We start from the raw sequence: 1153433 nt of genomic DNA, 5'->3' as shown, positions 1-1153433 counted from the left end.
AGCAGGGCTGGAAAGCAGCTCAAGAGATCATCTGCCAAAGTGTAAGATTGTAGTACCTGACTTGGCCTTTGAAATAACTAATTCATGGTTCCTGATATTGGTGCATGTATGTGTACATCTGAACTCCCAAAAGAAGGGATGCATTTATTGTGGAAAAGCTGCTTCCTTATCTCCTCATATCCCTAAAATATTTTTGTGGACCTATAGGATTTACTGCAGATGATCACAGTGCTTTGTTCTGTAGCTATAATACCCTGTTTATATTATTTGGCTTATCTGTGTTGTTTAGTGCATTGATGTTTTCAAGCCAGCCTCACAGAAATATCATGCATTCCTTTATCTATCTATCTATCTATCTATCTATCTATCTATCTATCTATCTATCTATCTATCTATCTATCTATGTGATTGGATGGTACTAAGAGTAGCACTTCATGAAAAGCACAGAGGTACAGGCTGTCATCGACTTTATGATGTTCGAGTTACAATGAACTGCACTTACCGTGGTTCTACATTGATACCCTGATTTGACTTATGACTGTAGGTTTCAAGTTTATGACGCTCAGTCCCGCATAGAGTAGATTCTGAGTTACGACATTCTGACTTACGATGCAATTGTAAGGAATTGCCTCTATATGCTTTGAAATTCTAGGGTCTAATCCTTTGCCTGTAAAAACTCCTATTGACTTTACTGGCAATACTGGGCTGGCAGGTGTGGACTGCAAGTCGGAAGAATGTTAGGACACAGCTATATAAACTGTGAAAATGGAAGTGCGTAAGAGCGGATGCTATCATATGACTGAATTGTGAAGTCAGAGAGAGTTTTGCCTAAGTAAGGACTGCAGTCTTTAGGATGGAAGTTCTGGGGCACTATACATTTTTCAGACACTGAAGAAAGTAATTTTTGACTAGAAAACTGTTTTCCAGTAAGTGAAGGTGGCAGAAAAATGTTAGTTTCTCTGGCCCGTTGGAAATGCTAAACAGACAGATTTCTTTCTGGCAGTGTAGTTACATTCTGTCCTCAGCAGTCCAGTTGCCGTTGCCGTATGTAATAAAAGCAAATTGTCCATAGATTGTGATATCAATAACTGAATAAGGTACTTAAGAATATTGGGCTAGATTCTGCCAGGTGTTGAGGGCTCTGTCTCTGATTCAGGAATGCACTTAAGCATGTGCATCTGAGTAGTTGAATTCAATGACTGGTCACATGCTTAAAGTTAAGCATGTGCTTAAGGGTCTAATCCTGTGGACTCATATTTCCACTGACTTCAATGAGCATTGGATGAGGCCCTATATGCTTTGCTGGATCAAAGCCAGGGTACTCAGCACCTTGCAGGATTAAGCCCATAGGCGATTCTTTTAATTTTTTGCCAGTAGTGTTTCTGGCAGAACTTGCAAAGTGGTGCAAACAGGCAATGGTGAGACTTTCTTAAAGTGTATTTGCAGAAAATTATGGCTTCATCCCCTGTATTAGTAGATCCATTCCTTCTTGTTCTTGTTAAAAAATTATGAGGTGTCAGACTGGTATAGGAACAAAATACCGTGGATGAATATTTGCTTCAAAAAAAACCCCTTAAGGTACTACCACAATACAGTTTTGGCACGGTACTACCACAATACAGTTTTGGGACCTGAGTTTCCTCTCATGCACACGTAATTAAATTAGGAGTAACTCCTTGAAGTCAGTGCAGTTATACTGGTGTAAAACCAGTGAAGGTGAGATCAGAGTCAGACTCATGGTTGCATTAACCAGGTGGAAAAAAGTATTGTAGTAAGGTTGGGTGAAATTCTGGCACCACTGAAGTCAAGAGCAAAACTTCCATTGACTTCCATGGGGCCAGTCTTGCCTGTTGTATTTATTCACTTTTAATGCTATTCAAACAGATGCCATCTTCAGGCTTAGCCTTCAAATGTACCTTCCTGAAAGGAAAGTTTCATTCCGTGCAACAATCCTGGAGGACTCTTAGTATACATCTTCTAATCCTGCAGCCCTTTTTAAGGCAGAATTCCCACTGATTGCAGCAGCTCCGCAGAATGAGCACTGCAGGTTCAAGCCCACAGAATGAGTGTGTATTTTTTTTAAGAGTGAAAAATTGTTTTACAATCTTCAGCAATCTATTGATGGATCTTGGGGTTTATACGGTTTGATAGGTGTCCCTTTTAAATGCTTACTGATAAACATACTAATCTTATTGAAAAACACTATGTAAGCTGTCCCTTTCATGGTAGGGAAGGCATTGCTACATTTTGCTGTGGATAAAAGGGAACTACTTTAAAATAGCAAAATGATGATAAAAAATCTCAGGACTTAATGGTTGTCTCTAGGTTGTCATCAGCATATGCAGAACCACAAAAGAAGTTCACTGGGACAGTGAATCCCAACTCTCTTCCTCAAAAATCACTGTCTCTTACCTCCTGTGTTAAAGGACAATCTTGTTTATTTTATAGCAGTGTGGTGTCTGTGACTCATAGTTGGACATTTTTATTCTCTTCAGTAGAGGGCAGTGGTGTGTATATATATACAGACAATTCATTCACAATATGTTAAATGTGTTTACTGCAATGAACAGCTAGAGGATGTACAGATTGTCATGTTTGCAACTTAGTCTTTGCACAAGAAGAAACAAAGAATTAACAATGTTTTTGCCACCTTTGGTGATTTCCTAAATATTAGGCTGTTCTGTTTTTAAAACAAATGAAAAAAGCCTACTCCTGCTCCCACTGATAACAAGGAGGTGAAGTGGGCTGCCATTGACTTCAATGGGAGAATAATCTGGCCATAATTCCTGTTCTAATTAGGCGACTAATTTGATTTTTTTCTTGTTTGGCTGAGTTTAAAGGGCTTTCCCTTCTCCAACAATTGTTTCATTCTCTCAGGGAGCCAGTGGATGAAGTGCTCCAAATCCCCCCTTCACTGCTGACATGTGGAGGTTGCCAGCAGAACATTGGGGACCGTTATTTCCTGAAAGCCATCGATCAGTATTGGCACGAGGACTGCCTCAGCTGTGACCTGTGTGGATGCAGGCTTGGAGAGGTGGGGAGACGCTTGTACTATAAACTGGGCAGGAAACTCTGCAGGAGGGACTATCTCAGGTACAGAGCCTTCCTACCCTATACTAGCCTGTCCTAACTTGCTTTCTTCTGTAATTTCAGGTTTATTTAGATATTTATAATGAAGCTAGAATCCCTAATGATGTTGCAGCGCAAGAATCCATGAAGAGATTATACTGAATAATTTATTCCTAAAATATAAATGCTGAGGGTAGTCACAGTGGTTGCACCACCTTTTGCTAAGTGGTGCTTCCTGATGTGGGAAGCTAAGCAAAGCTGAGTTGTGTTAGCACTTGCGTGGGGACACCTTGAGTATGTGCTGAAGAGTCAGAAAGTGTTACTCTTCCCTCTGAGTCAATACCCCAGCATAGTTTTAGAGGAGTTGTACTTCTGCAGGTGTTGCCTTTCTGATGCAATGTTTATAGTAACTGAGGCCTAAAGCAGTGGTCTCCAAACTTTTTCGATCGCACACCCCATCAGTAAAAAATTTTTTTGAGCATGCACCCCCAGCTCCCGGCCGAACTGTCGAAGCACCAACAACAAAAAAAGTGGTTCAGACTCCCAGCTGAACTGCCGAGGGCAGGGGGCGGGTGAGAGGGCGGGAAAGGCCTTTTGGACTCTCAGCCAAACTGCTGAGGGAGGGGGGGCGGGAAAGGCTGCTCAAACTCCCGGCCGAACTGCCGAGGGAGGGGGGGAAAAAGAGCTGCTCGGACTCCCAGCCGAACTGCTGAGGGAGGGGAAGAAAACAAACAAAAAAAAGCCGCTTGAACTCCCGGCCGAACCGCTGAGGGAGGGGAAGAAAACAAACAAAAAAAAGCCGCTTGGACTCCCAGCTGAACTGCCAAAGGGAAAAAAAAAGCTGCACAGCTCCAGTGGTGCTCCTCCTGCCGCGCACCCTGAGGGATTCTCTTCCGCACCCCCTTTGGTGCGCGCACCCCACTTTGGAGACCACTGGCCTAAAGGTTGAGTGCATATGAAAGAACTTCTGCCTCTATTGTAAGAATAAGGTATCCTGGGGCCTAGCCAAATTTCCTCTTCCACAGTATAATAATACCACATGGAAAAGAGATGTTTTGCTTTGCTACTCTCTATGTGGGGGAAGAGAGGTGTTTTGCTGTGCAATAACTGTGATTTGAGTATCAGTTTTTAAAGTTCTCTAGGACCCTTCAGGCTGAAAGGCACTGTGCTGTTTACATTTATTATAATAATTATGGCCCAGTTCAGGAGAACTTGAAATCAATATAATTTAAGCATGTGCATAAAGTTAAGCACATGCCTAAGCATTGTCCTGAATAGAATGGACTTAAGCATTTGCTTTAGTGTCTTGCTGAATCTGATCCTATAAGAGCACCTGTTACAGTTTTTGCATTAGTGGATCCTTGCCCATCTTTGTCCTTATAAATTTTGATAAATCAGATGAATAAAGATTAATATATTATTTCCCAATAACTTGATAACAAAGAACCTGTGTGTTCTTGATTACAATTAAAGCGTATTGCACCTTCTACATCATTTGTTATAATATATCCTTTGAGCTCTAGGAGCTGGGGGAATGGAATAAGTAGGAACTCCACTTTTCTCCCCCACACCAAGCTTTTTACGGTCTAGTTTTATATTGAACCTGATATTCCTTACACAAAACTCACTTTAAGAGTGTAGGTAATTGGGAGGTGGAAAGAGTAGAGTTCCTTGTAATTTTATCTCATAGCTTTTCCAATGGGAGTTTTGCTAGAGACTGGAGGTTGGACCCCAATAGTGGCTTAAACTGTACATCTCCATTAAATGAAACATTCTAACATTGATCCAGTCCCATGTGCACTTGCCAAATATTTATTAACTTTTTAATGGAAGAATAACAGGCTATGGGAACAAAATTAATGTGTTTTCTGTACAATGAGTGCATGTTTTCAGAAATGAAGCATTTCACAACCTTATCAGTATCACTTTCATTAGGCAGAAGTGAACAGCGACATCTCCTGGTGGACAAGAGAAATTATTTCTTTTTCCATCAGAGATCGGAGTCTAATAGGTTTTTTTGTCTTTCAAACCTAGTAGGTTACTTGAAGCAGGCACAGCCTGTGATAAACACAGTAAAAATATGGGAAATGGACTCACTAGTTCTAAAATTAATGCGGCAAATCAGAGAACTTAAACACACAAGCAAATATTTCAGATAAATAATATTTCTGAATTTCTCCCTTTCTTATTAAAAATAATACATTACTGTTTATTTATTAATTATAGGGTTTTTAAACTCTGCAAGCTGCGGCCTACAGTAGAAGATGACATTACATTATGACAAATAACTGAATAGGTCATAGTGTCCCAGCTGAAAGTAGTGCATTTGTGAGAGGGATAAACATGTTGTGCATGCATTAGAGAGTCCTTTCAATAGACAACCCAATAATTATGGTCTCAGTAGGGTTTCTTAATATGGCTTAAAGAGCAATGCAGATCATTAAATCCTTTGGACTAAAATGGATTTCTAGAGGGTTGTAGGGTCCAGCTCCTGAAACCTAGCAGGAGTGGTTTTATGAGTAGAGAAGCATTTGAGTTTTTTAAAAATGAGGAGCCTGTGGCCCCTTAAAGACTAACAGATTTATTTGGGCATAAGATTTTGTGGGTAAAAAACCCCATGAAAGCGTATGCCCAAATAAATCTGTTAGTTTTTAAGGGGCCACTGGACTCCTCGTTGTTTTTGTGGATACAGACTAACATGGCTCCCCCTCTGATATTTGAGTTTAAAGGAATTCCAAATACCCTGCAGAATCCTAAAACATAGCCTGCAGCATAGTGGTGACAAAACTGAGCAATGGCAAGATTTATCAATCAGCAGGTAATTTCTATTGATTGATTAGGAAAGATACAAGTGAAAACAAGTATTAAGAGTGGAAAGAAAGTATTAGGGTGGTTTTAATTCATGGTCTGATCTAAAGAGGTTCAAATCTCATTGAAGTTGCTCATTGCCTTTCAGAATTAGGCCCTTACTTTGACCACAACAAACAGGTATATTCATTTAAAAAGTAGGTGACACCCTTGGGTTCTTGGCAGATCACCACTGCTGGATGCCACTCATGCTGGAAAGTTTTGAATGTCCCTGCTTGTTGGATTTCATCAAGCAAATGTTTAAACTTCTATGTATCTTACAATGCATGTGGCAAAAAACCAATATTGTGCACTTCTTTTGTTTCAGTTCTCTCTCTATTTCCCCCAGCCTCCCTTTTCTCCAAGGAAACTTTGCATAACTCTTTGTTGTTGTTGTTGTTTTAGACTTTTTGGCCAAGATGGCCTTTGTGCTTCCTGTGACAAGCGAATCCGGGCCTATGAGATGACTATGCGAGTGAAGGACAAAGTATACCACCTGGAATGCTTCAAATGTGCTGCTTGCCAGAAACATTTTTGTGTCGGCGACAGATACCTCCTCATCAACTCAGACATAGTATGTGAGCAGGACATCTATGAGTGGACTAAGATAAATGGGATGATATAGCCAGGACATGCCACATAGGCATCAAGAGGTATCTTATGGGTGGCACAAATGCAGAGCTGCAATGAGGAAATAATCACTCAAACTATGTGCTTTGTCTAAACTGGGGGGGAAAAGACCACAGTGTAGGCCCTTTTGAGACAGTGCTACATGGAATCTAAACTACAAGCAATAGCAAATAGACTGACTTCTATTAGCAAAGGCGTATTGACAATAACTGACATTATTAGCCATGTAGGCGAGAGTTGGGGAGCAAATACATTGTGATAATGGATTCTCATAACTGGAAATGCAGTAATGACTTGTTGTGTAAAGAGACATTATGACTTTGACACTCGCAGACTAGGATTGTGCAATTGATTTTTCTTCCCATCTTTTCTAGTTACTCTGTTTAGACAATAGTTTCCAATATAGATATAAGGAAGGACACTGGTGATGAAGAGTCGGTCAGAGTCTCCAAAGCCTTAAGCTTTGTGCAGGAGAGTAAATGGTTCTTTTGCATGGAAATCTCTCCCTCTCCCCTGAGAATGAAAAGTGCACCATCTAGCCCCAAACAATTATTTCAATAAATTCTCATGAATAGCTGTTTTCAAGCAGCACTGTTTGAAGGTGAGATGCTCCATAGATCATTTCTGTACAAATATAAATCTAAAGAGTTGTTCAACTATTTTATTAATTTAGATTATATCAATAAACTATTTGTTTTGTGTGTCGTACAAACCTGAATGCTTTAATAAAAACAACAGAAGGTTTGAGCATTGTTATTTCTTTCAATAATGTACAACCATTTGGACATGAGTTTGCTTTTGCATCAGTATTATTTATTTCATTTATTTGCACCATGGCTGCATTTGCCTACCTTTGGTGCACAGCTGATTCTTATCGATCTACTGAAGGGCATATTCCAAAGGGACGTGCTTCAGTCTAAGGCAGTGACATAAGAACCCAGGTTGCTTTGAATGAGTTTTGTGTAGCTCTTCCTGAGGAGGGAGAAAGTAAGCAGTGATGTGGGACACTGGATGTTCTGGAGCTGGCTGCCAAGCAAAGAAAAACATTGTTGGGCTGCTTCATAACAAAGACAGAACCCAACATAGTCCATGAGGGACAAGGATCTCCTAAGAATGTGGTTGGACCTGATTTTCTCATCTGCACATGTGTCATTCCTGCACCTAATGCAACAGATCTGTGGCCACCCAGGATTCACCATGTTTAGAGAGAATGAAACTCCATCCCTTCTAGGGCCGCCCGGGGGGGGGGCGGGCAAGTGGGGCAATTTGCCCCAGGCCCCGGGCCCTGCAGGGGCCCCGCGAGCACTGGCCCAGTGGCAGTCCGGGTCTTTGGCCGGCATTTTGGTGGCGGGGGGCCCTTCAGTGCTGCCGGAGACACGGAGAGACTGAAGGGCCCCCCTACTGCCAAAGTCCCAGACCACCGCCGGGTGAGTACAAGCGCTGCAGCTCCCCCGCTTTGCTCCAGGCCCCCTGAATCCTCTGGGTGGCCCTGATCCCTTCTTGCAAAACCATAGTCTCTTGACATAAAGGTAAATCTCTTTTTACTGTAGCAGTATTAAGGCTTATGACAAACACTTGAGTAGGTCTGACATTCCATTCAGTAGAAAGTAGTTGTGAAAATTCACACTAGGCAATACTAGCGTGTAACTAAGTGAGTCCAAGGCTCTCAGTGCATGGTGCATCTGCCTGTCTGATGGTTTTCAGCAGAGCTATTACCATTCAACACATGCTGTCACTGACCCCTAGTTTTACAATTTATATTCTCTTCTTTGATATAGCCACTGGTGTTGAGGGGCAGTAAGACAGCAGATCTCCCTGTAGCCACAGAACTGGGGACCCAAGAATAAGGAGCATAATGAAGACATGGAAGAAGGGAGACAGTGTGGCCAGATAGTGCTACTGTGGTCCAAATATTCTCAGTTCATTGGCCTGGGAGCCATAAACAGCTGATATATTTTAGCAGCCCTACCACAGCTTTACACTATGCTCAAGGTATGGCAGGCATAGAACCAGCCTCCGGACCAGGGAGCCATAGCTGTGACCTCCTCACACCCTCAGCAGCACCTAGCAAATACCGAGCAAAGCTGAGAATCTAGGCCTTAGTATTCTTCTCCTTGAGTCCACACATCCTACTGACACTGTTTCCTAATACATTGGGGAGCACTTGGCACCGCCTATGGTCAGCATCTCTACCACAAACAGTGAGATGATCATCTTCTACTAGTCCATGGCAAGATAGATGTAAGGATGCTAGCTACAAACGATAAGGTTGTCCCTTGCTGTATTCGCCGATCAGTGACCTATAGCAAAGAAGACTACATAGGAAAGAGCATCTTCTGCGTGATAGTACAGAGAAGTAAGCACTAGGCATTCTGGACCTTTGGTGTGTCAGACTCACCTGCTGGCTGAAGGACCCCTGACTGGTTGCCATGTGTTTTCATTAGGCTGTAGATTGCTGCTGCTTAAGAACCTTGGTTGACAGTTATGATTACATTAGCAGAAACAGGTAACAAAGTTAGGTTCACTTTAACAGAAGTAAGCACTGTGTTTTTGGCTTCCCTGTATTGCTACAAAAGAGGTATTGAACTGGATTAAGATCTCATTTAGGATGATGTAAATCCAGGATGAATAATTCCACCAAAGATCATGGTGTTACATCAGTATAAAACCAGTGTGGTGAAAGCAGCATCAAGATAATTATCTCCAAAGAAGTGAAAGCTTTGATAATTATTTCCTACTCATTTAAGGGTGTATAATTTGTGAGTTTGACTCATACATTGGACATCCCTTAAAAAGGATTAACTTCAGAGATCCTATCTCATATAGATGTTTGTCTGAAATACTAGTATAAATAATTTTATTACTAGCTAGATTGATACTGAATAGATTGATGTTGAATCATGATTTCAATAGTCCATGTAAATAAAGTGGGTTTAGTGTTTACAATAGGGTCTGGTAGTCAGAAGATCTGTATTCTGTTTCCACCTCTGAGAATGATTTCGTGTATGACTTTTGGCAAGTCACTCAAATATTCTGCAGAATATTTACATCATCCTAAACTTCCCATCTGTAAAATAGGGATAATAACACTTACTGGCTTTTGTAAAGTTTCTTGTTTACAGGGGAAAGATTTTTCAGTATAACCTAAAATATGAATTTATTTAGATATAGTTATACTAATATAACACAGCCCTTCCTCCCTATCCACTTCTGTGGACATTTATTCTCACATAAGATCAGTTTTTTGGTTTAGCTTGTCACCTGGGAAAGGGTTTAAGCTAAATTGTAAAAAGACTCTCTTAAACCAGAATAAGGGGGCTATAGTGGTATAACTGCATGTGTATAACCGTACCAATATAACTGGTAAAACTTTCCTATAGCTATATGTCCTTACACATCCTGGAGCAGGGAGTATGCATGTGTGTGTTGGGGGAGGGAAGGTGTGAGAGGAAAGTAGGTAATTGAAAAGCAACTGTAACATTTAAGATAATACATGTTCCACCCCACCTGACCCTACAAGAAACCTTATTGTACACATTCCTGCCAGTTGCTTTTTGCTGCTAAACTCTCCATTTCTTACCCCTCTGTGTGTAGATTACACTCATTTTGCTCACCCAATGTATGCCAAATTGATGCAAGTTACCCTTTACAATTTATACCAGTTTTTTGACGCACCAAACTGTAACTTATACCATCCTGAAGTCATTAGTGAATTTGATTCCTTAGATCCTTGTGAAAAAGGCAGTAGATGTCCTACTCCTTTAATAGAAAGGACCAATACAGTGAGGGGGTTAACTTGGGAAGCATCTCAAACATATCCCTTTCACAAGTATATTCCTTAAAACAGGGCATGTCTCCAGCAATTACGGGAAAATAAAATGTTCCATCACCAACAACAAAAATGAAAACAAGTGATTTCAAAGTAGTAGAAGAAGTAGCATAATTATATGGACATTACTTCATCAGCTGATGTTCAAATGCATTGTCCTATAGATGTGTTTAATATCAGTATCATTCAACATTTTCTTTCATTGTCCAATTATTCAGTGTCATGGTAGAAAGATGAGAATAGTGCCAGCAATATCACTTTTTAGTTTTGTGCCCTTGAATAAAAGCAATAAGAGCCCAGCATAATAGAGTTTTCAGTAGAGAGACTAACTGGGAAGCAGTTGCTAATGCAATATCTTTCATGAGTACAGGGTACTGCAGCTGTCTCTCCCATCTCTTTTCTCGAGGTAATACCATGCTTCCGATTGTCATTATAGTCAAGAAACAAATTATTTGAATTCTGGACACATCAGCACAAAACTGAAGGCTCCCTCATTTCATAGCCTGCTTGGAAAAGAGTATTGCAGTCTATCATTCATTTATACAACTGCCAGTCTGATGCTGTAAATTTAGAAAAGAAGACAGTCTGAAATGCTGCACTTTAACATGTCTTTCCATTCCTGGAACACCCTCTCACCACCCCCTGCAGATATAAGGTAACATTTCACCTCTGAGAGCCAACGCTTTTAAACATCTGCCAGGATGCACATAGACTGTGCATGGCCTGTATTTTAATTGAAAATGAAAATATGGCTCCTATTAATTGATTACAGTGACTTGTAACACTGAAGGAGATTCATGATTCTTGGAAAAAATAATCTACAAAGATTTCTGTTGCTCTATAAATACAATGCAGCCTCAACTGATTTCATTTGCAGCAGGTTCATCTCCTTCGTAGAAGACACTACACAGCAGGCAATAGAAATTTTAATGGACACTGGAACAATTCATCCATCCCTCTCTTCCATGACAAACAAGAAACTACACAAAGATATAAAAAGAGAGATTGGGACACTGCATCAGAGAACATAAAAGATAAGGTCATTAAATTATGATTCAAAGGTAGTATCAAATACATGAATGGTAAGCTGATATAAATATAAGATTAATCATAAACATCCTGTGTCATCCTGCTGGGAGTTGTTCTGTTCCAGCCTAATGAGAAGGTGTCTCTGTGAAAGGTACTTAATAAACCAAAAAAGCTCTGTGAATGTCATTTAATAAAAGTACAGCGCATGTCTATGACACTGTCCATCCAAGGACCTCCAAACATTTTTAATGGAGGCTTTTATCAAATTAAATATAAAAATTATTAATAATACATGTTCAGATACCAGCATGACAGGCACTTGGTAAAAACTATTGACTTTAGTGGAACTAATAGTATGTAAAGTTAAGCACATGCATAAGTGTTAGCAGATTTAGAGCCTAAATCTCTGTGAGAATATATGGACTTCTCAGGATATACTTCTTGTATAAGACAGTTTGTTGCCTTTAAAGTGGTATGGATGAAAGAACTGCTGAAGTTTAAGGGTTCTGGCACCCATACCATCAACTAGAGAATCCCCTTCTACTAGAATAAACAGACCTGATTAAATGTACTACTTGATTCCCCACCCCCACCCCAGCAATTGTAGTCATATATTCATTGTTTGTTGCAATGCTTACAAACCCTTAATCTGTGTTCCTAGCCAGGAATGTGTAGCAGCAATGTCTATTTCAGCTGTTTAAGACTCCATCTCAGACTTTACTCAGTAGGAGAGCTGGACAAACATTTTCTATCTAAACTATTTTTCAATGGAAAATTGGGTTTTTGACTAAACAAAATTTTCTGCTGAAAGCACTTCATGTTAAAAAATTAAATCCAAATTTTTGATTTTCAGCCAAAATGTTTTTGGTTTTTCAAAAAAAAAAAAAGTCATTTTTTTCTGTGAAAAAAAAAACAAAAAACAGTCTCTGATCATCTCTACTTGATTCCCAATGTAGCCTGAGATTTTGCTGTACTGGTCAGATTTATTCGTGGCATAGCTCACTTGAAGTTAATAATGAAGGATGAATTTAGCCCTAGAGATTTTAGTTACATGTAGGTGCCAAGCCAGGGGGATGTTGTAACATAGCTACTAGAATCAGTGGATAGAGACCTTTGTTCTACCACATTCAGTTCTCCTTCTTGTTTTGTAGGATTAGTTTGTGAGTGAAAAAGGTGAATGTAGTATGAAAGACAGGCCAGGCTTCTGTTGTTTTTTTTTTTAATCCTCTAGCTTTCTGTTTAAAAGATAAAATAGTAAAAACATTACTCCTGTGTAAAAGCTACTGTAGATGGTTGCCAGGCTACTAATGATTGGATGGGCCAGATAAGCTAAGCCCTGCTGGAAGCACAAGTGCACCAGGTTAACAAATGGGAAGATGAGGCACAAGAAACAGGATTTAAAAAAAAAAAGCAACTGCAGAAGTAATAGCCTAGTTCAGGAAGTGTTAGTGATCACTTTATAGTAGAAGATCCTTATGGTAGAATTTACAGTTAGTACCTTTTTTTTTTTTATAAAGACAACCCAGACAGTTAGTCTCTATGACATATGGTGTCAGTAGTGAGAAGAACTTTTTTCCCTGATTAATATTACCAGTCCGGTCTGTATCTGTTGGAGCAGAGTTCCTTTGGTATAGTCCTTCCAGCAGCTTTAGCTAAACTCTCTTCCAGCATCTCAGCTGAGCAGGTACCTTTCCCCTGGCTGGCAAGAAGCCATATAAAAGTCCTTCTGCTGGGGAGTTTAGCTCCCAACTTTAATCCCTAATGTTTTGATTTATAGTCCCCTGACTTTAGTATGGGGTGAGTTTGTTCCCATTTAGTATTGCATTCTGCCCTTCACACCATATATCTAAGGTGACCAGACAGGAATTGTGAAAAATCAGGACACAGGGTGCGGGGGAGGGGGGGGTAATAGGAGCCTGTATAAGAAAAAGACCCAAAAATTGGGACTGTCCCTATAAAATTGGGACATCTGGTCACCCTACATATATCATTACCAATATATTTCAACAAAGCTGTTAATCAGCTATTTCTAACCTCCCAGTACTTTGAGATTCAGTTTCTTGGTTTACCTTTTTTAAAAAATGAATGACTAACCTAATTAAAATGGAACATTCCAAAATGGAAGTGAGACAGCTAGTCTCCAGCCAGTCAGGATCCCTCAGCAAGAGAGGGTTGCATGTAGTGGTTCTTAGATACCACTAAGGTGATAGCTCCTTAAAATGTCTATGATGGATAGCAAGGTTCATCAAAACAAAGACACATCAGATCAGTGGGGAATTCTATTGCCTACGTCAGGGGTCGGCAACCTTTCAGAAGTGGTGTGCCGAGTCTTCATTTATTCACTCTAATTTAAGGTTTTGCGTGCCATTAAGACATTTTAACCTTTTTAGAAGGTCTCTTTCTATAAGTTTATGATATATAACTAAACTATTGTTGTATGTAAAGTAAATAAGGTTTTTAAAAGTTTAAGAAGCTTCATTTAAAATTTAAATTAAAATGCAGAGCTCCTTGGTGGCCAGGACCCAGGCAGTGTGAGTGCCACTGAAAATCAGCTCGCGTGCCGCTTTTGGCACGCCTGCCATAGGTTGCCTACCCCTGGCCTACGTCTACACGACAGCCCCACAGTATAGACTAAAGGGGTGTGAACTGCAGAGTGCACTTGCGCGCTGCACTGTAACGCCCACATGTGGACACAGACTAAAAGTCACATAGTCCTGTTTAAAGAGGACTATGTTAATGTGAACTAGCTACCTTTTAGTTTGCACCTAAATTACAGCACATTAATGTGTGCTTCTTTTCACACCTTGTAGTCTGAACTGCAGGGCCCCATGGACATGTAGTTTACAATACCATTGCTACATCTTATATATGCTCAGGAGGTGAGTAAGCAAATAAGCCCGGGGATATCTTCCCTGAAATCCTTGGAGTTAGATGACAGATAAATTTGACCCAGTATGTGTATGAGGAGCATGCTGTTCAGTTGATAAGGGAACTGAGAATGAGCATCAGCATTCACAGTTTGTTTACATCGTAATAACTATTTTGAGTACTACTAGGAAAAGTGGCAGGGTCTGTGTTAGACAGATAAGAGTTTTTACCAGTTTAAACAGAGGTCATATGAGTGCCTCTGGGAACTTCAAGAGGAGCCCTTAGTGGGACTGGATGATTTAGGGGATTGTTAATGGGATCTGGAGCCTTTTAGCTCTATGTCACCTTTTCAAATCCAGCCCAAGTTGTTAGTAACCTGAAGTTTTCACTGTCTGATGACTGTTAGGTGGGCTCAGACTTGTTCCCACTGGACAGGTGTCTGTCTGATGATCCAAAAAATACCATCCCATTTGGGACTAATTGGCACCCTTGTTGAAAACTGCAACAAAGAATAAGTGTCCCTGAAAAGTAAGTTGCAAGTTTGCTCGAACAATTGGTCCTCTTGGGTCAGGGAGGAGCACAACAATGAGACACTGCACCTGTTCCCTGGATAAAAAAGGACTATCATTCTCCAGGACTTTCAATCCAGTACTAAATTCATGCATAAGTCAAGTCTGAGCACTCTCCAAGAGATCAAGAAAATGACACTGCTTTAAGCCTTGCTTTTAATGGGGGCCTTTTACAGTTGACAGATGCTTTTACAGTTGACAGTTGACAGGATGACCATATCATCCTATTAGCACCATAAATCACTCAAAGTGACAAATGCTGTAACTAAAATAATATTAAAAATATTCCTGAGGCTTCATTATTGTTTCCTTGACCCAAACTGAATGTGCAAATAACCTTTTTGTGCAGAATGTCACGTGAAATGTCTTTCACGAATCTTGTCAATGTTCGTCCAATGAAGACAAATATGTTAAAAAAAAAAGATATGTGCATTGCTCTCAGATGAGGCTACTTACTGATTAACCAGTGCTTTGTGGTTTTGTTCAGCATTATTTGGCTAATTAATATGTAAGCTCCTGAATGCAAGGACCCTGTTTTTCTCTGTTTTGTATAGTAGTACACTATGCATGCTCCATAAAAAATAAGTAAACCCTGACTGAGTTATTGGGTTGGTTTTGGTTTTGCATTTAATAATGTTAATATTTACAGTTGTAACAATCTCTTAAATTTTGATTTACATTAAACCTAAGAAAACCAGCTTAAAACTGAACATCCATTAAAACAGTGGTTCTGGTGACCCCTTTCACATAGCAAGCCTGTGAGTAGGACCCCTCCTATACATTTTTATATATTTAACACCATTATAAGTGCTGGATGCAAAGCAGGGTTTGAGGTGGAGGCTGACAGCTTGCAACCCCCCATGTAATAACCTTGCGACCCCCTGAAGGGTCCCAACCCCCAGTTTAAGAACCCGTGCATTAAAACATGGTTGTGATAATAATTTGTGCTCATGTGGAGCCCAGCTTACTACAAAACTAGTTATGACTCACAACACGATCAGACATATGCAAGTGTTCTTAGACTCATTTTGAAGATGACAATCTAAGGTTTGGTAAGGTTAAATGACTTTCCAGAGGTCTCACAGCAGCCTTAACTCTGAGCTGCGCAGCTCAGGACAGAGAAGGGGCAAATTTGGGGCTGGTGCAAAAGCTGGCTTGGCCCTCAGTGTAAGCAGAGCAGTCCCATGAAGCCATTTGGCAGTTCAAAATGGTCTAAAGACTAATTAATATGTAAGCTTCTCTGGCCACAAACCCCCCAGTTCCTATGCTGAGAATGTCTAGACAATACAGTGCTAAAAATTCCAGCAGGCACCAGAGGCTGGTCTATATAGAGCTTGCACCATTGCTACAACCAGTAGAGATAAGCCCTATGTGTATAAGAGAAGTACTGTTCCCAATTCTTGCCTTCTCTGCTGAGACAGACTTCCACTAAAAAACAAAGAGGGTTCATCTTCCTTGAGTAATTTAATACTTCATCACACAGTTTTCCTTTCATTACTGCTGATCTTATATAGAGCCTAAATAGGCTAACTACATTGTCTGAGCTATTTCTCAGATTGAAGATGGTCAGATCACTTCATGTATCTCATGTTTAATCTTGGAAAACTGATAAAGATTTTAATATACTATGTTTCTTTATACTTAATGGAAATCTCATAAAATGGCAAATCAGGGCCCATTTTTACAAGGTGCTGAATGCATCTTTAGACTTCCTGAGTGCCCTAAGAATCATTTCATCAGGCATTCTTCATTTCACAATTAGGGACAAATTAGGGCCCATTTTCTTAGATGACATATTGTGTGTTCACACAAAAGTGCTTCTATTAGTTCACAAATGTTCATACAATTGTGATTGCATTTGCTCTGGACAAGATTAAAGCGCATGTCATCCTTCACTGTGTTTTGCTCTGAATCATTGCAGGAAAAGAGCATACAGCAAGCATTGGTGTAATAGCTGCAATCTTGCAGTTAGTCCTCCCAGTGAAATCCCACAATCCTCCAGCTCACCCATCAGTGACAGCTTTTACACTTTATATGGCCTTGCCAGTATAGCTTATTTCATTAGGGGAACTGGTACAAGCTATACTGGAAAAATAATTATTTTGCTAGTATAAAATGCACCTTCACTAGGAGGGCTTGCCAGTACAGATCTACTGGCTAATCCTTTCTAATGCTGACAGGACCTTGGTGTTGCCATCTCTCACAAATTGACAGAGTAAGGGGATTTTGGTCCCTACTGCAGAAGCTCTTGTTAGAAAACCCAACTGAGCCCAAACTACACAAATGTATATGAAGTACTGCCTCATGGTGTGAAACTCCAAGCTTCTCCACAAACCCCAAAATGCTAAATAATTAATTATGTGCCCCTCCCCCAGCCCCATCTCTGTCCATCCCTAGACTCACACCAATTCTGTGTCCTTTCATTCCCATATTGTTTAATGTTGTGCTCCCAGTCTTGACAACTGCTCTAACCTCCCACTCCATCATTAATTCAGTCCTCACAGACCCACATTTGTGCCTTTGTCCTCCAGCACACCTCTGCTCCTAGAGCTCCAGGAGCTCCTTATCCTCCACCCACCTCCCAGGGCAGGAGGGAGAAGACAGTTTCAGAAGCAGTCCTCTGTGACCACTTCCCAAGCCTGTAGAGATAAAGAAGTGGGGCAGGGGAGGAGGTAGGGTGACCAGATAGCAAGTATGAAAAATCAGGTGGGGGTGGGTGGGGGGTGATAGGAGCCTATTTAAGAAAAAGACTGAAAAATTGGGACTGTCCCTATAAAATTGAGACATCTGGTCACCCTAGGAGGAGCAGACCTATTTTTCATAAGAGGGCAGGGGGAAATGGGAGCTGCTGTTGGGCTTTTTCTGCTCTCCCCTCCCTTACCTCTTGTGAAAATGGCATCCCTGCTCCCTCTCTCCTTCTCCCACCAAAACCTTTTATCAGTTTAAGAGAGGAGGGATAGAGAGCTCAGCCTGCCTCCTGCAGCAGCTCTGATTAGCCACTCTTCCTCAGGAAATGGTGAGGGCAGCTAGTCAGAGGGTTTTTTCCCCTAGACCAGTCTCAAAATCCCATGAAATCTCTTGTCATAATGAGCCTGTTTGCAACAGCGGCCAAAATCATGTTACTGGCAATAACATTACAGGATCTGGCAACAGGGGCTTTGGCCCTGTCCACCCATCCTTTGGCAGAAGTCTGAGAGCAGAGGAGGCGTTACCTGGCTCTGCCTTTCACACAAACCCACAAACCCCAGAACAACAAAGAACGCCAGGCAAATCAAACTTCAGTAATATTTTTAGCACACTTAAACTTTCTTTCTTCTTTTCTTCTTCTCTACCCCCTGCACTCTGCCCCGTGGGGACTCACTTGCAAAACATGTAAGGGACAAAAATCAAAGGTTAGTTAGCAGAAACGCAGACACACTAATACAGGCCTCTCCCTCAAAAGTCTTTACTGGTGTTGCCAATGCAGTCCATAGGCTGTCTCAGTACCACACTACTGCAATCTGAAAAGAAAAAAAGAAAAGGGTTATTACCTGAAGGATATGCTGCATGACTACTCCATCAGCTTGTAATTACTCCAAGTAAATCCACTTACCCAAATGCTCTAACAGCCAATCATCATCTCCTTGTATGTCCTATGACAGAATACATCCTCTGTGGTCTCAACTGCTTTATATGAGGGACAGGGATGGGGGAACTTGCTGGGCTGCAGGGAGGGACCTGGAGGGTTGGTTGTCATCACTGTAACATCACCTGAAATTCCTGCCTCTGGGTCGTAGAGGGAAACACAACAGAGAAGAAAACTATTAGTTCAGCTACAAAACAAATAAATTGTTACACAGTCTCAGGTAACAGGGCCAGGTTCTTTGACTGGCAATACCAGTATCTAATCAGCTGAGGAGAAAATTAACTAAAATCTTCCCACCGCCCGCCAGGTAAAACAGATTAAAACCATAAAACAGGAATGTGGTTCCCAAAGATGGGCCTGAAGCCCAGTCCCCAATACAACCCTTGGCAATTTACACTTCTAACATAACAAACTAAACCAAGGAACCCCAGAACTGTACTGTATCTTGAAGTATGGATCTCGAGTGGGATCAGCTGTGGGTGTTAAGTGACAGTCTCTCCATTGCTTGGATTTGTAGGGACCTGGTTGTGCAACTGTGCACCCAGTGGTTACTGGGGACAGGCAGAGCTCAGGACTTCACTGTGTCAGAACCAGGAATCAGGAGACTGCTGGAGTTGGCAGTCACTGGAACCAGGAAAAAGGTAAGTGGATTCAGGTAGAAGATACCCGGGTTGGTGGGATAGATCAGGTAAGATGGTGAAGGAAGTCCTCAATGCCCACGCAAAGGTGACATTCACTGGCTGCCAAGTTCTAGTCCAGACTGGTTTGATCCAGTCTCCTCAGAGGCAGTTTCTGCGGCAAACCCCACCAAACAAAAAGGTGTGAAAGGGAGTTGTGAACAACCAAAACTGGACTCCATTTTAAAAGATGGATTCCATTGTCCAAAATGCCTTATAACTAATTATTTTAATACAAATACAATAAATTCAAATGTGAACAGTGAAACAGGCATAAGTAAGCATGAATAAATATATAGAGGGAACTACACCCTACAAAATGACCAACAAAAAAGAGAGCAGATAGAATAGCAAGAAAATTAAATTGATAAAATTACTGAATGCATGCATGGACAGGACATCAAGCTTCTTACCTCCTTGAGCTCTTCAGAATAATTTGGGTTTCCAGGCCCAAAGTTGAGGGCTTCAGAGGGAGGTTAGTGACTCTCTGCCATGGCATCTATATTGGAAGCGTGAGATCATACCAGGGCTTATTTCTTGTTCTTTTGAGTGCATGTGTGGATCCTTGTGCTGGACAGAATCATTCATTGGAAGGAACCAAAAATGTGAGAACTGCAAATAATATAGACTACAGATATTATGTCCCAACTCCTGGAAGTTTTTTATAGTGGGGGTGCTGAGAGCCACTGAACCAAATTGTCAACTCTGTATATAATGGAAACCACTTCAAGTCATAAGAACATAAGAATGGCCCTACTGGGTCAGACAAAAGGTCCACCTAGCCCAGTATCCTGTCTTCTGACAGTGGCCAATTCCAGGTATCCCAGAGGGAATGAGCAGAACAGGTAATCATCAAGTGATCCATCCCCTGTTGCTTATTCCCAGCTTCTGGCAAACAAAGGCTAGGGATACCATTCCTGCCCATCCTGGCTAATAGACATTGATGGACTTATCCTCCATAAATTTATCTAGTTCTTTTTTGAATCTTGTTATGATCTTGGCCTTTATAACATCCTCTGGCAAGGAGTTCCATAGATTGACTATGTGCTGTATGAAGAAATACTTCTTTTTATTTGTTTTAAACCTGCTGCCTATTTATTTCATTTGGTGACTCCTAGTTCTTGTGTTATGAGAAGTAGTAAACAACACTTCCTTATCTACTTTCTCTACACTAGTCATGATTTAATAGACCTCAATCATATTTCCCCTTAACCGTCTCTTTTTCAAGCTGAAAAGTCCCAGTCTCATTAATCTCTCCTCATACAGAAGCCATTCCATACCCATTTGTTGCCCTTTTCTGAACCTTTTCCAAGTCCAATATATCTTTTTTTAGAGGGAGTGATCACAGTATTCAAGATGTGGGTGTACCATGGATTTATACATAGGCAACATGACATTATCTGTCCTATTATCTATCCCTACCTTAATTATTCCCAGCATTCTGTTCGCTTTTTTGACTGGCGCTACACGTTGAGTGGATGTTTTAAGAGAACTATTCACGAGTCCAAGATCTCTTTCTTGAGTGGTAACAGCTAATTTAGACCCCATCATTTTATACGTATAGTTGAGATTATGCTTTCCAATATGCATTACTTCACATTTATCAACATTAAACTTCATTTGCCATTTTGTTGCCCAGTCACTCAGTTTTGAGAGATCCTTTTGTAGCTCTTCGCAGTCTGCCTGGGTTTTAACTATCTTTAGTAATTTTGTAAAAACAATGAGGAATACTTGTGGCACCTTATAGATTAACAAATTTATTTGGGCATAAGCTTTTGTGGGCTAAAACCCACATCATCACATGAAGCTTATGTCCAAATAAATTTGTTAGTCTATAAGGTGCCACAAGTACTCCTCGTTGTTTTTGCTGATACAGACTAACATAGCTACCACTTAGTTATTTTGTATCATCTGCAAATTTTGCCACCTCATTGTTTACTCCTTTTTCCATGTCATTTATGAACATGTTGAATAAGACTGATCCCAGAACAGACCCCTGGGGGACACGACTATTTACCTTTCTCCATTCTGAAAATTGACCATTTATTCCTACCCTCATTTCCTATCTTTCAACCAGAAACCAAATCCATGAGAGCACCTTCCCTCTTATCCCGTGGCAGCTTACTTTGCGTAAGAGCCTTTGGTGAGGGACCTTGTCAAAGGCTTTCTGAAAATCTAAGTACAGTATATCCACTGGATCCCCTTGGTCTGAATGCCTGTTGACCCCCTCAAAGAATTCTAGTAGATTGGTAAGGCATGATTTCCCTTTACTAAAACCATGTTGACTCTTCCTCAACAAATTATGTTCATCTATATGTCTGACAATATTGTTCTTTATTATAGTTTCAACCATCTTGCCTGGTACTGAAGTCAGGCTTACATGCCTATAATTGTTGGGATCACCTATGGAGCCCTTTTTAAAAATTGGCATCACATTAGCTATCCTTCAGTCAGCTGGTACAGAAGCTGATTTAAATTTTAGGTTACAGACTACAATAGTCTAGGAGTTCTGTAATTTCACATTTTAGTTCCTTCAGAACTCTTGGGTGAATACCATCTAGTCCTGGTGATTTATTGCTGTTTAATTTATCAATTTGTTCCAAAACCTCCTCTAATGATACCTCAATCTGGGACAGTTCCTCAGATCTGACACCTAAAAAGAATGGCTCAGGTTTGGGAATCTCCCTCATATCCTTAGCTGTGAGACCGATGCAAAGATTTCATTTAGTTTCTCTGCAATGGCCTTATCGTCCATGAGTGCTTCTTTAGCACCTCGACCATCCAGTAGCCCCTCTGGTTGTTTAGCAGGCTTCCTGCTTCTGATGTACTTAAAATTTTTTTTGCTGTTACTTCTTGAGTTTTTGGCTAACTGTTCCTCAAATTCTTTTTTCGCCTTCCTAATTGTATTTTCACACTTCATTTGCCAGTGTTTATGCTCCTTTCTATTTTACTCACTAGGATTTAACTTTCACTTTTTAAAAGATGTCTTTTTGCCTCTCACTGCTTCTTTTACTTTGTTGTTTAGCCCTGGTGGCTCTTTTTTGGTTCTCTTACTATGTTTTTTAATTTGGGGTATACAGGGCCAGCTTTAGCAAGTGCGGGGCCCGATTCCTGGGGGCAGGGCTTGTACTCACCAGGCGGCGCTCCCAGTCTTCGGCAGCACTTCCGATTGCCAGCCAGGGGAGGGGGGGTGAGGGGCTTGCCGCACTCTGGCCAGGGATGTGGGGCCGCTGTGCTCCAGCCGGAGCTTCAGCCGGAGTCGGGGGGCTGTGGAGCTGCCGCACTCCAGCCGGAGCTCCAACCACGGTTGCAGAGCCATGGGGCTGCTGCGCTCCGGCCAGAGCTCCAGCCGGGAGAGCAGGACCACAGGGCTTGCTGCGCTCCAGCCGGCACTCTGGCCGGGGAGCAGGGCTGCCGAAGACCCCAGAGGAGCGGACTGCCACCGGGGTGAGTAAAAAAAAATTAAAAAGGCACCTAAGGCGCGGGGCCCTTTTAGGCACGAGACCTGATTCCGGGGAATTGGGCGAATTGGCCTACATCCGGCCCTGGGAGTATACATTTAAGTTGAGCCTCTGTTATGGTGTCTTTAAAAAGTTTCCACACAGCTTGCAGAGTTTTCACTTTTGGCACTGAACCCTTTAATTTCTAACTAACCTCCTCATTTTTGTGTAGTTTCCCTTTCTGAAATTAAATGCTACAGTGTTGGGCTGCTGTGGTGTTTTTCCTGCCACAGGGATATTAAATTTAATTATATTATGGTCACTATTACCAAGCGGTCCAGCTATATTCACCTCTTGGACCAGATCCTGTGCTCCATTTAGGATTAAACCAATAATTGCCTCTCCTCTGGTGGGTTTCAGGACCAGCTGCTCCAAGAAGCAGTCATTTAAGCTGCAGCACCGCACCCCCCCCTCCCGCACCCCTAGTTCTAGCACCTATGTAGGTTAGGTGCAACAATTCACAACCCTTGTGACACTTTCAGAGAATGCTGTGGATTATGATGCACTAGGTGTTCTGCAAACAGATGGCTAGCGTGGATGCTCACTGTGTTATAGTTTTCTCAAATTCCGTCACACTAGTCCTCTTTTCTCCTTCTGCAAAACTGGCATAATTATATTTATCTACCTCACAGGATAGTTATGAGACTTTATTCGCTGCTTGTAAATGTATCGAGATCCTTGGTTGCATGGGACTATGTAATTAGAAATTTATTATGGTTATTATGACTACAGTATCTAATAGTCACAATGTTTATAAAACTTTGAGAAGGAAATTTGGTTCTTATATAATGTGGAAGATATACACATTTAAAAATTCTAAAAATGTGTTACATTCTTACACAATTTCATCACTTTAATTTAATTTATTTAATTCATGGATTTGTTTCAATTTGGAAGTATACTATCGATTGCTCTTATTATCATTTCAATCCCAGTGGATTCTAATTATTGATAACTGCCCAATGCGACCTACAGATCACATAGCAGATCTAAAAAAGGTTGAAAAATATTCATGTAGTACATTTCTAAAGTGAGTGTGCTAAATATAGGAATAATGCTATGAAGCAATGTCAACAGTTAGGTGCTCTTATTTGGAGCCTGTTCTTGGAGGTGGTGAACACTACACTGGGTCTGATCCTATCCTACCAATATTTATGATTATGCATGCTCACTGACTGGGGTAGTCCAACAGAGATCAATTTATTATACATTTTATTTTTTTGGAGGGCCAGGAGGCTTAATTACCCTGTCCCTTAACAGCAAAACACAATTTAATGTGGAGGAGTAATAATCTGAACGCCAATTATCTGTAAATCCTTGTTATGTGAAATTCTGATGAGTTTTATCCTGAGTACAAAATTAACTTGATTCTCTTCTTGCTCATACCAGGATAAATAGGAGTTATCTCTGTTGAAGTAAATGGGGTTACACCAGTGTAATACAAGTGTAAATGAGAGAAACGTAGCAGCCAAAACAGGGATTTCTGGATATTTGCAGAACTTTTTTCAGTTTTAATTGGATTTCTTTGCCCTGTACTGATTAGCTGTTTGCTCCATCTCTCCCCACACCTCACGGTCTCTTCCACTTCATTGTCATTCCACATCTGCCACTGTTACCCTCTTCTCTCCTGCCCTGTTCCCATCAGCCTTTCCCTTTCCTTGTGTGTGCCTCGTCCCGACTGGCAGGAACCTTTAGCGACCTCATAGTTAATGGGGTACCAACTGGATGGGACTGAGGTGCAAAGAGGGAGGCATGTCTTGACTGGAGGCTCTGCCAGGCAGAGATGCCAAGGGTTGGCTGTCCTTAAGAGTGAAATTTACATCTCTAAAGAGTGAGATTCAAGGCCAAAGTGTGACAGTTTCTGGGAAGTGTGTTAGGTCATTGGTTAAGACAGGGATTTTGGTCTTTGACGACATCCAGTTGCCCAGGTTTTTAATCCAACCCCTCTTAATAGTTTTTAAATATACACTGATTAATATTGCATAAATGTCCTAATTCATACTAAAGTTTAGGGCACATGAGAATTTTATAAGCAATGCAAATCAATGGCTTTCAATTAGGGCTGTTGATTAATTGCAGTTAACTCACATGATTAACTCAAAAAATTAATTGTGATTAAAAATTAATTGTGTTTAATCACACTGTTAAACAATAGAATACCAATTGAAATATAGTAAATATTTTGCATGTTTTTCTACATTTTCAAATATTTTGATTTATATTACAACACAGAATACAAAGTGTATATTGCTCACTTATATTATTATTTTTATTACAAATATTTGCACTGTAAAATCATAAATAGTATTTTTCAATTCACCTTATAGAAGTACTGTAGTGCAATCTCTTGATTGTGAAAGTGTAACTTACAAATGTAGAATTTTTTTTGTTACATAACTGCACTCAAAAACAAAACAATGTAAAACTTTAGATCCTACAAGTCCACTCAGTCCTACTTCTTGTTCAGCCAATAGCTAAGACAAACAAGCTCGTTTACGTTTATGGGAGCAACTGCTGCCTGCTTCTTATTTACAATGTCACCTGAAAGTGAGAACAGGCTTTCACTTGGCACTTTTGTAGCTGGCATTTCAAGCCATTTATGTGCCAGATATGCTAAACATTTGTATGTCTCTTTATGCTTCGGCCACCATTTCAGAGGACATGCTTCCATCCTGATGATGCTATTAAAAAAATAATGTGTTAATTAAACTTGTGACTGAATTCCTTGGGGGAGAATAGTATGTTTCTTGCTCTGTGTTTTACCCACATTTTGCCATATATTTCATGTAATAGCAGTCTCAGATGATGAGCCAGTACATGTTCATTTTAAGAACATTTTCACAGCAGATTTGACGAAACACAAAGAAGGTATCAATGTGAGATTTCTAAAAATAGCTACAGCACTCAACTCAAGGTTTAAGAATCTGAAGTGCAATCCAAAATCTGGGAGGGAACGAGGTGTGGAACATGCTTTCAGAAATCTTAAAAGAGCAACACCCCAATGCGGAAACTACAGAATCCGAACCACCAAAAAAGAAAATCAACCTTCTGCTGGTGGTATCTGACTTGGATGATGAAAATGAACATGCGTCGGTTTGCTCTGCTTTGGATCATTATGGATCATCAGCATGGACACATGTCCTTTGGAATGGTTGGTTGAAGCATGAAGGCACATATGGATCTTTAGCACATCTGGCATGTAAATATCTTGTGACACTGGCTAAAACAGTGCCATGTGAACACCTGTTCTCACTTTCAGGTGATGTAAAGAAGCAGGCAGCATTATCTCCTGCAAATTGTAACCAAACTTGTTTGTCTGAGCAACTGGCTGGACAAGAAATAGGACTGAGTGGACTTGTAGGCTCTAAAGTTTTATATTTTATTTTTGAATGCAGTTTTTTTGTACATAATTCTACATTTGTAAGTTCAACTTTCATGTTCAAGCAATTGCATTACAGTACGTGTACTGGGTGAATTGAAAAATACTATTTCTGTTGTTTTTACAGTGCAAATATTTGTAATAAAAATATAAAGTGAGCACTGTACACTTTGTATTCTGTGTTGTAATTGAAATCAGTATTTGAAAATGTAAAAAACATTCAAAAATATTTAAATAAATGGTATTCTCTTATTGTTTAACAGCGTGATTAATCGCACTTAATTTTTGTTATTGCTTGACAGCCCTAATTTTAATAAAAACTATTATTTACTGTTTTGAACAAAAACCTGAGGCCCAGAATTAATAACCCCTAATTTAGGCACACAGTCAAAGGACAGAACAGGAGAAATATTCAAAAATAAACTTGTTTTTATATAAACCTAACTAAAAAGAAAACTGTTTTATCAACACAATATGTTTATTTTGCATATCACCTTGTCCTAGTGATCACCCACTTGAAAAACACTTTACAGTACGAATATGATTTGGTTTGTATAGTATTACTCATATTAAAAAAAAAAGTCTTGCCTACTAGCAGGACAATGACAGACAAAGAATTGGTCCAGTGTTGTTTAAATTTTGAACTGTATTTTGCAGAACCTGCAAACTTTCAATCAAGTCCTGCTCATTTTTAGGGCAAACTCACCCCTCCCACAGAACTCCCTCTCTCCTTTCACACACTTGTATAACATACAATCCTGTAGTCTCTATGCTTATCACAGTACCCATTACCAAGCTTGGAATGCCTCATGCCCAAGTCCCCAGATGTATTGTTGTGTCTTTCAACCCAAGTAAAAACACTTAAAATCTTTATCTAGTTACTCAAAATGAGTGAGCTAAGCTTAGGCATGTGTCTTGTGAGAGTGAGATTGCATGCTAACCAGTGGCTCTCACAGTCATGCCCAATGAGTGAGACTTGACATGTCTGGCACAGCACCCCACAGACCAGGGCCCACCAGAAGGGCCAACCTCTGGTGCAAGCCAGGTGCTGGAACGAAGGGGTACTGGAGTGTGTGCTGCAGTACCCCCGGCTTGAGGTGGTTTCCAGCATATACGGGGTATACAGTTTGGTTTAATGGTTTTCAGCACCCCTACCATAAAAATTGTTCAGCTAGGGTGACCAGATAACAAGTGTGAAAAATTGGGATAGGAGGTGGGGGATAATAGGCCTCTATATACAGGGCCGGCTTTAGGACGTGCGGGGCCGATTCAAATAGTTTTGACAGGGCCCCGGCAGGGATGACTCACCCAGCAGCGCTCTAGCTCTTCACTGAAGGACCTGCCGCCGAAGACCCAGAGTGCCGCTGGGGGAATAAAAATTAAAAAGGCACCTAAGTCAGGTGCTCTTCTTTAGGGCGCGGGGCCCAATTCAACAGAATCAGCTTAAAGCCGGCCCTGTCTATATAAGAAAAAGGCCCAAATACTGGGACTGTCCCTATAAAATCAGGACATCTTCTCACCCTAGTTCCAGCAGCTCTTAAGCCTGAGCCCAGGCCCTTGGGCCACGTGGGGCCGGATCCCCCTTTGACGTCTCTGCCGAGCCTGCAGTTCCCGCGCTGACCTGCAGGGGTCTCTGCGCTCCAGCATTAGGCGCGGGCCCTTTAAGAGCTTCCTCCTTCCTGCCCGCCCTTCCCCGGCGTCTGATAACAAACCGGCGTGAGGGGCGGGGCTCCGGGGGGGAGGGGCAGCAGCAGGCCCGACCCGGCCCGGCGGGAGGGAGGCCTTTCAAGATGGCGGCGGCCGTAGAGCAGGAGCCGCAACCCCTGAGCCTGGAGCTGCTGCCCACCGACCCGCTGCTGCTCATCCTGAGCTTCTTGGACTACCGGGATCTGCTGAGGTAGGGCGGGACCCCGGGGCTGGGCGCGTCTGCGCTGCGGGCGCTCCCCGCAGCCTGGGGCTCAGACGTTTCTTCGCCGCTACCTGCCCTCCGCTGCGGGACTGGGGCGGCGCCCCTGGCGCGGCGGGTCCCGGGCGCTGATGCGCCCTGGCCGGCAGTAGCGGGCCCGGGGGCGTGGGCAGCCTGCGGGGGCGGGGTGCTCTCTCAGAGCCGGTGCGGCGCATCCCCGAGCAGGCGGACGGGCCCCCAGTAGCGGGGAGGGACGTAGGGTAGCGCAGCCAGTGGATTTCGCGATCCCCACTAATGAAGTGTCAACAGGTGTGTTCCCCGGACGCGCCCCCGCGTGTGTGCGCGCCGCGCCCCTAGTCCCGTCCCGTGCTGTGCTGCTGCGGCGGGACCCGCCCCGTGCCAGGTGCGTCCCCTGGCTGCAGAGCAGCCGCCCGGGGTTGCTGTCCAGCCCTCTGCGCGCCTGTGCTCACACGCTGCTCTCCCGACTCCGGCGTCCCGGGGCGCTGCAGGGAAACGCTTCGTGCACATACAGGCTGGGCAGTGCTGTGAGCCCACTGAATTGGTGTGGCAAAGAGTGTGCAGAGAAGACGGTTCGAGTTTGGGTACAAGGCAGGAAAACTTGAAAATGCTCATGAGAGGAAACTTGACCTATGCGACGTTACTGAAACCTGTACAGTGTTGTAGCTGTGTTGGTCCCAGGCTGTTAGCGAGACAAGGTGGTTGAGGTAATATTTTATTGGACCCATTTCACGCACCTTGTATCTCTAATTACTGACACCTGGTGAGATAACCATGGTATTTGGTTATTTAAATTGCTGATTGTAACCTGTTTTCAGGAGGATAGTGGATAACAAATGGGGGGGATGGCCCTATACTTTAAAGAACCCATTACAGTAACTCCTTCCTTAACATCTTCCTGCTTAACGTTGTTTTGAAGTTACGTCGCTGCTTCATTAGGGAACATACTCATCTAAAGTTATGCAATGCTCCCTTACAATGCCCTTTGGCTGACTTTACGAGGGCACATTGCACAAGTTCCTCTTCTCTGTCTCCTCCTCCTCCCCCTCCCTCCTTCCCTCCCAGTGCTTCCTCCACTGCCAAACAGCTGTTTGGTGGCGCATAGGACTTTCTGGGAGGGAGCGAGCAAGTGGGGAAGCTGCCCCCCCTTCCCTCGGCAAGCAGGGCCACGTGGAACACAGTGGCTTTAGGGACTGCAGGGCCCTGGGCTAAGGGGGCCTTGGTGCCCTGGCCTGCAGTTCTAAAGCCCCTTTTGGAATGTGGCCCTGTGAAAATGGGCAGGAGGACCAGGGGCAGCCACACAGCCAGCAGCTGGAAAGAAGCATCGCTTTCCCCTTCAAAGCTGGCTGGAGAGAAATGGAGAGCCACCTGCACACCCCCTGCACCAAACAGGAGCTGCCCCAGGTAAGTGCTTTGCGCCTCCTGCCTGCCCCAGCCCTGAGCCTCCTCCTGCACCCCCGCCCTGAGCGCCCTCCCACACCCTAACTCCCTCCCAGACCCTGCACCCACAGCCCTGAGCCACAGGGGTAATCCAGGGGCACCTCCCCACCACAGTACAGTACTGTACAGTGTCACTACATGCATCTGATGAAGTCGGTATTCACCCACGAAAGCTCATGCTCCTATATGTCTGTTAGTCTATAAGGTGCCACAGAACTCTTTTCTGCTTGTACAGTATATGATGCCTTTTGTCTGCCCCCCAAAAATTTCATTTACATTAAATCTACATTTACATTATATCTTATGGGGAAAATTGGATTCGTTTAACATCATTTGGCTTAAAATTCCATTTTTCAGGAACATAACTACAGCGTTAAGTGAGGAGTTACTGTACCTGTTTGAGTTATTAATTAACTTTAACTCAGGATCTTGAATGCATATGGATCAATGGAAGGAGTACTGGCTAGTGTTAAAATCACTGAGAAAACAGCATGATTAACTTCTTACACGCATGTCTATAATGTGTGGGAAGAAAAATTGTGGGATTATTGGAAACTTCAATTTGGGAGACGTGTGCTAGAGGTCTTATACTGCCAGTAGTAAAACATAATTAGTTTCTAAAAAGTATAGATAACTTTTGAGGTAACTTTTATTTTGGACATCATTTTGGTGGATAAAGATGACCCCATCACTTGACTGGTTTCAGAGTAGCAGCTGTGTTAGTTTGTATCCACAAAAAGAACAAGACTACTTGTGGCACCTTAGAGACTAACAAATTTATTTCAGCATGAGCTTTCCTGAGCTACAGCTTACTTCTTCACTTGACTGGAAGTTGATACTTCTCTGGGAACTAGTGATCATGACCTGATTCAATATGGATAAACAAAGGATAGGTCTATCCAATAATACACCTCTACCCTGATACAATGCGACCCAGTATAAGACGAATTTGGATATAACGCGGTAAAGAAGCGCTTCTGTGGTGTGGGACTGTGCGTTCTGGCAGATCAAAGCAAGTTCCATATAATGTGGTTTCACCTATAATGCGGTAAGATTTTTTGGCTCCTGAGGACAGTGTTATGTCGGGGTAGAGGTGTATGTATAGTTGGTGCTTCAAAAGGGCTAATTTCCCAAAGCTGAGGAAAGTTCATAACAAAGTACAATTGGGGGGGGCGGTGGGGGGATGACTTAGTGCAAACAGCTCTCTCAGACATTCACACTGTGCTGTTCTTATTTCATGCTGATAGTTACATTATTTCCTGTACTTTAAAAGTACTAAAATATATTAATTTCAATAGGTAGTAATCAACTGACAAGTAGTAAAAAATGTTTCTTCCCTCACTGTACTACCACTGATGGAGCTCCATCTGTAGTGGCAACAATGAAAGCACTAGTGTAGGCTGACTGCCTAGTAGATAAAACTGATTAAAACATTAACAGCTAGCCTATGCTAGCACTGCCACCTCTAATGGAGTGTCACAATGGAAAACTTCTAGTAAAATTCTTCTGTGGAACAGACCTATGTCTTTGCCTATTCTACAAAAATATTTAATTGCCAAGAAAGTTCCCTAATATTCATTCTCTAGGGCTGTGCCTACACTAGCAGATTCTGTTACTGTAATTCACTGGCTTTGTAGCTATAGTGAAGACAATCCTCAGACATATTTGTCGTCATGGAGTGACTCTGGTGGTGTATTATGGTGACTGCCAGTGTAGATGAGACGCAATACTATTTTGTGGCAGGAGGGGGTGCAGGGGTAACCCTCCCACCCCAAATGCCATAAACCATTTTAGAAAACCCTGTTCTTGCTTGGGTATCTAACAGGATTAAAAATGTGGTTCTCTAACATGGTTTATAACATTTATTTTCTTCTTTGCTTATGTGAGTGAGAAAGCCTTGTTACATGTTTTAATGACAATTGTATTACATTTGTTCTCCCTAAAAATAAAGTTAAAACTTGTTAAAATGAATATTAGAGCTATAAAATTTTGTCATATAATCTTAAATATGTTAATAGCTTGACTTGCATTTGTCCTTCCTTATTTTACTACTTTTTGTGATCAGACATAACACTGACTTGTATTTATAGCTGCTGCTATGTAAGTCGAAGATTAAACCAGCTATCAAGTCATGATCCATTGTGGAAAAGACACTGCAAGAAATACTGGCTTTTATCTGAGTAAGTATGGGTTTTCTTATCTTTTTTTAAAAAAAAAAATTAGTTTGCAGCAGTTTTTTAACAAGCTCATTTGGTTAACAGCACTGTTTTTGCATAGGATCTTTCAGAATAACATTGCAAAATGCTTCATAGCCTCTCGTGGTCTCTAAGTAATGCTTTGTAGATCCAATATTAACAGAAATTTTGAGATCAGCTGTACTTTGATATCAACTGAACAAAGTTAATGTTAGCTCTCGAAGATACTCCTAGAGATTTGTTTAATATTGTTACTTCTGTTACATGGTGGATTTAGCCTCTTCTGTAGGAATGGAGATGGATTCAGGGAGCAGTTCAGGTAATTTTTACACAGTGCCACAATTTTGTGTGGTGCTTCTCAGACAGATGATGATTAAGGCAATGTTTTAGGCGCTGTGTGTGTGTGGGGGGGCGTTCAGGGGTGCTGGGGGAGATGACCCAGGAGCCCTGCTGATGCTGGGGGCGGGGATTCCTACCAGCTCCATCCCTGCAGCTCCTAGGTGGCAGAGGCAGGGGCCAGGGCAGGACAGCTCCCAGGGGGAGCTGTAGGGGTGGGGCCTGCAGGTGTGGACAGTGTGGCGATCCCTCTGCCATCTAGGAGCTGTAGGGGTGCCCCCCCCACCCCAGGTAAGCGCACGTCTGCACCTCCCAAACCCCTACCCCCAGCCCTGAGACTCCCCCCACACACCCAAACTGCTGCTGCAGACCCAGGGGCTGCCTGGCTTGAGCAGCCCCTGGGCCAGCAGCAGCCGCTGCAGAAGTCATGGAATCCGTGACTTTTGTGACAGACTCACCGCCTTAATGATGATGTCCCTATTCCAAAGAACTTACCAACTAAGACCATGATCCTGCAAATGCTTTGCATGGATGATATTCCATTGACTTAATTGAAGTGCTACACAGATACAGAGGTTGGAGACTCTAATGAGATTAGGACCTAAATGTAGGCAAAACTCAGCAAATGAGAACACATAGTGAGTGAACATGAGGAATGGAGGGCACATAAAATTACAGTTACTGTCACTTTACTTGCAATCTCTGAAAATAAAATGGCTGTGAATACTTCCATTTTGCAAATGGATATTGTATTCTATTTACATGTTCTCATTCAAACTAAATCGGTAAACGCAAAAGCGTTTCCTAACTTTTACATGCTTTGTAGTATTTGGAAATGGCCTTCCCTCTAAAATATAACTAACCTGTTATTTCTGCATCCGAAAGCTGCATGAGAGACAAGAAACTGCTCATTTTGAATAGAACAGCCTAAAAGCAACTTAGTGGAAATATACAAAATGGAGAATTCTGTTTCCCTTCATGCATACCCAGTCTTGCCAGTCCTCCCCCTCAGCTTCTACCAAGATGGCATCTGTAACACTATACCCATATTCATCATGGGGGGTACAATTATGATATAATAATGATGCAATTTGTACAAGATGTCGTGAGGTGTCCTTGGAAAAGTTATGATTTGCTGAATACAATTATCCTATTTGTATGTGTGTATCATTTTTGTATATGAAGTTATGAATATTTACTATGTATCTGTATTTCAAATGTAGTTACACTAGGGTGACACCCACTAGGCGAGATGTTCCAGTCTAGATACCCTGAATGGGCCCTTCACAACCAGCTAATGGGCTATTAGGAAAAACAGTAGGTCTTAAGCGAAGCTTATCCCCCACCTGGTGAGCCTTCCTGAGAATGCTGCAGACAGTCTGTAATTAATGGCTGCTGTGACTCAGAAGGGCATGCAAAGGCATGTGACCAGACCACAAGACACTATTCTCCATTTTGGGTACCTGTATTTTACCACAAGCTGGGCTGGGAACTGATTTTGAAACACTGGATTCCCACCATGTGGAAAAACTTGGAAAATAAAAGACTTGAGAAGCCCAAGCCGCAAACAAGTGCAGCTTGTGCCTTGAGAATCTGCAGGCCTGCCTGTATCATCAGAGTGAAAAATTGCTGATTCATATCCAGTCTTTCTAGTATCTTAGGCTTAGTTTGCGACTTTGTTTATTAGGTAATTCACTTTGATCTGTTCGCTATTACACCTCTACCCTGATATAAAACTGTCCTCGTGAGCCAAAAAATCTTACCACATTATAGGTGAAACCATGTTATATCGAACTTGCTTTAATCCACCGGAGTGTGCAGGCCCGCCCCCCTGGAGCACTTCTATAACACGAATTCGGATATAATGCAGTAAATCAATTCACATTATATCAGGGTAGCGGTGTACTTATAGTCACTTAAAATATATCTTCTTATAGTTAATAAACTTGTTTTATATTTTAATCTAAACCAGTGTGCCTTTAAGTGCAGTGTTTGGTGAAAAATCTCAACTTGATTAACACAAGCTTGTTGCATTTTCCTCTCCACACTGGGGGAAGGGTGAACCCGGTAATAAATTCATGTTGGCCAGAGTTTTGACCAGGGAAGGGGGGTACAGCTCTGGAGTCCTAGGCTGGGAAGCTGGGGTTATTTTGGCGGTAGCCTCTCTATTGTTGGTTCATGCTGTGGCTGGTCAGCCTGCAAGTTGCTGCTGCTGCTGGGTGTGTCCCTGCTTGTGTGAATGCTCGTGGGAGTGTAGGACTGAGAGCGGTCTACAGTTTGTCACAGCAGGACCGGGTGAGAAGGAGCCCAGGCTGGTGAGTCAGAGGGCTCAGTGGAACCCCAGTGCCAGGTGGCATCCTAGGGGGATCCTGTCACAGCATCCTTTTGACTAAGAACTCTCTTAAGAAAGCTAACTACTTTTGCTCCTCAGTTGATCAGTCAACAGTTTCAGCCAGAGGCGGATTAAGATTTATTGGGGCCCTGGGCACAAAGAACATTTGGGCTCCCAACACCCTGGGAGGCCAAAGAGGCTGGAACCAGAGAGGACCAATGTGGCCATGGCCCTCCCCCCCCTTTTAAATGTGGGAGGGCCATGCCTGCCCACTTTTTAACATGGGTGTAGCACAGCCCCTGCCATGCCTGCCTGAGGCTACATCACAGCAAGGGAGCTGATAAAGTGATAATCATTTCCCCAACTATAAAGCACAGCCTCTGCTAGTGGTGCCAACCTCTTCCTGGTTGGAGGCTAAGATTGGCCTTAGCTCCCACTCACCATGGGGCCCTGCTCCTCCTCTTCCCCCTCCGAGGCCCTGCCCCCGGCCAGGCCTGAAACCAGAACGTGGCAGTGGTAAGAACCACCTAGGGAGCCCAGGCCACTGTGGGGAGCCCTGGACCCTCCACCTACCCTGGGTGGTGCACCCTGGGGTGTGGGTACCTGGGCCAGGGGCTGCTCTTGCCACCCTGACCCTCCACTCAGGGCGGGTAGAGGGTCTGAGGCTCCCCACAGCAGCTCAGGCTTCCTGGATAGTTCTTACCACAGCCCAGCTCCAGCATTTGGCCTGATCAGGAGGCAGGGCCACAATTCCAGCACCTGTGTTGTCATGTGGACCCCCCCCCCCCCCACACACACACTTTTACACAGGTTCCAGTGCTGCTACAGGGGCCCCCAAATTGCCCGGGGCCTCTGGGCATGGGTGCCTTGGACTGTGTTAATCTGCCACTGGTTCCAGCCCTCTAGCAGCTCAGGAACACTCAGTCCTGGTAGAACTTTCAACCTTTCAGCGTTAGTGGATGGGCCATATCATTGTATCTGAGCCTCCTAAATGGCAGTGCCTGGCATGCTAGTCTGGTCTTCAACTTCTGTCCTTGTATAAAAAGGCCTAAGGAGATAATTGTTTTGGGAGTTCATTTTCAGTGTTACTTACTTTGAGTGGTTGTTCTTTAAGTCTGATTGATTTTTATGGGAACTATTTTGAAAACTTTAAATAAGGCCACATGCTTTCCCTAACTATGCTCCCACCACCTTTTCCTCACTCAGCTCTTTCAAAGACTTCTTCTCTTTTATGATGTATACAAGAATGAATTGATAACAATTTAATAAACCTTCCAAGTTATTACCCTCTCTGTTTGTTTGTCTTAATGTGTCCTGTCTTCTCTGTATCTGTTTTTTAGATTGTGAACTCTCTCTGAATGCTGAGTTTCTTTGTGACTTAAATGCTGAAATGTTCATTGCTGTTCTACAAATGAGTAAAAGCTGAATCCCCTGCTATTTGTCTCAATTTATAATGGGCGTTTGTTTCTTTTTATTGCAGGAGGTGCTCTTTGGAAAATAAAATCTCATCTACACATGAAATCTTTATTTTAATTGTCACCTCTATGTTTTGTGACCTGGTTTCTGGTCCTGTAGTCCTTATTTAGGCAAAATTGAGAAAGGACAGCAGGATTGGACTTTTTTTTTTTTTTTTAACTTAAATGCCTTCTGCACATGCAAGTTAAATTGATCTGATTTAGTTTTCTACAAGTTCCTGAGTTTAATAATGGCCCATAGTCCTCTAAAGAAAAGATGACTGGCTGAAATGTAGTTACTTGCAAAGGAAATTAAAAATTTGAATAGTTCCATGAATTAGTTGAACATCTGTACCTTCACAGGGCTGAAATGTATCTATGTACACTATTATAACATAATGTTATAATTTGACTTAGCAGAACCCTAACTGCCTAAGCAATAACTTATTGTTTTTAAAATGAATTTGTTAGACTAGAAACTTATCATATTTTTATTCTTGTCTATTCAGGGCAGAGAAGACTCGGAGAAAGCAGAGCTGGAAGGCTATCTTCTTAAGTATTTACTCTGATTTAGGAAGGTATATTCAATATTATGCTACACTTAAAAAAGCATGGGATGATATAGAGAGATACTTGGGACAGCGGTGTCCCCGGATGATTGGTTCTTTGAAAGGTATTGTATAAACATTATTTTTGTTTTTAAAGCCAAGATATATTTGTATAGTTATAAAGTTTTACATCCACTGCATAATCTAGGTGCCCTACATAAGCAAAAGTACCAACTTTTATTAAACTGAACTCCAAAAAAGATTATCCCCAATCTTAGACATGGTCCTATCCTTCCCTCTGTTCCTCACTGATTTCCCAAACTTCTTGGACAAGTCTGAGAGAACATGTGGGCCCATTTCCTGCCCTGAAGGCCTTCAAATCCAGGGTCAAGTGAACCAAGACGTGAAGCAAGGTCCAAAGTTGAGCCCCTCCACAAGAGTGATTTGCTGCTAGCCTCTTCTCTATTAAATTGGCATAAGTGTTTTAAGAATTATCACGGGGAGGGGTGGAGGAGGAGAATAAGGGGGTTGATTTTTCAAGTAGTCAGGCCCACTAAGTGTCATTGGTAAAACAAACATCGTAAATTCAGCTAGGAAACTGTTGGTAGACTGCACAGATTCCAGAGCAGTGGCAAAACCTGGCTGCTTCCTCTGTGCCTTCCTCAACACCCAATTGGCACTTCTGTTCATACACTCCTGCAGACCCCTCACTGTGCTCTCTGTAGCACTCTTAACTTGGGGAGGACTTGTAACCGGGTAGCCGAGATCAGGTTTTAAAAAGGCTGAGATGGGGTGAGGTATTATAATTTCCCTGAGTGAATCCTTAGGGCAGGGATCAAAAGGGCCTAAGTTAAGGTTGCCTGGCTACTGTGTGGGAAGTGTTACTCTGCATTTTGTGTTTTTCTAATATTTGTATCTTGATTTTTCTATGTAAATATTCTTAACTCTACGTCTTTGTTTTGGAATGTTTGAATTTTAGGAATCTAGGCTGAGATCTTCAAAGGCACCTAAAGGAACTTGGCTGCCTAACTCTCTTAGGCTCCTTTGACAATCGCAACAAACTCATATTCCAGAACAGGGGTCCCCAGTGCAGTGCCCAGGGGGCGCTATGGCACCTGCTGGGGTGTCTAAGTGCGCCCACTTAGTGGCCGGCGGACGAGCATCTGCCAAAATGCCGTCGACAAGCCGCATCATCCAGAGGCGTCACCTCCAAAATGCTGCTGATTTTCGGCGGCGGCAACGCCTCTGGATGACACTGTTTGTCGGCCGTATTTTGACAGCGACACCTATCGACGTTGCCACTTGTTGACGGCATTTTGGCGGATGCTCATCCACCGCCACGGTCCTTGGGCTCGTCGTCTGGCACCCACCAGATGAAAAAGGTTGAGGACTACTGTTCTAGAAGGACATGAAGAGCTCAGGGTAGTGTAGAGGAAAGGACAGTCAGATGGCTAGGCTGCTAGTCTGAGACAACCTGGGCTCAATTCTCTACTATGCCACACGCTGCCTCTGTGACAAGTCACTTAATGTGTCTTTGTGACATTTCCCCATCTATAAAATGGGGATAATAGCACTTCCTACTTCAGAGGTGTTGAGTATAAGTACATTAAAGATCAAGGAACTTGCATACTGCAGTAATAGGCGCCACATTAGTACCTAAAATAGGGTTGAGGTCTTGCAACCTTAACACCATGTTAACTACTTTTTGTTGTTTGTGGATTTTCTTGTATCTGGCTAGTCTTTCACAACTAGGTGTCTGGTTCAAATCCCTCCCTGGTCACTACATTCACCAGTAGTAAATACTGTCTTGTGGCTGTTGGCCTATGTTAAACGTGGTGTGTGTTTGTCTAAGCCCATTTTCCAGAGGATGAATGTCCAGGTTGCACAAAGCACTATATTAATTGGTAGCCTCAGCAAAGCGGCCAAAGATTGAATTATTGTGAAAACTTAACTGCCTTCTTATTGAATAAGAGATGCCATACAGTGAGGAAACTTACATTGCTTTTGCCTGTACTGCACCTATCCTGTAACTAAATAGGGATATCGTTTTGATGGCTGTCAGGGTGTCATAATAGTGTGATTGTACTATTTAATATTTTCATTTCAAGACTTGGATAATAGAGTTGAGAGTTCGCTAATAAAACTTACGCATGATACCAAGTATGTGGGGTTACAAGTGCTTTGGAGAGCAGGATTAGATTCAAAACAGCCTTGACAAATTAAAGAATTGATCTGAAATCAACTAGATGAAATTCTGTAAAGAGAAGTGAGAAGTAGTACACTTAAGAAGGAAAATGCACAGTTGCAAAGTGGGAAGTAAATGGTTGGGTGATAGTACTGATGAAAAGGATCTGGGGGGTTCCTAATGAGTCACAACTGAATGAATCAACAATGTGATGCAGTTGTGAAAAGGCAAATATTCTGGGGTATGAGATGTCATATGTAAGACACAGGAGGTAACTGTCTTGTTCTACTCAGCACTGGTGAGTCCCTAGCTAGAGTACTATGTCGACTTCTGTATGGCACACTTCAGGAGAGATGTGGACATGTTGGAGAGAATCCAGAGGAGAGCAGTAAAACTGATAAAAGGTGTAGAGAACCTGATCTTTAAGGAAAGGTTAAAAACTGAGCATGGTTAGTCTAAGAAAAAAAGACTGAGGGAGGACCTGATTAACAGTCTTCAAACATATTAAGGACTGTTATCAAGAGGATCGTGATCAGTAGTTCTTCTTGTCCACTGAAGGTAGAAGTAGTAGTAATGGGCTCAATCTGCAGTGAGAGAAATTTAGATTAGATATTAGGAAAAACTTTCTAGTTTTTCATTTGCGGATGCCATTATAGCATAGCTGAAAAACTTAAACATTTAGTTAGGCCAAATTCAGCTCTGACTTACAGCAATGCAGCTCCAGTGAAATGATTTAGGTTGCATTGAAGCCAAAGGGGTTGCAAGTGTGTAAATAAAAGCAACATTTGTTTCTAGTTGTCTTAAGAGAGCTACCAGTTTTTATCAGGCATTATCCAATTGGATTTTAAGAGGGTTTACACAAAGTAAAGTACTTTAGGCAGGACCCAATTTATTGAGAATCTCTGAAGCAATAGTTTTCTCTTACCTGAAGATGCCACCTAAAAAAAATCTGTTTTTAATGTGTTTGCAGATAGTGTGCAGGAGGAAGACCTAGATGCTGTGGAAGCACAAATAGGTTGCAAACTCCCTGATGATTATCGGTGTTCATTTCGTATTCATAATGGACAGAAACTAGTTGTTCCTGGGTAAGGAGTTAAACCTACTATCGGTTCTGTTGTTTAATTATTTCTTTTTCTTCATGGTGGCCAGTTCAGTTAAACTGACATATGGAGTGAGGATTGCAGTGCCTGCTGAGCAGGTTATGCAAAATATTATATACAGAATAGAAGTTAGCTATTGTGTTCTTTGGGTGAAATCTTCACAAGAACTTATGTCGCACTGTCAGCTGTGCCTTAGCAGTGGGACCTAGGTATCTAAGTTCCTTTGCAATGGAGCTAGGATCCTAAATGCCCAAGTCACTTTTGAAAATGGGACTTCAATGCTTTGGAAAGTTTTACCCTTCATAATTAACAAAATTTTAGCCGTGGATATTTGTGGCCCTCAATTATATCAATATTTACAGAGTTACTCTGGATTCTCTGTGTTTTAATTGAGAGCAGAATTAGCCTATTTTGTACAAGAATTTGCAGAATAAATGGTATAAAATGGTCAGGGAACTAATTTCCAGACCTGGCAATACAAGAATAGTCTTAAGTGTGGAGGTGGAACTACCAGAAAAGTAGAAGAATAGAATAGAAATTTTGCATCCTACAAAATATCATTTTTAAATTTTTTTCCATATTACTGAAAAGATGAAGTCTCCCTGAAATGTAAAACTGACAATTCTTGATATCTTAAACAAGTGACTAAACATGGTTGCGTATTGTGCACCTTCAAGCCTCGCATGTTTAGCACACTGGACTGTATTTGAGGGAAAGTGACATGAGTGGTGGAAATACTGCCAAGAATGGTATGTTGATGAGAAAAGATGGGGGTCTGAGGGAGGTGTGTGTGTGTGCGCGTGTGTTTAGTTGGCTTTTGCATGTTTATGGCACCTCTAACTTCTCACTGGGTGGCAGCTTGAGCCTTTTTTGGTGTCTTTTCCCTCCAACCCCAGCCCCAGGTGTGTAAGAAGTAACCAGTTCTGCATATTCATGAGGATGACTTGAACCGTTTACAAGTAGGTATTCTAGAAGAGATTTTCGAAAGGGAATTAGGCAATGGGAGTGACATGCCTTGTTCCCCTTTGAAAATCTCCCCTCTGTGGGCAAATCAGTGATTTAACAAAAGCCAAGTATCAAGGATTGATGTAATGGAACTGGTTAGGAAATGGTAAAAACTTCTGGAAATGCTGTCCTAGTATGACCCTCGAGCTATTAAATCCTGGCTTAATATTACTAATGTATCCAAACTGCACATTTTATGAGAAAATAGTGAAAGACATAAAACAGCTTCTTGAAGGATCTGGTCAGTGTTGCTCTTGACACTTCAGAAATTTCCAAAGCTGTTTACCTGCCACATAAGAGTGTAGTCATGCTTAAGCAATGCTTTGGAGTAACTAGGGCTGGATGCTAAGACAGTTCACGTTTTTATCCTATTAACCTTTCCCTACTTCTTTTTTTTTTTTTTAAAGCAAGCTAAAAGTGTGAAATCTCTCTCTTGACTTTTTTGTTTTATTCTTAGCTCGAATACTGATACCTTGAACTAGGCACTGTGTGATTCTCTCTCCTTTCCACTTCACCAGTTGCCAGTTATATTGCATTAGAACTAAAGCTCTTTCCAATGTCTTCCAACAAACATGTCTCTCACCAGCCCATCTGTATTGGAAATATTTGTACGTATAGAGAGCTACTGAAGAATGTCCATCAAATTGTGCCAGAAAACAATGAGAGTGCTGTAATCTGCAAAATGTTGTGGTGTTTAACGCTACATGTCAAAGTTTTCATGATTATATTAGGTGTCTGCTATTTTTGATTTAGTGTGCATTTATAACCTATGGCAGATTGGCCAGCTAAATGTGAACTATTTTTCAGATTCTACTGATGAAAAAGAGAAGCATGCTTCACGGGGGTTTTCTTTTCCTTCCAAATGTAACTGAATAATTTTCAGGTCAATGTAAACCCTAAGTGCAGATCCATAAATATGTATCTGTTAAAATAATTGCTGACTTGTTTCTATAACTATTCTTAAGGGATGAGCAAAGTTGTTGAATTTTATTAACTTCTTACATCTGGCTTCAGTCTCAACTCATGTTGTGAATGAATCTAGGTAACAATTACAGAGTAGCGGTCGTGTTAGTCTGTATCTGCAAAAAGAACAGGAGTACTAGTGGCACCTTAGTTTCTAAGGTGCCACAAATATTCTTGTTCTTTTCTTTTAGGTAACAATGTGTCTTGTCAAATATTTGTTACTAAAGTTGATAATTTCTTGGCCTTTAGAAACTAAGTATTCATGAATATTCCTTTTAGTACTGAAAGGAGTTGATGCAAAACTTGAAGTGCAGAATATAGTTCCAGTTTCTGCCTTGTGAAGCTGCCCTATTATGCTATTTCAGTGTTGAACAGGTGCCCTAGGCTGCTTTAACTTGAGGCAACTGGCAGTCACCAGAGTGTTCCAGAACTCCCTTTCTTCCTGTGCTAAGCATGGAAAATGAGCAAGTCAATATTTGTTAAAACCGTTTCATTTTTTCTTAAAACAGAAATGAAATCTGTAAGGCTGGTGTTACGAATTGAGGACCTGATTCTGTAGAAAACATTACAATTCACATTTCTTTGGGTATAAGTATTATGCCTAGATGGCAGAATTAGACCTTAGAATGAGTTGTTGTTCATTGAGTAAAGGGTAAAAGCTATCTTTGCATTGTTAATCAAGTGTTCATTGTTTCTATTTTTGTTGTTCCTTCTAAGGTTGATGGGAAGTATGGCACTATCCAATCACTATCGTTCAGAGGATTTATTGGATATTGACACAGCAGCTGGGGGATTTCAACAGCGTCTTGGTTTGAAACAATGTCTTCCTCTAACCTTTTGCATTCACACTGGCCTGAGTCAATACATGGCACTGGAGAGTGTGGAGGGTCGTAATAAATATGAGATCTTCTACCAATGTCCAGTAAGGAAGAAATGTTTGTTTATAAATCTATCTTTTTGATAAAACTGGCATTTGTCCTTTTCATGTTATAAAACATGTGACATATACAGTATGCCCAGTTTAATGAGTGGATGCTCTGTATACTATGAGAACATTTAACTGGTAAATAAAAATGTCTTTTGAGTTGCCCTTAGGTGTACACCAAAATTACCTAAGAAGAGTGTTTAACACAACAGTGATGTGACTGTAGTGTGTAATGCAGTTACTCCTGGGGGAATTGTGTGCCACTGCGCAATGCAGAATTTTGCAGAAATTAACATTGTGCTTGCAGAATTTTCTTTCCCCTGAAGAAATGGGCTGCAGTGCTGCTAGCTGCTACTAGGGGTCACTGGACTTGGCAGAGCCCAGCTTGCACATAGACTCTGCTAGGGGGGAGAGCTAGAGGGTTCCTGGCAGCTGCAGTTCCCAGCATGCCCTGAGGAAAGGAGAGGGCGGTATGCAGGAAACTGTGTGCAAGCCTGGGACAGAGCATCAGTCTGTTTCTCCCTCTGGATCCCTTGGTTCTGGAGTAGAGGGGGATCCTGCAGCTGGGGATGGGGTGTGGGTATCTGGGCTGGGGGAGGCCCCCTTGTTGGGCTCTGAGGAGGAGGATGTTTGGGTGTATTGGCTGGAGGACCTGCAGGTGGGCTTTGTGGGTAAGGGGTTGTGAGTGTCTGCCCTCCTGACTGGGCTCAGGGGAGGGGAAAGGGGCAGAGAAACAGGAACTGGGTTGTCATAGGTTGTTTTTTTTTTTTTAAAACTCTCTACTTCTGGGCAAATTTTTGTGTGTGTCTGTATTGTTATAGACATACTTGCTGACAGGTATTTTGAAATAAATTACCAAAATAATGGAAACTGGCATGGTTATTTAGTGTTGTTTTGACAAATAAAATTTGTGGAATTTTGCAGAAATTTAAAATGTGCGCAGCTTTTTAATTTTTTTGGTGCAGAATGCCCCCACTAGTAATGATTGTAGCCAACGTCTATATAGATTTTAAGACAAAATGGGTCAAACTCTTCACTGCTTTAATCTATTAAATTTGGTAGAATTATGCCAGGCATGAATTTGTCCCAGTCAGTTTTAGCAAGTCACACTTTTTTTTCATTGTTAAACTTTGTTTTGCATGGTGGGGGATTTTGGCAGTGAGTTATAGACTTGTTTTCTACAAACAGCAAAACAAAGAAAGCATTGTATATTTCCCAAAAAGATCATATACAATGCTTACTCTACAGTGAAAGAACAGAAGATCAGTGTTACTTAAAAAGAAAACAAAAAAAACAGACAATTTAATCTTGTTGAAAGATTTATAAAATTGCTTCTGATACTACAATGATGGCAACGCCCTAATATCGGAGTCTGGGTGTTCTTGCTTGTACTGGTATAATTCCATTGATTTTCAGTGGAGTTGACTCCTAAGTCTCATTAGTGTGTGGAGAGAATCAAGCCCTCAGTTCCTGAACAGCTTTGTCTCTTTCACGGATTAAAGTGTGAGTATAGTCAGAAAAGGAATTGTCAAGATATTCTCTCTTTAATAAGTGTCAGAGGGGTAGGGTGTTAGTCTGGATCTGTAAAAAGTGATGAATTCATCTGACAAAGTGGGTATTCACTCACGAAAGCTTATGCTCCAGTACGTCTGTTTGCCTATAAGGTGCCACGGGACTCTGTCTCTTAATAAGTGGATCTGCTATCTGTCCTCTATTTTATTGATAGAAAAAAACATTTCCTACTCTGGTTAGCATTGCTGAACCAGTGCAGCTTGTCAACTGTCACCAACAAAACTATTTACTAAACTCCAGTTGTAGATTTTGTACTATCCGTGGAAAATGCACAGGGTGAACTCAGCTTGACTTCTCTATTCCAGGTTGAGTTTACAGCATTAGCAATTTATAAGCTAACTTTTAAAATATTTCTGTTAGAACTTTCTAACTGGTCAGGTTGTACATTACTTACTAAACTGTGCATTTTTAAAACGTACACCAAGGTTAAATCTGAAACCCTCAAAAGCAAGGTCACTCACATTCAAGAATAAACTATTAATTATTCTCATTGTACTAAAATTATTGCAGTACATATTACTTGGCATCAGAGTAAAACTGCAATGACAAGCAACAACAACAGATACCTTGGCTACGGTTTGAGTCTTAATTTTGAATTGGAATTAAGCTAAAACCCCTTGAAAAGCAGTTGTTGAAACTGATGACCTAATTCTACCTGTCCATGGGTTTCAGCGCAGATTCGTAAAGAAAGATGCCAGGAGCTTGGAACTCTCAAGTAACAGACTTTATTATAGAACCTTAACCTGTTGGATCTACTAGTTATTTTCCTCATGTGTAGCAATGGGAGTTCTAGTCACCTGACATTGATGGGGACACTGAAAAAAATCTTGTACACCTTTTTTATGTTATGCTAAATGTCTATTTTGCCTGGAGTATATTATGAGAAATTGAAGGCATTTAAATGTTAATATTTGTGTTCCTCTTGAGACAATACAGATTCTTTGGTAGGAAGGAATATAAAGATAGGAGCTCTAAAAATTAGGTGGAGTTAGTTTTCAGATTATTCTAAGCCTGATTTTCAAATGTGATCACCTTAGTGGAATGTCCCAACTGTGTGTTTGAATGCTCAGCTTGGCACTTAGACACATGGGACAGAATTTGTGTCTTAAATAGTGATTTGAACATCTGATTGTGGGATTTGGATGCTCTATTGAAGAAGTTAGGTTTGGGCCTAGATAATACTAGGAAAATACTCAGGTATTTAGGATGTCAAGAAAAAAATCAGTCTGCTTTTCAATATACACACTTAATTTTTGTTCCATTTCTAGGATCAGATGGCCCGTAATCCATCTGCTATTGATATGTTCATTACAGGTAAGAGCATGTTGAAGTGGGGGGGGACATATTCATGGAAAAAATACCTTGTTTAGAGATGCCAGCATATCTAACCACTTCATTCTGTCTTAAGTTGCATATGTTAATAAAAAATATACCTATGCTGAGAGCTGTTTAGTACATTTGCACAACATTTTGACCTGCACAAAGTAAGCACTAAACTTGTATTCTTACTGCTGAGAAACTTATAACCGGTATTGGAACTTGAACAATTAGTTGAAATCAGTTCCAAAACCGTTTTATTTCCCTACTGATGCTTGTTACGTCACACCTCTGTTTTTGAGTTATTCAACACACTGGTCAGTCTGACAAAACATGTAGCAACCTTTAGGGTAACCATCAGAGGAGCTGTTGGAGACAGGTCATTCAAAAACACCATGAACTGTAGCCTGGGAGAGGGAATTTTTAGTAGCCTTTGCAGTCATGTCACAGGTTCAATATATATTGTGCCTCTCAATGAAAATTTTTCTTTTTGGGTGTAGTTACATTTAGAAGAAATGTACCTGGATTTTTCAGGTTCTCTCTCTAACTGCATTGTTCAAAGCATAAGGAGGGGAGAGGAAGATTTTGGAGTCATTACTTGATGACTGTAGAATTCTTATGATGTTCTTTTGATATGGGCTGGGACTGTAGTAGAAAGTTTCTCGAATCCCCCCCTACCGCCCCCCTTTTCTCCTGAAGGCTATTGGGAGGGCCCTACCAAATTCATGGCTGTGAAAAACATGTCATGGACCATGAAATCTGAACTCCCCTGTGAAATCTGCTCTTTTGTGCACTTTTACCCTGTACTATATAGATTTCATAGGGGAGACCAGCGTTTCTCAAACTGGGGGTTCTGACCCAAAAGAAGGTGGGGGGGGTCACAAGGTTATTATAGGGAGGTTGTGGTATTGCCACCCTTACTTCTGTACTGCTGCTGGCGGCAGCGCTGCCTTCACAGCTGGGCCCACATGAATCATGAAATTTTACTATTTTTAAAAAAATTGTATGATCATGAAATTTACCAAAATGGACCAAAACTTGGTAGGGCCCTAGCTATTAGCTACGGAAGCCTTCAACTAACTGAACTGCTTTCCTGTTGTGTGAAAACTGTACCTTAATTTAGACTTCCATTAATATGCATCATCTATGCTAACCTGCATCACAGGTTGTTTCTAGTGTAACACCAATGATGAGTAATAGCCCCACTGGGCCATGCCATAATGCTTTCATTTATGGGTAAAAGGAAAGGCAAGAGAAACTCTTACTAAGACTTCGTAGTCTTCTAGTCCTGCAATTTTGGACTTGCAGTGGCTGTGTATTGGAAAACATGTCACTTATTCCACCCCAGAGGTAGTTGTATTGCAGTGCTGGGTGATGAAATCACTATCTGTCATCTTCCTCTCAAGAATGTTGAGGTTTACCGTCTCGTTCTTTGAAATCTTCAGATGAAAAGTGTTGAAGTTCAAAGTTCTATTCTAATTATTTGCAATTTGTGAGGAAAATGAACTATTTTAGAGATAGCGACTGCAGTGATCTAGTGTTAATTATCACTTTGGGTTGGCCTTGTCCTTATGGAAACAATGACTTCCAGTTGTTCACCAGTATGATGGCACAGCACATTCCATGTAGATGAGAAGATTAATCTGCTAAGTATTTCCTACTTTCATATAAAACCCAAGTGTTCAAACTGCGGAGTGAATCATACAGCTAGTGTGCACCCCAAACTCTAGCATTTCAAGACCAAGACAAAATGTTGAAGATGATTGGGTGGGTGATAGAAGAAGGAAAATGGAGAAGAGAAATTACTGGAGACTTCTAAGCAACAGAGGAGCCCCAAAGATGGCAGGACAGTACAAATAGTTAATTGGAAAAAATTAGGAACAAGAGATGAGAAAATTGTGTTAATTACTGCTTTGTGACATAGCAGCCCTGTGTAGCTTGGGAGAAATAAAATATAATGAAATCATTAACTTAACTTAAAAATAAACATTTCACATCAATAATATAAACCAAAATTTAAAGAACTATTGATCTTCCATTACTAAAACCCATAATACGTTGCTTGAATTAATTGAATTACCTATAGGATATTTCACATATAGAGGATAATGTCTTGTCTTTGAGGACTTTGACAGAGTCTGTTTAATGAACAAAGTTGAATCTGTCGCATTACTGAATTTTTATGATCCTGATAAATCCAGCTGTTCTCAAAATGATAACTGCAGGTTTTTGGAAAGCTGTTTCTATATTGAGTGACCTATTAAACCCAGAGCTCTGAGCCTTATGGTGGTAACAGGTGTGCATGTTGCACATTCTTCCACCCTACTTTCCAGCTTTGTTCTTGTGAGTACAGAAACTTGCAAAATTTTCTAGATTTCTTAGAAACTTTAATACTTTACCTGTTTATACATGCAGATACTTATGAAACAAAACCAAGCTTGTAGGTCCAGTAATGGACCTACCAGCTTTAGCAAATAGAATATTGGATTAACTGTGGAGTACAGTGCCTAGGAAATGGGTATAGTAATTACATTACTTGTAAAGCCAACATCTCCTTCAATCATGCAGTACCATCAAAGGTCTAAAAGGCAGTTGTTGACGTATAAAAGCATCCAGAATTGTGCAAGGTACTTCACAATATAAATAGAAAGTCATTGTTCCTGGCCTGAAGAGTGTGCAGTCTCATTTTAGCTGTAACACAGAGAGTGGAGGATAACAAGCAAACCATTTAAGCCATAATTCAGTTCCCAGCAAAAGCAGAGTTCAATGTTCTGAATAGAGCAGGAAGAGGAATGTTACTCCGCTACAGAGGTCTGGGAATTGTTTATACTACTACTAGCTTTTATATTGCCTATGTTTAAAAAAAAAAAAAAAAAAGGTAATATTGGAACTGGTTTAATTATAAGTGTACCTGCTCTTGTAAAACTTTCCCTCTTTGGCGTCTAGGTACTTCTTATTTGGAGTGGTTCACATCTTATGTAAACAATGTCGTAACAGGCGGCTATCCCATCATCAGGGACCAGATTTTCAGGTATTGTGACTTTGATCGGTAATGCAGCAGAATTATAAGGCAGAGAAAATCAATCTATTTTAAATGCTGATTATTTTTTTCTCAAAAAGCTGGGTGTGCATGTGTGTGACATGAAGGTAAATGGGTGGGGATGGAGAGAAGAGGTATGCAGTATATACAACAGATATAGTTGCAGAAATCAAAAGGCTTAAACTAGTCCTGTTTTGTTACCAGGAATATTAGAACTCGTAGCATCACACTGAAGGGATTGTAATTAATAACAGCTCTAACTCATCTGCCTGCCAAGAACTTGAGGTGCAAAATACGTGGGCTAGTGAGCAAGATGCAGCTGCAGATCATGTAGGAATTTATTGAAGAGCAGTTCTGCATAGCTCAAACTTGTCTCTCACCAATGGAAGTTGATCCAATAAGATATTACCTCACCCACCTTATCTCTCTAATATCCTGAGGCCAAAACAGCTACAACAAAACTGGTAAACAAATGACATTTGCTATTTTAAATAAGGGATTCTTTCAGTGGTATGGTCTATCTACCATTAATTTGAATGTTGTATTGAATACATGTATTATGATACTCTAAACCAACAAGATTTGGAGATGGATTTACCTTGAAGCTCCAAGTGCACTGCTCTAGATGTTTTTGTTTTTATCCTGGTTGTTTTATAACAGTAGTTCTCAACCAGGGGTATGCATAAGGGGGTACATCAGCTCATCTAGATATTTGCCTAGTTTCACAATAGGCTACATCAAAAACACTAGCAGTCAATACGAACTAAAATTTCATACAGATAATGACATGTTTATACTGCTCTATATCAGAGGTCCCTGAAGTGTGGGGTGTGCCCCCTAGGGGGCAATGGATAAAGGTCTGGGGGTCAAGGGTGCATGGTGGGACCCATGCTATCCCCCACAGGGATGAGGAGGGAGTGACACTCAGCCCCTCCCTGCCCACCACTGTGCTCCAGTCTTGCCCCCAGTAGTGTCTCCAGCTCCTGGTGCCGGCCCCAGCCTCAGCACACCTCCACTCTGGGCCCTGCGCCAGCCCCATTCCTGGCCCGGAGCAGAGACTGGGGACAAGGCCAGGAACGGAGCTGCATCTGGTTGCAGGCCTGGCTGTCTGACCCCACCTCAGCTCCTGCCCCTCCCTTGGCCCCTGACCACAGTCCCGCCCCCAGCTGTGTCCTCAGCCTTGGCCCCCTTACCTCTGTCCACGGTCCCCCTCTCCATGGAGTCAGAGTCCCCCTCTGGGAGGGGGGGAGCAGGGGTAAAAGGAGACATGACCGCCAAAAGTTTGGGGACCGCTGCTCTATATTATATACTGTACACTGAAATGTAAGTACAATATTCATATTCCAATTGATTTATTGTATTATTTTGTCACTTTTACCATATAATTTATTTTTTTAAAAAAAAGCAGTAATAGTGGGCTGTGATGCTCTTTTGTATTTCTAAGGCCTGGTCTACACTACGGGGTTAGGCTGAAATTAGCCACATTAGGTCGATTTTTAAAATGAATGTGTCCACACAGCCAACCCAATTCTGTCGACTTAAAGGGCTCTTAAAATCGACTTCTATACTCCTCCCCCAACGAGGGGATTAGCACTAAAATCGACCTTGCTCGGTCGAATTTGAGGTAGTGCGAATGCAAATGCACGGTACTGGCCTCCAAGAGCTATCCCAGAGTGCTCCAATGTGACCGCTCTGGACAGCACTTAGAACTCCGATGCACTAGCCAGATACACAGGAAAAGCTCCGGGAACTTCTGAATTTAATTTCCTGTTTGGTCAGTGTGGCGAACTCAGCAGCACAGGTGACCAGTCCCCCCAGAATCATAGAGCGTAGAATGTTTCTATGCCCCCCCATCATCTCCGTCCCTGAGGTTATCGCAGACTAAAAGGCAAAAAAAAAAAAAAAAAAAAAAAAAAAATGCACTTGCAATGATGTTTTCTGAACTCATGCAGTCCTCCTGCACTGATAGGGCACAGCTTAATGCATGGAAGCATTCAGTGGCAGAGACCAGGAAAGAATTAAGTTAGCACGAAGAGCGGAGGCAGGACGTGATGCTGAGAAAAGCCAGCAAGAGCACAGACCCCCCGTTGTATCCACTGTATAACTGCCTACCTTCGTCCCCATGTTCCATAGCCTCCTCACCCAGATGCCCAAGAATGTAGGGGGAGGCTCTAGGCACCCAGCTACTCCACTCCACAGGATGGCCCAAGCAACAGAAGGCTGTCATTCAAACAGTTTGATGATTTTTTTTTTTTTTTTTTAGTGTGGCTACAATAAGCAATGTGGCTGTGTCCTTCCCCTACCTCACCCGGGCTACCTTGTCCGTTATCTCATTTTTATTTTTTTAATTAATACAGAATGCATGGTTTCAAAACAATAGTTGCTTTATTTCGAAGGGGAGAGGGTGGTCGGCTTACAGGGAATTAAAATCAACAAAGGGGATGGGTTTATATCAAGGAGAAACGCACACAACTATCACTCCATAGCGTGGCCAGTCATGAAGCTGGTTTTCAAAGCCTCTCTGTTACGCAGCACGCCTTGCTGTGCTCTTCTAATTGCCCTGGTGTCTGGCTGCTCAAAATTGGACGCCAGGCGGTTTGCCTCAACCTCCCACCCCGCCACAAACGTCTCTCCCTTACTCTCTCAGATATTATGGAGCACACAGCAAGCAGCAATAACAATGGGAATGTTGGTTGCGCTGAGGTCTAACCTAGTCAGCAAACAGCACCAGTGAGTGTTTAAAGTGCATGACGGTGAGCTGAGTGGGCTCCATGCTTACTGTGGTATGGCATCTGCATGGGTAACACAGGAAAAAAGGCACGAAACGATTGACAGCCGTTGCTTTCACTGAGGAGGGGCGACTGGTGACATGTACCCAAAACTACCCGCAAGGATGTTTTTTTCCCTATCAGACATTGGGAGCTTAACCCAGAATTCCAATAGGTGGTGGAGACTGCGAGAACTGTGGGATAGCTACCCACTGTGCACCACTCCGTAAGTCGATGCTACCATGGTAGTGAGGACGCATTCCGCTGACTTAATGCGCTTAGTGGGGACATAGACAATCGACTGTATAAAATCAATATCTAAAAATCAACTTTTATAAAATTGATTTAATTTTGTAGTGTAGACATACCCTCAGTGAGGTGAAACTTGGGGCTATGTAAGACAAATCAGACTCCTGAAAGGGGTACAGTAGTCTGGAATGGTTGAGAGCCACTAGTGTATAATAGCACCTTTTAAGATTAATGGGATGCTGTAAGATGTTGTATCTCCAAAATAGATTTGTACACAACCTAGTATGAAGAATTGCATGAAGACATTTCTAAAGTCTACTTTCATAGTTCAAGGCAAGTATTGCACTATTGTACTAGTGTATTCACAAAGACTAAAGAATGACTAGTTTAATTTAGAGCTAATAGTCACACAGAATAACTATTTAATTTTGGGTTTAATAATCCAAAATACTATTAGTGTAGCATGTGGAAACTTTTTTATTCTTCAAAAATATCCTTTTAGCATCTGTATTGAACTCATGGAATTGGATTACATCATACAAAAGAAATTTCCAACTCTTTATTATGTTTCTGTTGCACAGGTATGTTCATGATAAGGAATGTGTGGCCACAACAGGAGATATTACTGTTTCAGTCTCCACATCTTTTCTACCTGAACTCAGTTCTGTACATCCACCTCATTACTTCTTCACTTACAGAATCAGGTGAGAATAGCAAATGGGCTATCTTTTCTGATAACAGGAGAGAGTCCTGTATGGAGTTCAAGCCTCATATGACTGTTGCATGCATATGCACAGTTCTCAGAAGTATGGTGAAATTTAGATATGAGGCTTGGTGTACAGCATACAATATGTTTATTTTAATATAGCTTTAAATAAAAAGGCTATTTGACTATTTTAAAATTTGGAAAGGGTCTTTCGTACTTTTGTTGGGGGGGTTTCCTTTCACTAACAATATATAGCACATATCACTTTGCATACAAAACATTTGTCAAAATATTTGTCATGAGTTAAGGAGAGGTAGGTAAGAAGAAGAATAAGGCTGGGATTAGTGCTCTGATATTCTCACTTTGGTCTGTATACAGGTCACTAGAACATACCACTTTCTCTAAGCAGTAGGGAGTATAGGGTAGTATTTTAAACATTTTATGGTTGGTTTTTAGACATGTAAGTAAGTCATTTCTAAGCAAAAAATTTATTTGATTTGGGTCATAGAATTGAGATGTCCAAAGATGCTCTTCCTGAAAAGGCTTGTCAGTTGGACAGTCGGTACTGGAGAATAACCAATGCCAAGGGTGATGTGGAAGAAGTTCAGGGTCCTGGAGTTGTTGGTATGTAAACTGAGAGTTTGAGTTTCGTTTTACCATTTAGAGCATTCCAGTGATTACTGTGAAAATTCTGTAACTTCTGGTGGAACCATTCTCAGTAATGATGCAAGATGGTGGCTATTCTGGTCTCTTTTTTAGCAAACATGCATTCTGTTCCACTTTCTCATATTTCATTGTGTGTAAGTGGAAGTGTTAAACATTAACTTCAATTTTAAAGGATCTTAAGGAATAAAATTTTTGGTTAACTATTTTAAATTGTTGGGCAAATCTGTGTATTAATATACAGTAGTTTAATATTAGTATAAGTAGTCAAGCCATTTAAAGATTCTTGAATTACTTAGATTGTAAGTTGTTTGGGGCAGGAATTGTCTTTTTGTACAGCACTTAGCGCATTGGGGTCCTGGTCCCTGAGTGGGGCTCCTAAGCACTTTGAGAATACAAATTAATATTAATAATCCTGAAGTCTCTAATGCCATCTCTTTTTACTTATGTATTAGAGTTAACAGGATAAGTGCATGTCAGAAGACTTAAATATTTTTTTTTGTATTTAGAAATGATTTGTAGCAATAGTTCTGATCTTAAAAAAAACAAGAACTCCCTCTTCTCCTTGCCCCCACCCTCTCCAGCATGTTGTTTGGGCATTCTTGTCCTTTGAGCTTGATATAGTGACTCCTGTTCAGCAAGTTAGGCACTTCTGATTTAGTGAACAATGTTCTCTAAAAAACTGCTATTCACTTGTGACTGAAAGTGATGCAAAGATAACTAGTCACTAGAATGTTCTTATTTGTATAGTACAGTTACAGAAACACAAACTTTTGTTATTAGCTGTGTATTCCAGCAGAACTCTAACTGAACTTAATGTCTATAGAAATTAACTATCTTGCAAGAGAAAGTATATGCTATTTATACTTACTTTTAATTCAAAACTCCCAACGGCTCTTCGTTGTTTTTTGTATCTGCAGGAGAATTTCCAATAATCAGCCCAGGTCGAGTTTACGAATATACCAGCTGTACTACCTTTTCCACTACTTCAGGATACATGGAAGGATACTATACCTTCCATTGTCTCTACTATAAGGACAAGTTCTTTAACGTCATAATTCCCAGATTTCATATGGTGTGCCCAACATTCAAGGTGTCTACAGCACGCATGGTAAGCTGAGATACATTTGGTATTGTCATTTGTGCTAGGCTTTTATCCCTAACCTTTTTGCAGAAAACATGAATGAAATTAGCTCTAATAGAATAGTATAATATACATTCTCTAGATAAAAGTCTTACCAGACTCCATAATCATGACACTACTTTTTTCCAGTTTTATAACTTATTTTATTTCTTAGTATTATAATATAGATAATGCCCTACAGGGGGGAAGGACAAGAACAATTACAAAATATGGAGATAGATATAGAGACAGACCCCCCCTTCCCCACCCAAAAAAAAAATCTTGTCCCCTAATTTGAATTCCTCTGAGTTCTTTGGGGTGATCGTATAGCCAAGAGAACATAACACAAGAGATTAATTTAATCTAACAATTATCACTTACGATTAAATGTTAATGTCACCTCATGCTTGGATTACTGTGTATACTTCATGTGGGGCTTCACTTAGTTAATCCAAAAATTTGAGTGGAGTAATGGTCTGTCTGTTATGCTGCACCTGACAAGCATGTGCTGCTTATGTCACTGGAGTTACAATTTGCATTTTGAATCAAAGATGGCTTGAAGCTAAGATGCTTAATTTTTATCCATGAATCCTGCTTGATGGGCCACCTTTTCACCCCTCCCACTCTGTTACAGTTTCAGTGGACGGAAACACTGCACTTCAATCATCTTAACAGTGAGAGTAGACTAGTAATTCCTCCATGTGGGGTCTGCTATTCTGAAATGGCTTCTACCTGCGCATTCTAGCCCTGATGCTAGCTCATGTCTGTGGACTTTTGGGGCATGCTTCCAGGCACATCTATTTATGCAGGATATTGCAGTGTTGGGCTTTGAGGGAGAACAGAGTTTGATGTTCTGCAGGTGACTTAGTTTTATGGTTTTGTAACGTGTGATACTGGCACTTTTGTAACTGTGAAATTGGATGAATACACCCTTATTTATAAATCTAAATTGTTACATATTTGAGCTCTTTCTGTCTTGGTGTGACCTGATTGTGGTTTGCTTCCTTCTACATCAGAAGAATGTCTCTGCCTTTCTTGATAGGGGAGAGGTTTCCATACATGTGCTAACCAGGCCTTTTAAGCTGATGGATTTTAAGGTCAAAACAGACCTTAATGTTCATCTAGTCTACCTTGCACAACATAGGCCATGAAATTTCACCCAATAACTCCTGCATCAACTCCAAAAATTTAATAAATTGCTGTTCTATTTAATGATTATCTAGTTTTAAGGTTTGGAAGCAGCAGGTGAATCTGGGCAGTTTTGTTAGCTTGTTTTGACGTAAATGTAAATTGATTAAAAACTGTAAACTGTCCTATGTCTAGGTAGTTCAATGGAATTTAGGGTGTTTAATGTTTTTCAGGCCCTGTAGTTAAACGCTCAAAGGAAGCAGAAGGCCTTGCAAAATCCAGAGCAGCAAAACAAAACTGCATTGACAAATAAGCGAAAAGAGCCCATAGTCAACTAATTCCATAAGAGGGAAATGAAGCTGCTAATTACACTGGCATCCATGTGCAGGGCAATGCTAAAGAGGAATATAGGCAATGAAGTGATGTGATTGATTAGGAGATGACTTTTTTAAAAAGCTGTTTTGGGAAACTAGCACTGGTTTAGGCTGTTAACAGTGAATACAAAGTGCCAACAGAGGTCACAGTTGTAACAGATAAATTGCTGCTTTTTCCCCTTTGGTTACCTATTTAAACCAGGACCTCTTTTCTGTTCCACAAGTTGTAGAAATCACTTTCATTTGACTTGATAATTTTATGACTCTGCCTCTGATACAGATGCTTAGCAGAGGATTATTGTATGTTAAAGTTGAGTGGTACACTGATATTTTAGAGTATTCACTCAAATTCATACCTAGTGGCTTAAATTCTGCTCTTTTGCATACTTGTAAAACAAAGAACTACTTGAATTCAATTGTTAGTGATGGGCTGGGATTTTTATTGGCCCACAGCTGGGAAGAATTAGTGCCAGTAAAACCCAGATTTAGTTTTTTGTTCTTGTTTTTTAATGCAAAGCTATTTATTTAAAAGAATTTCACACAGGTGACAGGTTATGCCAGGCTTTTTTTAATAAGCCTTAATTTTTCAAGCATAAACCCTTAGTAACTATGTTGGCCCTACACAGTATCCTGGCGTACGTCTACACTACAGCCGGGATCGATGCTCTTAGATTGATCCACTGGCGGTCAGTTTAGCAGGTCCATTAAAGACCTGCCAGATAGACGGCAAATCACTCTCCAGTCGACCCCTCTACTCTACCCCTGACCAAAAGAATAAGGTAAGTCGATGGGAGATTTTTTCCTGTTGACGCCCCCATGGTGTATACCCTGCAGTAACTCAACCTCAGGTACATAGCTGGAGTTAAATAGTGTAGGTTGACTTACCTCGGTTGTATAGACATAGCCCTGATTAGCAACAAAGCAGGTATAGCTACCAGTTCTAGATGAAGGCCTTTATTTTGGGGGGATGGGGGGTTTGTTTAAGCACTTGGTCCGTTACAAGCCTTTTCAGATGTTAATCAGGGTGAAGAAAGGAGCATGTAATATTTTCCAATACATACACCCCTTTTTTTTTAAAGAAGTTACATGTTCTGAAATATGCCCTTTTAGTGTTTTGTAACTTGTTTTTCTGGAACATGAATAGACTAAAGGCTGGCTGAAATTTACTGTATTAATTATTAACTTATTAATTACTTTTTGGGTTAGCTCTTGGTGGTTCTACAGGATTAGTTAACCCAGCTCAGTTAGTTCTACGTTCACCATTTTCATGTTTTTTTGTGTGATCTGTTTGGTAAACATGACTAACCATGACTGTAGTGGTGGTTTTTGTTTTGTTTTTTACATCAGCACAAATACACGGAGACCCTGGTTAAACATCCAAAGTACATAATTGTGTCAGTGTCCAAGTGTAATGTCAGCACTTTCAGTAAACTTCCATACAACCTGTCTGGTGCCAAAAAAAACCCTAAAACCCACTCCCAGAATTCTTCAGCAAATTCAGACTTACTAACCTTTACCAAACTCATGTCAACCACTGTAATTTATAATAATTCAACACCATTCCAACAGTTAGAGAGTCAGATTCTGATCTCACTGGTCTATTTATTTTTATTTTATTTTTATGAATAAAAGCTTAAACAAACTAGAAATTAAATTTTCTAAAATTGATATGAAAACAAATCTGATTTAGCAGTATTTCATATTTACAGTAACTAGTCTTTATCTGAGACTGACTTTAAATGTGATATAAATGACATCTTGATTTTAATTTTTTTGTTACATTGTTAGCACTTGATCAAAGTGATATTTAGGAGACAATTAAGTACTTAGTTAAACATGGGGGTGTCTTGTTTATAGGAAACTAATCATAATGAATATGCTATGGATGAAGATGAAGACTCAACAGATACTGATGAATATGAAGACAGACATAGAGTCTTGGATATTCCTGCCCCTTCTGGACGCTGTCCACGTCATACCTGATCAAACTTTTTTTTTTTAAAATAATAAAAACTGTTGGGCAGAGAAGAAGTTTAACTTCCTGGGGCTACTACATAAGACAGTTTCTGAATATTGTAAATGAATTGTTTCTTTTCCACAGCAGGACAACTAGCATGAATATTGGTGCCAGTTCTAACTTTCATCTGATTGGACTATAGGGATTTTTTTTGAAGGGTGGGGGAAGGATTTTGTGTGTGTTTTTCCCAAAGTGCAAAACAGCTTGACAGTCTGAGGTAATCAGATCTTACATTTTTAAACTATTTCTTATTTATGATCATATATAAACATGATATGGGGATTGGTTTTTATATAAGCATTTAAAACTTAGCAACAGACAGAAAAGTTTGCAAAAAGGTATAAAATGGCCTTTCACACTGACTTCCAATTGTTAATTTCTGCTGAGTGAATGAAATTTGCAGTTAGGCCTATGTAACCCCATTGGGTTGGATTAGGTGCTCCTGTACATTTTATATTAATATACGGATAGCATAAAATTCTGGTGACTGAGTGCGTAAGTTTGAAATGAAACACACTTTATTTTTCAGACAATCTGTCTTTCAACTTAGTTTATAATAAATATCTGAGGATGATCACAGATACATGCCTTTTGGGATGTAGTATAATTCATAATCTGCTGTTTACTAACAAGCAATTTCTCAGTTACTACATAGTATAAATTTGTAAATACTGTTTCTGATTTTTTCCTTTATATGCTGTTTGCTATCTGACTTTGTGGTAAGTGACACAAATTTTATTTGTAAGACTAAGTATTATCATATGTTTTCCTGAATCCTATATGGATTTTTGTAATTATGCTTGATTCACAATTGGGGCTTAGCAGTACACAGATGTCTAAAAGCCTTATATTTAAAGAAACATTCATTTGTTCTATCATTTTATTTTATTTCCACTGCTATTAAAATAAATATATTGCCTCCATTGTTCTAAATGTTACTTGGAACTATTCCTCTTGCTAAGAGTAGAGCAAGGAATTAAAAGTTGCAACTGATGCCACGTTGTAGTTGGTTGCCCTTCTTCATGCTTACCACAGCAAATTCTCTCAAGCTTGGAGAAAAAACAGTATCTGGCACTGATGGACCCAAATGAAACCTCATTTGCTGAATATCGTCTTGAGTAATGGTTGGCCGCAGCTATTCTAGATTGTAGCCACTATTTCCTTTATACGATTTTAGTGCCATTAGATTCACTCTTAAGCTATATGGTCTTCATGTCAGGGAGGTTTTCCCAAGGCAGAATTAAGCAGAGCCAGGAAATGTTACTGGATTCAATCGAGTATTACTCAGGAAGTGGGTGAGAGACTTAACTACCTAGGTCTGCAGAACTCTGCCTGTAATGGATAATTCTAATGAACTGTACTAACAATTGGAATACTTGAAACTGCTCACTTGTTTTTACTAGACCCTCTTAAATATTGAGTGAAAGGAAAATACTATGTAAATGTGAGAGCCTTGATTCCTATTTCAGCTAAATACGAAAGTTTTTTTAAAGAATTATCTAACAAAAGATTAGAGACTGTAACTTTCAGCATAAGCACAAATCTGTAGTATTAAAACGAAAAGATTCTAATATTCTTTAAGGGCAGAAAGTACCACTGTCTTGGAGCATTAATAGTCAATGTGTCTGTCACGGGGGGTCATGGAAGTCATTGGTGCTGTGATTTCTGCAATGGCCAGTGTGGCGGTCCAGCCACACCAGCTGCTGCTGGAGTGGCCCTGCAGCCAGCCACATGTGTTCAATCTCAAGTCTTAAGACTAAAGTTTTCAAAAAATTCCCACTGTGGCTGAACATTGGAAGCTCTAACTAGGTTGGCTGTTGCCTGCATTGCTATCTGGTAGAGTTGAACGAGTGTGGGGAGCAATTCTTGCAAAATTTCTTTAATGTAGATAAGGTCTTAAATAGTAATAATTGAAAAGGTCATTCTTGTAAGTGGCTGGAAGGACAAAAAACACAATTGTATGCAGTGTTGTAGCTATGTCGATCGCATGATATTAGATACACAAGGTGGGTGAGGTAATACCTATTATCAGCCTGACTTCTGCTGGTGAGACGGACAAGCTTTTTAGCTTACGCAGAGCTCTTCTTCTGTTCTGGGAAACAAGCTTGTTTCTCTCACCAACTGAAGCTGTGCCAGTAAAAGATATTACCTCATTCACCTTGTCTCACTAAAAGCCACATTGGCAATGTTTACTTTGAAATAAACACATGAATAAAGTATGATTCTCTAGATTGTGATCTATAGGTTTGTAGTCTTCCCTGACTCAGTTTCCTCTATTACTGTGATGTGCTTAGGGTAAGAGAAGACCTGATATGAGTGGGACTGGAGGAAGAGGATCATGTTTTAGGAGAGATCTAGTCTGGGAAACACTAACTAAAATTCATACGTGAAAAAGCAGTAACCACATTTGGTTTAAGGCCTGCTTTTGTATATAGCTTTGTTTTAAAATTCGATTTTAGTGGAAAACGAAACGCCACCTTTCTCTGCACCCAAAACTATTGATACTTACCATGCAAAGAGAAATAAACATAAAACGCTATAGTGAATAGAAATTGTAGATGGATACAGTGGCTCCAGTGAGGACACTGATCTAAATGGATTTGCTTCCTTTCCTACTTTAAACTGCAAATTTCCATAGCTTGTGCAAAGGGGGCTTTTGCCAGAGCATCATGTTTTTCATGGTCTCTGCTCTACACCTGAAGCACAATTATAGGGGTAATTCATCTGCTCTTCAAGTTCTACCACTTTTTTTAGCTACCAATTCATACCATCTGTTTGTTTTTATATTGCTCTTCTTTCCTTACCTCAGAAGCTGGTTTATTACATGCTATATGAAGGATTGGCTATGTGACCACTAGTGCAATATACTCTAAGGGAAAACTGCACTTCTTGTGTATTAACATCAATCTTCATACATGTCCCATTTCCACATGTGGGCAATGGATTGGTCACTTAGAAAACACTTTTTATTCTGCTTTATGCTGAAAAGCCTGAGCTATGTTCAGCTATTTACAAGCACACAGAAAAATGCAATATATTGAATATGTAAAAAGACAACAGTGGAGGTGTTACATATGGCAATCCCCTGAATCCTACTGCTAAGGAGTAAATGTTAGGAAGAAGGCTACATCATATGAAAACGAGAGGTGTGAAAGGGAATACAAATAAAAGAAAACACTTTGAATAATCCATGTCTACCAAATTCATGGGACCTGCTTCTACAATCTCTTAAAGCACAGGTCTTGGTATGGTTCACAAGCAGAGTAGATACATGAATAAAAACAGCTTGTGTAATTATACTGTGTTTAGGATAAAATTGCAGAACTCTAAACTTCTGCTTTAGGCTATTAATGGAATGTCAGCTAAGGTTAGGAGGAAAAACTCTCGTATTAGTTACTAGACATGGTGTATCTCTAAGCACCTCACAGAAGCATCTGCTGTAAGCCCCACCTTGTGTACCAGCCTAGGTAGACCAGTGTTCTGTAGCAATGGCCATGGGTGTTCTATACAGAATGTGTCATGAGCCACTGAATGAACATGCCATGCAGAATACTAAAGCATAGATTTACTGGCATGATGGTTTGGCTACAAACATTTACTATGGATAGATGGAAGTCATAGAAGATTGGGATTGGAAGAAACCTCATGAGGTTATCTAGTCAAAGCAGGACCAATTTACTAAACCTATTCCAGTGCTTTTCCACCTTCCTAGTGAAATAGTTTTTCCTAATAGCCAACCTAGATCTCCCCCACTGCAACTTGAGACCATTGCTCCTTGTTCTGTGGTCTGCCAGCACTGAGAACAGCTGAGCTCCATCCTCTTTGAAACCCTCCTTCAGGTAGTTGAAGGCTGCTATGAAATCCTCCCTCACTCTTCTGCAACCTAAATAATCCCGGTTCCCTCAGCCTCTCCTCATAAATCATGTGCCCCAATCCCCTAATCATTTTTGCTGCCCTCTACTGGACTGTCTCCAATTTGTTCACATCCTTTCTGTAGTGGGGGCCCCAAAACTGGACACAATACCCCATATGTGGTACCACCAGTGCCAAATAGAGGGGAATAATCACTTCCCTTGATCTGCTGGCAATGCTAGTACTAATGCAGCCCAATATCCCTGTTAATATGTGGGGTGTTCCTTCTGTTAGTTAAATTATAGCTCTTCAGTTCTCTCTATACTTTGCATTATTAGATAAGGTTACCTTAACAGAGGCATGACATTTACAATAAAAGGCTTGGAGTATGAATGCCTTTTGCTATAGGTGAGGATATGTGGTCATGCAGTTAGTTGTTTGCCTGAATGGTGAGGATCTGATATTCAGAACAGCGAATGATAAAATAAATAATATAGTTCAATTATATATGACTGGAATTCTATCCATAAATACTCTGAAACTTGAGTTGTAGAATGTTTGTTATTTAGCCCTGGGATTGAATAGATGTACATTATAATTATAAAATAAATTGGAATATAAATATTATACTTACATTTCAGTGTATACTGTAGATAGAGCAGTATAAACAATTCATTCCCTATGAAATTTTAGTTTGTACTGACTTCTCTAGTGCTTTGTATGTAGCCTGTTAAACTGGGCAAATATCTAAATGAGTTGATGTACCCCCTGGAGACCTCTGGCTCTGTGTACCCCTAGGGATACCTGTACCCCTCACTGAGAACCGCTGCATTATGTGCTCTGCAGGAATCTCCCAACCACTAGGATTTCCCCCCTCACCTTTAAGGTATATTAATATCATCTACGAATTTCGTGTATGTGCCTTTCATTTTTTCAGCTCCTTAACCAAGATGCTAAATGTGAGCAGATGGAACGGTTTCAGGGCAGAGCAAGAGCTTCTAGCAGGGCTGAAACCCCAGCCCAAGGTAAAAATACCACTTCTCAAGTGCCGGTGCAAATTACAAGAGGCAGAGCGGGTGAAAAAAATTACATTCCCTGAGGCTCATTGACAGTCTGGAAATAGGTGGCAGGGATTGAGGAAACCACACAAAGGGGTCAGAACTACTCACTAAAGCAAATAGCGAGGTACCCTGTTTCTTTAATATAGAGGGAAAGAGAACTCCGCTTAAATAACGTGAGCACACAACTCTACCTAGCAAGCTCTAAGGCAAACCATTACAAAAGGAAGGGAGTGCACATTGCCTGATCACACACACTGCGGAGTGACTTACCATGCCACGCGAGTGTGGGGAACTAAAGGGTGGCGGTTCTGCTCCTCTCCCTCTGACCCCCCTTTTCCCACGTCAGAACAACCAAAAGCCAAGGGAAGCTGAGTGCTGCTGACGGAGCTAGAAGGGGCTGGCGTGGGAGAGCTTTCTGCAGAAGACGTGAATCTGGCAGAGTGAGCGGGGAGCTACCCAGGTGCAAGCTCAGAGCAGGTGAGGAGGTTATTGGAGCGTGCTGTAGTGCGGAAGAACTGCGGCGACCAGCGCGCTCAGTAGGTGCATGCCGGCTGGAGGGCTGGATTGCGGGAAGGGGTAGGTGGTTGCTGCATCAACCTGCGCGATCTGCTCTCCTTATTCCCCTCTGCCACTGGGGGCATGGATTGCTCTCCCGCCATGGCAGAGGAAGAGCCTGTTTTATTGCTGGAGCAGAGCGTCCCTCCCTTTGTCCCTTTTGCTGCTGAGCAGGCAACCTGCCCCTATTCCCCGCTTTTGGAGGGCCTAAGCCCCCTTTCCAAGGGAGGGATAGATTGCGGCCCCCTCCCTCCCTTCCTCCCCCCCCCCCCCAGGTTGCTGGAGCAGAGGCACTGCGGCTCTGCAGAGGGCTGAGGCGGAGTGCAGACGGGCGGCTGGAGGCGGTGGGGAAGTGCTGCGCGCGTGCCGCAGAGGCGCTGCGGCGGGGAGGGTCAGCGGGGAACAAGGGCCCTAGAAGAAAGTTCTCAGTGAGGAGAGGCTGAAGAGAGAGACCCGCGCTAGGGAAAGGCTAACTCCGCTGCAGGGGAGCGGACATGGAGCCTGGATCCCTGCCTCACCCCCTCGCCTCCCTTCAAGCCAAACACGCTGTCCTGCCCCGTTCCCCAGCCCCTCTGTCATCCCATTTCCTCCTCCTCCTTCAGCCCTTTCCCTCACCTTCACCCTCCTGCTGTCCCCCCGTTCCCCAGCCAGCCCTTCTGTCACCCCACTTCCTCCTCTCCCAGCCCCTTCTCTCACCTTCACCCTCATTCCACTGTGCTTCCTGTTCCCTAGCCAGCTCCCGTCACCCCACTTCCTCCCCAGCTCTTGTCACCCCTTCCTCCTCCCCAGCCTCTTCCCTGACTTCACCCTCCTTCCACTGTCCCCCCCCCCAGTTCCACAGCCAGCCCCTCTGTTGCCCCACTTCCTCCTCTGCCAGCCACTTCCCTCACTTTCACCCTCATTTCACTGTCCTCCCTTCTCCTCCACCCCTTCTCAATCCATCTCCCATCTCCTCTTCACACTCATTTCAGTGGCTTTTCTGTCCCTACATTGTCTCTTCTGAAGCATGAAGGAGTGATTGACACAGTTGTATGTGATTTGGGGTCCCCTTGAACTGACAGTCTCGCCACCCTACTGCTCCAGAGGGAGAGATACTCCCCAATGCTTAACTTGTAATTACATTTTTTTACATTCATAATGGATGCAGCAAGCCCAGAGGTGCCAGGGCTATGGATAGAGCCCTGCATGGAAACCAAATTTATATCTGTGGCTATCTGAGGAGCTGCAGGGCTCTACCAGGAATGGCAGCAGTGAAAGCAGTTGCACATCATGCTGCTGCTCACAGGAGCCAGTGACCTGCATGGGCAGCTCCTCTGGCGTGGCTGTACTGGCCCCAGGGGGAGGGGGGGGGTACCAGGCTTTATAACTGCAGATATGTGCATCCATGGATATAAAGCAAGTATCCACACAGGGCTCTAGCTAAGAATTGCCAAGCCTACAGGTGCTGGGGATCAGTCTTGGCAAGCCCTGGCAAAAATTAAGCACTGGGTACTCCCACTCTTCAGGTAGTACAGAGGTCCCCAAACTGTGGGGTGTCATAAACAGATAGTTAAGGGTTAATGTCTCTTTCACCTGTAAAGCGTTAACAAACAGTGAACCTGGAACACCTGACCAGAGGACCAATCAGGAGACAAGATACTTTCAAATCTCGGTGGAGGGAAGCCTTTGTTTGTGTGTTCTTTCTTTGTCCATGTTCTCTCTGGGTTCTGAGAGGGACCAGACATGTAAGCTGATTCCTCCAATCTTTCTGAAAAAATCTCTTCTCTTCTAATTTTAGTAAGTACCAAGAAAAAGGCGAGTTTAGTCTTTTGATTGTTTTCTGTATTTGCAAATGAGTATTTTGCTGGAAGTATTTTAAATTGTATTTTGCTGGGGGGAGGCTTCTCTCTAGTGTCTATAAGCTGAAAGACCCTGTAATATTTACTGTTTAAACTACAGAGACAACTTTTACTCTTTCTCTTTCTTTTATTAAAAGATTTCTTTCTAAGACCTGATTGATTTTTTCCCCTTGTTGAGGCTCAAGGGAATTGAGTCTGTACTCACCAGGGAATTGGTGGGAGACAGGGAGAGAGAAGGGAGGGGGGAAGGTGGAATCCCTTTGTTTTAGATTCATGGAGCTTGAATCTGTATTACCTCTTGGGGAGGGGGAAAGAGGAGGGGGCAAGGTGCACTCCTCTCTGTTTTTAGATTCAAGGAGTTTGAATCACAGTGATCTTCCAGGGTAACCCAGGGAGGGAAAGCTTGGGAGAGGCAACGGTGGGGGAAAGGGTTTACTTTCCTTGTGTAAGATCCAGGGGGTCTGGGTCTTGGGGTCCTCTGAGAAGGTTTTGAGGGGACCAGAGTTTACCAGGCACTGCAAGTCCTGGTTGGTGGCAGCACTACAAGATCTAAGCTGGTAATTAAGCTTAGGGGGATTCATGCTGGTACCCCATCTTTTGGACGCTAAGGTTCAGAGTGCGGATTTATACCATGACATGGGGTATTTCCCCCCCACCCCCCGGGGACATGGAGGAACTTCCAGCGGGCATGGTGGGGCCCAGGCCAGCCCCCACAGGGGGCAGGGAGGGAGCATCACCCAGCCCTGCTCTGCCACCAGCTCAGCTCCCTGCTACCTGGCTCAACTCCTGGCCCTGCCCCACCTCTGTCCCCAGCCTCCTCCCTTGCTGGGGCTCTGCTCCTGGAACTGGCTCGAGACCCACCCCCAGTTGTGGCCCGATTACCTCCAGAGCCGCAGCCCTGCTCCTGGCCGCAGCTCGGGGGGGCAATGACTCTGAAAACTTTGGGTACCACTGAAGTAGTAGGAGTTGGCTGGATTGTGAGTGGGTATTTATGGCTGAGCAGGGCTCTCTCCAGTTATTCTTGTGGTAGAAGGGAGAAAAATCTGAGTTCCCCCACCACGTCTCTTACTCCATATTTTCCTGCCTGATACCGATGAAACATTGGCTCAGTGCTGTGCTATGCTATGTCTCTGTATAATCTGGCCTATCTCTGAGCTGAGTAGTGAGAAGGATGTGTCAGCAGCACTATCACACTGTGATGGGGTCTGGTGTGGTAAGAAAGCAAATTAATTTCTTTGAGACTTTGGGTTTCCTTGATACTGTTCTCACTGTGCTAATGGTCTTGCCAGTTTTCTGGCACAGCAGTGATTTTCTGGAAGGAGGTGGTGGTGGTGGGGAGTTAGGCTTAAAGGAAAATATTCCCAGACTATGACAGACAAGGCAGAAGCTTGTTACTTTCCCCCGATATATATGACAAATGGCTAATGGCACAAAGGGAGCAGAAACCAAGTACAAGTCCCCTGCTGTGGGAGGAAAAAGGCTATATGCATTATTCTCTGGGGACTGGTCTACACTACGATTTTAGGTAGAATTTAGCAGGGTTACCTTGATTTAAGCCTGGACCCGTCCACACGACAAAGCCCTTTTTTTCGACTTAAAGGGCTCTTTAAATGGATTTCTTTACTTCACCTCAGACGAGGGGATTAGCACTCAAATCGGCCTTGCCGGGTCGAATTTGGGATAGTGTGGACACAATTCGATGGTATTTGCCTCCGGGAGCTATCCCAGAGTGCTCCATTGTGACCGCCCTGGACAGCGCTCTCAACTCAGATGCACCGGCCAGGTAAACAGGAAAAAGCCCGCAAACTTTTGAATCTCATTTCCTGTTTGGCCAGCGTGGCAAGGTGCAGGTAAGCGCAGATCTCATCAGCAAAGGTGACTATGATGGAGCCCCAGGTTTGCAAAAGAGCCCAAGCATGGACCGAATGGGAGTTACGGGATCTGCTTGCCATATGGGGAGATGAATCCATACTAGCTGAACTCCGTTCCAGTAAACAAAATGCCAAAACATTAGAAAAAGTCTCAAAGGGCATGAACGACAGAGGTCATAACAGGGACGCACAGCAGTGCCGTGTGAAAATTAAGGAGCTAAGGCAAGCCTACCAAAAAACCAAAGAGGCAAATGGCCACTCTGGATCAGAGCTCTGAACATGCCGCTTCTATAATGAGCTGCATGCCATGCTAGAGGGTGCAGCCACCACTACCCCAACCCTGTGCTTTGACTCCGTCAATGGAGAATCATGCAACACGGAAGCGGGTTTTGGGGACAAGGAAGATAGCTCACAGCAAGGAAGCAGAGAAACCGATTTCCCCAACAGCCAAGATATGTTTCTTACCCTGGACCTGGAGCCAGTAACCCCCAAACCCACCCAAGGCGTGCTCTTGGACCCTCAAGGTGGAGAAGAGACCTCTGGTGAGTGTAACTTTGTGAATATTACACATGGTTTAAAAGCAGGCGTGTTTAAAGATTAATTTGCCCTGGCATTCGCGGCCAGTGCAGCTACTGGAAAAGTCCGTTAACGTGTATGGGGATGGAGCAGAAATCTTCCAGAGACATCTCCATAAACCTCTCCTGGATGTACTCTCAAAGGCTTTGGAAAAGGTTTCTGGGGAGGGCAGCCTTATTCCGTCCGCCATGGTAGGACACTTTACCATGCCAGGCCAGTAGCATGTAGTCTGGAATCATTGCATAAAAAAGCATGGCAGCGTATGGTCCCGGTGTTTGCTAGCATTCAAACAACATCGGTTCTTTATCTCGCTGTGTTATCCTCAGGAGAGTGATATCATTCATGGTCACCTGGTTGAGATAGGGTGCTTTTTATTAAGGGGACATTCAGAAGTGCCCATTCCTGCTCGACTGTTTGTTTGGCTGTGGCTGAACAGAAATGTTACCCACTGTTAGCCATGCGGTAGGGAGAGGGGTGAAGCATGAGTGATCTCACGCACCAAACCAGCAGGCCCTCAATACAAGAGGCAAAATGTGACCTTGTAACAAAAGCACATGTGCTGTGTAATGTGAACAGCAAGGTTTAACGTTAAAGAGTGTACCCCTTGTTTTCTAAAATGTGTCTTTTTAACTACCACTCTCTCTTTTCCTCCACCAGCTACAAATATTTCTTCTTCGCAGAGGCTAGCAAAGATTAGAAGGTGAAAAAAACGCACTCGGGGTGAAATGTTCTCTGAGCTCCTGCTGTCCTCCCACACTGACAGAGCACAGCAGAATGTGTGGAGGCAGACAATGTCAGAGTGCAGGAAAGCACAATATGAACGCGAGGAGAGGTGGTGGGCTGAAGACGATAGGTGGTGTCAGCTTGCTGACAGAAGGCAAGAGTCAATGCTCAGGCTGGAAGATCAAACTCATATGCTCCAGCGTATGGTTGAGCTGCAGGAAAGGCAGCAGGAGCACAGACCGCTGCTACAGCCCCTATGTAACCAACAGCCCTCCTCCCCAAGTTCGATAGCCTTCTCACCCAGACGCCCAAGAAGGTGCGGGGGGCCTCTGGCCACACAGCCATTCCACCCCAGAGGATTGCCGAAGTAACAGAAGGCTGACCTTCAATACGTTTTAAAATTTTGAAGTGCAGTGTGGCCTTGTCCTTCCCTCCTCCCCCACCCCTCCCGGACTACCTTGGCAGTTATATCCCTATTTATGTGATGAATTAATAAAGAATGCATGAATGGTAAGCAACAATGACTTTATTGCATCTGCAAGCAGTGATCGAAGGGAGGAGGGGAGGGTGGTTGGCTTACAGGGAAGTAGAGTGAACCAAAGGGAGGGGGTTTCATCAAGAAGAAACAAACAGAACTTTCACACCATAGCCTGGCCAGTCATTAAACTGGTTTTCAAAGCTTCTCTGATGTGCACCGTGCCCTCCTGTACTCTGCTAACCACTCTGGTGTCTGGCTGCGTGTAATCAGTGGCCAGGTGATTTGCCTCAACCTCCCAACCCGCCATAAACGTCTACCCCTTACTCTCACAGATATTGTGGAGCGCACAGCAAGCAGTAATAACAGTGGGAATATTGGTTTCACTGAGATCTATTCGAGTCAGTAAACTGCGCCAGCACGCTTTTAAATGTCCAAATGCACATTCTACCACCATTCTGCACTTGTTCAGCCTATAGTTGAATAGTTCCTGATTGCTGTCCAGGCTGCCTGTATACGGCTTCATGAGCCATGGCATTAAGGGGTAGGCTGGGTCCCCAAAGATAACTATAGGTATTTCAACATCTCCAACGGTTATTTTCTGGTCTGGGAAGAAAGTCCCTTCCTGCAGCTTTTGAAACAGACCAGAGTTCCTGAAAACACGAGTGTCATGTACCTTTCCTGGCCATCCCACATTTATGTTGTTGAAACGTCCCTTGTGATCCACCAGTGCTTGCAGCAGCATTGAAAAGTATCCCTTTTGGTTTATGTACTCGCTGGCTTGGTGCTCTGGTGCCAGGATAGGGATATGGGTTCTGTCTATCGCCCCACCACAGTTAGGGAATCTCATTGCAGCAAAGCCATCCACTATGGCCTGCACATTTCCCAGAGACACTACCCTTGATAGCAGCAGCTCTTTGATTGCCTTGGCTACTTGGATCACAGCAGCCCCCACAGTAGATTTGCCCACGCAAAACTGATGCCTGACTGACTGGTAGCTGTTTGGTGTTGCAAGCTTCCACAGGGCTATCACCACTTGCTTCTCAACTGTGAGGGCTGCTCTCATCTTGGTATTCTGGCACTTCGGGGCAGGGGAAAGCAAGTCACAAAGTTCCATGAAAGTGCCCTTACACATGCGAAAGTTTTGCAGCCACTGGGAATCGTCCCAGACCTGCAACACTATGCGGTCCAGCCAGTCTGTGCTTGTTTCCTGGGCCCAGAATTAGCATTCCACAGCATGAACTTGCCCCATTAACACCATGATGTGCACATTGCTGGGGCCCATACTTTGTGAGAAGTCTATGTCCATGTCTGTGTCCTCATCACTCTTGTCACTGAGCTGCCGTCACCTCCTCGCTTGGTTTTCCTCTGGCAGGTTCTGGTTTTGCATATACTCCAGGATAATGCGCGTGGTGTTTACAGTGCTCAGAACTGCCGTGGTGATCTCAGCGGGCTCCATGATCCCAGTGCTGTGGCGTCTGGGCTGAAAAAAGGCATGAACCAATTGTCTGCTCTGACGGAGGGAGAGGCGACTGATGACGTGGCTTGCAGGGAATTAAAGTCCACAAAGGGGGTGGCTTTGCATCAAGGAGAAACATAAACAACTGTCACACAGAACGGCCCCCTAAGAATTGAACTCAAAACCCTTAGTTTAGCAGGCTGTTGATTTCACAGAGGGAGGGAGGAAGAAAGCAAATGAATACAAAACAAATCGGGCTCATTTCTTGTTTTGATCCACTCCATCTATCTTTTACATCTTTAGGGTGGCAGCAGACCGTTGAGTTCAACTGCTAGCCATCATCATCTCCCGGCTGCTCGGCAGAAGATGGGAATGACCTGGCTGAGTCACTCCCATATCTGCCCAGGTGCCCTGACTGACCTCACTGAGGTCGGTTAAAAGAGCACTTAGGAGTACACCGATGATGGCTACCAGTCATAATGCACTGTCTGCTGCCAGAAGGCAATAAGCTGCTGTTGTGTACCAATACAGTCCCATGTCTGCCAGCACTCAGGAGACTTATGGTGATGGTCAGCTGTGTGGGCTCCATGCTTGCCACGGTATGGCGTCTGCACAGGTAACCCAGGAAGAAAGCATGAAACGATTGTCTGCTGTTGTTTTCATGCTGGGAGGGAGGGGCGCGGGGCTGACAACATATACCCAGAACCACCTGCGACAATGTTTTTTTGCCCCATCAGGCACTGGGATCTCAACCCAGAATTCCAGTGGACAGCAGAGACTGCAGGAACTGTGGGATAGCTACCCAGAGTACAACGCTCCGGAAGTTGACACTAGCCTAGGTATTGTGGACGCAGTCCACCAACTTAATGCACTTAGAGCATTTTTTATAGAGACACACACAATCAACGGTATAAAAATGATTTCTGAAAAACCTACTTCTAGAAATTTGACCTAATTTCATAGTGGAGACATACCCTGGGTGTCTCCAGGTAGCCTACGGTCCACAGGCAGCTGGTGCAAGTCAGAGAGCAGCCATGAGACTGGGCTGCGGTAGAGACACATAGAATCCTAATTAGTTGCTGGTTCTCAGCTCATGCTCTTTAGCTGTATATGTGTGTGTTCCATTCTCCCTTACCTGGACTGCCCTGGGTAGCTGTCTGTGGAGGGAAGCAGTCCTTCACTATGCACTTTCTCAGGCTCAGACTCAGACTCAGCCAGCCAAGCTCCTGTATTGCCATCCTTGGGGCTACCACAGCCCAGAAAGCAAGCCCTTTTACATCCTTGCTGAGTCAAACATTTAAGTTTAAAAAAATCACAATGTGCACTGAGGGAACAGCTCTTCATTTATCAAATACATCGTTTTCTTGATAGTTACTCATGAGGGCCACAATTCAGAGCTCTTGTGGCACCTTAGTGCAGGGGTGGACAAACTACGGCCCTCGGGATTGCCCCCCTGTGGTGTTTTCAGCAATGGCCAGCCCAACATCCCTGTGGCTCCCGGGCCCTTGCCTCCAGGCACATCCCCCCCACACAGCTCCCATTGGCTGGGAATGGGAAATCGCGGCCAATGGGAGCTCTGGGGGAGGTACCTAGAGGCGCAGCAAGGGCAGCGTGAGGAGCTCTGCGCCCCCACCAGCCCCAGGGGCTGCAGCACTTTCTGGAGCGGCGTGGGGATATGGCAGGCAGGCAGGAAGCCTGCCCTGGCCCCATTGTGCGCCGCTGCCACCCCGGAGCCTGAACCCCTCCTGCACCCTGCCCCCCAACTTCCTGACCTAACCCCCTGCCTGCACCATGCATCCCTCCTGCACCCTAACTCCCTGCCCTGAGCCCCCTCATACACCTCGCACCCCTCCTGCACCCCAACCCCTGCCCTGAGCTCTCTCCCACAGTCCGCACCCCTCCTGCACCCCTGCCCTGAGCCCCTCCTGCACTCCACACCCCTCCTGCACACCAATCCCCTACCCTGAGCGCCCTCATACACCCTTCACCCCTCCTCTGCCCCAATCCCTTACCCTGAGCCCCTTCCTGCACACTGCACCCACTTCCACACCCCGCACTCCCTCCCACTCCCTGTCTCAGCTCTGCATACAATTTCGCCGCCCAGATGTGGCCCTTGGCCCAAAAAGTTTGCCCACCCCTGCCTTAGAGACTAACAAATTTATTTGGGCATAAGCTTTTGTGGGCTAGAACCCACTTCATCAAATGGGTTCTAGCCCATGAAAGCTTATGCCCAAATAAATTTGTTAGTCTCTAAAGTGCCACAAGGACTCCTGATTGTTTTTGCTGATACAGACTAACATAGCTGCCACTCTGAAATTTAGAGCTCTGTGAGTGACAGGTTGGCAGCCACTGATATAAACAAAGGGAGGGTCATGCTGCTGCTGAGAAGAATGCTCAGGGCTATCAGTTTCTTTATTGTCAAACTGGGGGAGCTTGTAATCTAGGAATTCAATTTTGTGTTCTTTTGGGAGGTGTCTCTGCTCTTTCTTCCCTCCCGCCCCCCAGCAATTTTGAACCATTCTTCTTGCAGAAATTATTGTGCTGAAAAACCAGTCCTTTGATTTTTATTCAGCATACCTATCTGAAAACCTTAGAGCTTGGCACTGTACACAGACAAACAAATAGGGACCAGTCAGTGATTGGCTGCTGTAAATAGAAAACCCAGGGTAGTTATGATGACCCTAAGAACGCCTTGATGCCACCTGGAAAAGGGTTTACTGTTCTGTAACAGCAACTCTTATCAGGCTTGACAAACTCACTACATCTAACACTTTGATTTCATAATATTTATCTATAAAAAATGTTGTTTGAGATCTTAAAGGAAAGTCAAGATCATGCTGGTCCTTCATATTATTGTGAAATGTATGTACTGATTATATTTAAGAAGACATGTATATGTACTCAAAATATATCCTTATAGTTTGTAACAAGGTGTTACTCCTCAACAGAGGTGAAAAACTGGTTTTGGCGGACAGAGGAATGTATATTCACATATCTGCCTAGGTTCATATGTAGATTAAGCATATGCATTTCAAGTCAACATGAGGCTATGGAGACAACTTGGAGCCAACACATTGGAGAACAAACAATGTGGGTCCTCCTGACTCTGGGGTGAAAAGACTGAATTACGGGAAATGCAAGGAGAAGTAAAAATCCATTTGGTATCCATTTGCTGAGGAATTCCCTATTAGGGCATGTGGAAATTCATGAAAATTTGAATCCCGGTTTTGACTGAAAACCAGCTGCTCTGTCAGAGACACTGAATCTTGGGAGAAGATCTACTTTATTAAATAAGAACGGTAACCATTCACAAGTGTAGACCTAGCATTGTATTTTATGTTTTGTTTTATGTGTAACCAGTTCTGTTTGCACTCATTATCCTTTCTCAGTATCTCTAAAATCTTAATCTTTGTGAATAAACTTATGATTGTTTTTACTATACATTTATTTCAGTGCTGTAATGTTATAAAGGACCTTGTACCAGTCAAGCTGTGTGTACATTCTCTCTTTGGGGATAGCTTACCTGACAGTTATTGTCCAGTAACTGCGGCTGGATACTGCAGGGAATGCCACAAGGACTCAGGAGTTGGTATACTTGATACTGGCCTATACAGCAATGGCAAGCTCTGTGGATTCTACTGCACATATTTTTAAAGAAGATCAACATTATTTTTTGTTTGTTGTTTTGGGTTGTTTTACTGAATTTATTGTAGTGTACAGTTCCTAGGACACCAGTGGTACTGACTGCCACCAGACCAGTGAGGCCAAGAGTTTAGTACGATTCCAAAAAGACATTTATTTAATATATGTAAGAAGCATATCTACAATTGTACTAGATATGATAGCTTTATAAGGGCTACAAACACTCCACATTTTAGGACTTAAGCTAGCCACCAGCCCCGTGGGTTTAGGAAGAAATTTCTCCTGGAATAGGCTATTACATAATTGTCTTCATAAGACTGTTTTTTATACCTTCTCATAGACATGTGGTATTGGCTGCTGTCTAGCATCCAGTTTCTGATAGATCTCTGGACTAATTTGATATAGGAACTGCTATGTAACATAACTAGATATTACATACTATATATAAATCATAGATCTTTTGTAGCCCAATCTGTGGACTGTGTATTAATTATATTGATTACTTAAGAAACTCTGAGGTTTGACAGGTTCTTGTCTAAAGATCAGACCCCATATTATTAAAATTACTGGAACCCCGATGTGCACAGTTGCAACACTCACACTTTAGGAACCTTTCTTTCTCTATTTACAATAGTTTATTAATACATTTAGCAAAATCACAAACACTATAACCCAGTAAAGTAGATAGAAGTAATGTAGAATGTACATCTATATACTCACACCATCCCTTGCAAAACGACCTGAAATATAGGCCATTAGCTTCCTCATCGCCCTCACTTTCCTCATCATCACCAGTGGTCAGCATTCTGGCACCACCCAAGGGCTACATCTGTCTCCCCCATGTACACAGGCTGGGATACAACTTTTATAATATGTTACACTGACACCACTGTGTCTAATGCATATTTAGTAGGGGTTTCTCCCCTCTTCTTTATTTGTATTTCCTCATCCTACTAACGTTGGGGTGCCCTTCTCCTATAGGTTACTATATTAATGATCCCAATTTATTATCATATATGTCAGTTCATTGCCATGGCACTCTTGTGGTCAGACATCTGCAGATGTGCCTATCCTAAAATATCCAAGAGCTGATGTTAGCTCATGTTCCTGGGGTTGTTATGGACAAACTTCCCCTTAAACACCCTATTCCCAGTTCCCCAAAAATGTCCCAGTGGTCACCCCTAAGTTATCTGTGCCAAAGTTCATAGGCCTCAAGCCTTATGCTAACGGCTGAAGCCGATGGCTTACAAGATACAGACCTGTAAGTTCCTGAATAAAATAAGTGCTAACTCTAGCTATGTGGGCTACTCTTTCAATCAAGAGAATTATATGTCCACTTAAATTATCAAATGCAAAAAATCTGCATTAATGCAATTTTTATGTTGCAGCTTCAAATCACCAAAAGTCACAAAAGTCCAAAATTAAGATTACAGTAAAGACATTACCTTGGCCACATTGTATTTCATTTTCTGTAGTCTTTATGCTATGTAACTTATGACTTATATATGTGCTCCCCAAAACAGGAATACAAAAGAGTGTATGTGTAGTATGGCCTAGATACTGATACTGAAACCTTGCCTTTCTCATATTATATAATTTTTAACTGTGCAGTCTTAATATTGCACAAATGCATTTTTTTGCATTTAATTTTTTAATGTATGTAAATATCCTTAGTGTGTACAGTAGGAATCGAGTTACAAGACTTTAATTAAGCACTCACTCAAATGGAGGGAGTTTGACAATATTCTTGTAGGATGCATGAAAGGACATGAAGGGTCATAAAATATATGATTTTAATTGCAAAATTATGTCTCTGGTTTGCCCTTTGCAGATGTCTGGATATACTGTGCCAAGTTCATCCCTGCTATAACTCCATTGGGTTTGGCAAAGTTGCCTCGGGTATAGATATGCGAGACTTCTCCAGGAGTCCTGCTTTTTTTTTTTGGTATTCTACTGAGCCATAAGAGCCTGTTCATGAAATGATGCCTTTAGAAAAGATGATATATGATCTAAAAGGAATGCTTGGGCTGCTGTTCTGTGACGTTGACTGTTGGAGTATAACAGCTTGAGATGAAGAGGTAGGGAGAGTTGTGCTACAAAAAGGAATTGCATTGTGCTCCAACAGAAAAGTCTAGTATGGGTTGGGCGAGCTATCATTGATAGCCCATCAAGCATAGAAAATAAACAAAAAATAGAAAATGCAGAGAACAGAAATCGGTAAATCAGGCATGTCTGTGAGCTGCCTCATGGTGACACAACGGTCTAGTGTTCCTTTCCTAGATACCTGCCACATCCATATGTGGTATCCAATAATTATTTACAGATATGATATCTTAAGTACTTTGCAAACATCAAGGGACTTGTCCAAAGCCTTCTGATGTCAATAAGCTTTGTATCAACTACCAGTGAATTACCCTTCATTACGTCCCTTCTGTAAGGTAGGTGAGTATTATCCCCATTTTACATATGAGGAAACCTGAGCACATATACATAGAAGTTATGTGCCCAATGCCACAAAAATAGTCTGTTAGGGCCAAGATTAGAATTTGGGAGTGCCTGACTCTTGATGAATGTGCTCAGACTACTAGATCTAACTCTTTTTCAATCAAAACTTTATCTGGTTTAAAATATTATAAACTAAGGAACATGTAACCATTTTTCATTTATTCTTGCTTCCAGATTCTGGAAGAAACATGAACAAAATGAATTGTATCCTGTTCACTGTCTTCATTGTTCTGATTGCTTATTGCAGTTCTGGTAGGTATCCTGGACGTTCTGCATTAACGCTTTTCTTACATACATGCCAATGTCACATTAAACAGGTGCACAATGTGGTCAAGGACAGAATTTGTCCTTATAGACACAAGTTCAGGGGGAAGCAGTGCAGCTTATATACATGTACAGCATTTCAGTGTCACTTTCTGCGGGAGGGCAGGTTCAGGGTGGAGGTAGATTTCCGCAACAGAATGTTTTCAAGCTGAAGCAAGAATGCAGGCATACAGTGTGCGTCCCATAGCAGTACAGGAACAAAATATCCTGTTTCATTGATACAATATCAGCAGAATGTTGCCAGGGGTCAAAGGTATAAAAACTGGAAATATTTGTTGGAAGGAGATTTAAAATTTGCATAGGATAAGTTTTCAGATGTGTAGACAACTACAACGTTGCCTTCATGAGGATGGTGTGGCAAAATTTGCTAAAGAAACCTCATGGATCATTCTTTGGGGAGGTCAAGATTAAATTTTTATTTAAAAATCTTAATTGTGAATTTAAATTTAAACTTTTTAAAAGATTCTTTTCAAAGTTGTCTGTCTCAGTGTGTGAACTGGGTATAGGTTATTTTTAAAGAGGGTAGAACTTGCACTTTTCCTGCTCTACTCTTCTTAGTCCTTCTCATCCTTTTCCTTCTTGCTTGATTTTCTCTCTTTTCCTTTGACAGCCTATGGAAAAGAAATTTGGGTTTTGGCTTTTGTTTTGTTTTGTTCCCCAAGAAGGATGGAGTGGGGGCAGGGAGCAGTGGGTCATGTGGTACCTGTGAGGAGGATGGCTGCCTAATTTCAGACCTCCTCACTCAAAACATATCAATTAATCTCTAATCATTACTTTCCTGGCAAATTGACTATAAATTTCTGTCCTAAAGTTTAAATTAATCCCATGGATAAGTTTCAGACTGTTGAATATGGATGCCAATGGAGAAATGAGAGACAAGAAAAGACCTAGGCCTGAATCACTAAAGCAGCTAAAAGGAGATACTACACAGCCACAGCAGGACCTAGCCTAGAATATTGCAGCACTGAAAGAATTCCTCACAGACTGACTGGATTCAATCTCAAAAGATATTCGTGGCCTCTCTAAAGAAAAATGTGATGTAAAATCCCATATAACTGACATGGAAAATGAGCTACAAAAGACTGCCATTGAAACCAGGGAAATAGAGAAGAAACTGCCTCCTTAATGCTTAGACTAGAGAAACTGAAAGAAAAATAAGATGACTCAGGCCTGGTTTACATTGAGCGGGGAGGGATCGATCTAAGTTATGCAACTTCAGCTACGTGAATAGCTTAGATTTACTTATCGCACTGTCTTCACTGTGGTAAGTCAACGGCTGATGCTCTCCCGTCAGCTCTGCCTGTGTCTCTTGCCCTGATGGAGTACCAGAGTTGACGGGAGAATGCTCAGTGACGCGATAAATTGACCCACTGGATCGATTGCTGCCCATTGATCCAGCGGGTAATGTAGACAAGGCCTAAGGGTCTTGCAGACACAACCATTGCCTCTTGGGCATTGCTGAGGGGGGTCTAGTGGAGCTTTCTTCAGAAACTGCTCCCTGACTTTCTTAAACTGGACCCACAGCTGCCCCCATTAGATACTGAAAGAGCTCGTGAAATGCCTGGTACTAGACAATGAGAGTCTGACAAGACCAAACCCATCCTCTTCAAGCTACTGAAGTTCAGTGATAAGGTAACATTAATGCATGCTGCCAGAAAAGCTGAAATCCTTAGAATCATAGAATATCAGGGTTGGAAGGGACCTCAGGAGGTCATCTAGTCCAACCCCCTGCTCAAAGCAGGACCAATTCCCAACTAAATCATCCCAGCCAGGGCTTTGTCAAGCCTGACCTTAAAAACCTCTAAGGAAGGAGATTCCACCACCTCCCTAGGTAACCCATTCCAGTGCTTCACCACTCTCCTAGTGAAAAAGTTTTTCCTAATATCCAACCTAAACCTCCCCCACTTCAACTTGAGACCATTACTCCTTGTTCTGTCATCTGGTACCACTGAGAACAGTCTAGATCCATCCTCTTTGGAACCCCCTTTTAGGAGTTGAAAGCAGCTATCAAATCTCCCCTCATTCTTCTCTTCTGCAGACTAAACAATCCCAGTTCCCTCAGCCTCTCCTCATAAGTCATGTGCTCCAGCCCCCTAATCATTTTTGTTGCCCTCCGCTGGACTCTTTCCAATTTTTCCACATCCTTCTTGTAATGTGGGGCCCAAAACTGGACACAGTACTCCAGATGAGGCCTCACCAATGTCGAATAGAGGGGAATGATCACATCTCTCTATCTGCCGGCAATGCTCCTACTTATACAGCCCAAAATGCCGTTAGCCTTCTTGGCAACAAGGGCACACTGTTGATTTATATCCAGCTTCTCGTCCACTGTAACGACTAGGTCCTTTTCTGCAGAATTGCTTCCTAGCCATTCGGTCCCTAGTCTGTAACAGTGAATGGGATTCTTCCATCCTAAGTGCAGGACTCTACACATTACCTTGTTGAACCTCATCAGATTTCTTTTGGCCCAATCCTCTAATTTGTCTAGGTCCCACTGTATCGTATCTCTACCCTCCAAAGTATCTATCACTCCTCCCGGTTTAGTGTCATCTGCAAACTTGCTGAGAGTGCAGTCCACGCCATCCTCCAGATCATTAATGAAGATGTGACCCTTCTGCCCCTCTGAATTGCCAGCAACAACGGCCGAGTTCAGTATCCAGGGGTTCCGTTTCAATAACACCATGCATAACCAGCTCGAGCCCCCACCCAGTGACCTGGGACACTTACATACCCCCCCCCCCCCGGGCGCCTCTAGGAGGCAATACTTCCCCTCTCACAAGCATGGAGTCTGAGTGTAGCAAAATCTTTTTAATAAAGGAAGGAAACAATGCGGCATCCCACTGGAGAAACACCACAACCAGGATTATAACACAAACCATAAACAAAAAAAACCCCAACCCCAGGTATGTTTGGCAATGTCCTTTTCCCCTTAAGGTCTTAAGTCCAATCACCCCAAAGTCCAACAACCCAAAAGTCTCTGGTCAGTGCCATCCCAGAATTCAAGAGTTTATCTGCAGAGTGTTTCCCCCCACCAGACTGGGTGGAAACGGGGGGGAAGTCCACACCGGGTGTTAAGGGGCACCTTACATGGGCCAGGGCCAACTGCTCCGCCTCTCCATGGAGTTCTGCTGCAGCCTTCACCACAACCAGCTGCACCACACCAGCTGTGTTGCTCCTCCAGCTGTCCCTGCAAACCGCTTCACTCCGCTCACTGTTCCATGGGCTGCTCCAACACGCTGCAAACTGCTCTGCTCTGCCAGCCACTTAACAATAGGTCTTCAGGCTCCCCCACTAATTAACACAGCACTCCATGATCTCAATTCAGCTCTTTCAGTGATTTCAGCTCTTAGTAGGGGAGCCCTGGTGCTGGTGTACCATTGGCCCAACATGAATTCAGCTCAGCAGTCTCTAGATGGACTCCTAATAGAATAAAAAATTAGCTCTACTCTTTAACATTGGAGAGAGGAGGCTGTGCAATTGGTGTTCCAGGCCCTCAAAAGGGGGCCTATGCCATCAGGTACACACACCAGTCCCCAACCTCTCTCAATTCATGGGGTTTTGGAACCCATATCCCATGTTTAGCAAGTACCACCCAACTGAGGTTGAGTCATTTCTGTCACAAAGCAGTCCCGCAGCTCCCCATTCACACAAACAGGGTGACAAACTTTTTTTTTCTGCCCCAATAACAAAGAAATTGGGGATCCCAGAGCTGTTAAAATCACCATACCAAGCTGCTGTGGGGTTATGCTAAGTTGGGGGTGGATGCCAATGCAATTCCTGAAATTCTTTCCACATTCTCTACAATTCACCACCAGATGTCAGGGTAGCGCTCATCCTGACTCTGCTTACAACGATATTGAACAAAACCGGCCCCAGGACTGACCCTTGGGGCACTCTGCTTGAAACCAGCTGCCAACAAGACATGGAGCCGTTGATCACTACCCATTGAGCCCAACAATCTAGCCAGCTTTCTATCCACCTTATAGTTCATTCATCCACCCCATACTTCTTTAACTTGCCAGCAAGAATACTGTGGGAGACTGTATCAAAAGCTTTGCTAAAGTCCAGGAATAACATATACACTGCTTTCCCCTCATCCACAAACCCAATTATCTCCTCATAGGAGGCACTTAGGTTAGTCAGGCATGACTTGCCCTTGATGAATCCGTGCTGACTGTTCCTGATCACTTTCCTCTCCTCTAAGTGCTTCAGCATTGATTCCTTGAGGACCTGCTCCATGATTTTTCCAGAGACTGAGGTGAAGCTGACTGGCCTGTAGTTCCCTGGATCCTCCTTCTTCCCTTTTTTAAAGATGGGAACTACATTAGCCTTTTTCCAGTCATCTGAGACCTCCCCCGATCACCATGAGTTTTCGAAGATAATGGCCAATGGCACTGCATCCACCAACTCCTTTAGCACCCTCGGATGCAGCGCATCCAACTCCATGGACTTGTGCTCATCCAGTTTTTCTAAATAGTCCCGAACCACTTCTTTTTCCACAGAGGGCTGGTCACCTCCTCCCCATACTGTGTTGCCCATTGCAGCAGTCTGGGAGCTGACCTTGTTCGTGAAGACAGAGGCAAAAAAAAGCATTGAGTACGTTAGCTTTTTCCACATCCTCTGTCACTAGGTTGCTTCCCTCACTCAGTAAGGGGCCCACACTTTCCTTGACTTTCTTCTTGTTGCTAACATACCTGAAGAAACTCTTCTTGTTACTCTTAACATCTCTTGCTAGCTGCAACTCCAAGTGTGATTTGGCTTTCCTGATTTTACTCCTTCATGCTTCCAATATTTTTATACTCCTCCCTGGTCATTTGTCCACTCTTTCACTTCTTGTAAGCTTCCTTTTTCAATTTAAGATCAGCAAGGATTTCACTGTTAAGCCAAGCTGGTCGCCTGCCGTATTTACTATTCTTTCTACACATCGGGATGTTTTTTTCCTGCAACCTCAATAAGGATTCTTTAAAATACAGCCAGCTCTCCTGGACTCCTTTCCTCCTCATGTTATTCTCCCAGGGGATCCTGCCCATCAGTTCCCTGTGGGAGTCAAAGTCTGCTTTTCTGAAGTCCAGGGTCCGTATTCTGCTGCTCTCCTTTCTTCCTTGTGTCAGGATCCTGAACTCGACCATCTCATGGTCACTGCCTCCCAGGTTCCCATCCGCTTTTGATTCCCCTACTAATTCTTCCCAGTTTGTGAGCAGCAGGTCTAGAAGAGTTCTGCCCCCAGTTGGTTCCTCCAACACTTGCACCAGGAAATTGTCCTCTACACTTTCCAAAAACTTCCTGGATTGTCTGGGCACCGCTGTATTGCTCTCCCAGCAGATATCAGGGTGATAAAAGTCTCCCATGAGAACCAGGGCCTGCAATCTAGTAACTTCCACTAGTTGCTGGAAGAAAGCCTTGTCCACCTCATCCCCCTGGTCTGGTGGTCTATAGTAGACTCCCAGCACGACATCACCCTTGTTTCTCACATTTCTAAACTTAATCCAGAGACTCTCAGTTTTTTCTGCAGTTTCATACCGGAGCTCTGAGCAGTCATACTCGTCTCTTACATACCATGCAACTCCCCCACCTTTTCTGCCCTGCCTGTCCTTCCTGAATAGTTTATATCCATCCATGACAGTACTCCAGTCGTGTGAGTTATCCCAACAAGTCTTTTATTCCAGTTACATCATAGTTCCTTGACTGTGCCAGGACTTCCAGTTCTCCCTGCTTGTTTCCCAGGCTTCGTGCATTTGTGTACAAGCACTTAAGATAACTCGCTGATCTTCCCTCTTTCTCAGTCTGAGACAGGAGTCCTCCCCTCTTGCACTCTCCTGCTCGTGCTTTCTCCAGGTATCCCATTTCCCCACTTACTTCAGGGCTTTGGTCTCCTTCCCCCGGTGAACCTAGTTTAGACCCTCCTCACTAGGTTAGCCAGCCTGCTTGCGAAGATGCTCTTCCCTCTCTTCATTAGGTGGAGCCCATCTCTGCCTAGCACTCCTCCTTCTTGGAACACCATCCCATGGTCGAAGAATCCAAAACCTTCTCTCTGACAGCACCTGCATAGCCATTCATTGACTTCCACAATTCGACGGTCTCTACCCAGGCCTTTTCCCTGCACAGGGAGGATGGACGAGAAAACTGCTTGCACCTCAAACTCCTTTGTCCTTCTTCCCAGAGCCACGTAGTCTGCAGTGATCCACTCAAGGTCATTCTTGGCAGTATCATCGGTGCCCACATGGAGAAGCAGGAACGGGTAACGATCTGAGGGCTTGATGAGTCTCGGCAGTCTCTCCATCACATCATGAATCCTAGCTCCTGGCAAGCTGCAGACCTCTCGTTTTTTCTCGGTCGGGGTGGAAGATAGATGATTCAGTCCCCCTGAGGAGGGAGTCCCCGACCACCACCACCTGCCTCCTTCTCTTGGGAGCGGTGGTCGTGGAACCCCCATCCCTAGGACAGTGCATTTCGTGCCTTCCAATTGGTGGAGTCTCCTTCTGCTCAGATGTATCATTTGGTCCACTCTCTGCATTAGTACCTGTGGAGAGAACATGAAAATGGTTGCTCACCTGTATCTCCATTGCTGGTACATAGTCGCTCCTCTTTCTTCTTCTGGAGGTCACATGCTGCCAAATTTCTTCATTGTCCCTCTGTCCCCTCTGTGCAGCCTGCTCCGATTCTTCAGAACGTTGTGCCTGTAGAAGCATATCCTGATGTCTGTCCAGGAAATCTTCATTTTCCCTTATGCAACGCAGGGTTGATACTTGTTTCTCCAGAACTTGAACCTTCTCTTCCAATATGGAGACCAGCATGCACTTTGTACAGACAAAGTCGCTTCTGTCCTGTGGAAGAAAGACAAACATGGCACAACTTGCACAGGTTACAACAGCTGAACTCTCACCTTCCATAATTTCTTCCTTCTAAGGGCTTTCTTAGCTGTTGCAGCAACTCACAGAAGCCCACAAGATGAAAGCCTCAATGGGCTCTCCCCAGGCGAACTCCCAAGCAAACTCCCTTTGCTAGCCTCCGCTGATTGCCACTCAGCTGATTTGCTGCTGACTGCCTTTTGTAACAGTCAGGCCCACTCAAGGCCAACCTGGAACAAAGCACTCTCAATTCACACTTTTCAAACAATCAAGCACACAGTCAAACTGACAAACTGTACCCGCAACAGAAGCCATGGAATTTATTTTTATTGTCTCGCATGACTTTCTCATAAGCAAACTAGGGAAATATAGCCTAGGTGGAGCTACTATAAGCTAAGTGCACAACTGGTTGGAAAAGCGTTCCTAGAGAGTAGTTATCAGTGGTTCACAGTCAAGCTGGAATGGCGTATTAGTCCTGGTTCTGGTTCTGTTCAATATCTTCATAAATGATTTAGATAATGGCATAGAGAGTACACTTATAAAGTTTGAAGACAATTCAAAGTTGGGTTTCAAAGGCTTGGAAGATAAGGCTAAAATTCAAAAGGATCTGGACAAACAGAAGAAATGATCTGAGGTAACTAGGATGAAATTAAATGAAGACAAAAGCCAAGTACCCCACTTAGGAGTACAAAATGGGAAATGACTGCCTAAGAAGGAATACTGTGGAAAGGGACCTGGGTGTTATATTGGATCACAAGCTAAATATGAGTCAACAGTGTAACACTAGTGCAAAAAAAGCAAACATCATTCTGGGATGTGTCAGAAGGAGTGTTGCAAGGAAGACATGAGAAGTAATTCTTCCACTCTACTCTGCACTGATAAGTCTCAGCTGGAGTATTGTGTCCAGTTCTGGGCACCACATTTCAGAAAAAATATGGACAAATTGGAGAAAGTCCAGAGGAAAGCAACAAAAATGATTAAAGGTCTAGAAAATATGAGGAAAAACTTAAAAAATGGTTTTGTTTAATTTGATGAAAAGAAGACTGAGGGGGGCCATAACAGTTTTTGAGTATATAAAAGGTTGCTACAAGGAGGGTGAAAAATTGTTCATGTTAACCTCTGAGGCTAGGACAAGAAGCAAGGGGCTTAAATTGCAGCAAGGGAGGTTTAGGTTGGACATTAGGAAAAACTTCCTGTCAGGGTAGTTAAGCACTGCAACAAATTGCCTAGAAAGGTTGTGGAATCTCCATTACTGGAGGTTTTAAAGAACAGGTTAAACAAACACCTGTCAGGGATGGTCTAGTTAATGCATAGTGCTGCCTTGAGTGCTGGGGACTGGACTAGATGACCCGTTGTGGTCTCTTCCAGTCCTACACTTCTATGATTCTATATAAATAATCAATTTAAGCAATTCTATCAAACTTTATATAAATCAGACAATTAATTTGACTCTAATAAATTTTATCATTTTACTGAAGGTCTACCTTTTAATACCCTAAGTTAAGTGTTTATGGTGTGATGGGTTTGGTCACAGACCCCCTTGGGACTGTCACCTGACGTGCTGAATTTACCTCTGAGCCCAAAAGCTGCAGACTTAGTTGACCTGCTGAGCAGTTTTTGTTTATCTCCAGCACCCAGACACACAGTTTCCAATGGGATCCAAACCCCAAATAAATCTGTTTACTCTGTATAAAGCTTACACAGGGTAAACTCATAAATTGTCCACCCTCTATAACACTGATAGAGAGATATGCGCAGTTGCTTGCTCCCCCAGGTATTAATTACTTACTCTGGGTTAATTAATAAACAAAAGTGATTGTATTAAGTATAAAAAGTTGAATTTAAGTCGTTTCAAGTAATAACAGACAGAACGAAGTAAGTCACCATGCAAAATAAAGCAAAAACATGCAAGTCTAAGCCTAATACATTAAGAAATTGATACAGGTAATATCTCACCCTCAGAGATGTTCCAATAAATTTCTTTCACAAACTAGACTCCTTCCTAGTCTGGGCCCAGTTCTTTCCCCTAGTACTTCATATTCCTAGTTTCAGATACAAGAATGATACATTCATACAAATAGGATGAACACACTCAGTAGATTATAAAATTTATAATGATACCTTACAAGAGACCTTTGGCAAAAAGCATATTCTAGTTACATTGTATTCACACTCATAAGCATATTTCCATAAAACATTATGGAGTGCAACGTTACATATGGACAAAGCTATCAAGAAATCAAACAGGTTATAAAAATATAAATTCTGGCAAGGTCCCTGGGGTGGATGGCTTTCTGTCAGATTTTTACAAAACATTTTATAATTAGGTATCTTCTATTTTTTCAAAGGATTTCACTGAAACATTCCAAAAAGGAATCATGTCTCATGACTTGAGAACTGCTTTAATATTAAAAAGAACAAAGATGATTGCAACTGTGGTAACTTCCACCCCATATCTCTGTTGAATACAGATAGCAAAATAACTGTAAGAATTTTAGCTACACAACTGAACACCATCATCTCATCAATTATACACACAGATCAGGTTGGTTTCATTAAAGGAAGAGTGACTGCTGATAATACAAGAAAAATAGCTCACTAGATCCAGCAAGCTCAGATGTCAGATTTTCCCTACATATAGCCTTATCTCTAGATGCAGAATAAGTCATTGATAGGGTTGAATGGCCTTATATATGTCTGTCCTAAAAGATTTGGATTTTGACCAAAATTCCTGAATTGGGTCAGTGTATTATACAACTCTCCCCTTGCTTCACTGTCAACTAATGAAATTATTTCTCTCACATTTCAACTATAAAAAAGGATATGACAGAACTTTTTGCCCCTCCTTTTTAATCTCTCTCTCGAACCACTGGCAATGTACATACGTCAGCACTCAGTCCTTGATGGTATTACTATAAACAGGAAAGAATACTAAATCAGTGTATATGCTGATGGCATTTTTGTGCTATTGAAGAATCCATCCTCATCAATCTCATCATTATTGAACGTAGTTGATATTTTTGGAAAGATCTCTGTCTTTTGGAATAAATCACGAACAATGGATAAATCCAAAAGACCAGATTCTTCTCAGTTTCATCATTTTGCATTTCAAATGTGCAAGGAAATAACTTATTCAGGTGTTAAATTTGTCCTAATCTTCCCAAAATTGTTTTTATAAACTATATATTAAAAGAAATTTCCAAGGATATGGAAAAGTGGTGTCTCCTCCCTCCTCTGCTCTCCTTATCAGGGAGAATAGAAATAGCCAAAATGAATATCTGCCCAATAATGACTTTTATTATTAGTCTGTTGCCTTTCAAGATCTCCCCCTTGCTCTTTGCTCAAATAAATAGGCTCATCATGCAACTTATACGGAATAAAAGAACAGTCTTGCTTGTCACACAAGATCCTTCTTGTACCACTATGGATAACCCGTGCCTCAGGATTAAGGCCTACTCCATGCTTAAAACAATTTCGATAGCAAAAGGATTAACAAATGTTAAAGATATAATGCAAGATGATAGACTAGCCTCCTTCAATTACATGTGTAACAAATATTGGCTACTGCCAGGGTCGGATCCAGGGGTTATGCCGCCTCAAGCAGCCAAAAAAAAAAGAAAGCCACGATCGCGATCTGCGGCATTTCAGCGGGAGGTCCTTCACTCCGACTGGGAGTGAGGGACCCTCTGCCAAATTGCTGCTGAATAGCTGGACCTGCCGCCCCTCTCCGGAGGGGCCGCCCAAAGCACCTGCTTGCTAAGCTTGTGCCTGGAGCTGGCCCTGGCTACTGCTGTCTCACAGTTCCTTCTCTCTGCAGCTATGCTTAAGGATTCATGCAAGGATTGGGGAAAATTGGTCTGTTTCATAGAAGGTTTCACCTGAAGCACAGTTGTTATACAAAAACAAATGCACTTGAGCCAAGATTTTCAAAAAAGGAATTGTCATTGTCATCTCTTCTTTTCTAGTTTTAAAATGGTAACTAGAAACATTCATTTTTGTCACAGTATGAGAGGTTATAGCTTTTTTAGGGTACAGCCTAAAGATGGGATCACACACATTTGAGCAAGTCCGATGTTGCATTTCACAGGAGGCAGTGATGGACAGACACGTATTTGCTTCTTTGAAAAAAATCAGTAGCATATATTTCAGTGGGAACATAGATTAGTTGGGAGCAAGAAGGGTAAAGGAAAAAAGAGCATAAGAGAAAAGGAAGTTAATGATATGGGAAGATGAGGGAATTGTATGCTAGCAGTCAGGATTAGGACAGATATTCTAGAATGCTGAAGATTTATGAGAACAGAGATGAGTAGGGAAAAAGAAATAAGAAATTAAAGCATGAGATACAAGGAGGTTAATGATAGGAAAGGAGTGTGATAGCAGTCAGGATTAGGAAAAGACGTCACCAGCATGGTGTTGAAGATTTATGAGAACATGCATAGTTCAGGACAGGGGGGAAAAGTAGGAAAAGAGTCAGTTCATGGAACAGAAGAGATGAGATGATGGAAAGGAAGAAGGGTTGAGGGGTGGGGGAAGAAGCAATGAGAGGGAAGGACAGAGAGTCTGATTAAAAGGATAAGCAGTTCTGCATCAATGTCACCGGTAAAACAAAGATGTAGGGAACTCAGGTTAATGTCCCTGGGCTGGTAAAACTTAAGGCTCAGTCTATGCATTGCAGCAGTTGGATGCAATCCCAATTTGCGTTATTTAAATGCAGCTGCTGCTTCCCTGAACTTGAATGGATAAATTGAGAGACTCATAAATAATTTGCGGCCTAAGGGGCTCTTGCAGTATTTAAAGAAAAATATTCTTTTTTTATTTTTAATTTGAGGATTTAAAATGGTTTGGTCTAACAGATATTGAAAAGTCCTTCATTATGAGCATTTTGAATTTGTATTAGGAAAGCAGCTGATTCCTATGTAACGATAAAATATTATTTTCTTGTTTAGGATATGCCCTGAGGTGTTACATCTGTGCAGATAGTCCTTCCTTGTGTTTAACCAATGCTACTTGCACCCATGGAGATGATAGTTGCTTACAGATCAGGTTTGGTATGTATACTATCCCACAGAATAAAATAAAAACAGAAAAATTAACTCATTCAAAGTCTGTGCATTTCGAGTCTGGAAATGTCCAACTCTGATTTGTTAATTTAGTTCACGATAAAAGACCGTTTGAATTATATGCTGATAATCATCAGTACACTTTGGTTTTTTGTATCAGAGGGGTAGCCGTGTTAGTCTGGATCTGTAAAAAGCAGCAATCAGTCCTGTGGCACCTTAAAGACTAACAGATGTATTGGAGCATAAGCTTTCACCCACGAAAACTTATGCTCCAATACATCTGTTAGTCTTTAAGGTGCCACAGGACTCGTTGCTTCGGTTTTTTGAGCACCTGATGAAGATAAATGGTGGTGCGTGTATCTGATGTACAACATTTTTCATATATCCAGGTAAATTAAAAAGTCAAATTGAAGTAGTCCAAGTGTATGAATTAACAGTAAGGCAGCACAAGACTGTAGTGGATAAAGTGCAGTTCATGTAATTTGTTCTCAGCATAAATATAGTTCACTTAAAATAAACTTATGGTTGAAAAATTCAGAACAATCAAAGCATGTTTCAAAAAATGAACCATTCTGACACCAGAATGTCATGTCCACTTATCTCTTTCAAAGATTGTCATGAGCACCCAGAACATTGGGTGAATGCTTTTTTATTGCAGAATAGTAAAAAGCCAAATATATATAGTCTAGCATAGGAGTTATTGACCTGAAAACATGAATCTGCCTGGAGGAACAAGGTTTTTCCACGTGTTGAATGCCAAGTGTGGATGACATCAACATTGCACTTATTCTTCACCTTTTCTGAGAAACAGCTAAGGAATAGCAAGGAATGAAGAACTGTAGGAAACCTCATAGGAGGAAAGTCTGTTTTCTGGTCATAATAATATATTTTCCATTATATGGCTTATACTTCCTAGTAGTAAGGGAAATGCTAAGAGGCACTGAGAAGCAGTAAGTGGTTCAGCTGGCATGGATTTGAGCTCTTATAAATGGTATTCCTTCAGAAGAGAGAGGATTGTTGAGGGAGAGAATGTTCTTCCTGAGAAAGAAGCTCAGAACTAAAGCGGTTGGCCAGACTGTATAGGACTATATACTCAGTAAGTGAGCTATCACTGCGGGCTTGATTGAAGCAAGCTAGCCTAGAGTTTTGTTTTTTTCTTTAAGCATAAACTAAAGGAAGCCAGTGACTAGAAGTTTCTTTTGGATCTGGATTTACTCCATGCCTAACTTTTTAAAGGGATAGAATTGCTGGGGTAAACAACCTGCCTAGTCAGAGATCCCACACTGCCCAGACCAAACCAAATGGTGACTTTGCCTCCTGCATTTTTTAGGTTGGGATTCCTACAAGAATGGCTGGGAGATCATATGGTGAGCTATAAATGGAGCCTTTAACTGAGGGCTTGTCTACATGAGAGAGTTGCATTATTTTAACTGAAAGTGAGATTTTAAATTGATTCAGTTAAACTGATGCAAAAGGCTGTGTGGAAACTCTTGTATTCATTTAAGAAAACTAAAATTGAAATAAGCTATTCTTAAAACAATACTATACAAGAGTTTCCATATATCCTTTTGCATCAGTTGAACATCTCACCTTTTTAAATTAGTGCAACTTTCTCATGTAGACAGCGCCTAAGTCCTTTTATAAAACAAATGACTGCCAGACTGAAATATGTTTCTACTATCTTTATATTCCACCACACACACTCCCTCTTCCCCACCCCGATTTTATTCTTCCTCTCCAAAATAGGGACTGGCTATGGTGTCTTGTGTTAATGGGGGATCTTTAAATGCCCCCAGTTCTGTCACTGCCAAAATGTATTGAAGCTGCAAGCTCCTGAATCCATGAGCATGAAGGAAACTTCACTGGCACAACTAGAAAAGAACACTATTCTATGTAGTGTTTTCATTAAATTGTAGACTCTGTGATGAGAACTGAGCACAAACTTGGCATTATCCGGCAATGAATAGTTCATTCCAGGTTTTCCTGTGGAAGAAAACTTAGCTGCTAACCCAATCACTCTGTGTAGCTTATGAATTGTGCTAACTTAAGCTGTTGGCCGTAACTGCATCCCCACTGCATTGTTAGCTTGAGAGACAGCAGCACTTGAGATTCAACCCAGATCCCTGATGGGCCAACTAGCTTGAGTTTAAAGCACTATTTCAGCTGAGCTAGAGATTTGTGTGTAGACATTAAGTTAGAGGGAATACATGAGTCATATTTCAAGTTAATACTGATTTGACGACAAGCCTGTTGTTGCCTCACCTATTGTGTTCCCACCAGCATGTTTATAGTGTGCGTTCACGAAAGACTGACTGAACATGTTGAAAGGAGTTTGAACAACAAGAACTGGGCTTGTTCAGACCAGGGCAGTGATTCTGCTTCTTTCTACAGAGAAGCAAACAGTATGGTATCCTGCTTCTAACTCTTTTTTTGATTTTTTTTTTTTTAAAAGCTGCTTTGAAAACCTATGCCTGCTGGAAACAATCCCGATGCAACATGAATGAGATTGCTGATGATTTTGGTGCTGACAACTTTGATTTCCACTGCTGTCAAAAGGACTTTTGCAACAAGAGTCCAGCCACAGTGGTTAGTAAAACAACCTTCAGCATTGCGATTGTGATGACCATGATCTGGATGTTCTGCTTTTAATCTGGAGACAAAAAGATAAACATATTTTTTTCTGTTTGTATTGCTAAATATTTTCTCAATTCTCTAACTATGAGGTGGTGGAGTTTTGCCCTCTGACTTATAAATCATGCTTCACAAAGTGCTTTCTCTCCGGTAAATTACTGTCATCAGCTGTCTGGAAAAAGGGGCACATTGTGTGTTATCAGTCAGAGAGGTGATGTCACATTTGGAGGAAAATACCATATTTTAGAAAAAGCTGTATATGGGAAAAACATGGAAAAATACATATTAAGTGCTAGAAAATTTTAGTTTCTTAATGTTCTGTGAATTTGCAGTTATGTTTTTCTCTCTTGTCCAATATGTTTTATTATCCTTCAGCCAGTGAATTCTCCTACTGTTGTTTAGAAGTAAAATTTCTTATGATCTTATTAATATAGTTGAAATCCTAGTTCTTGCTGAAATATGTTTAACAATGTTTTGCAAATGAATTTTGAAGCCATTGAAATTGCATTATTTTGGGGAAAAGCTTTTGAGTATTTTACATTTGAAAATTAAATTGAGGTGCATTTTAAGTAAGTAAGGAATGCCCTGCCTCTCTGTAGAGTTCTATAGCATGCAGGTACATGTAATTGCTGCTTCAGCATCTTGTGTAAATTTTATCTATTGCTTATGATGGCGTTCACAACAAAGATTTGAGCTGAGCAGGTCCTTTGCACAGCAAACAACTTTGTATATTCAGAGTTGTATGCAATCTTCTGGTGTTAGCCCGATATTTTTGTCTGAAAAACAGTTAAGAGTTTAAAAGGGCACACCTAGCAAAATTTCCGGTATGGATATGCTTTAATTAGTTTCTGCTTGAAAACAGATTCAGCAAATGCAACTAACTCTTTGGGCCTCTAAATATGGATGTTTCAGAAGTAGACTTGTAGAACTTCTTTGTGCAACACTTATAACTGCCAATATTTTATTATTATTGCCACTAATAAAACATGTATTGCATGAAAAATGCTCTTTCTGTACATGGAAAGAAGGCTTTTGACACAGCCTTGATCTTGCTGCCAATTGTACTGGCTCACTAAGTGATGGGGGTAGAAAGTGATGGGGATAGACCTGGGTGCTTGTACTATATTTGCAGCCCCAATCTTAATCTGTACTTAGTAATATTAAATCTTCCCCGGCTTCCTTAGTGGTGTACTACCCTACTTGGGGAAGAGGGGAGTCAATTACCAAAGACTATTCCTGAGATCCTTGGTCTGGGGTATCCAGAGTCTCGTATGGTGACCAGTACACTTCTGCTTTGTTGCCATAGCTATGGGCAGATGAAGGCACCATATTATTCCTTGTAGAACATATGACAGTTTGGTTTTAGTTTCATTTGATAAAAATGATTCCAGCTATTAAGATGTTCTGGAATTTATCTGATCCCGCAAAACATGAGTGATGATGGTGATTTTTGATTAATAAAAAAGGACAAAAATAAACAAAACTCTGAGATAAGTATGGTTATTTACCAGAATGCTTGTTACTGTTAGGACAGAATCCTATGTTGGGAAATGAGAAACCTAACCTTAAGTAATTCACAAGATAGCCTATCTGGGAGTGGAGGCTACATAGAGCTGTTAGCTGTGCTGGGAAGGGGTTATTTCATTAGGAAATGGTGAGGGTTACTAATCTAATTTCAGGCTTCAGACTACCCCTTTTGTCTGGGTAAACTAACATACAGTAGGGAACAATCCTACCGTAGAAGAGACAACACACTAGATCATTCATAGATGTTTTTCATCCCTACATTATGTGAATCATTGACTTTCTGAACCAGATACTCCCTCTGTTCTTTGTTAATTCCTAATATAATTTTTTTTCTCTTTGATGATGAAAACTCTGGTTTCAAATCATACTGATTCAGGTAACATCACTTTTTGTTAATTGTTGCTATTGTGTTAATTAGCAGCCATTTCATTAGCTCTCATTTAGCAACACAAGGAGCATATTGGACTTCAAGTAAATTTACATAGAATCTATAAAAAGCCTCTAATTATCTTGCTTCTCTTGGAACAACCCTGCCTTTCATCCTTCCTAGGGCTGTTTTCTGCTTCTGCATAATTTGTTTCTTTCCTCAAGGAGGAAACATGGCTGGATTTCCATTTGGAAAAGTCATGGCATCATCAGCCTCTGTTCCAAGGCCCTACCCTCACCGATCCCCTGGCTGATTGAGCCAGCCAGGAAAGCTGCCCCTGCTCTGCTCCCACCTCGCCTCTTCCCCAAAGCCCCCACCCCTGCTCCACGCCCGCTCCACCTTTTCCCACCCTTGCCCCCACTCCACCCCTTCCCCATAGCCCCCGCCCCTGCTCTGCCCCCACCCCACCTCTTCCTCAAAGCCTCTGCCCCTGCTCTGCCCCCACTCCACCTTTCCCACCCCTGTCCCCACTCCACCCCTTCACCATAGTCCCACCACTGCTCCACCCCTGTCCCAGGCCTACCTCCCACTCCACCCCTTCCCCTGAGCTATGCCCTGGAGGACTGCAACAGGGGTTGGGCACGCCCTGCACTCACTGGGTGGTGGAAAGTGGAACTACCCAGCCCCAGTCCACTCTGCTCCACCAGTGTGTGCTGGGGGGCGGTTCCCTCCTGCCCCACAAGTCCCAACACTGGAAGCCAGGGTAGCAGAGCAGAGCGGGCTAAGGTTGGGTCACTCCACTTCCCGCTGCGGGGTCGGGCCTGCCTGCCCTGCAGTCAGTGGGTGGCAGGAAGTGGAGTGACCTGGCCCCAACCCTCTCCACTCTGCTGGCTCGTGCTGGGAGCAGTTCCCCCCTACCCTCCAAACCTGATCCTGCCCCCCCACAGACCTTGGGCTCAGCCCCCCCTCTCCCCGCTGAGGCCTGGGGCTGCATAGGTCACCAAAATGTCTAGGGATGGCCCTGACTGCGATATAGCTACATGCCACACTTCCCCATTTGACCTATCTGGCCATTTAAGAACATAAGAATGCCATACTGGGTCAGACCAATAGTCCATCTAGCCCAGTATCCTGTCTTCCGACAGTGGCCAATGCCAGGTGCTTCAGAGGGAATGAACAGAACAGGCAATCATCAAGTGATCCATTCTTGTCGCCCATTCCCAGCTTCTAGCAAACAGAAACTAGGGACACTTCACAGCATGGTTTTGCATCCTTGCCCATCCTAGCTAATAGCCATTAATGGACCTATCCTCCAGGAACTTATCTAGTTCTTTTTTGAACCCTTCACAACATCCTCTGGCAAAGAGTTCCACAGGTTGACTGTGCATTTATGTGAAAAAATACTTCCTTTTGTGTGTTTTAAACCTGCTGCCTATTAATTTCATTTGGTGACCCCTAATTCTTGTGTTATGAGAAGGAGTAAATAACACTTCCTTATTTACTTTCTCCATACCAGTCATGATTTTATTGACCTTTATCATATGTCCCTTTAGTCAAACTGTGGGACACATCCCCTTAGAGAGGTGTGGAAGAAAGTTTGGGATGCCAGTAGTGATGCCAGGTGGCTCATGCCAGCCCCAGATGGTGAGGCACAGGCCAAGCATCACAGGGCGCTGGGAAGGGAGTGCCACCTCCACCCCAGGACTCATCTCAGCAGGCCACCCAGCCCCATGGGTCAGTGATAATATCTGCCATGACCATGCCGATTTCTGCTCCCTGCAGCCACTGTGTCCAGCTCTGGCTCCATCCCCAGGGACAGTCACACATGCCTTTCCCCACCTGATGAGGGAGAGGCAGGTATTGGCCCTGCCCTAGCATTGCAGCCTGGCTTCAAGGTAAAATAGTCCCTTTGCTGAGGAAGCCTTGACTGTGCCATACCCATTGGTAAGTATCTGTTTATTTGAAACTTATGGGTATAGGTAATTTAATTAAAGGGGTTAGGTGAGTGAGGGAGAGCGAACGATGGAGGGAGGGGGGATGGAGGGAGCAGGGCAGGGCCTCAGAGAATGGGTGGTGTAGGGGCATGGCCTCAGGAAAGAGTCAGGGCAATGGGCAGAGTAAGGGTGTTTGGGTTTGTGTGATTTCTGTTATTCCTACGTTTTCTTTGAGGTAGATACTAGGTTGCACTTAAATTCAAAAAGTGATCTTGTGCTTAAGACGGTTGGAAACCACTGTTAAGGTCTGTTATAAACAGGACAGTCACCAGTTGTTCTCCATGTCCGCTGAAGGTAGGATAAGATGTAATCAGCTTATTCTGCAGCAAGGGAGATTTAGGTTAGCTATTAAGAAAAGCTTAACTATAACAATTTTAAGCACTGGAACAGGCCTCCATGAGAGGTTGTGAAATCCCTGCCACTGGTGGTTTTTAAGAGCAGGTTAGACAAACAACTCTCAGGGATAGTCTAGGTATACTATGTACTGCCTCAACACAGAGGGTAGGATTAAATGACCTCTTGAGGTCCCTTGCCCTACATTCCTGATTATTCTTATTGTGTACTGTGGGTAACTCTAAACATTCAAGGGCTTCAATAGCCTATTTAGTATGCAGTCACTTGAGGGCTATAAGATCACACATGCTTGCTTAAGGGTGTCTTTATCCAGAAAGGGCAGTGTTGTGGATGGACAGACACATTTTTTTCCTCCAGCCCAGATCCACCCAGTAATGCCCCCTATGCTGGAGCAGCTTCTTTTTCATCACACATTGTAAGGGCAAGCAGCACTGTGTGGATGTCACAGATAAACCAAAGGGGAAACATCGGGTATTAGAGACCTAGTAATGAATTCACGATTTTTTTCTGCTCATATCTGCTCCGCTGCTTCTTCTGAGCCTGCATTGAAGTCATATGAACTTTATTCATGTGTTTGTAAGATTAATAATTTGCTATGGAAATGACACACATAGTACTGTATATTAATATAACTTGAGCCCTTCCCTGTGCTTGTACTTCACAATCATAACATATTTATAAGGGCTTCTCTGCCTGCTGTCAATAAGAATAATCAGAAACTACCTTTCACAGCCCCCTTAGATCTGTGATAATCAAACTGTGGCTTTTTAATGTGTCTCCTGTGACTCTTTGCATTGCATGATATTAAACTACTGTTTATGCAGTAAGTCATGCAATGATTTAATTAACTAATCTAAGTTATTAACCAATCAGGATGCTTTTACTACCCAATTAAGTTAACTTGCACTGTTATTAACTTGTTTGCTGTGAAAAATTTTTATCATGTTATATTGTTTAAATATGAATTGTACTATAGTAAAGGAAGCAATGAATTCACATTACAGTGGGTCTTTTGGATAATGTTGATAGCTAATTTTGCTCCTGAACCACTGAGGTCTGAGTATCACTGCTTTAGACATAATTTGCAGACCCCCAGGTTGAAATCCACTTGGCTAGAGGAAGGAAGCTCTGGGAGAGATAGGATAACCAGATGTTCTGATTTTATAGGTATCAGAGGGGTAGCTGTGTTAATCTGGATCTGTAAAAGCAGCAAAGAATCCTGTGGCACCTTATAGACTAACAGACGTTTTGGAGCAATGAGCTTTTGTGGGTGAATACCCACTTCGTCAGATGCATCTGATGGGAAGTGGGTATTCACCCATGAAAGCTCATGCCCCAAAACGTCTGTTAGTCTATAAGGTGCCACAGGATTCTTTGCTGATTTCATAGGGACAGTCCTGATATTTGGGTTGTTTTCTTGTATAGGTGTCTATGACTCCCTATCCTGATTTTTCACACTTGCTATCTGGTCACCCTGGAGGAGAGGGCTACATTAAAGAAATGGTGTTCAATTTGTTTCCTTTTATGGTGGTGTCTCTGAATTGTCTTGTTCCTGATTCTACGGCCTTGGCACTCTTATACTTTACCACACAGTCTCAAATGACCGCTTGTTTATCTTACAACAATTCTGCCTGTCTTCATTTCAGAGCTCTCTTGTGGTTCTGCATATTTGTTCTCCCACTTTTATTTAGACTTGGCTAGATTTCCTTTTGCAAAAATCTTTACTTCATCTACCTCCATTTCCAAAGGCTCTAGCCCAGTGGATGTCAGCCGGAGTATGTGTACAGTTGGGGGTACACAGAGGTCTTCCAGTGGGTACATCAACTCTCTACATATTTGCCTAGTTTTACAACAGGCTACAAAAAAGCACTAATGAAGTCAGTACAAACTTAAATTTCATAGAGACAAAAGGAGAAAGTATGCAATTTTTCAGTAATAGCATGCTGTGACACTTTTAGGTCTGATTTTGTACGCAAGTAGTTTTTAAATGAGGTGAAACTTGGGGGTACGTAAGACAAATCTGACTCCTGCAAGGGGCTTAGTAGTCAGGAAACAGGTTTCAGAGTGGTAGCCCTTTTAAGTCTGTATCAGCAAAAACAAGGAGGAGTCCTTGCGGCACTTTAGAGACTAACCATTTTATTTGGGCATAAGCTTTTGTGGGCTAAAACCCATTTCATCAGCTTTTAGCCCACAAAAGTTTATGCCCAAATAAATTGGTTAGTCTCTAAAGTGCCACAAGGACTCCTCATTGTTTTTGTAGTGAGGAAAGTTTCCACAACCACTGCTCTAGCCTCACCGTTGTTTTGTTTTTATTATAGCTTTGTCTACTCTCTTAGCTTCTACTTCCACAACAACCACAAGAGTGGGTCTGCTTGAATTATCTCTCTCCCTGTTTCAGAGAGAATGCAAATCCGTTTGATAAATGCTTAAATTTTAAATGATGTTCCTTCTTCACAAACAGGGGCCCTGGAGCAGATATATCCTTTCTTAGTTAAGCAAAAACCAAGGTAATCTAGTCCAAATCTTGTGATCCCTGACAAATGGGGAAGGAATGCATTTTAGCAACTTCCACAGCAGGAATCACACAACTGTTTGCCTCATTGCAGGGTGTGTCTGTCTCCAAAGAGGAAGAGCTTGAGTTCCTTTTCGCTAGCGGAGGAAAAATAGCTGCCTTGTCTTGGCAGCTGGGCCTTATGAGCAAATCACACCCATAAAAGAGAATCTGTGCAAGCAGCTTTGGGGACCGGGATAACAGTAGCGTGCGAAGAAGCTGGCGTTAGTCTAGCCTCCAGCTGCAGAAATTCATGCTCCGCCTCCCCCGCCTTATAGCCCCGCAAATCACTGCCACCGCTCAGCTCTGGGGATTGGCTAGTCTACACTGGCAGCGCTCAAAAAAACCCTCCAGGAGGGGCGGCCGCACTGTTTAGAGGGGCGCTTCACAGCAGCTGAAACGTGCTGCGCTCGGGGGGGTGTTTTTTCATAGCCCCCTGAGAGCGAAAGTTGCCGCCCTGTAGATTGCGGGGGTAGAGAAGCCTCAGACGCCTGCAGTGGATTCGCCCCTCCTAGACCGCGGGGCCAGGAGGAGGGAGACGAGCAGCGGGTGGGGCGGTGTCAGTTCGGCCGGGAGCGGAGACTGTTGGGCTGCTGCGTAGCCCCCGGAAGACCCTGCGGCGGCGGCGGCGGGTGAGCAGGGGCAGGAGGCCCCGGGGCCGCGTAGTGTTTGCAGCGGGGGGCGCAGGACGTGGCTCGCGGGCAGGCGGGGGCTCCTGAATTATAACCGCTTGGGGCAGACCCCGTGTTCCCTCCAGGGCCGTGCGGTGCCCAGTGACCCTCCGTCCGGGCCCTGCGGTGTCAGACACGTAGTGGATGATTTGGGGGAGGGGGGCAGTACCCTGGTCACATCCTCCCCGCTCCCGCCCGCGGGGCACGCGCCTTCTCGGGGTCCCGGGGCGGCTTCTGCAACAGGCCCGTGTTCCCGTGTCGGGTCTGACGGGACAGAAAGGAAACCGCGGGGCCCAGGCCACAGACTTTGTTTTCCCCGCAGTCCTGCCTCACGCGCGGGCTCCGTTAACGGCAGGATTCACGCCCTGCCCGAGGCAGCCCGGCTTTCCAGCTCCCCTTTGTGTCTGGCAATCGCCTGCAACCCCCCGGCAGGGCTGGAGTGGCGCGATCCTTAGATGTAGCATCGGCGGGGAATTCTGCGGTGAGCCGTGACTTGGCACCCAGGGCTGCAGCCTCTCTTGTTCTTTGTCATGGATTTGCTGTAGTTGGCTGCGCTAGGGGTTATCAGACCGTTTCTCTCTCCCCCCGCCCCCTTTTTTCTGCCTCAACAGTAATGTTGCATTAGCAGCCCCGGGCATTGTGCCGCCTAGATATATAGCGGGCACAAAGTCAGCGCTAAACGGATGTGCTAGGCGAGAAGTGCGGCTTGAGAGCGGAAAGTTAGCAGAACGCCTTAATGCATGTCAGGTTACCAAAGTGCAGTGCCGAGAAGTACAGGAAGGTCCCAGTCTGACTTGTACAGGGCATGATTCTTCCACACTTAGAATGCGCTGGAGTTTCTTGCTCTCAGGATAGTCCCATTAAAATTAAAAACAGTCGCTTGAGCAGATCATCTGAATCATGCCCACAGAGACTGAAGTACTGTATATCAGCTCATCCTGCCCACCGTGTATGGAGTTTGAAGAGAGTGACTTTATATTGGCTTAGGATAATGACAAAATAAAAATAAGTCTAATGTTCAGGAAACTTCAGAAGGTGTGTGTTCGCAGAGAAGGATTTGTGTGAAGAGAGAGACAGTTCATACTGATAAGTTTTGTCGAACTGGCCAAAGAACATTAAACCATGGCAGCTGTGAATCCCGTTCAAATCTGAGGCTTCCAAAAACCAAGAGCCTTTTGCTGTTAACTGTCAATTGCTTAAATATGTCTGACTTTCTCATTGCATGTGCCTGGATGTATTGAGTCCTTGTGTGACTCTGTTGATTCAGGGGAGTTCACCGGGGGTGAATTTAGACAGTTGGCTTGTTTTTACTGAACTAGCCCTTCAGAGACTTATGAAATGACACTGGCAGAATTGTTCAATTCCTGTTTCTATTTTGTATTTGGGCTAATGCTGAATGATATTTAGCTGTAACAAAGAAGGATATTAACACCATCTTAACTAAAGTTAGTTGATTCAGAAATTAGCAGCTCCCAACAATTTGCATTTCAAGAACTTTAATGGAGTTAGTTGCAGACCACAGGTATTCATTTTTAATAGAACTTGGTAAAATTTCAGAGGACTGGAAGAAGGCCAGTATTGTGCCAATACTTTGTTTTCCATTTAAAAATAATGCAAGCTAATTACAGGCTGGTAAGTCTTATATTAAGCCCAAGTAAAATAATAGAAGGGCTTATGTCCAACTGTCAATAAGGGATTAGAGGCCAAAAATCTAAGTAATGCCAGTTAGCATGGTTTCATTGAAAATGTCTTATGAAAGAATCACATTTGTTTGACAAAATTGAGTGTGGTTGATAAAGGTAATTGATGTGGTTTACTTGGACTTCTGTAAGGCATTTGACTTATGAGTGACACCAATTTTTAAAAAATAGGGTTACACAAAATTAACATAGCTCTTTTAAAAATCCATTTAAATTGAGCTAACTGATAGCAGACATACAATGTTAGTGCGTTAGAGCCTGCCATCTGGATCATTCAGTAAACTGGGCACAATCGAACATGTTTGAAATACTGCCAAGTGACAAGTCGTACGTTTAGGGATAAAGAATGTAAGCCATACTTAAAGATGGGGGACTATCCCACAAAGCAGTGATACTGTGGGGGGAAAAAACTCTGGAATCATTGTAGATGACTAAGTGACTGTGAGGTCCTGTCCCAATGTGATGCAGTGGCAAAAGGGCTAACAGAGTTCTCTCTTATACATCCAAGGATTATCAAGTAAGAATAGGGAGTTGGGTGAGACCGTTACTGGGTTACTGCATCTAGTTCTGCTCTCCACACTTCAAAAAGAACATTGGAAAAATTAGGGAGATCAGAGAAGAACTAGAAAAATTGAATTTCCGAAGACTCTTATTCTAAGATGTTTTCCAGAACTCAATCTGTTTATCTTATCAAAGAGAAGATTAAGTTTTGACTTTCATAGTCTGCAAGTTTGTACACAAGGAGATGATATGAAGGGGCTCCTTAATTAAGCAGACAAAAAGCCTAACAAAATCCAGTGACAAGAAATCTGAAGTGGAAAAATGTCAGAATGACACAACTTCTTAAACGAGTCATCAACCACTGGAATGAATTACTAAGGAAAGTGATCATTTGCACTCCTTAAATAGAGATATTATAGTTAACTATAGCTGTTATAGTTTAACAAGTTATTGGACTTGACAACAGAGCCAGTAGTTCTCCCACCCAATAGTATGCGAGGACCCAAGTAGTCAGATGGACACCTGTTATCTACCAGGTTGCAGGGGTAACCAAACGATAAAGGTTCGTTTTTGGATGTTTAGAGGGCGAACAGTTGTGGCACAGTGTGCAGGCACTGAGACGTATGGTTTTACCTTAATGGTTTATTAGTGATACAGAAACAATATTGACTAACAACTCTATTTATACAAGGAAACACACAATATACTCATACAAAGAAAGACACAATATACAGTTAACCCAAAAAGAAAATCTTGTTAACTTCCAAAAACAATTAATTACAAAGCATACTTACTAATACAAACCAATGCAAAAACATTATGGCCGGCAGACGCGTAAGCTCCACTGGAACACGAGAGCTGAGAGAGGCTTCGAGGTGATCAGGCTCGGTTAAGGGTGCACTCAGGGTGCAAGTGACTCAGGTGCGTTCTCCTTTCTGCCTGCCAAACTGTGGGCAGGACAGATATACCCAAAGTGATGCCCCACCCCCTCGCCCCCCAAGATCTAGTGAAGAAATCGCTGACAGCTATATGGGGCTTCTCGTCTACCAAATAAGGTAAAATTAACTATAGATAGGGTTTCACCGAAGAGCGGGGGATATTTTGTTGCAAGCTGTTTGCAAAATATCGGTAAAGTATCTGTAAAGTCGCAACAGAGCGGTCAAACTTCAGCCTCAGTCTTTTACTGGAATGGTCAACCCTCAGCCTTTACTGGCAAAGACAAAAACAGGAAACAGCTCGGTGTACGTGCTGGCTTTGCATCTAAGCATGGAGGCCAGGGCAGACATGCAGAAGCAGGCCTGGTGTTACAACAGACAACAGAGCCAGTAGTTCTCCTTTTGCTGCACCACATTCTGGAGCAGTGTACGACAGAACAAGGAGTCTTGATGGCTAGCTGGTGTTGGAAGTGATGGTTCTGCTTCAGCTTTGAGTCCACCACCCCATTTCCCTTTCCTCCAAGCAGGTCAGGAAGAATAAATATCTCCACTACACAAATTACTGGGTAAAATTCTGTAGCTTGTGTTAAGCATTAATGATCACAATAGACCCATCTGACCTTAGAGTGTGAAAAGATGATGGATCCTCTAATGTGACATTATGAAGGCTGAAGTGGTAGAAGTCCAAAGGCTACTGCTGTATAAATGCTTCTGTTCTTAGTATATAAGAACTTGGAGGTCTGCTGACAGGCATTAATATGCTGCAAGTCTTCTTTTTTTTTTTCCTTTTTTTTTCCTTTTTTTTGGTGCCTCACAAAGGACCGAGAAATCAGTAAAATTTGGCTAGTCCCATAGCAACAGAATGATCTGATGTTCATTTCCTAGTTACCTGCTGTATCTATGCCAGTCATCAAATAAAATACATAGGAAGTAAAGCTCCTTAGTAACTATTTATTAACCCCCAAAACATCCCCTGAGTGGTAGAAATTGTCCCCATTTTACAGTAGGGGAAGCTGAGACACAGAAGTTAAGTGATGTTCAAGACACAAGTGTAGGGATTCAGTGTTGAAGGATGGATTGGATTTAGGAGTTCCTGACTCCCATTTTCACGGTTGGACCACTAATCTTTTAACCTCTTGGATCCAAAGCTATTTAGATAGATTAGGGGTGTCACCTTCATTTTTTGGCAGAGGGTTAATGCCATTTTTAATAAGCCTGTGGAGGGATTATAAACACAGTACCAGAGACTAACCCAGGGTTTCTCAAACCGGAGTCACTGCTTGTGTAGGGAAAGCCCCTGGCAGGCTGGGCCGGTGTGTTTACCTGCCCCGTCTGCAGGGACGGCCTATCACAGCTCCCATTAGCTGCGGATTGCTGCTCTGGGCCAATGGGAGCTCATAGACTCTAGGACTGGAAGGGACCTCGAGAGGTCATCGAGTCCAGTCCCCTGCCCTCGTGGCAGGACCAAATACTGTCTAGACCATCCCTGATAGACATTTATCTAACCTACTCTTAAATATCTCCAGAGATGGAGATTCCACAACTTCCCTAGGCAATCTATTCCAGTGTTTAACTACCCTGACAGTTAGGAACTTTTTCCTAATGTCCAACCTAAATCTCCCTTGCTGCAGTGTAAGCCCATTGCTTCTTGTTCTATCAGTGGAGGCTAAGGTGAACAAGTTTTCTCCCTCCTCCTGATGACACCCTTTTAGATACCTGAAAACTGCTATCATGTCCCCTCTCAGTCTTCTCTTTTCCAAACTAAACAAACCCAATTCCTTCAGCCTTCCTTCGTAGGTCATGTTCTCAAGACCTTTAATCATTCTTGTTGCTCTTCTCTGGACCCTCTCCAATTTCTCCACATCTTTCTTGAAATGCGGTGCCCAGAACTGGACACAATACTCCAGTTGAGGCCTAACCAGCGCAGAGTAAAGCGGAAGAATGACTTCTCGTGTCTTGTTTACAACACAGCTGTTAATGTATCCCAGAATCATGTTTGCTTTTTTTGCAGCAGTATCACAATGTTGACTCATATTAAGCTTGTGGTCCACTATGACCCCTAGATCTTTCTGCCATACTCCTTCCTAGACAGTCTCTTCCCATTCTGTATGTGTGAAACTGATTGTTCCTTCCTAAGTGGAGCACTTTGCATTTATCTTTATTGAACTTCATCCTGTTTACCTCAGACCATTTCTCCAATTTGTCCAGATCATTTTGAATTTTGACCCTGTCCTCCAAAGCAGTTGCAATCCCTCCCAGTTTGGTATCGTCCGCAAACTTAATAAGCGTACTTTCTATGCCAACATCTAAATCGTTGATGAAGATATTGAACAGAACCGGTCCCAAAACAGACCCCTGCGGAACCCCACTTGTTATACCTTTCCAGCAGGATTGGGAGCCATTAACAACTACTCTCTGAGTACAGTTATCCAGCCAGTTATGCACCCACCTTATAGTAGCCCCATCGAAATTGTACTTTCCTAGCTTATCTATAAGAATATCATGTGAGACCGTATCAAATGCCTTACTAAAGTCTAGGTATATCACATCCACCGCTTCTCCCTTATCCACAAGGCTCGTTATCCTATCAAAGAACGCTATCAGATTAGTTTGACATGATTTGTTCTTTACAAATCCATGCTGGCTATTCCCTATCACCTTACCACCTTCCAAGTGTTTGCAGATGATTTCTTTGATTACCTGCTCCATTATCTTCCCTGGCACAGAAGTTAAACTAACTGGTCTGTAGTTTCCTGGGTTGTTTTTATTTTCCTTTTTATAGATGGGCACTATATTTGCCCCCTTCCAGTCTTCTGGAATCTCCCCCATCTCCCATGATTTCCCAAAGATAATAGCTAGAGGCTCAGATACTTCTTCCATTAACTCCTTGAGTATTCTAGGATGCATTTCATCAGGCCCTGGTGACTTGCAGGCATCTAACTTTTCTAAGTGATTTTTTACTTGCTCTTTCCTTATTTTCTCTTCTAAACCTACCCTCTTCCCGTAAGCATTCACTATACTAGACATTCCTTCAGACTTCTCAGTGAAGACCGAAACAAAGAAGTCATTAAGCATCTCTGCGATTTCCAAGTCTCCCGTTACTGTTTCCCCCTCCTCATTGAGCAGTGGGCCTACCCTGTCCTTGGTCTTCCTCTTGCTTCTAATGTATTGATAAAAAGTCTTCTTGTTTCCCTTTATTCCCATAGCTAGTTTGAGTTCATTTTGTGCCTTTGCTTTTCTAATCTTGCCTCTGCATTCCTGTGTTATTTGCCTATATTCATCCTTCGTGATCTGACCTAGTTTCCATTTTTTATGAGACGCCTTTTTATTTTGTAGGTCACGCAAGATCTCAAGGGTAAGCCAAGGTGGTCTTTTGCCACATTTTCTATCTTTCCTAACCATCGGAATAACTTGCTTTTGGGCCCTTAATAGCGTCCCTTTGAAAAACTGCCAACTTTCCTCAGTTGTTTTTCCCCTCAGTCTTAATTCCCATGGGACCTTGCCTATCAGCTCTCTGAGCTTACCAAAATCCGCCTTCCTGAAATCCATTGTCTCTATTCTGCTGTACTCCCTTCTACCCTTCCTTAGAATTGCAAATTCTATGATTTCATGATCACTTTCACCCAAGCTTCCTTCTATTTTCAGATTCTCAACAAGTTCCTCCCTATTTGTTAAAATCAAGTCTAGAACAGCTTCCCCCCTTGTAGCTTTTTCCACTGTCTGAAATAAAAAGTTGTCTGCATTGCAGTCCAGGAACTTATTGGATAGTCTGTGCCCCGCAGTGTTATTTTCCCAACATATATCTGGATAGTTGAAGTCCCCCATCACCACCAAATCTTGGGCTTTGGATGATTTTGTTAGTTGTTTGAAAAAAGCCTCATCCACCTCTTCCGCCTGATTAGGTGGCCTGTAGTAGACTCCCAGCACGACATCACCTGTGTTTTTTACCCCTTTTAGCCTAACCCAGAGACTCTCCACACTTCCATCTCCTATGTCCATCTCTGCCTCAGTCCAAGTGTGTATATTTTTAATATATAAGGCAACACCTCCTCCCTTTTTCCCCTGTCTATCCTTCCTGAGCAAACTATACCCATCCACACCAACATTCCAGTCGTGTGTATTATCCCACCAAGTTTCAGTAATGCCAATAATGTCATAGTTGTATGTATTTATTTATTAGCACTTCCAATTCTTCCTGCTTGTTACCCATACTTCTTGCATTTGTATCAAGGCATCTAAGATACTGGTTTGATCTTGCCTCCCAGCTTTGCCCTGACCCTCCTTCCTCTCTGCCATTATAGCCCGTGCTCCCTCCTGTTTCCAACCCATCTCCCAGGTCTTGTTCCCCACTTACCTGTGGGCTTTGCTCACCTGTCCCCGTCAAACCTAGGACTGCTCACCTGTCCCCGTCGAACCTAGCTGCTGGAAGCAGTGCAGGTTGAGGGACTTACTGGCCGCTGTTTCCAGCAGCTCCCATTGGTCTGGAGCAGCGAATTGCGGCCAGTGGGAGCCGTGATCGGCTGGCCCTGCAGACAAGGCAGGTAAACACACTGGCCCAGCCTGCCAGGTGCTTTCCCTACACAAGCAGTGACCCCGGTTTGAAAAACCCTGGGCTATCCTCAGTTCACAGTGGATCTCCCATTGTGCAAGCCTCCCACTGATCTCAAAGATCAAAGGTAGGTGTAACAGGGTGGCATGCCCTTTAAGGGCTGCACGGCCTGGGACTAGCCAACCCTGATTACTGAATAGGCCACACCTGAAATCAAGTACTTCCCTATAAAGAGCAGCAGGAGACTGCAATGAAGGTGAGAAGCTCAGGAAAACTGCGGAGAGTGTAAAAGGCTCCTGCAGGAAACAATCTGACTTCAGAGGAGGGTGGAGGGCAGAACCTGGTGAGCAGGAGACTCCTGTGGGAAAGTCTGACTGGGTTTGCCTGGAGTCAAACAACTCTGATTACTAAGGGAATGCTTCTGAGCAGGAATCACCTGCTTCCCCAGTAAGAGAAGAAGGAAGAAGCCAGGCTCCTGACCCTGCAGAGTTCTCACAGAGTAGGCTGCTGTAGAGAAGCTTGAAACTTTGGGAGTGAGGTGACAGGCCTAGGAGACTGGATGGACTTAAAGTTTATTTTTGAATGTTGGTTAACTTAGTAAAGCAGAACCAAAGAGGGGATGGAAATGGATAAGTGCTTTTTTTCCTTTTCCCCTTAATATACTCAAACACAGAGCACTGCAGACTGACTCAAAGGCCACCAGAGGATGCTTAGGAGGCAGCCAGGCCTCCTACTACAGTAGGATATGGCTCTTGTGTAGTAGTTAACTTTCCAGTTACTGTATTTACTGTTTAATGCCTTCCTGCTGCTCTCCACCCTTTAGGACCACAGCTGTTTCTACTTTCATTATCTTTATTCCTTCTCTATCTTCCTTTCTGTGTCTCTTTTCCCTTCTGCTGCAACTTCTAGTCTCCCCCCTCTGAGCTTTGTGCTACCCGCTTGCACTTCTACCAAAATGATCAGCAGTGACATTCTTTAAATATCAATGTTAACTATCATATTAAGCTTTAGAATTCAGTGAAATAAATGGAGCGGGGAAAACTTGCCATGACAGGCTGGCTGCAGTCTCTGGTAGACTTAAGTGCTTTGGTTTGCACTTGGCTCACATTTTGAATGTTTTCTTCACAGCCTGATGGGTAGAAACTAGGGTGACTAGATAGGAAGTGTGAAAAATCAGGATGGGTGGTGGGAGAGGAATAAGGTCCTGTGTAAGATGCCCTAATATCAAGACAGCCCTATAAAATCAGGACATCTAGTCACCCTAGGAGAAACTAACTTTTTTATTAATGAGAGCTGGGATTCTGTACAATCTGTAATTGTCATGGGTGGGCCACATAATTAGAACAAACATTCAGAACCCTTGACAATACTATCATAGGTATTCATGGGTATACAGCCCACATCACTGTAATATCCAATGCCTCACATACATTACTGAATTTATTCCCCCAGTGAGGTATGGGATCATTATTTCCACTTTGACACTTTGGTCCCCATCTTGAATCTCCAAATCCTATTGCCGTTATAAAGGATGATTTTGTAGTTTTGTGTTTTTTCCCAACATTAAATATTTTGAGCTAATGAATGTAATCCTAACTCATGACTGTGCTCTTGCTTCCAGATATCGGAGGAAACATGAACGGGAACAAAACAAATTGGGTCCTGCTCACTGGCTTCATTATTCTGGCTGTGTTTTGCAGTTCTGGTAGGTATCCTGAAACGTCTACATTAAAAAGCAAATTATGAGCCCAGCATCAGACCCAAGTAGCTGTGCTGATGCTGAGCAAATATGCATGGGAAGGATCCTCTCACCACTTCCTTCAGGTGGCAGAACTGCTTCTGAGAAGCTATTCTGGCCCACTAGCTACAGTAGGTTCAGTGATCCCTTGTGCACAGCCCCTGGGAAGTATACACCTGCCCTTGCTGAACTTAGCCACACCTGGTTTTGCTAGAGTTCTGTGGTGGTCTGCCACTCTGTATCTTTTATGCAGCATGCATTGCATTGGAATCAGCAAACCAATTGCAGCCCAGTGCAATAGCAGAATCCTATTTCAACAATAGAATATAAGATTAAGATAGAATTATGTAAATAGTCATATAATATGACATAAATCAAGGGCAAGAAGACTAAGAGCTTGGGATATGGACTTAGTATAGATGGAATTCCAAGTTCCATAGGATGTGTTTTGACTCTGTCCAGATCAGCATCAAAGGTGCAGGCTATTACACAGATGTCTTAAGCAGGGTGCATGTGGAAATTTATAGAGGATTCCCTGAGACCATCCTAGATGGAATGTTAAGTTCTAATTCTTACTATTTACTTCAGAATTAGGATTTTTAAATAGGTACTTTGCCAGTTATAAACTAAAAAATCTTTTCAGATTTCTCTACCATGAGGGAGAGGTGGGTGGGTGGGACCAAATGTGCACATACACATGCTGGTATGTGTAAAGGGGACGGGGAGAGAATCCCACATCTCCTCCTTTTGCAAGAAGGAAGGGGGAATTTCTCTCTTCCACTTGATCTCCTTCTTTTCATTTTTCCCCCTCTTCTAATTAATTCCTCCCCTGCCCCAGAGAAAAGGGACTTGACAACATGTTAAAGAAAGGGTTATGTCTTGGCCTTTCAAATGAGACTTCAAACTCAAGCAGGTTTGAATAGGGAGCATATCTATACAAATGGAAAAACTTCTGACAGATCTCTTCATGTTGCAAAGAACCAATGCTAGCAGTAACACCTGATATTCATAATTGTACAGTAACAGTATTTATTTAGAAAAGAACAAGAGCGTTTTACACTTAATTAAACTAGTTAATTTTAAAAACTGGAAAAAAATCAGTCTAAAGAGAAGAAACGGCAACCTTGCAAATTACTGCACTACAATCGCCTATTATCCAGACAGCACAATCAGATCTAGAAAAGAATTCCCCATAATTTTGCATACATCACCACACAGGCTGTGGTCATTTCTTTAGCTGTGTTTTAAAATGATCCTTGCAGCATGTCTTGAATGGAGCAAAAGGTAAGAGGGCCCTCACAGGAAATGTCCTTCCACCAACATGTGGTATACAAAAAGGACTCATCTCAGGCACTCTTGCAGATCTCAACTGTATGAAGAGAGACATGGTCTCTCGGATAGGATGTTCTTTAAAATACTTACTGCTTTACAGAGCAATACCAAGATCTTTCACTTCATCTGGACTCCATAATCCACCCATCTGGATCACAAAGTATTGGTTGAATATGCACATGAGAAGACATCTCACTCACCAAGCAAGTTGCCACGTTGTGTTCTTGCTTTTGTTTCTGAATGGCTTTAAGGTGTAGTTGCACGTAATTCAGTCTTGCTTTGATAAAGGCATCCTCTAAACTGGTGAGGTCCATGTTGGAAAGGTAAGGCTGTAGCCTCCTAGCCAGTAAAAAGCCATCTTTACTGCTGCTGAAAGCTGATCATTCAGTGATAACCAGAAATCTAATGAGAATCCAGGTTGGGAACATGTACATCCATTGCATATCACACACATCTCCAGCTGGTGTTACTTTTACCATATCTGGGGCAATGTTGGGAAAGCAATCTAGATGCATTGAGCCTCAGCCAGTTTGTGCTCCTCCATGCCCTATATTTAACTCTACTGTCTGGGTCAAATAAGATAGAAACACAAAGCTGGGTGACATCAGTATGTCGAACACACTGCAATCCATGCTTCTTGCACTTTTTTGTATATAAAGTTGACCAAGAGAGTGCCACATGAGTGTCAAGTCACAGTAGTAATTACCCAACAGTTCCAGCTGAGAACACTCTGAGAGGCTTTGTGTTGCTCAAACAGCAACATCAGATCCACAAGCATGTCATCAATGCCTTGTGATCAGCAGTACTGTAAGCACTTGTTCAATCTGGTATCAGAAAGCTATTTGATCATCATCCATGGCTGAGAGATCCTCCATAAATACAACAAGAGCAGTCTCTGCATCATATCCAAGATGGGACTCAGATTAAAATGTCAAGGAAATCTGAGGCATCTAGATGTGGTAGTGGGACAACTCTCAACTTTTTGATCTTTATTGCAAAGGGAAGACTCTCAATGCACTGTGGCAGTGGTCCAGACTGTTACCTTAAAAAGATGTAATTTTGATAAGACTGTACCAAGGCTTCTAAGTGTGTATCTGGCAGCTTTTCTCTTATTGTAGGAAGCATTGTCAGTTTCCTGCAGCACTGAGCCCAGCACTTCCCCACTGGCCTTTGCCAACCTGGAAGGACCTCATTCTCTTAACCCTCCAGTACCTGAGAGCGCCACTGGCCAAAAAAGTGGTTACTTGACACTTGAGTCCATGGCCTCACAGTATGTTCCAAATAACTTCTTTAGAGTGCAATGACTAGAGGGTGACAGGAACACTGACACTCCATCTTGCACAGGGCAGTTTTGAGAAACATTGTATGAAGACAGGTACATAGACTTAAGATATGTCTGGACTTAAGGTACAGACACTGCACACCCAGGTAGCATGGTTATAAGTAGCAGTGTAGATGGTGATGCACATCTTAGCAACGTAGAGTACTCGACATACGTGAACCGCTACACAGGCTCTCTGCACACCTAAGCAATGCTTCCCATGTCTATACTGTTTTTAGCAGTGTTGTGTCCAGCTGCTTCCCCATCTCTGCTTCATTTGCTGTTCTTGATCCTTCAATGAAGGACTATGGTTGTGACTTCACTGCAGGAAAAGAGGGGCTCCGAGGAAGTGAAGAAATAATGTGGTTGGCAGACATGGAAAATGTGATGTGAAAGGTCTGAATGGATTTATATTGAGTGTGATGTATGAGAGACCTTTCCCTAATACAGAAGTCTCCCCTTTATAGGGCGAGGTCCTGATCTCACTGCAGGGAACAGTTGCCTTTAGCTTCAACAAGAACAAACAAGACATAGTCCATGCCCCAGAGGCTTGCAGTCTTACTTAGGACAACTTGGGAGTAGGGAAGAAAAGGAAGGAAGAGTGTAATAACTTGTATGCAAGTCTTGGTGGCACTGCTGTTTTTATTTCTACACTGGAGCATGCGTTCCAACAGACATGGGCTTGGAATAAAGTCTGAGAACTGAGCATGAAGAAGAGGAGGGTAGAAATAATGTGGGAAAGTGAGGAGTGAAAGCAGTAGGGCTAGGATTAGGATTGATGTCATTGGCAGCAAAGAAGAGATGCAGGGGAACTGAGGACTTGGTAGAACAGGAAGTGAAGGAAGAGACTGGTAAAGTGATGGGATGGTAAGAGGTGGAGTTAATGAGAGCAGAGAAGGGAAAGGCAATAGAGGAGGGGTGAGAGGAGTGGATCTAGGAGAAGGTAAGGGTCAAGAAAGATAAAGGTCTAAGTTTGGTAAAGTGAACAGGTGGGCAGTACTAATGTCACTGGTAAAACAAAGGAGAAAAGGATGATAATGGAATGGAGGCTGCAGGTTCAGGCAGTGTGGAACAGCGGTTACATAATCTGTTTAAATCCAGCTCCAGTTGCTCAGGACCTTGTTGGAGTCAGGTCCCCTGCCAACTGCTAAAACTCAGGCTGTTTGGAGCAGGAAGCAGTAGAGTTATGTAAATCTATTAGGAGCTGAATTTGACTTCAGTGTCAGAATCAGAATCCGAATACTAAAGGATTAGGTGGTTTGACCTAAAAGTTGCAGTACTTAAACCAGATTATCATGAGGTTATGGTTCAGGGATTTAACTGTTTTGACCTAACAATAATCTGGAAAAGTCACACTTGTACATTTGATATTCTGAAATAAGTTTTATTACTTAGTAACTGGCTTCTTTCCTCTCTCTCTCTCTCTCTCTCTCTCTCTCAGGATATATGCTGAAGTGTTACAACTGTCCACTTACTGCTGTGCCATGTAAGACCAATGTTACCTGCCCAAGTGACACTGATTCTTGCCTATGGCTTAAAGTTGGTATGTTTACACTCCTTCCAAATGTGGTAGACTTTGAATATAATTTACTGTATTTATTTTTTCAATTTTAATGATTCTAGGGTAATCAAATAGGAATGTCCATCTGTATGAATGTCCATCTGAAGTACACTCTTACGGAAGTCCTTGTTGACTCTTTAGGTTTTATGTAGGATTGTGTGCATTAATACAGTTTGAACTATTATAACTACGGATGTTCCAACACAACTGTGGGGACATAGTTTTATGGTTTTAAGAGATTCCATTGTGCAGTTAAGCATCCAACAGACTGGTCTGTTGAATGACTGGTGGACATGTGGGAAACTTGTAAAAGGAGGAAATCTCATTGCCAGCTACAAGGCCAGCACTCTCCAGTTCACTGATTTAGGATTGGGGTATAGGTTGCTTCTTTATGCCAAGTGGTACTTGACTGATAAGTACACAAACTTTCATTTTCACTGCAGTCCAATTTGGAAACTGAATTGTAGGCTTCTGCTCTGCCTGCCAGCATTTCTCTTGCTTTGCATTCCAGCTAGAGATGAGTGCAAACCAGCATTCCAGGAACTAGGACCTAAATTTCATAGCTAATCCCATTTGGCCAGGTTGGGCACTGGAAGGCCATCTCTGCCCTGTGCTGGTCTTATAATATGTAAGAGCCGCTTGCCTGCAGATTGCAGTGCTTGGGATGAGGGATGAGAGATGAGCCAGAGCCACAAAACTCTATCTTTTTGTGTGTGTGGTGTCTGTTATGACCATCTATTGATATGAGTCCACCTGTGAAATTCAGATTCTTATAAGTAGTTCTGATTTGAATTCATCTCTACCTGCTATATCCCAAACGGCTCACAAGAGCATTCTGTTATAACAAACAATGCAGGGAAATCCCTCTGAATATCTAATGTATTTTTGAATACCCTTGTAAAACAGTTTTCTCTCTACAGCGAAGCTAGTAATTTTTGCATAACTTCTTACCTTTTTTTTTTTTTTAAAGGTGAAAGCACGCTCTCTGGTTGCTATAAATATTCCAACTGCGACATGAACCAAATTAAAGAGAAATACAAGGTTGACAACTTCAATTTCAAATGTTGCCAAAAAGATCTGTGTAACAGGAGTCAAACCACAATGATTAGTACAGCAGTCTTCAGCATTGCTACCATGATGACCATGATCTGGATACTCTGCTTTTAAGATGGAAGGGGAAAAAAGATAATTTTTTTCTTATATACCTACTGATTTATAAATCGTACATATAAACATGCTGTCTATTGTATACAATTTTTGTGCCTGAACAGTGGTTTGAGAAAGCAGACTTAGAAACCCCCCGCCCTTTTTTTTTTTTTTGGTAAAAGCTGTATGTTAAAAATATAGGGAAAGTACATCTGCAGTGGTCGATAATTAAACTTCCATCAAGAATCTGCAGTTATGTGTTAGCTGGAGTAAATTCTTTCCCTTGTTTACAGTGAGTTTCATATCTCTGACCTGATTTAAGTTTGTCCTCTGCACTCAAGTTGTGGCAATGTTACATAGCCTTCCAAAGGTATAAGCAATTTTTTAAAGTCAGACTATTGTTTGTGAAAGTGTTAGGAGTTGTCTTGCCCCAGCAGCTTTTCCTTTATTTTCTTATGTAATTGTTTCTGCTTGAAAATGTTTAACAAATGCACCTAATTCCCCATATAAGTGTTATACAAAAAAGCAACCATGACCTGATACCTGCCAAAATTGTATTATGGGTACTGCTTTGTGGCTAATGCATTGCATGCTTATACATGAAATGACACTTGACAGTCTGGTTTGTTTTTTGTGTGTGAAGTGTAGTGACTCAGACTGGGGTGATATGTGCAGTCCTTCTCTCATTCCTGGAGAACTTCTGTAGTAGCTACTCCTCTTCCTCCTTTCTTAGAAGTAATGTAAATAAACTGAGGGGCATGTTCCTACTTCCTTAGAGAAGGGATAAAGTGAATTACCATTGTCACTTTTTTTTTTAATTTAATCATTGAGATCTTTAATCTGCAGTAGCTAGAATCTCTAGTGCTGAGCACGACACTTTATCTTGGTGACAGTCTTTGGAAGGACTGTACAGGCACCATGCTTTTCCTTACTGAGGGCAAGTTTTGTTTTGTTTTTCCTTCAAAATGATTTCTCTACTTACAGAATAGTTTAACTGCAGTGATCATTCACCCTCAGCAGTAATGTGAGATGATAATAAAATATGAGCTGTGGCTGGTTTATTTACCCAAATGTGAGAATTGTAGTGCACTGTAGAAATCTCAAGACATTCACAAGCATCTCCTATCAAGGAAGGGATCTTTCTCAGCCCAAGGTAGTACATGGGCAGCTGCACACTTGGCTTCTCATCACTACTACAGTCTGCTACACCTTGCATCCCTATCCACAAGGGTAGATTTTTAGCATGTAGTCATTCACAGACCTAATGACTGCAGCTATAGTGCTTTTCTGCTCCCTGTCGTGGGTAGCGATCACCTGAGTAGCTTCTTTTATCCACCAGAAGCAGGGTGTTTCCCCAGTCTGCTAGGCCTCCTGTTTCATTTCATTCATAAAGAGCTCTTGCTATAATGAAAGGCATCATTTCAATCAAAAGCAATTTTCGGGTGTATTAACAGAGGCATACTGTGATAGTACCCCTCCTCCTATTCATTTCAGTAGGGTCTCATATATTTACCCCAAGCTGCTGGAGGAATTAGCTGAATAAATCTTGCCCCTCCCCCCCCCCCCCCCGGCACTATTTGCAAATTCATGTATAGCAAGAGAGGTCCTGGGCATGTTAACCCTTCTCCATCTTTAAAATGAGGAAAAAGGAAGAATAGGTGAACTATAGCCCCCTCACTTAGATCTCAGTAGCTGAGAAGCTACTGGACCAATGTATAAAGCATTCAATTTGCAGATACTTGGAGGATGAAGGGGTGACTACTGGTAGCCAGCCATTTACTAAGAACAAATCATGCCAAACCAGTTTGATTTCATTCTTTGGCAGAGTAACTGGTTTAGTGGGTAGGGGGCATGACAGACATAATATACCTCGAATTTAGCAAGGCTTTTGACATAGTCCTATGTCACATTCTGATAAGTAAGCTGAAGAAACGTGGCATTAGTGGAACTACCATTAAATGGGATACATAATTAGTTATGTAGGAATAGAGAGCATACTGATCATTGCAGATGACACAAAGCTGAGGGTGGTGGTTTGCAAACACTTTGGAGGATAAAGCTAAAATTCAAAGGGAGCTTGATAAATTGGGGAACTGAGCTATCCACAACAAAATGAAATTCAGTGAAGACAAATATAAGGTGCTACATCAAATGCTCTTTAATGTTTTTAATGACAAATACTCCTGGGAATTGTGAGATTTTTAACTTCTCAGATATAAATTGGAGGACAAACACTACCAATAAAAGGGCTGTTTTAGATTTGGTACTGGTGAGTATTGAGGAACTCAGAGAAGAACTGGCTGTAGAGAACAACCATGCTTTGGGTGATCATGAATTAATTCAATTTAAATGGAAGGATAAACAAAAATAGATCTGCAACAAGGGTCCTTGATTTCAAAAAGAGCTAACTTTTTAATAAATAAAGGGAATTAGGGAAGTGGACTGGACCGAAGAACTCAAGATCTCAATGTGGAGGCTTGGAATTACTATGTCAAAGTTGCAGAAGCTATCTGAAGCCTTCATCCCAAGCAATGGGAAAAATTCATAGGGAAGGGTTGCAGATCAAGCTGGATGAGTAAGCATCTCAAACAGGTGATTAAATAAAAGCAGAAACCCTACAAAGAATGGAAGATGGGAGGGATCAGAAAGGAAAGCTACATCTTGGAGGTCAGAAAGTGTAGGGATAAAGTGAGACCTGCCAAAAGCCAAGCAGAGTTGGACCTTGCAAAGAAAATTAAAACCAATAGTAAAGGTTCTTTAGCTGTATAAATAAGAAGTGGGACCACTAAGTGTTGAGAATGAGATGGAGATTAAAGGTTATGTAGCCATGGTCCAACACCTAAACAAATAATTAGCCTCTGTTTTTAATGAGGCTAATCAATAGCTTATGGGTAGTGGCAGGGTGGCTAATGGTAGCAAGGATATGGAGGTAGACTTGACCACATCTGAGGTAGAAATCAAACTCAAACATCTTAGTGGGACCAAATGTGTGTGTGTGGGGGGGCTGGATAATCTCCATCCAACAATATTAAAGGAATTGGTACATCCTTTCTGTAATGGGGGCCCCAAAACTGGATGCAGTATTCCAGATGTGAACTTACCAGTGCCAAATAGAGGGGAATAATCACTTCCTTCGATTGGCTGGAAATGTTCCTACTAAGCAGCCCAATATGCAGTTAGCCTTCTTGGCAACAAGGGCACACTGCTGATTCCTATCCAGCTTCTTGTCCACTGTAATCCCCAAGTCCTTTTCTGCAGAACTGCCACTTAGCCAGATGGGCCCCAGCCTATAATAGCGTATGGTATTCTTCCTTTCTAAGTGCAGGACTCTGCACTTGGACTTGTTGAACCTGATCAGATGTCTTTTGGCCCAATCCTCCAATTTGTCTAGGTCATTCTGGACCCTATCTCTACTCTCTAGCATATCTACCTCCCCCCCCCCCAAGTTTAGTGTAATCCACAAACATGTTGAGAGTGCAGTCCATCACATCATCCAGATCATTAATGAAGATGTTGAACAAAACCGGCCCCAGGACAGACCCTGGGGCACTGTGCTTGATACCCACTGCCAACCATACATTGAGCCATTGATCACTACCTGTTGAGCTCGATGATCTAGCCAGCTTTCTATTCACTTTATATTGCATTCATCCAATCCATACTTCTTTAACTTGCTGGCAAGAATACTGTGGGAGACCGTATCAAAAGCTTTGCTAAAGTCAAGGTATATCACATTCACTGCTTTCCCCTTATTTACAGAGCCAATTATCTCATCATAGAAGGCAATCAGGTTGGTCAGGCATGACTTGCCCTTGGTGAATCCATGTTAACTGTTCCTGATCATGTTCCTCTCCTCCAAGTACTTGAAAATGGATTCCTTGAGGGCCTGTTCTATGATTTTTCCAGGGACTGAGATGAGGCTGACCAGTCTGTAGTTCCCGGATTCTCCTTCTTCCCTTTTTAAAAGATGGGCACTATATTTGCCTTTTTCCAATCGTCTGAGACTTCCCCTGATCACAAGTTTTCAAAGATAATGTCCAACAGCTCTTCAATCACATCAGCCAACTCCCTCAGCACCTTTGGATTCATTGCATCCAGCCACATGGACTTGTGCATGTCCAGCTATATAGTCCTTAATCTGTTCTTTCACCACTGAGGGCTACTCACCTCCTCCTCATACTATGTTGCCCAGTACAGCAGTCTGAGAGCTGACCTTGTCTGTAAAGAGCGAGGCAAAAAAAGCATTGAGTACTTCAGCTTTTTCCACATCATCTGTCACTGGGTTGCCTCCCCCATTCAGTAAGGGTCCCACACTTTTCCTGACCACCTTCTTGTTGCTAACATACCTGTAGAAATCCTTCTTGTTACACTTCACATCTCTTGCTATCTGCAACTTCAATTGTGCTTTGGCCTTCCTGATTTTTATCCCTGCATGCTCGAACAATATATTTATACTCCTCCCTAGTCATTTGTACATGTTTCCACTTCTTGTAAGCTTACTTTTTGTGTTTAAGATCACTGAATGTTTCTCTAAGCCAGGGGTCAGCAACCTTTCAGAAGTGGTGTGCTGAGTCTTCATTTATACGCTCTAATTTAAGGGTTTGCGTACCAGTAATACATTTTAGCATTTTTAGAAGATCTCTTTCTATAAGTCTATAATATATAACTAAACTGTTGTTGTATGTAAAGTAAATAAAGTTTTTAAAATGTTTAAGAAGCTTCATTTAAAATTAAATTAAAATGCAGAGCCCCCCAGACTGGTGGCCAGGACCCAGGCACTGTGAGTGCCACTGAAAATCAGCTCGCCTTTGGCACACGTGCCATAGGTTGCCTACCCCTGGTCTAAGCGAAGCTGATTGCCTGCCATATTTGCTATTCTTTCTGCACATCGGGATGGTTTGTTCTTGTGCCCTCAATAAGGCTTCTTTAAAATACAACCAGATCGCCTGGACTCCTTTCCCCCATGTGCCTTCTCTCCCTCTGGCGGTTAGCCCATGTAGAGTGTAACAATCTTCTACTGCTGCATGTAGTACCAAAAGTCTGTGTGGTGGATCTAAAGCAGGAGTAGGCAACCTATGGCATGCATGCTGAAGACGGCACCCGAGCTGATTTTCAGTGGCATTCTCACTGCCCTGGTCCTGGCCACCGGTAGGGGGGCCTCTGGATTTTAATTTAATTTTAAATGAAGCTTCTTAAAAAATTTTATAAACCTTATTTACTTTACATACAACAATAGTTTAGTTATATATTATAGACTTATAGAAAGACACTTTCTAAAAATGTTAAAATGTATTACTGGCACACAAAACCTTAAATTAGAGTGAATAAATGAAGACTCGGCACACCACTTCTGAAAGGTTGCCAACCCCTGATCTAAAGGTTCTCAGCTTGCTGATGAACCATGTAGGAATCAATATGGTTCCACATGATGGAGTTTCTGTGGTGTTTTTTTTTAGTTTGCTTTTTAATAATCTAGAGAATTGGAAACAAAAAACTACATTAAAAGAATGCTAAGAATGTCAAGTATTTAAAAGCTAGGAAATGACAGAATTAAGGTTATCTATGTAACAAAGTTTGGCAAAGTTACGTGCAACTAAAAACAGGCTCTTTTAATGGACAGTGTCAGGGGACTGTAACTATAGGCAATACTACCTGCTCTACCTATAACAATCTATGCAGTTGGTGGGTGTAAAATACACTTGGTTTATTGTAGAAAAAATAATGTAGGCAAATATGATCAACATTTTCCTTGTACTGTACTGCAAATACAGTTGGTGGAATGAACAGCACCTTTCACTCAAGGGGTAAGCAAATCTAGTTTTCTTGGATAACAAAGTTCCGGCCAGTTCTGAGCCATTGACTTTGCTGAGACTAGTAAGTAATAAAAGTGTGTTGCCATGGTAAGTCTATTCAGAAATGCAGAGAACTATAAAGTATAATTTGGGTTTGCAACCCACACGTATTCCAAGAATAGGCTGAACTTTAAAACTGAAATCAGCCGTGTGTTTGTGGATGGTTTTTGGCTAAAACTCTAGAGACTAGCAGATTGGCCTGCCATTCAACTACACTAAATTGCTAGCATCAGCCCAGAGTGTGTGGGATTTAACAAAGGGTTGACTGGATTTTTTTTCTTCTTTAAAAAGATTCTTCAGAGTAAATGTGGAGTCCCAAATGTTGTAACTCATTGTCTTGCTCTGCATAAAAAAACTATACACAAGGCAATACACATTCCAAAAATTATTTAAGCAATTGATGGGATATGACAATAAGGGTTCAGACATCCCAATTGGAGAGGACGGGCTGAATCCCAAAAAGTAAGCGGTTGAATCAACTGGTTGTATACAATGTTATTGTGTATAAAAATGCCAAGTAAGGTTTTTTATGAAAGCTTGTAATATTCTGACCTGGCAGGTCATTATGAGCTATGTATACAGATTGTGGTAAAGAATCTGTGCATTTATGAATACAGATTGCTATGCTCATGCACGGTACTACAATTTCAAATACACCTCACAGCAGAGAAAGGCTCCTCCCAAGCTTCATGTTTACACAAACAAGATGCAAGTAATGATCTATGATGCAACCCAGGAAAAGATAAATGATGGATCATTACAGTTTGTAGGAAGAGATTTAGCTATCCCAGCTACCAAGTCAAGAGTAGTGATGACTCACTATAGTCTGAGAGCAAGAAAAAGACCTGCAAATCCTTAAAAGAGAAGGGATTTGAAGTGAAGGTGAACCAGATACTGAGGGGCAGCCTCTAAGTGGGAAGCTGTCAGTGAAATGCTGCATCCCCTCTATGACACATGGCGAACTGGGAAACTGTTTAAGGGCAATAGGTAACTTGTTTTAGAAAAGGGAGTTTATATAATATAGAATTATAAACCTTGACATTGCATCTTTACTTTTATTTTCTGTGTAACTTGTATGTGTTTGCTTTCCCTTACTATTTCATCTTTAAATCTGTTATGTTTCTATTAAAGAAACGTTTTGTTTCTTTTTATCTGCAAACAAGTCTCTGTTGTGCAAACTATGTGGAGTATTTGTGTGTAACCCTTCTGCCCCTCTGAGTTGGCAGCAACAAGGGCCGGGTTCAGTATCCAGGGGTTCCATTTCAATAACACAATGCATAACCGGCTCGAGCCCCCACCCAGTGACCTGGGACACTTACATACCACCCGCCCCGGGCACCTCTAGGAGGCAATACTTCCCCACTCGCAAGCACGGAGTCTGAGTGTAGCAAAATCCTTTAATAAAGGAGGAAAACAATGTGGCATCACATTGGAGAAATACCACAAACAGGATTATAACACAAACCATAAGCAAAAAAAACCCACCTCCAAGTACATCTGGCAATGTCCTTTCCCCCTTAGGGTCTTAAGTCCAATCACCCCAAAGTCCAACAACCCGAAAGTCTCTGGTCAGTGCCACCCCAGAGTTCAAAAGTTTATCTGCTGAGTTTTACCTCCCCCCCAGCTTGGGTGGAAATGTGGGGGAAGCGGAAGCCCACACAGGGTGTGGGGCACCTTACGTGGGCTCTGCCTCTCCGTGGAGTTCTGCTGCAGCCTTCACCACCACCAGCTCCACTACACCAGCTGTGCCGCTCCTCCAGCCGACCCGTGAGTCACTCCAGCCATCCCTGCAAACTTCTCCACTCTGCTCACTGTTCCATGGGCTGCTCTAACATGCTGCAAACTGCTCCACTCTGCCAGCCGCTTAGTGATAGATCTTCAGGCTCCCCCACTAGCTAACACAGCACTCGGTGATCTCAGCTCAGCTCTTTTAGTGATTTCGCTCTTAGTAGGGGAGCCCTGGTTCTGGTGCACCCTTAGCCCAACATGAATTCAGCTCAGCACTCTCTAGATGGAGTCCTAATGGAATCAAAATTAGCTCTACTCTTTAACAGTGAAGAGAGAAGGCTGTGCAATTGGCATTCCAGGCCCTGCAAAAGAGCCCATACCATCAGGTACACACACCAGTCCCCAGCCTCTCTCAATTCACTGGGTTTTGGAACCCATGTCCCTTGTCTAGCAAGTGTCATTTAATTTAGGTTGAGTCATTTCTGTCATAAAGCAGTCTCATAGTTCCTCATCCACAAAATTAGGGTGACAGCACTTTTTTTTCCTCCTGCCCCAATAACAAAGAAATTGGGGTTCCCAGCTGTCAGAATAACCATCCCAGGCTGCCGTGGGCTTATGCTAGATGGGGTGGGTGTGCCAATGCAAATACTTGGAATTCCTTTCCACACTCCCTGAGATTCTTTCCACACTCCCCATAATTCACCACCAGATGTCAGGGTAGAGCTCATCCTGACTCTGCTTGCATGTGTGTAACTTGGGGCTGGTTTCACACCTTTGGGGGGTGATGAACCAGAAGGGAAAAGTCTGAGTGCTTCAGAATAAAGAGCTTGGAAAGGATGGATTTGGGGAGACACAGGACCAGAAGGTCTAGTGGTGTTGCTCTATAACAAATGTAGCAAGGAGGTGTGGCCTCCCTCAGAGGCAGATGCAGCTGGATGGTCACAGCACACCACCTGATGGGCAGAACCAGGTAGCCTTTACCCCACCTACTGGAAGCAGAGGGATGGGACAGGAATCATAGAATATCAGGGATGGAAAAGACTGCAGGAGGGCATCTAGTCCAACCCCCTGCTCACATCAGGACCCATCCCCAGATAGATTTTTACCCCTTTTCCCTAAATAGCCCCCTCAAGGATTGAACTCACAACTATGGGTTTAGCTGGCCAATGCTCAAACCACTGAGCTATTCCTCCCCCACCTGGGGAAAGTATAAAACCCAGACCCTACAGCTCAGTTGGGAGGGAGCTGCTAATGGAGACAGGTGCATCTTATTGGTTGCTTGAGCCTGAAACTGATCTCAGCCACTCTGAGGACACCCCCAAGTAGTTGGTGCTGCTGGTTGACCATGATTCTGAGAAGCTGCTGCTGGTCATCTACCCTGGGGAGATACTAGATCCCACCACACTGAGGTACCTGCCGGGGGGAAGTAGGAAGTAGCCCATGGGAGGCAGATGATCATCTGTCTGTAGTGCTACTCCAAACACAGTCAGTGTGTTGTGGCTGGAATCCCTGCTGACCTAGTGGCAGACCACTCTGCCACTATTAGAGCCTTTGGCTGGAACACAGTGGAGTTGGGTGGGCCTGTGTCCCCCTACCCCTGCTACCCCATCACCTCCTTAGGGTGCTCACCCCTGCCTGAGGCCCTAGACTGCTTTGGGGATTATAGACTACTACTGCTCTGCTTGACTACAGACCACAGCCCTGGTTGCTGCCCTGCCCTGCTTGAGGGCTGGGGCCCATAGACTGCCAGTAATTCCACGCCCTGCTTTGAGATTACCCCTCAGATCAGATTGCAAGGAGGTGTGGCCTCCTCAGAGAAAGACACAGAGGGATGGCCATGCCATCTTACAGGAACAACTAGGCTGGTGGATGCTCAGGTGAGATCTTTAAGTTTGTGGGCTGGCTACTGGTGTCAAGGCTCTGAGCTGTAACAACATAGCATTAAGGCATCCAAAGTTACAAGCCAAGCAGTGACAGAACCCCTTATTGGCCTAGGTGATCCTTGAAACATCAGTGGTGTGTTTTTTTTAAAAAAAGGTCATTGAGTCTAGCCCCCTGCTTTCTCTAGGAGGACCAAATACTGATTTTGCCCAAGATCTCTAAGTGGCCCCCTCAAGGGGGGTGGGACTTACAATCCTGGCTTTAGCAGGCTAACGCTCAAACCACTGAGCTATCCCTCCCCTCATTACAGGAGTTGTACCCCATGACTGGTTGGATCACAGAAACCCCCTTGGGGGAACTGCCAACTGATGTGCCAAGACTACTTCTGCCCTTGCTTTCCTGCCCTAGCAGCTTAGGACTTCAGTGTCCTGCCTGGTTTGAGCCAGACCTGCTGCAAACCCAGACCCAGGGTCTGAACTATGTCCCCTAACAGCTGTAGGCTTAATTGAAAGCAACTTACAGAAGTGTTCCTGTCTTTAACATTCAGATGTCCAACTCTAAATGGGGTCCAAACCCCAAATAGATCTTATGAGGGGCACCATCACACACCCCAGCATCAGTGAACTGGGGGTCATATTCCAATCCCTTATATGGGTTCAAAAAGGTGGAAGCAAAGTACAAAATTACAGTTTATTATTTTCTGTTTAGTTTGGGTAAAAGAAATAGAACAACAGAGACTATGAGATGAAGACAGTAGCAGAAAAGGCAGTTGAGCAAAGAAATGTAAGCTCACTAAGAAGCAGTTAGAAGAGTTGTGCGCACACTGAGATCTATAAGCTAATGAGCAGAAGAAATTGGAGCCAGTGGCCATGCTGCACTCATATGCCATGAGGCAAAATGGGGCACCTGTCCTAAACCAGCAGCCACAAGGAGACCAAATGGATGGTTCCCCAGACCACCCCATGGAGGTAGTGGCAATAGTGGGAGGTCCACAGCTATGAAGGCTTGAGTGGAAAAGGGTGCTAGGGATGGAGAGAAGGATCAGGCTGGAGACCAGGTGGCAGAGTGAGACGGCAGAGCAGGAGCAACAGAAGCATGCTGACCAGGATAAACAGGCAGCTTGAACAGGAGAAGAGGATCAAATAAATCATGCCTATGGGACCCAGGAGGAAAGACATAAGGGTGTGCTCGAGTAGGGGGCTAGCAAGCAAACCAATGAGGGTGTGAGGGACCCCATCACTCTGCCAGTAGCCTGAGTCATTATGCACATTAATGGGATTCTGACTGCATGGAGTTATTTTTCTTGATGTGTTATTTTCTATAATGATGTAACAGGGTAAAAGCCTGACAGCTCAGATGCAAGCGCACTATGGCCAGGCTCAGTGATTGAAGGGTGAGCTTGCTGTCTATCCTTACCAGGGAAACTGAGTCAGTACTGTGTGTATCATTGTTACAGCTAAGGGGTGCCGTGGGCCACAATCTGCTGGAAGAAGGGAAGACTGGTGGTACAGCTAGGAAATGCTGGGGGCTAGAAAGTCACTAAAAGCAGGGAAACTGAGGCACAAATAAAAGCTCTGTAGCCCAGAATCTGCTAGGAGTGGTGAGTCTCTGGTATAGCTAGGAAATAGCTGTGTGATAGGACTCCACTGGGAACAGGGGAAAACTGCTGGGTGCAGTGAGACACTCACACTTTTAGTACCTATGAGCTAGAAGGGAGAGCAGACACCTCAAATTCTCTCTCCCTTCCTATCTGCCCCTGGCATCAGTAACACATGAAGAACAAAGGAAGCAGGATTGGACTGGAGGAGAGTTCCTGACTGAAAGAGGTTCAGCTAATAAGATTCTGAAACATGTGTTGAGAGAGACTTTTGCTTTGAATTCACTTGCCATGTGAAGTTAGGCATTAGTTGCATTTTACTTTTATTTCTTGTAACCAGTTCTGACTTTTATGCCTTGATACTTGTAATCACTTAAAATCTATCTTTCTGTAACTAATAAATTTGTCTTATCTAATCCAGTGTGTTAGATTGAAGTATTTGGGGAAACTCCATTTATGATAACAGGATTTGTGCATGTCATTTTTTATTAATAAAATGATAGACTTTATATGAGCTTGTATTGTCCAGGAAAGAGCTGGGCAGTACAAGACTGTGACAAAGTTCCTCCTCTACCTTGGTGGGTCCTGCGCTTATTGGCGGATTTTGCTAGGCTCAGAGATCTTCCTGTGTGGGATCAGGAGTTGGGAGGAAACCTGGGCCTGCCCTCTACTCCAGGTTCCAGCCCAGGGCCCTGTGGGTTGCAGCTGTCTATAGTGCCTCCTGTAACAGCTGCATGACAGCTACAACTCCCTGGGTTACTTCCCCATGGCCTCCTCCCAACACCTTCTTTATCCTCACCACAGGACCTTCCTCATGGTGTCTGATAATGCTTGTACTCCTCAGTCCTCCAGCAGCACACCCTCCCACTCTCAGCTTCTTGCACCTCTTGCCCCCTCTGACCTACCTTCTTTGGCTCCAGGTTGCTGAGGGGGGATATAGGGTAGGGGGCAGGGGCTGGGAGTGTGCAGGAAAGTAAGAGAACTTGTATGTGACTGTCTTTGAATTGCAGCCATGTGGCCTTCAGGGATATTCCCCAAGCAAGCAAGGACACAGGATGGTCATTGGTATGAATCGTATTTCCATGGGTGTGTCTCCTGTAGGCTGTGCATTTCAGCAGCAATCTCCCTGCTCTTTGAGGTAAGGAACTACTTGCTTGTATTTACTAATCACTCCCATACCACAATAAAGGAAGAAACCATCTCTGCTGTTGTTCTTCTCTGGTCAGGTGGGGAGTGGATGGGATAGCAGGATACATTTTGAGGAAGCACCCGCTACCCCCTGACACCGTTTGGTGTCATCCCTGGTAGCTAGACTAGCTCTTCCTGCCCTGGCATCTCCTTAGATATCACAGATGATATTACTGTGCCATGGAGAAGGGCCAAATTGCTGATGTTATTTATATTGACCTTTCCAAGGCATTTGATAGCTTATTCATCTCCTGTAAAAATTGAATCATGATGATCTTGGCAAAGTTTCATCAGTCTATTTTAACTTCCTATTTCTTGGCACTATGTATTGACTATAAATTGTCATGGTTGCAAGTGAGTTTAAATTCTGGGGGATTGAGAGCAAGAGAAGAAGGAGTCAGTCCTTTAATGGTTAAATACTAAACCCACTGTCATTTAGTGAAATGGTGCAATGGATGATATAACATACAAGCCCCAACTTTCCTCCTTGCAAAACATCCAGAGTTGCTTTATTGATAATAACTTAATTCTTTAGAGTAAAAATAAAATTCTGGTCACCCTGCTGTTATGTTATATGCTGAGAGTGAGGAGTTGTGAACTGCAGCATTCTACCTTGAATTATGATCTTGATGGATCTCTTAAAATTAGCCAGGGTCAGACTGGGTCTTTGCTTTCCAAGAAAACATCAAGGTGCTACAGGGAACAATGCTGAATATGTAAAATGTCAGTAAATAAAGTATGAAATTAAGGTTGGCACTTAGTTCTAGAAAGGGAAGGTTAAAAAAATAAATAAATAAACCAGTGTCTGATTTTATTTTACATTGGTCTAAATCAGGGGTCTCAAACTTAATTTACCTTAGGGCCAGTGCCAGTCCTCAAATCCTCCCAGAGGGCCAATAATGGCCCTGAAGATGGTGTTCAGAAAATAAAAATGTTTATATTGTAATTTTTATTTTGAATTTCTTAAATAATGAAACTGTCATACAACTGTAAACAATTCTTCAGCTGCCAGAGAGTTTTTAGTGTTTACCAGACACCTGGCAACACTTCAGTTCTGTCGGTTTGTTGATGTTTGGCCTCAGTGACTGACCAGTTGAAACCTTCAGGATTGCAGCAAGGTATGCATCAGATAATTGTTTGGTATTTAGACATTTTTATTCATTGTGGGGAAAAAAGTGATGCTGCCTCCATGGCTGACTCTGCCCAGCAACTAGTGATGATATCTCTGGCCCTCTCCCCCAGCCAATGGGAGCTGCGGGGAGAGGGGAAGGTACGGCACCTGCTGCACACATTGCCAGCAGCATGGCTGCATGCATCCCTTCTCCGCGGTCCGTAGTGGGGAGGTTCTCGGGCTACAGATGGCCTGCTGGCCAGGACTTTGAGACCCGGGTCTAATTACGCCCTTAGCTTGACCTCTACAATTTCATGGACCTCCAAACAGCTGATAATTTGACAAGGGTTCCCATTTAAATCCTAGCAGTTAGCTAAGTTTTATGTAACCATCATAGGGACTGGAAGAGACCTTGAGAGATCATCTAGTCCAGTCCCCTGCGCTCATAGTAGAATTAATTATCTAGACCATCCCTGACAGGTGTTTGTCTAACCTGCTCTTAAAAATCTCCAATGATGGAAATTCCATGACCTCTCTAGGCAATTTAGTCCAGTACATAACCATCCTGACGGTTAGGAAGTTTTTCCTAATGTCCAACCTAAACCTCCCTTGCTGCAATTTAAGCCCACTGCTGCTTGTCCTGTTTTCAGAGGTTAAGAATAACAATCCTTCTCCTTGTAACAACTTTTTATGTACCTGAAAACTGCTATCATGTCCCCTCTCAGTCTTCTCTTTTCCAGACTAAACAAACCTCATATTTTCAATCTTTCCCTCATAGGCAGTAGCATAACTGTGGGGGAGTGGGGCAGCGGCCTCTCCCTCACTGAGCATCTTGGTGCCTTTTTAAATTTTTACTCACACAGCAGCACTCCGGGTCTTCACCAGCACTTCAACAGCAGGCCTTCACTTGCTCCAGGTGTCTTTGGCAGCACTGAAGAAAATGCCACCGAAGACCCGTGGAACAAGTGAAGGTCCTGCTGCCGAAGACCCGGAGCGCTGCCGCATGAGTAAAAGCACCGCCCTGTCAGTAAAAGTGCCGCGGGGGGTGGCGCTGCTTTTTTTTTTTTTATGCTCCCCCCCTATGCCACTGCTCATAGGTCATGTTTTCTAGACCTTTAATCACCTTTGTTGCTCTTCTCTGAACTTTCTCAAAATTGTCCACATCTTTCCTGAAATGTGGCACCCAGAACTAGACACAATGCTCAACTTAAGGCCTAACCAGCACATAGTAGAGTGGAAGAATTACTTCTCTTGTCTTGCTTACAACACTCCTACTAATACATCCCAAATTTTGTTTTTTGCACGACAATGTTACACTGTTGACTCGTATTTAGCTTGTGGTCCACTCTGACCCCCAGAACCCTTTCCACAGTACTCCTTCCTAGGCAGTCATTTCCCATTTTGTATGTGAGCAACCTGATTCTTCCTTTCTAAATGGAGTACTTTGCATTTGCCCTTATTGAGTTTCATTCTGTTTACTTCAGACCATTTCTCCAGTGTGTCCAGATCATTTTGAATTTTAATCCTGTCCTCCAAAGCACTTGCAACCCCTCCCAGCTTGGGTATCATCTTTATAAGTGTACTGTCTATAGTATTATCTAAATCATTGAAAATATTTAACAGAACTGATCCCTGTGGGACCCCACTCATTATGCCCCTCCAGCATGACTGTGAACCGCTGATAATTACTCTTTGGGAATGATTTTCCAACCAGTTTTGCACCCACCTTATAATAGCACCATCTAGGTTGCATTTCCCTAGTTTATGAGAAGGTCATGCGAGACAGTATCAAAAGCTTCACTAAAGTCAAGATATACGATGTCTATCTCTTCCCCGCATCAACAAGGCTTGTTACCCTGTTGGTTTGACCATGCTGACTGGTACTTATCACCTTATTATCTTCTAGACATTCGCCAATTGATTGCTTAATTATTTGCTCCATTATCTTTCCAAGTACAGAAGTTAAGCTGACTGGTTTGTAATTCCCTGGGTTGTACTAATTTCCACATTTTATAGACTGGCACTATATTTGACCTTTTCCAGTCTTCTGGACTCTTTCCCCTCTTCCATGACTTTTCAAAGATAATTGCTAATAGCTCAGATATCTCCTCAGTCAGCTCCTTGAGTATTCTAGGATGCATTTCATCAGACCCTGGTGGCTTAGAGTCATCTAATTTGTTTAAGTTTAATTTTTAACTTGTTCTTTCCCTATTTTAGCCTCTGATCCTACTACATTTTCACTGGCATTCAGTATGTTAGATGTCCATTTGCTAACAAACTTTTTGGTCAAAACAAACAGTAATCTAGCACTTCTGCCATTTCCACATTTTCTGTTATTGTCTCCCCCCTCTCCCCTGAGTAACAGATCTACCCTGTCCTTGGTCTTCATCTTGCTTCTAATGTATTTGTAGAATGTTTTCTTGTTACCCTTTGTCTCTAGCTAGTTTAATCTCATTTTGTGCCTTGACCTTTCTAATTTTGTCCCTGCATACTTCTTGTTTGTTTATATTCACCCTTTATAATTTGACCTAGTTTCCACTTTTTGTAGAATCTTTTTTTAAGATCATTGAAGATCTCCTGGATAAGCCAGGGTGGCCTGTTGCCATACTTCCCATCTCTCCTACGCACTGGGATAGCTTGCTCTTGTGTCCTTAATAATGTCTCTTTGAAAAACTGCCAACTGTCTTCAGTTGGATTTCCCTGTAGATTTGCTTCCCATGGGATTTTACCTACCAGCTCCCTGAGTTTGCTAGAGTCTGCCTTCTTGAAATCCATTGTCTTCATTGTGCTGTTCTCCCTCCTACCATTCCTTAGAATCATGAACTCTACCATTTCATGATCACCTTCACCCAAGTTGCCTTTCACTTTCAAATTCTCAACCAGGTCCTCCCTATTTGTCAAAATCAAATCTAGGACAGCCTTTCTCCTTGTGAGTTCCACCCCAATCAAATTATGACAAGGTACTTGGTAATGGTGTTTAATATGGTTTTGTTTATTGTCTGCCATTTTGGTTTGTAAAGGACAAGCAGCCTGCCATGTTAAACAGCCTTCTTGTTCCCTTAGAAGAGAAAAGGTGGGAAATCTTGTGGCATCTTGCTAAGCAACGGGACGGATTATATAGGCTGAGTGAGTGGGAAAGGGTTCTCCCTCTGCTCTTATCTTGGAGAGAAGGGAGGAGGTTCTCTCCAGAGCTGTGGCTTGGGAAGAGATCCAAAACCAGTTATCTGCATAGATAACAGCTCATCTCTAACTGTGTGGGAAAGGATTTAGTTTATTGTGGGGGTTTATTGTTTTAAGGGAAGCACACCTCCTACCTTGAGTGGCTAGGGCTTTTACTCACAGATAGGATGTAGCAAAAGGGGTTAGGGTGGGAAGTTTGTTAGGCCTCTTACTTGATTTCTCATCATCATTCTCTGATATGGTAGTCCCATCCTGTTCCAGCGGTGATCATGGTCTGGTGAGTCATTCATCAAATCCTGGTCTCAGCAGCAGCATCTGGACACGATATAGAACAGCCATCATTTACCCTTTTGCAATCCCTGTGTGGAAGAGTGCAGGGTTATAAAATCTGTTCAGTACTATTAATCCTCCCTCCTCATTCCCTTCTTGTCTATCCTATTCCTAATTCTCTAGTTAAAGAATCGATTATTTAAATTGTGGTCTCTGTGATTAGTTCAGATAAGCTCTGATAGATGGGCTATACTGAGGGAATATTGGGAGACTTCTGTTAGCTCCCCCCAGTCTTCTGGAAGTAGGGTCCTGAAATAAAGACTAACTAACACCTTAGTAGCTTTCTCCACCTTCTAAAATAAAAAATTGTCTCTAGTACATTCCAAGAACGTGTTGGATAATCTGTGCCCTGCTGTGTTCTTTTCCCAACACATGTCTGAGTAGTTGAAGTCTCCCATCACCACCAAGTCCTGTGCTTTGGATGATTTTGTTAGTTGTTTAAAAAAAAGCCTCATCCACTTCTTCATGGTTAGGTGGTCTGTAGAAGACCCCCTATCATGACATCACCCTTGTTTTTATTCCTTTTATCCTTACCAAAAGATTTTCAACTTGTCTGTCTCCTATTTCCATCTCAACCTCAGTCCAAGTGTATACATTTTAATATATAGCGAAACACCTCCTCCCTTTTAAATCTGCCTGTCCTTCCTGAGGAAGTTGTAACCTGGTATACCAATATTCCAGTTATGTGCATAATCCCCCATATTCTGACCCGTCTACATGTTTTTGACTTACCTGAGGACTTTGTCCTTCTTCCTGGAACAGCATACCATGGTTAAGGAAACCAAAGCCCTCCTGGCGACACCATCTTCAGAGCCAGGCATTCACCTCCAGGATGCATCTGTCTCTACCTGGGCCCCTATCCTTCACTGGAAGGATTGAAGAGAACACCACCTGCTCTCTCAGCTCCTTTACCCTTACTCCCAGAGCCCTGTAGTGACTTAATTTACTGAGGGACATACCTTGCAGTATCATTAGTGCCCACATGGATGAGAAACATGTGGTAGTAAGGGCCAAATGATCCTTGACAATCCCTCCATAACATCTAGGATACGGGCCCCTGGCAGGCAGCATACCTCCTGGGATGCCATATCGGGGCAACAGATGGGTGCCTCTGTCCCTATCAGAAGAGTCACCAACCACCACTACCCTATGTTTCCTCTTGGGAACGATGGCTACAATCCTCCCAGCCTTGTGGGTACATGGCTTCTCCTCTTCCACGTTTGGGAGTTATTCCTCATCATTCATTGCCAGAGCAGCATATTGGGTTTTCAATCGCCTTGGTGGGTGGGTTGGGAGTATGGGTGGAACACTGCCTGCTGCCAGAAGTAACCATCAGCCAGTGTCCTCCCTGTGACAGAGCCATATATTCTTCCCCTGGTGGTGTGACAGCAATCATCTGTAGCTAGATAGTTTCCTTGGCCTTGGAGGCAGGGCCGGCTCTAGCCATTTCGCCGCCCCAAGCACGGCGGCACACCGCGGGGAGCGCTCTGCCGCTCACCAGTCCCGTGGACCTCCCACAGGCGTCCCTGAGGAGGGTCCGCCGGTCCCATGGCTCCGGTGGACCTCCTGCAGGCATGCCTGGGGGTGCTCCACCGGAGCCACGGGACCAGCGGACCCTCCACAGGGACACCTGCTGGAGGTCCACCGGAGCCGGCTGCCACCCTCCCGGCAACCGGCAGAGTGTCCCTCGCAGCATGCCGCCCCAAGGACGCGCTTGGCGCGCTGGGGCCTGGAGCCAGCCCTGCTTGGAGGTCTCCATGTAAATACTCTTGAGGAATTCCTTGTGAGCATGAATACTCCTCAGCCTAGCCACCTCCTCCTGTAGCTCTCCCACCCGCTTCCTGAGAGATTCCACCAGCAGGCACCTTTCACATTGGATGGCTCCCCCCTGAACTTGGCTTTCTGAGTGAGAAATTCAGGCCACACTCTCTGCAAATCCATACCAGGATCTGGGTAGAGGCAGCCATGGTTAGGTTGTCTGTCTGGATACAAGCACAGGTGGAGGAGACAAAGCAGTGTAGGCACTAGCAATATGCCCTTTCCTAACCATAGCAATTATGTTATGTCTTCCTCCCTCAAACTCCACTGTTTGCAGTCCCTTGATCGCTTAGCCTCTGGCTTTTAAGGCCTTCTCTCCTAGGTCAGCCCCACCCCTTCGTTAATCACATGGGGAGGGAGATCACAAGGCTGATTAAAGATGATCAAGGATGATCCAGGGAACAAAGGCTCAAACAGTCCCAACTCACCCTGTAACTGAAATAACTAAAATAACCTGAAAGAGAGAGAAAAATACGAACAGTCAAACAAACTCACTCACCCCAAGGTTAGTACTCGCATGTTGTTCATTCAGCAGGGGGATCTCCTTCTCCCTCTCTCAAACTTCCCTGTTTGCAGTCCCCTGTTCGCTAGCTCATATACTGTGTGTAATTCTTAGATTTCAATAAAACACATTTCCATAATGCAAAGTTGTATCAACCAGGCAAGGTACTAATAAACTTCAACAAAAGTCTCTACTAGTGTAGCTATAAAGCTGCTGTAATTCACTAAGAAAAGTCCTGGCTAGTTTGTTTGAATTATTTTTACTGTAAGTGTCTTCATACTTTTCCAGGTGAAAGCAAAGCAACACAATTCATCATAGCAAAACAAGAACATCAATTTCTCCAAACCTCCCAAGTAATGGCAGTATTAAACTTGTAACATGAAAGGAATTGATGTGGTAAAGTTGCAGGAAATGCACAGGAACTTTGTTTTGAAATGTCCCAGCAGGGATCTCTGTTTACATAAATTCAAGCAATACTTTGGAAACCCTGACCAAAATGAGGCATCTGACTATGCAGACAGTGTATTTCAGTACTTCGACAGAAATGGGATGAATTTTTCTTACAATGAACATTCTGTTTGGAATTATGTATGGAGTTTAAATACCATAGCAACAGGTGCCTTAGAAATACCTCGTGAGACAAGGTGGGTGATATAATATCTTTTATTGGAACAGTATCTGTTGATGAAAGAGACAAGCTTTCAAGATGAAGAAGAGCTTTGTGTAAGATCAAAAGCTTGTCTCTTAGTCTTTCACCAACTGAAAAGGGGGTTTCAGCACAAATATTTTTTAGTAATAAATTAATGGTTTTTGAAAAAAAACTTATTGAAAATTAGGAAGACTTGTTTTGAAATAGTGGGAAGAGTCCTACTTCTCTCAATTTTAACTTGTCTTCCCTTTTTCCAAAGAACACCAAGATTAAAATAAAGTTAGAGAAAATGAGGGGGGAAAAAACCCATACTCATCTTTCTACTTTTTTCTAGTTGAAAAAGTGGGGGGTGAAAAGGAAAAAAGACGTGAGAGAAGATGGAGGAAAAACTCATCTCCTTTTTCCACTGGCAGTGGAAAAAGTTTAAATAAACCTTAAAAATATGAAAGAATTGGAACACCTTTTTCTCTCTCTCTCTCTCTTCTCCCCCCCCTTTTCACTTTTCCAGTGTGAAAGTTTAAAAAGAGATAAATGGAAAAAGAACAGTTTTGAAAAAATGAAATGTTAGGTTTTTAATTTTTTTTTGCAATGATAAACAAACTGACCAGCTCTGCTTAAACTACACTCTGTTGCACTGATGCAAATGAAAGCAGAATTTGGCCCGTGCTTCTTAAATTGGAAGAACAGATAATCAGTTCTGAATTTGTGCCATGTTTCTCATGAGCTGCCTCGTCTTCTTCAAAGCTAATGGACATACAAGCAACGGCATGATCCTGAAAAGACCTGCATCTCCAATTGTCCCTTTGTAGTTGTAGGCCCAATCCTACAGTTGTCGTGTATCCAAAACTCCATTGAAGTTAACAGAGCATTTCCCATTTCAGTGCTCTTCAACATTTCAACTGCTTGCCACGTTACCACTATTTGGTGTACATGTATAGCCCCTTCACTGTAATATGAGCACTTCAGAATCTTTTAATGCATTTATCCTCACAATAGTTTTGTGAAGTATGTACAGAAGTGCTTTTATCCCCCTTTTATAGAAAGAGAACTGAGGCACAGTATGCATCATAAGATGCTGTAGAGAAGTTACTTCTTTTGCTAGTTTATGGAGGTTAATTATATAAACCCAAGGTCAGGTAATACACTCTGTATTTTGTTTCCTGAAACACACCTTGATGTGCATTTTATTAATCCTGTATTGGACCTCAGGGAATTCACTGAGCTCCTTTAAAAAGAGTGAGTTGTTTGAGTTCTAGTAGGTGCAGCTTGTTGTATGAACCAGGCAAGGTACTAACTAGCTTCAACAGGACATTATTTTTACAGTGGAAATCTCTTTACCCAGCTGCACCCTCTGTAACTCTCACTTCAGCTCCTTCCATTTCCTGTCCTTTCAGACTCCCAACAGCCAGTGCTCCCAGTTCTAATAATTATAGCAGCATCTAAACACCACACAGCTGCAATATATTGTCCTTCCCACACTCACTCTAAAGGCATTAATCACCATCATAAATACTTAAAAAAATAGCAGACCAGTCTTCTTGTCAAAGTATTTACAATGTCCAGCAAAGATGGACAACAGTTATCAATATCCAGCTTTTAACCTCAATGAAGTGTATTTTCACTAATGGATGAAAATGGAGATGGCAAATATATTTTTTTTCCCCTGGGGATCTCCCAAGGTATAGTAACACAGCTTCATGCATGTACAGACACACACACACACATATGCATGTTGTGTTGTCCCTGGAGTAATATGCTCTATTGATAATATACAGTAATGTGGGTTTTTAGACAGTCAACTGAAATTTTGGGGCAGCTTGACCAGTCTTGTTTGGTTTGAAAAGATGGTACAACTTGCATGCTGCCCCAGAAGATACTACACTAAATCAGCATTGAATAGGGCAATGAGAAGATTATAGATTACAGTACTTCAGATAAATTATTTTAGAAGTTATGTGGACAATGCAAACACATATTTGTCATGGCTATTCCTTATACATTTGTAACAACAAAAAAAAGCTCATATAGATGAGTGTTTATTAAACGTTTAATACTGGCATAACTTGATTGGATATGATTTTTTTAAAACATAGCAACAATATCTGCTTCTCACTTTCAATATAGAAAAGTGTTTTGTGGCTATAATACAGGCTGTGGAGCCAGGACTCTCAGGATTCAGCCCTGATTCTATTTTACTACATGCCTCACACAGTTGCTCTTTCCACCACAATCTCTTTCCACTTTGCCTTTCCACTCATTTTACACACCTATTAAGACTCCCCATCCCTTAAACACTTATGTAGGTGCTTAACTTTACTACCATGAATAGTCCCATTGACTTCAGGGGGACTACTCACAATAGTAAAATTAAGTATTCGCAAAAACATGTGAAGGATGAGGGTTAAGATACCAAACTGCTCCCAGCTGCACTACTTTACCCCTTATATCTGTTTCCCAGCCTACTTACACTTGGAGCCAAATTCTGCTCTCTGTTATGCTGGCATCAGTCCAAAGTGACTCCATTGGCCATTGTTAATGGAAGCAGAATTTAGACTCAATGTGCAATTTCACTGTCATTTTCACCATTGCAGCATTTGGCCTAAAAGCTTACGCTTAAAGCTTATGATCAGTCTGAATTTGCATGCAAACTGCAGAACATTGAGCAGCAACCTGAAAATCATGGGACCAACAAGATTGTTGTGCCTAAGAGGTGGAAAATATTTCTTCCTCCCCACACAGTGGATGGTTTTCACACTACCATGGGGAATGTGATTTATTACCTGTAAGACCTGTACTCAGCACAGACTGTGACTGTGCAAGTGATTTTCAATTTATTCAGTGCTTTGAAAATCAAACATTAATTATTTAGTGCCATTTAGGTAAGGAAGGCATGTCAGTAGGAAACTTCACCAATAATGCTGCTGCTTTCAGCAATACTATAGACACAGTGGCCTAGTTGTCTACAGTAGACTTTTACAGAAAAAATGCCAGTTGTTTTACTATCACTCAAAAGTAGCAATAGCAGGAGTGCTTGTGTAGTCAGGGCACAGGTGTCTATTGCCAGTTTTTACCTAAATGCAGTCTAAATTCACTCTGAGCTTAGGGGTTGTCGTAAACAGATAGTTAAGGGTTAATGCCTCTTTTACCTGTAAAGTGTTAAGAAGCTCAGTAAACCTGGCTGACACCTGACCAGAGGACCAATAAGGGGACAAGATACTTTCAAATCTTGGTGGAGGGAAGTCTTTGTTTTGTGCTCTTTGTTTTGGGCGTTGTTCGCTCTTGGGACTAAGAGGGACCTGACGTCAGTCCAGGCTCTCCAAATCTTTCTGAATCAGTCTCTCATGTTTCAAAATTGTAAGTAACAGCCAGGCAAGGCGGATAAGTTTTATTTTTGTTTTCTCAACTTTTAAATGTCCCTTTTTTTTTCTGAGAGGATTTTACCTCTGTTTGCTGTAACTTTGAACCTAAGGCTTGAGGGGCTTCCTCTGGGCTATATGAATTTGATTACCCTGTAAAGTATTTTCCATCCTGATTTTACAGAGATGATTTTTACCTTTCTTCTTTAATTAAAAGCTTTCTTTTTAAGAACCTGATTAATTTTTCTTTGTTTTAAGATCCAAGGGGATTGGATCTGGACTCACCAGGGATTGGTGGGGGAAACGAGGGGGGATGGTTAATTTCTCCTTGTTTTAAGATCCAAGGGGTTTGGATCTGTGTTCATTAGGGAATTGGTGAAGTCCCTCAAGGCCACCCAGGGAGGGAAGAGTTTTGTGGGGACAAAAATTGCTCCAGACACTGAAATTTCTGGATGGTGGCAGAGTTACCAGATCTAAGCTAGAAATTAAGCTTATAAGTGTCCACGCAGGTCCCCACATTTGTACCCTAAAGTTCAGAGTGGGGAAGGAACCTGGACAGGGGGCAAATAAAAGGCAAAAGATTTTAACTGTGCTGCAAAGCACACAGGATTAGTCCTAAGGATTTGCTAGAACAACATTCTCTGGGAATTATTTTGGAGAAAGTATATAAAATTATGACACTCAATAAAAACCCAGGGCTTGATCTGATCTTATGCTAGTTTTACACTAATGTAAGGCCTGGTCTACACTATGGGTTTATACTGAATTTAGCAGCGTTAAACCGAATTAACCCTGCACCCGTCTACACAACTAAGCCCTTTATATCTATATAAAGGGCTCTTAATATTGATATCTGTACTCCTCCCCGACGAGGCGAGTAGTGCTCAAATCGGTATTGCCATTTTGGAATAGGGTTAGTGTGGCCGCAATTCGACGGTATTGGCCTCCGGGAGCTATCCCACAGTGCACCATTGTGACCGCTCTGGACAGCAATCTGGAGTCGGATGCACTGGCCAGGTAGACAGAAAAAGCCCCACGGACTTTTGAATTTCATTTCCTGTTTGCCCAGCGTGGAGCACTGATCAGCATGGACTGTATGGGAGATATTGGATCTGATCGCTTTATGAGGAGACAAATCTGTTCTATCAGAGCTCTGTTCCAGAAGACAAAATGCCAAAGCATTTGAAAAAATCTCCAGAGAGAGGCCACAGCAGGGACTCAACACAGTGCTGCGTGACAAGCATAACGGAAAGCCAAAAAATCAAATGGATGCTCATGGAGGGAGGGAGGGAGGGAGGGGGGACTGAGGACTCCAGCTATCCCACAGTCCCCGCAGTCTCCGAAAAGCATTTGCATTCTTGGCTGAGCTCCCAATGCCTGAAGGGTCAAAAACGTTGTCTCGGGTGATTCAGGGTATATGTCGTCAATTTACCCCACCCCCACCCCCCATGAAAGAAAAGGGAAAAAAACCATTTCTTGCCTTTTTTCAATGTCACCGTATGTGTACTGCATGCTGCTGGTAGACGCGGTGCTGCGGCGCTGAACAGCAGCATCCCCTCCCCTTCCTTTCCTGATGGCAGATGGTACAAAATGGTGGAAAATCATCCTCATCATCCCATGAGTGCTCCTGGCTGGCCTTGGTGAGGTCAGCCGGGGGTGCCTGGGCAACAATGGAAATGACTCCTGGTCATTCCCAGCAGACGGTGCAAAAGGATTGAAAACCGTCCTCATCATAGCAACTGGGGGCTGAGATCCACCAGCCCCCCCTCCTTTCATGTTTAATGAAGATTCTGTACTGCCTGGACTATCATAGCAGCAGGATGCTGCCTCTCCCTCATTTTATCTCACTAAAAAGTCAGTGTTTCTTATTCCTGCATTCTTTATTACTTCATCACACAAGTGGGAGGACACCGCCATGGTAGCCCAGGAGGGTTGGGGGAGGAGGGAAGCAACAGGTGGGGTTGTTGCAGGGGCACCCCCTAGAATGGCATCATCATTTCTGCAGGATCTCTGGGGCTCTGACCCAGAGCAGCTGTGCTCTCTGGTTCTCTAGTACACTTGCCCCATATTCTAGGCAGGACTGACTCTATTAGACAAAATATAAAGAAGGGAATGACCTGGGGAGTCATTCCCATTTTTGTCCATGCGCCCCCGGCCGACCTCAGCGAGGTCAGCCAGGAGCACCCATGACAGCAGCAGATGGTACAAAAGGACTGATAACCGTCATCGCCAATTTCCAATTGCAGCTGATGCTATAGCTGGTAACCGTCTCTTTAACCTTGCAAAGGTAAATGAATGCTGCTGTGTAGCACTGCAGTACCTCATCTGTCAGCAGCATCCAGTATACATACGCTGACAGTGACAAAAGGCTTAATGGGCTGCATGGTTGCCATGCTATGACGTCTGCCAGGGCAATCCAGGGAAAAAGGACATGAAATAATTGTCTGCCATTGCTTTCACAGAGGAAGGATTGAGTGACAACATTTACCCAGAATCACCCGCGACACTGTTTTTGCATTGGGATCTCAACCCAGAATTCCAATGGGTGAGGGAGACTGCGGGAACTATGAGATAGCTATGGGATAGCTACCCACAGTGCAACGCTCCGGAAATCGACACTAGCCTTGGTATATGGACGCATACCATCGAAATAATGTGCTTAGTGTGGCCGCGTGCACTCAACTTTATACAATCTGTTTTAAAAAATTGGTTTATGTAAAATCGGAATAATCCCGTAGTGTAGACATACTCTAACTCCATTGATTTTTGATGGAGTTACTCCTGCTTTACATTAATGTAAGAGCCACATTAGTCCCCAGACTCAAAGGAAAATATTTCTGCATGTAAACATAGTGTTTTAATATAAGGTGTAATTTATATCTCTGCATGGAAGCTTAAATCATTTTGATCACACTATCAATAAGTCAATTTTCTTTATTTGTACAAGAAAGTTTTCACTGAATGCAGCACAAAAAGATAACTAGGTGCTGAAAATGCTGCAACTAGACAACAGAAGAAAAACGAAGTGATCTGTGTTGCAATTTCAAAAGAACAAAAATAAAAACAAAAGACATATCAGAACATCAACTCCAGTGTACATATCATATGTGATTTACCTGGTCAGGCCAGAAAGGAAGCCTGTTATAATTTTACACTTTAGGGAACAAATAGTCCTTCCACTGCAGATCTTTTATTCACTAAGAAACAAAGGATGGAACCATTTTCATGTCATGTTGCAGTGTTTGGTACAGTATATAATTTATCAATATGTGGGATTGAAAAGATGGGAGGGAGGCACAAGGTTCCATCCCATTCTCTCCCTTGACCTCAACAAACATGAGAACTGTTGGAGAGTCATGTGTAGGAAAGGGATAATGTCATGGCTTTTTCTTATATTTATTTTTGTTCATTGGTGGCCAGTGTTGGGACATGTTTTTCACCCCCCTTTCATTGCTGAGCTGACATATTAGGTCATCTTAATATTAAGAAGGAGAATCTTCAAAGAGTTCCATACAGAAGTTATTCTATTTACCCATCTACTTGTATTGCCATCATCATTGTAGTATCTGAGCACCTAAATTGAATACAGACAGGTCTTGGATAATTAAGGATATCTTTTGGGTAATGCAGTAAAATATGGACATTATGTTTTGAATACCCTCCAATGGTAGCTCTAATTATAACATTTCTTCATACAGGAAATTGATATCCAGAATTCTTAACAGGAAGTTGAATATGTCTGTTTGATGAACAGTAAAATAAAGCACAATGGATTCTTAAATAGAATATCTCACAGTCTGCTTTTTCTTTAGCTTAAATGAAAGATGGAGAAACAATTTTATCTCAATTTCAAAATATACGGGACTTTATCCATTAATGATCCAAAAAAAAATCACTCACTGAGAGCCCAACCCTACATTTTTGTTCCTGTTTCTCCCACTGAAGTCTCTGCCAGCCCTACATTTCTTTTGATTCTGTAGTGAAGTGGAATGAAAGTCCCAAACTGTTTGTATGGATTGCATTGTACAAATTGCACTTCAGGTTAATGGGAAATTGTGTATACAGTAAGGAAAACTACTTCACTATAAGAGGTACACACTCTATAGGATCAAGTATCAGAGGGGTAGCCGTGTTAGTCTGGATCTGTAAAAGCAGCAAAGAATCCTGTGGCACCTTATAGACTAACAGACGTTTTGGAGCATGATCTTTCGTGGGTGAATACCCACTTCTTCAGATGCATGTGGTGGAAATATCCAGGGGCAGGTATATATATACTAGCAAGCAAGCTAGAGATAACGAGGTCAGTTCAATCAGGGAGGATGAGGCCCTGTTCTAGTAGTTGAGGTGTGAAAACCAAGAGAGGAGAAACTGGTTCTGTAGTTGGCAAGCCATTCACAGTCTTTGTTCAATCCTGAGCTGATGGTGTCAAATTTGCAGATGAACTGAAGCTCAGCAGTTTCTCTTTGAAGTCTGGTCCTGAAGTTTTTTTGCTGCAGGATGGCCACCTTAAGGTCTGCTATAGTGTGGCCAGGGAGGTTGAAGTGTTCTCCTACAGGTTTTTGTATATTGCCATTCCTAATGTCTGATTTGTGTCCATTTATCCTTTTCCGTAGAGACTGTCCAGTTTGGCCGATGTACATAGCAGAGGGGCATTGCTGGCATATGATGGCGTATATTACATTGGTGGATGTGCAGGTGAATGAACCAGTGATGGTGTGGCTGATCTGGTTAGGTCCTGTGAGGGTGTCGCTGGTGTAGATATGTGGGCAGAGTTGGCATCGAGGTTTGTTGCATGGATTGGTTCCTGAGCTAGAGTTATTATGGTGCGGTGTGCAGTTACTGGTGAGAATATGTTTCAGGTTGACAGGTTGTCTGTGGGCAAGGACTGGCCTGCCACCCAAGGCCTGTGAAAGTGTGGGATCATTGTCCAGAATGGGTTGTAGATCCTTGATGATGCGTTGGAGGGGTTTTAGCTGGGGGCTGTATGTGATGGCCAGTGGAGTCCTGTTGGTTTCTTTCTTGGGTTTGTCTTGCAGTAGGAGGCTTCTGGGTACACGTCTGGCTCTGTTGATCTGTTTCCTTATTTCCTCGTGCGGGTATTGTAGTTTTGAGAATGCTTGGTGGAGATTTTGTAGGTGTTGGTCTCTGTCTGAGGGGTTAGAGCAGATGCGGTTGTACCTCAGTGCTTGGCTGTAGACAATGGATCGTGTGATGCGTCCGGGATGGAAGCTGGAGGCATGAAGGTAGGCATAGCGGTCGGTAGCTTTTCGATATAGGGTGGTGTTAACGTGACCATCACTTATTTGCACCGTGGTGTCAAGAAAGTGGACCTCCCGTGTAGATTGGTCCAGGCTGAGGTTGATGGTGGGGTGGAAGCTGTTGAAATCATGGTGGAATTTTTCCAGAGTCTCCTTCCCATGGGTCCAGATGATGAAGATGTCATCAATGTAGCGTAGGTAGAGAAGGGGCGTGAGTGGACGAGAGCTGAGGAAGCGTTGTTCCAGGTCGGCCATAAAGATATTGGCATATTGTGGGGCCATGCGGGTGCCCATAGCAGTGCCACTGATCTGGAGATATATATATTGTCATCAAATTTGAAATAGTTGTGTGTAAGTATAAAGGCACAGAGCTCAGCAGCCAGTTGTGCTGTGGCATCATCAGGGATAGTGTTCCTGACAGCTTGTATTCCATCTGTGTGTGGGATGTTTGTGTAGAGAGCCTCTACATCCATGGTGGCTAGGATGGTGTTTTCTGGGAGGTGACCAATGCATTGTAGTTTCCTCAGGAAATCAGTGGTGTCGCGGAGATAGCTGGGAGTGCTGGTGGCATAGGGTCTGAGTAGAGAGTCCATATATCCAGACAGTCCTTCAGTGAGAGTGCCAATGGTGTTAGTGTAGGGAGTGTCCTGAGTAGATGCTGTAGTTTCTTAGTATATTCCTCAGTGGGATCCGAGGGAAGTGGCCTGTAGAATTTGGTATTGGAGAGTTGTCTGGCAGCCTCCTTATGGTAGTCAAACCTGTTCATGATGACAACGGCACCTCCCTTATCAGCCTCTTTGATGATAATGTCAGGGTGGTTTCTAAGGCTGTGGATGGCATTACGTTCTGCACGACTTAGGTTGTGAGGCAAGCGATGTTGTTGTTCCACGATTTCTGCCTGTGCACGCCGGCGGAAGCATTCAATGTATAGGTCCAGACTGTCATTTTGACCCTCAGGAGGAGTCCATGTGGAGGCTGATAAAGGAGGTGCTGTTGTCATCATGAACAGGTTTGACTACCAAAAGGAGGCCGCCAGACAACTCTCCAATACCAAATTCTACAGGCCACTTCCCTCAGATCCCACTGAGGAATATACTAAGAAACTACAGCATCTACTCAGGACACTCCCTACACTAACACCAGAAGAAATCAACATGCCCCTAGAGCCCCGACCAGGGTTATTCTATCTACTACCCAAGATCCACAAACCCGGAAACCCTGGACGCCCCATCATCTCGGGCATTGGCACTCTCACTGAAGGACTGTCTGGATATATGGACTCTCTACTCAGACCCTATGCCACCAGCACTCCCAGCTATCTCCGTGACACCACTGATTTCCTGAGGAAACTACAATGCATTGGTCACCTCCCAGAAAACACCATCCTAGCCACCATGGATGTAGAGACTCTCTACACAAACATCCCACACGCAGATGGAATACAAGCTGTCAGGAACACTATCCCTGATGATGCCACAGCACAACTGGCTGCTGAGCTCTGTGCCTTTATACTTACACACAACTATTTCAAATTTGATGACAATATATATCTCCAGATCAGTGGCACTGCTATGGGCACCCGCATGGCCCCACAATATGCCAATATCTTTATGGCCGACCTGGAACAACGCTTCCTCAGCTCTCGTCCACTCACGCCCCTTCTCTACCTACGCTACATTGATGACATCTTCATCATCTGGACCCATGGGAAGGAGACTCTGGAAAAATTCCACCATGATTTCAACAGCTTCCACCCCACCATCAACCTCAGCCTGGACCAATCTACACGGGAGGTCCACTTTCTTGACACCACGGTGCAAATAAGTGATGGTCACGTTAACACCACCCTATATCGAAAAGCTACCGACCGCTATGCCTACCTTCATGCCTCCAGCTTCCATCCCGGACGCATCACACGATCCATTGTCTACAGCCAAGCACTGAGGTACAACCGCATCTGCTCTAACCCCTCAGACAGAGACCAACACCTACAAAATCTCCACCAAGCATTCTCAAAACTACAATACCCGCACGAGGAAATAAGGAAACAGATCAGCAGAGCCAGACGTGTATCCAGAAGCCTCCTACTGCAAGACAAACCCAAGAAAGAAACCAACAGGACTCCACTGGCCATCACATACAGCCCCCAGCTAAAACCCCTCCAACGCATCATCAAGGATCTACAACCCATTCTGGACAATGATCCCACACTTTCACAGGCCTTGGGTGGCAGGCCAGTCCTTGCCCACAGACAACGTGCCAACCTGAAACATATTCTCACCAGTAACTGCACTCCGCACCATAATAACTCTAGCTCAGGAACCAATCCATGCAACAAACCTCGATGCCAGCTCTGCCCACATATCTACACCAGCGACACCCTCACAGGACCTACCCAGATCAGCCACACCATCACTGGTTCATTCACCTGCACATCCACCAATGTAATATATGCCATCATATGCCAGCAATGCCCCTCTGCTATGTACATCGGCCAAACTGGACAGTCTCTACGGAAAAGGATAAATGGACACAAATCAGACATTAGGAATGGCAATATACAAAAACCTGTAGGAGAACACTTCAACCTCCCTGGCCACACTATAGCAGACCTTAAGGTGGCCATCCTGCAGCAAAAAAACTTCAGGACCAGACTTCAAAGAGAAACTGCTGAGCTTCAGTTCATCTGCAAATTTGACACCATCAGCTCAGGATTGAACAAAGACTGTGAATGACTTGCCAACTACAGAACCAGTTTCTCCTCTCTTGGTTTTCACACCTCAACTACTAGAACAGGTACTCATCCTCCCTGATTGAACTGACCTCGTTATCTCTAGCTTGCTTGCTAGCATATATATACCTGCCCCTGGATATTTCCACCACATGCATCTGAAGAAGTGGGTATTCACCCACGAAAGATCATGCTCCAAAACGTCTGTTAGTCTATAAGGTGCCACAGGATTCTTTGCTGCTTTTACTCTATAGGGTATTCAGCAAGTATTTTAGAAGTAAGGAAGAGTTTTGCTATCTAACATACTTTTTAAACTTACATGCAGAAGAGGATTAGATACATATCTATGCCAGTAGATGGCGCTTTTGCCTTGCTTAAACTGACTAAATTAGCATAAATCATTTCTTTACCTCTCTTGTGACTATTTCTCCTAACGTTGTTGCTTTTTAATGTGCTTTTTCCTTTCTGAGAGGGAAAGTTTTCACGTTGATTGTGCAACAGCTCCTTCCTTTAGGTTTCTGTTTGTTTGTTTATTTTACCTGAAGGTTTAATTTCAAAGATCTAAGCATCATATCTGCAGTAAACTAATCTCCCTGGAAGCATAGGTTCAAATCCAGCCAGATGCTTTGCTTACAGTTAAAATATACAGGGCCCATTCTTCAGAAGTGCTGACCACTCCTGAGAATGAAGTCAGCACCAGGCCTACATGCCTATGTTTCTGTGTAAAGGTGTTTGGGTGGCTGAGCTAAGAGATCAGGAATCCTGTCAGCTTTGTGCTGATTGCACATGGTGTATATTTAGGTGTTGTTATATAAATAAAAAGATGGGTCCAGATACACAGGCCCACAAGGTGAAGCCTCGCTGGTGAGCAGGGCCTCCAGGATCTTGTAAAGGGATTGTTATCCCTGTTTGATTGATGGGGACACTGAGGCACAAACTGGAACAGCGACTTAAGGTGACACAGTCTTCCCAAACCTGGGACTAGGCTCTTTGAGGAACATCTGCAGCAAGGGCAAGCGCAGCTCCTGCCTGCCCCATGACATGCCCTGGAAACGGATTGTGGGGGGGGGGGCCAAGCCCCCACTACGGTGACCAGATGTTCCTATTTTAAAGTGACAGTCCCCATATTTGGAGCTTTGTCTTATGTCGGTGCCAATTCCCCTCACCCCGCCAGATTTTTCACACTCGCTATTTGGTCACCCGAGCCCCCTCCCTCCACACAAGTGTGGGAACCCCCCCCCCCTTCGCCGCTTGACAGCTCCCCCCGCCCTGTACAAGTCGCAGGCTCCACCCCCGGCAGCTCCCCTCCCCGCACGCACTCCAGGGGGCGATGACGCGACTCGCCATTGGCTGCGCTCTGGGAGACAACGACGCGCTGACGTATGCCCGGCCGTGGTGCTGCTGACGCCGGGATGGTGGCTGGTTGTTGTCCCTGCAGCACCTGGGCCGGGCCGAAGAGGCGGGGCCGGAGCCGGAGCCGGAGCCCCTGCTCCTGCAGCTGGCACCGCCGCCCCTAGGGCCCGCTCCCCGTCCGGATACCTCGCGGCCCCGCTCTGCCCCCCCTGCCCCCGTGCGGCTCGCAGGTGAGCGGGGCCCGGATCCCCCCCACCCCCCGTGCGGCTCGCAGGTGAGCGGGGCCCAGATCTCCCCCCTCCCCCCGTGCGGCTCGCAGGTGAGCGGGGCCCGGATCCCCCCCCTCTCCCCTTCCCCCCGTGCGGCTCGCAGGTGAGCGGGGCCCGGATCCCCCCCCTCTCCCCTTCCCCCCGTGCGGCTCGCAGGTGAGCGGGGCCCGGATCCCCCCCCTCTCCCCTTCCCCCCGTGCGGCTCGCAGGTGAGCGGGGCCCGGATCCCCCCCCTCTCCCCTTCCCCCCGTGCGGCTCGCAGGTGAGCGGGGCCCGGATCCCCCCCTCCCCTTCCCCCCGTGCGGCTCGCAGGTGAGCGGCATCGGGATCCCGGACCGGTCTGGGTTCGGGGGCAGGGGGGTGACTCCTCCTCAGCCGGGTCCTGCCCCGGCCTGCGGGGAGGGGCGGAGAACAGGCTCCCATTGTCTGCAGCCAAGCCCGTCCGGCAGGGCAGCTTGCCCGCCCCCAAGGACACAGTGGCTGGGCCGGCGGCAGCACTCAGCGGTGCCCTCCAGTGTCGTGGATCCTGGTAATAACTCGGGACGCTTCTTGTTGCGTTGCTCCGTGACGCCCTGGCAGGTCAGGCACTGGCCAGTCCTGGAACAAGCTACTTCAGTATGTCCTGGGTTCCCACCGCCACTGGGGAATACCCCTTCCTATCCCAAACATGGCAATTGGCCTGGGTTATGAGCTCAGGCTAGAGCTGCAGTGGGCTCCCAGGACCGTGGTGTAGTTATGATTGAACAGGCAATGGATTACACATCTCCTGAATATTTCATCTGAATTCCTGGGGCATCTCACAAAGAAGGGCATGCCTAGTGTAGCATGGGGGAAGGAAGCATTGGGGATATTGAGGGAAAGGAGACAGCAAGTGGAATTCCTCTTAAATTATAACTTAAGTAAATCATGAAGCTGCATATATTGCCCTGGGAGAGAAGCATCTGAGACCCTCGTCCATACCGAATGGCTTTAGACAGTGTAGAAGTTGGACTAAATTCAAGTCTTCGCAAGTGTGATTTGTTAGTGATGCAAAAAGAAATCTGAGAGAGCTGAAAAAACACCAAATCCATTTCTATCCAGTGGAAGCTGATGGATCTGAAGAAGGATTTATAGATGAGGTGGAGATAGTTGGCTCACAGATTATAGAGTTCAAAGTGGGGTGTGCTCGTTTGAGGATTTAGTTACCATACACACTTTCCAGAATTATAATTAAGGCTACATCTTTGTCATGGAAAACTTAAGGGGAAGCCATAGTGAAAATGGGAGAAGTTAGAAAAATGTATTTCTATTCATATGCTCTGGTGTCCACTCAGTATGTCTCTATTTTTATTTAAAGGGACACTTCAACATGGAACTTTGCCAAGGATTTAAAAAAGAAAGAATAATTCTAGGCACTATACACCCACTGAATTCCACTGTAGCTTTACAATTATATTTTCTTATTCTTTGAAAAAGATCTTTCTTCCCCGCTGCTTTGTTAAAATCCTGTATGGACAATGAAAGTGGAGTTACTATAGAGGAGAAATAATTAAACTAACTACCAAGTGCTATAATCTTCATACTGTGAACAAAGTGTTTTCTAATTTTTTGGATATGTTGATTTAGGCTCTACTTGCAATTTGTAGTAGGCTTAAATTCCGATGAACATATGTAGGTTAAAAGGACCAGTTGGAATAATTCTCCCCTATTTACAAATAGTAAGCCTACATGTCATAGCTAGCTTATAACCCTTCTTTAAGAACAGTAAAAGTTATGCAAAACAATCAAAAATAACTTTAGATTAAAACGTCACTTTCTCTTCATAAGCCTGTGTTCTGGGACTAAAAATGTGTTAACCTAAAGGGTATTTTACTTTTGTTCTTAGCCTAAGGTTGAACTGTTCAGTCTGAAATCCTATTTAGGTATAAATCTTAATACATTAAAGACAATTTTGTGGTGATTTTAATATAGTGTGCAGAAATTCTCGAGCTCCGGATTTTCCATGACCATTCTCAGTGAGGACAAAAGTCATTTGGCATTTGTGGAGAAATCTTGACTTGCAAATAACATTTGTTTGCCAACATACATACAGCACAGCTTTCCATTAACTGAGCATATTTAAGGATGGCGCTTCAGATGTATGAAAAAGTTCTGTGTTTCTGGTGCCCTACACACTCAAATACATGTGATTAATTACTCCATGTATGTTAATGTAAGAAATATAAAAAGATATTCAGAAATGTAGAATGCACCTTACACTCAAATATCTGAGTTACCTTTTGCTGTGGGTTTCATAACCTTGAGTTTGCTGACTTCATTTATATTCTCAACCACAATGTTGTCTTTTAACATAGATTTTTTTGGCATCAGGCACAAAGTGGAGAAATGACTGCCCAAGCAGGCAGCATCAAATTTAGGATTCACTGAATGTGGAGAGGATGGAAGCAAGATAATGCTGTGGCAATGAACAAATAAACTGTTAAAAATGTACATTTCCCCTTAAATTTACACATATCAAGTACAAAATACAGGATTTTTTTACATTAAAAACAGTTAGTAGAGTCTTACTTACAAATTGCACCATTGTACATCGTGTGCTCCTTTTGCCCTCACTGGAGAAGGGGGAGAGCTACCATTCACATCTATGGTTGGGATAGAAAGGGCCACTTTTATGGCATCATTCTTTACCATCCCTGTACTATGGAACAGGGTCAGAAAGAAGCACTCAATTCCCTGACAGCCCCTTGAGGACAATTTAATGACTACTCATGCATATTCAACTCTATCTTTAAGTGGTATTTAGGGTTAGGCAATTTTACAAACACATGAGTGACACTGTACACATGCATTCAGCACCTGTGAGTGTTTGTAGGAGTGGAACCCTGCTTAGCAATCATGTCTTTCTGCTCCTCCCTCTCACGGTGTGTTATAGTAACCACTCAGAGCCATACCTCTTCCATGGCTCAGTGGAGACCAACATGATGTCCCAGAACCTGTATGGAGGCACAGTGCCTCTGTAGTTTCTCCCAAGATCTGTTAAGGTTTTGTGGGCTGTTTTCCTGTCATAGTGGAAAGTGGTGCATAGTGCAGTTAAATCAAAGATGTCAAGGCTGAGTGCATGAGGTGAGGCAATAAGGACTGAGATGGATGCTGTACTGGGGCTGTGCGGAGGTTTGAAAATGAGCGTGAGGAGTTTAGAATTGATATGGAAAGACAGAGAAAATGAGAACTTTTATAACTTCAGGAATGGTCACTCAGAACATTGGGGCCTATGGATAATTAATGTCCTGCATCGCAACAAGCATTTGCTAGTTAAGGTTATCTCTGAAAAATGCACACATGGTAAACTAAGGGCTTGGCTATGCTCGAAACTTCAAAGCGCTGCCTCTGGAGCTCTTTGAAGTGCGAGTGTGGTCGCGGCACCAGCGCTGGGAGAGAGCTCTCCCAGCGCTGCACGTACTCCACCTCATGGGGATTAGCTTGCAGTGCTGGGAGCTGCGCTCTCAGCGCTGCAGCACTGTTTACACTGGCGCTTTACAGCGCTGTATCTTGCAGCGCTCGGGAGTGTTTTTTTCACACTTCTGAGTGAGGAAGTTGCAGCGCTGTAAAGCGCCAGTGTAGCCAAGGCCTAAGTGGAGCTCCATTTAACTACTTTGAAGGAGAAAGAATTGAGTTGTGTGTGCCAGGATTTGATTCCAAAGGGTTCAGTTCTTATAAACTTGATGCTTATGCTCCTAAAAAACATTTCTTCTGGCTGATTTAAGAAAAACAACCCCAATCAGTATCTCCCAGTTGGACTGGATAGGTAAAGAGAGTCCAGTGCAGCTGTGCTGTCCAACTTGTTTTGGTACACTTGTCCTTCCTGAAAGCCCCTTAATGAACATCCATAATGTAAATAACATGTCAAAACTATTGGTCAGGGTATCCAAGGGGATGTGGTATGTAGTGAACTAAACTTGTTGCATCAGCTATTGCTTATTGGGTTCTAAAGCATTTACAAGTAAAAAAGATTTACACACAGCCCTAAGCTACACTGAGCCAGATTTTGTCCTCATTATACCCTTTCATGTTACTAGGAATGCATAGGTGTTACTGAGGGCAAAATTGGGCTTGTGACTCAAGAGAGATGCAGAGAGGAGAGTTTAAAAAAAAAAAAAAAAGTGATGATATCCACATCCCCGCCCCTCTGTGATTCATAGGTTTTTAAAGCCAGAAGAAACTGTTGTGATTCCTGCGTAACACTCTATGATTCCTGCTTCTAGCTCAGCAGTGATAAATGTTCAGCTTTAATAACAATCTGTGCTCTCATTCTTCATTTCCTTTCAGATAAAGTATGTGCCAGCATTTTTAATAAATTGGTCAGCTGAATTCAGAAGCGCAGCTGCTCTGCTGTGCTTTTACTGAAACCTGTGCATGCAGATTTGAAAAGGCAAAATACATTCCATTGAAAAGTGTTGCTTGTGGGGACAGGTGACTGAACAGATAAAGTTTGGCTTCTCATTTGTTGTTGTAGCTTGAAGATTGGCCAAAGTCAGAAGTACAGCAAGATGTGTGGTAATATTTCTTAATGCAAGCCATCAAACCAAATATAAATTATAGCACAGGCCTCTTGAAAAGTTAACTAAATTCTGTCAGACGAGTCAGACATTCTTAGTGCTGCAGTACATATAAGTTTACATTTGAGCTGCCTGTACTGTGGGATTAGCTTTCATGTACATGCTATCAAAATGGATCTAATAGGAAACTTGCTTAAGAAAGACGTGATTAAATTCAGGAAGGCCTGTTCTTGCAATATGTGGCAGAGCCATTAGTGTGAGTAATCCTTGTGTCAAGGGGAAAAACACTTCAGGGGCTTCGAAATGTTTGAAATAGAGGAGCCCCAAAGCTGCATGGTATCAAGTTGGCTACTAAATTAAAAAAATTACTTATAATTTAGGTATCAGGCTCTTTGAAAGCTTGTGTTTGGGTCTGAACCAGAGAGGTGCTGAGCACCTGCAATTCCTAGTTAGTGCCCTTCTCAAGATTTAGGCCCTTAGGCATATGACTGGGAGATGCTCAGTTGTTGTACAGTGTGATATGCCATAGTTAAGGCTACGATTTAGTCATGGGTATTTTTAGTAAAAGTCATGGACAGGTCACGGGCTGTGAACATGACCTGTGACCTGTCCATGACTTATACTAAAAATACCTGCGATTAAATCTTGGGAAGAGATATCACGGGGTGAGAGGGGGGAGGCAGCGTCACCAGCTGCTGGGGGCTGCGGACAGTGGCTGTGCTGGCTGGCCAGCCAGGGACTGCTGCCTGGGGCCGTGGCTGTTCTGGCTGGTTGGGGACCAAGGCTGCAGCTGTTCCTGGGGTCCATCTGAGCAACTGGCCCCCGAGCCAGCTGTGTGAGTGGCCCTGGGATCAGCCATTCTGGCCGTTGCAGAAGTCACAGAGGTCGCAGAATGTCACAGAATCTGTGATTTCTGCGACCTTTGTGACAGACATGGAGTTTTAGTCACAGTTTCTTTATTTTTTGTGCACAGCAGTCAGTTCATTCTGTAGAAATGTGAATTGGAAAAATATTTGTCATACTGCGGAGGCAAATACAGAATGAGTTGAAGGTCAGGTTATATGTTAGCAAACTGAGTACAGTCTGTACCTTTTATTTGTGGGTGGAAGTAGCACTAGTGCCAAAAAGTACTTGTAAGGACCTTACATTTTTAGGATTGTTTTTTTCAGTTTAATTTCTGAAAATATTTGGAATGATAATGTTGGTACTTTACGGCTTCCCTGTCTGTAGAAGTAACATAATGTGCAAAAGAATTAAATAGCACTTTCTTAATAATCAATAGCAACTTGTGATGTGACTCTGGTGTCAAAGTTCCTATCAGGTTTCAGCAAATGCAATGAGATCCTGTTTTTTGTTGTTTTTTAAAAACAATATTAAATTAGCTTGAATTATCTTGAACTGAAAGGCCTGGAGAAAAAAATAGCAGAAAACAAGCCTGTTATGTGTATGGTTTTCTAAGTGGTACTAATATTCATAGCAATATAATTGTATTTCCTTATTCCTTTTCACAGCCATCTTGAAACTATGTGGAAATGGGGCACTGGAGATGATTCATCCCCTAAAGCAGCAGTAAGTATTTAAAAAAAAAAACAACAAACACTCCCCCCCAACCTTGTAAGTGCTGACTTTTATAAAAACTTGTAAATTTTCAAAATTCACATTCAAGATGCGGTAATAAAGTGTCTGCTTTTTTGCAAGGTTTAACCTGCTTAACCTGTTCTTCTAAGATAGTCACTAAAGGTCATGGTGGCTTCATGATCCCAGTCCAATTAACTTCAGTCCTCAAAGTCTAGCCATAACTACACTGCTCACCTTCAGCATGTTTATCTTGACTTAAGAAAAGATCAGCAGAAGCCATGTAAACATTAAATCAATCCCTTTTTGCAGGCTAGCACTTGGCTGTACAGATCATTAGTTGCGGTTACACCAGCACAGAACCTCAAGAATTAAAAACATACGGACTGTTTAAACATCAGTATTAGCTTTAAAATGCAAACTCTTGTGGCTTTTTGCCATTTTCCAGACCATTATATTTAATGGTATGAATCTTATAGGTTGTAATGAGAAGAGTTTTTCTCTCTTCTGCTGAAAGTACTGCCGAGTATCTAAAATTAGGCAGCATTCAGTGAAACTGTTTATCTCTTCTAGTAATGGGTAAAAATCTCTGTGTATCACTTGTCATCCCTCTATAAAAGAAAAGTTCCTAAAATCAACACAAATGGATTTGTAAGGTAACTAGTGCTGTAATTTTGTGCCAGCTCTTTTTTTGAAAACAATTTTTTGTGGTGAGAGGGAGGATGCCTCTTTTCTCTCCTTAGTTTTTAAGCTGGCTCTGTTGTTTTAAAATGGTAGAGTGGCGTGGATTCTTTGGATATTTTCAAGAACTCTCCTTGAGACTTGTCCTCACAGGTGCATGTGTTCCACCCACAGCCTAGATTTCTGCGGTCATGCCTTCTTTTGGCGAGTAATCACACTTAAGTTGAGAAGTTGAGGCTTCTAATTTTGTAGTGTAATTGACTGGAAATGAGAGTTTTTTATTGTTTATGGTAGCACCTACAATGTGCTTGCTGCTTTCCAGGCAAACAAAAAGCGACAGTCTCTGCTCCAAGGAGTTCAGAATGTAAAGACAGCCACTCATACGGAGAGTAATGGAAGGGGAAAAACCAATAGGTTTCTTTATCATGTCAGGTTATAACAGCATAGTGTCTCCACCGTGTTGTAGTACAGTTTCATTTGCAATGAAGGGAACAATCTGTTACAGAGATTTCAGTTACCAGGGTTTTATTTCAGTGCTGCTTCTGTGGCTTATATTTGACAAATTATCCTGAAGCTGTCTAGACAGTATGTTTAAGTTTTAAAAATACTACTCTTTGCCTGAATTTGATTGAGTTGGATGAAAAGCTGATGACTGTGATTTGTGCATAGCCAGCATTGTGTGCACCATTTTGTCTGTTCAAAAGTATACTTAATGTCTATAGGCTTATGACTCGCAAGATGCAGCAAACATGTCGGTGGCTGATTTGACTGAACAGCTGACACATACTGAACAGCTGGTAACGCAGCTCAAAGAACTTATCAGAGAGAAGGATAACGAACTTCGGAATAGAGATAATCGGTTAAAGGTACTGTGTGTACACATCAATGTGACTGTCCGACTACAGAAGAAAATGAACTGCAGTCATGTTCTCTTGGGTGAATAAGCTGTTTTCCTAAAAACAGGCTTAGGAGTCAGTTATATTAATATTAGGGACTAAGGAAGCAGTGATCACAGTTTGCAGGTGCATGGGGATACATTACAGCTTCCTACCAATTTACCTCCTGTTTCCAGAACTGTAACCGGCTTTGAGTATTACATAGGCAACAAATGGTCCCCAAGAAAGAACAGATGCTCATGATAAATATGGGGGACTATTTTCAGTTGCAAATTTAAGGTTGTGCAAAGCTGGACAGGGACTTTTTCCTCCTTTTAGGCTAATATTGTTTGGCATTTAGTTAGGATGCAGACTTATCCCAGACTGAGCTGCTTTAGATACAAAAATTTTTCCTCCAAATTTCCTTCAATCATAATTTCTGTATTCCTTATGGTACTGCATGTCACCCTTGATTTATGGCCACAGTAAATGGAAGGAATTTATACTGGATGCCCTATAGACTGTTGAGGGGTTTTCACCATTGACTTCTTCGATTAGAGCTTCTATTTGTTGTGAGTTTTTGAAAGGTATGTTTTCACCCTTCTGTTTTAATGGGACATTTTCATATTAATCTAAAAATGTTTCAAAATACAGCCTTTTACAAAACCTAATATTGAACAAAGATTTTTTTTGTTAAAACAAATCAAACCAAACTATTTTAAATTAAACATTCCACTGCAGTGTTGTGCATCTATATGTAGCTGACCAGAGGCACAAATGATCAAGTGACCAGCATTCATAATATCAGTGTAATATTTAGTTTGTCATCAAGGAAGTGGAGCACCTCATCCCAGTTACATTATCCGACATGAGTAAAAAGCTGAGATAGTGTAAGCTGAGTCACCTGTCTTACAAAAATAGGGGTCTTTAGGTGTCTGCAGTGAGGCATCTGAAAATTAAGGCACTCCAAACCGCTATTTACTTTTGAAGGTTTAGGACTTGAAGTAGTCTCTAGTTTCTCTTCAGATCGTATAAATCTTTCGCCTTTTACTAACAAAGGAAAGGAAAATTTCTGTAATATGTAATTTTTAATGTGACACTGCCCCTTAAGTTACAATACCTGTGAGTATCATAGTAGTCTAGTGCAGATACTTTGCAGTAATGAAAGGAATATTATCAGGCTGCCTTATAGTTGCAGGGCTTCTGGACATGAAGTTAAAATGTCCTTGTGGAGGTAGGAGTTCTTGGTAACTGTTTTAGATTTATGATTTTATATATACACTCTGATGTTGGTAGGAAGAAAAAGAAGCTTCTGAAGCCAAGCTTTCAAAAGTAAAGCTGCAAAACAAAGCCAAGGTAACATCACTAACCTCACAACTGGAAGAACTTAAGAAGCAATTATCAGGATCAGAAGGACAAGAGAAAAAAGCAGAGGAAAAAAAGAGAGTGAGTTTGTCCTTCCATTTTTAAAGTTAGACTTCAGTTTACCACGATCCTGAAATCAGATCTGCATGGGTGGACCTGATTTTAAAATCCAGGATCCGAGATAAACTATTTGGGTCAAATTAAGGCTTTGTTTGTGTTTTCTATCCATCTTATATATTCATCCACTTTTTTATAGCTTTTTACAAAAGTTAAGAAGTGTTTCCATGGACATTCCATTCAAAATATGGAGGAAATGGAGGAACTCCCTGTCGGAGAGCAGCGAGTTGAGTGGGGCTGGCAGCCAGGACCCCAGACCTGCAGTGGGCTGAACAGCTCAGCCTGCTGCTGCTCTGGGGTCCCGGCTGCTGGCCCCACTCAGCCCACTGCCGGCTTGGGGTCCCGGCCACTGGCTCCCCTCAGCCCGCTGCCGGCCTGAGGTTTCTTTCACCCAGGCCAGTGGCCAGGACCTCGGCTGGCAGCAGTGTGCCATTAAAAATCGGTTCGCATGCCACCTTTGGCACGTGTGCTGTAGGTTGCCGACCCCTGGTTTAGCATATCTGGTACTTAAAATACGTTACAACGCTGGCTACAAAAGTGCCATGTGAATGCCTGTTCTCACTTTCAGGTGATATTGTAAATAAGCAGGCAGCAATATCGCCTATAAATCTAAACTAACTTGTTTGTCCTAGCAATTGGCTTAATAAGAAGTAGGGCGGAGTGGATTTTAATTGTCGCCAGGGCTAGCGTTAGACTTGCTAGGGTCTGGTGCTTCGGCTTTGGGCCCCCCAGCCTGGAGCTTCGGCTTTGACCTTCCCACCCGGGGTGACAGGGCTCAGGCAGGCTCAGGCTTTGGTCTTCCTCCTCCTGGGATCGTGTAATAATTTTTGTTGTCAGAAGGGGGTCACGGTGCAATGAAGTTTGAGAGCTGCTACTCTGAAGTTTTACATTGTTTTGTTTTTGAGTGCAGTTACATAACAAAAAAAAATCTACCATTGTAAGTTACATTTTCACAATAAAGAGATTGCACTACAGTACTTATATGAGGTGAATTGAAAAATACTATTTCTTTTATCATTTTTACAGTGCAAATATTTGTAATAGAAAATAAATATATAAAGTGAGCACTGTCTACTCTGTATTGTATGTTGTAATAGAAACCAATATATTTGAAAATGTAGAAAAACTACCAAAATATTTAATAAATATTAATTGATATTTTATTGTTTAACTGCAATTAATTGTGATTAATTTTTTGAGTTAATCGTGAGTTAACTGTAACTAATTGACAGCCCTAAAAATAACTACTCGCAAAAGTGAAGGGGTCTAGTCAGTTTTTATTATCCAAGGCTAGATGTGAAAAATATACAAATGGCAAATTAAATTAGATAAGAATATTTCATTTCAGTAATTTTAGTTTTATCATAAACAAATTTAAAAATGTTTTAAAAAATATATCACTGTTTCTTTAAAACAGCATGATGTTTGGCACATTAGCACAGTTGTTGTATATGCAGCTTGTAAAACAATTTGTATTTAATACTTAAAAGATTTATTTTGTTTTAGAGAAATTGGACATAACTTTAAAGGGCTAATAGATTTTATCCATGTCTTCCAAAGCATATGTAACTACTAATACAGTTGTGATCTGTGATAAAGGTCAATGGTTCTTGCTTGGAAAGCATATAATTAGGTTGTCAGATTTGTAGATGCATGGTTTGTGATTGTAAATTGTAAATAATTTCTACAAATTAGTTACCTAGTATATATTTTTTTTTACAGTATTTCATGTAGTAATGTTTCACTTCAGGATAGTTTGATATAGACTGAATAACCCTTTTCCCTTTCTCTCTACATCCCTTTCTTTTCTATTCTTTCATTGCTGTGTGGGTTGTGCTTGCCAAGAGAAATGTGTGGACTTTTTTTAAAAGGATAATGCACGTCCATCCAGCATATATACTTAAACTTTGGAGGTTTAGCACAGACTTGACATAAATACTGTGGTTTCTTTGTTTAGTATCTTGTTGGGACATTTAAAATACTGGGGTCCTGAGAGGAACTCTGAAATATGCAGTAGTATTTCATAAGTAGGATGACAGTTTTCCTTCCAGTATTGTCTGAATTAGTGGAGTTGTGGGAATCTTTTATTTTGCCTTTTAAGGCTAAAATGTCCCTATTTACATATAGGTATCTAGAGACGGTGACCAGGAAAATGCTGCAGCTAACCGTGGAAAATTATTAGTACTTAGAAGGAGGGTTGAAGAACTAGAATTCCAGAACACACACAAAAATGAAGAACTACAAAAAAAGGTAGGATTTTATGTGATGTTAACAAGGGTTTTTCATCTACTCAGTGTAGAATTACTTTTAAAGACTGAACAGCTGTGTTGTGAAAATAGCCTGTAGAGATATCAGTAGAGGCTAAATGCCAGATCCTGCCCCACTGAAGGAAATGGAAGTTTTGCCATTCATTTTATTGGTGAGGAGTCAGGCCTTAAATTTGTTTTAGCTGTGATTTACAAATAGTTGAAATTGGGAACACTGTGAATAGCGAATGGTAGCTTGCCAACTCTCTGATTTTGGTTGAAAATGCTGCCTGACTTATGTTTTCTTTGTGGCCTGTTATTTTTTTGACAACAACAGGAGTAAATGTAAACAAGTGATAGCATTCCTCAGGCTGTAGCTGTGCTGTGCTATACAGAGGCCTCATCTGTGAACATTTCTGTTGGCGATGGAACACTGCAGTAATGCTGATTGTGCAGAAATTGCCTGGATTATAGGGCCAGTACCAGGCTAAATATTTATACCATTGCATTCAAAATTTGATCATGTCAGAAACTTGACTTTCCTGGTCTCAGTAACCTGGAAGAGGGTGGGTGATAAAAACATAAGTTACAAGTATAAGCATCTTTTCATTCCCAGATTACCGAATTGGAGGCCCAGCGTCAACGAGGGGCCGAAATGGATGCCATGCTTGCAGAGAAGGAAAAGAAACTAGCTGAAAAAGAAGCCTACATCATTGATTTGCAGCTAGCATGTGACTCAAGCAACATTGCCAAAGGAACACTTGCCCCTAGTGAAGAATTAAAGGTATACCATTAGTATATGTTTATGTTAATGGCAGCTCAAGTGGCAAATCTGCACAGACATATGAGTTCCCCATGGTGCTGCCCCCCACGATGTGAGAGTCAAAGGATCCTGCTCCAGTGTGCTAAGGAGCATACCCCTATGTCTTGCACCATTGCTTATATGAAGAAAAGTCCTATACTGATGAGTTCAGTTTTAAGCTGATGAATTTTTATTTGTGCATAACTTTTTTCCCGTCCAACTTGCAAAAACACGTTGAAATAATTCTTAATAATATTCTGTAATGAGCTGGCAAATTTCACTGACAACTTAAAACGAAAGTTGAAAACTAACTCTAAGCTAGCTTTAGCTGTGTAGAGCCTAATGAATTGACGATGCTGTCATTTTTTTTTAGCACAGGTTATATTTCTCTAATTGTCTTATCTTGCACTCCAAAGAATCAGCTGTCCGTGAAAGAGTCTTCACTGCAGAGCATGCAGATTCTAGTTCAAAACCTTACCAAGAAGGTTGGAGATAGTGAAGAAAGATGTAGCCTACTCCAGGAACAGATTGAGAGTCTTAAAAACCTTCAGAGCAAAGAGAGAGATCACTTCCAGGAAAGAGAAGCCATGTATATAGAAAATGTAGGTGAACAAGTTGTAAATTCTTTGGTGTCCAGAGTTGATACAATGGTTGTACCAGTTACCACTATATCTCAACAATTCATTTACATCTGCAGTTCTTGATTTTTTTTTTTTAAGATCCCTTCAGCAGTGATCTAGATGGTAATTAGAGCTTATGTAACGGTGAAATAGGAAACAGTTTTTAGTGTACTATGGGTGTCTTATGTCACTGAAATGAATGGGGATTTAAACATGGTGGGAAGAGGAAATCTAATGGGTAACTGGGTGATATGAGTTGAACTGAGCTAAAATCGTAAAGCTTCTTATCCCTCTTTGCCCGCCCTTCCTCCCAAAATTCACCACCAAAATAAGTACATGCCATGACTAATAGTGTCGTCCTCTAACAGTAACCCTTGTCCTCTGTCATCCCTCCTCCTAGTTGTTTAGACCCTAGCCTAACAGCATGTCTAAAACTAGCTATTCAGGGCAGGGACTCCCCTTTTGTTTGTTCTGTGAAATGCTTGGCACACTTTTGAGCACAATTAAATAAAACTAGTGCTTTTTTTTCTGCTTCATTTTATCAAAGCTTTCTTGTTCAGCTGCTAAAGGAGCTGTATAGAGTTATAAAAGAACTTAGAACTGATTAACTAAGGGGAGAATGAGCACGAGAATCTTGAAGTGCCTTAAAGATGTGGACGTGAAAGAGCAAATCAGTTTACAAGTAGTAATAACAGTTGTGTCCATTCCTGTATGATGCTGAATACCTTCAACTCCCACTGAGATCAGCTCGTTGATTTCAGTGGGAGATGCGTTTGCTGAGCACCTCCAAGATTAAACCCTTATATTGATAAAGTACTTTCTGTCCCAATACTCCGAAAGTGCTTTACAGACTATATTTAGGTATTACTTTACCCACATCAGAAATGCTGATTTTCACCACAGAGATAGATCACTGCAGCTGTTTAGTGGCCTGCAGTACTGCTAATAATTTTGGGACAGAAAATAAAGAATAAAATATCCAGGTGAAATTACAGAGGCTATTTTGAAGATGCAGAATACAATCATTCAAATAAAAATCTAGCTGGAACACAGGAGGTAACATGACTGTTCATCTTAAAAAAGAATTTTTTTTTTTAATATTCATTAATGGTCAGGCCGCTGTGGTTTTATATCTGTTCCTGACAAAACTTGTGAGGTGACCAGGAAAGACAAGTTTGGAAATGTAAAACAAGTAGCTAAGGGGGAGGTAGCTGTCCTATATGGCTTCAATTTTGGGAAGAGTTGGGAGAGCCAGGATAGAAGTGGGTAGAGGTCAGGCATGCGCATATAGAGATGAAAGGTTAAAGAATCATAAGGGAAACAACCAAGGCAGGAGGGTCGAGGTGTGTGAGGCCAATCAAAAGCAGATACTTTCATTATATTTGTAATGGTCATTCACTACACTGTGATATTCCCTAGGGGCAAAATTCTACCCTTACTAAAGTTGTACTTACTCAAACTCCATTGCCTTCATTGGCGTTACTTTAGATTTACACTGGTGTAACTGAGAATGGAATCTGGTTCTTGGAATGGTCAATACTAGTACATTTAATTGGTTGCATTTTTTTAAGTGATGCTGTCATGCATGTATGTGTGCTTTAGAGGTTGTTTCAAACTTATTTTTTATAATTTTGTTTCAGATACGCATGTTTCAGAATATTATCCAGGAAAAGGAAAAGGAACTGATTGGACAGGCCCAAAAACATGAGCAAGAGCTTTTTAAATTAATTGCTAAATCTGATGCCAGTGCTGATCTAGAACAGGTATGTTGGCAATGGGAACTCACTGACTTGCTTTAATTTGGACAGCTCTGCCGGAAGATAGGCAAGGAAAGTAATGCACTTCTGTGAGGTACAGCCCAGGTGATATTTTGGGAAGATGGAAGAAATGCCTTTTTTTATTTTTTCTTTTCTGTAAAATGTAATTCCTTTATTTCCTTGGCTAGTTACTAAAGGCGTTGAAACAGAAGTTACATGAGAAGGAGGAAGTCATGCTGGGTAGGACACAGGTCATAGTCATGCTGCAGAAAGAACTGGATGGCAAGGACCAGCTGCTGAAGGTAAGAAACTGTACATGGAATGTTCATAATCTAGTCAATTAATGAGTTAAAAAACAAGTTCTTTGATTTTATTTATTCCCATTTATACATACAGCACTGGGTAGATACACTTTATGTAGGAGCCATTTGTTAAAAACACAGTAATCATTGTACTAACAAGTATAAATGCAAACCAAAAAATAACAAGTTGAAAATAAAATAAAAAATCAGCCCTTCCTTCACTCTCCTGCCCCCCAAATACTCCATCCCACTCACAAACACCAGCCCTTAGCTTGGCCCTATCCCCTCAGAAGCCTGGAATAAGAGGAGCATTTTACAGTATGCCCTTAAAGTCAACAGATTGGGGTTATTTCAGGTCAAAGAAGGAGGAGTTAATCACAAAACTGAGGGCCTCTCCATCAGAATGCCCAGTTGGCAGCCCTCTTTTAAATGGAAAGGATTCCAGCTTGAGTGTTTCTCTTGTTTGCAACTACAATAGATAACTAGATTGTAGGCTTTCCAAGGAAAAGGTACTTTGTCTTCCTTTGTGTATGTATAGCGCATTGTTGTACAATGGAATCCAGACCCTGATTGGGGCTGTTGAGTGCTACTGCATTAGAAACAAACATAGGGTGGGGACAGGGAGGTTAGGAAAGATTATTGCAGGCCAAACCAACACCCTAAATTCTATCCAGAAACCAATAGGAGGCAGCTAGTGCAAGTCCTGGAGCACTGGACAAAGTGCTTTTTCCAGGAAATTTCACTTAATTAGATGGGCTACCATACTTTCCATCAGTTTCAGTGGTTTGAGGATATAGAATACATTGCAGTAGATTGATTCTGAGGTGACAAATATATGAATCATGATAGCAAGGTCAGAATTTTCCGGATGTAGATAAAAAAAGTGGCTTGAATACTGCTGCTATTAAATTAATCAAATAAAATTACTCCCTATAGCAATTTCAAGGTTTGTGGAACAGGAACGGAAACTGACTAACTTTTGTCACTGTTTCCATTTTGAAGTTCTCACCTTATGGAATATATATATATATTTTTTAGTTTTAAGATGATTTAAAAAAAAAAAAAGACTTGATAATATTTTTTGGAGTCAGTGTGCAGCAGTTCTGTTTGACAATCTACCCTAAAGCTTGTTGAATATCACTGTAATCTCTTGGCCTTTAAAGAAACCTGGGGAAAATATTTGCATGCACAAAAAGAGAGCTGGGAAAACACCACTTACCGACTTATGTCTGAGAAATTTCCAGATTGAAATACTTGCTGGACTGCAGAACATTTACTTAAAATGTTCTTTAACAGGCTATAGTGAATTCTATTGATACAGGCAGCAAGCTGTCAATCTTTTGCATGCTTTATACTTTTGTTACCAACTATGTAATTATTGGAACAGCATCTTCCAAGTCTTGAACACAGATACACATCCTTCATTGAATCTGTATGCTCTGAGAACACTTGATGGACTATTATTATCCAAGAAAGATAGCCCTTTCTACTCTGGTAATCAAAATTGTCATTGGGTATGCATGTCAGGATCTCCTCTGTGATTTTTATACATACTGTCTGAGTTGTCTACTATGTCTTTGATGGAAAGTTCAGCTGTTTAAGATAGAATAATCACTTGGGGGAGGGGTAGAAGGAGAGGCCAAGAGTTGGGCACATGTGAAGGTTTCCCCCTGTGATTATTTCATCTTAATCAAGTGACCTTTTCCATCTTGCTCTCCAGTCATGCTGTCCTATTTACTTTCTTAATTCTCAGATATAAACAATGGGCTGTTAGTTTCCTGTTCCAAACTTTCTAGATCAAGGTTTACCAGACAGTGCATAGTCTAGGGCTCATTATGAAAGTACTTGTTTTTATATAGGTGTCTGATTTGTGCTGGCTATTCATTTATAAATATATTCTGCAGTCTTGCTTTGCCTCTTTGCTAGCGTCAAGCAGCTAATGTGAAACTACTGAAAACAAAATGACAAAAAATAGAAAGGACTAGACTAGTGGTTCTCAAAGTGTGGGTTGGGACCCCAAAGTGGGTCGCAACTCTGTTTTAATGGGGTTGCCTGAAGCCCAGGGTCCAAGCCCCACCACCCTGGGCAGTGGGGTTCAGGTTACAAGCTGCCCCCCACCCCCAGTTGAAACCTTTAGGCTTTGCCCACTCCCACTTCCCCCCTGCTCAGGGCAGCGTTGCTCTGCTTTGGTTCCTTTTCTCTCTCCCCCCCCCTGCCACCCCCTTGGGCTTAGGTGGGCTTAGGCTTCAGTCCCCTCTCCTGGGGTCGTGTAGTAATTTTTGTTGTCAGAAGGGGGTCATGATACAATGAAGTTTGATACCCCTGGACTAGACAAAACAGTAGATAATGTGGGGGGAAGATCAGAAGGATGGGTTATAAATGACTTAGACTTTTTCCATCTCTAATTCCCTGAGTAAGAACTTTAAAAGGGGACCGTAGCCAGGGGCTGTCAACTTCTTTTATTTTTGATCTTCAGAACTCAGCAAAGCGTGATATGGGGTTTTTCCAGAGGACCTTTTCCCTTTTTATTCCCTTTCTTCTTTATAAGGGAACATTTCCTCCTACAGAACCAGTCAGGATGTAGTTAGCACTAGAGCAGTGCAGACCCTCCATTGTATCTTCAAGCTGCTGCTAGGGAGTTCAGACCATATATCTATATGACAGAGCCTTATGCTGCCAATTGACCTGCCATGAGAGTGATCTCTTTTTAAAGTGTGTTGCATGTGCAGAGGAACACATAGGGGTATATCTAGAAAATCTGAAACAATTTTCTTGTTTAATACAGGAAATTAATGAAAACCTGGAACGTCTTCAGTCGGAGAAAGAGAACCTCCAATCTAAATTGGATGCTGAGAAACATGTAATGAGAGCCCAGCTAAGAGACATGATGGAGAAACATGAACTTGAAATGACGAAGGTCCAGGAGAAACATAATGCTGAAGTGCATGAGATCCAAGAGAAGCATGAAACTGAGCTGCAGGAGAAGGACCGAGCCCTGCTGCAGCTTCAGAAACAAGTGGCAGAATTAAGAAATAATGGAGAGAGTGACTCAAAACAATCTATAGATGTAGATACTGTAACTAAACAAAAGATGGAACAACTAGAAGGTATTGCATCGAAGAATAGCTTTTATATTTGAAAAGCTTCCTGTCACTCCACTGTATACTATGTGCCAAATTCAGAGCTAGTATAAACTGGGTACAGCTTCACTGACTTTAATGGAGGAGGAGTTGTGGGTACTACTTAGTTACTTGGGAGATGCTTAGATGCTTTGTAGAAGAGGATCCTAGAAATAAACTAGATACATTACGTTACGTAACATCTAAATTTGGCCTAGCATTTCTTAAACATTCTCTCTTTTCCCTTCTAGCTATGACTATAGCATAGACATTTTTGCAAGTGTAGCCGAGTAAATAGAACGTGCTGAATCCTGAAATATGTTTTGTAATTACATTGATCCTTCTACTAGAATTCTAAATGATGATTGTGGTGTTTGTTTGCTAGCTCAAATGAAGTTGAAAACAGAAGAGGCCAGCAAATCTGAAGCTAAATTCCTTAAAATGAAGGCGTGGTCCAAATCAAAAATCAAGCAGTTGGAGGATGAACTGAAAAGTGTACATGTAACATTTTTAATTTAACATTATATGCCTATTTTACAATGGGTTATGATTGTAGATTTGATTAAAAAACTAAAATGCAGCCTAAAAGGTCCACTAAGTTGGGTTCTAGAAAATACCTAATATATGAATAGAGAAGGATTGATATTCCTGAATTCAAAAAGTTTATACAAGGGAATGTTCTAATAAGTAGTGTAATAGTCTGTAACTTAAACACAAAGGAAGAGGTCTGCCAGTTCACAGTGACCTATTGCACTTGACTATTTTAGAAACATTGTTACTCAAAATCTTATTTAAAAATAAAGTTAAATGATTGTATTAGCTTTGTTTTTTATCTTGATTTTGGCATTTCACTACATTTGAAGGAAATTAACAATGTTTCTCTTTATAGTTATCATCAAAGAATAATGACATAGCTGCCTTAAAGAACTGTATCTCAGAATTAGAAATTGAAAAGAAAGAACTACAGTCAAAACTGAAAGCGTTTTCTGAACTCAGAACTCAAAATGGTAAATAATTAATGAAGCAATTGTGCTGGTTTTTTTGTTTTACTCTATCATCTTGGATTTTGAACTGATGACTTGTAATAAAATGAAAACAAAGGGTTTTTTTGTCTTCATTATGATAAGGTTTCAAAGGAAGACAACTTGGCAGCTTTAAAATTGAAATACACTGCATAAAGGCAGCGTATTTATTCTGCTTTATTCTACAGAGATTACAAAGTTAAATTTTCTTTATTAAATTCAGACTAGCAGCAAGGGATACAGCTACATGTATTTCAGATAGTTACTATGTAAGCTTCCCCCCTCAGTACCGCCTGTGTATTATATCTGAGTCCTTGACACACATACACTTTTGGAGTTGGCCTCTCTGAGCAGAAAGTGTCATTGAAGCAAACTGTTATGGTTTTCTGTGCTGTAGACAAAGCACTGCACATGGATTCCGGAGATCTGAGTTTAGATTCCAGGTCTGCTACAGTTTGACATTGGACAAGTCACTTTATATCTCTGTACCTCAGTTTCTCATCTATAAAATGGGGATAATAGTACTTCCCTTTGTAGTTTTGATTGTCATTGATGTAGATTTAAAACACTGACTGGTATTAATAATAATCTGAGTTAATTTTGTAGGGAGATGGACTGCAAAGCCCATCATTGATAACTTCCAAGCCAAATGATTCTATGATCTCAGTTTGGGCTTCCACTCTTCCTTTAGATATTTACTGGTTTACCATGTTATTTTGTCATCAAATAATGAAGCCAATTCATTTGTTTTTGCAGAAGAACTACTGGCCAAGCTGGAAGTCTACGAAGAGCAGCAGCGAAAATTGCAGGCTGATCTCGAACAAGTTACAAAGAGGGCAGCTTCACAGGTTTTCTATTCAAAGTTGATTCATGTGAATTGTTGATTAGCTTCACAGTGCTGACTGTAGCCTTCATAACAGTATTGTTGGAAACTTGAATTAGAGTTAAAATTAAATTTACCAGCATACAGAATTGAGACACCAGTTGTGATTCATTCAGCTTAAAAAGTCTCTAGGTTTTAAATTGTTTTGAAAGTGCTATTGAATTTCTGCATATGTAGAAAATCCATGTAATTCAAACAGTTTAGTGTTCATCTAGTTACAGATAACTCAAGAGATGTCAGAATGGTACTATTTAATGTAAAAACCAAATTGATATCATCAACTAATAAATCTTCTTTCTATCACAAATGTATAGATTCAGGCACAAAAGTGAGAGGGAGGGGGTACTTCAGAAATGTCTGCTAAATAGCCCCTGAGAATCATGGGTCTTGTTTGTTAATCCTGATATCTGTACAACCAGCAGAGCAGGCTGAAAAACATAACCGTATTTTGCAAAAAGTGCAAAGGAAATTAATTTTTTGTACTGAATTTTTAATGGCAAAATTTTGAAACTATTTTTAATTTTTTTCCCCCTAAACTTTACTTTGGCGAGGGAATAAAAAACCTTCACTTTTTTACTTTGTGAGATTTGAGAGGGAAAAAAGGGTGTGTATTTTTCCTGTTTAAAAAAAAATAAAGGAAATGTTTAATTTCAAAAAGTGAGCAATTTTGCCCACAATGAAGATTTCCCATAAAAATATATGTTCTGGACAGTAAGCCATTTTTGTTAAAAAGCCTTTTCAGTTAAAAAAAAAAAAAAAAAAAAGCTTACCACCACTGACATGCAGCTTTTGGCTTTTTTAAATTTTTTTTTTTTTTTTTTTTTTTTTTAAGATAAACTTGCAAGGTCTTCTGTTATGGTCTGTAATGTTTAAAGAAAATTATCTACTTTATTTGTTGGTCTTAGTTGTATTTGTTTATTTATATAAAGCTGTAAGTGAGGCACAGAGATGAAAGTTCTGTCCCTGAATAGTTACACTCTAACTGTTACGTTTATTTTGATAAATGTTATTTTCATGTCCAACTTCTCTTGTAGGCCAGTGAATCGGGCAGTGTGGATGAGTTTCAGAGTCAGCTTTTGGAGTGGCAGGATATTGTACCAGAATCAGAGGAGGTGCATGACCAAGTCAGAGAGGAGAAATCTGCCATAGCCCTGAGAATGGCACAGATTGAAGAAGAGAGAGAAGGTGAATTGAAGTATTTAAGATGAAACTAGGTCATTATGCCAGCATAGCAGGTATTACAAATCTGCTATGTTTCTGCAGTTCAGACAAAATTGATATCTTTCCTCCATGCCTCACTTCTGTAGTCAAGTGAGATTTATGCAGCTAGTGAAGTTAGCAGAATATAATGATTACCGTAATTCAGTGTGTATGTTGGATTGTTTCCTTGACTGTCTGTTTCGTACATTCATCACTTTACATCATGTTTATTGGTGGATGTTTTATTCTGTTAGCTTTTTCAATCTGAGCTGCTTATCTTTGGGGTCATTAGTTGGATTTGTTTCAGAAGCTTAATGTCTGCATTTGAGTTATCAGTGATGAAAATGGCAGCTGCTTGCCTTGAATTAGAGGAGAAAATATGGGAAGTTGTAGCACTGTTGAAAATTTGGTGATGGGATAGAAAGTTGTGCTTTTGCAAAATATACATGAAATTCGGAGCTTCTCTGTAAATGTCAGTAACTAGCAAGATTTTTAAAAGATTGAGATGTACTAACAGACGTGCCATTGATACTGACCAGAGAAATGGAGAGAACTGGCAACAGATTGCTAGTTTAAAATGTTAGATATTATATCAAAACCACCATTCCAGGTGATCTGAGATTTTAAGGTCACCAGTGATGGTAAAATTAAAAAAAAAGTGTTTTCTGTTTGAAAAATCGAACTTACGAAAAAGTGTAAGTATTAGATTTCACGCTAATTTTTATTTGCTCCCCTCCTCCCCCCATGGCAGTTTACCTTAACTTCTTTCCCCTTTGGTATCGGAATGCGGATTGAAGGCACAAAGGTTAATGTGCACCATCTATAAATAAAATAAATCCAGTTAATTAATTTGAATAGCCTTTTGTTAATCTGTAACTTGAATGTTTTTGAGACTCAGCTGATGGATTTCAAAGTTCATTCTGTAAGTCCCAAAATCTTTAAGGGCCATTTCTCTTCTCTGTGAGAGATTTATACATGTAACTCCTTGGACATTGAGAAGAGAATAAACCTTCTTAATGTTAAGTACTACTTATCTCAGGAGTGTTTGTAAACAGGTCCTTATGCAATAATATTAACAGTTGTAAAACTTCATCCGTGTCCAGTCATTGTTTAATTTTGCAGTTTTCCCCCCTTGGGATATGCATGACCTTTCTGTTTCTTTTTTCCTGCCGTTATACCTGATGAGCACTCAACGTCCCTTCCCCCTCCACTCCTACCCTACACTGTGATTTGGTCAGCCAATAAGAACATAGTTTCCCATCAGTTTTGTGCATGCAGGTTCCAGCCGTGACAACCTGTAATGTACTGTTGCTGTTTTCCTCTATAGACCTTTCTTTAGAGGAAACGCCAACAGTACCTTATAACAGCTGCTGTTGGTGGTATGTGGTTTTTAATAATACATGTAACAAATGCTAGTTCTTAAACTTGTTTTCCTCTTGCAATGCCTATTCTTTGTTTATATTAACAGAATCTTCTTTTTTTGTTCTTCTTTGTTTTAATAGCTGACTCCATATTTACCTTGTAACCTAGTTTAAAGGAAAACTGCACAACTTGCAATGATTAATTTTCATAAACAAATAGCTAAGAATCAAATTCTGTCATTTTTTTGTTTGTTTTTTGTTTTAGAGATTACATTAATTCTAATAAGAATAAGTTAGGTTTTTGTTTTTGTTTTTATGTAAACCCCCCCAAAACAAACAAACAAACCAACCAAAAAAAACCCCAAAAAACTACAACACCCCACACCTTGAATATTCCCTCCACCAAAGGACAATCTTGGAATAAATGTTTACTAAAAATGACTATATATATTTGAATAGTATCTTTCAAAGCCATTTGCAGAGATCCTTGTTGCTGCATTGGTAACTGCAGAGAATAGGACTATGGTGGCTTTCACTGGAGGCTGCCATATTAGGCCCCTATCTTGTAGTGGGGTGTACTAGCATGAACCCCTGTATTAGGTGCAGTGCGGAGCTGCATGAGTATAGAGCTCCATGCTATTGGATCCAGTTACAGATTTGAGGTCATTATGATACTTAGTAGTAGGACACTGATGCAGGCTGAACACTTATGCAAGTAACTATACTCATATTATTCATAGTTCTGTTAATGGCAGTGTGTCTGTGAGGAAAATTTTGTATAAGTGTTTGCAAGATCAGATCGTGGGACTGAGTATCAGCTTTTCTGTCAGAAGTAATTGCATATCCGATTTCCCAAGGTGTAACATGATCTTACTTTAGAAAACTGTATTAACAGCAATTGTTAAAATACTTGTTAAATTAACCAGAAATGTTGTAATAAAATTATACAACTTACCCGACCGCTCTAAGATCCTCCAATTTTTGATGCTTTGTAATGGGGAAAGTCATTAGTAATTTTGCTATTGACATCATTTAGTAAGTGATAAGTAGGGCTGTCTATTAATTGCAGTTACGTGATTAACAAAAAAAAATTAATCATGATTAATCACAATTTTAATAGCACTGTTAAACAATAGTATACCAACTGAAATTTTTACATATTTTAGGATGTTTTTCTACGTTTTCAAGTGTATTGATTTCTGTAACAACACAGAATGCGAAGTGTACTGTGCTCACATTATATCACTATTAGGGCTGTCAAGCGATTTAAAAAAAGTAATTGTGATTAATCGCTCAATAAAAAAGTAACCACAATTAATCATGCTGTTAAACAGTAATAGAATACTATTTAAATATTTTTGGATGTTTTCTACATTTTCAACTGCAATGATTATATTGATTTTTAATTACAACACAGAATACAAAATGTACAGTGCTCACTTTATATTTATTTTCTATTACAAATTTTTGCACTGTAAAAAAAAAGACATAGTATTTTTCAATTCCCCCATTACAAGTATTGTAGTGCAATCTCTTTATCATGAAAGCTGAACCTTCAAATGTAGAATTATGTACAAAAACCCCCTGCATTCAAAAATAAAACAATGTAAAACTTTAGAACCTACGAATCCACTCAGTCCTACTTCTTGTTCAGTGAGTCGCTCAGAAAAACAAGTTTGTTTACATTTGACGGAGATAATTCTCCTTGCTTCTTATTTACAATGTCACCTGAAAGTGAAAGCAGGCGTTCCCAGGGCCCTGTTGCAGCTGGCATCGCACAATATTTATGTGTCAGATGTGCTAAAGATTCATCCCTTCATGCTTCAACTACCATTCCAGAGGACATGCATCCATGCTGATGATGGGTTTTGCACAATAATGATTCAAAGCAGGGCAGAATAATCCATGTTTATTTTCATCTGACTTAGATGCCACTAGCAGAAGGTTGATTTTCTTTTTTGGTGTTTTGGGTTCTGTAGTTTCCTCATTGAGTGTTGCTCTTTTAAGACTTCTGAAAGCATGCTTCACACCTTGTCCCCCTCAGAATTTGGAAGGCACTTCAGATTCTTAAACCTTGGGTCGAGAGCTGTATCCATCCTTCCAAATCTCACATTGGTACCTTCTTTGCGTTTTGTGTAATCTACAGTGAAAGTATTCATAAAATGAATAACATGTTTGGTCATCATCCGAGACGGCTATAATATAAAATACATGGCAGAATGTGGGTAAAACAGAGCGGGAGACATGCAGTTCTCCCCCAAGGAGTTCAGTCACAAATTTAATTAACGCATTATTCTTTTAATAAGCTTTATCAGCATGGAAGCATGTCCTCTGGCATGGTAGCCGAAGCATGAAGGGGCATAGGTATGTTTAGCAAATCTGGAATGTAAATACCTTGCAATGCTAGCTACAGAAGTGTCATGCAAATACCTTTTCTCGCTTTCTAGTGACGCTGTAAATAAGCAGGCAGCATTATTTTCCGCAAATGTAAACAAACGTATTTGTCTTAGCGGTTGGCTGAAAAAGAAGTAGGACTGTGTGGACTTGTAGGCTCAAAAGCTTTACATTGTTTTGTTTTGAGTGCAGTTATGTAACAAAAAAAAATACATTATTTATAAGTTGCACTTTGAGGATAAGGAAATTGCACTACAGTACTTGTGTGAGGTTAATTGAAAAATACAAATATTTGCACTCTAAACAGGATAATCAAAAATAATATAAAGTGAGCACTGTACACTTGGTATTCTGTCTTATAACTGAAGTCAGTATATTTGAAAAATATAGAGAAACATCCAAAATATTTAATAAATTTCAATTGGGATTGCATTGTGTAGCAGTGCGATTAAAACTGATTAATTGTGATTAATATTTTTAATCATGATTATTTTTTTAATTAAACACGTGAGTTAACTGTGATTAATCGACAGCCCTAATTATTATTTTTCATTCCTTCTTTGCATTGCCAAATTATTGGGACACTGTCAAGTTTACTTTTGTAAAAAACATTTTTTTTTAAAGTAAAGACCAAATTCAGATACTCTCATTGATTAGCATTTTGCTTCACAAATGGCTCTATTGACTTCAGTGGGACTATTTGCAAAGAAAGGTACAACTCAATGTGAGTATGGATATGAGAATTTTTCCCTTTAACAAAACCTAAGAAAAGCCTACATATTTTTTATTTATTTTAATTCTAGTGGAAACCATGTTTAAATAAAATCAAATGAAGATTCCCGAGCAGTATTTGCAGCTCAACCCTGAATTATTGTTGTAATGCATAAAACCAAAACATGATTAAAAGCAAAAGTGAAAATGACTACTTTATTTTTACTGTCCAGTACAAGAAGTAAACAACCAAAATAAATGGCAAAACATACAAAAACAAGCTCCCACACCAAACTAGGTGTATAAAAAATATTTTTAGTTTTATTAGTTTAAAGTGGTAGTAGTAACTTAGCTAAGGAAATATTGTAAAAATATGTGAATTTTAACTCGGTGTCCCATACAAAACCCTTAATTTTTTTTTTTTAAATTCTACCTAGTATTGTAGAGTTGCACTGATTGGATCTCTTATTACCCTATAGTTTTCCATTAATTCTCTCGGGGGAGGGAGGGGGAAGGGGGAAGGAGCAAAAAGAGTTCCTAACGACATCTAACAGATAAATGTGACAAAAATAAATTTTATTGGTATTGGGTACTGTAACTTGGGTAAAGTCAGGGGCATTCCAGTGGGAATCAGTCTGTCCCAGTGTTACACCAGGAATGAATTTGATCCATTTCTTAACTTATTAAATGCATGGATATACGTTTTTCTATGAATATCATGGACTGTGCGGAGAGCTGACTTTGAATTGGATTAATTTGTTGAGTGCAGAGGCCATATCTACTGTCAGATTCACCAGTGATTAAAGTATGGAGCCACCTTTATCTTTGTTTCTTCATGCTGTTTTGTCTGCTTTGCATGAAACATCTATTCCCCAACCTATCACACGTTTTGTCGTATCACAAAACAGATGGGAATGTACTTAAAATGGAAAAATCATTTCTAACACTGGACAGGATGCATATTTAAGCTTCCATACTCTGAATTTATTCAGGGTGTGTTATTTACAAGTGATTCTATATTTGTTTTACCAGGAATCATATTATTAATGTCTGATGAGATGGTTTGATGCCAGTTTGCAGTGTAACACATGCTTGTGACTTCCTCAAATTGTCTGGCATTGTGGCTCGCACTAAAATTAAAGATACATGCAAGAAGCATTTCATTTCCATAAAAATGCGTGTGATTGTTCAGCTGTACAAAATGCAGCAATTTCAGCTGATGGCTTTATCATACAAATTAGTTGTATTTTAACTTGGCAGATTGAACTGAGTTGTAATTTGGCAATTTAATTGGCTGCATTTTTATTGTAGTGTCAAAATACAAATCCCTCTTTCATAGTCAGTCTTTCTAAAATGCTGCTGAAAAAGTAAAATCATACTTCAATGGACTTCTGAAAAAATTACATGAAAATTATTCTTACATTCTGTGTAACATTGTTGGGGGAAATCACAAGGTGAATGCTATGGATTGCTCAGATAATCTTATTCCTGTCAGTCATTCATAGGAACTTCAGTCTGTCACTGATCTCTTTGTATCTAGTATGTGTATGATGTGTAAATGTAATTGCTTTCCTGTGGCACAAAACTGATTGAGGATGACTGGTTCTTTCCTGGCTGCTCTGATCCAGCCATAGTCTCAGGGCAGCAGGAGCTGGAGGAGGAACTGACTGCAGTTCAAAGAACTGGCAGGCTGCAGCAGGCAAGAAAGAAGAGCAACCAGACCATTGGGAAACATCAGGTAGGTTGGTAGAAATAAAAAACACATTTTACCTATCTGTTAATCAGGGACATTAGTAATTCTATTATTTATATGGCACCGTAAGTATGCATGGTGCTTTACAGCTTAATACAAAGATATAACTGAAGGACAGGAGGCAAAAAAGGGTTTACAGAAGTAAACAAAACGAAGGTGTATATAGGCATAAATGATGGAGGTAAATTCTAGAAGCATTATAGATTTCTCTTTAGGTTAAGAAATTTACTTGTGTTTTATTCTAAAGTCATTAAGAAATTTCCTATGGAACAACACACATGCTGCAAGTTAAGCCAGTGTTTAAATACTTTAGTGAATCAGGGCTGTTTTCATCTTAGGAACAACTGTTACATATTCTTCTTGTCAGTGGGGTGGCATGGGATGATCTCTAAAGAGCACCAATTAATTCTAGTTTCCTTCTTTGAGGTAATCATTGATGTTGTTTCTTATAGATGCTTGTGATCTTTATCCTTTAATGTGTTTGTAGGGTTAGGAGACATCGATATCATGCTCACATCTTACAGGAAATTTTTTTCTATATTTAATTACCTCTGATATCTCAGACTTAGATTCATTAGCAAAGTTCTACCTTAATACAGAAAACATTCATATAATTTTAATTGCAGCTGTCCCTTTTGACAGCTGAGTGTGTATCTTTTTTTATTGATCTCTGCTCTCATGTCCTGCGTGTAGGAGGAATACAGCTTTGACAGAAAACAATGCTTTCAAGAGCTGAGTGTCACCTTGGATATCACTGATTCAGCTGAAGGAGAGAACATGGGAGGTTGGTGGCCAGAGTACACTTCTCCTAATGCAGGTGTGATAACCGCTAGACCGTTTATTAAAGCATGCACAGCATCTGTATTTTGTGTTTATTTTTGTTTTTCAAATTTAACTAACAACCCATTTTGTGGTGTATTCTAATCTTTGTTGAATTTTTTTGGCTTGCATTTTTTTCCATTTCATTTTGAAGCATGTGCGTGCTGGATGAACTGTCTAGTTTTGGTTCAGAACTAGAACACAGTCATGGTTTAACATCTAGGACTCTCCCAATCCCTGTGCCCGTCAAAATGTATTGTCCTGTATGGTAAGATTATATATATATTTAAGTTATTAGTCTTATTCTTGTTGAAGTGGCTCCACTTTATATAATCTTGTTTTCCAACCAAACCATTATATTCCATTTCTGTGTCATTTTTAGCTTTAAGATTAAATGCTTATGTGTATATGTATGTGCATTATTTCTTCCTCTATTTTTATATCTGTGAACGATTGTAGTTGTATCTTATTGGCAGTTTATCAGTCAAGTCCATTTGTTCCAAGTGTTTCGTTAGTTATAAAAAATCAAGAACTGTTGCTGGCGTTTCTTAGTACTGTTTTGCTAAGGGCTACTACAAAGTAAAGGTATAGTCCTAGAACGTTTGTTAGAAACATTACATTCACCCTTTAATCTACATCTTTTTCAAGATAATGTAGATTAGGTGAAAAGTAATCGCTTATCAGAGTAAATTTACAGCTATCATAAGTAATGGAATATTCAGCTTAGAAGCTATAGTTTTCAAATGTTTGCACACACAGAGTATCTTGGGTTTTGAAATTTTTTGAAATACAGAATTTTTTTTAAACGACAGATAAAGCTTTAATTGAAAATCTCAACCACTGAAGAAAATTGCAGCCATTTTTGTGTGGTGTTCTCACAAGTCAGCTAATTTTTGCTTTGGCATGCTGAGTAGAAGCTTGTAAGGTTTCTGGGTAGGGAACTGGGAACATGGTAGGAAAATGCAGGTGTTTTTAGGGTTTAGGACAGACACTTACAGTTCTAAATAGCCCTGATTTAAAATCTACAGGCTTTTGCAGCAGTTATTTGTATTTATACAACTTCTAGTCTAAACCAGTGTGCGTGTTAACTACTGCAACACACAAATGTTCAGCAGATAATTTAGTTGTACTGTGAATTGTCCTTTTTCATAATCCTAGCTGGTGGCTTTGGAGTCATATATGCCCTCTTCATTATTTAAAAATGTAATGTAGATACAGTGTAATAGTGAAAGATCCACCTTTATTTGCCCAATATCTCTTAATTACATGGTTATTGTCTTTAATTCTGAATCCTGACCTGTTTGTAGTTAACCATCAATCCAGAGTTTTGTTTTGTTAGTTGAGTGATCCATTTAAAAAGCATCTATTTTTTCACATGCCACTCTTAGGTAAAACTTTTCTGAAGAAGCTAATAATCTATACCATCAGAACTGGCTGCTTTGTGTTTATCAAGGAGATTATTGAACAAGAATAGCATAAGGAATATGCAAATGTGAAACCCCGGTGCTTCTCAACTAAAATGAAACTTGACCTGAAGAAATGTGATAGAAATGGGAGGAAATATAGTTTGACAGTTTTACTTCATTCATATGAGACTGGAAATTATTTTGGCCCAATGCCTTAGTTTGTCTGCAGAATCCATCGGTTTAAATCAGTGATTTAAATCACCAACTTAATGGTTATTAAAAACAGCAAGCAGCAAACCTTGATTTAAATAATTGATTTAATTGTGCTTTGCATTTTTACTTTATTTTCTTATAGAAAGGCTGAATCTCTTTAGTTGATAACCATTAAAACATAGTGATTTGCAGCAAAATATAGCCTGTACATTAAATTCGGTGTTTTTGCTAATCAGGAGGATATACTATATTTATACATATTTATTTGAGCAGTTATATAGCTTACCTTACATTTATACAAATTCTTAATTTTTACGTTTTATGTTAGAAGGTTAAATTTTTGCTTGTGTGTGGATCTATTTGAATGGAAAATCAAATTTGATTTAAAATGCACAAAAACAGCATTTAAAACTTTTTTAATTAAATAGGACTACCGTAAGTGCTAGATACATAAACTTTTTTCTTATCAGTACATTTATCAGAACGTTTTGCATTTAACACTATATGATTTAGTAAACAAAGGAAGTCTTATCTGTAGTTAGTGAATTGAACTGATTTTTCTGGTTTCTTAACTCTGAATGAACTTGTCATTAAACTGAACTGGTTGAATAAACGGAAATGAAGGGTGGCTGCTGTAAGAGCTGGTTTAACATTTCCACAAACTCATTCCAGATGCTTATTCGATGATTTCCAGCAGTTCAGTGGTTTGACTTTAACAGTTGGCAGCAAACCACGTACTGCTTAATATTATTTTTGTATTTAATTTAAATTATTTTAATAAATTGTCAATTTCACGTTTAATTTTAAATAGGTTTACTTTAAAAAAATAAACTTATACTTAATTTAAATAAAAAATGAAACAAGTCAGATTCTTTTAAAATATCAAAAAAAAAATTTTTATTACAGCATGTTAAGTCTGTAAAATTGACCTATGTTGATAACGATCTTATCTGGAAAGTATTGCCTTCTGAACTCCCAGAGCGTTTCTTAAACTGCCATATGACTTTGGCTAATAATATACTGGTGCACAAGGGTTGCAGTCTCATGCATCCTAGAGCACTGTGCAATGGTTTCAAGAAGCCACGTCAGTTATCATTTACTGTGTTTTCCTATCTAGCATGGATTGGTTCAGCCACTCATCATTCCCACCTCACTCTCCATGAGGCAAAACTTCCAAATGTGAGCATTCCAGAGACAAGGTGGCGAGGTGATATCTTTTACTGAACAAAAAAAGAAAAGATATTGCCTCACCGACCTTGTCTCTCTAACATCCTGGGACCGACACAACTGCAGCTACATTACATATAACAAATATGCGCATTGTCATTGTACAGGATAGCTAATTTTTGTCTTTGCAGAGTCAGTGTACCGAGTGAATATTCTTTCGTGAGGTCTGCTTTAAAATAAAATTGCTATTTTCTGTTGAACAGATGAGGTCCCAGCTTTCGATAGTCCATTTCACTTGATATATGTTAATGGTGCTTAGAAGTGGATCCTGCAAACAAACAACTTTACTCATTTAGTAAAATTAGTCAGTTCATAAACATTCACAGGATTGGTTCCCTTTGCTTGTACGTAGCAAGATAACTTTTTGCTGGTTTTTATAGGGGATCTTGAACTGTAAACTCAATCCCATTATTTGAAAAGTTCAGGGAATATTTGATCATTAAAGCCTTTATTAATATGATTACATGTTCTTCAGAGATGCTGGGCATCCATAACTCCGACTGAAATCAACTGGAACCTGCAGGTGCTCAACACCTCTGAAAATTAAACCAATAATGGTGTAGGTAGTTGCTAGACTTACGTTATCTGACAGTTTTCTGTATGTGAAACACATTGTTTGGAACTGTTCTTGAAATAAATATTTTCCCTTTGAAACTACATAGGTTTGCGGACAGTAGTTGAAGAGTTGGAATTGGAAAGAAATCAACTACAGGAACAAATTCTAATCCTGGAGGAACGCTGTCAGGACTTGGAAGACAGATTACAGCTGCAGGGCAGAATGGAAGCCCTTCAGGTGAGCTTTTATATTTGTGTTAGGAGCTGAAGATGATGTAGGGAGACTCATTTAGTGTTCTCTTTATATTTAGATGAAAATAGTTTATGGAGAAGCAAAAATGAAGATTAGCTAAAGATTCTACAGTATATTTGTGTACTTCAAAAATATAGGGTAATATTACAGTACAATGTACTCAAATTATGTTGTGTGGTACTGAACAGTACCCATTTTACTCACTGCAAGGAAGTCACACAGGGGTAAGAAATATTTCTTACCCTGCAAAAACTGAAAAATTGCTTTTGAAAATAATTAAGTAAAAAAAAAATGTTTAGAAGCCTGTTACTAGTGGCAGCAACATGTTGAAATTCAATATCATTTTTGTCATCAACAGTATAGGGCCTGTTTCAGAGGTCAAGAACTTGATTCTTCTGTCACTGACACACGTGTATTTTCACTTACTCTACATCTGCATTTCAGTAGTTACTTTGGTTTTTTTCTGATGTGTGTGAGGAATCAAGCCCTAATAACTACTTATCTTTAATATCACTTCTAATATCAACAGGACATCGTTTTCTCATAGGCTAAAGGAGGTTGCATAACACTTCATAATCAGAGAAGTTAAAGGCTAATAAGAAAATGAAATTATTGAAGTCAGATTTAATAAGGAGAGGGCCTGTAGGTGAACGGAGGAGAGAGATTTTCTTTAGATAGATGGAAGCTGCCAAAGTGGTAGAGCAACCCCCATATTTATGAGAGTTGCAGGGACACATGTAAACCAAGATGATGTATCAGATAGCAGGCAAATAGGATGTGAACTGAATACACATGGAGATCTAAAAAGTAGGAGGACACTATGGAGAATAATTTGAACATTCACTTTTGACACTTGAGTAACTTACTATGTCCTGAACAGAGTAGCTGATCTGTAACAGTTGTTGATTCCCTGTCTTGGTAAAATGGTTGGTAGTATCTATTAAATTTTTAAAAATCCCATACATCAAAATTAGAATCCTTACACAGAAAAGTTATCTAATGCACAAAAGGGTGTAGTTTATCCCTACATAGAGTTTAAAACCTATGTTTTAAACTCTGTTATTTTAAACCTATGTGAGTATGGTTCTGAGTTTTAGCTACCAGCCTACTGAGAGATCCTGGCCTATTTAATTCACTGGCAAAAGTTGCATTGACTTCAGTGATGTCAGGATATCATCCCAAATCTTCCTTTTTCCACAAGATTGAAATCTCAATAAATTAAACCTTCACAGTATAGAGGGAGTTTCTTAGCAGCTAGTGTCTCTATTACCTTTTTTAAAAACGCTGTGATATTTGGGTTGTTATGGTAACTGCTTGTGTTTTTAAAATAATAATAATTATAATTATTTCACTTATTAATGACTGTTTCTAGAAGCCTCCCAAAATTAATCCATGAAGACACCAAATGAAATAATAAATTAAAAGCTTTCAATCCAAACAGAAGTTTTAAAAGTTTCCTGGTCATTATTTTGTTTGACAATTTTCTAAGCTTTCAAAATGACAAGACTAACTTCTCCCTAAAACTCCACAGTTGTGGTATATATCTTGTTGTTCCTTTAGCTAGTAAAGTGCATATATTAAATTACTGGGTTTTTTTCTCTAAATTAAGTTGTTTATATTAAGAGGCAAACAGCCTTATGTTAATATTTGAGAATCTTGTAACGAAGCCTTTCAATACAGGTAACATTTGGTGTAGAGGAAGAAGGGCAGCCATTGAGGGCTGTACAGGTGTGTTCTGCCCACTCCACAGTGGTAGCATATTTTTCCTAGAGGTGACAGGTTTGCCATATTGTTTGTCCTACCAACTCTTGTTGGTGATTTTGGATTTGTGTATGTTGCTTTTGGTTGTGGTTGCTAGTTTTTTGTTTTGCAGTTTTACTCATGAACTGGTGCAGTGAAGTTGGCTAGAGTAACAGAGTTATACTGTGTTATAAACTGTGTCAATGGAGCTTGCTTTATTTTTCTTTTCACCTCCTTCCACAGATTATTTTGCATTCTACTTCAGATTGCTGGTTGCCTTTGATCAGAGCAACAACAAAGGTTTAAAAAGATCTGCAGAGAAGCAGTTGGAATTCATTACTGTGTTCAAATCAACATGGAAAATGTTTTCAAAGAATGAGCTGTCTCTGGTGTTCTCCTTTTAGAACTTGTCTTCACTGCAACAGTTAGCTTGAGTATATAAATACATTAGAGTTACTCCATTCAAGTTAGTCAGTCTTGAGTGAGAATGGAATGAGAGCAGCCACTCTGAAACAACACTCCAGCTACCTAGAGTGACTTGACTGGCACCACAAAATAATTAATTAGCTGCTGATGAGTAGTAACTGCAGCTGCTGAATTCATGTTTTGTTACTAGCATCATCAGCACTCAAGCTTCAACCATTCCCCACCCTGTTATCGGTCAGCTAAATCACCACTTAAAGCACCACTTTATTCGATCTAGATTTTGGGTGTGGACAGGAATCGGGCAAAACGTGAGTTATACCTCAAGCTAACAATGTAGTGAAGGCAAACACAGAAAAGTAAGCTGCTTTCACACAGTATGAGTATTTGTCTTTTGTTGTCTTTTGTGTAAAGTGTGTAGAGTCTCTTGAGTTTCTGTTAAGATGCAATCACTAAGGGAGAAACCTCTCAAAGGTGAGTAACATCTACTGTTTGAACCAGTAATATTTCAGACCTGAACTGGTAATCACTAATATGCTAGAACAATAATCTTTACAGTGTATAGAATGTGAAACGCAAGTGGGCAGATTTTCAAGATGTCTATTTTATTGCCATTCTGGATATTTGTGAGCTGTAATCATGTTCACCATTGCTTTGTTGCAGAGTGAAAATGAGCGTTTGCAGACCCAGCTCAGTCAACTGCGTACCCAACAAATGCGAGATGCAGAAAAGCACCAAGTGCTTGTTTCCAGTTTTAATGAACAGCTTAAAGGGTAAAACAATTTTTTTTTAAACATTCAGTACAGGATCAGTTGCAATTATACATATCTTTTTGCAGCTTTAAATTTACATTTGCAGTGAAACATAAGGAATATAATACTTTCAGCAAGCTTGAAAATAAGTCTTAATTTCCTCTACAATAGTAAAATCAGATTATTTCTGGACTTGGTTATTTTTATGGTAAGTGTACAAGCAGTGAATTCATAGTAATATTAATTGTATTTAGAAAAATATTAGGGCTTTTGATTAATCACAGTTAACACGCAAATAACTAAAAAAAAAAATTAACTGCAATTAAAAAATTAATCACGATTAATCACACTGTTAAACAATAAAATACCAATTGAAATTTATTAAATATTTTTGATGTTTTTCTACATTTTCAAATATATCAATTTCAGTTACAAAACAGAATACAAACTGTACAGTGCTCACTTTATATTATTTTTATTACAAATATTTGGACTAAAAATAATAAAAGAAATAGTATATTTTAGTTCACCTTATACAAGTACTGTAGTGCAATTTCTTTATCATGAAAGTGCAACTTACAAATGTAGGGGTTTTTTGTTACATAACTGCACTCAAAAACAAAAGAATGTAAAACTTTCAAGCCTACAAGTCCACTCAGTCCTTCTTCTTGTTCAGCCAATCACTAAGATAAACAAGTTTGTTTACATTTATGGGATATAATGTTGCCAACTTCTTAATAATGGCACTGTTGTAGCTGGCATTGCAAGATATTTACTTGCCAGATGCACTAAAGATTCATATGTCCCGTCATGCTTTGGCCACCATTCCAGGGGAAATGCTTCCATGCTGATGACACTTGTTAAAAAAAAAAAAAAAAATGCATTCATTAAATTTGTGACTGAACTCTTTGGGGGAGAATTGTATGTCTCCTGCTCTGCTTTACTGGCATTCCACCATATATTTCATGTTATAGCAGTCTCAGATATTGATCGATTTAAAAACACTTTTACTGCAAATGTGACACAAATCTTAGAAGATACCATTGTGAAATTTCTAAAGAAAACTACAGCACTCGACCCAAGATTGAAGAATTTGAAATGTCTTCCAAAATCTGAGAGGGATGAGGTGTGGAGTATGCTTTCAGAAGTCTTAAAAGAGCAACACTCTAATGCAGAACCTACAGAACCCAAACCACCAAAAAAAGAAAATCAACTTTCTGCTGGTAGCATCTGACTAAGATAATGAAAATAAACATGCATCAGTCCACACTGTTTGGATCGTTATCGAGCAGAACCTGTGATCAGGTGGTTGAATCATGAAGGGTCATACTACTCTTTAGCGCATCTGACATGTAAATATCTTGCGACACCGGCTACAACAGTGCCATGCAAACATCTGTTCTCACTTTCAGGTGACACTGTAAACAAGAAGCAGGCAGCATTATCTTCTGCAAATATAAACAAACTTATTTGAGCAATTGGCTGAACAAGAAGTAGGACTTGTACGCGCTAAAGTTTTACATTTGTTTTATTTTTGAATGCAGTTTTTTTGTACATAATTCTACATTTATACGTTCAATTTTCATGATAAAGAGATTACACTACAGTACTTAGGTTAATTGAAAAATACTATTTCTTTTGTTTTTTACAGTGCAAATATTTGTAATAAAAAATAAATATAAAGTGAGCACCGTACACTTTGTATTGTGTTGTAATTGAAATCAATGTATTTGAAAATGGAGAAAACATCCAAAAAATTTAAATAAATGGGATGGTATTTGTTTTACAGCTCAATTAATTTTTGTAATTGCTTGATATCCCTAAAAATTATACATTGACTTTAGACAGTTAAGACTGGAAAATAACAAGCTCTGTTTTCAAATACTACTTAATAAAATGAACATTGAGTATTAGAGTTCTAAATAAATATTTTCTTGCTAGATTAAGTGATAGAAAAAGCTTCCTTGAAACTTCACTTACGGAGAAGGAACAAAAACTGTTGAGTACAATGGAAAAACTAGAGCAGATTGAAAATTTGAGGCAGTTACTTCAAGAAAAAGATCTTCTGAACAAGGAACTTGGTGAAAAGCTTGTGCAAACTGAACAGAAGGTACGTTGAACACATGATGAGGCACTGAACATAATTACTTTTGGAACAATACTGAATTTAAATGCAGGCAGCCTTCTTTTGATTTGGATTCTGATGTTTTTTATAAAAGTCTTGCAGAAAATTAATAGAAATAATCCAGTTATATTGAGTAACAGTTTCCTAACTGAATGCAAGTTTTAGACCTTTTTTTAAAATGTGTTTTACAATTTGAAGTAAATGTCAATACCTGGAAAAGGTACAGGAGGGACAACACTAGCAACCCGAACCCTTTTATTAATGATATATTGGATACAGCAGCAAAGAATCCCATGGCACCTTATAGACTAACAGAGGTATTGGAGCATGAGCTTTCGTAGGTGAATACCCACTTTATCATATTCACCCACGAAAGCTCATGCTCTAATACGTTTGTTAGTCTATAAGGTGCCACAGGACTCTCTTTGCTGCTTTTACAGATCCAGACTAACATGGCTACCACTCTGATATTGGATACATACATTCTGGGAAGTGATATGGCAGTCTTCCCAAGACTGCCATCTCAATGCACTCCACCTGTTCCAAAGCTCCTCCTTCATATGGGAGAAGTACAACAGTTCAATGTCCATGCCTATTCAACTTTGGTTTCTTAGCTGAGGCTGCTAACCATGATGCTAGTTTTGATTTCGGCATCTGCTCAGTAGGAGCTGGACTGAGACTTGTCAGTTCATTTCACAAAGGCCACTGAATATCTGTTGGATGGTCTAGGGGGCAGGGTTCCCCTCAAGTCCCCTCCAGAGTCCTCTTCAGGTCCTTGGACTGTATTTCTCTCCCCCCGTAGCAGATGCCCAAGGTTTTCTTGAAGAAAACAAACAGAAAAGTTCTTTGCCCTCTTTCTTCCCATATGGGGGAGTCCATGGGAAATTGAAAAGAAGCAATGATGAGCTGGAGCTCAGGCAGTCTTCCTGGGTGAGCCCTTTGAGCTTAGTCTACACAGGGTCCCCCTCTTCGTTGTACGTGCTGCTCTGAGTCTCTTTCCTGTGGCTTTGGGAGCAGTGAGGCTCGTTGCTGTCTCTCTCTCGGTGGGCCTGTCTCGGTTGTTAAGATGGGGCAGCCTTCTCCCTGTTCACTGCCCCTTCCTGTGGCAGACTTTCCCTTTTAAGCTACTCCTCCCCCCGCCACCCTCACGGCAGAAGAAGCATTGCAGGTGCTACTTGTTGGTGTTGAACAGGCCGAGCGAAGCTTTTTAGTCCCCTCTCTGTCAGTGTGAGAGTGTGCCCCTTCACAGACGGTAACAACTTCAAATTACCTCAGCCAGCTTGAAACTGATGACCTGGAGGTGATGGGCTCAGTATCTCATTACTGATTCCCTGATGCATCTAATCCTATCTCATTTTACATTCCTTTTGAATAATAGTTTGTGTTCTTGTGAATAAATTTTGTTTTGACATCTCTTGGATGAGATATAAATAACTAAAATTTTGGGGTGTTTACCTTGGCTTCCTGGTCATATTCCAATAACACTATTGTCATTTTTCCTATTTAGAATCTTCTGCACTTTCAGTTGAATGTGGTATTACTTATTTGTGCTGAACTGTTGTCTGATGTTGCTGTGACTCTGTGATATGCTGAGGCCCAGTTGTGCTGGACACCACATTTCTGCCATAAGGACTGGAGCAGGGCCGACATGAAGTTGGACCCCTGATCTGTTAAGACCTCCTTGGGGAACCCCACCCGGCTGAAAATTGTTAGCAGCACATCTGCCACTGTGTTTGCTTCGATAGAGGACAAGGCCACCGCCTCGGGGTAGCGAGTGGCAAAATCCACCACCACCAGGATGTATTTCTTCCCTGACCGGGTCGTCTTGCTGAGGGGTTCCACTATGTCCATGGCCACCTTTTGGAAAGGTTCTTTTATGATGGGTAAAGGCCTTAAAGCTGCTTTTCCCTTGTCCTGGGCCTTCCCCACCCTCTGGCAGGGGTCACAGGATTGGCAGTACTGTCGGACCTGGGTAAAGACCCCAGGCCAGTAAAAGTTCTGTAGCAGCCTCTGCCTGGTGCGCCGGATTCCCTGGTGCCCTGCGAGAGGGATGTCATGTGCCAGGTACAGCAGCTTGTGGCGAAGCTTTTGGGGAACCACCAGCTGCGTCCTGATCCCCCATGACTCTACTTTCCCTGGGGGAGCCCATTCTTGGTACAGGAACCCCTTTTCCCACAGGAACCTCTTCTTGCAACCTCTCCTCATGGTCTGTACCGCACTAAGATCAGCCCGGTCCCTGGGCTTCCGCAAGGATGGATCTTTTTGTAACTCGGCCTGGAACTCAGCAGCTGGGACAGGAATGGGGACCGGCTCTCTCTTGCTGGCTGGATCTGAGGCCGCAGCCTTTCTGAACCGTTCCCCTGGGCGTTTCCCACCCCCTAGGTTAGGGTCCTGCACCTTGGGTTGAGTACCTTCCCCGTTGTCGGGGTGCAGTGCCCTTTGCTGACTCTGACTACGAGTCACGACCAGGGCACTCTGGGTGTTACTAGGCCAGTCCTCGAAGTCCCCTCCCATTAACACGTCCGTGGGCAAATATGGGTGTATCCCCACGTCCTTGGGGCCCTCCTTGGCCTCCCACTTCAGATGTACTTTGGCCACGGGCACCTTGAATGGGGTCCCGCCCACGCCCATTAGGGTCAGGTAGGTGTTGGGCACCATCCGATCTGAGGCCACCACCTCGGGCCGGGCCAGCGTCACCTCTGCGCCCGTGTCCCAGTGCCCTGTGACCTCCTTCCCATCTACCTCCAGGGAAACAATGCACTCTTTCCGGAGGGGTAGCCCCGCGCCCATCCGATAAACCAAAAACCTGGAGCCTGGAGCATCCAGCCCCCCAGAGGAGCTGACCTGGGGACCTCCTCCCTTCTTCACAGGTGGTATGTTGCCAGCCCCCTTTTCCTGGGAATGTAGCCCCTCCTCCGATTGGGTTTTTACCCAGTCCACCCTCTGCGGGTTGGGTCTGCTTGGTTTGTTCCTGAGCTTGGGGCACTGGGCCCGTATGTGGCCTCGTTGGCCACAGCGATAGCAGCCCATGTTTCGTGGGTCCCCTTGAGTGGGTCGGAGGGACCTGACGCTGGATGTTCCCCTTTTGGGGGGGTTCTCCATAGGCCCCCTTTGGGAGGTCCCATGATGACTTTCTCTCTGCGTTGAGGCAGGCCTCCTCCTTCGAGACTCCTTCCTGCCATCCCCTGCCCGACTGTCCACAAATTGGTCGGCCAGCTGGCCTGCGTGCTGTGGGTTCTCCGGCTTCTGGTCCATCAACCACAGCCTCAAGTCGGACGGGCACTGCTCGTACAGGTGCTCTAGTATGAATAGGTCAAGCAGGTCCTCTTTAGTTTGGGCCCCAGCTGTCCACTTGCGGGCATACCCCTGCGCCCGGTTGACTAGTTGTAGGTATGTGACCTCACGGGTTTTACGCTGGCTCCGGAACTTTTTTTGGTACATCTCCGGAGTCAGCCCAAACTTGCGGAGCAGGGCCTGTTTGAACAGTTCGTAGTCCCCTGCTTCCGCCCCTTTCAGTCAGCTGTACACCTCCACGGCTGTGGAGTCCAGTAAGGGGGTGAGAACTGCGATCCTGTCTGCAGCGTCAACCCTGTGCAGCTCGCAGGCATTTTCAAAGGCTGTCAGGAAGGTATCTATGTCCTTCCCCTCCTTACGCCGGGGCAGCAAGTGCTTATTAAAGCTCTTTGTAGGCTTGGATCCCCCTTCACTTACCGCAGCCAGGGCCTCACTGCTCCTCAGCTGGGCCAGGTCCAGCTCATGTTTACGCTGTTTCTTCTTCTTCTTCCGCTCATGTTTACGCTGTTTCACCTTCTTCTCCAGCTCTTGCCTCTTTAACTTGAGCTCCTTCCGTTTTAGCTCCCTTTCATATTCCAGCCGCAACCGCTCCACGGATGCCGAGCGTCGCCGGGAGGATCCGCTGCTGGGGAGTGAGCTTCGCTGGCAGGATTCCCTGCTGGCCGGGGGGGTCACGGTGCCCTCGGTATTCATTGGGCTCCTCCTCGCCCTTCCCCTAGGCCTAGGAAGAGGGGGTCTCGGGAAGCCCTCATCCGCCGGCTGGCCACTCCCAGCGGGGACAGACACTGGTGCCTGCGCTGCATCTACCAGGCTGCTTCCCTCAGAGACAGGGCTCTGTTCATTCATGTGGTCTCCCTGCTCCAGCTGGGCAATCAGCTGGTCCTTGGTGAGCCTCCCCGGGCGCAGCCCCTTCTGCTGCACAGCTCCAGCAGGTCACACTTGCGCCGCTTAGCATACATCTTCCTGCTGGCCACTCACAGGTCGGGGTCCTCGCCGCTCCCCACGGTTTCCAGGGGGACCTCTAGTGCACCAGCCCTTCTTGAGGTCACCACCTCTCTGCCAGGGTCAAGCTGCAGACTCCTCCGCCCCGGGACTGCTCACTGCAATCCCCCGGGGGACCCTGTTACTGTAAAGTCCTTCTCACTGGGCACACACTCCCAGGGTTTAACCACCCCTTCGTTTTACTGCTCCCCAATCACTTACTACAGGAAACGCCGTCCACGGGGTGCAGTATATCCCACTCCTGCCACCAGTTGTCACGGAGTGTGGGGAGTCCGGTCCTGCACCCTTCTTCCTGGGACCCACAGTGACTTTTAGCCAGCCAGTAAAACAGAAGGTTTATTGGACAACAGGAACACAGGTTACAGCAGAGCTTGCAGGCACAGTCAGGACTCCTCCATCGAGTCTTTCTGGGCTTTTAGGGTGCTTGGATCCTAGCTAGGATACCCTGAATTCTGCCCACACAGCCCCTGCCCAAACTCAAACTGCTTCCCTCCAGCCACTTCCTTTCTTTGTCCTCCTTCCTGGGCCAAGGTGTTGACCTTTCTCCTCCCTTACCTAGCTCAGGTTACAGGCTCCGGTATCGTCCATCCCCTAAAGTCCTCCCCTGCTCTCCCATTCCCCACACAGACAGCCCCTACTCCATCACAAGACTGTATATCAGTTTCTTTATAAATCAGAATTAATGTAAACTTAAATTCAGGGTTTTAATTTACAGACATAGGCATTATTTCTTTTATGTACTTACCTATCTCCTTGAAAATTTTATTTTATGTTAAGCTGGATGAAGTCTTGAAAAAGTACAATGCGTATGAAGTGGAGTGCACTGAACAGAAAATAGCTATCAATGATCTAACAGAAAAAGTTTCTACATTTAAAGAAAAGGTAACTCATTAAAGTGATGTGGACATTTTTTTACATGTGCTTTGTTTGGCTTGATACATTATAATTGTCTAGCAGAATATTGAAGAATTAAAAATACTTGCCATTTAAACTTTTTTGAATATGAAAGTTATCATAAAATAACTCTTCATTACCGTATATACACATTCATAAGCCAAATTTTTTTAGTAAAAAGAAGCACCAGAGATGGGAGTTGGCTTATGAATGGATATAGAGAGGGAGAGGTAGGACACAGCCCCTCCCCCCAAAAGAGGGAGCAAGAAGGGAAGAGGCAGGGCCAGAGTCTCTCCGCTTCTGGCCACGCTGCTCTCCCCCCAGCCTCCAAAGCAGCTGCAGCTCCGGGGCTGGCAGGCTGCAGCTGTGCCGCTTGGCCCTACCCCCCAAAGCAGGCTATGGCCGAGCCGCCCGTGCACTGGAGTACGCTGCAGCCTCGCCACCTGGCCCAGCCCGCTGGAACATGCTGCGGCCGCACCGCCCGGTCCTGCCCACTGGAACAGGCTGTGGCTGCGCTGCCCAGCCTGCTGGAGCAGCTCTGGCCAGGTCAGAGACATCCTTCCTGGCCCTCCCCAGATAAGGTGAGAAAGGATGGGATGGGGAGAGCATGGGGGTTCCAGGCTAGGGGTGGGGTCATGTGGGGGGTGGTCACAGGGGTTGCTCCCTTGACTCCAAGATTCTCCCCCCTTTGCCCCCTGCGCCCTACAAAAAAAATTTCCCCACCAGTTGCTGTCCCGGCCTGTCAAGGTAAGCAGCTGGTGTGCCAGGACACTTTTTTACTTAGGTTTACATGTGTGCCTGCAGACGCTCAAGGTAAACAAACCATCTTGGACCACCAGCAGCGTATCCTGATGGCCTGGGAGCCAACGTTTACTGACCCCTGAATTACAGGGTCAGTTTATGAACGGGTTATAATTTTTTTTCCATTTTTACTTATCCATCTTCGGGGGGTGGGGGGCGTATAAACGAACCAGCTTATGATCTAGTATATAAGGTAATTTGTTACTATATCATTATACAGGTTTTTAGTTCAAGCATTGTTTAATGAGACTGATTATTTAGCTTTGAGTACTAGAAGCAGGAGAGCAGTTTTTCCTCTCAAATAGCGTATATTTTAACATTGTTTTCTTGATGTTTAGACCTTGAAACAAGATGCCGTGGTAGAATTGATGCAATTGGAACTTAACCAGACAAATGAAGAACTTGACAGATTGAACACAAACCATTTAGAGGAGAGATCTCAACTAATTCAAGACCTCCAGCGACGTGAAAGAGAAATTGACAACCTCAAGGAAGTACTAGTGGAAAAAGACAAAGAAATGTCTGCTCTCTCTTCCAGTATGACTGAGTATTCTGAACAGATTGTCATTCTAAAACGCCAGATCCAGTGCAAAGAAGAAGAAATAAGAGAAATGGAAGAAGCATTGACAAAGGCTGAAAGGGAAACCCACTTACTCAAAGAAGTTCAAACAGCTGATGTAAGAGATACAAGCATGAAGATTTCTGTACTTTCTGAGCAGAGTAATATAATGGGGTTGGAACTGGAGAAATTTAAAAGCCAGACTGACGCTAAAACCAAAGAAAATGAGGAGTTGATAAGGCAAATCAGTGAGAACAGCATAACAATTAAGGATCTACGTTCTGAAATCAAGTCCAACAAGGTTACGTACCATAACAAACTCATGGAATGTGAGTCACAGATTACTTTGCTGAAAGAGCAAATTAATAAAACTTCTGAAAAACTACAAGAAACTGAGACAAAACACAGGGAAGAAACTAAATATCTGAAATCCCAGCTTGACGAAAACAGCTCTATAAAGGAGAAACTAAAGAGTTTGCTTAAAGAGAAGGAGAACAAAGAACAGAGTTTTGAGAAGGAGTTAAAATCAGTTAAAGAGTTATACAACAAGCTAGTTTTGGAAGCTGCAAATAAAGATGAAGAATTGGCTAAGTTATCCAGACAGCTTGCAGAACATACTGAACATCAAGAAACAGTTAAAAAAGTTTTACGAGAGAAACTAGAGATGATTACATCGTTGGAGCAAAAACTTCAGATTGTGGAGCTGCAAAGTGAAGAGACTAAACATAAATTAATTGGAGACCTGAAAGCCAAAGAGATGCAATTTGAAGAACTTAAGAACCACGTAACTGAAAGAGAAGAAATAGTTAGTAAGATGGAAGCAGAGACACAGACACTTCTTTTAATTAATAAGCAGTTGCAAGCAGCTCTTGAGGGGAAAGAAAAAGATTTGTCAGAGCAAATAAAAGGAAATGAAGATCTGAGAAATATCATAGATGCTGTGGAAAAAGAAAAGCAACAATTAGTCAATGAAAATGAGAGTTTGTCCAAACTATTGGACATGAAGGAGTGTGAGCTGTTGAAGAGAAACAAGGTTGTAGCAGAGATGGAGAATAAGCTATCTGTCAGTGAAACAGAGTACCAGAAAACACTGTCAGAGCTAAATTATGGTAAAGAGGTGTTAATGAAAAAGGTTGAGCAACTTTCAACACTTGTAGAGCAAAAAGAAAATTCAGTCACAGAGCAGCTGCTAGAGAAAACGAAGGAATGCAATGTGCTTACCAATCAGCTGTCTGAAAGCAGGGAGCTGACACAAGAGTTACATGAACAAATACAGTTATTCATCATTCAGTTGAAGGATGCTAAAGACAGAGAAGTAGAAAAAGAAGAAATGCTAAATAATAAGTTGGCTGAATGTAACACCCTAGTCCAACAGCTCAGCCAGAGTGAGGAAAAAATATTATTACTGCAGAAACAAATTCAGGACATAACTGTGGATTTTGAAGCTAAAGAAGAACAAATCCTTCATAATGTTTCCTTACGTAAGCAAGTAGAGGAAAATAAAGTGGATATGGAAAAGTTACAGGATGAAGTTCGAAAGCTTAAGGAGGCAAATATAAAGTTATCTCAGTCAGTGGAAGAGAGAGATTTTACTATAAAAAATCAATATGTAGAGCTTGAGAATCTACATAAGCAGGTTGCTGAGAAAACGGAAAAAAATGCCATGTTAAATAACCAAGTAGAACTACTAAGGAAGGAAGGGGTTGTGCTGAAACATGAAAAGGAAGACATTTCAGTTATATGCGGCAAGAAGTCAAGCGAATGTGCTGATCTTCAGTCTCATTTGACGCAGCGCCAGTCAGAAATTGTGTCAGTTAAGCACCAAGCACACATACTAAATCTAGAAAATGAAAAATTGAAAGTAGATATTGAAACAGTTAATGCTACAGTACTGAAAAAGTCAGATGAAATATCTGCTTTGACTTCACACATGTCTCAGCAAGATGATAATATTTTAGCTTTGAAGCACCAAATTGATAGCCTAACCATTGAAAATGAAAAATTAAAAATTGGTGTTGAGGAAAAAGAAGCTCTCCTTTCTGAAAAGGAAGCTTTGATTCAGCAAATGAAAGAAAACAAAATGGCAGGAGAAGGGCAGCATTTGAAAATAATTTCAGATTTGCAAAATCAAGTACAAGCTCTGAGCTCTGAAACCAGTCAGCTTAGAGAAGCAGCACAAGAAAAAGAAATTGAATTTAAGAAGCAAGCGCAAGAATTAAAGTTGTTTAAAGATAAATCTGAGGAGTCTGATTTGCTTAGATTTCAACTGTCTGAGAATATGGAGATAATTTCTGACCTTCAGTGTCAGCTTAAAAATATGGTGGAAAAAACAGCAGAATTGAATCAGTCAGTTATACAGAAAGACGAGTCTTTAAAGCAAAAGATAGATGAATATGTTAATTTGAAAGCACACATTTCTGAAGTACAGGAGTCTTTCTTTATGCAGCAAAAACAGTTAGAGTCCTTGACCTCTGAAGCGGAACAGTTAAAAACAATAGTTCTAGAGAAGGAATTGGCTGTCAGTTGTGCCACATTAGTCAATGATAAATTGAAGACAGATCTTCATGACAAAGAGAGAGAATGTGAGGTCTTAAGGAACCAGGTTACAGATCTGGAAGAAGCCACACTAACATTAAAAAAAGAGATAAATGATCAGAAGAAAGTAATAAATGATATTAGCCAGTCCATGCTAGAAAAAGAATCTTCTCTTGTGGAAAAAACAAGTCTCCTCAAAAAGCTAAGTGACAGAGCAAGTGAAGATGAAGAGAAGATACAGTTAGTTTCTCAGCTTCAGAGTCAGATGCATGAACTGACACAAGAGATACAAAAGTCCAAAGAACTGGCACAGGAAAAAGAAAATGCTTTCTTATCTCTGCAGGAAAAGTTTGCAGCTCAGTATGAGCAAAGAAATACACTTAATGTATCACTTAGTAAGAAGGAGGAAGTTATAGCTGGGCTACTTAATTCGGTAAATGAAAAAGATGTCCGTGTACAGCTGGCAGAGCGCAACATTTGTGCTCTTACTAATGAGATAGAGATGCTTAGAGAGGAACTAGAGAAAAGTGCTGCAGCTGTGAAAAGCCTTACTAGTGTTTTGCAGGAAAAAGATGACAGTTTTGCTATTAACCAGAAGAAAATTGATTCTCTGACAGTTGAACTGGACTCTGTAAAACGTGAACACCAAAAAGCACAGGACCAAATAAATATATGGAAACAAGATACACAGCAAAAAGAATTAACTTTACAGACTCTTTATGTGCAGTGCACTGAACAGGCTGAAAATATTGAACATTTAAAGTCTGAGCTGAACAATGTACATTCCAAATCCTCTCAGGACTGCCGTGACAGCGCTCTTGTAATAGAGAGATTGCAGCAACAGGTGGATTCTTTAGTGAAGGAGAAAATTCTCTTACAAGAGATTATTGATAAGTTGATTGTAGAAAACAAAGAACTTATTACATACCAAACTCAGTTACAGCAAAAAACAGAAGAACTACAAGAAATTCATGAAAAACTAGTAGTCACTGAGAATTACTCAAGAATGCAGATTGACACTGTCAAACTGGAAATGAAGAATGAAAAAGAGCAGTTACAGATGCAGGTTAGTGTGAAGGGTGAAGAAGTCTCTGAATTAAAGCTTAAAATTGAAAAGTTAGAACAAAGTCTAATTGAGTCAGAAAACAAGTGGGTAACAGAACTTAATAGGGCAACTCAGCAAAATGCTATTCTTACAGAGCAGCTGAGCAGTTTAGAAAGTGAAATGAAACCAAAGGATGGTAAAATCCAGTCTTTACAGCAAGAGCTGGATGTTATAAAAGAGGAGCTAACTAAAAGCCTATCTGCATTACTTAGTAGCAGACATTTCTTCAAAGAAAAGGATGCAGAGACTTCAGATGTTGGCCAGGAAGTTAGTAGTAGTAAAACTAAACTGGAAAGATTCTCTGCCATGGTATCCACTATTCTGAGCAAAGAAATGGAAGGAGAGGAATTTCAACTGCTTCTTTTAGAAAAGGAGAAAGAAATGGATATTATAAAAGATAAGTTAAAAAGTATGCAATTGATAGAGAAAGAAAAGGAGTTGTTGCAGAATGATCTTGAAAAGGTGAAAAATACCTGTCATTCTGAAATTGAATGTCTGTCAAAAGAAATGGCCACTGTCAAAGACACGTTATATAAACAACAGTCTCTTGTGGAAGAAAGAGAAAAAATGTTATCAGAAATGAACAAGGAAGTCAATTTGCTTCAAGAGAAGCTAGATAAATCAGAAAAAGATCTCAAAATCAGTCATGAGAAGTTGAACATTGAAGGTAATAAAATAATGAGTCTCCTAGAAGAAATGAAGAAAAAAGACCTCCATGTAGAAAATTTAACTTCAGAGGCTAACCAGCAGAGCGATATAATTTCTGCACTAAATCAGCAGCTGAAAGAAAAGGATTGTTTTGTTGCTCAAGTCATGGAATCCATGTCTAATGAAATGGTGAAGTTTTCTGAAGAGCGAAATATATTAAACACCAAACTACAGCACCTGGAAGCTCTTCAGAGTAGTTTAGTAGAAAATATTAATAGCGTATCCCAGCAACTTGAAGATTGTAAGACAGAACTGCAACATAATCAGGTTAAGTTAAGCAACAAAGAAACTGCATTTAATGACTTACTAAGTGAAAAAGAGCAGCTGCAGTTTAATCTTGAGAAACTAGTTAAGGAAAAAGAGATCCTGAAAAAGAAGCTTCAAGCTGCATTGATAATAAGAAAAGACCTAATGCAAAAAATTGGAAAACTTGAAAGGATTGGACAGGAAGAAATAGAAGAAGAGCATAAAAAAATGGAGGAATTATTGAAGAGGGTTGATGACTTAACACATCAGTTGAAACTTGTTGAAACACAAAATAAAGATCTTGAATCCCATCTTGAAACTCTGAAGCAACAGCTGTTTGAGAAAGAGTCCAAGATAAATAACATGAATGAAAGTTGTTCTGCCAAAGTATTCAGTTTGGAGCAGCTCAAGGACAGTGTTGCAAAGTTAAAAGATGTCCTTGCTGAAAAAGAAAAAGTATCTGAGCAAAACCTAAAGTCCATGCAGGAAAAGGACTCTATGCTTGCTCACATGCAGTCTGTACTTAGTGAGAAAGACAGAGAATATGGAGAGGAACGTTCTCAACTTCTTGCAACTCTTGAAAATCTCAAGGCTGAAATTGTAGACGAGGAGGAATTATTGAAAGATACTAATTTGGTAGAATCTTATGCTGGGGACATTGGTGGTAATTCTGTGGATTGCAATAATGAAGTTAGTCAGCCAGGTCAATTAGAAGGAGATAAAGAAATCCTTCAAAAGAAACTTCAGGCATCACTTTTGACCTGGAAAGAAAATATTAAGACATTGAAGAAAGAAAAAAAAGAATATGCTAAACTTGTAGCAGTATTTGATGAACAAACTAAAGACCTTGAACTCCTCAAAAATGAACACAAAGCACTCCAGGAAGTTCATCAAAGAAAGTGTAAAGAATTTGATTGTAATCAGTTGCTAATATACTCTCTACGGAAAGAGTTGGAGTCTCATGTAGCAGCACTTCAAGGACAAGAAACTGTTGACCAAAGCAAGTTGGAATCAGATGAACAAAAATATGAGGTTCAAAATGTGTTAGGAGAATCAGAACAGGCAGTATTTGAAATGACAGTGAAAGACAGTGAGTTAGAGAAACTAAGTAATGACTATACAAAACTTTGTGAAGAAATAAAAAGGTTAAAGGATGAGTTGAGGAAGACAGCAGTTGAACTTGGGGAGAAAACAGAAGAGACAGTAAACTTGAAGAATTCTGTGAGTCAGCTGGAACAGCACTATGAGCAACACAAAGACAGCCTGTTAGTTGAGATAGGTCAACTGCAAGAAAAGTTGGAAAAATATGAGACTGAGGTAATAGATCTTAAAACTATGATTGAACGCATGAATAACGAGAAGGAAACTGTAATTAAAAAGAGTGTAGAGGATTACAAGACTATCCAAAAGGAATCTGAAAAATTGAAGGTTGATCTTGAACAAGCCAATATACAAGTCACAGTAAAGAATGAGGAAATTAAGGAACTGCATTGTACTCTAATGGATTTCAAAGATAAGTTTGATCAGGAAAAGGAAATATTGAAAGAAGCTGTGCAGTTACAGCTCAGTTTGCAGGAAAGCCAGAAAGAAGCCAAACATTTTAAAATGGCATTTGAAGACATGAAGAGAGAGAGAGAGGAGTTCATCAACAGTTTGGAGAAATCCAATGCAGAATTACTCAATATGAAAAAGGAATTAAAACATTTCAGCGAAGAAAACAAAGAACTGTTGATGGAGTTAAGTATGTTACGTGAGAAGGCGGTAGAAGCTTCTGAGGTTAGCAATACTATGGTATTATGCAAGAAAGTTAAAGATAAAAATGCCACTGACAAGGAACCGGTGCAGTCACATTCAGAAAATGATTTGCTGCATGGGAGATTACAAAACAGACACATCTGTATTCAGTCACTGGAACTTGATCATTCTGATAGAGCTAAGCTAATAGAAGGAACAAACTATCAAATTCAGAAACAATCAAAACCAACCCCAGAGCAGATTGAGAAAAATATAAATGTGGATGAGTTTCAACCACAAGAGCAAAAGAATGCTGCAGATGAAAAGTCCAGAGAACGTCTCCAAAGAAAGCTCCAAGCAGCCTTAATATCACGCAAGGAAGCCCTGAAAGAGAACAAATTTCTGAAAGATCAGGTTGATAGAATAATGTTAGAAAAAGAAGAACTGACCAATAAAGCATGTACTCTTGAACGCTTGTTGTCTGAACTTGACAGAGAAAAACAAAACTCAGATACTGTGTCTTCATTGTGTGAAGAGGAGACCCTCGTTTCTGAAAATGCTAGACTGTTAACTGAAAATGAAAACCTAACTGCTGCATGTGAAAGTCTTAAATCTACCATGGAGACTATAGTTCAGGAGAAAGAGGCTTTTTCTTTCCAACTCAATACCTTAAAAGATTCTCAGACAGTTGAATTAACAGGATGGAAAGCTAAACATAATGAATTACAGCAGGAATATGAGTCACTTCTGCAAGCCTATGAGAATATCAGTAGCAAAATAGCAGAAATGAGGCAGGTTATCGATGTCACTAGAAAAGAAAAGCAAGAAGCTATTCACAGATTCAGTGAAAGGGAATCTGAAAAACATGAGCTTGAGAAACAGCTTCAAGAAGTCATTAATGAAAACAAAGATATAAAGGACCAATTGAAACAATTTGCTGAATCCAAACAATTGGAAATTTTTGAACTACAGAGTGAAGCGGAAAGGCAGACACATGAACATGCATCAAGGATGGAAGAATACCAGCATCGTCTTCATGAAGCTGCTCTGCAGAACAAGCAGCTAATGGAGGAAAATGAGCAATTGAAACACACTTCTGAAAACTTAAAGCAGGCTTTAGAGAAAACAGAGAAAGAAAATGAGGTCTTTCATAATGACATGAATGTAACTAGATTAGCTTTGGAAAACCTGCAAGTTCAAATGGAAGTGTCCCAAACTGATATGCAGTCTAAAATCAGTGATGTATTAAATGAAAGAGAATCATTATTGAAGCAGATTGCTTTATTAAATGATGATATTTCAATAAAAGAGAGAAATATGCGTATCCTAGAGCAGAAGAGAGAATTGATTTCAGAAAGAGTAAAAGAAACTGAAGAATCTTTGGACCAGAAAAACAACTGTCTATCAAAGTTAGAAAATGAATCTAGAAGTCTTAGACAAGAAATTGTTAGCTTAAATGAGAGGGTTAAGATTTTAGAAGATGACAAGTGTCTCCTACAGGAAGAACTTGAAAATGTACAAGAAACTTCTTACAAAGTAAAAAATGAGAGAGAATTTCTGGAGACAGAGTTGCTCAACCATATAAAAAAAGTGAATCAGCTGACAGACAGGCTGAAATCTACACAGTTACAAAACAATTTGCTGATTCAACAGTTGGAAGACTTAAAGGCAGAGAAATGCAGTGTGATTAGGGAAAAAGAGGAACAACAGCTGCATCTTGTAAAAGTATTTGAGGAGAAAGTGAAATGTGCCCAGAGGGACAATAGTGGTACAAAAAACAAAACCAAAGAATTGCAAGAACTCTTAAAGGAAAAGCAGCAAGAAATTAACCAGTTGCAAAAAGATTCTATTAAATTCCAGGAACTGATTCTGGACTTGGAAAGATCTGTGAAATTATCACAGTCAAAGAGTGAAAAATTTGAAAAAGATCTAAATAATACCACGGAAAGACTTGCCAAGTCAAATGAAGAAATAGACAATCTGAATGAAAAGCTTTCTTCCCAAAAAGCTTTGTTGGATGAGTCAAAGAGTGAGCTGGAAAGACTTGCAGCTGAGAATTTAAGTGGGAAAAGGGAACTTAAGAAGAAAGAAGACCAACTACAAATTCAAAGGAGAGAATTTGAGAGAGAATTAGAGCTTGGCCGTGAGCAACTGAAAATAGTTCACAAAAGAGAATGGTTGAACCTTGAGGAAAGACATAATATTCTTCAGAGGGAGAAAGACAGGGCTGTTAGTGAGCTTCATCAGTTGCAAGAGGAAATCAACATTAAGGACTCTCAAAACAAGAAACTTCAAGCTAATTTGAATACAGCTTTGGCCAGATTAGCAGCTTTTACAAAATGTATGTCCTCTCTTCAAAATGACCGAGACCGGGTAATTGGTGAAATGAAAACCTGGGAAATACAGTTCAGAGAGGTTATTCAAAATAAAGAGAAACAGATGGAGGACAGTAGTAAGAAAATAATGTCCTTACAAGAGGAAATGAAGGACAAAGTGGCTCAGATACAGGAATTGACGATTAAGTATTCCATGTTAGAAGAATCCAAGAATGAAATGCATTTGTGGCAAAAAGCTGTAGATACACAACACTACAGTGAGCTCTGTAGAATAAAAGAAGAAAACGTGACTCTTATCAACAGACAACAAGAATTAGAGATTGCTCTTCAGTCCAAAGAAGAAGCTTTGCAAGCACTGCTTAAAGAAAATAATTCTCTTAATCATCTTATAGAGAATAGTAGTGATGCAGGAAGAGAGATAAAAGCATTGGAAAGTAATTTTGCTAGAAAAGAACAGGAATTACAACAACTTCTATTTGAAAAGGAAAAGACCCATGCAGAGTTGGAAAAACAGATTGCCATTTCTCAGCAAATGAAGGTAATGCTGAACAACAAAGATACAGAAATTTCTCTACTGATTTCTTCTAAGGGTGGGGAGATTTCTGGATATCTAACTCAGATACAGACTCAGCATAGAAAACAGATTAATGAGTATGAACAGCAGATAAGGTCTCTGCAAAAAGAGAGAGAACAATCTGATGAGGCCTGTCAGATGATGGAAAATGAATTGAAAAATCTCCAGATTAAAGCACACAAAGCAATTGAAGATAAGGCTGAGATTGCCAGTGAAATTGATGCCTTTAAAAAATCAATGTCATCTCTCCAATATGACAGAGATGATCTCTTTTCTAAATACAAAGATCTGGAGCATCATCACCAAAATGTTTTAAGTCAGAAAGACAGTCTATTAGTGAACAGTGCTAGTGAGAACAGTGCTCTGAAACAAGAATTAAGAAAACTTTTGAATCGGATAGATGATCTTCATTCTGAAAATGCAATGCAAAGTGCACAACTAATAAAATACAGGGAAGATCTTAACCAAGTTTTGTCATTGAAAGATCATCAGTTGAAAGAGTTGCTTAAACAGCAACTGGATTGCATTAAGAACCTTGAACAGGAAAAAACTGATCTTCAGAAACAAATCAAAGAAATGCAGCTGACTAATAAATTGCAAAAGGAGAGTACAGAATCTTTAGAACATGAAAATCAAAAATTAACTTCCAAAGTTAAAGACTTAGAGTCTCTGATTTCATCAATAAACAAAGGGAAGTTAGTTTCTGAATCTGGAGAGAAACCACAAACTAGGGGAAGCGGGCAACATCAGAATGAAGATTTCAAGGCTAGTGTACAACCTGGTGAAAAACTTCAGGACAAGTTTCAAGAAGTCCAGAATTTAGTAGGTAAAAATACAAAAGATGTAGAAGATAAATACAGTATGACAGCATTTGAACACAATGCTAACTTCCTGTGGAAGGAAGCTGATGCATCTTCAGAGACGAGGCTATTAGAAGCACAATTTCAGAATAAAAAGTTGAGATCCCAAAATGAGTCCTTTGGAAAAGCTATGACTGCTTTGCAAGATGACAGAGACAGATTAATAGAGGATTTCAAGGTACTTCAGAGTAAATATGCATCTGAACTCAAGTCTGAAAAAAAAAGAGCAGATGAACTTGAAGCTGACTTGAATTATTTTAAATCAAATCTCTTCAGTGTACTCAAAGAACATACTTTTTTGAACCCAGTGCTTATTGATGGTGAAAAGAAGATCACTCTTGATCAGTTCGCTGATGAAATAGAAAATTTGTGCAAGACATTAATCACCCAAGACTCTGAGATTACCAGGCTCTCATCAGAGCGAGGGAATTATGTTCAACAGATTGATGCCTTTTCTAAGTCCATGGCTAGTCTTCAGGATGACCGAGACAGACTGCTGCAGGAGCTCAGCAAGTCAAAGGTAGTTCATGAAACTAAACGGGGCATGGCTTCATTTCCCACTGCCTCTGACAGCATCAATGAGATAAATTATCTTAAGAGCAATTGGGAAATATTTCAGATGGGTAGGGAGTGACTGGTAAACTTTGATTAGATGTGTTATGTAAAGTTCAAAGAAAAATGCAAGGAGCTTGTCTCTTTTGGAGACTTGTGATGTTTTAATTTACTAATTTAGCAAAATACTAAGAAAAATGCAGGTTGAACAAGGAAAGCACAATTAAAATCAGACTGGTATCTTAGACAACAGGGACCAGTACAAACAAGAGAGGAATGAGAGGAAGCCATGTTTCTGCAAATGTAGTTTTGGTACTAAGAGAGATTTCTCTGTCATACAGTTTTTATTCTTGTTTACCAAACCTGTTTTTCATGTAGGCTAAAGAAGGAGCTAGCCTTGCATCTGTTGAGATAGCGAAACTAAAGACCAAGGTAGATGACCTTGAGAGAGCCTTGCATCGGACAAAAGCCTTTCAAGAGGAAACTGAGATACAGATATCATCATACCAGAATGAACTAGCTGGATTAAGGTACAAATATTGGATTCAACAAAAAAGTATAAATTGCTTACATACACTAGACAAAATGAAACATCCTCATACAATTATCTGACAAACAAAAAAGGTTTACAGTTCACCAAAAAATTGCTATGAAATGGTTTCCATTATGTGTGACATTCTATTTGTGACATTTTCTTTTGTTCTTCTTTAACTTCATTCCTTTATATAGTGAAATGTTGCTCAGCGTAAAAGACTCTAATGGGCCTACTTGGGAGACGAATGTTTTTTGTCTTGTTTGGTGGCTTTGATATGTAAAATTTTAGTTTGGGTCTCTGTAATTAATTTCTTTGCTAGGTATTATATTGCTCCCTAGAAGATTAACCATTAATCATTTCTATGCAAAAGATGCCTTTCCCACAAACTGTAACTGCTTTTGTAAGACAGCTCAAGATGTTGGAAAGTTTGTAAACTGTGCAAATTGCTCAACTCAAGTCATAGTAATACTGAAAGTCATCCCAGGTTGAGGTTTGAGCTGAATCCATGCCCCAGCAGGGGTTCACTTGAATTTTGTTCACATCTCAAACTTTTGGAAAACTTTTTGGCGCTACATAGGTGTATGTAAACTTTGGGCCTGATCCTGCAAAAAACTGAGTGCCCTTCACCTGGATGGAAACCAGTGGGAATTTTTTAAATGGTTAGCACCCCTTAGGAGGCACACCACTGGATCTGAATGTTTTTTGGGATGCCGGTCAGAGCATATTTCTAGTTCAAGCTTATGGGAAAGGACTCGTTGAAATTAACAGAGTTTTTTTCTCTCTCTAACCAACTAGCTCAGACTCATCCATACAATTGGAAGTGGGAAATAGATTGTGATGGTTCATTTCAGGAGAAGCCATTTGCACTCTGAATCTGAGACTGGTATGCAGTGACCTACTGCATTTCCCAGCAGTTATTGGAAGCCATCTCATCTTTGTGATATTGTGGTTCAAATAAAGGATCTCAGTGTTTTTATAAGAAGTAGTTTCTTTTCTTGAGATCGAAGCTCTCCTGTTGAGCTGAGGCCCGCCCCACTTTGGTACTAGTAAATACTTGCCAACAGACATGAATCCATCAAACCTAATTCTAGCAATCAGATTTAACCACTGGGGGGTGTGAATGAAGAGCATTCCAAAGTAACCTGCCCACCAGTTCCCTCACAGTGCTCACAAATGACTTTCACTCTTAAGTGGGAAGGGTTTGCTCTCTCCTAATGTCGTGCATGACAGTGTCACTCAGAGCAATGTTGCCTAGAGATACAATTTGTTTCTTTGGTAAAGTGATTTGAGTCTGCATGAAACCTATCCAGGTCATCAGCATTTCGGTACGTCTAAAGTTTAGTAGAAGCCCTCATTACGTCTGTCGTGCTGTATGGAGAGGCTCGTGACCAAAAGTGCCAACCCTTAGGGAAGTATCAGAGGGGTAGCCGTGTTAGTCTGGATCTGTAAAAGCAGCAAAGAATCCTGTGGCACCTTATAGACTAACAGACGTTTTGGAGCATGAGCTTTCGTGGGTGAATACCCACTTCTTCAGATGCATCTGAAGAAGTGGGTATTCACCCACGAGAGCTCATGCTCCAAAACGTCTGTTAGTCTATAAGGTGCCACAGGATTCTTTGCTGCTTTTACAAACCCTTAGGGAAGACTGTCAAAAAGCAGAGCAGATGCCCCAAACTGGTTATATGTTCTGTAATTAGATTTCACCAACCCAGTAACAAACATGAACTCCCAAAGTACTACAGTAATCTTATAATGGAGTCATAAACAATCCCTTTGGACACACCAGACTGTGTGATAAATGGTCATTTACACCAAAGATCACAAAATAGGTTGCTCCCAGTCCCAAGAGACCAGTCACTAACCCCAGGTAAATCTGTACCTTAGATCTCACACCAAAGGCAATGCTTGGAGCCAGTCTTGTAATAAACTAACTAAAGGTTTATTAACTAGGAAAAAGAAATGAGAGAGTTAGTTACAGAAGCAAGCATATACATATGTGTGTGTGTATATATATATGTGTATGTGTGTGTGTGTGTATATATATATATATACACACACACATACACACACACGCACACACACACAGAGAGGAGTTTGTCTATGATTCATAATGTGGTAAAGTTGTAGTAATTTATCAATTCCAAAATGTCTTTCAGAGCTAACCCATGCCAAGCAGCATGGGACTCACTATGTTTATTTTTAGGAATCTTTGCCCAGACAGCATAAAAGATCCAGTTTCTCCTTTTCAGGGATTTTTATCCCCTCCTCTCCAGAGTCCAGATGAATGGGATAAGTTCATGTGTAAGTCTCTCATTCCTGGAGGGAATTAGGAATGCAACCAACAGAGCCTTTCTCTCCTTTGATGCTACACAATACCTCATTTGCCTTTAGTGGGCCATCTTGTATGGAAGATGAGCCCTTTCCCTTATTAATTATTATTTTCCTGTTCAGCACATTTTACAATTACAGACGTTTACATTGCAAATAATCAATATAACTACACCATGGGCTAGAGAAGTGAGATCAGTATGTGCAGCATGCTACAATCATCTTGTAAAGTGTTAACACTTACTTATCAACTTAGCATTATCAGAAGATATTAAATGTTAACACACAGGTCAGCAAGACTGGTTTCCAGCTGTGCATTTGTAAGTGTTCAGGGAGGCCTGAGGCCATGGCATGAGCTGGCACTTGGTGTACCAGCATCACTGTCTCTCCCCTTGTCAGCAAAGTATGTGCAGTATGTTTTTCCATGCCTTGTTCTCTAGGCTTTCTAACAGCAGAAGTCTTTGAAGGGCTGGAGCATGGATGTGTATTTTCAGCTACTGATCTGTGAGTGTGTGCACAACATGGAGTTTTTCAAAATCAGTGAGGCCAGCTTCATTCTTCACGTTAACTTCTATGCAGTATGTAATAATTAACATCTCATGTAATATTTTATGTTCAGAATGGAAAAAAACCTCCTGCTGACAGAGTCCCAAACACTACGAAATCAGTACCAGATGGCTGTTGCAGACAAGGACCGGCAGATTGCAGAATTACAGAAATTACAGCATGACATGATTGTTAAGGAATCTGTGTCCATTGGTAGCAATTACCCAATCAAGGTAAACCAAACCAAATTTTAAAAAAAATCAAACAAACAAAAGCACTTTGTCAGTTAATATTTTTAATCTTGAAAGCCATTTCCAAAAAGAGAACTATGACAAAGTATGAAACCAAAGCATTGGAGGATAGCAAATAGTGTATGTATATTTAAATAAAGCTCAAGGGGTGATCCAGGGATTTACAGATCAATAAGCCTAACATCTGTACCTGGAGATCATGATATATTGGGTTTCATGGTTTAAGCAAAGGAAAATCATATCTTGTAAGCATTCTTTGAATGTCTCAGTAAAGAAATGAATAAAGAAAAACTAGTTGACAAAATTAAACTGTCAAAAAGTCTTTGACATGGTCCCTCACAAAAATCTACTAAAAAAACTAAGCGTTTTACGCACGCAATACAATGGGGTCCTGGTCCTCCTAAGTGTTACAATAATACAAATAATAAATAGTCATGTGGTAAGAAGCAAAGTATTGTTCTGGGTCAAAATTTGGCTAAGAAACAGAAAACAAAGAGTTAATAATCAATGGTTTATTTTTATCTTGGCCAAAAATTAACAGTGGAGTGGTTCAAAGTTGTATCTGAGATCCAGTGTTACTTAATGTATTTATTAACGATCTAGATGGGGAGTGAGCAGGAAGGTAGCAAAATTTGCAGATGATATGAAGGTTATTTAGACTAGTCCAGTCCAGAGAGAAACTTCAGAGAGACAAAGAAGTTGTGGCACCTTGTAGACTAACAGACGTATTGGAGCATGAGCTTTTGTGAGTTCATTGCATGTTGGGATATTAAACCTCATGTTTCAGGGTGTAAGCCAATCTCTGATTGCTGGAAATTAGGCAGAGACTAGATGTGAGGGGAAGGTTATCCTACATGTGTCCAATGCAAGGTTTCTTGCACCTTCCTCTGAAGTATCTGGTAGTGACTGCTGTTACTGACAGAATACAGAACTAGATGGACCACAGATCTCATCCAGTCTGGTAATTCTTCTGTTCCTCAGATCTTGTGTATGAACAATAACAATCTAAGGAGAAGTGTTATATTAACCTAATGTCATCTTTGATGTTTGTGACCCAAAGGAAAGTTGGAGTAAATTAACCTTTCTAATTTGGCTAATGATGATAACAGTTAGTAGCCAAGATTAAGACTATAGTGTACTAATAATTTCTGATCATCAAATCATGAGTAATATGTAAAACTTTCTAACAGTGGTGACTGGTGGAGTGTGGAATAGTATCCTGAAGGAAGTGGTATAAGGCCCACTGTATGATTATATATGTAAAACTGGTACTAGAAATGATAGGTAGGTAACTGCCCTTCGTTGTTTAAGTTGGATAGGATTGTAGAATAGCAGGCCAAATAGAGATGGAGACGGCTCATCTTCTGTGATACAGTGTAATGAATGATGATGTATTTTTGTAAAGGGATACTCTCTGCTTGAAATACATACTTGCAAAATAACCGCCTTTCTTTATCAGTGTTACTAAAAACTGATAGAACTTTAAAAATGCTTTTCATTGTTTTTCTTTCGCTCATTTTCTGCCATTTTGCTTCACTGAGACACTTAAAATCAGTGAAGTTAGTCTCATTTGTTTAGAGTCATTTTCATTCATGTTCTCAGTGTTGCAGTGGGTGGATTGGAAACACCAGTGGGATGTTAGTTTATGCCAATGTTCCCCAAACTTTTTGTGTTGCACCCCTCCCTACCCTTAATAGAATGTGTCCACGCCACAGCCAAGAACAGAGACACAGTCAGGGCCAGGGCTGTGGTCAGGAGTCGAGGCTGAAGGCCACAGGTGGGGCTGTGGTTGGAGCTGCGGCTGGGGCCAGGACCAGAGCCAGCACCTGAGCTGTCACTCGGGGTGGGGCCAGAATGGAGCCGGAGGCAGAATGGGGCTGGGTGGAACTCCCTCCCTCCTCTCCTCCTCAACTCCTTCCCCACCCTATGGGGGCTGGCCCAGGTTGGGGACCACTGGTTTATGTAAAGAAAAACAGTTTTTATTCAAAACTTGGGACAGGCTTGTGAAAGGGAAATAATAATGGGACTGTAGACATCACTGATTTAAAAGTGTGTTAAAACAATGGATTATATACACCTCTACCCCGATATAACGTGACCCGATATAACACGAATTTGGATATAACGCGGTAAAGCAGCGCTCCGGTTCACAGGGCTGTGCGCTCCAGTGGATCGAAGCAATTCAATATAACGCAGTTTCACCTATAACATGGTAAGATTTTTTGGCTCCCGAGGACAGCGTTATATCGGGATAGAGGTGTATCATTATCAATTTCTGTAGATTTAACCTTGAATTTTTGGGTGGTGTTTAAGCCATTAGAAACAGTCACTCTGGTTGGAAGTACAAACAGTCCTGAGCAAGTGAAACGTCTTTTAGCTGAGAGGAGTCAGCTTCAGAATGAACTGCAGCTCTGTCTTCAGGAGATGCACCAGAGGGAGCTGCGTTTCCAGCAGATGAACTCAAAGGTAGGGCAGGTGATAGCTGTAACTGCTCTGGGTAAATGTGAAGCATAGCTAATGTGAATATAGAAATATTTTCATCTGCCTGAATCTGGGAACAAGGCATATTTAATTTGTGTACTGTGTATTTATATTACTACAACATTAGATCACACAACATAGTTGGCTCAGAGTGGAACTGGCAAGATAAAAATCTAGAATGTCTTTGAACTATAGCTGTTGTTTGACCGAGACAGGGCCACTTGACCCTGCAGTTTGCAATGCAGAAGTCGCAGCACCAAAACTATATTACATTCAAAGCAAAAAAACTGCAGTTAAGATCGGCGCAGTTGAAATTCCTCCACACTTAGTACAATATTTGAGCCATATTGTGTTAAATTTTGAAAGTGCCTTAAAATGCATCCATAAAATCAGCAGATAAGCCCATTTGCAATTATAAATCAGGCAAACATGTATGCACAAGCAGTTGTGTGTGCAGTTTTCTATCTTGCACCGTTTTGTGAGCAAAACTCTATTTGTGCATGCATGTTTATAGATGACCTTTGGAAAAGGATCCCTTTAAAATCTTTCCTTTGTTTTCTTTTGAAAATTGTCAACTGCTGCCTTTGCCATCACACTGTCTGTTGATGCCCTTTTTTTAGCCTGTACAATTGCTCTTTTTAACTATAAATCTCATCTCTACAGTATATCTCTTTAGAGAGAGAATTGCTAGCTCTTGTTTTGAAAGGTTGAATTGTTTCAGGTAATGCAGTCAGTAGAAGAGAATGCTGTGTTGTCTGCCCAGTTGAAGACAGTATCCCAGACTCTAAGAGAGAATCAACTGCGTTACACTGATCTGCAAAATCGTTATTTCAGACTTGAGAGGGAATACCAGACAGTGCAAGTTAGTTCCTTCCAAGATACTGCTCAGGTAAAATGAACATAGTATTTTTCTCTGCTTTCTTTTTAGTCTCATGACCCAACTCCTGATTTTAGCCTGAAGTGGTCCTGTCTGTGCCTGCTGTAGCTCGGCTCCCTGAAACTAACATTCTTTGGCAACACAAGCACTGACATCCAGGTCTCTGCAGACCTTGCTGTCTCTGTGCTGGCTAGTGATAGGCACATGCCAACCTCCAGTGCTCAGAGCATTCCCTGCAGGGTCCAGCCCTTCACCCCTGAACACTCACGGAAATTGTCAGGTTGCCATCTCAAGGGGATAGTGTACACAGTGGCTTGTTTGTCAACTGAGGATCAGCTCATGAACATCACAGCACTGAGATATATTTATAATGAAAACAATCATACGTTTATTATCAAAAGCTAAGATTTAGAGAGTGTGAGTCAGGATAATAGTGGAAACAGGTTACATATAAAACAAAATCAATATATGCTTTCTGGAGACTAAACTTTAACAGGTTAACCATCTGTCTAAAGAAGGCTTGTCTCACCTAAAGCAGCCTCCCCATGTTTCCAACCAGTATAGCTGGGAATCTTCTTTCATGAATGCAAAAAAGCTCTGTTCTTTTTGTTTCCTCGGTGAAGCAGCAAATGGTATTCTTTTCCCTTCTCCTTTTATACCCCAAAGTCCATCGCTTTTGTCCCCAGAGTAAGGACGATCCCCTGTGGTTCATTCTCTAGTTGGGTGACTCCATGTTGGTTTCACATCCTCTTGTTGACATGCAAATAAGGCTTTCTTTGTATTGACCTACAATGCTTAATTTACTTGTGAACTGAGGCAGGCAGATGAATATACATGATTTGTCTGGCAGAAGCCTGTTTGTCAACTTTTCCTTGATTCACACATTTTTACAAACCTATTTTGTGTGTGAGTGAGAGAGAGAGAAGCATATTTTCTGTTGTGTGTGTCTGTAGATGTCCACATGCACATACACCTTCTTGCATGTATTTGTACATGAATCTTGCACTGATATTAACGATCATTGTGATCCTGGCTTTATTTAAGATCTCAAATGATATTCTTTATAGATAACTACTATGAAAGCAGTGTGCAAGGTGTAGTGAGATTGTCAGACCTGGTAGGTGTTGCTGTTATAGAACAATGAACACTTTTGCCAGCTGTACCAGTAGGCCTCTTTCACACTTATGACGTTTCAGTTCTCCTGCTTTCCTGTTCTTAACAAACATTGCCTTAAAGCTTTGAAGGGTGCCTTACCACCATCTCTCTCACTCTTTTTTTTTTTCTTTTTTTTTTTAAAACTAGTCTTCCTGCATTACCTTGCTGGTTTATTGGTAGGGATCCCTTAGCGTAAACCCACTATGTCTGTCCTTTTTTTGTGTCTGCAGTGTGCAGCTGATCCCCTGCTCACTGAAGGCCTTTGGGATTGTTTTAAGACTTTCTCTCTCAGTTTTGTGTAAGTGTTCAGCCTGCTCACTCACCCCATTTATTTATTCATATGCAGAAATCCCCGAAGACCAAACAGTAAATGTGCTAATGGAAGTCATGGAATCTTTGAGTCTTGTGGCTTGCATAGGAAATGTCCTCCTGGCAGCAAAGCAAAGACTGTTTGTGTGTACATTTGAGAAGTTGTAATCCCAGAATTTGAGGATTAAATGACAGAATATCAGATACAGACACTAATGGAATTAGTGAACTAGTGGAACTAATGTCTTACAACTGGCAGAACAGATTTTGTAACTGGAAACATGGTCATCAGGTTCTTATTTTTTAAAAGTATTATTTTAATATTTTATATTTTCTAGGGTGAAACTAGAGCAGAAGTTCCCCCAGGAGCTCCGCAAGAGAGAACTGCAGTTATTGTTGAAATAGACAATATGGAACTAGATGAACTCAGAAAAAGGTCAGGATTGATTACATCAATTTATGATGTTTCTTTTCTTGTTTATGACAATGCTGCTTCTGCTCTACTGCTTCACACTCCTGTTTCTTTGCAAGGCTGTTTTTGGAAGATAAAATTGATGTTTAAGAAAGGGATGTTTAAGAAAGGGAATGTTTACAGTGAATTTATCAGAGAGGAAGGATGGTCCAGTGCTTAGGGCTCTGACCCAAGTGCAATTTGCTTCTCTGCCACAGACTTCCTGTGTGACCTTGGCACCTCTGTGCCTTGTTCTCCATCTGTAAAATGAGGATAATAATGATTCCTTACCTCACAGGGATGTTGAGGATATATACATTAAAAAGATTGTGAATCATAGGACTGGAGGGACCTCGAGAGGTCATCTAGACCAGGCCCCAGGGCTCATTATTATCTAGACCATCCCTGACTGGTGTTTGTCTAATCTGCTCTTAAAAACCTTCAGTGATGGAGATTCCACAGTCTCCATAGATAATTTATTCCAGTGCTTAATCACCAGAGTTTTCCTAAAGTCCAACCTAAATCTCCCTTGCTGCAGTTTAAGCCCATTGCTTCTTGTCTTATCCTCAGGTTAAGAAGAACAATTCTTCTCCCTCCTCCTTGTAACAACCTTTATGTACTTGAAAACTGTTATCATTTCCCTTCTCAGTCTAATCTTTTCCAGACTAAACAAACCCAGTTTTTTCAATCTTCACTCATAGGTCATGTTTTCTAGACCTTTAATAATTTTTGTTGCTCTTCTGTGGACTTTCTCCAGTTTGTCCACATCTTTCCTGAAATGTGGCACCCAAAACTGAACACAGTACTCCAGTTGAGGCCTAATCACTGTGGAGTAGAGCAGAAGAATTACTTCTCGTCTTGCTTACAAAACTCCTGCTAATGCATCCCAGAATGATGTTTGTTTTTTTGCAACAATGTTGCACTGTTGACTCGTATTTACCTTGTGGTCCACTATGACCCCCAGATTTCTTTCCACAATACTTCTTCTGAGGCAGTCGTTTCCCATTTTGTATGTGTGCAACTGATTGTTCCTTCCTAAATGGAATACTTTGCATTTGTCCTTATTGAATTTTATCCTATTTATTCAGGCCATGTTTCCAGTTTGTCTAGATCATTTTGAGTTATAATTATAAACACTTTGAGATCTACTCTGATAAAAAGCATATATAAGAGATAGGCATTATTAAGAGTATAGTTGAATTAAGTCTTAAATATGAAAAAATTTGAAGTATATTTGGTGATATTTTATTTTTAAAAGCAGACCTGTCGTATTCAAGTTATGAGTGCCTTGACTTTGACTCTGGATCAGTATTACAGTTGGGCAAACAATGGATTTTTCAGTTAGTCGGCAATTCCAAAAAATGTACAAAATGGTTTTCAGGTCAAACTGAAAAGGAAATTTTTGAAATTTCCGGGAAATTAAAAAGTAATTTTTTTTAATTGGGTCAGAACTGAGCATTTTGTTTCAATTTTGGGGATTTTGACAAGAGCTAAGGAGAACTAGATTCACAGAAAGCAGATGAGGAGAAGGAGGAGTCGTCCTCCCTTATTATCTTTAGGCCAGTGGTTAGGAATCTTTCTCGGTATGTAAGAGAAACCCAGGTTTGATTTCCCCCCTCTGCCTGATGTGGGCAAGGGATTTGCACTTGGGTCCCCCACATTGCAGGAGAGTGCCTATCCACTGGACTATGGGATATTCTGGTGTGGGTCTTTCTCAGTCTCTCCTGTGGAAGTTGTTCCACTGTTTATAAATAATTAGTCTTTGGAGCAGGGACATGAACCTGGTTCTCCCACTTCTTGGGAGAGTGCCCTAACCACTGTGCTATAGAGTCATTCCCACTCTTTTTTCCTGGCCCAGTGACTGAATTGCCTTATGAATGAATCACTTCCCAGCCATTTTGTGACCCTAGTCCTCCTTTTCTTATGTCAAAATACGTGAAATCAGAAAGAGAAACTTTTGAGTCTGATCAGAACAAAATATTTTAACATTACAGAAACATTTTGAGTGATTTGGTTTTCTTGAAACTATTCAGCAAACTCAACATGAATTTATGATTTAGTTTTGGGTAATCCAAGACTGGTGAAATATTTTCACTGAAAAATGCAGTCTCTAGTCAGCATACCCGAACCTCTGTAATAAATACAAGTAAATTAAATAAAAGGATGATCAGGAAATTTAATATTCCTTTCTGTGCTTAAATTGATTTAGTATTTGCATTTGCTGTAGGCTTGCAGAGACAGAGCAGCAGTATGATTCAGTGCAACAGGCCCTGTCGCAGCTGACAGAAACACTGTCAGAAGAAAGGAGTAGGAGAGAAGCTGCAGAAGAGGCCTTAGGACTCACTGAGGAACAATGTAAAAGGTTTGAGATACTTGCGCAATATTTTCCCTTTTCAGACCATATGAGCTGACCTTATAATTGGAGCTATGCAGCAAACGCTTATGGTCACAGGGAATGCCTTTGAAAGCAGTGAGGGGTGAGGGAATTCCACATGGGCACAGAGATTTATTCGAATGGATCTAATTGTAGCATCAGGGCTTAACTGACCGATTGCAGATTTTTTCCTCTTGGAAGAATGTAAGGATTTTCCTTCTGAGTTACTGTGGCTGATGTTAATACTGAGTGTCTAGTGTGTCTAAAAATTTGAGCTTGAAGTTTTTATTTGTTGTTTGCCACTGTTTTTTTAGTGAGGTTAGTGATGAAAAATGTTGGATTTCCATGACTAGGTACAGAACCAGTTCGACAGCAGTGAAAACTTCTACACTGCTTGGCTAGTGTGTCTAAAGCGCAAATTGCACGGTCTTTGTGCTGATCTAAATTAAAAAATGTCTACCAACTTTCTAGCTGAGCTCACTAGTCAGTACTGTTTTCCCCCCTTGAATTAGCAGAGCATTCCATGTATAACAGATTTTATACATAGCCATATATTAATTACATCCAAATAAATAAAATCACCATCTTAATTTGACAAGTACTAAGTCATCAGCTAGAAAGAGGAAATGAAAGTTTGGGGTAGTATGAATAAGTAAAACATCCAGAATCAAAAATAGAGGCTGAAAAAGACAAATAGTTTCCTTTTGTTTTCTTTACCAAAAGAAGTAAGCAGTAGCTGAGCTGTACAAAAGAATATTTTCATAGGTAGGTGATGATTGATAATGGTACTTCTAAAGAGTAGATAACTCAGTCATGTTTTCCCCTGCCTTTTCAATTTCTTTTCTCTAGACTCGAAATGAGTAGTTACAGGTCTGTACCTAGAGAATACACTGTTCAGATGGAGTCCGAGGAGGAAAGAGAGGCTTTGATCATCAATCCTAGTGAACATATTGTTGTATGTAAGGTAAGTAAATGTGTAACCTGGAAGAAATTCTGAGTCATAAGTTGCCTAAAAACGAGTGCTCACCTTGTACACCGCCAGCTGCAAATGCCTCAGAGAACGGGGAAGTCTTTTCTCTTCAAATGATTTTAATTAAATCATATTTGTAATAAATATCCTGAAAGAATGGAGCAATAAACTACATGTGTGCTAAAATGAGTAATAAAAGAGTAAAACTGTGAACAACTAAACACATTGGCCAGATCCTCAGCTGGTACAAATCATCATAGCTGCTTTGGCTTCATTTATACTAGCTGAGGATCAGCCCATTGTATGTGTAAACACTCCCAGGTCAGAGATTGCTGTTGTAAATACATATATCTGGAGGCTGTCTTTTCAAGGGGTAAAGTAGAAGAGAAATATTACAGATATGTGGGAGTGTAATGAATTTACTGAATGTATTTTTTAATCATACACCTGAAATCAGCCAGCATCTCTCTCTCTACTAAAAATCAAACATATAAGAATCTTTTATAGTGCCCAGAGATCATGGTGATGGGCATACCCTGGAGAGATACATATGTGTACGTTCAAAATGTCAGTAAAATATTGAAAATAAAACAGTATGTTTGACTTTACCTTTCAGTGTGCTGTGTTGTGGATGGTAACCTGTACTTTGATGCAAACAACAATTAAATAAAATATACACCATTGATGTATATTTTGGGTGTATATTGGGTATTTACATGTATTATATAAATTGTGTGTGTGCGTATAATGTCTGTATCTCTGCTCTGTGTGCATGTAATTAAATATTACACTCATCCTGTTGCCTCTCCCCCCCACCTCCTCGCTTATCTTTTGTAACTGCTCCATTCTCTTCCCCATGAATCCCTTATTTTAATGGCATGTGCGCAGACACCCTCTTCTGCAGACCCAGTTGGAAGGATTACAGTACTTCACCAATCTAGAGTATAATGAGAGCTGCTCTTGCATCTTTTTTGATTATTATTTATTTGAAATTGTTTCCTACAGATGAAAGGAGGAGCCCTTTCTTTCAAAAGATGGCTTCGAGGGCGAAGCCTTTACTGCTCCAAGCTGCTGACCTCCAGAGCAAAATCCCGCTATTTATTCCTCACTTACTTGGTGACACTACATATTCTTGTTTTTCTGTGCCTCACTGGCATTCTCTAAATGCACTGCAATTGCTGGGTAAATTATTTTCCTTTAGATAATGGTGTGCCAACTCAAGATAATGGACTTTTCACATGCTGTTGTTAAACTATGCACTGGACACAGTTGTATATATCCTCATTATAATATGTGCATTTTGAGCTTCTTGCAAGAAGTTTCTGTATATCACGGTTACTCCAAAGCTGACTTGAATTGCTCCTTAACAATGGAATATTATATTTGCTAAAGAGAAGATATTCCCCTTCAGTGCAACCTATAAAGAAACTGCTGCATTATATTGTTTGGGAATATATAATGATTGAATACTATTGAATTGGGTTGTAAATGGTATCTTTTCTATATAAATTTTATTTTAAGAAAGTTACATTGTAAATTTTAAAGGAATATCAACTATTACTGTTTGTTAGCTTCTTGATATTAGCAAGAAGCTTTACAGAGTGCAATAAAAAAAAAGTTGGGTTCATTGTGGGTTTCTTGACTGGAAATAAAACTCTGAGAACTGAACTCTGCTCTATGGATGTGTAAAGAGTAAATACTTGTAATTGTCTGTGTTGTTGCTAACAGGATGCACAATTATGTAATTATTTTAATGAGAAAAGACTGACAGCTAACAACAACTAAGAACAAGGAGAATATCGAATCAAAATTAAGACATTCCTCTGTAGCTAATCTCAAACTGCTTTTAGCCAGATCACATCGCTTCAAACTGCAGTTGCTCTAACCTGTCTCAGTTAGCTGAATTACTATTATTTTTTGCTTGTTATACTAGCTTCTGGCACCTCAGGATCAGACTCCACTGCACACATGGGGCATCCGAACTCCTGACTTTTGAAGTTTTCTTATGTTCTCTTAAACATTCGGATAAATAGGTTGTGTGTTCATGCACACATTTCAGAACATTTCTTCTAATTCGGTTAAGTGAGAAGCACATAATACATTTTCAAGTGAGTGGTGAGGAGATGTACTTTCAGCTGTTTTCTGTATGAGCATGATGAAGCATCTTGTATAAAAATATGCATGCTTTGTTATAATGTACACTGAAGTTGAGTGAAATTTTTTGAGTCCAAAAATATTTTTTTGTGAAGAAGAGACTGCTTCTAATGCTGTGACCTCATGATTACTATGTAATAGGGAGTTTTGCATTATTTTACTAGTGATTTCAGCTATAACACATTGTCTGTACAGAGTAGTTCACTTTCTGAACCTGTTTTTAACAGAACAGATTACTGTGTATGAGAAATGTAAATGATACATAAATATCAGTTGAGGCTTTAGCTGGGATCACAAAAGTCCTTTAATGTAGTATTCCACATTGAATGTTAAAGTCTTGGAGATGTAGTTTTTTAAATACTAGGTGACCCATCAAAATCAGTTTTATTGCTTTTTTGGCAAATATGATTTTTTTTTCCTTCAAGTTCTACCACCAAAGGCTGCTGTCCTGCTACCTTTTTAGCCTTTTTCTTCAGTTCGTTAAATGTTCTTATCTTTTCATCAGATACATTATGCTACCTGCACCATACATTATTTATAGAATCATTTTTAATTAGAGCCACAATAGGACATTGGTGCACTTTGAATCAGCTTGATAGTGATAGCAATTGTATTTGTGTTTACATGCACTCTAATTACAAATGACTTACAATACAGGTTAGTTAGCTGAGGCCATGCTTTTTGCCATACGCAAATAGTTATCTGATCCAGAAGAGCTATGTTAAAGACATGATACCCATTAAAAGAGCCATATTAGAAAAAGATTAGCTGATCAAATGACCTTGTTAAAAAGGAATAAATTATGGTCACCTTAACTTTCCTCCTAAGAATCACCGAGGAGTGTTTGCAGTTGGGGAAGGCTGTCAAAGTAAGCTCTAACTGTGTGATTGTCATGTTCCGGGGTGCAATTCAGATCAGTGAGAGATTGCGTCACCGTTTGTATTGTAACCATGAGTGCCTCAAAATGCTTTTGCTCCCTGCCTGTGGGGTACATATAACCAGCATGCACTTTATGTTCTGTATACTGTACACCTGACTAAACACTTTGGCCTGGTCTACACTATGAGTTTAGGTCAAATTTAACAGCGTTAAATCGAATTAACCCTGCACCTATCCCCACAACGAAGCCATTTACTTTGACATAAAGGGCTCTTAAAATCGATTTCTGTGCTCCTCCCTGACAAGGGGATTAGCGCTGAAATCAATATCGCCCGTTTGAATTAGGGTTAGTGTGGACGCAATTCGACAGTATTGTCCTCTAGGAGCTATCCCACAGTGCACCATTGTGACAGCACTTTAAACTCAGATGCATTGGCCAGGCGTACAGGAAAAGCCCCGCGAACTTTTGAATCTCATTTCCTGTTTGGCCAGTCGAGCTCATCAGCACAGGTGACCATGCGGTCCGAGAATCGAAAAAGAGCTCCAGCGTGGACTGTATGGGAGGTATTGGGTCTGATCGCTGTATGAGGAAATGATTCCATGCTATCAGAACTATGTTCCAAAAGACGAAATACCAATACATTTGAAAAAGTCTCCAAGGGCATGATGGACAGAAGCCACAAGAGGGGCTCTACACAGCGCCGCATGAAAGTTAAGGAGCTCAGACAAGCATAACAGAAAACCAAAGAATTAAACGGATGTTCCAGGGCAGAGCCACAGACATGCCACTTCTACACTGAGCTGCATGCAATTATAGGGGGCACCGCTACCTCTACCCCCACTCCTGACCGTGGATTCTGAAAAGGGGGTAATTTCAGCCATGCCTGAGGATTTTGCAGATGGGGAAGAGGAGGAGGAGGAGCTTGAAAGCACAAAGCACACCGTGCTCCCCAACAGCCAGGAACTTTTTCTCACCCTGATTGAAATACCCTCCCAACCCTGCCAAGACGGTATCCCGGACCGTGAAGCCTTACAAGACACCTCTGGTGAGTATACCTTTGTATATATAATACATGTTTTCAAAGAAAGCCCTACCCACAGGAACCCTAACCCTAGAGCGGGAAGCACTACCTATAGGACCGCTACCCCTGGCTCCAAGTGCCCTACCCGTAGGAACCCTAACCGTACAACAGGAAGCCCTACCTATAGGACTGCTACCCCTGGCTCCATGTGCCCTACCAATAGGAACCCTAACCCTAGCGCGGGAAGCCCTAACCATAGGAACCCTAACCCTAGCTCCAGGTTCCCTACCCATGGGAACCCTAACCTTAGCTCCCAGTTCCCTACTCATAGGAGCCATAACCCTAGGGTGGGAAGCCCTAGCCATAGGAACCCTAACCCTACTTCCAAATGCCCTACCCTTAAGATCCCTAACCCTAGGGCGGAAAGCTCTACCCATAAGAACTCTAAACCTAACTCCAAGTTAACTACCCATAGGAACCTTAAACCTAGCTCCAAAGTGCCCTACCATCAGGAACCCTAATCCTACGGCGGAGCCCCCTACCCATAGGAACCCTAACTCTAGCTCCAAGTGCCCTACCCATAGCAACCCTAATCCTAGCTCCAAGTGCCCTACCTTTAGGAACCCTAAACCTAGAGCGGGAAACCCTAGCAATAGGAACCCTAACCCTAGCTCCAAGCGTCCTGCCTATAGGAACCCTAACCCTAGTTCCAAGTGCCCTACGCTTAGGAACCCTAACCCTAGGGTGGGAAGCCTTACCCATGGGAACCCTAACCCTAGCTCCAGGTACCTTACTCATAGGAACCCTAACTTTAGCTCCCAGAGCCCTAACCATAGGAACCCTAATCCTAGGGTGGGAAGCCCTACCCATGGGAACCCTAACCCTATCTCCAAATACCCTACCCTTAGGAACCTTAACCACAGGGTGGGAAACCCTATCCATAGGAACCTTAACCATACCTCCAAGTGCCCTACCCATAGGAATCCTAACCCTAGGGTGGAAAGCCTGACCCATAGGAACCTTAACCCTAGCTCCAAGTGCCCTACCGTTGGGAACCCTAACCCTAGAGCTGGAAGCTGTAAACATAGGAACCCTAACCCTAGCTCCAGGTGCCCTACCTTTAGAAACCCTGACCCTAGCTCCCAGTGCCCTACCCATAGGAACCCTAACTGTAGTGCGGTAAGCCGTAGCCATGGGAACCCTAACCCTAGCTTCAAATGCCGTACCCTTAAGATCTCTAACCCTAGGACGGAAAGCCCTACCCATAAGAACCTTAACTGCAGCTCCAAGTGCCCTACCCTTAAGAACCCTAACCCTAGAGCAGGAAGTCCTACCTATAGGAAGGCTACCCCTGCCTCCAAGTGCCCTACACTTAGGAACCCTAACCCTAGGGCGGAAAACCCTACCCCTAGGAACCCTAACCCTAGCTCCAACTGCCCTACCCATACGCATAGGAACCCTACCCTACCCATAGGAACCCTAACTCTAGGGTGGGAAGCCCTAACCATAGGAAATCTAACACTAGCTCCAAGTGACCTACCTATAGGAACCCTAACTCTAGCTCCAGGTGCCCTACTCATAGGAACCCTAAACCTAAGGTGGGAAGCCCTAGTCATGGTAACCCTAACCCTAGCTCCAATTGCCTTACCCTTAAGATCCCTAACCCTATGGCGGAAAGCCCTACCCATTAGGACCCTAAACCTAGCTACAAGTGCCCTACACATAGGATTCCTAAGCCTAGCTCCAAGTACCCTACTCTCAGAAACCCTAATCCTAGGGTGGGGTACCCTACCCATAGGAACGATAACCTTAACTCCAAGTGCTCTGCCCATAGGAACCCTAACCCTAGGGTGGGCCAGCCTACCCATAGGAACCCTAACCCGAACTCCCAGTTCCCTACCCTTGGGAACCTTATCCCTTGTTCCAAGTACCCTACACTTAGGAACCCTAACCCTAGGGCGAGAAGTCCTACCCATAGGAGCCCTAACCCTAGCTCCAATTGCCCTACCCTTAGGAACTCTAACCTTAGCTGCAAGTACCCTACCCTTAGCAACCCTAACCCTAGAGCAGAAAGCCCTACCTATAGGAACCCTAATCATATCTCCAAGTGCCCTACCCATAAGAACCCTAAACGTAGGGCTGGAAACCGTAACCATAGGAACCCTAACCCTAGCTCCATGCCCTGCCCTTAGAAACCCTAACACTAGTTGCAAGTGTCCTGCCCATAGGAACCCTAACCCTAGGACTGGAAGCCCTAACCATAGGAAACCTAACACTAGTTTCAAGTGCCCTACACATAGGAACCCTAAACCTAGGGCTGGAAGCCGTAAGCATAGGAAACCTAACCCTAGTTACAAGTGACCTACCTGTAGGAACCCTAACCCTAGGGCGGAAAGTCCTACCCATAAGAACTCTAAACCTAACTCCAAGTGCCCTACTCATAGGGACCCTAATCCTATGGTGGGGTGCCCTCCCCATAGAAACTTTAACCCTAGGGTCCCCTACCCATAGAAACCCAAACCCCAGGGCGCGAAGCCCTACCCATAGGAACCCTAACTCTAGTTCCAAGTGCCCTACACTTAGGAACTCTAACCCTAGGGCAGGCCACCCTAGCCATAGAAACCCCAACCCTAACTCCCAGTGCCCCACCCATAGGAACCCTAACCCTAGCTCGAAGTGCCCAACTCTTAGGAACTCTAATCCTAGCTCTAAGTACCCTATGCTTAGGAACCATAACACTGGGGCGGAAAGCCCTACCTATAGGAACCCTAACCCTAGCTCCAAGTGCCCTACCCTTAGAAAACCGAACAATAGGGCTGGATGCCCTACCCATAAGAACCCTAACCCTAGCTCCAGGTGCCCTACCCTTAGGAACCCTAACCCTAGCTGTAAGTGCCGTACCCATAGAAACCCTAACCATAGGGCGGGAAGCCGTATCCATGGGAACCCTAACCCTAGCTCCAAGTGCCTACCTAGGGAAACACTGACTCTAGTTCCAAGTGCCCTACCCTTAGGAACCCTAACCCTAGGGTGGGAAGCTCTAGCCATAGGAACCCTAACCCTAGATCCCAGTGCCCTACATATAGGAACCCTAACCCTAGGGTGGGAAGCCCTAGCCATGGGAACCCTAACCCTAGCTCCAAATGCCCTACCTTTAAGATCTCTAACCCTAGGGTGGAAAGCCCTACCCATAAGAACTCTAATCCTAGCACCAAGTGCCCTACACTTAGGAACCCTAACCCTAGAGGGGGAAGCCCTAGCCGTAGGAACCCTAACCCTAACCCCCAGTGTTCTACCCATAGGAACCCTAACCATAGTTCCAAGTGCCCTACCCTTAGGAACTGTAACCCTAGGGCCGGAAGCTCTGTCTATAGGACCCTTAACCCTAGCTCCAAGTACTCTACCCACAGGAACCCTAACCCTAGCTCCAAGTGCCCTACACTTAGGAACCCTAACCCTACAGTGGAAAGCCCTACCCCTAGGAACCCTAACCCTAACTCCAACTGCCCTACCCTTAGGAACCCTAACCCTAGGGCGGGAAGCCCTAACCATAGGAACCCTAACCTTAGCTCCAAGTGCCCTACCCTTAGGAACCCTAACCCTAGGGCGGGAAGCCCTAACCATAGGAAACCTAAGACTGGCTCCAAGTGACCTACCCATAGGAACCCTAAACCTAGCTCCAAGCGCCCTGCCCATAGGAACCCTAAACCTAGGTGCAAGTGCCCTACTCTCAGGAATCCTAATCCTAGGGTAGGGTGCCGAACCCATAGGAACCCTAACCCTATATCCAAGTTCCCTATCCATAGGAACCCTAACCCTAGGGTTGCCGACCCTACCCATAGGCACTCTAACCCTCGCTCCCAGTGCCCTACCCTTGGGAACCCTAACCCTAGTTCCAAGTACCCTGCCCTTTGGAACCCTAACCCTAGGGCGGGAAGTCCTACCCATAGGAACCCTAACCCCAAGTGCCCTACCCTTAGGAACCCTAAACCTAGAGCTGGAAGCCATAACCATAGGAACCTTAACTCTTTCTCCAGGTGCCCTACCCTTCGAAATCCTAACCCTATCTCCAAGTGCCCTACTCATAGGAACCCTAACGTTAGGGCTGGAAGCCCGAACCATAGGAAACCTAACACTAGTTCCAGGTGACCTACCTATAGGAACCCTAACCCTACCTCCAAGTGCCCTATCCATAGGAACCCTAACCCTACCTCCAAGTGACCTACTTATAGGAACCCTAATCCTAGCTCCACGTGACCTACCCATAGGAACCCTAGCTCCAGGTGACCTACCCATAGGAAACCTAACCCTAGCTCCCGGTGACCTACCCATAGGAAACCTAACCCTAGGGCGGGAAGCCAATACCCATGGGAACCCGAACCCTAGCTCCAAATGCCGTACCCTTAAGATCTCTAACCCTAGGATGGAAAGCCCTACCTATAAAAACCCTAACCCTAGCTCCAAGTGCCCTACCCTTTGGAACCCTAACTCTAGCTCTAAGTGCCCTACCCATAGAAATCGAAACTCTAGAGTGGGAAGCCCTAGCCATAGAAACCCTAACCCTAGTTCCAAGTGTCCTACCCATAGGGCTTCCCACCTTAGCATTAGGGTTCCTATCTGTAGAACCCTTAACCCTAGCTCCAAGTGCTCTACCCATAGGAAAACTAACCCTAGCTCCAAGTTCCCTACCCTTAGGATCCTTTCCCCTAGAGCGGGAAGACCCACCTACAGGACCGCTATCCCTAGCTCCAAGTGCCCTACCCTTAGGAACGCTAACCCTAGGGCGGGAAGCCCTACCCTTAGGAACGCTAACCCTAGTGCGGGAAGCCCTACCCTTAGGAACGCTAAACCTAGCTTCAAGTGCCCTAACTGTAGGAACCCTAACCCTACCTCCCACTGCCCTACCCATAGAGACCCTAACTCTAGGGTGGGAAACCCTACCCAGAGGTACCCTAACCCTAGCTCCAGGTGCCCTACCCGTAGGAACACTGACCCTAGATCCCAGTTCCCAACCCATGGGAACCTTAACCGTAGGCCGGGCCGCTCTACCCAAAGGAACCCTAACCATAGCTCCAAGTGACCTAACTTTAGGAACCCTAACCCTATGTCCATGTGCCCTACCCTTAGAAACCCTAACCCTAGGGTTTCAAGCCTTACCCATAGGAATCCTAACCCTGGCTTAAAGTGCCCTATCCGTAGGAACCCTAGCCCTAGGGTGGGAAATGCTACCTATAGTAACCCTAACCCTAGCTCCCAGTGCCCTACCCATAGGAACCCTAAGTCTAGGGTGGGCCACCATTCCTACAGGAACCCTAACCCTAGCTCCAATTTCCCTATCTTTGGGTACCCTAACCCTAGCTCCAAGTACCCTACCTTAGGAACCCTAACCCTAGTGCTGGAAGTCCTACCCATAGGATCCCTAACTCTAGCTCCAAGTGCTGTACCCTTAGGAATCCTAACCCTGGGGCGGTGCACCCTACCCATACTAACCCTAACCCTAGCTCCAAGTGCCCTACCCTTAGGAACCCTAATCCTAGGACAGGAAGCCCTACCCATAGTAAGCCTATCCCTAGCTCCAAGTGCCCTACCCATAGGAACCCAAACCATAGGGCGAGGCGCACTACCCATAGGAACCCTAACTCTAGCTCCAAGTACCCTACCCTTAGGAACCCTAACCCTAGGGCGGGGCGCTATACCCATAAGAACCCTAACCCTAGTTCCAAGTGCCCTACTTACAGGAACCTTAACCCCAGCTCCAAGTGCTCTACCCATTGGAACCCTAACCCTAGAACCAGAAACCCTACCTATAGGAACCCTGAACCTATCTCCCAGTACCGTACTCATAGGAACCCTAACCCCTGGGGCGGGATGCCCTACCCATAGGAACCATAACCCAATCTCCAAGTGCCCTATGTTTAGGAACCCTAACCCTATCGTAGGAAGCCCTACCCATAGGAACTCTAACCCTACCTCCAATGCCTCACACATAGGAACCTTAACCCTAGCTCCATGTGCCCTACCCTGCAAGTCAAATTCTGTTGCCCGGCACTGCATCTTTGACCTCTGACACCAAAGCCACAGGCACTCCATATAAGATGCAAAAAATGTTCTTGTACCAAAATCAGCTGCTATGTAATATGGATAGTGTGTTTCCCCGTGAAAGTGTATACCCATTGTTCTGAAAAATATATCTTTTTAAATACTTCTCTCCCTTTTTTCCCTCCTGCAGCTGCAGATTTTTCAAGCGTCCCTCCTGCGTCCTGAAGGCTGTCTTGGATATGGAGGTGAAAAAAACCCATGTGCGATGAAATGTTCTCTGAGATCATGCAGTCATCCTGTAGTGAAAGAGCTCATCTGAATGTGTGGAAGGACACGTTATCACAGTACAGGAAAGCCGCCAATGAACGTGAGGACAGGTGGGATAAACGTGAGGACAAGAGGGACGATCGAGATGAGAGGTGGCGGCAGGAAGATCAGAGGAGGCTGAATGCCATGCTGGGGCTACTTTGGTATCAAACGGACATGCTCCGTTTTCTGGTAGAACTTCAGGAATGGTAACAGGATCACAGAGTGCCACTGCAGCCCCTGTTTAACCACCCTCTCCAAGTTCCATAGTCTCCACACCCAGATGCTTAAGAATGCCAGGGGAAGGCTCCGTACACCCTGCCACTGCACGCCAATGGACAGCCCAAGCAACAGAAGGCTGTCATTCAACAAGTTTTGAAGTGGCCTTTTCCTCCCCTCCTCCCACACCCTATCCGGGCTACCTTGTCAGTTCTCTCCCTATATTTATAATCAATTAATAAAGAATACATGATTTTTAAACAATAGTGACTTTATTTCCTTTGCAAGCAAGTTGTGGTCGAAGGGGGGAGGGTGGGTGGTTTACAGGGAATGAGTCAACCAAAGGGGCAGGTTTTCATCAAAGAGAGCCAAACAGAACTGTCACACTGTAGCCTGGCCAGTCATGAAACTGGTTTTCAAATCTTCACTGATGCGTAGCGCTTCCTGATGTGCTCTTCAACTTGCCCTGGTGTCTGGCTGCACGTAATCAGTGGCCAGGCGATTTGCCTCAACCTCCCACCCCACGATAAATGTCTCCCCTTTACTCTCACAAAAAGATTGTGGAGCACACAACAAGCAGCAATAACAATGGGAATATTGGTTGCGCTGAGGTCTGAGTGAGCCAGTAAATTGCACCAGCGACCCTTTAAGCATCCAAATGCACATTCTACCACCATTCTGCACTTGCTCAGCCTATAGCTGAACAGCTCCTGACTGCTGTCCAGGCTGCCTGTGTATGGCTTCATGAGCCATGGCATTAAGAGTTAGACTGGGTCCCCAAGGATAACTATCCTAGACAGAGAAACTATAGGCATGTCAACACCTCAAACAGTTATTTTCTGGTCTGGGAAGTAAATCCCTTGCTGCAGCCATTTAAACAGATTAGTGTTCCTGAAGGGTGAGCATCTTGAACCCTTCCCGGCCATCCCACATTGTGATCCGTCCCTTGTGAGCCACCAATGCTTGCAGCACCATTGAAAAGTACCCCTTGTGGTTTATGTACTGGCTTCCCTGGTGGTCTGGTGCCAAGATAGGGATATGGGTTCCATCTATCACCCCATCACATTTAGGGAATCCCGTTACTGCAAAGCCATCTACTATGACCTGCACATTTCCCAGAGTCATCATCTTCAGTAGCAGTAGCTCAGTCATTGCTTTGGCTATTTGCATCACAGCAGCCCCCACAGTAGATTTGCCCACTCCAAATTGATTCCTGACTGACCAGTAGCTGTCTGGCGTTGCAAGCTTCCACAGGGCTATCGCTACTCGCTTGTAAATTGTGAGGGCTGCTCTCATCTTGGTATTCTGGCGCTTCAGGGCAGGGGAAAGCAAATCATGAAGTTCCATGAAAGTGCCCTTATGCATGCAAAAGTTTCACAGCCGCTGGGAATCATCCCAGACCTGCAACAGTATGTGGTCCCACCAGTCTGTGCTGGTTTCCTGGGTCCAGAATCAGCGTTCCACAGCATGAACCTGCCTGTAAGCCGGCGATGTCGGGGCTCGTCCCTCTCAGGCGCGGCGGGGAGCCAGGGCACCTCCTTACACACAGCAGTCCGGGTAGGCCTAACCCCTCAGCAGGCATTGAGGGAATAAAGGGTCTGCAAACAAAGTATATCAGCCCAGGCCCTTGGAGAGGGCGGGGCAGTAGCAGTTCAGGCTCAGGCCTTCAGCAGGCTGAGCAAACATAGTATATCATACGTACACCCACAAGGCCTCCTCAGGCCAGGGAGAGGGGGAGTCTGCCACCCTTAGGAGGGTGGCAGGGGGAACGCAGGCCCTCCCACTCCACTGCGTTCCAGCCCGGGGCCCTAACCGGCAAAGGCATGCTGCTGTCAGTGGGGATCCTGGCTGAAACACACTGACCTGGGTTCAGGCTCTTCAGGAGCCAAACCAGGGTCGGCTACCCCCAGGCCACTTCCGACCTCCCCCTCTCTGGGTAGCTGTCTCTCGCCAGCTTCGTCTGGGGGGTCCCAGACCATGGGCTCCTCTGGGTACCGGTCGTAGGGAGGCTCAGGCAGCTCCTCGGGATACCGGTCATAGGGAAGCTCAGGCCGCTCCTTGGGGTACCGGGCACAAGGCAGGTCAGGCCGACATTCCTCCGGGTATGAGGCAAGTCCGGCCAGCGTTCCTCCGGGTAGTGAGCGCAGGGCAGGTCAGGCTAGCACTCCTCCGGATACTGAGCGCAAGGCAGGTCAGGCCAGCGTTCCTCCGGGTAGTGAGCATTGGGCTCCAGCATCTGTCCTCTCCAGCAGCCGGCCACCAACTGAGCACTTGGGCCGGGCTTTTATACTTCCTGTCCTCCCCCCTTGACTTCTAGGGGGCGGGGACAGATGGCGGTGGCTCCACCCGCTGAAGCACCTGCTCTGGCTCGTCCCTCTCAGGCACAGCGGGGAGCCAGGGCGCCTCCTTACACTGCCCCATTAACACCATGATCTCCAAAGCACCAGGGCCCGATCTTTGAGAGAATTCTTTCTCCATGTCCTCATTACTCTCATCACCGCTCTGCCGTTGCCACCTTGCCTGATTTTTCAGGTTCTGGTTCTGCATAAAGTGCATGATAATGCACGAAGTGTTTACAATATTGATGACTGCTGCATTGAGATGAGCGGGCTCCATACTTGCCGCGGCATGGTGCCTGCACTGAAAAAACGTATGAAATGATTGTCTGCCGTTGCTCTGACAGAGGGAGGGGTGACTGATGACATGGCTACAGGGAATTAAAATCAATAAAGGGGGTGGCTTTGCATCAAGGAGAAACACAAACAACTGTCACACAGAATGGCCCCCTCAAGGGTTGAACTCAAAACTCTGGGTTTAGCAGGCAGTTGATTTCACGGAGGGAGGGAGGGAGGAAGCAAATGAATACAAAACAAATCAGGTCAATTTCTTGTTTTGATCCACTCCATCTATCTTTTACATCTTAGGCTGGCAGCAGATGGTGCAGTACGACTGCTAGCCATCGTCATCTCCCGGCTGCTCACCAGAAGATGGGAATCAACTCACCAAGGTCTGCTAAAAGAGCACCCAGGGGTATGATGATGATGGCTACTAGGCGTAGTGCACTGTCTGCTGCCAAAAGTCAATGAGCTGCTGCTGTGTAGCAATGGAGTCCCACGTCTGACAGCACCCAGGAGACATACGGTGATGGTCAGCTGAGCAGGCTCCATGCTTGCCGTGGTATGGCGTCTGCACAGGTAACCCAGGAAAAAAGGCTCAAACCCATTGTCTGCTGTTGCGTTCGTGGGGGTGGGGGCTGACGACATGTACTCAGAACCACCCGCGACAATGTTTTTTGCCCCATCAGGCATTGGTATCTCAACCCAGAATTCCAATGGGCAGGGGAGACTGCAGGAACTATGGGCTAATTATGGGATAGCTACCCACAGTACAACACTCTGGACGTCGACACTAGCCTCAGTACTATGGACGCACACCGCTGAATTAATGTGCTTAGTGTGGACACATGCTCTCAACTTTAAACAATCTGTTGCCAAAAACTAATTCTGTAAAATCAGAGCAATTTCATAGTGTAGACATACCCTTTGAATCCAACAGCCTGCCAGCAGTTATCACAAACACACACGTCTTACCAGATTTGGTTAATGTTAGCAGTGACCCCCCAACACACTCCCAGTCCCAAATGTTCCTAAAACCATGTGCTCTGCAGTGTGCAGCCCTCTCCTGGATAGCTCAGAGAAATAATAGTTTGCTTACTCCTTTAAAGAGACAAAAGCACATTGTAGCTTATTAACTTACAACTGGGTTAGAAACACCCTTGTAAACACTGCACTGCATAGTAAAAATAAAACAAATCTATTAACACTAGGACATAGGTTAAGTGATGCCAAGAAATAGAAGTAGTGAAGGTTACAAGCAAGTAAAAGTGAAAATGTACTTCTAAAACTCTAAAGCTTAATCCAGCAAGTTACAGGCTTTGTTCAAGATGGTTCCTCTCTTTCTCACCAGTCTTCCTTTTTCCTACCCCTGGCTTTCCCTCAGTTAGGATCTTCCACAGAAATACAAGCTGCTGGCTTCACTTGTCTTACTAGATGAAAATCTGTATAGGTTTCTTACCTATATTCCATTTCCACAGATTTAAAACTCTTTCCACCCCCATTGAAGGACTCAGCTTGCAAGAGCTCTGTTGCCTTATGTCTGTCTAGTGATGGATAACTTATGGGTTCTCTGCCCCTTCCTTTATAAACCTTCAAGAGGGAGGATAACCTCATGCTCTTTTTCCCTCATGGTCTTCCAATACCCCTGCTCATTTCTATGTAAATTGGGCTTCCACTGTTTTTGGTCACACCTTGCTTAATTTCTTTGGAGACAGATGATGTGACATTCCCTCGTGTCTCTGAGAGATCAGTTTCTCCCTTTGGGTAAAAGACTGCAAAGCATAATATCTATGAGTATTCATAATCCCTTATGTAGAGTTAGTACATACAGGTCACATTATTAATCAGCAGTGTGTCATGAGCTTTCATAAAGGATCTTGCTCAATGCACATTTATAATACAATAATATTGTAGAAGTCAGTTGATTTAATTTGAGGTTCAGCCCTCTGTCTTTATAGGCCAATGTATTTTTTGACAAGTAAAATTGAGACCAGACTTCTCTCTCCTGCGGAGTGTAGATGCCAAGCTGTCTCCTCCCACACTTGCTAACCTGATAGCTTTGTTTACCTACTGTGTAAATTGACCTTCATTGTCTCTGCCTGTGACAGGACTGGTCAGAGAAGCAAACTTACTCCTTTGCCTAGGGCAGACCTGTTTACTAGTTCCCTCTGACATGTCTGATTTAAACATATTTTAGTCATAGTTCTAGCATCTATCCACAACTCTTAATACCCATTGCGTACGTATATCATGCAAGAATATTAATGATCAGTGAGTTTAGTTTTCCAATGACATTACATGACATCTTTTAGATACCTAACAGATTATTGTTATAATGAGTGTGTCAGGCCTGACATGTTACTGACAGAATAGAGAGCCACAAATGAGCCTGTGTGACACAGTAATACCTAAATAGTCAAGTTCACCAAGATACATTTAGGACTGGTTTGATCCTCCTTTCCAAGTTTGGCACTCCCATGCGTATGTGGGTTTAGAAATCCTAGGAAGAATGCCAGGTTGTACTTAATTGTGTGTTGTTGTTTTAACTTTATCATTAAATGGCTAACTCATTTTTGAAAGACTCAACACAAGAAAATGTATCTTCTAATTGATGAAAGATCTGCATGCATGCAACATTTCATAAAAATCTCTCTTAACTAGTGTGGACTTTGCAATACCCAAGATTCACAGTCAAATTTGGCCTTTTATAATAGTAATGCTTGTAGCTGTAATGCTCTTGTCTTTAACTTGCTTTCAGCTTCTTGCTGTGAGAATCCTCATCTAAAACCACTTGTCTAAATTAGTTTTGATTTAGCAGTACTTTATAGACAAGCAGAACTGTCCAGCTTTATGGTGCCATAACTGAAATGAGTAGCTTTCCCAACTGTCTTCAGAAATGCAGTATGCAGTGATTGCACAGCATTCATGAAATTATTGTTGGACCTGAGGATATTCCACACCACATTCCTTGATAGCACTTGGGTATTGTTCAGTTTAGACCAGGGGTCGGCAACCTTTCAGATGCGGTGTACCGAGTCTTCATTTATTCACTCTGATTTAAGGTTTCGTGTGTCAATAATACATTTTAACGTTTTTAGAAAGTCTCTTTCTAGAAGCCTATAATTTATAACTAAACTATTGTATGTAAAGTAAATAAGATTTTAAAATGTTTAAGAAGCTTCATTTAAAATTAAATTAAAATGCAGAGCCCCCCGGGCAGGTGGCCAGGACCCAGGCAGTGTGAGTGCCACTGAAAATCAGCTCATGTGCCACTTTCGGCAAGTGTGCCATAGTTTGCCTACCCCTGGTTTAGACCATATAAAAGGCCATAGTTCCACTACTCTTAGTGGAACGTTGCTGAATTATAACAACTGAGAATTTGCTCAATTATCTACTCGGAAGTGTTTATAAAATGTGGTGTTAGGCTTCAAGTGACTTCAAATAGTGGGCCTGATTCTGATCTTATTTTACCAGTTTTACAATGCTGTAGCTTTACTGCGTTCAATGGAATGGCTCCTGATTTATACCAGTGTAAATGGTAACAGAATTGGGCCCATTGTTTTGAAGACAAGGAAGGAAGGAGATGGATGGATATTGGGCCATTCACCGTATGACTGATTTTAAATGGTTTCCTATTTCGTATGTTAAAACAAATAGGGACGATGTTTGGAACTTGAGCCAGAGATTCAGGACACGTGAATTACTTCTTCACTCTGCCACTTGCTTTATGACCTTGCATGGCAATTGCTTGTACTGTCTCAGTTTTCTCTATTTGTAAAATGGGGATATAGCTAATGACTGATACAAAAAGAGGGAGGACATGAAACTAGATGTTTGCAAAGTGCTGTGATCCTTTTGGATAAAAGGATCTGTATAAGTGGCAGAATGTTATTTGGAAGTTTGAAAATGACTGCTGTTCATCTGTGTGAAAGAAAAAGGGAATGATGAACAGTTTAGAAGTCAGTCTGACTGCAACAATGGCAGCTGTTCAGAGATCAAGAAAGTTTAAATAATCAGGCAAGGGGATACATACAATCACATGTGAATAACCTTTCTTGCTGTGTATAGGACCTACTCTCTAGAAGTGGAAGGCACTTCTTGAGAGAGAAGAAAATTGAACTCGTGAGTTTTGAAATGGAAAGAGTCTAATGGCTACAGGGATGTGGCAGATACAAAGCTGATTGTTAGAACGTATGTCACATGGACTGAAGTGAATCATCGACTGAGGGTTGAAGGAATCTTGTACTTGAATTTTGCTAAATAGTCACATGGCTACATTCAGGGTGGGGTATTTACAAAGTCAACCTTTATTCATAGTAGTGTCTGAGATGAGTAGTGTCTCCTTTTTGGACAATAGTGAAATAATGCAGAATCTCAATTACTACTGTAGGTAAATATTGACTTACCACCGTAAGTGCATCCATTAACAAAGCTGTTGCTTATTCTCTTTAATGGGTCTTTATTTCTTGGATTTTGACCAAGACTGTTTATTTTCTATTTAGATTTACCATTTCGTGATCTTATAAAAGTTCAAGAACGTCACAGCCCTTTTGTGATAGACACACTGTATATAATAACCCTCTTTAGATGTAAAATAGTTATCACTCAGTTGGGTGACTTGTTGCTGATTCAACCCCCATTTTCAGGTACAGAGTCATCCAAGCACCAAGATAAGCTGGCTATTTTCTGTCTCTGTTCTACAAAAACAGATAACGTGTACAGTTGAAACACCAGTACTGTACATGGTAAGAACTTTTCCTTTAACCAGTGGCAGCTTCTAGGTGGCTGGTAAGAGAATGATGATAGGCTATTTTTAGTTATTTGTGGTGTAATGAAGCAAAAAGCTTTTCAATAACAGCAATGGATGTGCGAATTATTTCATTTCTTTATTTTATTTCTTATTCAATCCTTGTGTGAGAGGGTTTTTTTTTTGTATTTTAGTGGGGGGAAAGTCTGCTATGAACTATAATGTAGTGAACAACTTAGTGGGAAAGAATCCAGGGTTGTCAGAAATTCTGCCCTAATTTATCCCGTCCTTTAAGCTGTCACTTTGATAAGCACAAGTTGAAAACAAATGTTTCCAAAAATGGCTTGACAGATGTAGGTATTCTGTGAACTCCATTCCTCAAGCTGATATAAATGTAACAGAAGGTGAGATCATTTCACTTTTACAAAGGAGCTTTTACAAATCCTCACCATCTCCTGTTTCGTTGGGTAAGTATTGCCCTGAGATAATTTCACATTGTATTTGATGATTTAACGCTACAGATCTAGGATCTCAAAGGTACCTGAAACTCTTGCTTCTTTGTAAACCATGGGCTAGATCTTGCTTGTCTCAGTCATGCAAATAATCCCAAAAGGACTATTCCTTAAGTGATCAAAATGTAACCCCATAGTTATAATGTGCTGAGCCTCAGAATTATTAAAAAGTACTGCCCCATAGAACTTCACTTCTTTTGTGACTTGGGAGAACTGGTCCATGTAAACTGAGCTGCCAGTTAGTGAGTAACCAGAATTAAAAAAGCAAGGATAATGGAGCACAAAATGAACTTTCTTTATGTATTCTGTTGCTTGCAGTTATTTGACATTTCATAGTACAACAGTAAATGTGCTGCATATTTTGTAAAAGAAATAATGTCTTAGTAGTACCTTTTCAGTACTTAATTTAATTTTGCAACTTTGAGAGGGATGGGCAGGTTTATATATATATACTATGTCATATAATTTTTTTAATATTAAAGATTTGAATTCAGTATGAATGGAATTATGTACTCCTAATGCATACCGGAGTCCACTTATATGGATGGTGAAACTGCACATACCTTCCAGAAGGATTTATTTCAGAAGGGCTAAGTACTCTTGGCTACAAAATGCAGGACTGAACTGCAGTAGATTTAGAACCTTATTAGTGTTTTCTGGCTGGATAAGGACCACATTGGAATCCATGGAATCAATGCAAAGTTTTCTATTGTGTTTTAGTGGGATTTGGTTCAGGAATTAAGAATAGCAAAGGTTGTTTAAAGGTACTTAATGCTTTGTCTTTTAATGCTCAATGAAGCATCATATACATTGAGCAAACTTTACAAAATAGCAATGAAACTTAACTAACCCGCAATGCATTTTACAGTATCACATTGTGGGAAGAGAGCAAAAACCCCATCCTTCACCTGTTAAGTTAACTTTAGACAGTCATAAATCCCCCATGTTATGTTATTGTGCAGGTACAAAATACCAGTCGTATAACTGGTTAAAAATGCTGGTCAGAATTTGTTACTTAGTTTCAAATTATATTAAGTAAAGTATTGAAATACTTAATAATGTCCTAGAAGACTTACCCTTGTTTTATGAATGATGAGTAAAGAATAACAAGTGAAATACTCAATGCAAAACAAAACAAAAACGAAAAATAAAAGTGAGATGCAGGATCCAGGAAATTCATGTTTAAGCCAAGGCCAACCTTCCTGTCTTTGTTCCTTTGCTGGTTTTATTTAAAAACAAACAAACAAACAAAAAACTATCTAAAAGCTCAAATATTTCTTGCAACATTTCAGCCCTGAGCTAAATTGTTTTTATGGTCTAAAACTCCTGAAGCAAAAGTTTACAAGAGAAGTATTGGCTTAAGCAGCAGCTATGTTTAAAATCTTTTTTTCATTGGATGAAAAAGGGTAAAAATGGTAAGAATAAAAGTATACCTTGGATCCCCAAGTTGTAATCAGCACACTATCTTTTCATAACTTTCTTAGAACACCATTAAACCAAATTCCTCCTAAATTATCCCAGTATTTTAGTGGACATTGTTAGTAGCAGTTTTTGTAAGTGAGTTAAAATTGGAAATAAAATTGCAATCCAGCTAATTTTTGGAAATTCTCCTTCCCGTTCCGAATACCTACAGCAGATATCCAAAGAGCTGCTTTCGTGGAAAGGAGCTAATTGTTTATGCTTTTATAGGTTCAGCAAAAAGAAAGCTGGAGGCATGACTCCATCTTGGAAGTATTCTGAAAGTGATGCACTGTGAGCCTATGGAAGGGGGAGGAGAGGGGCGTTTCAGAACCGAAGCTGTAGCTTCAAAGCACTGTTTGTTCAGCTATTTTTTGGAGTTCTAGCACAAGCCCCACTACCACAAGTCTAGTGTTAACCCAGGCTGGGAGGCTCTCCACTGCAGGCTGGACAGATGTGCCCTGTGTTGAATGCTTCAGCATTTGGGGCCTTATGATGCTGAAATAATAAGCAAAGCATGGCTTTCTCACTGAAGATAAAGGGCCAAATTCTGCCATCCGTTATATTTACACAGTAACCCCAATGACTTGAATCTCCACTACCCTAACCTGAGTGGAGGCATAGAGCTTCTGTGAGTTGCCATGGAGGGAGAAGCATATTCTTTCTACTCTATTTCTGCCTGTGTAAATGGAGGGGAGTGCCTGGTCTGAAAAGTAAACTTGAGAGATCCCAAACAGAAGTCTGTAGATGAAATCAAGGCTCCAGTGAAATCAGTGGGAGTTGTGCCATCAATTTTAATGGGTCCAGGATTTCATCCGATGTGTTGGTAAGCTGCTAGAGTCAAGTTGTTTTTGGCTAGTTGAGACAGTCATGTCCCAAGCCACTTCCTAGAATAGCCCTGCTGATAAGGAATTCACCATTTACAAATATAGAATAGATTCTGTAGCAAGCACTTAACATAACAGAGCAGCTGCCATTTAAAAACACATGGCAAACACTTTCCTGAAACTTTGTGGGAGGATTATTTTTAGTCATTCATTTCTCAGATTGGCTCTTACACGCTGGGGGAGAAGGGGAATTTGGGATATGTTTGTAGACAACATAAATGGTGTTTAGCACAACTGATCGTGTTACTCTGACACTCTCACTTGCAATTTAGTGCTAAAAAAATCTCCCAAAACAGCAATCTCAGAGTAACCTGTTTGAATGCAGTTATTACCTGCAACAAACAACCCCCTTCTATGATCTCCACAGGGCCATGCTGATCTGAAGTACTAGTGTTTGAAAGAGGTTTTTCCTCTCTATTGATTATATATATATATATATATAATATGAAAAAATGAATTCAGTCTTAACTATCCAAGTACGAGGAAAAGTGGATCATCTAGAATAGTAATTCAGCCCTGGCAAAGCAGGGGAGAGATGACCATTTCTGTTAATGGGGAGAGATGAATATTTCTGCCCTGACTTAATGTGGCTAATGGTCATTCAATAACACCAAGATGTCTCTGGACTTTTTGGGGGTGCTTTAGAGGTCAGGTGAGGTAAAGGTTTGCCTTTTGGATGTGGGAGACAAAGGTTTTCGTCCAGCAAACCTCTTCAGCATATGTTTACCTTTAAGCAAGAGTAATTCCATTAGCTTCAATGGGTCCTACTCTTGCTGAAAGTTAAGCATATGCATAGGTGCTTTGCTGAACTGGGGTCCTAGTGTAGTCTTCACTGTTTAGAGTTAGTTTTCAAGACTCTCTTTTCCAGCAATGTAATTTCTAAATGATCAAGAGCTGCTTCTGCCCCCAGCCACCTGCAGTAAGTTGCTGCTGCTACAACCTACAATTGAAAGATACGATGTGTGATGAAGATGAAACCACTGCTCTTGTATGTGATAATGGCTCTGGGCTTTGCAAAGCTGGCTTTGCAGGGGATGATGCACCACGGGCTGTTTTTCCATCAATCGTTGGACGTCCTCGACACCAGGTCAGTTTGTTCCAAAAGCACAAAGGTTTATGGTTTTATTTCTCCTACACTGCCCTTGAAAACTTGTTAGGAATGAAATAAGCATAATGTAGGTCTGAGTGTAGTTCTTTTGTAAAAAATGAATTTTACAAATGTTTTTTCCCTCAAAATCAGGGAGAACAGAAAAAAAGATAAAAGGACAAGAACTTATGGAATGGAACAGGAAAGGAAGGCAAGGGAGCAGGGAAGGAAAAGGAGAGACTTGTCTTGGTTTTCATCTGCTAGGAATTAATCAAAGTTTTCTAAAAAGTTAGACCAAATATTTTCAAACTTGTCTGAGGTCTCTCTTCTCCAATGATCCAGTTCTAATGCAGGCCAAATTTTCCCAAGTTTCCATGGGACACTGGTATGTTTAGAAACTGAAGATTTGGGTTGGATAGTTTTATGAGACTAAGCTGTCTTGCTCTTGTTGGAATGCTTTTGCCAGTTCTATGGAAAAGGTATTGTTGGGCTGTCAAGACAATTATTGATCTACAGGAGAACTTTGATGGCCTTTTCAATGGTATTCATGTGCACTAGTGAAACTGCAACTGGTGCTTCAATATCATGAAGAGTGGGTGTAGCAATGATCTCTTCAAAATTTCATTGTACATATTTTCAGCTTTATAAAACTGCATCCCTGCCAGTCAGTAAATGAAAAATCCATCTACTCTCACTATTTGCCATTGTTATTTAACATGACATTGATAGTCCTCTTTTTGCCTCCCATTATAAAACTATCTGAACACTGGGACCTTAAATCATAGATTAGGTGACTAGTGAACCTTCTATGAGGGTAATTGACTAATGATCCTTAGCTGATAGAGGACTATTAGCATACACAAAATATATTGCTGGGAGACCATAAATACTACTAGCACCCAAATTTATAGTAGAGATAAGGTCCATTTATCATTACATTAAGCAATGGTAGAGACAATTAAGCTTCCAATTAAGGTCCTCAATAACATCCCTTTATCAAATCCAAGCAGGACTGATAAGCGTAATTTTGTGGCTAGCAGCTTTTTTTAACTGCTTAAATGTTCTTTAAATTTAAAAAGAAAATACCTGTATTTTTAATAATTTTCAAAACTGACTGCTTTCCACAAAATATAGAATATATTCTTCTACTTGTCAAAAGTGGTTTACTTATTTCAGTAAAAGAATGGATGGAATTCAAGGTCAGGATGTTAGATTCCTGAAAACTAAATGTGTCTTGGCAGCTATGAATGAAACATGATGAATGAAAACCTGCAATACTGTATGCACAAAACATAGTATATTATTTAGCTATTTATCTTGTACATTGAGTTTTATTAATCATTAGAGTTAGCATGTAGTTTTAAGTTACACAAATGTATGCAGCTCAATGGCTGTATCTCCTAAATCTTGAAATTAATGAATATCCAGCTACACATGGAATAGATTTTGACTGCAGTTGTTGAATAATATTGTCCCAAATATCTTGTTCACATTACCTTAGGCAAACAAGATACAGAGACTATTACAAACAAGACAAATTCAAAAAGATTATCCAGGGTTGGATACAGCTCAATGTAAATAATATGACTGAAAGTATTTTTAAAAACTTCCTTTTCAATATGTTGTATAAATGTTTTTCATCTCTCCTGTTGGTGTGTGTATAATGGCCTTTTCAACAAGAAAGAAACAAAAGTAATCATGAAACTCATTGTACACAAAACACTGCCAAGTGCACACAGAAAAGGTGAAAAATAGAGAAATATTTTTTCCTCTAACTTTTCATTTAAAGCTTTTTGCAACAACTAAGGATGGTGACTAGAGTAGGTACAACATTTTCAGACAAAAATGTGATTTTTTTTTCAAGATGAGTGTTCCTTTATAATACACAAAACAACACTAACTTTTGACAACTACATTTTCCAGGGTGTTATGGTAGGAATGGGTCAAAAAGACAGCTACGTTGGGGATGAAGCCCAGAGTAAAAGAGGGATCCTGACACTGAAATACCCCATTGAGCATGGGATCATCACTAACTGGGATGACATGGAAAAGGTGAGTGTTTTTCTTAATTTCATTTTGTCTGAGTCATTATTAATTTGTTTTGGGTAGCATCCACAATGTGTTGGACGTGTTCTGGGCAGAAAGAAGGCACAATCCCTGCCTCCAGGAGCTCATAAAAGAACAGACACACAGAACTTATGGGGAAGGTTGTACAGTACATTAGTGGAACAGTCAAGGTGGTGATTGGTCTTGTCTTGGCAATAATCAGGTCATAGGTTGCTGCGGCTTTTTAATTTTTCCAAGTAGTGCATATAAAATTATTCTTATTATTCCTCAGCTTTAATAGTATGATCTAGAAATACACTGACTTTATTTGCAGCATGTACAGAGTGCTGGGACCAGCTTTGAAGTCCTAACTTAGGCAAAGCTGCTTTTTTACATCTATTGGAATTTGGTCAAAGTAAAAGTTTTAGATTGGAATCCCCAGAATCCCAAAAGAGAAACCTTAAAACATTTTTCCTTAATCTAGGAACACAAAAATAGAAGACAGAAAGGACCGATCTTTTCTCCCAGCCTCACAGACAAGAAAGCATGAAAGGATATCTTTGCCTTGCATTTATATGTTGCTCTCTCTGTGCTTTAGATGATCTAGGCAAAATGTATTGGGGAATTCCAAATATTTAGAGCAGAAAATATGGAAATTATCCTTAAATCCCACATTGGCCTCTGAGCACAGGTTTATTCCTGTTAAAATGTTATAGAAAATGTTATAGAACATTTTTCTGTTGAGGGCTCCAGTTTAGCCACAAATATCCCAAGGTGACAATGCTTCTTTAATTCCTATCAAGTAAGATTTTCCTGGCATTTATTTATGGGTTTTATAATTCTTCCATGGAGTATTCATTAAAGGAAGGTCCTAAAGTGGGCACAGACATTAAGCTGTGCTTCTGGAGAACACATGGGAGAGGCAAGGGTCATCAAAGCCTTGAAGGACTGTCAAAGCTTGCATTGCTAAATATAGATAGCACTGTCTACCACGAAGGATCTCAAAGTGCTTTACAGATTGTGGCAAATAAACTCAGTTACTGTAGAATTAATGACAATTCAACTCTGGGTTAAGGTCCAGGTTTAGTCATTTGATTTTCAAAGATGGTGGAAATCATTGGACTTCATTTGTAAAGCCTACATGAGCTAGGACTCATAATCCCCACTGATGGGGACACTTAGGTTACCACAGAAGCCATGGAGCAGCTTTGCAGCCTGAAATGGAGAATTCCTTCCCTCACATAGCCATGCAATGCTTAGGTCGGCTATTGCATCTGGATTTGAACCTTATTGGGCACAGCCACTTAATAGAATTTGGCCCCAAATCTACTCTGTTATACTCCTGAAAACTCATTGATTTCAGCTCTAAACAACAGTAACATTTGTCTTGTCCTGCATATGTTTTTGTATATGTATATTTAAAATACACTGAAACTGTATTTGAAATGACAAATGCATCTTTCAACGCAACTTTGACCCACCAAGAAAGAAAGCAGTCAGCAAAATGTTGCCCTAAACTGTCTTTTTATTTTAGATTTGGCATCATTCTTTCTATAATGAACTTCGTGTTGCCCCAGAAGAGCATCCCGTGCTGCTGACTGAGGCCCCCTTAAATCCTAAGGCTAACCGGGAAAAAATGACTCAGGTAATTATTTGGATATTGTTGTGTTAAATCTGTGCTGCACGGGTTGTTTCAGCATAGGGACCAAAGGTTAACTGGTCCTAGATACAAAGCTCCCCACTTCTTCCATGATAGGATCAATGGCCATTGGTTGGGACATGTGGAAAAGTTTGTTTTTCTGGTGCCTATGCTGTTCCTGTTCTGTGAATAATAATAAAATATTTAGTTATTACATTTGGAAGTGATTCATATTTCTCAAGTGCCTTACAAACCTTAAGTAATCTTCCCTCACAAGAGTGGTTTGTTGTATTGTCCCATTTTTCTCCTGGGGAATGTGAGGCAAGGAGTCTCTAAAGAGTCTCTAATTTTAGATGCCTGGCTCTGGACAACTGTAGCCCGATATTCAGCAGGGCTGAGATGTCTTACCTCTCGTTGCCTTCGGCAGGAGTTGTGAGTGCTCAGCACTTCTGAAACTCAGGCCTTTAAGTGTCTAGTTTTGGGCACGTACAAACTGAAGCATGTACCTTTTAAGGATGTAGGACTGGAAATCTGGAGAATTTGTGTAATCAACTGGTTAGTGTGTTATGTGTCATTCTGAGTCTGAGCCACAGAGGATGTGAGTTTGTTATTAATCCCTCTATAGAGCCTGGCTCTTTAGCTCCAGCTGTAGAGACTCCTGCTTTCTTCTCTGCTGGTTATCAGGTCAAACCCCAATGTATCAGAGAAGATGCAGCTGTCATGTAAGTGGGGACTTGCCTAGGATTAAATCGCTGTAGGCCTTATACACTCAGGTTGAGCTTTCTCCATCCAGAGGAAATACGTAATTCATTGCTTAGTGCATGTTTTGTGTTTCCCCATCTCCACTGATGATGTGGATCTGCTACAACTGCTGCTAAAGAGCCAGATTCTGTACCTGGGGCTGTAGAGACATAAGCCTTTAACTCTGCTGGAGGTCTCCAGTTCAATTCCCAGTGTTGACCAAGATGGCAGTCATCATACACACATCCACATGATGTAATGAGTTAATATTCATATTTGAATACACAGTATGTTATTTGCATTAATTCCCTCCCAATCAAATCCATTCCTTGGCTCCACATCAAACCATAATTTTCTCTACTTTTTCTCTAGCTCTCTCTTCAAATTCTCCCTCTACTCCCTCTAAACCTGCCCCCTGCACGGTTCCCAACCTGTCCTCTCACTGCCATGTGGCTGGAGCAACACCCACACAGGTGGATGAAGCATTACTCCAGCCATATGGTAAATGTGGGTGTTGGGGACTATGCTCTAGGCTCTAAGCATTGACACACAGCCTAGGGTATCTTGCCCACAACTCTGTAGTGCTATCAGCTGAAGCAGCTTCTCAGGAACCAGGAACAGGGCATTAAAAATGGGAGTCTCCCTGCTAATTTGGGGGTTTAATAGGTCTAGAGGAATCCAAACTTAGATGGCACTTCTGACATTTTTTCTGCTCTGTGACATGACCCCCAAACCATCTAGTAGATTGGCATTAGAGCCTGATCTAGAACTCAGGAGTTTGTGTCTTCTAGAGCACCACTCCATCTGTAAGGCCATACTGCTTCCCTCAGAAATTGGAGTGCAGAGTCACCAGTAGTAAATACAAATATAGATATAGATATAGATATAGATATAGATATATACGCTCAGCACCAAGAAAAAATTGACATGGATCTGCATTTCCCTTCATGCACATTTTTGGTATGCATTTAATATGACCCTTATGTGTCTAATGACTATGTAAATAAGTTAATTAAGCAATAAGACACAGCTCCTTCCTGAGAGGTAATACAGCGTAAGGGGTATTGCAAAGCACATGATGAAGATAGCTGCTTTCAACCACCAGACAGTTGTTTTCACAGCAAGATGTGCTTGGTAGTGTGACCCTGCCATTATGCAGTGATGATAAATTCAATTTTAAAATTTAAAAAAAACCATGATCATGTATCATTGATTACATTAAGCCATTAATTGGAAATGAAATGACAGTAATTAAAATGTAGTTTGTCACTGAAAGGAACAAATCCTTTTTGTTAAACCATAGTCTCTTTGCAGAGATGCTAACATGTGAAATCAAGAGTCTAAATTTAACCCATCTGTCTTCATTGGCTCCCACTGGTGTAGACGCAGGTCCGGGAGGGAAATAGTAATGAGGGACAGAGGCCACAACAGTCCCTCCACTAGGGGGACAAATTGCTCTCAGGAATGTGGGCAGCACTGACTGGGAAAGGGAAGCACTCATGTTATCAGTGCTTGCCCTAATCAGCCTTCACTAGCAGAGATCCTAGCGAGGCCCGTTGAAAACTAAAACTGCTCCACCTGGTGGAAACCTTAGGGAGAACCTGTAGTATGTAAATAGAAGCATATTTTTTAAGGTGGAAATGGTACATTAGGTACCTAAGTGTCATTTGTGCCTTTGAAGATCTGCCCTGTAACGTAGAAGGTTCTCAGATACTATAGCAATGGGTACGCCTGCTATAGGTAAGTAGCGAGAACTTCATCTGTGGTCCCTCTAATCCTCCTCTAGGGCAAGGGGCTAGAACACCACAGAGATGGAAGTGTAGTTTACTTCTCTGTGTGCCCACCTTGCTGAATATGGCCCAATATGGGACTAAGCCAAATCCTAGTGAGGTCAGTTGGAAGACTCAGTTGATTTGATTGAACTTTGGATCAAACCCTAAGCAAGCACAATGTGCTGCCCCCTTGGAAAACTGGATCAGGAGAGAACTCAGGAACACTGCAAGTGGAGCTGACAAAGGAGGGAGGTGCTCTCAGTTTGTAGGAGAGGGATGGTGAGTACATTGCTTAGGGACATTCTTTGCCAGCATTTGAAGAAGTGGTATCATTTGTCTTAGGGACCTCAGGGTCTAATACCTCAGGGGAGGTGGTGGCAGCTGGAAAGGTTTTATCAGAGTGGGGAGGTAGATAGTAAGTCATTCTTGTTTAGTGATTAGAGCAGGGACTGGGAGTCAGGACTCCTGGGTTCCATTCCCATTATGCACTTATCTTCCTTTGTCAGTTTGGAGAGACAAGGTGGGTGAGGTGATATCTTTTAATGAACCAGCTTCTGTTGGTGAGAGAGACAAGCTTTCGAGCTCCGCAGAGCTCTGCTTCAGGGCTGTGTTTCTCAAAAGCTTGTCTCTCTCACCAACAGAACTTGGTTCATTAAAAGATATTACCTCACCCCCCTGTTTCTTTAATATCCTGTGACCAACATCACTACAGTTACATTTGTCAGTTTGGGAAAGTTAGCTACCCTTTCTTTGCCTTAGTTTAAATTGTTTATAACAACGCCCACTTCACTGGGGTGATGTTAGGGTGACCAGACAGCAAATGTGAAAAATCAGGAAAGGGGGTGGCAGGTAATAGGAGCCTATATAAGAAAAAGACCCAAAAATTGAGACTGTCCCTATAAAATCAGGACTGTCCCTATAAAATCTGGTCACCCTAGGTGATGTAAAGCTTAATAAAGAGCTATAAAAACTTCAAAGGAAAGGGGCTATAGAAGTGCATATTGTTTATAACTCTTTGCTATTGCAAGTTCTTGAGGAAAAAAGTGTGGAAAGCAAAGGAGATTTGTGATATTTTTAATAGTGCTTTGACACCAGGATGAGGACAGATGCATGAGATTTAATGGTTTAAAAAAACAAAAATCCCAAACTCAGACTTTTAAATAAAAAAGTAACATTAAAATGCAAGAGAAACATTATCAAATGTATGTAATTTATTTTCCTTTTCATTTTAGACTAGTGGGTGAACTTTACCAACAAGATGTCTTATTTATATGAAGAGTAATATTACTGGAAAAGGTGCATCATTAAATAATAATTCTTTCCAGCTGAAAATGCTTGACAGAACAATAATTAACTTCTAAGTTCAAACACGTATTATTTACAGTGTGTGCTAAGTCCTTTTTATAATCTGAATATATTTTATAGGGATAAAATATATATGCAATGGTTATTTTTTTCCTTTGGGTTGACACAGAATTTTGTTTACACAGCAGTGAATGGATGAAATTTAATTTTAGTAGGTTGTTGGGGAGATGAGTTATGTGGGTATAAACCTGCACTATCAAGTGATCTATAGGTTAAGGAAAGAGTTACTGACTCTTCAAGTGCTTCTGATTGTATAGCCTAAAGATTCCTAAACTCTTAATTGCAGATCATGTTTGAGACGTTCAACGTACCTGCTATGTATGTAGCAATTCAGGCAGTTCTATCTCTATATGCATCTGGTCGAACCACTGGTGAGTTTCTATGGGTGTCAGTCTTACTGTCTGTCTCTCTCATATATGCTGTTATAGATACACTATGTATGTTCTGTCAGGAATCCATAGCCATCTAGGAACTGCATGCTTGCCCTATACTGTACAAGCATATCATGGCCCTTCCTTTCTGTTCCAAAAGTACTAGCCCCCTACCTGTTAATTTATAGGAGAATTTCTGTGAGGCGCATATAACCTATGTTTATATTAGAGAAAGACGATATAAATTGAGACTCTACTTAACTGCACACCAGATAAAAGAAGCAACCACTTAACCAACTGATGTTCCAATTCCCTGGCTTTCTTATTTATTTCCATGTTATCTTTACCATTAAACATATTCCTGACAAAAGAATACCATTGAATCATTATAAGAAAATATCTTGTTTAAACATTATACTTCTCAATTAGCTAACTCAGAATCTGCCGATAAGAGATAATTAGCATTAGCAGAGAGATCCCTTCCGACCACCATTTAATACTGGATCAAGCATTAAGGCCATAAATTATATTTCAGTAACACTAAGGCCTTGGTACATTTTGAAAAAAATTGAAAATACCATCTGGCTTTACAACCTGGTGCTTTACAACAGTCTAGTTCAGGGTGGGCAAACTATGGCCCGCAGGTTGGATCTGGCTCACCAGACATTTAAATCCAGCCCTTGAGCTCCTGCAGGGGAATGGGGTCTGGGGCTTCCCTTGCTCTGGTGCTCCAGCTGGGGAGCAGGGTCAGAGGCCACTCCACATGGCTCCTGGAAGCAGCAGTCTGTCCCCCCTCCAGCTCCTATGTCTAGAAGCAGTCGGGGACTCCGCTCTGCATGTTGGCCCTGCCCCCACAACTCCCATTGGCCAGGAACCACCTGTGGATGGGGCAGCGTGCAGAGCTGCCTGGCCATGCCTCTGTATAGGAGCCGGGGTAGGGACATGCCTGCTCCTGGGAGCTGCTTGAAGTAAGCACTGCCCGGAGCCTGCACCCCTGATCCTCTCCCTGCACCTCAACCCCCTGTCTCAGCCCTGATCCCCCTTCCACCCTCCAAACCCCTCGATCCCAGCCTGGTGCACCCTCCTGCACCTCAAACCCGTCATCCCCAGCCCCACCTCACCCCTGACCCCACACCCCCAGCTGGAGCCTGCACCCCTTACCACACCCCAGCCCCCTGCCCCAGCCTTGATCCCCCTCCCACCTTCTGAACTCCTCAGTCCCAGCATGGAGCACCCTCCTACACCCCAAACTACCCATCCCCACCCCAGAACTCACACCCCAAGCTGAAGCCCTCCCCCCATCCCCAGCCTGGAGCCCCCTCCCACACCCTGAACTCCACATTTCTGGCCCCATCCCAGAGCCTGCACCCCAAACCAGAGCCCTCACCCCCTCCTGCACACCAACCCCAATTTTGTGAGCATTCATGGCCCACCATACAATTCCCTATTCCCTTGGGTCAAAAAGTTTGCCCACTCCTGATCTAGTTTGTGAAAAGAGATCACCTGTTTACCAGAATCAACCTTTGTGGAAAATTGTTGATTCCTTTAAAAGGCTCCATTCTGTGTGTACATCTGTGTGTATTTAATATTGGAAACTTTGATCCACTTTTCAATGAAAAAGATGTTCTTCACTTCGTGCCCTAAAGTGCAGCAACACTACACAGTGCAGTGCACTGTTAAACAGTTGCTATGTTCAGCCCAGAGGAGGCTGTATTTTAATTGTTGATGAGATGATCTTTGTGTTTGTTAGTTTTACATCATTTTTAGTCCATATAGTGCTTTGAATCTTTTGAGACGAAGAGATCTGTATAAATGTAAGATCATTATCATTAGCATCTGTTGAGAGAGAACAATACAGTGCAATTGCAGAATGCTTCATGGTTTTGCCAAAGAATGCATCATGCTTTTGCTTTTGTGTATGCTAACCATTTCTACCACACACAAGCAGAGCTCCATTTATAGTGAAGACAAAAGAGGTTATCACATGAACATCGCCCAACAAGTCCTTTTATTATTGTTTCAGCTTTCTGTTTAGAATGTGCAGAAATTGTGGGTTCTACGTTGGCTGAGAATGTCAAGCTTTTCCTTTTCTTTCCCAGGAATCGTTCTGGACTCTGGGGATGGTGTCACACACAATGTACCCATCTATGAAGGTTATGCTTTGCCCCACGCCATCATGAGGCTGGACCTGGCAGGCAGAGACCTCACCGATTATCTCATGAAAATTCTCACAGAAAGAGGCTATTCTTTCGTCACCACTGGTAATAAGATGCCTTCCATATGCAACTCACATGCGCACGCTAACTCTTTTTGGCGTCATATTGACTGCAAGTATGTATGTGATTTGCTGCACCAAAGCTGTGTTGCAGGGTACAATCCTCAATAGGCCAGAGATATGGACAGTGTGATCTAGTGGGCTTCTAAGATCTAGGATGCTGGTGCTGTGCAGGCTGAGCAGCAGGAAAGCTACAACATAAATAACACCCCCCCACACACCATGTATTATCACAACCATTTTGCTCCCAAGTGGAACTAGTATATAGCTATATTTTTATTACTGTGTTCCGACTAGTGGAATTTGATGGTGGTTTGGTGGGACAAACATGAATTAATCTGCACAATACCCCTAGAAGGAAGTATGACACAATCACCATGATTTTACAGATGGGGAAACTGGGGCATGGAAATGTTAAGTGACTTACTGGAGGCCACACATTGGTCAATGCCAGAACTACAACTAGAGCCCAAGAGTTCCTACATCACAAGTCTGTGATTAATCCACTAGACCAGGGGTAGGCAATCTATGGCATGCTTGCCAAAGGAGGCACATGAGCTGATTTTCAGTGGCACTCACACTGCCCAGGTCCTGGCCACCAGTCCGGGGGGCTCTGCATTTTAGTTTAATTTTAAATGAAGCTTCTCAAACATTTTAAAAACCTTATTTACTTTACATACAACCATAGTTTAGTTATATATTATAGACTCATAGAGACCTTTTAAAAATGTTAAAATGTATTACTGGCACATGAAACCTTAAACTAGAGTGAATAAATTAAGACTCAGCACACCACTTCTGAAAGGTTGCTGACTATGCAGCATCCCTGCACACACACACACACACACACACAAACATGTGTGATAGAATCTGTCCCGAGTGTGTCTTCTGGCTGCCATATTGTATGTTGATAAAAGATACAATTAATGTGATCCTTTTTAAAAAATAACATTTCTTACTTATTTTTGTTGGGTATTTGTAGCGGAACGTGAAATTGTGCGGGACATAAAGGAGAAGCTTTGCTACGTGGCTTTGGATTTTGAGAATGAAATGGCAACAGCCGCTTCCTCCTCTTCTCTCGAGAAGAGTTATGAGCTTCCTGATGGGCAAGTCATCACCATTGGGAATGAAAGATTCCGATGCCCAGAAACTCTCTTCCAACCTTCATTCATAGGTGGGCCTGGGCAGTGTTTACAAAGGGCTTGGTTGAATTGGAAAAGAAAGTTGGGTTTAACTGTAAGAGGAACATTAAAATGTAGAGACTGTTATGTCCTGAGAACCTGTAGTTTCTATTGACTCCATCAGGAGTTGGGTTTGCTCAGCCCAACTGATAAATAGGGAAGTTACTTTTTGGAAAATGTAGACAGGTCTGCTGGTCTTGCTATACATTAATTTGCCTCTCAGGCTAGAAAATAGAAGGTTCTAAGACAGTGACATTTCCTGTTTGTTTCAAATACCTGTATCAGTTCACCAGACTAAGACCAAAGCCTACCAGCCAGTACTTCAGTACCATGAGAAGATACTGCTTCTAGTTCAGACTGATTGATATCAGTACAGCAGTGCTAAGTGAGATAAATATCTGATAATGTAAGAAAAAATATTTCTCATCCATGTGCTGCCTCTGCTCCACAATCAGTTCTTCTAGTCTTCAACTCAGCAAGCTATAAAACCCATGTATTATTATTTTCCAGTAGTTTTATCTACTAGAAAATTATAATAAAGTCAAAATCCACCTTCAGTTTATGGTAGTTCAAGCTTTCCTCACAGAACTCCCATTGACTTCAGCAACGAGAACTGAGTAACGACAGCAGGACTGGCCCATAGTCAATTCAGTCCTGCTTCCCTGGAAGTCAGTGGTAAAACTCTCACTGATTTCTGTCTAGAAGTCTGTCCATTGAAGCACCTGTATAGCCCCCATGTTGGTATCTGAGCCCCTGTCCTGGAGCAGGAGCAGGTCTTTGTGGAAATTCTCTTTTACAGATGGGGAAACTGGGATGTGGAAAGGTTAAGGGACTTGAGGATACACAGTAGCAGAACCACCACTGGTGCCCAGCAGTTCTTGGGCACACAAGTCCATGTCAGAATAAGAGTTCTGAATTATTTGAAAGCATGACACTGTTCAGATTGTACTCTGTCACATGGAAACTCCTTGTATCTCTTCTGTGGGGGAAAAATATCACCACCATAAGTGGGCTTTACTGTATTTTCATGTTACCCAGTTATTCAGATTGGCTTATAAGAATCGCTTTAACAAACTGGAGTTAAGAGTGTGTATTACTTCTAGCTAAAACCAATATACTTGACTATAGGAACGGCAGATTATTGTGGAAACAGCTCAAACAGCTTTTTTTTTTGTTTGCTAAATCATGGCATCAGTTTATACTTGAGGCAATCTAAATTCCAAGCATTAGAACACAGTAGGAGAGAATCTTTCTTGTTTTCAGGTCTATTTTATGTCTGCCATTTGTAATCCTGTTCCCACCTAGGAAAGTAAAAAACTGCACTTAGCTTTATCTCTCCCCCTGCCTGTCTCCTAGCATCTCATAGCTTGTTCCTGGAATTTTCTTAAGGGAGTAATGTCAGCAAATACAGTATGTTTAGGGACCATTGCCCTGATCTGTATGAGTCATCCTTCCATGTTGACAGTAGTAAAGAAATGGATTCCTTAACATATGGATGTAATGTATTGAAATATTATTTTCAAACAGGAATGGAATCTGCAGGTGTTCATGAAACCACTTATAACAGCATTATGAAATGTGATATTGACATCCGTAAGGATCTCTATGCTAATAATGTGCTCTCTGGAGGAACAACAATGTACCCTGGTATTGGTGATCGCATGCAGAAAGAGATCACAGCTTTGGCTCCAAGTACTATGAAGATTAAGGTAATCCTAATACCTTATACAGATTTTTTTTCATGTTTCTTTTGTTAAGAAATCAGACCACATAAATACATACATATATATATATATATATATATATATATATGTATTCACAAGAGAGTGAGTGTTTAATGCTTAGAGCAGAAGACTGGGAGCTACTGCAGCTGGATTCTGTTCCTGGCTGTGCCACAGATTTTTGTGACCTTGGGCAAGTCATCTAACCTCTCTTCCTTATTTTATCAATGGCAGGATTCAGAGACAGATTTGTCAGTTATTGGCATAAAAATGGTAATTGAAACTGTGTGAGTGAATGAGGTCTCCCAAAGAAAGTGTAAAGAGGGAGCCAACAACAGAGCCCTCTGTGACTCTAATGGAAATTGGAATAGGAGAAGAGAACCCATCAAAAGAGACACTGTGAATGAACAACCAAAGAGGTAGAAGGAGAACCAGGAGAGGACAAACCAAAGGAGGATGGGGTCTAGGACCCTGCGAGGTGGGAGGCTCCCAGAGCCGGGCCTGAATGTCTGCACCACAATTAAATAGCCCCTTAGCCTGAGACCTATGAGAGTGAGTCAGATGATATAGGCCAGCTGTGGGTGTCTAATTGCTGCGCAGACACATCCTAAGAGTCCAAAGAGAGTCTGCTAAGCCAGTGACTGTGCCTCAAACTGAGGAGCTCCAGACTAGAAGGAAACGACCCAGGGGAAAACTTAATTTGAGGGTAGCTTAGTAATGAGGCTGGACACTTTGATAAACCCCTAGGGCCCTGGGTCAGCACCCAATGGCCCAGGTCCCTCTACCTTGCGCTGTTCCCCACCCCTCCACCCACTCCTTTGTAGTGACCCAGCTCTGGGGGAGCAATTGGAGCATGAGGGGTGATTGAGGCCACAGTCTGAGCTCCCTCTGGGATGACTGGATTTCAAAAGTTAATAGTGATTTGGGGAGCTTGACTGGAGACACCTTAATAGGGCCTGATTTTCCAAAAGTGCTAAGCACCTGTCCTCTGAGACCCCTTTAAAGTGCCTCAAACACACTCACTTTTGAAAATCTTGGTCTAAATGTATGTGGGGCCCAATCCTGTGAGGTTCTGTGCAATCTCAACTTACTTGACAGAAATTCAGTTATGTTGGCCCACAAGCATCCAAAGAAAGTTAAAGCACTACAACACATCTTAATGAAAAGGCCATCTAGGGATTGTAGTATGGGGTAATATGGTGGGACACCCAAGTACATGTGAAGCAAGTGGTTGTTTTTCAACTAGGTACATGTAATAAACACCTGATGAGCACTTTCTTGGCTTCAAGGTGAATCAAGCTACTAAAACCCCCTGGCAATCTGCAGATAGCTGACTGTTTTGGTCCTTGCCCATTTTTCATTACCATCTTCAGGTCTGATTCAGAATAGTGCTGAGTATCTGCCACTCCACTGGCTTCCTCTCAGGTAATGGCCCATATAGTTAGGGGCCAAATTGTTACATTGAAATAATTCTGACTGCAGCTAAAAGGCGGAAGAGATGACTGCCGTTTTAGCTGTTGGGTGATTTATTTCAGTGGTGTTGCACTGCTGTAATCGGGACCTAGTAAATGTGCACAGACAAGAGATATTACTGTGTGAGCTACTCATTTCTCTGCTCATAAAACATTACACTTCTCTCCCCTTCTAGATGATCGCACCACCAGAACGTAAATACTCCGTCTGGATTGGGGGCTCAATCTTGGCTTCTCTGTCTACCTTCCAGCAAATGTGGATCAGCAAAGATGAATATGAGGAAGCTGGTCCTTCCATTGTCCATCGCAAATGCTTTTGAGTACACTCATGATGTGCCATCCATGATAAGTAACGATGGTTCTCTACACCACATCCCCCCTTGTGGGAAGTACATGCTTTAGGCTTCCTTCTATTGCTTATTAAAACACAATAAATGGTTATCATGCCGATTAGTATATTGTTTGTCTTGTTTCTGAATGAGGAAAAGACACTGTAATTTAACACGCAATTGACAGATGCCTTCCAAGAGTAATTATAGCAATAAAACAATAAATTCTGTAGAACTTTTCCTTCATGAATCTCAGAGCATTTTACAAACATCCATGAGTTAAACCTCACAAAGTGCTGTGGTGTATTATTACCCTCTTTTACTGATGGAGAATCTGAAGCGCACAAAAATTAAATGGTTTCTCCAACTTTACATAGGTAAAAATTCTCCTCTTGTGCAGAGACCCCGCACAAAGTCTATGCACCCTGTAAGCATTGTTTTGAGTATTATGTGATGCATAGCTTTTTTCCCTCTGTACAGGGTTGAATTTCACCACAATGAGAAAGTGGCAGACACAGCAAATTTGGATGGGTCCTAAAGTGCAAAGTTCTTTGTGCAGAAGTTGCATATAATCTTTTCCTTTGCTTCCCATGATTGTTTGGCAGGAACCCATGCTACCAGCCATGAGTGTCAACAAACTGTAGTGGTTTTGTGCTGTAATTACATGTACCAAATTAATTTACCTGTCACACATTGTTCTGCTTAAATGTCTCTTTTTTTAGCAGTTAATTGATTTTAATTAACTTGCTATCACTGTCCTTTTTATGCCAAAGAAATGAATACTGAGTAAATAACAAGCCTTTCAAATGTGTTATCAGACTCATAGACTCATAAACTCTTCTGGTTTAATGGCTCAATAAAAGTGTAATTATCCATGCTGAAGTGTTTTACATTAATTATATAGTGACCAGTTTATCTATTAAATATATACTAAGTAGTCATAACAGTCTATTTTAATTTAATTAAGTCATGAAAATTGCTTTGTTAAATTCCAACTAAGTGTTCAAGATAAGCAATTTTAAACTTAAGCTAACAAGTTTCACAATTTCTATAAAAAATATTTGCCTGTACTTCCAAATGGCTCAGTGTACTGTAATGCTCTATCCTTGAAAGTGATGACAGGATTTGTTTCCTCCTTGCTATGTTTCAAGTGCCAAACAAACTCATTTGACAGATGGGCCTGATTCTGCACTCCTTAGGCAAGCCTCCCTTTGACTTCATGACTTTAATATCAGGCCTTCCGGGTTCACTCACTCTGAGGTATGGTAGGTAAGTACTATCCCTGTGCCTGGATTGAGAAAGAATGGCACAGAGAGAAAGAGTGATTGGACAAGGTCTTCCAAGGGTGGAGTCTGGAATATAATCCAAGATTCTTGACACCCAGTTGAGCGATCTAACAATTGGACAATGATCTCTCTCTCACTGGAGTCATTGCACTCTACACTGATACTTCCTAAATCCTTCCTTCATAGCTGGAAAGAGTTGTTGTCAGCAAGGATAGCTATTCTCTTTCAAGGAGGGAAAAAACACGTCAACTGTGTAGCGTATTGATTTCCCATGGCCAGGGAAATAGATTCAATGTACACTTCCTCAGCTCACAGCCTGTTTATGTGGTCTGTGCTCTGGGGAAAGAGTGTTTTTTTTTTAATTGGCAACTTTTATAGAAGCTGGGTTTTTTCTTCTAGGTAAAATGATCAAGGATTATTTCAAGGCAACATTCTTAAAATATAAACAAAAATAAAGGATGATATAAATAATTCCTATTCCCTTCAGAGGCAACATAACAGACATTGCCCTGGCCCACAGCACGTAAGCAAGAAGTGATTAACTGATGTCAAGATCAGCAGTTCTTATCAAGTGCTGCTGCTGGCCCATTTGTTTTTCAGATCACCTTTTGGGTACTGCCAGTCAGCTGTTGCCCATTGAATTGAACCAGCATTTTTGGTTGACATTTGATCTTCCCTCTGCATGCTGTGTGTTTGTCCATGCCATTTCCAGCTCCTCGGCCTAACTGGGCAAAAAATGAAAAGATGATGACTAATACTCTCGAGAGATTGATTAATAATTAATGCAAAATGCCAGGTGTTTGCCTTTTTTCCATGAATTGCATTACAAACCCGTATTTCTGTTCTTGTTTCTAATAGAGAAAAAGTTTCTATTGCATAGGGCTTACTTCATAACACAACTAGTGTTCTAGGAAAGTATCATTAACTGATCCTTATATCAGATAATGTGATTCTGTTCCCTTAATGTATTTTTCAGAGACAAACTAAACATATGTAGAACTTGATGTTAATTCAGTATCATTGATAATAAGAACATCCACAGCCTTTTGAAAAAGAACTTTATGAATGTTTTAAAGAGGTTATCTAATCTTGTTAGCTGCTAATTCTAGCCCTATGCAAATGCACCTCTTCACCCAAATACTGCTCTCTGAGAATGGGAGCTGAAAGACCAGTGAGTCAGTAGCAGGCAAAAATATTAATCCTTGTCTTGTTCCTAGTTTTGATTTTTGAATGGCAGCATAAATTCTAATGGTCAGTAACTGTATTTTCCAAACAAATGTAAATATCTGCAAGAATCACTGAGAATCTTCAAAATAAATTTTGCCATAAGTTTAATGGCTTGATCTAGGTTTATATCACCACTTACTTGAGATGCTGACAAACTGACACAATGTGGATTGAGACTAGCAGCCTTGAACAGCTCTTGAACTTGATCTTGTCATCTCTCTAGGCAATACAGAATCATCTTTAACCTGTATGTCTTGCAGCCAGTGATGTTTGTGGGGATATCCTTAGGTTCTCAGATTAGTGATGTGTGTTTATTTTTACAAATCCTTGTAATGTTGAAACAGAATATAATCAGGTTCATTAATGAAAATGCCACATTTACTCTGGTTTTCTCATTTTTAAGGGTTTCCTTAAATGTTCATGCTTTTTAAAAAGCCTTCCCCAACTCCTTGTACATCTCACTTCTGTGCATACTCACATCCCATTAATCTGAGCAAAAATTGTCAGAGTGGCACAGCCCTGGGACCTACAATTCCACACACTCATTTTTAAAGGTCATACTCTGAGAGCCCCAAAGCAGTAAAGGGATCAAGTATCCTGGCTAATGTGGTGTTGCCACAAAACATATCAGGATGTACCAGTCAAGTCATATTGTTATTTTAGCATGATGTGTGTGACTGATGAAAAAATGATTGAGCATACTACACTGCCTCATAATAAGGTTTCTGAAAATGACTGACTAAAATGAAACTTTAATAGAAGAAACAGTCAGCAAAGGGACACTGGTCAAAATGTAGCAAAACATGTTACCCAATATTACCCAACTTAAAATCAGTAGAAGAGTTTCCATGTATATTTGTAAATGCTCCAGTGGAAGTAGGGTTTTTTTTTTTTTGTTCATTCCCTTGCCCTATTTGCAACACAAACATTAAAGCATTATGTCACTGTGCTAGAACCTGAATGTGGAATTGACTAGAAATAAAAGTGAAACTGAATTGTGTATATTCTTCATCTAAGCAATCCAAAAAAGAAACCAACAGCCTTTCAATTTTTAAAAATACTCTGTTTGGGTAATCTGTCAGTGCTATTTACCTAGGTAAGTATATGGTTTTTACCAAAGACAATGTGCCTTTAATGGAATTTAACCATTGAAAATGAGACAAAGAAAACTTGATTTAGTGTATTTTATTTTTTTTTAAATCTGAAAACTTTGCTTTTAGAACTACTTAGGAAAATGCATGTGTACACACACGCATTTGTCTCCGATAAGCAAAAATACTTTTGAAAATTGCTTATATTTAATTTTTTGTTTATTAAAAGCCTTCTGACATGCTTCAGCCCAGTTATATTTTCCCCAAACTAAAAATTCCCTCATACTCTGCCATCTCCTCAGTCAAACTATTGAAAAAAATATATGGGCCCTTGTACTGAACCATAAAGCTCAATTGACTCTGGTTTTGTGGTACACCTGAAACAGGAGAGCTGAGAGCCCACTATTGAGAATATTACTTCCATTTAAATCTAAGGCTTGTTATCTTGAGTGTCCCACACTGAACCCACCTGCAGAGATCAGTGGCCTCTCAGGTAGTTAGGTCCCAACCATGAAGGATATCAGCATTTCTGTATCATTAATTTGTATAAAAAGTTACTTCATGTTTTCTGGGTTGATCTTATAGTATGAACAATTGGGTTAGAGCTCCAGAAATCTTTCCCAAATGACACTACTCAAACTTCTCTCCACTATCTAGCCTGAGGCAGGTTGAGTGTCCTTTAATGAGCACAACTATGCAAAAATATTTTTAAAAGAAAATTCATGTGTGTACTGTATTATTTTTAAATGTAGATAGCAATTTCTTGAAGTACAACATCTGTGAATGAAATTGCAGTTATTCTGCAGATAATTAGAACACTCCTTTGGGTTTGGTTTTCTTTTCTTTCATCTGCCAAACAAAATTCTATTCAAAATCCTTGTCTGGCATATTCATCTGTCCAGCTGAGACTAATGCTTGAGTTCTCAATGCTCAGAATAGGAATCTGCATCCTGCAGCTGATTCTATTTTCAATGTGGAAGATGCTCAATTATGTTCTGAATACATCCCTAACAATCCACGTGTGCAATCTTATTCAAAATTAAGATGCATTTTTAAAAGAGAATTAATTATGTGCTATGAGTGAATACTGATAAAAATAAAACCATTTTGGCAAACCCTCTTGTTCCTTGGGATGAAATTGCCTCAGTCCCATTTAAGCCTTGCTTTAGCTCTCCACAGGGGCTTGTGGACATCAGAATGCAGCAGGTGGGGATTTCCCAACCCCCAAGAGGGTGACTCAGCACTGGCTGCAAAAACTCTTCCATGGTACACCTCATGTATCTTTTTACTCCAACAGTGCCTCTATACCCATGTAAGCTTTAAATCTGTCCTGTTATACCTGTGCCAAATCCCTCTCAGTAAGCTCAAGTGCTGTGCTATTTGGGTTCCAGTGATGTCAACAGTATTACCAACCCCAAGCATTCAGAGATCATACCAATGCCTTAAAAATAATTATATTTTTAATAAAACAAAACATTTGATATTTTTAATTTACCCGCTGTATCATTCGGGTCATGTTTTCTATGTATTTTTTCAACTATGAGCACTATAAACCTCTCTTTAAATAGAAAAAAAAGATGCTAGCTGAGATTCTTACTACACCAGGAGATGGGACTTTAAGAAAAACACCACATATCATGAGATTCATGGTAAAACTGTGAGTCTGCAACACCATCAAAAGGGTTTCACATGGTAAAGTGTAGTGCAGAAATTGGAAATCAAAATGGTAATAGCCTGGGTAATGGGATAGGAACTCGATGACATTCCTGTGCTCTACAAAAGGGGATATTGGCAAAGGTCATTTGGATTTTTAATCAGTCCTATTGTTTCTAAAATATAACAGCAGCTAGGAAACCCACTGGAGGCTCCAAAGGTGGAACATCATTTTTGGAAGAAATATAAGACAGGACCATAGGGTAGTAATAGTTTTATATAATCAGCTGTGGGCACTCTGCTTTACTCGTTCTTTTGTTGTGCAACTCAGTCTTGTTCTTTTAGATAAATACTTTTGTTACAGTGTCTATGAAGGCATATACACCAAGCTTACCTACTCTGGGGGAAACATTAGAGTAAAAACATACTGAGGTACCTGCACTATAGAGGCTATGTCAGACTTTCCCATGTGGATGAGGACTGATGTGATATGGAGGAAGTGGATCACCTTTGGAAGCGGGTTTGTGGCCGTTCCAGTAGTAGAGTCCAATGGCAGACTTTGCTAGAGTGACCAGATGTCCTGATTTTATAGGGAGAGTCTCGATTTTTGGGTTTCTTTCCTACATAGGCTCCTATTGCCCCCCTCATCCCGATTTTTCACATTTGCTGTCTGGTCACCCTAGACTTTGCTGTTGTGCTGATGGTAAGTGATCATCATTCCTATTGTTCTGGCTTTTAAGGTGTAAAATAGATGCCCTGTAATGAAATTATGTTCCCTGATCAGCTAACCACATCTGTGTGCTGACAGAGCAATGGAAGGGAAGAAGGCATGGTTTCTCTAAAGTTGTATCATTTACATGACTAGGTACTGAGGAGGCGTTTTCACCCTTCACTCATGGCAGCCACTTGTTTATTGCTGTACTAGTAGCTGAAAGCCCATGCTGTCTCACAGGAGTAATTCATAAAGTGGTGTGTTTAAAAAAAAAAGCCAAAAATGAATGAACCTAAAAATCCGATGGTAACAGACTGAAACCCAGCCCTGACTGAACCTGGTGATATTCTGAACAAAAAGAGCCCTCAAAGATGCTTGTAGCTGTTTCCATTGCTTCACACTGTCTCAGCACATATTCTAGGCTTCAGAGTGCCACACAGAGAGGCAACAATTCTGGAATCTTATTATATGGGTACTACACAGTGTTCAGTCAACATACTGTATACAAGTATCAGAAGGGTAGCCATGTTAGTCTGGATCTGTAAAAGCGGCAAAGAGTTCTATGGCACCTTATAGACTAATGAACATATTGGAGCATGAGCTTTCGTGGGTGAATGCATGCATCTGATGAAGTGGGTATTCACCCACGAAAGCTCATGCTTCAATACGTTTGTTAGTCTATAAGGTGCCACAGAATACTATATACAGGCAGTCCTTGACTTTATAACGTTCAACTTACGATGAAGGGCACTTACAGTGTTTCTGAATTGACACCCCAGTTCGATTTATGACCGTTGGTTTCGACTTTACAATGCTCGGTCCCGTAATGGAATAGATTGTGGTTCCGAGTTATGACGTTTCAACTTAAGACACAATTTTCAGGACCCAATTGTGCCTAAGTCCAAGGACTGCCTCTACAACTCTGCCGGTGTGTACAGTGGACTTCAGGAAACAGCAACATAGTGTCACACAGAGAATATGCTCCTTTGTAACTGGCCTTTCCATGCTCCCTAGCCCTAGTGCCCTGATCCCTTTGTCTGTAATTTCCCTCCAGACTGACCCTTCCCCCCGCATCCCATGCTGTTGCACACACAGATTCTAAAGATTAGCTGAAGCTGCTGCAGCAGGGTGACCTAGCTGGTGTGCATGCTTTTGCTCTACATAGACCTTAGAGCAGTGGTCCCCAACATAGTGCTCGCTCACCTAGTGCCCAGCAGGGGAGAGAAGACGAGGCCCCGTACCTGCTAGGGACAATATACTTCAGGTCTGCAGGCTGTGGGCGCCGGTGTTCTCTGTCCTTGCGGTTTCTCTCTGGCTTCTCTCTGCACTGCCCAGAACTGAGGCCAAAAATACAACCTCCCCTACTCCAAAAAAACAAAAAACAAACTCTCTAACTCTGCCATCCCTAGAATGGATGGAATGCCACCCCATAGCATGTGCTGCCCCAGGCACATGTTTGCTCCACTGGTGCCTAGAGCCCGCCCTGTATGTGAGTATTCTTTCCCTGCACTGATACTGCTGTTTTCTTGTGCTTTGTGATTTATCATTTTTTTTAACATTTTGCCCCAAAGTGAGTGGTTCAAATAAGACAACATACATATTCTTCCAATGCAGAGTGGGAAGAATCCTATTTTTTAATTGAAAATAAAGGGAAATGTGTTTGCTTATTGTGCGGGGGTGCTGCTGCAGTGCTGAAAAAACATAATGTCAAATGCCACTTCCAAACTAATCATGGTTCTTTTGACATTAGCCATCCACTTAAATCTGAGTTGAGAAAGAAGAAAATTAATCAACTCAAATCAAACTTATCTGCCCAGCAATCTGTTTTCACTAGACAAGTGGTAAAGTCTAAAGGTGCTACTATTGCGTCCTTTAAAATTGCTCATCTGCTCAAAAAGAAGAAAAAACCCTTTCAAGATGGTTAATTGTTGAAGGAAGCATTTTTGACTGGTGCTGATTGCCTGTTTCAAGGATTTCCTAACAAGGATGAGATTTTATCGGCAATACAAGACTTGCAGTTATCAGATAACACAGTTACGAGGAGGATACATGCAATTTCAAGCGACATGCAAACTCAGCTAAAGGATGACTTGGAAATATGTGACTGGTTTTCACTGCAATTCGATGAATCGACAGATATATCGGATACATCGCAGTTGGCAATTATGGTGAGGATGGTATTTAGTGACGTCACCATAAAAGAAGGGTTACTAAAAGTATTGCCTATGAAAGGTCGAACAAAGGGTGAAGACATCTATAATTTATTCAAATCATACGCAACATCAATTAGTATGCCACTACACAAGCTGTCTGCGATCACCACTGATGTGGCAACAGAAATGATGGGCAGCGCCAATGGATTCACTGCTCTCTGTAAGAAGAATGAATTCTTTTCAAACTTTGTCTTATGATTGCATTATCCACCAAGAAGCTTTGTGTCAAAGCTTCTTTCTTTTCAACACATCATGAATGTTGTTATTAAAATAATTAACTCTATTTGAGCGAAACCTTTGCAACACCAACTTTTTAAGGCCCTGTTGGAAGATGTTGATGATAAACAATCTGATCTTATCTTGCCCATAGAAGTATGATGGCTGAGCAAAGGTAAAGTTCTTGCACATTTTTTAAGCCTAATTGAAGAGATCAAAGAATTTCTGAAGTCCACAAATCAGAACTTCGAGCTACTACAAGACTCCAGCTGGTTAATGGACTTGGCTTTTCTTGCCGACATCACTGACAAATTGAACATTTTAAATCTTGAGCTCCAGGGAAAAGACAAACATGTGGATCAAATGATAGGTTCTGTAAAATCATTCAAAGCAAAACTGATCTTGTGGATGTCACATATGAAGACGAAGTCTCTCGTACATTTCCCAAGTATGAAGAAAATGGTATGCGACAGTGATTTTAACCCATCACCACTTGTTATCCACATTCAAACACTTCTGGAACAATTTGAAAAGAGATTTCAACAGTTCACCATCACTGAACCTGTAGTTGCCTTTCTTGTGAATCCTTTTACTTGCCAAATAGAGGTAACAGAAATGGCTACATCAATTGCGAGTCTCATTAAAGTAAGAACAGAAGACGTGGAACTGGAGATTTTTGACCTTCAAAATTATATTGTTCTAAAATCCTGTGCAACCAATGAAAACTTTTGGAATCTGGTTGACTGAAAAAAGTTTCCTGCCTTAAAAAATGTAGCATACAAAATAAAATCTTATTTCGGTTCCACTTATCTATGTGAAGTTCTGTTTTCAACAATGAACATCATAAAATCAAAATACAGATCTCAGCTTACAGATGCCCACCTTGATGACTGCTTATGAATGGGAGTATCATCCTACTCGACCAACTATGAAAAATTGGCTGAAGAAATGCAGTGCCAAAAATCACACTGACTTTATTAGAAAAACTACATGAATTAATGATACCTATTTTCCATTAAACGCTGATGAGCATGTATGATTAACTTGTGTTTAACTTTTTTTCATATTTGTTTGTTTATTGAAATACAGATACAAGTAACAATACAAAGAATATTTTTAATTAACCATAACTGACTATCTATGTTAAAGTAAGAATAATAAATATATTTGGACCAGCAGTTCAACAATGTTTTACTTGCTTAAAAATAAATAAGATGAAAACTGTTTATGATATATATTTTGTAAAAAATCCTTAATTTTTCTTACAGGTAGATAAAAAAGAGCAAATTCACATGGCAAGGTGAAAGAGTAATTGCTGAATAATTTAATTAATACCTTTTACATGTAAAGTTACCTTTTTTATCTTATGGATTCATATATTATGTAATATTAAATATGATGTTTTTGTATTATTTAATGTACAAATACAAAATAAGCCTTGAAAAATTGTTGGCCCCTGCCACACTCTTCTGAAAACATGAATGTGCTACTGGCCACAAAAAGGTTGGGGACCACTGCCTTAGAGGTTCCAAGGCACTATTGACAGGTAGGGTTTGACCCAGAGTTCCTGGCCAGAAGTTCACGTTCCTACCCTCCCTAGCTGTACAGCATGCTAGGCAGCCATTTGTCTGCTTGCTCCCTGTGTCCCAGAGGTGAAGTGTGATTATTTTAAATGTAAAGAGCAGGGAATTTATACAGCATGTTAGCCATTTGTCTACTTTTCCCCTGCAGCCTAGAGGCAAAGTGTGATTCTTTTAAATGTAGAGAGCTGCAGACCACATTTTAAGAGAGTGCTTGTCTCAGGCAGCTTCTCTTCCCATTTTTGATCATGTAGACCATCTCTCCAGCCATTCATGATAATACAGCATCTTTCTCTATCTTAAGTACCTATTATGGCCCCTTTCCTTAGCATCTGAGTGCCTCATAGTCTTTAAAGCAGTATTTCCTCTTAACACACCCCTGTGAATGAGGAAAGTACAATTACTGCCATTTTACAGATAATGAACTGAGGCACAGAGAACATAACATAAGAATGGCCATACTGGGTCAGACCAAAGGTCCATCCAGCCCAGTATCCTGTCTACCGACAGTGACCAATGCCAGGTGCCCCAGAGGGAGTGAACCTAACAGGTAATGATCAAGTGATCTCTCTCCTGCCATTCATCTCCATCGTCTGACAAACAGAGGCTAGGGACACCATTCCTTACCCATCCTGGCTAATAGACATTAATGGACTTAACCTCCATGAATGTATCCAGTTCTCTTTTAAACGCTGTTATAGTCCTAGCCTTCACAACCTCCTCAGGTAAGGAGTTCCACAGGTTGACTGTGAGCTTTGTGAAGAAGAACTTCCTTTTATTTGTTTTAAACCTGCTGCTCACTAATTTAATCTGGTGGTCCCTTGTTCTTATATTATGGGAACAAGTAAATAACTTTTCTTTAGTCATTTTTTCCACATTACTCATGATTTTATATACCTCTATCATATCCCCCCCTTAGTCTCATCTTTTCCAAGCTGAAAAGTCCTAGCCTCTTTAATCTCTCCTCATATGGGACCAGTTCCAAAACCTTAATCATTTTAGTTGCCCTTGTCTGAATCTTTTCTAATGCCAGTATATCTTTTTTGAGATGAGGAGACCACATCTTTATGCAGAATTCAAGATGTGGGCGTGCCATGGATTTATATAAGGGCAATAAGATATACTCTATCTTATTCTCTATCCCTTTTTGAATGATTCCTAACATTATGTTTGCTTTTTGGACTGCCGCTGCACTCTGTGTGGACGTCTTCGGAGAACTATCCACGATGACTACAATACCTCTTTCTGATTAGTTGTAGCTAAATTAGCCCCCATAACATTGTATGTCTAGTTGGTGTTATTTTTTCCAATGTGCATTACTTTACATTTATCCACATTAAATTTCATTTGCCATTTTGTTGCCCAATCACTTAGTTTTGTGAGATCTTTTTGAAGTTCTTCATAGTCTGCTTTGGTCTTAACTATCTTGAGCAGTTTAGTATCAACTGCAAACTTTGCCACCTCACTGTTTACCCCTTTCTCCAGATCATTTATGAATAAGTTGAATAGGATTGGTCTAGGACAGACCCTTGGGGAACACCACTAGTTACCCCTCTCCATTCTGAAAATTTACCATTTATTCCTACCCTTTGTTTCCTGTCTTTTAACCAGTTCTCAGTCCATGAAAGGATCTTCCCTTTTATCCCATGACAACTTAATTAATATAACAGTCTTTGGTGACATTGTCAAAAAGGCTTTCTGGAAATCTAAGTACACTATGTCCACTGGATCCCGCTTATCCCCAATTGTTGACCCCTTCAAAGAACTGTAATAGTAAGACATATTTCCCTTTATAGAAAACATGTTGACTTTTGCCCAACAATTTACATTCTTCTATGTGTCTGATAATTTTATTCTTTACTATTGTTTCAACTAATTTGCCCGGTATGGACTTTAGATTTACCTGTCTGTAATTGCCGGGATCACCTCTAGAGCCCTTTTCAAATATTGGCATTACATTAGCTATCTTCCAGTCATTGAGTACAGAAGGGGATTTAAAGCATAGGTTCTAAACCATTGTTAATAGTTCCGCAGCTTCACATTTGAGTTCTTTCAGAACTCTTGGGTGAATGCCATCGGGTCCCGGTGACTTGTTACTGTTGAGTTTATCAATTAATTCCAAAACCTCTTCTAGTGATATTTCAATCTGTGACAATTCCTCAGATTTGTCACCTACAAAGGACGGCTCAGGTTTGGGAATCTCCCTAGCATCCTCAGCCGTGAAGACTGAAGCAAAGAATTCATTTAGTTTCTCCGCAACGACTTTATCATCTTTAAGTGCTCCTTTTGTATCTCGATTGTTCGGGGTCCCACTGATTGTTTAGAGGCTTCCTGCTTCTGATGTACTTAAAAAACATTGTTATTACCTTTGGAGTTTTTGGCTCGCTGTTCTTCAAACTCCTTTTTGGTTTTTCTTATTATGTTTTTACACTTAATTTGGCAGTGTTTATGCTCCTTTCCATTTACATCAGTAGGATTTGGCTTCCACTTTTTAAAAGATGCCTTTTTATCTCTCACTGCTTCACAGAGAACTTAAGTGACTTGCCCAAGGGCACACAGGCAGCAGGGACTTGAACCCACCTCTCCCAGCCTTTCTTCCTGTCCTAACTACAGCAGTTTCTTACATGGAGAATTAATTAGGAAAGTATTTAATATATTGTTAGCCGTCTTTTAATGAAATGTATTAGCTGGAAATTAGGCGGAGGAGGAGCCAGCCTTATGACCATCTAGCGCTGTCAGTGGTCCACTGCCCACACTTTGAGAACCTCAGGTGTAAGAACATATGCTGAAGACCTGTCTCGGTTTATATTCAGGTAAAATCCTTAATTGATTCAGTGAGAGTTTTGAATGAATAAGGACTTCAGGATGTGCCTCATAGTATGTAAAGTGGTTGCAGTAGTGAAAGGCACTATGTAAATGTAAGATGATATTAATAATTTGTTGAGCTGCAAAGAAGCCAAATTCACCCATCCTTGGTGATACCGAAAATGTTCAGTGGAGCTATGTGTAAATGTTGAATAAAACCCACTCTGAATACAGTGGAGCCTTAGCATTTTCTGCTACATTAGCAGCTGTACTTGTACATGTGTTGCTTTGATCCTTTGAATTATTTCAGATTGTTGTTAAAAGATTTACCTGCTAGTCTTTGAAGAGACCGTAAACCTAAAAATGCAGAGAGAGAGAGACCTTGTGTATTAGAAAAATTATCCTAGGCAGCAGCAAACTAGAAAGAAGTTAATGCATCCTCACCCAGTTCCTTAGGGTTGTTGAAGAAATGAGAGAACAACACACGCTACTACTATGAGTAATAGATTTAATGTTAATAAACTGCAGGCTAGTTTCTCAGGTGTGACAAAGAAACTGAACTGTGATCATACAAATACAAGAAAACCAGTTTTTAATTCTATTTTAGCTAGGTAAGGACCAATTTTTCATGGACCTAGCAAATTGCTCTTCCTTTTCTGATTATACAAGGAACTGTATTTCATGACCTTTGATGTTTGCCAAGTTCCTGGACCTCACGGCTCCAACTGTGTCTCTGAAGCAAGTACAGAGTTTAATACCCATATCATAGAATAAGCATTCATCAACATTCTTGAAGTTCCTTTCCTGGAAACATGCTAAATAAAACAAAAAAAAACCCTGCCCCAAATTGTAATAACCAGGTTTTTTTTCCCATCCAAAAGCAGAAATTCTGTCCAGCAAATCAAAATATTTTAAAATAGACATTTCTCCTCAAGGGGCGCATGCAGGGGAAAATCTTTATTAATACATAAGGCCAGATCCTCAACTGGTGTAAATCAGGGTAGCTCCAGTAACTTTAGTGGATTATGCCTGTTACACCTGCAATATTTAAACATTAATACCTTTCTTTCAAAATAGTAATTTATTAAACCTGCCACCTGGAGCACTGCACTTAAAATTTTTGTTTCAGCTCAACAGTACTTTCCTGTCTCTCTTAAAATGATTTGTGATCCAGAGTGAATTATTTGTTGTCACTGATCCCCATAGTTATTTCTCATGCTCTCTTAAAAAGTACAGATAACATTTTTCAATAATTTTATTTGCCTGGGCTTTCCCTGACGCCATTCCCAAATTAATTGGGCTGTATTTCTGGCAAAGTATCATCTTTTTGGAACCATAAGCTAAGAAACTGGTGAAACCAGCACTAGGACTTTGCTGATACCTAGGCCCCTTCAAATTGTAAAGGCAATGAAGTTAGAGAATTCAAGGAACCAGAGAGACAAAAGAGAAGAAAAGACGAAAAAAATTTTTTTTTAAGTAATGGAAATAATAACATAAGAATGACCTCACTGGGTCAGACTAATGGCAGATCTAGCCCCAGAATACTGTTTTCTGACAGTGGCCAGTACCAGAGGCTTCAGAGGGAATTAACAGCTCAGGGCAACTATCTAGTGATCCATCCCATGTCATCTAGTCCCAGCTTCTGGCAGTTGGAGGTTTATGGACATCCAGAGCATGAGGTTGCATCCCTGACCATCTTTGGCTAGTAGCCATTGATTGACCTATCCTCCATTAACTTATCTAATTATTTTTTGAACCCAGTTTCTAGTTTTGATCTTCACAACATCCCCTGGCAACGAGTTCCACAGGTTGACTGTACATTGTATGAAGAAGTACTTCCCTATGTTTGTTTTAAACATCCTGCCTATTAATTTCATTGAGTGACCCATGGTTCGTGTGTTATGTGAAGAGGTAAATAACACTTTCTTATTCACATTTGCCATACCATTTATGATTTGATAGACCTCTATCATGTGCCCTCAATAATCATCTCTTTTCCAGACTGAACGGTCCCTGGCTTTTTAATCTCTCCTCATATGGAAGCTGTTCCATACCCCTAATAATTTTTGTTGCTCTTATTTGAATGTGATTTTTTTTTAAGCTGGAGTGACCAATACTGCACACAATATTAAAGGTGTGGGTGTAACATGGATTTATATACTGACATGATGTTTTTCTGTCTTGTTATATATCCCTTTCCTAATGGTCCTAACATTCTGTTCGCTTTTTTGACTGCCACTGCACACTGAACAGTCATCTCCACTATGATTCCAAGATCTGTCTTAAGTGGTAAAAGCTAACTTAGTCTCCATCATATTATAAAAATAAAAACACGAGCACCATGGCAAATTACATGGCAAAATAGATAAAGGAGAAATAGAAAATATTGAAGCCAATAACCACCTTTAGATCTAAATGATTATTGATCACCTTAGTGGATGGTACAACAATAGATTACAGTTGTGTCAGTCAAAAAGAAAACTGCATTTGCATTTGCAGTACACTGTGTACACAGAAATAAGAGGGAAGAGACAGAAATGTGTAAAGATTATGGAACCAAATCATCCCTGGAGGAAGTCCTTGAAATCAATGGCATCACATTGGGGATGAATTGGTTCTTTAAGTTTTTATGATTTTTCGTGGAAGCGATTTGGTGATCCTTTCCTTCAAAGGTAGAGAGTGTGAGGCAATGATAAGCACTTTACGTGAGGAGTGAGGCTGTGTGTTCTGCTGGCAAAGACACATTAGCTGGGGCTGTAATTGCTCATTCATATTGTGACAGAACATACCCCAGTGTTCACACCCTACCACTGTAATAATGTTTCTATAAAGTATGCCTTGTGAGGTGTTATTTAAAACTCCTAATTTGCTGGTCAGTATTGTCCTGGTAAAATGTATGTAGCAACACTGTAAAAATGTAAAGTTATAGGATTCCCCTGTATGGTGTTATTAACACATGTTCCAAACCCCACAGTTCTGCCTAATTAGAAGTTGGTGGACAGGTCTGTCCTAAACAAAGGATTGTGTGCTCTGTTTAATTTACATTTAAGCAGTAACAGAGTCATCAAGCAGGAAAGGAAGACAAAGGAAGTTGAAACAGTTGATAAAGCTAGCAGGAAATATCCTTTCATATAGAGTCTTTGTCTCCTGGGTCTCAGTTGGAAATGTTTTTCAAGAGGGGGACTGTAACTATAAAAAGAAGGGACAAACACCCTAATCCCTCTCCCTGCCTATTGCATTCACTGCACCTGAAGAGACAAAGAAAGTAGTTGTTAGACTCTGGGGGAGGGTCCCTGACGTGTCATACAGCTTGTGATAGGGCTTAACCTATCAGTTGCACAGGAAAAGAATTTCAGCCAGTCCTAACTCAGACAAATCAAACACGGGAACCTCCACTGGTCTAGGGAGGGAAACCCTCTGTAACAGGTTGGCTTGCTCCTTTAAGGGCCAGAGACCTTGGTCCACTCAGCCCTATTCAATTAGCCCCAGTACTGGGTGCTAGATGTCAGAGGAAAGAAGCCCAGAAGTGGAGGCTGGTTGGAGAGCAGAGCAGAAGGCTACAAGGAGCCAGAGGAGAGCACTAAGGCAGGCACAGGCCTACGTGAAGACTACAGCTAGGAAGGCCTGGGAGTGGGTGCTATGCAAGGAGTAAGAACCATCCCAAAAGAGCTCAGGAGAGGATGAAGAGAGAGACAAAAAGAAGTCCAGGATGGATGAAAGTTGAGTCTAGAGGGTGGGCAGAAGAGTGTTTCAATTAGAGAAGAGAAGGCAGATCCCTTGGAAAGGAGTTGGGCCCAGTTTGAAATTGGGGCAAAGACTTTGTTTTGTTTGCTATGAACTTGGATATTCCAGAAGGAAGTGAGACTAACTGTGGTTTAACTAGAGGGCAAAGTCACTGAAGCCGCCTGGAAGGCATTGGTGGCTGGGCAGTCGTGGAAGATGGCAGGGAACCTAAGACAGATCTGTATCAACACCCCACTGTGATATGAGGGAGCGCTCCAGGACAGTGAGTTTTGATATACCCCACAACAAACAAATCCATTATCAACTACTGTATAATTATTGACGTTATGTTGCACATCACAGAAACTTGACATGTGGTAACAATGGGGATAAAACCTAGGCATACTCCTGCCCCAAAGTCACTTGAAAGTTTCCTTTAGCTATCAGTAAGGCCAAGATTTAGTCATGGATATTTTTAGTTAAAGTTGTGGACAGGTCACAGGCAGTAAACAAAAATTCATGGCCCATGACCTGTCTATGACTTGTGCTACATACCCCTGACTAAATCTTGGGTGCTCGGGGGTGGAGGAAGGGAGCTTCAGGGGTGCCACAGGTGCTCTGAGGCAAGGGGGTGACCCTGAGGTGCCATGGGTGCTCTGGGGGAAGGGACAGCCCGGGGGTGCCACAGGTGCTGGGGAGGGGACAGTGGCACATGGCCCAGGACTGCTGCTGGTGCTTGGTGGGGGGGATGGACCTTGTGGCCCAGGACTGCCGCTGGTGCTTAAGTGTGGGGCACATGGCTCAGGAGTGGGTGCAGTGGCCCAAGATTGCCCGAGCTGCAGCTGGTGCAATTGGCCCAGGAGCCTCCTGAGCAGCTTGGGTGGCCCGGGGTCAGTCACATCAGCCGCTCCAGACATCACAGAGGTCGCAGAAAGTCATGGAATCCACTACCTCCATGACAGACTTGCAGCATTAGCTATCAGTAGGTATGGCACTCAGCTGAAAAATTCTGACTCTGTGGTGGAGTACACTGCAGTACAATGCAGCCTGATCACTAAAGTGCTCCATGTGTATGTGTACACAGCTCATTGCAGCAAGCCTCCCAGCTTGGGTAAACAGATGGGCTTGCAGGGCTCATGATAACACATCAAAAATAGCTGTGTATACATTGTGTCTCAGGCTGGAGCTTGGGCTCTGAAGTTGAGGGAGATGGTGGACTTTAGAGCCTGATCGCTAGCCTGAGCCACAAATTCCAAGCTCTGTCTGCACAGCTATTTTTAATGCAGTAGCCTGAGTTTGACCATCCAGGTTGGGAGACTTGTGCTGTGGGCTGCGTACTCGTACCCTAAGTCATTTAATTTCTTTGCCACACAGGCTACTTAAGCCCAGCCTTTGCCCTCATGTTCTTCCTGGCCATGTCCCTTGTGCAGTATTACCAACTCTTTCATGATATTTGGTGGTTTTCTTCAAGCCCCTGGAGTCAAGTGATTTTGTGAGAATCTCAGCTTTTTTCTAAAAAAAAGTATATTTTTGCCCCTCGTAGTTGTGGGGGGAAATTTGAAAAGGTGACCTGAGTGCCGTCTCAAGGCTCAGAACACAGAAGCCCAAAATGTAGTATTTTAAACCACTCTCATGATTTTTTGGCCCAAACTTTTGAAGGCTTGGAGCTGGCAACATTTACTGCCTGTATGATAGTGTGAAGTTTATAAAAGAAGAAAACCAGCACTTCTGAACCATCCTGAAGGGGGAAAGGATGAAGTTGTTGCAGTGACTTAATGTAAATATCAGTGCTCTAATGTAGTGGTTCTCAACCAGGGGTATGTGTACCTCTGGGAGTATACGCAGGTTTTCCATTAACTCACCTGGTCATTTGCTTCATTTTACAATGGGCTACATAAAATGCACTTGCAAAGTCAGTACAAACTAAAATTTCATACAGACAAAGGAGTTGTTTGTATGGCAAGCTGTCAGTACAATATTTATCTTCCAATTGATTTATTTTATAATTATAGGCAGTCCTCGAACTTACCACACAATTTTTTCCTGAAAATTGTGTCGTAATTCGAAATGTAGTAACTTGGAACTGCAATCAACTCCATGGCGGGACTGAGTGTTGTAAAGTCAAAACCAGTTGTCATGAGTCAAATCAAGGTGTCAATTCAGAAGCGTCATAAGTGCCATTTATCATAAGTCGAACATCATAAAGTCGAGGATTACCTGCATATGATAAAAATAAGAATGTAAGCAATTTTGTGTTTTTACATCTGATTTTATAAACAAGTAATTTTAACGGGAGGTGAAACTTGGGATTACGCAAGACAAATCAGACTCCTGAAAGGACTACAATAGTCTGGAAAGGTTGAGAGCTAAGTTCCCTGTAAGCTACACAGCCGTGTGGCAGCACAGCAGCCTATTACGCAGGCACTCAGGGAACCCAGCGCTGGCAGACCTGCTTCAACCATGAGAGTGGCGCCCCGCTGCAGACCCAAACCCAGCCCTGGCCTGGACCTGCTGTGCCAGAGGAGAGGCGCCCCTTCCCCGGCCTGAACCTACCCCAGCTCCCAAACTGTCACAGCCAGGGGACAGGTGCCCTGAACCAGGCCCGGTGAAGGACACAAATTCATACCGTGTAGAGGTCAAGCATAGGAATTTATTACACACAGCGCTGGCAGAGTGTCACCTTGCTTATTAGGCTCAGGGACACTATCAATCAATTGATTATAATGGAATATATGGATTTTCCATGGGCGGGGAAAGTGACAGAGTAGGCAGTTCCACACTCTAGGATAGGTTTTGCAGCAAGACAAGATAGCACATTAGCCAATGGTTAACAGGTTACATAATGTCTCTGCCCAAGGTCTCAAGTTAGCAAGTTAATATTTAATTAATACTTTGATAAAATGTTATTAGTATAAAATATACATATTGAATTCTGATATGGGGTCCATAGGAATGGGTAGCTCCTCTGATTGTCCAGCAGATACATTCCTAGGGGTTAAAACAAAGAAACAGTGAAAGTATATAGCAATAAAGATTGTTTCCTATAGGAGGTGGGAGGATGCCATATCTTATACTGACGTGCCAACTTTTCATAAACTCAAGGTTGGATCTGTGGGAAGAATGTCTCCCTACAGAAGAAACTAACGCAATAGGAACAGGGATCCTTTGTTCAATCTGCAACTCTGAATAAGACACAATTATTTAGTTCTTAGCTCCAGCACCTGGCAATTTGCTGACTAGTCTTATTTTAGCAAAACAAGATTATCTGTTTACTCCACCTTTCTCTTAGCTGATCACTATTTGCTAGGTCTCTGGACCAAACTCTGGACTTTGGGTCTGAAACAGAGCTGGTACAGTCCATATACCTGGTTGTTATATAAAATGCACATGGATTTTAACCCTTCACCCAGCCTGGACCTGCCATGGCTGGGGGAGAAGTGCCTGTCCCCCAGACCTGCTGCAGCCGGGGGACAGGCGTCCCAGCCCCAACCCAGCCCTGCCCCCAACCTGCTGTGGCTGGGGCAGAGGCACCTATCCCGTGTCTCCAGCCCTGGAGCTGCCATGGTGGGAAGAAGTGCATTTCCCCTCTGAGCCCTGTTACTGCTGTGGGGAGAGAGATCTGGAGGAAGTCCTCTCTCCTTGCCATAGCCCTGGGGTAGCCTGCACTCCAAACCACTCATCTCTGGACCCACCTCAGAGCCTGTACCTCCAGCCAGAGCCCTCATCCGCCCACCCCAACACTGAGCCCCTCATCCCTAGCCCACCACAAAGCCTGCACCTCAACCCTCTGCCCCAGCCCTGAGCCCCTCATCTCCAGCCCCACCCCAGAGCTTGCACCCCCAGCTGGAGCCCTCACACCTCTGCACTCCAACCCTCTGTGCCAGCCCTGAGCTCCGTCCTACACTCCAGACACCTCGGCCCCACCCCCACCACATGAATTTTATTATGAATTTCTGACACATCACCTCCATATTGGTGCACATAACAAAATTCATTCTGCGTATGTGTGAGAAAAAATTAGAGAGAACACTGGTTGAGAGTCACTACGCTAATGTTTGGTAGTGGACATGCAAGAATAAAGGGTATGCACGTAATTAAGTGCATCACTTTGGATATTAATTCATTTCAGCAATGGTGTATTCAGATACTGCTACAAAGCAATAGAGAATATTCCGTAAATAAATGGAACATTGGTGCTGGGTTTTGAAACAAAGGTCACTAATTGGCTAGATTTGGTTTAGATTTTGACTTGCAAGACTCATGAGCGAAACTTTCCCAGAAAAGGCAACTTGTCTGTGGATTAGCGTTGAGGGGAAGTATTGAATTGTCATTTCTTTTTTGTATCTAGAATAATGAATAACTGATGATACGCAGTTTAGCCAGGCTACATCAAGTTAACAATTTCTAATCCTGACTCTCACGCTGTGCCTCCCTCTGTTGCGTTGGGTGAGTTACTTAATCTTTCTGCCATCTGCACAATGGGGATAATACTCACCTAGCTCACAAGGGGAGTGGGAGGATTAATTGGTTAATGTTTTTAGAGGACTTTCAGGATGAAAAGCCCTTTGTAAATGCGAGGTAATTATCTTCAGTGGGGATTACATTTTTCTTGCGTAGTAAATGAAACCAGGGGGCCTCTCTTGCAATCGTTATCCTGGCTAATCCTGTTGAAGTTAGTGGGAGAAGGTTCTGCAGATTTCATCTTACCTCACAGAGACTAGTACTACCTGGGCCGGCTCCAGCTTCCATTAACATAAATGGCTGTTTTGACATTGATTTCAGTGGAAGTAGGAAGGTGCAGTACTCTCTGAATACAGATCGCACACATTCCTGTGTAGCTAGCCACTGTAACAGTCTGCGAGGAATGTTCCACTTATGGCAGTTTTTTCATCCTGGTAGTCTCATAAAGAGCATTTTCCATTGCAAATCACACACTAAATCAGCTGCCTGGCTCACACATAAAGAGAGTGCTGAATTAGCATGACATGACCCAAGAATGCAAAGGGATTTCTTTCATTACCAGAGTCCTGATGCAGGGAAGAAGAGAAGATAGGTTTCCTAGACAACCACTGGTACTGCTGTGTAACTGAAGCAAGGCATAGAGACTGAAAAGAGAGTTTATCAAGCAGGAATCAGTTTGGAAGGAGGTCTGAATAGAAACATTGAATTTTGTTTTAAAATGTAAAATATATCAAACTTTAACTCTTCATGGACACCAGTTAAGGGTGCTAGGAAGCAATAATGACAATTTCAGAACTGCAAATACAGGAAATACAGTGTAAAGCATACGCCTACATATGTCACCTCCCCATATGTATGCACTCATAAATGCTCACATATATAACATCCTTTCCCCATCCACCTCAGCTTTGTTATGAAGATCACACCCAGATAGCCTTAATTCATCCGTCTGATGCCAATGTTCCTGTGGCAATGTTTATTTCCTCCTGTTTGTGATTTAGGGTCTAGCATTATGTCTCCTTAGTAACCTTAACTAGTCATTACAAATGTATGTATTTGAAATCTTAGAATTGTGAACTGGAATACGATGTCATTAGTAATTATTTTCTGATGGATATACTATATACCCCTTAGTTTTTAAAGATACATTTAATTTGCATGTGCGTCAAATGAAATATCTGTGTATAATGTATGTGGAAATAGGTTAACTGTGAATATTATACCATTTGGAAATGTCATTGTTAGCACTCTAGATTTTAAGCTCATGAATGTGAGCTGCCTGTTGTTTTGATTTTGCAGTGCAGTATATTATTTATGGTGAAGATTTTATATGTTGGCATTTTGATGAGCTCTGCACTTTTTGTAAGTGATAATTGCAGAAATGGTCATGTTTGCATTCAGTGATGTACTGGGACCAGATAGTTTATGCCATGCATTGTGATCCCACATTTGTAATGTAGCATATTTTTGGTGAATTGTTTTGAGACAGAGATCAGTGATGCGTTTTAGCAGTGTGGGTAGGCTGATCTCTTATGTGTTATTTTGTATTGTTTCTTGTTCCAGATATTTGCATTAATTTATTTGTAAATGCTATTCTGTAGTGGGCAGAGTTAAGGTTGTTTGGGATGCTTTTGGTGATTATGATTCAGTAGGATTGATTGGTTGATATATTTTGAGAAGCATATAGTTGAGGGAAAGTGATATATGTAGATATGTGGTTTTAGTCTGTATTTCCTGGTTTTGAGGATTTGAGTGAACCACCGGCTTGGGAGGCTGGTGCCTCATCCCCAGCGCCCCCAGCCTCCCTGCATGCCAGGTGGCACAGCCTCAGCACCTGGGACCCCCCCAGCGCTGGGCAGCCCCAGGCAGCCAAAGTCCTGGCCGCAGGCTGGCCACGGCCACCCTAGCCCCAGGCTCAGCAAACTTCTCTGAAGAGGAGCAACCATCCTATCTGGGCTGGGGCCAAGGGGGAAGAGCCTGCAGGAAGGGGCCTTACAGGCAGAGTGTGGGTGAGGTCACACTGGGCTGTTTGGGGCGGCATAACCTTCCCTGTCCTATGATACACACCACCCATGGTTTTAGTGCCACTAGTGCACCATAATATATATCCTGTTTTTAAAAAGAGAGGAAATTCTGAGCATGTGACACATGGTTAATCTTTCTATTCACAGATATGATTTTCTAAAATTTATAGGACCTGATTTAGTTTTGCCATTGATTTCAATGGGAACAAACTCAGACCAATATTGTACATCCTGAGCCAGTTGTTGTTATTTTTTTATTATTAGTTATGGTTATTACTAAAGCACCTAGGGCCATATGATGGGGGCTAATTTAGCTACAACGAATCAGGAAAAAGATCTTGGAACCATCGTGCATAGTTCTCTGAAGAGGTCCATGTAGTGTGCAGAGGCAGTCAGAAAAGCAAACAGGATGTTAGGAATCATTAAAAAGGGGATAGAGAATAAGAAGGAGAATATATTATTGCTCTTATATAATTCAGTGGTACACCCACATTTTGAATACTGTGTACAGATGTGGTCTCCTCACCTCAAAAAAGATATACTGGTACTAGAAAAGGTTCAGAGAAGGGCAACTAAAATTATCAGGGGTTTGGAACAGGTCCCATATGAGGAGAGATTAAAGAGGCTAGGACTTTTCAGCTTGGAAAAGAGGAGACTAAAGGGGATATGATAGAGGTATATAAAATCATGAGTGATGTGGAGAAAGTGGATAAGGAAAAGTTATTTACTTGTTCTCATAATACAAAGACTAGGGGTCACCAAATGAAATTAATGGGCAGCAGGTTTAAAACAAATAAAAGGAAGTTCTTCTTCACACAGTGCACAGTCAACCTGTGGAACTCCTTGCCTGAGGAGGTTGTGAAGGCTAGGACTATAACAGCATTTAAAAGAGAACTGGATACATTCATGGAGGTTAAGTCCATTAATGTCTATTAGCTAGGATGGGTAAGGAATGGTGTCCCTAGCCTCTGTTTGTCAGAGGGTAGAGATAGATGGCAGGAGAGAGATCACTTGATCATTACCTGTTAGGTTCACTCCCTCTGAGGCACCTGGCATTGGCCACTGTCGGTACACAGGATACTAGGCTAGATGGACCTTTGGTCTGACCCAGTATGGCCGTTCTTATGTTCTAGGAGCCCTAGTCATGGACTAGGACTTCATGGTGTTAGGTGTTGTACCAAAATGGAACAACCAGTCTCTTCCTCAAAAAGCTTAAAATTTTATGATTGAACTAATGTAAATATAATGTACAAGGCCAGTTATCTGAAGGTATTAGTGTAAATACAGACAAAATACAGATCATCTTTCTGTGTGCACAGGAAAAGAAGTGGATAAATGAGGCACAACTGTTATACCCTGCTCTGAATTCCCTTTTGTAAGCCTACAGAATTCCTTCTGGGTCAGAGTTATCAAGCTGCACCTCTTGTGTAGCTTATCATACCTACCAGCGACAGGAGTCTGTGCAGGTGGCATTATGAACAGGGGCCCTGGTCATAAAATCCAGGCACAAAATGTATCCAATTTTGTCAGAAAAATGAATAATATCTGAATGTTCCTCGGGGTGTGTATATAAAACAGAACCATGGTCAGACAGGTGAGGATGCTCTGGGGAAATTCAGAGCCATGTCTGGATCAAAACTGCACGGATAGCCCTCCATCTGGTCAGACCAAAACCATGGATCTGAATTGGAGCTTGGAATTGGTTTTTGTGGCTTGGGCCCCCCTCTTAATTATGATATAATGGATTTACACATTGGGTCAGATACTGCTGCTATTAAAATCAATGTCTCTTTCACTTCCATAGGAAGAGGATTTGGCCTATGAGAAGGCAAGTCTCGATAGTATCTGCTTAAATGAGTTTAAATGCTCTCTGTCTGATCTGTTTCAGGAACTGCATTTTGCAGATTTGTGTTATAGATTTGTGCCCAAGCCTATTAAACAAATAATGGGTTCTCTAAACACATCTCCAGTTTAATGCCTTCAATTTCTGCCCAGAATATCTTACAGTGATGACTGAAAGGGCTTCAGGTAGATCCTTGCCAATTATTCTTTGTAATGAAGTCAAATCTCATTCCATTTAGTATTAATAAATACTCAGCCAGATGCTTCATGTTGGAAGGAAAATGTATTGCTAGAGGATAATCTGAATCTCTCCTAATAGGGCTCTTATGTTTGCTAATGCATTGTTTTAGTGTTGTGTTGGTTTAGCCAGCCCAACCAATCCTAGAGAGGCACTTCAGTCTAGGCCTGAAATGCATTCATTTATTAAATCAGGTAAATTGTTGTGTTGATTTAAGATGTAATTTCAAAGTTTTGTCTTATCTTTCTCTAAACATATTTTGTCTCATGACATTTTGCCCTTCTCTCATGGGGTATATGTTTCCTTCATTTTAAAAGAGTTGGTAAAATGGTTTGCTTTGATGGGCATACAGCACAGTTCCTAGCAAGTTCAATGTATGCAAGTATATGAGAACATAAGAATGGCCATACTGGGTCACATCAATGAACCACCTAGCCCAGTAGCCTGTCTTCTGACTGTGGCCAGTGCCAGGTGCTTCAGAAAGAATGAACAGAACGGGAAAAATTATCAAGTGATCCATCCCGTCATCTAACCCCAGTCAGAGGTTTACGGACACCAGGAGCATGGGTTTGCATCCCTGGCCAACCTGGCTAATAGCCATTGATGGAGCCATCCTCCACGAACTTGCCTAGTTCTTTTTTTAAACCCAGTTATACTTTCGGCCTTCACAACATCCCCTGGCAATGAGTTCCAGCAACTGTGCATTGTGTGAAGAAGTACTTCCTTATGTTTGTTTTAAACCGGCTGGCTATTATTTCATTGAATGACCCCTTGTCCATGTGTTATGTGATGCGATAAATAACATTTCCTTCTTCACTTTATGCATACCATTCTTGATATTATAGACTTCTATCATGTCGCCTTTAGTCATCTCTTTTCCAAGCTGAACGTTCCCAGTCTTTTTAATCTCTCCTCATGTGGAAGCTGTTCTATACTATTAATCATTTTTGTTGCCCTTCTCTGTACTTTTTCCAATTGTAATATATCTTTTTTGAGCTGGAGTGACCAGATCTGCATACAGTTTTCAAAGCGTGGTCAGGTTGTTGGTAGTATATTCCTACTGCTCTACTCTTATTATACAAGCATGGAATTTCTATCCATAGAGATTCTATGGTACTGTTTGATTCATTTAAGATTTGTACTATATTTGACTCTATGCTGTCTTTCACATACAGTGCCACTCTCCTACCAGCGCAAGCTACTCTATCATTCCTGTGTATTTTGTACCCTGGTATTACCATGTCCATTGATTATCTTCATTCTGGCAAGTTTCTGTGATGCCTATCAATATCTTCATTTAATACCAGGCACTCAAGTTCATCCATCTTCATATTTAGACTTTGCGTTTGTATACAATTTACCAATGTTTAGTTGTCTGCCTTTATGTAATGTGATTGGGAGTCTTTTTCATTTGACTGTTTCTCTTCAGTTCCAATCTATACTTTATCAACTTCTATCCTCTCCTCTTTACAAGGATATAGAGTATCCCCTTTAATAAATCCTTCCCTAAGGGATATATCTGCCAAACCATATGCTCTCCACACCTGTAAGGTTTCTCCCAGCCCTTAGCTTAAAAACTCATGTATGACCTTTTTAATTTTACATGCCAGCAATCTGGTTCCATTTTAGTTAAGGTGGAACCCATCCTTCCTGTCTAGGCTCCTCCTTTCCCAAAAAGTTCCCCAGTTCCTAATAAACCTAAATCCTTCCTTCCAACACCATTGTCTTGTCCATGCATTGACACCCTGAAGTTCTGCCTGTCTAACTGGAAGAGGAAGCATTTCAAAGAATGCTTCCATGGAGGTTCTGTTTTTTTATTTCTTATCTCTTATCTAGCAGCCTAAATTTGGTCTCTAGTACCTCTCTTCTATCTTTTCCTGTGTCATTGGTACATACATGTACCACAGTAACAGACTCCTCCCCAGCACTGCACTGCACTGCACATAAGCCTAGATGTTTCAGCCGGTCTGTAACCTTTGCACTTAGCAGGCAATTTACCATGTGACTCTCCCAGTCATGACAAATCCAACTATCTGTCTATATTACTATTACCTGTTTCTTTCAAATAACAGGGGTCCCCTCCCCCAGAAAAGTATACTCAGTGCAAAATGGTACCATGACATCTGGAAGGATGGTCCCAACTGTGGGGTCATTTCTCTCCACCTCCAGCTTGATGCTTTCCTTCCCCAGGCTTACATCTTCTTCAACACCACTGAAGCTGTCAGATTTGGGAATGGATCCACTGTATTATGTCCCTGAAAGTCTCCTCAGTGTACCTCATTGTCTCCCTTAGCTCCTCCAGTTCAGCCACTCTTGTCTCAAGAACCATCCTTAGTCTCTGAGGGCCATGCGTTGCTTGTACTGAATGCACACACATGCCACCTGCCCACAAGGCAGGTAATCATACATGCTGCATTCAGTGCAATAAACTGGATAGCCCCCACCCTGCTGCTGGACTTCTGCCTTCATTATTTGTACTCTTGCAGAGTTTTTTTGTTTGTTCTTTGCGTTTGTGTTTTTCGTGGGAGAGAGGGGTGAGTTATTGGTCTACGTTTAGAGAATGTTTGTTAGATGGATCTGGCTCTCATGCCTCCTCTCTAAACTCCCCCACAAAACTCCCCTGTTCACTAGATCCTCTGATTTTTCTCCCCAAGCTAGCTCCACCCCATTGCAAAGTGATTCTAAAGGCATTAGGGACCAAAGGATGGCAGACTAGGAAGCTCCAACTCTTGCCTACCAGGTTGCTAGGTTCAGCATGCAGACCCCCTGTCATGGTATAAATCCCCTCTCTGAACCTTAGCGTCCAAAAGATGGGGTACCAGCATGAATCCCCCTAAGCTTAATTACCAGCTTAGATCTTGTAGTGCTGCCACCAACCAGGACTTGCAGTGCCTGGTGCACTCTGATCCCCCAAAACCTTCTCAGAGGACCCCAAGACCCAGACCCCCTGGATCTTACACAAGGAAAGTAAAACCTTTCCCCCACCATTGCCTCTCCCAAGCTTTCCCTCCCTGGGTTACCCTAGAAGATCACTGTGATTCAAACTCCTTGAATCTAAAAACAGAGAGGAATGCACCTTGCCCCCTCCTCTTTCCCCCTCCCCAAGAGGTAATACAGATTCAAGCTCTGTGAATCTAAAACAAAGGGATTCCACCTTCCTCCCTCCCTTCTCTCTCCCTGTCTCCCACCAATTCCCTGGTGAGTACAGACTCAATTCCCTTGAGCCTCAACAAGGGGAAAAAATCAATCAGGTCTTAAAAAGAAAAACTGTTAATAAAAGAAAAAAAAAGTAAAAGTTGTCTCTGTAATTTAGATGGTAACTATTACAGGGTCTTTCAGCTTATAGACATTAGAGAGGAGCCTTTCCCCCAGCACAAATACACATTAAAATCATTCCAGCAAAATACACATTTGCAAATAAAGAAAACAATCAAAAAGACTAAACCGCCATTGTACTTGTACTCACTATTTGAACAGAAAATTAGAGAGCCTGTAGGTATGTCTGGTTACTCTCAGAACCCAGAGAGAACAACAGACAAAGAAAACACACAAAGACTTCCCTCCACCGAGATTTGAAAGTATCTTGTTTTCTGATTGGTCCTCTGGTCAGGTGGTCCAGGTTCACTGCTTGTAACCCTTTACAGGTAAAAGAGACATTAACCCTTAACTATCTGTTTATGACACCCCCATACAAATCACACTATAAACTTAAATCAAGCAGGCACATGTCAACAAACTAACTAACTGATGACAAATTCACCTCAAGGGTCACACAGTTGCTCTTTCTTCACCAAGAGAACTCCCTCACAAACCTCCCGTTTGCTGCTTCTGTTCACTAGCCTGTGATTTTTGTTTTCTGTGTCTAATGTCTTTACATTTTTAAGGAATCTGCCTGTCTTCAGGGGCAACGGCCATTTTTTTTAAGGCAGAGCTGACACAGCGTGTTAAAAAGGAGATGCACACACTTTGCTTTCCTATGGAATTTTTCCACTGGTTCTTTCTTATTCTAAAATAAAGGTTATTATGGTTGCTGTATTAGTATGAAAAAGGAATGAAACCAGCTTGTGAAAGGATTTGCCTTCATGAATGTCTATGCGACTGTTTCTGGGGAAGCAGACAACGTAGGGAGGTAATGAACACAGAAGTGTTGAAAACTGAACCTAGAAAATACTACTTCAAAAGATTGTCCTTGCATAAATTATTTTCAAAAGAAAACAAGCAAGAACAATTGTCCTCACGAGACCAACACGAATGACAGCTTACATTTGATCACATCCAATTAAAATTTTACCTCAGAGTTTGGCATACGTGAGTGCACAGAATAAGTTAATGTCATCTGAAATAGTGTCAGAAAGGGCACTAACAACATGAAGAATGATGCAGGCCTTCAGTTAATAGCTAAAGGTCATTCATGACAGATAGCAGAACAGTACTATGCATCAACTCCTGAAGCTGGTTTGTGTCTAGGCAAGCAGTTTATTGTTGACAACTATGCTATATATTAGGAATAGGATACCAGTTTTTATGCATTGGTAAAAGTGTGAAAGACTTAAAGTTTTTCAATTATGGCTCTTTGAAAGGAATAATAGAAAAATAGTCATGCTAGGTTTCAAAAAATTGGCTTGGCTTGGCCTCCCCCAGTGCCAGAGGATTACCTTTTAAAATTCCAGGTGTGTACTGTTCAGACAGATGTGGACTGAGTACTGCATTGGGAGCTAGGACCTCTTTGGTTATACTCTCCAATCCAGTACTATCTCTCTCTGTGACCTTAGGCAAGTACTTTGCATTTCAATAATATCTTTCATGTGAGATCTCATAGCCCTTTTCAAAATATTAATCCTCATAACACCCTTTCAGTGTAGTATTATTATCCCTATTTTATAACTGAGGGACGGAAAGGTTCTGTTATTTGTCCAAGGTCAGACAGGAAATCTGGGGCAAAGCTGGGACCAGAACCCCACATCATTATGTGACTAGCCCTATTCACTAACCACAAGACCATTCTTTCCTTTTGCTTTGCCTCATTTCCTCACCAGAATCTTTCATAGATTCTAAGGCTGGAAGAGACCACTGTGATCATCTAGTCTTACCTGCATAACTCAGGCCATAATATTTCCCCAAAATAATTCCTGTTTGAACTAGTGCATAGATTCTTTCAGGATCAGATCCTATAGTTACCAAATGGCAAACCATTACACCACATGCAGAATGTATATAACAAGTCATCATGCCACTTCTACTCTGTTAAAGGATATAAGTAAATTATCCTAACTACCTTATCTATAGAGGAAATTGCTAATATGAAATTTAAATAATTTAGTGGCTTCAGGAAATTGTGAAAGAAATAGAAATGGAAATATTTCTGAGGCATCTATTTGTTATATTTCTGGAGCCAGCAGAAGAGGCAATAGATAGATGCAGAGGGAGCTGATGGAAACCCAGCTGTCTCCTGTGGTGGCTTTATTGTTCTGTCTGCAAAATTGCAACTAACATGAAAGTGAGGCTTTGCACTAGGCAGGGAAGAAGTACAGAGCCACCTTAACACTTAAAGGGACAGGGCATCATTATTATTTTAAATTTTATTTTTAAATGAATAGTTTTGTCTCTGATGAAAGAATCTGTCGTGAATTTGGTTTATCAGCTTTTTGACTCTATAAGGTTAGCACGGAGCAAAGTTCTTTGGCTAAAGTTTGTTGCAATATCTTCTGATGCTTTTGTAAAGTATAGTAATTGTTGAACATATGAGCAAGCAGTTATGTAAATGTACAGTCCTAGAACATTGCAGTGATAGCAATACACTGAATTGTTTGATACGTTTTAATCTTCACTGCCTACCAGTAGGTGTCACACTTACACAATATTGGCATAACAAACAAACCAACTTTCTATATCTCCCATTATAAATGCTCCAACGCCAAAATCTTTCTTATTTCTTACTTGAGGAAAAATGCCCAGTGACTTCAGTGAGACTTTAGTTTGGTAAGGACAGCAGGATTCAGCCCTCAGACTGTACTGTCATTTTTCAGAGTAGAATTACAGTTTAAGATTTCATAGCATAGGAACATAACTGTAGATCAGATTAATGGGCTATCTAGTCTAGCATCTTGTCTCTGACAGTGGCTAGTATCAGATGCTTCAGGGAAAGGTGTGAGAAATCCCACAGTGGACAGTTATGGAATAACCCACTCGTATAAGTTTCTTTCCAACCTTCTCAGTAAATTTGTTTCTACAGAGTGAAATCTGTTATTGAACTTAGCCAAATATATTTACCTAAATCAGCAACAGTCTTTATAGTATAAGCATCTCTTCTCTGGGATCTCAGTGTGGCCCCGGCACATTTATTTTCCATCCCTGGTGGAAAATAAAAGGACTTGAAATTTAAAAAGCAAATACTGTGAAGTGTCTTGTCACAAACCTGGTTGCTCAAGATTTACAAGACAAACTTTTATTGAGGCCCTATTAATGTATTTTGGCTATAGCTCTCCCCTGGTGACATTTGCAAACCAGGGTTTGCAGGGTTCCTACATGACAGAGAGGAGCACTGAACTACAGGGGACTATGCCTCCACTTGTGGGTTTTGTGTCTCTAACATGTGGTACCATACCTCAACACTCACTGTCCACCTGGATGTATAAATATAATGTACCCCATGGTAGAGAAGAGTCAGATTTGGTGTGATTAATATAACAGGGATTGTTTATTCAGGCCACTGGATGCAGGTAGATCCAGAATGAATAACACATCCTGTGCTGCCTGGTGCCATCATACAGGGTGTCTATTCCATACCCTGTTGTGGATAACACAGTCATAGAAGAAACTACTGTGCACACAACAGGAAAAGTGCAAGGGAGTGTGGATTGCTGCCTTGGAGCTTCTTGATTTGGCAATAGGACAGATATAAACTGGGAACAGTTCTTTAATTTTTTTAAGACCTCTGAGAGCTTGGCATGAAGAAAGAGGATTGTTTATATAGGACTGCACAGCTGAGCTGTCCTCCTTCTTGAGGGGCAGGCATCTGCTGTCCTGATTACATGATCACTCACAATGAGATGTTAGGCAAGCTGTTTTATCAGCTGTTACAACTCTGGTGGCTGAAGTGCAAAAATCTTCTCCATCCTGCTAATCAAGTGGGGAATTGTCTGTAGGTATAAACCTTGAAAGGAAGGAATGCAGGGAAGCTGGGGTTCTGCAGCAATTGGAGTTCAATTTATCCCTGTGTGGAAATCTTCACAGTAGCTCTAACTGCTAAGGAAATGAATGATCACACTTATTCCATGGTAATATTCTCCTTCCTCCTACTCATTTCCTTAGCAAGATTTCAAAAGTGAATGTTGTGTTGGTGAAAGATGCCAGATTGATGATCCTGGAAGCAGAAGGCTTCTGTTTAAATAGGAGGAATAGGCGCTCACATTGCCTCACCAGTGTGCTTCCCTGACTACCTGGAAGGATCACCTCTAGAGTTCATTCAGTCAACAGACTTCCTTAACTTTGGTGCACATGCGGATGGTGGTATTTGTAAAGTGGAGATCTGTGGCATTGATTCACCAACTCAAGAAGCATATCATTGCTCTTAAAGCACAAGACTAGGAGTCAGGGGGCCTATATTCTATTATTTGCACTGCCATTGACTAGCAATATGACCTCGCTCAAATTACCTACTCTCTCAGTTTCCTACTCTGTAAAGTGGTGATAATATCTATCTCATAGGGGTATTTAAGACTAAAATTAGGGATTGTAAAGCACTGAACACTGGATGGAAGGTGCTACAAAACAGAAAAGTAGCATTTCAATTTGTCCAACAACTGGTTGTCAGATGGTGAAAACCTTTCATATCCTGTCATCCTGGAATGGATTCACACAGGTGACATAGAGGCGTGAGACTTTTATTCCCAGTACTAGGCGTACAAAAGATGATGTTACTGTCATCTTTGTGTTAGTAACACCAACCTGTACAAGGGGAAAGGAAACATGACTAGATGACCTCCTGAGGTCCCTTTCAACCCTGATATTCTATGATTCTATTCTATGCAGATTATTCCAGGGGAAGCCATATAGGACATCAGGAGCTTCAATAGGTTCTAAAAATACAACAGTTAAAATAGTTAAGATGAGTTACAATAAATGAGATGACTCATCCATTGACAGATTTTCCTTCTCAGAAGACTGAGGATCTATATTTATGTAATATCACATAGTTACACCAACGCAGAGCAATCAGTGACTAACGAAAGTTGAAGCTCTGCAGTAACACACATAGTTTTCATGTCTCATGGCTAAGGCTACTGTTTCTATGGGTGCTTTCAATTAGTTAAGTGGTCATGACAGAAAACTCACTCACCTTTGAAATCAATTCATGTGCATCCTAATGGTGTTTTATAGCGTCTTTACACTTATAACCTTTCAATCACTCATTCCTAAGGTTAAGATTTTGTCACAGTTATTTTTAGTAAAAGTCACGGACAGGTTGCATGCAATAAACAAAAATTCATGGGAGCTGTGACCTGTCCTGACTTTTATTAACAGTAATGGAGGCGGGGAGGAGAATGACCACTGGAGCCCCTGAGGGGGAATGACAGCCCTAGCCCCATCGCCACTTGGTGGGGTGCACAGCCCAGGCTCTAGACCTGGATGAAGCCGCAGGTCAGGGGTGCACAGCCCTGGCCCTGGCCAAAGCCTTGGATCTAGGATACAGAGTTCTGGATCCAGTGCTGGCTGAAGCTGTGGGTCAGGGGCACACAGCCCACACTCCAGCTGCAGCTATGGGGTGCCCAGCCCCTGCTCCAGCTGCAGCTGCAAGAGGAGTGCACAACCATGGCCCTGGCTTAAGCCACAGGGAGCAGGGTGTGAGGCACATAGCCCCGGTTCGGTCTGAAGCCACAGAGAATAGTGGGGTGGGGAAAAGGGGCACACAGCCCCAGTTCTGGCTGAAGCTCTGGGTCGGGAGCACACAGCCCCAGGTCTGCCCCCACTGTTGACAGCTGAAGCTGAAGTCATGGAGGTCCAGTAAAGTCACAGAATCAATGACTAAATTATATTCTTACTCATTCCCTTTTGCTTGTTTGGGCCTTCTCCTTTGTGTTTGTTGTTTTTCATTGGGGTTTATGTGGATGGCATTCTACTGGGTTTTTTTATTCTATTAATGTATTTTATTCTGTTGCACAATATACTCAGCTGTGCACTAAATGAATACAGTATTATTAATTATTATGATTTGGAAAGATGTGTGAAGTCTCTCTTCACCACAGCAGGCTTTTACAAACTTGCAGTAAAATGACTGACACAGTGGTAAACACAGCGGTGTCCTGTCTATACTCGTGTTCCCACATTTGCTAGCACAGGTGGAGAAGCACCAGTTGTAATGCACCAGTGGGAAATATCCCCCAGATAACTAGTATAGGAAAGGCCTATGGCAACTGGAAAACTAGTGAATACTGGACTCACAAGGGCGGGGGAGGCGAGAGTTTGAGACTGACTTTAAAGCTTTGCTTTTAGTTGATTTTCATCCTCAGCTATTTAACACTATTGAGTGTTCTGAACAAAGCATGTAACCGACAATGATTCAGCCACCTTTCACCCTTCAATTAAGGTATGAGAGATCACAGTCCCTCCAGCAAAACCAGGGAAAAGCAGATTTGCCATTCCTGATGTTTGCAAGAAAATCAGGGAGGGGAAGGAGAAAGGGATTTCGGACAACACTCCTCTCAGGCTCTCCTTATAGGTCATAAAGAACACAAAAAAGTCACAAGCTCAATTTTTCAAAAATCCTTTCCAAGTTACCTTCGAGTGTCTGCTTGCAACATTGTATTTCCTGCAACACCCACAAAACTGCTGCTTTGCTCTCTACAGGCATGGGCAGCTGACACTATCTCTTACATGATTGCTAATGTGGAGATGGGAGTGGGCTATTTTACATGTGCCAGAGGAAGATAAAGCTTACATATACAAGCTTTTTCCAAGCAGTAACTTTGAAGCCTGGAGGTCTCTTGCCTCAGGTGGAAGTGACATTTGGCAGCAGAATGAAAGGATCCCTAGTTTTGTGAAGTTTGACTTCTATAGAAAACATCCCTCTTCCTATGTTACTTCATGGCAGCTTCTCTTCTCACCCAACTCCCAACCTCCACCCCCCATAGTCACGGTTTGTTTGCATTTGGATGACAAGCTGACACTGGGTTTGAGCCTCATGTAGCATGGCAGGCAGACAAAGAAGATAAAAACAATAATCAAACAAAACCTATGTTCGTCATTACTTCCCAGGGGGCAGCAGACTTGCACCAAAGCCAGCATGCAAGTACTTAATTCCCTGCTATGCTAATCGATGCTCTTTCTTATACCTGAGTGGACAGTAATGTCTCTAGTTAAGACACTTGACTGAAAGAAATGGATTAATGAGAGAGCACCTCAGTTAGGAGCTACTAGGCATGGACAGTGTAAGAGAAGATAAAGTTTTGAAAACAAATTGGTGAGAGTGATTTTTCTTGGACTTAGTAGACCTCTGTTTTAGGGCTATTTATTACTGAATACTCTGGGCTGACTTACAGCCCCAGTGTTAACTCAGTGAAGGCTTTGGACCCCTGGTAATATAAGTCTATGTGAAAGCATGCCCCTTGCAAGAACCAGGCATGGAACTCCAGTTGGTGGCTATAACTTTGTACCTTGTAATGTTCCAGAAATAGGCTCAAATTCCTAGTAAACATTAAAACAGGCTTATTTTGTAAGGCCATAGAAGAAATAACATTTTACAGTAGTAGAAATATGATTAATAACAGTGGAACAGAGTCCCTGCAAGGAGATCTTAGCATTTACAGGCCCAGTTAGGAGACGAATCTCTGTCCTCATGCAGACAAGCCTATATGAAACTGCAGAGTTGGTCAGCACAAGCAGTAAAAACACCCAGCCTGTCTACACTACAACTTCCACTCTTGGTAGCATCATTAGAGCTGCATTGGTACAGAAAAATGTTTATACACTTTCTCAGTAGAAACATCCCCCAAAGACTCGTCCAAACTAACTTTCTAAAATTTCCCATTATTAAACAACTACTGGTACAGTTACACCAGTAGTAGCAATGATGGGATCCCTAATGGGGTCTTTACTATTATATTGTCTAAGTCTGTTTCATGTATGATATAGGTGTCTATTACCTTGCCTCCTCTGAGGAATCTCGGTGACTTTCCATAGGAAATCACTTGAACATTCTGTCATTACTAAAAAGTGACAAAGAGTCTTGTTGCACCTTATAGACTAACAGACGTATTGGAGCATAAGCTTTCCTGGGTGAATACCCACTTCGTCAGATGAATATCGTGGCCACTACAGAGCCAGACTAACACGGTTACCCCTGTGATACTTGTCATTACTAAGTGATTTTGAAGAAATGCATGTCTTCAGTGTCACCACGAAAGATATTGAGAGATTTCAGTGACTGGAGGAGTAATCCTCATGTGTAGTACAAATGCTATGCCAATAAATGTTATATAGACCATTCCAGGTAGCAGAAGCTGAGAGAAGAAGGCTCTTGCACCCACAGTAGTGAGACTGTGTGATTGGAGAGAGAGAAGGTTGGGTATTAGATAAACTGAGAAAGAAAGAAAGAAAGAAAGAATTGTTTGTAGGTCACTTTGCAATGAACAGTGCTACAAAAATGTAGGCTATTATTAGAGCATGTTTACATTGTCAGTTTGGGTGAGATAAGAAACTGCTTATGGTCAGTCCCAATCCACTTATTTTATTGCACTCTGGGCTTATTCCAAAGTCTGTTAAAGTCAATGGTCTTTGGATGATGCCCTAGGTGAGTGAGGGGGACAGAGATCACCTCATGCTGGTATATAATACACTTTATTTTACACCTGTTATTGTGGTTAAACATTTCTCAAATAATGCAAATAAATAACAAATGCTCATTCATTGCTCATTCAGGATGTGTCACTTAAAAATGTTCCTGATAACTCTTTATTGGATTTAGTTGAATAGTTGTTTTTTTCCTGGCTAATGGCAAAACTACAAGATTCAGTTAAGTAATATAAGAATTCCCTTATTCCTCTGGGTTTCCTGTGTTCTCACAGACATTGGCACATGAACATCCTGGCTTACAGTAGTCTTTCTGTGAACAATGAGAGACACCTTCCTCTGACCCACCATAGTTCAGAACTTTCATCCCTTATCACATCATTCCTTGACATTATCACATTTTGTTTCTGGGGGTTTCTTTTTGATCTGACAGTTTCTGTTCACTGATGATCTGATCCAGAGAGCTGACTTCAGTGGGAGTAGATAACAGAAACACGTAGTGAGGCCACTATGCAGCAAGGATAGGTTAGAGATTAAGAATAATCTGGGTATGGCCCAACATTAAATGAATAATATGCCTCAGTCAGTTAGGATGATAATTTAGAATCTGGGGACAAAGGCAGGATGGCTGAAGCGCTGAGGTTGGGGGGGGGCTGCATAATCTCCATCTCAGAAAGGTAAAAGAACTGGCACTTGATATTGCAAGTGCAGTAGCAAGGGTTTTTAATAAATCGGAGTGATACCATATGGTTGGAGAATAGAAAATATAGTACCTACAGCTAAGGAGAAGGGGCAAATGGTCTGGGAAACTATAGCCCTGTTAGCCTGAGCTCTGTAGTACGTGAAGCTTTAGAACAGATTTTGAAAGAAACAATAATTAAAGACCTGGAGGTAAATGGAAAATAAAATTAAAAACAACATGGGTTTACCAACAAAGATACATTGTGCCGGAATAACCTAGTATCTATCTTTCATAATATAACTGATTTCTTTGTTCGTAGACATGAAACAGAGCTAATTTATCTGGACTTCAGTAAAGCATTTAACAATTTCCTATATAGTACCATGTCAAACTGGAGAAAGTGGGCATTAGTACAAAAATTGTAAGTTAGGTAAAGAACTGGCTAACGGGGAGATGACGAATTGAAAGGAATCCTATCCGGCTATAGGTTGGTTACTAGGAGAGTTCCTCAAGGATCAGGCTTGGGTTTGATCTTATTTAATACTTTAACTAATGACCTTGGCACAAAATGAGGGAGTGTATTAATTGAAATTTGCTGATAAAAAATTGAGGAGGCTGGGATGATTATTCAAGAAGAATAAGATGACCTTCAGGAGGGGAGTAATAGAAATAGGATGAAATGTAATACTATGAAGGGTCAGGTCATATTCTTAGACTAATAACAAGAATTTCTGCTATAAACTGGTGGGGGGGTGTCTTCAGTTAAAAATGGCAGTAGGAGAAAGTCTTGAGTATGTTAGTCAATCATAAGATGACTATGAGCCACTAATGTAATATGGTGCGGGGAGAGAGGTAAATATAATCCAGGGGTGTATCATGGGAGCTTTCCAGTGAGTAGAGAAAGACAAGTGTTAATGCCATGGTACAAGGTTTCATCTGGAGTACTGAGTACAATTCTGGTCACTCATTCGACGAAGTTGAATTCAAACTGGAACAGATGCACAGAAGAACTGCTAGGATGATCAGGGAAGGGAGAGCCTATTTTATGAGAGAAGACTAAAAGAGTTTGGCTTGTTTAATCTACCAAAATGAAGTCTGAGAAGGAATATGGTTGCTTTCAATAAATACATCAGGGAGGGAAACAAGCTATTTAAAATAAAGGAGAATCTGAGCATAAAAACAGATGGATATAAATTGGCCATGAATAAATTTAGGCTGCAAATTTGAAGATGGTTTCTAACCATCAGCAGAATGCAGTACCAGAACAGCCTTCCACTAGGAGTAATGGGGTCAAACAACCTAACTAGCTTTAAGATAGAGCTTGTTAAATTTATTAATTAGATTATATGATGGGATTGCCTGCAGTTGCAGGGGACTGGACTTGATGACTCAAGAGGTCCCTCCTATTCCTATGTTCTTTTCCCTAACGACATCAAAACCTGTGCCAATTTGCCTGGAATGCCCATAATGTGCGCTCTTCAAAATGATGAATGGAGCCCTGCAATCGGAACCCAGCTCACTGTAGCTCTAGACGCAGCCTTTTAGCACCCTGGTGAAAGATGTCACTCAATGCTATTGCTCTGTGTATTAGAAAAGATTTTTCTCTGTACTGTCAATCTGGACTGTCAATCATGAAGGTTCACACTTCAGCAATCCAGGGAATTTGACAGTAAAAGGAGAATTGCAAAGGGGATGATTTTTTTTCTTTCACTATTCCTTTGTCTTATAAAGAAGGCCTCAAACTTTCATTCCCACTTCTCTGTGCCCCCCAAATAATTTTTATCTAGTTGTACAATAGAAATCGAAGGTCATGATTTACCTCTTCCTCCTGGAGAATTCTAACAATTTTGGAGAACCAGGTGTCTGATAGCACAGCTGAAATTTTAGCTGCTAATCTTCCAAGAAACAGCTTTTATTTTGGGGGAATGGGAATGTTTGAAGCCACCTTCATATCTCTGTAAAGAGCACAAAAGAATAAAACAGCACTTCATTTTCTTTGCATTGCCATTTACCTTTAAATCCCAGATTGTTTGCTTTGAATGCCTGCATGTGTGTTCCTTGCATGCAGATGTACACATTTAAAGAATTGCTTTAATTTGTCAAGCTTAATTGTTGTGAGCACTTAAAAAAACCTCATCAAAATAAACTCCACAAAATAAAATTGTCTAAATTCTTTTACCAGTGTATTTATACCAAAGAGACAAATATCACAGCAGACTTAAATACAATTATTATTAGGTGGAGAAAATTATTCTAGTCTTGCTGAGCAAAGTTGTTAGCAAAAATGACTTTGTTATAAGTAATATTCTGAATTTCAGTGACCAGGGAGGAAAAATTACTCTTCAGAATTGTTCTTTTTGCAATCAGAATTTCTCTTGGAGAGAGAAAAGTAAGCTCCAGACAACTTTTAAAACTGAGATTCATGAAAACATATTTTTTCTTCATTTTTCCAGATTAAGCTAGTGGTCTCTTTAAAGAGTGCTATCGCTTGTAATTATATAATATACTTCAGCCCTAAGGCTTTTAAAGTGCATCCACTTCAGTAATTTTTGTGACAGTTGTCCTGATCCATTAAAACTCCCCGTGAACTCAAATGTGTGAATCTCACTAGGAAAATATAAAAATTGCTTTTCTCTACCTTCCTTGTTTTAGGGATTTGGTCTTTAACTGTTTCACATTTGAGAGGTCTTTTTGCTGAAAGATGCCAGTGCTCTCATTAGTATTAACTACAGTGAGGGCAATAGTTTCTCCACCATTACAAATAAATTCCATTATTTAAAAAACAAAGCAGAATCCCTGTCACTGTGAGTCAGGAAAGCTGATTCGGCCTGAAAATAGGCACATTTATTTTGAAGGCAAAGTAAAATATTTCTGCAAAGTTTGGATAAAATTAAACCGCTCTTGAGTTACAAATGATTTTAAAATTACCTCAGTTTGAGATGCTGACTTTTTTCTAGCATTTCTTTGTCCCTCTCTACCTCCAAAGCAGCTTGTTACTCCAACTTCAAATCTTCCAGAGTTTCCAAGAATAGTGCACTGGTTCATTTGAAGAAAATAGGTTATAATTAAGCAAAATTAACAACAGTTGCTGTGTCGGATAGTTTGGGGGCCCAATCCTGCATACATGGATGTCAATGGGAGTTTGCCATTGACTTTAGTGACAGTAAAAGTGTCTAATATCTGTTTGTAACGCTTTTGATTTGGCTGACTGTTCTTAAGAATGGTGAAGGATATTTCTATAGCTGAAAACAAAGATCTTTCTTTCACTCCAGGGGCAGTGGCCTGTGTTTCTGGAGATAAGGTTCAAGGCTGCATAGGTGATTTATGATAGAGAGATGATAGTGTCTTGATAGGTGCAATGGCTGGAATTTTTAAAGGATCGTACAGGAATTAGGTCTCAGTGTATTTCAGTGAGGCTTGGGTGCCTGGGTCCTTTGACAGTCCCAGTCAGTCCCATTATAAGGCTGAGTTTGATTTCCCCATGTAACCCCAATAATAAATGAATACATTTCTCATACTAAATAACTCCCTCCCTTCTAAAGTAAATGAAAGCTCAGCCCACAAGACTGGGCTGGGCAGTTCATCCCTGCTCTGCCTTCAAGAGGACTGGTCTGCTCAGTCCTGACTCTGTGTCCCTGGTCCTGTAGCAACTTCAGAAAAAACCCGACATAAAAACAGCTAGTTTCCCCACTGTCCCCTGGGGTCACCAGATCTCTATTGGAGGCTTGTGTAAACCTTCCCCTCTTGCCCCTTTCTCCAACTTTCCTTGGAGAGGCTGAGCAGGTTTCTAGGGCTTGGTAGGTGCAGAAAGACCCACAAGTTACTCTTGCTTCCTCTGTTTGGGGTCTGTCAGTTGGTTGAGAGACACCTACTGCAGTCTTTTCCAAAGCTCCTTGCTGGCCCTTTGCCTGAAGAAATCCAACAACACATCCTGTTCTGAGCTTTTTATTTCCCTCCCCTCCTTTCCCAGACCACATTGCTGACAAGCCTCCATTTGGTCTGAAATCAGTAACAGGCTTGTGTTGGACCTGGGCTTGTCTTATCCCCTTGCCAGATGTTGTGCCCCAAATTAATTTTCTCCTCCAAATATTAGTCTGCTCTCAATAGCATATAAATTTTGTCTATTTTCCTCTTGATAATTTTGTCAGAGATTAATGTCTGTATTGGAAACAAAATACATAAATATGTTTGCTGCCTTTCCTTTGTTCATAGTAGTAACATTGCTTAGTACATAAAGCTTTTCACCTTCATTAACTAATACAGACATTAATCAAGATGCCCACTTATCCCTTTATTAAATTGATCTTCTTCTGGCATTAATCATTTCTATTCTCTTAAGAACTTTGCATAGCTCAGTGAGGTTCTCTCTTACTTGTCTCTTTTCTACAGTATGTTTAACCATTTTTCTCTAACGATATAGGATTGTTAAGGCCTGTTATTCCAGTTGTCCTCCTGTGAACCCCTTCTGCCTTTAGATTTTTCTTTTCAGGTAACCAGAATTGTGAATGTTGGCTCAGATTCAGATCTGAGTTCCCACAATATGAATCAGGGGTAACTGAAATAGGAGTAGCTCCATTGGAAGCTAGAGAACAGAAGATGGCCCAGAATCTCAAATATAACTTGCTACGCCCATGTAGAATACTGCTACAAGCTATGAAACTGTGACGCTTTAATTTTCTGTGTGATAGGAAACTTCTAGGAACTTGCCCTCTGTGCGGATGCGAGAAAGGCCACTACTAGGATACTGTATCCAGTTCTGGTTTCCATGCTTCATGAAGAATATGATAAATTGGGCATGGTATCTGAGAAGAGCAACAAAAATGATTAAAGAATTAGAAAACCTGCCTTAAGAACCGAATCTATTTAGCTTAACAAAGAGAAGGTTAAGGAGTGACTTGATTACATTTTGTAAATACCTACATGAGGAACAAATATTTGACAGTGGACTCATCAGTCTATCAGAGAAAGTTCTTATGTGATCCAGTGACTTGAAATTGAAGCTAGATAAATTCAAACTGGAAATCAGGCATACATTTTTTACAGTGGGGGTAATTAATCTTTGGAAGAATTTACCGAGGGTTGTGGTGGATTCTCCATCACTGACAAATTTTAAATTTGGTACTAGATGTTTTTCTGAAAGATCTGCTCTAGGAATTATTTTGGAGAAGTTCTTTGGCCTGTGTTATACAGGAGGTCAGACTAGGTGACCACAGTGGTCTCTTCTGGCCTTGGACTGTCTAAATCCAATGTACTTTTATATGCACTTCAGACTTTTCTTTGTTTTATTCATGTTTCCCAGTATTTGTTAATGCTTAATTATATCATCCAGTGCTACCAGATCCTTCTCTCTTGGTGTCCTCCAATGTAAAATCTCTAACATCTTATTCCTTCTCCATCTCATAGGCTGAATTATATCCCTCTGTGGTGTTCCCCTAGTCATGATTAACTTCCAGCTTCTTACTCTATCAAAAAAGTTTCCTGCAGTGTAGTAAATTATATCCACAGTTTCTCTATGTGAAATCTTGTCTGTTTCTTCTTCCATAAAGCGCTATCAGACATGACCTCTGTGGGTAAATCCATGCTCATTGTCTGCCACTTAGCTATAATTTTCTAGGTGGTCACCACCAATGCCTATTCTATAGTAGGTTTTCCATCTATTTCTTATTATTGAAATTATGCTTGCAGATCCTTGATTTTCTGAATTTCCTCTGGGACCCTGTCACAGGGTGCTCTGCTCACCACTGGAGCACCTTCCTGTGGCTGCAGCTGGGGATTAGCTCTGCCAGTCTGACATCTATTTCTGCAAGTTCTCTCTCCATGTCTCTCTCTGGGTCTGTCAGGACTTGACTGCTCTATCTTCATGGCTTTGTCCCTCTGGCCAGGTCATTGTAGTTTTCCCCTTCTGGGGGTTTTGTTTACCAACCATCCCAAGCAGTCTTCTGATTTGCTGCCTCTCAATGACGCCATTTCCCAGAGTCTGGTGGGGAAACCCAGGCTCGCCCTCTTTCCCAGGTTCTAGCCCAGGGACCCTACAACCAGCAGCGAAAGTCTGCACTGTCCCACTTCTTGTCACTGTTTCCCTTCACTGGTTCCTACATTGCCTCTATTGGATTCCTTCTCCACCCTCTTACAAGTATGCCATTCTCTCAGGGCCAAGTTCCCATCTCTCCCTAGCCTCAGAGAGAGTGACTGCAGACCTCCTTCCTGCAGCCCCTTTTGGCCCTCAGCTACCTGGCTTTATATGAGTTCTCATCTGTCAAAGTGAACATCATTCTTTAATTAGTCCTTCTTACTACCTGGTTCCTCCTCCAGGTAAAGCCTAGGTAGTTAATTAGCCCTAGCCACCTGAACCCCGTCAGGAGCTGGTGTGGGGTGAACACTCCATCACAACCCTACTTTGGAAATATAACATAAGCTCCTTCCCAGTGCCTGGCTATCTCCTATTTCTAAGGAGGATTTTGTTGTCATTGTTTAAATTTCCCCTAAGTACAGCTGGGGGAATGGCTTGATTTTTTTGTTTGGTGACACTTGCAAAAAACAGAAAAGAAAATTTTGTTTGGCCTGTGCTAAATTAGAAATTTTTCAGAATTTTTGGTGACTCAAAAATGTCCATTTTGGGTCTGCTGCAGAGCAGGGATTTGTTCCTGATTCTCTCACGTCTCAAGTGAGTGCCCTAACCACTGGGGTCAATAGAAACTGCATTTCTTGGTGAATAAACTATTCATCTGAAGAATTTCACCTGCCTGTACCCTGAAGCACTTTGCTTATGGCTTCCATACACCTCTGGAGTTTCTAATTGTCAGCGTTGTCATTACTTGCCCATCTGCTTTATTATTCCTTCTTTCAGTATTTGCCTTTTACCCCCTAAAGAAGTATGTGTTTGTGTGGCATCTACCCTCACATCCTCTATGCTGAGCAATCAGATAAAGGATTCATTTAAAGTAAAACTTGAACCTCTTATAAAGTCTTTCTTCCGTTCTCCACCTTTGCTTTTCATACCAATTATTTTACACTTCATATTTTTCTGTAAATATTTTCTCCTCTTTACCTAGTTGCTCCTGCCTTGTGTATACCTCTGAATTCTCATAATTTTGACCTACTCTTCATCAGTACCATCCTCCTTTTATTCCTCATTTGTGCTGATGATGATAATTACATATCTTGGGTACACAGTGTGTTAATCTATCTCAGAGCGCTTGTCCATTTTTTCTCTTTCATTTTACCCAGACATTCCATCATGCTTCCAAAATCTGCATAGTTGAAATGTGTCAGTGCCCTTGTCACTGAAGCATTTTTAATGTTGCTTACAAAGAACCAAATCCATTGTCATTATTGCAATGATCCTTCCAAGACCCCCATCCTCTTTTCTTTGTGTCTCCCTTCATGTCTGCTTTGTAAGTATAACAGCTTTTCAAGGACATGATACCAAACATAGTCTTCTGCCAGTGCAGTGATGACCCATTTTTATTTTGTGTCATTCTTCAAAGATAAAAGAAGGTGAGACTGTTCAAGAGAGCTATTGTGATTAATTGGTCTGCGCTACCTGTCCCTGAATGCAGAATGAAATTGGGACACTTTTCCTCCCAAAGCTAAATTCACAAAAAACAGTTGGGATTTCTCTAGTAAGCAACAGGCATGCACATCTGCCACTTAACATCTACATGATTTAGAAATGCTGAGTTGTATCAGCCAGATCAAAGCAATAATGCACTTGTATATTATAATTATTTCATCACTTTCTTGTTTTCTTCCCCTGCTCCCTCTGGTGATCTTTCTGAAATGTTTCCCATTAAGATGTTCAGTTCCATTTTTGGTCTGGAGCCACCAATAGTAAATAATTTCCATTTCCCCTTGTATGTGAGAACAGCTCTGATGAATGAACTATTTACCTGGCCTGTTAATTGTGATAGAGAATTAATCTGTGGTACCTAGATGGTCTCCTTCACCAGAGTATCAGAGCATCTCACAATTATTAATGAATTTATCCTCAAAACACCCCTTGAAATGGGAAAGTGTTAGAATCATAGAATCATAGACTATTAGGGTTGGAAGGGACCTCAGGAGGTCATCTAGTCCAACCCCCTGCCCCAAGCAGGACCAATCTCCAGATTTTTACCCCAGTTCCCTTAATGGCCCCCTCAGGGATTGAACTTACAACCCTGGGTTTAGTAGGCCAATGCTCAAACCCCTGAGCTATCCCTCCCCCCATTTATAACAATAAATGTTATTCTCATTTTATTGATGGGGAACTAAAGCACAAGGGCTCTGAGCCTACAAACAGTTAGTTCATGCTTAACTTTACTATCATGATTGCTTCCATTGAAATCAACAGGGCTACTTACAGTAGTAAAGTTCTGTGTGTGTGTATTTGCAGAGTCAGATCAGAGTGACTAAGTAATTCACCCAAGGTGACACAGAAATTCTGTAAAAAGTTGGGAATTGGTCTCCAGATTCCCAGTCCAGTGCCTTAATTACAAGACCATCTGTCTATATGAGACATCTACTTAACATAGTTGTGTTAGGTGGTACAGCCATAATTACAGATTTGTTAGCTTTTACCTTAGGACAACTTTATAAACTCCTGAAAATAACCTGGTTACAAATCTCTTTGGGGTTAAGAGAGAATCATGTACATATTTTCAATATAATTGACTTTTATTTGGAGAGTTTGCAAGCTTATAAGAGGGAGAGAGAGTGCCTGATGAAATGCCCACTGACGTCAATAAGCACTGAGTCATCCCTTAAAAGAAGAAAGATATTTTAGACACACCATTTTTTAGTTTAATATTCAAACTGACTTTAAGTAAATAGGAGGAACACAACCCTATGTTGTGATGCTTTAGGTTTAGGTCACACAAATGTATCACTGTAGAGCAAGGTCAGCATCTGGATAGAAGACTTATCCACGGTGCTGTAGGAAATGATGGTGGCATGCTTTCTTTAAATCAAGCCTGGTGCATTGTGCTGCTGCTAATGCCATTATCTTTTGGACAAGACCTCATACTGAAGTTTGGATCACTTGTGGTCATTAAAAATCTCATGACACCTTTTGTAACAACAAGGGGTGTCAGCCTTAACGTTCTTCCTAAGTCATAATTGGTGTAACTGCATTCTATCTACCCAGGTTTGCCTGCATTTTCAATTAGTTTCCATATTCTTCTTCACTTGTCCAATGCTGTTGGGGAACACTGTTTTGGCCTGCTGAATAGCTACTGTGCATCACACCAGAGAAGTGGTGTGCATGAAGTGATAGCTATCCATAATCTATTTTATGGGGAGGTTGAGCGCCTTACTTATTTAATGTTGTAAGAAGCTAGAAAAGCATAAAGGCTTTACTGTTTGTTGTGAAAAAGATTATAGGGAAGATCATGGTGGAGTTCTTAACCATGACTCAGCTGGTGCACATCTGCATAATCTGAATCATGGTCATACATCTTGTCTCCCTGCACTGCAAAGAGAATTTTTTAATGATCTACATGTTAATTGTTTTAAAAGTTGGACTTTGCCTTCCAGTAGTTCTCCCTGAGCCAAGAAGCAGAGACAAAGAACACGCAAGCACATGCTTATTTTCATTTACCAGCTGCCACAGCTACACTTGACTGTCTGCATCAACGGTCAGCTGTGAGGTGGATGGAGGATTTCTTTTGTTTTCCAAGCAACAAAGGAGTTTCTTATTAATTTAAATAACATGAGACATCTTAATCATTATGAACATAAAACCCAGGACTCTTTGATTTCATATTAATGTGCAAAAGATTCTTCCAAAGGGCTTATGAAAGATGTATAATTGAGCCTGTGGAAGTGCTCTTTAGGCATGAAGGAGGAGGACCTCTCGCAAGAGAGACTTATAAAACATTTAAGTAATTAAGAACTACTGGAAACTATGTGTTCCAGTACACAGCAAACAGACACATTAAATATGGAAATGTCCACATTCTGTTTTAAGATTGTAATGCAGAATGAACAGGATTGCTAAGTACAGTGAATGCTCAAATACAAGTAATATTATGATGTACTGTACAATGCGGTTTATCTGTTGTCAGAGCTTGAGGTAATCCAATATGTTACAGCCATTCTGGGGTCATCAATGCCAGTTCACATAAATTCACTCTAGACTCATGGCTGATTGTTCATTTTTAGCACTGTTAAAGGCTTTACTAATTTCAGAAGCTGTAGCTGGTATCAGACACTTCTCTCCAGCTCTATTTATGCTAAGAACTAGAGGTGTGAGTCCCCTGCTCCAGTACACATAGTCATGGAGCTAGAGTGAGTATAAATAGCAGTGTTACTGCAGTAGCACGGGCAGCGGTGGCACTGCTTAGCTGTCCCAAGTATGTAGTCACCATTTTCAGGAGTGTTTAGCCATGCCAAGTGCAAGCCTGGCCATCATGTTATCACAGCTATGCTACTATTTATACTCACACTAGCTCTCATTGAGCTACTGTGAGTATGTATGTGTACATGAGCTGGGGAAATCACACCTCTAGCTTGTTGCGTAGATGTAGCCTTTGCATAGCTGACAGGAGCCATATTCTACCCTGAGTTACACCCATGTGACCCAAATGACATCAGAAAGTTTGCCTGGGTATAAATGAGGGCAGAATATAGGCCTATATTTCAAGACTACTTTAAAAAGATATATAATGTCCCCTTGTCTACTGACAATCAGGGACAACAAGGCACATCACATCGTTTTGATATTTTAAAGAATATAACATAAGAATTAGAGCAGCCAGGGTGAATGCCTTAACATTTTCAACAAAACAGTCTAGTAAAGAGTTGGTTGCAAACTGAAAATAATGTAAACCTTTAGTTGTGCTTTTGAAAAAAGATAATATGTCATTTATTGGAGTATATAACAGTAAGTGTAATGATTAAAGAAAGAGCAAAGCAGACTTAAGAAAGGTGTGTTTCTAGTCTCACAGAGGTGAACCCATATATTCAGTTGCATTTTCTCTATCAGTATAAATTACTGCACAATAGATATTATTTGCAATTTATAGTAGATTTGGGAGTAGCAGCTACTTAAAGGTCTTCAACTGTGCCCAAGGGTAAATAGGATTTAATTATCTATTATCTAAGGCATTCCAACACTCACAAACATAGCTGTAAGATTTGAAACAAATACTGTTAGATTTTACTCTTAGCTGATTTTAAAAACAAACAAAAAGTAATTTAACCTAATTATTTAATGACATGGGATGCTCCATGTAGAAATGAGTAATCGTGAAACAAGTATTAAATTATGAAAGCACGAGCAATAGTCTGTGTGAAATATTTGATTTTGCATCTTTCTACTACTCTGTTAATTTCCTGATATTAAATTTAACCTATGGTAAATCCTGTGATGGTATGCAGACAACAGTGTACCATATTGAATTAAATCTACTTTAAATGGCTGTTTAAAAATCTACTACTTATATAAGATCTGGGTATTATTGTTATTTCTAGCACTTTAGAAAGGAGACCAACTATCATTTACAGATGGGGAAATGAAGGGACAGAGTGGGGAAGTGACATGCCTAGGTCACGTAGCAAACTAGTGGTAGAGCTGCAGAATGAAGCCATATCTCCTGAGTCTCAGTCCAGTGGCCTAACCACTAGGCCACAGTATCTTTGCTCCTGTTACAATACCCATAAGTGAAGAATGGTTACCAAAAAACAGTAGATAAAACAAATTTTCAGATATCTACCCCAGACAAATAAGGCTTTTTTTTTTTTTTTTGGTAGATTCTCAGCTAAATGATAAGGTCATGGGCATGTCAATCCCTTTGAGTGGTTTAGGGCAAGAAATATGAAGATTCTGTAACACTGAACACCGAAGAAAGTTTATGGGTTAGTTTAAGTCCTTAGGCTCAGCCCTGTGTGAGCGATAGTGCATAAAATGCATCACTACATTGTTATTTCTCTCCTCCTTTAAGACTGCAGATTACTTCCCCCATTTGTCCAGCTCATCAGCATATATGGAGTGGAGCCATTATTCTCTTCATCCACTTCCCACCCACTTGCTCCCTGGTGGAGCATAGCCCCTAAGCTCTGCAAAGCACCTGGGTGCAGATCCAGGTAGCACTAATATGGCTGGCACAGGAAGTTCAAGGTAGGACGAAGCCCTGCACAACCAAGTTTGGGCTAATCCCAGTAAAACCCTGTGAATTTTAATGTCAATCCTTGTTTTCGCTTTCATTTTGTGGCTGTCAAATAAAAATCCCCTTTCATTTGCTATTCAAATTCAGTTCTTCTGTTCAACTCATTAGTTTTACAAACATTCAGTAAATGAATGACATGCACATTGTCCAGTATATAATGCACTACACTGCAAATAACTCAGTTCAATTGCATTTATTTTTCTTGCCATGAAGCTATTGTGCCTTTTTAAGCCAGGATTTTGTGGAAAGACTTCCACAGAGACACTTAATTTATCTACCTTTCAATACAGGGCTGAGATAATAATGACATATTGTACTGTGACTTTAACATTTCAGTACTTCCAGCCCCATAAATGCTGTTACTTTATTGTTTTGTTTCTACATCTATATCTGCCACCTTTGGACAAAATAGGCGACCAACATAATTCATAACAAGACATAGAAAGACTGGGAAAACATTCAGACATGCTCAATTAAATAGGCTAGAATTAGCCAGGGATGAAAGATACTCAACTGCTGTGCTGTGTGTTACCATTGACAAGCTGATGCAGATAAAAAATAAACATTTTAAAGAGCTCTGTCTATAAGCAACTTCAATGGCTACAACAGGGCCGCCCAGAGGGGGAGGCAAGTTGCCCCAGGCCCCGCAGGGTCCCTGCGAGCCCTGGCCCAGAGGCAGTCAGAGTCTTCAGCAGCATTTTGGTGGCGGGGGGCCCTTCAGTCACTCCGGGTCTTTGGCAGCATTTCAGCAGTGGTGGGCCCTTCTGTGCTCCTCAAGACGCAGAGTGACTGAAGGGCCCCCTGCTGCCAAAGACCCGGACTGCTGCCGGGTGAGTACAAGTGCTGCAGCACCTCTGCTTTGCCCCAGGCCCTCTGAATCCTTTGGGCAGCCCTGGGCTACAATGGAATTATGTCTACTGAATTTAGACGCCTTGCTATACAGAAATATTTGTCTGGACATAATTTCAAGGGTGCAAAATGATGGTGAAGGGATTATTTCAGTGATCTTACAATGAAAAGCAATCTAAAAGCAAAGCAAGTTGAATACTTAGAAGAAAATGAATGCAGGGTTTGCTATTAAATAGCTTCAGAGCTGTACAGTATGAGAGAGGCTCAATGTAGTTCCAACTTACTATCTGAATTTCTTGGGTTTTGCAGGTTTGAGGCAGATTCTTTAACAGTAAGTGTATTATTATCTGATTCTATAACACTATGGGTGTGTGTCGTGCTTTAATAGACAAATGCAAGAAGATGAGGTCTTAAAGTATCACAAATAAAGAACAAGAGAGGCAAGTATTGAGAAAGAAAAGAGCTTTGGGGTTTGGACCATGTCTTAGTAACACCATACAGGGAAATCTTATAATGTCACAATGTTGCCAGATGTTAGAGGGCTTATTCCTTCACCCTCTCACTTCCCTGGTCCTTCTTGCATGAACAGAGAGCAACAATACCCAAAGTCCAAAGACGCAAACAATTCGATGTTTATTGGGGTGAACTTCCAGCAAGCATGATTCCAGTTTCCTTCCTCAGTGTCCTCCTTCCCAGCTCTGACACCACAGAGCCTTGCCTGTGTCCCTGTTCCTGTTCCCATCCCCTGTTCCCATTTTCCCCTTTAGCAAGACATGATTTTAATTCCCCCATCCCCAGTCCCTGTTCCCATTTCCCTCCGCTTCCTGATTGACTGCAGACTATATAGTAAAACCTGCATTTTGCTTAGCTATTCCTTAACCAATCATTTTACTGAAATTTAACTAACCAATCCTAACATATTGTAACATGGTTATTTAACCAATTATACCCCACCATCTTAATCAGTTTACACCCAACAAAATTAATTATACAGTAGACAGAAACAATTGCAGAACCAGACAGAGACCATGCAAATAAACATACAAAACAATACAGAAGTGCGGATTTCACAACTACATCTATACAGACATAAGGGTTTTCCAGCTGTGTCTATTGATAAGTGAGTTCTTGCCAGACAGGATGCTATTAAACTAAGTTTCCTTTTTCATCTTCTAGGCTCTACCCTTCCTCTGGAAGTGATAGAAATATCAGAACAGCATTGTATTCCTAATAGCCCAATAGCACCTTATTTCAATGTGGCTAGTTTGGAATGTGAGGATGTGACCATACACTTCCCAGCGTATGGCTGCCTAACTACATCTTAGCTGAAGGCCTTAGCCTGTCACAGTAAAAGAAGGCCATTACAGAGACAGACAGTGATTTTTGATTCTTTCTTTTATAGCTCTGTAACTAGCTAAGTGATAAGAATACACCTAAATTCTTAAAGTCTAGGCCTTTGCAGACAGGCCTGAATATCTATATCCTAACACCACACATATTTGCTCAAGACAATACTGATGAGCAAATTTTGAGTTTTCAAGGCATACCTAGTTCAAAGATTACAGCAGGGGGTAGTGTGTGAATACAGGGGTGTATTGCATCACAGTGATAAACAGCAGTCTTTCCCATCAGCGCATATCAAAGGTTTCAGTCTTGTTCTTGCCAGCAACATTAGTTTCCCAGGATTCACAGTCATAAGGTGCTATGGAAAAAATTAAGCTTTTCACCACTCTAACTTACATACATTTTGAGATGCCTTGTTTTTCCATGCTTTCGTAAGGAAGGCCATCGCTGAATGAGCATCCCTAATCTTCTTCTGATTTCTTTGGTGCAGTCTCCTTGGTTGGCTATGTACAATTCCACATAATTAAATTCCTCTACTGCCTCTACAGCTTGACCAATAATTGTGATGTCCATTTGCATCTTCTTATTGGGCGTGTCAAGATACGGGCATTTCATTTTCACCATATTCTGGGATAGTCCATATTCCTCACTAACTGCTTTTACAGACTCCAACATTCATTGCATGCATCAACGGTTGTAGGAAAGAGTGTTGTCTCTGAGGTTAAGAGGTGTCCATCAATGGAAAGCTTAGCTGCTTCTACTTTGTCTCTTCCAGGGCTTGTGTCATAATAAATTTTGCATACCTGCTGAAAAGACTTGGGGACAGAATGCACCCTTATCTCACATCCATCCAAACAGAAAACCATGGGCTGTGACCACTGGTATTTGCATCTAAGTCTGAAGCAGTCAATGAAACACATAATCAATGGGTGATTATACTTCCTACATTTTTTGTGATTGGTGATATGCTTACATGTGCCTTGTCTCTCTCTGAAACAAACTTGTTATGGCACTACTTCTGCCTCTATCATTCACTTCAGGTGATCCTGAGCAGCACTTTATAGGTGTGCAGTATCAGGGTGATGGTAAGAAAGTTACTGCACTCAGTTACATCCCCTTTCCTTGGTAAGGGCAGCAAGATTCCCTTTGTCCAATCATCTAGCCAATTTCTAGTCATCCATGCATCACTGCACATTTTCCACATGAGATCAATACCACCATCACCAATCACTTCTAGCAATTTTGCTGGTACTTTATCAACCTCAACTCTTTCCCAGGTTTCATTTTCATAATAGCATACACCACTTCAGCTCACAGGATTGATGGCTCCAGTTCCATGCTCTTTTCTGTTGTTCTGTATTGTAGGATAGCTCAGTGATTTGAGCATTGGCCTGCTAAACCCAGGGTTGTAAGCTCAATCCTTGAGGGGGGCTATTTGGGGATTTAGTTGGGGTTTGGTCCTGCCATGAGCAGGGGATTGGACTAGATGACCTCCTGAAGTCCCTTCCAACCCTAATAATCTATAAGTGGCTCTGATGAGGCATACAGAGTCTGCACTTGATATTATTGACTGCAGTAAGAACTCTGCCATCATGATTTTTTATTATGCTTGGTCTTGGGGAAACATTTTTAGTAAGAAGTCTGACGACTGTGAACTTATCTTTTGTATTATTACTCCTTTTATAATCCTCAAGTTCCTCGCAATTTGCCCTGATGTGTTTGACTCTATCTGCTCAATTCCTTGTCTCCACACCACTTTCACTCTGCATCAGCTTAAACACCTTCTCAGAACAAAGTTCATATTCCACCCCTCTTCCCCTTCCCAGACCAGAAGGTGCAACAAAATTATAATGGGGAGGAGGTTCTGGCCATTAAGAGTACCAGTAGCTATTATGAAAGTGCTGTACAAAATCCTTCAGGAAGTACAGTGCCTGATGTTTACACCGAGGAAAAGGATGCCCTGAACCTTTATACATGAATCATCAAAGTAGGAACATGGACAGTGAGGAGTAGCTATGAAGTGAAGCTGTGGAATCTCAGAGCTTCAATAGAATGGTAGGTCCTTTCATGATGGTGGATTGGTAGGTTGTGTACTACTCAGAATCCAACAAAATGGGAGAAAACAGGGTTGCATTTTTCTTATTTAAGGCGACATCAATGAGTGTGCTTGGATGCAATCCAATTAATGATAGAATCATTCATATTTGCTTTTGCGTGAAAACAATTAATATGTTAATCATGCAGGTTTATGCCCTTACCAACAGCAGCTGATGCCATCATGACTGAGTTCTATGACCAGTTTTAAGAGACACTTATTAAACACAAGCAAAGACATTACCCTTGTAATTGAAGAACTGTACGGAAACGTTGGACCCGAAGCTATCATAAAGAAGTAATGGGAAACAATGGTCTTGGTTTACAAAATGAGAGAGCAGAGCATTTAGTTAAATTCTGCTGCTTTAATCATCTGGTCACTACAAACACCATCTTCACCCAACACCTAGATATTTATATACGTGGATGCCTGACAGTGTAACAAAGAACCACATTCCTAAGTAATGATACAGGGACACGGAAGATTGAGTGTTCAATAGACAAAAGACTTTTCCAAGTGCAAACTGTGGGTCAGACCATCAACTGTTAGCCTCAAATATAAACTTAAAACTTAAAAAGATAAGATGTTAGGGAGATCCACCATGTCTAGACTTGTCCAGAATTTAAAAAAATGACTTGACTTCTATTCAGAATGGGTTTGAGGCATTGCCTAAGGTGACAGAGGAGAACAACCTGAATGAAATTTGGAATAAAATGAAAACTATCATGCCTGAAGTCGCTACACATTTTGAAAAGTCAGCCTTGGACCACACCATGGTTATGGAGAAGGCATCAAATTCTCAAGCTGTCTAAAAACCACCTGAAAGAATGATAGTAAAACAAGAGTAATTATGAACAGAGAGAATCAATTCAACATCCTATTTCTTTTGTTTTAATCTATCTAGTCTGAAACTCTGCAAAAGCTCATTTAGATAGGTAAGGACCCTTTAGGTTAAATGATCAAGCAAAATCTTCTATTTCTAGAAAATTATCTTCTCAGTTCCAACTTTTCCCTTTCTCTCCTCTGACCCTTCGGCTGGACTACCTGTCAGAGATATAACCTCTAGTTTCCAGGTAGCTGTTATCTCCTCTGGTCTCCCTGGGATCTCTCAATTAGTTTTCCAAGCTACTTTTGTTCTGTCCCTTGCAACCTGCTTGCTACACACAGACCGATGTATTCCCTGAAAAGCCTGTGAAATGTCCATTGTAGGTTTCCCAAATCCTTTCTTCGCATGCTTTTAAAACTCTATGAATATTCAAAATGTGCATTTTAGATGTCATTGGCCAGCTAAATCATGTGAAATTTCTACTTCTTGGCTGAAGGCACACACTCATGGTGCAAATATTTGCCTGTACAAATTTTTCAGTTTGGTTTTCATAAATATTCATGCATGTGACTTCAAAACTCTTCTTCCATGAATTTTTTGCCATGAAAATTTGATTGCCCAGATCTTTGCACAAAACAAACATGCCAGAGGCATGAGCATGCATTAATTTGAAAATGGGAATGAATATTCATGGAAGACCTTTGCATTATACACCCAGTTCTAATAATAAAAATGTGGTGCTTTAAAATAGATATAGAGATATGTCACTATGAACCACTTGGCTGGAAAGCTGCTTTGCAAAGTGATTGTACCAGTACCTTAACCCCACCGCTTTACAGAGCGCCTTTTGGTGATACTTACAAGGGAGGACGTGACTGTATTATTAAATATATAGGAAGCAACAGCAGAAATAGTGATCATGGTATAGTTTGATAAGGGATAACACAGTGATGAACTTTAAAAGGATAGATTTACATGAGTGAGTGGGATGGAAAAGAAGCTTGAAAAGAACTATTATGCAAAGTCTTTGCCACCTCAGACCCATTTCTGGCCACTTTAATGCCTGCTTAAGCAGCCAGAACAGCATAAAAGGAGCCTTAGCTTAACTAATAATCAGGCCCAATGTGTCTATAATGAACTCAAATTCTTGACAGAGGTGGACTATTCCTCCTAGAACAGTGATACTACATTCGTATAGTAAAGACCTGACAACTTTCTGTCATGCTCAGAGAAGTAATACTCATTGTGCCATAAAAAAGTTTAATATTTAACTGGCTCACAGACCCCCTTGCAGGGAACAGTGGTGCATTGTAAAGCTTTAAGGTGAGATTATGTGCTGAGACTGTAAGAGGTGCAGCACAGGACTGGTAGGCTAGGAGGAGAGGGGCTATCATGGCTTTAAACAAACTCTCTTCCCTCCACTCCAAGGTTGTTCTAGGACCTGGAGAGGCATAACTGAGACACCTCTGGGGTGTGGGAAGGGCAAGTTATAGCAGCCACTCCAGCCTGATCTATGGCTGCAGTGCTGACCTGATCCTCCACAGCACTGGTGCCTTGGACCCATCCTGAGCAAGTTTCTCCCATTTCTAGCATGCCTAGAGCTTGTGCAGCCAGCTCCATGCAGCCCCCAGCATAGGGAGTTTAGTGGGACAGGGGAGATGGTCATAGCACTGCTGCATTATGACAAAACCCAGCTGCCAGAAACAGCCCAGTAGGGGCCTTTGTAGCTGGGCACAATTTGGAAATTGCATTAAGTTGCTTATAGGAAGTAGAGATCACTCTAAATTGCACCCGGGATGAATTGTCCCAAGGATTGGGTAGGGTAGAAGAGAAGTAAAGGTGGCATAAAACCATTTTTGCCCTGTCCCTCCGGTCCTGCACTGACTACATAATACGTAATCAATCTGTGAAATTTCACAGCAGACCATAGAGTCAAATACAGGAACTGGATTCTTAAAAGGACTTTATAACTTCAGGTCCACTAACACAGCTACCATGTTCTGTCGAAGATAATTAGAGTAATAAGTCTCATGGATCAAGGTATACAATGATGAGATGCATGAGTCTGGGGAGACTCTCACTGTTATTTAGTTGGCCAAGTGATATATAGGGATTTTTCATCAAGATACTAGCCACAACTGGAGATAAGAAAATCAGATTACATGGTCCATTGGCCTGATCTGGTATGGTAAATCATAGATTCCTATGTTTAATTGTATAAGTGTTCTGAAGCTAATAAAAACTGAATGAGTTAGGAAGTGCTTATGCATATTTTATAAAAGGAACATTAAAGTAGAATTGCACTTTTACTCTTACATGCTTACTTTCCTGCCTAAGTGCACTGTGTATATGGGGTCAAACAGTGGCATTGTACTTTAAAGCCAATGTCACAGTGAAAGAAATTAGCTTTAAGATTATATATTTATGAAAATGGCTTTAAATGTTATAAATCAAACTGTACATTTCCAAATGTGAGATTGTGTGCACTAGTGCAATACATTTCACATTCTCATCCCCAAAACAAGTCAAAAGGCCAGACTGATTTTCTGTGTAACCCTACTGAAAGAGTGGGGTTTCATGGATTTAAATTCACTGGGCCTCTTTCACCACTGCATTACTCCAGTTCCATAATAGTGCAATGGAGTTCCACCATTATAAAATTAAAGTAACAATGGTGAATCAGGCTCATTGTGCTCTTAAAATACTATGTGCCACATCCTCAGATGACAACTTCAATGGAGCTATGCCTGTTTTCATCAGCTGAGGGTCTGGCTCTAAATCTAACCGTCAGAGTCCAATAAATGAGATGGACATTTTTTTTAAATGTTTTTATTTGCCTTCTGGAAAATTTTAGAAGTAGCCACCCATCACTAAAGTGTTTTTGTGATTCAAAATTCAATCTGGACTGTACATGCAAAAATGCTAACCTTCCTACTGGCTGCTCAGAGAAGCAACTCTACTTTCCCTCTCCTATTCCCTAAGATGGGAGAGTTGCCATTTTCCACCACTCTATCCCTTTCCCCTAGCACTAACCTGGCTCTCTCCTTTCCCTGTTTCCCTCTATAGCCCATCATGTCTCATCCCACAATCCCATTCTCACTTCATGCTTCCCCTCATTTTCCCTTTTACAGAACTGTACAGTTCACATTTTTCCTTTGCCACCCAACATATTCCTCCAACTCCCTTACAGTCCCTCTCTGCAATGCACATTTTTCTGCTCTCCTCATTCCTATCTTTCCTCAGTCATCTTCTACTCCCCACCATCCCCCTACACACCTTTACATTTCCTCCTGCCATCCCACATTCCCTTGTACTCTCCTCAGTCCCTTGGAAGCTGTCATAAACAGATAGCTAAGGGTTAATGTCTCTTTCACCTGGAAAGGGGTAACAAACAACACCTGACCAGAGGACCAATCAGGAAACAAGACTTTTTCAAATCTGGGTGGAGGGAAGTTTTGGGTGTGAGTCCTTTGTTCTTGGTCTGTTCTCTTTCTGGGCTCTGAGAGTGACCACAGGAATCTCCAGGCTTTCTAATCTTCTGTTTCCAAGTTGTAAGTACAAGGATAGTAAGACAATAGGTTTATATTGTTCTTTTGTATTTACATATGTGTAGTTGCTGGAATGTGTTAAATTGTATTCTTTTTGGATAAGGCTGTTTATTCATTTTTTCTTTTAAGCAATTGACCCTGTATATTGTAACCTTGATACAGAGACCATTTTATGTCTTTTTCTTTCTTTTTATATAAAGCTTTCTTTTTAAGACCCGTTGGATTTTTTTTTTAGTGGGGGCTCAAGGGCATTGAGTCTGCAGCTCACCAGGGAATTGGTGGGAGGAAGAAGACAGGGGGGAAGAGAGAATCTCTTTCTGTTAGATTTACTAAGCCTGAATTTGCATAACCTCTGGGCGAGGGGAGAGAAATATTTGATTTCTCGGTGTGGTGTTTCAAGGACTTGAAGCAGGGAATCTCCTAGAGTACCCAGGGCGGGGAAATCTGGGAGGAGGTAAAGAGGGTGGAATCCCTTTGTTTAGATTCACGGAGCCTGAATCTGTATATCTCTCCAGGAACCCAGGGAGGGAACACCTGGGGGGGAGGAGGGGGAAGGGAAATGGTTTATTCCCCTTTGTTGTAAGACTCAAGGAATCTGAGTCTTGGGGTCCCCCAGGGAAGGTTTTGGGGAGACCAGAGTGAGCCAGACACTGGAATTCTGGCTGGTGGCAGCGATATCAGATCCAAGCTGGAAATTAAGTTTGGAGGTTTCATGCTAGCTTCTCATGTTCTGAACTCTAAGGTTCAGATCTGAGCAGGACAGTTATGACAGAAGCTATCATCCCTGAGGGCAACCTGGCTTCAGTACTATGGAAAACAATGGGGGTGTGCTATCTTTATTAGGACAGTCTCACTTCTACACACAAAGGCTGTAAGGAATGGCAGCCATCTTCACTGAAATCAGCTTGACTTTTTAGCCCCTTTTAAAGTAATGAGAGGGGATAATTCATTTGAATAATGGCAAATTCACAAGTTGGAAGCCAGGACTCACAAGATGATGTGAAATTTAAAGACAAACTACGTTCCCACAAAATATCACAAGGCTTGTGATAAAATTGTGAGAGCTGGCAACATTGTAGGGGTGGGAACTCCTGATTTACAATGGTGTAAATCAGATTGGAATTAGGTTGTAAACTTTAGGCTGCTCTGACTTGAACTGAAGGTCACTTTGGCCACAGCCAGAATTTAAGTAATACCTCTTCCCAAGCTGCACTAAGTTCTGCTGTGGTACAGCTGAGTCTTGAGTCCAAGAATTCTACCTTTTCATTGAAACCAACACAATCATTACCTCTTCCCTTACATTCCAGTAGTTGCAACACAGTTTATATTCTCATTATTCCTCAATACTTTTATTAGATTCTGTTTAGGGACTCAATTTATAATCAACCTAGTCAAACAATTTTCCTTTATTTGTCATTCCCAAAGAATGCTTGGGATCCAAATAATGTTAACATAATTTTCTGATGCAGTATCAACTATTTTGTTCCTAGGCTGTTAAAAGTAAACTAAACATGAGTAGATTAAAATATATTAATGTAGAATGCTCTCACTGTCAAAGCTGGCCCACAACATTTTGGCACCTGAGGCGGGGAGCTCAAATCACACCCCACGCTCCCTCACTTGGGCCAAAACTTTGAAAGGTCTCAATTCTGCCTTCTTCCTGTTCTACTCTGCTCATGGCAATGCCCTGCTACCTACCCCAACTTAAAATGCCTTGTTCAAAATTTTTAAGTAACACTTAACTTTCAAATGCCTGAACAGCAAATGTAACTTTTCTTGTCTGCATAGTGAACACTGGTATTTTTAAGTTTGAATAATCAAAGTGGTGCTTTCTGTGCCTTCTTGGTTGCAAAGATTTGAACTGCTTCCTGAAGGTCCACAGTCTGGGTCAGCTCACTCTCCTGTTGAGATGGTTGCCAGGCCGACCAGCCTCTCCTGTGTCATTGTGGAACATAGAAGTGTTTTTATTAACTTCAGCTTGGAGAAGCTGCGTTCTCCACTGGCAACTGTAACAGAAAGTATTAGAAGTATGCACAGAGCAACAAAAGCATTTGGAAAGAGGGCAGTCATCTTATTTGTGCACATATATTCCAGAACAACCTTTGGAGTTGATCCTGCTGAAAAGTATCTAGAAAGGGCTTTCAGTTCATCACCTAAATCACTCGCATCAATATCGCGCATGTCATCATGTGTCAACACTGTCTCTAGTGCCCTGCATTGCTGATGTAGGTCTTCTTCAGGTATAGTGAGGAGTTTTGGAATATCATAAACATCCCAAATATACTGCTGTGTTCCTTGAGCTGCGTGAAACGTTCTTCAACTGACTGTATTGCACAACCTAGGTTAAAGAATTCAACTTTTAATTGTTGTTCGGGTTCTCTTATGGGATTATCCCATGCCTCGTAATCAAAATGTCATCTTCTTTGGTGACTCTTGTATTTTTGAATGGGTGGGAAAATAGCATCACTGTGAAGTTCCTCTGCAAACTTCTGTGCATGCTTCAGAACATTTTGAAATCCCTCATCTGACCGGTAAGACTGTAGGTATGACTTTGCTTTGTCCAGTTGTTCCATTGCTCCAGATATACCAAGGTCAACACCTTGGAATCTCTTGCTTACAACATTTATTTCAAACAGTATGTCATGCTACAACACCAAGCCACACAGAAATTTAAAGTTATGTATGTTTCTGGTGATTCCATTTCCCTCTGCCACTGTTCTCCCATGAACAATTCCTGTCATAGCATTATCTTTCATAATGGCAACTATGGCATTAGCTATCTTCCCAATTTGCTGTTTGATAGGCTTTATCGTCTCCACTCGACTTTCCCATCATGTGGCACTCGGTGGTTTCAGTATCAGAGAGGATGTTCCCAGAAGTTGCTTCAAAATTTGCCATTGATGGGTTGATGCAGAGAAAAATACATAGATGCTTTGAATTACATTAAAAAATTCAGGAGCCTCACTAGAAGCTGACGCTGCATCACTGACCATCAAGTTCAATGAATGAGAACTGCACGGGACAAAAAAAGCTCAAGGGTTTAACTCTTGGATCCGTGTCTGCACTCCTCTGTTCTTCCCTCTTATGTTGGCACCATTATCATAGCCCTGACCTCTCATATCAGCTATCGCAATTCCCATATCTTCCAGCTTTAAGAAGCACATTTGTCATACCAGCTCCTGTAGTATCATCAATGTCAATAAATTCTAGAAAATGCTCTCTGACAGTCACCATTGCAGGTACATTTTCACTAGATTCTGTTGTTGTTCCATATGGCTGATGTCAGGCGTGCAGTCCAGAATAACAGAGTAATATCTTGCTGACTTCAGATCTGCCACAATCTTCAGTTTGACTTTTGTTACCAGTAACTGTATGACTTGTTTTTCCAAGGTAGTGGTGTGTGTACATTTCTTGGGTGGTGACTCTTCTTAGATGCTCCTGGAGTACAGCATGAAACTCAACCATCAGCTCCACAATTTTAAGGAAGTTTCCATTGTTTGGCACATACAGCTGATCTGAAGTGCCATGCAGTGCTAGGTTTTGGGTAGCAAGCATTCTCACAATGGCAATGAGCCTTTTCACAGTATTTTGCCAGTAATGAGACTCTGATGCAATCTTCTCTTGAAGCTGATCATCTATGGTGGCCTTTAACCTTACTGTCATCTCAAGCTCTTTCCACCTATGGAATGCTCTCTGGTGATTTGCTGCCTTCTCATAGCATGCCAGATTTCTAGCCAGATTTTTCTGGTTCTTTGTTCCTGTAGAACCCAATATGGCTGGAACATTAGACTGGAAGAGGTTGCAACAAAAACAGTATGCAACATTTTGGGTTTTTGAGTACAAAAGCCATGGCTTCTCCACTTTGTCACCACTGGGGATTTCACACCAGTCATCTGTTGGATGGAAACTACTATTTTCATTGTCTTTGGGGAACACAGATTCATAGATTGTAGGGCTGGAAGGGACCTCAAGAGGTCATCGAGTCCAGTCTTCTGCCCTCATGGGGCATGAAGTTTTTCACTTGCTGTGGCCCATGCAGTACAAAGAAATCCCTCAGGCTACTGCTCAAGTGGGTCCACAGTCCTGGATCATCTAGACTTAAGGAACTAAACTCAGCAGCAGCTGTTTCTTGCACCTCCACCACACTCTTCTCTGATCTACACTTTTCTTCAGGAATATGCATGGTTACATCAATTTGAGATGGAGATATGGATGCTGCAGTAGCTGCCCAGTCACCTTCACTCTGACTAACTGGAAGATCAGGCATTTCTTCACCACTCGCATCCTCATTGGGGCTGGAAGGCTCACCATGAACATTTGTGTTGATGTATCTCAGGCGAGCTCCTTCCTGCTTAGATAGAAAAGCTTCCTTTGCTTTCTTTCTTTTTCTGAATGCTGCCCCAGCAGGGCTGGCTCTAGGTTTTTTGCCACCCCAAGCAACAAAAAAAAAATAGGCTGGAATGCCACCTCTGAAATTGTGCGTAGAGCCAGTCCTGTGCCCTAGAGGGGCATTTTCTTCTTTCACTCATGAATGTTGTTCTGTGCCAACTATAGTGGCTCTCAACACTCAACTGAAGGGGACAAATAAGCAGGGCCTGAGTGAGGGAAGATATCAGCGTCTTAAGGGCCTAACTGGCTCCTACTACTTCAGTTGACTGCCTGTTCTCCTCAAGTGGGTTCAGGGAAGCAGCAGAAAACAGGAAGCTTCCTGAGAAACTGGTGTTAATCAGTCCAGGCTCCCGGGGGTGCTAAAGAGGTACATAAGAGGCTGCTCCTCCTCTCTCTCCCTGCAGCTCCTGCTGCTTTCTGTTATTCCCTCTCACCTTTTCTCCTGCCTGCCTGTTACGTTTCTTGTGCCCTCCTTTCTCCAGCACAGCACTCCACCTCTCTGTGCATCTAGAGCAGAGAGAAGACATATGCACGAGCAGCAGACACAATTTTCTACACTCTGGGTCCTAGTAGTGCCCCCCAACAGTCTGGCACCTGAGGCTGCCACCTCAGTTCACCTCATGGTAAGGCCAAACCTGCTCACTGTGAATCAAGAGAAGCAGCAACTTGGGTAGAAAGGATTTTTGACTACCTTCTGTAGCATCAATAGACTCTCTTATTCCCTCTGCATCCTGAATGCCCTTCCATGATAGCTGGAAATGCTTGCCAAAAGCTAGAATTGGAACTGGTTGAAAAATGCCACTTGACTTTTGCAGGATTTTTTTAATGCAATTTTTTAAACATTTTCTGTGATTTTTTTAAAAACTAAAATTAAAAAAAAATGCCTGGAAACAAAAGAAATTCAGCTTTTGGTTTAAAAAATATTCAATTTTGAAATACAAATTTAAGGTTTTGGTTTTTTGCATTAATCAACAAGAACATTTTGAATGAAATGAAAATTTCCCACAAACATTTTTATTTATGAAAAAGAAGGCAATTTTCTGTCAGAAAAAAAGTTTTGAAGTAAAATTTTTGACTAGCTCTAATTACAAGACTGGATGTGCGCATTATAAAAATAACACTTAACACTTCTAGTGTCTGTTTCATTTCAGGATTACAAACTATAAGCACAAGGCCCTGATTCAGCAACTTATTTAAAAACATCCTGAAATCCCCATCCCTATTCAGCAAAGAATCTAATTACATGCTGTCATGGTATAATTCCCCACTCTGAACCTTAACATCCAAAAGATGGGGTACCAGCATGAATTCCTCTAAGCTCAATTACCAGCTTAGTACTTGTAGCGCTGCCACCAACCAGGAATTCCAGTGCCTGGTACACTCTGGTCCCCCCAAAACCTTGCCCGGGGACCCCCAAGACCCAGACCCTCTGGATCTCAACACAAGGAAAGTAAACCCTTTCCCTCACCGTTGCCTCTCCCAGGCTTCCCCTCCCTGGGTTACCCTGGAAGATCACTGTGATTCAAACTCCTTGTATCTTGAAACAGAGAGGAAAATCCACCTTCCCCTCTCCTTCTCTCTCCCCCTCCCAGACTCTTCCTGAGAAGAAAGTAATCCTAACATAGAGAGAAAATAATCTCACTCTCCCCGTTCCCTCCTTTCTCCCCACCAATTCCCTGGTGGATCCAAACCCAGTCCCCTGGGGTCTCACCAGAATAAAAAAACAATCAGGTTCTTAAACAAGAAAAGCTTTTAATTAAAGAGAGAAAAAAACAGTAAAATTATCTTTGTAAATTTAAGATGGAATATGTTACAGTGTCTTTCAGCTATAGACACTGGGAATACCCTCCCAGCCTAAGTATACAAGTACAAATTGAAATCCTTTCAGCAAAATACAAATATGAACTCCTTCCAGCCAAATACACATTTGAACTCCTTCCAGCCAAATACACATTTGCAAATAAAGAAAACAAACATAAGCCTAACTCACTTTATCTGCCTAGTACTTACTATTCTGGACATACAAAAGACTGTATCAGAGAGATTAGAGAGAAACCTGGTTGCACGTCTGGTCACTCTCAGAACCCAGAGAGAACAACCAAAAACTAACAGCACATACAAAAACTTCCCTCCCTCAAGATTTGAAAGTATCCTATCCCCTGATTGGTCCTCTGGTCAGGTGACAGCCAGGCTCACTGATCTTATTAACCCTTTCCAGGCAAAAGAGGTATGAAGTACTTCTGTTCTATTAACTCTTACGTATCTGTTTATGACACATGCTTAAAGGCTTTATAGACTGCTGAATTGGGGTCCAAATGAATTAAGCATCAAATCAAGAGAGGTGTTCAAACTCCAGGGTTAACATACTCCAAACTTTGGGGAAGTTCGGATCTGGAGCTACAGTTTGCGGTTTGGGAGCACCCTTATTCAGAACAGTTTGGGGAGATAGGTGGAAGCATTATTATCTCAATTTTACAGATAGTGAAACTGGTACAGAGAGAAGCAGTGACTTGCCTGGGACATGCAGAGTTAGTGGCATGTGACTTCCACTCACACGATCTAATCTACAGATAAACTGGCCTTTTTGAAGCCAGCACGCACTACATTAAATATTAAGGGGAATATTCTCTATCTGATGTAAATTTTTTACAACAGTGCAAGTCAACTTAAGGTTAATGAGAGCTATATACGTGTGCTGGGAGGAGTATGTGAATCAAAATATTCTGGGTTTGAAGTGTTTACTTAGTAAAGAAGCTTCCTATGTCTTTGAGTTAATGACCCAAATGCTGTTCTGGTGTAACTTCATTGGTTTCATTGACGAATATGGTCCATTATTTCAAAGTGTTAGTGACTGTGCATATACTTATGTAACTATTATATGCCTGAAGTAAGCTGGTGAGCATGATTATATGGAGTGTGTACTTAGAAGACCATGACGGAGCCCAGACTGTGGTTCATTATGACTGACTGACAGGGTGAAAATGAAAAAGTCTTGCTATGTAATAAGTTGGTTTAACTGGGATCTTGTTTTAAATGTATCACAAAAAAAGACAAATGCTTCCTTGTAGCTAACTTTCTAGAGAGACAGTTTATTTCTTTAAATTAGCCCATAAATAGAATTTAGTATTTTGTTTCTTTCTCTTTCCATTCACTCTCATTGTTCAGTTCTGTGCTTATATGATGCCTTTATCGGTCTCTTGTTTAAGGAGATTATTGAAATTACCCTGTAAGAGTATATGCCCAATAGTAATTGATATATCAGGCATCTCTGAAAAGGTTAAGAAAAGGCATTGTATTTTTATAAAGTGATTTAACTACAATGGTAAATCAAAGTGCATGATATTAAAATTAAGATTAAGAGCCCACTGCATTTATATTTTGCCCTGCTATCCATATTCTGATACAGCTCTTTTAGTTTACTGTATTATGAAGAAACAACAAGGACTCCATAGTTAAAGCTGAAGCTAGCTCCCCATCATAGGCTCAATTTTCAAGCTGCCCTCAATATTTCTGAAAAGAAACCAATCTTTCTGATATTTTGCATGCCACATTTCAGCCCAGGTTAAAGTTTTTCTGGGAAGCATAGTAAAAATCGGAATTCTAAAGTTACGCTATTTTGAAAATGTAGCTGCAATTTACTGTTTGAAAAAAGAGTAATGCTTGTTTGTCTCATGGTATCTCTAAATTCTAGAAACTGCAAATTTTGTTTGATTTTTATTAGCCTTACTGAGAAGTAACTTTTAGGTTTTTTTTAACTGTAGCGGTGGGAATTTTAAAAGATGTAAAGTGTGAAATCCTGGCCCCAGTGAAATCAATGGCAAAACTCCCATTGACATCAAGGGACCTAGAATTTCATCCAGTGAGTTTGTGTGTAGATATCTCTGTTTATGTTATAAAAGTTAATACAGTATGTATGAATGATTGCCTGATTCCAGCTGCTGGGCTGAGTCTGAGGTGAGTGGTATGGGTTCTGGGAGGAACGGGGAGAGCATGGAAGTCTGGCAGGACAGAAATCTGAGAAGAGGAATAGAGAGGGAACAAATGACTGGGAGAAACGTGGGTGCCAGGAGGCTTGGGAACATGTGGAAGATGATCTGTTCCCTGGCCTCAGAATTTGGGGGGAGAGTTAGGACAGTGGAGTCCCGGGAACATAAAGGAAGCATGGTAAGGGGGCAGGAGAGAAGGAATGGAGAGGTACAGCAAACCATGAGGATATAGGCTGTATCCTAGTAAGACATATTTAAAGTTTTCCTTGTGGACAAAAGTCTCCCCATCTGCTTCATTCCTTTTCAGCAGCCACTGTTTTCTCTTTCCTTCCAAGTATAACTCTTTGCTTATAAAATCTGTTAAAATAAAGCTGTTCCTCCTCCAAACCTCACACACCAACCAATTTGAACTTCAGGCACTTGTTACAACTCCCCCCAAACTATTTAAAAGAATTAAGAATTCCTTTAAATAGTTCGGGAGGGGCCAGCCCTGTCTTCTATAGGTATCCTGTACTACAGACAGAGGGTGTGACTGCAGTTTATGTACACAAACCTGAGCTAACTCTAATCAAGCTAGCTTTGGGTACTGGACTAATGAAGCTGTGGCAGCATGCAATTCAGTGTAGACTGTAGACACCCACTCAGGATCGTGGCTAATTATTGGGACCCATGCTGAAGTGTATGTTTCACTACCCAAGATAGCTAGATTAAAGCTAGCTCAGGTATGGCTACATGAGCTGCAGTCATACCCCACGATTACCATGTAGACATATCCTGTCTTTCAGAGGCTAACAAAATATGAGCTGAATATGCAGCTAAAGTTCCCTTGTAATAGATTCAAATGATACGTAAGTGTAAACATATTTTTCTAAAGGCAAACTTGCCATAATCTTAAACTTTATTTGCTATTTAACCTCATCATCTTACTACATTATTTTTATTGTGTAGGAAAATATCCTGGATAAAAGAGTTTTAAAATGGAATTTGATAAACAACTAAGAAAAAAAAGCAATTCTATTTACTGTTATTTCAGATATTCATTTATGTTTTGTCAGCCCATCTTCTCCTGCTGAAGTATGAAGTCAGAATTCTGTGCTGGTCGCTTTGCAAACTGGCATCATATAAATGAAGGGATTGTCCAGTTCCACATTGTTACAATAATAATTGCAGGTAGGTTTGAATAAAAACTCTGGATCCAAACTTCAAACCTGGCCCTGTTTACATGGCCACAAACCATAGATCTGTGCAACCCAGACTTTGGAAAAGTTCAGAGCCAGATCTAGCTTGTGTACTGGGGCCATCTTTAATAATCATCTTAGGTTTTTTTAAATATATAAACAATGCCATCTTTCCTATAGTTTGTGTACATATGTATCAGTTAAGCAACTTTTGTCTGTAGCCCAAAAGTTTAGGACAGGACATGAAGATAATTGTATCCGACTGAACCTAGGGGGAATTTTAGGAGTCAAAATGTAATTACTAAAGTTGGAGACTAAATTTGGAGACTGGCCAAAATACTCCTATGCTTGAAAAAGCGCTATGGGATTCTTCATGGTATTTTGAGAGAAGCTGAGCCCTGTTTAGGGGGCGGGCCTTATCTGCTTAGGGGTCCTATAAAAGTAGCCAACTAGTCAGGCAGCAGCATAGACAGCTGCAGCTGCACAGCATCCAGCAAACAGAGCTGTAAACAGGGGAGTTTCAGAGGGAGTTTCCAGGGGGAGGTTGTGGGGGAGACTAAGAGACCTAGGCAGAGGAACCGACAGGCTAGTTAAGGGAGTGGGTGGTGGTCTGCCAGTGTTCTGGTGCCTGTTGGGGGTTTGTGTTGTGTTGCGTTTCTTGGACTACCAGGTTTTAGGTGGGAAGGCTATGACTGATACAGAGGCAGCAGTGAAAGACACAATGAGGATGACTGGATGTGGAAGCTGCGGCATGTACATGATCCTGGAGGGGGTACCTGAAAAGAGTTTTGTCTGCATGAAGTGCTGCCTAATAGAGCTGATGGAAGAAAAGATCCGAGGACTGGGGATGCAGGTGGAAACTCTGGTTGAGTTTAGAAGGGGGTTCGAGCAGATGATGGAGCAAAGACATGAGGAGGCTGAAGGGATAAGCTCAGACTTGCAGATGGAAGCAGGACCAAAGAATTCTGAGGAGAGATTGCTGGGTGAGGAAAGTGGACAGTGGAATATGTGACTAAGAGAACCAGGCAGAGGAAAAGACAGGCCAGTGAAGGAGGAATAGAACTCAGGAACAGGTTTGCAGAGTTGGAAAATGAAGAAGGGGCACAGCAGGTGGTCACTGAAGGAGAGAGGACAAGGAAAAAGAGAAGAGCTGTTAGTCCTACAGGAGGAGGGGAGGAGTCAATGGAGGCAACACCAAATATGAGCCCCAGGAGGATTGCGAGGGTGAATAGGAATCGAGAGGACTTGCAGACAGTGGGTGCAGGGGATAGACCGGAGAATCACACTGTCACCAGGAAAAGGCAGGTCTACGTGATTGGAGACTCCTTACTGAGAAGAATAGACAGGCCTGTAACTAGAGCTGAACCAGAGAACAGAAGGGTGTGCTGTCTGCCGGGTGCTAAGATATGAGATGTGGACCTGAGGCTGAAAAGGATCCTAACGGGAGCGGGAAAGAATCCGTTGATTGTCCTTCCTGTGGGAACGAATGATACGGCTAGATTCTCGCTGGAACGTATCAAGGGAGACTATGCCAGACTGGGGAAGATGCTTAAGGAAATCGAGGCTCAGGTGATCTTCAGTGGGATTCTGCCGGTTCCCAGAGAAGGGCAACAAAGGTATAACAAGATTATGGTGATCAACAGATGGCTCAGGCAGTGGTGCTATAAGGAGGGCTTTGGGATGTACGGCCATTGGGAAGCATTTATGGACAGAAGACTGTTCTCTCGGGATGGACTTCACCTGAGTAAGGAGGGAAATAGACTTCTAGGTTGGAGGCTCGCCCAACTGATTAAGAGAGCTTTAAACTAGGAATTTGGGGGAGATGGTTGAGAGATGTCCAGGTGGTCTCCACGCTGGAATTTAACCTTGAGAAGGAAGAAAACAAAGTAAGAGGGATACAGCCGTGGACAGAAGAATTGACATAAGGAGGAAGGGTAGTGTAGATACCAGTCTAACAGGTGATGCTGGTGGTAGAATGTCTGTGCCTAACAGGGTAAAGAATGTCAGTGAAGCCAAACAGCAAAAATTAAGATGTCTGTACACTAATGCGAGGAGCCTAGGTAACAAAATGAAGGAACTAGAGCTACTGGTGCAGGAAGTGAAACCGGATATTATAGGGATAACAGAAACATGGTGGAATAGTAGTCATGACTGGAGTACAGGTATTGAAGGCTATGTGCTGTTTAGGAAAGACAGAAATAAAGGCAAAGGTGGTGGAGTAGCTTTGTATATCAATGATGAGGTTAACTGTAAAGAAATAAGAAGTGATGGAATGGATAAGACAGAGTCTGTCTGGGCAAAAATCACACTGGGAAAGAAAGCTACTAGAGCCTCCCCTGAGATAGTGCTTGGGGTGTGCTACAGACTGCCGGGATCTGATTAGAGACCTCTTTAATGTTTTTAATGAAGTAAACACTAATCAGAATTGTGTGATCATGGGATACTTTAACTTCCCAGATATAGACTGGAGAACAAGTGCTAGTAAGAATAATAGGGCTCAGATTTTTCTGGATGTGATAGCTGATGGATTTCTTCACCAACTAGTTGAAGAACCAACAAGAGGGGATGCCATTTTAGATTTGGTTTTGGTGAGTAGTGAGGACCTCATAGAAGAAATGGTTGTAGGGGACAACCTTGGTTCGAGTGATCATGAGCTAATTCAGTTCAAACTAGATGGACGGATAAACAAAAATAGATCTGGGACTAGGGTTTTTGACTTCTCAAGGGCTAACTTTAAAGAATTAAGGAAATTAGGGAAGTGGATTGGACTGAAGAACTTGTGGATCTAAATGCGGAGGAGGCCTGGAATTATTTTAAGTCGAAGCTGCAGAAACTATCAGAAGCCTGCATCCCAAGAAAGGGGAAAAAAACCATAGGCAGGAGTTGTAGACCAAGCTGGATGAGCAAGCATCTCAGAGAGGTGATTAAGAAAAAGCAGAACGCGTACAAGGAGTGGAAGAAGGGTGGGATTAGCAAGGAAAGCTACCTTAGTGAGGTCAGAACATGTAGGGATAAAGTGAGATAGGCTAAAAGCTATGTAGAGTTGGACCTTGCAAAGGGAATTAAAACCAATAGTAAAAGGTTTTATAGCCATATAAATAAGAAGAAAACAAAGAAAGAAGAAGTGGGACCGCTAAACACTGAGGATGGAATGGAGGTTAAGGATAACCTAGGCATGGCCCAATATCTAAATAAATACTTTGCCTCAGTCTTTAATAAGGCTAATGAGGAGCTTAGGGATAATGGAAGGATGACAAATGGGAATGAGGATATGGAGGTAGATATTACCACATCTGAGGTAGAAGCCAAACTTGAACAGCTTAATGGGACAAAATCGGAGGGCTCAGATAATCTTCATCCAAGAATATTAAAGGAACTGGCGCATGAAATTGCAAGCCCGTTAGCAAGAATTTTTAATGAATCGATAAACTCAGGGGTTGTACCATACGACTGGAGAATTGCTAACGTAGTTCCTATCTTTAAGAAAGGGAAAAAAAGTGATCTGAGTAACTATAGGCCTGTTAGTTTGACATCTGTAGTATGTAAGGTCTTGGAAAAAATTTTGAAGGAGAAAGTAGTTAAGGACATTGAGATCAACGGTAATTGGGACAAATTACAACATGGTTTTACAGAAGGTAGATCGTGCCAAACCAACCTGATCTCCTTCTTTGAGAAGGTGACAGATTATTTAGACAAAGGAAATGCAGTAGATCTAATTTACCTCGATTTCAGTAAGGCATTTGACACGGTTCCACGTGGGGGATTATTAGTTAAATTGGAAACGATGGGGATCAATATGAAAATTGAAAGGTGGATAAGGAACTGGTTAAAGGGGAGACTCCAACGGGTCGTACTGAGGGGTGAACTGTCAGGCAGGAAGGAGGTTACTAGTGGAGTTCCTCAAGGATCAGTTTTGGGACCAATCTTATTTAACCTTTTTATTACTGACCTTGGCACAAAAAGCGGGAATGTGCTAATAAAGTTTGCGGATGACACAAAGCTGGGAGGTATTGCTGACACAGAGAAGGACCGGGATATCATACAGGAAGATCTGGATGACCTTGTAAACTGGAATAATAGTAATAGGATGAAATTTAATAGTGAAAAGTGCAAAGTCATGCATTTAGGGATTAAATAATAAATTGGGGACACATCAGTTGGAGGTATTAGTACCATTATATAAGGCACTCCATAGTTACAGCTGGTATTAGTACCATTATATAAGGCACTGGTGAGACCTCATCTGGAATACTGTGCAGTTCTGGTCTCCCATGTTTAAGAAGGATGAATTAAAACTGGAACAAGTACAGAGAAGGGCTACTATGATGATCCGAGGAATGGAAAACCTGTCTTATGAAAGGAGACTCAAAGAGCTTTGCTTGTTTAGCCCTAACCAAATGAAGATTGAGGGGGGATATGCTTGCTCTTTATAAATATATCAGAGGGATTAATATTAGGGAGGGAGAGGAATTATTTAAGCTTAGTACCAATGTAGACACAAGAACAAATGGGTATAAACTGGACACTAGGAAGTTTAGACTTGAAATTAGACGAAGGTTTCTAACCATTAGAGTGAAGTTCTGGAACAGCCTTCCAAGGGGAGTAGTGGAGGCAAAAGACATATCTGGCTTTAAGACTAACTTGATAAGTTTATGGAAGGGATGGTATGATGGGATAGCTTAATTTTGGCAATTGATCTCCGATTATCAGCAGGTAAGTATGCCCAGTGGTCTGTGATGGGATGTTAGATGGTATGGGATCTGAGTTACTGCAGTGAATTCTTTCCTGAGTGCTGGCTGGTGAGTCTTGCGCACATGCCAGGGTTTAGCTGATTGCCATATTTGAGGTCGGGAAGGAATTTTCCTCTGGGGCAGATTGGCAGAGGCCCTGGAGGTTTTTCGCCTTCCTCTGCAGCTTGGGGCATGGGTCACTTGCTGGTGGATTCTCTGCAGCTTGAGGTCTTCAAACCACAATTTGAAGACTTCAATAACTCAGACATAGGTTAGGGGTTTGTTATAGAAGTGGATGGGTAGGATTCTGTGGCCTGCTTTGTGCAGGGGGTTAGACAAGATAATCATATTGGTCCCTTCTGACCCTAAAGTCTATGAGTCCAAGAGTTTTACTTTTCATTTCATATATTCTTCTTAGCACACTTGCCTGGAAGAGTACCACCTACTGTGTTGCTAACACCTCTTCTGCAACATCCTGACAGGCTTACTATTGCTGTGGGCTCAAACAGGGATACTGGTTCAAAGCAAATATTTTCAATACTTAGTGTGTGTGCACACATACAAAAACACACAAGGGAAGGGTGTAAAAGGGGTCAGATTTAATGTCTGATATATGAGAGATTGTCCTCTAGTAAAAAACTGTAAGATAAAGAAAAATAATGAGAGTATTAATGTAAAACTAATCTGAATCTGTAGAGAAGTTGTTGAACCTTACAGTAGTCTTGCATTCTGCAGTAGAGCATTGTATCACATCTTTAACCACTCTGAATAATTGCTTTCAACTATTAAACTAAGAGAGAGGTTAGGTTAGCACATTCACATAGAGGCTGGAGCTGGTGATATCTGATTTTATAATTTAATAGTTCTGAAACACAGGTGACATTTTTCAGAATCAGCCGGGAAATGCACACTTTCTTTGGGTCTGAAAATTACTGCTTGAACTCAGTTTGTTACTATTTGAAACAAACTAACTTTCCCCATATGTGATAGATAAAACCACATAATGGTAACTGCAGAAATTCTTTTTCTGAATATACAAGTCTGCTACTCAATCTGTAGAAATAATTGATAAATAGAACTGAGATGATAGCATTGGGTTTAATTTAAGAATTTCCTTTAAAGAAATCCTTGATCAATATAGAGGCCTTTATGAGCATGGGGGTGGGGTAAGTCCATAGCGGCTTCTTATTTTGAGCCGTGGAATTCCTGACATGTTCAAATTCCCACTGCTTTACTTTCTACCCAGAATTCAGTCCTTCCAGCCCTACATCTGGAGATCAGGCCCAAGCTGCAAACTTTGGATTTCAGTCCACGTGTTCCCAAAGTTTGTGAATCCAAGTCCAGAGTTCAATTTCAATCCAGTCATGTCTACAAAGCATTTCTGTAGGATCTGGTAATGAGAGCTACACATATTTATATTTCAGGAGATGTTTGAATTGCCTATGAAACGTTGTGTCATAGCTGCATGAAACAAGTCTACAAATAAATGGGAGGTATGTCTACACTTCAGCTGGATCCCAGCTTGATTCCCAGCACAGCTAGACAGACTTGTGCTAGCTATGCTGGAGTTAACAAGATAAAAATAGCCATGTAGATGTTTCAGCAGCCCAAGCCACCTGCCAGAGTCCAAGTGCACCTGACCCCCTGGGTCCAAGTTTAGATGGCTAGCTTGAGCTGCTATCCGTGCTGCAGTGCAACATCCACACTGCTATTTTTAGCATGCTAACTCCAGCACTGCTAGTGCGGGTCTGTCTACCTGCACCCGAAATCACACCTCCCAGCTTCAGTGTAAACATAACCTGAGCGACTTGACTTTTTCTCTGATTAGTCAGCACTTTGAAATATACTGATTGCAAGGTGAAGAATTTTTCACTGGTTCAGCTGTCTCAAACTGTTGTTAATAGCAAGAAGCAGAAGGGGTTGGAGGTAGAACAATATCTCAAGTAATAGAAGTCAATGGGCATTTTGCCATGGGAGCAGGACCTGAATTTCAGAAAGACTACTTTGCTCTGTGAGCATTCATAACTTCACTCCCTTTAAATGCCTTTTACTTGGCTGAATAACTCTATTTCCCATGTTGCAAAGTGAGGCTGTGGTCAAGGAAATTAAAATTAATGCTTATGAAAATAAGTGGAGGAGAAAGAGGACACACATGACTTTATTGTAACTTATCTTTGACAAGCTGATCTGTTATTTTTCATTGACATAAAGGTTAAATCCATTACCTGATGGTCTTTCTGAATGTGGAGAGAGAACCAACAAGGTGTGAAGGGCTTGGGCAAGCAATTCTGCAGTTCATTTGATCTTTCAAGGTATGATTTTCATTTTCAGCAGCAAAAGGGACCTGACTTTAACATGTTCCCCCTACATGTAAAGAAATGGCTGTGAATTAATAGTTACAGTAACTTGCTCTCATGGGTCTATAAAAATACTCTTGAATACTGGAATGTTTAAAAGCTATTAGCTTGATTATCAGAGATGATGAACAGCTGTAACTGTTACTGAAGCCAAAGTGAATTTTGGGTGTTCACCAGCTCTGAAAAGTTTAATTAAAACTCCCATTGACTTCAGTAAGATTTATATATACACACACACATACACACCAGTGATAGCTGAATAATAGTCCATAATATTATTTGCATATAATATTTCTGCTGTAACAACATTTACCTCTTTAAAATGCTGTTAAAACTAAGGTGGAATGTTTTTATCCCAAACTGTTTAGATGCAGATATGTTCTGCATTTTTTCTTAAAAATAAAACTGTATGCAAACCCCAAGGGTAAATTATAAGAGAACAGCTGATTTGAGTTTTATAATTCACACGAGTGAACTCCCTTTGGTAGAATTATGGTTCAATAATAAACCAAACTAGAATGTTCATGTCAAAGTGATTATAATTTTTCAGTATGACAAGCTGTTTGCAAACCTGTTCACAAGATGTCTCTCTTTTTATTTGCATTGTATTTCAGACTGTGAGGAAAGATGATTTCTTTTCAATATCACCTTATTATGAAACAATCTTGCTGAAATATACACTTTTGGGGAAATTATTTTATCATCTAGATTTGGAAGTGAGATAATTAACACTAAATAGGTTCAAAACTGTATCATACATATTGTATTACACATATAGAGCATGCATTAGATTTAGGGCCAGCTATCAGAACTGGTGCTGTTTTTTAAAGAGTAAACAACATAGATAAGGGTTGTTGTATGCTTTGTATTGCAGTAGTAGCTACATTTTAAAATTCAGTCACATAGATGAGTGTTTTTTTCCCCCTTTATTCCTCCAAAAAAGACATTTGCATGTTGGGGGTGGGGAGAGAAGATTTTTAAGGTTTTAATTAAGTTTTTATAAAATAAATTCCACACCTGAAATTCTGAAAACTATGAACTAACAGACTAGAACCAATTAGGAGAGAAAGGAAAATCCAGCAGTTAGATAATAGTCTAGAACTTGAGAAGACAGGGGTTCAAGTCACAGGCGCCAACTTCTCATGGCGCCGGTGAGTTCTCATGCCCCCTACCCCAACTCCACCCCTTTCCCGCCCCCATTCCAACCCCTTCTCCAAAGTCCCCGCCCCAATTCCACCCCCTCCCTGCCCCATTGGACTCCTACCCAAATCCCCACCTCTTCCCTGCTTCCTCCCCTGGGTGGGCCATGCTCCCCCTTTTCCCCCCTCCCTCCTAGGCTTGCCACGCGAAACAGCTATTTCGCAGTGGCAAATGCAGGGAACCGGGGGGAAAATGCGGCTGTGTCACGCTCAGGGGAGGAGGCGGAGGTGGAAGTGGGCTGGAGGGGGCACGCAGAGCTACCAAGTTTTCCCTGTGGGTTCTCCAACCCCGGAGCACCCATGGAGTCAGCGCCTATGGGTCAAGTCCCTGCTCAACAACAGACTTTCTGTGAGACTTTGGGCAAGCCACTTAGTCTCTCTATACATCAGTTCTCCTTCTGTAAAACAGAGATAATAGTTCTTATGTACCTCACCAACAAGTTGAGGAAGATAAACACATTAAAGATTGTGAGGTGCTCAGATAGTGTGGTAATTGATTCATATGAACACCTTAGATAGATCAAGGTGCACTTATTCCAATAACTTGTAACCTCCTGCAATGGTCTATACAGATACTTCAGAGGAAGACAACAACCCATAACACACCTAGCCAATTATGCAACACAGCAGAGAGTTTTGAATGTTTGTTTGCCCCAGTAAAATGAGTAAAATAGCATTCACAGGTTTTTGACAAATTTTTAAACATAGTGTACATTTTACAAAATGTAGAACAGGAATAAACTAGAGCGTTTCCTAATATATGGTGTTTTTTACCCAGTTTCATAAATGTAAGACTAGGTTAAGTAGGGAGCATAGTCTAGGGGCTGTACAGGGGAATGTACCCTAATAGATCCATATGGAAGATGAACCTACTTGACAAGTATCATGAAGCTTAGTTAATGAGGTGCCTTGCTTGACCACTAATGAACATTTAGATTCTTGCATAGTAGGAAGCTATTTTATCCATAAGCTCACCTTCCTTTGATGGAATAACATAATCTGTGATGATGGCAGAACCAGATAGTGACAAGGATAAAAAGCCTCCATCCATCATGAACCACCCATTGTTTTCACTGTTTCCATTAACTCTATCTTTAGCAACAAATGCCACTGAAGGTCTTATTTTCTATGAAGGCATGAATTCAGACTCATCCCCAGTTTAACTAATTAAATCGGGGATTAATTTGCCTTACAATGATGTCATTGTTTAACAGGCTACATTAATATTTTTGTTCATAAGGACATTTCCAGCACTATTAAATGGTTAAAAACATTTTATTCCTGATCTCGAGCAATGTGTTTTTGTATGTAAAATAATAACAGCAAAAATAGTCAGCAAAGGTTCCCATTGGCATAAAAAGGAGAACATCTGCTAAAGTCACAAGTGGCTTGTTGCCTGAGTTAGCAGCAGGACAGCCTACAGCTGATTAGCTGTGTCCTCATAAGAAAATAAGACTGCATTCAATAGAAGTATCTCTATAGTTTCAAGGGTATAATTGTGAAAATATAACAAAACAGTTTTAATATTAAAAAATTCCTTTCCTGGGTATCTTGGGAAATTATCATAACCGCTGTTTACCTATTTGATCAGAACACATCCAGAAGTACACCATGCTTAGTCTCATGATCATAGTATGGCCTGAATTCAGCAAAGCATTTAAGCACATGCTGAAGCCCATCCCTATTTAGCAAGGTGTTTAAGCAAGTGCTTGATTTGAAGCATGTGCTTAAGTACATTTAAAGTCAACAGATTTAAGCACATGCTTATGTGGTTTTTTTTTGTTCTTGTTTTTAAGAATAGAAGTAGACAGATGAATCAGGGTTTACACAAAGGCTTCTTTTACATAGACTTGCTGTGATGAGATGTATTCCTCACACTGTCCCATGAGTGGGTAAATTAGGCCAGGCAGACCTAATTACCCAATTAAGCAGCAAGTAGGGGAGAGATGTAGGCTACAAGGTGGCCACCAATTAGAAGCAAACTCTGCCAGGAAGGACCAGGAGGGGCCTGTATAAAGCCCAGGTGCTGAGTATAGCAGGGAGGTTGCAGTTACTCTCTGAGAGCAGGGAATGAGGAGCCAGGTGAACCCAGAAAGGGTGGGAGCTAGGTGTGTAGGAAGACTACCAGGGAAACAGCAGCAAGGGCTAAGATGGTACAGGCCTTGGCTGCATGTTACAGGGTCTCTGGGCTAGAACCCAGTGTAGAGGGCAGGCCTTGATTCCCCTACCAGCCACTGGGTAGTGGCACAGGACATTGGAGATGTCGGAAGGAGAAGAACTAGTGATCTAGTCACAGGGCCAAGGCATGGACCAGAAGCTGCAGCTTCGACAGCAAGAGAGGCTGCAAATTACGAGAAGACGATGGATAGAGGGACTGTTGAGGAGGGCACAGCACCTGGCAGAGCTAATCCCTAGGAAGGCCAGAAGGAGATGCCATGAGCAGTGAGGGAACTGTGTCACATTTGCCCATTTAATTCCATACTTTCAAGTTTATATTTTGACTATATAAAGGTAATAGCTCTAGTTTTATCCCTTGTAGTGTCGTTTTTATGCACTAGATAAATGCACAAACAGAATGAGTAAATAGTCTGTGACATTTCAAAAAGGAAAGATTTTTTAAAAAAGAACCAAACCCAACAAAACAGGGATAAGTAGTTATCTGAGAGTTAGAAATTCCGAATATACTAGATGTGGTTGAGAATACTAACCAAATCATTCCCTAACATTTGATTACATACACCATGATGGCAACATACTTTTTTTCAAACAGAATGTTTCACGTTCAAAAATTAGAAAAGAATCTGTGAATAATTTTGAAACATAATTTGAGGATTTTGCAATTTGATCATGAACAGAAAGATGTGATATGGATGTTATGAATTGTTTGCTTATTTTATAACTACTCTTACAAGAGGTGCAATGGAAACTTTGATGATAAAAACAATCCGATTCTTAGTTTATGACCCATCTTAAAAGATGGCACCTTCTACAGCAAGATACCTATAACACAGTGTTGTGACCCTCATTGCATACTGAGTTGAGGAGAGGAGTCCTGTCTGCTGACTTACTAACACAATTTCCTGCACCATTGACATTTTTCCTAGAGATCTCCTATTCCAGTAGTTATCTGATCGAGTCCTGCTTCACTTGTGAGAATTAAAAAGACTACAATTTGATAGGGTCTAGCTGCTGGCCATATGTAGTCTTTGTTTTTATGTGCATAATTTATCTGACCATATTTTACTTTATGACACAGAGGGATATTCAGGCCTTCAGCTACACATAGACAAATGTCCAAAAGTTGCTGCTAAGAAGGAGGGGCCTCTACTGCGTGGAGAGACACGGGGGCACAAGTGTCAGCTATCCACCAATCCTTCGTTGACCCCAAATTCATCAACCCAAAGGCCAAAGTTACAATTTACCCCTTCATGTCACAAGCTGTAGACTTGCCTACAGCTCAACTGCCTGTCCAGTACAAAGGCTGGTCAGGAATGTGGACTTTTGCAATCTATGACAATTATCCTATCCCCATGCTACTGGGGGAAGACTTGGCCAACCAGGTGAAGCAGGCCAAGAGAGTGGGAATGGTTACACGTAGCCAAACCAGGCAAGCTTCCAGACCCATTCCTGTTCCTGAGCCGTCCACAGACGCCCCGTCTGTGTTACCAGAGACCCAGACAGAGGTAGTGGACCCGGATTCCATGCCTACCACTGAAACAGCCACAGCATCTCCAGTCCCAGGCCCGGAACTGGAACAGCAACCAGCACCAGCAAGTGCAACCACATCTTCAAACTCAACGCCAGAGGGCGCCAGCGAGCCACAACTGGCAGAAGCAAAAGACAGCCATACCCAAAAGGCTCAGCCAGAGCCTGAAATACCCTCAGGTGCACCAGCGGAGAGCGGTTCACCAGCAACGGAAACAACCCCATCACCTACATCGCTTCCAGAGGGACCAAGCCCAAGTCCACAGTCTGAGGAAGAACTGGTGACCCCAGCCTCAAGGGAACAGTTCCAGACTCAGCAGGAAGCAGATGACAGCCTTCAGAAAGCGTGGGCGGCGGCACGGAGCACCCCACCGCCTCTCAGCTCTTCTAATCGATCCCGGTTTGTTATACACCAAGGACTTTTATACAAGGAAATTCTTTCTGGTGGACACCGGGAAGAATGGCAGCCGCAAAAACAGTTGGTGGTTCCAACTAAGTACCGGGAGAAGCTCTTAAGCTTAGCCCATGATCATCCCAGTGGCCATGCTGGGGTGAACAGAACCAAAGACCGGTTGGGAAAGTCCTTCCACTGGGAGGGGATGGGCAAGGACGTTGCCAAGTATGTCCGGTCTTGTGAGGTATGCCAAAGAGTGGGAAAGCCTCAAGACCAGGTCAAGGCCCCTCTCCAGCCACTCCCCATAATTGAGATCCCATTTCAGCGAGTAGCTGTGCATATTCTGGGCCCTTTCCCAAAAAAGACGCCCAGAGGAAAGCAGTACGTACTGACTTTAGTGGACTTTGCTACCCGATGGCCGGAAGCAGTAGCTCTAGGCAACACCCGGGCTAACACTGTGTGCCTGGCCCTAACAGACATCTTTGCCAGGGTAGGTTGGCCCTCTGACATCCTTACAGATTCAGGGTCTAATTTCCTGGCAGGGACCATGGAAAAACTGTGGGAAACTCATGGGGTGAATCACTTGGTTGCCACCCCGTACCACCATCAAACCAATGGCCTGGTGGAAAGGTTCAATGGAACTTTGGGGGCCATGATACGAAGATTCATCAACGAATTCTCCAATAATTGGGACCTAGTGTTGCAGCAGTTGCTGTTTGCCTACAGGGCTGTACCACATCCCAGTTTAGGGTTTTCACCATTTGAACTTGTGTATGGTCACGAGGTTAAGGGGCCATTACAGTTGGTGAAGCAGCAATGGGAGGGGTTTACGCCTTCTCCAGGAACTAACATTCTGGACTTTGTAAGCAACCTACAAAGCACCCTCCGACACTCTTTAGCCCTTGCTAAAAAGAACCTAAAGGATGCTCAAGAAGAGCAAAAGGCCTGGTATGACAGACATGCCAGAGAACATTCCTTCAAGGTAGGAGACCAGGTTATGGTCTTCAAGGCGCAACAGGCCCATAAGATGGAAGCATCATGGGAAGGGCCCTTCACGGTCCAAGAGCGCCTGGGAGCTGTAAACTACCTCATAGCATTTCCCAATTCCTCACTAAAGCCTAAAGTGTACCATGTTAATTCTCTCAAGCCTTTCTATTCCAGACACTTACAGGTTTGTCAGTTTACAGTCCAGGGAGATGATGCTGAGTGGCCTGATGGTGTCTACTACGACGGGAAAAAAGACGGTGACGTGGAAGAGGTGAACCTCTCAACCACCCTGGAACGTCTGCAGCGGCAACAAATCAAGGAGCTGTGCACTAGCTTCGCCCCATTGTTCTCAGCCACCCCAGGACGGACTGAACGGGCATACCACTCCATTGATACAGGTAATGCTCACCCAATCAGAATCCCACCGCTGCCACCATATCATAACCTTAGTCCCAGATTTGGACCTTAGCGTCCAAAATATGGGGGTTAGCATGAAAACCTCCAAGCTTAGTTACCAGCTTGGACCTGGTACTTGCTGCCACCACCCAAAAAATTAGAGTGTTTTGGGGCACTCTGGTCCCCCTGAAAAACCTTCCCTGGGGACCCCAAGACCCAAATCCCTTGAGTCTCACAACAAAGGGAAATAATCCTTTTTCCCTTCCCCCCTCTCTGTTCCCAGTCCTGGAAACAAAAGTACTTTCCTATTCCCCCAGAGGGAATGCAAAATTAGGCTAGCAATCCAACACACAGATCTCCCCTTGATTTCTTCCTCCCACCAATTTCCTGGTGAGTACAGACTCAATTTCCCTGAAGTAAAGAAAACTCCAACAGGTCTTAAAAGAAAGCTTTATATAAAAAGAAAGAAAAATACATACAAATGGTCTCTCTGTATTAAGATGATACAATACAGGGTCGATTGCTTAAAAGAATATTGAATAAACAGCCTTATTCAAAAGAATACAAATCAAAGCACTCCAGCACTTATATTCATGCAAATACCAAAGAAAAGAAACCATATAACTTACTATCTGATCTCTTTGTCCTTACACTTAGAAACAGAAGACTAGAAAGTAGAAACTGCTTCTCCAAAGCTCAGAGAAAGCAGGCAGACAGACAAAAGACTCAGACACACAATTCCCTCCACCCAGAGTTGAAAAAATCCGGTTTCCTGATTGGTCCTCTGGTCAGGTGCTTCAGGTGAAAGAGACATTAACCCTTAGCTATCTGTTTATGACACCTCATCCTACCTGATTGAACTGACCTCGTTATCTCTAGCTTGCTTGCTAGCATATATATACCTGCCCCTGGAAATTTCAACTACATGCATCTGAGGAAGTGGGTATTCACCCACGAAAGCTCATGCTCCAAAACGTCTGTTAGTCTATAAGGTGCCACAGGATTCTTTGCTGCTAAGAAGGGAATCAGCATTCTTGCCATCCCCTAAAACCTGTAGAGTTCACCCTTGTCAGGTGTTCTACAATCATATCCTTTAGAGATAGAATCCCAAGGTAGGATCTGGGGGTCAGGGACTTGTTTCTGGCTACGTCTTCACTACCCGCCGTATCGGTGGGTAGCAATCGATCCCCGAACGAGCTCCTGTCGACTCCGGAACTCCACCAACACGAATGGCGGTAGCAGAGTCGACAGGGGGAGCCTCGGACGTCTATCCCACGCCGTGAGGACGGTAGGTAACTCCATCTAAGATACTTCGACTTCAGCTACGCTATTCACGTAGTTGAAGTTGCGTATCTTAGATCTATTTCCCCCCCAGTGTAGACCAGCCCTCTGTCTGGGGATTAGTCCTGCTTTGAGCAGGGGGTTAGACTAGATGACCTCCTGAGGTCCCTTCCAACCCTAATATTCTATGATTCATGCCTTTTAATATGATTACCCCAGGCACCCCTATTGGGATTAATTATTCTCCATGGATAGTTCAGAGGTTTTACAGGCACTCTTATCTTACCCAGAATATGGCATTAATGTTCTTTCTTTGCCATGCTATGGGCCTGATCCTGACAGTTGCTAAGTTAACATAAGTTGTAGGATCATATCTTAAGAGTATTAATAGCTTGCCCAGATCACATATGTTGCAACATCTCTGGTTTAGGAGAGAGTTGGACCTTCAAATGTCTTTGAATCTAAAAAATCCTACAATTAAGTTTGGAATAAAGGTGGGATAATCCTTGATGCCAACATAATTAGCCTTTACCCATTCCATAGTTAAAAATAAATTGAAAACTCCTTTAGGATCAGATGTCAAAATTAGCACAGATTATGCTTTTTAGGCATTGCTACTGTTTCTACAAGCCCAGTGCAATACAGTCAAACTAAGTAGTAAAGATACCTGAGTCCCAGGGAAAAGTCAGTGCTTTTAATAACTCAGAAAGTGGTTTTCATCAGCATGCATGTCATGATAGTCTTTTTCACTGCAGATTGGTCAGAAATGAAGGATTTTTAAAGATAAATATATTTGATGTTTAATTTTGGGGGGAACTTTCCCCTAGATTTACCAATTACTAATCATTTCAATAATGACAATTTTAGTTAAAATACTAGATGTGGATTGTTGCTTTTCCTCCCTTTATATATGTATTAGTCCCCTACAGTTGGCTGCAAACCTCTGATTTACAATTTGCTTTTTAAAAAAATGAAAAGTGAAGTTTTATTTTTAGAGCATCAATGAGCTGAACTGGAAATGATAGCTGTCACCACACTCAGTTCTCCATGAGGGTATTGTCTGCAGAGAGAAATTAACTTTCAAAACAGTTAAATATAAACTACTTTCATTACATTGTATATATTGTATGCATAAAGGACCAAATCCAGCCACATCTTCTATGGCCACACAAGACCATGATCTAGCAGATTACTGAAAAAACAAGGGGACAGAATGTGGGGAACACATGCAGTTCTGCACCCTGGTCCAATTAAGCATGTTCTTAAAGTTAGGGACATGCTTAAATGCTTTTCTGGTTAGGAATGGCTTAAGCACAAGATTAAGTGTTTTGCTGGATCGGGACCTCTGTGCATACTAGGGGGACTTCCTATGCCCCAGGATGCAGGAGGAGTTGTGAGGGTGTGGGGATGAGCGAGGTCACAGGAAGAGTGGAGGCCATTTGAATAGACTGACCAATCCTGCTCCTCCAGGAGAAGGAGGAGACTATAATGATACCGACTGAGCAGTTCTGATGTTGCTATGAAGCCTTGGTGAAAGGTTTCTCTTCACCTCAATCCAGGTAGAGATCCCCACTTTGCAGCCTGGCAGTGAATACAACATAATTATATAGGTGTGCAGTATATTTACCTATAACCATTTAAACATTTTGGCTCATGGTGTAGGATGTTTTGTGCTGACATATGTTGTCTTCCCAGATGGCAGGGATATAACATGAATTACACAAGTGTATTCTCATGGCATTGCCAGGATTAGCATTTTTCTCCTGAGGAAAAAAATGACATTGTTAACATGACAAACTTCACCCTGTACTGGCAGGGAAGATAACGAGTCACTACTAAAGTGCCCATCCTGCTTCTGTTGAAATCACAAAGGGTTATGTCTATACTGCAACTAAACACGTGTGGCTGGCCCATGTCTGCTGATTTAAGGTCATGGGGCTTGAACTATGGGGATGTAAAACTGTGGTGTAGACATTTGGGTTTGGGCTGGAGCCTGAGCTCTCGGACTTCCTGAGGGATGGTCCCAGAGCCAGGTGCCAATCCAAGCACCAATGTATACACTGCAATTTTACAGCTCCATAACCCAAAACCCATGAGCCTGTGTCAGCTGACAAAGGCCAGCAGTGGGTGTTTAATTGTAATGCAGACATACCTAAAGAGTGAGAGGCTTTGCTGTGCTCCTTAGGCCTGGTCTACACTACGCGTTTAAACTGATTTTAGCAGCGTTAAACCGATTTAACTCTGTACCCGTCCACACTACGAGGCCCTTTATATCGATATAAAGGGCTCTTTAAATCGGTTTCTGTACTCCTCCCCAACGAGAGGAGTAGCGCTAAAATCGGTATTACCATATTGGATTAGGGTTAGTGTGGCCGCAAATCGACGGTATTGGCCTCCGGGCGGTATCCCACAGTGCACCACTGTGACCGCTCTGGACAGCAGTCTGAACTCGGATGCAGGGGCCAGGTAAACAGGAAAAGCCCCGCAAACTTTTGAATTTCATTTCCTGTTTGCCCAGAGTGGAGCTCTGATCAGCACGGGTGGCGATGCAATCCAAAATCCAAAAAGAGCTCCAGCATGGACCGTACGGGAGATACTGGATCTGATCGCTGTATGGGGAGACCAATCTGTTCTATCAGAGCTCCGTTACCGAAAAGGAAATGCCAAAGCGTTTGAAAAAAATCTCCAGGCTACACAGTGCTGCGTGACAAGTGTAACGGAAAGCCAAAGAATCAAATGGATGCTCATGGAGAGAGGGAGGGGGTACTGACGACTCCAGCTATCCCACAGTCCACAGCAGTCTCTGAAAAATATTTACATTGTTGGCTGAGCTCCCAATGCTTGTAGGTTCAAACACATTGTCCGGCGTGGTTCAGGGTATAGCTCGACAATTTACTCCCTCCGCCCCCATGTGAAAGAAAAGGGAAAGAAATCATTTCTTGACTTCTTTGAATGTCACCCTATGTCTACTGAATGCTGCTGGTAGACGCAATGCTGCGGCAGTGAAGAGCAGTATCCGCTCCTCTCCCCTCCCCGGTGGCAGATGGTGCAGTAGGACTGCTAGCTGTCCTTGTCATGAGCCCATGAGTGCTCCTGGCTGGCCTCAGGTGAGGCTGGCCGGGGGCACCTGGGTAAAAATAGGAATGATTCCCGGTCGTTCCCAGTAGATGGTACCGAACGGCTGGTAACTGTCCTCATCATAGCAACTGGGAGCTGAGCTCCATCAGCCCCCTCCCTTTCCTGTGTAAAGAAAAGATTCTGTACTGCCTGGACTTTCATAGCAGCGGCATGCTGGGCTCCTCTCCTCCGCATGGCTTAATGTCCTGCCTGGACTGTCATAGCACCAGGAGGCTGCCTCCCCCTCATTTTATCTCACTAACAAGTCACTGTTTCTTATTCCTGCATTCTTTATAACTTCATGACACAAATGGAGGGGACACTGCCACGGTAGCCCAGGAAGGTTGGGGGAGGAGAGAAGCAATGGGTGGGGTTGTTGCAGGGGCACCCCCCGTGAATGGCATGCAGCTCGTCATTTCTGCGGGATCTGACACGGAGCAGCTGTGCTCTCTGATACACTGGTTCTCTAGTACACTTGCCCCATATTCTAGGCAGGACTGACTCTATTTTTAGAAACCATAAAGGAGGGATTGACTCGAGGAGTCATTCCCAGTTTTGCCTTTGCGCCCCCGGCTGACCTCAGCCAGGGGCACCCATGATAGCAGCAGACAGTACAGAACGACAGATAACCGTCATCTTACTGCCAATTTGCAATGGCAGCAGACGGTACAGAATGACTGATAACCGTCTCTGCTATCATGCAAAAGCAAACGAATGCTGCTGCGTAGCGCTGCAGTAATGCCTCTGTTAGCGGCATCCAGTACACATATGGTGACAGTAAAAAAAAAGCTGAACGGGCTCCATGGTTGCCATGCTATGGCATCTGCCAGGGCAATCCAGGGGAAAAGGGCGCGAAATGATTGTCTGACGTTGTTTTCCCAGAGGAAGGAATGAGTGACAACATTTACCCAGAACCACCCTCGACAATGATTTTTGCCCCATCAGGCACTAGGATCTCAACCCAGAATTCCAAGGGGCGGGGGAGACTGCGGGAACTATGGGATAGCTACAGAATAGCTACCCACAGTGCAACGCTCTGGAAATCGACGCTAGCCTCAGACCATGGACGCACACCATCGAATTAATGTGCTTAGTGTGGCCGCGTGCACTTGACTTTATACAATCTGTTTTATAAAACCGGTTATGTAAAATCGGAATAATCCCGTAGTGTAGACATACCCTTAGAGAGATATCACAGAACTCACAGCCCAGGGCACAGGACTATCATAGTTCAAACCATCTTTTCACTCTCCTGATCCTGGACTTCTCCACAGCTCCTGGTGTAACACTGACAGACCCTAAGTTAGAGAACCTAAGGCACTGGTTTTCAAACTTTTTTCTGGCGACTCAGTTGAAGAAAATTGTTGATGCCTGCGACCCAATGGAGCTGGGAATGATGTGTTAGGGGCTCAGGGCTGGGGCAGAGGGTTGGGGTGCAGGGGTGAGGGCTGCAGGGTGGGACTGGGAATGAGGGGTTCAGGGTGTGGGAGGGGGCTCTGGGCAGGGGGTTGGGGTGCAGGAGGGGGTCAGGGCTCTGGGATGGGGTTGCAGGCTCTGGGGTGGGGCTGCGGATGTGGGGTTTAGGGTGGCTCAGGGCTGGGGCAGGGGATTTGGGTGCTGGGTTGGGGTGTGAGCTTATTTTACGTAGCTGTGTCCCAGAAGTGGCCAGCAGCAGGTCCAGCTCCTAGGTGAAGGCATGTAAGCAGCTCTGCATGGCTCTCGCCCACAGGCACCATCCCCCTAGCTCCCATTGGCCAGGAACCAGCCAATGGGATTGCGGAGCCGGTGCTCAGGGCAGAGGCAATGCATGGAGCCCCATGGCCCCGCTGCTGAGGAGCCACAGACCTGCTGCTGGCTGCTTCTGGGGCGCAGCATGTTGTCAAAATAGGTAGGCACTAGCTTATCTTAGATGGGCAGCACCACCAACGGGACTTTTAATGGCTCAGTCGGCGGTGCTGACCAAAGCCGCTTTGACCCAGTGCCTTACAGTCCGTGACCCAATACTGGGTCACAACCTCCAGTTTGAAAATCAATGACCTAAGATATGACTGCCTGTTCCTGGCTGTGTATGGGGTGCAGCACTGCCTGGAGTCTCCCCAGCACTTTGTGCTGCAGCCCTACCCCCATATGCTCTGTCCACCCTGAGATCTGCACAGCATGCACTCTGTGCAAGGGGTGGTGGGAGTGTCCTCAGAAGACAACCTAACCATTCTCTCCCTTGTTTCCTAAACCAGGGGAATTCTCCACTGGCTGGATCCAGGGCTTTTAAGCCTCTTTATTCCACTCCAGCCATTTTTATTAGGTGTAAAGGAGACAGATCAGGGGCATGGGGGGAAAGATGAGATCTTGCACTGGGAGTTTTGCCATTGTTTTTCCAATGGGAGCAGGACCAAGCTGTGTATTTGTATGTGAGCCATTTTTTCCACAGACAATTATTTAATGGTCAGCATGTAATGAGTTATAGACTCATAGACTCATAGACTCATAGGTCAGAAGGGACCAATCTGATCATCTAGTCTGACCTCCTGCACAAGGCAGGCCACAGAACCCCACCCATCCAATTTTATACAACCCCTATCCCAGGACCGAGTTATTGAAATCCTCAAAAATGGTTTGAAGACCTCAAGCTGCAGAGACACCACCAGCAAGCGACCCGTGCCCCACGCTGCAGGGGAAGGCGAAAAACCTCCAGGGCACCTGCCAATCCGCCCTGGAGGAAAATTCCTTCCCGACCCCAAATATGGCGATCAGCTAAACCCTGAGCATGTGGGCAAGACTCACCAGCCAGCACCCAAGAAGGAGTTCTCCGCAGCAACTCAGTACCCATCGCATGCAACATCTCCCCGCAGACCATTGAGCAGACCTGTCTGGTGGTAATTCAAGATCAATTGCCCAAATTAACGATCCTATCATAACATCCCCTCCATATACTTATCAAGCTTTGTCTTAAAGCCAGGAAAGTCTTTTGCCCCTACTACTTCCCTCGGAAGGCTATTCCAGAACTTCACTCCCCTAATGGTCAGAAACCTTCGTCTAATTTCAAGTCTAAACTTCCTAATATCCAGTTTATACCCATTCGTCCTCGTGGCTACATTAGTACTAAACTTAAATAATTCCTCTCCCTCCCTAACGTTAACCCCCTTGATATATTTATATAGGGCGAGCATATCCCCCCTCAGCCTTCTTTTGGCCAGGCTAAACAAGCCAAGCTCTTTGAGTCTCGTTTCATAAGGCAGTTTTTCCATTCCTCGGATCATCCTCGTAGCCCGTCTCTGAACCTGTTCAGTTTGGTGATCTTAGTCCAGATCTTATAAGTTCAGCAAAATATTTAAGCATTTACTTAACACGAAACACATTTTGGACCTTTTGAAGTCAATGGGATCTACATATTCTTAAATGCTTTGTTGGATAAGGGTGAAAAAACATGTTTAAAATCAATCACATGCTTAACTCGTGAATAGTCTAAATAACAAAAGGCTTAATCCACAAAGGGATTTAGGAGCCTGTCTCTTTAGCATTAATCATATTACCCTCCTATCATTCTTTATTCATTCCAACCCATATCAGCTGCTTTACTGAATTCAAAGAGAGATAGGCCTCTCCTGTCGGCCCAGATTTAGGTCCCTAACTCCCTTGAAGGGAAAGGTCTTGACCTACATTACTGCCTCTGCTCTCCTCAGCATTTCCCACTGGCTCTCTGCTCAGTTTGCTGACTCCTGAGAATCCCATTCTCAGGTGTCTAACCCTGTAAATCGTATATGGAATCTGGGCACCTAACTTAGGGCTATGAATCCCACTGACTGGCAGCACACCTACATCCGTTTGTGGATTTAGCCCAAAAATACTATCACAGATGTCTTTGTCACCCTGTTTGAAAGGTTCATCAGAGACCAAACTTGGAGTAAGCCATGGAGACTGAACTGACCTTTTATTCCTAGAGGCGGTCCTTCCTAAGTCAAGGTAAGTCGTCCTGGCTAGGCAGTTTGAAAAAAGCGTGTGTTATGATTGCCCACTTTCTACTTGTTCTCTGCTATTTTATTTTTATTTTTTTATTTATTTAAACTTTTTAATGTTTAGCATAGTCTCTTAATGTAATGTTAAACTAAGATGCTGTGATAGGACTATATTTAATAAAAATATGTCTGACTGTAAAGGCTGGTATAGGCTTTTGTGGGGAGATGATTAGATGATTATTCACTGCAGTTTCTATAGCTTATGTGACTGAAAATATTTGCTACTGAATAATGCCTATAGCTCTTATTTTTGTAAGTCACCTCGACTTTAAGAAAATTGCTTTCACCGTGCTTGTGAAATATGAAATGTATGTTTTGTTGTTCAGATGAACAAAACATTTTGCTTTGTCCTTGGAAATTTCATATTTATTATTAATAGGGTTATAGTGTAGATTTGATATTCTGAAGACATCTATAATTGGTGTTTTCATAATTTTTACATAGAAATGTGTACAGTAAACAGTAACTCTATGAAGCTCTGAATAAAGGATAGCTCCCTTATTAAATATTTACTAACTTTAAAAAGAAATATGCAAGAAATTTGTTCAATTGCAATTTGTCCTCTAAAAGAGAAGTTTTCACATTTAACTATGGTTTTGTGGTCAACAATTAAGTATGATCCATTCTTTGGTAAATAATAAAGATAACGTATGCTGCTTTGTTCTTTCTAAAAGTGTACAGATTACATTTTAATATTTAGTTGTAATAATACGCCCTCCCTTTTAATTCTGCATTCGGATCAGATCATCCCCATCTATTAATAACATAGAAATAGAAGTGATCCAGAGATAGGTGACAATAATAACTAAATGCATGGGGGGAGACTTTGTATGAGGAGAGGATGAAAAGAGAAGGTCTGTTTGCTTTAGAAAGGAGATATGTAGACAAAAGAATGAATGGTATAAAATAAGTTGGACATTCCTGTTTACCCTTTTTTGTAATACAGGAACCAAAAGAACATTCAATGAAGTTGAATCGCAATAAATTTCAAACTTAATTATGAGTTGAACTAAGGGCTAGGGCACCTAGTGTCACAGGCCTTGGCCCTAGCCCATGGGGGTTCGAGGCAAGGACTGTAACTCAGTTGTGGCCATTCCCCAAACTGAGACACAGGGATGATAGAAAGTTGCTCAGGGGAATGTGAGCAAGAGTGGGCCAAACCCAGGCTATTGCATGCTTCTACATGGACTGGGAGGGTCTGGGTCTCCTTGCGCACCTCAGAGTTGCAACTGTTGGCCCCAAGAAGGACAGGAAAAGCGGTTACCATTGAGGCCAGTCCAGTAAGGACCTCATCCAGAAAGCAAAAGACTTATTGAACTGAAATAAAGACTGAGGTCAGAGGCCCAAACCAGAAGGCCCGCTGATTGACCAAACCACCCACTATAGGGAAATAAATCAACCATTAATTGAGCTATGAAGAAACTTTCCCATGGGCAGGTTATTCAGAGTTGCCTACCCTCTTTTACACTTTTGAAGCATCTGTTTCTAGCCACTTTCAGATGCAGGCTATTTGCAGACTGGACTTGGTAATTCCTTCTTTTCAATATATCCTTTTGTATTTTCAGAATCAAATCTCTCTGATTTAAGTGACAAAAATGTTTTTTTTTGTATTGCTTTTTACTTCTACTAACCATGTAGAGACAGCATAGCTAACAAAGTATGAACTGAAAGCTGCTGCTTCTTGTACTTCAATGGCAAGAGTACAATTTAGTACAAACTGAAGTCAATAGAAATACTCCCATTTAGTGGACTGAGCACTAACTATAATCAGTTACAATGGGTTGGTACTGAGGGCCTAATTTGAAGAAAGTTGAGCTGCACAGGTGTAATGTGGGACTAATTTGGCCCGTAGAATCTTTACTTCTGGCAATGAAGTAACAGATGGAAAGAAACCAGGCTGGCTTTTGAATTTGCAGGGCAGGCAGCTCCAGAAACTCATCTAGCATTGAGACAATAAACATGGTACCAGCAATCTTTCTCAGACATTTTAAATGTCTACATTTATTTTTCAAATTGTATTTCTAAAACTGGAATGTTTGTCATTACTAAATTTACATACACTGTGTCCAAAACTACTCCTTACACACCCCAGATTCCCACTGAGTTAAATGGAAAATATGTTCAGTTTACTGTTACTGATTTCAATTGATATTTTGGGTGCTTAAGCTCACTCGTTTTTCTAAATAGTAGTAAGATTAAATAGTTAACTGGCTCTAGAATCTAAATTAGATTGTTTCTGAAAGGTTAGATTTAACCAGAGGTAGCTGTAAATCAACTTAACTATTTCTGATGCAATCATGCAGCATACCTAGTGTATATCACTTTGTTTTAATATGCGTGTATTTAATATAATCTGAAGTATGGTCCTATCCCACTGGTGTGGGAAGGATTAAATAATGTGGGAGCTACTGTCTAACCCAGTCATCTTTGATCTTCAGATATCCTTGGGCCAGTTAATACATTGTTAAGATGATTCTACTTCAGTTTCTGTTTATCTGTGGTAAACTAGAACAGTTATAGTTATAATTGTAAATGTAGTAATGTAAGCTGATCTGAAAGCTCAGAAATTAAGTAGAGTGCCTATGAGGGGCTAACTACAGCAAACCTATTTAAATAAAAACATTGTATAATTGTATTTTTATGCATGTAGCTTGAGGATAGGATGGGTTAACCATTAAACCAGAACAGACAAATTATATATTACAGAGATTTTTAGGGGAAAGGGGAAAAGACACTTCAAGCTCCAGGGTGAGGAAAGTCAGATAATTTACTATTTGATGTTTTCTTTTGACTTTTGTATTACCTTTTCTATGTAGAATTAATTTCCTTAAACATGACTGGGGAAGGGTAAGAGAAGAGGGGGTTTGTTTTTGTTATACTGATTGGCTCCATAATAATTCAACAGGTTTATTTCCTTGTCAGCTGTTAATTTAGGAAGTTTTTTTTTTATCATAGACTCTATAGATCCTTAATAAACATTGTTGCAGAGTAGTTTTAAATGTCTTATTCTTTCAAAGGGCACAATAATCTTACTATATTTTATCAGGAAGTACTGAAACATTTTACAGCACTTCCAGATCTTTGTTTAACTGATGCTTTTAATGGCTTTCGTTAGCTTTCAAGGTTTTACTGTACTGCCTGCCGGAGAAGGTCTTTCACAATCACAGCAAATATTCCAGCATTTGTTCCACTTTACAGGTTTACCTGAAAGCCAGCCAATAGGACGCTGCTGTGAATAGAGGAAACAAGATGCAGCCCTGGAAAGATGTACACAGAGCCCTGGAAAGATGGGATCAAAAGGAGTACATCTACATAGGGATACAAGACCCACAGCACAACTGTGACTGGCCTGGGTCAGCTGGCTCAGGCTGCGGGGCTAAAAATCGCTGTGTAGACATTTGGGATAGGGTTGGAACACTCCAGTCTCACAGGTCCCAGAACTCAGGGTCCAGCTTGAGCCCAAATGTTTACACAGTGATTTTTCAGCCCTTACACCCCACAAGCCTGAGTTAGCTGACCCAGGCCAGCTGTGGGTTTTTCATCCCTGTGTAGACATATCCAAAGGGGTCCAAACATCCAGCCAATCAAGAAACTTTGACTTGGAAAATTTTGGAGAATCACAAGAGATGGAAGCAGGAAAATACCTTATGATAGTAGTAACTCTTGGTTATAATTCTTTTTAGCAGGGATTTTCAAAGGAGCATAAGGATGTAGGAGTTAGGATTTCAGTGCTTAGCTCCTATAAACACCTTTATAAATCCCAGCCATTATCCATAAATCCCAAAGTTATTTACTAAAAGAAGGTAAGTATTATCTCTATTTTACAGATGAGGAAACTCTCTGTCACAAATAGATTAAGTGGTTTGCTCAAGTTCACCCACTAGAACCATAACAGAATCAGGAATGGAACCCAGGTTGGCTGACTCCCACTCTTGTGCTGTTTCCACTGGAACACATGGTCTCCTGGGTCCTGAGCCTGAAACGTTTACTCTTTCTTCAAATGTCCTGCTCACCCATATTCTATGCTTGATTAGTAAACAGTTGACACATTTTTTTAGTGGGTTACACAAGTTGTTCTCCAACAGCTAGTCTAGAAAGCTATTTGCAGTTACTCTTGGAGCTCAGATAGTAAGGGCCTCTGGATCTGAAGGTCAAGGCATTCAAACCCCTGTGGGTAACCTATGGGGTGGGATAGTGTGATTGCATGGGACTGGCACAGTGAGATGACCTCTTTAAAACGGTGTTTGTTCTTACACTATGATAATCTGTAAATTATGATGTGAATCCCCAAAAATTCACATTCATATTTCAGTCATTTGTCACCCATTTTGTTTGATATAACCTTTGTCTGTGTTGTGTCCCCTGCTGTGCCCAATCCACAGAGGATGTGAGTCTGTGACAAATGTAAGCCTTTAAGCCTGGCTCTTTAACACCAAGTCAAAAGATGCATAAATTTTTAGCTGCGGAGGTCATCAGTTCAGTCCCTGTTGTAGGCCAAGATGAGGACCATAATTCTTGCCCGTGCCCCACATTGTCTATTTGCAGAGTGAGTGGTATTCTTCCTGTTGGCAGGGATAGGGGGATGCAACAGGCAGATCTGCTGATGGAATGATGGCACACACACCCTGCTGCTGTATTGCTCCTGACAACAGTGAACAACAGTAAATTCAAATTTTTCACCATAAAAAGAACTGAAATACTCTTCAATTGCCTTTTTTTTTTAAACCCATAGTTTGCAGGGTTTTTTTTTTTTTTCAAAAGATGGGATTCATGAAATTTTACTCCATGAACATGACTGACCTATTTTCAGTACTATCCCTAGGGGTTATGAAATGGGCAAATCAGCAAGTCAGTTTCTTATCAACTGGAAGAACAAATGTTCAGATGCTTTAAAATTTGAAGAGCACAAACTAGGGACTAGTTAGGATTAAGTAAGGACTTCCCATCCAAACCAGATTCACCTTTTTCTGTTTGCTTATTTAGGAATGTCCTGATAACCTTTCAAGCGCCAGCTCATTTCCAGAAGGTGATTGAGAGGGTCTAGCATAACCCCCAACCCCTTAGGATGCATGCAGAAGGAAGACTCCTCTGCACAACTCTAAGGAACGTGACCAATGAATAGAAATTTCTTTGTAAAAGTCTGTCAGTTAATAAATATCTATGCACATAACACTTTGTGCACTGAAATCCGTTTTCAGTGCATACAGCCCCATATTCATAAATATTAATGGATTCAATGTATCTTCACTCTTTGTGTGGTACAGAATATTCCTTATTTAAAAAAAATGAAATTCCTTGTTTAAAAAATAATATTTGTATGCTGCAACAGTAAATACTTTTAAAATTGTACAAAGCTGTTTTGTAAATGTCTAAAATATTATAGAAATGAATATCTAAGGCAATTTACATGTAGTTTATTCCACTTACATTTCATACAATGGCTTAATGGAGGCATAGTATGCCAGAGCACCAGCTCTGCTATCGTTTTGGTTGAGCATAGTTTTTTATTTAAAGATGGACTATTCTAAAACATGCATGCTTACTCAAATCATCTTGAAATTTGATGTGCTTTATTGGAATGCTGGGCAGTGTTACAGTTCCACACATGGAGTGATCTCAGCAAGTGGTTCCTGAGATATACAGCCCCCCTAAAACAGCATATTACAAAATGTTCATTCCTCTAACTTCTTTTTACATACACCTGAGGCTTAAATTATAGCTCTAATCATTTCCCAATAGACTGCAGTAGTTTGGCATTTCAGCTAGTGTAAGGCACCCACTGCCCCTTTGGGGAAGCACTGCTGAAAAAGTTACTGACTTTAGAGTTTGTATCTAGAAATTGGCTTGTGCAAATTGCTGAGCAAAACAGATTGAAGTCAAGACTAGGGTTTGATTGAAACAAGAGGGTTTCCAGGCAGGCTAGCGTCACCCTACTTGAGTGGCTCAAGGTGACATGCAGTGGTCCTCAAACTTGAGTTGAACCAAGGTACTATAAGTTTAAGTTCTTCTCAGCAGTTTGTAGAGAATTTGTCATGTGGCTATTCCTTTCTCTCTATCTGCATGCTGTGAATTTTGCCCTGAGACCAACATTTCTGGTTTGAGTGATATTTTAAAGTGCTCTAAAATTCACGTACTGACTCTGATTTTACTGTAGAAGTATTGTCAAGGTAATTAGCATTGATTAAATAGAGGGAAAATGAAAGGCTAATGTAATCATGTTTTCTGAAGAATGGAACTGAGTGGGATCAAAGGAAATCAAGTTGTTAGGTCATTTGGTCCAGGAGTTCCTGATACACAGCCCCTCTAACATGAGCTGTTCATGTTCAGATTTTTATAACTTTTTTTGATTCAGAGTGAGGGAATATGGGGAATTAGAGTAGTGAGGGAGAATGTGTTGGAATGGTGTAGGGAGCAAAGGGGGATAAATGGGGATGGGTGGTTTTGGGGTCACCCAGACCAGTAAGGGGTTCTGTCACTGCCTGCTTTGTAACCTTAGGGTGCCTTAATGCTAAGCTGCTATGGCTCAGGATCCTGACACCACTAGCCAGCCTACCAGCATAAAAATCTGACCCTAGTTATTCCTTGCAGGGTAACTCTAGTAGCCTTTCCAGTCTCAAGTCTCCCCAAATCCATCTACTGAATTCTTAACTTCCAGACACTTACTTTTCCCCTGTGGTTCATCACTCTCAGAAGGAATGAAACCTGTCCCCAGTTGTCAGTTCATTTTGGCACATACACTCAGCACAGTTTGCATGATAGAGACCTGGTGGGCATAAAAATAAACAAAAAGTGTATATAATAGAAAAATCACAGGTGATTCATCAGAGATGAACTAGCAAGGGAAGCAAACACGTGCAAGTTACACAGAAAATAAACGTATAGATGCTTCGTACTTCTATATTGGCTAAATTTCCTTTTCTAGTACAAGTTACCTATTTTCTTTGAACAGTTTCCCAGCGTGCTCCCTGTCATAGCGGGACCCAGCCTTTCATGGACAGCACCCTGCCTCAACGATGGCCATCAGTTTGTGAATAAAAAACCTCAGCCACACACCTGCTTTTAAAAGCTTCCCCCATGCCCTTCTTTCCCTCTAACCTTTCTCCTGGTATGATGACTCATGGGTTTTCAGAGTGGGGAAAACTCTTTTCTAAAATTGGTTGGGTTTTTTTAGTTTCAATGTCTTTCCATTAACTTTAATGATCCATCATTTGTCTTTTCCTGGGTTATACAATACTAAGTTGTTATGGTATATTTCCCCAATCTAAACCTTAGAGTCCCAAAGATGGGATACCAGCATGAATTTCCTTAAGCTTAATTACCAGCTTAGATCTGATAGCTGCCACCAATCAGGACTTGGAGTGCCTGATACACTCTGGGCCCCCCAAAACCTTCCCTGGGGACCCCCAAGACCCAGACCCCCTGGACCTTAAAACAAGGAAAGTAAACTCTTTCCCTCACCAGTGCCTCTCCTAGGCTTTCCCTCCCTGGGTTACCCTGGAAGATCACTGTGATTCAAACCCCTTCTCTCTCCTTCGCAGGCTTTCCCTCCCTGGGCTATCCTGGAGAGATAGTCAGATTCAAGCTCCATGAATCTAAAACAAAGGGATTCCACCCTTCTCCCCTCCCTTCTCCTTCCCTGTTAAGTACAGACTCAATTTCCTTGACCCTCAACAAGGGGAAAAAATCAAACAGGTCTTAAAAAGCAAAAATTTTAATTAAAAAAAATAAAAAAAAATAAAAGTTGTCTCTGTAATTTAGATGGTAAAAGTTACAGGGTCTTTCAGCTTATACACACTAGAGAGAAGGTCCCCCCCCCCCGCCAGCAAAATACAATTTAAAATACTTCCAGCAAACTACACATTTGCAAATACAGAAAACAATCAAGAGACTATAACCGCCTTTCTACTTAATACTCACTATTCTGAATATATAAGAGACTGTAGCAGGGAGATTGGCAAGAAACCTGGTTGCACGTCTAGTCCCTTTCAGGACTCAGAGAGAACAAAGCAAAACCCAAAAACCACAAACAAAGGCTTCCCTGCACGGAGATTTGAAAGTATCTTGTTTCCTGATTGGTCCTCTGGTCAGGTGTTTTTGGTTCCCTGTTTGTTAACCCTTTACAGGTAAAAGAGATATTAACCCTTAACTATCTGTTTATGACACGCCACCCAAATCGCAGACAGTGGGAAACGTCACTGGCGGTGATTTCTTCCTAGAACTTTAGAATAAACAGATTAATACAACACATGCACCTTTACATATACTACTATGTATGTAAACTACAAGAATTTCTACATTTGAAGGACCAATTTTAACCAGTGGATTCTGGGAAACTTTCACGAGAGAGTGCATCAGCTACTTTGTTAGAAGCTCCTGAAATGTGTTGAATTCCAAAATCAAAATCTTGGAGAGCTAAACTGCATCGAAGCAGTTTTTTGTTGTTCCCCTTGGCAGTGTGAAGCCACTTTAGCGCAGCATGGTCGGTTTGTAGCTGGAACCGCCGTCCCCAAACGTATGGGCGTAGCTTTTCCAGGGTGTACACAATGGCATAGCATTCCTTTTCACTGACTGACCAGTGACCTTCCCTCTCAGACAGTTTCTTGCTGAGAAACACGACAGGATGGAAGTTGTGATCCAGTCCTTCCTGCATGAGAACTGCTTCTATACCACGCTCAGATGCATCTGTGGTTACTAGGAAGGGTTTGTCAAAGTTCGGGGCCCTTAGCACAGGGTCAGACATGAGCACCACCTTAAGCTGGGTAAAGGCCTTCTGACACTCATTAGTCCACTTAACTGCATTTGGCTGGGTCTTTTTGGTCAGGTCGGTCAGTGGGGCAGTGATTTGGCTGTAGTGTGGTACAAATCGCCTGTAATACCTGGCCAAGCCTAAGAAGGATTGGACCTGTTTCTTGGACTTTGGGACAGGCCACTTTTGGATAGCACCCACCTTGGCCTGTAGGGGGTTTATGGTTCCTCGACCCACCTGGTGTCCCAGGTAAGTTTTGGCCTACTTGACACTTTTTGGCCTTAACAGTTAGTCCTGCCTGCCTGATGCGCTCAAAGACCTTTTCCAGGTGTTCTAGGTGTTCGGCCCAGGAGTCAGAAAAAATGGCCACATCATCGAGGTAGGCAACTGCATATTCTCCCAATCCTGCTAGTAGACCATCTACCAGCCTCTGGAAGGTGGTGAGTGCATTTCGCAGCCCAATAGGAAGCACATTAAATTCATATACCCCCGCTTGGGTGATGAATGCTGACCTTTCCTTGGCAGGTTCACCTAGCAGTACTTGCCAGTACCCCTTGGTTAAGTCTATTGTAGAGATGAACTGGGCACGTCCCAACTTCTCCAATAGCTCATCGGTGTGTGGCATTGGATAGTTGTCTGGACGAGTTACCGCATTTAGCTTACGGTAGTCCACGCAAAAGCTATTTCCCCATCTGGTTTGGGTACCAGAACCACTGGAGATGCCCATGCGCTGGTAGATGAGCGTATTATACCCATCTGTAGCATGTTTTGGATCTCCCGTTCTATAGTAGCTTGGGCATGAGGAGACACTCGGTAGGGTGGGGTTCTAATTGGGTGAGCATTACCTGTGTTAATGGAGTGGTATGCCCGTTCAGTCCGTCCTGGGATGGCTGAGAACAATGGGGCGAAGCTAATGCACAGATCACTGATCTGTTGCCACTGCAGACGTTCCAGGGTTGTGGAGAGGTTCACCTCTTCCACGCCACCGTCACTTTTTCCTTTGTAGTATACGCCTTCAGGCCACTCAGCATCATCTCCTCCCTGGGCTGTAAACTGGCAAACCTGTAAGTCTCTGGAAGAAAAGGGCTTGAGAAAATTAACATGGTAAACTCTGGGCTTTAGGGAGGAATTGGGAAATGCTATGAGGTAGTTAACAGCTCCCAGGCACTCTTGGACTGTGATTGGCCCTTCCCATGATGCTTCCAACTTATGGGCCTGTTGTGTCTTCAAGACCATAACCTGGTCTCCTATCTTGAAGGAACGCTCTCTGGTATGTCTATCATACCAGGCCTTTTGTTCTTTTTGAGCATCCTTTAGGTTTTCTTTAGTAAGGGCTAAAGAGTGTCGGAGGGTGTTTTATAGGTTGCTTACAAAGTCTAGAATGTTAGTTCCTGGAGAAGGCGTAAACCCCTCCCATTGCTGCTTCACCAGCTGTAATGGCCCCTTAACCTCGTGACCATACACAAGTTCAAACGGTGAAAACCCTAAACTGGGATGTGGTACAGCCCTGTAGGCAAAAATCAACTGCTGCAACACTAGGTCCCAGTCATTGGAGTGTTCATTGATGAATTTACGTATCATGGCCCCCAAAGTGCCATTAAACCTTTCCACCAGGCCATTGGTTTGATGGTGGTACAGGGTGGCAACCAAGTGATTCACTCCATGAGTTTCCCACAGTTCTTTCATGGTTCCTGCCAGGAAATTAGATCCTGAATCTGTAAGGATGTCAGAGGGCCAACCTACCCTGGCAAAAATGTCTGTTAGGGCCTGGCACACAGCTTTAGCCCTGGTGTTGCCTAGAGCCACTGCTTCCGGCCATCGGGTAGCAAAGTCCATGAAAGTCAGTACGTACTGCTTTCCTCTGGGTGTCTTTTTTGGGAAAGGACCCAGAATATCCACAGCTACTCGCTGAAATGGGACCTCAATTATGCAAGGTGGCTGGAGAGCGGCCTTGACCTGGTCTTGGGGCTTCCCCACTCTTTGGCACACCTCACAAGACCGGACATACTTGGCAACGTCCTTGCCCATCCCCTCCCAGTGGAAGGACTTCCCCAACTGGTCTTTGGTTCTGTTCACCCCAGCATGGCCACTGGGATGATCATGGGCTAAGCTTAAGAGCTTTTCCCAGTACTTAGTTGGAACCACCAACTATTTTTGTGGATGCTAGTCTTCCTGGTGTCCACCAGAAAGAGTTTCCTTGTATAAAAGTCCTTGTTCTACAACAAACCGGGATCGATTAGAAGAGCTGAGAGGCGGTGAGGTGCTCCGTGCTGCCGCCCAAGCTTTCTGAAGGCTGTTATCTGCTTCCTGCTCAGTCTGGAACTGTTCCCTTGAAGCTGGAGACACCAGTTCTTCCTTAGACTGTGGACTTGGGCTTGGTCTCTCTGGAAGCGATGTAGGTGATGGGGTTGTTTTCGTTGCTTGTGAACCACTCTGCGCTGGTGCACCAGGTGGTATTCCAGGCTCTGGCTGAGCCTCTTGGGTATGGTTGTCCGCTGCTTCTGCCAGTTCAGGCTCGCTGGTGCCCTTTGGCGTTGGGGTTGAAGATGGGTTTGCAAGTGCTGGCGTCAGTGCTGGCAACGGGTCTGGTGCTGGTTGCTGTTCCAGTTCCTGGTCTGGGACTGGAGGCACTGTGGCTGTTTCAGTCATTGGTAGGGGATTCAGGTCCACTACCTCTCTCTGGGTCTCTATTAACACAGACGGGGCCCCTGTGGACGGCTCAGGAACAGGGATGGGTCTGGAAGCTTGCCTGGTTTGGCTACGTTTAACCATTCCCACTCTCTTGGCCTGCTTCACGTGGTTGGCCAAGTCTTCCCCCAGCAGCATGGGGATGGGATAATTGTCATAGACTGCAAAAGTCCACATTCCTGACCAGCCTTTGTACTGGACAGGTAGTTTAGCTGTAGGCAAGTCTACAGCTTGTGACATGACGGGGTAAATTGTCACTTGGGCCTTTGGGTTGATGAATTTGGGGTCGACGAAGGATTGGTGGATAGCTGACACTTGTGCCCCCGTGTCTCTCCATGCGATAACCTTCTTTCTGCCCACTCTCAAAGTTTCCCTTCTCTCCAAGGGTATTTGAGAGGCATCTGGGCCTGGGGATCTTTGGTGTAATGGTAGTGTAATGAACTGCACTCGGTTGGGGTTCTTTGGGCAGTTGGCCTTTATATGTCCCAGTTCATTACACTTAAAGCATCTTCCAGCTGACTGGTCACTGGGTCGAAGTGGGTTACTGGAGACTGGTGAGGTGGGATAATAGGTAGTCTGGGGTTTTCCTTGGGTTGTAGGTGAGGTCTTGGGCTGCCCTCAGTTGTAGGATTTATTGTTGGTGTGCCCCCTGGGGTACTGGTTTCCCTTGACAGTAGCTTTTTTCTTTTCTGTCACTTCCATCCATTTGGCTCCAATCTCCCCCGCCTCCGTTACCGTTTTGGGTTTCCCATCTGGGATGTACCTCTCTATTTCCTCAGGAACACCATCTAAGAACTGCTCCATTTGTATCAGGAGGTGCAGCTCATCCATATTGTTAACCTTTGTTCCTGATATCCAGGCCTCGTAATTCTTTGCAATGTGGTAGGCGTGTTGGGGGAATGACACATCTGGTTTCCATTTTTGGGCTCTGAACTGCTGACGGGCATGCTCAGGTGTTATCCCCATTCTGTATCTGGCCTTGGTTTGAAAAAGTTTATAATCATTCATGTTCTCCTTAGGCATTTCAGCCGCCACCTCTGCTAAGGGTCCACTGAGCAGTGGCTTCAGCTTTATCATGTACTGAGATGCTGTATCTATCATGTATTTTCAGAGATGCTGTATCCATGGCAGGTCCTTTCAAAATTTTCTAAGAAGGCTTCAGTGTCATCACCTGCCTTGTAGGTGGGAAAATTTTGGGGATGTGGAACAACAACTGGCGAAGTGTTGTTAGGATTGGCTGTGTTCTGTTGCTTAGCCTGTTCTAATTCCATGGCCTGCTGGTGTGCCTTCCTTTGGAGCTCTATTTTTCTTTTGTGGTCCACGTCTTTGGCTTCTTGTTCTTTTTTGTAGGTTTCCTCTTTGGCTGCTTGTTCTCTTTTGTAGGCTTCCTCTTTGATTTTTTCTTCTCTTTCTCTCAGCTCCACCTCTTTTTCTCTTATTTCTATTTCTTTTTGTTTTCTTTCCATGTCTCGCTTGTGGTCGGTGTCTCTGAGGTGTTCCTGTGCATCCAGTCTTGCCAGTTCCTGTTTCAGGTCCTTGGTAGTAATATTTCCTGCTTTCTTGTGTTGAGGTGCCCTCTAGTGTTTACTGCCTGAATTGCTGCTTATTTGTTGCCTTCTGAGGGTTGCTTAGCAACAGTGCCTTTCTCGGTAAAGTAAAAAGAAATAAAAACCTTTTCATTTGCAGATGTGCTTTGCTGGAGTCTGTTGCTGACCATTTAAGCCTGCTTTGTTTAACAAAAGATCCTTGTTAAACCTTAATGTGTGTGCCCTCAGGCAGTCTCTCTGCACAACCAGAAAGGAGAAAAGGAAAAAAAATTGTTCTGGCTGTAGTTTTAAAAAAACCCTTCTCTCTGCTTATAAGCAGCTAGCAGAGAAAAAAGAAAAATAATACTCTTACTGGCTTTTTGGGTCCTACTTTATCCACACCGCTGCCAACATGTCATGGTATATTTCCCCAATCTGAACCTTAGAGTCCCAAAGATGGGATACCAGCATGATTTTCCCTAAGCTTAATTACCAGCTTAGATCTGATAGCTGCCACCAATCAGGACTTGGAGTGCCTGATACATTCTGGGCCCCCCAAAACCTTCCCTGGGGACCCCCAAGACCCAGACCCCCTGGACCTTAAAACAAGGAAAGTAAACTCTTTCCCTCACCAGTGCCTCTCCTAGGCCTTCCCTCCCTGGGTTACCCTGGAAGATCACTGTGATTCAAACCCCTTCTCTCTCCTTCGCAGGCTTTCCCTCCCCGGGCTGTCCTGGAGAGATAGTCAGTTTCAAGCTCCGTGAATCTAAAACAAAGGGATTCCACCCTTCTCCCCTCCCTTCTCCTTCCCTGTTAAGTACAGACTCAATTCCCTTGAGACTCAACAAGGGGAAAAAATCAAACAGGTCTTAAAAAGCAAAAATTTTAATTAAAAAAAAAGAAAAAAAATAAAAGTTGTCTCTGTAATTTAGATGGTAAAAGTTACAGGGTTTTTCAGCTTATACACACTAGAGAGAAGCCCTCCCCCCAGCAAAATACAATTTAAAATACTTCCAGCAAACTACACATTTGCAAATACAGAAAACAATCAAGAGACTATAACCGCCTTTCTACTTAATACTCACTATTCTGAATATATAAGAGACTGTAGCAGGGAGATTGGCAAGAAACCTGGTTGCACGTCTAGTCCCTTTCAGGACTCAGAGAGAACAAAGCAAAACCCAAAAACCACAAACAAAGGCTTCCCTCCACGGAGATTTGAAAGTATCTTGTTTCCTGATTGGTCCTCTGGTCAGGTGTTTTTGGTTCCCTGTTTGTTAACCCTTTACAGGTAAAAGAGACATTAACCCTTAACTATCTGTTTATGACATAAATGCTTGAAGCTAGTCTCATCTGGGTGGGAAGACAGCCCTGCTTACCCTCCCTAGCTGACTACCTTCTTGTTGTGAGGTAGTAAACTAAATGTTACACCACAGATTTATGAGCACATTTTTGTATCTACACAAATACATAATTTCATAATCACAGTCTGTATACATATCCCGTAAAGATCACCAAATAGAGAACATTACAAGCTTTCATAAAAAGGCCTTGACATATTTTATGCACAATAACATTGTACACAACCAGTTGATTCAATTACTTATTTTGAGGGGATCACACCCCAGTTCTCTTCTTGGGATGTCTGGACCCTGGTTGTCATAGTGGTAAGAGAGAGAAATAAGAAGAGGGTGATGGATTGTGGTCAGGGCCAGCTTTAGGGCAATTCCACCAATATCCAGGAATTGGTCCCCGCACCTAAGAGGGCCCCTCAGTGTCCAGAAGGGGTCCAGAAGGGGGCCCTGCGCCCTTCGCCGAAGTGCCACCAGAAACAGCTGCAACCGATTGAACTGCTGCCAAATTGCCGCCACTATCTTCGGCAGCAGCTCAATTGCTGCTGCTGTCTTTGGTGGCATTCTGGTGGTGGCTCTTTCGAATCGGGCCCTGCACGTCCTAAAGCCAGCCCTGATTGTGGTGGCTTGGGCCAGGAGATTTGAGGGTGAAGGATTGGAGGGGGTTGAGCTAGGGGATTGGAGGGAGGGGCAATGGTAGGTGGGAGGTTGAGACGGGGACATGGAGGTAAGTGGCAGAGAGAGAGGAGAAGTTTCGGGGTACTCTAAGCCCCTCTCCTTGCTCCCAGTGTGTAGGCCTGGATCTGGGGGATCTGCTCCTCTGAGGGGGTCTGTGCCCTTGCACGTGTGTTCGGATCGGGCGGTGGGGGTGTTGTTCCATAGGGAGGGGTTTGAGCTCCTTTCTCTGCCTTTCATGTGTGAGCTGGTGATACTAAATGTCTGAGGAAGTGAGGAATCAAAGCACCCACTGCTATGAATGGAGCAGTTCACACATCTCAGAACTATTGTTTTATGCTTTGTATCTCATTTAGGGTATTTGTAGCGTTGTTGTAGCTGAGTTAGTCCCAGGATATCAGAGAGACAAGGTGGATGAGGTAATAGAGACAAGCTTTCAAGCTACACAGAGTTCTTCTTCAGCTCTGTGTAAGCTCAGAAGCTTGTCTCCCTCACCACCAGAAGTTGGTTCAATAAAAGATATTACCTCACGCACTTTGTCTCTCTGACATCCTATGACCAGCATGGCTAGGCCAACATTGCATATGATCATTGAAGTGTTTTCATCAGTTAAATAGATTTCATTGAGATGAATGGGCTACTTCACACCTGCACGGCCAGATTAATTTTTTGTGGGCCCGGCGCCAAAACATATTTGTGAGCCCCCATGGGGGCAAAGGAGCATGGCATGAGGAGGTCAGTCCCCAGAGCAAGGGGCCAGCCAGGGGCAGTGGGGAATAGCATGGTGGAACCGGCCCTGGTCCACCCAGCCCAGTGCCAGGGCACTGTATACAAACCGGCAGTTGCCAGACACACACAGGTCTGCCCAGCCCTGTGCTGCCAGCGTGCCCCTTCCCCTCGAGGGTGGGCCCATGCCGTGCCACACAGTCCCTGACTCCCTATGCTATGTCCAGCAGCCCCCCACATAAACCCTCCACCACAAATGCACAGCGGCCTGCACACCATCACCCCTGCCCGGCGCCCCCGTACACAGCTGCACCACTACTGCCCAATGCACTTCCCCACAGCCCACCACCAAAACTACACAGCACTCCACTCAGACCCCACATTGCCCAGCATTTCAAAACACAGACCTTCCTCACTGCCCCACAAGAGACTCCCCACTGGCCAGCAGCCCCATACACTTCCAGAGACACACTCACCGGCCCTGCTGGACAGTGACAGCATCTGCCAGGCTGAGCTGGCAGTACGGCCTGGGCTGATCCAATGCCAGGGCAGGGAATCACTCTGTCTTCTTGGGAGTGGTGCGATTAGCCAGGAAAGGGTCTGCACCCGCCCTGGCCGGACTCTCTCAGGACCCACTTGCCTGGAGATAGGGTGACCATACATCCCTGATGGGCCAGGATAGTTCCCTTTTTAAGCTCTGTCCCAGCCATCCTGACTTTTTTTGACAAAAACAGGCATTTATATCCCATTTGCTCTTGCCAACTGATTAGTGTGGCACCCTCTTCACTGATTAGTTGGCAAGAGCAAATGAACAAATGCCAAGTTTACAAAAAAAGTCCGGTGCACTCCCCTAGCAGGAACGTGTGTGTGTGGGGTGGAGACACGAGGTGTCAGGCATCAGGACTTGGGGGGTCATCCCCAGCCAGAATGGAGCTTGGGGCGATTAGGGGCCAGCCCCAGTCCCTGGCAGCAGTGTAGTGAGGGTGTCAGCTCCAGCTTCTGGCAGTGGTATGGGGAGCTGGGACGAGGGAGGGGTCAACCCCTGTCCTGGCAGTGGCATGCAGAGCTCAGGGAGTGGGGGATCAGCCTCTGGCTGTGGCGTGGGGAGCTATAGGGGAGGGGTCAGCCCCAGTGATGTATTTAGAGTTAGTGGGCACCTCCTTGAGACCCAGCCAAGAAAAAGAACATTCTCTCTTATCTCTCTACCACCCATTTTTCACTCTTTTTCTTCATCCTTCTCCTGTAAGTAATAGCAAGTAGATGAAAATAAAGTGAGGTACCTCGATTGTTCTTGTAGTCTAACTTATTTTTCCACAGACTACTTGAAAATCACTGGGGGCCTCGGTGGACCACTTAATGATCTTTCCAAATATTGTTTGTACTATTAGCTAACTATTGTAAAGTGCTTTGGATAAGAGCGCTTTAGTAAAAAATGTAAAAAAACATTGGGGTGTGGGGTCCGGCCAGGACTTGGGGTGCAGGAGGGGGCTCAGGGTTGGGGCAGTAGGTTGGGGTGTGGAGCGCGCTTACCTGGGGCAGCTCCCATTTGGTGCAAGGGGTGCAGGTGGGAATATGTGTGTGCGTGTGTGTAGGAGCTCCCATTTGGTGCTCAGGATTGGGGTGGGGATGTGAGGTGTGTGTGCATTGGGTGGGGGGGGGCTGGGGATGTGTGGGGTTGCAGGAGTCAGGGCTGGGGTCATGGGGATGTGTGAGGGTGGTGCAGGAGTCAGAGCTTGGGGCTGGGGGTGTGTGCTGGGGTTGTTGGGATGCTCCCAGCCCCCTGCCCTGAGCGGCTCACAGCAGGGGGCTGGAGGGGGTATGTGTAAAGGAGTGCAGGGGCCCCACCTTTGCTCCACCCTGCCCCAATTCCACCCCTTTCCCCAAAGCCTACCCCCACCTCTTCTCCGCCTTCTCCCCCGAGTGCACTGCGGCCCCACTCCTTCCCCACCCTCATGCCGGCCAACAGCTGTTCGGCGGCAGGGGAAGTGCTGGGAAGGGGAGGGGCGGGAACGTGGCGTGCTTGGGGGAAGAGGCGGGGGATGGGGAAGCTTGGCTGCTGGTGGGTGCGAGCAGAGCCTGCCCTGCAGCAGGAGCCCCAGGAACCAGCAGGACCAAGCTTCTGCTCCCACAAGAGAAAGCAGAGAGCGGAGGGCAGAGAAGAGCTTACTGGAGCCCAGGCAGAGTGGGCTGGGCCGGGGACCCTTTGGAGGCAGGGCCCGGTGCCATGGTAAACCCGGTACTGCACACCTGTGACATTACCCAGAGTATACTCTGGACCAGTGGTGGGCAACCTGTTGCTTGCGGCTGCACGCGACCCATCAGGGTAATCTGCTAGTGGGCCGCGAGACAGTGTTTACATTGATTGTCCGCAGGCCCAGCTGCCCAGTCTTCCAGTGGCCGCGGTTCGCCATTCTGGCCAATGGGAGCTGTGGGCCAGAGGGACATGTTTCCCATTCTTATACTTTTCCTTTTCTTTGAGAATCCTCTTCAGCTAGGCTTCAGGAGACAGAAAATCTGTGGGGACGGGAACTTCCAGCTGTTTCTTTGCCAAGATGTAAATATCTTTCTCACACCCTTTTTTCTACCAAAGAATGGTCACTTAATCAAGTGATGTTCCATTTGATTTCATTGACCCTGGTTGAGGTGTTGACTAGCCTTTTCTCTGAGGAACTGGTTTGTGGCTGCTTTTAGTAATATCATACAGTAGAATCTTATAACTTTATATACAATATTGCCACACATATTTTACCAGGACAATAATGATCAACAAATTATGAGTTTTTCACAAGGTATACTTTGTACAAGATTTATCATAATCCTATAAAAAGCGTGGAACATAGAGGTACAGATTGTCACAACATCTCTTTAAACTTCCTACATCACAAATGGGTGTGTAGAGCCACAAACTAGGCCTAGATTTAGAGAAGGAACTCTGCATCTCTACTGCCTTGCCCCTTTTTCCCTCCAGCTGGTGCATAGACTCTTCACAATCCCATACCTCCCCCTGTCCCCATAGAGCATCCAACTTTAAAAGGGGCATAGAGTAGTAAGTGGGAGGGTGGAGGTATGGTGTGTGTGCGCGCGTGGAGGAGGCGGCGGGCATGGAGCAACAGGGAGGTCAGGACAGGGGACATGATGGCAGGAATGATAGAGGAGCTGGAGCAGTGTTAGAGTCTCTGAGCAGATGGAAGGAATACTTGGGTCAAAGCAATGATGAGAGAGATGGCAGTGTTGGAACAGTGCACTGAAGAGTGTAATGAAAAGGAGGTGGTCAGAACTGTGCAGTGAGGGATTTGGGGGTTGCTTTATCTCTGTGCCCCCCCATTATGTCCCCCTTCAAACATGTGCCCTCTGTGTCCATGCCAGCCCCTGCATTGTCTACCTAGCTCCTCAACCTGTGGGGCCTGTATCAGTACTTGCCTCTCCATGGCAGGGAGAGCTGAAGAGGAAAAACCAGGTTGTGTTGGACAGGCAGAGATGGGATACAAGGAAATCATGCAGAGGCAGTGAAGGGACTAACATGTGGCCAGTGCATTCTGTGGCTGGGTAATTACTGCCAAGAAACCAGAGTGAGTGCAGGTGGAGAGCTGCATAGAGATGCTAAGAAATTGTTTATAGAAAACATAACAAGGAAATTAAATGCCCCCAAACTTTGATAACACAGTGAGAAATTTCCCAGTGGCACCTCCTGCCCTTCCGGAGAGTGGTTAACCGTTAACCTCTGAAACCCAGGAAAGGAAGAGTTAAGAATAAGATACCTCAGATTCCTCCCCTGTGATCTTAACTCTACCCTTTTGTTGTGGCACAGTGCACTGTCTCTGCCCACCAAATGCAGGGCTTCCAACAGGGCACTTGCCAGGCTAGGGGGTCCAGACTCTTGGTACTCTGCTTGGTGTGACCAGGAGCTGGGTGCTCCTTAGGGGGTGTCTATAGTGACGCCGCTGGCTCCTGAGAGCACAAACACAAGGGCCATGGGTTGGTTGCCCTCCTGGGAAGGTACAGGACAGGGAACACTCTTCTCCCCTGCATGCCTCCTGGTATCTCAGGAGACCCCTGATAGAGAGTTAGGCTGAGAAGATGGTCCTGGTGTAACCACAACCCCTGACCCATCCCTAGATGGGTCAACGGGCATAGGAATTGCCCCCTAAGTCAATTCCCCCCTAATTAAGGGCCAGGTTGCTCTCTAGGGCTGTGTTTCTGCAGATGTCGGTGTAGTTCGTGTTTTTAATCTAGTGACTTAAAATTCTTGCTCTGCCACAAAACCTGCTGGAATATGAACATCCAGCCAGAACTGGCAGGGAGGAGAGGGGGCATTGTACATGCTGGCAGACCCCACCTCCTAGGGAGGGAGGGAGGCTTTCTCCCACCCCCAACTTGTGCCTGCCGAGTTGCAGGCTCTGGGAAGCTCGGCCCGGGGGCGGTGGCAGGGGCTTGCCCACCTGTCCGGTGTCAGGCAGTGAGCCGCCCCCTGGCTGAGAGAAGAAGCCTCTCAGCCAGGCGCTGCCTTCGCCTCCAAAGTCCTTTCAGTGGCGCGGGGGGCTGTTGCCGGGGGGTTGTGAAGTGAGCAGCTCTGTGCCGGGGGCCCGAGGGGAAAGGGAGGCTGTTAACAGGCTCTGCCTGTGCTGGGGTTAGCTGCGGGAAGTGAGGCGGGAGAGGAGCTCTCTGCCCTCCAGGGGGCACGGAGACGGAAGCCGCTCCTCGCTTGTCACATTACATCCATTTGCAGGGTGTGTGTGTGTATGTGTGCAGCGTCCAGCCCCGCCGCCAGATGCTCCCTTCGCCAGCCGGAGACGCGCCTTCCTTTCCCCCCACAACTTTAGCGTCTCCTCAGTTACCAACATGCCGGATTACAAACGCCGCGGGGAAGGGAGCAGCCCCAGCAGCCCGCGGGGCTGGTGAGCGGCGCCGGGCTGTGCAGACAGCAGGTAGGCGCGTGCTAACTACCCCCGGGCAGTAGATAAAGGCGGGCCGCGGTCTCTTTCCCCAGGGCTGAGCAAACACTGTTGGGGGCTGGCAGGGAAATCAAAGCCCCCTAGCTCCTGTGCCTTGTATCTGCGCAGCCGCTTGAAACTTCGAGCGGCTCGTCTCTTTCTTTACCATAAGCGTCTGTGCGAGGAATTGCAGCTTCACACAGTTTGGGTCAACCATTGATCTGTTTCCGTGGGGTGGGATGGGATGGGCGGCAGCTAGTGACCTTGGAACTGATACAAGAAATGGGTGTGGCTCTTGCCTTTGTAAAATGTATGAATGAATTAATTCGTTATAGCGGGTATTAATTCTTGCTCTAAATCCGTTCCACCTGCCTGGTGTGCAGAAGCTCTACTAGTCATTGCTACAGCCTGCAGGTAAAGGGGGCAAAGCTTTCACACCCCTCTTTCGCCGCTTGCTGAAAAGCATCCGCTATGTAAGGTCCATTGAAGCAGGATGATTGCACAAACGGGAAGTCGGTATCATGTGCCACAGCACTTTTCTGTTTTACCAGCATAACTATACAGCCCTATATAAACATAATCTGGAACCCATTCAATGTAAGCAGCACCCGGAACTCCTGCCTAGCCATGCTATGCAGGGCTGAAGACTAAGACACTGATCTGATTTGTCAGAGATCTAACCAACTCTCCTGGTTCTGTATCAGTGTTTGTATTTGATGATTACTAACCCGCCCCATCCTCTGAAGACTAAATGTAGAATTATAAACCGGAATGAGTCCGAGAGAGGGACTCGTGAACTGCCCTGCCTGCGGAGAGGAGCAGCGCTCAATGTGCAGTTTTTGCGCTGGGACAGTGCAACGCCAGATGGCGCCGGCTTAAGTGGAGAGTGAAACTGGCCTTTGCACCGAGAAAGTATTATGCAACTACTGTGACAAACTAAGGCTATGTACTGGGATCTTCAAAGTCAGTCATTCAGTGGGCAGTAGCATTAGAAAAATAAGCTGGCAGCTGGGTTTTTGTTCTTGAGAAAAAAAATTGGAAGCAGGGCCAAATTCCACTCTTAGTTACACAGTTGTCAGTCCTGAGTAACTTAAATTTAATGGAGTTACTTAGTTAAAATACCTAGACGGGTAGTAAGTGAGAGGAGAATTGGCGCAACAGTCTAGGGATCCAGAATGAGATCAGGAATTTGGCTAGCAGGGGAAGATGCTGGAATTTGCCTTGGAAACACATTCCTATCCTCTGTGGCAAATAAGAGAGACATGGACAGTATTAGGTAAAACTTAGGGATTATGAGCTGAAGGGGATGGTGGAAGACACATTTTGAGGGCTTGTGAAGTTCAGGAACAGTGAAGAGTGTAGGCTGGGAAAATTTATGGACTGAACAGTGCAGGGGTAGGTGAAGTCAGAGTCTGGTAGAGATCTGAGTTCAAGAGGTGTGTGGGAATTTGTGTCAGGTGAGTCTGGTAGAGTTTTGGGGACAGGAGTGTGTGCAAGGTGGAGTGGAAAATATTAATGAACCACATCTCAGTCACTTGTAAAAAAGGAGGTAAGAAGACAGAAGTGAAATGAATGGGAGAAAAATATATAGAGAATGAGAGGAAAGGAGGAATTGCAACATGGATTGTCCAAAAAATATTTATTCCCCCTTAGGCATGCCTTTGACTTGAAGAACACAAGCAGTCCCATTGACTTCAACTGGGCTACACACATGCATAAGATTAAACAAATTAATAAGTGTTTGCAGGCTCAGGGCCTTACTCTGTAAAAAAGCAGCAACAGCAATATCTCTAACAGTAAATAAATAAACAGACATGAGCCATATCTCAGATAACTTTTCCTGTAAGAGTTCTTGCTTCCATTATTTCTTGGATTTTTCTGTCCTTCTCTTTTGTCTATGTTTCTTGTATCTGTTTAGTTCTCCTCCCATAGTCAAATAGCCCTGTCAGTGCTTAAAACAAACCTGCTGTATTTAAATACGGTTGTGGGTCATGATTGTGCTCTAGCTGTGTAATAGTATGGCTCCTCTTGACTTCTATTAAGCCGTGAAGTATCTGGACTCCTTAATTTGGTTTTTCAATACTTTTTTGTAGCTCAGTTCCCCTATCTATCAAACGGGCATAATATGTTTCCTCCACCCTTTATCTGTTTTGTCTATTTAGATTCAAAATACTTAAGGGCAGAAACGATCTCTTACAGTGTGGTGTGTTTATATGGCCAATGCACAATGGGGCCCTCATATTTATTGAGACATTTAAGCAACATTGTAATACAAATAATAACTTTTTCTACCCATAGAGGCAATGCAAAACTGGTTTATAGTATGCTTGGACCACAGCTCTGTTTAAATTATATTGGCCACAATTTTCAAACCTGAGTGCCTAAAATTAGCCATCTAGATCCATATTTAGGCACCTATATAAAATTCGCCTGATTTTCATAGGTGCTGCTGAGGACAGAACCTAATGGAAACTGTATGTGCACAGCACCTTTGAAAATCAGGCCCATTTTAATTAGGCACCTAAATATGCATTTCAGAGGCTAAATTTAGGTACTCATATTTGAAAACTGTGGGTAGGCATATAGGGCTCATCCTGTGCACTTTCCCCATGTGCTAGAGCTAAAAGCAAATGGGGGTGAGCAAAAACAGAAAGCTAAAAGCAGAACAGAGGTGAGCAAACTATGGCCTGTGGGACCCTCCTGCCTGGCCCCTGAGCTTCTGGCCCAGGAGGCTAGCCCCTGGCCCCTCCTCTGCTGTCTCCCCTCCCTCACAGCCTCAGCTCACTGTGCCACTGGTGCAATGCTCTGGGCGTCAGGGCGACGAGCTCTTGCCAGGCAGCGCACCTGCAGAGCCGCCGCCTGACTCAGTGCTCTGTGCTGCACGGTGACATGGCTGGCTCCTGCTGGGCAGCATGGCTGTCTGACCTGGTGCTCTGGGCAGCGCGGCTGTAGCGCTGCCAGCCACCGGTGCTCCGGGCAGCGTGGTAAGGGGGCAGGAGGGTTTGATAGAGGACAAAGAGTTCGGGGTGGTTGTCAGGGGGTGGGGATGTTGATAGGGGTGGGGCAATCAGAGGGCAGGGAACGGGGGGTTCAGGGGGCGGTCAAGGGACAGAGAGGGGTGGATGGGGCAGGGGTCCCGGGGGGGCCATCAAGGGACAGAGAACAGGGGGAGGTTTGGATGGGGCAGGAATCCCAGGGGGGGCCATCAGGGGGTGAGAAACCGGGGGGTCGGATGAGGGTCAGGGGCCAGGCCATGCCTGGCTGTTTGTGGAGGCACAATCTCCCCTAACTGTCCCTCCATACAATTTTGGAAACCCAGTGTGGCTCTCAGGCCAAAAAGTTTGCCCACCCCTGTATCAGAAGCATCTGACAAACTATTTGCACTATTCTTTCTAATGCTGGGACAGCTGCTCAGTTCAGGCCCCTTTGCCTATAGCATAACAATCCTGCTTCCCTCACGCCCAGAAAAGGCTAATTGCAGTCCTGTCTTCTCTTCTTCCTTTCCTCTAGGTGAGAGGTGGGCAAACATTTTGGCCCGTGGGCCACATCTGGGAATAGGAATTGTATGGCAAGCCATGAATGCTCACAAAATTGGGAGTAGGGTTCGGGAGAGGTTAGGTCTCTGGTTGGGGGTGGGTCCCATAAATGAGGAGTTCAGGATGTGGGAGGGGACTCTGGGCTAGGGCAAGGGTTGCAGATTCTGGCTGGGGTGTGGGTTCTGGAGGTGGGTTGGGGATGAGAGGTTTGGGGTGCAGGAGGATGCTTTGGGCTAGGATTGAGGGGTTTGGAGGGCAGGAGGGGGATTAGGGCTGGGGCAGAGGGTTGGGGCATGGGGAGAGGCTCAGGGGTGCAAGCTCCCAGCAGCACTTACTTCCAGCAGCTCCCGGAAGCAGCAGCATGTCCCTACTCTGGCTCCTACACGGATGTGCAGCCAGGCGGCTCTGCACGTTGTCTTGTCTGCAGGCACCGCCCCTGCAGCTCCCATTGGAGCGCCGGAGGAGGCCATTTGAGTGGGGCCATTGGAGAATGTAGGAGTCTGAGCTCGGCCATGCCGTGGTTTCCGGGAGCCGCATGGAGCGGCCTCCAACCCTGCACCCCAGCTGGAGAGCCAGAATGGGGCAAGCCCTAGATTCTGCTCCCCAGCGGGAGCTCACAGGCCATCTTAAAATGGCTCACAGGCCGAATTTGGCCCGTGGTCTGTAGTTTGCCCGCCCCTGCTCTAGGTAGAGATTTTCCCACCTTTTCTCCCTCAGTCCCAACTTCTGTCTTTGTTCCCCCAGCATTATCCTTCCTTTTTCTCTCTCTCTCCATCTTATGCCCCTAAAACCTTCTGTTTCTTCCCCTTGTCTCCTTCTCCCCAGAGGCATTATCCACCTCTCTCTCCCCCATAGGCAGCATCCTTCCTGCTCCCACTTCAGAAATAGTTCCACTCCTCTCTTGGTTTCATCCCTCCATCTCCCTCCTATCTTTTACTTGGCTGTGCTGTGTGAGCTTAGTCGGGGGCGGAGTCTGGGCTGGCTGGCTGAGATCCTGGCTCAGGCTCATTGCTCTCTCTTGCTGTGCAGCTGGAGGTCACAGTGTACTCCCTGAGCAGTTTGCTTTTCATAAATACCTTTTTGCCTCCTTGCACTGACTCGCCTGAACTACTACCCTGAGGATTTAAGATGTATCCCAGGTAAGATGTGTTCATGGCAGTTGTTTCTCTGTACAAAGGAGTTGCAAGGGATAGAGGTGGGAGGAGGAAGTTATGTCACCTTTGCAGACAGGTGAAGAGCATTCCGAAGAGGGGCAAGTGAATTATGTAAGATGTTGCAATGTGATCGTGCCATATCAAGTTTCCTGCTTCAGTTTCAATGGCAGATTTTGCTTTTCATTGCTTTTGCGGATGGGACAGAATGACACTGGAGTGTGTGATGATGAGTGTTTCACAAGTCTCCTCCTCCTGTAAATGTAACTCCTTAGTCAGAGATACAGTGTAATTATGTGCATTTCCTATCAAACTAAAGTTTTTACAAAAACTAATAACATTTGCAACCTAGCTAGTGTTGAATCTTTGACAAGGATAGGAGTGGTGAGTGGCCTTTAGTATTTATTTCTGACTTTTGCAGGTTTCCCACATTAGGTTGTTCAAATCTCTATCAGACCTAAAACTTCAGTGCTACTGTGATTGTTGCTCTTTTCTCTAGCTTATCAATCTCGTCCTAATAAAAATGGAAATATATGCATAGGAATTTGCATGTTATTAACTTTAGGAAGAACACTGTCATATTAAAAATCTTTTTTTAAAGAAACTAATTTCCCTGCCTGTCTTACTAAGAGCACCTGAGATACATTAAAGCGAAAATAATTTTAAAAATCTAATTTACTTTCTACACTCTATGCTGTTTACTTTGTGTATTTTTCAGTTTGGACAATGGAAACAGTCAGTTTCAAATGTGTTTATGGTCATTTTTGAATCAATGTCTCTTCCAGGTTCTTTTATTTCAGCATAATGCTGTATTGCTTATATTGCAAATACGGCAGAGAACTGGTTTGTTTGTTTTTAAATAAATGGTTTCCATTGGATTTACAAATAGTGCATGAAAACAATACAAGTGGTCTTTGTTTTTACAAACAAACAAAACAAATCTGACCTCTTTCAAATAGGGTATCTGCCAGTCTGATTTTCTTTACTATAACACTTTCAAATGTTGTTTTTAATAGCTATTATTATTTACTTAGTAGTAGTATATGTATTTCATACAAAGAGCTATATTAAAAGAACATTAAGGTTGCAAAATCAAGCCCTCAAAAATCAGGAAACATCAGAGTTAATATTGCCTATGTAACCGTAATTCATCTCCTTTGTGCATACAGATTATTGCCTGAGCTTGCAAGACCTTATGTTCAACTTGATGGTATTTCAACATCTTGATGTAATGAGATAACTTTTGAATGCCAGATTTGATCAATTCCAAAATTTCAGGTTAAGTATTGGTCATCAGTGGGCACAGCCCTATTGATTTTTGCAAAAATTGGAAGGGAGAAATAGGGGGCACTTGGAGCCTCTGGCAGCTGGTTAGCAGCAGAGTTGGAAGCCAAGGCGTTTGGAGCCACAGCACAGATCTTTATTACTTGAGCTCAAAGAGTAACTGTCGCAGAAGTAAGCTGTTATACTTGATATGGACCAGCCATGGGATGGGGATGTGACTCATACTTTGCTAGTGGGTTACACCAGGGTTCTTTTTCTTTCTGAGGCCCCCTCACCATGTTATAAAAACTCCATGGCCCAGCTGTGGCAAAACAATTGTTTTTCTGAATATAAAAGCCAGGACCAGCGTTAGGGGATAGCAAGCAGGACAATTGCCTGGGGTTCTATACCACAGGGGGCACCATGAAGCTAAGTTGCTCAGACTTTGGCTTCAGCCCTAGGTAGTGGGGCTTAATGCCCCAGGCTGCAGTCCCATTTGGCAGCACTTTGGCTTTCTGCCCTGGGCCCTAGTGAGTCTAATGCTGGCCATGCTTGGTGGACCCCCTGAAACCTGCTCGCGGCTCCCCTGGGGGCCCCAGGCCCCTGGTTGAGAACCACTGGGTTACACAATTATTTGCCAGATGGCAAAGAAATATTGGGAATCAAGAATCTTGAGTTCTAGTCGTAGCCCTGGAGGGGAGTGTGATCTGTTGATTAGCGGCAACATATCTAAGTACCTATGTTTGGCCTACCCATTCTAAACAGTAGCATCACTACTGGAGAAGATGTCAGTCATATGTAACCCTTCTGTCCATCTGAGTTGGCAGCAACAAGGGCCGGGTTCAGTATCTAGGGGTTCCGTTTCAATAACGCAATGCAAAACTGGCTTGAGTTCCCACCCAGTGACCTGGGACAATTACATACCACCTCCTGGGTGCCTCTAAGAGGCAATACTTCCCCTCTCGCAAGCATAGAGTCTGAGTGTAGCAAAATTCTTTTACTAAAGGAGGGAAACAATGCGGCATTATGTTGGGGAAACACCACAATCAGGATTCAAAACACAAACCATGAGCAAAAGACCCATCCCCAAGTAAATTTGGCAGGATACTTTTCCCCTCAGGGCCTTAAGTCCAGCAACCCCAAAATCACCCGTAAGTCCAGCAACCCAGAAGTCTCTGTCCCTGGTCAGTGTAGCCTCAGAGTTCAAAAGTTTATCTGCAGAGTTTTACTCCCCCCCAGCCTGGGTGGAAATGGCGGGGGGGAAAGAAAGGGGCACACAGGGTGTTAAGGGTGTTACATGGTCTGAGGCCCACTGCCTTGCCTCTCCGTGGAGTTCTGCTGCAGCCTTCACTATGAGCCGCTCTACTCCACCAGCCCTCCTGTGAGCCATCCCAGCCGTCCCATGAACTGCTCTGCTCTGCCCCACTTTCACTCCACTCGCCGTCCTGTGGGTCACTCCAACCATCCTGCAAACTGCTCAGCTCCTCTTCACTCCACTCACCATCCCATGGGCCACTCCAACCATCCCACAAACTGCTCCGCTCTGCCAGCTGCTTAGCAGTATATCTTCAGGCTCCCCCGCTACTTAACACAGCACTCAGTGATCTCAGCTCTTAGTAATTTTAGCTTTTTAGTGATTTCAGCTCATAGTAGGGGAGCCCAAGTGCTGGTGCACCATTGGCCCAAAGTGAATTCAGCACAGCAGTCTGTAACTAGACTCTTAATGAAATCAAAATTAGCTCTGCTATCCAACAGTGGAGAGAAGAGAAGGTACAATTGGTATTTTAGGCCCTCAAAAGGGGGCCCATACTATCAGGTATAAATCTCTGTCCCCAGCCTCTCTCAATTCACTGGGTTTTGGAACCCATGTCCCTTGTCTAACGAGTGCTACTTAGTTGATGGTGAGTCCTTCTGTCATGAAACAGTTCCACTGGCCTTGATTCACATAATCAGGGTAACAACACTTTATTCTTCCTGCCCCAATAACAGAGAAACTTGGGGATCCCACAGTTCATGCTAGGTGGGGTGGGTGTGCCTATGCAAACAAGACCAGCCCCTGAAGTTCTTTTCCACAACTCGCCACAATTCACCACCAGATGTCAGGGTAGAGCTCATCCGGACTCTGCTTACATGTATTAGAGACCTGGGGCCACATTCTATCCCCTGCTGTTTACCAGAATCACATATAATTATGTCAAGGCACAAATAGGATTATGGCTCCATTATACTAGGTTGTGTACATATCAAGTTAATGGGTCTCTGTGCAGTCTCAGGGATCTACCTATGCAGAATCAATTATAGGATTAGGGACATGAAGTAGAAGGACTGAAGTACTCACAGTCTTTGAAAACAAGATGTGAATTGTACTGTAAATAAAAAAAAAATATCTTATGCATCGTTGAGCTTGGAGCAATAGTGATTAATAATTAGTGCTGTGTGTTTCTGAGTAGCAATGAAAATGTCATTTCTTAGGTAGACATTTTATATAGTAGATTTTAAATATATCTTCCTTGGGGGGAGGGAGGGAGGATAAAAGAACTGTTTTAATATGAATATGAAGTCAATTCAAACACAGAGATAAAACACTAGTGATCTTGTGGGTCAGATTTAAGATCAAAGTTAAGTTTGAAATGCCATTTGAACTTTTGCTGCTATGCAGCATTTGGAGTGTGTGTTGTTTCCCCATTATTTGAATAGCTTTGTAGGGTCTAGGCTGAACAAGTTTAGAACAAAGTCTCAGCATTGGCTGTAAATTTCCTAGGGTTTGTTTGCTTATGTTAATCACGTCGATAATGGTGGCTGATTAGTTTGTGTGTGTGCATATGCGTGTTTTAAGGTAACAAGAAAAATCATTATGATGTCATTTTACAACTAATACATATTTGCCCAATAGAATGCAGAAATAGATTTTTAACCATGGAAGACATAGTCACTCTAACAGAACCTTTAAGAAGCCTCTTGATGCAAGACTATGACAGTATTATTATAATATGAATATATTGATATTGATGTGTAACTATTTAAAAAATTAAAGATATTTGTACATTTTTTACCTTTTCAATTTTATAAGTACCAAAAGGTTTACACAGGTTGACATTAAAATCTAACTGAATAAAAGGTGGCCATACAGTGCAAGTGTATTCCATTCTGAGTGTCACATCCAAATTATGAATGAATAGTCTGTAACATTTCATTTAAAAATAAAAGCTTTTTAAAATTAATGTGCCAAAAAATCCAACACTTGTTACCTTCTATTTTTCTACATTAAATAAAAAGTGTTGCTGTTGAAAGAAGTGCAGAGAGCCCATATGCTAATGGTCACACTTCAGCATTTGCTCAGCTCCTATGCAGAGAGGCTTTCACAGAGTATGGAGATGTGCATTATGCTTAGCAATGTGAGCACACCTCTGTGCCTATAATGAGATGTGCATGGTCAAGCATGAAGATGTGTATAGGGCATAAATGCAATCCAGTATGTACAAATGATATATGTAGCTACTGTGTGTAGGGTTTTCAGTTACTTCAAGTACACAAGCAAGCCTCAGAACTGCATGAGGTAGAGACTAAGATCAGGGCCAGTTATCCACTGTCTTATGTTGTATATTGGGCACAGTGTTATACCTGCACACCAGGCTAAAGTACCTGTTTCCCCTCAGCTTTTTTTTTCACCTTAGTGGATTCTGAATAAAAATGCATTGTTGTTCTCTCACAGCCTTCATTTTCACACCTGCATGACCAAATGCATGTGTATTTAAAACCTTAAGGCAACAATGACCTTTTATTTGTTAGACCAGCATATACAATTTGATATACAAGATTATGGGTTGTAAAGTACTCATAGAAGCTATATAACACACCTTGCTGGATAGAGAAATAAGTATAATCACTTTATTTTGTCTAATTTTCTTTGGACATCAATAAATCTATGAACATAGTTCAGGACTTTTACATAACTCATATTCTATGTAATCCATCTACCTATAACACTTATAATATCATTTAGGCACTTGCCATGTTAGGATCTAACACATCTATCCTGTGAAGGTCTAAGATTCTTGACTTGCTAGTATTCAGATTATTGACAAAATGGACTGATGGTTTCCTTGGAGCCACAACAGGTATAGTGCCAGAGGCACTTGGACACACAATAATATTCAGATCTTATCTCAGAATGACTGTCATATCAATGTGATTTCTAATACTTAAGCACAAAAATTGAAATCTAAAAATGTGGAACTGATTTTTTTAAGTTGCTACTTGATCCACATGTTAAATGACTGTATTTAGTCACTTCAGATACTTTTACATCAGTGGTCAACATTTTGGGCTAAGAGTGTATACTCTTTTGATTAGTCCTTGCGTGCATAAGTTTCATGGCTTAGGTAGTACTTCCCACAATTTCAGATTTGAAATGGAAATACTGGAAGACTCTTTTTGTATACCAGCATGGCAAGGCATTGCAACAATATATTTTTGGGAATAAAGTCCTTCTGATTACATACAAGGGATATTTACTCTAACTGGTTTAATTTTGAAAGAGAACCCACGGAAACACTGTAGTTAAATGGTGATTTTTTTTTTATGTTCAACACTTAGGCCATATCAAACTATTTAAAAAAAAATGAAAACGATTAAAAATGACACAGAGAGAGCTGGACAGACCAGAGTACAATGGAGAATAAACTTCATTGTCATTATCCTAATTATAAAAAGAACCACTATTCATGATGCTTCTGACGAAGTTGGTATTCACCCACGAAAGCTTATGCTCCAATACATCTGTTAGTCTATAAGGTGCCACAGGACTCTTTGTTGCTTTTTACTATTTATCTATGTTATACAGTAACCTAAATCTTTACTGAATGTTCAGAGAATGAAAAAAAAATTATGTCAAATAAAATAACAAAAATAGACTTAAGCACTGACACTTCCATTGGGACACTATTCCATGTAATTAATAGAACTCACTCTTAAGGATATGTCCTTAAATTAATTTCATCCTTATTATAATTTTATTTATTAAAGGCTGGCAATAAATATTGTGTCTCTCTCCTTTTGTTTTCACCTTTCTGATACTGGGGTGCAAATCTTCAGCTTGACGTCAATGGAGCTGTGAAAATGTACACAATCTGAAATTAGGGTTGAAATGAAATTTACTTGGCAATTATTGTCAAATTCATTCTTTGTGTGATATTAGCCAACCTATTTAATTAGAGGGTCTGCTAAATGATATTTTACCTTTACAACCCCTCTGCAATTCTAGGGTTGGCAGAGGCTAGTTTGGACCTGTCATAACATTTTTTCCCAGATTTGGACCTTAGCGTCCAAAATATGGGTGTTAGCATGAAAACTTCCAAGCTTAGTTACCAGCTTGGACCTGGTAAAGCTGCCACCAGCCAGGGATTTATACAGTGCCTAGCTCACTGTGGTCTCCCCAAAACCTTCCCTGGGGGACCCCCAGACTCAGATGCCTTGAGTCCTACAACAAAGGGAAATAACCCCCTCCCCTTGTTTCCTGGTTACTTCCTCCCAGGCTCCCCTCCCTGGACGACCCTAGGAGATTCCTTGCTTCCAGTCCTGGAAACACAAGTACCGAGAGAGCTAATCTCTCTTCCCCCTTGCCCAGAGGGTATGCAAAGTCAGGCTTAGTAAATCTAACACAAAGAGATTTTCCCCCTGACTTCTTCCTCCCACCAATTCCCTGGTGAGCTGCAGACTCAATTCCCTGGAGTCCCCACTAAAGAAAAACTCCAACAGGTCTTAAAAAGAAAGCTTTATAAAAAGAAAGAAAAATACATTAAAAATAGTCTCTGTATAAGGTGAAAATATACAGGGTCAATTGCTTAAGAAAAAAAAGTGAATAAACAGCCTTATCCAAAAAGAATACAATTCAAAACACTCCAGCAACTACACACATGTAAATATAAAAGAAAACAATATAAACCTATTATCTTACTATCTTTGTACTTACAACTTGGAAACAGAAGATTAGAAAGGCAGGAGATAGAAAAATCACTCTCAGAGCCGAGAGGGCACAGACACAAGACAAAGAACAAAGAACTCACACCCAAACTTCCCTCCACCCAGATTTGAAAAAGTCTTGTTTCCTGATTGGTCCTCTGGTCAGGTGTTTGGTTCCCTGTGTTAACCCTTTACAGGTAAAAGAACATTAACCCTTAGCTATCTGTTTATGACACGCCCCCCAAATTGCAGACAGTGGGGAACCTCACTGCCGGCGATTTCCTCCTAGAACTTTAAAATAAACAGATTAGTACAACACATGCACCTGTACATATACCACTAAGTATATAACTAACAGACTTCTACATTTTAAGAACACTTTTTAACTACTGGATTCTGGGAAACTTTCACGGGAGAGTGCATCAGCTACTTTGTTAGAAGCTCCTGAAATGTGCTGAATTTCAAAATCAAAATCTTGGAGAGCTAAACTCCAACGAAGAAGTTTCTTGTTGTTCCTCTTGGCAGTATGAAGCCACTTTAGCGCAGCATGGTCAGTTTGTAGCTGGAACCGCCGTCCCCAAACATATGGGCGTAGCTTTTCCAGGGCGTACACAATGGCGTAGCATTCCTTTTCACTGACTGACCAGTGACTTTCCCTCTCAGACAGTTTCTTGCTGAGAAACACGACAGGATGGAGGTTGTGATCCGTTGCTTCCTGCATGAGAACTGCTCCTATACCACGCTCAGATGCATCCGTGGTTACTAGGAATAGCTTGTCAAAGTCCGGGGCTCTTAGCACAGGGTCAGACATGAGCGTCGCCTTAAGTTGGGTAAAGGCCTTTTGACACTCATTAGTCCACTTAACTGCATTTGGCTGGGTCTTTTTGGTCAGGTCGGTCAATGGGGCAGCGATTTGGCTGTAGTGTGGTACAAATCGCCTGTAATACCCGGCCAAGCCTAAGAAGGATTGGACCTGTTTCTTTGACCTTGGGACAGGCTACTTTTGGATAGCATCCACCTTGGCCTGTAGGGGGTTTATGGTTCCTCGACCCACCTGGTGTCCCAGGTAAGTCACTCTGTTTTGGCCTATTTGACACTTTTTGGCCTTAACAGTTAGTCCGGCCTGCCTGATGCGCTCAAAGACCTTTTCCAGGTGTAGTAGGTGTTCGGGCCAGGAGTCAGAAAAAATGGCCACATCATCGAGGTAGGCAACAGCATATTCTCCCAGTCCTGCTAGTAGACCATCTACCAGCCTCTGGAAGGTGGCGGTTGCATTTCGAAGCCCGAAAGGAAGGACATTAAATTCATACACCCCCGCATGGGTGACGAATGCTGACCTTTCCTTGGCAGGTTCGTCTAGCGGTACTTGCCAGTACCCCTTGGTTAAGTCTATTGTAGAGATGAACTGGGCACATCCCAACTTCTCCAATAGCTCATCGGTGCGTGGCATTGGATAGTTGTCTGGACGAGTTACCGCATTTAGCTTACGGTAGTCCACGCAAAAGTGTATTTCCCCATCTGATTTGGGTACCAGAACCACTGGAGATGCCCATGCGCTGGTAGATGAGCAGATTATACTCATCTGTAGCATGTTCTAGATCTCCCGTTCTATAGCAGCTTGGGCATGAGGAGACACCGGGTAGGGTGGGGTTCTAATTGGGTGAGCATTACCTGTGTCAATGGAGTTGTATGCCCGTTCAGTCCGTCCTGGGGTGGCTGAGAAAAATGAGGCGAAGCTAGTGCACAGCTCCTTGATTTGTCGCCGCTGCAGACATTCCAGGGTGGTTGAGAGGTTCACCTCTTCCACGCCACCGTCTTTTTTCCCTTCGTAGTAGACACCTTCAGGCCACTCAGCATCATCTCCCTGGACTGTAAATTGACAAACCTGTAAGTCTCTGGAATAGAAAGGCTTGAGAGAATTAACATGGTACACTCTGGGCTTTAGTGAGGAATTGGGAAATGCTATGAGGTAGTTCACAGTTCCCAGGCGCTCTTGGACCGTGAATGGCCCTTCCCATGATGCTTCCATCTTATGGGCCTGTTGCGCCTTCAAGACCATAACCTGGTCTCCTACCTTGAAGGAACGCTCTCTGGTATGTTTGTCATACCAGGCCTTTTGCTCTTCCTGAGCATCCTTTAGGTTTTCTTTAGCAAGGGCTAAAGAATGTCGGAGGGTGCTATGTAGGTTGCTTACAAAGTCCAGAATGTTAGTTCCTGGAGAAGGCGTAAACCCCTCCCATTGCTGCTTCACCAACTGTAATGGCCCTTTAACCTCGTGGCCATACACAAGTTCAAATGGTAGAAACCCTAAACTGGGATGTGGTACAGCCCTGTAGGCAAACAGCAACTGCTGCAACACTAGGTCCCAATTATTGGAGTGTTCGTTGACAAATTTATGTATCATGTCCTCCAAAGTTCCATTAAACCTTTCTACCAGGCCATTGGTTTGATGGTGGTACGGGGTGGCAACCAAGTGGTTCACCCCATGAGTTTCCCACAGTTTTTGCATGGTCCCTGCCAAGAAATTAGATCCTGAATCTGTAAGGATGTCGGAGGGCCAACCTACCCTGGCAAAAATGTCTGTTAGGGCCTGACACACAGCTTTAGCCCTGGTGTTGCCTAGAGCTACTTCTTCCGGCCATCGGGTAGCAAAGTCCACGAAAGTCAGTACGTACTGCTTTCCTCTGGGCGTCTTTTTTAGGAAAGGACCCAGAATATCCACAGCTACTCGCTGAAATGGGACCTCAATTATGGGGAGTGGCTGGAGAGGGGCCTTGACCTGGTCTTGGGTCTTTCCCACTCTTTGGCATACCTCACAAGACCGGACATACTTGGCAACGTCCTTGCCCATCCCCTCCCAGTGGAAGGACTTCCCCAGCCGGTCCTTGGTTCTGTTCACCCCAGCATGGCCACTTGGATGATCATGGGCTAAGCTTAAGAGCTTCCCCCGGTACTTAGTTGGAACCACCAACTGTTTTTGCGGCTGCCATTCTTCCCGGTGTCCACCAGAAAGAATCTCCTTGTATAAAAGTCCTTGGTCTATAACAAACCGGGATCGATTAGAAGAGCTGAGAGGCGGTGGGGTGCTCCGTGCCGCTGCCCAAGCTTTCTGAAGGCTGTCATCTGCTTCCTGCTGAGTCTGGAACTGTTCCCTTGAGGCTGGGGACACCAGTTCTTCCTCAGACTGTGGACTTGGGCTTGGTCCCTCTGGAAGCGATGTAGGTGATGGGGTTGTTTCCGTTGCTGGTGAACCGCTCTCCGCTAGTGCACCTGAGGGTATTTCAGGCTCTGGCTGAGCCGTTTGGGTATGGCTGTCTGTTGCTTCTGCCAGTTCTGGCTCGCTGGCGCCCTCTGGCGTTGAGTTGGAAGATGTGGTTGCAGTTGCTGGTGCTGGTTGCTGTTCCAGTTCCGGGCCTGGGACTGGAGGTGCTGTGGCTGTTTCAGTGGTTGGCATGGAATCCGGGTCCACTACCTCTGTCTGGGTCTCTGGTAACACAGACGGGGCGTCTGTGGACGGCTCAGGAACAGGAATGGGTCTGGAAGCTTGCCTGGTTTGGCTGCGTGTAACCATTCCCACTCTCTTGGCCCGCTTCACCTGGTTGGCCAAGTCTTCCCCCAGTAGCATGGGGATGGAATAATTGTCATAGACTGCAGAAGTCCACATTCCTGACCAGCCTTTGTACTGGACACACAGTTCAGCTGTAGGCAAGTCTACAGCTTGTGACATGAAGGGGTAAATTGTTACTTGGGCCTTTGGGTTGATGAATTTGGGGTCTACGAGGGATTGGTGGATAGCTGACACTTGTGCCCCCGTGTCTCTCCACGCAGTAACCTTCTTTGCACCCACTCTCATATTTTCCCTTCGCTCCAAGGGTATTTGAGAGGCATCTGGGCCTGGGGATCTTTGATGTGATGGTGGTGTAACGACTTGCACTTGGTTGGCGTTCTTTGGGCAGTTGGCCTTTATATGTCCCAGGTCATTACACTTGAAGCATCTTCCAGCTGACTGGTCACTGGGTCGAGGTGAGTTACTGGAGACTGGTGAGGTGGAAGAATAGGGTGTCTGTGGCTTTCCTTGGATTGTAGGTTGGGTCTTTGGTTGCCCTCGGTTGTAGGGTTTATTGTCGGTGTGCCCCCTGGGGTATTCATTCCCCTTGACAGTAGCTTTCTTGCTTTCTGCCACTTCCATCCAGCTGGCACCAATCTCCCCCGCCTCGGTGAGATTTTTGGGTTTTCCACCTTATATGTACCGTGTTATGTCCTCAGGAACACCATCCAAGAACTGTTCCATTTGTAGGAGGAGGTGCAGTTGGTCTATGGATTTAACATTGTTTCCTGATATCCAGGCCTCATAATTTTTCCCAATGTAGTAGGCGTGTTTGGGAAATGACACATCTGGTTTCCACTTTTGGGTTCTGAAACGCCAACGGGCATGATCTAGGGTTATCCCCATTCTGTATCTGGCCTTGGTTTGAAAAAGTTTATAGTTGTTCATTTTCTCCTTAGGCATTTCAGCTGCCACCTCTGCTAAAGGTCCACTGAGCTGTGGCCTCAATTCTACCATGTACTGGTCTTCAGGGATGCTGTACCCAAGACAGGCTCTTTCAAAATTTTCTAAGAAGGCCTCAATGTCATCACCTGCCTTGTAGGTGGGAAATTTCTTGGGATGTGGAACCATAATTGGCGAAGGGTTGTTAGGATTGGCTGGAGCATGCTGCCCAGCCTGCGCTAAGTCCAATTCATGTTTTCTCTGTTTTTCCCTCTCTTCACTTTCTTTTTGTTGTTTTTCCATTTCCCAGCGGTGTGCCACCTCTTCTTCTTCTAGTTTTCTGTGGTGGGCTGCATTTTTGGCTTCTTGTTCTCTTTTATGGGCTGCCTCTTTGATCTGTTCTTCTCTTTCTTTCAGTTCCACCTCATTTTCTCTTTGTTCCAGTTGTCGCCTGTGTTCTGCTTCTTTGATTTGTTGTTCTGCCTCCACTTTTGTCTTGGAAGGCATGGTTCCAGTTTTCTTGTGTTGGGGTGCCCTCTGGTGTTTATTATCTGAACTGCAGGCTCTATGTTGCCTCCTGGGGTCTGCCTAGCAACAGTGCCTTTTTCCCTTTCTTCCTCTAGCTAATCTTTTAAATGTAAAGTAAACCAGAAAAACCACTTTATTTGCATGTGTATTGTGCTGGGTACTTGACTGTCAATGGGAGTGCTATTGTCTCACAAAAGACCCTTAATAGTTCCTTAATGGTTCCTTGCTTAATATGCAAGCTACTGCCAGGAGAGAACAGAAAAAAAAATTCTCTCTGGTTCCTTTTAAAACCAAACCCTCTCTGCTTAAAAGCCCCTAGCAGAGAAAAGAAAAATATAATATTCCTACTGGCTTCTGGATTCTATCTTTCCCACAACGCTGCACACCATGTCATAACATTTTTCCCCAGATTTGGACCTTAGCGTCCAAAGTATGGGTGTTAGCATGAAAACCTCCAAGCTTAGTTACCAGCTTGGACCTGGTAAAGCTGCCACCAGCCAGGGATTTATACAATGCCTAGCTCACTGTGGTCTCCCCAAAACCTTCCCTGGGGGACCCCCAGACTCAGATGCCTTGAGTCCTACAACAAAGGGAAATAACCCCCTCCCCTTGTTTCCTGGTTACTTCCTCCCAGGCTCCCCTCCCTGGACGACCCTAGGAGATTCCCTGCTTCCAGTCCTGGAAACACAAGTACCGAGAGAGCTAATCTCTCTTCCCCCTTACCCAGAGGGTATGCAAAGTCAGGCTTAGTAAATCTAACACAAAGAGATTTTCCCCCTGACTTCTTCCTCCCACCAATTCCCTGGTGAGCTGCAGACTCAATTCCCTGGAGTCCCCACTAAAGAAAAACTCCAACAGGTCTTAAAAAGAAAGCTTTATAAAAAGAAAGAAAAATACATTAAAAATAGTCTCTGTATAAGGTGAAAATATACAGGGTCAATTGCTTAAGAAAAAAAAGTGAATAAACAGCCTTATCCAAAAAGAATACAATTCAAAACACTCCAGCAACTACACACATGTAAATACAAAAGAAAACAATATAAACCTATTGTCTTACTATCTTTGAACTTACAACTTGGAAACAGAAGATTAGAAAGGCAGGAGATAGAAAAATCACTCTCAGAGCCGAGAGGGCACAGACACAAGACAAAGAACAAAGAACTCACACCCAAACTTCCCTCCACCCAGATTTGAAAAAGTCTTGTTTCCTGATTGGTTCTCTGGTCAGGTGTTTGGTTCCCTGTGTTAACCCTTTACAGGTAAAAGAACATTAACCCTTCGCTATTTGTTTATGACAGGCCCCTGTACTAAGATAAAGTAGCCAGAAAGGCTGATTTTACACTTCATTGTCTCCTTGTGTGTCCGGTACTTCCAGTCCTTCATGATATGCTCATGATCAGGCAGAAGGCGACTTCTTTCAGAACACAAAATTCTATTCAATGAGGAAAAAGAACGCTCAACTGTAGCTGCTGTAATCGCAAGAGATGAATTCCTACTTCTTTCATCCCAGGAAACAAAGTACAAAGGTTCGGTCGAACCACTAGTGATGAAAAAGAGGTTGAAGTTAAATTTTCATTCATTCATTATATGCTATTCCACTCTGTGTTCAAAATTCTCTATTCTGTCCTGATCACATAGCAGCCCTGTTGCTGGTAGTGCCTCATTCCACTCAACTATATGTGTTTTATAAGACAGACATCTGTAATACCTATGTGGAGGTTGAGTAGAATCCAGAAAACGCTATTGTAGATTTGTAAGAATCAAGTCTGTGTACTTTTTCATCTGGTTTAATAAACACTTCTCGTCCTCTTAACTTAAGGAGTCAGTATAAGTACCTTCATTAGTCAACTTCTGGACTGAAGTCTTTGCTTCTTCCAGTACATTTTCAAGGGATATCTCTGATAGATCCAAGGATAGCTTCTATTGCTGGACAAAGATCTACTACTGTTGGAGCAAATGCCTGGATGACATTGTTTAATTGTTTAATGACCCAAGTGGTTTCAACAGTAGACTTACAAAAGAGAGAATGGCGATAGTCTTCTCTGAACTTAGCAACAAAAGTAATCCACCAGCCTCACTACTTAGATCTGTCCTATCTTGGTGGATATTTTCCAAAGCCAGTAATAAAAGCTGCAGAAATTTGCCATTCTTACATAAAAAATAATTATACTAATTATGAATTATACTAATCAAAAAGTTTAGTACAGAAATCCCCAAGATAATGACTTCTTGAGATAGCGACTGTGTGAGAGAATGACCTTGGCAAATAATGCATTTTAAAAATCTTGGCCTACTAGCAAATGTATATTTATATAGTTTCCCACAAATCTACCATTCTGGAGTGAAGTCACTCAAACATAGTCCAGTGCTCTGGCTGCTGTTGTTTGTTGTGCCATCATTCACTCTATTGCTCTGCCCCAATAGCCCTGCACTGTCACATTCTGCTGCCACCTGCCCCTGTGACCTCTGCGAGTCTGTCTCTTGAGGTTCCACCCAGCTCTCAGTGATTTCAACTCTCTGTGGGGGAACATCACCACTAGTGCAGGCTGGGCTGTCTCTTCCACAGAAATGCTGTGCTGCAGCAGGTCTAAGCACTTAGATCTGATTATCACTGATTTCAGCTCTAGCGGTCACTTAAACCAAAAGACTCTGTGGAGCCTAATCAGCTCTCTCTCTAAACAGGAGAGGGGGACAGGTCAAATAGTGCCTGTGACTCTTAGGCAGAGCCCACACCACCAAGCAAAACATCTGTGCTCCACCTTCTCTCTCTTCACTAGGATGTGGCATTCAAATCTCCTGCTTAGGGAGTGCAGTTCAGTTGAGGGTGACCAGTGCTTAATTTGTAATGAAAGAGGCGTTGGAGCTCAAGCGAGTTTGTTACTTTCATAACTGACGTGGTAAGCCTAGAGGTCCCAGGGCTATGAACTGCCAAGCCTAGAGGGGCCGGGGTTCAGCCCTGGCAAGCCCTAGCACAAATTAAGCACTGAGGGAGACCCCCTCATTCAGTCAGGCTAAGTACTGTTCTGCTGTCCTTTACTCATACAATAAGGAAAACAACATTTCATAACCCCCACATTTAATACTTCAATGATTTGTAACCCAAAACCAGCAAAAATTGGTCATTTGGGCAGCACAGCTCTGTCTGCTGGACACCTAGGCAGAGTAAGCGTGTTCATGTAAATACAGTCTGGTCCTGGAGCCTTTCCTCCCTCCCCTGGCTCATCGGTAGCTGTCAGGGGAGAGCTCATTCAGACCTTGCTTACAAATCATAATTTTAAATTATAAGGTAGGCCACGGCTGGCTCCAGGGTTTTTGCAGCCTCAAGCGGCGGGGGAAAAAAAAAAGCCGTGATCGGTGCCTGATCCACCGTGCCCCTTTCTTCTTCAGTGGCAATTCGGTGGCAGGTCCTTCTCCCCGAGAGGGACCGAGGGACCCACTGCCGAATTGCCGCCAAAGAGCCCGACGTGCCGCCCCTTCCCCTTGGCCGCCCCAAGCACCTGCTTGCTGAACTGGTGCCTGGAGCCGGCCCTGAAATAGGCCAACATTGCCGAAATGAATGTGCCGACATTGTCATAAATAACAGCTGTATGAGGAAGCTAGTCTTTGTTCATACTTTTCAAACCCATTATGCTTTCTCAGGTACAAGTATTTTCTCTTTGTGTATGCTTTTAAAGTGTGTATTAATGTTTGAATTTCAATTCAGATTTCCAACCAACAACTAAATTGGCAACACTGCATGAAACTGGGGGGGAGGGGCACGGGACTGGGGAAATCCAGGGATTTCCCTAATCCCCCCCCAACCCTTTATGCTAGTGATAGCTCCCTTGTTCAGGGGGAATTCTCTGCTAGCCACTTCTGTCCAGTTAATTTCCAGCATGAAGTTGATGTGTCAGATTGAAGAATTTGGCCCAATGAATTTAACTTAGTGTGTATAAATATCTGTAACCTATACCGTCACGTGTAGACTTCTGATAATAAATAACTGTCTCTGTGGTTTGTGACTAGTCATATATGTATAGTAAACACATAACACACAAACCATAATATCCTGCTAAAACATCTGCAAGGTTTTGTTACAACAAGAGCGTGGTTGTAGTCCAGAGAAAATTTAACAGATTATTAGTCATTCCGTCAGTATGCTTGACAAGGTGGGGTACTTCTGAACATGCAACAATACTAGCATTCCTGTAGTAGCCTGAATAATTTCTGCCTTCTCCAGTACCTATCAGAAACACCAAGATTGACAGGTATATTGTGAAATGTAGTTTAATGTTAACCTGCAAAACATAGGCAAAGGTTCTCACTCCACTACCATTAACAACATACCTATATAGTGTAGTTGTCTGTATATTGTTATCTTGTTGATGGCTTGTTTTGTTATTGAGAATATCCAACTCTTTGCACAATAGGATTATTGATGATCATTCTAAATTTTACCCAGATGGTATTTTGAATGAAAAACATCTAGATAGCAGACAACGTTCTGGCTATTTGTATCCTGCATGCATCCTGCAAAAACTGGGAATGTGCTTCTAGGTCTTTAAGGAAGATATATAAATATTTTTGTTGATCATTATTATATAAGCTCTTAGGAGGTGTGGCTTACGGTCATAATTAATATTTTTAATTTTATCTTTTGATATTTTGTATAGCAACTGTTACTAAGAAGCTCTACATCCTAAGATACTTCCAAGGATTCAGAATTGTGACAGTGTCCTATAGCAGCACATTAATACTGGTTATGGAACATAAAAGGATGTTAATACAGATATTTTAATTCAGCTCAACAGTTCTGCATCTCTCACTATATACAGTTACTCTGTTTAGATTCATTTTTCTTTTTGTTGTTTGATGGATTGACTTTGATTCTTGAATGAATGCTTTAGTGGGAAGCTATTAGAACAGGAGAAGTTCTAATCTTTATTATGGAACAACAATAATTATAATTGAAGCTGGTTTCCTATTATCCAGACTTTCTCATGAAAAAGAGTCCAATCTCCTGAAATTTTGCTTGTCACATGTCATCACAGGGTAGAATTCTGTGAAGTCTGGGGGGGAAAAATCAAGTGATTTAGTTGGATATTGGTCCTGATTTAGTTGGGAATTGGTCCTCCTTTGAGCAGGGGGGTTGGATTAAATGACCTCCTGAGGTCCCTTCCAACTCTGATATTCTGTGATTCTAAGTGGACATTTACAGTTTAATGCCAGAAGATCTGGCTGAGATCTGGCTGAGGCCTGTGAAAGTGTGGGATCATTGTCCAGGATGGGTTGTAGATCCCTGCTATGTACATCGGCCAAACTGGACAGTCGCTACGGAAAAGAATAAACGGACACAAATCAGATATTAGGAATGGCAATATACAAAAACCTGTAGGAGAACACTTCAACCTCCCTGGCCACACTATAGCAGACCTTAAGGTGGCCATCCTGCAGCAAAAAAACTTCAGGACCAGACTTCAAAGAGAAACTGCTGAGCTTCAGTTCATCTGCAAATTTGACACCATCAGCTCAGGATTAAACAAAGACTGTGAATGGCTTGCCAATTACAAAACCAGTTTCTCGTCCCTTGGTTTTCACACCTCAGCTGCTAGAACAGGGCCTCATCCTCCCTGACTGAACTAACCTCATTATCTCTAGCTTGCCTGCATATATATATACCTGCCCCTGGAAATTTCCACTACATGCATCTGACGAAGTGAGTATTCACCCACGAAAGCTCATGCTCCAAAACGTCTGTTAGTCTATAAGGTGCCACAGGATTCTTTGCTGCTTTTACAAATCCAGACTAACACGGCTACCCCTCTGATACTTGATGATCTTCCTACAGTGTTTAAAAATTACCATTATTGATTTTTTGAAGCATTTACTCACATTCTTTGATCCACTGTATCTCCAAAATGACTTGATCAAGAATTTCCACTTTTTTTGCAGTTTGGCCTTGCTGAGGAGAGGCTAATTTTCGGAGTGGTAGTTTTTGTTTTATTTGCTTTTTAGTTTTGGTGGGGAGGTGCTTAGAGAGGAATTACAAGGACTATATATAATATAAGGAGCTTATAAATATACTTCACCCCAAGATATGCAAGGAAGTGATTAACTTGGGGTTAATTAGAACAGGGTTATAAAGAGAAGGAAGTGGAAGGCTAGAAATGACCCTTGATAGGAAGAGGCTGCTCTCTGTGTTCCTATTCTGCCCAGTCCAGCAAAGAGGCAAGGCGGAGAGTAAGAAGGAGCTGCAGATCTGGCTACCTGCTTTATACAGATCAGGTACATACTACTTTAAGGAGACTTTACATTAAAGACTGTTTTTGGTTTTTTTCCACCCAGCTGAAGTAAACTATTTACGGTTTGAAATTTTGCTCGTTTTCCTTCAAGCTTAACTCCTCTCCACAACTCCTCCCAGACACTTCTGACTTCCCACACACTTGCTCAGAGAACCGACTGCAGAAATACCTTTAAAATGATAAGATGCATATTCTGTCCCTTTGCTGCTGTTTCTCAACCCCACCCTTGTTTTCCCCCATTTCCTGTTACCTGTAGTTGTGCTATACCAGAGTGGCTTTTACATGTATGCAGAACAAGACTTAACATTATTAAACCTTTATAAAATGTTCCGTTACTGACTCTCAGCTATACTGCTTCAGTCTCTGACTTGGGCATGGATGGGGTTGAGGAGAAGAGACTGGGGGAAATATGGGATTGGGAGTTTAGGCGGGTTGTATGGGGTCTGTGGATGGGGTCAGGAGGAGCATGAGGGAAATGAACTGAAGAGCTCAAGGAGGAATGGCAGCTCCCTTATCTTGGATTTGGTCTCTGTGTGTGTGTGGCGGGGGCGGCAGTGTTTGAGGGAGTGGGACTTGCACATGTAGGAATATGGAAGGAGAATTTTATTCACATTGGAAATTATGATGACACCTCAGATTACAGCCACTTCGGCTGGCAGGTATATTTTAAAGAATTAAGTTTACCTGGGGAAAATTACTCGAGGACCTGAAGTGGATCAGTATTCTGGCACTCTTAGGATACTACACAACAATCCTGCTTTCTAGTTCTCAAAAGTTACATGACACATTTGCAGCCAATTAAAGTAAGAATATTTATGCTCTTGGCTTTTTGATGAGTGCTTTAAAATTGCATTCGTTTAATGAAAAAATTGGTTAATGCTCTAACTATAACTATAGGTTATGTATATACCTTGTTACATTAACACACTTTAATGAAGTGTGAATCAGTTTCCTGAAGGTATTCAGTATTCTGAGCTGGATAGCTCATGTTTTAAATCTTAACAGAGGAAGTTATATATACATTATACTCTGGGCAGGAAAACATTATTATTTGTGTAAGATGTTGATTAGAAGAAATAGAGCAAGGTTTTAAATTTGATTGTTTTTATGTCACAATTTCCCAAAACTGTCTCTGGGGAAATCTAATCTAGAATGCTAGAATTAATTCATCTGAAAACAACTTGGGCACCCATTACAGCTCACAGTACAATATGTTCTTTTAATTTTTAAAAGCGATGAGTTGTTGCATGTAGGGTATTGGCCTTAATTACTTTTCAAGATGAATTATGATTTAATAAAAATCCATAAATATTGACCTACATGTTGGTTTCAGTTTACTCGAGGTTATCAGGTCTTCCGAGAGGAGCCCATATTGTGTATTTTAAAGGTTTAATTAGTATTCTATGATGATGAGTCAGCTAAAATATTTAGCAGTATATAATCAATACAACAGAACATGTTCATCTTTAACCACCAAGTAGAAATTTACATGTCTCTTTCACTGAGGTGAATGTGGCTAAAACTAAACTATTTGACATGGTATCAGCTATTATTTACAAATGCACTAGCTTAGTTGTCATTTAAATTTAATAATGGTTTACCATGATTTGTTTTTTGACAAATCCATGTTGACTGTTGTTTATCATCTTCTAGGTGTTTGCAAATGGATTGCTTGATTATTTGCTCTGTTATTTTTCTGGATACTCAAGTTAAGCTGACTGGTCTGTGTTGTCCTTATTCCCCTTTTTATAGCTTGGCACTGTATTTGCCCTCTTCCAGACCACAGGAATCTCTCCCATCTTCCATGACCACTGAATTTAAAAAAAATTGCCAGATTGGCATTGCATTACAGTGTAACACTTTGAATTGTAAGCTGTATATTGTAACATTATTTTCTATCTTATTCTTTATATATACTAACATTTTGTTCGCTGTTTTGACCACTGTTGAGCATTGAGCTGAGGTTTTGATTGAGGTGTCCACAGTGATGCCCAGATTTTTTCACCTCTTGAGTAATTACCTAATTTAGAATTTGGGAATATGTTCAAATTATTCCTTCCAAGGTGCATTACCTTGCAATTGGAAGGTGCATTACCTTTCAAGGTGCATTACCTTGCAACTCTGAATTTCATGTACCACTATGCTGCCCATTTACCTACAATGGTTCTAATACATGGTCAGCAGCCTGTGGGCTGCACACAGCCCATCAGAGTTATCCGCTGGCGGGCCACCAGACAGTTTGTTTACATTTGCACGGCCACCCACAGTTCCCAGTGGCCATGGTTCGCTGTTCCTGGCCAATGGGAGCTGCGGGAAGCAGCACGGGTCTTTCTGAAGTCCCTCAGTCTTTTCTAGTCTTGAATAACTTAAATAATTTTGTGTCACCTGCAGATGCTGCTACATCTTTTTTCTTTTCCTATTTCAGATCACCAGTAAATCTGTTAAGCAACATTGGTCCTAGTATAGAACCATGAGTGGAGGCCACTGCCAACCTTTTGCCATGTTAAAAATTAAACATTTATTATTGTTTTCAATCTCAGCCAATTTCTGATCCATGGCAGTACTTTGCCTCTCACCCTATGACTATTTCCTTAATAACTTTTTTGAATAAGGCTTACTGATCTGTACTTTCTAGACAACTTCTAATGCCTTTTTAAAATATAGGGTACAAAAATGGTCACTGTTCAGTATTCTGATTAGCTGATTTTAGTGAGAGACTGCATATATTCGTTAACTCAGCCACTGCATTCTAAAATTGTTTCAGAATCCTTGGTTTATATGACATCCTGTCCTGGTGACTTTTTGCTGACTAACTTATTGGTTGGTTTCCGCACCAAGTGTTTTGATACCTATCTCTGACACAATTTATCTGTATTACCTGAAAAGAGTAACAGCTCTTGTTGGGTCTCCCCTAGCTGCTATTTTAAATAATCCTGCCATATGTTGTTAATTTTTGATGCCAGCATTTTCATTTTGGGTGAAGTTGAGCCTATCCCTTCTGCATAAACTATTCCTTCCTCCCAAAATTCCCTAACACTTAATGAACTTAAGCCCCTTATTTTTACACGATTTTCTTTTCCATGCGTTGTAACTGAAATTTCTCCCTCCCACTGCTTTCATCCATGTAGCTGGACCTATTTATCTAACCAGAAACTTTTCAGAGGAAGTTGCTACAGAGGTGCTAGAGATGACCCTTTCCCCATATAATCTAAATTTAATTTCCAGAACTACTTCTAATCCTCCCTATGTTATTGGCAACCAGCATGTACCATGGTCACAGGCTTTTTTCCAATGCCCATTAGAATCTTATCTGGATATCTTGTGGTATCTGCCAACTTCCCAACCAGTGGGGAAGTTGTTATCCAGTCCACATCTCTAAAAGTGCTGGGAATACCATCTGCAAAACAAGTCTGAATGAAACATTTCTCCTTCCAATGGAAAAACATTTCAGTAGAAAAATATGCTTAGTGAGTGAATCAGCAAGCATGTTGCCATCACTAAACGTTTACGCTGATAGTAAAGATTGTCACCAAACAAATATTTAAAAATGTTATCACAGAAGGATTTAGCTTTTGATAAATTCTGCTGTCTATTCTGGCCTTTGCTCTTTTACAGTCATGTTTTCAGGTTTTGAAAATGGCATAATTCTTGGTATCAGCATGAATGCCATTCAACTTGTCAGTCATCTGTAAAATGAATCCACAGAATAAAGCAATAAGAAATTTTTAGACTTCAGAACCAGTGCTAAGATATGAAAGTAGTTTCTTAGACTATGAGAGCCAGATTCTCAGCTGATGTAAGCTGGTGCAGCTCCACTGATGTCACTGATTTACACCAGCTCTGGATTTGGCTCTCAGAATCATACTAATTTATGCCAAGGGGAGGCACTCTGAAAGGTTTTTAAAATGCTATTTGGAATCAACTATCTCAAATACCCGAGGTGGCAGATTTCTCTCTCCTTCCAGTCTGGTATATATGGTTATAAGATATGGCTGTCTTTGAGCTGTTTTATAGCTCTACAGATTAAGTCAGATAAAAACCATACAGCTTTTACAGTTACTTATTTTCTCCTCTATCCTTTTCTCCATTCTCATGTTTTCCTGGTAATACCTTGTTCTTCAGATACATTCAAATGAGACTGTGTTGGCTTTAACTTCCACATGACTTTGTCATGAGAATGTGGTAGCCTACACCCTGCAGAATTTTTTTTTTACTTTTCAGGGTGTGTCTTTGGTTTCTACTAGATCAAGGCATTGTGATTGTATTCGTGAATCCAAATAACAATATACATTACTAATCTTATGTCAGGTAGCTATTTTTTCTTTTATCATGCATAAACCTTTTTAAAAATAAATTCCTGAAGTAAAACTTTTTGTATATTTTGTTTTGAGGTGGGATTTGGGAGGGGAAAATAGTTTTAGTTTAACCTTTAAAAAAACAGACACAGTAAGTTACCTGGTATAGTCTATTTATTGTCACAATAATTCGTTTGTTTTGCAATACTTCTTCTCCTGTCCATTGTAATGGACTAAGGTTTAAAGGATTATAATGAAACTTGTTTATTTTCAGATACAGGGCCAGACATTCTCCCAGGAGGGCAAAACTCCATGAGTTCAAATTCTTGCAGTTTGTCTTTGGTTTTCTGTTGCAGGGTTTCAACACTTGCCACCAGTGGGTGGCTACAGGAGAATCTTGTCAGCTAGTTACATTATATATAACCCTCCTCTCCTAATTGTCTGTAGAAAAGTTAGTGATTGCTCTCTATGGACTATTTATACTTTATATTTTTATGCAGACAAGCATAATATTGCACGTGATAGAAAACTGGTGCCTGCCAATGTAGTATCTAAGCGTACTATATCTAGCATTACCAGTTAGGAATGTTTCCTTCTTTTAACATTTTTTCAATCCCACTTGATCTGGTTCACTGTACATCAGAGTATTTCCACTGAGTTTTAAGTTGAATTAATCCATCCATGAAATTATTATCCAGCACATAAGCCTCAGTGCAGTTATATCTCCTCTCACATACTGTTTTTTTTAAAGCTTTAAATGTATTAAGAAAAATTAGCAAACAACTTGTATTATGTGTTTTGTCTGAACTAGACTGTAAACTGAGCTAGCTGGGTCAGGAACATTCTCTTCTCATTTTTCGTTAAGTACCAAATAATAAATAAATAATGACAACTTGGGTTAAAAAACATTGGAGACATGTAAAATTGATGATGATTCTCATTCTAAGTAACTTTTTCAGAACACCGTGTGCAAACTAATACAATAGAATGGAAATTAATTATACAGAATGCAAGAGGGGGTAGCAGCCTTTAATGGCATGTGGCAGGCATCTCAGTGAAGTGAAAGGCGTGTCATAGGCATGCTTCTTGGTTGTGACATGTCACTTCAAAAGGCAACATAATAAAGGCCTTTTGCTTCCGTAAGAAACTAAACATGGAATGTTACAGCTACTGCATCAAAGTGTGGCAATATTTACCTGTCAAATGTATCATATTGCTGAGCAGTATAAATCTGGTGACTGTAATAGTGATGAATAGAATTTAGATACGTAATTTGGCATGAATAATTCTAAGCCACTGGCACTGCAGTTCCACCCAAATACTTTTTCCTTAATACCAGTTGCTGGAGCTTGGTGAATAATGCATAAAATTCTGTGAATATCCATTCAGATTTTAAGTGAATTTGTTTCAGTCATTTTCACACCCTTTGTGTTAATTTTCTGCAAACATTTGAGTGATTCAGTGTCAAAGAACTTATGTCTGTAGAAAGTGAATTTGAAGCCCGTTTCAGAAGGGCTTTGCACTTACCCACTTGGAGAACAAAAACAATTACCTGTGTCTTGTGACTTACCACAATTAGTAAAACTAGCCTCAAATTCAGAAAATTCAAAATCAATCCAAAGAAAAATAAAAATATTGAAATAATATTCATCCACTGTGAAGAAGTTGTTCAAGGAAACTGTGATCTACTAATGGATATTTCAGAAAGACAAAAAGGGCCATCAAAGTTGTTTGGCAGAGCTAAGAAAAATTAAGACATCACACTTATGATGCTAAGGAAGTCAGTCTTCTGTGGAGAACAGACTAGGCACCTGTTCTGATTTTGACAGCCAGATAAGGTACATGGTACTGAAAGTGCTGAAGCAGGGAACCTTGCATGGGTAAAAGGCTCTCTGTGAGCCTGCCCCTGAGAGATACTGAGCTCCACAACATCTGCTGACACTAGTGGGAATTTTGGATGGTCGTCATCTCTTGGGATCAGGCCACTTATTTGGCTGGGATGAGGTTGCAGAAACCCTGTCCATAGCCATACCTAGGATATGTAAAACCACTGATTTCTTAAAAAGAAGTCTCTTGTTTTTGTAGCAATCCTGCAAGGCACTGAGTCCCCTCATATCCCAGTATCTTCAGTGGGAGTTCAGGGTGCATGTGTCATGCAGCAGGCACTCAGAATCTTGCAGGGTTGAGCCAGTAATAGGCAGAGATCTTCCAGATCATTCATCTTTAATGCATTGCCCTGAACTTTATAAGTATATTAGAACTGCAATAGCATTTGGAGCCCCCAAACAGGATGGTGTCCCCCATTGTGCTGGGTATTGTACAAGCCCACAGGAAAACACTGTTCCTGTCCTGAAGAGCTGACCTCCAAATTTGAAACACGGTGTAACAAGTTAATGTAACAAGCTATAGAGGGAATTGGGGAATGAGACAGTAATTTGGTAACTTGATTACATAAACTGTGTGCATATCTTGATAATTCCAAATGATTTGTAAATTTTGTTTTAAATAAATGAATACATAAATATGGCACAGTTGAATGTCGCCATGAGTATAGAGAAACAGCCACATCACTGTAGAAGCAAATTATATTTAGGTAGCTGATGTAACTATTAAAATAAATAGTTAGCTGTAGTAAGTCGCTACCTATTTTATATATCCCCACTCCATGGATTTCCTGTGTACTGGGTATTTCCATCTGTCATTTCCAAAATAGTATGAACGAGGCCAAAAGGTCATAAGTGGGTTCAACACCCTTTGCAACTGGCAGTTACACCTACTTACATAAGAGTGAATTTGACCAAAATGTCTTTTTATTTGCACTTCTGACTGAAAAGGGATCCTAGAACCTTGACAGGAAATAGTTTACAATGCTGAGAATGTCTAAAGGGTATCGTTTTTTCCTATACCGTAGAGCAATAATGTTTTCCATTAATTTTCAGTACTGATAATGGATGCTGAACTAATCTTGTTAACTTTGAGTTTCTCCCTTACTCTACCCATATACATATAACAGGGGAACCAGATTTGTTTGATTTTTATACTGAAATACTTTGCTAAGATAACATGTGACATCTGACATTTCTTACTGTTGCCAAGATACACAGCATCAGAGAACTGGTAGTTTGGAGCATTAGAATGTGATTTCCCACTCTTAATTTCTGAATATGGATTGCTTGGTTTAATAGACTGAATGATTATGGGTATAATCCTTTGGTTTAGCCTCTCAGAAAGCCCAGCGTATGGCAAATGCCCAGAAGCTATATTGAATCATCAAACTATATATAGCTTCATTATATTTATTGTATAAATATTTTTAGGTGGACTGGGTCAATTAATGTTCTGAATGCATAATAGCTTGTCTTTATTTGTTGGGTAGAGCTGTTTAATTTTAGGAAAGAATGGAAAGGTTGCAGGTATTGTCAGTTCCTGGGCCCATTCTGAAAAGCACACACGTCTGTTTAAGGTTATTTTTTCCAAATATTTATCTTCCACCTGAAATGTCATTTAAATATGCATAATCACTTCTAATCTTGTATCAGAATTGGGTGTTCTCAACCATTGATCATATTCTTCAGGATTCCAGATGACTTCTTTAATTTGATCTCAGTTCTTTGCAACACCAGTTGCTGAAGTCTACAGTTACTATCATGAGAATAGAACATAGCAGTTCAAAAGACAGTACTTTCAATCTTTTGATAAATGGCAGACAGAAACAATGAAAATAAAGCAGTATGATAAAAACTGATTCAATTATCTGAAATAAGAAGAGTCTCTTTTCTCTCAGTGCAACAGTGGCAATCTTTTAAAGATTAGAAATGGATCCACCATCTCTGACAACTAGTTATAGCAACCATCCCCAAACCAGGCATTATTAACGTAGATCATTATTACATAATACAGTTGAGCTTATGTAGCAAAGCTGCAGCTCAAGGAAGCATGGAAAAGAGAAATTCTGCTGACCTTTAATTTTACCAAATCAAATGATACTGTGGTTTTATTGAGGCTGCTCCCAAAAAGATTCTACAACCAAAATTTCATTTGACAGATAAGATTTCATGGAATTTGTTATAGCAACTGAAAAAACAAACCTGGCTCTTAGTTGTAGTCTTATCCAGAGCATACACATCCACTTTCTCTTTTATCAGAAGAAACTTTTTAACCCTTCTGCAGTTTCCCAGATCTCATTTGCTGAACTGCATTCCACAGTTGAATACTATTGTAAATGTTAGTGGTAGCAATGATTAAAATTACAGTGTCCCATTGTAAATTATATCCTTATCTACTGTTAAGCAGAGGCACTTACTGTCACAATGAAGAGATCTTGATGAGGGAAGTGAGGCTAAGTAAGGGCTGTGCTGCTGTAGTGCTTAGTGAGGACGCTACCTATGCCAACAGAGGGGCTCTCCTGTCGGCATAGGTACTCCAGCTCCCCAAGAGGCAGTAGCTTTGTTGACGGAAGAAACCATCCCATTGACATAGTGCTGTCTACACTGGAGGTTAGGTTGGTATAACTCTAGGATTTTCACACCCCTGAGCAACGGAGTTATACCATGTGACAGACCCAGACCAGTGGGATGCAGGAGTCTGGTAGAGGGAAAATATACTGGTCACTGGATGAGTAGTTTTCTGTTCCCTGAGTGACCAGAGCAGGGGCTGCACTAGAGTAATCAGGAAACTGCTAGAATCAATTAGGACAGTCTAGCTAATCAGGGCACCTGAGTTTAAAAAGGACCTCCCTTCAGTTTGTTGCGTGCATGCGAGGAGCTGGGAGCAAGAGGCACGAGGAGCTGAGAGTGAGAAGACCTATTGCTGGAAGACTGAGGAGTACAAGCATTATCAGGCACCAGGAGAAAGGTCCTGTGGTGAGGATACAGAAGGTGTTGGGAGGAGGCCTTGGAGAAGTAGCCCAGGGAGTTATAGCTGTCGCGCAGCTGTACCAGGAGGCACTCTAGTGAGCTGTAGTCCACAGGGCCCTGGGCTGGAACCTGGAGTAGAGGGTGGGCTCAGGTTCCCCCCAAACCTCCCAACTCCTGATCAAAGACAGGAGGAATTGACCTGGACTGTGGCTTCTACCAGAGGGAAAGGTCTCTGGGCTGTTTCCCGACTCACAGGGTGAATCTGTGAGGCAAGCAAATCCGCCAATAAGCGCAGGACCCACCAAGGTAGAGGAGGAACTTTGTCACAACCAACATACGTTTGTAGAGTAGACCAGCGCTAAGTTTCAGAAAATAGGTCAAAAGAAAACAATTCAAGTTCACCAAAAGTATAGGCAAAATCCAGAATCTCCTCTTTTCTTTAGTTTTGTTTTGAGAAACATTGATCTGAATTAATTCTCCTTTAAAGAAAAAAGAGAGAGACTTTGAGCTTTGGAGGATCAAAGATGGGTAGTGTCCAAAGAAAGAAAATTGTATCCCAGAATATAAAAAGTGGCAAACGATAAAAAGAGAGAAAGGATGAACCTGCTAAAGGCTCTGATTTAGAAAGGTACTTAAGCATGTGCTTAACTTTAAGCATGGGAGTAGCCCCATTGGCATCAGTGGTATTATTTGCATGCTAAAAGATAAGCATATACTTAAGTATCTTGCTGAAAATGCCTATGTAAAAATAGCACCTTTAATCAACAGATCTCCTCTATGTGTGTCAAGTTAGTTAAGTGACAACAATATTTTACTCCTCATAGCTGTGCAGAGCTAACACAACTGACGGAAAGATTCTGTGCCTGGTGAGCACCATCCCCAGAAAGATAACTACATTTCAATCAGTTACACCTGTGCAACCTTACTAACATAGCAATGGAACTGCATAGGTGTCAGCAAGGGTACCATGGAAGTAGTTCTTACACCAAATGGTTCAATCAGTGTGAGTAAGAGTTGTGGGCTCCCCCCCACCCCCTTATTTAAGGCCTGATCCTTGAGATGACATAAAGACCAGTCATCTGTTAAACTCCCTTCACTTTCCCTTTGCAGTTGATCAGAGTTTTAGTCTGCATAGGGACTTTAGGACTGGACATTTAGGACTTAACTCAACAAAACCCTTAATCACGTAAGCTTTATTAAGCACGGGTGGCCTCACTGATTTCAATGGGGCTACTCATTTTTAAAGTTAAGCCCATGCTCAAGTGTTTGTTGAATTGAAGCCTTTATGATTAGAATTTGAGGATGCTTTTGGTCAATATTGAGAAATACTAGAGAAATTAAAGTAAAAACACAAACCCACATCTGCCCAACCACTAATTGCCATGGATAACTTTTAGTTTATTTTAGTTTATTGTTCATTTCAGTTTTTCTTTGGTTCACTTAATTGTTCACTCAGTGGAGATGGACAACTTAGGATTCCTGTTTGAAAATATCCCTGCTGTATAACAAATGACAACTAAGATACCAAAGTAAAAGAGATGAGAGAAAATATATATGTTTCTCTATTTTTGCAACTTTGTATTTTGACATCATTTTGTGCACAGTCAGTTTCATTGTTATCCCCTTACTATCTGAAATTCCCCTCTGGTAATATTCAAGACACTTTTTTTCCTCACACTGTCTGTCAAAGTTTCTTGTCTGGGGAAATGTGGATGAAAGGAGTATTTATTTCATTCCCAAGTGTGTGCATTTTGCTGTGTCATGGGGTATGTGATTGCATGTCATCACTTACTGCAATATGATACACGGAGATTTAAAGAACAGACTATTTTTTCTGTACAAACACCATCATTGCATTGCCTCTTAGCAGCCGTTACTTTTATAGTTGCTTTATTGACATCATAATAATTTTGCAAATCTCTCATTAAATAAATACCAGCTTGTAGAGAGAGGATGTGTTGAAAGAACACTTTTTCAGTCTGGACTGTGCTGATTATCCGGTTTGTAGGGGAACATATGTCCACACCACAAATGCTATCATCCCAATTGGTCTCAGTAGAGAGGAAAAAGAATGAATGAAGACTGAACTATGCTCTTGCCCAGTTTTGAGGTCATGCCAGGTCAGGGTTGAGATATATATCAGACACATGGTTGTGTGTGTTGGAGGGTGTAGTGCTCTGCCCACACTGTAGTTGTGTATTGAAGAAAGAGGTCTTCACTGTCAATCCGGCTCCTTTGCCAGCTCTGCATTCAGATTTGTATATATCTAAGTAGCATACTGAGCTAGCTGAATTTACCCCAGGTATTTTGTTTGTTTTCCTGGTTCTGAACCTCTCCTGACTTCTACATAAATATGTATTATTCTTAATTATACACCTGGTAGTTTGTGAACTAATATCTTCCTATGGATTTTTCGTGAACTGCTTACTTCGTCTCCATGCTAGTTGGCGTGGGATTTTTTCCTAAGGCACGTGATACACTGGCTTATTTAAACTGCTGGAAAAGGAGAAAACAACTGACTAATAAACCACTTGTTTGAATTTTCACTTGAATAGTCATTCAGGCTTAAATTCTTGAAAGGTTCAGCATTCATAAATGTTTTCACTAATAGAATGATGATAGTCTGAACAGTTATGAACAACTAATAATATAACCCACAAATGACAGTGGATGTACAAGATATTAAAACTATATATTTTAAAGTATTTTTAATACTTATGTGCCTATTAAATAGTCACTTGCAAAATACCAATTAAATAATCATCATAAATACATATTCATCTTCTGTTAAGGTTCATTAGAAGAGGTAACTTATTCAAGGAATGGCAGATCCGCTGAGTTAGCTGCATGTGATAGTGGCATTTATCTACTCGGAGTTCTTTTGTTGGGGTCGGTTTGGTGTAGTGTGACACGTTGTTTTTTCTAATACTTAATTTGGAATAGTCTCTAGTAGTTGTGGGAGGTAAATAACCTAATTAGTTTTAAGGTATAGTGTAGCAAGTTCTCAGTGGAATTTTATGACATGATTGCCTGCAATGGTGGGGGGCTGGACTCAGTGGCCCAACGGGTCCCTTCCTGACCTATATCATAACTCTCATGCTTTGGGGCTTCAGATGGTTCTCTGGAAGAAAATTTTTTCCCCTTAATTTTTGTTTAGCACCTTCCTCTGAAGCATTAGAGTTGGCCCTGGCTTGAGCTGAGACACTGGGTTTGGTGGTTGGTGATGTGAGGGGGTACAGAGTATTCTTTTTCTCAGATACTTCCTGGTGGGTCTTGCTCGCATGCTCAGAGTCTAGCTCAGTGGTGGGCAACCTGTGTCCCGTCGTGGTAATCTGCTGGCAGGCCGCAGGTTGCTCACCACTGGTCTAGCTGATTATAATTTCTGAGGCTGGGGAGGAATTTTCCCACAGCTCAGATTGACAGGGACCTTGCAGCATGGGGGCCTGAGTTACTTGCCAGGATGATCAGGGCATATTTCACCAAATCAATTCCCTGTTATTGCTGGGGCCCCAGGCATTGGTGCACTTCCATCACTTCTATTCTCTGTGTCACACACTAGTTTAATCTCCAGAGATCTGTAATACTTTAGTCTAATCCAGGTTCTTGGTCTTGATGCAGGGTTAACTGGGTTGTATTTAGCGGCCTGCAATGTGCATGAGGTCAGACTAGATTTTCTGGTGGTCCCTTCTGGTGTTAAACTCCGACTCTATATGACATTGGCTGATAAAAATAATTGAAATGTTATATAGTATTAGAGTTAAACAAATTTTTGGATCTGTTATGGTCTCTGCAATTACCCACTTGTGATTTAGCTGAAATGTTAATTATTTTTAGTTTGTCAAATATTTTATTTTGGTAGAAGGTTTCTATAATTACAACAAAAATATGACTACTTAAAAGTGCACTTTCTGTAATTTTCTGTATCTTCTTCTAAGTCTATTTACTGGAATTGTTTCCAAATCAAAACCTCAAATCTTAACATACTTGAATTTTGGGAATGTTTGGGTCCAGATGTGAACTTTGTAGGTTCTTTCCCGAAAAGAAGACAGGCAAATATTGGTCAGAAAATGTCTCCATCTGATCTGCTTATGGTGTGCAATCCAGCCTCCATTGGAATAATTGGAAGTCTTTCCATTGACTTCAGTGGAAGCTGAATCAAAGGCGTTCTATTGAAGAACGTGCTAGCAGGATCTACAAAATATCGATAGCTGTGTGTTTTCAAGTGTCAGAATAGGTACTTCATTCTCTGCTAAAATAATCCTTTCAAAACCTCAGTGCATTATGGGTATCATACTGACTTAAGACTCTGTCACTCAGAAACATTTGCATTTCAGACAGGACTTAAATCACAGGAGAATAGCTAAAAGCAATACAAAATCATGTTTCCATTCAATAGAAAATGAGCACAAATAAACAATTATTTCATTCTTACATAATATTAACATCTGAGCATCATCACAATGTGCTAATACAATTGGGGTTTCATATTATTGTTTGCATTTACTGGTACTAATATGCCATAAGAGAGTTTCATGTGATATATATGCTGTAAGTCAGGGATCGGCAACCTGTGGCATGTGGTTTGCCAGGGTAAGCACCTTGGCAGGCCGGGCCAGTTTGTTTACTCGCCGCGTCCACAGATTCGGCTGTTCGTGGCTCCCACTGGCCGCGGTTCTCCTCTCCAGGCCAATGGGGGTGGTGGGAAGTGGCGTGGGCTGAAGGATGTGCTGGCCGCTGCTTCCCGCCACCTCCATTGGCCTGGGACGGCGAACTGTGGCCTGTGGAGCCACGATCAGCCGAACCTGTGGACGTGGCAGGTAAACAAACCAGCCCGCCCTGCCAAGGTGCTTACCCTGGCGAGCTGCGTGCCAAAGGTTGCTGACCCCTGCTATAAGTGCTTAGAGCAGTGGTTGTCAACCATATGCAGCCCACAATGTGTTACGTGGACTTGCAGGTTGAGAGCCACAGAACCCCCCCCCACCCTAAAACCACCCACAGTCCCATATGCCTAGCAACCCCACCCAGAGCAGAGCCAGGAGTGGAAGCCTGGGCGTTGGCTGGGCAGATGGACCCCAAATCCTGCCACACGGGGCTAGGCAGCGCAGTGGGGACCTGGACCTGGTTGTTCGTGGACCTGGCCGCTGCTGTGCAGGGCCAGGCAGCGCAGTACATTGGGGACCCAGACACAGGGACCTGGATCTGGACCTTGCTGCCATGTGGGGCCAAGCAGCAGCTGGAACCGTAATCTTTGATTTTCAGCAGGTAAGTATGCCCAGTGGTCTGTGATGGGATTTTAGATGGGTTGGGATCTGAGTTACTATAGAGAATTCTTTCCTGGGTGTCTGGCTGGTGAATCTTGCCCACATGCTCAGGGTTTAACTGAGGAATTTTCCTCCAGGGCAGATTGGCAGAGGCCCTGGAGGTTTTTTGCCTTCTTCTGCAGCATGGGGCACGGGTCACTTGCTGGAGGATTCTCTGCAACTTGAGGTCTTCAAATCACAATCTGAGGACTTCAATAACTCAGACATAGGTTAGGGGTTTGTTATAGAAGTGGATGGGTGAGATTCTGTGGCCTGCATTGTGCAGGAGGTCAGACTAGATGATCATAATGGTCCCTTCTGACCTTAAAGTCTATGAGTCTAACCCCCAGCACTGGCCAAGAGTGGAGCGTCCAGTAGGCCAGCAGCCAGCACCCGAGAAGGGGGGCCAGGAGCGGAGCCCCACCTAAAACCTGGGGCAAATCCCTAGTTCCCAGAGCCCCCCACGCCACCCACAGACCTACTTTCCCACTCCCTCATTGTGGCACTCACCAGCTCCCTGCTGGGAGGAGCACTGGTGCAGGTTGCAAGACACTGTCTCCTCCTCAACCAGCCCCGCCCCCTGCCAGACCAGAGTACAGAGCTGTGTGCTAATTGGGCCACGCGTTGAGAACCACTGACTTACTTGGTATATTATGAATACAAACATGGAGCTTATTGTCTTTCCCCCAAATCCTTTCCCCTGTGACCAGTCTTGCACTCTGTGTGTTCTCTTTGTCTCTTCTACCTTTTCTTCTTCTCCTCACTACTTCCAGGCTTTTTCCAGTCTGTATTATTTCTTTCTCCATAAAAACTCTAAAATCCATTCTTTCCTCTCCCCACATCTTTCGCTCACACCTTGGTGATCTCTTGCCTTGATTTCTGCATTCCCCCTCTCTAAGTTGTCTGCACCCCTTCCAGTCTATCAAAAACCTTGCAGCTAACCTGACCTGTCTCTGCTGCCATTGATGACCATGTTGTCCTTTCCCCTAATCCCTCTAAAAACTACTTCTCTTCTTTTTCTTCTTCCTCACATTCCTCCCTCTCATTGGGAGCTTTACAAAATAATTTGCCTCTCAGCTGAGATCTTGGTATGTTTCAGCCAAAAATAAAGATTATCAGCCAAATTGTAAACCACTGAAAGAAAGGTGAGTTATGAAGTTATACAAACAATGGAACAGGGAACTGATGTCTGTGAAGTACTCAGCTAGTGAAGATAGTGAAATCTAGGATGAAATAAAGTCCTCCTGCTATATGCTTCCAGTGCTTTATGTTTTAGATCTTTTCAAAAATACCACCAGTATTAAGGAGATTAGATAGTATGAAAAGCAAAACACCATTGTATTCTTGCCTCTTTTCATCTAAATGGTTAGTCTAAATTCAGGGCTTTGCAGAGTTGTTTCCCTTAGGAGGAATTGATTATTTGAGTCAGGTGTTCTTTGGTGCAATCCTGTTTATTTATGGAAAATGTACACAAGTACAGTTTCCCTGAGCACAGTAGGAACAAAGAAAAGCAGGCAGTTTCCTTCCTTATCATTTCCAAGCCTGTCCCTCCAGTCAGGTCTGTGCCCAAATAATTTTGTCTCTGCTCTCCCTCGGCGCCATACTCATAACTGCTTCTCTTCCTGTGTGCTGGTTTTCTGCCACACAAATGCACACAGATTGCCAAACAATCTCTGAGACCACTGGTCCCCAAATGTTTTACTTCATGCCCCCCACCGGAGCCAGGGCTAGGAGTGGGTTGCAGCTCTGGGAGTGGGGTGGGGGGTAAGGGAGATGAGGCTGGGGCAACAGCTGGGGGCAGGGACGAGGCTGGGGCAAGAGCTGGGGGCGGGGACGAGGCCGGCAGCTGGGGACCCAGGCTGGATGGTGTTCCCTCCCTGTCCACCATGGGTTCGGGTTCGGGCCTGAGCTCCAGCTGTGCCTCCCCGAACGTTCCTCCATGCCCCCCTAGGGGAGGGTGCCCCACATTTTGGGGATCTCTGTCCTAAACTTTGCGTTAGGAACCAGACCCAGGGAAACCTCTCACTCTCCCACTGCCTTATGCACTAGCTTCCATTGTTTGTAATGATCCCCTTATGGAAAGGGCAGTTAATTGCCCCTTCCATTTTGCATGAACGACAAGTGCCTAGCACCCCCAAGAGCGTTAGCCAGGTTGGTAATTGTCTGTAGAGCAAAGACCCCTTCCATGGCAGTAACTAACACCTTCCAAGATAACAATATGGTTCCATTAGTGTAGAAGTATAACTTGCTCTCTGAAGTCATAAATGCCTCATTTTTGCGTGGGACAAGGTGGGTGAGGTAATATCTTTTATTGGATCAACTTCTGGTGGTGAGAGACAAGCTTTTGAGCTACACAGAGATCTTTTTCAAGTCAGTTTTTTGTTGACAGTAACTTTTTTTTTTTTTACTGGTGCACCCCTGAATAGTTTATGCTAGGCTGGGATTACTGTGTGCAGTGTGTTAGTTTTGTTTAAAATTTAAAAAAAAAAACATAAGAGCCCAGTGAATTTTGTCATGAAGTCACATTTTGTATCCAAACATCCTACTTCTCTGAATAAAGGTCTCATAAATAGAGCATATATTTTTTTGTGCAGATGGATATTCACTTAACTGAGGCTGCATGCTTACATATTGCTTCAGGGCACATTAAAATATGTTGTTTCTGCATGGAAGAGTGCTTTTTCGTACAGCAGTGTAAGCCCCTGTCCTGCAAGTTCAGTGATCTACAGTAGTTGGATTTCTTCTGTAAGGATATAAAAATAGGTACCTACTTATTTTAAAATAGCACTTGGATTTTGTCTAAATTTAATAGGCTTGTTTTATAATGTGGATAGGTACCTAATTTTTACACATTTGACAGAATTTAATATGTTTTTGAAAGATTAGGTGTGTTCTCCCTCTCCCTCTCTCTCTCTCATTTCAAAGATGTAGCCAGAGGGCAAGAGAACAAGCTGAGATTGTAAATGGAATAAACAGATGACAGAAGACAGTGTGACCCATATTTGAAAGTTAGGACAACAGTGCACGTGGTTTTCCCAGCAATTTTATCTAATAATCAAATTTTATTAAATAATCTGAATTTCATAACATATGAAATGTAAATCTTCTAATTTATAGCCAAACTATTCCATGAGAGAATTCTCTGGTAGCATGTTTCTGCTAAGGAAATACTACGCATCAGAAGGTCAGCTATCCTTTCTGGGAAAGCCAAATAAATCAAGAGCCAAATTCATCCCTGGTGTGATGCCATTGACTCAATTGGGTTAAACTAGGAATGAATTTGACCCCAATGGACTGGATCCTCAGATGGACAATATAAGATCCCTGATTGTGCTGTAGGCAGAACACATCCTTGCTCGCCTACCCTTGCAACCCATACAGAACTGCCTTCCATGTTATCCTCAAACTCCCGCCACACATTCCTCACATATTCCCAGGCTGTCAAAGTACCCCATGAACTCCACCCTAGAGATATCTTTCACAATGACCTACGTACATGTTTCACAATGACAGCTGGACATACACCAAGCTGTGAGAGTCTCATTTCAAAAAGTGCTCTGCAAGGGTTATCCTATGGTGCAAGAAAGCAATGCCTGGCTCATTGCATTACAGAAAGACACATTACTGGGGCTCATTGTCAAAAAATGCTCCTTCAAAACCTCCCTGATTCGAATAGCCCTCTGTTGAGCCCCTCTAACAGCCCTGGTATCTGGCTGCTCAAAAGCAGCTGCCAGCGGATCCACCTCAACACTCCACTTCTGTGGGAGCTTTTCCACCTTAACTTCACAAATGTTATGCAGAGCACAGCAGGCTGCTATGACCACGGGACTATTTTCTTCATTGATGTATATCCTGCCAAAAAGGCAGCACCAGCAACACTTTAATCTGCCAAAGGCACATTCAGTGGTCATTCTGCACCTGCTGAGCTTATTGTTAAAGTGATCCTTGCTACAATCAAGGTTTTTGGTGTAAGGCTTCATGAGCCATGGAAGCAAGGAGTAGGCTGGGTCTCCCAGAATCACAATTAGCATTTCCACATCCTTAGTTGGAATCTTCTGGTCTAGAAAGAAAGTCTCTCCTTGCAACTTTCTATTTAGGCCTGAAGATGTGTGTTAATGTCAGAGAAATGACCCCAATGATCCACAGCGCTTTCAATACTATAGAAAAGTAGCCCTTTCTGTTGATGTACACTGTCTCAAGGTAGTCTAGGCCCAAAATGGGGATATGTATGCTGTCAATTGCCCTGCTCTGCCACAGTCTTTCCCATACAGTCTGCCCTCTTTTTCATACACTGCCAAGAGTCACAGTCTTTTGTAGCAGGCAGAGATTAATGGCCCTGCACACTTGCATCACTGCAACCCCCATGGTGGACTTCCCAATCCAAACTGAATCACGACTGATCGGTAGCAGTCTAGAGTTGCAAGCTTCCACACAGTGACCCTAACTCGTTTCTCCACCATGAAGGCAGCTCTCTTTTTGATGTCCTTGTGCCAGAGGGCATGGGCAAACTCCGCACACAGTTCTAGGAAGGTGGCTGTGAGCATCCGAAAGTTCTGCAGCTACTGGTCGTCATCCGTACCTGCATCACAATGTGACCCCATCACTCTGTGCTTGTTTCCTGAGTCCAGTAGCAGTGAGTGCAGCTACTCCATGAATGCCAACAGAAATTCTGAAGTGTTTCTTTCCATGGCATACAGCAGAGAAAACACCACAGTATCATCAGATTTGCAGGTCATGAAAGACTGCAGGATCAGCTACGTTGTGTTCGTAATGCTCATCACAAGACTGGAGAATAGCGAAGGATCCATGCTTTCAGACAGAGATGGCAGGCAGACAGTTTACAGGGGCATGAAAAGTGACACGAAACATAGGCGGAAGCCATAGAATGATGGGATAGGGTTCACTCTGCTGGTCACTGCCTCCAGCCCCCGTATAATATCCACAGGGCTCTTGGTGGGGGAGAAGAGGTCACCGCCAAGGATGGCGTTCAGCTCCTTGTTGAAGTGGCATGTCTTCACTACCGCACCAGAGCAACAGTTGGTCTCCCTTGCCTTCTGGTATACCTGCATCAGCTCCTTGATCTTAGTACAGCACTGCTGCATGTCCCTTCCATGCCATAAGCAATCTGCCCATAGATATCAAAGTTCCTATGGCTGGAGCAGAGCTGTGACTGCACAGCCTCCTCTCCCCACAGACCTAGCAGATCCAGCAGTTCCATTGTACTCCAGGCAGGAATGCATTTGCTGTGGGAAACTGGCATGGTCAACTTGGAAGATGCTATGTGAGCTATCCATGCCAAGCAAACAGGAAGAGGAATTTCAAAAATTCCCAGGGCTTTAAAGGGGGAGGAGCACATGCCTGTTTGTCTGGTGGAGTTTAAACTAGTGACCAGAGCGGTCATGATGGACATTGTTGGACACCTCCTGAAGGCTACTTAGGGCAACGTAAGCAATGCAATGTATACACTGATAGTGCGTCACTCTACCTTCATTGCAGAAAGCTCTCTCCTTCTCATCCAGGTGGTTTTATTGTGTTGGCATAGCAGGAGAGTTAAATCGGTGGGAGGAGCATTGCAGTATGTACACCAGTGGTGGGCAACCTGCGGCCCATCAGGGTAAGCTGCTGATGGGCCGTGAGACAGTGTTTACATTGACAGTCTGCAGGTATGGCTGCCCACAGTTCCCAGTGGCTGCGGTTTGCCGTTCCCGGCCAATGAGAGCTGCGGGAAGTGGTGTGGGCCACAGGGATCTGCTGGCTGCAGCTTCCCGCAGCTCCCATTGCCCGTGAACAATGAACTGCAGCCACTGGGAGCTGTGGGTAGCCGTGCCTGCAGACGGTCAGTTTAAACACTGTCTCGCGGCCCATCAGCGGCTTACCCTGATGTCCTGCAGGTTGCCCACCACTGCTGTATACCTCTACTGCTTTGTCAACAAAAGCTGACTTTTGTCAACAGAACTGTATAGTGTAGACATGGTCTTAATGGGCAAACTTTGGTGATAGTAATATAGGCAGAGTGATTACATGATAATGATAATATCCTGATTTGTGTATTTCTGGGCACATGCAACTAACACATGCACATTCCACAAATTAAAGCAAGCAAAACTTTCTAGAAACTGGCTGAGGAACAAAATCCTCTCAGATACCCTGTGGACAATGATTTGGAAATCTTCACTATTGCAGTTAGTCTCTGATCCAGAAAAGCACTTTAGCACTTGCTTAACTGTAAGCATGTGAATACTCCCATTGAAGTTAACGTACCTAAATTTATGCGTATGCTTAACTACGCTGATGAATTAGGACTTTAGATACTATTGTGACTGGCACTCTAGAAATACCTGAATTTATAGTTTCAAAGTGGTGTTCACACATTAACTAGTTGATGGGATCAGGCTTTCGTGTATTTTGAGTCCTCAGAATAAAAAACATTAGGATCAATTTTCAGCCACCACATGCCCCTCTTGTGCCCATCAAGCTTAGCATTTGGGTAACTAAAGGCATAAGCAAATTGGTTAGTATTGTATGCACATATTTCCACATGCAAATGTAGTAATTGGCTTGTATCCCTCACTTCTGGTTTTCTTCCTAGATTTGGGAAAACACCAGGTTGAGAAATATAGGAATTGGCAATGGAGTTTAAATAGTGTTCCATTAACGCTGTAATAATCTGGTTAGTGTGTGTGTTTCAGTACTGCTTTCTATGGGATAGAATTAGAATTGCTCAACTGTATATAACACACCCTATACTGGTAACTGCTGCAAGAGATTATCCTTTAGTACAAGTATAAGAGGCTGGGGTTTTTGGAAAAGGAAAAGATAAAATCTAATCCTGCTCCTGCTATGAATTTCTGAGTATGCATGCAGCAAAGTAAAATGATTAGCAGTAGATGGCCATAGATTTGTTACAGTTTGTTGCCTACTGTTATCTAGAGGGCTGAGCTTTGTTCTCCACTGCATCTATGTAGCTCAATTGACTTCTAGTTTCACTTTTAAGGCATAGTGGCTGAAATGCCCTCATTGGGACACAGTGACTTTAGTAAAAACAATGAGGAGTCCTTGTGACACCTTAGAGACTAACACATTTATTTGGGCATAAGCTTTTGTGGGCTAGAACCCACTTCATCATTTGTTAGTCTCTAAGGTGCCACAAGGACTCCTCGTTGTTTTCGCTGATACAGACTAATACGGCCACCACTCTGAAACCAGTGACTTCAGGGAGGATGTGTGGATGTAAATGAGGCCTGAAGTGCACAGCTGCTTGTAGTGAATATAAATTTTGGAAACAAAGCAACATATGAAAGACCATATCTGCATGTAGTTATGAAAAATCCGTGCTGCATTTTAGAACTTCAAGGAAATATGGAAATTTATCCTACTTTTTCAGCACCATAACATTTCTGGTACATATCTTAAAATGTAACAATCTGAATTTTATCAAATGCTCATGAAGTGCTAATGTCCATTAGAGAGAGAACGGAAGCCATCTTACTTTTTTAGTTTTATTGTAGAGTAATTTAAAAGGCTATCTGTTATTGGTACAAATTCCCACTATCTTTGCTCATTGTACACAGCTGTGCTGTGTTACAGATTGTCAGGGTTCCCTCTCAACTGTGAACTCTAGGGTACAGATGTGGGGACCCGCATGAAAGACTCCCCTAATCTTATTTCTAGCAGTTTAGGTTAAAAACTCCCCAAGGGACAATTTCTCTTATACCTTGGATTAAGTAATGCTGCCACCACCAAGTGATTTAAACGAACATTTAGAGAGGGCCATTTGGAGCCCTATCTTCCCCAAATATCCCCCCAAACCCTTACACCCCCTTTTCTGGGCAGGCTTGAGAATAATCCCCCCAAACCCCTACACCTCCTTTCCTGGGGAGGCTTGAGAATAATATCCTCACCAATTGGTACAGGTGAACACAGACCCAAACCCTTGGATCTTAAAACAATGAAAAATCAATCAGGTTCTTAAAAGAATAATTTTAATTAAATGAAAGGTAAAAGAATTACCTCTGTAAAATCAGGATGGTAAGTACTCTACAGAATAACAAAAGACTCAAGAACACAGAGGATCTCCCCTCTAGCAAAACCTTAAAGTTACAAAACCAGGCATAAACCTCTCTCTTACACAAAGGAAAACACAAGCCAAAATAAAAGTGAACTACTGCATTTCCTTGCTAAATACTTACTAACTCTATAGGAGTTGGATTGCTTGCTTCCTTGATCTGTCTCTGGCAAGCACACAGAACAGACAGACAAAGCCTCCTCCTACCCCAGATTTGAAAGTATCTTGTCCCCTTATTGGTCCTTTTGGTCAGGTGCAGCCAGGTTACTTGAGCTTCTTAACTCTTAACAGGTAAGATGATTTTGAGCCTCTGGCCAGGAGGGACCCCATAGCACTGTATACAGAAAGGTGGTCACCCTTCCCTTTATATTCATGACACAGCTGCATTAGATCTGTGTTCCAATAACAATGGGCCCAATCTTGCCACGTACCCATGGCACTTTGCTAATAATCTGGACTCAGAGCTAAGCAGTAGAACCAAGACCCAGTCCCTCAGCTCAAACTCCCTCAATCTGTCTCTTTTATGGGAGGCCTGTTTTTCCACTCTTTGGGTTTTGTGGAGTTTTTGTCATATTATGTCAATTAGTGCTTAACTTAAGGAAGTAGTATACAACATTAGGGATTGTGTTTGTCTGTTCTCCTCAGCCTTCTCTCACTAGGCAGGGTGGCCCAGAGGATTCAGGGGACCTGGGGTCTTTGGCGGCGGGGGGCCCCCCGCTTCGGCGGTAATTCAGCGGGGAGGGGTCCTTCCGCTCTGGGACCCGCCGCCGAAGTGCTCCGAAGACCCATGACGGGGGCCCCCTGCTGCCAAATTACCACCAAAGCAGAACCTGCCGCCGAAGTGGCGGGTCTTCGGCGGTAATTCGGCGGCAGGGGGGTCCTTCCACCTTGGAGCGGAAGGACCCCCCGCCACCGAAGACCCGGAGCAGAAGAAGCTCCAGGGGCCCTGGCCCCGCGAGAGTTTTCCGGGGCCCCCGGAGTGAGTGAAGGAGCCTGCTCCAGGGGCCTCGAAAAACTGTCGTGGGGGCCCCTGTGGGGCCCAGGGCCTGGGGCAAATTGCACCACCTGCCCCCCACCCCTCTGTGCGGCCCTGTCACTAGGTTTAAGGATACGCTGGTACATATCAATGCGATGCTGCTTCGTACTCCGGTACACTCCAGCACTCAGCAAAGCCTAATACATGAGAAGTTTCTGATGGCTGTTGATTTGCACCCTATCCAATTACCTCAATGGATTTTCTGCTGCTCATACCAGCAGTGAATTTGGCCCCTAGGCTTTAGCAGAGATAAATGGTCTTTGTAGTTCTGTTGATAAAGCGATCAAAAGTTTCCTCCAAAAAACCATCAAACAAAAAAAACCCCCTCCCCCGAAACTAAGCAACTATAGATTTCAATATATTTACTGTTCTTACGAACACATATTTGTAAGCAAAATATCTTTCTAGTCCTCAAATACCATAGTAAGACTGTATTGTGCTATGTTCCTGATTTTTGCAGTGGTTCAGGTGGTTCAATTTGTTTACCTCCATCTTTGTGAGAATAATTCACACAGTTCTAGGAAAGTTTGTTATAATTGTAGCTATATAGCAAAAGACAGATTACTTTTTATATCTCCCCCAACTTTTTTATATTATTATATATATTATTTTATATTTATTATATTATTAGTACTGTAATAGTACTCTGGAATAGTGTACTTTTTTTTTTTTAGTTACTATCTAGATGACATTTCCTACCTGACAAGAAGGTTGAAATTATGTTCTAATTGGACTCGATTCACTGTTATGGTTGAGTTATACTCAGTGCGGGAACAGTGGCTTAATGCCTAAAGGCCCTCTTCTATTCTTAGGCCAGCCTCTGATATAAGTTACAGCATACTCAGAGCTATTCTAATTTACACCAAACTAATTATGGCCACAGGAGGCATAACCATTGTACCGTACCACAAAATCTGGCACTTTATTTACTTCTCCCTTACACACAGTGTGGAGAGGCCAGCCACAGTTGGAATATACTTTAACTCAAATGCACACCAGCTAGCAGAGAGGAAAATATGTTTTCCTAAGTGTTCATGCAACAGGCATGATCCTTCTGAAGTTTCAGGAGGCACTGGGGTACTGTGAATAACAGGAGAATAAAATGTGCGCTCTGCTCACCTCCAGTCCTGGGCCACCATTACTGGCTAGCCTGCGTGTATATGGTGGGGAACTGTACAGAAACTGCAACTTACCACAGTACAAGTGGTGCTGGAGTGTTTGGCACTAAAAGTACCCAGCTGTCAGATTCTGTTCTAAATTATACTAGTGTAAATGCACAATCTGTTGCATTTCCATTGAGTTACTCCAGATTTAGGCCAATGTAGCAGAGACCAAAGGCTCTCGATACTGTAGTACATTTTTACAATGATTTCTTAATATTTTAGATTTAGCCAAAGATAACTAATTTTTATCCTGTTAACATAATCTTTTAATGAAACACAAGATAAAATAAAATCGTATATTTCAAGTAATGTAATCAACCTCAGGGTGTACTGAGGGCTATAACTGTTGCTGATTTGAATTATTATAGTAACATGAATTTACTAATGCATATTACAAAGAAAAAATGTAATATTTTGTTCTTGAAATTTATCAAGTAAATTATCCTGAGTACTTCAGGCTACAAAGGCTAAGGAATGCTGCATGATCTCCAGAAAGTAATCAGGCCTGCTTAATTTCATGATGTACAGGCACTCTTTTTGTGGAGTTAATTACTAATACAACTGACATTTTAAAAAAAAATCTGCAGATAGTTAAAAATTAAGTCAATTTCTTGTCAGAATACAAAAAATCCAGTTTATACCTGGCCATTGAGCATTTATTTTGGATCTACATGGTGAATTTTCCTGGAAGCATGGAGTCCAATATAGCTTCAGATATACAGACAGACTCACAAAGGCAGTTAGGCACCTAGAGAGGCAGTGAGGTGTTTAAATTCAACATTTAGGCACAAAACCACTGCTCAGCTTCTGCCTAATTCTATAGGCACCTACAATTCACCAAGTGCTTAAGTTTCCATCAGTAGGCATGCGCAAAGCCACCAAAGTCATGATGCTGCCCCATAGCTCACAAACTGCTCAGAGCCCTCACTCTTGCCTTAGCTTGGTGGGATTCTCAAACAAGTCACTTGCATATCTCACCTGTGGGGCCCAATTTGGTAGGCATGCCATCTCTACACAAAAGGCAGATGGGAATTTGGCAGGTGAGTGTGCCTGTATCCCCAGAATAGTACTCACTTGGGAGACCTATTTTCAGATACCTGCTTTGCCTGATGCGGAACAAAGACTTGAACTCAGGTCTTCTGTATACCAGGTGAGTGCCCAACCACTGGGCTATAGAGTCATTTTCTCACTTATTCTCTTGCACAGCGAATATTTAATTATTTATTCTATGTGCCTAAGTCAGGTGCCTAAGGCCCCATATCAGTGGGAATTAGGCATCTAAGTACCTTTTAGGATCTGGGCCCTAAGCCTCTCCACTTTCCTCTGCATTTCACTTCTGGCTAGTTTTGGAAGCTCCCTGCTCAGCTTGCTGGCTTCCATGATTCCCTTTCTTAGGCACCTAACTCTCCCCAAGCAATGCTTGGGGAGCCTGGGTGTTAAACCTGGGGCTGTGAATTCCACTGCGTGGCAGAGCAAATAGGAGATGGATATTGTAATGCTGAGCATTGCATAATGTCCTTTTGTGAATCTAGGCCATAGTCCCCATTTAAATCGGTGGAAGTTCCTTGAAGTCAATGACAAAACTCAATGGAAGCAAGATTGGGCCCTTCATATAGTAAATAAAATATTTCTGGTAAAACAAAGGGGTGGAGATTTTGCAATAGAAAATTTAGCATTTACTTCATCCTAGAAAAATAATTTTGATGAATTGGTCTGTGTATGTCTCTGTGAACACAAGCGTCTAAGGTGGGCTCCCTTTTTAAAATAATCTAATATTTATTAGTTAACATGATTTTTTCATTATGCAGTGAATGAAATAATCATAAGCCATGAACTGAGGATGACAGATTTTTCTTTCCTCATTGATTACTCATAATTTGTACTAATACTTATTACTGTGATTATGTTGCCATTTTCTGTTTGGGTAAAGCCAGGAATGAAGAATTTTACTTTCCATCACTGAGCCAGTTTTTAACCTATTTGGATCAGAAAGAAGAAAAAACAGGGTCAAATTCTGATCTGAGTGTCACTGGTGTAAATTAGGGCCATATCTACGCTACCACTTTTGTTGGTATAACTTTTGTCGTTCAGGTGTGTGAAAAAAAATCCCCCCGAGTAACGTAAGTTACTCTGACACAAGTGCCTGTGTAGACAGCACTGTGTTGGTGGCAGAGCTTCTCCCGCTGACATAACTCAGGGAGGTGGTTTTATTATGTCTATGGGAGAGCTCTCGTGCCAACACAGAGCGGCTACATGAATGATCTTACAGCAGTGCAGCTGCATCAGTACAGCTGTGCCATTATAAACTCACTAGTGAAGACACAGCCTAAGAGTACTGCAGCTGGATTGAATGGAATTATTCCTCATATACAGTGATGTATCTGAGCTCAGAATACTCAGCATTGAAACCCAATTTTGGAGAGTAAGAGTGACTGCTTTTAGAAACATGGAACTGTATTGAATCTATGGATTCCACCAATGCTACTCTAAGTGCCAAATATAAAATTTATAGAAAAGCAGGGGATCTGGACACGTGTATTGGAGGGAAAACTCTTATTTTATATTATTTTATTTTATTTTATTGTTCATATTGACTTAAAGAAATAGATCAAACCCCTTGGGCTCTGATCTTTCAAAAACTATTTTGTGTACGCTGAGTACTCCCCTTTGACTTCAAGGGTCTACCCACGGTGACAAAAGTTAAATACATGCTGGATAGGGGTCTTGGTTTGTAAATTCTCTGGCACAGGGTGTCATAAACAGATAGCTAAGGGTTAATGTCTCTTTCACCTGAAGCACCTGACCAGAGGACCAATCAGGAAACCGGATTTTTTCAACTTTGGGTGGAGGGAATTGAGTGTCTAAGGTCTTTGTTTCTGGCTGCCTGCTTTCTCTGAGCTTTGGAGAAGTAGTTCTTTTTTCTAGTCTTCTGTTTCCAAGTGTAAGGACAAAGAGATCAGATAGTAAGTTATATGGTTTCTTTTCTTTGGTATTTGCATGAATATAAGTGCTGGAGTGCTTTGATTTGTATTCTTTTTGAATAAGGCTGTTTATTCAATATTCTTTTAAGCAATTGACCCTGTGTTGTATCATCTAATACAGAGAGAACATTTGTACTTATTTTTCTTTCTTTTTATATAAAGCTTTCTTTTAAGACCTGTTGGAGTTTTTCTTTACTTCAGGGAAATTGAGTCTGTACTCACCAGGGAATTGGTGGGAGGAAGGAATCGGGGAGATCTGTGTGTTGGATTGCTAGCCTGATGTTGCATTCCCTCTGGGGGAATAGGAAAGTACTTTTTGTTTCCAGGATTGGGAACAGAGAGGGAGATTCACTCTGTTTGGATTCACAGAGCTGGTGTCTGTGTATCTCTCCAGGAGCACCTGGAGGGGGGAAGGGAAAAAGGATTATTTCCCTTTGTTGTGAGACTCAAGGGATTTGGGTCTTGGGGTCCCCAGGGAAGGTTTTTCAGAGGGACCAGAGTGCCCCAAAACACTCTAATTTTTTGGGTGGTGGCAGCAGGTACCAGGTCCAAGCTGGTAACTAAGCTTGGAGGTTTTCATGCTAACCCCCATATTTTGGACGCTAAGGTCCAAATCTGGGACTAAGGTTATTACATGGTGGCAGCGGTGGGATATAGACAGAATCCAGAAGCCAGTAGAAATATTATATTTTTCTTTTCTCTGCTAAGGGCTTTTTAGCAGAGAGAAACAGTTTGGTTTTAAAAGGGAACCAGAGAGAATTTTTTTTTCCTGCTCTCTCTCGCAGTTTGTGGCTTGCATGTTAAGCAGAAGTCGTTAAGGACTATTAACAGTCTTTTGTCACACAATAGCACTCCCATTGAGAGTCATACCAGCACTATATGAATGCAAATAAAGTGGTTTTTCAGGTTTACTTGACATTGAAAATTAGCTAAAGGCACTGTTGCTAGGCAGACTTCAGGAGGCAACAGAGAACCTGCAGTTCAGAAGATAAACACCGGAGGGCACCCCAACACAAGAAAACAGGAATCATTACTTCTAAGGCAAAAATTGAGGCCCAAGAGCAAGTCAGAGAAGCTGAACACAGGCGACAACTGGAAATAAAACAAACAGAGATGGAAATAAGAGAAAGAGAAAGAGAGGCGGCCCACCGCCGAGAAATGGAAAAACAACAAAAAGAAAATGAAGAGAAGGAAAAACAGAGAAAACATGAACTGGAGTTGGCAAAAGCTGGGCTGCCTGTGCCAGCCAACCCTAACAACCCGGCGCCAAATATAGCTCCACAGCCCAGGAAATTTCCCACCTACAAGGCAGGTAATGACACCGAGGCCTTCTTGGAAAATTTTGAAAGAGCCTGTCTTGGGTACAGCATTCCCGAAGACCAGTACATGGTAGAATTGAGGTCACAGCTCAGTGGACCTTTAGCAGAGGTGGCAGCTGAAATGCCTAAGCACCAAATGAATGACTATAAACTTTTTCTAACAAAGACCTTAGACACTCAATTCCCTCCACCCAAAGTTGAAAAAATCCGGTTTCCTGATTGGTCCTCTGGTCAGGTGCTTCAGGTGAAAGAGACATTAACCCTTAGCTATCTGTTTATGACACAGGGTCTTCTTTGTTGCTTGTTTGGATTGTGCCTATGACAATGAAACCCTGATTCCTGACAGGAATTCCTAGGCACTAACATAGTAGAAATAAAAACTGTACAATAGTCCCACATGCAATAAGTTAACCAGTTGGTAGAGCTGGTTTTAAAAAAATTTTGTTGTTGAAAAATAGTCTTGTTTTGAAAAGGAAAATTATGTAAATTTTCTGGAAGCATTCCAGTTTTGTTTTGTGTTTACAAAAATTTCCAAACTAACTATTGGTTTTCATTCTTTTGGTTATTCTCACATTGCTTCTCTTCATCTCTCCCCCTTTTTCCTTTTTGTTACCTTTCCATTGTCAAAATGGGGGAAAGAGAAGAAAAAGATGGGGTAAAGAGAATAGAGGGATGGAAAAACTTTGAAAAACGAGGGAGAAAATTCACAAAAATAATCAAGGATTTTAACCTTCCCCCTCTTTTTCTTTTGTCAGTTTTGGATAGACTTTTTTGTTCTCCATTTTCTGTAATGCAGAAAACAATCTGGCCAAATAATTACTTTTTCTGTAGAAAGATATTATGTTTATAAGTGTATTGTGTTTTTTACCTGTTCCTTTAAAAAAAAAAAAAAGGTGACCATGGCATTGATTTTAACAGGAGTTGCAGGTGTTCAGCCCTCTGAAAATCAGAATAGAAAATGCATATAAAAAGAAGAAAAGCTTATCAGTCATTAAGAAAAAAAGAAAAAAAATGCAGCAGTACTTACAGGATGGGGGACTCTATCCTGAGAAGTGATGACTCTGAAAAGGATTTGCGGAGGTCTATATAACCTATCACTTAAGTCAGCTTCTGTACCAGATGACTGGAGGATAGCTAATGTGACGCCTATTTTTTTTGAAAGGCTCTAGAGGTGATCTTGGCAATTATAGGCCTGTAGGCCTAACTTCAGTACTAGGAAAATTGGTTGAAACTATAGTAAAGAACAGAATTATCAGACACATAGATGAAAATGATACATTGGAGAACAGTCAACTCCACTTTTGTAAAAGGAAATCATTCCTCACCAATCTATTAAAATTCTTTGAAGGGGTGAACAAAGATGTGGACAAGGGTGATCCAGTTGATATAATGTACTTGGACTTTCCTAAAGCCTTTGACAAGGTCCCTCACCAAAATCTCTTACCCCATGACAGCTTAGCTTGCTTAAGAGGGAAGGTCCTCTCATGGATCAGTTAGTAGTTAAAAGACAGGAAACAAAGGATAGGAATAAATGGTCAGTTTTCAGAATGGAGAGAGGTAAATAGTGGGGTCCACCAGGACTCTGTACTGGAACCAGTGCTGTTCGACATATTAATAAATGATCTGGAAAAAGGGGTGAACAGTGAGGTGGCAAAGTTTGCAACTGATACAAAATTATTTAACATAGTTGAGTCCAAAACAGACTAGGAAGATTGACAAACGGATCTCACAAAACTGGAAAACAAAATAGCAGATGAAATTCAATGCTGATAAATGCAAAGTAATGCATATTGGAAAACATATTCCCAACTATACGTATAAAATGATGGTCTAAATTAGCTGTTAGCATTCAAGAAAGAGAACTTGGAGTCGTGGATAGTTCTCTGAAACATCTGCTCAATGTGCAGCAGCAGTCAAAAAAGTGAACAGAATGTTAGGAACCATTAGGAAAGGGACAGTAACTTTGTTATTATCTATCATAGTGCCACTGTATAAATTCATGGTATACCTACATCTTAAATACTGCTTGCAGTTCTGGTTGCCCGCTCTTAAAAGCAATATATTTGAAATGCAAAAATATACAGAGAAGGGACATAAAAATGATTGGGAGTATGGAACAGCTTCCATATGAGGACAGATTAAAAAGACTGGGACTGTTCAATTTAGAAAATGATGACTAAGGGGGCATATGGTAGAGGTCTATAAAATCCTGAATGGTGTGGAGAAAGTGAATAAGGAAGTGTTATTTGCCACTTCATATAACACAAGAACAAGGGGTAACCCTGTGAAATTAATAGGCAGCACGTTTAAAACAAACACAAGGAAGTACTTCTTCACACAACACACAGTCAACCTGTGGAACTTATTGTCAGGGATGTATTGAAGGCCAAAACTATAGCTGGATTAAAAAAAGAATTAGATAAGTTAATGGAGGATAGGTCCATAAATGGTTATTAGCTAAGATATTCATGGATGCAACCCCATGCTCTGGGTGTCCCTAAGCCTTTGGCTGCCATGTGTTGGGACTGGATGACAGACGATGGATCACTTGATGTCTGTACCCTTCTATACCAATAATCCAGTCATGTGTATTATCCCACCAACTCTCTGTGATAACAGCTATGTCATAATTTGTGTTTATTAATTAGCATTTCAAGTTCTTCCTGGTTATTCCTCATACTTCTTACATTAGTGAACTGATTTGATTCCATCCCTCTGTTCTCTCTTGTCTCCCCCTTATCCCTGCTATAATAGCCCATGGTGGCCTGACCAACTCTCTGAACCCCATGTGATGTTGTCCTGATATTGATTTAAAAGGTGTCTTGTAATATATCACTGGAAAAGTATTAACTCACTGATCATTAATATTCTTGTGTGATGTATGTATGGTCAACATGCAAAAAACTGTACAGATATGCTGTAATGATGTTCCTCAAATGTTTTTGGCAGACAGTGCCAAAGCCCAGGCAGTCTTAGGCAAAGGCATGTTGTTTCCTAGACTTGCTATAAACCCATTCAGTGCTATGCATTTGAAGAAGAGGGTGTATTAACCCCAGTTAAACTGTCAGGCTTCTCCGTACAGTTTCTTTAAAAAGGAGCAGCAAATTTGAGGTTGCGTGAGTGCTACAGCAAGGGGGGCTGAGCACTGCAGAGGAACACTTTTGGGGAGAACTCAGGGCTGGATGGGTTGCTGAGGTCCCCCTGCCAAGAGTAACTTAGCTGCTGGTGCCAAAGCTCTGAGCCACAGCACCATAGCATTTAAGGCACCTCGAGTTCCAATGAGGTGTTGACTGAACCTGTTACTGGCCTGGGTGAATCCCAAACTATCACGTAAGGGGTTAGTTGATTCCATTCTATAAATATCTACATGGGGAACAAATATTTAATAATGGTCTCTTCAAACTAGCAGAGAAAGTTGCAGGGCCGCCCACAGGATTCAGGGGACCGGGGGCAAAGCGAGGGAAGTGGACATAAAAAGGCACCACCTGCTGCGGTGCTTGTACTCACCAGGCGGCGCTCCAAATCTGCGTCAGCAGCGGCGGGTCCTTCACTTGCTCCGAGTTTTCAGTGGTGGCAGTGGCAGGTCCTTCACTCGCTCTGTGTCTTCAGCAGCACTGAAAGATCTGCTGCCGAAGTGCCGCTGAAGACCCAGAGCGAGGGAAAGGCCCGCCGCCAAAGTGCTGCCGAAGATCTGGACCGCCACCGGGTGAGTAGCCAGAGAAGGGATTCTTGGCCAGGGCTTGCAAATTGCCCCACTTGCCCCCCCCCGCACCTCCCCAGGCAGACCTAGAAGATTGTAACATGATCCAATGGCTGGAAGCTTCTATGGCCTGTGCTATGGTTAGTGCAAATAATCATGATGGTCTTTTCTGGCCTTGGAATCTAGGAAGAGTTTTAGCCCACTTAAAATGGATTTGTGATTTAAATCATAAAGGTCTCAGGTGAAATATCTTCATATTTTTTTCTGCAGCTTGGTTTATTGCAGTTTATGGATACAGATTGTTTTCTGGTTTTCATTTATAGATTATAAAGCTTCATGCAGTCTCTTCTTATTTTGATCATATCAAGAAAGAAAATTCAGAGTTTTCAGGAATCCCTAATATGTGGGTCATATAATATTCTGCTTCATGCAGTCATTTGTCAATTCAATTGTTCACATCTCTCATGACTTCTGCTTAGTGACTTAAATATCTTACAGGTCCCCTGATCCCAATTCTCTCAACATTTCCCTAAAGGGACCTTTTTTAATGAAGGTTATGGTACAAAACACATAGTCCTTTACAGTACAGTGATGAGTGAGCTGCTGTGAATTCATGTCCTAATTTATAAAGTAAAAATGTAGAAAGCTATTGCCCTGAAGGGTCCCATTGCAGTTCCCATAATTGGGAACTCTCTGGTGTCAAGCAGTGCAATGACACTTTGTATTAGGAGTTACACAGGGCTACTTGAACAAGATTACTGCACAACGGCAGTTTAACATATAATGGCTGATGGCATATCTCCAGTACGGTACCTCTTGATTTCTCAAGGCCCCCAGCAACCTAATAGACAAAGCTTGCTATGTCCTACTTAGGCTCAGAGAGTATGTGAGAGAGATTTGGATAGCCAGTTAAATCGAGCTGGGCTGGTAGTCTTAAAAACTCAGATTATTTCAAGTAAGGTAGTTAATTTGTTATAAACACCACCTTCAGAAATTTTTGCACTCTGCATAATATGGAATGAATACATTCTGAACATTCATTTGTTTGTAAACTGATCAACTGTACAGTGAGATCTATCAAAAACACAACGTGCAAAAAGCAACAAAGAATGCTGTGGCACCTTATAGACTAACAGATGTATTGGAGCATAAGCTTTTGTGGGTTAATACGTGTGTCTGACAAAGTGGGTATTCACCCACGAAAGCTTATGCTCCAATACGTCTGTTAGTCTATAAGGTGCAACAAGACTCTTCGTTGCTTTTTACAGATCCAGACTAACATGACTACCCCTCTCATACTTGACGACATGAAAGTATTTTGGAGCAAAAAAAGCAGGTTCAGAAAGGACCATTAAAATCAAGGATCAAGTTTAAAGAACCTCCACATAGTGACAACTGATGGCCTGAAACTCTCACACACAAATTCTATGAGAGGAGAGTAAGTCCTTGTTGTGTCCTCTCTACAGTCTAGATTGTGCAATGTAGGCACTGCCTGCTTTGCAAGTGACAAGGAACTACCCTGCTGCATGGGAAGCTCAGAGAAGAGGTCATGTCCCACTCAAAGTTTTCTGGTGCAGCCTTGGCACTACCTCTTCTCCTCTCATTTTGGGGCTGATGTGTGCCCTTGGGGTGAATGAAGAAGGGGATGAGCATGGTGTGGGTGAGTCCCTTTGTGCTCTCCTACCTTTCCTTGCCTATATGAGGGACCTTCATAGTCTGACTCCAAATTTGCCACGTAAATGGTTTACCTTACTGTAACTTGACTCTTTCTGCTATATTTTTGGAGTTGACCTTTTCCTGTACCTGTTAAGTGTCTTCAGTCAGATCCGTTAGATTAGATACATGAAGGTGTGCACTTTTCCCACATGTCTTTACTGTAAAAGAAATAACTGCAAATATTTGTACTGCCTGTGTTTGGGCTGAATTAAAGCCTTGTCCCTCATGCTGAAAATGAGTAGGTTGCAGAAGCAAAGCATCAGACATTTTTGAAGACCATTCTCTATGACCATATGTTCCACATTTTTAGCCACTTTATGAAGGATCTCTCTATTGTATTTTCTATGATTTTTACGATTGCCGAGAGAATAGACTCAAATATTCCAGAGCATGGCAAAAACCAAAGGATTCCTTTTAATATGTGACTTCACTGCAGCCATGGCTTTAACATTTAACACTGACAAAGGTCAACCTGAAGTTCTATCCCCTCTGGGTACAAATGTACCCAAGTTTCCCCTTTCCTAAGTAAATACCTACCCTTGTCTCTACTTGTCTCCATTTCCCTTCTTCTCTTCACTTCTAAGCTCAGTAAGTGGACTGTCTGCAATTGCTGTATTAACTTCCTCACCTCAAATGCGCTCCTGGATCCTCTCCAATCTGACTCCTCCCTCTCTGCTCTACAGACACTTCTCACTGAAATCTCAAGCATCTTCTTCCTTATTAAATCTCAAGATCATCATTCTCTTGATACTGTTGCTCTAAAACCAAACAAACTAAGATGAACCATTTAAAAAAAATCTCTTCCAAGTAGTACTTGAACCCACAATATGTACAATCACACTAGTAACACTCTAAACCTTGGTACCATCTTCCTGTCATGTTACTCAAAATCTTACATTGAGGGTCAGGAACTTGTGGAACACAAACATGTACATGAGTGGGAGCTGGCTGTGCAAGGAACACCTGTGATCCTGGCAATTGGGCTAATATAATGGGTGTCTTACAGCCTAATCCTGAAAGATGGAGAGTGCCTTAACCCCCTAGCAAGCATACATAGGCATGCTGTTATATTAGCAGTCATTGCTGCTACTCTAATACATGGATATTTTAGCCACTTCTGTGAAACCAAAAGTGTGAATTACTTTAGTCCAGTTGATCTCTGGCACCCAGTATTATACAGATATGCATTAAGATTTGGTGGAATAATTCTGTAACAATTTCCTTTTAGAGCCAGGTGAGTTGAACATCTATTTTATATGGAAATAATGCACAGATTTCAAATTTAGGAAAGGGAAGCTCTCTCTGTGCACATAACTGGTGAATGAAAATATGAGGAGGAGAAACAGTTAGGCCATGTCTACATTACCAACTTTGGTCAACGCAAGTTATGTCAGTATAAAGCTGCTGCAGTTAGTATATTGCTCATGTGCATGCTTGTCTCCTTGCGTCAGCACTATGTGTACCCACCAGGAATGCTTGTGTCAATGCACTCATGTGGTGCACCATGAATAGTTATCCCAGTGTGCAACTTGCCATCATGTGGCACACTATTTTTGGGGAAATTTTGGCAATGCATGGTGGGGCAGAAAAAGTCACGGAGGGAATACTAGGAGCCAGTGGTCAAGTTCCCATCCTGCAACTTTCTCCATCCCATAATGCCATCTATATCCCATAATTTTTGCACCATTTTAAAAAATCCCAAAAACCTACATAGCACTTTTTGCTGTCAGCCATCTCTGACAGATGCCACACTATTCTCATAGAATCATAGAATATCAGTGTTGGAAGGAACCTTAGGAGGTTATCTAGTTCAACCCCCTGCTCAAAGCAGGACCAATTCCCAACTAAATCATCCCAGCCAGAGCTTTGTCAAGCCTGACCTTAAAAACCTCCAAGGAAGGAGATTCCACCACCTCCCTAGGCAACCCATTCCAGTGCTTCACCATTCTCTGAGTGAAAAAGTTTTTCCTAATATCCAACCTAAACTTCCCCTACTGCAACTTGAGACCATTACTCCCTGTTCTATCATCAGATACCACTGAGAACAGTCTAGATCCATCCTCTTTGGAACCCCCTTTCAGGTAGTTGAAAGCAGCTATCAAATACCCCCTCATTCTTCTGTTTTGCAGATTAAACAATCCCAGTTCCCTCAGCCTTTCCTCATAAGGCATGTGCTCCAGCCCCCTAATCATTTTTGTTGCCCTCCACTGGACTCTTTCCAATTTTTCCACATCCTTCTTGTAGTGTGGGGCCCAAAACTGGACACAGTACTCCAGATGAGGCCTCACCAATGTGGAATAGAAGGGAATGATCACATCCCTCGATCTGCTGGCAATGCCCCTACTTATACAGCCCAAAATGCCATTAGCCTTCTTGGCAACAAGGGCACACTGTTGACTCATATCCAGCTTCTCGTCCACTGTAACCCCTAGGTCCTTTTCTGCAGAACTGCTTCCTAGCCATTCAGTCCCTAGTCTGTAACAGTGAATGGGATTCTTCCGTCCTAAGTGCAGGACTCTGCACTTGTTCTTGTTGAACCTCATCAGGTTTCTTTTGGTCCAGTCCTCTAATTTATCTAGGTCCGTCTGTATCCTATCCCTACTCTCCAGGGTATCTACCACTCCTCATGAGTATTGCAAACACAGGACGAACAATACTGCAGTATTTGCAGAGCTACAGGAAAAACCGCAGAAATGGGGGATGTGACTGTGACACACTGTTCCTCAGCTGTACCCCATGTTTGCCACTTTTGGTTATGATATATTTTGTACAAAGCATGCCTTGAGAGGTATAATTTGAAAACTCATGTTCTACTGGACATGATTGTCCTGTTAAAATGTGTGTATTAACATTGTGCACGGAGTTATGAGATTTTGCTATATGTTTGTTACTGAAACATATTTGTAAGTCTGGGAAACACCCACCAACTAGCCCTTCAGAGACACAAAGGACTGCCCACAGGCGTCAGAAAACTATTAACTGCTAATTCTAAACAAAGGATTTACATGTTGCCTCAGAGCTAATGGCATGTACACAGAAAATAGAAACAAGGGATTTACAGTTCACCTGAAGGATAGTTTGTAGAGCGCATAGGCAACGGGACTCCCTAACCCCATGACCCAGCAAGGATTTTTCCAGCACAAGTGGTTGGGGTATAAGAAAGAGGAAAAAAAGGCCTCCAGTCACTTCTCCACTGCTATCTCAACACACATGGAAGCAAGATGGTCTGGAAGACAAAGAGAAGCATCATTGAACAGTGGGAGGGGTGTCCCGGGACATTGGGAGGAGACAATCTTTGAAATGTATTGCAGCTTATGGTGAGACAACCTGTTTTGCTTTTAGAAGTACTAGTCTTGGTAAAGTTTAGGAAATAGCTTGCGTGTTTTTTTTTATTTCTTTCATAACCATATCTGACTTGTATGCTTTTATCATTTATAATCACTTAAAATCTATTTTTCTTTAGTTAATAAACTTGTTTCATTGTTTTTTCCAAATTAATGTGCTTTTGGCTGAAGTATCTTGAGAATCTCTACTCAGGTTAAAAAAGGCTGTTGCACGTTCATTACCCTTTGATGGAATGAAGGACTTATAATGAGCTTACACTGTCCAAAGTGGGCCTTGAACTGTTTAAGATGCATGTTTCTGGAGTGCAAGGCTGGGACTGAGGCATTTGCAGGTGTTGCCTTTACATGCTAATAGTCATGTGAACAGTGCTTGGAGAGGATGCTTTTCAGTAGCAGAACAGAGTAAGAGATATTCTGAGTTGGAGAATTAAGGTGGCACAGCAGTTCAGTGGTCAGCTTGCACCCTGCACGATGTCACAGTGTTGATTTGTTGGAGGACAGTTTGCTGTGGGACATAGTGAAAACCAGTTCAAGGTTGTTGGTGGCATTCGTGGTGCAACTCTAAATGGAGGAATGCCACTTCTGGGCTTGAGAAACCAGCACTGACTGGTGGGATTGCATTGTAATTCAGGTTATGTGAAAGGCCGCATTCCTGGATCTGTGTGCCAAACTCACCCTAGCCCTTCCAATGTGAGCAAACTAGAGTGAGAACTTCTCTGGCAATTGAGAAGCGAATGGCAATCTCACTGTGGAAGCTTGCAACACTGGATTGCTACCTTCCCTGACCAACATTGATGTCATTGAAGTATACTTGGTAATCCACCAACACTTGCATAATCATAGAAAAGTAGCCCTTTCTGTTGATGTATTCTGTGGCAAGATTGGCTAGTGCCAAAATAGGGATATGCTTACCATCTAAAATCCTCCTGCAGTTTGGAAACTTCATTGCTGTAAATCCATCAAGTCTGACCTGCATGACAGTGCCTCCTACCCCATGGATTTTCCAACTCCAAAATGATTGCCCAATAACGTTTTAAACAAGACATTCCTATTGACACTTCACCTTTGGAATATCTCTACACACTACCTCCTCTAGGTGAGTATGGCTCATCAGGAGCGGAGGTGCCTTCCCCTGCATTGGGCTAAGCTGATGGAACTGGCTAGACTGCGGTGGAGTCTCAAACAGGTCCTGGCTTGCACCATAGCTGGACCCCCTGCCCATCAAATGTCCCTCTTCCTCCTCGCTGTTCATGGCAGGGATCTGTGTCTTGGGTTTCTTGGATGTATCCATGGTGCTCTGTAGGGTGCTGGTGGTGTCTCTGCCAAGTATGGCATACAGATCTTTGTGCAAGCGGCAGCTCTGCAGCTCTGCACTGGATCAACTGTTGGCCTCTCTGGTCTTGTGATACGCCTGCCACAGGTCCTTTGCTTTCGTATAGCACTGCTGCTGGTCCCTGTCATACCCCTTCTCCTGTATTGCCTGCGCAATGTCTTCGTAGATGTCCATGTTTCTGTGACTGCACTCTAGCTATGCCTGCACATCTTCTCCCTACAGGCCCAAAAGAGCCAATGCTTCCCGTCTATTCCAGGGAGGAGTGCTTCTAGTGTGTGGAGCTGGCTGGTTGGGCAGTTGCACACACTAATGGAGAGCTGCTAGGTGTGCTGGCCAAGTTGGGCAACCAGGAAAAGACATTTCAAAATTATGCAGAGGTTTTAAAGGGTGAAACCACACACAGGCACAGCCAGGGAGCACTATAGAGAGTAGATGCTTGCAGGAAGTGCCGCCCAAGAGATCCAGAGTGATGGTAACCTGTGGCCTCTTTAATAGCAGGGGTTTCCCCAGAAAGTTGACTGAGCAACCTCACAGACTTCAGCCTGCTGCAGCGCCAGACCTTGCTTGATCTCCAATCCTGTTTCCTGCTTCTTGATTCTAACCTGGTACTGCATGTGATTTCCAGTCTGGGAACCCAGCCTGACTCTGGCCCTGACTCTTGCCTTCTGATTGCAACCTGGCACTATTTTTGGTCTTAGGTCTCTGACCTGGCCAGACTCTGATCCTAACTCTTGCTTATGGAATCTGGCACTTGCGATTGATCCAGCTCCTGCCCAGTGACTACTATCCCCGGTAGGCAGACCTCAGCCCAGCTCTGACCAGTAGGCCAGACTGCTTATGCACCGATCCATTACAGCATCGACCTCCATAGGTGAACTATGGTTCTTCTTCGAGTGATTGCTCACATCCATTCCAGTTAGGTGTGCGCGCCGCGCGTGCACGTTCGTCGGAAACTTTTTACCCTAGCAACTCCAGTGGGCCGGCAGGTCGCCCCCTGGAGTGGCGCCGCCATGGCGCCCAATATATATCCCTGCCGGCCCACCCGCTCCTCAGTTCCTTCTTACCGCCGTGTCGGTCGTTGGAACTGTGGAGCGCGGCATAGCTGTCCTCCACGTCCCTAGCTCTCCTTGTTTTTCTATCGTTATCTCTATTGTAGTTGTTAATTAGACTGTTAGTTAGATAGTAGTAGTTAAGTGTTAAGTAGTTGTAAATAGTTTTTCGCCGGGGGCTTAGCCCTTCCCGGCACCCGGCACCGGGCTCATGCCTGGTTCGCTGGGCTTCAAGCAGTGTGCGGCCTGCAAGAAGCCTATGCCCACGAGCGACCCCCACGACGCGTGCCTGAAGTGCCTGGGGGAATCGCATAGATCCGACAAGTGCCGCATCTGCAAGGCTTTTAAGCCAAGGACTAAGAAGGAGAGGGATCAAAGGCTCCGGACTCTCCTCCTGGAAGCGGCACTTGACCCGGCGGCTTCGCAGGCCGTGATGTCGGCGCCGGCACCGGATCGCACCGGCACCGAGAAGACTCCCCGGCACCGACCTTCTCCGGCACCGGGGACAGAGCCTAGGCCGTCGAAGTCCACTACTCCGGCCAGGCACACCCGAGTGGAGCGCCCGGCCTCAGCATCGGCCGCGGCGCCGCCGGCACCGTCGACTCCGGGCCCGGCGGGTCCGTCGAGTCCGGTGCCGCCAAGCTCCCCCATGACATCTGGGGTCGAGATAGTGGTGCCATCTACACCAGAGACCTTCGCCTCGGCACGGGACCTCATAGCCATGACCGAGCCCACTCAACTACCACCCCCGGTACCTCCGGTGCGGGTTGTGTCCAGAGGCAAGCCTATGATGTCGGCACCGTCCCGGGACTCTCGTTCTCGCTCCAGGTCCCGACGTCAAGGTCGCTCCAGATCCCGCCGCCGCTCGCAGTCCCGGCACCGCTCCCCTCAGCGGTACCGGTCGCACTCGCGGCGCCGGTCGACACCGAGACGGTCGCGGTCAGAGTCCAGCCGTCGTTACCGGCACCGCGAGTCCAGGAGCCGATCCAGACGTTCGCCGCACCGGTCGACCTCCCGGCGCCGAGCTGGTGGCAGGTCCCGGTCCCGGTCGACCTCCCGGTACCGAACCGGTGGCAGGTCCCGATCCCGGCACCGAAGCGGCGCCCGGTACCGATCCAGATCCCGGCACCGTGGCAGAACTCGGTCCCGCTCCCGGCACCGTTACGACTCCCGGCACCGGTCCCCGGCACCGAGACGATCACCCGTGCCGGCCCGCGCGGACCATTACCATCCAGGGTCCGCTCCGCCATGGCCCTCGAGGCAGCCGTCCGTGTCTTCGCTGGCGGACAGTGGGTACGCGCTGGGCACCGACCGGCAGGCGGCGCTGTTCAGCGAGCCTCCACAGCAGGACGCAGCCCCACAGCAATGGGGTTTCTGGACACCCTGGGCGTATCATCAGGCCCAGGGCCCCCAACAGCTCCCTGCTAGGCCGGCGACTGCAGAGCGCAGGGCACCTGAGGCCTCGTTGTCTCGCCCCCCTCCCTCCCCGGATGGGGAGGAAGGATCCAAGCAACAGGACTCCACTTTGGCTCCTGAGGCAGAGGCGAGGGCCGAGGGAGACCCCCCTTTAGACACCTTCTTGCCGGGGGTCTCCTCATCTTCTTCCCCTGATGAAGCGGTGGCTGGGACCTCCTCCAACAGCCCCCCCCCCGCTGGACCTCAGGGCGCACCAGGACCTCCTCCGGCGAGTAGCCCAAAACCTGAGTCTACAAGCCGAGGAGGTCTCGGAGGTAGAGGACCCTATTGTCACCATCCTCTCCGCAGACGCTCCCACCAGGGTCGCCCTGCCGTTCATACGGACCATCCAGGCCAACGCCACCACCATCTGGCAGTCCCCGGCCTCCATTCCTCCCACTGCGAAGGGCGTCGAGAGGAAGTACATGGCTCCTTCTAAGGGCTACGAGTACCTCCACGTACACCCGACTCCGTGTTCCCTGGTGGTCCAATCCGTCAATGATAAGGAGCGTCATGGTCAGGAGGCTCCAGCCCCCAAATCCAGGGAGGCTAGGCGGATGGACCTCCTCGGCCGTAAGGTGTACTCGGCGGGGGCGCTGCAACTCAGGGTCTCCAACCAACAGGCCCTGTTAAGTAGATACGCCTTTAACTCCTGGGTGGCAGCAGACAAATTCAAGGAGCTGTTGCCACAAGACGCTCGTCAGGAGTTTGCGGCCATCTTAGAGGAAGGCAAGAAGGTCGCACGCACGTCCTTGCAAGCCTCTCTGGACGCTGCGGATTCGGCTGCCCGTACCCTCGCGTCGGGTGTAACAATGCGTCGCCTCTCCTGGCTGCAGGTTTCCGGCCTTCCGCCGGAGCTCCAGCACACAATACAGGACCTTCCTTTTGAAGGCCAAGGGCTGTTTTCGGATAAGACAGACCCTAGACTAAAGAATCTAAAAGACAACCGCGTCATCATGAGGTCACTGGGGATGCACACTCCAGTGACGCAGCGCAGACCCTTCCGGCCGCAGCAACAGCAACAACAGCGCAGGCCGTATCTCCAGTTCCGCCAGCGGCAGGACCTTAACAGGCGCCGCGGCAGGAACGGAAGGCGCAGGCACTCGGGGAACCAAGGGGGCCAAAACCAAGGCTCCTCTAAGCCCCCGCCTGGTCCCAAGCCTTCATTTTGAAGGTGCGCCCGAGGGCGCAGTAACAGTTTCCCCATTGGATCCTTTCCCCCCGTTTTCCAACCGCCTTTCTTTTTTCCTCCCGGCGTGGTCCCTAATAACATCAGACCGCTGGGTCTTACGCACGGTGCAGTCGGGATACCGCCTGCAGTTTGTTTCATTTCCTCCTCCCCGCCCCCCTTCCTCGTCCCTCTTCAGGGACCCCTCTCACGAGCAATTCCTTCGGCAGGAGGTGCAGACGCTCCTCCGCAAAGGAGCTATAGAGGCGGTGCCGGAGAACGAGAAAGGCAAGGGGTTTTATTCCCGCTACTTTCTGATCCCCAAGGCCAAGGGAGGCCTCAGGCCCATCCTCGACCTGCGAGAGCTCAACAAGTACCTGGTGAAGTTGAAGTTCCGCATGGTTTCCTTGGGGACCATTATCCCATCCCTGGATCCGGGAGACTGGTACGCCGCCCTCGACATGCAGGACGCGTATTTCCACATTGCTATCTGGCCACCCCACAGACGTTTCCTTCGCTTCGTTGTGGGGTCTCTGCATTACCAATTTGCAGTCCTCCCATTTGGCTTGTCCACGGCCCCGAGAGTGTTTACGAAATGCATGGCAGTTGTTGTGGCGCAGCTTCGGCGCAGTCGTATCCACGTGTTCCCGTATCTGGACGATTGGTTGATTCGGGGCACGTCGGAACAACAAGTCTGCAACCATGTCCGTGTGATCACCGACATGTTCACCACTCTGGGCCTCTTGGTGAACACAGACAAGTCCACCCTGGCCCCCACACAAAGGGTGGAATTCATCGGGGCCGTCCTGGACGCCACTGTGGGCAGGGCCTTGCTGCCATTGCAGCGGTTCCAGGCCTTGTCGGCAATCGTGCAACGACTACAGACAGCCCCCCTGACGTCAGTGAGGACGTGTCTAACCCTGTTAGGCCACATGGCGGCCTGTACTTTCGTGACCAATTACGCTCGGCTCCGCATGAGGCCACTCCAGTTGTGGCTCATCAGTCATTACAGGCCGACAAGACAGCCACTAGATATGTTAATCACGATCCCCCAGAGGGTCTTAGATTCTCTCGGCTGGTGGCTGGACCAGTCAGTGTTGTGTGCGGGTCTCCCCTTCCACCCATCTCAGCCCTCGGTGTCCCTGACAACAGATGCCTCAGATCTCGGCTGGGGGGCCCACGCAGGGACCCTGAGGACGCAGGGCCTGTGGTCCCAGGAGGAGGTGGGGCTACACATCAACATGCGGGAGTTGAGAGCGGTCCGTCTTGCTTGTCAAACGTTCTGTCATCAGCTCCAGGGTCGTTGTGTCGCGGTGTTCACCGACAACACGACGACCATGTATTATATCAACAAGCAGGGCGGCACCAGATCCTCCTCCCTGTGCCACGAGGCGATACGACTCTGGGACTTTTGTGTAGCCCACTCCATTCACCTCATGGCTTCCTTCCTCCCCGGAGTACGGAACACGCTGGCGGATCGATTGAGCAGATCCTTCCTGTCACACGAGTGGTCCCTTCGCCCGGACGTCGCCCTCTCCATCTTCCGGAGGTGGGGTTATCCCCGGGTGGACCTCTTCGCGGCCAAGGGGAACAGGAAGTGCCAAGCGTTCTGCTCCTTTCAGGGCAGGGAACCCGGGTCGATAGCGGATGCCTTCCTCATCCAGTGGTCGACCCACCTGTACTATGCATTTCCCCCATTCCCGTTGGTCCACAGGGTCCTTCTGAAGGTGCGCAGGGACAGGGCTCATGTGATCATGGTAGCCCCGGCGTGGCCCAGACAGCACTGGTACCCCATGCTGCTGGACCTGGCCATAGCCGACCCAGTTCCCCTGCCCCTTCATCCGGACCTGATTACCCAGGAGCACGGGACCCTCTGTCACCCGGACCTGCAGTCGCTGCACCTAGCGGCGTGGCTCCTGCGTGGCTGACTGGCTCTGAGCTGCGCTGTTCCACGCCGGTGAGGGAAGTGCTCTTGGGCAGCAGAAAGCCGTCCACAAGAGCGACATATTTGGCCAAATGGAAGCGATTCTCCTATTGGTGCGTGGAGAGAAATCTCCGCCCTATGGAAGTTTCAGTAGCCAACATCTTAGACTACATTTGGTCCCTCAAAGGGCAAGGTCTGGCCATATCGTCGTTACGAGTCCACCTAGCGGCTATCTCCACCTTTCACCCGGGTGCGGATGGTCACTCTGTTTTTTCCCACCCGACGGTGTCTAGATTCCTTAAGGGGCTGGAACGTTTATACCCTAACGTCCGTCCCCCTGCTCCAACCTGGGATCTTAACCTGGTGTTGTCCCGGCTCATGGGGCCCCCCTTTGAGCCGTTAGCTACTTGCTCCCTGCTTTACCTCTCTTGGAAGACGGCCTTTCTAGTAGCTATCACCTCAGCTAGACGGGTGTCGGAACTCCGGGCTCTTGTGGTAGACCCCCCATACACGGTCTTCCACAAGGACAAGGTGCAGCTGAGACCACACCCTGCTTTTCTCCCCAAGGTGGTCTCAGCCTTCCACGTCAACCAAGAGATATTCCTCCCGGTTTTTTTCCCGAAACCTCACTCCTCAGGCAGGGAGCAGCAGCTCCACTCGCTTGATGTCCGTAGGGCTCTCGCGTTCTACGTGGAGAGGACTAAGCCCTTCCGCAAATCCCCCCAGCTTTTCGTGGCAGTAGCGGACCGCATGAAGGGGCTTCCTATCTCCTCCCAGAGGTTATCCTCTTGGGTAACGTCCTGCATCAGGACCTGCTATGACTTGGCCCACGTCCCTACGGGCCGTGTGACTGCGCATTCTACCAGGGCGCAGGCGTCGTCGCTGGCTTTCCTCGCCCGTGTGCCCATCCAGGAAATCTGTCGGGCAGCGACCTGGTCATCGGTCCACACCTTTGCTTCCCACTACGCCCTGGTCCAGCAGTCTAGAGAGGATGCGGCCTTTGGATCTGCAGTGCTCCATGCCGCGACTTCTCGCTCCGACCCCACCGCCTAGGTATGGCTTGGGATTCACCTAACTGGAATGGATGTGAGCAATCACTCGAAGAAGAAAAGACGGTTACTCACCTTTGTAACTGTTGTTCTTCGAGATGTGTTGCTCACATCCATTCCACACCCGCCCTCCTTCCCCACTGTCGGAGTAGCCGGCAAGAAGGAACTGAGGAGCGGGTGGGCCGGCAGGGATATATATTGGGCGCCATGGCGGCGCCACTCCAGGGGGCGACCTGCCGGCCCACTGGAGTTGCTAGGGTAAAAAGTTTCCGACGAACGTGCACGCGCGGCGCGCACACCTAACTGGAATGGATGTGAGCAACACATCTCGAAGAACAACAGTTACAAAGGTGAGTAACCGTCTTTTCAATGTTGTTTGGGGAAGTGGTATTATTGTGTTGCTGTAACAGGGTGCTTATATTGCCCAGATATGTATTTGAGTGTAGACACATGCACAATTAGGTCAATACAAAGTGACTTAAATTGAACTATCTTTGTAGTGTAGACGAGACAGTAGATACTATGGTGAAGGGTACCGTAGAGAACCCTAAGTGTTTGTCTACTTGGGGACACTCAGGAAAGTTAATGTGTGTTAATCAAAGGTACCAAGTATTAGCTGGTTTTATTATTAGCTAAAGTGCATTAAACCCTTGTGTGAACACTCTCATTCAGAAGTAAAGCGGCCTTAGTTAAGCTAAAGCAAACTGAGGCTACTTTACTTCTCATGTGTGCCCACAAAAGAGAGATTTGCATATTCATGTGGCCAATTGAATGATTGACTAGTCATGTGCACTTGAAAATACACCACTTTGCATGTAAGGATTTAGGATTTGCACACACTAGTTAGGATTGTGCAAATATTTGCATGAACCTAACTTTAAAAACTTGCCCAATTTGAGAAATTTCAACTGTAACTCCTGTAGTTTACCAATATGTGGGTGTATATAACAGATATACAAATGGTTCTGAATTACTGAGGAGTTCTGGATGATTCTCTTTGGTGGGTCCTACTTAATCTCTGTTTTGAGGTGCGAAGCTGTGTGTAGAGCTTGTACTGACCCGCAGCAGAGAGGTGTATTTCACCCTGGATCTTTTTCTACAGAGTACAAAGGATTCCATTATCTTCTGGCATTCTGAATGCTAGCATAGGGCTGATGTGAAGTTCAACTGTGCAGAGCAACTTTACAGCCAAAATAAATGTTGTAGAATCCTGCTGTTGACTCACTGTGAATTTGTAAATAAGAGTTTGAACTTTGTAAGATAATGAAATTCCTGCATTCTTGCCTCCTCAGTGTGAAGTGAAGGAGTTTCCTGCACATGGACAAAAGCTGAAAGTTGCCTTCATCTTTTATTTGTGTAAGTACAATAGCCGCTGAACATGAAAAAGTAGCAAGACTTTGTATTTATACAGCTCTTCTTATATTTAAAGTGTGTACCAATAATCCTCAAAATGTCTGCATGAGGTGGTTAAATAATAGTATCCCTATTATACTGTAGGTGAAAATGAAGCAGAGTGATTAAAAAACTTGCCAAATATGATACAAAACCAGTGGTAGCCTTATGTATTATTTGTGGCATAGTAGTGCCTAGAAATCTAAGTTAACCATGTACTAGCACTTATTATAGGCAGAACTGTTAGATGCACCTATAATTAAGGTTGATTAACACTTTTCATTACAAGACCCTGTTTACTTATTATGGTGCCAGACTTAACTATTCAGGCTGAAATTTTCCATGCTATGTGTCTGTCTCAGGCTGATCTTTTTTTTTTTTTAAATTTCCAGCTAAAATGCTTTAGCCTTTTCTCAGAACAAGGTTAGGGAAAAATGCATTGTCTTGCCAATGTTTTTTCTTTTTTAAAATAACCTTACAGCCATTTCATTGGGAAGCTCTAGCACCTCCATGCTTTGGAGAAGGGACTTGAAATTTGGGAGAAGGGCAGGGAGGGGTGTTGCCCTGCTATCAGGGATGTGTTGTTGCCAGTTCCCTTGGAAATCTACCCAAATTTGGCCAAGTTATAAACCTTTGAAAAATCTCAATTTGCACATGCTCAGACTAATTAGAATTTGGCATCTAAATTCTCTAAAGATTTCAACTGCACTTTCCCTGCAGTTGCTCCTCCTGGCAGCCAGGGCCTGGCACAGTAACTGAAAGCCGGGAAACAAAAACCCTTGCGAATTTGAAGAGGAGCTGTGTAATTCTTCCTCATCTAGTTTATGACAATATGATTAAGGTGGAGTGGGAATTTCCTAACAAGACATACACTACAAAGATAGTGTATATCTAATTGTGCATGTGTACCATAGTTGCATAGCTGAACCATCTAAACCATGTTACGGAACAATGCCCCAGTAACCGGTAAGTTTCTTTTCAATTCTGCATAGGTCAATTGAATCCTCCCGCCCTCCCTAGATGATTTACTGCTTTCTACATCCCATTGTGAAAACTGTTCGACATGGAGGGTTCTAATTCTGCCTAGAACAGTCAACTCTGTTGCCTGAAATGATGGCAGCTCACAATTCCTCTTGGTCTAAACATCTATTTTAATATCTGTTAGGTTTCATCTGAACTGCAGCTGACTGTTATATGGTATACAATATGTTAGCCTAGTGTGGCAAATATGTTCATTACTTAATTTGTTTTCATGCTGATGTTGTGTAACAATATTCAAATCAAATATATTTATGTGTAAAAGCTGTGCAGGAAATGTTGCTCTAAATGAATGTGTAAGTATTTTCTGATTGAAACATTTTAGGTTAGTTTGATGCATTTTAATTAAAAAGTAATGACATTTGTTTTTGTAGTTAATTATTTAAATATATTTGCCAACATGCACACAACAAAGTGGACCTATAAGAAGCGCAACGTGACTATAGGCCTAATTTTGATTTCATTTATGTGTGTGTAAATCAGATGCAACTCAAATGAAGTCCAGGTAGTTGCACTGGTGTAGAACTAATGTAAGTAAAATTGGAATCAAGACTGCTAGATCCATCTGCATTCTGGAGGTTCATGAAATACACAATTTCAGCTGCATCAGATTACATTACAGAGGACTAAACCATTGATTGTCTTGGGAAGAAGATGGGGCTCAATGCTACTTCCTTAGCAAATGACAGGAACTTGAGTACATTGCATCTGAAACGAGTCTCTGATGTGTGTCATTTCTGATCTCTTAGTATGCCAATTCCTGGATAGAGTGCCTCACCCCATAGCATATACATACCCAAAAGCAAGATATATTTGTCCAGCACAATTGGCTGGATTTTCCCTCTACTTAAAATCATGGAAAGCAACAAAATTGTATGGCAATGGAGCAGAGAGTACAAAAAGAGGAAGACTATCTCTGTAGCATGGTCCTCTGTCCCCTGAGTGCAGTAGAGCTTTATGGTTAGGGGGTGCGTTATGTAGGGAGGAGCTAAAAAAGCTGAGTAACAGTTACTCTGATCAGCATAGAGGGGAATGAAAATCCTTGGCAAACTGCCATATTTATGAATGCTTTTCATACAAGCATTACTGTCATCACCACAATCATTAATCTCCTACAGGTCTGTGCAGTTATGTCTGGGGAACCAATGGCAGGATGGATCAGAAGCCAGCGTGCTTTCAGGGGCATGGATAATCTTGCAGTACACCTAGTGATACTTCTGCTCTGAATGTCTATAAAAAACGCATCAGAGTTGGGGACTGTTTCCATGGATCCCCAGTTTCTTCTCCTAGGTCACAAACACCACCGCAAAAAACAGACCATGAGACAGGGACACTACTACTGAAACCTTGTGATATTATTGTAGTAAGTGTTCCCCTTCCATGGTTGCTCCTGCAGAAGGGGAAGTTCTTAGTGTGATCCTAAGCGCCCCTATATTCACACCTTGTGCACTATTGTAATAATCTTTGAAAAAATATACCTTGCAAGGTATCATTTGAAAATTAAACTCACTGATCATTAATATTCTTGCATGATATATATACTCAATGGATATTAAGACTTATGGATATATGCCTGAATTATGACTAAAGGGTGTGTAAATCAGGCGTGCTAGGGAGAGTTGGTAAACACGTCTGCACTAGACAAAGGAATGTGTTTTCCTAACCTGGGAGTTACTTCCAAAGTATGTTATAAGACAAATAATGTATTTACATATTACGTAAACAGACCAATCAGACTAACAAGTGGGAGCAGGCGGGGAAGGAGACTGCATATGGTCTACACCAGGGGTCTCAAAAACGCGGCCCATGAAGTTATTTTCGGCGGCCCGCAAGCTCCTCACAACCCCCCCGCCATCCGCCAGCGTTTACCTAGAGCGACTCTGGTCCAGCATGCACCGGGGGCAGGGCTGGCTTCAGGCACTGCCCCCAGCAGCTCCCATTGGCCGCCGTTGTCCGTTCCTGGCCAATGGGAGATGCTGAGGGCGGTGCCTGAAGCAACAGCAACACACGCCCCTTTGTCCTTGCTCCCCCATGTTTCACCTGCTTCCCAGAGCAGCACACTGCCCTGAGCCCCCTGCTGCATCCCTCCTGCACCCCGACCCCCTGCCCTGACCCCCTGCCACATCCCTCATCCCTCCTGCACCCCACACCCCAACTCCCTGCCCTGAGCCCCTGCCACACCCCACACCGCTCCTGCACTCCCTGGGGGCAGGGAGGGGGCGGAGTTGGGGTGGGGATTTTGGGGAAGGGGTTGGAATGGGGGCAGAGAAGGGGTGGGAAGAGGTGGGGCAGGGACGAGGCCTCATGGAAGGGGTGGAGTGGGGGCAGGGCTGAGGTTGGTGGGGGGGGAGGTGTCAGTAATGCGGCCCTTGGGCCAATGTACTAGTCCGCATGTGGCCCTTGTGATCATTTGAGTTTGAGACCCCTGGTCTATACCCAGTAAGAGAGAGAAGCTTAGTCTGCGTTTTACTTTTCCAAGGATACATTGTAAAGGTTAACTGGTCTATAAAGACTGGGGGCTGAACCTCAAGAAATAATCAGTTGAATCAACTGATTGTATACAATATTACTGAATTATAAAGTACGTAGAATGAGGTATTTTCTGGAAGCCTGTGACATGCTGATGATTAATAGCATTGTGAATTTTATGTATTAATACTATATAGGGTCTTATGGATACTCATTGATAGTAGGCTGTACAGTCAGCCCAGACAAGAGGGAATATCACAACAGCTATCTACCTGATTCCTATGTAAATTAAGCATGATGAAATCAGAAACAATGGAAGCTCTATTTACATAGAAATCATATAGGGGGATGGGAAGATGTCCTTTAGCTAAGGGGGGATTGGGAACTGAATATAAGTGAGAAACCATCGTGAACAAAGCCTGTATATTGCTAGATTAAGTTTTAGATCTTTAGATGTATGTTTTCACTTTTATTTGCTTGTAACCCTTTCTATTTTTATTCCTTTAATTAGATGTCACTTAATCTATGGCCTATTGTTAATAAATTTGTTTTATTTTTACTATAAAACAACTCAGTGCTGTGTTTAAAAGAAAGGGTGTATTTACCCTAGTTAAGTTAATAAACTGTGATTTGTTTTTGGTCTTTAGAGGAACAAATAAACTATATTATTTCTCTGAACTGTCCAGGAGAGGGCTGAGCACTGCAGAGTGCACAATATTGGGAATATTCAGGACCAGAAGTGTGTTAGGCTCACCCTGTAAGTAGTAACCAAGGCTGTTGGAAGCCCAGAATAGGGCTGTAGACAGTCTGCTGCAGTCGGAGTTGCTGAACCAGGCTACCTAGCACACAGACACTCCGGGTGTGACCTGCATGCTGGTAGGCTGGTTGTGAGTGGCCCAGGTTGGGAGCTATAGCAGTCAGGCATTGTGAGACACTCAGAATTACAAAGTAGGCGGCAACATAATCCTACACTGGTCTGTATTGCACCCTAAATTACCATCACACTGAGTTAAGATTTTTTTTTCATGAAGGCATAACAGATCCCATATCTGTGGGATTATAACCCACTAGTACTACATTAGGGCAAAGCAAGAGAATAAAACCAGAATCTGATATATTACAGTGTTGTTCCTAAAAAGCTATCTAGTTTTATCTGCAGTAATCAGAGAAAGTAGCCTCATTATCTATAGTATTAACTATAACTACTATAGGAAATGCCTTAAAATACTGCATAAACTGAAGTTATCTAAATTAACTTTCTTATGTAGTTACCGAAGGCAATTGTCCACTGGAGTGGCGAGTTGTTAAGGGCCAGATTCTACCACCCTTATTCATGTTGAGTCACACCTTATTTTGCAGGTAGTCCCACTGAATCAATTGCACTAGTAGCAATTAACTGTTTACTAGTTGTTTTGTTTTTTTTTAATTGTAAATCTTCTGAAAAAGTAAAAGGCTGCTTCACGCTTTCTGCATCTAAAAAAATGTGATTTATTGAATTCACTGAAAGGATTGATCAATTTACAGTAGAAGAAAAGTTGCTTTAAAGAAACGACAAAGAGTTCTGTGGCATCTTATAGACTTACAAACATATTGACATACATCCGACGAAGTGGGTATTCACCCACAAAAGCTCATGCTCCAATATGTTTGTTAGTCTTTGCTGCTTTTACAGATCCAGACTAACACAGCTACCCCTCTGATACTTTAAAGAAATAATTTGTCACTAAGGCAGAAAATCTCTTCTCAGTGTAAAGATATATAGCCTGTTTCTGTTTTCACGCTGATTTTACAGTATCAAAACCCCTCTCAGGTCAGTGTAGTTATTTTGGATTCACATCGGTGCAACTGAGAGCAGGGCCAGGTTCAAAATCAGAAGCAGCCCTGGTTCCAATGGGCAGGAATGCTGGAACAATTTTTATGGTGGGGATGCTGAGAGCCATTGAACCAAACTGTAAATCCTATATATGATGGAAACCACTTCAAGCGAGAGGGTGTGTGGCAGCACCCCTAGCACCTCTAGTTCCAGCACCTATGCAAATGAGCTGAAATCTTGTCTTATGTATCACAAGTACAGCTCACAAGAATTTAGCATGGTCAGTTCTGAGTTTGCTAGCTCTGATTCAGCCTAGAACCAAAACCTCAAACTAATCTCAATCCATTTCTGAATACAAATTCCTCGGCCCACCTGTTGTTACTTTGTAATACATGCAAGAATGTACTCCATGCTGTACCAGACACAAAATGAAGATAGGGCCTGCCCTTAAGAGTTTGTGTGTAATATTTAAATGTTAGGACTTGGTGTGATTTTTTAGATGAGCGGTGTGATATATAGTTATCTAAGTGCTTTACAGTATAACATGCCATTAGCTCTCTTGTGCTGTGAATCATCCTGTTTTATAAACAGATTTTAGAAAGTAGGAGTGGCCTTTTGACTGCTGACTTTTTTTTTCTCTTGTGTCATTCTTTGTGCCTCTCTGTACCTTTTACAGAAAGCTGAAATGAAGGAGATTTAGATTCTGATGAACTCGATGTAACTGCTCTCCATGTCTGCACTAACTGGTAAGTTTGTCAATCAGCTGCTATTTCAGATAAATCATTGATGTTTATTCATGTCTGTGGTTTTCTTTCCTCTATTATACACTAAGATTCTCAGCATAGATTTCAAGGCATGCAGCAGCAGCAGAGTTAATAAAACTGGCTTGGAAGTATCCCTTTGACAAAAATAAAACGCTAGTGGAAATGTACTCTTTGTTTCCACCTGCTTAAATTTTGTGTGGATAACAAAACTGGTCCTACAGCAGAACAGCATTATCAGGGCATTCTCTGTAAAAGTCCCATCCTATAGGACTCGGTTCCTCTGACTGTCAAAATTAAACCTAATCTAAATCATTGCCTTTTTTTGTTCTTAGATTAGATTTAATTTTGACAGTTAGAGGAACCGAGTCCTATAGGATGGGACTTTTACAGAGAATGCCCTGATAGTGCTGCTCTCATGTTGCTGGAGCCTGTGCCAGTTAATGACAATTGGGAACACAGGGTTGTGATAAAGGCCCCACAGCACTGGAGGAACATATGCTATGTTCTCAAACACAGTTTAGCATTAGACAGATGCTGGAGAAGGGCATAGTATGAGGTGTAATGTGACACTAAATGATTTAAAATTTGGAGGAAAAGGTTGGAGACACACAGAAAGAGGAGAAACAGAGCACAGAGTACCTCAAAAGCCTGCTAAGTGGGAAATTCTGATTAGCTAGTCTTTTAATTAGTAAGAACTAATGGGTACAGGTAAATTTTTCAAAATGCAGTGTCTAAAATATGGTACTGACAATAATTAAAAATCTTTAAAATAAACTCCATTTATACCTACTATAAGATGACGTTCTTTTCTTTTCTTTTCTTTTCTTTTCTTTTCTTTTCTTTTCTTAGTTTTAAACTGCAGTGTTAAGGACTTTTATAATTCTTATGGTATATCTACACTACAAAATTAGGTTTAATTTATAGAAGTCGATTTTTTTAGAAATCGATTTTATACAGTTGATTGTGTGTGTCCCCACTTAAGACCCTTAAGACTATTAACTTGGTGGAGTGCCTCCACAGTACCGAGGTTAGCATCGACTTCCAGAGCATTGCACTGTGGGTAGCTATCCCACAGTTCCCGCGGTCTCCGCCGCCCATTGGAATTCTGGGTTGATCTCCCAATGCCTGATGGGGCAAACACATTGTTGCGGGTGGTTCTGGGTAAATGTCGTCAGCGCCCCCCTGCCTAGTGAAAGCAATGGCAATAAATAGTTTCTCGCCTTTTTTCCTGGGTTACTCGTGCAGATGCCATAGCACGGCAAGCATGGAGCCCGTTCAGCTCACTCCAGCAGTTATGAGCATTGTAAACACCTCGTGCATTATCATGCAGTTTATGCAGAACCAGAAGCTGAAAACCAGGTGATGAGGCTAAGGCAGCACAGTGATGAGAGTGATGAGGACATGAACACAGACTTTTCTCAAAGTGCAGTCCCCAGCAATGTGGATATCATGGTGTTAATGGGCAGGTTCATGCCGTGGAATGCCGATTCTGGGCCCAGGAAACAAGCATAGACTGATGGGACCACATACTGTTGCAGGTCTGGGATATTCCCACTGGCTTCGAAATTTTCATGTGCGTAAGGGCACTTTCATGGAACATTGTGACTTGCTGTCCCCTGCCCTGAAGCACCAGAATACCAAGATGAGGGCAGCCCTCACAATTCACAAGCGAGTGGCAGTAGCCCTGTGGAAGCTTGCAATGCCAGACAGCTACTGGTCAGTCAAGCATCAATTTGGAGTGGGCAAAACTACTGTGGGGGCTGCTGTGATCCAAGTAGCCAAGGCAATCAAAGAGCTGCTGATATCAAGGGTAATGACTCTGGGAAATGTGCAGACTATAGTGAATGGCTTTGCAGCAATGGGATTCCCTAACTGTGGTGGGGCGATAGAACCCATATCCCTATCTTGGCATCAGAGCACTAAGCCAGCAAGTACATAAACCGAAAGAGGTACTTTTCAATGGTGCTGCAAGCACTGGTGGATCACAAGGGACATTTCACCAATATCAATGTGGGATGGCCGGGAAAGGTACATGATGCTCGCATCTTCAGGGACTCTGGTCTATTTCAAAAGCTGCAGCAAGGGACTTTCTTCCCAGACTAGAAAATAACTCTTGGGGATGTTGAAATGCCTATAGTTATCCTAGGGGATCCAGCCTACCCCTTAATGCCATGGCTCATGAAGCCGTACACAGGCAGCCTGGACAGTAGTCAGGAGCTGTTCAACTGTAGGCTGAGCAAGTGCAGAATATTGGTAGAATATGCATTTGGACATTTAAAAGCGTGCTGGTGCAGTTTACAGACTTGGATAGACCTCAGTGAAACCAATATTCCCATGGTTATTACTGCTTGCTGTGCGCTCCACAATATCTGTGAGAGTAAGGGGGAGACGTTTATGGCGGGGTGGGAGGTTGAGGCAAATCACCTGGCTGCTGATTATGTGCAGCCAGACACCAGGGTAGTTAGCAGAGTACAGGAGGGCATGGTGCGCATCAGAGAAGCTTTGAAAACCAGTTTCATGACTGGCCAGGCTACAGTGTGAAAGTGCTGTTTGTTTCTCCTTGATGAACCCCCCCCCCACTTGGTTTACTCTGCTTCCCTGTAAGCTAACCACCCTCCCATCCCCCCTTCAATCACCACTTGCAGAGACAATAAAGTCATTGTTGCTTCACATTCATGCATTCTTTATTAATTAATTACACAAATTGGGGGATAACTGCCAAGGTAGCCCGGGAGGGGTTGGGGAAAGAGGAAAGACTGGGTGGTGTGGGAGGTGAGGGAAGGACAAGGCCACACTGCACTTTAAAACTTACTGAATACCAGCTTTCTGTTGCTTGGGCAGTCCTCTGGGGTGGAGTGGTTGGGTGCCCGGAGGCACCTCACTGCATTCTTGGGCGAGGAGTATGTGGACCTTGGGGAGGAGAGCAATTTGGTTACACAGGGGCTGTAGCGGTGGTCTGTGCTCAAGCTGCTTTTCCTGAACCTCAACCATACGCCAGAGCATATCGGTTTGTTCCTCCGGTAGCCTCAGCATTGCCTCTTGCCTTCTGTCACCAAGCTGATGCCACCTATCATCTTCAGCCCACTACCTGTCCTTGCGTTCATATTGTGCTTTCCTGGATTCTGACATTGTCTGACTCCACACATTCTGCTGGGCTCTTTCAGTGTGGGAGGACTGCTCGAGCTCAGAGAACATTTCATCGTGATTGCATTTTTTTCACCTTCTAATTTTCACTAGCCTCTGGGAAAGAGAAGATAGTGTGAGCATTGAAACATCTGCAGCTGGTGGAGGAAAAAATGAGGAGAATGGTAGTTAAAAAGACACATTTTAGAGAACAATGGGTAGACTCTATCACGGTAAACCTTGCTGTTAACATTACGTAGCACATGTGCTTTCGGTAAAAGGTCACATTTTGCCTCTTATTGAAGGTGTGCCGGTTTGGTGTGAGAGATCTTTCCTGCAGGGCTGGGCAACAGAATTTGGCATGCAGGCAGCCAAGACAGTCATTTGGCTTCTTTAACCTTCTTAACATATGGGAATGGTTTCAAACAGTAGTGCCCTCATTTCCCATACCAAGCGGCCGTTGGGTTGGCCATTTAAAAGGAGGAGGGGCTGCAGTTTTCGGGTTAACGTGGAGCACCATCCCAACTTACCCCCCCCCACTTGATTCTCTAGGATGATTGCTTCACCCCTCCCCCACCGTGTGGCTAACAGCAGGGAACATTTCTTTTCAGCTACAAGCAAACAGCCCAGCAGGAATGGGCACCTCTGAATGTCCCCTTAATAAAATCACCCTATTTCAACCAGGTGTCCAGGAATGATATCATTCTCCTGAGGATAACACAGAGAGATAAAGAATGGATGCTGTTTGAATGGCAGCAAACACCAGGACCATACGCTGCCATGCTTTGTTAGGCAATGATTCCAGACTACGTGCTACTGGCCTAACATGGTAAAGTGTCCTACCGTGGAGGACAGAATAAGGCTGCCCTCCCCAGAAACCTTTTGCAAAGGCTTTGGGAGTACATCCAGGAAAGCTTCATGGAGATGTCCCTGGTGGATTTCTGCTCCGTCCCCAGACACGTTAACAGACTTTTCCATTAGCTGTATGGCCGCGAATGCCAGGGCAAACTAATCATTAAACACGCTTGCTTTTAAACCATATACAATATTTACAAAGGTACACTCACCTGGGAGGCAGCCTTGGGTGGGTTCGGGGAGTACTGACTCCAGGTCCAGGGTGAGAAACAGTTCCTGTTTATTGGGGAAAACGGTTTCTCCACTTCTTTGCTGTGAGCTATCTTCAACTTCCTCCTCCTCATCTTCCTCATCCCCAAAACCTGCATCCCCATTGTGTGCTACTCCATTTATGGAGTCAAAGCACAGAAGTGGGGTAGTGGTGGCTGCACTACCTAGCATGGCATGCAGCTCATCATAGAAGCGGCATGTCTGGGGCTCAGACTCGGAGCAGCTGTTTGCCTCTCTGTTTCTTTGGTAGGCTTGCCTCAGCTCCTTACGTTTCATGCGGCACTGCTGCAGGTCCCTGTTATAGCCTCTGTTCTTCATGCCCTTTGAGATTTTTTTCAAAGGTTTGGGCATTTTGTCTTTTGGAACAGAGTTCTGATAGCACGGATTCATCTCCCCATACAGCGATCAGATCCCGTACCTCCGGTTCGGTCCATGCTGGATCTCTTTTGAGATTCTGGGACTCCATCATGGTCACCTCTGCTGATGAGATCTGCACTCACCTGCAGATTGCCACACTGGTCAAACAGGAAATGAGATTCAAAAGTTCATGGGCCTTTTCCTGTCTACCTGGCCAGTGCATCTGAGTTGAGAGTGCTGTCCAGAGCGGTCACAATGGAGCACTCTGGGATAGCTCCCGGAGGCCAATACCGTTGAATTGCGACCACGCTACCCCAAATTCGACCTGGCAAGGTCAATTTCAGTGCTAATCCCCTCGTCAGGGGACTTGTACTGAAATTGATTTTGACAGCCCTTTAAGTCAAAAATAACATCTTCGTTGTGTGGATGGGTGCAAGGTTAAATCTATCTAATGCTGCTAAATTCAACCTAAACTCTTAGTGTAGACCAGGGCTTAGATAATTACGTCAACATTTAACTCTTAAAATTTTTAATTGTGTGGACTACTCACATTAGGACAAATTCTGCGTTAATTTCACAGCATATAGGCTCTGCTTCTGCTCCTGTTGTAAACAATGGTAAAATTGTGCACTTTGACAATCCGGGCCCCAAATATGATGGTGATGAGTACTTCAGAAAAGCTGACAAACAAGTTAAAGTATGCAACTTCATTTTGTGATATATTTGAGAGCAGAATTTGGTCTGCTGGACTCTAATGCTAATTTCTCTGTGTTTCTAAATCAACTCTTTCTGTACAGTATCTATGAGGTGCTATCTACCACAACAGATCCCTCTTTCAATATCCTTTGTTCTAGCTCTCTCCTGTCTTATTTTCTTGAAGGTGGATGTAATATATTTCTTGTTTGCATTGTGCTACTCACAGCTCTTCCTAGAGGATCATTTGAAAGAGCAGATATATTGCGATAGCCCTTTTTCTGCAATGTTCCACTGTAGGCTGACAACTGGTAGAATTTAGAATTATTCTTTGAAAATTTTTCTTGTAGTACTCATTACTCATTTATAGGTGTGTTGGCTGATTGCATTGGTACCTACACACTGCAGTTTTGGTGCGTATAAATACACAATATCACTGCAAATTAGTAGAGGTGGTAATAATGCAAAAACATTTTTGCAAATTTGTTTACATTTTAAAATTAATTCTCTTTCACAAATTTCGTGCCTTTCTCATATTTATTTCTGTGAATATGTGAATCATTGATTTCGGCTGGCAAAAATGTTCATGGAAAATTAATTTCTAAGTTGTGAATACAGGCCCTCGGAAAGATGTCTTAATGTGATGGTGATGTTGCCACTAGTATGGTGATATGTTTTACGTGCACAATTTATCACAAGAGTAAAATAATTTACTGTATCACATGGATACTACCTCCACCTATGTGGTGTATATATATCTTCAAATATGCAATGGATTTGAGAACATCATGATGAGTGAGCAAAAATAATCAGCCTAATTCCAAATGTAAGGAAAAAAAATAAGCAATATTTCATTATGAATTCAAATTCATTATTAATTATTTGTTCAGCTGTGCTATATAGTCTGTGGGGAATGGAAAGACTTCAGTGGTGTATGTCTGAGCCATCAAGCCTGAGGCACAAAGAACAAGGGTTGCTCTGAAGGTAATTTTGGTGGTATATAAGCACCAAAAATAGGAGCACAGTTTGAAGTTTACCGGATGTAATGGTGTAAGGCTTTTGCTTACTTTCTAATTCTGGGGTGCCTTTTCTCATTCCTCTCCATTCACATTCATAGCATTCATGATCACTGCAAATGGGAAAAGCAGACAGTCACAAATGAGCATGTTGTGCTGCTTTATAATGAGAGGCAATGGAGAGGTACAGGTACGTGTGGTAAGGGCTATAAATCTTCTTCTTCTTAAGTGCTGTGTTGCTCTAAGCTTTGAATAGCTAGAAGAATTAGAGTCCAAGATCTGATTCTTTGCATCTTTTACATGGTATTGTCTTCTGGATCATTGGGGTAGTCATAATTTACTTTGTTTAAACATAGTTGGGTGTATTTAATACAGTATAACTTTATTTTGTACAGGGGATTTCACATGAGTTATGGAACCGTTGTGATAAGTTTCCTTTTGACTACAATAGGTGCAGGATCAGGCTTTATATATCAATATTATTTATGGAGTCAAATAATACAAAGACAATGATAAAATGAAAAATCAGTTGTAGAAGGAGGCACAGGTAAGGGAGGAAAGCTATGTTTTTCACTTTAGTTTTAAAAATTGATGGCAAGTCAATGAGGAGTTAGAAGGAGTCTATTGCAGATGTTGGGGGCTGCAGAGGACAAAGGTTTGCACACTGACATTGGTCCATACATGGGAAGGAGCAGGTAAGAGGATGTCACTAAAGAAGCAGAGGAGGCAAGAAAGGAAGTAGAAAACACGGCTTAAAACCGGGGCGGTGGCAGTGCCAGACTGGGCCTCTGGTCTTTAAGGTAGGCTGGAGCAAGTCCACCTAAGGTTTTAAAAACCAAAAATTCTTTGCCAGGGAAACTCCACAGACTCCATTGGAGTTACACCAAAACTGTCTTCTGTCCTGGAGGCAGTGGATTTGTTTCAGGATGAGAGTGATGAAGTTGCTCTTTGTGTGAAGACAGGCTACAGGATTCTGTGTGGGTTGGAGTGGTGGGACCTGAGTGTGAGGGAAGCATAGAGACTTCAAATGCTGTAGTGAGGGTGAATATTTGAGCTTTTCATAGAATATCAGGGTTAGGAGGGACCTCAGGGCATCATCTAGTCCAACCCCCTGCTCAAAGCAGGACTAATCCCCAACTAAATTCCCAAATGGCCCACTCAGGGATTGAATTTACAACCCTGGGTTTCACAGACCAATGCTCAAACCACTGAGTTATCCTTTTGAGGTAGTGTTTTCAGATTAGGTTGTTTCTCTCTCTCTCTCTCTTTTTTTTTAGTTGAAGAGGGAGAACTGAACTGTATACTCCTTTTATTGAATATTACAGACAAAGTGAAATATTACTTTCAGATCACTTTTAGTTAAGGCATCTTGAGGTTATGGCTTCATGTGTTATTTTACAGCCTCTGGCTCTGACATAGATTCTGTGTTTATTTCCCCACAGCTCTTACTGTGGAAAAAATATACTCAGTGTAAAATAAGGATATTTGATCTATAATGAATCATAGGTATGTGTAAAACTTCTACCAGTGCATGAAATACATTTTTAGATAATAAAAATAATTCTTAATACCACAAATATTCCTTTACATAGACATATTGCACTTCTTTTTTACTTTCCATTAGTGGAAGTGGTTCATAGATTATATTAGAATATATATATATAATATATATTTTACTGCTGTGTATTCCAGTTTCTTAGGCTAAATTATACAAATGTCACACCCTCCGTTCCTCCTGTGCCCATGTACAGAGATTTTTCTGTTCATCTAAAAATTTAAACTTTGTGGGAGTGCATGAGGGCTTTATTATGTCATTAAGATGAAGTACCATACCAACCGCACATAATAAAGACTGTATTTGCATTGTGTCATTGTGACCCTAAAAAGCATCCCTATGCTAGAAGGCAAGAGGTCCCTGGTATCTAGCAGTGAGTTCCAGTTGGTCTGACCAGGTCAGTGTACCCCAAGTTACTGTTGTTATAATATGTGTGTAATAGGTGTCATATAATATGTCATTAAAAAACTAATAACTCACTGATCATTAATATTCTGGTGTGTTGTATGTACAGTGAACCCTCAAAGGATTATATAGATGTGATGGAATTATATTTATAATGTGTTTAAACCAGGCATGTCAGGGGGAGTTGATAAACAGGTTTTCTCTTTTAAAAAAAAAAAAAAAAAAGGAAAGAGGCCAGCACCTCAAACCAGAAGTGGCCAAATTCAATGGGCTATTCATTTGTATTGGAGGTTGCAGAAATTGGTCATTTGCAGCGTAAAAATCACCCCCCGGGGAGAAGACCGCATGGGGTCTACACCAGACATCATGGCTTCCACACCCAGAAGGAAAGGAACTCTATCTGGAAATACATTTAAGAAGAATAAATTTCAAAGGTTTACTGGTCTATATAGCGAGAGGGAGTGAACTCCTAAGTTATTTTACACCTCAGGAGACAAGGAAAGCCAGTGCTTTTGACTCTGCGGGGAACCTGGCTAAGAGCCAGGCAGTCTTTGCTGGAAAAGGAAAATGGGGAGGAAACTACCTTGAAGAAAGACAGTAGTTTGTTAGATCTTATCTGTTAGAAAGTGTATTTTTATTTCTGTTTGTTTGTAACCCTTTCTGTCTTTGGGCTTGTCTACACTTACAGTGCTGTCGTGGCACATCTGCACTGGTGGAGCTGTGCCGCGATAGCGTTTAGTGAAGATGCTACCTTCGCCAATAGGAGAGCTTCTCCCATTGACGTAGATACTCCACCTCCCCAAGAGGCGGTAGCTATATCAACAGGAGAAGTCCTCTAATTAACATAGCGATATCTGCACCAACAATTATACCAACGTAAGTTGGTAGTGTAGACCAAGCCTTTATCCCTTGAACCTGAACTCACTTAAATCTATAAATTTTTGTTTAATAAACTTGTTTTACTTTTACTATAAATCAGTTCAGTGCTGTGATTAAACTAAGAATATTTATCAATTAATGAGCAGTATTGTATTGATTCTTTAAAAGAGCAAAGAACTTAACTTCTGTGAGTGTTCTAGGAGAGGGCTGGACACTGCAGGGAGATGGTGTTGGGGAAAATCAGGGCTGAGGCAGCGTTGTTAGTGTCACTCTGCAAATAGTAACTGGGTGGTAGAAGCCAGGATGTGACCTGCATGGTGGCTGTTGGTGTCTGGGCTATGAACCACAACAGCATAGCATTTAAGGCAAGCAGAGTTACAGAGTAGGTGCTCACACATTCCTGCACTGGTCTGGGTTAATCCTCAAAACTTCAGTTTTCTTTCTTTCTTTCTTTCTTTCTTTCTTTCTTTCTTTCTTTCTTATATATTAAAATAAATATGCATCCAGATATTCTAACCCTGATGGCTTGCTTTTCCTGATGGCAAACCTCTTTGCCTTCAATGGTTCAGGATTTCATGCAGAGTGCAGAGCCACTAGGTAGCTCAGGCTTGTGTTGGTCAATCTGGAAGTTTAGAGAGCCCAGGGAGAAGAACTACTGGGCCTATCTGTAACCAGAATCATCATTTGAACCAGGTCTATTCTCTACTACAAGAAACACTATAAAAGGGACAGAATCAGGTTAAAAATCATAGGCTGGATTTGCACCTTCATGAAAGAAATCTATCTAGAGGAAGGGAAATGCCATGTATTTCAGTGTACTGAATTTCCTCCTGATTGTTTGTTGTGTTGTGCCCATCTCTGTGCTCCCTGAGCCCCTTAAGAGAAGCATGCCCTTCAAAAGCACATTACCCGAAGGCATCACTGCTTGGTCAGTGCATCTCCTCTTAATGCAGCTTACTCTTACGACAGCTGTTATAACAGAGGCTTCTGGATATAAGGTCCTGTATGTTCGGCTACATTCATCACCTACATATGATTTAGAAAGATCTCTGTAACTGTTATTAGGTTTGTGCTGGTAAAGGCTTACATTTGCTTAATCTGTATGACCTGTTGTTAGGAATATTTTAGATAATGATTCAATCAAAGTTTTTCAAGCACATTTATATTCTCTTTGCATTCCTTGATTAGGCTGTTATAATTTCACTTGTTTGAATTTCCTAAGTGTTCTTTCATGAAATCACAAATGATAATGAATTCACCTAATCAGGCTTTAAAGGGGTACCATCAACATGAAATCTAGTCAATTACAAATAAATACATGAGTAAAAATATTTCTTGCCCTACACCTGTCTCTCCAGTTCTCCTGTCTTTCTCCCCTGTTGCTGAGTTAAAGGTCCACACAAGCAACAGGGGAAAGTGATGATACAAGAGAAACATTGACACTGACTAAGTGAATAAACTAGGAAACATTTTTTCCATAGTCTCTTTCAGTTATACTAATTATATATGCAGGGAGATGTTGTAACAATAATAGGTATAAATACTCAGACAAATGTATATTTAAATTTGACGGTATCCCTTTAACAAGATCAAGAAAGGAATGTGCTGTGGATCACTGCAATTTATAGCCAACATTCTGCAGCAAAGGTGAGAGAACTTTGTAAGTGAGAATTTGTTTTGAGGGATATAGATATCTAGGATTCCACAAATTGCAAAATCTACTGTTGGTTAGACATTTCCAGGAAAGCTTACTTTTCATGAGTCATTGGACTAAGCCTTAGTGGTAGGTTAATCTTTGGTTTTGTAGGCTAACCCTTTTAGCACATTTTAAATACACAATACAAAAATGCAAGTGTTGCATGGCAATTTGCCATTGATTTAAATGGGAACAAGACCTCTAAACTGCACTTACATTCAGAACTATTTCCAAAGCATTTTGAAAATGTCACTCCTGATTCTGCCCGCCTTTTGCAAGTAGTTGCAAGAGTGGTAGGATCAGGCCACAAATTCCCAGACAGAGGCACTATAATGTTGTTGCCAATGCTGTCAGTGGCCACCTTCCTATTGTCATACTACAGCTAAAACTCACGCATGGTGCTATATTACTTTCCTAATATTAATTTTCACATCTAAGCAATTGCTGTAGTTGCTACAGGAAAGTAATGGGATTGCAAATGGGAAGACAGTGGTCTGTGTGATTGTGAATGGGTGGGAAGGTGGTCAAAAAACAATCTCTCCCTTAAGATGTGGTCCATGCTACAAAAAAATTGGGGAACGCCTGTTTAGCGGGCTGATCACCCGCTCCAGCCGTGAAGGGGTTGGAAAAGCCCTGCAGAGGGCTAGGGCTGGGGAAGGGAGCAAAACCCCAGCTGACTGGGGGAAGTGGCTGCAGCTGGAGCCACCCCCCACACAGAGCAACCGGGCCTTATAAGAAGGCCAGGGCAGCCAGGATACACTCTCTGCCTTTAGAGGGAGAAGGGCCTGGCTGCTAGGGAGTGTACCTAAGGTGGAGCAGGGCTTGGGAAAGGCAAGAGGAGCTGGGGAGCTCTGGCCTGGAAGCCCCTCAGGCTGCAGGCCTAGGGTAAGGCCAACTGGGTACTGGGGTTGCAAAGGGGCAGCCCATGGGTAAGCAGAGGCAGCAGGTCCAAACCCCTTTGCCTGTGATGAGTGGCTGCAGTCTGCCCCAGTGAATGGGGGCTAAGTGATGATTGGCAGTAGCCAAGATTGAGGTGAAGTGGGGATAGGGGATGGGGGTTCCCCTGGAAGGGGGAGACCCAAACTGTGGGGTTACTGCCAGGGGGCAGCACCCCAGATAACGGGGCACTGCATCCTGGGAGGACATGGGGGCCAGAGTGAGGTAAGGGGATCACTGGCCTGCAGAGGGCGCTCTGGAGCTGGGATCAGCTAATTCCCTCTGACGACCAGCAGGAGGTACTGCAGGGGTGAGTCCACTCCCTTACAGCCTGATATAGATTGGGTGACTAGACAGCAAATGTGAAAAATCGGGACAGAGGGTGAGGGTTAATAGGAGCCCATATAAAAAAAAGACCCAAAAATCAAGACTGTCCATATAAAATTGGGACATCTGGTCACTCTAGATATAGAACAGCCAAACTCTGTAGTCCTTACTTGAGCAAACCTCAAGTAATGTTTTGCATGAGTCAGGACTGCAGAATCTGGTCTCTGTTTAATGTGTAAACATATGTATAATATGTGTATATATTTTGAGGGCAGAAATTAATTCTCTAAGAAATGAACACTACTCCTAGTGGGACTGATGTATATGAAATCCAGGACAAACAAATTAGCCTGATAATTTTATTGCAGTCTTTTCTTTCTTGAGAAGAAAGTGTGACAGACTGACAATTTCCTGTAATAGCTTGAACAAATCTTATGGAATTAAGATAAATTGTATTGAATTAAGTTAAACATTTCTGAATCAGGGTTAATATCTTTGGGATTCATTGTATTAAAATGCAATCATGTAGGTGTTATTGTGTAATTGTATGTATGTTCATTGGAAATAAATAGAATAATACCAGGGGTGATTAGGCAAATTCATGCAGGTTGTGACATCTCCAGAGAAGCCACCCTTGTGGAAAGGTGCACCTATACTGGTACAAACTGGATTCTCCAGAGACCAACAAAGTGTTGTTAAACTGACTCAGGACCTTCTTCCTGATCCAGCAAATGAACCGGACCCCTGGTCCATGGAGGGCCTCAGTCCTTAGGGTAGGGTTGGAAAAACTGTGCCTACTGAGGCCTCATAAGACTGTTCTGAGCTGAAGCCATGATGAACTTGTAACCATAAGGAGTCCCCTTGGGTGGGATGTTGAAGGACTGCTCCTGCCAGAATCCATGTTAGAGTGAACTCTGGGAAGCTTATTAGCATGCATGTAAGTTCTTTATTGTCTTTTAATATGTTTTATCTGCAATGCATTTTGTCTTAAGAATGAAGTAGGCTTGCTTGGGAAGTTCTGTGCAGTACCTTGTATATGTAGCAATTACACCAGTTAACTGTCTCTGAATATAAGGCAGGCATGTGTCCTTGGGCTACCTGTCTGTAGTGGGAATAACACAGAGTAGGCAGGGAATTTCACAGCCTGGAAATACCCTGGTCAGAAGGGAGAGAGATTCAGGTCTCCACCCAAGAGAGGAAACAGTTAGGGAGCTGGAAGCCTCAGAGTGGGTGCCCTTGTTGGGCGACAAGGGGGAAGTACAGGTTCCGTTGCCCTGAACTGTGACAGGAAGCACAAGAACACTATCCCTCCACCCCTGCCTTTTTCGGGCACAATGGGTAGTTCTGAAGAAAGCATGTGAAGGATCTCAGTGTAATAAACTATTACTTCATTTCTTATTCTTGGGAGAGATTGTCTCCTAGTCTGGCCCTATACACAACTTTGGTGGTATATAGAGGCCATCGTCACACTTCCAGAGACTGCTGTCAATGAAGGCACAGTGGAACTGCTGCCCCCTTGCAAAGCCTGGCCTTGGTGACTGCTAGGGGAGGTGTCAGGAAGTGTTGGGGTGTGCCATGTAGAGTGACCAGGTGTACGTTTTTTGACTGGAATGCCCAGTAGAAGAGGGACTCTGGTAGCTCCGGTTAGCACCACCGACCAGGTCATTAAAAGTGTGGTCGGCAGTGTTGCAGGTCTAAGGCAGGCTAGTCTCTACCTGTCCTGGCACCACGCTCCGCCCTGGAAGTGACCAGTAGGTCCAGCTCCTAGGCTGGGGGGCCATGGGGCTCCATGCCCTACCTCCGCAGCCCCCAAGCACTGGCCTTGCACACCTATTGGCTGGGTCTGCAGCCAATGGGAGCTGTGGGAGTGGTGCCTGTGGGCGAGACAAGCTTGCAGAGCAGCCTGCCACACCTCTGCCTAGGAGTCAGACCTGCTGGCTGCTTCCGGGGCACAGCGCGGTCCGTGATGCCAAGACAAACAGGAAGCCTGCCTTAGTACCCCTGCTGCACCACTGACCAGAAGCCGCTGGAGGTAAGCCTGCACCCCAATTCCCCAAACCTGTAGCCCTCTCCTGCACCCCAAACCCCTCAACTCTGGCCCCACCCCAGAGCCTGCATCACCAGATGGAGCCCTCACCCCCTGAACCCTAATCCTCTACCCCAGTTCAGAGCCCCCTCCCACACCCTGAACCCCTTGGCCCCACCCCCCAGCCTGGGCCCCCTCTTGCATCCCAAACCCCTTATCCCCAGCCCAGAGTCCGCACCACCAGCCAGAGTCCTTATCCCCTCCCACACCCCAACCCCTTGCCCCTGCCCAGAGCCCCCTGCGGCACCCATAACCTCTTATTTCTGGCCCCACCCCAGAGCCTGCGCCCCCAGTTAGAGCCCTCAACCCCTCCTGCACCCCAGCCCACTGCTCCAGCCTAGTGAAAGTGGTGAGGGTGGGGGAGAGTGAGCCACCAAGGGAGGGAGAATGTAGTGAGTGGGGGGCAGGGTCTCGGAAGGGGTGGAGCAGGGCGCGTTGCCTTGGGGAAGTGGTGGAGCTAGGGTGTTTGGTTTTGTGGGATTAGAAAGTTGGCAACCCTAGTGCTATAGGGATTCTGGGCTGCAGTAAAACTCGGGATGGCCTTCCTGGATCTGTTGTAACTTAAGGCTTTTTTGGCCCCTGGAGCAGCCCAAAGTTAGGATGGTGCATAAGCTACTCTTGTCCCTGCCACTCCACTGGGCTATGTCTTATGTGCTACACCTCCTGGAGGCACAGCTATGAATCAGGCCCACTATGTTCAAGGGTAGCTGATATTTATTCCTGATTGTGCCAACACCCTGTTGTGTGACTTCAGGTGAATTACTTCACCTCTCTGTTTGTCAGTTTCCCCATGCGTAAGATGATGATGATATTTCTTTTCCTCTGAAAAGCACTGGGATCTCCAGATGTAAAGTACTAAATAAAGAGCCAAGTGTTGGTGGTGGTGGTGGTGGGGGAGGGGTGGAATGGTTGTTTAACTCTCATATTATTTGAAGGGCAGGGAAGAAAAATGACTCTTTTAACTATGAAAGAAGGTATGTGGTTTGTTTAATTGCATTGAAACCTTTTGTCATATGCAGAATTTCACCTTTTATTTTCTGTTCGGTCACCTAAACCTTGACCATGTTGACAAAACCGTGGAAGCCTTATGGTAGGCTGACAGCAGTATTGGATAGATTTACCTTTTGTTGCCATGTGCTACAATGGAGGAGGAATGGTTCAGAATAATCTAAATCCCTGAGCCAAAGCTATTGTAACTCACTGAAAAGGTCTGGTGCTCTGATCTGATAGTTCTGCGGTTCTTGGGTTGGGCACATTTGTGTGGTTTCTGTCTAATGCAGAGGAGAGAATTATCCTTCTAGGCACGCTAAGTAAATATCATTGTGCAAGCTGGCCTGTTATTTATTTTTAATGTTAAATGCATAATTACATCTGGCAGTTAAGCCAGTCAAGGCTTAGAGTTTGTTGCAAATCCTGTGTTTGTAAATACTTGTATCCTTTTTATTTTATTTTCTAAATCTCTATTTTGTCTGCATACCAGATATATACATAAATCTCATTCATTACTTCTCTCTACTAACAAGTGAACATTGCTTAGTCTGGTTATTGAAGATAGTAAGCAAATCTAGGTAGCTAAGAGTATACTCTGTTAGTGAAATTAACGTTTTCGGACCTACGTTGGAACTTGCCTAAATTTTGTCTGGGTAGAATTTAAAGGTGGGAGTGTTATCGTTCTATCCTCTGAATCAAAATCCTGGAGATCGGGTTTCAATGGCCAGTGCTGCCACTGACTGACTTGGTGACCTTGGGCAGCTCATTTAATCTTGTGCCTTAGTTGCCGTCTGTGAAATGGGATTAGTAATTCTGCCTCTTTCCCACCTTTGTCTGTCTTGTATATTTAGAGTGTAAACTCTTAGGGATGGGGGCTGTCCCTTACTATGAGCTAGATTGTAATCTCACAATCTGCTTTAAGTAAGGGGCAGAGCAAATACTGAATTATGGCTCTAATGCAGTGTTTCCCAAACTTGGGACGCCGCTTGTGTAGGGAAAGCCCCTGGTGGGATGGGCTGGTTTGTTTACCTGCCCTGTCTGCAGGTTCGGCCAATCGCAGCTCCCACTGGCCATGATTCGCTGCTGCAGGCCAATGGGAGCTGCTGGAAGCAGCATGCACCAAGGGATGTACTGGCCGCTGCTTCCAGCAGCTCCCAGTGGCCTGGAGCGGTGAAGTGCAGCCATTGGGAGCGGCGATTGGCAGACCTGTGGACAGGGCAGGTAAACAAACCGGCCTGGCCCGCCAGGGGCTTTCCCTACACAAGTGGCGTCCTAGGTTTGAGAAACAATGCTCGAATGGCATGTCTGCACTACAAAAAATAAATAAAGCCCACAGCAGTGAGTCTCAGAGCCTGGGTCGTCTGACTAGGGCTCGTGTTATGGGGCTAACAATAACAGTGTAGACATTTCAGGCTTGGGCTAGAGCTGAGCTCTGAAACCCAATGAGGGAGAAGGGTCTCAAAGCTCCAGTCCGATTCCAAATGACTATGCTGCTATTTTTGGCCTCAGAGCATGAGCCCGAGTCAGTGGACCTGGGCTTTGAGACTTGCTGTTGTGGTATTTTTGCAGTGTAGACGTACCCTGAGCTGCAATTTAGTTGAGGCTTTCCCCTTGCTTCATGAGGGAAGTAAGCTCTGCCAGCCTTTTTTCATAGCACAGCTATTTTCCCCTCTATGCTGGCTCAGGAGTGCTCACCAATGTGTTGGGGGAACAGGGCTGGCACCTCACTCTTGTCCACCTTACTGTGTAGAAAGAGGATTAGTGACTTAGCAGTTTATGCACTGCCACCCATGATGCCACCCATGATGTCAACTTACTCCCCCACATGGTCATATTCTAGCCCGCGGTAGACAACCTATGGCACACATGCCAAAGGCAGCATGCGAGCTGATTTTCAGTGACACTCACAGTGCCCGAGTCCTGGCCTCTGGTCTGGGGGGCTCTGCATTTTAATTTAATTTTAAATGAAGCTTCTTAAACATATTAAAAACCTTATTTACTTTACATATAACAATAGTTTAGTTATATATTATAGACTTATAGAAAGAGACCTTCTAAAAACATTAAAATGTATTACTGGCACGCGAAACCTTAAATTAGAGTGAATAAATGAAGACTCAGCACATCACTTCTGAAAGGTTGCCGACCCCTGTTCTAGCCCTAGCTTTGTACAGTGTGTAACACAATAATCTTGATCTCAGTAGAGGCATCTAAAGCATTACCACGATACACCTAATAATAGTGATCCAAATTAACCCATATTTTGAGCGGTGCCATGGTTAGGTTTGAAATTGGCATCAGAACTAACTTTCTCCACACATCTCTATTATTAACTAATATTGATGGGCCCAAATGGAGGATTTCTATATTTCAAAATTTGGATCTGTTGCCACTAAGAAAGAAAACAAAAACATTCAAAATGATCCACAAAAGGAAATAGAGCCCTGGCTCTGGAGCAGTCTACATGCAGGTTGCTGCAGATCTTGGAAGCCATGGGGTTCCTGGTCATGAGGCAAACCTCCTGGCAGGGTACCAAGAAGCAAAGCTGGCAAGAAACCAGGCAGGTTAATTAAAATTGATCGGTCTCTGAAAAAAAAGTTAGATTTCAATGAATCAGCAAATTTCAACAAAAAAATCTTTCATCTGAATTTTACTGGCCAGTTCCAGTTAATACATAAAATATCTGTAATTGTACTAAGCAAAAATAGAGCATCATTTTGAAGTTTCCTTTGCCCTAATTGGGAAAGTCATGCTCGGACCAAAACGTTGTAAATGATAAGAAATAACAATGTTTTTGGCTAAGCAGCAAATAAATAAAAGAAGAACCTAATCAAAAACACAAGTCAGTTCAGGTAAAACTTTAATATATAGCAAGCCATAAATGATGAAATCTGCATACCCATATGCTCGGGGGAAAAAGAGACTCTTCTTGTGTTAAGTGCCTTGATCTAATCTATGTAACAAGGCAGAGATGGCATTTCTGTAATAAAATTTAATTACCTTTGTATTTGAAGTATCACAAAAATGTTTTCCTCCTGGACAATGATGGGGGGTTGAGAGGGGGGAGAGGGAACCAGATAAGCACAAACAGCAAATTAGTAAGCAGCTGATCTATTCTGCAGTCCAGGGAGCTGGACTCGAGGTGAATATCTTCAATAAACTCTGGGTTTTTTCCCCCTCCCGTTGTAAATCTTTTTTAATTCCCTTGTGTCCTTTGCCTTCCACATATTAAAGTCTTTTTGATATTTACGTAGCCAAGTGCAGACAGAGACTGGAAGCAGAAAGGCTGGAAGATAATATTGCTTTTCCAAAACGCTTACATTATTCAGGTAATGAAGGGAAAATATCAGGGGAAAATGAACTTTTTCCAGAGAGAGAATTATACTTTATCTATTACTGTATAAGTAAGAAGGGAAAATGCACTTTTAAAATCATAGAAGTGTATTACGTCAGTCACTTACAGAGAACTGTGAATAGCTAACTATTCATACAGTAAGATTCTCCTTGAGATAATAAAACACAAACTCTTTTGTATGTTGATAGCTATGCACCTTTTCAGATCTTCTGTCCAGGGTTTTGTAGATAGACTATAGCATCCATTGTTTTAGGGATCTTTTCATGAACAAAATAAAACATTGGTGGCTGTATATAAATTGAGAAGTGTTTATATTTGTCTTTTTAAACTTTTGAAGAATTTTCTGTTAAGAAAGTTGATGAAAACATCAAAATGTATTGAATAGATAGGTGTATATTGTCTGAGTTGAAGGTTAATGCATTTGCAAATGTACTGAAGTCACTATATATCATTCAATCCAGAAACATATGAATAGTTTTGCGTTATGGACATTCATTTCAGAAGTGCAATTTTCTTCTGAAGCTAACATTATAGAAGGTAAATACATTAGGAGGTCCAGGAAGAAAAAAACACTATTACACTTTTGAATAATAGCTTTATTGGAATTCATGCGGCCAATCAAAATGCAATACTTTTCATATATCATCTAATTTGTTAACATTGTTGCATTTCTAGAGCATAGCACAGAAACATGCTTAAGATCTCTGGAAGATATTAGCTGGATTCGTTCAAAGGAATTTACTTATGAATATCTGTTTGGTTTGTTTGTTTGTTGGCAAATGGAAGCTGAAAACCAGAGACCCTAACTAAACTGCCATGGAAATGAACACAGACCCCGAACTACCATGGGACCACCCAAGGGACCAGCCAAAGTTGATTGTGTAGAACAGGTGGCCTTTAACTAAAGGTCAAACAAAATGTGCTGGAAAACATGGTTACTTAAAAGAAGGCACTTAAGACATTGGGTTTCCAGAGGGAGGTGGCCTTTAGTACAAGCTTCACTATAATTACTGTTTATAAATACTTAGTATAGTTTATCTAAAGAGGAAGTTTGATTTAAAGAGAGAAATAGTATAAGCCGAAAGGAGCAAAATGTTATTTTTTCACTACCTTGATTATATCACTCTCTATGGTGTATCTTTACACTGGCTCCATCCTGCCTTCAGCTTCAAGTTCCACTGTCTCAAGCTTATCTTTAAGGCCTTGGACAACTCTGCTGTCACCTACATATTTGCTTTCGTCTCCTCCTCCACCCTCTTTGCTTCTTTTGTATGGAACAAGCCACCTGCCTCTGTATCCTTCTCCCAGACTTGTCTTTATACCTTTGTACATTGAGTAGTCTCTCTCCCCTGGATTCTGATGCATGAAAACACAAAATTACACACTTAAGTTCATCACTGTTCAGAAGAACAGTTAAGCATGTGCTTAACAGTGTGCACATGCTTAAAGTTAAGCACGTGCTAAAATGCTCCCCTGAATTTTGAAACAAAATCAAACCAAACTCTGCACTGAGCAGAAATCTGTCTTCTAGTCACCAAATGGATTTTTTTATTTGAATTTCTGGTCATCTTAGGGCATGTCTACCTGTACAGCGCAGCTGTGCCACTGCAGCACGTCTGGGGAAGATGCTCAATGCTAATATGGGAGAGAGCTCTCCTGTTGGCATAAAAAAACCACCTCCGCAAGCAGCAGAAGATATGTTGATGGGAGAATCTCTCTCACCAACATAGTACTGTGCACACGAGCGCCTATGTTGGTGTAATTTCGGGTGGTTTATTCGCATCTCTGAACGACATAAGTTCTGCTGACATAAGCTGTAGTGTAGACGTAGCCTTAGACTGTAAGTTCCTTGTGACTGTGATCACCTTGACTTTCCTCTGTTCTTTACAGTGCCATAAATAATATCTGTAAGAAGTACTATAACTTGAAGGCGCTAGGTTTATGGAGCCAGAAAGAATAACAAATCAGTTAACAAATTAACTTGCCTAGAAATCAAAGTACATTAAAAATTATTAAAGCAAATCTATATCTCCTGCCTAGAGACTCCAAATACAGAATGGGAATGGGAAGCTAGTACCTGATCCTTATGCGCACAAAACTTTCACTGAAATCACTGGGGAATTTTGAATATACTAGGATTTCAGGATTGGGCCATTAGTTTGTACATATCTCCAGCCAGAATAAAGGGATAAGATACTGAAATAAACTTGATAGGAACCAGTCTACACTAATTTTTTTCTAGCTCTCTGTCTGGCCTATTGATTGATATAGGTTCTATAGCTATACTGTAAGGATGTTGTTGGTTATTAGATGTGATTAGTCACCATTAGTATTTTAGATGTTTATAAAATAAAAAATAGAAAGTCTAAATGGATCCATTACCTATTATTTAGTAACTATAAAGATTCACTGTAACATTTTCAAAAGCACTAAAAGTCATGTCTACACTACGGCTGGGAGGTGTGATTTCCATTGCAGGTAGATGGACTCCTGTTTGCACAACTCAAGATAGCATGGCAGTGTGGACATTGCAGCATGGGCAGCATCTTACGCTTGCCACCTGTGCTCCAATCAAGGAGATTGGTTGGACTTGGGAAGCTAGCTGTAGCCACTAATAGTGCGGGAACATCTATTTTTTGCGTACTTTCTTGAGCTGAGCTAGCGTGAGTCTGTCTCTCTCTGTGATGGGAACCACATCTTCCAGCTGCAGTGTAGACATATTCTAAGAAACTTAGGAGCCCAGGTTCCATTTTAATAAAGCAATTTAGGTACTTAAAAGTCTAAATACCATGGAAAATTAATGAGATGTAGGAGCCTAAGGCTTCAGGCACTTTTGAAAATAGGTCTTAGGCTTCTAAGTCACAGGCATTCTTTGAAAATTTACTTGAGCTTTAGAATAAAGCTTTGAGCTGTTTTCATAAGTTAAAGTTTAGAATAGTAAATTCATTGTCTTTCTGTAGACTCATCTGAGATGACCTTTATTGTTTAGACACAGTATAACAGTCCATATGTGGTACCATGCATTTAACTGTTGCTTATTATGGGCCCATTTCTGTAAGCCTGACTGATATAAGTAGCAGGGCTGGCACTTGCATTTAGGCGACATAGGCGGTCGCCTCTGGCACCAGGATTTGGGGGGGCAGCATTTTGCTGCCCTTGGCGGCAATTCGGCTGCGGGGGTCCTTCCGCGCTCCGGGTCTTCGGCGGCAATTCTGCGGTGGGTCCTTCAGTCGCTCCGGGACTCGCTGCCGAAGTGCCCCGAAGTCTGGGAGCATGGAAGGACCCCCCCGCTGCAGAATTGCCACCAATGACTGGGAGCGCGGAAGGAGACCCCCCCTAGCGCGCCAAAAACCCTGGCGCCGCACCTGATAAGTAATCCCTTTGGCTTCAGTGGGCTATTTGTTTGAGGGAACTATTAATGAGTAAGCCCTAACTTGCATTATTTACTTTTGATAAATAAACTATACATTTTTTCAAAGCTTTAAAACAATGAGTTGGGTATATGGCCACTTTGCTGAATCAATGGTCATGTTTTCCATTAAAATATATCTATTAATAATCTTCCATGTGCTACATATGGTAATTGTGAGTATAGCTAAGGGAGGGACTAGGGATTTTACTATTGTAATTATTTATTGATTACTGACAGTGAACTCATTGCTTTTCAAGCATAAAAAATCACTATTCCTCTCTATCACATTCATTGTTACTGTAAGTTAACTTTAAAAGCTCTATAAGTGAATGTTTCAGAACCCAACACTGCAAGGTATGGAGCTTCTCAGCTCCCACTGAAGACAAATGGAACAGAGGACATGCAGCACCTTGCTGGATCAGGTCATAATTTTTGTTACCTAGTGGGTGAGAATCATAAAGTAACCAGCCAAATGCATAACAGTAGCTTGTGAATAAATGGAGATTCAAAATTCCCTTCTTACTGTTTTTTTATATTTAAAAAACAAAACAAAAACGAATGGTGGTTTTGTGGCGTAGATAAAATAAGTTGGTTGCCCCAATACAGTTTCTAGTGGACAAGTTATCCTTATTACTATTGTCACCTGTGTTGATCATCACAGCAGAAAAGCTAAGGACTGAATGAGTCAGGAGCTATGCTTTAGTCAGTTGGGGCCTATTGATGGAGCGGTAGAAAGAGCATTGTGTTGCTCTTGCCTGTGTTGTATTTTGTCTGTAAAACATTTCTTGGAGCTTATAGTGAGGAGCTGGGCAAATATACATAGCGTATGTTTTGAAGGTTAATTAGATGTTTGTAAAGTGCTTTGAGATCTATGGATGAGAGACACTGTAAAAATACCAAGAAATATTATTATAATGGACGATACTAGGTTATGTCCTCTGAAAGGAGAAGGTAAAGAATTCTACTTGGTGTGGAAGGATGTTATTCTCTGTGCCTCAGCACATATCTCTCCTTTTAAAATATTTATTTAGATTGTTTAGTTATATAACACAGAGCTAAAAAAAGCATTAATAGCCAATGAGAACAGTCAGCAAGTTAGAAGCAAAGAACGGAATGGACACCGGAGCAATAAATGCAGATTTGTGGGAGTTCGAATAGCAAACTATGACATAATACTAGTGGTTAAGTACATAAATACAAGTAGTTCTGGGCGAGCACAGAAAGCACAGTTTTGTAATAAATTAATAATAATGCCTAGCATTTGTATTACTTTTCACTCATCAAGCAAATATTATTCCCGTTTTACAGGTTGGTGATATGACCTCCCAAGATCATGCACCAGATCAATTGCAAAACTGGCTATCCCAAGAAGCAGTCTTGTGAAAAAGTGTATCAGCCTTCTCACAGCCTTGATGCATAAAATATTTTGTTCTTTTTTTCAGTATCTCAAAGCCCAATATTGACTTCAATGGAAATTCCCTGTGCAGAATGCTTGCAGGATCAGGTCTTTAATATGACAAAAAGTGTAATGTCTTATATAAACCACAGTGTGTCAACAAAATATTTAAGTAAAACCTTCTAAAATAATCTGGCAAATTTTTGAGTGTCTTAAAGAATCTTGAAATGATTATTGCGAGTCATCAATAATGTTTAAGGTAGGAAGGCCAAAACTGAAGGACTTCAAATATTCCTGGCTGACGTGTATCCTAGATAATATGAAAAAAAATCACAAGATAAATAAACAGATAATTTTTATGTTGAGACTGCATGCGAGCACACAGCATTCACAAGTTGTTTTATGGTCATCAGTTTTATTTGGTGTTATCGTTATCTGAAGCTTTTTTTATTATTTCAATTCCTTGTGAAATGACGGGGTACAGTGAGTTTCATTGAGTGAAATGTTAAAATTAGTACCCTGTGTTTCTAAGCAAGAAATACAAGAAGATGTGCTGTTTATCAGAGTAGAGTTTCCCTAGCCTCAAAGGCAAAATGCTTCCTGGAAAAACTGCCATATTCCTAAAACCACTTGTAAACTTGGTTGCACACTTAGTTTCACACTGTTTCTATGTAAATACAAACTCATAATATAAATTGAAAAGCACAGATAATTTAAACTGTAGCTACAGAAAAATAATTCAGAGGTGAAAAAAAGAGAAGAAAGCTGCAAATGAATGAAATGTTGGAACATTCAGTGTCATTGAAACAATTTATATAGTGGGGGTGCTGAAAGCCATCGAACAAAACTGTAAACCACTTCAAGCCAGGGAGGGTTGCCGCACCCGCAGCAACCTACTAACATTTTAAATCTTTGCTAACAGTAGACTTTCTATGGGAGATTGACATAAAGTAAACTTTTGTGTGTGTGCAAAGAATGATTAAGAGGACTTTTCCAAAGACAATTGAGTTAATATTCTGCTACTTGCTAGCTGGTTGTAAGCAAAACGTTATCAGGTGAGTTAACAATGTTTTAAGTTTGAAGTGAGATATATTTGTAGGTTCCAAATAATAACCTTTGAAGTTTTTTTTAAAATATAACTCAGATCTTGGACTTGGCCACTGTTATATTGGAACTTCGCTCCTTTCCCATACTTAGGTTTGGGAACTAGTTTATGTTAAGAGCTGCCTTACGAAAATTTTTCCTGCTTTTAAGTGGAGGTCCACTCTAACCTTCTTCAGCCTTATCTTCATAGGAAAAAAGGTATGTTCTTATTTTGAGTTACAAGATAGTTGTAGTATTAACCCTTTAGCAGGTCAAGGTAAAATTTAGACTTGCCTCATGTCTTTTAACTTGACCTGCTATCACTCATGAAAGCTACAAACTGCCTTGTTTTCACTAGCATTTTACATATGCCAGTTACCATGTGTTATCTAACACAAGAACACACCTTTTTTCTTGGTTTTGCTGCAGTCTTCTAAGCCTTTATTCAGGGTGGATTGATTTAAACCAGGTATTTAAATCATGATTCAAATCACCAAGTGGAAAGCCTTGATTTAAATCAATTTTAATCAACTTTTCTGTTTGTACTTCCTGTATTTTCTAAAGAAAGGTGCATTCGCATTGGCTGATATAATCATTAAAACATCATTAGCTTTGGTGCATCTTTTTGCTACTTATATGGTACAGTATAACTATATACATGTATGCAAGCTCAGTATTTTCAGATTCTTATTAACTATATATTTTTAGTATGTAGAAAATGGTGATGTATATACTGAATATTTACTATATAATTAACTTTTTGTTCATGTTTTGTGTCAAGCTGCATTAGGATAGTAACTGGAATTTAATTAAACACAGATAACAGCTTACAATTTTTTTATTAAACAAAATGAGCCCTTAATACAGTACATGATCTATTGTGTCCTATTTTTAAAGCTTGACCTGAAACATTTTTTCCCTGATTCTAATTTATTTCTCTGAGAAAAACAGCTTTTAACTAAATTTTTTGATAGTCTTATGGAGTCAGCATATTTATATTTTACTTAACTGTTTTAAGAGATTATAAGAAGTTTAAGCCTTAACATATTTTGTATTAAATTCAGATTTAATCTTAAACAGGTTTTTTTAAAAAAAAAAATTTGTAATGTAAACAGCAAAATCAAAAAAATCCAATTTAAATTAAAAAAAATCTGAAAAAAATCATCAGTGGGTATCCATCTTGCCTTTATTCATCAAAGTAGAAAGACTTTTGCTGCCTCAGATATTTTTATCTTCAAGAATGCACTCGAGTGGATTGTGGTTTTGAGACTATACCAATCAGATTCCGCCGAAGAGGGAAGACTACTAGAGGAGTTGGCTTCTGAATTAATAGTATTAAGAACCTTCCAAAATTTGCTTTAGGATCTAGAATTATCTTGTTATATGCTCTCATTCTTTGCAGTTTCTGTAGCCTTCTTACCAGTTGGTAAGTTACAAAATTATGATATGTAAATTGATTTATTTCCCATCGACTTGATTGCAAATACCAGATTGTACGTGCTCTCCTTTCATCTCTCTGTTTTACCAGCAATAATATACTTTAGTGTACATCTGTGTACAGTTTTGACTTTAAAATTTCTCTTCTCTTCTCGCTGTTCAGGTGCTGTTTGTTGAACATTTGGAACCTAATTCTTCTCCACTTTGTCGTACCAATTTTATGTCAGTGTAACTTCAGTGAAGTTATACCGGCATAAAACTGCTGTAATGGGATTATTTCCATTGACTTTAGTGAGCTTTGTATAAAGCCCTTAGTCACCATCAGACTTTGTTAATAATAACCTGCATATGGTTATTGGCACAATGCTACTATTGGAGCAAGACTGTATCCTACCACTCATATATATCAGTTTCTTTTTTATCTGAACTTCTCTGTGATCATAATTTCAGTTTGCACATTGCAGCATATTGAGATTTAAGTATAAACTGAGTATTTCTACATAAATTCACAACATATGGGTTGCATCATATGGTACTGTTCTGATCATGACATCTCTGTTCTGATAATCAACAAACTTTAATATCTGCATTCAGCAGGCTGTCTGAACTTTTAAAGTAGAGATTTTTCTCATCTGTCAGTTAATTTACCAGGATGGAAACTTGAAACTACTTCTGTGAAAGCAGCAAAGAGTCCTGTGGCACTTTATAGACTAACAGACATATTGGAGCATGAGCTTTCATGGGTGAATACCCACTTCGTCAGATGCATGGTCCCACTTCGTCTATAAGGTGCCACAGGACTCTTTGCTGCTTTTACAGATCCAGACTAACATGGCTACCTCTCTGATACTTCTGCAAAGTGATCTCATATTGTAACCTCCTTCTAACTGGCCTTTCTTCTGCATAGTGTGCAGAGGTGTGAATACACTGTGACCATTCACCACAGTCTCTCTCCTAAAATCCATCTGAATTATTTTCTTTTTTTAAATGCATCAGTAGTCACTGGCGAAGTCCCAACTGATCTTCTCTAAGATGTTGGCGTGGTAACATGGAGTGTGTGTGACAAATCTGCAGAGCCTAAGTACGTTCCTCAGAATACTGGCAGAAAGGCTGCTTATTACTTTTCTCTCAGGACTGAGACTATTCAGGAAGAAAACTGTTTGTCTTTCTCCAAAGTTAATAATTAAAATACCTTTTTCCACCAGTTGCTATGGTTCAAATGGCAAACTTTTCCCACAGTCTAGTTTGTCCCCTGTGATTCTGTAACTGAAAAGTTCCCACAGGTACATTTTTAACTGTTTGGAAAATAATAGTTTGGATAGATTGTCCCCTTCCAGCAACAAAAATATTATTGCAAAAGTGAATGTTTGCATCAAAATCACACTGCTCTTGTCAGGACTGGGAGGTTGTAATTCCTGAGTTTGAATCCCAGCTCTGACACTGACTTCTCTAGCTTTGGGTAAATCACTTCCGCTTCTTGAGCCTCAGCTCTCTATCTGTAAAATGAGTCTAACATTTATTTATTTACCAGACTAACAGTATAGGATTAATTCATCAATAATCATAAAGTGCTTTGAAATGGACGTTCACATGGAGCCCTAGGCTGCATTCCTTGAAATACCACAACCCTCACTCAAGTCAAGTAATGCAGAATCAGGACTTTAATGTGCATTTTTATTACTGGAATGCTGGAAACTTGGAATTAATTTAATGGGTTCTTGCAACACCTGCAGGGACCCTCTGTGTGTGTGTGACTCTTCCCACACAGAAAGGGGAAGGGCAGGAGAGAGGCTCAGCTACTTCTACAGCATTGTTGTTCTTTCTCTGGCCCCTGTGGATGGTGCCTCTTGAAGCCAGGATTTGCAGGGACTCAATAGACTGTTGCAGGGAGTGGGTGGCCTCAAGCTGGGTCTGGTTTGAGCTAGAGGGATGCATGCCGTTCCTTCACTGACCCTTAGAGCTTAGTAAGAAAAGAGAATATAACTTTTCACTGTAATCTTTGTTCCTTCCTTCCCATTTAATGGGGAATTCATGTAGCATGAGAAGTCATGGAACTGGATGCCACAACTGCTTCAAAGGTGAAGGATCTCCATACTGTTTGCCGCCTACTGACTGCCAAAACTTGTGGCTGTGGGGCAGACCCTAGTATCTACCCCACAGCACTATTCACTCATCCCTCTCCTTCCCAGCTTGGTATGCTATCAGGAAATTTCTATAAGGCAATCCTCACAGAGCCTTCCTTCTACTGTATGTGACATAGGTCTGGAACTAGGGGTGCTGCAGCACCCGCTGGCTTGAAGTGGTTTCCATTATATACAGGCTTTACAGTTTGGTTTGATGGCTTTCAGCACCTCCACTATAAAAATTGTTCCAGAGCCCCCGGTGTGTGTCTGTGTGTGTTTTTTGGCCAATGTTCATAAATAAAGCACTTAAGGACTGATACAGGAAGGAATTGAGTTGAGTTGGAAAGGCTCAACTTTTCTCAGGACAAACAAAAATTATAACAACTGTTAATATTGCCATAGTTGAAGTTATTTGAATTTCCTTTTGTATGATGTATCTTTGGTATGTTTGTGTGTATTTTATTCTATTTATATTATATGTCTATACCTGATTACATGAGTATGACACACACCCCAAGATGGTTATATCAGAGCTGTTCTGATCTCATTAAATATATTAAAAAAAATGAGGAGTCTGATGGCACCTTCACGACAAACAGATTTATTTGGGCATAAGCTTTTGTGGGTTAAAAAAACTTCTTCCCCCCGAAAGCTTATGCCCAAATAAATCTGTTTGTCTTTAAGGTGCCATCGGACTCCTCTTTTTTTTGTGGCTACAGATAACATGGCTACCCCTCTGATACTAAAATATCATAACATACATAATCTTCCATAAAGATTTAAAAAAAAGATAATCAGGAGACATTTAAAAAAACCAAAAGTAGTAAACACAAAAGGTTTAACACTAACCAAACAGTCTGCGAGATTCCAAATTATGGTTGATGCTTTTCTCTCATCTCTCACCACTCTTCATTTTGTTCAATGAAGCACATCAATCATATATGAAACTGAATTTCCTGACTTTCATTGCTTTGTGCCACAGTCCTAATGTTGTTAAATATATTTTTTCCTGATGTAATCCTTTTTATATTAAAAACAACCACTGATGTGCTATTAAGAGGAAGTATTGTCCAGTGGCTAGGAGACTAGTTTAGTATTTGGGAATATGACTGCAATTTGGGAAACCTGGCTTCAATTCCCTGCTGTACCACAGACTTCTTGTGTGACTTTGGACAAGTCTGTGCCTCTGTTCTCCATCCGTAAAGTGGGTTAATAATACTTCACTGCCTCCAGAGGTGTTTTGAGGATAAATACTTTAAAGTCTGAAGTGCTTTGATATCTACTTATGAAAATCACTAAGAGATAAGTATTATTATTAAATTACCACAAAATGCAGTCATATTGTACTGTTCTTAATTCTAGATAGCAAAGATATTTTTTCCAGTAAAGGAAAAAAAATGAATTCCAGGCAGCCACATTAGCTAAGATAATTCATATTTTGGCCATGTAATAGCCTTCAGCAAGCAAGACCAATTAAGAAGTGTGATCCAGTGAATAAGGCATTGGACTAGGCATTAAGGAGAGGTGGATTCTGTTCTCTTCTCTGTCACTGACCTAAGGCGAGTCACACCACTCTGCTTTTCTTCTCACCCTTTGTTTTTTCTTGTGTATTTACATTTTAAGATTTTTCAGGGCCGAGACTGTCCCTTACAATGTACGTATACAGCACTTAGCACAACAGGGTCCTGGTCTCCGTTGGGGTTCTGCTGTAATACAAAATAATAATGATGATGCTTTATGGAAAAGCCTTTGGAATGTAATGGGGACAAAACCAAGACAGTTGTAAAAATGTAACAGGACTCTGTCAGCTAAATTACCAACTTTATCTCAGCCACAGCAACCAAATCAAATCTCTTCTAACTTGTTTAAAAACTGCACCAAATTAGTTTCATGCTTCTCACAGCCGAAACAGCAAAGCTGAACAGAATTGTCTGTGAATTTCACTTCACAAATGGACACAAATTTGGACTCGAATGTATTTGGTCGTCTTACACTCTGGCTGGGTCTACCATACTCTAGGAACTGTAATTCTTCATCATTACAACTCTTCTGTTGGTTAGGTCAGTACTGTGCCTGAACCTTGCCTAAACTATTGTTTTCCCGTTTGCTACCACTACAGGAGTTTCAGTAATGAGGAATTATAGTTCTCATTTTTTTGCCAGTGTAGATACTGATTTTCACTCTCTCCTTTCCTACTCCTGGTTCATTTCTCTACACCCAGAACCCAAACAGTCAGGTGCTTCCTGTCCATTTGCCTTGTTGACAGTCCAAGGAACTCTTGCTATGGCTTCACTCTTTATTAAACGTCATTGCTTGTTTCGTGGGATCCAGAGATTCAAGTGGTTATTCTCCTCTACAGTTCCAGCAATGGCTCTTTAGCAGGTAGTTTTTACTTGAAGATAATCATGCAGCAAAGCTTGGGAAGTTTGAACAGATCAGCTCTTCCTTTGCATGCTGGTTTAGATTTAATTTATCAACCCTGTACAAGGTAGCTTAAATCCACCACCCTGCATTCTTCTTTGAGTAGTGTCCCTGTGGGTGCTCCACTTCAGGTGTGCCTGTGTCATGTGCCTTTGATTTGGAGATTTTTTGGGAGAGGTGCTCATTTGGCCTGCTCATGTGCCCCACACATCCTCGTGGCCCACACCAAACCCCCTTGTCTTTATAGATCAGCAAACCTTTGCAATGTATTCTCTGAAAAGTGAAACCCAGGCCAATCTTTTCTCCCTGCTGGAGCATAGATGCCATGCTCTTGGCTTGATAGCTTTACCTGATATGTAGATATACCTTCATTGTCTCTGCCTGATGACTGGGGTGGTCAGAGAAGCAAGTATATTCCTTTGTATAGGGCAGACCTGTTTACCAGTTTCCCTGGCTGCCTGGTTTAAACATGCTTCAAATCATAATTTCAGCATATAGACATCATTTTTAATACACACTGCATACATGCATCACACAGACTATTAATGATCTGTGAGATATTAGTTTTCAAATGATACCGCACAAGGCATATTTTATATGAAGTTATTACAATAGCGTGTAGGGTGTGAATACAGGATCAGAACTGCATTTTCTCTATTAGATTTCTCAAAGAAGACAGCCTTCCTAGTGCCAATCACTTCTACCCAGATCCCCCATTTATGGTACTCACCAGAGAGAAAATGTCACTATGGGTCGTTACAAGATTTTTACCTAAGGTATCCTCAGAATTTCATATTAATCAAGCCATTCATCTCCCATCCCCCCCCTTCCCCCAAAAAAAACCAAAAACCAAACCAAAACAAAAAAAAAAACACCACACATCAGAGTATCAAGAAGCCATATTCCATACCCTAAATGTCAAGAGATCATTAGCCTTTTACCTAGATAGAACCAAATCCTTTAGAAGATCTCCTTACTTGTATCCATTGTGGACAGAAACAAGAGTTTGGTAATTTTGAAACAGGTTATCAAAGTGGATCTCCAGATGCACTAACTTCTGTTACAACAGAACTCATGTTCAACCCCTTTTGAGAATGAAAGCACATTCCACAAGATCACTATCTACATCTATAGCGTTACTTAAGGATGTACTATTTTCAGACAGCTGTAGAGCAGCCACTTGGTCCTCTGTTCATACTTTCCCTAATCACTATGCCTTGGTGCCTCCGGTAAGATCAGATGCTGCTGTAGGCAGTGCAGTTCTCTCTTCTGTATTGGACTCTGCACTGAACCTCCTGCCTCCTTAGGGAAGTACTGCTTAGGAGTCACCTGAAGTAGAACACCCACAGGAGCACTACTTGAAGAAGAAGTTACTTACTTTGTGCAGTGACTGGAGTTCTTCTAGGGTGCGTCCTACCTGCCTTCCATCCCCTATGCTTCGGAATCTCCCTTGGGGGACTTTGCAGTGGAGAAGGAACTGAGGGCGGTTCACTCACGTGGCCCCATATAGCCTTGGCACGAGAATGTATGGGGTGCAGGCTGAATGAGCACAGCTACCAAAAATCTCTGATCAAAGGCACGAGGGCATATGCATACCTAAAATGGAATACCCAAAGGGGGACACATCTCAAAGAGCTCTAGTTACTGCACAAGGCAAATAATACTCTCCATATATTGTCTGTTGAAATGTTTTTAGGGAGAGACAAAACATGATTTTTTTTAATTTATGTATTTTTTTAAATGTGTTTTCCTAGCTGTCACCAGCTAATCTGTTTTGCTCTGCTTTGTATTGACCTAGTATATTTTAGCTTCATATGATTTAGTATCAGTGGATGAAAAAGAAATCCATTGAAATGTCTATTCTTTCTATTGACTTTGGAAAGGTACTTTGGAAAGCTGCATTAATCTACAGCTCACTGAAGCAATAAAATACTCCCCCAAGAATTTTCTTTTGTAAATAGTCTTGCATTAAACTGTTGTAAACTGGCTTGCTTTCAAATATTTGAATTTACTATTTTAGTCTTCATTATTAATTATAGGTTTATAGCTGAGAATAGTAACACTGGTGCCCACAGTTAGATACCAAATGGAGTTGTCCTTGACCAGCAATAACAGGATGACATGACTTTAGACTATTTGGTGTGCTTTTGCAATGTTTGCCATTAATCTCCCATGAAATTGGAAGCATTGGGCCTGACTTTCCATTGCCCTGTCCCTTGTGTAGTCATTTGCTCCGCTGCAAAGTGAGCATAAAATGTTAAATCAGAATGGTAGCCTTTTACACCCACCTTGCATTCGAATTGCACTGGTGTAATTGATTGCACAAGGTGCTGGGCAATGGAGAATCAGCACTGTTGAATGTATTTGGCTCAGACTGGATCCTGAAACACCCCAGTAAAATGTTCTCTAGTATTTCTCTACCCATTTACCAAATACACTATTTCCCTGGAGCCCAGTAGTGAGGTCCTTACACTGTCAGGCGATCCTTTGAAGTCCACAGGTCAAAGGTGGATCTTAATTTTTACTCAGTCCTCGCTTAGGCAAACTGCCACTGAAGTGAGTGGGAGTTTGTCTGAGTAAATTGAGCCAAACTTAAATATGGGCTTTAAGATTTTCCCAGGATGTCTTAGTTGACAAAATCTACTCCATGAGAGCTTCATGGCATTGTCATAAACAGATAGCTAAGGGTTAATGTCTCTTTCACCTGAAGCACCTGACCAGAGGACCAATCAGGAAACCGGATTTTTTCAACTCTGGGTGGAGGGAAGTTTGTGTCTGAGTCTTTTGTCTGTCTGCCTGCTTTCTCTGAGCTTTGGAGAAGTAGTTTCTACTTTCTAGTCTTCTGTTTCTAAGTGTAAGGACAAAGAGATCAGATAGTAAGTTATATGGTTTCTTTTCTTTGGTATTTGCATGAATATAAGTGCTGGAGTGCTTTGATTTGTATTCTTTTTGAATAAGGCTGTTTATTCAATATTCTTTTAAGCAATCGACCCTGTATTTTATCACCTTAATACAGAGAGACCATTGGTATGTATTTTTCCTTTCTTTTTTTATAAAGCTTTCTTTTAAGACCTGTTGGAGTTTTTCTTTACTGGGAAATTTCAGGGAAATTGAGTCTGTACTCACCAGGGAATTGGTGGGAGGAAGAAATCAGGGGGGAGATCTGTGTGTTGGATTTGCTAGCCTGATTTTGCATTCCCTCTAGGTGAATAGGAAAGTGCTTTTGTTTCCAGGACTGGGAACGGAGAGGGGGAGTCACTCTGTTTGGATTCACAGAGCTTGTGTCTGTGTATCTCTCCAGGAGCACCTGGAGGGGGGAAGGGAAAAAGGATTATTTCCCTTGGTTGTGAGACTCAAGGGATTTGGGTCTTGGGGTCCCCAGGGAAGGTTTTTCAGGGGGACCAGAGTGCCCCAAAACACTCTAATTTTTTGGGTGGTGGCAGCAAGTACCAGGTCCAAGCTGGTAACTAAGCTTGGAGGTTTTCATGCTAACCCCCATATTTTGGACGCTAAGGTCCAAATCTGGGACTAAGGTTATGACAGGCATAGTGAAGTTAACTCAATAGCCATTTGCGGTAGGGAGAGCATGTTGTCTACAGGCTGGGATATCGTGACTGTTCTAAACTCTCCCACTGAATTGTTTTGTGAATGACTTTAACCAAATTGATCAACCTTCTGTGCTTAGCTTGCCTCTTTTGTAAAATACCTATGGTACTTGCCTCACAAGGTAATGTGAGTAAAGCTGGTTGGGAAATGATTTTTTCCCCCGTGAAAAATATTTTTTGTTGAATGTTTTCTTAGATTTGTTTTGGGGATTTAATTGAAAAACAGAGAAAAATATTTGGTTTTTGGCAAGTGAAAACTGAAAAATTTTTGTGTGTTGGTTGGCAAAAAATACAAAGCAATTTTTAAAATGAAAATCTGAAGACTTTAACTGAAAATGGACATTTCCGTTTTGGAAAAAAGGTGATGTATGCTGAAAAAAGATTGAAAGAAATTTTTCTAACAGTTCTGGATATAGACTCATAGACTCTAGGACTGGAAGGGACCTCGAGAGGTCATCGAGTCCAGTCCCCTGCCCTCATGGCAGGACCAAATACTGTCTAGACCATCCCTGATAGACATTTATCTAACCTACTCTTAAATATCTCCAGAGATGGAGATTCCACAACTTCCCTAGGCAATCTATTCCAGTGTTTAACTACCCTGACAGTTAGGAACTTTTTCCTAATGTCCAACCTAAATCTCCCTTGCTGTAGTTTAAGCCCATTGCTTCTTGTTCTGTCATTGGAGGCTAAGGTGAACAAGTTTTCTCCCTCCTCCTGATGACACCCTTTTAGATACCTGAAAACTGCTATCATGTCCCCTCTCAGTCTTCTCTTTTCCAAACTAAACAAACCCAATTCCTTCAGCCTTCCTTCATAGGTCATGTTCTCAATACCTTTAATCATTCTTGTTGCTCTTTGATGAAGATGTTGTAGAAATATAAGACCCTTTGATGAAGATGTTGTAGAAATATAAAGCTAAACACCTTGGTTCAAAGCTACTTAGTTTACAAGTGAAAATGTGTTTGGTTTTAGCCTACTCCATATTAGATGTTTGCCAACATCACAAATATCTGTATTCAGTTTAGCATGACTGAAGGCTTGCTGTAGCCAGGATTGCAATAGTGTTGTTGTCAATGGATACCGACAGGCCTGGGGCAAGGCATCCTCTGTATCTGCATGCACTAAGTCTGCCTCCATGCAGTATTATCAGTCCTTCACTTCCATGAAATAGTCTGCATATTTGTACAGTATCCAAGCTCACAGTCTCACCCAAAAAGCCTTTCTTTGGACAATTTTCCTCCTACTTCCCCATCATTCATCAGTGTACTGTACAGGCAGTCCTCGGACTTATGACACAATTGGTTCCTGAAAACGGCATCATAAATCGGAATGTCGTAACTCAGAACCTCAATATACTCCATTGCGGGACTAAGTGTTGTAAAGTTTAAACCAATTGTCATAAGTCAAATCAGGGCGACAGTTCTGAAATGTAAGTGCCGTTCATTGTAAGTAGAACGTTGTAAAGTCAAGGACTAGCTGTATTTCAAATAGTTTGTGCCTGTCAGACCATTCTGTTCTTTTAATAAGGTAGCTTTTTTTGAAGTCATATCCATACATTTTGTACAAATAAGACTCATAATACTCCAACCATTCTGTTAGCATTACATTTAATTTGGAAGCTCTTTTTATATCTACATTATTCTATTGAAAGTAATGTTTGTACTGGGAAAACTACTCCCTCGAGTCAAACTCAATCCAAATGTGGTTTACAACATTACCATTTAGGATCAAGCCTGGTACTTTTGTCATCTGTTCTGGATCCTTTTGAAGATTGGGTGTGATGGGGAAGAAAAGTCATCTCTCTTTCCCCCCTGCCCTTCTTTCTTTAGTGAACTGCTAACCACATTATTTCCATTGCACTCTGCCAACTCATACAAATGGGGGGAGGGAAAAGAGGTAGGAGAAAACAGATAACTTCATTGTTAAGTGTACATTAGCTTAAAAATACACTAAAACCTCAATCTGAACCATGTTTGAAACTTTACCTATAATTTGCCTTTGTCTTCTGTTTTGTGTTGATAGCCATATGAGGTAAGAAAAATTGAACATGCCTCGCAGTCCAACATCAAGTGAAGATGAGATGGCACAAAGCTTTTCAGATTATTCTGTCGAATCTGAATCAGACAGCTCCAAAGAAGAAACTATTTATGATACTATCAGGGCTACATCAGAGAAACCAAGCAGCAGAATGGAAGACAATAGGAGCAACACATTAGTGATACGAATTATAATACCTGACCTACAGCAAACGGTAAGGGGAATTGCATTATAAGGTTTTTAAATGTTTGGCCAGATCCTCAGCTGGGGGTAAATTGAAGTCAATAGAGTATTTCAATTTCAATCACCTGAAGATCTGGCTTATTATGCTAAAAATTTCAGAGTGGCTAAGACTGATGTCCTGTTTTGTTTCGACCTCTGCAGTTATGACCCACATGAGACACCAGAATGAGTGTTTGTCCTAAAGAGATTATACTGACAGACAGCCTAACCAATATAGTCAGTCTCACATATGTACTTGATGAAAACTGTGACCTTATGTCTACAGTGTTTTTGAGAAGGGTCAAACCAGGGAAGTTTCAGAAGGTTTGTGAATGGCTGAGAACGAGAAGAGCTAGAGAACTATAACCACAGTGGAACACAGAGATTGAAAACAGAATTCAGATGTCATCTCTAAAACTGCCTGGCACCTCACCATCTTTTACATTTTCTCTTCCCATGACACTGTAGAGAACGATTTGTTAGCTTGTGGATGTGACCTTGAGGTGATGGTGAGACACTCACCAAAATCTCTCCTAACCCCCACCTTACCAAAAAAAAAAAGAGAAGGAGACAGGTAGGGATAGATCCCTCCTGCTGTTGCCATCCATCCCATCAGGCCTGTACCATCCTCAGCACATTCGTCTTGGGGAAGTTGCATAAAAATGATGTTAGGGATGGCTGCCTGGACCCCACATTCCTGCTGCCCATCTGGGTACACATGCTATGTAAAGGTGACCTGCAGGGGAAGCATAAAACATGGCCCCCTAGGGGGGTTAGGATCACTGTGGTTTCACAAACACAAACTACCTACCCTTCCGTGCTCCCCAGCTGTTACATTAGCTATAATGATCTCATCTTGGAGGATTTCCTGGGAATTAATGATTGACTTTACCTAGGACTGTGAGCTGTCCTAGCTTATGACTAATTCCTTGGATAAACTTGGACCTTCTTGAGCACTGTTTCCTAAATTAGCTTTTTGATAGTTGACAGTAGGCATCACACTTTTTAAAATTTATTTTTATTTTCAACGATGATTTTATAAATAAATTCTGTTCTGCAGACATGTGCTATGTCATTTCATGCTGCCATTTAGGGTATACGCTTGTTAAAAGCTGAAATTATTTCTTCCTTTTTTTCAAAAATGAAGTAGTAGAATATAGAAATCCTGTCTGGACTAGGGTTGCCAACTTTGTTTAATATTTAACAGCTGGACATTCCAGCAGAAGTGCCAGAACCTCCCTTGCCTGCCTCTTCCTCTGAGGCTCTGCCCCTGCTCCGAGCCCCCCCCCCCCACAGGCCGGGCCTCTTCCCCCTGAGGCTCTGCCCCCCGTTTGCTTCTCTTCCTCCCCACCCCATCACTTGCTGCTCTTCTCCTTTTTCCTCCCCCCACCTCCTGTCCAGCTCAGAAGGGACTCACCTGTGGAGCTGGGACTGGGAGCTGCAGCTGGCCGACACAGCTAGGAGGTAGTCCTGACTGAAATGGGGTTGGTGCGAGTGGTGACCTGGCATCTTCCCTACCTGCGGTAACCATATTTTTGGTGTCCAGTCAGTAGATCTGATCGGGCACTGTGAAGTCCCCTTTTCGACTGGACTTTCTGGTTGAAAACTGAGCATCTGGCCATTCTAGTCTGGAAGCTGACAGAGAGAGGTTAATTCTCTCTTCTTGATAGAGGAAGGCTCTTAGGCTATGAGTACACTAGAGAGCTTACACTGGCACAGCTGCACTGATGCAGCTGCGCTGCTGTAGTGCTGCTAGTGTAGATGCTCTAAACCGATGGGAGAGAGCTCTCTTGGCGACTTAATTACTCCATCCTCCGTGAGCGGCAGTAGCTATGTCAGCAGCAGGCTTTTTCAGTTTTCAATAGACAGTGTAGTATTACTGAAGGATTTGAATTCCATTGAACAGTGCTTCTTTTCTATTAAAGAGAACTAGAAAGATACTAGCTGTGTTGAAGAGCTCTCAGTTTATGAACTATTTCTGATATGTAAAAATAATAAAAATTATTTGATACACACCTTCTACTTCTAGTCCTACCAATCTCAAAACACTTTACAAACATTAATGGACCAGATGCAGCTTTCAATTACTTCAGATGAGGTCTGGTTGAAAAATTTCCATCAAAACTTTTTTTCAACAGAACATTGGGTTTTCGATTAAATAATAATTTCATCAGAAAGTATCTGCTTTCCTCAAAATGTTCATGGTTTTTGTATGGGAAAAGCTCCAAAATGTTCCAGGTTTGGGTTTTTGTTCTTCCAACAAAAGAATTTTTTTCTCATTTTCATCAAAAATGTACATAAAAACAAACCCAATTTTCCAAACAACTGTAACTCCAGATGTACACTGGCAGGGAGATCAAAAGTAAGCCCAATATATTAAATACTCCTTTGAGGGTAGGACTGCATTGTTTCCATTTTACAGGCCAGGAAACTGAGACTTAGAAAGATTAAGTGAAGTGCCTTAGGTTACATTTAAAGGCTGTGGCAGAGCCAGGAATAGATTTCAAATCTCCAGTTCTGTATTTTAGCTACAAGCCAAACACAGTCTTCTTCCCCACTCCCTATATAATTACAATTACTTTAGCAGAAAAGATGTTTTAAAATTATACTGCTTAATCAAAGGAGAACAAAATTGCATCAAATTACGTCTGTGTTTTTGTTCTTGACTATCATTTCAGAATCAAGGTTCAGACTAAATCAGTTTTTTTAAAAAAAGCTAATTTCAGGACTTTGAGTAAATGGCTGGTTTTCTATTTTTAACAAAGGCTTATCCTTTTTCTACATTGACTGTGTGTTCACCACTTTTATTTCATTGTGCATGTTAGATCAAACCTTGAACATCATAGGGAAAGATGTGTTATTGTAGAAAAACTTGTAAATTTTCACCAGCTCTGTGAAATTTACCTTCCTATGCTTTTATTCTGACCTGGAACTCTAACATGCTTTGTCAGCTGCAGTGGCATAAATATTGTAAGCCTTGAAAAGGCTTCAGCAAACTCACTGAAGCTTATAAGTAGTTCTATTTTTCAACTGCTACATTAGTTCTTTTTGTCTAGATGAAATCACTATTTATGGTAATATATAGTAATTTCTTGTTGTCTCTGTTATTTGAGGAATATGTTATCCTTACTGCATGTGTGTAGCATACATTACAGCAAGTGGAGATTGTGTTCACACTAAGAAAAGGCATTAAACTCAGTATATAAAATAATTTCTGAAATCATTTCTAGTATCAAGGAAATGGAGGGCATAGACTGCTTAAACACAATTTACACATACGCAGCACAGTGATTACAAAATAACTGTTTATTTTCACCCACGAAAGCTCATGCTCCAATACATTTGTTAGTCTATAAGGTGCCACAGGACTCTGTTTTATTTTGGTTGCACATACAGAAAAAGCAGCCAGGAATGCAAAATGTATGGGTTCAAGAGCCACATTAACTCAGCCATGTTGTACTTCTTGTATATTTTATGGTAGATATTTTATGACAAAAATAGTATAATGCAATGGGCCACACTGTATTTGGCCTTTGAGTAAGTATATAGTGGAGGGAAAGTTGTGAAGAATCTCCCCTGCTGCCCTTAAGTCCTTTGTGTCGAAGCAGGGCACAGTTGTAATCTCTTTGGGGAAGGGACTGTCATTGACTATGTCTGGTCTACATGGGTGGAGGGGGAAATCGATCTAAGTTATGCAAATTCAGCTACGTGAATAGCGTAGCTGAATTCAATGTACTTAGATCTACTCACTGCGGTGTCTTCACTGCGGTGAGTCGATTGCTGACGCTCCCCCAGCGACTCCACCTGTTCCTCTTGACCTGGTGGACTACAGGAGTCGACGGGAGAGTGCTCGAGGGTTGATTGATCGCATCTAGACTAGATGTGATCATTCGACACTCTCTGGATCCATCGCTGCCCGCTGATCCATAGACATACCCTATGTCTGTGCAGTGTTTAGCACAATAAGGTCGCCAACCTGCTCAAGACCTCTCTAGATACTATTGCAATAAAAATAAATAATAATAATTGCAATCTTTGCATTTTCTTGATTATGGGGAGTATTCCCTGCTAGTGTCCTGGAGTGCAAGCAGGGCCGGCCCACAACATTTTGGCATCTGAGGCAGGGAGCTCAAATGATGCTCCCATTCCGCCTCACTTGGGCCAAAACTTTGAAAGGTCTCATTCTGCTTTCTTCCTATTCTTCTCCTCTCATGGTACTGCTCTGCTACCTATCCCAATAAAGAGAACTAACAACTTAAAATGCCTTGTTCAAAAATGTTAAGTAACACTTAACTTTCAAATGCCTGAACAGAAAATGTAACTTTTCTTGTCTGCATAGTAAACACTGGCATTTTTATCTGTTTGAATAATCAAAATGGTGCTTTCCGTGCCTTCTTGGTTGCAAAGATTTGAACTGCTTCTTGAAGGTCAACAGTCTGGGCCAGCTCACGTGTTGTTGAGATGGTTGCAAGGCCGACCAGCCTCTCCTGTGTCATTGTGGAGTGTAGAAGTGTTATTAATTTCAGGTTGGAGAAGCTGTGTTCTCCACCAACAACTGTTATAGGAAGTGTTAAGTAGGCTCAGAGCAACAAAAGCATTTGGAAAGAGGGTGGTCATCTTATTTGTGCACATATATTCTAGAACAACCTTTGGAGTTGATCCTGCTGAAATGTTATCCTGAAAGGGCTTTCAGTTCATCACCTAAATCACTTGCATCAATATCGCGCATGTCATCATGTGTCACTTGCTGTGCCCTGAATTGCTGGTGTAGGTCTTCAGGTATAGTGAGGAGTTTTGGAATATCATACAACATCCCAAATATACTGCTGTGTTCCTTGAGCTGCATGAAAGGTTCTTCAACTGATTGTATTGCACAATCTAGCAACTGGTTAAAGAATTCAACTTTGAATGGTTTGGGGTCTCTTATGGGATTATCCTGTGCCTCGTAATCAAAATGTCATCTTCTTCGGTGACTCTTGTATTCTTGAATGGGTAGGAAAAGAACTTCAGTGTGAAGTTCCTCTGCAAACTTCTGTGCATTCTTCAGAACGTTTTGAAATCCCTCATCTGACCAGTAAGACTGTAGGTATGACTTTGCTTTGTCCAGTTGTTCCATTGCTCCAGATATATCAAGGTCAACACCTTGGAGTCTCTTGCTTACAACATTTATTTCAAACAGTATGTCATGCTACAACACCAAGCCACACAGAAATTTGAAGTTATGTATGTTTCTGGTGATTCCATTTCCCTCTGCCACTGTTCTCCCAAGAACAGTTCCTGTCATAGCATTATCCTCCATAATGGCAACTATGGCATTAGCTATCTTCCCAATTTGCTGTTTGATGGGCTTTATTGCCTCCACTCGACTTTCCTATCGTGTGTCACTCAGTGATTTCAGTATCAGAGAGGATGTTCCCAGATGTTGCTTCAAAATTTGCCATTGATGGGTTGATGCAGAGAAATACACAGATGCTTTGAATTGTATTAAAAAATTCAGCAACCTCACTAGAAGCTGATGCTGCATCACTGACCACCAAGTTCAATGAATGAGAAGTGCATGGGACAAAAAAAGCTGGAGGGTTTAATTCTTGGATCAGTGTCTGCACTCCTCTGTTCTTTCCTCTCACGTTGGCAGCATTATCGTAGCCCTGACCTTTCATGTCAGCTATCACAATTCCCCTATCTTCCAGCTTAAGAAGCACATTGGTCATACCAGCTCCTGTAGTATCAATGTCAATGAATTCTAGAAAATGCTCACTGACAGTCACCATTGCAAGGACGTTTTCACTAGGTTCTGTTGTTGTTACAAAACGCACCGTTAAAGTCATTGGTTCCGTATGCCAGGTGTGCAGTCCAGAATAACAGAGTAATATCTTGCTGACTTCCAGGGCTGCCCAAAGTATTCAGGGGGCCTGGGGCAAAGCAATTTCAGGGGCCCCTTCCATAAAAAAGTTGCAATACTATAGAATACTATATTCTTATGGGGGGCCCCTGTGGGGCCCGAGGCAAATTTCCCCACTTTCCATGCCCCGCTCCCCGCCTCCCCCCGGCAACCCTGGGAAAAATAAAGATTTAAAAACCCAGTTCTGAGAACTTCTTTTCAAGTAACCTCTACAAGGTATCACTGGCACTAAAGCTCATTAAAAGGATTGGACAAATATTTTGCATCGAAACTCTTTTTGGATCGAAAATTAGGGGTTTTTAAAATGCAGACAAAAATCACGGACAATGTCTGCTTTCCTTTAAAATTCTTTGTTGTTTTTTTAATGGAAAAGCTGAAATTAGTCTGCCCAACCCTGAACATTGTTTGGGGTTTCAGAAATGTGTGGCCAAATATTTGCCGCTTACTGTGTGTGTATAAATAAATGTCTCATCCCTGATCCGAGTGTATCCGGGCTGGGAATCCATAAACTGAGAAATAGTTTTCCCACAGTACTCGAGCAACAGTGGTGGCCCTCTGATCACATGTGGGATATGCCTGCGCATATCACGTATAATGGTCGATCACTACTAGAATGTTTCCAATATTCCTCTTGTCTACTTCTAAAGACAAGAAATCAATGCAAACCAGCTCCAGAGGTTTATTGCTGGCGATGTTCTTCAGATATGCAGCCCTCGTGGGCAGAGTTTTCCTTTGAACACATCAAGCGCAGGTCTCACATTTCATGCAAACATCTTCAGCCATCCGGGGCCCATAGAACCTACTGTGGATAAGTTCCAGGGTCCTCTCCATCCCTAAATGTCCAGTCATCATGCAGGGCCCTCATGGCCAGGGCTCTGTACTCTTTTGGCAGCACTAGTTGGTTCCGTTGCTTTTGTAGAGGATCTGTGGTCATGCGGTGTAGCACTCCCTGAATCAGTTTTAGTTTGGTCCATTCTCTCAATAGTAGTTTGCCCTCTGGGGTAGGTGGGACAACCGCAGCTGGGCCTTGCCCCTCCCTTTTGGCAAGTAGTGTATCACGAATGTCAATATCTTGCAGCTGGGCTTCCTGCCAGTCAGCCGCATTGAGCATGGGCAAGGGAGATTGGTCCAAAGCAATATAGTTCACTGAAGCAGAAGGCACACATTCTGGGGGTAGGCCCAAAGTTTCAGCAACACATCCATGAAGACTCTCATGGGCCTCCGGCTCTCGGAGACTCACACTACAAATAGCTCTCACTCCATCTGTGGGTATCACAACAACTCCTGGTGCCTGTGGACGCCTGGACAATGCCTCTGCATCTACATTGCTTCTCCCTGATCGGTATTGAATGCTGAAGTCATAGCTAGCCAAAGCTGCCACCCATCTTTGCCTTGTAGCATCCAGTTTAGCACTTGTTAACACAAAAGTCAGTGGGTTGTCGTTTGTCCACACCTGGAACTGGGCACCATACAAGTAGTCTCAATATTTCTCAGTGATGGCCCATTTCAAGGCCAAGAACTCTAGCTTGTGGGTGGGATAGCGGGTTTCACTATCAGACAGTCCTCAGCTGGCAAAGACTACAGGTTTACGCTTGCCTTCCACCTCCTGGTATGGTACTGCTCCCAGACCCTCCAAACTGGCATCAGTATGCAGGATAAATGGCTTGCTTGGGTCAGCAAAGACTAGGACGGGGCATGAGTTAGGCAAGTAATGATGTCTCGAAAAGCCCTTTCACATCTCTCATCCGACCGTGGCCCAAAGGGTTCGAAGGGGCCATAGTGTCTCTTCATGGAAGGCCCTTTATTCTTGGTCTGAGATTTGTTCTTGCTGGACTGATATCCCCTGGTAAATCATTGAGGGGTTTTATAATTGTAGTATAGTTTTTCACAAATCTGCGGTAGTAGCCACTAAACCCAAGGAAGGTCTTGAGTTCTCTGTAGTTGCTTGGACGTGGCCAGGTAGTGAGTGCTTCTGTTTTATCAGGATCAGTACTCACACCCTCTTGGGACACGATGTGACCCACATACTTCACCGAGGTCCTGCAGAACTGGCATTTGTCAGTTGAAAGCTTCAAACCATAATCCTCCAACCTATCAAGCACTTTAAGAAGTCTTTTTCTTCAAGCTCCTCCAAAGTTCTTCCAAGCACAATCAGGTCATCCAGATAAACTAACACTTGCAGTAAATTCATGTCTCCCACAACTTTCTCCACAAGACATTGAAATGTGGCAGCTGCTCCATAAATCCCTTGGGGCATGCGTTTGAACTGATAAAACCCTAATAGGCTGATGAAGGCTGTCTTCTCCTTATCTTCTTCACCCAGAGGGATCTGGTAGTATCCACTCCGAAGATCCAACACAGAGAACCACTGGCTTCCCAGCAAACAGTCTAAGGCATCTTGGACTCGAGGCATTGTGTACTTGTCAACCACAGTACGGCGGTTTAGGGTGCGGTAGTCAATACACATCCAAATTTTCCCATTCTTTTTAAGGACCACCACAATGGGTGAGGCGTATGAGCTGCGGGACTCTGTAATGATGCCATTTGCAGCCAGCTCTTGAAGATGTTGTCGCACATCTTCCATCTCGGAGAGAGCAAGCCTCCTACATCTCTCTCTGAAAGGTCGAGAGTCATGTAGTCTGATGTTGTGCTCTACTCCTTTTGCACATCCCACTCATGCAATGAGAACACCTTGGATCTTTCACAAAGTTTCCTCCTCAGGCAATCTTTCCACTCCTCGAACAATGGTGAATCTCCAAAGTTAAACTTTGCTGGGTCTAGTGTTGGAACTCGAGTCTCACACTGGGGTTTTACAATTGATTCAGGCTCGAAGAGGTCTGCCATCTTTTGTCCTTGCTTCACAACATCTCTACTTGTTTCATTAGCAATCAGTATAGTCACCTTTTCCTGGACTTCAGCAGGTAGGGTTATGACTCCACTGGGGACCAGCACTCCTTCAGGGAGCTCTCCTTCAATCAGCTGCTCTATCACTGCTAATGTCCCTTTATTGCCTTTCAGCCTGGTACTCATGACAAGCACTTCTTGCTCTGTCCTTGCAGGCACTACTAAAGGGGTTGTGCCCATGTACTTCAGTGCCCCAATCGGTAGCTCAGATGTCTCCTTTTTAGTGCTCTCAATCTTCCTATAGGCTTCAGCACAAAGCATATGGATCATCAGGTTACTCGGGTACTGGTCCCCAGCCCGTTGTCTGCAGTAATCCACGAGCACCTGGAAGAGACTGGAGCTGGTCCCTATCAGCACAGACACATCAGAGGTCCCTTTTGGGTCAGGGCATATTAAGGCAGCCGTGTCTACTTCTTCCCTTACCCCAACAACCTCCTCTGGGAATTCCAGGTGCACTGTGACATACCCTTGATAGGGGTATTCATCCATGATGAGGCCACACAGACCAATGCCAGTCAGTGCCTGTATAGGCAGGTGCCTAAGCATCTGTTGGTAGAATGACTGAAATATAATAGTCACTTGAGATCCAGTGTCAAGCACGGCTTTACACTCCACCCCTTCAATCCTCACCATGACCTCTGCTCGAGGCCCTATCAGTCCTGCAAGGATCCCAGGTGGATGGTCTCTTCTAGGGGAATCTTCAAATCCTGTAGGCCTAGGTGGTCTCCGTCCCCAGACCTTTTGGCAGCTACTGGATCTCTCCCAACTGATCATCAGCTTTTCATACACTAAGGAGGGGTTCTCTTCCTTATGGCAGTTGGCAGCACTGTGCCCATCCTGACCACACCGGTAGCAAAAGAATTGTCCTTTCCCCCTTCACCGGGGTGGGATGGTGGCTCTAGATACTGACTTCTCCATTGTCACAGTATGAGGCTCCTTATTCCTGGAAATCTTAGCTCGGTCAATGATGCTTTGCAGCTCAGCTATCCGTTCCATCAGGACCTGCATTTGTTGGGCAAGTTCCTCTGTGGTGCTCACCATCAGTACATTGGCCATTTGCAGTGGTGTTGTGCTGGCTGGTTCCAATGTTTGGGCTTCCCAACACTCGCTGGCCACCTGCCTTTCTTCCTCTTCTCTGACCTCCTTTATCAGCTGGGAGTAACTTGGGGGATGTTCCTGCCGTTCTCTTAGTCGGAGATGAAGTAGGATCGGGTTCTGATACTGAGTCCCTCTTACAACTTGAGCCAGTCTGGTCTGATCCATCTGCTCAGCAGTCACTGCTCCCCTCATAACAGCTCTCTGAAGCAGTCTCTCCAGCATCTGTATATAGGCTGAAATTTTCTCACCCCTTTTCTGTCAAGAATTAAGGAATTTACAGTAATTGTCTTCAGGGCCCTCTACGCTCCCAAAGGTATTATCAGGGGCCTCTAGGCAGTCCTTCACACTGATCCCAGGGTCAATGAGCTTCAGGGTGCGAATTACATCTCATGCTGGGCCACTAAGGCTCTCTATTAGACCTCTTTGCTTTTCTACATTGGGTACAGCCACTCCCGCAGCATTTCAGTGGTATGCTCCAACCAGGGTTCAAACTCCTCTTCCCCAGCAAATAACCCTAACTTATGACAAGAGTTTGACGTAGCATAGGCCAACACAATCTCTTCCAATATATGCCCAATCATAGGCTGCGGCTGCCGCCCCTGAGCTAGAGGCTGCAGGACTGGGGCCCAACAAACCTGACATATTAGCCATTATACAAACAGTAATTTCCTCAAAATATAAACACAATTATTTCTCAATACAGTGGAACACTCAACTGGTGCTTGCGAGGGGTACTGACCCAGGGATCCCGGACGAGCCCCCCAAAATGTAACCCTTCTGCCCCTCTGAGTTGGCAGCAACAAGGGCTGGGTTCAGTATCCAGGGGTTCTGTTTCAATAACACAATGCATAACCGGCTCAAGCCCCCACCCAGTGACCTGGGACACTTACATACCATCCCCCCCGGGCATCCCTAGGAGGCAATACTTCCCCTCTCGCAAGCACGGAGTCTGAGTGTAGCAAAATCCTTTTAATAAAAGAGGGAAACAATGCGGCATCACATTGGAGGAACACCACAAACAGGATTATAACACAAACCATAAGCAAAAAAACCCACCTCCAAGTATGTTTGGCAATGTCCTTTCCCCCTTAGGGTCTTAAGTCCAATCACCCCAAAGTCCAACAACCCGAAAGTCTCTGATCAGTGCCACCCCAGAGTTCAAAAGTTTATCTGCAGAGTTTTAACCCCCCAGCCTGGGAGAAAATGGGGGAAGGAGCCCACACAGGGTGTTAAGGGGCACCTTACTTGGGCCAGAGCCAACTGCTCCGCCTCTCCGTGGAGTTCTGCTGCAGCCTTCACCACAACCAGCTCCACTACACCAGCTGTGCCGCTCCTCCAGCCGACCCGTGAGCCACTCCAGCTGTCCCTGCAAACCGCTCCACTCCGCTCACTGATCCATGGGCTGCTCCAACATGCTGCAAACTGCTCCGCTCTGCCAGCCTCTTAGTGATAGATCTTCTGGCTCTCCACTAGCTAACACAGCACTCAGAGATCTTAGCTCAGCTCTTTTAGTGATTTCAGCTTGTAGTAGGGGAGCCCTGGTGCTGGTGCACCATTGGCCCAACGTGAATTCAGCTCGGTAGCCTCTAGGAGGACTCCTAATGGAATCAAAATTAGCTCTACTCTTTAACAGTGGAGAGAGGAGAATGTGCAATTGATGTTCCAGGCCCTCAAAAGGGGCCCATACCATCAGGTACACACACCAGTCCCCAACCTCTCTCAATTCACTGGGTTTTGGAACCCATGTCCCTTGTCTAGCAAATACTACTTATTTGAGGTTGAGTCATTTCTGTCATAAAGCAGTCTCATGGTTCCTCATTCACATGATCAGGGTGACGACACTTTTTTTTCCTCCTGCCCCAATAACAAAGAAATTGGAGATCCCAGAGCTGTCAAAATAACTATCCCAGGCTGCCGTGGGCTATCCTAGGTGGGGTGGGTGTGCCAATGCAAATACCTGAAATTCCTTTCCACACTCCTTGAAATTCTTTCCACACTCCCTATAATTCACCACCAGATGTCAGGGTAGAGCTCATCCTGACTCTGCTTGCAGAAACAATAAAAAAAAATTCTGCTTAAAAAAATCCAAAACTTTTGAATCACCTCAGCCGGTGACCAAATGCTTGAGCCCATCCAGTCAGAGATTTTTCCAGGTTTCTGATACTTTTCTGGCTTCCTTGACTCATATCTGTCTCCATAACTTTGGGTTCATTTAGCTTAGAAAATAAGAATGGCCATATTGGGTCAGACCGAAGGTCCATCCAGCCCAGTATCCTGTCTGCCGACAGTGGCTAGTGCTAAGTGCCCCATAACAGGTAATGATCAAGTGATCTCTCTCCTGCCATCCATCTCCACCTTCTGACAAACAGAGGCTAGGGACACCATTCCTTACCCATCCTAGCTAATAGCCATTAAAGGACTTAACCTCCGTGAATGTATCTGTTTCCTAGAGACTGGCTCCACGGGGTCCCTCACAAACTGGAGACAGTTACTGTGGGTTTGTCTTTCGTATAGCTTATGTACATACTCCACGAACTGAGCATTTGAGCTTGTTCCAGAATCTGAGATGAGCCTATGTTGTGAAAACTGAAATGCTCAAAATAGCACATGCATGTAAATGGACATAGGGTGCTAAAATTAAATTAACCCAGGGGTTCTCAAACTGGGGGGTCGAGACCCCTCAGGGGGTTACGAGGTTATTACTGGGGGTCACAAGCTGTCAGCCTCTGCCTCAAACCCTGCTTTGCCTTCAGCATTTATAAGTGCTAAATATATAAAAAAGTGTTTTTAATTTATAAGTGGGGGGGTCACACTGAGAGGTTTGCTATGTGAAAGGAGTCACCAGTACAAAAGTTTGAGAACCACTGAATTAAACCCTCTGGAGCCTCGGGAAATGCAAGGGAGGGGGGGTCTCCCTTGGTAGGGTTGGGAAGGAGGTAGGTGGTATAGGATATTGCTCTTCTCATGTGATCCCTCCCCCACGGAAAAGATAACAGTTTGGCTCTTTTTGTTAAATAGCTGTCTGCAAGCCTCAAACTGCTGAATGAGCTTTAGGGTAGGGAAGGCTGTGCCTCCTCAAACAGCCTGGCCTTGCCCCCTATCTGACCCCTATCCACTTCCTGCCCCCGACTGCCCCTCTCAGCATTCCCGACTCATCCTACTCCTTGTCCCCTCACTGCCCCTCCGAGACCCCCCCTCCCCAACCCCCACCCCAGGACCAACCCCCACACCAACCCCGCCCCACCCCCCCCTTCCCTGTCCCCTGACTGCCCTCAGGGCCGGCTCCAGGCCCCAGCATGCCAAGCGCGTGCTTGGGGCGGCATGCCGCGGGGGGCGCTCTGCCTGTTGCCGGGAGGGCGGCAGGCGGCTCCGGTGGACCTCCTGCAGGCATGCCTGTGGAGGGTCCGCTGGTCCCGCGGCTCCGGTGGAGCATCCACAGGCACGCCTGTGGGAGGTCCACCGGAGCCACGGGACCAGCGGACCCTCTGCAGCCACATCTGTGGGAGATCCACCGGAGCCGTGGGACCGGCGAGCTGCAGAGCACCCCCGCGGTGTGTCGCCGTGCTTGGGGTGGCGAAATGGCTAGAGCCAGTGCTGACTGCCCTGATCCCTATCCATCCCCTCCCACCTGCCGAGTCCTGACAGACCCCCGGAATGCCCACGATCCAACCCGCTCTTCTCTGTCTCCTGACCGACCCCCCAGAACCTCTGCCCCATCCTTGTCCCCTGACTGGCCCTGGGACTCCCTGCCCCTTATCCAACCCTCCCCTCCCCCGAGCCCCGGCACCCTCCCATGCTGCTTACCCCTGCCTTCCCCCTCTTGACAGCACTTGACTCTTGACAGCACTACAGCAGCCTGGCTCCAGCGGAGCCGAAGTTCTCACCATTCGGCCCGGAGCTTGCAGGCCCGCCCCCTTACCATGCGGCTCCGAGCGAGAAGGAGCTCAGGCCCTGCCCAAGCCATGCCACTTTACCTCTGTCCAGGGCCTCTCCTGGACGTGGCACACTGAGGTGCCGGGGGATGGAGGAAGGCGGATGTGGGGCTGGAGATTTCTCGTGGGGGCCCCTGTGGGGCCCAGAGCCTGGGGCAAATTGCTCCACTTGCCCCTCCCCTCCCCAGGTGGCCCTGTCACAATCTTCTGTTTGACTTTTGTTGCCAGTAACTGTGATCTCATTTTGAATTGTTTTTCCAAGATAGTGGTGTGTGTATTTTTCTTGAGTGGTGACTCTTCTTAGATGCTCCTGGAATACTGCATCAAACTCAGCCATCAGCGCCACAGTTTTCAGGAAGTTTCCATTGTTTGGCACATACAGCTGATCTGAAGTGCCACGCAATGCTAGGTTTTGGGTAGCAAGCATTTTCACAATGGCAATGAGCCTTTTCAGAATATTTTTCCAGTAGAGAGACTCTGATGCAGTCTTCTCTTGATGCTGATCATCTATGGTGGCCTTTAACCTTAATCTCATCTCAAGCTTTTTCCACCTATGGAATGCTCTCTGGTGATTTGCTGTCTTCTCATGGCATGCCAGATTTCTAGCCAGATATTTCCAGTCCTTTGTTCCTGTGGAACCGTGTAAGCATGTGGATTCACCCTGTGGCGCCTCCTGCTGGCCTCTGTTGGGAATTAGCTCCTCCAACTTCCAGAGCACCTTCTGCAGGCCGGTGATCCACCTTACCGCTGGCCCCCATGTCTCTCCCAGGACCCCAGTGCCCCTATCTCTGGGGTGCTGCCTCTCTGGAAGTAACCCCTTGGTCTTGGAGACTCCCCACCTAGGGGAACCCTCACTCCCATGCCCACTTTGCCTCAGTGTAAGGCTACTGCCAGTCAGCAACTAGCCCCCATTCCCTGGGGCAGATTGAGGTGTATGCCACTTATCACTGGCAAGGGGTGTTTGGGCCTGCTGCCTTTGCCTACCCCAGGGCTGCCCTATGCAACCCCCAGTACCTATTAGCATGATGCTAGGCCACAGCCTGAGGCTTTCCAGGCTGGAGCTCCCCAGCTCCTCTGCCTTTCCCCAGCCCTGCTCCACTCAGGTACCCTGTCTCTAGCTCCCTGCTGCCAGGCCCATCTCCATCTACAGCTAGAGAGAGACTGCTGAGCTCCTGGCTCCCAGCCTCTTATATAGGGGCCAGCTGGGCTCTGTTTGGGGTGTGGCCACTGCCTGCCACTCTGCCTGCTTCCCCTAATCAACCCAGTGGCTTTTTTCTGCTGCCACAGTTCTTTCCTCGGGCTGTTTTAAGCCCCTCAGGGCTGGAGCGAGTATCCACCCCAGTACAAACCCAATGTGACTGGAACATTAGACTGGAAGAGTTTGCAACAAAAACAGTATGCAGCATTCTGGGTTTTTGAGTGAATTAGCCCTGGCCTATCCACTTTGTCACCATTGGGGATTATACACCAGTAATGTGTTGGATCGAAATATCTATTTTCATGAAGTTTTTCACTTGCTATGGCCCATGCAGTACAAGGAAGTCCCTCAGGCTACTGCTCAAGTGGGTCCACAGTCCTGGATCATCTAGACTTAAGGAACTAAACTTAGCAGCAGCTGTTTCTTGCACCTCCACCACACTCTTCTCTGATCTACACTTTTCTTCAGGAATGTGCATGGTTACATCCACTTGAGATGGAGATATGGATGCTGCAGTAGCTGCCCGGTCACCTGCACTCTGACTAACTGGAAGATCAGACATCTCCTCACCACTCACATCCTCACTGCGGCTAGAAGGCTCACCGTGAACATTTGTGTCTATGTATCTCAGGCGAGCTCCTTCCTGCTTAGATAGAAAAGCTTCTTCGCTTTCTTTCTTTTTCTGAATGCTGCCCCAGAGGGATGTTTTCTTCTTTCACTCACGACTGCTGTTCTGTGCCAGCTATAGTGGCTCTCAACACTCAGTTGAAGGAAACAAATAAGCAGGGCCTGAGCGAGGGAAGATATCAGCTTCTTAAGGGCCTAACTGGCTCCTACTACTTCAGTTGACTGCCTGTTCTCCTCAAGTGGGTCAGGGAAGCAGCAGGAAACAAGAAGCTCCCTGAGAAGCTGGTGTTAATCAGTCGAGGCTCTTGGGGGTGCTAGAGAGGTACTTAAGAGGCTCCTCCTCCTTTCTCTCCCTGCAGCTCCTGCTGCTTTCTGTTATTCTCTCGCCTGCTTGTTATGTCTCTTGTGCGCTCCTTCTTGCAGCACAGCACTCCACCATCTCTGTGCATCTAGAGCAGAGAGAATACATATGCATGAGCAGCAGACACAATTTTCTACTCTCCAGGTCCTAGTGGTGCCCTGCCACAGTTTGGCACCTGAGGTGGCCGCCTCAGTTCACCTCATGGTAAGGCCAGCCCTGAGTGCGGGTCACCTTTAAAGAATGGGAAGCAAGTAGGGTCAAGCATCTCTTCCCAGTGGTGTTGGAGAGAGTTTGCACCCTCTTAAGTGAAGGGGCAGCAGCAGACATTGTGTCCCTGCCTGTTTGGAAGTCCTGATTAGCACTGTCCACCATGTCTCATGGTGCAGCCATGTGACTTTACTTAGAGCTCTGTTTAAAATGGCCATAAGAGACCTATTTAACATGGAACATAAGAACAGCCATACTGGGTCAGACCAAAGGTCCATCTAGCCCAGTATCTGTCTACCGACAGTAGCCAATGCCAGGTGCCCCAGAGGGAGTGAACCTAACAGGCAATGATCAAGTGATCTCTCTCCTGCCATCCATCTCCATCATCTGACAAACAGAGGCTAGGGACACCATTCTTTACCCATCCTGGCTAATAGCCATTTATGGACTTCACCACCATGAATTTATCCAGTTCTCTTTTAAACACTGTTATAGTCCTAGCCTTCACAACCTCCTCAGGTAAGGAGTTCCACAAGTTGATTGTGCGCTGCATAAACCTGCTGCCTGTTAATTTCATTTGGTGACCCCTAGTTCTTGTATTATGAGAACAAGTAAATAAGTTTTCCTTATCCACTTTCTCAACATCACTCATGATTTTATATACCTCTATCATTTTCCCCTGTAGTCTCCTCTTTTCCAAGCTGAAGAGACCTAGCGTCTCTAATCTTTTCTCATATGGGACCCTCTCCAAACCCCTAATCATTTTAGTTGCCCTTTTCTGAACCTTTTCTAGTGGTAGAATATCTTTTTTGAGATGAAGAGACCACATCTGTACACAGTATTCAAGATGTGGGTGTACCATGGATTTATATAAGGGCAATACTATATTCTCAGTCTTATTCTTTATCCCCTTTTTAATGATTCCTAACATCCTGTTTGCTTTTTTGACCGCCTCTGCACGCTGTGTGGACATCTTCAGAGAACTATCCACGATGACTCCAAGATCTTTTTCCTGACTCGTAGCTAAATTAGCCCCCATCATATTGTATGTCTAGTTGGGGTTATTTTTTCCAATGTGCATTACTTTACATTTATCCGCATTAAATTTCATTTGCCATTTTGTTGCCCAATCACTTAGTTTTGTGAGATCTTTTTGAAGTTCTTCACAATCTGCTTTGGTCTTAACTATCTTGAGTAGTTTAGTATCATCTGCAAACTTTGCCACCTCACTGTTTGCTCCTTTCTCCAGATCATTTATGAATAAATTGAATAGGATTGGTCCTAGGACTGACCCTTGGGGAACTAGTTACCCCTCTCCATTCTGAGAATTTACCATTAATTCCTACCCTTTGTTCCCTGTCTTTTAACCAGTTCTAAAACTATGAAAGGACCTTCGCTTTTATCCTATGACAGCTTAATTTACGTAAGAGCCTTTGGTGAGGGACCTCGTCAAAGGCTTTCTGGAAATCTAAGTACACTATGTCCACTGGATCCCCCTTGTCCACATGTTTGTTGACCCCTTCAGAGAACTCTAATAGATTCGTAAGACACGATTTCCCTTTACAGAAACCATGTTGACTATTGCTCGTTTGTTTTTCTATGTGTCTGACAATTTTATTCTTAACTATTTTTTCGACTAATTTGCGCAGTACCGACATTAGACTTACCGGTCTGTAATTGCTGGGATCACCTCTAGAGCCCTTTTTAAATATTGGCGTTACATTAGTTAACTTCCAGTCATTGAGTACTGAAGCCGATTTAAAGGACAGGTTACAAACCTTAGTTAATAGTTCTGCAACTTCACATTTGAGTTCTTTCAGAACTCTTGGGTGAATGCCATCTGGTCCCGGTGACTTGTTAATGTTGAGTTTATCAATTTATTCCAAAACCTCCTCTAGTGACACTTCAATCTGTGACAGTTCCTCAGATTTGTCACCTACAAAAGCCAGCTCAGGTTTGGGAATCTCCCTAACATCCTCATCCGTGAAGACTGAAGCAAAGAATCCATTTAGTTTCTCCGCAATGACTTTATCGTCTTTAAGCGCTCCTTTTGTATTTCGATCGTCAAGGGGCCCCACTGATTGTTTAGCAGGCTTCCTGCTTCTGATGTACTTAAAAAACATTTTGTTATTACCTATGGAGTTTTTGGCTAGCCTTTCTTCAGACTCCTCTTTAACATTTCTTATTACACTCTTGCACTTAATTTGGCAGTGTTTATGCTCCTTTCTATTTGCCTCACTAGGATTTGACCTCCACTTTTTAAAGGAAGTCTTTTTATCTCTCACTGCTTCTCTCACATGGTTGTTAAGCCACAGTGGCTCTTTTTTAGTTCTTTAGCTGTGTTTCTTAATTTGGGGTATACATTGAAGTTGGGCCTCTATTTTGGTGTCTTTAAAAAGCACCCATGCAGCTTGCAGGGATTTCACTTTAGTCACTGTACCTTTTAACTTTTGTTTAACTAACCCCCTCATTTTTGTATAGTTCCCCCTTTTGAAATTAAATGCCACAGTGTTGGGCTGTTGAGATGTTCTTCCCACCACAGAGATGTTAAATGTTATTATATTATGGTCACTATTTGCAAGCGGTCCTGCTATAGTTACCTCTTGGACCAGCTCCTGCGCTCCACTCAGGATTAAATCTAGAGTTGCCTTTCCCCTTGTGGGTTCCCATAACAGCTGCTCCATGAAGCAGTCATTTAAAGTATCGAGAAATTTTATCTCTGCATTTCGTCCTGAAGTGAAATGTTCCCAGTCAATATGGGGATAATTGAAATCCCCCACTATTATTGGGTTCTTAATTTTGATAGCCTCTCTAATTTCCCTTAGCATTTCATCATCACTATCACTGTGCTGGTCAGGTGGTCGATAATAGATCCTTAATGTTATATTTTTATTAGAGCATGACATTTCTATCCATAGAGATTCTATGGAACATGTGGATTCGCATAAGATTTTTACTTCATTTGAATCTACATTTTCTTTCACATATAGTGCCACTCCTCCCCCTGCACGACCTGTTCTGTCCTTCCGATATATTTTGTACCCCGGAATGATTGTGTCCCATTGATTGTCCTCAGTCCACCAGGTTTCTGTGATGCCTATTATATCTATATCCTCCTTTATCACAAGGCACTCTAGTTCACCCATCTTATTATTTAGACTTCTAGCATTTGTGTACAAGCACTTTAAAAAAACAAACAAACTTGTCCCTATTTATTTGTCTGCCCTTATCTGATGTGCCAGATTCTTTTTTATGTGACTGTTTATCATCTGATCCGGCCCTTACATTATCCTCTTCCATCCTCTGTTCCTGACTGTAACCTGGAGATTCCCTATCATCAGACTCTCCCCTAAGAGAAGTCTGTGTCCGATCCACATGCTCCTCTGCAGCAGTCGGCTTTCCCCCATCTCCTAGTTTAAAAACAGCTCTACAACCTTTTTAATGTTTAGTGCCAGCAGTCTGGTTCCACTTTGGTTTAGGTGGAGCCCATCTCTCCTGTATAGGCTCCCCCCATCCCAAAAGTTTCCCCAGTTCCTAATGAACGTAAACCCCTCCTCTCTACACCATCGTCTCATCCAAGCATTGAGACTCTGGGTATGTCTACACTATGGGATTATTCCGATTTTACATAAACCGGTTTTATAAAACAGATTGTATAAAGTCAAGTGCACGCAGCCACACTAAGCACATTAATTCGGCGGTGTGCGTCCATGGTCCGAGGCTAGCGTCGATTTCCAGAGCGTTGCACTGTGGGTAGCTATTCCGTAGCTATCCCATAGTTCCCGCAGTCTCCCCCGCCCCTTAGAATTCTGGGTTGAGAGCCCAGTGGCTGATGGGGCAAAAATCATTGTCGCAGGTGGTTCTGGGTAAATGTCGTCACTCATTCCTTCCTCCAGGAAAGCAACGGAAGACAATCATTTCTCGCCCTTTTCCCCTGGATTGCCCTGGCAGACACCATAGCACGGCAACCATGGAGCCTGTTCAGCTTTTTTTTTATTTTACTGTCACCGTATGTGTACTGGATGCCGCGGGCAGAGGCGATGCCCCAGCATTCATTTGCTTTTGCATGATAGCAGAGACTGTTATCAGTCTTTCTGTACCGTCTAATGCCGTTGTAAATTGGCAATGAGATGACGGTTATCTGTCGTTCTGTAGTGTCTGCTGCTATCCTGGGTGCCCCTTGCTGAGATAGGCCAGGGGCGCAAAGGCAAAACTGAGAATGACTCCTCGAGTTAATCCCTCCTTTATGGTTTCTAAAAATAGAGTCAGTCCTGCCTAGAATATGGGGCAAGTGTACTAGAGAACCAGTGTATCAGAGAGCACAGCTGCTCTGTGTCAGATTCCGCAAAAATGATGAGCTACATGCCATTCACGGGGAGTGCCCCTGGAACAACCCCACCCGTTGCTTCCCTCCTCCCCCAAACTTCCTGGGCTACCATGGCAGTGTCCCCCCCATTTGTGTCATGAAGTTATAAAGAATGCAGGAATAAGAAACAGTGACTTGTTAGTGAGATAAAAGGAGGGGGAGGCAGCCTCCCGGTGCTATGACAGTTCAGGCAGGACATTAAGCGGTGCGGGGGAGAGGAGCCCAGCATGCCGCTGCTATGAAAGTCCAGGCAGTACAGAATCTTTTCTTTACACAGGAAAGGGAGGGGGCTGATGGAGCTCAGCCCCCAGTTGCTATGATGAGGACGGTTACCAGCCGTTCTGTACCATCTACTGGGAATGACCGAGAATCATTCCTATTTTCACCCAGGCACTCCTGGCCAGCCTCACCTGAAGCCAGCCAGGAGCACTCACGGGTTGATAACAAGGACGGCTACCAGTCCTACTGCACCGTCTGCCACCGGGCAGGGAAGAGGAGTGGATACTGCTCTTCACTTCTGCAGCATCGCGTCTACCAGCAGCATTCAGTAGACATAGAGTGACATTGAAAGAAGTCAAGAAACGATTTATTTCCCTTTTCTTTCACGTGGAGGGGGGGAGTAAATTGACCATCTATTCCCTGTACCACACCAGACAATGTGTTTGAACCTACAGGCATTGGGAGCTCAGCCAAGAATGCAAATACTTTTCGGAGACTGCTGGGGACTGTGGGTAGCTGGAGTCCTCAGTTCCTGCTCCCTCCCTCCATGAGCGTCCATTTGAGTCTCTGGCTTCCCGTTACGCTTGTCACGCAACACTGTGAAGCCTGTAGATTTTTTTTTCAAACGCTTTGGCATTTCGTCTTCTGTAACGGAGCTTTGATAGAACAGATTTGTTTCCCCATACAGCGATCAGATCCAATATCTCCCGTACGGTCCATGCTGGAGCTCTTTTTGGATTTGGGACTGCATCGCCACTCGTGCTGATCAGAGCTCTACTCTGGGCAAACAGGAAATGAAATTCAAAAGTTCACGGGGCTTTTCCTGTTTACCTGGCCACTGCCTCCGAGTTGAGATTGCTGTCCAGAACGGTCACAATGGTGCACTGTGGGATACCGCCCGGAGGCCAATACCGTCGATTTGCGGCCACACTAACCCTAATCCGATATGGTAATACCGATTTTAGCGCTACTCCTCTCGTTGGGGAGGAGTACAGAAACCAATTTAAAGAGCCCTTTATATCGATATAAAGGGCCTCGTAGTGTGGACGGGTACAGTGTTAAATCAGTTTAATGCTGTTAAAATTGGTTTAAACGCATAGTGTAGACCAGGCCTCTGAAGCTCTGCCTGCCTACCTGACCCTGCGCGTGGAACTGGAGCATTTCTGAGAATGCCACCATAGAGTGGTGATTAAACAATAATATGCATATACAGTGTGGTCAAATTAATATTTTATGAGAGCCTTTTCTTTTGTGTTTCCTGACAATTTGTGATTTTAACAGTGTGCCTTTAAAGTTGCTCTCACACCCGTTTTTACATTTAATTTCCTTTGTATTTTAGGAGAACAGTGAATAATTTAAAAAAATCCAAATCACTCAAACTGCAGTACTTACAAAAGTCACAAGTTCATTGAATCCACAAGTGGCACTTAACTAGCTGTGTTTGCATGCACAGTACATTCTTGTTTAAGTAAACATGAGTAGATGTAGGCCTAAATCTGCCTAAAGTTGGGCTCGTAAATCCATATTAAGGCATCTAAACGAGTGATCTAGTTTTCAGAAATGTTGAGCACTAATTTCACTATGCGTGTTATGCTTTTGAAAAATCAGCCCATGTATTTAGGTGCCTAACTATGTACTTAGGAACCTAACTTTAGGTCCCCCCACTTTTGTAAAAAAAGCTTGGTCTTAAGGTCTTTTTTCTACGGTGCATTCTCACTATATAGTTTTCAAAGATATATGTTTTGGTTAAATAATGGATGGATAAATAGAGTTCAAAACATGCAAAGATTCATCTCTATTGAGGACTGTGTCTGATTTTTGTGAGGATGTCAGGTTTCAAATTTCAGTAGCCATGGCTTTACCAAAAAAAAAAAAAAAAAAAAAAGCGAGCAGGATTTGTTCTAGAGTGAGCCGTTGTGGAAGGAAGTGGTTATTGCAGATTAGAAAGAGGCTTCTTAATGGGCAGAGTCATGAAAACCATTTTAGAAAAGGGAAAAGTTAATTGGAAACTATTTTAAATAGGAAGCAGCTCCACACTGTTAAACACAATCACAGTGGAACCTAGGAAATTCCTTACATGGAAAACTGGCTTTATTTTATAGAAAATAGGGTTTGAAAATCTGTGATGTAAAAGAACTTTAAAGCAATATTAAGTCTTACTTATTTGAGCCATAAGTTAAGAGCAGTCTGAATACAATGTGTCCTATGTGAGAGGCGGTTAGTATCTATAATACTCTCCAGAGCTTTTATAGAGAGGACATGGTGCCCGATTTTCGACCAAAAATCTGGTCGAAAAGAAGACCTAGCAGTGTCCAGTCAGATGTATTGACCATACAAAAATCCAGATATTGCAGGGTGAGGGGAGATTTTAGATCTTTAACCTGTGCCAGCCCCTGCTTAGCCAGTGCTGTCTCCAACCGGCAGCCAGGCTCTTTGTCAGGCTGCAGCATCTCCCATGCTCCCAGAGCAGAGGGAGCCTAGGTAGAGTAGGGAGGGAGGTAGAAACGATCCAGTGAGTGACATAGGAGGACGGAAGAGAAGGGATCTTGGGTGGGAAAAGGGGAGCAGGGGCAGAGACTTGGAGGAAGAGATGGAGAAGGAGGTGGGGCCTCGAGGAAAGAGGCAGAGCAGGGATGGGGCACTGGGGGAAGAGGCAGAGAAGGAGAGGGGCCTCACGGTCCAATTATGAACAATTAGAAAGGTGGCAATCCTGGAGCCAAGGTTCTGGAATAGTAAAGTGTCTTGTTTTACTCAACATCTGATCATAGAATCATAGAATATCAGGGTGGGAAGAGACCTCAGGAGGTCATCTAATCCAACCCCCCTGCTCAAAGCAGGATCAATCCCCAACTCAATCATCTCAGCCAGATTTCATCAAACCGGACCTTAAAAACCTCTAAGGAAGGAGATTCCACCACCTCCCTAGGTAACCCATTCCAGTGCTTCATCACCCTTCTAGTGACAAAGTTTTTCCTAATATCCAACCTAAACCTCCCCTACTGCAACTTGAGACCATTACTCCTTGTTCTGTCATCTGGTACCACTGAGAACAGTCTAGATCTATCCTCTTTGTAACCCCCTTTCAGGTAGTTGAAAGCAGCTATCAAATGCCCCCTCATTCTTCTCTTCTGCAGACTAAACAATCCCAGTTCCTTCAGCCTCTCCTCACAAGTCGTGCTCCATCCCCCTAATCACTTTTGTTGCCCTCCGCTGGACTCTCTCCAATTTTTCCACATCCTTCTTGTAGTGTGGGGCCCAAAACTGGACACAGTGCTCCAGATGAGGCCTCACCAATGTCAAAGAGAGGGGAATGAACTTGCCCCTACTTATACAGCCCAAAATGCCGTTAGCTTTCTTGGCAACAAGGGCACACTGTTGACTCATCTCCAGCTTCTTGTCTACTGTAACCCCTAGGTCCTTTTCTGCAGAACTGCTGCCTAGCCATTCGGTCCCTAGTCTGTAGCAGTGCATGGGATTCTTCCATCCTAAGTGCAAGACTTGTTGAACTTGTTGAAGTGCAGGACTTGTTGAACCTCATCAAATTTCTTTTGGCCTAATCCTCTAATTTGTCTAGGTACCTCTGTGTGCTATCCCTACCCTCCAGCGTATCTACCACTCCTCCCAGTTTAGTGTCATCTCCAGACTTTCCAAGGGTGCAATCCACACCATCCTCTAGATCATTAATGAAGATATTGAACAAAACCAGCTCCAAGACCAACCCTGCCATTCATGTTCCCTGAAGCTTTTCCTGTATCTCTTTTTTTAATGTACAGCTTCCCCTAATCAGGCTAAAACCTTTTGCCAATGTGACCTGACAGTTGTGCAGTGTGGCGGAGGTTTATATTTGCATGGTTATCGTTATTTATTATTTGTATTGCTGTTGCACCAAGAAGTGGCATGAGGAGTGTAGTACTCTCTCTTCCTTTCAACAGAAGATGTTTGTCATTCACAAAAATCATGTGGAGTCCTCTTTTAGATATTAGTTTAATTATGTATAGCTGGAACATGAATTAAAATAATATTCCCAGTGCAGTCTCCCCCACTCTCTTCCAGCCATGATTTCTACATAATTTACTGTATGAGTCATTGTTGAGAATGTGGATATTACTTCTCCAATGCCATTCTTTCTATTAAATCAAATGTTTTTATATTAGCAAGTAGAGCTGGACTAAGGGTAGGTCTACACTTAAAACACTGCATTGGCACAGCTGTACTGCTGAAGCGCATAAGTGAAGATGCTCCTATGCAGAGAGGAGAGCTTCAGTGTATTTAATCCTCCTTCCCAAGAGGTGGAGAAGCTCTCCCATCGACATAGCACTGTCTACCTGGGGGGTTAAGTCAGTATAACTACATCATTTGGAGATGTGGATTTTTCACATCCCCGTGTGACATCGTTATACCAATACAGTACTATAGTTTAGATGCGACCTAATGGAACGTCTACACTTAAAATGCTACAGTGTAGATGCTACCTACACTGACAGGAGGGATTCTACCATTAGCATAGGTAATCCACCTCCACCGACCAAATGAACAGGCATTGAAGAAGTTGTTAAGGCTTTTCATATATGGCAATAATACAGGCCAAGTCAAGTGAAAGAGCGCATGTTGGTGGCTCAAGAAAAATTTCTTTTTGTTGGCTGGGAAAAAAAATATGCACTTGTCCTAGACTATATTATTCTCACTTCCCTGAGATAGGCTTACTAGAAGATACTACCACTAAACAAGTGATTGAGTATATAAAATCAAATGCGTTTTGTTCTATAATAATGCCATGAACAAAAACCCTCTGTACAAACAATTGTTACACTTTCAAAACCCAGATGTATGAAACACCCTCTTAAGATGTCAGATCAAGACCCCAAATGAGAGAGACAACAATAAATAAAAGCAGGAAGCTTGAACTGGTGTATAGTCAATTTTTTCCACACAGCTTGAGTTTTTCATAGCATTGATTAGTTCATGGAAGATAGGTCCATCAATGGCTATTAGCCAGGATGGTCAGGGATGCAACACCATGCTCTGATTGTCCCTAGCTTCTGTTTACCAGAAGCTGGGAATGGATGACAGGGGAAGGATCACTCGATCGCCTGTTCTGTTCATTCCCTCTGAAGCACCTGGCATTGGCCACTTTTGGAAGACAGGATACTGAGCTGGATGGAACATGGTCTGACCCAATATGATTGTTCATATGTTCTTATGTTTTTAGTTTAATCATTTTATAATTTAGGGTGCCAGTGTTCAAGCAGTGAAATAACACCAGTTTCCCATGGGATGATGTGACAGACCCAGGCCAGTGGGGTGCAGGAGTCTGGTAGAGGGCAAATATATTGGTCACTGGGTGAGTAGTTTTCTGTTCCCTGAGTGACCAGAGCAGGGTCTGCACTAGAATAGTCAGGAACTTGCTAGAACCAATTAAGGCAGACAGGCTGATTAGAACACCTGCAGCCAATCAAGGCTGGCTAATCAGGGCACCTGGGTTTTAAAAGGAGCTCTCTCCAGTCAGAGGAGGAGGAGCCAGAGGAGAGGAAGTGCGTGTGAGGAGCTGGGAGCAAGAGACGCAAGGAGCTGAGACTGAGAGGCTGTGCTGCTGGAGGACTAAGGAGTACAAGCGTTATCAGACACCAGGAGGAAGGTCTTGTGGTGAGGATAAAGAAGGTGTTTGGAGGAGGCCTTGGAGAAGTAGCCCAGGGAGGTGTAGCTGTCACACAGCTGTTACAGGAGGCACTATAGACAGCTGCAAATCCATAGGACCCTGGGCTGGAACCTGGAGTAGAGGGTGGGCCCGGGTTCCCCCCAAACCTCTCAACTCCTGATCAGACACAGGAGGAGTTGATCCAGACTGTGGGGGAGATCACGGAGGTGAGCAAATCTGCCAATAAGCGCAGGACCCACCAAGGTAGAGGAGGAACTTTGTCACAGATGGGTACAGATTTCTGTGTGAATAATGATATATCCTGTAATGTGCTATATTTTAAAGAATAAATCCACTCTTTGCCTTTCATGTGTGCCCTGCACTGAAGTGTGAAAAACACTGTGAAGTTCTTACCTAAAGCACAACGTTCTCTGCTCCAGTACAAAGTATTCACTGAAAATGGAAATCTGCTCTCACAACCTATTGTCCCTGCCATTTCCTGAAGCAAAGCAATATTGAGTGGGAAGTGGGATGGGAGCTGAGTGAGGTAGCAGAACAATTTTGTGGAAGGTAAGGGAACAGAGACTGGCAGTGCTCAAAGAGCTGTTTGCAGTCTTTTGCATTCATCCTGCTGGCCCTTCTGCCAACACACACTCCCCTGGAAGTGAAGCGAAAGAAAAGGTGAAAGATTCCATAGCATAAAGTATCTGGTATTCCTTGTTCTCATCCAATCTATGCAGGGCCGCCCAGACGGGGGGAAGTGGTGCAATTTGCCCCAGGCCCTGGGCCCCACAGGGGCCCCTGCGAGAGTTTTTTGGGACCCCTGGAGCGGGGTCCTTCACTCGCTCCGGGGGCCCTGGAAAGCTCTTCTGTGGCAATTGGGCGGCGGGGCCCCTCCGCCACCGAATACCCCAGACCCCTGAATCCTCTGGGCGGCCCTGAATCCAAGAAACTTTACCTGGCTTGTTGAGGAGAAAGGTTCAACTCGAACAGTGAATTCCGTTAACACCTGTGAGGAGTTGAAATGAGTTGCCTTTGGTGGAATGAGAGTGTTCCTGCTCCTGAGACATCCCTCTGTTTAGGTTTAGAGAAACTTTGGTCTGCAATTGCTTTATGCAGGTCTCATATAACCCGAAACTTCAGCTTAGGATCTCTGTGTTAAACTTTATTTTATAAGACGCACTCAGTTTGCTGTCCTCAGAGAATTTTAACCGCTGCTTCTATTTAAAATTGTTTCCTGTTTTACTATACCTTCTAGGTGCACCTGTCTGCCAACATAGATCCATTTGAATGTAGAACTGTCAAAAATCTTAGTTGAAGCATGCATGTTCTAGCAGGAATGCCATGGGCACATTCTAAGGCCTCAGGGACCTTGGGGAATGAGCGTTGTAGGACATTTGAAGTGTTGAGTAATCACACACTTTTTTTTTTTTTTGGTGTGAGCTATATACCACCCTGGAATTGTTCTTAGATTCAGAGTGGTGCTGGTTGTATTCACAACCTCATTGAGAACTGGAAGCACTAGTTGCTTGTATCAGATCCAGTTGCTAGTAAGTAGGTGACACTACAAACCAGATCAATGCCACCAAAGCCCTTCATAGACATGAACTAGCTATGTTCATGGAATAAGGGTTACACGTGGATCTGATTTGTAGACTCAAAGTTGGCATTGTTCAGTCTCAGTATTACAAGTCCCAATCATTCAAAATGATGAGACACTCCCCTCCAAAAACTATAATCTTGATATTGACTTAAAAATTGTGATGAATATATCACTCTTTTCTTGGTCCATGTCATATTGTCTGCAGTGGCTTGTGACCGTGAGTGCCAACCTCAGAGGAAACTATCAAAAATCAGGGCAGACTCCCCAAACTGGTTCTACATTCTATAATTAGATTTCACCAACCCAGTATATAAATGTGAACTCCTGAAGCACTATAACTGTCTTACCATGGAGTCACAGACTGTCCTCTTGAGCGCTCCAGTCTACCTTGCCACCCATGCAAGCTGGACTTAGTGATAGTGGTTGACATACACAAATGATCAAAAAAGATTCAGGTTCTTTCTAGTCCCAAGAGACCAGTCATTTACTCCAGTTCAATTTGTACCTCAAATCTCACAATGAAGACCATGTTTATAACCATCAGCTAAGGATTATTAACTAAGGATTTATTAACTAGGAAAAAGAAACAAGAGAGTTATTTACAGGTTAAAACAGGCAACATATATACACAAATAAGTTACAGTATATTGCTCCAAAGGGTGACAGAGTTGTAGTAATCTGTGAGCACTGAATGCCCTGGAGATATGTACTTTTGTTTCCTAGCTCCAGCCCTGTGAGAGACCATACAGCAGAAATAAAGAATTTTCATGTCAGCTATCTTTATGTCCTTCTTCCAGAATTCAGGCTCATGGGATGATCTTCCTTGTATGTAGCACCTTTATGGTGTGAGAGAGCCGTTAACCCAGGGCTTGTCTACAATGGCAAGTTTCTGCACAGTAAAGCAGCTTTTTGTGCTTAAGGTGCAGATGTGTACACGCTGCCAAGCCACTTTCTGCACAGAAACAGCTCAGTTGCAGCGCTGCAAAAAAACCCTACCTTGACGAGAGTCATAGGGCTATTTGCACAGAGGCTCCAGTGCTCTATTGCCAGCGTAGACACTTGATTGCTTTCTGTGCTGTAATTGGCCTCCGGAGCTGTTCCATAATGCCTCAAGTGACTACTCTGCTCATTGTTTTGAACTCAGCTGCCCTGGAGACTTGCACCCCTCCCCTTTCAAAGCACTGTTTCTGACAGCCTTTGGGTGCTGTGCTGATCTGCTCTGGGACACAGAGCAAACCATTAATGTGGAATGCTCATATTGTTGAACATAGAGGCAGGTAGGGGAGCGTGGTTGTGAGAGAGAGAGCGCCCAGGGAGGGAGGCAGGGGCTTATGTCAGGGTTTCCTCTTCCCCCTGCTTCAGGACTAGTTGCTTCCTGCCGCTGTCTGAACTGACAAGACAGCCTGCTGACACACTCTCTGTCCTCCAAAACACACTGTCTCTCTCACCCTACACACTCCCTGTCACATACTCTTTTGTCCTCCCCTTCTCCCCCGCACTTCAGCTGAAAAGCAGCTGGCAATGTAGTAGGATGCCCACTGAACAACGGATTGGGAAACCTGCATCACGTGACGCTGTGCCTGCCCCATGAGGCATTGCAAACCTTTCCCAAAGCACCCTGTGGCCAGTTGCACAGTGGGATAGCTACCACAATGCACTGCTGTCTTAGCCGTTGCAAGAGCTGCTAATGTGGGTGAGCTCCAGTTTCACAAGGAGCACAGTGTGGACCTGCAACAGCAGTTTAATTCCAGCATTTTAATAAAAGTGGTATAATTTGTGGCACAGAAACTTGACAGTGTAGACATACCCTTAGTCTTCATATTGTGATGTTTCACAATGGCCCGCTTACTTTTGATAGTCTTTCTTGATGAGCATGAGAACCATTCTTCCTGCCTGGGTTACAAATTCAGAGCAGGCATTTGTATAGTTATAAAGCAAAGCTTACATGTTACCTTATAGCATGGGATACAGACATTACATGTAAGATTAATACATAGAGCAACTTGCAGTCACTTCATAGAGACTAAATACAGCTTTACAAGTCTAACATCTATCTTGAACAATACTAACATGTAGGTGAGCTGGACTGGTTTCCAAAAATGAATTTCAGTGCTCAGCTAATGTCTACAGTCGTGGCAAGAGCAGGCAGGTCTACCTATGTCACAGTCTGTGTTTGGGGGAAATTCAACTTCTCTCCAATTATATGTGATCATTTTGGGTTGAAAATTCAACCTTAAATGGACATGGATAAATGTGTCTCCCCACTGGCTGCTCAGATGGGGGATCCACTTACCCTTGCCCAATCTGTATATTGTGGGAGATGATATTTTCTGCCTTCCCCATCTTCCTTTCCATCAGTCCTGCCTCCTTCGCCTTCAACTTACCCCACTTTTCCCTCCTTGCCTTTTATCATCTCACCCGCCACCCACCTGTCTCCATTTTCTTCCTTCGCTTTGTCTTAGTCATCATCTTGGTATTATTTATTATTTGTATTTACCATAGTGCATAGGACACCCAGTCACAGACCAGGACCCCACTGTGTCAGTGCTGTGCAAACAGAGGACAGAAAGATGAACCTGTCCCCAAAGAGCTTACAATCCTAAGTATAAGATGAAACAACAATGAATACAGACAGATAAGGGAGTACAAGGAAGCAAGGAGACAATATTGGTCAGCATGATAGGCAGTGGTCTCAGCACACCAGTGGTTTAACCATTGTCTAGTTTTTTGTAGGCATCGTAGCAGAGGAAAGTTTGAAGGAGGATAATAAAATAGTTTTGCAGATGTTCCCAAGCATGAAGGGTAGCATTGGAGAAAGCAAAGAAGTACTCATTTGAAAATTTAACAAGTGGCCAACAGAGGCTGGCACCAGAGGCTGATTGGTGGCCAGAGTTGATATTTTGATACTGACTGAGAAATTATAGAGGATAGGCCATGAAGTACCTTGAAAGTGAAGACAAGAAGCTTAAGTTTGATAGGATTAGAGAAGAAGGAGCTAGTGGACTAGGCAGGCTGGTGAGTCAGCAGCATAGAGATGGTAGTTGAATATGTGTTTACAGATGAGATTATGCAGAGATAAAGTGTAGAGGGAAAAGAGAAAGGAACCAAGTACAGAGTCCTGTGGAACCTCCACAGAAGGCTGGAGAGGGGATAAGGAAGATCTTCCAAAGGACATGCTGAAGGAGCAATTAGAGAGATCAGATGAGAACCAGGAGAGGACGGAGTTACAGAAGTCAAGGGAGGACGAAGATTTCATGAAGAAGAGCATGGTCAGTGGCAATGAAGGTGGTTGACAGGTCAAAGAGGGTGACGATGGAGTAGTGGTTCTGAACTCTGGCTAGGAAGGGGTCATTAGAGACTTTGGCAAGAGTGGATTCAGTGGGGACCAAGGGACAGAAGCTTGATTGGAGAGGGTCTAGGATGGAATGGGAGGAAAAGAACTCCAGACACCAATTAGAAATAAAATGTTCAATGATTTGAGAGATGAGAGGGAGAAGAGAGATGAGGGCAGTAGCTGGAGAGGCAAGTAGGGTAAATAATGGTGTAGGGTTTTTTTTTAAGAAGGAAGAGACAAAAGCATGCTTGTATTGTGAGGGAGAAAAGTCAGAGAAGAGTGAGAGGTTAAGGAGAGGAATAACTGTGCGGATGTGGCCAGGTGCAAGGAATGGGATGGGGTTACCAGGGCAAGTGAAGGGGTTAGACAAAGAGAGAAGCTGATAATTTTCTGTGTTTGTGACCAGGGAAGAAGGAGGAGAGAGTAATATGAAAGGGGGTGGGGAGGAGAGGAGGAAGAGAAGGCAAGCCAAGAAGGAAGGGAGATGTATTTTGTCAATTTTCTCTTGGAAGAAATCTGTGAGATCCTGTGCAGAGAGAGCAGTGGAGTCAGGAGGGGGAAGGGTTGAGAAGTGAGAGTCAGAAATGGCATATAGGTGACTGGGATTGCAGATATGGGTTTCTGTGGGAGAAGTAGGAGAAGTAAGAGTTGTTCAGAAAAGAAAATGGTAGAACAGAACGTGTAAAGAGTGAATTTGTAGTGGAGGAAGTTGGACTGGTCACAAAATTTCTTCCAGAGATGCTCTGCCGTGTGAGAGCAGGAGCTGAGGAAGTGGATATTGGAGGAGGAGCCAGGTCTAGGGGATGATAGCGGAGACCTTGAAATGGGACAGAGGGACAAAAGAGTCAAGCATGGAGAGAATCAACAATCATATTGATGAAAGAACGGGAAGAGGGGGCAGAGAGAAGAGGGCTGAGAGCAGGGAGAAGCCATCAGAGCTGATGGACTGGAGCTGAGTGACAGGGTTGGAGTGCGGGGAGGCTGACGAATGATGCTGAAAGAAATAAGTTGATGGTCGGAGAGGAGGAAGTCACCAACAGAAAGATTAGAGAGAGAGCAAGCCTGTCTCCTGGAGTCTGCCTTCCAGGACCCCTGTGACAATCTAGGAAAATGTCTGTAATATCTTTTATGAATATTATGTGTGACTCAGTTTCCCTGTTGAATTTTGTATGCTGCCTGACTGAATGTATAGAGCTAAATCAAAGGAGCCTATAAGGAGGTTGTTACAGAACCTAGCAAGAAGGGTGGCACGATGACAGAGAGGACTCACCCTCACATAAGTAGCTTCAAAGGAGTTAAGATAACAGTGACTGGGCTATCAGTTGGTGGGAGAATTCAGCTAGCTAGCTCCATCTAGGATAAGCCTGAGATCAAAAGAGGATGTAAACCCTAAAAGACCCTAGAAAAGGGTGGTTTTTTGCAGATGAGCTGAGAAAGGCAGATCAGAATGTGTCAGTCTGACTGACACTCAGAGACAGAGGGAGAAGGCTGTAAACAGTGTGGGATGTTCCTCCCAACTCAGAAATGGGGAATAAGCATTTAGGTAAGGGAATATGGATGCAGGCTTCTGTTTTAAATCTACTTCTCTAAGCACTGTATACCACTAGTCAAAATAAATCATGCTTTGTTTTGAAGAGGCTGTTACTGTATCACTGTAAATGTATGCTGTCACAGACTGCAAAGGAGAAATCCTTGCAGGGTTCAGTTCCAGATGGACCTGCTGAATTAGTCGTGGCTGGTACCAGGGGGCTGTAACCTAGGTCCTGAGCTGAGAATGAGCAAAATGTGGAATTCCACTCTACTAGAGGTAAAGGCCTGAGGCCTGACACCTGTGGTGGATGCACTCAGAGAGACCCCAGAAAGGGACAACAGTATAGTTAGCCCAGTAACCATGTCCCTTCTTCTCCTTCTCCCTTCCCACTATTCTGAGCAGAACATTCTTTCTCCTTGCCCCCCCACATTCCCTGACCCCTATAATTTCCGTATGTATCCTAACAATAGCCCAGAAAAGTATTTGAAGCACGTCTCAAAAAACTGCAGTTTGTACCAGTTGCAAAGAGAAACAAACTGAGATGTGATTCCCAATGATCCATGTGTGGGAAAAAAAAAAAAGCATAGTAGAGTTGGATTTAAGTTAGTATTCATAAGCCTACCATATTCCTTCAGCAAATGGGTGATTGTGTGATGCTGTCATGGTAGCTTAGCTATAACATTTCTTGCCAGGCAACAAGGGTGAATAGAGGATACCTAATTATCAGTGTCAACTGATCTTTTAATTTGAGGAATAATTGGTAGAATCAGAGCCAAACATTGATTGCAGTCCCCTAAATTGCAGTTTGTGAGCGGGTCAGCTTGTCACACAAATAATATACAGGGTCAGACACTGCTAGTAACTCCTATTTCTATAGGGCAAAATCTTGAGATATGCTGATGACTAGCTGAGCACCTGCAATGCCCAGTGAAATTAATGGAGAATTGAAAGTCCTTCATGCCTCTGAGGATCCAAGAATGTTTTTCACTGATAGGAATATTTCCCCCAAATGGAGAAACTGATTTAGAAAAAAAAAGCATTGCCACATAAACCGGTAAATTTTGCACTTGATTTAGCCATTTGAATGATTTGGTTAAATATATGAAATCAGAGGTGCACACTTTCAGAACTGCATAGTATTTTGTCAAGTATTGACATGTTTATCATTAATAAATCCACAGTGATCAGTTTTTTACATGAATGATTTATATCCAGAGAATTTACAAAATACGTTACCTACAGATGCTGCAAAGATGAGAACTATAGAAAGCTGTAAATTAAGTTGATACATCAGATTAAAAAATGTAATTTCCTTTTTCTGTAAAGTGTCAATTTGTATTTTTCTGTACTGTTCCGTTCTTATTATCTACATATAGAAATGTACGTTGAAGAATATAATTGTTAAGAACATAGAGATCTTCAGAAATGACCTAAAGAGAAATTTAATGACATGTAGTGAAAAGCTGAGTTCATATTGTTGTGGTCACGGTTAAGGCTGTTATGTGCATTTTGATTTTTTTCTTGTATTTGAAATATTATTGAGGGTGGAGGTACTTCCCTGGGCCTCCAGAACAGCCCCTGTATGCTGCTGGGGAAACATAAGGGGACCAGAACAGTCTTTAACTGACCAGGAGAGAGACTGACAGCAGCCCTATGCCATGCTCTTTGCAAGTCCCAGTGTAGGAGGAGAGAGGGGCATATCAAGGCAAGAGGATGGGCCCACTGTACATATCACTGCTGCCACATAAAGGCAGCTGAGGACAAGCTGCTGTAATTTAAACCTAAATTATGCTGAAGGCTACATGGGTCACCAAACCAAATCAAAATAAAAAAAAGGGTGCTTGAAGTCTTATTAGCCTGCCTTCCCTGGGTTGTACCAAGAGATTCGGCGTACTCACACATGATCTATGAAAGAAGATATGATTTCTAAAGTCTGAGGGAGAACTCAGGATGCCCTATGTTTTTATAGCACCTCTGTGTTTGATGTTGTTAAGGAACAGATGTTGGAAATCTAATCTCCTTGTTAATGCAGTTCTTTGTCTTAGAATTTAATTAAATGTAGATTTTCAGCTTCTTGTGCAGGGAAATGCAGACTAGTACCAGATTATTTGTTTAATTTGTTATAGCCGATCTCATTCATTTTGAGCTCAAGTTATATGCTTTCTTCTCTTCCTCTTTGTTTAGAAAAAGTTGGGTAAGGTATTGTGAACATGAAAATGAAAGATACCAAGTATTGTGGAATATTTTGCCTTGTGGCTGAGCAAAATTTTCTGCTTTATATGCAAGTGTATATTATTTTGCGTTTGTATTTAATTTTTGTGCACTCTTTGCAGGCTCTCGCAATATTACTTATATGGCTTTTTGTTATTTTAGATGGATCTTTATAAATCTCTCATAAGTTTTGTAACATGTTATTTTGTTTGGCTTTACAGAAATGCATTAGATTTAATCCTGAAGCTTCAGTCTGGGTAGCAAAACAACGAATTTTATGCACTTTGAATCAGAGTTTGAAAGATGTCCTGAATTATGGGCTGTTTCAGCCTGCCAGCAATGGGAGAGATGGGAAATTTTTGGATGAGGAACGACTCCTTAGGGAATATCCACAACCAGTGAATCAAGGTGTTCCCTCCTTAGAGGTATTTTAATACAACTGTAATAATTTTAAAGCTTTACTATCTGAAACATTTTTATTTATGGTATGATATGTATATATAGTAAGTCCTATTTGAGGTTTATAAATGGATGTGAATTGCATTAGGAAGTAGTGATCAAAGGGCTGATCTTGAAGCCTTGCTCACACAAGTAATGCTGTTTGTTTCAGTCGGGGTATTTTATGCATTATTCACATAAAGGTTACCGGATCAGGCTCAATGACTTTCTGTGGTGGGATGTACCAGCCTTTTAATGCTAGAAACTTGTGGGGCCAGCACTACTCTGTTCCAGGATTTTCCTCAGGAGACATACCAGTAGAACAGGAGTCATGATCACGGAGGGACAGAAAGACATTTCAGGGTAACACTTTATGATTTGGTGGAGAAATCTAAGGTGCTAAACTATGCTTTAAGGACCAAACTGCAGTTCCAGTTGTAGGGCATGCTGGAGCACTTCCTTCTCCTTAGCAATGATGGGCTCCTGGGAAATATCATTCCTGGACAGCCAGGTGTAGTATTGAGCTAAAGCAAGATATATTGGGAAAAGAGACTGTATAAATCCTGTCACCCTCTGTCAAGTGAGAGAACTGGAAGGGCTGATGGTTTCTCCCAGATGAAAGAACAAGTAATCCATTGCCTGACCTATTTTGCTCATTATTGATACACTGGGATTTTTAGTTGAAAAAATGACCGTGTAGCACACCATATAGCAAGGGCCATGTGAAATCCAGAATCCACATTAAATGGTCCGTGTAGACCCTGCTGGTTCACATTAAAAGTTCCCTAGTGCAATGTTTCCTATATGGTGGGTCCCGATCCACCAGAGAGTTACTGGAAGGTTCTAGAGAATCATGGGCCTAATGTGGAAGGGAGAACCTGGGGATGGGGGCTTGGAGTGGGATTGGAGAGGGAGGGCGCCCTACACCTGAAGTGACTGCACTTACCCAGCTGCACGTACCCAGCTCCTTCCTGTGGTGCTGGCTTGGCTTCCAGGTGTGGTATTGCAACCTGGCATATGGGACAAACCTGAGAGCACCAGGTCACTACTCCCAGAGTGGAACCCACCATTTGGAAAACACTGCCCTAGGAAATCTGTAGTGGACACTAGCAGGCTCTGCATGGACCAATTATGGCACTACACATCAGTGTGTTTTAGGAATCACTCTCACAAGTAGTGTGCATTACCCCACTGCTCAGACAAGCCCTTAGTATGAGTAATCTAAATTTTGAGTAAAATTAGGGAAACAGGAGATTACTGTGTCTTGAAATGTTTTTGTATTAAGGCTATTCCCTAACTCACATAAATTACTTTCTGATTTTATATGTAATGCTTCCTGTATTGAATCAGTAATTGCTCAATTTTCTCTGGAGGAAAGGCCAAAAAACTATAGTAGACAGGAAAAATGAGTGGAATTTGCATGTCTGATATCAGTAGATTTACATTCCAAATAAAAAGAAGTTCTTCACGCAGAGCGCAGTCAACTTGTGGAACTACTTACCTGAGGAGGTTGTGAAGGCTAGGACTATAACAGCGTTTAAAAGAGAACGGGATAAATTCATGGTGGTTAAGTCCATAAATGGCTATTAGCCAGGATGGGTAAGGAATGATGTCCCTAGCCTCTGTTTGTCAGAGGATGGAGGTGGATGGCAGGAGAGAGATCACTTGATCATTGTCTGTTAGATTCATTCCCTCTGGGGCACCTGGCATTGTCCACTGTCGGTAGACAGATACTGGGCTAGATGGACCTTGGGTCTGACCCAGTATGGCCGTTCTTATATTCTTATTGGTGTAAAACTAGTGGAAGTGAGAGCCCTACTTACTCTCCCAGCTGAATTCTGAGGGTCAGTCACTGATGTTTCTGCTATAACCCTGAACAAAGGAATAATCACTATATTTCAGTCTGCTGTTTTCCCCAGTGCACTTGTTACAGTACTATTTTAACTGTACAGGACTTGTCAGCAGAATTCCTCTATGTGCAATAAATGGGGAAAGGGTCCTTTTTCTCTGCAGAATTCAAGTACATGGCATGTAAAGGATAAAAGTGTTCTGCCTTAAAAGCTGATATTCGGGCCCTATTCAGAAAATACATAGCACTCTTTGTATTCTACCTAGTAAACAAAGATGTATTTTTGTCTCTGTTCACAACATGTAATTACCAGTTCAGAGAAAATTGTAGCATGTTGAGAGCATGAACAGTAGTTACAGTAGAATCTTAATGAACACAAAGAGACAGAAATATCACAAAAAGCTAATATTTAAAAAAGGGGAGAGGGGGCTTTGAACTTCAGATATAATCAAGAAAGATTATGGGCCAGATAGTGAAGGAACCTTCTGTAGCGACACACAAGAAGCTTCCCCAACATTGCACAGTGATACAAAAGCTTATTGTTCTAGGGCACACCCTGCCTGGGTCATGGCTCAACCCTCCTGCACTGGTATACAGGGTGGGGCTAGTAGACTAGTGCAAACAGTCTACTTCATTCATTAGGATGGAGTAGATTATGCATCACAATGAGCAAGGAGCACAATGTTCCCAGCACTCCTTCCTGGGCCACTGCAGTTTCACACTGCCCCTTTACAGGGAGGTGTCATAAATTCCACCATCTAACCTTGTGAGAAGAGAAGTGGGGATGAAATCAGTGTTTAAAAATACATTTTTACATGAAAGCCAGTTAATCACAGAAGAGCCATTTAGCATTCTAATGAACTGTAAATTGTGGTTTGCTAGATGAGTGGTAAATATATATCATGGTGTAATGGTGACCCCATGAATTTTCAGCTTCTCTGTCTGCTCTAGCAATAGGCTAACTAGTCAGAATAAAATAATAACTGGCCTCAGCTGAACCAAAGCCAGTCCTGTAACCTATATGCACATGAGTAATCCTTATTCACAGCAGATGTGCCTTTAACGTCCACAGAACTACTCCCATGAGTAAGGATTTTCAGGAATGGGTCCTATTTCTGAGATTCAGAAACATTCTGCTGTTTTGTTTTGTTTTTTTAAATGCATGTTTTAAATTTTCACATGCCTCTGCAATTCATTTTTCTGTCTGTTCTGGAAGTGAAAGTGCTGAGATGTCTTTAGGGAAAGCTCTTCACATGGTATTTTCAGTTCATTAGTGTAGATTCAAGGGGCCAAACTCATTCCTCATGTAAGTTCATTGACTTCTCTATGCTTATACCAGGTACGAATTTGGCTTATAAGGATTGTAGAATTTCAATAGTACTCTTCCAAGCATTCTAACATCTTGGGGTTTATTTATTTATTTGTTTGTTTGTTTAAACTGTCGTCCCAAGCCCTTTTTTTTAAAGTTTGCCCAAATCTACATTACTGTTAACAGATATCACATTCTGATAATTTCAGATCTTTTTCACTATTAAATAAAATATGAAGTTTTGACTTAATCTATTTGTTTCCCTATCAGTTTCGGTACAAGAAGAGAGTGTATAATCAATTAAATCTTGATGAAAAACAGCTGACCAAGCTTCATATGAAGGTATGTCCAATTTGCTGATGATAAGGGAGAGCATCCATTTTCTGAAAGTACTAACGTCAGATGCACAATGACCCTCTGATTAGAATCCTTTGATTCTAATGACAGTCTAAAAAATACATACAGAGTGCAGCCTGGATAGTTCTAGCATTGATCTTGCAGATCTCTGTTCATGTGAATAGTCCGAGTGAAGTCAAGAAACTGCTTATATGAGTAAAGCCTGCTGGACTTGGATTTTATATACAATACACCAGGGCTTCTCAGATTTCTGCGTGTAGACCACATGTAAACAGAAGTTGTCTCGTGAATGTTTCCCCTCCCACAACTGACTGGACAATGTGAAGCATCCTTGCGACAACTAAGGCAATTGCTTAAGTGGAAAAGTAATATTTAGAAAAGTATGTATTTTAGCACCTGGAAAATTAGGTGGAGATCTGCTTCAGGTGACCAGCTAAGCAGTCTGCAGACCACCAGTAAGTGTCCATGGACAGTGAGTGGTCTAGTGACGACAATTTGAGAATTTTTCTTACAGTATATTTCATATGTTTGACTTTGCCATAAAATTATAAGTAATTTTATATGAACTTTATATAATCCAGCAAGTTTTCAATATATCACCAGTTTTATAAATACTGACATACATATCTTTAGAGGCCCTTACAGGTTGGATTAATTATGATATCCATCTTATCAGTCTGATTTCTTTATGAATAGGACTTCTAGTAAATTTTTTCCTGAATGTTGTAAGCAGCATATTCTTGTTTTTAATTGTGACCATTGCATTCCATAGCATCTATGCTCTGATTGAGTACAATTTTAGGGCCAGATCCTCAACTAGTGTAAATTGGCACTGTTCTATTAAGGTCAATGGAGCTATGATGATTATACCAGCTGAAGATCTCAGTTGTAACTCGAATATCCTTCATACGATCTGTGGACTTTTCAGTCGTCACTTTTTGTTTCAGGCTAATTTGAGAAAATTTATGGATCATGTTCACCATCTCTCAGTGGAAAAAATCACAAAGATGTTGGATCGGGGACTGGACCCTAACTACCATGACCTAGAGAGTGGAGGTAAGAGGTTAATGAAATCAACAGCATAAAGTGGTACACATCCTGGTTTTACTGTATAAACAAAGCCAAATTCTACCCACTGAATCTATTGCCCTTTAAAGTCCCGGTCTTAGCAAAACACATAGTTCCAATATGTGAAGGGGGTAAGTTAATAGTTGATGATTTTCTTAGGGCAATGTGTTGTGTATTTGGTTGTCATGGTTTTTGTTCCCATGGCAACTGAGTTAGATTATTAGGGGATAGCCTAGCCTGCTTTGGCCAGTTAGGTGAGCTCTGTGTGTGTAAATAAATGGTAGTTTTGTTAGCTGTCTGCTGTCTGGCCTCAAGTGATTTCTTCCTAAACTGGCTGCCCCCAAGGAAAGTAGCGATGATGGATGGGATTCCGGTGCTGCTCCAGTAACAGAAGGAAGTAGAAGTCAAGGTAAAAACAAACAAACAAACAAAAAAACTGCTTGTTTGCACTGACTGTGAAAGTGAAACTAAAAATCATGGCTACTCTGACCAGGCCACTGGAAACTTTTGATGAGAATATAGAGCAGTGGCATGTGTATACTGAGCGTTTTGAGCTTTGTTATTGCAAATGACGTTACAGAAGCGAAGAAGGTGGCAATATTCTTAAGTGTTGTAGGGGCTAAAACCTACTCCTGCTGCGCAGCTTACTACACCCTGTTAAGCCTAAGACTAAATCTTACAGTGATGTTGTGGAAATCCTGGAGTCCCATTTTTCCCCAAAACCACTGGCAATTGCTGAAAGATATAGGTTCCACAAAAGAGACCAAAAAGAAGATGAAACAGTTGTACAATTTGTAGCAATTTTAAAAAAGCTAGCAGAACACTGTGAATTTAAAGGGATGTTAAATGATACCCTGCATGACAGGTTAGTGTGTGGCCTGTACAGTGAAGCTATACGGAAGCCCCTACTGACAGAGGCTCTGCTTACATTACAGAAGGTTGTTGATATTGCTATCTCCATGGAACTGGCTACAAGGGAGGCACAATACAACGGTGCATCCCCTAGGGAGCAAAAAGTGTCACAAGAACCTACCCACAAAACTGTGCAGAGTCAAGAATGTTACCGCTGTGGTAAGCCGGGTCACCAGGCACCAGAATGCTGGTGTAAGGACCTTGTGTGTCGACACTGTGGCAAAAAGGGACACATTGAGTGTGCCTGTAAACAAAAGAAAAAGAGGCCTGTGGTCTGTCTGACAAAAAGAGGAACCCTGCATACCCTAGAGCAGACCCAGGATGATCAAGGTGACACCTCATCTCAAGCGGAAGTGCCACTGCATGTTTTGTCTTTGACAGTGGGCTCACTTGAATACTGGGTAACCCCGTTGTTGGATGGCAAACCTATACGCATGGAACTGGACACCGGTGCAGCCATCTCGCTGGTCTCTAAGCCTGTATATAAAGAAAAGCATCTTCCGCTTAAGGCAACAAAAACTGTTCTGAAGACTTATACGGGAGAAGCTGTGCCCATGTTGGGCACTATTGATGTTAAGGTGGAGCTCAATGGACAGGCTGCTAAATTGCCACTGTTTGTGGTGAGAGGTAACTACCCAGCCTTAATGGGTAGGTCTTGGCTTGGGAAGATTCAGCTGAACTGGGCAGAAGTGCACCGACTGACTAAAGAAGAAACCAGTCTAACTCCTATACTAAGGATACATGCTGCTGTTTTTGGAGATGATTTGGGAAGTATGAAGGGAATCACTGTGACATTGAACATTAAACCTGACAGTCCACCAAAATATCTGAAAGCCCAAACTGTGCCATATGCCATCAGGCCAAAAGTTGAAGCAGACCTGGAGCACCTGGTCACCAATGGAGTCCTAATACCAGTTACCCATAGCTCATGGGCCACTCCTATCGTCCCAATAGTGAAGAAAGATGGCTGTCTCTGGATTTGCAGTGATTTTAAAGTCACTGTCAACCCAGTGTTGTGTGCAGAGTAATACCTGCTTCCCCGCATCGATGACCTCTTCGCAGGCCTGGCTAGAGGACAAAAGTTCAGTAAGATTGATCTGAGTCAAGCATATTTACAGATGCACGTCAATGAAAAATCCCAAGAGCTGTTGACTATTGTGACTCATAAGGGGCTTTATCAATACTGTCGCCTACCCTTCGGAATAATGTCTGCTCCCACCCTGTTCCAGAGGGCTATGGACCAGATCTTATGTGGCTTATCAGGAGTTCAGTACTATCTGGATGATATCCTGGTCACTGGAAGGAATGAAGAGGATCACTTAAAGAATTTAGAGGCTACCCTGCAAAGACTGGAAGAGTATGGCCTACGAGTTCACAAAGACAAGTGTGAATTCTTCAAGCCCTCTGTTGAATATTTGGGACACATCATTGATTCTGCAGGTCTTCATAAGGCCCCTGCAAAAGTTAAAGCTATTGTGGAGGCTCCCCCACCTCGAAATGTAAGCCAGCTGCGCTCATTTCTAGGACTACTGAACTATTATGGAAAGTTCATCTCAGAGTTAGCCACACTGCTAAAACCACTTCATGAGCTCCTGGGGCAGAACAAGGCCTGGAAGTGGACTGAAGCCTATGATGTTGCATTTAACAAAGCTAAGGATGCATTGCTAAATTCTGAAGTTCTAATGCACTTTGATCCATCCTTACCCCTACAATTGGCCTGCGATGCCTCCCCTTATGGAGTGGGAGCAGTCGTGTCACACATTATGCCTTCGGGAGAAGAGAGACCTATTGCTTTTGCTTCACGCACTCTAAGCAAAGCAGAAACTAACTACGCCCAAATCGAACGTGAGGCATTAGGAATTGTTTTTGGAATTCGGAAGTTTCGTCAGTACCCGTTTGGGCGAAAGTTTACTCTTCTCACAGACCATCGACCTCTGACGTCAATTTTTGGACCCTGCACAGGCATTCCCCAATTAGCTGCTAGTCGTACGCAACGTTGGGCATTGTTACTTTCAGCATACACACATGAAATCAAATATCGGAAATCCACTCTGCTCGGCAATGCAGATGGCCTCTCAAGGTTGCCTTTGCCGGTCAAACATCAAGATAGTGCCCAAAAGGAAATCTTCTACTTTGAACAGGTAGAGAATACACCCATCACTGCTACTCAGATAAAGAAGGCAACTCGCGTTGACCCAATATTGTCCCGAGTTATGGACCTGGTGATGCATAGAAAATCTCGACAAACCTCTCCAGTCTCACCTGACCTTGTTACCTGCGTGTCCAGGAGGACGCAGTTATCGGTCCAATCTGGTTGTTTGTTGTGGGGGAGATGTGTCATTATTCCACCACCACTGAGATCACAGATCTTAGAACAGCTACATTCCAGTCACTGTGGAATAGTGCGCATGAAGGAAATCGCACGAAGCTATTTTTGGTGGAACTCCACCAGAGAGGTCCTTTGGGGCCATCTGCCTGTCCCAAGTCAGGATAAAGGAGGAGGGTTGGGTGTGGGGATAGCAACTCCACCCCGTAAAAAATCAACTTGCTACAGAAACGCCAACAATAGAGACAACAGAAATTTTTACCCTGGAAAAAGAAGGGTCTTCAATTTGAAGATGCATGACGCTGGGTGGTAAAAGCCGTGAGGAAGCCACTAAGCCGATTACCCTTCTTGCAACCAGGAGGATTACCATAGGCACATGGAACGTGAGGACCATGTACGAGTCAGGAAAGATGGCGCAGGTTGCAGCAGAGATGAGGAGCAACAACCTGACCCTATTAGGCATTAGCGAGACAAGATGGACGCAAGCGGGGCAGAGACGACTGACAGGAGAGTTGTTGCTGTATTCAGGACATGAAGAGAGCTACGCACCCCACACACAGGGAGTAGGCTTCATGTTGTCCAAGCAGGCACAGAGAGCACTGATTGGTTGGGAGGCACGTGGTCCCAGGATCATCACAGCATCCTTCAGAACTAAAATGAAGAGGATTAAGATGAATGTTGTTCAGTGCTATGCTCCAATTAATGACAGCGAAGAGGAGGACAAAGATTATTTTTACAACAGACTCCAGAAAATATGAGAGATTCTCCCAGACAAAGACATCATCATCCTTATGGGAGACTTTAAAGCCAAAATTGGACCTGACGACACAGGATACGAACAAGTCATGGGGACCCATGCTCTGGGAGAGATGAGTGAGAATGGAGAGAGATTTGTGGATCTGTGTGCACTTAACAACCTGGTCATAAGAGGTAGCATCTTTCCTCACAAGCGGATCCTCAAGAGTACCTGGGTATCACCAGCAGGCACGACAGAAAATCAGATCAATCATGTCTGCATTAGCAAGAAGTTTAGAAGATCCTTGCAGGACGTTAGAGTTAGAAGAGGAGCAGATGCGGCGTCTGACCATCACTTAGTGGTGGCCAGATTGAAGCTGAAGCTGAAAAAGAACTGGATAGACACGTCGGACAGAAGAGTGAAGTACAATGTCAGCCTTCTGAAGGACCATAAGACGAAGGAAGATTTTGGACTGAGGCTGAAGAATAAGTTTTCAGTATTACAGGATCGGTCTGAGGAAGAGGAAGACAGTGTACTAAACAGATGGCAGAAAGTGAGAGACACATGTAGGTCAGTATGCCAGGAAGTGTTTGGAATTAAGAAACACCAGCAGAAAGAGTGGATCACAGCAGAGACCTTGATCAAGATAGAAGACAGAAAGAAGAAGGCAGCAGTCAACAACAGCAGGACTAGAGCAGCAAAGGCCAAAGCTCAAAAAGAGTATGCTGAAGCCCACAGAGCAGTGAAGAGGAATATCAGGAAGGACAAGAGAGAGTATGTGGATGAACTGGTAGCAGAAGCGGAGCAGGCAGCATACAGCGGTAATATGAAACAGCTGTTTGATACTACTAAGCGACTGTCTGGAAAGTTCAGCAAGCCAGAATGTCCCGTTAAAGACAAGCAGGGAAATTCTATAACAGGAATAGAACAACAGATGAACAGATGGGCGGAGCACTTTGAGGAACTCCTGAACAGACCAGCACCACCAAATCTACCAGATATCAACTCAGCTAATGAGGACCTCCCAATTAATTGCGATAAACCAACCAGAGACGAGATCAGAAAAGCCATCACCATGATGAAGAATAGGAAGGCGGCTGGACCCGATGACATCCCAGCAGAGGCCCTGTAAGCAGACCTGTATGCTTCAGTGGAAATGCTGTACCCCCTCTTTGAGAAGATATGGGAGGAAGAAGTGATTCTGGTAGACTGGAAAGAGGGATATCTCATCAAAATCCCCAAGAAAGGAGACCTTAGAAACTGTGCCAATTATAGAGGAATCACACTCCTGTCGGTGCCAGAGAAGGTCTTCAACCGAGTCCTCTTAGAGAATGAAGGATGCCGTCGATTCACAGCTACGAGATGAACAGGCAGGTTTCCGGCAGAACAGATCATGCACAGACCAGATAGCAACGCTTCGCATCATAGTCGAGCAGTCTATGAAGTGGAACTCCTCGTTGTACATCAATTTTGTTGACTATGAGAAAGTGTTCGATAGCATGGATCGAGAGACCCTTTGGAAGCTCCTTCGGCACTACGGCATCCCAGCTAAGGTGGTCAACCTGATCAAGAACTCATATGATGGTATACACTGTAGAGTGATCCATGGAGGGCAGCTTACTAACAGCTTCCAGGTGCAAACTGGAGTCAGGCAAGGATGCTTGTTGTCACCACTTCTCTTTCTTCTCGTTATCGATTGGATTATGAAGACATCCACCTACGAGCGTAGGAACGGAATCCAGTGGACATTGTGGACCCAGCTTGATGACCTGGACTTTGTTGACGACCTTGCACTCCTTTCGCACAGTAAACAGCAGATGCAAGAGAAGATCAACGTAGTGGCAGCCACGTCATCACAGGTTGGCCTCCGCATTCACAAGGACAAGACCAAGATCCTTAGGATTAACTCCACTAGCAATGACCCAGTCACACTGAATGGAAGCCCCCTGGAAGAAGTGCAGTCCTTCACCTACCTAGGTAGCATCATCGACCAGCAGGGTGGCACAGACGCAGACATCAAAGTAAGGATTGGTAAGGCAAGAGCCGCCTTCTTACAGCTCAAGAACTTCTGGAGCTCTAGAGAGCTGTCTTTGGCAATAAAAATTCGACTGTTCAACTCCAATGTGAAATCAGTCCTACTGTATGGAGCTGAAACCTGGAGGACAACCAAAACAACCATCAGGAAGATCCAGACCTTCATAAATAACTGCCTCAGAAGGATTCTCCAGATCCGCTGGCCAGACACCATCAGTAACATCCACCTCTTGGAGAGGACCTGTCAACTCCCAGCAGAGGAAGAAATCAGAAGGAGAAGGTGGGGTTGGATAGGACATACACTATGCAAGCAGCCAACTAACATCACCAGACAGGCACTGCGGTGGAACCCTCAAGGCAAGCGGAAAAGAGGCCATCCAAGAAACACCTGGCGATGTGACCTTCAGGCTGATAGCAAAAAAATGGGCTATACCTGGAACCAGTTAGAACGAATGGCCCAGGATAGAGGACTCTGGAGATCTGTTGTTGGCGGCCCATACCCCGATTGGGGTGACGGGCATGAGTGAGAGAGTGATTTTTGGTGGCCTGGATTGGACAGTGTTATTGAAGAGAAGGCAAAAGCTTGTATGTCATGTCAGGATGTGAGGAATGCACCCCAGTGGGTGCCCCTACACCCATGGGACTGGGCTGAAAACCCGTGGCAACGTATTCACATTGACTTCGCTGGCCCCCTTGAAGGAAGCATGTTCTTGGTGGCAGTAGATGCCCATTCTAAATGGCCAGAAGTCTCTATAATGCAGTCCATTACTGCAGAGAGTACTATCCAAAAACTACGGGGACTCTTTAGTCGTTTTGGTCTGCCAGAACAACTTGTGAGCGACAACGAACTGCAGTTCATCTCTCAGGAGTTTCAAAATTTTGTGAAGGCAAATGGGATACACCACATCACGTCTGCACCATATCATCCATCCACCAATGGATTAGCTGAAAGATTTGTGCAGACAATGAAACACGCTTTGAAATCAGCAAGGGGACAACACTCCATTCAAAAGTGTCTGGATACCTTCTTACTTTCCTACAGAAACACACCTCATGCTACGACCCAGGCATCCCCGGCCTTTCTAATGATGGGACGACAGCTGCGCACTTGCTTTGATCTGCCGAAACCTTCTGAACCCCGACAAATTGTGCAACATCAGCAGCAATATCAAGTCATCAGACGGGCACCCAGAGCAAAAGACCGAACCTTTAGCCCGGGACAGCCAGTTTTGGCTCGGAATTATACTTCCAGAGCTAAATGAGTCCCAGCCACGATCATCACTCAAACAAACAGGACCTGTTTCCTACACAGTCCGGACTGCAGAGAATCTTACCTGGCAGTGACATGTAGATCAGCTGTTGCCAGGTCATGCCAGTCCTCAGGACACATCTGCATTTGAGTGGTCTGACTTCATCTCTTCTGGTGAGACACTGAATCACGAATCACCTGTTCCTGACTGTTCTCCTCCATTACTGCCGGCGGCTGAGATACCCCTTTGCCCAGCACGAGCTGATACCACCTCACCTGTTTGTGCTGCAGACGCTGAGCCCATGCTACTTTTGGGTGCAACAACACCAGGAGTTCGCCGTAATCCACCTAGAGACAGAAGGCCTCCTCATCGGCTGGATCTTTAGCTAGGGCGAACCCACGGTTATGGGGCAAAATAATCACCAGGGTTTAGCTGGGAATGGAGGCAGTTTACCCTCCTTCTCTAGTCTAGTGTGTGTTTTATTTAGGGGATGTTCTTATTCGGGGGGGAGGAATATGTTGTGTATTTGGTTGTCATGGTTTTTGTTCCCATGGCAGCTGAGTTAGATTATTAGGGGATAGCCTAGCCTGCTTTGGCCGGTTAGGTGAGCTGTGTGTGTGTAAATAAATGGTAGTTTTGTTAGCTGTCTGCTGTCTGGCCTCAAGTGATTTCTTCCTAAACCGGCTGCCCCCAAGGATATAACACAATGTTTATATGTTTTATACTTAAAAGCTAACAAAATATTTTTGAAATATTAGTGAATACTTTTTTTGGTTAAAGTTGCATGTCTTTTTCCCACACATTATATTCTTTTTGTCTTTAGAAACTCCTCTAACTTTGGCAGCTCAGCATGATAATACCGTAGAAGTAATCAAAGCTCTGAAAAATGGAGGAGCACATTTAGATTTCAGAGCCAAAGATGGAATGACAGCTCTGCACAAAGCAGCTAGAGCCAAGAACAAAATAACCCTCAAGGTAAATTCTTTCAGAGCCAAATTATACATTATTTTATACAGAACAATATATAAAAGAAAATGTTTTGGAGTTAATTATCATATTGTCCTTAATGGATCTTTTAATTTGTGCTTGTTTAAGTATTTATCCCTAGGCTGTTCACTTTCAGGATTTGCATTCAACAAAGGGCCCTTTCATTTTCAGAAGCTTATGTTTCAGAAGTGATAGTGAAACAGACTTTATGTTTACACTAGAGACCTTACAGTGGCACAGCTGTACCAATGCAGTTGGGCCGCTGTAAGATCTCTCATGTAACTGTTCTATGCCGATGGGAGAGGGCTCTCCGGTCAATATAATTTAACCACCTTCAATGAGTGGTGGTAGCTTTATTGGCAGGAGAAGCTCTCCTGCTGACATTGCTCTGTGCACACTACCACTTATGCTGGTGAAACTTGTGTTGCTCAAGGGTGTAATTTTTTCACCCCGAGTGATATACGTTTTGCTGACCAAGTGGTAGTTTAGATGTGGCCTCAACCTTGTGCACTGATAAGTGGTGTAAGATCTGTCTGCAGTAAGTGGGAGTAACGTTATTGCTGTTTATCTGTCTTTGAAAGTGAATGCCAATTGCATGGATTATACATTTTATCTTTTTAATACTGGCTCCTTTGTTTTTTCTTCCTGCTTTAACTGGTATTGTTGATTATTTTGACATTCTAGATTAAATCTTATGTTTATGAAATTCCATTACTTCCTTCTGGACAGGATTTCAGATTACACAACATTTTTGGTAAGGCGCACTGCAATTGAAGAGTGGCCAAAAGCCACAACTTTATTAAAACACCCAATTTTTCAACTCAATAACAGGATGGATAGTGGGCAGTCTTTGCTACTCATTCTGTTGCTGGAGCGCCTGCAGATTCCCTGACTACCAAAGCTAGGACTTCACATAGTGCACCAACTGCCTGAATTACCATGGGCCTTTGGCACTGTACTATAGCTCTTCTGAGGCTGTCAGTACTGCAGCCCATTCAGCCAGCCTGTATAAACAGTAACAAAAAATGCCTCCTACTAAACAATATTTTGGAAAGGACTTTAAATATACACCGAGTCCTTCAGTTATTTGCTCAGACATGTTCACCATTTATAATTACTTGTAGACCCTTTTAGAGCTTGGAGCATCTCCTAACTACAAGGACAGCTGTGGATTGACACCACTATACCACACCGCTGTAGTAGGAGGAGACCCTTATTGTTGTGAACTTTTACTTCATGAACATGCTACCGTCAGCTGCAAAGATGAAAATGGATGGCAAGAGATTCATCAGGTATGAACGATTACTCTTCATTAGATTTTATGTTTACTGTGAGGTCAGGAAATATGCCTGCTCAACAGATTGCTTTCCCAGGATTTTGCATATTATGTGAGACTCTGTAAAATCTTTTATTGGAAGATATTTAATTTATATATGCAGGGATTTCTTTTTCTTTTGTTTTGTTTAGTACCATGGAATTTGCTGTTAGTGAAGTGAATATCCAGTCTGTTAGAGTTTTGCAGCAGACAAGCCTCACAGTTTCTATGGACATAGTTGCACAAATTACTGCTCCAGCTGGCTGGTATTGCACATTCCTCTAGCGGACTCTTGGAAGTCTGCATTGTAGCATTCTGTTACAAATGCCCCACTGCAAAAATATTGCTGGATCTTTCTTTTTAAGATGCCACTTTCCATTTTCTTGGTAATGCTGCTTGTTCCTTTATACCAGAAATATCTTGACCTTAGTCATTGGTGGTAATATAACAAATATGTGGACTCAAATCCTACCTGATTCTGGAATCCTTTAGTGTGCTGTACAGAAGGATATTTCTCACTGGTTTGCCCTAACCAGTTCCGAATATGAGGTTTGCTTCCTCTCTTCTAGATAAAAAATTTCAAGTGACATTTCCCCTTTCTCCATAACTAGGTCTCCCTGACTGTTCTGTTCAAGTAGTGTTCAATTTGGTAGGCAAATACATTTGCTGTCACCTGGTCCACATAAGAAAGTGATTTAGGGCCTTGTTTAGTCTCAGTATGCCCTAGGGTTCTGGTGATCTCTTGAGCTAGACAATAGTGTACCATGATTATTTTTCAGGTATAGCTTGTTCAGCTTTGCAACAACAACCAGGAGTCTTTCTTTGGGAAATGATAGGCATCCTGTGTCTGTATTCCAGAAGCCTATGTATCTCTTTCTTCATAGAAATCCATATAATTTGGTAAGGTGCTTTTTGGTTGAGACTTGTTTTTTCTTAGGCCTCTTCTCCTATGTGTTCTCCTAATAAGCCTGAATTTCCTCTAAGACCTTCAAATAAGGGATTTAGCAGCAGTGTGCTTAATGTACATGAAGTAAAGCGGTGGGTTGTGGCATTCTAGGTGCAGTCACTGTATTAAGGGAAGGAGGTATGTAGCTTACAGGAAATCAGCATAAAACCGATAACATCCAGCATTGCTAATGTTTCTCTAGGCTAGGGGCTCTCAAACTTCATTGCACCATCGCCCTCTTCTGACAACAAGAATTACTACACGACCCTAGGAGTGGGGACCGAGACTGAGCCTTCCCAACCCCCTCTTCACCCTGGGTTGGGGGGCCTGTAACCTGAGCCCTGCCACCCAGGACTGAAGCCCTCAGTCTTGGGTCCTGGCCCTGGGCCCCAGGAAGTCTAACATCAGCTCCGATGACTGCATTAAGATGGGGTCATGATCCACTTTGGGGTCCTGACCCACAGTTTGAGAGCCACTGCTCTAGGCAAAAGGATTGCAAGGGTTGCTGCACACAGATTGTGGTATGGCATCAGATATGGCATCAGATATTGGGTCATTTTGTAGCACTAAAGTTGTGAGACAAGAAATGAAGGAAGCTCTGTGTGTGTGGGTGCATGTGTGTGTGCACATGCAAACACTATAGAAAAAATTTCTTTCCTTGGATGCAGTGCTGTAAATGGTGCATAGGCCTTTTGATGAACCTCTACACAGAGCTGAATTTCACACTTGGTACCTGATTCTCTGAGTTCTTAGGCATATTTACCTCTCACTGACATTAATTGGATCTGATGGTGCTCATCACCTTGTCAGTTTGGACCCTTGGAAGGTTTAGCTGCAGAATTACCAGTGGCCTGGGGATAATGTTTTGGGGAGAATTAAAGTTTAAAAAAAAAAGAAAAAGGGCAGTAAGATTCCTACGGAAATGTATCCGAGATACTGTAGAAGCCTCTTCGGATATGCACCAGAAGCGGCTCAGTACCCTAGTATATTTGAAAATTTCAGCAGTTTCCCATGTTCAGTGTAATTATTTTCTCAGTCTGTCTTCTGTATGGATTAGTTCCTTGGTTACTGCTAAAATGAATTGGTCTGCTATGCATAGATTCTAGAGCTGGAAGGGACCTCGAGAGGTCATTGAGTCTAGTCCCCTGCCTTCATGGCAGGACCAAATACTGTCTAGACCATCCCTGATAGACATTTATCTAATCTACTCTTAAATATCTCCAGAGATGAAGATTCCACAAGCTCCCTAGGCAGTTTATTCCAGTGTTTAACCACTCTGACAGTTAGGAACTTTTTCCTAATGTCCAACCTAAACCTCCTTTGCTGCAGTTTAAGCCCATTGCTGCTTGTTCTATCCTTAGAGGCTAAGATGAACAACTTTTCTCCCTCCTCCTGATGACACCCTTTTAGATACCTGAAAACTGCTATCATGTCCCCTCTCAGTCTTCTTTTTTTCCAAACTAAACAAACCAGATTCTTTCAGCTTTCCTTCATAGGTCATGTTCTCTAGACCTTTAATCATTCTTGTTGCTCTTCTCTGGACCCTCTCCAATTTCTCTACATCTTTCTTGAAATGAGATGCCCAGAACTGGACACAATATTCCAGTTGAGGCCTAACCAGCGCAGAGTAGAGACGAAGAATGACATCTTGTGTCTTGTTTACAACACACCTGTTAATGCATCCCAGAATCATGTTTGCTTTTTTTGCAACAGCATAACACTGACTCATATTTAGCTTCTGGTCCACTATAACTGCTAGATCCCTTTCTGCCATACTCCTTCCTAGACAGTCTCTTCCCATTCTGTATGCGTGAAACTGATTGTTCCTTCTTAAGTGATGCTCTTTGCATTTGTTTTTATTAAACTTCATCCTGTTTACTTCAGACCATTTCTCCAATTTGTCCAGATCATATTTAATTATGACTCTATCCTCCAAAGCAGTTGCAGTCCTTCCAGTTTGGTATCATTTGCAAACTTAATAAGCGTACTTTCTATGCCAATATCTAAGTCATTGATGAAGATACTGAACAGAGCCGGTCCCAAAACAGACCCCTGCGGAACCCCACTTGTTATACATTTCCAGCAGGATTGGGAGCCATTAATAACTACTGTCTGAATACAGTTATCCAGCCAGTTATGCACCCACCTTATAGTAGCCCCATCTAAATTGTATTTGCCTAGTTTATTGATAAAAATATCATGCGAGATCGTATCAAATGCTTTACTATAGTCTAGATATACCATATCCATCGCTTCTCCCTTATCCACAAGACTCGTTATGCTACCAGAGAAAGCTATCAGATTGGTCTGACATGATTTGTTCTTTATAAATCCTTGATGGCTATTCCGTATCCCCTTACCTCCTTCCAAGTGTTTGCAGATGATTTCCTTAATTACTTGCTCCATTATCTTCCCTGGCATAGAAGTTAAACTAACTGGTCTGTAGTTTCCTGGGTTGTTTTTATTTCCTTTTTTATAGATGGGCACTATATTTTCCCTTTTCTAATCTTCTGGAACCTCTCATCTCCCATGATTTTCCAAGGATAATAGCTAGAGGCTCAGATACCTCCTCTATTAGCTCCTTGAGTATTCTAGGATGCATTTCATCAGGCCCTGGTGAATTGTAGGAATCTGACTTTTCTAAGTGATTTTTAACTTGTTCTTTTTTAATTTTATCTTCCAAACCTTCCCCCATCCCATTAGCATTCACTATGTTAGGCATTCCTTCAGACTGCTCAGTGAAGACTGAAACAAAGGGTATGGCTACACTTGCAGCTGTACAGCGCTGGGAGTTACAGCTGTCTTCGTACAGCTGTGTAGGGAAAGTGCTGCAGTGTGGCCACACTGACAGCTACCAGCGCTGCAGTGTGGCCACATTTGCAGCATTTGCAGCGCTGTTGGGAGTGGTGCATTATGGGCAGCTATCCCAGAGTTCAAGTGGCTACAACGTGCTTTTCAAAAGAGGGGGGTGGTGTGGAGTGTGACAGGGAGCGTGGGGAAGACAGAGAGAGTGGATTTTTGGACTTGACACTGTGTCAGCTCCCTGCCTTGCAAGTTCTAAGGACTGGAAGATACACAGCACCAACCTTCAATCATTTTAAAAGTTTCGAACCCTTCCCCCACCCCTCTCTTATTTACTAAATGCAAATAGCCTTCAGACCAGATAAGCAGCTGCTCCAAAACGGACTCCCCCCTCCCCCCCCGGCGTGTTGCTTCTCTCCCCAAGCAAACATTCCAAAGGAATCCCCCTGCCTGCCTCTGCTCGAGCAAATGAGTTGTGTTTGTTTTTTAGATAAGCAGCTCCGGGAGCCCGGAGTTCACAACAAAACAGCAGAGTGGCTGAACAGGCATTCTGGGATACCTCTGAATACCTTGGAGGCCAATTACAGCACTTTTGATGGCCACACTTGCGGAGCAGCGCTGCATCACCAGTGCTGCAATCCTTATACCCCAGGCAGAGCAGGAGTACAGCCAGCGCTGCAGCCAGAGAGATGCAGCGCTGTATGTGCCTTGCAAGTGTGGACGGTGAGTAAGTTGCAGCGCTGTAAACCCACCACCAGTGCTGCAACTCTCCAGTGTAGCCAAGCCCAAAGAAGTCATTGAGCATCTCTGCCATTTCCAAGTTTTCTGTTACTGTTTCTTACTCCTCACTGAGCAGTGGGCCTAGCCTGTCCTTGTTCTTCCTCTTGTGTCTAATGTATTCATAAAAAGTCATCTTGTTTCCCTTTATTCCTGTAGCTAGTTTGAGCTCATTTTGTGCCATTGCCTTTCTAATCTTGCCCCTGCATTCCTGTGTTGTTTGCCTATATTCATCCTGTGTAACTTGTCCTAGTTTCCATTTTTTATATGACTTCTTTTTATTTTTTAGATCATGGAAGATTTCGAAGTTAAGCCGAGCTGGTCTTTTGTCACATTTTCTATCTTTCCTATTCAGCGGAATAGCTTGCTTTTGGGCCCTTAATAGCGTCCTTTTGAAATACTACCAACTCTCCTCAGTTGTTTTTCCCCTCAGTCTTGATTCCCATGGGAGCTTACCTATCAGATCACTGAGCTTACCAAAATCTGCCTTCCTGAAATCCATTGTCTCTGTTTTGCTGTACTCCCTTCTACCCTTCCTTAGAATTGCAAACTCTGTGATTTCGTGATCACTTTCACCCAAGCTGCCTTCCACTTTCAAATTCTTAACGAATTCCTCCCTATTTGTTAAAATCAAATCTAGAACAGCTTCCCCCCCAGTAGCTTTTTCTACCTTTTGAAATAAAAAGTTGTCTGCAATGCAGTCCAAGAACGTATTGGATAGTCTGTGCCCCACTGTGTTATTTTTCCAACATATATCTGGATAGTTGAAGTCCCCCATCACCCCCAAATCTTGGGCTTTGGATGATTTTGTTAGTTGTTTAAAAAAAAAAGCCTCATCCACCTCTTCCATCTGGTTAGGTGGCCTGTAGTAGACTCCCAGCATGACATCACCCTTGTTTTTACTCCTTTTAGCCTAACCCTTGGGAATATCTACCTATGTGTGTTCATGGGGAAATGTACTAGGATGTCAAATGGGGTTTTTTGACTTAAGAAGGGCATTTTCTTTTCCTTCATCATTGTTTTCTTAGTACACAATTCTTTTCCTAGTATGTGGTGGGTATGAGTTGCAAAGTTTGGACTTGTATTCAAGCTCTTTCAGTGTTCCAGGGTGTTCAGATCTTGGTTTATTTGTTTGGGTGCATCTCTATTAGTAAGTAAGTAAAAGGGGTTTATCCACCATTATAATTGGTTTGGTGGATTGGAGGGTGGATTGGAGGTAGGTAAGCATTTCTTTTGATTCCCTCAGAAGTCTAGGTGACAGTGATGGGGAGGAGCTTTTCTTTCAAGGAATGATCTCACCTGCAGTCTCTGGAAGTACAAAGAAGAATTCTCTCTATGTGAAAACCAAACTTAATAGATCTATAGTAATTATTTCTCTCACTGGAAGGGAGCTGTGTTTTCCAAAATCACCTTCTTGGTTTTAATCCTAGATAAATCATGGAAATTTACATCTGGATTATGGGTTAATTGAGCAATCCATCCTCCCTAAGCAACAATGTCAGTACCCCTCTCTGACATGTGAAAGATGGTAGTATAAAGCTATCCCATCTATTACCATTTTTGAGAGATGTGAAGTGACTTAGGATAGTAAAGAAGTAATTAATCACAGCTTGGTTTCTACACATTTACTAGAACAGTCATTTAGGCCCAGATTCACACTAGGTATTAAGTACCTAATTTAGGCACCTAAATCCCAGTTCCAGCAGACACTGCAATCCACAAAACTCCTGCTCAGCTGCCATCTAATTCTAAATTGACTTGGTGCATAAATGTTCGCTGTAACAGTTCCCTAGGCACCTATGTTTCTGCCTCTTTGCATGGGCACTACTGCTTCTCCCTAGTCATTGAGATACCAGGAGGATCCACAATCCTGGGAAAATGGGGGCGGGGGGAATGCGTGTCTCACTTGCAGAGCCTGATCCAGTAGGCATGCACTGAGTGCACCCACTGGATTAGACCCCATCAAAAACTGAGTTGGTGTTGCCTCCCTTATATCTTTAAGTGGTTAGAGCACTCTTCTGTAATGTGGGAAACCTAGGTTCAATTCCCCTCTCTGCCTGGTGGGGAGAAAGGATTTGCACTGCGGTCTCGTACCTCTAGGGCACTCACCTGAACCACTGGACTATGGGATATTCTGATGTGGCTGTCATAGTCTCTCCTGTTGAAGCTGTTCCACTTTGGCTCACAATGACTGTTTTAGTATTTATCCAGAGGGAGAGAGGTCCAGTCCTCTTGCTCCAATGACTGACTATTTATGGAAAGTGGAACAGCTTCAACAGGAGAACTTGAGGCAGATGTACATCAGAATATCTGGCAGCCCAGTGGTTAGATCATTCTATTGGGGGTGGGAGACCCCTGTTCAAATATTTTCTCCCCATCAGGCGCGGGGTGGGGAACTGAACCTGGGTCTCCCACATCCTGGCTGGATGTTCTAACTACTGGTCTAAAAGTTATAAGAGAGGTGGTATTTCCTCCTTCTCTTTCATGTGGAGTTAAGAAGGTTCCTAACTCATCTTGCAAGAAATAGCATAGACACCTCCAGGAGAGGGGTTTCCAGCTTTGGATCACAAGCAGAGATAGGTGTCCCCCGAAGCCCAGACTTAGGTGCTTAGGGTGGGGTTTAGCATATTTCTCACATCAGCATCTTCCATTGGCTAGTTAAGGCTGCTCCCTGCTTAGCATGCTGGCTTTTGTGGATCACATTCTTAGGTGCCTATCACTCCCCATATATTGTATAGGGAACCTAGGCACCTAGTTCAGGCTTTGTGGCTCCTGTTTTAGTTCCAGTTATTTCTTAGGTGCCTAAAAGATAGGCATCACAATGCTGAACATTGTAACCCCCGATACTTTTGTGGATCTGGGCCCTAGTGATTAATTTTCACAGAACCCCCTTTGAGGTAGTGTCACAGGCTGGGTGGCCTTTTAAGGGGAAACAGGCTAAGCTCTGCTTGTGATATAGCAACTATCCATCATTTGATCCTGATCTGGAGGCTTAATTATCCTTAGAAACCTCAGCTATAAAAGGGTCAGGGAAGACTACAGAGAGAGGAGAGAACTCAGCAGAAAGGAGATCCATGAGATAGGAGGTAGAGTTCCCTCTCTCTCTGGGAAGCGCCTGCAGAAGGCAAATTGAAGAGGACCCTAGGGATGGAGCTCATCTCTGTTTTGGCTCTTGGAAAGGGGGAAAGGCCCAGGGAGGCAGCACTGTGGGTCGGTGTTCCAAAGGAGGAAAAAGGAGCTGGGAGAACCTAAGGAGAAGCCTGAGAGGTCTGGGAACCAGAGGAGAGGCTGTATTAACCACAGGCTACTGGGACCTGGTCTACACTACGCATTTAAACTGAATTTAGCATCGTTAAACCGATTTAACCCTGCACCCGTCCACACAACGATGCCCTTTATATTGATATAAAGGGCTCTTTAAACTGGTTTCTGTACTCCTCCCCGACGAGAGGAGTAGTGCTGAAATCAGTATTGCCCTGTCAGATTAGGGTTAGTGTGGCCGCAAATCGACAGTATTGGCCTCTGGGCAGTATCCCACAGTGCACCATTGTGACCGCTCTGGAAAGCTATCTGAACTCGGATGCACTGGCCAGGTAGACAGGAAAAGCCCCGCGAACTTTTGAATTTCATTTCCTGTTTGCCCAGCGTGGAGCTCTGATCAGCACTGGTGGCGATGCAGTCCCAAATCCAAAGAGCTCCAGCATGGACCGTACAGGAGATACTGGATCTGATCGCTGTATGGGGAGACAAATCTGTTCTTTCAGAGCTCCATTACAGAAGACGAAATGACAAAGCATTTGAAAAAATCTCCAGGCTATGATAGACAGAGGCCACGGCAGGGACTCAGCACAGTGCTGTATGACAAGTGTAACGGAAAGCCAAAGAATCAAATGGACTCTCATGGAGGGAGGGATGGATGGAGTACTGAGGACTCCAGCTATCCCACAGTCCCCAGCAGTCTCCGAAAAGCATTTGCATTCTTGGCTGAGCTCCCAGTGCCTGAGGGTCAAAAACATTGTCCGGGGTGGTTCAGGGTATATCTCATCAATTTACCCCTCCTCCCCCCTGTGAAAGGAAAGGGAAAAAATTGTTTCTTGCCATTTTTTCAATGTCACCGTATGTGTACTGCATGCTGCTGGTAGACGCGGTGCTGCGGCACTGAACAGCAGGATCCCCTCCCCTTCCTTTCGTGATGGCAGACAAAATGGTGGAAAACCATCATCAGCCTGTGAGTGCTCCTGGCTGGCCTCGGTGAGGTTGGCCGGGGGCGCCTGAGTAAAAATGGGAATGACACCCTGTCATTCCTGGCAGATGGTACAAAATGCTGGGTAACCGTCCTCCTCATAGTAGGTGGAGCCTGAGCTTCATCAGCCCCCACCCACACTTTCGTGTCTAAAGAAAAGATTCTGTACTCCCTGTACCATCATAACAGCGGGAGGCTGCGATCCTCTCCCCCTCACCCTTTAATGTCCTGCCTGGACTATCATTGCAGCTGGAGGCTGCCTCCCCCTCATTTTATCTCGCTAAAAAGTCAGTGTTTCTTATTCCTGTATTCTTTATTACTTCATCACACAAATGAGGGGACACTGCCACGGTAGCCCAGGAGGAGTGTGGGAGGAGGGAAGCAGCAGGTGGGGTTGTTGCAGGGGCACCCCCGAGAATGGCATGCAGCTCCTCATTTCTGGGGGATCTCTGGAGCTCTGACCCAGAGCGGCTATGCTCTCTGGCTCTCTAGTAGACTTGCCCCATATTCTAGGCAGGACTGACTCTATATTTAGACAAAACATAAAGAAGGGAATGACCCGGGGAGTCATTCCCATTTTTGTCCATGTGCCCCTGGCCGACCTCAGCGAGGCCAGCCAGGAGCACCCATGACAGAGGCAGACGGTACAAAATGATTGATAACTGTCATTGCCAATTTCCAATTGCAAACAGTACAAAATGATTGATAACCATCATCTCATCACTAATTTACAATGGCAAAAGGCGCAATAGGGATGGTAACCGTCTCAGCTACCGTGCAAAATCAAATTAATGCTGCTGTGTAGCACTGCAGTACCGCCTCTGTCAGGAGCATCCAGTACACATACGGTGACAGTGACAAAAGGCAAAACAGGCTCCATGGTTGCCATGCTATGGCGTCTGCCAGGGCAATCCAGGGAAAAAGGGCTCAAAATGATTTTCTGCCGTTGCTTTCATGGAGGAAGGATTGAGTGGCGACATTTACCCAGAATCACCCGTGACACTGTTTTTGCACCATCATGCATTGGGATCTCAACCCAGAATTCCAATGGGCGGGGGAGACTGCGGGAACTATGGAATAGCTACGGGATAGCTCCAGAAATCGACGCTAGCCTCGGTACATGGACGCACACTGCTGAATTAATGTGCTTAGTGTGGTCACTTGCACTCGACTTTATACAATCTGTTTTACAAAACTGGTTTATGTAAAATCAGAATAATCCCGTAGTGTAGACATATCCTGGGAAACAGCACAAGGGCTTTGGAGGTAGCAGGTAGCCCAGGAAAACAGTAGCACATCTAAAAGAAGAGACCTGGCTGCTTAACATTGGGTCTCTGGACCAGCAACCAGACCAGAGAGTGAGGCTGGGTTTCCCCTACCAGCCCTAAGGAAGGGCATAACCCTCTTCCCAACACAAAGACTGTTGAGCTGAGGTGAGGAGAGGCTGAGGACTGACACCAGAGGACGGTCTGAGGAGTAGCCTTAGAGGGGTGAAAGGATCTCTTCATTTAGACTTTTAGTTGGACTTCTATTACCTCTGAAGAGGTCTGGATTAGACACGATTTAGCTGGAAGGATAAATTATGGACAGAATAGGCAAATTGCAGCACCAAACAGCAGATCAACAGGGGGTGCTAGAGGCAAAGACTCCTGCACACCATTACGTGATATCAGGGGGAGCCACAGCAGTCCGTGGAAATACTTAAAGGTAGGGAAGCATTATTAGCCACATTTTACTGATTAGCAGACAGACACAGAGGGCTAAAATCAGCTCTAACATGAACAGTCATATTTCCTGTTTGTTTAAATGGGAGCTGTCCCCTTATTTCAGGGCTGATTTTAGCCCAGAGATGGAGAGATTTGCCCAAGGTCATGTAGTGAGTCAATAGAAAAATTGGGATTAGAAACCTGAGATTCTAACATTTTAGTCCTTTGCATGCCTCCACTCACTAGCTGGTTGATTATTGGAGAGGCAGGCATCTGAATTCTGGAACTCAGTATTTGTCTATCCTAATCTAGACTGTACTTGTGAACACAAATATACATTATCATTTTGCAGTGATAGATTTGGGCATCCTATATGGCTGTTCCATTTGCTCCTTGGTGAATAATATCTTTTAGAATAAATCTTTCTGTTTTCATTTCATCTGTTTTTTTTCCCTCTACTTGGGCAAATAATTCATAATGAGTAAACTATTTAACAAATATTGTTTTTCCCCCCCCCCCTTTCTGCTTGTGAATGGTCTGTGACCAGAGACAAGAATAATGGTCCACTAGTTAGGGCACTAACCTGGGACTTGGAAAACCTGGCTTCACTCCCTGCTCTGCCATAGGATAACTGAGTGATGTGGGACAGGTTAATTAGCCTCAGTTCCCCATCTGTAAAATGGGGATAATAGCACTTCCCTGACTTGCAGGGGTGTTGTTAGGATCAATACATTAAAGATTCTGAGACATTCATGTACTATGGTAATGGGAGCCAGATATATCGCTAAGATTGATAGACAAAAATACTGTGATTTTTTCCCCCTCAGATTTATTCATTAATGAAAATTGTTCACCGGATAACTTCTGTGAATAATTTATGGTCTCATTCAATGAACAACTAATTCCACCTAACTGGTATTTGAAATTTGAGCAGTGCATCTGGCCAAATAATTCACAGGTTTTCTCTCTTTGGATCAAAATCAGACCCTCTGTATGTAGCACCTCTGCATTTATTGTTGAATCTCAATCATCTTTTTATGAGCCATGTTTTGCAATGATTTTGACTCTTCTGTATATAATACATATATCTGAAGTACACTCTTGTAGCTCTTGTGCTCTCAGATCGGAGGAAGATATTCAGAAGGAAACAATGTTGTGAAAAATCATTGACTTAAAATACTTTGACTGATCTAATTCTCCAACATATCTTCACTCTTTAAAAGCAGTGTTCAGAAATCAGATCATCTTCAGTGCCATCTAGTGTCACCTTTCCTAAAAAGCTTGATTTTCTACTCTAATGCTCATAAACAGAAAATAAATGCTTTTCAGCAAAATATGCAGCATATTAATTTACGGTCTCAAGGTTTTTAATCATAGTTTTGCAGGTGAATGAATGTTTTGTCTTGGTTCTGTTGTATACAGTTCCCACTGCATTAATAGGAGTAACAAGCCCATGTTGGTAGGTAAATAGTTCCAAATTATGTATCTTATTGTACTTTAGCCTGTTATCCTCCAAATTCTTAAGCACACATTTAACTTTATGCACACAAGGACTCCCATTGATTTCCACTTTAATGTGCAAACTTGAGCGCATGTATACATTTTTTACAACATCTGGGCCTTATGCCCCAATTGGACCTCTATTGAAGCTAGTGGGAGTTTTTTCCCTTGACTTCAATAGGAGGTGGATCAGACCCTTAACTTGTTCAGTTTCATATTTACTATATCAAATATTATTTTCATTTCAAACCTTACTTCCATTTTAAAGTGTTTTTTTCTGGAGCCAACCCAGGCACCTAGTGTCAGCTGTTGAGCACAGCATCCAAGTCTGGGTCCTGAACCCTTCCTGTGGTAAACATAGGAACACTGCAGAGACAGCACTCTCAGCTCCCGGAGAAGGAAATATGTCACTTGGTAATGATTGGCTTCATCAGATATAGAAGCACTCTCTTGGGAGGGCCATAACTGTACCAAATGCTGCTGTACTGAAAGGAGGATTATTACTAGGTGGACCTTAGGAGGGAGAAATAAAGGAGGGGAATGATGGAGGTGGTGTCTCTCAGTGTTCCTACTGGGACTCTAGAATCATGCGGAATAACTGAGAATTAGGCCATAAGGATGTAGCATATTCTTGTATGAAGAAATGTGTAATTGAGATATTTTCCTGATACAGTAAGACTGTATAGTAATCAAAATGTTAAATTTATGTCTTTATAGGCTTGCCGATATGGACATGTCCAGCATTTAGAACACTTACTTTTTTATGGAGCAGATATGGGAGCACAGAATGCCTCAGGAAATACAGCATTGCATATTTGTGCCCTTTATAACCAGGTTAGTTGTTATTCTTCTATAGCTTTGTATTTCTGTGTCTTTTTTGGGAGTTTTTAAAAAATAATCTTTCATGAAATGTATGAAGTAGCATAGAACTGGAACTGAAATCTTCTTCCTGTGGAAAACTTTGCATTTATGAAAAATTTTTCATTCCAATTTGGAATGAATGAAAATTCAGAAATGTGAAGTTTTCCATGGGAAATAAATTTTAGAAAAAATTGAGACTAACAGGGCAGCCAGGGAGCTACAGAGAGTCTGACTATTTATCAGAAACTTAATTTAGAATTAAAGAAACACTTACAGAAATATTGAAGAAAAATTGTCTCCATTGACTATGCAAAGTGGGCCTAATTCTCCACTGCCTTGTATCTTATGTAGTCATTTATAACTGTGCAAAATGAATAAAAAATATAACCATTCTGATTTGATAGCATTTTGCATTAACTTTGCATGTGTGTGAATCAACTCATATAGGTAAGATCCAAGCCTGGATCTTTATTTGCTAGTACTTGACGGGAAATGCATACACCCAAGTTGGAGATCATCATTAACTATCAAAAACTATTACAGAAAATTTGAATTCCTCTTTGAGAATGGATTTTGCCCTACTGGGCTATATTCTGACTTTTCCAGCACTTGTGTAAAGGCTAGATTCTGCAAACATACTAGCATAAGGTCTTGTAGGATCTATCCCTAAATCCAGAGTAAACCCATCAAAGTCAATGAAATTACTCTAATCTATGCTGAAGTAAGTCGGATCAGAATATGTCCTGGGGATATATCTGGAATATTGGCTGTTTTTCTGGGTGGGTTTAACTATTACTGGATAGGTTACTTTTCTCCAGTAATAAGGCCCCAGTTCTGCAAGGCATTCGCACAACTGCCTAAATGTAAGCATCTGAGTAGTCTCACTGACTTCCATGGCGCTGCACCCACTGACCATAAGAAGACTATTCAGATGTGTGAATTTAAGCATTTAAATGAAATATTTTTTTTAAAAAAAACCAAAAATTAGATTGACTATGTCAGCCAGGTCAACGTGGGAAACTTAAAATAGAGGCTACTGCAGTTAACTCAGTCATCTTCACCTTCATTTTCCTGTTTATTCATAATCTGGAAAAGAAAAATAAGCTTTCCTGCTTTTTCAGGTCCCAAACGATTTCTCAATTTGGAATGAATTAGTTCAAAGGAAGAAAATATTATTTCTACACCAGCAGAAGAAGCTACTGCTATTAAAAGTGAGATTATCACTTCAACAGTCTCTGAATCCAAGTGTTTAGGTGACTTCTACCAGTTCACTGGTGTGACTTTCTTTAAAACATCATCAGCAAACATATTTCTTGAATGGTTCACCCTTAACTATGAAGTTTATTATAGTTGGCATTATGGAGGGATGATTGCTGGATGTCCATGTCATAGCCAACTCCTCTTCTTCAGCAGTTAAGGTTTGACCCTGGTACCAAGTACTGAGAATATTTGCAAGAAAATGATTTGGAGATAGTGCTTGTCCCATTTGTTTTTTTAATGCTTGTAATTTAACTCTGTCCTTGCATATTTCTCTTTTTAAGATCTCACTCAGTTCCTTCCAAATTTCAACAGCATCAACAATAAAACAGCTATTTCCCTGCATTTTGTTCAAGGCTGCAGAAATCGGCTTCAGGGTACTTAGCCTGTGTTCAACATTTCTCTTAAACCCAATGTTGAGAACTTTGGCTGTGATAGTGCCATCTGTTTTTTAACGATTTTGTTCATAAACTGTCTTTAGATTAGGCCAGTTCTTGATATAGCCATTGTATGACTTGTGGGAGAGTTCGCTTGGTTCCTCCCACTTTTTTCAGAGCAGCTGCTGTAAAATGGTTGTTACAGAAGTATTTTGGAATTTCAACAACATTAGCCTTTATTTATGGAACACTGAAGTCTTTGGCTAGGAGGTGCATGAAATGAGCACTGCAACCATATATTATTAGCTTGGGACTCTTCACTCTCTTCTAAATTTCTTCTCATCTTGGATACATTTGCAGCATTTTCTGTGACCAAGCTGCATACTAGACATTTCAATTTTTTTTCCACGGTTTGTTATAGCTTTTATTGCTACTTCTTGTAAGTATTCTGCTGTGTGTGCATTTCCTAATGTATCAATTGTTTCTGTAAGGAAGACATTCCCTTCTTCTGTTGTCACACAGGCACATACAACAAGATCATTGTGGACATTGCTCCACCCCTCAAGACTCAGGTTAACAATTTTATCCTCTAGACCTTTTGCACACCGCTCAATTTCTCTTTCTTATGCTTTGTCCAGCAATTTGCCTGCAACATCTGCTCTGTTGAGTGGACTGTATCCTGGTCATAATGAGTGAACCATGTTAATGAAGTGTGGGTTCTCAATCATATGGAAAGGAGATTTTGTTGCATAAACAAACGGGTCAACTTTTCCATCAATTACCTGTTTTTGTAATCTGCTGGTTCTTATCACAAATTTATCTATGGTTGTTTCTGGATGATGGAGATTTTTTTTTTCCTTTTTGCTATAGGTGATATACTGTAGCTATGTGACATACATATGTGACTGAAACTCTGTCTTTGGCAGATAACTCTGAAGCTATAGAAAATGATGGTGATCTTGAAGGTGAATAGTCTTCAGAATCCTGTATGTTGGGAATGGATTCTCCTAAGCAAAATAAGTCAATGCAGTTACTTTATTATTATTATTATACCGCTCATTTAGTATTACTCATTGCATTCACTGACACTCAGTACTACTTTAAAGGTGAAAGTATAAAAGGAAGATCTGCTTATTTCAGCTATTTATTTTTTATCATAACTGCATCTAAAATGATAGTACCATAGAGTAACAACTATATTTTTTGCTCAAACATGAGAATTCAAGAATACTACAGAAGGAAGACAGACAGTGCTTAAGAAAGAAGTATGAAATAAAAAAGTTTACCATCCTGAAGATCCTGCATGTTCAGACATGTTCCTTTCATCATCTTCAACGCAGCTTCTTCCTGAGAAGGAACACTTCTCATGATGTTGTTTCATTCGGGCAACCAGGCCTTGCAGTTCTTCATTGCACTGCTTGCATTTTGCACACATGCCTGTCTTACCCACAGGTAGAGGAACTTCATTAAAATATTCTCAAACTGGGTCTCTTTTATGGCCCGCTGCCATTAGAGGTTTTTCCTTCTAGTGAGCAAATGGTATGGTAGATCTCAAATCAATGAAGGCGACACTCAGAAAGACCTCAAGTCTTCTGGAATATGTTGCTCAAACAGTTTCACTTTTGTTTCTACTGCCTGTCCCTCCCTTCTCACATTTATCTCCAGACTTCTTCTCCTTGTCCAGATCTATTCTGCCCCCAACAATCTTCTATTCAATGAATTTTTTGAAACTTTACACTTTTAGAGAGAGGTAAGGGATTGACTCTGAACGCAAATTTGCAGAGGGACAGTAGAGTTAAGGTCTGTTATTTCTCACCTCTATATATTATTTATTTAAAAACGTTTTTGCTGTTAACAAGCATGTTATCTCCGGAGATGCACATCCACAGTTTGAGAACTGCAAAACTAAGCATGTCTGATAGTATCTTCTAGACTGAGCATTGAGTCCCATTGGGTAGATAGAAAGATTAATTTAAATTATCTATACAGAAGCCCCTGGAGCCGCATAAGATTGGGTCTCTAATCCTTGAACTACGGAAGCTCATTTACAAAACTTTTCTTAAACATGACATGAATATATTGTCTCATACTATACAATTAGAATTTATAATCACTATTCCATGATGAGAGATCTTTGAGCTATAATGTATCTTAATTAAAACTAGCTTTAGATAGGTTTTTTCCTCAAAATTGTTTTTATCAAAAACATCCAATTTAAATAAAGTCTGATTTTTTTTTTAATTTAAAAAATTGATTTTTATCTACCCTGGGGCCAACTTTGCCCTCACTTACATCTGGCAAAAGGTTTGCATGAGTTGTAGATGGTAGAAGCTGCAAGGAACACAGAGCTGAAGTTCTTAAAATATAGCTCTCTGTATCGGCAGTTGTTTTGAACAAATCTTCTTTTAATAACTATGGGGCAGGCTGCAGTGAGTGACTACGGAAGTATGGAAAGGGGTTTAAGATGCCATCCATCACTCTGAGTTGGCTGTGCAGGGCCTACTCTGGTCTTAAATCCAGACATTAGGCAGAGAGCAGAGGATGAGGGTCTGATTCTCTTGCCTTGCATGGAAGTGCATAGGGAGAAGTGGGGAGTTGGCAGAGCCCTCCATGCACCAACAAGCAGAGCTATCTGGACGTGGGGACAAGTTTGGTGCTTTTGGTAATGATGTAGCCTATTTTGCCAAGATCTCAAGAGGGATTGGAAGTCAGAAGGATGTCCAAGCTGAAGTTCTTGGAAGAGACTTCCTGAGGTCTCTTCCAAGCCCAATTTTCTATGATTCTATGATTCTTTCCAGAGCTGCTACTGCAGCATCACACTTTCTCAGGAACTCTCAATCTAATCCTCTACTGGGAGTGAAGCTTGGCTGCATTATGTTTGAGTTGTAGTCATAGCAATGAGCTGCTACTTGTAGATATGCTTCCCTCCTTACAGCCTATTGTTTTGCATATTTGGATATGCAAATTCAAAGGCAAAACCTTCTTGCTTTATTTAAGTAAGTAACTTTGAGAGGTCAATGGGACTACTCCTAAGTATAAGGCAAACAGGGCTTTGTCCTTTTATTTTCACATTGGGTCATTTTATAACATTCCAGCACTGTATGTATTAAAACCATGTTAGAGCACTGTACACTACATTGCATTAGAAAAACACAAGTAATGACATGATTATAACTAGTAAAACATCTGTTAAAGCATCTGTTTCTTAATTAATTACCATCTTGATTGAAAAAGCCTTGTCAAAGCAGATTTCTTTTCTTCCTTTAGGATGTCTAAAATATCTTGACTTTTTCAAAAGATGATTTTTGGAATAATTTAACATTTTCAAACATCAGTATATGTGTCAGTTGATATTAGTTATTAGGAATCCAGTTCTGCAAATCATTCCTGCTACCTGCAGTGCTTATTGTTGGTTGCAGTATGCATATAACATGGCAATGGGAGCTGTACTAGATAGAGTGCTCATGACTTTGTCTGGACCTGCTGTTGTCAGTAGGGCCATGGCCTAAAAGGGCATAAGGGCCAGCACAAAGCCTGTGTGGTGGGGTATACAAACTCCACACTGGGCTGGAAGGGGTTAAAGGACAGTACTGGGCCCAGGTAGCTCCCTCCCTCCAGCCCTGAAGAGCATGCTGTAACTGGAGAAGGGGTTGAAAAGGGAGCAACTCAGCTCAGAAGCGGGAGGAGGACAAATTTACCTTAAAGGCTGCTGTCAAGGGTGCTGGAGAAGCCTCCCTGAGGGAGTATGTCTATATGCTGAGCCCAGCTGGGGCTGACTGTTTGGTTACCTTTTTCTTTTTCTTCTCACTTATCTGGGACTGAAAGCAGGGAAAGAGAGGCAGTGGTGGGAAGTGACCCAAGGAGGGTAACTCAGAGGGCACCTCGGAGGCCAGACACTAGGACCCTCGGTTGGTTGCTCATAGACTTTAAGGGGTCAGAAGGGACCATTATGATCATTTAGTCTGACCTCCTGCACAACGCAGGCCACAGAATCTCACCTACCCACTCCTGTAATAAACCCCATACCTATGTCTGAGCTATTGAAGTCCTCAAATCGTGGTTTAAAGACCTCAAGGTGCAGAAAATCCTCCAGCAAGGGACCCATGCCCCATGCTGCAGAGGAAGACTAAAAACCCCAAAGGCCTCTGCCAATCTGCCCTGGAGGAAAATTCCTTCCCGACCCCAAATATGGCAGTCAGTTAAACCCTGAGCATGTGGGAAAGACTCACCAGCCAGCACCCAGGAAAGAATTCTCTGTAGTAACTCAGATCCCATCCCATCGAACATCCCGTCACAAGCCATTGGGCATATTTACCTGCTAATAATCAAAGACGAATTAATTGCCAAAATTAGGCTATCCCATCATACCATCCTCTCCATAAACTTATCAAGCTTAGTCTCGAAGCCAGATATGCTTTTACCCCCACTACTCCCCTTGGAAGGCTGTTCCAGAACTTCACTCCTCTAATGGTTAGAAACCTTCGTCTAATTTCAAGTCTAAACTTCCTAGTGTCCAGTTTATATCCATTTGTTCTTGTGTCCACATTGGTATTAAGCTTAAATAATTCCTCTCCCTCCCTGATATTTATCCCTCTGTTATATTTATAAAGAGCAATCATATCTCCCCTTAGCCTTCTTTTGGTTAGGCTAAACAAGCCAAGCTCTTTGAGTCTCCTTTCGTAAGACAGGTTTTCCATTCCTTGGAGCATTCTAGTAGCCCTTCTCTATACCTGTTCCAGTTTGAATTCATCGTTCTTAAACATGGGAGACGAGAACTGCACACAGTATTCCAGATGAGGTCTCACCAGTGCCTTGTATAACAGTACTAACACCTCCTTATCTTTACTGGAAATACCTCGCCTGATGCATCCCAAGACCTCATTAGCTTTTTTAATGCTTATGCTGATCGAGCACGTGGCTGGGCTTCCCTACCACTGCCCCACAATAGGAAGAACTCAAACCACCTGTTGACCTCACTGCACCTCTGATTAAAGGAAGACCAGAACTGTAAGATCCACCCACCTGGAGGGATTATTAGATGTGCTAACCACCTGGCCACCTAACCCACCAAGGACTCTGTTACAGCTTATGAACAATTTAAGTTTTAGTTAAATTCCATGTAGTCTGAAATGAGACTTAACTGATGCAAAAACGTTGGAGGGTTGTGCTGCTGGCAGACCAGGTGCCAGCTCATGCCAAGGCCCCCACGTCTCAACTGAACACTAACAAATACATATCTGGAATTAGTCTGGCTCGCCTGTGTGTTAGTAAAGTTAAAATAGGTATTAGTATGATAAGAATGCTATTAGTATTATAAGAATGAGTGTTTAGACTTTGAATGCTTGTGGGTTGCTGCATACGTTAATCTCACTTGTAGCATCTGTGTCCCATACTGCAAGGTAATATTTAAGCATTTGTATTGTAAGTCTCTGTAAATCACCAGAGAGGAGAGAGACATTAGCTAGTGTAAAGTGCTGCTCTCCAACAAAAGATGTTATGTCCTGGCTAACAAGGAAAGCCTATTGACACCAGGTGGACTTTTGTGGAACATTAAAGAGGACAAAAAGCTTTTAGTGAAACTTCACATACTGTAGTTCACAAACCTTTACCACACGTTGCAATCCTTGCATATAGTAGCTTTAGTGGACATTTCTGAGCCAAGGAGTTCTCCTTCTGGATCTTTTACTGGAGCCTTTGCTTCCTGTAATTTCACTGTTATATCCCACACGTTCCCTGTTTTCAGGGCTGGCTGATCCGGGATGTGTGAAAATTAATAATTATTTACTGGCAGCGTTGTTATAACCAGTAGGTAATTGTTATAGATCTCTACTAATCCATTCCTTTGTTCCTTCTGTTAAATAATGTGTTATTTTATGGCAAAGGGGAGGGAGGTGGATGAGGAGGACAGGATGGGTGACAGTGCCCTTTTTACCCTGTAATTCCTAAAGGTGGAGTCACTACCCATTTGATTTTGTTTTAAACCCAACCTGAGTTGCTGGAAAATACTCTGTCAGTAATTGCCCCTTCCTGGATGCCAATTAAATGAGGACCTAAATATGTTTTTGTTTTAAGGTCACAGCCCCTGGTCTCTCAATAAATTTCTAGGAAGAGAAAAAAATTAGAAATTATTAGTCTATATTTTTATAAATTATGCAAATATAACATGTACATTCCTTTAAAATACAGCTTATTGAATTTTTTTTACTTCTGTGCTACTATGAAATCAACTAATAGATATTTGATTTTAGGCAACAAATTAAATTGAATCTTCTGACAGCCCACACATCTTTATAAAATTCACTTAAACTGCGATGGCTAAAAAGCTGCTTCATGTTCATTTTATATGCCATAAGTAAACTGCATTAAATGGTATATATTAAAGGTAAATATTAAAGGTTATTAAACTGTCAATACTGTACTTTGTCAAAAACAAGAATTGTAGCATTGATAGGAAGAATCTTAATATTTTAGAGTTCCAAAATATGTGATGTAGACTTTTTTTGAACTGATAAACTGAGCTGGTGGAAAAATGAAAATAGCTTTTAATGGGAACTGTCCCATGAATATTTAAAAAAACCCTAAAATCTGAAAATGTTTTGAGTTTTCAATTCTTCATAGATTTCCAAGGCCACAAGGGACCCACGAAAGCTCATGCTCCAAAACATCTGTTAGTCTATAAGGTGCCACAGGATTCTTTGCTGCTTTTACAGATCCAGACTAACATGGCTACCCCTCTGATAAGGGACCACTGTGATCATGTTCGATGACCTCCTCTATAACACTGGCCATAGAACTTTTCCAAAACAATTCTTAGAAAATATCTTTTAGAAAAACATCCAATCCTGATTCATAAATTGCTAGTGATAGAGAATCTACCATGACTCTTGGTAAATTGTTCCAGTTGTTAATTAACCTCAACATTAAATTTTGCACCCTATATCCAGTGTGAATTTACCTACCTTCAACTTCCAGCAGTTGGATTTGTTATACCTTTCTCTGCTAGATTGAAGAACTCATCATTAAATATTTGTTCCCTTTGTAGATACTTATAGGCTAATCAAATCACCTTTTAACTTTCTCTTTATTAGCTAAATAGATCCAGCTCTTTGCTATAAGAAATGTTTTCTAATCCTTTCCCACCCCCTTCCTTTTTATCTCTCTTTTCATTGAAAGAGAAAAAATAAGAAGAGTGGGGAAGGGGAGAGAAAGGGGGCAACTGGAAAATCTGTTTATAAAAAAATTCAACCATAACAAACATACACTGTGAAAACGTTCATTTTAGTGAAAAATACCATTTTCATGGTACATCTTTGATGGAAAATTTTTGATTAACTCTATTGATAAGGCATTAAGAATACAATTATATTGTGGTGTTGCAGAAGACACAACAGTTGTATTTACATTTGTAAATCATGTCCAAAATTTTAAAAAGCATGAAATAACTATTGTAGAATCCCAGTGTATTTAATTTGAAAGCATGGCCAATATATTAACTGAAATTTAAGCAAAAAAAGCCTGTAAAGTGTTGCAATTCTGTTCTGCACATTGTACCATGGGCAGAGTTTCTCACGTTTTATAAAACACACTAAATCCCAATATTTTGTGGTTATAAAACTCCCTGTGAGCTGAAGCTTAGTACACGTATTAATTGCCCAAACAATACAAATGTACTAAAATTTGTAAAACCCTGAAACAAACCAGAACAGTGGAACTGTTGGATAGGAACTGCAAAAAGAGAGGGGTAGGGGAAGGGGAAATGTGTTTTCAGAACTATTTTGTGTTTTATGAAAGACAAATTATAAAATGTGAATCTGAAAATTAAATAATCAGTTTATAAATACTGTAAGTTTCAGGACACACAATACCTTAATGATCAAATTGTGGACCAAGTCAGGAAATCTGGAACTTTAATATGCAAGCTTGTAATCCACACTTCCCATATTTTCTAGTAGAACATATTGTAATAGTGAATATTACATGAAAGATACATGCAGTCCACCAGCCTAGGATCATCTGGTATGCATTTGAAATGGGAGTCACTTGTTGGCATGCTAGAACAAAAGTCCTATCAACATTTTTTAAATTTTTAGATCTTTCTTTAGGCTATAGCTCTTGAATTTTCTCTTGACTGATAATTAATATGTAAAAATCTTTGGAAAAACAGCATGGTCCCATGAATTAAATATATATGTAGAGATATATAAAAAGAGAGACACTTCCTTGCCTGTCCCTGTTTTGCACTGTAAAGTGCTCTCCTGAGCTATTGGTTTGATGCAGTTCTTAGTACAGGTCGGAAATACTATATAACTAGGGTCCTACCGAAATTCTCAACCATGAAAAACACACCACAGACTGTGAAATCTGGTCTTTTGTGTGCTTTTACTCTATACTATACAGATTTAATGAAGGAGACCAGCGTTTCTCAAATTGGGAGTCCTAACCCGAAAGGAGGTTGCAAGGGAGTCACAAGATTATTTTACGGGGTCACAGTATTGCCACCCTTACTTCTGCACTGCATTCAGAACTGGGCAGCCAGAGAGGGGTGGCTGTTGGCGAGGTGCCCAGGTCTGAAGGCAGCACCCCGCCAGCAGCAGCACAATAGTAAGGGTGACAATACCATACCATGCCATCTTTACTTCTGCGCCGGTGCTAGCAGTGGCTCTGCCTTCAGAGCTGGGGTCCTGGCCAGCAGCCGCCACTCGCCAGCTGCCCAGCTTTGAAGGCAGCGCCACCAGCAGCAGCAGCACAGATGTAACAGTAGCAGTATCACAACCTCCACTATAGTAACCTTGTGACCACCCCACAACTTCCTTTTGGGTCAGGACCCCTACAATTACAACACTGTGAAATTTCAGATTTAAATAGCTGAAATCATGAAATTTATGATTTTTTAAATCCTATGAGCATGAAATTGACCAAAATGGACCATGAATTTGGTAGGGCCCTATATATAACTAGATTGTCTAGCATCCTATCCATTTAAAAATATTAAATTACCTCTCTGTGACAGGTGCTAGAATCCTGACTAGAAATGCAGAGCCAACCTGCTTGATTTACCCTGTCAAGCAGCACAGGGAGTAGGTGGCAAAAAGAGCTTCATGTTATTTGTCTTTATGGAACCCTGATCCTGGGCCCAGGGCCAGTTAGGTCAACTATGAGTCCTCTTTGTGCTGAAGGGAGCAGTAGAAGGGATTTATCAGGCGAAGGATCTGGCTCAGTATATTGGAAAGCAGAATGAGGAAAATTACTTTTAGGGGCAATCTCCATATATACACCTGTCTGTGAATCAGGATTTGATTTATAAGCTTGTCCCAAAAACAGTAAATTTTGTGCTCTGTTATCTGTAGCTGCACACTTATTATATTTATAAGCAGAAGATAGCACATTGAACTATCTCATTGACTGGAACTTTCTAATGTAACATGACAACAAATCCAAAACGCACAGCCAAGCTAATAGACAAGACACACAAAAACATTCTGAATTGTGGACTGGTTTAGTAGAGGTCCTGAGATGAACATTAAAGATGACATGTAGAAATAAAATACTATGTATGGATCAAGAAAAAGTTAAGTGCACTGAAAAATGTCAGATCTATAGGAACATTTCTGAGAGATTATAATCAGTAATATTTTACAACAGTACAGACTAGTGTCTTACTGCAATACAATGTATTCAACTAAAAAATTATACTGATAGGATTTCAACTACATATTCTGTAGCAGAACCTGATCTCATGTAAACTGGTCTCTCATCATTTGGAGAGGAGGTTGGGGTATATTAGTTTTGTGTTGTGGTATTGTTGTTTGTGTATGGAGAACTGGCTTTGTTATATTATGAGCAGCTCAAAAAAAGTTTATTTCAAAAAACTTGTATTAAATATGCTGTTGCTTTAAAAACTGCTAACTGCTTAGTTTGAGAGAAATGCTGATAAATCAAAGTAAAATTGAGGTAATAATCTGTCCTTTCTGTTTAGTGGATGTCTATATTAATTATTTAGGGCCAGGTTGTGGTACCCTTGATCATATAACACAATAATTTATTCCTTGAACAGTTCCCATTGGCTGGAAGGTATCAACATGACCAAAGAGCTTTAATGTACAAAGTTTAATTTGAAAATACTAATTTTGCTGTAAAATCTGGTTTCTTTAATAACTTGATAGAATTTTTGTAATATGTTTTTCTGAATTGTTAACAAGGTATTTAAATCTCAATAAGTACTGCAGTCACCTTAATTGTTACTTACACTTGCATGCAGGGCTGAGATGGTGTCTCTAACCTCTCTTTCCCAGAAACTGTGAATGTGTGTCAAGAATGGATAACTTGGTGATTACCTGTTCTGTTCATTCACTCTGAAGCACCTGGCATTGGCCACTGTCAGAAGACAGGATACTGGGCTAGATGGACCTTTGGTCTGACCCAGTATGGCCATTCTTAGGCTGTTTCCAGTACATTGGAAAATTGAACTGTGCCCATAACTACAGTATTCAAGAATTTTCCAACTGTATTGAAAATTAAAATTATTTTAATCAATTAAATCCTCTGATTGGAACAGAGTTTCATCTTTCTTGGACTGTTGACTTATTGTTTTATGTTAAAAAACATATGCCAAATCACCACCAAATCTTATAATTTAAAGCCTGTTTTTAGTGATTAAAGATTATAATTAACAAGTTCCTCCTTCTCCAATGTGCAGGACAGCTGTGCAAGAGTTCTGTTGTTCCGAGGAGCCAACAAGGAGTTAAAGAATTATAACAGCCAATCTTCATTTCAGGTAAAAAAAAAAAAAAAAAAGAAGGGCTATCCTTAAGGATGAAATTTGCCCCTGCGCAGAGAATCTGCAAAAGGCCTATGCATTCTTCAACTCTATTTTGATTTATATGACATATTGGACTTGTGCTGGCCTTCTGCATGGGGTGCCAGTGGGGATTTCATTCTAAGATGGAAACAGACGAGTAACCCAGTTATTGCTGCAGTAAAGTTTGAGACCATGACATTTTAAAGTGGGCTTGGAAAAATAATCTGATTCAAACACTTTCAAGCTTCAGGACATTCAGATTCAGATGCAAACTTTGTGGCTTTGGACCATAATTTTAATATGTACTGTGATAAAGTTCCTCCTGTACCTTGGTGGGTCCTGCACTTATTGGCGGATTTTGCTCGCCTGAAAGATTCACAGTAGTCCTCAGTTTGGCCACTTTCGTGGCTCAAATCTGCTGTTCACTCAGATAATCTTGTCACTGGCCAGTATGGGGAAAAAAGAGTAAGAACAATCCCTGCACTTTCTGCTGATCCACCATGTGGGTCAGGGAACAGCCCAGAGACCTTCCCCTCTGGTGGAATCTCCTGCGTTGGATCAGGAATTGGGAGGTTTGGGGGGAACCCAGGCCCGCCCTCTACCCCGGGTTCCAGCCCAGGGCCCTGTGGACTGCAGTTGTCTAGAGTGCCTTCTGGAACAGCTGCGCGACAGCTACAATTCCATGGACTACTTCCCTATGGCCTCCTCCCAACACTTTGTCCTCACCGCAGGACCTTCCTCCTGATGTCTGTTAACGCTTGTACTCCTTAGTCTTCCAGCAACACATCCCCTCATTCCCAGGTCCTTACACACACCTCACTAACTGGAGTGAGAGCAGTTTTAAACCGGGTGTCCTGATTAGCCTTAATTAATTCTAGCAGCTTCCCAATTGGCTACAGGTGTCCTAATTAGCCTGCCTGCCTTAATTAGTTTTAGAAAGTTCCTGAGTATTCTGGAATAGTCCCTGTTATCTTACCCAGGGAAAAGGGACCTGCTTAACCTGGAGCTAATGTATCTACCTTTGACCACTCTCTTGTAGCCATCTGGCCTGACCCTGTCACAGTACCCAGTACTTTTAAAACATATCAGTCACCATTTTCATAATGGAACAGATACAGTGCAGGTGATTAAATCTTCCCCGCACCACCATACCAAGGAGCTTCGTCCCAGTTCAGGAATGAATCATTTGAAGAGGGGCAGAGAAATTTAGTCTTCCTTAGTCCTGTTGTATTAATTCAGATGGAATATATGTGCCCAATGAGTTAAAGGTGTTAACATAATCCAGTCATGGTCCAACATCAGACAGCTTTAAACAAGGCTCAGGGTTTGGTATACAGAGGCATCAGCCTCCTTAGTACCATGCCAAACACATTATTAAAAATCCTTTTAACCCTTTATTAAAGAAATGGGGGATTGGGGGCAGCTAAAGAGTTTGAAATGTAAATTATTTAGCAAGGCTTTCATTTTAACAACATCCCTTGGTCTCTTTCTCTTTAGCTGGAGAGAGTTTTTAGAAGGAAAACCTCCATGTTTGACAGTGTCTTAGATGGTAATAACTTGTACTTCTTGTGGAAAGGAGAATAAATTAGTTAAGATGGGCTGGAGCTCTTGTTGTTGCTATTAAAGTCCTATCTTGTTTCCTAGAAGAAAACAAGACAAACATACACAAAAGGAAGAGAAAAAAAATAGCAAAGAGAGAAAAAATCCAGCTCCTGTCTCTGATGCTGATTCCCATTTGCAGCCTCACTGCTGGAGAAACATAGGCATTATACGTGGTCTTATCAGCCACTCTGAGATTAGGCAAAATTGTACAAGCATTGGGCTGTTTGGGGCATTGAATTTAGCTGCCTCTTTCTGGTCACAGGCTTACAGCAGTGTTGCAAAATAGTCTTATGGACAGATGGTAAAAGGGGATGGATAGAAAAGAGAAAGAAATAAGGTGGGGAAGAAAAAGAACACAGAAAGTGTATGAGTGTATGAGGGGGGATGACAGTTTCACATCCCAGATATTAATTGGGATTTAGCCGGAGCCTCCAGTGATGTCATCTAACTCCCTCTCTTTGGCCTGGCGTTGTCAGGACTTAAGGATAGAAAGGTCTGAAGTCCTAAGAGACATGGGGGTGGTATCCATGTGAGTGAAGCTGTCTCCTTCCCCTTCTCTTGTCTTTCAGTTAGTCAGCATTGTGGTAGCCAGCTTTTCCCCCCACGGAAGTGATGGCAATGAGAACCCCCAAAGGGACCGAAGGGTGGAATAGCCTGTCTCTTCATTTTTTTGTTTACCAGTTAAGCCTAATTTCTGACACACCAATTTTGGTTCATTGATTTCTGGTCTCACACTTTTATTGTTTACCAGGCATAATCTTAACAGAGTCCTTGAATTATATCAGTAGGCCTTTTTTGTTTGGACTAATTCAGTCTGTCTCCTTTCTGCACCTTTTCCCTACAAGATTTCTTGTTATAGGTTATTGTGACATTTTATGAACTTTCACTCACCTCTTACAGTTGATATCACAATTAGGGTCAATTTGTATTCCAAATATCAGAATGGCTTCTCCAGTGAGACTGCCAATAAGGGTAGCAGTTGTACAAGCTATTGAATACAGAACTCAAAACAGTTGATGTACTAGTGTTGTTAATGCCTTGTTTAGTGATTATCTCAGGTATGGTGTGTAAGACATACAACGAGTGATGCCCCACTGAGACAAGCTGTGCTGGGTTTCTACTGAGATAGCCAGAGACAAGCTTTTTTTGCGGTCTGATGGAGTTCTGCCTATAAACCACAGGGATCTAGGTTTGAGTCTTGGATGCTGTACTATGATGGATGTGCACAAACAGCAAGTCCAGTCACTGTGTCTGGAGGGGATGCTGCTAATTTGCTAAATCTCCTCTATCCATCTGGTCCCCCTTGACTATAGTATCTGGTATGCTAGTGCCAAGTGGCAGACACAGTTTAAAGAATTTCCATTAACAATGTTTTGGGTCCACAAGCTATTGACATGTGACAGTGTCATGTGTCTCTTTAAGAGATTGTTTGGATTTTTTGCTTTTGTTTTCCCTTTGGAGAGTCAGGCCAGTGTGTGGCATATCTAACAGGGGCTGTTTATTAATCCCCAGCAACATCTACTAGACAGCTCTGAAGCCAGAAATCAGGGATACTAGGAAAGAGGAAGTAAAAGTTGAAGTATCAATGGTAAAAGCGTAGGCTGCCACCAAAGAGAAAGTGAAATCTTTCATGGGATCAGCCAAGATTTCCCGGAAATTCATTCCACAGTTTTCTCATATTACAGCACCTTTGACAGGCTTAATGAAGAAATCCAAAAGGAAAAAAAGTAATCTGGCCAAGGGAATGTCAGGGACTTTTAGATACCCTGAAGAAGATCCTTTTTCAGAACCTGTATTAATTAGTCTGGACTTTAATAAACCATTCATAATGCAAACTAATGTGTCAGAGATAGGATTGAGAGCTGTCATGTACCAAGAGAGGGAAAGAGAAGAACATTCAATTCTATAAGTAGAAAGATGTATCAAAAGCAATGGTACAGTATGATTGAAAAATGTCTTATTGTGAAGTAGGAGCTGGAAGCATTGAGGTAGTATTTCCCAAAGTGAGCCCCCTTTCAGGAAAATGAAAGCAATTGCACCTCTTTTCAACTCTGCAATGTGGTGTTAAAGGATTCCTTATTTTAATTCATATATCTTTTATACCATGCCCTCAGGCCACTTCAGACAACAGTGGAACAGAGCTCATAATATAATACTTCCTGTCCTTTCTGACATGCTTTGAATAGTGGAGTAGTTAAGTCATGTTGATGTTTAAATGTATCATAATTGGCATCTGAGTTAGCTCCAATGAACATGAATGGAGCCAATCATACCTCTAAGCTAACATTAAAGGTTCTCTGAAAACTCAGGCAGATGCCTGCTGCATTGGTTATATTTGCTTCACACTGAAGGTTTTCCAAACCACCATAATAGCTTGAGACTAACTTTTTTTTTTTTAACATGAAAGCTGAGACTCTGGAGAACAGCTAAGAACTCTGTATGCAACTCCGACCAGTGCATTGCTCAAACTTGGAAACATGTCCCCTGCTTGGGGAAATAGTGCATTAAGATATTATCTCTTAGATACCAGGTTCACACTTGTAATAGATCACCACCCAGTATGATATGACATAATGCAATGTGAGACAAATGCACAAGTTACTAGGTGCTGTTGAGCACTACTACTTAATGGTTTCAAGTAAGACAGCGTGGGAGGCCAACATAACGATTCCGACTACCTATCCAGAGATGAATTAAAAAAAATGGATCTAAGTAACAAAATTGGAAACATAAATTCTCTCTTAAGAGACAGGATATGGGCCAGTGTGGTCTGTCTCTGTAAGAGATGTTAGATTTTTTGATTATTTTATTTCCTTTGAGAATCAGTTTTCTTTCTTGTTCTGAAATTTCTTGTGGTGTGAATAAACATGATATAAATGAGGCGTGAAAGGTTGGACATCCTTTGTTTGTATTTTTCTCCTTTTAATCACAGCAGTAGTCTGTCTCTTTGTGTCCTTATCAGAAAACTAGGAAAAGGACAAATAGGCAAATGCATACATCTGTGTAAAATCTACTATTGGTGGATGTCAGGCTCCTAATGATTGGAATGGTCAGATGAGCCAAACCATGCTGGAAGCACAGGCACAGCAGGTTAGCAAGTGGGAGCTGGAAACCTCAGAAGTGCTGCTGCATAGCTGGCTAGTGACCAATACCCCATTATTGTGGGACAACAATCCCTATGTATGTTATACGGTCATTTATATTATTTGCATGGATTGGGGTTTTTATATTTTGCGGGTCCATTTTCCTAAGGCGGTGAGGACTAATGCATTCAATTCATTTTACTGTACCTGGACTGGAGCACCTTATCCTTTATAAAGCTTCTTGTTCTGTATGGGTAAGTCTGCATTGCAATTAAAAACATGCAGCTGGCCCATGTCAGCTGATTTGTGCTCTCAGGGCTCAGGCTAAGGGGCTGTTTAATTGTGGTGTAGGTGTTCAGGCTCATTACTCTCCCCTGCAAGGGGGGAAGGTCCCAGAGTTCGGGTCCAGCCTGAGCCCGAACTCTTACACCATAATTAAACAGCCACCTAGCCTGAGTCTGAGTCAGCTGACATGGGGCAGCCATGGGTGTTTAATTGGAGTATAGACATACCCTAAATGAATACAGTGTCATGGTACTATGTCTAGTGTAGATATTCATGTATTTCACTAGGTGGTGTATTGTTTTTAGTTGTGGAGAATGTTAAACTGGGGAAGCTCTAGTTGCTGTGAATGCAGCAGAGGAAACTGTAATGTCAGCATTGCAATAAAGAAGCATTAGAATTAATTCAGTGCCATCTGTCTCTATTTTGTTGACCCAGTCGATCAGACAACACAAATGGAACTGTTACAAAATTATGCTGAATCCCCTTGAGTTAATAGGATTTTGCATACTAACAATGTTTATTCATGTAATCAGCAGAACTGAACACTGAAACCTCTTGTATGTCCATAATAATGTGCACTATAGCTACTGTACATGCTCGTTAGCTATTTTCAAACATATCCCTGTTATAGCTTATTTATATTTTCGTAAAGTCAAAAGGAATTAGTCTTTCTCGAGGAATAACTGTCTTCAAAATGTCCAATATGACATGACCTTTTCCTTAAACTATCTAAACTCTTCCTGAATTTTGTGGGTGGTTTTAAAAGTCTGTCTAAACTTCATTTATTTATTTTTTAATAAAAATTGAGAAACAAAGTTGTATTTTGGGTGCAAACTTGTGTGCTGCCTATAAGAGTGTTGTGATTTCATTCCTATCTGGGCTACGACTTTAGCTTTACATTAAAATCAAAAACAGAAAACAAAAGAAACATTCCTCAGTTTTGGGGGACTAGAGCCTGCAAACCTTTACTCCTGGAAGTAAACTTTACTCATGGAAGCTGCCTCGTTAATCTGAGTAAGAATTTGCAGGACTAGATCCTTTGTTGCCTTTCTGTTATCTAACATAATTGCTGTTTTAGGATTACATTCTCTCTTGTTTGTTGTATATAAAAAGAAGTAGAATTGTCTCTCTTCTGCCTGATTTTTGGAGAAAAGAGGTGGTTAGAGTGGTCTTCCTGCTCCAATGGCTGAATGGAAGAGGGGATAAGTGGTGGTGTCTTCAACTGTGGCTAGAATCAGTAGGGACGAGGGAGATCATGGGACTGTAGGAAGGCCTGATAAGCAGCTGCAGTGCTGTTCCCATATGAGCATGAGCGAGAACTCTTAGAGTGAATCTTTGAATATTGCAGCATCCTTCTTTCTGTGTTATGAGATTAATGTTATTTCTTCCATTTTTATGCAAGATCTTTGAGAGAATCTACGGTATCCTGCCATAATCAATCATCCACCACACACCTGATTTCCCCCCCCCGCCCTTTGTATGTTGTTAGATTTATTTCCACATATTATAATATTAATCTAGTAGTTCAGGAGTATCAATGTTTTGTAGTATATGTGAGCTACTAAAGTTCTGTGGTGCAGTTTGAAGTTGGCAGATGTGCATCTTGTCAGACAACAATCTCAATTTTTAAAGAGGGGTAATAAACTTATATAAATATTGCATATGTTTTCCCCTGGCTTGTATTACATAAGCAAATCCAATACAGTATTAGGTGGAAAAACACCCATAAGGGTAAGAACATGTAGAACTTTATAACTTGCCAGTATGTATCAAATCCCACTATTTAAATATACGTAAGAACTATCTTGGGGAAGCATTCTAGGTCCAAGACAAAGGGCAGAGCTGTCTTTGAGGGTGCAACATGGGTCAACATGAGTACTTCATTTGCTTGCACTGTACAAACTTCAGCGGAAATAGTAGTGTCAGCAGTGGCTGGTAACGCTGCCTATTATTAAGGTTGCCTGATACTTCTCATTATACTACCCTATTTTTAATTACTTATAACTTTGCCAAAATTTAACAGTTTGTACTGAATTTTTTTCCATGCCAGATTTTTGCCTCATGATTAATTTTTTGGAAACCTTCAGCCAAAATGATAGTCATTTCAGAACGTGGAGCTAGGAAAAAATATGTTTTGCCCATGTTAAAAAAGCTCTAGTGCCCCCATTCCCTGGAGCAGGGGCTTCAAGTTTGGCAGAGGGGTGGCCTTTGTGGCAGGTATGTGCCTTTTCCCATCATTGTGAAATTTTTCCTAATTTGAGGAAGTTGTATAGGCCTTTGGGGGCGGGGAGCAGTTTGCACATGCTCAGTAGAGACATTTTTGATTTTAGCTTCGAAAATCTCAGAAAATTCTATCATCACTGAGCATGCTTAAGCCTCTCACAGCTCCTAGTGCTGACCAGACTGTACATGCACCATCCCCACACAGTAATGGTACATGCCTCAGTTGAAGGCTACAGGGGCAAAGTTGGACTTTCTGCAATTTCTGCTCCTAGCTTCTCTTGCTCAGAAGGGTTCAGGTACCAGAACTAAGAGCAGGGAGGCTCTCTCTCCTGTGCTTTCAACTGCTGTGCTAGAGCCCAGACATCATGGAGGAGGAATTCAGAAGGCATGATGGACATTACTCCCATTGTGAGCACATATTCAATATTTTGTTTTCTCCATGTGGCTCAGTGTGTGGCCCCAGGCCTTATTTACTTCCCCCCTCATTCAAATACTGATGTGAATACACAGTTATTAATGTCCAAATGGGCTTTTCTATGGTGCTTATCATTATAGTATCCAAGTGCATCACAAAAATAAATGAATTGTCTATACAACACCCCTCTGATTTGGACTGGACATGCCTAACCCCCATTAGCATGAATGGGAGTTTGAAACTGCATTAAGGTGAGGATATAACTTTAACCTTATGTATATCCTCTCTAATTATCTAACATGGACAGTTTGCTTTAAAGGCTTCCTTAAGCCTAATCTTTATTTTGCTAAGCTTTTTTGGAAATTTTGAATTCTGTAAGGCCAATTTTAAATTATGAACATCTGTCCATTCCCTTAATATATCTCTTTACACATGTAAAATAGAGGTGCTTTCTCTCTTGGTAGATTATGTAATTGGAATACTAATGGAGCATGTTAATTAACTTGACAAGGGAGCGTGATCTAGCCAAGTTTTTGTCATTCCCATCCCTGAGCTGTAACTCTTTTTCCTAAAGCACCTGTGTGGAAAATTTGTCCCCAAACGTTCCAGTGTATCCATGACAATATTTACAGATGTCTTGCCATGATGAATGCTGTCCTTAGTTAACCTGTCAAAAAGATCCTGCTTTTGCCCCGGTTTCAGTAAAACTATACAATTTGTTCTATAAGTTTTTGGTTCATTTTTTTAATGTTAGTGCTATCTTAATGCTAATATGTTCCAATGAGGATAAGAGCCTCATTGTGATTTTTCATTGTTGAAATGGAGGATAGGATACAGTTCCTGACCAGAAGCGTTTACAATCCAATGTACCTCTGTTCTATATTTGAAATCTGATTCTGACATTTTATGCCCACAAACAAGCCAAGTAGTCAAGGTATTGAGGCTTAAAAAAGTTGCATGAGATATGGAGAGTTTGTATTACGCATTTACATGAGAATAAAGGTGTAAGAATTGTATCTTGTATTAGTTTAAACACACAATTTGTGATTGAGAAAATAAATTTTAGCAGTTCAGCAGTCTACTTTGTAAACATAGGGCAGACTGTAACTGTCATGCATTTGTACTGGAATGTTGGACTGGGTTTTTGTACTGAGAAAATAAGATTGACACTGATGAAGTAATACTAATAATTTGATTTTAAAATAGTTACAGATTCAAGAAAGTCCACTGTTAGGAAGAATATTGCCCTTAGGAATTGACTCTCTAGTGTATGTGTATGTAACATCACAGACCTATTCAGATATTTCAAAGAACTAGGTACAATTATAGGAGCGTTAAAGATGGAAGAACAGAATTAATTTTGCTTGCTTTGCAGTTTCTGTGGCTATACATTATACCTTCTTACCATCAGATTTTGTGTGTGTGCTTTTATAGCTTTGAGAGTAGATAATTGCTGAAAGGATTTGCCTTCCACACCTCTTCCTCTTCACCCAGCCGAATAACATGGCACAGGACATAGCCTGGGGAAACCTGATCCAAAGTTCATTGGAGTTAAAGGAAAGATTTGAATGGGCTTTGGATCAGGCCCTGAACCTATGACAGACTTATTTTAATACAAAGTAGCCCACTAATATTTGAAATTTGGCATGTCACATTAAAACATAACATTGTTTCTTGTATATGTTAATTACTTGACAAAGGGTCTCCACTTATTACCCAGCTATGCAGAAAATCCACAGACTAGAATAACGTTATTTTCAAGCTTTCAGCCTGCTGTGCCAAAACGGAGGGCAGATTCCCATAAATCATTTTCAAAGAGTCTGAACAGATAGAGATGGAGGAAGGAATACATGAAACTCAAATGCAGAGTTGGTGAGATTGTTCCGTCAGAAGATGCAACTAAGTAGAAAGAAAAATAGCAATGGAGATGGTAATAAGAATTTCTAGAGATGATCCTATTAAAACCCTAACAGGGAGGCATCAAAAGGAATTTTCTGTTCCTTTTGCAACTGTATACAAGTCAAACCAGATCAGATTATTGATTTATCTTACACACACACACACACACACACACACACACCTTTGAAGAGCCCAACTGGAGTCTATTATAGTGGGGAAAACATCTGACAATTGAAATTATACCTCAGAATATAGAAGAGCCACACAAAAAAAGCTCATGAAACACCGAGGTCCATTTGACACTAGAAACTGGAACAATGTTGGTGACTGAGTTAGGGGACAACTGTGTTGTAAGCAGGTTTTCTGCCATGCTTGAATGTACGGCGTTGACAGGACAATAGTTAAATGTTTCTCATTACATAAGCATAAAGTTTCATCATAGAGGATCAAATCTTAGTGTAATATACAGCTGGATGTACTGGGGAGAATACAGGAAGTAACCTTTCCTGCTGAGGTCATGGAGCAGCAGCATTGATAGTGTGCAGCTACTTCTACACATTCAGGGGTTGTAGCCCCAATGGTTCTCATTTCTCCTCTTTGGGGTTTGCATAGCTTTTTGATTCACTAGCCATGCCACTTCCCTCCCTTATCCTCACCCCCTTCCAAAATACCTCAAAACACTCCACAGTGTGTAAGGGTGCAGAGAATCCCAGTATAGTACAGCTTCCTGGTGCACAGTGGGTGCAGACCTTTCTAATGGAATCTGATCTTTCTCTCCCTCTCCACTGCAACCACATACCTATACAACAGAATTGATGTGTAGGTGCAGAATTTGTTACTATTAGTTACACTTGGATTAAGAAGGAATGGAATTAGGAAGTAACACCTAGACAAGAGAGAGATTTGGATATTTTAACTTAAAAGTATTGACCCCTAAAGATCATAAGGAAGCAAAGCCAGTAAGTCAGGAAGTACAACTTTTTTTTTTTATGAGGGTGGGGGGAAGAAGGGCAGAAATTGATGACAGAGAATGTATGGCTATAGCATAGTGAAGTATGTGCTGTGTCAGTAAAAGATTTAAAAATAGCTGTAGAGGATGGCCTGTTAGTGGCATAGAGCTCAGTTCATGAGCATGCCAACCGACAGTGTAATTCCATAAGATCTTACCAAATATTTCACCAGAGGATGGGCTCAAGCCGCCAAATGTGGATCAGAATTACAACACCTCAGAGTTTGAAGGTGTGCAGATCCAGGATAGTGGCTTGACTGTAGTAAATAAAGGAGCCTGAAGCAGGGTGCTTACCCTGCTCCTGCCCTGAAGGGCTTCAAACAGTGCTGGGGGAAGATTGTGGCTGGGAGCTACTAAGCCTGGGCTGACTGGGGAAAGTAGGCTCAGCTGTAGCCATGCTCCAATCAGGTCCAGCTGGCCCCTATAAGGCAGCCAAGTCAGTCTCTCTCTAGCTATAGAGTGAGATGGGCCTGGCTGCAGGGAGCTGGATACAGGCTACCTGAGTGAAGCAGGGCTGGGGAAAGGCAGAGGAGCTGGGGAGCTCTAGCCTAGAAAGCCCCAGGCTGTGGCTTAGCACTGGGCCAACAGGTACTGGTGTTTCAGAGGACAGCCCAGGGGTAGGCCAAGGCAGCAGGTCCAAACCCAACCTTGCCTGTGATGAGTAGGCTGATACTGCAGTCTGCCCCCGGGCGTGGCGCTAGACAATAACTGGCAGTAGCCATACACTGAGGCGAGATGGGGATAGAGGGTGGGGTTCCCTGGGGAGGGGAGACCTTGAGAGAAAGGGGTTACTGCCAGGGGGCAGCGCCCCATATAAAAGGGCACTGGGTCCAGGGAGGGACACGGGGGCCAGAGGACAGGTGGATCCCCAGCCTGCAGAGGATGCGCCAGAACTGAATCAAGCTAATTCCCAGAAGTCACCAGCAGGAGGCGTCGCAGGGGTGAGTCTGCTCATCTACAGAGCCGTTTGTGATTGTTGGGTTTTGAACAGCCCCAGAGGCCAGGGGGATGGTTTCAGATCCGGGGTTCTTCTTCAAGTGATGTCCCTGTGGGTGCTGCACTCCAGGTGACAGTGCATCCTGGTGCCTTTGATTGGAGATCTTCGGTAGCAGTGCCTGGTTGGGACATGTGCTCAGCTGCTGCCTCGCGGTCTCGTTACAATCTGTCTGAGTGCGCGTCCTGTGCCTCCCTCAGTTCCTTCTCAACCGTCTTCGGCTGAAGACGGGACTTGGGGCAGTGCTGATCCTCTTCCCTGGTCTCTGAAGGAAACAATTACAAAGAACATAGAAATAGTAACATCCCAGTTATTTTCCTTCCTTTAGAATAGTTGTTAAACAAACAAAAACCCTTTTTTCCTCAAGTTTGTCTCCCGCTGAGACACTTGCCTCTGGCATTCCTAGTGCAATAATGCCAGGGCTTTCAGGAATCAAGAAATGTGATTCCTGTTAAGACTCAGTCTATGCCAACGTCCGATGGACACCCACATTGTGTGAAGTGCCTTGGCGAGACACACATCCCAGCCAAGTGTGTCCATTGTATGAGCCTCAAAACCAGGGCTTGTTGTGATCTGCGTCTGGAAATGCTTCTGATGCAGAAATCCCTATGGCCACCTATGAAGATGAGCAATGGCAACCCCTCTCCCTCATGCTCTCCAGCCAGGTCGGAACCAATTGGGAGCACGGCTTCATGCTCTCAGGCGAAGAGGCAAGAAGCCCAACTGTCTCCGTGCAGAGACTTTCACAAGGGCAAAGGGTCTTCTGCGAGATCCTTACCCTCGGTGCTGACAGCGCCGAAGGCAGGCTCCTCCGACCATTCCAGCACCTCAGCCGTGGCTCCCTCAGAGTGCAGAGGCAGGGACATGACATCCCGTGACGGGAAGGTCTCCTCGGCACCAAAAATAGACTTGGTGCTGACAGTGCTCTCTGCGTCAGTGCCAACGAGAACGCCAACACCAAACCTGCCTGCCGCTCCGATAGCAGCAGCGGACTTCCTGCAGGGCACCTACAGGTGACCCCCGGCACTAGGAAAAGTCAGACAGAAATCTGGGCACGCTTCTGAGCACAGATCGCACTCAGCAGAATCACAGCCCAGGGAGCAGCAACAACAGTTCCTAAGTCAGGACGACCTCTCAGTGGCGCCTGAGTCTAACTGTCTGCTCTGGAAACACAGTGCTCACTCTTTAACCAGCCGCTCTCCCCACCTGACCCGGCTGCCTTTACTGACAGCGAGCTTGATATGCAGCAGCAGGTGGAGTTCTCCCCATCTACCTCTCTTCCTCCACCAGAACCTTTTGAGCCTTTTGCCATAGCTCACAATCCCCACCCTCAGTTTCCCTACTTTGCCCCCCACCGTGGGTGGCACCTAACTTTTCTTATCCTATGCATTGGCCTCAGTGGTCCAGCTCTCTTTTCCAGTTCCTACTGCCACCCACCCTCATGCTTCTTCCACCAGACCACAAGCTCCTTCTGCATATCCATCTCCAGCTCCATCTACTTCTAGAGCACCTGAACCCCCCCAGAGGTGGGCTCTGGACCATACCCTGATTCACTGACACCTAACTCTCCATCAGCTCCAGATGGAGCCCTCATGTCTCTGCCTCCACAGAATGTGGATGATTTTAAACAATTCCAAGAACTTTTCAAGAGGGTGGCACTCAGCCAAGACATCCCTTTAGAGGAGGTCCAGGAGACACAATACAGACTCCTCAAAATCCTCCAACCCTCTGCCCCCTCAAAGATCATGCTTCCCATAAATGAAGCACTCCTAGAACCAGCTGACACTCCCTGGCAGACCCCCACCTCTATCTTACCAACTTGCAAAAAGGCTGAATGTAAATATTATGTTCCTGCTAAGGACGTAGACTTCTTATTCACTCATCCACAACCAATTTCTCTTGTAATGGATGCAGTGACACACAGGACGAAACAGCCACACTACCGCCCCCCCGCAAGACAAGGACCTCAAATGCCTTGACCTCTTGGGCCACAAGTTTTATACCTCCTCCACTTTGCAATTCAGAATTGCAAACTATTTTGCCCTACTTGCAAGCTACAACTTCGATAACTACAATAAACTTTTTGATTTTACCTCCCATATCCCAGAGGACAGGAGAGCAGACTTTAAGTCAGTCCTCGTCGAGCGCCAATTGGTATCCAGAACAGCCCAAAAAGCATCTCTAGACATGGCGGATGCAGCAACCCGCACTACCGCAACTGCAGTGGTTATGTGCAGATCTTCCTGGCTCTCTGCATCTGGTATTCCCAACCACCTGCAGACCAAATTGGAGGACCTCCCCATTGATAAAGATAAACTCTTTTCCAAGAAAACCGATGAGATCTTTCACACAATGAAAGCCTCTAGAGCGACCCTGCGCTCCCTGGACATTTACCCATCCCTTCCCAGGAGATAACGATATCAACCTTATCAGAGGCCACACACACAATGGTATCGCCGGCCTCAGCCCAGACCATACGATATACCCAGGAATCACGCTAGACCTCCTAAGCGCAGACAAAAACACGCAAACAGATACTTCCCACACATCAGGAAATAAACAACAATTTTGAAGCATTGGTTGAGGGTCTGCATGACCACCCCTTTACTCCACTGCCTGTTTGGCCACCGCCTCCAGGTTTTCCACCATGCCTGGCAGCAGATTTCCAGGACCCAATGGTCCTGTGTAATAGTTCAGTCCGATTACTCCATCCCTTTTATATCCTACCCTCCTACCCTTCTCCCGTCTCCCTTCCCCATGCCTCTTCAGGGACCCCTCTCACAAGCACCTACTTTGCCTAGAAGTGACTCATCTTCTACAACTAGATGCAGTGGAATCTGTGCTGACAAAACATCGAGGAAAAGGGTTCTACTCCCACTACTTTCTGACCCAGAAAAAGACCAGGGGATGGAGGCCTATACTAGACCTACTCCGACTGAACAAATTTATAAGGGTACAGAAATTCAAGATGGTCACACTGGGCACAATAATACCTGTGCTGGAACAAGGGGACTGGTTCACAGTCCTCGAACTACGGGATGCCTATTTTCACATATCCATTCATCCAGCCCACAGACGCTTCCTATGATTCACAGTCGAACACGACCATTTTCAATACAGAGTACTCCCTTTTGGAGTCTCCACAGCACTGAGAGTATTCTCCAAGACCCTAGCCGTAGTCGTGGCCCACCTCTGCAGACACGGGATCATACTTTTCCCCTACCTAGATGATTGCCCCATCAAAGGCAACTCATACGACTAGACACTACAAGCCACTCATTTTGCCATCTCCCTCTTCCACAGCTTAAGCCTGCAAACAAATGTACAAAATTCCACCCTGATACCTACACAGCAAATGGAATTTATTGGAGCTCACCTGGACTCAATTCGAACCTGAGCCTCACTCCCACACAACAGATTCCTCGCTGTCACACATCTCATACACACACTCTCTGTTTGTCCCAGAATACGGCCAAGAATTTGTCTACAACTCCTTGGCCACATGGCAGCCACCACCTTCATGGTCAAGTACACCAGGCTGCACATGAGATGTCTTCAGGGTTGGCTCAACTCCAACTACAAACCCAGCAGGCACAGCTTCTGCATGCTGCTAACTCCTCCAGTGAATGTACTAGCTTCTCTACAATGGTGGACAAGACCAGAGAACCTCTGCATGGGCGTTCCCTTCCATCAATGATCCCCGACGCTCATGCTCACCATGACGCTTCCCTGATCAGTTGGGTAGCGCCTCTGGGGGGACACACGGCACAAGGCCACTGGTCAGATACAGAGACATGTCTACACATGAATCTCCTAGAGCTCAGAGCAGTGAGACAAGCCTGCCTTCACTTTCTTCCCCTCATAAAGAACAAATCTATCCAGGTCCTAACAGACAATATAGCATGTATGTTTTATTCAACAGACGGGAGGGAGCACAATCACACTCCCTATGTATGGAGGCCATCTGGTTGTGGAATTGGGGCATACAACACCACATACAAATTATTGCTTCGTACCTCCCCGGCCGTCACAACACTACCGCCAACACACTCAGCAGACATTTCTCTACAGAACACGAATGGAAATTGCACCCCACGATACTATAACAGCTCTTCTCACAATGGGGCACTCCATCAATAGACCTCTTTGTCACAACCCAGTATCGCAAATGCCACCTGTTTTGCTCCAGAGTGGGATTCGGGACTGCATCCCTAGGAGATGTGTTCCTCATCCCATGAAACAACTCTCTCATGTATGCCTTTCCACCGATCCTTCTGATACACAGCGTTCTGCACAAGATCAGAACAAGGCCTGGATCATACTTATTGCCCTGGCTTGGCCGAGACAGACATGGATTCTTCACCCTCAGCTCCAGAAACTCCACCTCACAATGTGGTTCCTTCATGGTTCCAGACCCACGAACTAGCTTGTTCCGAGCAAGTCCGATATGTCCTCCTGCATAATAGAAAAGACTCCACTCATAAAACTTACCTGCAGAAGTGGAAGTGTTACTCCCTGTGGTGCTCACATAAACACTTAACACGCCATCCAGTGACCCTTCCTAACATCCTAGACTATCTTTTGAAACTAGAACAGGACGGACTCTTGCTCAGCTCCATCAGAGTACACCTTGCAGCCCTCACCACCTTCCGTGATTTGTTAGGGCCGCACCACCATAAAACACTTTCTCACAGGCTTACAAAAACACTACCCTGAGATTTATCCATCGGCAGCTGCATGGAATCTCAATCTCATTCTTCACGGTCTTATGAAACCTCCATTCGAGCCCTTAGCTACATCATCTCTTCTTCACATGTCCATGAAGGTAGATTTCTTGGTTGCTATGACATCACCAAAGAGAGTTGGGGAAATAAGTGCCCTGATGGCCTACCCTCCCTACACAACCTTTTCTAAAGACAGTTACACTGTAACCACACCCTAAATTTCTCCCTAAGGTGGTGTCCACCTTCCACCTTAACCAACCAATATACTTGCCTACATTCTATTCCAAACCTCATGAGACTCTGCACGAGGTGATTTTGCATACCCTCAATGTCAGACAAGCAATTGCCTTCTATTTAGACAGGACTAAACCATTTTGTGAGTCCTCGTGACTACTTGTTTCCACTACCAAGAGATCGAAGGGTGCGGCCATCTCTAAGCCTCGCCTTTCCAAGTGGATCACTAACTGCATCAGAGCCTGTTAACTGCATTCAGAATGATCAGCCGCCTGAAGGCATCAGAACTCATTCTACTCGAGCTATGTCAACATCCGTTGCCTTCCTCCATAACGTACCCATTCCTGATATCTGTAAGGTGGCCATGTGGTCATCTGAACACACATTTACCAAACACTATGCTATTGCACAGGATACCATAGTAGGCCATGCAGTACTGTCTATAGTACTTACTGCCGCAACTCTAAATTTCCACCAGCCATAGTGGGTACTGCTTCACATTCACCTGAAGTGGAGTACCCACAGGGACACACATTGTGTGCCTGTACAGTTTTAATTTGATTCCCTTGTGCGTATCTATTATGATACAATCTTTAATTACATGATCATATACAATTTTCTCCACTATATTATTAAATTTTGGCAAAGTAACTAATGTAGATTGGGATGAATCCACTAAGTGTATATAATAATAATAATAATAATAATAATATAATAATAAGTATCTTGTTAGTATGGTGCATTTAATTCTAAGGTATCTCAAGGAACTTTTCAAACGATGTGGCTACACAGTGTACTAAACACTATATTCTGCAGTAAGTGTTTTGTTTGCAGAATCAGGATCCCTTGACACACAGTACTTCTGAGATATAGCAGAGGTCCTCAACCTTCTTCTTTCTGAGGCCCACCCCCCAAATATGCTATAAAAACTTTATGGCCCACCTGTGCTACAACGACTGTTTTTTAACATATAAAGTTTGGGCCACTATTTAAGGTGTAGCAAGCGGGGCAGTTCCCCGTAGCCTTACGCCACAGGATGCCTGTAAAGCCAATTTCCCAGGCTTTTGCTTCATCCTAGCATGGCAGGGCTTGGGCTCAGGCTTGGGTTTTCTGTCCTCTGGCCCACAAAGTCTAACAGCAGCCCTGCTTGGCAGGGCCCCTGAAATCTGCTCATGGATCCCCAGGGGCCCACGGATCCCTGGTTGAAAACTGCTGAGATAGAGGACAGCAGTTAATAGCAACTGTAAGCATTTGGTCCAAAAAAATTGGCAAAAGGGCCTATTTGTGAAAATATAACCACTTCTGACCTTTCTGGGGTTTAAACTTGGGATTAAGGGCAAAAGTCTTGTGCATTAACCCCACTGCAACTCCCAGGTTTGCTTGGCTGTGATTGCTCCACAGTGAAATGCCTAGGATAATTTCAGAGGAAGTATAATGTAGCAGAAACTCTGTATCATTCTTAGATTTTTCTACAACAGTTCTGCTGAATCAAATTGCATTTCATGGTGTTCTGATTTAGCGCAGCATTCACAGGAAGGGAAAAATAGGAAAATTAAGTCAAATTTATTTTATTATTGGCTCTGTCTCTTATGTGTTTCATCTGATGTTGCAACCAGGCATTATCGAGTTTCAATTAATCCTCCCTTAAAATTACTGCTCAACCATCTAGCAGTAATAAGGATTATGTAATAACTAGCTGTTGATAGATCTTTCCAGTTTGTACTGGATGTTGCCGTGAAATGAGACTGTAATTCTAAACGTACATAGTACAGAATTTGCTCTTCCTTTCTCATATTAATTATTAAAACAAAACGAAGGGATTTCAAAAATGCATCTGGCTTGTGAATTCTTTGGTAGGTGGCATTTGTAAGCTAGCAAAAAAACACAGAAGTGCAAGTTTTTGTCTCTAACGAGTGAAAGGCGTTAGGTTTTTACATGCTTGGAGTGAGGGAGGGAAGAGGTTTAAGTACAATTTGATATAAAGTAGGTAAGCCTAACAAGAAAGCCTGATTCTCAACTAAAAATTACTCTATATAAATCAGTGGAGTCCTGCCAGAGATGAATTTGGCTTGTTGTCCCTAATGACACCCCCACCCCCTTTTTTTTTTTTTTGGCCTCCTTTCTTGTTTCATGATGACTTTAATCTATTTGTCCATGTTTTTAGTTTAATAATTGCTGACAAGATGGTTTTTACATCACAGAAGTTCGTCTTGTCATATGAGGGAAGTTTGTATTTTAGAGCCCAGTGAGTGAGATGATTTAGAAATGATTTATTTGCATGTTGTGAGAAAAAGGCTTACATTTTTTATATTCTTCCATGCAGGCTTAGTTTAATCTTGAGACAGTATTCAGTCATGATTTATTTATGAGAGTAGTAGAAGCGCAGTGGGGAAAGTAACTGAAATACTTTCCTCGTGGATTGTATTTGTCCATTTGGAAATCTGCCCTAAATGCTCAATTACTGAGGGACAATCTATACTCATTCCCATATTTGCTTTCTACAACCAACTCCCTGTATAACTTTGCATGAGTTATGTACCTGAATACTTAGATGCTAATATCTAAAACTGTATCCTTAAATGTACTCACCTAAATTTGGGTTACTGTTGATTATGCACGATATGTATCTTATTACTTTAAAAACAAATGTTGTATTTATGGATAAACTGAGCACTATAGCAAGATGTACAGACACTCTTTTCTCAACCAATGTATTATATAATTTTTTAACATTAGCTTTAATAGAAATGCTAAACATGTTTTCAGAACATAAGTTGCGGGTTTTCATGAAGGAACAGTGTAAAATACAACAAATTCCTCTTTTTTTAAACATGGAAAATGGATGTGGCTGCCCAGAAAGGCAATCCCATCAGAGCAAACTAAGAAAACACTGCAGTGTGCGAACACCTAACAAACAAATAAAATGTGGTCATATAATACAGTAGCCTTCTCCTAACTTTCACTTACACCCACTATGCAGTCAATCCCACTACTGCTGCTTGGATACCAAGAGCCCTTCACAGATTTACAGGGTTGCAGGAAAATCTGTTTTATCAATACAAACAGCATTTTAGCAATGAAAATATATAAAATGGTGTATTATGCTTGGCCTGCACCATTTGTTAATATATCTTAAATGTGTGGCATACTGAATATACAGGAATCAAACTTTAATAGCAGCATATTCTGTAAAAATATGTTGAAAAAATACTTATTCAGGGTAAAGTTCTAGTTCCAGTGAAATCAATGGTAAGATTCTTACTGACTTCACTGGGGCCAGAATTGCTCCGTCATACCTTATGCTACTGTGTGTTTTGAGCTATAATACTCCCATTACCTTCTAACTCTTTATATTTTCTAATTTATTTCATTTAAATATATTTATTAATATTAGGGCTGTCGATTAATCTCAGTTAACTCACACAATTAACTAAAAAAATTAATCCTGATTAAAAAAATTAATCACTATTAAGTGCACTGTTAAACAATAGAATACCAATTGAAATTTGCTAAATATTTTTGGATTTTTTCTACATTTTCAAATATATTTATTTCTATTGCAACACAAAATACAAAGTGTACAGTGCTTACTTTATATTATTTTTTGTTTCAAATATTTGCACTGTAAAAATAATAAACAAAAGAAATAGTATTTTTCAATTCACCTCATACGAGTACTCAAACAAGTGCAATCTCTTTATTGTGAAAGTGCAACTTACAAATGTAGATTTTTTTTGTTACGTAAGTGCACTCAAAAGCAAAACAATTTAAAACTTTAGAGCCTACAAGTCCACTCAGTCCTACTTCTTGTTCAGCCAATTGCAAGACAAACAAGTTTGTTTACATTTACAGGAGATACTGATGCCTGCTTCTTATTTACAATGTCACTTGAAAGTGAGAACAGGCATATAGTTGGCACTTTTGTAACCAGCGTTGCAAAGTATTTAAGTGCCAGATATGCTAAACATTCATATGCCCCTTTGTGCTTCAGCCACCATTCCAGAGGACATGCTTGCATGCTGATGATGCTTGTTAAAAAAATAATGTGTTAATTTAATTTGTGACTGAACTCGTTAGGGGAGAACTGTATGTCTCCTATTCTGTTTTACCCGCACTCTGCCATGTATTTCTTGGATGATGACCCAGCATGTGACCAAGCTGGGAGGGGTTGCAAGTGCTTTTGAGAATAAGATAAAATTCAAAATGATTTGGACATACTGGAGAAGTGGTCTGAATTAAATAGGATGAAATTCAGTAAGGGCAAATGCAAAGTACTCCACTTAGGAAGGAACAATCAATTGCACATATACAAAATAGGATACGACTGCGTAAGAGAGAGTACTGCAGAAAAGAATGTGGGGGTTATAGTTTGTTACAAACTAAGTATGAGTCAACAGTGTAACACTGTTGCAAAAAAAGCAAATATCATTCTGGGATATATCAGCAGGAGTGTTGTAAGCAAATTGGAGAAAGTCCAGAGAAGCTCAACAAAAATGATTAAAGGTTTAGAAAACATGACATATCAGGAAAGATTTAAAAAATGGGTTTGTTTAGTTTGGAGAAGAGAAGGAGGCAAGGGGGACATAACAGTTTTCAAGTACATAAAGAGTTGTTACAAGGAGGAGGGTGAAAATATTGTATTGTTAACATCTGATGATAGGACATGAAGCAATGGGCTCTAATTGCAGCAAAGGCAGTTTAGATTGGACATTAGGAAAAGCTTCCTACCTGTCAGGGTGGTGAAGCACTGGAAAAAATGCCTAGGGAGGTTGTAGAATCTGTGTCATTGGAGGTTTTTAAGAACAGATTAGACAAACACCTGTCAGGGATGGTCTAGTTATTAGTTAGCTCTGCCTTGAGTGCAGGGTACTGGATTAGAAGACCTACTGAGGTCCCTTCCTGTCCTGCACTTCTATGATTCTATGTTTGTTTTAAGAATGCACACAGCAGATTTAAAAAAATACTAAGAAGGTACCAATGTGAGATTTCTAAAGAGCTACAGCACTCGATCCAGGTTTAAGAATTTGGTTTAAGAATCTGAAGTGCTGTCCAAAATCTGAGAGAGACAAGGCGTGGAGCATGCTTTCAGAAGTCATAAAAGAGCAACACTCTGATGCAGAAACTACAGTACCCAAACTACCAAAAAAGAAAATCAGACATCAGGTGGCATCTGACTCAGATGATGAAAATGAACATGCATCAGTCCACATTGCTTTGGATTGTTATCAAGCAGCACCTGTCATCAGCATGCACTCATGTCCTCTGGAATGGTAGTTGAAGCATGAAGGGTCATATGAATCTTTAGTGCATCTAGCACATAAATATCTTGCAACGCCGGTTACAACAGTGCCATGCGAACTAGTCTCACTTTCAGGTGACATTGTAAACAAGAAGCAGGCAGCATTATCTTTTGCAAATTGTTAACTAACTTGTTTGCCTGAGCGATTGGCTAAAGTAGGACTGAGTGGACTTGTAGGCTCTAGTTTTACATTTTTATTTTTGAATGCAGTTATTTTTGTATATAACTCTACATCAACTTTCATAATAAAGTGATTGCACTGCACTACTTGTATTAGGTGAATTGAAAAATATTTCTTTTTTCTTTTTACAGAGCAAAGATTTGTAATAAAAATAAATATAAAGTGAGCACTGTACTCTTTGTATTGTGTTGTAATTGAAATCAATATATTTGAAAATGTAGAAAATATCCCAAAATATTTAAATAAATGGTATTCTATTATTGTTTAACAGCATGATTAATTTTTTTAGTAGCATGATTAATTGCAGTTAATTTTTTTAATTGCATGACAGCTCTAATTACTATTAATCTATTTTGACACTATAGCACTGTCAGGAAGCAGATTCTCTGTGACATGTAATTGATATGTTTAATAATGGTTTTGCTATAGATATGATATATTTTCACTGTAGAAGAGATCTCCTTTTCTTCTGCCCTAAAACTCAGTAAATGGGTTTTGTGCAGAGATCCCACTGGGGATGGGATGGATATAATTTATCCCCCAGTTCATGGATAGAATGCAGGATGTCTCTGCAGCCCCTCCAAGACCATTATTTCAACTATGAATTTTGTGTTCTCTTTCTGCTGTCTTCTGGGTTAGGCTCCTTGTGATCATGCTGTATGTGGGAACTGCTTTCCGACGTCTGCAAGCTGGGTAGGCCAACATGCTTGCCCTCTTACTGACATTATTTTGCCCCTGTGTTCCATGCACTCCCATGCCTGTGACTTACTAACATCCTATTTTCCACAAGTTATTTTACTGATGAATATAAAACACACTTTGTGCATTTTATGACCTCTGACTCCTGCACTTCTCACCCAATGACTTACCCAATTTCTCCCCTTGACTATACCTTTTAACTTCTCCATCTATTATCTATCTTAGAATGCTGTAATGAATTCACCACACAATGTCTGATTCAAAGTCCATTGTAGGCAATGAACGATTCTCATTGACATCAGTGAGCTTTGGATCAGGCCCACAACGTTGATTTACTGCTTTGAGTATGTAATTCATGCCATATACTGCTGCGTTTTATTATTTAACTCTGTAAGGTAAATTTTAGAGATGCAGTTACTAGTTAGTCATATTGTGTACTTATAACACCGTTGGGGTTCAGAGAGCTTGGCCCCCCTAAATCTTTTTGTGATGGGGGAGGTGCTGATTGTTCCAGAAGGAGGAAGTGCTCTTGGGATGAGGGGGAAGGAGAGAGAGGGAGAACAACAGGGTATGTGTGTCTGGAGCTGCAGAACTAAGGGCTGCAGCAAGCAGGCCCTCACAGCATGAAGCATTCAAGAACCTGCCTGAAGCCTAGGAGGGACAGAGCAGCTGATCGGGGACTCCCCAGGACAGGAGGCAGGAGGAGCACTGTGCCAGGGAGGAATCACCCAAGAAGGAAAAACCAGAGCTGGACCCAGTATCACTTCTTCCTGGAGCTGTATGGGGCTGTGAGTACTATGGCTTGTGACTTTGCATTGGGAATAAGGAGCGAGGCTGTTAGCTAGTTAAGTAGGGAGGTTGTCGCTCTGTGTGGCTTTGCCGAGAGCAGCAGAAGAGGGCACTGGAGGGGTTTGTTGGGGAAAGTTTACTGTCACCAAAGATGACCAGGAGCACCCACGCCTCACCACTGGACTGGATCTTTGCCGAGGACTCCTGAACTCTGTGTGCTGACACATTACTCTGTGTCTGCCCAACCACTTGGTTTTTTGTGCCTTGTGTTGAATGCAACCCTATTTTTCTGCTCCCTTTATATTTCTCCCGTTTGTTTTTCTCCACTCATCTCTCTATAAATAAATATTTAAATAAATAAATCCTCTGGTGTGTGTGTTCACTTTGGAACTGGTGCCACTGGGGTGGAAGAGACTTTCGCTACTGCATTCCTGCGTGCGCCCTTGGCTGGAGTGGCCTGCAGAGCAGACTCAATTTTGGCCATGATGGAGCTAAAGTTACACTTGGTGACCTGTATGGGGACTTGCAGTAGCAGTGCACGCATGCACAACTACGTTGCACACCCTGGGTGCTCTTTCACAGAGCAAAGAAACACCCAAGTGACTTTCTTCACAGCAAAAAAAAAAAAGGAGAGGGGATTACTAGAAGCCCTGTTCAAGTGGCATGAATCCCAGTAATCAAGGCTGTGCAGGTGGCGGGGTTCCTGGAAGCGATGGAAACAAATGAAATTGAGGAGAGCCTGGGGAGAGTGAAGGTCCATACCTGTATTTAAAGCTACAAAGTGAAGGGCATGGTGTCACTATGTACTCTTTCCAAGAAAGCAAATCTTGATAGGGTGCCCAAAAAAGTGCAAGTAGACAGTTCTGGGGCGAGAGCGGTCCGCTGCTAGTGTACCTGTGTTGCTTGAAGTGGATTCATTAGCACAGAAACTACAAGCTCTGATGGTGGATGAGAAGCGGACATAAGAGGAATTAATTTTGGCATTAGGAGGGGCTTCAATACCTGCAGCACCCAGCCTGGTGGAGTGGGTCAAAGAGCTGGGGAACACTCTCAAAGATGCATTAAAGCCGGCACATGAAAGTGCACCATACAAGCGGTTACATTCTTTTCCGGGGGTGTCACCCAGACCCTCTCAGGAGGATGATTTTGAGACCTGGAGGAATTTTGCGATGCCCCTTGTCTAAGAGTGGGAATGCTCTGATGCTGAGAAGTGGAAATGTGTGCTTGAGAGTCTGAGGGGAGCTGCCATGCGGATTGTCCGAGCCCTGAAAGACTCCCAACCAGCTGCAATGGTGCAAGACTATTTAACCACTCCTGAGAGTGTCTACAGCGCTACTGATAGCCATGAAGACCTGTATTATCATTTCCACCATATCTATTAGGAGCTGCACAAACGGTTGTCAGATTTCATCAGAAGGCTAGAGAATTTGTTATAGCAGGTAGTGCAGAAGGAAGGAATTGCCACCAAGCGCTTTGATTCTGCTAGGTTGGACCAGATCCTTGGGAGCACTCAACAAGACGGGTTGATGTTGTGGAAACTGCAGCTGAGAGAGCGAGCCCAAACCCCACCCCCATTCCACAATCTCATTCAAGAGATACAGGAAGAGGAGAAGCAATTGTTTCAAGTGGACACAGCGGTGCAGCTAAAGAAGACGGGGAGTTACGCTACCACAGTGCTTGGAGAGACAGAAGAGGTCCCATCAGTGGCAGTGGTGCTGAGAGATTTGACCTGAGAAGTAGCCATGTTGAAGGCTCAGGGACATACCGTGCCCTCCATAAGAGGGGAAAGTAGCAGGAGGGGTGATAGCCTACGAGGTTTCTTTTACAACTGTGAGAGAGATGGGCACTATGCCGTTGACTGCCAAAATAAAACAGATCATGCAAGGGTGTCTCGGAGATTGCAGCAAACCATTAGGGAGCTTCAGGGGAATGCTAAGGGGGACTTGGGGAAGGAGCAACCCAAGACCCTGAAATTTGAAGGCTCCCCAGCAAGAACCACAAGCAAAGGTTACCCAGATGGGCTGGTGGGACCCCAGGCTGTAGTATCTGTTTGTATAGAAGGACAATTGTGTGAGGCATTGCTGGATGGCGGCTCACAAGTCATCATAATTTATGTATCTTAGTACGGAGAACACCTGCAGCGTTTACTGTTGCATTCCCTGTCCAGCCTGACAGTCTGGGGAATTGGCTGTGACTCTGGGTGGCGGTATAATAGGCCAGGGGAGGCGCTCCCTCCCTTGATGCTGCTGCGGCCGCCGGACTCCCAGTTCAGGGTTTGGTGGTGAAGTTTTTGCTTTATTATGCCCCATGCACATACTGCCTCCTCAGCCGCCCCGGAACCTGCATGAGGCATATCAAAAGCATCTTCTAACACACATTTTCCCCTGAGCGGATTGGGTCCAGGGAGGGGAGGCAGCTGGCCCGGGGATCCTCTGGGCATGGGGGATGACACTCGGGGCTTTGGCCAGCCCAGGGTCTCTCTGGTTAGGGCGGGGGCAGGTGGTGTCAGGGCTCCAGCTGTAGGGTGGGTGTGGGGGGGTAGAGCCAGGAGGTAGCCTCCCCAAAGAGGGGCTCTACCTGCCACCCATCTGTGACTCCTGCCCTTATCACAGATATATCTTGTTGAATGTCCAGTTTTAAAGGACATTGCAGGGGTAACTGAGGAAATAGAAACAGTGGCACTGGTCTTCCCAGATCCAGAGAGAAGAGGGTATTCACCTTTAATCATAGGGACAAATGCAAACCTGTTCCAGAGATTGGTGCGGAAGTGCCGTGAGGTGGTCGGGAACAACTATCTGCAAGAGCTGCCAATGCATTCTTTATGTAAAGCTGCATACCAGCAAGGAAGGGGCCTCCATCTCAAGAGATCAAGGCTAGACCTTTTGGGAGGGATGGTTTGCAGTTTGGGGATTCCCCCATTCCTGCTGAGTGGAAGGACTGCCTGTTTGAGAAGTTAGTGAAAAAGAAGGCTCTTTTTTTCTATGCACAAGTGGGATGTTGGGTGTGCTCATGATGTGCAGCACCATAACTGAATGCAAGATGGTCAGCCTTTTCAAGAGAGGTCAAGACAAGTAACTTGCGCTGATATCGAAGATGTGAGACAGCACTTACAGGAACTGGCTCAAGCAGGTGTCATTGGGGAATCCAGGAGCCCCAACGCATCACCGATCATTGTAGTACGAAAAAGTGGCAGAGTGCACATGTGGAAACACTATCACACCCTGAACCTCCAGATGTTCCCCAACCAATACCCAATGCCCTGGGTGGATGATGCCATGGATAGCCTGAACTTCAGCTCTATCCTTGATCTCCGCAGTGGATAATATGAAGTCCCAGAGGAATGGAAGAAGATAGTGTTCATCTGCCCCTTGGGGTTTTACCAACTTAATCACATGCCCCAGGGAGTGTCTGGGGCTCCGGCCATGTTTCAGCAACTCATGGAGTGGGTGGTAGGGGATATGTACCTATTAGAGTGTCTGGTGTATCTGGGTGACATAGTGGTGTTCAGGCACACTTTAGAAGAAATGCATCATGCATCTGAGGAAGTGGGTATTCACCCACGAAAGCTCATGCTCCAAAACGTCTGTTAGTCTATAAGGTGCCACAGGATTCTTTGCTGCTTTTAGAAGAAAATAAGACTTGGCTGTGCAAAGTCCTGGATCATTCGGAAGATGCTGGCCTCAAGTTATTCTTAGACAAGTGCATCTTCTTCCAGACATCTGTGCAGTATGTGGGAAACATTGTGCCTGCATATGGTATAGCTACAGACCCAGAGAAAGTGAAGGCGGTAATCACCTTGCCGAGGCTACGACTCTCAAGGAATTAGTTATTTCTGGGATTCTGTGGCTGTTACTGCAGGTTCATAAAGAATTTTTCGCACATTTTTTGGAAACTCCATCTTGGCCATGATGGCGCTAAAGTTACATACTAGTAAGGACTGAACCCTGCTTACCCCACCTAGAGCAGAGCAAACTGAGATACTCCCTCCAAACATAATGATGTGTGTCAGTATTGTGTACATAATTCCGCTTTAGGACTAAATTCTCTTTTTCTTACTCATGCAAATAGTGCCCTGTAGGGGACTTCAGTAGGGCTTGGTCCTATGTTTTTATTATTTCAAGTGTGTTGCACTTTTTAAAAATTGGTTTCTGAGACAGCTTATAGAGCAAATCGCTGCTGAGCATGGGTAAAGGAGCCAGAATTTGGTTCTTATACATTAAACATAATGTGTTTGGATAGCATGTAGCATAATGGGCTTTTGGGTGCTACTGCAATATAAACAAATAAAAGTACACTGATCTTCATTGAAATGCAAAGTGAGCAAGGCAGACCTTTATCGAAACAATATTATAATAATCAAGAGAATGGTGAAGAGCCTCAAAGAAATATTGGCCATTCCCATAATTTATACTTGCAGATGCAAAAACTAATTGTTGAACACATGTATAATGGTTATTTTAGAATTACTGCCTGTCAATATCTGGCTACAGAGAGCACCATGAATCATAGCTGGAAGAAGGAAAATGTTAGACACTGTGGTATGGTTGCTAAGAGATTTTTGTACACAGTATGCTAACATGTGCTGGCAAATTTGGGAACAGCAGCAGTATGCTTTTTGAGAAGAAAATTTCAGTGGTGAAGAAATTATCTTCAAAGGACTATTTAAAGGAAGATATCATTATTATGCCCTCTATTACCAAGAAACCAAGATAGCATCCAAAAAGGTAAATGTAACCCCACAATCCAATGGAGCAAGGCACAGCAGAGAACAGAGATAGAAAAGTGAAAATAAAAAAATAGAGCTTTTTTTTCTTTAAGTATGCTTCTAGAAGAGATCAAAAGGGACAGTGGTCATTCATAATTTGCCATCTGCTGGATGATAGGAATATTAGTATAAAGTTAAATGCCTTTCAAATATATGTTTTATTTGTATGACTTTATGTAATTAGATTTTTTTCCCGATAATACAAGCTGTTTGATACTGAAAATGCTAAGTAGAATTTTCTAGGTATGCTCTTTAGTAACATTACTGTTAAAGTGGTTCTGCAAAAACTGCTAGCTTTTTAATGCCCTGGTGCAGAAATTAAACATACTTTAGGGTTATTGCTGTATTTAGTGTAAATATCTATCAACTGCTGTATAGAAGAGAAAAATGGAATGGCAAAGTAGTGAAACTCTAGATACTACTACTTGTTCTGATGAATTTTGTTAAAACTTACAAATGGTGGCATACCTGAAATAATTTGCAAAAACTTCAATTTCTTTTAAATCAATAATATATTTTAGGGAAAAAAAACATAAACCTCATTGGGATTCTGACATCCTGGACCAGGAAACATAGGTTTTCAACATGAACTACAAAATGGTAATGCATAAATGATGTATACAAAATATTATAAAGCTACAGGTTTGCCCTTATTTTTCTAGTTAGATGTGTTAGACCTTGACTCAACATTTGATTACTTTGTATAGAAAGTCTTGGAGTTGCTTTCCGTGCATACATTTTCAAAGGAAACATATGTCAATCTATTTGAATCATATGTATCTTATAACAATGACAATGAACGATGCAATGAGAATATCTAACAGAGGCACTAGAAAACTAAACATTTTCATTGTATTCTACACCACTTTACTTTAGCAAGTTACATCCTAAATCTGTATTTTACAATGTTGCAAGCTAAAAGCCAAGTCACAAGTGCAGTAAGTACATTTACAAAATGCTATACCTTTTGATTACACCCTTTGATTTCTGAAAGTTAATAGTAAAATACCAAATCTAGAAGTTCCCTGGTATATATTTTAAAGCTACATAGCTATAATATTTGCATTGAGCTTACAAACTGATTTAGAAAGAGTTTTAAGCTTTCCTTTTATTTATTTCTATGTCCTTAAGCTTAATTGAAAAATCCTAAGTGCAATTTGTGCTTTTGTGCCTGGTATAGTAGCTGTCAAATTGTCATATTTCACTAAGATGTTACAAAAGAATATATTTCCTAAAGGAATTGAGCCCCAGATCTATTTTTATTTAATAAATAAACATATATTAACATAAAAGGTGTCTGAAGTTGCGTGAGAGTCCTGTAGTACCTAGTAAATACTTTTTTTTTTTTTCTTGCATCAGCTGTAGAGAAATTAGGAAGGAAAACTGCTTCCCATCTGTACCACTGAAATCAGTTTTAAGGTCTGCTTTTTCACATAAGAGATCAGGTAATGATATCACTCAGCAGTTCATAACATTTTCCTGTGTCTGTGCTGCGTGCTTATGTATCCTCCTGTTTAACAAGGACCTCATGGAATCAGACCATAACCACATAGCAGACACCTGCCTTCACACTGCCTACATCTCTCAGGACAGATAAAAGAGTGAGTGCCTTCTAAGGAAGCAAAATTCTTCTATATGCACCATGACCCCATCATCCCTTATAGTCATGGTGAATCACAGAAAAGACAGTATAGGTCCACACTGACAGACAATGAGTCAAAGAGACTATATTTATTTGGCTGAAAAACCTGTTCCTCTGCAAGCCTACAGTTCCATGTAGCCTATTATCAGGCCATACTGACCAGATATGACTTTTGCATACATGGGAAGACTGTCAGCAAAGGCCAGCAGTTTTTCAATGATACTTGGAATGACTTAACACCACTGGTTACTGAGGGTCAGCTTGTAGCCAGACAAGTCTCTAAGCAGCTTTGGATGTGCCGGATATGGCTGCCAGATCAATAGCAATGGCTAATGTTATGTGCTGGGCCTCATGGCTTCAGAGATTGGGCTTCCCCAGAGAAATATAAACCACGGCAGAAGATATGCCCTTTGAAGGAGTTGAATTATTCAGCTCTAAAACTGACAAGGACCTCCACAAGCTGAAGGACTCACGAGCCACCTTGCGTTCTCTCATACTCTACACAGCCGCTCCTAAGTGGACGCAAATGAAACAGCAATACGTATTCAGTCATATGTCTATCACCAGAAGTTTTCAGAATGACCCAGAAAATTACAGCACTTCCATAACAGGAAAGAGCCTACCATTACACATCAAACCTCCAAGTCTTCACTGTCCCAGAAACATTTAATTTTGATGGGACAGTTGGAATATATGTCCTATATCCAGTGACTCTGGAAATCAACAACCTCCAATTTTGGAATTGCTTAGCTCATTTCAGGCATGCATGGTCCCTTATCATCATCAACCAATGGACCATGGATATGATTCCATCCAATTTTCTGCAATGCTTATTCCAGACTCCTCTTCCCTGCCCCTTTTTATGAGGATCTATAATGTCAAGAAGTCCTCATGCTTCTCTCAAGGTAATAGAGGAAGTTCCTGCATCTTACAGTGGGAAAATATTCCACAATTCTACAAGTCCTTTTATTTAATATCGGGACAGTCCATCCAGATCATGATTGGCAACACAACTAGATATTTTACATCAACAAGCAGGGTAGGACCGATTCCTCTCCTTTCTTCCAGGAGACTGTCAGACTCTGGAATTAGTATGTCAACCATCAAATATACCTAGTGCCAATACACTTATGGACTGGACTGGACTAGCAGACAATCTCAGCAGGCACTTTCTCCCAAACCATGAGTGGAGTATCAACTGCAAATGTCAGAGATTCTACTCAAGAGGAAGGATGAGTCTGCCGTCCATAGTGGATGCATTTTTGGTTCTGTGGTCAGGAAGTCTGATGTAAATTTAGCTTACAGCCCCATTAATTTCCAGAGTGTTCCACAAACTTAAACAAAACTCAGCCAAACTAATCATTATAGCTGCAGCATGGACCAGACAGTTCAGATTCCCAGATCTGTTGAATCTGTCAGTATCCCAGCCCAGGACACTACCTCTGCTTCCAGAGCTCCTGACGCAGAACCAAGGCCTGATCCTATGCCCAAATCTGGCATTCCTGAACTTCACTGCATGGAGGCTGAATGGATGTCATCAGTAGAGCAGCTCTGCTTTCTCCCAGTTAGGGAGTGTGATGATCTTTGCTCATGGGGAGTGTTGCTTGGTGGTCAGGGCTTAGGCCCTTTGATATGCAGGGCAGGGGGGAGGGGTTGGTAGTGGAGCGTAGGCCCTCCCACTCCACTAGACTCAGGCCCAGAGCTCTGTAAGGGTTACACAAAGGTCTTTCATCCAGGAGCACCTTAAGGCTGCCCTCCCTGGGCTACATTCTACCACCCTACTGTTTGTCTAAAGTGTCAAATATACCTAGCTTGTAGGTATACCAAAGGAGGCTGTGAAGGTGGTCAGCTCACCATCTGAAACTTCTTCACAGCCAGGGATGGCGTGGAAGTGCTCTCCACCGTGGGGCAGCATCTGCCTCCTATCATGCCTTGGTCCTCTGGCCAGGTCAGTTCCAAATCTCTCCCCTTCAAAAGTAGTCCATTACCCAGGGAATCAGCACAAATAAACTGGTTGTACGTGAGAAGGGGAAATACCACCTACTCTGGTATAACAGAAGCACGTGCTCCCTTCCCTTAGGGAGGGACCTTATGCAGCTGTTGAGGGAGATATCATGCCTCCCCCCCCAGCCTTTTTCTCAGTACCTGCATGGTAGAGGTCCTTTCCCTTCACTGTTCTCCTCCCTTTTAACTCCTCCTCCAGTCTGTGCATCTCTTGTATGTGTGGTGGGGTGGGTCTGGTTGATCCCAAAGCAGTTCCTTAACCCCTTGTTTTCCCATGTGAGCTTTTGTATACCCCATCACAGGGAGGATATGATAAACAGTGGGAAAGACTCAGCAAGACAAACTTACCTGTCAAAATGGATGAGATTCTCTTATTGTTGGAAATGGAAGTCATTGATCCCTCTTTTCTCTTCAATCTCACAGATTCTTGGCAACTCACTAGAACTCAGAATCCATCTGTCAGCTTGTCAGGTTAAAGTGCATCGGGCAGTAATCTCAGCTCAGGACTTGCCAGTGGAGGATCAGAAGGTCTTTACTTACCTCATGATCAATAGATTTTTGAATATATCCCCTCATCAGAGAACAGAGTCCCCCACGGGACCTAGTGCTCACAACCCTCATCGGGTCATCCTTTGAGCCCATGGCCTCCTCTTCCACACTGCACCAGCCAATGAAACTGGTGGTTTTGGTAGCTATGTCTTTGGCCAGAAGAACATGAGAGATTCAATCACTAATAATGGCTGAACAACCATATATAAGGTATCAGTGAGAGCACATCTTAAGTTCCTTCCAAAGGCAGTCATAGAATTCCACCTTAATCAACCAATACATCTACCAATATTTTTTCCAAAACATCATACATCCAAATCTGAGGCAACATTACGTACTTTGGATGTAAAGAGAGCCTTGGCCTACCAGTGAAAAACCTTTCAGAACATTACTGAGATTGTTTTGCCTCTAGTGCAGAAAGAATGAAATGCTCTGCTGTTTCAGTGCAAAGATTATCCAACTAGATTTCTGACTGCATTAAAACATGTTATGAGGTGGCAAAGGTGACCCACAAGCCACAATTAGGATACAGTATACCAGAGTACAAGTGACATCAGCAGCAACACTCAGGCTATGTCTACATTTAGAATGCTACAGTGGCATTACTGCAGCTGTGCCACTGTGGTGCTTCAGATATTTTTCCTCCCTGAGAGGTAGTAGAATTCTTCCATCAACTTAATGCTGTCTACACAGAGGGTTAGGTTGTCTTAACTACAGGGGTGTGGATTTTTCATATGCTATGCCGTCATAACTTTTCAGTATAGAGAAACCCTCAAACGTAACAGTATCAGACATTCGTAAGGCTTTGATCCACATATTTTGCTTAGCATTATGCCCGAAGCCTGTAGATCTGATGTTGCATTCAGCAAAGCTGCCCTTCAATCATTATTTCATTAATTATTCTTAGCTCCCCCCTCCTTAATATAATAAATGCTTGTGAGTCATTTTCAGTGGAATGAGCATATGAACACTCTTGAAGGAGAAAGGAAAATTATTTATCATCCACAGTAACTGGAATTCTTCAAGACGTATTGTCCGTATGCATATTCCACCAACTTGCCCTTCCATCCCCCTTGCCTCAGAGTTCTTCTCTAAATGGTTCTGTAGTGAGAAGGAACTGAATGGTGGCAGGCATCGCTTGCTCTTTTATATCCTCGTAGCAGAATATGAGGACTGAAGAGTGTATGTGCGCCCTATTGGTATTTCTGGGCAAAAAGACTTTGATCTCTGTCACTTGAGATGCATACGTACCATCAGTGGAATGTGCATATGGACAACACATTTCAAAGTCCTGTTATTATACACAATAAGTGACTTTCCTTTCCCTCTTCTGCTTCTTGGTTTCAGGTAAAAAAGCAGACTCTTTTTACAGTCTCGTTCTGTCTGGAGTCACAGAACTCATTAAACACCTTTAGCAGCTGTTCCAGTGTTTCAGAAATTATTTCTGGCAACAGTGTCTCACTCACTTCTTATCCTTGGCACATAATAGTCTAGTCTTCTGTGGGTTGTAATGTGGTGGATCCTCAGGGGCGGATGTGGTTCCCAGGAGGCCAAGTCTCTTCTACATGAGTGCCTTTGTGCCTCTTTACTGGCTCTGGCCCCTTGGTGCAGCCATCCTTCTCCTCCCCCACGCCTCACCTCCCCAAATCCCTGGCAGTGTGGTTTCATTGGAGCTGTGCTAGTACTCTGGCCCTTCCCACTCCATGATAGCCCATGGGACTCCTAGCAAAAAGCTTCTTAGAAAAGATAACATATTTCAGTTGTATTATTATCTTCTCCAGGGTTTCTCCATGGGGCTTGGGAAGGAGGATGATGTGCATCCAAATAGATTCTACCTGCTTCTTCCTCTTCCTGTCCAGTCTCCACCAACTTTTATCAGTATGAGCTCTAACTTACAAAGAAGCCTGTGTGGGATTCAGAGGGGGAAATGGTACTATGGAAGCAGCTCCTTGCGGTAGGAAAAATCTCAGTGTGCAGAGAGTCCCTCTGTGCATGGATCTCAAGGACACAATAAGGCTACTGTAGGGATGGCCAAACTTATTGACACTCTGAGCTGCATATGACAATCTTTAGAAGTTCAAGAGCCGGGGCACATCAGCTGGGGGCTTCAGCCCTGTGGGAGGCATTTGGCAGGGTTCAGGGCTTCAGCCTTGTGGGAGGTTCCTGACTGGGCTTGGGGCTTCAGCCCTGCTCCTGCTGAAACCCCAAGCGCTGGCAGGTGTACCCTGCAGGACAGAAGCCCTGAGACCCCCACACACACTGGATAGAAGCCCCGAGGACACCCCCCCCCCCGATTGGCAGAAGCCCCTACCCACCACCCGCTGCAGGGCAGAAGTTCCAAGCTCCCCCTAAAGTCTAGTAGGCGGGGAATGGGGAGGATAGGTGAACTGTATTTTAATGGTAAAAGAGCTACATGTGGCTCACGAGCAACAGTTTGGCCACCCCTGGGCTATTGCATTGAGTGAGGGTGGTTACAAACAGTAGAAGCAGCAGCACCAGCAAAATATCTCTGTGTTCAAACCCAGGAGCAACATTTTTTAATTTCTTGCTTTTGGACTCTCCTTTCAATTTCTAAGACTCTCTGTGTCTTAACCCTTCTCAGACTAATCAAAACCCTGTAAAGTCACATGCTGAGTTATCACTTCATTATCATCCACATCAACTAGCCAAGTGTCAGTTAAAATCATTCCCTTCCTCCCAAAACTGATGAGAATCCAGCTGGGATTGCTTGGCATTAGAAATAGTAAGACACTTTAACCGGTCATGTTTGAAAGGGACCTGCCTCTGAGACAATAAGTGAGACAATAGGGTCACTGTAACAAGCTCTTTTCTAACAAAGCACATCAAGAATCAATTCTGATCACACTCTTGCTTTATACACTTTGACAGTTACAATCAGCTAAATCCTCCCCTCAGGTGCCTTAAGCGAAGAATCATTAACCCAAAGTCTTGGTGCATCAGGATGCCGTACCAGTGGCTTGCAGCATATATCTCAAATAGATCTATTTCAACAATTCCATACTTCTAATACTCTTTTTAGGGAAAAATTGTATGGACAGAGCATCACAGAAATAGAAGCCTCCAGCTGTGTGGATTAACCCTGTGATGGGTTGGATCACAGAAACCCCCTGGAGGCTGCCAACTGATGTGCCAAGACTACTTCTGGCCCTGCTTTCCCTGTCAGTGTGGGACTCCAGCACTCTGTCTTGTTCAGCCAGACACGCCAGTCTGCTCCAACACAGGCCCAGGGTCTGAACCATGTGCCCCAAAAGCTGCAGACTTAACTGAAAGCAGCTTAAGAAGTCTTTGACACTTAGATGCCGAACTCCCAGTGGAGTCCAAACCCCAAATAATCCATTTTACCCTGTAAAAAGCTTATTTTTTCAGCCTCTATAATACTGATAGAGAGAGATGCACAGCTGTTTGCGCCCCCCACCCCTTGTTAATACATACTCTGGGTTAATGAATAAGTAAAACATGATTTTATTAAATACCAAAAGTAGGATTTAAGTGGTTCCAAGTAGTAACAGACAGGACAAAGTGAATTACCAAGTAAAATAAAATAAAACATGCAAGTCTAAGCCTAATACAGTAATAAAACTGAATACAAATACAATCTCACCCTCAGATGTTTCAATAAGTTTCTTTCACAGACTAAACGCCTTCCCAGTCTGGGCACAATCCTTTTCCCTGGTACAGCCCTTGTTCCAGATCAGGTGGTAGCTAGGGGATTTCTCATGATTGCAGCCACCTTTGTTCTGTGCCACCCACTTATATATCTTTTGCATAAGGCGGGAATCCTTTGTTTCTCTGGGTTCCCACCCCTCCTTCTCAATGTAAAAGCACCTGGTTAAAGATGGATTCCAGTTCAGATGACATGATCACATGTCACTGTAAGACTCCAAGCTTCATTCCTCCCAGTCTCACTCACAGGAAGGTCTACCTGCAAAAAGAGCCATCCACAGTCAATTGTCGTGATTGATGAGAGCCATCAAGATTCCAAACCACCATTAATGGCCCGCACTTTGCATAATTACAAAGAGTTATATTTCATATTTCTAGTTTCAGATACAAGAGTGATATATTTATACAAATAGGATGACCACACTTAGTAGATTATGATCTTTGTAATGATACCTAACAAGAGACCTTTTGCATGAAGCATATTCCAGTCACATTAGCATATTTTCATGAAATCATATACAGTGCAACATCACAAACCCCTCATTCTTTTGACTGTTTAAGACCCCCTCCTCTTTCACTATTGGTAGTCCCACTGTGAGTAATCCCATTGAAATTAGAATGCAAAATTAAGCACACACATAGATTGTGGCCTATTATTTATTATGTTTATTGCTGAAATTTTTTAAAAAGTGAGGGTTTGCCTGCATGGGGACTCTGTGCAAGGCAAGCCAGGGTGTGAATGTACAGCACACTGTGGTGGAGTGGAGGAAAAATAATTCACTTTGTATACTATGCTACTCAAGTATTACACTGACTGGTGCCATTATATAAACCTAGAGACCTACTGTATCAGATAGACCTCCAATGGAAAGAATCCATAGAAACTAAGGCTACACCTACATTTGACTTGGAAGGTGTGATTTCCTGTCCACGTAGACATACCCTGTGTAGCTCTGCTCGAGAGAGAACCTAAAAATAGCAGTGTGACCTGGGTATCACAGGCAGCAGCTTAGAGTACAAACTGACCTGGACCCTCTGGGTGCATACTTGGGTGGCTAGACTGAGCCAGCACTTGTGCTACCCCCGCTACACTGCTCTTTTTAGCATACTAACTCAAGTAGAGCTAACACGAGTATGTCCAGGAGACCTGGAAATCACACCACCTACCTCAAATGTAGACAAACTCTAAGAGTTACTTGACCCTTCCTTAAGGAAGGGATAGTATGATCCACTATGTTGACAAAGAAACAGAGCTTTTAGTTGAAATGACAGAGAACTAATTTTTTTTAATGAACGAGCAAATATAAAAGAAGTGATGCAAGCTTAATAGAATAAATTAATGTGAGGACTTTAAGGATGTGACTTGCGACTCCTTACTTGTGGACAAAGTACTAAACAAAAAGATATTCACTCTCAGAATGAAAAAGAACCTGAATTTTAATGGGATCACTGTATTTGCAGTACAAAACAGCTACCGTACATGACTCAGCATGACAGCACCTGGAGCAGGAAATCTCATCATGGAAGTACCGCTAAACTCACAGCAACGTCTCACATCAAGGAATGTTCATGTAATACTTTTGGTGTTCATATGCATTAGGACATACGCTAATTTCCCAAGATTAAGAAGAAACTTCCACTTTTGGTCAAGTAACAGCACCTCTGCAAATTAGTCTCCTTTCAGTTTTATGTTAGAAATGCAACATTTTTTCATTGTGGAGAAATGCTCTTCTTTGGTATGTTTAAAAAAAAACAACTCTGAATTAAAAATCTTACACTCTGCCTCGCTCTCAAGTAGCAGTATTCTTAGAAATTCCATCCCACGGGAACTCAGTTATCAATCTGTTTAAAATGTATATTAATCAACCTCCATGACTGTCCAGGAAAATCCTAATCCATGTTTTCCTAAAATGTAAAGAAATAAAATTAAATGTAATTATATAAATATTAGAGGCTGGTGCAGCTCCTATTTAAATCAACTTGAGTCTTTCCATCAACATTAATCTGTTTTAAATAGGAGCTTAGTTTTAAAATTGACCATATATTGCCTTCTTCCTTTGATAGCTTGCAATACATTGATGCTTCATAAAAGCTTAATAATGTACTTTGCTGTGGTCCATTACAACCTCTTTATTCATTACATGAACTCTGCTCAGAAACATACAATTCTTGGTTCAAGAAAAAGGTTGGTGGAGAAAGCACTCTGTGTTATTCTCCTTAGCTGGCTTAGAATTTAAAAAAGATTAACCAACATAATTTTGCCCCACTGGATTTTTCAAATTTGCCTTTCCTTCCACCTCACCCACCAAGTTCAATGCAGTAAAGTACAATGATGTTATGCTATTCAGTATCTTGTACTTTATTTACTTTTTCATGCTCTCTTTACAAATTGATACATTTTTCTTAATTTTTTACTGTTAATATTTGATATAGTGTTGTAGCCACACTGAAGTATATTAAAGCAGGATGAATGATGGATTCAATAGCAAATACAGAAATAATTCCCTCAACTATTCTTTGTCTTTTAGCTATTTAATATAAATATCTCTCTTTTTAGTAATAAAACATGTTTACCAGTCAAACAGCATATTTGCATGTACACTTGGAGATTTACTGCTATCTATCAAAGATTCTGTCATTTCAATAACATGTCTGCTCATTAATACAGGTGTATTTCTCTTCTGAATTCCCCACTTGAATTGAGCATGTAAATAAGAGGTGGTGCTGAATAAAAATCTTGTCACTGGCTTATAATGTAAAGAAACTCCCCAAACTCTAAGCATGTCATAAGGCATGAACCCATGTGAATCAATCCTGCCAGTGTAGGAAATATATGGTATAGTAGAGCCTCATAGTTACAAATACCTCGGAAATGGAGGTTGTTCGTAACTCTAAAAGGTTTATAACTCTGAACAAACCATTATGGTTGTTCTTCCAAAAGTTTACCACTGAACATTGACTTAATACAGCTTTGAAACTTTACTATGCAGAAATAAAATGCTGCTTTTAACCATCTTAATTTAAATGAAACAAGCACAGAAACAGTTTCTTTATACAGTCAAGTCTTTTTTTTTAACTTTCCCTTTATTCTTTTAGTAGTTTATATTTATCGCAGTTTGGTACTATATTTGCCTTTTTGGGGGGGTCTGTGGTGCTGCCTGATTGCGTACTTCTGGTTCAAAAATGAGGTGTATGGTTTACCGGTCAGTTTGAACTCTGGTATTCGTAACTTTGAGGTTCTGCTGTAGCTGAACAGCTTTACTGATAGGCTTATAGAACCTACAGCGCCGTAATACTTACAGGTTACACTTTAAAATAATGGGACATTCATTGATAAGGGCCAGATTCTGATACCCTTACTCATCTTGAGCAGCAGCTTGCACCACTGCCCTCTGAGTACGGGTATCCAAAATCTTGTCCTAAATTATTACAGCAAGAAAACAAGCACAGTTTACATTGTAACAGTGATTGGTGTATGGTTTACCATCTCTCTATTTAGCATGTTAAGGTTTCTATAGTGCCCATCAGCTTTTTGTCTAAGCACTACTATAGAGAACAGTCCATATACCATACTGTATGAAACAGTCTTGCTCTGGCAATGACAATGGATATGATTTTATAATACTGCATAATAGAACTGGTTGAAAAATAATGAAAAAAGTCTGTGGATTTTTTTTTCTGTTTTTCATATACATTTTGAATTTTATGAAATTCTCCAGCCTGCTCTTCTCCATAATAATTGTTGCTCACTGTAGTCAAAGCTGCTCCATCCCAGAATACCCAGTAAGAGGATAATTGCTGAGGGTAGTTTCACAGATGGGAGCAGTATGTAATGCAGCTAAACTTCTTGTCTGGGAGTTAACTAGCTTGAGTCATCTCAGCCTGTTGCCATGTCCAATGCTTTTATTCGAGCACATAACTTGGCAGGAAACCTGGCTGCTGATACTAAGGAAGTAATGTGATTTGTTTATTTAGGGTATTGTAAGAATAAGCCAATAGGGGACAATGCACTGACAGTAAAAATGAAAAATAATAATGAATCTCCATTAATGTCCTGCAGCATGACTAAGTTATTTTATATAGCAAAGTGATAAGTGTCTTAGAAACACCTTTGGACACATGGAAGGTTATAAAGAATGCTGTTGCTCCAGTTGATTTAAGCTTCCTTTTTTATGCAAAAGATCAATTTAGTTTCTTTTAGTACAAAATACAGACATACTTGTGCTCTCCAACCAGTGCCAATCATAAATGCAGTTCCAGAGGTAATTGCACAGCATTCTTCTAGGCATTTGTAAAGTTCAGATTTTCAATCCATATGCAGTTCAATCAAGTGACGTAGGAAAATGGGATTTTTTTTAAAGCTAGATATAATGGCTAATTGCCCTCATTAGAAATGGTGATGAAGACATAGTGGACCTGATTCTCTGTTGCTATGCACCTGTTTGGTAGCACTAGGTACCCACTTGGGCATTGGTGTAAATGACGACACATGGGGCAGAACACTGGAAAATCAGGTACTCCTGTCTTATGTTGGGTGATTATATTAAAAAAACCTTCCCCTGCAAAGGAGACACCTACTTTCCTCAGCTTGCAGGGAGAACTGAGGCCTCCTTGTGCAAAGTTATCATTGGGTTCTGCAGAATAGAGGGTCTGATTCAGGCCCTTCACCAATAGTGAGTTTTATCCAGAGGAAATAAAGCATATAAATGCCTCCTACCTTGATAGAAGAGTTAAATCCTTTCGAGACTATCAAAAAGGGCCATTAATCTTTTCTGAAGTGTTGCTTTTGGTCCACATTGTTCCTTTTAGAGGGAAATATGCACATGGGGAGGAAAACCTGACCCCTGAACTGTTCTGTTGAGAAAAGGGGGATGGGATTTGCAGTGGCCACCTCAACCCTTAATCCCATGGACTGAATAGCGGGTGTGTATCTCAAAAACATGGAGAGCTCACAAGAGCAATGTGAATCTTGTGAGATATACTGGAGGCCAGCGCTGTCTGCATGGAGGCCCTGTGTCTCTGCACTGTCTCCTCTCTGACTATAGCTTTCTTCCACCCCACCACTTGCTGTGTTGACAGGGCTTCCCTTTCCTGACAGGATGTCCTCTCCTGAAAACTTTCCTAAAACCCCAGAAAGGGGTGCAAAAAACATTGATTCAGCTTTAGAGAGTATTAAGTTTTCAGCAGATTCCCTGCTGGTTTCTGGATGACAATACACAGCACACATACCACTCCCAACTCCTAACCCCTTCTCCCAGAACAGATTCTTCACAGGAATCGATAGGGGTCCAGGAAGTTTATGATGCAGCTGAGAAAATAATCCATCCTTCTGTACTCCTCGGATTGCAATCGGGTAGTAATGGGAACTGATTTGACCCATCGTTAATGACTCATAGCAATAAATTCTACACTTAGTAATACATCAATTTTGAAGTATCACAACCTGAAAATATCAAGGCACAGAGTTTCCCTACTATTGAAATTGTGAAAAGAAAAATAATTACACATTTATCCCCAGTAAACATTTTGCATTGTACTATTTTACATTGTGGGCAGAGTTATTTTAATGGGAAAAATGTATATGTTGCACATACCCAGAACTGTTTGCTGATAATCAATTTTAAAATATCTGTATAGCTGTTGTGTGTTTGTAAATATATGTATATATAATTAACATACATATTTTTGTCTAATTTCACTTAGAGCATTTGTGGTTTGCATTTAAGCTTTCATTTATGCTTGGCTGCTGTTCACTTATTCAAACATCCTCAATATCTTCTGGTTTAATAATATTCTGAAAAGTTATTTGTATTACCATAGTGCCTAGGAGCCCTAGTCATGGACCAGAACTCAATTGTGCTAGGCACAGTACAAATACAGAACAAAAAAATGACATCTGCCCCAAAGAGTTTAAAATCTAAGTAAGAAATGTGTTTCCTGTAAGAAATCATAATTATTACATCAAGCTTTTACAGTGGACCATATAATTTAAGTGACTATGAAATAATTTACAGAGAAAAGTGGAGACTAAATAGTTGAAAACATTTGAAATGTTTATGATGTGAACATGGCAGGCAGCATGTACAACTTTTACCTTTTGGGCTTCATTTGGTGCTCTAACAAAAAGAGGTATATTGGAAATGTATTTGTTATTGTGAGATATTTAGGCAATAGTGGCTTGTGTGGAGGACTTCAATTGTCAATTAATGACGAGCTAGTGGAGGTTAGACCCCAAACTGCATACACTTAACTCTTAAACCATGATAAATGATAAAAAGCATTGGTGCCGACTCTGTGAGTGCTCCGGGGCTCATGCACCCCAGAAAAAAAGTAGGAGGTGCTCAGCACACACGGACTCTGGCCCACCTGCACTCCACCCTGAAGTCTCATCCCCACTAGTTCTCTTCCCCTGAGGCACCTGCTGCTCGCCCTTAAGGCGGGGGGGAGCAGAAAGGAGTGAGTGTTGGGAGGGAAGTACTTGGAGGAGGGGGTGGAGAGGAGTGAGCAGCAGGTGAGCATGTTGGGGCCCTCAGGGGAAAAGCAGAGGATAGCAGTGGGCAGGGGATTTCCTCGGGGGTTGGGGCAGAGAGGAGCAAATGGGTGAGGGAGGGCCTTAGAGGAGGGAGATAATCAGAACTTCTGGTCTCATAACTGAATCTTCAAAGATATTTATGTGTTTCATGTTGGGAGGGAGGAGAGTAATGGAGAGACAGTTTCAGGCCTTCAGGAATGTCTCAACAAAGTAGCCATGGCTATATATGTTGGGAGTTGAGGAGAGGGGAAAAGGAAGCAACCACTTTTTATTTTTTCTGAACCAGTTCCCCCATCCTTGCTGCAAACAACCATATTCATAAGTATTAATGAGACTTTTTCCAAAGTTAAAGTAGGAATACATGGTTGCACGTTCACCCTGAGGCCCAAACATATGGTGCAGAGGTTTGAGACTGCACTAATAGCAGAAGGATGAATACTGTACACATAATTTGGGCTTATGTAAAATTGTAGAAAATAAATGCATTTTTTTTTAAATTTATATATATGGAGGTGTTGGTTACATTGAGTTTTTAATTTACAGTAGGAATTCAAACTCTGTTTTCTATACACAATACAGCAGATCTTCTTCAAATTTATAGACATAATCTGTGAGTAACTTTTCCTGGGGGGATTTTAAATAAATTATTTATTAGTTTGAGTGTAATTTTTAAAAGTGGGCACTTTACAAAATTTGTTCTGCTGAGTCTCACCTTTTTTTGGTACAATACCTAAAACAATCAATGCCTACACAAACTCCAAACTTTATATATCTCACACTCTTGAGAACATCTCAGATACTTTTTAAAAAAAATATATTTACTTCATCACCTGACATTTAATGAGCTAGCAGAGCTAGTGAATAAACTCTTCTCCCTTAGCAGTAAATTTCCAAAGTTCTCTCCTGCTTCAAAATGGCCACTTGTTCTCATTGTTGTAATAGCCCTGAGGCCACAGGTTTTCCTCAGCTAAGATGACCATCTTTTCTCTACAACCAATACATGTGGCAGTTTTTACTACTCAGAAGAAAGATGTCCACTACTTCCCATTGTTCCCAATAGGAGAGAAGCCAGGCAGCTGTCTGGAAAAAGGGTGGTTCTCACTGACATAAAGAGGCAATGAGATCCCTGAAAGGTGACAAAATATTGGGGGCAAGAGTGGGAAAAAGGAAAAGAGTTACAAGAGTGTGAGTGAGTACCCCTGCACATAGACAATAGAGATACTCTCATTATTTAGTCAAGGGACTCAGGTTAAGGGTCTGTTTTAATTTGGGCTTGGGCTGGAGCCCCGGCTCTAGGGCTCTGTGAAGTGGTAGAGCCCCAGAACTTTTGCAACACAGTTAAACAGACCCTTAGCCCAAACCCCTCGAGCCTGAGTCAGCTGGCACAGGCCAGCCGTGGGTTTTTAATTGCAGCGTAGAAATACCCTTAAGGTCGAATTTAGAGTGGGTAGCTTCCCCAAAAGGCTTAACAGTCGGAAGGCAGGCAAAAAACAAAAGTATGTATTATTTTAATATATTTATTTACACATTTAAAAATATGATTTTAAGGCAATCTAATGGTTTTTTTGGTATCTGATTCATGATATTTGATTGTTTGTGGCTGGTAATACTGCTTCTATGGCCCTCTCTCATTTCCCCATTGCAATCCCTGCTTCTCGTCTCAGGGAAGGGAGATAGGAACAATCAGGGGAAAACAGTGTCTTAAATTTCTGGGTTCAGAGTCTCCCCAGAAAAAAGCAGGGGTGCTGCATGTGATACTCATCTGGAATAACTGGAACTGACAGTAGACACGAAAGGGTCCCTATCCATTTACCATCCTCATAAGCCCCCTTGGAAGGTTTTTTTTAATATGTAAAATGAATATGGTTTAATGAGATGGTTTATTGTTGTTGTTATTAAGATTATTTATTATCTGTAGTACAATAGAGCCTAGGGGTGCTAGTCGTGGTCCATCACCACATTATGCTAGGCACTGTACAGAGAGAAAATGAAAAATACGTCCTTGCCCTGAAGAGATTACAATCTAAATAGAGAAGACAGATACATGGTGGGGGAAAGGGTTATAACACGCAAGCAGAGACATGAATGTGATGATGGAAAATGTCATGTTAATTCCATGATGTTTTATTTATTTGTGTTTTTTGGGTGTGTTTAATAAAAGGGATCAGCTAAAGGGAAGGGAGAAGAGGACACTGAAGGGAAGGTGGTGTGTAGGACAGGGAAGTGGGGAAGAGGAATGATGCTGAGATGAAGAGACTGTGAGGCAGAGAGAGATGGAGATGGTGGAGCAAACAGCCAATCAGCACAGGGCAGAGAAAGTCCAGTCAAAACTGGAGAAAGTTCTTCAAAGGACGAAAGGTCCTTGCTTTGGCTGCTTCTGCTCCTATTGGCTGCAGTGACTGTCTGGCTCCTCTTTGCAGCTTTCTCCCAAGCCCAAGTAGAAGGCAAGGGGAGGTGAGGCATCACCTGGGTCCTAGTACCCCTATACTGATGGGTCTCCCCTTCACAGTTCTGGGTTGAAAGGGGTGGCCCTGTCTGGGCTCCATTTTTATCTCTGCTCCCATTGCAGAAGACCCTGCTTCGTATGCATCTACGATACGAGATTCCTGTTTCTTTGTATTATGTTTCAGCAAATTAACATAAATATAATAATATGTGCATGGAGGAGAGAGGGTCAAAGATGCAAAGTAAATGTACTTTATCCCATTTTGTTACGTGGAACAATAAATTTATGTTGTGTGTACCAATATCTATCTCTGTACAATGTAACATGTATATTTGTCAGTGTATGACTCTGAGCACATATCAATTTGAGCTATTTTACAATCTTTTAGGTGGCCATAATAGCAGGAAATTTTGAGCTGGCTGAATATATCAAAAATCACAAGGAAACAGATATTGGTAAGTAAAATATTTACAAACTAGTGACAATGAAAAGCTTTATGAAATGTTGATTGGAATGTTTAAATCCAGATTAAAATCCTATGAAGAACAGTTAAATCTGGTTTTATGTGAAATATAATCAGAAGGCTGAATGTGCAGTCGATACAGAGAAATATTCTAAGTTTATCTTCCATTTTCTAAAATGTGAAGAAATAGGAAAAAAGGCCAAATTGTTTTTCAGAGAGTCTTTGTTTTAGAAAATTGAATATAAGTACCACTACTGGATGATGGATGTGTTCTGAGTAGGTGTGATCAGTTTTGGACAAATATATATACACACACATACAAGCCAGAGAGGGCCAGATTCTCCCCTTTAGCAAGGCTGCTGTGCACTGTGTCACCAGTGCAAAGCAGCGCTAAAGCTAGTGTAGCTGATCACAGGAGGATCACCTCAACACAGAGATCCTCCACTGGTTAGGACCTGCATGGCACTTCCTGCCATATGCCATGCCCCCTAATTGCAGCAAATAGAGGGTGGCTGAGAGGAAAGGAGGATGTCTGAGGTAATCCCCTGTGACAGCCCCTCGGGGTACACATACTTTACAACAGTGGTTTTCAAACTTTTTTTCTGGGGACCCAGTTGAAGAAAATTGTTGATGCCTGTGATCCAACGGAGCTGGGGATGAGGGATTTTGGGTGTGGGAGGGGCTCAAGGCTAGGGCAGAGGGTTGAGGTGAGGGCTGCAGGACGGGGCTGGGAATGAGGGGTTCAGGATGTGGGAGGGGGCTGTGGGATGGGTCAAGGGGTTGGGGTGCAGGAGCGGGTCAGGGCTGTGGGCTGGAGGTGCAGGCTCTGGAGTGTGGCTGGGGATGAGGGGTTTGGAGTGTAGGAGAGGCTCCAGGTTTTGGGGGTGGCTGGGGCAGGGTTTGGGGTGCGGGAGGGGGTCAGGTCTCTGGGCTATGAGGTGCATGCTCTGGGGTGGGGCCAGAGATGAGGGGCTTGAGGTGCAGGAAGGGATTTCGGGTTGGGGGACTCAGGGCTGGGGTGGAGGATTGGCGCATGTAGTTGGGCGTGGACTTACCTCTGGTGGCTCCCGGTCAGTGGCCTAGCTGAGGTGCCAGAGGTAGGCTTCCTGCCTGTCGTGGCGCTGCGGACCACGCTGCTCTTGAAGCAGCCAGCAGTGGGTCTGGCTTCTATGCAGAGGTGCGCAAGCGGCTCAACGCGGCTCTCGCCCACAGGCACCGCCCTCCCCCGTCTGGGCTGGAGGTGCAGGCTTTGGGGTGGGGCTGGGCATGAAGGTTTGGGGGAGACTCATAGCTGGGGCAGAGGATTGGGGTGCGGGATTAGGGCATGGATTTACCACTGGCAGCTCCTGGTCAGTGGCACAGCTGGGGTGCAGAGACAGATTTCCCGCCTGTCCTGGCACTGTGGACTGTGGTACACCTGACGTGGCCAGCAGCAGGTCCAACTCCTAGGTAGAGGCGCGTAAGTGGCTCTGCATTGCTCTCGCCCGCAGGCACTGCCCCTCCTCCCAGCTTCCATTGGCCAGGAACCAGCCAATGAGCATGCCGAGCTGGTGCTCGGGGTGGGAGCAGTGCACAGAGCCCCCTGCCTAGAATCCAGACCCACTGCTGGCCACTTCTGGGGTGCCACATGGTGTCGGAACAGGTAGGCGCTATCTTAACTGGGCAGCACTGCCAATGGGATTTTAACATCCCGGTCGGCGGTGCTTACCAGAGCGACCTAGTGCCTTATGTGTCGCGACCCAATAGTGGGTCGCAACCCGAACTTTGAAAAATGCTGCTTTAGCACAGCCTTGAAGCTGCTTGAAGAGATTGACTACATATAAAATAGCATGGGTTTAATTTAATATGGGATTTGAAGATTACTTAGATTAACTGATTCAAAGGACTGTTTGGAGACTCTTATTTCGGTTTACACCAGGTTTATTTCAGTTTAGTTCATTAGTTAGAAACAGGTTCAAGCTAAACCAAAAAAGCTATACATAATGAAATAAGTGCGTCCGCACAATCATTTGCACTGGTTTAACTAACTAGTGCAAGACTGTGTGTTGACAAAGCCTCAGTTATGCTGGGGCACTGGCACAGCTCATATCCTGTCCAGGATTGCAGGAATATAAATGTGGATTAAAGCCATCTTTACAACTCCCTTTCTGATTGGCTCTTCTGTGCTCATTGCTTGCAGTTGAAAACTAGATTGGATATCATGAGTTTTAATCTCATGTGATATTCTTTGTTTATTTTTTCCAAAATATGTGGTTATTGGACAAAACTGAAGAGACTTGCATAAAACTTAAGCCTTCTAGGTAGCCCTATACTTAACATGGTGGTGCACTGAAAACAGCTTCCTTCAGTTAGTTTCTTTTTCTTCTTTCTGCATTTACAACCAATGCTGATTTGAAAAAGTCAAGCTGATGAGGTCAAGCAGTTGCTGAAAATAAACCAATCGCCTATCCCTAATGAGCATGTTATCTTATTACTCTGTCCTTACAAATGATTTTTGATGGTTCTACATCTTTGTAAAGATGTTAAAATGAAAGCAGTCAATAGGGCTAATTCAAATGTTCCAATTTATCCCTGCAGTGTTGCTTTTTAATATTGTGGTTTTGTCCAATTCTTCTGTACACAAAGAAGTATTACATTTTTCTGCACATAGTTTATTCTCTTTTTTAAAAAATTGTACACAGTACAAGAAAGAAATCAAGAAAAAGCAGAGTATAAATTATTAATTACAGGGCAAAGGCCCCATTACTGAAAAGGGATCCACCTACATGCAGCCCATGACTCCACTGCTGCAATGTCCTCAATACATGATTAATGCTCAGCTCCACATTATTTTCTCATCAAGCATGGACAGTGTTGTTTCCCAGTTGTCTCAGTATATGACAGAAAATGGAATGTAGCTGAAAAGTAGCTGGTTGAGACTCAATCCAGGGAAGGAAGGATCGCCTTGTGGCTTAGGCACTTGAGCGGGATTCAGGAGATCTGAGTTTAATTTCTGGCTGTCACACAGACTTTCTTTGTGACACTGGGAAAGTCATCCTTAGCCTCCCTTGATGCCTTTGTTCCTCTTCTGTAAAATGGAGATAGTGATGCTTCATTTCCTCACATGGGTGTTGTGAAGATAAATTCATCAATGCTTGTGAGACATCTTGGTACTAAGTGCTGGTACTAAGTAGATGGATAGGTATGATGGTAGTGGCTTTGATAAAGAGTAAGCATTACTTGTTTGAATTTCTTCACATTAACTTTGATTTAACAGAGGTACTTTTCCTTTAACATTTTTAACATGACTTTTTAATAGTGAAGTCACAAAAACATATATTTCTGGAATAGTTCCACAGTGTGGACAAAGCAGGATACTGAGTGAAAAAAACTGAAATAAAGAATGAGAATGGAGCTTCTGTGATGCTGAACATTTAGAGCAATGCTGGTGTTTAAATTTCACCGACTTGGCCTTTGTTTATACTGGGTGTATTATTACCCATTATCTTCATCTCTCTTTTGGCTGAGGTCAGACATATTTCCATATGAGTATTTCTCCTTTTTAAAGTCAGGAGGCTTCATGATGGAAAAAATGACCATCAGACAGCTGAGGAGTGGTTGAAAGAATAAGTTTCAATTCAACATCCTGATGAAGATAAGAGGGATGATTCAGATTAGGAGGTCTTTTAAGGAAGTTTATTATCTGACATCTCTAGAAAAATATCCTCTGTTTTAGAAAAGTTCCTGAAATTGAGCAAGGTTATTAAAACACATTTTATACCTATTTAACAATAACTCTTCATTAAGGTGGATGTCCATCCTCCAAACTTGGGAAACATTTAGGAATCGAAGCAACCTTGCCATGTGTGTCCCTTGGACATGGAGGATTCATGGAGGATAGGTCCATCAATGGCTATTAGCCAGGATGGGCAGGGATGGTGTCCCTAGCCTCTGTTTGCCAGAAGCTGGGAATGGGCAATGGAGTGGATCATTTGATGATTACCTGTTCTGTTCATTCTCTCTGAAGCACCTGGCATTGGCTACTGTTGGAAGACAGGACACTGGGCTTGATGGACTGTTGGTCTGATCCAGTGTGGCCGTTCTTATGTTATGTTTTGTCTAGTGGAAGATTTTTGAATGGTTGGAGGATATGGAGTTCAGTGGTTATAGGAAGCAGACAAAAGTAGTAAACCTACTAACACAACCCAATTATTATCAATCTCATGCATTTTTGTTTTGCTGTTTAAAAAAAAAAAAGGAAAGGAGCCATTAATGTGGAATGAGCCTTTAGTTTTAAAGCCTGTGGGAAATGTATTTGCATTATCTTAAGATGACAAAACAAAACAGAGAAACAACAAATCATGTCTGCTTATAGGAAGAAAGGGACTTCAGTATTTATGGATACAGCATTTAAACTTCATGTATTTCAGAACTTTTCTCTGCAGGTGGCAAGTGAGAAATGGAAATTGAACACTGGCTGCTTAGAATATATGATAGGATTCTCCAACTACAAAACAGGCACTGGAACAAATCCCAGCCTTTATTTTTTCGAAGAATAAAGCCAGCAATCTTCTAACTCTTGGTAGTCTTAGTAGACTCTGTGTGGCTATTGATACTTCCTTAAATCAAAACATAATAGGCATCTAGCTAATACAAATGGCAATCAAGATTTGTCTAAAAAAGTCCACCCTTCTCTTTCGCAGGTGTGCCATCTTAGGGATGCTCTATTTTAATTATTTACTCATGACAGGAAATGGCAGATTGGACCTAATTTCAATAAGTTCATGAACAAGTTTTCTTTTATCCTGACAGAAACAAGTTTTTGGATTTCTACAACTGAGGCATTTCAAATGTGCATAATTATTAATCGCTTGTGATCTGTAGTCTTTGGAGAAGGACCCAGTCAAGGATGTTTTTACATTTACTAATTAATGTTCCTCTTAGACCATTTTCCTGCCCCAGACTATTGCAACAGGAATTGGAAAACACATGCACATTCCACACAGAAGTCATTAGGTGGTAGTCTTGTACTATATCAGCAATAGCTACAGGGCTGTGTCAGGTAATGCTGCCAAACCTGCAGTCATGGAGACCTAGCACCCGTAGTGTGATGTTTACCATTCATTGTCCTGTACAACATGTTGTAAAGAATGAGTTGCTTTGTTCAGTAGCAGTGATTATAATATGAGTCCACTAGGAAGTCAGGATATTGCTGCTTTTATAGTAGTATGAGTTGGCACACATTGCAGATCTCTCCTCCTGTGAAAAATGAAATCTCAGTCCACTGTTCTCCTAGTATCCTACATAAGCAAACACAAACACCTTACTTCTGGGTACGTCACCTGTTCCCGTATCCTATTCCCTTCCCACCACCTAACATTTCATAGACTCTTAGAGTGGGGTAGGGTAGGAAGTCAGACACTAAACCTTGGACCTTTCAATCAAGAGGGAGAACCCAGTTAATGGCTTTGCAAAGGGCTTTTCATGGGTCTGGGCCAGCCCCAACAAGCAATGCTAAGAAGATGCCCTCTTGTTACTGATGGAGTTTATAGGCATTTTCCAATCCAAGAGAAAATGACTAATATGAAGCTGGATTGTGTTTTCTCTTTTCCTGCAAAGATGGCATCAGCTTTCATTCTGTGGGTCCAGCACTATAACCCTTACTCAAGCAAAATTCCACTTCATTTCCAGGGCAGTTTGGCTGAAGTGAAGGTTGCAATATCAGATCCTCTACTTACAGCTATTATTGGTAATACAGGGATGAGAAGGAGTCAGATGGCCAAATTCTGTCTCAATTTCCATGTTGTGTATATATGTTGTGTGAAAACAATGATGTCCCTACATGTGACAAGTTTGAGTTCCATGGAGCCTGTCATAAATATAAAGGGAAGGGTAACAACCTTTATGTAAGCAAGTAACATAAAATCTCTCCTGGCCAGAGGTACAGAATCACTTACCTGTAAGGTGGTTAATCAGTTCAATTAACCTAGTTGACACCTGATCAGAAGGACCAATGGAGAAAGAAGATACTTTCAAATTGTGGGGGGGGATGTTTTGTTTGTGCTCTTTTTGTTGGTTCCCTCTCAGGACAAAGAGAGAGACCAAGCAGGTAAACCAGCTCCTAAATGATACATCTAAGATTAAAGAAATTGTAAGTAATAGCGAGGAAATACATTAGAGTATCTTTTGTTTTAGCTTGTGAATTTTCCCTATACTAAGAGGGAGGTTTGTTCTTGTTTTTGTAATTTTGAAGTTGAGCCTAGAGGGGAATCCTCTGTGTTTTAAATCTTTTTAATACCCTGTAAAGTTACCTTCCATTCTGATTTTGCAGGTGTGATTCTTTTACTGTTTTCTTTATAATTAAGTTCTTCTTTTAAGAACTGGATTGATTTTTAATGTTCTAAAACCTCAAGGGTTTGATCTGTGCTCACTTTGTTAACCTATCAGTTAGTATATTATTCTCAAGCCTCCCAGCAAAGAGGGTGAAGGGGCTGGGGGACATATTTTGGGGAAATAGGAACTCCAAATGGTTCTTTTCCTGAATCTTTGTCTAAACCACTTGGTGGTGGCAACAATACTGTCCAAGAACAAGGAAAGGGTTTATGCCTTGGGGAAGTTTTTAACCTAAGATGGTAGAAATAGGCTTAGAATGGTCTTTCATGTGGGTCCTCACATTTGTTCCCCAGAGTTCAGAATGGGAAGGGAACCCTGACAGAGCCCTTTTGCAGAGCCCCTAGAGCTTCCCATATACAACCCCTTAGCTAAGATTCCCATTAAAACATCTGAACAGTTGTGTGGACTCATTCACCCATGCCTTTGCTGCTCAGATTATTAGATTTTTCTTTTGCTTAATGGAGATACCTTGCTGCTTTTCCTTCCACCTATTGTCAATTAAGCTTAAGTAACTCTACATTCCCATTAGTACATTCTGTAACTTGATGACTTTTCTGTGGTAGTCACCAACAGGAGAACAATTATCTACCAGATCACAAACTGCTATATATTTCTTAGGTTGGACACTACCAGTTTTCAAACACAAAAAAAGACTTGAAAATAACTCATGTGCCATAAGAAACTCACTGGTATTAAAAGGGGATGTTCAAAGCAGTCTTGCTTCTAAAAAGAGTGGGTGCCATTTTGGAAAACCTAATCCGTGTAAGAGATAAAGTATTCAGAGGGGAGGGAGAAAAGGTTAACACTGAGGGATTAAAAGTAAATTGTCATATCATTGTATTTGTTGTTAAACAAGGTTCTAAACAGTAGAAAATCTTTTTTTTTCAGATATCCAGAAGGTAAATTAAAAATTCTCATGTCAATTATTCTTCTGAAGTAACTGTGTTTGAAACAAGTTGAAAGTATTTTTGTAAGGCAAGAAAAGTTGTTACTATGAGGCAAAAGCCTCATAACACGCAGTACGTCACTCCATTTACTTTAATCCAAGATGCTCCCTAATGAGATTTTCCAGGGATGATAAACATATTAAAATACCTTATTTGAATGATTACATATTTTGAAACTCCTTGGAATCCAGAAATATCTTGCAGCTCTGTGCTTATACAGTTCCATTAATTTCTCTATTTTGAAAGAGACATCACATCTGTTGTACAATACTGTCTTCATGAACTGCACAGCAGTTACATGTTACAGATTTGCACCCGTTTTCATACTTCCTTTAATTAGTTGTACTGTCTTATTTTAGTTATTCATTTATTTATTTATTTATTTTCCAAGCTAAGGGAAAGTAATGGATTAAAAGATGTGATGAATAGAAAAGTTAATCCCTGATTGTTTTCATCCAGCCTACAGCTGTCTGCAAGTAAATGAGCACAGGAGGTTTAGAAAGCATTTGCTATACAGCATTTACAATGGCTTCTATAGGATGGAGATACAAAAAAACAACAATAATATATATAGATGTCCTGAAGCTCTCATTAGATACAGTTATGCAGATATTAAATGTGTTGCAAGCTGATAATCCTTTGACTCGGATAACCTATTTTTAAATCTCTCTTTCTTTTTGCCTTGGCTCTTTGTGATGAGATGAATTATCAGATGGATTAAATGACATGGGTTGTTCTTCTTCAAGTGAACAAGGTTTGTTTATACCATACATCTTGTCCTCCAGCAGGTCTGATGACAGAAGCAAGAGGGGTTTTTGTGTGTGTGTGTGTGTGTGTGTGTGTGTGATTTTTTTTAAAATATGAAACACATTGAGCTGGTGTGTGAGTTTTTGGTAGTTGATTAGCAGACTAACTAATACTTGGATACTGTTGCTAGGCTTCAGGTCTGAGTTCCTGTATTCCTCTATAATTATGCAGAGATGTGAATGTGTGATGGTTTGTGGGTTTTTCAAGCAGATTTTTTTTGTAATTTAATAATTTTTGTGAATGCCAAAAGTCTGCTAATATATTACGCTTATTCTTTAAAATATACATATTTAGTATAGGACAATTGCTTTAGAATTAAAAAAAACATCACTTATCATCCCTAAGAAAAATAATTTGTTTTTATTAGCATTGTGGCACTGTTTAAGATGAAACATGCATTTTATTGTTAAATAAACAGAATAACTGCTTTTAAATAGCAATGATATTTTGTTTTTTCATGATAAACTTGCTTTTCTAACCTATTTTCTTTAATTAGATGAGAGTAATTGAAGTCAATATTGTTGGCTCTTCAGTTGCAAATATTTAAATTAAATACTATCAGATCCAATACATATTCTGTTTGTTTATTTTTAACAGACATTTAGCGGTTTAATTTTTACAGATCAGACTCCTGCAGCATATTGTCTAAGCTAGTTATAAAAAAACACATTTAAACCAATAAAAGCTTAAAAACAAAAGGTATAGTGTATCAAAAGACATAAAAATCATGTTGTTTAATAGAACAAGAAGGGATGCAAGTGTGTAATAAATGTCAAATGAACATCGCTATCAGATTAATCTTAACCTGTTTCATACGCTATACGGTATTTTCTCATGGAAAAGCACGATGTTATTAAAATAAATATAAAGGCAGCGACATTGAGATCTTTATCATTCCCCATTTTAAATATATGCTACATATTGTACTATAGATACTCTTCATCTTTTGTAACCTCTTCTAGTTGTAGTCTGTTAGCCCCTACCATAAATGAATATTCATTGCTATTATCCATAGGAAAACTTCACATTAATATCTTCTAAATTTGGTTCTCATCAAAATAAGCTATTGATTAAAATAGGAAATAAATTGATTGTTGCCATCACTTATCAGTTATTATCAAATGATACCAAGGAATAGAGTAATTCATTTGACACATTTTGTCAGACTGTATATAAATGAGCAAATTGAAAAATTGGTTGTTTATCAGTTAGTGTACCTGTCTTACCTACTAGGATCAGACTTTGAATAAGATACAGTAGTTTCCTTGTCCCTTTGATCATAAGTAAAGTTTTTCTCTATGTATGCTAGCATGTAGACATGCACTGGATACACAACTTACATCAATTTTGAAACATAAACATTATTTTCAGAAACTGTATATTTCTGGCTGATGTTTGTTTTAAATTTAGTTTAGTTTTTTGCATATTAAAATATATAAAGTTGCATATTGATCAGGGCCTGCTCCGGGCACCAGCATTCTAAGCAGGTGCTTGGGGCAGCAGTCCATGTGTTTTTGCCCCCAAGCAGAGCACCAAATTGCCGCCGCGGGCGGCGGGGGCAGTCCGTGTACCGTTAGGGCGACACGCGTGTTTCCGCAGCGGTGGCAGTTCGGCGGCAGTTTCTATGTTCAGCTGTCCGCGGCAGCTTAGCTTCTGTCTTCTGGCTGAAGTCAGAAGCTGCTGCTGAATTGCCGCTGCCGCAGAAAGGCGCATGCCGCCCTAATGGCACACGGACTGTCCCCACCATCGCAGCGGCAATTCGGCACGTTGCTTGGGGTGGCAAAAACAGTAGAGCCGGCCCTGATATTGATATTAGATTAATTATAGTTTAGACTTTTTTATCCTTCGAACTGATCTAATGTGAAATTGGAGTACAGTGTGTCCCAAATTACATAGTACATAATGATTGCTTATGATTTGTTAGGCTTATTCTCAAATCTAAAATGAAAGTAAGAAAGGAAATGAGAAAATATTGAGCTCTGAATAAATGCAATAGAATTCAGAACATTATGGTCTGGTCTTGCAATCTAATCTTTTTGGCCAGACTCTTATTCCCATTGACTTCAACTGGTGCAATGGTTCTCCTTTACAGATCTGATTACAGAATCAGGACCTACAGAGTAAGGTACAGTGGGCTGACATTCTGGGGTCAATACATACAGGTCTGTCGCAACTTACATGCATTTAACATGCACAATTTTAGCTTTACAGCCGGAGTCCGGGGGGGCGTGGCCTCAAGCAGAAGAGGCGTGGTCTCAAGATTTAAAGGTCCTGGGGCACCAGCCGTGGCTGGGAGTCCCAGGGCCTTTAAATCACCCAGGGGGCTCCCAGCTGCAGAGGTGGCTGGTAGCCCTTGGAGCAAACTAAAGGGCCCGAGCCTCCAGCCACCGTGGAGCTCCGGGCCCTTTAAATGCCAGCCCCAGCCTGGCTGCCAAAGCTGCGGGTGGGATTTAAAGGGCTCCTCCGGGCTCCCCACCGTGGCGGGAAGCCCAGTGGAGCCCTTTAAATCCTGTCCGCAGCTCCAATGGCCGGGCCGCGGCAGCATTTAAAGGGCTCTTCCAGGCTCCCCGCCGCAGGGATGTAATTTTGAGAATACACAGTTTTCGCTTTACGCACTAACCCCAGAACGGAACCCCCGCGTAATATAAGACTTGCCTGTACAACAAATATAAGCTACTAAATACAAAGTTATTGAATATAAAAAGATCTGTGTTGCAATTTAGTAACACATGCCATATGAATAAAAAAATTAAGCTTAAGTATAATAAAGGAAAAGATATGATTTAAGTATATATCAAGGCAACATATGAGAAGAAATTGGTAATAACCACTGAGAGACAAAAATGGAAAGCATAGTAAGTCATATGTGAAACTGTTATTATTAAAGACATAGATTAAGTTCTTGTTTCACAAAAAAAGAAGGTAGGTGGGTTACATTATCCTATAAAGGTGGGAATTAAATCCTTAAAATGACTCTGCCATTGCAACTAAACAGATAATTAGAGTTAAACTATTAGAAGTTGGCCAGGCCCAGAATTTTGAAAGTAGTATTAAGCCAAGTTGAAAAACTTTTGGTGAAGATTTTAGGCTGCTCAGTAAGGAGTGAAATTCCCCCTTGTTCAAAGGATCATCACAAGGGCTCTGCATTAGTAAACTTCTATTTTTACAGCTGAAGAAGTACTTGAGTGAATTTCAACTTAATGCCTAATCCTGTGAGGCGCTGAGGACCCTAAACTCCCATTTAAATCAATGGGAGTTGAAGGCAGTTAGCACATCTCTAGAGGAGTTCAGTACCTTGCTGACTCAGGCCCTCAGAATAATGTGTCTGATCCTTCTTCATTGAAGCTACATTGACTTCATTGTGTACAAGAGAAAAACCAAGGTTAGTAGCAGAGAAATTCAGGACTATAATAGACGTATGGCAGGATATGACTTTTCTAAATGTGGATTGTTTTGTACTGTTACATACTGTGTAATGATTTCCTGTGAGGTTGAAAAGCTCACATGAAATGGAGAAACAAGTGTATACCCAGTTATTTTCATAGAGAAAATTTGAATTGGGCTGAGTAGCTTAAATTGAGGTGGTGTAAAAGAAGGTGGGTTTGTGTTTGTTTTACATTAATTTAGGACCTGAAATCTGTTCAAGATTATTTAAACTTGAAGTTTCCTACAACAAAACAAAGAAAAGTGTGTGGGGGATGCAGTGGAGGAAAGTTAGTGGATGGAGGGAGGTTTCACTAACTACTAGTAGGAATGCAATGGCCTTTAATGCATCTTCATAGATTATAAATCCAGGAAGGACCAGTGTGATCATTTAATCCGATCTTCTGCATAACACAGGACTTCGGAGTTCCTTGAATTAATTTCTGTTTGAACTAAAGCAGGAGTGGGCAAACGTTTTGGCCTGAGGTCCACATCTGGGAAAAGAAATTGTATGATGGGCCATGAATGCTGATAAAGTTGAGGTTGGGGTGTGTGTGGGGTGCAGGCTCTGATTGGGGGTGCCGGCTCTGGAGTGGGGCCAGGAATGAAGAGTTCAGGGTGCGGGAGGGGACTCCGGACTGGGTTGCGGAAGTGAGGTGCGGGAGGGGCTAGGAATCTGGCTGGTGGGTGCAGACTCTGGGGTGGGGCTGAGGATGAAGAGTTTGGGGTGCAGGATTATGCTCTGGGCTGGGACCGAGGGGTTTGGAGGGCAGGAGGGGGATCAGGGCTGGGGCAGGGAGGGTGGGGTGCAGGAAGGTGTGCAGGTTCCGGCTGGGGGGTGAGGGCTCTGGGGTGGGGCTGAGGATGAGAGATTTAGGGTGCAGAAGGGTGCTCTAGGCTTGGATCGAGGGGTTCAGAGGGTGGGAGGGGGGTCAGGGCTGGGGCTGGGGTGTGGGGAGAGGCTCAGGGATGCAGGCTCCAGGCGGCACTTACCTCAAGCAGCTCCTGGAAGCAGCAGCGTGTCCCTTCTCCAGCTTCTATTCAGAGGTGCGGCCAGGTGGCTCTGTGCAGCCAGGTGGCTCTGCACACTGTCCCGTCCACAGGCACAGCCTCTGCAGCTCCCATTGGAGTGCTGGAGGGGGCCATTGGAGCGCGTAGGAGCCGGAAGGGGGCCATGCTGCTCCTTCTAGGAGCCATGTGAAGTGGACCCCGACCCTGCTCCCTGTCTGGTGTGCCGGCTGGGGGCCATGTCACAGCTTCTAAGAGCCATGTGGAGTGGACCCCGACCCTGCTCCCTGTCTGGTGTGCCGGAGGGGGGCCATGTCACAGCTTCTAGGAGCCATGTGGAGTGGACCCCGACCCTGCTCCCGGCTGCAGTGCCGGAGCGGCGCAAGCCCCAGATCCCCCTCCCCAGCAGGAGCTTGAGGGCAGGCTTAAAATGGCTGGCAGGCTGAATCTGGCCCATGGGCCGTAGTTTGCCCACCCCCGAACTAAAGTATATTTTAGAAAAACATCCAATCTTGATTTAAAAATTTCCAGCAATTGAAGGTTGTTTGTAGGTTCCAGGGCTTTAACCTCCCATTTACAATGGGAGCAAAAGGTGAGAGAAGTTGAATAAGGACACTGGAATAAGAGACAACCAGGATAAATTTCTTGATAAAGAATTTGGAAGGAAAATAAAAGAAATTACCAAGTCAGTAAGAGAAGTAAACATAGAGTAAGACAAAAGGAAAAATATATTAATTCAATTTTAGTGGGGTGAAGAATATTAAGTCTGCAAAGACTTGTTCACATGCTTAAATTTATGCACTCTGAGTAATCTCACTGAACTATTTATAGGGTGTAAGGTACAGGATCTAGGCCTTTAATCCATGAATTTATCAAGGACAGGGTTTGATATACCAAGAGTCTTTGTCTGGCCTTTAATATTCGTGTTACTGGAATTACTTAGTGTCCAATCCAACTCCCATTCAGGCCAATGGAGAGTTGCTTGTTGTCTAATGGAATTTAGAGCAGGCCCTTAGATGGATGTGGTTTTAAAAATTGATACCATTTCATGATATGGCTGCCCTACCACATAAAATAATGTCTTTTTTGTCATGCAGAAAAACTAATATTTTCTTCTAAATAAATTAGATTCAAATGGCATCTAAAGCAGTCACTTTAGTACCTTGGTTGCTATTGTTATCTCTTTGCATACCAATATATTTCCTCCTTGCTCTCAGTCAGTCAGTGACTCCGCTACTCTGCCCGTCTCCCTCGCTCCACTATGTTTACCTTAGATCAGAAGCTTGTACCTTCATTTTTAACACCCACACATACTAATTTTGCTGTTCTACCTGGTTATTTTTTGCTGTTAAGTAGGTGAAATGCTTAACATTAACTATACAAAGAAAACCTTTTTTTCTTCTTTATTTGGGCCAGCTACTTACAGATCCAAATTTTAGTTCATATAAAAGAATATTTGTTATGGAGGAGTCCTCTCAAAAATAATATTTAATAAATAATCTCCTTTATAGAATGAACTTCCGATAGTACACCAAATATTACAACCCTATTGAAAATTGGCTTGCAAATGAATATCTATTAAAAGAATATAATTTTTGGTGCATACCATTTATTGTCACGCTATATATGAAACACCATGAAATAGGAGCTTTTTAAATGAACAGCTGTCAAATAAATATGCCATATAATTAACATTATTTATAGTGCCTAAAATACAAAATAAGATAAAGTCTTGGCCCTGAAGAGCATACAGACTAAATTTTATATATGATACATCAAGCGAAGGCAAACTATCCCATCCTAAAATATCACTGTGTGAACACAGAGAGTTAGTGATCTTGACTAACAACTGGCAGTCCCTTTTATTATACGAGTGATGCCCCAAGCCCTGTCTCACAGGCATCACATTATATGGTTGCCTCTTTGTTCACACGATGGTATTTCAGAATGGGATAGTTGGTCACCACCTCCTTGATATGTGTGATGGCTGCATCATATTGTCCATACTGTATCTTTGTCTGGTAGTCACCTCAGGAATTTCCACACATCTGAGAGCCTTGGAAGAAATTGTGTATGATACAAATCCAGACAGTCTCTAAACTAATTTAATGTCTTTAGGTATGGGCATCTGCTATAATGCTTTTATAATTTGGGAATCAGGTCCTAGCCCTTGAAGTACAAGTCTCTCATGTATAGTACTACAGTCAATTGCAATTTCATATTGTTTTTACTCAATTTTAGATTTACTTACCTGAGACTTCTAGCAACTAGCTGGGTTTGTGATCATGATTTGCCATAGCTTCTGCCATATTGTCTCATGTCCAGATACCTGAATGTCATCAGCTATGCTGATCCTTGAGAGTTTTCTTAGTATGTCTTATTGACAGTGTTGATGTTGTTCCACTGCAGGTATGATCCCAAATGGCATTATCAGTGATCTGTATCAGCTTGCTGGCATCCAGCATGTGATGAAGTAGCTGCTTTCCTTATCCAGTAACACTTGCCAATATTTGTCTTTTGCACTATTAGGTAAATGGCCCTGATATGGGCCAAATGTATCAACTTCAGTTTGCTCTTAGCTCGGGTAAGGTTTATATTTAATAAAACTTAAGACAGGCCATTCGGCTTTGAGATAGCCTTTCAGTCCATCAGAGTAAGTGAAACTGTTGCTAGTTCCCCAATTCTTTACTAATAAAAAGACCCTTATATGTTTAAAAGTGTTGGGAGAATGAAATATGACAGAAATTATGAGTGACGTAAGGAAATTGAGTGATGTAAGGAACCATAATAGATCATTAGATTATTGAATATGTTTGGAATGTATAGAAGATGAGAGGAACTTCATCAACTACACCACCACTGAGGAAGGGTCTAAATCCACATTCACAAAGTCATCTCCTGATCCATGTTTTTCATATTTTCAGAAGGTCATTTGTTCTTTTAGCTTGGTGATGTAGATTGCCAGTAGGGGATGGGGCTTTCCAGAGAGGCCAAAGAACAAGTTATCCCACTCTAACCTAGATTAGACCATGTTATTTGGTACAAGACTTGTGATCCCCTAATTTGCTCAGATAATCTCCAGGGATCTTGCGTGTAGCAAACTGGAGTCACAGCCTTAAAGGTTTAAAGACCCTCCTCCTAGGCCACAACACCACCAAGAAGGACTGCTTAACCCCTTGTTGCCCAGAGTGAAGTTTCTATACCCCACCGCAAGTACCAAGACCAGAGATAACAGATAACCTGTCTATTGAAATGCAGAGTTGACTCTGATTCTCCAAAGATCAGCAAGCTAAAGAGCAAACCTTTTTCTCTAATCATGTCTACATCTAAAATTTTGCAGCGCTGGTTGTTACAGCTGTATTAGTACAGCTGTATAGGGCCAGCGCTGCAGAGTGGCCACACTTACAGCAACCAGCGCTGCAAGTGGTGTTAGATGTGGCCACACTGCAGCGCTGTTGGGCGGCTTCAAGGGGGGTTCGGGGAACGCGAGAGCAAACCGGGAAAGGAGACCAGCTTCGCCGCGGTTTGCTCTCGCGTTCCCCGAACCACCCTGCAAACCGCAGGGAAGGAGACCTGCTTGTTCGGGGAACGCGAGAGCAAACCGCGGCGAAGCTGGTCTCCTTTCCCGGTTTGCTCTCGCGTTCCCCGAACCACCCTACAAACCGCAGGGAAGGAGACCTGCTTGTTCGGGGAACGCGAGAGCAAACCGCGGCGAAGCTGGTCTCCTTTCCCGGTTTGCTCTCGCGTTCCCCGAACCACCCTGCAAACCTCAGGGAAGGAGACCTGCTTGCTCGGGGTTCGGGGAACGCGAGAGCAAGCCGGGGAAGGAGACCAGCTTGATTACCAGAGGCTTCCTCAGGTATGCTGGGATACCTGCTTATTCCACGGAGGTCAAGAAAAGCGCTGGTAAGTGTCTATACTTGATTACCAGCGCTGGATCACCAGCGCTGGATCCTCTACACCCGAGACAAAACGGGAGTACGGCCAGCGCTGCAAACAGGGAGTTGCAGCGCTGGTGGTGCCCTGCAGATGTGTACACCTCCTAAGTTGCAGCGCTGTAACTCCCTCACCAGCGCTGCAACTTTCTGATGTAGACAAGCCCAAAGTCACTCGTTTTCAAATTGTAGGGAGTGTGACAAGGTTATTGGGGGGTGCAAGATAGGTTGTAGGACTGTGGACAGATGGTGTCTGGGCCAGGGCAGTGAGACAGTGGAGAGCATGTGCAGGGAGTGGTTGGAGGGAAGTGAGGAACACAGCCCTGTCCCACGTAGCTCAGCCTCACCCTGGTAGCAGCCTGCTGCTCTCCCTCTCTTCTCCTTCCTGACGGCTAGGAGACTCCCTGTGCACTCTCACCACAACTGCCTAGCCCTGGCCCACATGCCTGGCAAGCTGGAGCCCCACATATTTTAAATCCTCTGGGGCCCTGAGCAAATGGGGGGATGGAGGATGGGGAGTTTGGTTCTACTCTGCATCATGCTGCCATGTATTCCTCCAGGGACAGAGCCTGCTGGCTCCTACTGTCCTGGGTATGAGCTGCCCGTTCCCGTTGGGGAGTCACTTTCCGCCCCAGATGGACAGGAGTTGGGGGTGAGGGTGGGGCTTGTAATGCGACTCCAATGGTGAAAGCGATTCCAGCAAAAAAAGTTTGGGAACCTCTGCTCCAAGTCACCTTTTTCATTTTTGTTTGTCTTTTTATAGTATACCTGGCATGGATGCTTGCCATCTGTATTATTGAATTTTCTTTAACACTTTTAAACATGTAAATGAGAGAGAATGCATATGTGTGTGCATTTCAAACAGCATGCACTTATCCTAATTTAAAGTAAATTCTACCTTAATTGCTTCATGTCACCCTGGGTTGTAGAAGAGTGTCTGCATAACACTACTTCATCCTCAAAAGGGAAATTATGGTTTGATTTATAGAAATATAGATTAGGTGGGAAAAGAGTTCACTGTAGAAGTCATTCCGTAAGAGGCAATTTTGATGGAGTCTGGTTATTGCTTCATAGGGCTGAGAAGCAGATTTTTTTTTCTGAAGTTTCCAGGGTTAGATAAGAATTATTCATATGTTACTTTAACTTCATCATTTGTCTTGGTTGTACTCATCTAATAATTTGGTGTTGATTCCATTCATTCCATGTCATTGTCAAATTGTTGATTTCTTAATTCAATTCTAATTATAAATTTGATTAGGTAATTGTGCTGCTTAATTCTTAGAGTCCAGGTATTAAGAGTTGTAATAAGTAGTTTTGGTTTGAAGTTTACTTACTTACTTTTAAGTTTACTTTTATTAATTTGTAATAAAGCCCATAAAATTATAAAGCTGTTTTTTTTGTCAAAAATAGCAACAAGGGTAAAGTACCCTCATCTGGGGCTAAAGGTCATTTGTTAAAGTTTCAGAGCCCTTTGACTCTGGCCTTAAATTAATACCTTATCCTTCACAATATCAAATACTGAGAATATTTTTGCTTTTGGCAAGTCAGGTAATATTCTCAAGTCAGATAAAAATATTCAGTTCTAGTAATTTGGTAATTAACTCTTTTTAATGATTGGTTTAAATTGCTTAGGTCTATGAAAATGCACAGCTTACCAGGCTTCTCAGAGGTTACTATTCTGCTTATCCAGCTTGTGAGCTCAATGATTACTTCTTTTTTTCATTTGCTTTATTACCTCCATTGTTTTTTTCTTAATGCAATGGATAGTCTGCAAGCAAGGTGTTGTACTAGCTGAATCATTTTATCGATTTCCAGGTATAATATGCCTGGAAGACAGCCCTTTCCTTCAAAAACATCATAGCAATCTTTTAGCAGATGCCACAATGAGTTGTCTGCTCTTATGCTTTTTGTCTGCCTATTGTATGAATCAGAGACACAAGATAGGTGAGGTATTATCTTTCATTGGACCAACTTCTGTTGGTGGAAGGAACAAGCTTTCGAACTTCATAGAACTCTTCCTCCGGTCTGGAAAAGGTAACCAATGTGTCCAAGATAAATACAAGGTGGAACAGATTCAGCATAAGGGGTTCACTTAGGGTAGAAGACCACTGTGATAGACCCAGGCTAGTTGGGAACAGCAGAGTAGTAAAAGAGAGATATACTGACCACTGGATAAGCAGTTTTCTGTTCCCTGAGTGACCAGAGCAGGGGCTGCTCCAGGCTAATGAGAACACCTGACTCCAATAAAACTGCTAAGAGTCAGGTGAGGCTGTTAAGCACCTGACTAATTAAGGTTCCTCTGATGCTATAAAAGGACTCTCTACAGTTAGGCCAGAGAGCCAGAGGAGAGGAAGTGTGTGCGAGGAACTGGGAGCAAGAGATGTGCAAGAAGCTGAGAGTAAGTATTGCTGGAGGACTGAGAAGTACAAGCATTATCAGATATCAGAAGGAAAGTCTAGTTGTGAGGACAGAGAAAGCGTTGGGCTGTTTCCCAACCCACAGGGTGAATCTGTGAGGTGAGCAAATCTGCCAATAAGTGCAGACCCACAAAGGTAGAGGAGGAATTTTGTCACACCACATAAAATGAAGTGGGCAGTTAAGGATTAGCAGACAGTAGAGTGTGTTACAAATTGTTGTAATGAGTCATAAAACAAGTGTGTTTGTGAAGTCCATGGTTTTTAGTGTCCAGCAGAGTTATGTATATACCAGACTTGTCTTCTGAATGTGCTGTGCAGATTTCCTTTACGAATGAGGACTGAGAGATCAGATATGGAGTGATTGCTTTGTGTAGGGTGACCAGACGTATAATTTTAAAGGGACAGTCCTGTATATAAGCCCTCCTGCAGGTGTCCTGACTTTTTTCTTTAAAAAGGGCAAATTGTCCCGTATTTTCTGTTTTTCCCCCCCATCAGTACTGGTGGGTCCTGCTGCTGGCCGGATCCCTGCTTGCCAGCCGCCCACCCACCAGCAGTGAGTGGGGGAGGTCAAGTGGCCAACAATGGGGGGTCCCATTTCTGACCGGCGCAGGCTGTGTGCTGCGAGCTGCGGTGGCTGGTGAGTGCGGACAGGCACCAGACAGCGGCCAGTTACATGTCACCTCTGCTGCCTACTCATCGGCCCTTTCTGTGCTCCCCGTCTCGCTGTCCTCTCCCTGCTTTGCTCCTTCGCCCCTCCCCTAGTCCCGCTGCTCCTCCGTATCTCCCCCAGCAGGGCATGTCCCACTCCCAGTGCCTTGTGGAGAACCAGCCCCTGATCGGAGCGCTCAGCTCACCAACAGCCTGGCTGGCTGGTGCTTTCCTTCCTCCACTGCCTCTGGCTGGGCTGGCACCCCGGGAAAGCCCAAGACCCTCTAGCCTGGGGTGCTGGCCAGGAGGAGCCAAGCCATGCATGTGCTAAAGCCCCACAAGAGCTGGCATGGGGAAGCTAAGTTCTGAAGTGGTGGGGAGGAAGTGATTTCCAGCCTGTTCCCACCCTGACCATGCAGGCTCCACAGCAGCCCCAAGGCAGGAGTTTAGCATCCTCTTCTCTGGGCCCTGGTGCACCCTTGTAACCCATTCCTGCCCGTGCTGTAGCCGGAGGTGGCTGGGTTATGTCAGTTGCCAGCAGTAGCGTGGAGGTGTTAGCTGCTTTTCATAGACTCATAGACTTTAAGGTCAGAAGGGACCATTATGATCATCTAGTCTGACCTCCTGCACAATGCAGGCCACAGAATCTCGACCCTGTGCAGGCTGGAAGGGACAAGCTGCTTCCAGTTACATGGTGGGTAGGGCGGGGAAAGAAGAGGTGAGCTCTTCAAAGACACGGGCCAGGTCATGCCTTCCTTCCGACCCCTTGGCTAGAAGCAGCGCCCACCTCTTCCCTCTTCTCCCCGCCCCTCCTGCACAGCGCTGAAAGGCTGCTGCTGGCTACATTCTGATGTGAACCCTGGCAGCAATCTGGGGAGTGGGGCATGTGACCCTGCTCCCCTCCCCACATGTCACCTTGGGAAGATGTGGTGCCAGGTATCAGGAGAGGCGAGTCCATCCCGAGCCCAGCCAGGCATGGAGGGTGGAGACCACTGGGCAGGGAGGGTTGGGTTGGTTGGTTGTTCATGCCCCTCCCCACTTGTGAGAGAGGTGTAAGGGAGTGTGTGTGTCACCTCTTCCCATGTCAACCCGAAAGCCTGAAAGATAAGAAGGTAGAAAAAAAGAATCCAGCTAGTCAATGTTTCTTTTTAACAGAGGCTTAGTCAATTTGATGTTAATTTGAATGTTTGTACTGCATAGTTCTCATTGATTACCACTGAACTCACTTGAATACGAGTAATTTTACCAGGTGTCCATATTCAGCATATGGAAATATGGTCACCTTAGCTCTGTGAAAAGGGTTTTTTGTTTTTTGTCATTGTGCTGTGGGGTGAGTTCATTCAAGAGCATAGTGATTCTCGTTTCACTCACATAGGTGTTGTTGGGGGCATTTGATGCACTAGATTAGGTACACCACATGTTGTGATACGTATGTGTAGGACCAATGGATTTTGAAAGGTGTGTTTTGAGGGTTGTAGATCATATAACAGTGGAGATATGTCCACATCTCTTGTTTGGCAAAATCCAGTGCTGCTTTGAGTTGGTGTGTCCCAGTCTGTGGAGAGTTTGCTTCTGATATTGAGCTTGGGAAGGTAGGTTGTATGAATCATTTGTCCTAGGTTTGGTGTCACTAGAGTCGTGCATTCACTTTGTTACTGATAGCAGTGGCTTCTGTTTTACCTGAAATTTCAGCCTCTATCCTTTTATTTTGTATTTTCTTTTTCATTTAAATTGTCCTAGTAGTATTGTGATTTTTGCCATCATCATATAATATTAACTTAGCTTTGCTTGGTCGCAACTGCACATTCTTCTCTTGTATAATGCTAAGGAAGTCTTTGTAGCCTAGAACATTCACTGATGCCCCACCTTCAATTTGGCATTCAGTTTCTTTTTTGTTTGTGTGCTTCTGCCTTGTCTTTGGATATGGTGAGAGTCTGAGCTTTACAAACCATTTATTTTTTATAGTTGTACACCGCATTAATGTCTCATACAATATGTGCAAAATTTCATCCTGAATCACTACTTACTTCCTCAGTATGGTTCATTTTCGTTCGGTTGTTTGTTTTTTATTGTCTGCAAATATTTAGCATAATGAATTCTCTTGCCACAGTTATTACATATGACTAGGGTGACCAGACAGCAAATGTGAAAAATTGAGACAGAGGGTGGGGGGTAATAGGAGCTTATATAAGAAAAAGACCCAAAAATTGAGACTGTCCCTATAGAATCGGGACATCTGGTCACCCTACATATGGCTCCATATGCAGGGCATCTGTCATGAATAGGGCCTTTAGCCTTGTCTAGCATGACCACTGTACATTACATATTGGCCTGTCTTTGGGCATGCTGAGGTGGAGCATGTTTGATTTCCAACTGCAGGGATGGAATCATCCCCAAATCTCACCCTGACTGATTTGAAAAGATTTGTAAAGGTGTTGAGACCTCAAATTTATTGTGCTTAGTGGTTGTTTTAATTCAGTCAGACAGTGAGAGGAAGGTAATAAGCCCATTGGGCCAAAGACTTATTTAGCCTAAAAAATAAAAAAGCAGCTAAGAAAATAAGAGAGCCCTGCTCTGCCTCTTCATTGACAGGAATGAAGACAAAGAACCCCAGCTTTTAGATAAAATATATTTGCTCTCTTGGTCCCAGCAGCAAAAAGGTAGCTAGACTGTTTGACAAGCCAGATAAGAAAAGCATGAAAAGTGGGGAACTAACTTCCTTTTGTTTCTACTGCCTGAAAAGGGGTGTGTTTGGGCTCTTCAGAAGAGACTGACTTGGCAGGCATACAGTGTCATCAGTCTCCCCATATGACTCTGAATAGTGCAAAACAGATAGATCAGTCTCTTGACAGAGGGATTTTCTCCCTGGTATTCTTGGCAGCAAATAGACTCCCTTTGCCCTTACCCCATGCTTCATTCCAATCTGTTGTTTCCTGGGTCTCATGCAAATATCTTCCTCTTTGAAAAACTTACATAATTTTCAGGAAAATTATTAGTCCTTCAATATTACTTGACACTTATAAATAAAAAAACAGGCAATCTGAAGACCTTCATTAGTCAGACGAGGGAAAATAAATTTGGATAATTTGTCCACAGACAGCTAAGACTTCAAATTTTGTAGTCAATAAGAAAATATTGTGGTTCTGATACTACTGTGATTGTCTAAAGTCATTCTTATGGCTTTGGCTTGTTCTGTTTTCAATTATTTTGCTGGGGTTTCTCACTTTTTGTTCTTGTGTTTTTATTGTGTTTGTCTCTCATTTGGTCTCCTAGGTTTAATTGTGTCCTCACTTTGCTATAAAATTAAGGTTGGGATTTTTTAAAAACAGTGTGCTGGTCTGCTCCCATTTGAAGTCAATGATGAAAGTCCTGTCAGATTCAATAACAGACAGGGCAATACTGAGCACTATTGAAAACCCAACCTAAAATCTCTTTGCAACCACAGGACTGACAATGAATCTGCACTGAGGCTATGTAATAATTAATTGAAAAATCAAGTAAAAATTCTAGAGACAACTCCTTGGTTGGTATAAATTGGTGTCCCTCCATTGACTTCAGTAGCACTATACCAGCTTACACTAGCTATGAAGCTGACCCTTAATACTTAAATAATATTATGGATAATGTCCATTTGCTTTTAAATTTAGTGAATGAATGGCCTTTAGAAATTATCTAATGAAAGGACTGTCCTCATCAGAAAGTTTCCCAGGTTTTCTGTCAATTAATTACACAAACCAGTTCTTTGTGAACTGAAACATGGGGATATTTAGGTTTCCATTAAGGCTGAAAATTGTGATACATTTCTCGTATTTTTTAGCATTCTCTTCAGTGCTATGCGTTTTACACTCCTTTGGTCCAGGGTAGGCAGTATTATTCTCTGCTTATCCTGGCTGCATTTTTGTAGCCAAAAATCCAAAGAAGATGGCCTGATGTATTGCAGAAATTCTTCATTTTTTAAAAAAATCAACCCAGTATGTGTGTATGTATATAGTTTCTATAAAACATGTTAAAATAGTTAACTTGTGTTGTAAATCAAGGATTGTTTTGCAAATTAAACTGCTTGTTACTGGCTGTAGCCATTAAATTCTGTAGCAAAATATCGGAGAGAGATGGTCTTCCTAAAATCAAATCAAACTGTGCTTTGCATCCGCAACAAATAATCAAAATTTTCCACAGAACTCTCCTTTCTATTTCCTTGCCTTGTGTATTCTCCCTCTTCAGATCAAGCCAAACTAGGTCCTGCATCTTCATCCTCTGCTTACTGCTGCTAAGTGTACAAGGCTCTGAAAGTCAATTTACAGCAATGCTTTTCAAACTTTTTGTATTAGTGACCTCTTTCACACAGCAAGCCTTTAAGAGCGACACCTCCCCTTTATAAATTAAAAATGGGGGGGCTAATTTAATTAAATGGGGGCTCGGGACTGTCAGCCCCATAGAGCTGACAGTTCATGACGCCCATGTGACCACCTTGCTACCCCCTGAGTGGTCACTACCACTGGTTTGAGAACCCCTGGTTTATAGTCTACTCTGGCTTGGTGGCAAAATTAAACAGTTGCTTGCCTTTGTAACAACAAGAATTGCCTTTGAGTTAACTGACTATATCTGAAAAACCCAGGCCCAATCTGTTCTCTCCCCAGTCATCCTGAACCTCTGATCAGACCACCAATGGAAAACCCCTCAGGCATTCTCAGAGCACTGTTCCCCCACCACTTATCCAAAGACTCTGCAGCAGAGTCTCTGCTCATCTCCTTCTCTCCTACCTTTCAGCTAGCCATGCCCACTCAGCTTGTACAGTCATCTTGTCCTTCAACTATCAGCTCAACTGTTGTTGATGCCATTCAGGCCTCTCAACTTGTTATCTTTGCATTTCAGGCAGGAAACTTGACCCTTTTTCTTACCTGGATAGCATTCTGATTTGTCCCAGCCTTCTGGGCCCAGATCCTCAACTTGCATAAATCAATCACAGCTCAGCTGACATTTGACATTATGACATTTTATACCAGCTGAGGATCTGACCCTTAGGGTGCAGGATCTTTCCCAGACTGCATTAGTTCAAAGCTACCTTTACTCCTCTTCTAGAGCTATCCTTTTTTTTCATCTTAAAGAAACAGTTTGCAATTCTAATGCAGCTCTCAATACACCACAGTTTGTAGTGTACTGCATATACAATTGTAGCTTTAAAATGTCATAATTTGCAAATGGTTATCATACGTCAGTATCTGAGATCCATTGGCATTATTTTAATATAAGGAAATACTGATTTATGGTATAACGTACAATTTTGTTGTAACTATTAGCAGATGATGTGACCACTGTTTTATAAAAAATAATGGTAGTGGGATGCAAACAATGAGTTAGCAGTTTCACCTGAGTCCAAAACAAGGTTGCATTAGGAGAAGTAATGAATTACCAGCAATTCCAGTGAGTGCTATTGGTTTTATGTTGGAGCCACTGATGCTGAATTTCAAGCATTCTCAGACTATTCTTTTAGGGCCCATGAATTAAAAATAGCTAAAAGAGATCATTGTTCATAAGGTCCAAGAATTCAGTCAAACCCCGATGGTTTATGGCAGTACTAGTCATGTTCTTTTGTACACATTTAAGATAAAATCGTTTGTTTTTTCCCCACAGTTCTGTTCACCAAGTTTATTAAAAAAATCATAGTGAGGCGATGGTTCTGCAATATCATTGTAGTGATCTTAATCAGAAAAGATGGGAAGAAATCTAAGAAATAAAGCTAACATTTTTTATTCTGATTACATGAAAGTGAATTGGTATTAGCTGGTTTCTTATACAGCTTCGTTATGTAAGGAGACTAGACGAGGGCTCTGAACTCTATAAACAGCACTGTACCCTCCTCCATGATGGCACATAATATTCAGTAACATTAGCTTTTCTCTGTAAGTCCCCTGATGTATGTCGTAATATAATGTAATTGATGTTTCAACCAAAAAAGGCATGGCGTGGGTTTAAATTATGGGCCCCTCTGGCTACATCTACACTGCATGCTACTTTCTGCAGCGTGTAGAGTATGTACTCAGGTAGCCCCTTAGCACCGTAGATTGTGAGGCGTGTTCTAGGCGAGGAGAATACAGACATGACTGAAGGATTTGGTTATGTACTCATGGTTCTCAGCTTGCCCAAGTCCTGCCTCCTCATCTACACTGCTGGGTAGTGTCCTTCTCCCTCCCAGCTCCTGGAGCCTTCCCCTGCCTCTGGAAAAGACTCCAGCAGTGAGGAAGTGGCAGTGTTGGAGGCAGTGGGGAAAGGCTCTGCCCGTTCCCTGCTGCTAGAGTTTTTCCTCGCTGGAGGGAAAGACTCTGGCAGCAGGGAAAGGGTCTGTGAGTTCCCTTCTTCTAGAGACCTTCCCTGCCTCAGGGAAAGACTCCAGCAGTGGGGAAAGGCCCTGGCAGTAGGGAGCTGCAGAAGCCTTTCCCCACTGCCTCCCCACTGCCAGAGCTTTTCACTGACCCATGTAGCTACACACTGCAGTGTAGATGCAGCTTGCTTTTCGCTGCAGCATGTAGCTACACATGCCACTGAAAGTGGTGTGTAGTGTAGCCTGTATGAAATGTATACAGTGATAGCAATATTATTCTAATAGTATCCATTAGTTATTAATAGCAACAAAAAGGCTGTAGACATGATATTCAGCAGTTAGGAAAACTATAATTTTTTTTAACCTGAGAATGAGAACCTCAGAAGAGCAAGAAAAATATTTGAGGAAAAGGAATCTCTTCCTTGACAAAAGACATGCAGTTAGCTCACTATTGAAATCAGCTCCATTGACTTCACTGGGGCTGTGTTTAATAAAATGGCATCAGATTCTGGCTGGCCTATGTGCATGGTCTTAATCCAAAGCCTACTGTAATCAAATGAGTCTTTGTATTAGCTTTAATGGATCAGGCCCCAGATATACAAGGTGGGTGAGTGCAGTTACACTGGAAAGGAGGGAAGGGGAGGGAAGGGCAAAGCCAGGGCTTGCCCATCACCTTCTGTACCAGTAGATTTAGCTAGATGCAAAGTGGAAAGCAAACAGCTCCATCTCCACAGGTGGCAGAGTTTCCCTAATGCACTCCTAATGGTTGCATCAGAATTCCTATTGTCAGTTGCAGCTGCAGAGTAGCAACACTTGCCCTCCTTCAGAGCACAGGGGTAGGGCAGAGTCTTAACTATATACGTCTCATAGTTTCTGTATGATCTTAGCAGGTGTGTTTCATGGAGAATGTGCATGCTGTAGAAGTGCCATCAGAAGAGCTGGTAATGTTAATATCCAGGTATTTATATCTGATGGAAGGATACATCATGACAGCTTTTTGACCATACAAAAGCATAACAGGATTGTTTTTTCTTATGTTGTTTTCATTTTCATATTTTTCTTCATGAAAGTATCATGGAATCATCACCTAGAAGAGTATCACTGAATATTGCTTTTTGAAGTTTACATCTCTTCCTTAGCTGAAATAATTATTAAAACAAAAGTAAAAAGAATGATACAAATTTTATTTTAAAATCTACAGTGTTGAGTGATGTTTCTAAGAACAGTATCTGTGTGTTATATGATGCAGTGGTTGCTATGGTGATCGCTCTTTGTTTTGAACACTGTAGAATAATATCCTGTATGCTGCAAATGACCAGTCTGTGTTTTATAGGTACCAAGGGATTGATGTACCTTGCATGCTTTCCCTTTTTCAAAATGGTTAATGTTTCCCTCCCTCACCCTTAACTAAGTGTAATTTAATCTTTCAACCACAGTGTGATGATTTTGGGAAATCTGTCTATATAATTTATGAAATCTGGTTCATATTGTGAAGTTGTTATTATGAAATTGTTGTATTATGAATGCCTCTGTGTGGATTCTGCCATTGTTGGCAGGGCTGTTCAATATCCCTGCCACAACAGGTACAATGGCAGGTTGTTAGAATTCAAGGGCAGCCTTTTCAGGTGGTAGCACCTGAATGACAATGGTTTCCGTTGTAACCTGGGAGAAGATACTTCCTCCTATATGTCTGAAAAAGGAGGAAAGTGGTGAGAGCGGAAAGTTACCAGGACTAAGAGACAGAGGTGTTGGTGGGACATATTAAGTAGAGACACAGAGGAAGTGTAGGGGAAGGAGAAAGGATCAGGGGAGATGGACTGGCCTGTTACCTTTTCTTGGAACGAGCCAAGAAATAACCACAAGCAAAGCAGTACTGAGGATTGATTTATTTCTTGCTTCCCTTATTTGCGCAATTATACTCTCACACACATCCCAGGCATACTGGCAGGCTGTAGTCGTGGGTTTGCTTTCGATCCTAGGTGACTGAGATTGCCCAGGTTCCAGCTTCCCAGAAATTGAACTGCTAGGTCCCCAATGTTCCTTCAGATCTATGGGAGGGCTCTACTGCTTCCAATCCGGTCCTGAGTTTTTGCTGTTGTGGCTTACATCTCTCCCTGGCTGCTACTGCTATAGGTTTATATACGCCTTGGTTCCATAAAAGGTGATATTTGCTGCTTTGCTTTGCCATTGGCTGTCACTCACACTGTCTCACTCATTCCTTATATTGATTGATTACATGTTCATAAGCAGGAATACAATTGGTGATATAGAGCATTTCAGCTTTAAGGACCTTCCGTTGTTACTCGTGGTTTTGTAGCAGCACAACAGGAAACCGTACAGACTATATGTGAAAGAGCAAGTGGGGGCAAGAAGTGGGGGCGTGTGCAGCAGGGCTCGTGGGGGCTGTGTCCGGCTACATGGCCAAGGTTAACTGGGCTAGAGAAAGCTCCATGTTATGAAACACAAGCCATGCACTGTAGTGGAAGGTCACTGGATGCTCCAGATGACTCTGCGCCAGCCCAAGAGTACTCTGGAGTGGTGAAGAAACTGAGGCAGAAAAATGTGTGTAGGGTATATTATTTTTATATAGATCTGTGTATATCTCATGTGATTAAAGAAAGAGCAGCAATTGTCTTAGAATCCTCCGCAAAGTGTCTGTATGTTTTATAACCTACACCTACCACCTGCATCCTGAAGAGGTAAACTGTGGACCCAGAACACCCCAACACTGGAGTTCTGGGAGACGGAGTGTTTGATATAGGGTGAGATTGAGGAGTTTTAGGGGCTGGGCATGAGGCCATTTGGTTGCAACTCTGAGGATGGGGTGCAAGATCTGCTCCCCAAGAGTGTTCCCTGAGGCCCTAAAACAGCAGCAATGCCTGGACTCTGTTCAGACTCTGAGGGCTTAAAATACCTGGGGATTCAGCAGCTGCATTTCATCACTGTAGTCTGGTTAGTGGTCAAGAGGGGGCAATTCATTGCACCTGTGAGACACAGCTCATCCTTTTTCAGTTGGTTAAACACCTTTTTTGGCTTCTAAACGTAGTAACACAGGGCCAAACTGAGTTCAGTTTCGCTAGTGTAAACCTGGGCTAAACCCACTGAATTCCATGAAATTAATGGGGATCATGTTGATATAACTGAAGCTGCTTTGTGACCCACAGAGGGATGTTTTTCCATTTGAGCAAAAGAAAAAAAACAAAATCCAGTTAATTTATTCCTACCAACTGATGGGCTTATTTTATGTAATCTGACTAAGAAATACTTTTTATATTCAAAGCATGGGTATACCAAGCAAAAATTAAATCATTGTTTTCAGACAATCAATATCAGAAGTTCTTTTATGACTTAAATCTTCCCATTAAGATCGTGAAAATGAATTGGAATAAGTTGACGGTAAAAAATTGGTCAAGCCCCTCAGATTCTGCATTTATTATATTTGTTATTTGCATGAGGGTTTTGTTTTAAAGTAACCAGCTGTATCTGTAATATGCACTTAAAACACAAATATATCTCCCAAAGGTACATAGCCAAATCTGAAATTTAAAATTATTTAAAGAAAATCTCTTCTTCTAGTTGGCACTAGTTTTTGGATGCCAAGGTAGTTCTGCTGCCAGCTCTGTTGAAACAATAAGTCACAGTGACATTAGCCTTGAGTCTAGTTCTAATACAGGGGTCGGCAGCCTTTCAGAAGTGGTGTGCCGAGTCTTCATTTATTCACTGTAATTTAAAGTTTCACGTGCTGCTAATACATTTTAATGTTTTAGAAGGGCTCTTTCTATAAGTCTATAATATATAACTAAACTATTGTTGTATGTAAAATAAATAAAGGTTTTTAAAATGATTAAGAAGCTTCATTTAAAATTAAATTAAAATGCAAAGCCCTCTGGACCGGTGGCAGTGTGAGTGCCACTGAAAATCAGCTCATGTGCCGTGTTTGGCACGCGTGCCATAGGTTGCCTACCCCTGTTCTAATAGATTACAGCAGGGAACTTTATAAACACCTCCAGTACAAGAGACACGTTACAAATATTGACTTTTGCTTTATAATGACTGTTAATGAATATGGCTACATTTTCAGCTAAATTTAAGAATATGGTTCAGTGCTATTCTTTTGTTAGATGAGTACGTTTTTTCTTTTTCTTTTTTTTTAAATATTCTTTAAAATAGTCTTTAGATTCATTAAGCTTCATATTTTACTGCGGAGGAAACTTAGAGAGAGAGAGAGATGAAAACAGTAAGAGCCATCAAAACACACATGTAAACCACAGAGGGCCAAAGTTCCTATTCTAGTTGAACTGTCCTTGGCACAGGACAAAAGGCTTGGGAAAGGTGGCCTAGGTTCCGCTCACAAGCTAGAGAATACTCAGAGCCCCAAATTGTGTAGGTTGCCTTGGCCACACTCTCTTTTCCCCAGATACGCACCTCGTATGCTGACAACTGAGATGGGGAAATGATGTAGGAACCACCAAGGTGACTCTTGCCCCTGAGGATTTTGCTAGGTAGGGAGAGTCCTCTAATGGCTGGCTGAGCAGGCTATAGGGCTGCTGGAGCAGTGCCAAAGATCTGGCCCTTAAATATCAATGCAGACATAAGGCCCACTCCTGCAAACAGTCAATCACATTTATACTACTTACTCACCTGAGTAGTCCCATCAAAAAATCAATGTTTTAATAAGTTGTCTTAGTCAATGAGGCAACTCAAAAGAATAATATACAAACACATCAGCCTCTCAACTAATAACATAGGTGCTGCATTCATGTAATTTGGCTATAGCTTATGAGCAATGTCCTGTTCAAACAAGATACACAAAAACAACATTAAAGAGCACTCGATAGGTTGCTTGCCTATATCATGTGGCTGGAGGTGAATAGATATTGAAAAAAACAGACCAGTCCCAAAGCAGGGGATGCCTTACTTTTACACAGCTGAATACATGAATGGGTGAGTCAAATTCTGATGAAGAGCCTACATATCTTATTCTGTTCTGTCTGCAATGTAAATCACAAGTAACTTCACTGAATTCAGTGGAGTTACACTGCTCCGAAATGAGCTTAAGTAAGATCTGAATGAGAACCTCTGTTTAATAGTACTGAAGATTTTCTTTTTGAACATATTATGTTGGTTTGGTTTAAGATCATTGTAGTTTTATTGAGAATATACATTGAGACATAGCAAATTCTGAATTTATTTGAGGAAATGTATAAAAATTTATTTAATAATGCTTTTTCTGAAACATGACTACCAGATATCTTGGAATTAGCTGCAAAAACTATAAAATCATAGATTATTAAAGCCAGGAGGGGCCACTGGATCATGTAGTCTGACCTCCTATATAACACAGGCCATAGGACTTCCCTGAATTAATTCCTCTTTGAACTAGAGCATACCTTTTAGAAAAACATCCAATCTTGATTTAAAATTTGCCAGTGATGGAAAATCCATCACAATTCTTGGTAAGTTGTTCCAGCAGTTAATTACTCTCACTGTTTTTAAAAATTGTGCCTCATTTCCAGTCTGAATTTGTTCTAGCCTGAACTTCCAGCCTTTGGATCTTGCTATATACCTTTGTCTCTTCTAGAGTGAAGAACCAATGATCAAATTTTTCGTCCTCATGTAGTTATTTATAAACTGTGATCAAGTCTCCCCTGAGCTGCCTTCTTGTTAAGGTGAATAGAGTGAGCAACTTGGGTCTAATATAGAAGTCTAATATAGAATTCCCCCATGTTGGATGTAATGTTTTCTGAGTTAGGAAATGGTCATCTTTAATATTAAGAAATTCCAAGGAAGTTTTAGGACTAGCAGCTTGAGACCTCCAGCATGTGTCACTCAGACTGAAGTCCCCCATAGGCACATAGCCTTTCCCCCCTGTACATTAGAGATAGGTAGAGCCCTGCGCGGATACAAAATTTGTGATCCACAAACATGGTCTGCGGATATAAAGCGGATATCCGCAGATTTACAGGGTTCTATAAATAGGCACTTGAGGAGCTATTCACTCTATTCTCTAGTGGATAGTAGGCTCTCAAGTTTTACATTGTTTTGTTTTTAACTGCAGTTATGTAACAAAAAAAAAATCTACATTTGTAAGTTGCACTTTCATGGTTGAGATTGCACTACAGTACTTGTATGAGGTGAATTGAAAAATACTATTTCTTTTATTATTTTTACAGAGCAAATATTTGTAATAGAAAATAATAAAAAGTGAGAACTGTACACTTCATATTCAATGTTGTAATTGAAATCAATATATTTGAAAATATAGAAAAACATTTAAAAATTTAATAAATTTCAATTGGTATGCTTTAAGAGTGCGATTAAAACTGCGATTAATTGTGATTTTTTTTATTGTGATTACTTTTTTTGAGTTAATCATGTGAGTTAACTGTGATTAATCGACAGCCTTATGTGAAAGTAACATTTGAAATCCGTTGTGGATCCAACATGTCTGTTTGTGGTCTTAAAACCTTACCAGGTCAGTTATTTTTCTGGTGCATACTAATACCAAGAGATGCATACAAATAAAGCAGGTACAAGGCAAATTAGCGTAGTGGTGAAAACATATTTGAAATATATGGAAATATATATGAAATATATATCAGGAAATCAAAGGTTCAAATCCTTATAGGGTCAAGTCAACTGTGGTGGTCCTTGTTGGGTAAATAACGCTTTTCTTCCAGAAGAGATCTTAAAAGCAGAACTCCAATCTAGATTGTGTGGACATTAAAACCCGCCCCCCCCAGATGCTTTGCATATAATAAAGATTTAGCCCTAATTGATTTTGCTACAAGTTCCCATTTTTCTCATTGGAATGCTCTATGCCAGCTGGCTGCTACTGTCTGTCCTGAAATGCCTGTATTTCAGTGGTGCTCTGTTATCTACTATAGTTCATCATTCAGAGAGTTCAGTAGACTCTCCACTCCTGCAAAGATTCTGAAGTGAGTGACAGGAGATCAGTGAAGGGGGATGTGGTGTGTTGGGAGAAAATGAGTGGTTGGAGTGGTGATAATTGTGAGGCGGAGGTGGTTTCAGCTATTCAAAAGAGCTCATGTTTGGCCAGCAATATGAGCCATGTCTTATTTTTTTCTGAACTACTATTCCATCTTTAACTCTAATTGTGCGTTGTTGATGCCAGACTCTTTTCATTATTTGTCACCGTCCTATTTTTCTCACTGTAACTGATATATTGTGAATGCTGTTTAGATTTTTGTTCTAAAATTCTTTTTTATTTGTCAGAAAACTTGTCTGTGAGGGTGGCAAGGGGTATCTTACGTAGCAGATTGATTGCCACATACCATGATTTTGCATTTCTTCACTTCACAAATGTGGCAGGAATGTTTCCACTATAATTTGACATTTTATAATCTCATAGTACCAGGGAAGTAAATAGGATTTTTGGTTTGAACCAGTTATCAATAAAATGCTGGCATGAAATGTGAGGTATGTATTTTAAAAATGAAAAGTAACCTTCTCCTAAACGCAACTGCTTCTTGTCTGCAAATTAAAACACTAGTTTCCATGCCACTGAATAATCCAGTAATATTTTATTCAGATGATTTCACTTACTTTGAATCACCTATGGGGGAAAAATATAAAATAAATAAAATATAAAATAAAAAAATATAAAGCAGAACTAGTGCACTTAAATTACACAGGTAAAACTGTTGAGCTATGTAAACCATAAAATGCATGGATTTTGTCAGCCTATTGAGGATCCATAGTAAATGACAAATCCAAAATCATGGGCTAGATTATTCTGGAGATATTACTTAATGCACAGTTCATTCAGTTTTTATGGAAAATTTGTACAAAGTAACTTCCACAAATCAGTAATCATCCTCCTGAATTTCTTGGAATATAGAAGGTTCTTCAGTACATGCTGGAATATGTATATGGGAAGTCAGTGTGGTCTGTTTATATCACCAGACTGTGAGTGAAACACTTGAGTTTTGTTCCATTGGCAAGTTGCTTAACCCTTCTGTGTCCCTAAGACACTTTAAAACTCAGATCCTGGTGGTCAGCATTGTACATAATATTCCAAATGAGACAAAACTAGATGATCGTGTTGAGTCATGATTTGGGGATAATATCCACCACTGCGGCTGATAATGAAGGTGGAGGCAATAAAATCTTCCTTTTGTAAAGAACTTTTACCTCCTTAGTTGAAATGTGTTTATAATTTAAAAACACAATTTTTATTTATCGTTATTTCTTGTGCATGGTTCCATAGTTAGCGGAAGAATGAGAGAGAAAGAGAATCATCCCAATGAAAAATGTACTCCAAAATTTAAATGAGGCAAGCTAACAAGGCAGCTAAATCAAGGTTTAAAATAAAGCCAAACAAAGCCAAGTTTTCCCAAGGCTCCGCTCCTACAAAGGGATCCATTTGTGATGCCAGTGGGTGTCCAAATGAATGTAAGGATCCAGGCATGCAGATCTCTTTGCAGGATCAGGGCCCAAGTTCTCAATGACATCGTCAATATTACAAAGGAAAGGCCAAATCCTGGTGTATGTCAAAAAGTATGCAGCCAGGAATGGATATATGAAGGAGTGGACAAACTTTTGGGCCCAAGGGCTACATCTGGGTATGGAAATTGTATAGCAGGCCATGAATACTCACAAAATTGGGGGTTGAGGTGTGGGCGAGGGGTAAGGGCTCCAGCTGGGGGTGAGGGCTCTGGGGTGGGGACGAGGGGTTGGGGGTGCAGGAGGGTGCTCTGGCCCGGAACTGAGATCATAGCTGGTCAGGGGGTTGGGTGCAGGAGGGGGTTAGAGATGCAGGCTCTGTGCTTACCTCAAGCAGCTCTGAGAAGCAGTGGCATGACCTGCCTCCGGCTCCTATGTGAAGGCGCGCCCAGGAGGCTGTGTGCTGCCCTGTCTGCAGGCGCCACCCCTGTAGTTCCCATTGGCTGTGGTTCCCAGCCAATGGAAGCTGTAGGGGTAGTGTCTGGAGCCCCTTGGCTGCCCTGACGTGTAGGCGCCGGAGGGGGGACGTGCCACTGCTTCTGGGAGCCACGTGGGCTGAATATGGCCCCCGGGCCATAGTTTGCCCATCCCTGACCTATGAAGTACAACTTACTTGTCCTAGTCCTTACTTCCATTAATCTCCTTAGATCTTCTGGACTGAGATGTGGAGGGATGACACGTGCTTAGAAAGTTCAGTGAATGATTTCAATTTTGGAACGTATACTCCTTAATTTGAGCATAGCCCTTATATAGCCACCCTTGTTGGATTATTTGTGGTGTTGGTATGAATAATCCTAGAAATGTAGGGCTGGAAAGGATCTCAAGGGTTCATAAAGTCCTGCTCCTGGGCTGAGGCAGGACCAAATAAACCTAGACCATCTTTGACAGGTTTTTATCCAACCTGTTCTTAATATCATCCAGTGATAGGTATTCCACAACCTCTCTTGGAAGCCTATTCCAGAACATAATTTAATTACAAAGTTTTTCCTAATATATAACCTAAATCTTCTTTGCTGCAGGTTAAGCTCATTGCTATTCCTACCTTCAGTGTACATGGAGGACAATTGATGACTATCCTCTTTATAACAGTTAACAGTCTTCAAATGTATTATGAGGTCTCACCTCAGTCATCTTTTCTCAAGATTAAACACGCTAAGTTTTTTTAACCTTTTCTCAGAGGTCCGGTTTTCTGAACTTTTATTATTTTTGCTGCTGTCTTCTTGGCATTCTCCAGCTAATCCACAGCCTTGTCTATATTCTGGGTTACTTCGATGCAATTTACGTTGCTCAGGTGTATGAATAATCCCCACCCCTGACTGAGATAAGTTACACTGATCTAAGCGCTGGTGTAGACAGAAAAATTGGGAAGCAGCTCTCCCGCTGACATAGCTACCACCTCTCATCGAGGCAGGAGGTATTAATTAACCTCATGGGAGCACTCTCTCCCATTGTCGTAGAGCATTTCCAGCATAAGGGCTTGAGTGGCACAGTTGTATCAATGTAGTGCTGTAGTATAGGAAAGATATGGACTACATCTAAAGTGAGGCACTCAGAACTAGACACTACTCCAGCTGGGATCTCACCAGTGCTGAGTGTAGAAGGACAATTACCTTCTGTGTTTTACATACAACTCTCCTGTTAATACATCCCAAAATATTAGCCTTTTTTGCAACTGCATCACATTGCTGACTCATATTCAATTTGTGACCTACTAGAACCCCCAGATCCTTTTTAACGGTTATACCACCTAGCCAATTATTCCCCATTTTGTAGTTGAGCATTTTACTTTTCTTTCTTAAGTATAGTAATTAGCACTTGTCTTTGTGGACATTGGGAGGGAAGTTATAAATGTATTCTAGTCAGCCAAGGAGTGTCCACATAAAGTATCATTGGTTTTGCAGCATGAATGTGCATCTGCTCTCAGTTTAAATCTGAAGAGAGCCACGATTTGGCTTGGGGATGAACTGTTCCTGGATAATTTCTGCAAATGCAAACACCTGGGCAATGCCTAGCTTCTTTCTTCCTTTTTTCTTGAATACATGTAATTACAGTGAAAAACATTTGGAAAATCAGAGTCTGTTGCTTGTCTGATACTTGTTTCTCATTTATAGTCTGTTTCTCTTAGGACCACTTCATGATTCCAGTATCATATTGTTGTAACTGCAGATATAGTTTTTCTGCAAATTGTCAATAATGAGCATTTCTTTGTTACACTGAACTGGTGCTCACTTGTTTTACCTAGCCATGCAACGTACTTTACCCTGATTTCCTCCTTTACCTCTTTCTTATAATTAAAGATGTCCCAAAAGGATAATAGTGTATCTCTTTTTCATAAACATCCTGTCTCAGGAGCAATTTTTATTTATAATATTTACAATATTTAAGGTAGGATCACAAATATGCAAGAAGACATAGGGGGAAGAGAGAAATATCAGAACCACTGAATGCAAACTCAAACCTAACACTAATTTTAGGTGGTAGTAGCTAGCTGGGTTTAGTAAGTTAAGTAGCTATACACTCACAGGTGATTCTTGAGTCTTCAGTAATTTGGATAGTTTGTCATTTAATCAGGTGGCAGCCCAAACTTCAGAATCATTTAAAACTAGACTGCACAAAACACTAGAAAATATGGTGTAGGGAACAATCTTCTGGCCTGAGAGATGAATTCAATGACCTAACAGGTCTTTTTCCCTCTTTAATTTCTCTAGCAATATCCATTTCTAATTTCTGTGGTCTTGCAGGACCCCCATCAAGATCAAGTTTATTCAGAATCATGTGTTTCATTCCTGAAGTCTTTCCTTGTGAACTATTTATTTTATGCTCAATATTTCTAACATTCAAATATCATTTATCAATCTTAGTGTCCAACAGTATATACATTTGCCAGATGAGGCAAGAAGATTTTGTTGAGGGATTTTTCATGTGTTATGAGACCAACCACTTCCTATGCATTATTCAGTACTAGAAGCTGCTAATTTACTACTGAATGACATCTAAAGCACAATCCGTTAATATTGCTCAGTTTTTTTTATACAAACAAAATGTAGAATTCTTCAGTCTTTATTTACCATCTGTGCCTGGCCAAAGTTTACCCACACAAACCATTGTATTGTAAAATGTCCTTCAGTGGTTTTGGTTGAATTCTATGTAATCCATAATTGTCATCTCATATAAGTGATTAAGAAGACTGAAAAAATGCATTCACTGAATCCATTATTGGAAAATACAAAACTCCAGGCCCAATCCTGCAGTTTTTACTCAATCATAATTCCGGGGCCTTCCCTTCTTACTATGGAGAACGAAGGGAGTAGCCTCTGACACGTGTGCTGCATGGAGGCATAGAAGGCAGTGCAGAAACATGGAGCCTCTGGGGCTCTCCAAGGACTTGAAAAGCTAGAGGGCTCCTTCACCCCCTCAGCAAGTGGTAATTTAGCTTTTCTTATCCTATAGGGCAGTTTTCCCCCATAAAAATGCAAAGCACTATCAATAACAATATATAGGTGATTTGATAGTGCTGAATACTAAAAGGAAAGCATCTTTTGGATGTACAATTTTTTTTAATGTACCATAGTTATTTTTATTGCAAATGGAAAGAATGAACTGAATATCAAGTCATCTAACCACACCAATTTACCAATATCACAAAAGTCTCTAAAGTATAATTGGACAGAAACTAGTCCTCTGTAACTTAATGAATCAATTCAATGATTGTGCTTATATCAATCCAATCCAGAATACGTGTCCTTATCTGAAGATCTCTCAGCTCTTTACACAAATTAACCAATAGAGCCTCTGTAAACGGGTTGGGACTCACCACCCGTGGCGCCTCCTGCAGGTGACTCTGGGAATTAGCTCGATTCCAGTGGAGCGCCCCCTCCTGGTGGTGTCCCATCCATTGTTCTGCCCTCTGCTCTTCGCTGCTGTCGCTGGACCAGCGTTGCTCCCTGCTCGGCAGTGTCCTCTTTCTGGCCACTGCCCTCTGGCAGTGCCCCCTTAGTCCATCTGGACCGCCTTCCAGGGACTGATGATCAGCAGTCTGAAATTCCAGCCACCATATGCAACCACACACCCCAAAGTCTAATCCCTCTTGTCAGGGATCAGGCGTATTCTATAATGACCGCTCCCTACGGCCAATGGCTGGGTGTACTGCAAGGAGGAAGAGGGGGGACCCAGGCCCACCCTCTACTCTGGGTCCCGGCCCAGGGACCTTCTGGCATCAGCCTCGCTGTCCTCTTTCTTTCCCCTCCTCTGTCTGTTTCCCTGGGCCACTTCCCCTACGGCCCCTTGCACCCGCTAGGCCCTTCCCCTTCAGGGCCTGCAGCCTGGCGGCTATGGGCTAGAGCCTTCTAGCCTCTCTGAGCCTGCCCAGCGCTGCGCTGTCCACAGTGCTAGTCTCCCCCTTGGAGACTGACCTTCCCCTGTCAAAGGCCTGGGACAGATTGACCACTCCTGCTCTGGGCAGCCTTTATATATGGGTGAGCCTGGCCCTGATTGGCTCCCCATGAGCCCTTTCCTGATTGGCTCCTGTGCTGCGCAGGCTCCCTGGCCTGCCACAGCCCATCCTCCCAAGGAGTGGGGCAGTCTGCCCCACTACAGCCTCACAATACACTTTAATATGGATGCATGTTGTCATACCCATTTAGAAGTTGGTTAAATGAGAGAGATTAAGTCATTTTCTGAAGGTACGCAGCAAGTCAGTGGCAGAGATATGAATTTAAACCAACAGTTCTCATTGAATGAAGTCAGGCATGCTGATGTACTTAAGTCTAATGAGAGTCTTGAGTTTGGTAAAATGTATGGTTATGCCTGACATGTAAAGTACAGCGAATGGCCAATAGGATAAGTATTTGGTAAAGGTTTCTTGCTGCCAGAATCATCACCAAATCTATCCAGATGCAAGACACGTATCTCTTGGGTGGTCATGGCTGGGCTTGACATGTCATGAATGCTGTAACAATTGAAGCTACACTTGAAACTGGCTCTTTAGCTGCTGCTTTGGTTCACTTGACAGGGAAACTACAAAGGATTTCTCTCTTTTTTCATTTACCATGGCATGTATGACTTTTGTATTGTGCTCTTGTGTTAGTCTGTAGTGCATGTAGAAAACATTATAAATTGGATAGTGTTCAACAACTTAATGGAGTTGCATAGACCACTATGCTAGAAAATTAAAGCGCAACCGTTATTCTGTTTTGTCATTAATTTAAGATCACTTTGTTTTAGCATCTATGATGAATAATGGAAGGAATATTTGGCTACCTAAACTGTTGAAGTCCCAAAGAAAAAGCCCTATCACCTGTGGATGAACACTTCACAAAGCGATCACTTAGTGTCTGATCTATCAGTCCTCATCCTCAAAGGAAACATGCACAACACTTTCAAAAGTTGAGCCTGAGAGCTTAAATCCATAACTCTGGTAGACACTAAAAATCATAGGCTGAACAGAAACACTAATTTAACAGTCTGTAACCCACTAACCCCCACTTTTTGTCCTATGACTGTAGATTTGTTAACCAGTTGACTTGGTGACTTCAATGTGCACACAGTTGACGACCTATTAGATTTCACTCAGGAGTTCTTTCATAACCATAGGAGCATCCTTTTTGGTTTCTGGCTTTAAACTTACAGTTCGCTACGCTCAAGTTGTGATAATAGAGGTTGGGGAGATGACCACAATGAAATTAATCCTGATTCACACTGAGCGTAAGTGAGATCAAAATCAGGCCCTATGTCGCAATGGGTATTCACAAGCAGGTAGAGTGGAAGTTGTGCATTCATCCTTAAATTTGGCATATAATGATTCAGTGCTTAACTGTGCAGCCATAATGTCTCATTAAGTTTTTTTTTTTTGCATTGAATGAGATAATAAAATGTGGTTTAAATCAGCCAAAATCAGAAGCAGTAAAACTATATATGATGCCCCACATTCTTCCCTTCACTAGGACCCCCTTGCACCATATAGGCATTGCAAAGAGTATTTTAGGCAGCATATCCAGCTCTAGAAGGATCACTGCAGTTTAAGGAGACACCCCAGTGGGATGACAGTTAATATGCAACCTCTCTAGCACTGCTGCCAGTGAAGGACATGTGTGGCCTGTGCGAAAGTAGCTGTGTTTTCTACTTAACCCTAGATATACACCAGATGGCATAACTGAAAGCATCCTTTAAGCTGTTTTAAGGCTTGTCTACATGGAGAAATTGACTGGAATAGCTATCCCTGGGTGAACACTCTAGTCTGGAATAAAAGTAAAAATGATCTTATTCCAGAATAACTACTCCTCTTTGGAAGTGTGCTAGTTTATTCCACAATAATGTTATTTTTATTCCAGAGTAGAATAAGTGTCCACACAGGGAGTGTAAGCATGTGGGCTCACCCCTGCGGCGCCTCCTGCTGGTGGTCTCAGGGAATTAGCTCTCCAGCCATTGGCATGACCTCTGCAGGCTGGTGTCCCACTACCACTTGGCCCCCCTGTGTCCCTCCCAGACCCAGTGCCTTGTTATCTGGGGCGCTGCCCCCTGATGGTAAACCCTCAGTCTTAGGGTCTCCCCTCCCTGGGGAACCCCCACCCACTATCCTCACCTCATCTAGTGTATGGCTACTGCCAGTCATTGTCTAGCCGCCGCACCCTCGGGCAGACTGTAGTATCAGCCTACTCATCCCTGGCAAGGGTTGGGTTTGGACCTGCTGCCTTTGTCTACCCCTGGGCTGCCCTCTGCAACCCCCAGTACCTATTAGCCCAATGCTAGTCCACAGCCTGGGGCTTTCCAGGCTGGAGCTTCCCAGTTCCTCTGCCTTTCCCCAGCCCTGCTCCACTCAGGTACCCTGTTTCTAGCTCCTTGCAGCCAGGCCCATCTCTCTCTACAGCCAGAGAGAGACTGTTTGCTTGAGTGCCTGGCTCAAACCTTTATAAGGCAAGCTGGGCCCTAACTGGGGTGTGGCCCCAGCTGAGCCTGCTTCCCAGCCCTCTCCCAGGGCTGTTCTCCCAGCCCTCTCCCAGGGCTGGTTTTAATCCTGTCAGGGCTGGAGTGGGTAACCACCCCACTATAGCGAGCTATTCTGAAATAGCTATTGCTGAGTATTTTATTCATTAATAGCTATTCTAGTCAACTTCTCCGTGTAGACAACCCCTCGATTTATGCCTAGAGACTTGACAGGCAGAGAGCTGGCCCAGGATCAGGGGAGCACCAAAGTGACTTTAAGCCACCTTTGTATGCCTTTCTCCTGGCTGCACTTTGCACTTATTGACTGAGGCCAAGGATCTGGGCCAGTCTTTCTATCTTAATTCATACCCACAGTTTGTGTCTTCCCTCCCCCATTAAATTGTTGTTTTTAAATTTAAATGTCGCCATGGCTTTTGCTGGTTTTAGCTAAAACATAAGAACTTTTCCCACACGTTTTTGGTGTTTTATTAGTCTCAATTTAAAAGTTATGCTGTAGTGCTTCATAGATGCTGTTTTTGTCAAACTGTGGAGTAGCTGGGATTATAGGTTGTCAGGATTTCAATTGTGCAGCGTTTTCTATCCTTATTACAGTCTTTGTAATGAAAATGTATAGCTGTACCATGTTCTGTTTTTATTAGAATCTGGGGATTGTCTTGAGAACTGATTAGTTTTGTGACTTTTTCTGCTCTTGTCGGAATCTGTCATGACAATTGCTTAATGAGAAATTTTAAAACCCCTTGGGCCCCTAATCCTATTGTATCTTTGTCTGATAAAGTGTTCATAAACACAGAGTAGAGAATATCACACTCCATTCTGTAAAAGTAGTGCGGAGAACTGAGTTCATTCTTATAAACCTGACTTCAGCAAAAGAGAAAATTGCACAATGCACTTTCGGGGGTAAGCTTTTGAACAGTGAAAACAGAGAGTGATGCAAAATATGATGAGCCAGATCCTTGGTACCACTTCTGGTAATTCAGGCTTCTCATCTCTAATTGCTTTATGCTATTCAAAAAGTGGTTTACTGGCCTAGGGAGCTCTCCCTATAGTGGCTCCTACGTCAATGCTTCTAACTACAGGAGGCCTGGCTACGGGCCAGTATCCCCACACCGTGGTGATCCCTGGCTACTGAAACAGCCCCTTGGAGAAATCTGCACAAATTAGAGTAGCTTTAGGGCAAGCACAGGATTGATTTGCACAAACATGGCTTAAAGTCACCTTTGCACGCACCCCTCCAGAATACAGCTCAGTAGGTAGACAGATGTACTTAAATTAAATAAGAAATGATGATCCTCTCAGGAACTAAGGGAAGGTGACTTTTTTTTTGGTAGGATACAGTTTTATTGCACATGATCTGAACAGCTGTCCAAGTTAAGGTTAGCTAACTGCAACTCTTAGTTATTGAAGGCAAATGACAATTTTTAAGTAACCCAGCCAAGAGCTTTGAAACAGAAATCTGTATTTGCAGGGGCCTCTCATTTTGTATAGAAGGGTTAGATCAGGACACATCATGTGATGTTATCTGACATTACACAATGCACCCATCACCTTGCATCATCATTGAAATAAACACTGTTCCAATTGTGGGCTTTTTCCTTCTGTAAAAGCGAACCAACAGATTTATTGTAATTGCACGTGAGAGCAAGTGGATTCCTACTACTTTTCCTATATTTTGTCTCAAAAAGAGTGTAACTTGAGAGAGGAAGTTAAATTATAGTAGCTGAAATTTACTTGCTATCAGTTTTCTTAATCATTCATAAAGACGCAAGGCTTTGCCTTTGTGTAATTTCCTCGATCTTTTGCTAAACAAAAATAGTCTTAGAAATTAGAGTTGGCAAAAGAGCTGAGGTAGTACAATAGTTTGTATGATCACCTTTTGTCAGCCTAGCACTGTTCCCTACAGTATATTTCTTTATGATTTGTCCAGTTTACTTTTCAATATTTCAGGCAGTTGGGGTTCCACCAATTGCCTTGAGAGATTATTCCACATTATAATGTCTCTCACTGTCATGGTTCAATTCAGTAATATTCTATTGGCAACACATATATCTTGCCATGCCAACCGTCTGCACGTTAGGTCTTTACAATATACTTGGGGCGAAATCTTGGTCCCACTGATAGCAATGGCAAAACTTTTATTGACTTCAGTGGATCCAGGATTTTATCCTTGGTTTATCCTGTGACCATTTGTCATGGTCCCTTTTCTTTTTATTGGGTGGCAGTTTACTGCTTAGTTTGAGTCTCTCTCTGCTCTTTCCTCCCATTTACAGTCACATAACATTCCTGTGGAATCTACAGCAATCGCTTGTGTGGAAAAATAACATTAGTAAATTGTTTAATGTAGTTTTAGTTTCTTAAAGGTGATTTAGGAGCTGGAAATCAGTAGAAAAAAACGTACCCTGTGAACATTCGGCTACACAGAAACCATCACCAACTGCACTGAGGACCACGGTTTGACAACCAGTGGTTTAGACAAACTTCATATAAAAATAATTAGAGGAATGAAAGGACTTATAACTTTTCTTGAAACATAACCAATTTATCAACATCATGCTGGTAGTGAGATGTCGAGAAATGAGTGAAGTATTCCAGTTATTGTCTTTCTGGAACTGTATAGTAGAATAACATAACTTCCATGCTCAGTCATGTGATTTTTTTATGTCTTAATGCATTGTAAAATTCATATCTAATTTCTCCATTAAGTCTCTTTGAGCATTACAGCTTTCCAACTTTTTCCCTCATAAAGCATGCAAGTGTCCTGGATTTATCACCAGATGTATAAATATAACTATATAAATTTATCTATAATAACTTGAATCTGTCATTTTAAAGTTAACCTTTTAAATGTTATTTTGTTAGCAGATCAAGGCTTTGTCATGAAGGAAAATCTATTTTTTAGAAAATCCTAAGGCTGGCACTTTGTTTACCTCAGATGTAGCTATAAACCTCAGTGGAATGCAGTTTAAACTTTGATATTAGCTTTGGTTTTCAAATGGTTTCATTTAATGCATTAAGAAGCGAGACAGAGAGGTTTTGTCTAGCAATATCAAAGTATTGTAATTCCTTGGGAAAACCAAGTGGATGCTATGGTTCACACAATTATGTGATGATGACTTTTCAGAATTGACTTCATGATAGATGAATTTAAGATTTTCAAACCAAGGATAGAGCAGCATCTTTGGGGCAGAAAATGTTAATTTGCAGGATAAGTGTTGATACATTTTTATTCATAAGTTATTTTTTGAAAAATAAAAACAAGTATATGACAACATGGATATTTTCCACTACTGCAATTTAATTGTGCTTTTCTTTCCAACTGTCCTAGAACACTACACAGATTAGATATATTTGTTTAGCCAGGCAAGCTTATGTGCATCTGCTTTTAAATACAGATAAAGAAAAAGTGCAATCCTTTTGGAATAAACTGAAGGCTGGTAATTTCTAAGGAAGCACATAGTATGATGAAATATTGTCGATTGTTAGCATTGATTTAAAAAATGCAAAAGGGATACATCCAGTTTGTTCCAGGGATTTCAGAATAATTCAGTTAAATGATCTTTTAAAACCAAGGAAAATATTTGAATTTGAAAACTATTGTGCCAATTTTTAGAACTGTGTATAGTAACTTATTTAAACACTACTGCCATTAACTATTCAGAGTTGGTGATGTGAATATAACTTTGAGTTGTGGTCTCTGGGAGCTCCTTGGTTGTTTGGAGTGGAAAGTCATCTATGGGTCGGAGTCATGGCTTTGCTTACTCCCTTTCCAGTCAGTTGCTCCTGAGGGCAGCAACTTGGTAGCTGCTCTTGCCATTCCTTTGAGCCCAGTGGCTGCAATTCTGACCACTCAAAATGTAGCCTACACCAGGGTAAGTGAGACTACTTACTGGCCCTATCCCCACCGCTGCAAGGCCATGTGAGTAAATCTGTAACAGATTTTAAAATCTGGGACAGATTTTAAAAGGCATTTTGGGTGCCTAAAGATGCGGATAGTAGGATTTTCAAAAACAGGAAGGCACCTAACTCTCATTGATATAAATGTGGCTCAAAGCCTTTTAGGTACCATACAGGATGAAACTAGAAAATATGCTGTAACTGTAAATTTATCAACCCTTAGTTAGCAGTGGCCCACCACAATATTTTGTGTTGATTTCTCCTATGGTTTTTTTTTGTTTTGGTTTTTGTTTTAAACTAAGTAATGTCCTTAGTATTCACTGTGAACATCAACTAATTCTTATTTCAATGTGAATAAAATTATCCACAAACCCTTGACTAACAATCATTCTTTGAATTAGGAAAAAATTGCTTGTTCTTGAATAAGACACAAGATCAGATAGGTTTGTAATGTCTGTTCTGTTCCCTTAAGAGCTTTTTTCTACAAAAAGTAGGTCCAGTCTTAATTTATTTTTGTAAAACATATATTTCTCAATCTTGAACAATTAAAATCCATCGGTTCCTTATTTCTACAGTTCTGTTTATAAGGGTGTCTAGAAATGTATTCAATATTCTTAGTGCAGCATCTGTTGTATGCATCGCTGCATTTTTCACTTTTTTATACTGCTGTTAAAGACAGAGGATGTTTAGAAGGGTATCCAACATTATTGCAGATTCTGTGTATTTTCAGTGTTCAGACCATATTGCTGTTGAGGATATAAGCCGTTTTCTTCATTGGTTTCAATATCCTTTATATTCCATTTGTCTTTCTTAGTGGTATGAAACCCTTCTTTGTACACTCTCTCAGTCCATCCATTTCATTCTAATATTGTTGCCCATTATCTTGTCATCTTCAGTCTCTCAAAAAACTGAGGGCTAGATTGATAACTTCATTGCATGTTTTGTTATCCTTTCTGAGTTATTTTCTTTCTTTTCTAACCACTTCTGTAACCACGGTCCCATCTGCCTCTGCATATTTTATTTTATGCACTCTGGGTCATCCTCCTTTTGTTAAGGTTATCTTTCTACGGACTTGGTCCTTCAACGTGCTGACCAAATGATTAGAGAGTTGAGAATACTCAAAACCATGCTGGGTAAAGCCCTGACTGTACTATTTAAAAACCTTTTTGAATATACTAGTGTGGAGAATAGGCTCTCTAGGTCAGCAGATCATGCCACACCAAGTGGCTCAATGACACAACCCAAACTGCATGCTCATGCCTCAACTTCAGTGTATAGTATATAGAACAGTATAAACAAGTCATTTTCTGTATGAAATTTTAGTTTGTAATGACTTTGCTAGTGCTTTTTATGTTGATGTAGCCCCTGGAAGACTTCTAAGTACCCCCAGGGGTACATGTACCCCTGGTTGAGAACCACTGCTCTGGGTGCTTACAAATTGATTGTTTAATAATTTGTTCCAGTTTCTTTCCAGTGAAGTTAGTCTGACTGGTGTCTAATTTCCTGGGTCCTCTTTGTTTTCCTTTTGAAAGATAGGTATGTTTGCCATTCTCCAGTCCTCATGGACCTCACCCATCCTCCGTGAGTTTTTGAAGGTAATTGCTAATGGTTCTGCAATTGCTTCAGTTAATTATGTAAGAACCCTAGAATGGATTCCCTCAAGCCCTGCTGATTTGAATACATCTACGGTATCTAAATATTCTTTAACCTGTTTCTCCCCCACCCCTTCATTTTGGCTTGCATTCCTTCCCCCTTGCTGGTAATATTAATTATGCTGAAAAGACATTAGTCTTTTCTGTGAAGACTGAAACAAAATAGGCACAAAACTTTTCAGCATTTTTGATGTTGTTAGCTCTCCTGCCCCACTAAGGAGAGGACCTACACTTTTCTTCATCTTTATCTTGCTCCTGGAATATTTCAAGAACCTCTTCTTATTGCCTTTTATGTCTCTTGCTAGGTGTAACTCATTTTGTGCCTTTGCCTTTCTGATCTTGTCCTTAGGTGCTTTACTGCTCATTTGTACTTCTCTTAATCAGTTTTTCCATGTTATCACTTTTTGTAGGATTCCTTTTAAATTTTCAGGTCATTAAAGAACGGATGGAGTTATTTTGGTATCTTCTTCCTATATTTTTCTTCTTCCTCTTTTTTTCTTATGTTTCTTTGGCACTGGGATAGTTTGTGCCTTTAATATTGGCCCATTGAGAAACTGGCATCTCTCGAAGTCCTTTATCAGTTAGATTTTTTTCTCATGGGACCTTACCTAGCGGTTCCAATTTCTAGAGTCTGCTTTTTTGAAGTCCATTGTCCTTACTCTGCTGCTCTCACTTGATCCCTTCCTTGGAATAATGAAATTTATCATTTCATGATCACTTTCACCCAAATTGCCTTCCACCTTCAGATTCACAACCAACTCCTTCCTGTTGGTCAGAACAAAGTCTAAAACGGCTGTTCCCCAGGTTACTTCCTCCACTTTCTGAAACAAAAAGTAGTTCTTGGAATGGAATCAGGACAATACATACTGCCTCCATACTGGATTACATCACTGCTAGAGAAATGACCTTTCCTGCTATAATAAAAACAGACAAAAACAAAACAGGGTTCTAAGGGTACATCTGCATTGCAAAAACAAACAATGCCCCCTAAAGCAGTGTTTCTCAAACTGGGGTCCACGGATCCTTGGGGGGGGTCTCTGAGGTTACCCCAGGGGCCCCGTGGGCCCCACTGATCTATATCTCCCCCTCCATCCCAGCACCTCCTGCACGCTAAAAATCCAGGGGCTCAGTGGGGCTAAGACAGGCTTCCTACCTGCCCTGACTCCACACCACTCCTGGAAGTGCATCCCTGCGGCCCCTGTAGGGGGCAGAGAGTCTCTGCACGCTGCCCTCGGCCCAAATGCCGACTCCGCAGCTCCCAGTGGTTAGGAGCTGTGGAGATGGTGCATGTGGGCAGGGGCAGCGCATGAAGACCCCCTGGTCCCTTGCCTAGAAGGCACTGCCAGAAGGATGTGCCGATCGTACCCCAACCCACTGCCCTAGCCCAGAGCCTGCACCCCAGACCTCGTCCTGCACCCAACTGCTGCCCAGAGCCCACACTTCCTCTCCCTCCCAGAGCGTGCACCCTACACCCCCACCTGTGGAAGGGTGTGGGGCAAGGCCTGAATGGAGTGGTCCCCAAAAAATTTTAAATCAAAATGGGAGTCCTTGGGTTGCTAAAGTTTGAGAACTGCTGCCCTAAAGCAATAAGTCTGAGTCCAGGTCAACTGACTGCGGCTCACAGAGGTCATGCTACTGAGCTAAAAATAGCACTATAGATGTTCCCACTTGGGCTGGAGCCCATCTACACTGCTATTTTTAGCCCCGTAGCATGAGCCCGAGTGGGTTGACCTGGGCTCCAAGACTTGCTGTTGTGTGTTGTGTAGACCTACCCTATGTGTGTCACTGGTGGGCCCCCACAAGTAAGTAGTTATAGAAAATAAAATATATCAATAAATGAAAAGTAATCATGTTGTAAGAGGCAATAATGTTGCCTCAAGTCTCCTAAAATCTATAATATGTCTAGGAAACAAGAGGAAATGAGCGCTTCAAGAGGGGTGGAAACAGGTCAGTGAGGGTAGTAATATTTGTGGTTTGACTTCAGTTCAAATTTCAGGCCTTGCATTTGTTAACTCTTTTACTGATGCCAGAAAAATGCATAACAATAATGGTACTGCCAGCTCAGCCCTATAAGAAATCAGATGCTAGGGTTTAATTAATCAGTTCCTAAAATAAATTCTGCATTGAAACCGCATAACAAGATGATGCAGAGAGCATCAGTGCTTAGTCTTCGATGTTATTTACCATTACCCTTTCCCCAGAGTGTCCTATATATTGTTATGTATTTCTGTACCATTAATGATCACAATCTCATACAAGTATCTTTGATAAACTTTAAATACTAAAGGTCCTGTTCTTCTGAACTCTTCAGCCTTCAGTTTACCATATTTTGTCCAAGTGAGTATCCTGCCCAGGCACTTTAAACAATGAGCAAGTGGAACACTGGTCAAGAAGTACCAGCACTTAACTAAAATTCTGAGCCCCCACACACGGTGAATTTAAAATATTCATAATGCAATACTTGTAGAATTAGATGGAAAGACAATTAGGTCCCCCTGTGTCATGACTGGGATGCAGGTGGTCTGACCTAGTGGTCAGAGGGGGAGTTGGGAGTCAGACCAGGTCAGATACTAGGAGATCGGCATCTGAGATATGACAAATACGTGTCAGGAGGCAGGCAGGGGCAGGTTACCTGGAAGTCAGAGTCAGGCAGTAGCAGCAGGTAGTGCAAGGGAAGCAGTCCTAAGCACAGGAAACCGAGTTGCAGGGACAACTTCCTATTCTTGTGCTCAGTTTAAAGACAAGCAGGAAGCCAATCAGGGCAATCAGATCCCAAGACCGGACTCCTCTGTCAGAGTTCAGCTTCTAGTTCTGGTGATCGTTAGTGGGTGACAGTTCAGAACTTATTGGCACCTAAGAGCCCTAGGGACCAGGGTTTGACACCCATGGTCATGACACCCTGTCCTTGCCCCTGCTAGTGCAGAATTATTCCATACAGCATGTTTTAGAGTTTTGTCTGTTCTTGATTTAAATGTCCCAAGCACAGAGCCTTCCACCACTTTCCACTGAGAGATTATTTCACATTTTTAATAGATCTCACTATCAAAGCAATTTTCCTGAGTATTATTTCATAAGATTAGGTAATACTATTAAGGCACAATCCAGCATTGGTGTTAGTGAGAAAGTGCACCACCCTCGGCAGAGTTCTAGGTGACACAGTGCCTTCTGAACTTAATGGGGTTGCAGAGAGACTCCACTGCTGATACTATCTTTAGATAGCTACCTTTATGCTGTGGTGACTGGTGTGGAGCAGCCCTTTCCCCTTCATGACACTTTAGAAGTAGCTTGCGTGCCAGGGTCAGAGAGTGGTTCATGCACTCAGGAGAACATGAGTACTATAACTGTGTGAGAGGTTTTGGGGGCACAGGAGGAGGAGCTGAAGCTAGTTCTGCCTTCCCTTTTTGTGCACAGTCTGTGCTTGCAATTCATCCAGTTGTTTGTAGTCATGCCTCTTTGTTATCACTTTAAATAATTATTTTTTCCCTTGGTTTTTGTGTTCTTCACATATTTCCAGATTTACTGGGTGAAATTCTGGTTTCACTGAACTCAATGACAGAACTCTCAGTGATTTCAACAAGGCCAGGATTTCACCCATGTGTCTTTGCCTCCTTAACCATCACTTAGGAAAACTGCAATAAGAGCCAATTAAGTCACTGGCAAAATTCTGTGAACTTCAATGACATTGGGATAGTGCCCACAGTGTTTACTCTTAAAACTTTCCTAGTATCTTAAATTTAGACCTTCCTCCCCTTAATTATTTATTTTTTGTTTTTAAATACTCTGATTTGACAATATCTTCCTGGTAATTAAATGCCTAGAATCAAGTTGCCTGTTACCACTTTATTTCTTAATATGATGTGTATGCAAGTTACATTGCTTTCTTGGCTGCATGTTACACTGCAAACTTGTATTTCCAATATGCTGGCCACTTAAACGCCTGAATATCTTTTAGCAATATTCCACAGCAAGGGTCTCCTTAGCATATCAGTGTTTCAGATAGTTCCCAGATTTATTAACTTGCATATGTTCACCCTTAATTTCTCTGTATTTTATGCCCATACCTCTAATCCCTCTATTGCCCTTTGTATTATTTCCCAGTTCTCACTGGTGTTTGTATATCCTCTGTATTTTATTCTGTGCTTTGGGTAGCTCCCATGATATGCTAGGTGCTTGCATGGTCCCTGGTGCAGGCGTTGTGTGATTTAGGAGCATCTGTAAATTTCATTACTGTGCTGTTCGCTCCCTCTTTCAGATGAGAATGAGGATGTTAAATCAGTCATGACAGAAGACCAATCTCTCTAATACTTCATTAAACAAGACTTCCACAACTCAATGCATTGCTATGTAAACATTCTCTGTTTTACAACCCTGCAGCCAGTTTTTGGTCCACTGGGGGATAAATTCTAAACTATGTTCCACCCCTTGGCCCCACACATGCATAAATAACCCTTATGCAATCCCCTTCCTGGAGACATGCCACAGGTGTTTTGAGGAGAGTACGTGTGGCCAATACACCACTGAGCTCCAGCAGTCCCTGGTAGGTAGAAAGTGCCCTGGGGGCTGTGGACAGTTGCGTTTAGAACAGCTTGCTAGCTATTCTAAAGTGTACTGAAGGCTAAACCAGCCACTGCCAGCTCAGGATTGGGGACCGACAAATGGATCTTGTGATTTTCCCACTAAACTGCCCTCAGTGGCTACTGGGTACAGCCGAGGACTGAGTCCTCTCTTTTGTTTTACTTTTCTATACACATCTAAATGAATAGAAAAACCAGTTGGAATTCAGTTTTCAATTGAGATTTTCAAATGCAATACATAATCTGAAATGCAGATTTCATGATACCTCATCTGCCTTATCTATATTGACTCATTTTGTAACTTCATTAAAAAAGCAATAATTTGTCTAACAAACTGTGATGTTTATAAAGCTGTGTTGTTTATTGCTTATGGCTCTGTTACCTCTGGGGATCCCAGTTCTGCCCTTAAATAGACAGGCTCAATTCACTGACTTCACTTGGAGTTGTGCCTGTAAATGGGTCCTAGATGTATAGTGCCAAATCACAAGTCATGTAAATCGTGCTTACTGCAATGAGATTGTGTGAATAAAGGCTATTAGCATTAGGATGTAATTACCAATCCAACTGCACGATATAATACTATCCCAAAACATCTAGAACATGTACATCTAGATTTTTCATGGAAGAAAAGAAATGAGATGATTTAATAGGGAAGAATGTGTAACTTACTTATTAATGCAATTTCTCTCCTATGTGATCTCTGCTTCTTTTACTTGGGCATGCATTTCCCAGTCTCTAAGCTTCAGTGTAGTCCTGTATGCACAAGACTAAGTCTGGTGAACAGATTTTGTGCAATTAGAACATGGAAGTTCAGTTTTTTTTATTCCAGAACCCATGATGTTTTGGGGTGTGACTGGCAAATAAGATTTCTAACACTTCCATTTTCACAGTAGTGCATTGTATTTTAGCCATACATTTTCCATTGAATTAATGGAAATCATGTGGCTAAATGTCTCCATCACTGCTAGGAAAATGTAAGAGTAAAGTAAGTGGTAATACTTTCAAAATGATGTGTATACAAAATCAGTTATTGATAATGGGTTTTATGCATGGGTCTACTTTATTCTACTAGTTGCTAATTGATCTTTTACCTACTCTTACTTACTAAAATAATGTAAACAGCAGAATCTTTTTTCATGCTCTTATTCATAAAATAATCTTCCAGCTGCTGTTGTAAATGTAACATCTCCAACCAGAGGCTTGGCAGGTCAAATTGAAAGGCAGGCTAACTTTAAAAAAAAAATCCTTTCTTGTATCTACACAGCACTCTGTCTGAAAGCAAGGGGAACATTTCTGGAACATTGTGAAATGCAAATTACAATGCCTTATACTAGAGCTAGGCATAGTGTTGCTAATATTGCTTCAATTATTAATCTACCATACAAATCTTAGTGAGCAAGCCTTCCTCTCTCAATGGAATTGACTGTTGAGAACATTACAAATACTATAAACACCTACATATTTGTACAAAGATAACCCCATGTTAATGCTGCAAGATTCCTTTTTTAATCCCCTGTTATTTATAAAAGTATGACTCATTAACAGTTATTTTTGAGATGGAGAAATGTAGCCTACTAATATAATTTAAAATATGTTATTTTAAGCAACAACAAAGGCAGCAAAGTCTCAGGTTCTTTTTAATACCAGATGTCTTAGTAGCAGGAAGACTGGTGAGGTACTAAGGAGCCTAACCTTTTGCTTTAAAAAAAAATCCTGCTCGCTGATGTGCCCTTTGAGTTTCCTTTCTCTTGGCTGAAAACTAGGAGGGAACAGCAGATTCTTCTTCAAGTGATGGTCCCTTTGTGTAGTCCACATACTGGTACACATGCGCACCATTTACCCAAGTCCAGAAATTCTTCAAAGCAGTGTCCACTGGCCCAAACATTCACAGTGGCTCTCCTTGTGCTCCCAACCAAGAGTATAAGACGCAGTGCCAGTTGATGCTTCTCCAGTTCCTTCTTACTGCCATATGGCCTGAGTCAGAATTGTGTTCTCCTTCACTTTTTTGTTCCATACATAGGGGGCAGGTATAATAGGCATGGGGAGGCTAAGCTGCTGCCACCAGATGCCTAATTGTGGGTTTTTGTGGTTTCCATGGGGAAGTTTTTGCTTATTATTATGCGCCATGCAGGCTCCGGGGTGGCTGAGGAGGTGGTATGTGCTACTCAGCTTCCTGGGTTCATTAGTAATCTCTCTGAACTCCAGCACATGCCATCTCCTCAGCTGCCCTGAAACCTACATGGTACATCTCAAAAGCTCAGGGTGGCTTAGAGTCTCAGGAGGGAGGCACAGTGCAGTTGGGGCAGCTCTGGCCATCTCTGGGCTCCTTTGCTGTGGGGGATTCTTTCAGGAATTGGGGGCAGGGAGGGGCTCATCTTGGGGGGGGTGCAGGGCTCCAGCCCACAGGGGGTGCAGGAGGGGCTTGGGGCTCCTCTGGGCAGGAAGGCTCAGGGCTCTGGTCATGGGGAGGGGAGACCTCTACCCACCATGGTTCTATAATGTATGAAGAAAACATTTGTAAGTAGCTATATTAGTAAATTTTTAGTTAGTAGTTAACGTTTTTAGTATAGTATACAGTGTTTCTTTCTCCCCATTTGGGGAACCCCTCCCCAGCTCTGGGACTATGCCCAGATTCCCGGATTCAAGAATTGTATCTCCTGCCCTTGATCCTTCTTCATCAGTAACGAACATCAACACTGCCTGTACTGCCTGGGTGAGGCACATATCTCTGAAGTGTCGCTCCTTTCCATTTATGACTCAAGAAGCCCAGGAGCTTTGCCTATGGAAACACCAGTCTGGTCCAGGAAAACCACCTTGTACATCAGCCTCAACTGACCAGCGGTGCCCCTCCAAGTATGTGCCTTGGAGTGGAGCCCTCAATATCTAAGCCCAAGGGCTGTGCTTCCAGGGCTCCCCAGGAGAGTGGAGGGTGCTTTCATGGGTGCAAGAACAGATCCCCATTGAGGACTATCCATAAGAAATGCACTTCCTCCTCAAACCAGTCCAGGTCAGGTGAGATATCGTGTATGGAACCTAAGGAACCAGCTTTGATAAAGACTCGCAGAATGGAGGGCAAGATGAGTAAAAAGGATGAGTGGCTGGTTCCATCAGTCACCTCTTATTGAAGTGTAAGGAGAGAGATTCACTGGTTCCGTCTATGAGTGCTGGTCTGGACCCATTATCAGTACTGCCTTGTCTATCTGAAGACCATCTGGTCACTGCACAAGTACAGGATCTGTCAGAACTTAACTGTGGGAACCCCTCGGACCGTGGGGTGTACCAAGTCTTATATAACATGTGAGGATACATTGCTTCCTTAGCCACAGTCACTGCTTCTTTCTGGCCTGGCCCTCCTGAGGGATGTCCTTACTCTGAAGGAGCAGTCTACAGCACTGTCCCAGGAGTTGTCTCACTTCCAACCATCTGGCAGGAGTGTCCTAGTACTGATGGCACCAACAATTTTTTATCAGCTTTAATTATAGGGCTTGATTTTCAGCTCTAGGTAGACATTGATTTGTGCCTACTCTGCACGCTCACCACTGGAAGTTCCCATGCAAACAGCTTATTTGCATATACTGCTAGGCAGATAGACATCCATAAGAGATTTGAAAGGGATAGAAGCTTTTTCTCTCTATCAGGAATTTAGATATGTTAGTACATTAGAAAGTGGGTCCATATGATTGCACATGCAAAATGTACACTTATGTAGGGTTTGAAAATGAGGCCCTTTACTGGTTACTTTGGTAAGGAAGGGATACGAATGATTAATTTATGTAATCATTCTTAAGGAGCACGTGTACTGAAGTGAAAAAATAACATTGTGGGATTACATGCTTTTGCTTGTCAGTGACTCCATATCAAAGATGTTTAGTCTGCAATTGAAATAATTTTTTTTTTGTCTACCAGCCCTGCTAACAGGGGCTGGGGTCAGAGAGTCCTGTTGGGGTCTTTCTTCCTGATGCAGCCTTACCAGTCAGGGACTCCCAAGGATATTCCCTGTTACATCTCTGTAACCCTACTTTCTTTAAATTCTGTCTCCAGTAGTTACACTCATTGTCTTCAGATAGACTGCAGAGGTGTAACTGAGAATTTAATCCTCTCTTTAAATTTAGTTCACAATTGTGTTGATACATGAGCCAGAGCAGAGTCTACCCTCCCTCCCTTTTCTATCACTGTGACTTTGTAGAGCTATGGTCACGAGTCATTAAAAAGCAGAAAGCATGGGAAGCAGAGGTTGAGTGAGATGGGGTCATTGTACTAGGGTCACTTTTCTGTCCAAAAATACCTTTTGGGCCTAGATATGAGCATGGAGAAATGTCAGTTATGGGATTTGTTCTTCCCCAGCCATTAATATTATTTTTGAAGAAGATACCATTGTGCAACATGAGGTAATTAATACAGAATATATATAACACACTTGTTTTGTTTCCTCCGACATTTCACAGTGAAACTTCTCTTGATGGAAGTCAGTTGGCTTGTATGACCATTGTTAGAGGTGTGTGTGTGTGAAAGGCCTTAGGGCATTTTTCTGCCCTGGGTGAGCTGCAGCATGTGCTCCCTTCCTCTCCCTTGTCCAGTCTGTCCCATTTACTTTCATTACTGATTTAACGTAACACTTTGCTTTTAAAATGTCCATTGTGATAACTTTTAAGAACTCTCCCTAATACACTTTTAATTTCTTTTCATTCCTCTTATTTTTCTTTTTTGACTATATCTGTCGGTTTAGGTTTTTTTCCTTTTCTGTTCAAACTTTTCTCCTGAAGGGTTTTATAACAGGGTGACTTGCCCCTTTAAAGGCTGGAGGCCTGGAGCTAGCCAGCTTTGTACAATTAGCCCTGGCTGCCTCAGCTGGGATGATATGAGGTTTAATTAGTAGAACCAGCTGGATAAGGAGGAGCTTGTCCTCCTGTAAAGAGCAGCAGGGATGAGAAGGGAGAGATAAACACTACTTGTTTATGGAGTCTGCTGAGGTGAGTAGCTGTAGCAGGGAATCCAGAGTTTTCAGGGGAAAGGCAGCAGGAACAGCATAGATTTGAGAACTTTTTGTTCTGTATATTTTGTTATGTAAACTAATCCATCCTCAAGGTGCGGGGTTGCTGAATTTGAGAAGAGTTTGTTTTGATAACACTAGTGTTATAAACAGATAAGTAAGAGTTAATAGAACAGAAGTACTTCATATCTCTTTTGCCTGGAAAGGGTTAACAAGTCTAGTGAGCCTGGCTGTCACCTGACCAGAGGACCAATCAGAGGACAGGATACTTTCAAATCTTGAGGGAGGGAAGTTTTTGTGTGTGCTGTTAGTTTTTGGTTGTTGTTCACTCTGGGGGCTCAGAGGGATCAGACGTGCAACCAGGTTTCTCTCCAGTCTCTCCGATACAGGCTCTTATAAGTTCAGAATAGTGAGTACTAGGTAGATAAAGTGAGTTAGGCTTATGGTTGTTTTCTTTGTTTGCAAATGTGTATTTGGTTGGAAGGAATTCAAATTTGTATTTTGCTGAAAGGATTTTAATTTGTACTTGTAGACTTAGGCTGGGAGGGTATTCCCAGTGTCTATAGCTGAAAGACCCTGTACCTATTCCATTTTTTAAATTTACAAAGATAATTTTTATTGTTTTTTCTTTCTTTAATTAAAAGTTTCTTGTTTAAGAACCTGATTGTTTTTTTATTCTGGTGTGAGACCCCAGGGGATGGGGTCTGGATCCACCAGGGAATTGGTGGGGAGAAAGGCGGGAAGGGGGAGAGAGAGGTTAATTTATCTCTGTGTTAGGATTACTTTCTCTCTCAGGGAGAGTCTGGGAGGGGGAGAGAGAAGGAGAGGGAAAGGTGGATTTTCCTCTCTGTTTTAAGATTCGAGGAGTTTGAATCTCAGTGATCTTCCAGGGTAACCCAGGGAGGGGAAGCCTGGGAGAGGCAACGGTAGGGGAAAGGATTTTCTTTCCTTGTGTTAAGATCCAGAAGGTCTGGGTCTTGGGGTTCCCCGGGCAAGGTTTTGGGGGGACCAGAGTGTACCAGGCACTGGAATTCCTGGTTGGTGGCAGCGCTACAGGTCCTAAGCTGGTAATCAAGCTTAGAGGAATTCATGCTGGTACCCCGTCTCTTGGACGCTAAGGTTCAGAGTGGGGAATTATACCATGACAACTAGCCTACAATTTTTGAGAAGTCATCTGCTTCAGAGATAAAATATGATATTTATTATGTATTTTGATGTGCTGAATTCAAATATGACAATTAAAACAACTGATTGGCTACTGTTTCTAAGATATTTAAGTTTTTACATTTTATGTCTATGTATATTGTGTAAATAGTAGCGTTTTAGTCATAAATTGTAAACCTAGGTTGCTTTACATGATAATATTTCACCTGTCCTGTTTATGTAACACTTTAAAAATCAGCAAAAGGGTTATAAATAAAATTTATTATGAAACAAAAGGCAAAAAACTATTATGTACATAGTTTAGTCCTATTCAGTGTCTACTTGGCGCTTCTTGGCTTGTCTCTTGTATTCATTAAATGGAGCATCTCTTGTCACTGTCCAGCAATAGTCTGCAAGCATTGATGGGCTCCATTAGCCCTGATAGCCTGCCAGGAGATTCCACTGCTGTAGTCTGGAGCCCAACAGCTCTGCCTTACTCTTGGGTAGTTCCAAATCCCTGACGAGGTCGTTCAGTTCACCTTGTGTTATGAGCTGTGGTTCAGAGGAGGAGAATGGGAGAAAATGTAAGTCCTGTGACATTGATGGTTCAGGACCAGAAGTTTCATCCTCTTCCTCTTCCTCGTCTGACTCAAGTGAGAATGATTCTGGTGCATCAGGAACCGGCAGTCCTTCTCTGTGAAGTACTGGGCGTATAGCTGATGGAATGTTTGGATAATCCACAGTCCACTTTTTCTTTTTTGACACACCTTTCCCAACTGGAGGCACCATGCAGAAGTAACAATTGCTGGTATGATCTGTTGGCTCTCTCCAAATCATTGGCACTGCAAAAGGCATAGATTTCCTTTTCCTGTTCAACCACTGGTGAAAATTTGTTGCACAAGTGTTGCAGCATATGTGTGGGGCCCACCTCTTGTCCTGATCTTCAGTTTTGCAGCCAAAATAAAGGTGATAGGCTTTCTTAACCATAGTGGTTATACCGCGCTTTTGTGATGCAAAAGTCACTTCACCACAAACATAGCGGAAGTTATCTGCACTGTTCACACAAGTACGAGGCATCTCTACTCACTTTGGCTAAACAGAAATGTGTCCCTTTGCAAAATCAAACACTGACAAATAAGAGAACACGACACTGTATGATTTCTAGAGCTGATATAGGGCAATTTGTTCAGCAGAGTGATGTAAGCTTCGTTATGATTGCATCATCCATGACTTCTAGGAATAACATGATGCAATTCATATTATATATGACACAATACCAGCTTCAGATTGCATCATTCATTGTTTTGCCTCAAAAGCAAGTACTGTCCAAACCCAGTCATAGATTTATTCATAGATCCAGTCAAAGATGTATTTTAGTCATTTCTGGTTTAAATCGAGATCCCTTCCCTTTATAACTCACTTATCCTCCGCCATTCCCAAGTCAAGGGTTGTATATACTGACCCAATAGCATATCTTGAAAACTAGAGCCAATCAACAATTTTAAGCATCATTTTCGTTCTCAGTGACCCAGAATTAGTAAAGTTGGACTACATTTATTTCAGACGCATTTTGGCTGTAGAGCAGTGTAATCAGAGGTTCCTGAAAAGTAGGGAGACTGAGCCAGGGGCCCTACAAAATGACCTCATGCCATAAGAGGGGCTCAGGAGATGGCTGATTTTTCTCCCTTCTTTTATTCATTTTTCTGTGTTTGAGTTCTCCTCGATCTCTTCTTCCCTTTTCCACAATCCCCCATCAATTTCCCCCTTCTGTCTTTTCTCATTCATGCTTCATGCTACCAATATATTTTCCCCCGTTATTTTGACCCTAGTTTTCTTTGCTCGCAGAGACTATATTATTTGTTCTCATATTTCCCCTTCCATCCACTCATGGTCAGTTTACTGCAGGTACCCAGAGCCACTCATTAATCCTCCATTCATGAGCCATCCACTCATGGGTTGTTGTGTTTTCTCTCTTGTTTTTCCATCACTGTTCCTGGTCTCAACCAAAGACAATTTGAAGAAAGAGGCAGGGTGTTTTTTTTAAGACCCTTGCTTTTCTCCTCAGTCCACATGAGTCAGTGAGAAGGTGGTGGGGTAACCTATCTCATTCACTGGAAAACAAAATTGAGATACTAGATCTCCAGGCTGAGCAACTGAATGTACTGACTTGAGTTAGTAGCTAGTCTGCTCAGAGGGAGCTAAATTTTAAACAGCTATTCAAGACAAAATCTGCTGGAGGTGACAGTAGAGAGACTGTGCTGCAGTCAGGAAGGAAAAGCGGGTGGGACTGGAGAATGGCAGTGGAGAACACTAAGACCAGAGATGAAAGGGAGGGAACTGTGCCTGAAAGAGGGGTTTCTTACTTTCTTTCAGACAAGTATTTATTTTTGTTCTGCCCCATTTGACTTGTTGCCTTATACCAACTCATGGTCCTACATGGCCTGTATGGTAATGACTCTGATTCTTCTCCTTTGTCCTGCTATAGATTAGGAGTAGCACCATGTTTGTGTGAAGAAAATGAGATGCAAAGTGTGTTAAAGCTGCATACATAATAGGTCAGATTCTTCTTTTCCTTACAGCTTATGTTGTCATTTGCACTTGTGCAAAGTTGGAGTTACAATGTTACCAAATCAGAGTGGTAGCATTTGACACCCAGTTTGCACAGGTGTGAATGATGACATGGTGGAAATAGAACTGAACATAAAATAGTGTAAACAAGTATTCCTTTTTTAAAGGATCTAAAACATAATTACATTTGTATAGTAAACGATTCTGGTATAATGTATATGCATGACCATGGTGAGCCAGTTGGCCAAATTAACAAGTTACATAGGTTCTGCTTCCTACTGGAAACTAATGATTCTCCCATTGAGTGCTGCATACAGTTTGCATCTGTAGAAATGGTGTTGTTTTTCTAAATAAATCAATATTATCCACCAACATTTTGGAAGTGCAGATGCTTTGTCCTACTATTTGCTATTCAGGTTCACAGTTAGATGAAAGCAGTATGTTGTGAAATCAAATAGCAGAATAAACTCTGAGCAACATAATCTTGCTCTTGCTGTGTGAAAGCCCAACACAAATCAAGAGAAACTGACTGTGCAGGGGAGACACGGAAACTGACTGTATACAAAGCACTGCCAAACGCACAAATTGAAAATAGAGAAACATTTATTTCTTCTAAATTTGTTCAGTTAGGGTAAACTTTGATGTTACTTGTAACCAAGAAGTAGGTAAAAGAAATTAGGGGCTAGATTCTGATCACAAATGTGACTGCTTGTCATGATGGTTCAGTGCTGCGAAGCTGCTGGAAAACCAACGCAGCTGGCTTCCTGAGGTTCTCCCATCCCTGTTACACGCTTTGTTTGAAGGGAGAGGAGTAGCAAATAGTAGTAGTTTGTAAGTAAAATTGGGAAGTTTGTCCATTTAATACACCTCCTATACTGCTTCTATTATTTACGTTATGGATACATGGTAAAATAAAAGCATATCCTGTATAACAGCATCCAAATATACTTTTTTTCTTCTTACTGACATCACTGCTAGATCTCATTCATGCTCTTAGTTTTTATTGACTGTTATAGCCTTCTCCTGTGTCATTTCTCTCTTTGCAAATTACTGCTTCCAAGATAACTTTCCTCTCTCTTTACTAGCTAGATTTCCTCCTTCTTGGCTTTTACTCTTTCTTCACATTTAGAGCAAGTTTCTTCTTCATATCTTAACTTCCCACAATTTTGCTGCTGTGTGCACCTCTGACCTAGTTTCTTCCTACATTTCCAGCTCCATACGCCACTCTGCTACTCATTGGAGCAGGGATGCTGTTTTTCTTCTGTTGCATATTGTAACCACTGTATATCTCCAGCTTTACATTAATATTATCTGATTTTACTGCAGTAGGCAGAGTTGCAGCTATTCACAAGTCTGGAGCTCAATACTTTGCCAAATAGTTGCTAAAAATGTATTAGAAAATCCTACCCTGTCCATGATTTCAAGCTTTTATATGTCATTATTCTGAAGTCCAGTTTCTTCAAACGCCTCAAAGGTATTTGTTTTGAAACATAGCACAACATGAGGTGATTGAAACAAATAGCAGCTAGCCAATAAGAAGATGCTATTATAGATAGTTCCAAGTGTCTAAGTATATCGGCATGAGGTTTTTTGGGGTCTAGGCTTTAATGCCTCATTTTTAGAGTTGCTGAGTGGGTCCATCTGCTTTATTTGCAGCACTGAGTTGCCCTCTGGCTATTGGAGTTGTGGGCATGGTCCTCACACTCATCCCTAATCTAGATGCTGAAGTATTGAGGCTATTGACAGCTTTATCTTAATGCATCATTAAAAAATCTTTCTGATGCTAGATTTTTTGGGGGAGAAAATCTGCATCATGCAAACACTTCCTCTCATTAGAATTTGCGGGAATGAGTAGTACCATTTTTAATAGGTTGATTTTGCTCCCCATAGTTGAGGGCTTCCCTTTGTATCTGTCAGCAGCATCACTATGGTCTGTGACTTGGGGTATGTCTACACTACAGGATTATTCCGATTTTACATAAACTGGTTTTGTAAAACAGGTTGTATAATGTCGAGTGCACGCGGCCACACAAAGCACAATAATTCGGCAGTGTGCGTCCATGTACCAAGGCTAACGTCGATTTCTGGAGCGTTGCACTGTGGGTAGCTATCCCATAGCTATCCCATAGTTCCCGCAGTCTCCCCCGCCCATTGGAATTCTGGGTTGAGATCCCAATGCATGATGGTGCAAAAACAGTGTCGCAGCTGATTCTGAGTAAATGTAGTCACTCATTCCTTCCTCCGTGAAAGCAACGGCAGACAATCATTTCACACCCTTTTTCCCTGGATTGCCCTGGCAGACGCCATAGCATGGCAACCATGGAGCCCATTTTGCCTTTTGTCACTGTCACCATATGTGTACTGGATGCCGCTGACAGAGGCGGTACTGCAGTGCTACACAGCAGCATTCATTTGCCATTGCAAGGTAGCAGAGATGGTTACCAGTCGTTCTGTACCATCCATTGTAAGTTGGCGATGAGATGATGGTTATCAGTCATTCTGTACCGTCTGCTGCTGTCATGAGTGCTTCTGGCCAGTCTTTGCTGAGGTCGGCCGGGAGCACAAAGACAAAAATGGGAATGACTCCCCGAGTCAATCCCTCCTTTATGGTTTATCTAGAAATAGTCAGTCCTGCCTAGAATGTAGGGAAAGTGTACTAGAGAACCAGTGTATCAGAGAACCAGAGAGCACAGCCGCTCTGTGTCAGATCCCGCAGAAATTATTAGCTGCATGCAATTCTAGGGGATGCCCCTGCAACAACCCCACCCGTTGCTTCCCTCCTCCCCCAACCTTCCTGGGCTACCGTGGCAGTGTCCCCCCATTCGTGTGATGAAGTAATAAAGAATGCAGGAATAAGAAACACTGAGTTTTTAGTGAGATAAAATGAGGGGGAGGCAGCCTCCAGCTGCTATGATAGTCCAGGCAGGACATTAATGGGGGTGGGGGAGAGGAGCCCAGCATCCCGCTGCTATGATAGTTCAGGCAGTACAGAATCTTTTCTTTACACATGAAAAGGGGGGGCTGATGGAACTCAGCCCCCAGTTGCTATGATGAGGACGGTTACCAGCCGTTCTGTACCATCTACCAGGAATGACCAGGAGTCATTCCTATTTTTACCCAGGCCCCCTGGCCGACCTCACCTGAGGCCAGCCAGGAGCACTCACAGGATGATGAGGACAGCTATCAGTCCTTTTGTACGGTAGCGTCTGCCACTGGGGAGAGGAGGGGAGATGTCATAAACAGGTGGTTAAGGGTTAATGTCTCTTTTACCTGTAAAGGGTTAAGAAGCTCAGTGAACCTGGCTGACACCTGACCAGAGGACCAATAGGGGGACAAGATACTTTCAAATCTTGGTGGAGGAAAGTCTTTGTTTTGTGCTCTTTGTTTGGTTCATTGTTCGCTCTCGGGACTGAGAGGAACGGGACATCATTCCAGGTTCTCCAATCCTTCTGAATCAGTCCTTCATCTTTCCAAATAATAAGTAATAGCAGGCAAGGCAGATTAGTCTTATGTTTGTTTTCTCAACTGGTAAATGTGTCTTTTTGCTGGAAGGATTTTTACCTCTGTTCGCTGTAACTTTGAATCTCAGGCTGGGGGGGGGGAGTCCCTCTAGTCTATATAAATCTGAGTACCCTGTAAAGCATTTTCCATCCTGATTTTACAGAGATAATTTTTACCTTTTCTTTCTTTAATTAAAAGCTTTCTTTTTAAGAACCTGATTGATTTTTTCCTTGTTTTAGAATCCAAGGGATTGAGTCTAAACTCACCAGGGATTGGTGGGGGGAAAAGGAGGGAGATGGTTAAATTCTCCTTGTTTTAAGACTCAAGGGGTTTGGGTCTTGGGTTCCCCAGGGAAAGTTTTGGGGGAACAGAAGTGTGCCAGACACAGACTTCTGGCTGGTGGCAGCGAACCAAATTTAAGCTAGTAATTAAGCTTAAAAGGGATCATGCAGGTCCCCACTTCTTGAACCCTAAAGTTCAAAGAGGGAAAAAACCCTTGACATGGTGAGCAGCATTGGTATTTCTAGGAACCAAAAGCCAATAGGATTTTTTTCTCTCCTTTCTAGCTGCTTGGAAAGCAGCCTGAGGGCAGAGGTGTTAAGATTTTTTAACAAGGGTCTTTGTTAAGAGGAGGCTTCAAGCTGTGAGCCAGCAGACAGATAGCAAAAGGCATTTACAGGTTGAATTGTTTTTTTTCTACCTCTCGGGTATAGCTAGTTAGAAAATCTTTGTTAACCAAGCAGCCTGAGCTAAAGCATTCCAGTCAGTAAGCTGCAGAGGTAGTGTGGCCAGCACAAGAAAGCAGAAAAACGAGCACCAAAGAAGCAGCTAAATAGGAACTGACTAGACTGGATGCAGAAGAGAAAGCCAAAGAGGCTGACCACAGGAGAGCTATAGAGATAAAGGAAAGAGAAGAGAAAGCCAAAGAGGCTGACCAAAGGAGAACTATGGAGATGAAAGAAAAAGAGCTAGAGATGAAAGAAAAAGAGTTAGAGATGAGAGGAAAACGAAGAGAAAGCCAAAGAGGCTGACCACCGGAGGGCTTTGGAACTCCAGAGGGAGGCCATGGAATTAGAAAAGGCTAAGCAGGATGGAACAGCCAACCCTAACAACCCTTCTCCAGGTACTGTTCCCCATCCCCGGAAATTCCCCACCTACAAGGCAGGTGATGATACTGAGGCCTTCTTAGAAAATTTTGAAAGGGCCTGCCTTGGGTACAACATCTCTACAGACCAGTACATGATAGAACTGAGGCCATAGCTCAGTGGACCCTTAGCAGAGGTGATGGCTGAAATGCCTAGGGAAAACATGAATGATTATAAACTTTTTTAAACCAAGGCCAGAATCAGAATGGGGCTAACACCTGAGCATGCCCATCGGCAGTTCAGAGCCCTAAGGTGGAAACCAGATGTGTCATTTCCCCGACACGCCTACCACATTGGAAAGAATTGGGATGCCTGGATATCAGGAGCAAATGCTAACTCTTTGGCAGAGATGTCCTTCCTAATGCAAATGGAGCAGTTCTTAGAGGGTGTTCCTGAGGAAACAGAAAGGTACATCCTAGATGGGAAACCCAAAACTGTAACCGAGGCGGGGGAGATTGAAGCCAAATGGGTGGAAGTGGCAGAAAAGAAGAAAGCTACTAGCAAGGGGAGTGAATATCACAGGGGACAAACCGAAAATAAACCCTATCACTGAGGGCAACCCAAGATCCCACCTACAACCCAAGGAAAGCCCCAGACACCCTATTGTACCACCTCACCAGTCTCCAGCAACCCACCTCGGCCCAGTGACCAGTCAGCTGGGCAATGCTTTAAATGTAATGAACTGGGACATATAAAGGCCAACTGCCCCAAGAACCCTAACCAAGCACAGTTCATTACACTACCATCACACCAAAAATCCCCAGGCCCAGATGCCTCTCAAATACCCTTGAAGCGAAGGGAATCTTGAGAGTGGGCGGAAAGAATGTTATCGCCTGGAGAGACACGGGGGCACAAGTGTCAGCTATCCACCAATCCTTCGTGGACTCCAAATTCATCAACCGAGAGGCCCAAGTGACAATTTACCCATTCATGTCAAAATCTGTAAACTTGCCTACAGCTGAACTTCCTGTCCAGTACAAGGGCTGGTCAGGAATGTGGACTTTTGCAGTCTATGACAATTATCCCATCCCCATGCTCCTGGGGGAAGACTTGGCCAACCAGGTGAAGTGGGCCAAGAGGGTGGGAATGGTTACACACAGCCAAGCCAGGCAAGCTTCCAGGCCCATCCCTGTTCCTGAGCCGTCCACAAGGGCCCCGTTTGTGTTACCAGAGACCCAGACAGAGGTGGTGGATCCGGATCCCCTGCCAACGACGGCAACAGCCATAGTGCATCCAGTCCCAGAACCAGAACTGGAAAAGCAAACAGCACCAGAACTGTTGTCAGCACTGATGCCAGCGCTTGCAAACCCATCTACTACTCCAACACCAGAGGGCACCAGTGGGCCTGAACTGGCAGATGCAGCAGACAACCGTACCCAAGAGGCTCAGCCAGAGCCTGAAATATCGCATAGTACACCAGCGGAAAGTGGTTCACCATCAATGAAAACAACCCCATCACCTACATCGCTTCCAGAGGGACCAAACCCAAGTCCACAGTCTAAGGAGGAACTAGTGTCTCCAGCCTCAAGGGAACAGTTTCAGACTGAGCAGGAAGCAGATGACAGCCTCCAGAAAGCTTGGGCGGCAGCACAGAGCACCCAACCGCCTCTCAGCTCTTCTAACTGATCCCGGTTTGTTGTAGAACAAGGACTTTTATACAAGGAAACTCTTTCTGGTGAACACTGGCATCCTCAAAAACAGTTGGTAGTTCCAACTAAGTACCGAGGAAAGCTCTTAAGTTTAGCCCATGATCATCCCAGTGGCCATTCTGGGGTGAACAGAACCAAAGACAGGTTGGGGAAGTCCTTCCACTGCGAGGGGATGGGCAAGGATATTACTAATTATGTCCGGTCTTGTGAGGTGTGCCAAAGAGTGGGAAAGCCCCAAGACCAGGTCAAAGCCCCTCTCCAGCCACTCCCCATAATTGAGGTCCCATTTCAGCGAGTAGCTGTGGATATTCTGGGTCCTTTCCCAAAAAAGACCCCCAGAGGAAAGCAGTACATACAGACTTTTGTGGACTTTGCTACCCGATGGCCGGAAGCAGTAGCTCTAAGCAACACCAGGGCTAAAACTGTGTGCCAGACCTTAGACATTTTTGCCAGGGTAGGTTGGCCCTCCAACATCCTTACAGATTCGGGAACTAATTTCCTGGCAGGGACCATGAAAAATCTGTGGGAAGCTCATGGGGTGAATCACTTGGTTGCCACCCCTTTCCACCATCAAACCAATGGCTTGGTGGAGAGGTTTAATGGAACTTTGGGGGCCATAATATGTAAATTGGTAAATGAAGACTCCAATGATTGGGACCTAGTGTTGCAGCAGTTGATTTTTGCCTACAGGGCTGTACCACATCCCAGTTTAGGGTTTTCACCATTTGAACTTGTGTATGGCCATGAGGTTAAGGGGCCATTACAGTTGGTGAAGCAGCAATGGGAGGGGTTTTATGCCTTCTCCAGGAACTAAAGTTCTAGACTTTGTAAGCAACCTACAAAGCACCTTCCGACACTCTTTAGCCTTTGCTAAAGAAAACCAAAGAATGCTCAGGAAGAGCAAAAGGCCTGGTATGATAAACATACCAGAGAGTGTTCCTTCAAAGTAGGAGACCCGGTTATGGTCTTGAAGGCGCAACAGGCCCATAAGATGGAAGCGTCATGGGAAGGGCCATTCACGGTCCAAGAGCGCTTGGGAGCTGTTAACTATTTCATAGCATTTCCCAACTCCACCCTAAAGCCTAAAGTGTACCATGTTAATTCTCTCAAGCCCTTTTATTCCAGAGACTTAAAGGTTTATCAGTTTACAGCTGTCATAAACAGATAGCTAAGGGTTAATGTTCTTTTACCTGTAAAGGGTTAACACAGGGACCCAAACACCTGACCAGAGGACCAATCAGGAAACAAGACTTTTCAAATCTGGGTGGAGGGAAGTTTTGGGTGTGAGTTCGTTGTTCTTTGTCTTGGGTCTGACCCTCTCGGCTCTGAGAGTGATTTTTCTATCTCCTGCCTTTCTAATCTTCTGTTTCCAAGTTGTAAGTAAAAGGATAGTAAGACAATAGGTTTATATTGTTTTCTTTTGTATTTACATGTGTGTAGTTGCTGGAATGTGTTAAATTGTATTCTTTTTGGATAAGGCTGTTTATTCATTTTTCTTTTAAGCAATTGACCCTGTATATTGTCACCTTAATACAGAGATCCTTTTATCTCCGTTTTTCATTCTTTTTATATAAAGCTTTCTTTTTAAGACCTGTTGGAGTTTTTCTTTAGTGGGGACTCCAGGGAATTGAGTCTGCAGCTCACCAGGGAATTGGTGGGAGGAAGAAGTCAGGGGGAAAATCTCTTTGTGTTAGATTTACTAAGCCTGACTTTGCATACCCTCTGGGTGAGGTGGGAGAGAGGTTAGCTCTCTCGGTGCTTGTGTTTCAAGGACTTGAAACAGGGAGGGTGGAATCCCTCTGTTTAGATTCACGGAGTTTGCTTCTGTATATCTCTCCAGGAACCCAGGGAGGGATCACCTGGAGGGGAGGAGGGGGAAGGAAAATGGTTTATTCCCCTTTGTTGTGAGACTCAAGGAATCTGAGTCTTGGGGTCCCCCAGGGAAGGTTTTGGGGAGACCACAGTGAGCTAGGCACTGTATAATTCCTGGCTGGTGGCAGCAATTACCAAGTCCAAGCTGGTAACTAAGCTTGGAGGTTTTCATGCTAACACCCATAGTTTGGACGCTAAGGTCCAGATCTGGGAAGAAATGTTATGACAACAGCCCAGGGAGAAGATGACGCTGAGTGGCCTGAAGGTGTCTACTACAAAGAAAAAAGTAACGGTGGTATGAAAGAGGTGACCCTCTCCACAACCTTAAAACGTCTGCAGCAGCAACAGATCAAGAAGCTGTGCACTAGCTTCGCCCCATTGTTCTCAGCCACCCCAGGACGGACTGAATGGGCATACCACTCCATTGGCACAGGTAATGCTCACCCGATTAGAACTCCACCCTACCGGGTATCTCCTCATGCCCAAGGTGCTATAGAACAGGAGATCCAAAACATGCTACAGAGGGGTATAATCCGCCTCTCTACCAGTGCATGGGCATCTCCAGTGGTTCTGGTACCCAAACCAGATGGGGAATTACAGCTAAATGCTGTAACTTGTCCCAACAACTATCCAATGCCACGCACGGATGAGCTATTGGAGAAATTGGGACGTGCCCAGTTCATCTCTACAATAGACCTAACCAAGGGATACTGGCAAGTACCACTAGATGAACCTGCCAAAAAAAGGAGCGCCTTCATCACCCATGCAGGGGTGTATAAATTTAATGTGCTTCCTTTCGGGCTGTGAAATGCACCCGCCACCTTCCAAAGACTTGTAGATGGTCTCCTAGCAGGATTGGGAGAATCTGCAGTTGCCTACCTCGATGTGTTCATTTTTTCTGATTCACGGGCAGAACACCTGGAAAAAGTCTTTGAGCACATCAGGCAGGCAGGACTAACTGTTAAGGCTAAAAAGTGTCAAATAGGCCAAAACAGAGTGACTTACCTTGGACACCAGGTGGGTCAAGGAACCATAAACCCCCTAAAGGCAAGGTGGATGCTATCCAAAAGTGGCCTCTCCCAAAGTAAAAAAAAACAGGTCCAATCCTTCTTAGACTTGGCCGGGTTTTACAGGCGATTTGTACCACACTACAGCCAAATCGCTGCCCCACTAACAGACCTGACCAAAAAGACCCAGCCGAATGCAGTTAAGTGGACTAATGAGTGCCAGAAGGCCTTTACCCAGCTTAAGGCAACACTCATGGCTGACCCTGTGCTACGGGCCTCAGACTTTGACAAACCATTCCTAGTAACCAGAGATGCATCTGAGCGTGGTGTGGGAGCAGTTTTAATGCAGGAAGGACCGGATCAAAACTTCCATTCTGTCGTGTTTCTTAGCAAGAAACTGTCTGAGAGGGAAAGCCACTGGTCAATCAGTGAAAAAGAATGCTACGCCATTGTGTATGCCCTGGAAAAGCTACGCCCATACATTTGGGGATGGCGTTTCCAGCTACAAACCGACCATGCTGCGCTTAAGTGGCTTCATACTGCCAAGGGAAACAACAAAAACTGCTTCGATGGAGTTTAGCTCTCCAAGATTTTGATTTTGAAATTCAACACATTTCAGGAGCTTCTAACAAAGTAGCTAATGCACTCTCCTGTGAAAGTTTCCCAGAATCAACTGGTTAAAAATTGTCCTTGAAAAGTGAAAAATCTTGTAGTTTTACATGATTAGTAGTATATGTAAAGGTGCATGTGTTTTATTAATCTGTTTATTCTAAAGTTCTAGGAAGAAATCACCACCAGTGTGGTTCTACACTGTCTGAGATTTGGGGGGCGTGTCATAAACAGATGGTTAAGGGTTAATATCTCTTTTACCTGTAAAGGGTTAGGAAGCTCAGTGAACCTGGCTGACACCTGACCAGAGGACCAATAGGGGGACAAGATACTTTCAAATCTTGGTGGAGGGAAGTCTTTGTTTGTGCTTTTTGTTTGGTTCGTTGTTCGCTCTCGGGACTGAGAGGAACGGGACATCATTCCAGGTTCTCCAATCCTTCTGAATCAGTCCTTCATATTTCCAAATAATAAGTAATAGCAGGCAAAGCAGATTAGTCTTATGTTTGTTTTCTCAACTGGTAAATGTGTCTTTTTGCTGGAAGGATTTTTACCTCTGTTTGCTGTAACTTTGAATCTCAGGCTGCGGGTGGGGGGAGTCCCTCTAGTCTATATGAATCTGAGTACCCTGTAAAGCATTTTCCATCCTGATTTTACAGAGATAATTTTTACCTTTTCTTTCTTTAATTAAAAGCTTTCTTTTTAAGAACCTGATTGATTTTTTCCTTGTTTTAGAATCCAAGGGATTGAGTCTAAACTCACCAGAGATTGATGGGGGGAAAAGGAGGGGGATGGTTAAATTCTCCTTGTTTTAAGACTCAAGGGGTTTGGGTCTTGGGTTCCCTAGAGAAAGTTTTGGGGGAACAGAAGTGTGTCAGACAGACTTCTGGCTGGTGGCAGCGTACCAAATTTAAGCAAGTAATTAAGCTTAAAAGGGATCATGCCGGTCCCTACTTCTTGAACTCTAAAGTTCAAAGTGGGGAAAAAACCTTGACAGGAGAGGATGCTGGTATTTAGTGCCACAGCACCGCATCTACCAGCAGCATGCAGTAGACGTAGGGTCACACATAAAAAAGTCAAGAAACGATTTTTTTCCCATTTCTTTCACGGTGGGGAGGGGTGGTAAATTGATGACATATACCCTGAAACACCCCGGACAATGTGTTTGACCCCACAGGCATTGGGAGCTCAGCCAAGAATGCAAATGCTTTTCGGCGACTGCAGGGACTGTGGGATAGCTGGAGTCCTCAGTACCCCCTCCCTCCCTCCCTCCATGAGCGTCCATTTGATTCTTTGGCTTTCCGTTATGCTTGTCACACAGCACTGTGCTGTGGACTCTGTATCATAGCCTGGAGATTTTTTCAAATGCTTTGTCATTTCGTCTTCTGTAATGGAGCTCTGATAGAACAGATTTGTCTCCCCATACAACAATCAGATCCAGTATCTCCCGTACGGTCCATGCTGGAGCTCCTTTTGGATTTGGGACTGCATCAACACCCGTGCTGATCAGAACTCCATGCTGGGCAAACAGGAAATGAAATTCAAAAGTTCGCGGGGCTTTTTCTGTCTACCCGGCCAGTGCATCCGAGTTCGGATTGCTGTCCAGAGCGGTCACAATGGTGCGCTGTGGGATACTGCCCAGAGGCCAATACTGTCGATTTGCAGCCACACTAACCCTAATCCGATATGGTAATACTGATTTCAGTGCTACTCCTCTCATCGGGGAGGAGTACAGAAACCAGATTAAGAAGCCCTTTATATCGATATAAAGGGCCTCGTTGTGTGGACGGGTGCAGCATTAAATTGGTTTAATGCTGCTAAAATCGGTTTAAACACGTAGTATAGCCCAGGCCTTAGTGTAACAAGAACTTAAAATTAACATACAGTTCAGTTCTATATGTTAGTTAATATGATCAGGAAGTAAAGAGTGAACTCTCCATCTTGTGGCTGAAACTTAATCCATTGACCTGTGTATGTAACCTAACCTTCACAGAGACATCCCTGAGCAGATGTATTTTTGACCTTGCCCATACCACCTGTGCAAGAGCAGGGAAAAGTTAACTTTTTTGGGCTTTATTAATTTGTTTTTGAAGTCCTTTGAAATATCCAGTTTAAAGATGCTACAGAGTTGCAAAGTATTTTTACAGCTGTGGGTTAGTGTAGCCAAATAATTGAATTTTATATCCCAAGATGTAGATTCACACACTAGAATACAAGTTATAAAAGAATTCCTTAATGTAAAATGAAGAGAACTAAAATCTGACGCTGATTAGAAACCTCTGCATCATGAAATGTGACTGCTTCTGCAAGAATCTAACACAAAATGCCTTCTAATTGGCTAAAGTAGCCTGCAAGTTTTTTCTTTTACTATATGTCAAATGCAATGACTGACCCTTATTAAATTAACACTTTCCTAGCATATCTGTATTGTATAGTATGTAACTGTCTTAGATGCCAATCAAAGCTCTGAGACACATATAGTGAGATGGTTTTGTGTGTGGTTTATTTATCATCTTGGGACTGCATCTTGCATGGACTAGACCCTCAAAGTCCTATGCCAATGTCCATGGGACTCAGCCTGGGATGGAGTCTCTGGGAGAGATCTTTTCTTCGTCACTAGGAATCTTAAGTTATATTGCCAGTTCTTCTCTGAGTAGAGGTGTGCCTGCATCTACTCTAGGTGTGCCTGCATCCCTGCACTGCTGATTGGAGAACTTTGGTAACAGTGCCCATTAGACTTGCACGTGTGCTGTCACCCCTCGTGCCCCATCACAAGGCTACCCGGCACATGAGGGCTAATCTCCCTCAGTTCCTTCTTCATCATCCCTGGCTAGAGACAGAGCTACTAGCAGTCCAGCTGCAATTGTTAGTTTCTTTAGCATTTCTAGTAGTTAGTCTTAGTTGTAGTTTTCTTTCTTTATTTTCTCTCAAAAATAAAAACAAAAAAAACTTTACATTTTTTATGTTGCCTACTATCAAGAGGCTCCTCAGGTATACCTTCAGCCTGCCCATCCACCACCATGGTACAGCCAGCCATGGATGCCACAACTGGGCTCTATGTCACTGCCCCAGTGGCCAAACTGGGACCCCTGGGTGCCATATTGCCCCCATACTTCTCGGGCTTCCAGCCTCACCCATGAACCTCTGAGACATTCTCCCTTGAATGGAGTATCCAGAACATTGGAACCTCCGGAGGAGATTATGGAGGAACAGGAGGGTGGATTGGGGGAAGAGGTTACTTTTGTGAGAACCAACAAAAAGGGTTGCAGACACACTGCAGATAACCCTGGAAGAAGTCAAGGACACTCACCTCAAACTCCTTGACATCTTATACTCTTTCTTGTCCTCCAAAATAGCAATCCCCATCAATGAGGTTCTCCTGGATCCCACAAAAACTATAGGACAAACCTCAGGGTCAGTGACACCTACTTTGTAAACCTGCCAATACAAATATTACATCCTGCCTAGGGAGACACAATTTGTTTTTTGCCACACTTCCCCCCAGCTCCATCATCATGGATGCTAGCACTATGTGTGATCCACCTTCTACAATAGGGATTGGAAATGCTTGGACCTCTGTGAGGAAGGCCTCTTCCTCCGCCACTTTAGTTTCAAATAGCAAATTATCAAGCCTTTACAGCCAAGTATGACTGTTAACTATTCGAAATTCAACAGCTTTATTGATTGGGTCCCAGAGTCGCAGTGCAACCAGTTCTGAGCTACTGTCCAGGAAGGGCTGCTAGTAGTCAGACCTATGCTCCAGTGAGCCCTCAACACAGCTGATACAGAGGCTTGGTCCATCTCCATGGCAGTGGTTATGCGACGTGTGTTATGATTACACCTTTCAGGCTTCCCTAAAAAGGTGCAAACAGCTGTTGAAGACCTTCCCTTTGAAGACACATAAATTGATGGGAGGAGCCAGGCTGCCCTCCCTCTGTGCAGAAGCACTAAAATTACAGAACTGGTGCATCTGCCACATTACACTATCAGCGGCCTACCTTCCAGGCACACACAACTTGATAGTGGATCGTTTCAGTTGCAAGTTCCCACATGACCTGGAATGGGAGATAAACCCAGCAGTACTTCATGACCTATTTAGGTTGTGGGGTACATTGACCACGGACCTGTTTGCCACTTACCTGAACAAGAAATGTGCATTTTAACCGTGACAGAGCAGGGATGGCGCAACATTCCCTGGGCGATGTGCTCCTTCTTCTGTGGGACAAAGACCTTCTCTGTGCCTTTTCTCCATTTCCTCTACTGTCAAAAGTCATATTAAAAAGAGAGGGCGCACACATCATACCAATTAGTCCCATTTGACTGAGACAGACTTGGGCATGTCACGAATTGTGACGGTAAGAGTACCACCGATGGATCCAGTGATGAGCTGCCAAAATATTAACAACTGGTTCCCTCCTCCTCACCCCACGAGGGGGTCATGCCCCCCCCGGGACTCCTGCCCCATCCAACCCCCCACGTTTCTTAACAGCCCCCCACCCCGGGACCCCTGCCCCATCCTCCAGCTTGCACCCCCGCCCCAGCTCACCTGGGGGAAGCCGCTGCTTCCTTCTCAGCCCTCCCAGGCTTCCCGCGCGAACAGCTGATTCACGTGAAGCTGGGGAGGGGGAGGAGAAGCTGGAGGAGCATTCAGAAGAGGAGGCAGAGGCAGAGTGAGATGAGCTGGGGCTGGGGGAAGGGCAGGGAGCTGCTAGAGCTTTTGTTAAATTTAAAAGTTATTTTCAAAGCAGTTGTCCTGATGGGACAACCAGTTCTAAACGGGCTTCTAAATTTAACAACTGGTTCCTGCGAAGTGGTGGGAACCGGCTCCAGCTCACCACTGGATGGATCTCATTCCAGTCTACTCCATACCTCCTATCAAAGAATGAAGGATGCACTCTACATCCTAACCTGGGGATTCTCTGCCTCAACGCTTGGCTCCTTCTTTGTTCCAGCATGTAGAAATCTCCTGCTCAGAAGAGGTATAATGAAAATCCCCAACACGGTGTACTTACCTGCAAAAGTGGTCCAGGTTGTGTAATTCCCAACAGATTTCCCTGACATCCGCTACTCTCCCAAAATTCATAGACTATGTGTTGACTCTTAAAAAAAAATCAGGACTATCTCTAAGTTCACTCAGGGTTCACCTAGTGACTATAGCAGCCTTCCATCAACAAGTGGAGGGATACTCAGTATTATCACACCCAACCACAAAAAGATTCCTTAGGATTATAATTAACCTTTTCCCCAACCCTGATATCCCACCCCTACATGAGACCTAAGCCTAGTGCTGAAAGGCCTGACTAGACTCTCCTTCAAACCCAGGGCTACCTGCTCACTTACGTACCCCCCTGTGAAAATGGCCTTCCTGATGGCAATCACCTCTCCTAGGAGAACAGGGGAAATAGTGACCCTGATGGCACATTCCCCCTACATATTTTTCTTTCAGGACCAGGCCACACTGAGACCACACCCGTAATTCACCCCCAAGATGACCTCTCCCTTTCACATGACCCAACTGATCCAACTTCTGACTTTTTACCCCAAGCCTTACCGTGACACTAGGGAGGCTATACTACACACACGAGACCAGGGGTTGGCAACTTTTCAGAAGTGGTGTGTGAGTCTTCATTTATTCACTCTAATTTAAGGTTTCGCATGCCAGTCATACATTTTAACATGTTTAGAAGGTCTCTTTCTATAAGTCTATAATCTATAACTAAACTATTGTATGTAAAGTAAATTAAGGTTTTTAAAATGCAGATCTTATCAGTTTAGTGTGATCCTTGCCCTTGCTTTTCCTTGCTGAGTTTTCCAATGTCTGGCACATATTTGGATAGTTTAAGCTGCACACAGGCTTCTGAGTGATCAGTTGTTAACCGACTCTAAGAGGGACAGAGGACAGATTTCATGTGTGGAAATACCTGTTCACACAGGTATGTGGATCCAAATGCTGAAAGTATTGCAAAGGCAATTTTCTTCAAACAGTTAAATTTCACTGCCAGGGATGTCCAACAGGTCAGAATAGAGGCTCCATGATCTATGATCTCTCTCGATAGTTTCAAGTGTGCTCCGCAGATCTCCAAACTTTGATGCCCACAATTCTGAGCTTTTTAACTGAATGAGCTGCATTTTGAAATCTTCAACACCCATCCACTGAAATACAGACAAATCCAAGTCACTTTCACTGAACTTTTCAGGTTTAATTAGAAAAGAAAGCATTGGGCCAAATCGCTGGAAATCTGTCAGAAAAAACTGATTCCAGTTCTTGCATGTACATTCTAATCTCAATGTCAACTGCAATGTGCTGTTCCATATGGCGTAATAGTGATGTAAGCAGCAAATCAGAACTTAAAAATATCCCAGTACAGTGGCTCTGGAACAATTTTTAAAGTGGGGGTGCTGAGCTCTGCCCTCTCTTGTCCCTGTCTGCACCCCTCACTGCCCCAAGCTGGGGTCAGTGGGCTACAGCCGGGGGTGGCTGCAGAGCCCCGGGCTGGTGGCTGGGACCCCGGGCCAGCATCAGAGCCTCCTGGACGGGTGGCTGGGACCCAGGGCTGGCAGCAGGCTGAGCGGGGCTGGTGGACGGAACCCCACCTGGCAGGGAGCCCACCACCGATACCCCAGGCCAGCAGCGGAGCTCCCGGAACTGGTGGCCAGGACCCTGGCAGTGTGAGTGCCACTGAAAATCAGCTTGCATGCCGCCTTTGGCACCTGTGCCATAGTTTGCCTACCCCTGCACTAGACTTTAGGAAAATCCTGGCCTTTTACCTGGATAGAACAAAGGCTTTTAGAGTTTTCCCATCTACTATGGAGAGATCTAAGGGCTCAGCAATATCAGCCCAGAGGCAGTCCAGATGGGTCTCAGACTGCATTAAACAATGTTTTCAGGTTCACAACATGACACCTCCAGATGGTATTTGCATGCACTCCACTAGGTCAGTCTCCTCATCTGTCACCTTCATCAAGACTGTCCCTATTTCAGAACTCTGTAGAGCATCAACTTGAGTATCAGTCCACGCCTTCGCAGAACATTATGCGATTACTGGGGACTCCACTTCTGACGCCATATAGCTCCACAGTATTGTCATCTGTAACTGACTCGACTTTGAAGCCTCAGCCCTCCTGTGGGGTTACTGCTTGGGAGTCACTACAGTGGAGTGCCCATAGGGACATTACACAAGGAAGTTACTCATGTTGTGCAGTAGCGATGGTTCAAGATGTGTGTCCCAATGAATGCTCCACTATCCACCCTCCCCCTATGGAGTTTTTGTTTATGGCTCTGCAGTAGAGAAGGGACTGAGGGAGATATCCCATGTGCACTGGTTCTCCTTGTGGCAAGGCAGGAGAAGAGACAGCACATGTGTGGGCCTAATGGACAGTACTACCAAAGTTCTCTGATCAGCAGTGACAGGATGCAAGCGCACTTACAGTGGAGCACCCATAGGGACACGCATCTTGAAGAACCATTGTTACTGCATAAGGTTAGTAACTTCTTCACTATTGTGGCTATGTTAGATATGTTATCCAGATGAAGTGCAGGATATTCTGTAACTTTTGCTATCTTCTTAGTGTGGTACTAGTGTGGCCAACTTTCAGATTGCAGAAAACTGAACAGCCCTTTGCGCCACCCCTTCTGTAAGGCCCAGGCCCCACTCCCTCACTTCATCCTATTTTACTCCGTCGCTCGCTCTCCCCCACCCTCGCTCACTCACTCATTTTCACACAGGGCTGGGGCAGGAGGTTTCAGTGTAGGAGGGGGTGAGGGCTCTGGCTGGGCATGCGGGCTCTAGGGTGGGGCCATAAATTAGGAGTTTAGAGTGTGGGAGGGAGCTCAGGGCTGGGGCAGGGGTTTGGGTTTCAGCAAGGGATGTGGGGTGCAGGCTCTGGGAGGGAGTTTGGGTGTGAGAGGGGGCTCAGGGCTGGGGTAGGGTTTTGGGGTGCAGAGCGTGGGCTCTGGGAGGGAGTTTGAGTGTTGGAGGGGGCTCAGGGCTGGGGCAGAGGGTTGGGGCTTGGGAGGGGGTGCAGGGTGCAGGTTCCGGGTAGCGCTTACCTCAGGCGGCTCCTGGAAGTGGCCATCATTTCCCTCTGGCTCCCAGGTGGAGGCGTGGACAGGCGGCTCTGTGCGCTGTCCCATCTGCAGGTGCCATCACTGCAGCTCCCATTGGCCGCAGTTCCCAGCCAATAGGAGCTGAGGATCCGGAGCTCAGGGCAGGGGCAGTGCACGGAGGTCCCTGGCTGCCTCTGAGCCTGGGAATCGGAAGGGGGGACATGCCGCCAGTTCTGGGATCCACGTGGAGGCAGGGAGCCTGCCTTAGTCCCACTGCGCCGCTGACCGGACTTTTAGTGGCCCCATCAGCAGTGCTGACTAGAGCCACCAGAATCCCTTTTTGACCCAGTGTTCTGGTCGAAAACCGGATGCCTGGCACCCCTGTGTAGCAGAGACCAATGACTTTTATTTGAATTGGAGATTTTTTTTTAAACTAGTTAATTTTTGTATCTGAGAACCAGGAGAATACATCTTAAATTTTTATGTGGTTTACACCTGTAGCATTTCACTCTATCAGCTACTCTTAGTTACATAATTATGCCGTGCTTTGCATTCTTGGTAACACACATTATTTATTTGTATGTGTTTTGTGGTAGTAACTAGAGGCCCAGTCAGGGATGTAGACCCCATTGTGCTAGTGTCATAAACAGATAGCTAAGGGTTAATGTTCTTTTACCTGTAAAGTGTTAACACAGGGAACCAATCACCTGACTAGAGGACCAATCAGGAAACAAGACTTTTCAAATCTGGGTGGAGGGAAGTTTTGGGTGTGAGTTCTTTGTTCTTTGTCTTGGGTCTGACCCTCTCAGCTCTGAGAGTGATTTTTCTATCTCCTGCCTTTCTAATCTTCTGTTTCCAAGTTGTAAGTACAAGGATAGTAAGACAATAGGTTTATATTGTTTTCTTTTGTATTTACATGTGTGTAGTTACTGGAGTGTTTTGAATTGTATTCTTTTTGGATAAGGCTGTTTATTCATTTTTTCCCTTTAAGCAATTGACCCTGTATATTGTCACCTTGATACAGAGACTATATATTATGTCCTTTTTCACTCTTTTTATGTAAAGCTTTCTTTTTAAGACCTGTTGGAGTTTTTCTTGAGTGGGGACTCCAGGGAATTGAGTCTGCAGCTCACCAGGGAATTGGTGGGAGGAAGAAGTCAGGGGGAAAATCTCTTTGTGTTAGATTTACTAAGCCTGACTTTGCATACCCTCTGGGTGAGGGGGAGAGATTAGATCTCTCGGTACTTGTGTTTCCAGGACTGGAAGCAGGGAATCTCCTAGGGTCGTCCAGGGAGGGGAGCCTGGGAGGAAGTAACAAGGAAACAAGGGGAGGGGGTTATTTCCCTTTGTTGTAAGACTCAAGGTATCTGAGTCTGGGGGTCCCCCAGGGAAGGTTTTGGGGAGACCACAGTGAGCTAGGCACTGTATAATTCCTAGCTGGTGGCAGCGATACCAGGTCCAAGCTGGTAACTAAGCTTGGAGGTTTTCATGCTAACACCCATATTTTGGATGCTAAGGTCCAGACCTGGGAAGAAATGTTATGATAGCTAGTTACAGTAATCACTTAGTGGGGAAAAAGATGATCTCAAGCCGAAAGTGCATTGGTAGTTCAGTTTAAAATATCAGATTTAGAGCCAGTTTTTTATAGGATCACTTGAGCCTAGGGATGGACTAAGGCTGGATTGAACAAAGGACAGTTAAGGTCCTCATGCTGCAAATGGGTCCCCAAGTTTTGTAGCTGACTCCCATATCAGAAATAGGAATTTGGAATTCAGAGTTTCTGAAGGGTCCTATTTGTGTGTGTGGTTTTTTTTGTTTTGTTTTGTTTTTTTTAGTCTATTACCTTTCCCTTCCTAGAGACAGATGAGCAAGTCTGAGAATCCATGATATTGGTAAAGGCTGTTTAGCCTTTACATTTTTTTTTCTTTAGCTGGTGTTGTGATTAAGGCACAGAACTGGACAACAGGAGACCTTGGTTCCATTCATTTCCTGTGTGACTTTGGGCAGTTCTCTTAAGCTATCTGAAGCTCATTCTGGGCCTAGGCTTTATATGCTGCATAAAATAGCCACAACAAGCCTGGGAAGCATTTTCCCTAGCCCAGGAGCAATGTAGGATTGACTGTCTACCCTCTCTCATAGCCCCTGTGGGACAACCAGTTAAGAAGCTCTGAGGAAGCTGCTTCAAGTTAATGGAGTTGATGGAATTGATCTTCAGGTTAGAGATGCTCTTGGAGCTGATCTAATTTATGCTAGGGGCCATCTTGACCCCTACAGTAGCCCAGGATCCACATGTCACAAATGTCTTCCCTTGACTACACCTTCTTTGCTGTGCATCTCAGCAAATGCAGCACAGAATCTGCTTCTATCTCCTTTTGCTCATCTGCAAAATGGGGATAATACACAGAGTTATTGTTGCTAAATTTATTAATGCTTGGGAAGCTATTGGCTTGGTTGGAAGGCATTATAGAAATTCAAAGTAGCATTGATAATTGTAGTCTCTTTCCAAATCCCAACTCTAAAAGGTAATCAGTGAGATTAAGTTGAAAAAGCAGGAATAACTTTCTAATGCGCAGAAGCTGATACATTCGTATCAGTGACAATGTCAAGTTCTGATGTGGAAGTTCTTATTCTGTAAGCTGTTTTGATTCTCACCGTGAGGGCCTAATAAAATGCATATATTTATAAGTTTATGAATAAGAGTCCAAACTTATTCTACAGAAGGCTATACATAGTTTAGATAGTCAAAAAGACCATTCCTGTGCCCACAGGTTTTCTATGCAAATCTGTGAACCAGTGTCAAATCCATTCATTTAACTTGATATATACTCTTGCCCCCATTTCCGTTGTATATTTTTCACCTATTGAGTATTTTGTTTTAAATTAGTGGGCTGAATTTTTATCCTCACAGATTTTTTTAAAATCTGTAATTATATCACTTTGTAAGAGTATTTTTTCATTAACAATAATAGCTACGTAAACACTGAAATTTTAAATGAATTGTGAACCGTTAATTATCAAGAATAAATAACTACTTTTCTTTATGTTGTGAGTTATTTTATAGATGGTATAACAGGCATATGGAAGTAAAATCCAACTAAGTAATCCATGTGATCCCTCTCCCTTTTTTTTTAGTTGATGGAGTAGTGTTCTTAACAACACAAAGATCTAGCGTTTAACTGCGGATCTTATCCTAACAATCAGCGGAGACTACTGCAATGGAGTAATTATTAGTATTGGGTTTATGCTGTTTAAATTTAGGTTAGTCTTTGTAAATCTTACTCCTTAGAAACCGTATGTTGCATTGCTAAAATATTTATATATATATTTCCAAAATGGAATTATGCAACAGCTAAGTATTAATTTTGTTGTGAATGCCTAAGTCCCATTTCCTATTTGTAGTGTTTTCAGAAAGGTAATCTTCAACTTTCTGGTTGTTTGTTCTTCCTCTGTAAGGATGTTTACACTGACTTTCAGTGATATCCATAGAAATTTTTCATGAATAAAACCTTTGAAAAGCTGCAATGGTTAAAGAATGTATTTGTCATCTGCATAGAATTCGATTAAGTAGCTCGGTTGCATGTTAATGGTTTTTCCCCTTGTACAAAAAAAAACTATTTTATTTCAGTGTAATTATCAGTAATGGAGAGGGAGTGGAAAATAATTGATGCTTGCATCTCATCCTTTTCAAACTGGAATGTGGGTCATGTTCATAAATGCTGTTTAGTGGCAGTTTGTCTAAATTTTTAATGTAGGCATGGTGTGAAGCTTGCTTATTGTTAGATGCACACACACACTCAAATTGACTCTGACTCTGGACAGCATTGCAAAGACAAGCAAACACATTCTATGCTTTTTGATATTTATCTGAACATTGAGATTCTGGCTATAAAAGTTTAAAAGCTAAGCACACTTATTCAATAGCTCCCATTTCTTTCAGGATTTTCCCTTCACAAGTTCTAGCTGTTGAAATGCTGATATGAAGTATCTTTCCATGAATGATTCCCTTCCTCTCTTTCCAAATATAAATTTTATCCCCTTAGCCTGCAACGCTTCTTCTTCCTTCAGCCCTGTGTTTGCTTGTTCATAAATGCAATGATTACAAAAGCACAGTAACGTCTGAAAGACTGTGGTGGTGGTGTTCACATGACTAATACTGTGAAAGATAGCAAGATTTTTTTTTGAGCAGCTCCAGTCTACGCACAGTTGGTTCCCAGCTGACAGACAGAATGTGGGGTGGGCTTTGTCACCAGAACGCTGGGTACTGCATGCCCAGCGATGCTTGCAATTACACAGTGCCCAGAAACCTGCTGCTTATGTCAGGGTGCAGGCAATTTAAACACATAGAAACTGGGTAGTTTTTTCCCTCTTTCTTCCTAGAAAAGGTTATGTAATGAGGGGATTGCTGCTAAAGTAAGAGAAAATGAAGTCTTTGTTAAATGCCTTAACAAAGAAAGAAGGTAAGCAATGAACTCTGAAAATTTGATGTTTGAGAGCTGATATTTTCTTGTGTACCTTTAATGTGATCTGCTTACTTATTGTATAATTAATCAGTTCTTGCCATTTCTTTTTTCAAAATTCTTGTCTGTCAAAGCATCCATTTAGGCAACTAATTATTAGATCTAGTTGATACCTGACTTATTCATTTTAGTTTTAAACTTAGGTAAATATACAAAATGTTCTGTTTTCTAGGAAATCCATCTGAAGATGTATAAGCGATTTCCTAGGTGAATATTATCACTGTAAGCTCCTTAACTGCCCTCTCATAAGTATGGATTGTTAGGTATAAAATTCTGAGAACTGGAAGGAAAGTATTATTTAATTCTTAGGTTTGATATAAGGGTACAATAATTACTTGATTTGAAACTTAAAAGCATGGAATTCGTTGAGATGTTTTCATGTCATTTTATAATAATTGTTTCTCCAAACAACCTTTGCAATAAGAATTTATAAGATCTGTAAAATTAACTAACAATAAAAATTAGTCCAACAGTGTTTAAAGCATGCACATTTGTTTCATTATTTTGTGGTGTAGTTATTTTTTATTGTGAAAATAATATAAATATTGCCATGTAAGAGGCAGCTAAGAAAATATCCACCCACTTACAGTTTGCAGATTGCCAGGGAAAAAACAGTTGGTTGGAATATTAATCATTTTGGGCATGAAAGAGGTTATTTTTAACTCTTTCTGCATAGATATGTGCCTAAAAAAATCCTAATTGTGGTTTTGATAATTTTCTCTTTATTACATTCACAAAGAAAATGTTAGTCTTTAATTCAAAAAGTAAAGACTAATTTTACTTGCAGCTATCTCTTTAAAAATATAAAATTGGTATTGAACCAAATGTTAATTCCAAAATGATTATTAAAATCCTCTGCATTTGAAGTATTCAGTGGGCAAAGATAAAATTTTCATGAAACCTGGGAAACATATAAATGTTTTTTATTTGGAGTGGTATGCACAGTTTTCATTCTTCTCAAACTTGTCAATGTAAATGTGCTCAGAAATACTCATCTCATTCTGTCAATTAGGCCTGTGATATCTATGCAATATGCAGAACTATTAATTGCCCCCCCCCCCAAAAAAAACCTTTCAACTTTTTACAATAAATCTTCAGTAGATAGTTTCTAATTTTTCAGTTTTTCAGGAGCTTAGATTTTGAATGCTCATAGTTTAGTGTGGAGTCTCCATCCTGTCCATTTTGTGAACTAACAAATAATTCTAAGGGCCACATCTGGGTCCTCTTTGAAGCCAAATGCAAAACTCCCATTAACTTCAATTGGAGAGATATGTATATATAAATGCTATAAATAGGCAAGCCTGTACCTATTGTATCCACATTATTTTGTGTAATCTTTATTAAAAGAAAATATTTTACCTTATTTTATCCCATAAGATCTTACACACCATCTGCTTCTCTTCAGTGACATTGTTAGTAAGAAGTATGCTAAATGTCCCAAGCATAACTGTATACAAACTGTACATCCATATCACACATTACATGTAGCATGGCAAGACAACAGTCCCAGAAAGTATTCTAAAGTGGCAATGAATAAAAATTGAAAAAAAAAGTACCTTTTTTGCAGAGGATTCAGACATGCTTAATATGGAAGATTGTGTTGTGAATTTTCTTTAAGAAGTTTGGGTTGGCCTTGAGCTGAGTCTTTTAGAAGCATTGTGTCATACATTCAAAAGCACCTAAGTGCAGTTAGCAACACAAGTTCCATTGACTATCTTCTAATTGCAATTTTTTTTCCTAAGTGGGCGTTATGATATACTTGAAAAATCCTCCTTTCTCAGAGGCTCTGTAGATTTTTGCTATTTCCATTATAAACTTAGCACTCTCTTAAGTCTCATCCATCTTAACAACCTTGTTGGTAAAGATAACTATTTAATTTTTGCTTCAAATAAAATACAGTGGAATTTAATATCAATTTTAAATCCTGTTCTCTGTATGTATCTCTTTTAATATTTTGTAAGAGAAAGTTTAACCTAAATGAGAGTTTCAGCTACCTGGAATTTTGACTGTTTACTATGCATTTTATGATCTTCCTCAGAATCACTTGTCAGTCAAGAATTCTACTGAAAATTATTTGAGGAACTTCATTCTTTCAGCTACAGTTACAATTGGTTAAAATATTCTTCTTTTCCTGTCCTAAAATTGTGTGAAGCATTTCTCTGTGATCTTACTCATTTCTTGTGTTTCACCCCAGAGATGGCTGCATATTAGGGGAGGATGAAGTGATTTCTGTGTATACTAATATCTATATTAAGATGTGTGTGTTTTTTATAATGTGACATATTTGTTCTATTTTATATAAGCTTATGCTTTTAAAGTTTTGGTTGATACATAGTTATCTTTTAAGACGAATGACATTGTATAAATGCAAAATATTATCTGGGGTTTCTTTCCTAACTGAAATATTATATATATTTTTAAAATTACAATCTGCGTAGTCTTTTGAATTATTACAGGCTGCCTTTTGTTAGTGATATCATTATTATTACTTTGCAGATTTAGATTTGTGAACTCTGGATTCAATCCTAGAAACCCTCTGAGTCCCACTGAAGTTATTATTTTGAAGGATTATTTTGCATAAATAAAGACTAAAATAAATAAGCATTTTCAGGATTGGACCTCTATTAGTTTATGAAATTAGTAGGAAAAACCATCAAATCTAGGGTGTGTATAAGAAGCCTTTTATTAGAAAAATCTCTTTAAACTTTACTTGAGGCTAAAGAACCCATTACTTTGAGAAATAGAGAGTCTTGGGGCATAGTGTTTACTAATATAAATTGTCCCATAATTGCAGTGCTCTGCTAGTAGCATTTGAAGGATCAGGTCACTGATTTGTATTTTTTTTCTGCTAAAAATAATTAGTTAAATGATTTATTGCTATGTTTAGATATGTCGGTATATTCTCCCGTGGATGCTTGTGGGAGCTGAAGTGAGCATATTACCTCAGGATACTGCACTCTCTGCTCTATATACAATAATAGGTGCAATAGAAATGCCTAGATTAGAAAAACAGACGCCTAGGGATTATGTCAGTGTAAGAGTTCTAACAGAAGAAGAATCTGTCCTGAATTTTTAACCTAGCAGATGGAGATAAGGTGACCGCTAACATTAAAGATTTCCAGGCTACTCCTGAACTGACAACGGAACCAAATTCTCTCTCAGTTTAGGTCTCTATAGGAAAAAGGAACTCAGCAGAAACAGCATAAAGGAAGAAGTTTCTGTGGATCTGTTCAAGTCCATGAACTTGTGTTAGGCTTCAAAGAAAACTTGAGAGCTAGAGAGAGCAAATAGTGTTGAGGAAAGCTTGGCAAAAACCAGATGTCTGACATTACTATTTATTTATCATTGATGTTTCCAGTATTGTGGGGCTTAAGTACGTATTACAACCAGCAAGTCAAAGTATGTTGCATATGAAAGTAGTTTTCAGTTTTAATTACATTTTAAATATAATTCTGTTATTTAGCTTGATTAGATAATCAGCAAAGATAGTTTTTCCCTCTTACTCTGCGCACCCGAAAAAGGTGCCATATGTTGTTGAATCTTTTTAAGGAGTGATAAATATGCATAAATGATAAAATCAGATGTGATTACCATAATTGTTTTTCCCCTCCCCCTCTTAATACAGTGCCATTTAGAGAGGCCCCTACCTATTCAAACAGGAGGCGAAGGCCCCAAAGCACATTGGCAGCACCTCGTGTCTTACTTCGTTCCAACAGCGATAACAATCTGAACATCAACAACATTCCTGACTGGTCAGCTTCATCTTCTGCTTCTTCACACCGCAGCCTTTCACCTCACCTATTTCAACAGATGCAGAATAATCCTAATGGAACTGTAAAAACTGTTGGGAGTTATACCCCCTCATCTCGGAGTCGGTCGCCATCATTAAACAGGGTAGGAGAGGATGCAAAAAGACAGCAACATAGGCACATCAGGTGATCTTTTTCAATATTCCTACAGCATGAAATATACCGTTTTATTGACACACTGACCACAATATTCATTAGTACAGATTTATTATAAATGTCCATCTTGGGCCCAGGGTAGAAGTGAACATTTGAAGAAAATCATATGCATTGGAGCAATATCCAAAAGCTAAACTTGTCAACACCTCTAACCATTGCTTTCAGATACTCTTATCCGCTCCATCCCTTTCCTCGCAAAATCTGTGTAAATAGGTAAACCTAGCAGTATGATCTGAAGCTTACCAAATCATGCTTTGAAATCCTCTACCACTCCCCTCCTGTTTCAAGCAGGATGTTAGTAGAGCTGGAGATAATTTTTTACTTTCAAAATGTAACGTTCTAATTTTTTTCAATTCCAAATGACCTTTTGTTTTGAAATTTGATTTTATTTTTAGAAGGTTAAATTCAAAAACAAAATGAAATGTTTCATCCAAAACAAACGTTGTATTACTTTTTTCGGTTTACCAAAAAGTTTGAAATTTGAAATTTGTTTCCAGATGACCCAAAACAATTTTTTGTTTTCTATGTTTTGGTTCAGCCAAAGAATTGAAAAATCAGTTATTCACACAACTCTAGAGGCAAGTAGCTTGAGAATCTTGTATGGTTGTAACAGCTCTAATAAATCATGGGGAAAGAGAGAGACTCTCAGGTAGTAGGGACCAAACTCTCTCTTATGGCTGTAGTTTGCTTACTCTACAGTTGGGTGAGGAGTGCTGTTGTCCATCAGGTTGTTGATGGCACCTGAGTCAATTGCTTTCTTCCGTCCCCCTTCCCAGACAGCATTCAAGGCCAGTTAGAGGCAACATACCCAACTCCACAGCCTCTTAAGTCCCACTTCCCCTGAGCTGGAGCTGAGCAGTATGCAAGAAGGAAGAAAAAGTGGAGGACTGAGTTAGGGGGGTTGGTGGGGGCGGAGCTGAGGAGGGGCAGTGGCTGGAGGCTGTGGTGGTAGGGAACAAGCATCATCTTCTGTTCCCACTTTCTGCAGGGCCCTAACACTTGAGGATTTTGCTGCTTTATTTTTTCCCCCTTGACTAATAAGTGTGACCCAGTGGGTGCCCCCATCAACCTACTTATGGGCTGTGCCTACTGGATGAGAAGTCTTGCTTCATTGGAGAAAGGTGGATGCTGGCATACATTTTAATAGAACAAAATTGACAGATTAGGTGTGAATGCTTTATCTTTAAAGAATGTCAGTACACTCCAGAATGCAGCCCTATAAAGGGATAATTGCAGTTTATGTTAGAGGGAGAGTCAGAGACTCAAATAGAATTTAAATATATTGATCCAATAAACTTAATTTTATTGTCATTCAAAATAATGGGCTTTCTCTGTCATATTTCCTGATCTCAATATGAAAAAAGAAAACGAATATTGTCAAGTAGCAGCGTTGGCTACTGTTGGGTATCACTTTGATATTGTATATAATAGATTTATATCTATATTTGTAGTCATTAAAGCAAAAGAGAATTTGGCTGAAGTTATCATTTTCCTATTAGTTTCTTCCTTTACTTTACTCCTTTTTTCCCTTCTCCTCCCCCTCTTCAGTTATGGGCACTCAGCTAACACATGTTTTCTGATAGTGGCATCAGCAATACCACCAGAGTTGTCTAATGTTGCAGTCTACAAAATTCACAACACTTTTTTGTTTAAAACACATATGGCATTGACCACTGTATGAGATAGGATTCTGAACTTCATAGGCCAGTGGTCTGATCCAATATAGCAAAGTGTTCCAATGTTGTATATTGCAATAACTGTGCAAAGTCATTCAATTATTACCTTTGGCCTCACTCCTGCATAGAGAAACTCGTGGGCAGATCCTTGTATCTATCTGGACACTGCAGTAGGATTCTGCATAGATGCAGGGGTCCACCTGTTAAATTGTCTTTGCAGGCCCCGGACCCTCCTATTTGTTCCTTCCAGTTAGAGGGAACGTGTTTTGCTTTCTCCAAAGGACAATCTAGCTAAAAGCTATTTAAAAACTTGGCTTCTAATTAGAATATCCAGTGTTACTAGAATAATATCTCTAGGTTCCTGGAACATAATTTGTTGATTTATGGAGCTGGGCAAATAATGCAAAAACTTTCTGTGAATATTAATTCATTTTTTTAAATGAATTTGCTTTGGCTGCTCTCATCCCTCTTTTGTGCTCACTATCTCTGAATGCTTGAGTGAGTTTCACCGGCATAACTGTTAACGGAAGCCAATTTCATGCCGGAAAATTTGTGGAAGCCAAATGTTAAGTCCTCCATGTGCAAGTATTTGTACTGAAACTACTTGCACACTTATCCAAACATGGAGTAGAAACAGTGCCATGTGGTATAACCTATGAATATACATCCCAGGCACCTCCAGTGCATCTGCTGGTGGTCCACAGAAAGCTGGCTGGTCACATGATGCTAGCTCTTATTTCCAGCTTCTAAATTTGTTGAAGACCACTGAAACACTTTTTCCTAATATTCTGTGCAACCATAATGCCAACAGACCCTGGTCGTCGGTGGGTGGGAGTGAACCGGGGACCTCTGGAGCTTAGTGTATGAGCCTCTACCGCATGAGCTAAAAGCTAACTGGGGCTTAGCTAATGCTGTAGAGCAGATACATTAATTGCTTTCTCTCTCTCGCTAAGTGGTCTCAGTGCCACTAGATGGGACAGAACACCATACCTAGAAAGTGTGGGGGTTATACAACTAGTGCTGTAGTTACCACAAAGATGTTGTGCAGTCGTGAATGGGGGCATGCATAGGACTCCTTCCACCAATTCTCTTCCTTGAAGTTTCACCAAGCCTTTACTTTGAGCTTGAAGGGTAATCTTTGTTCTCTCCCCTTGCTATTTGCTAGTGGTTCACATAAAACTGTCCCTCACTTCAGTCCAAAAAGCCTCAGTCAATTCAAAAAAGTTTTTTGTGGCTTTCTGCAACCTAAACCAAAGAAAGCAAAAAGGAATGAAAGTGAACAGCTTGCTCCAGCCAGTCCCCAATAAACATACATTTTCCATAAAACAATCTTTCTGTTGCTTCATGGTGAGCACCTCCTGCTTGTGAGTGAGCTTTTTGAAGAGTTCTTCCATTTCTCAGGAACAGCTTTCATCTCCCCATTCTCTTAAAGCCACGCCTGCTTACAGTTGTGATTAAACCCAGCTGCTCCACTTTCTTCCTCTTCTTGGATCTACATTAACACCTTCCTCTCCCTCTGGATGCAAGGGGTTCGTACATCCCATCAATGAGGGGAGGATGCCTGTGATCATATTTGGAATGGGAGGTATTCACAAGAAAATCAGTCTATTAAAATGAAGGTGGGGGGAGGCCTTACTCCCTCCTCCCAAAAGAAGGGAGGTTGAATCTTTTGATAGGTATGACATAAGAGGCTAGGATGTGACCATATGTACAATTGTCCTGACCTATTTCATCCATCTAGTATTTTTCTTTTTGAAATACTAACCAGCCTTAACGATTAAACTGGGATTTATTGGAGTGGAAGATGCCAACTAAGATTAAAGGAAGCAGCATCTGTAGTACTTGGTGCTAGCAACAGAGTTAAAGGAGAACCACCCCCTCAGAAGGAAAGGGGATTCTTAAATCAAAGAAGTGGTGATGGTTCATATCCTAACTCATAAAGTTTGGAGGATTTATACTCTACCAGATTAGATATCCTCTATGCCTCCAGCCTGCATAGCCACTTGAAACACTAAGTGGAGTCTGTCGTTATTGGCACCAGTCTTTGGCTCTAAAAGAAAAGAAAGAAAAATAAAACTAGAAAATGATCAAGTCTGAGATCAAAGGCTCCTGATAATGTTTGGGTTACTGCAGTGAAATTGACTTGAGTGGATGGGGCAAAGCCTTCCTTCAGATGTTCCACTATGTTAAACTTTTTCCAAGCTTCCCTTGTTTACTTTTTATCAACAGTTTTGACCCAGTCTTCATTCTTTCATATTCTCTCCTCCCTCCCCCCGTTTTGTTAGACTGTAAATAATCGATATTTGTTTCCCTCATACGTTAGAATGCCTACTTTCACTTTGTCTTCTTTACACCAAAAATGTATTTGTGAAAGCTCACCTTGTTCCCCTTAGGCTGAGCTAGCCAGTGAAGTTTTCTGAATTATCTATATATGTTAGCTCAGGCAAAAATCCTGCTTGCTCTCCCTTGCCCTAATGGTGTTTTTTGTTTAAAAGGATATCTTACTCACTAAGCCAAAAAAAACCACCCATCCTTCTCATCCCAAGCAATTACGCAAGTATTAACTCATTCTTGTTTTTTTCCCTGCCCTTATCTTTCCCCTGAAAACACTGATTATTTCTATGTATTCTTGTTTCCTTTGCATATATTCTATTTTCAGCATTTCCATGTAAGGCTTCTTGTTCCTTGCATTCATCCTTAGCAGTGGAACTGTAGCATGTTGCACTTTTTTTATGATGCCTTTTAAGATTCTTCTACCCACACTTGAATTTTACCATTTCCTCCCTGGCACTAGACATCGTTTCTTAACTATTGTAATATTTGGTTTCCTGAAAGGAAATGCCTTTGTGGTGATGTGGTCTAGCCCCTTTATCAATGAATTCTTCCTTATTCAAAACAAGTAGTAAGTGTTCATATTTTGATCACTGATAGGAAACTTCCCCTGAAGTTCTACTGTATCAAATACAAAAGACATGATGCATCTTTGGGTACGTTCAGAGTTATGGTTTTGGTTCAGGCCCATGAATGTTACTATAGAACTATTGTGAACACACCCATTCACAGCAATAATTGTAGATTTTAGTGGTCTAAAGTGTTCTACTTATTTATTTTTGCATCATTATGATGTGCATATAAAGTGTGTAAAGTAAATTAGCTGAAGGGCTAGAAAACTGCCTGGTTGTCTCAGTTATTGTCTTTTCACATTTTGTTTTAACAAAACGGTCATTAGTTGCCCTTTTCCACTTCAAATATTATCTAAAAAATAGGGTGTCTAGACTAACAAACTAGTTTTGTTTTTCCAGTAATACTGCCTTTTTGCAAACTGCGTACTTTTTGCATATTCTCACCACTAAATATGTTCTGTTGTGTCATGAGAACAGAACAATATAAATGTCAATTTTAAATGATAAACTAATGCCATTTCATTGCAATCCCCAGTGCCGGTTATAATCCCAGTGCCAACAAGGATGTTATCGCTGCTTTGGATTATCAGGGTCCAAAACGCAAACTTTACAGTGCTGTACCTGGAAGACTTTTTATTGTCGTCAAGCCATATCAACCTCAAGGAGAAGGAGAGATTCATCTGCACAAAGGGGACAGGGTGAAAGGTTAGTCTTTTCTCCATTAGTTCCTGAGTAACCATAGCATTTTTTCTGCTTATTCACAGATCCTGTTTTTAAAGCCCTACATTATCTCATCTATAATAGAATAATTTATTTTGTTTAGCTCATATGTTAATAGATCTATTATTTTCACTCCAGTATTTCTTTACACCAGATTTTGCTAATAATTCGTGGACTTCGTTATATTTTGTAACCAAAATGTATTCAACTACCATTTTTGTTATAAACAATTTATGCAGTGGGTGCCATTGAAACTTAAAAGTACCTGCAGTAACAATGGTATCTTCCTGTACTTAGAGTAAGAGGCACAGAACTGCAGTTATTGTAGAGGGGCAAATATTGAGCTTTAAGGATGTTGTAAGATGGTGGGCTATCTCATCAACCCAGGAAGGAAGGAATGCTGTGCCTGAGTCTGATTCACACCTTACATCAGGGCACAATTTATTGGTTTAAACAAAAAGTGTGTAACACAAAAACAAAGCAATTCCCTTGCCCAGCATGGGCTGCAGTTCCCAGAGGCTTTTTCCTTTGTCTCTCTGAGTCTCTGGAAGGAGGATATACTGAGTCATGTGACATATTTTTTCTGGCTGTTCTACATGACATGAGGGAGGAGAGGGGCACTTTAAATTGTGCTGGGGTAGAGGAGGGAAATACCTTCTAAGGTAAAAGGGAAATTAATGGCTACTAGTTTGCTTGAAAGCAAAGAACATGTTGCAAGTCAGGATCTAACTTAGGTTATGTCTACACTGCCCTGCAGTTCAGACTGCAGGGCTGTGAACAGCCGTGCGCACCAAAGTGATTTGCTGTAAGTTACCCTGTGTGGACACTGCGGGCGCAAACTTAAAGGTTCCTAGAAGAGGAGAATGTTTATGAGACTAGTAACCCTTCAGTTCGCATCTGCAGTGTCCACAGGGAAGCTACAGAACAGCACTTTGGTGTGCACTGTTGTTTGCAGCCCCGTAGTCTGAACTGCAGGGCAGTGTAGACATAGTCTTAGTGTTACTTTTCAGAACAGCAGATGCATCCCAGATGTGACATGCCCAGTTTGTGGAAATGAAGGGCTGCATTGACGCCATTGTTCTTGCCCTCCTGGACAGTAGTATAGTGCCAGATTGGTGAAGTTGGTAGAGGTTAAAATGTGGGTAGAAGGGCAGGAAACACACACACCTTTCCCATCTGGCTCACAGATAAAAACTTGCATCACAGTGTAGGTTGTCAGTAGTACTTATCTACATGCAGGGTCATAGCAACAAAGAACGTGGCCCCCTCCGAACATATGTCCGGGGCCCCTTACAGTGCAGAAACGATAAAAAACTAAACAACTAAATAATAACATTTATCCACCGACCGCCATTATGAACACAAATACACATTTGAATGGGTCCAACTAAAATTCGAAACTGACCGACAGACAACTGATGTAGCCAATAGCATTATGATGTATCATAATGACTTCACGGTTTTGTCAGTAAAACCGACATGGATTGTGCAATAGCGTCAATAAATGTCACTTACCTAGTTATACCTTACATTTTTTTTGCCACTTTTAGGGGCCCCCTTCCTTGCGGGGCCCCCTCCGGTCGGAGGGGGCCCCGCAAGGAAGGGGGCCCCTAAAAGAAAACAGTGGTTCAAGATGATCCTCATGGAGGCAGCTCTATGCCTCCATTCTGACCTGGGCTCGCTACATGATCATTTTAGCTGATCTATAATGTTTGATTCCCCCACCTCTAAGATTATTAACCATTAATCATTGAGACATGGGGCAGATTCTCTGTATCATTCTACAGTAGAATCTCAAAGATAAGAACATCAGAGCTATGGATGGAGGGGCCTAATTTGGGATTTTCCCGGGGGTGCTAGCCCCCTTTTTTCCCTAATCCCCCTTCCCGCCCACATTCCACCCACCCCCATCTCTTCATGTCCCTGATCCTTCCCCTCCCCCTCAGCACCTCCTGTATGCCGCTGAACAGCTGATCGCCGCAAGCACTGGGAGGGTGGGGGAGGAGCTGATCCGCGAGGCCCGCTGGCGGGCGGGAGGCGCTGGGGACAGAGGGAGGAGCTGACGCATGGGGTTGCCAGTGGATGCTGAGCACCCACTATTTTTTCCCTGTGAGTGGTTCAGCCTCCCCCTGCCCTGTGGCTTCAGCCCCAATCTCCTGCTTTGCCCCCCATGGCTGAAGTCAGTAACCTTCTCTTTAGTGTGATGGAACATTTCAGAGTTACAGACATCCTCCATTCCCAAGGTATCTGTAACTCTGAGGTTCTACCGTAATCCCTTTCGTTTTAGGGCAAAGGGAGTGGATACAGCCTCCAAATCTCCTACTAGAGATACTCTGGCATGGGGGCATTCCCAATGGCCAACAGCACAAGGGGCATATTAGGAAAGGACATTTTAAGGTGTCTGTGTGGGGTGTGAGGAGTACCTGAGGACAATGCACTTCAGCTATCCCCACCTGCCAAACAGCCTTTTGGGCCATGGTCTCCTGATCCTTTGTGGCTTAAAACAGAGAAACCTCAGGACATTTAGAGTGCACCCCAACCCTCTCCCCATAAAATGATAATGAATATTTGATCTTAATAAAGTAATTAGTGTAGCATTTCTTTCTTTTTCTGATTATTAAAGATGATGGAAATACTGGGGAGCATAAATCAGGTTTTTCTTCGAGTGCTTGTTCATGTCCATTCAAATCAAGTGTGTGCACATGCAAGTTGACCGGAAGATTTTTCCCCTAGCAGCATCCGTTGGGCTGGCCTGGGTGCCTCCTGGAGTCGCACCCTCATGGCACCTAATATATAGCACTGCCGACCCGCAGCCCCTTCAGTTCCTCCTTACCGCCAGTAACGGTGGCTGGAGCTTCCCTTAGCTCTTGCTCAGCAAGTTCATTCTTTATATGGTTGTATATAGTTAGTCATTAGTGTTATTAGAGTCTTAATTTAGAGTTTGTTGACCCTCCCCCCGGTTCCCAGAGCTGTGGTATGCTGCGGTCTCTGGGTTTCAAAAACTGTGTGGCCTGCGCCAAGCACATGCTGAAGAGTGACCCGCACTCATCGTGTCTACAGTGCCTGGGGGAGACCGATCAGAAAGATCATTGTAAGATGGGAGTTCCGTCCGAGAACTCTTAAGGAAAGAAAACAGTGGTTCAAGATGATCCTCATGGAGGCAGCTCTATGCCTCCATTCTGACCTGGGCTCGGGAGACCCAACTCCTACTGTGTAGTCCTCAATGCGGAGTGTCCTGGCACCGCTGGTGAGCTTAGCATCGAGAAAGGACTCTTCCCGAGATGCTTGGCACCGACATGGCTCCTCACGTGGCCTATCTGATAATAGGCACCATTCCTACTCACAGGTGCCTCAAAAGAAAAAGAAGCCAGACGATCATTCTCCTCTGGCCAAGCCCCGGGATGTGCAATCCCAGGCGAGCCTCTCCTCGGGATCCCCTGCTGGCGCCATGTCGACTCCTGCCCAAGAGGAGCAGTCGAGTCTGGCCCTGCCTTGATCACCGGCGCCTACACAGCAGCTGCAAGTCCTGTTGATGCCGGAAGTGTACCAAGCTGCTCGGGACCTCCTCCATCCTATGGCACCGTTCTCGCCTGCCAGGGAGTCACTCTTAGCACTGGCAGATCTGCATCCTCCGGTGCATTGGAAGGAGAAGCTGGCTATGATGTCAGACGCTCCCCCTCGCCATGTCCTTCAGTGCCAACCCGCTCGGACAGAGGGTCTACCTGCTTCCTGAGCTCTTGATGTTCAAGACACAGAGTATCAGCTCCTCCGTGATCTTCAGTGTTGGAGCAGAAGTCACAGGTCGAAGTCCGGTAAAGAAAGAAGAGAGCCCCAGACATGGCCTCCGTAGTGGCAGAACCTGGGTCAGTGGCCCTTCTGGACCTCCTGAGCTTTTCACTAGGGCTGTGGAGGAACCCAGCGTCCATGCTCTACGACATCTTCCATAGCCTCTGCTGCCTTCGTGCCACCTTCTGCTGTGCATCTGCCCTTGACACCTATGGTCCCAATGCTTCTGCCTCTGGCTCCATTATCAACTCCAGCATTGTGCTCAGACCTGACCTTGGCGCTGCCCTTCATGGCATTGACGCACTCTTCTCCCACGCCTACACCTTTGTCGATGTTGCTCTCACTGCAGGTGGCAGGCCCTATGCTTCTGGTGGCTCTTATGAGCGTGCTGATGTATCTCCCTGCCATAGGGCTGACGGTGGCACCAATGCATGCTTCGACATCCGCAGCCCCAACACCATTGACAGCACCACTACCTCCAACATTGCCCTGGGAGTCACATGACCTCTCTGGGGAAGATGGTAAAGAGCTTCCACTACTGGCACACACTTCTTCCTCTTTGTCACTGGATGAAGCATTGGTGGGGCAGCCATAGCCCCTGTGTTAGAGGACAATAAAGTGCTACAGCAATTGCTGTGCAGGGCTGGAAGGGTCTGGGCATCAAGGCCGAGGAGGTGGTAGAGGAGGCAGATTGCATGGTGCACATCCTAGCACCCTCGAGACCTTCATGTATAGCCTTGCCACTTATAAAGGCTGTGGACACTGCCAGCTGCCAGCGCAACCTAAGAACCTGTGGCAGACGCTGGCATCCTTGCCACCTACTGCTAAGCTCAATGAGTGGTGGTATGAGTCCCCTCCAGAGGTTTCGAGCACTTGACTCGATGGTGGTCCTTGTAGCTAACCAGCATGGGAGACAGGGCTTTCAAGGATCCTCCCCAAAGAACAAGGATGCTAAATGCCTTGACCTTGTGGGGAGAAAGGTCTACTCGACATGCGGTTTGCAGCTCCGTATCGCTAACCAACAGGCCGTTGTGAGCAGGTACTCGTATAACACCTGTGCAGCAATGGCAAAGTTTTTGGAGCTTCAGATTCCTGGTCGGAGTTTACTGCCTTGGTGGAGGAAGGGAAGCTAGTCTCCTGGGCTTCCCTGCAGGCTGCATTAGACACTGCAGATGCTGCCACTAGAGTGATGGCAACAGGGGTAGCTATGAGGCACAGTGCTTGTCTCCAAGTCTCAGGGTTACCCTACGAGGTCCAGCAAACCATTCAGGACCTCCTGTTTGAGGGTAAGACTCTGTTTTCTGAAAAGAGAGACTAGCAGCTGCACAGCCTTAGACTCCCGAGCCACCCTCAAATCCTTGGGCCTGTACGCCCCTGCCATGCAGCAGAGACACTTCCACCCACAACCTCCTCAAAGGTTCCAGCAGCAGAGCCACCAGGACTGTTCTTGGAGGAGGAACAGGGAGTGGCAGGAAGAGTTTACACCCTTCCTCAAGTCAGGACTCTGGCAAGCCCAAATCACCCTCTGGTCCTAAACAAGCCTTTTGAAGGTGTGGTTGAGGATGGTGCACCAGATCTTGGACTAGATCTAACACACCTTACCTTTTCCTCCTGACTATCCCCTTTCTACCATGCATGGTCCCATGTCACCTCGAACCATTGGGTGCTTCACACGGTAGAGAAGGGATACTCCATCCAATTCTATGCCCTCCCATCCTTCCACCCTCCTTTCCTGTCCCTCTTCAGGGACCCTTCTCACAAGCGACTGCTCATTCAGGAGGTGCAGTCACTCCTATCACTAGGGGTGGTGGAAGAGGTGCCTCCGAAGCACAGGGGCGAGGGCTTCTATTCCTGGTATTTCCTACTACCGAAAGCCAAAGGCGGCCTCAAGCCTATCCTGGACCTGCATGAGCATTGTCTCCCTGGCCTCCCTCATCCCTTCACTAGATTCAGCAGACTGGTATGCCGCCCTCGACTTGAAGGACATGTATTTTCACATCGCAATCGCTCAAAACTACAGGAAGTTCCTCATGTTTGTGGTCAATAGTTCCTACTACCAATTTACTGTCCTCCCATTTGGCCTGTCAGCAGCACCTCGAGTATTCACCAAGTGCATGGCAGTTGTCGCCGCCTTTCTGCGGCGATACCATGTACAGGTGTTTCCGTACCTTGACGACTGGTTGATCAAAGGCCGCTCCAGGACACAAGTGGAAACTCAGGTCGCATTTATCAGAGCCACCTTTGAGAACTTGGGTCTTCTCCTAAATGAAGCAAAATTGACTCTGTCCCCCATCCAGATAGGGGCAGTACTGGACTCGACCCAAGCCAGGGCATTCCTCCCACAGATGAGGTTTCAAGCCCTCAATGACATGATCCAGGGAGTCGCGCAGTTTCCCACCATGACCATGAGAAACTGCCTGAAACTTCTAGGGCGCATGGCAGCCTGTATGTACATAGTACAACACACCAGACTCAGGCTTTGGCCGCTACAGTCATGGCTAGCGTCAGTCTATTGACCAGCCTAGGACAACTGGACAGGATCGTGACCCAGCCTTGCGCTATCCTCGATTTGCTCTGGTGGTGGACCGATGCCCAGCAGGTGTGCTCAGGGGTCCCCTTCTCTGCCCCACAGCCATTCCTGTTGTTGGTGATGGACATGTCAGATTTGGGCTGGGAAGCTCATCTGGGACACCACAGAACTCAAGGCCTCTGGTCGCAAGCAGATCTGCGCCTCCACATCAATGTCAGAGAGCTCAGAGCGGTGTGCCTAGCATGTCAGACATTCCGCCCTTACCTAACCAGACAGTGTGTATCAGTCATGACGGACAATATGGCTGCAATGTTCTATATCAGGAAATGGGGGTGCATGCTCCTCATCCCTGTGCCAGGAAGCCCTCATGCTATGAGACTTCTGTGTAGAACATTCAGTCGACCTGGAAGCGTCATACGTCCCCGGGATTCAGAAAGAGCTGGCAGACCACCTCAGCAGGTCGTTCCGCAGCCATGAGTGGTCCCTTTGCCCGGACATCGCATGTTCAGTCTTCCAGAGGTGGGGATTTCCCCTGATCGACCTCTTTGCCACGCAATGCAACAGGAAGTGCCAGCAGTTCTGCTTCTTCCAGAATCACAGCCCGGGCTGCACAGCAGATGCGTTCCTCCTCCATTGGGGAGGGGCTCTCCTATATGTCTTTCCGCTGATACCACTTGTTCACAAGGTGCTGCTCAACATCTGCAGAGATCGAGCTCAGGTCATACTGATAGCACTGGCTTGGTTCCGTCAGCACTGGTACACTTCCCTCCTAGACATGTCTGTGGGAGCGCAGATTACCTTGCCGCTCTTCCTGGTCTTCTCACACAGGATCACAGACATCTCCAACACTCAGACCTGCAGTTGCTCCATCTCACAGCGTGGAAGTTCTATGGTTGAATCCATCGGAGCGTTCCTGTTCAGACCAGGTTAGACAGGTCCTCTTGACAGTAGAAAACCCTTGACAAGGGCCACAAACCTTGCTAAATGGAAGAGATTTTCAATCTGGTCGGCGCAGTGTGACTCACTCCCGATGCTAGCTTTAGTGCTTCACATTCTGGACTACCTTCTACAACTGGAGGATCTCTCATTGACTTCTATAAGAGTGCACTTGGCTGCCATCTTGGTATTCCATCCAGGTTGTACCTGTATGTTCGCATGTTCACCAACTGGTTCCTGCCTGGGACCTCAACTTGGTCCTCTCTAGACTCATGGGACACTCCTCTGAGGCTTTAGCAACATGCTCCCTGCTTTAACTCTTTTACATGGTCACATTCCTGGTGATGATAACCTCGGCCAGGAGAGTATCTGACTTTAGAGCCGCCCTACACTGTGTTCTTTAAGGACAGGGGTCAGCTCAGGCCCCACCCTCTTTTCCTCCCGAAGGTTGTGTCACAGTTCCACATCAGCCAGGACATTTTCCTCACAGTTTTCTACTCTAAACCTCATTCTAACAACAGGGAGCAGAGACTCCACATTCTGGATGTCCGCAGAGCACTGGCTTTCTACATTGAGAGAACAAAACCATTCAGGAAGTCAGTCCAGCTCTTTGTGGCAGTGGTGGACAGTATGAAAGGTCAACCAGTTTTGGCCCAGCGCATTTCATCATGTATCGTTGCCTGTATCAGTGAGTGCTACAGCCTGGCAGGGGTTCCTGCGCCTCCGATCACAGCGCACTCTATGAGGGCACAGGCTTCGACAGCGTTCCTGGCTCAAGTTCCCACCCAGGAAATCTGCAGAGCGGCGACGTGGTCGTCCATGCACTCCTTCGCCACGCACTATGCAATCACCCGACAGGCCAGAGACGATGCGGCCTTCAGAAGAGGAGTAATCCAATCAGTGGAGAGCTCCGACCTCATCTTCTGAATTTGGCTTGAGAGTGACCTGATTTGGAATAGACATGAACAAGCAGTTGAAGAAGAAAAAACGGTTACTTACTTCTCGTAACTGTTGTTCTTTGAGATGTGTTGTCCATGTCCATTCCAATACCCACCATCCTACCCCTCTGTCAGAGTAGCTGGCAAGAAGGAACTGAAGGGGTGGCGGGTTGGCAGGGCTATATGTTAGGCGCCATGAGGGTGCGACTTCAGGGGGCGCCGAGGCTGACCCGACAGATGCTGCTAGGGGAATAATCTTCCAGCCAATGTGCACCTACATGCACACACACCTGATTGGAATGGACACAAACAACTACGAGAAGTGAGTAACCGTTTTATTTAGCATAAATACATGGGAAATAGCACAATTAAAAGTTTAAATGCTTTCAACAGAAGCAAAAATTTGAAGTGGAAGTGGTTAGAACTTAACATTTTAGAAAATTTTCATCAAGGTGGCTGTCAGTAATACTGTTGGAGCTTTCCTATTGGCTAAGGGACACATGACACTGTGAGTTTAGACAGACCTTTCTGCTACCTGTGGCCTGACAACTTGGATTTTCTCCTTAATCTTTAGCCTTCTTCCCTTATGTGAGCCTGACCACAGTTCTAAATGATATGCCTTCTGTATGCGCCTTTTTGTCTCTTTGATTTGGGCTCCAGAAACTCTTTAACATCACTGTCTCTGCTTAAAGGTCATGGGGTTCTTGTCTCCTCAGGGCTGTCTGCATAAAATTACTCAATTTATATTCTGCCAATCCAAATAATCATGTCAAAGCAAGACCTTGTTAAAAACTGAGATAAAATGAATGTGGAGCACAAACAATTTGACTGACTATCTAGCTGTTTAGCTTGTAAGAAGTGTACTGGATCAGGCTTTTTTTAGTTATAGTAAAATAGAGAAAATCTTATATCTCTTAGGCTATGGCTACATTACGCAGCTTTTAGCAACAGGGCTGTGCTGCTACAGCTGTGCCACTAAAAGGTGCACAGTGTAGCCACTGTTTGTCAGCAGGAGAGAGCTCTCCTGCAGACAAAAAATTTCTAACCCCAAAGAGCAGCGTTAGCATTGTTGAAACGCTGTTCACACCATCACTTGTCATTGAGAAAACTTTTGTCTTTCCGGGGGATTTTTTTTAACACCTCTGAATGACAAAACTTTTGTCTTTCACTTGCCAGTGTAGACAAAGCATTAGGTATTTTTTCTCTCTCTGGATATGTGCTGTTCACCTGAAATCCTCCTGTCTCATCTGCATGTGCTTATCAAGTCCCATGATCCAGGGCAGCTCTGAGGTGTTAGTGTTCCTCTCTAGAGTGTTAAGTGATTGATCAGCTGTATTGTCTGGAGAAAACGAAAGACTTGGATCACCATGAAGTGATTTTTTTCCCACTCAGTCTAATAATACCCGTTTCTCGCCACATGCTTATGGCTCTAAGTTGAGCATTTAAAAGATCAGTTTGCAATATGCATTAACCATACTGACCAGCCAAGGTGAGTGAACTTTGAATAGCATGTCCATTGTTTTGGCAATGGATGTTAGATTCTGCTTTCAGGATACCTGTATACAGTTTGTATCAGGGCCTCTGCCTTTCAGGTGTAATGGATTTTCCTCAATATAAATTCTTGTTATCTATTTTCCCTTGCTATGAAATGTACATCGACAGACTCCAGACACTCTCTCTCAGCCTCTCACTGCAAGATGATGAAGTTGCAAGAAAAATGACAGAACAACATTAGGAGTTTGCACACTTGTGTAGGCCAAAATTATTTCACACACCAGCGGCTCCTTGCAGCCCTCCATTTCCGCCCCCTCACAAGCCACCTGTGTACTACTCTCCCATCCCACCTCCTCTTTTTTCAGAGGCTCCCTACAACCTCTACCCTATTAGAGGTTCTGTGTGTCCCCCATTCCAGTAGCTCTGTGTGCACTCGCATTCCCACTTCCCTCCATTCCCTTTTGTGATAGGGGCTCAGTATGCCCCCATACCAGATTTTTCCCCAACGTTCCCTCCGACTAGGGGTTCTGTGTGTCTCCATATTCTCCTCACCCATTAAGGGTCCTCCATTCTCCCACCCCCGTGGCATGGGCTCCGCTCATGCCTCCCATTACTACTTCTCAGTCTCCCCCATTATAATTCTTTCTGTCTGGGTAATAAGTCATTCAGGGTGTCATCATGTTGTTCGGGTTCCCCTGAAACCTCTTCCACTTGGCTCCCCAAGAACTCAGATTCCAGTCTCATCACTCAGGTTCCCTTATCTGGCATACAGTAAAGCTATGCTGAGTTGATCATATTCAAGCATAGGATGTAGCTGTAGGGTATGCTACACGTACAAAGTTACTCAGAAAATCTTTTTCCATATACAGATTTACACATTACATTGCCTTTACTATACACTGCATCATGTGGTTTTTTTTTTTTATTGGATTGGTTATTTTATAGGAACCAGTCCCTATACAGCATGCTCTGACCATGTACGATTTGCTCTTTACCTCATTTTTACATTCCCAACTTACCTTCTCTTGTTCTTAAGTAAATGGTTCCCTGGATGATCCTCCTCTTACCTTACTTAGCTCAGATATCTTCTTTTGGCTTACTGAACCATTTATTTATCTTAGCACCAACATTTCATTTTCAGCCTAATTACCTCTCTAATTCTGTTTTGAAGAAGTGATGCGTCCATCATGTTTAATTACTCCTATCCAGCCAGGCCTATGCCTGATAAACTATTGGGAAATTGATTACCTCACCCACCTTGTCTCTGTAATATCTTTTACTGGACCAACTTCCGTTGGTGAAAGAGACAAGCTTTTAAGCTACACAGAGCTCTTCTTCAGAGTCTGGGAAAGGTACTCAGTGTCACAGCTACAAGCCACAAGGTGGAACAGATGGTTTAGCATACGTAGTTAATGCCTTTTCTAAGAGACCATTCAAGGTGAAGTGGAGGATGAGCAGAGATGAGCTGAGGGGTGCCCCTCTGCTGGAAGATGTTAATGGGTGCCATCAACCAGTTGTTTGATCTATAGACCATTGCAGAGGTGCTTGGAGGAATTACTTGAAGCTGTAGCTGTGTGCCAGTCAGATAGAAGGGACTCCATTTGTCCCCTGTTTTTCCCTTCTCAGTTTTCCAAATTCCCGCAAAATCAAAATGATTCTGTCCTTTGATGCCTAGAACATTCCCTGACATTTTGGAATTGATCCAATGTGGTGTTAAGAAGTTATCATGTGACCTGCATGCATGCATACATAAAAACAAATATCAAGCTGGCTGTAAGACCTTCACAAGCTTAGCCAACAAAAGAAAATAGATAGTTTTTCTCTGTACCTGAATGCGCCCCACACTATTGTTGTTGAGTTGAAAAAGTGACCAGCTGCTTCAGACAGTGTACAAAATATTAGGCCATATTTTCCACCAATGGCATAACAGTTTACCCATAAAACTTAATTAAAATTAAAAAAAACTAAAATTAAATGCAGTTTCTGCTGTACAGAGCTGTCACTCAACACACAAACAGTTCATTCACACTTCTTTGCAAATAATACATCCTAAATTTATCTGTGTGTGTGACTTTTTATTTTTGCAAGAGGTAAATAAAACTTAGTGTATATGCTTTTTATATATCTGAAATCAAGATAAATAAGAAAAGATAAACATAGAGAGAAACATAATCTGTAACTTCATGATTTTATGGTGTGTTCTGTGTAAAATATTGAAATTAGAGTATTTACTTTAGAATTCCTTGGGTCTTCCAATAATCAAAGTGTCTTCAGAATGTACTGTGTGCCTCGGACCTGTGCTGCAAGATACATTTTTCAGTTCTGCCTGAAACCCTAGCATCCCATGATAAGAACTACAATGAAAGTTGGGAGTAAGGATAATTAACTCAGAGACAGAGATAGAACACCATGCTGAGGAGTGAGATTGGCTGGGAGTGACTTGTATAGATTAAATTAAAGGAATAAGATGAGAACAGTTGGGAAAGCTGGAGGGGGATACATTTCCCCCAAAGTTGGTTTGTCCTTTCTGAATAATTTGATAGGGTGGCAGCATGGATTTTTATTGGCGAATGTGACTGGAAAATAGAAGACCTGGATTCTATTCCTGACTTTGCCACTTTGTGGCCTTGAGGAATTCTCTACCACTCTGTACCTCAGTTTCTTCTTCTATATAATGGCACTATACTGCTTATTTACTGACCTTTCAAAGCACTTTCTGATCTTCAGATTGTGAATCCTATGTAAGTGCAAAGTCTGTTTATTATACATCCAGTTACTTTAGTATAAAGCATCTAGCAGTGAGGTATCATTTTCTTTTAGAAGATGAATGTGTGTCATTGTAAGCATTTGCTAAGAAATGCATGAATGACAATAGATCAAAGTATCTGGGACTGGAAGTGTTCAGAGAAAGCTGTGTGTGGGCCAGGTTCAAGTAAAAACTTAAACGAAATACAGTGTGGTGTATTAATAGGATGTTGCAGAGCCTAGATAAAAATATCCGCTTTATTTTTTACCCATTAGTCATACACACTGACATCATTTGTGTGTCTGCCACTCATGATACAAAAAGAGCTATGTCTAACTTATAAAAATAAACCTGATATTTCTATTCAGCCAGGTAATATCATAGAGATTTGATATTGAAAATATCTATTGCCTTCTGCAATGGAGAATTATTTCCTTCAGTATTTTCTATTGTTTCCTTCAGTTTGTTTAAAAATCCATCACGGTGTATTTTTAAATCACTCATATGTTTATTTCTAACCTAGATAAAATAGTGGATGCAAAATACATTAATTACTATTACCACTATTGTTTTAAAAATACTTCAAATTTCAGCAGCACCTATTTACAGTACCATGAATCTCAGCGAGAGATCGAGGTCTCCCAAACTCCTTGTCTTTTGTTGGTGAAGAACTTGTAGTTTTCTGTATCATGAAAATAAGGCAATGCAGTAACATCTGGATATTCTGCACAGGTCTACCAGTGACTCAAGTCTATTCTGTTATGTTTTGTTTTTAAATTGTGACAGATACTAGTGGCGGGTAGGGGTAGCACTCAGCATGATGGAGAGACAGACCATTTCTGGTGACTGAAAAATACAGTAAACAAAAGTTCTTTATGAAAGCACATGATCTTAAATAGACTATGAAACTGTTCGGAGTGTGATTTGTCCTTTGCCAGTGACCTTGTGTAGCTCACTTATGGATCTGTTTCACATAGGGTTTATCTAACTACTCCGTCTCTCAAATACCTGTTACAAGAGTCTGGACGCCTTTGTATTCTCACATGTTCCCAGTCATTACTTCTGCTATTATGATTCTTTCCTTTCTCCACCTGCCACATTGTTTCCATTCTCAGCTCCCAGGCCAGTTCCACTTTGGCCTGATGCGTGGCCCCTGGCCCAGTTATATATTTTATCCTCCCTTTCTTAATTCCAGTGGCAATTCAGGCAGTAGCATCTCTTCCTTTTCACCTGGAGGAAAAAGTCTGTGGTGGCTCACTGAAGATCAGTAATGGGAGCAGCCATGTAAATTCTTTTTACAGTAAGCATTTCAGAGGCTCCCTGATTGGACCGAGTCCTGGCATGCTCCATCTCAGCTGTTGAAATTGGTGGTGATGGATCATCTTAGACCTCTTTGGAGAGGGAAGCAGCAGCAGCTATAGTAGGCAAAATGTTGCCATTTCCTATTTTGCTGCTGCAGCAGGATCCCTCCATGACTTCTTTACAAGCAGTCAGGACTAGATTAAAAAAAAAAGAGGAAGTTTATAAATTACGAACAGTGGGGGTTTCTTTTTCAGTCATTTTAAAAGAAAAGAATATTTTACCTGCCCTTCCCTACTAACCAAAATTGAAGAGCTATTATGCAGCTACACATTAAAAAAATCAGCAAAAGTGTAGGGGCCATACATACTTTTCTAATCCTGCAAGGTGTTGAGCACTCTGAGCTCCCATTGGCTTCAGTTGAGGTTAACAGTGTCCAGCACCTTGCAGTCAGGCCCCAGGCATGGAATGCCCTTAAATAGCTCAAATATGCACCAGCACTTTTGTTTTTTTGTTTGTCTCTTCTGATATAGATCACAAGTTCTTCTGGACAGGGACTATCTCCAGGTGTGTTTGTACAGCACCTAGTATAATAGGGCTTTGATCTCACTTGGAGTCTTTGGGTACTGTGGTGGTGATGATTCAGGTCCATATGATAACTAGAATATCAGTAGTTTTTAGAACTAGAAATTCTGATCAGTGCTTAACTACTTCTGGTTCAGTGTGACCTCAGCTGACTGGGCAACTCAAGCATGTAAGAAACATATTCATCTATAGTGAAATCCATCTTATAACTCAGCTTGAGAAGGAAAAGATTATTAAACTCCTACTGGGTTTGAAGAAATTACTGACAGACAATACCTCTAGACAAAAAGAGAGCTGGGATCCTGGGCTTTTGCACAAGTTAGAATAGTAAATAAAATACTAACAAGAAGAACTACAGAAAAGCTGTGTTGTTTTTCAGCAGTAATTTTCCTACTCTACTTGAGTAAATTCAGTAATCAGAGTGTTAAACTATTGGATAAGCAAACCTTAAGAGTAGAATACAGTAGAACCTCAGAGTTACAAATGCCAAAGTTATGAACTGACCAGTCAACCACACACCTCATCTGGAACCAGAAGTATGCAATCAGGCAGCAGCAGAGACATCCCCCCCTCACCCCCCCAAAAAATAAAAAGCAAATACTGTACAGTACTGTGTTAAATGTAAACTACTAAAAAACTAAAAGGAAAGCAACATATTTCTTCTACGTAGTAATAGTAAAGTTTCAAAGCTGCATTAACTCAATGTTCCGTTGTAAACTTTTGAAAGAACAACCATAATGTTTTGTTCAGAGTTACTAACATTTCAGAGTTACGAACAACCTCTATTCCTGAAATCCCTGATAAGAATAATTGTGACTTGTTACAAGCTAACTTATTCATTCAGAAGTCATCTATACTAGAAAATGGCAGAGAAATTATACCCTTGCTAACTAATATCTCAGAATAATATCTCAGAAAAATGTAGTTTTGGTTGATCCAAACTATTTGTGAATTTGACACTTATGAATGATTATGAGTTACCGCTACTTGGTTACAAGATGTAAATCACTGTGCTACATATATTGTAGGCATATTCTAGACACAGTCATAGGCAACTGTAACTTTCTCAAGGAGGCTCAAAGCAAACAGTAGCACCATGAGAGTGATCCTGGGGAGAGATTACAAAAAGCTGGTCAGTTAGAATTCCTGAGCTCCCCAATTCCATTGAACTGCCTTATCTTTTCTACACAGGCCCTTGGTTCTGTTGTTAGAATCTGTCGTGCCAGGCACCATGCAACTCTTCTGTAATTCATGAAAGTGGATCTCCCTCCCCAGTCTCTAGTATAAAGTGGGGCCATTAAGAGTGGTCTCCTCCTGATGGCAGATAAGGGGAAACTACTATTCAGTAATAAGAGCTCAGGAGAACTCAGGCAGGGTGATTTAACAGTGAAACTACTTGCAGACTTCCTCAGGATTAGAGCTGGGCAAAAAATTTTCAGTGGGAAAAAAACCTTGTTTTTTCTGTGCGAATCAGAAAAGAATCAGTTTATGTTCTAATTGAAACCGCCACCCCACATTTGTCCACTGAATGATCAATTATTCACTCACCTCCACCCAGGAGCATTCTTACTCTGGGACCTAGCAATCTTTGAGGAGACTGGGTTCACATCTTCCCAACTCCCCTGAATGTCTGCAGAGCTGAAGATACTTGTTCCCTGCCTGCCTGCTGGCTGGCACTTTAGTCTTGTCCCACTTGTCTCTAATGACACCATAACATCTTTTTGATGTTGCTTCATACAGTCAAAAGGATCTGCTTACATGGCATATCCTCCAACATCAGTAGCAGGGAAGGAGGATTTCTGATAGTAACAAGTAGGAAAGAGAGGATTGGACAGGAGCAAAATACAATCTAAAATTAGAAAAAGGTACTTGAAAAACTAGAACAAAGTCAAACTAACTTGTGCTGACCTTAATTATGTACTAGGTAAGATCTATGACTCAAGATCAACTTCAAATGAAGACAAATGTTATGCTCCAAAACACTTGTTAATAGCCTCATTGTATTTACTTAGTTGTATTCAAAAACAGATTGAACATTCTCATTGTTCCTTCAAGCTTTGAATTTTGGGTCTGCTTAGGAGAGTAGGAAGTTGCCATTATAACTTAAGGAGTTGGTTGTGTGAGTTAGAGACTGGCAGAAAGAAGTTTGTCCTGCTCTGGGGACTTAGATGGCAAGGCTATTTCCTCATCCAGGTGCATGGGTGGCAGGTGGAGCCCCCCTTTGGGGAGGCTAACCCCCCGATCTCTTCTTCCCAAGCCCCCCACAGCAGGAGCTCCAAGACCACTCTCCCACCCCTCACCACATCCCACAGCTGCAGCTGGAGGAGCCACAGGCCAGCTGAACTTTCCTTCCTGAAACCTCAAGGCACTGTGAGGTAAAAGCTCATCTCTTTAGGAAGAAACTGAGCTTTTTATATGCTCGAAGCCGATTCCAAGGCGGCTGAGGAGGCAGTATGTGCTGCTCAGCTTCCTGGGTTCTCCCTGGAGGGAGATTACTGATGAAGTCAGGAAGCTGAGTAGCACATACTGCCTCCTCAGCTGCCCCAGAACCTGCATGGAGCATAATAATAAGCAGAAAACTTCCCATGCAAACCCTGCAACTGGCATCTGGTGGCTGCAGCTCTGCCAGGGCAGACTAAGCCTGCCATGGCCTATTATACCTAATGCCTATGTCCAGGTGAATATTCTTGTGGGACGTATTAGTCACCTGGAACTCAAGTTAAATGAAAACTTAACTCTGAAAAGTTCTGGCAAAAGAGTGTATTTCTACACACACACACACATCCCCTAATGAATTAGAATTCTCTCTAGCTCCAAGACAGAAAAACCAGGACTCCATCCATGTAACCAATTAACTCCTGTGTTTATTATTACCCATTAAAAGTAATAAATCAGGAAGGCAGATTATCCAAGATAAAGTTTTAGTCCAAAGTTCACTGGATGAGCAGAGTTTGAGTTTTGTACTTTTGGGGAGACTAGGCCTATAAGGCCTTATGTGGTTTTCTGCCTAGTCTGGAAAGGTTCAACACAGTGAAGAATGAAGACTTAATCTTTTTCTAGTTTAATGAAAATCACTCTTGGGTTTGCTTTCCCACCACCCCCAACTATTCAATCCTCAGCTATCTCCTGATTAGGGATCAATCATACCATGTAGTGTGATGCTTCTGTAGTAGAAGGGCCAAGAAGCCAATCAACCTATCTTTATTTGTGATACTTAACTGGATTTAAACCCAAATACCCAGAATTGTAAAGACTAATACATTCTACCCAATATGCTACCCTACCACCCTAGCTCCTTCTCACAGACAACTTATTTTCAAACAAGCATCCTACATATAGTTCTGCCAAACTCCCCTCATTTAGTAATTGATAACATTTCAAACATTCATTTAATGATGATCCAAAGTGGGATTCTTAGAAATCTATTTGTGACATTTAATAATCACTCTTTACCTTGAATTCTCCTGTGGACTCAAAGAAACATGCCTTTTTCCACCTTGATGAGGATGGACTAGCCATTTTCAGCTGCTACTAGCATGAACATGTCAAACTTTCTCTCTGGGTGTGAAATGCCCAGCTGCCTTATAACAAACCAAAATATAAATTCTATGTAGAAGCAGAAGCAGCAAAGTAATAGTCCTTGTGATGGGTTCCCCTGCCTTTCAGGGTGCCACCTGGGACTAGGGTACCACTGAGCCCACCTGATCCACCAGCCAGGGGTTCCCTTTGCACTCTGTTATTGAGGCAAGCCAGCCAAGCCTCCTTCAGGCTTCAGACTGCACTTTACCAGCACACATACAGGTAGGGACACACACAGATGCAGCTATGCATAAAGATGCTGAGATCAACTCTGCATGGCAAAGCTCAGCTAAGGAATTGCCCACTACTCAAGTACATCCCTCCCCTCTAAAGGTAAACCCAAAATTGTACCATCTTGCGCTGCCCAGAGAACTGTACAGCGGAAACTCATGAAATTTGCCCCCTCCCTCAATGTGGAGAGGGATATACACTCTTTCTGTTCCAAGTTATGATTTGCACACACACTGGTTTTAAACCAAACAAAACAAGTTTATTAACTACAAACAATAGATTTTAAGTGATTATAAGGGCTAGCAAATATATCAAAGGAGATTACCCAGCAAATAAAACAAACATGCAATCTAAGCTTAATATATTAAAGAAACTGGTTATAAGTAGCAAATTCTTCACCTAAATGTTGTTTTAGGCAGATTGCAGAGATTCTTGAAGGCACTCTGCGTTTGCTTGCAACTTAAAACTCCATATATTTCTTTCACAGGCCAGACAACTCTCTCACCTGGGCTCAGCCCTTCTCCCCTAGTCCAGTCTTTTTGTTTTCAGGTGTTTCCAGCAGTCTTCTTTCTTGGGTGGGGAGCCAATGATGGATGAGCCATGATGTCACTCCTCTGCATTAAATAGTTTTTGCATATGGCGCAAATCCTTTGCCTCCCACCCCCGGTCAGTGGAAAAACACTCATATCATCATGGAGTCCAGTACCAGGTGACTTGGTCACATGTCACTGCAGCCATAACTCAGGGTTTCGCTACACTTGCAGGTGTGCAGCGCTAGGAGTTAAAGCTGTCTTCGTACAGCTGTGTAGGGAAAGCGCTGCAGTGTGGCCACACTGACAGCTACCAGTGTGGCCACATTTGCAGCGGTGTTGGGAGTGGTGCATTATGGGCAGCTATCCCACAGAGCACCTCTTCCCATTCTGGCAACGTGGGTTGTGGGAAGGGGACGGAGGGTGCAGGTCATTCTGCTTCCTATCCCAACGCCTCGTGATGCATCGCTTCACATCCCAGCAATCCCTGTTTTTCCGTCCATGTTTGGCACCATCTTGACTCTCTCAACGGTTTCTGTGCAATGTGATTTCTGTAGGAAATGGGGCCCGAACTGCTGTGGAATATGCTGACGAGTCTCGCCAGCACATCACGTTTGGCAGTTGAGCTATTCCTCAAGATCCAAAATGATGAGGAATCCGACGATGATAGCGAGTCGCATGACACGTACGACATGTAATTGCTTGTGGCATTCACGGAAATGCTCAGCACCATGGAACGCCGCTTTTGGGCTCGGGAAACAAGCACTGAGTGGTGGGATCACATCGTCATGGAAGTCTGGAATGATGAGCAGCGGCTGCAGAACTTTCGGATGAGAAAAACCACTTTCATGGGACTGTGTGAGGAGCTCGCCCCCACCCTGCGGTGCAAGGACATGAGATTGAGAGCTGCCTGCCCTGCCCGTGGAGAAGCGGCTATTGCAATCTGGAAGCTGGCAACTCCAGACAGCTACTGATCAGTCGGGAACTAGTTTGGAGTGGGAAAGTCGACCGTTGGAATCATGTTGATGCAAGTTTGCAGGGCCATTAATCGCATCCTGCTAAGAAGAACCGTGACTCTGGGAAACGTGCAGGACATTGTGGATGGCTTTGCACAAATGGGTTTCCCTAACTGTAGAGGGGCGATAGATGGGACACATATTCCTGTTCTGGCACCACCCCATCCGAGTACGTTAATTGGAAGATTTATTTCTCCATGGTCCTCCAGGCACTTGTGGATCACTGTGGGCGTTTCATTGACATTAAAACAGGCTGGCCTGGAAAGGTGCATGATGCACGCATCTTTCGGAACAGTGGCCTGCTCAGGAAGCTGCAGGCCGGGACTTTTTTCCCAGACCGGAAGATCACAGTAGGGGACATCGAAATGCCCGTTGTGATCCTTAGAGACCCCGCTTACCCGTTAATGCTGTGGCTCATGAAACCATATACAGGGAACCTTGACAGGAGCAAGGACCGGTTCAACTACAGGCTGAGCCAGTGCCGAATGACTGTGGAGTGTGCTTTTGGCCATTTAAAGGGGCGCTGGCGATTTCTGTGTGGGAAGCTAGACTTGGGGGAAAGCAGCATCCCTGCGGTTATATCCGCATGCTGTACCCTCCATAATATTTATGAAAGGAAGGGTGAAAGATTCAGTCAGGCATAGACCTCCGAGGTTCAGCCTGGAGGCTGAATTTGCACAGCCAGAGAGCAGGGCTACTAGAGAGGCCCAGCACAGGGCTGCAAGGATTAGGGATGCCTTGAGGGAGGAATTTGAGGCGAAAACCAACAGTAATGTTTGGTGCCTTGCACGGGATTGAAATGCAGTGGTTCCAATGTTAGTAGGAATCTGTGTTTACTAAGCTGATTTGCAGTGCCTGTTTCTTTCCTGGGCTAAGATATCTTTGACTTTCTGCAATAATAAAGACTGTTTTCAAAGCCAAGAATTCATTTATTGAAAAGAAAATTACTTTATTGACAGACACACAACTTTTTGGGAACCTAAAAGGGCAGGGGGAGGGGGAAACTGTACAGTCACAGATTTGAATATGTCCTGTCTGGAGAGCTGTGCAATGACTGCTGCACTTCAGAATGGCTATACTGCATGGTGATGGGGGTTGAGTGCAGAGGATAAGGGTCGTAGTTCTCAGGGCTGGTTGGTGAACGTACAGGTGTTGGAGGCAGCTGGTGGTGGTAAGAACCTTGATTCTGGGGAAGGGGGTTTTGAGCTGACATTGGGGCACAAGGGAAACAGCTTTTGGGCGGGCGCAGTAGTGCTCTGCCTGCATGGCTACGAGCTCCTGGATAGAGTCCACTTGGCGTGCCAGGATGCTTATCAGCTGCTTTGTGCTTTTCTTCCTGTCTGCTGGTTTTTCTGGCGGATCCTGCTTTCCCTTTCCCTCCAGTCCTGCACTTTTTGATTCTCTGTGACAGAGTGCTGCATAACTGCTTGCAGCATGTCTTCTTTGCTTTTTCGCAGCTTCTTCCGGAGGTTTTGTAGTCTTTGAGACGTTGATAACACGGGTAGCCGAGATCTCAAGCTTGCTTCTGTAAAGGCAAAAAATGCAACACTTAACAGAGGCATCATTGTTTATACCAGACAGTTATTCCCACACAGTTAAGGAGTGTAACAGTCTTCACAATAGCATAATTTTCCCATCCCAAAGAGTGCACATAACCCACGGGAGCCCCGAAATGATGAGTAAGGGGGACTGATTGCTTCAGGGCTCTACTGTCCTCGGGGTTTCTGTGCGTTGGGGAAAGCAAACTGCTGCAGGGGGCACATACACTGAACACTATCCCAACATTTTCCACAGGAGTTGATCCTGGAAGATATCTCGCTGCTGTGGGTCACCTGGGAAGCGCGCGAGGGTCTTCTACAGCAATGTGGATTCCACCTTGGCCCCTATGCAGCTTTCCTATGTGCAGCAATGGTCCCTCCACCCCTTGCGGCACAGTGGCGCGGACGCATTAGCCTGACTGGGACAAGGACCACAGTGGCTCTCCCAATAAACTTGCACAAGCGCATTGCCCACACTCTGGCTGAAATTTTTGAAGAGATTACTGAGGCCGATTACCGCGACATGATAGACCACATCAATGCACTATTCCGCATCTAGGCATGCATGCATGCAGCCCTAACCCTCCCTCCTCTTCCGAAACATTTGCATCCTGAAAATAAAAGCCACTTACCGGGAACCTTCTCCTCTGTTTGTCCTCCACCAAGTACCGGCTGCTGCGACTGGCTACCTTCCTCCTGGCTTGAGAAGAGCTCCTGGCTGCATGCCTCCAGGGACTCTGGGGTGTCTGCCCCCACACCAGTACCCTCACTCTCGCTTTCCTCCTCCTCCTCCCCCCCCCGCTCTGAAATGTCCATCGTGGTTCTTGGAGTGGTGATAGTGTCGCCCCCAAGTATTGCGTCCAGCTCTTTGTAAAAACGGCAGGTCGTGGGGGCAGCGGCGGTTTCCCTCGTGGGCTTTGCAATAGGCACTCCGCAGCTCCTTCACTTTAACCCTGCACTGCAGCGCGTCCTGGTCATGGCCCCTTTCCAGCATGGCCCTTGATATCTGCCCATAGGTATCATAATTCCTACGTCTGGAGCGCAGCTGGGACTGCACAGCTTCTTCCTCCCAAACACTGATGAGGTCCAGCAACTCGCCATTGCTCCATGCTGGGGCTTGTTTGCCATGTGGAGCCATGGTCACCTGGAAAGATTCACTGATTGCACTCCACACCTGGCTGAGCAAACAGGAAGGGGATTTTTAAAATTTTCAGGGCATTTAAAGGGCGGGTCACCTGAGCCCAGGGCAGTAAGAGTTCGAACTGATGAGCAGAGTAGCTGAACAGGCATTCTGGGATACCTCCGAATACCTCTGTAGGCCAATAACAGTGCTTTTGGTGGCCACACTGGTGGAGCAGCGCTGCATGAGCAGCGCTATAGTCGTTATCCCCCAGGCCAAGGTGGAGTACAATCAGCGCTGTAACCAGAGAGATACAACTCTGTATGTGCCTTGCAAGTGTGGACGGTGAGTGAGTTGCAGCGCTGTAAAGCTATTACCAGCGCTGCAACTCTCCAATGTAGCCAAGCCCTTAAGTACATGTAGGATTACTCACGTATATAAAGTCATACAGATGCTTAATTATTTGCTTTAGGGCTATATATAGATTCAGAGGGTCTGTGCTTGGGGGTCCAGTTGCTGGATTGTGGAACATTTTAAATGTGCATTCTGTAAGGTCTATACATCTAAACTTTAAAAGAAATAGAATTGTCAGATGAGGAACATTTTCCTGTCAAGTATTTTTATTTTAATAGACATTAATAAGTAGTATCAGAAAGAGCTTCTATTGCATTACTGCCTTAAATCTAGGTAAACATTAATACTGTATATAATTTTATGCAGGCCGCCTCAGGTGTGACAACTAGATTTCCTGTTGTTATTAAAGAAAGAACTACGTTTCCTGCCATGCATGGGCTTGATTATTTATATCATTTACATCAGTGTAAATCAAGTTAAAATTCAAGTCCTTTGAACTCAGTAGAGCTGCACTTGTGCAAAATGCAGTTGCAATCAGAATCAGGTTCTGTATTTTTAAAGCTTCATTGTTTCTCACAAGGAGTTGTGTGTGTGTGAGTGAGAGAGAGAGAGAGCAAATTAATTGTCTGTTCTAAGTATTTGGCATTAGTTTTGCTATTTTTGTTTAAAATGTCTACACAACCTTGTATTAATTTTTTCTTTAGAATATCTGAGACTTATTATTATAGAGAGGTAATTCATTTACTCTAAATGTTTGATAATAGTACTGTATTTACACTGTTGTTCTGCAGTCGTCTGTCACAATCCTTGCTAAGAGATAAGAGCAATTTCAAGATGATCACCTATGCAAAGTAAATCTTTTCCTCCTGTTAGAAGAAGGTCATTCATTCCCCATTGTCATTTTCTTCCCGTGTGAAAATCAGCAGAGTGTTTCAAAAGGTACCCCCATTGTGTATATTAGCTTTGGCATATGCGAGTATTCATTATATGCTCACACCATGAAATTCATATTACTTGACCCAGATTCCAAGTCTCTGGAGTTGACTGTTAAATAAAATACCGTGCTCTTCAAATTATTGTCCCCACAGGTGCACTGTATAAGGTATGTGCATATACCAATGCACTTTCAACTGGAGATTTTTGTCATTAGTGTCTGTGGGTCTGCACTTGTGCCCTACACTTCATGCTCCAGTACCAGGGCATATAGGGAAAAGCAGGCTTACAGTTACTCCAGTTCCTTTTCAGCTGCCTACAGCTTGAGCTGGAGTGTCAGTGTCCACGACGTAGCTCATTCATCTCTTACCTTATCTCGTTCGTATTTCTTTGTTATTGTAGCATGCTCTGTTTAGTTTTAGCATATACTTTGTCCTTTTGGGGGTGTCCTCCACCTTATTTTCAGTCCTGGCCTACTTTGGTTTCTGTCTGTGGACTTTCCTGGGTTATGCCAAAGATCCTGGGTTTCGCACCCAGCCAGACTTGCCACATGTCCTTCCCCTTCAGTGACAGGCATTCACCTGTCTTCTCTGCTTTGGAGAGTCTCACATCCCCTCTAAGTACAAGGCCTGATTTGCTTCCAAAGCAGATCCAGAGACCTGAGGGAGAACAAATTGAAACTGCTACTTACGGAGTGTTCACTGAGACTGGCAGGGTCTGAGATCCCCACCAAACATTGACATCAACAGCTCAGAATGCTCTGGTGACTGTGCCAGCCTTGGCTCTGGTAAGCAAGGAACATATGGAGAGCCTTTGGAGTTTTTGAAATCCTCTGATATGAAGAGGCCCTATTTCCTAGAGAGGGAACCCAGAAGAGGGGAACGGTCACCCTTAAAGCCAGCGAACAAAGAGGATGCATATCTCAGTGTGGGTACTGCTGAGAGTCCTACCTCCTGTGGTACTGATATTTTGGTACCATCCAAAAAGGCTTCCAGTTCAAAGAAGTCTGCCAGCAAGCAACTCTGGGTGGCACCAATGTTGGTACTGGAATTGGATTCTTCAAAATGCATTGACTCATTGAAAAACAAGGACTTGAATCATCCTCTCTACTGACCACACAGAGTCACAGCAAGGAATGCACAGATTGCTCATCACTACCACCCCCAGTATTGTTCAACATGTTTACTCCCAAGGAACAATACCCAAAGTCACCAGCATCATTCAGGTTCCTCTCTCATGCAGATCTTCATATCCTGGAAAAATATGAATTCCCTCTGCTGAGTTTTCCTATAGCTACCAACATTTGCTCTGGAGCCAGCCTAACTTCTGGTGCTACCACACCATCTCATGAAGACACAAACTCCAATACCAAAGTGATTACCACTCTCTCCTTGTCCTCTGGTACTAACATCTGTAGCTCCTTCACTTGACATAGGAAAGGATGTTTCCTCTGCATCCATCCAGGATTCCATCACCTTCCTATTCCAGCCTCCCTCCCTTGAGGTACATCCTGAGAATGAGACCACCTGCAGTAGACACCTGATTCACCAGCCCTGGCAGGAGCACCCTGGGGTCTGACCCCTTTTGGTTATGCCCCATCACAGTGGGCTTTCTGGAATCCTTGGGTCCCCTATGGAAAACAGTTCTACATGGTATTGCTGTGTAAGAGGGCCCTTCAAGACCAATAGCCACTGATGGGTCATGACCCTCTTCCTCAGGAAGAACCTCCAGAAGAGCAAGAGCTAGATGTAGAGGAGTCACTATCATCCAATAAATCCTCCTTCTCACTAGATGAGGCACGTATGTGCCTCTTGCCATCCTGCACAGATGACTTCAAGGCTATTCAGAATGGCAGAGGCTTTGCAGATTCCATTGGAGGAAATGCAAGAACCTCAACACTCCTTGCTGGACATCCTCCAGATCACTTCTCAAGTCACGACTGCATTATCTGTCAGTGACGCCTTATTGTCACTAGCCGACACAGTGTGGCAAACACCAGTGACCATCACACCCATTTCCAAATGGGCTAACCTTAACTCTTTGGTCATTAATTCTGTCAACAAAAGAAATGGACAGTATTGGTCTAGATCAGGCTTCTCCAACAAGGAGCTTAGGTACCTGGACCTTCTCAGTTGTAAGAGTTATTCTTCAGCCACTCTACAATTCCCAGTTATTAACTATCAGGCTTTGATGGTAAAATATGACTTCTCAAATTACTTGAAATTCTCTCATTTTATTGATTATTTGTCTCAAGACTAGAGGGAGACATTTCAAGCTCTCATCACAGAAGGCCAGATGGTCACTTAGATTTTCTTTCAGGCTTCACTTGAAGCAGAAGACACAGCTTTGAGTTCTGTGGCAATTGCTGTACTCATGTGCTGTGTTGTGTCATGGCTGCAATCCTCTGGCCTGCCTAGGGAAGTACAGAATACCATGGAGGATTTTCCATTTGAAAGGTTAAGCTCTTCAGTGTTGTCATGGAGTGATCCCTCCACTCTCTCAAGGACAGGACAATTTAGCAATCTCTTGGCATCTATATATCTGCATCGAAGAGAAAATAGTCACAAACCGCTCAACAGTCTCCCTCTGTCCACGACCAAACCTCCATGAGACAGACTGAACCACCCAGAAACAGATCATATTCCCTAAGAAGGGGTCATCTTCCACAGTGACATCAGTCAATGAGTTCTTCTAAGTGACCATTTTTGATGCATTGGTTGAGGGACTCACCAACCTGGATCTTTTGCTGCACCAACCCATTCTTCATCAACATTATGCAGTGCCTCTTCCATTTTCTCCTTCCTGGGAGTTCATCACCTCTGACAAATGAAACCTAGATGTAGTTTCAATTCCATCCAGTTCAGCTCCATCCATCCCTTTTACTCCCCTTCCACACTCCTCTTCTGGGACCCTTCTCACAATTCTCTCTTACAACAGGAGTTGTATTCTGTCATGTACTTCATTGGAAAAGAGTTCTACTTTATGATTCCCAAGAGAAAAGGAGGATGGAGACTGACTCTGGATCTCAGGATTTTAAAAATCTTTGTCCTCAGTTAGTGGTTCAGGAAGATAACCTTGGCAGTGATAATTTCATTTTGGGATCTAGGGGACTGGTTCGTTGCGCTTGACCTCCAGGATGCATACTTTCATATATCTATGCAGCCTTTCCACAGATAACTCCCATGATTCATCACTAGCAAAGACCCCTATTAGTGCCATGTCCTGACCTTTGCCCTTTCAACTGTCCTGAGGATCTTGACAAAAGTCCTATCGGCCATTGCAGTCCATCTTCATCAGATGGGAATAATTGTTTTCCCCTGTCTCAGCAACTGGATCTTGCTCCTTTTTCAAGGTATAGCTCACAACCAGCAAGGCTCTATCCCTGTTCCACACTCTGGGCCTCCAACTCAGCATGGAGCAATCTGCTTTCACACCTATACAATGAATAGAATCTGTTGGAGCCACCCTGGACACCACACTTGGCAGAGAGTACTCGCCTATGGACTGGTTTTCTATGATGTCCATCTTCATTTGCAAACTACAGCAGAGCCTTCAAACCACAGCAAGGATATGACTTCAACTCCTGGGCCACATGGCAGCCTGTACATTCATATCATCCCTTGCAGGGCTATGCCCTTGGTGTCTCCAAGCATGACGCAGACATATCTACATCCCGACAAAGCACAAGCTGTTCAAACCAGTGGCAATAACTTGGAGAGTTCTTGAGTCCCTTGACTGGAGGAAGGATCTTCAAAAGGCCTGTGTGAAAGTTCTGTGTTTGCCTCTCTTCCCCCCTACCCCACAAATATCAGCACAAACTCCTCTCTGCTAGGTTGGGGCACCAATTTCCAAGAATTTTCAGGTCAAGACAAATGGACCTTAAGCACAGTTATTCCTCTGTATCAGCATTCTGGATCTCAGAGTACTTGGGTATGCATGCTGTCATTTCCTACCCAGCATCAGAGGTCACCTGGTCAAAGTAATGCTGGACAACAGGGCTGTAGTACATTATATAAAACACCAAGGGGAGCAAGATCTCAGTCCTTATGCACAGAGTCCATAAAACTATGGAATTGGTGCATATCTCACATCATAGAAATCTCAAAGGTTCACCTGCTGTGGTTATGGAATACTGCAGCTGACTCTCTGAGCACGGTTTTCCGTGAAGACCACAGAACAACACAGTATTTCAGGAAATTTGTCTCACCAGGGGCTCCTCAAAGATAGATCTTTTTGTGATACTGTTCAACAGGAAGTGCCGGCACTTCTGCTTGAGGGGAGGGCATGCTTCCAAGTCACTGGGAGATGCTCCTCTTGGCCTTGTGTCTGGCTGTATGCTTACTCCCTAATGCCATTGCTCCTTAAGTTCCTGAACAAGCTGAAATGAGAGATAGGTGTCCTTCCTTAGAACACTATCATGGCCGCCTAGGTCTGGCCAACACAGTTCCTGCGATGGGCTCTTTGCCTTCCTCTGACAGCAGACCTCCTCACCCAGGAATCCGGCACCAAGACTCACCCCAACATCTTGTCTCTCCACCTAAAGGGCTGGCTCCTTGATGACACTCTGACATAGAAGGAGATTGGTGTCTAGAGGTCCAAACAATGCTAATGGAAAGCTGAAAACCTGCCACAAAAAAATCTCACCTAGAGAAGTGGAATAGTTTTTGAGGCTGATTTGTCCAATGATCCATAATCTCCTCTTGAGTCTCTCCTCATGCTCATTTTCAATTACATGCTAAATTTAAAAATCATGGCTCTATCACTGATCTCAGTTGAGGTTCACTTAGCTGCCATTACAGTGTTCCACTGTCTGACTGAGGGTGAGTTGTCGCTCACCCTACTGCTGCAAGATTCATTCTGTTCAACCTGTTTCCACATGTCAAAGAACCTACTCCTCTTGAGGGCCTCAGCTTGGGCCTCAGTGCCTTGAGGAACCTTTTGGGGAACTGTTAATTTCTTCATTTGTGCTTCAAGACCTCATTCCTCATAACCATCACTTCAGCCAGATGGAGAGAACTAGGAGTGCTAATGGCTGGTCCTCCATACATGGTATTCTATTGTGATAAGGTTACTTTACATCCCCATTCTCGCTTCCTACCTAAGGACTTCTCAGATTTCCAAATCAGTCAGGACATTCAACTGCCAATTTTTTACCCCAAACATCTCAGAGGGGAAGCCAGTCTCTTCTACATTGATAGGACTAAGCCCTTTAGGGCTTCTCCCAGACTTAAATTCTTTTATGGAAAGAATGAAAAGGCATCCAGTGTACTCCAAAAGTGTACCAAAATGGGTGTCAGGATGCATCCTGGCATGTTATGAGACCTCTGGTGGGGTGTCATCCATTTAGTACAAATGGCCACTTCACCCAGGGCTCAATCTAACTCCATAGTTTTATCCAAGAATGTACCTATCTTGAACATTGGCAAGGCTGTACTGAATTAATCTCCTCAATACCCTCGTCTGTCTTTGAGGTACTGCTTGGAAATTGCCTAATGTGGAGCACCAGTAACTCAAAGGAGAGTTTACTTTCCTTGCTCAGTATCAGAAGGGTAGCCGTGTTAGTCTGGATCTGTAAAAAGCAATAAAGAGTCCTGTGGCACCTTATAGACTAACAGATGTATTGGAGTATGAGCTTTCATGGGTGAATACCCACTTCGTCAGACACATGCTTGTATAGTAACTAGCATTCTTTGAAGGGTGTTGTCCCTAAGGGTGCTCCACTGCCCACTCTCCTTCCCCTTTGCTTTGGGATCTTTGACTCTGGACTTTAAGGTTCAGAAGGAACTGAAGTAGCAGCAAGTTTGCCCTTCCCTTTATACCCTCGTACTGGAGAACAAGGGTGTGTAGGGCACAGGTGTGGTCCTGTGGACATGCTGACAAAAATCTCCAATCAAGAGACCATCCTGATGTGGTGCATCCATAGGGACTATACATCTTAAAGAACTCATTACCGTATAATATAAATACTCTCTCCTTTTTCTTTAGGAAGTATAACATTTATGAGTAATTAAAAAAAATAAATTTTGAGACTCAGTTTACCAAGAATCTGAGCCTGTTATTAGTTCAGCATCTTCAGTTCTCATTCTTTCCAGTTGCTGAGATTTATGATTTTATAACATCAGTATTGCAGAAATACAGTAGTATATTTAAAGGATTATTGTGTGGCCTTGGGAGTCATATGTGTGCACCTTGAGCTCTGTCTCAGCCGTGGCTCCCTACTCCCATCCCCAGTAGTAATACCTGAGAATCACCTATGCAGGGGATTCTGTGCCGGTGTTTTGAGAAGCAGAATTTGGCTTACTGTGTTGTGTTCATTTTCATTAGTGTGCCATTGTCTAAATAATCTTAGAATAAAAGTTTATTCCAGAGGAAAAGCGGTGAAAATCTAATGTTCCATTTGTCTTTCTCTTTTGTATTTAGTTTTAAGCATTGGTGAAGGTGGATTCTGGGAAGGCAGCACCCGAGGACTTGTTGGTTGGTTTCCTGCAGACTGTGTTGAGGAAGTGCAGTGTAAACCAAATGAAAGCAAACCAGGTAAGCGAATACAATTCAGCAATAATTTGCACAGTAACAAATGAAACGTATCTAGTTGAGCACTGAGGTGGCTTAAATTAGAATATATTACATGGCCTTATTGTGCAACACTGGAAATTGAAGAATTAAATAAGGCTGAGCACTGGATTGAAAAAAAAAATAGATCGGTGAAGATGAGTTTATTGATCAAACTTTCCTGGTCTTTGTCCAAGCCAAACAATCTTTTTCAGAAAACACTCTCCTGTAAAGTACAGGTATAACTGTCCGGTTGGAAATGATTATAGACATTTTTGAGGGTACACTATGTTGTAGTTTTATATTCTAATAGTGTATGAAAAGTATCTCGCTGGTTGATTAAGCACTTGAAGAAAATTTAACTGTTGGCGTCCCTAATTGGGATAGTGACAAAATATGGGTTAAATTGCCATTTATTATAATAGTAAATCTTTTCACTACTTTGAGCCTTTAATAACTTTTTGAGGATGTAGCTATAATTAAGGTTCTAAAGATCTTCTTCATAAACCCTAGTTTGCAGAGTTAGTGATAGAACTAAAAAAATCTAGGGATAAGTTTAGGATTTGACTGGAACCACTTTTAAAAAAAATTAGAAAGTGGGGAGTGAGTGCTGTATTTTTTTAAATAATACAGTAATCTCAAAAAAATTAGTAGTTTGCAAGTTTTAAATGCTGGTTAATGTTTTTGAAAATTAAAACTGGAATTATTCTATGCAATGATGTTTGGCAAGAAACAATGAACAAATTTAGGTGCAGATTCTGCAATGAGCTTTGCCTGGGCAGACCTGTGCCCATGGTAATCTCAGTGCAGGATCAGAACCTTAATCCTTCTGTTACTGTGTTCAGCTGCAGCTTTTGTGGCTTCTAAGGGATACGTAGCACAAAGGCCACTTAAACGTGTTGCTGTACTGCTATTAACCGTTGTACAGAGAACTGGGTTCTCTATTACTATGTGGTTGTGCCATAAATAAAGCAGAGACAATTTTATTTAACCACAGTTTATGGTTCCAGGTATTACAGCATTCATGAATCAAAAATAAATTGGCTACAATGTTTATTTAAAGAATAATGCACCTAATGCATCATAGCTACTTTCCCTATTTTTAAGGGAATATAGACATGCTCATATATTCAGATTGAAAGCTCACTGTGAACTATAACAACTTCCAGCGTATATTAGTGATCTAATATGTATGGACTGAATACAATGGAAAGGTCTAAATGAGCTATTAAGGTGTATTAGATCATTGACCTGTGAATTAAGAACTTCTTGAGGATGTAAAGACATTACAATATAATTTTTGTACTGGCATTCATACAAAAAGTATCAGTATTTCACAGATGATTATAGTCTGCCCATGCATAATTTGTGTTCAAGTATCACCTTTGTGTAGACAGGATAGGCTTGAGAAGGAAACACTGATCCAGACTGCTGAAGAATTAATGAAAACTGAAAACTGAGAGTCTTGTAGGATTTGATTATTTTACTATGTAAAGGAAGTGGTGGGATGAGGATTCAGGAATAGGAGTTAGGGTACATCTACAGAGCCGGAAACAGTGAAGCTCCCAATCTGGGGCGATAGAGTTGGGCAAGCAGGCTTGCACTTGCACTCTAAAAATAGCTGTGTAGACTAGTGGTTCCCAAACTTGTTCTGCCACTTGTGCTGGGAAAGCCCCTGGCGGGCTGGGCTGGTTTGTGTACCTGCCACGATCTGCAGGTTGAACAGATGGCGGCTCCCAGTGGCAGCGGTTCGCTGCTCCAGGCCAATGGGAGCTGCTGGAAGTGGCACGGGACGAGGGACATACTGGACGCGGCAGGTACACAAAATGGCCTGGCCCAGGATGAGAGCCCAGGCCCCACTGTGGAGGATGGGAGGTCTCCAGCACCCGTGGCTGCCATGACCTGGGACCCCAGGGCCAGTGGCGTCTGGTGGCTCGGGGCCCCTGCTAGCTGATATCTCTGGTCTTGCCACCCCAGGGCTGAAGCTGCCACAGAGGTCTCTGAAAGTCACAGAATTTGTGACTTCCATGACAAAATCTTATCCTTAGCTATAGGGCATAAGGGCAGTGGTAGTACCATCACCATCACTTCTCTGGAGAAAGGATTGACCTGATTTAGGCACCTAACTCCAAGAGAGGATTCATAGCTGTGAATCCCAAGCAAAGATAGCTGCCTCTCTCTAGCTCAGATTTAGTGTGCCTAACTCCCTTTGAGAGACAACCCCTTGTAATGATCCACAGGTCTCAAACCCAATCCCACAGGATTTATGTGAGAGGCCACATTCTAATCCTCCATCTGTCAGCCAGCTGGCAACTGCTGACCTAGGAAAGTCCATCCCTGAGGTCCAATTGGTGGAGTTCCAGAGTGGGTGATTAGCCCATTTGGCCTTACTTATGCCAGCAGCAGGAACAGGAAGCTGTTCAAACAACTGGGCTCCACTGTGCCCTGGCTGTTTAAAGGACATTAGCTAAGAAGTGTCACAAACTTGCACATGTTGTGAGAACTCACACCATAGACTGTGCAAAGTAGCAGAGATTTCACGCCAGGTCTTTAGAGAGAAAAAAGGATTCTAACTGTGTCCCAAATTGCACTGCAGAATTCAGCACTCTTTTTTTCATCCAGCAGCACAGTAATGGATTTTGTTCATAGCATTTTCTATAAATGGGATCTCAGAACATTTCTTCAAGTAACCTGCCTTCTCCATTAAGTTTAGATAATAATGTTTAATAATAGCTTGTCACTGGCATGCCACAGATGAGCGAAAGAGAGCTTATTTGTGGAAAAACAAACTGCAATTAAACATTACATTCTCAATAAAATGGTATGGGCAGACCGTCCTTGCCATGCTGATATAAAATCTCCCTCCTACAGACAACATTTTCACACCTTGGGCAGCCATATCACTATTGAGACCCTTCCATAGGAGTGGACTAGACATTGTGAAACCACCAGTGCTGCCTGTGACTGTTTTTTTTTCTTCCTCTCATGTGCCACAGCTGGAGGTCTGCTCCAATGCAAGCACTGTCCTCAATGACTCTAGCCCAGATTAACACAGTCTGAGGCTCTATGCACACCATGACATGGCTCTACCCAGTTGCTTCCTCCCTGCGCTATGGTTTTGGCGAGGGTCCCCAGAACAGTGGGTTTTGAAATTTATGCCCCAGTGAGATGCATGAGGCAGTTCACCTCTCATAGAGCTATTGGTTCAGACTATCTGCACACTTAGGCAGATGTCACTGCATTGGTTACACTTGAGTCATGTTTTTAAACGTTTCTTCGCTATCATGGGACCTGGAAAATGTTTTTAAAATGAAAATTCAGATTTGTCCTTCATCTCATGACTCCTGGACCTAAGCATTGTATACAGGCTATAATGGCCTTGCAGGGGCTTCAGTTGAAGCTGCAATTGCTGAGCACCTCTGAAGAATCAGATTTCACTGTGGGTGTGTCATGTTTGGCACCCAAAATAGTGGATGCTTTTTAAAATTTGGCTTAAGTGACTTGCCGAAGGATGTAGAAGAGGCAATATTGCATCTAGGATTAGAAATGAGGAGTTTCTGGCAAGCAGTCTTGTGCCCAGAACCACTTTTTTAAATAAAGTCAGTTGAAAGTTCATTTCTCAATGAAGGAAACTTGAACACTGGTACAATAAAAGTAGGATCCTTCTATTCCTGTAGCAACTGTTGACCAAGCAAACGCTCAGCTTGATTGCATTTCTCTGGTTGCAAAACTAGTGATGGCACATTTGATCAATTCCAGACATTCAGAGAATGTTCTAGGCGTCAATGGGCTGAACCCAATTAATTCTGTTATAAACTGGAAATGGGGAGAGACAGAGCCCCTTGTCTCTGGTTAGCAGACACAGCAGGAGCTTCAACCATCTCTGTGATTGTCTAAAGATCAAACGAATGATTGATGTGAGCCCTTAACATCTTTCATCATAAAAGCACTCCACAGCTCAGCTCTGCCCTTAATCTCAATATGATATAAAATGTTGACACGCTAAAGATTTGTCTCGTATACTCCATATCTATGGCCACATGAAGTCATGAGACCTCCTCATCAACCTTCTCCTGGTATTGGCCATGTATCAATCAAGGAGGAAAGGGTTAGGAGTGGGGGGTGGAGGTGTCATGCAGCTTGCACTGTGGGGCTCAATTTTGTGCACTTGTCCATTCACATGTCCAGGCAGAGTTCCTCTGGGTGCCATCCACTAGCTCTCTGGGCTCTTTCTAGGAGTGGGTGCTGTCCCCAGTGGGTCTGTTTGGTGTCCCCCTCTGGTACCCTGAGTGTAAATCTATGACCTTTACTCCCATCCCTATTATTCATTTGTTGTCCCTGGAATCAGCTGATCCCTGGGTTTTTTTCTTTTTTCTTTTTTCTTTCTTTTTTTCTGGTCCTTCCCCTCTGAATGGTGGGGCAGGAGAGGTCCTTTTACCTAGATAGATCCCCTTTGTGCATCCATCATGTACATGAGGACCAAATAGGCTTAGATGGAAAGAAAAGAAATAAGAATGAGGGGGAAAGGGGATACTGGGGGCACACAGTCCTTCTGGAATGAAGGGCGGCACATAACCTTGGGCGGAGGGAGGGAGGAGAAGGAGGAATTGGGAAAGCACCCGGGGCGGAATCAGAGCCCCTGGCATGGGAAGAACGGAGCACACTGAGCTCCTCGCATGGCATGGAGATCGAATGGGAGTCCTGGTATGGGGATAGGAGGAGATGGGGGCACCAAGAGCCCCTGTCATGAGGGAAGGGGGTGAGGTTTGAAGGGAATCACTGAAATAGAGGGGGATGGGAGGGTAGAACAGGTGGAGCAATGAACCTGGCCAACAGAAGCAATAAAATATATGACCCTTTAGTATATAAATTACTCCTTATTATATGACCCTTGGTAGTTTATTAAATAGTGGTGGGTTTTTTCTATGAAAGTCCTGAAAACAATTTTATCTGTATATAAAGATCTGTTCTACAAAAGGATATTAAATAGTACCAGAAGCAAAATGTGCACTTGCAATATTATTTGTGGATGTCAAAGCACTATACACAGTAATCTCATGCAAGGATACTGTACACCAGTCTTGCAACTGGAAAAAAAGCTTAGGAATATGATTTAAACCATATTTACATAAGCTATTGGTGTTAACTTAGAGCTGTCCTGCATTAGAACATGGAAAAAAATCTTTCATTCTTTCATATCTGGGTAGACTGGGAGCAGTGATGTGGGTAAGGGGACTAGATTGGAGGTGCGTTGGCAAGCCAGTCAACAAAAAAGCAGCTGATTTAGCAGCTCAATGCACTAATGTTCAAGGAGTTCTGACAAGCCTCTGTAGCTGAGACTGCAGTATCAACTCCAGCTTTGCCTTAAGTAATGGGAGTTTAATGAATGAACCTACAACAGTAAGTTTTTGCTTCTTAGCCTAGCTCGACAAAGCAGTTGTTTTCTCTATGATAACAAACAGCAGTTTGGGAAAGGGCTTCTAGTGAATTCATGGCTCATGAACTGGTTTGACAGTATAGGTAATGCAAAGCCTCAGTTTACTTACCCACCAGATAAAACATTGAACAGTGTATGCTTCCCACTCAACCCTGCCAGTGTAATCATCCCTGATCGAGTGAGTCTGTACAGGTGAGAGACGTATCTGCACTTATTCAGTCACTGGTCTTTCTAGCGAGACTTAACAAAAGTGTCTGTTATGATGGTAATATTTGTGAGGTGAAAACCTGTCCACTGCAAGATGAACTGAGCAGGGCCACCCAGAGGATTCAGGAGGCCTGGGGTCTTCGATGGCGGGTCCAGGGGTGGAAGGACCCCCCGCTGCGGGTCTTCAGGGCATTTCAGTGACGGGTCCTGAGCAGAAGGCCCACCCCCCCCCCGCCGCTGAATTGCCGCCGAAGACCCAGAGCGGAAGAAGCTCCGGGGGCCCAGGCCCGAAAAGAGTTTTCTGGGGCCCGTGGAGCGAGTGAAGGACCCTGCTCCAGGGGCCCCGAAAAACTCTCGTGGGGGCTCCTGTGGGGCTTGGGGCCTGGGGCAAATTGCCCCACTTGCCCCCCTCCTCCCCCCAGGTGGCCCTGGAACTGAGACTACCAACCTGTTTTCCACAGTTCACTTAACATGCCTCAAAGTATAGTGGTTTTCTTTCACTAATGACGACTTGAGTTAAGTTCATAGGTGTAACCTAGAAGTATGAAAATTCTTTTTTTCCCTGAATAATCTCCTAATCCATCTAATTCCCCTGAACATCATGGAACTATATGAGGATTAAGTCTTATTTAGACGGAAACATGAAAAATAATCCAAACTAATCTAAGTCTGTGGCTTCTGAGAAGCAAAATGTAGGCCCAAGAATTTGGTTTTTAAGCATACATCTGAATTTAATGTCAATTACATCTTTTAACTCGGAAGATGTACATTTTTATTCTTATAATTGTTGGGCTATCCCTACTTCTCAGCTGATATGCACCTCAATCTTTTCACTGTGATTTTCACGGTTGCTAAGAGCCACTTATGAATGTCTCTAATCAGCTGGAAAAGGGCAGTACAATTCCCTAAAGAACTGAAATAAACTAAAAATAAATATGAACTAAGGAGAAATATAAAAATAAGATAAAACAATAGGCTACTCTTTGGACATTATACTTTTCAAATAGAGCTGGGATTGTTGCAGTGGTGAGTCAATCACGTAAGCGTGTGTCTTCCCTTCCATGATTCTTTCTGCCCCTTAACTCAACGTCCACCTAGCTTCTGTATAGAAGAGTACAAATTCTTCAGTGTCTCAGAAAATCCAAGTGCAAGTGTGCTATTTTCATGCTCCTAGTAAGGCTGGGCTTTGACAATTTCCATTAACCTTCCCATTTTATCCAACTTTCAAAAGTAATCTTTAATGTGTGGGATCATTTGGTCATGGCAGCAAAAATGCAGGTAGCAAACATAAATATAAAATATGTAAAATTGCTTTCTGAGCTGCTGCTGCTGCTTAGAACAACCAAGAAAGTATGAGGCAGACAGGGTGATGACATGTCATCATGTCTCAGTGGGTCATAGCTGAGAATACCAGATTCAGGACAAATGGGCCAGACCAACCTCAAACTCCTGGTTATTCTTCCATGTGATAAAGCAATCCTGTAACAAAAGTAAACTTCTGTCTCACTACGCTGGTTAACAAGAAGTTAGAAATGCAGTCTCCTTAGGTATCCCAGCCCTTGTTTCACCACCCAAACACTAGACTTAATGATGAGTAGTTATTTAAAACAAATTTCATCAAACAAAAGGTTCTTCTAATCCTAAAAGACCAACCACATAGTCAGGTCAATATATAGCTCAGATCTTACTCAATAATCACACTGTTGCCAATCCTTCATATCTAAAGGTTTATTTATAAGAGAAAAGAAAGAGGAGAAAATTCAAATGATTAAAGGAACCAAGTACATAAAACCACTGCAGAGTTCTTGTATCAGGTTTGAAGTAGTGATAGCATAAACTGCTGGCTTATAAAAGTCTTTGGTAACTTCCAAAAGATTAGAATGTCCTCAGCCCAGGGGTGAAAGTGAGCCGGTATGGGCCGGTACAGCATACGGTAAGAACCTGCACTGGCCCATACCCAGGCCATGGCAGCATTTTAATGTCCCTGCCCCTTTTGCCTCCCCTGTCGGCAGCCCTGCTGGTAGGGTCCGTACGGGCAGGGCTGCCAACAGGGGAAGCAAAGGGAGCAGGGAAGTTAAAGCACTGCCATGGCAGTGCTTTCAGGACAGTCCTTTGCTGCAGCAGTGCTTTAACGTTGCTGTGCCTCCCCCCGCATCGGTGGCCCTACCAGCAGGGCCATCGACGGGGTCAGGGAGACAGCAGCAATGTTAAAGTGCTGCCACGGCAAAGGACTCTGCAGCACTTTAACATCCCTGCCCCTTTTGCCCCTCCTCAGCTGCTGAGGGCAGGGGGCGGAGTGCAAAGGGAGCAGCTGCACTGGAGCCGGCAATTTAAAAGGGCCCAGAGCTCCAGATGCTGCTGCCACAGCAATGGCATCCAGAGCCCCGGGCCCTTTAAATCACTACTGGAGCCCTGGGCGGCACAGGCCAGGTGGCCTGGAAGTGCTGGCAGGGGGATGCTGAGCCCCAGCCCCATCCCTTCTGTCTGAGGCCCCGCCCCTTCCGTTAAGTGTCCAGAGTTACTTTCACCCCTGCCTCAGCCCATTGGTTGAAATGCTCCTTTTAGTGGATGTGCATTGTCCAGCGATCAGAGAAGGAAAGAGGCAAAATGGAGATACTTCCTGGGCTTTTTATACCTTCTCCCATGTGGAGGGATGCTCTCAGTCTTAGTTTGTGGAAATTTACAGAAAGAAGATGGAGTCCAGATCAGGTCACATGCCCTTGCATGTTTGAGTCATAGGCGCATCCATTACTCATATTCTGGCTAAAACATCCACAGGAAGGCCCACTGGGCAAGGACTGGCTGTCATAAACAGATAGCTAAGGGTTAATGTTCTTTTACCTGTAAAGAGTTAACAAAGGGAACCAAACACCTGACCAGAGGACCAATCAGAAAACAAGATTTTTCAAATGTCAAGGGAGGGAAGTTTTTGGGTGTATGTTCTTTGTCTTGGTTCGGTGACCCTCTCGGCTCTGAGAGTGATCTCTCTATCTCCAGGCTTTCTAATCTTCTGTTTCCAAGTTGTAAGTACAAGGATAGTAAGACAATAGGTTTATATATTTTTTTGTATTTACATGTGTGTAGTTGCTGGAATGTTTTAAATTGTATTCTTTTTGGATAAGGCTGTTTATTCATTTTTTCTTTTAAGCAATTGACCCTGTATATTGTCACCTTGATACAGAGACCATTTTTATGTCTTTTTCTTTCTTTTTATATAAAGCTTTCTTTTTAAGACCTGTTTGAGTTTTTTCACTGGTTAAGGCTAAGGAACGAAGGGAGGGGGAAATTCTCTTTGTGTTAGATTTTCTAAGCCTGACTTTGCATACTCTCTGGGTGAGGGGAGAGAGAGATTTGATCTCTCGGTACTTGTGTTTCAAGGACTTGAAGCAGGGAATATCCTAGAGTACCCAGGGCGGGGAAATCTGGGAGGAGGTAAAGAGGGGGAAGGGAAGTGGGTTATTTCCCTTTGTGGTGAGACTCAGGGCATCTGAGTCTTGGGATCTCCCAGGGAAGGTTTTGGGGAGACCAGAGTGAGCCAGACACTGGAATTTTCTGGCTGGTGGCAGCGATATCAGATCCAAGCTGGTAATTAAGTTTGGAGGTTTCATGCTAGCTTCTCATGTTCTGAACTCTAAGGTTCAGATCTGAGTAGGACAGTTATGACACAGGCTTCTTCTATGGTCCATTTTGAAAGCTGTGTGTTCTTTAGTGGACCATCAACTTGAATAGTCCATTCACAATGTGCTGGCCAGATTGGATGAAAATTACCTTGTGTGTGTTACCTCAGGAGCAAACATATTTGAAATACTGGTACACAGTCAATATTCATAACTTTAGATACAAAGATGATACAGGCGTACAAACAGGATAATCATATTTGATTGTAACTTTTCCATTGCTACCTTACATGATATATTTCATATAAAATTTGTGGCAATTATGTAACAGCGGTAGCAACAATGATAGATATGGTCATATTTTAATCATACAACATCACACAAGTTTGTGTGTGTGTGTGTGTGTGTATAGAACTGCCTTCTGAACTGCTGCTTAGAACAACCAAGAAGATATGAGGCAGAGAGGGTGATCACAGAGTGAGGTAGGCCTGTGAGGAGTTAAGGCTTCAATTTCTGACCTGTTACAGTATGCTTCAGGCTAAATCAGAGTTTAAGAGCACCATCACTGTTATGCACTACGTGAACGCTCTAGGAATAATATTTTACCATTATATCTTCAAAGCACTATATAAATATTTATTTAACTAAATCATTAAAGCAATAATCCCACTCTCAAACAGATTTTCCATATAATAATTTGTTGTGTTGCTAATGTCTCCATTGGTCTAACTTGTGCTAATTTGTAAAACAAATAAATTAGAGAAGAATATGTTCTAATTGTAGAATCATAGAACTGTAGGATTGAATGGGATCCTTTTCCGTAGTACTCCTACCTAGGTGGTCATTCCCCATTTTGTATTTGTGCAATTGCTTATTCCTTCCTAAGTGAAGTACTTTGCATTTGTCCTTAGTGAATTTTATCCTATTTATTGCCTACCATTTCTCCAGTTTGTGAAGACATTTTGAATTCTAATACTGTCCTGCAAAGTGCTTTCAATCCCTCCCATCTTGGTATCATCTGCAAACTTTAAAGTGTATTCTCTATCCCATTATCCAAATCATTTATGAAGATATTGAATAGAAATGGACCCAGAACAGATCCCTGCAGGACCCACTTGATATGCCCTTCCACCCTGACTGTGAACTATTGATAATTACTGAGTATGGTTTTCCAACCAGTTGTGCACCAACCTGATAGTGGATTCAGCTAGGCTATATTTCCCTAGTTTACGAATGACAAGGTCACATGAGACCGTATCAAAAGTCTTACTAAAGCTATAGTGAAGACACTACTTTGCCAATGAGAGAGCTTCTCCTGTCACCAATCCTGTCGGGTGGTAGTCAAACCACCTCCCTGAGAGGCAGAAGCTATGTTGGCAGGAGAAGCTCTCCCATCAACATAGCACTTTCTATGTAGGGGGTTGGGTTGTTATAACTACATCACGCAGGGGTATGGATTTTTCACACCCCTGAGCAACATAGTTATACCGATATATATCTGGCCTACGTGAATAGTGTAACTCAAATCAACGTAGCTTAGATCCACTTCCTGTGGGGCCCACAATATGCTCTCCCATCGACTCCCTGTACTCTTCTCAATCTGGTGGAATACTGGAGTTGACGAGAGAGCGATCTGTGATCAATTTAGCGGGTCTTGATTAGATCCGCTAAATCCCCTGTCGATGCATTGATCACCACTCGTTGGTCCCCCGGTAAGTGTAGACAAGCCCTAATTCTGAACTTTTTCTTTCCCTATTTTGCCCTCAGATTCTATCACATTTACACTGATGTGTGCACTATGTTACTCATCCAATCACTGCTAACCTTTCTTGGTGAAAACTGAAACAAAAAAAGCATTTTACACTTCAGCCATTGCTGTCTTTTCTGCTATTGTCTTTCCCTCTTCATTGAATAATGGGCATACTCTTTCCTTGGTTGTCTTCTTGCTTCTAGTGTATTTGTAAAATGTTTTCTTCTGAGGGCTTGTCTACATCAGAAAGTTGCAGCGCTGGTGAGGGAGTTACAGCGCTGCAACTTTGAAGGTGTACACATCTGCAGGGCACCACCAGCGCTGCAACTCCCTGTTTGCAGCGCTGGCCGTACTCCCGTTTTGTCTCGGGTGTAGAGGATCCAGCGCTGGTGATCCAGCGCTGGTAATCCAATGTAGACACTTACCAGCGCTTTTCTTGACCTCCGTGGAAGGAGGAAGCCTCTGGTAATCAAGCTGGTCTCCTTTCCCGGTTTGCTCTCTCGTTCCCGGAGCCCAGAGCAAGCAGGTCTCCTTCCCTGCGGTTTGCTGGGTGGCTCCGGGAACGCGAGAGCAAACCGCGGCGAAGCGGGTCTCCTTTCCCGGTTTGCTCTCTCGTTCCCGGAGCCCAGAGCAAGCAGGTCTCCTTCCCTGCGGTTTGCTGGGTGGCTCCGGGAACGCGAGAGCAAACCGCGGCGAAGCGGGTCTCCTTTCCCGGTTTGCTCTCTCGTTCCCGGAGCCCCGAGCAAGCAGGTCTCCTTCCCTGCGGTTTGCTGGGTGGCTCCGGGAACGAGAGAGCAAACCGCGGCGAAGCGGGTCTCCTTTCCCGGTTTGCTCTCTCGTTCCCGGAGCCCCGAGCAAGCAGGTCTCCTTCCCTGCGGTTTGCTGGGTGGCTCCGGGAACGAGAGAGCAAACCGCGGCGAAGCGGGTCTCCTTTCCCGGTTTGCTCTCGCGTTCCCCGAACCGCCGAGCAAGCAGGTCTCCTTCCCTGCGGTTTGCAGGGGGGTTCGCGGAACGCGAGAGCAAACCGCGGCGAAGCTGGTCTCCTTTCCCGGTTTGCTCTCGCGTTCCCGGAACCCCCCTTGAAGCCGCCCAACAGCGCTGCAGTGTGGCCACATCTAACACCACTTGCAGCGCTGGTTGCTGTAAGTGTGGCCACTCTGCAGCGCTGGCCCTATACAGCTGTACTAATACAGCTGTAACAACCAGCGCTGCAAAACTTTAGATGTAGACATGGCCTTACTGTTTATGTCCCCAGCAAGTTTAATCTCATTTGTACATTGGTTTTCTAATTTTGTCCCTACATGCTTGTGTTTGGGTTTGCTTTTGTTTGTGTGTTTGTGTTTTTTGATAGCAAGAGGATGGGTGAGATATCTTTTATTGGACCAACTTCTGTTGGTGAGAGAGACAAGCTTTTGAGCTTATACAGAACTCTTCTTCAAGTCTGGGGAATGTACTCAGAGTGCCACAGCTAAATACTAGATGGAACAAATTATTTAGCATAAATAGGTAAAACAAATTCCAAGGAACCATTCAAGGTGAAGTGGCAGTTAACATCTCTTTACTCATGGGGGTTGACGGTAAGGTTGGGTGGATGTTTTGTGGGTTATAGATTGTTGTAATAAGCTATAAATCCAGTGTCTCTACTCAGTCCATGATTTTTAGTGTCTAGCAAAGTTATGTGTCTAAGCTCCCAGGCTCACTGATTGAAGGAGTGGCTCAAGTTTCCATTGAGGATGAGGACTAAGGGCTTGTCTACATCAGAAAGTTGCAGCGCTGGTGAGGGAGTTACAGCGCTGCAACTTAGGAGGTGTACACATCTGCAGGGCACCACCAGCGCTGCAACTCCCTGTTTGCAGCGCTGGCCGTACTCCCGTTTTGTCTCGGGTGTAGAGGATCCAGCGCTGGTGATCCAGCGCTGGTAATCAAGTGTAGACACTTACCAGCGCTTTTCTTGACCTCCGTGGAATAAGCAGGTATCCCAGCATACCTGAGGAAGCCTCTGGTAATCAAGCTGGTCTCCTTCCCCGGTTTGCTCTCCCGTTCCCCGAACCCCGAGCAAGCAGGTCTCCTTCCCTGAGGTTTGCTGGGTGGTTCCGGGAACGCGAGAGCAAACCGGGAAAGGAGACCAGCTTCGCCGCGGTTTGCTCTCGCGTTTCCCGGAACCACCCTGCAAACCGCAGGGAAGGAGACCTGCTTGTTCGGGGAACGCGAGAGCAAACCGCGGCGAAGCTGGTCTCCTTTCCCGGGTTTGCTCTCGCGTTCCCCGAACCACCCAGCAAACCGCAGGGAAGGAGACCTGCTTGTTCGGGGGTTCGGGGAACGAGAGAGCAAACCGGGAAAGGAGACCAGCTTCGCCGCGGTTTGCTCTCGCGTTCCCCGAACCTCCCTTGAAGCCGCCCAACAGCGCTGCAGTGTGGCCACATCTAACACCACTTGCAGCGCTGGTTGCTGTAAGTGTGGCCACTCTGCAGCGCTGGCCCTATACAGCTGTACTAATACAGCTGTAACAACCAGCGCTGCAAAATTTTAGATGTAGACATGGCCTAAGATGTTAGATATAGAGTAATTGCTTTGCAAAAAGCCTTCACCCACATGTGATAGGGTGTTTTTGTCTTTTATAATTTTTCCATGCGAGTTCATTTAAGAGCATAGAGCTTTTCTTGTATCACGCATGTAGTTGTTACTGGGACATTTAGTGTACTGGATGAGGTGTGCCACATGTTGTGATAGGCATGTCTTACTTTGCTAGACTCTAAAAACCATGGGCTGAATAGAGACACTGGATTTATGGCTTATTACAACAATCTGTAACCCACTAAACCTGTCCCCAACCTTTCTTTTTCATCCTGTAACTGGAGGCGTGTTAACTGGCCACTACACCTCCAATGGTCACTTAAAATATGTATTAACTACTGATGCTGAATAATCTGTACCGATTTGTAGTTATCTGTGACATTCTGAGTACGTTTCCCAGACCTGAAGAAGAGCATGTTATAAGCTCAGAATCTTTTCTCTCTCACCAACAGAAGTTGATCTGAGAAACATTTTTACCTGATCCACCTTGTCTGTCTAATACCCTGGGCCTAACACAGTTACAAATTCTTGTTTTTTTTAATACTCATCCTTTGTAACTTAACCTAGTTTGCACTTTTTGTATGACTCCTTTTTGAGTTTCACGTCTTTGTAGATCTCCAGGTTAAGCCATGTGGTGTCTTATAGACTCATAGACTTTAAGGTCAGAAGGGACCATTATGATCATCTAGTCTGACCGCCTGCACCATGCAGGCCACAGAATCTCACCCATCCACTCCTGTAACAAATCCCTAACCTATGTCTGAGTTATTGAAGTTCTCAGATTGTGGTTTGAAGACCTCAAGCTGCAGAGAATCCTCCAGCAAGTGACCCGTGCCCCATGCTGCAGAGGAAGGTGTAAAACCTCCAGGGCCTCTGCCAATCTGCCCTGGAGGAAAATTCCTTCCCGACCCCAAATATGGCAATCAGTTAAACCCTGAGCATGTGGGCAAGGCTCACCAGCCAGCACCCAGGAAAGAATTCTCTGTAGTAACTCAGATCCCACCCCATCTAACATCCCATCACAGACCAATGGGAATACTTACCTGCTGATTAGCAAAAATCAATTGCCAAATTAATTGCCAAAATTAGACTATCCCATCATACCATCCCCTCCATAAACTTATCAAGCTTAGTCTTGAAGCCAGATATGTCCTTTGCCCCCACTATTCCCCTTGAAAAGCTGTTCCAGAACTTCACTCCTCTAATGGTTAGAAATCTTCGTCTAATTTCAAGTCTTAACTTCCTAGTATCCAGTTTATATCCATTTGTTCTTGTGTCCACATTGGCAATAAGCTTAAATAATTCCTCTCCCTCCCTAATATTTATCCCTCTGATACATACTTCCTATCTTTTCTGTAACAAGTTACATCGTAAGCTATCAGCAAGGAGAAACTTGTTAATTTCTCATTCATGATGGTAACACTCTATTGTGAATTTTTACATTAGGAAATGAGTGATTCCAACAGAATAAGGCCCTGAACCTGCAAAATCATGTGTACAGATGTAACTTTACACGCTCTGGGGTATGTAATGGAGCCATGACAATTTAGACCATCTGAGGATTAGCCCCTGTGAGTAAAGTCATTAAAGTCAATGTGCATAACGTTAATCAAGTACAAATGTCTTTGCAGGATCAGAGCATAACGTAGCAAGGATAATATATCATTAAATTTACTTTGCATATTTATTTTTAACATTATATTTCAGTTCAGTTTCATTGTGTATAAAATTTCATACTGAACTAGTAAGCAAATGTACCATATTATATAAAAATAATGAAGTCATTAAATCTTTGCTTAGAGATTGGGGATAGAGAAGCAGGTTTTTATGTGCATATTAGGAAGGTTTATTGTATTCAAACCTTGTTACTCAAAGATATTACTCCATATCACTTCAGTACTTAAAAATGCTATTTTTAGCCTGTATTTGGTTTTAATTATTTCACATACTCCATCATCTATGATAGCCAAATCTGAGGATTCTGCTCTTCTCAGATTTCAGAGTATTTAGGAAAGGATGATGAACATTTATTTTGATATCAGTGTCTCAAATCTGTGTAGTCTAATAATTCCTTTTTTCACGAATATAGATCTCACACAAGACATTATAATTGGGTCTTAACTGGTCTTTACATGAACCCTTTATTTAAAATTATAGTAGTATTTGGCTTTAGCTGCTGTTTTTATCCTGAAAAAGCCCTAGAATTTGTCCTTTTATGATTTGCTTAACCATATTTAACTTTCATATACCTCCCTATTCAAATGGTATTAATAATGAGAATAGAACTTCTATTTAAACTATTCTATTTATAAACCAGTGTTGACTAGATTATAAGTACTGGGTGTCTTGTGTCTTGAAACTATGTAGCCTAAAACTTCTTAGGCAATTAGTTACTTCAGTGGACAATGTTAGTAGAATACATTATTAGAGTACAGCAGGACAAATCCCACAGTGATGATTATTTGACATGTTCATAATGCCGTGCCTCTTTCTCTTGAGTTTTTCTAATTCTAGGCAAAACATTTGTTTCTTTATCTTCTTTCAGCCATCTGAGTCATCCAAAATAAAAGGCTTGATAACAGTGGAGGCTGCATTTAAAAGAAAACACTTTCAAAATACTGACTCATTCTGTGAGACATAATCTTTATGAATTTAAAGAAGGTGATAGGGCATCTGCTCACAGAAGGAGCAGAGTTATAAGACTTATATAAGAAAATGGGCCTGGATAGCAGTGACTGGACATTCCCACTCTGCTGGTTTTTTGACTACAGTCTCAGATCTTAAAATGATTTGAGAATCTGTCCTTGGCCTTTGCCTATAACCAAAGGCAGTAGAAAATACATTTGCTTTTCCTTCTGGGTAAGTGATCTATCAATGGCAGGAGAATTAGTTCAAAATATTTTAGTTGCCAACTACTGATCATAGCGTATCCCACATATCTCCTGGGTGTGGTGTTATGTCTCATCTAATGGCACCGAGACCACTTAAAGAGAGAAATAAAATGAGTCTGCTTTACAGCCTTCGCTAACAGCCAGTTGGCTTTTAGCTCATGCGGTAGAGGCTCATGCACTAAGCTCCAGAGGTCCCCGGGGTTGATCCTGCCTGCTGACAACCAGGGTCTGTCTGTGTAACAATAACAATATCATGAAAATGAGCAAATTTATGTTGGGTCATAAAAAAAACTTAGATTATGTTTTGTATTTGTTTACACACCAATTAAGGTTCTCATTCTGAACTGAAAATCATATAGGTAGATCTCTGCCCTCTGAGCTCCATTGACTTCATTATAGGACTGAAGCCTAAATTTACCTCTGAAGTTTAGTTTTCTAGAAGAATTATTAAAATGGTATTCTTGAGTATATTCTTAAATAGTCAAAAAGAATATCAAATCAAAATTGGTAGTCTTAAGCCATGGACAAGCTCTTATTTGTTTTTCAGTAAAAGCTAGAGCTTAATGAATATTTCCAAAACAGTATTCATGAACATTTGTTTGAATTTCAATTAGCTGTTGAGTTTGATCATGTTATTCATAACCATTCACATAAACAGAATTTTGTTTGCACAGAAGTTTGGGGAATTGTCTGTGTTTATGGGTTTGATCCATATTACACATTTGAACAACTCCCATTGACTTTCATGGGCTTTGAATCAGGAACTATACGATTAGCTTTATTGGTATGTGTGAACAAGGCAATTTGTACTTGAACATGACTATTTGCCATTCATTTTTCTCCTATTTCGAAAGTTTCAATAATCCAGAAGCATAATCCTGTCAGAGAATGGAATAATTACGGCAAATATGCAAAGGGCATAATTTGCCAACATATAAACTATGCAGGAGTTACCAAATATGGTTGTAGAAATAACTCTGATTTTGTGAACAATTTACCAACAGAAAACAGAGTTAAAGTTGTCTGGTCATTTAGTTGCAACAAATAATTTGATCAGTTACAGGAAAGATAACTGAATCCATTCAACCTCAGCTCATGCTTGTAGCTGCTGTTAATCAAATGTTATGCAGAACAAGGGAACCATACCTAATCCAAAGAGAGGAGGAGATTTAAGAGATTTTCAGTGTTTTAAGTTAGAAATTATTGATGTAACTCCTGGCAATATTAAAAGGAGTTGTGGTAATTCTCTATACAACACAGCAACAGTTTATCAAACATAATATAGTGTATTCTTCCCTCTATATTTTATTTGCATTATTTCTTGTAAAAATGAGCAAAGTAGTCATTTAAAAAACAAACAAACAGCTCTAGAGTTTGTGCAGTAAAGATTAACAGAAAATCCCCAAAGGTAGAACTTTATTATCTTTTGTGTGCCAGCTAGTTGAATGTTGCATTATACAGTCATATAACTGCTCATTTTTATGATGTTATGTAACGTAGTGTTTAAATGTACTGTTATGCTATTGGACACATTTGTGTGTCTGATAATGTAGTACAGAGAACTTGAACATGGTACATGTAGCCTTGGTTTTGACATTCGTTCCCCCCATTACCAAGGATTCATTTAAGAGGAAGAATAGATGTTTTAATATATATGGCAAATGTTACACACTAGATAGAATAATTACATAATCTGCAGACTATTTGCATAGCAAACTTGTTCCCTGAGTTCAAACACAGCACTACTATGAAATAGCAATGAACCGAAGAAGGGGTTTGGGCGGTGGATAGACACTTTCAGAAGCTGATTTAGAATTTAATCTTACTGAGCATAAAAATATATTTTTCAATTTCTGGTCTTGCTGTTTGAGTTGACTGACTGTAATGTGTCATCATAATGAATACCAATTACTCACATGCCACTGTGAATGATGGGAATGAAGTTATAGAGAAACCATGCTAGATATTTAACGAAGGGGGTAAGGGGCTGCAACCTATATGAGCATTACACATTTAACAAATACATGAATAGGATGACTGTCTTTTTTAAGCCCTTGGTGGGCCCCCATATATCCATATTCTGATTTAGCAGGGTCCCAAATCACAGCTGGACTCCTGAACTATTTTTACAGAAGTACTTCAGTTAGTACCTATATATCTCTTTCCCCCTAAAGAGTAACTGGGCCTTCAGCAAGGCAAGTCCCTGAACCATGTTGCAGCTGATATTTCTATCTGCATATATTTGTTTAAGGAGATTCCTAGCTCAGCTCCCACGTCTTTGTCTAAGTTTGGCAGAAAATAGATATCAAACATGTATGTTTGTGATATGATGTATGTCTGCTAGGCCTGCTCTTCAGTAATGATAATATTTTGTATTTTTATCTTGTATTTAACTTCCATCTCAATTTTGTCAGGGGGTGTTGCAAAAGGTATTGTTACAACTGGAGAAAATGAGGCATGGTGCTGAGTATGTAGCAGCTGGGCTCAAAGTCACACACTGATGAAGTAGTAGAGGCAAAAATAACACTCAGATTTTCAAACTCACTATGCTTTATTAATATGCGTCCTCTCTGAAGCCCTAATTCAGCAAAGCACTGAAACACATCTAAACCCTAATGATGTCAAGTTAATGGGACTTAGCACATGCTTAAGTGTTGTTCCGAACTGGGGCCTGAAGAGGAAAAGATACAAGAAGAAAATCTAAATTAACAGTTCATAATTAAAAAAAAAACACCACCTGTTGCTCTAAAATATAAAACTCATCCCACAAAGACAGGAAACATAAGAATATTGCAACCTGGTGAGCAGCTGGCACAAAATGTGTAGATGCCAATTGCTATATCTTCCTTATGAGAGCTTAAATCTGTCAGCTATTGGCAATGGCATAACTTGTTTAAAATATTTTATTTTATTTATTAGATTGTAATATTCCAGTGCTTCAAACATTCAACTCATGGTCATAAACTTATGGGCATGAGTATTTGCCAGATCAGGGCCAAGTCCTCAGCTACTTAATTGTTAATGAAAAAATCATAAAGCAGACATAAGGCTTGGAATCTTAACTATATCATGGTAAAGGTCTTGCCAACCCTTACAATGCTTTCCTCCTTTCTCTGTTGTGACTTGGTTTGGCTTCACTGTTAAATACTCCTGTTGTGATATAACTTTGTATATGATCTGGTATTTATGTATTAAAGTATTAAAACAAAAACAAAACAAGAAAAGGAAAGGTACATGAAACATCAGCTTCTGTTTTCAATCTGAAAAGATTTCCCTCCTTGGCTAATCAGTTAGAGCCCAACCAAGAACTTTTCCCCACCTGGCATGTCAATGCCATCAGGACATCTAGCACTTGATAATCATGTATTAACCCTATACATACATTCTTACTCTTAGGTGTAAAACCCTATACATGAAATGCATGCTTGTTCAGATGGCCAGCACAAAGCCTATACGTAAATCCCATTTAAGCCCTCTAAATAAGGTAAGGGATTGTGCTGGCCCTCTGCACAGGGATGATACTCTTGGAGACCTTTGTATGAAGAAATAATACTTTTCATTGCTATATATGTATCACCTACACAAGGCACTTTACAACAGAGAAGATTAAATGAAAACCACAATCCATACTCTGAAGAGTTTGTAGCCTAAGGCATGAATGACTCTTTCTAGTGAATAAAATGGCCATGAGATACAGTGTTGCTAGGGTTTATTTTTCATAAGAACAAGGTAGATTTAGGGAACGATTTTATATGTGTTTGTGAAGACAGGGCTTGCTGTGAAGCGGCTTCTCCAAAAAGAAAGTGCAGATTGTGAATAAACATAAAGATGGAAGCTGTAAGGAGAGAAGTTTGGATAGAGAAAATAAGAATAGAGATGGCAGCATCTGAAAATTTCCTACTGATTGAAGCATGTAAACAATGTGTTCTCAGATGCAGGAGGTCAGCTCTAGTTAATTGCTGATGTGATAGAGGCTCAAATCCACAAAGAGACTTGGTCATTTAAGCACCCAACTTTTAGGTGCCTAGAAAATCACTGGCACAACAATAGGAACCAAAAATGCTGAGTTAGGTTCTAGGCTCCCTGTAAAATGCATGGGGACAGATGGGTGCCTAAGAGTGGGATCCACAAAAGCCAGTATGCTATTGGAGGAGTTGCTTAAACTAACCAATGGGAGTTGCCAATGAGAGAAGTATGTCCTAACTCCCCTCCCCCATCTCGGCTTGTGACCCACAGGTTGGAATCCCTTTCCTGGAGTCAGATGGCGTAGGTGCCTAAGCCATTGCAAGAAATGCCAGAGGAAGTGACAGTGCCTACCTTATAAATTTTACCGCAGTGGTTAGGGTGCTCACCCACATACAGGCTCAATTCTCTAACTACTTGGCTAAAAGTTATGAGTGAGGTGACAGTACCACCACCTGGTTTTCAGGTCATGCTGATGCTTTAGGCCTAGAGTGAAGTGTTCTACATATGCCCAGAGGCAGATATTCAGGTGCCTAGGGAACTTTTACAGCAAAAATTTAGACACCTTCAGAATTTAACCATCTACAGGGCTAGAATGCAGCAGCTGAGTGGGGGTTTTGTGGGTCTTAGTGGTGCCTAAAACTGGGACATAGATGTCTAAATCTAGAGTTTAGGCACGTAGGTTCCTTTGTGGATTGGGGCCAGGATATTCCACAGTTGGGAGAAAAGCTAGCAGGAGAATGCAATGTGTAGAAAGAAAGCCTGTTAAGGCAAGGAACTTATGATAGATAGGAGAGGGATTTAGCTGGCTATTGGAGGTCTTGGGGTTTATCAATTTAATGTCATGATTTCCCAGCAACATAGTTTAATGGCATATAAGCCCATAATGAAAGTTAGTAGCCTAAATACCTTTATGGATCTGATCCATAGCTATGAAATTAAAATCAACTATAAAAAGCAAAATGAACTAATGTCAAGTAACTATGGGCCAGTTCTAGTCATTAATCACTCTGTTGCCATTGATTAATCTATTCTAATGTTTTTCAGCTTTTTCCAAGCTCTTCCACTGAACCTCACTCTTCTGTGGTCAATACTAAAGCTAAATTGATTGAGAACTGTCTTCTCAGTTTTAAAATGGCATCTAGTGCTTAATAAGACCTAAGCTTTAAATTATTCACCTGTTTTCAATTAGCCATGAAACAGCTTACCATTATTAGTAGATAAGCCAGTATGCAAAGGAATATCCTTGTCTCTGTTTCCTTATTTTGAAGGCCTGTTTTCCACAAAATGTGAAACAAGGATGCTGAAGAGATATATTACTCTCATTCCTGACCCACCACTTTAAAGGTTAAGCAGTTATATCAATTTAGAAAATTAGTCATGCCTGAGAGTAAGTAGCTAGGAGCCTTTGCATAGGGTATGGTGTCTGAAAGAAGATTTGAGTAAGAGAGAAAGAGAAGAACTGCTTTCTGCTAGTAAGAAAGATGGACCAAATGGGTAAACTGTTTTTTTTGTTTATCTCATTTTTGCTTCATTTATAGAGAGGAAGTTAATGAGTTTAGCTTGTATTTTAAACAACAATGGGGGAACTGTTCTTTTGATGGTTTGTTTAATTATTCATTTTTTCCTTATGATGAAAAGAATGATTTTTTTCTGGAAGTGAATGACTGGGGCTTAAGGAATGTGTTACTAACCTGGAGCTGGGTCACCTTTTTCCATCCAGCTGATGGAATAAAACCTAAATCTCCTTTTCTGTGTTTTCTCTCTGATTGTTTGTTTGTTTGTTTGTTTTTGGGGGGGGAGGGGTTTGAACCTTGCAGATTGAGCTATCTAGCCCACTCTTAAACCATGAGGTTCTGTTGGAGTATGGAGATATTTCAGCAGAGGCTCTATACCTCTTCACAAACCCTGGAATACAGGTTCACCCCAGGATGTATTTATTTTTCCAAGTAACCTGTGAAAGTCTCTTTTAAAGGAGTGGAGCGGTACTGTTGGGGTTCCTAATGCAGATCAGTCCAGTATGTAACATCTCCTTGTGTGGTTGCTAGTTCCCAGAAGACTGTCTGGGGGGTGGAGGTTACTGGTGCACATACGCTCACCTGAAAGAAGATTGAAACTTCAGAAAGTTCTTATTTAGACCTTTTTGCTGTCTTCATTTATATTTCAGTAGTGCTAGGTGCTGTACAGATCAGCATAGCCAGACACAGTCCCTGTCCCAAGAAGCTAATAACTTTAAAAAAATTAAAAAGATAAAAACAATCAACCAGTGATTATGATAAAAGGGATACACCTTTAGAAACAGAGTAACTTGGGTGGTTGCCTGTGTTCTTAGTTTGTATATAAAGGCATAGGACTATTTGTGACTCCCTTGTTCTATATGTGTGTGTTTAAATTTTAGGTTTTGTAATTGGAGTTAACTTAAAAAAATAGAATATATCCTACTAAAAATCTGTATAGAACTGTCTGCAAAACACTGCACTGATTCTTTTAAAATAGCAAGTTTATCTCTAAATCATTCTTAGAGAGAAATATGACTAAGTGCAAATGCTAATTTATAGTGACAATATAATTGTGCTTAAAGTTACTTAGCTTTTCTGTAACACAGAACCTAGAACAGGTTTTAGAGGCTAGTAGTTAAATACATTTGGTGTATATAATCTGTGGTATATAATCACCATTGTCTAAACATACAGCTCTTGTCATACTGAAGTGGAAAAATAGTAACTTTAGATACATCCTACACTATCTCCTCTTTCCCCCTCCTCCTGCCCCATCTTGGTTTGGAGAATTAATGAATGTTAGATGTGAATCATGATCTGCATAGATCATTAGAGCTCTGTGAAGGTGTCTGTCCCTGCAGACGCACTTGTGAAATTGGGGGTGCAGGGCTTACCTTTATGGACTTTAAAGGTTGAACAAAAGTGAATTAAAAGAGAAATTTTAAACTAGTAGATGAGCTGCATCGTTGTGTTTGTTAGACTATATGGTATTTGGTTTAAGTGTATTTTCTTCTAAAAAAACTTTGGGATTGTGCATAAAAACTGTAACAATTTTTCAGATTGAATTGATCTCAATAGATGCTGCCATTTAGTTGTACAACTGTTGTAGCTATATTCTTAGCAGAACCACATGTGATTTGGAAAGAGTAGGTTGTTCTTATACCATTAATTTTCCTGAAATATAGTGCCTTAAAGGGATACAATTAAAACACAAACTGCAAAAGAATGCATTTGCAAATGGAACTACAAACAAACACAGGAACATTATATCACTTACCAGTGACTGACTTCAATTTGTTCAGCCTTTTTTTGGATAGTGGGGTGGGGGAGAGTTAGTTTGGTGGTTTGGTTGTGTTTTGCTGTAATCTGTTTAAATTTTGAATTACTTCAACAAAAAGACCAAGTAAAGAGCTAACTATCAGTCAATCATACAGACCAGTCTGGAGTGATTGAAACATAAGGCAAAACCAACTACCCTTTAGTTCCAAACTGAGAGTTAAAATCTATTGGTCGGTAGTATGTAAGATCTTCTATATCTTTAAATTTGTTTCTGGTTGCTTAGTGTGTCATCTTACAAAAAAAACAAAACGTAACATTCAAATACTATAGAAGCCTTTAAGGTGAATCATTAAGCATAAATATCTCCTGAATGATCCTGCTGGTTAAGTACGTTATAAAATGTGAATTGTCATCAAGTTACCCTGCTGCTTATTTATGAGATACAAATCAGCATCATGCTGAATACAAAAGTGTCTGTTGGCTATCTTGATTTCTACTCTATAAGGATAGATGTACATTCAGGGAGACTTGTCTGTATGTTTCTTTGCATTTTTAACTCATTCATTCATCAAAGCTATGTAGTGTATGCCCCTCTTGAGTTCTGTTGATACTACTTGGAGTTAGTTCATTAGAGCAGTGGTCTCCAAACTTTTTTGATTGTGCACCCCTATCGGTAAAAAAAAAAAAATTTTGAGCATGCACCTCGCTCCTCTGGCTGCGCACACCACTTTGGAGACCAGTGCATTAGAGAGACCTTGCTTTTTTATATTATTTACATTGCAATATTCAAACTGTTTTGGAGGCTGCTGGAAGATTGTGTTTTACAAGAAGTTAATGATACCTACCCTCTCAAAATTGGATTCCTTTAAAGTGTCTCAGCTTGGTTACTCAAAAATGTGAGGCACTCAATCACAAATCACACTTGAAAAATGTAGGCCCTTCTGTTTACAGGTTTTAGCTTTATAAAAATGGAAATTGTTTAGCTTCCTTACTTGTAAGTAAGGTGTTCAGTTTTTTCCCCAAAGGTGATCTTCTGTAATACCTATTGATTTAAATAGTTGATTTGAGAATGGACTTCAAAGTTTATTAAATGAATGATGGTTTTTTCCTTTGTCTGTTTTGCCAATTTAATGCTGAAGAGCTTCCAGGTCTTAACCTCTGTTGGGACATCCATGTGTTACTGTAATACAAATAAAATTACACACAAACTGTGTTCTTTTAATGCAGTTATGTGGCAAAGTCAAGCACCTCAAACTTAATCAAGGTAGCCTATGCAACCTTAATTCAGCCCCAGTATGGTATGCATTATGATAGTTTTTAATCACATACTACTTTAAGGCAGGGGTCCTGCAGGAATTCAAGTCCAGTTCCCACCCTCCCCCCAGCCCTCACAGTTTCATTGTCACTAGGCCCTCTTTCCCTAACCGCCTCTGGTTTACCTTTTTGTCTCCTCTGAATTTGAATCAGACTATTTCCTCATCTACACCATGTCATTCAGCATACAGAAGACAACTCTGTGCTCTCATTTCAGGAGTTGGGTTCTACCCTGGCCTGGATTAGCCATTACAGGAAAACTTTGGCTTTGCCTTTGTAACAGAGCATGCTCAGTTGTTGTGTGGGGATTGGTCATGCGCTGTCCTGTTACTTGCAGGAACAGTAAGGGGCTGGAGCATGCTCAGTTAGGATGGGATCTTTGGAGATTTTATCTGCTAAAGCCTGTACTGAGCAAGTACGAACTGTGACTATTTTCAAAGGCTTATAACTTGGCCAAATGTGGGTGGATTTTCATGGGAATGGCAAAAGATCCCACCCCTGCCAAATTTCAAATCCCTGCACCCAACCTTAGGAGTCAAAACTTTTTCCTGGGAAAGCTTTAGCAAGAACTTAACATGAGGAGGGGAGATGTTTGGGGTTTTTTTGTTTTGTTTTTCCCTAGCCTCATTCTCAGAAATGGCTGATCAACTTTGGTTGAAATTTTCCAGAATAATTCAGCCTGAAGCAGATGCATCTAGTGTGGAAAATTGAAGCCCAAACAACTAACAGTTTTTTCTATAAGCAATTTAAAACAGGGCGTTACAATAGGATGAGCTGAGCATCCATCATAATGGGTGGTGCGACCAGTCCTGCCTTTAAGAAAAGGAGAATCAACTTATTGTGTGCTTGAACACTGAAATTAGTTTAGCTAGATACCTTTCATTGCTCTGCACTTTTGTATAGTATGAACTTCAAACATGCCTTTTTACATTTTTTTAGCTCTGACATGTAACAGTATAGCTTTCTCTATTTCAGATGTCAGTGTGGATGGAAGTCATTTTGGAAAGGATATTCATTTTGAGTAGAGGGGATGAATGACATCAGGCATAAGTATTCTTGTATCAAGGCTTTTATCTATCCATTATTAGACATGGCTTTTTACTGAAGGCCGTTCAACACTACCAAATATATAGTTGAGAGATGTAGGCTTCTTGCAAGTAAAATTTTATGTTCCTGATAGATGTCTCTGGGATGGGAAGAGGGAACAAGATAAATACTGCATTTTAATGAATTTAAGCCTCTTTCTTATAGTATGTTGTGGAGATGATGCATGTTCCTTTTGTATTTAAATTGAATAAATAAGGGTCTGATCCTGCTCCCTACAGGAAAACTTCAGTTGTCTTCAAATGCAGGAGGAGTGGACCTGTTCTACAAATACAGCCTATCTGTGTTCCTGTCTTCACTGAGACATGAGAATTTAAAATTCTCAGAAACAAGACTAGAACAATCATATCTAAGTACAATATGTAACTGCAGTATGCAACTCGGAATGAGACTGAGGTGCAGCGTACAGCCCCACCAAGGTCATGGATCTTCAGATTTTCAAGTCTGAATATATGCTCAAGTTAACAAACAAGATCCACTTTCTAGTGGTTTTGGAAATGTAATGGAGTAATCATCAAATACAAATAAATCTGAGTTGCTTTTAGTTGAGAACAAAATAAGTTGTTTTACTCTTGTATTATTGGAAGCTGCATATGCAGGTTGTTGTTTCTAGCAAGTTTTTTTTAATTCATAGATAGGGAAGCAAAATCCTAACTTATTTGCAAAACTAGCTTTTTTTTTTAAAGACACCCCAGAATGCTAATTATTCCAGAATGAGACTCAGTTCTATTATTTTTATGGCAAAGTTTTTGGTAAGAATATGAATCACTGCTACAAAGTTGAGAGCATATTAATTAGAAATATATTTTAATTCACAAGTACTCTGGCTTGAAATGGATATTGAGTCCATCAAGCTCCACAAATTCCTTTCCTTTTCTTCACCAAAAAAAAAAAATGAAAGTTGATGGTTGATTATATATGGAATGAATGATTGCTTGGCAATTAGTAAGACCATAGAATCATTCTGTAACATGTCAACATGGGGGCCCTTGTCATTTAGTCTAAGAAAATTAAATCCTGCTTGAGAGGAAATAGGTGACCCTTTAAACTCTTAGAACTGAAATACCTTGGACTGGAGTTGGACTTCTATTTCATCTCATCTGATGTCCTGATTTAGTTAGTTTTAGAAGAAATCCAGAAACCTAAAAGCTCTCCTGTCAATTGTGAAGCATAAAGGAGAGCGGATATTTAGTTATGATCTCACACTTTAGAAAATTAATGCTTTCATTTAAGGAGCTACCAGTCATCTAGAACATATCTGCAGTGTATGAATGGTTGCATAGATGGGTTTTTTCTTTTCTCATCTGCAAGAGAACTTCCATCTAAGTGTGTTGTGGCCCTTGTCACCATAGTATCTAAGGACCTGTTCAAAGTACCTCAGAATAGTAAATATCTTTCTGAAACTCCATGCTCACCCTATACTGACTGTTGACATAGTCAACCAATTCATTAGGTTTTCTTTTTAATAAAGAAAAATATCCTTTCTTGTGCTGGAATCTTGCCTGGCCAGTTTTGCTTTGGCCCAATTTCTTACACTGCTATATACTCTTTGATGATAGCAGAGTATAATAAACGTGCCTTTGCAAACTGCTATAACAAAAGTCTTTAATTTGACGCTCTTGAAGTTCATTAAGGAATTTAACATGTCCTGCCCCCTTGTGTATTAGGCAAATATGGTCCCCATTTTATAGCAAGAGAGAGTACAGCATGGAGAGGTGAAAAGACATGTGACATCAGGCAAGAGTTTTTTGTGACAGATTTGGGGAAAAGATTCTGGTTTCCTAGTAGGAGGCATTAGTGACAAGCCCATTATTTCTTCCTTTGCAGCTGATATATCACAGTCCCTGTCCCAGATTGATCCTTCTTGGAATTGGATGCAGTACACTGCAAAATTAAGTTTCATTTTTTAATGAATTGCAGTAAATTTGCAGGTTTATTGCTTTGATTTGTAAATAACTGCATTTTAAAGTGCACAAAATAGCATGCTAAACATATCTATTAAAAAGCTAATTACTCTTTTTTAAATGAAGGTAACTAACCTTAAGGAGTTGTGAATTAAACCCTGTTTAAAGAATAATCAGTCTTCCTTAAACTCCAGAAATCCAGTGTTTTCATGTGCCAGCAGTATTATCAGCATCTTAAGGATTACCTGGTCAGGGTTGTACTTTGGGACAAATTTGGCCTAAATGCACAAATTATCACACTGAGAACAGTGTAGGGTATCCTATTAATGGAGCTATGATGGGAAAACATTAATTTGTTTACTTAAATATGAGGACTTAGCAACTAATTCACACATGTGTACATGTGAATTAAAGCTATTTACACACTTAAAAAAGACTGATTTTTAAAGATGGTAGTCAAATGTGCTGTTTTCTTAGAACAGCACACCATGATTGACACCAGCCATTGGGAGCGTTTTTAAAGTAAACATATTGCTGTAAGTGTCTGGAAAAAATAGTGAAGACTTTAAACTTAAAAGCAACCTACTAGAGAAGCTTTGTTGTAAAAAGGCTTTAGAGTGCAGGTAAGGGAAGTATTCTTTCCAGTGGATTTTTTTTATATATATAATGTATTTGGAAGGGTAGTATAATGGCACAACATTGGCTGAATGCAGACCAGAAAAGCCAGTTGTGTGTACCTGAAAGTAAGGTTTTGTTTTTTCCTTTCTCTTTTTTGAAAAAAGCACTTCTGTGTATTTTTAAATGACAAAGCAAACTGCACGTGGCTTGGAATTCCAAGTTCCGTGGACAGATGCTAGTGCACCGTAAACATAGTCCCTTGATCTAGTCATTTCCTCTTTTTATGGCTGAATATGCTTATGCTGTTTATAGGGGCAAAAGGAAATTCTTATACTTGTCTCTTTGTAGGTGCAGGCCCTACAGGTACATGGGTGCTGTGCATTTCAATGCCTAACTTTTAGGTGCCTAAAAAATCACTGGACTCCCCAAAGCCTCAGTTAGGCACCTGTCTCTCCCATGTGTTATATTAGGGAGCCTAGGTGCCTGAGGATGGGATCTACAGAAGCCAGCACACTAGGTGAGGAGCTGCCTAAACTAGCCAATGGAAGATGCTGATGGAGGGATGTGTCCTAAACTCTGCCCCACTCACAGAGTTAGGTACCTAAATCTGGGCTGCAGAGAGGCACCTATTTCTGTGTAGTGATCAATGAATAGAAACCCCTTTTGTGAAGTCAAGTGGCTTAAGTGCCTAAGCCACTTTTGGGGGAGAAAAAGTTGAGCACCTGCTTAACTTTGCACAAAAGACCTGTGGGGGAAGGGCTGTTGTATAGTCTTTAATGATTAGAATATTCACCTTGGATGTGGGAGACTCCAGTTTAGTTGCCACCTTTGCATGATGAAGATTTAAGTGCCCAAGTCCTTTATGGAATTTGGTTTGAGTGCCTTAATAAAAGATCAGTTGTTGAGATGCTAATATATTCACTTAAATTATTAATTAAGCCAACCTACTGTACTAACAGAACTAAACTTTGTTAGGACAAGGCTGTGCTTGCTGCTTTTTTGCCTGTGTCAAAGAAGGTGAACTTACTTTGGGTCTGTGTGAAAAATCTTCTGGTTTTGAATCTTCAAGTTCCTACTCTTTTACTTGAAATACTGTGTGTATACCTAGATGCGTCATACATATAGCTTTTTATACTATTAAAATAATGCCTTCTAGTTGTCAGTATCCAAAATTCTCTGTATGAACAGTTTGGGATATGGTCCATACCCACAACACTGGGAGTGCAGAAATAATTTCCATCTCTAGATACTTGTCCTCAGAATATCCTATGAGATAGGGAAGTATTACCTCCTTATTGTGGATAGGGGATCTGAGAGACAGACAAAGGGATTAGCACAAGTTCACATAGGAAGTCTGTGGCAGAGCTCCCAATACTGAGACTATCTGGTCTTAGTCCCAGTCTAGGGGGTTAATCAAAAGACCTGTATCCTATCTTTGGAAAATCTAGTAAGTATTGTATATTAAACATCTTTCATAACAGTTAAAATCAGTGATGCAGTTCTTTTCAGTAGATGGTCACTAGATGGCACTGTTTGGGTGCAGAATTTTCAGTTAAATCAGGAATGTCTAAAAAGGAGTCTACCAGTTCCACAGCATTTCAGTTCACTGTCCTCGTGTACATAAAAGAATTAAATTTAAAAAAATTTCAAAGTAAAATTCTACATGTTGCATTTTTAATAAAATCAATAATTGTATTTCTAAAATATTGGCTGGCAAAGAATTACAACATGACTGATTAACTTATCCTCTATCAGATTGCCCTTCTGGGGTAGGGGAGGCAATGTTTTAATTACTTATCTTGATTGTACATCTGGGGAGTAAAGACTTGGAAGTGTTTCCCATTTGTGTTCTTGCAGTCTGACTTGGACATAATCAGCTGTATTTTAAAGTTCATTTATACTCTCTTCTGTGTAGGTCCTGATTCTGTTGGTTTATAGGTTAATGTAGACGTGCCTGTAGAAATGCTTTATTTTCATGCTTCTTTACAAGTGTTGACTCCATAGCTCTAGGTATCTGCACAAATATAAAAGCATAATGATAAACATTTCAGATAAAATGACTAGGCCTTCCAGGCAATAAAACTGAAACCAACCAACATGGAACTTTGCCAAGAGGGTGGGTTGAAAGAAGTTTCAAGAAAGCTGTGCTCAGGAGGTCAATAAATATGCTCACTTGACCCTCTTTGTGTTCAGGGAAGAGGGGGGATTTTTTTTTTTTCACACCTCCTTTGAAATGCTTTGCCACTTGTCCCTGTTTTGTTAATCAAGCTGGTGTTATCTCAAGCTCCTCAAATGATCACAGCTGTGGCAGTATCAAATTGGGAGAGGCAGTTGCTGAAGTAGCTAGGTTCCAAACTATACCATGGTGCTTGTTAGGTCAAAACCAAGAACTTAAGATGTACCCTAAGCTGGTTTATTTCAGGGTAGATAATACTGGCATAATTTGTGCTCTGTATGAAGTCCCACTCAGTGGCCAGTGCAGCATATCAATGCTTAACTTAATTTTTTGAATGATCCTGGTGTTACCCACAGTGCTGTATAATAGAATACATTCAAGAGTTCAGACAGTGTGCTTTAATGAAGTCAGGTTGCAGGACTTCATAATGTGGAAATATAGTTGAAGCTGAAGTGCAGGCAATAATCTAATGAAACCCCTGCCACACCCTTATACTGGCAGCTTGAGTAACACACACCAATTTTTTCAGTTGGTGACTAATGTAATCTCTGCTGCATATTACAGTTGCTTTTCTCTAGCCTGCCACAGTTACCTGTTTTGTCTAAATAGCCTTTATCAAAGCTCTTATCTCAGATGAATGCTGTTACTCATTTGCACTCATGGCTAGGTGATGTCAGCCTATTGAAGGTACTTTCTTCCTCAGGAGTGTGGCTTACTGCCACATAGGGCAAGTGGCAAGATAGACTTGTAGAGGGAGATGAGCAATTGCCCAACTCTAACTTATGGGACTTTCAAGTGACTCCACTTTATCCTGAATATCTCCATAAAATCCTTGCTAGTAATTCCAGACCTATCTAAACCTCATGACTAGTGACATCAGGAGACAGCTGACAGATCTAAATGAAGCAGTATGCATACTTGATCTCTATTTGGTACAGAGAGGAGGTGTAGCTAGTGCATTTTCTGTAATGTCCACACACATGAATCCAGCTTGACTTGGAGAAAAACTGGGGACTTTAGATACCTCCATAATTACTTCATTGCAACCTTCTAATTTGATAGTTTTTAACAGTCTTGCCAGTTAACAATAAGTTTGTCAAAAGACACCTTCTTCAGCCAGGGTCTCATAAATGCTTCCTAAAAAGATACATGACACTCTTGCCCTCTTAAAGGGAGATCTGACCATGCAGGGTCCAGCTCTTTTTCAAGGGACCTCTGTGTATTCCCACAAATAGAATAAGCACAGGCTATTACCAAGAAACGCCTGTTTGTAAGTAACCTTCATCTTTTCCTGATGACTCTTTCCAGATGGTTTTGGTGATTCAGCAGGTGGCACTGTTTCCCTCTCAATCTAGGAGAGGTGGTGGTACTGAAGGACTTATTATTCAGATTAGATGTAAAGTTGGAGTCCTAATTGGCTGTCTTTTTGGAAATGCCATGCAGGGCCAGCTCCAGGCACCAACAGAGCAAGCAGGTGCTTGGGGTATCCAAGGGGAAGGGGCGGCAATTCGGCGGCAGGTCCCTCTTGGAGGGAAGGACCTATCGCCGAATTGCCACCAAAGAAGAAAGCAGCACAGTGGAGCTGCTGCCGATCATGGCTCCCCCCATCTCCCTCCACTGCTTGGGGTGGCAATAACCCTGGAGCTGGCCCTGATGCCATGGGATATTTAATAATCAGGGAAACAATATTCAGGGAAACTTAAATTCATTCCACTCCACCCCTTTGCAATTTCAGTTCTACATAGTATTTCATACTTTCTGTATTACACTGTTGCATAGCATTGTCATGCAGACCTAAATAATTGTTATGTTTACACCAAATGTTGCTGTGCTTCAGGGATAGGTAAAATACTTCATGAAGCTTATTCTATCAATTGTTTGCTTAAAGAACTTTGAGATTCTGCAGAATAAAGTGTGTGTGTAACTTATAGAGAAAGTTACAAGTCTGTTTCAGCTGGACCAGTCTGTTTCCGTATGCTACAGTGCATTCTAACTTGCCAGTCCTGAAGCTAGAAGTTCTCTATATTACATTTTACATTCCTGTGCGCCTTCTCTTCTCCCCTCTCCTTACCCCGCCATGTTAAAAGAACACTTTTTTGTGTTTGCAAAGTCAAGCATTCAAAAGTGTGAGATTTAAGGTTGCACAGGAAAGCTTAATTTGGCCCCCTAGTGCATTATGATAGTCTTTTCCTGTGTGATCACATAGGAAAATAATAGACTGTCATCCAGTATGTGGATCGGTACTAGAGAGGGGATGGATGCTTTGCCCATGGATTTTACAGACATTTGTCGACAGCAGAGGAATAGTGAGATGCTGGAATCTTAGGTTCTGTACCAGGCTCTGCTGAGGAGTGCTCGGGTGAGCCCAGATGCTCTTGCCCATCCCTTCTAGCCTATCTGTTTCCCAGTCCTAACTTTCCCCACCCTCTGGGCTTCTTGTCCTGGTACCATTCTGCTCTCTAGCCTGTCACCATTCTTCAGGTGTCACATCCCTGTCTGCTTGCCCAGCTAGTCTGTTTCCTTCCCCTCCCTTCTGGCTCCATTTTAATTTGTCTCCCTCCAGCTGTCTGCCCCTGCTTCCCATCTCCACTGGCTCCCAATCCCACTTTTCTTGCCCTTCTCCTATTTCAATGTCCCCTCTCCACTGATTCTATTCTGTATAGGTTCATACTGCACTCATCACCCTAGATTCCGTGAGCCTTCTAGTACTGAACTAAGCAATGTGACCAGGGCCAGAATTACAACTTGCGTGTCCCAAGGCACAGTATCTTTAGTCTCTCCCTCTTCTTCCCCCCCATAGCTGACCTTTCGAGTTTATTCCATTAAAAATCACAAACTTTTAACTCACTCTTAGGTGCCCCTAGAATGCCAGCACCTCTAGGTATGTGCCTACTGTGTCTAATTGGAAATCCAGCCTTGAATGTGACTAACATCTTTCATTGTGTCTTCTCTCATCTCTCCCCAGTGACGGAATTGAGTGCAATGGAGTGTCTTGTTTTGGTAGGGTGACTTTTTTTTTCCCCCAAATATGCCTGTTGCTGTGTACAATAGAATCTCAGAGTTATGAACACCAGAGTTAAGAACAGACCAGTCAACCACACACCTCATTTGGAATCGGAAGTGCCCAATCAGGCAGCAGCAGATGCGCACAAAAAAGCAAATGTAAACTACTAAAAAAAAAAAAAGGGGGAAAATAGCATTTTTCTTCTGCATAGTAAAGTTTCAGAGTTGTAGTAAGTCAATGTTATGGTTGTTCTTTCAGAAGTTTACAAGTGAACTCTATGTTCACAGTGACAAACATTTCAGAGTTACAAACACTCTGTTCCTGAGGTGTTTGTAACTCTGAGGTTCTATTGTATTTATGTTGGAGAAGCGAAGGGCAAAGAAACATGCCTTTTGCTTAGAGCAGAAGGTGATGAAAGTTTGTTATAGCCTTAGGGTTTGTCTACAGCATGAAATTAGGTCGATTTCTATAGAAGTTGATTTTTGTTAGAAATCAATTTTTATACAGTCGATTGTGTGTCCCCACTAAGTTAGTGTCTCCACAGTACCAAGGCTAGTGTCAACTTTCGGAACGTTGCACTGTGGTTAGCTATCCCACGGTTCCCGTAGTCTCTGCTGCCCACTGGAATTCTGGGTTGAGATCCCAGTGCCTGATGGGGCAAAAACATTGTCACGGGTGGTTTTGGGTACATGTCGTCAGGCTCTCTCCGTGAAAGCAATGGCAAACAATCATTTCTCACCTCTTTTCCTGGGTTACCCGTGCAGATGACATACCACAGCAAGCATGGAGACCGCACCGCTCACCGTCATTGTACACCTCCTGGGTGCTGCTGGCAGACGCGGTGCTGCATTGCTACACAGCAGCAGCTCCTTGCGCTCGTGTCAGCAGACAGTGCAATACGAGTGCTAGCCATCACCTCCTGGGTGCTCCTGGCCAACCTCTGTGAGGTTGGTCAGGAGATCCTGGACATAAAGGGAAGTGACTCCAGGTCATTCTCTTCTTTAAGTTTTGTCTCATGGAGATTCAGTCCTGCCTGGAATATCATGCGAGCTAGAGGTTTCTGCCTCAGGCTGTTCTCCCAGCCAGCAGCACCATGTGGTCGCACCTAACCCTTGCTCCCATGGCTCATGAAGCCTGGACAGTAGTTCAACTGTAGGCTGAGCAAGTGTAGAATGGTGGTAGACTGTGCATTTGGACATTTAAAAGTGCACTGGTGCAGTTTACTGACTCGGTTAGACCTCAGCGAAACCAATATTCCCATTGTTATTACTGCTTGCTGTGTGCTCCACAATATGTGAGAGAGTAAGGGGGAGATGCTTTTGGCAGGATGGGAGGTTGAGGCAAATTGCTTGGCTGCTGATTTATGCACAGCCAGACACCAGGATGGTTAGAGCACAGCAGGGCATGCTGCGCATCAGAGAAGCTTTGAAAACCAGTTTCATGACTGGCCAGGCTATGGTATGAAAGTTCTGTTTTTCTCCTTGCTGAAAACCTGCCCCTTTGATTCACTCTACTTCCCTGTGAGCCAACTGTCCTCCCCTCCCCCCTCTTTGATCACTGCTTGCAGAGGCAATAAAGTCATTCTTTCAAATTCATGCATTCTTAATTAATTCATCACAAAAATGAGGGGATAACTGTCAAGGTAGCCTGGGATTGATGGGGGAGGAGGGAAGCACTGGGTGGGGAGGAGAGAAGGACAGGGCCACACTGCACTTCAAAACTTATTGAATGCCAGCTTTCTGTTGTTTGGGCAGTCCTCTGGAGTGGAGTGGTTGGATGCCCGGAGGCCCCCTCACCATGTTCTTGGGTGTCTGAGTGAGGAGGCTATGGAGCTTGGAGAGGAGAGTGGCTACACAGGGGCTACAGCAGTGGTCTGTGCTCCTGCTGCCTTTCCTGCACCTCAGGAGTACGCTAGTGAATATCAGTTTGATCATCCAGTAGCCTCAGCATTGCTTCCTGCCTCCTCTCATCATGCTGATGCCACCTATCATCTTGATCCCGCCACCTCTCCTCTTGTTCCCACCACTTGTCCTCACATTTATTTTGTGCTTTCCTGCACTCTGATACTGTCTGCCTCCATGCGTTCTGCTGGGCTCTTTCACTGTGGGAGGACTGCATGACCTCAGAGAACATTTCATCGTGAGTGCGTTGTTTTTTGTTTTTGTTTTTTAATCTTTGCTAACCTCTGGGACCAGTGATGAGCTGCCAAAATATTAACAACCAGTTTCCCCCCCTCCTCACCTCATGAGGGGGTCATGCCCCTGCCCCCGGGACTCTTGTCCCATCCAACCCCCCACGTTTGTTGACACCCCACTCCCCTTCCCTGTCCCCTAACTGCTGCCCCGTCCAACTCCTCCTCCTCTTATTCCTGATGGCTCCCTGGGACCCCTGCCCCATCCAAACACCTCCTCTCTCTGTCCCTGACTGCCCCCCCCACCTCATCCAACCCCTGCTCCTTCCTGACTGCCCCCTGGGACGCTTGCCCCATTCAGTCCCCCTGTTCCCTGCCCTCTGACCGCCCTGACCCCTATCCACTCCCCCACAACCCTCAAACAGTCCCTCCCTGCCCCCTTACCACACTGCCTGGGGCCCGGGCCCGGACTGCGACCGGCACCGCGGGGCCGGACTCCCCGGGCCAGGCCGGAGCTGCACGGCTGGCACTGGGACTGGCGCCACGGGGCCTGACTCTTCCCAGACCGGGCCTACGCCACGGGGCTAGAGGGAGCCAGACTGGGCTGCGTGCACCATGCCTCCCTGGAGCCCTCCACGTGTCCACTCCCCCACCCGGCTTATCTGCCTGCTCCTTGGTTTCAGGCTTCCTGCAAACATTTGATTTGCAGGAAGCAGGGGTGGGGGAGGAGAAGGAGGGTGGAGCGTTCAAGGGAGAGGGGGAGGTGAGCTGGGGCCAGGCGGACAGCTGCCCGAGCCTTTTGTTAAATTTTAATTTTTTTCTTTTTAGAACCAGTTGTCCTGGAACAACCGGTTCTAAAAAGGCTTCTAAATTTAACAACCGGTTCCTGCGAAGTGGTGTGAACCGGCTGGAGCTCACCACTGTCTAGGATGGAGGTGATACGGGGAACACTGAAACATTTGCAGCTGCAGGAAGGGGAAAAAAGGGAGAGTAGGCACATTTTAGAGAACAATGGGTAGACTGTTTCACGGTGAACCAAGCTGTTAACATTATATAGCACGTGTGCTTTCTTTACAAGGTCCCATTTTTGCCTCTTGTATTGAGGGCCTGCCGGTTTGGTGTGAGAGATCACACACGCAGGGCCGGTGGGCAACAGAATTCAGCTTGCAGGCAGCCATGGTAAGCCACGGTCTCTTGGCTTCTTTAACCTTGATAACGTGGGAATGGTTTCAAACAGCAGTGCCCTTATGTCCCATACCAAGCACCCATTGGGTTGGCCATTTAAAAGGAAGGGCTGTGGTTTTTGGGTTAACATGCAGCACAGACCCAACTAACACCGCCTTCCCCCTACACACACACCCAATTCTCTGGGATGATCACTTTACTCCTTCCCTCTCACCCTCCACCGTGTGGCTAACAGAGGGGATGATTTCTGTTCAGCCACAGGCAAACAGCCCAGCAGGAACAGCCACCTCTGAATGTCCCCTTAATAAAATTCCCCTGTTTCAACCAGGTGACCTGAACATCCTTCTCCTGAGGATAACACAGAGAGAGAGGATTTCTGCTCCATCCCCATACATGTTAACAGACTTTTCCAGTAGCTGTACTGGAAGCGAATGCATCCCAAGTCTTCAGGGCAAATTAAACATGCTTGCTTTTAAACCATGTATTATATTTACAAAGGTACACTCATCAGAGGTCCCTCCTCCACATTGAAGGTCCGGGAGCCTGCCTTGGGTGGGTTTGGAGGGTACTGGCTCCAGGGTGATAAAATAGTTCCTGGCTGTTGGGGAAAATGGTTTCTCCGCTTGCTTGCTGTGCGCTATCTTCAAACTCCTCGTCATCATCTTCCTCATGCCCAAAATCTGCCTGTTGCATGAGAATCCATTGACAGAGTCCACGCACAGTTGTGGGGTAGTGGTGACTGCACCCGTAGAATGGCATGCAGCCGCTCATAGAAGCGGCATGTCTGGGGCTCTGATCTGGAGCAGCCATTTGCCTCTCTGGTAGGCTTGCCTCAGCTCCTTAAGTTTCACGTGGCACTGCTGAGGGTCCCTGTTATAGCCTCTGTTTCATGCCCTTGGAGATTTTTTTTCCCAAATATTTGGGCATTTTGTCTTTTGGAATAGAGTTCTGATAGCAGAGATTCCTCTTCCTATACAGCAATCAGATTCAGTACCTCCCGTTCGGTCCATGCTGGAGCTCTTTTGTGATTCTGGGACTGCATGTCCACTTGTGCTGCTGATCTCTGTGTGGCCACCTGTGCTGATCAGCTTGCCACGCTGGCCAAACAGGAAATGAAATTCAAAAGTTTGCGGGGCTTTTCCTGTCTACCTGGCCAGTGCATCTGAGTTGAGTGCTGTCCGGAGCAGTCACAATGAAGCACTCTGGGATAGCTCCCAGAGGCCAATACTGTCAAATTGCATCCACGCTACCTCAAATTTGACCCAGCCAGGTCGAGTTCAGTGCTAATCCCCTCATCGTGGAGGAGTACAGACATGGATTTTAAGAGCCCTTTAAGCCAACAAAAATGGCTTTGTTGTGTGGACGGATGCAGGGTTAAATCGACTTAATGCTGCTAAATTCGACCTAAACTCATAGGGTAGACTAGGACTTAGTTCCTGTGGGAGTTGTCACTGTCTTGGATTGGTGCTCAAAAAAAAAAAAAAAGTTGTCTGTCACACAGACAAGGTTTATTCTTATTGTAGCGAGGGGTAGCTGCAGTATCCCGTCACTACTCATTGGGTGCAGCTCTGCTGGAGGGACAATCACTATTTTAGGGCATTACCCTGGACACCTGCCACCTCTCATGTGAGACAGCAGTATCTTAAGGCTGGCTGTCTTGAATGCTGCACAGTTGCAGGAGGGTCAGAATGGAGGTCTGTCCTCTATCCATGGATAAGAGGTGCTCATTCCTCACTAAAGTAGTTGCAGTTCCATGCCCTGGCCTGAATGCAGATTGTGTTTAGTTAGGGTCCAAATATTAGCTTCTATTAAGTGAGCTTGTAGGTTGCCTTTGGTTAGTTCCTCTGAGCTTGCTCAGAAATGAGAGGTTTAACACTGCGTGGTAGTTGGGTTAGGCTTCTTGTATCCCGAGTAGGTGTCTTCAGGGTTGGTTGAAATATTGCATGCTAGATGGAATTGTCCTTTCTTCTGTCACTGAATGAAGCATTGGATGATGCAAGTTGGTCAAACACTTTCACAAGCCTAGATGGACATGAGATAAATACACATATTTTGGATTAAGACTCCCTTAGAACTTCTTGATAAGTGAATGCATTGAATTCTGGGAATACAGGTAAGCGGTTGGTTGGTTGGTGAGTATAGGCAGAGCAGATCTGTGCCATTTTTGAGAGAGCTTCCCAAAAGAGAGTGGTGATCTCACTGAAGTAGGCTGATCATTCATTGTCACTGTTGGTGCTTGATACTGATGCAGACTGTAGGCACTTGGGATTGACGAAGTGGAGTGGTAAACCACTTCATCAATCCCAAGTGCCTACAGTCTGCATCACTCTGGATAGTTAGCTTCTTAGGGAGGATTTGGCAGCTTCAATTAAATGTGATAGGTTGTCCTCACCTGTAATTCAGCCTCAGGTTTCCTTATCCTGGTGTGTCTGCTTAGTCAGTCACAGTAATCTCTACCTCACATCTCCACTGGTTCCCGGTCCCAGTTTCTTTTTCTTCCACCCCCAAATTTCTGCCAGTCCCAATCTACTAGTCCCATCCCATCTGGTTCAACTCTTGTCCCCCTCTCCTTCCTCCTCCATGCTGCCTGAGCCAAGTAGAGTGTGACTGAGAGCACAAGGCAGACAGATTTCAATTGCAGGAAAAGTCCTGTTCTGCTCTTGGCTAGAGTTGCCCAGTATGGATATAATCTTCAGGGAATATCTGCAAGTCTCTACTGAGCATGTATGAACTGTGACTTAACATAGTCTTGTAAAATGACCAATTTTTTTGTGTGTATTTTCACAGGAACCAGTAAGATACAGATCACCCCATATGAAATCTCAATTCCTGCTTCAAGGCGTAGGGGCATTAGAACACTTCGAAGGAAAGATCACCAAAAGAGTTTAATGTGGGGGGAAAAACTGCATTCTGTCTTCTCCTCCCCCTCCACCCCCGTGCCTCATTCTGTGAAATGACTGAACCATTTTGACTGAACTTCCAAAATAATTCAGCCTGAGATGGACACTGAACATGGAAAATTTCAGCCCAGACAGTTATAGTTTGTCAAATCAACTTAAAACAGGGTCTTATAATGGGAAGTATTGGGCCACCTTAATACATACATATATAATACAAATATATTATGTCTAGCCCCACATATAATTTCATAGATTGGTTCAGGTAGCCATTCAGTTTTTTTCCCCCAGATGAAAAACTAATGTGGCCAGGTGTAGACACCATAAAAAGTTTCTCCAGGCAGGAGAGCTACAATATATTGTTGCCCTAACTTCCTAGATGTAGAGAAACCCTACTGTGTAGAAGTATGGCTGGGGTTAATTAGGGTAATGGGCCCTAATTGAAAGGTATCCCAAAGAAGAGTAAATGTGGCCAAGCTAAGCTGGAAACAAATTGCTTCATCATCCTGAGCATGCAATTTCTCTCTGACATGACACACACAGCTATGCTTTGTAGGCAAGGGCTCAAGTTTCCAGCTGTGAGAAGAGCAACTTGTGCATAATTACTGTTTTAAAAAAACAAACCAACCCTGTTTTCTTTTCTGCTCTGATAAGACAAGGGACATTTAATTCCAATCACTGCACTTTTTTTCCCTGTGAGCCAGTGCAGAGCTGACCAACTGAAAGCTTTCTCAATGACAATATTTGGGGCAGCTTAAAAACTTGAGGTTAGTTTTAGAGTTCTGCCACTTTTGAAAAACAGCATGAAATAAACTTTTAGGAATATCATTACAGAACTATCACTTTGCAGTGCACAAATATCAGGTCTATGATGGTTCTAAATTAGATCTAAATTGTGATGGGTTTTTCTCTTCTGGGATGCACTGTGAATTCTCTTGGGGATTTAAAGATTTGTTTGTGTTTTTACCCCAAGGCAGAAAATATAGTAGCTTTGCCAGTTGTAAAAACTACACAGTGCATTCGGTCTTAGGGTGGTATTGTAAGTCAATGGAAGTAGCTGCTTAGCTGCACTTGTTTACTACATCTGCCATCCTAAATAGTGTATTTAAGGGTGCAGGTCTTGTATTCTTCTAAACTTCTGTAGTATATTCTTAGTATTTTTTTTTTTTAATGTAGCCTTGCATGTGTCTTGGTGGCACTTTATAAAATCCAAAGAAAGATGGTACTGCCACTGTTTTAAGGGAGAATGTGCAATTAACTGTGTGTTTTTTTTTGTTTGTCTCTTCTCCCTCCTCTCTCCCCTCCCCCACACGTTTTCAGCCAATTCCGAAATATTTTTTAAAAGTTTTTGATGGAGCAAAACATTTTGTTGGTCATAAAATGTTTCATTTTGATTTGAAGTGGGTTTTAACATTTAATTTTTAAAATAAAATTGAAGGAAATTTTTAAAATGAGAAGTTGGAATGTTTGTGGTTGTCTGAGAGTTCATGATGTGGTTTATTCTGTAGTTTGTTTTTTGACAAGTTGCTTTCCAAAGGCCTGTCTCTGTCATTGACATCATAATTTAGATCTGCTTTGATTTAGTCCTGCTTTATTTTTTTTTGTTTGCAGAAGAATGTAGATTAGGATGCTGTCATTTGAGTATGTGGACCTGGTTTCATTTCAGTCCATTTAGGATTAAACAGTTCTTCGAGTGATGTCCCTGTGGGTGCTTCACTTCTGGTGTTGGTGCATCCTTGCACCTTTGATCACAGAATTTCAGCAGCAGTGTTCATCCAGATCGTGCATGCACAGTCCTCATCTTGTGGTGCCATTGGCGTGTCATTTAGTGTGTGCACAACTCAACCTCCCCAATTCCTTCTCAGCCGTCTTTGGCCTGAGACGAAGTTCTCTGCAATGTCATAGTTATGTCGTTTAGTGTTGAAATAGTTTGAGTAGTTTAGTTCCTTAGTAGGTACTTATTCTCTCTTCCTCATTACTCTATCCCTTATTAGTTAGGGCTTAACCTTATGGTGAACCATAATTATCCCTGTTGTGCCTGAATCCGGGCAAGCCAGGCATAGTCTTTCGTGTCAGATGGCTGCTCTCACTGCATCCACTGTCTGGGTGAGTCACACATCCCTCAGAAATGTGCCCACTGCAGCAACCTAGAGGCTTGCACTAGAAGTGACAAACTTTTATATCTCAAGCTCATTCTCATGGAGAAGTCCGTGCATTTAACTTCAGACCCCAGACAGTAGATTCCTTCTAGACAAGGGTTCCCAAAGATCTCACCCTCGTCACAGAGGAAGGCTTATTCTTCAGACAAGTCAATGAGGAAAAGAGCAGTGACTTTGCCTCAAACAGAGCCTACCAAAAAGAAATAGCTCTGGCTCGGTCTCTTTCCTCTATATCAACCACACTGCTGCCTCTGCCGGCCTCAGGCATGCTGGTTTAGAGTTGAAGCAAGAGCAGGCCTCCACTTAAAGAAGTGGTGCCCAGACATTGACCACAGTCTATACCACCACTGCCTGCCCCATCACTCACAGTGGCACAGATGGCCACAGTCACAATGATACCATCGGCACTGACAATGTTATCATTGGAGCTGAACATATCGGCACCAATGACCTTGGTACCAAAACCACTGGCACCGCAACACTTTTTTCATCATAAGGACTTATCAGTTTTTTTTATGCTGGAATCACCACTCTTCAGCACCGAGGGCTCTCTGGTGCATGTGGTACCAGAAATGTCTGATTTACCACCAGCCCCTCCTCTGTCCACTAAGGAGGACAATGATGAGGAAGAGTGTCTTGGAGAAAACATTCTTCTCCTACCCAAATAATGCCAACTCCTGGACCCCTATGACTGAGGCATTATTATGGGAAAGGCCACCAATGGATGGACCCACCTATGCCATTCCCAACACACTGGCCCCAATCTATGACGCGCTAATGGAGCAGCCAAAACAGTTTTGGCAGACCCTGACCACCATGCCACCCACCTGTAAGAGGGCTGACAAATATTATGTATCCTCAAAAACTGTAGATTTTCCCACCAGGCTCCAAATTATCTTGTAGTTGATGCTGTCAAACAGCTTGGCAGACAGCAACAATATAGGTCTACACCTAATGACAAAGACTGCAAACAGCTAGGCCTTTTAGGCTACCAGGTCTATTCCTCAGCAGCCCGGCAGTTCTGAGTTGCCAGTTACATGGCTCTCGTAGCAAAATATGACTTCAGCAATTACTCAATGTATGGACTTCATTTATGGTATCCCAGAGGACAGAAGAGGCCGTTTAAAATTCCTCATATCCTTAGATGTGGCTGACATAGCAGCAAGCTCTACGGCCACTGTGGTGGTCATGCACTAGGCATCATGGCTCTCTTTTTAGGTTTCCTCAGGGAGAATGAGTCTACTGTGGAGGACCTTCCATTCAACAGGCAGAAAACATTCACCGTAAAGGCTGACTATGTCCTCCATACCATGAAAGACTCCCAAGCAGCCCTTCATTTACTGGGTATTTACACACCTGCAAACAGGAGAAAGCAAATCAGATATCTGTTGCACTGGTGAGGCTGATATGCCCCATATGCCCAACATCAGTGCCAGTATGAGACAAAGGCACAGACCTCCAGAGACACTGACCTCCTGAGCCACAATCATCAGCATCTCAATTCTCCTCCAGGAAGCAACAATTCTTCGAGTTGTTCATGTCAGTTCTAATCAGGTGTGCGCCTTCATGGCGCTCAATATGTGACTCTGCCTACCCAGCCTCTCCTGAGTTCCTTCATACTGCCTGTGGTGGTTGTCAGAACTGCGAGTGGCTTGCTTACAAGTTCTTCTTGCTTCCCCTAGCTTTCTATTGTAGTTTACCTTAGTAGTTACTAGTAGTTCTGTTAGGAGTGGGGGGGGGGGTTCCCCTCGACCTTTTCCCTTGAGGACCTCAGGGCATGCCTTGGTCCTTGGGGTTCAAGTCCTGCAATAAGTGTCTGGGGGAGGCTTGCCAAGCTGATAGGTGCAGGATTTGCCAAGGTTTTCAACCAAGGACCACAAAGGAGCAGGATTTCAGGTTGAAACTCCTCCTCATGGAGGCGGCTCTTAAACCACAGCCCACCTCAGAGCATGCTGGCATTGGTGACAGAATCGGCATGGTGGAAGATCTCCAAGCACAGAGACTCTTGGCACCACTGATTTCCCCTCACCCCACATGCCCAAGACTGTGGGAACTGCCTGGCACCAGTCCCACTCTGTGACACCACAGAAGAAGCATGCCAAGCAGCGTAGAGGTAGATCTCCTGTGAGACCCTCCCCTGTGGTCTCAGCAAATGAGGCGCATCCCAGAGAGGAACACTCAACCTTGAGACCCTTGGAGTCAGCTCCTGGAACTTCAGATAAATGAGTATTATTAAGCCTGGGACCACTGCACTCCCCAATCCACATGGTGGAGGAGATGAGGCTGCTGTCCACTCTATACACCTTTTGAGGACATGCGGATCCTCATTACCATAATAGACCCATGGTCTCCAACTCTCTGCAACAAGCTCCTGGCACCACTGAGGATGCTAGCGTCCCACGACAAGCCAACAATGATACACCCACCTGCATTGCCAGGTCACCGTTCCCTGGGCACCACTCGGAATCCCAGCACTGCACTCAGACCCATTCTAGATCTGTGTGGGCTCAACAGCTTCATGATGAAGCTAAAGTTCCACTTGGTCTCTGAGCACTGCTATTCCTTCCCTGGATCTGGGAGAATAGTACGCTGCCCTCGACATGAGACGCATCCTTTCACATAGCTGTTCGGCCTGCACACAGACTATTTCTGCAGTTTGTAGCCAGCCACAAACACTATGGTCTATCGACAGCTTCCTGAGTGTTCACCAAGTATATGTCGATCGTAGCAGCCTTCCTCCACAGGCAGCAGGTGCAGAGGTATCCCTACCTTGACAACTGGCTACTCAGGGCACACCAGGGAGCAAGTGGAGTCTCAAGTCTGACTACTCTGAGTAACTTTCAAGAGGTTGGGTCTCCTGTTTAATGTGAACAAGTCAACTTGTCACCGACTCAAAGAATAAAATTCATCGGTGCAGTGCTGGATTTGGCGCAGGCAAGGGAGCTCCTGCTAAAGACCCAATTTCAGACCCTAACAAACATTATCTAAAGCATCAGGTGGTACCTGACCACTACTGTGAGAGGATACCCAAGTCTCCTCAGCCACATGGCAGCCTGCACTTACATGGCTCGGCATGCCAGACTGAAGCTCAGATCGCTTCAAGCATGGCTCATGTCGGTATACTGCCTGGGGCATGACAGCCTGGAATCTATGGTCACGGTGCCAGATCAGGTACTTGAGTCCCTCCAATAGTGGCTCAATGCTCACACAGTCTTCAAGGGAGCCCCCAGCCCTCCTTGTCCCTAGTAATGGACACATCAGATCTGGGTTGGGAGGTGCATCTGGGAGAGCTCCAGACACAAGGATTATGGTCACAGGACAAGCTCTTCCTGCACGTCAATATCAGAGCTCAGAGCAGTACAGCTAGCATGCCAAACCTTCCTATCCTAGCCCCAAGGCCAGTGTGTGCGGGTAATAACTGAGAACACCACGGCCATGTCTTACATCAACAGATGAGGTGGAGCCTGCTCTTCTTCCCTACCCCTCCCCCCCAATGTCAGGAGGCTCTTCAGCTATGAGAGGTCTGCATAGCCCACTCCATTCACCTGGAGGAGTTCTGTCTCCCAGGTGTGCTGAACGAACTAGTGGACCACCTCAGCAGACCATTTCACAATCATGAGTGGATCATCCATCTGGATGTCATGTATTCAATCTTCAAAAAGTGGGAGTTTCCCCAAGTTGATCTGGGACTTCCTGTTGCATCATCTCCAACATTATACAATTCAAGGCAGGTGGTCTCCTTCAGACATAATTACACAAACCTATTAAAACTCCATGCAGTTCGCAATGCATGCCTCCACTTCCTGCTATTTGAACAAGAACATTAGAGTAATGACCAACAATATTGCTTGCATGTTCTACATAAATTGACAGTCAAGTCAAGGAATGTTGCAGCACCCCTAGATCCAGCACCTATGGAGACAGACTTGGTACTCTTACCTGAAGTGGATGGCGGTATGTAATCCACATACTCTCCCACTCTAGCTGGACCTTCTCTCATGGGACACCACACAAGTTTACCATCTGAAACTGAGGAGACTTCACCTGAAGGTGTCTCCTATGTGGTTCTATCATGATGAACCATTCAGAACAGTTGAAATGCATGTTACCAAACAATAGAAGAACAATCACACATGATACTTATCTTCAGAAATGGAAGAGATTTTCCATATGATGCCAAGGCAAACGAATTCCCACAGTTTCTGCACTTCTGCCCTTGATAATGGACCACATCTTGGAACTAAAACAGTCTGGACTATCCATTAGTTCGATAAAAGTACATCTAGCGGCTACTACCATCCTCCACCACAAGATCAACAGGACATCACTGTTTGCATACCCAATTCTCAAACATTTCCTTGTGGGCATTCAGAACATTTACCCTGAAGTATGTGGATGCATGCCACCATGGGATCTGAATCTAGTATTATGATGTCTTTCCAGGCCCCCATTTAAACCCTTAGATGTGTCAGAGCATGTCACTGTCAATGAAGGTGACATTGTTAGTATCTATTACATCGGCCCATCACATGGGTGAGCTAGGAGCTCTCATGGCCCACCCACCTTATGCCATTTTCTTCAAGGACAAGGTTACTCTAAGATCACATCCAAAATTTATATCTAAAATATCTTCATCCTCCCACCTAAATCAGCTAATCATCTGCCATCATTCTTTTTTAAACCTCACGGCAGTGCAGAGGACTACATACATGTCTGACGTTCAGGGTATTAGCATTTTACCTTGACAGAACTAACTCTTTAGAAAATCATCAAGGCTTTTCATTTCCACCATGGAATGTTCTAAAGCAGGGGTTCTCAAACTGAGGGTTGGGACCCCTCAGAGGGTCATGAGGTTATTACATGGGGGTTGCAAGATGTCAACCTCCACCCCAAACTTCGCTTTGCCTCCAGCATTGATGAAGGTGTTAAATATATTAAAAAGGCCCTTTTATATATATTAGGGGCTGGGGTCGCACTCAGAGGCTTGCTATGTGAAAAGGGTCACTAGTGTGTAAAAAATAAATAAATTAATTAAAATTTTAAGAAAAAAGTTTGAGAGCCACTGTTCTAAAGGCTCTGTGGTCTGCACACAGAGCCTATCAAAATGGATAGCAGAGATCAATGCACCCTGAGATCAACAAAAAACCTGCAACCCCCATCTGGGATCAAAACTTGGTCTATCAGATTGTTTGGGAAGGCTACTGAAGTTGCTATCAATGTTCCAATCATAGATGTATGTAGAGCTGCCACCTAGGCATCTAAACACACATTCATAAAACACTATGGGTTTTTCCAGAACGCAGGCTCCGATGCACTGCTAGGATTAAGTGTTATCTTCACTCATTTATGCAACTCCGAAGCCCCTTCCATCCAATTTGGGGTACTGCTCTTCAGTCACCAAAAATGGAACATCCACAGGGACATCACTTGAAGAGAAGGTTACTCACCCTGTGCAGTAACTCAGGTTCTTCAAAATGTGTGTCCCAGTACCCTCGTTCCTCCCTTCTACTTCAGAGTTCAAATGTGGACTACTACAGCAGAGAAGGAACTGAGGGCATTGAGTCATGCGTGCGCTAGATGAGGTGCCAATGGCACTGTGAGATGGGGACCGTGCATGCACAACCTGGAGAGACACTGCAGCTGAAATTTTCTCATCGAAAGCACAGGGATGGACCAATACCAAATGGGGGGATGCATCTCAAAGGACCCCAGTTACTGCACAGGGTGAGTAACCGTTTTTCTTAGCCCTTATTTTGGTATGATGTAAGACAATGCTGTTATCACCAATGAATTACATATACATGTAAAAACAGATCAGGCAAGAAAGAAAATTGATCAAATTACTTCTCCTGAGACAGGGTGACTCTTCAAATCTCTGGTTTCTGCTACATTTGCGTATTCTTCCCTTGTATCTTCTCCACTCACTTGTTTTCAATCACTTATCTTTTATCACTTGTTCTGTACATTCATATAGACTCAGTTTACCAAGTTATCTATCTTCCTATCCTAAATCCAGACTGCATGCCGGGGGAATCTAATCACATAGAATGTTGGGGTTCTTAGGGATTGGCTTGTTTCAGCCTTGTTTTGAAATGGGATTAGCTTGATTTTTTGCTTATTGTGAAAGTCGGGGTGCTTATTTACCACATGAAAGTTGGCAACTGTGGATGGAACATGTTTAATTTTGAAAGATGTTCACCAAAGAGTGCCCCAAAATGGTCTGGGATCACACATTGTACCACCAAGGCTTTTAGTGACTAAAGTAACTGATGATTGACAGAGACTGAACGTACAGCCAGGTGGTCATAAGGACCTAGCTAGAGATTGAGTGCCACCTGGATCAATCTGCAAGGAGGCTACATCTCTCTAGAATTTGCCATAATGGTGCTGAAGATAAAGCATTAGATGAAATTCTACATGTCCTTAAGATGATGCCAAATGTTGACTGCTTTGCAGTCATTCAATCTCATGGTGACTATGGCAAAGTATGCATCTTAAAGGGAAATCCATAAGTATCTAGTGAGGCAAAAATTATGAATATGGCTCCTGGCAACCTCTGCTAACTGAACACCCAGCAAGATTGCTTGTGAGCATCTGTATTGTTCAGCTCTATCCATTTTTTTTTCCCCCAGAAGACATATGAAAAAAAGCAGCTAGTGCTCCAGTATGTCCCACTTAAGTGGAATATGTTGCATAGTACCTTTCATCCTGAGGCACTCTGAAGATAGGCAATGATCAACCATTGCACAGAAAATTAACACTTTTTTTTTAAAATACATTGTGAAGTTTTCAGTGCACGTAGAATATAGCTTCATGTTCTTAACCTCAGTTTGAACTGTCTGAAGAATACAAAAAGTAAACTACGTAAAAATGGAGTTTATCCAGTTTGATTAAGGCATTAGTTACACCTGCTTCGATTTGAACCTCCAGCAAGATTAAATGTTTCAAACCAAACATTGAGACTTCTCAACCATTCCTCTAATATACCTCTACCCCGATATAACGTGACCCGATACAACACAGCTTCGCATATAGCGCGGTAACCCCAGGGCTCCGGCAGTGGGGCTCAGGCAGCCCTTTAAAGGGCCCTGGCTCCCCACAGTGGCTGGAGCCTGGAGCTCTTTAAATCACCACTGGAGTCCTGCTGCTGCTACCCTGGGGCTCCGGTGGCCCTTTAAAGGGCTTGGAGCTCTGGCCACTGTGGGGAGCCCCGGTCTGTTTAAATCACAGCTGGAGCCTTGCCGCTGCTACCCCGATATAACAAGGTTTCACCTATAATGCAGTAGGGATTTTTGGCTCCTGAGGACCGAGTAATATTGGGGTAGAGGTGTAAAGTCTAAACACTTGGGTAACTGAGTGTACCTTTGCCTGCGCACTCCATTTCCTTTAATTTGCTTCTTTTTTTTCTTCTAGAAAATGCTTGTCTGACATCTTGTCTCTATTCCATCTCAGTTTATATACTTTTTTTTTTAAATGATTATTTAACATTTATATTGCAGTAGCACTGAAAGCCCACAACCAGGTGGGGCCCTGTTTGTGTTTGGTCATTTATTATGCATTTGTCCAGCAACTAATCTTAAAGACAAGACATAAATAACAAGTGAGAATGTCCCATACCCATGGATCCTCAAGAATGCAAGTGGTGTCCTAAGGAACAAACATTCCCCTCACCTTCACTCCCTTAGCATTGTTTTCTGCTCTCTTAAGGTGTACCAGAGCACACTAATGACACATTCTTAAGGATTTATATTTTCATAGCATTGTGCGAATACCAATTCTCTCAGTACTTCTGAGAAGGGGGTAAGCACGTGGGGTTTTATCCCCATTTTCAAAGATGGGAATACTGAGATGAAGAAAGGTGAAGTGACTTATTGATAGCAAGCTGTCTCTCTGCTATTAATACCTACAAGAGCATCCTTGCTTAAGTCACAAGTGACAGTTTGGCTTTATTCTAGATCATGTATTGGTATTGATCCACATACTAAAACCACCACACAACTTTGCATAACTGTCAATCTTTTTGCTTGGAAGAGGGACAGGACTAAAAAGCAAAAATGAGTACAGGTCAGGATTGAGGTACATTTTTTAGGCTGCTGCATTATGCTTGGCTGTTTGGTGTTATCAGTCCTATACTTCAATGAGACCTAAATTCACATGCTTACGAAACTTTCATAACTCAGAATAAATAATTATTTTTAAATTAACTTTGAAATTTAAATCTCCTATTGCATTTCTGCAAATAAATTATATTCCATTAAAGCACAGAAAGAGAAGGGGAAAGAAATTTGATTTTTCTCTCTCACACTCAAGTGGAATTTATATAGCTTCTATGGCTTCATTCAGCAGGGAGGTGCTATCCTGCTGCACTACCCAAAGCATCAAGAGGAAAGTGGGTGTTAGATACCATTAAAATGTTGACATTTGCCATTTGAAAATGACTAATGTTGTAGTAGTAAGTTGCAAAAGTAATTGTTATAGTTAAAAAGGCAAGGAAGGAAATGCACATATATTAGGGGAATCTATAGAGATGGTCCTTAAACTTCCTATTTTTACTTCTGATAAATAAGGTAGATATCTAATATCTGCAGTATTCCTTTGTACTTTAGGAAATATAAGCCCCAATCCTTTAAAGAGCACTATACAAGCTGACCCCCTGCACGTTTCTTACTGCAAAATCAAAGCTTAGATTGGTACTAATTAAATGTAGTCTATAGAAGGAATCATGCTTTTCTGTTCATCCTATACTACATCTAGGATAGTTGCCTGGGCTTTAAAAATAATGGGCAATTTACCTCAAAATACTGTTTCTCTTTAAAAAGGTGTTAAGTCTTTTATCCATTGTAATAATTGCAAACAATTCAAATTATATAGTACCCTACATTTGCATATTTAATGGTTATAAACATGTTTGCAACACATTATTCATTATGCACTATAAGGGAAATAATTCAACTGAAGGAAAACAGTTGAGGAATCTTTGCTACCAGGGACGGATAATAATAATAAACCAAAAGAAAATGTTCAATATTAACAGGCAGTTGTTTAAATACCATGTAAGAAATTTCTGTGCTGTGTGAACGTTAGTCAGTGAATGACCAGATTGAAGCTGGTAGCTTCCAGGAATTACCTAAATTGGAAACTTTCTGCTAGGTGACGCTATAATAGAATGTGGCCAATTTTGCTTTGTTACTTTGCTCCCCGAGTGGAGAAAGAAGTGAAAAGGGAACAGGCATTTCCTTCTATTTTGAAACTTTAGAATTCTTTTCTTTTAGATGTAGTTAAACTCTCAGATGAAAGTTTGTCACTTGAACAATTAGATCTTACGTGAGCGTTTGATCATTTAAAATTTTATCAATAAAACATTATTGCTTATAACAGTATTGGATATTGCTGTATATTTCTCTGAAGCTATGGTCAGGAAAGGACTTTTTGACTACCCCTACTGCAGGTCTTCTTCATACAAGTATTCTATTACACTATATTTGATTCATTATATATAACTATATGGTGTTTCATTGAAGCATTTCTCAGATTATATATTTTTCCACAAAACTTTTCTGCGGAAGGGGAGAGACACATGTGCATGCCCTGACATCCCAGGCCAGCATCATAATCATCCAGTGTGTCTGTGAGACCCAGATGCAAGTCCCTGCTCTGCCTGATTCCTAGTAGAGTTTTTCATTCTGGATTACTCAAAATTAGGCAGATCAGAGACTGAACTGGGTCTTCCACATCCTGGGCTACTGTCAGGCACAAATATACCTGACACAATTCCATTTGCATTAAAATGTTCAAAAGTTTTCTTTGGGGAGGAGGGGATATGTAGCAGGTTGGTTATCCGCTCCTGCCCTGAGGAGTTTAAAAAGTGGCCTGGCAGGGCTTGAGAGCTGCTTCTCTAAAAACTGGGCTGATTGGGGAAGTGGCCGCAGCTGGACCATATTCCATCAGGCCACAGCTGGCCTCTATAAAAGGCTATGAGCCAGGATCCAAGGCAGTCTTCCTCTGCCTGTAAAGGGAGAAGAGCCTGGCTGCAGGGAGCTAGACAGGGTAGCTGGGTGAAGCAGGGCTGGGGAAAGGCAGAAGAGCTGGGGAGCTCCTGCCTGGAAAGCCCTAGGCTGTGGCCTAGCATTCAGCCAAGAGGTACTGGGGGTTGCAGGGGCAGTCCAGGGGTAGGCAAAGGCAGCAGGTCCAAACCCCTTTGCCTGTGAGTGGCTGATACTGCAGTCTGCCCCAGTGAACAGGGGTTAGATGGAGACTGGGCAGTAGCCAATACTGAGGCAAAGTGGGGATAGTGGGTTGGGGGTTCCCCAGGGAGCGGGAGACCCAGTTAAAAGAGGCACTGGGGTACTGGGAGGGACATGGGGCCAGTTGCTAGAAGGTGGATCATCAGCCTGCAGAGGGCGCTCCAGGCTGGATTGAGCTAATTCCCTGGAAGACACCAGCAGGAGGCACCGCAGGGGTGAGTCTGGATGTATACAGGGTATCTTTGTTTGTTCCACATTGAAACTAAAAACAAATGTCAATCTCAAAAGTTGCTGTGAAACAGAATTTTTGTCCACCAGCCAGCTCTAGTATTTACCTGTGCTACTTCATACTCAAAACACTGTAGTGGTAAAGTAAGAAATTGTTTGAGTCTCTCTGTAAGAGTCTGAGTGACAGGATTTACTATTCATCCAAGAAAGCGTAAATGGTTCATGTAAGATTGCTCTGTTAGTCCTCTTTCTCTGTCAGTCACAACTAATAAAATAGTCTTCTAGTTTTGAGACCTGGAAGTTCAATGACTGACGGCTATGATTTAGCAGCAACGACTATAATGCAACATATTGGAAGCATTATAAATATTTAGATAAACTATATACATTTCAATAATATAAAGCTTCATTCGAGAGAAACAAATTAATGGGAAAATAAAGTAGCTGTATGCTTTAACTAGATTAAAGATAATGACTGGGTTACTTAGGACTCTTAAGTATGGTATGTTGACCTTACAGATGCTAAATACACATTCTTGTCTTAATTAAAAACCTAGTAGTAAAAATACTATAGTAACTTCTACCTTTTCTCATAAACAGTTTAAATTGAGTGATAGGTTACTGAAAGCCACTTACTCTCCTTCCCTTCTGTGGGTGGAGAGAAGCCAACTGGGAGCAGGAAATGTCTAGCGTAGCTGAAGCAAGTGACCTATTTCCAACCACCTCAGGTGCTTGTGGAAGCCCCTCCATGGCCGTGAGATCTGGAGCATGTAAGTGGAGCAGCTTTTCCATATGGTCTATTCTCTTGGGACCAAGAGATTTCCATGGGGAAATAGATCTCTAGACACATCCATGAATCCCCACTTCATATTGTCCCCATTCCTGAAGAAGGGGATTACAATGCATCTATATCAGGGATGGGCAAACTACAGCCCTCAGGCTGGATCTGGCCTGTCAGGGCTTTGGATCTGGCCACAGGATTGCCACCACTATGGTGCTGTCGGGCTAAGGCAGGCTCCCTGCCTGCCCTGGCCCCATGCCACTCCCAGGAGTGGCAGGCACCACGTCCCAGTAGCCTCTAGAGGAGTGGTGAGCAGAGGACTCTGTGCACTGCCCTCGCCTACAGGGCAACTGCGGCCAATGGGAGCTACGGGGAAGGTACCCACGGATGAGGGCAGTGCACGGAGCCTTCTGCCCCTCCCTCCCCCAGGGGCCACAGGCACATGGTGCCAGACACTTCCAGAAGTGGCGCGAGGCCAGAGCAGGCAGGGAGTCTGCCTTAGTCCTGCTGCGCACCACTGCCAGCCCAGAGCCACTCAAGGTAAGTGGCGCCAGGCCAAAGCCCACACCCCAGCCCCCTGCTGTACCCTCCACCCCCTGCCTTGAGCTCTCTCATACAGCCCACACCCCTCCTGCGCCCCAATCCCTTGCCCTGATCCCCTTTCTGCACACCGCACTCCTTCCTGCACCCCAACCCCCTGCCCCAGCCCTACATTCATGACCTTGCATGCAATTTCCCCACCCATGTGTTGCCCTTGGGCCAAAAAGCTTGCCTACCCCCAAATCTATAGCATGATTGGCCGTTAGCAACATAGTTTTTCAGGGATTTACCACTGGTAGGGATAGTTTGGGCCAACATTTTAAAAAATGTATTCTCGTGTCCAATTTCATTCTTGTCTCATTTTCTAGCTTTCAATCCATAACCTGTGCTCGTCTAGGCTGCTAAACTGTGTTTAAGAGTGCAATTTTGTATTCCTACTAGATACATGTTACTATTATCCTGATCAGTAGCTTAAGTAATTAAAATTCCCAGTAATCAACAGCCTAGTCGTCTTCAAGGTCTCCCTTTATATAATAGAACCTTAGAGTTATGAACACTTCAGGAATGGAGGTTGTTTATAACTCTGAACAAAACATTATGGTTGTTCATTAAAAAGTTTGCACTAGAATGTTGACTTAGTAAAGTTTCAAAGCTGTATTATGCAGAAGAAAAATGGTGCTTTTAACCATCTTAATTTAAATGAAATAAGCACAGTTTCCTTACCTTATCAAATCTTTTTTTAAACTTTTTCCCCTTTTTTTAGTGGCTTATATTTTAACACAGTACTGTACTGCATTTGCTTTTTCTCCCTTCTTCTGCTGCCTGATTATATGCTTCCGGTTCCAAATGAAGTGTGTGGTTGACTGGTCGGTTCATAACTCTGAGATTCTACCGTAGTTATTTTCCTGGCATCTCTTTTCTTCAGTTGTCCTGGTGTTCTATGAGATGGCTGATTGAAGTCTTTGGGCCAAATTCTCCTTTCAAATAGTCACATGAAAATTAATGATCAGGAGATCTGAGCACTTGTACAGTATCTGCAAGGAGAACTTTGGCCCTCAATTGAGGGTATGGCTACACTTACAGTTGTATAGCGCTGGGAGTTACAGCTGTCTTCGTACAGCTGTGTAGGGAAAGCGCTGCAGTGTGGCCACACTGACAGCTACCAGCGCTGCAGTGTGGCCACATTTGCAGCGCTGTTGGGAGTGGTGCATTATGGGCAGCTATCCCAGTGTTCAAGTGGCTGCAATGTGCTTTTCAAAAGGGTGGGGTGGGGTGGGGTGGAGTGTCACAGGGAGTGTGGGGGAGACAGAGAGAGTGGATTTTTGGAGGTGACACTGTCAGCTCCCTGCCTTCCAAGTTCTAAGGACTGGAAGATACACAGCACCAACCTGCAATCAATTTAAAAGTTTCGAGCCCTTCCCCCCCCCCCCCTTCTTATTCACTAAATGCAAATTATGCACTCCTAAATAGCTTTCAGACCACATAAGCAGCTGCTCAACACGGACTCCCCCACTCCCCCTCTGCCCCCTCCCCCTCTGCTGTGTGACTTCTCTCTTCAAGCAAACAGCTGTGAACCTTCCAAAGCAATTCCCCTGCCTGCCTCCGCTTGATCGAGCAAACAGGAGCTGTTTGTTTTTTTAGATAAGCAGCTCGGGGGAGCTCAGAGTTCAGCCATTCTTCGGGTTTGTTGTGAGCAGGCATCCTGGGATACCTCCTAATACCCTGGAGGCCAATAACAGCGCTTTTGGTGGCCACACTTGAGCAGCGCTGCATCACCAGCGCTGCAATCGTTACACCCCAAGCAGACCAGGTGTACAGCCAGTGCTGCAGCCAGGGAGTTGCAGTGCTGGATGTGCCTTGCAGGTGTGGACAGTTACTAAGTTGCAGCGCTGTAAACCCACCACCAGCGCTGCAACTCTCCAGTGTAGCCAAGCCCTGAGTAATCTTCTCCCGTCAGTCATGTTAAAAAAAAAAAAAAAAAAGATGAATAAATATTTTCTGTTAGCATCTTATCATAGGTGCTGACTTTTGGTTTTGCCGGTGGGTGCTTTTGCAGAGGTGTATGTTTTGGGGGTGGGGGGTTATTTTTAGCATATTTTGTACACTTCTTTCCTATTCTAGTTATTGAAAGTGTCTGTCATTGGTATCTTTACTATATTTAGTAATGATTAAATTGTTATGAACTAAATAATTACATTATCATGAATTACAGTATATTACAATAATTGTAATTCATGATGCAAGCTGTCTTCACTAATGTCCCAGTTTAAAGACATAATGTCTCACTGTAGCTTTCTGAATAACTGTCAGCAATCTTATTTACATCTAGTTTCCTGATATGGTCTTGATGCATGTTAAGGACAGTTACATTATTCAGTTGAGTCTATCCTATTGATATTTTTAAGTCTTCTCAATCGGGGTGGGGGTGAATAATAACAGGAAATGAAGAAATGGCAGAGGTACATAATGACTTCTTTGTTTGTTTCAGTTTTCACCAAAAAGATTATTAGCGACTAGACATATAACATAGTGAATGTCAGTGAAAAATGAGGTCGGATCAGAGGCTAAGAGAGGGAAAGAAAAAGTTAAAAATTACTTAGACGAGTTAGATGTCTTCAGGTCACCAGAGCCTGATGAGTATTCTAGGATGTGTTTCAAGGAGCTGACTGAGGAGATATCTGAACCATTAGCGATTTATCTTTGAAAAGTCACAGAGACAGGAGAGGTTCCAGAAGAACGGAAAAGGGCAAATAGAGTGCCCATCTATAAAAAGGGAAATAAGAACAATTTGGGGGACTACAAACCTGTCAGCTTAACTTCTGTACAAATAATTAATCAGTCAATTTGTAAACATCTAGAAGGTGATAAGTAACAGTCAACAAGGATTTGTCAAAAACAAATCTTGTCAAACTAACCTGACAGCTTTCTTTGACAGGATAACAACCCTTGTGGATAGGGGGGAAGCGGCAGATGTGGTATATCTTGATTTTTATCAAAAGCTTAACTACTGTCTTACATGACCTACTCATAAACAAACTAGGAAAATGCAATATTCAATATTTTCATCAATTATTTAGGTAATGGCATAGAGATCCGGGGCAAAAATCTGTCTGGGGATTGGTCCTGCTTTGAGCAGGAGGCTGGACTAGATGACCTCCTGAGGTCTCTTCCAATCATGATATTCTAGAGTACACTTATAAAGTTTGCAGACAATACCAAGCTGGGAGGCATTGCAAGTGCTTTAATGACAAGCCTTTTGTTATCTTAATCATCCTGCCTCTGTTTATAAACAAACTCTCTGCTCCAAGGGCATAAGCTGTTAGCAGCACAGAACTTATCAAGCTTTGTCTGGGGCTAGGGAGTGCCCTGGGAGCAGACCTTGGGTACCAAACTATGGTTTGTGGGTGCCGAACACTTCCTGTTTCTTTTCCTGTGGGTGCCTGAGTCTAGGAGCACCCCTGAGTCCATGCCTGTGCTTCTTATACAAAAGAACATGATGGATCCTCCAAGGAAAATAACAGAATTTGGTTTGTACCAACTATTCATCTAAGGTACTGCCAATAAAGTAAGGAGGGGCGCATATAATCTCTACTATGCCTTCAGTTTCAAGACCAGGAGAAATCATTAGATATGCTTTCATTCATGAGATTTTACATATTCTGGTTATGAAAATATCTCAGAAAACAACAATCAATGCTGCATACAATAGAAAAAATACTGACTCCACTTTATACAGCCAGGACCACGCGGGGGGGGGGGGGGGAAGTGGGGCAATTTGCCCCAGGCTCCGCAGGGGCCCCCACAAGAGTTTTTCAGGGCCCCTGGAGTGGAGTCCTTCATTTGCTCCAGGGGCCCTGGATAACTCTTATGGGGTCGGGGTCCAGGCCCTCGAAGCTTCTGCTACAGGTCTTTTTGGCGGCAGGGGGCCCTTCCACTCCGGGACCCACCACAGAATCACCCCGAAGACCTGCTGCCGAAGTGCCAGGTCTTCAGTGGCAATTCGGTGGCAGGGGAAGACCCCAGGCCCCCTGGGCGGCCCTGTATACAACCTTGGTCAAACTGTATACAAAGTGTAAGTTTCTAAATATTAGAGACATCTTCATGTTAATACACCTGAAATTAGTGGAGCACAGGTATATGGTCGGGACAAGTAAGGATGGAAGAACTCATTCTGCATAATTTTAAACGTACTTTATCATTTTGGGTTTAAATGATCTAAATGTTTAATGTTACTGGATGAGACGTTACATGTGGGGAAATTGTAATTCAGAATAAAACAGTGGTCCAGAATCTTTAGCTGTGGCCTAGAAGCACTTGTAAAAGTTTCTCTCCACCAGGGGTGGCTCTAGACATTTCACCGTCCCAAGCATGGCGGCATGCCATGGGGGGCACTCTGCTGTTCGCCAGTCCCGCAGTGCCAGTGGACCTCCTGCAGGCATGCCTGTGGAGGGTCCACTGGTCCCGTGCCTCCACCGAAGCCGTGGGACCAGTGGACCCTCTACAGGCATGCCTGCCGGAGGTCTAGTGGACTCTCCACAGGCCTGCCACCCTCCTAGTGACTGGCAGAGCACCCCCCGCGGCATGCTGCTCCAAGCACGCGCTTGGCGTGCTGGGGCCTGGAGCCACCCCTGCGAGCTATAAACAGCATACACTGTCCAATATGCTAGCACAGCTATGCCATGGGTTGGACTGAGTGGCAGAGCCAAGGTGATATATACATCCCCTCCCGGGCCCCTCATCATCTGTGTGTGTGTTAGGAGTGGGCTCTGTGGAGTCTGCTTCCCTTCTCATACTGCTAGCCATGATGTGGGCAGGTGGCACAAGCCAGACAACAATTTGTTCCTTTGTTTTATACGAATTACATCCAATTGAGGAGCACACTTGTTCCCAACCACTGTGATATTTAGGTCTGCTGATATGACAGGCTTTAAAGACGAGGATTTTAAGGCCTGATCCTGCAAAGAGCACATCTTCAAATGCAGGCTGCTCTTTCTTCTCTGCCATCGGGATAACTAGAAATCCCTCTCATCTATTACAAAACTCAACCTTTAATGAGAGGAAGGGACAAGAAAATGCCTGAGCCTCTGAGGAAACCTCCTTAGCTTTCCTGTATTTATTTTTATTATAAAATGCATTGTTGTTCCTGAAAAATGCTATCTGGCCATATTCATGAAACACTTCAAGTGTGAGAGGGTGCATGGTCTAGTGATTAAAGCAGAGGAATGGGAGGCATGACTCCGGTGGGCCGCCGCTGACTAATGCAAACTTGAGAAAAATCACATAGGTCCACAACTTTCAGGCTTGGGTGCCCATAGGTACTAGTGAGGCAGGATAGTGGAATAGGCTCTGAGTAATTAATAATACTTTACGCTTAAGGCTAAATGTTTAAAGATGCCTAAAAATGTAGCTGCAGTTGCATCTAGTGAAATTTTCAAAAGCACCCAGGTGCCTAACTCTCATTGGCATATTACTCCCATTAAAATCAATGTACTTCTGAAAATCCCATTTTGTACCTAGCTTCATCTTTAGTTGCCCAAATACCTTTAAAAATCTGTCCCTGAGGTCTTTCATTTATGGATCTCGCAGAACTTTGGAAACATTAATTATGACTCTCAGAATGTATTCTCCCCCCCCCTTTTTTTTTAAACTAGGGGGTTAATTAAAACAGACATCCAGATTTTTCAACTCGAGTGCCTAAAATTTAGTTAGGGTTTTGGCACATATGTTATCGTTCAATATGCTAAGTTAAACTAAACATGCAAGTCATTGCAGTTACATCAGTGCTGCCTATGGCCCTGCACACTTAAAAGCACTAACATTAATCCAAATTTTGTGCTCTAGAAAATCTATAGGAGTTTAATGGTTATTCTGAAGTCTGTGATACAATCTTTACAAGCACTGTAAAGTGCTTTATCCCCGAACGCATTACAAGATTTTTTTTTTTTTAAATCAATGAAATGCTACATTACGGTCAACTTACTATTTTAAGTAATACAGGACATCTGGCAATCGGGGTGGCTCTAGACATTTCGTCGCCCCAAGCACGGCGGCATACCGCGGGGGGCACTCTGCCAGTCGCTGGTCCTGCGGCTCCGGTGGACCTCCCACAGGCAGACCAGCGGATCCTCCGCAGGCATGCCACCGAAGGCAGCCTGCCTGCAGCCCTCCCGGCGACTGGCAGAGTGCCACCCCCGCGGCATGCCGCCCCAAGCATGCGCTTGGCGTGCTGGGGCCTGGAGCCACCCCTGCTCTCCACGCTCACAAGAGGCTGGGGCTGCTCTGCACTGGTATGATCACTAGGGGAGTGCAGTAACCTGTCATAGGTTGCAAGATCCCCAAGGAGTCATTAAGGCTACCAGAGACTTAGGGCAGGGGGGAGCCCTGGCCCCTTTTCTTTGCCACCTAAGCTGGCAGCTGTGAAGAAAGTGAAAAAGGGAGCCCCTGTTGTGGCACTACACCACCTAAGGATTTTCTTGTTCAAGGGAGATTTTTCCAGAGATTCCCTCTGTCAGGTTTAGGACTAACTGAAGTGTTGTGAAGAATCTAGCTCAGAATCAGGATCTTTATATATATAAAACACTCATTTGCCAACTGACTTTAGGAGAATCCTCCTTTTAAAAGGTGTTTAACTTCTAAAATTCATTCAACTTTGAGGGAAAAGCAGGCTTTTAAAATAAAGTATAAAACTTTCTAGCTTTCACAGTGGCACTACTCATTTTGAAATTTTTAACTCAACAGGTTTTGTCCATTCAAAGTACCACAGTCACTTCCTTTTTCCCCCCTACAGACTAGTTGAACTCCTTTTTGTATTTACTATTGTCTGTGTGGCATTAGGCATAATGCTTTTGGCATTTTTTTTTAAATGCCAAAAGGTGTTAACATTGTTCTTATTATTGTATTTGTAATGGGAAACGTACAGTTTTTACCTGACTGCTGTATTGAATTTTAAGTTGTTTTAAAATGAAACCTCTTCTGTTTTTCTATTGTTTATTCAGTAGAAGACAGGATAGAAATGTTAATCCTAACAGCTTAAATGTCCTAAACAGTATCAATGTCACTTACTGCTTTGTTCCTATGGAGACTTGTCACTGAAGACGGCTTCAGACACTTCACATGAATGATAATTTTATGACACATTCTGCTTGCGCAGTACTTAAGCATCAAGGGAACAGCTAGATTAGAAACACTTTTTTTTTTTCTTCACAAGAACAAAATCTAGAATTTCAATTGCATTTATTAATAACCAACAATAATATTATTACAGTATCTGTCTTGGGTTGCCAGTCAGATTGAGTCACCCATTGGGCTGAGTGCTGTTCACACACGGGCCCTAGTCCCGTAAGCTGATCCATGCTGATAGGTAGAATGTTAATGCCTGTGTAGTATCCTAATAAAGTCAGTGGGATTCTGCATCACCCAAGGGCCCCACATGCATCTGATTCATGTGTGGGGCCCTGATCTCATGCAGAGTCCCATTGACTTTATTGAGATATTGCACAGGCATTTAGGTCTACCAGCATGGATCAGACTCCAGGATCAGCGGGGCAATAAGAGTCAGTCCCTGCCTCAATGATCTTACAATCTGAATTAAGAAAAGATGCAAACAAAGGAGGTGTAAAAAAATGAACACACACACTGAGGCAGAGGAGAGGATGTAGGTAACACTGTTTGCTTATATATAGCCAATTATTCCTATAAGCAATTTTTAATATTTACAATATAAACAAAACCAGAATGTTATGCCTAGCTAGCTGGCTGGTTGCTTGCCTAGCCATTGCAGCACCTAGGTGAAAATGTATAATGTACAAATTCTATTTAATGAATGTCTGTCTGATTACTTATCAGGAGTGGCCATGTTGCAGTCCTCTGCAACTGTAAGGAGATGTCTCCATAGTATGAATGCAGACATTGCCATTCTGATTATTTTCCTCAGTCATCCCTGTTCCCTGAAAACTGATATTAAATACAAAAAATGAATGGCTTAAATTTGCACCATCTTTCAAGAGATTGGACATTGTATCTGTAAAGATACATTATTCTCTTTTGCAGTCTGGACAGCAAAATCAGGGGGTCTTTAATGACGCATATAGTAATTAATGGCATTTCATAGTTTATTGATATAATATAAATGCTAGTTTGCCTTCTTTATTTCTTTCAAATGAGCTCTTCCAACTTCTGGGTGTCAGCAATGACCAAAGTAATGATAGCCTTGCAGAAAAATCTTTTTGGTGTAATAGCTGCTCTTTTTCACTTCCACAAGCACCTAGCCTCTTTTGAATAGGAGAGAGATTACCACTAAAATTGCAGCTAATGTAAGTGCATTGTTCTCTCATACTGTAGAATTTTCCATGTAGAATTTTGACATGGAGGTGGAAGAAGGCTTTGTTAACCTCTGTTCCTCTCCAAACCAGACATGGTAACACACACTTCCACAAAGCAAGTGAGTACAGAAATTTGATAATTTTCTGTTTTAGAATTTCCTTTGACTGCAGTAATAGTGGATGGGTCAAATTTCTTGAGGTACTCCTATAAGCAGAATTGGGGGAGAAAGATGGCTGTCTTCATGAATCACTCAAAGTATCCAGACATTCCTGATATCCAAAGCAAGCACAAATTTAAAAATGGACTTCATTTATAAAATCTCCAAGAAGGGTGGTGGTTTTTTTTTCTTCTTTTCAGTAATTTGTACTTTCCACTAAGCTGAAGAGCCCTTTTCTCTCCTCCCACTAATTTAACTCCTCTGCCTTTCTGGGTAGGGAAGTCCACTTCATGAGCTCTCTAATTATGCATTCATGAAACTACTAGTTTCTTTTTTGGCTAAGGAATACTCATTACAGCTTTGCTTTCTCAGAGCAAACTGTGTGGCTTTTTCTCTCTCCTACAGAATAAAGCAGATGTCTTTTGAAATTACAAAATAAGTTACAGATGTATGATTTCATTGAACGCTAAGCTAACACTAGTGACATGAAAAGGAAATGGTAATAAAGCAATTACCTTAACACTGACTTAACCACAAAACTGAGTGTGGGGAGGAGAGTGAGGGGAGGAAGGATAAACATTAAAACCATTACAGAATTGGAGTTTTCCTGATTTTTATGTAAAATCTTGTGTGACCATGTAGGGAGGAGAACATTCTTACAACATGAATGCTTCTTTAGAGTGTGTTAAGCAATATTTTAACCTATGGAGGCTTTTCGAGTTTAAATCTTTTCTACTTGCCTCCCTTTCTTTTGTCCCTTTACTGGGTCTTCCTCTATGCTGTCAAACTTTGTTTTTGCTTTTCCCTTCCTTTTCTCCTCTTACAATTTGTGTGCAGTGTTATGTTTGATAGCATTACATTGACTAGCGTGTTTGACAGATAACATGGCATTTTAAAAGAATTAAGTGGTTTAATTGTTTTTCTTTTGAAGAGCTCAGTCCTTACATTTTTCTTGGTTTCTCTTGTGTTCAGATATGCTTTTATACTCATTCATCATTCTCTGTATTAGCATGTTTGTTTTCTGTTTTGTCTTAATAGCTCTATCTACAAGATTAGTCTTCAAATCACATTATAAAAAATGGCATCTCCCCTCAATCACTCATTATTCTCATAAGCTTTTGTCACTTCTTTCCTTAATGAGTGAAAGGATTCAAAGGAAAATTGTATATCTTCAGTTGGTGGCTACCCAAAATGGCAACATGGAATTTCCCTTCTATTTCTACCCACAAAAAACAACCTTCATCATTATGATGAACTAAAAGAAATATGACTTATGCAAAGCTGCTGTCTGCAACTAGCTTGAAAAAGCAGCTTTGGTAACTAGGCAAGTACTTACTGAGCCAAGAGTCTGAGGATAAAATAGACATTAATGAACGGTGCTTGTAAGTAATCGATTGCTTGCTGGTTAGCAGGGATTAAAGCTTCAGTTCTCATTGCAAGAATCTTCTCATTGCCAGTCTTGGTTCAATTACTGGATATTGGTTTCGAATTTATCAGGCTGTGTAAGTAATAGTAAAGTAAATTATTTTTCATTGCTCATTACATACATTTTTCTAAACCAGGATGGGGTTAAATACAGATCTGCCGTAAGCTATTAGATTGAAGTTTGATGTTTCTCACCTTACCCATTTGATTTGCCTGTTTACTACTGACATTTCAGCTGCAACTCTTGAAACTTCAGATCCATAAATCCACAAGCTTCCAGTTTATCACCATCTCCAGTATTCTCATCATTTGTCTTCTAAATATTCTCTTTGCTGTACTTAAGGACAATAGAAGAACTTAGTTCTGGTTCTATATTTGCCCTGCTACTGCCACCCCCTCTGCTTAGTTTTAGGCAATTGGGTTGAGAAGATGTAAGAAATTCTCATAGTACAGATTATGTAAATTTGTTACTGATGGACTCCTTTTTAATCAGCATTTTCAAGATGCCAGCCAGCAACAAAGATGCTGTCTTGGCATCTCACTCCCTTCAGTTGAAGCACGTAGACTCCCCCAATCCACTTAAAAAGGGATAGCACAACAAAATTAGGGAAAACAAAGCAGTTTACATACTGTGTGCACATCTTCTGAAACCCTTACAATATATGCTAATTCATGTTGCTGAATAGCTGTTTCTCTAATCGGTAAATTTGCTTTCTCCATGGAGTTCTGAACTACCTCCATTTCTTTCTTATCCTAGCCCTTTCTTTTGGATTTGTCAAGTGCTCTGAGTCCAAAAGGGGCCTTTATGGTTATTCAGAGTAATGAGCTGCACAAAATGCAATGTGTGTGCTCCTGTGTCTTGATCCTCTATTTAGGGAGGAACTGACTAAGGATAATAAGGAACCTTAGAACCAGTGACCATGAATTGACTGAATTCAGTGCACAGTAACAAAGAATGAGTTTGTGGAATGTAGCAGTATTGAGGGTATTGGATTTCAGGAAAGCACACTTTGAAATACTAAAATCTACTACAATAAACTGGGAAATCCTAAAATGCTAATTAAACACAACATACTATCTTAAGAAAAGAATGAAAGTAATAAGAATCCTGCTTAATGTGATTTTGAGGGATAATGTCGTTGATACACTTTCTGCATATTGCAGCTACAGAGAGACTGAACGTTTTCTCATACTTTGTTTATGCTGGACCTTGGCAATAAGAACGTACTGGGTCAGACCAAAGGTCCATCTAGCCCAGTAGCCTGTTGGCCAACAGTGGCCAATTCCAGGTGTCTCAGAAGAAGTGAACCTAACAGGTAATGATCAAGTGATCTCTCTCCTGCCATCCATCTCCACCCTTTGACAAACAGAGTCAAGAGACACCGTTACTTACCCATTGTGGCTAATAGACATTAATGGACTTAACCTCCATGAATTTATCTAGTTCTCTTTTAAACCCTGTTATAGTCCTAGCCTTCACAACCTCCCCAGGCAAGGAGTTCCACCGGTTGACTGTGAGCTTTGTGAAGAACAACTTCCTTTTATTTGTGTTAAACCTGCTGCCCATTAATTTAATTTTGTGACCCGTAGTTCTTGTATTATGGGAATAAATAAGGAAAAATTATCTCTTTTCTCCACATCACTCATAATTTTATATACCTCTATCATATCCCCTTTAGTCTCCTCTTTTCCAAGCTGAAAAGTCCTAGCCTCTTTAATCTCTCCTCATATGGGACCTTCTCCAAACCCCTAATCATTTTAGTTGCCCTTCTCTGAACCTTTTCTAATGCCAGTATATCTTTTTTTTTTTTTTTTGAGATGAGGCGACCACATCTGTATGCAGTATTCAAGATGTAAATGTACCATTGATTTATATAAGGGCAATAATATAGATTCATAGACTCTAGGGTCAGAAGGGACCAATGTTATCATCTAGTCCAACCCCCTGCACAAAGCAGGCCACAGAACCCTACCCATCCACTTCTATAACAAACCCCTAACATATGCCTGAGTTATTGAAGTCTTCAAATTGTGGTTTGAAGACATCAAGCTGCAGAGAATCCACCAGCAAGTGTCCCATGCCCCACGCTGCAGGGGAAGGCGAAAAACCTTCAGGGCCTCTGCCAATCTGCTCTGGAGGAAAATTCCCTCCCGACCCCAAATGTGGCGATCGGCTAAACCCTGAGCATGTGGGCAAGACTCACCAGCCAGCACTCAGAAAAGAATTCTCTGCAGTAACTCAGATCCCATCCCATCACCAACCACTGGGCATACTTATCTGGCAATAATCAAAGATCAGTTGTCAAAATTAGGCTCTCCCATCATACCATCCCTTCCATAAACTTATCAAGCTTAATCTTGAAGCCAGATATGTCTTTTGCCCTCACTATTCCCCTTGGAAGGCTGTTCCAGAACTTCACTCCTCTAATGGTTAGAAACCTTCGTCTAATTTCAAGTCTAAACTTCCTAGTGTCCAGTTTATACCCATTTGTTCTTGTATCTACATTGGTACTAAGCTTAAATAATTCCTCTCCCTCCCTAATATTAATCCCTCTGATATATTTATAAAGAGCAAGCATATCCCCCCTCAGCCTTCTTTTGGCTAGACTAAACAAGCCAAGCTCTTTGAGTCTCCTTTCATATGATAGGTTTTCCATTCCTCGGATCATCCTAGTAGCACATCTCTGAACCTGCTCCAGTTTGAATTCATCCTTCTTTAACATAGGAGACCAGAACTGCACACAGTATTCATGGTGGGGTCTCACCAGCGCCTTACATAACGGTACTAACATCTCTTTATCTTTGCTGGAAATACCTCGCCTGATGCATCCTAAAACTGCATTAGCTTTTTTAACGGCCATATCACATTGGCAGCTCATAGTCATCCTGTGATCTACCAATACCCCAAGGTCCTTCTCCTCCTCTGTTGCTTCCAACTGATGCATCCCCAATCTATAACTAAAGTTCTTATTATTAATCCCTAAATGCATGACCTTGCACTTTTCACTATTAAATTTCATCCTATTACTATTACTCCAGTTTACAAGGTCGTCCAGATCTTCCTGTATGATATCCCGGTCCTTCTCCGTGTTAGCAATACCCCCCGGCTTTGTGTCATCCGCAAACTTTATTAGCACTTTCCTGTTTTTTGTGCCAAGGTCGGTAATAAAAAGGTTAAATAAGATTGATCCCAGAACCGATCCTTGAGGAACTCCACTAGTAACCTCCTTCCAGCCTGACAGTTCACCCTTCACTATGACCCGTTGGATTCTCCCCTTTAACCAGTTCCTTATCCACCTTTCAATTATATTGATCCCCATCTTTTCCAATTTGACTAATAATTCTGCATGTGGAACCGTGTCAAATGCCTTACTGAAATCGAGGTAAATTAGGTCTACTGCATTTCCTTTGTCTAAATAGTCTGTGACCTTCTCAAAGAAGGAGATCAGGTTGGTTTGGCACAATCTACCTTTAGTAAAACCATGTTGTACTTTGTCCCAGTTACCATTGACCTCAATGTCCTTAACTACTTTCTCCTTCAAAATTTTTTCCAAGACCTTACATACTACAGATGTCAAACTAACAGGCCTATAGTTACTCGGATCACTTTCTCCCTTTCTTAAAGATAGGAACTAAGTTAGCAATTCTCCAGTCGTACGGTACAACCCCTGAGTTTACTGATTCATTAAAAATTCTCGCTAACGGGCTTGCAATTTCATGCGCTAGTTCCTTTAATATTCTTGGATGAAGATTGTCCGGGCCCTCCGATTTTGTCCCATTAAGCTGTTCAAGTATGGCTTCTACCTCAGATGTGGTAATATCCACCTCCATATCCTCATTCCCATTTGTCATCCTTCCATTACCCCTAAGCTCCCCATTAGCCTTATTAAAGACTGAGGCAAAGTACTTATTTAGATATTGGGCCATGCCTAGCTTATCCTTAACCTCCTTTCCATCCTCAGTGTGTAGCGGTCCCACTTCTTCTTTCTTTGTTTTCTTCTTATTTATATGGCTATAGAACCTTTTACTACTGGTTTTAATTCCCTTTGCAAGGTTCAACTCTACTTGGCTTTTAGCCTTTCTCACTTTATCCCTACATGTTCTGACCTCACTAAGAGAGCTTTCCTTGCTAATCCCATAATAATATATTCTGTCTTATTTTCTATCCGCTTTTTAATGATTCCTAACATCCTGTTTGCTTTTTAGACCTCCTCTGCACAGTGTGTGGACATCTTCAGAGAACTATCCACGATGACTTCAAGATCTTTTTCCTGATTTGTTGTAGCTAAATTAGCCCCCATCATATTGTATGTCTAGTTGGGGTTATTTTTTACAATGTGCATTACTTTACATTGATCCACATTAAATTTCATTTGCCATTTTGTTGCCCAATCACTTAGTTATGTGAGATCTTTTTGAAGTTCTTCACAATCTGCTTTGGTCTTAACTATCTTGAGCAGTTTAGTATCATCTGCAAACTTTGCCACCTCATTTTTCCCCCCCTTTCTCCAGATCATTTATGAATAAATTGAATGGGATTGGTCCTCAGACTGACTCTTGAGGACCATCACTAGTTACCCCTCTCCATTCTGAAAATTTACCATTAATTCCTACCCTTTTCTGTCTTTTTTAACCAGTTCTCAATCCATGAAAAGACCTTCGCTTTAATCCCATGACAACTTAATTTACGTAAGAGCCTTTGGTGAGGGCCCTTGTCAAAGGCTTTCTGGAAATCTAAGTACACTATGTCCACTGGATCCCCCCTTGTCCACATGTATGTTGATCCCTTCAAAGAACTCTAGTAAGACACAATTTTCCTTCAGAGAAACCATATTGAATTTGCCCAACAATTGATGTTCTTCTATGTGTCTGACAATTTTATTCTTGTTTTGACTAATTTGCCCGGTACCGACATTAGACTTACCAGTCTGTAATTGCCGGGATCACCTCTAGAGTCCTCTTTAAATATTGGTGTTACATTAACTATCTTCTAGTCATTGGATACAGAAGCCGATGTAAAGGACTGTCATAGTATCTTTCCCCAATCTGAACCTTAGAGTCCAAAAGTTGGGGTACCAGCATGAATTCCTCTAAGCTTAATTACTTGCTTAGATCTGATAAGCTGCCACCAATCAGGAATTCCAGTGCCTGATACACTCTGGTCCCCCAAGACCCAGACCCCCTGGATTTTAACACAAGGAAAGTAAACTCTTTCTTTCCCTCGCCCATGCCTCTCCTAGGATTTCCCGCTCCGGGTTACCCTGGAAGATTACTGTGATTCAAACTCCTTGAATCTTAAAACAGGGAGGAATGTCCCTTCCCTCTCCCCTTTCTCCCTCACCCAGAGGCAATACAGATTCAAGCTCCGTGAATCTAAAATGAAGGGATTCCACCCTTCTTCCCTCCCTTGCCTGTTAAGTACAGACTCAATTCCCTGGAGCCTCAACAAGGGGAAAAAATCAGACAGGTCTTAAAAGCGAAACTTAATAAAAACTTTTACCTTTTTTCTTTTTATCTCTGCAATTTAGATGGTAAAAGTTACAGGGTCTGTCAGCTTATAGAAACTGGAGAAAAAGCCTCCTCCAGCAGAAATATAATTTAAAATACTTCCAACCAAATACACATTTGCAAATACAGAAAAACAATCCAAAGACTATGACCACCTTTCTTACTAAAATACTCACTATTCTGAATATATAAGAGACTGTAGCAGGGAGATTGGCAAGAAACCTGGATGCACGTCTAGTCCCTTCCAGGACCCAGAGAGAACAAAGCCAAATCCAAAAACACAAACAAAGGCTTCTCTCCACTGAGATTTGAAAGTATCTTGTCTCCTGGTTGGTCCTTTGGTCAGATGTTTGGTTCCCTGTTTGTTAACCCTTTACAGGTAAAAGAGACATTAACCCTTAACTATCTGTTTATGACAAGGACAGGTTACAAACCCTAGTTAATAGTTCCACAATTTCACATTTTGAGTTTCTTCAGAACTCTTGTCCCGGTGACTTGTTATCGTCAAGTTTATCAATTAATTCTAAAACCTCCTCTAGTGACACTTCAATCTGTGACAGTTCCTCAGATTTGTCACCTCCAAAAACCAGTGCAGGTTTGAGAATCTCCCTAACGTTGTCAGCCATGAAGACTGAACAAAGAATTCGTTTAGTTTCTCTGCAATGACTTTATTGTCTTTAAGCGCTCCTTTTCTGTCTCTATCATCGAGGGGCCCCACTTGTTGTTTAGCAGGCTTCCTGCTTCTGATGTACTTAAATAAAACGGCAATTGTCCTGTCATAGTTGGGCAGGCAGAAGACTATATCTGAATCCCAGAGCAGATAGTGTCTATGGATTCATGGGAATGTCTAGAAGCTTAATGAGTTCTCCAAGAGCAGCATTACTATTAAAATGATGCTCCTTAATCAAGAATTCCTATTAAAAAGACAAAAGGTCATTATGGGGGAGCTCTGTTAAGAAGATTGAACTGTTCCATCATTTGTCAGTGCAGTTTAGGGATTATGAATTCAGATCTCTCCTATTGCACAAGTGGAAGTGCAGTAACTACATACACAGCTCCACAATGAAAGAGAGTGTTAGAGATGCTCTTCCACTCAAATTATTGTGATATTTTTCAACACATGGTGTCCAGGATGAAAACCATACTTTGTAAATACAATCTCTATAAAAGTTAAATGTCTTAAAATATTCTTACACATAACACCAAATAGAATTTTATGCCATTTTTATGTTTAACAAAGTTCCCATCAATGTTTCACTGCCATAAAGAGAACAAGACTGCTAGTAGGATAGTGAGTGAACTTTCATATGTCAAGATGATAGCAATGTAATGTTTCTCTCTCGAGCATTTAATAGCATTTTATACAGATCACTTTTTTTTTTTTTTAGCATGGGTGAGTGTCTGACGCTATTACTCATTCCTCATTAATTTAAACAGTTCTCCAACACCACCCACTGATGAAAGCTGTGTTGATGTGGTAGAATACTGTGGCATATTTTGACTACCAGCATTCTTGCAAGGTACGACTAAAACGGTGGAATCCTATCAGTAATCAGCATAGTCTACATTACATCATAAATGTGGTACAAGGTCCAGCTGATGTTAGGCAGTTGCATATTTTGCATGTTCCTTGAGGAAATCTTTGGGCCAGACTTTCCTGCCAAATGACATGTTCAAAGTGAATGTGAATAGTGATCTAAGATTGATTAGACCAGCAACCTTAAGGAAATATTAGTTACGTTTCATCAGACATCATTTTTTAAATCTCATTTTAGGCTTGAATTCACTGTGCTGTTGATTTGAATGTTGCCCTGAATTCTGTGCACAGAAACACTTAAAAGCACCACCACACTGCAGTTAACTCAAGTTTGCTGGCCTGTCAGGGGGTATAAGCTTAAATTTGAGTTAGCAGCACAGGGTGATCGTTAACAGCTAACCCAATCAATCTGTGGACTTCTAGTATTCATTTTGTAGTGTGGCAACTCTCACCTGAGCTAGACTAAGCTGAGAGGAATAAACTTGAATGTAGATGATGCCAGTTAGCCCTGCAATGAAGGTATAACCTTTGTCTCTTTAAAAAGCCGTAAACTATATAAATGATTTCACTTTTTAAGTATAGGAGAAAGCTAATGAACATGAAGACAATTCTTTCTTTTTGATCAGTCCCAAACATCCTCATCAGAGCTTGGCTAATACTGTCAAAATATTTACCAACATGCATTAGAATGACTTTCATTCTATTTGTATTACTTTTTTTTTTCCTGGAAATACTTATTGGTGATTTGGGGGGGGGGGGTTGTTTGTTTGCGGGTGGGGGAGGGGGTTGGTACAAGAATAGTTGCAGAAAGTGTGAACTTTATGCATGCCCATATAAAGGTTCATAAAACTTCTGAAATGTAAGAACAGTAGGACAATGGAACAAACTGCCTAGGGAGGTCATGGACACCCCTTCTTGGGCAGTTTTCAAAAGGAGGCTGGGTGGTCTTGGATGTTTGACCCAATAAATCCTGCATCTTGGCAGGGGGCTAGAGTTGTTTACCTTTATGCTCCCTTCTAACCTTATGATTCTATGTCAAGTGTGAAGGTGGCAGTCATTAATATTTTCTTTCCCCTCACCTACTTTGTTTTTTTTTAATTGTTCTCCAAACAGGAAGCAAAAACAGTCATGTTGATAAATTGGTGGTAGACCCCCAGAAGTCAATCTATTTTAGTTTGACAAAGGAAGTTAAGGAGTGACTTGATTACAGTCTAGAAGTATGTATATGGGAAACACATATTTAATAATGGGCTCTTCAGTCTACCAGAGAGAGAGATGACATGATCTAATGGCTGGAAGTTGAAGTTAGACAAATAAAAATTGGAAATAGGGTGTAACTTTTTAGGGTAATTAACCATTGGAAGACTTTACCAAGGGTTGTAGTGCAGTCTCTACTGGCAATTTAAAAATCAAGATTGGATGTTTTTCTAACCAATATACTCGAGGAATCATTTGGAGAAGCTCTGTGGCATGTCAAACTAGATGATCATAGTGGTCCCTCCTGGCCTTACAATCTGTGAATCTGACATGAGTTAACTGTGCACATGGGCAGGGAATAGTTCTAACTACAACATGTAGACAGATCCCTATGCATTTCAGAGTGGTGGAATTTGATCCTGAAGCACAATTGTATAGTAAAACAAATAAACAAAAACTACATTTTTATCTTTCATGGTTGCAGACAGAACCTTAAAAACATAAGAGCGTAAATGTGATGCTATCTTCCTGAGTGAGCATACAGAATGAAACTGTAGCTCTTGAATGGTTTGAATTCTCTTCATATCCATTAGTTTCAGATTTAACTGCCAATGTGACTTTTTAGGCATTGTCAAAAAAGAAAAATGCAGCATATTAAAACTGAAATTGTAGCACTAGCAACAATATTGTTTATCAATATAAATAACTGTGGGGCTGCTCTGTGTGATTATATTTATTTTCATCTTTAAATTCAATATAAACTTCATTGGTTTTGCGGGTTTTTTTGGGGGGGGAGGGGGCATTAACTGATTTGAATCTGCTGCAGAATTTTCAACAGTGCTCCACAGAATACAAGGGACCTTGCCATGAAACTTGGGTCCAGCTCTCTGTGGAGTACACAGAACTGTAACCTGCAGTAAATGTCACAAAGTTTTAGAGCAATTACAGATAGCAAGTCCTGAACATAAGTAGAGCTGGGGAAAATGTTTCAGTTGAATAGCTGATTGAATAGCGCACTTTGGGTTGACTTGAAACTGTTTACCATTTTGACACATCAAATAGTTTTGGCCAATTTTTTTGAGAGAGGTGCGGGGAGAAGAGTTAGATGCCCTGCTCATAATGGGAGAAGCTGGGGTGTCCTCGTCAGAGCCTCTGTTCAAGCAGTTGAGTCATTCACTGGGCTTATGAGAGGCCCACTTTTAATTCCTAGCCCCCGTTTGCCTGATGTGGAGAAAAGATTTGAACTAAAGCCTTGCACACTGCAGGAAGGTGCCCAGAACACTGAGCTATTGGATATTCTGGTCTCAAACTTTCTCTTGTTTCGAAGCTGTTCCAAGTTCAAGTCCAATGACTATTTTATATAAAATGGGTGTCTTGTCCTGAGTAAGTCTCCTAATCACTAGCCATAGACACTTTCACTCTTTTCCTCAGTGTCTCTTCCTGGCCCAATGACTCTCTTCATAGTCATTCATAATGACAAATGGATTGGCACTATGAATAACCTGCATTCCAGGTGAGTGCCCTAAGAGCTGGGCTAAAAGTTATAAAGAGACGACCACCACCACTTCCCCCAGCTGTTTTGTGAAGGTAGCCTTTTAAACATACCCAAAACAGAATATTTTGGGTTGAATGATGTTTTGTTTGACCCACATTTCTTAAATTCACCAAGCTCTATTTCACAATTTTTGGATTCAGTTGGAGATGAACACCATTTTTTTTTTCCAGAACTGCTAGCGAACCACAAAATCAGTTTTTCTCCCAGCTCTACATATAAGGTTGAATTTGTTTATAAACTATTCAATATGAATAGTCAGTCCAGCTCTACTCCTCTCATCCCTGCCATCTATCTCCAGATATGACACACATACTGTAAGGCAATCTTTAAAGTCTTGTTTTACTCTGTTGTGTTAACTACTTGTCACTTATAAAACTAACTTCAAGATATATCAGAAAAGCACACTTACAAGTAGTTACATGCATTTTCTCTCTCATCGTAGATCTTCATATCTAGGTCAAAAGTTTGTGTATTACATTCCTGTAAAAGGTATTTTGAGTGATAATTAATCAATAACATTGCAGGTTCTACAATGCTTATCTAAACATAATTGTTCATCCAGTTAGATCACTTCTGAAGGTCAAAAGAAGAATTTTTAAAGAATTGTTACATGGTTCATTCTCTTTGCTCTCTATACATTGGAATAAGATTAATAGAATGAAATTGCTTTCATGCAGGCTAAAATATTATACTTTTTTATTTTTAGAGGATCAGATTTCTGAGGGTTAATTCTGGATTCTTCTTTGAGTGATGGTCCCTATAGTATTCCACCTTGGGTAGTATGCATAAGCCATGAATTTAGTATCAGAGAATTTTGAAAGGAGTAGTGTCTGTTGGTCTGCATGTGTGCCCTTGTTCTGCCTCATGGTTTCATCTGAAGTGATAACGGTTGGTCTGCCCCATTCACACCCTCAGTTCCTCCTTACTGCCACATGATCAGAGTCGGAGCCGTTTGCCTCAGTGAGAAACAAGAGGACACTTTTTAGAATTGTACATAGTCTTTTTTTTGTTGTAGTTTAGTGTTAGTAGTAGTTTTAGGAATTAAGAGGCTCTGGGGACTCCGTTTTCACTGGTTCTCCACCCCAGCACCCACGCCTGGGTATTGGATTATGCTGAAGATGCTGGGGTCCAAGATCTGTGCCCCCTGCCTGTATTCATTCTCGGTCAGTGACAAGCCCCAGTTCTGCCTTTTGTGGGCTTCTCCCAAGCAGTATTTAATCCCGGTGCAATATCTTCCTCTCCTCCCAAGCCATACCTGAAAGGCTGAACACTCTGCCTCAAGAATCACCTCATGGAGGTTGTCATGAGGCCCCAGTCAGATCCAGGCCAAGGAACCTCCCGTATACATCAGCCTGAGAAACACAGGAGTCTGCCTCTGACTGTGGAGAGCAAGTCTGGTTCCACTGGTAACATTGCTACAGATCCTGTACCAGGGTCTAGTCATGAGGCAAGGAAGCACGTGCATAAGTATGACAGTTAGTCTTCCTCCAGGCCCAAGAAGGATGATGTGACTTCCATGAGATCCAGCCACAGAGACACAGCACGTTCCAAGGCTCACAAGCATGATGTGAAGTAGTACAGGCTACTGGATCTGCCGGTTCAGTCCATTGAGCCGCATACACCTTCTACATTGGTATCCCCTAAGTCCAAAGGAACTGTCAGTTCTGAAGCAGTCCTCTGTTCCAGCCCCCTTCTGTCTATGGCATATGTGCCACTAATGCTGAGGAAGTTGGAGGTTGCCCAGGCCCCATGAACTTTTTGCTCTTGGGGAAGCAAGGTCTCCACACCTTCTTCTACAGTTGGCGCTTAGGGAAATATGTTCTCCTACCCTAGGCTTGCCTCACTCTAGTCGTGCTTCAGTGCACTCCTCTACAGCTCATACAGTTCCACTGGAACTAGGCTCTGATTGTATTTGGAGGACAAAGATGGGAGCACAGGGGCTGCCCCTCTCCTACAGCCAATATGTCTATCCTAAGGCTCTGTCAACTCAATAGCAATACCCTCCTTTTCCTGAGCAAAGGAGCCACTGGTACCCTGCCAGCTTTTCCAGAACTGCTCATGCAACAGAGTTGCATGATCAGGCATCCCAATCTGCGGCTGCTTCACCTCAGAGCTTGGTATTTGGATGTGTCTCTCTGCTAAAATGGGAATGTTCATTGGCAGTATGAGACATCCTCTCGAGCAGCAGGGAAGAGTCCACAAGGCATTCCTATCAGGCCAAGAGAGAGCATTTCACCTCCTGGGCCCAGTAGAGGGGTCTTGCCCCTGAGAATGTGAACATTCCCCTTTTCCCCTTTCTTTTGGGTTACCTTCCATCTCTGAAGATGTCAGGACTCGCTTTCAGATCCGTCAAAGTACACATAGCAACTGTTTAGTGCTTTACACACAGAGGCACACACCATAGAAGGGCACTCTGTATCCATTGACTACCAGGTTCCTCCAACCCTCTCTCCCCATTCAACATATCACTTCCCAATGTGACCTTAACCTCGTCCTCTCGACATTAATGAAATCACCCTTTGAACCTCTGGCTTTGTGCTCCGTATTTCTCCTTTCCATAAAGGTTGCCTTCCTGGTAGTTACTTCTGCAAGAAGGATGGGTAAACTGGGGGCCATGATGGTGGATCCCCTTGTACCACATTCCATAAGGACAATGTTTCTCTGTGTCTGCACCCCAAGTTTCTGCCAAAGGTTGTATTCTGCATTCATCTCAACCATCCTATACACCTTTCTTTCTGAAGTCTCGCTCATCAGTGGAGGACTGGCCCTGCAGGGCCTTCTACCTGCAAAGGACTAGACCATTTAGGAAGTCACCTGGCTTGTCTGCCCCTTGATCCTTTCAACTATAATCTCCACATAGAGGATTTCCAAGTGGGTGTCAGGTGCATTATGATCAACTGTTGGTTATTGCGACTGTCTCCACCCCTTCGGATGTGAGCTCATTCCACAAGAGCACGCACACATATCAAATACAGTCACCCTGTCCAATGTACTGCTTTCCAGACATATGTAGGGTAGCCATGTGGAGTTCAGTACATATCTTTGCTACACATTATACCTTGGTGTGAGAGACTGTGATGGATGCCTCATTTGGCACAGCTGTCCTCCATTCAACCATTCCCTCCTCTTTTCCTCGCATGCTCCATCTACGTAGGTACTGCTTGTTAATCACCCTCAATGGGGGCCATCACTCGAGGAGGAGGAGGAGGTTGGTTAACCTGTAACTGAAGGTTCTTTTGAGATGTGTGGTCCCTATCTGTATTCCAATCCTAACCTCCTGCCTCTCTGTTGCAGACCTGTTTTGATTTATGGTGGAGAAGGAACTGAGGGCATAGTCAGTCCACCCCACACTTGCTCTGCCTCATGATTTCATCTGAGGCAATAAAGGGCACATGCATGGACCAACAGGCATTACTCCTTTCAAATTTTCCAACCCCAGACGCATGGTGTATGCATGCAACCCTCAGTGAAATGCAGATGCAGTCCAAACATCTGTAATCAGCAGTTACAGATAAGTAACGTTCTCTTCCTGAAGATGCACTATATACTTATTAGTAGCATAGTTTGTGTGTATATTTTAATGACTAATCCAAGTCAGTAGTACATCATATTCCAAATGAAATATAAATCATATTTTTAAAAATCAAATCTTACAATCATTAATTGAAGCCATAGTCTCTGTTCATGATCAGCATTAAGTGGTATCTCATTGTGCTAAACTTTCTGAACCCTTCGTTTTTCCACCATAAAGATTTAGGATGTCCAAAATCCCCAATATAAACTTGGCAATATTCTCCAACCTTGTGGGATACAATACCACTTTCCACAATCAAGGCAATTTTGAGACAGTGGTAAAATTTTTGAGTAAACCATTCCCTTATGCCTAGGTACTATCAGCCTTGAAGTACCTTTTCGGTAGAGGTGATCTAAAATAGTTATCCCTTCCTTTCCCTGCCCCTACAGTCAGTATCTCTGAGTGTACTCACATGTGGGTGAGGTCTGTCCTCTCTCATCTGCAGCTCTTCTCCCCGCACCCATCTCCAATTAATGCCTTTCTGGTATAGGACTATCCTGATGAGGAATATGGTGATTTTATTACTTTATTGAAAACCAGTTAGGAGACTTACTCAACTGTTAATGTTTTCCCCCTTGTAAACTGTTGACTTCAACATCTCTATCACACACTGTATATTATAGCTGTGTACTAAAAGCACTCTGAAAATATTGTGGATGACTTAGCTGTATAATACCAAATGCTTAGTACAATTCCTTACCAAAACAGGTTCAACTTCAGGTATCCTGAAATTTATGCTGGTTTATAATATTTATAAACCTGCACTCATTCTTAAACTGTATTACTTCATCTGTTCTCATACCGTGAAGGTGGTGGTTCTACTCTTGCCAAGTGGAAGATACTTGTTTGCAAAACTAATTCTAAGCAAGACTGTGTTTTTGTTTTTGTTTTTGTTTTTGTTTGCATTGGGGGGGAAAGCATGTGGATGCCGTAAGCAATTTCCCCTTATCTTCAGTCACACTTTTTTTTTTCAAAAACTGCCTTAAAATATCCTGAGACACAATTTCATTCCAATGGAAAATTTTACTTAGTTTGGAAATTCTTAAATTTAAAACTTGATTTTAATGAGAGTCTGTCTTTATGAAGAAGGAGAGCCCACTAATTACGATGTTAGCCTCAGGCTTGAGAGATCAGGTTCAGTTCCATGCTCTGCTGCTGGCTTTTCCATGTGACCACGGGCAAGATACTTAGTTCCTCTGTACTTCACTCAGTTCCCCACCTATAAAATTGTGATAATAGCACTTCCTTACTTCACGGTGTATTCTGAGGATAAATAAAGTAAAGATTGAGCCACTTGGATACTGCAAAAATAGGGGTTAAGTGTGATGCTCCCAGGAGTACCCACCACCTGCCCTTAGTGTGATCAAGTCTTATTTGTACCTGCTGTGGATCAGGTCATTAAAATCACCAGCCTCTGGCAGCACAAGCACTGCCTTCCAGGCCTTACTCTGTCTATGCAGGTTGGTGAAAGGCACATACCAACTCCCGAGTCCTCAGAGTGTTACTTTTAGTGCCCAGCCATTTACCCACTGAATACCCTCAGAATGATCAGGGATGCTGTTCTCAAAGGAACAATGGACAACAGCTTGTAAGACTCAGTTCAGGATCACCACTTTGCTTAACACCACAGTACTGAGATGTATTTATAGTGAAAACAAGAATAAGTTTATCAAAGAACAGGTTCAAGTGATAATGAGTAAAAATATTGGAAACAAATGGTCACGTACAAAACAAAATCGTAACATGCTTTCTAGAGACTAAACTTAACACGTTAGAACATAAGAACGGCCGTACCGGGTCAGACCAAAAGCCCATCTAGCCCAGTATCCTGTCTATCAACAGTGACCAATGCCAGGTGTCCCAGAGGGAGTGGACCTAACAGGCAATGATCAAGTGATCTCTCTCCTGCCATCCATCTCCATCTTCTGACAAACAGAGGCTAGGGACACCATTCCTTACCCATCCTTGCTAATAGCCATTTATGGACTTCACCACCATGAATTTATCCCGTTCTCTTTTAAACACTGTTATAGTCCTAGCCTTCACAACCTCCTTGGGTAAGGAGTTCCACAAGTTGACTGTGCGCTGCGTGAAGAAGAACTTCCTTTTATTTGTTTTAAACCTGCAGCCTATGAATTTCATTTGGTGACCCCTAGTTCTTGTATTATGGGAACAAGTAAATAACTTTTTTTTCCTTATCCACTTTCTCCGCATCACTCATGATTTTATATACCTCTATCCTATCCCTCCTTAGTGCCTCTTTTCCAAGCTGAAGAGTCCTAACCTCTTTAATCTCTCCTCATATGGGACCCTTCCAAACCCCTAATCATTTTAGTTGCCCTTTTCTGAACCTGTTCTAGTGCCAGTATATCTTTTTTGAGATGAGACCGCATCTGTACACAGTATTCGAGATGTGGGTGTACCATTGATTTGATTTATATAAGGGCAATAATATATTCTCAGTCTTCTTCTCTATCCCCTTTTTAATTATTCCTAACATCCTGTTTGCTTTTTTGACCAGCCCTGCACACTGTGTGGACATTTTTCAGAGAACCATCCATGATGATTCCAAGATCTTTTTCCTGACTTCTTGTAGCTAAATTAGCCCCCATCATATTGTATGTCTAGTTGGTTATTTTTTCATTACTTTACATTTATCCACATTAAATTTCATTTGCCATTTTGTTGTCCAATCATTTAGTTTTGTGAGATCTTTTTGAAGTTCGTCACAGTCTGCTTTGGTCTTAACTATCTAGGTTAACCTTCTGCCTAAAGATCTCATCCAAAGTCTAGCATTTTCAACTACTCTAGCATTTTCAACCAAGCCTGCTTCAGACCCTTTTTTCATGAAGTACACTCACTGTCCATTTACTTCCTCAGTGAAGGAAGTGTCTTCTTTTGTCTCTCAAATATTTTACAGCAAATCTTTTGATGCATAGGGTTCTTCTCTCCCCCGCACCCTCACCCCATCCCCTGCCCTGCTGTTTGCTTTTTCCTGTTACTTTTCTCTATTTTTCAGTTCTCAGAATCCTTTATTAGCGTTCAATTCAGACCAATGAGTGGAGACCTTTTGTGAAACAGAGTACTTAATTTAAATGTAAACAGCCAGATAAACATTTTGTCTGACAGAAAACATGTTTTGCAGCTTTGGTAATGATCAGTTCCTAGACAGATTTAAGAACATAATTTTCTCTGTGTGTATGCATATAAAATACTTTTTAAACCCAAACTGCTTACACAACATCCATACATGCATTTTGCAGTGTTGATGACCTTTGTGACACGGTCTCTTATTTGAGACCTCACATGACATTCTTTTGATGAATTAGAATGCACATGTAGGACCCAGGAGATCCCTGTAGCCCCTGTGCACCCACTTTGTGCCCTTTGCCAGTTGGTGCTAAGAGGTTCCTGGGTCACATTAAGGTAGATTATTTTTTATTGTTTAATATGAATTGCCACTTAATCATCCTAGTGGGAGTAAGGACTTCATGTATGATGATCAATGTGTAAAACCTTGACCTTTGCAACTTCAGGTAATTCTTCATCCTACGTATGGGGAATGTCACAAATAGAATGGTACAGATGATACCATCCGTACTATTTAAATAGTATCTATTACATGCATTCTTATAGTTGCACCTTCAAATATGACAAAGGACCTTTTTGTACCATAAAACATTACATTTGAAGACCCATATTGACATCAGTAGAAGTGAATGGTATAGCTATACCAATCTGCCAGGATGCACCCAGGGGCATATAAAGATGTCAAAGTCCTTCTAACAAAATCTGCTAGAATTACTTCCTTCTGTCATCTTAGAGAAAAACTCTTTACTTGTGAAGACCTCTTCCTATTTTTAGAAATTTTAAAACTATATTGGACAAAGCATTAGAAACTTTAAATTTATAGACAGTCTGGTACTAGCTAGAGATGGCCTAATGCCATAGATAATTTCCCTCCAGCATTTGTGATGTATTTTGTTTTTGATGCTGGTGGTTCTGGCTTTTGAAGGCTTCATTAGCTAAAGAGAAGTCATTTAATGTTTTTGGGTGACATAACTAACAAATTAGTGGTGGCTGTTACAGATAAATGGTATTGAAGGTGGTTTAGTGCCATTCTACTCTGTGACCTTCTTTACCCCAGTGATACACTTCCTATGTTTGCTCAAAATTAAAATCACTCATTTTAGTGATGTAAGCTTTTATTTCTCAATGTCTGATTAGTATGTTGGCTCTACAGACTTATGGCAGAGGAAGTCGTTTTCTGTTTTCCCTGGGCATGGTGAACAGACTGGTATGCAAGTTACAAACTGTTTTTACCTAAAATGGGTTTTCATACAAATGTAACACAAGCCCTATGACTTGCCTAGAAAAACCCAGGCTGAGTTTTCAGTTAGAAAAATAGTCTCTCTGCTCATAAACAGAACGCATTTCATTTAGATTCATTAAACACCTATGGAATCCTACGAGGCCATTCCTACAAAGTTGCTTTTCAGACTGAAGTTGCCATTTGTGTCCTGTCTTACAAAAATATTTCTGTGTTTTTCAGTGTCTTGTGCTTTTTGTTTTTTCCTCTAGATGTAGATACTGTGTAAGAATCGGGCAGTATGTTTGGCTTGGAGTATTTTGAGCAGAAATTATCTTGACGTAGTTTTTGTTATGGAAATCTAGTTTATGTCCTTACTGTATTTTTATTGCAAATTACATTTCATTTTGACAGCTTATAAAAATACCTTAGCAGAATTACAATAATGCTTGTTCGTGGTGTTTGGTCATCTTCGTGTAAGAGATAAAGAAGTTGTTTGAGTGGGTCTTGTGGTTTTCCTTAACCTATTTCGCAGTGACTTTTCCGTCAGATAAGTATTATCCACAGTCATCTCATCTCCTGGTTTCCTCCTTGTTTCATAGGATAGGCAACAATCCATCGCTGTATGTAATATTAGTAATTCTCCTTCAATCTGATATAGGTTTTACACTTCAAAAATGTAACTTGAGTCCGCTGTAACCATTGCTCTAGCTGTTCGCTGACCAATGACCTGAGAATACAGTTCCATCCTTGAATTTCTGCTTTCAGAAAGCGCTTTTCAGTAGGTTTACTAATATTAAACCTATGCACAAGGTAATACATGCAGAAAAGAACCCTTAAATATGATCTTGAATTTTTTCTATTTGGCTTCAAGGTTTGTTGGAGTGTGTGTTCCCTTTTTTTTTTTTTTTTTTAAAGCAAAACATAATGCATGTATACAACAGTGATATATGGAGGGTGTTGAAAATGTATGTTACAGCTCCAACATACAAAACAAAAACAGATACTACAGGACAAAATCAAATAGGTAAAAGTCTCCTTCCACTAAAGAATATGAAAAGGAAACCTTTATCTCTTGTGTCAGAATATAATTTTCATCTGTATATAGGATTAGATTAAAAATCTAGTACCATGTCAAAATTGCCAAATTCAGCAATTGGATACTGGTCATGCTACGTGTTTTTGTTTCCAATGAATTTCAAGTGGTCTGAATATCTGTCCTGAATTCATCATCATGCTGAGATTTCTGGATGTCCTTGTTATGATTAGAATTTTCCTAAGCACTTAATGGAAAAACATTCAATACCTCAAAAAAATCTGCTTTAATTTTGGGGAGCCACAGTGGAATATGCTTTTTTGAGATAGAATTCCTGTTTGAAACACTAACACCTGCGCTCACACTCTGGCATTGGGCAAGTCATTTTTGGTGCTCTCAAGATGTTTCTTGACCCTGATGGAGACATTCTCTCAAACTTTGGGTCTGAACTTCTTGGCTTAGTCCTGCTTCTAGTTGGTCTTCCATTTGGATTTAACGTTAACTACCAGTGATGTATTTTTAAACTGCATTATAGAACAACATTGGTTCTGCAGACTGCTTTTTAGTACACATATTTAGTCATTTTTTTGCTCTTCCTGGTGCTATAAAAACTGAATACACCTTTTTAAGATTATTTCAGATAGCAAAACCCAATGAATATTCCAGTTTCTTCTAAAAATTTAGATCTGTTTTCCTTAAGTGTTTGATATGAGGGCCTTAATCAACAATATTCATTTATTGCTACTGCAGAGTTTAAATGTATTTATTAAGTGCATAATCCTGCTGCATTTATGGAAGAGCATCAGTCAGAAGCTATAACTAGAAGTCAACCAATTAATCACCATGAAATACTTTTTTACACATTATAGAATTTTGACATGTCATGGAAAATTGTTGCACTGCATTTCACTGATGTATTGAAGTGGCCGCTTCACCTTTTATAGCTAGTCACTCTGAAAAATAGAAACCTTAATTCGGATTTATTTTTTAAACCCAAGACATATGCGTTTTCCCATATCTAGCACAACTGAGCTCATTTTTTTTTTTTGGAAATATTAGAGCTTGCTGGAAAATCGTGTCATGGCTTTCTTTCAAAAACCAAACTGCTATGAGCACCTCTTGATAACAATATGTTGTGAAATGACACTGTAAATGGGGAGATCATATGCAGCCTGTTAGACAGAAATGTGTGCCCCAAAATTCTACTTCATATGCACGTTTTAGTCACATTCACCAATGATATGGTTCCCTCCACTCCATGTGATAGGTAGGTCCTGGATCTTAAAAACTAGCTATAATTGAACAAACTAAATGTGAAAGCTAATGGACTTATTCTATGTACAATACAGTCAAGTTAAACTCTAACCAAATGAGATAAATGGAGCATGGGACTAAGGACCACTGTAGGCAAGGTATGTTTCAGGATTTAATTGCAGACACTGGTCTGGCTTCCTTTTTCTTCACCTATTCATCTTGGCACAAGTTAGTTTATACAAGTTGTTTGTATGTTTGGTTTTGCTGTTCTGGTCTTGGTCTCTCATTTATGCACCTACTACTCCCACTGTAGTTGAAACATTTTGGGTGTGTAGGAGAGAATGCCCAGTGGTATATTGTTCATTGAATGAACCACTTTCTGATGTATCAGTAACAACATCTCAACAAAAATGCATTCCCTCCAAAGTCTCACATTTGGCTACTGAGGTTCCGGGGGATGTGATCCTTGAAACACTGGAAATTAGCACAGCCTGACTTGTTGAATGGTGGAGGCAGGACAATATTTGGATGAGACCCAAAGCACGCACGTTCAAAGTTCAGTCTGAGTGCTTGCTTGCCTCTTTTGCCACCCAGCCAAAATACCCATTCTAAATTATAGAAATTAAATGGGAGAGGTTGTCATCTAATGTGCTAGCAGTGAGTATCCCTCAGTGGCCAAGAAGACAGAGGGGTGGCACTGAGGCTTGATGCAATATGTTTAAGAAGGTAATGAAAGCTTCCAAGTAAGCTGTAGCACTAACTTTACTGTCCTGTAGACCTATAATATCCTGGTCTGTTCAAGTACTAACTCCTATCACAGTAAGTTTTGTGAATTGCAGTGTGTTGTAAAGTTAATATTATCAGCATGGATAAAACTAAGTCACAGGTCCAGTGCTATTACACAAGCAGAGGATAGTCAAAAGTATAATCCACGTAATGTGACTGTAAGGTTTGATACCTCCTACATTGCTACAGTTAGAAAAATGTGCAATACACCATAAACGGATGAAATGCCTAGCTTCCAAATAATGTTACATTAGCTTTTGGAGGTTAATGAGACAATGAAATGGCTACTGGTAGCTCAGATCAGGTCCAAGTACAGAGCACCAGAAGCCATTTATCAGACCGGCAAGGATACTGTCAGGTTGAGCCAAGATGCTCGGGCTCTAACTCAAGATCACATTGAAACACATGGTGCGATATCTTATAGTGTTTGGAATTTTGTTGGTGTTAGGGCTACTTAGAATATTATAAGAAAACATGCTCTTACTAAAAGAGTGCAAAAAAGCTCTTAGCTTAATTAAATGAACTGAAAATTAATTGCCATAATTTCTCACAAGCGAGGATTAGATGTTGTAGGAAATAGATATCTAAGATTGTCTATTAGTTCAGTATTTCACAACCCAGCGGTCAGTTGGGCATAATGTGGACATAATGAACAAGACTTTCAACACTTTTCATGATTTTAGCAAGATTTCTCTGGCAATAACAAACAAAAGAATGTTATAAAATATGCAAAGCTATGAAACAATGGTAACTTGATTGCTTTGAGGACTTCGGGATGCTTGGAGACCTTACTTTTTAATTTACCACAAAGGAAGTAAGCAAGGTCAGCTTTCTTCACCTGAGTATTTGATTAGACAACTTAAACTCGCTAAGCTTTCTGTAAAATTTTCCTATTTGTAAATAATACATGGCCAACTATTTAGGTATAAGAGTTCTTTAGTCTTAGCTTTGGTCAATATTCTCTAAATGAGGGCCCTAACCAAACCTTCACTGGTGGAGCTCGCAATCTGAATGACACTCCTGCATGCCAAACAAAACACTCATACTGTAATGTGTTCACAATGACAGGTACAGCCTGTCTTTTTTTTTATGTATGTAACTTACATTAGTTATATCAGTGTGACTGACTTATACAGCTCTAAGAACAGAGATCTATGTCAATACAAAACAAAAGTGCTATATAAGAGTGACAGTCCAACCCAAAATAACACTGTGCCTTGCTGTAACTTCATTGAAACAATCCCTACTGTCTTCCTAACACAACCTAGTAGAAAAGCAAGGGTAGTCCCAGAGCAGCCATGAATAGTCAGTATAAGGTGCTATCACAATTTACCCCACCCACGGATCTGCCTTGTGTGTTTTGTGGGGGGGGTCTTCATTCTTCTCTTCCCTCAGCACCCTGACCCTGGTTCAGGCAGCAGATGTGATCTGGCAGAAAGAATAACTTGTACTCTAGTATCGATTCTTGACACTTTTTTTTCTTCCAGTTCCCAAGTATAGAGAAATTTAGCACTTGCCTGAGGATAGAAGGAATGGCCAACAGGTAAAGGGGTGCAGGCATAGTGGACAGACAATAGGGTAGCATAGGGAAGTGTTAAAATGAGGGGGAAAGAGAAATGAACTGGGAAGAGTGGGTGGAATAGGATAGAATGTGGGGGTGGGGGGAAATGAATGAAGGCTAGAAGATCTATGTTTAGTTGAAGATTTAAATGAGGCGGCGATGCCATGTTCTGCCAGGGAAGTGAGGCAGGAATCTTTGGCGCAAAAATGCCTCTGGAGAATAGGAGGAAGCCTATGGTTTGTGCCTCTTAATTGTTCATCCTAAATGCTGTAAGATTAATTTGTGATAGTTAATTAAGAGGCATAACAAATATAATTTTGGGTTTTCCAGCATTCTGGTGTGTTCTCTGTGATATATGAAATTGTTGTGATTGTGTGTCCTATGATGATCATCTCTAAAAAGTCTGCAGAAAACTATTTTGTGTTCATTTTAAATGCAGACTAGAGGGAAGGTATATGCACACATACAGATAGCCTATGCTTTCTCCTAGAGGCTTTACTTTTGTACTTCTTTGGTTTTTGTTTAATCTAAAATAAACATTGTTCTGACTGGATTAAAATGGTGGTTCTCTGTGGATGTGGAAAATATTACATTCTCTTATCTTTTGATTCAATTTGCTTTATAATCTCAAATCTTGTAATTGTTATTGCAATTAGCACTGTTATTCTTAGCTTATATTACTAGTGAGTTAAATGAAATATTCTTGCATAACTAGCATTTACTTAGCAGATGTAAAAATATTGGATTGTTAGGTGACAGCCAGCAAATGGAAAATTTCTATTTTAAGAGCAATTTTATTCTAGGATCAAGTATGTTGATTTACGAAAAGGATTTGGTGGTTGTGGGGAAAATAGTATTTTAACCATCCAACCCAGTGAAGAATGGTAGTGAGAAGAGGAAACAATGAATTAGATCAGGTTGCTGAGAGAGACCATCAAGCAGATTTTACTGTAACTGTACAAAACAGTGATTCTGTGAGAGCTAGAGCTCTGAGGAGGCATAAGCATCGTCCCATGAAAATGTCTTTTGTAGCATTGGACTCTGAAACAGTGTGTGGAGTTCTCTGGCAATGTCCAGAATCAATGTTGCTTTAGAAAAGGTAGTGTAAGGTAACAGGCTTGTGAAAAAATCAACTTTTATAAGAGAGATTTTTCAAGGGTTCAAGAAAAAGCAAATTATTCTCTTGAAATATGGACTAAATTTTAGTAATCTGTCCAGGATACGAAACCGATACAAATACATCTCTAATCTTCCAGAAAATTCAGTGGTATCTTTATTGATCAAAAGCAGCTGGGTCCTTTTTTGTGTTGCATTTAATCCAGGTGTACTGGTAACGATAAACTGCACCATCCTTAAGATTTAATAATGTTTCTTAGTGAACCTACTGTACCACTAGGGTTTTCCATGGCAATCTCCAGTCCAAGTACTGACCTGGCCTGATGCTACTTAGTTTATTCAATCAGACTATCTCATAGTTTGAGTGACTAGACACAGTTTATTGGTGGGGGGAGTGGGAAGAGGCTTCTAATGAGGACACATACTTTAAAACTTAGGAAAACTAGGGAATAGAGGCAAAATAATTTAACACAATTGACAAAAACTGGTTGCCTTCCATAAGGATTGATCAATTACGAGGAAAGTCAGGTTTGCAACTGTAGCGGTGGGCTAGAGAGAAGCATACTCAGTTGTTTTTTAGAGATGGAGCATGTGTAGTCGGGTCAGCACTGGGAGCTATGAGCTGGGGAGAGAGGTACACGTTCAATGAGGATGGAATCTTCAGAGGTTTTAGCTGCTAAAATCCTAAGAAATTTCTACTGGGCATATCGAACAGCAACTTTTCAACAGCTATGACTTCACCAGAGTTGGGCAGACTCTCACAGTGATGGCAAAAAGCACATTCATGATGCAAAGGTCATACCCTTATTTGATTTCAAGTCCCTGATGCAAATCATAGGGTGCTAGAGTTCTTTAAAGAAAAGGTCACCAGAATTTGGTAACATGGGAAAAATACATTATTTTTTGAGTCTCAGAAATGGCTGAACAGCTGGGGCTGTAACTTTCAAAAAATGTTCAGCCCGAGGCAGATATCCAGCTTGGAAAACTTAAGCCCAAATGGTTTAATGTTTTTGACAGTTATTTGCAACTGAAGACTGGATCTTATAATGGAAAGGGTCAGGCCATCTTAACAGGGGGGTGCTCCCTCTATATGTTTTTTAATAGTTTCATCCTCCCGACAAAGCAATTGACTCTACTTGTCTTGCAGTAGCATCTGGTGATCCTCATTGTTATCCAGGGCTACATTGTGCTGTAATAAAAATGCAGCCCACGCCCCAAATTGCTAGCTTCCTTAGGATATGACAGGAAGCAATAGCTGGAAGAGAAACAAATGGAGATGGAAGGAAGAGAACAAGACAACACAGAAATTATGGTTCAGTGTACTATGTAGCAGTCTCAGCATGCCAACTGTCCGTGCATTGTCATTTGGTTTCTGCATAACAGCAGAAGTGAACTTTAAGGAAATGATTGTAGTGACTAAGAGTTCTCTGCATCTATACACAGATATGGGAGACTGTGAACCCCATGCTGCTGTGCATTGTACCAAACATAAATATGCTGGGTACTGAATTGCATGGATTTTATGTACAAGGATACAAACCCTCCCCCATTGTTGGTTGTAATAGTTATCTGGTAGAAACACATTATACAACCCAGATTTTTATATTTAAATGGATTCCTCAGGAACTAAGACCCCTTTAATGCAGATCAAAGCATCAGCCTTCTCATTTCTTATGGGAATAGCTGGTCAAAGATACTTTGCTTTAGTTATGGAGGGAAGGATTTATGTTTAAATAAATAAAAAAATTAACCATAGTAAACCAAATACATGCTAATTAACTGTATTAGTGTTGGTTTTTTGCATCGGAAATGGTCTGAATCCAGCGCACACTACCTGAGAGAGATTTTTAATATGGATTTTTGAAGAGGCAGTAGAAAAGAGTGGGTTTTCAAAAACAGTAAAGCAGCTTTGTTTGGAGCAGTACAACAAAAATATAGATGTGATAGCTGTACCATGTTACTAATAGCTGGGTTGAATCATATTCTTTTCCTCTCTAATGGCATGCGTAATTGCTCTAGGTTTTCGGGCGTCCTTCACCCGCACTTATTTAGATTAGTGACTGATGCATTTCCATGGAAACCTGCACCAGGAAAAAAAAAATCTGTTGGTACAGTTTGGAATTAGAAGAATATGGGCTGTGATTCTGAGCCTACAACTTGTGTAAAATAACAGATTCCTTGGTTGATGCTGGATTTCTTTATTATTTTTGTTTACAAGATTAAGAATTACTGTTGACGACGTCATGGATTAAAAATTTAGACATTTCCTTTTTTTCTTTCCTTTTTTTTTTTTTTTTAATCCTGCACTTTGGAGCAACTTTGTGTACAGCTGAAATAGTAAATTTTGAAATAATATAACTATCTGGATTGTGTTTGTTTCATCATGGAGATGCAAAAGATCAATACATTCAAGTGAGATGGTTACACCTAGGTTAGAAACTATGACTGAGAACTCAAGATTCAAGAAGAGAGTTCATTTTGGAGGTATTGTGTAACTTTAATGAATAACTCTGTATGGCTTTTAAATGTAAAGATGAGAATACAATATGGAGTAGTGCTTGGAAAATATGGGTTCTAGTTTAAAATTTTAAACTATAATGTGGTGTATTGCGTTTGTGCTCATAATTTCATACATTCTTATTAGTGCCTAACTTATATTCTTCTTCTTAAACCTAAAATATATATTGCAATTTACAGCATATGTAAAGAATAATTGAGAAATTAGAAAATGAAGTGAGAAGAAAAGGTACAATTCCGGATGTTTTACTCTAGGATCTGGAAATATATGGAAAGCGTAATTTCAATTTTTGATTTTTTTTTAATATTTGGAATAATAGCAGGTCATAGAATTTTAAAAGGAACTTGTCCTTATAATGAATGTTGATCTAATTTAGGGATGTGAAGGCAATTATATACCTTCGTTAATTTAGATATATATACAATTAGTCACTTCTTTCAAACTCCATTCAGTCTCTCCATTGGACTGGATACCAGTCCAGTTTTCTAAACTGATCACTACAGTCTCCTAAACCAGTTTAAGTTTCAGTTTTAGTCAGGCTTTGTGTTTCATTTTTCTGTACATTAGCATGTAATACATTTGTATATGTTTTAGGATAAATTGCCCCCATCAAAATAAAATAGGTCATCTCAGTACCTTATATAGCTTGCAGAGTATCGCAGGTGCAGTAGACAGTAGGTTTTGTACTGTATTAGTGAACAGATTGCTTTAAGGAACAGAATTTCTTCCATAAGACGTCTTGCATTTCATACAAGTTTGCACAATTATATTGTTCTGTTAAAATGAAATAGCAGCTCAGATTGATTAACTACCTTGAAATTAAAATCCCCATGTAATTTACAAATTGCCTTGGGGCAATGGCAAGAAAATATTGCACAGCATTCTGATGCTGTCTGTAATCTCTCTGAACTCATCTCCCTATAATATTGCTGTACATGGATAAATACAGTATCATCAAAAGTGAAATTTGGACTTTAAAGTACTTGTAGGGGGACACAAGACTGAGTTAAGATTCAAGTTTGAGTTGTTGTTTAACTGAATTTCGTTGTTTAAATATAGATCCTGTTTTTAAACTTCCCATTTTAAAATGTATTGATAAGCATTTTCAAATGGACATTTTTCATGTTTTTTTAAGAGTGTCCTAAAATGCATTTTGATGTACTGGCTATAAAAAGGATACTTGTGATCCAAATTTAGAAACATTCTTGCTCTTGAGAGGATTTAGCTTTAGGTTCTAAAGTGACCTTAATCTCCTTTATTTTCCTTCCTTCTCGTACCACACAGACTTTCCATACCTCTGGCTTGTCTTCCTTTTTCAGTACACTTCAGCCCTTGACCTATGAGTTCTCTGCTCAGCTGACCCCCAGCATAAAATATTTAAAATATTCTCAAGGTTTCCCAATCTGATGCGCAGTGTATTCCAGGGCATATCTGGTGGGGGAATAGCAGGGCAATTCAAAGTTGGAACTGATCAGTTGCTGTGGACACAGCTGCCAAGCTTTTGTAAGGTTCCATTTTTCTGCTAAGTATTGTTGTTCAAGATGGGTGAGGTGAAAAAGGACTGGGAGGAACCTTAAATCATCCCACATCCCATGCTCGTTCATACCCGATAGGTGGTATCATCCTTTTTATTTAAAGTTTTTAAAAATATTTTTAATATAAAACTACTGTTATAGATGTGTGAGAATTCAGCGTATGTTATTGATCCCTAAAATAAGTAGCAAGGATTTGTGATGAGGCTACCAGGAGAGTGCACTCAGTGAGGGGGAGAATATTTCTAGTGTAGGCAATGATACAAATTCTTAAGAATTTCTTTTGGTAGAAGCTGTTGTGCATACAAAGCAGGCAGTTCTCTAAAGCAAATAAAAAGATGGATTTTCATGTCCCCTCATTCTCACCCAGCCTAAGAAAATAAATCTCAAGACCATAATACATGCTGAGAACTAACTGTGTACACAGTTTCGTTTTAAAATCAAAACAATTTGAAAAAAAAATTGGAGCTTAGAAAGACTTACTCAAGAGGAAACTTCATTGCTGTTGTGCACATAAAACCATGTAGAGTAGGATTGTTCCATGTTCTGTGGGCTAGACTTTTATCTTCATTGCACCTGGGTAAATGCGGAGTTCCTCTACTAATTTCAAATGGAGTTACTCTGAATTAACAGTGTAACTGAAATTGGTATCTGGTACTGTAAGTACAATAGTCATGATATTTTTAAAAAATCCTATAGTGAGACTCCATGCCAGGTTTTTGTGGCTGAATTATATCCTCTGGTAAACAGGCTTTATAAAAATGGTACCACTAAAGTGTTGGTTGTCATGAGGGAGCAAATGTGTAAGCAGATGCTAGAATGTTTATATCTGGTCAGACTTTGAAGGGTTTTTGTTGCTAGTATTGTCTTGTCGTCTCCTCCTCCTCCTCCTCACACCATCTTTAGCTGGAATAGGGCAAGTGGCACTCATCTTCGTGATTCCCTGAACATACTTGCCAGGAATGTTTTTTACAGTGATGCAGCTGGTATCTTCCTCTTTTCTAGAGATGGAATATATTAACTCCATTTCATGTGGACCTAAACTGGCATGGTGCCTGAAATCCCACTACTGTGCTTTGGTCTCTTGGAGAAAGAAGGGGGTGGGGGGAAACAGCTGCAGCCAGTTTTAAGACTGGGAGAAACAATTAGAAAAACAGCATTCAATTAACTGAATGAGACTGATGTTGAGTGTTTTTAAGATATTTTCTGGTTTCTTAAAAATATATTAACAACTTAATGGAATGAATAAGAATATAAATACATGCTGGAAGTTGTTCTTGTTTGAATCCTGCAAAGACTTGACGAAGTGAGTAACTTGATTCTCATCAGCAGTTCCATTTTACTCGAGTTGTTCACATTCTGGTAGGGCTTAAAGGGGTCACTTGTGCAAACATTCATGTGCTTAATTTAACTATGCAAACCCCATGGAAGTCCTAAGACTACTTATGGATAAAGTTAGGCATGTATGTAAGCATTGGCAAGCTCAGAACCTTAGTCAGCATTTCACTGTAGGGAATAAAGCCCAAATTATACATAATGGCAAATCTTGTGACTATTTTGATTTATTCTTAAATCAATTTTGCTTGGCTGTGTCTGCACTTTGTTTTGTGGTCTACAGATATTCTAGCAAATCATCATACCAGTGAGTACACTAACAGCAGCATATTCTAACTCCATGTCTACACAGCAAGTTACTGCATAGCAAACTATACTGCAAATCTGTATTACACCAGGTTCCCATGTGGAAATTGCTAGAGTACAGTGAAAGTACTGGAGTGCAGCCTACTTTGGGACTTTCACTACGCTCTAGCAGTGTCCACATCAGATTACTGCATGGCAAGCTGGTGCACTTCAGATATGTATAATGTCTTGTTGTGCAGTAATTTGCACTGTAGACTAGGCCTAACAAAGTTCTGGAATAGCTTCAGAAAGTGAACCACAAATTTGTAATTATGAACACCTTGTACCAGAAACCCCTTCCAAAGAACTGAAACAACATAATGTGTGGCCTTTGTATCTGGTCAAACCAATTTTAGCATCAGATAGCTAATATTGCCAACAGTTGATGCATGAGCAAGCACCAGATTCAAGATGTATCTTGACTGCATAACTTAAAAAAATGAATGCATTTGAGGATGTTGCAATATGTTGAGACAGCTCAGAACCAAGAGTGAAAACTAATTGAAATAATGTATTTGTTACAAATTGCGCATCCAGATGTCATAACTTTATAAAAAGCTCTGGCAAAATGTATTTGGGATTAAGTTTTAATTTTGGGCCTGATCATGTAAATAGGAATAGGAGTTGAGTGCTGATCATCTCACAGAATTAGGCTCTTGATATGTTTCCGTGAGAATAATTTTGTTTCTACTTGACTTTTTTTTTTGTTTTGGGTTTTTTCCCTTTGGAACTAGTTAATATAATGAAGAGTCTGATCAAATTACAATAACTCATGATTATGGATTAGGTTGAGATTCAAGGCTCTTTCTTTAGGATTTGAACTCAACGGGGAGATATTTCACTTTTGATTTTTACAAACTATAATAAAAGCACCCATCCAATGCTCTTGGCATCTTCAAGCATCATTTTAAAAATATACTAAATTAGTAATCAGACTTCTTAACTCCCCCAGATCAAGTTATATTACTCAGAAATGACATAGATATTATACTAATTAATCAATTCCCTGCATAATCCCTAGAATCCCTGATAAACCACTACCCAAAATGCATTTATTCATGGGCAAGAGAGCCTACAGCATACTCGGAAGGCGAAAAGATTATATTACATCTTCAGTCAAAGGAAACGAAATAACCTTTTGCCATGTCTCTAGTTTCTTCCTTCAACCAACATCACTTCAGTCTTATCTAGGCTGAATTTAAGCCAGCTAGTGTTCATTCATGCCTGAATCTCTCCTTACATGGATAATATAATTGATTCTTCCGCTGACTCGGTGGAGACTCCAGTCTGCTGGGGGTACTACAACCTATGCTTCCTCCCTAACCAATGACCTCCATGCATGTATCACCCCTTTTGTTAACATGACAGAATACAGAAACCCACAGGAGGGAGCCCTCAGGAAAGAGGAGCAACTGCCAAATGCCACCCTCTGTGAATACTCAGCAAAGTAAGCTGGTTCAGAACCACTCAAAAGCAAACCCTTCTGTTCCCTTTGTGGTTTGCAAATGAGTCAATGCTAGTTTGCCTAAGACAGGAAAGGCCTTGTGAGGAAACACCAGCCGTCCCAGAGACTTGTTCGATCTTTGATGTTTGCATACTTGCATTTATTTCTTCATAAATAAATGCATGCAAGTGAAGTTAAATAAAAAAACCAAAAAACAATAAAACACAGAAAAAAACAAAACCTATGGAAACAGTGTGAGCTAACATAATAGTAAAATGCTGTCAATCTTGTTACATACAGCATCCATTTGATGGTCTTAGCTGTGTAATCTTTCTTTTAAAACAGAACATTATTGGAAGAAGAGAAGCTAATGCTATAACAATTGCTTATGTGAAAAAATATTAGGCAAGTAGTATTTACTTTTGGTTTCTTCTTTAGAGCAAATTTTTTGAACCTCTCCCTTCCCCCCGATAATATCAATTAGTCAAAACCAAAACTTTTCATGCAAACCTATCAGTTTTGACAATGCTTTCATTGGGAAGGTTTCTTAGGTCCAGGAGGGAATTTTTGCAGAAAGACCAAGACTAAGCCACAGAATAGCCTAGTGGTTTAGGCCCTCACTAATTCAGAGCAGGGACTTGAATCTGAGTCTCCTACATCCCAGGTGAGTGCCTGAACCACCAGGCTATTCCATGTGTCAGTCTCAGTCTTGGCTCTCTCTCCAGAAATGAGGTGAATCTCTTAACCTCCAGATTATTCTGGGGAAGATGTGAGGGAGAGTGGTCTCTGGTTTTGTACCTAAAATTTGAAAGGTCTCTGTTTTTATCATAATAAGGAATTTTTGAAATCTTAAATCTTCATGTGATGGGAAGATTTGTTCCTGTCCAGCTCTACTTGCAGGAGAGCTAAGTGCACTGGTAGTTTTCAGTTAACACTATGGGATCAGCAGACCACTGGTGGTCCATGGACTAGAGATTTTGAACCACTGTTCTCTATCATCTTTCCAGGCTGATGCTGCCCTTTTCATAAGTCTAATTTGTTACCTTGTAATAAGATGGTACGTGTAAGATTTCCTTTGCAAACACACTCCATGATTCACTAAATTTGATCAGCCCTTTCAGTATCTTCTGTGATTAAGCCAATTCACCATAATCCTAGTAATCTTTGTCCTAATAATCACCAGCTAGGATGCAAAATTGTACTATCAATGGTCTTTTATTTAAAATCCATAATTCTGGAAGAAACGGAGAATCTGCAGGAAAGTAGTTTTGGTTCAAGCATTTTGTGTCTATTTCAAATGAAAAAACTTCAAATATCTTTAAAAATTGTCATTTTTCTGTCTAAAGAACTGGTCTTAAACTGTGAGAGCCCAAGAGAGGTGAACACTAAGATTTCAATAAAATTAAAATAATCTGTTTAGAATTAAGCAGTAGTCTTTTTTTCTTAAAAGGATTTTGCAGTGTTCAAAAAAGACGACCTTTGATTTTGTTTTAAAAGAAATTACTTCTTCCTGAGCTCTTACTATCTCTATTAGTAATCATAGTGAATCTTACCACCCAAAAGAGATCACAATGCTATTTCTTCAAATTTGCACAAAGTAGTACTCAAGATAATCCCTGTTTCCTCTGATATTAGCCATCACCTTGCATTATACCTATCTGCAGGTTTTAGTTCCTAAATAGCAAAACTTGGGGGTACATTTTAGTCTCTGGAAGTTAGATGGGTTCTGCTTGATATGAAAGCTGCCTATAGAACTGATTCATTTATTTTAGCTTCAAAACTGCATTGACTACTGTGTAGGACAAAGGGAAGTTCTGGACCTGCTTCTGAAGACCACATATTGGAAGGGCATCATCCTGCAGTGCTTACATAATTAGTTGCTTTGAAGATATTATTTTGAAAGAGATGCATGATCAGACCATTGGGCATTTAGGACCAAATTCAAGCCTTGGGCTTGAACCTCTAAGGTTTAACCTACACTTAAAAGTTTTGCTGGTATAGCTGTACTGGCATAACCCTCTTAGTGTAACCACACCTTATACTGACATAAAAATGCATTTGTCTGTATAGCTCATATTGGTTCCCCAAGCAAAATAAACTATACAGACAAAAGCACTTTGTGTCTACAATAGGATTTTTTGTCAGTTTAGAAATGTTGCAGAAATCACCCCCCTAACCAACATTACTGCATTGGCAAAAGTTTCCACTGTAGGCCTGACTGAAAGCTTTAAAAGCTATAACTGGGTAAAGAACTGAGGCATGACTTTTGGCCCTTATCAAATCTGCTAGCTATCTTTACTCTCCAGGCTCACTCTAGCAGGAGTAACACTGCTTCAGTCAGAATTATACCTATTTTGGTAACATTTTTCCTTTTCAGTATAAAACAGTTTCTTATGCTTACTGCAGAGGGGGGAAATGATAGGCATGCATACGTATTTTGTGGGAAATTGAAAAAATACTGTTGTGCCATGAAGCATGATATGCCTATAGGGTAAATTCTGGTTTAAGTAGGCAAGGTATCCAAAATAAACATGTGTACATGCTGCAAAATCAGTATCCAAATTATGCCTGGTAACTGAACAGATCCTGTGCTCCCTGCATAGATTGTTCCTTCCCCCTGTATGTAGTTCGGGATCAGTTGTTGGACTAGGAACAACAATGCAGTTCACATCCTCTGACTTTGAAGAACCACCCTCTGCTGTCCTTCCTTTTGAGATAGTAAATGGCTTTTCCACAAAGAGGCAGACAGCCAGAATAAAGCCTATCTCTGCTAGTTACTTACTTTCTGATAGACCTATGCATAGCACCTGTCCAGAACCTGGCCCACAGTATGGAATGTCTGTGATTACATATCACACCTACAAAATATTGGTATCTGGGATATGAGGAGAGAAAATGTGCATAATGGAGTGGCACAAAACCATTGAATTTATTGTGGCCAGCTAAGCAACAAAGGATTAGAACTCATGAGTGGTGATTTGGAATGGCTATGTTTGCTCTGCATGCTGTAGGGAAGTGTTTCCCAAATCTTGTACCCAACAAGCCATTTCATCCTACTATAAATTAGCTTGTTAGAGAGTTTTTAGGACTTTGGTTGTATGCTATCACAAGAAAGAAATGAAGTTGCCTAGTATTTACTTCTTTATGCGTCACATGCACATGGCTGTCACTCTAAACTCTGCCCACAATTCTGGCAAGCAGTCTGACAACATATCCAATCAAAGATCAACCCACAGCAGTTTCCTAGGTAACCAACACACAGCTGTTGAAATGCACTGCTAACAGGAGAAAGGGGAAGAAGAGAGAGGAAATTGCTGCATGTTTTCTTTGCTGTTTTTTATTTATACTCCAAAACCATTTAAAATGTAGAATTCAATTAAAAATACTCTAGTAGGACCAGTATGGCTGGCATTGGCTGCTCTGTGTCATAGGGACATCCCAGTTAAGGGATAAGATCATTCTTTGCTCCCTAGGCAAACATTGCTGTGAATAATAGGACTGCATCTTCTTAATATGAAGGTGGGTAGGGAGGCAGCTATGGAGGAAATCTTCTGGCCCAATGATCAGGCTAGCATAGTGGGAGATCCATGTGGAAGCCACATCCATGTATTCCCAGCTGCCTCTCACTGGGTAGGAAGTGGGCCAAAATTCGCAGTCCACACATTCACAATGACTACCTTCATTTCTTTTGAACCAGTATGATAGTGACATCACACTGTCATTTGACTTTATACTGCAGCGTACCATGGGTATCTGTCTTCAGCAGTAAAATCTCCCCTTTACTAAATATGGGCTAAACTAAGTTTGCACCACATCTATCCCATATTATGAGTATCTCATTCTAGGTGCAACTCTATGGGCTTCAATGGACAATAGACTAAGGGATAAATTTGTCACATTATTTTATTCTATACAGAATATTATACTGCCCTTATCTTCATATTACCTGAGAGCCTTCCGGAAGGGCATTACAAGACATAAATAACATTATGTGTTTTTGTTTTTTCTTTCTCTCATGTCCTTCCCAAGGTGAAGAATGTATGCAGTGTTGTGATTTGGTAGGTTTCTATTGTTTATATGTATATACTGTTGAGTACTTGATTAGAGAGAGAACAATCAATGAAGTGCGCCTTGCATTGGAAGGTGAGGAGGCTTTAGACGGTTCTTTGTTCTTGTGGAGGTTTGCTCCACAGACTGGGACCAGCCCCCAAGAAAGCTCTGCGTCCTGTACAGATGAGCTTTTGGACTGAAAAATGGAGTTGTCGCTCCAGGATAAGGACAGTGGTCTTTAGACAACCTTCTTACTTTCCTCTATTTCCCAACATCATTTCTGTGGCACTGAGATTCCACTTGAACCAGCTGCTGTTCATCCATGAGCTGATCTCATCTGAGCATAGGGCTATCTTGGTTATGGTAGTATAGTCTTATGTGGTGAAGAATAAGTGGAACTGTGTGTCATCTGGATATTGCTCACTCTTGACTCCTTATCTTAGTGGTTCTCCTAATGCCCGTGTAACACTGACAGACCCCGGTTGTCGGCAGGTGGGATTGAACCTGGGATTTCTGGAGCCTGGTGCATGAGCCTCTACTGCGTGAGCTAAAAGCCACATGCCCGTTAGCTATGGCTGTAGAGCAGACTCATTAATCTCTCTCTCTCCAAGAGGTCTTGGTGCCACTAGATGGGACAGAAGACCACATCCAGAAGGTGTGTGGGTTACACACTTTCCCTAGTTGAGGAAGCACATCCTGACCTTCAGAGACTTCCCAGTTGAAATCTCAGCCGAGCCCCTACTTGTAATGTCAACAGACCCTGGTTGTCAGCGGACACAACTGAACCTGGGGTCTCTGGAGCTTAGTGCATGAGCCTCTACTGCATGAGCTAAAAGCCATATGGCCATTAGCTAAGGCTGTAGAGCAGATTCATTAATCTCTAAGGTGGTCTTGGTGCCACTAGATGGACAGAATATCACACCCAGAAGGTGTGTGGGTTACACCTGCATATAGTTGTTAAGTAGGATTGGTGAGAACTGATCCTTGTGGGATTCTACAACTGAAGGTTCTAGTTTCCTATCCCATCTCATCCCTTTCCTTTGACTCATCCCTCCAGGAGGGATTTGAATCATGTTCACTGGACTTGTGCAACACCTCTCAGGTGGACAGCAGTATCTCATGATTGGTGGCATTTAATGCTTCAGAGAGGTACATGAGGATGAGAATGGATGTCTGCCTTCCATCCATTGACAGCTGGGGGTAATCTTTCAGTGCCACTAAATCCATTTCTGCCCCAAATTCTGGCCTGAATCCAGAACAATTGTTTGTTGTGCAACTACTTATACATTTTTTGGCTCCCTTTGATTGATGTAGGGAAGAGAGAGGAAGCCGGTTTTTGTGGCCTCCAATTTATTGTGGTGACTGCTTCCTGACCCTTCTCTCTTTGTGGATTGTTATTTTATTGATACTGACTAATACGGTCGACTGGGTTGTGAACACAGATATCTGTAAGAGCGGTGTGCCACAGAACTTCAGGGCTGACATATCCACCCAGGAAATTTAGTTCACCTTGTCCATAACATGTGCCTGGACTCTGGGATGGGAGAGCAGTAAGTCTAAGTATTTCCCTTTAGGAATCCAGTGTTCCTTGTGAATACACTGTTGGAAAGCACAAAAATGAAAACAAGACTGCTGGTTTGCACATACTGGAGTAGTTGAACAATGTCATTTGTCTTACTGCATTTTGCCTTTCCTCCCATCTGCTTTGAATATGTTGATAGAACGGTTATATCCTGCTGTAGAAAATAGCTTCCTGCAGCAGCATCTGGCTCCTTAATAGACTCAACTAACAGTATTGAGAGCGCTGAGATTTTTCTGTTTTTTGTCCTGTTTTCTGATTTTCATTCTTTCTCTCTCAAATTGGCTTCTGAAACAGCCCATGATACATTGTAAATGGGATCTAAGGATAGATTTCACATGGAGTCTCACCTACCTTTTTAATATAATTTGGATTTTCTGTGCTGTTCAGAACAATTTCCAAAAGAAATCTGTTCATTGTTATCTAGGCCATAATATATGTGGGTCACCCCAAAGTTGTTCTTTGGGGAAGCTTTCAAGGTTACTGCAGGTCATCAACTACATAAGCCAACAAGTACACCTGGGGGAAAATGAATAATACATATACATCACATCCCTTACAATAGTGTCTTCTCTTGTTCAGATGGTAGACATCTATAGCTTATTACTAATACACCTGAATATTTTATGCAGCTACTTCAAATCCAGCCTTATAGCTTTGGGCAGTTTATTTGGCAGGCTACACTCACACTCCCCTTTCACAGAGGAAAAGCTGTATCTTCTTCAAGGATTCTCCTCCCTACCTCCATCCCCAGACCATTTAGCTAACTTTTTTGGCCATGGTTGAGCCTGAAGTGCTCCTCTCACACAGGAACCAGTGGTGAATCCCACTGAAAAGTGAATATAGTAGCTTGCTCTCACTCTTCAGTGAGGCCTTCTTTACACTCTGGTTTCTAGTTTCAGAGGCAGGTAGAAGGACCATTGGGATGAGGGTGATATGTATAGCTTTGGTAAGATCTATGAGTTGTCTGGTGACACACCAACTCATGTTGACATGGGAAGAGACAAACACCAGGCCCCAACAAAACAATTTGTTGGGAGCTGTAGAGCCATGGAGATTTTTCTCCTCTGTCACCATTCCACAGGAAGGGGACAATCTGGCCATCTGTTTATATGAAACTTTTTTTCTTATCTCTTTATGGCATACTTTTCATACATATCTTGTGAACTGGTCCACTTGTGTACATAATCTATTTCACTCCTTTTTCTGTTTTTAAAAGTGTGCTACATTTCAAAATGCAGAGGGAGCTGTGTAGCAGTTTAATTGTTTAACTTTTAAGAGAGTTTAAATTTGAAAAGCATTTTTTTAAATCAAAGCTTAATCCACCTAGTAAGTGCTCTCAGGAACTGGAGTTTCTGCATTAGTGCCGACAGTCCTTGGTCAAAGTTTAGCCCTTGACTACTTTTAATATGGTACAGAAATAAAACCTGACTAAAGTGTCTTCTCAAGGCTAAGTACAATAAATGATCACAAATATCAAGGACAAGCTTTCCTGAAAAGGAAATATCTAGTGGTTAATTTGCAGGACTGTGGGCTGTATGAAGTAACCTTAGTGAGCACTGAGGACTTGGTGGTCTCAAGTTATACAGAAACTCTTGTTTTGAATTTGGGTGACAGATTATCAAGTCTCTGTAATGTGGTGGTAGTTTTAGGGACAACTTTAGGGAAACCTGAGGGTTTTTCCCAAACCAAACTATAGTGACTGGAAATCATCCAAAAGTGTTCATGTCCAAGATATTTGGCTTATTTGGAATTAGCAACTAACCAAATTTGAAATTGGCAACTAACTATTGTGGGGATAATAACCATGCTGAATAACTCTAAAGTTGCTCTGTAACCTGATATCTCAAAATGTCATCCTGATGTGATTTTTTTTTTTTTGTGGTAGGTTATGCTCATTGTCTGTGGACTATCACAGTGATCCTTGTATGCAGGGATAAATGACCCAGCCCTCTTGAGCCCATTTAAAAAAAAAAAACAAAAAACTCATTGCTAGAAAACAGCTACCATTGTTCTGCACAAGGCTGGAAAATAGGCTGTCCCATTCTCTAGTTCATTTAAAATTGTTTTAATTTAGAGATTTACTTGGAAGTTACGTAGTCTCCAAGAGTTGTGAACATTTTGGAGAAAAAAATTAACTACATGCCATATTTCTTTTCAGAAAGAACAAAAATATCTGTAACAGATTAACATTTACCCAATATCTTCTCCACAAAGATGAGTTTCCTAACCTCTTAATTACATATTTTGGTAGTTTTTGAATATTTTTACTTGCATTCAGTTAGAAAGAAACTAACCGGTGGAGGCACTAGGAATTGCTGCAGCTCTTCGGCACGTGTGGCTTGTTGATACTTTTTTATAGGATCCCTGGTTTAGAACTTTAAGCTATGAGATTTCCTTTTGATCACATGTGATTTCAGACCCCAAAATGGTGGTAGATTCATAGATTCCAAGGTCAGAAGGGATCATTTTGATTATCTAGTCTGATCTCCTGTATAACACAGGCCAGAGAACTTGCACAAAATAATTGCTATATCATATCTTTTTAGGAAAAAACATCTTATCTTGATTTTAGAAATTGTCAGTGATGTAGAATCAGTAAATTATTCCAATGGTTAATTAACCTCTCTGTTTAAAAAAAAAATGTGCCTTATTTCCAGTCCAAATTTGTCTCCAACTTCTAGCCATTGGATTGTGGTATATTGAAGAACTTATTACTAAATATTTGTTCCCCTGGTAGGTACTTAGACTGTAATTAAATCATCCCTTGACTATCTCCTTTGATAAACTCAGAGCTCAATCTACTTGACTTATCACTGTAAGGCATGTTTTTTTTAATCCCTTAATCATTCTCGTGGCTCTTTTGGGCACAGTATTCAAACAGTAGTCACAACAGTCTCAAACACTGAGGTAAAATGATCTCTCTACTTCTACTCAATATTCCCCTGTTTACACATCCAAGGATGGCATTAGCACTTTTGGCCACAGTGTCATGCTAGGAGTTTGTGTTCAGCTAATCATCCACCACAGTCCCCAAACCTTTTTTCAGAGTCACTGTTTCCCAGGATGGAGTCCCCCATCCTGTAAGTATGGCCTATGTTCTTTGTTCCTAGGTGTATACATTTATGATTAGCCATCTGAAAATTCAAATTTGCTTGAACCTAGCTTACCAAGTGATCCAGATCGCTCTATATCGGTAACCCATCCTCTTTATTTGTGCCACTCCCTCAATTTTTGTGTCATCTGCACACTTTATTAGTGATGATTTTATGTTTTCTTCCAGGTCATAGATAAAAATGTTAAATAGCCAAGAATCGATCCCTCCAGGACCCAACTAGAAACACACCCACTCGATTCTCCATTTACAAATATTTTTGAAGAGCTATAATTTAGCCACTTTTTAATCCATTTAATGTATGCCATGTTAATTTTATATTCAAGTTTTTTTTAATCAAAATGTTGTGTGGTACCAAGTCAAATGCCTTACAGAAGTTTAATTATATTACATCAACATCAATACTTTTATCAAATGTGTAATCTCATAAAAGATATCAAATTAGGTTGACAGGATCTATTTTCTATAAACTTATGTTGACTGGCATTAATTATTACCCTCTTTTCATTCTTTATGAATTGAGTCTTTTATGAGACACTCTATTATCTTGCCCAGGATCAATGACAGGCCTATAATTACCCTGGTCATCCCATTTACTCTTTTTAAATATTGACACACCGTTAGCTTTTTTTTCCCCCAGACTTTTGGAACTTCTGCAGTGCTCTGAGATTTTTTGAACATCAGCATTAATGGTCCAGCAAGTTTCTGAGCCAGCCCTTTAAGAACCTGGTGTGCAAGATATTCAGACGTGCTGATTTTTTTTAAATGTCTGACCTTAGGAGCTGTTGTATAGTATCCCCCTGAGATACTAGTGGAATGGAGAAAGTAGTATCATATGATATGACTTTTTTGACTTTTTCCCAAATACAGAACAAATATTTATTGAACATTTATCTTTTCTGCATTATTATTGATGATTCTTCTATTTCCATCTAGTAATGGATCAATACCATTGGTAGGATGTTCCTGATATACTTAAAAAACCTCCCTTTTTATTGATAGGTTTTGCTGTACCTCTTGAGAGAGAAACTACAGATTATTTTGTATGTGATGCTAAATTTAAATCTGTACTTAAACTTTTATCAATATTGAACCAATGTTAATGTGATGATAGGGTTTGGAAAAGTGGAAGGGGGATTTATTTGAAAAGAAGTTTGTGGTCCTGAAGATGAGTTTGATGCTGCCACCCCTGTCCATAGGCTTTATATATATATATATATATATATATATATATATATATATATATATATATAAAATTTCTTTTTTTTTTTTTTTTTTTTTTTTTTTTTTACAAAAGTGTCTCCCAAGCTGTAACATGGCTGACTTTTCAAATGGCTATTTGGCAGTTATGTTGCTATGCTTCATCCCTTTTAAATCCTTTTATATTCCAACAGTGCTATCCCTTTTATAGATGTAAAGGGGGTACACATTCCACACTGATGTTGTTTTCTTGTATGATTTGCTTGGCAATGATGGATGAGAGCACCCGCATCTCTTCCTCTGCCCCTATTTTCTTACTGCTGGTTATGAATTATTTAAATGGCTTTGATTGTGATCCCAAAGTCCAAAATTACTATTTTGCATTTTCATTATCACTAAAAAGGGGTTGATATTTTTTGTCCAATCTAGGGGGGAAATCAGATTAAGATTGGCTGTCAGGAGTTTACAGATGATGACGCTGTGGACAACTTTTGTCAAATAATTTGCAGCATCTGATCTTTCTGAGTAAAGAGAATTTCTTGTAAGTGATGCACTCGAAGAAAATTACTGCTAATCTTGTACTCCGTGTGTGAGTGATGTGGAATATCTATATTTTTATCAATTGAAAATTAACATTCTTCTCACCTGAAGCACTTGAGACCATACTTTGAGGTACTGCCAGTGGTTTGTATTAACATAAAACTGAGAAAATATCTGTTTTCAAATTACAAATAAAAAGAGCACTTGATTATTCATTCTGTAAGTATAGAAGTATTATTAAAAGTTTATCTCCCATCTTTTTATGCAGAAACTCGAACAGATAGAACAAAGAAATTGTTTAGACACTACACAGTTGGATCATATGACAGCTTTGATGCTTTAAGGTAAGATGTCTTCCTTTTAGCTAGTAATACTTGGATTACAGAAGTTTGTTTTATGCTTAAAAAACGGATCGCTTTACACCTTTTGTAAATGTGGGATTATATCAGCATATAATTCAGGTAGGAACTGGGTCTTCAAAACTCAGCCAGAGCAACTCAATCTACTTTAGTGCTGCAATCTCTCTAAAGAGAGAGGTAATTAAGGCCCTATTCTATTAGATGCCAACTGTTCCCAACTGCTACTGAAATCAGTAGGAGTTTAAGATACTCTGTGCTTTGCAGAATTGAGCCTTTGATGATCTTTGCAGTGTAAATGGAACAGTATCTGGTTACAGGATCACAAACCCTGCCAAGAGGGCCATGAAATCAGTTCTCATATTTAGCTGTTTTATGGGGTATTCCTCCATCTGAAGCAACATTGGAGTAACAATCAGTTTAAATATAAATTGTGGGATTTTTTTTACTTGCTGTTTCTGAGTATCTGTTTGTTTAAACAGGGTTTCCCCTCCCACACACACCATGAGCATGACCATCTTCTGGCAGCACAGAAACTCAGTCTTCTCTTTTACCATAGTGTTGGGAAAATAATGGTGGCATATTGAAAATGTTTAATTTTTTCCTGGTATTATGGCTCTCCGTTTTCCTGTCCTGATTATCTAATTAGGCTTATTTTTTAAAGAACTTATGCACTGCCTAAACCAGTGTATTCATAAGTTTTGAAATGCTGTAATTTAATGAAGACACAACTTCATGCAGCAAGTATTTAAAAAAAATTTGCTAGTAACATAAGATGATACCCAACTTTCTTAGCATCCTTGTCCTGAAGGTTGGTGGATAATTTTGCAATTCCTGATGGAAGCTAGTTAAGTGACTGGTGGTTAGGTGGTTTTGTTTTATTTTAAGACTTCCATTCACCAGGATCGTATCCTGTTCTCCCTCAGAAGGCATGTGCTGCTGAAAAGGCAGTGGGACTAGTAGTACTCCACTGCACATGAATATAAGCATCTGCAGACCCTGAGTATTAAGTTCTACTTAGGAAGGGCTTTATCATGCAGAATACAGAATAATGCTTTGGTGACTTCACTGGTGGACATGCAACTATGTGGATTGACCACTTTTACCTCTCCCTGCATGTTGCTGCTGCAGTCTACTATAGCCAGTATGTGGCAGGTCACAGAGCAGCACACTTGATACTCTGCCTTAGCTGGAGAGGAACATATTTTGGGCCTTCACATAGCTTCTTTGTGATCAGGCCCATTACTGAGGCTTTTTACAGGAACCAGGACTGCACCTTCATGGCTGTAAAAATGCACAGGATAAAGTATACTAGGTAGACTTCCATAGTCTGTACACTGTGGACTACATAAAACTACAACTGCCTTGATGCAGTATAAGATGCTAAATATTTAAAGATTTAGTTAAGTGCCCACTAATAACAATTTCTTTAAAGATTCAGTGGTTCCTTTTTACTCTGTAAATCTCTAGTGATGAGGCTATTTCATCTATCACGGATGGAGCTGTTCTGGTAAAACTAAGAGCTATAGTTTTCTCAGAGTTCCTGAATGCTTGTTTTGTCAAAGGAAAGAGTCTTTAGAACTAAGTTCTTGACAAACCAAGTTGGTCATTAAATAATGAGCCACATTCTTTGTTGGCATAACTGCACTGGTTTCAGTGGAGTTATGCCAACAGAAAATTTGGTCCTATATATTAAAAATAACTATTAGTATAACACTTCTGTGGGTAAGCAGAGCTTAATTCGAGGAAGAAGTGGAGGAAAAATTTCCCTTGCTCAATTGGTTTAATAAACATGGCGAGAGAATTGAAGAAAAGGGTCATGTTACCCTTGATTAGGAATTAAATACTAGAGCATTTCTCATGTAGATCACTTCACTGGCAACAATGCAGTATGTTAGGAGGAGAAGGGAGACAGCCAAGTTTTTTCCTGGGCTCTTCCAGGCTAGCTAAAGTATGGAAGAAAAAATGATTTAGGTTTTTTTCTCCTCCAGTTACTAGGTTATCAGACTGGACCCGCTAGGAGTAGTAATGACTACCAGGCTGTAAAAATGGAGCCTGAGCTAATAGGAAAAAAGTAGGGGGAACTATACTAAGCCTTATCAACCAACACTGAAGAATCCACTTAACATATGATATAAACACACTTTATATTAAACTAAAAATGTATTATGTAGAAATACTGTGCCATTAATTTATTTAAAATGAACTTAACTTTTAAAAGAAGTGATCAGTTTGAAGAATAATGTATGTTAATTGTACCTGTATGCAAGAAACTAGTTTTTGCATATTGTATGGAACAATTCCATCAAGAAAGGCAAAACTGTTTTTTTTTTTTTTTTTTTTTTTTAAGCTCATGCACCTAGCAGAGCAGTGCCTCAATTACTTACTCTGTTCTGCAAAATGGAGTAGATATAGGGTCTAATTTAAATAGGTCCTCAATAGACCTCATTTCCTTGAACCTGCAACACTAAGCACAACTAGATGCTTAAGCAGCTGACTGTGGTTGCAGGTTCAGGTAGCTGTACATCTAAACATGGGTAGGCAAACTTTTTGGCATGAGGGCCACATCTGGGAATAGAAATTGTATGGCGGGCCATGAATGCTCACAAAATTGGGGTTGGGGTGAGGGCTCTGGGGTAGGGTTGGGGATGAGTTTGGGGTATAGGAGCGTGCTCCAGGCTGAGACTGAGCGTTTTGGAGAGTGAGAGGAGGATCAGGGCTAGTGCAGGAGAGGGATGCAGGTTCCGGCTGGGGGTATTGACTCTGGGGTGGGGCTGGGGATAAGAGGTTTGGCGTGCAGGAGGGTGCTCCGGGCTGGGATTGAGGGGTTTGGAGAGGGGGATCAGGGCTGGGGCAGTGGCTCTGGGTGTGGGGAGAGGCTCAGGGGTGCAGGCTCCAAGCAGAGCTTAACTCAAGCAGCTCCTGAAAGCAGTGGCATGTCCCTTCTCTGGCTCCTATGTGGAGGCATGACCAGGTGGCTCTGCACGCTGACCCATCTGCAGGCACCACCCCTGCAGCTCCCATTGGAGCGCATATGGCCCAACTCTGGCTCCTGTGGCTGCTTCCAGGGGCCATATGGTATGTCCCCCGACCTTGTGCCCCAGTTGGAGTGCCAGAGCAGGGCCGTGCCATGGCTTCTGGGAGCTGCGTGATGCGGGCCTTGACCTAGTATCCTGGCTGGAGCACCGGAATGGGGCAAGCCCCAGACCCCACTCCTCAGCAGGAGCTCGTGGGCTGGCTTAAAACGGCTTACGGGCTGGATCTGGCCTGCAGGCCATAGTTCGTCCATCTCTGATCTAAACAATGACATCAATGTCATCTGCAATCTGTGGGTGCAGAAAAGGAGCCCATATTAAAAACTGGCCCATACAGTAGACATTTTCTGCCTAGGCCCAATAGATTTAGCCCCCAAGTTAGGAGAGCCCCCAGGGAAAAGAATAACTGAAAGGAAGAGAGATGTCGAACTAATACAGTTCTGGGGTAATGTACTGTTGACAGCCGTCTTGTTTCCAATGAGCTATTTCCAGATGTGCACCTTGATTTGATCACTTTCTGTGTCATGAATCCTGGCACTGTAAGGGAAGACTATAGTGCAATGACTAGTTATTTTCAAAGTAATTGCTGCTTTACTAAAGTTGTTGTGGAAGACAGGATTGAATCCTAAGCACTTTAATTTAACTCCTAATTCAGTTCTTTTTCAAAGGTGACTTGGTTCTCACGTGTATCCCTTTTTAGTTTTTTGAATTCTCTACTGAAAGTCCCCCCTCTTTTTTTAACCAGAGCAAAAAAACACTGAGCAAAAGAATTAGTTAGTACATGATTTAAACATTCATATTAACAGGCTGATGTATGCGAACCAAACATCCTGTATGTGCCATTTTTCATTTTAGACAGGTGAAGTTTAGCAAAGCACACATTTCTGTGATTCATTAAACCTCTTTTCAACTGTGAAGAGGAGGTCAGGTATCCATTATGCCATAACAGCTTCATAGTTTATAAGAGGAGGGGGATATGTGCTGAGTAATGTCACCATGTGTACCAATCCAAATCTATCTAAATTATGATTTTCAAAATGTGACAAGTGATTTTTCATGTGAGTTTTGAGCAGGTGCATCCCACTCACTCTGCTGTAGTGATGGCTAACAGAAGTGTTATGCTACCATTTATGGGGTTATTTTAATGTTACATTACACCCCACAGTGACTGAGGGATCTCTTTCAAGGATCTTGAGGTCTAACTTTTCAGTGATTACACCTGGAGTAACCCTTTTTACTTGTATTAAGTGTGTGCTACAAGAAAAACAACTTACTCTAAGAAACAAAGCTGATTTTGTATGTCTATGCTGCAATTAAACACCCACGGCTGGCCCCTGTCAGCTGGCTCGGGCAAAGGCGCTGTTTAATTGCTGTGTAGACACTTGGGCTCAGGCTGGAGCCCAAGCTCTGGGATCCTTCCCCCTCACAAGGTCCCAAAGCATCTACTCTGCAATTAAACAATCCCTTAGCCCGAGTCCCATGAGTCAGAGTCAGCTGACATGTGCCAGCTGCAGGTGTTTAATTACAGAGTAGATGTAGCCCTATAGCCTTCAGAAATTACAATAGTAATGTTAGTATGGCTATCATAAGCCATTTAAATAGGCTGCAATCAAATATTTTCAGTTAGCTCACAAAGTTGTGATTTAGTTTTAATCCTTTTCCTTCAATTTAACACAAACAAATAAAGGGTGGAGATGGAAGGAAAAATGTGAGGGGTGGGAGGAGGCTTTGTGGCAACCAGAGGTGAGTGAGTGTAGTTTGGTTCATCCAGTGGAAGCTGGCACTGGACAAGCAGGAATAAACAGCCATGTCCCCAGATGTTAGGGTCTTGCCTCCATCTCCCTAGGTTTCAGCAAGCTGTTTTGACAAGCAAAATTTACCCCTCTCTCCCAGCAGCAGGATTGGCAAAGGCAGCATAGGACAAATTGGTTGAGTTCACATCCAAAATAGCTAAGGTGCATTGTCAAAACCAAAGAAACATCATTGTCTCAGGCTCTATATTTATTTATTTGATGCCCATTACACCTGCAACTTAAAGCTGAAAGTAGGAAAAGTAAATGAAAAGGGACAGACCCCCAACATACAAGTTGATAAAAGCCCCTATCCTCTGCCCTACAGAATCCTCAGAGGGCTTATATTTTCTCTTAATTAATGGAAGATTTCAGGAGTCCTTTCCCGTTCCCAGGCCACAAACATCAGGCTATGACTTATCAGTAGAATGATTTTTTTTTTTTGTATAGTCCAAGTGCACAGTATCTATTAAAAAAAAAATCTATGCACCTATCTATAGTCTTAATTCTTAAAGCAAGGCCTTAAGGTATATTGGGCCTTCTGCAAATGACTCTGGTCAAAACTCAGGTCATCCCACAAGTCAAGAAAACTGTCTATAGGCCTTAAAACTAGGACTGTGCAAATAACTGCATTTTTTGGTTCTCTGACAGATCAAAAAATCCAAAGATGTGGTTCAACCCAAACAAACTGAAAATTTTCAGTAAATAAAAAAGCTGGAAAATCTTGGTTTAGATCAAATAAAATGTTTATTTTTAATGAAATCAAAAGAAGTGAATGACGAGACTCACAAATGGAGGAAGAAGTGGTGGTGTCTTCCTTGTGACCTTTCAACCCCTATGAGACTCACCTGGGAATGGGGATACCTAAGATCAAATCCCCATGCTGGACCAAGGACTTGGACACAGGGTGTCCCCATCTCCCAGGGCCCTAACCACTGGACTAGAAGGTGTTCTGATGTGGGGTTCAGCCTCTCCTGCTGAAGCAGTTAGGCTTTGTATGAAATAGTCATTGGGTCAGAGAAAGAGTGAGAATGACTGACTCTATTGCGGGGCACCTGGGCTCCAGTCCCTGTGCCAGTGACTCTTCAAGGCTCACAAACATATGATGCTTAGCTTCTTCCCTGATTTCCTTATGAAAATTTTGTATAGTTCTACTACACAACCTAGTCAAGCCCTATAAGCTAACAGCTGAGTGTCATAGTGGAGTTTTCAAGGCTGATTCTCAACTCTGGCACTTTGTGTGCAGAAAGTGGGGGCCTGCAAGGATTCAAAAAATTAATACTGGCCACTCTAGGCTTGTATTAAACTTCCAAGGTTACAGCTTCTCTCTGACCACGCACTCAAGTGCAGAACCCCTTTGAGAACCCAGGAAGGTGCACTTGGGAATTCCTTTCTGTGGGATACCCTCAAGCCCTTTCACCCCCGCTCCAGGGAAGAGCTGAGAAAGGAGAGGGCGGGAAAAGAAATCAACTGTTTCCAATTAAACAACATGTGCATAAACCTCTTAAGACACACAAATCCAATTCTGTTCTTAAAAAAGGTAAACTTTCTTAATAGAAAATACACCTGGGAACTTAGGCATTTGCTAGATTTAAAAAAAAAAGAAAAACCTACAAGGATTAAGCATGAAAAATAGCTTTCTTGAGGTCCAGCTTAAAGGTTACAAGCAAAACAAAAAGCACCTGGGGTTAGCACAGAGGAATCCATAAGCCATAAAGAAATAAGAGAGAAACCTAGTCACATCTTTCTAGACATTTTTTGATCTAGTTACATATCTAGGGTTTCAAATGAGTAGTTTCTAGATATACTGATGGGGTTTTCATACCTGTCTCAGGCTTCTTACAACATAACTGCTGCCCTGTGCCCTTCTCCCTGGGAGAACGACAGACAAAGGAGAAGTTTTTTTTTTCCTCAATTTTAAAAAGTTCTAGCCTTCTCATTGGCTCTTTTAGTCAGGTGCCCACTCAATTCCTTGTACTATGCACAGCAGTGAGGCTTTTAACCCTTTACAGGTAAAACAAGTAGAGAGCAGCCACTAAGAGGGATTTTATAGCTAGCTGGCTGGCAAGGTGTCCATAAAAGAGAGCCACCTCACCCCTTCATTTATCACAGGAGTATTTCCTCATTGCAAAGAAATTTTCTTTGAGGCAGCTGAGACTACTGCCTAGAGACTACTACCACCCCTGCCATGAGGCCCTGCCTCCTGTTCTCCTCTTCCCTCCAGTGCCCTGCCACGGCCAGGCCAGAAGCCAGAGTAGTACTGTAATAAGAACCACACAGAGACTACTGGCCACACAGTTTGGCATGTAAGGTAGTGTTAGTGGCAGCTGGAAGGGCCTATTACAGATTTCAGGATTTATACTTGAAAAAAGATTCAGGGTCCATTAAACTTTTTTAGAACATTTATGTAGGCATGTCCAAGTAGTTGGACATTGCCTTTACTACTTTAGTTCTTTGTGATGCTGGGAATAAAGATCCTGCGTGTTCATTGGAAAAAGTCCAGACGTCAGTACAGCGGGCACAGGAAAAGTTTGTGAAATAGTTTGCTGACTACTATAGTAGTTGGAGCTATGGCTGGCTAATAAGTTTGTCTCACCTTGGAAATTGGGCAGAGGAAGAAAACCAGGCTTGCTCATGTTTGATCATATTTCCTGCTTGTTGCACCCATTTTGTATCAATAGTTTGAGGAATGTTCAGTGTGAAGTCAGATATGCAACTGTAAAAATACATAGCTCTAATAAGGAGCAATAAGATTTTAGTAATAGTTTTTAACTCCGTGGATATACATTTGGATCCAATTTTATATCTGGCTTCTCCTGGAAATTTTGTATGTAAGAGTTCTCTTGCTCCTGGAATTGGCAATTCTCAGGTGCTTCACAACTCTATCATGTCCTTGTCCATCTGTATTGTACTTAAACTGGATGGATGCCTTTGGGGGAGATCTGGCCATAACTGAGGCTGGACAGGGAGTCAGAAAGGGCATTCTCCTTGATTACAGTGTGGCATAATTTCATTTATGTGGTGAATCCAGCATCCCTCCATGCATAGCCCTAAAGGGAGGAACTTGTGTCAGACGGTCGTCTTCGAGTGCTTGCTCATATCCATTCCAATTAGGTGTGTGCGCGCTGCGTGCACGTCCGTCGGAAGATTTTTTTCCCCTAGCAACACTCAGTGGTGTCTGTTACAGCTGTCCCCCTGCTGCATTCCTTTTTCCCCTCTCCTTTCTGTTTGTTCTGTGTGGCCGCCCCTCCTGGCCATTGCGCTAACTAAAGTCACAGCCCTATTCATAGGAATGGCTTGTACAGACTAACTGGAGCCATTGCTCTGCCTAGGGAGGGGGCTTCTTGCTTCTTTGTATGGCTCCTTTGTTCAGACCCGGGCTCGGTGTGGGGGGCGCTGCCCAGAAATGCAAGACCTGAAGTGGCCAACTAATTAAGCATATGAGTCATACCTGTGGCTCAGAACATGCCCAGGCATGCCTATGCTTACCTGCAGCCTTTCCTTGCCTTCTCTCCTCCCCTGTATCAAGAGGAGCTAATCAAAAGTACTGGTGGGAAACTGCCTGAGTTTGCGTTTAAAGCCGGACATTTTCTGATCAGACCTCGGAGAAAGTCCTTGCTTTGCCACCTGGTCTGATCAGCTAGGGGTCTTTGGGGGGCCCTCTCCCCACTCTCATTTGTTTTTGAGCATATCCCCGTTTTTAAACTCCTCTCCCACGAACAACGAATTTGTGCCTGGAGATCTCCTGATTATTGTAAGCGAATTGAGTCCTCTCTCCATCCTCCGATGCTACTGCTGTTCCTGCCTCTGTGCTTGCTGCTGTCCTGGGGATTGGTAAGAACTCCCTCTTGCAGACTCCCCCTGTCCTAGCTGCTGGCCTTGTTTCCCCAGCAAACAGACCCAAGCTAACTCCTTGGTCTGTATCTGTAATCTGTTTCTTGCTCCGCAGCGCCTTTGCTGCTAAAAATAAGCCTGTGCCGCTTGTAAGCTGTGCCTTCCTGGACTGGATCCTGGGCTGCTGGCTTGCAGCCCCCCCCCCCACGCCCGGGGGCTGTACCCTGGGCACACACCACTGTGCCCCCTGGAACTCCTCCCCCTCCCAATCAAAGAATCGGCATAGTGTAAGGTGCACCTATTAGAATCAGGTTCTTAGTCTAGATAAGTTGTAATTTCATTTTGCATAGCTGTGGATAAGTTAGGTTTAAAGAATTGTTTGTATTGTGCTCTGTAAGTTAGGTTTAAAAAAGAATTGTTGCATTGTGTTCTGTTACTTGCTAATTTGTGTAGTCTTGGTTAAGTTAGATCATAAATAAGATTTTGCTGTGTTCTGTATAATTGTGGTTAAGTCTGTCTTCCTGCTTCCCTAACCCCCACCCCAAGCTTGCCCGTGTCTCCCCCCGAGCTCCCCAGTCACTCGTTGCAGTCTCTCTGCTGTTTAAACTTGCAGCCTGTCTGCTCTCTGTGTCTCCCTGAGTTTAAATCTCCCTCCGCAGCGCCTCTGCCTTTGGTCTCTGCTCCACCACGTGCTCCTCTTCCCCCATTCCCCAACCTCATTCCTCTACCACTGCCTCTCTCGCGCTCTCTCTCTGTATCTCTCTCTCTCTTTTAATCCTTTCCCCCACGTGTTCACCCCGCTCCTACTGCTGCCAAACCTCAATTGTATTACTGAAGTCTAGCATAAAACCTCATTGGTTACCCTTTTTCTCTCTGACACACCTCACATTTTACATTTACACCAGTGTGACACATTTTTAGCTAGAGTTGCTGGTTATTTAACACATTTTACCCATAACTGTTAGTTGGTTATATGCTGCTGTGACACATCCTTTACATAGAAATTGTTAGCTACCTGTTACATTTATACTTCAGTGTTAGTTGGTTACCAACTGTATTGTACCCCACTGTATTGTACCCCACTATTGAAACCCCCTATGCTATTTACTAAAAGAAACCCCTCCCCAATTGTCTACCTTAACAAACCCTATACCCCTCACTATGGAATTTTCCCTGTTTTTGCATTTTCTTAATAAAGTTTATTTTGCACCCCACCAGTGCAGTAGTTGTCCCCCAAGATCCCCTACCTGCTGGCAGGGTCAGGTGGGTCAACTGGGCGCCCCCTGGCGTGGCACCGCTATGGCACCGAATATATACCCCTGCCAACCTGTCCGCTCCTTAGTTCCTTCTTACCGCCCGTGTCGGTCGTTGGAACAATGGAGCGTAGCTTAGCTGATTTCCATCTCCCTAGCTTTTCGCTCGTTCTAATACTTATTGTGTATATAGTTTTATTCTCTGTAGTTCTACTTAATAGATTTTTGTAAATGTAGTTAGTGTATATAGTTCAGAGGGTCGGGAATTAGCCCTTTCCCTCTCCCGGTGCCCAGGCCCATGCCTGGCTCACCGGGTTTCAAACCGTGCTCGTCCTACCACCGGCCGATGCCCACGGGAGACCCCCACGACTCCTGCCTCAAGTGCTTGGGGGAATCCCACCTTGCAGACAAGTCCTGGATCTGCAAATCGTTCAAGCCGCGGACGAAAAAGGAGCGGGACTTTCATCTTAAGCAGCTCCTAATGGAGGCAGCCCTCACTCCTCCACCTTCGGCACTGGCTGCCGGACAGTCCGCGCCGGGGAGAAGTGCCTCATAGGCACCGGAGAGCGCCGGCACCGCGAAGACAGCTCGGCACCAGCCGTCACCGGCCCAGAAACCAGCCCGGCACTGCTCCCTCTCCCTGCGTGCCAAGAAGCTTAAAGCTCCTGCGGCCCCACTATCGGCACTGCAGTCTGAGCAGCAATGTAAGTCGAGCCGCCCGGCACCACTAACTGCCACGGCACCGACAATCTCCACACTGTTGATTCCGGCCGTGAAGAGCCGTCGAGTCCGGTGCATGACAGCTCCCTGGCACATGCCTCGGTAGAGCTTCTCATTCCCACTATGCCAGAGACATTTGCTACGGCGAGGGAACTTATTGTGTTAATGGAGCCCGCCCTGCCTCAACCGCCGGTGCGGCTTATTCAATGGACAGGCAAGCCTGCCATCGTAAGACCACCTTCCATCGGCACCTCAGGCAGACAGCACTCAAGATGGAGGTCCCGCCAACGTTCTCGATCTTGTCATCGCTCCAGATCCAGGCACCGCTCGTAGTCCCGGTACTGATCTCGTCCTCGGTACCGGTCGCACTTGCGGCACCACTCGAGGTCCCGCTCACTGGACCAATACTCCAGGCACTGGTCCAGCTCCTGGCACCGCTCGCACTGCAGCCGCTCTCATAGAGCGTCAAGATCCCGGTCGACCTCCCAGCACCGCGCCGGTCACAGGTCCCGATCACGCTCCTGGTACAGGTACGGATCCCGGTACCACTCTCCGGTGTGTTACAACATACGGTACCCTAGAGACAGGGCTTATGCTCAAACAGCCTCCGCTTCGCCATGGCTATAGTGGCACACGTCTGAATCATCGTACGCTGATAGTGCTGCCTATCCCGATTTCAGAGCCACGCAGCCAGGTTCTCCAAGAGGCTCAAGGTCCAGACCAAGATCTTCATCAGTGGTCCTTTTGGACGCCTTGGGCATATCACCAGGCCCAAGGCGAACCCATGGTACTATCACGTTCTGCCCTGTTGGAACATCGCGCACTGGAGGCTACTGTTAGCCGCCCCCCTCCAGCGGGTACAGATCACTCTCCTCAGGCACCAGGCCCTCAGGTCCTCCCGGACCAAGAGTCCATACAGGAACCACTGGTACTGGGTCTGTTGTCCTCCTCTTCACCCGATGAGGCAGTGGCCGGAACATCCTCCTCGGGCCCGCCCCCTATTGACCTCCGAGCTCACCAGGACCTTTTGAGGCGAGTCGCCTTAAATATCAGTCTCCAGGTGGAGGAGGTCCCGGAGGTTGAAGACTCGGTGATAGACGTACTGTCGGCGGATGCCCAAACCCGCGTAGCTTTGCCATTTATACGCTCCATCCAAGCTAAAGCGGACACAATCTGGCTATCCCCGGCGTCTATCCCTCCTATGGCCAGAGGGGTGGAAAGAAAGTATATGGTACCCTCCAAAGGGTACTAATACCTATATACCCACCCTCCTCCATGCTCCCTGATGGTTCAATCCGTCAATGAGCGAGAGCGCCATGGCCGGCAAGCCGCTGCCCCAAAATCGCGGGAGGCTAGACAGATGGACCTTTTGGGACATAAAGTCTACTCTGCAGGGGGCCTCCAACTCAGGGTGGCGAACCAACAGGCCCTGCTCAGTAGATATAATTATAACACCTGGCAGTCAGTGGGTAAGTTCACTGAGCTGGTCTCACCAGACTCCCGCCAGGAATTCCAAGCCCTTCTCGAGGAAGGAAAGAAAGTGGCGCAGACGTCCCTGCAGGCCTCCCTTGATGCTGCAGATTCGGCGGCCAGAACCGTAGCCTCGGGAATTACGATGAGGAGGATCTCATGGCTGCAAGTGTCAGGTCTACCTCCTGAACTGCAACACACCATCCAGGACCTGCCATTTTGAAGGTCAGGGCCTTTTCTTCCAGAAAACGGACCCTAGGCTACAGAGTCTTAAGGACAATCGGGTGATCATGCGTTCCCTTGGGATGCACATCCCACAAACCCAACGGAGGTCCTTCCGTAGCCAACCTCAGCACCTTTACCCACCGCCCAGACTGCGACAAGACTTTGGCAGAAGGCTCGGTCGCGGGAACCACAGACGACAATCTGGGTCCCAAGGCAGACACAATACCAATCCCGCCAAACCAGCGACGGGCCCAAAAGCAAACTTTTGAAGGTGCGCCTGAGAGCAGAGCACCAGTTGTTCCCCCAGGATCCCCTTCAGTTTTCCAACCGCCTTTCCTCCTTCCTCCCTGCGTGGTCCCAATTAACCTCAGATCGTTGGGTCCTACGCATGGTGGAATTTGGATATCACCTCCAATTTATTTCACCCCCTCCCCGTCCCTCTTCAGGGACCCCTCTCACGAGCAATTCCTCTGGCAAGAGGTTCGCACGCTCCTCTCGATCGGAGCTATAGAGGAGGTACTGGAGGAATTAAGGGGCAGGGGATTTTACTCCTGATATTTCCTAATCCCCAAAGCAAAAGGAGATCTTCGACCCATCCTGGACCTGCGAGGACTCAACATCTTTTTAAAGAAGTTGAAGTTCCGCATGGTATTCCTGGGGACCATTATCCCTTCCTAGGATCCCGGAGACTGGTATGCTGCTCTCGACATGAAGGACGCATATTTCCATATCACTATTTATCCCCCGCACAGAGGGTACCTACAATTTACGGTGCACCACCAACATTTCCAATTTGCGGTCCTTTCGTTTGGCCTCTCTACGGCCCCTCGCGTCTTTACAAAGTGCATGGCGGTAGTGGCCGCCTTCCTCCATCATCGGCGAATACATGTATTTCCTTACCTAGGCGACTGGCTTATTCGAGGGACCTCCGAGGCCCAGGTCACCCGGCATGTAGCCATCATCACGGACCTATTCGAGAGATTGGGCCTGATGATCAATCTAGAGAAGTCTACTCTCGTGCCCACTCAAAGAATAGAATTCATTGGGGCCATTCTAGACTCCAAACTCGCAAAAGCCTGCCTGCCTCTGCCCCGGTTTCAGGCAGTAGTCTCTGTTATAAAAAGCCTCCAAATCTTTCCGACAACCTCGGCTCGCACCTGTCTGAGCCCTCTCGGTCACATGGCCGCATGTACCTTTATAACCAAGCACGCAAAACTACGCATGCGTCTCCTTCAAACCTGGCTCGCCTCAGTGTACCATCCAGGCAGAGATACCATAGACATGGTGGTAACCATTCCTCAGAGCATCTTAGACTCCCTCAACTGGTGGCTAACACCCTCCCTGGTTTGTGCAGGACTACCGTTCCATCCGAGGCAGCCCTCGGTGTCCCTAACGACAGACACATTGTCTCTCGGCTGGGGGGCTCATCTAGACCATCGTCGCACGCAAGGCCTCTGGTCATCTCAAGAGCTAGTGTTGCACATAAACTTCCGGGAGCTGAGAGCAGTCCACCTGGCGTGCCAGACGTTCCTACAACATCTGCAAGGTCATTGTGTTTCAGTGATTACTGACAACACAACGGCCATGCACTACATAAACAAGCAAGGAGGGACTCGATCCTCCCCCCTTTGTCAGGAGGCGATCCAATTGTGGGAATTTTTGCATAGCCCACTCGATAGACCTTGTACCATCGTTCCTCCTGGGAGTCCGGAACACCCTGGCAGACCATCTCAGCAGATCTTTTCGATCTCGTGAGTGGTCGCTTCGCTCGGACGTTCTGCATTCCATCTTCCAGAAGTGGGGCTTTCTCCACATAGACCTCTTCGCTTCCAATGACAACAGGAAGTGCCAGAAGTTCTGCTCCTTCCAGGGTCTCGCCCCGGGCTCGATATCGGACGCCTTTCTAATCTCATGGAAGAACTAGCTGCTGTATGCCTTTTCACCCTTCCCACTGGTGCACAGTGTTCTCTTAAAGCTCCACAGGGACAGGGCTCGCCTGATCCTGATCGCCCCTGCGTGGCCCGGACAGCATTGGTACGGTGCTGGACCACTCGATAGCCAACCTGATTCCTCTGCCCCAGCATCAGGATCTTTATAACGCAGGACCACGGCAGGCTTCACCACCCAGACCTGCAATCCCTCCACTCACAGCGTGGTTAACCCACTCGGAGTTACGTTGCTCTGCCCCAGTGCAAGAAGTACTCCTGGGTAGCAGGAAACCTTCCACCCGGTCTACGTACTTGGCCAAGTGGAAACGATTTTCTTGCTGGTGTCAAACACTAAATGTAACACCCTCAGAGGTTCCCATTCCCACTATATTGGACTACCTCTGGTATCTTAAACAGGATGGCCTCGCTATCTCATCATTGCGAGTGCACTTGGCAGCTATTTCTGCTTTCCACCCCAGAGAAGGTACTTACTCCATCTTCTCCCACCCTATGGTCTCGAGGTTCCTCAAAGGTTTGGAGCGTCTATACCCCCTAGTACGACACCCCGCCCCTTCCTGGGACCTCAACTTGGTCCTGACGAGACATATGACTCCTCCATTCAAGCCATTGGCGACCTGCTTGCTCCTGTATTTGTCATGGAAAACAGCCTTCCTTGTGGCCATCACATCGGCTAGGAGAGTCTCTGAGCTTCGGGCTCTGATGGTGGACCCACCATACACGGTGTTCCACAAAGACAAGGTGCAGTTACGTCCATATCCGGCGTTCCTCCCTAAAGTAGTCTTGGCCTTCCATCTCAACCAGGACATATTTCTCCCGGTCTTCTTTCCCAAACCGCATACATCTCGAAGAGAACAGCAGTTGCATTCCCTTGACGTCCGTAGGGCGCTCGCCTTCTACATTGACTGAACAAGATCCTTCCGCAAAACGCCCCAACTTTTTGTGGCAGTGGCAGATCGGATGAAAGGCCTACCCGTCTCTTCCCAGAGAACTTCGTCATGGGTAAGGGTGTGCATCCGTACTTGCTACGATCTAGCTCATGTCTCTCCGGAACATATTACCGCTCATTCTACCAGGGCTCAGGCCTCATCGGCCGCCTTCCTAACTCGAATACCCATCCAGGAGATATGTCAAGCAGCTACGTGGTCTTCAGTACATACCTTCACTTCTCATTATGCCCTGGTGCAACAATCCAGAGAGGACGCAGCCTTCGGCTCTGCGGTTCTACACACTGCAGTGTCTCACTCCGACCCCACCGCCTAGGTAAGGCTTGGGATTCACCTAATTGAAATGGATATGAGCAAGCACTCAAAGAAGAAAAGACGGTTACTCATCTTTGTAACTGTTGTTCTTCGAGATGTGTTGCTCATATCCATTCCAAAACCTGCCCTCCTTCCCCGCTGTCGGAGTAGCCGGCAAGAAGGAACTGAGGAGCGGACGGGTCAGCAGGGATATATATTCGGTGCCATAGTGGCGCCATGCCAGGGGGCGCCCAGCCGACCCACCGAGTTTTGCTAGGGTAAAAATCTTCCAATGGACGTGCACGCGGCGCGTGCACACCTAATTGGAATGGATATGAGCAACACATCTCGAACAGTTAAAGGTGAGTAACCGTCTTTTCACTTAGTATGTACACCTATCACTGGTAATATAGTCAATAATTATTATTAAGATTTAAAGGATTGCATTGATGCTGTCAGTATCTTAAAGGTTTTGCACTCTGCACTCTCATCTGGGTTCCCCAGGTCTGGAGCATGGTGAAGCAGAGGCTGGTAGTGTAATTAGCCAGCAGTATGCTTTTCTGGGAATACCTTTAGACAAATCTGTCAGTCAGATGCTGTCTATTCCTCTTTATGAATTTTTCATGTTAAGGTGAACACATATAACACGTGTTTAGAAAGCAGTACATTTGAGTTGGGGTGTATCTGTTACTCTGTTTCTGGGACAATTTTATATTTTTGTTGCATATTTTGGAAAGTATTTTAAAACTCTTCTTGGCTGCAGGCATTGGATTTTAGACATTCTGTTGTCTCCTTGGTGTGAAGAGATGGGTTATCTCACTATCATGATATAGTTGGGGATTACTTCCACATTCATTCAATGGAATTTGTTTTGGCAGATGTTAGTCACTTTTGTCACCAAGGCTGCTTGTGACTGTAGTTTGTGTATGTGCATATATTCATATGGAAGAAAATTTCCCTTGGTGTGCTAGTGTTGAAATTTAATGATTAAGGTAGACTTAGTCATTATGCATGTGCATACATCTAAAGCCTGGACAAGTAGTAGTTAGCAGTAGTTATAATGAGGAAAAAATGTTATAGCATGTAAAATGCCTTGGGGTGGGGGACAATTCTTCAGTGTTTAAACAGTTAGGCATGGCTGCTTGTTCTGAATTTTCACTCATTTTATAGTACATTTTCCTCAAAAATAAAAATCATCTTTACATTTAGATTACAAATAATGCAGCCTTGGATGCTTTCGCATTGTGGAGTACTCTCCTATCTGACTATTACTGATACACTCCACAGATGGTTGAAAAGTTGGTTAGACGTGTCACATGATTTGTCCCTCATCCTTCATTAAATGTAAGAGCATGGTAGCATTTCAGTAATGTTACTGAATTAACTGTTTGGGATGATTCTCTTCTTAGAATATTAGGGTTGGAAGAGACCTCAGGAGGTCATCTAGTCCAATCCCCTGCTCAAAAAAGGACCAACACCCACTAAATCATCCTAGCCAGGATTCTGCACTTGTCTTTGTTGAACCTCATCAGATTTCTTTTGGCCCAATCCTCTAATTTGTCTAGGTCACTCTGGACCCTATCCCTACCCTCCAGTGTATCTACCTCTCCCCCCAGCTTGGTGTTATCTGTGAATTTGCTGAGGGTACAATTAATCCCATCATCCAGATCATTAATAAAGATGTTGAACAAAACTGACCCCTGGGACACTCTGCTTGATACCGGCTGCCAACTAGGCATTGAGCCATTGATCACTACCTGTTGAGCCCAATAATCTACGCAGCTTTCTATCCACCTTATAGTCCATTCATACAATCCATACTTTTTTAACTTGGTGGCAAGAATACTGTGGGAGACGGTATCAAAACTTTGCTTGACTGATTCTCTCTTTCTTCTGTGGAAGTAAAGTGAATTATGCCTTGGTTTGCATTTTGTGGGCTACAATTAGTGATTTTTATTTGGAACTGTGTCATGTAATGTGATTTCTTGGAGTATTAGATGCCCTAATTTAAATTATAATATGAAGATTTCATATTTGATCAATTCAAAGATGTAAAATTTAGTTCTAAAAATATGCTGTTTCATATATTGTGTACATTTTTATTCTCATATAGTGATTCTGAGGCTAGGAGTAAATCATGATTTGGTCGAGGGCTCACAGCATATGCTAAAGCTGTCTGAAAACTATCTTATTTAGAAGGGTGTACATTGAAATGTTTGGCATTTGGGTTTGGATAGATAAATATCCAAAAATTGTTTATACCAACTCATGGGTCTTTGAGCTTCAGAGTCCCTATGCTATGAAGGTAACACTTATTTGATATCTCTGAAATCCTATGGAAGGTCTTTCCATCTAAATCTCGCAGACTTGGGTGATTCAGTCTAAACGTTTTTCAGGACTATTGCTGTTCCCAATGGAGTTTTGCCATTCCCTTCCATGCGAGCAGAAGCACACTTTTGAGGACCTCAGCATGAGCTGCAAAGTCCCTATCCATGTCTTGAAGTGTTTGTCTATGTATGTGTAGTGTCTTCATTCAGTGCTACTTAAAGTAGCTTTTACACAGTTCTGTAGTAAAATTATTTAAAAGAACCGGAACTCTTCAGGCAGCTTGAATTTTTAAAAAGGCCCTGAAAGATTTAGAAGTTCTAGACAAAATTCTCTCTCTAACTTATGATGGGCTAATTAATATTTTGATTTAGTGATTCTGTGGAAGCTTGATATAGTCGTATTACTTTCCATTACTTGGTTATTTTAAATGTTTTGAGGTAAAATTGAGTTCCTAGAACTGACTTCTACCACTGATAAAATTTGGATTTAGTGTAGGTAGTCTGTGTAAGTTACAACTTTACTAACGGGCCTCAACCCCAGCTTGCAGTATTCAGTGCTATTCGCTAACTAGCTTAGCGTAAGAAGATAATTTGCCATTTTTTTCTCATGCTATCCATTGTAGCCTAGGTTTAAGATCTGTGATCACTACTTGTGAAGTTTTTCTCTATTCTGTAACAATAATGATAACCACAGGAAAGGTAGTTTTATAACTATCAACGTGTTTTATACAGGTAACTTTATGTAGTCCTTCACAACTTTATTTTTGGCATTCTTCTTGTGTTAAGAATGTACCTGACCTGCTTGCTGCAGGCTTTGTGTAACACTGGGGGAGCAGGACATGAAAGCTTGTTGAGCTCCAGTCATTTGCTATATCTGTCCCTCTAGCTGAGCAAGGAGGGTCTAGTACAGTAGTAGGAGAGGCAGCACTCTGATGATATGAATAATGTATCATGGAGGTTTTAATATAATTGCCTTTGAAAAAGATCAAGTGCTTTAATAGCCAAATTGGTTTCTCAATCACTTTCTCAGCAAGAGATGACACATTCCTAGATAAATAAGAAAATAAAATCATTCCAGATCTTTTTTTAAACTAAGAACCTTTTCCAGATGGCTAAGCAGTTAAAATAGAAAGCACCGCCTTAAGCTTTTCCAGTTGCCTCGTGTCCAGCTATTTGTTGGGAAACAGAGCCAACTCATCCCAGACATCACCTGACACTCCCATACATGCTTCCCTTTCCAGGTCTTTCCTTTTTCAGGCTTTTCTTTTTATCTCTGCTCTGCTGCTCCAGATGATAAATCTCTGAACTGAAGTGCTTTACTCCCTTGCTTCTACTACTGTAATATAACTTAAACAGTACTCAAAGGCCCCTTTTGGGATTGGAGCACCATTTGTGCAGGGCCTAGTACAATGCTTATAAAGACACAGTCCCTACTTGGAAAAGCTCACAATGTAAAAAAGTGACAAATCAGTGTAAGGGTAGGGCAAAGCATACAAACATAGTGAAGAGGATGCTGTAAGGCAATATTCTGTTAGCTCCTTGTCTTTAATTGTTTTATTATTAATTCTTTATTATCAAAGCTCTGGGTTATTTTGGTGGGAAGGCACCCAGAGTTAAGTTTAGGAAGTTGAAAGGATTCTGTCTGTAAGAAGAGTTGGTAAATGTGGGAGAGTGACAGATGAGTGAGAATTACAATGAACAGCGAGAGTGAAGGTGGGCAACTCAAAGGTAGCACTTTTATGGGCTGCGGGGAGGTGAGACAATGTTGGATGAACAAATGATAGCAACACTGTAAATGGGGAAATACAGAGGCAAAGTTTCAGAACTGAATAAATTGTCAGAGGGCTGTGAATGTTCCTCCCAGCTGCTTCTTTTTGATATGTAGCAGAGAGCAAAGACCACTGAGCCCAGCGACCCAACTTGGTTCTTCTGGGACTATGTGCCCTTGGTATGACCTTAATCAATTTCACTCTAAGGACATGCCATGAGCAAAGTGCATCAGTTTAGAGTATGGTGCCACATTGACTCTGCAGATGCCAGCCATGGTTGGCTGACAGAGAAAAGATGGTGAATGGCTCTGGGGCAGCATTTGTCCCAGATTCCCTGAGGCGCCACTCTGTGCCTGCCTGAGGCTCAGGGCAACGCCAACCTCTTCCTGGTGGAGGGGCTGGGGCGGGGGCTGAGATGGGCCTTAGCCCTCCCCCATCCCTGCAATGAGGCCCTGCCTCCTGTTCTCCTCTTCCCACCAATACCCTGCCACAACCATGCTAGAAGCCAGAGTAGTACTGTAGTAAGAGCCACCCAGACAACCTGAGCCACTATGGGGAGCTGTGGACCTTCTATCTACTGTGGGCGGTGTGTCCTGGTGGGTAGCATGCCCCAGGGGGGAGGGACATGGGTAGGAGGCTGTTTTTGGGTACCCCAGCACCCCACACAGTGTAGATGGAGAGCCAGAGATCCCCGCAATGGCCTGGGCTCCCAGGCAGGGGTGGCTCTAGACATTTCATCGCCCCAAGCACGGCGGCATGCCGCAGGGGGCGCTCTGCCAGTCGCCAGGAGGGTGGCAGGTGGCTCCAGTGGACCTTCTGTAGGCGTGCCTGTGGAGGGTCCACTGGTCCTGTGGTCCACATGTCCCGTGGCTTTGGTGGACCTCCTGCAGGCACACCTGCGGTAGGTCCACCGGAATCATGGGACCAGCGGACCCTCCTCAGGCACACCTGCGGGAGGTCCACCGGAGCTGCCTGCCACGCAACCGGCAGAGCGCCCCCTGCGGCATGCCGCCCCAAGCACATGCTTGGCATGCTGGGGCCTGGAGCCGCCCCTGCTGCCAGGTCAGCTCTTACCACTGCCTGGCTCTGGTTTCTGGCCTGGCCAAGGGGCAGGGTCTTGGGGGAAGAGGAGGAGCAGGAGGCAGGGCCACAGAGGGGGATGGGGCTTCTGTATGTGTCCTGTTCTTGCATTTTGAAAAGGTGGTCACCCTAGATGCAGTATGTATAATACTTTGAAAATTAAAACTTTTGGGTTTATAATGAAAATGATTTTGCTTTCTAATAAACAACTTCTGCAGCTGCTAAAGCACTTTACCTCTTACACTGTCATACATGCTACTATGGCTGAGCTTTTTACATTTATGATTGTAGATAGCATCCAGAGAAACAGCAGAAATAGGAAATAAGGCAAGTCTGTGATTTGTATGCAGCATCTTTTTTTCTACATACATCTGTAATATGAATGTACAGAGGTACGTACTGGAGGCAATTAAAGAATGAACTTAACAATCAGACTTGAGGCTATACACTGAATCTAAGCACCCAAAATTAGGTGACATTTTTGGTGTTGGTCTCCATGCATCAGTTTCCTATGTGTATCTTTCTTAATGTGGCACCCAACACTTTTCAACAGCAAAGTTATATAAAGCATGTATGTTCTAGTCTAAATAAAGTGACAGTCTTAACTCTTTGTTTTGCTGAACTGGCATCTCTTTCACTGGGAATAAGAAACAGCAACTAAATTTAAGTTCTTACAGTTCAGCTATGTGTGGCATTAACAAGTTTCTGGGGGTAAACTGGTCATGTAAACAGCTTCCAGGGGTCTATTTGTAATAAACCCCAATGCAAGCTATAATGCTGTAACTTACTCAGGAAAGCTGTAGGGGACACACATGGTAAGTGATCACCATGGGTAAATGCACTCACTGTGTTTGGAGGAGATTTAAATTATAAATAAAGGATGGAGTATGCGTTGGGCAAGGACAGAAAAGTGGGAACCTCCATAAGGAAAGCAAAGCAAAATTAATGATGTAGGAAACAAAAATGTGAAAACTTTGTCTAAATGTCTAATGGGTGGTGTGTGCAAATTAGACTACATGCCAGGCATATCTAACTTAATACAGCAGGCTCAACAGACAACCCAAGCTGACACTGATTTGTCATTTGTCATTTTTACAGGAGGAATATTTTCATAATAGTGCTTGAATAATTTCTTCTATGTATTAGATCCACATGCTTTCCATCAATGCCAGACCAGAATTTTCCCCTATTTTTCTTTGTATTGTAAATCACACTTATAATTGCCAATTCACAAGCATTTTATTGTTTTCTTGCTGTTCTGCCATATCCCTTTTGTAGCCTTTTGGAGAGATGCAATCACACAAGAGCTTGTGCCAAACACAGATGATCAAAATAGTTTTGGGGGTTTCTTTGGTGGGGGAACCCACCTTACCCTCTGCACAGCTCCCACAACACTTTGCTTATGTTTGGGAAGAACCTCACCCAAATCTATTTGTGGCTCCCCTCCATGCCTTGAGTTTCAACCAGAATTGGAACCAGAAGTACAGAGATACAATCTGTACTCTGTGTGAATGTGTTCCTAGAAGTTTTCCACCCCAAGTTTCCAGATACAAAGGTTCGATAAGAATCCAAACCAAACCCTAATGTGGTATTCTTAGTTATCTCTGTTACAATCCTCTTGATTAGTTAGTTTTTCTTTAGGGCTGCTCAAGTGTAATGGAGTAACCTCTTTGGTGTGTGTGTGTGTGTGTGTGTGTGTGTGTGTGTGTGTGTGTGTACATAAAACATAAAAATGTGATCTTTTGTAAAAAAAAAAATAAAATAAAATAAAATTTGGATGCCAGTGTAACCTAGTGAATAGGACACTGGACTGGGACTCGGGAGATCTGTGTTCAATTCCTGGCTCTGCTGTGTGACTTGAAGGAAGTCAGTCCTTTCCCTGGGCCTCACTTACACCATCTATAAAATGGCAATAATTATGATCTCCTCCTTTATAAAAGTGCTTTGAGATCTACTGAGGCTATGAGAGCTAGATATAGATGATGATGATAATAATAATCCTTATTTTAGTGTGTTAAGATGATTCAGTAGAAATTCCCCTTTCCTCATGCCTTAATGGCAAGAACAGTAAGGGCTATGAAGGCAGCTGTTTTTAGGTAGGTAGAAATACCAACATCAAAAGGTAGATGAGGTAAGTTCCCTTCTCTGTTTAAACCGACTAGCCCCTGTATTGTATGCTCTTGGAGTCATGATCTTTGCTCAAAGATTGAAGTGAAAACAGTGCAGGAGTGGATGGCTCAGACAATCGATAATTAGTTCTCTAGCAGTAGGCTGCCTGCTCAAATGAAGACAGAGTAGTAGCTAAAAGTTGCAACTGTCTGTTTGCGTGGTTTGTATGAAATGAAATGAAATGAATTGATGGGTTCTGTCTAGTCGTCACTGGATTAGGATCTGCATAATAAAACTGACACATTGGGTACTACTAGGCATCCTTAGTTCGGAGCTGTGCTTCATGTATGGCACTAGAGCTGATGTTGATAGCATTTAAGGAATTATAAATAAAGTATGGAGTATGGGTTAGACGTGGACAAAAAAGTGAGAAACTCCACAAGAGAGAGCAAACTAAAAAAATGATTAGGGGTTTGGGGCACGTGACTTATGAGGAGAGGCTGAGGGAACTAGGCTTGTTTAGTCTGCAGAAGAGAGAAGTGAGGGGAGGATTTGACAGCAGCCTGCATCTACCTGAAATGGGGTTCTAAAGAGGATGGAGCTCAGCTGTTCTCAGTGGTGGCAGGTGACAGAACTAGGAGCAATGGTCTCAAGTTGCACTGGGGGAGGTTTAAGTTGGATATTAGGAAACACTGTTTCACTAGGAGGGTGGTGAAGCACTGGAATGGGTTACCTAGGGAGGTGGTGGAATCTCCATTCTTAGAGGTTTTTAAGGCCCAGCTTGATAAAGCCCTGGCTGGGATGATTTAGTTGGTCCTGCCTTGAACATGGAGTTGGACTAGATGACCTCCTTAGGGTTAGAAGAGACCTCATCTTCTATGATTCTATGTAGTGAAACAACTGTTCAGTGGAGAGAAGAGGGAACTTTGTGTCCTGGTTTCTCCTTTTCCATACTTTTATTATTGTTTCTAAGTATATGCATAACTTTTCACATCAGGAATACAATTACAATTTCAACATCATTTTCTTCAGTTTACCCTGTAGTGAATAGTTGTCACAAAAATAAAATCAGAATTTTAATGTGCGGTAAATCTTGTGGAAGTTGATAGTATGATGAAGTATTTTGATCTTTTCTTTCCTCTCTATTTTGGTGGACAAAGCATTGCATTGCTTCACCACAGGTCAGTGAGGTTTATAAACAATGGTAATTGGGCAGGGTGGGGTGGGGGACCAAAATTAGTAATGTCCAATTCAACTGACATTCCTCCGTCGTCATCAGCAAGGCAAATCACAAAGGGATATAGCCTATTTCATATTGAGCACTACCAGTATCAATTCTAGCTTAATCCTTAGGATGGTCTGGCTGGATGTTCAGTTTCTATCTGTCATTGGTGTTATCATGCCACAAAAGCTTTTGGCGACCATCTGATTGTCAGCTGTGTAGCAGCAGTCTTTTGTATATGGACTTTGTATTTCCCCGTATCAGAAAAACTGCTGAAGCTGGACCAGAGCTGATGTAGGCAGTTGCTGGGGTTGCCTAAGAATATCCTCATTTCTGATCTATATGAAGTGGCAGGACAAGAACAATTGGCACAGACTATAAGAATCAAAAATGTCAATCATCTGTTCTTTAGTGATCTGCAGTGCCCACATTTCACTGTGATACAATAACGTTGATATAACTGTGGTTCTGTAGATTCACAGTTTCGTAGGAAGCTTGATGTAATGACTTCTCCTGAGATACCCAGATGGCAGCTGCTATGGAAGTGTCTATATCTTTTGAACACACTTAAGCACTGCCTCTTATAAATGCATTTTGTAATTCACTGGTCTTCCATTCTAATATGACAGCACCAAGTACAGTAACTCCACACTTAGTCATCCTGGTTAACGTTGTTACGTTGCTGATCAATTAGGGAACATGCTCGTTTAAAGTTATGCAATGCTCCCTTATAACGTTGCCTGGCAGCCACTTGCTTTGTCCACTGCTTGCAGGAAGAGCAGCTTGTTGCAGCTAGCTGGTGGGGACTTGGAACCAGGGTGGACCAGCAGCCCCTCTATCAGCTTCCTGCTCCCCTAAGTTCCTTGTGCAGCAGCTGCCCAGCAGGCTACCATTTGCCAGCAGTTCAGCTATCCCTCCCCAACGCTGTCATGTGCTGCTCCTGGTCTGTGCCTTGGAGCTGCTCCTGGAGCCTCCTGCTTGCTGTGTCGGGAACGGGGGTAATGTCAGGTTGTCCCCCCTGCTTACCCCTTCTCCATACAGAGCAGGGTGGGGACAGGGCAGAGTTCAGGACAGAGAGAGCTTGCTGGTCGCAGCTGCTGACTCAACATCCTGATTTTTTTTTTAAAGGCAATGTATTTAAGAGTGGGGTCAGCATACTTAGAGGCAATGCACATCTCTCTCTTGCTCTCTCCCACACAGGGTGTGTCTCTGTCTGCCATGCTGTCTCCCCTCCCTCCATTTGTGCTGCCTTGTAGAGTATGAGGCTACATTAACAACCTGTTAACCCTTGAGGGCTCAGCCAAATGGTAATTCATCATTTAGCAGTAAGGCATTCCCTGGGAAATATCCCACTCAACCAAGCTTCACAATCATCATTGCTGTACACAGTATTAATGTAAAACTTTTATATTTATATTGACTACCAGAATTCTTTCTCTTTCTTGCTTAGTGACTAGACAACATTCCAATGTTGAACTCATTCATCTGTTCCTTTTGCACTTGACAAATGTGCTCAAACTGGTGTGATCAATGGTTGATATTAGAAGGGCTGAGGATTCAGTACCAAGCCGGCAGTGATCAGCACTAAGGTCTTGAAATAATGCCACTCCTCATCAGATGACACAGGAAGTGAAGCTGCAATCTTTCTTCAGTGGCTTTGAGAAGTTTAGATTGGAAAGCCATTTGATAATTTATTTCTAATCAGAGTTTCAGCCCATTAGCTGGCTGTCATTGAAGTCAAAGGTGCAATTTTTGTCAGCAGGAGCCACAAGTCAGTGTCAGGTTGTGCAAATCTACAAACTCGTACATCAATGACTGGTGTCTGCCAATTGGCCTTGACGACAGCGTGATCACAGGCCTAGTGAAACCAACTTGACTATACCAAGTCTGCTTGTGAATTTTCAGGTAAAGGAAGAGTGAGCCCATGATCACCATGTCACTGATAGTGATTGCTGGAATTTGCAGCAGCTACTTGTTCTTTTGCTCAGTACCAAAGTTTCCCACTGTACTTAACCACTCTGGGAATCCTTTCCTACCTGTGCATTGAAGTTGCCCAGGGTCATGATGTCTTATCTTCTTGGGCTTTCATTAAAGACCTGCAGTTGCTGGTTAAACCACCTTCAGCTTCATTGTTAGCTGTGGTATTGGTGGGACCATACACAGTGATGGTGGTAAGATGTCCACAGCCAGTGCAGAATCAGACATTGCTGAGTTGCTCATTACTCACCTGTCAACTCTCCAGTGCCTACGGGACAATAAGAGAGAGTACAATGCCAGCTTTTACTGGAGCAACCCATTGTGGCAATATAAGGGGGGAAAGAATAGAGAGCCCTCAACTTTTTGTTTTCACTGGTTCTTTGCCAGCATGCTTCAGATAAGGTGCAGCTATTGAAGCTCAGGCTCTTCAGCTGTTTAACAAGGACAACGTTAGCCATTTCAGGCAATGTTTGAATGTTCCAGGCACCAAATTTACATTTGCCACAACATGTAGGATACCAGAGTGGCCTTGTCACAAAGTTTCACTGATCATATTTTACCTCAGTGGCCTGCACAAACTCTTAGCCATTTTGGCTTCAAATTGTTGACCAAATTGTTGCAGGTGGCTGGCTTCAATAGATGTGAATGTACCAACTCCAGGGAGTTATTTTTAAGGTATTACAATTCTGGTAATTTATTCTTGTGATATAGATTTTATTGACTCTTCCTCTGTCATCCCTCCCAAACTGGATTACATACATCTTAGTTTATAGCATGGATGACTACAAGAATGAAAGAGTTACAAATTTACTTTATTTACACTTTGTCTCTATGGAAAGCAGTGTAATTTATATGTTAGACTTTGAGTGACATAAAGATGAATGAGTGAGTCCAAGTTTCTCTTTAGAAAACTTTTATAGTGAGAGAGCTGTCCTGCAGTATTTTAAAAGATTAATTAGTGAAAATATGTAGTCTTTAAAGACCGGATCACTTCTCACCACCATGGTTAATCTTATTTTCCTTGCAAATTTACTAATTATAAGGCTGGAAACAATAGTGCAACCTCCCCTGTTCACCAACGTTCATCAAATGTTTTTTTTAAAAGCTGTTAATGTTTCTTTGTTCTATTTAGTAATTTATAGTAATATGCAAGTCCTTATTTTTTTCCAGAGTGTGACAAATATCCAAAATCTTCAGCTAACCTCTCTTGGTTCCTCTACTAGTCCAAAAGTTTGATGTATATTCCTGTATGGAAGAAGAGGAGACATTCCTTGGACATCTTATTGTAGTACTTAATCTTTGTACAGTGTTTAGAAGCTGTGGTGACTAGCAGTGATATATACTAACAGGGTAGTGGCAATATTAAATGCTTTTGGGGCAAGAGGGCTGGAAGACGGGCATGTTGCTATAGGTAAGGCAGGAAGAAGCAATCTGAAAGCATTCTGCTCTTTCTCACTACTGCCTTACCTGTCCCTAACATAGTCAGCTGCAGAAGTTGTATGTATGTTCAGGAAACAGCTCAGCTTCAGAAGCACAAGTGTTTTCTCTCAGAGAGAATACCGGTGCACACCCTTTCTATTCCAATCAACAGGAAGCTTTTTGGTGAGTTTTTTGGGGCATGGGAAAGGAAATCATCAGGGAAGGTGCAATTTAAAAAAAAAGCGCTGGGGAAGTTGCAGTAAACCAAGAGGTCAGAAAGGGGGAAATAGTTGTTGTGTTTTTTTTTTTGTTTTGTTTTTTTTGGTTTTTTTGTTTTTTTGTTTTTTTTTGTGTTTTAATAAAATGAGAAATTCTATTGAAAGAGTGCTAGCCAGGCCATCACACCAGGGGCACTGGTATGGGGGTGCATCACTCATAGACTTTAAGGTCAGAAGAGACCATTGTGGTGATCTAATCTGACCTCCTGCACATTGCAGGCCACAGAACCTCACCTACCTCTGATTACTCTGGCTAGACCCCAAATCCCTGGCTGAGTTACCAAAGTCCTCAAATCATGGCTTAAAGGCTTCAAGTTAGAGAATTCACCATTTACACTAGTTTAAACCTGGAAATGACCTGTGCCTCATGCTGTAGAGGAAGGTGAGCCCCCATCCCCAAGGTCTCTGCCAATCTGATCCGGGGAAGATTCCTTCCTGACCTCAGTTAGGTCAGGAAGCCAGTTAGGTTTTTTTTCCCCCTCCTGCTCCCCTTGGAAGGCAGTTCCAGAACTTTACTCTTCTGATAGTTAGTTAGAAACCTTAATGTAATTTTGAGACTCAACTTGTTGAGGGCCAATTCATAGCCATTTGTTTTTGTGTCCACATTGGTGTTTAACTTAAATAACTAACTCCTTTCCTTCCCTAGTCTTTATCCTTCTGATCTATTTATAGAGAGCAATCATATCTCCTCTCAGCCTTCTTTTGGTTGGGCTAAACGAGCCAAGCTCTTTGAGTCTCCTCTCATAAGGTAAGTTTTTTCCATTCCTCAAATCATCCAAGTAGCCCTTCTTTGCACCTGTTCTAGTTTGAATTTATCTTTTTTAAACATGGAAGACCAGAACTGCACACGGTATTCCAGATAAGGTCTCACCAGTGCCTTGTATATTTGTACTAACACTTCCCTGTCTCTACTGGAAATACCTCACCTGACCTAGGACTGCATTAGCTTCTTTCACAGTCACATCACATTGATGGCTCATAGTCATCCTGTAATCATGCAATATACCCAGGTCTTTCTCCTCCTCTGTCACTTCCAACTGGTAAGTCCCCAGCTGCTAGCAAAAAAAATTTTAGTCCCTAAATGAATGACTTGCACTACTAAATTTCATCCCATTTCTATTATTCCCGTTTACAAGGTCACTGGAAGTTGCAGGTTCTCTGCAAGCACCTGGCAGGATCAAACCCAATGGCTGGCTGTAGACATATCTCTGTCTCTTTCTAGCTTTATTTATCACTCTTAAGTCTAGATGGCTGTCAATGATTTCCATATTTATTATGTTATTACAGTTGGTTTTGTTGGGATAGCTTGAGAATTCCAAGGCCAGGTTATCGCCTACATTCTTGATACTTTTACTCATAACCCAGTGAAAATAGCTGATATTGGAAAATGAGTTTATGAAGCCTCCCTTAGCTCTAATGGGAGGGGGGTCTTCAAACTAATTTTTGCCATCCTCAAATAAAACCGATTCTTCTCTGTCAAGATTCCACAGTAAACATAAAGCAAGCCCTGAGACTTTTTGGAGAGGGTTCATAAGAGGATTCTTTGAGACACCCCGAACTTAATTGACTCATTTTACATAAAAACTGCATGTATATGGAAGGATGTTTAGATCGTCACCCAACCACCTATTTCAGAAACTAAACGTAGACCATTGGTTTTTTTTTTTTTTTTCAAGAGTATCACTAATCTGTGCAAGGAGAAGGAGAGAAACTTTTTTAGATGAAAGCGGATAGTTTCCTTTTTGCAAATCCGTGATTTTCACACCTGACCAAAGGTCAGCTTTTAAAAAAAAAATTAATAAAGCAATGACTTCATCTCATTCTTCTCCTACAGTCCAACTAGTGTAGCCAGTAAAAGAAGTTGATGGTACAGAGTAGTAGCCATGTTAGTCTGTATCAGCAAAAAGAACAGGAGTACTTGTGGCACCTTAGAGACTAACAAATTTATTTGAGCACAAAAGCTTATGCTCAAATAAATTTGTTAGTCTCTAAGGTGCCACAAGTACTCCTGTAAATGGTGGTAGGGATGTTTATTCTGGTATCTGAGGAGGGTTTTCAGTCCAGTTTCCTGAACATATCCCAATATTTTTATCCTGATAAAGTTACGTTTTCCTTCAGTGGAATCATATCTTGAAAAGTAATATTTGCTACTGTTCATACAGAAAACTATTCACTGTTAAAGATCCATAAGTTAGATTTTCTTAGTGCCACCTAAAAAATCTTGCTCTTAACAACCAAAAGGATTTCTGCTATCCTATATGAAAGGAAGAGTTCAATATAAATTAGAATTTATCTCTCCCTTTCTTCCTTGCAAAAATGACAAACTGAAGTGGTTTTAGCAAGAGTAGATTTTTATTCTGTTGAAATCATGTGTGAAGTGTTTGATACATGGGGAGAGACAAACCTTAGTCATGCTTTATATTTTAATAAAATTTGCTTCTGCTAGATTTTATTCTGTTTATGGCAATTGCCTTGCAAAAGCAAATAGTACTAGAAGAAATAAAAATACATAACAGCTATATATATTCTGCAAAAAGGAAAAAAACATACTTCATAGAAACAAAAATAATGCTAAAATGTATCCAGTAGTTAAGGTCATGAGGGGAGTATATGTATAAAGACTACATGGTAGAGAGATTAAAGAGTAAATTGCAACCAGAGATGCTATAGCCCAAGCTTCTGTAGTTCTCATGGCTATCATATAATTATTTTACAAAATAAAAATCCAAAATTTAGTATCCGCATGTACATTTAAATAAGCATCAGCACAATCAGAGATCCTTGCATGGGAGGTACTGCAGAGAGACTACTAAAAGTTCGAAGATAAGTCTAACACAATATGACGCTGGTTCTATTTGGATTGTAAGCATTTTGGGACAGGGACCATTTATGTATCTTCCCACTTATTCTGTATAGTGCCAAATGCACTCTTTCCACTTGAAAATAATTAATAGCTGCTCAATGAATTATTCTATCTCTACATTTTGCTACAGTGAATTGCACAGCTGGATGATCAATGGCCAGGGAAATTCAAGCAATCAAATGTTGTCTCTTCATTAATCTTGACGTTCTTAATTACTAGAATCGGCCTCTCATTCCTGAGCTCTTTTCAGTAAGGGAGATACCTATAAATAGTAAGTCAGATTGACCCATCCCAGCAGTGGCAGAACATGTACTTCACTGGAATTTCATTGTATCTTGCAATAAAATATACTGTAGAAATTGCCTCAAATCTCAGGCATATCAGTGAGCTGCAATTTGGGATTCCTTGCATTACTCAAGCAGTATTAGAATTCAAATGTAGCTGCCTACATGGACTGTTAAATAGAATGGAAACTGGGAACCTACACGGAGAGTTACTCTAGAATGGATAAAAGCTAGCTTTTCTCTACCTTGGGAGAGATTAGATGTGTACAAAACAGCCACTTGCATTTCTCTCTGTTGCTATGGGCAAAACACCTAACCACCTTTCCTCGGTGTCCCAGTCTATAAGAATCCCTAATTTTTGAGTACCTCACAAAGTGGTTCAGGTTTAAAAGGAGTTACATACATGTAAAGGAGTATGCTTTATATAATAACTTTTCCTTCAGTGGTGTGGTAGTCTGTTTTGTTAAATCCAACAAACACCAACAGATTTAGAATTAGGAACTTTTTTTTTCTGCCAGAGAATAATAGTTCAAAATTAAGAGCTGACAAACTGTTGTGAGGGAGTAAAGAGGCCTAGGTTAAACCTATCTGATAAACGGCCCATTTGGGGGGGACGAGGAAATGGCCAGCACACTATAGCAGGTGGTCTAATTACATTTCATCTTGTATATGACATATGTCAGGTTTAACCAGTCCAGTGGTAAGGTAACTAATGCCCTGTACAACTAATAACCTATTGATTTTATTACTCCTAACCTGACAGCCATAATCTAATAGTGGAAAAACTAACATTACCCTATGAACTCCTCTGTTAAATGTCTGTTCCTTAATTTTGGTTCAAAACAGGACAAACCTAAATTTACATGTGTGTTTGTTTTTTTTTTTGTTTGTTTTTTACCTTCTGGAGTTTGGCGTATAGACATCATCATAGCAGGGACCACTCAGTCTCATGTGGAGCCATATGGTCTACTCAAATAGCCTGTGGAAAATGTTCCTTTTATCTGTTGGGGACGAGCCCTCTGAATGGGCCTACAACACCATGTATGTGTCTTACTCATCATTGGTAGTTAAGGCTTTATACCAGGGGTTCTCAAACTAGGGGTCAGGACCCCTCAGGGAATCATGAGGTTATTACATAGGAGGTTGTGAGCTGTCAGCCTCCACCCCAAACCCTGCTTTGCCTCCAGCATTGATAATGGTGTTAAATATGTTAAAAAGTGTGTTTTAATTTATTGGGGGATGGGGTCGCACTCAATGGTTTGCTGTGTGAAAGGGGTCACCAGTAAAAAAGTTTGAGACCCACTGCTTTATATGAATACTCTATAGCTAAGTATTCACCCAACCTTCAGGATTGAGGGAGTGCCAGCAAGGTGGCTTGATCCATGATAATGTGACCTAGTTATGGGATGGGCACCATTTAGTCTGCTAGACCCATGTAGACTGCAAACAGGCTTCGAGCATGTCTTGATCTGCATATATTGAATACACCCTGCATAATATGGGATTCTTTTATCTAATCAGGACAAAATAAATGTGCTATATTGGAAACAATTTATGTGTAGACATTTTGTTGTCTTATGGGACAGAAAAAATGAGCTTGTTGCCTATTGATAGCTTCCCTTGCTCATTCTTCTACTGCTATTGGATTCCTGGCTCTGCAGCAGTGAAAACATCAATTTATGCCTACTCTGTCCCACTTTTAACTTCTGTTCTGAGACACTAGTTGACATCCATAAGGTCAAGGCAAGTCCCTCCTTCCTGCAGGGTAGAGGAGAGAATGGCCACACATTCATTTTCTCAAATATTTATTTGTTGCTTTTCTGTTTGGGTATTCTTAAAGTGTAACAGCATGATTTACATTGTTGTAATAATACATAGTTAAAGACATTGGATTATGGCTATTTACAATAATCTGTAACTTATTAACCCCTCTTTTTTGCTCTCTGGCTGCAGAGGTATTAACAGGCTGCTTAGTCTTGAATGGTCTCTTTAGCATAAGTAGTTTACATATATTCTAAACAACCTGTTCCACCTTGTATTTAGCTATGACAGTCTGAGTACCTTTCCCAGAGCCGAAGCGTATCTCAGAAGTGTCTCTTTCACCAACAGAAGTTGGTCATAAAACATATTCACTTCATCCACCTTGTCTCTCTAATATCCTGGGACCAACACAGCAACACCAACAGTGCAAAGAACATTTATTGCTAGGGAAATTCAGCTGGTTGCTTTGGCACTGGAACATTGATGGTGGGATCCAAAATGGAGAGAGGGTGGGTGCTAAATCTTGCATGTCACGTCTAATACTTACCTTCATCATTTTTCTACCTGAACTGCCTGTAAAATGGACTTCTGTAAAGTGAAGCTGAGCTATAAGAAACTGTTTTTAATATATGAATGCGCTAGAGTTTTTGGAAGGTGTCCATTGGGGTTAGTTCTGGGTGTTCTGTGTCATGATGATGTAATCGTATGTCTCTATTCAGAGCTTTAAATGTGCAGTTCCCACTATTTTTTCTTTATCAGAGTTCATCCCTCTCTTGGTTCTTCTTAAAATAGTACCAAAACAGTTTGAATCTCTTGCAATAGTGTATGCTTCCCTCTCCTCTGCAAAAGAAGCCTTAGTGACTGGATTCTATAGGTGAGCCGTAACAGCCAAATGTGCTGTTTCAAGGCTCCCTCAAGCATCTCCTTTTTGAAGTTGATCTGCTTGTATGGAACAGTGAGAATTAAAATTCACTCCTAGCTTGTATTTACTTCCATCTTTACTAGTAGTGTAGTTTTAAGCCCCACAGCACTGTTTTGTAGTACATTTTGTTTGTGGTTTAGTTATCTAACCTGTAACCTTGTCCTTATTTAGAAAATGCCATGCAGGTTTTAATGGGCAGTAGTATCTCTCTTTCATAGCTGTGCTTAAAATTGTTTAATTCTCACCTTGTATTCACTTCTTATTAACCTAATTCTAATTACCTTCTACTGATGAAAGAGGTGGGGGGGGGAGAAGTTCAGGCCCCTTAAATCTTTGTAGCTAGGCTTGCATATTTTAAAAAATATCCAAGCGAAGCCTGTTTTTATTTGCTTATTTTGCAAAACTAATTTTCTTCATACAGTGTCTACTTTTTTCTTTGATAACATGAGCAAGAATCTTAAAGCTACATTTTCTTTAAGTAAATACTGTCTGCATGGAGTTCTTTTTACTATCTCTGTTTTATAGCATTTCTCTGTTTTGCAAGGAATATGAAATTTTTTAAAAAAATTTGTTTTCATGATTGCACTTGCCTTGTTACTATTTCAGTTATGCAGATTTTTGATGCTGTGGAGATTTGTGCTTGATGACGCCAAGGCAGCTGCACGTTGTTAGCATTGTAGGTTGTCAGATGATCATGTGGGATTCTTGCAGCATGCAACATTCAATAGGATTGGAAAAGGGCTTTTGATGCAAGGCATACATTCTGACTATATTTGTGCCTTTTTAGCTAGCTAATACAGAAAACAGATCTAATTTAAATTTTTTAAAATGCTGCCTCATTTTTCTTCTGGTTGGTTTCATTTTGGCTTCACTAGAAGATGCATCTGGTACATCCATGATTGAGGAGTTTATTAATGATATTGTCATTCAGCTCACTTTCTTTTCTTTTAGAATCCTAGCTAACCCACAGATGACATGATCACACATTCGTTCAGTCATTCATATAGAACACAAACCACCATGCATGATTTCTTCCTATTTCTCTCCTCTTTCTGCCTTTTCATTCCCTTTAAGTTGCATTGTCATGTTCTCTTGTACCATTAAGCTTTCTTTTGTCTTTCCCCACATTATTTGCTGTTTTTTTTTCCATGCTTGGTTACTGCTATATTATTTGATTAACTGGCTGTGATGATGATGAACCTGCACACTGGAGGAGCAGCTACTACAGTGGTGATGAAGGGATGTAATAATGGTCGCTATCCTCGGAATTCTCTCTACAGTGACTGCATTATAGAAGAAAAGGCAGTGGTTCTGCAGAAAAAAGACAATGAAGGATTTGGATTTGTGCTCAGAGGGGCAAAAGGTATGTATTTTTCAGTGTCTCTGTGTGCATGTGTAAAATATATTTTATATATATACACACATCTCTAAATAAATGAATTATTCTTTGTGCACTTAGTTGCTAGACAACAGTGTTTGCTGTATGCTATGCTACTCAGATGGATTTTAGTGGTTTCTGTTTGAGCAGTTTGGATTTTGTACAGAGCTGTCTCATTTATAATCTTCCTTGGGGAAGAAAGTTTTGGTTTGATTTTTATTTCCAGGGCAATGGCAACATTTTGCCATTACCTATTCTGTTATCTATCTAAGCCAAACTACAGGTGTCTTGCTTCAGATGAAAAAAAATTTTTCTTTGTGTATTTCAAATGTCAGTTTTATTAAAATTATGTCTATGAATAGCAAATGGAAAATGCTGGTTGGGGTTTTGCTTAAAATAGGTGTGGACCTTGTGCAGAGTGACATTGGCACAATTTTAGTATGAAAATATGATCCTTTTTTATTTCTTCAGAAGCTGCACATATGTTGCATGGCCTGTAGTGTGTTCTAAAAACTGCTTTCTTCATATGTTTAAAATGTTAACCTTTTTCGTAGACTAAAATCTACTTTTAGAGGGTTCTTAAGAGTAAAGCCTTACATTTAGTGCTCTGCTTTTTAAATTAAGCTTCAGTGACAGTAAATTTTACTCCTTTTATGTTTAAAAAATATATTGATGGTATGTCCCATCTCTTGCTCCCCCTCAGTTTTTCTGTGGGTTCTCCCTTGCCCTGCCTGGCTCCAAGGCTTGCCCACATGTGGTCATGAAGTATATTTCACACCCTCCTTCTGGGGACACCATTTTTATCTTCCCTCACTAAAATTATTGATATGAGCTTTCTTTTAATAGCAGTAAAAGCATTTATTCTGTCCTCCGGGTTAAATGCATGTGTGTGGGGGCCCCCAAGAAAGATAATGTCTTTACCAGTTTGTTGATTAACTGGCATGAGTTGTCTATGCAGCAAACAGAGGTTACACCTTCTGTGTAAGCCCAAGTATTTCTCAGTCACTCTCATGCTCTCTCACACACAAGTCTGAGTTCCTCAGGTGAAAGATCCAATGCCCTTACTAATCCTAAATCTTTTCTGATACAGGGCTGGTAGCAGCTCCTGTGCCTTCTCTTACTGTAGAAGCTGATATCTCTTCTGCTCATGTTTTGAGATGCAAATAAATATAAAGAATAACTTAGTTTTGATTTTCCTTACAGCTATAGATCCTAAACCATGTTAGTCAGTTATTTCAAAGAATGAGAATGGCATCTTAACATATACTACATTTCCAAAAGGCCTTGACATTCACTATCAAAATTGAACTACTGTTACACATTTTGATTGCTTTATGTGGCAATAAAAGAGAATATACTTCTTAAAAGTAGAGAATTGTAGAGTACCAAGGCCAAGGGATTGCCTGTATCTAGATTATCTGAGGCAGAGGCGTAGTTTACTTTTAGCACTTGTTTTTGGCCTTACATAAATCATGATAGTCTTTTTTTTCAGTAAAATTATAGTTGCAAATACTGTGTTATTTATAATATGACATTTATTTTCAAAGCTGATACACCTATTGAAGAATTCACCCCAACTCCAGCCTTTCCTGCTTTGCAGTACCTGGAATCTGTGGATGAAGGGGGAGTAGCATGGCAAGCTGGCTTGAGAACTGGAGACTTCCTGATTGAGGTAGGAAAACATGGAATTTGATTGTGTGATCTGGTGGGGAAAATACAGTGTTTTATTTTGAAAAACTTACCTTGAAATACTGTAAAATATGCTTATGACCAGTAGGGCAAAGGATGCTGTTTTTTGGTTTCCTGCAACATTTTAGGAAAGTAATAACACAGATATTCAAATGTTTTGGGTGCAGCTTTTGGTTTTAGTTTGAAAATATACTATGCGAGAAATTCTTGGTGGTTGATTTCTCTTCTGATTTGGGGTAGCTGCATAGATTACTAATTCTATAACTTTAAAAAATATATTTTGAAGGGTCACTAAAATTCAATAGCACAGTATAAATTATGAGTGACAAAATATTCTAAATGAAAATTAATTTCTAGACAATAGAGATTTTATTGATGTCTGAATTAATTTTATACAAAAGGTAAACTACATTATGTCCTTCAATTGCATCCACAAAAAAACCTTTTGTGCCAGATTTTATATTTGGTAGATATGGCCAGATAGCAGAGGATTGTTAAAGACCAGCAGGAAGAAGTACTGAGCGGTTGGTTGGTTGGGTTTTTTAACCGATTTATTGCTGTGACACAGGCCATGATAGTTTGGAGGATGCTTCCTTAACAACTTTTGTTTCAAATAGAACATCACTTGTTATATTGTCAATATAGTTGATGCTTCGTTTCCAGATATGTTTTGCAACATGAATCTACAAACTAAAAACAATACTGTTCACATAGTATATGCATATGTGTTAGTGTTCAGATTTTTCTTCTGATGTTTCGTGTTTCTGTGCTGACTTATCTTTTTCCCCCCTCGAAGGTGTATCTGTATTTTCAGACTTTTGAGTTGGAATACAAAACAAAGTCTGCATAGATGAAATGAAAGATATAGGGTTTTATTCTGTCTTGAATATAAAGACAATTTAAGTTGTAACTCCCATAGTCATGCAATTAAAGTATATGCAAAAAACTCCCTCTCTATCTGTGAAAGAATAGACTGAATAGATTTTTCAGGCTACACAACAAATGTACATGCCCCTCTGAGCTTTGAGTACGTTACCTCAAGTAAATATATACAATATGTATGTAACTACTATGATACCTAGTAGATCATTGACTTCTAATTTACAGTATTAAGTACATATCAATTTATGTGCTTAAACATGCAAAAATACTTTTAAAAATGGGAATTACTGGTGTAATGGATCTTCACCTAGTTTGTTTAAGATTTTGTTCTGGTAGTGCTAGGCATTTGGAGGATAACATGCTATTTAGGGATTTGTTGTTTTTTTTTTTTAAGATCTGTAGAAGTGTCTGCACTAAATTTTCTGTCTTTAAGTGGTCAATTTTCACAGGGGCTATTCACAGGCAGCTTTGATTGATCATGAACAATGGCTAACTTCCTAAAAGGGAGATGATAACAGGTTGACAAAATGACTTAAAAGAATTGCTTAGGAGATTCTGAGGAGGTGTAACAACTGTAGGATAATTAATACTGTACAAAACTATAATTTGGTTTCTTAACAAGCTTTATAATGAGTTAAATCAATGTCTAGTCCCCAGTTCAGTAAAATACGCATTTAAATACTGCGTTGAAGAGGGAGGGTGCCTTAATGAATCAGGGCCTTAATCCATACTTCAGTGCAGTGAAGTTGGTTTGTAGCCTGTTCTGACAGATGTAGTGATCTGAAAAGAATATATACATCCTCTTCTGATGCAGCACAAATCAAATTGATGGAAAATGCAAGAATGACTTTTCAGATTTAGAATGGGCAAGAGCTGGAGATTATAATATGTACATTAATAAGCACTTGGGTATTCTAGATTTCTCATAACTCTTGTTAGCATTGATAATCCATCATATAGGGAATTTTTTTTCCCATTTGACTTCTATAATTAGAGGAATACTGTGCAACTTGTCCTTTCAATTATTCTTTTGTTTTTGATATCTGTATGTATTATTACACTGTAGTACCTGCCCAGATGGAAAAAATGAATAAGAATAGAGTAAATTACTAATGCAAGAGGGCGCCAAATGGTGTCTGAATAGTTTTCCATGACACTTACAGCGAAGTCATAGTTCCACAAGTAAACAACCTCAGTGATCAAGCTGACTTGATGAGCGTGATCATATTGAGCAATTGGATTTTTACAGCACTTATACATTGATTAAATTGTGTAAATATGTATAGACATGGAAAAAAATTGCTTTTATGTATAATATATGTTGGAGAATTGTGAATCAATATGTTCGCAAGAAAGAGTCAGAACAAGGTACTTCTCTGTACAACCTCTCACTGACTTTCTGGATGACCCAGACCCTAACCCTAACCCTAACCTCTCTGCCTTTGTTTCCCCTGTGTAAAATATGGGTCACACCACATCTGTTTCATAGGAGGGTTTCAAAGTCTAATTTTCTTAATGTTCAGTGCTCTGAGATCCTTAGATGGAAGATGCTATAGAAACACAGAATATAATAGCTTTCTAACGGCATCAGCATGAGTGTAATTACACTAGATATTTCCTTGTTCTCATGTCTGGCTTGTGAAATAGTTCTTTTGCTTCTATGGCTGTTAGTCTCTCTGTTAATTTTGCTAAAATAGGAATTTTCCCTTGCATCTGAAACAGCTGTATGGTTGTACACAAATATTGTAGAGTGACTAAAAATGGCCTATTTTATTGATGGATACTTGATCCAAAGATTCTTAGATACCCTATTTATTGGCTTATTTTTGCTATTGGAAACTTTTGGGAAAATGTGAGCATTGCTCTTTTAGTATCTTCATTTTCAAACAAATAGATTTTTTCATTTGTATAAGATATAATTCTTTATAAATACATCTAGAGTATAATCTCATATATAATTTTAAGTAACCTCTGAACTCTTAATTAGGGTAAAGTTAAGAACTAGTTTAACAATGCATAATTACATTGCCAGCTTTGCAAAGGTTTAACATAGAACTATCGATTTTTAATGTCAGTATGAACCACTGTCGTCCTCTAGTCTGACTTCCTGCTTAGTGCAGGCCATTAAACTTCGCCAAAAACAATTCATATTTGAACTTGTTTACACGTGTATGAAATATGCTAGTGCATCATAATTGTAGTGGCAATGTTGTCATTGTATACTATAATTGTATTATACTATACCTACTATAAAAATGAAACTGTCTGGAATGTTTTACTAATACAATTTTATTAATTCCTCTAAGTGATGTGTTAAATCTCGTATTTGCAGGCAGATTAAAATTTTATTATTGGAGTACTGATTGTATATAATCTAACTGGAATTCCTACTTGATGACTGACAATCTAATATTTTATTATTAAAAAAGCAAAATTCAAGGTTTGATTGAAAGATTTAAAATTTAAGTAAATATTTCAGTGGTATACTATGGTGGGGGGAGGGGAACCAACTCTGAATTGATACATCAGAAAGGAATCCATATTAGATTTATGGAACAGTAGTTTCTAGACTGAGAGATCTTAATAGGAATCCTTTCTCCTTTTAATAATCTAGTTAGTACTTAAGAGTGACACATGAAGAGCAGTCTGTTGCACATTTTTGATTTTTTTCTTCAGTTAATTGAAGATTTATTTGGTATAAATTTGTAATTTAAGTATGGATGAAACAGAAGGAAATCATTTTATTTTTATTGTATATGGTTTTATTTAATATATACATTAGATCAGAACATCCGTTTTTTGAGTGTAGATGCAAAGAGAAATCATTTTCGTCAAATTTTAAAAGCTGTATAATCAAAGAGCTGATTTCATATTCACAGGTTTTAGCAATACAAGTTCTTTTGTTTCTTTTATGGTACATTTAAGCTTTGGTGGGTAAGAGCTGCATACGAGAATAATGCCATATTAAACTGATTCAACTAGCAAGCTTTTACTGTTGAAACCTAGAGAGTGTAATTCATATCTTCATTTTCTGAAAAGTATAGTGAAGCTTCATTTTTAGTATCTTTATTGGAATATCAGATTTGTGTAAATTATGAAAAATACTAATTAAATATTTTGTGTGCATGCAGGTAGTACTTTACTTTAGGAATATTTTATTTTTAAATAGATCTGTTTACAGACTAATCCTGCAAAGGTACTAGTATGACTAGCTTCCTTCCACAGATATGGCTGAAATTCACTCTTGTGCAGGGGGCCCACACAATGTCTTAAATCCCACTTAATCCTTATTTTGAGAATGTAAGTGGTGGGAAAGCCTTATGCCATCCCTCTTCACTGAAGGGGATTTCATTCATGTGTGGGAGGAAGCATACTTGAAGGAGCAACTATTTGTAGGTTCGGGCCCTATGTTCACATCCAAAAAACTGTATAACATTTAGTTTTAGATGCAGGGACCATTGCAATAATCTACCTTGACATGCAATATAACATTTGGCCATAGCATTTCACCTATTTCAAGCCCTCATAACTTCTGGCTGACCTATGACATAACTTAAAATATCCAATCTTAATTTAAAAACTAGAGCCCAGATCCTCAAAGGGAGTTAAGTCCCAAGTGTCCATGAAAATCAGTTAGGCAGCTAAGTGACAGAGAATCCTTCACATCCCTAGGTAGGTTGTGCCAATGGTTAATTACCTTCCTTGTTAAAATTTTGTCTGTCTTCTAGTCTGAATTTGTCTAACATCTGCTTCTAGCCATTGGATCTTGTTATGACTTCATTTGCTAAATTAAAGATCCTTCTACTATCAGAGATCTTTGCCCATGTAGGTACTTACAGATCATGACCAAATCACTTCATCACCTTCTCTAGGATAAATAGAATCTGTAAGGCAGATTAGACCTTAAATCATTCTTAGATATTTTTTGTACCCTTTTCAATTTGCCAATATCCTCTTAGGGGTGGACAAGAGAACTGGACATAGTATTCCAGTAACAGTCTCTCTAATATTGTATTCTGTTGTAGTAATTTCTCCCTACTCCCTTTATTCAGTCTTCCCCTGCATATACATCCAAGGATCATGCTGGCTTTCTTAGCCATCATGCTGCATTGGAAGATCATGTTCAGCTGGCTGTCCACCATGACTCCTTAAGTTCCTTTCAGAAACATTCCTCTCCAAAATACAGTCCACCATTCTGTGAAAGTGCATTGCATTTTGTTGTATTAAACCATAGGTTGTTTAGGTGGTCCAGATCATTATATGGAATGAACCTATCCTTATAATCTATCTCTCCAACAACTTCTGTGTCATCTGCTAGCTTTACTTGCACATCATTGATAAAGATATTGCTTAGGACTGGGTGAAGAGCAGACCACTGTAAGGGACCACTAAAAATACCCCATAGATGATCATTCCATGTTTTTTTAAATCTTATCAGCCAGTTTTTAGTCCATTTAATATGTGCTACATGGTTTAGATTTTTTAATAGTGCTTATTTTATGTTCAGAAACTCACGTCACATGGCACTAAGAAAAATGGCTTAGAGAAGTCTAACTACATTAACGCAGTTGCCTTTATCAACCAAACTATCATCAAAAAACAATGTCCAAAAACAAGACCTATTTTCCATAAAACTTTGTTGACTGGCATTAATTATGCTGTGGCCTTCAATACTTTGATTGCATCCTGAATCGGCCCTTCCATCAATTTTGCCTGGCGTCACATCAAACTAATTGATAACTACCTGGGTCATTCCATTTACATAGTTTAAAAATTGGCACAATATTAGCTTCTTTCCATTCCTCCAGAACTTCCCCAGTATTCCAAGATTACTTAAATAATCAACCTCAGTGGCTCACAGACCATCTTGGTCAACTTTAAAAAAAAAATAAAATAAAATTGGGGGGCATGTTTTGTTACTTCAGACCTAAATGTTTAACTTGGCTGCTGCTGTTTAACACCCTGCCTAGTTATTGTTGGAAGAGCAAGTATTTTATTATGACCTTGAGTAGTGACTTGTCATCCAGCTTCTTTCCAAAATACAGAACAGAAATTTTTATACTATATAGCACTACTGCCGTTTCTGCATTATTATTGACATTTAGTTCATCAATATCTAGTAACGAACCTATTCTATTTCTAGAATTGTTTCTGTTAGATTTTTTTTTTTAAATAAATCCCTTCTTTTTGCCCTTAATCATGCTGGCCATAGAGTTACTTGCATTTTTCTTATCAATTGTCTGTATTTATTACGGTTAATTTATAGTCATTGCTGTTAACTTCCCCTTTTTTCATTTGAGATGTATATTATTTTTAAAAATGTTAATCAGGATACTTTATTAATAGAAGAAGCCTTCTTTTTGATTGTGGAAATGGTTTGAGTATCTAGCAGAACATTTTTTTAAAAGCTCCCAATAATCATTCATGCTGTTTTATGTTTTATTCTTGTCAATTTTGTTCATCATTTTCAACTTTGGGAAATGTGCTCTTTTTTAAAGCACTGTGTGTGTGTTTGTGTACATATTACTGGCTAGGATTATAGATTACTTACGTGTAATAAATGTAATTATGTACAAGTGATCATAACCTAGGAAACCACTGTTGTTGTTTTTTAGATCAATGGTCAATTGATCTTTTAACTGTCAGATTGAGATCTAATATAGAATTACCCCAAATTTAATGTATATAATCTCAGCCCTGTATGTGATTGGAGGTGACTTTTTATCCCGTGACATAAAAAAGCCAAAAGAAATGTGTAACTTCAGAAATGCTGAAGGATTTACATAAAATGGCTCATTACAGGCCTCAGTCTGTTTATCCTTCCTTTTTCGTTGACTTTCTCCATTGCATCAGTTTTTAGTCTCTAAAAATGGGGTTGCTCTCAGTAGCAATTATATCATTTGTGTATTTGTCTGCTTTGTTTAGAAAAATGAGAAAATGAAGTTGTAGTCAATAAAGGTGCACTCACCCCAATTCTATGCACTATTCACAGCTGTGATATTTACAGCATAGCTCTTTTTTTCACACGAACGGTGCATGTGGGGCAGCTTCTCTTTAGCTCTGTCTGCAAAGATTACACTTCATGAGAGGGCCCCAAAGAAACAGCAGAGTTTCATTGAACAGCCATGTCAAAGCATTTAGTGGTAGCCACAGTAGAGTACGCAGGGTAGCATGTATGGAAGCATCCTTAATTAATGAGCTCCTGTACAAGTAAGACAAGTTACAATGCCCTGTGTGAGATTTTGATTTAGACAAAGTGGAGGTCTGTGGGATATAGCTCAAAGCTATCTTTAAAATAAACCTTGCATCAGAGATTCTGCTGATTCTTTTTCCTTTTCTACTAAACATCATGAATTCCTGCATTCAGAATTCTAACCACTAGAGTTTACTGAGGCCTACAGTTTTGATGTGTCTGAAATTTGTGGTGTTTAGTCTTTTTCCCTCCTCTATCAGGACATCCATTGTCCTTTATTCTTGTAAAGTTAATCTCTATTTGCACAGATGTTTACATATCCAAATTTCAAATGGCTGGATAAGCAATGGAGAAAATAAGAGAATTCTGTGGAATTATTGTGGGCTATTTTATAGAATGTTTAATGCATTCCTATAGAATCTTCTTTAGTATTTTCTTGACTTGTGCTCTGCTTAACACAGGAAAATAGGAAGTGTGTAAGCCAGGAAAGAAGTTTTTAAATGCAAAAATTGTAAAGCAAAAGATTAATATTGGCTTGTGTTAAGTTCTGCGTTGTAATTGTCTGTCTTTTGTTCCGCTAAAAGAAACAAAGCTGATTGGCTAATGTCCACCCTAAAACAATACTTTGCAGTAAGTTCTGTCATTGCCACTTGGCTGCCTTTTCTTTTTTATGAAGTGATCTTCATTAGAATATTGAGAGAATGGCACTGCATATTGTAGAGCATTCTGGGTTCTATTCCTGGACAGTGTAGTTGTTGTACGTAGCTCACCAAGACAAACTAATCTATGGTACTGTAATTCTTACCTTAAATTGTAAATTAGAAGAATAACTTTTTTTTTTAAGGATAACCCTTAGAAAATTTTCTAAAAGGGGATGTCCTATTATGGTCGTGAGACTTATCTGGATGCATAGTACATTGCACTGAAAAAGTAATCTGATACTGAAAGGCTAGCAAGAACCTCTGTGTATGCAGTATCTCACAGCAATAGTTTAATTTCCGAAACATCTAGATCAGACACTAATATCTCGTAGGTCTGTGTTCAAAGAAAACTGAAATAGGTTCTGGTTTGACCAGCAGTTGGAGGGATTTCCTAAAACCTCCTTACCAATTAGTCACACAGTTCTCTCTGATTCTGGTGCCTCAATAACACACTTTGTGAGTGCAGCACTCTTGATACTTGATGGAATAAAAATTTCTACACGCCTTTCCCCCCACCAGTCACCGTCCATAAGAAACTTTCAGTGAAAATTTTGGATTTACACCTTTCTTGCTTTTAAATCCATGTAGATATCAAGCAGCTATTGGTGTGTCTGTGGGAATAAATAGAAGTGTTTGTGCTTATGTTGGTGTTAAACAGTGTGTCTTCCCAAAGGCAAACCCTGCTTCTACAAACCTGAACAGACTCAGACCATGCTGAGCATTTTTGCAGTTAATGAGAAGCCTTTTGCCGCCTTCACTGACAAACCTGACATCTCAGTGCTTATTAAACATTATATGGTGTTAGAAGTTGCATGAAATACAACGTTGAAACTATTGTTCATCAGAGTCCACTGGATTTGCAAGGAAACCTTGCAGAAAAGTGGCACCTGATTAAAACCTTTTCTCTAAGAGTACTGCAAACAAAGCACTTTATCTGCAGGCAATGACACTACTCCACATTGCATGTCCAGATTTACTAGTATGAATGTCTCACGTTCTCAGCAGAATACCCCCAGAGTAACATGATAGATGAGAATGCTACTCAGGCTCACTGACTGTGACCCTAAAGATCAATAACTAGTTTGATTGGATCCTAAAAATACATTAATAAAAGAACTAGCTTCCTCACCACAGAGGCAAATGGGTAGACGAACAAGGACTTGAATTCCCACAAGATCTCAGTTATTCAAACTTAAGCAAATAATTTGCTTAAAAATACAACTGAAAGGCAGAAAAAATCATTTGGTTGGTGTCCGGCATACAAAACCATTGCCCAGAATGACATCCAAGTAACCAGTATGCTTCAGAACAGATGATAGGTAGAAGCTGGTGTCACAGGTTCAGGGTAAGTATGCCTCCTCCATGGTCCAACCAGGGCACCCAGTTTAAGCTTCTGGCTCGCAGCCATCACCTCTCTTGGGCGAAGATCCACATCTCATTCCCTTGGGACCAGGGTTTTTCCAGGCTGAAAAGTCTGTGGTGACTCTGATATTCTTAGAAAGCCAGATTGCCTAAACGGGCCAGCATCTGTGCTTTGCTTTCCTTCTAGAGGCTATGAACAGTGTAGTTGCCCACAGACACAAGTTACCACACAACTTTTGTTAAGCAAGCACATTTATTCTCAAGGCGAAAGCATTACAGAGAAAACATTTAAAAATAACAAAAGAACCTACATGCGTGCTAAAAAACTTACCAGATATCACCCCAACCTCACCTCAAGCTATGGTAGGTGTCAGTCCTTCAAAACCCACAACTGGCTTTTCATCATAGTTACAAGTTCATAATTGTCTCTGATTCAGAACTAGAGTGCAGGCTGGACAGTTCATCTGTTTGTACAGCTGGGGCCTTTGATCTAGTCTCTGAGAACAGGTAATCAGCAGATAGTGATGCACTTTTCAAAGCATAGCTTCAAAAGGCTTGGTGGGAGGAGTGGGGGGTGGGGGAGTATGCATTCACCTCTCCCTGTGTATTCCCCAGAAAATCCACTTCTCCCCTATTCCCAAAGGCATGTTCTTGGCTGACACATTTTCAATATAGTCTTGTGAACACCGAGGCCTCACATCACATCTCCCCCTAAGAGGCTACATGCAATTCCAGCTCACAAAAATGCATACATTTTGCATTTACTACAATAGACCCCTAGAGATACTTAAACTTAGTTAAATAAAGTCTCCCAAGGATATGCAGGAAATTGCTATATATGTCACCGATGGCAAATGTCTTTATCCGGCTATGACTCTGCTGTATTATGGAGTTGGATAGTTCCAAAGTACCTCAGATATTACTAGTATTTACTTGAAATCCCTGAGATATCGCTGATGACAAAGTAAAATATGGAAACGTACTTCCTTGGGGAAGAGAAGGGATTGAAAGAATGTCAGTAATTATAACATCCAAAGGCTCCAATCAAGATTGGCACTTGGTTCTGTTGGACACTGTGCTAACCAGGGCTGGCTCCAAGGTTTTTGCCACCCCAAGCAGTGAAAATGGGGTGGGGGGGGAGCCACAATTGACGGCAGCTCCACCGTGCTTTCTTCTTCGGTGGCAATTTAGCGGCAGGTCCTTCCCTCCGAGAGGGACCCACCACTGAATTGCCGCTGAAGAGCCCCATTTGCCACCCCTTCCCATTGGCCGCCCTGAGCACCTACTTACTGAGCTGGTGCCTGGAGCCAGCTCTGGTGCTAACACAGTTTAAGAGATGACCCCTCTCCTGAAGTGTTTGCAATTTAAGGACAGATTGCAAGTTGAATACTGCCTTACTCTGAGTAGTTGAAACCACTAGGAGTTACTCTTTATGAATAAGAGTACTACAATCTAGTCCTCCTATAAACATTGCACCAGTGCCAGAAGAATAGTCACAAGCACTATCAAAGTTACCAATACAGAATCACTATGCACTATGTTACTAAAGTTGCTTTAGTCTCCCAAGGATATGCAGGAAGTACAACCAGGCCCAAGCCACATTTTGATCAGCCTCTAGAGTAAGTAGTACTAGTGGTCTTGTCCTAGGAGAACCAACCTGTGTAGTTACATACATACATACATACATACATACATACAGGAACAAAAGTATAATTACATAGGTTTCTTTGACAAGAATTTCAAAATCCATTGACCAATTTAAGGTATTGTTTTTTGTATGTTTTGAGATCTTTATCTTATACTGTAGATTTCTGTTTGTATAAGTAACAATTTCTCTTGCCCTTCAGTCACATTTCTCTTTCAAAAATCAAATTGTAGGATGGATAGTCAATCTTTGAGCATTTACAAGTTTAAATGTGGATATATCATTGTAAATCACAGCTATGAATAGTCTTTGTTACTTTAGAAATCTGTGAATCCCCTCCTTTTAAATGACTTAATGTTTAAGTTAAGTTCTGAAACTAGACCTTAAATAGTGACCTTACTATATAAGGAAAGCTATTTTAAGTAAACTTCAGAAGTTTATAAAATATACTTTATAAAATTTCCTTGAGGCCTGTACCTTTTGATCTCATGGTATTATGGAAGCCTGGCTTTATGGGTTAAGAAATATGAAAAATAGCACTCATTTATATTTTTTTCTAAAATATGAGGTACATACAAATGCTATAAATGTGTGACAAAGAGGGACTGTTCTTAATGTTTCCTCTGAATACTGTGTGGGTGCCTCTGTTTCTGGCCGACACTCTGTCTCCTGGCAACTAATGGGCTCCGGCCCTTTTTCCCCCTACAAGGGGATGCTAAAGGTGTGGCAGAACAAAGATCAGGTGACCTCCTTGCCCAGGAAAGAGACAAAGGCCAGAAAGGAGGGGGTTTCAGTTTGGAGCTGGCTGGGGACAAGAAGTGAGTGCAGATGGGTTTGTCTGGCTCCCCGGGCCCCAGAATGGACCCAGCTGAGGGGTCCCGTTCTCTGTACCTACAGGCTCTGTTGTAGACCGTGTTCCTGTCGTCAAACAAATCCCTGTTTTACTAGCTGGCTAAGAGTCATGTCTGACGGCAAAGTGGGGGTGCATGCAGGACCCTCTGGTTTCCCCAGGACTCCCCCTGGGCAGACTTGCTGTGGGAAGCGCACGGAGGGGCATGTGCTGAATGCTCCAAGGTCAGACCTTGGAAGGTGAAGCTGTATGAGCTTCTTGCCCTGAAGACAGCCTGCTCCAAGGAAGAGGAGGCTCCCCAAAGTCCTGACTGGCTTTGTGGGGAGCAGTTCCAAAGCATTGCCCAGGGCTCCGTGACAGGAGGTGATGCTGCAAAGTTGCAGAATTGTAGGGGAAGGAAGCTGGTGAAGCCATATCAATCAAAGGTGTAGTAAATGAACAAAACTTATATTGGCCAACATTCTATCACTGATGAAGCACAACTGTAAAATGTGATTTGGGGGCTGTTGTTTCTCCTTCTCCCAAGTGGTGGTATCATTTTATGTTAAGACTGTCGCCATCCTTGGGGAATGATACAGCTTGCAGTATGTTTTATGTTTAGAAAGTTGTCTTCTCAGTGATGATGCTTATTCTGAAAATGGCAATTGATTTTGTGTTTATGTAAGGATTGTACACCTTCCAATAGTGAAGCACTAAATTCCTAGTTATCTCCTTTTACAAGCTTAAAGACTGTCAAGAGTTTGGAAATTAAGTTCTTTGGCATCTGAAAAACATGCACTACAGGAGTCTTGATCCAAAAATAAAGTTATTTTGCAAGAAATATTATCACTTTCCAAATATCTGTGAAATCAACATCCAAATATTGAAGCACCTTTGCAGTTAACTCACGTATATTAAAATGTCTAGACATTTTTAATAAGTTATCCTTTTCTAGTTTGGTTAGTAAGTTCCCTGTTACTGAAAAGTGCTTCTTAATATGCTAGTATGTTCAGTGAATAAAAATCTTAGTATTAATGTAATGTTAAGGACTGCAGTCAGTCGGGTCAGGAAATTTGCACCATTGAGCTTTTCCTGCTATGCACATTGTGCAGTCAATATAATCTTTTCTGTGTGCTGATAAACGTTAATTAATATTACTATTTCTTGAGAGAGAGGGATAGAAAATGCAACAGATACAGGCAGAAAATGCAACAGACTCAGGCAGGATTGCAGGGGGGCACGTAGGAGCAACCATATTTTTTGGAGTCTTTTTTTTCTTTTAAGTTCAATATTGTGGACACAATACTGCTTTAATTTCATTACTGATTCTTTTGCATTTAATTTCTAGTGTGTTCACAATAAATAAATAAATTGGCAGGAAAAGATCCACTGTCCACTCCTTCCCATGCTGTTGTAGATATGAGATTCAGAACCAACAGCAAGCTTGTGTTGCAGTCTGTCTTCTCTCATTTCAATATGAATAAGGGCACTTATGCAGCAGTTGTATATTAACAGAAGAATCTAGCTTCCACCCTAGACCATGAAAGTGCTTTAACACTGCCACTGCAGTGTAGAACCTAATTTTTTTTTTTTTTCAAATCACACGTGAGAAGCTTCTTCTGCTCTTAGCTTTTAAAGACCTAATTCCAGTACTGGATGGCCTGATTGTTTTAAAGAAAATATCTGGCTCACCAGTCTTGATGACTTACTATTCTTACCTGGTGTTGAGACAGAGTTATAACTGTTGGGAGGACAAGGTTTATGAGGTGAACGTGGTGAGAAGAAACTGTTTTCACATGGATTACAAATGCTATTCATCTTCGTCAATGAATAACCTGTGCACTTTTTTTCTGAAAATGTCCCAAAATTCTTTTCCTTTGAATGTGAGATTCTGCCCCTTTTACTTCTCAGAACCATCGATGTATAAGGAAAATTCTGCAAAATAAACTATAGGTCATGAGCTTAGATCCCACCCCACTATTTGAAAAGTTTTTACCTACAAATATTAAAGTAATAACAAAGATTATTGTAAATGAAAAAGATTTACAGAAGAAACAGTTTCTCTCATTTTTCAGTTTTTTGTTTTTGACAGCAAATTCATGTCAGCTGCCATGTTTCCCTTATATAGTCAGTTTCTGTTTTTTGCCTGTTAACGTTTTCAATCCAGTATCACAGCTGTCTTTCTCCTTGTGTCCTTGAGATAATTGGAACTCCTAGACACCCTTTATGACAAGTAGCAGGTTCCCTTTTCTCTTAGTGCTGGAGGTGATTTGGAATCCAAGGTATGTAAGGGCTGACTGGCCTGTGCAATGGAATCTTTCTGGCAAGTAATTGCAATCGTAGGTCTAAAGTTTGTTCTTGAAAAATTCCATCATACAAAAGCTTGACAGGAAAAGATCAGGTAGATAAATGCATCTTTCTTTGCTGGACTTTTGTGGCTAGATCTGTAGACTCAAATATGGTAGCCCACAGGCACCAGGGGTTGGAGCCATGAAAGGTGGATGTGCGTCTACACGAACAGTATCACTTTTAATCCAGTATCACAACTGGTTGCTGAAACAAGGAACTCTGTCAAAGTAGTATGACAATTATAGATAGAATAACTCATTGTGGAAGAAAACTTAAGATGGAGCATGCATTTCTGAGATCATTTGGCTCATGGAAAGTAACTGATATCAGAGTGCTCAGAAATATATTTTTTTCCTCCTAGACCTGCAAGTAGTGAGACTAGTACTGATTCATATCAGAGTCCACATAGCTAATCTTCATGTATTATTGATTTCAGTTAACATCTTGAATATATGTCAAGACATAGATGAAGTTCAGGCTCTGTTTTGCCCCCAGAAGCATAAATTCATAAAAGGCATAACATCTGAAGTTCTGGAATAGCATCCTAGAGATTAATTACCTATTCTTATTATATCCCCATGTTATAAACTTCTTTTAAAGCAGCTCTGTAGCGCAAAATTCTATAAGATCATAGGAAGTTTGTTAATGAATAAATAGGAATGTAATACCTAATTTCTCCAGAATTTACAGTCTTACAGTCTATACTGTTGACAAAAGTGAAGCCTTACTCATCTTTTTCTTCAGTTAACTTATTCTATAATGTGTTCTGTTCCTCTAACAAAGCAAGTTATTCAGTCCTGGGGCTTAAACTTACACTCATCTTACTTTTTGTCTGTAATGGTTGTGCCAGGACAAAATGACAACTTAAAACTGTTAGTTTAACAGATTATTTAGTTTTTAACTAAAAGATGGATCATTGTGATTTTATTTCGATTACTAGATGCAAGAACATCTCTCTTTAAATGAGTACAAAATATTTTTTGCAAGTATTTCTGAAAGTTCATTATGAGAGTTCTAAATATTTCTGGATTTTCTCTCTATATAATCAGTCATGAAAAGCATCTGAGTAATGGGTATGAGCAATGCCCTAGAAATGTCAGTTGGAGATAGAAATGTGTCCTTAAATCCAAAGTTAAACTCTGTCTGAGTGGCTCTTTAGTCCTATAACCCACTATTAATTGAGAACTATCCCTCAAATAGCTTAATATGTTAAGAAATGCTCACTCTGCTAGCTGAGTTTTGGCTTTGGTGAGATTGGAAGTCATGTAGACCTCTTTTTCAGGGATGGGCAATAGAAGCCTGGAAGCATTATTACTTTTTCCACCTTCCTCGTCTTCCCCTGTTGAGTTGCTGGTTTTCCCCCTTTTTCCTGCTCCTTCCTCATGGTGTGCGGAGGGGATGACTCATGGCATGTCTGGGTATTTGGGCTTCTCCTACCCACCACTACTGCCAGTAGGCAATGGAGGTGATGCAGGTCTGTTATAAACTGCTGTCTTTTGGGAGGGTGAAAGGAAAGTATGGGAAATTTTCCAGAGCATGGTGATCCATTGCAGACTCCCTGATTCAGCCCCACTCTTCGCATCCTTATATTAGGTATCCTGGGATGACAGGAATGGCTGATCATCAGTTATAGATCTGAAAAGGCTTTTTCTCAATGATGAAATTAGTGAGCTGTTGTGTGGGACCACTGCATCCAAGTGGTCTAGCTGTGGGGAGGGAGAGACGTTGTTGGTTAAATTACGCTTGTCACAACTTTATGTTCCGTTATTTGCCAATTTAGTAAGATTCATTTGGGAGTTCTAAATCCCAGTGGGTGGTTTTTGCATTTGTCCTGAGCACTGTCTTCACCCTCAGGGGTCACTGGTGCCCATTTGAGATCTGCACTGAAATAGCCCTGCTGAGTAATTCGGGGTAATTTGCCCCAGTTAGATATTTGTCAAATAGACCTGCAGCCTCCACACTTTAGTATAATGTGGTGAGCATGTCGTCTTGTTTCCATGTCCACATCAATTAAAGTCAACACCTTTTAATATGAGTCAGGCAATCACTTATGTGCCTTTTACCCTGCAAAAATGTCAACATCTAAAATTAAAATCTTATATAAACTGGCAAATACTAGAAAATTCAAATACAGCTGAAACACAGTCCATAAACTAGCACATTCGTAGATACACATGGTGTCGTCTTTAATATAGGCACAAATGGGTTTATGCATGAATTGTCCCCTTAAACCCTCTTTTTCTATGACATGGTCATTTTTAGCTTGTCTCCAGAAGTTATTTTCATTTATGTAATATTCTTTTCTTGTTTGCCTCAAATGTTAGGTCTGGAGACACTGGTTAGAACTTTCAAACTTGTCTAGGGGGTTCAGATGCATTTTCTGTTCATTTTAGTTTTTCCTTATAATTAATGAAAGATGTCTAAACTCACTTCAACAGCACTGAAAATCCCAACCTAAAGCACTTTACCTATTCACAGAAGTGTTTTAACACAAGCCACAATGATGTAAGCATCCCACACATTGGCAAGGTCAATGTTTCTAAACTATGTTTGAAAAGGACCAACTCTGGGCAAAAAGCTGTTCAGTGTCTATGTGCATTAATAATAATACCTAATAGCACTTTTTATCAGTAGATCTCATAGTGCTTTACAAAGGAGGTACATTTTACAGATGGGGGAGCTGAGGCACAGAGCTGAAGTTACTTGCCCAAGGTCACCTGCACAGTAGTGGCAGAGCTGGAACCTGTATCTGTATCCCAGTCCACTGCTCTGTCTACTATGTCACACTGTCTTCAGGTTTTTTTTGTTCTAAGAATGCCAGTTGTGCTAGGTTTTTTTTTGTTTTGTTTTGTTTTTTAAAGAGGCAGACATTCATTCATTAGGAACTAGATTGAGGTTACCAGTGTGTTTCATATAGTCTACTGTATGGTACTGGTCACTACTGATCTTGGCTAGATTTGAACCAATAACTTATCTGTAAGTTTTCATGTCTCATAAATAATTCTCCTAAGTCTTCCGGGACTTATGAATTTTGTGTGTTTAATTGAGAATATGGAAGGTATGAAATTTTAGATTATATATGACAACTAAATATATATAGAAAATAATTTTTGTAATCAGGACTAATACTTTTTAAATTGCTCTTCTCTCTGCAGTCAATAATTAATGATCACAGTTGCACATTAATCTGCATGGTTATCCTGTTTATAATTTAACTGCTAAATAAATCACTATTTATAACTTAACTTGCCTTCTAGGTGGTAAATATATATATTAGCTGTGTTTAGTCCAGCTTCAGTTTCTAACTTTAATTACGGTCAGCAGACTTTACTAATCCTATTTAAAATATTCCTTAATGGTTTATTATTAGGCAAGCTATACAGTGGAGGAAGAAAGTCTCTTAAATTCTGCAGTAATTGATTTGAATTTAAATCAGGTATAAACAAAATGGTCACAGTGCTCTGTGGGCAATTTTCAGTAAAGAGAATTTAGTACAGTTCAGCACAATTGCTGGTTGTTATTCAGAATAGCTTGAGGTCAATGTTTGGATGACTGTAAATGGCAGATTTATTTGTTGTCCCCTCTTAAACATTAGCTGACCTTCAATTGCCAGAACAGTGCAAATCCATCAATGTGGAGAGCTCAATTAATATACGACAAATTAAATGCCTAAAAATAGGGGCAATAGCCATATACAGGATGATACCAAAATTAAAGTGACCATCTAATCATAAATCAGATGAAACCAATTATCACACTGCTATAAAAAGTGCCTCAGATACCAAAAGGGTGGAGAAAATTACCAGAAGAAACTGATGGAAAATAGTTTGGCAGATTAGTTTTCCGTTTGCACAATATTAGCTTACATTAATAGCATCCCATTCTCTCCCCACCGATCCTCAGAATTTATCATTTTCATTTTGTGCAGAGATAGGCTTTCCTGAAATCCTGCTTAAAAACTACTCTTAAATTGGCATTCAGGAAACTTCTATTTTCATCATATGTTATTTTGACAATACCTTTATTTTAAATGCTTAATATTATTTATCTTAAACTAATGGATACTTTTTATCTGAATCAGCGCTTTGCAGCCTGGTCAAGGCTATGCAAAGGAGGGTTCAAATGGTTCCAGTGGAACCAGGCTCAGTCCTGTCAGAAGCCCATAAATGGCCCTGTTTACTTCTCGCTCCTTTCTCCCACCATGTGATCCTAGCCTTTTCTGTAATTGCTGCATTCACTTGACCTTGATGGACCTCATCCACATTCCTGAGCCCTGGCTTTAGGTTCACCTAATATAACTCTGATTTTCAGCGATGATATGACCTTTCACTTGATTTCTCTGAGTTTCATGGCGACATTAGTTAGATCTTTCACCTGCTACTGTAGTCATTCCAAACCTAGCAGTTCATTCGTGAAGAGCTTGGTGGGTGAATTTGTAGTCAACTGTGATTTTCACCATGAATACCAACAAGCACAAGAATAGTGCTCAAAAGCACAAGCTGCAGCAGGCCTGTGGAAAAGAAGAAACATGTGAATGGTTTACAGAGTTTCTTGAAACGTGCAACATTCAACCATCTTCCTGGTGAACAATCTATGGATGGTTCTTCTACTCACAAATGCAAAGGGAAGCAAGTATTAAAACTGCAGCTTTTTGTCAAAATTCTTAATGGGGCATTATGCCAGAAATCTTGATTGATGTTCAGTTCAACTCTTGCCTCCTTGTTCTGTTTCTCTTGTTTATTTTTTTCAAAATTCCTCATCTTCCTTTGTAAAACCGGGTTCACAAACTTTTTCCACTTTAGTGAGTGAGTAGTTAACATGAACATTTGAAGGAACACGTGGAGGCAATCATTTATTTGATGGAACTTACACAATAGTTGGAAACGGTTTGCACAACTAACAAAGGTTTTCAAACCGGCTATAAGATGCAGGACATACAGCACAATATTTTGTGTTATCTCTTGGATATTTTGCTGTACTTAGGTCAAAGTTATTTAGCTTTGAGAGGTTCAGATGAGAAACTAGGCAGTCCTCATAATGGTAATGGATTTACTTGAATTGCTTGCATGGTATGTTAATGTGTTGTGAGATCATGTGGGAAGCTATTACAGCTGGTACCATGAAGGTGTTAAACTTTTATGAAATCAAATTCAAAATAAATTTATCAATAGGATTACAAAAAAAGAATGCCAGGCTATTTTTGCCAAGGTTAGAAAAGCTAAATACATCTCTTACATTTGTTTGCACTCCATACAACATCTGAGACATTTTTTTCTGTTCAGGAGAAAAGGTATGCTGATGTTTTGAAATACAGACTGGGGGGTTATGTTTTGTAGATTCCATTGATAAGCGTACCAAAATAGGAGGGATGTGTTATGGAGATTATTTTAGAGAAGCTGTTTGTTTTAAATATGGCTAATCACAGGGCGCAAAGCTGTAACGACAAGCTAGCATAGTTGCAGCATATAAAGGTGTTCAAAATCAAATTCAGTAGGTAAATTAGTATGCATCTTTTGTCCAGTGTACCGCGCACTTACTGAAACTTGTTGGCAAAGCTGCTGCAATGGTTGTACTCCCAGTTCTATTTTTGAATTGTTCAAAGATTGTATACCATTTTCTGTTTCTACTAGTCATTAGAATGTGTTGGAAAAAGCTTTGGCATTTTAATGTAATGCTACTAAGTAGGACACAACAAGATGATCAGCCAGGGTACAAGCAATCCGTCCACTGAAGTCAGGTTGAGGTTTTTAATACTTTAGATGAGATCAAGGCTTCACATAATCTTATGACAGAACTTAAGTCAGAAGCTGATAGCTTGCAAAGAAACATTTTAGTTTTTTATTTCTTGTTTTGGCCAAGATATGGTGTACCATCTTACCAAAAATTAACATTCTAAGCACACAAAAAAAAGATCTTGACATTTAAACAGCTTGTGGTTTACTTGATGGCCTTTGAGATGATGCTTTATCAGAGCTACAGTCTTCCATTTTTGTTGCATGTAAGGAAGCTGCTGTTTCATGGGCTGAGAAGTTCAGAATATCCACGCAGTTCAAAGAGAAGCTATCTCGAAGGAGGAAAGTAATGCCAGACAAACTTGCAAAAGGATAAAGCTCCTCAGATCCCAAAAAAGTTCTTGAATGTGAGGTTTTCAACTCTGTCTTAGACACCATATTAACACAATTGGATGATAAGTATGATCGAGTCAGAGAAAAATTGGTGAGAAATTGAAGTCTCATTAGTGAAGACATAAAAAGACACTCAAAACTTAGCAGGTAGCTACCATGAGGATTTAAACTCAGAGTTTTGAGAGCAAGATGAGCTCTTTGCTGGTTTTTGCAAGCAAATCTTTAAGGATGACTTGGAAACAAAGGAACCCATTGATCTCCTTACCTACATTCACAACACATCTTTAGATGTGTCTGTTCCCAAAACCAAAACAGTACTACCTATTTTTTCTGTCTTCCTGTAACCATGATTGCTAATAAAAGGAGCATCAGCAAGCTAAAATAAATGATGTATCTAACAATGTCCAAGGAGCAAGAAACTGTTAAGTGATCTGGCAGTAATTTCTATAGAGAACACACAAGCAAAGTGGATATACTGGCTGAATTAATTAGTGAGACTGCTTCAGAGAAGACTAGGAAGAGATCCCTTTGTAAAAGTACGTAGTGATTGCACAGCACTGAGTCTGGTTGTAGGGGGTAGGAGTATAGTGTCAGGCTCTAGGCAGTCAGGCCTAGTGGTAGGAATGGCCTTTGAGAACGAGTACCAAGGGTCAAAGCTGGATGTAGAGTCGAGGCTGGACTCAGGGCAGCACTGAAACCAGGGGGACAGGTCATGGATCACGGCTGGGATCTGAATCCATAGACAAGCTAAAGCAGAATTGTAGGTGGCGTATGAATGCAGGCTGAAGGTTGAAGCTGGGTTAGAATCCAAGAGTCTGGGTGGAGAAGGCAGGAACAGGACTGGAGTGAGGTTGGAATAGGGTGCAGACAAGGCTGAAGACTAGAATAAGGCTGGGACAGGATCGAGAGCAGGTTGGAAGCCTAGGGAGTCTGTAACACTGTGAGGGAGCAGGAGGATTCCTAAGCAAGGGTGCTGTTGCCCAAACTGACTTGCAGCTCTGCCAGTGAGGATGCAATACCTGTGCCTTGGGGTCATCTGGCCCAGGCCATTTGGAGGCATAGGCCGCTGCAGCATGCCTGAAGGATGAGTCACTGCAGACTCTGCTGGAGGGATGAGTCATTGTACCTGTTGAGCTCCCAGAGGGTGGACAAGCACAATCTCTCCTGCTTACATCTAAAGACCCCTCCTTCAGCCTAAGGCACAGAGGAACTCTGCCTGGCTGCGTGACCTAAGGGAGGAGTGAAAATAGGGCCCACAGTCGCAGAGCACCTCCCTGTCCAACATCCTCCTCCTGGTAGAAGACCAGCAGCTTGGAGAGGTGTCCCAAAAGACCTCTCAGATAGAGGGACAAGTCATTATAGCTGAGTGAGCAGCTCTGGTCCAGCTGTGGGTTTGCCTCATGTTAGCCCCCTCCCTCCGCTAGGGACACCTTTAAAGGTGTTTCCGGGCCAGGTGTGTTGGGATTGGACTGGTTGAATTCATGGAGCAGGTCGGGGATGTGGATGATGATGTTCACTAGCTCCCATGAACTTCTCTGGGCTCTAATCTTTCCAATTCATGAATATAGGAGCTACCCTAGGAGGAGCTTGGAATCTAGGATATGACTCTCTCAAGATATTCTTCCTAACCTTGTACTATGACTGGAGGAGGAGGAAGAGTCTGCATTTGGCCTGGAAGGGAGTTGGGGATGTGCTGCTTCAGTACAGACACATGGAATACCCAGGTGTACTTGCATTGTGGGGAGCAGAAAATGACCAGGTAGTCTAGTTTGTGGGAGGGGCAGGAGGTATCCAAGTGTTGTGTGATGAACCATATCTTGTCTCAGATGGTGACAAAAGGCTTAGCTTGGAGGCAGAAGTCAGCAAACAGCTTGTAGTCTGCCTTGGCAGTGTTCAGCTGAGATCTTAGTTCCTTCTGGATATGATGGGGATGTTTGACCAAGTCAGAGATAGCAGGGATGTGAGAAGTTGAGGGTAGGGATGGGTGGAAACCTGAGTTAGAGAAAAGGGGGCTCTAATGGGTGGACTTATGCTTGGAATTGTTATAGGTAAACTCTGGGAAAGGTAGGAGTTGAACTCATTTGTCCTGGTGGAAATTAATAAAACATTGCAGGTACTGTCCTAAAATTTGATTCACCTGTTTTGACTGTCCATCTTTTTGGGGATGAAAGGCTGTGGAGAGATGTAGTTCAATGTCTAAGGGGTGAAATTGCTCCTCTTAAAAGTGGGAGTCAAACTGTGGTCTGTGATTTTGACATGATGTTGGAGGGTAACCCACAAAGCTTCAAAATATGTGCAAAGAAAAGAACTGTCACTTCTGCCCTGGGGATCTTGTGGCAGGGCACATAGTGGAACATCTTGGATAGGAGGTCATTGACTGTGAATATAGTGGTGGTGGTGGTGGTCTGGAAGTTAGGGAGCTCCACAATAAAATCCATTGATATGGGTTCCGAGGGTCGGGAAGGAGTAGGTAGGGGACTTAGGGTGCGGTATGTTGCCATACCAAGGTTCCCCACATCAGTTGATGTAAGATCTCATGGAGGTGTGCAATCTGAGCAACCAGAAATATCATCCAAAATGGTTGCTCTCACGTGAGTCATGGCAACAGTCAAAGATTTGTCAGGCAGGTTCGGCCTTCGGTTGCAAATATGTGGTCTTTGAACAGAAGTACCCCATTTCTAACAGACATGCCTGGGTCGGACTTACACTGTTTAGTCACAAATTGGTAACTTGGTGGAGAGTATTTCATGAGGGATAACAGGTCTGTGTTCTATTTCACATGGGTGAAATGGCGGGGCTTCAGAAAGGTGATGGGTTCTGATCGTCCTTCCTTGCCATTAAAGTACTCTGGGAAAGCGCATCAGGCTTCCCATTGCAGCCTCTGGGCCAATAATGTAGTGAGATCTCAAAACGAGAGAAGAGCAGGGATCATTGGATCTGGGAGTGGTTGTGGGCCTTCACGGATTGCAGGTGTTCTCAGTTTTTTTTATACCTGGATGGGAGAAAATGTGCCTTCCAAGTAGTGATGCCACTCCTCAAAGGCAGCCTTGATGACTAGCTGCTTTTTGTAATAGATTTCATAATTGCATACCATGAGAGTTAGCTTTCTGGAGCAGAATGCACGTGGATGGAAAATGCCTGGTGACACCTGTGGTTTTGACAGTAAGTCTCCAATAGCATAATTGGAAGCATCTGCCTTAACAACTAAAGCCTTGGACAGGTGTAGGTACCTCAATATAGTTGCAGCGGTTTAGCTGCTCAAAAGCCCATTACGTAGAATTCTTATGGAGGGGTTGGATAATTGGGGCAACTACTCAGGAGAATACCATGATGAACCGCCAATAAAAATTTACAAATCCGTAGATGCACTGAATATCATGGGTGATCTTTGGTAAGGCATAGTTCACAATGGTGGAAACTTTCTGTGGATCCATACTGATCCAATTAGGCGAGATGATACAATCCAGGAATTGACAGTGGTGCAATTGAAATCCATGTTTTTCCAGTTTGGCATACAGGCCATTTTTTCCAGAGGTGTTCCAGCAGTTTTTGGATATGCTGGTCATGCAGATTCTGGTGCTCTGAAAAGACAAGGATGTTCTGTAAGTATTTCACAATGAACTGGTCTAGGACATTTTTGAAGATGTCGTTCATAAAATGTTGGAATGTACCCAGGGCGTTGGAGTGGCCCGATGGCATAACCAGGTACTCATGGTGGCCAAACCTGGTGTGGAAAGGCTGTCTTGCACTCATTGCCCTCCCGGATGCAGACCAAATTGTGTGTGCTGCGCAAGTTGAGGTAGATAAAGAACTTTGCTATGCCAACCCATTCTAGAAGCCCATTAACCAGCAGGAGAGGGTATTTGTTCTTGGCAGTACTACTGCTGAAGGCCTGTTGATCAACACAGAGGTATAGTGTTCTGTCCTTTTTAACTAACAGGATGGGGGCTCCAATGAGGGACTTGGAGGGCTAGAGGAAGTTCTTAGCCAGATTTTCATTCAAATAATTTTAGGACCTTGAATTTGGGTTCTGATAAAGGATAAATAGGCACAACAGGGATCTTTGCCTCTGGCTGGAGGCCAATAGGGAAGATGTAGGGTCAATGTGGGAGTAGAATAACTTGCATTCTTTTTATCAAACATGTCCTCAAGGTCACTCTACTCGGTCAGAAACAAGAAACCCATTTCTCCCAATGCTGATATAGTACAAAGCAGGGAGGATGCTTTCCCAGGGGCCAGTTTAGTCTTCCCCCACACTGTACCTTACTAAAACCACACCTGGCAGAACCACAAATTTAACCATACCTCCCACGCCACCAGGAAATGATCCTTTTGCTACATTTTTGGATCATAGTGGGCAAGTTGAACTGCATAATTTGCTGGTTGTCCCAGATCTTGAGATGGAGAGGGGCTGTCGTGTAGGAAACAGGCTCGGAGGACAGTATACTGTGTCAGTAGTTTCTACCTGCTCTGGGACAAGCTTTCTCCAGATGGGCAAATGGCTGGCGTGAGCAAAGGCCAAATCTATAAAGGTGCTGGACACCCCGGAGTTGATCAGTACTAGTGAGATTCAGCTTATTTTAGGTGTTGCTGGGGCCTGAAGGTGGAGCTGAATCTGCATATATGGTTAGCAGGGCTCTGCACATATGGACTTTAGAGGGAATCTGTTTGGGAAACTTGCTGTCCGGGTTATGTTGAGCTGTTATCCCTCTACTAGGGCTGGATAGGGTGTTTTCCTGGCACCACAGTGGGGCTGGGTTTTGGCCATCTTTTACACCGCTACTCTGTGGTCTGTGAGTTGTCTCCTGGAAGTGATGACCTGCCTGGACTCTGGTCCAGAACTGGGAAAAGGGTGGGGCCCTTCCAACAGGGGTGCGAAACAGTCTTCTAGAGCTTCTCCAGACAATAGAACAGCAAGCTGCACTGGTTAATAAATCCCTTGAAACTTGTGGTGGAAAATCCTCCTGCCATTAAACCTCTGGCAGGTGGATTTTCACACCACACACCAGGGCTGCTGCTATGGGAGGGCCCGGGGTCTGGCGAGAGGCATTCTCCAACTATATCTGGGCAACCTGGTTCTGGAGTAGGGATGCTGTCTCTGGTGGCACAGGATCCCGTGCTCTATCTGGGCCCTGAGGTTCTGGGCTGCGTGTGTATGTATGCGCATGCAAACTGTCAGGGTCTGGACTCTAGGTGGTCAGGCTTAGTGGTTGGGAAAAGGTACCTAGGGTTGAAGCTGGACATAGTCAAGACTGGGCTGAGAGCAGCACTGAAACTGGATTCCAGGGACAGGTCAAAACCCAGGTTAGTCCATCGACAAGCCAAATCAGAATCGTAGTTCGAGTCTGGATGCAGGCTGAGGGGCAGAGCTGGGCTGGAATTAGTCCAAGGATTTGGGGGTCAGGAAGTGAGTGCAATGATGGGGTAGGTCAGAAACAGGGCTGGGGAAGGATTGAGGAAGTCTGTAATGCCGCAAGGCAGAAGAGGGTTCCTAGCTGAGTGGTGCTGTTGCACAGACTAACTTGCAGCTCTGGCAGTGAGGGTGCAATACCTGTCCCTTGGGGTCTTGTGACCGGGGCCTACCCTGGGATAGGCTGCTGCAGCATGCTTGTGGGAGGAGTCACTGCAGGCTCTGCTTAGGGGATGAGTCAGTGCAGCTGAGTGAGCAGCTCTAGTCTGACTGCAGATTTGACTCTCACCTAATTACTCTGCTGTATTTTAATATGCTTATGTTTAATTCAAACTTAGATCCAAAAATACTGGAATAATGCTGTAATGGGTTGGATCCCCCTTTCAGGTGCCACCTGATATACTGTGATTTCACTGAGTCTCTCCTGCTCCACTGGCCTGGGTTTCCACTTCCTGTTTTGCTGAATTAGGCTCTCTGGCCTCTTGCAGCGCGCGCCCGCACACACACAGAGGTAGGACCACACCCAGCTGCAACAACAAACTGAAGTCAGCTTTGTGTGAGAGGACTTCCCAAGCACTCCCCTTTTGGGAGATAAACCCAAAATCATTCTGTCTTGCACTGTATAGACAAATCTGCATAGTGCAAGCTGATAAAAATCTGCCCTCTTCCTCAATGTGAAGAGATGTGCAGACTTCTTGCCCCCTCCAGTTAGAAATTACATAAACTGGGTTTAATAATAACCAAAATAAGTTTATTAATTACAAAAGGTAGATTAAGTGGTTAAAGGGATAGCAAACAGAAGAAAGCAGATTACCTTAATAAATAAACAAAAGCTGCAAACTGAGCTCGACACTCAAGATAGGTAGGATACAAATTAGCAAATTCTCACCCTGAGTGATAAACAGGCTGGCAGGTTCTTAAGATACAAGTTGCCTTGGCTTTCCCAGGTTTTCTTACACAGGCTAAAAATCCTTCCAGCCTGGGACCATCACTTCCCACAGATCATTCTTTGTTCCTCAGTTGTTTTCAGGTGGTGGTGGTGGGAGAGTGAGAACTCCCCATGTTGTCACTGTCCCTCTTTTATATCTCTCCTCCCCCCCCCCCACTTGCTGGAAAGCTTTTTTGCTGTGATCTGAGTCACAGTTCCCAGTGTGTAGAGCTATCTCTGAGAGGTTTGTATTGCACACAGTTCCTGAGATGATCCTTATGCTTGTGTCCTTCCTTCAATATGTCACTAACATTGTTTAGCCTCATCCAACACAGCATATTTGAAATACAGAGACATGGTCAATATTCCCAGATTCAAATACAAAAATGATTCATGCATACAAATTGGATAAAAATATTCAGTAAATTATAACCTTTCCAATGATATCTTACAAGACCCATCTTGCATAAAGTATATCTGTTATACCATATTCATATCATACCCCATATTCTTCATAGAAATATGGTTGTAATATCACAAGTGCCTTGTTTATTAAGTTCTTTCTAATATTCATCTGAGAAGTACATCTGTAGCATTAGTTAAAAGCACACAGTCGTTTCCAACCTTGGAAGGAAACTGTATCACTTCAGGAGACACAAATCTGATGTTCAGTTGTGCATGCTCTAACCTTTAATGCAACAGGCAAAATTCCATTGTAGGCATATGTGCCCCTTGGAGTATGAGAGGCTTGGAGGCTTACCAGAGGGGTTCAGCAAGGTAGGTAAGAGGAGAACAGCTTTTGCAGGGCCCAGTGTGGCCTATCAACCACATGAAAGTTGTTCATGGAGAGCTTTATTTCACCTAGTCCTGACTTCTCTTCCGCTGCTGCTGCTTTTACGCATGTAGAAGCAAATTTTTTTGTTGAAGAGTACATGGGTGTTAGAGTCCAAAGCCACCAGCAGAAAAAAACTCATGAGCCTCCAACCAGGAACTCCCTGAATTAGATGCCTTGAGGTGAAAAGAGAACAGGGGAGGTAGGCAAAGAAAACAAATCTGTGCTGTTCCCTGTACATATACGAATGCACAAAATAAGGTGACAGAGGGATGGTGTGGGATTATATTTCATCATTCCATGTAGGGTTTGAGGGGAAGCAGGGGGAAGAATTCCTGGCTTGGGCTATCAGTTGCAGTCTTACATCCCTGCTAAGGTGAGGGCAGTGATTGTTTACAGCTGTTGCTCCTGTATATAGTGACTTCAGTGGGTTTTTTGGTCTTGTGAATATCTATAACCATAGAATAGGTCAGAAAACCATACTTTTACTTTCTATATTCAAACTTCCTAAGATGTTGGATGATTTTAATTACATACTGTCCAGCAGAATAGTATACAATTTATAAACATAGGGCAAAGGGGTGTATTCTTTCACATAATGGCAGAAAGATGGGTTTGATATCCAAAAAAACACATCATGAATAAAACAGGTATGCTTAGAATAATGCCAGCTCAGATGAATATCTAATCTGGGGGTGTTTTTAGTTGTCTCATAAACAGTCTGAGACTTGGTAATGGCAAATGTTTAAACAATTTCTTTTAAAAATAATTAGATATTGCATGTAAAGTTTGTTTTGCCATCACACCTCTTGTATCATTGCTTTTATTACTCTACCAAAAAAAAAGTTTGTGTTGGGGGTGAGGGGGGCTTCTTTGATTAGAGTATAGTGTGTTGTGAAGGGAAGGAAAACAGCCAGAATAACTACTCTGATTTTCTTCAAAAGGACCAAACACAATTTAATTTCTTTACACTCATTCTCACACACACACACACACACACACACACACACTCACTCTCTCTCTCTCTCTCTCTCTCTCTCTCTCTCTCTCTCTCTCTCTCTCTCTAACATTGTGACATTTTCAAACCTTTGATAAATGCTTGATTTAAAATAACTAGCACAGTGGGCTGCCATGCATCTTCTGCTGATCACTCCTAGTGTTCCCAGTGTCACGCTGTCTCAAGTGGCTCTCCTTCTCAGTTTTTCTTCTCCTTGATCCGGAGTTCCCCCAACTTACTTCATGCTCATGTTGTTCTTTCTTGGCTTCCAGGAGCCTTGGTTGAACCAGTTCTGCTGCAGCAGTATCTGGGACATCACAATGCTCAGACCCCACTCTTTAGTCAAAGTTTGAGCAAAGTTCTCAGTTCCTGATCTGAGGCTTTCTTCTTAAAGGATAACCCCCTTTCTTTATATAATTTTTCAAGGTCATTTGTGTCAAGACCCTCATATGACTGACTGACTCACTGTAACTCATCTTTAACCCTTAACACTCTCAGTAACAAATTTAAAGTTTTAATAGAATCAGGTTATGATCTTTAAGCCCTATGGCATATGAATCCTGTCATGACTATGCCAATTGTCCAACTGTCTGGAGTGGTTCACTGCTGTGAGTGCACACCTCAGTGCAGACGGTCAGAAAACAGGGCAGATCCCAAGCTGGTGGTGTGTTCTATAATTTAGATTTTGCCAAGCCCATAACAAATGTTAACTCCTGGATCACTATACCAGTCTTACCATGGAGTCACAGACAGTCCCCTTAGACTCTCCAGCCTATCTTACCACCTAGACAAACTGAATTTAATGATAGTGGTGACTTAAACCAAAAATCACACCACATCAGGTTGTTCCCTGGTAAGAGACTGGTTACTTATCCTGATCAATTGGTACTCCAGGTCTTACACCAAAGACAACACAGGCAGCTAATTCTATAGTAAACTAACTACTGGTTTATTAGCTTAAAAAAAGGAAATGAGAGCTATTGAGAAGTTAAAGCAGATAAAATATTTTAACAGGTGAGTCACGGTTTGTAATTTCGAGTGGTAGCAGTCATGTCATAAATTGCCAGTTTCCCAAAAGTCTTTCAAGGTACCCAGACTCTCTGAGGATCTCTGCTTTCAGTCCAGAGATAACAGGTGTTTCTTTGAATCCATATTTATAGTTTCTTAACACAGAAAGCCAGCTGACAATGTCTCTACCCATGTGGGCTTTTCCTTTGATGGTAAGTGAGGAATGCACTTCATTTTTTGACTTCCAACCATCCTACATAATGACCGCTTGCTTAGAAATCAGCATTTTCTGTTAAAGTCCTTCATTAGCATTTCACAAGATTTCTTGGATGGATTATTTAGTTACAGGGGTATACACAATGTTGCTTGCTATTACATTATAACAGGAACAAATAAGTGAAAACAACGCAATTAACATCCGGTTAGTTTTCATTAAGTTTAAACACCCAATACACACTTGTACGTCTAACCATTACTGTGATCTATACTAATACACAAGTGAGTTGACATGAATACACTCTAGCATGACCTGGTCTGCCAGTGACACACGTAGCTCTTGCTGTTTATCACAAGTCTCATAATATTTGTTGCCCTAAGTCCTGCAGTTCTTACCATATAAGAACCTTAGCTTTTATTTTTACAGGTTTTTTTTTTTCCTAGCCTTTAGGGTTGCAGAAAGAAGTTTGAAAAATGTGAACTCTAAAGCTCCAAAAGCCAGGAGGCAAATAAATGAACTCAAAACTTATTATTTTAAAAATCTCCTGGTTTTTTATATTTTCTTGACTTGTGATTTTTGAACACTTGGACTGGAAATACTGTTACTACAAATAGTACTTAGAAGTTAGTCCAGCACTGTACTCTACTGTAAATTGAGTTAGCACTGGGAAGTAGCTCCTTAGGTACCCTGTTCTTTTTATTCACTGTCCCTGATTCTGTCAGTCTGTTTCTCTTACTAGCTGGCTCCATGGTTGGAGAGTGTTTGATTTTAAAAGGTTTGACTATTGTTTGACGTATCTATCCTCATAAGACCTGATAGTCGGCCACCCTGTGGTGTATTTTTTCTCCTAATATGCAAGTTTCTTCTTTTAATGTAGATCAAGAATGCTTTTTTTGGTTTTGACCTCCAATACATATAGGCTTTAATGAAGTACAGCAACTGGTGTTCAATGAAATTTGATTACACCAGTACCTACAGTTATTGTTCTGTAATGGTGTCTTTGAATGCAATAGCTTTTTTGAGTTATAATTTTAATTAAGTTTAGTTTTGGTTTTGTTGTTGCTTTTCCTGTGTTAGCTAGAAACTGTCTTGTAATGAAGGAGTTTGCTTTTAAAATGGCATGATTGCTATTTTAAATATATACACTGAAGGTACAGATTGGGTACTGCAGAGGCTGTTATGTGCAAATTGAATGAGTGGAAAAAGAAAAGTTCAATCTGACTACTTCTGTTACAATTCTCCCATTCTCATGGTTATACTCTGGCTGGGACTAATTTTGAGAGAGAGGAAGAATATTGTTAAGGCTGTGGACTGGCACTTGGAAGATTTGGGTTCAACTCCCAATTCTATCATAGACTTCTTGTGTGACCTTGAGCAAGTCATTAATCTGTCTGTGTTTATGTTCCCCATCTGTAACATGAGGATAATGACACTTCCTTTCTCCCACCCTTTGCATATCTCATCTATTTAGACTTTAAGTTTTTCCAGGCTGGGAGTGGTCTCTCTCATGAATTTCTCTAGATGAGAAGAGTCAAGGTTAGGTCAACTAGATGACATTAGCATAGGGGGCTCAGTCTCAATTGGGGCTTCTAGATGCTACTTTAATATCAATAGGGTGGCTGAAGTAATGTCCATGTAATGCTTTATTATTAAAGCAAAAATGTTAATAGTAATTTGTTCATTTCTTGAGAAATATCCATTTGAGCAGTGAATCAGAGGAGCTTAACGGTTTCAAAGTAGTGACAACTACAAAGAACATTGGTTATTACTACCAGAATTAAAACAGTTTGAGACATGACCTATAAAAACAAATTAAAAAAAAGAACTATACTAGAGTCACAGATCATTTTTGCTCTGTCCACAAAGTTAAAACCCTAGGTTATGCTCCAAAATATTTTAAAAATTTGAAAGAGAGCAGATCGTGCAAAAGAACTTACATTAGGGCTGATGGATGCTTTTTTTCCCTTACTTATCTGTATCTTAAGATCTTCTGATTCAGCTACTGAGTATGTAGCACATTTGTGCAGCTTTTCAGAATGGTTCCTGATGCTTAATGAAAAATTTAGTATTCAGGTGCCCAATTTAAAAAAAAAATTACGATAATCACAGTAGTCTAAACACTTTATTCTTCACGAGAGCGTTGATAATTCTAAAAAATCATACTGAACAAATGTTTTTGTAAGTTGGATATTTAGAATCTGAAATGGAAGAATATATGGTCTATTTAAACCATAATTATGAAAATGAAGTTTCTAAACTGCTTTATTTATTAAGGCAGTCATAACTCTAGCAATTTTCTCTGAAGTGCTTGACTTTGGTACCTAAATAACTAACATTTTGGTAAGTAGTCTTCTAGGTTTCTTTATTAAATTAAGAAAGTAAAACCAAATTCTGTTTATGTATAACTGTAGCAATGCCTAGGATTGCCAGGTGTCCAGTTTTCTACTAGAATGTCCAGTCAAAAAGGGACCATGGCAGCTTCAGTCAGCACCATTGACTGAGCCATTAAAAGTCCAATCAGTGGCACAGCCGGGCTAAGGCAGGCTCTCTGCCTGCTGAGGCTCTGCATGGCTCCTGGAAGCAGTGGCATGTTCCCCCTCTGGTTTCAACATGTAAGGGCATCAGGGGGCTCTGCTCGCTGACCCTGACCCAAGTACCAGCTTCACAGCTCATATTGTCTGGGAACCATGGCCAATGGGAGCTGTAGGGGTGATGCCTGCGGATGGGGCAGGGCACGGAGCCGTCTGGCTGCACCTCTGCATAGGATCCAGAGGGGGGACATGCTGCTGCTGGGAGCTGCTTGAGGTAAGCGCCATCCAGAGCTTGCACCCCTGACACCCCTCAATCCCAGCCCAGATCACCCTCCTGCACCCTAAACTCCTCATCCCCAGCCCCACTCCAGAGTCTGCACCCCTAGGTGGATCCCTGACACTCCCTGCACCCCAGCCCAGAGCCTCCTCCAAACCCCTTGGTCCATCCCCCCCAAGCATCCTCCTACACTGCGAAGCCTCATCCCCAGCCCATCCCCAGAGTCTACTGCCTCAGCCTGGAGCCCTCTCCTACACCTTGAACTGCTCATTTCTAGGCCCATCCTGGAGCCCACACCCCCAGCCAAAGCCCTCATTCCCTCCCGCACCCCAACCCCTGAGCCAGCCCCATGAAAATGAGCGAGCGAGTGAGGGTGGGGAGAGTAAGCAACAGAAGGAGGGGCAAATGGAGTGAGTTAGGGGTGGGGCCTCGGAAGAGGGATGGAGCAGGGGGCGGGCAAGGGTGTTCAGTTTTGTGCGAATAGAAAGTTGGCAACCCTAGCAATGCCCCTTCATCATGCATCATCAGGTTTTTAACACTTAAGATTTAATACTGCAACTGCCACTCGATTCCTTCTTGCCACCTAAAAGTTCGGAAGGACTCATTTATGAAATTGCAGAACTACTAACTGTGGTATTTAACGTATCATTTAAATCTGCCTCTGTGCCAGATGACTGGAGGATAACTGATATGACACCAAGTTATAAAAAAGGTGATCCTGGCAATTACAGGCTGGTAAGCCTAACTTCAATACCAGGTAGATTGGTTGAAACTGTAGTAAAGAACAGAATTGTCAGAGACAAATGAACATGATTTTGTTCTGGAAAAGTCAGCATGGCTCAAAGGGAAAACATGCTTCACCAATCTATTAGAATTCTTTGAGGGTATCAGCAGATATGGACAAGGGTGATCCCGTGCATATGGTGTACTCGGATTTTCAGAAAGCCTTTGACTAGGTCCCTGACCAAAGACTCGTAAGCAAAGTAAGCAGCGATGGGATAAGAGGGGAAGTTCCTCTCATGGATCAGTAGCTGGCTAAAAGACAGGAAACAAAGAGTAGGAATAAATGGTCACTTCTTAGCATGGAGAAAGGTAAATAGCGGTGTTCCCCCAGGAATCTGTTGCTGGAACCAGTGCTGTTCAACATATTCATAATGATCTGAAAAAGGGGGTAAACAGTAATGTTACATAATTTCCAGATGATACAAAATTACTCAACGTAGTTAAGTCTAAAGCAGACTGGGAAGATTAACAGAGGGATCTCGCAAAACTGGGCTACAAAATGGCAGATGAAATTCAGTGTTGGTAAATCCATAGTAATGCACATTGGAAAACATAATCCAAACTATATCTATTGTGATGAACTCCAGACAGATGGCTGCAAGAGGAGGAGGGCACAAAACAGTCCCAGAAGGTTAAAAGGCCCTCCTCCCTCTCAACTGAGGAGAGGTGACTGCAGGTCAATCAGGTTCACCTGAGAAGGTTACCAGAGATCAATTAGGATCAGCTGATTCTAACTAAGGGCTGCCTGAGACCTTTTTAAACCCTTCCCTTTTGGGGGGGCAGAGAGAAGGAGTCAAGCTGCCAATAGGCAAGGAGCAGCAAGACAACAAGCCTCACCAGGAGGGGAGGCTGCATTCCCTCCCATAAGGGAGGAAACAAGTCCAAAAGACTGGCTGCTCCTGTTCAGCTAAGAGGGACTATTTTACCCCAAGGCCGACTCACCAAGGCTTAAAACAGCTGAGTCTGGTGAGACCGAGAAGGTTCCTTGCCACAATATGAAATTATGGGGTCTAAATTTGCTTTTACCACTCAAGAAGGAGATCTTAGAGTCGTCTATAGGTCTCTGAAAACATCTGCTTAGCGTGCAGCAGCAGTGAAAAAAGCGAACAATGTTAGGAACCTGTAACCGGGCGGCCTCACCCCCACAGCGCCTCCTGCTGGTCAGTTCGGGAATTAGCTCAGTATTCCAGCTCGGAGCGCCCTCTGCAGGCCAGTAATCCAGCTGGCCCCTGTGTCACCCCCTGGACCCGGTGCCCTTTTACATTGGGTTCTGCCCCCTGGCAGCAACCCCTTTTCCTTAGGGTTTCCCCTCCCTGGGAACCCCCCACCCTCTATCCCCACTTTGCTTCAGTATTGGCTACTGCCAGTCATTGTCTAGCCCCACACCCTGAGGCAGACTGCAATATCAGCCACTGATCATCAGCAAAGGGGTTTGGACCTGCTGCCTTGGCCTACCCCTGGGTTGCACCCTGCAACCCCAGTACCTCTTGGCCTAATCCTAGGCCACAGCCTGCGGCTTTCCAGGTAGGAGCTCCCCAGCTCCGCTGCCTTTCCCCAGCCCTGCTCCACACTAGGTACCTTGTCTAGTTCCCAGCAGCCAGGCCCTTCTCCCTCTACAGCGAGAGGAAGACTCTCTTTGGTTCTGGCTCCCCTGGCCTTCTTATACAGCCTTATTGCTCAGTTTGGGGCGTGGCCCCCAGCTGCAGCCACTCCCGCCATCAGCCCAGGCTTCTGGCTCCAGCTACAGCCCCCTCCTGTGCTGTTTTAAGCTACAACGGGCAGGAGCGGGTAACCACCCTGCTACAGAACCATTAGGAAAGGGACAGATAATAAGACAGAAAATATAATGACACCATATAAATCTATGGTATGCCCACACCTTGAATACTGTGTGCTGTTCTGGTCACCCCCCTCTCAAAAAAATATATTAGAATTGGAAAAGCTACAGAGAAGGGCAAGAAAAATGATTAGCGATATGCAGCAGCTTCTATATGAGGGGATATTAAAAAGACTGGGACTTCTCAGCCTGGAGAAGAGACGACTGGGAGGGGATATGATAGAGGTCTATAAAATTGTGAATGGTGTGGAGAAAGTAAATAAGGAAGTGTTACTTACTCCTTCACATAACACAAGAACCAGGGGTCACCTAATGAAACTAATAACAAACAGATTTAAAACAAAAAGAAGTACTTCTTCACACATATCAAGGTTTTTCCCCCACTTTGAACTTTAGCGTCCAAAAAGTGAGGAGCTTCATGGATCCCTCTAAGCTTAATTCCTAGCTTAGATCTGATAATGCTGCCACCAGCCAAAATATAGTGTTTGGCACACTTCCTGTTCCCCCGAAACCTTCCCTGGGGAACCCAAGACCCAAACCCCTTGGATCTGAACACAAGGAGAAATTAGCTTTCCCCTTCTTTTCCCCCCCCCCAGACTTTCCCCTCCCTGAGTTAAGCTGAGAGGCTACACTGATCCAAACTCCTTGGATCTTAAAATAAAGAAGAATTACCCTTCCCCCTCCTTTTCCCCCCACCAATCCCTGGTGAGTTTAGACTCAATCCCTTGGATTCCAAAACAAGGAAAAATCAATCAGGTTCTTAAAAAGAAAGCTTTTAATTAAAGAAAGAAAAAGTAAACATTATCTCTGTAAAATCAGGATGGTAAATGCTTACAGGGTATTCAGGTTCATATAGACTAGAGGGACTCTTCCCCCCCCTCCCCCCACACTCAGCCTGAGATTCAAAATTACAGCAAACAGAGGTAAAAATCCTTCCAGCAAAACACACATTTACAAGTTAAGAAAACAAACATAAGACTAATCTGCCTTTCCTGGCTAGTACTTACTATTTTGAAACATGAGAGACTGATTCAGAAAGATTGGAGAAAACCTGGGGGTACGTCTGGTCCCTCTTATCCCCAAGAGCGAACAACGAACAAAACAAACAGCACAAACAAAGACTTCCCTCCACCAAGATTTGAAAGTATCTTGTCCCCCCATTGGTCCTCTGGTCAGGTGTCAGCCAGGTTCACTGAGCTTTTTAATCCTTTACAGGTAAAAGAGACATTAACCCGTAACCATCTGTTTATGACAACACAACACACAGTCAACTTGTAAAACTTGTTGTCAGGGAATGTTGTGAAGGCTAAAACTATAGTGAGGTTCAAATAATTAGATACGTTCATGGAGGACAGGTCCATCAGTGGCTTTTAGCCAAGATGTTCAGGATGCAACCCCATGCTGTAGGTGTAACCAGCGCTCCAAGTGCGTGCCTGAGCGGCAAGCCGCAGGGGGTCCACTGGTTCCGCGGCTTTGGTGGCTTGCCTGCGGAGGGTCCACTGGACCAGCGGACCCTCTGTGCTTCGGATGGCAAAATGTCTAGAGCGCCTCTGGTCCCCAGCTTCTGATTACCAGAAGCTGGGAGTGGATGATGGAGTGGATGTCTAGATGATTGCCTGCTCTGTTCATTCCGTCCAAAGCACCTGGCATTTGGCCACTGTTGGAAGACAGGATACTTAGCTAGATGGACTATTGGTCTGGCCTAGTATGACCATTCTTATGTTCCTATGGCTGTACTGCAAGGCCTGCCTTTGAAATAATCTGTGTGTGGATGTGAAATCTGCAAAAATGTCAAGGAGACATATCTGGAAATATTTAATTTTTTGAAGTAGGGTATGGATGTCATGAATTTAAACCTTTAAATGTTTTACCTGGGTCAAGGACATGCAGAGTATATGAAAGAAACAAAACTATTTTTGTTGCAGTATTGATATGGACAAGATATAGCTATTTACTTATAAATCATTTTGATATTATTTAAGCAAGAGGAAATTGAATATTTTCCTTTCTGACAATCTGGTACATAAAATATAAAGTGCTTTAAAAATAGACTCATAGACTCTAGGACTGGAAGGGACCTCGAGAGGTCATCGAGTCCAGTCCCCTGCCCTCATGACAGGACCAAATACTGTCTAGACCATCCCTAATAGACATTTATCTAACCTACTCTTAAATATCTCCAGAGATGGAGATTCCACAACTTCCCTAGGCAATCTATTCCAGTGTTTAACTACCCTGACAGTTAGGAACTTTTTCCTAATGTCCAACCTAAATCTCCCTTGATGCAGTTTAAGCCCATTGCTTCTTGTTCTATCATTGGAGGCTAAAGTGAACAAGTTTTCTCCCTCCTCCTGATGACACCCTTTTAGATACCTGAAAACTGCTATCATGTCCCCTCTCAGTCTTCTCTTTTCCAAACTAAACAAACCCAATTCCTTCAGCCTTCCTTCATAGGTCATGTTCTCAAGACCTTTAATCATTCTTGTTGCTCTTCTCTGGACCCTGTCCAATTTCTCCACATCTTTCTTGAAATGCGGTGCCCAGAACTGGACACAATACTCCAGTTGAGGCCTAACCAGCGCAGAGTAAAGCGGAAGAATGACTTCTCGTGTCTTGTTTACAACACACCTGTTAATGCATCCCAGAATCATGTTTGCTTTTTTCGCAACAGTATCACACTGTTGACTCATATTAAGCTTGTGGTCCACTATGACCCCTAGATCTTTCTGCCATACTCCTTTCTAGACAGTCTCTTCCCATTCTGTATGTGTGAAACTGATTGTTCCTTCCTAAGTGGAGCACTTTGCATTTATCTTTATTGAACTTCATCCTGTTTACCTCAGACCATTTCTCCAATTTGTCCAGATCATTTTGAATTTTGACCCTGTCCTCCAAAGCAGTTGCAATCCCTCCCAGTTTGGTATCGTCCGCAAACTTAATAAGCGTACTTTCTATAATAATAATAATAATGAGGAAATAATAATAGGAAAACATATTCTAAGCAAAATTCAGTGCAGATAATTATCAGTGTAGTATCACAATGTGTCTCTAAATCTAACTTTCATACTAAATATGATTCATGAAAATATATCAGCAAGAATAATATACTGTGTAAAATAGGTCACTAAATAAATAAATCATTTAAACTGCAAGTGTGGGGAAATAATATACTGATTGGTCAACAAGTAAAAATGTCACCTTAATAGAGGCATAACAAACATTCTGTGCTTTACATTACATTGCTAGTTGAGTTGTAACTCAGAGCAACAGCTTCCTAGCAACAATCATTGCACTGTGTCACTAGCAAAGATGTAAGACTTTCAGAGGAAAAAAGAATGAGACAGCTGTTACAGCTTTTAATGCTAGCCATTGAGTTTTCAGATTATATCTGTGTATGCTGAAAACAGAGAGACCAAGGTCCCCACAGAATTCAAAACAGTTTATTACAACAAACTCCATTCTGACTAACTTCTGCAAGTGAAAAAGTTACAAATTGATTCATTAGGACAATTGGTAGATGAGCAAAATATTGCTCAAATAACGTACATATCCCATTACATGAGCATCCACACAAATCCCTCATTTGTAGAAAAATTACTGTTTAGAAAATTCTTAAGTGCAAGCAAGATCTAGCTGAGATTTCCAAATAAACTGCGGTGCTTGGAAACCCAACTACAGGTCTCACTGGTGAGAATTTAATGTACAGTAACTCCTCGCTTAAAGTCATCCCTGTTAACATTGTTACTTTGCTGATCAGTTAGGGAACATGCTTGTTTAAAGTTGTGCAATGCTCCCTTCTAATGTAGTTTGGCAGCTGGTTGCTTTGTTCACTGCTTGCAGGAAGAGCAGCCTGTTGAAGCTAGCTTGTGGGGGCTTGGAATCAGGGTGGACTGGCAGCCCCTCATCAGCTCCCTGCTCCCCTAAGTTCCCTATGCTGCAGCTGCCCAGCAGGCTAGCAATTGCCAGCATTCAACTGTCCCTCCTCCCACTGTCATGTGCTGCTTCTGCCCTCTGTCTTGGAGCTGCTCCCAGAGACTCCTGTGTGCTGTATGGGGGGGAAGGGGAAAAGTGAGGGGGCTAATGTCAGGCTGTCTCCCTCCTGCCTGCTTCTACACCCCGCTTACCCCATTTCCCTAGAGCAGGGCTACACACTACAGGGTTCAGGACGGAAGGAGCTTCCAGGCAGCAGCAGTGGTCTCCAACAAGCTGATCTGATTAACAAGGCAGCGTACTTAAGACTGAGGTCAGCTACTTAAAGGGGAAATGTGCATCTCTCTGTCACACACACGGTGTGTATGTCTCTGTCTGCTATGCTCTCTCCCCTCCCTCCATGCCTGCTGCCTTGTAGAGTGAGGCTACATTAACAAGTTAACTCTTGAGGGCTCAGGCAAATGCTAGTTCATCGTTTAGCAGTAAGGCATTCCCTGGGAAATATCCCACCTATCTTTCGTCTGGTGAAAAAATTTCCCTGGAACCTAACCCCCTCATTTACATTAAATCTTATGGGGAAATTGGATTCACTTAGCATCATTTCACTTAAAGTTGCATTTTTCAGGAACACAACTTCAATGTTAAGTAAGGAGTTACTGTAATTCATGAAAATAAATATTCATTCACTGTATAGAAGAGACCTGCAGACACCAGTCTCTTCTACTTCTACCCACTTGTACTGCAAATGAAGTGTCACAGTTTAAAGGTAACTGCACCCGGGTTCCCCCTCTGTGGTCCTTTGAGGGCACCCACTTCAGGTTTCTGTCTACAGGCGTCACCTCTCTGGGGCACCAACACACCTCTCTTCCTCCTGACTGGTGTTTTTAAAAATGCATGGTCTCATGTCATACTCACTGATGTATGCCTACTCTGCCTAAAGGCCAACACCGAGGGCCGTCCCTAGCCATTTGGATGCCCTACGCAACCCCACACACACATACAGCTGGCCCCAGCCCACTGTACTCCACCAGCTAACAGCCGCAGCACTCTGCTTCCCACTGCCACTGAGAGCTGGGGGCAGTCCTTTCCCCAACCCAAGTGACATGGCTGAGGCCGTGGCAAGGGAAGCGGAGCGGGCTGGAAATGCGTCTCTCTGCTTCCCACCGCCAGCGAGTGCGGGTGGCAATTCTTTTCCCATACTCACCAGCGGCAGGACACGAAGCACCATGGCTGGGAGTTGGTGGAGTAGAGCGGGCTGGGGTCGGGTTGTTCCGCTTCCTGCCACTGCCAATGACTTTGGGGTTGCTGAGGGGAGAGGTGGAATGGGGGAGGAGCAAGGGGGAAGGGAAAGAGGGAAGGTGGAGGGAATTGTCCAGGTCCCCATTCCCCACTAGGGACAGTCCTGCCCCTGACGGAGGGGCTGGCCGAGGGATAGGGCTGGTTTCTAGGGCTCGTGCTGCTGCTTATGCTGCATGCAGTTGCCTAGGGCACCATGAAATTTGGGGCAATTTGGTGCCCCAAATTTCATGATGACCTACACAGCTGCATATGCTGCGTATGCCTAAGGATAGCCCTGCCAGCACCTGTGCTTTGCTTTCTCCCTGAGGTCTAGGAACAGTGTATTGCCAGCAGTTACAAGTTACCCCACACAGCCTTCTAAGCAAGCACATTTATTTTTAAGGTAAAAATGTTGCAGATAAAACGTATAAAAAAATAAAACTTCCTTTACACCTGCTAAAAGCTTACTAGAGGTCACTATCTGTATTTTGGAGTCCTAATATTTTAAAGTCTTTCCAACCTTTCTGCAAGGGTTGGGGCCCTTGGACAGAGGATCCTGTCCATGTACTGGATCAGAAAGAAGGCCCCAAGTCAGTTTAAACGCAACCTTTTTGTGCTAAAAGTCCTTTTTGTCCATTGGTCTCTGGAAAATCCAGTTTGAACCAGTGTATGCAGGGGATGGTACTTCTCTGGAGAGTGTTTTACAACCTAAATGATTCACCATAACTACCACCCACAGTTCTTGATTTTTTGGAGGAGCTGAAATAACCCTCTGTCATAAACAGATAGCTAAGGGTTAATGTCTCTTTCACCTGAAGCACCTGACCAGAGGACCAATCAGGAAACCGGATTTTTTCAACTTTGGGTGGAGGGAAGTGTGTGTCTGAGTCTTTTGTCTGTCTTCCTGCTTTCTCTGAGCTTTGGAGAAGTAATTTCTACTTTCTAGTCTTCTGTTTCTAAGTGTAAGGACAAAGAGATCAGATAGTAAGTTCTATGGTTTCTTTTCTTTGGTATTTGCATGAATATAAGTGCTGGAGTGCTTTGATTTGTCTTCTTTTTGAATAAGGCTGTTTATTCAATATTCTTTTAAGCAATTAACCCTGTGTTGTATCATCTTAATACAGAGAGCACATTTGTATGTATTTTTCTTTCTTTTTATATAAAGCTTTCTTTTAAGACCTGTTGAAGTTTTCTTTACTTCAGGGAAATTGAGTCTGTACTCACCAGGGAATTGGTGGGAGGAAGAAATCGGGGAGATCTGTGTGTTGGATTGCTAGCCTAATTTTGCATTCCCTCTGGGGGAATAGGAAAGTACTTTTTGTTTCCAGGATTGGGAACAGAGAGGGGGGAGTCTCTGTGTAGTTTCACAGAGCTTGTGTCTGTGTATCTCTCCAGGAGCACCTGGAGGGGGGAAGGGGAAAAGGATTATTTCCCTTTGTTGTGAGACTCAAGGGATTTGGGTCTTGGGGTCCCCAGGGAAGGTTTTTCAGGGGGACCAGAGTGCCCCAAAACACTCTAATTTTTTGGGTGGTGGCAGCAGGTACCAGGTCCAAGCTGGTAACTAAGCTTGGAGGTTTTCATACTAACCCCCATATTTTGGACGCTAAGGTCCAAATCTGGGACTAAGGTTATTATACCCTCCCTCCTGGTATTCTGTACCATCTCTGGCCCACAGCAATACATAATACAATATGTTCACCAAAGATACTGCATGTGGCTGAAATATGTCAGTCAGCATGCCTCATCGTTACCCTTGTCTCCTCTTACAAACAATGCCATGCCTTTTTTCATTCCACTCTTGTGCTTGGAATATCCCCTTACATCCTTCCTGCTAAGGAGCTTCACTCCCCTTCTTGTGTCTTGTTTCTTCAAAACAATATCAGTCTTCCAGTGCTGACTTGGCCCTAGCTGATCTCTTCTCTGTCACATAGCATTAAATTTATTGTTGAAAAATACAAAAGTAAATATAAACTATATTCATAAATTTTATTTTCTGTACACCAGTAGCACCCGGTAGGTGGTAGGCACTCTCCAACTGTATAGGGAGAGGCAGTCCTTGAAGTCTAAACAAAAAAACTAACAAAATATGTATGAAAAAAGTATCTCATATATCTGTGGTGTAGCCCTCATCCCTCCTATACACCTGACCCAGTGCTTTGCTTTAGCTCAGTGTGTTATGCTTCTTTTAGAACCCAGTCCAACTCTTACTGAAGGCAAAGGAATCTTTCAGTTGACATTAATGGGAGTTCGACTGTGACATTAGACTGTAAATTCCTTGGGGCAGGGAACTGTAAACTGCTAAACACATTATGTTATGGAAATAAAAGTAAGTATAAAAGCTAACAACTTAGCTGAATTTCCCTTTTGTGGAATAAATTATCTAACACTTTCATTTAAACCAGTGGTTCTCAAACTTTTGCATTGGTGATCCTTTTCGCAAAGCAAGCCTCCGAGTGTGACCCCCCCCTTATAAATTAAAATCACATTTTTTATATTAAACACTATTATAAATGTGGGGGGAAAGCAGGGTTGGGGGTGGAGGCTGATGGCTTGTGACCCCCCCCATAATAACCTTGAGAGCCTCTGAAGGGTCTCGACCCCCATTTTGAGAACCCCTGATTTAACCATATGTTAAGATTCTCAATTTGTGGAATTTTATAAGTAGATGGCAGACCTGTATTTGTTTCACGCATGATCTTATAATGAGCTTTGCATTGAGCAAAAATTGACAGTTAAAATTTGAGGGAATCAAATCCTGTTTTGTAGCAGGAGCATTGGAAGCAGCTCAAGATATGCAAAGCCTTAGCAGGCTAAGGCACCAAGTAATCAGGGGTAGGTGAGGTGATGTGAAGAGAGGAGGAAAATAAAGGGACTTTTCCCAGGCGAGAGAGCACTGTTCTTTTACTGCACCTCTACCCCGTTATAACACCACCCGGTATAACACTAATTCGGTGAGAACGCGGTAAAGCAATGCTCCGGGGGGTCGGGGCTGCACACTCTGGTGGATCAAATCAAGTTTGATACCTATAATGTGGTAAGATTTTTTTGGCTCCCAAGGACAGTGTTATATCGAGGTAGAGGTGTAGTACTGTTTCCTCTTAGGCCATGCCTACACTATGCATTTTATCACATTGTTGTACTGTTGCATCAGAGGAAGCTTAGTATGGGCAAAACACCGGAGCCTTGTCTACACTGTGGCCTTGACTGGTTTTATTGCTGGTACTTCTGAACCAGTGATGTCAAAACAGTTCCACTGGTGCTAAACTGTGTGTGTAGGCAAGGCCTTGGGGTTGTATGGTGAGGGAGAGAAGTCAGGACAGATTTGCTTTCTTTTGCATTAAATTGCTTACCTCCTTCTTTCACCTTGGTTAGGTGGGCGCTCTTTGGGTGATGACAATAAGGGTGCTGAAAGGATCAGATTTTCCTTTCTTGTTTCTTATGTTCCCAGCCCAACTAGCCAAGATGCACCCTATTTCCTCTTGTGCTAACAACGTTCCAAGCTAAAATATAGAATCCACAGTAAAAGACCGTTTGAGTTACACCATTAACCAATACCTGAATGGTTCATTTTATGGATGCTTAGTTACTTATTTCAACAGTACCATTTTACTGATCTTAATAGCTCAATCTAAGTAACCTGCTGAAACATTTTTGTCATAAATTAAATGACTTTTCTCTAACTGCAATTATAAAGGAGAAAGTAAAAGCTGTATGTTCCTACTTCCAGGTGACATAATGTGGCATGTTTAAAAATGATGTGGCAAACCCAGGACAAACCCCTACAAAGGAGGGGGTAGTAATATAGTCCCAGGGGATTAAAAGGCCTCTCCCAATCCACTGAGGAGAGAGAACCATTGGGAAATAAGGTTTAGCTGGAAAGGGGGTTACCAGGGAACTAATTAGGTTCAGCTGGCTCCAACTGCGAGACCTTTTTAAACCCTTCCTGGTGTGGAAGTAAGGGGGAGTGAGAATAGTAGGGAAGCTGCCAGTAAGGTGCAGCAAGGCTCTGAACCCTTCCAGCAAGGAAGGCTGCACACTCTTCCCAGAAGGGAAGAAAACAAGAACAAGGGATTGACTGAGGGAAGGAAGAGCCAGACACTGTGCTACCTACAAGGATTTGCTTTGCCCAAGCCTCTCTCTAAGGCTAAAAAGAACTGAGCCTGCTGAGGAGGAGAAGGTACTTTGCCACAATAAATAAATAAATAAATGAACTCAACAGTTTCTGAATTTGAGATTTTAAATACAATATCTAAATCAGTTGTCTAAAGTTTTTAGCAGGGGTGGATTTAAGAAAATCTTGCTCTGCTCCCCAGAGGAGCGATCAGGTAGGAGGAGACGTTTGGGAGCCATGTGGTGACCTGGCTGGCAAGCTGAGTGAACTGTAACTACACCCCTGCTTGCCCCACTTTCTTATATCTGGAGTAAAAGCTATCACATGGGGATAAAGCAGGAACAAACAATTGAGGGGAGAGGTCGTTTGGGAAGGATCTGTTGAATCTGCTTGGGACTGACCTTCTCCCTAACTTGTTCTGCTTTGCTGATTCAAAGAGTTGCAGCTCTAAGCACACCAGCCCTTTGCCTGTATTAATAGCTGGGACCTAAGCATCGCTTGCTGAGCTATCAGCCCATTACAACTAACCCTGTTCTTGAGACAGTACTAAGTTCAGCCTCTTTTCTGCTGAACAGTTGCCATGAGATTCGCAAAATATGCCAATTGCAATTCGTATGGGCTTTGCAAACCCAGAAAGGAGGGATAGTTCACAGCCTTTGAAAATGTTTCAAGGTTTGCGTGGGGTTTTGGCTTCCCACAGACTTGAGAATACAAGTGAGACAGTTTTCCCAGTAGGTCCCAGGGACTCCTTCACCATATATTCAAATCTTTTTGGAGGATTGTTTGGTAGATTGTAGCGCATACACCGTTTTTTGCTTCATGGAAGAGGTGACAGATCTTTCCCAGGATCGGTAGAGGTGAGAGGAAGTGACCACCAATAGCTTTCTGTTTCCATCAAGAGAGATGGAGGATTATCTAATATAGTTGCCATCTGCACCCGCTTTTCCCTAAAATCCTAGAAAACTGTCTGGGTGAACTGGAGCCTACAACCTGTTGCTAAGAGCAGAGGAAATCTGAGGCCCGAGATGCCCCAAGGTTGCTTGGGAAACATGGGGGTATAACTGAATTGTTTATGGGGCATCTTAGTTGCCAGTCTTATGGTGCAGGTAGTACCACTACATTTTGAGGTACTGTATATAGTTTTCTTGTCTTGCTGGTCCCTAGTGAAATGGGTGTAAAAGTTGCAGGGAGCCTATGCCTCCTCCAGACCCTCCATTAAAGTCACTGTGTGCGACCTGAAGATCCTGTAAAGAGGACAGAAGACTGACTGAAGACAAGCGGAGGAGGTTGCACATTCTTGCATTCCTCTGGGAGGACCTGCACAGGATGGAGATGAGAAGAGGAAGGCTGCTGTGAGGACAATGGTAGAGAGCTTGCTGTTGTGCAAATCCCTGAAGTATAGCCTAGATTCTAAAACCTTTGTGGCAATCCAAAGCTGATTTTTTTCCTAAAAATATTTCTCACAGGTTTAATTATCTCTCACTGCAGCTTCTTATAATTTTCCTATGAATAATATTAAATATATTTTATGTGTTTGGCTACATGGGGACATCCTGGAAAATTCATCCAAATTAACTAGATACCATATGTCAGAATACCCTCATTTGAAATGGCATTAATTCAGTTTAGTTTAATTTACTTCCCAAGTGAATTAATCTAAAGCGAATTAAGCCCACTTTCATTCTGAATAAGTGGATTCACACAGGGATTTAATGTGGTTTTATTAATCACTTTAAATTCACACTTTTAGTTAATTCAGATTACTTTTCCTGGGTATCCTTGTGTAGACAAGCCCTGTGTCTACATAAGGCATAATTGTAAGATACCAACATTCACAATATCTACTCATGATTTAATGGAGAAAACACTTGAATGAAAAATTCACCATTACATAAGCATTGTCTCATAGGTCCATTTTATTTATTGAAGCCGTATATAATGTAGTTAAATGTAGATTACCTTGTTTTATTACACAAACACATTACTAATTAGTCTTAAGCAAAGAGAGCTACTCTGAGCAGTATATTAAGGTTTTTCCTTTTATATTGAATTCTCTCTCCCTTTCCCCTGCAGTGTACCTGAAAGTTCTTTCTATCTCTTATGCAGCTAACTTTCATTTTTAACAAAGTTTAAAGACAGTTCAGTAGTGTCTAAAATAATCTCTAAGGCAGCTGGTTTATCTGTGAGCTCTAGAGGCATATACTAGAAATTTTATCACTAGAATTTTTTTATTTAAAATTACCCTTCCCTCTCTTTTTAAAAAAAAAAATAAAAAAAAAATCCTTTACTGGTTGCTGCCATGGCTTTAATTACAGTGTTAGCGGTTATTGCTAAGTTCAGCTTTCACTTAAATTGTTAATTTGGTGTTGCATTAAATTAAGACACAGGAAACTGAAGAGCATATAATTCTGAAAGGGCACAATTTTTGCGATATGCAATAAGTCAGTTAAAATGTGAACTGCATAGATAATTTTTATAAAGCCTGTGATGGGTTGGATCACAGAAACCGCCTTGGGTAGTGCCAAGTGATGTGCCAAGACCCCAGCACCCTCTCTTGCTGAGCCAGACACACCAGTCTGCTCCAACACAGAGCCAGGGTCTGAATTACTTGCTCCAAAGCTGCAGACTTAACTGAAAGCAGCTTACAGAAGTGTTCTTGTCTTTAACACTCAGATGCCCAACTCCCAATGGGGTCTAAACCCAAATAAATCCATTTTACCCTGTATAAAGCTTATACAGTGTAAACTCATACATTGTTTGCCCTCTATAACACTGATAGAGATGCACAGCTGTTTGTGTCCCCTGCCCGGTATTAATATATACTCTGGGTTAATTAATAAGTAAAAAGTGATTTTATTAAATACAGAAAGTAGGATTTAAGTGGTTCCAAGTAGTAACAGACAGAACAAAATGAATTACCAAGCAAAATAAAATAAAACACACGTCTATATCTAATATAGTAAGAAACTGAATACAGATAAGATCTCACCTTCAGATGTTTCAATATGTTTTTTTTTCACAAACTGGATGCCTTCCTAGTCTGGGCACAATCCTTTCCATTGGTACAGCCCTTGTTCCAGCTCAGGTGGTAGCTAGGGGATTCCTCATGATGGCTCCTCCTCTTTGTTCTGTTCTACCTCTTTATATATATTTTGCATAAGGTGGGAAGGGCACCAGGTTGAAGATGGATTCCAGTTCAGGTGACATGATCACAGGTCACTGTAAGACTTCATTACCCATTTGCCAGCACACGCACATACAGGAAGACTTGCAAGTACTCTAAAACAGAGCCATCTGCAGTCAACTGTCCTGGTTGATGGGAGTCATCAAGATTCCAAACCAACATTAATGGCCCATCCTTTGCATAATTACAATAGACCCTCAGAGTTATATTTCATACTTCTAGTTTCAGATACAAGAGTGGTACATTTATATAAATAGGATGACCACACTCAGTAGATTTTAAGTTTTGTAATGATACCTTACAAGAGACCTTTTGCATGAAGCATATTCCAGTTACATTCTATGATTTTATGAAAATATGCTAGAGTGCAACATCACAAAGCCTATTTGGTTATTTCAGGACTTAATATGTTCTAGGTCACAGAGTAATTTCAAATAAAACTTTTTAGGAGAATATTGCTTTGTGCTGATAAGATGCTTTAAAAAAGTTACATTGCTCTTTTAAAAAATAGAAATTAATACAAATACATCATGGGGCACTATCCTACACCACTAAATTCAGTGGGAAAACTCTAGTTGGCTTTAATGGTGTAGGACTAGGGCTTTAGACTTCAAAGGTTTAAACATAATTGTAATAGCTGAGGTCTTTAACTGTGTGGCATGCTGTGTTTTAGGCTTTTTTTTAATGTCACTCTTCTGATCCTATCCTAGCATGTTGCCTACTTTATTAATATGTTGTGTACATCATACGAACTAAAACCAGGTGAAAGAAACTGCAGAAGTTCAGAAAAACTGTCTTGGATTTTATGCATCATATATTACTGTGTTAACAGTTTCAATTATATCCAGGTAGTCAAACTATTACAAAGTTGCTATTGCATAAAGGTCAAACTGATTAATTTGAAACTTTATCACTACTGAGTTAATAATGGAAGCACCCAATTGTCTGTTTCAAATCAATTTACTGATTGGACTCTGCTTTACTTTAGAAAAAGAGAAAAACCTGTAAAACAGAAACAAATACTGAGAAATAGTATTGTCCAGCCATTAATACTATAAACATTCAAGATAATTTTTGCTTTGTGAGTCAAAACTTATATCCACGTGTATTCTATTACCTGCTTGAACTGAGTTGCATGACTTAGCTGAGTCAAGGGTATCTTTGTTTTATTTATGTCAGTAATTTATAAAAGTACTCAACAACTGGACTCAGAATCCGGCATACCATTCTACTATTACATTTTGCCACCCACTGGAGACAATCTGTTCGGCAAAAGCCTGCGTGAAAGAGAAGCCTTATTCTGTATCTGAATAACCAGCTGGCTGGGCTCTGGCAGACTAGTGAGGGAAGTGAGTTCTAGACCTGAGGGCCCTCCACTGAATGTGCCATCAGTCTCTTGATATTTCAATTTAAGCTTGATCATGCCACAGCTGATCAGTTTCTTCCCTGATGGTACAGTAGGAGAGTGAAGGTAGCAAGAATCCAAACGAGGTAGAAATTCATGTCAGTCTGCATCATGTAAAGTTACAGGTATCAAGTGAGAGCAAATGCAGTCTTCATAGATCTTGTGTAATATTCTCCTTCTGGCTCACGTGACTGACAATAATTTTGCACTGTCCCTGTCTTACCTCTTCAATAAATTTTGACTACGAACAACTAACTAGTCCACTATTGACTGACCCATGACCTGAAGTAGAAAAAGAGAATTCTAGAGTGTTTTGGAGGAAAAAAAACTTTCTAAGCCAAATTCTCTGCTGGCTTATGCCCCATGTAAATGCATTAAAGTGAATGGGTATCCACAAGGTGCAAGTTGGAACTGAACTTGGCCCTCTAAATAAGAAATTCAGTAGTGGTAGCTTTTTAGAAATGAAATGAGGACAAGACTGACCATTGTTTCCATTCATTTTGTTTTCAAATATAGATGAAGATCATCAGTCTGTGAATTAAAACAGAACAGATTTCTGACTCTAACATTTGTCAGTACAAATTTTTTATTAAAATAGTGTTCATTGGAGAAGCCCAAACTGTATCCCTATTTAAAATAATTGAAATAAATTTTTTTATTGTCTATTAACCACTCCCTTTGTGCACAAAGATGTATAACTTTCTTCTGCGCACTCCTTTGAAAGTAAGAACAAAATTCACTTATTTCAGCTTTTTTCAAACTACTTCCTTTTCTAAATTAAAATTTAAAATGTTTACACTGCTTTATACAAAGCTCATTTTCCTAATTTGAAAGCCATATCAAGTGGTTAAAAGCATCAATTGCAAGAGAAGTAGATTATACAAATGCAAAGTGACTTTATAATCAATATGGAAAACACAATTACATTGAAATAAAAATAGCTGGTTTTATTTTGTTTTTGATACTTGCATCACTAGATCAGAATACTTGCTGCCTGTACCTCTAGTCGCAGCACATGAAGTCTTACAAATTTTTCCAAGCTCTGAAAACATGCATCACTTTTTTTACCCGTTGTGCCTAAGTAAAAAGGTAACAGTAAAATTACAGAGTGATGCTAATCAAAAAGTGTATTTGAGTCTTCTCAATTCAGCAGGATGTGTTACCATCAGTGAATGTATTTGTCAGTTCATATGAGTAATGGTTAGTAACCAGATATAATGTGGCAATGCTTCATATTATGGTGATTGTTTCAAATAAGTCTGATTTCTTTCATTTCATTATGTACCCAAAATTTAAGTCTGAGTTCCTGATTTTGCAAACCACTTAAGCAGGTGCTTAACTTGAAGCACAAGTCCTATTATTTCAGTTGAGCCTACTGCAGTTAGATCTGCTCACTGTGCAAAAAATATAAGCGCATGTGTAAGTCTAAGACTGGTCATGCAATTTACTTAAAGATCTAAGGGTTCCAGAATTAGGCTCCTAGGCCTTGGGTTTTGATCTTGACCTTAAACTCTATACAACCATTCCCATTAACTTCAGTAGGACTCTAAAAAACGCTGCAAATTTTTTTATATGTACTTGAATCAAAGACCACGATATTCTGTCATAAGAATGACCATACTGGGTCAAACCAACTGTCCATCTAGCCCAGTATTCTGTCTTTCGACTGGTGCCAGATGCTTCAGAGGGAATGAACAAAACAGGGCAATTTATCTAATGATCTATCCCCTGTCTTCCTGACCCAGCGTTTAGCAGTCAGAGGTTTAAGGATACCCACATCATGATGTTATCTTGTAGGATATTTGTGAGTCCGCGACTAATACTCACTGTTGGAACTTTTCAAGCAAGAAATATAAAGATTATTTCTCAGAATATTTAAATATGTTTTCCAACAAAGCACAAGTTAAAAAAAAATTAGTGATTTATTTCTAAAGCAGCCTTTATTTTCGTTGGTAATATTTGGCCTGGAAAATAAAAGTGCGCTGGAATAATGAAGCTATTGGAATACTCTTTTTTGAAATGAGTATTTTACGTTTTGACAGAAGAGCACATCCGCACGCATCCTTACCCATAAGCAGTCCTTATTTCCTGAATTCAGTGGGACTATTCAGCTGAGTAAGTACTTGCAAAATCAGCCCTACCCCCATCCATATGTTTGGCAGTAAAGATAAGCTTGGTAGTAATGGTTTGCAAATTCAGGCCCTTTCCTTGACACAAAGTATGGAGGTGTAAGGTGGAGGAAACCTTGATCTTTAAGAGGAGAAAGAGGTGCTTAATATCCACGAGCCAGTTGGCAAGTTGTTGAATCAGGGTCTGTATGTAGAGGAAAAACATTTTATATGATGGCCTTTCATTCTGCTATCCAAGAGTAGTGAACAGAAAAATAAACTTGAAATTATTTTTTCTTTCTTTGTATTTCTTTTGCCCTTTTATGCCCAACAGAGAGAGAGCAGATGTTAAAGGTTAACACACAAATGTGATCTTATAATTGCCTTATGAATACAATTTCATTACATTAAGTAAAACAGTTAAATTCTTAATCTCATTGATTTTAAAAAAATCAGTATTTTTGTATTTTATCCTTTGAACAGCTTTCTTTATCCTTAAAGGGCAAAAGAGATAAGTTACTTGAAAGAAGCTGCTTTTTATATTTGACCATCTGTTGATACAAAACTCTGATTTTGTTTGTATATTTTGAAAGCTTTTCTTTATGTAAATGCATTTAGAAAAGTTGATTTCAACTAAAATATTTTAAATCATCCAGTGAACACCAGTTGGAGTGGAAATTGCTAAAAATAAGGTCACTGAAGGCCCTTAACCATCAAAGAATTTGCAAGACGCTTATACCATATTGAGCACAGTATTTCAATTTGAATGTAGCAATATCCTGGAGGTGAATGACAAGCTACTTTTTAAGACAACTAAAAATGATGATAGCCTGACAACAGCTGGAAAAAAGTTTATATTTCATAATAACCATATATCTAAGTTAGGAATAAATCCCAAACCTGCCCAGATAGTGGTACAATGGTATTTTACTGTACTATTAGTCTATTATAATCATTTCATTCTTGGAATCATAGCATCATATGAAGTGCTGGAAGGAACCCGAAGAGGACATCTAATCTAGGGATTCTCAGGACAAAATTCTTGGTGGCCTCAGAATGTGACCGCCAACTCTTGCTGGTGGCCGCTCACACACTTGTTCCTAAAATATTTAATTAGCTCTAGGAAAAACAAGTAAATATGCAGATATACATGTCCAAATCATTGTAATTTATTTATTGCTAGCTAGTAAGTCTGCTCTGAAAAGTAGTGCTTGTATGTTTGTTAATATCACTTTTCACAGATTTACTCAGCCATGACAAGCCTGGGGACAAATTAAGCCCTGGATGAGGGGCCAGTGGAGGCAGCGGGGAGCTAGAGCTTGAAGCCCTGCCATCAGAGTCTGGGGCCTGCTCCTACACAGCTGGAGTCCAGGACTGGAGCCCAAAGTCCCACAGTCAGAGATTGCCACCCCAGGGCTGAACCTCAAAGCCTGAGCCCCACGGCCCCTGGGAAGGTGGAGAACTCACTGGGTCCCTGCTCATCCAGCATTTTGCCCCAGGTGTCTCCGGAGAGGGGCAGGGCCCAATCCCTGCTAGTCACAACAGGAGGGGCAGCTATTTTGTTAACCCCCAAGCCCAGGAGGCTGTGTCTGCAAGAAAAGTCTCTTGTGGCCGCATGTGAGAAACACTGATCTAGTCCATCCCCTTGCACTAAGGCAGAATTAAGTATACCGTCCTAGTCTATTCCCAAAAGGTGTTTGTCTAATCTGTTCTTAAGAACCTCCAGTGATTGGGATTCCACTGCCTCCCTAAGAAACCTATTCCAGTATGTTACTATCCTTATAGTTATAAACTTTTTCCTCATATGCAACCTAAATCTCCCTTGCTGCAATCTAAACATATTACTACTTGTCTTACCCTCTGTGGACGTGGAGAAGAATTGATCAGCATCTTCTTTATAACCACCTTTTACATATTTGAAGATTCTTTCTTACTGAAGATTACATATTTGAAGACTCTTATTCCTTAGCCTTCTCTCCTCTAGATTAAACATGTCTAGTTCTTTCAGCCTTTACTCACAGGTCATGTTTTCTAAACCTTTTTCATTTTTGTTGCTGTCCTCTGGATGCTTCCCAGTTTGTCCACATCCTTCTTACAGTGCGGTGCCCAAAACCAGACAAACCACTCAAGCTGACACCTGACCGGTACTAAGGAGAGCAGAACAATTACCTCCTATGTCTTATATATGACACTGCTATTAATACATCCCAGAATATTTGCGCTTTTGCAGCAGTATCATATTGTTGATTCATATTCAATCTGTGATCCACTGTAATCCCCAGAACTTTTTTCTGTAGTGCTGCTGCCTAGCCAGGTATTCCCAGTTTTGTATTTGTGCGCTTGATTTTTCTTTTCTAAGGCAATGTCTACCCCACAGACCTGTACCATTGCAACTGAGCCACTCTAAAGTCTCCCATGTAGCTGCTCTATGACAATGGGAGAGAGCTCTCCCACTGGCATAATTAAATCGCTCCAGCAAGTGGCGGTAGCTATGTCAGCGGGAGAGTGTCTCCCACCAACATAGCACTATCCATACCAATGTTTCTGTTAGCGAAACTTGTATCGGTCGGGTGGGGGGTTTCATACCACTGACCAATAAAAGTGCTAGTGTAGACAAAGCCTAAGTATAGAACTTTGTGCTTGTCTCTGTTGAATTTCATCTTATCGATGTTTAGACCAATTCCCCAATTATTTAAGATCATTTTGAATTCTAATCCTGGCCTCCTAAGTGCTTGCAATTCCTTCTGGCTTGGTGTCATCTGCACATTTTATAAATATGCTATCCACTCCATCACCCAAGTTGTCAATGAAAATAACAATAGTACAGGACTCAGGACAGACCCCTGCGGAGTACTTTAGGTCCTGATGTAAAGATGTCATCTGAGCCCAGCCCATAATTTTCTTTCCTATGCCATTACCTTTTAATTCTGTATAAACCCTGCTATATATCATATGGGCCACTATTGACTGTTGTGGACCACTGTTGTTTTGGTGCTGAAAACCATGTCTGGAGGTTTAATTCCACTTTGCTGCCCTAAATGGGATGAGAACACGTTATCTTCACAGTTGTGTCTCTATTAATCCCTGTGTTTTATAGACAAGATTCTATGTGCTTATGACTTTACATGTAATTTATGGATAGGATTTTCTAAAATGCCTAAGATTTAAGAAAAATTAACTCTGATTAATGAATAAAAAGACTGAACTTCCCCTCTAAATATGAATCTAAATGAGATTTTTTAGGTTTGAAAATATGCATAAAAATTTTAAACACTTCCCCCCCCCCGCACCACCACCCCCAAAAAGTGCGGGGGTTCCTTCTGCCATTGTTGTTTTTGGCCAAAACAGAAAAAGTGTTTTGGTATCAGGCAATGGACTTTTGCCTCCTGGTTTAAGAAGAAAAAATTGCTGAGTTGGGCATTAAGGTAGATATACCTTTTTATTCCATGATTGCTTGAAGGTCCTGTGTCCTAGCCCTTGACATAGGATTGAAGTTCAGGTTCTGAAAGCTTAGTTTTTCCCAAATATTTGACTTGCCAAGCACAGCCCAAATGTTTGTTTTTCTACCTATGGAAATATCCTTATTAACTGTGTCGGGGTATGTTCCTCTGTTTAAGAAAAAAATACTCCTGCCAGTCTCCCTTTGGCCTTTCTTGCTTTTTAAAAAAGTGTGCTTTTTAGTACAACTGAACTGCACAATTATTTAATTTATAACCACCTCCACAAATCTTTTATAGAATGACTTTGCTTTTGAATGTCCTTTAACCCATTTTACTAATGCAATCAAGATTTCAATAGGTTGCATGGCTGGTCAGAACTATGGACAGAGGCTTTTCCCTCCTTACAAATTCGGGTGCTAAGTTATTGGTCTACAGGCTGTGAAAGTTAGAGCAGGAGGAGGAATTTGAAGCAGAACCTGGGAGGAAGCAGAGTGGGAGCATTTTAGGCACAATACTTGCATGAATGGCAGAGTTGGGGATTTCTGAACAAGGAAGCTGGCTGCTGTTTTTCTCCTGTGTTCAGGGAAACAGGACTTTAGTACACTTCTGTAAATAAACAAGATTATACCAAAGAATATATCCCTGATTAGTGTCCTTGATTTCATCTTAGTGCAAACAACCCTGAAAGGCCCTGAATATTGGGTAATCACTCAGACCAAAGGAGCAACACCAGACATTATTTGCTATATCACTATGGCAATCTCTTTGGATGTCAGATTTTTGTTAGTATGGCCACTAGGAGGCAAATGCTTTCTCCATGCAACACTATGGAGCAGGCATTCTTCCACATGATCTGTGACTAATTTAGGAACTGACCACCTCCTCTGGACAGTACTAATGGGAATTCCAGGGTGAACATCCTTGAGAAAGTCACATTAATTTTAAATGACACAAATGATAAAAAGCACTGCCAATAGATTGAAAGTGAGCATTTTCCAACTCACTTTTTGTTTTACAGAAAATAATTTTTTAAAATCATTTCAAATAAAATGTCAATGTTCTGTTACTACATTATAGTCTGCAAACTGTAATACTTGGTATGTATTTGTTTTTGCAAAGCTTAAAATCAAAGGAAGAACAACATTTTTAGTTGCTTCCCACCCCCCCATAAAGAAATGTGTTTACAAAAGAACAAGCAAATATCCCTCACTGATTTTCATGTCCATGTAGCACCATGCAACAGAACTAACATGGGTTGTAACATCTCCTTAAATCATTGATAAGTTTGGCAAGCCATTTGAATTACACAATTCCTCCAAAATAGGAAGGAAAAGAAGGAAGAATTATGGATTCACATTGCAGCTATTTTATTCTTCTCACTTAACAGAACACCTTTTAGTTATTTTAATGGTATATGGTTTGAGATGATGCAGATGGAAAGTAGGTTTGTCTTAAATAAATCATACTGCTGTTCACTGCTGTACTTAAGACATGGAAGTATGTGTGTCTTGCTACAATCATTTTGCTGCTATTGGTTAAGAAAGAGTATCAGTTCAATTTGAGTTACAAACTTGAGCTTGTGCAAAATCTTTCTAGTTTTTATGTCAAACCTCAATCCTCAAATTATTTCATATACAATTGACTTCATCATTAAAGCAAAGGATTGTGAGCCAAGAGACCTTGGCTCGTTTTCCCTGTCTCTGGTACTGACCTGCTGTGTGTCCTTGGGCAAGTCACTTAATCTTACTGTGCCTTAGTTTCCCCATCTACAAAATGGGGATATTTCCTTTCTTTTGTAAATGGTTTTGAGAAGAGTTTTTATTTATTTATTCTATTAACATATGTAGACAGGAAACTGGATATATCTTTTGTTGTTGAAATTAGGCCTTTTGGTGAGTTTTGTAGTGAGTTAGCTCTGGTACTGTAAAGTATTAATGTCTAAAAAGAGCACATCCAAGAGAATTTCAGTACTTTGTATGGTGTTATTGCCATTCACTACAAAAATGTGCAGATATATTATTTTCAATATTTCCTTTCCAAGGGACACATGGTCTCTGGTATAAATTCCAGTAATTGAATCTGTAACTTCTAATTATTTTAAAATAAAACTATTATACCACAAAGAAAAAGGTTACAGACTCCATATTACTACATAGAAAAAGACACAGCTAAAACATGGTAAGGTCCCAGTCCTGAAAACACTTGGGTACCTGCTTAATTTTATGCACATCAATAGTTCCCTTGACTTGAATGGGAATACTCACATGCATAGTTAAGTAGGTATTTAAGGGAGTTCTCCTTATATTACATGTAAGTAACTTGCATTCATATTATTGTGAGCTGCATGTCTATGCCAAAAGGAGAAGTATATCTTTAAGGATCTTGCTCTTTCAGGTGACTTGTTCTGACATGAAGATTTGTTTTAACGTAATTTACACATGCAGTTTGACTCTCCCACATAGTACCCAAATTAGTATGCAGCAAAATGGATTACTCGCCATACCTATTGTATAAATTTCAGTCACTAACTGGTAGAAGCAGAGGCGTATTATCGCCTAGGCCAGCAAATTTGCTCGCGACCCCCTCCGCAACTCCTCCCCTTCCCCAAATCCCCAGCCTGCTTCCTCCTCCAGGTGTGCCGTGCTTCCCTCCTTCCACTCTCTCCCAGGCTTGCCACACAAAAGCACTAGGAGGGAGGGAGAAGCGAGTAGTGGTGCACTTGGAGGAGGCAGAGCAGAGATGAGCTGGGACCCGTGGGTGTGGGGAGTAACCCGGGGGGGGCGCTCCCCCACCCCAGCTCACCTCCACTCCACAGCTGCCATTCCCCGAGCGCGCCACAACTCCCCTTCTGCCCCCTCCTTCCCAGGCTTACTGCGGGAGAGTGGGTGGGGAGGGTGGCAATTTTTTGAGGGCCTAGGGGTGCCAAATTTGTTAATCTGCCACTGGATAAAAATAAAGATCTGGCACAAAAGAGCCTCTTGTAGAAAATCTCTCACACACACACATGCACGCACACACAGGCACCCTCCTCCCCCCTCCCCCCAGCTGTAACTGGTATCTTTCATTTTACTGGTAGACCCTGCCTTGACAATGTTGGGATAAGATATATAGATATAGAAATTCTTCAAAGTATGAGACATTAAAATGTGTTTGCATGTCTTTTTATTCATATTTTTCTTTTTTAATCAAATACAAAAGTACTATTTCCAGAAAAATTGATCTTTGGATCTGTTTCATTGCCTTGGTTTTTTTCTTCAGAGTAAAATAGCATTTAGGCAGCACAAAAATCTTGTATGCCTTACTGGGTTTTTTTGGAAGGGGAAAAGAGGAGTTGGGTAGGATTTCCTTTTTAGGACTATGCTACTATAAACTAAGCTGTAGCATTTACTTATCACCTTTATCAAAATTTTCTCCTTTTCTGAATCAATGTTTGTTTTTTTCTCAATGTGGCATATGAAACCCTAGAGTATGTGCTCCCCCTTACCCTGTTGCTCAGTCATCTGTAGTGACATGAACAGCAGACAGGAAGGTAGCAGCTTTGCAGACGCTGGAAGTGGCAGCATCGGTCCCTTTAGCATTAGAGGTTGAGAATGTTCCACTTCAGGGTGTTGTCTTTTTTGATTAATAGTGTGTAGACTACACACCCTTCTTACTGTAATCAGTTTGGAGCTCCAGTTATCAAGGGGGATTAAATACAAATCCACTATTGAGATAGCTGAATGAAAAAGATAAACTTCTGAATAATATTAATTTAACCTTATTGAACATCTACCATCTATAGATAACCATAATTGGTTTTGAAGAAGCATTCTGTGAAATACATGCTCTTGTGTGTTCTTTTTAACAGTAGAAAAAAGTGTCCATGGTTTCTGTTTCTAACATTAGCAATAGTTTGTAACATTCCATGTACAAAGATCACCAGATGACTTATTCTTGGGTTTTACGTATAGGTCTTGTAAAACAAACACCCCCCCCCCACACACATACACACCCCTTTAGTTGTATTTTAAATACATTAATTATTCTTTGCAGATGGCACTGTATATTTAACAAAACAAGTAGGCTCCGGTGGTTTTGAAGGAATTCTTAGTCAAAATAAAGAGTGGAGTTCAATATTTTGGACTTCCTAATGTTTTGAGATACAAACGTATGCCATGTCTTTTTATACTAAGTATTTAGAATTAGTCCCTCTCAGCTCAACTCTTATGAACATGCATAATCAGTTGTGCAGGTGGATTTGAATATATGGCTTTCTAAAGAGCAGGAGGTTGGGAATACTAGCAGTTTGAAGGAGTAGGAGGATGGGGAGTGGAGGTGGTTGCAGACTGCAGAAATTATAGCTATGGCAACAGTGTTTCTTCCACTTTTTAATACTTTTTTTTAAAAAATATACTCTGTCCTGGAAAAATGCTGTGTTACTGTACCAAATGAAATACTGGGGACCCTTATTAGGTGGTTTAACATAAATGAGAAATGAATATTAAATCCCCTTATCAGTACCTAATTTACAATTAAGGTTACTACAGTAAACACTTGTAAAGAACATAAAATGTTACAATTTAAAACTCTAGTTTTTAAAGTATGAAAATTTCGAGTTACGGTAATTCAACTAGGCAATTACCCACACCATTCATATGATCAGTTAATAACAATAATGACGTAAAATTGTTTTATATGTTCCTAAAACAACCTTAACTCTGTTCCACAGAACTCTTAAATCATACATCAGTTACTATACCTACATATAGAATCATCTACTATGTAAAATATGTACAGTGAATTGAGTGTATTCAGAAAGAATAAATCTGAGTTCCACATGTGGAAAATAAAAGTATGAAATCTGACCATATGTTTTCTTCCAAAGTGTCATGCAGTAATGCTTATGAATATGTGTACATGTGAAAAATAAAAATCCAGTTTCCTACATACTCTTAAGAGCAAATCTAAGCATATGGCTTTCCTTATTTGGATGCATGTTTTGCCTTAGGTTAGATTTGATTTATAACATGTCAACAAGAAAGACTATATTTCTTAGCAGCTCTGCTCTCTTGGGATTCAAGGCTTGTCTTCATGAGGAAATATATCAGCATATGGTCTCTGTGTGGACACACTTTTATTCTGGAAATGAGTCCCTTATAACATGGGGAGTTATACCGGTATAATTACAGCACTAAAAGTATAACAATATAACAGATGTTTTGGAGCATGAGCTTTCGTGGGTGAATACCCACTTCGTCAGATGGATGTAGTGGAAATTCCCAGGGGCAGATATATATGCAAGCAAGCTAGAGATAACGAAGAAGAAACTTGCACAAATACAGACAGATATCATCTTCCTTTCCAAATGCAAACGGATGGACGTCATACCAAATGGACTAAAGGTAAAAAATCCTCTGCTATCTAAATACTACACAGACCACAGTGGGAGATTATGCCATACTCTATCAAAGAAACTGAGGAACCACCTTATCAGTATCCTATACAGCAAACAGGAAAACATCAAAAAAGAGCTCTCCAACCTGGAGACTCTCATTAATAACCAAACTTCCATAAAAACGGACATAACTAAAATAAGACAGGAGATCTACATTACTCACTTCACCTCTCTACAAAAGAAAAAGGACTGTAAGCTGTCTAAACTCCTACCTGCCACATGGGGCCACAACCGTGGTACCCCTAACCCACCCAGCAATATCATCAATCTATCCAACTACACACTCAGGACAGACTTTTCTTCTGGGCTATCTCGGGGACTTTTTCTGCCCTGCTACCCCCACCAACATGATACAGTTCTGTGGCAATCTGGAAGCCTACTTTCGCCGTCTCCGACTCAAAGAATACTTTCAGGACAACACTGAACAGCGCACTGATACACAGGTACCCTCCCACCAACAGCACAAGAAGAACAACTCCACATGGACTCCTCCTGAGGGTCGAAATGACAGTCTGGACCTATACATTGAATGCTTCCGCCGACGTGCACAGGCAGAAATTGTGGAAAAACATCGCTTGCCTCATAACCTAAGTCATGCAGAACGCAATGCCATCCACAGCCTCAGAAACCACCCTGACATTATCATCAAAGAGGCTGATAAAGGAGGTGCTGTTGTCGTCATGAACAGGTCTGATTACCAAAAGGAGGCTGCCAGACAACTCTCCAATACCAAATTCTACAGGCCACTTCCCTCAGATCCCACTGAGGAATACACTAAGCAACTGCACCATCTACTCAGGACACTCCCTACACTAACACCGGAACAAATCAACATACCCTTAGAGCCCCGACCAGGGTTATTCTATCTACTACGCAAGATCCACAAACCTGGAAATCCTGGATGCCCCATCATCTCAGGCATTGGCACTCTCACTGAAGGACTGTCTGGATATGTGGACTCTCTACTCAGACCCTATGCCACCAGCACTCCCAGCTATCTCCGTGACACCACTGATTTCCTGAGGAAACTACAATGCATTGATGACCTTCCAGAAAACACCATCCTAGCCACCATGGATGTAGAGGCTCTCTACACACACATCCCACACACCGATGGAATACAAGCTGTCAGGAACAGTATCCCTGATGATGCACAGCACAACTGGCTGCTGAGCTCTGTGCCTTTATCCTCACGCACAACTATTTCAAATTTGATGACAATATATGTCTCCAGATCAGTGGCACCGCTATGGGCACCCGCATGGCCCTACAATATGCCAATATTTTTATGGCCGACCTGGAACCACACTTCCTCAGCTCTTGTCCACTCACTCCCCTTCTCTACCTATGCTACATTGATGACATCTTCATCATCTAGACCCATGGAAAGGAGACTCTGGAAAAATTCCACCATGATTTCAACAGCTTCCACCCCACCATCAGCCTCAGCCTGGACCAATCTACATGGGAGGTCCACTTCCTAGACACCACGGTGCAAATAAGTGATGGTCACGTTAACACCACCCTATACCGAAAACCTACCCACCGTTATGCCTACCTTCATGCCTCCAGCTTCCATCCCGGGCACATCACACGATCCATTGTCTACAACCAAGCACTGAGGTACAACCGCATCTGCTCTAACCCCTCAGACAGAGACCAACACCTACAAAATCTCCACCAAGCATTCTCAAAACTACAATACCCGCACGAGGAAATAAGGAAACAGATCAACAGAGCCAGACGTGTACCCAGAAGCCTCCTACTGCAAGACAAACCCAAGAAAGAAACCAACAGGACTCCACTGGCCATCACATACAGTCCCCAGCTAAAACCCCTCCAATGCATCATCAGGGATCTACAACCCATCCTGGATAACTATCCCACACTTTCACAGGCCTTGGGTGGCTTGCCAGTCCTCACCCACAGACAACCTGCCAACCTGAAACATATTCTCACCAGTAACTGCACACTGCACCATAGTAACTCTAGCTCAGGAACCAATCCATGCAACAAACCTCGATGCCAACTCTGCCCACATATCAACACCAGCGACACCATCACAGGACCTAACCAGATCAGCCACACCATCACCGGTTCATTCACCTGCACGTCCACCAATGTAATATATGCCATCATATGCCAGCAATGCCCCTTTGCTATGTACATCGGCCAAACTGGACAGTCTCTACGGAAAAGGATAAATGGACACAAATCAGATATTAGGAACGGCAATATACAAAAATCTGTAGGAGAACACTTCAGCCTCCCTGGCCACACTATAGCAGACCTTAAGGTGGCCATCCTGCAGCAAAAAAATTTCAGGACCAGACTTCAAAGAGAAACTGCTGAGCTTCAGTTCATCTGCAAATTTGACACCATCAACTCAGGATTAAACAAAGACTGTGAATGGCTTGCCAACTATAAAACCAGTTTCTCCTCCCTTGGTTTTCACACTTCAACTGCTAGAAAAGGGCCTCATCCTCCCTGAGTGAACTACCTCGTTATCTCTAGCTTGCTTGCATACATATACCTGCCCGTGGAAAGTTTCACTATGTGCATCAGACGAAGTGGGTATTCACCCACGAAAGCTCATGCTCCAAAACATCTGTTAGTCTATAAGGTGCCACAGGATTCTTTGCTGCTTTTACAGATCCAGACTAACACAGCTACCCCTCTGATACTACAATAGTATAGTTATACCAATAAATTTTCCCATGTAGACAAGTCCTCAGACAGAGAAGCTAGTTGAGAACTACCCAGAGCCAGTCTTGATATTCACTGCTGGGGGAGAGGGGATATTCTAGCCTGCTCCATGTAGAGAACTCCAAGTTGGTGCCCTAAAACCAGTCAGCAGCTTGAGTTGTTGACAAACGTCAGACTGCTTCTCCAAAAGAATTCCTCATCCTCAGTGAACTTGCTATAGCTATTGTTCCAGGAAAACCGAGAATGGGTTAGCACTGACCCAGGAGGTTTTCCCTTCTAAACATAAAGACTGGTATATCCTGTTTCAATTTGATAACAAATACATATTTTATAAATATTATATGCCTGGCTGAAAGTCATTGGAATGAAAAGCATTTTTGAAACAGCTTTTTTTCATATTTTAAAAAATATAACTTAGAAGGGGGAAATATTGGCAATGTTCCAACGCTAGAGTAGACCTTTCGTTCATTTGTGACCTAGCATCTTTAAAGAACTTATCATAGCTTATTAGGGTTGGAAGGGGCCTCAGGAGATCATCTAGTCCAACCCCCTGCTCAAAGCAGGACCAATCCCTAAATGGCCCCCTCAAGGATTGAACTCACAATCCTGGGTTTAGCAGGCCAATGCTCAAACCACTGAGCTATCCCTCCCTCTAGGAGGAGACCCTGAAAGGTCATCAAGTCCAGTCCCCTGCCTTCACTAGCAGGACCAGTGATTTTGCCCCAGCAGGACCAGAAAAAGTACTGATTTTGCCCCAGATCCCTAGTTGGCCCCCTCAAGGATTGTGCGTTTGGGTATGGGGATGTACTAAGAATGGTAAGCTGTCATTCCTTGCAAGTTCTGGCCTGTTTTTTCAAAATAATTTTAGAATAATTCCATAATGTAATCTAGTAAATGCAAAAGGCTTCAACAGCCTGTTTGTAAATGAGGTGGAAAAAAATGGGTAACATCCTCTTTGCCTAATTGCCAAATATTGTTGGTCATTTGTTGTTTTTTACTTTTTGGTAGTGTACCTTTTATGGAACATTCAGCTTTGCATTTCTCGTGAAGTACTGTACAGCCTTGTAATGTATTTTGTGCAGACTCAAACTACAATAAAAGCTGACATTTTCTCTTGGTTTGGAGCTGATGTCTGCAGCAGCCTTTTTAAATAGCTGCTCAAGGTTGCGCTTTTTTTTTTTTTTAAAAAGCCTTTCTGTTTAAAGAAATTGTTAATATAACCAAAGAGCATGGTTGATTAGGAAAGGCTGCAAAAATATTCTCAGATGGTTTAGGTTATGGCGTATTGACACACATGTAATCTTGTATTGCCCAGGAATGGTGTAATGAGTGGGAGAATGGCATTTTTAATCTTCAGTTCCCTTACTCCTTGTCATGCAAGAGCAGAAGAGAAAATATAGGTATAGTCTATGACCAGCATTTTGGAAGATGGTGTTTTGTTTGGAACAGCTGTATGTTTTTTCAAGTTTTCATTTTCTTCTTAAAGAGGGTGCTTATCAACTACAGAGACTAGATTTTTCATAATCAAGGTGGAAATTAATCTTCTATTATAAAGCCCAAATTTATTGAATGAGAGAGGTTTAGTTTAGACATAGAACTCTGAAATTTCACATGCATGTTCTTGGTTCAGATAGAATTTTACTTTTTAACATCTTCCCAAGATTTGATCTTGATCGTGTATCCTGGGTCTGTGTGGGATGGGGACTCTCTCCTTTGTCAAATAGAAGGGGAAATCAGGTGGCTGTGGACTTTGTAGGCTGTAGATCTGCTTACATGGATGGGGTCCTGTGCCTCTTGCTCAGCTCCAGGGCCCCTTTCTGTCTTTTCACTCCCTAGCAGGGAGGCAGCTATGCAATCGCACTAAAAGGGGTTCTCCACAACCTGCCATTTCCTCCTCAGAGGAGGTTCCAAATCATGAAGTAGAGCAACTGGGATTCCCCCTGGTTGTGATGGGAGTGTCCATTTGTCCTCTAATTATCGCACAGGTGAACAAGCATGCAGAAAATCTAGATAAAAATTTCTTGCAGCTATTGTCAAGATTCTAAAAAGGTAAATTTAATAGAGATCAGATCTTCAAACTCCACCCAGGCACTTTTCAGTCTTCACACATTGGCTGTACCTAATCTATCGTTGCTTATGCGTTGATTAGAATAATGTTTCTTTGATCTTTTCCATGCTTGTATTAAACTAAAGCATTAAGATGAATGGATTATTAGCTTGTTAGTTAAACCTCTCCTCCTGAGGATGGTTATCTCTTTCTTTCGAAGAACTAAAACACTCTCTGCTGTTTTCACTCCATTGAAAAAGATGTGCTGACAATACTTCGTCCATATTTGCAATTTATCAATATTTCAAAGTTACCTAAAATATGGTTCTGGGACAGATGGTGTTCCAGTTTTCCACAATAGCAATACACAAACATTGTTTAGTGGGGCCTCACTACTATTACTGCCCTCACTTGTAAAATTGAGACTTAGAAGATATTAATGTTTATAATAGTGCTTTTAAAATAGTTGTTACAGAATGATTGATTTTTATTGTTGTTGGGTTCCCGCTACATCTTGAAGGAGCAGAAAGCAGCACTTCCTGTGAGAGAGAGAGAAAGCATTTCATGGTAAATAGGCTTCTGCCAGACTCTCTTGACTTGGAGCCTTCTCCTGCCAATTGGATTTCTTTTGCCTGTTTCCAGAGGCAGAGTTTTCTCTCAGCCTCACCCTCCCCTCCCTCTCCCCGCTTTTGCTCCTTTTGTAGTGTGCCTTTCTGAACCTGCCAAGTCATTTCTATACAGCTGTCTTTGCTCATCTCATTAGGTGGGCAATGCCGATTATACAGTCCAGTAAAAAGTGGCCTGTATCTGAACTCTAAAAGGCCAGTTCCATGATCCAGTCAAGTTCTGTTGTTGATATACATCACTAATCCGGTGCATGTTGGGCTTTCCTTATAGTAGGAGGTGACAATTCATAGAGAAGCTAGATCAGTGGCTCTCAAATGCTTTTACTGGTGACCCCTTTCACACAGCAAGCCTCTGAGTGCGACCCCCCCATAAATTAAAAACACTTTTTGATATATTTAACATTTTAAATGCTGGAGGCAAAGTGGTATTGGGGGTGGAGGTTGAGAGCTTGTGACCCTCACATGTAATAACCTCACGACCCCCTGAGGGGTCCCGACCCCCAGTTTGAGAACCCTGAGCTAGATGTTGCAGGATTTAAAATAAAATGAAAACGCCAAAATGTGCTTCAAACCAGAGAAGGACCTGAATCAAAACTCTGGATCCGAGCCTCCCAGCGTCAATAGATGGCAAAGTCTAGATTCAGGTCTGAAATTTTTAGCTAAACCAATCTCTGCCAATGATGCGCTGAAATATCTGGTTTGGTGTGAAATGAATACCCCTCTTTGCCTGGGTAATGTGCACATTGATATTTTTCCCCCTCTTACCCTGCATATTTGAGGAGCATTATGAATATATGTCTAAAGTTATTTAAGTTTTGTTAAAGGCCATTTCAGTTCACACTAATTTTCACCATTAGGATCACTTTTCAGTGACCTGCATTCATTGGGAGGTAATTTCCTGGGTTCAGGATTCTCCTTCAGCCAGTTTGATCACATCTTTCATGCAAGACACTTTATAAGCTTACTTACTGTGGAAAATGTGTTTCTAAATGTGTTTACACAAAGACCTGTTTAGTAATACATATAATACTAGCTTTTATGTCCTTTGACTTGCTATATTAATCTAGGCATCTTCCATTTTAGCTACCACTCTGCTTGTTAATTTAATATTTTAATGAATTAGAACCTTTCCATAGTAGCATTGAAGAACACGATATGGATTTCTGAGCAATTGTCATCTAGTTATAGTCTTTGATTTTTTTTGTAGCAAATGCTGAATTCAGAATAAATTAGCTATTTGTACATTTTATAAACAGTGTAATAAGAATACTTTAAATTCTTGGAAAGCAGAATTGCTGTTCAATCTGTAATTTAGTGCTACCCATCCATTCCTTCATATAATCTGGAGATTACTATACAGCTTTATGTATTTACTTCTTAATTAAGTATTTTTATCTGTCTCCTAACTGTTTTTTCAGTTTTATATATTAAATATAGGTAGTTACATGGAACAGGCAGATTTTCATTTGTTTAAATTTGCATTTCAGCCCAGAGGCAGCAACCTTTTGATAAATTTGTGCATCAGGTTTACTGATCTTATTAGATCCTTAAAATTAATATTAATCTATTTATTCCATGGTTCTCTGGATTCTTGTAGGATTGTTGGTTTAATGAGTTACTGGCAGAAGATATCCCAGGTCTCTCAGACTGAGAGAGAATCATATTTGGAGGAAATAGCCAGACATCATCTTTCCATACATATGCACCCACACCCCAGAACAGAAGAAAATCTTCTCTCCTTTCCTACCCAGGCCAATTGTCTGCCTTTTTGTTCCCAGCCTATTAAGAGGAAGCAATCAAAATAATTGTTGTTCTCCCGCTCTCCTCATGGTCTCAAGGAGGCCAACACTGGGAATGGCACACCCTGAGGAGAGGAAATAGGAGATTTTCATTTCTCTTCCCTTCTGGAGCCCAAGAAATAAGCACCAAGTTAGGAAGCTTCTCTCCACTAACCACCAAATGGGCGAAGTAAATAACCAGCAGCCAGATATTTTTAGACTATGAAAAATGTATTCTCCCTTATAAGTGCGCTTGTGCTATTCCCCAGATCTATTTGATTCTTCCTTCCCTGTATTCCCTGTGTCTCTCTAACAACCTTTCTCAGGGAGTATTTTTCATATGTATATACACTTCTGTTTTTGTTTAGTACAAAATATTGTACACGTTTGGTTATATGGAAGCATATTAATTCATTTGTAAGATGCCTCTGCTTTCACTTCTTTATGTTTTGTCACTTAACTATTCTCTTTCCCTATAACTCATCCCCTTAGCCTTTGATGTCTCCATTCCTTGTCCTTATACATTTTAAATGCAAGGTACCTAAATCAAAATAAATACCCAAAGGCAGCTCTCTACAAATTCTTTCTCCCTTAATTAAGATGTGAGGTGTGCATGTACTTCTCAATTTGTACACGCCTTGGTATGTTGAAACACAAGTTGTTGCAAATTATAGTGTCTCTCAACAGACCAAAGAGATGCATGTAGCATATTGGCTAAAATACTCTTCAGAGAGTAGTTTTGATTTTTTTTCCATCTGCTCATATTAACTTTAATATTAAACATGAGAAAAATTGCAGAACCAACCTTTTAAATATTTTAGTTGCAATTTTCAAGCTTTTATCCATTCTGTTGTAGGTAAATTCTGTCGAAGTGACTTTTTTTAAAAAATATATATATATTCTGCGTATTAGTCTTGTAATCTGGTCTCAGAGGCACTACAGTCCCAAAGGTAGCCTTCATTGGGAAGTAATTTCATGGGTTCAGGATTCTCCTTCAGCCAATTTGATTATATCTTTCATGCAAGCCACTTTATAAATTTAATTACTGTGGAAAATGTGTTTCTAAATCTGATTTGTTTATAGAGGCAGAAAAGTCAGAGGCATGTATCTTCCTGAAAGAAGCTTCATCTTGTGGTTCCCCAGTGATTGCAAACAATCAGCATTTACTAGATATTCAATTCACAAAGGCAATTTTTTTCCTAAACTGCCTCTTCAGGGTGTTTTTTATTCAGTTCTCATGGATTTGTTGTGGAGTAATGCATACTTGTTGCCCTCGTTCTCGTTCATACTTTTTCCTCCAGGCCTTCTCAGACAGAAAGGAGGAAGGCTATGCTCACCATTCAGATTCTTTAGGAGCAGTCAAGGTATTGTCACTTTCTTTTAGCAGGTGTAAGTTAATGATCTGATGCTACCTCCAGCTGTAAGCCTTCAACCCAGATGCTTCTATTCAGGCCAGAGTAGGCAGCCTTCATTTTCAGGGAGGTTTGTTTTTTTAGTTTTTTGTTTGTTTTTAACACAAAAGCTAGACTAGTCAAACAGTGGAGAGATTATTTTTAAATCTGTCAGTTTCAGCCTTATATAGCTTAAAATTGCATGGCTTATGTTTTGAGGTCTCTTAAAAACTGCAAATCTCAGAAAGGGAGCAAACTTTTTAAAACCAAGTTTAGTTGTCATTACTCTCACCTGATCTCTTCTCTGGTTTTCCCAGCCTCTTTCTTCCCCTTGAGAGTTAGTTATGTGTTCCTTTCCTCACAGAAATCTTTACTAGTCAGTAGGAAGCTGATCATCAGAGGGCCATTACACTCAAGATGTTGAAGTTACTGCTTCAACCTATTCTTCTAAGTATTTCTCTCTTTCAGTTACCACTCTTACCCATGTTGACCTTGAGCTGTATGCTCTTCTCCCAGGTGGTTATATCTGCCTGACGCTCAGACAGCTGAATGACTGTTCATATTGAACGTGAAAGAATGGAGGAGTTGGGTGTGATTGACCTTTTCTGGTATCAGAAGCCCAACTTCTCTAGTGTCCTCAGACATGCATTAAATAGCAAAGGACAGGAATGAGACATTTTGGACTCCATCTATGGGAACTACCATGCAAGGGGAGCTGTTGAGGAGGAATGAATGAAAGCAACTTCATATGCTCCAATCAACCTCCACCGGTCTTTAAGGTGAATTAGCAGAACTTCATGATTAAGATGTTTTGGAGACTCACCAGACCTAGGGGTCTTTAGGATGGTAAGTTAAAGCCTGGGAATAGTTTCTGTGCCTCCTACATTTCTATCTAAGCCACAAATTGGGTCATGTGTTTGGTTTATTCAGCTGTGGGGGTTGGGCCAGACAAAATCAGTGGTGAACATGAGACCCCCTGGGCCTGTCAGCTTAGGTGTTTCTAAGTGACACTTCTATTCTAGTGTAGTTACTCCTAGTGCTTTACAATGATAAGAATGAGAGATGGTTCATGTCTCAAAGACTTTACAGTCCTTATGTCAGTTATGTACTACAAAATCTTAGTGAGTCCCCACCTGCCAAGTCACGGTGTTTGAAAAATTGCTTCTGTTTGGAAGGCTAAAATGTTTTTTGACGACCAAGCTCGCTGCGTCCCTTTGTCCATGAAGAATCTCTTCTATAGTGAGAGCATGCATTCCTTACTATGCATAGGTCTCATGACAGACATTTATTAACTGAAGAATCTCAATAGAGAAAACTCTGTGTGGGCATCTAGTGTACCTGCACATGTCCAAATTCATTAGCTGGCTTGCCCTCTTGAGACCATTATGTCCATCACGGGGTGATTTTTTGGGGGCGTGAAGAGGTTTAAAAAAAAATCCATATGGCATTTTTCCACTTCCTTTTTCCCCAATTTAAAGTATTGTAGATGCTATGGGTTTCCAAACTCTTTGCAACCCAGCATTTGTAGCTTTTAGGCAGCAACTACCATCTTTAAGTGGGAATTCTCTGTTCAGAATTTTTATTGAAACAGAATCAGAAAGGGAAGAGAAAACTTTAAACTGGGGGCCACTCAGATCTCGTTTGCATGGAAACAGAGGTTTAGCAAGTGTAAAGAAGTTAAGGGAAAAGGTTCCTTTATTTTTAAAGTAGCATTTCAAAAGTTTTCTTATTTTTGCCATTCGTACGTTGGTTTCTATGGAAACAAGCAGAAACTGGGCCATCAGCAGCCAAGAATCCATTTACTCTTAAATTTACTGCTTGAGCAGCCATGCGGTTATCTTTTCAAATTAAACCATGATAGAGTAATAAGTGCTACATAAATGGGGGTAAAATGAAAACACCAAATGTAAAGTTGTGTCCAATCAAGATGCTACATATACTCAGAAAAGGTGTTGTGCTGTTTATTACTTTATATGTGGTTGAAGGAGAGATCTTAAAATCACAGTCAAGTTACATTTGTTCCTAAAAGAGATTTTGTTTACCTTTTGGCACTAAAAACACACTTTTGTTTACTATTTTGACTGCTCCTGTTTGTGACTGGACTGTGCATGTACCATCCCCCTGTAGATAGTGGCTCACCAAGACCATTGTTAAGCTTGCGACGTCAAGCACTCAAAAGTTTGAGAAATGCCAGAATTACGCTTGCATTTGTAACCTTAATGCAGCCCCCTCGAGTGAATACAGACGCTGGCTGGGTTACATAAGCCCCCACTTACACAAATTCTCATTTACGGAAAAAGTTCCATAAGCCCAAAATAGGATTTTCGAGTTGCGGAAATTTTTGCGTAACGTATGGGTATATGTTTCTGACTTAAACAAAATTTGAGTTACGCAAGGCTTTCCAGAACGATTGTGTAAGTTGGGGGGCGTCTGTACATTATGATTAAGCTTACGATTATGTCACGGAATCCGTGACTTCCAGCAACCTCTGACACATTGGGGACCCCCACAGTTGACCAGCCACCCTGTAGTGTGAAAAACCATCTGACTGAATATGCCTACCTAGGGTGTACTGAGCATGCTCACGTGAACTGACCATGCTCAATAACATCTGCTGAAGCCAGCAGTGGGGGACCTCCGCAGCAGTCTAGCCTCCTCGGGCTGTGGGGGACCCCCGCAACTGACTGGCTGCCAGCACCTGAGCTCCCCAGCTGCCAGTGGCAGAGGGACCCTGGAGCTGCTCAGCGGCCACAGGGGGCCCCACAGCTCCTCAGCCAATGCTGCTAACAGCCTCCCAGCCCCTCTGCAGCTGCCCAGCCACCATGAGCAGCCACCCTGTCCCCTCCTCCACGGAGCTCCCAGCTGCCTTCTTGCTATGGTAGAGGGACCCCACAGCAGCTCAGCGGTTGCTGGAAGGAGCCCCTCATAGCTCCCCAACCAGCGGTGGTAGGAGACACTTCCCCCCTCCCCCCAGCTCCACAGGGCAATGGGGACCCTGTGACTCCCAGCTGCTGCAGGCACAGGAGGGGCAGAGTGCTGGACCCTCCTCACTTCCTGCTTTGTCAGGAATGTTTTTAGTAAAAGTCAGGGGTAGGTCATGGCTTCAGTGATTTTGTTTTGTTTTTTGTTTTTGTTTTTGTTTGTTTCTTGCCATGACCTGTCCATAACTTTTACTAAAAATATCCATGGCAAAATCGTAGTCTTAATTATAATTGTCTTTAATTACATGAACACATACTATTTTTTCCACAGGAAGTGTCTCATTCAGTGCACAGGAAGGACAGTACTCACTTAATGTGCAGCTATTCAATATTTTGTTTTTACCTCATCATAAAATGTGCAGCTCCATACTTTATTTACTGCACACTTCTCAAACTCTGCTGTGAAGACAAAATTACTAATTTCCTCATGGGCTCTTCATGGCATTCATTACTATAGCATTTGAATGCTTCACTGACATTAATATATCTTCAAGACCTCTGTGATGTGGTGAGGGGGTATTATACCCATTTCACAGAAGGGGAACTAAGGAAGCAGAGATTAAAGTCAAAAGTATACACTGATTTTGGATGCCCTGTTTGAGGTGTGTAAGAGCTGATTTTTCAGAGTACCTAGCATTATATAGTACTTTATACGTTCACAATTCCTATTGACTTCAGTTGCAGCTGTGAGTGCTCAGCTGTTCTACAAATCAGACCCCAGAGTCGCAAGTCAGGCATCCAGAAAATGAGGAATACACAGTAAGTGACACTAATAAGTCTGGTTTAATTGGTTTGCCCAGGATCACACAGGAACTCTGTGGCAGCGGCAGGAATAGAATTCCAGTTCTGTGGGGCAGCATTCAACTGCCTTAACTGTTTGTCTTTTCTCTTCCTGCAGTCCCATGCCTCAAAGGTTGTTACAAGGAGGAGGGAGAAGAATTATTATTCTTAACTTCTGAGGATAGGACAAGAAGCAATGGACTTAAATTGCAGCAAGGGAGGTTTAGGTTGGACATTAGGAAAAACTGTCGGATGGTTAAGCCTTGGAATAAATTGCCTAGGGAGATTGTGGAATCTCCTTCATTGGAGGTTTTTAAAAGCAGGGTAGACAAATACACAGTCTCAGCCTGGAGAACTCTCCTGTACCCCAAACTCCTCATCCCTGACCCCACCCTAGATGGGGCCCCACCCCAGATGGAGCCCTCACACCACCTCACCCCCTACTCTCCCACACCAACCTAGAGCCCCCGCCCACACCCATAACTCCTAATTTCTGGCCCCACCCTAAAGCACTCCACCCAGGGGCGGATCCAGGCCCCAGCACACCAAGCGGGGGGCGCTCTGCCGGTTGCTGGGAGGGCGGCAGGCAGGGTGCCTTTGGTGGCATGCCTGTGGAGGGTCCGCTGGTCTGCAGCTCTGGTGGACCTCCCGCAGGGCGCCTACGGAGGGTCTGCTGGTCCCGCAGCTCCACCAAAGCCGTGGGACCAGTAGACCCTCCGCAGCCACACCTGCGGGAGGTCCACCAGAGCTGCGGGACCGGCAAGCAGCAGAGCCCCCCTCGGCATGACATTGTGCTTGAAGTGACAAAATGTCTAGAGCTGCCCCTGACCCCACCCCCCAACCAGAGCCCTCATCCTCTCCTGCATTCCAACCCCAATTTTGTGAGCATCCATGGTCTGCCATACAATTTCTAGTCCCAGATGTGGCCCTCGGGACAAAAAGTTTGCCCACCCCTAATCTAGATCTTCTGGACAGCCATATAAATGTACTACTTTTACATATTATATTAAGCATAACATTGTTTTGTCTTTTTATTAAACCTACTCTAATTCCAGCATTTTGTTTGGCTTTTTGACTATTGCTGAACTCTAAGGAAAGCTTGTGTTGAGCATTATGATAAGCAGGTCTCTTTCCCAGAGTGGCTCCCAATGAATTTAGAATTTTGAATTCAGTAATATGTATAAATAGTTCATGCTGTAACTTACAAATACAAGGCAAGACCTGCAGGGATTTTAAAAAAATACCTTCTTCGATTTTGGAGCACAAATCAGTTGACTTTCAATGGAATTTGTTTCCTCACTCACTTACGCACTTCTGAAAATTTCACCCATTATCTATAATAAATTTAATCTACTATAGGACTACCCATTCACTTTCCTTGCTTAGGACCCATTTGAAATTCTACAGCCTTCACTACTCGACTAACTAAAAATCTTTGTCATCTGTGGATTTTGTTTCTTTTGCTATTCATCCTCTTTTCCAGGTTACTATAAATATATTAAACATCACCAGTCCCATTTATGGAACCTTGGAGTACAACAATGTTAAACTTTTTACTATATTGAAAATGGATGACTTCTCTTTATTTTTTCTCTTAGATAGTATCTAATCCATATCAGTACTTTACCTCTTGCCCTGTAACTTAATTTCCTTAATAGCCCCTCATGAGGGATTTATCATAAGGCTTTTGGGAATCCAAATAAGTTATGTCAAGTGGTTCTCATTTAATACAATTATCTCCAATTATTTGTTTCATTATTTTCCTTTACAGTCATGCTGGTTTACTTAACCATAGCATAGATATATTTATGATGTCTTTTACAAATCCTATTTTTAATTATACTAACTAGTTTTCCTGCTACTGAAGTTATACTGTATTGTAATGCCTAGGGTCACCTCTTGACCTTTTAAAGCTAAGTACCACATCTGCTATCCTCTAGTGCTCTGACATACTACCAAATTTTAACGTACATATTTTTTGGCAATTTAGTCATTCCATTCTTAAGTTTTATAAAACTCTTAGATCAATACCATCAGGGAACTGATGACTTGTTGCTATATTACTGTTCGTGTGGTCCACTGTACATTACGGTTGAGAAGCAAAGTTTTTACATAAATTTATACCATGAGTTCAAGTCAACTTTTTATTATCAACTTTGTGTCTATTATTCTTGAACCTACAAATTTACACTAAATTGTGAATTGAACTGTAAAAAGTATGTATGAACATAAGAATGGCCATACTGGGTCAGACCAATGGTCCATCTAGCCCAGTATCCTGTCTTCCAACAGTGGCCAATGGCATGTGCCCCAGAGGGAATGAACAGAACAGGTAATCATCATGTGATCCACCTCCGTCACCCATTCCCAGCGTCTGCAAACAGAGACTAGGGACACCATCCTTGCCCATCCTGGCTAATAGCCATTCATGGACCTATCCTCCATGAACTTATTTAGTTCCTTTTTAACTGTTAGTGTCCTGGCCTTCACAACATCCTCTTCCAAGGAGTTCCACAGATTGTGTGTTGTGTGAAAAAATATTTCCTTTTGTTTGTTTTAAAACTGCTGCCTGTTAATTTTGTTTGACCCCCAAATTCTTGTGTTTTGAGGAGTAAATAACACTTTCTTATTTACTTTCTCCACACCAGTCATGATTTTATAGCCCTTTATCATATCCCCCACCTTAGTTGTCTCTTTTCCAAGCTGAAAAGTCCCAGTCATCTTAATCTCTCCTCATATGGAACTTGTTCCATTACCCTAATTATTTTTCTTGCCCTTTTCTGTGCCTTTTCCAATTCCAGTATATCTCTTCTGAGATGGGGTGACCAGATATACATGCAGTGTTCAAGATTTGGGCATACCATGGATTTATACAGAAGTAATATATTTATTATTTTCCTAATGATTCCCAACATTATTAGCTTTTTTGACTGCTGCTGCACATCGAGTGAATGTTTTCAGAGAACTATCCACAATGACTCCAAGATCTTTCTTGAGTGCTAACAGCTAATTTTAGATCATCACTTTATATGTATAGTTGAGATTTATTTTCCAATGTGCATTATTTTGCATTTATCAACATTGAATTTCATCTGCCATTTTGTTGCCAAGTCACACAATTTTGTGAGATCCCTTTGTAGCTCTGAGCAGTCTGCTTTGTACTTAACTATCTTGAGTATGTAAAAGTTCATAAGAGGTCACAATAACCAATAATAACAAATGTTGATGGGGAAAAGGAGACAGACTGAATTAGTTTAAACAAAAGAGCCTGTGGATATAACTCAAGGACTATGTAAAGATCATGCCTGGTAAACAAGAAAGTGTGGGTCTGGAAATTAATGAACCAAAATTGATATGTTGAAAACTAGGCCTAATTGGTGAAACAAACAATGAAGGCATTGGCCATTCCATCTACTACTCCCTTTATTTTTTGTCCTTAAAGAAAGAGCCTTTGGGGGAAAATAGTAAGAATAGATGGAGATTACTGAAGGAAGCTTCACCATTATGGCTGCCATCCAAACTTTTGTGGGATGTCTGTACCAGATTAGGCTAGAGAGAGAGATTCAAGTGACATCCCCACCCCTACCTACTCCAGCTGAATCCCAAACACACCTGAGCTGAAATGGGATTGGACTTTAGCAGCAGCAGCAGCAACCACTCTAGCGCATCTCAGCTAACTTCTCTTTTATCCAAAAGGATAGTTATTATCATCTTTGATAAGAGACTGTCAAATGGGTATTTTCCTTCTTTAAAGCTCTCTCCAGCTAAATGGAAAGGGAGCAAGAAGTGTTGTTAAAGTGCAACCCTTACGTAATACTCTACATTTAAATGCTTTAACTGTTTTTTTCCTCCTTCTCTGCTCTGTTAAAAGATTTTAATAACATGTTTGTCATAGTACTAAGATAGCTGAAGTCTTTGCATACCTTGTTTAACATTATTATATGTTGGACAGTGACTGGGTTATATTAATATCTTTGGATCCAGATACCCCCTCTAAATTAATACAACACATCCCAACAGCGCGAAGTACATAGTTTTCAGGTCCTGTCGTCTTAGCTTTTTTTTATTTTTCTCATGAGCAAAAATACTGCTGGACGTAATTATGTGACAGAGATGCACGCTAATCAGATTCCATCTGCAAAACAATTTTAGCAGATTTAATGGCACCCCCACACTTCTAAACACATTGAGACATATGTTTGTAAGCTAATTGAATGCAGCTTCCATTCCTGGCTACAGTCCATTACACTGTTAAATCAACAACAGTATACTTAAAACTTTTTTCAGTTACAGTATGTTAAATACTCAGCTCACTAAGTATAATTTTAAAGAACTTTTCACAAAAAGAAGCTATAGGTCTGTAAAAAACATTACTAGGTATCTTGAATGTAATTCTACTTAACTCTGAAATTTTTATTGGTTGGAATGCTATATGGTTGAAGGTTATTCGGGTTTTGTTGTAGTGTTTGTCTTTAAATTTTAGGGTACAGCTATTTTCAGTTGTTTTGGGCATGATCACAAAGAAACAATCCCCCTTCATTGTCTATCACACTCACTCACAAGGGATGTTAGATATCCTCTATTCATACTTAGTGAAGGCCCCCAGTGCCGTTATCAATAAACTGATTCCTTTATATGGCAATATGCAGAGTGTATCATATGAAAGTCAGCATGCACAAGCAGTTACTACACCAGAGTATCACTGTTGGTATAATAATTTTGGGTTGTTCTATGGTTTCTCAGATGTTTCTGTCTGGCACTAGTTCATTTCCAGGTGTAATTCAACATAAACGTGTTGAATCCTGGTTACCTCAGAGAGACTGCCTTTCTCCTCTCTGCAGCAGTTTAAATCAGTCAAACTTCTTAATCTAAAAATCCCTTTTCATTTTATTTAGGAAGGACCATGGGGAAAAATACTCTCACTGAAGTCTTTCCACATTTTCTTAATTTAAATTTAAATATACTCAGTCTAAGAAGATTTCTTGTTTAATTTATAAGCTCTTTGTAAAAGGACTTAAGATCAACTTATAGTCTTGTATTGAAGTAAGATACTGACTGTAGTATCTCTTTTCAAAAGCTTGTTTGCATCTGGAGAAGGGAAGGAGAGGAAGTATTCAATTTGGGGCCCGTTGCCTAACTTCATGACACAGTCACTCATGATACCCAACTGAAGTAGCAGATAGAAGTTATGCTGAGCAGGATCAGTTCTCTTTTAAGCAATACATTTGTTATAATGGTCATAGTTATTTGTGTTCTTGATAAGAATTCTATCTATCACAAATATCTTGTCCAGACATTCTTGTCTCTAGATGACACCTGTTTGTGTTTTCTTTTAAACCAATCTTGGAAGTCCATCATTAGGCCTAGGCTTTAGAATTTCAATTAGTCTTTTAAACACTGTAACAAGTACATAATGAGTAAAATAACTTGAGCACATGACATCGTAATGTTAGAAAATGCAAATGTAAAGCATTTTACAAGGCAAAAGGGATTTAAAAGAAAGCAGTAAGTAATTAAATTCCAGGATGTGCGTGTATATGTAAAGCTAGAATAAATCAAATTTTGTGGCTAGCGGCTAGAATATCTGAACAGTAGTTGGTGCCAGCTAATTCACTAATGTGCAGGAATAAACATATAAACAATTTTAGGATCTTAAAACTTCAGACTGCTCTTTGTATCAACCAATGAGATGGAATAGGCCCCAAAGGAGAAATATCCAATTCTTTTTTTATATTTCTGGTTTTCATGAAATAAAATAAATTAAATTTACTATGTAAATTTGGGCTAAAATTTAACTTAGTAAAAATAAACTGCCTATGATTTATAAAAAAAAAAAAAAAAATGCAAATCTTTTCCAAAAAAGCTAGATTTTAAGTAAACCTTCCCCGTGCAGTATTTGAAATCCAGACATTGCAAAACCAAGGCATTATAGGTGAAATGAATTAGACACAGAGGTGAAATATACTTTTGATTTAATTGTCCAAGCTGAAAGAAATGCGCAAATTAACCACAGAGCAAAGCTACTGTGAAGCATCATTGGATTTTTTTTAACTCTCTCTTTTTAATTTAAGGTTAGTAACACAGGTACAGGAACTAATTTACTGTACACGATCGAAAACACATGGGTCTAGATTTTCTTTTCTGGCTGAGATGTGCTTGGTATAAGACCTAGCCTGGGTCTTATACCACTTTTGCTCATTTCCTGATCCCTAGCCAATTCAATGCTGGTCCAGTCTCCTCATTCAAATTAGAAAAGTCTAGAGGCAGTTGGTATAGTTTGGAACATTCAGTTGCTCCAAGAGGCTGTTCCTGCAGGAGGAGAAGGAACAACAATCGCATTCACAGAAGAAAATCTTCTTATCCTATGTTAACAATATTCTCCGTGGGGCAGAAAAAATAGTTACTCATCCCACTAAACAATAAACTGTCCGGTTGTTTATACTGTGTCCATCATCATGGCATTTGAGGGAGGATTTTTAGCAACCTTACAGATAGCATCTGATGGGCCAAGTCAAATTTTTCAGAAAAACAAACAAAAAAAACAAACCGAGGATCAGTGAAGTCATTCTAAGTAAATAAATGTAAATACTTAAAGTTCTCTTTCCTTCCTCTCTCCTCTGGTCAGCCATAGGAAGGTTGGGAAGTGTCAGCAGCAGCAGTGCTGGGAGGGAGAACAGCTTTTAAACTACTACTCTCCTCTGATCATCTGTGTAAGTCTACGTGAAGGGCTTGGGGGACTCTCGGTTGGCAGCCAAAGCATGATTATTTTTCCACCATAGAAGTTTCATTTTTTGCAATGAGTTTTGAATGTTTGTCTTCTCCTACTTCATAATGAACTGTGAGGGGGGTTTGTGGAGAGAAAACTATATTTTAAGGATAGTCTGTAAGAGGAGAGTCATCATGCATCAATTTCCCTGACAGAACAGATCAGCATTAATCAAAGGATGAAGCCAATAGAGGAATGTGTGTGTTCTGACTGAAGAGGAATCTATTGACAACAATTTGCTTTTATTTTAAGCATGTAACTTAATCAAATTGTTGTTTTTTCTGATATGCTTGAGGGCTAGTTATAACAGGTTATAGAGGTACCAGGATATGAAACACTGCTCTGTGCCCACTCAGCTTCTCGCTACCTGGTTTAGACTGTTCTTCTGAGTCTTGTAGAACTGAGTGAAATCCTCTAGGTCTGATAAAGTGTGTGCAGAACTTCAGTGTCATGAAGGACACACAGTGAGACATGACAAGAAGGAGATATTTGCATGAAAGGAAAGGCAATATGTACTCATTTGCTTCTTTAAGGTCCAACCGCCACTCTCCAAACCAGGAACTTCCGATTTCTCCCACGTAACTGCTAATTACCTCACTCTGTCCCTACAGTTTGAATAATAAGCAGCTCATAGGAGAAGTAGTTATTATGTAGGGTAGCTTCTATCAGGAGAGTCTGCTAGGGTCCTGATATGCCTGATTTGGTCTTGATTTGGTCAACATGATGGTTTTTAAAAAAAAAAATCTGAAATGTATTTTCATTGATGCAAATTAAAATGTACCGTTTAAAGAAACAAAATATTAATTATTGCCTGTTGTGGAGGGGGTGGAAACAAAGTCATGTTCTACACTGTACAATGAAGTGTAAGTTACAACAAACTTCAGTGTGACTAGTTCATACATGCAACAAAGTGCATTACATGTAAAAGGATTACAAAATCATGCAGGTTCATTCTAATTTGTGACTTGCTGTAATATCAAACAGCCGAGTATTCAGATAGCCTGAACACAAAATATAAAAAAGATGGCAGGAGCTGGAATTATTTTAAATTGCATACTACATTCACGCTGTTTTCCTTCTTAAGTATATAAGATGCTGAATATATAAAAATGCAGTTCATTAACACTTATCTGTTTTACCCATTTCTTATATAATCACTAGACTGGGTTAAAATCTTAATTGTTTTAAATAAGTCATTATGGGCAACTCTTGACAATGGTTTTTTGTTTTTGTTTTGGATTTTTAGTTGTATTTTGAGTTTCTAGTCATCACAGGAAAGAATTGAGAGTACTTATTAAGGCTACCTTATAAATGCAAGAACTTGACTTAGGGGCACAATCCTACAGTCTTTATGTGACATGCTAGCGAGGTGTGCTATGTGTCCCTTTTGTGGCTAGTCCAAAGAGTATAAGACCCTACTACAGTTCCCCAATAATGAGGTACTTTAGTTCATTGGTGGGGCCTGTGCTCTTCGTTCCAAGGAGCCAGGTTCTAACCCTGCTGACAAGCCTTAGGGCATGGCTGCACTTGCTGATGTAGAGCACTGTGAGTTAAACTCGCCTTCATAGAGCGCAGTAGGGAAAGCGCCACAGTCTGTCCACACTGACAACTTCAAGCTCACTGGCATGGCCACATTTGCGGCACTTGCAGCAGCATTGGGAACGGTGCATTATGGGCAGCTATCCCAACATGCAAGTGACTGGAACATGCTTTTCAAATGGGGGGTAGGGTGGAGTGTGATGTGTGTATGTGGGGAGAGAGACTGGGTTTTTGGGGTGCTGAGTGTGTCAGCATGCTTTCTTGTAAGTTCAGACCCCCCTCTCCCCAGCCTCTCACTCAAAGCAAACAGTAAATGTTTGCTTTTTCTCTGAGCTGTTAAGCAGCCAACTTCTCCAAAAAGGGAGCTTTGAAAGGATATTTCCGCATTCCTGCAGCCGATTTCACAACAATGACAAGAGTGGCCACTTGACTTAAGGGGATTATGGAACGTTTCCGGAGGCTGATCACAGTGCAGTAACACACCACCTCGTTCACACTGGCGCAGCAGCGCACCAGCAGGGGCGCAGCAAATGTTATTCCACTCGCCAAGGTGGAGTACCAGCAGCTCTGTAGCTGCGGAGTCAGAGCACTCTATGTGCCTTGCCAGCGTGGACGGGGAGTACGCCCAGGGCTGCTTTATTGTCCTGTAACTCACAAGTGTAGCCAAGATATTGGTGTGGAAGGGAATCTTACATCCTCTCAGGCAAAAGGCCCACTAAATTCAGTGAGAGTTCTGACTGTCTAAGTATTGGAAGACCAGGTCCTAAATAGAAACATATTTAATTATTTTGGTTCCCAAATGTGCATGGAAACCCCTTCAAAAAATTTTAGCTGATTTGGTAAACATCATTTATGGTGGGATGGGATATAGTGAGGGGATTGGCAAGTGTACTATTTATTGCATGCTATTAAACCAGACCTAATCTAATTGAATTTGTGTTTCATGAGTATTTTATTGAAAAAATTGATGTATTGCAAAAAATGCCCCTCTGAACATATAGGAATGCATGTACATTGTATAATAAGTGAAAATGTATTTCATTTGTAAAAGACATGACCTTGACGTCCAGTATCAAATTTTTAACATAAAACAAACTATGGTTACCATGAAGCTAATTTTCACTCTTAAAAGATTTTGTGATTACTGAAAAGTTGCTCTTAAAATTCATCAGTGTTAGGCATATCCCTATTTGCATTAGAAATAGCAAAGATGAAACAAATCCATTATCCCAAATGACCTAGACCTGCCTACCTCTCTCTAACATATTGCCACAGCTGTAGTCAACAAAAAATTCTTGAGCTGGATCCCCATCATTAAAAAAGAAGACTGCCAGCAGGTTGTTTGGGGGGGACTAGCTTTTGAGGGTGAACCCTATTAATTGTGCACTGAGTGAACATGATGTGGAGATCATGGGAAGTGACAAGTTTGTACAGAGCCATTTTTCAGACTATAAAACTGTACTTTCAGTGCAAGTTTGTCAAGGTGAGGGATTTACCATCTTATAATAATAATGCACAGCATGTTATGAATATATAACATTAGCAGTGTGGTGCAGGAATCTGGAAATCAAATCATACAAAAAATTACAACTTGAGTTATCTTTGTAAACTAAAATGTACATATTATGGTGCTTATAATAAGGTGATAAATAACAGAATGGCTTTGTCAAGAACAATTCATGTCAAACTAACCTACTAGCTAAGGTTAAGATTTTGTCATGGTTATTTTTTCATGGACAGGTCATGAGCAATAAACAAAAATTCATGGAAGCCCATGACCTGTCCCTGACTTGTACTAAAAATAACTGACAAAATGGGGCTGATGGAGAGGATGAGAGCCCAAGCCCTGAGGCAGGAGGGGAGAAGGGGCTTCAGCACCTGCGGCAGCTGACAGCTCCAGGGTCTCCCCATGCTTGCAGAAGCATGGAGTTATGGGGGCCCCCGGCCAGATGATAGCTCTAGCCTCATCGAACCGGGGCTGAAGCAGAAAATCCTTAGGCTTGAATAAAGACTGGGAGTGGATGGGTCATTGCACAAAGTAAAAATTATTTCCCCATGCTAATTTTCCCCCTACTCTCTCACTTCTTGTCAACTGTTTGAAATGGGCCATCCTGATTATCACTACAAACATTTTTTTCTCCTGATAATAGCCCACCTTAATTGATTAGTTTCATTAGAGTTGGTATGGCAACACCCATTTTTTCATGTTCTGTGTGTGTGTGTGTGTGTGTGTGTGTGTGTGTGTGTGTGTGTATATATATATATATATATATATATATATATATATATCTTCCTACTGCATGCATCTGATGAAGTGGGTTTTAGCCCACGAAAACTTATGCCCAAATAAATTTGTTACTCTAAGATGTAACAAATACTCCTCGTTCTTTTTGCTGATACAGACTAACATGGCTACCACTCTGAAACAGAGGTCTCTGGAAGTCACAGAATCCATAACTTCCCGTGACCTCGATGACATAATCTTAGCCTTACTTATAGCTTTCTTTGACTGGGTAACAAGCCTTGTGGATGTGGAGGGAAGTGATAGATGTGGTATATCTTGACTTTAGTAAGGCTTTTCATACTGTCTCGCATGATCTTCTCAGAAACTAGGAAAATATAACTTAGATGGAGCTACTCCAGGGAGGGTGCATAACTGGTTGGAAAACTGTTCCCAGAGAGTAGTCATCAGTGGCTCACAGTCAAGCTGGAAGGGTATATCAAGTGGGGTCCTGCAGGGATCAGTTCTGCATCTGGTTCTGTTCAGTGTCATCATCAGTAATTTAGATAACGGCATAAAGAGTATACTTACATAAAGTTTGTGGATGATGCAACCCCTCCCAAGTTGGTAAGAGCTTTGCTGGATAGGATTAAAATTCAAAATAATCTGGACAATTTGGCTGCATGATCTGAAGTAAATAAGATGAAAATCAGTGATTAAAGGTATAGAAAATTGTTAAAAAATTGGGTTTGTTTAGTCTGGAGAAGAGATGACTTAAAGGGTCCATAACAGTTTTCAAGTACATAAAAGGTTATTACAAGGAGGAGGGAGAAATAATTGTTTTAGTTAACTTCTGAGGATAGGACAAGAAGCAGTGGGTTTAAATTGAAGCAAGGGCAGTTTAGAAAATTCATAGAACGTAATTTGGCCTCAGTATAATTGTATGTCATGCAGAAATTTTGGTTACTTAATATATTTGTATGACATTGTCCATACCTAAGCCTTTTACCCTAACTAGGATGACCAGATGTCCTGATTTTATAGGGATGGTCCTGATTTTGGGGGCTTTTTCTTATATAGGCACCTATTATCCCCCACCCCCATCCTGATTTTTTACACTTGCTATCTGGTCACCTTAACCCTAACTCACTTGCACATGAAAATACAGAGTGTAGTGTTCAGAAGGCAGGTGCCAAAATCTCATCTAATTGCTTCCCCTTTAGGTTCATTGTTTATAGTTTCTAAATGAAAAACATATTCTGAGTTGAACTCAGCAAGGTAATGGGCCCAAGAAGTGATACTTTATAAAAGTCACGCATGCAATATTTTGGAAAGTAAAGGTGCCAGTTTAAGACAATTATGACACTTTCTCAGGCTCTCCAGGTTACTGTGTTACACACGCGCACACACACACTCCTCTCAGTGATACCCCCCCCCCACACACACACACACTTTCTTGTGGTACCTCGGTGTCAGCTCCCTTACACTGCCAGCCCGTCAGCCACTTAAGCACTCTCCTCTGAGTTCTGCCATCCCCTACTTGCCTTGCAGGTAAACATTTGGTGTACCTACCTCAGTCTCCAAACTCCTCTGAAGCATCCCCTTGTAGTGTCCAGCCCCTGTCACTAGACACGGTAATTATCAGGTTCACTACTTCTGATGGAGTAGAATATACACACCAGCTTGTTTCATTCAATTAAGTCTCTCCAGTGTAACACCACAGCAGTTTAACTGAGTTATAGTGAAAACAAATCTAAGTTTATTAACGAAGGCAAAGATTTAAGAGATCACGAACAAAGGTAATAAGAACAAGAAGTTACATGTATAACAGAAGTTGTAAATGCTTCTTAGGGTCTAAATTTAACTCTGATAAGCTAAAATCTTTGTCTAAAGTGAGTTCTTCGCTAATGCAACCTCCCAGTATCACTAGCCCATAGGGCCAGATTACAGCTTTCATGAATACAAAAAAGCACTGTCCTTTTTGCTTCCTCAGTGAAGAATAAAAAAGGGGTGCATTGTCCTTCCTTTTATAGTCCAGTAAACCTTTGAAATGCCCCTTTTGATGTGAACCCCCAGATAAGACTCTTCTCCCCTGTTGCTTTTTCTCTAGTGTGCTCCCCCCATTGGTTTTACAGCCCTTGGTCACCTTGTTCTTCCGATTATCTTCACATGCCCCAGAGAGCTAACAATTCAATAAAAGCACTTTTTTTAGTGGTTCAACACTACGCTTTCCAGACATACATACAAAACAATGTATTTTAAAAAGAAGATACTTAAAATTACAGACTAGACAATAACAGTAGACTCTTCTATCCATCAACTTTTCAGGTTTAATTTCCTACTCCTATTAAATCCATTCAATCCCATTATTACAGGAGTGCTCTGTCTATATATGTGTATGTAGTAAATATATAAGGTGCTTGTAGATGCCAAGCAAAAACATTTAGCATAGATCCTGGATTCTGAAGGTCCCTTCACTGATGATAGTGCCAGCACCACTTGTCTAGATCCAGGCACAGATCTCAGCTGCCATAGTGCTGTTGCCACCTCCCTTCCTCCCCCACTGCTTTTTTGGTGTGTGAAACTAGGACATTTTTCACTTTTTTTTTTTTAAAAAAAAATGCAAACACAGTGCACATGGTGGACTTTTTTTTTAAAACAATAAACACACACATTCAGCTGTAGCTGTGGGTTCCTTTCATCAGCACCTGAAAGTGGAATTGACTACAAGAAAAGGAGGACCAGAATCTTGTGGGGGGGGGTTGCATTGCAAAAAGCTGAGGGAAATCAAAAGAGTAAGGAGACAGCATAAAGAGTTTAAATTTAAATTGGATTTTTAAAATTCGTGTTGTTTTAATACCCAAAGTGTTAATTAGTAAATGGGAAGAAAATCTGTTCTCTTAAAATAAGATTCTTAAGTCGATGGTATCCTTTCATGGCCTTCTACTGCGTTGTAAATTCAGAAATTTAATTTGCTGAATATTCTTAATATAACTTTGGAGAGACACCTGATTTCTATCTGTTCTAGACATTCAAGTGACCTGACTAGTTGCATTGCTTCTCTTGATTTTACTTCTTAACTGCCTTCTTGCTGCCAAATTCTCTTACTTGCTAAATCTAAAACCAGATGTACTAGGATGAATTTTAGATTGGTTGTCTCTTGTCAGCCCCACTTGCAGGCTGGTGTAGTGGAATAAGCAAGAGCAGAGATGTCAGGAGCTCCTGAGTTGTAATATTGGCCCTGCCACTGATTCACTGTAATGATAGCTTGGACAAAACATGGAATATCTGTTTTTATCCATCTATATCACTACTTCACATGAATGTGTGGTTTGCTCAGCACTTTGAAGATTTAAAGCTGTTTGACAGGGCTTTTGAAGAGGACTGAGTGTGTTCCCTCTAACAATAAAAGGTTGGAAAGAAATTTTTGTACGTGTCTGGCTAAGTTGCTGCTGAAATAATTAATGCTGCTGGGATTTTATTGTATTGAATTGTTGACTTCTTAGGATTCTTAATGCCTTGGATAGACATGTTTTTTATTTTAAGTCTAAATAAATCAAAATGCTAAGTATTAATAATGACCTTACAGTAGTTTATCACAGTATTTTGTGTATCCTAAAGACCTTACCAGGGGATATATCAAAACTGCATCTGTTCAGAGCACAATAACGATATGCCATACAGTATTGAAAAAATTTTGTACCTTATTTAATCTCTCTCTTTAGGTAAGCTACTACAGTTTTGTGGTGGAGGACTTGGTGGTTATACGCCACCTAAAAACAAAGTATTTTAATTTATTCTAGTCATCTCAAACAAAAATCTGTGTACCTCTTCTTAATCAACTTGGTTGTAGAGTACATTGCACTGTGTCCATCAGATCAGCTGTTTTTATATATTTTACTTTTTTTTTTAATGTTGGACAATAAGATCCCATTCCTTTCCCTGTCCCTTGAAAGGCAAATATTATATCAGGCTCTTATTTTCCTTTCTATTAGAAGGAACACCTGCTCCAAATCATCCTTTTTTAAAGTTATCTTTAATGTTTCATAGTTATTTCTCCTAGCAGGACTACAATGACAAAATTCTTAAAAGTGCAACAAGTCTGTGTATGTGGGTTACTTCTACATGGCTTATTGCAACCAAAATAAATATATTTTTTTAAAGTAAAAATGCTTTCAAGACTTTATTTGTAATAAAGCATTTTTATAACAAGGTTTTTCAGAAAGAGGCTGGCTTCTTTGCAGCCAAGATTTCTCCTTCATGAAATAGAAACCCCTTGTAAGCTCTTTGGGGTAGAGATTTTTGTAGTGTACATTGCTAAGCACATTTGTCCGTGCTAAACAAATAATCCATTTTTTCTCTGGACATTCAACTCTGGCTGTTATCCAACCTTTCAACCTGCAAAAATCCAAATGTAGTACACAAAATATGCCAAAAACCCAAATGAGTGGAAGAAGAAAGCATCCATTTATAAAGTGTTAATAAATGGTTAATAGAGGTTTTAGTAAGTGGTTTGTTCAATTGTTAGTCCAACAGGTAGCTTATAACCATGTATAACATCTTTTGCTAGTCTTATAACCCTCTCTGACTCATGCTAGTGATGTCTTTATCAAGCCTATAATCTTATTAACAAGTTATAAACCACTTATAAATGGCACCATATTTTCATGATTCTTTATTTCTGATGTAAATAACTATCAACAAAAAAACAGGAGATGGCAAATTTGTTGCGGGACTTGAATAACTTCAGAACAAAAATGAGTGACATCTCTTGGGACGAGGGACATTTGAGAGATGTGATCCAAACAGTTCAATAAACCTATCCAAATTCCAATACTTATGCCTCATCCTCTCCTAAGCATATTACACTCCTAGCCATCATGTTCAATCTCCTTGACTTCACCTTCAAAGTTCTACACATCTCTGCTCCCGTTTGGGTCATGTGCTCTAATTCCACATCTTGTCATCCTGTTAGAATTCTTCTTCTGCAAACACATTTGTGCATTTTTCCTATTGTTTCCCTTAGCCCTGTCATGTCTTGTCTAATTCTGTACACTCAGAAATCTACTCTGTCAACCAACCTAATGAACTAACAAGATACTGCCCTTGTAACAACAGGCGTTTTCATCTTGCCGGGAATATAATTCCCTATTGCCTTGCCTTTTGTCTTCCATCTTCCCTGCATCTTGTCACATAGTATTTAACTTAGATAGTAGGCTCTTGGGGCAGGAACCAGTCTTTATATATGTGTAAAGATTCATCTCCGGCATTATACAGAAGTATTAAGAATTGCTTCCCCTTTTTTTTGTCAATCCATGCTGGGCTACGGACCCCAGACCTGAGAAGTGCAGGGGACTGTGTGTGGTGTAAGTGAGAGAATGAAGCTTTGTGAATATGGGGCACAATGGGCCAATTCCCTCAGTTCTTGTTTGTTGGTTAGGTAGTGGAGGAATGGGTCAGCTGTTTGGAACAACTGTTTTCTTACTAGGCTTGTACCCTTTCAGATCTAGGTAGCTCAATTATCAAAGGTTTTGGGGTAACCAAAATTTTCAGATAACTGAGGGCTCAGAAAAATCAGAAAAGCTATGCCATTGGAAACTGAAGCTGTTTGTTAACTCTGGAGCATAGACTTTAAGCCTGAGGCTCGTGCCTCTGATTTTAGATCATGCCAGCTGGTTTACCCCTACACAGCTGGCTCTAGTGCAGCCTGGGTCCTCCGAGCTTGGTGCTCACAGATAGTTTGCTGTTGGCAAACTTTTGTAATGCTAGTTGGCTTTCTGGGTAGGTGAATGTTCCAGGTTTGGTTGGCCTGGAGAGCATTAAAGATTTGCTGGATGGCCTGAGCACAATGAAGCTGTCAAGTAGGGGCTTGGCAGGAAAGCTCAGTACAACCCTGGGGCACAAAATAACAGAAACCCATTTAACCAAAAAGTTTTAATCAGGGTTATACTCCTAGTATTAGGCTTATACGGTGTTCATGAATTCTGTGATACGTTTGTACTGTGAAAACCATGTGGCAAAAGAGGAAAAATTCAAAATGTCAAGCATCTTTTAAAACCTTCCCTTAGTTGTGTTGTGTGAGGAATGTTTTGTGGTCTGATTTCAAGGCATTTTTCCATGGCTTGTGGCTCTCGTTGCCTTCTCATTTCTAATTGCCTCAAGATACTACCTTGTTATGCCAACTCTGAAACTTGATTTGGCGCAGGCTGTTTTCAGCACCATTGTCCTCTGTATTTCTGTGAGAAAGATTTGCAGACTGGGACTTCCCTTGAATCAATCCTTTCTAAATGGGAATTCCAGGATACTTCTCTTCCTTTTACCAGACAATGAAAACTCAAGTTTTCAGCCCCATCTCTTGTTTTGTACGGACAAATCTTCCTTCATTAAATCCTTCCAGTCATGCTGTTGTGCCTACTAAATACATTCTCCTTCATTCCAATAAGATTGTAGAATGATCAAGCAGATGATATGGAGGGATCAGCAAGACTTATTCATCAAGGGACAATGATATGACAAGAAAGGAAAATAAGTTAATATTAACAGAAAAGGAAATGGAAAACTCAAACCTTCTGAATAGCGTTCTCCCCCACTCACTCTTTAGCAGCTAACAAATAGCCATTTCCTTGAGCACTAGTGCAAGGAGAGGGAAACTGGAGCTCAGATTAACCCATTGATTTATTGAGGACCAGGTCGTGACCCTGTACCCTATCAAATTTTCTTCTTGTGCCATAAGGATTTTCTTCATCTTCACTGAAATGATACTCTGCTCCACTGGTGAACTTGGTAATTAGGATGAGATAGGTTCCCCTTTCTTACACAAAGAATGCAGTCCTAAATCATGGCTTCCTTCTGCTCTGAGCCACCAAAAAGGATAAGAATTAAAGCTGGGCAAGCAATAGGGAAGAATTATTCAAGAACTTGTTCACATCACTGACAAGTGATGAACAGGGAAAAGGGCAATATTCAAGTAATGAATTGTTTTGCAATAACTGTTTCAACCAGCTCCAGTGACAATTCATCATCTTAAGAGTTATATCTATAAAATCATTTGGTACCTGATCCCCCTGCTCATTCAGCATCATCTGTGTAACATCTATCCCCAGGGGTTTTGTCTGTCTTGGCCATGCACAAATCCCAACCAGGCTTGGTCTTGGCCTGTGAGCTTGTCTCTCTCTGATAGTTATATTCTCTACAGCAGCTGTTTCTCAGACACATACATGTGAAAGGAAGATCCCCTTTCTTCCCGCTTCAGTTTGAGCCTGCTAGGGGGGTATTTAATGACACTCCCCAAGGATTCAACTGAGTATTCTCCTTTTCTCTTACAGCATTTCCTAACAGACTCAGAGTTGGAAAAAATATTCTGCTCCAGTGTGTCCAGCCGCTGCCTGTGGTATGTTATATCTACCAGTGTTCCTTCTCCCTCAGATGGTCTGTCTGCTTTTCAGGAGTTAAATCACCCTGTAGTTGCAGAACTGGATATTCAAGAGAAGTCTAACTCTATTTGTTCTGCCTCCCAGGGTTAAAGAGAAAGTAGCCCTTCTTTAATACTGAGGGATACTTACACTAACTGAGGAATTAATGATCCTACCAAGTCTTAATACCCAAGGATTCCTAAATCCAGCCCCAAAACAAGAGTGTTCGCTATTCTTTAACCACCCTTTGGTCTCTGCTGTGAGTGAGGTATCCAAAGATCCTGAAACTTGTGTTCATCCACAATGAGTAGAGAGTTAGGAAAGAGAGTCAGGGGTAGGATTTGTGGCCTTCTGTTTCTTTCTCCTCTCCATGTAAGCGACATGTGGTTACTATTTTAAGAATGGTGTTACTGGGAGTAGTATTCTACAAGATCCTGAATGAATATAAAATAAGGTTAAAATGCCTTAATGGTGCTTCTATTAATGATATAGATCTTTTTTGTAGCAATCCTCAATGGATCAGGTGACTTTTGTGTAGTAGTTGTGCTTTAAAATGTAGCCTGTTTCCTCTTCCCTTTAAGTATGTAGTAATTCGTGACCTTAGCTACTTGTTTTCCTCTCTGTAATGAGATGCATCTGGCCCAGAAGATACTCCTGAAGTGAAATCCTGGCCTCCTTAAAGTCGATGGGAGTTTTGCCACTGACTTCAGTAGTGCCAAGATTTTACCCCAATGTCTTGCAGGATATCTTTTTAAGAACCTTTTATTCAAGAATGTCTAGACGTTTTGAAACCTTCCCTTGGGCACGTACTTTGTACTGAATATCACAGCACAATCCTGTGACTTCTACAGCAATAATCAGGAGGAGTTCATATTTAGGTACTTTAGGGAAAGATCCTTAACTTACCCTTTTTGCTAACCATTTCCATACTAAAACAACACCTTGGCCAAGCTGAAGGAGACAACAATGGTAGAAAGTTCTTAGTTTTCCTTCAGCCCTCAACGTCACAAGGGTGTTCATCACATTAAGTCTTATCATTTTCCTTGTAGAGACACTATCTTTGTCACTGTCCTCCGGAAGTTAGCTTTCAGCATTCCCCTTGACATCATTGGGCTTTGTATCAGGCACTTAAGCAGTAGTAATTGCATGTCAGGTTATTCTTGCACTTGAATATTGTATGTACAAGTAATCCATGGTAAATAGTGATGACTCTATTAAATCATTTAACGTAGCATTATCCTGACGAATAAGGGTTTACTAATAGCTATTAACAGTTGGGGTTTTTCAAATACTGTGCCCAGCAAATTCCTGAATGAAGATATACAACTAACCCTCTCTCAGAATATCCTACTTAGCCTCCTTTTGAAATATTTTCTGCCATGATTCCTGGCATCTCCTTGAACAGATTTCAGATTGCTGAAAAAATAACTATTTACAGGCCTCTAAAGGCATCTTAAAAATCACGTAGTAAATCCCACTGGTGCATATTCTGCTTTATCCTTGTCTGCAAAATGTCCTAGTAATTTTCATAAATGCTCCCAATTAATTGAAGCTTAGCCTGTTTGCTGAATGCTGCTGCTTTTCATCAAAATTATCATTTCCATTTTACTTCCTTTGGTTGTTGCATTACAGTTAATGAGGACGTGAACCCGTTCCCACTTCCTCAGACATATTTTGCATTCATGCCTGCAGCTGTATCCCTCTCTTTTCTTATATTAGCCTTTTCTACATAAACCATAGATCTAGTACCCATGAGAAAGTGTAACGTGTCCAATGATGTGCTTAAGGGAGCTCAGAAGGACAGAAGTCCTTAGTTAAATCTTCAGACAAATTATTTCCCAGTTCCTTCTTCACTCCCTTCTGTCTGAATACATCCCTGTGGCATGGGATTTATCACAGGTTGAGAGGGAAACTTTTGTGGGAGTACTGTGTTAAAAGTATTGTTAACCCACCACTGAACACACTTTTTGTGATGAAACAAAGCAGCTTTCCTTGGCCAAATTATCCTACTTCCTCTCATTTTTAATAGTGCTATACTCAAATAACATTTGTGCCTTACTGAGCTTATAAAAGTATTTGTTTGCAACCTTTGAAAATGCTGAGATTGGAATCCTGCCCCCATTGAAGTTAATATCAAAACTCCTGCTGACTTCAGCGGAGCCAGGATTTCACCCTAACTCTGTTTTGTACATATTACCATAGTATGAGTGAATTCCCATATTTAGTTACCTCTATATTGCATGAGACTTGATTCTTTACCTGTTTTTTTATACTGTCTTTTTTTCCTCCTGATTTAGAAAATCAAGTACAGTTCTTTAACATATTCACTATAAAACATTGCTTTTTTTTTACCTAACTTTAGGCATTTGACCCACTCTATTATTGGAAATTCACTAATACTACATCACAGTAAAGGAACCAAATTGGTTGCATGCATGATAAGAATTGGTTACTGGTAATTTTTTTGTCCCATGATCACACTTTATCAGGCTTTCAAATAGCTTTTTATAGAAGCAATTTCATCCTTAGAATTTCTGGTCATTGGGCATCACTAGCTCTCTTTATTTCTTATGTAATCAAGATCTGTACTGATATACTTTCCTAAAGTAGCATTTTAATTAAAATGTTAAGAAATTATTATTTTCTTTTAGCTCTCTCTGACTAGAATACACAGTGGAAAATATTTTTGTGAACTTGATATGGAAAGTGTAGTATATGCGCTAGTTCTTTAAAATAAAAAGCATATAAATCTATGTTCTCTCACCTTAATAAGCTATGATAACTGAAATCAAGGGAGCACTGAAAAATGTTTATCTCAACTATTGTCTCTTTTCTCTCTGATGGTTGACAGATCCACAGATATTTATTTAAATATGGATAAATGGTAAGTTGATGTCTATGTCCCTTATGACTAGTTGGCTCTCCTTTTCTTATAGTAGATTATCTGCAGAATCATCTATAAGAATGCAGCATTCTGGGAGTTATTCAGTATCATCATTAATTTTTATAAGACTTAGTATGGTGAATGGCCTTCAGAGCAGATTTGGTGGCAGACTGGTGGTGCAACAGCTGTCGGAAAATAAATGGTTCTTTTTTTAATAGCGCTTCCATTTTTCCAGCCTCTAAATCATTTTATTTAAATGTAATTATAAATTATAAATATAAAATATGAATTCTATAAGTTCACTTAAATATAGGCTTTCCTACTGCACTCATCAAGTAGTATCTGAGTACCTTACGAGTTTAAATTGATTTAGTTTCAAAAAACACTGTTGCGAGGAAGGGAAGTACTGTCACCAGTGGAGGAACTGAGGCACACAAAGATTAAGGGCCAAATTCTACCATTCTTACTCATGTTGCGTAGTTTTATTTTTCAAGTAGTCATACTGAACCTAATGAGATTATTTGAGGTGTATGATACTACTCAGTGTGAGTAATGGTGACAGAATCTAACATTTAGTGAGCTAGTCAAAATCTCCCAAGAGGTGCTGGTAATAGAACCCATGTCTGTTGAGTATTTCTCCTCTACCCTAACCACAAAACCATCCTTCCTGTATTAAGTTACAAGATTCTCTCTGGGACCTGAGCCCAGATATGTTTGTGTGAACCTCATAGCTGTGGGGAGCAACAAAATAAACTGTCTATTTAATTAGCTGAGAGATAGCATAGCAAATCTATGTCATTCATTCGCAGTGCTAAGTTGTTGGCAATTATTCACCGCTAAAAATTAAAAAGTAAATAACCTTCAGTGAAACAATCTAGTTTATTCAAAGAAATAGGCAACACTGTAGTTTTCTATTCAATGCAGACTTAGGTCCCATTTTTAGGGAAATTCATCCACTGACTTCAGGGAGAGATGCATCCATTTAACTGAGGGCAATATAGGTAACATCACATCTGCTATTTTGCACATGCCTGGAGTGTATTAGCTCACTCAAGAAGGAGACTTATGTTGTGGCACTCAACAAAGAAGTTAAAGAATTCAAAGTTTCTCTCCTATTTAGGATCATCTTATGATCTTAATGATTTTTCATAGCTACTCATGTCAGTTGTAGTCATAACTTTATTTTATGGGGACTGGGGGCAGAGAAAGGGTACTCAAGGCAATGTTTGTTGATCCTTTCTTTTTAAGATTAAAAGCTTCTGTTTCCAAAGTTGCTTCAAAACTGAATTTTCAGATTAAATATTACTTTTTTCCAACACAAGCTTGAAGTCAATGGACAAGTTGTGTTATTTGTAAGACATGAATTTTTCACTTAGGCTGATTCTGAAAAGGATTCAGATTATCAGAAATTCAAACAAGTTGCTTGTTTTGTGTTGGAAACAGGACCGGCTCCAGGCACCAGCGGAGGAAGCAGGTGCCTGGGGCGGCACATGCAAAGAGGCAGCATTCTGTCCATTCTTGGGGTGGCCTAGTCTGGGCAGCTTTTTTTTTTTTAAACCTTGGGGCAGCAAAAATAGTAGTGCCGGCCCTGGTTGGAAATCCATTCTGAAGCTTCCTATTCCAAGGCATGATACCTTTTTATTTCTTAAATGGACAATAGTGAGACATAAGCTGTTTTCTCATCTTCTAGGGTGGTGGTGTGGCTTAGACACCTGAGTAAGCCAAGTGCCAAAATGTTCATTTTTTCTGCAAAAGTGAGTGGCTGAGCCATTTGACCACAGCATAGGGCCCTAAGCCTGAGAGAAATCCTACTGACAATGCAAAAATTGTGCAAAATGTTTTACAGCTAATGAGAATTTGGATCCCAAAAGGGATTAGGGCTTTTACTTCCATTTAAAAATAAACCCAACGTACAGTGAATTGATAATAGCGTAGAGAGTACACTTATGAAGTTTGCAGATAAACATACCAAGATACCAAATAAAGATACCAAACTGGGAAGAAGGGACTTGACAGAGAGAATTATTCTTTATGTAACTTTCAGAATCCCATCCATTAATCTTAGTCAGTATACAACAATTTCTCTTTTTGCCATATTTGTAAAGTAACAGAACTATTGTTGTTTGTTTTTGTGTTTTGCAACTTTCGTCAGGTGTAGGGTTTTTGAAGGTGTGAAGTCACAAGATTATTTTGGGGCATGTAAATTGATGGAGCAGGATGCCTAGTCCAACAACAAAGTCTGTCATCTAGAGAATTTTTCTCCCAAATTGCTGCTTTCAAGATTGAAGGATCCTACTAATCCCAATCAGAATCTGGGTGCTATGTGCTAATTGGTATACAAATAGAGAGACAGTCTGTGACTCAGAGCTATCACTCAAAGAAGGCTTCCCCTTTGTGGGGTAGGAAGGAAAAGGAAGATGAGAACGTCCATTTATATTTTTATATACATTTTTTTTAAAAAATCAAATCTCTTTAAATGGTGGCTAAAACTAGATATTATTTGGATGATTTCTCTAGGTCATTACATCATTACTGGCAGCTCGATAAAAATGCCCTTGTTCTTTGTATAATAATAGCATTAGGTGGATTGCAAGTACTTAACAAATAATACGTAATGTACCTTAAATATATTTTTGCTTGCAGACGTTATGTTAGCTCAAGAGGTACAATCCAGCCTGTGCAAATTACCTACAGCCAGTAACTGCTTCTCCAAAAATCCTTCTGATTGATGCATTGATGGCACAAAATATTCAGCAGGTTCCCCTAATTCTACTAATTCTTAGGCCTGTCTGATCTTCTGCCAAAGCACTAGACTTTAACACAAAATAGCAGTGGGTAGATGAATGACTGCCCTTCTCAAAGGTTTTTCCTTCAAATTCTTATGCGCTGAACTGAAGCGGACTTGTTGAAAACTTCCAGCAGGGCAAGCTAAGATAGTGAAGCACTCATCGTTCCTCTGGACCTCACAGTATGACACACTAATGCATATTTCATATCAAGATTTAGAAATGTTAGCAATAAATCTGTCATGCCCTGAATTTCTAACTACTTGAACATTTTTATTAGTTCTACCTGTATCCCACATTATATGTATAGGAAACATCTCAAACTTTGAAATTGGGAGAAGTATTTTAAGTGACCCCAGTGAAATGTCAGGAGCTTGAATGAGGAGACTATAATAAAAGGATATTATATTATACTCTTACAGAAGGTACATGGGAAGTTAGTGCTGTGAAGAACTCCAAAACCTACCTTCAGACAGAAAGGAGCTGAGAAGAGACAGCTACTAGCCACAGAATATCTATAATCTGGCTTGCACCTCTTGCTAGTGGTCATCCTAATGTATAGTTTCTGAGAAAAGTCACTCAGCTTGTTGTGAGCCATTGTGTGGAAATTTTATGGATTTTTGGGAGGGAAATGTAAGCTCTTCTGAGACTTTTCAGCAGTCTATATATACTAAACAGCACATATAGAGTTGCCAGGTGTCCGGTTTTCAATTGGAACTGGGCCATTAAAAGTCCAGTTTGCAGCACAGCGGGCAGGTTCCCTGCCTGCTGTGACTCCACGGAGCTCCTGGAAGCAGCATGTCCCCCTTCTGGCTCCTGTGCGTAGGGGCAGCCAGGGGGCTCTGCACTCTGCCCTTGCCCCTAAGCACTGGTTCCACAGCTCCCATTGGCCAGGAACCACGGCCAATGGGAGCTGTGGGGATGGCACCTGTGGATGAGGAAGTGCACAGAGCCACCTGGACATGCCTCCGCATAGGACCCAGAAGGGAGGACATGCCGCTGCTTTTGGGAGCTGCTTGAGGTAAGTGCCGCCTGGAGCCTGCACCTCTCACCCCCTCTTGCACCCCAACCCCTTGTCCCAGCCCTGATCCCCCTCCCATACTGCAAACGCCTCTGCTTCACCCCCCCATGCTGGAGCCCCCTCCTGCACCCTAAACCCCTCATCTTTCCCCAAAGCCCACACCTCCTGCTGGTGCCCTCACCCCCTCTCGCATTTCTACTCACTGCCTCAGCCCAGAGCCCCCTCCCACACTCTGAACTCCTTATTTCTGGTCCCACCTCAGTGTCTGCACCCCCAGCTGGTGCCCTCACCCCCTTCCGCACCACAACCTCTTAAGCCAGCCAGGTGAAAATGACCGAGTGAGGGTGGGGAGAGCAGGCAACAGAGGGAGGAGGGATGGAATGGGGGGGAGGCACCTCGGAAAAGGGGCGAGGCATGGCAGGGCAAGGGTGTTCGGTTTTGTGTGAGTAGAAAGTTGGCAACCCTAAGCACATAGCATGAATTTTTGGAGAGAGGAGTTTTTATCAAAAACTGCAGGAACTCTTATTTTGGTGGCAGTGAAGACCACTGCTTGTTCCCTATTGCTAGAAAATAACTCCTCAATATGGGACAAACTGCAGGGTTTTGCAGACTTCTACAGATGCTGAAAATTTACATCTTTTTATTTTGGAATATCTTCTCTGACTGGAGTCTCTATGGCTGACTGCCTTTGAAGCTTGGAAGCCTTTTTTTTTTTTTCCCCTTCCTGATAAAATTAAATTTTAAATATCTTAAAATGTTCCCTATGTTCAAAAGTGATGTTTTCTTTTTCAGATGAAAAAATACTTTTAAAATTTGAAAAATGGTCTTAGACAGTTGCTTGCAGATGCTATTTTCAGCCAGCACCTACAGGTACCTCTAAGAGGTACACTTGAAGTGATGCTGAAATACTCTTTCACGTGAAAATGAAGATTTATAAGCTACTTTGAGATTGTGTTCTGCGACTGAAGGAGATTTAAAATATTTGCTGACATTGACATACAGCCCATGCAAATTTCATTGCTATCTTTTAACTAAAAACAAACCAAAAAACCCCACATATGATTTGCTCTTAAGGACTAAAAGAATCCTAAATGATGACAAATTGTGTGGAGTGACTAGGCAGCTCTAATGGAGCAAGTGGCACCAGAGCATGTGCATCTACCACTCTGATGAAGTGACAGCACCATGTGTTGTAAGTTGCAGACTGTTTTAAAGTTCTGTGCTTGCAAAAGAGAGACTACTTTCTACTTGCAAAATTACTATTTAGGCCGTGCTATCCCACATGGCAACACCATAACAGGTTAGTTTTATTAATGCTAATAAAATAAAGAACACCTATAACTTGGCTGAGGAAGAAGAAAAGAATTGCTAGCCAAAGTTAGTCATCTTTATTTTTAAGTTTGGAAGGTATTCAGACACCAGGGAAAAAGATATAGTCTCAGAGTCTAGTTATAAACTAGTCCTTTTCATCTCTCATGATTAGGAAATCTCTGTTTCAATATATAGATTAACTTGCTGTTAATGCTTGTGCTTTGTATATTATAACTTGATAGATAACATTTTAGACATTACAATATATTGCATCCTGTGTAGTATATTAAAACAAAAATGATCATACATTAATAAATTAACTGAGCATACAGTTATGACATTGAAAATTCCAGTAGTCCTGCAAGAGTTTTATTGCTCTGCGTAGTGAATTATTTTGAGGAATATTGAGTTCCAGTTTTAAAACTAATTAATTTAAAAAAAAAAAAGGTAACTAGCTATTCAGGAGGAATTTTAACTTAAGTATATCAGGTCAAGAACATTGTTTAATCAATTTGACAAACTAGTGCAGTTTGTAATGTCTTTCATGCACAGTAGTGAACTTTAGGGAACTGTCAATCCAGCTATGCCTCATTTCACAGTTCTTTTTTGGCTTCTTTGTTTAGAGTATAAAGAGAGATCAATATTCCTGGTGGCAGTCAGAATTAGTTTAACATTTGCTGAAGAGTCATTTTCGAGAAAGAGTGAGTTTTTTAGTGGTTGAATCACCTTCCAGTTAAATATACTTTTTATTATGACAGTGTTGTGATTCAGCTAGGTTTTGTATTTTTCTAAATGATTATATCTAAAATATGTATGGTGCAATTACAAAGAAGCATTTAGTTTAGCCTGTGTCTTATGGGTCACATCCTTTGAAAACAATTTTTCTTTTGCAATGTGCTACATCTGCTGCGAGATAGAGAGAGAGAGATTGCTTTGAGTTGCAGAATCTTGATGGTATGCCTAGGTTCTTTTCCTCTAAGCAACTCTATTCCTCTGATCAAGTTTTTTTTTTACCTGCTACAATCTTTCTGTCCTCTCTCACGCCTAGGTGAACTCCATATCTTTCCATATCCTCCTTTCTTTGTCACCTTTGAAAATTTTGGTGTCCTTCCCATTATTCATTTGCAACCTCCATAGCTTATTCAGCTGCTCTTTCTTTTGCAGTCCTGACTGTCTCCTACTCTTGTTGGTTCTTGCTTTACATCTCTAAAACCTCTTTTCCTTTATACTCTTCCCACCAATAACTTTCTATGAAAATGCAGTGTCCAAAATCACACTTTTTTCTTCTGCAATTCATACTATTCAGAACGTTCACTGACTTCTCCTTGCCTCCCCTGTAGAGTTCAGGTGTCTTGGCATACCTTCGAGGTTCTATACCTGAAGGCTCTCGCTTCATTCTTTCCCCAAGTTTTTCCTTCTGCTACTCTCTCTCAAATTGTCTTCCAACTATCATCTGTTTCATCATCCATGCTGACCTAGTCTCATGCTCCAGATGACCTTCCATTGCTCTTTCAAATCCATTTCTTTCACAAAAATGTTTAAAAATGCATTCTGTATGATTTTGCTACCACCTAAGATTCACCACGCTCATATCCCATTGTACTGTATGTCTAAATAGTTCTGTCTATACTAGATTGTATGCTACTTGGGGCACAGGTACTATTTTTTTTAAATATATTTTAATATATGGAGTTATACCTATCTCATGGAACTGGAAGGGACCCTGAAAGGTCATGGAGTCCAGTCCCCTGCCTTCACTAGCAGGATCAAGTACTGATTTTGCCTCAGATCCCTAAGTGGCCCCCCTCAAGGACTGAATTCACAACCCTGGGTTTAGCAGGCCAGTGCTCAAACCACTGAGCTATCCCTCCGACACAGACACACTCTCTCTCTAAATTATGCAAAGAGTAATTTTAAAGAGTTATAGCTCCTGTTGAAGACAGTGGCATAATCCAGTTGACTTCAGAGGTACAGAATCCGTCCCTAAATGTTTGGTCCCGATATCCCTGGAACACCACACAATCTGCTTTCATTCATTAAATAATTGAATGATTGTAATATCATTCCATCCATTCAATGGGTCTTTCGGAAACTGGTTTGTGTCGTTTTTACAAATTGTACAGTATTTAACTAGAACCTGTAACCTTTAGCTCTGGGTCTGTGGTAAAATAATTCATTAAATATGTTGTCAAAAGGCAGCACCCCTCCTTGAGAATACACTTCTATACTGGGACATACCCTTTTTCCCCCATGTCATACATAGTTTTTGGAAAACTTACTAGTACCAACATGGTTCCGTTTTTGAATCAAAAGAGAGAGAATATAGTGGGAATCCGTGTTTCTAATTGGATGGGTTACAGATTATCTAAAATTGGCATAACTCTCAGAAACCCACTAAATCAAATCAGATACTATAGTCTGCTTAATATTTTCTTAGCTATCATGCAAACTAAGGCCAGTAGGTAATTTCAGGTTGAAGTTAAAATAAAGCAAAATGGCTACATTTGCTTTAACTTCAAATAGAAAGCTAAATGGAAAATTTTGATTTTTAGAGGATTATTTTGGTGGCTACTGTTGTGATCCAGTTCTCATTAGTGCTGTGTAATGTTTTCAATAGCACAATTTGTTGTTTTTAATTGAAGTTTTGAACAAGAGTAACAGAAGGACAATTAATAAGTATTGATGCCCATATATATTACTATATAAAAATTATAATATGTCAAGATTTACAAAACCAAAAGCAGACATAAAGAAGTGGTAAATGAGCAAAGCAAAATAAAAAGATAACAGGAGAACGGGACGTGGGCATTAGTTCTCATGCTGTCACTTGGATGAGGTAGAGGAATCTGTACATGTTATGCCCTTCCATGTTGTTCTGCCCTGAGCCAAATATGATGCATTTTGGGGTATGATGCCTGTGAGGTACAGGCATCTGTTGACACCATCCAGCTATCATGTTTTAGGTCTTCTGGAAGGTCTCTTCAATCCTGCTTTCATTGGGTCAAAGTTAGAGATTATTCTTGCAGGGAAGTTGGTAGGCATTTGGAGCAGATGACCATACCAACTTAAAGAGCATTGAGTGACCATTTGAGTGAGTGGGACCTGTTTAGTTAGGAAGCAGAATTCTTCATTCAGTTTGAATTTGTATCGTGAGATTTTTTCGAACCTTCAAAGATGCTTCAACTGACTGGTACAAAAACATTTCAGTCTGACAGAAAGGAGCCATGTTTCAGTCCCATAGGTCAAAATACTGACCACCAAACTATTAGTCTCATCTCCATCTTTCTACTTATCAAGGTGTTCAGTTTGCAAAAGACATTGGGGAGAAACCTCATTTCTGACAACACTTTTTTGCTGTGCAGGCTTGAAGTTCTTGATGCTACCCATGTTGTTAACAGAGCCTAGGTCAGTGAAATCACTCACTGTCTTGACAGTCGTCCACTAAGATGCTAGAGCTTGTAACATGTTCAAAATCACTAACCGGAAGAATTTTGATTTTACCTCAAATAATTTTCAGACCAACTCTTGCCACTAAGCTTTCCAGGCCTTTAAGTGCCACAACCAGCTTGTCCATTGATTCAACAATTAGTTCTGTCATCAGCAAAATCTGTATCGGTAAGGTTCTTATCAGTGCATATGCCTAAAATGCTTTTACGTTCTGTCTGAGCAAGCACATCATCTGTGACAGCACTGAAAATTTTTCAAGTAGCAAATATCCTCATTGAACACCCGGCCTACTTCAGAAGAAGGTGGTGCTTTTCCCATTTACAAGAATGCAACTTGAGAAGTCATCATATAAGAGACAGAGCATTTTACAGAGCTTGTCAGTTTCAAGATCAGCCAAAGCAATTCCCCCCATCAATATAGTCAAATGCAACTTTGATGTCCACAAATGCAATATGAATGGGGTGCTTGAAATTTTCTTGACAAGGGAGCACAGTAAAGATTTGCTCCAGAACTGAAGACGGCTTGTTGCAGTCTTCTCGTGATCCTTAAGATATCTGTGGCTCAGGCTAGCAAGACAAAAGCAAAAACTTTCCCCAGAATGAATATGAGTAGTTACAACAATAGTTACAACAGTCTCACCTGCTGTCTTTATGTTTTCAAAGCCACAAAATAATGCCTTTTTGCTAATCAGATGGGACCAGCACTGTTCTCCAGATGATATTGAACAGCATCTGCAGCCACAAAAGAATAGGTGATCCAGTGCTTTTTAGCAACTGCACAGGAATGCCACAGATTCCTGATGCCTCATTTTCCTTAAACTGCTTTACTGCTCAGTGGATTTCATCCATAGTGAATTCACCAGGATCATTTGATGCAGAGTGGGCCAACTTGGCAGCAGCGTTAATGTCAAGGCCAAAAGAAATTGGGGGTACATTTAGCAGCAGGGTGTATTTTTCATTTCAGTATGCCATGTATTCTTCTGTATTGATTAGCTGACCAGAAGTAGAGTAGACCTCACTGAGTGAATGAACTTTCTCATCAGTGAGGTCACGCAAGTGTTTATGTAAGGAAGTGCCATTGTTCCTGGCAGAAGTCTAGGGGGTAGAGTGGAATACAGTTTCAAAATATTCCAGCTGGAATGTCAGACCATGCTGAAAAGGGAGCGGTGGATAGCATGTCAAACGGGAAGGTGAGCACAATACCTGTTGAGGGGCACTGTGATGGGGTTTTATAAACTCTGCACTAGGACTGAGGGATTACAGAGCAACTCTGGGCCCAGAGCTTGCCACTGGATGGAACTGGAACTTAAAAGGAAGCTAGACAGCTCAGAAAAGGGCCAACAAGCCAGGGAGAAGGACAGGCCTTGGGCGCTCCTTAGGAGGGATACTGTGCTAGGGAAAGAGGAGTCTACCTGCTAGGCCTTGACTAAAGGTTCAGTTAATACTTTTCTTCAGTACCTTTTACTACAGACTGCAAAGCTTAGACTATAGAATGGGAGTTGGGAAGTGGCCCAGAGAGGGCAGCTGTAAGGTACTCTTTGGTGCTTGGCCCTTTGGTAACCGTCACTGGGCCTTGGGCCAGGGGCTAGTGGAATGGGACAGCCTGGGCTCCCCTACCAACTCTCTTCTGCATTGAGGAGGAACTGACTCTCTAAGCACTAAGCAACGCTTCCATCAAACACCAACCATCACAGGCACAATTCTGTGGAGCTCGAAAGCTTGTCTCTTTCACCAACAGAAGTTTGTTCAATAAAAGATATTACCTCACTCACCTTGTGCATCTCCACATCGTGACACCAACATGGCTATAACACCACTATAAAAAAGTAAATATTCAATACTGTGGAAGTTTCCAGTAGCTGTTTGCAATATCAACATCTGTCCTAATGTTTCTCTTTAGACTAGGTGCTTCCTTTCTTAAAATAATAAACATGGTAAACAGGTTATTACTAATTTACTTTGATTTCAAACCTGTTGTCACTAAACTAAATAAAAAATGATGATGGCTGGGGCCAACATTTGCGAACTTAAATGCCTAAAATTAGTCAAATTAGTAAAATTAGAAGTGTCCTGATTTTTCAAAGTACTTGGACTTTGGACTTTAGTGGGACCCTGGTTGTTCAATGCCTTTGAAAATCAGGCTCCTTGCATGTAGGCACCCAGGATTTAAAATGTTGGTCTTAAGCGCTGACCTTGAAGCTCCTGTACTTGTTAAATGGAGAATTCCCTATGTAGCAGATTAAGTTATAACATGAAAGAGGAGGAAACAAAAGTCTGGGTGTTGTTATTGTTAGCATAAAAATTACGTCATCATTAATCCCAAGAAGACTTCAAGAGACTGAAAATAATACAGCTGTTAAAACCAGCACCCCATGTGACAGCTACAATGACCATACAAAATCGATGAGGTTCCTTTAGATAAAGTATCCATTGTTACTCCATTGCCTGCAAAGAGTGTTTAGTAGAAAAAAATATGTATTCATGGCCCTAAACTGCATCACAATGTAATATTTGAAGCTTTTTCCCCCAAAGCTATCATGAGTTGAGAACAGCTTTTTTAAAAAACATTTAAATCCTTTTCTCCCTCCTGCATGTTCTGCTATATAGTGGGAAATACCCAACTGTAACATTAGTTAATAAATAGGAATATAAATAAATTTACCATATTTTGGGTACAATTTGCTTGCTTGCTTCTGCAGTGTTCCAGTTCTGCATATTATAGAGCAGCAAGCACCCAATTGATCCCAAACAAAGAGACCCTGGCAGCAACTCCCACACACATCCTTTGCAACAATATCATTTGCTCTCTGAGACTTTTACATAAACAAAACAAAAAAAACCCATATTTTTCTTCTTCACATCCCTTCTTGGCACCATAGGAGCCAAGCACAGATATTTTGTCTCTTGAAAACTATTTGATAAACTGTTTCTCTGCAAAATTGCTTTTGCTGAGCACAGAAATTGCTATACTTCATTTCATTATTATTTTAATTTCTAATTGAATTTGACTAACCGCTGCGGGTTTTGAGGAAGGCATGAAGATGCAGACATGCTCTGCATGCTTCCTCTACACTGCTCCGCCATATCCCCTTTATCTGCAGCTTGCTACACCTTTGCTGTTCCAGTCCCCTTCCCATCGAGCACAGCTCACTAGGTCACAAGTCATGACAGGTTGCGTGTGTTCAGGGGCAGATTTTTAAAGGCAGATGCAGATAGACACCTAGTGGGATTTTCGAAACTTTGTAGACACCTAACTGGTCCTAAGGGACTCTTTCTACCCACCTCCCAAATATGTGTTAGGCTTTTCCCAAAGAACATGGACCATGTCCAGAGGAAAGGTCAGTCTTGATTTGACTGAACACTGCAAAGGTTAAAAACAGACAGGAGGGAGTAAGGGGGGGAGAGAGAGAGAGGGAGGAAACACAAGTGACAATAATATCACATGATTACTCAATAAGACGTATGTGTAGCTTGAAGGGAGTATCAGAACTTGGATTACTGGTGTGGTGGGGAACATGCAAAGAAATTGGATCAGATATAGACAGAGAAGGCTATAGTGAGAGCATACTGTTTCACCTAGGATTTCAATCCAGGTCTTCGGATGCAAGAGCTAGTGCATGCCATTGGATCCATATCCTATTCTGCAGTCTCAGAGGGCGGCAGTAGCCTGTTGGGCCTTTCATCATCTGCGCTTACCCAGGAAATTGCAACTACTCCTCTTCAATTTGGACCTCACAGCAGTCTTCCAGTCTTTGGCACCTCCAGAGTGGACTAATGTAACTGCTTAGGGTTGCTTTATGAAGTCTATCCAGCCATTACACATAACAGGACCGTTCCATTTCCCAACGAAACAAGCCACTTTCAGGCAAAACAAGTGCACCAGTCTCTACACTGGTTTCCTCTTCATTTCTGGTGGTATTCAAAGTGTGTGGGATCTTCCAAATATCTTTTGTCCTTGTATCTGAGAGACCACCAGTCATCCTGTATCCTGTCACATTATTAAATGTCAGCTGGGAGGCTCTAGCTGACAGCTCCCTGGCTGAGTTCTCCAGGACTGACAGTTGGGTTTTCTATGCCATGACAAGTTGTGTGTGTTAAGGGCCAGATTGTTAAAGGTAAAGAGAGAAACAGCTTCTGAAACCTTCTGAGCCAGAGTTTAACAAATTTATTTTTATTCATCACAAATTATATTCCTGCTAAGATTTCTGTAGCCACAAACGTTTTCCTTAGTGTTGCCCATTGTGGATAGTTTTCAGTGAGCCTTTTTATCTTGTAACTAAGTGCCTAGATGCTACAGCAATAGACAATCAATCAATAAAGAGCACGTTGTTTCCCAAAAGCTGCTTTAAAACAGTCAGAACTTTTCACTCCAGCCTCTTCCCTTTCTTTTAGGTCTAGATGAGCATTTATTGGAATGCTCATCAACTAATATTCATTCAACTCCAAACAGAGTTTCAAATACATTTTACCCATCTGGGCATAGAGGGAGGTAAAGTTACAGAAAACATTTTGAAAAGGAGCTTGGAGTCGGAATGTGGGGGACAGGTTATTGGCCAGGACAGTCCTCTTTTTTAAGACCTGTCCTGGTTCTCCTGACTTTTTTGCTTTGTCAGTTAGCAAGAGCAAACAGGACAAATGCCCACTTCTGTCAAAGTGAGGTGTGGAGAAACATGTAGGGGGAGCAAGTGGTGATGCCAGCCCTACACAGGGATGGGAGGCAGGGCTTGGGCGAGCAGTGACAGCCAGTCCCAGCCCCATGCAGGGTGGGAGGCAAGGCTCAGGTGAGCAGCAACACCAGCACCAGCGTTTGGGAAATATGGTCACCCTATCTAGTATGTGTCACTGCTCGCCTCATGGGAAGGGGGGCTTGGGTGAGTGGCTTGGGCCAGCCCTGCAGGAGGTAGGGAGGGCTCAGGCCAGCCCTATGCGGTGTCCCGTTTTCCCTTTTTGGGAAATATGGTTACCCTACCAATTAGCCAAGTGGGAAAAGTATGAAAGCTGGTGGCGGCCTCCTTCCACAATTTAACAAGTCGGGGAGGGGGGGAAAGAGGGGAGAACTTTCTGTGAAAAAATCCTGCTGCTGGGAGAAACTATAACCTTTTTTGAGGTCCATGGGATTTTATTCCTCCATTGTATCTGTCATGGTATAATTCCCCACCCTGAACCTTAGCATCCAAAAGATGGGGTACCAGCATGAATTCTCCTAAGCTTAATTACCAGCTTAGAACCTGTAGCGCTGCCACCAACCAGGAATTCCAGTGCCTGGTACACTCTTGTCCCCCGCAAGACCTTGCCTGGGGAACCCTGAGACCCAGACCCTCTGGATCTTAACACAAGGAAAGTAAACCCTTTCCCCCACCATTGCCTCTCCCAGGCTTCCCCTCCCTGGGTTACCCTGGAAGATCACTGTGATTCAAATTCATTGAATCTTAAACAGAGAGGAAAATGCACCTTCCCCTCCCTCCTTCTCTCTCCCCCTCCCAGACTCTCCCTGAGAGAGACAGTAATCCTAACACAGAGAGAAACTAGCCTCTTTCTTCCCCTTCCCTCCTTTCTCCCCACCAATTCCCTGGTGAATCCAGACCCCGTCCCCTGGGGTCTCACACCAGAATAAAAAACAATCAGGTTCTTAAACAAGAAACTTTTAATTAAAGAGAGAAAAACACTAAAAATTATCTTTGTAAATTTAAAAAATGGAATAGGTACAGGGTCTTTCAGCTATAGACACTGAGAATACCCTCTCAGGCTAAGTATACAAGTACAAATTAAAATCTTTTCAGCAAAATACCAATTTGAACTCCTTTCAGCCAACTACACATTTGAACTCCTTCAAACCAAATACACATTTGCAAATAAAGAAAACAGCCATAAGCCTAACTCGCTTTATCTACCTAGTACTCACTATTCTAAGTTTATAAGAGCCTGTATCGGAGAGATTGGAGAGAAACCTGGTTGCACGTCTGATCCCTCTGAGCCCCTAGAGTGAACAACAACCAAAAACTAACAGCACACACAAAAACTTCCCTCCCTCAAAATTTGAAAGTATCCTGTCCCCTGATTGGTCCCCTGGTCAGGTGACAGCCTGGCTCACTGATCTTGTTAATCCTTTACAGGCAAAAGAGGTATGAAGTACTTCTGTTCCATTAACTCTTAACTATCCGTTAATGACACGCTCCCCAAATCGCTGACAGTGTGGAACCACACTGGCAGTGATTTCTCCCTAGAACTCTAGAATAAACAGATCAATAAACACATGCACCCTTACATATGCTACTAATTATGTACAACTACAAAATTCTTCACATTGTAAGGACAATTTTTAACCAGTTGATTCTGAGAAACTTTTATGGGAGAGTGCATCAACTTCTTGATCTGTTGCCGCTGCAGACATTCCAGGGTTGTGTAGAGGTTCACCTCTTCCACGCCACCGTCAATTTTCCCTTCATTGTAGACACCGTCAGGCCACTCAGCATCATCTCCTTCCTGGGCTGTAAACTGACAAACCTGTAAGTCTCTGGAATAAAAGGGCTTGAGAGAATTAACATGGTACACTCTGGGCTTTAAGGAGGAATTGGGAAATGCTATGAGGTACTTAACAGCTCCCAAGCGCTCTTGGACCGTGAATGGCCCTTCCCATGATGCTTCCATTTTATGGGCCTCTTGCGCCTTGAAGACCATAACCTGGTCTCCTACCTTGAAGGAACGCACTCTGGTATGTCTATTATACCAGGCCTTTTGCTCTTTTTGAGCATCCTTTAGGTTTTCTTTAGCAAGGGCTAAAGAGTGTCGGAGAGTGTTTTGTAGGTTGCTTACAAAATCCAGAATGTTAGTTCCTGGAGAAGGTGTAAACCCCTCCCATTGCTGCTTTACCAACTATAATGGCCCTTTAACCTTATGGCCATACAGAAGCTCAAACGGTGAAAACCCTAAACTGGGATGTGGTACAGCCCTGTAGGCAAAGAGCAACTGCTGCAATACTAGGTCCCAGTCATTGGAGTGTTCATTCACGAATTTACATATCATGGCCCCCAAAGTTCCATTAAACCTTTCCACCAGGCCATTGGTTTGATGGTGGTACGGGGTGGCAACCAAGTGATTCACTCCATGAGTCTCCAACAGTTCTTTTGTGATCCCTGCCAGTAAATTTGTCCCTGAATCCGTAAGGATATCGGAGGGCCAACCTACCCTGGCAAAAATGTCTGTTAGGGCCTGGCACACAGTTTTAGCCCTAGTGTTGCCTAGTGCTACTGCTTCCGGCCATCAGGTAGCAAAGTCCACAAAAGTCAGTATGTACTGCTTTCCTCTGGGGGTCTTTTTTGCGAAAGGACCCAGAATATCCACAGCTACTCGCTGAAATGGGACCTTTATTATGGGGAGTGGCTGGAGAGGGGCCTTGACCTGGTCTTGGGGCTTTCCCACTCTTTGGCACACCTCACAAGACCGGACATACTTGGCAACATCCTTGCCCATCCCCTCCCAGTGGAAGGACTTCCCCAACCTGTCTTTGGTTCTGTTCACCCCAGCATGGCCACTGGGATTATCATGGGCCAAGCTTAAGAGCTTCCCCCGGTACTTAGTTGGAACCACCAACTGTTTTTGTGGATGCCAGTCTTCCCGGTGTCCACCAGAAAGAGTCTCCTTATATAAAAGCCCTTGTTCTATAACAAACCGGGATCGGTTAGAAGAGCTGAGAGGCGATGGGGCGCTCCGTGCCGCCGGCCAAGCTTTCTGAAGGCTGTCATCTGCTTCCTGCTCCGTCTGGAACTGTTCCCTTGAGGCTGGGGACACCAGTTCTTCCTCAGACTGTGGACTTGGGCTTGGTCCCTTGGGAAGCAATGTAGGTGCTGGGGTTGTTTTCGTGGCTGGTGAACCGCTCTCCGCTGGTGCACCAGGTGGTATTTCAGGCTCTGGCTGAGCCTCTTGGGTATGGTTGTCTGCTGCTTCTGCCAGTTTAGGCTCGCTGGCACTCTCTGGCGTTGGGGTTGAAGATGCATTTGCAAGTGCTGGCGTTAGTGCTGGCAATGGTTCTGGTGCTGGTTGCATTTCCAGGTCCGGGAAGGTACCGTGGCTGTTGCAGTCATAGGCAGGGGATCCGGGTCCACTACCTCTGCCTGGGTCTCTAACACAGACGGGGCCCCTGTGGATGGCTCAGGAACAGGGATGGGTCTGGAAGCTTGCCTGGCTTGACTGCGTGTAACCATTCCCACCCTTTAACCACTTTACCTGGTTGGCCAAGTCTTACCCCAGTAGCATGGGGATGTGATAATTGTCGTAGACTGCAAATGTCCACATTCCTGACCAGCCTTTGTACTGGACAGGCAGTTTAGCTGTAGGCAAGTTTACCGCTTGTGACATGAAGGGGTAAATTGTCACTTGGGCCTTTGGGTTGATGAATTTGAGGTCCACTAAGAATTGGTGGATAGCTGACACTTGTGCCCCCGTGTCTCTCCACGCGACAACCTTCTTTCTGCCCACTCTCAAAATTTCCCTTCGCTCTGAGGGTATTTGAGAGGCATCTGGGCCTGGGAGTCTTTGGTGTGATGGTGGTGTAATGAACTGCACTCGGTTGGGGTTCTTGGGGCAGTTGGCCTTTATATGTCCCAGTTCATTACACTTGAAGCATCGCCCAGCTGACTGGTCACTGGGCCGAGGTAGGTTACTGGAGATTGGTGAGGTGAGAGAATAGGGCATCGGCGGCTTTCCTTGGGTTGTAGGTGAGGTCTTGGGGTTCCCTCGGGTATAGGGTTTATCGGTGTGACCCCTGTGATATTCGCTCCCCTTGATAGTAGTGTTTTTCTTCTCTGCCACTTCCACCCATCTAGCTCCATTCTCCCCCCACCTCAGTAACAGTTTTGGGCTTCCCATCTAAGATGTACCTTTCTATTTCTTCAGGAACACCCTCTAAGAACTGCTCCAATTGTATTAGGAGGTGCATGTCGTCCAGAGATTTAACATTGGCTCCTGATATCCAGGCATTATAATCCTTTCCAATGTGGTAGGCGTGAATGACACATCTGGTTTCTACCTTAGGGCTCTGAACCTCCGACGGGCATGCTCAGGTGTTATCCCCATTCTGATTCTGGCCTTGGTTTGAAAAAGTTTATAATCGTTCATGTTCTCCTTAGGCATTTCAGCCACCACCTCTGCTAAGGGTCCACTGAGCAGTGGCCTCAGCTCTATCATGTACTGGTCTTCAGAGATGCTGTACCCATGGCAGGTCCTTTCAAAATTTTCTAGGAAGGCCTCAGTGTCATCACCTGCCTTGTAGGTGGGAAATTTCTTGGGATGTGGAACAATAACTGGAGAAAGGTTGTTAGGGTTGGCTGGAGCATGCTGCCTAGCCTGCGCTAATTCCAGTTCATGCTTTCTCTCTTTCCCTCTCTTCCCCTTTTATCTCCAGCTCTCTCCTGTGGGCAGCCTCTTTGTCGTCTTGTTCTCTTTTGTGGGCCGCCTCTCTTTCTCTCAGCTCCATCTCTTTTTTTTGTTTTATTTCTAGTTCTTGTTTCTTTTCCATGTCTCGCTTGTGGTCTGCATCTTTGATTTGTTCCTCTGCCTCCAGTTTTGCCCGTTCCTGTTTCAGGGTGTCCTTGGTAGTCATGGTTTCTGCTTTCTTGTGTTGGGGCGTCCTCTGGTGTTTACTGCCTGAAATGCTGCTTCTCTGTTGCCTTCTTTGGGTTGCTTAGCAACAGAGTCTTTTTTAACTCCTTCTTCCTAGCTATTCCCGACAGAGTTAGGAAAAAAAAACCATTAATTTGCAAATGTGTTTTGCTGGTGTATGATGACTCACAACTGGAGTCCCGTTGTTCAACAAAGATCCTTATTAAACCCTAATGCCTTTGCCTTCAGAGTACTCGGAAGGGAGAGACCAAAAAAAACTTGCAGACCTTTACTTTTAGCAGACCCTTTACTTTTAAAACAATCTCCTCTAGCCTGCTTTACACACAGCTAGCAGGAAAAGAGAGAGAGAAAATCCTACTGGCTTTTGCTCCTAAACCCAAACCTCTCAGTCTGCCTGCAGATAGCTAGCAGGGAGAGAAATAAAAACCTCACTGGCTTTTGGATTCTATCTTATCTATCTATCTATCCCACACACTGCACACCATGTCATGGTATAATTCCCCACTCTGAACCTTAGCGTCCAAAAGATGGGGTACCAGTATGAATTCTCCTAAGCTTAATTACCAGCTTAGAACCTGTAGCGCTGCCACCAACCAGGAATTCCAGTGCCTGGTACACTCTTGTCCCCCCCACCCCAAGACCTTGCCTGGGGAACCCCAAGACCCAGACCCTCTGGATCTTAACACAAGGAGAGTAAACCCTTTCCCCCACCATTGCCTCTCCTAGGCTTCCCCTCCCTGGGTTACCCTGGAAGATCACTGTGATTCAAATTCCTTGAATCTTAAACAGAGGAAAATGCACCTTCCCCTCCCTCCTTCTCTCTCCCCCTCCCAGACTCTCCCTGAGAGAGACAGTAATCCTAACACAGAGAGAAACTAGCCTCTCTCTCCCCCTTTCCTACTTTCTCCCCACCAATTCCCTGGTGAATCCAGACCCCGTCCCCTGGGGTCTCACCAGAATAAAAAAACAATCAGGTTCTTAAACAAGAAACTTTTAATTAAAAGAGAGAAAAACAGTAAAAATTATCTTTGTAAATTTAAAAAATGGAATAGGTACAGGGTCTTCCCTCTCAGGCTAAGTATACAAGTACAAATTAAAATCTTTTCAGCAAAATACCAATTTGAACTCCTTTCAGCCAACTACACATTTGAACTCCTTCAAACCAAATACACATTTGCAAGTAAAGAAAACAGCCATAAGCCTAACTCGCTTTATCTACCTAGTACTCACTAGTCTGAACTTATAAGAGCCTGTATCGAAGAGATTGGAGAGTAACCTGGTTGCACGTCTGATCCCTCTGAGCCCCTAGAGTGAACAACAACCAAAAACTAACAGCACACCCAAAAACTTCCCTCCCTCAAGATTTGAAAGTATTCTGTCCCCTGATTGGTCCTCTGGTCAGGTGACAGCCTGGCTCACTGATCTTGTTAACCCTTTACAGGGAAAAGAGGTATGAAGTACTTCTGTTCTATTAACTCTTAACTATCCGTTTATGACAGTATCTAATTCACTTTGCTTCTCATGCATCTGATCTCTCAGAGGAGCAGTGGAGCAGCTGGAAAGAGGACACTTGAATATAAAGGCAGAAATCTTTCTATACTTCAACTTCCCCTGGGTTTTTCTGTCTTTTTTGCCAGATTTTGTATATGTTCAGAAGAACGTGTGTGTGTGTGTGTGTGTGTGTGTGTGTAATGATGTGGCTTTAGTGTATGTGACACAGCACCCTGGAATTCATGTGTGGAAGTCATATAAGTTTATATGGTACTTTATAGCCGATATTTTTATCTCAAAAGAAATATTCACGAGAACCCTTTCTCTACATCATAGAATAAATGCCTTCTCCAGTGTTAGTGATCTATTGTATATAATTACAGCATATGGGAAAATGGAGGGAGAGAGCTTGAACTCCCTCACCAGGGCAGCTCACTGCCACTCTCGGCCTCTTTCCAGGCAACTTCTTAAAACGTTAAATTATTTTATGGGGAAAATGTAAAGGTAAGAAACATACATTTATTTTTGATGTATAAAGTTATATTTAAGAAGGAGAAAAGACTCCCTGCAGCAGGAAACAGCCACTGTTCCATTCCAAAAAGGGTTTAATTGGTGAGGAGACTACCTGTGTTCAGTGGAGAAATTCTGATCCTGAAACACGGAGCAAGGAGGGGGAGGACAGAGAAGGGAGAACATTTCCTTGTTTGCACACAACCCTCCATCCCACCATGTCTTTCTCTTCTCCTTTGAGATTTGAGAGGGGCTTAAGGGTCCTCTCATTCCTCTTCCCCATGTGCTGGAGACTGCCTACTTGACATGCTGGAAGGAAGTAGCCTTTTCTCTGCATCTCCCTTCCTGGCCAGCAGTCTGCTGAACTGACTCTCTGCTTTGCAGCTCAGCAGTTGAGCAGCTCTAAGAGGTAAAGAGGGAGGGAGCAGAGAGAGCGCTTCAAGACATAGCACTGGGCCACTTGTCTTGTCCTTTTCCCCCAGTACAGGACTAAAATTTAAGGGTGTGAAAGTCAGTGTCATTCTCCTTCCCCCACACATATACAAAATCCACCTCACCCTAAATGTCATTGCTCATATATGGCATGAAACTTGAGGAATACAATTGACAACTTAGAATCATTTTTTAGGGAGAGTGGTGGATGCCTGAATTCAGGCAGCCTTTTGTTTTGCCAAACAACCAAGGACATGTATTGGTCACTTGAGTCACAGCCCAAGCATAGGCTGTTGACCAGAGATTCTTCATGTATTTGGGCAAGCATTAAGACACACAGAGACAACAGCAGTTGGGATGGTTTTTGTGTGAGAAATTGGTGGCTGGCTGAAGGGTTGAACCCATCTATTTTCTGGAGTTCTGTGAAATCCAAACTTTGCTGCTCCTTTTCCTGTTTCAGTATCCAGCCATGCTGAAAGTGGTAATGGGAACTGTATGTGCACCTTGAGTGAATCTATTCCAGCGCAGAAGGACTTCATGAGGCTATATGTACCACCTAAACTTTGCCTTCAGGGCTTATGTGGGGTATAGGAACCTGTGCTGGGGTGAATTGTATCCATTGTAGAGAAACAGACTCGAGATGAATATCTTGTGCATTATGTCCACTTGTTTCTCTCTCTTCCTCAATTTCAAATATTTTCTATCCACCTTGACACCATGGCAATATAATTTAGTGTGGGACTCATAAATAAGCCCAATGCCCGTGCTGTGCTTCCCAGGCCAGAGCCATAGTTTTTGTTCTTGTGCTTACGCTATCAGGAGTACAGATCATGTCTGTCTTGCATGTTTAAATGAGTCTCTTTTTATTTACAGAATCCCTTTTAAAGAGTCCCGCCATTGGCAACTAGCCGTTTCCTTGGTTAAAGCAGCTGGGCAGAATTGTTTCTAGTGCTTGCAATTTGGGTAGGAAAGAATTTGCTTGGAACCTTGCCCAAATCTCCTCGCTCACTATAGACATTTAAAGCTTAGAATACTTGAGGATGAAATTTGGTGTGTTTTGTCAATGTATTATCCTGAATAATGTAGATTTGAGTAAAGGCTAAATATTGCTTTTACTGCCCCTGAAGAGTCATCGCTTTTATTTAGTATCATAGCTGGCATAGCAATTGGAACGGCAGAGCTTTTACATGTCAACCTGCTTCCCAACTGAACACATCCCCGTGAGTAGACTGTGCCAATTGAACGGTTTAAACTGCGCTTACATTTGCAGATTCTAGGGCTGTGTAAGTCAGAACCTTTTTGGTATTAAAGTACTCTAGCAAAGACCCCATATTCTAAGAAATATGAATTATTTCCAGTAGGTGTGAGGTGTGGGGGAAGGGATAGCTCAGTGGTTTGAGCATTGGCCTGCTAAACCAGGACTGTGAGTTCAATCCTTGAGGGGGCCATTTAAAGATATGGGTCAAAAATCTTTCTGGGGATTGGTCCTGCTTTGAGCAGGGGGTTGGACTAGAAGACCTCCTAAAGTCTCTTCCAATCCTGATATTCTATGATTCTGTTTGGAAGAAAAATCTTAGGATTTGATTTTGTTGATGATGTGATTCAGCTGTCACAAAATCAAAATGTAAGTTCACTTCCTTGGCTGAATGAAAAATTCAATTACTATAAACTATTCAGTGGCAAATTGTATTTTTTTTGAACAAGGAAAAAAGAATGTGGTGCTATCAAAATCTGATATTAAAAAAAAAATTGAGTAAGACATTTAATGATATTGTTGCTGTTCAGCCCCAATAAATGATGGCAAACTGTGAAAAGGTTTAGCTATTCCTTGGTCACAGCAGGCAACATCCACTTGACAAATGATTTGAATGAAAATAACTTCTGTACCCTATTAGTAACTTAGATCTTGGGTGTGTTACTGTACCACACACAGAGTCCATAACTGTATCAAAATAGGAAGTTTTAAGATACAGGATTGTTTTTCCTTTAATATGAGTTCCCAGGCAAAGGCAGAAGGGTGCAGCTCAGGCTGTAACTGGTTCTGGTTGGTTTCTCGGCACTGCACTAGGCAAAACTGTGTATGTGTAACTTGTAGATAGAATAAACTACAGTTTGGCTCAAAAATTGAGGAGTTACATTTTGCATCTTTTGAAACACTTCCCACTGCAAGATGCCTTGAAACAATAAGGAACTACTTTGTGACCCACCATGCTTGCACTGAGCGTTGATTGCATTGTAGCCCATTTGTAGTAGTGAAACGTATTGCCCTTTTCTGTGTATTATACTTCGAAATTCCTAAGAACTCTGCCACTGTCAGCCATTTTATCCTCAGCATTGCAGCAGCCTGCAAGCACAGTAGGTATGAGAATATCTTTTCTCAAGGAGTTCCAAATTTTTTTTTCTTTTTGGTTCACTGTTTTCTTTTATCTAAAATAAATCATTTGAGTTGAGAACTGTTTGCACTTGGAAATGGAAAACCTAGCACTTCAGTACAGTGGGCAGTGGCAGCGTTACCACAGGTATACTTGTGACCTCGGAGTAATCCGTTGCATAGGATTTATGAAATAATGAAGGTGGAGAGAGTAGCTTTAAACAGCCACACAACACCCATTATCACGATACCTGTGATAATAGGCATCAGACTACTGTATTAATGGGCATGTTTAAAGTGCACAATGCTGTCTGACACCTCCTCTTCCTTGAAGCAATGGAAAGGAGACTCAAAGCAAAATGACAGAAGAATAAAGCAGAAAGCTAGAGACAAGAGTCATTGATATATTAAGTTGGTCACTAACATCATGAACATTTTTATGAAAATAACTGTGGCCAATTGGGGTGAGTAAATCTTGGTTTTTCTTCCCTAAATGTTTATGGGTTGGTATCTACTCTAGTAGCTGGGGTGATCCAAATCATTCTAACGGAAACAATCATATTGTTTATAATTCTTAATAACTGTTTCCTATGTACGTATTCTGTTGAGTTGATAGGGTATCCTAAGATGCATGTGGTCACTAAAGAGAAGCCATTCTACCTAAACTATCAATTGTGTAAAAATGTTTAATTCAGCTGAAATAAAAAGCTGATATTTTATATGTAACTGTAACTCCTGATGGCTGAAGCAGGCTAGCGGCAGTCCAGAGCAGTGGCCAAGTACACTTGGCAGTCAGGAGGTCAAACGGTATCAGAAGCAATCCAGAGCAATGGTTGAACTAGTTGCAGGGGTCAGTAGCTGGGAGATAAAATCCAAAGGACAAGGTCAGTGGGTTAGGGGGACAAGGGCTGGGTGAGGCAGCAGGGTGGCAAGGCAGGGCCAAGTGAAGCAGGGTCAGGCAAGGCAGCAGGTCAGGGTCAGACAAGACAGTAGGTAGTAAGGTAAGATTATGCGAAGGTAACAAGGAAAGGCTACCAGCAGGCAATGATCTGTTGTTCTTTCAGACAGCTTCCTCCTCCTGTTGAGGATCTTTATATTGTCCAGGTAACTAATGAGATTGCAGTCTGTCCAGCTAATCAGGGACCTGCTGCTGAGGGGGTACTGACCTTAAGCCTTAAGACTAGCAGTCAGGAGTAATGGCTCAGTGTACCATCATTGTGTGGAGGCTAGAGATGCCGTCTAGGGATCTGTGGACCAAGATTCAATACTGGGGTCCTCCTGACAGTAGCATATACAGCCAGTTAAACATCTCTTATGTACTGAGAACCTCGTTAGCTGTTCTGTGGAGGTCAAGTACTGTGCACCTTGTTTCATCTGCATCTCTTAATAAAACTATTGATTGGAAGGAGGGGTTTTAAACAGAGTTCAGCACATTGACTCTGAGCAAAAATACATATGTATTTCTCTAGATACTTATTTTGCCTGGACCTTTTTCTTACCACCTGCCTTTATATTTTTTCCACTAAACTGATGCCTCCAGATAGCATTTCTGTTGTGCATAAATATGCTGTGCAGCCTCTGTCAAAAAGATTTTGTTCGAAAGGAAAACCAGTATAGCAGCTTTTGCTGATTCATGCTGTACCATAATATCCTGCTCGCACAAGTAAATTACCCCCTTTCCCCCCACATCTTCTAAATTAAATTGCTCTTTATTTCCTTCTCTCCCCCACCGCGCGCACACATGCACACACTCTTAGGGGTACTTGTGTTAGTTAGTTATATGAGACTCAAAAAATCATTGCCCTCCATTTTCTGGAGCAGGGGAAAACTGAATTAATCAGCCCTTTAAGCATACCTCTAGGACTCTGAGGCAAGACATTGGGAAGTGTTTGTCAGTATTAAAGTAGTTGTGAGGAAGTTCTGCCTCTTTCTTTCTTTGTGTGATGTAGCTGGCTACCTAGATAGCTTGCCAGGTCTGTTGGCTAAGGTATAGGGGAGTATACCAGGGCCCTGTCCATATGGGGACTTGAGGGAGTAGAAAGGTAAGGTGACCATATTTCCCAAAAGAAAAATGGCACACTGCATGGTACTGGCCCAGGTTGCTTACCCGAGACCTGCCCCCCAGCATGGGACTAGGGCTGGCGTCTCTGAGTTGCTCAAGCCCCGCCTGCACCCTGCGCAAGGCTGGGGCTGGCATTGCTGCTCACCCAAACCCTGTCTGTCCCCACCCAAGCGGGACTGGCATCATCACTTGCCCCCGCTGCACATTCTTTTGCACCCCACCTTTTTGTCAAAACTGGGAATTTCTCCCATTTGCTCTTCCCAACTGATCAACTCGGCAAGAGCAAACAGGACAAATGCCTGCTTTTGCCAGAAAAACCAGGATGGCCGGGACAGGGCTTAAAAAAGGGACTATCCCAGACAAAACGGGCTGTATGGTCATCTTACATTTTATCCTTAATAAAATTAAAATAAGATTTTTGTTTCCTTTTTTTACAAAGTAAAACTAAATTTTTATTCCACTGTAAATAGAGCATTTCACTAATTAAAGGGAAATGTACATGATATTTATACCTGGCCTATATTCTGAGGGCAGCATAATGAATTAGCGTTTCCTGCCATAACATGCCTTACCTAGGTTTTCAAGGCGCCATGAAACAGGCCTTTATAAATCATTTGGATATTTTAAAATTTGTAAATTTCATTTTAAAATTAATTTTTAATCTATGGGCATTTCTGAGCCTGCTTCATACACTGGCATCTTGTTGAAAAAATTGACATTTGTAACACAGACAGGATTTGAAATGCTAATTGAAAGACTGTAAACCAGTTTCTAAATTTGATACTACTAATTTGAAGCCCTAAAAAACATTTTAACTCTGTCTAAAATGAACCCTCAGAGTGTAGGGGTGTGTGTATGTGCTGATATAAATGTGTATGTGCTGATAGAGGAGATTGGTGTAAGATTATACTAGCCACTCCTCACAGCCCATTTATTTAGTAAAGAATTTCTTCTTTTAATCATATCGCATCTTGCTAATACATTCTTGTACCATAGTGCATATTCTTTCTTACCTTCTTAGTCTCCTTGGTATGGATGACTAGATAAAGGCACAGAAGAGGGAGTTAATGGCCCTGTTTAATTTCTCCACTTCCATGAACCAAGATTGAGTTAAAGAGGCATGATAATAAACTATTGCTACTGCTGTGACTAGCATCACCTTAGTAATGAGTAAAGCACTGTCTCATCCAGAAAGGCGAGATGACTTGGTATTTGGCACATACTGTTGGGACTCTCCAGAAGAATGTGTTCTTACTTTCTCTCATGGAATCAAACAGGAAAAAGTAATAGTTTTGTAGAGTGAAACAAGAACCAAGAGGCATGCAGGTGTTAGAGGAAGTGTTAGACACAGCTAGTGTGGGGCTCTCTGTCTAATCTCAACCACCTGTGAGGGGAAGTAACAGTGAATCAGTGTCAGGGGGAAGAAGTGGCATGGTAACTGTCCTGTAGGAAGTTTATAGCAAATGTCATACAAGTGCTGAGCATGTAGACAGTTTTCCTTCTCTTCCACTAACTCTTCCCCACCATCACTACCACTGTTAAAAATAAATAAATAAAATGTGTTAAAAAAAAAATTTAAATCTGGATGCTGATGTGAGCTGTGTAGCAGTTTTAAACCCAAACAGCTGTGTGGCAGTGTATTGAGGTCTAAATAAGTAAAGCCCTTACTATCATACTTATTTAATATTTAGTTCAACATACAAATTAAATTTGAATCGAAGTCACATGCAAAAACTGAAGTCTTATTTAGCTCTAAAAAACCTGCTTTTTTGGCCATACTGAAAATTTGAAGTCTGGGACTTGCTGGCATTGTCTGAAAACTCCTGCCTGAACTTTTCTGTGGTTTAAATACTTTTTTTTTTTTTTTTTTTTTTTTAAGTTTGAGGACATTTAGTTTGCCCCAGCCAGCTAGCTTACCTTGTATTCAGAGGTCCATCGTAACCTTCGAAATGCCTTAAGGGATAGTGGGGCTTCATGCTCCTGACCCCTACTTTTTTTTTCATTTTTTCCCCCAGAACTTTGATTTGTGGCCATGCTTCCTTTTCAAGTGGCTATTTTTTACTTCAAAATGACTGTCTAATAATTTTCCATTCCCAGCCACTAGAAGGGGTTTTATTAGTAGAAACCTTTTAAATTTAAGTTGAAACTTTTAAAACTTATTTTGGCTGACACTAACATCAGGGACATCCAGTTTTTTTTAGTTAACTCACTTTTAGGCAGCCTTTGGCCGGATTGATGATATCGGTGAACACACTTCCCGTACAGAGGACTTTGGAAGAACCTCCAGAAGGCAGGTAGAAGCCAAAGAACAGATACTGAGTAACTAAAATGAATTCTCAGACTGACTAGTCATCTTCTCAATTGTAGCTTTCTTTTCAAGTGTACATTTGCAGATTGAGAAGACAAGTGTACCTTCCTGGAGAAGAAATTAACATTTTGCGAGCCACCATTCATGGCCCATTAACTCCCAGATTTTTTACTTTTACTTTGTTTACTTTGTCACATTCTACCAAGCTGAGACACATTTTACCCTCTGATAACTTCATATTTGATGCCTTAGCTTAGCTGTATTTAAAATGTGTATTTTGGGCCCAAAATCTGAAAACTACAGATGGAGCCCAAACTAAAATGTTTAGATCTGGTTATGAACTTCTCCATTTTATGAGAGAGAGCAAGGACGGGTGTTGTATCCATGATTTTCCCAGTGTAGTAAAACCATAGAGAATTTGTGTAAAGTGTGTGTGTGTATAAATATATTGTGTTTTAACTTACATAATCATATATTTTGATAAGAATATGGAAATGTCGTGTTTTTATATGGAAACAATCCACACACAAGTAACGTGTTTCATATATACCAAGATCATATATCACTTTTTAAAACATCATCTTCCCCTATGGTTGGTTCAGTACATTTGAAGTTAGGGACCAGTCCAAAAATTGTGATCAGGTTATGCACTAGTCCAGTGTGGGATGGTAGGAATTTGATATAGAATTTTGTTGTGTATATTTACAGACCAGGAACCTTATTTAGCTCAATATGAAATGCTGGATCTATTAGTGTACAGCACATACTAATCTTCTTTTCATTTACTTCAAACTGTTATCTTCCTTCATCCCATTGCAATGGTTCTTCTGAATAACAATGAGAGGTTATTTGGTTCAGCTTCATTCAATTGCATTTCATTCTGTTTGTGAACACTCAACCAATTTTTTTCACAGTTAGTGGCACATTAGAAAACCCAGGTACCTTCCAGTTTTTTCATTACCCACAGGTGTCGTACTGAATGGGTGCATGATCTGACCCATTCAGCATCTTAAAAATTGCTGACCCCTTATGACTATTATGGATTATCTTCATTTAAAAAAAATCAAAATCAAACTGTAAATGTTAAATTAGAAATGAGCCGTTAAAGGTAGACTCTAAAGAAAACAGTTTGTCAACTATGAATGTAGTATAGGTGCATGTGACTATGTTAGAAATAGAGTAATTTCAAATGTGATAGGACTATAAAGATATAACACAATTACAATTGTCAAGGCACATTTCAATATGGTTTGTTTATTTTAGACTTGCATTAGTCATCCTTATTCTCATACAAAAGACCACACAGAGGCAGAGCAGTTTTACTCGCTTTGGCCACTAATAAAAATAAGTGCAATTCCTCAAAATGCCTGTCTCAGTTAGATTATTCTTTATTGGCTCTTTCAAAAATATTTCTTGTTATATGACAGTGGAAAGATAAAAATGGGTAACTATAGTTTACAGATGAGGGGATTATACTGTCAGGAAATGGTTTAGCCAGGAAATGGCACCTACAATAGAAATAGTTCTAAAACTATGTAGGGCTCAGTGAGGATTTTTTTTAGTAGCTGTCGTCATATAGTTTTAAATCCTAGCCCTGGGCCGGGTTAGATCTCCTGCAAGCCTCCAGATGGGCTGCAGTTATGTCAAACAAAATTCATCTTCTTTTCTTGTTAAATTAAATGATAACCCTGCGGTGAGACAAAAATAAATAAATCCGATTTTGTGTGCTCTGGGTTAGGTGCTCTGTGCTAACCTAGAGACCAGCAATATCAGTGCTAGACAGTGAGGTAGCTCAAAGCTTCTTCAGTGGCAGGCTGCCTAACATTTATAAAGGAGAGTAAACTAATATGCCTTTTTAAAGAAGTGATGCTTGTTTTAAAAAAATAGTAGTAGTATGAAGAGCAAAAGTACAAAATAGTTGGCGTGTTTTCCGCAGCCCACATTGAGGAACACTGTTCAAGTCGGAAGGCTTAATACGTAACCCATTCATACTAGGGTTTGTGATCTCTTGATCATCAGCATGAATCAAACATGGTAATATTTAAACTAAGACTCTGAAGAACATAAAAACTAAGAGAAGTGTAGGTCCACTACTTAGTGGAGAAAGAGCTAATAACCAATGGTGTCAAGAAGGCTGAGGTGTTTAATGCCTATTTTGCTTCAGACTTCACTAAAAAGGTTAATTGTGAGCAGATACTTAAAACAATTAATATTAACAAGAAAAAGGAACACAAGCCAAAACAGGCATAGAACAGATTAAAGAATATTTATATCAGTTAGATTACTTCAAGATAGCAGAGCCTGATGAAATTCACCCTAGGATGCTTAAGGAACTAACTAAAATAACCTTAGAGCCATTAGCAATTATCTTTGAGAACTCCTAGAGGATGAGTGAGGTCCCAGACAGCTGGAGAAGAACATAGTACCTATCTTTAAAAAGAGGAGCAAAGAGGAAATAGGGAATTATAGACCAGTCGGCTTAACTTCCATACCTGGAACATATTATTAAACAATCAGTATGTAAGCACCTTGAGTATAATAGGGTTGTAAGTAATAGCCAACATGGATTTGTCAATACCAAATCATGTCAAACCAACCTAATTTCCTTCTTTGACAGGGTTGCTGACCTACTGGATGAGGGGAAAGCTTTAGAAGTGATATATCTGGATTTTAGTAAGCCTTTTGACAGAGTCCCAAATGACATTCTCAAAGCAAACTAGAAGAATATTTTCTAGGTAAACTTACTCTAAGGTGGCTGGACAACCATGAAAGACCATACTCAGAGTAGGTATCAATGATTTGTTGTTAAACAGGATGTGGAAGGGGAATATAGTGGGGATCACTGAGAGGGTCTGTCTTGGGTCCAGTGCTATTCAATGTTTTCATCAGTGACTTAGATAAAGGAGTGGAATCTTTGCTTATAAAATTTGCCTATGGTACCAAGCTGGGAAAGGTTGCAAGCACTTTGAAGGACAGGATTAGAATTCAGAATGGTCTTGGCAAATTGTAGAATTAGTCTGAAATCAACAGGGTGAAATTCAATAAAGATACGTGCTAAGTATTTCACTTAGGAAGAAACAAATCAAATGTACAGCTACACAATGGGGAGCAGTGACTGCCTAAGTTGTAATACTGCTAAAAAAGACCTGGGGGTTAGAGTGGATCACAAAGCGAATGAGTCAACAAAGTGAAGCAGTTGCTAGAAAGGCTAATATCATTCTGAGATGTATTAACAGGAATGTTGTTTGTAAGAAATGCAGGAGTGAAAGTAACTTAAATTTCTTACTAGTATGGTCATATCATAACCCCCTCTTCCCACCTCCACACTTAATTTAATGGATCCCTGTGCATGACTTTGATACAGTAGCTGTCTACTAGTTTTATTCTAGAATACTGGCAGTGCTTTAACGTGGCTGTGTAGTCATGGCTGCAGCACTGGGAGAGTGTGTTCCCAGTGCTGTAATAAAACCACCTCCTTGAGGGGAATAGCTACTAGCACTGGGAGCACGGCTTCCATGAGGAGACTAGCTACCAGCACTGTCTACAGTACCACTTAACAGTGCTGAAACTTTCCTCGCTCAGGGGTCTGAAGAAACACACACCCCCTGAGTGATGCAAGTTTCAGTGCTGTAAAGTGGCAGTGTAGCTAGTGCTACAGCATTGGGAGCTATACCCTTCGCGGAAGTGGTTTTATTACAGCACTGGGAGAGCTCTCTCCCAGCACTGGAGCCACAAGTACACAGCTGCAGCGCTTTAATGTCGGCTATGTAGACATACCCTTAAAGCTACTACCAATACCCTAGAATAAAACTTTAATATTGGAATAAAAGCCTGAACTAACCTTATAGAAACTCCCACATTGGCCCATACAGCTGATCTTGCTGCTTTCCCTCTTCTCGTCGTGCCATACCTTGAAATGAATGTGCTGCGCATCGGCCCTTTCCAAGCCACAATTTCACATATGACATCAGATTCCTCTGAGTATAAGGAGGTCCCATACTTGAAATGAATAGCAAGTCTGCTACATAAGTGGTAAGTGCGGTCTGTTTCACTGTAATGATATTGTTCATCACACTGAATCCCCTTTCACTGTCAACGTTGCTTGCAGCAAGGATGTCCATTGCAAGGGCAAGTTTAAGTTTTCCAGGAATATGTTTTCCTCTGGAAGCCTTGAATTCAACAAATCCCAAGTGTGTTTCCTGTTTGATTCTCAGTTGATCAGCCAATGTTCTTATTTCCTTTTCTCCAAAGTGAGGATTCTCTGGATCCTCTTGCCATTTTTCAGGATTAAAAACTGACAAATTGTTAATTACGTTCTCATAATCAGAAGCCCTTTCTTCGCATGTGCTTTAATCAGCTTTGTTTGAGGAAGTTGTGAATGATTTTGTCCTTGTGTTGTCAACAACTGCTTGAATGAATTGAGACGAGTTGATTCTGGGGCTTTTTCCAGCACTGTTTAGTTTGCTGGTTTTGAACATCATGAATTGTTCAGCCTTCTGGGCTTCTTCAGAGTGAACTCCTGGGTCTGTTTTTAGACTTCCGTTTCTCTTGATATATATTTTCATTAATTTGTCTGCTTGTGGAATGGTCATTTCTCGTTCTTCTAACATCTCAGACAAGTTCTTCAGTTCTGTCAGCACATCCAGCAATTAAGAAAGGTTTCTGAGAAAATTTACAGAACACAGCTTTGAGTGTAGTCCTTGAAATTTAAGGCATTCACTTCCGACTCTCGACCGGTCTTGTGAGGCCTCCTTGAAGTGTTTTGCCAAAGCAAAGTATGTCTGCCAGACTGAACCGACTGCTTTCCATGTTGACACCATCCACCTTAAATTGAACACTTAGATATTTTTTTTTAAGTACAATGTGTAATTCATTGGCATGAGCACTCAGTTCACACGAGTTTTTTGGTGATTGACTGTACAACTAATATAATGCATCCAAAAAAGCCTTAAGGTTATTTGTACCTCCGGTGACTTCTAAAGCTTCAACAGCAAGTTCCAGTCTATGGTTGAGGCAATGCCATAATATCACGTTAGGAGAATCCATTTGTAGTAGGTTTTCAACACCAGATTTGACTCATAACATCACATTTGCGCCGTCACCACGAAAGCAGATCAACACTTAGAATAATAGTTCTTTAGTGAACCCACAGTGCGGCAAGCATTTTAAAATTTCTCCTCTAATGGCTGCTGCTGTTGCGCTTTGCAGCTCAATCAAGTCCAGAGGAAACATAAGTGGTCTCATATTTCCATCTATACTGGCTTTCAAAAAAATGTAAAGTTTCCAGCAAGAGTAGTCGATTCATCAACAAGTACTTGTAATTTTTGACTTCTTGATGATTTTGACTATTTTTTCTTTTTCATTTCAGTATGTATATGATTGTTACACAAACTGTTCTACTATGCAACAAATGCCCCATTTCAATTCCATTGATTTTGCTATAGGTCAATGAGGCTCTCGTGGTCACTGAGTGACTGGTTTGTTTTGGCAATGTAGAAGGCTGTTTGGAATACATAAGCAATATTTTCAAATGCTGTTTCTTCACTTTTAGCATTCAGATTAAGAGTTTCTTTTTTAGCCGTGGCTTGAATTTTTTCAGCCTCCATGTGAACTGCAGATTTCTTGTGTTCATTTATTTTTTTGCAAAGGGAGGAGAACCCTGTCTCTTTATTCTTTACATATGAGGATTTTTGACAGGAGGCCCAGTTTAGAGAGAGATTAATCCCTCTTTGCTGCTTCAAATTGGCATGTATGGGGCTCTGACCCAGAACAACCATTTGCCTCCTTTGTCTTTGTCAGGTAGCTTTGCCTGAGCTCCTTAACTTTCATGCAGCACTGCTGTGTGTCTCTGTTTGTAGCCTCTGTCCATCATGCCCTGTGCGATTTTGGCATATATATTAGTATTTCCTCTTTTTGATTGGAGTTCTGCCTGTACAGATTCTTCTCCCCATACAGCAATCAGATCCAGTGTCTCTCGTCCAGTCCATGCTGGAGCTCATTTATGATTCTGGGGGGACTGCATGGTCACCTGTGCTGCAGAGCTTGCCACACTGACCAAATAGGAAATTTAAATTCAAAATTTCCCGGGGCTTTTCCTGTGTACTTGGCTAGTGCATCACAGTTGAAAGTGCTGTCCAGGGCAGTCACATTGGAGCACTCTGAGATAGCTCCTGGAGACCAATACCATCAAATTGCATCTGCACTATCCCAAATTTGACCCAGCAAGGTCGATTTTAGCACTACTCCCCTCTCAGGGGAGGAGTAGAGAAGTCGATTTTAAGAGCCCTTTAGGTCGACGGAACTGGGTGGGTTGTGTAGACGCATTCATTATAAAATCGACCTAATGCAGCAAAATTCGACCTAATCCCATAGTATAGACCAGGGCTAAGTAAGAACACAGTTAGTAGCTAACTTAGTGGTTAGTGTAAGGGGAGGGAGGGAATTGAAATCAGCAGACTAGTTGTCTCAGAACATCTAGTCATTTATTCTCTCTGTATGGGAAGAATAGCTTTATAATGTCCCACGGATGTGTTGAAGTATTGTTAATTTGCATAAAAAGAATGATAGGAGCCAATTACTTGTTTTGGTGAAGTACTCATGGATTGTGAGGTCAAAGCACCTTCTGGTGCACACAGCTGTGGAAGCAGTGCTCATATCTGGAGAAAAACTCAGGATATGGCCCAGCTTTGTCATCGCTGACAGATGTGAGAATGGAGTTAGGACAAAAGCTCTTACATAGTGCTCCTTAATTCAAGTGCTATGGCTGTCATTTAATGCAGAGAGTAGAAGATTTGATGGACTGCTCGCCGTGTTTTCTCTCTCTCTCTGGCACTCCCTTTAATTGCAAGTTTCTGCTTTAATGTGAACTCAAGATACTCGCTCATTGCATTTCCATGAATTCTGGAACCACACCTTCTCCCCTCCTATGGACATTATGGTGATATAGCTGCCTTCCTCTGGGAAGCAGAAGTCACCCTTTAATTGAAAGACCATCTCTTCAAACCCCTATTCCTTCCCCTCCCCCAGCCCATCCATTTAACCCAAGCAGGACATCTCATTTTTCATTCTTTTTGTAATATCTTTTAGGGATCCTTGCTCTTTAACGATGAGCTTTTTTCAAATGACTTAGGCTCTGTTGAAGCCAAGACTGCTCCTGAACCTTTTCCACCTCATTTGGTCTCTGATTGTACTAAAATGCTTGATTTGGTGGACAACAGCTTTTCCTGCCTTGGAACCTAATAGGTTAGGTTGAGCCTGCATGTGGTGTTTTTTTCCCTCTAGATTATCTCTTTATAGATTTAGAAAAAGTGTTTGTTTTTCTAGTAGAGATTAGAAATTCTTCTAAGTTTTGGAGATATTTAAATCTGGCCTCATGGACAGAATGTGGGATGGTATCTATGACCTGATTGAGGTTTTTCTTTGTAAGCCTATTCAAAAATTTTTGTCCCTGGATATCTACAGTTTTGAAAATTCCGATGCCCAGTGGGTAGTTTCAGTTGAACCTTTTGCCTGCATTTGCTTCTATTTCTCTGGCCAAAATTGTATCTCTTTTATAAAGAATGCATTCTTATTGGTAGAGTTGCATTAGAAGGAATGATATCTACAAATACTAATTGATGACTTGATTTATTTGCAGTCAGGAATGGGACTGTATATTGGGAAAATCCCAAATTATGATTGTATTTATATTGAAGTAGTTCCTAGGGATCCCAGTCAGAGACCAGGACCTCATTGTGCTAGGCTGTGTACACACAAAACAAAAAAAACTGCTGTCAGTTTATTTGTTTTGGTGCCTTCATAAGTGTAAGGGGACTAGTAAAGTAGGACCATCTGTGGGTGTGTGATGTGTGTATGGCAGAACGCAGAGCTTTGGCTTTTTTTCAAATAAAAATGCCTCGGATAGTCTCCATATTTTTTTGGTCAGAGACCCAATATTCCACTGTCGTTCTCCCATGATAAGAAATTAAGACAAGTTCTGACCCTGGCAAACAGTGGAGCACTGAGGCTTCTGAGCATTTTGGGTAAAATTTTGAAAAGCTCCTATGTCCCATTTTTGAAAGTGAGGTGTTGCAAGCGCACAGATATGGAGCAATGCACAAAGCAAACACGTTGCTTGACTGGGTGTTTTTTATTTTTGCTTGCAAGGATATTGCCCCAGGACAACCATTCTGTCATAGGGTAGCTGGGGCCACTTTAAAGGCCAGCACAGCATCAGACAAAGTGAGAGTTCACCCACGAAAGCTCATGCTCCAATATGTCTGTTAGCCTATAAGGTGCCACAGGACTCTTTGCTGCTCACTCATGTTCTGTGAGTCATCAGATCACATAAGACTAAAATTCCATGTTTAATTGTTTACAAATAAAATCCAACCTAATGGAAGGTTTAGTGTGAACATTACCCATTATGACACACATGTTTTGGGTGATTGTCTCCTTCATATGTCTTATACTGTTTAGTAACCCAAAATAAATCATTCTCTAGCATCTGTACTGTTACTTGAGATGATAAAGGACCATTCTGCATGAATATTAAGTACAACAGAACTTTGTTAGTTTGAAATAATGACTGGAAGACCCATTGTGAATTATTAGATTTTGTAACTTAACAATAGAACAAACAAAAACAACTAAAAAGAAAAATTCAATGGTGAACAGTCTGTCACAAATTCCCAATGTCCAGGAGTGGGAACCAGACCCAGTAGTACTTCACGGTCTATTCAGGCAGTGGGGAATGCTGACTACAGACTTGTTTGCCACTTACATGAATAAGAAATGTCCACACTACTGCTCCAGAGCAGGGGTAAAACAACACTCCCTAAGCAATGCTTTTCTCCTCCCCTGGGACAGAGATCTTCTTTATGCCTTTCCTCCTTTTCCCCTACTATTGAAAGTCTTGCTGAAAATAAAAAGAGATGGAGCATGTGTCATTCAGATCACTCCTACTTGGTCCAGTCAGACACAGTACTCTTACCTGCTGCAGTTCATGATGTGCCTGCCAATCTCTCTTCCAGTCACTAGAACACCTAGAAAGCTCCTATTTTATGGAGGTGCAAGAGGTATTATTACACAGCAGAAAGTCTTCGACACTACGTACTTACCTACAAAAATGGCCCAGATTTTGGTGTACTTCCCAACAAGTCTCCTCAACATCAGCAACTCTTCTACATATCTTAGACTATGCAGTGGCCCTAAAAAGATCAGGGCAGTGATTAAGCAGTTACAAATTCACATGCACTCTTCTAGCTATCATAGACAGGTGAGCTCTGAATAGCAATTTATATTTCTGTATAACGTAGGTATTCATAGTGTTTCATCAGAGAATCTAGGCATAGATTAATTGTAGGCTTTGTGCTCATAATGTAAACATTAAGATACAGATTTTCTGCTGTGCTCACCTTCAAATTTTAATAAACATTTGGAGCATTTGCCAAAAAAGAGTATCTGAATATACCAAAATATTTTATTATTTTTCCTGTGTTTGTATAATTATTTTTGCATAAAACAAAAGCAAACTTAACAGAAGGCTGATCTGCCCTTAGGTGAAAACCCAGCTCAAATATATCAGACAAGCACATATCAAGTAATGCAAGCAAGTACTACAACAAAATAAACTAAAATCTATTGTTCAGCCACTCAAGGGCTAACCTGATTTAAGCCATTTGTCACTAGATACAATTGAAAATAGCAACAGAATTTATAAATCTGCAAACATGGTGTTATAGTGAGCATACCAACAAAATGGGTTTCTTGACAATAGTAGCCAAGTGAGAACCCTTACAATATCCTTCTTTACCCCATAGATTTTAATGTCAGAAAGAACCATAAGATCATCTACTGTCTGGCCACCTGTATCACAGGCCCTTACATTTCAACTAGTTACCCCTGTATTGAGCTATCGATAACTTGTGTTTAGCAAAAGGATATATCTTTCTGGATTGGAATGCTGAAAAATCCACCCCTTGCCTTAGGACTTTGTTAATCATGGTCAGTTGCTGTTTTTAAAAAAAAATTGTGCCTTATTTACAATTTGAATTTGTCTGGCTTCAGTTTCCAGCCATGGATTCTTGTTATGCCTTTCTCTTTAATACCCAGTATGTTTTCTTCCTGAAGATACTTGTACACTGCAATCAAGTCACCTCTGTCTTCTTTTTGATAAACTGAACAGACTGAGCTCTTTAAGCTCCCACTGTAAGCCATTTTCTCCAGTCCTTGAATCATTTTTGTGGCTCTTTCTTGCATCCTCTTCAATTTGTTTCAAAATGTGGATACCAGAACTGGACACAGTATCCAGTATCTGTTTCATCAATGCTGTGGAAGGAATATCCCATCCCTACTTGTACTCACCAGTCCTCTGTTTACACATTCAAGGATCATATTAGCCCATTTTGCCACTCACATCACACTGGGAATTCATTCTCAGTACTTGTCCGCTATGACCTTTAGATTCTTTCCAGAATGCAGTCCTCCATTCTGTAGGTATGGCTTGCATTCCTCATTCCTAGATGTTTGAATAGCTCCATCTTACCAAACAAGACAGATCACTGCGTATGACTGCGTGGTCCTCATCAGTATTTACCATTCTATCAAACTGTTGTCATCTGCGAAGTTGACCGGCAGTAATTTTATATGTCGTTCCAGATCATTGCTGAAAATGTTGAATAGCATTGGGCCTTTAGGTTTCTGCCCACACTGTCATGTGATTGGCCAGCTTTAGAGGCCCAGTCAGGTATTTAGCTGGGAAATTGCTACCCTCCTGGACTCCAAACAGGGAAAACCAGTTTCCTTCAGCCTGGCCACTCTTTGTAGCAAGACCATTGTGATAGTGGAGTTCCCTTCGACTGGCCATTTGATGAGTCTTCTGTTTGTCCGTTTGAGGAAGTACACAATAAACTGCCTTGGTCTCTTCTTGACAGCTCTCTGCAGTCCATTACATGCTCAGAATGTAAGACACCTACTTCAACATAGTGGTTACAATACAGGGGTGAAAGTAAAATTTCTCTCTTACCGGTATAGGGGAGAGACAGCTTTGCGCCTCGGAAGGGGAGGGGCCTCAGGTGGAGGGGCGAGCTGTGCTGCCCAGGACTCCAGCGGCAATTTAAAGGGCAGCGGCCGTAGCCCCCAGGCCCTTTTAGATCACCGGCCCCAGGGCAGCTGCTCCTTTTGCCCACCCCACCCCCGTTGGCCAGGTTTGACAATAGTAGCCAGGTGAGAACCCTTACAATATCCTTCTTTACCCCATAGATTTTTATGTCAGAAAGAACCATAAGATCATCTACTGTTTGGCTACCTATATCACAGGCCCTTACATTTCAACTAGTTACCCCTGTATTGAGATATCGATAACTTGTGTTTAGCAAAAGGGGAAGGGATATTAAAGTGCTGCCATGGCAGGCTTCAGAGTCAGCAGTACAGGCGGCCACTTTTTACTGGTGCACCATACCGGCTCGTACTGCCGTACTTTCACCCCTGTTACAATATCAAGTAAAAGTCACAACTCTGATCCAGATTTGTTCAGGCATATACCGAGCTTTGTTATCCAGCATGTTGGGGGAACAGAAGGTGCTGGCTACTCAAATATTCCGGTTAACTAAGAGTTATACTTGCCAGTGAAGGGAGGGAGTTTGAGTATGGGAGGGGGTGGGGGATTGGGGTGAGGGAGGGGTTTTGCGGTGCCAGATCTGGGCAGCGCTCACCTTAGGCAGCTCTCCGCAAGTGGGAACATGTCCCTGCTGTCCAAGGTGGAGCTCTGTGCGCTGCCTCTGCCCGCAGATGCTGCCCCCTTAGCTCCTATTGGCTGCGGTTCCCGGCCGATGGGAGCTGCTGAGCCAGTGCTGTGGGTGGGGCACGACAGCACGCAGAGCCAACTGGCTGCACCTCTGCCTAAGAGCAGCAGGGTCATGTCACCGCTTACGCCAAGGTGAGTGCTGCCCGGATCTGGATACCTGGCAACCCTAACAAAAATGCTGGTTTCTAGAGCTTTCCAGTTTGTAAAGTACCAGATAACACAGCTTTTGCTGTAGCAATCAATCACTGTACCATTTTGAAGTGTTCACAGGAATAAAAAGCTGTTCAATGTGTGTGGTGGTGGGTTTCGTTCTGTTGTGTTTTTGGAGGCTTTTGTTTTTTGGGAGGTGGTTGTTTTCTGTGAAATACTGTAATGGATTATACAGCAATAGAATTTTTTTCCCCCATCTTACAAAAATATGGAATCTTTCTCTCAAGTTACCATGTGAAAATGATTGGCCATATTCATCCAAGGTATAATTCCATTGATAACAGTATATTCCACTGAGATGTGCTTAATTGTGACATATCCTGGGAAACATGACTTAAATCCAGTGATTCATAATAGCAATGAATACTACTTAATGGAGACAGTAATTCTGTTTAATGGGGGTATCTCCAGGTTACTGAGTGGTGCTTAGGTCTTCTGTGTGTCTGTCTCAGGATGGTTTTCTTTACTTACCACAGCTTCCAATTGCCCGGGACTCCAGCTGTGATTTAAAGGGCCTGGGGGTCAGGCTAAAATAAATGCCAAGAGTCTTGAAGCTGCCCCTGGCATGGGCAATAAACAAGCAGCAATCTCTGTCATAGTTCATATAAGTACCTTCTTCCAACTTAGCAGGCCTGTAATGTAACACAACAGGTTCTGCACCTGGCTGCACAGCAGCAATACTATTGAAATGGTGTTTGTGTTACATCGGAATTCTATTTTATGAGACAAATAATAACCCACTGAGGAATCAGGAAACAGAGGAGTCTGTTGACTTGGGTGTATTTCCATTACATGTTCTCTAAAGATGGATTTTTACAGAATACTCCCATTTAAGAATTCTCCTATCTTTAAGAAAGGGAGAAAGAGTGATCCAAGTAACTATAGGCCTGTTAGTTTGACATCTGTAGTATATAAGGTCTTGGAAAAAATTTTGAAGGAGAAAGTAGTTAAGGACATTGAGGTCAATGGTAATTGGGACAAAGTACAACATGGTTTTACTAAAGGTAGATCGTGCCAAACCAACCTGATCTCCTTCTTTGAGAAGGTGACAGATTATTTAGACAAAGGAAATGTGGTAGACCTAATTTACCTCGATTTCAGTAAGGCATTTGACACGGTTCCACATGTGGAATTATTAGTCAAATTGGAAAAGATGGGGATCAATATGAAAATTGAAAGGTGGATAAGGAACTGGTTAAAGGGGAGAATCCAACGGGTCGTACTGAAGGTTGAACTGTCAGGCTGGAAGGAGGTTACTAGTGGAGTTCCTCAAGGATCAGTTTTGGTACCAATCTTTTTTAACCTTTTTATTACTGACCTTGGCACAAAAAGCGGAAATGTGCAAATAAAGTTTGCGGATGACACAAAGCCGGGGGGTATTGCTAACACGGAGAAGGACCGGGATATCATACAGGAAGATCTGGATGACCTTGTAAACTGGACTAATAGTAATAGGATGAAATTTAATAGTGCAAAGTGCAAGGTCATGCACTTAGGGATGAATAATAAGAATTTTAGATATACATTGGGGACACATCAGTTGGAAGCAACAGAAGAGGAGGAGGACCTTGGGGTATTGGTTGATCACAGGATGACTGTGAGCCGCCAATGTGATATGGCCGTTAAAAAAGCTAATGCGGTTTTAGGATGCATCAGGAGAGGTATTTCCAGCAAAGATAAGGAGGTGTTAGTACCGTTATATAAGGCACTGGTGAGACCCCACCTGGAATACTGTGTGCAGTTCTGGTCTCCCATGTTTAAGAAGGATGAATTCAAACTGGAACAGGTTCAGAGACGGGCTACTAGGATGATCCGAGAAATGGAAAACCTGTCATATGAAAGGAGACTCAAAGAGCTTGGCTTGTTTAGTCTAGCCAAAAGAAGGCTGAGGGGGGATATACTTGCTCTTTATAAATATATCAGAGGGATTAATATTAGGGAAGGAGAGGAATTATTTAAGCTTAGTACCAATGTAGGTACAAGAACAAATGGGTATAAACTGGACACTAGGAAGTTTAGACTTGAAATTAGACGAAGGTCTCTAACCATTGGAGGAGTGAAGTTCTGGAACAGCCTTCCAAGGGGAATAGTGGGGGCAAAAGACATATCTGGCTTTAAGACTAAGCTTGATAAGTTTATGGAAGGGATGGTATGATGGGAGAGCCTAATTTTGGCAACTGATCTTTGATTATCAGCAGATAAATATGCCCAGTGGTCTGTGATGGGATGTTGGATGGGATGGGATCTGAGTTACTGTAGAGAATTCTTTTCTGAGTGCTGGCTGGTGAGTCTTGCCCACATGCTCAGGGTTTAGCTGATCGCCATATTTGGGGTTGGAAGGGAATTTTCCTCCGGGGCAGATTGGCAGAGGCCCTGGAGGTTTTTCGCCTTCCTCTGCAGCATGGGGCATGGGTCACTTGCTGGTGGATTCTCTGCAGCTTGAGGTCTTCAAACCACAATTTGAAGACTTCAGTAACTCAGACATAGGTTAGGGGTTTGTTATAGAAGTGGATGGGTAGGTTTCTGTGGCCTGCTTTGTGCAGGGGGTCGGACTAGATGATCACATTGGTCCCTTCTGACCCTAGAGTCTGAGTCTAAAGAAGACCCTTTTTTCATTTGAATATACAGAAAATATAAATTCTTTAGAGAAAAAAGTTTTTAGAACTTTAGTCCTAAAGAAAATGTTGGAAAAGGAGGTACGTTGTTATTCCGATTGCCCATGTGTCCTAAAATATTGATCTCATTTTCTCCTAAACTGATCACAAGAAGAAGCAGCTTTTAACGTTAGGGTTAGGAGCAACCATTGAATGAGAAGATGAGATTTTTAAGAAGTATTAGTCTGTATATGTTTCCTCCCTTCTTACTGATTTGTGCTGATAATTAGGAGCTTGATTGTTCTCAGAAAAACCTAGGTCCAATACAGGATTTTCTAAATTATTTTATCTCCAAGTGTTCACATAGAAGTGTAATTCTTAAGTCAGTGATTTATCTGTTTTTGTTGGTTTCCTTATGGCAGTTAGGATTGAGAATTGAATAGGGATGAAATTTCTCTAAGAACATGGAGACCTTATGGTTTTTTCTGTAGTTTTGTACAACTGTCCCACAGAATGCAGTAGAGATTTTTCTTGATGCATAATTCTAAAGAATGGTGAAAAGAAGATTATAGAAAAGCTATCATTTTCTATTACATTCTATAGGACTCTTCCATTAAGGTTGATACACTTTTCAGTATGTATCCTGAGATCTTTGAAAATTATGCAATCCAGCCAGGAAATTTCAAAAGATGTCTACCCTCCTGTAAAAACTTCCCTGTTACACATAGAAACTAACTCCCTTTATCCCCCTCAGCTGTCCTCAAACATATTTGTGTCTTAAACCTTTTCCAGTATTTCAACAGGATCTGGTGCTGCTGTTGCAAATTTACATATGCCAAAGGGGGGGGTGGGTAGTGATCTCAGGAATAATCTGAATGAAAGACCACAAAGTGAATCTGAACAAATTCTAATATCCATACTGCAAAGAACAGGACTCTCTTTTTTGGCCATTATATATCTCTTTCCAACACCCACGAATGTACAAGTATATGCATGTGTCCATACAATATAAATACATGTTTGAATAAAATGTTCCACCAAGTGGAAAATATCTAACTTATTCACCAGTTTATTCACTTTATCAATCTTTTCTGAGGGCTGCATGAAAATGACACTAACAAAATAAGGTCATGTCTACACTAAAAGTTTTGCTGAAACAAGTTGCGTCAGCATTCAGGCACCACAGTTAGCATAGCACTTATGCACATGTATACTTAGCTCCATGCATCAGTGTTGTGCGTAATCACCAGGAGTGCTTGTGTCGAGTACAGTGTGCCATCAGTAAGCATCCCAGTGTGCAGCCTGGCATTGTTAAGCATACTATCATTTGAAAGTTTTGGCAATGCATGGTGGAGCTAAAACAAATCTTTCAGGGGTGACTGGGAGCAAAAAGTCAACTTCCCATAGTGCAACTTTCTTCATCCCATAATTTTTTCACCTATTTCAATTTCCCACAAACCCACTTGTGAGACTACTTGTTGTCTGCCATCTCTGACAGAGGCATGGAGGCTCTGCGCTATTATTGTGAGTGTTGCAAACACAGGACACCTGATTCTCTGGTATTTGCAGAGCTGCAAGAAAAACCCTGGGGAACATGATGATTTCCTGGTGGTCAGTTTGCAGTGGGACATACTGAGGACCAATTCAAAGTTTTTGGTGACATTCATTGAGCAGCTGAAGGTGGTGGAGGACCTGAGAAACAAGCACTGACAGGTGCAATTGCATCATAATGCAGGTTTGGGATGATGAGCAGTGGCTGCTGAACTCTCGGATGTGAAAGGGCACATTCCTGGATCTATCTATCTGAGCTTGCCCCAACCATCAAACACAGGAATACCAAACTGAGAGCTGCACTGATAGTGGAGAAACAAGTGGCGATCACATTGTAGAAACTTGTCCTATCCTTCTCCAGAAGTCTGCAATATTCATTCTCCAGGCACTCTGTTCAAGGTCTGCTGCAGCATTGGCTTGCAGGATCTCACAGAATGACTTCCTGTGTCCTCTTTTTTTTTTTTTTCCCCCCTCCTTATTTGGCTTAGCTGTTCCGTTGGGGTTGAGGGTGTGAAGCTCAAGGCCGCAACTGCCGCAGGTACAAATAACACAGAGAAGCGGTATTGTCATATAAAAGGAATGGAAAGTGAATCTTAAGATTCAGAACTTCCTCCCCCCTTCCCTTGTTCCCCTAAAATGTTAAACAAGACACTTATTGGCACTTCAGCTTTGGAGTTCCTGATACCCAGTGCCAATCTCAGCTCAAGCCATGATGAGTATGACCCACCAGGAGAGAGGGACATGAGAAAGGAATTGCTCAGTTGCATTAAACTGAGTATAGGACACTGGCTGAATACTGGCTCCATTTTGACAGGTGATGGTGGTTTTAGCTGGTATCACACTCCTGAGGATAACAAAGGCAGAGAGAGCACAGCTACTGCTGGCATCCCAAAGTCGCCCATACCTGTAGGCTGATAGGCACCATTGCAGTATAAAAGCTATCAAAGTTATTGGCGATTGGGGTGGGAAAGTGTTCTACTGTGGAGGAAGAAATAAGGCAGGCATCCTTAGAAACCTTTCGCAGAGGATTGCAGTTTACCTCAATCGAAGTTGCATTAAGATGTCTCAGGATTCAAGGGATATCCTTGCGTACATAAAGAAACTGCTCCACGTGGCCACCCTGCCTAACTCTAAAGGGGTAATGGAAAGCAGATAGCAATGCTACCTTTCTTTGTTGTACTGCTACCTCCTCTGATATAAGTAAATTAATGAAAATTTGAAAGCTTTGTCCTGATAAGTTGGGGGTCACCATCACTGTAATGGTTAAGTGTGTAAATAAATTTCCCAAGGTTACTTCCCCAGCTTCAGGCTCACCGGTGCTCGACTGCAGGCACTGGTTGGACTCAAAAATAAGTCCTGGCTCACAGCACAGGTGAACCCCCAGTCACCTATCCACCATACTCTTCCTCATACACCAGCTCCTTTTTGCTGTTCACGGCAAAGGCTTGTGACTGTGGCTCCTCTGAAAGGTATTGACAGTGATGTGTGGGGTGGAGGTGGGGTCTCGGCCAAGTGTGGCATGTAAGTCTTTATGAAAGCAGCAGGTCTGTGGCTCAGAACTGGAACGATTGTTGGCCTCCCTGGCCTTCTGGTATGCCTGCTGCAGTCCCTTGGCTTTCCCGTGGCACTGCTGCTGGTCCCTGTCCTATTCCTCCTGCATGTCCCGATCAATCTGCTTGTAGATGCCACAGGAACACTGGCTCAGAGTTGTGCCCGCATAGCCTCTTCTCCTCACGGGTGCAGGAGATCCAATATCTTCTCTCTATACCAAGCCAGAGTGAGTCTGGAGTGTGTAGCCAGCATGGTCAGCTGGGCATTTGCACACAACAATGGAGAGCAGATAGAGATGTGCTCACCAAGCTGGATGACCAGGAAAAGGCATTTCAAAAATTCACAGGGTTTTAAAGGGCAAGGGAGGGCTTGGTGTCTACATGACCCTTGGGCAGTAGAGTTCACTGTTGTGACCAGAGCAATTTGTGTCAGGCATTATGGGACAGCTGCTGGAGGCCTTTTAGGGTCAACATAGGTAACGCAGTGTCCACACTCGTGCTGCATCGACCTCTGTATGTCGACCATGGCTCAGTGCCACTCAGGGAGCTGGTGTTACTGAGTTGGCATAATGGGGCACTTGCATCGATGGGAGATAAATTTAAGTGTAGCTACATGCAGAACTAAATCAACACAAGGTGGCTTATGTCAAGCTAACTTTGTAGCGTAGACCACGCCAAAGAATGATTCAAAACTTTTAGAAATCCAGTAAGTTAATTACTAACTGGCTGTACGTAATGTTCTGCAAAACATTTGTTACGTTACTGCTAGACACACTTATCCCTGAGCATGTCACATTGCATAATGTGATATATTTGGCCTTCTAGGATTTTCCTCATTTGTCATTATATGGTATACATAATGAGCCAATTGATTTTTTTTATTTTATTTTATTTTTTATCAGGCTGTCGTAGATTTTAACAGACTAGAGCACATTTCTCATAGGCCATTAATGGAATAGAAATTGTACACAGAATGCAGAATTATTTCTGCAGTTTGAGACACGTGTGTTACTGCACATTTCTATTTATAAACATGATGGATATCTGTGTAATGGTATTGTCTCATACAACTCAAGAGTTTTTGTGTCAGTAAATCAGGGGTTAAACTTCTAACATGCAAGCCTCTGAATAATATTTACACTGTCCTAACATCTCTCACTTGAGAAACAGCAATTAATTTAATACCAGTGACCTCAAGACAGCTTCAAAGAGATATAAGTAAGGCATACTTAAGCATCTTATAGGCTGCATGTGATCCTCCCCAGAAAACTTCAGCTGCTAGTCTTGTTCTTCAATACATAAATCACATTACTAAGCAAAGAACACTGGTTGTATCTTCCCATCTGTTTGAAAAAATAGGTATAATGGTCATTGGGGAAGGGTTTGGGGGGATAGTGTAATGGAGAGAAGAGAGGGGGAGGAATTGCCTCTAACTTTACTTTCTAGAACATAATCGTATCGTAATAGTTTAAGGCTCAAGACAAATCTTTGTTGCTTAGTTTCAGTGGAAAGTTCACAGCATTTAAACAGATAAACTGGTGTCCAAAAGGGTCTTAAAAATTCATTATTTAAAATCTTTTGATCTAAATAAGATATATTTTCCTATATATTAGGGATTTGTACTGTATCCTGCCACCATTGTATCTTAGCTCCTCCCCCAAAAAGTTAGAAGTATAGTGTAATACTTGATGGACTTCATAGTGTTCCCTGTAATTTCTGAATGTATTATTTTCCCAAATGTTGTAAACATTTCATTACTTTTTTCTTTGAAGAAACCTCCATAAATTCAATCCAGAAACATAGCATTTATGAGCTATCCAATAACAAAGCAGTGAGCAAGTGTGCTGGTATAAAAATCATTGAGAAAACAAATTTCTGATTTGAGTTTCCAAATGTCAAGTTCTGTGTCTCACCAGTGTTTGTTTCTAAATCGAAAAATACTTGAAACTGTCATTTCAAGTAAACAGCATGTATGGAACTGGTAATCGTGACACTGTGTGTGTGTGTGTGTGTGTGTGTGTGTGTGTGTAATTTAAGAGATACATTTTGGAGATCAGGATATCAGCTGCCTTACCAAAGGTTTTTTCCTGCTTGCCTGCCCAGGCATAAATGGTCTCTTACTTCAAGAGTTGCTCGAGCATATTAGAAGTTGAGTTCCAATGAGGAACCATCTACTTCAGATGATGTTTCTTATGCTTCTGCTGCAGCTCAGTCAGTATTTGTGTAAACTTGTCAGACATGCTGAAGTGGTTACATATTTTATGTGCCACTGTTACCATGTTTTAATGTTTGGACTACCACACAGGAAATCATTGATTAATTTCAGTGGCTTGGCTCGCACAGTACGATGTACCAAAATCCGCATGTAAATCCAGTAGCGCTATTCAGATCTTGGCAAGTCTGTTTATAGCCTAATCTTGTTGGAAAGGGGAAAATAATGGTGCTCTACTAGAGCTACTTTATGTGGGATGATGTATGTTTAACGATAATCAAATCTCCCCATCTAGCATGAAGAGTACATCGCATGAAAAAGCCACATTTGGGGCAAGCAAAACAACTGTCTCTGTGTGTGTGTGTGTGTGTGTGTGTGTGTGTGTGTGTGTGTGTGTGTGTGTTTGTGTTTAATATTAAATCCACAAAAACTGGCTTTGCAGCATTCTCTGGGTCAATTCCATATTTTACTTCATTTTTGAAGTAGATTCAGCTTTTAGGCATTGCGGTAATTTTCAGTGTTTGGGAGCAGTTGTTGCATCTGATGGTTATAAATTAAATAACTGGCTTGTTCTTTTTATGGTTGTCGTTAGTCTGCCTCACTGCCATGGCTAAAATCTGACCATTGGCCCCCTCTTTTATTGATGCATATTCAGGCTGCTGTCCCTTAGGAGGCCCTACATAATGTTATCCTTATGCAAATAACTGTGCAAACAACTGATTTTTTCAGTTAGCTGGCAGGTCTGATTTTTTTAATTGGTTTGAGTTGAATCAAAATAAAAAAAAATTTGGCAAACTGCAAAAATGTATTTCTGTTGAATGGAACACTTCATCTTGGGTATTTTAAAAAAAAAAAAAAAAAAAGGAAAGAAAAGAAAAGGGCTGTAGTCACAAAATGGTGGTGGTGGTGTTGCCCACTTATACCCAGTAGTTAAGGCATTCAGCTGGGATGTGGGAGACGCATGTTTGAATCCTCACTCTGGAGGAGGGATTTGAATCTACATCTCCCCACCCCCAAGTGAGTGCACTTACCACCAGGCAATGGGTTGCAACTCTGTCTTTCCCGTTGAAGTGTTCCATTTTATAAAAGGAATTATTCATGGAGCTGGGGGATATCGCATGGGTTATCCCACCTCCCAGGTGAGTGCCTGAACCACCAGGCTCGAGTCATTTTCTCTCTCCCTCTCTTTCTCTGGCCTGGTGACTACGCAGGAATGTTATAGAAAGTGGACCAGCTTCAACAGGAGAGATTGAGAAAGACCCACCTGGGAACATCCAATAGCCTAATGGTTAAGGTACATACCCATCATAGCGTGGCTAGTCCATAGCACCATCTTGTGTTTTGATCAGCCACTCCCCTCCAGTACTTTAATTATCTAAAGCAAATGACAAATGTAAAGGGCAGCACTGTATGTATACCTTTCTTTCCTAAATTTAAGTTTAGTCTGAGTTTTCACTGTGTACTTGAAAGCAGAAGTATGCCCAAAATGATACAGTAGGATGGATGCCTTAATGGTAGGTGATACATGGCCATATACATATTATATTCCTGTGGAAATGCATGGTTCTACTTTTCTATTAGTGAAGCTAATTTGTTGTAATATGTGTCTACTGTTGTTGAACAGTGTCTTATAGCACTCCATCAAACTATCATCCGCATCTTCAATTACTGTCTTCAGTCATTGTTAAAAGCCAAAGCTTTCATATCCAATAGTAGTCTTCGCCTCTGGAGAACCCACATGTTTATTGTGCACATTTGAAATCAGTACTGATATATACAAATTCAAAATAATGTGTTTGTCTTTAATAAACCCAAAAGTGTGTGTTTGCCTCATGACTGTTGCTTAATTTTTTTGTACAAAATGCACAGCCAGCAAATACACTGAATTTGAAAACAACATAATCATTTTATACAGGATTTTTTTAAACAAGTGAAACTTCAAGATGAAAACCACGTTTGTTATATTTCAGATAACATAATTATATTTAATACCAAGATCCATCTTTTAATCCACTCTGTTAGAGTTTCTATGCCATTAAAGGAATTGGCACAGGTGAAATATACATTTAAGTACTTCATTGATTATAACAATTACCTTCTTCAGTCAGATTTTAAAGAACAAGTTGGAGAAATGCAGTAGTCGTCTTGGATTATTCATTGAAAAGGCTTTCATAGAGAAGCAAAGAAGCACTGTTGCCAAATTACTTATACCTGCAGAAGTCCTACAGGAATAATATCAAATTAAAACTATTGGGCAGAGTTGATGCAGATATTTTTTGGCAGAAGTACTATTCAGATAATAGCACTGCATATTTGTTGTATTAAAGCCTGTACAATTAAATAGTAGTATTATTGTGTGATAGTTGGAAAGTAGTCCATTTTCATCCATGATGAACAATGTTTTACACCGATTTTCTGTTGTGTACACCAGAGGAAAGTGGGTGTAAAACACCACCATTCTGATTTGATCCTGTTTACATTCACTTTGCATTCACTGCACTGGCATAAATGGCTGCAGAAGCTGCAGTACAACAGAAAATCAGGCATGAAATCTTGGTCTCATTGAAGTCAATGGAGTTTTGTCATTTGGTACCTTTTATTTATAATCTAGAGTCTACAAGGTCTCCCCAGTAGGGTGGTGGTGTTGATAATGGATGTGAGACACCAGTTGGTTGGTTCTGCTCTGGTTTAACCACACCATATGCTTCCACTGCTTTCTAGAAGCAAAGTACCCTCATGCCTCCTTTCAACATCTTTGTTCTTGTAATAAAAATTCTTTGTTTCAACATCTTTTTAATGTCATGTATCTGTGCCTCTTTAATAAACCCATTGTACACATTCAATAATACACTGAGTCTGAGACAGTTTTTGAAAAATATTCCTTGTATAAATTTGTTCCTGCTCCAAATGTTAAATAACATCATTGCCCATAATGATATGCCAACAGATGGTGCCATTTATCACTTTTTATAGTAAAGTGTGCATATATTTCATTAATATTCTGTTGATTTACTGTAACTCAAACTTTTTTCTGAAAACATGAGGGGGTGTCTTCTAATCAGTACTGACTTTGACTCTTTTAAAAGAAATAACTCCAAATTTTAAAAATAGTAAATGCAACATATAGATTCTAATTAGAAATACTTGTGTTCTGTAATGGAGTAATTTGCTTGTTGAATTGTTTAATAATGGGAGTTTCTTAGGCAGTAAAAGATTCATTCTGTTTCATAAAATATATTTAGGAACCTAAGAGTTACCCTACCAGATGCCAGTGGTGTAGCTAAATTAATACCCTGTCTCAGATACATCAGCCAATACCAGATGCTTGGAAGGTGTAAGGAATTTTATAGCAGCTTTTGTCATGTTCCTTCAGTCATCTCTTTAAAAAAAAAAAAAAAAAAAAAAAAAAAATACTGCAGCCAGCATGTGAACTGGTGCCTGGATTAGAAACTGATACTTCAGATAGGTCCTTGGATCTTAGAGAACTAAAACAGGGTGAGCAATCGGGTATCTTGACACTGGTGATATCAAAAACTGATCAGGAAGGGCAAGGCAAGTCCCTCTGGGGCATTAAAGGCTTATGCTTTTGTCACATACAAAAACCTGGGCTCAATACCAGGGCCAGTCCACTGTTTTTGCCGCCCCAAGCAGCGTGCCGAATTGCCGCCACGGATGGTGGGAGCAGTCTGTGTTCCGTTAGGGCGGCACACGTGTTTCGGTGGCAGTTCAGCAGTGGCTTCTGTCTTCATCCGGAAGACATAAGCTGCGCTGCCGCAGTCTGCTGAACATAGAAGCTGCCGCTGAATTGCCGCCGCCGCAGAAACGCACGTGCCGCCCTAACAGCACACGGACTGCCCCCGCCGTCCGCGGCAGCAATTCGGCACGCTGCTTGGGGAGGCAAAAACAGTGGACTGCCGCCCCTTGTAGATTGCCGCCCCAAGCACCTGCTTGCGATGCTGGTGCCTGGAGCCTCCTGCTCAATACAAGGCTACCTGGATGAAATTTAATACCCTGTGTTATAGAGGAGGTCAGATTAGATGATCTGATGATTCCTTCTGGCCTCAAACTCTGTGACTCTCTATATTCTGAATAAAAAGTGAGAACCTAATTCCCAACTGATGTGCAGGCTTCTCCCAACTCCTCTCTATTTAAATGCATTGTTTAATGTAATTTTCATTTTTATGTGGAGTTGAAATTCTGCACGTATGGACATTTAAAATAGTTATTTGGAGTGTAATGAAGTTATTGCTACCCGCACCAATACAATTTCAAGCTTTCCAAAATTCATGATTTCCCACTTAATACCATAACTTTTGGTTGTTTCCAATGATTTAATATATGGAAGATGAGTTTTAAACATATAGTAATGAAACCATATAAAGGTTTTATACAGAGATGACTAGTGAGAGGATTGGCTTAGTAAATACGTGGTCAGTCCTGAATGTCTAGTTTATTGTCAAATTCTGAAAAGTATGTTGTTCTGAGTTCTTAATTGCCGTTGTTAAAATCATCCTTCCTAAAGTTTAATGCTACAAGACTAAATTTTGGCATCCCTCAAGGGATGTCAACTCTATATTATGTGGTTCCCTTGTGGTGGGTTTTGGGCTTGTCTGCAAAGCTCTGCAGTGCAGATTACAGGAGTCTGAGCTGCAGTGCACACTTAAGTGTTGGGTTATAACTGCCCTGTGTACACCCTGCTAGCATGAACTGAAAAGTGCCTAGTTCGCGTTAACGTAGACCTGTGGACTTGGCAGCAAACATGTACTGCTTAATATTTTTGTATTCAGTTTAAATTATTTTAATATTTTATAACAAGCTTAAATCTTAATAGGATGTCAATTTCAAATATAATTGGCTTTAATAAACCTACATTTAACTTAAATTAAACATCTGATTTTTTTAAACTATCGATTTTCATCCATCCTGATTTGTATTTTTAAGAATTGGCATTTGTTTCTGTATAAATTCTATTAGGCCTTGAATGTTGATCTGTTAATGATAATTACAAAATGTATGTGCATAGAGGAGTCTGCAATTTTGTCTCTTTTACCACATTTGCCTGTCTCCATTTGCTGATGAATACTGTAAACGGTTTCCATTTTAAGGATCTCTTATTGGCTATCTTCTCAGCCTGAAATTGCCATTAGCAGGCAAAACAGTCTTGGTGCTTGTCATAACATTTTTTCCCAGATCTGGACCTTAGGGTCCAAAATATGGGTGTTAGCATGAAAACCTCCAAGCTTAGTTACCAGCTTGAACCTGGTATCGCTGCCACCAGCTAAGAATTATACAGTGCCTAGCTCACTGTGGTCTCCCCAAACCCTTCCCTGGGGGACCCCAAGACTCAGATTCCTTGAGTCTCACAACAAAGGGGAATAAACCATTTCCCTTCCCCCTCCTCCCCTCCAGGTGTTCCCTCCCTGGGTTCCTGGTGAGATATACAGAAGCAAGCTCCGTGAATCTAAACAAAGGGATTCTACCCTCCCTGTTTCCAGTCCTGGAAACACAAGTACCGAGAGAGCTAATCTCTTTTCCCCCCTTAACCAGAGGGTATGCAAAGTCAGGCTTAGTAAACCTAACACAAAGAGATTTTCCCCCTGACTTCTTCCTCCCACCAATTCCCTGGTGAGCTGCAGACTCAATTCCCTGGAGTCCCCACTAAAGAAAAACTCCAAAAGGTCTTAAAAAGAAAGCTTTATATAAAAAAAGTGAAAAAGGACATAATATATAGTCTCTGTATCAAGGTGACAATATACAGGGTCAGTTGCTTAAAGGGAAAAAATGAATAAACAGCCTTATCCAAAAAGAATACAATTCAAAACACTCCAGCAACTACACACATGTAAATACAAAAGAAAACAATATAAACCTATTGTCTTACTATCCTTGTACTTACAACTTGGAAACAGAAGATTAGAAAGCCAGGAGATAGAAAAATCACTCTCAGAGCCGAGAGGGTCAGACCCAAGACAAAGAACTCACACCCAAAACTTCCCTCCACCCAGATTTGAAAAAGTCTTGTTTCCTGATTGGTCCTCTGGTCAGGTGTTTGGTTCCCTGTGTTAACCCTTAGCTATCTGTTTATGACAGTGCTTGATGTCAACATTATAACTTAGAAACAATTAAAAGATCACAAGTCAAGTTGTCAACATCATTTTTCTAATGCTAATGTAAACTAAAGATGGTGCCATTCATTTTTAAAATGAGTCAGGATAGACTGTTTATGTTGCAGAAAGCCACACAGAATGACAATATCGAGGCTCCAGGACTATGTACTACAAAAATAAATCAAAATGGTGGGGGAAAAACAGCATTTTGTTCTTGTTTGGCTAAATAAATTAGGGGTGCAGCCTCATCTGGAATACTGTGTGCAGTACTCGTCACCTCATCTCCAAAAGGATATTGCAGAATTAGAGAAGATTCAGAAAAATGTGAGAGTTTAGGGGCATGAAAACATTCTCATAAGAAAAGACATTGAAGAGATTGGGATTTAAAGGAGACAAGTAAGAGAGGACATGTTAAAAGTACATAAAATGATACATGGTATAGAGGAGGTAGATCAAAAACTTCTATTCTTCCAGTCTCACAACACAAGAACAGGATATTCAGTTATGTTAAAAGGTGATACATTCATAATTAACCTGTGAACATATTGCCACAAGAAGTCACTGAGGCCAAGAACTTGGCAAAATTCAAGTGGATAACTAGATAGATAAAATAGTTAATGATAACATTTTGGAGGGTGTATGCATAGCTTAAACTGGTCTCTAAATAAGAGATCTAGTGGTGGAGGCAGGTTGTCCCACAGCTACCACCTGTGGGGTTCTTGCACTCCCCTCCCCCCACCCCAGCATCTGGTGCTTGCCATTATTGGCAAGATGATTGTGGACTAGAAGGACTTCAGCTCTGATCCAATCAGGCAGTTCCTGTGTTTGTGGTGTCCTGAATGATTTGTAGGTTCATACTCAGTTCATCACCTAAATACTGCTCAAACAGCAGGGTAGAGGAGGCAGAAAGGGCTCTCTGTGCACATACTTTCCAAGACCAATGTGACATGTAGTTTCTTCCTATCCTGCTCTGACGTAAGTATTAGTAATATGAGTTCAGCTGCTTGTCGTCAGTTAATAATGAGTAAGCTGAACTAACTTAAATAGTCTAGGACTTAATAGTACTCCAATTGCATCTTTTCTTGGTGTATAAAAATTGCTATTTGATATTAGGCAAGTTTAAGGGGTGGGGGAAAATCAGTAGATACGGACGACAGTAAAAGAAAATAGTGTCTCGAGCACGTTACTATTTGGCCATATGTAGAAATGAACTGAAGCTGTGCCATTGTTTGAGATGTTCTGTCACAGTGGTCAAAGTAGCTAGAGGATATTCGATGGAGAGCACCTTCCTTCAGTTAATAGATTTACAGTGTGGATTCATGACTCCATGTGTAACACATCTTGGATGCCACACAAGGGGTAGTTCAGTAGTATGTTGTATTTTGTGGTGGTTATTTTGTAAAAGATGTTAAGTGAAATGTTTTGCTTCATTAATTATTAAGCTCGGCGAACAATATTTATTGTGTCATTTGACATGCTGAATAATTTTTGTACAGTTTCATTAATGACAGTTCCAGGTTAAATCAATGGCGCTCAGTATAGTCAGCTAGCCATAGAACACAGTGACTTAAATATAAATCTTAAAGGTTTATTCCAAAACCACAGATCCAATAGTTTTACAATATAATATTTTACACTAATATTGCACTTCTCATCCAAAGATCTCAAAGTTCTTTCCAAAGATAAGTATTCTATATCCTCTATTTTATCAATACAGAAACAGAGGCACAGAGTAGGCAAAATGACTTGTCCAAGGTCACATACACAGTCAGTGGCAGAGCCTAAACTGTAGTTCATGTCCACAGAATATGTGTAGTTGTAACGGGTTAGGGTTACACAATAGCAACTTACTGTTCTCTCCTTTTCTGTGAAAATGCTTTTGGATTGTGCTAGCCCTGCTTTCAGTGCTTCTGTTATTTTGGGCTCATGCAGAGCTGGGGAAGGGGCGAGCACTGAAAAGCAAATAGAGAAGAGCATAAAATAAAAGAGCCTGTTAAGTGTCAGAATTCTTCAAAGGGGGGAAATTGAATTATTTCCTGGATCTGAACAGAAATGAAAACCCTTGAAATATCCTGTTGGGCGTATAAAGGAAAAAACAGTAGATATAATATTTGTGGGTAATGTAGAAGTAAATAGTCAACTTAAGAAAATCAGTCCTTTTGCCTGTTGTACTCTGTGGGAGAGGGGGAGCAGTGACGTGACATTTAACTCTGAACTAACCCAAATCTCTTCCTTCTGATTTCATGGATAACAGTGGAAATAAAGAAATCGTGCATATATTTTAAGATCTAGTTTATATTTTTCCTGTTGCCATGTCAGTTGACTTCCGTTTTTGTAATGGATTTTCCTTATTTTAAAATATAGAAATTCTGTAATTTCCTGTGCTGCTCCCCCCATTTTTAGAGTTGAAATATTTTTTTCTAATTCTGATCTAAAATAAGGTCTTTTTTTTTTTCTTGTAGGTTAACAGTGAAAATGTAGTGAAAGTTGGCCACAGGCAGGTGGTGAACATGATTCGACAAGGGGGTAATCACCTAGTTCTTAAGGTTGTAACAGTAACCAGGAATCTTGATCCAGATGATACAGCTAGAAAGAAAGGTACATTTTTCTCTTTGCTGTCTAAATTTTTTCTAGTACTGCTCTAAGGACAACAAGATGTAAATAGTCTCCAGCCTACATTATTTTAGTGACTGCTATATAATATATTTCTCATCTTAAATATGCAACAGTATTTTACTATGTAATCTACAAGCTATTTACATTTGTTGAAGATAGAGCCAGACTTCATTTATAGGTATATCTGTGCAGAAAAATATATAGTTTATTCTTGTCATGTTCATTGCTGAAGTCCATCTTCCTAGATCATTCTGCAATGTGCTTTTAAGATTTTATATTCAGACTTTTTAACATGTTAGAGTATTTGAGAGATGAACAAAAAAATCTCTCCCTTACTCAAAGCCATAGGCAAAAAGGCTGGGATTTTAAAACATACTTGGGCTTGGGCCTGAGCCCAATGCTGCTCCTATTAAAGTCCTATGAGAATTTTAATTTTGAGTTCATTTGAAAATATTGCATCTGTGAAAATAAGAAAATGAAGCACTAAAATATTTAGCTTGACATGTTAATAAAAAAGCAATACATTTCGAGATGCCCACTGGTTAAAATAGATTGAAACTGGATGGGTAGCTACCACCACTCTAGCTAAGGAAGAAGGGGATCTCTCCCTCAGCTTTTAGCAGAGGAAAGGGTGTTGTGCTCACCCGCCTTACCACCTCTGGAGAAGGGAGAAGCTTCTGCTTCAGTAAGAGAGCAGATGTTTTAGGATGACTTGATGTAACTTCAAACATAGCAAAATAACTTTCATCATGTAGTATCTTCGTACCAAATAGGAGCTTTTTCATTTAAAAGCACCCCACATATTAAAACTAGAGTTAACACAAATCTTATGTTTATATTACTCCTTCAGTTTTAATGGGGATTGATATGTGGCATCCCATGTACTGAAATTAGACTATACCCATAAGAATTGTGACAATTATTTGTATTCTTTCTTTTTTTGGTATTTAATCTTCCAAATTACTTTGTAATTGCACTTGATCAAGGGTACCCAAAGTTTGCTTAAGCAGGAACTGCAGTAGCAACTTGTTAGGAGCCACTGGAAGCACCTGATTTGTATTAATCAGAGAATATTGTTGCTGACCGCTTCAGTACAACAGTGAGACACACACTAACTTCTTTGCTCCTACCATGGATGTTCCATATTGATCAGTGTGATCTGACAGCTGAGGTCTACCTGAGGTAATCCTATGTATTAAAGATCAGCTTTCCCCCCTAAGCTGCATCAACATTGAATTCTGTGGGCCAGACTTTTTAGTCATGCCTGCACTAGTCTTTGAATGGGAAGGATCAAACAAATGAATACCAGTCCTACTAAATGCATTTCTGTTCAAAGACATGCCTTTTGAAGCACTGCACTCTGTTTACTTTGCTTTTTAATAATCCACTGGGAATTTAGATTTAATATATATTATATATACTGAGCCCAAATAAAGCTTACCCAGCTACTCTTTGTTCCATTATTTTTAACAATGGTATTGATAGAACATGTTAGCAGTAAGATAAAGCAATTCTAGACACACCTAGCATTTCTTTATACTGACATAGGTTATGTTTTCTGCCCATAAATAAGGCGAACATGTGAATTTGTGAATGTTGACACTTCACTGCAGAAGGAGAGGTTGCTAGATTTTCTCAAGCCAAGCAGTCAGTAGTCCTCTACTCAATGATGTTGACTTTTAGCAAATTAACATCTTTATCATCCCCCTTTTGGGGGGGGCAAGATTATTCAGAATATAATGAAAAGGCAACAATTGAATCACCTGGCGGTCACAGATTTCTTTGATCCTTGTCAACCATGGTCTTGGTTTGATAATTGTACAGAGACTATCCAGGTCTCTGTGGCTGAAGATCTCTTCCCGGTGATGGACAAAGGGTCAGGTGACCATTAAACATCTTTCTTGTGCAGACTTCTCAACAGATTGGTTGCAAGGCACTAGGGGAGACAGTGAGGCAGTATGGCCTGTTGTGCAATTAGTATATTCACGACACAGCTATATATTAATCACAGAGTCTGGATAATGCTATGTCTTTACCTTCCCAGTGTCTGTCTGACAGGAGCTTGGATAACAGTAAGGTGAATGAGCCTTAATTCAGATAGGATGTATGGGATGCTAGTTTAACTAGAGAGTATGGCATGAATTTTGTCTGTCTCCCTGATTTGGTTTGCTACTCTTTGTCAAGGTGCTTCATAGTTTGATATACTTCAGGATCCTTGATTGCTCCTGGTGTCCCCAGAAGTCCTCAGTTTTCCTATCTACATTTGTCATAATGGAAGAACGTTTCTCTATAATATATGACTCTCTTTTATGACCTCCAGATAGGGTTATTTTAATTTGCTCTACAGTGTGTAGCACTCCTTGAAAAGCACTTGGAAGCTACGCGTGGTGCAAAAACTCTAATGCTCTACTTCTCTAGCAGTGTTAACTTTACATCATTGTTCCAAAGACTGTGCACTGGTCTATAGGTACAAACCAAATGTTTGCATTAATCTTTAAAGACCTACATGATTTGGCTCCTAGCTACCTGAGGAACCATCTCTTTTCCTATCATGACCACTCAGGTTAGCTTGTGCACTCTGATTTATGTATCTATCTGAAAGCTGACCTTAAGGGCACAGTGTAAAGTATATCTGTGTCCCTGGGCTACTGCCTGAAAGGATGACATAAATTATTGTGAGGCAGACTCTTTTTAAAGTTATTTTTTGTACATGTGTCTGTACACAATGCGATAGGTACATCTACAAAATAGAGGTGTATAAATACTTAACTTAAAGATTTCTACTGTATATCATTATAAGCCTGCTGATTTTTTTGACTAGCTGGTAGGAAGGCCAGAAATGGTTAGAAATGCAATCTATGAGAAGCTCTTAGGCCCATCAGAAAGCATACTGAATGTTTTGTTTCCTGCCTCCAAAGAAATTACTGTGTACATTTATTTGATATTGCTATAAAGAATATATTGGAAATAATTTTTTAAAATCTAATCAGTGTATATTCCATGTGATATTTGGCTGAATCTAAAAAGTGTATATGTGAATATACAACGCTTCAGAGATGTATATTTACTTATACTGTATATCCTTCTATTTAATGCAAAGCCCCACCACCTCCAAAGCGAGCTCCAACCACTGCATTGACCTTGCGGTCTAAGTCAATGACCTCAGAGCTTGAAGAGCTTGGTAAGAAAGTGTTTTTAACAAGCATGCTGAGATAATGGAGATGTAAAGAAAACTTAAAATTATTTTAAATGAACTGCACCCTGTACAATACATGATATAGAAAAGTTTCAGGAATGCTGCATCTCTGGAGAGTTCAAAATATGCATGATGTGCATGAGTGTTTTTTTTTTAAATGTGTGCCTTTACTGCTCTGCAAGAGAATGTTGATACATTTTTTAATGCATCATCAAAGTTTGGCATAATAATGCTGTATCATATTTTATTAGCTTGCTTTTTAATCTTTCAGTTCATCTAATATTGTTTTGTTTTAAATTTCTGTGGCCTCTCATTAGTGGATAAAGGTAAGTTGCCAGAAGCCATTGTTGAAAAGTTGACAGTTGTTAAAACAGTACACCTTCAACTGCAACTAGTTCTCGTTAGACTCTCTAATCTGAAAATGTGTATATATTAATATCACTTTGACTCCTCTTCTGTTTGAACACAAACTTAATAGAATATTCCGTTAACTTTTAGCAATGCAAAGTGATGAGCATTTTAATCTTTGGCTCACTAATTCTAAGTGATGTAAATGTAGGTGTCCCAGCAGTAGGGTGTATATTGTAGATTTGTATAACTGCTTGGGATTTCTGATTAAGTCTACATGACAGGAAGAAAATAATTTTTTTTTCCTGTTGGGTCAGGAGAAAAGTGGTACTTCATCAGCCTAGACTATCAAATATGTTATGATCTGACAGTATTTGCAAAAGACAAAAATAAATGTATGTTTAGATACAGCTATCTGGCTAGGATAAATATCTGATGTGTCTTATATAAAGGAACTATATCACTCACTTACTGAGTAATAGACTTGATCATCTCTTAGGTCTCTTCTTTCCTTACTATGATCCTGCATGAATTTAACAATATAGGTTTCATAATCATTCAAATGAAAGGAGTCAAGTCTTGTGGATAATTAACCACATTAAAAAATAAAGGTGATACATTTGAAAGCACTAACATTATGTGGAAGGAAGGACACTACCCATTCCTTAAGGGATGAAAACTCTCACTGTCCTTAAGTGGGAGTTCTGACCAAGAAAGGGATACTGAAATGGGCTCTATCTATTCTGGGTCACATTACAACCAAGGATTATACTCTATATGTTAAGGCTAGTGTGGTGATTGTACAAATCTCAGATTTTCATAGCTTTGATTATTTTTTGTCATAACCTTAGTTATCTGAATCTAAGTTTTTATTGTCTGTTAATTACCAATGTTTTTCCTCCAGGGTTTAAAATGTGAGACTTTTTTCCTTCATAGAGAATTAAAATTGTTTAATTTGAAACCATTCTGGTTTATCATGCAAATCTGCCATAAGCAAAATATTATTTAGGCAGCCCTCCTACCCACCCACTGCCAAAGTCTTCCATGTCACTGTGGAGCCTGAGGAGAAATATAGGAATCTCTCTCTTTACAATTCTACTGTCATACTGTAGCCTATGTCTACACTATGAGATAGGGGTGTGATTCCCCTGCTCTCATACACATGCTTCTGCTAGCTCTTATCAAGCTAGCACAAGTATAAATAGCAATATTGCTGCAGAAGCACAGGTAGCCACAGTGGAGCCACGGCTTAGCTGTGCAAAGTACAAACCCTCCTGAACCCCATAGGTACATACTCAGTATGACTAAGCGGTGTCTCCACTGCCACTATGGTACACTGCTGTTTATACTTGCACTTTCTCAGTGACAGGGAGCCCAAGTACAGTAACTCCACACTTAAAGTCGTCCCGGTTAACATTGTTTCATTGTTACATTGCTGATCAATTAGAGAACATGCTCATTTAAAGTTGTTGTGCAATGCTCCCTTCTAATGTCATTTGGCAGCTGCCTACTTTGTCTACTGCTTGCAGGAAGAGCAGCCCATTGCAGCCAGGGCCAGCTCCAGGCACCAGTGAAGGAAGCAGGTGCTTGGGGCAGCCAATGCAAAGTGGCGGCACGCCTGGGTCTTCGGCAGCAATTCGGTGGCGGGTCCTTCAGTCCCTCTCGGAGGGAAGGACTGGCTGCCGAAGAATGAAGCAGGGTGGTAGAGCAGCTGCCGAAGTGCTGCTGATCGTGGCTTTTTTTTTCCCCTCTCTTCGCTGCTTGGGACGATAACCACACTTCACAGTCCTCATAGCTGTGAACAGTATTAAATTGTTTAAAACACATACTGTGTGTATATATAATATATAGGTTTTCTTTTTTCTGGTGAAAAAAATTTACGTTAATTTGTATGGGGAAATTGGATTCACTTAACGTCGTTTCACTTAGTCGCATTTTTCAGGAACATAACTACAATGTTAAGTGAGAAGTTACTGTATGTATATGTGAGCAGAGGAATCATACCATCCTTCTAGCAAAGGAGGACTGGAAGGAACTCCTTCAAGAAAGAACAATGCTGTAATTGGCTCAAAAAATTGTTGTTGTGTAGCTGGAGCTGTTCTCTACCCAAAGATGGACCATTCTTGAGTCCCAGCCCTACTTATCCCAGGGGATATTAATTAGCTCCACACGGTGGAGGCTTTTATGGCTATTGGCATCCTAATCAGAAACGATTTTGAGAATCAGTAAGGTACCTGCATTTTTTTTTAAAGCATGTCTTCCCCTACACTTTCATCCAGATGGGGCTAAACAAACCCTCCATTTTCAAGGCTTCCTTGGCCCAAAGAATACTGTTTAAACTCAATCCGGAGGTACATTATCCCCTAGAAGGCTGCATAGTACTGCATAAATTCTTTCATACAGAAACGTTCTTATTAATTCCCCTTGGACAGAGGTTGGTTTATGTCCTGAAGTACAAGAGGGGGTGTGTGTGTGTATTTATACTAGATTTATATATGTGAATAATGACAACATCAACAGTTGACAGTAGTTCATCTAAATCTAGTAAACTCAGTCTCAATGATGTCCTGTAGCAAAGAGTTCTCACTACTTATGTGCTATGTACAAATGTATTTTCTTTTATCAGTTTTAAATGTGGTGCCTTTTAATTTCATTGAATGTTCCCTTGTTATTGTATAGCAAGAAAGGGTAAAAAGGAATTCCCTTCCTTTTATATCATTCATTATATTGTATAGCTCTATCCTGTCCTTTCTCTAGTCTCCTCTCTAAACTAGACAGTCCTAATCTTTTCAACCTCTCCATATGGAAGTCTCTCCCATCACTTTTGTTGCCTGTCTCCGAACCCCTTCTATTTCTGCTTTTATTGACACATTTTTAATCTGTTCTCCATAATAGTGCATGGGTGTCCCATCGACTGCTAACCAGTGGCAGTTGCTTTTATTCTACAAAGAAATTAATCCAAAGTATTAACTAATGGCATATAAAATTTGTCTACAATTCATTCCACTTCCAAACTGCAAGGATGTTAAATGCCCTATTTTCATAGCCCATTTATATATTGTAAAAGTGCCTAAATTGATGATTTTTAATTTTAAAAAATAAATCTCACACTTCATAGCCAAGGTATCTAAGTTTTATAATTCAATAATTTTCTATATAGTCAAAGTATAAACCCTGATAAACTGGGCTATGCCAAGATATTTGTTTAAACTGGTTTGAAAAATACATGCACAATCCACAGTTAGCATAGATTGACCCCTTAAGAATAGAAGAAAAATGTTTGTGTTCAAAAATCAGTCAAGGATTTAGCATTTAAAATGGGCTTACCTTCAGAACTGATTTACAATTCATTCCCTTTCTGTTTCCAAGCTTCAGTACGGAAGAAGAAGGGTAAGGGGAAGCATTTTGTCTCTTGTTTAATCTGTTTCTCACCTTTCCATAGTGAAAGATAATAGCATAACTATAAATGTTGGCATATGGTCCAGTTTATTTTATGGTGTCAAACGTACATTAAATATTGTATATCTTTTTAGTTATTTAGCTGATAACTTGCAAACACATAAAGAACTAACTTTCAGTTAAAAAAACACATTTGAAAATATTTCCCTCATTTCTTCCTTTGTCTTCTCTCCTCCATCTACCTCCATTTTTCTTCTGTCCCAGATTTTTTCTCAATCCCTTGCATATCATCTCCTCAGAGTTACTGTGCTAACTGGCAATCACTGAGAAACAGTGGCAAGTAACATGATATCAGTGTAGTCCTACATCAGTGATTTCACTTGCCCTCTTAAATGGTCAAATGTTACTCACATAACCACACTGTCTCAGGAAATAGGGACTTCACACACAGCTTAAATTCTGACCTGGAGAAATGCTGCTCTGCACAATTTCAGTTTTTAATATAACCTCTTCCACACTGTCCCGTATGCATGAACTGATCCATAAGGCCACTACCCTCTTCTCATTTAAATCTCTCCTTGAGACCCGCATTTGCTGGGATTTCTATACAGCAGTCATCCACTTAATGATGGCTAGGTGGAGGGGCAGATAGATTGACCTTTAATATTTTACCAAAATGTAAATAAATATATGTATATACAAGTTGGTTTGTGTTTAGCTGTATCCTCCTTTCCTCACCCTTTGTATATCACTTACTTTCTTAGACTGTAAGCTCTCTTGGGCAGGGACTGTGTCTTTGTGTCTGCACAGCACCTTACCCAAGGGAGAGCCTCAATCCTGACTGAGCCTCTGTGTGATACTTCAGTATAGTTATAATCAGTGGAAGAAAGTTATGATTGCTGATAGAGAAGATTATTTATTTGTAGGTAGCATGCCCCTTCAGTAGTGAACTATTTCTTCTGTATTGTGTTAGGATAATACAGAGTAAATTCGTTTTCTTTTTTCTTCATTTTTTATTTTTTTTATTTTTTTTAAATCTTTCCTGACCTCCCCTCATGTTGAAACTGTTTTCTGCTGCTAGCAAGATCAACTGCTGGTACATTTTTTTTGCTCAGGACAAGATTGCTTAGAAACTGTCTCTTCAGAATATGAAGGAATAAACAGTTACTGATTTTCTGACTAAGATTTTTATCGCAACAAATATATTTTCATTATATGACTATCAAGAATTTTTACATTCATTTTTGTAGGATAACTCTATAAAATTAATGTTCCCTAGTTATAGGGGAGGGGACTTTTGTGTGTGTGCGCTTGTTTTCTGTTTAGTTGAAGGGAAGAGGGTATAGGCTGTTGGTATTTCTCTTCAGATAGGGATAATATTTAACATCCATACATAAAATTCCAGTTAGGTAATACAAACTTAATCATATAACCTCAAAGAAAAAAATTACCTAGGCATTATTCTAGCTTCTACTCAAGTTATCATATCACAGACCACTGAAACCTCAGCAATACTGTCTGCTGCATTGACATTTTTCTGCTCACCATAATTGCCCACTACAGATGGACAGCATCAGATTTCACAAAACACTTTTTTAAAGTATGAATCCTTTCTGTTTTTTCTTTTGTTGCTTGTAGATAAAGAATTAGTGAATGTGTGAGACATAGCAGTCTGTAACCTAACATCTCTTTATGTTGCAGTATCATGTTGTAAAGCCACAGTTAGGGTGTGTGTAGGTGCCCCCATCAGTCTTGGGGAAGATCAAATAATTTCATGCATTAAATTAAAATAAGTAAAGAGGAGAAACAAATTTAAAAAGTAAAAATGAATTTATTTAACTTATAGTATATTTGTAAACAAAATTGCTTAATTGGCTATTTGGGGAAGAAAATCTTCATAATATTGCACTTCATTTATTACCCTCATGACAAAAATAAATAAAATATTAGCTAAAAAGTCATCTTTCCAAGTCACTAATCAAATTACATTGAACTCTGAGTGATATGTTTTTTCCCACCATAATTTGTCATTTTATTTCAGTAGTCATACAAATAACGTTGGAAATTTGAAATTTATATTTAGTAGAATTAAGAGAATCTTGAACTCTATTCATTAAAAAAATAAATGGGTGGAACTCATGTGGCTTGTGAAAAGCTGCTTTTAATTTTTTATCTTCAATTAGTATTTTGATTATTTAATTTTAGTTAAGTTTTTGATTGATACATGCTCTACATCCAAAAAGGTCCAAAGATCTCATGATTTTGCTAGCAAGGAATGGATTTATCAAGCAACTTCATATTTTTAGGGCCTCTGCAGAGAACAGCAAGGATTAGCTGTTTTAGCTGGAGTAGAGAACTTTAAACGGTCAAGAGAGAAACTAAGAACTGGAGATAACAGATATAATTCCATTTTTGCTGAGCCTACCAAAGACTGTGACACAATAAAGAATGGATTAGATGAGAGGAAAATAAATAAGGATTGCAAAATACTGGGTTAGTGATGGCTGGAAAGTTTTAGATGGTGTCCTTTTAGTATCCAATTCAAAAAGAAAACATCTATTTTTGTTTATTGGGCTTAAGGTATAAATGTAGATGTAGGACTCTCCCTACTTTTGGCCAGATTACCTGCTAGTACAATCTTGCAGGAATATAATAATCATCAGCACAGAAGTCTGACAGGTATCTGGCATCAAGTAGTAGTATTTATTTACGAGAAAAATACCAGTTAATAGCATTCAAAATGAATATTATTGGCTCTGTCCTCCAACAAGCATTCATACTCCATTCCATTACTGTTGTCCATTGTTTCAAAGGTGGCACACCTTAATGGCATCTGAAACAATGAAATCACAGAGCAAATAAATATGTGAATGCTATATAAAGGTTGAAACAAAAAAGTTAACTTGTTTGAAGAAATCATGAACAGAAGGCCCTGGATTCAGAAACCATTTTTAATTTCAACATGGTGGAATATATGATCGAGATTTGTCTGCAGAAATAAAATGGAAATAACAACACCCCTTGTGCAACTTCCTTGAAAACTTCCACTACCAACATTGGTTGTAAATAGGAAAAAGGTTTTCCAGACCTTCACCAGACACTACATTGAAAGATAAGAAGAAAAATGGCACTGCAGCTCCAGGTTTAATGAAGAGTACCTGTAGAATGTTCTTGTAAGTAATATATTTTTGTTACTTATTGGAAGTGTTAGTTGATATTGTAGTCACAAGTAATGATAATGAATCTTGGAATTGTTACCATTAATTAGGACATGCAGTAATGGGTTTTGAGGACAGAATTTAGAACTTGTATGCCTCTGTTATTTTTGTGATTATAGATATTCTGCCCTCATTTATACTGATGTAGCTAAGAGTGATTAGACTTTAGAGAATTTACTGTGGATTCACACCAGTGTAGCAGAGAATAGAATCTGGCCCATATATTTGCCATAGCTGTGGTTTTTAAAAATATTAAAGTATTTGGACTTAGAGTATTGGGGGAAGAAAAGACTTTGCTTACATTTTCAAGTATCCATAATTTTGGGTGCCCAACTGTAAATGCTTTGAGTCTGACTTTTCAGAAACAAACTCTGGCAATTTCATCTGAAGTCAGTAGGTAAACTGGGTGCTGAACACTTCTGAAAGTCAGGGTCTGTGTCTCAAGTTGGGCACATAAAATTGTCACTCTTGAAAACGCTGGATGTCATGAACAGAAATGAGGTTTTTTTAGGTCTCAACATCAACATACAGCTGTCAGTTGCAATCAGTATTATTATTATTATGAATTTTTATTACTTTAAACCACATTAATCTGATTATTCCTAAACATGAAGCCCTTTCATGACAGGTACTTAGTTGTTTTTCTTTGCCACAGAACAGCAATTGAAGAAGGTTTCCTCACCAGCCAAATAAGACAACAGTGTGGGAAAAGCTGGAAAAGAAATTGTAAGTGTTCAAAGGAAACAGTTTTTGTGGCATTTGGGGCCATGTGAGTGGGGATGCTTTGGTATTTGTGAGAAGAGTATTCTTATGAGTTACCATCAGTTAAATATGTAGTACTGTGTTCAGAGCAACGGGCTCTTTGAGCAGTAGAAAAAGGCAGATGTTTCCAGTGTGATACAATTGCATAAATAGAAAAGTTTTCATTTTTTAATATGTTCTCTCTCTCTTTCAGGAACCAGGGGGATGCACGACAATCTCCCACATCTCACCGAAAAAACTTTTTTTTCTTGCCATTTCCCTTTTTTCTTCAATTGTTCATTATTCCATGTTCATTAACTTCTTATAAAGCTTAAAATAAATGTTTTGGATAACTTGTGGTGGTCTGATTTGCTTTCCTTGGTGTGAAAACTACATGTCTCCTGGGATATAAGATTGCAGAAATGACTTAATTTCTTTTCTTTCTTTCTGTCTGTCTCATTTTTTCTTGTTCTTTTTCTTTTTCTGCGACTGAGCCCTGTTTTCAAATGCTGTCTCTTAAACAGGACATTCAAATGCCATTCTCTGTTCTCAGTCCTTAAAATCCCACCTCGCTTGCAGGATGGGGAAGGGTTTTTTGTTTTTATTTTCTGTTCTTGTTTTTATTTTGTATACAGGGACCCAGTGATACACAATGACCATTCCTCTTGCAAGGTAGGAAACTCCTTGTAAGGTAGGTTGAATTTTAAGGCTTTAGGCACATTTTAAATGCCTTTGTGCTTCTTGGATATTGGATATACTGTTAAAGAGATGGTGCTTGAAAATTGGGCCTATAATAAGAATTTTAACATACCAAAGATAGCACTTGTCCATGTCTGCCTCTCTTAGAATTATCTTTTAAGGGTATGATATGTTCATAATATGCAAACGTGATCTATATGCACTGGGGTGAAATATACTGAGTCATAAAAGTACATATAAAGCCTGCTTGGAAAAATAGCCTAGATTCCTCTTAATTGTGAATAGATATATACCAAATACTCTTATGTGTCATGTGTTGCTGTTTATAGGTGATTGATTTATATGTTTAGTCAATCTGTTGTTACCAGCAAACAGTTTTATGTTTTAATATTTATTTTTAGATATTTTATCTTTTTCTTGGTCTTTCAGTATAAGGGGAGGTATTTCAAAACAAACGTATTTCTATCCAATTTTCTTAAAGGGAAACTTTTTTTAGATGGTTTATCTTTACTTTCATGCTGTTCAGAAACTGTAGCTTATTTAGAACTATGTTGCAAAAGCTGGCATTACTTTCTCCTTTTACTACCCACTGAAGTTAAATTTTCTGCATAGTATTTGCACCATGGTAAATGTTTGAATCTGGTGTTATAACTAGGTGTGATCCTGCAAACTACTGTTTGAGTGGAGCCCTGTGGCCACGTCAAGCATCTTGCAAGTCGGTGGTCCACATTTGTTCCTGATTAATATATATATCCACTGTGGCAAATTCTCCATCATGGAGCAATTTAAAATTGTTATCTATGAACATTGGCCTAACTTTGAATAGAAAACTGCAAATATTTTATTATTATGTATAATTTTTTTAGCACAGGTATCTTTTTAAAAAAGAAACTGTAAAGGCCATTTGAATCTTCAATAACCTATTCAGCGTTTTAAAACCTTAGCATGACTGTATTCTATTTTAAAATAATTTGTTTGGCAGATTTTGATTGTTTATATTATTTTCTTATCACAAGTGAGAATCCCAAAGTGCAGATTTGGATCTGGATTTTACCCTTCAGGGTGGTGCTTCAGAACCAGGGTTTTGGCTGAGGCCATCTCTATGTTATCACCCGTGCACTAAAGAGTTGGCTATACTTCAGTCTTCATTGCTAAATTTTCTTTTGAGCTAATTTTTGTCCACCCAATCATACTTGTACAGGTAACTCAGGCTAACAGTTTCCAGCATGACTGCCTAAAGTTAGTCATGTAATTCTATCTTTAGACATCTGCATAAATGAGTGGCCTGATTTTTCAGAGATGATGAACATCTAGTGAGCACACAGTTGCAGGTGTTCAACCCATCACAGTCCGGCCATCTACTTAATTAGATGCCTAACTTTAAGCATGCAAGCTTGTAAACATTGGCCTAGACCCACTGTACTTCACTTACCTAATTTGCACTCACTTCTGATTCTGATCTCTATGCTAAAAACAATGAAAATTCTCCATAAACCAAAAATAACTGCACAAGAGGTTAAATTTTTGACAAAAATAAATGAACATAGTTGACAAACAGATTTTAAAAATACACATGCATTCCAATACCTGTGCATAACTGAGTATATCTTTAATTCCAGTACTATCTAGAGCAGGGGTCAGCAACCTTTTGGAAGTGGTGTGCCGAGTCTTCATTTATTCACTCGAATTTAAGGTTTCGCATGCCAGTCATACATTTTAACATTTTTAGAAGGTCTCTTTCTATAAGTCTATAATATATAACTAAACTATTGTTGTATGTAAAGTAAATAAGGTTTTTTAAATGTTTAAGAAGCTTCATTTAAAACTAAATTGAAATGCAGAGCTCCCCGGACTAGTGGCCAGGACCCGGGCAGCGTGAGTGCTACTGAAAATCAGCTCACGTGCCACCTTTGGCACCCATGCCATAGGTTGCATACCCCTGATCTAGATGCATCTAGTTATTCCAAGGGAGGGAGTAGATAATAAGGTATATTTGTCCCATTGCCATCTGACAAAGACAAATAAGTGCTTTTTGAAGATTTATGACAAGAAAAAAGGAACCATACATGCTAGTTAAAGCAGTGAAACTGAGATGAACTTCGCAATCTTACATTTAGATAAGGCAGTGCATCAAGAATTTGTGTGCTTTAAATACATAAAGGGCTACAGTTTCAAAAGTGAGAGTGCGGGAGGGATGGGTGTACTGGATGGCCATCAGTTTTCAAAAGGAAAATGTACATGCGGAATCTTTGAATGTGGTTGATTGCAGATGCTAGAAAAGGTGGGTGAAATCACAGCATGAAGATGCAATTGGCATTGCATTGAGTTTTGTATAATTGATTGTTCCTGGCACAGTTTCTGTCTGTATCTATCTTAGGTATTTACAAGGCACCTATCACCTTGGTACCTAAGCAGTTTGAAAAATGCACCTGCAACAGGAGGCATGATGCAGATACAGGCAGAGGCCCAGGTCCAGAGCAGCAGTGGCAGGTCCCAGGAAGCTCCTCAACTGCATTACAGCTGTTGTTGAGCTCCTGGTTACACTTGTTGTGCCCAAGGAACATCTCCACCTACCTGTCAGCAGGAAGACGCTGCCCCACAACTCAAGTCCAACAACTCCATTTGTGGGGAAAACTAAAGATAATGGAAATGGCAACGATCCAGTAGCAGAGGTGAAAAAGAAATTGTGGGATTTGAAAAGGAGGGATTCTTAAAGAGCAGCACACTTCAGGGGAGGGATCCACTGCCAGTCCAAGTGGCAGGTAAGGCACAACACAGGCTTAAGTCTCTCATATGAACAAAAAGTAATTAAATACTTCTGTCCCTAGAGTCTGTCTGCTATCCAGTGCCCAGTGTAGCCTGTGCTCTGTTCTTGGCCTGCTATCCCTACAGCTGGGTAGGCCTTGCAGTTCTCTTTGGATTACAAACCAGAAAATGCAATATAAACAATCTCCAGCATTCTAAATAAGTTTACTGGCAAACTTGAAGGACCGATACCATGCAAGTGTGACAACGCCTTTCATGGTGCAAGGAGCCAGCACTACATGGCAGTACTCCAATACCATGACCTTATCCATGCCTCCAGAGACGTAGCGTAATCCTGTCTCCTGGCACTATTTAGCAGACGTCTTGCCTGCAGCATCCAGAATATGTAGTTTGCTATATACAGAGCAGGGAATGGGAAAACACAAAATAATGAACACAGAGACATGACAAATGTGTCACTCTGGCCATCAGAAGAAGTTACAGCATTGCATAAGCTACTACGTCAGAAAAGACTGAGTGCAACAAGCACATGAAAGTATCAGTACAGTGTGCACATAATCAGCCAGTCCTGTCTTTTGCCAGCGAAACAGAGGACTCATTTGACAACACAGAGGAGAAGGGAAGCCTATAATACTGGCTCATTAGTCACTATGCACAGGCCAGCTTAAAGAAATAGTCAGGTCTGTTGATAAATGCAATAGAATCAGCAGGCTGAAGCAGAAACCATCCCACAGAGATCTGATTTTGATTTTGGAAAACAAGTGCATGCTGTGTGACCAGACCTTAAACTTAAAAAGGCAACAGGCCCTAAACTCCCAGATCTTTGGTATCTTCCCCGCTCACCATGTGCGCACTCCTTTCTGACTTTCCTACTGGACAAATTGGGCTGTGGCTAAAGTCTCATTGTGTCAGGGCAAGGTGGGATCAGTGACATGGAATGAGTCCAAAATTCATGAGATCATCAAAGCTTGTTGCTTCACCCCTTAAAGTATTTGTATGCTGCCAGGAAATAAAATGACTTTGTGAGACGTGTAAGCCAGGTGTTCAGCTGTGCAGTTTTATGTACCACTGTCAACAAGCTGCCTTATGTGGGTACAGGCATTATTTGATTGGATGCAAATTATCATTGAGGTCAGAGGGAGTCTGGACAGTTCCTCACATTTCCCTTTGCCATTAGCATCACATCATGGGCAGCCACAACATGGTGCTTGTGCCCACTATCTTTAAAACTTCTTCTAAAAAGAGAGAAATGTTGTTTAAGCCAATTAAGAACAAAATTGGTTTGTTGATTCACATTTTGTTAGATATTTATGGTTTCTGTTGCACCAATGACCTGGCATATTTACTGTTGCTTGTGAGGAGTCAGCCCATTGCCAGGTGGTAGGGTTGAGGCAGCTGGTTCAGGTAACAGTTGAACTTTGGTTTTAATTCTCCTGTCACCAGTTGTCAGGGCAGTGAGCCACTTGGCCATCTATTCCTCCAGCTGAGCAGTACAGTTTCTAGGCAAACCAAATTTTCCATTTCCACCATGGTAACTGACACACGATTTTCACTGTTCCAACATAGCAGCTGGTGCCATTATATTAATGAGTTCCAGTCTGAATTTATCAGGGCAACCTTCAGTCATCAAGGAAAGGATTTCTTGGGCAGAAACTGATACCTTTGACACTGTGGCCTGAGCTCTTGACCCTGAGCTAAAGTTTCCATAATTGCCCTGCAATGAATGAAAGTGTGTGTAAGGCTATCCCTGTGATACCCCCATGCCCATATTTAATAAACCTTACAAAAAGATAGTTACTTGGGTTGGTTGAGTGCTTTGTTAAAAATAATATAAGTTATGAATTTAGTCCCTTTTTCCTTAGTGGCTAGTTAGTAAACCTATCCCAGTATCTGTGAATGTATTCATTATTCATAAGTATTCGCCAATAGTTTTAATAACTATCTATCAGTCCATTAGTTATTCACAAACTGTTTGCTTAGAATATTTATCATTTGTGTGATGATGATGCTATGCCAGATGATACCGTTTCAGCTCCCTGACTTGGAGACAGAAAATATTTAAGTAGGAGAATGACAAATTATAAACTTTCATAATTCCATTTTTAGAGAAATAACCACGTGTGCTAATATTTGTGAAACTTTCCAGGGTCACAGACACTTTCATAAATATTGCCCAAATACGTGCGAAAAAACAAAAATAATGACCCCCCACTAATTCACAAATTAGTGGGCTTTTTCCGTTTTTGCTCTTTTTAAAAAAAATTCTTTGACTTGTTCTATTATTTACCATTGTTAGGAGGGCTCTGTTCAAAGTGCTTGGCAGGAGAATGGAGTATTCAAATATGGGGAAATTTCTGATGTATCAAAAGAATGACACATTTTGTATGACCAGTGGCACAATTAGTATGTATATTCCCTTTATCTCTCTGATTCCATACAAATTAACTGGAATGTGTGTTTGCTTTGTGTGGTAAAAAGAAGGCCCCTGTTTTTTTGCATGTCTACTCTAATAGAGAAGTGTTGAGAACTAATTTTCATGGTCCTATACTGTAGCTGCTAAAAGATAAAAGCTGTGGCTGTCTGAGGGGAAATAGAATTGCAAAGGCAGCAGGTATTACAGAGGGATAATGTCCAAGTCCCTTTCAAAATTTTCATGCAGTGGAAGAGCCAATGATTGCATGACAACTTGTCCCTAATATTCATTTCCATAAGGAGCTCATACCTTTTTACAAATACGATCTCATCCTCACTTTCCATAAAACATGCAACTGGACAGTCCAATCAGACACAGACCGAATGTGAATACTTTGAATGTGAATACTTAAAATAGTGAATATATTAAATGCACAAATAATATCCAGCATAAAAATTAATCAAATTAAATAATTATATTAAATTATTAACTGTAAGTAGCCCTTTAGATAAATATAATACTCAAGGCATTCAGATAGTGAGTGATGAGGACCCTAATGATGATCTAGACAGACAGAGATCAGTGTATAAATGTGCTGATATAGGGATCCTTGGGTCTCTGAGAAGGGGTCTTAAAAATCAAGAACAAAAATGTATATAAAAATCACTCCAGGAACTCCTGAACAAACAATAAGCCCATTAACAAAAATGATTTATCTGATCTCAAAAGCATCCATCAGAGAGAAATGCACAACTCCAGCTGAAGTTCTTAGGAGCAGCACATGATGTGTATCAAAGAGCAGAATGTATTCCTTAAAGAGCAACGTGGTGCCAGGGCATAGATATGATATCCTAGCACCAACACTACAGAACAACCAGTTAGTGCTGATCAGCAGCTGTTGTTACTTAGATGTGATAGTCTTACAGTGGTGCTTCCACATATCCCTTGCCTGAGAGTGAAAAATGCAGGCTCTTTGGGCTAAATTATTGTATTATTTAGCCAAACAGCCCCAGATAAATTTCTTATCAAATTGTCTTCCCAAAACATGTGATAGACTCATTACTTATTTGTTTCAAGCATGAAAAGGGTGAGGGGTTCCAGCCACAAACGTGAACAAATCAGAAATGGTGCTGAGTAGATCATACTGTAATGAGAGCTGATGATTGATGTGAGTGCAAAAAGTCTAATCATTTTCAGTTGGTGGGAGTATATTTTTATATATGAGTGGATTTAGATTAAGCACACTTGCAATGTCCTCTTCAATAGCATTATTAACCACTCCTCCTTCCATATTAAATTGTGCACAGGGAAGCACTTGCACCCACATTTCCACGAAACGTCCTCAGTCAAGGGAAGACACAGCCAGGAGAGAGCAAAATGAAGTTTATCTTACATGGGAAAAAAAAAAAAATCCTGGTGAGCAATGTCCTCAAATAGGATCACATGCTGTTTGGAGAAAGCAGTGAGAAAATAATGCATACATAACAGATAAGGCTTGGAAGGCCATTGCTCACAGGATAAATGCTGTTGGCAACCACAGTTGCTCTACAGCTATGATTGAGGGGGGGAACCCAAAACACGGGGGGGTGGAAGGGTGATGTGAAACGTCGGACAAAAGAGAAGATAGCCAGCAGTGCTTCAGAACAGCAAAGGGCTACAACACAGGCCAGTGGTGGAGCACATCTGACACCACAGGAGACTCAATTGGACAATTGACCCTGAGCTCATCACAGGGATTTCTGACTGTGACACCACTGCAATTCATAGGTGAGCTTTTTGAGAGGTTCACTGACACTTTCTGTCACAATCACAATGAGGTGTATTGGTAGTTATGCCATGGGATCCAGCACAGCTGTGTGTGTTATGGGTACAGGACAATGTGCACTTATATAAAGTGGTTAGTAACTTCAACTGCCACATACCCAGTTCAGCCACTAAACTTTAGTCTGCCCTTCTGTTTGCCCAAACACAAACACTGTGGTTTTCCCAATTGGCTTCTTTCTATGTGTTGTCCAATGCATGTAGATTCCTCCATCTTCCTGGCCTCAGATACAGTGGTTGTTGCTCCTCTATTTGATTGCCAGATGTCACTGGGGAACAAGATGGGGAGGTTCCTGGATGCTCGGGGCAACCCAGACGTCAGAGAGCGAGCTCACCCTCCACGCCTGAACAAGAACAGGAATCTTCAGAGCCTGCTTCCGATGAAGATTCACCAGCCAGAACTACAGAGAGTTGGCAGTGGCCATTGTCGTCATCAGAAACACACAGCAACGTTGGAGAAGATTTTGAGGGATTTCAAACACCGGAGCGGACTCCAGAGTGTACAATGGACATACAGTCTCCTGGGGATCAGTCACTCAGTAGGACTCCTCAGTTTGAAAGTGACTCTCCTGAGGAGGAGGGGAATGATGAAATGAATGAAGAGCACCATGGTGTTCAGCCTGTCCCTAGGGATCAGGGTTGGAGAGGGCAGCCCCACCTAACAGAGGGGGAAAGGCTGTTGATGGAAACCAACAGTAGGATTGTGCAGCTGCTGGAAAATATCAAGAGGGAGCATGCACAGTCCATGGGTCTCATGTCACAGTCTATGGGCCGCATGGAGCTGCAGCTCGGCATTGTGGCTACATCCACAAGAGCCATCCATAACTACCTGTCTGAGATTTTAGCTTTCCTCAAACAGCCAAGGACACAAGTCCTTGAAACACGTATCTCCCAAAGAGCCACCCCCCATGTTGAGTTAACCAGTGCCTCGACATGGACTGGTGAGGATGCAGTGGCAGCCTCCACTGTATACTTACCAGGGGATCAAGGAACAAGTGTCTCTCGAGAACCACCACAGGCCACTGTGCCTCGTTGCAGTGGCCGGCTGCAGAGAGCCATAATTGAGAGGGCCTCATTGCCCATGCCTACACGCCAGGCAAAAGGGGGAGGGAAGAAAAAATAATCACAATAACTATAGGATTTTTAGGTTTTTTTTTTTAATGTGCCTGTCCTTTTAATTCTTAGCCATAAGGCCATGAGTGGCAGAACTCAACCATTTCTACATTTTGGCTAACATAGTATTCTGGCTGACTAGATTAGTCTAACATTTTGTAGTTTATATTTGCATTGTTAACAATGTGTGCTGCTGGTATTTGAAGAACATTTGCCTCTGTTCTTTCACTTTAGCCTCATGAGAGCATTTTTTTACACTGTGCCAAGCATTCATTGCTTTTCTTACAAATACAAGTCATTTCTTGAGGCAACTGTTTTTTGAGTTTTTTTTTTCCTTCATTACCCCTATCCCCTCTGAGCAAGCATTATGGACTTGGTGGTAAGTATACAGGTCTTGGCAATACTAGCCTCAGAAACTGTGTTCAATCAGTCTTTGCCTGGTGTTTCTGGCATGCTGGCCTGAGGTGTTGGGGTTAGCCTGTAAGTGCCTTTTTGGATCATGATCGTTCTTATCCTCTGTGAGTCTCACAAGGTCAATCTCTAGCCCTTCAGGTGGAGCTAATCCACATTTCTTGGCTATGTTGTGTAATATGCAGTCTTGCCAGGATTATATGGTGTATTGTGGGGCCTGTACAGTAATATGCCTCTAGGCACCTGACTCTCATTTTTAGAGTTCCTTCTTCGATGCATCTGGTGGCTTGATGGGTGGGCAGCATTATAATTTTCCTCTGAGAGAGTCAGGGGATATGGAACAGAGTCATTAGCCATGTCTTTATGGGATAAGTACATTTTCTTCAACAAATAAATATATATAAATATATTATTGTGGGGAGACCGACCCTAGTAATACCTAGCAGCCAGACCTCCTGAGAATGTAAGAGTCATGACATGCTGTTGGGCACTGTGCTACTACATCTGTAATTAAAACTTTTGCATCACAAATGACCTGCACACTGATAGAATGGAACTTCTCTCCGTCCCCTTAGGCCATCTAATTTCCTGAGGGGAGAGTGCCCTGAGCAAAATATAGGTGCGATCAGTAGCACGCAGGACATATGGAAAGTGCACTTCGGAATACAATTATTTTATGACTGTTGGTGCTGTCTCTCTCGGGGAAATTTAATACAGTGGCACTCAGAAATTGCTGCATGCATGCAGAGGCATCAGACTGGCTTATACTTGTGATATCTCTGTGGTCCTCTGAAAGGTTCCAGTTATAAAGAGCCCATTGAGCAGTTGCATCTGTAACTATCTCAAGTGTAGCATGGCACCTGTGTTTGACTCTCCAGATCCCCATGTAAGTTTTCATTAAAATTTAGGAGAGTTTGATGGTCAAACATACTGAATTTCTCCTCTGACGAATGTTGGACATTAATCTTTGGCCTAAAAATCCTGTACTACGGATGCATTCGGGCTGTGCTCTGGCTGCTGAGCCAGTGGACACTCCTCTTCCCTTTCCCCTTCTCTGAGACTGAAGTTGGTCAAAATGTGAGCAGGAAACATTTTACTACTGTATAAATTAGACACAAACTGCTCCTTGTAACAGTTTGTTTTGCTTGTGGCTGCATTTTGCTAAATGACTGAGTTAATGATGAAATGCCACTGGTTTGGGCTGATCTCTGGTGTAGGCATGTTGCAGATACATTTTCTAGTTAAAAATATTTCTCCTATGACCAACTGCATGCAGGCGCTCACCCTTTAAGAATTCCATTTGGGTCCACTTTCTTGTGTGCCACCAACACACCACTCATGCCAGGTGTAAATTCTTGCACCTGCTTTTCATTTGCGCCCTATCTGTGCCTCTTCTAAATTTTGTTTTGTTAAAATTGTTTATATAGGTAGCCTCATAAATAAATACATTTCCAATATCATGTGAGAGCCCCTCTTGGTGGTGCAAGAATACATATTACAAAAATATGTCAAAACACAAAAAAGGAGAGGGGGGAGGAGCAGTCCACTAGCAATGTTGACAAAAAGTGTTCGTGTGCTGCCTTTTGAAAATGCATTACTGGCACAAACATGGTTTGCGCACTACTACTGCGGATGTGAACAACCTATTTTAAGGGTAGAGCCCTTTGAAAAATTTGCCCTTAATATCTACTTTTTATTTCTTTTGGATGAGTTTATAGTGGAATTACATAGAAGTCAAGAAAAGGCCAGTTGATTCTCTTGACATAGGTAGCGCATATCTAATCATATAATGAAAATGTATTTATTTACATAGTGCTGTCACTTTAAAAGTGTGGTGGAATGTGGGGGCCATATATTAAGATTCTGGTGTATTCTGCAGGACCCGCCATGTAGCTGCTGCCATTTTGGATTACTTTTACTCCACCTTATATACACCCTAGCTGCTTTGGAAGCTTCAAAATTTTTGTTCTAGTTTTAAAATGCCATCTTACTGGTCTACATTTGTGCTCTGATCAAAGACAGCAGTGCCAAAGGACAAGTTGGGTATCATTTGCAACACTGCCTGTACTGCAGTTTGAACCACTGCTAGGTGCAAGATGCCCCTAAAAAGACTTTTTTGCAGAACAACTTAATCATATCAACTTTTCCCTCTCCACTCCAACTTGCTTCCGCTGTTCTCAGCTACGACTGGAAAGGAACCAAATACAATTTGAATGGGAGCAGCTATAGGGTGAGAAGGACTGAGGAGCTGACAACATTAAAGCTATAAAATCACAAAGAATAAAGTTCCCCACAAGCTGATGTGGTAGCAATATCAGATTTTGTTAGGAAATCTGCACAAACTGATATTGTGGTCAGGTCAAATACTAAGATCTGACTTCCAGTATTGTCTTGCAAAATCAGTACAGTTGGAGATTATGTATGTTTCATCCCCTAAATGAATATTTCCATGCTTTTCAAGTGTCTGTCATAGCCTCATCATTCTTTCCCTGTAGTTTTTTTGTTGTCTGAATAGGTGTATGGTATGTGTCTGTTCAGAATAAAGGGAATACATTTTTATATGGTATATTTGTTGTTTACAGATTTTGGGTGTCTAGGGCTTCAGTCCCCAAAACACCACTCTGTCTGGATCCCAAGAACAAATATTTAGTCTTCGGGGATCATATAAAGGGCTGGAGAGATGTAACATGAAATTCCCATGCCCTTGTTGCGATCAATGGTAGATACCCCTAAACTTGATTTTGCAACCTAGCCATATTTTTTTTCTGTGTAGCTCAAATGCTTAAGGCTAAATCCCTGGCTTTCTGATACCTTTTGCCCATCAGAAAAAGTTACAGGTATTTTCTTCTGGAAAGTGCACAGTTTGAATTACTGTTAAAACCATATGGAATGTGATTTTTTAAAAAAAATGTTTATTTTATTTGCTTGTGAAGGTTTTAAGTGTGTTTTTTTTTCTCTCCTCCCCTTGGATGGTCTATTATATGAAAAGAAATAAAGCAAACAAAAAATGTAATACTAACTCCAGTGGAAAGCAGACAGTAATACTTCTGAGTAAGCCAACCACCTACAACATTCAACTTTAATAATTCTAGCAGCTGGTCCTCTCCTGCTCTCTCCCTCTCACCCAGTGCTCCAAAAGTCTCCTCTCCCAGAGCAACAGTCTTCCCAAGCACAGAAGGCTGAAAGTAGTTCCTCCATTTCTGCACCAGCCAGAGCTGCTGTCTAGGGAGAGACAAATCTCTCTTCCTCTTGCCTACTTCCTGTCCCTTACCATACTCCTAGAGTCTGAGCGTGGCTGCTTTTCCAGTGAGGGATCAAGCTCAAATCTGATACTTTGCATGGTGGTGCCACTTCTAGACCACTGGACAGCTGTTTTTAAGTCGGTAATAATCTAATGCACTAGTTCTTATTTTCTCCTAAACTGAATTATCAAACCTGTGAGATGCAGACATACCATACTTAACTCCTGAAAAGTAAGGTGTGGCTTGACTAATGCTTGTAAAATTTTTAAATTGTGGAAGCCTAAGACCAGAGAAGCTACCAGGCTAAGCAATCACTGCTAGTTGGTTCTAGTACATTACTTCTATGAATACACATAGGTTGTGTGACTGGTGCCCTATTGCTTTAGAGAAATAAAAAAGAAAAATGCCATCCTAGCTTAGCATGACTTGGGGTAGTACATATGGTGCCAGTTTGCAGTCTGAGTTCACAGGAACAAAAAATAGGGTGAAAGGGGCATTGCGGAAGGTTGTTGGTTAGAGCATAAGTTTTGGATTCTAGTCCAAGTTCAGAGACTGAATCACTCAGTGGCCTTAGGCAAATAACGTAATTACTCTGTGCCTCAATTTCCCAACCTGTAATAAGGGAGTTGTAAAACTATGGTTGATTGCATAGTGATTTGAGATCCTTGGACTTAAGGCATTATATTGGTGCTAAAAATATTAAATAGTATTACTCCTGCATTTGGTTTATAGTCAAAACTGGAGATGGACCTGAGTCCAAACACTCCTGAACTTCGAGGGATCTCACATGTTCACAGATGATTCCTATCACTATATAGCATGCTGAATCAAAATCCCAGTTCTGAACCACTCTTCCTCACTCTTCCTCAGAGTTGGGAAAGTTCTGATCCAGATTGGAATTTTGCCTATTTGGCCCATTTCTGACCACAAATATGATTGTTTTAACCAAAACTAATATAAAGCACATTTAAAGTTTAATTAAACAGAGAGACATGGAGCAGTTTCCAATAATGCTAAATTATATTGTCTAATAGACTGACATGATGAATAGATTAGAAAGTAATTACTGGCGAAGAAGAATAGACATAAAGAGCACTTTTGAAGTACTTGTTGTTGTCCAAAATATCACTGAAATTCTGGTGACTAAGAACTGTCTGCTTATCACTATGTGAAACAGTGCTCTGTGGGTTCATTATCTCTAAAGGTCTTCTTTCCGTTTCTATATAGATATTCTCCCTTCACATTTTGAAGGTTTGAAGAAGAGGATTGTTTTTCGAGTCACACTAAGTAAACATTAAATGCATGCAGGCTTAAAACTAAAGCATGCATGTTACGCAGCAGCAATAAATAAGTGCTCGGCTTGCACGACTTTTGATGCTCAAGCATTGCCTTGTTAAAATGCCAACAACAAAAAAAGCCACCCTTTTTCTTTGCATTTTTTGAAAAGTAAAACTCTTCCTTTGACCTTGCAATAGATTAGATTTTCAGTCTTTGAACAAATTATATTTATTTTAGTGAATACTTTTATGTTACAGATAAAGTGGATGAAATTGTACCAGTTTCCAAGCCATCAAGAATTACAGACAATGTGACTGTGGACTCAAGAGTGGCAACGATTAAACCGCGGCCTTCCAGTAGATGCTTTCCTTCAGCTACAGATATGAATGTGAGTGACTACTAAATTCTTGCTTTCACTTATGAAGCTGTGGTTCTAGTTAGTTAGGGCTGGTCTACACTTGGGCGGGTATCGATCTAAGATACGCAACTTCAGCTACGAGCTGAAGTCGAAGTATCTTAGATTAATTTACCTCTCGTCCTCACAGTGCAGGATCGACGTCTACGGCTTCCCTTGTCAACTCCACTAACGCCGTTCGCGCTGGTGGAGTTCCAGAGTTGATGGAAGCGTGTTCGGGGATCGATATATCGCGTCTAGATGAGATGCGATAAATCGATCGCTACCCGCCGATACGGGTGACCAGATGTCCTGATTTTATAGGGACAGACCTGATTTTGGGGTCTTTTTCTTATATAGGCTCTTATTACCTCCCCCACAACCCCTGGTCCTGATTTTTCATACTTGCTGTCTGGTCACCCTATAGTACTGCTTTAGTAAGTCCGGTCTTTCTATATACACTAGTTGCCAAGCTGTTATATATACACCAGCAATGGGGGGTTTATAAATGTAGTTAATCATAATGATTATTCTTTATCACCGTTCTAAGCTTCGTCATTGACAATAAACCTAACATGAACCCTTGTCTCATTACTGGGTGTGTTTACTCCCAACAACATTGATTGTTTTAGTTTTGACTAGATAAAGTTGAGTAATTGATAGGGGGAGAAGACAGCAGTAATGCTATAAAAAGTACTAACGATTGAAATTCTATATCCTGGAAAACTACAGATCGGGTGTGTAATTCCTATCTCAAGAAAACACAACCACACTAGCTCTGATTGAGTTAATACCCTAAAAATAGAGTGCAGGCAGGAAGAGCTAGCTGCCCTGACTACATACCCATTGGAGGGAGTAGGCACACACTTGGGGCAGCTAGTGCTTCTGTGTGCTTGTGCTGCTGTGGCTACACTCAATTTTTAGCACACTAGCTTGATCAGAGGTAGCATGGGTGTTTCTCCTTTATCTAGGAATTACACTCCCAGTTCCAAATGTAGACAGCCTCAGATTTGAGTTTGCTTCCACTGGTGGTAAAGTCTTATGAGGAAAAAATAAATGTTTTCCCTTCTGTCTAGCTGCATTTATTTTCCACTGAAGTAGCACCAATCCTTATTCATACGCTTCGCTCTTGTTAGCTGCAGAGGAAGGAATCCCAGAATGATCTGAATTATATCAGCAGTATTGTAGAAAATAAATAGGTTAGTGACATCTACAAGTGGGAAGGATGGGGCACTGGACTGGGACTTGAGAGACCATGGTTCAGTTCCTGACTCAGCCAATGACTTCTTATGTGACCTTCGGCAAGTCACTTATGCCGAGATTCTCAGGGAGAGTTACGTGCTGAAATATCTTTGCGAATCTGAGCCCTAGAATCTCTCTACTTAAGTTTCCTATCTGTAAAATCGAAATAGTACTTCCCTACCTCAAAAGAGTGTTGTGAGTATAAAATCACAAATCATTATGAGGCACTTGGAGGACAACCTGTACATTTGTTAGACAGATTGGGGGCCACAGATTGAGGATAAGCAGCAGTGTCTTTTAGTGAGTTGCAGACAATCACTTTTTGTGAAGGCGTTCAGCTGCCTGCTAACATAGCCCCCGTCCTGATCCCAAAAATAATAGAGCCCCTTATCCTTCCTCTTCAAGGCTCGGTAACCCACAAATGGTCCCCAAAGTTGCTTGATCCCGCTTAAAGGAGTCAAGTTACAGTAGCCAAAGGGGAAGCAGTCCTAGAGTTGTTCTCTGCAGCAGAGAGGGAGATGGCATGTTGTGTCTCTTAACTAGGGGGTTGGTCTGGAGAACCCAGCTCCACAAAGAAGAGACCGAGCCCTAAGGCGCTACTGAGCCTGAGAGGGCTGGCTGCCAGCTGAGCCCAGTAGGCCTTCCCTGCACTTGGAAACAGGAGTCAGCTGGGACTTGAGGCTATCCTCAATTTACTCCTCTCCTTTCCAGGAATAACATGTTGTATATCCCATAGTCTGTTTGGTCCTAGATTCCCTGTAACTATAAATTGTAATGCCAAATTTGTGTTAGTTTTGCACTGGGCTGGAGGCCAGGTGAAGGCACCAAGTGCAAAGAACCCAGGCCTATTGAGAGAGGAGGGAAGAATTAAGGGGCTTTACCCCTTGAGGACCAGGGGCACCCTAGGAGCGGGCTAAACGCTAATGAGAAAGAGGAAGACTACTGATTATTCCATGTTCTGAGATGTGCCCATAATCTGTTGTATAAGGGGTAATTTTTCTGTTGATCTGCATGTATTCCACACTGAGTGGAAAATAAGCTGGCTTTCTGTCTCACCTTCATCTGTTTGATAACAGCCACCTGATGCATCTTTGTATTTTTAATTTTCCCACCTCCCTCCCCATTTTAATTTGTCAATTTATTGCATAATTATGTTTAAAAAATCCTAACCTCTCTTTCTTGCCCTGCTCTGTCTTACTCACCCTGCTTCTGCCTCGTCCCACCAGAGTCCCTTGGCTCCTCCCCTCTTTCTTGCTCCTGCAACACCACTTCCCCTATTCCTCCCCATCTGCATTCCAGTCAGACGGCTTCCTCTTTCTCATCACTGCCTGTGTGCCAGCATGGGGAGCATTAAGACTGCAGGACAGTTTTCCTGCTCCCACTTTCCATATCTGACACCACAATTGGTGTAATTATAGGGAAATTCCTGCTCAGCCCCTGGACTGGAGCATGGCAGTGCACACAAAATATGGGAGACTGCAACTGCCAAGCTCTAACAAGTCTCTTCTGAGCAGCTGCAAACTACAGTTTTTGGAGAACTTGGCCAAATTTGTGTGGATTTTCAGAGAGACAGCAAAAGGTGCATCGCTGACACCAGGATGTCCCCCTGCCAAACTTCAAGTCCCTTCTGCAAAGCATGTGGGCCCTGGAGCTTCCTAATTGTATAGTTGAACTTTTTTTTTTATCGTGGGCAAAACAATGCATTTTCCCCATCCTTGTTCTTGAAAATAAGTGAACCATAGTAGCTGAAACTTCCTTTAAAAAAATAAAATAAAATTTTAGAACGAGCCAGACAGCTAGCACAGGAAAGTTCATCCCAAATGGTTAAAGTTGGCGGTTATACACAGGTAGCCTTAACTATTGGCAGCACTCCCAGCTCTGCCTATAATGAATACCCTACAGGCATCTAGGCTCAGAATAAGCCTAGATAGGAAACTGCAGTCGCTAATTCTATTTGATCTTGAATATTTCTGATTCAATGATGAGGCCATTTGAAGACCACCTAGCTCTTTCCAGAAAAACAAAATATTTCTGAAGTGCCGAGATCCTATTCTGTTGTTCCTGATGATCGTGCTAAACCATGGTATTCAACCATAATTTCATAGTCAAAACACTTAACCTTCATAAAATCAAAATATAAGTTTAGGGCCAAATTCTGACTCTCACAAATAATTCCGTTTGAAATCAGTGGGGCTACTCGTCTCTGTAGTGTAAGCAGATTTAGGAGTATTAACACACTAAACCGAGAAAATATAAGGTCTCTCTTCTATGTCAAAATATCAGAACCCAGATTTATGTGCAGGGTGACTTGCATAGCAGTGTAGTTTGTGGCAATGTCTTTGGGAGAGAAATAAACAGAAATGTACCTTTTCAAATTTACCCTTAAAGTGTGCTAGAAGAATAGATAATTTTATTTTTCCACTGACTATTTAAGATGAATAACAAAGTAGTATGTGGAACAGGAGATGAATTATTTTCCTCATGGTGTGTGTCTCTAAAATGGCCCTTTTGTACATAATATTTTTGTTTTGTTTTGTAGTCCATGTACGATAGACAGGGTATTGCTGTGATGCCACCTACTGTACCTGGAACACCTCAAGGTCTTTTTCTAGGTATACCTCGGGGTACAATGAGAAGACAAAAATCTATAGGTAAAATTTTTCTTCTATAAATTCTACACATTCATTTGGCACCTTTTATTAACGTCTCTTCTTGCGTAAAACATTTTCACTTCATTTTTCCTCAACTTAATTCAGTCATTAGTTAATTCTGATCCAAAGCTCAAGAACCAAATCAGTTTGCATGAAAACTAGTACAACTTCCATGTTTTTTGCTTTGATCACTTTAGGCAAGAGTTGTGGGATTGTAATGGCTTTGGAAGGTTGCCTTTAACAAGGAAAGCCAGAGTTTTGAAAGTGCAAAGAAAAAGAATTGAGGAAGATCTATTGTGATAAATCAGCTATAGCTAAGAGTCATTCAGACGTGTTTATTGGCATGAAAATACCATCATCTGCTATGCAAGGTGTGATATGCACCCTACTGGTCATAAATGTATATAATCTCACTTTTTAAATTCAAAGTGATCGTTTTTCTTCACTTAGTTTTTGGTGCATTTTCTGTTTAAATTGATCTACTTTACTCAAGGTATTTCTGAGCTAATTATAAGCATTGTGCTTTTGTAAAGCTGTTCAGCAAAATACACACAATAATTTCAAATGCCTTATGGCATAGCCACCTTTTATACAAAATGCCATCCTCTTTGAGCAAAATCAGAAATTACTTTTATTACATAGAGCAGTGGTTTTGAACCTGTGGGCTGCCTGCAGTCCAATCAGCACATAGTTGTGGCCCATATGACACCCCCAGGGCCATTCAGGTAGTGTATATACTGTGTGGATGTGGCCCATATAACAGAGAGCTGCATATGTGGCCCACAACAGTAAATAGGTTGAGAACTACTGATAGATGTTTTAGAGAATGTTACCCTCTAAGAGACTTAGGAGGTTCCAAGGAGCCTAAAACATTTTTGAAAAGGGGACTAAGACTCCTAAATCACTTAATTGTATTTGAAAAGTGTTATCCAAAATTAAAATTAAAATGTCACTTTTTATGTAATATTGATGGTTCTATATATTCCTTTTACTAAAACAAATACAGGCAAAATTCCTAGAAATGCTTTAGTATTGTACCTGCTGTGTAAGCATAGCATTATTTTGTGTGTTTCTAGATTGCTATAGCCAGACACACAGTTTCTCTGTATAAGAATTCCTTCCCTTCTTGATATATTTCAGAGAAAATTCCCTTCTGTGCAATTACCTCACACTCATACAGAATCTTTAATGTTACTCTGAGTAGTTTTTGTCTCTTTTTCATACCTTCACTTTCTTTTGAAGAGAAATACATTGGCCCTGAAGGTACATAAAACAAAAGCATTTGCCTACAATCAGTAATCAGTTCAGTTTTGTAACTGTTTCACTCCTCTTTAATATTAGCATGTGGCTTTATGGAAAATCAACATTAGAGAACTTTTTAATGAGCAGGAATCAACAAGCCAGCCATGTTTTATTATTTCAGATATGCTTCATGTCATGCAAAACTGCTGTAACATCTTAGGGCAGGGGTCGGCAACCTTTCAGAAGTGGTGTGTCGAGTCTTCATTTATTCACTTTAATTTAAGGTTTCAAGTGCCGGTAATACATTTTAATGTTCTTAGAAGGTCTCTCTCTATGTCTATATGTTATATAACTAAACTACTGTTGTATGTAAAGTAAACAAGGTTTTCAAAATGTTTAAGAAGCTTCATTTATAATTAAATTAAAATGTTGATCTTATGTCGCCGGCCTGCTCAGCCTGGTGCCGACCTGTTCACCTAGGCCAGCAGCGGGCTGAGCGGGGCTGGTGGCCGGGACCCTAGCTGGCAAGGGGTCAGCAGCCAGAACCCCAGACCGGCTGCGGGCTGAGTGGGGCCAGGACCCCAGACAGGTGGCGGGGTGAGCGGCTCAGCCCACTGCCGGTCTGGGGTTCCCTCCACTGGCTCCTGCCAGTCAAGGTCCTGGCTGCCGGCCCTGCTCAGCCCACTGCTGGTCTGGGGTCCCAGCCCAGTACACATAGAGTGGGTACCTACCTTCTTCCTGGTTCTAGCCCATTCTCTTCCTCTCTCTCTGCACTGAGCTGAGGGTGAAGGGGCACTGAGCACAGGGCTGGAGGTGAAGGAGCAGGCTGGGGGCTGGGGTGCAGGGTCTGGCCAGGAGCTAGAATGAGGGAGGAGGGCCCAGGGTTGGGGCAGGAGGTTTGGCTGTGGAGCGCTTACCTGGATAGCTCCCATTTGGTGTGAGGGGTGCAGGTGGGAATGTGGGTGGGGGGTGCAGGAGCTCTCATTTGGTGCTCAGGGTGGGAGGTGGGGATGTGGGGGGTGCAAGAGTCAGGCCATGGCGTGTCAGGGGGCTGAGTATGTGTGGGGAGTGCAGGAGTCAGGGTGGGAGCTGGGTATGTATGGGGAGTGCAGGAGTCAGGGCAGGGTGTGTGTGAGGAGGGTGCAGGAATCAGGGCAGAGGGTGTGGGGGGGCTGCGTATGTGGGGAGGGGGTGCCAGAATCAGGGCTGGGGTTGTTGGGGGGGTGCAGGGGGCTGGGGTGTGAGGGGAGTGTAGGGGTCAGTGCTGGGGGGTGGGCTGGGATCAGAAGGGTGCTCCCAGCCCCCTGCCCTGAGCGGCTCATGGCAGGGGGCTGGAGGGATATGCCCTGATTCTACCCCCCTTCCCCAAGGCCCCACTCCTGCCTCTTCTCCGCCTCCTCAGTCTGAGCAGCAAGGGCACTTGGGCTCCTCTTCTCCCCTCCTTCGCAAGGGCCATTGGCGGCAGGGAGGGAGAGGAGGCGGGGCATGACGCAGCACGCTGGGGGAAGAGGCAGGGGAGGGGGAAGCTTGGCTGCTGGCAGAGCCTGCCCTACAGCAGCAGCTGGCAGGACCATACTTGCTTCTGCCCCCAGCCCCTGCCAGAGAGAGCACTACGTGATGGGCGGAGAAGAGTGGGCTGGGCCGGGCAGGATTTTTAATGGCACGCTGCTGCCTGCTGGGATCTCGGCCATCAGCCCTGTTCAGCCTACTGCTGGTGTTCAGCAGCAGGTTGAGCAGGGCCAGCGGTGGCCGTAGCGTGCCATTAAAAATTGGCCCGTGTGCCATCTTTGGCGCACGTGCCATAGGTTGCCAACCCCTGTCTTAGGGTATGTCTACACAGCCCACAGGAGCAAGCCTCCCTACTCAGGTCAACAAACTTGGGCTAGCAGGGCTCACCTTAGTACTCTGAAAATAACTATGTAAACAGTGCTTTGAAGTTGTTGCTTCAGAGTCTGAAGCTTAGGGAGGGGGAAGGGTGGGCTTCAGAGCCTGAGCTCCAGCCCAATCCCCAATTTCAAAATTCTGTCTACACAGCTATTTTTAGTGCAGTAGCATGAGCCCTGCTAGCCCAGATCTGTTGACCTGGGTCTGGGAGGCTCGCTCCTGCAGGATGTGTAGACATTCCCTTAGGGTCATATCTTTAGTGGAAATAATATAACATTGGATTTAAGTACATTGCAAATTTTTAAAGTTTTCCCTTTATTCATTTTCTTTTTTTAGGAATAACAGAGGAAGAACGTCAATTTTTGGCTCCTCCTATGTTGAAATTTACCAGAAGTCTATCCATGCCAGACACTTCTGAAGATATCCCACCTCCACCACAGTCTCTACCCCCTTCACCACCACCACCTTCTCCCTCCCTTTATAACTCTCCCAAATCTCCAACATCAAGAAGCTATGGAACAATTAAACCTGCATTTAATCAGAATTCAGGTTCAAAGGTTTCTTCAGGTAGATCTGAACATATGGGAACAATAATGAGGGACAAAGGGATGTATTACAGAAGAGAATTGGACCGTTATTCTCTAGATTCTGAGGACTTGTATAGTAGGAATGTCGCATTGCAGGCAAACTTCAGAAACAAGAGGGGTCAGATGCCGGAAAACCCATATTCTGAAGTTGGGAAGATAGCAAGCAAAGCCGTTTACGTGCCAGCCAAACCAGCAAGGCGGAAGGGGATGCTAGTGAAACAGTCTAATGTTGAGGATAGTCCAGAAAAGACCTGTTCTATTCCAATTCCAACAATTATTGTGAAAGAACCTTCTACTAGCAGTAGCGGGAAAAGCAGCCAAGGAAGCAGTATGGAGATTGACCCTCAGTCTTCAGAGCAGCCTGGACAGCTCAGGCCCGATGATAATTTGAATGTCAGTAGTCCATTTGCAGCAGCCATTGCTGGAGCAGTGAGGGACAGGGAAAAGAGATTAGAAGCTAGGCGTAATTCTCCAGCTTTCCTTTCAACAGACTTGGGAGATGAGGATGTTGGCCTGTTGCCCCCAATACCACATGTGAGGCAATCCAAATTTACCGATGAGGACGTATTTAGTAATGAAGATAGTTTTAGGCAACTTATGTCACCATCACCAATTCCTGCACCTAGAGAATCTGAAAATCTTTTTAATAGCAGTGAACCTAGCGATGAAAGTGATGCAAGGACATTAAACTCTTCATCCATAAAAAAAGTTACTGAAAACAATATGGTTGCAACTCAGACCGTTAATGTGTCCAGTTCAGATAATTATGTTCACCCACTCACAGGAAAGCTATTAGATCCAAACTCACCTTTAGCACTTGCGCTCTCTGCAAGAGATAGAGCCATGAAAGAACAAACGCAACAAACTCCAGGCAAAGGAGAAACTGGTAAAGCAGACCTTAATAAACCACTTTATATTGATACAAAGCTGAGATCTAATATTGAAACAACATTTTCTGTGACTTCTGCTGTTACCAGGCAAAATACACGTGGCCCACTGAGAAGGCAGGAGACTGAAAACAAATATGAAACAGATATGGGGAAAGAGAAGAAGCCTGAAGAAAAGAAGAATATGCTGATAAATATTGTGGATACTTCACAGCAGAAATCAGCTGGTTTACTAATGGTTCATACTGTGGATGCAGCAAAGTCTGATGAGACCCTTGAAGATAAGAGAGTTGAAATGGAAATGAACCCAGACAATTCTCCATCGGAGATCCCAGAAGATAGTGAAGAAGCAGAAAGTGGGTTGAATGTATCTGCTACACCTGAGCCACCTGCATCTCCCTGCAAAACAATTGTAGCAGCTAGCTCTGTTGATGACCCTGTCATTTTGCCATTTCGCATCCCTCCACCTCCTTTAGCATCTATTGATATTGATGAAGAATTTATTTTTACTGAGCCATTACCTCCTCCCTTAGAATTTGCTAACAGTTTTGATATCCCCGATGACTGTTCAGCTCCAGGTTCTGCTGTAACGGACTTACGTAAGCAAAGAAAAAATGGAACACCTACATCTGTTTCATTTAACCTCAACCAATCAACGAATTCTTTAGACAGTAAAAAACAAGTGGGTCTTTCAAACTGTTTGCCTGCCTCATTTCTGCCACCCCCTGAAAGTTTCGATCATGTCACCGACTCTGGGATTGAGGAGGTAGACAGTCGATCTAGTAGTGACCATCACTTGGAGACAACCAGCACTATCTCAACAGTGTCCAGCATCTCTACCTTATCCTCTGAAGGTGGTGAGAACTTGGATACTTGTACAGTCTATGCAGATGGGCAAACATTTCTGGTGGACAAACCCCCAGTACCTCCTAAGCCAAAAATGAAGCCCATAATCAACAAAAGCAATGCACTTTACAAAGATGCTCTAATTGAAGAAACTGTAGATAGCTTTGTTATCCCTCCACCTGCTCCACCTCCACCTCCTATCATTGCACAGCCCAGTACGGCTAAAGTTTTACAGCAAAGGACCTCTAAGCTATGGGGTGATGCAACTGAAGTAAAAAGCCCAATTCTCTCGGGCCCAAAGGCTAACGTTATTAGTGAATTGAACTCAATACTACAACAAATGAACAGAGAGAAATCCTCAAAGCCAGGGGAAGGGTTGGAGTCACCTGCTGGAACAAAAACTGCAAGTCTCAGTACAAGGTAAATGAAACTAAAAGAATTAAAACAAGATCTGTACTTCTTTCAAGATGTAATTACTCTGTTTCTTAAACAAGAGCATGCTTTTGAGAATTTACATTAGCAGGCTCCACAATAAGAATTTTGATAACGTTAAAGATCAGCCTAGGGTATAAACACACTATATAATTGACAGTTTTCCCCCTGCTTATTCTGCTAGTTTCCAGTATAAAATAATGTACATTTTCATTGGGAAAAATGAGCCCATTTTTTGAGGTTTCCTATAATAACCACCACATTGGCCAATAAGTCTACCCCTAGCTATCAGCTACAGTTAGCTCCACTGTAATTCTCTTTGCTAGAATGCCACCCCTTCAACACACACATTTTAGGTCTCTGTGGAAGTTCCTTTCAAGGACGGTTCAGTAAACAGCAAAAGCAAGAAGCAGAAACCAGCAGGAAGTTTATAATTATTTGTTTCCATTTTAAGTTCTGTTGTTGTGGACACTAGATTGAAGGGCTTGTGTTCATGGAGCAGCAATTGGTTCATGCACATTAATTGGTTCATAAATTCTGCAGATGCACATTAAAAGTTCCCTAATGCCCTTTAATGTAGTGCTGCTCAAAACAGTACTATGTTAAAGTGCAGTCGGGAATTTTTAGTGTGAACCAGCACGGTCTACGTACTTGAATTAATGTGCAACACATTAATACTGTTTAGAAATCACACCCAGTAGTGCTCGCATTACCCCAATGTGTAAACAAGCACCAAGACCACTCTATCTGCATTCCTAGCTGAGGCAGAATTCATATTAACTTGAAACCGAGTTTTGCCTGAGAGGAGAGAGCAGGAAAATGCCCATAATGAATACTGAAGTCATGTATGATGCCTACTATATGGAGACTGTCGTCAAAATATTGGATATATTGTATTGTTTACTTGTTAAAAGAAAACTTCTCATAAAATATCTGGCCAATTGTAAACAGAGCAAACCTAAAATTCATGGGAGAAGCTGATCTGAAGTGAGTATGGTAGCCTACAACTAGACAAGAGTTCTCTCAATTGCTATCACTTTGAGACACAGAGTATCCATTATTTTGATGTGAATTATTTAGGTTTATGTTTAAGAACTGGTGTGTTTTTTCTTTTACAATGCTATTTATACAACAGAGTTCTTGCAGTTTTACTCAACAATTATAATTGTATTCAGTTCCATAACTGATAAAACATCACTTTTCACTTGTCTTACTGCACACTCTCAGCATAGCATTATTTGATTTAGTTAAACTCATTTAATCAGTAATATTAAATGTAATCCTTATAGTATGACAAGACGTGAACCACAAAGATATTTCATGAATTTTTTTATTGAAATCACAGTTACCACTAAGCTGTTGATTTAAATAACATCTGTATGCAATATCTTTGTAATTCACATATATTTACAGTTTTCAGTTTTTATTTATATTTCAATTGCACGTATTTGTTTACTGAACAATCTGTGAAAGAAAATTTCAGGGAGCTAGAAAAGTTTCTAGATCAGCACTCCTTTTGCAGCCTCGCTCTGTTTACAATTGGCCATATTTTTTTTTTTATGGAATTGGTTTCCAAATACCTACACAAGTCCTATGAGGAGATCCCACAGGATATCTTGTATCCTTGCACATTCAAATGTATATTGTATTACACTGAACACAAAAATTGTCATTAAAAATGAGCTGGAAAAAAAGGGTACAATTACTCTTGATCACAGGCATGTGCAGAGGCCTGCAGGTAAATGGAAAAGTGTTTATATTTTGCTAAAGTAAGTATAGGTAAGCCACACATCTGAAAAGTGGATATATTCCTCTTAATCCTAGATTTGGATTAAAAATTGTTTCTTAAACTCCAGTTTTCTGAATGTTACCACTGTCCTACAAGAGATTTGAATAATTGGGCTTGACCTGTACATTATAAGAAAATATGGTATCCTCTTTGTGGTATGGAGAGCTTTGGCATCATACAGAATTTAGGAGTGGCTGCTGACCTGCAAGCCCGTGTGACCCGCGATGTGGAAATCCATTTTTGTTTGGAGCTTCTGTGCAAAAATGTAATGCTACTGTATATTAAAGATACTATCCAAATTATTCCCCCCAAGAATTACTGTGCTGGGCAGGCAGTAGCCCCAAAGAAGAAACACAGTATGGCTCCCACTCTTTGGATACATAAGGGAGATGTTTGGCGTTACAGAAAGGGTGGCTATTTTAATACCAAATGATCTCTCATTTAGGAAGCAGTATTATCTCAAGCCTCAGAGGATGGTAGTTAAAGTTTGTTCTTTCCCACTGGATATAAGCTGTTGAACTGGTGGCCATAAAGGAAGGTATGAAGGATCATACAGCGTTCCTAGAATGAAGATATGGGTAAAAAATTCCAGGAGCATGGAATTCCTTTCAATTGTGCTTGATGCAAACAGAGAATATAAATTGAGTTGTCTGGTGCACTTGAGAGGCCTTAATACAAAAAAGACAAATCCAGTGAAATTTGTACAAATTGACCAACATATCTTGGTTGCTTAAGGTAGATGGTCTTTTACCAAAGGTGGAGCAGAAACTGAACTTAGTATAATTGAGGATGCCTTCGGTAATCCTGTAAAACATGAAGTTGCCTAATCAGAGATGACAAGGTCAGACTGTATAGTCTTTCTGTTGCCTTCATGACTTCAGGGGTTTTTTTTGTTTGTTTGTTTTTAAATGTGTGCAGTACTTACTTTTCTTTGTCTAAAGTCACATTAAATAGCTAGTGTACCTGGCTTTAGATGCCTAATCTTATTTAATTCTTTCATATTTAGGAGTTCTTTTCCAGGTTACAGTGGAACTGAACATTTCTGTTTATTCCAAAATATTGAGTAGCAAATAACTAGCACATGCTTTGCCATTCCTTCCTATTCTAAAATAATCAGAACTCTTTATTTCACTGCAACTTTTTAAAGAGTCAAAATGAAAGCGCTGCATTTACTAAGGGGGAAATGAAATGTAGAAATAAATGGAGATTTCTTTCTGGGGAAAGACAAAATTAGGTTGACAGGGACACTTTCAAACAGTTTTTCAAGAGCCGCTAAAGTATTATATTTTAAAAAAAAATTAATCATGCAGAAAAAGGGGTATTCATAGATGGTAGATCTCTAGAAATAAATTGCCTACTGGGAACCCTGAGGGAAGCAGTTACATTATATTATTCCCTCATAGTTTTGGTCTTTTCCTCTCCTACATGAATTCTTACCACACATTGTCATAAACAGATAGCTAAGGGTTAATGTCTCTTTCACCTATAAAGGGTTAACAAACAGTGACCTGCAAACACCTGACCAGAGGACCAATCAGAAGACAAGATACTTTCGAATCTCATGGGAGGGAAGCTTTTGTTTGTGGGTTTTGGGTTTGGCTTTGTTCTCTCTGGGTCCTGGACGGGACTAGAGGTGCAGCCAGGTTTCTGCCAATCTCCCTGCTACAGTCTCTTATCTATTCAGAATTATGAGTAAGAAAAGGCGGTCATAGTCTTTTAAGTTGTTTTTTTTTCATTTACATATGTGTACTTGCTGGAAGTAGCTTAAATTGTGTTTCTGCTGGAGAAAGTTTCTTTCTATTGTTTATAAGTTGAAAGACACTGTAACTTTTTACCATCTAAAGTGGAGAGATAAACCTTTTACTTTTTCTTTCTTTTTTTATTAAAAGTTTTGCTTTATAAGACCCGTTTGAGTTTTCTCCTAGTTAAGGCTCAAAGGACTTGAGTCTGTGTACTCACCAGGGAATTGGTGGGAGAAAGGAAAGGAAGGAGGGAAATGTAAGCTTGTATTGCCTCTGGGTGAGGGGGAGAGAGAAACTTGATCTCTCTGTGTTGTGTTTCAAGGAATTGATATCAGGCGATCTCCTAGTGTTCCCAGGGCGGGAAGGAGCTGGGAGGAAGAAGAGAGGGGGAAGGGAATGGTTTATTCCCCTTTGTTGTGAGACTCAGGGAATCTGGGTCTTGGGGTCCCCTGGGAAGGTTTTGGGGGGACCAGAGGGTATCAGGCCCTAAAAATTCCTGATTGGTGGCAGCACTATCAGATCTAAGCTGGTAATTAAGCTTAGGGGAATTCATGCTAGTACCCATATTTTGGACGCTAAGGTCCAGAATTGGGAATTATACTTGACACACATACAGTAACAAAATGAAATTTTAAGTTGTGATCACCAATGAGTACAGAGACCTGATTCAAAGGATACCTTTAAAAATCAGAAATGAAGGCAAAATTAAATTCAAATTGACTGCAAGCTAATTCTTCTGTGGAAAAATAATCCCAAACACACTTTCGGGACAGAGAATGCAGGGAAGGAGTAATGCTGGAAGACCTAGGAGGTACAGCAGACAGCAAAATCACATGTGTTTACAATGTGATATGACAGTAAAAAAAAAAATGGCCTATAAAGTGTTGATCTGCATATAAAGATGCATCACCTCACTAACAGGGATTTTACTCTTTCTATAATTCTAGTAGAATGCCTCTTGAATATTGGGGGAGAGGAAAGGTTTTGTTTGTTTAATTCAGTATCAGAAAGGTATAGACTGGGATAGGCAAACTTTTTGGCCCGAGGGCCATATCTGGGTATGGAAATTGTACGGTGGGCCATGAATGCTCATGACATTGGGGGCTGGGGTAAGAGAGAGGGTGAGGGCTCCGGCTGGGTTGTGGGCTCTGGGGTGTGGGCAGAAATGAGGAGTTCAGGGTGTGGGAGGGGACTCCGGACTAGGACTGAGGGGTTTGGAGGGTGTGAGGGGGATCAAGGCTGGGGCAGGGGGTTGGGGCGTGGGAGGGGGTTAGAGGTGCAGGCTCTGGGCAGCGCTTACCTCAGGCAGCTCCCAGAAGCAGCGGCATGTCCTGCTTCCAGCTCCCCTGCAGCGGCACAGCCGGGCAGCTCTGCACGCTGCCCCATCTGCCACCCCTGCAGCTCCCATTAGCCGCAGTTCCCAACAAATGGGAGCTGCGGGGGCTATGCTTGGGGTGGGTGCAGCGTGCGAGCCCCCTGGTTGCCCCTACATGTAGGAGCTAGAGTGGGGTCATACCGCTGCTTCCACCCCTGGTGTAGATGCATTTAAAGATGAGCAGAAAAAGGGAGCTGAGGAGCTGGATGATTGATGTATGAGAAAAGACTTAAAAGAGCTAAATAATTATTTCTTGGCTAAGCAAAGATTGAGGAAATGGGGGAGAGAAATGGTCTACAACTATTTAAAGGATGTAAAAACCAATGGTGAAATGAATTTTTTAGTATGTTACAAGGGGGAAGTAGGAGAGTAACTGAAGTAATAGGATGAAATTGAGTCTATCAGAAAGATTTCTGCTGCTTAATATGCACAGGACTCTGCATTTCAGGCCTGATCTGCTCCCAGTGAAGTCTGAGCACCTTGCCTTTTAGGTCTTTTTTTCTGCTTACCCTCCTCTGTGCTCTGCCTAGGGGCAAGAATGGATGACAAATTCCTAGATGGGGAGGAGGAGGAGAGGGCATGAGATGCTAATGGCAAACTCATGGGAGCGGACAGAGTGCCTAGTTCTCCTTCCTGGCATTAACTTGAAATTGGCCCTAGTATGTGTGTTAATGTCTAGAACTGCCCACTTTAAATTTGTAGTTCTTCTCCAGAAACTGCCTGTGTAAAAGTATCACTGCCTTACTCAGCAGATCTGTTGCACCTTGTGTGTATTAGTCAAACATGCTGACTTCAGTGACAGAAATAAATTTTTTCACTGCTTTTAGTCCTCTCCCACCTATGACTGAATAAGTTCAAGACTGTATATTCCATTTGTGCATGATAAACAGAATTATTTGCTAAGTTCCGACATACTTTGGACTATCCTCCTGCCAAATTTTCAAGCCCTCGAGGCATTAGAATTCTTTTTAATATACAAAAGCATTGGGCAAGCTAAATATAGGGGTTGCTGCCTTTTGCTCTGCAAAGTAGTATTTAGAAAGAGAACTAAGAAACTTACCTCAGAAATGCAGAAATCGTATTGAATTAAAGGAATAGCTCAATTAGCTCTGCCAAAGGGAAACTGATAAACATTTTAGTAGGCCTGGTAGACACCCTGTCCAAAGAGAGCAGTGGTACACATACAAGCATTGTTCACAGGTTAGCTTGAGTTATCTTCACAACACTCAGCACCAGATGCCTGATGAAATTAAAACACGCATTGTTCATGTGAAATGTACAAATTTACAGCATATGTGGCATTCCTAAACATTACTCAAAATGATCTCTGCACAGCTAGCAAGATGCTTTAATGGTAAGGCTTACTTCCAATTATATGATGCTTTGTAGCTGTCAGAACTGTAGCTCAGTCATGGTGATTGTATCATTTCATGGTGCTGATTAAAATTTTAAGGATCATAGATGCATTAAATTATAGATAATTTGTGAGCATTAATCAAAGAGAATAATGAAATATGACCTCTGTTTTCTGGTAAATGAGGACAACAGAAATGTTTTTGTACAGTAATGTGCAGAATTTCACACTCAATGATTAAGCAAGTAGAAGGAGCCAAGACATTTCTTTCTTCATACCTTGCTATAGTAATAATTCTTGTGTGTAGTTGTGATGCCCTTGGGATACTGAACGTATGTTAATATTTAGAATCATTTGGCTGGAAAGTCTACTTATGTCTCTACTGAATTACCTAATTTGTGGGCAGGGCAGGAGGAAAGAGATGAGGAGAAATCCAAAGGATGCACTTACTTAAATTATACTGCTAAAAGAAGAAACGATAACTAGCTAGAGAGGGATTTGATCTGCTTTTGAATCTGGCCTGCAGCCATCTAGTTCAGGCAATTTTGGAGACCAGTCCTAATTGCAAAATGTTATATAGTATGTCTAACACATCTTCCTTCATTACGTAAGTTCTTACACCCCAAGTCTGGATATCTGATTTTCACTGCCTCCCTTTTCATCCTTTCCCCTCCCCCAAAAAAGGTTAGGCTTGATCATTCCTGCAGGTTCTATTTGAGCCCAATTTAAAAAAAGAGTTTTTAATAGTAGCTGGGTATATTCAGTCCCAGGAATTTTAATTCAGGTTCATCTATTAAAAACAAAAAAATACTTAGCTGTTATTTGGAAAATAAATCTTCATTGTAGCACTGAAGGAGTTACATTTTTCCCATAATGTTGAGAGCTAATATTAGCTGTTTTATAAATTCATTTTAAAACCTACAAGCTTCTATATGGATCTGATAAAGCAAAATAGGAGAATAAATCAGGGTTTTTTAACCACTTTTAACAGATTACTGTGTACTCTGTGAACCAAGTAGTTGCTTAGCAACTTAGTGATCAGTGCAACCCAGAGGATCCAGTGAATAATGTCAGTGTGATTAACACCAAATAAACCAAGTGGCTCTGAAGGGGAAGAAAAAAGCAGCAGAACAGCCCAAGGTGAAAATGGCATCATTCCCCATGAGTTTCCTTAATTGCGCCAGTCAGATTCAACATGCTAATAGGGAATAAATAGTAATGACAGTTATTGTAGCTTACTATCACCACTGTTAACAAATCACACTGATTTAGACAGAAATGGTTATCATTTATTCAGGATGTAATTCTTATATGGTTCTGTTTTGTGAAATGTTTTGATGTTTCTGATGTTAGCAGTGGGCCTGATTCTGTGTGGTGATGCTAAGTGCCTTCAACTCGCATTGAAAACAATGGGAGTCGAACATGGTTAGGCAGCTTGCAGGATTGAGCCCTGAAGGGAGAGAAAAACAATAGTGTGTTGGTATGATTTTTTTAATGAACTTGATATTATAAATGTTTTCTTACCTGTCTCCATTTTTTATAATATCTACCTGGAGAAGTGACATAATTTTATCGCAATCAGGTAAGGCAGAGTTAAATTCAGTAGCGAGTTATGCATAGTAAATAGTAAATAATAGTGCATTTGGTTATAGGGTGACTGCAACTTTAACTCAACACCATCATCTTTTTGTGACTATTCTAAAAAATCAAACTACCAGTGAATTTTTTCAGTTACTGTTGTGTCCATTAGTTTCAGTTCATCTCATGAATTGTTTGTCAGCCAGTTTCACAAGATCTCTTGCTTTGTACGTTATTTTGCAATGTTTTAGTCATTCCATTTTGTCATTTTTATTTGCTCCCATGACTGCTGTTAACAGAAGAGGGTCATGCTGAAGTGCCATGAAGTAAGTGACAACAAAAAGCATAGAGTATTCTATGTTGTCCCTTCTCTTTTCTCTAATTTTCACTCATTGGTATCACATTTTAGTGTTAACTTTGTTTCTAACTGCAGTTGGGATTGGTTTATCCTAATCCAGAAATGGTAGCTATTCTACAATCACCGATTTACAGAACTAGATCTGATTTCAAACTGAGATTAAAGCCACCTTTTGCATGGAGAAAGATTTCAGCAATGATTCTTAAATGGGTTCCTAAATCCATATTTAGGTGCCTAAATAAGTGGCCTGATTTTCAAATATGTGGCGTGCTCAGAGCTTTGCAGGTGTTTGTGGGATTTTTATGTTATTTACGTACTATTATTCTATCAGATAAAGCTCTCTTTCCCCCTTCACTAGTGGATGACTTTGTTTGCAAAATGAGTTAACCACCAATGTTGCTGCAACATTTTAATTCACAAAATTTGTCAGATCATACACAGTTTCTCCAAAAGTAGTAATTCACCTCTGGGGAGAGCACAGGACAGTCCAACAGCAAAACTCACTCACTACATCGATCCCAGGTAATGATTCAAAAAGCTTTTTCCCACACAGGCACATAGCCTTATAGTATCCTCTTGCTCTGCTTTACCATTTTCACATTAGTCCGCTTCGTTATTGGACCAACTGATTAAAACCCAGTGATAAATGAGTTATTTGGCCACAGATCAGTTTTGTTCATACGTTGACAAAATGAAGTTGCATCTGATTTTGTTTAATGCAAAGACAAATCACAACCACACACAAGATTATCAATTTCTATTTTATAAGTTATGCTTGAGGTACAACCAGGCTCCCCAAAGTCCACTACATCCTCTGCACTTGTAGCTGTGATTCCTTCCCCTTCATACTTCTAGTCTGCTCCCACTTTTCCATCTTCTGTTAGTCATGTGAAAACTGTCCGCTCCTGCTGAAGCAGCCCCTCTTCCCTCTATCTGAATCCCTTTCCCTCACCACGGAGAGCATTCCTCCACTGCAGAGACTTCCTGAGCTTTCTAAATTACCACTGAAACTTTTACTCCAAGAAACCCACAAACCTCTAATGATCGCTGCTTGCTCCCACTGAAACCATATCCCCGGAACAAAGACGTCCCTTCACAGACCATTTCCCAATCCTTCCCAGCTAGCACTGAACTTACTACTCAGCAAAATGCTCTGTGCCCTACCAACCCACATGCTGTCCCTTACCTTCACCAGCCCTCGCCAGGATTCCTGATCCTGCCTCACTTCCTTCCTCCCATAAACCACCCCACAATGTGACGACTCAAGGGCCTCTTCTGATCTCTCTAGCTAACAGATTCTGGCAACTAGCTTTTCAGTTTCTTTATTGGACTGAACTGAAGTAAAATACAAACATTTGTGATTAAAGAAAAATTTTGTTTCCACAAGTTAGGGCTTGAATAACCTTATTTCGTACTGTATTGCTATTTATATATTATTGGCTTTCTTTCACTAAGACTTGTTTTTCTAAAAGAAAGGTGGAAGAGCTTTGTCATAGACAGCAGGCCCTTAGGCAAGTCACAGTATAAAAATAGCTCTGATGAGAGCATAATGCATGGTTTTGTTGTGTTCCCTCCCCCCCACTTCCCTCAAGGGAGCCATCTAGAATATATTGCAGCATGCTGTCTGCCACTGAATCTCTGTTAAAATTAAAAATATAACAGTGTATTTAAATCATGCAAATATGATTCAGAATTAGCTAGTAAAATTTCTTGTTTGCAACCCACATGGACTGCTTTTGCACTTGAGAAATACACCATTGTGACACAATACTTATATATTATGATGTAATATAAGCCAGTGTAATATGCATTGCAGCCAGTGCAATCACACACAAGTGAATGTCTACACCAAAATATTATCATTTGCTGATTCTTAATAGGGACAAATTTATTTAAAATAATCCTTGTTCTTCACCTTTTCAAGTGTGCAAGTAAGGGAGGGAGAGAGTTCAGTCTGTAATTTATAAAGAAATTTAGTTTTAGGCAGGAGAACATTAATATCACTACTATAATATGATCAAACACACACCTTTATATTGACCAACTAGAATGTACGTGAATCCATTGGCTACCATTTTGCTGACCTTCCTATCTTAACAATGAGCCACACAACAGTAGAGAACTGATATGTAGTCTTTCATATATAACTTCTTAAAAAACAGAAATGAAAGGAAAGAAAAATGAATTAAGTGAGTCTAGAATAAAATTGTTGCCATAGAAAAGGAATAACAAAATATAGGGAGAATGGCAGTTACTCACAAATTTTTTTTCTTATGACACTGAGTATGCTGAAAAAGCTATATAGATTTCTGTATAGCACATGTTGTAATGCAAGGATTGGCATGGCATGTAAGGACAGTCAAAGGAGGGTCGTGTGATTTAAGGCACAGGACTAGGAAAGGAGGAGAGGTCTATTTCTGGCTGTGCCACAGACCTGTTATGTGGTTGAGTCACAGAACTTCTGTGGCTATTGTCACATCTGTACAGTGATGTTAACAGCTACCACAGAGGAGGCTTGTGATTGTAAAGTTAAATTCATTAATGTTAGTGCAGTATTCTGGGTTTCTTGGAATGAAGGTGCTATAAAAGTGTAAATGTTATAATTACAGTATGTTTGTTTGAGATAGAGCTGCTAATGTTTTTCGTTAAATAACTAAAATAGATTTGTCCCATCTATCAGAAAGTGGCATAAAAATAATGTAAATATTTATGATGAGCATATTAACTTTTTGTTAAAGGCATAATGCAGTTTCCATGTAAAAGGTACAGTAATGTTTTTCTGAACAAATATATACTTGGAGTCCATTACAGCAGTAATTTATGAGCAGTGACAGTACGTTTTAAAGTGGAAGATGAAGATGGAACACAGTGTTGTCAGTTATATCACTGCTAAGCAACAGGAAAATATCAGTGCCTAGCAGAATGGGGACCCATTCTTAGTTGGTTCCTTGGCACTACTGTGATGAACATGGATTAATAATCAAAACTTAACTTTCCTATACTATATAAAAAATTAAATCAAAGACGCACAGTAGGTTGAGGTGTAAGGAGAAGTTTTCACATGCTAGTGGATTAGGCCATTTATGTAAATCATGGCCATAGAGTGCAATCATTCTTTTTCAAAGCAAAACTGCCATTGTCTTCAAATGGTGTCTAGTCTTATTGAGGAATTTGGGAGTGGCCACTTAGTTCTAAGTTAAAATGAGTAAAGTTATTTACTTCTCTTGGTTCGTTGATTTTTCTTACTATATATGGCTTACAATATGCTAGTGCTGTTGCTTTGGGCCCAATCCTGCAAGATGCTGAGAGCCATTAGGCTCCAAGCAGCTCACAAGGAGGTACTGAAAACCTTGCAGATTTTTACCTTTCTTGGTCAAATTACAATACTGTGCAATAATAGCTAAATTCTGAAACTATTGCCCCTACTATACTTTTGGAGTAACTAAAGGACTGACCCTGCAGACCTTAAGATTTTGCCTGTTCCCTTTGAACCTGTGGAATGGTTTGGGTGAAATCAGTAATACTGCTTGTGTGCATACAAATTACTCAAAGTACATTCTGAATAATCAGAATGTAAATCCTGCGAAGAATTGATATGTTGTGTTACTCTGAGCTTTTCAGATAAATCTGATTTATCTGACCTTTTAGCTCTCATCACAGTGAATATAATTGAAATAGTGTATACTGCTAGTACTGGTGTTCTGTATATGAACATCTATGTGAACTGTTGGCTCAAAACTAATATGCCTGTAGAATACTCATTGATGAAACAAAGTCAGATTAAATTTAACCATTTTCATGGTAGCCAGATTGTATAAATTTGGAACTGCATCACTTAACACGTCATTTAAACCATTTTCCAGGGCACAAATAGACACCTCCGCATGGTTCACCAAAAAATAGGCAGACTATATTTTTATTAGACACTTCCTGTTCAAGTGACTGATCTGTCAAAACTCTGAGCACCCTCAATTCTTCTTATAGTCAAAGGGAGTTGAAGGCACCCAGCATCTTACAAAATTTGACCCAGGTACTGGAGCTGTGCCAAATAAATAAAATAGATTTTCAGTTTTAATTTGCCATTTTAACAAAAAGAAAAATAGATTAATTGGTTTTGTGGCCTGAGATGTCCACCCTGATTATCTAATTGTAACTGGAAAGTTTTTTTCATCATGAGGGAACAGGTAGTCATTTGCCACGGGGAAAAAAATCTGATTAGGGAAACCAAAAGTGGCAACATCACGGGAGGAAAGAACTGACTGTTAAAACATAAATGTGGTTTGCGGTTGGTTGGTTGGTACTCTCATCACACCTTTGGGTTGCCTGTTTGTTGACAAAAAATATTGGAAGCGAATTTTCCAAAAAACAGTAACTAGATGGCTCAAGGGTTTTGTAAAGGTATATGGAGCTTTTTACCGGTAGCTAGCTAGTTCAAATCCTGCCCAGGACAGTAGTTTTCATAAAAATAAACAAAAGTCATAATCTCTATAAAAAGACTGGTGATGCCAATCCCCTTCATAATGTACCCATATCCATATAAACTATTGGCACCTTCACTAGGCAATGTCAGCAAAGGCTTTAGTGGGAACTTAAAAGACTAAACTAAACTTTCTTTCCAAGAGGTGGTCTCTGCAGGGATCATTTGAAGAGATTCAGTAAGCTTTTTATATAGATGAATAGGAATCAAAATAGGCAGTAAAATTAACTCATCATTTGATATTTTTAAGTTCAAAGTCAAAGTAAATAACATGCTTCAAGTTTCAAATTCATGTTTAAACTCTGCATTTTTTAGTTACACTATTTCACTGTGTGAGATTTAAATCCTGACTTAGTCAGAGACGAGACCAAACCAAAACCAGCCACTCCCAGTATTTGAGGTGTATTCATATTCAGATCTGAACTTCATGGCCTAGTTACATATCTAGAACTCGTACCCAAAGAGTCCTTGTGTTGGTAACATTTTCCCATTTAATTTTGAATTAATGTATAGAGTCCATGTAAAGGGAAGAAAATGTAAATGTATCATGTTCTCTGGCTTTTTTAAAACTTCTCATAGGCAAGATTTTCATTTATAATGACATTATGGCTTACCATTGATCATAGAGAGTTAGGTTTGTTTTGTGGGAAAGAACTGTGATAACTTCTCAGTGCCTGTGCCTTAACCTGGCAGTGTTACAAAATGTACATTCATGTGTGAGATCCATCCCACACTCCCCACCCCCCCAAAAAAAAAACTTCATTTTTGTTACTTCAAAACCACTTTTTTCTCTTGTTGGTAAGGAAAATCCTTCATTCAGTTGCTGATGTTTCTGGATGTTTTCTGTTTGTAATTTTAGGAGCACAGAAGTCATGAGTACTGTCTCAGGTACACGAAGTACAACCATCACTTTTACAGTCCGGCCTGGAACCAGCCAGCCCATCACATTGCAGAGCAGGTCGCCAGACTATGACAGTAGGACATCAGGAGTGAGACACGCTCCAAGCCCTGTGGTTTCACCAACAGAGATTAACAAAGACATCATGCTTGCTCCTCTGACTGCTGCTGCTTCAGCTTCATCTCCTTCTCCAACTCTGTCTGATGTATTTAGCCTACCCAGCCAGCCTCCTTCTGGGGACTTATTTGGCTTGAACACAGGACGCAGCAGGTCTCCTTCTCCCTCAATATTGCAACAGCCAATCTCAAATAAGCCTTTTACAACTAAGCCTGTCCACCTGTGGACTAAACCAGATGTGGCAGATTGGTTGGAAAGTCTAAACTTAGGTGAACATAAAGAGACCTTCATGGACAATGAAATAGATGGCACCCATTTACCAAACCTTCAGAAGGAAGACTTGATAGACCTTGGAGTGACTAGAGTTGGGCACAGAATGAATATAGAAAGAGCTTTGAAACAACTACTGGACAGATAAAAATGGCTACTCTTGCCTCTCAAACTTCTGTTATAAATAGAGATGGGCTGGTACTGAAATACGCAAAATGTCTTGGCTGTCTGTGAGTGCCAGCAAAAGAAGAAAAGGTTTAATTTAGCTGCTGGTACTCAGTAATGCAGACTGTATGTTTAGTGCCCAAGCTTAAACCCAAGTAAATGAAATTAATGGGGCTATTTTATTTCCAAGGTAGGGGTGGGGAGGTGTGGGGTGGAGATAGAGAAGAAAGATAATTGTTAACTGTGAAATATTACCTATCCATTTATGATGACCTTCATCTGGACCCAGAATGTGTAAGTTTTCTTTTGGTTTAAAACCACAAGCATTTCATTTTTGAGGAAAAAATAACCTTATTTTATATACACCTCTCCCCTGCCATCCAGGGTAGTCCATTCTTGACACACTCTTGTCATGGAATCTCAACATTTTTTTCCCTTTTGGGCTTTTTTGGATAGATCCTCACGGGCTTTACCTTTTTAACCAGTTTTTAATTAATAAATAGCAGATGCACTACTTCACCCTCTCTTTCACAATGTCAGTTTGATCCAGTGTAGATCTTTGGTTTGTTGGCCGTGAAGCTGATAGTGCTGTTGGAGACTCTTGTTCAAAGGTAACTGTTCTGCTTTACTTAGGTATTTCTTTATTTCTGCGTTTATATTTAGCACAATTCCAAGGTAGCAGAATAGGTTTTAAACATGCTGTACTGACCTGATAAGTAAAATGTGGAAACTATGTATAGATTGGAAGAGAATTCTCTGAGATCCCATGAAATGAGGCTAGTTTGAACCAGACACCCCAATTTTGCAACCAGATAAACTGCTAATGAGGCCCAGCATATACTATATGAGCAAATTAAAATGTGGTTGTGAAGAGTGTTGGTTATACTGTGTCCATGTGCATCTTTTAGACTTTATAGTCAGATTTTTCAAACATGCTGAGCCCCCACAGATTCTGCTTAATTCATTGAGTTGCAAGTACTCAACAACTGAAAAGCTGGGATATAAGACAGGATATTGCTTCCATGGAAGTTAGTGGGAATGTTGCCACTGACAACTGGGAGAAGGTTTGGGGCCTGTTAGTAGAAATAAAAATGTTTGAGCACGTGATCACCTACAGTTTAAAAAATATTTAAAGGGTAAATGTTAACAAAGGAGGGGACATGTGGTGTCCTAGAATGCAAGTGTTCCAAAGGGCCAGGAAAACAGAGGTCCGGATTTATAGGCTTGGTTCATCATTTCCTGGCTAGCCTGGGTTGGGCTGTTGGTGGAGGAAGCATAGTCAATGCCTAAGCAGGAGCAGAAAGCTTCCCATCATGCTCAAGTGACTTCTTTACTGTTTCCAAAATTATTAGTAGCGGGGTCCACAGAGCGATCCATCAAGCCCTGATCAGCATTACAGACGATTGGCCCACTTTGGGGTTGATTGTTGACTGCTTCTGCACTCTCTGTGTGCCCTCGACATACAGAGTTTTGGCAGATTTGACTTTTTTTTTTTCTTTAAAGTTAACAATTTTCTCTCTATGTCTGACTCCTTTTATAATTAACACCTCTTAATATCTGTAGGAGTTTTGTGGGTCTTACTTTCTGAACATTCAACCTGTTCAAGGCAGGCACATCATGTATGGACAGCCAGACTCTCAACCTACCATACTATCAGGTTCTCCCACCTTTTGGAAGGTTCCTGATTTTTTTTTTTCCTTGCTATGGTCCAGCCTCTCTCTAATTATAATTTTTTTTCTGCTCACAGTCAAGTGTCTAATTAGGTCTGCAACAGCCCTAGAACAAGTACATAAATTTTAGCAATTTAAATACCTTTCTTTACTGCAAGTTTAAATAGTTGTACAGATAGTTTATAAGCACAATATTTTAAGAAAATAAGTGGCTGGTCTACTGGGCAGCCTTTGTGCCACTTCAGTGCTAGAATGTTAAAAAAATAAAAAAAAAATAAAAATTTAAAAAAAAATAAAAAAACACTTTTGTGGTTTAATACTATTTCTGTGGAATAATAAGTCTTGACCTTTTTAAATCAACCTCATTTGGATGCATCTGAACCAGCAGAGCTGTGTTATATTTTCTATTTTTCCTAGAACTTCTTCAAAGGAGGATGAATACTTCTTCAAAAGTGATTACACAATTAACAATGCATTAGCAAAGCAACTATTCAACCTCCTGCCCCGTTTATGGAACAAATCTTGACTTAACATCTGTTACTACACCCTTTGCAGGTCTATATTTGTATTTGAAAGTTCCAAGTAACCTTGTAATAAAAAATCAATATTGAGGCGTTTTACTTTCAAGAGTACTGAGTGTTTCCATATTTACATGGCAGTTGTTGTAGAGAATGACATTTTCATTCAGATATTCAATAATGGCACCTTAGGGTCATCAAATACTTTAAAAAGTGTAAAAATGGTAATTCAGCCATCATTGTCTTCCATTTGGTGATATTACAGAATTCAGTAAATAAACCACTAATGCCATGCTCCTTTTTGTTTCTTTGACTACAGTTGGTATTACCTCTATAATATGTGCCAGAAAATACAATAGATAATACGGTAGTAAAAGAAAATGTAGATGATGACTTTTAAGATGCTTTTTAATCACAGCCTTATTGTTGAATATAGGTTTAATGAGTGCTGACATACACAAGTAAATTACAGCTGATGGTATCCCTTTCTTAAACAAGTGTTTTTTCTTGCTTGTGTATCTTTTCTGGCACTTAAAGAATAGGTACAGTATAATTAGTAGAACAGAGATTAAAAACACTAAAGAGCTAATGAAATAGTTTATTTTTGCATTGTGTCTTATGAACTAAAGGGTAACAGGACCTACTTTTACCAATAAAATACACCTCTGCCAAGATGAATTGGTCTCTAGCTCTGTTTGATGACTTTGCTACAGAAAGCAATAGTAACAGATAAAACTCCTAGTATTTTCATCAGTTTTGGAAATGTTGGGGTGGGGGAATGGCCCTATTATTTCACGCTACTGTGATAGTGGAGAAGAAAATGTTAGAGCTCTATGAAACATGTTATGATATTCCAGGTTTTAGGATCAACTTTTGTTTATATACTGTAATTTAAATAAATTGCATTTACATGCCTAATTTCTGTAATATTTGTGTATACAATACCAAAATCACACAAGATGTAAATTGTGTATAACTGCAGACTCCTTTCCCTGAGTGTCTGGGAACATTTTAAGTTTAATTCATATATTATAAAATGACTAGATGTGACTGTTGATTTACAGAATTTACATATCACAAAAGCTAATTACTTGTGGTACTTAAGTTAATAAAAATGGTGATTTTCTGAGTTCTTAAACAAGCATTACCCAGTTGATCTGGCAATGATTGTGTGTAAGCCACAAATATTGATAATTTTTCCATTACATTTTTTCTTTTCTTTTCTAGATATTAATGTTTCTCAGTATAGTTTGTGTAACAATTTGTGTTCACGTTATCTATGTTGCTGTAATTTTTGTGCTTTAATTCCTCTTATTTCGAATTGATTAAAAATCAAGCTCCTGTAACTTGCACTTTCCCTGATCCTTAATATTCTTGTATGGCAACCAAAATTCCTGTAAGAAATAAATATAATATTGCACTAAGGTTGTGGTTCTGATTGCAAACAGTGAAAGCTGTCTGAACTTCTGTTAAAAAGTTGCCAAATTTACAATTTAATGTAAAGTTATTGAAACAGCATAAAATGCTTTAACTGCATATAGCTAAAGAGAAAATAGGTTTATCAAATGTTAGGAAAAAAAGTTTGCTTTGGTTTATCTTTCTTAGTTAAAGCTTTTTACTGCTGAAACCAAATAGGTTTTGAATTTCAGATTCACATAAGATTTTGAAAGTAAAGAATTTTGTTAAGTGATGGAAAAAAAGATTTTTTTTGGCTTGGAAGTAATTTCAGCTGATCATTTTTCTGGATTTGAGGTTGGTCTTTATTTTGGTGTTATCAAATAAGTGTAACTGATCATGCAAGGCATTTGAATTGTTGGCCTATTCAGCAATCTGATGAAATTCTAACAGGTTTTTGTAGGAGAGAGCCGCATTACAAAGAGCAAAGAAAAAGCAGCAGCAGTCCTTATCCAGAGTTCAGGCCTCTTGTGATAAAGACATTACCACCAGACTTCATTAGTACTTTGGATAAGTTGGGCTCCACATTCTTCTTCTATCTTTAACTGTTAACCTGAAGAATTTTTTTTAGATATTGAAATAAATATTTTAACTGCAGTCATTCTGTTTCATATCTAATGTTTACTTTTTTTCTCCTGGGATGATCAATTTCTTCTACTTTTTTTGGATTTATTTTCTGTTTTTCCTACATATTATTCTAATATCAACAGCTTTCATTTATTTCAGGTATTTCAATAATTCAGTTATACAGAATATCTTTGTATCTGTAGGTATACATGTCAGTACATGATAAAATTTAATAATAAAAAATAGTTGTGTAATATACACAACTGTAGCATGCTGTGGAACTGCTAATTCTATGTGGGACTCAAGATGGTTACAAAACCAGTTTTCTGAGAGCAGATTATTTAATAATTTCTATTATCCAAATTATATTGGTGTTTTTTAATCTTGTTCCTGTAATATGTTTCTGCATTTCACAGTTTTATGTCCAAGACCACACCAAAACACTGTCCAGTGCTACTAATCTGGAACAGTATGGTTATAGTAAATCATAACTCAATGCTGCTTCAAAACACACAAAAAGGGGGAAAGTGTGTGCCTTGGATGTTTTGAATCTGATCTGCATAAAACCATGTTGTATTCAAATGATGTACTTAGATGAAAGGAACATTTTATCATCAATGTATTGTCATAGCTGATAAAATAGTTAGAGTGCCTTGTTTTCTGAACTGAGAAGTCCCTATCAATGCACAACTAACAAGAGTTAAAAAAACTGAAATGTTAAGATCTAGATATTATTCTGGGGCCCTCTCTTGATCATGAGACTGACTTAATCACAGTAATTTAAGTTAAACTAAATAAAATAAAGAAAATTGAAATAAGATTGTGTTTGTTAATTTCCATTAACAAATTTATTTCTATAACATACACTTACAATATAATTATTTAGTTAAGTGTACTGTATTTTGATTGCAAGGTAACGAATACAATAACTAGAACAAATAAGTGTTTGCTTTTAATTATGTTAATGTTTTATGCTGACATCTAGTGGTCTTTGAGGGCCATGGTCTCGGAGCTATATTTTTATATAGGCACAGAATGTTTTGAAACCTTTATTTCTTTTGATTTAAAATATAATTAATATATGCATTCTTTCAACAGAAATTCATCAAAATGAATTTGACAACTGCATGTTGGGCCAACTATATAAGTCATAGAATAAGGCTGAATTATTGACACATTTTTTCAGTAAATAAGCAGTGTTTAAGGAATTGCAACGTGTTTTTCAGACTGCATCTCTATACTGCCCCTTCAACTGCAGTAGGCATGTTTTTGTTAGGGTGACAAATAGATTTTGCCTGCAGCACTGAAAATCTAGGACCACTAAAAAAGTTTCATTAAAATGTTAAAGATAAGCCAGAATTTTCAAAATCGAGATTGCAAATACCCTAAAGTTCATGGTGTTTTGAGTGGGGGAGCTAGTTCAGTAGATCATAAAGGCTGGTGGTCATTTCCCAAAATGTGGATGCAGAACTGTGCTTGAGTTTTTTAACCCACAGTATATGCAGGCCTAAATCTAAAAAGCATGTGTGTGGATTTCTAACTTGAAGTTTCCTGGTTTAGAAGTCAGGGCTGCCCAGAGGATTCAGGGGGCCTGGGGTCTTAGGTGGTGGGGGCCCCCGCTTCGGCGGCAATCTGGCAGTGGGGAGGCCGTCTGCTCTGGGACCCGCCTCTAAACTGCCCTGAAGACCCGCAGGGGGCTCCCCCGCCGCCAAATTGCTGCTGAAGACCCAGCACTTCAGCTGTGGGTCCCAGGGCAGAAGGACCCCCCCGCCACCGAGTTGTCGCTGAAGAAGCTCCAGGGGCCCAGGGCCCTCGGAGCGAGTGAAGGACCCTGCTCCAGGGGCCAAAAAAACTCTTGAGGGGGCCCCTGCGGGGCCAGGGGCCTGGGCCAAATTGCCTCACTTGCCCCCGCCACCCAGGGCGGCCCTGTTAGAAGTTAGTGGGAGTGGGAGAAAAGCACTATATTTATTAAAATGTACTGGCATAAATGCTACAGCATACTATACTCCTTTTCCCCTCATAGATTCTACAACTGCCACTGCAGAGAAATCTCAAGCTGGACTCAATAACATTAATGTTTTAAAGAACTAGTTTTTTCATTCATGCCTTTCCATAACCTTAAATGGTGTCCATTTTAAACTTCCTTACATAAGAACTGAGATGAGATGTTAGATACCTTCCAGATCTCAGGCTTCAGTTAATATTCTCTTCCCCTTGAACAAACTTCTGAAAAAAAAAATTTCAGGAGGTGTATGTTCTCTCTTAAGCATGAGCCTGAAGAAAATTATAGGCTTGATGTGACTGCATCACAGCTATTTCTAAATCAATATTGATACTGTAAATAGATTCAAGTTAAGGTAGCAGTCTCGGATTCATCACCTGAAGCTTAGAGAACTGATGAACTTCTCTCACATGAGCTGGGTGAGGGGAGTTGACTTCCTGATGCAAAGGAGACTAGTATAGAATTAGAAATGAACTCGCAACAGCAAATAAGCACTATCAGAACACCTCCAAAATAATTTTACTCAGATTTCTAAATAGACAAACTAGATAGAAAAATATCCATCTGCAAGAAGAATACTTTACCATTACTCTGGTAAGGCCACATCTCCTATCAACTATCCATTCTGTTACAGCAGACTTCTTACAATGTAATCAACTACCTTTCCTCTATGCAGGGAGGGGTGGAATTACTGTGTATGAGCAACATTCCAAAAATATTGCCTGTTCTCTTTCATTCAGATGTAATACTTTACTAACACAATAATACTTTGCACCTTTCCTCTGAGAAGCTCTGACCACTCTAGAAATGTTGGTAAGTGTTCTCTGCAGGTGCAGAGATTGAAGCACAGAAAGGTGAAGTGTTTTGCTCAATACTTTGCAATGAGCACAGAGGTTTCATTGTGGGGAATGATGTCTCAGGTGCCATTATTCTGGGTTTGGTTCTGTTCAATATCTTCATCAGTGATTTAGATAATAGCATAGAGAATACACTTATAAGATTTGCGGACGATACCAAAATGAGAGGTGGGTGAAAATGCTTTAGAGGTTAGGATTAAAATTCAAAATGAGCTGGACAAATGGTCTAAAGTTAAATAGGATGAAATTCCATAGGGACAAATGCAAAGACTCCACTTGCGAAGAAACAGTCATACCAAATGGGAAATGACGGTCTAGGAAGGAGATCGGGGGAGGGTCAAAGTGGATCACAAGCTACATATGAGTCAACACTGTTGCAAAAAAAACAAACCTCATCCAGGGCTGTATTACCAAGAGTGTTATAAGCAAGACATGAGAAGGAATTCTTCCACTCTATTCCTTCCTGATTAGGCCTCAACTGGAGTGTTGTCCAGTTCTGGGTGTCACATTTCAGGAAAGATGTGGACAAACTAGAGAGAGTTCAGAGAAGAGCAACAAAAATGATTAAAGGTCTAGAAAACATGACATGGAAAAAAAACTGGGTTTGTTTAGTCAGGAGAAGAGAAGACAGAGGGGACACGTGGCACTCTGTACCTCAAAGCAACAGCCTGGAAACCCATATTCATCCCTGTTGTATAATTACATTTCATACAAAGCATGCTATGTAAGTTGTTATATAAAAAGGCATGATCTGCTGAAACCCATTGTTCCGTCCGTTAGAATGCATGAAGCTGAGATTTTGCTGCATGGCTGTTACTGAAATATGTTGTAACTTTTTGAGAGGCTCCACTGCTAGTTCCCCATTGCCAACAAGGGTGGTGCTCCACACCCATTATTCAGCTAAGGTGTTGTAAGCAAGGGATTTACAATTCTGTTAGAGAAGCACCACATAATGGGGGATTGCTCAACCCTGACTCAGCAAAGCTCACCAGAACATGTCTGGGCTAATGTTTTCCAGGCACATGAACACAGAATATAAAATAGATAGTGGCATCATGCCTTTGCCTTTCTCCTCTCCCATCTATGCTGGAAGCAACATGAACACTTGGAAGATAAAAACTTCAACTGAGGAGACTGATCCCAGGCTTAAAAGGGGAAGCCTGTGTATTAAGAACTGTAACATTCAGTGAGGTGAGAAAACTGCTTGATTCCAATACTGCCTAGTGTAATAAGGTTTAAGATTTAGATGTATGCTTACCTTTTATTTTCTTTAGTAACTAGCTCTGACTTTTTATGCCTACCATTTATAATCACTTTAAAACAGATTTATTAACTACAGAAAAATAGATTGTGGGGCTGGCTATAGACAGGGCAAGGAGTGCAGCAGGGGCTGGCTGCATGCGGGGCAGGGAGTGAAGGGCTGGCTGTGGGTAGGGCAGCGGGTGTGGGGTGGCTGGAGACAGGAGTTGTGGGGCTGGCTGCGGGCAGGGCAGGGGGTGCAGCAGGGGTGGCTGCGGGTAGGGCAGGGGATTCAGCTGCCATGGATGGAGCTGGAGCACAAAGAGCAGCTGCAGAAGGAAGAGCTGTTGGACAGAAGCTTCTGTGAGGAACCGGCTCTGTCCCATGGAGAGGTACCACTGCGGGATCTGCATTTTAAATAGCAGTGGGGACGCCCCTGCAGCCCCTTGCCCTCTCAGCCTCCTGGGCACTGGCTCTCTGCGGCTCACTCCTTAGGGGTTCAGCCCTGCTCCTCTTGCCCCCAGTCCCTCATTAGGCCTGGGTTCCTGTAAAGCATGCAGCATATCTTTGTACTGTGTTAATGACTCCTGAACTGGTGGGGGCTATGCCTAATTGCTGCCACTATCTCTTTCTTTGCTGGGCAATTAGATGACAATTAACTTGGAATAGCCCAGAGGGGTCAGAGTAGAGAAGGAGGGAGGAGAGACCTTTATGTTTCAGTTCTGTGCAAAGCTAGTTAACGTTTTTCTTTTCAGCTGCCTATAAACAAACCTAGTAGAGGAAAGAGTTTCTTCCCCACATCCCCTCCCCCCCAAAAAAAATCGGTTATGATTTTAATGGATCCAGAAGCAAAATAATTCTGTAATCAAAAAGACAAGTTTCCTGCTTTCCCTTCCACAAAGATCTATTTCCAACCCACGTAACTTATTATTTATTATCTGTAGTAACTGTTCTCACGTTTGAATGATACACTGTAGTGGTGTCGGAGTTCTTTGGAAATCCCTCAGCTCTTTTGTGGTGTTGGGAGTGAATGCTAGACCCTCGGTTAATTACTTTTACCTTACTTCACGTGCCCATCTTTTGGTCATTAATTTTTGAAGTTAAATTAGATTTTCAAAACCCAGCTTTAAAATGATGTTCATGCCGACAATTGCAATTTAATTGTCCAAATGGGGAAATCGATGCCTTGAAATTATGGGATCTAATTTTAAAATTGTATTAAAAATGTGGCATTATAAAGGGGAAATATTTTAAAAGGTTTTACCAGCATCCCCATTACTGTTACCCAAGATTCTGCTTCAAGCAGTAACACAGGAGGGAGAGGGCAATGGACAGATTAGTGTTCAGTGGTACTTCAAACAAAAAGACATTTACTCTTAAATTATCTCGTTGATGCCTAATTGACGATCTAATAGCATGCATCAAGTACATCAAAACTTCGCTGAATAAGCTTGTTAGCATTTCTAAGGGGGACACTGAACATTCCAAACAGTGATAAGTGGTGCCTGCGGGCGGTCCACCGGAGCCGCGTGAGCAGCCGACCGTCCACAGGCACGACTGCGGCAGCTCAGACTCCCTCTCTGTCCCAGCAGCAGCGGCTGCTCAACCATTTAAAAAAAAAATGTGAGGGCGCTTTTTGGCGCCCTCAAATCTCGGCGCCCTAGGCAACCGCCTAGTCTGCCTAAATGGTTACACCGGCCCTGGCTGCTTGTCATTAGCAAAACATTGTAAGAAATAGCCCAGGCTGAAGAGTTAATGGGGCACAACAGTATCCTGCTCTCGGGTTGCTTGCCAGGGATCCTGTCACAGGACACGCTAGTTTTCAAGTACATAAAAAAAGGTGGTTTCAAGGAGGAGGGTGAAAAACTGTTTTTGTTAACCTCTGCGGCTAGGATAAGAAGCAATGGGCTTAAGTTACAGCAAGGGCAGTTTATATTGGACATTAGGAAAAACTTCCTGTCAGGATGGCAAGCACAGGTATTGATCAATGGCTCCATGTTTAGTTGGCAGGCGATATCAAGCGGAGTGCCCCAAGGGTCAGTCCTGGGGCCGCTTTTGTTCAATATCTTCATTAATGATCTGGAGGATGGCGTGGACTGCACTCTCAGCAAGTTTGCAGATGACACTAAACTGGGAGGAGTGGTAGATACACTGGAGGGTAGGGATAGCATGCAGAGGGACCTAGACAAATTAGAGGATTGGGCCAAAAGAAATCTAATGAGGTTCAACAAGGACAAGTGCAGAGTCCTGCACTTAAGATGGAAGAATCCCATGCACTGCTACAGGCTAGGGACCGAATGGCTAGGCAACAGTTCTGCAGAAAAGGACCTAGGGGTTGCAGTGGACGAGAAGCTGGATATAAGTCAGTGTGCCCTTGTTGCCAAGAAGGCTAATGGCATTTTGGGCCGTATAAGTACGGGCATTGCCAGCAGATTGAGGAACGTGATCATTCCCCTTTATTTGACATTGGTGACGCCTCATCTGGAGTACTGTGTCCAGTTTTGGGCCCCACACTACAAGAAGGAAAGAGTCCAGTGGAGGGCAACAAAAATGATTAGGGAGCTGGAGCACAGGACTGAGGAGGAGAGGCTGAGGGAACTGGGATTGTTTAGTCTGCAGAAGAGAAGAATGAGGGGGGATTTGATAGCTGCTTTCAACTACCTAAAAGGGGATTCCAAAGAGGATGGATCTAGACTATTCTCAGTGGTACGAGATGACAAAACAAGGAGTAATGGTCTCAAATTGCAGTGGAGGAGGTTTAGATTGGATATTAGGAAAAACTTTTTCACTAGGAGGGTGATGAAGCACTGGAAAGGGTTACCTAAGGAGGTGGTGGCATCTCCTTCCTTAGAGGTTTTTAAGGTCAGGCTTGACAAAGCCCTAGCTGGGATGATTTAGTTGGGAATTGGTCCTGCTTTTGAGCAGGGGGTTGGACTAGATGACCTCCTGAGGTCCCTTCCAACCCTGATATTCTGAGATTCACTAGCATAAATTGCCTAGAGTAGTTGTAGACTCTCCATCAGTGGAGATTTTTAAGAGCAGGTTCAGCAAACACTGGTCAGGGATGATCTAGATAAAACTTAGTCCTGCCAGGAGTGCAGAGACTGGACTAGGTGACCTTTCAAGGTCCCTTCCAGTCCTATGATTTTATGATGATGAGTGATGCACTTTCAGAGCTAGACATGTGGATGATAACCTTTCTAGTCCACCATCTCTGGACTTTGATAGCTTCTTACATTGCTACACTATTATGGAGAGGAACTGATGACACTTTACAAATGGTCTTAGGAAACCTCTAGTCAATTGTTAAAGTATTTAGAAGAAAAATATTTTTGCCATGAACCTTTTAACATAACATATGTTATGTAAGTTGTAATATTACAAACAGAAGAACAATTTATGTGCTATCTGGTAGCCTGATGAACTAGTTACGTAAGTATACCCATGACTTCAAAAAAGCAAGTGTGTTATTTGTTCCCTTAGTCACTAAATTAGATGAGGAAAATCGAAATCCAGATTTTTTTTCTCTCTCTCGGTCTTCTGTGTTTACTAAAGAATATATCTAGTATTTCTTTAGCAAGTAAGGGCTGGAGTCATTAGGGGAATTTAGGTGCCTAACTGAACCAGTAGGCACCTCATTACAATGTTTAGCTACCATTCATCACAACCCCCTCTGCTCAGCTGCTGCCTTCTGACATTGTTGATGCCTACATTTGTACAGGTAAAGTGCTTGAATTTCTGCTGTGGACATGCACCACTGAACAGCCCAGCACCCTCCTTGATGCCTCAGCTCTGGTGCTGTTCAAAGGATGGTTTTCCTTGCCTATCTTGCTTGCAGGACCTGCTCTGATAAACACACCTTGAGGCAGCCTTAAACACATCTATCAGAATGGCCTCATGCAAAACCGAGGAGGGTGGTGGTGGTGAGGCCCTTGCTGCCCTTCTTATCTGCTCAGCTGGTGGTTTAGAGCACTCACCCAGGATGTGGGAAATTCAGGTTCAAAGCCCCAACTGGGCCCTACCACCTTTTTAAAAAAAAATAAATATGGAAGGCTGACAGTGAGTGGGTTCATGGCTGTGAATCCTGAAGAGGGGGAGGTGCCTCCAGCCAGCCCAGAGTTAGGCACCAAACTCCTTTGAGGCAGGGGCGGCTCCAGGCACCAGCATGCCAGGCATGTGCTTGGGGCAGCAAGCCACTGGGGGTGCTCTGCTGGTGCAGCAAGGGCGACAGGCAGGCTGCCTTCAGTGGCTTGCCTGCGGAGTGTCTGCTGGGACCCTCTGCAGGCAAGCTGCTGGCGGCAGCCTGCCTGCTGTGCTTGGGGTGGCAAAATCCCTAGAGCCACCCCTGCTTTGAGGGGTAGGATTTAGGGCCCCTCCCCTCACCATTTCCTACTGGCTACCTTAGGTGGTTCCCCACTCAGCTTTTTGGCTGTTGTAGATCTCATCCTCTCCTACTCTGTAGTACAGGGATCTTGGCTCCTAATTCAGGTCTGTGGATTCCATTAGGCAGGAGGTTGCCTAAAGATTAGGTGTTGAAACACTATGTGCCCTTTATGGAGATAGCTTTGAATGCCTAAAACGGATGCAGCTCTAGTTTATCTAGATGGAGAGCAAGTTTTAGTGCTTCATCTTCTCTAGCCTGTGAAGTCAATGTTGCATTCAGAAGATGCACTTTGGAGTGCCCCACCCCCAAGTGCACCCCTTGAGAACCCTAGCGGTGATTTCCTCTCTTGTGTGTGGAGGCCATAGCACAGTCCAGAGAACATAGCAAAGAACACTTTCATGCACAAGCTGAAGCCAAAACCTCAGTGGAACAGGAACCTTAGGATGGTGGTGAGGGCTTATTCCAGCAATCCTACTATTTTGAAATTTTACCTGGATCTAAGCCATCAAGTTTGAGGTAAGACCCTAGCAGTTAGGAGTCAATAGCATTATAAAGCCCACATAGCTGTAGTTTGCTCTAGAATCCACTCTTGGCTGAAGAACTATACTTCAGCATCCAAGATTTCATTTAACAAAAGGGTTTTGCTTGCTTGTGAAGAAAATCTTGAAAACCTTAAATCAAGGTAAACCGATACACTGATATTGTGCCTGAAACACCTATGAAAGGTTTGGACTGCCTCATTCATCTTCTTGGGGTGTTAACTCAACATAAAAAGTGTAAATAGCAAGTGTTAACCATAGCACTGCTGCTCATTTTAACATCCGGACCCAAAACTGCTTCTTTGCTTTCATGAGTAGTAGAGGACAGTGTGTCTTTTGACAATCTCCCAGAGCGTCCAACTCTATTTTGACAACTTCTGTTGAAGTTATGGGTTGCCAAAACTATATTGAAAACTGAAGTTAACAAAATTAATGGACTGTAATAGGAAAACAAAAGGGCCTTGTTTCGTTTATATTACTCACTTTTATACTTAATACCTCCATTTTAAACATTTAAATGAAATTGACAATTTCCAGCATACTACAGAATCCAGGGACTTTACCACAAAATGTACAGCTCTCATGCCTCAAAGCATGCAGGGCCTTAATTACAGTAGGTCTACCACAGGCAACAGATTTCACCCTTGAGACCAAGAAATAGCAATCATAAGGTTAAAGGTCTAAGACAATCACAACCGATTATTTTTTAGCCCTAAGGACTAGATCTATAATTCAGATCCCTTTGTAAACTAAATACTCGAGTTAAATCCTCTTGAAGTACTCACATTTTCAAGAATTGTACTGGCATTACATAATGTGCAATATATTGTGTATACAGCATGTTTTCTGACTTAAGTAACTTTAACAATAGCTAAACACAGGGCTGGTGCAAGAAAGTTTAGCCTAGGGCGCGAAACTTCCACCTTGCACTCCCCACCCAGCTAACCTCAGCCCCCCACCTGGGGAACCCCCCCCCACCGCAACAGCAAACCCCTCTCCCCCACGTCCCCCCCACAGCAACTAACCCCACCCAGGGAGACTCCCCCTGTCCCCCCACGGCAGCTAACTCTACTGGGAAGACTTCCCCCCTCTCTCCCTCCCCACCATGGCAGCTAACCCTGCCTGGGGAGACCTCCCCACGCGGAAGCTAACCCTGCCTGGCTAGCCTGCTCCAGCTCACCTCAGCTCCGCCTCCTCCACTGAGCACGCTGGCGCTGCTCTAATTCTCCTCCCCGCCCAGGCTTGCGACGCTGATTGGAGGAGACTTAAAGCGGGGGCTATGTGCTCAGAAGAGGAGGCAGAGTGGAGGTAATCTGGGGTGAGGAGCTGTTCCCCTGTGCGCCTCCTCCCCTGTTACTGCGGGCAGCCCTCCCCGCGTGCCCCCCCCCAGCTCACATCCACTCCACATCCTCGCCTGAGGGGACTTTCAGGCGCCCCTAACCACTAGGCACCCTAGGCGGCCACCTAGTTTGCCTAAATGGTTGCACCGGCCCTGGCTAAACATCAATATGTGTATTTGAAGCAAGGCTTGAGAGATGTATTAAAGAGCATGCAGTGTTCAGCTAAATGCCAATAGCTTGGACATTTATAACACAGAATGCACTGTTTAAGGGTTACTTGCATTCATCGTGTGAACTGTGCTTTTTATTCTTGAATATGCAAAGTGTCCCTTTTGAATTAGTATTTCAAGAGCTGCTGTTGCATACAGAGTGGCCTGGGTTTAATAAATGAGAGCACACTTAGAAAAAGGCCTTGGCTACACTCACACTTTACAGCGCTGCAACTGGGGTGTGAAAAAACACCCCCCTGAGCGCTGCAAGATACAGCGCTATAAAGCGTCAGTGTAATCAGGGCAGCAGCGCTGGGAGCGCGGCTCCCAGCGCCGCACGCTACACCCGTAAGGGATGTGGTTTACATGCAGCGCTGGGAGAGCTCTCTCCCAGCGCTGCCGCTCTGACTACACTCACACTTCAAAGCGCTGCTGCTGCAGCGCTCCCGCAGCGCTGCCAGGGCAGCGCTTTGAAATTCCAAATGTAGCCATACCCAAAGGAACTACCAAAAATGTGATTCAGCTGTGAATAAAAGTGTATTCTACCAAACCTTTACAGACCTCTGGAATAAATAGCGGTCCTAGGAACTGACAATAACAAATTATGCCCTGACCTACATTGAGAGTAGCAGGCACATCTCTGCTATGACATGTGCTGTCTAACAAAAATCACAGTCATAATATTGTCTGCTGTGTCAGGTATTACAACCACTATATATGGGAGGATATACTCCATGCAGAGTTATCTGCTGTAATAAAGAAGTGTCTATACCTTATCACTAATGTAAAAAAAAAAAAAAGGAGAATGCTTATGCAGATGGCTTGGAGCAGCCTCATTCTAGAGATACATAGGCAAGAAGTATTAATATTATTTCAGTTATGCAAAGCGTTGTTACCTGTATTTAATCACATAAACTTCATGGTTTGCATGTTCTATAGCCAACAAGAGTTTGTAATCAATGCTTTGAATGTTTATTATATATAAAATGTGGTCATCCAATCTATCTACATTCAGCAAGAATAGGTTGATTCAACTCAAGAACTATTACCAATGGCAAAAATACTCTGTAAAGTCCACAGGCTTTCTTCAACAGCAAGGCTACCCTTTGGCGATACGAAGTTTGGTTGCATTTAACCCAGATATTCTACAGCATAAGGTTCTCCATGTGGAGTCATGGATCAAGCTAAGGCTGCAACTTTTATCTAACCAAATTAATGGAGGACAGTTATGCAGCTGGTTCCTAAAGAAACTACCAATGATGAGTCCACTATAGTTTCCAAACACCAACTGTCTAGAGAAGAGTCCTGTAAAATTAACCCAGGGATCAGAACAAAGGGTATGTCTTTCTGTACCAAATATCTATGCCTGCAATATGTAGCAAAGACCCAACCTGACAGTACTGCTAATGCCTGGTACTTCGGTGACAATCTCTGCACTGCCCCCCCCCCCCCCACACACACACACACACTACCTAAATTAACCTTAACTGGACACTACAGTACTTTCCCCTAATCTCCCATTTTCTCTGAGAGAGGCAAAAAAACCACCAAGGAAATATATTGTCGGGCAGAGACTAATGGGTGACAATGGTGACCCTGCCTTGCAGGAGCAATGTAAGCTGCATCAGCTCTTCTAACAGTCTGGCTCCTGGGCTAGTGAGGTACCTTGTGGCCCCTGAGTGGGCCAGTCAACCTTTGGTGGTGAGAACAGTGGGAACTAAGGGGCTCTGCCCAAGTCTTGCCCATGGATGAGGCTACCAAGAAGGGATTACCGCTATTCTAATGCTGACCAGGAATCTAGACTTTGTGAGTCTAGCCAAAACCTCTCTACCCCACCGCAAGCAGGAGGGCGGGGTGGAGGGTTGTGAATATTAGCCAAGCCTCACAGAAACCATAAATTCCATACTATCCTAGTAGCTTCACTATTATCGTCCATTATAACAGCCCAACACACCATATTTGGAGGACTCCACAACATAATCTCTCTGACACATACATCATTCCACAGTAAAGATTTTTGGGTGCCAATCAGTCATGCTATCATCCCCTATGTTCATGGACTCAATGTGCGGAAAGCCACAAAATTGGTTCAAAGCATGGGACAAGGCAAACTTCAGGGATCCTGAAGAGGGCTATGTATCCTGTGCTCATGGTAGACTGATACACATAGCCTTGAAGTGGCCAAGCAAGTTGGAGGGAGCATGACTTTTTGATCTGCAACTATAAGCTCAGGTCCAGTGAGTATTTAAGGGGAGACTTCCAAGGAAAACCCTAGTTTCTGCAATAAATGGCTGTGGTTCAGTTGTTGTCAGCCTATTCGCTGTCTCGGTATTAACACCAATGTCCCAGCATGTGTCTAGGTGGCATTGTGCTGTTAGAGGGGCCCATATTTAGATTAAACTGGCATTTTTCATGTAAATACAAGTATCACTGCTGGTGCTGTACCCAAATTCCAACTTGGTCCTCCCCCTTGAATTCCAATCTGAAAGTTTGCCTTTTTTACTTACCCTTGCAGATTGCAGAATACTAATACTAGCACAGAGTTGTCTTTGCATTTCAGTAGGGCTGCATGGTATGTTTTCTCTTCTGTGCATACATATTAAAGTTGTACACTAAGATTTTAATGTTTTTGCCCTCTATATAGGTGTAACTAAACACAGCGGCAGCAGGACAAATTCTAATGTGCTGTAAAATCCTTTCAAAATGAACAGTTGTATTTATACTATTAATACTAACAGCTTCATTGTAATAACATTCTAGATCATATCCGTGTCTAGTGTCTGTCTTTTTTAGTTTGTTTAATGCAAACATATAAACAGCTGGGGCTTGAATTACTTCTTATTTACTCAAGTGTAAAGCAGGAGTAATTCCATTTAAATCAAATGAATTATACCAAGCTAGATCTGATGTGATATTAGACTCAGGAGTCTGGAGAACAGGATTTGCAATGGAAATGTCTGTTAACGTTTAGTGATGTGTATCACTCTCCAAACATACTGTACCATGTGCTTGTCTTTGAGTTTAATATTAGTAAGCTTTTATTTCTAAACTATTGGTACTCTCATGTTCCTGTTTTGGTTTGTTTTACTATGTTGGCACATACTACTGCCCAAGATCCCAGAAAACACCTGACAAGTTTTCCTGTTTCATTTTGCCAGACTCACCAAAAACAATTTTTACATGACACGGCTTCTCTCTGGTCTGCATGGCACCCTGAATTGCAATAGAAAAAAGTAGCACATACCCAGGGAAGAATTCTTTAGGTTGACATGTATAATAAGTGCTATCTTGTCAAGTAAGCTCTTAAGCAGGAATTTGTCATTAGCCTATTAAACAAAACATTCAAGTCATCAGGCTTTAGAACCCTTTAGTTTCTATTGAATTGAAGGTTGTAACAAGATGACAGCACTTGAAATTTTAGCACTGTAAATAAAATACTTGGTATATAAAAATGCTACAGATCACTGTAGAACAAAGTGATCTTAGAAGGGTCCAAAAATATTGATCTAGTGTGATATCAGCCAAGAGCAGAGTCAATAAAAATAACACTGCTAGTTCTTAGAGGTCTGAGCCTGAAAAGGGAAAATTAGAGTGCTTAAGCCAATAAAACATATTCAAAACAGACAAAGTAGAAATTGTTCTGCCATCTAAAGACTTCTAGTTTTTTTTTCTCTGGTACGTTGGCTATCCTACAACGGCCTGCTAGCAGAACTCAGCCCTAACATCAGCCATCTGGGCACAGAGAGATTCCCTGAGTGGCACAGAACTTCCACAGCAGCTTCTATGTCAGTTCTCTCCAGGCTAGCACAGGGGGACAGGGATGGAGCATCCCTCTAAGTAGTTCCCCAATAGGAGGTATTACGGTAGCATGTTGATGAACTTTGGGTATGCTGACCCTGGAGGTGCAGGCCCAAGTTCCAGCTTGGGTAGATACACCCATGTTAGCTCTGAGTCACAGCAATGAGAGTGGGGAGACAGGCTAGCCAACTACATACAAATTTTATTAGGATGTTTTAAAAAAGTGAACAGTACAGAGTTTAAGCGTAGAAGTTTCTGGTTATCAAGGAATAATGTACAGCTTATCAAAGGGTGTGAAGTTCGGTTTAAGATCGGATGGTGTAAGGAATACATAATCCGCAATATCCCCAATTGGGGGTAAAAGGTTAACTGGTCAAAGTACAGACATTGAGATACAAAGGTATGGTGTTCATATACTGGCTATGTTCAGGTGTGGCATATAATGAGTGGCTATGACGACGAGGATGGATTGACCCTCATTTGGTGAGCTTTAACTTTCAGTGAGTTTATGGTTCCAGTTCATATGATCCAACAGAAAAAGTCTCTCAGTCCCTTTCTCATAGTCGATGCATGATGTTGCTCCAGCTCATGCCTCCTGGTACTGTCGGTGTCTGGTGATGTGTTTGATGTAGATGTCCCTGCACCATCAGTTGGTGTATGAAACCATAGGTGCCGCATGAGCCATGTGTAGCATCGCCCGATCCCTCAGATCCGCAGCACACACACGTTGCAAGGGTCCCAGGCACTACTTGGGGCACCTAGCCCATTCCAGCCGCTCACACCATTCTAATTACACTTCTATTTTTTGCATGCTAGCTTGTACATGAGCTAGCTCTGATCATCTACCCAAGCTGGAAATTTTGTCTCCAGCTCTAGTGTAGACATATCATTAGAGGACTCTACTTTCAAGAAATACTTGGTGTGAGAGCACAGCATATGTGGAAGAAGGAATAAAGCTGAATGTTACACTGTTCTCTCCTCCCATACGCCCAGTGACTGAATGCTGAACATAGTGTCAGAAGTGAGAGAGTCCTGCAGGTACAGGAATTCTGAAACAAAGAATCTAAGAGTCTGGGGATTCATGGCGGCATAATGGTGTGATGCGCTGTACCTTGGGGGGACACCCTACACACCCATGTTCATCTTTGTGTGGTATCCAATGCAAAGTTTGTCATGTTGGGTGTCTGTGGAAGGCTCATGATGCACTAAGCATGGTTGTTATAGTAATTGTTACCATAATCAGCGTGGTAGCCGTGTTGGTCTGTATCAGCAAAAACAAGGAGTACTTGTGGCACCTTACAGTAATGTTATAGTAAGGTTATAGGTTATAATTTCATGTATATAGTTATGAAGCTGAAAATGTATCCTCATGGCTTAAAGCAAGCCCAGACAAAAACTCCCCAAGAACAGAGAGGCAGTTCACACCTCATAGGGCATGGATGGGACAAACCCAGCCCAGCCTCACAGGAACAATTGACACTGGCTTAGGCAGCAACAAAGGAATCAGTGGACCCTTAAGGGAGTCACCCACTTCCTTTGGGACTGTGATGAGGTAATGCTCACCTGACTCTGAAGGGGGAGGGTAGCAAAGCGAGAAGGAAAGAGAGGACATGCTAAAAGGGAGAGACATTTTTGCCATGTGTGCTCTCTCTCTCTCCCTCCCCCTCCCATCTACAGATACCACCACCATCAAGCAACTGTACCACTGATCAAAGGGCAGAGCCTGAGTGAAGAGCCAGCCGGTGGTGAGAAACATCTAAGTTTGTAAGGACACTGAAAGTGTTAAGATCAGCTTAGAATAAGTTTAATTTGACCAAATCTGACTTGTTATGCTTTGACTTATAATCACTGAAAATTGATCTTTATAGTTAGTAAATCTGTTTATTTGTTCTACCTGAAGCAGTGCATTTGATTTGCAGTGTGTCAGAGGCTCCCCTTGAGATAACAAGCCTGATACATATCACTTTCTTTATTATTAAACCCTGGAGTCAAGGATTGGAGTGGCCTAGCAGTTCACCGGTCCACATAACACCAGAGGGGAATGTCACAAACAGATTCCTGTCTCCTAGGAGACGGATAAGAAAGGGATGTGTTTCACATTTGGACACTCTTACAAGGGGAAAGTAAAAACAATTTGCAATGGGGCTGAATAAAAAGTAAAACAAAATAAGAGTATAACCCATACCTCTTCTGGGTGTGGTGTTCTGTCCCATCGAGTGGCACTGAGACACAGAGAGAGAGAGAGAGAGAGAGAGATTAACGAGTCTGCTCTACAGCCTTAGCTAAGAAGCACAAGGCTTTTAGCTCGAACTGTACAGGCTCATGCCCTAAGTTCCAGAGGTCACAGGTTTAATCCTGCCACTGACAACTGAGGTCCCTCTGTTTTACAAGGGCAGCCCACTATTAGGTATATTGAGCAAAGCCTGCCACATGCTGTGATGGAGTGGGGAGGATTGACCTGCAGATGTTGTTTTACTGGTACTGTCTGCATTGGTGATGGGATATCAGAGTGCGACTTCACTTGAGAGATGATAACTGAGCCCAGGAGGGGGCTGTGGCCAGATGACACCTTCTGATCAGGAAACTGGACAAAGGCTGGAGGAGGAGCTGGGGGTATGGCTGGAGACTGCTGGAGGGGGTTTCAGTTTGGAACTGGCTGGGGAAATGGAGGGACATCTGGGGACGGGCTCCAAGCTCCCTCCCCCCAAAGATGGACCTGATTGAGGGATTCCTGTTGTCTGTACCTACAAGCTCTGTTTTGGACTGTGTTCATGTCATCTAATAAACCTTCTGTTTTACTGGATAGCTGAGAGTCATGGTGAACCGCAAGAAGTGGAGGTGCAGGGCCCTGACTCCCCCACCCTCCGTGACAACTGATGGCAGAGATGGGATGTGCTGCACCCCATGGATGGTGTTTCCTGCAGTAAGTGACTGGGGAGCAGTAAAACAAGAGAGATTGATGAGGACCAGGCATGCTGAAGGCTCAGAATGAGCGGTTTCAGGGGGCGGAGACACATCTAGAATTGATCCTCCAAATCCAGGGATAGGTCTACAAGTGGGCAGATGAGGCCCAGACTAAGGAGGACATGGTTAACCTGATTGTACTGGAGCAACTATGTGAACATTGCCCATCTGACCTGAGGATGTGGCTGGGGGACAAGAAGCCAGAGGACCTGCGGTGCGCAGGGCAGCTGGCCGATGAGTTTGTGGACCACCAGTCTGGGTGTAGACAGGAGGAGTCCCAAAGGAATAGGCCCACCATGATGCAGAGAGAGTCACCTTGGGACCCTCCCAAGGGGAACAACCAGCATCAGGACTAACCACTCTGCTCAGCTCGAGGGGACCAGAGGCGCCACATATGGACCCAGTGCCCCAAGCTCAAGGACAGACTGAACCTGTACAGGGTTAACTGGGTAGAGATACAGCTGGAGGAGGGGCAAGCTTCCCAGGACAGGAGGCTAGAAGCTTACCAACTGCTCAGGAGGGAGGAGTTTCCCAGACCAGCTCCTCTGGAGGGGCTGGATGCTTCGGACTCAAGGTTCTCATTTTACAAGGTGGGTGCGGGGTTGTTCCTGCGGAGTAAGTGCCCTGTTCCCCTAGAGGTGGAGGGGAGGAAGGTGCCCCCTGCCAGAGGGTGGGAAAGGCCCGGCACAAGGGAAAGTGGCTTTGAGACCTTTGCCCATTATACAGGAGCCTTTCCAGAAGGTGGCTGTGGACATAGTGGGGCCGCTTAGCAAGACGACCCTGTTGGGGAAGAAATATATTCTGGTGGTGGCAGATTTCGCTACTCGCTATCCCGAGGCAGTGGACTTGTCTTCCATTGAAGCAGACACCATGGCAGATGCTCTGCTGACCATTTCCCTGTGGGGCAGGGGGCAAGGGGCAGAAGCTTGGTCCTGCTGGCTTCCCTGCCTCTTCCCGTAGTGTGCTGGGTTCCTGCCTCTCCTCCGCCTCTCCCTCTCTCCCTGCCGACTACTCACGGAGGGAGGGGGTTGGGAAAGAGCAGAGTCAGCATGCTTGCTGCTCCTCATGGAGGCAGAGAAGAAGTGGGGGCAGGGCCTTGGGAAAGGATGTGTGTGGAATAGGTGCCTATCCCCTCCAGCCCCCGGCCCTGACCCCCCCTCACACACACTCAGCCTGCTGCCCTGAGCCTTGACCCCCCTCCCCCCCACACACCCAGCCCGCTACTTGACTCCTTCACAACCCCAGGCCTGACTCTGGCACCCCCACACATCCCCAGCTCCCCCTACTCCCTGCACACCCCCTCACATGCCCCCAGCCCTGACTCTTGCACCCCCACATCCCCACCCCCACTCTGAGCACCAAACAGGAGCTCCTGCACACAACACACCCCACATTCCCACCTGCACCAAATGGGAGCTGCCCAGGTAAGTGCCCCACACCCAAACCTCAACCCTGAGCCCCATTGCTCATTCTAGCTCGTGGCCAGACCCTTCACCCCCAACCCTGTGCTCAGTGCACTCCCACCCTCAGCTCAGTGCAGAGACAGGAAGAGAATGGGCCAGAACCAGGGAGAAGGTAGATGCCCACTTTATGTGAGCAGGGCCAGGACCCCCGACCAGCAGCAGGCTGAGTGGGTCCAGCAGCCAGGATCCCAGCTGCCAGGAGCTGGCGGACAGAACCCCTGAGCGACAGTGGGTCTGGGGTCCTGGCCACCGGCCTCACACAGCCTGCTGCCAGTCTGGGGTTCTGGCCTCCGGCCCCACACAGCCCGCTGCTGGTCTGGGGTTCTGGCTGCCAGACCCTTCCCAGCTGGGGTCGCGGCCACAGGCCTCACTCAACCCATTGCTGGCCTAGGTGAACAGAACTCCAGACCAGAAGCGGCCTGAGCGGGCCGGCGGTGTAAGATCAACATTTTAATTTAATTTTAAATGAAGCTTCTTAAACATTTTGAAAACCTTGTTTATTTTACAATACAACACTAGTTTAGTTATGTGAATGGCTTGCCAACTACAGAACCAGTTTCTCCTCTCTTGGTTTTCACACCTCAACTGCTAGAACAGGGCCTCATCCTCCCTGATTGAACTGACCTCGTTATCTCTAGCTTGCTTGCTAGCATATATATACCTGCCCCTGGAAATTTCCACTACATGCATCTGAGGAAGTTGGTCTTCACCCACGAAAGCTCATGCTCCAAAACGTCTGTTAGTCTATAAGGTGCCACAGGATTCTTTGCTAGTTTAGTTATATAATATATAAACTTTAGAGAGAGACCTTCTAAAAAAACATTAAAATGTATTTCTGGCATGTGAAACCTTTAATTAAAGTGAATAAATGAAGACTTGGCACACCACTTCTGAAAGGTTGCTGACCCCTGCCTTATTGCTTTGTAGCATAGACATAGCCTCAGTAGACTCATGCTCTGGCAGTCTGCCTAAATTATACCACAGTCCCATGGCCCAGTTTTCTTTTCCCTCTGTACAGTCCACACTGCACCATGAACAAAGGGCTAAAGCGGCCACATTTTGGGAGGACACTAAGAAGTCTGGGCTGGACTCAGACATGAAATGCAGTGTAAGTGCTGGAACCCAAATTGGGACCCAGGGTTAAACAATTCCTAACCCAGGGTTACAAATGAGTGTAGATGCGCAAGCCCTAGGTTAACAAACCCAGGGTCTGCTAACTTGAGTTCTGCTAACCCTGGGCTTACACTGCAGTGTAGACATACCCTAAGCTGTGTGCAAACCCAACAATAGAGGGTGCGATAGTGCAATTATGGATAAGCACTTAGGAAGTGCTAGATGAGCGACAACAGTGTAGCTGGAGGAAGGAATAAAGCTTGAATCTTGCACTCTCTTTTGTCTCTCTCTCTCTTTCTATGCTTGAACACCAAACACCCTGTATAATGACAATCCACAGCTGGCAGAATAGCTCCTAGTGGCCATTGGCAGTCAACACAAATTAGAGCAGCCTTCAGGTTGATTTAACTTGTGCCAGGCACCAGCCCAGACTCTAAACTAGGGGTTGGCAACTTCTGGCATGCAGCTTGCTTGGGTAAGCACCCTGGCAGGCCAGAACAGTTTGTTTACCTGCCATGTTGGCAGGTTTGGCTTCCTGCAGCCCCCATTGAGAGCTGCGACCAGCTGAACCTGCCAATGCGGCAGGTAAACAAACTGGCCCGGTCTGCCAGGGTGCTTACCGTGGCGAGCCGCGTGCCAGAGGTTGCTGACCCCTGCTCTAAATGGACAGACTCCACCCCCTGCAGCCCTCAATTTTTTTTTTGCTTCAGCTGAAAGCAAGGAGTTCAGCTCCTTTTAGTAATTCTGACAGGACTGAGAGAGAAATTCAAAAAGAGGAACAAGAATCAGCTAGAAAAGGCCATGACTAAGCACTTTCCGGTAACCCTAAATTGGTTGTACATGTAGTAGAGAGTGTGAGCCTGGAGCAAGGTCTGAACCAAAGTCAGCAAAAGCCATGTTATGAGCAAAAGTCAGTCGCTGTAATAAAGCAAATGCCTGCTTACAAGTTCACTGGCCAGTACATGAACTTGACAAAAGCATGGCTAGCTTTGCTAAAACACAGGTACTCCTAAGTACTAGGTTTTGAATATTCATGTAAACACATTCCTGGGAGATGGTACAGGAACACATCGAGTAAGATGAGCACAGGATAATGAATGGGCATGTTTTGTTTGAACCAGTAGGTACAGGTTGTAGGGTTGGTAACGTCAGGAGTGTAATCATGACTTGTTTGTATCAATGTATACAAGAGCACCTTTGTCTAGCCTAGGGGCAGCAAAAAGTCCTGCTGCTGTCTGACTTGAGTCCCTGCCAATGGGCATTCACGTGTGAGTGTATCTGTAGACATTGATCTGGGAAATTATTACTGTGTCCTGAGGGCAATAAACTGTGGTCTGAGTACTACGATCATGGTCTGCTAAGTTGGCTATCTGCACAGACCCAGCCCAGCACATGGAGAGAACCCGCATGCCAACTGAAAACAGTACAGATTCCCAGTATGTAAAGAATCGAAAGGCTTCCTATAGCAGTTGTGCAGGCGCTGTAGCAGGAACATTTTCAGAAAGAAATGTTAACAGGATGCATGCACGTTGTACAGGATCCCTCCCTCCCTGCTTTTGGAGGCATAGGATTCTTCTTCTCAAGCCCTTCTCAAGGGCGGAGGTGTTGCCTTATATATTAAAAATGTACACATTTGGACTGAGGTGGAGATGGACATAGGAGATGGAAGTGTTGAGAGTCTCTGGGTTAGGGTAAAAAACAAGGGTGATGTCATGCTAGGCGTCTACTACAGGCCACCTAACCAGGTGGAAGAGGTGGATGAGGCTTTTTTTAAACAACTAACAAAATCATCCAAAGCCCAAGATTTGGTGGTGATGGGGGACTTCAACTATCCAGATATATGTTGGGAAAATAACACCGTGGGGCACAGACTATCCAATAAGTTCCTGGACTGCATTGCAGACAACTTTTTATTTCAGAAGGTTGAAAAAGCTACTGGGGGGGAGCTGTTCTAGACTTGATTTTAACAAATAGGGAGGAACTCGTTGAGAATTTGAAAGCAGAAGAAAGCTTGGGTGAAAGTGATCATGAAATCATAGTTTGCAATTCTAAGGAAGGGTAGAAGGGAGTATAGCAAAATAGAGACAATGGATTTCAGGAAGGCGGATTTTGGTAAGCTCAGAGAGCTGATAGGTAAGGTCCCATGGGAATCAAGACTGAGGGGAAAAACTACTGAGGAGAGTTGGCAGTTTTTCAAAGGGACACTATTAAGGGCCTAAACGCAAGCTATTCCGGTGGGTAGGAAAGAGAGAAAATGTGGCAAAAGACCACCTTGGCTTAACCACAAGATCTTGCATGACCTACAAAATAAAAAGGAGTCATATAAAAAATGGAAACTAGGTCAGATTACAAAAGATGAATATAGGCAAACAACACAGGAATTCCGGGGGAAGATTAGAAAGGCAAAGGCACAAAATGAGCTCAAACTAGCTATGGGAATAAAGGGAAACAAGGAGACTTTTTATCAATACATTAGAAGCAAGAGGAAGACCAAGGACAGGGTAGGCCCACTGCTCAGTGAGGAGGGAGAAACAGTAACAGGAAACTTGGAAATGGCAGAGATGCTTAATGACTTCTCTGTTTTGGTCTTCACTGAGAAGTCTGAAGGGATGTGTCATAACATATTCCCAGATTTGGACCTTAGCATCCAAAATATGAGTGTTAGCATGAAAACCTCCAAGCTTAGTTACCAGCTTGGACCTGGTAAAGCTGCCACCACCCAAAAAATTAGAGTGTTTTGGGGCACTCTGGTCCCCCCAAAAACCTTCCCTGGGGACCCCAAGACCCAAATTCCTTGAGTCTCACAACAAAGGGGAATAAACCATTTCCCTTACCCCTCCTCCTTCCCAGGTGTTCCCTTCCTGGGTTCCTGGAGAGATACACAGAAGCAAGCTCCATGAATCTAAACAGAGGGATTCCACTCTCCCTATTTCCAGTCCTGGAAATACAAGTATCGAGAGAGAGAGCCAAGCTCCCTCCCCACCCCCCTCCTTCACCCAGAGGGAATGCAAAGTCAGGCTAGTAAATCTAACACACTCAGATTTCCCCCTGACTTCTTCCTCCCACCAATTCCCTGGTGAGCTACAGACTCGAGTTCCCCACTAAAGAAAAACTCCAACAGGTCTTAAAAAGAAAGAAAAATACATAAAAATGGTCTCTCTGTATTAAGGTGACAAATACAGGGTCAATTGCTTAAAAGAAATATGAATAAACAGCCTTATTCAAAAGAACACAATTCAAAACACTCCAGCAACTATACACATGTAAATACAAAAGAAAAAAAAACAATAACCCCTATTGTTTTATGATCTTTGTACTCACAACTTGGAAACAGAAGATTAGAAAGCAGGAGACAGAAAAAATCCTTCCCATAGCTGAGAGGGACAGACACAAGACCAAGAACAAAGAACTTACACCCAAAACTTCCCTCCACACAGATTTGAAAAAGTCTTGTTTCCTGATTGGTCCTCTGGTCAGGTGTTTCAGGTTACTTCTTTCCAGGTGAAAGAGACATTAACCCTTAGCTATCTGTTTATGACACGACCCCCAAATCGCAGACAGTGGGGAAGCTCACTGGCGGTGATTTCTTCCTAGAACTTTAAAATAAACAGATTAATACAACACATGCACCTTTATATATACCACTAAGTATACAACTAACAGACTTTTACATTTTAAGAACACTTTTTAACTACTGGATTCTGGGAAACTCTCACGGGAGAGAGCATCAACTACTTTGTTAGAAGCTCCTGAAATGTGCTGAAATTCAAAATCAAAATCTTGGAGAGCTAAACTCCAACGAAGAAGTTTCTTATTGTTCCCCTTGGCAGTATGAAGCCACTTTAGCGCAGCATGGTCAGTTTGTAGCTGGAACCGCCGTCCCCAAACATATGGGCGTAGCTTTTCCAGGGTGTACACAATGGCATAGCATTCCTTTTCACTGATTGACCAGTGACTTTCCCTCTCAGACAGTTTCTTGCTGAGAAACACGACAGGATGGAAGTTGTGATCCGTTGCTTCCTGCATGAGAACTGCTCCTATACCATGCTCAGATGCATCCGTGGTTACTAGGAATGGCTTGTCAAAGTCTGGGGCCCTGAGCACAGGGTCAGACATGAGCGTTGCCTTAAGTTGGGTAAAGGCCTTTTGACACTCATCAATCCACTTAACTGCATTTGGCTGGGTCTTTTTGGTTAGGTTGGTCAGTGGGGCAGCGATTTGGCTGTAGTGTGGTACAAATCGCCTGTAGTACCCGGCCAAGCCTAAGAAGGATTGGACCTGTTTCTTTGACTTTGGGACAGGCCACTTTTGGATAGCATTTACCTTGGCCTGTAGGGGGTTTATGGTTCCTCGACCCACCTGGTGCCCCAGGTAAGTCACTCTGTTTTGGCCTATTTGACACTTTTTGGCCTTAACAGTTAGTCCGGCCTGCCTGATGCGCTCAAAGACCTTTTCCAGGTGTAGTAGGTGTTCGGGCCAGGAGTCCGAAAAAATGGCACATCATCGAGGTAGGCAACTGCATATTCTCCCAGTCCTGCTAGTAGACCGTCTACCAGCCTCTGGAAGGTGGCGGGTGCATTTCGAAGCCCGAAAGGAAGGACATTAAATTCATACACCCCTGCATGGGTGACGAATGCTGACCTTTCCTTGGCAGGTTCATCTAGTGGTACTTGCCAGTACCCCTTGGTTAAGTCTATTGTAGAGATGAACTGGGCACGTCCCAACTTCTCCAATAGCTCATCGGTGCGTGGCATTGGATAGTTGTCCGGACGAGTTACCGCATTTAGCTTACGGTGGTCCACGCAAAAGCGTATTTCCCCATCTGGTTTGGGTACCAGAACCACTGGAGATGCCCATGCACTGGTAGATGAGCGGATTATACCCATCTGTAGCATGTTCTGGATCTCCCGTTCTATAGCAGCTTGGGCATGAGGAGACACCCGGTAGGGTGGGGTTCTAATGGGATGAGCATTACCTGTGTCAATGGAGTGGTATGTCCGTTCAGTCCGTCCTGGGGTGGCTGAGAACAATGGGGCGAAGCTAGTGCACAGCTCCTTGATTTGTCGCCGCTGCAGACGTTCCAGGGTGGTTGAGAGGTTCACCTCTTCCACGCCACCATCTTTTTTCCTGTCGTAGTAGACACCGTCAGGCCACTCAGCATCATCTCCCTGGACTGTAAACTGACAAACCTGTAAGTCTCTGGAATAGAAAGGCTTGAGAGAATTAACATGGTACACTCTGGGCTTTAGTGAGGAATTGGGAAATGCTATGAGGTAGTTCACAGTTCCCAGACGCTCTTGAACCGTGAATGGCCCTTCCCATGATGCTTCCATCTTATGGGCCTGTTGCGCCTTCAAGACCATAACCTGGTCTCCTACTTTGAAGGAACGTTCTCTGGTATGTCTGTCATACCAGGCCTTTTGCTCTTCCTGAGCATCCTTTAGGTTTTCTTTAGCAAGGGCTAAAGAGTGTCGGAGGGTGCTTTGTAGGTTGCTTACAAAGTCCAGAATATTAGTTCCTGCAGAAGGCGTAAACCCCTCCCATTGCTGCTTCACCAACTGTAATGGCCCCTTAACCTCGTGACCATACACAAGTTCAAATGGTGAAAACCCTAAACTGGGATGTGGTACAGCCCTGTAGGGAAACAGCAACTGCTGCAACACTAGGTCCCAATTATTGGAGTGTTCGTTGATGAATTTACGTATCATGGCCCCCAAAGTTCCATTAAACCTTTCCACCAGGCCATTGGTTTGATGGTGGTACGGGGTGGCAACCAAGTGGTTCACCCCATGAGTTTCCCATAGTTCTTTCATGGTCCCTGCCAGGAAATTAGATCCTGAATCTGTAAGGATGTCGGAGGGCCAACCTACCCTGGCAAAAATGTCTGTTAGGGCCAGGCACACAGTGTTAGCCCTGGTGTTGCCTAGAGCTACTGCTTCCGGCCATCTGGTAGCAAAGTCCACGAAAGTCAGTACGTACTGCTTTCCTCTGGGCGTCTTTTTTGGGAAAGGACCCAGAATATCCACAGCTACTTGCTGAAATGGGACCTCAATTATGGGGAGTGGCTGGAGAGGGGCCTTGACCTGGTCTTGGGGTTTTCCCACTCTTTGGCATACCTCACAAGACCGGACATACTTGGCAACGTCCGTGCCCATCCCCTCCCAGTGGAAGGACTTCCCCAGCCAGTCCTTGGTTCTGTTCACCCCAGCATGGCCACTGGGATGATCATGGGCTAAGCTTAAGAGCTTCCCCCGGTACTTAGTTGGAACTACCAACTGTTTTTGCGGCTGCCATTCTTCCCGGTGTCCACCAGAAAGAATCTCCTTGTATAAAAGTCCTTGGTCTATAACAAACCGGGATCGATTAGAAGAGCTGAGAGGCGGTGGGGTGCTCCGTGCCGCCGCCCAAGCTTTTTGCAGGCTGTCATCTGCTTCCTGCTCAGTCTGGAACTGTTCCCTTGAGGCTGGGGTCACCAGTTCTTCCTCAGACTGGGGACTTGGGCTTGGTCCCTCTGGAAGCGATGTAGGTGATGGGGTTGTTTCTGTTGCTGGTGAACCGCTCTCCGCTGGTGCACCTGAGGGTATTTCAGGCTCTGGCTGAGCCTTTTGGGTATGACTGTCTGTTGCTTCTGCCAGTTCTGGCTCGCTGGCGCCCACTGGCGTTGAGTTTGAAGATGTGGTTGCAATTGCTGGTGCTGGTTGCTGTTCCAGTTCCGGGCCTGGGACTGGAGGTGCTGTGGCTGTTTCAGTGGTTGGCATATGTCATAAACAGATAGCTAAGGGTTAATGTCTCTTTCACCTGAAGCACCTGACCAGAGGACCAATCAGGAAACCGGATTTTTTCAACTTTGGGTGGAGGGAATTTTGTGTCTGAGGTCTTTGTTTTCTGTCTGCCTGCTTTCTCTGAGCTTTGGAGAAGTAGTTCTGCTTTCTAATCTTCTGTTTCTAAGTGTAAGGACAAAGAGATCAGATAGTAAGTTATATGGTTTCTTTTCTTTGGTATTTGCATGAATATAAGTGCTGGAGTGCTTTGATTTGTATTCTTTTTGAATAAGGCTGTTTATTCAATATTCTTTTAAGCAATTGACCCTGTATTTCGTCACCTTAATACAGAGAGACCATTTGTATGTATTTTTCTTTCTTTTTATATAAAGCTTTCTTTTAAGACCTGTTGGAGTTTTTCTTTACTTCAGGGAAATTGAGTCTGTACTCACCAGGGAATTGGTGGGAGGAAGAAATCAGGGGAGATCTGTGTGTGTTGGATTTGTTAGCCTGATTTTGCATTCCCTCTGGGTGAAGAGGAAAGTGCTTTTTGTTTCCAGGACTGGGAACGGAGAGGGGGAGTCACTCTGTTTGGATTCACAGAGCTTGTGTCTGTGTATCTCTCCAGGAGCACCTGGAGGGGGGAAGGGAAAAAGGATTATTTCCCTTTGTTGTGAGACTCAAGGGATTTGGGTCTTGGGGTCCCCAGGGAAGGTTTTTCAGGGGGACCAGAGTGCCCCAAAACACTCTAATTTTTTGGGTGGTGGCAGCAAGTACCAGGTCCAAGCTGGTAACTAAGCTTGGAGGTTTTCATGCTAACCCCCATATTTTGGACGCTAAGGTCCAAATCTGGGACTAAGGTTATGATAATGGTGGCAGCGGTGGGAGACAGACAGAATCCAGAAGCCAGTAGGAATATTATTTTTTTTCTTTTCTCTGCTAAGGGCTTTTTAGCAGAGAGAAACAGTTTGGTTTTAAAAGGGAACCAGAGAGAATTTTTTTTTTCTGCTCTCTCTGGCAGTTTGTGGCTTGCATCTTAAGCAAGAAACCATTAAGGTGCTATTAAGAGTCTTTTGTCACACAATAGCACTCCCATTGAGAGTCATTACCAGCACTATATAAATGCAAATAAGTGGTTTTTCAGGTTTACTTAACATTGAAGATTAGCTAAAGGCACTGTTGCTAGGCAGACTTCAGGAGGCAACAGAGAACCTGCAGTTCAGAAGATAAACACCGGAGGGCACCCCAACACAAGAAAACAGGAATCATGACTTCTAAGGCAAAAATAGAGGCCGAAAAGCAATTCAAAGAAGCTGAACACAGGCGACAACTGGAGCTGAAAGAAAAGGAAGAAAGCATCAAACTGGCAGCCTACCAAAGAGAACAGGCAGCCAAAGAGGCAGCACACAAAAGAAAACTAGAAGAAGAAGAGGTGGCCTACCGAAGGAAACAAGCAGAAGAAGAGTTGGCCCACAGAAGGAAGCAAGAAGAAGAAGAGGCGGCCCACCGCCGAGACATGGAAAAACAACAAAAAGAGAATGAAGAGAAGGAAAAACAGAGAAAACATGAACTGGACTTGGCAAAAGCTGGGCTACATGTGCCAGCCAACCCTAACAACCCGGCGCCAATTATTGCTCCACAGCACAGGAAATTTCCCACCTACAAGGCAGGTGATGACACCGAGGCCTTCTTGGAAAATTTTGAAAGAGCCTGTCTTGGGTACAGCATCCCCGAAGACCAGTACATGGTAGAATTAAGGTCACAGCTCAGTGGACCTTTAGCAGAGGTGGCAGCTGAAATGCCTAAGCAGCAAATGAATGACTATAAACTTTTTCAAACCAAGGCCAGATACAGAATGGGGATAACCCCAGATCATGCCCGTCGGCGCTTCAGAACCCAAAAGTGGAAACCAGAGGTGTCATTTCCCAAACACGCCTACTACGTTGCAAAAAACTATGAGGCCTGGATAACAGGAAACAACGTTCAAACCTTGGAAGAACTGCACCTCCTCATACAAATGGAGCAGTTCTTGGATGGTGTTCCTGAAGACATCACACGGTACATACAAGATGGAAAACCCAAAGATCTCGCTGAGGCGGGGGAGATTGGAGCCAGATGGATGGAAGTGGCAGAAAGCAAGAAAGCTACTGTCAAGGGGAACGAATACCCCAAGGGGCACACCGACCATAAACCCTACAACCGAGGACAGCCAAAGACCCCACATACAACCCAAGTAAAGCCACAGACGCCCTACTCTTCCACCTCACCAGTCTCTAGTAACTCACCTCGGACCACTGACCCATCAGATGGAAGATGCTTTAAGTGTAATGAACTGGGACATATCAAGGCCAACTGTCCAAAGAACACCATGCGAGTGCAATTCATTACACCACCATCACACCAAAGATCCCCAGGCCCGGATGCCTCTCAAATACCCTTGGAGCGAAGGGAAAATTTGAGAGTGGGCGGAAAGAAGGTTACTGCGTGGAGAGACACGGGGGCACAAGTGTCAGCTATCCACCAATCCTTCGTTGACCCCAAATTCATCAACCCAAAGGCCAAAGTTACAATTTACCCCTTCATGTCACAAGCTGTAGACTTGCCTACAGCTCAACTGCCTGTCCAGTACAAAGGCTGGTCAGGAATGTGGACTTTTGCAGTCTATGACAATTATCCTATCCCCATGCTACTGGGGGAAGACTTGGCCAACCAGGTGAGGCGGGCCAAGAGAGTGGGAATGGTTACACGTAGCCAAACCAGGCAAGATTCCAGACCCATTCCTGTTCCTGAGCCGTCCACAGAGGCCCCGTCTGTGTTACCAGAGACCCAGACAGAGGTAGTGGATCCAGATTCCATGCCAACCACTGAAACAGCCACAGCACCTCCAGTCCCAGGCCCGGAACTGGAACAGCAACCAGCACCAGCAATTGCAACCCCAGCTTCAAACTCAACGCCAGAGGGCGCCAGCGAGCCAAAACTGGCAGAAGCAACAGACAGCCATACCCAAAAGGCTCAGCCAGAGCCTGAAATAACCTCAGGTGCACCAGCGGAGAGCGGTTCACCAGCAACGGAAACAACCCCATCACCTACATTGCTTCCAGAGGGACCAAGCCCAAGTCCACAGTCTGAGGAAGAACTGGTGACCCCAGCCTCAAGGGAACAGTTCCAGGCTGAGCAGGAAGCGGATGACAGCCTTCAGAAAGCTTGGGGGGCGGCACGGAGCACCCCCCTGCCCCTCAGCTCTTCTAATCGATCCCGGTTTGTTATAGACCAAGGACTTTTATACAAGGAAATTCTTTCTGGTGGACACCGGGAAGAATGGCAGCCGCAAAAAACAGTTGGTGGTTCCAACTAAGTACCGGCGGAAGCTCTTAAGCTTAGCCCATGATCATCCCAGTGGCCATGCTGGGGTGAACAGAACCAAGGACCGGTTGGGGAAGTCCTTCCACTGGGAGGGGATGGGCAGGGACGTTGCCAAGTATGTCCGGTCTTGTGAGGTATGCCAAAGAGTGGGAAAGCCTCAAGACCAGGTCAAGGCCCCTCCCCAGCCACTCCCCATAATTGAGGTCCCATTTCAGCGAGTAGCTGTGGATATTCTGGGCCCTTTCCCAAAAAAGACGCCCAGAGGAAAGCAGTACGTACTGACTTTAGTGGACTTTGCTACCCGATGGCCAGAAGCAGTCGCTCTAGGCAACACTAGGGCTAACACTGTGTGCCTGGCCCTAACAGACATCTTTGCCAGGGTAGGTTGGCCCTCTGACATCCTTACAGATTCAGGGTCTAATTTCCTGGCAGGGACCATGGAAAAACTGTGGGAAACTCATGGGGTGAATCACTTGGTTGCCACCCCGTACCACCATCAAACCAATGGCCTGGTGGAAAGGTTCAATGGAACTTTGGGGGCCATGATACGAAAATTCATCAACGAATTCTCCAATAATTGGGACCTAGTGTTGCAGCAGTTGCTGTTTGCCTACAGGGCTGTACCACATCCCAGTTTAGGGTTTTCACCGTTTGAACTTGTGTATGGTCACGAGGTTAAGGGGCCATTACAGTTGGTGAAGCAGCAATGGGAGGGGTTTACGCCTTCTCCAGGAATTAACATTCTGGACTTTGTAAGCAATCTGCAAAGCACCCTCCGACACTCTTTAGCCCTTGCTAGAGAGAATCTAAAGGATGCTCAGGAAGAGCAAAAGGCCTGGTATGACAGACATGCCAGAGAACGTTCCTTCAAGGTAGGAGACCAGGTTATGGTCTTGAAGGCGCAACAGGCCCATAAGATGGAAGCATCATGGGAAGGGCCATTCACGGTCCAAGAGCGCCTGGGAACTGTAAACTACCTCATAGCATTTCCCAATTCCTCACTAAAGCCTAAAGTGTACCATGTTAATTCTCTCAAGCCTTTCTATTCCAGACACTTACAGGTTTGTCAGTTTACAGTCCAGGGAGATGATGCTGAGTGGCCTGACGGTGTCTACTACGACGGGAAAAAAGACGGTGGCGTGGAAGAGGTGAACCTCTCAACCACCCTGGAACGTCTGCAGCGGCAACAAATCAAGGAGCTGTGCACTAGCTTCGCCCCATTGTTCTCAGCCACCCCAGGACGGACTGAACGGGCATACCACTCCATTGATACAAGTAATGCTCACCCAATCAGAACCCCACCCTACCGGGTGTCTCCTCATGCCCAAGCTGCTATAGAACGGGAGATCCAGAACATGCTACAGATGGGTATAATCCGCTCATCTACCAGTGCATGGGCATCTCCAGTGGTTCTGGTACCCAAACCAGATGGGGAAATATGCTTTTGCGTGGACCACCGTAAGCTAAATGCGGTAACTCGTCCGGACAACTATCCAATGCCACGCACCGATGAGCTATTGGAGAAGTTGGGACATGCCCAGTTCATCTCTACAATAGACTTAACCAAGGGGTACTGGCAAGTACCGCTAGATGAACCTGCCAAGGAGAGGTCAGCATTCGTCACCCATGCGGGGGTGTATGAATTCAATGTCCTTCCTTTCGGCCTTCGAAATGCACCCGCCACCTTCCAGAGGCTGGTAGATGGTCTACTAGCTGGACTGGGAGAATTTGCAGTTGCCTACCTCGATGATGTGGCCATTTTTTCGGACTCCTGGCCCGAACACCTACTACACCTGGAAAAGGTCTTTGAGCGCATCAGGCAGGCCGGACTAACTGTTAAGGCCAAAAAGTGTCAAATAGGCCAAAACAGAGTGACTTACCTGGGGCACCAGGTGGGTCGAGGAACCATAAACCCCCTACAGGCCAAGGTGGATGCTATCCAAAAGTGGCCTGTCCCAAGGTCAAAGAAACAGGTCCAATCCTTCTTAGGCTTGGCCGGATACTACAGGCGATTTGTACCACACTACAGCCAAATCGCTGCCCCATTGACCGACCTGACCAAAAAGACCCAGCCAAATGCCATTAAGTGGACTGATGAGTGTCAAAAGGCCTTTACCCAGCTTAAGGCGATGCTCATGTCTGACCCTGTGCTCAGGGCCCCGGACTTTGACAAGCCATTCCTAGTAACCACAGATGCATCTGAGCGTGGTATAGGAGCAGTGCTCATGCAGGAAGCAACAGATCACAACTTCCATCCTGTCGTGTTTCTCAGCAAGAAACTGTCTGAGAGGGAAAGTCACTGGTCAGTCAGTGAAAAGGAATGCTATGCCATTGTGTACGCCCTGGAAAAGCTACGCCCATATGTTTGGGGACGGCGGTTCCAACTACAAACTGACCATGCTGCACTAAAGTGGCTTCATACTGCCAAGGGGAACAACAAGAAACTTCTTCGTTGGAGTTTAGCTCTCCAAGATTTTGATTTTGAAATTCAACACATCACAGGAGCTTCTAACAAAGTTGCTGATGCACTCTCCCGTGAGAGTTTCCCAGAATCCAGTAGTTAAAAAGTGTTCTTAAAATGTAGAAGTCTGTTAGTTATATACTTAGCAGTATATGTAAAGGTGCATGTGTTGTAGTAATCTGTTTATTTTAAAGTTCTAGAAGGAAATCGCCGCCAGTGAGCTTCCCCACTGTCTGCAATTTGGGGGGCGTGTCATAAACAGATAGCTAACGGTTAATGTCTCTTTCACCTGAAGCACCTGACCAGAGGACCAATCAGGAAACTGGATTTTTTCAACTTTGGGTGGAGGGAATTTTGTGTCTGAGGTCTTTGTTTTCTGTCTGCCTGCTTTCTCTGAGCTTTGGAGAAGTAGTTCTGCTTTCTAATCTTCTGTTTCTAAGTGTAAGGACAAAGAGATCAGATAGTAAGTTATATGGTTTCTTTTCTTTGGTATTTGCATGAATATAAGTGCTGGAGTGCTTTGATTTGTATTCTTTTTGAATAAGGCTGTTTATTCAATATTCTTTTAAGCAATTGACCCTGTATTTCGTCACCTTAATACAGAGAGACCATTTGTATGTATTTTTCTTTCTTTTTATATAAAGCTTTCTTTTAAGACCTGTTGGAGTTTTTCTTTACTTCAGGGAAATTGAGTCTGTACTCACCAGGGAATTGGTGGGAGGAAGAAATCAGGGGAGATCTGTGTGTGTTGGATTTGTTAGCCTGATTTTGCATTCCCTCTGGGTGAAGAGGAAAGTGCTTTTTGTTTCCAGGACTGGGAACGGAGAGGGGGAGTCACTCTGTTTGGATTCACAGAGCTTGTGTCTGTGTATCTCTCCAGGAGCACCTGGAGGGGGGAAGGGAAAAAGGATTATTTCCCTTTGTTGTGAGACTCAAGGGATTTGGGTCTTGGGGTCCCCAGGGAAGGTTTTTCAGGGGGACCAGAGTGCCCCAAAACACTCTAATTTTTTGGGTGGTGGCAGCAAGTACCAGGTCCAAGCTGGTAACTAAGCTTGGAGGTTTTCATGCTAACCCCCATATTTTGGACGCTAAGGTCCAAATCTGGGACTAAGGTTATGACAGCATGGAATCCGGGTCCACTACCTCTGTCTGGGTCTCTGGCAACACAGACGGGGCGTATGTGGACGGTTCAGGAACAGGAATGGGTCTGGAAGCTTGTCTGGTTTGGCTGCGTGTAACCATTCCCACTCTCTTGGCCCGCTTCACCTGGTTGGCCAAGTCTTCCCCCAGTAGCATTGGGATGGGATAGTTGTCATAAACTGCAAAAGTCCAGATTCCTGACCAGCCTTTGTACTGGACAGGCAGTTTAGCTGTAGGCAAGTCTACAGCTTGTGACATGAAGGGGTAAATTGTCACTTGGGTCTTTGGGTTGATGAATTTGGGGTCTACGAAGGATTGGTGGATAGCTGACACTTGTGCCCCCGTGTCTCTCCATGCAGTAACCTTCTTTCCGCCCACTCTCAAATTTTCCCTTCGCTCCAAGGGTATTTGAGAGGCATCTGGGCCTGGGGATCTTTGGTGTGATGGTGGTGTAATGAACTGCACTCGGTTGGCGGTCTTTGGGTAGTTGGCCTTGATATGTCCCAGTTCATTACACTTAAAGCATCTTCCAGCTGATTGGTCACTGAGTCGAGGTGGGTTACTGGAGACTGGTGAGGTGGAAGAATAGTGTGTCTGTGGCTTTACTTGGGTTGTAGGTGGGGTTTTTGGCTGCCCTCGGTTGTAGGGTTTATGGTCGGTGTGCCCTCTGGGGTATTCGTTCCCCTTGACAGTAGCTTTCTTGCTTTCTGCCACTTCCATCCATCTGGCTCCAATCTCCCCCGCCTCGGTGAGATTTTTGGGTTTTCCATCTTGTATGTACCGTGTTATGTCCTCAGGAACACCATCCAAGAACTGCTCCATTTGTATGACGAGGTGCAGTTCATCTATGGATTTAACATTGTTTCCCGATCTCCAGGCCTCATAATTTTTCCCAACGTAGTAGGCATGTTTGGGAAATGACACATCTGGTTTCCACTTTTGGGTTCTGAAACGCCAACGGGCATGATCCGGGGTTATCCCCATTCTGTATCTGGCCTTGGTTTGAAAAAGTTTATAGTCGTTCATTTTCTCCTTAGGCATTTCAGCTGCCACCTCTGCTAAAGGTCCACTGAGCTGTGGCCTCAATTCTACCATGTACTGGTCTTCAGGGATGCTGTACCCAAGACAGGCTCTTTCAAAATTTTCCAAGAAGGCCTCAGTGTCATCACCTGCCTTGTAGGTGGGAAATTTCTTGGGATGTGGAAGCATAATTGGTGAAGGGTTGTTAGGATTGGCTGCAGCATGTTTCTTAGCCTTTTCTAATTCCATGGCCTGTCGGTGGGTTTCCCTCAGGAGTTCCAGCTCTCTCCTGTGTGTAGCCTCTTTTTCTCTTTCCCTTAGCTCCATCTCTTGTAGTTTTTTTTCCATATCTCGCTGGTGCTCGGCGTCTTTGATTTCTTCCTCGGCCTCCATTTTTGCCTTAGAAGGCATGGTTCCTGTTTTCTTGTGTTGGAGTGCCCTCCCGTGTTTATTGTCTGAACTGCAGGTTCTCTGTTGCCTCCTGGGGTCTGCCTAGCAACAGTGCCTTTTTTCCTTTCTTCCTCTAGCTAATCTTTTAAATGTAAAGTAAACCAGAAAAACCACTTTATTTGCATGTGTATTGCTGGATACTTGTCTCCTAATGGGAGTGCTATTGTGTCACAAAAGACCCGTAATAGTTCCTTAATGGTTCCTTGCTTAATATGCAAGCCAAAACTGCAAGAAAGAGCAGAAAAAAAAATTCTCTCTGGTTCCTTTTAAAACCAAACCCTCTCTGCTTAAAAGCCCCTAGCAGAGAAAAGAAAAATATAATATTCCTACTGGCTTCTGGATTCTATCTTTCCCACAACGGCTGCCACCATGTCATAACATATTCCCAGATTTGGACCTTAGCGTCCAAAATATGGGTGTTAGCATGAAAACCTCCAAGCTTAGTTACCAGCTTGGACCTGGTAAAGCTGCCACCACCCAAAAAATTAGTGTTTTGGGGCACTCTGGTCCCCCCAAAAACCTTCCCTGGGGCCCCCAAGACCCAAATTCCTTGAGTCTCACAACAAAGGGGAATAAACCATTTCCCTTACCCCTCCTCCTTCCCAAGTGTTCCCTCCCTGGGTTCCTGGAGAGATACACAGAAGCAAGCTCCGTGAATCTAAACAGAGGGATTCCACCCTCCCTATTTCCAGTCCTGGAAATACAAGTACTGAGAGAGCCAAGCTCCCTCCCCAACTCCCTCCTTCACCGAGAGGGAATGCAAAGTCAGGCTAGTAAATCTAACACACACAGATTTCCCCCTGACTTCTTCCTCCCACCAATTCCCTGGTGAGCTACAGACTCAATTCCCTGGAGTTCCCCACTAAAGAAAAACTCCAACAGGTCTTAAAAAGAAAGCTTTATGTAAAAAGAAAGAAAAATACATAAAAATGGTCTCTCTGTATTAAGGTGACAAATACAGGGTCAATTGCTTAAAAGAAATATGAATAAACAGCCTTATTCAAAAGAACACAATTCAAAACACTCCAGCAACTACACACATGTAAATACAAAAGAAAAAAAAACAATAACCCCTATTGTTTTATGATCTTTGGACTCACAACTTGGAAACAGAAGATTAGAAAGCAGGAGACAGAAAAAATCCTTCCCATAGCCGAGAGGGACAGACACAAGACCAAGAACAAAGAACTTACACCCAAAACTTCCCTCCACCCAGATTTGAAAAAGTCTTGTTTCCTGATTGGTCCTCTGGTCAGGTGTTTCAGGTTACTTCTTTCCAGGTGAAAGAGACATTAACCCTTAGCTATCTGTTTATGACAGGATGTCTAACAAAGTGAATGCTTATGGGAAGGGGGTAGGTTTAGAAGATAAAATAAAAAAAGAGCAAGTTAAAAATCACTTAGAAAAGTTAGATGCCTGCAAGTCACCAGAGCCTGATGAAATGCATCCTAGAATACTCAAGGATTTAATAGAGGAGGTATCTGAGCCTCTAGCTATTATCTTTGGAAAGTCATGGGAGACGGGAGAGATTCCAGAAGACTGGAAAAGGGCAAATATAGTGCCCATCTATAAAAAGGGAAATAAAAACAACCCAGGAAACTACAGACCAGTTAGTTTAACTTCTGTGCCAGGGAAGATAATGGAGCAAGAAATTAAAGAAATCATCTGCAAACACTTGGAAGGTGGTAAGGTGATAGGGAATAGCCAGCATGGATTTGTAAAGAACAAATCATGTCAAACCAATCTGATTGATAGCATTCTTTGATAGGATAATGAGTCTTGTGGATAAGGGAGAAGCGGTGGATGTGGTATACCTAGACTTTATTAAGGCATTTGATACATCTCGCATGATATCCTTATTGATAAACTAGGCAAATACAATTTAGATGGGGATACTATAAGGTGGGTGCATAACTGGCTGGATAACCGTACTCAGAGAGTAGTTATTAATGGTTCCCAATCCTGCTGGAAAGGTATAACAAGCGGGGTTCCGCAGGGGTCTGTTTTGGGACCGGCTCTGTTCAATATCTTCATCAACGACTTAGATGTTGGCATAGAAATTACGCTTATTAAGTTTGCAGAAGATACCAAACTGGGAGGGATTGCAACTGCTTTGGAGGACAGGGTCAAAATTCAAAATGGTCTGGACAAATGGTCTGAGGTAAACCAGATGAAGTTCAATAAAGACAAATGCAAAGTGCTCCACTTAGGAAGGAACAATCAGTTTCACACATACAGAATGGGAAGATACTATCTAGGGAGGAGTATGGCAGAAAGAGATCTAGGGGTCATAGTGGACCACAAGCTAAATATGAGTCAACAGTGTGATACTGTTGCAAAAAAAGCAAACGTGGGTCTGGGATGCATTAACAGGTGTGTTGTAAACAAGACATGAGAAGTCATTCTTCCGCTCTACTCTGCGCTGGTTAGGCCTCAACTGGAGTATCGTGTCCAGTTCTGGGCACCGCATTTCAAGAAAGATGTGGAGAAATTGGAGAGGGTCCAGAGAAGAGCAACAAGAATGATTAAAGGTCTTGAGAACATGACCTATGAAGGAAGGCTGAAGGAATTGGGTTTGTTTAGTTTAGAAAAGAGAAGACTGAGAGGGAACATGATATCAGTTTTCAGGTATCTAAAAGGGTGTCATCAGGAGGAGGGAGAAAACTTGTTCACCTTAGCCTCTAAGGATAGAACAAGAAGCAATGGGCTTAAACTGCAGCAAGGGAGATTTAGGTTGGACATTAGGAAAAAGTTCCTAACTGTCAGGGTAGTTAAACACTGGAATAGATTGCCTAGGGAGGCTGTGGAATCTCCATCTCTGGAGATATTTAAGAGTAGGTTAGATAAATGGCTATCAGGGATGGTCTAGACAGTATTTGGTCCTGCCATGAGGGCAGGGGACTGGACTCGATGACCTCTCGAGGTCCCTGCCAGTCCTAGAGTCTATGAATCCCTTCCAACCCCACCAAATAGATTCCAGCCAACCAGGCTCCTCTGGTGGTAGTGTTGATGTTTTGGGGACTAATGTCACTGCTACCACCCCCTACCAGCTATCCCTCAGATTCTGCAGCCTTACTCTGTGCTTATTCTTGCTGCTCCTTCAGTTTCTACTGCTGTCTCATTCCCTCCCTCATCCTTCTTCATTCAGCTAAACATAAGAAAGACCCTTGCTGGGGCTCTCTTTCCCCCTTTCTTTTGCCCCATCCCATCCTCAGGTTTTCCCTAGCAGAAGCTGAACAAAGAAAGGGTCTCCCTCCCCAACAAGGAGATCCAGGGGAAAGCACGCTGGCTGACTGGCACTACTAGTCTCTGTGCAGGCTTATAGGCTCCTTCATCTTGATCCCTGCTGGGAGGTTCTACTGCAAATGGCTCTGGTTAGCAGAAGCTGCTGCTGCTAACTTTTAACAGGGCACGCTTGCTGCTAGATCTTATTTTATTTGCTTTTTGTCATGTCCCAGCAACTGTCAACACAGCTCCCTGGTTTGTGACTCTCACATGAGCCTTGGACCCTCTAGTTTAGCCCAGCAAGCTCCTTGAAAGACAGCCTATATTACATGAACTCAGCTTCCCAGAAACTGCTGTGATAGGCTCAGACAGCATCTCTCCTGCCTCTCCAGAAAAGAAATTGCTGGATCTTGGGACTTCAACTGCCCTCACCAAATAATGAGTGCTAGACCCTATGCAGCTCAATAAAAAAAACTTTGCATGTCTCCCCTCTTCAATCAGTGCTACTTTTCCTTCTAACTTTTTTGTCCCCTTCTCATAATGCTGCATGCTCCCTCGCCCTGTAATACTACCTGCTTTCTGTCTGTGCAAGATTCTCATAATCTGCTTGTAACATTGCTTACCTGTGAGCTATGTTTCATCTCAATTTTCCAGCTGAACATAGATGGCAGAGGGAAACTTAACTCCTTAAGTTTTCCAAGCTGCTGCTTAGGAATAAGCACTGGTTACATATGCCTGTAGTCTGGAATTTTTTCCACAGGATGGGAGACAAGAGGGGATATATAAATGATAAGGGAAATGACTCATTAGCAATTTGGGTTTGCTCTTCTTCCTCTTTTTCCATCCTGTATCCTCATGTGTCCTGTTGGAGTTGGTGGTTTTAAAATTTACTGAGAAGAGGGTGGAAGAGTCTGTCCTTATAACTGGTGCCTTTCACTATTCTTTGCTTCCCTCTTTTCAGGTAGTCTGGAGTTCACCACAGAGTGGGAAAAGAGGATGTCTCTGAATGATTAGCAAGTAGTTTTCCTATATTAGATAGAATGGCATTCATCTAGTAGGTTTACATAAACTAAAACAGTGGTCCCCCAACTATTCAGGGTTGCACCCCACCCCTGTCCCTGCACTCTCTTCCACTCAGAGCCAGGACTGGGAGTGAGGCCGCAATCAGGAGGTGGAGGGGATGTGGACAGGGTAATAGGGCCAAGGCTGAGGCCACAGCTGGAGGCACGCCTGGGGCCAGAGTGAGGAGCGGAGCCCGGGATGGCGCTGGGCGCAGGGCCGAGGCCAGGAGTGAAGCTGCTGGGGGGAGGGAGGAGGCTGGGTGGCACTCCCTTCCTACACTCTGTGGGAGCTGGAAAGGGGCCTGCTGGGCCTAGGGTGACCAGGGAGCAAGGGTGAAAAATCGGGACAGAGAGTGGGGGGTAATTGGCACCTATAGAAGACAAAGCCCCAACTATCAGGACTGTCCCTATATAATTGGGATATCTGGTCACCCTAGTTGTGCCTCCCTGGACATTCTCCAAGCCCCGCTAGGGGAGCACGCCCCACAGTGTGGGGACCATGTCTGAACTAAAACATGAATAAGAGGGAAACCAGGTGACAGTTCACTACATTTCATCTTAGCTTCTCTAAGAAAAATGTTATTTTAGATGTCCTCTGTGGCCCTGCTTCTTGCAATGTTACACCTGGGATAAATCTTACAGGAATATTTCAGTCCAAAAGATGAATGTTTCTCGAAGCTATCACCATCTGAAAGTAAGGTTTTAGTAATAGAATTTATTTTTCATTCAATAGTCACTGCCACTCCAACCATAATCATCATGAATAAGTTAAACGAATGTAGCCACCGATTTGTGTAATGCAGTTTTGAACCTAATCAGATGACAGCACAGTCCCACACATTAATAAGCACAGTATCCCCATTCTCACTTAAGTACTAAGCAGTCATTTACAATGTTTACTCCATTAACAAACTATTCATGTACTAATTTATGCTGAGCCTGGGAAACTCTAATAACGCTCTTTACAGATCTACAGCATTATCATAGACTCTTGCAGGACAATATCATTCTGTTAGCTTCAGGCTTTAACATTAAATCCCCAAATAGCTTAATTTTTAATTAATCTCAAAAACTTGCAACCCATTTAAGAATTTTTCTTATTTAATAAGTGATAACATGCAAGAAACAGCCATATTGCTGCCCTCGGTCTGAACACCATAGTTACAGGAGACTAATGACCATGAGCCACGTGCTCTGAATTTGGCTCACATTGCACATTCTGGCACCCATGAAAGTCAGGTTAGTCTAGGAGTACATTGTTAAGAATATACAGTAGATGTTCTGAGGAAAGAGTGAAAGTTACTTTGCATTTTGAATAAATAAATGAACTTTGAACCCAAGTGAGCCCTAAAGAGTTCTGTTGTTTGAACCTGCCACTGAGTTCAGCGGTAAAGAACCATTACCTATGGAATAGGGACTAGAGTAATGCAATGAAGTCACTTACACATGGATAATTTTGTGTGGGTGAATAATCCCATTGATGCCAGTGGGACGACGTATCTATGTGAAGTTGCTCACATGCACAAATTGGTACAGTACTGAACTAAATATGGGCTTGGGAATTCCCAGTCCTACAGTGGTTGAGAAGCATTAGAGAAGAAGGATTGAGGGAAGTATATCTTGTAGCAGCCTCCTAGCTGAGGGTGTGGTGGTGTCCAGATAGTGTTTCCATTCCACAACGGAGCAGCAATTGCATAGTCTGAGTCAGGGGATGGTATGGAAAAAGCTATTCAAATTCTTGGGGAAAATGTCAATTCATACAGCAGAACACATAAACAATCCCTGGCACCTCCATCTGAAACCATACTAGAAGGGTATGGACATCTGAGACACCAAACAGACAACCTCTCCACTTCCCCTCACATGAAACCGCTGTTTAAAGACTAGTACATGACGAAAGACTCATTATCTGCATCTGACAACTCTCTGTTTTTACCTTCCCTTTACCACATTATGGTGCTACTTCTATTGACATAGTGCATCAATTACATTTTAGTACTAGCGTGATGTTCTCTGATTAAAATATGACCCTGTAGATCATTGTTGCTAACACTGTTGTTTATATAACTGCAACAAATCTTGTACAAAGCACGTCATGTAAGACTTCTATGGAAAAGTTATGATTTGCTGAAAATTATTATGCTATTTAAATGTATGTATCATTTTTGTATGTGAAGTTATGAATATTAACTCTATACCTGTATTTCAATATTTGCTCCTATGGCAACACCAACAAGGTATTTAGCCAGCAAATTGAGAAGGAACTATTCAAGTTAAATGGCCCATCAAGGAACACTTAACTCACAATGGACCATGGAAGATGACCATCCACAGCTGATGGACTTTCATGTGAACATTCTAACTAGAGTATGAGTTCTACTATGACTAAGCAAAGCATGCATGGACATGTGACTCCAAACACCATCTTGTTACCTGTAATTTTCCACAAACTAGAACAATGGGCTTCCCTTCAGTTGGCAGAACCTATAAAAGGCCATGGAAACATCTCCATTTTGCCTCTTTCCTGCTCAAACTTCTGGACTATGAACTTATACTAATGGGAGCATTCTAATCAAGGTTTAGTACTCTAAGGTCTATATAAATAGTATATGGAGATATACCTATCTCATAGAACTGGAAGGGACCTTGAAAGATCATCAAGTCCAGTCCCCTTCCTCCACTAGCAGGACCAAGTACTGTCTCCTGACAGTTTTTGACTGTCTAGGTTTACTTGGTCCTGCCTCAGCACAGGGGGCTGGACTGGATGACTTCTTGAGGTCCCTTCCAGCCCTAAATTTCTATGGTTTGTTTAAAGCCTCACCTAAAGGGAAGGGTTTAGACAGAGTCTGTGAGAAAACACAATTAGCTTGCACAGGAGAGATCACCATTTCTTCTGACTGTGGCACTGAGTCTCCTATTTTTATTTTCCCAGCCTACCATGGATGATAAACTGGCAGACCATTAAGTATACTGGATGTTTACATACAAGTGACAATAGTTGTTCATGAATTTTGCCTGATTCCAGCTGACCTTTAAAAGTTAGTCATTAAAATCTGCCATTGCTGAAAGCTCTATTGTTTGTTTGCAACTCTTTCATTGGAGGTGCTCTCAACACAACATTTTATGACTGTTTGTAAACCATCCTACAAACATTTTGACCAATGTGACATAATGTGAGAGGCCAACAGTGGCATTAATAATGCATGGTTATACACATGTATACACACACAATCCTTCCCTAAATTTAATAAACTTTTCTTCTCAGTATAACATAAGACTGCGGATAAGAATAATCCTTCAAATATCCTTTACATTGTGTATAGTAAAATATGCACTAATTATTTATACTTTTGTCTGAAACTTGCATGCTGCTCATTAACACTTGCAATCTCTAAGTAAAAGGGTAAATACTAACTATGTGAAATGAAATGTACCCTTATCATAGTGAAATGACTAAATGATCATGCATTAATGACCCTCTCCTTTGCTCTGCATGGATCATCCAGAAAATGACAGTTGCTGTGCTCAGGTTTACACTTATGCCTAGTACATTTTATAAGAAAAAAGCTTTGTCTTTAGCCCTTTGTTTCATGGTTTTGCTGCCAGTCATACTGTTTGATGTTTTCCACACTCCCACCTTCTTGCTGTTATTTTGATAGTTTAAAGTTTCCCAGGAGATTTTATATTTGTGCCTTGAAATATGTGGGCTTGTTCATAAATCCTGTGTTTGCAAAAGTGTTTTTCGAATACAACTATTTAATCTGAGGCACCTCTCACTTTGTTATCTAAAAGCAGCTCCATTTGACATGATGGAGACCTAAAGTATCTTGAGACTAGTGCTACAAGTCTTTCAAGTTTTGGATAATGTCAGCGATGGACCGTGGACACCGTATGTCCTGGTACTGTATGTAATGTGAGATTTTACTGAGACCCATATGCAGACTTTCTTTATGCCCTTTACTCAATATCATAAAAGGATGATTCAGGTCACCCTGCTGAAGCAAAAATCTCACATTCAGAGCAACTACCACTATGCTACAGACTGTAATTTCCTCCACTCATTGTTTCTAGTTAACAGTCACAAACTGAGTAGTTGGATTTATCCCCACTATGGGGAGTCCGGTCACAATGTAAAACAGCAGGAAAAGACCCATTGCACATAAAAATCTAGAACAATATTCCACATCTTCAAGGCTTTATATAAAACAAATTGAATGCAAGAGCATCCTTCACTATCCTCTTAAGCCTGCCATCTGGGCAAACTAAAAATAAAGCAGCAGCTTAAGGAGAGGTTTTAGAAAATGCAGTCTATAAATACATTGATAAAGATTTGCTAGACTCTTAAAACAACTCTAATATATTAACTAACCCTCCTAGCTACGCATTGTGGATTGCATCTTCATCAGTCTCTTTGTATATATGGTTAAAGCATTACCTATAGCACCTTTTTAAATTAAAAAGACACCCTTGCTAGAGTCTTCACATTGGCCAAGAGCTCTCTCTGAAATATCTGGATAGTTTAATTGCTATCAAACTAGCAGGAAGGTACAGGGTTTCTCAGTCCTATTTAGAACATTTTATCTGATGGATGAGAGTGTCAGAGGGCTCCCTGAAGGCATTAAGATTGCCTGCAGTTAAGAGGAGAGAATCCTCAGGCACAAGTTGTGACAAGCTCTTCAGATCTATCGTACACAAAATAACTATTTCTGCCAGCTGAGAATATGTAACGTGAAATCTTGTATGCACTGGGTTAACTATTTCACAGCAATATGCAGGGATAGCCACCACATTGCTTCATCATCTTCAAAAAGGACTGGGAAAGAAAATACACAGCGCAACGGATGATCACAGCTCCTGCTGTACAAATGCAAGTGCATTTATCCGGGATGTTTCACATACTTTGACTATTTCTCCACCTCCCACATAACTGCCCTTCAAATTATGTTCTTCTCATCATTGCTACTAAGTGTTTTACAGACATAGGGAAGGGGAAAGTCTAAATGTTTTATGGAGCATTTTTATTACACATTTAATCATACTGTAAATAAACAGAAATATTGACATTTAACAGCTTTAATAACCAAATGTTTGGCTACTGCATACAGCTATTTAATGCTACCAGAGCACCTTCTACTGGAGGTAGACATCAATTGAACCTCATACTTTGTCTATGAATTAAGCATTATTCTATTCATTTTACAGAGTGGGTAATTGCGAGCAAAGAGGAATTAAAGAACTTACCCAAAGTCATACAGTGAATCAATGACAGAGCTAGTGAAAGAACCCAATTGTTCTGTTTCCTGCTCCTGTAAGTTACCTGCTAGGGTAACTGTTACACTTGGATAGTTCTTACAAGAGTATTGTTGCAGATTGCTCATGAGTGCAAGTACTCCTCATGAACAAGAATCAACTATCTTGCTATTCTAAGGCCTGAAAATACCTTGAAGGCAGCAATAACATGGGCACAGAGCATCTGTGGGTGCTACCAGAATATAAATATTCAATGGAAAAAAGCACACATTAAAAAAAATAGTACTGCAAAACTTTGCTGCACCATTACAAGCATAACAAATATAGATTTCTTCTAAGACACTGCTTATCTTCCTAAGATATGAGCTAGTTAGCAAGACCACAGATTTCTTGTAGGAAATTCTCATATTTATGTATGAAAAGTGTTGCCTATTCTAAGATACTAGTCTCAGTGGGAAGCTGTTAAATTAACAAATTAGGTATAGTCTCAGCTCCCCTATGGAGGGAGTTAGTTACATGAGTGAGTTCTGTTCTCTAGATCAGGAGACATAGCAGCATCACAGTACTTAGTCAAATGCCTAAAACTGAGGTTATATACACATCACATGTAAAACTAAGTTTCTGCAAAGGACAATTTAATCTTTGCCTTCAGGGCTTTTCCCTCCATAGTTGGCCCCTTATTTACTTCCACTTAAAGGGGAAAATTACTTCATGCAAATTACTAGCCTTTTTAGAAGTCTTGGAGGATACCAGCCAAATGGCAGTCTAGTCAAAGTTTCCATACCAAAGTTAGAAGTATGGTAGTTTTAGATGCTATGCCAGTCCCCAAGTCTCCCTGACAGTTTTTACATTTGAAATTTATATTTTTAATTTTAAAAAGGTAATTCCTGACTAGATTGTGAAAAACTTACACAAAAGGGAAAACTGACTGCACAGGGAAAGCTCTAACACTAACTATCCAAAATGCTATCAAATGCATGAACCAAAACAATGAAATTTAGAGAATATTTTTTCACTTACAATGATCTTAGGTGTCTTTTACCATTCAGATTGAAAAAAACACAAAATCAAGCTGAGGCACGATTTAAACTGATAGCATCCCTTTAACATAATCTCCCCAATTTCCTGCTAGATGGATCCTTCCTTACCTTCCTTTTGACTAACAATTTGTCACTTCTTAGAGGTCATAAGCCAAACACTTGGCTTTCTTCTTTATGTATTGTTACTTCCTACTTTATCAATTCTACCACTGTTGAGAGAGTGTTGATCAGTTAGCATGAAAGTGCTCTGCTGGAGGTGTGCCTACCCACACAGCAGCACACAATTACTGCCATCATGTGTGAAGGAGCTTTTAGAACTAACACAGACTGAAGGCTGCAGACACTGTTTCTGTTCTATACATAACTGGAGCCTACCTGGTCTGGCGCCATACCCAACTGCTGTCTCAGTTTCTTCTCTTCTCTCACCTTCAGCACAGTTCAGTTGCTGAGGTAATTTAGCTTCCCAGCCAATTCAGACCCTTCCAGAGTACTAAAGTCCAAACAAACCCAAAACCAGTCTTCTGTCAGCCTTAAGCTGGACACAGCCATGTTTTCTGAGGGTCTGTCTCCTTTTCTACCACTGCCCTTACTCTGGGTGCAGCTCTAGCCCCTCCTGGGCTCTGCTCAGTCTCTTTATCCTCCTCTTCTTGGCAGGGGTCATTGCCTCATCTTGCTTAGTAGAAAGGTAGCAACAACCAACTGCTCATTCCTCTCCTTAATGACTTGGAGTCACTGCACCCCCTCACAGGGTGGCACCATAAGGGAAACCCACACCCATTCTCTTCTATGGCTTCCCAGGCTTATAAACCCTACACAACTGGGCTTTCTGTCCCTGTTGCCTTTCCAGGGCCTCTTCCTGTACTCCTAGCTCTGCTCCTACACATTATAGAATGCTGACTCACAGGGCTTCTTTGCTTGTAGTCTCTCTGTTTGATTCTTCGCTCTCTGAGAGCCACAGACTGCTCTTGTTTTTCCAGGCAGGCCAGCTCTTAGCCACTGCATTCCCTCCACCCCTGGAGGTAAGCTACTCTGGCACAGGTGCTACTCAGCTCTAACCCCCTTAAAGGGCCAGTCATCCTGTGACTACTATATTTTCACTGATATAAAAATTAACCCTTGACACTGCAAGCCTAGATTTCCAACCATGAATCAGCTGTTATTGAATGTTTGAAGTAATTATCATGTATATTTATTCTTAAATGCTGCTTATGTGTCTGTCCAAATTATTTTAAAAGCAAGAGTGCTTAAATTAATATATCTGCTATATGCAGAGGCCCCTTTATTGGGCAAGTTCCCAGCTGCAGAGTCCCATTGCCCCTTTCCCTAAATGTGCAATAGAATTTAAGATAAAGGGGTAGGAACTTAATTTTTCTTTGAGTTACCAAAAAAAACCCCATTTGAAGTATGAACTAAATGTAAAGCAATGCAGTGTTACCTTCCTGCATCTGCAGAGAGCCACAAGCTCTGAAATATGTACCGACTCATTCATCTCAAGGGGATGTTAGTGCCAAATCCTAGTAGCACTTAACAAGGATCTTTCCAGTTATGATCATTTTTGCAATAACATGCACCTAGCATACTTCCTCATTTTCAGGTGATCCAGGTCTGAGTTAAGGGAAGAGCAGTGGGGCATCTAGTTACTAGCTAGTGAAGGGTTAGTGAGGCGGGAAACTTGGAATTCAAGTTGCTCCCCAGAATTTTATGTCGCCTATGACCCTGTCCACATGAGGGAAGGGGAAAAAATAGAGAACATGTATCTTCTTCCCCAGTACCAGAAGGCTCCCAAGCCACCCATCATTTCCACCCAGATGCCAGAAGGCCTGGCTGTGTCCTTGGCCAGCTACAACCTGCTCCCATCCAGCTTCTTCCAAGTTGGTTTCTACAACACAGATATGCAACTTGCTTTAGCTTTGTATCAAAATATAGTGGAGAAGCTAATGCTTTGAGACCTTGAATAGCAGGGCTATGAAGATAAAGTTTTATGACACACAGCAGCTGGTTTTCTTAGGATTCAGTTATGTACAGCTATTTTCTCCCCACAAAAACCACAGCTAAGAGTCAAATTTTCAAAGACCTCAGTATCCTGCAGCTCCAGTTGCACCTGTCATTCTCTGTGGGAGCTGTGGCATCCTGCATATGTTTGTTTTGGGCAGGGGTAGTCAGCTCACTTCACCGAGGTGCCTAAATGAGAGCTACGCTCTTTTTTTAAACTCTGGCCCATAACCCCTTTATTTAAAATCTAAATGTTTCCATATGGGGGCAGGAACAGGAGGCTAGCCAGTGGCTGTGTGTGTTAGGGAGTGTTCAGAAAGTTCAGCAGGGCGCTGCTGGAACACTCATTCAGAAAGGTACCTAGCACTGCAATAACTGGGCACTACATAGCAGTGTCCACTGGAAGTACTCATTATTCATAGTGTTAAGAATCTGATTGACCTGAAAGCAGATATGGTGAAGGTGACCAGATGAGTGAACAATGAGAATCCCATAACTGAAACCTCAACATTCTTGATACATCAGCTTTAAAATACAAAAAAGTATCCCATGAAAATGGTTCAAAAAGTTTATTTGGATATTTAATTTACAAAAAATCATATCTCCTATGTGGTGTTCTATGCAAAATTGGATAAAATAATCTGTATATAAAACCCAACCCAATCTATTAATGCAATACAACAAAAATGAAACCACGGAAGAGGAAATAAAATGGTCATATGACATACATGACATTAATTAAAGATTGTCCCAACCATCCAAGACTTGGTTTCAACATGATACCTTCTTCCTACATACACTGTGCCATTTTATACAAAGATTTTCTGTACTCCATTGTTCCAAATGTACCAGTTCCACCCTGCCATTCTCATTTTGATCAGAAGGCGGATACAGACAGTATACACATTTAACATATGCATTATTAGCTGGAACTTACTATCTTTGGTAGGGGCACTAACTTTTGTGGTGAAGTAAACCAATTTTTAAAAGTGACAAGAACTTTAATTTCTATTTTGGCAAAAAACAGGACTAACCCCTTTGTTAAGGAGAAATGTTACTGGCAGTTTCAGCTGAACATATTAAGAGGATAGTTGTCTTTATGTGGATCAGAAGTGGAGACTATCTGAAATGGCTTTATGGTATTTGTATTAACATTTCTTCACTGAAATATGGTTATAACTGTCTTACTGAACTGCAAGCCTACCTGTTTCATTGTATGAACAAAAATGCATCGTGTGTACCAATATAATATAGCAACATTGTACTTCCTTTTAATCTTTAAGGCAGAGAGACTGTTACTGTAGGTAGTGGGGTACTGGTTTGGATGTCAGTTTGGGGTTCCTTGAACAGACCATGTATGTCCTTGGGGGAGTCAACACTGAAATTTTGCAAGCACTTTTGTAGCAATTTTAAAAGGGTTTTCTGGGAGAGGGGAGAGAACGAAGCGATTAGCAAGAGCTAGTGCTAAGATGTCCATAGGGGAAAAGACAAAAGCAGTAGCACCAGAAAGTCCATAAAAGAGCCAAGAGACCTCACTTTAAAATGAAATAATGAATAACTGGACTCTTTCCTTCATAGCATCAATACATATCTAACCATTGGCCAATATTCAAAGTTAGGTAGTTGTCATTAACTGTAACTCTCAAGTCCTTCTCTTCCCTTATCCATACATTATATATAGAAATACAAGTGTACTCCTACTCATGTGGAAATGCAAATTACCTACATAGCCATGATCTTTAGCTGACAACATTTACTGGAAGACTAACTAGACTTAATCACTAGGTAATTCTGTTCACTTACAGGTATGAGTGAAACACGCATTCTTATGACAGGCAGCTAATAGTCCTTGAAATGGTATTTAATGACAATCACTAATTTGGCAAAGAATAAAGGAAAAACATTTCCAAATGCATAAAAACCATTACCAGGGGCCTTGGTGGGGAACATAAGAGTTACAATATATTAGCAAATTCTGTGGCATAAACATTTTAAAAAGCATCAGCAAAGTATTAAATATAAAAGCAGTATGTATATATCCCTCCATCCTCAAAAAAGCATCATGATTTGTAGTGTATTAAATCAGGTTTAATGACTATGGCATTAAGGCATAATCGGTTGACAATATTCTTTATTGCCTCAGCTCAACATAATTGGCTGGGAAGAGCCCATATCTGCCTTTGCACACTCCCCTCCACCAGCCGTCATCAATCATTTCTATGTTCGTGATGATGTCATCTGGATCGAAGGAAATCTCATCATCTCCCGCTGAGAAAAGAGTGGAAGAGGCAATGTGTTTAGTACTCTCACATGAAGTTCTACTGTTGTCAGCTTTTTCCTAGGTAATGGTATTTTTAGTAGCATTAAGTGATTAAAAAGGGAGTTATTCACAGAGGAACCTTAGTAATGTTAGCTACCTTCCTCTCTCCAATGCGCCAAACAAAGATGTTTAAACCAGGATAGAAAAATGTGATAATCAAAAGATTTCTCTGAGCAACAGACTTCCTCTTACTTGTTTTACAGTGGCAGCTTTCACCCTAAAAGGAGAACATTCAATTCTTATCCATTACACGTTGGGTATGCTATTAATCTTGTATAGTGACTGCTACCCATCACACCAAGGAAAACTTTACAGATCCAGACTAACACGGCTACCCCTCTGATACATAATATTAATGTTACTCTTCGGCCCTGGCGGTCACTTAATATCTAACTGCTAGAGCTGGGCTTGATGTATTCTGGGCGGGGGATATGTATTACACTAATGTTACACTAGACAAAGTTATTCATAGCTTACAAAATTAGAGAACAAGACCTGCGCTTACCAGCCTGATAATCGTAAAGGGCAATGGCTGTAATTCCAAGTTCATTTTCATATTCATCATAAGTATTTTCTTCTAAAGAGTGTTAGAAAAGACAGACACATTAGAGGACTAAAACCACACTATGTATAGATAGAGCCCTCATTTATGAAAGTGTAATCTGGCACTCTTCGTCCACATCTCCATTGTAATTTGGACACAGATTGAAGTAAGGAAACAAACTAGCCAACTGTGTCAGTGTGCACCCAGAAGAGGCACAATTTTGGAAATACTGGTTTTGATTAGTTTCTTAGATATTTTTACAACAAATTAGAAATTGAGATGGATGGGGAGGTTGTTATAGAAAGGAGCATGAGAGGGTAGAAATGAAGACCCATTGCTTTAGTTCAGGAAAAAGTCTATAAAATGTCAATAGATCCAGGGACACACTTTGAAGAGAAATTTCATTCTCGCATGGCCATGGAGGCTGGGGTGGGGGAAGAGACAAGCAGCTTTGAATTAGTTTATGAACAAATTTTGAGAAAAACAAATAAATACTTTTACAAGATGAAAAAAGTACCATCTCTCTCTCTCTCTCTCTTTCTCTCTCACATACACACACACGACATGAAAAAACAAGAACACATCCTTCTGATCTCTACTCCCCCATCAGCAGATTTAGCTTTCTAGGCTGAATGTCCTGGACTGCAAAGGTTAAAAGATGCATCTGTTGCTTAATTTTAAAAGGCAATTATTTGTTAATAGGATTTTCAAGATGGCTGGCCAGCACTGGCTAAAATAAGCCTTTATCTGAAGTTCACCTTTGTAATTTTTTTCAAAGTCAACTTGTGTTACATGACATAAGTAGAAGCAAGAGGATGGCTCTCTCTAAGCTTCAGCTAAAAGCAGTTATTAGTTTGCATTATAGTTAGTTCAACATTAAAGCATGAATGTTGTTTATTTTCAGCACTGGAAATAAGGCCCAGTCATTATAAAGGCAGGTCAGTGTTCTGCTTTGCCATATTGCCCCTTTAATTTGATATCAGCACATTTAAATTAAAAATTAAAATGTTAACAACTTAGATTATATGTTGCTGCCCAAACCAATTACAGCGACATATCAGTTCAATTATTCACTGAATCACTACCTACTATTTGAAGGTACCAACTCAGAAATAAGAGCACTCTACCTGCTTGATAAAGGTCTCCTGCCCCTGCCACTTCATAGACTGTCTCTGGGTCATATTCTGGCTCCCGCTGACTGACTGCTTCTTGGTAGTCTGACTCTTCAGCTTTGTAGCTGGATTCTGGCTCATGTACAGCTGAATATATTGTATTGGAATTCTTGTAGGTTGCATCTGACTCATATGAAGCTGCATCCTAGAAAAACAAAGGTGAAACTTGTCAGGGTCACATAAGCAGCCCTTCAAGAATGACATCAATAGTACAGAAGAGAAGTTCCTAGGTACTGCATTCAGCACTAGAACTCAAACTAGCGAAAACATTTCCTTTGAAAGCAGCAATATTCAATACTATCAGACAATAATATGTACACGTGAAGGATTGTCTTGAGGTCACCCTTAGTAGGATTAGAATCCAACAGAATAAAACAGCTATTATACAGATATCAAGTTAGTCTACCATCACTGTTATGATTCCAGGAACTCCTGACACGATAACTTTAAATCTCTAGATACCACTACAACAAGTGCATTACAACTAAACAGACATGCGTCTAATGTCAACAGGTCCATTGTGTAAATATTGTAATATTGCTAATAAATGGTGGTTTATGATATAAGACAAGTATATTGCTCACACTTAGACACTTTTTTGCTTATTGCATTTATATTTTTCTTATTTACAATGAAAACAATCACATTTTAACACTAGGAAGAATAAATCTCTTTCACTTTATTCAATTTCACCTTTTAAGGCTGAACTCTAACATTAATTGTTGCAAGAACTCCATTTCCCACATTAACCCCTTATTAATATTTCAGTAGGAGAGAAAAATCTTACACAGATACAAGGCTACCTATACCTCCCCTTATATTTACACATCTAGCTATAAAACCCAAATTCCATGACCCATTAAATAGAACTTCCTACGAGAAGGTGGCAGCTTACCACTTACCTGCACACCATCACTTCACAGCAAAGCCACAAAAAATTACCCACAAATATAAAGCCTCTTCACTACTGAAATGTGTGGGACAAGCTATTCAAGCTACTAATTGTGATTTTAACCAACCTCATAAACTGGGCTTGAGGGCAGCTTCTCATCAGCTGGCTGTGGAGTGGGAGATGGAGGTGGAGTTTGTTTTTTGGCTTTAGCTTGTTCCTTTATCAAAAAGAAAAGTGATTAAATTCAGGATAACTTTGAACAGTGTTTGACTCTAGGATAGTGACCAAGAAGCAGTGTGGGTGCAATGACCAGCGTTCTCTTAAACTAACTCTAGAAGGCCTGGTGACAAAGGTTGGGTTTTTTTACTTGAAAACACAGCATCTAACTAATTGCATAATTAAACCTGTATGTTTTGTTTAGACTGGCCATAAGGTGTGTGAATAAATAGGGTGGATTAGAAGAGAGAGTAATTTATGTACATTATGTGTAGAATGTAAAGCAAGCACCTGATTCCGCTCTTTGGAATATTTGCATAGCATCTGTAGGTTATCTGTATTCAGTATTTTAAATCCATGAACCGGGCTTCAAATTGTATTTTAATTCAAGCGTAGGGAACTTGATACCACATGTTCTAGTTACAAAACTGAAATGTCATTTTTGATGAGAAACAAATTTTTAAGCTTTTCCTGGCATGTTAAACAGCTGACAAGGCAACAGGCTTTGAATAGCTAGGAGAGAATTAAATTCATAACAATGCTGTGGCCTGAACTTCCACAAGGTGTAAATAAAAGCAACACTACCACCGCATTCTGCTATACAGTGTGCGACAATTTGGAGCTTCACACTGTCCACTGCATGCTGATTGCACCTGAATCAGAGGCTATGTTTCAGCCAAAAGGACGCGTGAATCTTTGGGGTTAATTTTGGATCGAGGTAGGATATTAAAATACAGGAAGATTAATATTACCATGATTTTAAAAGGTTATAAAAGTTAAGCATTGCCAGTTAGTATTTGCCTCTTTAGCTGCAATATTCAGGAGTAACTGCTTGTGCCATTTAGCAACAGAAATTAACACGTCTGCCTTGTATTTAATTCTTCTCACTAATGTAACAGACATTTGCAGGAGCATGCAGTACTTTGAGAATAGAAGTATGTGCTCTTTGCAGGGACACAGCCAATATCTTTTCTTTTTACGGCTCCCTTATGATAAAAACAGGACATTTTTCACAATAAAAAAAAGGAAGGGTAAGGATAGGGAGATACTGTGTTTTTCAATTCTTTAGAAAAAATTAGGAATATCAAGCCCAGACTTCCCTGTAAGACCTTCTGTAGAAATCTCAGCCCACAGCTGTACGGCTTACACAGAAACCTTTGCTCCTCATTGTTTGTCAAGAGGCTGAGTTAAACAAGTGTAAGCAACACACAAGGACAAGAGTCTTGAACACTGGCCCAGCTTGAAGAACTCAACACACTGTGCTACGCTCTTATGAAAAATCTGCCCCAGTGTGAACAAGTCTCCTCTTTCTTTGCAATTGCTCAGGTTTTCATATCTTGGAGAGTTTTCTCAGGGAGTTCTATAGCAATAGGGAATTCAAGACCTGAAATTTATGATGTATAGATGAACAAGCAAGCAGAAAAAAAGTTGAGAAAAGTTAGAGATGTTCTTTATGCATTACTAAGAAGCAAAATAATGTTTTACCATTCACCTTTAAGTTCTGTAATTATTATTTTATATGTAATATTTTGTAGATTTAGATAGACTTCCTCCAATGTAGCCCAAAAGAGAGGTTTCACAGATTCCTAGTCCTAGATCTGCCAGTGACTGTGATTTTGGGTAAGCTATTTAAACTGAGTGCCTCAGTTTCCTTACCTCTAGAAATGAAGTGGAGATATTGATATTGATCCACCTTTGAAAAAGGCTTTATGTTCTTTGGATGAAAAGCACTGGAAAAGTGCCAAGTATTATACTACAGAGAATTTCACTTATTTTACACTTGTAGCAATTTAATGTTTAAAGATAACATTAGATACTTTCAACCTAAGTTAGCAGCCTCAAATGTTTAAGTACAGTCCGAGTCATGTGTTCTTTAAAATGGTTACATGCTTCTCAGACTGTAGTTTAGATGCCAACAGTGTAATTGCTTTTCCATATAACATATAAGATGCTGAAAATATGGTCTTTCCAAGCAGCCCAGAGCTGGGTTTCTGCCACCATAAATTGCTCTACATGAAGCTTGGATTAAAAAGCAACTTCTAGCATTTGAGACTAACAATCGTTAGACTTTGGCTAATTCAACGGAGCATTTAAAGAAAAGCTCCCTGAACATCAATCATCCTAACTAGAAGTAAAATGAGCATGAGAGGGAAAACAAAACAAATTGCATGTGACCAACAAAAGCAGTGAGGTAATTAGCTGAAACAGTCTAGAAGGAGAGAGCACCCTCTGACTGGAGACACAGGAGTGGGAGAATTCGCATTCATGTCCTACAAAACCTATACTGCAAAAATCAGTTCAGTTGTAAATTAACAAGCCCATCTGTTATTACTGATTTGACTATATGTACACTAGTTGTATGTTGTTTTGCTTAGACACAGCTTGGGTTATGTAACAATCAGTAAATTTATTTTGTGGTCTTTTAAATCTCTCTTCCACACAGAGAACGTAACACACCAATTTTTAGATGTTTTAAATCTATGCAGTGCTGGACTGACCACCTTGAAGGCAGATGACCTCAGTACATGGGAAACGTGCAAGGTTCCCTCAGCCTAACTTACAATACCCACAGAGAAGAGATAGTAGTTCATTTTCTAGACCCAGTCAATCCTTGATGTCTGTTGAAATAGCTAACAAGGATGATTATTTGGGTAACATGGCGCCTTATCCTATAAGACAGAAGAATGAGATCACCAACTTATTTCCCAGGAATGGCAACTACCAACCTTGCCTGGATTTCAGACAGTGACCTAGATGTGAAAAAACACTTATTGCTAACACTCAAATCATCCAGTCCCATTAATAGGGGAGAGTCATGACTACTCAGTAGAACTTCGTTATTCAAAATTAAAAACCATTCACATTTCCAGCATCACTGTATTCTATGAAGCATGCTGAGGTTAAGCAACATTTTCTCCATTTCCAGTTCTAGGATTCCATTAGCTACTCAGTGGTTACTTTTATAGCTCTTGTGGGAGTCCAGCTGAGTGTCTGGAGGTGCAGTTTGGTAGAAAGGGGCCCTGGCCCCCAGGTGAAGTGCTAGCACCAGGATACTTAAATGTCCAAGTCTAGCAAGAGAAAGAAAGGAGCATGTTTTCTAGAGCATATACCCTTCTCCTCTCCTACTCCATACTTAGAAACACTAGAGTTTGCCCAGAAGGGCTCTGAATCTTACTGACTTCTAGTTTCCTTCTCGCCTCCTCCTGTTCTCGTTTCTCCTGGGCCATTCTTTGTGCTCTCTCAGCTTCTGCTTTCCTTCTGTCTTCTTGTTCCTTTTCCTTGGCTAGGTTTTCAAAGTTAGCTCGAATGTTGCTTGTTTTACTATTCACTGTAACATTACAAATATTAAAAAAAAAATTCAAGATCAAAATGAAAACCAGACAAAAGTGTTCTACTTGCACAGAATCTCTGCAAGGTGCCATACTGGAGTCAGCTTACAGCCAGATTTCATAGTGGAGGGAAACACACTTCATGAGGGCTCCCCACCCCCACAAGCTCCCTTTGTGCCATCCTCCCCTATTGATGGGAATCCCTGCAAGTTCCCATACCCTTACCTCATGGCAGGGGTTCTGTGTCCCCCAGGTTTCACTCCTTCATACCATTGGATCCCATTCCTCTCTCCCCCACAATGGCAGTGGCTCAGTGTCCTGCCAGGTCACTTATCTCAAGCAGCTCCAGGGTGGCAGTGGTGCGCAGCATGGCTAAGGCAGGTTCCCTGCCTGCCCTGGCCCCATGCCACTCCCGGAAGTAGCTAGCATGTCCGGCAGTGACTCCTGGGTGCCCCGAAGCTCCAATTGGCCGTGGTTCCCTGTTCCTTGTCAATGGGAGCTGCAGGGGGTGGTGCCTGCAGGCGAGGGCAGCACACGGAGACCTCTGATCCCTGACTCACCCAGGGGTCACAGGGATGTGGTGCCAGCCACTTCCAGGACTGGCACTGAGCCAGGGCAGGCAGAAAGCTTGTCATAGCCACGCTGTGCCATGGGGCTGGCAATCCCGCAGGCCGGATTGAAAGCCCTGATGGGCCAGATCCAGCCCACGGGCTGTAGTTTGCCCTCCCCTGATGTAGGTAGTAGCAGGGGGCACTAAAGATTCGTGGGATGTGGCATTCCAAAAAATTACTGCATTACAGACAAACAGACAAATGTCACTGAGTTGAGTGTAGAGCCTCCTATCTTTTGGCCAATTAATACACATTCACTGTTGTAGCAACATCCTCATGGTATAAATTCAATGAGTTTTTGAGAGCTGAAGTGCAATTCATTTCCTGGGCACCCCAAACATATGCTAACAATGCTTTAAAAAAAAAAAAAAAGGCAGATTTCAATAGAGAGATCTGACACAGAAGTATAGTAGCATCAGTATTACAGCTTTAAGAGATATGTTTACGTCTAAGTATCATTTCTTAAGATTCTTTAAACTCAGTTACTACAAGTCCTTCTTCTGCAACAACTTGGTGCAGCACCTAGCTTTTTGTCATACTTCAAAGTCTTGACAGACAGGGAGGGAGGAAGACACAGCCCAGACATGGTATCTCAGCAGCTACATTGCCAATACTCAAAATACATCTTAACCACACTCCTCTGCCCCTTCTTCTCCCTCTCCTAACATGTGAAGGAAAAGAAATATTCCCTGTTCCACCTTCTACAGCCCATGAGAGAAACATAAAAAAGAGATTCTGTAATCAAGAACGTAATCTTACCAGCTTCTACTGGCTTGGTCTTCTGATAAGTTGATGACAGTTTCTCAATATCTTCAAAAGTCGATGCATTCTACCAGTAATGAGAAAGTATCATCAACTACTACACAAAGCAGCACCAGTTCTCTCATCACATGTTCATTCAGTAAATAAGGCAGCACACACCTGCATGATCTTCTGCTGCAACATTCTAAATCAGGACTCCAAGGGCACAGGGTTTTTTGTTTTGTTTTTTTTAAAGCCCACTACATTTTTGGGCCTAAAACATGAAAAAGGGAATGAATTCTTTCAATACATCAGACTATTTAGAGTTAACCTTCATTCAGAGACATGTCACACTAGATTCCTATTAACAATAATTTTATTACTGATTAATCTCATTTATATATTGATGAGTCATAAAAGTAGGAGACAAGGAAATTGGCTGAATGCTTGTTGTTCTCAGTACAAAATAACCTTTCAGTCTGTATAACAGAAGGGTTTCACCAAGACAAAAACATCCAGCCTAAAACATAAAAAATAACTATAGCAAACCCTAAACAGAGAGGTAGTTTTGAGATAGGTGTTTAAATCAAGCAATAAAAATAACTAAATAAATGAAAGAGTTCCCTCGGTTAAAGATTTCCTGATATTTTGAATCATGGGTAAAATAATACACTGATACAGTAGAAGAGTTTGAAGCTTTAATACTTCTGTAAGTTAACAGATAGGTTTATTTAGTGTGGTAAGTGGGTCTGTATACAGACCATCATCCTTTAAACTTGTGAAATAAAGCAGTATTTTTTGAAGTTTACATCACAATTTGTCTTTGATAAAAGATTAAAGTTAGAATTGTGGGTTCTGATGAAATTCTCATGCAGGGGTGTATTAGACAGAGCTACTTTTAGTTCGTGGAGTGGGTAAGAGACTATTCAAACAGTTCGGTGTGCTACGTACTGCAGCAGGATGATGAAACATAGCAACATCCCCTTAAATTATAAATGGACAAATGAGGCAAACACAGAGGCAACTATTTTTAATTAGTTGAGAGGACATTCACAAGGTGTAAGATGAGGTACGGCCTGGTGGTTAGAAGAGATGACTGATCAGCTAGATTTCAGGGTTATATTTCTTAATTCTGCTCCTCTCTGTGTGGGACTTTTGCTATCATTTAAGGTCTGTGTTTTAATTTCCCCCCTGTGTATAACGGGGATAATAATCAGCTTAGTAAAATGCTTTGAGATTCTCAGATGAAAGGCGCTATATACTATAAAGAATTGGAGAGGAGAATTCCCTAAGCAGGATACAAATATAGAGATCAGAGCACTACAGCTCCAGCCTCACTAATAATGGTGGAATTTTAAACCAATAGCCAGACTACTGAATTCATGATAATTTCAAAACAACTTACTTTATCCATTCGATCCTTCTGTACCCCATACTTTCCACCAAACCCTTTTGAATAATCTAAAAAACAGCATAAAAAGGTCACAGGCAGTAGGCAGGTTTAATCTTTTCCCTTTAAGGTCTGTTAAATGCAAATGGCCATTTCAAAAAGCAGCTACATGCAGAATTCCAAAGAGGGCAGCCAAAGAAAATGCAACTTGTTTTTTATGCAAATCAGGATATATATACATATATCTATCTACAGAAGCCTCTTCATATACCAGCAGGCAAGAAAGATGTCGTGAGCGATGTGCATGCTTTTGACATTCTTTCAGTGAAAGTTAAGATAATGATTGCTATACCAAGCAAAAAATAAGAGAGGGCCCCTCATAATGCACCACTTCTAGAGCACAGCCTTTCACAGTACTAATTGTTACTTCCTGTAGTATATATAGGTCATATTATCCCGGCTATTTTCCTTTATTCAGAGTAGCGTGCTGTCAAGTTTGCAGTAACGCTTGTCAGGGCACAAGTGTCACTTAAATACTCTTTATTTGCATGGCATTCATGGAATTGATCAAGTAAAGACACACAGCTGCCAAATTCACTTTTTCTCCTATTTTGGTATTGACCTCAGGTTCATGCAAAATTAAGACAGGCGTTCCATGTATCTGCAGTGGGACTATATAATGTAGTTATCTTATTGCCTTATTTTAATAATGAGCAGTTACCATGTAAATGAAGAGTGCTTGAAGGTCTGTGCTTTGGAAAACTGACTTACAAATTCTTCCTTTGCTCCCATTCCCAAAACATAAGGTCCACTAATGAGGGACTTTGTGTGTGTATTTAAACTCCTAGAAAAGCTATCCTAGACTTCAAATGTTTGGAACTAGATCACGACAGTATGTAAAATATTGGCTGCTGTTAGAAATAGTGTCTTTAGTGTGTATTGTCAATCAGAATAAATGCATGGCTTTATTAATCATCTTTATACATTGCAATTATACTATTCTGATTTAGGGTTTCCAAAAAAACTCTACACTATCAGACTTCTCCTCACTTTACGATGTCAGCTGAAAATTAGCACTTGTAGTTCATACCTGAATTCTCTCACAATGAATAAAGGTAGCTTTATAACATGCTATAATTTACAACCATTTCAACTAAGGCAAAGATTTACACTTGGACTGTTAAGCTGGTGTGATTTAATGCTGGTGTAGGGCCATGAACTAAATATTGGAAATCTGTTTCTATTTTATTAGATGCAGCATTTGGAATTTTATGAACCCATATCCTTAATATAGACTTGTTATGAGATCACGTTTAACAGCTTATTTTAAGGAAATAGCCTGATGTTGATAGATAACATGGGATAGAAATTTAAGAGAATGTCTTCTTTAGATTACTTATGGCACACATCAGTCTTTTTACATGACTATTTAAGTCTGTGTTAGAAGTGGCTGCACTAAGAAAGTTACAACTGGAGACTGTGCCTTGTTGAGACTCATGCTTGGCTAGTTTCTCCTTGTATTCAAATCCCACAGCAGATGGGTCCTGCCTCTCTGTTTGAACACCGAATTTCCCTCCAAAACCACTCTTATAATCTGAAAAAGCCACATGTAATAAGGGAGGGGAAAAGGAACAGATAAGTTTAGTTAGAAACATTCAAAAGACATAACCGTCAGCAACAATTCTGATGAATCAAGAGTACTTTTAGAAGAATCTAAACACTCATTTTTAAATGTATATTCAGAATGTGAACAATTTCACTTGGGATTAGGAAGAGGCCAGTTCCACTTAATATTAACAGGAATATATAGCTATATTTTGCAGCTCTTCCTATACTGCAGACAATTCTTCTCTGCACAACTGTTTATACTGTATATATGCACTCAGATATTAAAATATGTTCATGATCAGATTATGTCTGTATTCATATGTACTCAAAAGATACATATAATGTGAGTAGGACAATATTTAGGAGCAAATTAAATTTATTTCATGGATGCCATCACCATTTGTACTTTATAGCCCTGCCTTGAAAGAAATACAGATCAGGAGGAAAAATTCCTAAAGTTACTCCTATTTGGCAGTGTCAAAAATAAGGAATATTCTTGCTACTGCTCTGAAGAAAAAAAAAAAAGTCTGTGTTCAGAACTATATTCCATTCATTGATAGCTGTTCTGGCACAGCCATTTTGATATAAGGTGCTAAGAGGAGGGCACAGATCATCCCTTCTCACAGGAAGCTGCAAAGGGAAAAGTCTGAGATCCCCCTTCAGCGTGGGGGCAGCACAGACTGGTCCACTGTGGAAAAGACTATGGCTGCAGACCTCTCCATCTTCATGGAGGCCATGAAAATCTGGGTGAGAAGGAAGAAGTCAGTATTGCTGATGCTGAGTTTCTACCTCCTGCAGTTGTGGGTATACTGGGGTGGGGTGGGGAGGGGAGACAGGGCAAGGAAGAGGAAAATAGTTTGAGTACAGTGAGCAGGATTTGTCCTGGTATATGAACTGGCAGTTTACATAAGATAGGAGTCATTTCTGACAGGCTGGCTTCCAAAATTTTACTGAAAAAAGAAAAAAAAAATCAAGACTCCAAGTTAAGTGCAGATTCATAAGGCTATTCCAACATATCTCCTGGCCCTCTGAGTCAATATTTTCAGTGGCTCTCAATACCAGTCATGATTTGTTAAACGGATTGTAAAGACATTCCACCAACTGCAACACAGTAACATTTCAAACATGGAGAAGCAACTACAACGTTAGCTACTATGAAATAGTTTTACCAGAGCTGCAGAGAAAATAAACTATAAAACGAACCAGAAGCATGTTAAAAGTGTAGTTAAGAAGCTGAACTCAAACATACCTTTCTGGGATTCGTGCAGTTGCACTTTCTCTTGATGATCCCAGCCAAGTGCACATTTGTCCTGTCTGTCTGTCTGTACACCAAACTTGCCTCCAAATCCTTTCACATAATCTATGTACATAAAATTCCACAAGCCATTAGTGCGATTGTTACAGATAACATTTGAACAAAATAATGATATTATAGATGGGACAGTTTATCCCCAAGTATTTCATTAATGGTACTGAATTATTTTCATGGTCCATTTCCCCCTGCCAAGTCACCTCCCCAGTGGGGAAGGGGAAAGCACAGCAATCCGAAAAACTAATATAAGTCAGAAAGTGAAGAACAGCTCACCCCCACAATACTCTGATTTACACTGTAGTAAGTGTCTCAACATTCACAGAATAGCTACATGGCAGGTAAGAGAAGGACAATTCTGATGCATGCAGCACTCCTCCTCTACGCTACTAAAAAGCCATATTATGATATGGTTCTTTATCCAGATATTATTATTATTGCTGTTTATTATTTGTATTATAGTTATAAAGGCCACAGTCATGCAATCTGATCTGCATCTGAAGACCATCATGTCCTACTGACTTCTGTGAAACTCCATACGGGTATCAAAGTCCTCCCATATGGATCGGATTGCAAGACTGGGGATGGATTTTGCAATTACATACTTTCTAGTTTTAAAAAAGTCTCACTGGCAAGAATGCTGATATTTTACCAGTATACTTCCCAGCTTGAGGTTCTCACCCTTACTCAGACTCAACCCATGCATATCTTAATTTAATAAAGTTTAATAAAAACCTTTCTGTGATTCGTGCTTTTCTGTTTTGCCTTGATATTCAAAGCCAACTGCACTTTTGTCCACTTTGTCCTTGTCAACCCCATATTTACCACCAAAGCCTCTGGAATAATCTAGAGTCAGGAGTAAACAGAGTTTTATTTACAAATGTACAGTAATAAGACACTATTAAGACAAGACTGCTTCAACCATAGCCACTTGTTTTAAATTATGTATTAGACGAATATTGACATCCCTGGCTAATCTAGATCCAGGATATTAAGTCTTAAATTCTTCAGAACGTATCACCTAACGTTTTCCCCTTAAGCAGGAAAAAATAAAACAGCAGTGTCAAAGCTAGCCAAAGCACTGAACGATGTGAGCAATTTTAATCTTTCAAAGAGTTCAGTTATAACTAGGCATTGAAACAGTGAAATTACAATGGAATTCTAAGGCTACATCAAGAGCAGTATGGTCGCCATTTTTTTAAAAAAAGCTTTGTTACTTCACGTAATAATGTGATGCAAATATATTATTTAGCACTGGTCAGAAAATGGGAAGATTTTGAGAAAAATTGTCCCTTTGCTTGCTGAAAATTTTTTAAACTTTTTCTTTTTGTAAACAATTTTTTGGACCGGCTATAACAACACTATATTAACTCTGGAAATCCCTAAGAATTACTGACATATTAGTAAAATTTACATTTTAACTATCAGGTGATTTTGTCAGAAATACCTCACTGCTGTATTTGAGGATTTAAGGTTTTAATATTAGATTGGTCAAAAAATTTCAAAAGTTGCTAGAAGTTTTTCTTTGCAAAAAGTTTGTTGACCAGCTCTGGTTACAATGTAACTGAAACTTGACCTCCACTTGGAATCCTTGGGTTCATTAAAGTGTATGGTTTAAAGTTCTCCTTCAAGAAGAAAAAGTTTTCAGTAACCTTTACAGCTTATCTAGTGTACATAATGATACAAAATATCTATCAATATTTACCAAAATGAAGTATTTTACAAGACTGTTCCTGGTAAATGCACCTGCACCACATCAAAAATAGAACAAAAAACATGCATGTCGACTAACCTTTCTGAGATTCATGCTTCTCTGTTTTACCCTGGTAATCGAAGCCCACTGCACTCTTGTCTACTCTGTCGGCCTGCACTCCATATTTACCACCAAAACCACTTGAGTAATCTGAGTCCAGAGAACAAAACACAATCAAATACATGAACTCACCATGCGTCATAGTCAATGTTGCAATGCAGAAATCCAGAATAATATCTGTTTGAAAATAGCTAACTAGCCCACAAAATAAATCTTACAAACACAACAAGCAGAATTTAACATAGTACTATGGCTCATGATGTCACAAGTATGTGTCAATGTTCCCTATTTGTAAATCTGGATGCTGTTAAACTTTTGCCTAAGGTAATTTTGTGTTTTGAGTTTAGTCCGCCCTTTCATTTATAGTTGGCCAAAACACAGGAACCATTTACTCCATTAATATTAACCATATTAACACCTCCTGCCCCCCCCCCCAAGAGATTAAATGCAAAGCTATACTCTTATTTTGCTTTCTAGCAAGTTTTAAACATTAGTATGATCTTACCCCTCCACTTCCTGTCATATAGGCAGGAGAGGGCTTGGGGTGAAGATCATCACTACAAGGAGAGGGAAGGGGCACAGAATAAAAAGGCTCTGCTATGGCCCATTCCCCACTACCATATAGTCCTTCTGGGAACTGGCATAAGTTAGAGCTGCCCCTGGGGGTTATCTTCACCAGGGCCAGGTGGCTGAAATCTAGGGAGCAGTGACCTCTCCCAGACAGCCCCACTCATCCCCCAGACTCTCTAGAGAGCCCATTCTAAAATATTTTGTGGGTGGGGAACAAAGGACAAGTCAGACCCTTAAAGACAAACAGCATTTCATTTCATTAAGGCTAAGTGAGTAGTTTTTGAGTCCACTTACTACAAAAGAGTAGTAAATTATTTTGGATGCAGAATAATTGGATAGCTGACAATGCAGGTTGAGGACCCATTGTGCTAGGCACCTTACAAACAGTGTTTCCTCAACAGTTTTATATACAGCTATTGTAGTAGAGTCTTACAACAAGCAGCTAATATTGATAACAGTTATTTATTTACATACACATATTCACCTCAACACTTTACCTTTTTGAGAGGCATGTTTCTCTGTTTTCCCCTGGTATTCAAAACCCACAGCAGACTGTAGGAGAAATAATACAGTAATAAGCATTCCTAAAAAAAAGTCAGACATTAGTAACACAAAATAGTGTACTTCAGCAGAAAAATACGTGGCATAAAAGAAATTAGAACTTAGTGATGCTCTAAGCCTCTTGGTTCTGGAACATAAGTGTCTGTTTAGATTTCCGGGCCAATATCCTCAAAACATTAAGAGAGGAATAGATCCATTAAGCTATCTTTCTCAACTACTGCCGAAGTAGATTGTTTCCTGCAGTACATTAGGGTCTTGTCAGGTTTAGTGACTCAGTACACTGGAGCTTCCACCACTTCCAGCAGGAGGTTATTTTATCAGTATTAGGTTCACTTCTTCCGGGGCACCTGGCATTGGCCACTGTCGGTAGACAGGATACTGGGGTAGATGGACCCTTGGTCTGACCCAGTATGGCCGTTCTTATGTTCAGTCTGGGAAAGTTTCCCTACCTCAATAGTCAGCCAAGTGGTTCAGTCTGCTAGGCACCCCAAACCATGCTAAATTCTCTCCCTACCTGGTGTTCATCTTTCTGGTCACATAAACATATGTAGCTTGGCTAACTGACATGTTTTAAATCTTTTTTTTTCAAATCAGGCCATCCTTCAACTTAATTGTGGGGGAAGGATTTTTGTTTCTTAAGAAAGTATTAATCCATAACCAAAGCCAATTTACTGATATGCACAAAGTGCAGTGCTAAAAATGAATGACAGTGATGTTTACACCTAGCAGTAGCAGTTTTTAGCATGATAAAACCAATATCCTATGTAAACTGATGAACACAACTGCTGTACGTAACTGCAGTGCTGTAGGAAATTACATACCTGGTCAACTCTATCCATTTGTACTCCAAACTTGCCTCCAAAACCTCTTACTGAGTCCACTTGGGAGCAGTGTTTAGAAAGCTTAGATTGATATTCATGGCCAACAGCTGACTGAAAGAAGTTAGAAATCCAAAAATGGATTACTGCATCTAACAAAAATGATAACACACTATACACTGCTACCTCAATAGAATACCACCTGATATAACACAAATTTGGATATAACGCAGTAAAGCAGTGCTCCAGGGAGGTGGGGCTGCATACTCTGGTGGATCAAAGCAAGTTCAATATAACACGGTTTCACCTGTAACGCGGTAAGATTTTTTTGGCTCCCAAGGACAGCGTTATATCGAGGTAGAGGTGTACTTAATAAGTCTAAAAACAAAATAGTTTCAGATTAGGCACCATCTAAAAGCCTGTTTATAATTTATGTAGCTCTTTAGACATGCAAATTGTCAGCATTAATAGCAGTTGCATAATGAAAGCCATGCATGTTAAGGGTTCAATTCTGCAAAATACCCATGTAAAGATTTCTCATAGGAATAAGAATCTGTAGGATTGTTTCACCAAGTTGTTAATATAGTCCTAAGAAAGAAGGTGATCAAAATCCCAGGAAAGAGTCGGGAAGCATTGACTGTATACTTCGTGTGTGTGTGTGTGTGTTTCACCCAGGATTTATAAATTAAACTGCAGAGGTGGTAAAAGGAAAGATATTGAATCAAATTCTATTGCCATGATCCAAGGTTTAGAAGGGAGCCCTCACTTCCAATAAAATACAAGGACTGATAAATTGTGTATGCAGCTATCGACCATATACAGTAGAAATATTATCACTACAAACTTAAATACAAGATATTTCTTGGACAAAAGAAACTTTGCAGAATTCTGCAAGTCTAAAGCAAAACGCTAACATCAAAGGCTGCCTAGACTGAATGCAGCATTCACATGCACCAGACACTGGATAGCAAGAAAATTTTTCTAATATAGGCTATGATGTGGTATTACATTAAAAAAACCACCAATTTTCATAGCCTAAAAGAAATAATCATTAATTTAGGAAAACAGGAATGACAGTTCTGGAAGATAACACCATCCAAAAGTTATGCAAATAGAAAATATACTTCCTCATATATTATGTTAATTCTAGTCAAACGTCATTAGCTGCCTCAGATCACTAGTTTACTATTTGAGCCCCATGCAACTTGAACAACAAAATATGTTTCTAGGATTGCTATTCTTATTTCACTTCGTTGCCCAATCACTTTGTTACACTTTGGCAGAGAATTTTTTAAACCAGGGAGAGAGGAAAGTAATCTGACTCTATTTACAAACAACAGTTATCACAAATTCCTGTCTTTGCAAGCATACAATTTCAGACAGAGAAATATCTGCTAAAAGACTAATGGTGATCACGGTAGTAAAATCAAAATAATTTCCATTGCAGCTAATTGTTGAAAGGTATTTGATTACTGTAGTAAACATTAAGACTAAAATAACTGAAGTTGGTTCCCATGATTGTTGGCACATTTCTGTTTTATGGTACAGAAAGCTACAGTGATGGCTATAAACAACTTCTGGCTAGGGCTATCATTTACATTAATATTTTAGTTAAGTATGCTACAGGAAGCTACTAGACATTCTTTCTTCCCAAAGTCTATATCAGAATAAAGACTCTTACCACTTCCCCCCCCATTTGCTTTTCAAGTTATCACTGTTATACAGTACAAAATGGCAAGTGACAGTACAAAGCACATTTCATCTCTCATCAGTCAACAGCTTTTCCAAAGCCTGGTTTCACGACCATTTCACGGCTTAATGTGTTTTTTTTCCCCTCTCCCTTCTGTTGCAATCAGTCACTGGAACATGAGCCAGCCATAACGTCTTAAAGTACAATAATGTCACACTGAATTACAAAGGAGCTGGGAGCAATCTTCAAATAAGACAAGATGGTATGAAATTACACACTAGAAAGTGCATCCTACCCTATTTACTGATAAAGTTTAAAATTTGCACTAATATAGTACTAGTATAACCCCCAAACCCAAACTGAATAATTTGGTCAGCCACTGGGAAATGTGACAAGGAAGAGGATTTCTAGTGTCCCTGTGCTGAGCAAGAGGGCTCTGCGATTACTAGTCCAATCTAATGGCTGGAGCTGCTGCCACAGACCTTCCACAACTCCTCTCCACGAATGAAAGGTCTACAGCACGTAGCTCTGCCGAAGATTGAGGAGCCAAGTTCTGTGGCATAGATCTCTAGCTCTGGCTCACAGCATGTTGTCCAATGCAGTGGAATGGCAATGGTTTCACTGCATCAGGCCCCTCTGTACCCAAGGTCTGTAGATGAGTGGGGAAGGTAGAGAACTGGTTTTGATCCAAGTGAACATATCCTCATATCAGCAGAACCCTGGCAGCTATATAATACTTGTGCTTTAGTTTTTGATGGTTTTGAGAACAATCTGCACTGAACATTTGGCCATTGAGGAATGCTTATTTTTCATTCTCAGCCTACTGTGATATGCAAAAAATACTAAAAACCTTGATTCCCAAATCAGCATCTTTCTCTGTAGTATACAGTACCTGATTTAATATCTCTGACAGACATATGGAGTACACTGAATTTTAAACCCAGCTGAGCATCCCCGATAAAAGACATTCAACAGGAAGATGTTAGGTAGAGTTCCATACTGAAATTCTTGAATATCTGACTAAATGAGTCACCTGGGCTCAAAATTCTACCATCTACTCAGTCCAGAAAGGCGTTCAAGCAACTGGCCTGAAAATTGTATGGGAACATGTTATCATTGAAACACACATATACATTTCTTAACACTTACCCAAGCTGCTTCCATGAGTCAAGATGACCGAGAATACAATACAAAAATGAGACACGCACAGCCCACACCAGAATCCAGTAAACTGCACTTTGCAGACAGCCTTGCTTTGGGAAGTTTGCTGCTGATTCAGAGAGCCACTAATAGGCATGTGCCAACCTGAAATCCTTGTGAAATGAGCAGTTCAGTACTGGCATAAAACATAACACTGGACTCTTTAAATGAACATGAGGTCACCAGAAGCCTTGGCTAGCTAAGCAAAAGGTGAGTTTTGAAAGTACCTCCAGCTGCAAAGAATTATATTCTCAACACATAGAGAAGTGAAGTGAAGTGAAGCTTTGCTGAACATAATATGCTGAAGAAATTGTCCACTTACAAAATGTGGAAATTATTAATCTGAGTATAATAAAGATGTTGCCAAGTTCTGTATGCCAACTCTAATTTATATGTAGGTTAGACACTCTGACCAACCCAACTATGTCTCTTTCATGTAGCTTGTCGATAATGCATGCTGGCCAGTTTTCAGTGACAATGTTTTTTTTCGAAGGGGGTGGGAAAAAATTTTCAAAGCAGTGCAGAGAATTTATTCGCACGTCTTTGTGGAAGATCTGTGGCTAAATCCTCTTGTACTGTTTTAAAAGTCTTAAGCCACATGTTTAGCTAGATGTTTCTCTTCCTGCTTTAACAAATTCAACTAATTAAATTAGTACACTATCCGTTTTATCTTCTTCCATGGCACCACATCAGAATGGAAAGCTTCTCTTCCTATTTCATAACCAAACACCAAGTGTCAAGTACTCAAAGATGTATCTCTGTATATTTAAATATTCAAAAAAGATTGATTAAAAAAAATCTCACTCCACTGGAAACCTGTGGTGAAGCAGTACTCTGGTAGATTTTAATTAATCCTGGAGCTCTGACCCATGGGTTATGGAAGTGATCAGTAAGGTCCACATCAAACTTATGACATTTAGACTTCAGGCAAAATCCTGGCTCACTGAAGTCAATGGGTAAACTCCCACTGAGTTAAAAGGAAGCAGGATTTCGCCTGCAGCGAAGAACTAGGTAGATGCTCTTGAGAAGGAAAGGACTGATCTTTTAAAGGATAAAGAATTGTATGGCAGCGTTTCTCAAACTCAGGATGCCGCTTGTGTAGGGAAAGTCCCTGGCAGGCCGGGCTGGTTTGTTTACATGCCGTGCCTGCAGGTCCGGCCGATCGTGGCTCCCATTGGCTGCAGTTTGTTGCTCCAGGCCAATGGGAGCTGCTGAAAGCAGCAGCCAGTATGTCCCTCAGCCCGCGCCACTTCTGAACCACGGCCAGGGAGCTGCGATCACCCAGACCTGCAGACATGGCAGGTAAACAAACTGGCCTGGCCTGCCAGGGGCTTTCCCTACCCAAGTGGCATCTCAAGTTTGGGAAACACTGTTGTATGGTATTGTGGTTTCATTCTGAAGATCTGTTTGCACCATCACGAGTACTGATGGGGCAGACATCCAGACAGTTAAAATTTTGCTCTTTTACAAAAAGTTAAGTGTTAAAAATACAGCACTATCTGCAATATTTGTCATTATCTCCTTCCACCCCCCAAAACTTGTTTACCACATCCCCCTAGAGGCAGTCTTAGTATTTGTTTATTTAATGCATTCAGTTAGATCCTAAATGGATGAGGGGAGGCTTAAGTAGCCAGCATTAGAGAGCTTGGAGCCCACAAGGTAGACTTTACAACTTAATCCAATAATTCTCTTACCCCAGTTCTCCATTGATTTGTTAGCTTGTTTTAAAGGTACAATGAGGGTTACATAGCAAATTTCTGTGAAACAATGGGGCCCTGCTTATTAACAAACCAAAATCCGTTGGATATGCTTAACAGGTAATGGAGTATCTTGGAAGCCATCTTCCTAGGTACCCACGAAGTTAGTTAAGGAAGAAACTAAAATGTAATCTTATTTAGGCCTCAATATTTTAGCTCTAATTTTCTTATAGTACAGTATTGTGCTGCTATGATATTATAAGTTGGATAACTAATGGGGGAAGATGAGCAACTAGAACAACTTCTGGTCAGTATCTTTTAATATTAATACAATCACTATGCATGCAGCTATTTTAAAAAACCTAAGGATCATTAGTATTTACACTGTGCATTGATGTTGACAGCTGTTTTAAACATTGACTCAATAGTTTATATTTTAAAGATTGCAACTACTATCTGCCTAAAATACAAAGCCATTTTCTGGATATCTGGGTTATTTCTTGCTGATCATTTTTTTTATGCTTTTTTGAAGTGAGAGCTAGCTTCAAATTCAAGAAAAGATAAATACATTTATTTACTTATTCATTCTTAGGCAGTCTCAGTTGCACAAAGAATTGATGCAGCAAATGAAATAGAAAATGGATTTATTCATAGCTAGGTGCTTTCTTAATTTAGAAGAGTATCTTTAGTAGAAACCTACACATTTACAGCAGGAGAAAGAACTCAGGGCCATGAATTTCTGTTTATTGCCCATGACCTGTCTGTGACTTCTACTAAAATTACCCATGACTAAATCTTAGCCTTACTAATGAGCACATGACACAAGCAAGGAGACGAGGTCTAAAAATCACAAGACCAGGAAGAGGTGTGGAGCACCAATGCATCAGTTCTCAAAAAGGCTTCCCTTTGTCACTCAAAGATGACCCATTAACTCCCTTATGTAAAATGAGACACAGGACCTGATCACACAGAGCCCAGATCTACAGAAAGGTTTTACAAGTATAACGAGCGTTAGTGGTGTGATATTTTGCTGATAGTTACATCAGTTACATCAACAAAAGCCCTAGAGTGAACACATTTATACCAGAATAAAGATGGTTTATACTGCCATAAGTTATTTTGATTACTAAACCGAAATAATCTATAGCAGTATGAACACTTTTATACAGATATAACTGCATCTACACTAGGGAGTTTGCCACTTTTGCTGTACCGATATAATTAAAACAGCAAAACTTTTATCTAGACACACCTGATTCACAAAAATAGTCCTATCCCACCAACTACAATGGAACTTACATAGGTGAGTGAGGCTCGCAGCGTCAGACCCATCCACAATACATTTTACACTTACTTTATCCATACGGTCTTGTTCCACACCAAACTTCCCTCCATAGCCACGGGAAGCTTTTGGTCCTGTTTCAAGCTCTTTCTCCTTGAGGCTCTGGTGTTCATGGAACACATTCTCTCTCAGCTGGTGAATGCTTTAAAACAGAGAATCCAGTAGTTATATAATAAATTTTATAGGCATGGTTAACGTTAAGACTTCCTCAGAGACAAGATTTTCTACTTGATGTGCTAATTTTGTGCCCAAAAACCTGATCTTAACTTTAGAATTAAAAGATAAATCCTGGTAAGTGTACAATACACATTTCATTCTTTTTTAATCCTTCAGTACACCAAGCACTTCAAGTTGGTTTTAAGAAGTTTGACATTCATTTCATTGTGAAATCTGTTTTCAAAAAATCAAAAAATCCAGAACAAACCCTTCATTTTCAGATCTACCGTCCTGCATTTGGGCTATAACAGGGAAGAGTAGTTTGCTATTTGATATTAATCCTGAACAATTGATTACCTAGTTGCCAAATATGATTTTTTTTGTTTACTCTATATAGGTATTTATATGTCCCTCATCACTGTAGCATTCTCTCTTCCCCCTACTCACTTCTCTTTTGTTAGTTCTCCCCTAGTGTGGGGGTTTTTTGTGGTGGGAGAGAGGGGAAAAACAGACTAAAATTTTCATGGCAGGGACCATCTCTTCCAGTGCATTTGTACAGTACCTTCTACAATGGGGTCCTAATCCCAGTTGGGGCTTTTGGACATTACCCTAATATAAAACAAGGATGAACTGACAGTAGGTTGATTTCCTTTCCCCTCCGACAAGCTCTGTCTCTGGAAGTAGGAAAAGAGGCTGGATGTAGGGGGAAAACCAGTGATCTATGCTTGAAGATAATTTCCACGTGAGTTTAAAGCTGCCTGAAGCATAATTGCTGTATATTTACCCTGTAAATATCATCAATGTACTCCAGAGAGTAAAACCGATCCCTAAAGTACACAAGAACAGCTATATTGGGTGTGACTACCAGTCTATCTAGCCCAGTATCCTGTCTTCCGACAGTGGCCAACGCCAGATGCTTCAAAGAGAATGAACAGAAGAGGGCAATTATCAAGTTATCCATCCCCTGTTGTCCACTTCCAGCTTGTCAGTTAGAGGCTTAGGACACCCAGACCATGAGGTTGCATCCCTGACCTTAGCTAATAGTTATAGTTCTGGCATTCACAATATCCCCAGCAATAAGTTCCACAAGCTGACTGTGCATTTTATGAAGGTGTATTTCCTTTTGTTTGTTTTAAACCTGCTGCCTATTAATTTAATTGGGTGACCATTGGTTCTTGTGTTATGTGAAGGGGTAAACAACACTTCCTTATTTACTTTCTCCACACCAGTTATGATTGTATAGACCCCTATCATACTGCCCCCTCCTTAGTCATCTCTTTTCCAAGCTGAATGGTCCCAATCTTTTTATTCTCTCCTCACATGGAAGCTGTTCTGTTCCCCACTTTTGTTGTCCTTCTCTGTACCTTTTCCAATTCCAATTTTTTTTGAGGTGAGGTGACCAGAACTGCATGGAGCATTCAATATGTGGGCATAGCATGTATTTAGATAGAAAATATCATAATGTCCCTATTTAATTATCTATCCCTTTCCTAATGGTTCCTAACATTGTTAGCTTTTTACACAACTGCTGCACATTGAGCAGATATTTTCTGCTCAAAGTAGGCCATTTAACTATTAAAAATGTCATATACTTCAGTAGTTCCCTATTTTCAGCATCTGTGACCTTCTACTCCTTCAGCAAACAATGGGCACCTACATACATATTCATAGGGCACTAGTCATTGTAGTAAGATAGAAGGAAGAACTAGAACACTCTTTAGCTTTCAAATGTAAAAGTCAGTTTTGAGACTAAAATTTCAAGCATGCCTTGTTAGGAAGTACGAGATTGAGAATTTGGTTGTAAAGGCACCTTACCATTTAAACAAGCTTGCGAGTTGACAGTCCATTGTGACACATGCATTTTCCTTTCTGATAGAGGCTAAAATATTGTTATAATATATCCTGGCATGCCAGAACTTTTAGAAATTAGGCTGACCATTTTTAAAGCTAATTATAGGAATATAGGGCCTAAATTTATCCCAAGGAAATGGAGCTGTGCGTACCACCTGCCACAAAAATGTATATCATATGGTGATATACATCTTTTCACCTGAACACAGCTAAGCACCAGTGTATAATTGTGAATATTACAAAGAGCAGTTGTAAAACCTGTAGCCAGAGAGCAAAACTTTATAGGTGCCTGCTTACGCAAAGGAAGCAAGAAGAATCATGTCTCCAATGAAGAAAACACTATAACATCAATTCTTATTTTATTTTACAACTAGAGATGCTGGCAGCCATAAAGGACTAGCTACTTTGGAAAGGACTTGTGTAATCAATGCTCTATAGAGAGTCTCATATTTTTTCCGTCAGGACGTAAGTTACTAAGGATCTGAACTTATCAAAAATTGTCTACATTAACAGTCACAAAGGAATCAAGAAAAGCTAGTTTACTTGATGTGTTCTTGATGTCCAGATCCTTGCACAGTTTTAGCACCCCAGCGCTGTTCTTTCTCACTCACATCATTCTGTCAAAGACATGTAATAAGTTAAAAATTAGTAGACTTTAACCCAAGTTTTCAGAGTTTCAGCACTTTGAAGGCCTTAAGGTTCTCTCATGCCACTAAAACTAGAAAGCTAAGTTAACAACCTCACTGCTCCATTCACCTGTTTCTACTACAATCACCTCCCTGTCTTTTCTGTCATTACCAATGCATAGAACATACTCCCAGTTCAAAATCATTACAAGGTCTTCACTTAAACTGTTCTTTTTCCTTCAGTGCCCAGCTAAATAAAGCAATTTAATCAATCACACACACATAAAAGGATCCTAGTTATTCTCTCGTACAGGCTGCCAAATATTTCCCATCTACTCTGCATATTTTGCTTAGATGTAGCTCTTCAGAGCAGAAACTATCTTCCCTATATAGCATCATCAGTACTTAAATAATAAAGTTTGGGACCCATACCTCAAAATCAGGATCTGTCTCCCAGTCATCAGCTCCATCACTCTGGTTGACAGAAATGGCGTGACCTGCAGTAGCCTTCCACATCTGAAACACCATCAAATGAAGTACTGTCACGCTGGAGTTGCATTTAATTTAATTTCACATTATGTCTGGATTGATTAAGGACTAGTCCAATATTCAGAATATATTAGAGAAGTAAATTATTTAACTAGACAACATTTGTAATATTGGCAGTTACAGCAGATGTGGTTACTAGTATCAGTTGTCCAGTTGCATTTGCAAACCAGACTGATAATTCTCTGTGTTTTTTCTATTGGCATTATAAAAAGGCCAGAAATAATCACTGGCATTCTTTCAAAGAGAATGAGGAAGTTCCTTCTGGTAAGAGTCAACATGTGTGTGCTTGCTTCTTTTACGCATAACATGTGATAAACCACTACCATTGATAAGCTCTGTTCAAATAGCTCTTCTAATTAAAAGTTTGCTTCACAAAAAAAAAGACATTTAACAGTCAAATACTAAATGTGTCCTTAGTCTTAAAAGTAACATTTTTTCTAGCCTTTAGTAATAATGAGCACAGAAATTGCTAAATGCCATATTCTGTAGGTTTCTTTCATGTTTTACATTAATGAGATTCATATATCAAGTATTATGAAAACAATCTGAACAATTTAAAATGTTTGAATACCATTTTGATTTGGAAGGCATTTGTCCACTTGCATGCAATAATAGTACACAGACTACATTTTTAAAGATATTCATTGATTAAAAATATGTACATAGATTAATGCTCTGTTTGCATAATGTTTCAGTATAAAGCAGAAGGAAGAAAGTATTGGGATCAGGAAGTGGAAGCTTTCTTGTCTTTTTATGAAGATTTAATTTTGGGTGTCCAATTTGAGACACTGTCAGGGAACCTGATTTTCAGAGAGAAGGTGCTCAGCACTTTCTGAAAAATCAGATCCTTTTGCCGCATATCAAGTTGGGAACCCCGAAGTTAGGACACCTAAATCATTAGTCATTTTTGAAAATCTGGTAGAGGATTTCTACAAAAAAAATATGATTGGGAAATATATTTTAACTCTGAAATGGTTTATTTCACATGATTTGGAGGAAGTTGCTTTTCCTCCACTAGTGCACAAGGGTAAAGTTCATTAATATTCTATCATTCTGTCTTACTATACATACCTTTTATTTTCTAATTAAGAAATTGTTTATAAATGATTGTCACTCGTGGTGCAATATTTCACATACAAATACAGTCTGGAAAAGAAAAGGCAAGTTCCCCCTCAGGTACAATACAGAGGAAAACAGACCATTCAAATCCAGAAATAATCAAGTTGTAGTGCTTCAGGCCAGGGATTGTGTTTGTTACACATTTGTACAGTACCTACCATAATGGAGCTGGGGTTTCTAGGAGATTACAAATATGTTATGATGTGAACTTTAGTAAGGTCCTGAACCTGTAAACCCTCTGGATATAGAGTTCCTATTGAAGTAAAGTGGGAGTTCCACACGTGATCAGGATCAGATCCAAATAATAGGATGCAACTGATTGCAGGTCTTCGTTATTTCATAGTTTTAACTATACTAATATTTCTTTAAAGAGACAAGGCAGATGAGGAGAAGAACAGAGTGTAGATTCTTTGGGTCACAGACTATTCCTTATATATGATGCATAGCATGATGGGGTCCTAATGTTGAATGAGGTCTCTAGACAACACTGCAGTACATATAAATAATAAGTGATCAGTCATAGCTAAGAAAATGTATAGGAAAGGTTAATTATAACCTACCTGTACAGCTACTAACACACATAACCATCTGCAAGTATCGGCATAGTACAAGGTCCAAGGAGGGAGAGGAAATATTTTGGAGATTCCAGGAGTAGCAGCAACAGTAAGAACACCGAGCAATGGGTAATGGAACTTGAGTTGCTAGAAAAACTAAGGCTTGGTCTACACTATAAGCTTATATTGGATTTTCCACACTCAAGTGATGTAGTTATACTGACCTAACTCCTGGTGTAGACAGTGCTATGTGCATAGGAAGGCTTCTACTGTCGACAGAGCTAGAACCCTGCATATCCGTGGGTTTCTGCTTTATATTCATGGACCATTTCTGTGGAAAGCAGCATGGTGAGGTCAGGGGGCAGAGACACTGTGCAGGGAGCTGCTTGGGCCCCCTGCCAGGGCAGGTGGAGGGTCCACCACTGCTCCCCACACGACTTACTGTGGCCAGGCTGCAGATCTGAGCTGCACCCCCAGCAGAGCCTGGGTCCCTCCACCTGCCCTGGGTGGGGTGGGGCAGGAGGGCCTGAGACACTGGGCAGGAGGCGGCTTGGGCTCCCCACCCACAGCAGGTGGCGAGTGCACTGCGGCTCCCCATAGCTGCCAGCACAGCTCGCACCAACTCGGCTCCAGCCAGGGATGGGGGACGGCTCGGAGCCACAGCTCGGCCACAGTAAGAGCCAGGCAGGCAGCTGTGGGGGACCCTCCACATGCTCTGGGTAACTCCACAGGTCTGTCCCCTCCCCCCAGCCAGGCCAGCGTGGAGCCCAGCCAGGGAGCTGTGGCGGACCCTCCACCTGCCCATGACAAGAGCAGCCTCGGCCGTGTCCACATCTCCTCCCCATCCCACCCCGGCTCCCTCCCCAGCCAAGGGTAGGTGGATTGTCTGCGACTCCATACAGGCTCTCCACAGCTGGCAGCACAACTCTCCCTGACTGGGCTTCAGCAGGGGGATGCCTCGGAGCCTCAACACGGCCACCACTGTAGAGCCCTGCAAATCCACCGATATCTGTGGCCCTCTGCATCCATGGATGCAGATATCCCTCAAAAATTGTCTGCAGATCGGATGTGGATACACATTTGTGTATCCGCAGAGGGCTCAAGACATAGCTACCAACCACCTCTTGGGGAGGTGCAGTATCTAGGGGTTTGTCTACACTATGAAATTAGGTTGAATTTATAGAAGTCGATTTTTTAGAAATTCATTGTATAAAGTTGATTGTGTGTGTCCCCACTTAAGACCATTAAGTTAGTGGAGAGCGTCCACAGTACCGAGGCTAGTGGCGACTTTTAGAGCATTGCACTGTGGGTAGCTATCCCATAGTTCCCGCAGTCTCCGCTGCTCATTGGAATTCTGGATTTAGCTCCCAATGCCTGATGGGGCAAAAACATTGTCGCGGGTAGTTCTGAGTAAATGTTGTCAGCCCCACCCCCGTGAAAGTAACGGTAATAAATTGTTTCTTGGAGCCCGCTCAGCTCACCGTCACCATACGTCTCCTGGGTGCTGGCAGACGTGGTAGTGCATTGCTACACAGCAGCAGCTCATTGCCTTTTGGCAGCAGATGGTGCATTACGACTGGTAACCGTCATTGTCATCTCCTGAGTGCTCTTTTAGCCGATCTCGGTGAGGTTGATCGGGGTGTCTGGACATAAATGGGAGACAACGATGGCCAGCGGTCATACTGCACCATCTTCTGGCGAGCAGCCAGGAGACGACGATGGCCAGCAGTTGTACTGCACCGTCTGTATAAGATGTATAAGAGAGATGGAGTGGATCAAAGCAATAAAGAGACCGGATTTGTTTTGTATTCATTTCCTTCCTCCCTCCCCTGTTACCCCTCCCCCCGTGAATAGTGGGGAGGAGGAATAGGTCAGTGGTTTGAGCATTGGTCTGCTAAACCCAGGGTTTTCAGTTCAGTCCTTGAGGGGACCATTCTGTAAACCAACCCTGTAAGCCATGTCGTCAGTCAACCTTCCTTCTGTCAGAGCAACAGCAGACAATCGTTTCGCACCTTTTTTCAGCGCAGACGCCACAGCACGGCAAGCATGGAGCCCGCTTAGATCACCGCCGCAATTATGAGCACTGTAAACATCACACACATTATCCTGAAGTATATGCAGAACTGGAATCTGTAAAAGCAAAACCAGACGAGGAGGCGACAGCAGCGCGGTGACGAGAGTGATGAGGACATGGACACAGACTTCTCTCGAAGTATGGGCCCTGGCAATGTGGACATCATGGTGTTAATGGGGCAGGTTCATGCCATGGAACGCCAATTCTGGGCCTGGGAAACAAGCACAGACTGGTGGGACCACATAGTGTTGCATGTCTGGGACAATTCCCAGTGGCTGCAAAACTTTCGCATACGTACAGGCACTTTCATGGAACTTTGTGACCTGCTTTCCCCTGCCCTAAAGCACAAGAATACCAAGATGAGAGCAGCCCTCACAGTTCACAAGCAAGTGGCGATAGCCCTGTGGAAGCTTGCGATACTAGACAGCTACCGGTCAGTCAGGCATCAATTTGGAGTGGGCAAATCTACTGTGGGGCCTGCTGTCATCCAAGTAGCCAAGGCAATCAAAGAGCTGCTGATATCAAGGGTAGTGACTCTGAGAAATGTGCAGGTCATAGTGGATGGCTTTGCTGCAATGGGATTCCCTAACTGTGGTGGGGCGACAAACGGAACCCATATCCCTATCTTGACACCGGAGCACCAAAACAGTGAGTACATAAACCAAAAGGGGTACTTTTTAATGGTGCTGCAAGCACTGGTGGATCACAAGGGACGTTTCACCAACATCAACGTGGGATGGCCAGGAAAGGTACATGACACTCGCATCTTCAGGAAATCTGGTCTGTTTCAAAAGCTGCAGCAAGAGACTTTTTTCCCAGGCCAGAAAATAACTCTTGGGGATGTTGAAATGCCTATAGTTATCCTTGGGGACCCAGACTACCCCTTAATGCCATGGCTCATGAAGCCATACACAGGCAGCCTGGACAGTAGTCAGGAGCTGTTCAACTGTAGGCTGAACAAGTGCAGAACGGTCGTAGAATGTGCCTTCTAGATGTTTAAAAGCACACTGGCACAGTTTACTGATTCACTGTTAGTACCGCTTGCTGTGCGCTCCACAATATCTGTGAGAGTAAGAGGGAGACGTTTATGGTGGGGTGGAAGGTTGAGGCAAATCCCCTAGCTGCTGATTACGCACAGAGTGGTTAGCAGAGTACAAGAGGGCACGGTGCGCATCAGAGAAGCTTTGAAAACCAGTTTCGTGACTGGCCAGGCTACAGTATGAAAGTTCTGTTTGTTTCTCCTTGATGAACCCCCCGTCCCGGTTCACTCTACTGCCCTGTAAGCTAACTACTCTCCCCTCCCCCCTTTGATCACCGCTTGCAGAGGCAGTGAAGTCATTGTTGCTTCACATTCATGCATTCTTTATTAATTTATCACACAAATAGGGGGATAACTGCCAAGGTAGCCCAGGAGGGGTGGGGAAGAGGGAAGGACAAGATCACACTACACTTTAAAACTTATTGAATGCCAGCTTTCTGTTGCTTGGGTAGTCCTCTGGGGTGGAGTTGTTGGGTGCCTGGTGGGCCCCCCCAACATTCTTGGTGGGTGAGGAGGCTATGGAACTTGGAGAGGGGGGCAGTTGGTTACACACGGGCTGTAGCAAGGGTCTGTGCTCAAGTTGCCTTTCCTGAACCTCAACCACATGCCAGAGCATATCAGTTTGTTCCTCCAGTAGCCTCAGCATTGCCTCTTGCCTTCTGTCACCAAGCTGATGCCACTTATCTTCAGCCCGCCAATTATCTTCAGCAGGCCACCTGTACTTGCATTCACACTGTACTTTTCTGGACTCCGACACTGTCTGCCTCCACGCATTCTGCTGGGTTCTTTCAGTGTGGGAAGACTGCATGAGCTCAGATAACATTTCATCACGAGTGCGTTTTTTTCCTATTCTAATCTTCGCTAGTCTCTGGGAAGGGGAAGATAGTGTGAGCGTTGAAACATTTTCAGCTGGTGGAGGGGAAAAAAGGGAGCGTGGTAGTTAAAAAGACATTTTAGAGAACAATGGGTAGACTCTTTCACGGTAAACCCTGCTGTTAACATTACATAGCACGTGTGCTTTCGGTACAACGTCGCACTTTGCCTCTTATTGAGGGTATGCCGGTTTGGTGTGAAAGATCTTTCACGCAGGGCCGGGCAACAGAATCTGGCATGCAGGCAGCCATGGTAAGACAGTCTTTTGGCTTCTTTAACCTTCATAACATGTGTGAATGATTTCAAACAGCAGCGCCCTCATTTCCCATACCAAGCAGCCATTGGGTTGGCCATTTAAAATGGGCTGGCCATTTTAAAGGAGGAGGTGCTGTGGTTTTCGGGTTAACGTGCAGCACAAACCCCAATCCCCTCTTCCTCCCTCCCCTACTCAATTCTCTGGGATGATTGCTTCACTCTTTCCCCCACCACGTGGCTAACAGCGGGGAACATTTCTGTTCAGCCACAGGCAAACAGCCCAGCAGGAATGGGCACCTCTGAATGTCCCCTTAATAAAATCACCCAATTTCAACAAGGTGACCAGGAATGATATCATTATCCTGAGGATAACAGAGAGATACAGAACAGATGTTGTTTGAATGCCAGTGTCATAAACAAGTAAGTAAAAGTTAATAGAATAAAAGAGCTTCATATCTCTTTTGCCTGGAAAGGGTTAACAAGAACAGTGAGCCTGGCTGTCACCTAACCAGAGGACCAATCAGGGGACAGGATACTTTCAAATCTTGAGGGAGGGAAGTCTTTGTGTGTGCTGTTAGTTTTTGTTCACTCTGGGGGCTCAGAGGGACCAGATGTGCAACCAGGTTTCTCTCCAGTCTCTCCGATACAGGCTCTTATAAGTTCAGAATAGTGAGTACTAGGTAGATAAAGCGAGTTAGGCTTATGGTTGTTTTCTTTATTTGCAAATGTGTATTTGGCTGGGAGGAGTTCAAATTTGTATTTGCTGAAAGGATTTAAATTTGTACTCGTATACTTAGGCTGGGAGGGTATTCCCAGTGTCTATAGCTGAAAGACCCTGTAACATATTCCATCTTAAATTTACAAAGATAATTTTTATCTTTGTTCTTTCTTTAATTAAAAGCTTTTCTTGTTTAAGAACATGATTGTTTCTTTATTCTGGTGAGAGACCCCAAGGGACGGGGTCTGGATTCACCAGGGAATTGGTGGGGAGAAAGGAGGGAGCGGGGAGAGAGAGGCTAATTTCTCTCTGTGTTAGGATCACTTTCTCTCTCAGGGAGAATCTGGGAGGGGGAGAGAGAAGGAGTGGGGAAGGTGCATTTTCCTCTCTGTTTTAAGATTCAAGGAGTTTGAATCACAGTGATCTTCCAGGGTAACCCAGGGAGGGGAAGCCTGGGAGAGGCAACGGGGGGAAAGGGTTTACTTTCCTTGTGTTAAGATCCAGAGGGTCTGGGTCTTGGGGGTCCCCGGGCAAGGTTTTTGGGGGACCAGAGTGTACCAGGCAGTGGAATTCCTGGTTGGTGGCAGCGCTACAGGTTCTAAGCTGGTAATTGAGCTTAGAGGAATTCATGCTGGTACCCCATCTTTTGGACGCTAAGGTACAGAGTGGGGAATTGTACCATGACATGGTGTGCAGCGTGTGGGATAGATAGATAGAAAGAATTCAAAAAGCAAGTGAGGTTTTTATTTCTCTCCCTGTTAGCTATCTGCCGGCAGACTGAGAGGTTTGGGTTTAGGAGCAAAAGCCAGTAGGATTTTTTCTTTCTCTTTCCCTGCTAGCTCTGTGTAAAGCAGGCTAGAGGAGATCGTTTTAAAAGCAAAAGTCTGCAAGTTTTTTTTGGTCTCTCCCTTCTGAGTGCAGTGAAGGCAAAGGCATTAGGGTTTAACAAGGATCTTTGTTAAACAAAGGGACTCCAGCTGTGAGTCACCATACTCCAGCAAAACACATTTGCAAATGAATGGTTTTTTTTTCTTTCTAACTCTGTCGGGAATAGCTAGGTAGAAGGAGTTTAAAAAAAAAAGACTGTTGCTAAGCAACCAGAAGATAGCAACAGAAAAGCAGCAGTTCAAGCAGTAAACAGCAGAGGGCGCCCCAGCACAAGGAAGCCGGAAGTATGAGTTCCAAGGAACGGGCAAAACTGGATGCAGTGGAACAAATCAAAGATGCAGACCACAAGCGAGACATGGAAAAGAAACAAAAAGAACTAGAAATAAAATAAAAAGAGATAGAACTGAGAGAAAAGGAGATGGAGCTGAGAGAAAGAGGAAAAAGAGGCTGCCGCTGGAGATGAGGGAAAGAGAGAGGGAAAGCATGAACTGGAATTAGCGCAGGCTAAGCAGAATAACACAGCCAACCCTAACAACCCTTCGCCAGTTGTTGTTCCACATCCCAGCAAATTTCCCACCTACAAGGCAGGTGATGACACTGAGGCCTTCCTAGAAAATTTTGAAAGGACCTTCCCATGGGTACAGCATCTCTGAAGACCAGTACATGATAGAGCTGAGGCCACTGCTCAGTGGACCCCTAGCAGAGGTGGCGGCTGAAATGCCTAAGGAGAACATGAAAAATTATAAACTTTTTCAAACCAAGGCCAGAATCAGAATGGGGCTAACACCTGAGCATGCCAGTCGGTAAGGTGGAAACCAGATGTGTCATTCACCCGACACGCCTACCACATTGGGAAGAATTATAATGTCTGGATATCAGGAGCCAATGTTAAATCTCTGGATGACATGCACTTCCTAATACAATTGGAGCAGTTCTTAGAGGGCGTTCCGGAGGAAACAGAAAGGTTTATCCTGGATGGGAAGCCCAAAACTGTCACTGAGGCGGGGGAGATTGGAGCCAGATGCGTGGAAGTGAAAGAAAAGAAAAAAGCTACTATCAAGGTGAGCGAATATCACAGGGGTCACACCGACAATAAATCCTATACCCGAGGGCAACCCAAGACCCCACCTATAACCCAAGGAAAGCCGCCGACGCCCTATTCTCTCACCTCACCTATCTCCAGTAACCCATCTCGGCCCAGTGACCAGTCAGCTGGGCGATGCTTCAAGTGTAATGAACTGGGACATATAAAGGCCAACTGCCCCAAGAACCCCAACCGAGTGCAGTTCATTATATCTCCATCACTCCAAAAATCCCCAGGCCCAGATGCCTCTCAAATACCCTCGGAACGAAGGGAAATTTTGAGAGTGGGCAGAAAGAAGGTTATCGCGTGGAGAGAGACAGGGGCACAAGTGTCAGCTATCCACCAATCCTTAGTGGACCTCAAATTCATCAACCCAAAGACCCAAGTGACAATTTATCCCTTCATGTCACAAGCTGTAGACTTGCCTACAGCTAAACTGCCTGTCTAATACAAAGGCTGGTCAGGAACGTGGACTTTTGCAGTCTATGACAATTATCACATTCCCATGCTACTGGGGGGAAGACTTGGCCAACCAGGTAAAGTGGGCCAAGAGGATGGGACTGGTTACACGCAGCCAAGCCAGGCAAGCTTCCAGACCCATCCCTGTTCCTGAGCCATCCACAGGGGCCCCGTCTGTGTTAGCAGAGACCCAGACAGAGGTAGTGGACCCGGATCCCCTGCCTACGACTGCAACAGCCACAGTACCTCCAGTCCCAGACCCGGACCTGGAAACGTAACCAGCACCAGAACCATTGCCAGCACTGATGTCAGCACTTGCAAACGCATCTTCAACCCCAACGCCAGAGGGCGCCAGCGAGCCTGAACTGGCAGAAGCAGCAGACAACCATACCCAAGAGGCTCAACCAGAGCCTGAAATACCACCTGGTGCACCAGCAGAGAGTGGTTCACCAGCCACAAAAACCACCCCATCACCTACATCGCTTCCCGAAGGACCAAGCCGAAGTCCACAGTCTAAGGGAGAACTGGTGTCTCCAGCCTCCAGGAAACAGTTCCAAACTGAGCAGGAAGCAGATAACAGCCTTCAGAAAGCTTGGGCGGCGGCACGGAGCACCCCACCGCCTCTCAGCTCTTCTAATTGATCCCGGTTTGTTACAGAACAAGGGCTTTTATATAAGGAGACTCTTTCTGATGGACACCGGGAAGACTGGCATCCACAAAAACAGTTGGTGGTTCCAACTAAGTACCAGGGTAAGCTCTTAAGCTTGGCCCATGATCATCCCAGTGGCCATGCTGGGGTGAACAGAACCAAAGACCGGTTGGGGAAGTCCTTCCACTGGGAGGGGATGGGCAAGGATGTCGCCAAGGATGTCCGGTCTTGTGAGGTGTGCCAAAGAGTAGGAAAGCCCCAAGACCAGATCAAGGCCCCTCTCCAGCCACTCCCCATAATAGAAGTCCCATTTCAGAGAGAAGCTGTGGATATTCCGGGTCCTTTCCCAAAAAACACTCCCCGAGGAAAGCAGTACATACTGACTTTCGTGGACTTTGCTACCCGATGGCCGGAAGCAGTAGCTCTAGGCAACACTAGGGCTAAAACTGTATGCCAGGCCCTAACAGACATTTTTGCCAGGGTAGGTTGGCCCTCCGATATCCTTACGGATTCAGGGACAAATTTCCTGGCAAGGACCATGAAAGAACCGTGGAAAACTCATGGAGTGAATCACTTGGTTGCCACTCCTTACCACCATCAAACCAATGGCCTGGTGGAAAGGTTTAATGGAACTTTGGGGCCATAATACGTAAATTTGTGAATAAACACTCCAATGACTGGGACCTAGCGTTGCAGCAGTTGCTCTTTGCTTACAGGGCTGTACCACATCCCAGTTTAGGGTTCTCACCGTTTGAGCTTGTGTATAGCCACGAGGTTAAAGGGCCATTACAGTTGGTGAAGCAGCAATGGGAGGGGTTTACACCTTCTCCAGGAACTAACATTCTGGACTTCGTAAGCAACCTACAAAACACCCTCCGACACTCTTTAGCCCTTGCTAAAAAAAAACCTAAAGGATGCTCAAAAAGAGCAAAAGGCCTGGTATGATAAAACATACCAGACAACATTCCTTCAAGGTAGGAGACCAGGTTATGGTCTTGAAGGCGCAAGAGGCCCATAAAATGGAAGCATCATGGGAAGGGCCATTCACGGTCCAAGAGCACCTGGGAGCTGTTAACTACCTCATAGCATTTCCCAATTCCTCCCTAAAGCCCAGAGTGTACCACGCTAATTCTCTCAAGCTCTTTTATTCCAGAGACTTACAGGTTTGTCAGTTTACAGTCCAGGGAGGAGATGATGCTGAGTGGCCTGACGGTGTCTACAATAAAGGGAGAAGTGACGGTGGTGTGGAAGAGGTGAACCTCTCCACATCCTGCAACGTCTGCAGCGGCAACAGATCAAGGAGTTAATGCACTCTCCTATGCCAGTTTCCCAGAATCAACTGGTTAAAAATTGTCCTAACAATGTGAAAAATCTTGTAGCTGTACATAATTAGTAGCATATGTAAGGGTGCAAGTGTTTATTAATCTGTTTATTCTAGAGTTCTAGGGAAAAATCACTGCAAGTATGGTTCCATACTGTCAGTGATTTGGGGGGCGTGTCATAAACAAATAAGTAAAAGTTAATAGAACAAAAGTGCTTCATATCTCTTTTGCCTGGAAAGGGTTAACAAGAACAGTGGGCCTGGCTGTCACCTGACCAGAGGACCAATCAGGGGACAGGATACTTTCAAATCTTGAGGGAGGGAAGTCTTTGTGTGTGCTGTTAGTTTTTGGTTGTTGTTCACTCTGGGGGCTCAGAGGGACCAGATGTGCAACCAGGTTTCTCTCCAATCTCTCCGATACAGGTTCTTATAAGTTCAGAATAGTGAGTACTAGGTAGATAAAGCGAGTTAGGCTTATGGTTGTTTTCTTTATTTGCAAATGTGTATTTGGCTGGGAGGAGTTCAAATTTGTATTTGCTGAAAGGATTTTAAATTTGTACTTGTATACTTAGGCTGGGAGGGTATTCCCAGTGTCTATAGCTGAAAGACCCTGTAACATCTTCCATCTTAAATTTACAAAGATAATTTTTATCTTTGTTCTTTCTTTAATTAAAAAGCTTTTCTTGTTTAAGAACGTGATTGTTTCTTTATTCTGGTGAGAGACCCCAGGGGATGGGGTCTGGATTCACCAGGGAATTGGTGGGGAGAAAGGAGGGAGCGGGGAGAGAGAGGCTAATTTCTCTCTGTGTTAGGATCACTTTCCCTCTCAGGGAGAATCTGGGAGGGGGAGAGAGAAGGAGTGGGGAAGGTGCATTTTCCTCTCTGTTTTAAGATTCAAGGAGTTTTAATCACAGTGATCTTCCAGGGTAACCCAGGGAGGGGAAGCCTGGGAGAGGCAACTGGGGGGAAAGGGTTTACTTTCCTTGTGTTAAGATCCAGAGGGTCTGGGTCTTGGGGGTCCCTGGGCAAGGTTTTTGGGGAACCAGAGTGTACCAGGCACTGGAATTCCTGGTTGGTGGCAGCGCTACAGGTTCTAAGCTGGTAATTGAGCTTAGAGGAATTCATGCTGGTACCCCATCTTTTGGACACTAAGGTTCAGAGTGGGGAATTGTACCATGACAGCCAGCAAATATCAGGACCGTACACTGCCATGCTTTGTTTTGCAATGATTCCAGACTACGTGCTACTGGCCTGGCATGGTAAAGTGTCCTATCAAGGAGGACAGAATAAGGCTGCCCTTCCCAGAAACCTTTTGGATGTACTCCCAAAGCCTTTGCAAGACAGCTTTATGGAGATGTCCCTGGAGGATTTCCGCTCCATCCCCAGACACATTAGGAGACTATTCCAGTAGCTGTACTGGCCACGAATGCCAGGGCAAATTAATCATTAAAACATGCTTGCTTTTAAACCATGTATAATATTTACAGAGGTACACTCACCAGAGGTCCCTTCTCCACCTGGCGGGCCCGGGAGGCAGCCTTGGGTGGGTTCAGGGGGTACTGACTCCAGGTCCAGGGTGAGAAACAGTTCCTGGCTGTCAGGGAAAATGGTTTCTCCGCTTCCTTGCTGTGAACTATCTTCCTCGTCCCCAAAACCCATATCCCTGTTGCATGCTACTCCACTCATAGAGTCAAAGCACAGGGATGGGATAGTGCTGGCTGCACCACCTAGAATGGCATGCAGCTCATCATAGAAGCGGCATGTCTGGGGCTCTGACCCAGAGCAGCTGTTTGCCTCTCTGGTTTTTTGGTAGGCTTGCCTTAGCTCAAGTTTCATGCGGCACTGCTGCAGGTCCCTGTTATAGCCTCTGTCCTTCATGCCCTTTGAGATTTTTTTCAAATGTTTGGGCATTTCGTCTTTTTGAACGGAGTTCTGATAGCATGGATTCGTCTCCCCATACAGCGATCAGATCCCATACCTCCCGTTCGGTCCATGCTAGGGCTCTTTTGAGATTCTGGGACTCCATCATGGTCACCTCTGCTGATGAGATCTGCACTCACCTGCAGATCGCCACGCTGGCCAAACAGGAAATGAGATTCAAAAGTTCGCGGACCTTTTCCTGTCTAACTGGCCAGTGCATCTGAGTTGAGAGCGCTGTCCAGAATGGTCACAATGGAGCACTCTGGGATAGCTCCTGGAGGCCAGTACCGTCAAACTGCAGCCATACTACCCCAAATTCGACCAGGCAAGGTCGATTTCAGCGCTAATCCCCTTGTCGGGGGAGGAGTACAGAAATCGATTTTAACAGCCTTTTAAGTCAAAAGTAAGAGCTTCATCGTGTGGACGGGTGCAGGGTTAAATTGATCTAACGCTGCTCAATTCGACCTAAACTCGTAATGTAGACCAGGGCTAGGTGTAGGTAGTGTCTTCACTAACCACTACAGTGGTGCAGCTGCCGCACAGCAGCACTGTAAATGTAGACCAGCCCTGAGGTAGAAAACTATGGAGTAATCTATAGGGAGGCCTTAAAAAGAATAGGAATGAAGATTACAAAGGCATGATAACCTAACATACCTCCACTTCCAGTTTCTATAAAAATTAAGGAGAAAACATTAGTTAAACCACTCACTCTCTAAAATTCAATATTTTCAAGTTTTTTTAATTAAAATACTATGTTTTATATTTTCTTATCTTTACTATATTCTCCCACTCAACTTTGTGCCTCCTTCCATGCCACTCAAATACCAGAAATTCCCTTCCCTCTAAAATCTGCCAGTCTTCATTGAAAACAACTCTTTTAGCCACACATATTTTTGAGTCTCAACCATTTTAACACTGAACCTCCACTTGGGTGTTTGTGTTGGACTGCACTGTCTGATGTTGTTTGATTGTAAGCTTATTAGGACAGGAAACATAATTGCTTCTATTCTGCTAGAAAGACTGACAGTTGGTCTTACATTGGATTTTCCACACCCCTGAGCGACGTAGTTACATCGACCTAACCCTCAGTATAAACAGTGCTATAAGGACAGGAGGGCTTCTGCAGACAGTGCCAGCTATATATATATATACACACACACACACACACACACACACACACACACACACACACACAAATGTTCCAAGTATGTGCTTTTACATGTGATTACACAATGCTTCCATTTCTGTCAGTCACTTAGGGAGGGATCCACAAAAGTAGTTTGGTGCCTAAACCCCAGACTCAGGCACCTGTTTTAGGCACCGATGTCCATGCAATCCACAAAACTCCCACCGAATGGTACAGGCACCTAAACTCACTTGATCCCTATGTTTCTGCCTCAGGCAACAGCGCACAACCTCTAGGCATCCGGCCACCTATCTTTCACCTAACCCTTATACCAATTCATGAACCAGGGAAGACAGGCCAGCTAAGTTGCGTGCAAGGGCCCACTACAACAGGTGTGTCCAGAGGGAGCTTGCCAGTTTGGGTCCCATTCAAAATTGAGTAGGACCTTATAACTTTTAATCCAGTGGTTAGAGCACTCCCCTGGGATGTGGGAGACCCAGATTCAATTCTCCTTTTGCTATCAGAGCAGGAGAAAGTATTTGAATAGCGGTCTCCTACCTCTCAGGAACATGTGCTAGCTACTGCCGAATGATGAGATATTTTGTTGTAGGGCTCCCTCAGTCTCTCATGATGATTGTTCTCATTGAGCTAGAGAGAAAGAATATGAGTAACTTTGTAGTCCAGTGGTAAGGGTGCTCATCTGGGAGAGGAGAAACCCTCGGTTCAATCCCCATGCTCCAACCACTTTTTCATTATTTATCCACAGTGGAACTGCTTCAACAGGAGAGACAGAATTTGAACAGGGGGCTCCTTCCTTCTCCCTCTCTGGAAGCGGGGTGGAGGGCAGGGAGTGAACCTGGGTCTCCAAGATGAGTAGTCTAATCACTAGACTAAAAATTAGAAGATGGGCACCACACCACTTCCTCCTCAAGCCATTTAGCTGGACGCGAGGCAGGTGACTAACTCATTATTCACAAGAAACACCTTAGGCACCTAAGCCATCTGACTCCAGGTGGGGGTATCCATTCATGGACTGTCATGCACAGACAGGCCCCTCCCAGCAGCCTGGACTTAGGTACTTAGCTCTGTGAGAAGTGTGGGGGCTTAGCGCTGACTCCTCCGGTCAGCATTTTCCTTTGACTATCTTAGGCAGCTCCCCACCAAACACACTGGCTTTTCTGAATTACATTATTAGGCACCTATTTCTCCCCGTTCACTGTGTAGGGAGCTTAGATGCATAACTTGGCTTTGTGGCTCGCAGTGTTGTTCCTGGATTTTCAAGGCACCTAACATTAAGTGCTGTGATGCTCACTATTACAACGCTGAAGTCCCTTCAATAATCCAATTCTTGATCTCTTAACCCAAACACACTGTACTGAAGCACTGATCCTCCACATGACTGTTCAGTGTTTGCACTGCAGTCCACAAGTTACAAGATAATAGCAATTCTGAGTTTAGCAATATCCAAGCCTAACTCTGAATATATTTGTTTCCTCCTCAACCTTGTTAAAAGTGGTAATCAAGAAAGACTGGAAGCTGAAGGACTTTTTATAAACAGTATTTAAAAAAATCCTGGTCAGAGACTATATTATAAAAAATGTCCATTCTCTCCCCCAACCAAAGTTCTGTTAGGGTAACTATAAAGGGCACAAAGATATAGCAATAATAATAAAAATCAAGTATGTTTTCTCATTTCCTACCATAATAGGTTTCCTCAGTAGTTGCTGCTCTGGCAGAACTCTTTCAAACTAGATTACAGAGAAACATGATCCATACTGTATCCAGGAGTCACTGACTCATACGGTCAAATTTCTGGAAAAAGGGAACTGCAGTTCAAAACACTCAGAGGTTAAATATATGCTTTTGATTTATCAGACCACTTCTGTCCTTTATCACACTGACGAATCAGCAGCCACAGAGTTTTCCACAGAGCATATTTGGAGGTAGAGGAATTCAAGCTCCCTTCTCCCACAAGGGGCTAAGAACAGGCTCCCTGAACAAGAGGGAGGTGCCAGTCAATTAACTCTGTCAGCAATGCTATATCTAGAGATGCTTGTTGAAGTCAAAATAATGTATGCGTACCTGTCACAATGAAAGGGCTAACTGCACCTCTTTTCCCTTTATAATCTCTCAGGGTGTACTCATTCAGATGTTAGGCCTCTTGTCTTTGCCTGTCTCAAGAGGAATTTTGCAATTCTTCCACACCAATCTGGGAAACTGAGGCATGTGTGTATACACCATTATTAACCTGCAGGCCCAACTGAGTGCAGGCACCTTTGGAAGTCTGACCAGTGATCACACAGCTTTCTTCAAAACAGACCAAAGCATTAGAAGAAAAACAGGATTTTAAAATGTCAGGCTATGCACATCCAGCTTACCACCCTCTGATGGTAACCTAGAAAGGCATAAAGTCTCCAGGCACAACCAGGGGCAGTTGTGTGTCTCGATCTGGTTCCCCTGAACAGTTTAACTACTGGCTCTCTCTCGAGAGGATCCCTTTTCAATCCTGCTAGAGCTTCTCTGGTCTAATCAGTGTTCCCAACCCATCTGGTCAAAACCAGTTTCGTAGATTGGGGGAGACAAAAATAATCAAAGCCAGCCATTCTGGCACTGTCCCTTAACAACTTCTGTTTGCTGAGAAGTGCTTACCTTCATTCAGTATTCTACCTACCTATTTCCTCAGACAGCTCTTTACTGAGGTAACTCAATATAGTCACACAGTAAGCATCCAAATAACAAAGTCAACATGCAATATCTATGCATATTACTGAGTAGCTCCAAATCCATTACAGTACCCAATTGTGGAAGTCCCACTGGAAAGCACCAAGAAAGCCAATTATTTATTCTCTCCTTCAGGATACAATCAGTTTTCTACCCCAGATAGATGCTGAAAGATTGTCAGGCCTGCAGGGCTATCAAGCTCTGACAGTTTGGATGAATGAGATTTTCACACACAAAAATAACCCATGAGACAGACACATGAAGAATCTTTCATTACCAGAGGCCATGTTAAAAACCAGACTTAAAATTAATCCCAGATGACAGTGACTCCTTCCAAAGGAAAACTATTTAGGAGTCAGCTGCACTTAATGATGCTTTGTTCCTCATGTGTCTGATTACAGAGACACCCCATTCCCTCCAGAAGTCTTGTACAAAGACAGCTGCTGTCGCCCTGGAGTCAGTCACACCCATCCGCATTTAATCCCAGATTCAGTAGGGGTTGACTGGCTTTTAGACAGTAACATGGACATGGCTACCACAAGCCTCCCAGGCATAGTGGAAACAACGAGCAACAGCCTTGCCCCCAATTTCAAACAGGTAAACCCAGTGAAAGAAGGAAGCTCTCTGCTTCACCCATCCAGTATCCCAGAGAAGTCCACGTCCACATCTCTAAAAGAGGGACCCAGGGAAAAGCCCAAACTGCCTAGTTCACACACACTCTCTCTCTCGGATGTCTCGGGGGGGGGGGGGAATAGCTGAAGGCCCTGGAGAAGCAGCCACCGTTCAGGAGGACGGGATAAGGGGAAAGAGAAAACAAAGAAAGTTAGTCACGTAGCTGCTCAGAGCGTGACGGGGAGGTGGGAGGGGCAGCTGCTGTGAACACCTCTCTGGGGCAGCTAGTATCCTGCCCCCGCCCTCAGCCTCCCCCATCCCCCGCTCCGATCCCAACATGCAGCCGAAGCTCCGTCATCAAAACGTGGGGCGGGAGGAATTAACCCGTAAGGGAAAATACAACTCGGGCACAGTCTCCTCTCACCCCACCACCTTCAGCAGCCACTGTCGCCCACCCCCGCAGTTAAAGCCAGGGCAAGCCCAAGCCCAGCTCCCGCTCGCTTCACTGGAGCTAACAGGGAGAGATGCGGCGAACCAATCCCGGGTCGGCTGTCCCCCCCCCGCGCCAAAGGGGGTGGCCTGACTTTCTTCTGACACCCACGGCTCTGAAGAGCAAAACAACTGGCACAAAGATGAAGGCAACCGCAGCGTCCCCCGAGGGAAAGGGGAGAACACGGGAAAGCAAGTGGAGCCCGTCTCATCCTCATCCCCAGCTTCTGCCCAGGGAATTGCGCCCATGCCACTTACTTTGTTCCCAGCTCACTTCCTGACTGCACCGCTTCTGCAGCTGCTGCCTGGTGCTTCCTAGCTCTGCTGCTGCTGCTGCAATTTCCGCTTCTCCCAGGCTCCCATTTCCTGTTCTTTCATCACACGTCAGGAGGTGGGATATGGCTGCACAAGCTTCAGTGCTGCTGGGACCCGAGCAGCACTACCCGAGCCCCCCTGTCTGCTTACCCCGGCAGCCTCCCAGATCCCTTTGTCTACGCAAGAATCGTTGCTTCTGGGATCGGAGCTGCTCCCTAGACCACACTCCGGGAAACCGACCAGTTCCACTGCGCTTCCCACGTCTCACTCTCTGCACCTCCGGCAGCTTTCCAGAGCCTATTATTCATGCATCCTAAGAAGTTCTCCTGCTGCTCCGCGGAGTTTATTTCAAGTCAGGCTTGTCAAACTGGGATAACTTGAATGAGCCACATGAAAGTACTAGTCTGGAAGGATTGCAAATTCCGGGGGATCGCTTAGATACATACTGTGGCAACAGGACCACAGAAAACACGAATATCGAGACTTCTCTTAAACGGCTATAAAATAAGCATAAAGTGGGGACTCTCTTGCCACACGATAAAACGTAATAGCTGTACAGAGTATCGCCCCCAGCTCATTGCAACAATATTGGGTAGCGTGAATTTAACTGTACAAATAACAAGGAATAAAAATGTTACCTTGAGGCAGAAGTGTTATAACTTGAATAAGGGACATTAAATATGGATAATCTAAATGTCTCATTAAAAACACTTTATTCCAGTTTTAAATTTTGCTTTATAGAGGCCCCGGACTGGAAAATAATAGATTTTTTTTTTTTTTTTTTGGTTCTTCCCTGGAGGGAAGGTCGGTATCTTAGTACTTTCAAACGTCACGTCCTTCCTGATTTTGTGGACTGTGCTGTTGGAAAGCCCTGATATAGATGGTGTGTTTTTTCATCTCTTTAATAAAGATTCAGGAAGCACTTCAATCAAAATCCCCTCTTCCTTCCACACAGATGAATTGGGTGTTTGAATTAAACAAATGCTACTGGTTTAAAGTCTTGAGTACAAATTGCTCAACCTCAATTAATAAGGTGATTTTACTTGTTTGATCTGTTTATGTGGTCATGCTAGTTCTCTAGTTGTCCAATCTTAGAAAACACAGGAGGCAGAGGAAAGAGAAAAGTCTTTTCAAATGAACTAGACTTGTAAATCTGGATGCCACATGAATCTGACAATACAATATTTGAAAATTAATTTCAATTACGTGCGTGCTAAAAAAAAAGGGGGGGGGGTTACTTGAAGTGCTTTCCATGGACTTAAAAATTAAGTTGTATTACTATAAAACAGTCTCTTAATTCCCACAAAGGTACACCCTGAGCAGTCTTTTAAACTACAGTTGTCAGGCCTCCAGCAGCCATGGTAGTAGGTTAATCTAGGCTGCACTTTCCACAGGGGAAGCAGCTGTTATATTAATCCAAGTTTATTTTGTTCATTAGGTCTCTTAAACAGGGAGCTCTGATCATACAACTTTAAGACTACAGGCCCAGCAGTGGCAGAAAATGCTTGTTACCCTTCTTTCAAAGGGCTTTTATTTATAAACTATAGTGGAAGGTAAGAAGGGAGATGAGATTGAACAGGGTAAACTGAGTTTTCTGTATGAGAGATTGTTCCTGCTCTTAAAATCTCCAAGAAATTACTCCTTTAATGTTTTCCCAGTTGCCTATCATTTTTCTTAAATCAACTAATGAAGTGCTCGCTTCTCGGTCATATGCACAAACTTTTCACTT

General features: G+C 42.0%; 8 protein-coding genes and 2 long non-coding RNA genes across 31 annotated transcripts in view; 7 read left to right on the top strand and 3 right to left on the bottom strand.

Annotated features, from left to right (window-relative positions):
• The window catches only part of LMO2 (LIM domain only 2), a 9500-nt gene extending 2210 nt beyond the window's left edge, over positions 1–7290 (top strand). For both annotated transcript variants that reach the window (XM_050955535.1, XM_050955534.1), the window contains exons 3-4: positions 2878–3093; positions 6322–7290. In XM_050955535.1, coding sequence (XP_050811492.1) covers positions 2878–3093; positions 6322–6541 — 436 coding nt within the window. In that variant the 3' untranslated portion in view covers positions 6542–7290. The remainder of the gene's footprint in view (positions 1–2877; positions 3094–6321) is intronic.
• Positions 7291–10526: 3236 nt separating this feature from the next.
• On the bottom strand, positions 10527–13397 carry LOC127052185 (uncharacterized). Its single transcript, XR_007774694.1, has 2 exons — positions 12996–13397; positions 10527–11355 (listed from the first exon to the last, which is right to left on the bottom strand). It is a non-coding gene; the product is annotated as an uncharacterized LOC127052185 (long non-coding RNA).
• Positions 13398–15450: 2053 nt separating this feature from the next.
• On the bottom strand, positions 15451–27782 carry LOC127052178 (uncharacterized). Of its 3 annotated transcripts, none has more exons than XR_007774687.1 (4): positions 27543–27782; positions 19557–19755; positions 18434–18606; positions 15451–18341 (listed from the first exon to the last, which is right to left on the bottom strand). It is a non-coding gene; the product is annotated as an uncharacterized LOC127052178 (long non-coding RNA). The 3 variants fall into 3 exon arrangements; XR_007774686.1 differs by having other exon boundaries at positions 19557–19713; XR_007774688.1 differs by lacking the exon at positions 27543–27782 and adding an exon at positions 20566–21188 and having other exon boundaries at positions 19557–19713.
• Positions 27773–58384, top strand: FBXO3 (F-box protein 3). 3 transcript variants are annotated; one of them, XR_007774677.1, is made up of 12 exons: positions 28364–29350; positions 31477–31566; positions 36213–36376; positions 39407–39521; positions 42222–42426; positions 45270–45315; positions 48265–48349; positions 51957–52079; positions 52590–52705; positions 53665–53855; positions 55229–56148; positions 57227–57389. XR_007774677.1 is itself a non-coding variant. In XM_050955404.1 (11 exons), the coding sequence occupies exons 1-11, from the start codon at positions 27813–27815 to the stop codon at positions 57350–57352; spliced, it is 1368 nt and encodes a 455-aa protein (XP_050811361.1). In that variant the 5' UTR covers positions 27773–27812; the 3' UTR covers positions 57353–58384. The 3 variants fall into 3 exon arrangements, 2 of the variants coding, with proteins under 2 accessions (XP_050811361.1, XP_050811360.1); XM_050955404.1 differs by lacking the exons at positions 28364–29350; positions 55229–56148 and adding an exon at positions 27773–27919 and having other exon boundaries at positions 57227–58384; XM_050955403.1 differs by lacking the exon at positions 55229–56148 and having other exon boundaries at positions 28370–29350; positions 57227–58384.
• A 4033-nt stretch (positions 58385–62417) lies between these two features.
• LOC127052172 (CD59 glycoprotein-like) lies at positions 62418–92270 on the top strand. Of its 2 annotated transcripts, none has more exons than XM_050955555.1 (4): positions 62418–62776; positions 76118–76195; positions 88062–88163; positions 90628–92270. In XM_050955555.1, the coding sequence occupies exons 2-4, from the start codon at positions 76132–76134 to the stop codon at positions 90822–90824; spliced, it is 363 nt and encodes a 120-aa protein (XP_050811512.1). In that variant the 5' UTR covers positions 62418–62776; positions 76118–76131; the 3' UTR covers positions 90825–92270. The 2 variants fall into 2 exon arrangements, with proteins under 2 accessions (XP_050811512.1, XP_050811513.1); XM_050955556.1 differs by lacking the exon at positions 62418–62776 and adding an exon at positions 62789–62875.
• Positions 92271–98226: 5956 nt separating this feature from the next.
• LOC127052153 (CD59 glycoprotein-like) lies at positions 98227–113203 on the top strand. 2 transcript variants are annotated; one of them, XM_050955520.1, is made up of 4 exons: positions 98227–98231; positions 107577–107660; positions 111788–111889; positions 112878–113203. In XM_050955520.1, exons 2-4 carry the CDS (start codon positions 107591–107593, stop codon positions 113072–113074), a joined length of 369 nt encoding a protein of 122 aa, XP_050811477.1. In that variant the 5' UTR covers positions 98227–98231; positions 107577–107590; the 3' UTR covers positions 113075–113203. The 2 variants fall into 2 exon arrangements, with proteins under 2 accessions (XP_050811477.1, XP_050811475.1); XM_050955518.1 differs by lacking the exon at positions 98227–98231 and adding an exon at positions 98518–98751.
• A 32423-nt stretch (positions 113204–145626) lies between these two features.
• LOC127052040 (golgin subfamily B member 1-like) lies at positions 145627–213832 on the top strand. 3 transcript variants are annotated; one of them, XM_050955198.1, is made up of 30 exons: positions 145627–145817; positions 151903–151960; positions 153370–153513; positions 154819–154968; positions 157132–157254; positions 157867–158034; positions 158469–158654; positions 160313–160435; positions 160618–160731; positions 163517–163838; positions 164236–164351; positions 164740–164857; positions 165629–165720; positions 166790–166940; positions 173050–173159; positions 173868–173991; positions 177502–177632; positions 179328–179375; positions 180474–180583; positions 182504–182672; positions 187761–187865; positions 189017–199855; positions 200266–200417; positions 203370–203529; positions 205861–206013; positions 206750–206917; positions 208708–208805; positions 211048–211182; positions 212044–212158; positions 213170–213832. In XM_050955198.1, exons 2-30 carry the CDS (start codon positions 151916–151918, stop codon positions 213326–213328), a joined length of 14628 nt encoding a protein of 4875 aa, XP_050811155.1. In that variant the 5' UTR covers positions 145627–145817; positions 151903–151915; the 3' UTR covers positions 213329–213832. The 3 variants fall into 3 exon arrangements, with proteins under 3 accessions (XP_050811155.1, XP_050811156.1, XP_050811154.1); XM_050955197.1 differs by lacking the exon at positions 145627–145817 and adding an exon at positions 146156–146168 and having other exon boundaries at positions 173005–173159; XM_050955199.1 differs by lacking the exon at positions 179328–179375 and having other exon boundaries at positions 173868–173958.
• Positions 213833–230548: 16716 nt separating this feature from the next.
• LOC127052125 (actin, aortic smooth muscle) lies at positions 230549–248992 on the top strand. Of its 2 annotated transcripts, XM_050955451.1 has the most exons (9): positions 230549–230612; positions 233913–234089; positions 236013–236141; positions 237670–237780; positions 241939–242023; positions 244123–244284; positions 245281–245472; positions 247007–247188; positions 248849–248992. In XM_050955451.1, exons 2-9 carry the CDS (start codon positions 233961–233963, stop codon positions 248990–248992), a joined length of 1134 nt encoding a protein of 377 aa, XP_050811408.1. In that variant the 5' UTR covers positions 230549–230612; positions 233913–233960. The 2 variants fall into 2 exon arrangements, with proteins under 2 accessions (XP_050811408.1, XP_050811409.1); XM_050955452.1 differs by lacking the exons at positions 230549–230612; positions 233913–234089 and having other exon boundaries at positions 236013–236021; positions 236106–236141.
• Positions 248993–359585: 110593 nt separating this feature from the next.
• SHANK2 (SH3 and multiple ankyrin repeat domains 2) lies at positions 359586–1058214 on the top strand. 9 transcript variants are annotated; one of them, XM_050955220.1, is made up of 27 exons: positions 364297–364400; positions 429980–430043; positions 436076–436145; positions 472209–472437; positions 507795–507998; positions 511440–511511; positions 512474–512582; positions 520676–520827; positions 521964–522131; positions 534846–534962; positions 547320–547397; positions 592868–592934; positions 679014–679323; positions 684468–684637; positions 714688–714801; positions 820082–820157; positions 854975–855057; positions 856620–856744; positions 1005516–1005651; positions 1008770–1008850; positions 1009183–1009191; positions 1012583–1012603; positions 1030264–1030323; positions 1030572–1030702; positions 1034490–1034601; positions 1038064–1040467; positions 1054012–1058214. In XM_050955220.1, exons 4-27 carry the CDS (start codon positions 472234–472236, stop codon positions 1054583–1054585), a joined length of 5577 nt encoding a protein of 1858 aa, XP_050811177.1. In that variant the 5' UTR covers positions 364297–364400; positions 429980–430043; positions 436076–436145; positions 472209–472233; the 3' UTR covers positions 1054586–1058214. The 9 variants fall into 9 exon arrangements, with proteins under 9 accessions (XP_050811170.1, XP_050811177.1, XP_050811169.1 ...); XM_050955213.1 differs by lacking the exons at positions 364297–364400; positions 1009183–1009191; positions 1012583–1012603; positions 1030264–1030323 and adding exons at positions 359586–359719; positions 661411–661644; XM_050955212.1 differs by lacking the exons at positions 1009183–1009191; positions 1012583–1012603; positions 1030264–1030323 and adding an exon at positions 661411–661644.
• Positions 1058215–1107037: 48823 nt separating this feature from the next.
• CTTN (cortactin) lies at positions 1107038–1151870 on the bottom strand. Of its 4 annotated transcripts, XM_050955369.1 has the most exons (17): positions 1151648–1151867; positions 1133372–1133455; positions 1132857–1132930; positions 1130319–1130448; positions 1124381–1124491; positions 1123496–1123550; positions 1122408–1122518; positions 1121351–1121461; positions 1120556–1120666; positions 1119182–1119292; positions 1117714–1117769; positions 1116327–1116396; positions 1114807–1114955; positions 1111539–1111628; positions 1110475–1110664; positions 1109309–1109380; positions 1107038–1108751 (listed from the first exon to the last, which is right to left on the bottom strand). In XM_050955369.1, the coding sequence occupies exons 2-17, from the start codon at positions 1133453–1133455 to the stop codon at positions 1108615–1108617; spliced, it is 1662 nt and encodes a 553-aa protein (XP_050811326.1). In that variant the 5' UTR covers positions 1151648–1151867; the 3' UTR covers positions 1107038–1108614. The 4 variants fall into 4 exon arrangements, with proteins under 4 accessions (XP_050811326.1, XP_050811328.1, XP_050811330.1 ...); XM_050955371.1 differs by lacking the exon at positions 1121351–1121461 and having other exon boundaries at positions 1151648–1151870; XM_050955373.1 differs by lacking the exons at positions 1119182–1119292; positions 1121351–1121461.
• Between the last annotated feature and the right edge of the window lie 1563 nt (positions 1151871–1153433).

This window comes from Gopherus flavomarginatus, chromosome 5 (assembly GCF_025201925.1).
Source record: "Gopherus flavomarginatus isolate rGopFla2 chromosome 5, rGopFla2.mat.asm, whole genome shotgun sequence".
NCBI classification, from domain to species: Eukaryota; Metazoa; Chordata; order Testudines; family Testudinidae; genus Gopherus; species Gopherus flavomarginatus.
The sequence above is the reverse complement of the archived record's forward strand: the minus strand, read 5'-3'. Positions and strand labels throughout refer to the sequence as shown.

Coding starts and splice junctions, on each gene's coding strand:
- FBXO3 (XM_050955403.1), top strand. CDS start 29,220: ATGGGCAGGAGGACCAGGGGCAGCCACACAGCCAGCAGCTGGAAAGAA. Junction 45,316..48,264: donor TATTGATATGTTCATTACAG/GTAAGAGCATGT, acceptor TTTGGCGTCTAG/GTACTTCTTATTTGGAGTGG. Junction 48,350..51,956: donor ATCAGGGACCAGATTTTCAG/GTATTGTGACTT, acceptor TCTGTTGCACAG/GTATGTTCATGATAAGGAAT.
- LOC127052172 (XM_050955555.1), top strand. CDS start 76,132: ATGAACAAAATGAATTGTATCCTGTTCACTGTCTTCATTGTTCTGATT. Junction 76,196..88,061: donor GATTGCTTATTGCAGTTCTG/GTAGGTATCCTG, acceptor TTTCTTGTTTAG/GATATGCCCTGAGGTGTTAC. Junction 88,164..90,627: donor TTGCTTACAGATCAGGTTTG/GTATGTATACTA, acceptor TTTTTTTAAAAG/CTGCTTTGAAAACCTATGCC.
- LOC127052153 (XM_050955520.1), top strand. CDS start 107,591: ATGAACGGGAACAAAACAAATTGGGTCCTGCTCACTGGCTTCATTATT. Junction 107,661..111,787: donor GGCTGTGTTTTGCAGTTCTG/GTAGGTATCCTG, acceptor TCTCTCTCTCAG/GATATATGCTGAAGTGTTAC. Junction 111,890..112,877: donor TTGCCTATGGCTTAAAGTTG/GTATGTTTACAC, acceptor TTTTTTTTAAAG/GTGAAAGCACGCTCTCTGGT.
- LOC127052040 (XM_050955197.1), top strand. CDS start 151,916: ATGTGGAAATGGGGCACTGGAGATGATTCATCCCCTAAAGCAGCA. Junction 154,969..157,131: donor AAGCAGAGGAAAAAAAGAGA/GTGAGTTTGTCC, acceptor ATTTACATATAG/GTATCTAGAGACGGTGACCA. Junction 208,806..211,047: donor CTAGATGAACTCAGAAAAAG/GTCAGGATTGAT, acceptor CATTTGCTGTAG/GCTTGCAGAGACAGAGCAGC.
- LOC127052125 (XM_050955451.1), top strand. CDS start 233,961: ATGTGTGATGAAGATGAAACCACTGCTCTTGTATGTGATAATGGCTCT. Junction 236,142..237,669: donor ACTGGGATGACATGGAAAAG/GTGAGTGTTTTT, acceptor TTTTTATTTTAG/ATTTGGCATCATTCTTTCTA. Junction 244,285..245,280: donor CTATTCTTTCGTCACCACTG/GTAATAAGATGC, acceptor GGGTATTTGTAG/CGGAACGTGAAATTGTGCGG.
- SHANK2 (XM_050955213.1), top strand. CDS start 472,234: ATGCCTCGCAGTCCAACATCAAGTGAAGATGAGATGGCACAAAGCTTT. Junction 1,030,703..1,034,489: donor CTTCAGCTACAGATATGAAT/GTGAGTGACTAC, acceptor TTTGTTTTGTAG/TCCATGTACGATAGACAGGG. Junction 1,034,602..1,038,063: donor GAGAAGACAAAAATCTATAG/GTAAAATTTTTC, acceptor TTCTTTTTTTAG/GAATAACAGAGGAAGAACGT.
- CTTN (XM_050955369.1), bottom strand. CDS start 1,133,455: ATGTGGAAGGCTACTGCAGGTCACGCCATTTCTGTCAACCAGAGTGAT. Junction 1,122,519..1,123,495: donor GAAACATGCCTCTCAAAAAG/GTAAAGTGTTGA, acceptor CTCTGGACTCAG/ATTACTCAAGTGGTTTTGGT. Junction 1,111,629..1,114,806: donor AGGCGAGAAGGAAACTAGAA/GTCAGTAAGATT, acceptor TTTTTGATAAAG/GAACAAGCTAAAGCCAAAAA.